The sequence below is a fragment of the Phascolarctos cinereus genome, unplaced genomic scaffold (genome assembly GCF_003287225.1).
Source record: "Phascolarctos cinereus isolate Bilbo 61053 unplaced genomic scaffold, phaCin_HiC Scaffold_4;HRSCAF=312, whole genome shotgun sequence".
NCBI lineage: Eukaryota > Metazoa > Chordata > Mammalia > Diprotodontia > Phascolarctidae > Phascolarctos > Phascolarctos cinereus.
Genome location: NW_027555847.1, coordinates 25,441,555 through 26,476,268, shown reverse-complemented (window position 1 = coordinate 26,476,268; position 1,034,714 = coordinate 25,441,555). Strand labels below are relative to the sequence as shown.

Below are 1,034,714 nucleotides of genomic sequence, written 5' to 3'. Positions count from 1 at the left end.
AGAGAGAAGGGGCTAGAAATGAGAGGAATGGGAACAGACTTCCATGTGGTTCTTTTGAAAATTCGTCAATTTATGGTTTCAGAAGTACAGAGAATTACTGGCGTGGAAACTCCTTCCATCAACCTGTCTGTAACTTATAGTCTTAGACAGTGACCCGGGACTCTGAGACATAACCTTGAACCCAGGGCCTCTTGACGCAGGCCAGCACTCTATTCAACTCAGTTCAATTCGACAAGCATTTATTAAGGGCCTGGGAGATAGCAGACACTGAACTTCCATTCTGCTGGGAGGAAAATATGTTTCCAGATAAGTTAATACAAATTAAATGCAAAATGAAGACACAATAATTTGGGAGGCAAGCAGACTGGAGCCACAAAGGAAGGCTTCTTGTAGGCGGTGGCAGCTGACACAAGGCTTGAAAAGGCTAAGGAGTCTATCCACTATTTCACACTGTCTACCATCGATCTGAATAAACAGGGGATTTCCCAGGAGATTCAAACACTGAGTTTAGGATTCAGAAGCCCTTGGGCAATTTCCTGGTGCCAGCTGGCACAAGGGAGTTGGACTAAGGTCTCTTTCATCTACAAATCTATGAACCTGAGGATGAGCAGGGCAGCTAGGTGGCACCATAGTACACAGAGTGCCTGGCCTGGAGTCAGGAGGACCTGAGTGCAAATGCAGCCTTGGACACTTCCTAGCTGCGTGACCTTGGGCAAGTCACTTTACCCTGTTTGCCTCAGTTTCCTCATTTGTAAAATGAGTTGGAGAAGAAAATGGCAAACCACTCTGGTATCTCTGCCAAGAAAACCCAAATAGTGTCACAGAGAGCTGGACATGACTAAAATGAGTGAACAGTAATAGCAAGAATGAGCAGGAAAGCAAAACATCATTGATTACCACTGAACTCTGGAATCTGTGAGGAATCCACAAAGGATTCACAAAATAACAGACTTTATTCTTAGCACAGTGACAGGCACGTAGGAAGCCACTAATAACACTTGGATGATTGATTTGAGTGATGGGATTAAATTCCTTATAGGTCATCTAGTCAAGCATCCATATTTTGCAGATGAGGAAACTGAGGCCAAAGGTCATCCGGGTGGAAAGCGTTAGCCTTAGAGTCAGGATTTGAACTCAGGTATCTTTTCCCTGTCCTATGCTGCTTCTGGAATGTGTTGAACTGTAGGTTTCCCTTTAAACTATACTATAAAAAGAATCTCTCAAAGCAAATAAATAGACCATGCTGGAGAATTATTTAGCCAACATAAGAATGAAAGCAACAAAATGTTTTCTAGCACCACATTAACAGCTTTGTTTGCATTCAAACAATGAATGTGCCAGCTACATACGATTTGTACCTATTCATTGAAACACTCATGGGAATCTTCAACACCAATAGCTGGTCCCACTCTCCACTCCCCATCATACCTATCCTCCATGCTGCAGATAAAAAACAAAAAGCGAAAATCCCTGTCCTTAAAAGGCTTACATTTGGACGCAGGTGAGTCATTAGTAAATAAATACGAAGAAATCTAGGAGAAAGCACTACCAATTGGATGGATCAGAAAAGGCCTTTGATACTTCATGGATCTGCTGCAAGTAAGGGTCAAATACACATGAAATTATGAAAGCCCAGATCTGAACTTTGGCTTAGAAAAGTCCCAGGGATGTTTTATGTGGGACTCGTGCTTTGGATTGGCGTTGGACTAAGGATGGCTGAGTTCCCTCCCAACTCCACATAGCTATAATTTTACACAATGAGAGGAAAGAATAGACCCTGGAGAAACTACAGAAGTAGATATGGTGAGACCTGCCAAGTATTTTGCAGAAGAACAAGTAATTCTGTGCTGACAGGTCCAGCAGTGAAACACGGACCTTCGCTCAATCAAGCGACTAACAGAACTTACAGAACAGTGTTAGACAAGGGGTGGGTGATGCTGTGCCCCACCGGTATGTATGTTGCATTGCTATTTCCTACTGCCCCCATCAATCAGTGAAGAATGGAAGAAGAGATGCTAGAATTCCAGTGTCATATCCAAATCTATCTCTACACACCCTCCTTCAGACTGCCGGGGCGAACCACCATTCCCACACAAATATGCTGCTGCTTTGCAGCAGAATCACAGTAGCTCTGAGTTGGAAGAGAATATCTAGGCAAATTCACACCTGAAAAGGACTTCCCTCAAGTATTATCTCAACTGAGACAACATTTGAAAAATACTGAACAAGGACCTAGCACACAGTTGGTGCTTAATAAATGCTTGTTCCCTTCCCCCCTCTACAACATCCCAACAAGTAGCCATCCATCCTTCCCTGGGAAAACTTCAGAAATTGAGAAACTCATCGACCTTCAAGGCCCACCATTCCTCTTTGGGATAACTCTAATTTACCCAGAAAAATCGGGAAATCTAGACAGGGGAGTTGCATTATAATATGATATGTCAATAGAGCTATGATTTCACCAATGTGGATACTACCTCCAATGATATAGATTGACATTCATGTGAGGCTTCCTACCCTGAGTGCCTATTTTGCATGCCCTCCCATATGTTTTCAAAAGTAGCTCCATCCAATGTAAAGAAAAACATTCTCTAAGTCTGTTAATGTTCCATGGGTACCAGTGTAGTACATCTGTTATTCCTTGCTGTAATTGTATGACCAGATCATCCTTTCTAATCATTCACTTGTTGGACATCATTTATAGCCTTTCTTGAACACACATCATCACTGGTAGTGTGTGAAAACTTATGGTGTAAGCCACCATATGCCTCTGGCTTATCCAATGTGATATAATAACTTTGAATAACTGATTAGCTTTCTAGTCCCAACTATTATGATTTCTCCTAAAAGTAAACAACATTAAATGTAACTAGACTTAGAAGTGGGCATCTGTCACCTTAAGCGAAAGGAATGCATTAAATTTGGTTCCTTTTTCTCCAATATCACTCATATTTAATCCTACGGCTCAATTCAACATGGTGGATTTTCATTAACATGTATAGAGGCAAATAATAGTATGGGTTTGAAGCAATGAAGAGAGCATTAGGAGTCAGGGAACCTCACCCAATGTTGACACTTAGTAAAACTCAGATAGGAAGAGTTTTAGATAAACCAAAACTATTTCCCACACCAAGAGAAGACTTAACAGCTAATGAATGAATGAATGGGCATTTGTTAAGCACTCACTGTGTGATAAGCACTAGGGATATAAATACAAAAAAGAAGGACAGCCTGTACCCTCAAGGAGCTTATACCTGAAGAGATGAGGACAACATATATGGAGGAGTGTTGCCAAGGGAAGGGAGTATCTAGAAAGTCACAGGGCTGGTGAGTTGATCCATAGGACAGTCACTTGTCATGCCTTTCCAAAAGTAATGGTAGTATTGATTGTATACTGTGTCCAGAGGAAGAGGTAGAAGGATGGAAGGATGACCTAGGTGGGCAACTAGATAAGATGTGAAGGTGAAGCATGATCTGGTCTGGGGTTGGAAGCCAGCTAAATAGAGTGAGCATGGTAACTTTGTACTCAGTTGGTACCTAATCAAGAGAGGGGAACCCCAGGGTTCCAAAGAAAACTAGGACTGGGAACATGGATTCTGGAGGTCCACAGTATCAGGTGCCAGTCCAGGAGGAATTTCTTCTGGACCATGAAAACAACAAGATGGAGGACCAGCATTTTCTCTGATTCTCATGACTTCTCAAATCTCTCCAAAGCAGAGATTATGCACCAAAGATAAAGCAACTCCAGCTGTCCCCATGGTCTAGCATACCCAGAACCAAAAAAAGGAAAAAAAAAAGACAAAATGATGAACTGACACCTTCCTTGAGCTCACGCAGCACACCCTCCCATAGCCAACCAAGTTTCACTAGGACACAAGAACCCAGTCCACAGGCTTGCAAGAAAACTTAACCCCACACACTGCTACTCCCTCCCTCTTTCTAATGCCACATGGTACTTTTACAAAATATAATTAAGCCAAAGAGATATTACAAACAAATATAAAAAGGCAGAAATAGTAAATACCTCCTTTACAGATGAGAAGGCAATAGAAATTATCATTGGTACAGAGTTCACAAACAAAAGCCATACATCAAAATGGAGACTTAACAATGAAATCCTAAATAATGATTCGGTCAAAGAGCAAATCAAAGAAACAATAATTATGTGAAAAGAAATGATAACAATGAAGCAATGTACCAAAATTTCTGAGATGCAACTAAAGCAATTCTAAGGGGGGAAATCATATCTCTACAAACATATACATTAGCAAAATAGAAAAAAAGATTAATTAATAGATCAACTAAAATAATTAAAAGATTAATTAATAGAAGATTGAACATGCATTTTAAAAATAAGGAAGTCAACAAATAAGCACAAAAGAGGAGATACTAAAAATTAGAAGACAGATAAATTGGAAGCTAAAAAAAGAAAACAGAAATGGTACATAAAACTAAAAGCTGGTTCTTTGAAAAAAAACTAATAAGATTGATAAACTTTTAGCTAATCTAATTTTTTAAAAAGAGGGCTGAAAATCAAATTAATAAAAAGGCAAATGAGCAAGGTGGAATCAAAGCAAAAATAGAAGAAATTTTTTTAAATAATCAGAACATATTATGTGGTCAAATATTAACTGAACTAAGAACACAAAAGAAATAGGGGAATACCTTCAAAAATATAAAACATTCAAAGTATCAGAAGACCAGATAGAGATTTTAAACAACCCAATCTCAGAAAAGGAAATAGTTCTAGTTACACAGGACCTACCAAAGCAAAAAAAAAAAAATCTTCCTGGTCCTAATGGATTCACAGCTAGTACCCATACTTCAAAAATTACTCTCAAAAATTGAGGGGAAAAAAAAGCATACCACAAGATTTCTTTTATTAGATAAATTTAGTCCTAATACCTAAAACACAGAAAGATAAAATATAGAAAGAAAATTATAGGTCAATATTATTAATGAATATTGACCCAAAAAAATTTAAACAAATTCCTGTTAAAATAGACTACAGCAATTAGTCCAAGAAATAATTCATTATGACCAAATGGAATTTATACTAGGGATGTAATGATGGTTTATTATTAAGAAAACAATAAACATAATTAATTACACTAAGACCTAAAACACCCAAAACCACTATTATCTCAATAGATGTCCAAAAAGCCTTTCACAAAGTTTGAATTTAAAACCCTATTAAGTATAGGCATAAAAGGACCTTTTTCAATATCATAAAAATCATCTTCTAAAAGCAAAAGTAGGCATCCTATTCAATGGGAATACATCAGAACTTTTCCCAATAAATATCAGAGTAAAGCAAGGATGCCCAGTCTCCCCTCTGTTATTTGATATAGTTCTAGAAATGCTAGCAACAGTAATAAGACAAAAGAAATAAATTAAAAGAAATAAATAAATAAAAGAAATAAGACAAAAGAAATAAATTAAAGAAATAAAGAAGAGATAAAACATCCCCGTTTGCTGATGATCTGATGATATACTTTGAAAATCCTAGACAATCAGCAAAGATACTGATTAAGACAATCAATAGCTTCAGCAAAGTTATAGGCTACGAAATAAATCCTCAAAAATCAACAGCATATAACAATAATAAATTCTCAGGAAGCGATAATAGAAAAGGAAACCCCATTCCAAATTACTACAAAATGTCTAAAATATCCAGGGGTCCACCTATAAAGCACACAGAAGACTCCCATAGATTCAATTCCAAAGAGCTCTTTAAAGAAATAAAGAGTAACTAGATAGCCTTAGACCAGGGAATGTCCAGGCAGATTGTGGTACCTGAATGTAAGAAATGTGCTATAAGAAATCATGTGTGTGATGAATACACTAAAGCATGGAAAGATCTTTATAAACTGATGCAAAGTGAAGTAAATAGAACCAGGAAAACATTATACATAATAACTACAACAATGTAAATAGAAAATAACTACACACGAAAAATCAAAAGTGAATGTAACAAAATTATAAAAATTAAGCATGACTCTAATGAAGAGATGTGAGAAGACACCCCTAACCTACCCTTTTGTGAAAGTGGGAGGTTGACAGGTATTATATGTTGCTCATTTTTTCAGACTTTTTAAATATATTCATCAGATGTGCCCATTTTTTTTCTTTTTCTTTTTCTCTTTAAAAATACTATTTGTTATCACCAGTCCTGGAGTCAGGAGGGCCTAAGTTCAAATCCAATCTCAGACACTCGACACTTACTAGCTGTGTGATCCTGGACAAGTCACTTAACTCCGATCTCACACACACACACACACACACACACACACACACACACAAACAACCCCAAAACCCAAACAAAAATAAAAATACTATCTGTTACATGAAATAACTCTCTGGGAGGGCAAAGGGAGGATACTGGGGAAAGCTATGAATACATCAAAAAAACTTATTTTTAAAAACAACAAAAAAGTGGAACATTAAAACAGTGCTAAACATCATGGGATATTTCTTTGATAATTATGGAAAAACCTGGTGGGGAGAGGAACTTGTCCTGCTATGGTATCATCATTATAACAAGCAATTCCTAGAACAACTCTTCGTGTTCATGTAGTACCCAGAGGTCCCCAGTTAGCTAACCCAGGTTCTAAGTATTTTGACCAGACAAACATGAAAACAACTGAGTAAAATCAAGATATTTTCAGAGTGGTTAGAAAGTAATTTGAGAAGAGGCAATACTAGCAGCTGGAGGGATGTGGAAAGTCCTGTTGCAGAAAGTGGAATTTGAGGTGACTTAAAGGAAGGCAGAGAAATTGTCTGCTGTGAATCTCTCAGTTCAACCATCATATAATTTAGCGTTAGATACCCATATTAGTCTTTAGGTGTTACATGCTGTAATTCTACTTCCTCAAACAGAGAAGATGCTAAATGAAACTGTGATGATGAAGGGGTTTCTAATGCCTTCCTTTAATTTAACTAAGCCCTCTCTTCTATGCAAATAGCACCAACTGTACTGACCAGAGAAGGCTGGAATGGCGTTGACCTTGGTTCCCTTCCCCTCCCCTCCCCTAGCAAAACACAATATCATAAATTTACAGCTAGAAGGGACCTTCAAGGTCATCTGGGCAAATCTATTCATTTTTAAAATGATGAAATGGAAGCCCAGAAAAGTTCATTGGCTTCCTAAAAGTCACATAGCAGAGCTGGGATTTGAAGTCCAAATCCAGAATTCTTTCCAGTATACAAATTAGTTTCTCTCAGTCTCCCCACATGTATGAAACCCTCTGAGGTTTATTTTCCCCACTTTGCAGATGAGAGAACGAAGGTTCAGAGAGATCACAGGATCATGCATTTAGAGCTGAAATGGATCTCCGAGGGCAACTAGTTCAACCCCTTCATTTGTGGACTATCGAGTTTTAAGGTTTGCGAAGCACTTTTCGAATATTTCATTTTATCCTCACAACTCTGTAAGGTAAGTGCTATTATTATCGCCATTTTATAATTGAGGAAACTGAGTCAGACAGAGGCGAAGTGACTTGCTTAATGTGTCACACAACTAGTAGGCATTGGAGGCCAGTTCCAAACTCAGGTCTTCTTGACTCTAAATACTGACCTCTATCTACTGAGCTCCATCCATGGTGCCATCTAGCTGCCTGAGACCCAAAGGGGTTAAAGAATTTACCCATAATGGCACAGCTAATAAGGATCAGAAGCAGGATTTGAATCCAGGTCCTCTGTAGAGCCAGTACTCTCTCCAATGCCCCATGCTGCTTCCCCTGATAAAATGAATTCTGCAGTCGTACAGTTAATAAATTCTGGCGTCTCCCTTGACTCCAAGTCTATCATTCTTTTCTCTATGCTATTTCCTCTGTTCTGAGCCATAGCCTTCAAATTGCTTTTTTTAAAAATAATAAATCTCTGATATCACTCGTTTATTTGCCATATGTCTTTTTTAGTAAAGTAAATAAATACTCCTTAAGTGTTTGCTATGTGCTAAGTGCTAGGGATACAGAAAGAGGCAAAAGACGGTCCCTGCCCTCAAAGAGCTTACAATCTAATGGAGGAGTCAACAAGTAAACAGCTATGCAAAAAACAAGCTATACATAGGATAAGCAGGAAATAATTAAGAAGGAAAGGCATCACAATTAGGAGGGTTAGAAAAGCCTTCCTGTACAAGATGGGATTTTCATTGGGATTTAAAGGAAGTCAGAGAAGCCAGGAGGCAGAGCCAAGGAGGGAGGACATTCCAGACATGGGGGACAGCCAAAGCAAATGCCCAGGGCCAAGAGATGGAATGTCTTATTTGGGGAACAGTAAGGAGACCAGTGTCACCGGATCAAAGAGTATATGTCCAGAAATAAGGTTCAAAGTCCGGAAAAGTGCACCAAATATACCCCAAATAAAGGAAAAGAAAAGAAAATTCTGATTATTTGAGCCTTAATGCTGCCCGGATTTCACATTAATGAGAGTTTACCTTAGAAGATCTTTAAAATCTACCTTTTTATCTCAATGGTAGCTGAGATTAGAGAAGTTGTAGGCTTGATAGGCAGCTCATTTTTAGAGCTTATATTCTGAAGAGCATCAATAAAGTCCATTTGCTGCAGCAGGGGACACTGAAGCCTCAACGGAAGCCATTTCAAACGACTAGAAGTAAAAGAAACATCTTCACTCAGAAAACCAAGTCTACTTTGGGAGCTAAAAATCTCATTATGACTAAGGATCATTTGGCCAGCAGTATCCCAAATGACACTCATCTCCATCTCAGTTTTACCCAATCCAGCAGTACCTCATGTTTTTGGTTCAGAGAACCCCTTTCAACAACAACAAAAACATTTTGTGAATCCCTAGAGTAATTTAATATACTACTTATAATGTTCTTCAAGATTTACTCACTAAGTGCTTATAATAACTATAATGATCATTCTTGGCCCAAAATGCTCCAAATTAAAACTTACGTGATATAATTATATGCATAAACATTATATAATACATTATATAATATTGTTATATAATACATGATGAAAACTCAAATGTAAAATTATAAAGTTCTAATTAAAAATAATTATTTATTTCTTAAGACTCCCTTAAAGAATTTTTGGCATGACCTCTTTGAACCATCTTCATAAACCCCAAAGAATTCACAAACCACCAAATGGGAGCTACTGAAATGTATCAGTTCCGCCCACTATTTACTTTGAGAATCATTTTGATTTTTATCACAATCAAGGAGGCATTGTAGTGTAAGAGAAAGACCATAGGATTTAGAAGCATCAAATACTTCCAAAACATCATGGGGCAAGCTCACATGGCTGGATTAATTGCCACTTAGCCAAATGGAAAAGAACCTGAGTTCGTTCATTCAGCAAGCAAGCATTTATTAAGAGGATATTTCCTTTCCTTTTTGTATCAACAAACATTTAGTCGGCTTCTACTGTATTCTAGAGATTGTGCTAAGTGGAAAAAGTCCAAGATCTTATATCCAAGAACCCTGGGAAGAGCAATGCTGCCCAGCCTACCAGCCTGGCCCTGCTGCCATTATTCAGGGGAGCAACCTTTCTGGACAAAGAGTTTACCATCCTCAGTAACACCAGCCCCTACGGATAGGCAAGTAAGACCAAGAAGCCTGAGAATACCAGCACCCAATACCAATTGCTACCAACTTGGGGCTGGGCACTGGCCCAACCATCTCTCGCTTCTCAAGCTGGCCTAGCAAAGGAGTCCAGGTGTAGAAGGTAGGCCCAGAAGTTCTTTTTTGGGCTGAGAGAATGAGAGGGCAAGGTTGGGGCGGGGGGACCAAAAGTGGGAAGGAGGCCCTGGACAGGGGTGAGCTTGTTGGCTCTGTTACAGAAGAGATTTCTTTTCTGGTAAAATTTGGACCAGATGGCTTCTTGATAGGCCTCAGCATCCATTCTTTCATGTGTGAGGTCCCTGAGAGCAGAGACTGTCTTAATTTTTTCTATTTGGATCACCAGTGCTTGGCATAGTTCTTGGTACATGGTGAAAATTACTAAATACTTTTTAATGAATTTTTTCCAAATGTGAGATTTTTGAAGTTCCCTTTCACGAGCAGGGGCTCCCATCACCTCATGGCTTTAGTGAACAGCCATCACACTCCTGGTACAAGAAGATCTCCTCCCCATCATGAAGGTGGCAGTGCCAAGTGGAATGAACTTTCTTCCCACAGTTCTCACCCTCATGAATAACAGAGTGGTGAGCCTTCAGGTCACTTCAGGTGACTGAATAGAAGGCCCAAGCCTGGCCCACATCCCCCTGCTATAAGATCCTATCTCCAGATTCCCCTTTCTCTTTAGGAGACGCTTTCTTTGATAGCCTCAGACCCTTAGCCAGAGCCAGGCTGGTGTCCCCTACAGTCTGCCCTCCTCTGCTACTTCTTCCTTCACAGGCCCAGCCTCTATTTCTACTGGGTGTCATCAGCAAGTCTCTGAAGAGCTGTGCTGGAGCCAATCGTTACATTTTCAGTGTGAGCATTTACACCTCAAAAAGCAGGGCTTGACTGATTCTTTTGTTAATTGTCTCAACTTAAGGTGACAGAAAAAAATGTTCCTGATGCAGGTGGAACTTGAAAGTGGGATATGTGCACTTTTTTCCTTCAGGAGAGCCAATTGTTAAACATTTAACACCCTTAGCAAACAGCGCGCCCTTCACTCTCTGTTTCCTCCTCTTCTTGTGACCTCTATAACAGGGGGCACGTCGGCAGCATTTGAGGATGGGGTCCATTCTTTTGGGACAATGCTTCTTGGTATAGTATCCCTCATCACCTCATCTGCCCCTAGCCTACCTCTGTAGGGGCGACTTTCTCCTTGGGCCGCTTGTCAGCCACTCTCCCCACTGGATCTTGCTGAAGGAACACTGAATAATAATAGCTAACATTTATTAAGCAGGGACTGTGTCCTATGTGCCAGGGACTCATTTTATTATCAGTTGATTATTAATTAGTTATTTCATGATCCTCACAACAACCCTGGGAGGTAGGTGATATTACTGTTCCCATTTTACAGATGAGGAAACTGAGAGAAACAGAGGTTAAGTGACTTGCCCAGGGTCACACAGCTAGTTCCTCTCTGGGGCTGGATTTGAACTCAGGTCTTCCTCACTCCAAGCCTAACACTCCATCCCCTATGCCACCCAGCTGCCTAGCTCAACCAAGGATGGCAAAAGCCACCTCTTTCTCTTTACCTGTGCCTCAATGAAAGTCATATCTAATTTATCCTAGAAGCAACCGGGAGTGATTACATATTTTGGGTTTGAAGGTTGTGGTGGGAATGGCATCATGACACGGTGATATCTGTGGTTTAGGAACATCTGTCTGGTAGCTGTGTGAATAGCTGGAGAAGGAGAAACCGAAGTGAAGAGATCAAAGAGAAGATGGTCGCAGTAATTCAAGGGAGGGGTGATAAAGACCTGAACTAAGATAGACACTGTGCAAGCAAAGAGAAGGTGACGGATATGAGAGATGATGTAGAGGGAGGATTGGCAGCTCTTGGCCACTGATTGACTGTGGATTGGATGGAAGAGGGGGAGAGAGGTGTTAAAATAACAGGAGGTCAAACCTGGTGACTAGAGGATACCATTGGCAGAAACTGGAAACATAAGAGGAGGGATGGGTAAGGAGGGAGAAATTATACAATGAAATCCATAATGAATGTGTTAGGCTTGCGAGCTCCCTGAGAGTAGAGACTGTCTTTTGCCTGGCTTTGTAACCCCAGAGCTTAGCATGGTGACTGGCACATAGTAGGCACTTATTAATTGACTAACTGACAGAGGTGGCTGAGATGTGCTTAATAAATAATTACAGATGATTGATTGACTGATTGATTAAATGGGGTCCTACTCCATCCAAAATAAGCGTATTATTGTAACCAAATTGAAAAGCCGTGGAATGAACAGCTCTAAAAGGAAGGCAAAGATTTTATCTCATACCAATCCTTTGGTACTCAACTTTTAAAAAGTCAATATTCATCATTTATTCTAGGTTATTTTGCTTCTTCCTCTAAATACTAAATTATCATCTGTTTTCCTTCTTATGAAAACGTGGATTTCATCTAAAGTTGCAAATCTGCATTTGTTGTAACTAAGCAAAATATGAAAAAAAAGTGCAGATTATATGCAATCTGCCAACAGAGTTCTGTACCCTGATGAAAATGCCTTACGGGTCAAAGAAAAACACTGAGCAACAAATTAGTCACAGGCGGCAGCTAATGGAGAGATCAAGTGATTAAAACGAATACATGCAACTCGAAAATAAGAGGGAAGTTAGGAGCACTTTAAATGATTAAGGCAAAAGACAGCCCAAAAGTACACAAATAAGATTCGGATGATATTATAAGAATTGATCGTGGGATGGCAAAAAGGAGTTGTAAACATGGTAAACTTGGCATGTCCCACTCTGTCCATCAGAAACATCTTGGCATGTTTCCTGGGCATTGAAGACAATTGCTAAGAAGGAACATGGCTTTACTTAAATGCCGTCACAAGAAACATTGGGTGGAAAATGATCCATGTCAATTTCACAGAGATTTTTTTTTTTTTGAAAATTTAGAATGTCTCACAAAGACAAGGAAAATATAATAGGGCACAGATTTATGATATTCATTATTCAGACAGGTCACAGAACAGGCTTCAAGCTTCTGTTCCATCAGGGTGACATTTACACATCATGCCTCCAACATCTGTGCTTTCCATGGTGCCTTGAACATAGTAGGCACTTTTCATGTTGCCAGAAAACTAGCAGCACAATGGGTAACCATCAACTGGGGCATCGTCAGATCAATTGTAACATATGAATCTAAAGGAATACCATAGCACCCTAAGGAATAATGAATGTGAGGAATTTAGAGAACCAAGGGAAAACTCAGATGAACTGATGAAGAATAAAGTAAGCAGAATCAGAAGAATGGTATGCACAAAGATTGTTTAAAAATAAACTAGCTTGACTTGGGAGGGGAGGGGAAGGGGAAAGTGGAGAAAAGAGAAGAGAGAAGAGGAGAGGGGAGGGGAGAGGAGAGAGGAGGGGAGGGGAGAAAAGGAGAAAGGGGAAAGGAGAGGGGAGGGGAAAAGAAGGGAGAAGAGGAGAGAGGGGAAAGGATAGAGAAGAGGGGGGAGGAGAGAGGGGAAAGGAGAGGAGAGGGGAGAGGAGGAACAAAAGACAGTCTCTGCCCTCAGGGAGCTTGCAAACCTAACACATTCATTACAGAATTCATCGTATAATTTCTTCCTATTTACTCATCCCTCCTCCAATGTTTCCAGTTTCTGCCAATGGTGTCCTCTAGTCCCACCCCACCCCACCCCCCAGTTTGACTTCCTGTTACTTTAACACTTGCACATAAATGCAAGTATCCCCAACAAGAGTTGGCTCAGGATCATTTAAATCATCAGCCATTTAATTCAACACTTTCATTTTACAGATGAGGAAACTAAAGCCCAGTGACACTGAATGACTTGCTTAAGGTCACAAAGCAGTAAGTGACAATTCTGGAATTCACACTCGGGTCCTCTGGCTCCTGATCCAGAATGCTAACATACTATACCACACATGGCAACCATGCTGTGGGTTTTCTCCTCAGTGTTATAATCAGAATAATCAGCATTTTCTGGTCTTGGCCAATCTCACCAAATTCTCAAATATGAATCACATCAGCTTAACTCGATGATACAAGTCCGATGATTTTTCTGTCGAAATATTTCAAAAGTAACTTGAAGACCCAGATTCAAGTCCTACCTTGGGTAAAATGGCTTGACCTCTCAATGGTCCAGGGCAATTCTCAAAGACTCAAAGATACAGATGCTATTATTTGCATCTGTGGAGGGAGTTTCCACACTGGAACTCTAACACATTGATGAAATCATACACTCAGATGGAAAAGAAAGCACAAATGTGTAATAATAGCTCATAGGAAGCTAGAAGAGATTATGACCTGCCCAAGTTATAAAGATAGTATACAAAAAGAAAAATCTGACATCCTGGGTCCCCAACTGCCCACTTGACTCACAGATCTTCCATGTGTTAAATTAATTTGATGACATCATTATTGTTAACATGCAAAGATAATACCCATTGAAGAAATCCCTGTTCCACAGCTCGTTGGTATGGGACTCTCTCCTCATTGGTGGAGATACCATGCCCTGCCCTGCATGAGGAGCCAGGCAGAGTAAGTGAGAGCGAGAGACCTTCAGTTCTCATTCAGTCTTCTTCAAGTGCCCAGTTGTCTTCGGAGCTCCTGGTTTCTAGCTTTGAGAGGGAAGAGAGTGAACCTTACTTCAGGTTGCTGAATGAGAAGACTGGGAAGACATGAGAGGAGCCAGCAGTGTGTCTGTGCATAGGCCACTGCACTAGACACCTTGAGGAGTTTCTCTCTTGCCTGAGTGGAGCCACCTTGCTCTCCATGACAGGGTCTTTTACTCTTTAGTGTCTGGTATATATTCTCCTACATATTTCTTTCCTGATTTATATTTTGCTCTGGACTTAGAGAAATAAGCTTCTTTGCTACTTACTATGTGTGTTCAACGTGGAACTGCTATTTAGTGGGAAAGGAATTTAGACTGGATTATAGAGTTTGAGGTCCTCCTTCCCCCCAATAATTGGCACAAATATCAGAAGTTAGATTGAACCTGTTCAATTCCCCTAGACTAACAATATTTAAGGGATCAGATAGATGTAATTCCAAGCTGATATCCCTTCTCTCTGAAAACAACAGAGTAGACGCCTATAGTCTCAACTTCTTGCTTCCTCTCTTGGTGGGAATGAAAGTCTCCTTTGGCGAGTGGTAAGAAGAGAAAAGGCTGGAGGTGTCTATTCTGGCTTCTTTCAAGCCACACTACAAACCCTCATGCTACAGGAGAGGGGACAGCCCTTGCTATGCATGGGCACACAGGATTCTACTTATATACGTAACTAATGTTGGAGAGATTATGGGAAGATAGACACAGGGAGGGTGCGGTAGACAGAGCTTCGAATTGGTCCTTCCATTCTTTAAAATAATTTGGAATTGTGAAACAAAAGTTATTAAATTGTTTATAACCTTTGACCCTTTGCAACTGGATCTATATTCCCAAGGAAGTCAGTGACAGAAAGAAAAGTCCCAAATACACCAAAATATTTATATCAGCATTCTGGTAGCAAAATAAAAATAAAAATCACGTAATCATAATCACATAATAGAAAAAGCCTGTGTTTCCCAGGCAATTTGTGACCACCGTATCTAATCCAAAGAAGAGTTTACCTTAGTAAAATCTTTGAAATCACTTGGCTCCATCATTAAAGCCCAGGATCCACAATCAGAAAAAGAAAGCATAGCATATATCCAAAACAAAACTCCAAATGGGTAAGGGGCTATGACCATGGCCTCTAGGTTCCTGTCTTTCTGAGTTGTGCCAATGGAGGGAAAGAATTCTTTCGGGGAACAGCTGGAATGTCCTGAGTTTGGGTTCTGTTTAGCTGTTCCCTGGCTCTGAGCACTCAAGGTAAAATCGCTTCCTGTGTGCATCAGTGTTCTCCTGATATATTTATTGCAAGGTTGGATTAATTAACAAGTGTATGGTCTTATTTCCCAAAAGAACAATCTAAGCATTCAGTTAGGATTGGGCAGCAATGTGGTGTGCCAGCTGTGTTTTTCCTGCCCACTGAATTTTGAATATTTGCTTTTGTGGTTTGAAGGAGGGGAGAGAACTTCTGTTCATGCTCTTCTCCCTCCATCTCCCCAACTAGAATTCTCTCCAAGCCTCCACATGTCACAGAATTGCAGATTCTGCTGTTGGAAAGGATCTCAGAGGATCAGAGATTTAGATATGTAAAGGACCTCACAGATAACCTGGTCCAGCCCCTTCGATTTTAGGGGGGGGAAAATGATAACTGAGGACCAGAGAAGTTCAAAAGGATTTGTCCAAGGTCACATTGATAGTAAACGAGCACAGGTGAATGGGATTTGAACCCAGCTCCTTGAACTCCAAAGGTAGCCCTGTTTCCATTGTCCTACACAACCCCCAAACTCTGCACCTGTCTTCATATCTGACAGACAAGAGTCTCCTGGCAAGAGTCTGAAAGCCAAAATATACAGGAAATAAGTACAAAATGTATAAGGCTAAGAGCAATTCCCCAAAAACCATGTTATCTCCTTACTCAGTAAAGTGGAGCGGCTCTGAGACATGTCCAGAATTTGTCATTTAAAGCCCTTCACGAGCTGGTCCCTTCCCACCTTTCCATCGTCTTTATACCCAGCTTCCCTCCAGCCAGGCAGCACAGACCCTCTTGCTCTTCCTTCACGAAACCCTCCCTCCCCTGTCTTCTGTGCCTTTGCCTTCCCTGGAGTGCCCTGCCCTTTCATCTCCACCTCTTAGCTTCCTTGGCTTTCTTCAAAGCTCCAATCCCACCTTCTCCAGGAAAAGTTTGCTGGTCCCCCAGCCCCTGGCCAGATGCTGCTGCTTCCCAAGTTACCTCCCATCTGATAAGTGTGCGCCTTACATGTACCTGGTGACAGTCCTATGGTTGAGACAACCTGCAAAAAGATATGTACAAACCCTTTAGATACAGGATAAATTGGAAATAATCACCAGAGGGAAGGCATGAAAGGGGATCAGGGAAGGCTTCTTGCAGAAGATGGGACTTAGATGACATTTGAATGGAACTGGGGAAGCCAAAGTGGAAGTGAGGAGGCAACACACCCCATGAGGGGTCAGACGGTTTTTCTTTGAAAACCTCTAAGGATGGGGATCTCACTACCTCCCACACCATTATTATCCCCATTTCATGGATATGGAAACTAAGGCTCAGTCAGGTGAAATGACTGCCAAAAATCATCTCTGATACTAACTCTTTCCCCTCACTTTTCCTATTTGTAAAAAGGGGGTTCAGTTAAACTGTATAAACATTTTCAAGCCCCAACTTTGAGCAAGGCATTGGGGATAAAGGGCAACTAGGTGGCACAGTGGATAAAGTGCAGGTCTAGAGTCAGAAAGACTCATTTTCATGAGTTCAGATTTGGCCTCAGACACTAGTTGTGTGACCCTGAGCAAGTCACTTAATCCTGTTTGCCTCAATTACCTCATCTGTAAAATGAGCTGGAGAAGCAAATGGCAAACCACTCCAATAACTCTGCCAAGAAAACCCCAATAAAAGGTAAATTGGACATTTTCTGTCCTTCCCATCTATATATTTAATAAGACAAGTTTACAAAGACACCCCCACACACACTGTATTAATAAAATTTTAATTTCTTGGAAGAAAACTATAGATTTTGATTCAATTCAATGAGAATTTGCTATGTAGCTCTGGGGTACTTGGTTCTGTGTGCTAAACATGGCACTGGAACGGGAGCTCCTCAAGAGTATAGAGGTTGGGTTAACCTCTCTTTGCCTCGTCATGGTACCTAAAAAAGTACATGTGCCTGGCATGTGGTAAGCACTTAGTAAACACTTGTTGGCTAATTGATTAACTAGACAAAAATGAAAATTATACCTGCCCTCAAGGAGCTTACATTCTACTAAAGAAATTATGAGGAACATAACATCAAGGAAAGTAAATCAAATATATGATAAAAATTCTTGCTCACCATTCTCAGCTTATCTACCTCTGAAAATCCAGTGATCAGAAAAACATAAAATTTATGCCTATTAATAACCATGGGAATGATAAACTCTGCTGTCAAGTTATGAACACCTATAATTTAAAGCTTTTTACTTCCTAGCCGAATACCTATCATTGCATTCTACTATAAGCTGTCAACAAATGAACACAGAAAAGCATATTTACCAGAATGCATGGCAAAAAGACGCAAATTTTACAGCCTTTGTGCAATAAGGACTAAGGTTCAATTTAGCCATGGGAATGGCTACTCATGCCTTATCTCAATTTCTTTCCCTTGGTAAGATAATTTCTTACCAAAATGTTAGGTGTTTATTTACTCATTCATTTCCTACTGACTATCTTTAAAATGTACCAGAGCAAATTCTCTCTAAACTATCACCTAAAATTCATACATTGAAAATAAATATAAAATAAAACAAAAATTGCATTCATTGTTGAATCCAAGGAAAATGATGTAAGAGCTTCCTTTCTCTTTAGCTAAGAAGTCTACAGAGTTTCAAATGGGAACATTAGTGACTGAAATGATAATTGCCATCAATAAGACATTTTAGAAGTACACAGGAGGAAACAAAAAAAGAGTTCAGAAGGCAATACAAACAAAGCATTTGTTACTACCATGTAAAATGTAAGATATACTTTTAAAAGCTGTATATAACAGAAGTTCATGGTTTCACAAACAATTCTTCTTTGTTCTTGCTATACTGAAGGTTGTGTTATTTAATAATCATTACATTCATAATAAAAATAATTTTTAAGTAAATGAGAGCAAAAGTTATAGTTCATAAGTATTTTAAATAGTTACGGCAGAGATTGTAAGGACAGTCATTTAGTTGAGAAGTTGACAACATGGCTTGAGCCCCCACCTCCTTTGTGAGTAGGGTTGGGATAGGAGTAAATAGAGATAGATATAGAAGCAGACAGATAGATAGACACAGTGACTGCCCTGGTCAATCTAAGGAAATGAAGTATGCGTATGGAAAAAGCCTGAAGAATAATGACAAAATAGCATATAGCCAAAGAATTTAAATCTGGGTGAGATCTTAGAGATCATGCGGTCCTGCCTCTTCATTACTTTATGGATGAGGAAAATGAGGTTGAGACTTAGCCAAGGTCAAGTAAATGCAGCCAATAGAGTCAATATTCAAATGCAAATTCTGACTAAATATTTAGCACCTTTTCCACTATAACATACTGCCTATTTGATACAGGGGTCCTTAATCTGAACTCCTATTTTTAATATTTTGGTAATTGTATTTTAATGTAATTGGTTTCATTCGTAATCTTCTATATTTTATGTTTAAAAACATTATTTTGAAGGGGGTTCCACAGGCTTCACCAGACTGCCGATGGGATACATGAGACATACGAAAAGGTTAAGAAGCCTTGCTAGTGGGCTAGGTGGTACAGTGGATAGAGAGCTGGGCCTGGAGTCAAGAAGAGCTGAGTTCAAATCCAGCATCAGTCACTTACTAGCTGTGTGACCCTGGGCAAGTCACTTAACCTCTCTCTACCTCAGTTTCCTCAACTGTAAAATAGGGTCAGTGATAGTACCTACCTCATAGGGCTGTTGGGAGGATCAAATGAAATAATGTTTGTATAGCTCTTAGCACAGTGCTTGGCACACAGTGGACACTTAATAAATGCTTGTTTCCTTCCCCCCTTGCTCTAATACAAATTGAGTGCAGTTTTTGACTGCCAAAGATAGGAAAAGTAAAGGTCTGAATGGGCTTAATCAGGGAAAGCTTCCTGGAGGAGAGAATTTTTAAAAGCAAGGAATAGGGAAGGCATTGAAGGTAAAGAAGAAAAAAACCCAGGCAAAACCATGGAGGTGGGAAGCAGCATCTGCCAGAGGAACAATAAGATTACTGAAAACAATAGATTAATAAAAGCACAGGACTTTCCTGGGAAGAGGTCATTGACCACAGAACTCCACATCGTTTCCATCTTCTCAAGAGCAGAGCTGTAGATGGAAATGAGCCTCCTCTCACCCCACTGTCCTCTGTGCACAGTCACATGGGATGGGGAAGAGTGGAATCATTGCTTAACAGGATGGGGGTGGGGGGGCAGTTTTTTCAAAAGCTAAGAGATAGGAATATGCTTTCCCTCCGGGAGGACTTTTCTGCATCATTTTTTTTCCAGTACTGGTGATAGATTTGTGCTGATCCAGCCTCTTTGCCCGCCCGTTCTTCCTGACCAACTGGCACAAATTTGCAAGGCATCTGGCAAGGGTTAGGGTTGCAATCTGGAGCCATGGAATAAGAGTGAGACTAACTGGCCCGTTAGGGGATCGACCGAGCCACCTCAGGCTCATTAGCACTCAGCTCTAACCCACTGAGCAAATTGGCCACAGAGACAGCTAAATGATAGCAGTCCAAGCCCTGAACTAAGGTTGTGCTCTTCAGAGGTGTCCTTCAAATAATGTGAGGAGCCTACGGGCGGGAAAAGAAGCTCCAGGAGAGGGGAAGGGGGCCCGGCGAAGGTCAGAAACAGCAGCTGGCATCCACCGAGGTAAGCTTCCCATCCCAAATGTGGCTTTGGGAAGAGCAGAGGAGGGAGGAGGTCGGTCGTATCTTCATGGGAAAAATTTCAGCGCTTAAAGCAATCTGGAAGCATTTTGGTGCCAAAAGAACTATAATCCATTCCTCCTCTTTTCCTCGACATTTGTCTCTCCTAGGAATTCACTTTGCAGTTTTCTGACCTTATCTAATTATCTAGGCCTGTCCTCCCACCTACATTTCTAAATACTGTTAAGATATCCTGTACCTAGTTCTGTTCTACAGGAGGCAGCTGCCCAGTGGATCTGAACTTGGAGCAAAATTCAAAGGAGAATGTAGAGCAGGATGGATCAGAAAGTACATCGAAATAACAAAAATGATGACTGCCTAAATTTCTAGAGTACTCTTGGGGTTTATGAAGCAGCCCCAGGGGACATAACTGACATTTACATAGCACTCTAAAATCTGCAATGGCTTTAAATACATTATCTCACATTAGATTTACAACAACCTTAACAAAAAGTAGATGCTACAGAAGCTAACTGGGAATAATAATAACCATCACCTGAATTATAGGAATTCTATCCTCCATTTCAGGGGTGATGAGACTTTGCCTGGAAAGATTGAGTTATTCAAGGTTACACAGCTAGGAGGTATTGGAGCTCAGGACTCCGATTTCGAGTCTACAGTTTCATCTATCACACAAACTTGCCCCTTCTTCCTGAGGCTTTTTTTGTTCCTTCTCTTCTCACATCCCTAACCATAACGGAGTAAGGAAAGTACTTAATTCTAGAAATTTTCTTACTGAATTGCATGAATATAAGAAAAGACACATCCTATCAAACCCTCAGATGCTGGCCAGCAATTCTACACTAAGAAAGTGTCATGAAATAGCATTCTTACTTCTCATATTACTCTAATTCCATAGGCCAGGGATATCTTATACCAGGGGTGTCAAACTCAGTAGATATGGGAACCTGTAAGTCATATGTATTGGCACTATATTGACTTAGAAAACCACATATTGTTATCTATGTTTTATTATATCTTGTTCTTGACTATTTCCCAATTATATTTTCATCTGGTTTGGGCAGCATTTGGTGGTGCTGTGGGCCCACATGAGGTCCAAGGCCCTTGTGATCGTCCCCTCTGTCTGAAGACACAGCACCTTCCTTCAGCTACATCATCCAAGAATTAATTCTCACTTCTGGAAGTGATTTATCTTTCAAACGTACACTCCTGCTTACGGCAAGGCATTCCATCAACTTATTCACCCCTATATGAGGTTGTACTATCTTTTAGAGATGTGAAATCTACTCCCTAGTGCTGTTCTGACCGCATCACTATCCTGCTCAAGAAGCTTCATTAGCTCCCTTTCACCAAGAGATTGGATACAAACTCCTCAATTTAAAGCCTTTCACAAGCCTTTCCAGACTGATTTCCTATTACTTCCCCTGACACATTCTTGTGGCCAGATTGGCCTACTTCCTATTTCCTGTTCACAGCTATTCATCTCCTACCTCTGCACCTTTGTATAAGTTGTCTCTCATAACTAGATTGAAATGGCTTTGCATCCATTATGTACTGATTTATCTGTATACAAGTTGCCTGCTTCATGTGGAATCTGAACTCTTTGAAGACCAGAACTCTTTTTGTTGTTTATTTCTATATCCCCACCATTAGCTCAAGTGCCTAGCCCAGAGTACACCCTTGATAAACGTTGTGTTTTTTTTAATGAATGAATTCAGAGTCTTACTACTTCTGGCTCAAGTAACCATTAATCTTATCCATACCTTTTCGTGATTTTGTAATCTTGTACCATCCCTTTTTTTTTTCTTTTCCACACTCATGTTTTTAACCTTCCCTCCAGGGCAGTTTCTTACTTCTCATAGGTACCCTTGATTCATTCATTCATCAAATGTTTTTGGAGCAAAGTATTCAATCCAATTCAATTAGGTATTTACAATGTGCCAGGCACTGTGCTAAGCACAGAGTATACAATTAATAAAAAGAAAGACAGTTCCTGTCCTCAAGGAGCTTACAATCTAAACAGGAAGACAACACACAAAAGGAGGAATGAGAGGAGGGTGGAAAGGAGACAGAAGGGGACACTCAACTGGGGGCATCTTGTTCCATGGAGATGAAATCAGGCAGGACAGCAGATGCAAAGTGGATTGGGCTAAAAATCCAGTTTCAACCCTAGGTAAAGGAAGGCATTGGGAAGAATTTGGTGCCTCACCCTCTAGCCCTCTAATCAGAGCTGAGGGGAGTGGTATCCATCAAGACTTGAGTTAGCAGCAGGGTGGGTGAAGTGATGAGCTTATTTTGGGTGGGGCATCTTATTCGGTGGAGATGAAACTAGGCAGGGCAGCAGATACAAAGTGGAGCGGGAGTATGCAAAGTGGAGTATTCTATTGTATAAGATGTAGCAAGGGTGTTTCTCACATATAGCATGGGGGTGTCATTGTGTAGCTCTAAGAGAAGCAGAATAGACATCTCTGGTCTTTCTCCCTACCCTTCTCCAAGGGATACTTTAATCCCTGCAGGATGGAGGAGGGAATGGAGGGAAGAGTGGTGCAGAGTAAGAGTCTAAGGCCAGAAGCTTGGCCACTCTGATCTCCTCAGAGAAAGAGGATAACAGGCTAGAAGTATATCTAGCTGATCCCTTAAATATTTGTTAGTCTAGGGGATACAGTTTTCAGGTTCAAGCTAAATCTCCTCATTCTTATTCATTAATGGAGAAAGGAAGCCCCAAGCTTTATACCCAAGGCTTGTCTCTCTTCAGAGCAAATATCAATTTCACAATGAACACAGAGCCAATAGCAAAGAACTCTATTTATCCAAACTGATAGTAAAATAGAAAACAAAGAAAGTATGCACAGTAGGATATATACCAGACAATACAGAGTGAAACAGGTTTCTCATTGGGAATGAGGTAACTAAGAGACAGGCAGACAGAGACAGAGAAGAGAGAATAGGGAAAAGAGAGAGTGAGCCCCAGATCTCATCTCACCCAAGGAGAAATCCTCCAAAGCTTCTATTGTAACAAAGTAGAAATAGGGATGTGGCTGAGATGACCAGCTCCTCTCACATCCCCCATTCTCCATCTTCTTACTCAAAGCTGGAAGCCAGAAGAGTCCAGCCCAACTGCAGAGCCTCAAGACACTCAAAGAAAGTGAAGCTGAAGAGGCTCCGGCCCACCCCTCAGGCAGGCATGGGCCATTGACTCCACTAATGAGGAGACAATCCCATATCAACGGCTTCCAGATTCAGGTTACACATGAAAGAAAGAGCTAGACTTGGTCTCTACCCTCAAACAGTTTGCAATCTAGTAGTATCGATAGACATGAGAACATTATCTTTACACATTTCCATCATAAGCCAAGGTTGAAAGTAAGATAAATACATAGAGTGCCATTTAACACAGGTTACTGAGAGAAGTGGGGGTGTTTTGTCTTTCTCATAACAGCGTTACAAGGATGAAATTATTGTTAGTGTCATTTTATATATGGTGAAATTGAGGCTCACAGCGAGAGTGATGTGCCCATGGTTACACGGCTAACAACTGGATAACTACGGTGTAAAACAAAACAAAACGGCTAAATGCATAAAGGAGAATAAGCAACACGCTAGCGGAGTTTAGATAAGGGCCTAACAGAATTTTGCCGGGGGATGGGGGCGGGGAGCATTTGATGGGGAAGGTGTGTTGAGGCCAGGATATTGGTAGGAGAGGAAAAGAAAGGAAAGGAGCTAGCATTTATGTAGTACCTACTGTATATCAGGTACTGTACTAAGCACTTTATAAATATCATCTCACTTGATCCTCACAACAGCCCTAGAAGGTAAATGTTATTATTATCACCATTTTACAGTTGAGGAAACTGAGGCAGACAAAGCTTAAGTGACTTGCCCAGGGCTACACAGCTAGTAAATGAATGAAGCTGGATTTGAATTCAGGTCTTCCTGCCCTGAGCCTCAGTGGTCTCTCCACTCCTCAACCTAGCTCCCTAGGTAGGGAAGAGGTCAGGCAATCCTCAGAAATGTGAAAAGGGACATTCTGGACTTAGGGGACACGGTAAGGAAAGGCAATGAGATAAAACAGCACAAGATGTGTTGGGGGGGATAGCAAGTCTGGCTGGGTCTTGTGTTCTTCAAGGAAGGGACTGAAAACCAGAAAGCTGGACTGGAGTCATATGGAGGAGGGCCTTGACTTCCAGAGGGCACAATGGTACCTCCTTTCTATAAACAATGGAAAGGCTATTGAACATGTGGATAGTGAGGGGGGCTAGATTATGGTATCACTTTGGAATCTCCAGATCCAACATTTTCAGACTCTAGGAATCTAAGACAAGATGATACATTCAGAAGATTTATCTGGCTGCCAAGGGAAGGAATGAGAATGGGGGGGGAGGAGCAGTTAGAAGGCACTTCCATTAGTACTGACTGTGCCAATCAGTCAATCAATCTCTACCCCAGCTATGCCCTCAAATAAGCATTTATTAAATGCTTTCTTCATGCCAGGCACTGAGCTAGGGCTGATGAGGCAGAAAGAGAAAGAAAATTGTCCCTGCCTCCAAGGGACTTATATTGGGCAGGGGTAATATGTACCTATATAGGGGGATACATAATATTAACCCAAAAATGCAAGATACTTTAAAGAGGAAGATGGAGGAAACAGGAAAAGCGTCATATCAAAGGCAGTCTTTGCATTGAGTCTTGAAGGAAATGATAGTTGACAAGAGGCAATAACGGAAAGCAGGTGAGTCTTAAAGGTGGGGAACATGGTTTCAAATTCTGCCCAGGCCATGTAATCTGGGCAAGTCATTTCATTCCCCTGAACTCATTTGCCCATCTTTAAAATTCAGTGAAATGTAAATACCATGGAGGGTGGGGGGAGCTGCTTATTTTCTGTGTTTGTACCCCCAGAGCCCAGCACAGAGCCTAGCATACAAGAGATTTTAATAAACATCGAAAGAGAGAGAAAGAATTATAATAAAGGAATAGGTAGATGGATAGATAGATAATAATTATAATAAAGGGATAAATAGATGATAGATAATAATTCTAATAAATCAATAGGTGGATAGATAGATAACAATTCTAATAAATTGATAGGTGGATAGATAGGAGGAAAGTAGAATAATAATTATGAGAGATAGATGGACGATAGATAACTATAATAAATGGATAAGAGGATAAATAGATAATAATTATGAGAGAAAGAGAGAGAGAGACAGAGACAGAGAGAGAGAGGAGAGAGAGACAGAGAGAGAGAGACACAGAGAGAGAGAGAGAGAGAGAGAGAGAGAGAGAGAGAGAGAGAGAGAGAGAGAGAGAGAGCAGTTATTAAGTACTTGCTATGTGCTGGGTCCCAAGCTAAACCTGCACTACCAACCACACAAAGATATTTGAAACAAAATGCTTCAGAAACTCGAAAGCCCTACATAAACGTAAGCTAGGATTAGATCTTTAGTCAGCTTCGTTGCTCTTCTCTTGATTTCTCCATTGTGTATGTATGTGACAAGCCATGGTTTTGTACAAAACTGATAGAAAGTTGTCTGACTCCACATACCCATCACCCAGATTGCGAACATGAAAATAATTTCTCCCTTATGACAAGTCCCATCACTGTAAAAGACATCACAGTCAAGGTCGGATCCTTCTTTTGGTTTTATCTTGCCTTGGGAAGACTTGTCAGGACCTCTTACTAAACTCTGCAACTGCAAGTGCTTGCTCGCTCTTCTAACTCTCCCAATCCAAGCCTACAAAAATTGCATAGGAAGGGAGAAATTGAATGTTAGGAGCTGGAGGGAACCTTTGGGGGCACAGAGTCTCAGAGCTAGAAGGAACTTCAAGATGTCATCAAATTCATCCTAAATCTGAAATGGAGTTGCCTCCTAAGCATCTCTGACAAGTAATCATTTAGCCTTCCTCCTTGTATTCAGTGAAAAGGAATCCACTTTCTTTTGAGGTAGCTCCTTACAATTCTGGGGGAGTTCTAATTAGGTTTTTACTGACATCCAGCCTAAATTTGTCTTCTTGCAACTTCAACCCATTCCCTCTCATTTTGCTTTTTGTGGACCAAATAAAAGAAGTTTAATCTTTTTCAGGGGTAGCCCTTCTAATACTGATAACAATAATTATTAACACTTTAAGGTTTCTGAAACATTCTGTATATGTAATCTCAATTGATCCTCACAACAACCCTGTGTTAACTATGGTGCCCATTTTACAGATGAGAAACTGAGGCTGAAAGAGGTTAAATGACTTGCCTAGGGTCATGAATTAAGTGATTGAGACAGCATTCAAACTCAAATCTTTGTGGTCCAAGTCCACAGCTCAATCCACTGTACCACCTAACTGCCTCAGGTGTTAATACAGCCATCCTCCCTACCCATTCGCCCCTCCCCCCTTTTGTTGAAACAAAGGTTTCAAAATCAGTTGGCTGCCTGGAATTGGATGGGGGAAGCAGGGGGAATTACAGTTAGCTCATTTTCCAACTCCTGCCCCACTTTTGTACCCCTTCCAATCTAGTCCCTTCCCTGGATGGCTTGAAATCTGTTCTAACTGAAGCCTGGCTTAATGTTTGCTCTCATTGAGTAATGGTAATCCCCCTTCTGCAGAATCCTAGGGCTAAGGGGAATAAAAAGGAGGATGCTAAGACATATACCCATGGTCAAAGCTCCACAGGGCTGACCACTCACTCTGCCCTCTGTGTATGCATGTATTTGCTGTTTTTGTGGCTGTCCTTTTCACTCCAAGGAAAACTTTGAAGCTGGATGACAATGAATTCAGTTGCTCTTTCTTTCCTTAAATTCTGTTACACTTTTTTGTATTCATGTTATATCTCCCAGCAGAATGTAAATTAATTGAAGGCACGACCCGTCTCATTTCTGTTGCTGAATCTCCAACACCGAGTGTATGCCTGGGGAGACCTGTCTGATTGATTGCAACTTTCCAGACTCCTGGTGAAAAACTTTGTCAACCACATGGTAGAACCTTATCTGCTACTGATGGGCTTTAGACAGGTATGCTGAGTTCCCAGGAGCTCCAAGAGGTGTAAGAGATAGGGGCAGTCTCAAGTGATCAGTCAGAAGTCAGAAGCCGGACTTGCCCCTTCCTACCTTCCCAGACTTTTTCCACCTTTCTTTCCTCCATGCATCCTGTGCCCAGCAATACTGCCTTGTTTGCAGTTCCTCAAACATGCCCCTTCATTGTCTTTCTCCATGCCTTTCCACTGGCTGCCTCTCATATCCGGGGTCATACCTGGATCTATCTCCCTCTTATTCTCAACCTCTCTGGCTTCTTTCTAGATGCAGCTCAGAACCTCCCTTTCTCGGGCAGCCTTTCTATTTCTCTCCGACTGAAAATGCCTCCATTCTCAGATTGCCTTCCCCGACTCTGTTTAAATATTGTACTGTACCTAGTTATTTACAGGTTGTGTCCCTCATTAGAATGTACGTTCTTTGAAGTCAAGGGCCCGTTCTTGCATTTCTTTGTAACCCCAGGGCTTACCCCAGTACCTGAGAAATAGTAAACATTTAACAAACGTTTGTTGACTGAATAACTGACTCAGATCTACCAGACTCCGAGATCAGCTCTCCAACCACTAAACCACACTACCTGGCACATAGAAGACTCTTAATAAATGCTTATTGGATTAAGAGGGGTACGGAGGAAAAAAAAGAAAGAAAACAGAGAGAGCAAAAGGACTTTGTCCACCAGCAAATTGCTAAGAGTGTACATTGGCTCTGATAGCTAATTAAACCGAAACTCTAGTGATGGCTTGTCGATTGCAGTTATATATAATACGCATACATATGAATATATATATAGTATGTGCATATATGTGTGTGTGATTATGTATGCATTCAGGTCAGAGCAAAGTCTATACATCAAGCTAGAACACGAGTGCAAATTAGGGCTCTGTTCTTGTTACATATACTCTGTGGGACCTAAAACGAACTCCCTCCTTCCAGATTTCTAAGGAACCCTCAGATGTCTTTTCCAAACAGGGGGGTGAGTGAAGTGGAGCGGCCAAGCCAGGGGTTAAACCAAAGAAGCTGCAAGTACCTCTTCTGCCCCCCTCCCCCCACTCTCAGACAGTGCCTGCCCAGACCAGGTGTGAGTCCTGGTCCGGAGCTGGGGCCGGGGGTCGAGTTGGGGGTCTGTAGTGATCAGGGTCCTGAGTTGACTACCTAAGGGTGGAGATCGCCCTTCTTGGTACAGAAAAAGATAAACAAGCCTGCAAATGTTCATTTCGGTTCAACCGTGGAAAAGAGAGCTCTGCTCCTTCCTCACTCTCTCCCCAGCCCCGTCCGTTGGATGGACCGAGCCGGGAAGGGACCCTCAGAAGTTGGGAGGCAGAGGGTGGGGCAGGGAGCGTCTCTAGGGGCGCATCTCTCTCTCCCCTGGGCCCACTGGAAGACCATCACCCCACGCCCGCCGCCCACCCGGGCGATTAGGGGCTCTTTGTTTCAGTGCCGAGTCTATTCTGCTGATTAGAAAGAAAGGCAGGGCTGACAAGCACACTTTTTCCCTCGGAAAAGCCCCGCTGCCGGTAACCCCAACCAAGCGAACGCTTGCAATTAACCTGCTTCCGGGAAGACGGATTGAAGGAGAATTTCTCCTCTCCAGTCCTCTCACTTTTAAGCCTTTTCCACTGCACGATACAAAACAGATCGTAGCTGTGGCTTTCTTTTTAAATCGATTTTACAAACCATAAAGTATTTATTTAAACAAGTCACTTTTTCGTGGGAAAGGGGGGAGGGGAGAATAAGTGTCATGAAACCAAGTCGGCCAACCAAGCTCGACCCGCCCTTTCTTTGGGACTGATCGGACGAATGCAATTTGCTGATCGGCCCCTCAGTGCGCAACTTCACTCCAGCGAGGTGCTGAACTGACTCAGGCCAGCGTGTGGGCATCCTTCCGAGACAAGAACGGCGGTCTTGCGAGGCTTCGGGAAGAAGTGCCTTCTCTACTGCAGAAGTTGAACTCCAAAGAACGGTCCCCCAACTCTAGGAAAAGTTCGTGAAGACGGAAAACTATCGTAATAGCAACTTGCTCGAGAAGATTAGGGGGCCAATGAGTTCCGTTAGTGTAGGCCCCCAGCTTTGGCTCCGTATCTCCGAGGTCTGGTACATAGTAGGCCCTTAATCGGTGTGTGTTGATTAATTGTAGCGCTTCTCTCAAATAATGCTTTCAAACTGAGTGCTTGCTCTTCTGAGAAGGGATTTTCCCCGGTATCCCTAGGCTGTACATAACCCTGAAAATGACATCAGATAATTTTTTAATAAAATGAAGAGTGATTGCAGATATTTTTAATCCTAAAAAAAAAAAACTCAAATAGTTTGGTCTCGTTGTTTAACGCCCTCCCCTCCCTCCTTCCCCCCAAAAATAATAGTAACCAAAAAAGGCCCAGTGGTGCTAAGGGGCTGATGTATCAAAGTCAGTCATCTTTAACGTGCTTCCCAGAAGAGAAGTTGCAGAATCAATAACGACAGCCTCCAGCTGCGCAGAAACCTGCAGTTTCGATTAAAATAGGGAGCTCCAAGCCTTGGGCTTTAGCTCTGATCCAAACTCTTTTATGTGTTTTCTTTCTTTCTTTCCTTCTTTCTTTCTTTTTTTAAAATCGTGTATCATTTGGAGCACGTCCTCCGATGAGAGGGATTCCTAAAGACTGTGCCTGCTCTAACCCCTGAACTCAGGAAAGGAGTTGACTTGCGTTTCGTTCGAAACCTCGAGGCAAGACCAGAAGAACGAGAAGCCCAGTATCTAGGGGTGTCCATCCCAAGTGGGTCTCTCTTTCTTTCCCCGACCTCATTAAGGATGCCCATGTCCCCTTCAAAAAAAATGTAAAGGTTAGAGAATTGGAACAGGGACTAGGGGCGGAGGAGGAAATCAGGGATGATTCTCAAGAGCCTTGGACCAGACAACGGGAAGAGGCCTACTCCTTCATCTCCCTGGACAAGGATGTTAATCAATCAATCAGCAAGTACGTATGAAGTGCCTACTATGTGCCAGACGCCGTGTTAAACTCTGGGGATACAAGTACAAAGAATGAAAAAGTCCTTATTCTCGAGGTGCACATAAATGGGAATTCCAGGAGCGGAAGAAAAGTAGAGTTAGCCTCTTTCTCCTAGTGTTTGCAAGGGTTAGGGTCCGGGGCCCCTGTCCCAGCTCCACTGGCCCTCCTGGCCACCTGGCATTCTGGTGCTGGATACAGGAGGGTTCTTCCATTTGAGAGCCCTGCCCAGCCTGGGGAGCCCCCGCCTCAGCTCTCCATCCCTGGGCCTCTGGGACTTTTCCCCCAAAATGGTTCTTCTTGTGTTCCCTCTCCCCCCCCCCCGCGGGGATTATCCATTTCCCAACTAGCCAAGTTAAGCTTAGTGAGGATATTCCAGGATCAATGCTAACGAGAATAGCTCCAGAAATGGATGGAGGAGGGGAAAGGAGGGGGGCGGATTTTCTGCTGAAGGCGGGCAGTTCCTGAGGCCTAAGGCAGACTGGAGAGAAAGCGAGTCCCCTCTCCTTCACCCCTGCACACACAGGCATACACAAACATACATTTACAAGCACACCCAGACCTATCCTCCTGCTTTGCCTTTCCTCTGCGCAGAGCGCTAGTCTCCCACCCTGGGCCCTGTCACATGGAAGGAGGGACCCAGCCCGGGCTAGGACAACTCTCCAAGCTTCGTGGGCTCTTGTAGGTGCGGATCCACTAAGGCTGTCCTTTGCCACAAAGCTGGGACAGACGTTTGTCCCCTGAGCTTTTAGAGCCCCTACACACGGGTGTGGGGGAGAAGTGCATTCTCCCTCGCCCCCCCCACCCGGTGCCAGGATCTGGGAACTTTGGGTGCTTTCCCATAGCTCCCCGCTCTACTTTGTCCCCATCCCTGCAGCCCCAAGCCCTCAGTGCAAAATCCCCCAGGAGTAAGTAACGCAGAGTGGCCCCCTAGGCCTGGGCAGTGCCTAGTCGGCTCAGTACTTCCAACTCTCCTATCACAAAGGAGTAAAAGCCCCAGGGGAATCGGCTGGAGCAAAGAGAACTAAGGCAGCAGGCAGGGGAGCAGAAAGTTTGGGGCCACGAAACTGGTTTCTTTTTGAAGCTGCCCTCGTTGACTTCTTCTCCCAAAGGGGAAAGAGTAAAGAAAGTTGGCTGTCCCGAGAAGATCACGAGCCCAGGCTGGGCAATGTTTGCGCTGAGTGAAGCATCTCCACAATCCAGGAGAGGCTGCCCAGCCTGTATCGGGAGCTGGATATTAAAAATCAATTCTGTTTGTGGTGTTGCTCTCTCTGGCTTTGTAAAAATAGGCTTGATCTGATCCAGTTTCTTCTCAGCTAAAACTATCTTACAAAAAACAAAGCAGAACAAAACCAAAAAAGAGCCCCTTTGGAGATGCTGGAGCACTTTTTAAAAAAAATCTTTTTATTCTTATTGAATTACACATTCCTGGGATTCACCTTTCCCTGAGGCTCTGTGGTTACCACCACAGTGTTGCTGGTGCATGTGTTTCATTGGGGGGAAGGAGGAAAAGCCTTGTTGGAAATAAAGGAGAAATCCAAATAATTCACTCCCATCTTGCAGAATCAATGGAATGAAGTCCTATTTTCCATCTTCTTCATTAAAATTAACATCATTTAATAATTCCCAAAGTTTTCTCAAAAACAAAAAGACCTTTAAAATAAATAATTAAATGTCGTAGGTGAAGTTGTTTTAAAAGGAGAGGGTAGAGTGCGGAGAACCGGGAACCGACCTCTCTGGGCTCCCCTCCACCCTTCGCAACATTTCTCCGGTCTCCTATTCTTCTCACCGGCATCATCTCGTTTACAGAAAATATTTGTTTGCACTATTAGTTGGTACTGGAGTTAATTACTCAATGTGTTAACGTGAAGTAATATGTATAAAAGTAGGATCAGTGTTTATTGTGTGGGTGAGCTGTTGAGCAGTGCTTGAATAAACTGCAATTAGGGTTAGATAGAGATTAATTAACATGTGAGTGGCAAGGTGTAAAATAGTCTCCAACCCTCCACTTCCAATATAATCTGCGGGCGAGGAAGAAGTTTGTATTTTTTAAGCTAATTAAATACTTTCCTACCAGCCAGTGTGTATTCACCCAAGTCTGGAAAGGAAGGCACTTTAGGGAGAACCCGGTTTCCCCCTCCCCCAAATATTTTCTTTCTACGGGCTGCAAGGGAAGGTAGAACGCCTCTGTAGGGAGAGGGAAGATGGTTAATGTTCTCACTTAAGCAGCTCTGGGGATGGAGAAAGGACCAGGTTCACGAGAAGTCTTTGCCTTTGCTTTTGTCTTCTCCGAACTTCAGTAGATAGAGGTTGACAATTGTCCGAGCTGGAAAGAAGGCTGGGAAGCTTGGAGCGAGAGGGGGAGGCAAAGAGAGGTGGGGAAAGAGAATAGAGTAGGAATTTAACTATCCCTCCCCCCGCCCCACGGTATTTAGAAAGAAAATCTGTTTGTACCTCCACGCATTATTTCGGTGTTTGGGGTGAGTTGTTTGTTTGTTTTATGTTCGGTTGTATTTATTTTTGGAGGGGCCAAGATTAATCTGAGAAGGCCAGTTTAGCTGTGTATGGGATAGACAAGCTGAGCCAAGCTCCTGCCATTCTTTTCTACTCTTGAAATGGGGAGGGGGAAGCCTAGTTGGAGTAAGAACGCCTGGAAATTTAGCATCCCTCCATATCTCCAAAGTTAAATCAAGCGTACAATCCTTTCTCAAAGTTGCCAGGGCGGGGCAGGAGGGGGAGTGGGTGATGCAGGAAGGATCTTTAAAACTGAATTCAACAATGTTTTGAAAACTTCAGGGTCTTGCTGTAGATGAGAGCCGCAGCCCGAGCAGCCTAGTCTCCTATAATCTGATTCCGAATTGGATGCTTGTACCTTTTCCTCCCTGCCTGCCTTCTTTCTTCTCCTTTCCCGCCCCTTCTTCCCTATCTAGCTATAATCTACATTCCCTCACCTGTCGAGTCAGATTCCTTGATTTCTTGTCAAATTGGGAGGGAGGAGAGAGAGATGTAAGAAGAATTTGGGGACGGGGGAGGAGAGGTTGGAGTGGAGTGTAACCAAGACCATTTTTCTGCTTCCCCTCACCTATCTTGTAGGACAGACAAGGGATGCAAACGCCGGTGACCCCGGTCTAGTTGGGGGGACACGGGGTTCTGTAACAAACTGTGTGTCTGTAACAGCCTGGCGCGATCCTACGATCACAGTCAGCCCTCTCTGTGGCGACATATGACTACATACTTCTCCCTTTAATTCCCTACCGAATTCATCACTATAACGTTGTGTTCACAGTCATAATACTGTTTAATTACAATTTGCAGCTATAAAACTCATTGTCATGCTAAAACTTAGGCTGCCAAGAGATAGTTGTCCGAAGAACAAAACCTGCCCAAGTTAAAAAAAAAAAGGAAAAAAAAGGAAAGGGGGGGAAAAGCCTTTAGGATCTTCTCTCCTAAACCTTCTTCTTCCCTCCCTTCTTCCACCCAGCACCCAACCTTCATCCCCAACTCAACCTTTTCCCCAGCCCCAGCCCAAGCCTATGTCCATGCCCATGCCTATGCCCACTAGCTCCAGCAGCCTCGACCACTTTTTCGTTGTCTGGGAGAGCAAACCGGCCAGGGGCAAGCACAAGCCGCACCTCATTGAGAAGAGTTGTTTCTGGGGCTTGTTGTGATACGCAGGTGAAAGGGTCTTTAAACAGACGGAATTCAGCCCCTCCAAATAGAGAAGGCCGCGGGCTGCCTTTGTGCGCGGCGCACAAAACGCAGGAATTCCAGCGAACTTTCCGGAGGGGCCTGGCGAACCAAAGAGGCCTTTTCTTCGCTTTTCCCCTCCGGGCAAACTAAGTCCTCGCCCAGCCCTTCTCCCGCCCCCTTCAGCCTCTCCCCCCTCCCCCTCTCTCTCCCTTCACCCCTCCCTCCCCTCTGATAATCCTCCTCTTTATTTTAGAAAAACACAAAACCCGGTTCCACGCAGTGCTTTAGTGTCTCCCAGTGAAAGAACTGCCTGGGCAGAATTGAGCTCCATGAATCACTTCGGGAAAATTGGTTCGGCTGAATGGCCTTGGGAGGAAAAACGTTTAATAGGATCCAGGGGGAGGTTCTGCTGTTTCAATCTGCTCCTTAAACAGGTGGAAATTGGACTTTCTCAATTATCCAAACAGTAAGTCCCCATCTGAGCTAGGGGAGCGGGAGCCTGGCTCTCCAATCCTCCGGATTGGAGAGCACCCCCACCCCCAGCCCCAGCCTCCCGAGCCAGGGTTTTAATTAGAAACACAGAGTCACAGTCACAATTCTCAATTGATCAGGAAATCAAATAAACTCCTGTTTTTTTAAGGTTTTGTATTTTCCTCGCCAGGGACAAGAGGATGCGTCCAAAGCGGCGCACCCACACATTGGGAACCCCAAGGGTACTGGTAATAGGCCCTAGGAGATTTTCCTTGATGAATTTTACCCCTTTCCTCCCACCCCACTCAATAGGGAAAAAAAAGATCTAAGTTCATGCATTTGCATAAATTATATTTCCCCATTCCTCCCCCAAAATAATTCCCCCTCCTCCAAACCCGGAGCGGGGGCCAGGCGGCACATCCTAATGAGGTAATTAGCATTTGCGCGTGTATCCAGCCGAGGCTGGCTCCGTGGGTAAGTGGCAGTTTATGATAACGATGCCCAGATCAGTAGCAGAGGGCCAAGGGGCCACTTGAAAGAGCAGACGGCCACGCAGTGACCATTTGGGGGAGGAGGTGGAGGGGCTTGGTCCCTAACTCCCGCTGCCCGCAGCCCAAGCCAAACTCTCAGTCCTTCTCCCCGAAGTCCCTGGGAGCTGCAACCAGGAAAAGTTGTGAATCACGCACCAAGTCTGTCTTTTCCACTCCCCCCTACCCTCCACGGACCTCTCTCTCTCTCTCTCTCTCTCTCTCTCTCACACACACACACACACACACACACACACACGCACGCGCGCGCACACACACACTCCTTTCTATCTGCTCTCTCTCTCTCTCTCTCTCTCTCTCTCTCTCCTCTCTCTCTCTCTCTCTCTCTCTCTCTCACTCTCTCTTTTTCTCTCCCCTGCTTAGCAAGTGGCGCGCACTTGCCCCAGGGGCGCTCGGATACTCGGCTGCGAATTGTCGACGTTCAACTTTTAGGGGCTACGGGTTGCTGCTGCGCCTGCGGTTTTGGCTGTGGCGCCAGGAGCTGCTGGGCCGCCTGGCGCTAACTGGGCGCGCGGAACTACGCCCGGGCCACCGCCGCTGCCCTCTGCTGCTGCTGCTGCCGCTGCTGCCACCACTGCCGAGCTACTGCTGCTGCTGTGAGCGCAGCCCCGTGCGCTCATGTCATTCTGCTGTAAGTGACTTCATGTGATGTCAGCTAAATGTAAAAGACAGTGATCTCACGCGGAGGGAAGATGTTGGCTATCAAAATGTGACAGTGTAGCCCTGCTGCGTGCCTCGTACGCATCTCTCTCCTCGGCGCCGGGGGAGAAAGGTAAACGTACTGATTTTCCATCTTCTTTTATTTTTAAATTTTCCGCCCTTCTCCTACTAGTTTTTGGTTTGAGTGTTATAGAGTCCGGGCTGCTCGGGAACGTTGGGGGTCTTGGGGGGGGTTGCTTTCTCCCTTCTTTCATTTTCCACCTTTTTATCCTCCCTTCTTTTCTTCCTCTCCCCCCCTCCCCTTCATTTAAACTGATGAGATCTAGATTGGTCGGTTACTTTTGTGCGACCTGGTTAATGAACAGTGATCTGGTACCTTTGGGTGCTCATTGTTTAGGGCTCGGTTTATCTGAATGCAAATGGGTGGCCCGACTCGGACAAGGCGTTTATTAAATTGATGTGTGTTCCCTGCCTTTTCTGGAATGCAGAGTTAGATCGGAGCAACGTCGCCTGGGAGGGAGGCCGGCTTCGCCCCCCCCACCCCCCACCCTCTGCGCCCCAGCACCCCTGCTCCCTTCCTACCACTGGAACCCACGACAACTTTTCCTCGAGATGGCGAGCTCGACTTCCCTCGAGACCATGGTCCCATCATCCTGTTCCCGGACCGGAGCTTCCACTGCCACGTCCAAAACCTTGGCCTTCTCCATCGAGAGGATCATGGCCAAGACTTCGGAGCCCAAGCCCCCCTTCGAACCCCGGGGACCAGGGGGCCTGGAGATGGACGGGGGCGCCAAAAAGATGCTCAGCCTTTGCTCGTCCTTGCCTTGTATGATCCCCATCCAGCCGCTGGGCTACGAAATGCCGTCCAAGGCTCTGCTCAACTACACCGAGCTTTGGAAGAGTAGCCTCCGGAGCGGCGGCGGCGGCGGCGGCGGCGGCGGCAGCAGCGGAGGAGGAGGAGGAGGTAGCGGCGGCGGAGGAGGTGGTGGCGGTGGGAGCAGCGGGGGACCCCAGCTCTGCGGTGCCAGCGGCTTGTGCAAAGCCAACTGCGGCATGTGCTGCAAAGCGGAGTTGAGCCTGGCCCCGTCCGTGCTGCCCACCGGCAGGGTCATCAAGCCTCAGGTCATCAACCAGGCCGTGGGGCTGCCGGGCAATGGCTCCCTCTATTACTTCAACTACCTGGAGTCCTCGGCGTATCCCCCGTCGGAGCTACTCAATGGGCACCTCTTCCCCTCCAGCATCCTCAACTCCCAGTCCCAGGCGTCCCTGGCCACCCATCAGAAACTCTTCTTGTTGGAGAACGCCAAGCTGGCCACGTTGGCCGCGGACAAATTCCCCCATCCCCCTTACCCCCACAAAGAACGCCTGCCCGGGCAGCTGGACCAGGTAATGAAGGAGAATACTGCACTGACGGCGGAGCGTAACGGGGCCAAGAGTCACGGTAAACTGGCGGCGAGCTCCGCTGACGGCAAGCCCAAGAACTTCACCTGCGAAGTGTGCGGAAAGGTGAGCCGGGTAGGGTCCCCTGGAGAGAGCCCCTGGTGAGAGGGAGGCTCCCCACCTCTCGACCGCCCGGACTTCCCTGTCGGTACCCGGCAGTGCCTGCTTCTAGCTGCATGTTGAGGATGCCAAGAGGGGGTCCAGGAGTTGGGAGGATGGACGGGGGTGGCCACGGGGAATGGAAACCGCTAGCCCGCCTAATCCCAGGTCCAGGAGCAGAGACCAGGCCGGTGCCGGGGAATGAAAATAAAGAAGGCCCGCGGAGGTGGGGTATGTGAGCTAGCCTCTCCCTCTGGGCTTGCCCTACAAAGCCCTCTCGTGTCCCGCCCCTCCACTAGGTGTTTAACGCTCACTATAACCTCACTCGTCACATGCCGGTCCACACGGGAGCCAGGCCGTTTGTCTGCAAAGTCTGCGGGAAGGGCTTTCGGCAAGCCAGTACCTTGTGCAGACACAAAATCATCCACACCCAGGTACGTGGCCTTCGCCCGGCTAGCCCAGGCTGATGGCCTGCTCCCCCGGGGCTGGATGAGGGCTATGCCACCCCCAGAAGAGAGGGATGGGCAGGACAGAGGGACCCCAGGGACTTCCTCGAGCCACTCTGAATGGCTCCAGCCTCTCTCTCTCTCTCTCTCTTTCTTTCTCATAGCTAGGGGCCAGAAGAGGCCAGAGTTTAGGCTTTCCCTAACCGGGTCATCTCCTCCACTTTGGGGGCCCCTCGCCTCAAACTCTCTCTGTCTCCCGCCCCCTTCCTCCACCCCAGGAAAAACCTCACAAATGCAACCAGTGCGGCAAAGCCTTTAACCGGAGCTCCACGCTTAACACGCACATCCGAATCCACGCGGGCTACAAGCCTTTCGTCTGCGAATTCTGCGGGAAAGGGTTCCACCAAAAAGGTACTCGGACCTCCAGAGCTATTGCCTGAAGGAAGGGGGACAACAAGTGAGGGAGAAAGAGAAGGAGAGAGTGAGGGGGGGGAGAAAACCCAATCCCACTTTAGTTTAGAATCTCTTTTTCCCTGGTTCGTTCCTAACATCTTTCGGCCAAGACATTTGTCCTAATCATACTAAGGGGGCCCAGGCGGACTGGCCTATGGGACTCAGTCTTAGGGCCTGGGCTAGGGAGAAGGTAAGGGCAGGCTTTCTCTCTCAAAACAAAGATTTATTTGCTACCATTCAGAAGGGGGAAATGGAGGAAAAGTAAAAATGATAGAGTCCTTGGGAGAAGTTTGGAAAGATGTTCCTTTACTGTGCTAGGATAGCAGTAAGAGGGGGTGAGAAAAAGGAGGTCCCGGAAATAGAATGAGGAGGTTGGGACGGGAGAGGAGAACACTGGAGTCAGGACAGGAAAGGCCCAAAGTTGCAACTCCAAACAAGACCCTTAAGGTTTTCTTCATATCAGACGGGCAAAAGGAAATTTGTTAACTTCCTCCCAAGTCACTCTCAAACGCTGGTCTGCTTGAGTTTTCAGCTTTCCTAGACAAACATACACAGATACATTATACACACACATATATACACATATACCTATATATGAGGCTACACATATATGTATATGTTTCATTTGTGTGTATAAAATGTGCACATATGTATTTAGTTTGTGTGTGCATACCCCATATATGTGTAAGGGTGCTGGGTTACATATGTATTGAGTTTGTGTGTGCATATTAAATGTGTGTGTGATCTCAAATGTATATATTTAATATCTTGGATGGGAGTGGGGAAAAGAGAGCCTTGAGAATACAGCCTAAAGTTGAGAGGTCTTTGCATTTTTCTTCGACTTCCCAGAGTAAAGAGAGACTCCCTAACTCCCCAATGGAAAGTCTGGAAGACAGTAAGATACCTTTAAACACACACACACACACACACACACACACCACACACACACACACTCACACACAGAGCAGTAACAGGGGCAATAAGGAGAAGGCAGGCAGGCAAGCTCCTGTTGGTGGTATGGGTCAGAACTCTGACCCTCCCTCCATCTTGTAAGTTGGAGTCATTGCATCCCCAGTACAATGCTGCACCTCTCCTCCATCTCCAGATTGATGGAAAGCAAGTTTGACAACTTCTTGACTCTCACTTGTGGGACCCAGCCTAATGAAGCACTGCCTCCTTGGGGCAACAATTGAAGCATGAATTCCCCCCATTCCCCCCCCCCCGGCCAGGCCTGGGACCCTGGAATCTCTCTCACCTCTCCCTCCACCATCACCACCATCATTCAAACCCATTCTTTTATTTTTCTTTTTTGGTAGGAAACTACAAAAATCACAAACTGACCCACAGTGGGGAAAAACAGTACAAGTGTACCATCTGCAACAAGGCCTTCCACCAGATTTATAACTTGACTTTTCATATGCACACCCACAATGACAAGAAGCCTTTCACGTGTGCCACTTGTGGGAAAGGATTTTGCAGAAACTTTGATCTAAAGAAGCACGTGAGGAAACTCCACGACAGTGTGGCCCCGGGAGCTCCTTCCACAAAGGACTTGCCCCGGACTGTGCAGAGCTGAAAGCTTCGGCTCCAAACAGGACCTGGTTCCTCTCCCTCCACACCACCTGACCCTCGGAGACCAGAGAGAGACACTGATTTCTAAGATTTAAATAGATACATATATAAATATAAATATATATATATATATACATACAGCAGAGAGGTTAGATCTATTTATCGAAACCAACATCTATTTTGGAAAGCTAAAATGTCTCCCTATGAATAGGGAGCAGAATTGTGCAAACACACCCCCAGACACACACGTGTACAGAAAGGGGAAAACTTATTTAAAGTGAAGTTCAGGACCTCAGAGCTCCCCGGAGACATTTGATTGAGGGGTGACAGAGGGTGGGAGGGGAGGGTAGACTATCTGAACCTAACTTTTCGACACTGGCTGAATATAAGGGAGCTACATTATGAGCCCATCCACTTTCTACATTTCTGTAAATTTCCATGTATGATTGATTAAGGAATATATCTATATATGATTATAATAAACCGATTCCATTCGCAAGAGTCTTCTTTGCCCTCTCCCCAGCATTGGGAGAGGGCGGTGGATGGTAATGCCTTTCCTCTTCTATCCTGTTTCCTTCTTTCTATCCATTCTTCCTTCCTTCTTTCATTCCCCTCTCCTTTTCTTTCTTCCTTCCATCTTTCCCTTTTTCTCTCTTTCTCTTCCTCCTTTCCTCCCTTTCTTCCTTCTTTCCTCCCTTCCTGCAGCTGATGCTCTGACCATATTTCTAAAAGTTATCTTTTGTGTTTTTCAAGCCAGCCGGGAGCTTGACTGAAGGAGATGCGCTGGAACTGGAGTGGGAAGAGAAACCTCCACACGATTTGTGGGGTGCTCCTGGGTAACTGAACTGGCACACTAATGGGCTGGGGGGCTTCTATTCAACTTACAAAAACATTGAAATGCCTTGTTTTATTTGTTGTGTTGTGTTTAACTAACGTGTGACCTACAGTGAGATGCGCCTTCCAAAGGAAAGGATAACCGTTATGCCAGGGTGTTGAATTTCCTACGCAGGACCAGGGGCGAAATGTTTTTTGTGTTGTGGGAAAAACACACGGTGTTGCCGAGCCAGGAAGCACCTGTTTGCTGGACTGCTCTGCGGGGAGAAGTTTCTTCTGTTTCTCTAGCCGGGGAAGTTGGTGGGGAAAGTGGGAAGAGAGGGGGAGAAGGGAGGGCTGGGAGCGGCGATGACGGCGCCGAGCACGTAGGTGCGCCCCTGGCTGTACTGCCACTCTCGCAACAGTATTGGCCCGCGCGCATTTCCGGTCTACTTCTCCTCCTACGTTCATTTTACTTACCTGGGCTTTCGTTCACAGAACTTGATCTGCTCCTCCCGAACCCCAGAAAGGCCCAGGGCTGTCTCCAAGACGGGCCTCTTACTCCCCAACACCATATGCCTCTGCTTCCTGGACCCATAAAGAACCCACCCCAGCCCCTCCCCAGCTCCCGGGGGAAATGTTCATCTCCCTCTCTTTTTCTTTTCTTTTTTAAAGGCCAGTGGCTACAGGGACTAGTGGCCTGGCGCTCATGCCCAAGGGAGAAAAATACTCAGGACACAGAGAGAGCAATCGGGCCTTTTCCAGATTGGGACGCCAGAGCCTGGGATGCCTGAGGCCAAGGAGCCGTCAACCAGGTCCCCTTCCTCCCCCGTCCACTCCTCACCTCCCAACTTCCCACTATCCAAGCAAGGACGCTCTCTCCCTAGGACTCCCGGGACAGAAGAAAGATAGTGGGGCTCACCTCAGGGCCTTCCCCATCACCAACTCAGTTCGCTTCAACAACCCCATCTCCACCTTACCCTATTCAATTGGCATTAAATAGTATTATTATTTACAACAATAATAATAATCTCATTCCTCTCATCTTTTTCGACGGAGTTCAGATGGAAACGATCCTGGGCTATTGCTACTCTGCTAATGTTATCTAACATTTAATGTTCCGAAGACTATTATTATTATTAATCGGGTACTTAAGGCGAGGGTCTCTCTCCCCACTCCCGAATTAAAATCGCATGAAATGCGGGATAATGACGGTTTTCATAATCTAACATGTCACCTTTTGGTCCCTTAATTAAGACGCATTTAAACAATTTCCTGAATAGCTATCTTTTTTTTTTCTCGAATGCTGATGAAATGATCTCACGCTCGCTTTCTGAGTAATGACCCAAATTAAGAGAGAAAACAGAGACCCTTCAAACCGCATTACATTAATCATCTAATCATTCCCAGGAGGGGGGCCGGCTGCCTGAACCCTTTTTGATCAGAATATGGATAATCAAGTACTTGGATTACATCAACGGGAGCTCTGGGCAGCCCCCCTGCGCAGCCCCAGTCCCCCGCACACACCCCCCCCCGACTATGCAGCCGCCGCTACCGCCCTCCCCTATTTTTAATATCCAAGCGCCTATTCAACCCACGTCTTTTGGAACAATATTATTCTAGGGGAGAAAAGGGACGCGGGTTGCGGTCCGTGTGCGTGCTGCTCAGCCCAAGCTCGCCAATGAAAAAGGAAATAAACGCGTCGGGCTTTGTCTGGGGGCTGATTAAGGAGCTTTGAGTGTGTAAAAAGTGGGGAGGGGTGGTGACAGCGCACCCCACTAGATTAAGCGGCTGAAATGCTGGAGGGGGGAGACAGGGGGCTCAGTCACCCTCAATCCCATTCCCTCCTCCCGAAACGGGCTTTAATTAGGGACTGGGGTGGGGGGATGGGAAGGGCCGTGAGGCAACGTGGCCTCTCAAACTGAAAAGTTGAATCGGAGGAAAGAGGGTTATTTTCTGCTTAATATCTGAGAGGGACAGGGGGTTCAGTTGAGAACGTACATGCTACTTTTGGACCCCAATTTATTCATCTGTAAAAGCAGAGTTAAATGAAGAGATCTCTAAAATCCCTCTGGCAGTCTGAAGAGTCTGCTCTACATACTCAATCCGTTTATGATCTGGGCCCCGGTTTGTTCATCTGTAAAAGAAGGAGCCTGGGCTGGACAAGCTTGGCCTCTAAGGACCTTTCCAGCTCTAAATCTATGACCTCTGATCTCTAGGGTCCCTGGCAAACCTAATCTTTTGGGATCTAGTATTGAAACCTGCCTATGTTCTAGGCCACAATTTGTTCAACTGCAAAAGGAGTGGTTGGACTATCCAGTCTCTAAAGTTGCTTGCAAATCTAGTATTCTGGGATCCAGAAGAAGAGCCCCAGTAAAAATGGTGGCTTGACCCTAGGGTCACTAAGACCTCTTCTTTTAAGTGTAATGTTTCCCAGAATGATCTAAGATCTAAAGCTGTCTCATTCTCTCCACCATCACCCCCACCCCCATCACCACCACCTTTGATCTGGAAACAAACCCAAAGTTGAGGGGGTTTTGGGGGGGGATTTTGAGTTTCCCCCTGTAGGGATGCCTGATTCCAGGGGAGGCAGGAAGCCAGTGGATTTACAAAGAAAGACCTCAGGCTCCTCAATACAAGGGGATCCTCATTTTAGGACTCCTTCACAAAAAAAAAAAAAAAAGGACCTTGCTGAGGCCCAGACAGGACAGGCACCTCGGCCTCTTTGCATCCCTCTGGCTCCCACCAATGGTTCCCCCAATTCACATGCCCATTGAAAGCAAAAAGGGAATTTGTCAACTTTATTTGTAAGGAGGCCGACAACAGCTTCATCAGGCTGTCACTGGGTATTTTTAGCGTCTCCGATTCAGAAATAGGAACATGTACATTATAATTCCATTTCCTGAAAGGATATAGTCCTGATTCTTCCCCACCACCTCCCCCCAAACAGCTCCAACAAGTCTGGGGAGATGGGGGGAGTGGGGAAAGGAGGAAGGGAGGGAGAATTTAAATGTTAGATTTCTCAGTGACTGGAATTCTCTGCAAAGGGAGGTTTGGTCCCACTGGAGTATGTAGATTCTACTCTGGAATCTCTGTAGACTCTATCCTCTCCAGGAAATCCCAATATTGTGTAAAAGAGCCCTTCCTGTCTGACGACAGAGCAATAGCAGATAGTTTCCTAGGCATCTCTGCAGGATGGTGGACAGGAGCAAATTTTAATGATCTCTGAGTTCTGTGGGTACCACTTGAAACTGGTAACAGGGACACGTTGCCTTTTCTAGGGGAGGCACATTTTGGTTCCATCAATCACATGCATCGATCCCCACATAGCATCCCTTCCCCAACAAAAGGTGTTCTGAAGTTTTTGTGATTTTTTTTCCCCTTTGTTTTATTGTTGTTGATCTGTCTTTGGACCAGAGATTCATCTGGAGGAGAGAAACTTAGAAACAAGCAGCAGCTCTCTCTCTTTTTTTAATCAGAAATTCCATTTCTGATTCTAGTTGTTTCACTTTGGGAAAGTCACTTAACTTCTTTTTAGTCCCAGTTCCTCATCTATAAAGATGGAGATAACACTAAAGTTGCCTCAGTTTCCTCATCTGTAAAATGAGGAAACTGAACTAGCTGGCTTCTGAGGTCGTCTCCCTTTAGAACTACAATCTCATGATCCTACGAGGCAGATTTTTTTTGACCCATCACTGAGTCAGTCAACAAACACTGACTGGATCTATGTGCCATCATCACTCTTGGCAAATGTGGAAATCTGTTCATTCAAATCTAGGTGTTTTTTTTTAAACTAATTTAAAAGCAAAAAAATTGGGGAAACTCTGGAATACAAGTGTTTTTTTCTTCCTCCCACCCCCCAATAAACAATAGATAAGAGATGTAGTCATTTTCTCTCAAACGGCAGTCTCTTCTCCCTCTCCATTTACCTGTCCTCTCCAAAGTAATCAACCGAAAGGGTGAGCATTCTTTGAGGAGTCCTGATGCCAAACTCTTCCCTGAAACCTCCAAATGAAAAATCACACTATTTTAAAATGAGTTAGTTTCCAGAACATCCACCCTTTTTTGCTAAATGACCTCGAACAGAAGAGATTTCGCTTGCCTGCAAAAGCAATGCCAACAACTATGAAAACCTTTCGATCCAGGTAAGAGTTTGTAGGCAGTTACTATGGGCTTCCCTCTGCAAAGACCTGGGAGCTTTGGAGCTAGAGAGTTCCATTCCAATGTCTTCTGCAGGAACTCTCCTGAGTCCCACCCCCAACACACCTCGCCCTTGGATTGTCAGGTAACCAAAACAGCTGGAAAGCCTAACAACAGCGTCCCCCCACCCCACCCCTAGGTAAAGCTCTCAGCTCGTTTCCCAGCTGCCCTCTTGTATTTATGGACTGTCCCTTCTCCAGGGAGGGATTCACCTGCAGGATACGGGGCTGGAGTAGAGACCCTGTGCTTAACTTTCTGGACTCCTTTCTTAGCCAAGCTGGGCCCTGAAACGAGCCCCCAGTCTGTCGAAGAGGCCTTACTGTATCCTTCATGTATCGGAATGGTCGGGTGAAAAGCTCCGGCTTTTTTCCCACTTAATCTCAAACTGTTTGCAAGGCTTGTCGTTTGCCACATGAACAAATGCTTTAAACAAGGTAGTCATCCGCCGCATATTAATCCTCTAACCTTGATTAAATTGTATAGACCACACTTTAAAAAAAAATATTAAGGACGCGATTGCGGGGGAGGGGAATTCTGTCACCGACACCAAAAAGACTCCAATTATCTTTTCCCCTACAAGATGTTTCTTCTGTCCATGACTGCTCACACTTCAGCAGTCTTGCCAGCAAGACTCAAAAAAAAAAAAAATCCTCTTCCAAAGCCGCCGCCTAGAAGAGAACAGATTGATCAGTCCCATTGCCTTAGGCGGGTTAGAGGTTCCTTCATGGAAAGAATGACACAGTGAAGTTGCCAGCATCCAGACGCAGTGTTGGGGGGTCTGGGGCCGGGGGGAGGGGGCGGGGAGACGGGCTTGCGGTGGTGGTGTAAGCTCAGTTTGTCTCGATCGCATATGTGTGCATGCGGGCCCTTCTCCCTTTCCAGCCCACCAAATGATAATGGGCTCGGGGAGCCAGTCCACGAAGGAGGAGGAGAAGGAGGAAGAGGACGGCAAAGAGGAAGGGAGGATGGAAGGGAAGAAAGTGGAAAGGAAGGAGGTGGAGAAGGAGAGGAGGGAAGGGGAGGATGGAGAGAGAAAAAAAAGCAAGGGAGGAATGGGGGAGGGGAGGATGAAGGAAAGAGGGGTGGGAAGGGAGAGGAAGGAGGAGGGAAAGGAGACTGGGGAGGAAGAGAAGGAGGACCGAGAGGTGGTGATTGGAGGAGGAGGAGGACTTGGGCCCACTCCCGGAACAGCATCAGGCCCAGGTGTGCTCGAAGTGCTCACTGGGGGTGGGGAGGACGTCAAGTGGGCTGGGGGGGGGGAGCGGGTAGGGGGAGAATGGGGACCGGGCGGCCTGGCGGGGGCCAGGAGCCTTGAGAAAATGCCGGGGCGTAAACAACCTCAAGGCAGCTGCGTTGCCCTTTTCCCTGCACTCGGCTCTCGAACGTCTGAGCAACCAGTTTGCTCCAAGAAACATGTTAATTGCCCACGGAGCTCATTAAGGCATGCACATGCAAAACACAGCGAGAAAGATTAGCTGGACAAAAGCGCAATAATGAACTGTCAACAATCGGGCCCATCTACACGGCCGGGATCGCTCGAGAATGAGGCATTTAGAGGCAACAAAGGTTTGTCTGGGACAGGAAGAAAGAACGCCCTAGACTTTTGTTTAGTCAACACAATTGATTACAAATGAGAGATTAACAGGATAGCTGCGGATCTTTTCTCCCCCCTTAAAGGAGACAGAAAAGAAAAGTCCAATTAAGTCCACCGAATGTTAACTACATTGCTTTCCATGCTTGAGCCCGAAAAGAAATTCTCATTAAACCGTCCCTGGCGATCCCTTTTGGAAAGTAATTTGTCTCCCTGATGGAGCCGAGAAAGGGAGCCGAGTAAAAAGAAAGCGTCGGTTCCTGGCACAATGCGCTTAGGAGACACAGGGGAAGCAGCCAAAGGGGGGAGTTAATGAGCATCTGACAAACGGCTTGGATCTAGGCCTGGAGAACAGTGATGAAAAGATGGAATTGGCCAACATCTATTCTTTATATCAAACAGAAAAAGGCCAATCTGAAACAGGGCTGCTCAGAGCTGGGTGCAAGGAGAACGCAGGAAAAAAGGGAGGAGAGAGAAAACCCCGGGCCGGGACTCGCTGGGGCGCACTGGACGCGGGGAGGACAGGCCTGGAGGGGGACCAGCGCCATCCACTCCACCTGGCCAGGGCCCTGGGCCTTTCTGCCTCCTCCCCCAAGCTATGGGATGATCAGACAATTCAGGAGCGAAGATTAAGTGCCTACTGTGTGCCGGACACTGAGGCTACGGAGCCATAATTGTAGGAGCCCACATTGAGGAGGAGGAAGGGAGGGGAAGAAGAAGAAAAGAAGAAAGAGGGCAGAGGACACGGAAGAAGAAACGAGGGAAGGAGGAGGATGAGCAAGATGGCAGAAATGGGGGGAGAAGGAAGAGAAGAGGGGGAGGAGGGAGGAGAAGAAAAAGGGGGAGGAGAATGAAGAAGAGGTTAAGAATGAGGCAGAGGGAAGAAAGAAGGAAGTGGAGCTGGAAGAAAGTTCAGAGGCAATCGAGCCCAACCTTCTCATTGTACAGATAGGGAAACTGAGGCCTAAAGAACTTAAAAGATTTGCTCAAGGGCATCCAGAGTCAGGATTTGGACTCAGGTCCTGAATTCCAAGTTCAGCACTATTATCAAGTTCTACATCAACATGAAGCTCCCAGTTGCTCTTTCCAGCCCCTTCCTGTGACTCCCTGTAGTGAAGAGTCTCTGCTTGGAAGAAAGTAATCCAGGTTCCAAATTCCAATATTTCTCTATAAGGACTGTCCTGGTAATTAGCAACCTGCCTTCATGAGGCAACTCCCCTTTTCTTCCCTTCGAGTTGTACCGGTCCCCAGAGTCACCCTATGTTACCACATTCACACTCCGAGATTCCTGTCAGCAACCTAGACCTCAGCCCCTGAGCACAGACAGATTCCAGGTGATGGATCTCCCTAGATACAAAGAGGAAAGGGAAGGAAGGAAGCCAGGCAGGAAGCAGAGAGCTCTGATCAAATGGTCACATCTCCTATGACAGGCACTTCGGGGTCATGGTAAAAGGGACTGACTGACCTGAAGTCAGAAAGCCTGGTCTTGTCTCTGACATCATGGGCAAGACACTTAAGATCTTTGAACCCCTGGGGCAGCTAGATGGTGTAGTGGATAGAGCACCAGCCCTGAAGTCAGGAGGACTCGAGTTCAGATCCAGCCTCAGACCAAACCCTTGACATAATACTAGCTGTGTGACCCTGGGCAAGTCACTTAACTCCAATTGCCTAAAAAAAAATCTTTGAACCCCAATTTCCTCATCAGTACAAAGGAGAGTAATCATCTGTGTAGTACTGACCTCTCAAAATCTCCATAAGGATTAAATCATATCAATATTATCTCAATATCTACAGAAAGTACTTTGCAAACCTCAAAAGTAATATACCAGGTATTCTAAAAGTCTTAGCATAATTTTAAGCCACTAAAAAGTAAATCGATCTGTATAAATGCTACCTATTATTAGGATTATACATATCTCTTAAGTCCTTTGTGAGGAACAAATGAGTTAACATACATAAAGCATTTCGTGAACTTTAAACCGATATATGAGTCAGTACTTATAATAATAATTATTTCATACACCATTAAAATAAATCTCAAAATTACTTATTCTAGCTTTAAGAAATATAATAGTAATTTATATAGCACCTACTATAGACTCTTTATAAGTATCATCTCATTTGATCTTCACAACAACCCTAGGAGGTAGGTGCTATTATGATCTCTATTTTACAGATGAGGAAACTGAGGCAAACAGGGTTAAGTGACTTGCCCAAGTTCACACAGCTAGTAAGTATTTGAGGCTAGATTTGAACTCAAATCTTCCTGACTCCTGGCCTAGCATTCTATTTATTGTGCCACCTAGCTAAATATGCTTGAAATATGTTTGACCAATACCAGCCCAATTTCTGAAAGAAATCAATGGTGCATCTCTATTTTTGAAACAAAACAAACCCACTTGAAATTGAGGCATACTCTTGCATACATGCCAATCAAAAGAAGCTCGCTAATGGCTGTTTCCCCCTTCCCCATCCCCTCCCCATTCTTCCACCTTAATCATCAGATGAATAACATTGATTGGAGGGACAGTTGTTTCCAGAAACTAGCTAAGAGACTCAAAACAAACTAGCTGATTTTCCGGTTTTCTATTCTTTCCATCTTTTAAATGGGGCCAGGCACTTCAATGCAGTATGTTAAGGGTGACTTTTCCTTTCAGGGAAGAAGTGGGGGGAGGGGAAGCTATGTGAGGGATGGGAACCTGTAATTTCTTTGATGTAGCCAACTCCCCGTTGAGAAATTCCCTCCACTGACACAATCTGGCCATTCCTCTGTCATTCACAGTCATAGCTGCCGAGGGCACTGAGAAGTGAAGGGACTTGCCCAGCATTCCTCGGCTAATATGCAAACATGCAGCAGAAGCAGCATTTGGACCCCCGGTTTTCTGACTCCAAGGTCAGTCAGCTCCTTGTCCCCTCTACCTGCTGCCTCTCCTCTTGGGGAGGGGTGCTTCCAATAAGTGCTTGGCAAAAGCTATGGCATTATTTCTGAGCATTTCACAATCTTTCTCTATAGTCACAACCCACATTTCAATAGACCTTAAGGTCTGCAAGGCATTTTCTTCATGAGAAGCCTGTGAGATGATGCAAATAGTACTTTGCCTACGTTAGAAATGAGGAAAGTGAGGTTTAGAGAAAGCATGACTAACTCATGGTCATAGGACTAGCAAACGTCTAAGGCGGAATCAAACCTAGGTCTCTTGGGTTCGATTCCAAATCATGTCTAGATGTAATTAAAGGGGCAAAATAAACATGCCAAACCAACACAGAAACAGTGCTATAGCTCTCGTCCTCACCTCTGGCCATCGTCAAATGAGTGCACATAACATGCAAATAAAGTCTGCCTTATTGAAAAATAAAGGAACTACATTTTTTTTTATTCTCATAAAAGAGCTTCCTTCTACTAGTCTCATCCTGATAGAATTTTACCCAAAGAGTTATTTTCCTTCCCTCAATCTTCTTCTCTCTCCTCCTCCTCCTATTCCTTCCCCTCTTCCCATTTCCCCTCCCCCATTTCTCTTCCAGAAGACCATACGAAGCCCCATCAGCCCCAAGGTGGCATGCCTATCTTCCCCTCCACCTTTCTTTGGTGTTTTCAAGGACCAGGCTCTTGTTCAAAATAAATCAGTGTCTCCATTCAACCTAACAAAGGGTAAAGAAAAATGCCTTTATGAAAACATGAGATCTCTGTTTAAAAACCGAGACTTCTAAGAAAACGACACATTAACAAATTTAACTTCTAAGAAACTCAGAAAGTTGAGACTAACATCATCCATTGAACTTCAACTCAACTTCTGCAAAGTGGGTAAAATACTTGAAAGACACTGAGGCTTCACTAGTCCAAGAATCTAGAAACTTAGAATCTCTTTGGTCCTTCCTCCCATTGATAAGGATGTTGTCTCCTCTGAGCCTTTGGAAATGGCTTGATGAGTTTCAGTGGTCAAAATAACTCATTCCCCAGTGGCCTACTTTCCAGTGAGGAGTATTTCTCCACTTAGCTCAGCTGGACACAGACAAATGGCCTGCACCCTTTCCAAGTATGGTTGTTGAATACCCTTGGCTTTCTTTGTTCACAGCCTTAGATCACCCCCATCTCTCTGGGAGGCATTGGAGCAGGACTTCAGTAGTGAATATTTGGGTTATTCTTGAAAAAGAAGGTTTTAGGGGGCAGCTAGCTACTATCTACAGACAGTAGATAGAGCAGCAGCCCTGGAGTCAGGAAGACCTGAGTTCAAATCTGGTCTCAGACCAGACACTTGACACTAGTTCTGTGACCCTGGGCACGTTACTTAACCCCAATTGCCTTGTGGGAAAAAAAAAAGGATTTAAATTTCAAGGTTTATTTTTTTTACTTCTTCAAGAATCTGTCATTTTGTTCATATGATTGATTATTCCCTCCACTGATGCAGATGGCCACTTTTCTATAATCTAGTACATTCTAAGACCATGGACCAAGAGCTTGAGGCTCAGAGGCCACCATCTACCTCCCCTCATTTGATAAAATGAAGAATTTACAAGTGGTTACGTGACTTGTCCAAGGTGACACAAGGTATTAAATGTTAATGGTGGTGTTTGAACACAGGTTTTCTGACTCCAAGGCCAATTCTAGGTGGCTAGGTTGTGGAGTCAGGAAGACTCAAGTTTAAATCTGGTCTCAGACATTTACTAGCTACGAGACCTTGGGCAAGTCACTTAACCTCAGTCTCTGTTTCTTCGACTGTAAATTGAGGGTCATAAGGAGCATGAGGATCAAATAAGAGAATATTTGTAAAGTGCTTAGCAAGCACCTGATACACAGAAAGGCACTTAATAAATGTTTGTTTCCTTCCTCTCTTCTTTTTCAACTGCCATTTTTATGCTGCCATTTTTAAGAGCTGCTGTAGTTTTAAAAAAAGAATCGATCTTCAGCTATCTTGGTGATGATCCCTTCTGAACTTAGGCTGGTCCTGGCAAAACAGGCAGGGAATTCATGCCAGTCCCATAACTGCAGCCATCTCCATTTGGTAAGATTTGCCATAGCTTACATTCCGCTGGCACTTATGAGCTACCAAACTAGTACCATTTATTCAGAGCTAGAAGCGAAGTCCAAGGTCATCTAGTCTGAACCCCTCAGGTTATACACGAGGAAACTGAGGTTGGGAGAGATTAAGTGAAATGTCCAAGGTCATTATAGCTAGTAATTGTCAGAGGCAGACGGGTCACCCTGTCTCTAGGTTCACTAGGTCATGCTCCTAAGAATGTAGCAGAGAGAGAATTCAAATGCAAGTCCACTAAGTCTAAATGGTAAAGATTTGGTTTTGTTTTTTAAAACTAAGCTTTTTTCATAAATTACTGTGAATTTATTCTGTATTTATTGCCTGTATTTTTGTATTACTTATGTTCTTATATTTTATGTTATTGCATTTATTGCCTGTGGACATAATGCTGATGACCCAGGCTCCTACATTTTTATCTGGAAAGGCACTTAGAGACCATCTAGTACAACCCTTTCATTTTATACACAAGGAACTGGATTCCCATTGAGGCCAAGGAACTTGTCTACATTCTCACAGGTAGCAAGTAGCAGACCTGGAATTTGAATCTAGATGCCTTGATTCAAACTCTGGAATTGTTTCCAATATACCATATTGTTCAATATGTTGTTGTCCTTCTCCAGTGTTGCCCAGAAGCATGGTTGGGTTTTATCTTTAAAGGCTGTAACACCTTTAAAAGGAGAAGCAAGTCAGCATGCAAAACTTTGCAAAGGTCAGGCATCATGGCAGACCTGTTGATGAGAAAGCCATCCCTCCATGTGGCCTCCAACGGGTTAAATATACATTAGTTGCCTTCCAAATGAAATGCTTAGGAAGCCCATTTCAGAGAACTGATGGGAGCATGACCAAACAAGGAGGCCATCTTCTTCAACAAGTGAGAGGGAAATTAAGTCAGTCCCCAGGCATCCCCATAGGTCAGAAGGTTAATTCACCCAATACCCCTGGTGGCTAAGCTGCACTGCCCCCACGTGGTCAAACCAGCAGTGGCATGTGTAACATTCCTTTTATTAAACCTGGAAATGAGGCTGGTTGTAAGGCAGTTCCTGGAATGAATCAACCTGAATCTAATCAAATACATTTATAATTTTGGGGGGAAATCAATTTATGTTCCTCTCTGTTATATTCAAAGTTCTCAGAAGAGGGTTTCCCGGGTGGGAAACCGAAATGAGACCGCACCTGGAGAAAGTGACTAGCCGTGGCCATTGACACTGATGAGAATGTCATCCCGCCAGGCTGGGTTGCATCGTAATTGATCAAAGTCACAAATTTTATAGAAAGAGATGTTGCTGCCATGTTTTAAAGCGTTAGGTTTTCTAGCCAAGTCTCCAGATGGGATCATAAAAGCAGCACATCCTATGACTTAAATGTGGCTGCTTAACAGTTATATTGGGTAGGCCATATTTCCTCCAAGGAGGTGGTTGCTTGCCTTAGGAACTTGAGACTCTTAACAGACTTCTGGGTGAGAGCTTTCCTGGATCTCACCCACTTCTTCTCTTTCAGCCTAACCACTAGAAAACCCTGCTATCTGTATTGTCTGGTCAGGATTCTAGCCTACATTATCGGCATGATGGTGGATAGGGCATTGGACTTGGGATCAGTGAGACGTGCGTTCAAATCTCATCTCGGGCACTACCTGGCTGTTTGATCCTGGGCAGTTTCTCCATCTGTAAAATGATAAGGCTGGACTCTAAATTTATACTCCTTTAACCTAACTCATAAAACCTCATCATCATAGCTCACATTTGTATGTACCTCTACGTGTCAGGCACTGGACTGAGTGCTCTACAATTACTTCTCTCATTTCATCCATACAACAAGGTAGGGGATTCTGATGTCACTTTTTTTTTTTGGGTGAGGCAATCAGGGTTAAGTGACTTGCCCAGGGTCACACAGCTAGTAAGTGTCCAATGTCTGAGGCCAGATTTGAACTCAGGTCCTCCTGACTCCAAGGCTGGAGTTCTATCCAATGTGCCACCAAGCTGCCCCCCCATTTCACATATTAGTAAACTGAGGCAAATGACTTTCTAAGATCACAAAGGTAGTAAGTATCTGTGTCTGGATCTCAACTCAGGTCTTCCTGACTCCAGGCCCTGTGTTCACTTCACCACCTAGCTGTCCCCATCACGCCAGTAAGGACTATCATTCATTCATTCATCAAGAATTTATTAAACACCAGCTACATGCCAGAAACTGGGCAGGATCCTGGGGATACAAAGACAAAAACCAGCCCCTGCCCTCAGGGAGCTTACATTCTATCAGAGGAAACATGTGAGTGAATACAAAACATACACCAAGTTATTTCTGGGTGCACTAGCAACTGGGGTAGGATTGGGGAGGAGAGTCAAGGAAAGATTCCTCTAGAATGTGGCACTTTACTTTGAAGGAAGCTGGGGATTCTGGGAGGGGGCGGTGAGGAGCGAGTGTATTCCAGGCCTGGGGGACAGCCAGTGCAAAGGTTCCAAGATGGAATGTCATGTGTGGCGAACACTAAGTGCTCCAGTCTAGCCGGAACACAGAAGGCATAAAGAAAGGGAAGCAGTATGCAGTAAGCCTGGGAAGGTAAGCTACAGCCAGATCGGGAAGGGTTTTAAATGCCAAATGGAGGAATGTGTATCTTATCTTGAAGGCAACGGGAGTCACTGGAGTTCTCTGACACCCCAGAACCATTCTCAAACAGAAGTTACATATATTTTTAAACCTCCTCAAAATAGTTCCGAGCATTAGGATTCTGAAGTTCCACAGCGTTTGGATTGCTTTTCTTTCAAATGTCAGTGGAACTAAGTGCTCTTATCTCCACCTGAGTAATTTTTCCTGGTCCAAAAGCATCTTTTAAGCAGACCTTGACCACCCACTGCTAGAAGGACTCTCAGAGATATCTGCCAAGCCACTTCACCTTACACTTGAGGAGTTAAGGCCAAGAGATAAAAGTGAAACGCTCTGTCAGTCAACAAGCATTCACCTTGCTTAGTAAGCAAATGCCTTATGGGTTTCCACAGATTTAGATGTTCTTGAAATTCTGAAACACATCTCCCTTCTCTAGACAGAGACATGGGAAACTATGGATGTGTAATATCACATATACTGTTGGAGACAATCAACTTATCATTTGGATTTGCTCAGAGTTTTCCTTCTTACAAGGGATGACTCAACAGGGAGTATACTGGGAAATGATTCTGTTGGGGAAAATGTAAAAATTAAAGTTATTAACTGAGAAAAAATTAAAACACTAAGTCCCATAGAGCATCTCAAAACAGGTATTTAAAACATTTGTTTGTACCATAAATTGGGATAAAAATGACAATACAAGTGTACTGATTTACTTCTATTTTTATAGATACTTTTGGCAATTCTATCAAATCATTTTCCAACACATATATATGTATACAATACACCTATATACATGTGTCTACATACATATATGTGTACAGACACATATCTCTATGTGTGCCTATATATGCATATATGTGTATACATACATACATACATGCATATATACATATATATACATGTATATATATATATACATATATATATGTATATATATATACATATATATATATATATATATATATATATATATATATATATATATATGTTCCTTCCTACTGAATTCTCTTGCAACTTTGGGCAAAAAAAAAAAACAGTTACATAAAACTAACAGACTCTGTGAATGTGTCAGAAAGTGTATCTGACATTCCGAATCTGTAGTCCCCCGGATCTCAACCAAGAACAGGGAAATGTTTCTTGTTTCATTATGTCTTGTTCAATACCAGGATCAGTTCTGGTAAGTAATCAAAATTCAGCTGCCTTTCAGAGTTGTTTTCACTTGCAAGTGGGCCGATTTAGACAAACCCCATCTTCAACTTGTCTAGGGCTCACAGGATTTTAATAACCTAGTGTAACAATAACAATAGAGAGGGTCATTGGATTTTTTCCCCCTCTTAGAAAGATATGTCATTTCATTATGCCTTCAAAGTACTCCTGGGACTAAATTACCAACCATATTTTACCGAAAAGGACCCCAGGAATATAATTGCTTAAAGCCATGCCATGGCACAGCGGGAAAGCTACGTTTAATTCTGAGGCAGGCAGATTCATCCTCCAGATCTGGGCTTTTCCAGGATTTGAGCTTGTGGATTGCTCACTGCTGTTTTCCCTCCTGCCCCCAAATCTCCACCGCTGGTGTAGTATTCAGGCACGGCCTGGGGGTGATGGAGCTGAAGCCAATTAAACATCTGCCAGGGCGACGTTTTCTTTCCAGAAACCTGTTGTGATGCCCCCTGGTGCCCTCGAATACTCAGAGATGCAGTTTCAAAACCTGGGTCAGACTTGGAAGGCACAAGCCCCAGAGAAGCCATATAAATACTACTACTGGAAATAGAAAGACCCAGTCCATTTTGACAAAGGCATAGAATTCACAAGAAAAAGAATAGAGATAACTGGCAACATCTCAAGTGGTTACTGATTTCTGAAAACTTTTTTTTTCCATGAGTGACTCTTTTTAAAATGTCCCAGTGTCCAGAAATTTGCTTCTGCTTGTTTTAGTCCAGAATTAAGATTTCATAACTATACGGACAGCCCTCCACTGACACAAAGCAGAGGACCATGGATTTGAAATCTTAGGTGTGGGGTTCAACCCTCTCATTTTACAGATGAGGAAATGGAGGCACAGAGAGGTTAAGTGATCTGCTGGGGCCACACAGATAAGAAGTGCCCGAAGTGGGATTTGAACTCAGGTTTTGTGGACTCTAAGCCCAATACCCTATCTATAGGATATGCTACTTCTCAAGATCACTGAGTCAGAGATGGAATGAGACCTTAGGAGTCCTCCAGTCCAATCCTCTCTCATTGGACAGAAAAGGAACTGAGAGCCAAGTCTTGTGAACGTGTCCAAGTTCACGAATGTGACAGAGGTCAGTGAGACGTTTTGAACACAGGTTCTCTGACTCCACACTAACACTTTTTCTCATTCCATCGCACTCCCTTATAGCCTGACAAAGATGCCTGACCTTGTTGTTGTATCTGTTCTTACGATTATTATGATTATTATGATCATTATTCAGTTATGTCCAACTCTTTGTTGACTCCATTTGGGGTTTTCTTGGAAAAGACAATGGAGTAGTTTGCCATTTCCTTCTCCAGCTCATTTCCTCAGATGAGGAAACTGAAGCAAACAAGGTTAAGTGACTTGCACTGGGTCACACAGCTGGTAAGCATCTGAGGCTGGATTTGAACTCGGGTCTTCCCAACTCCAGGCCTGACACTCCATCCACTGTGACACCTAGTTGCCTGGTTTATTGAGAGGGTAAGTACAGTAACTGGTCCATGGTCACATAACTAGTATGCGTCAGAGGTAGCTCTTGAATCTGGGCCCCCTGGACCCCAACGGTCCTCCAGACATTGTGCCACCCAACAATGACACAGATGTAATATAAAGTGAAGGATAATATTTACAACAAAATGTTTAGCTCTTTTTTCCCTTAGGAGGTGGGGTAGGGGCAGGTGAAAAGCCAAGAAGAACGGAACCAGTCCATTGGTTCAAGGTATGCTGCATCTGGGCCTGTAACTGCTGGTCTAAAATATGCTGAGTTTCTTGATGTTGGGTTTCATTCTTTAAATAACAACCTCTTGCTTATGTCAGGTGCTCAATGAATATTTGATGAATTGAATTAAAATTTATTAAGGCGGCATAACAGCATTTAGTAAGTTTGCTGTAAAAAAATATTGGGCTGCTAATAAAAATGTGCTAAGGTGTGGAAAACTCTTCCAGCCTCCTCCGAAGTGGGTTCTTCAAGCACAGGAGTGGAACATAGCTCTGGAACTGAAGGGAACCTCAGAGGTTATGTCTATAGCCCAACCTCCTTATATTACATAGGAGGTAATCAAGACCCTGAAAAATTAAATGATTTAGCCACGGTCTACCAGGTAGAGAGTAAATGGCGGAGCTAGGATTTGAAACCAGGTTCTCTGAATCCTAGAAATATCCTCATTCAAATTGGTTTAGATTATAGGAAATCAAAATTTTTGGATGTCACAAGTCTACAGTTTATCCTTAGGGGTAAAAAAGGAAGTTACCAATACTTCAAACTACTATAATTTCAATGGAATGTAAGCTCACAGAAGGCAGGGACAATTTCATTTTTGCTTTTGCATTGCTATCATTTAACACTCCACCTAGGCCTTAGTAGGCACTGAATAAATGCTTGTCGATTGATTGATGAAGAATATGAGAGCCTTGGGGGCAGCTAGGTGGTGCAGTAGATAAAGCACCGGCCCTGTAGTCAGGAGGACCTGAGTTCAAATCTGACCTCAGACATATAACACTTAGTAGCTGTGTGACTCTGGGCAAGTCACTTAACCCCAAGTGCCTTACCAGTATGAGAGCCTCATTAAGCCCTATATCTCAAATCCTCTCTATCAGTGGTTCTCAAACTTTTTGGTCTCAGTACCCCTGTCCACTCTTAAAAGTTACTGAAGATCCCCAAAAGTTTTTGATAAGATAGGTTATATCTGTCAATAGTTACCATATCAGAAATTAAAGTCTTTGGTATTATTGTGAAAATAGTTTTGACCTTGTAGACCTTCTGAAAGGGTCTCAGGGATCCCTAGGCCCTCCCAGAGAACACTTTGAGAACAGCAGCTCTTCAGCATACAGATAATCTCCTGGTCTAAATGGCATAGAAAGATTCTCCTGTAAGGACCTTCTTACTGATATCATGGAATTAACATGTTCTCTCTCAAACCAGGGAGGTGAAACACAGACAGCAAGGATTTATCTCCCTTAGTTTCTTTGATTGACTCCAAATGTAATCACAAATTCTCTAATCCTCCCCATAAGGTTGCTTCCAGCTCACAGTCAATGGTTCAGAGTACAGGAGCAGCTTCCTTTCTCAGAGGAGGCACGACACATTCATTTGACCTAGAAAAGAGCCGTCAAGAATGATCTTCCAGAACGTACTTCATCAAAGGTAAGGAAGACAGAAGCCTTAATAACTTCTGGTTGCTTCCAGACTTAGATTTTCTGTAGGGATAAAGCATCGTGATTCTGAGGTCTCAAGCTTTCTCCTCATGTAGAGTGGTACAGGCTTTATGTCTTCTGATTGAAGGCTCTCTCTGTCTTCTGTCTTTAGGTCTTCTGTCTTTCTGAGTAATTGGAAGTGGTTCCAAAAGTGGCCCAGTTACATGGAGCTCTGGTCCTACACATTTCTAACCCAGCAGGAAGAATTTTTTTTTTAAAGTTAAAAAAAAAAAAAGGTAGAGTCAAGAAGGGGCTAGAAATCTTGTTCTAAGTTTTCTTGATTGATGTATCCATCTGCAATCCAACATAATCCAATAAACATTAAGTGTCTACTGTTCTAGGCACAGAGGACACAAGGACAAAGTGAAAAACCAAAAAACTAATGCCTTCCCTCAATGCTTCCATTCTACTGTGTTTCATAACTATCAAGAGTGATGTACAATTGGAAACTTTTTTGCCCAGAATAACAAGAATCAACAGGTACAGTCCTTACCCTCAGGTCCAGTGCTTTTTCTGAGATGTTCCTTTCCTTCTCTTCTTCTTATTCTTTTCCCTCTTTTTTTTTTAAGTATGTCTTTTAGCTCTGGAGATATTTTTTCTTTTGGTATCTGTTAGAAAATGTAATCTTATTTTTTATTTCTATTATTAGTTATTTATTTATTAATTATAATTAATTATATCTGAAAAATATCTCTATAATTTTGACTCTGTCATCTCTCTCTTTTAGGTGTGTGAACAGGCAAATAGCAAAAGAACTCAAGCCACCAAAACATTTCATCTCAACTGTCCAAAAAATAGGTACAAAAGTGAAGGAGAACAGGAGGGCAGAGATTTTCTAGAATTCTAGATGATGACCTAAATTCCCTACCAATATTTTGCAAGCCTTTCTTATGACACATGAAAAACATTTAAATTTTACATTTATAATTCTATGTACAAACAGATTGAGTTTTTACTAACATTCAGTTTTAATTCTGAAAAAAAAATTCAACCTTCATCTCTCAATACATTCATTCTACCTTGGGTCAAATTCGTTTTAAATCCACCCTAGAATGTTCTTCAATTCAGTCACATTTAAACTTATTTTTCAGAAAAGAACAGGAAAGAAAAGAATCTCTCTGCCTCTCCATGACGTTTATAATTGATTATCTAATTTAAAACATGTAGATTCCACAGCAATAGTCACTATGGAAATAGTAACATATAGGACTCAATTCTAATTCAAGACACAGTGTATATAGTTGAGTGGTGAAGATTTCCCAGCATGTTTTGGAAAATCTGCTACAGTTTACAAAGGCAGAGGCAATTTGGTGAGTTTTAAAGAAATGGGACCTCTGTGGATCGGCCTGAAATTAAATTCACTATTGAGATTTTTGAAAGATGCAGTATACAATAGTCTTTCCTTTTCATTTCCTAGTATTTTGTATTCCAAATGGTCAGGGTTCTTTTATTGGTATTTTTACGTATGGAAGAATAATTAATTTAACCAAGGAATCCAAGATAAGTAACGTTATCAGGCACTTATTTCTTTTTTGAAATGATATTTTCCTTTTTCCCAGTTGCATGTAAAAATAATTTTTAACATTTGGTTTTTGAATTTTTGGGTTTCAAATTCTCTCCATCCCCTCTCTTCCTTCTCCCCTCCCTGGGACAGTAAGCAATTTGATATAAGTCATACATGCGCAACCGGAGACATTTCTTTCTAATGTCTGTTGGTTCTGTTGGTTTGACTTCTCAAATTCAAGGGTCTTATTAAAAACACCTGACAAGTATGGAACAGATAACAATGCGTTTAAATAGAATTGCCACTCACATCTTAATTTACACTAATGATCAAGCTTATTTCAGTTTTAGGAACTGTGTAAAAATATATTTGCTCGTTGAAAAAAAATTGTCAGCTTAAAAACAGATAATAATAGAAATAATTTATTCTGAAGTTAAATATTGACACAAAAAAGGGTTTTGTATTTGTCAGGTAGTTTTAGGAGTTAAAAAAATCAAACCAAGTTCTTTATTCAGAGAAGTAAAACAAAAGCTTTTTGACCTGCAAGCATTCACGTCATTTCCCAAATTACATTAAAACAGAGAAATCTACTGGAATAACTTGGCTTTAAGGACCATAAGCAGCATCACAGAGAGGTATATGCTGCCGTTGTTTTATCATTATGCAGTTCCATTTCTTCACGGTGTTCAATTAAAGGTAAAGTTCTCCCAATACTTCCCTCTGTGCAAAGACATTTAGACTCAGACCACTTTTTCTCAATACCAGCCAAGAAACCACCAGCAGAAAGGAACAGGTATCTTATCCACTGACAGTGAATGAGGTGGTGACATATGACCTTTGTCAGCCCCTTACTCACTCATTTCTGGTCACCAGTTCAAGGGAGAATGCCCCAGCCTCCATTTTACTCCTAGAAAGATCTACTGTACAAATGGAGCCAATTTTTGATGCTTTTCCCCTTTCCTTTTCTCCCTGTGTCAGTTGCTGCTAGCATCTTTTCCTCTTCTTCACTGACTCTCAGCCTCACCCATCATTAATGGGGAAAAGGGGAGGCCTCTGAGGTCCCATCTAACTCTCTGATCCTACTGTTGTTGCTGTAGTGGTGTCTGCCTCTTCCTGACCCAATTTGGGGTCATCTTGGCAAATTCACTGGAGTGGTTTGCCATTCCCTTCTCCAGTTCATTTTACAGACAAGGAAACTGAGGCAAACAGAGTTAAGGGACTTGCCCAAGGTTAATGTATCTGAGGTCACGTTTGAACTCAGGAAAATGAGTTTTCCTGATTCTAAGCCCAGCACTCTATCCACTGCACCACCCAGCCACCCTCTATGATCTTATAGATCTGCCCTTTTCTACGAAGGGTATATGGAGAAGTGGATTTCCAGCCAGAGATCTTGGGTTCAAACTCCTGGTCTGCCATTTTACCACCTGTGTGACCACGAGTAAACCGTTCCACCTCTCTGGGCCTCATTGTCTTTATGTGTAAAAGGAGAGGGTTGGACCTCTACGCTCCCTTCCTGCTCTAAACCCATGATCTCTTCATGTGACTAAGTGAATCTAGAAAGCATTTTCCAAGTCCTGTTCAATGTTGAGGTCTCCCCATAATTATCTAGGATGCTAGGGTCTGTCTCAGCAGCAGCTGACATTTCGTGGAGGCTTATTCATACTGCCAAATGTATTAGGACGAGAGATGTGTGAAACTCAGAGATGTGTGAAAAGCCTTATTTTTTTTTTGTCCTGGTTCAAATAGGTTTGTACCAGGCTTTAATATGCCTTTACATTTCTGTTTCTGTCAGTCTTTCTAACCTCACTGATTCACACTACACAATGCCAAATGAACTGATTTGACTTGGGAAATGAAACAAAACCTGGCTATTGGTTTTGGGAGCCCTGTGCAAATTTCAGTTCAGTCTTATGAGTCTCTGCGAAAGCTATGGAGTGATATTTGATATTTCTGTTTGAAGGATTCATTAATGATTCCTTATCTACATCTAAGCACAGGGAGAAAAAGAAATCCCCCATTGTATTGCATTAATCCTGGAAATCTCCACTTGCCAACAAAGGGATTTAGAGTATCTGCTTAGTTGTCACAGTATGTGACAGACAATAATATAACGTTTGTTTTAGGTCTTAACAACATATTGGGATCTCAGGAAGCAAGGTGGCCCAATGGATAGGGCATCCACTCCTTTTTGACTTACTAGCTTCATGACATTGGGCAGGTCACTTAACTCACTCTTAGTTTCCTCACCTATGAAACGGAAATAATACCTCTACCTGCCAGGACAGATGATCAAATGAGATATATAAAGCTCTTTGCAAATCTTAAAGCTCTATATAAATTCAAGGTACTATTGTTGTTGTCTCAATTATATATATAATTGAGACAACAAAATATTTCATCTTAGTTATCTGAATAATTGCCACAAAATTTAAAACATTAAAAGAAGATTTTGACCCCAAAAAGGTGTTTTTGCTGGTACTTGGTGTATATCTTATTATATTACATGTTGCTTTAGAAATTTATAAGATCAACATTGAAATATCATCAGACAATTTTGTGTGTTTGGGAGAAGGGGGCTTGTGTGGCTATAATAAATAAATTTCGGGCAGTGCCACCTGTTATTTGATTTGTGTGGGGAAACCCTTAGAATGGAACTCTCCAACATGTTGGTGTTGAGCAACTTGCCTGTAATTTATAGTCTCAGAACTGCCCCAAAAGTTAAGTGACTTACCCTTGGAGACTCAGCTAACAAGGGCAAGAAGCAGATCTGGACGCCAAGGCTCAGCACTCTGCCAGGCTTCTTCTTCATGACAGTATTGGAAATAAAGCCAGTGGGAATACAGGATCCCACCCAAGGGCACAAAATACCTCCTAAGGCAAAAGTTCTGAGTATTTTTGTGGATTAGTTCACTTGTTTTATGAGCCTATTTGGCAGTCCCGTGAAACCCATGGAACTCTTCTAAGATTAATGTTCTTAAATGCATAGGATTACAAAGGAAACCAATTATATAAAAGGCAGTTATCAAAATATTAACAAAACAAGTTCACAGACCCCAGTTAAGAACCCCGGTCCTACAGAGAGATGTGATTGAGAATCCAACGATACTTGGCGATCTCTTCAATGAAGATATATTTATGAGTTTCTGATATTTATCTCTCTCTCAATTTGATTTGCCATTTACATTAAAACAAGATTTTGAAAAAAAAAGTGTTTTTGATGGTACTTGGCATAAATCTTATTACATTATGTGTTGCTTTAGAAATTTACAAGATCAACATTGAGATGTCACCAGACAAACATCCATGCTTGTGCTGTGATAGACAGTCACAAGCACCTCCCAAGGCAGCAGCAGATATTTACACTGAACCCAAATAGAAAACTACGGCAATGTCAGGAGCAGCACATTTCATGTTGCTACAGAGGCAGCTTAGACTCAGCCTCCTTCTTAATTTGCTTACCAGTGACCAAAACGTACATCTCTTGTGCTGGGATCATTCCTTGTAGGCATAACAAAGACAGAGGGAATGTCGCTTCCCACCACACTGGTGTCAACAGATTTTGGTGAGGGTCGGAAGTGACTTCTCCCCCATGTCCAGAGAGGAGAGATGCTGGCTTGATGGGATGTGACTGTGTGATGGAGGAGTAGCAGACCATTAAAAAGTGAAAGAGTTGGGACTCAGCTGACTTGGGACTCGGCTCGTTGTTTGCTCTAGGATGAAGCTGCCTGACTTGTCTCTCCTCCCTCTCCCCCTCCATGAGATTAATTGAATTAGGAAGTTACTTTGGTGGCTTGTGTACACAGGCTGTATGTACAAAGGGCTACTCATTTGATTGCCTTTCCTCAACTGGCCAAGTGATTCAGCTAAATACTGCTGTGAATGATTTTTCAAATGAAATCAACTGGCTGTTTTTGCTGACATAAGACCATAGAATCCTAGTTCTAGAGCTTGAAAGGGAGCTCAAAAGCTTCCTGGTACTATCACCTCATTTAACACATGGGTAAACTGAGGCTCGAGGGGGTTAAGTGATTCATCCAAAGTCACACTAGAATTTAGAGATGGAAGTCACTTCAGGGATTCAGCTGTTTCCAGCCAGAAGGGACTTTAGAGGTCATCTAGCCAAGCCCCTTTATTTTACAGATGAGGAAACTGAAGTCCAAGGACTACACATAACTTGCGACTATGAAGTTAAGCAGCAAGAGATATGAACTCAGGTCCTGAACAAAAAGATCAACGGACAGGGAGTCATAAGACTTGAACTGGGCAAGTAACAACTTCTCTGGGTTTCTTTTGTAAGATGAGGTCTCTTTCAGTTCTAGATACATCATCCTATAAATGAATCCAGCCGTCTTCCCCTGCGCCAACATTGATGAAGAAACTGAGGTCCAGAGAAGGGGACTGACCAGCTCAGTCACACAGCTAGTAAACAGAAGAACTGGGATTTCAATGCTGGTCTTTTGACTTCAAATCATATGCTCTTTACCAGAGTGGGAACTAGCATTGAGTGATGAGAGCTTTGCTCCAGGATGCTGAAATTTAGAGGTGATGACAGCATTTACACTCTCACAGGAATAAACTAAGGAAAAGGGAATGTATTACATGCCAAGGAAGTCCACTGCCATTCCGGACAGTTCTAATTTGTAGGCAGCTGTTTCTTTTACTGAGCCAAAATCTGTGCCTACTTGTAAATTGCTCCATTGGAGCCAAGAAGCCAAGAAGTCTCACCACTCCTCCACATGACATATTTGAGGAGAGAGGTCTTAGTGCCATAAAATGACAGATGTACAGCTGAAGAGGATCTTAGCAGGCATCTAATCAAACCTCCTCCTTTCACAGATATGGAAACTGAGGCACAGAGAGATTAAAGTGACCTGCCCAAGAAACAAAGCAAGATATCTGAATGAACCCAGAGCTTCTGACTCCTATTACTATATCTCTGTATCTCACTGTCAAGTACGATTTCCCTACATTCTACATTCCTATCATATGGTGGAAGACAAAGGAAGTGACAAATACCATTAAGGAAAGGAGAAATGGGAAGCCTTAATGGGAGATCTGAGAGAACTGCCTAAGAATCACGGATGGTGGCCAAGATGGGCAGGACTGAGCTAATGCCTATGTACAATTGGCCAAATATTTTCCTGTCTTAAAGACCATTACCCGCCCCTCCGCGCCCCCCACACACAGCCAGCATCTGGAATCAGAGAATGAGGCACCCTAGAGACCTGGTCCAATGCCTTCTTCTTATACAGGTGAGGATACTGAAGAGCTGAGAAATGAAGGGACTTGCCCGGATTATAGATGGGGTCAAGTTTATAACCCAGGGATCATTTCCAGTCCAGTGCTCTCTGTTCTGTGCCATAAGCCAATGGCTCTTTGATCTATCTGCCAGACAGGCAGACAGTCCACAGCCTCCAGCTTCCCCTCTGGAGAACCCTAGCCAAAATGATGTCCTACCGGATCGTCTCACTTCGAAGCTAAACATCTATCAATCCCCTGCTCCAAACCTTGGCTATATGGCAGTAAGACATGGAACACATAATTAAATAATTAAACATGTACATCACACAGAGGGCAATGGAGAGGTGTAGGTATGAACAGGCTGCAATAGATAAGCAATGAGGAATTCTGAATAGGTGTAAAAGACGTCATTAAGGAATGAATGAATGACAAACCATGAATTAAGCTCCTCCTAAGTGCAGAACAATGAGGATACAAACAGGCAACCCTAACAGTCCCTGCTCCCAAGGAGTTCACATTCTAATGGAGCAAGCTGGCATACAGAGAAGGGTTCATCGGTAGGACAGACGGAAAATCCTGTTGGCCATTAGGTTATTGTAAGCAGTGCCAATGACGAAATGAAATAGTCTGGATAACAAGTACCCTAGCTGGGCTGTGATGCAAAGGGGAAACAGAGTTGATGTGCAAACACATATCTATTTTGAGCTCATAAAACCATATCCATTTGTGACGATGACTTGGTTTGGCCAAGGACTTTGGCAGAAAGGACATTCTTTGCCAGGTTTCCGTCCTGTGGCTACTGAGGAGGCAGGAGCTGCAGGTAACAGGTCACGTCCCCATAGAGGTATCTCCCCTAGAGTATCATAGCAGTGGTCAGGCTAAGGGCAGGGCTGGTGGCATATAAGGATGCTGCTAATCACAGGAATTTTGGCATGGGGCTCTGGGTCACCTCGTTTGGGATCTCATAGGAGATGGTGGTCATGGTGGTAGTGTCTTGACCTGCTTTGCTCAGGCTTCATCCCTGTTTGATTTCTCCTGACATGGAGGGGATACCATGGAGCACGCTGGCTGTCCATTGGCTTCATCCTCACCATGTGACCAGTCCATCTCCTCCTTTCCCATCACAACATTCCAAACCCAACCAGATACAGAGAGGTTATCCAATGGAAAGAGAGCATAAGGTCTGTCACCATCAGCGCCAGCCACTGACCAACTGCCACTGACAGGCATGGTAGCCCAGGCATTGCAGTATTCTACCCCCAACCCCCAGACCACTGATCCTGCCCCCACAGCAAGGACACAATCCTTATGGAGATTATATCAGGCAACTGCCTACTCAAGAGCTGCAGTCCCACCTCCTGAACTACTGAAGACCCAGAAGAGAGAGTTCTCACCTGCAAACTCATCAGCATTTTCAAACTATTCAACATGAGAAGATACACCTTTATAAATGAAAATAATGTGAAAAGATACTCAGGAAGTCCCCTTACATATGTTGTAGCTTTGTGTCATGTTTCTTGGTAGAGTCTTGAAACTGCTTTTCCTTAATGTGTTTAGTTTTTCCTTGGCTCCCAGGACATATTCAGGTGGACATCCTAGGGATGCTGCTAGGATATAGATGAGAAATGCTAATCCTCTAACCCTCCTGAAGTGCACAAGGTCCTCCTCTGGTCCAAGGGGCAAGAGACAGAGGCTCGATCCCCCATGCTCTAGGCAATTTCCCCTCGGGCTTGGCCGGACTGCTCACTCCTCCTTGCCACTACCATCTCCTGGGTTCTGAACTGGTTTGCTATTTTATACAAAACCCTCAGGGCATGATCAACTTTCTTCAGCCAAGCCCAACATACTTTCTGTCTTTAGTACCAGATTGATCAAGGACTTTTTCTGGACCGATTGCAGATACCTTTGATTGATGGATACAATGAAGAGGTTTAGACTTTGCCCACTTCTAGCTCATCCCTCTGGTTGAGTGAAGTCTGGGTCTCTATAATTATTGAGATAAGGGGATAGGCCACCCCTCTTACACCATGAGCCATTAAAGTAAAATTAAATGGGAGCCCAGAGAGGAGAACATTTTCCAGATAAACAGCATAAATGCTGGCCTGGAAGGATGAGGGCAGAAAAATACTCTTTGGTTTTGCCCATTAAGAAACCCTTAATGACTTCAGAGAGAGATTCTTTTGTTGAGTTTTGGGGAGAGAAGGTAGATTGCAAAAGGGTAGAAGAGCAAACAGGTGGTACAGAGGTAGAAGGAGGTAGCATGGCTTTCTTTTTTAGGATGAGAGAGGTATGACCATGTTTGAAACCTGAGGAAAACATGCACCAGAGATAGAGACTGAAAATGTATTCAAATGTGATTGATGGAAGGTCAAAAAGGAGATAGGAGTGGATGAGCCATATTTCTATTACCGTTCTTTGTGAGCTCCTAGAAGGAAGGGCAAGTATCTGATACTTCTTGTAAAGAATTATAGTAAGTCCTGAGCAGTGCTTTCAAAATATCGCCTGGAGAAAGTGTGGTAAGTGGAAAGAGCAATGGCTTTAGAATCAGAAGTCCTGGGTTCACATCCTTATTCTGGCTTTTACTACCTTTGTGCCCTTGGGAAGTCCTTTCAGCTCTTGGGCCTCCATCTCCTCAACCACAAAATTAAGAAGATCAAAATAGATTTTTTGAGGATCCTTTCCATCTCTGAATCTGTGATCCCTTTACCCACTGGCTGTGGAAAATTATATTAAGGAGGGGATGATTAAAGGTATTTCACTAGTTCAGATGGCCTCAAACTCCTCAACAAGCATTTATTCAGTACCAACTAACTATGTTAGGCACTAGGGATACAAAAACAAAAGATGAAACACATCCTTTTCTCAAGGTGTTCACAGCATTAACATAGTATCTTTAATTGATGAAATAATACAGGTAATATATAATATTAAAAATATATAATAAGAACTAACATTTATATGTGTCTACTATATGCCAATTTATGTATTTACTATGGGCAGGCAGATGTCACAATGGATAGAGCACCATGCCTGGAGTCAAGATCCAACCTCAGATACTTAGTAGCTGGGTGACCCTGGACAAGTCACTTCACCCTATTTGCCTCAGTTTCCTCATCTTTAAAATGAACTGGAGAAGGAAATGGCAAAGCACTCCAATATCTTTGCCAAGAAAACCCCAAACGAGATCATGAAGAATTAAACATGAATGAAATGACTAAATAACAAGAAAATGTGCCAGGCACATAGTAAGGCTAAGCATTTTGTTATTAGTAGTAGTAGTAGTAGTGGTGGTATATAATTACTATATTTAAATATCAAGTCTCTATTATATAGTTTTAAATCTTAATTTAAAAATTTCTGGGCATATGAAGATAATCCCAAGTTAAGCCTATAGGTGGATAAAAATTCAGTGCTACATCATAAATTAGATTCATGGGCCCATCATTATTCAACTTACCTTTTTCTGATTTTTTCCACTAACTTGAATTAAATTCAATAAAAATTGTTGCAAAAGCAAGAAATTCTCAAAAGCCTTGCTTAATCCAATAATAACAAGTCTATGACAACTATCTCTGGGTATTCATTCATCTATGAGCAAGAAAGAATAAATACAAAAGAAACACTACTGTTCCACTAATTTAGTAACCCAGGCGTAAAAGAAAATGAGGTTGGTGGGGCATGATTTTTCTTGATGAACCCATGCTGGTTCACAGTGATCACTGTTCTACTTTCAAAGGGCTCACAACCACTATAATAATCTATTCCAGCGTCCTTATCTACAGGACGACAGTCACACCAACGCATGCATGCCTTCCAGACATACAGCATATTTACGTCAAGAAAGAAAAGACTGTGGAAAACGGTGGAATGAGGATTAGCCTCAGATACAGTCACTTATGAATTGGACCAGGGAGTCAGGACGGATCCAGGAAAATCGTCGATTTGATCTGTCAGTTGAGCAAGCAGCCTCTTAAGGGCTGAATAGCTAGCATCAATTCTCAAAATGATGCCGATAATGCAAAGAACAGCAGGCCAGGGCATTGTGAAGGGCTGGTCCATTTGTCACAAGTGAAGGTTCTTTGTGCTATAGATTATTTACAAAGACCCTAAGATCTGTAAACCAGCAGAGTGACAAAGGCATTAAGTCCCTTTCATGCTCTCAACCTATTAAATTTATAGAGTTAAAAAACTAGCCTTTCTGTACAATTTGGTTTTAACTGGTAATTGCCTTCCCATGGTTATGCAGAGGAAGCAATATAGTGTGAACCTGAGAGGAGAGCCTCAGAAGGCGACATCCTCACAGGTACCCTAAGGGAAGCTTTGGTAAGACTTTGATAAAGTCAGTTAATATCCCACTGGTTTTACTTCTTCCTCTGCCAGTTGGTGATTCAGAAGCAATGGGGTACCATGGAGGAGGGCTGGGCGTGGGTTCAATTCCTACCCCTGGTGAAGACTAGTTAGGTAACTACAGGTGAGTCACTTCACCTCAGTGGCTCAGGTTATTTTCGGAAGCAGTCACACCGAGCCCAGTCTCTATCGGTGGAAGGAGCTGGACCCTGGGAGCTCCTGACACTGATGAGATCAAAGTTCCATGTACCTCTGCTCCACTCCTCCCCGCACACACAAAATCACAAGGTACGAAGGCGTTTTGACGTGTTAGGATTATTATATAACTTTCCGACAGTTATAGTCCCAAGGCCCTTATGAAAACAAAGCCTTTGACTTCAGAGCATCTTCCTCCTTTTTGAAGCATTACAGCAATTCACTGTGATGTTCTCCTTGCCTTTTGACCCCACGTTCTTTTATCATTTACACATGCTGTCATGAAGGTGCATTTTTAAATTAAGATTTTGGCCAACATATAAAGCCTGGTTATATGTTATTCCCCTGTTTGCATGTTGTAATCCAGCCAAACTGTCATCTTTCTGTTATATACACACACATACACACACACACACACACACACACACACACACACACACTCTCAATCACTGTCTGCCATATGCACCTTGGCACCAGCCCACCCCAATGCCTGGAATGCACTTTCTCCTTACCTCTACTTCATAGAATCCCTATCTCCCATTAAAGCAAAATGCCTGGCACATAGTAGGTGCTTAATAAGCACTTGGTGACTGACAGCTCAAACATTATCTTCTAGGCGAAGCCTTTCCTGATCCCTCCCCAACTGCTAACGCTCTCCATTCCACCAAATACCTTCTATTTAGCTACTGCTATTTGCTTCTATTTGTTTTCTTTATACTCATTTTGTAAGGATATATATATGTACGTGTTTCTCCCATTAGAATGTAAGCTAAGCCTTGAGAGCAGGGATTATTTAATTCTTTATATCTGTGTCTTCAGTTCCTGAAACACAGTAGGCACTTAATAAATGCTTCCAGCCAGTACAACTGCTTGAACAGAGGCAGACTGCCTATGTTTGCCACCTGCTTCAGCCTGAAAATTCACACCAGGATGAATAATGCTAAAGAAATCCAGTAAGAAATGATAATAAATGATCTATTACAACCCAAAACCACACAAAAAAATCAGTCAGAAGTCCGTGAACAATAGGCAAGGGGTGTGGCCCTGCTCTTACACACACACTCCTATGTGGAAGGAAAAGGCAAGGCTAGACACACACAGTTTGGTGTCTAAACTCAACAGGCACATGGGCTGAGATAGAGAGAGAGAGAGAGAGAGAGAGAGAGAGAGAGAGAGAGAGAGAGAGAGAGAGAGAGAGTGTGTGTGTGTGTGTGTGGATTAAGAAGAAGGAAATAGCTAAAAGAAGAACAAAATTACTGCTCCTGAAGGGAGAATTAAAAGGGAAAAAAGAGAAAAGTAATGGAAACTAAAGGAGGACTCATCAACTGGAGAATGGCTGAACTGTGGTAGGTACATGAACACAGTATTATTGTACTGTAAGAAATGATGAACAGGGAGCAGCTAGGTGGTGCAGTGGATAGAGCTCTGGCCCTGAAGTCAGGAGAACCTGAGTTCAAACCTGGCCTCAGACACTTGACACTTACCAGCTGTGTGACCCTGGACAAGTCACTTAACACCAACTCCCTCACCAAAAAAGCAAAAAACAAAAGAAAAAAAAAAGATGAATGATAGAATTTTAGAGAATCTTAAAGATGGAACTGTGAACTGATTAAGGGTGATGGGAGCAGAACCACGAGACTAATTACACAAGGACAACACTGTAAAGAAAAACATTCTTGAAAGACTTAAGAGCTCTTGACCAATGCATTAAACAACCACGTTGGCTAGGTGGTGCGGTAGATAAAACCCCAGGCCTAGAGTCAGAAACACCTGAGTTCAAATCCAGTTTCAGTCACTTACTAGTTGTATGGCTCTAGACAAGTTAAAATGGGGAGAACATTAGCACCTATCTTGTGAATCTCCTTATGCATATTTATAAAGCAGTTGGCACACAGTAGGTGCTTAATTAATGCTTATTCCCTTCTCTCCCTCTCATATCTCCAGAGGATCTGTCATGAAGCATGTTACCTACTTCTTGACAGAAAGGTGATGGATTCAAGGTACAGAGACACACCTTTTTGGATATGGCCAAATGTGTCAGTCAATCAGTCAGTCAGTCAGCAAGCAACTATTAAATGCCAGGCTCTGTGCTAAACACCGAGGATACAAATACAAGCCCCAAACAGACAATTCATACCCTAGAGGTGCTTATATTCTAGTGGAAGGACACAGTATAAAAAAAGGGTTGGGAAGGGCATGAAGTCAGAGGTGCAGCCTTGTGAAAAAAGAAGAGAGGGCTGGCTCCTTACATGGAGCTTCTGGGAGAAAGAGGTCCAAAAAGAGGGAGGAGCCCAGGAGCTTAGGGGACTTAGGAGGTATGAACTACAGGGTTAATGTGATCTCTGGGGGATCTGGACTCAGGAGTGCAGCCTGGCGAGAAATGCATACATTTATTTTGCTTGACTATGTTTACTTGTTACAAGGTTTGTTTGGTTTTTCCTCTGGAAACAGAGAGAGTTGGGAAAAGACCGAAATTATCAAAAGAGATGCGAAAAGAAAAAGGCCAATGAACCATTTTTTAAAACTACACAGATAACAACTGGAAGAAGCTCAGAAAGAAACCAAGATAAGTGGGAGAGTACCGAAAGTGAAAAGAGAACCAAGTAATATGAAACAGAAAGTCACAATTTCATCTACAGTCCCATTTTGTGTTCTTCTGTACATCCGGAAAAGTCTGGGTTCCCTCTCCCCTCCCCGTGGGTGGAAGGATTAAGTTCAGAATTTTTAAAATGCTACTTCATTGAAGTCATATTATGAGCAAAAGAAAAAATCAACTGTTAAGATAGCCTGATGATTGATTGATTTCTGACATCAAAACAGACTTAGCTAGGGAGAGGGGAATTAGGGTCGATACGAGTTATATGGACTATATTCTGCCATTACAAATGTTTACTTACCTTTCATATACTTCCTTAAATTCAAATACTTTGTCCTTCAAATCTCACTGAAGAATTTGAAGGACTAAATTCCATCCTACATATTAATAGACAAACAGAATTTACAGATCATATTTAAGAACTGTGCAAAGAAAACGGGGTTTGGAACCAGAGGGCTTGCTCTTTTCCCTCCCTATGTGACCTTGACCAAACTGCTTCATCTTTCTGGGCCCAAGCTTCCTTATGGGTAAAAAGAAGTGGGGCGGCCTTCGATGGCAACTATAAATAATCCTGTGGATCCTATTACATGAATGTAGAATGTGAGCTCCCTGAGGGCAGGGGTCAGCACTTGGCATATGATAGACACTTACTACATGCTTGTTGCAGGGGCTGAATTATAAAATCTATTTATATTAGAATTCTATAATCCCAAAAACCAGACAGCTGGAAGAATACACAGAAAATGTCTAGCTCATCCCTTCATTTTATAGAGGCCTGGGGGAGCTGTCCATGATCAGTTATTGGCCAAGGCTGAGCTAAATGTTTGGAGTAAGGCAGATGTTTCTCTCTGGATGAATGTATGTTCCTCTTTTTCTTCTCCAAAGCATTTAAAATATTCAGCATTTTCAAATGACAGATAATCTAATAATAGAGAATAAAAGAAAACCATATCAAACACTGCCTTGTGCTCCTGATGCAGTCTTTCTATAGAGGAAATAATCCATTGGCTGAACCTTTATGAATTCTGGGAATCTTTATTCCAACTTCCACTTGCACTGATGAGTTGGTTCCCTAGGGGCAGGGCTAACTACTGCTCCCCCTCAGGGTCCTATGGGCACCCCTGAGAAGCAGTGACATTCTGGTGTGTCCTCCTCCATATTAACTGCCACTAGTAGCATGTTCCTTACATTATCAATACCCTCAATTGATTAGTGATACTCCAGTGTCATTTAACCAATTAACATCAACTAGCTTTTGCAAATGATACAATATGAGCAGAAATCACAAAGCATTTTCCCCAACACCTGTGGGCACACTCTCCCCTCTATCGCCTTCCTCCCTGGGGAGAGCAGGTTCAATCAGAAAATTTTGTTGTTGTGGAGTCATTTCACTCGTGTCTGACATTTCACTCGTCTCTGTCACCTCACTTGGGGTTTTCTTGGCAAAGATGTTGGAGTGATTTGCCAGTTCCCTCTCTAGCTCATGTTACAGATGAGGAAACTGAGGCAAACTGAGTTAAATAACTTGTCCGGGATCACATAGCTAGTGTCTGAGGCCAGATTTGAACTCAGGAAGGTTCACCTTCCTAATTCCAAGCCCACTGTCCTATCCATTACATTACCTAAATTGGAGAATTAAAATGCTACAAAGCATTTGCCCCTCCAAGTTCACTTCCAAACATGGTATGGCTGATAGAGAGGTCCCTGTCACTACTTCTCAGCTACCATTGATCAACCACTTTCCTAGGTCAAGCAGGTAATCCGGGACTTCACTCCTCTCTCTGCAAAAATTGAGCAGGGCTCCAGTTCCCAGATGTCTGGTGGCCCATTCTCCTGACCCTTCCAAGGCTAGAAGGCAGCAGCCTCGTCTGATATCCTTCTCTTAATAGAATAGACACAAAAGGCTACTCATGGGCCACTTGGTGCCCCAGGATTCTCTTCCCATCTGGATGTTCAAAGGATGCTCTGACAAGGAGAAAAGTTTTAGTTATCTTTAAGTATAGGAAAAGGATGGACAGAGTCTGAGAGTGGTCACGGTCTCAAACAGAATAGAATAATGAGGGATTGAAAGAACAGAAAGAACATGTAAGAGAATGTATCTAACAATAAATAGGATTGAATTGCCCTAAGGTGATTGTGACATTAGAAAAATTTTAACCTTGCCTTTTTTTTTCTCTGTTATTATGAATGCTACTTTTTTTACATCATTTATTTCTCAATGACTACCCCTGCAAAAAGAAATGTACTTTGTAACAGAGTATAATTGAAACAGTCCAACACATTAACCACATTGACAGCATTTACGCTCACTCAGCAACTGTAGTCCACCACCTTTCTACCAAGATGAGAGATACATTTCTTCATCAGTCCTCTACAACCTGGCCTCAAAACAGTCAGTTTGGCTAAAGATCTAAAAAGTTATTTTGTCCTCAGAGCATTAAATCAAGATGAGAATAAATTCATATCATTAAGGCGAGTACTCTCCAAGGATCATTCTTTGAAATAGGAGATAATTTCATTGCCTTTTTCAATTAAAACTCCTCATTCCTCTTTCCCAGTCTTTCAGTACAAAGACTTCAGCAGTATTGTTTTTTTAAGTATTCATTTAAAACATGTGTTTTATTTATAAAAGTGTATATACAACAGGTGTATATACTTTATCTCAAGCTTAAGTCTTTTCATTGCAAAGCAGGGAAATTTAACTCTGAGCAGTAAAACGATGTCCGGAAACATTTTTATCCTCCTTTCTTTGGAACAGACTTTTTTCCTTTTGTTTAATTTTAGCAAGTATATAATCTCAGTCTCATTCAAAGAGAGATCACAATACCAGGGGTGTCAAGTCAACAAATTATTTCCCATCTTGGTTACTGAAATGTGATGTGTCTCCATATTTATTCCAGAAAGCTTTTTTATTAGCAATGGGGGATTAAATTTCATAGTCAAGAAAATTAGGTCCTGAGTCATGGGAGAAACAAAAATCCCTTCTTCCAATTTAAAGCCCTCTTAAAAGAAATCTCCTTCCCTTCTCCTTCTCCCTTTTTTATTCATTCACTATCTTCCTGTTCCAAATCGCAAGCTGGTTTCTTTTTCTGAGGGCTGAAAGTCATTAACACTTCGAATAACACCATCTCAAGACCTCAGTTCTAGGAGAGGTCACAGCAGGACATTCTGACCAGCATTATAGACTGAGGTTCAGAATATCAGAGCTGAAAGGGATCTAGGACCATCAATTAAGGTTGGCTAATTCTAGGTTAAAAACAAAATCATCAAAACCTCCTTTTTTTGATTTTTAAACTCTTTAAGCCTCTCCATCAGTGTCAGTTTCATGAGGGTGAGGTCTGTTTTGTTTTTATATCCTCAAGCTTAGCACTGCTTGGCATATGGTAGGTGCTTAATAAATGCTTGTATTTTGATCCAAATCTCTTTTCCCAAAATAAATGACTGAGCTGTCTTACAGAAAGATGCCAATTAATTAACTATGAAAGGAAAAATAAGGCATCAAATCTTCTAGGAGAAAAATTCAATAACCAAATTTATGGTTTTGTGCAACAAATGCATACACCCTAAGTCCATGTTATGGCTACAGTGCAGTTGGAGGCTGGGAGTGGGGTACAGTGGAAAGAGGGATGGGCTAGGAATAAGCCAAGAGGCCTGGATTCAAATTCAGCATCTGGCATTTACTAGCTCTGTGACCCCAGGCAAATCTTTTAATTTTTCTCAGTATCAGGATCCTCATCCATAAAAGTAGGTATGATACCTGAGGTACTGACCTCATATGGTTGTTTTGAGGACCAAATGACATAATGGATATAAGGCTATTTGCAAATGTTATAGGATTATATAAAGATCAGCTATTATTTTACCAAACCCTAGGATTTTTCCAATTATCTTAAGCAGACTCAGAAAATTCTCAAATTTCTCATTTTAAAATCAATATAAAAACCAGTATGGCATAAAACATTTTTTTTTAAGTGGGGAAGGGGAGGCTTTATGCCACAACTCCAGAAAGGGTTGAGAACTACCACCCTAAACATTAACCTTAGTTCCAAACAGAAAATCAAGCCAGCACATCTCAGAGTTAAAGATGTCATAAGCCAGGATTCTTTCAGGAAAAAAATAGCTTTGAATATTTATGCACTTGCAATATACCAAGAAAGATAGCAGTCCCAAATTCCTGTAAAAGACTTCCCTTCGAAAACATCGATTATTATTTTAAATACGATCCCCATCGTGTCATTAGAACATAGAGGACACACTGACCCAACAAACAAGCCAAAGAAACTAGGGAAGAAAACGGAAATGGGTAGGAAGTCAAGAGCTAGAATTGAGGATATTTCTAAATGATTCCTTGCTGGTATTCTACTATCAGAGTGCAGAAACGAAAATGTTGCTTAATTCTTTCCTTACTTAAAAACACAATCTGCAAATTCCCGTCTAACCGGGTATAATTTGCAAAGAATATAAAGCCCTTTAATGGGGTGTGTAGGTCCCTCTGAAGATTTTTTTTTTAAATACACACCATGTGGTGCAATCTGTTACAGTCCAAAAGGCAAAAAAAAAAAAAAAAATTAAAAATCCTCTTCAAAAGTCTCTGTTGAAATCAGAAATTACAGTCACCTCTAAATTTCTTGAAGATTTTTAAAATATCCACCAATGAAGAAAATGCTATATCTAAGATTGGAAAAATATTCATCTTACTGCCCGTTACTCTTACCTTCAGCTATTTTGTCAAGTTACTCAATTTAACAAAAATCCTTTGAAAAGATCATTTTAAATCCCAAATGAATGCAATTTAACTAAGCTGTTGAGTGATTTAATTTACAAAACTCAAAGGAAATTTATGTTCAAATATTTGTTTGTTAACTTATCAACCAGTTTAATTCTGAAATGTGCCTATTTGCTTGACATAATATTTTACCATCTTAACAAATGTTTAGAGGTTTTTTTTTTCCTCTTGACTAAAGAGAAATAAGTTTCATATTGCTTTAATTCACCTTCTTATGTGCATATGCTAGGAAAGATTTGATGTAAAAAAAAAAAACCCTTATCATGTTCCTTTCTACTACATCTAAATCTGTTTACAAATTCAAAGCTGCTAAAAAAAAAAACACCCTGCATTCTCCTGCTAAATCGACTGGATGGCTAGAAACCAAACTGTAATGTAACAGAAGAAAAATTACCAATTTATCTTCCTGACAGAACATTCTTGAGAAGGTATAAAACTGTGGTGGTCTCTATGCCAGGTTTTTTTTTTTTTAAAGGCTTTCAGCTTTTAAGACTAAACCTAATTTGATATTTTTGTAGTTCTATAACAGTTCTAATATTTTGTGACATTTTGTATTGTGACACTATAGATGAAATTGTCATCGGACTGACACCCTGTACTGTTTATTCCTTAATTACAACTGTTAACACTGCAGAGAAGCGTGCTAATCTGCCATCACATAGTATGAAAACAACGTTATTGTTACAAACACCAACACCCACTCAACAGGATATTTCCAAGATGGCAGTTTATAGAAACTTATCAGCATAATGGACATTTCATTATAAAGTTGTTGTTTTTTAAAATTCATATTATTGTGTTATTTTAATATGAGCCAAGTTAAAATGAAAATGACCAAAAAATAATTTCAGCAAACATAGATTCTCATTAGGAGGAATTCCTTCTACGGCTACTAGTCTTTGGCTTCTCGGATCTAAAAACTAGGGAGCCCGAACTCACTCTTCCCACTGACAGCCTAGGCAGTGCTGGAATGAGTTTTAAAGTACATTGTTTAGGAATTGTAAGCAGATGCCTCACTGAGAACTCCAGGAGAGGGAAGAGACAGTTAAAAGATGAAAAGAGGGAGAAGAGTCCATTACTCTCCTCAACAAGGGAAGCAATTCTTAGAAAACAAAGTAAAAATCCTATCAGAATCCCTATTCTAACAGGTTCATTTGAAAGCCGGCCAGCTCCCTCTAGTAAAACGAAGGGCTAGCTAGGTTCTGGAGATGGTTAGCCTTTGGCCTTTATGGCCCAGTTCTCCGAACTTTAAAATTATATTTTAGGGGATGTTCTTACTTTTCTAAACACAAGGGACAAAATGTTATGTAGAATGCAAAGAGTATCAATTACACCAGGAATGAGAAGATCAGTCTTTCCACAGGCCTGTGACCCTGAGCAAGTCACTTTGACTCTGGAGTGGTGGTTTTGTCAGTTAAGATAAATGGCCCTCCTCAGGGATGGGAGGCTCATGCCAGATAATCTATTCAGGAACTAAATTATAGAAAGAATTATGCAAATAGAAGGTGCTAGGCAAACCACTCTGTTGGTTTTCTTTTTCATGGTGGGTAGAAAATAGTTAGGAATGGTAATAATTACTGCTCTTTGTCAGAAGGGGTTATGGAAACAAGACAGGTATGAAAAGGACTGAAAAGTGTTTTAAAATGAAATAAGTCACATAAGACACATTTTAACCATTTATTTAATTCAGTTCATCTTTCAAAATTTTCTTTTACACTCTTAAAAGTTTGATGAAATGACAGATTAAAAGTAAAAACAATTCTCATCATTCTTTTAAAAGACTGTAATGTATTTCAATCTTGGTTTGACAAAATTTCCAGTAAATTTTTAAATTCTCCCTACTGTCAAAGAGATAAGGTAACAGAATACACATTAATATATTCCCTTAGATGAACAAATTCCTTTGGATTTATACAATGTCCAGATAAGTTTTGCTTTCCTGAGCAGATGTTCTGAATCAGAACCCCAAGGAAAAATGACATCTTTCTTGCGGTTATCTCTCTGCAGCATCTTTGATGTCATTTCCTGCTGGATTTTGATATCTAACACCAATGGGATATTGTGTTCTTCCTGAAAGAAACTGCTCCCACTTGGGGGCCTGTTCTTCTACTGATGCCCAGTACAGAGTCTGAAAAAACAAAACCCAAAAAGGAAAAAAGCAAAACAAGCAATGGGACTTGGCTTTTCAAAACAGTCTAAATGTTTATTCCCTTAAACACAGACACACACTCATACATGCATATAGATGTGGGATGCAATCTCCCTACAGAACATTTTATGTTAATTTTAGAAAAAAGCTGGCTACTTACTCCTCAATTTTCAAATTTCTCAGCAAAACCACAGAGGCTGGCAGAAAGTCAGGTTTTTGATTAAGTTTTGTGGTGTTTTGATACGCCCTCTTGTGGCTAACAGCACGATCTGTTATGGAGAACTCTGTGGTACATTTCTTTGCTTGGTATTTTCAAACCAGTCAAAAAGCATTTATTAAGTGCCTACTATGTGCCAGGCACTGTGATAAACATTGGGGATACAAAAAGAGGCAAAAAACGGTCCCCACTCGCAGGAAGTTCACAATAAAAATCAAGCACTACTGCTCTGAAACTCAGTTTTAAAGACAGAACATTAGGCAACAAACCACAGTTAGTATGTTGTAGCTTAGGATTCAGGTGAATTTTGTAGGGAAAGCAAATGATCCATTTTTTATCTTTTAGAAAAATACTCTTCATTTTACAAGCAGCGCTTTTTTCCTGTCACTTGAATATAACAATTTCAAAGTCAATCACAAGACTTTCCACGCAAACAACACTAACCCCAATAAGCCAGAGGGGCCTTTACACAGGAATAGGGCCATTAAAGTTTTAATGGCAATAACCCAGCACTCTCTGCTTCATCGTCTATAGTAGTTTGTATAGATAGCACTGACAGGTCCTACAAGCTTTGCTGAGGTTCTCAGGTTACTGCTATAAGAAGCTAAAGAGACGAAGAACATCATACAGAACTCTTTCTGGGGCATTCTGTTAAGGGTTACATGAATGTCATTCTAGCTTGGGGAAATAACTCATGCAGAGATGGCGTTGGGGACCCACAATTAGACAGTGAGGAAATTTTAAAATATAAGGTTTTATAAAAGTAAAATAACATAGGTCTACACTGATCCCATGAAACTATGTATATAGTCTGAGTAATAGCCTGACATGTTCATCCTGCTGTGTAAGGCCAACTAAGAAAAAATAACAACTGTGGTCTAGGGTTGGGAGTTCCTTAGTTATTCATGACTGCATTAAGATTTACTCTGTGTGTGTGTGTGTGTGTACCCCAAACAAGTCAGAGTAAGGTATAGAGTTAAACAAAGAAATAGACATGCCCTCAACCCATCTATATCCCATAAAGCAAAGAGCTGCCTGTCTGATGAGACCAAGTTTTCTTCTATCTCCAGATTCTAGCTTTTCTTAACATCTTAGATGGCGCAGACAGCAGGACAATTTAAGAGCCCCCAAATATTAGAGACTGTTTCAGCAGACAGCAAAAGCGTATTAAGACAAAGACCATCTTTCCAAGAGAAAAATAACCTCAATCTCTCCCAAACCCTGCAATCAATTCCTTTTCATCATGAACATTTTCATATATCAAATAATGTATGTTTCTGCCAAACTTCCCCCAATCTGTTCCTGAGCTTCACAGAATATAACACTTAGAAGCCATACTCCATAACAAACATATATTCAGGCCACTTATTAAACTTTCTGTGAAGAGACTGTGAACAGCTATTTTTAAATCCAGCAGAGAGGACACAGATTTCAAGTGAAATGCTCATTATGATTTCTATACCATCACCTTATGAGCCAGTCTCCTATTTTTAACAAGACTCCTTATGTAAATAAAATTTCATAAAAAGTAAACAGGACTTTGATAAATAGATCTTTCACTTGATTAAAATTTGAAACGTCCTTTAAAGCGATGAATCTACTAGAAAGTGTATACATAAATATTTGGATACACAACGAATGACAGTCTAGATGTGTCTACAGGTGACCCAAGATTCTTACCTGAAGATTAACCATTTCAGGATATGACCGTAAATGGACCTTTTTTTCAAGTTTCTCTTCTAGTGCTCTTATATCCTGTAAGAGAAATCAGTATTTTAAAGGAAAGTATGGGTACACAAACATACACACATTTCCTATGCACACGTGATTTACCAAGGCCAATTCTACTTGCACTGTGGCAACAACATGATAGAGAAATCAGTGTGAGAACCAAATCCTCAACTCCATCAGGTTAACAGCTACAAGCCTGGGAGCAACACCACACACTTCTGTTCCTTAAATAGAAAGGCTACTTCTGACTGACCATTTAGTCTCTAACAGGCAACACTTGCTAGGAAAGTTCATATAAAGGGATGCTGGTTTTCAGACTCCTTTAAAGCCGAGTAAAGTTCGGCCACCACGCAGAGCCTCAGGCCAGTTCTGAGTGACCTGAGAGCTGTCTGAATGCCTACTCACAGCTGTCTTGATGCCCTCTGTGACTCAGCTGATACAATAAGAGTATCATATGTGAAATGGAAAGAATTCCAGGTTTCTATTCAGGCCCAGGTGCAGCCAGCTGCCCACACTGCAGAGGCTGGTGGGTCTGTCAGCCCAAGCATCCCAAACACTATGGGAAGAGGGGATGCCATATGCAGCAGCGGAGGGAGTACAAACATCAACAAAAGTCTTGATATCTGAGGAGTTGAAGTATAAGGCACTTTAGGAGATGATTTATGGATCAAAACTGAAAGTGTAAGGAAGAAATTGCTGCCTTTTATAAATACAATCTTTCATGTTAGACTCTTCTAGAAATGATTTATAGATTCAAGGTGCTGCTAGATTTTATAATATTCATGGGCCTCTGTAGCCTAAAAAATCTCAGAAGCGGGGTGGGTGTACTGTTCATTTTAAAGAAGATAAAGCAGCTTCCACGTGACTTTAAACTCTGTATGTATAGGGTTTGGTTTGGTTTTTAATGTAATAGTCTAAAGCAATTATAATACCTGAACTTTACAGTTTGGTAAGGTCTTACCTTGATAATACTGAGAACACTAAATCTGGAGCTAAAACAAGCTGTTTACCAAACCCCTGAACTCTGCTGACCTTTCCTTACTTAAAGGATCAGCACCTGGGCTCCATTTACCTACTACTACCAGAGTCAAAAATAAACAAAACAAAAAATCAATCTGTCAACTCTCTGAGACTCACAAGTTGCTAGAAAAAGGGAAAGTTCTCCAATCTATGAACAAACACTGGAGAAATCTAAGTACAGGGCTGTTGGACAGACGGAGAGGGATGGGAAGGGGCGTGGGAGTGGGGTGTGAAGAAGCCAATGCTGAACAGGAGAAAAAAGAGAGCAGATGGCAGCGGCGGCGGGAGCAGGGAATGGGTGTGAAGAGTAAAAGGGAAAAACAGGAAATTCCCTAAAGGGACTTCCCAAAGTTGTACAACCACTGCTGCACCTGCTGTCTAGAGGAAGGAGATTTAAAGAAGAAATAGTCAGTTTAGGAATAGAAAGCCTATTAAACAGCTTGCCCGGTCTATATATGAAATTTAAAGCTGAAAACGATGGCTGAAAGCTACCGATACTGTGAAGTCAAAATAACAACAGAAACAGAAACCTGACTGGGGCACGCTGAGTTTTCATGAGACCTTAATAAAAAAAATATATATATTTTATGACTCTGATAAAGCAAAGGCTTAATTAGATACAGAAATAAAAACATATAACCCTGAGAAACCATAAACTGAGTGACATAACTATTCCAGGAATAGCTGTTTAAAGCTACTTATTAAAATGGTTAATTCAATTCAATCCAACTCAGTGAACATTTATTGAATGTCTCCTATGTGCAAGACACTGACAACACAGAATCTAGTGGGGAGAAGATACGTGTGCATAAAGAACTATAATACAAGTCAAAATATGACAGAGTACAGACAGTAGTGGCATAAGAGACTGAGAGGAGAGGATAACTTCCAATCAGGGCACACGATGGAAGGCAGCAGGCAGAGACTCTAAGTTTCTTGAAGTAGGGCCGGTTTGGTTTTTGTTTGTGTGCACAGGGCCTGGCACAGAGTAGGAGGCTTGACTGATCAGAGGAGGTGATGTGTGAGCTGAGTCCTGAAGGAGGGGAAGGATGTTAAATGATAGAGATTAGAGGGGGAGGATGGGTCCATCTGTCAAAGACAGGCAGGCAGGTAAGAAGAGCAGGATGAGATGAGCAATCATGAGTGAGAGTCTGGCTAGAGCACCAAGGGCAGCATGGAACGATGTGGAATAAAACAGGTGAAAGCCAAACTCTGGACAGTCTTGGACTGGAAGCCTTAAGGGGCTGACATGGCAGATTTTTGCACAAGATAACAAGAAGATGAGGTCTGGATTACTTCAGCAGCAGTGTGAAGGGCAGACTGGAGAGGGGAGAGAGTGGAGGCAGCAAGACTAGTGAGGAGGCTATTAAAGTTGTCACAAGAGTTTACATGAGAAAGCAAGGAGATCCCTGCCAGGAAGAAAGGTTCCAGTACACACCAAAATACTGAGAGCAGCACTTTTCATGGCAGCAAAGAACTGGAAACAAGGTGAATGCTCATTGTTTGGGGAAGGGCTAACAAACTGTGGCATATAAACGTAATGGAATATTACTACACTTAGCAAACAGCAAATATGATGAATGCAATCATGGAAGGACTTCGATGAACTGATGCACCACGAAGCAGAACTGAGGGAAATATTGGTGACATAAAAATAAAAGACATCAACAAAGATATAGATGCATAACAAAGACATACTTTAAATAGACACAGAAACAAAATATAGTTGGGATGAGAGGCATGAAAGGCCAGAGCCAGGGCTGCAATGGGAGTGGAAAGGAGGCAAACACTGAGAAGCCCTGGGCTGAGTAGCACATGGCAAGCAGCCAGAGGTAAAGAACAGGAAAGAGTCAAAAATCACAGGAGCCGAGACCCAGCCAGAACGGCTATGGCTATCACCAAAGTGCTTGAAGCAGCAGGCTCTCCCTGTCCCCAGCCCACCTGCTGGCTCTTCCTGCCTGGTCTCATCACCACTGTGGAGATGCAGCCTGGGCCCCTCAACAGCCACAGTCACTGAAGACTTGGAAAAGAAAGTTTTCACCTCCAAAGTACTCGGCATTGTCAGATCATTCAGATCAGAAAGAGAGAAGGTTTTGTCACTCAGAAGGACACTAAAAATGTACTTTTACACCAGCCTTTTATCCCCCTGCAGCCAAACAGGATCACTCATCATCCTCAGCACCCTACCTTACCATCTGCCTTGCCATAACACCCACATGACCACTGGGTCTTATCATCTGGTCTGCTGCTAAACCCTTAAGACCACCCTCCACCAGGACCTTCCATATGCTCTGCATTGCACCCTAAAGCCCATGATCCTTTCTATCTAGAAATGTGAGCTGCCTCAGGGCTGTCTCACTTTCCCATCCATGTTTCCCAGATTTAACACAATGCTTTGCACACACTAAGGGCTTTAACAAACGCCTTTTCATCCAAGTCTCTGCTAACAATTTCTTTGTTGTGTGTGACCCAAGGAGTCATTTTTCTTCTCTGGAGGAGAAAACAAGCAAATTAAAAGTTGTTGTACCTTTGCACTACTGTCCTTCCTTGTATCTCATTCTCTCCAAGCAAATGTTCTTAATAATAATAGCCAGCATTTATATAATGCTTTAAAGTTTGCAAAATGCTTTCAAATATTATCTCATTTTATCCTCACAACAACCCTGGGAGGGTAGGTACCATTTTTATGCCTGCTTTACCGATGAGGAAACTGAGGCAGAGTTAGTTAAGTGTTAAGCCCAGGGTCAAGCAGAAAAATATCTAAGAGTGAATCTGAACTCAGGTCCTCCTGACTTCAGATCCAGCATTCTTTAATCTTTGTTGTACTCCCAACATAGCTTTAAAAGAAAAAGAAAAAGGTTTTTTGGGTTGCACTTAGCATTCATTACAAGCTTTTATTTGTTCTGGACCTTAACTTTCCTGGTATTCTTAGAGGAATGCACCACTCCTATGATCCTTCTAAGTTACCATGCCTTTGCTTCAGTCTTCCAGGTGCTCATCTCTTTCCTTCTTAAATTAAAACTCGTTTCTTATTAGTTATTACTTCCTATTAGACTGACAAAGTTCCTGATCTCAAGCGGCTTACATTCCAAGGGAAGAGACAACAGGACAAAGAGATGTACACACACTCTACAGAATGAATAAAAGGCCGTTTGGGGAGGAAGCATGCCAGTAGCTGTCAAAGGCAGAACCTGAAGTGAATCTGAAAGAAAGTAATGGCCTCTGAATCCAAAAAAGAATGTATTGCAGGCCTGGAGATGGGAGACAGAGTGCAGTATGCATGAGGACCATGAAGCAGGCCTCTATGGGGGAACTGTATGCTGTGTGAAGGGCTGGAAGGGTAGGAAAAGGCCAGAGCCAAACAATTCCTATTTGATTCTAGAGGTAACAGGGAATCACTGGAGTTTACTGAATAGAGGGGTGACATGGTGAAATCTGAACTTTGGGAAATTGCTTTGGCAGCTTTGTGGAAGATGGATTGGATCAGGAAGAATTCTGAGGCAGGAAGACCAACTAGAAGGCTCTTACACTATTCCAGAAGAGAAGAATGAGGACCTGGAACAGGAGGTGGCTGTGTGGATGTACAGTAGGAGCCAAGTGAGAACACAGGTGACAACATCTGGTGCCTGGATCTATGGGGTGAATGAGACAGAAGGTGAGCATGACCCCCAAGCTGTGAAGCTAGGTGACTAGAAGAGAAGGTGGTAGTATCCTCCATAGTAACAGGAATTTTAGGAGGAAGGGAGATAATGAAGTCTACTCTGGACATATTTCATTTGAAATACCCATAGAAAATCCATTTCAAAATGTCCAAGAGTCAATTTGTGATCAGGAGAGGGATTAGGGCTTGCTGGAGCTGGTGATGATTGGCAGCGAGGTGCTAATGAAGCCCCTGGTATCTAATGTGGTCACTAGAGTGTACAGAGGGCTCAGGATGGAGCCTTGGGTTACACCTACAGCGAGTGGGTATGCTTTGGTAAAACACTAACAAAAGAGCAGCTGGAGAGACAAAAGAAGAGCCGGAAGAGGGCGGGATCACGAGAAGTCAACAGAGGATCCGGGAGAAGAAGCCGTAAGAGCTGGCTGGGCGTTTTGTGTGGTAACAGCTGAGAGAACACTGCCAGGAGTGTCTCATGAGGGCAGAGAGCTTGTTGTTGTCATTCGGTCACTTCAGTCGTGTCCCAATCTCCCTGACCCCGTTTGGGGTTTGTTTGGTTGGCAGAGGTCCTGGAATGGTTTGTCATTCCCTTCTCCAGCTCATTTTACAGATAAGGAAACTGGGGCAAACAGGGTGAAGTGACTTGCCCAAGGTCACCTAGCTATGAAGTGTCTAAGGCTGGATTTGAATTCAGGTCTTTCTGATTCTAGGCCGAGCCCTCTATCCACTGCACCACCTAGCTGCCTGCAGACAGTCTAGAAAAGAACAGGAAGAGAGGGAGTGAAGGCACTGAGCACAGACAAACTTTCTCAAGGAGTCTGGCAGAAAAATGAAGGCAATACATAGGACAACAGCTATCAGGAATGGTAGAACCTAGTGAGAGGTTGTTTTCGTTTGTTTTTAAAGGAGGCAGAAATTCTAGCACATATGTAGAAAGAAGGGATAATAGGGATAATAATGGGTTATAATAATTATAATACTGTAGGAATAATAATGAATTGGCTGGAGAAGATGAGAGTGGACAAGATGGGTGATCAATAAGCAAATTTAAAAAAAACTACACACAAAATTTAGAATGAATTTGGTCTCTAATTTTTAACAAATTAAATTTGGGAAGGAGACTACAGAAATGCATATTATGAATGCAAACATTTATATATCACTGCATGGCTACATAGTTAAAAATAAGTTCAGAATACCTAGTTCTGGATGATACTGATCAATTATCATGTCAGTTCATACAATGAATTTTTATTTGATTCTGACTCATTATAATAGGGCAGCTAGGTGACACAGCAGATAGAATGTTGGGCCTGGAGTCAGGAAGACTCCTCTTTCTGAGTTCAAATCCGGCCTCAGACACTTACTGTATGACCCTGAGCAAATCACTTCACCTTGTTTGCCTCAGTCTCCTCATCTGCAAAATAAGCTGGAGAAGGAAATGGCAAACCACTCCAGTATCTCTGCCAAGAAAACCCCCAACAGAGTCAACAAAGAGTCAGGAACAACTGAAAAATGACTTGACTTAGCAGCATTCATCATCACGGGACTGCGGTGCAACTAAACCCTTAGAGATGGATGTTACTAGTTTCTTTTTTTCTCTATTACTTTGTTGACTTTTGCTAGCACTGAAGAATCGTACAAATACCATTGCTTCGAGGTGGCCACAGTGCATTCGGCACTTAAGTGGTCCTTGCCCCAACACTCCGAGGCTCAGGTCTCTTTTATTTTGTTTTTCTATCTCTCGTGAATTGGCCCTCCAGCAGCTTCAAACAGTCCAGCCAGTCATGCTAAGCACAGATGAGGAGCAGTTATTCTAGCTATCAGAGCTAGAATGTCACATCAGCCGAGGAGAAGAGGACAAAGAAAATGAAGGGACATCCAATGTAGTTATTACTATATATACCTTTCCTCCCTCACTCAAAAGTAAGCTTCTTAAAGTAGCTATTTAATTTTATTTGACTGGTTGGTTGACTGCATGGAATTGGGGTCCAAATTCTGGAGGCTTAGCTAAGACACTATAATTTTATTTGAAAAATCCTCAATGGCAAGCCATTAAAAAATATGAAGCAGAAATGACATGAAAATATTGTTTTAGGGAGATTATCTGACACACTTAAACGGGACAGACTGGAGTAAGGAGATCTTGGACATAAGGAAATCATGGAAGCGGCTCTAGGCTGGGCCTGACGCAGGCCAGTCTCTTGGTAGTTTAGGTCTGATATTAGAATAAAGTGAGACACTCAGAGATCATTCAACAGTTAACAAAAAGAGATTCACTTAGCCATAGCAGCACAAGAACATTCAACAAGGAAGGACACTGGGGGCCCTTCGAGTTAGTTCAGTGAATGAAACTTCCTTTCCTGCGTTGTTCCTTGTGATCTATCGACCAAGCCTCAGAGAGAAAGCCTAGAACTCCTGGAGGCTTTCTCGCCTCTGAGCCAGCAGCTAACCAAGTCTAAAAGATGGTCTCAATAACTTTTAAGAAAAAAATAAACCTAAAATATTGTTCCTACCAATTCCAAAAGACTCATGATGGAAAATGCTATCCACATCCAGAAAAAGAACTGATGGAGTCTGAATGCAGATCCAGGCATACTATTTTCATTTTCTTTATTTTTTTTTATAGTTTTTCTCTTTTGCAAACTGTAATTTTTTCGCAAAATGTTTCTTCTTTCACACCATGACTAATATGGAAATATGTTTCACATGATTGCACATGTATAACCTATATCATATTTGCTTACTGTCTTGGGGAGGAGAGAGGGAAAAAAGGGAGGGAGCAAATTTGGAACTCAAAATTTTTTTAAAAATTAATGTTAAAAGTTGAAGAGAGGGAGGAGAAAATTTGGAACTCAATTAAAAAAAATTAATGTTAAAACTTGTCTTTCCAAGTAACTGGAAAAAATAAAATACTATTTTAAAAATACTGCTTCTACCACAGAAGGGAAGGTACATTGTAAAGAATAAGATATATTTGAAAAAAGATTCCTGGAAAGTCAAAGGTAAGAAAAGCATAAAATGAGATGACCTGGAGGACTCCTGATCCTACCGGACAAGATCCCAGACCCACTGATGTACAGTCTCTGTCAGCCCTTTAGCACCAATGGTCAAGAGGATTTGGGGTAGCCTATAGCCAGCATCTCCGCTCAAATCCTATGCTGTGACCTCACCATGGCAAGATGTAACCCTAGTTTCTTGAAAGTTACGCCAGAGAAATGCCAGGCTTCAGCAGATCCTCTATCAAGCTGGAAAGGTTTCCAGAAGGAGCCTGCTGACCACTATGTGGATACTGTCGGAGGACCAGACTAGTTCAGTTCAGAGAGGTCTACCATAAACTTGACTTCCATCTACCAGGGGTTGTAAACTGTATCAAAAGGAGGGAGTTTCTGCAATAATGAAAACACGGATCCTTGAAATATTTAAGAAAGTAAAACCTTGCATTTATTTTTAATTGCCTCACGTCTTTATATTTGCACATGCTGTCTCCTGTTACAGCATGTAAGCTCCTTCAAAGCAGATCTCATTTTTTTTCCTTTATGTCCCCAGTGACTAACACAGTGCTCAGCACACACTAGGCAATTTGCACGTGGGTCGGGGTGGCCACTGATAAAGACTGATAGGTCTACAATCTAAATACAAAGTAGGTAAAATGTGCCTTTTGTGTGCTTGTCCATCTCTCTAGAACCTTCTGATACTCATCTGAAACAGACACACCCCACACACACATTGTATAAAGAAGTATTCCAACTTAATCCCCTCAAATGCCCTCTGTCCCCAAACTTCTTTTTTCTCTCTTTTTAGAACTGAAAGGCGGCCAAGTGTAATGGCTGGTGGGTCAGACTTGGATTCAGGAGACCCGAGTACAATTTCTGCCTCTTGACACAGACAAGTGGAATGACCGTGAGCTTCCTGAAGCCTCAGTGAGGTGACTCTACATGGGCTGCCATCTGTCTCCGTGAAAAGAGTTTCCACACCCACTCAGTGAGACTTACACCGGAAGTAGTATTACTCCCATTTCACAGATGAGGAAATTGAGGCTATAGAATAAAAAATTTAAAATGCACCGTGAGACCCTAGGTAAACAACTTAACCCATCTCTCTGGGCCTTCATCTGCAAAAAAAAAAAAAGTTGGAAAAATTACTTCTAGGGTCCCTTTCAGCCATAAGATTCTATGGATCTCTGAAAAGACTTAACTTAGTTGTTTGACTGAGAAAGATCCATTTAAGATAAACCCAGTGGATGATTTTTTTTTGTTTCCTTAACCTTAATTACTTTATTTGGAAGTCCATTTTCAGTCACTACACTGCTTTACCAACAGGAACCCTTTCATGAGAGGTGACTGATGACATATAGAAGATCTGTGCTGGGGATACAATCACAGGACCACAGAATCACATACAATGATTATGTCTCATTAATATTTCTTTTGAAATGGACCACTGCAGAAGCAAATGGACCACTCTTTTGAACCACTACCCTCACGTCCTCAGTCCTAGCCTCTCCTTCTATCATATCACCTGCAGTCTAAGAGCTCAGTCGAGTCTTAGAAAACTTACTGAGCTCTAGTATCTCCACCACCCTCAAATTCATCTTTCACCCAGATGCTACAAGAAAGCTCATTAAACATTTAGTCAGCACAATACTGCCCTGATTCCAAATTCCTCCTGCTATCCATCTCAACATCTCCCCCGGTGCACTCGATCAAATGAAATAAAATTTTTAAGGCACTCAGTACTGTGCCGGACATCCTACAGGCATTTAATAAATGCTTATTCCACGCCATTCTCCGCTAAGCACCATACACACACCCATTCCCCCTTTCTCTAACCTTGCCACTGGCTTTCCACTTCTTGCTCTGGGAACATTAATCAAATGAATAGTTCCCAACCATTATGGCAAAGTTCCTGGGAGTTCTCATAGCTGTTGCAGCTTTCTGAAATAAGTTCATGCCACCAGCCCTTCCATAGTATCATAATCCTGTCTAAGAAGAAAATGCTATTAGAGAATTCTGGATGAGGATTACAGCTCTGGAGTTTCCTACTGGAAAGGGGCTGACCCTCACCTTCCCTAGCTATAGCTTCCCTCTCTATGTGTGGCACCCCTCCCCCCATTAGAATGTAAGCTCTTTGAGGGCGGCAGGCTATGGGGGGGGAGGGAGACAGCACTGAACTAGGAGTAAAGAGGCCTCGGTCCTCGCTCTGCTGCTCACCAGCAGGGAGACTCTGGTCAAGTCACATTCTGTCTCTAGGGCACAACGTCCTCATCTGTAACAGAGGGAGTAAAAACAAGTGGTCTCTCCAGTCCTTCATCCTGACTCCAGCTCCAGAATTTGAACCCAGGACTCCAGCTCTACACACTGCTCAGTCACTGTTCTGCCCCACACTCTCCATGCTCAGCCTTTATTTGTGCTCCAAGCCCTGGGCCAAAACTCCTGCTCCTTGGTCCATTGAATCCCTGCTCTTCTTAACCAAAATCCAACCAAGCAGCTTCGCACTGCCACTTCTTCCACGGAACCCTCTCTGACTGCACGAGCTCTTTACTCCAGGATCTCACAGTACAGACTCCCTGGGCACTAAACCTGCACATAAGACTCCCTACCTACTTACACAGTCTTCAACAGTCCACTGATTGTTTCATGCTTGATTATAAGGTGTTTAGCCTTAGATAATGTTTGTTTCCCCACTGCACTGAGCTAACAGGACACATTCAATAAATACTTACTGACTAATAAGAGACACTTGAATAAACCGAGTCCACTTGAAGATTAAATACCACTTTGGCAGGCTGCTACTAGTGGCTAGAACACAAGCCTGCCAATTTGGGTATGGTTTTTTTTCCTTTTTGACATTTCATGACAAATTGAGATTATCATATATTTTCTGTTTTAAAAAAAAAACAGTGCAAACATCATTGGCAAAGAAGACATATGGTAAATTAAGATGCTTTAGTAGCACTGTGGCTGTGACTCTCAAATTGTTGTGGCCCAACCCACTAGAAGCTGAAAAGCGAACTGACTTAGAAGGGAAAGACAGGACGGAGACATTGGGAACTTCAACCACCTCTGAAAATGCTGAAAAATACAAAACTGAAAGTTTCATGTCCTGACAAATGCGACCATCGTGGAACCTTCCAAGAAGAAGGATTTGAAAATGTGAAGCTGGGATGGAGGGCAAAGCTCAGGGTTAACTATGGAGAAAGGGATACTTTGTGGAAAACAAAGTTGAAGATTTCACGGGGATGGGATTTGCCTTCCCATGGGTAGACTGGAAGATGCAGCAAGGCGGACTCCTGGATGAATTTCGACTCAACCACCTTCAAAGTCCCCAAAAATCTGCCTCCTCCAACATGAACTCTACCACTTGGGGCTGTTACAATGTATTTACTTTTGTGAAAGAGAACTTTACAGAGCTTGAATCAGATGTTATTACAACTCTGCAACAAGAGATGTAAATACAGGACATGGTCTGAAATACTACTTCATGCACAAAACTGATTTTGATTTCATTCCCCCACACAGAGAATGACTTTAAATAATGTCCTTAAATGTACTTCAGTTTTATTATCTTAGTGAGTAAAAAAATACTTCTGCTTACCTGACTCAAAATTAATGAAGTATTTGTAAAAAGTTGCCAGTCTATTCTCAGCACAAAATAATTTTTAAAATTAAAATGATTTAATTCACTTAAAAATGTAATATTCCCAACCACACAAAGAGAAGTTTCAGAAAATTTACAAACCAACTATACCCATGTCATGTAAGTAACTTACCTTTAAAAGGCTCTGATTCCTTTTACTGGCTAGCCTAGCTGCTTTCACGTAAGATGCCTTTTTTTCAGTCTTCTGGCCACCATGATCATTCTCCATTTCTTCAAGTAACAGTAATCTTTGTGCTAGTCTAAAAAAAATAAATAAGATCAACAGAGGTAAATAAGCACCTTAAATAAGTGCAATAAAACCTTTTCTTTCATTGTCTTCCTGATTCATTAAGAAATCTTTTAATTACTCTTCATTTAAGACTCCCATGATGTTGCAGGCCGACTGCGAATTAATCTGAGAGTAAAGAAAGAAAGTACGAGGTATGAAGTACTATTTCCTTAGGTGACCTGGCTCCAATGTGACTTTTTAGGTCAATCTGGGGAAATCGTTTTTATTTTCATTATCATATTCCTTATGTGTAAGATGTGTACAAGACTGTGTTTTCCCACTCCTTCTTTCCTCCTGTGCAATTATTTTGGAGTTTTAAGGACATGTTTTAATTTTGGGTGAAAATATATACTGTAATACATATCTTTATGTACACATACATACTTATATATACCTCAACACACACATACATAACATTGATTTTTAACTTGCTATATGAAACCTTCTGTTTAACACTTCAGTACCCCCTGAATCTGATGTTACACATTTAGAATTGTGCTAAACTTCCATATGTTTGAAGAAGCAATAAAAACATTTTTCTCCTTTTTCTCGGAGAAAGATGATGGGACAGGATATATGTGTGTGTCTGTATATGTGACTATATGTATACGTACACACAACTAAGATGTTTATACAGAAAGAAAAGCTTTAAAAGTAGGGTTACAAAAATTAGGCAGAGATAAAATACTCTTTCTATACTGTATGTAAACATTGCACATATATATATAAACATTTCTCACTGGCAATATATTATTTCACAAGTAATTAATAATTCAATCTTCTAATGTCATTCAGAGTAAGCAAGGCATGATACCAGTACTAGAAGATAGAAATTTATGACTAGGATATTATATAACAGAAAGAGTAAAGAATTTCCAAAACATGTGATCACAACTTTTGATTAGAAAGTTCTCAGGATTAGAATAAGAATTCAGAACTTTAAGGTTCACTCATAATAAACGTACATGAAAACAATACTTTAAGGTTTATAAAATACTTTACAAATAACAGCTCATTTAAGCCTCACAACAACACAAAGATTAGAGGAGGTATTGGTTTTTTTTTCTTTTCTTTTCTTTTTTTTTTTGGCGAGGCAATGGGGTGAAGTGCCCAGGGTCACACAGCTAGTAAGTGTCAAGCATCTGAAGCCAAATTTGAACTCAGGTCTTCCTGAATCCAGGGCTGGTGCTCTGTCCACTGCACCATCTAGCTGCCCTCTGAGGAGGTATGTTTAACTCAAGTTCACAGACACAGAAGCTAAGGGTCAAAGTGGTTAGAGGACGTGCCCATGGTCACACAGAGGCAGGATGCGAGCCTAGGAAGCCAGACTTCAGGCCCAATATCCATTTGGGCTCTGGCAACAACAACAACAAAAAAATGGTGAACATGATCTAAAGAAAATGGCATGAATGTAAATTTGTCCTTTTAATCTCTTATTTTCAAGAGCCTGTGATATGTACTTACACTCACTCTGTTAACTGAAGTAACAGAAAGAGCACTTTCTGTCATATAAAATCTCCTTGTGCACAATAATTAAATAAAACTAATATAATTCACATATCCAAAGTGACCTTAAAATTCTTACATTTCTTCATGTTTTTTAGTAAGTCGAACTTCTTTGGCAAAATAGGCCATCCCCTTTCCTTCGGCCAGCCCTCCTTGCTCTTGGTGAAAGCTTTCTGTTACAGTTAAAAAACAAAAATAAAACTGATAATAGTGTAAAATTACTTCTCTGAAGCTACAACAGGTAGTAAGCTCAGAAGCAGCGGACACCTGGAATACAGCTAATGTATGTGTTCTTTCAAGATAGAGATCATACAGTACAAAAAAAGTACCCATCGCTATCGATGCAGAACAGACATCATGAAATGTTTCAGCTCCTAGAATGTGTTCATACCAATGGAAGAAAATCTTTCCTGTGTTGCTCCCACTCTTCCAATGTTTAACATTTACTTAAGAAAAACTCACAAGCTAGAATTTACAAGGATTTTATCAACCCATTAAAAAAAGAAAAATATCACCTACTTTGTTTATACACAAAATGTTTAAATAGGAGACCGTGATGAGAATAATAAACTTAAACTTTATGTTTAAACCCCTAGCTTTTTCTTTTAAGAGGAGGCATATGCTAAGATACCATTATCTCTTTTTTAAATAGGAAAACACTATTCAGGTGAATAGTATACTATGTCCCAAACAGAATAAATGGTAAACTATGTCATCTGGTAGGATGGACAGATTCCCTGCACCAACACCTGGGATGCTCATAGTCATCTTTGAGAAGAAATTTGATGAAGAAGTTGATTCCGTTGACAAGAGACCTCCTCAGCTATCATACTAGCTAGTACTGGCAAACCAGCCAAACACTGGCACGTTGGTGGGCAGACTGACAGCACAGAAAGGGACCCATCAGGGAGTCAGAAAGGCGCTGACCTCGCGCAACCATGTACACTCGGGCTCACTGCCTCTTGTACAACAGGACAAATTCAAGTCATCCATCACCTGTACAAGCCTGCACAGAAGGCTGGCACAGTATTACGGATGGCCTGCTGAATGAGAAGTCAGAAGCATACCTCCGACAGTCACTAGCACCGTGGGCCTTTCTGTAGCCTATTTCCTCATATGTACAATGGGGCTGGTATCTGTCTGTCTACCAACTCAAGGGGTGACTTCGAGGTTCAAATGAAACAATGGACGTAAAAGAACGTACAGGGGGAGGATCATATCTCTCCCCCTTCACATATGTAAAGCACTCTGAAAACCTTAAGATCAATATATAAGTAAGTTATGCCTAGAATTACTGTATCTTTGGTCAGCTGCTATTTCCTACCTTAGTGAAATCACTGCTCCTCACTAGCCTCGAGTTCCCTCATCTGTAAAATGAAGAGATTTGGGGATAATGTCTAGGGTCTTTTCTAGATCTTAGTTCTGGGAACCCACAGGCTTCAAGTGACCTCAATCAGGCCTCCATGACCTGCAAAGGCTAGAGAAAGAAGGTGATAACAGAAGGAAATGGCTATTGTGGAATTCCTTCACAGAAAAATACATTGGCTTCATTAACTTAAAAGAAAACTAGATCAAACCAGAAAACTTGTCTCTACCCCATTCACTTGGGCTGGTACAGATTTTAGTGTGGTACATGGGAAGGGCACAATTTCTTTTACTATAGAACAGGAATCACTAAAGGGTAGTTTAATTTAGAGCCTGAACAGGCCAATTACCAGCTCCTAAGGTTATTTTTCCAAGTGGCACACTGGTTTAAGGCAAGGCCAGAAAAAAAATTGTGCCCTTTCTCCCTTCCCTCTAACCCTCCTGAGACACAAGATCATCAATTCAGACCTGGAATAAAAATAATAGCAGCTAATAGTTAAGTAGTGCTTACTAGGAGCCAGGCTCTGGAAGAAGTGCTTTATAATTACTATCTCATTCGAGCCACATGACAGGGGCTATTATTATTATTATTTTATAGATGAGGAAACTGAGGCAAACAGTGAGTTGCCCAAGATCACACAGCCAGTTTAAGCATCTGTAGCTAGATTTGAACTCAGGCTTTCCTGACTCCAGGCCCAGCCTTCTATGCACTGAGCCATCTAGTGGTGCAAATACCTCATTGTATAAAAGAGAAATCTGAAGCCCAGAGAGGTTAAGGCTGGCCCCAAAATCATGCAGATTAAGTGTCAGAGCCAGAACCGAACCCAAGTCCTTACTCCTGCGGCAGGGCTCTCTCCACTGTACCATGTTTCCCTAACAGATGATTCTCAAGAGTTTCTCTGGCCAAAGATGCACCACGTTGTAGCCACCACAACCTGAATTCTCCTGGGCTGGTCCTGACTAGATGGTGACATTTGAACTGAGGCCCTCTGCCTGGAGAGTCAGGGCTCTTCCCATTACAATGGGAGTTTCCTACGCTGATAAAGTTACAGAATCCTTGCTCTAGGGATCTAAGAACCCACCTAATACAACCCCCTCATTTTACACATCAGAAAACTGAGGCCCAGAAGAGCTGTGACTTGTTCAAAGCCACAAAGTTAGTAAATGTCTGAGGCAGGATTCAATCCTATGTCTTTCCAACTCCAAACTCCACACTTTTATTTCTAAACAGGTCTGCAGCTAAGTGACTCGTCACCGATCTTGTAGGTAATAATCTATACAAGGCAGAATTTGAAGCAGGTCCTTAGATTACAATCCAAACCTTTCTACTAAACCAAAACATGTCAATGTTAAGTTTAAAAGGAATAAGGACAGGGACTGGACAATTTCCTCTTTAAAGGCAGACCACAGCCTTTTCAAAACTTTTTAGTCTTAGAGAAGGTTTATGTGTATTTTTTTAACCTTTTTTTTTTTGTCATGGATGCATTTTGGCATCTGGTGAAATCTAAGTTCAGAATGTTTTTAAATGCATAAAATAAAACACATAAGATTACAAAGAAAACTAGTTATATTGAAAGATAATTGTCAAAATGCCAAAACCAAAAGACAAGTTCACAGACCCAGGTAAAGAAACTCTCTCTGGGAAAGCTGCTTGGAATGTCCAAGAAGTTAGTCTCGCCAGGATCACACAGCCAGAATGTATCAGAAGCAGGATCTGAACCCAGGTCTTCCTCTCTTCAAGCCCAGTTCTCTATATACTACTCTTAACTTGTTTAGTTTAGAAACAAACAAAAATCACCAGAAATAACGATAAGATTTGGGTTCAAATGCCTTAAACGCGAGCTGTGTGACCATGGGAAGGTTATTTTTGTCTGTGTCTCTGAGCCAATTTCTCTATGTGGAAAATGAAGAAGATGCCTTAACATCAGCAGGGCTGTTGTGGGATGGAAAGTGAGAAAATTATTTGATCAGCACACATGCACTGTCAGATGCAATGCTGGGTCCTGGGGACAGTGAGGAAAATGAAGCAGTTCCTGTCCTCAAGGAGCTCACATCTTTAAAAGGGCTTGAGACAGCTGCAGGGCACTGGGCTTGGCATCGGGAAGATCTGGCATCCAATCGCACCTCAGACATTTACTGCCTGTGTGACTCTGGGCAAAGCACTTGCCCTCTCTGTACCTCCAGCTACTTCCAGCTTCGTATCGATGGTCTTGGGACACACTGGTATACAACCCTAGGCACAGGTCATCTCACCCCTCTACCCCTACCCAGTCACAATTCCATTCCCCACACCACCTCTGCCTACCCCCACCCTCACTGAGACCCTTGCCTCATATTTCGATGAAAAAAGCCAAGAGCTCCCACTTCTCTCATCCTCACCTCCCACCACCTTTCCTACTACCTCCTCCTCCCCTTTTCTTGCCAAAGCAACTCCTCCACATAGTCAAGTGACCCCCATTCCATCTCATTTTCTCCAGCACACTGCCTCCTCTATCTTCCCTGCTCTCCTTGAGAAGGTCATCCACAAACGGTGCCTCCACTTCCTATCATCTCTCTTAATTAATACTCTACACTCTGGCTTTCAGCCTCATCCATCAGTTGAAATGCTCTCTATAGTTACCAATGATCTCTCTCTTTCTTTAAGAGGCAATTAAGTGACTTACCCAGGGTCACACAGCTAGTGTCTGAGGCCAGATTTGAACTCAGGTCCTCCTGACTTTAAGACTCTATCCACTATCTACCTAGCTGTCCCACCAATGACCTCTTAACTGACAAATCTAATGCCCTTTCATCAATCCTCATCCTTCTTGTCCTTTTCAGCCTCTAGCATGGCCCATCACCTTCTTCTTGATACTCTCCTCTCTGGGTTTATGACATTGCTCTCTCTCCCCCGTTCCCCTACAACTCCTTCTCAGTCTCTTTGGCTAAATGGTTATCTAAGTTACCTCCACTAACCATGAATGTCCCCCAAGGCTATTTCCTGGACCATCTTCTCCCTCTACTTTATGTCACTAGATGATGTCAGCCCCCAGATAATCAATGATAGCCTCTATGCTGACGACTTTCAGATTCGGTTCTAACATCTCTCCTAATCTACCACCTTGAATCTCTAAACGCCTATCTTTAACTGGCTGTCTCACAGACATCTTGAATACAGTCCTGTCTAAAACTGACATCACTCTCTCCCATCTTCTGACCGTTCCCACTACTGCAGAGGACACCACCATCCTCCTAGCGTCTCGGACTCACAACATGGACTTCTCGCTATCTCTCACCCCGACCGATCCGATATGGTGCCAGGGCCTGCCAACCGCACCTCTCGAATCCGCCCCCTTCTCTCCTCTGCCCCTGCCCCCACCCGTGCAGACCTCACCACTTCGCAGCTGGACTGTGACAACAGCTGGCGGGGGGGGGGGTTCCTGCCTGCCGCTCCCCTCCATGCACTTCCAAGCCCCCACGCTCAGGGGAAGCCCCTGGCTCCCTAGACGAGCCTGTGCTCCGCTTTCCCAGCCCGTCCTACGCTGGTCCTACGCTGACCCTGCACTGTCTCGGGGACGCCAGGAGCGAGAGCTCCTCCCAGGACTGGAAGCCCCCTGAGGGCAGGGAGGGCAGGGCAGGGCAGGGCAGGGACTGCGGTAGGGGTTTTGGGCATCCCCAGCGCTCAGCACAGTGCCCGGCACATGGCAAGAGCGCAGTAACGGGGGCTTCGCAACTGTGCCTGTTTCCTCGTCTGCAGAATGGGGGCCTGAGCTCCACGGCCCCTCCCCGCCCTCGGCAGCGGACACGGCGGACAGAACGAAGCAAGGACCGAACAGACATGAGGCGCGGGGATCCCGGGAGGGGCTCTGGGCCCGCCCGGCGTCCCCCAGCACTGCCCTACCTCGGCGGGCCCTCCTTCGGACCTCTGCCGGAGGCTGTGGGGCCAGGGCCGTGGACGCCTCCGACGGCTCCAGCGCGGCCCGGAGCCGGAGCCGCAGCACCGGCCTGCCTCTCGGGGCCGCGCGACGCCCCGTCTGCGCCTGCGCGCACGCGCGCGTAATGGCGTCAGGACGTTGACCCCGCCCCCGGCGCCGCACGTCGATACAAAAAGAGGGCGCGCATCGCCACAGCGAGGCCGGCGGCTGAGGCGGCCGCAGGGGGCGCTGTGGGGGGCTCCCGGAGCGAGAGCGGGGAGGGGAGCCCCGAGGGCGTTGAAGCTACTCTTTTTACAGATGAAGAAACCGAGGCAAAGAGACGTCAAATTAACTAGCCACGGCCCCAGAAGCAGTACTTGGGTCTGACCGAGTCACACACACTCACTCCCCCACCCCCATTCAGTAACTCCCAGGGGCTCCTGTCACCTCCAGGACCCAGTAGGAAGCCCCCCGCTGGGCGCTCAGAGCCTGCGACCACCCGCCCCACCAGCCCCCAGGCTTTTGTTGTTCTGTCGCGTCCGACCCTTCGTGACCCCTTTTGGGGTTTTCTCGGCAGAGATACCGGAGTGGTTGGCCGGTTCCCCCTCCAGCCCATTTTACAGATGGGGAAACTGAGACAAAGGGGGTGAAGTGACTCGTCCAGGGTCACACATCTGAGGCCTGTCACAACGACAGATTTAGAATTGCAAACATATTCTAAAGTCCGTCTAGTTCAATCCCTTCATCTTATAGGAGACCCCCGAGTGACTCAGTCACAAGTAAGAAGCAGACTGCCAGTTAGCCCGGGCGCTCGGTTTCTGAAGCCAGTGTTTTCTCCAAGCTGGACTCTGCCCTCTATCACCTTCATCACCTTGTACAGGTGAGGAAACTGAGGCCCTCTTTTGGGACGGTGAGGCATCCCAAAGAAGCCTGTGGACTATTACAGCCCCTGGCGTAAAGCCTTCCGGGGAGCCCAATGGCCCAGCAGTAGCTTCTGCAGCAGCAGCAGCAGCAGTAGTAGCGGTAGTAGTACTAGGATTCAGTAGCAGTAGCATTCTCCAGGTACTTTGCTCGCTCTGCAAACCCGGGCCTCCCCGGGGAGCGAGAGCTGCCTTACGCGGCAGCTTGGGTGTCCTCAAAGTGCCTTCTTTCCTGACCTTCTCATTTCACCTTCACCACTGCCTGGTGAAGCAGGCGCCAGCTCTTGTACCCATTTTAGAGATAAGGAAATGGGTTATGACGCCTGTCAATGAAAGGGAAATGACGAACCACTCCAGCGTCTTTGCCAAGAAACCCCCGCATAAGATCAAGAAGAGTCGGACCTACTGAAAAGACTCAGCAAAATACAAAAGTGCCGGGTGCGCATGATCCCTCCCGGTCTACTCAGGCTCCCCGATTGGAAATTTACCGTCCGTCCTATTCTAGGAAGAATTCTTATTGGAAGCTGGGAAATTGACAATAATGGAATAGATTGGCCGAAATGTGAGCAAATCCCTAGATTCACAGGCCCGATTATGAGAGCTCTGATAAAACCCCTCCTCCATAATCCCTGTCCCAGCTCTGGCCAAAGGAGGAAACAGGGTAGAGTCTACGTGTAGACTGTCAGGACTGCAAGTCAGGAAGACTTGAGTTCAAGTGCAGCCTCGGGCACTTACTAGCTGTGTGACCCTGTTAGTTATTATCGTTTTGAGACTGGGTCTCCCTATCTTGGGCAGGCTGGAAGAAAGTGTCCACTCACACCCAGATTCCACTGTTGATCGGCACAGAAACTTTGACCTGCCAGGTTTCCAATAACACCCCATTGTCATCAACTCAGCCGTAGTTTGTCACTGGGGGGCTCAATCCACCAGCCCCGGCTTCCCCAGGAAAACAGGGATTTCAGACAGGCAGCACCACACCCTGCTTCCTGACACTTTCCACAGTCAGGTCAGAAAGTCTCCTAAGCCTTCATTGTTCTTTCCTTGTTCCAAGAGGAGAACAAACAGGTTGCCTGGTGACTGTGGCTTTCTCCTGCTAGATCCCCAGGAGGCCCTTCCCTCTGTAACAGTCCCTTTCTCAGCCTTCCCCGCCTCCCCGTTTCTATGTCCCATTCCTGTGGGACAGATAATTTATTTTTTTCCATTCAAATGAGAAAGGGAGAGGGAAGGGGCATATATCCAGGCACACATTACAATAATTTTACATAAAATTAAAAATTATTATGATAATTTTCAGCATCTTTACTTTTAAAAAATACTTAACCCACATAAGTACTAAGATTTTTTTAAGCTGGTATATCTGCAGAAGCAAAGCATTGTAAAGAAAAATAGATATGTTTTGTGAAATTTTGAAACTCCCAAATACTAAGATTGACATTACATGTGGTAAACACTGCATTCTTGCTGTCATATGTCCACTGTGGATTGTTGGCTTTTTTTCCCTATGAAGTGTACAAATATACCTTACTAGTGTTTTCCTGAAATGTCTGTAAATTAAAGTTTTTTGTAATTCACATAATTTGGTCATTGACTTATATTTCAATTGTAGAGATTTAGCCTTTGGTTTTTCAATTAACAGTGAATGGTATCTAGCACTTTGACTTAAATGTTCCTTTTCCTGGCCAGTAAAAGATCTATAAACAATTACCAAAAAATTGTACCATTTATATAGTGCTTATTAAGATTTGCAAAGCACTTTTCTCACAACCCTGTGAGGTAGATAGTGCAAGTATTAAATCCATTTAACAGATGAGGAAACCGAGATGTCTTAAAAATCAATGTCCAAAATTAGTCTTATTACCCTTCCTCTTAAACCTTTTCCTGCCCCCTCCAAAAATCCCTATAATAATATTGTCAACTTGTGTACTCCAAGTCCCCAAGGCTCAAAACCTACATGTCACTCAACTTCTCACTCTCACCCCCCATTTCCAATCCATTGCCAAGATCTGGGAATTTCTCCTTTGCATTATCTCTTGAATACATCCCCTTCTCTCTGATACTGCTACCACTCTAGTGCTGCCCCTTATTACCTTACCCCTGGGATGCTGCACTAGCTTGCTGATGGATCTGCCTGTACCATGTCTCTTACTACTCACACACACTCACACACACACACACACACACCCCTTCCATCCAGGGACATTGGCTTCCTGGCTGTTCCACCAAGATTCTCCATCTCTCCCCTTCCAGAATTATCTCTGGCCTTCCACCACATCTGCAATGCTCTCCCTCCCCACCTCTGCCTCCTAGCTTTTCAGGTTTCTTTCATCAAGTCCCAGATAAAATCCCACTTTCTCCAGGAAGCCTTTCCCAGCCCCTCTTAATCCTAGTGCCTTGCCTCTCCTAACTGGTTACTCTTTATGCGGCATCTGCCTGTCTGTACATGTCTGTCTGCTCGTTGTCTCCCCCATTAAACTGAAAGCTCCCTGGAGGGAAGTACTATCTTTTCCCTTCCTTTATATTTCCAGCGCTCAGTACAGTGCCTGGCCCTTGGTGGCACTTGATACATATGTATCCTTGGCCTGCCTGTCTGGCACGAGAAGTTAACTTGCCAGTGATCACAGCTAGTGTGCACCTAGATGTGAGTTAAACCCAAATTTCTTGAGCCCAAGACCAGCAGTGATTTTTTACTGTGCCAGACTGACTCAGGACTGTCTTCTGTGCCCACCAAAATGTGATTCTCTTTTTGTAATGTAGCAAAGTCCCAAATGATCCATTTTCATTTTGTAAGTTTGAGCTTTTACTTAAGAAGCTTGTTTGTTTGTTTTTAAATTGGCGAAGGATTGCATAAAATGGTAGCACTTACAGTTATCTAAGAAGAGCTCATTAGGGCTGTTAGTGACCTGATGAAGTTCATAGGGTCCTAGCCTGCAAGCTGCAGAGAATCTTCCCTTTTCAGCACGTGTTCTGACATAATGATCCCAACTTCCCCTGGCCCTGATGAGCTCAGGTGGCCACTGTGTGGCTACTCTGTCCCCTGGGGCCTCTAGGGGGTAGCCCTGTGGGGTTATGGATATCCTCCTAATGCCATGGCTCATAAGCCCCCTTCCTACTGTAATTTTCCATTAATTGTCAATTTAGTAGGCTAGCCTTACATAAACTTTAAGAAAAATATTATATAGCAACTGATGTTGTGGTCTGAGAGGTGGAGAGCTCTCAAAGACTGGCGTACAGGATGGTGTCATCTGGAATGAATTCACAGACTCATGCATTCTTTGAGTCAAGTTGGCAAAGGTTTACTGTTATGTTTTTCAGCGGGCGAGGATTCATAAGGAAACTGCAAGAGACTGAGGATGGTGCTGGGGTTTATATGGAAAAGGACATGGGAAAGGAATGCCAGGGATACTGATTAGGTAATCTAAAGGCCCAGGTGTCTTTGGGAACTGTGGATGCCAAAGTGTAGGGAGTATACCAGACATTGAGGAAGTTGTCAGAGGCATGGACCTTGGGGATCTGTTGGGAGGAAGAGTCCTTGGGTCAGCCAGGGACAAAAATCCTTGGGCCAGGCACCCCCTCTCTCTCACCTGAGTAGAGAATGCATTCTGGAACAAGAGAAATTTTTCTTTTGTTTTTAACTTTTTTTTTTAGGCAATTGGGGCTAAGTGACTTGCCCAGGGTCACACAGCTAGTAAGTGTCAAGCTTTTGATCTGAGGTCAGATTTGAACTCAGGTCCTCCTGACTATAGGGTCGGTGCTCTATCTGCTATGCCACCTAGCTACCTTGAAAATTTTCTTGCAGGACAGGAGCCTACTAAGAAATTGGGAGGCTTTCAGAGACATGATCTTAGGGCTGGGGCCTGAGCAGCCCATTACTCTCTTACCCAGCTTTGTGTAACTGCACCAGGGAGAGAGATAAGTGAGTCTTTGCTAGGCACAGTGTCCTTGGGCTGGAGGGAAACGGCTAAGGTTAGTGTTTCTGAGGCTAAGGAGAAACATGGTCTTGGAATTGGGGTCCCAGTACAAGCACCCAAGCCCCCTCTCCCTACTATGTGCCAGGCACTTTACAAATATTATCTCCTTTGATTCTCACAGTAGACATGTAGTTAGTTAGCTGCTATTATTATCCCTATTTTACAGTTGAAGGCAAACAGAGATTAAGCGACTTGCCTAGAGTTACACAGCTAGTAAGTGTCTGAGGACAGATTTGAACTCATGTCTTCCTGACTCCAAGTGCCTATACTATTAGACATAGTTCATGTGTTTTTTGCTGAACTGCTTTCCTCTTAAAATCTTTGTTATAAGGCATGGCTCTAATAAATAAAAATGCATTATGATACATCTATCTATAATCTATGATAATATTATATAAATAATTTTTACAGGTCCTTTCTCTGTATCCCTTTAATTTATGCATAGATTATATAATTAGATACACATCTAATTGTATAAATATACTATATATAAATATAATTCTATAAATATATGTGCAAATGAGAGTGATATAAAAACAAAATCAACATAAAACATTTAATTTTTGTTTAAAGATAATAAAGTTGTGGGGATAAATGATACCATTTTCCTAACAGACAAGGGTATTTGTTCAAATATATACTTGCATTATCCTAACATCAACTATTGCCTCTGTATATGTAATTTTACATTCGGCTAATAGGTACCTTTTTATTTTGCTAAGCAGTTGCAGGAAAGAATCATTCTCTTCCCTCTTTTCAGACTCAGCAAGAAAAAAACTACAAATCACTGTACTTGCCTAATGTAACTAATTATTAAAGACCTTTTCCCTGCTTTTTGTAAAACTAATCTCAACCCGAAGCACATGCGTCCCCACGCCCAACAATCCTATCTCCAAACTGAAATGTTTCTATGGGGTGCATCTTTTCAGCAGCCATGCTCCCGGCCATTTGAGACCCACGGCCAAATTCGTCCCAGTAACTGACTTTAGAAACGTAAGTTTGGTGCGTGGATGGTTTTTCATTCCTCAATTGCACCTGCTGACTTACCCCTAGAAGGGCTCTGTTTAGAGAACATTTACACTAAGGGGGAGGGTAGGAGTAAGCTGGGTAAAGCCCCAAACATAATACCCTAAAACCCCAACTCAACAAGGTCACACAGGCAGTAGCAGAACCAGAATTTCTATGCAGGGTCCCTTCCCCGTTGTACTCTCCCACTGTCATGTACAGTGCTGACCTAAGGTGGATGTGGGTGAGTGTTTAGGAGTCGCAGGAAAGTGCCACTTTACTTTTAAAACGGTTGTATGCCTTTAGGCTAGGCTTTATAGCCTTTTGGAATACAAAGCCTGAAAAGGGAAATTATAGACCTAGAAAGGACTCCCAAATACTGCAAATGAAGAAAGTGAGACCCAGGAAAGTAAATCCACTTACCTGAGATTAACCCGGTAGCATAATAGGGTGCTGTGCCTAGATCCCCTTCCACTCTTCTCACTGTAGCAAGATGCCAGACTTTTTCAGGAAGCTAATGCTGCACGGAGCACTGGGCTTGGAGTCAGGAAGACCTGAGTTCAAATACAGCCTCAAATACTTACTAGCTGTGGGACCCTGGGCAAGTCACATCTCTGTTTGCCTCAGTTTCCTCATTTGTAAAATGGGAGTTATAACAGCACCTACCTTAGTTTCCTCAACTGTAAAGTGAGGATAATAACAGCACCTACCAAATGAGATGTAGGTGCTATATAAATGCTTACTCCCCTAACCCTTTCTCTGCTTTCCTCAAATGCAAGTGAGACTTGGCTATCTTCTTTAAAGCAGGTTTTGTTGGGAGGATGTTGCATTAATGGTTAGTGGGCAGGGCAGACCAGCTGATTAATTCACAATTGCCCATGAGGCTGATTCTTAAGCAAAGACAAATTGATTACTCAGATCCTCATTTGTGGCTACAATCAGGTGAAAGCCTAAACTTTGGTGCCAGCATTTAGAGATGGGCTCGAATGCTCATAAGGACCCCAGATTTGGAGTTGCATGGGATGAGATCACCGTGCCAGACACCTTGCCCGAACAGGTCCAGAAAAGCCAAATGACATGTTCAGTGTCACCCATTAAGTGGCAAAGCTTGGACTGAAATCTAGAATGTGGGGTCCGATAGCCAGTACTTTCTGACTACCACTAATTACCTTTTTTTTAAGTGAAATCATAGATTTGGAAGGAAGCTCTATCTACCCGAAGTGTGGGTGCCCTCTGGCATCGTCCCTCATAAGGGGTCATTCAACTTCGGCTTGACACCCACAGTGATGCAGAACTCATCATAAGCGAGCCCCATTGCATTTTAACCTAGCTGTGCTTGTCAGGGAGTTCTTCCTCAAACTGAGCCAAAGATAGCAAACTTTGAAGTGCTATGTAAATGCTAATTACTACTCATTATTATTGTAAGTATTATTGCTATTCCTTATAATGTTCACCCTTTGGCCCTAGTTCTGCCTTTGGAGTTAAGAATTGCAAATTTAATCCTCCCACGTAATCTCTTTTGCTGTTTTTCATTATCAAGTCCTCCATCTCCCTTTTCCCTAGCCTACCTCTCCTCCTCCCCCAAAACTGCAACTTCAAATTTCCTCTTCTAGTACTCTGATGGCATAATTATGAGACTCCAAACCACTCTGGTTGCCCTCCCCAGATGCATTCCTGGCTATTCCTGTACCTCTCTGGCTGCCCAGTTATACTATGTAAACTCTTAGGCAAGGCTGAGCAAATACATGGCCCCATGGGAGATTAGGTCTTTGCTCTTGAGCTGTCAAGCGAAAGAAAACCCTATAAAAATAATCCAGCACTTTGCAGTGTCTAGAAAATTGTAGGAGCTTAATAAATGCTTGTTGACTTCACGTAATCAAATATAGATTGTATGTGTGTTGTAAAATTATAAAAAGGAAGCCATCATTTTTTATCTGGTATAGTGAGAGAAGGCTTAAAGGGGGAAGGACTTTAATCAGAACTGAGGTAGCATGGATGTGTCATTTCAGTCAGGAAAACAGCATGCAAAAATGAGAGTACAGAATGTTGGCCGCGGGGGTGGGGGGGTAGGGGGAGGGCTGATTGACAGTGTTGACTTTTCTCCTTTTGGTAGAAGAGTGGGCATCTGTGGGAGTACAAGGTTGGATGCACCTTCAGGCAAGGTTGATTCCTTGATTTTGCTCAGGGGGAGGCATATTGGGAAATGATTGGTGTGCAAAACAAAAGCCCTCAGAGAAGCTTTAAAGTGTTTTACTGAAGCCTTTCGTCTTTATATTATAGCCACTGAACACACAGACACACACACTCACACCTGCATGTTCCTCCATATCAAACCCTCTCTTGTGACTAAGAAATGCAATTCAGCAAAAACATCCAATAGAGTGACATCTTGTGAGAAATAAAAGAATTAAGTTTCCACAAAAGTAGATAAGAAATCAGCACACACAGGCTAACTTCTCCTGGGGGGGAAGTGATAACACAATTCCAGGCACATAATGTACGTTAAGGGTGGGGCTTATAAGGAAGATTGTAACCCAGAAGGATTGGGACCAATCCTGATCCAGAAGGGAGGAGTTAGGCAATTACTAACTATAAAGCTTACTTTTGCTTCTGTGCTCAGCACACTCTCCACTTCAAAGGAGCTGCGCCCGCTTCTCCGGAAAATCGGAGGGACTCCCTTCAACCTCTTTAATAAAAAGTCTTTGGGACAGCCAGTCTTCGGAACTGAGTTTGGGGTCTTCTTTATAACAATCTGACAATGTGAAAATCTGACAATATTTTATTCTAGTAATTCTCCGCCTCTCAGGCATAAGGGGAAAACTACATCCCAGCAGGACTGTTTTTCGCTGTCTATGTGTCCTCGACACTCAGAACATAGTTGACTGATTCTGTGACCTTCACTCTATTTTCAGTCAGTCTGACTTCCTTTAAGTGATCTTATCGTCCACATTTTTGCGGTCATTGTATGTATTGTGTATATTCTCTTGGTTCTGCTTATTTTACTCTGCAGAAATTAAAATAAATCTTCCCACATTTCTCTGAGTTCCTCGTATTAGTAATTTTTATTACATAAAATTCCATCGCATTAATAAAATTTTAAATCAATTAATCGATAGACATTTAGTAAGCGCCTCTAGGCACCATGCTAGGCATCGTGATACAAAAAGTTGTGACAGACTGTCCCTGCCCTCAAGAAGCTCCCAATCTAATGGGAGAGACAGCAAGCAGGCAAGCCTGTACAAAAAAAGTCATATGTAGGACAAATAGGAAATCATTAACAGAGTGAAGGCACTAGAATTAAGAAGGATTGGGGAAGGCTTCCTGAAGAAGATGGAATTATACAGGAAAGCCAAGAGCCAGAAATGAGGGGACGGAGCATTCCAGGCAGAGAAAATGCTGGGAGCCGAGAGAGGGAGCATCTCGTTGGTGGAACACAAGAGCGGTAGAGGAGGGAGCTAGGTTATAAAGGGCTCTGGCTGCAAACAGGGAGTTTTGTATTTGGTGTCTCTGCTTCCCCTGCTGTGGCTACTGAGCTCCTTGGCTGACTTCTAGCCTTCACTAAATTCTTAACTTCTACACAGGAAGCTTTCTTCAACTCCTCTTAATTGCCTTCCTTCTATTAATTATTTCCTATTTATCCTGATTATAGCTTGCTTTGTATTATGTTTATTTGCGAGTTGTTGTCTCTCACATTCAGTTGTAAGGTTGTTGAGGGCAGGGATTGTCTTTTACCTCTTCTGCGTTTCCAGCACTCAGCATAGAGCTTCACACATAATAGGTGCTTACTAAATGTTTATTGATTGGTTGGACGGGAGACCTTAGAGTTCATTGAGTAGGGGAGTCATAGGGTCTGACCTGCACTTTAGGAACAGTTGTTGTTTTTTTTAATTAGTTTTGAAAGATTCTTTGCTTAGGTCATTTCAATTTGAGCATTTCGTTGTTAATCTCTGAGAATGTGAAAATGAAAACTTGGCAATAATGCAGAAGGGACAGAATTAGCAGAGGTTAGAGAGATGTTCAGGAGAAGACCAAAGAAGGCAGGAAGAGAAATGATAGAACAGGTTTAAAAGACAAAGACTTTATTGAGTTAATTATGTGATCCTTCTCCCAATGAAAAAATTACTTTGAAAGTTCTAAATTTATAATAGAATTATTTAATAGAAGTTGTAGAATTTATAATTTTATATAAGTAAAATATAAACATTTATAATATGAATTTTATTTAAAGTACAGTAATTTATAATACTGATATATATATGTAGATATAGATATCTATATCTACATATATATATAGATATAGATATCTATATCTATATCTATATATATAAAGTCATCCTTTTGATTCTTTGCATTCATAACGAACAAATACCAAGGAAGATGTATGTCTATTGACTATACAAGAAGATTTTTTTTCCTTTTCTTGGAAATTTAATAAAGTTTAGTAAAACTGCATTTCATCTATTTAATAATGATAACTGATATTTGTATAAAACTTTAAAGTTTACAAACTGCTTAGCATCCATTATCTCATTCAGTCCTTACAACCTCAGGAGACAAAACACACACACACACACACACACACACACACACACACACACACACACAAATCCTGTGTTGAAGAGGGCAGTTGTTATTGGGTTGGGGGTGGGGAAAGGAAGTTCTAGTCTTCATCATTATTCAGCTTAAAGTAATTAAAATCAGTAGCATTTTACCTTGTTCCATTTTTTTCCTAGTAAGAATAAATGATGAAGCATCTCATATCTCCAGATAATATTTTTCATATTGGTCCCTGACACATTTTGATCCCATGTAAATTATAATCCAATGCCTATTTGGGAGCCTTTTTCAGATGAACCAGCTATCAGTTTAGGACCATTTAAATATCCACAATAAAAAAAAATCACCACAACTACTAGTTCTATTAAATCTTTTTAGTTGAGAGACTATAATAATGATGTTTCATAAACAGATAATATTTTACAAAGGTTTTCCTCACAACAACCTCGTATATAGCAATGTAATTATTATTATCCCATTTATTATTTTTTTATTATACCCATATTAAAAATTTTGCAAATTAGTTCAGGGTAGTTAAATGATTTGCCAAAGAAACATAGCTAATCAGTGGTGGAGCTGGGGAGCCTATGCTAGGGCATGACAATTTGCTCAACGCATCATCAGCTACATGTTTAAAGTGAAGGGAACTTTCAAGTTTTTCATTGACATATCTTTTTCTTTTATGTTTCTATTAACTGTTCTTGTGACAGCAAAAATAAAACTCTACAAGATGCAAAATGTTTTCAGAAAGCAAACTAAGTTTATTTGAACTTTTAAGTTGAAAGCACAGAAAAAGAAAGTTCTTCGGAAATCATTAATATGCTTTGGACATAGTAAGTCTGTGTTCATTTTGTTTTATTTTACTAAAAGACTAAAAGTAACTCAGAGTCCTCCATAATTTAAAGCTCACTCAGTCCTATTGTTTCTTGGCGGTAAGAGTCACACTAGCGCAGCTGTGAGCAATTTCCAAAGGCATCTTTGCAATCCAGTCTCCTTGATTTTCCAGTGTCTTTTCATGCATTCAGAGGTCTCTCTGTGACTCCTCATCACAGGCCTTTCTTGAAGAAGTTTTCTTTTTCATAGACTTCCTGTCTTTTCCTTTCTTTTCTGCATAGTTCTTTCTCTGAAGTTATATTTTTGCAGCAACCTTATCATTAATCTACTGTGTACCAAGCAATTAAGTAAGACCCTTCTGAAATGCAGACTCTTTTTTTTAATTAAAAAAAAAAAACGTGTTCAGCAAAATGTCCTTGTCACATGCCTTAGAGGACTCTGAAACCAAGTTTGTCGAGGACATTCAAGGTTCTTTGCACAAACAAATCTTTCATCATTTTCACTTGTAATATGAACCCTGTAGAAATTCTTTATTTAACTTCCTTTGAAGGGAATAAGAGGCAAGGCTGTGATTCGGTTTTATAGAAATGCCGCCCATTCTTATCTATGGGTAGAAGCTTCTTTGCTGCTGGATCTAACAAGATGGACAAAGGCTGCCAGAAAATTCTGTCATGGGTTAATGGGGCAGTTTTAAAACCAGAACCAATTCTTAAGCACAGAACAATATAAAGGCAATGATTTACTGAATCTTCGCTTCCAATGGCAAAAAAAGGATTTATTTGCTTTAGTTTCAAGATAAACCCCAGGTTTAATTTTGAGTTTGGGTTGTATTTTTCTCTTTAAATCTTTTCTACTTTGATAACACTTTTCAATATTATTTCTCTTTCATAGAAAGCATCTGAAATGTACGTCCTGGTGGTTCATTCTTCCAGTACAGATTCCATTTACAATACATATTCTGATGAAATTATCCTAACTTGCCCTGATGAGGTCAGGTGCCCAGAGAGTGGGTACTATGTAAGGGTAGCCCTGAGGGATTGTGGGTATCTTCCAAATGCTATAGCTCATAAGACCCCACCCCCCACAAAAAAAGTGCTCCCTGTTCTAATTGTCAGTCAATAAGCCATTTAGTCAGCCAGCTTTACCTGGTTTTTAGGGGAAGAAAAATTTATATGGTGCCTACTATGTAAATCGTCAGTTTCTGATGTTGAGCCATTTGATGGAGCCAAGGACTTTGGTGGCAAGAATGTCCCTTTCTGAGTCTTCAGTAGCTCTGATTATAGAACCTGCAGCAGAAGTCACCAGGCTGCAGCTTCCCAGGGTGATGGCTGTAGGCACTATGCTGGAAGCAATGCTGTTTCCCAAGGCTCTTGGGTTCAAGGTCCTAAGCTGTCTCCACTGGGGTCTCAAGGGCGATGGTGGTCAAGATGGTGGTGGTGGGTTGACTTGCCTGGCCTATGCTGCCTCCTGTGGCAGTTGGTTGGTAGTTGGCAGGGGTGGCTGGCCCCACTTTCAAAGATTTGCTTTCCCTGATAATGGCTGTGGGGGCAAAGATAGAAGCAGGATCAGGATCTGTGGGGTACAACCACTCAAAACATCCTGTGTTTACCTGTCTTTGGGTAGCAGTTGGTTAAGAAGTTGTTAGTAATGGTGGTGAGGATGGTGGGTCCTTTCTCCATAATGATTTATCCCATCAATGATGGCTAGAGAGGCTGGGCTCAAAGTAGATCTGATAATGTGGGAGAACACTGATATTCCCAAAGCCCTTGTGTTCATGGTCTTAAGTTGTCTCAATCACAGTCTAAGGGGAGGTGGTGATGATGGTGGTTTGTTTTGCCTGATCCATGCTGCCTCCTGACTCTCCCTCAAGATGTCTTGTCAGCTAGACAACACGAGGATGCCAGTAGGAAATCCCAAATCTTTGGGACCCTTTGAAACCATGAAAGGTCATTCTTTGACTAGGGTGAAATGCAGAGGAGATCAAGACCCAGATGAAAATGTTCCCTCTTCCTCAAAGTGACTTGTTCTCAAGGGATTTAGCCAGAATGCTTTCTTCCCATTCTCCATGCGCTGGAATCCAAATCTCTTGATGATCTGAACCGTGTTCAGAAGAATTAGTCTTTTTCATAGAGAGTCCACAGAGCATAACTAAGTTACTTTAGCCAATCTGAACACTCTTCCCATCAATGTCATTCCAATTCATTCAAGAACATGTCATATTTAATCTAAAGTGTTTGACGGATTGGTTGGTTGGGATTTGTTATCACCTCATTAAGGTATTAAGGCACGTTATTACTTTGAGTGAGATAGGGTGACTTGATTGAATCAATCTCACCCTTATATCTTTTATAGGCCACTTAACCCAAGTATCATTTAATTTTAAGAGAGTCAGTGTGTGCCCACAGTGGATAAAGAGCTAGCTTCATAGACCTGGGTTTAAGTCCCGATTCTGATACATCCTGGCTGTGGGACCCAGACAAGTCACTTAACCACTCACTCAGTACTTCTGGTAACTCCCTAAGACTATAAGTTATACAGTAGGTGCTGAGCTGCACTGGTTAAGGAAATTACCCACTGGAAGCTCCCAAAACCAATTGAAGGTCCAGTCCTTATCCTATCATTCAACCATCACCCGTGTGTGAAACAGATAACTAAATCAGGTAACAGATGAATTTGCAATTTTTGTTGTTCAGTAGTGTCCAGCTCTTCTTGATTTCATTTGGGGTTTTCTTGGCTGGAGTGGTTTGTCATTTCCATTTCATTTACAATACAGGGTTGTTATTATAATGCAATGTCATACTGAGAATCAAACTTTGCTATGACATGTGTTATATTCAATTAGCAAGATAGTCAGCTCTTCACCTTGACTTTAAAAAAAGTGAGCTCTATTATTTTTAGAGAAAAATGAATAAAATAAATAAGCTCAATTCAATTCCTGCTAGAGGTGGTGAACTACAGGCACACAATGTCACATACGTTGTCAGGCCAATGTGTCAATTGATTTTGCTTAACTTTCGTTTGTTTGCTCCCATATTAGAAAGTTCCTTGAGAGGAAGGATTTATTCCATTCTTTGTATTTCTATTCTAAGTGACTAGGTGATGGATTTTGTCTTCCTTCCAAGGAAGGACCAGGTAGCAAAGCGAAGAAGACACCTTCCAAAAGGGGAAACAATCGTAGACAACAGTTTCTCTGCAACTGAGTTTATGTGATTAGCTCCAGTCACAGGGGACTGAGTCAAATTAATCTATTATTAATCTATTAATCTAGAAATTAATCTATGGATTCTGCTATTTCTCCTCGTCGACACGTCTTAGTTTCCCTGGCCTTTCTTTGTAGCTCAAATCCCACCTTCTGAAAGAGGCCTTTCTCGGCTCCCCCTTACTAGATCCTTCATCTTTGTAATCACCTGAAAAATCAGCATGTACGTGTTGTCTCCCAACTAGAAGGTGAATGCCTTAAGGATGGGAGCCATGTTTTTTTGTTTTTTGTTTTTGTCCCTTCTACAGGGTCTGGCACAGAGTCAATGCTTGATAAATACTTGTGGACCTACTGCTGGCCTAGATTATAGATAAGAGAATTTTAATAGTATTTGTTGACTGATTGGATTATTTTTCTTTGGTATAAGGAAAAAGTAGGGTAGCTATTAGGTACTGATAATAATACAATAAAACATTAAGAATAAAACAATTATTCCTTTGTTTCTTGATGTTTGGGGCTTTTTTTCCTTCAGCTCTTAAAAATGACAAATTCCATCTAAAACATGAAAATTAAATTTAAGCTTTTGTTATTTACATTCTGTAGGCTCAATTGTATTTAAATTTGTTTGCCAGCTTGTTTCTATATAATATAAATGGGTTTTAATCAAATTGGATGTCAGTCACAATATTAAGATGTGTAGTAACAGTTGTGGAACACTTTATAAACCACAAAGGGCCATTCAAGAGCAAGCCATCATTAATTACACTGGTGACAATTTTAAATGAATGACGTCTCTACAATTCAGCTGTTCAAGTCATCTCTTTAATTGCCTTTTGGATTGTTTCGATATTTGTGTGTCTTCAAATGTTAATTTTTCATTTTACTTCAAACCAGTTTTTAATGTCAAAAAATATTTTATGAAGACCTTAAAGGAGAAATGGATTCATTTTAACTCTAGGTGGCAGTTAAACACAGCTAACAACCTTATCTGTTTAAAATAAAGAAACACAAAAATAGTAAAACACATTCTGTTCTGCCGTCTAGTTAATTATGCTCTCAAAATGATGTCTCAGATTGATATTACTAAACAAACATGTATAAAATGTAATTACACACAAGTGAAATAAACAGTGAAGCCCTGTAATTGCAAGATTTTTTTTTCCAGCTAGTAATATGGAGTACACCTGTGCATGGTTTATGTCTCCCGTATTTTATTTTGTCATTTTTACTAACATTGAGTTCACTGTAGTTTCATTTTATGTACAATTATTTACCAATATCGATTCAAACCATATGTTACTTTTTAAACTATTTCATGCTTCATATTTTAAATTTTAAGCAGAAAGACAAAATCTATTTAATAAGAGAGTGTATGCCATAAAAACTCACTCCAAAAAGCTGTTATTTATCTCTATATCTGTGTATTTGTGTATATATGTATATATACATGCACATCACATATATGCATATATGTATGTATTTGTGTACTGTAGATTTGAGAGTGGATTCTTTTCATCTTACCTTGCAGTTTTAAAGACCTGAAGATCTCTTTTAATTTTTTCATTTGTAATGCCAGTTTTTGATTTGTGGCAGTACCACAAAATTATTTTTCTAATAAGATATTTCTTATAAACACTTCACTTGTTTGTACTTTCTTTTCTCAGCAACTTAAATAGAATGTCTAGAGTTGTACAGTCTTCCAGGGGACTGGCACTTTATTCTAATTGTGGACACTTCCCATTTAGATTCCCCTTCATTCATGTCAGAAATAAGCATCAAGAGGGGCTAGATTTTAGATATCTTCAGATAGACTAGAGAAGAGAATGACTTTGCTCTTTTGTTTTAAGTTATTTAAATTTAGTTTATAGGTGAAATGTTTGTGTTCCCACTTTCATATTTTATAGAGTGCTCATTTCAATATATATTGGCTGCTATGTGTTAGTATTTTAAACAGCCTGAGAACTCTAAACACATTTAGTATTGGTAGAATGATGTGTAGGAAAAAACATAGTTTAGAATGATTTTGATTTTTAAAAATTTGTAGATTTTTTTTTATTGGTGGCTCATGTATAATTTGCTAGTAATCAGGACCCTAGTTTTGCTTGAGTTTTTGATATTAAATTTTTGAGTAACCTTGAGATGATTGTTCCATCTTTTGGAAAAAGAATCATTCATATCTTTCATTTTTTTCCAGGCAATTGGGGTTAAGTGACTTGTCCAGGGTCACACAACTAGTAAGTGTCAAGTGTTTGGTCTGAGGCTGTATTTGAACTCAGGTCCTCCCTGACTTCAGGGCCAGCGCTCTATCTACTGTGCCACCTAGCTGCCCCATATACCTTTTATTTAAAAAAAAAAAGCTTTTGGAGCTTGCTATGGTGGTCCATACTGTAATCCATGCTAGTGGGGAGGCTGGGACTAGTGGAGTATTTGTGCCTGGGAGTTTTGAGCTAGACAGGACTAAAGTCCTGTCGTCAGTAGCCACTGAATTCCCCCCAGTATGATAAGGCCAAGGGGAACTGGGGGGCATCAGACTGGTTAAAGAGGGGCAAACTGACCCAGGTTGGGAAGAGGGTAAGTGAAGGCTTCTCTGTGGATCAGTAGTGGGAGCAGGCTGGTGGGCAGCTGTTGTACTTGCAGCCTGGGTGAGAGAGAGAGGCCCATGCTCCAAAGAGAAAAGAAGGAGCTATTTGAATTTTTGAAAAGAGCCATCTGTAAACTGCATTTCAGGTTGGGGCGGGGAGAAATGAGGAGGAATAGTGCCCTCAAAATTAACAGAAAAAAAATGTAAAACCTTCTACTTTATGTCAGCCTAATAGCATTAAAACCTTGCCATATAGCATTGCCTGCCATAAGCATAAAATAAAAAAAAATTAAGCATAAAATAAAATGACATGCGCATAAAATAAAAAAAATGCATACTTAAGTCTGGCTTGTGCCCAAAGAAGCCATGGGAGGCTAGTGCTTTCTACCCGAGCAATTATAATATCTTGATTTTTATACAGAGCAGCTCTTATGAGAGGATGCTCAGCTTTTTGGCGTAACTGCTAGGTGGATGTTAGGACAGAGAATTATGATTACAATAAAAAGAAAAAAATGATAAAATTAAAAGGTTACTTTATTCACAAAGAACTTTTGCTATTCTTTTATGGAGCAGATCACTGGGCAGGACATACACCTGTGCAGAAGGAAACGATCCAAGCCTCCTAGAGTTTGTGATCTGGAAGACAGAAAAGGATACACTCAGAGTAGAAGTCATATCAATCAGGCACGTAAAAATAACCCCAAATGTAGTATATCTTTTTGGGGAGAATTTTAGTACTTGGATGAATTTAACAGATGTACTGGTAATCAAATGTTTAACAGGTAATTATAGAATGTATTTAGAGTAATTAGTTTTGATTTAATCACTTTTCAGCATGTTAGTTGTGAATTACAAATTTATTTCAGACAGCTCCCGTGGCCTGCTTCCCCTAAGCTGAATGCTCTAAACAAATGGCTGGAAATTCTCCGTTGTCTTTGCATATTCCGAAACCTATGGGGGTGGCTGTGGTTTCCATCTGTCTAGTAAATGTGACTTTGTTGAGCTTTCCACTCCATCTATAAGTGCCCGTATAAATTCAGGAGGCCTTCATCTTTTTTTTTGGTTTAGGAGTATGGTATTGGCACATGCTTCCAATGGTTGTCATGATAGATGAAACTTTTGGCAGTTTTTAACCCTGATATGTGTGTGTGTGTGTGTGTGTGTGTGTGTGTGTGAGATATATGTATATGTATGTGTATATGTATATTTATGTGTATATATGTATATATATTTGATTTATATAGATGGCCTCCTTAAAACAATCCTTACTTTGTTCTCAGGTCAATTCAATTTAGTGAACATTTATTGAGTGCTATGTGGCAGGGCACTAATTTAAAACAATATTACAGTAGTAGCGATATATACATATATTACATACATATGTATTGTTGCTCAGTCATTTCAGTTGTGTCTGTTTGTGACCCCATTGGAGTTTTTTTGGCAAAGATACTTGAGTGGTTTGCCATTTCCTCCTCCAGCCTATTTTATAGATGAGGAAACTGAGGCAAAACAGGGTAAAGTGACTTGCCCAGGGTCACAGAGCTACTAAGTGTCTGAGGCAATATTTGCCATTATTCATACACACACACACACACACACACATACACACTAATATGTATATGGATATATAAACAATTCACAAGTTTTTAACTGTCCTAAAACAAATGTTTCTTATTTAGTTGAATAAACTTAAACCAATCAAACAGATATTATGATTAAAATATAGATATAAATTAGGAGAAGAGAGTTTCACCCTTTTCCCTCACTTTTGATTTCACCCTCCCCCACCTGGGGAAAAGGAAGGAGGGGGGAGGGGCAGCAGCTACAGCATCCCCCCCCCCACCTTGGGCTCTAGGGCAACCTTTGCCTGGAAGCATCACCCAGGTTCAGCACATTCTGCTCAAGGTAAAGAAGCTGGCTTCTGAACTTGGGTAAGCACGTTCTTTCAAATTTGTAGTTTTAACTATTAATGATGAGATGTTGATAGTCCGTGTAAAGTAATTCCCATGTGCATTTAACAAAACTGAAGTCACCTGATTGGTAATGGGTTCGTTTCAAGTTTTGAATTGGTGAACTTCCTGTATCCGTTATGTCAAGCAACTTTTCCTAATTTGGTTACCGCTAAATAATTTAGCTATTGTTGGTTATTGTTTTAATGTGTAAGCTAGACAAAAAGCTTGTTTGGGTTATGGATGGCTTGCTGAGAATTGACAAGTGTATAGAAATCTCAAATGATTGGCTTTTTATACCAGGACAAATTTAAGTTTGAGATGCAAGTCCTGGAAAAGTTTTTCCTAAGCTGTGATTATTAAACTTGCTGTTTGAGGTAAAAGCTCATAGGACTTTATTTTGAGTTGTCAGATGGGTCACAATCCGTCGATAATCAATAATTCACCATCTGAGAGAAATACCACAAGCTACTCAGAGAAGGTGATACTGGTGGGAAGTCAGCATCGGGAAAGGCTGAGAGGACAATTTTAGTCTCAGTCTAAGATGGGATCCTCCTGGCTCAGTTTCCCCATTATGTTCCTTTGAAAGGGAATGTCGCCCACCTGGCTACTCCTGAGTCTGGCTATGAGGCAGATTTGATACAGCATGGTTGGAAAACTGAATTATCTGAATCCAAATAGAGGTAAGAATGTTTTATCCTCTCATATTTGGGCCCTAAATCTCTAGTCCCTGTTTTATACCTGGGCCCTGCAGTCTTTTCTGTCAGATTTGTGTCTTCCAGACTATAGGCCATTCACCTACAGTTGGTAGCAAACAGCAAGTACCAGCCAATGTCCCCACATTGTTGCCTGGATGCAGCCTGTACTCGGTTCCAGTCAACCTCTCTTTGGGACCCCCTTGGAGCAGGGAAAGCTCTACACCTTTGACAGCAGGAAGCAGTTTCAGAAGCTGAGACTTTTGCCCCTTACTCCAAAAGAATGTGGGTCCCATTTGTGTGAGGGGGGAATGATGGTGTTGGGATCTGGGCCCCAGAAAGGAAAAACCCTGGACTTTCCCACAAGGCCAAATCTCTGGCATTTACCTGAGGCCATAACCCCATCAACTGGCCTTTCATTGCGGCTACACCCAATCACCCCTTCATTGTCTTGCCTCTCTATGGCCCCAGGTCACTTTCCACCCTTGGTCCCATCTGGGCTCCTTGGCCACTTCTAGATCCCTCCCATAGGCTTTCTGTATATAAGGTCTATCTTGTCTCCATTAAGATGCTCAGATTCTTATAATCTAGCCACTGCTTACTCATGTTCAGACTCCTTAAGAGTCTGCCCAATATGGCAGATGTTCTAATAACCCTTATTTTTGGCTGAAAAAAATTTTTTTGATAACTCTAATAATTGATTTCCTTTGAGATTTTATTTTATTTTTATTCACTTAAAAACACTATTCTAAGATGGGATCCATGATTCATCATGCTACCAAAGGGATCTGTGACACCAAAAACGTTAAGTAGTCCTGTGGCAGATAAAGTTGATATGACATTTATTCTGCCCCTGGCCACCGGGCTCTAAGAGGTGAGCTTTCTCTCGGTCTTGCCAGGAATCCAGGCTTGCTAAGCCGTCACTTAGTGCTCAGCACTCCCCAACAGCTCTCTTTTCTGTCTTGTCTTCACCCATGAGAAGGTAAGCTCCTTGAGTTCCAGGATTTTCTTATATTTATATTCCCAGCATTTAGCACAACTCCTCTTGTGTAGTTCGCACTGGATAAATGCCCTATGTGTCTGTTGTGAAATTTAAAAATTGATGAAGGAATAACAATAATTAATTTCCCACAAAAGTTGAATGCAATGTCAAAGCCATGTCTAAACAATACCTCAAATCAAAAGAGGACCGTAAGGAATCCCTGGGCACAGGCATTCTCTCTGGCCATCCCCTGTGCCTGGCACATGCCCCCTCCCTGGCTTCCTTTGAGTGCCAACTAAAATCTCTCCTTCTACAGGACACCTTCCTCAACCCCTCTCAGGTCCAGTGCCTTCCTTCTTAATTATTCCTTATTTCTCCTCCAAGTAGCTTTCTTGGGATATGTTTGTCTGCATGTTGACCCTCCCCATTAGATTGTAAGCTCCTTGAGGGCAAGGGCTGTCTTTTGCTTCTTTTTGTATCCACAGTACCTGGCACATAGTAGGCACTTAATAAATATTTATTCATTGATTGATTGATTTGTTAGCAGGGTAATCAATGTCAGAAGAAATATTTGGAATTAGAAAAATGCTGCAGGAAAGAAGTGACCTGCGAGGTCAGGATGGGGATGGGACCTTCACCAGACTGATGTCCTGGCTATTATAAGCCTCCTTCTCATCAATCCTTTTAAATACAATCTATCATGGTATTTTAATGCAAATATTTGCTTTATTTTATGTAGAATGAACTAAGAAAAACAGGACTAATTTTACAAGTAACATGGCAGTCAACTTTTCATGCCTCTAGGTAAGTATAGGGTCTGCCTTTTCTTTTGCTGCAATAAAGCAATTGTAAGACCCATTGAATCCAGATGTAGAGCTGGAAGGGACTTGGAAACTCATCTATTTGGCCTTCTCACTCTCCCGGCCCAGGAGCACTGGGTGACGTGCCTAAGATCATATAGGGAGCAAGCAGCCCAGCCAAGATTTGAACCCAGCTCTTCTGACCCCAGAGTCAGTACTCTTCACTGTTTCCAGCTGCTCCAGAAAAGCCGATGTGATGAGATCAAAGTAGAATTATTAGACTTTTTCTTGAGTGAATTAGCCTATACAAAAAAAAAATTTAAACAGGAAGGAGGAGGAAATAAGTATTTGTTGTTGTTCATTCATTTTCAGTTGTGTCTGACTCTTCATGACCCCATTTGGAGTTTTCTTGGCAAAGATACTGAAGTGGCTTGCCATTCCCTTCTCCAGCTCATTTGACAGCCAAGGAAACTGAGGCAAACAGGATTAAGTGACTTGCCCAAGGTCACACAGCTAGTAAGTGTCTGAGGCCAGATACGAACTCAGATCTTCCTATCTCCAGGTCAGCTCTCTATCCACTGCACCACCTAACCACCCGCTGCCCCCCACCCCACCAATAAGTATTTATATACCTATCATGTGCCAAATACTTTATAAATATGATCTCATTTTTTTTTCTTGAAACAACTCTGGGAGGTAAGTATTATTATTATCCCCAGTGTGCAGATGAGGAAACCAGTGCCTATAAAGGTTAAGTGACTTGCCCAGGGTCACACAGCTATTGAGTGCCTGAGGCTGGCTGAATCCAGGTTTTCTTGACTTCATGTCCAGTGCTCCCTCCACTGGGCCACCGGCTGAGTAACAAGCTTATCTTTGTGGCCCAAACACAAAGGAATTATATAGTTTATTCCACAAACAAAAAATATGTAGTTGTAGGCCCTTCAATAGAAGCTCACCTTAGCACCATGTGCTTGCTGTAGCCTGGAGTTTGATAAAAGGCAAATTTATTTTGGACTGGCAGCTTAGTTACTGAATCTTGTTACCAGGCGGTTTCACCTAGAGGATGATTCTGAAGCTGAACAGCTTGATAAGAAGTTTTACTACATAAGTTAATATCCAGGGAATGTGAGAATTGGGAAAGGTTGTGGACCAGCCATGTATCAAGAACAAGGAATAAGAAAGGAAGTGAATCAATGGGTTGGGGGAAGCATTTGTGAAATGCTTATTATAACGTCCGGCTCTGTACTAGGGGCTAGAGGTACCGATATAAGGACCACAGCCTGTGGGGCCAGACATCTCATCGTCTGCCTGTCATTTCTGACCTGCCTCTTCCCACAGGAACCTTCTCACAGGACCAGAGATGTGGGCCTTCATGCTGTTTTCTTCCTGAACCCATGCCCCAAATTCCTGGGAAAAGCAACACCCAAATCTTTGGAGCTCTTGCTCCTGGGTCCAGTCTAGCTGAATAGAGACTGAGTTATGTGCAAATTAGTTTATTAGTTCTACTGGCTGGCACTAGACCCAAACAATGTGTCATGCTCACATATCCTTATCAAGCCATCCACCAATTCAGGCCATCTCACCATCTGCCTGCTGGAACCCTTTACCCGGCCCCTTCAACTTCAAGGTGAAGAGGGAAGCCTTAGTCACTTTTCTAAATGTAATACCTTCCTCCAGTTAGAATTTAAGCTATTTGAAAGAGGATACTGTATCTTTAAAAAAAATATATTGTATCCCTAATGCTTAGCACAGTATCTGGCATATCCTAAATGCTTAATAAATGCTTTCTTCATTCATTCATTCATGATAGACAGGACCTGCCCTCAAGGAGCGTACATTCTAAAAAGAAATACATAGGGAAGTGATGGCCAGAGAAGAGAGTTTTGGTCTAAGAGGAGTCACAAAGAAGGTAGATTGATGTAGGGGGTAGGGTAATCATTTGATGCCCCTTCCTAGAAGTAATGATTTGATCTGGTCACTCTGCCCAGAGCAAGAGGTGGGAAGCAGGGTTGGAAGATGAGAAAAGTGTGTGTGTGTGTGTGTGTGTGTGTGTGTGTGGACTGATAGCCTGAGAGCTATAATGGTATCCATGAAATGTTAAAAGACATTTTAGAATGTCCTCCAACATACTGAGTAATTCCTTTTAAAGAATTTAGAAGAGATCCAAGCTCTATGACTGGAAGTGATGGGATGCTTGAGTGCTTGTGCTTGTACTTGGACCCCAATTTCTCCCTAGTCTCAGAAACACTGCCTCTGACAATTACTCCTCAGCCTAAGGACACTGTGCCTAGCAATTACTCATGTGTGGGCCCCAGCGAGACCCTTATCTGTCTTCCTGGTGCAGTTACACAAAGCTGGGTGAGAGATTGCTGGGCTGCTCAGGTCCCAGCCCTCAGATCATGTCTCTGGAATTCTCCCAATTCCTTAGTAAGCTTCTGTCTTGTGAGAAAGCTTTCTCTTGTTGCAGGGCATTCTCTAATCAGGACAAAAGGCCCCTAATCAGGGCCTTTTCTGGCCCAAGGAGTTTTGTCCTTGGCTGGCCCAAGGACTCTTCCTCCTGCCAGACTCCCAAGATTCATACCTCTGTCATCTCCCTCCCTGTCTGGTATACTCCGTGTACTTTCCCATCCATAGCTCCCAAAGACACCTGAACCTTTGGATTACCTAATCGGTATCCCTGGCATTCCTTTCCCATGCCCTTTTCCATATAAACCCTAGCTCCATCCTCAGTCTCTCGCAGGTTCCTTAAGAATCCTTGCCCACTGAAAAGCGTAACAATAAATCTTTGCCACCTTGATTTGAAGAATGCTTAAGTGTGTGTGAATTCATTCCAGACGACTGTACTCCAGTCTTTGAGGGGTCTCAACCTCTCAGACCGCAACAGAAGGAATCTCAGGAGCTCTGAAATCCAAACCTATCATTTTGGGGATGAGGCAATTATGGTTTTCTACAGAACACGCACACACATGGACGACAATTGCCCAATATGAAGTGTGGACGGGGTGTAATTTCTATATCAAAGGGAAGACCCACATGGATGAGATCACAGGTACACTGAAGCATCTCTTCAAAGATAATATTACATACAAATATAGATAAATCTCCAAATAAATGGCCCCCTAGTTAATGTATTTTATTAGCCTGTGAATGATTTTTCCACGTTTGTAGATTCAAATAGTAATTTGAATTCAAATGCAGTAATTCCAAACTTTCAAGTAATCATTCTTCATGGTAAAACTTATAAAAAGTTACTCTCAGATGTCACCAAGTGAGCGTCTGAACTTGATTTTAAAATATGTCTAAACTCAAACCCCACAGAGTTAACAAATGCCTCAGACTTGAAGGTATTTCAATGAAGCTTAAAATTATAATGCTATTTAATCCCCAGATGTATGAAAAAAAGATTCACAGTTATCTCTGACTTACAGCTCAAAAGGAAGCTGTGTCACTTTTATTTAAATCTTACAATTTAGATTTCAGGATGCTTAATCTGAGTTTGACTTTCAGAGATGAACAAGAAAATTCCAATCTGTCTTAGAGAAGTAGACATAATTTCAAGGAATGAATACATAAGACAGTGTTGGCTCAGGCCATTGGTCTGTTTAGCCTAATAGTCATCTCTGACAGTGACACCAAAGTATTCTTTGGGACTTGAAGGCTTTTGAATGGATTCTAATTTAAACTCTAAGACCGTTTACAATTTGTCCTCTCTCTTATCTTCCAATCTTTTCTCCTATTATGCCTTTCTATAAAATTTCTGCTGCCAGCAGGCTTATCTATTCACTACCCTTGCTCATTTCTGCTTCTTCCTCTCTTTGTTACCTGGAATTCCTTTTTTTTCTACCAGGCCCTATTCTTCTGAGGGTTGCTACTGAATGTTCTCAACTCATGTACCAACAAACATTTTTACATCTCTCTAACATTTCAAAAACCAAAAGGTCTTCTCTTGACCTTGACCCAACTGCCTTCCTATCCATCTCTCACCTTGAACAATCAAGCTTCTTAGGAAAGTAGCTATTACCTGATGGCTCTATTTCCTCATTGTCAACTGTGTCTTCAACTTCTTGAAGGCCATTCATTCATTCATTCATTCATTCATTCACTTGCTCAGATTATTTCTTAAGTACTCACTAAATGCCAGGTGCCTACTAATTGTTAGGTATCTGGGATATAAAGACAACAATAAAAATAATCTTTGCCCTCTACCTAGGGTGGAGGGAAGGGACAACATAAATAAATAGATAATAGAAATAGAAAATAATTTCAGATGGGGTGGGGGATTACTAACAGTTGTGGGCATCAGAAAAAGAGATTTTATATAGGAAGAGGAACTTGAAGGAAGCTAAGCAATCTTTACATTGGAGGTGAGAAGGAAGTGGATTCTAGAAAATGGGGCCGGCCTGTGCAAAGACACGGAAATAGGATATGGAATCTCTTATATGGGGATTAGCAACAGGCTGCTTTACCTCAGCCACAGAATGTGTAAAGGAAAAAAATGTGCCATAAGCCTGAAAAGACAGGCTAGACCCAGCTGTGTGATGGGATTCGCACCTTATAATGGAGTGGTTTGTATTTTCTCCTTAAGGCAATTGGGAGCCACTGGAGTTTTTGAGTGCAACAGCATTCAGACCTATGCTTTAGGAAGATACATTATCATATACTTACAACTTCTCAACAAATGACACCACTGCCTCATCTATTGTTTCGTATTATTTGGAAAACAATTTCTGTTACTTACTGATCTGTGCTTTGAGATTAAGCCCAAAGAATAAAACTGAAGTAACTCATCAATGCTTCAGAAACGGTTTTAGGTGCAAGTTGCATTGTGTGAATGACTCAGCTGCCAAGGAGAGTGAAAAGTGCCCAAAAGCCTGCAAGAAAAGATACTGAACCCGAAGATGATTTTAGTACAAAAACCAAACAAAGAGGAAGCAAAAACTACTTGATGAAACCCCTTTGCATGATACTTTCCAAACGATTCAACAAAAATTCTCCCATAACCATCATACAACAGGAGTCTTGATGGGGTTGGGATCTGGACCCCAGAAGGGAAGGGCCCTGGGCTTTCCCCATGGCCAAGTCTCTGGCATTCACCTGGGGCTGTAGTACCGTCAACTGGCCTTTCATTGTGGCTATGCCCAATCTCCCTGTTCTCTGTTTCCCTTGACCTAGCCTAACCCTCCATTGTCTTGCCTGCCTGTGGCCGCTGACGCTTCCCACTCTTGGTCCTAGCTGGGCTCCATTCTTCCTTGGTCACGTGGTCCAGGTCCCTGGCATTCTGGTGCCTCACAGTCCCTGCAGACTACTTGGCCGCTCCTGAATCTCTCCCGTAGTCTTTCTGTGTATAGGGTCCATCTTGTCTCCATTGGGGTGCTCAGATTCTTATAATTTAGCCACCACTCAGATTCTTATAATTTAGCCATAGGCTCAGATTCGTAAGATTGCTTGCATTAGTAATACAAATGCTTAGATTCCTTGAGAGTCTACCCAATATGACAGATGTTCTAATAAGCCTTGTCTTTGGCTGAAAGAAGGCTTGGGTCAAATTCTTTTTGGCAGGACCCACGTGTTGTGATTTCAGGGTCCCAGAACCCCTAAACCTCAACAGCCTGGCTAGAATCTTATCTGAATGCAGAAACTTATAAAGTAAGACCGTAGGATCATTTCTTTGTCTAAAATTTAAGATGTGCAAGCAAAAGAGGACAAAGATAGTACTTGAAGTCAGGAGAATTTGGTGCTTGTCCTCTCTAACTATGTGTTAGGGAAAATCATGTTTCTTCATCTCTGTTTTTTTCATTTGTAAAGAGGAGGATAGTCCAAGATCCCTTTCGGCATTAACAATTTATGTTATTAAACTAGCAGAAATATTTTATAGAGCAAGAAAAGATAATAACAAGATTCATCTGGAAGAACAAAAGGTCCAGAGTATCAAGTGAACTAATGAAAAGAAATGCTAGGGAAGGCAGCCTAGCCACACAAGATCTTAAACTGTATTATAAAGCAGCAATCATCAAAACTACTTGGTACTGACTAAGAAATAGAGTGGTAGAGCAATGGAATAGGTTAGGGACACAAGACACAGTAGTCAATGATTATAGTAATTTACGGTTTGATAAGCCCAAAGACCCCAGCTTCTGGGATAAGAACTCACTTTTTGACAAAAACTACTGGGAACACTGGAAAAGAGTATGGCAGAAACTAGGCATAGACCAAAATCTTACACTATATACCAAAATAAAGTCAAAATGGGTTCACAATTTAGATATAAATGCTGACACTATAAGTAAACTAAGAGAGCAAGGAATAGTTCACCTGTTAAATTTATAAAGAACAGAAGAACTTATGACCAAACAAGAGACAGAGAACATTATGAAATGCAAAATGGATAATTTTTATTACATTAAATTGAAAAGTTTTTGCACAAACAAATCCAATGCAACCAAGATTAGGAGGGAAGCAGAAAACTGGGAAAGAATTTTTACAACCAGTGTCTCTCATAAGGGCCTCAGTGCTAAAATATATAGAGAAGTAAGTCAAATTTATAAGAATACAAGCTATTCCCCAATTGATAAATGGTCAAAAGATATGAACAGGCAGTTTTCAGATGAATAAATTAAATCTACCTATAGTCATATAAAAAAATGCTCTAAAGCACTAGAGAAATGCACATCAACACAACTCTGAGGTACCACATCACACCTATCAGATTGGCTAACATGACAAAACAAGAAAATGATAAATGTTAGAGAAGGTATGGAAAAATTGGAACACTAATACATTGTTGGTGGAGTTGTGAACGGATCCAACCATTTTGAAGAGCAATTTGGAACTAAGGGCAATCAACCTGTACATACCCTTTGATCCATCAATACCACTTCTAGGTCTGTATCCCAAAGAAATCATAAAAAATGGGAAAAGGACCCACATGTACAAAAATATTTATAGCAGCTCTTTCTGTGGTGGCAAAGAATTGGAAATTGAGGGGATGCCCATGAGTTGGGAATGGCTGAACAAGTTGGTGGTATATGAATGTAATGGAATACTATTGTGCTGTAAGAAATGACGAGCAACTGAATTTCAGAAAAACCTGGAAAGACCTGTATGGACTGATGCTGAGTGAAATGAACAGAACCAGAGAACATTGTACACAGTAATAGCCATGTTGTGAAATGACTAACTTTGATAGACTTAACTCTTCTCAGCAATGCAAAGATCTAAGACATCTCCAAAAATCCCATGATGAAAAATGCTATCCACATCCAGAGAAAGAACTATGGAGTTCGAATGCAGATCGAAACATACTATTTCCTCGTTTTTTTCTCTTCTGTTTTGTTTCCTCTTTCTTGTGGTTCCTCCTATTGGTTCTAATTCTTCTTTACAACATGACTAATGTGAAAATATGTTTAATAGGAATGTATATGTAGAGCTTATATCAGATTGCATGTGGTCTTGAGGAGGGAAGTGGGGAGGAGGGGGAGAAAATTAAAACTCAAAAGCTTATGGAAGCAAATGTTGAAAACTAAAAATAAATTAACTCAAAACAAAACAATTTATATTATTGTAATGTTGTATGAGAGTCATCACCTGTAGCACTTACACAGGGAGGTTAGGACCCTCTAAACATTTCCCCAACCTGCTCCCTGCTCCAGTCTTAATCATAGCGACAAGGACTAGTTAACATATGAAAGAAGCAATAAAATGGTAGCAATGAAAGGGAAATAAGCAATGGGGTGGGGGAAGAGTTTGTTTAGATAGGAAGCAGCAGCTTGCATTACTGGCTGCTGAGTCCAAATCAGCTTCTCCTTCTGTACTTGGCCCTCTTCCAAAGGAGAAGAATGTCCACCATCTTCTCAGAGCTAGGAGGTTGGTGCCAATTCTTTTTGTTATGCAAGGGAGGGGGAAAATGCGCAGTTCCCAGATAAGTGATATTCCTAAAGTGTAGGTGTGAGCAGGACACTCCGATGCTCTCTTGTCTCACCAGTGATTCTCAGCTTGGGGGGAAGGCCAGTTCTCAGCTTCCAATTCCCATTGTCTTCAATTGGAACTCACTGGATTGCCAAAGAAGGAGAAGGGGAGATGGCATCGAGATAAGGAGACCTGCTTAACCCTGCCCATGTTTCCCATGGGATGGAGAACCAAAATATCTGCTCCCTACGGCTTCTAGCTTCTCTCCCAGAGGTCTCCAATAGCACAATTGAAGAAATCCAAATTGAAAGATGTCACCAGATTGTGAATTCTAGGAAAATAGCTGCTTGAATTTTTCGTCCTTTGCTAAACAGATGCTACATTAATATGATTAGAATGTCAAGTTTCTATCTTCATTTTCATCACTCACTAGTTGTTTGATACTGGACAATTCACTTACCTTTCCTTTATCTCAATTTTGGTGTGTGTAAAATGGGGATAATAATACCTTCATTACCTTCTCCATCGATGGTCATGAGAATGATAAAATAATATATAATCTTTAGTTCATAGATGATTATAAGTGAAGGAGTGGAAGAAAGGACTGTTCCTTCTTTTATTAATAAAATGGGAAAGAAAGGAGGAAAATTCAGGCAAAAAAGATAAGACTTGGAAGGCCTTATTTTGGAGATTTGGCCTCCAAACAAAGGATCACCATGGTGAGTGTTTGGGGGAAATGTAAAAGAGATGACTAATGTTCTTTGTGTTGTAGAGTTATGAGCAAAGAGAAGAATTGAATTCAACAAGAATTCATTAAGTGCCTACTTTGAACACAGACCCTCAAACAGTAATAATATAATAATAGTAGCTAACATTTATATAGCACTTATTATGTGTAAGGCACCATGCTAAATGCTTTACAATTATTATCTCACTTGATCCTCACAATAAAGGTAGGTAGGCATTATTATTATCCTTATTTTACAGATGAGGAAACTGAGGCAGACAGAGGTTAAGTTACTTGCCCAGGATTGTACAGCTAATAGGTGTTCGAAGCTGGATTTGAACTCAGGTTGTGCTGACTTGAGGTCCAGTGTTCAATTCACTGTACTATTTAGCTGCCTCATTTAATAAATGTGTACTGATGTGAAGTGAATAAACACAAAGAATGCAAAAATAAAAATGAAAAACAGTTCCTGCCCTCTGGGAGCTTGCATTCTCCTGGATCAACCTTCTAGGTCAAGGGTTCTTCATCTGGAATCCACAGATCCCCAAGGGGTCCAGGATAGATTGCAAGAGGTCCATGAACTTGGATGGAAAAAATTATTTCAGTATAATTGGTTTTCTTTGTAATCCTAAATATTTCATTTAATGCATTTGAAAACATGTTTCTGAGAAGAGGCCCCCAGGCTTCCACAGACTGCCCAAAGGGTCATGGCACACACAAAGTTAAGAAGCCTTTCTCTAGATCATTTTGTTTTCCCCTATTCAACTTTGCCAATATATGAGTATGGGGCACTAACTCAAAGGCCCCTCAAATTTTGATTTTTAAACCCAAACCTGGTCAATCTCAATGCTGTAGACCTTTTGCAGAAGAAAGGAAGATCTGGCTGAAATACTAATAGCTCCCAGGTGACTCTCCCTTACTGCTAGCTTGATAGCATTTCATTAAAAACAAAAACGAAAACAAATGAAAACAACTCTCATTTAATATACAAAAGGCCTTTGGGAGTTGTAGGGATTAGGGAAAGGAGAAAATAGGCTGACATTTTGGTAGTAAAAGTACATTATATTCTGCTCAGGTATGGAAAAGAATCAAGATTTAATTTGGGAAGTTAAGGGGTACTTCTATAGTCTCAGTTAAAGTAGGAAGCATAAAAATAATTAGCCTTTTGCTTTGGAAACAATAGAGGTAGTTGAAGAATTCAATGGAATATAGTCATAGAGGGCTCAGAGACTGCCATGTTGGATTTATCAACCACGGGAGAAAATGCATGCTAATTTTTCACACCAAGAAATAGAATTGTGTGGAACTCGTTGTCTTCTTACACATTCTATTTTTCACCTCACAAAGGGAATTCAACTCAGTAAATGCATGATTATAAGTTAGTAGTATCTGGCATTTTTATTTCCTATTCTGCTTTGAAAGCCATAGCAGTAGGATATCATGTCATTTTTTCATCGTCTCCCAAGGCAGCCATGTCTTCTTTCCTCTCCAAAAACTTTCCTTCCTCTATGCCAGGGATTCTTAACCTGTAGCCATGGATAAATTTCAGGGGATACATGAACCTGAATGGGAAAAAATATCATTTTCACTAACCTCTAGTTGAAACTTAGCATTTTCTTTAATTATTTAAAATCATTATTCTGAGAAATGACTCACAGGCTTCACTAGACTGTCAAAGGAACCTATGACATGAAAAAGATGATGGATCTCTGTTATGTTCTCTGTATGAATCACAAATGCACAAATGTCCACCTGGCCTTTAATAGGTGAAATGTAGTCCAGCCACATCTAAGGTTCCCCACTGTCCTCTGCCAAGTTCAACATTATAGAAGCCAAGGCATATTCAGGTTAATAAATTCTTGCTGATTGATTGATTCAAGTTTGAGGGGTTCTCAGGGTGTGGTCCAAGGGTGGCTAAGAGTCCCTGAAACCTTTCAAAGAGTCTTTGAAGTCAAAACTATTTTCATAAGAATACAAGGACATTTTAATTTCTAATATGGTAAATACTAATAGAGATAACACCCTAAAGGGCAGCTAGGTGGAGCAGTGGATAGAGTACTGGCCCTGAAATCAGGAGGACCTGAGTTCAAATCCATCCTCAGACCAAACACTTGACACTTACTAGCCTTGTGACCCTGGGCAAGTCAGTTAACTCCAATTGCCCCCCCCCCCCGCCAAAATAGAGATAACCCTCACAAACAAAAACCCTTTGGGGGATCCTCAATAATATGTAAGAGATTAAAGGGGTCTTAAGATTTAGAAGTTTGAGAATTGGTGCCATAAAAGGATGACGTATACAGTAGATGTCACAGATAGTTTTATTGTTATCCCTGAAGGTATAATTTTACTTCTCCAAGATAGAATTGTGGGATGCTATGCCCAATGGTAGACATACAGTGAGATAAGTAGTTGAAGAATTTCTAGATTTTAGAATTGCCAGCATTCTGTTGACAGCCCTTACATTAAGAGGGATATCGGACTTGGCCAAATTTGTGATCAGTGCCTCCTGCAAAGTTTTAGAAGACCAGGAAATACATTATGTTCTTTGCCCTATATCATTTTGTGGATTCTCTTTAGCACACATCAGTGACTCCCTTTCCAATAGAATCATGGACTCAGACATAGTTGCTTGCATCTCCTCTTTCCTATTAATGAGATTTTCAGGGTTGAAGAGTGAATGTGTTTTTGTTCAGTCATTTTTCAATCCTGTCTGACTCTTTGTGATCCCATTTGAGGTTTTCTGGCAAAGTGGCTTGCCATTTCCTTTTCTAGATGAGGAAACTGAGGCAAACAGAGTTACATGACTTGCCAGGAGTCACACAGCTAGTAAGTGTCTGAGGCCAAATTTGAATTCAGGAAGATTTATCATCCTGACTCCAGGCCTGGCATTTTCTCCACTCTGCCACCTACCTGCCCAGAAGAATGAATGGTCCTTCCTTTTGGTGATTTTATCAGTAATACAAGTTACCAGGTCACTGAATATAGGATCATAGATTCAAAGTCTTAGTGGTCCTAGAGGCCAACACATTTTAGGAATCCTCTATTAAATGATTTTCTTCCTGACACTGAGCCTAAATCCGCCTTGCTGCAGCTTTAATTCATTGCTTTTGGTTCTGACCTCTGGGCCAAGCAAAACAAGCCTATTCCTATTTCCATTGAATAGACCTTTAAATATGTGTAGACAACAGTTATGCCCCCTCCTTAGTTTTCTTCAGGCTCCAATTACTCATTGATGTATCCTCAAAAGACCCTCCCTTGGTCTTATCATAAGGACAGATAATCAATGTTTTCACTAAAATGCGACATCCAGCATGAAATACTGTATTCCAGACGTGATCTCATGAAGGCAGAGACCATTGGGACTGTTACCTCTTGGGTTCTGAGCACTGGGATTCTTGTGACCTAGCCCAACGTAGCCTTAGCTTTTTAGCTGCCATACCTTGCAGTTCATTCATGTTGAGCTTGCAGCCCCCTAAAGCCCACAAGCCTTGTTCACATAAATCTAGCTTTATCTCCCCCATTCAATACTTCTGAGGTTCATTTCTGGACGGTAAGTGTAGGACTTTACATTTATCACCACTTTATTTAATTTCATTTTTATTGGGTTAAGAACAGTATTCAGTCCCATCTAGAACTTTTAAAATCCCAAATCTGTCATCCAGCATGCTATTTTTCCCTTCTAGCTTTGTCTCATCTGCAAATTTGATAAGCATCTTCTCATGTCTTAATCTGAGTTGTTAATAAAAATGTTCAACTGAATAGGGCTTTCCTGTCACCATTTCATTTAACACAATGCCTTAGACATCAGACTAAATGCTGAACAGAGCTGCTTCCAGCTGACTTCTGGGACTATTTAGAGAACTCACAAATAATTGACACTCAAAAGGCAAAGACAAATTTTGAAGCCTTACTTTTGTAAGGCTTATGTGGGTATGTTCTGTGTTTTTCCTAGGATCCTATCTTTAGACAGTCACCAAGTGCTTATAATACATTTATCACTTGCCAGGCACTGTGCTAAACGTTGAGGATTCAGACAAAAGCAAAGCAAAGCAAAACAAAACAAAATAGTCCCTGTCCTCAAGGAGCTTCCATTCTAACAGGGTAGACAACATGCAAACAACTATGTAGATACAAGACCTAGCCAGCATAAATGGTAGTAATCTCAGACTTTCCAAAGGAGTCTTTTGAAAAGTTAGTGCATCCTCCTTGAGTTCTTCAATCAGTGGTTCTTTTGAATGTAATCCCAATCAAGCATCTTGTGAAATGTCTAAGTTGAATTCTGCCCATTTCACAGATTCACAGTCAGAAGGAAGCTCAGAGCTCATATAGTTCAACTTATACCTGAACAAGCATCTCCCCTACATTGTACCCAAGATGTGTCCATCTGTAGACCTCCTGGCAAGAGAAATCTATCACCTCTTAAAGTAGTGTGTTCCACTTTTACATAACTCTAATTATTACTTCAGTCCTAAATTGTCGTCTTCAAACATTCCTGAGCCATGATCTTTGGGGCAATGAACAAGTCTATTCCTCCTTCCATGTGACTCATATTTGAACAATATTTTTTACTGACCCCTTTAACAGTCTTTTCATAACATCTAAAGTCAGACATAGACTTGGGAAACATTTTTTTCCCTCAAATATCAGTGAATTATTTGACTCTCAGATGTGCTCAACTGTGTGGTAGACATTGGATGAGAAGAGTTTATTTGTATAGCAATCTGAGATTTATACATTCTTTCCTCATGATAACATTGTGAGATATGTAATGCAGATAACATTATTCTCATTTAACAGATGAGGAAACTGAGGCCCAAATTGGGCTCTGCCATTTGTTTGTTCTTCGTTCTCGAAGAGGACTATGACATGAGGAAGGTGATTCCATGACCTGCAAATGAATTAGATTTAAGTGAGAGAGGTGCTATGCAAAGTCACCAGCCTTACTTTCTCTTCCAGAGCCATCTGGGTCCAGTGCAAGATGGTGATGCTTCCTATGGTCTGCTGCTTTGTATTTATGTGAAGGTAGGAAATTCACTTTGCTACCTGGGATTGGATTATGAGACTTGTAAGACCCTTTCCAGCTCTAAATCTGTGGTCCCATGGCCAAAAGTCTTGAAGGAAGGTTGTTCTCATTTTGATTTCGTTTAATGATTGTGTTTCTGAACCATTATTAGTTTGTCTCCATCTTTGCTACTCAGATGGGAGAACAACTTCTAAAGAGAGATTTTTCACAGTCTTCCTATGTAATTGAATCCTTGACTTGAATAAGAGGCTCTCTCCTTTGGCTGGAAGTTGTCAGCTTTGTTTTGAACCTGGAGGACTCAGCAGAACTTGTATCTAATACTCAGGCTCATTGCCTATTCCCTCTGCCATTCTAAACTCTCTGAATGGCTGGGCTTTTTGGTGGAATTCTTCCCTTCATTTCAATGTGGAGGCAAACAGTAGTGTGGCAAGCAGTAATCTAACAGATAGACTCCCGGGGGTCACGCTAGCCCTACTTTCTTTCCCTGGTGACATTTATGAGGCAGGTGTTAATGCTGCCTTAACTATTACAATCCACAACTATTGCTACAAGCAAACTTTATGCCTCTTTTCTAAAGCTTTATTTTGAAGGTAAGTCCTTTCTTCCCCATTCTGAGGAAGGGCATCTGCAATAGTACAAAAGGAAACAACATTTCTTGGGCCGGGATGGAGCTTGAGAAGTTAGACTTGGGATCCTAGTAGTTCCCTTTTTAGATCAGAACATCACTGATTACGTGATGGCAAGCAAGCCATTAACCTTCAAGTGTCTTTGTTGTTCTCTCTAGGCACAGAAGGATTAATCACACCAGAAGAATGAGGCTTTCTTCACATTTGCAAGAGCTTTGAGAAGCCACAGGAATTTTTTCCAAGGTGAAAATTGCATGACAGAATTTATTCATTTCTATCCTCCCTCTCCCTTTTCTTCCTCTGGGATTTTAAAAAGATACAGAATCAAAGATGATCAAAAAAGAAAATAGACCTTTCATAAAGCAAGAATGAGGGATAACTTTTGGACAGCCCATAAACCTCACTGGTGTCCTCTTGACATTAAGGGAAAACCAGAAAGGTCCCAATACATTGCATAATTCACCAGCGGCAAAGTTATGGAAGGAAATGGGCAAGAATCTCACAGAACAGATAGGCATGGATGGGTTGTGATTGGCATTATTGGAGGGGATATTCACATCAATAGGACCATGGATCAATTTGAATATATCCTCCAACAAAGTACTACTCTGATATCTCATCATGGTGAGGAAACGGCCTTAGATTCTCAAAGACCATGTACTCAGTGGTCTGACAGGTGCTCCCAAGATGGAAAGTATTTGGGTACAGGCTCAGATGGAGTATGTATCTTTCATCTAAGGACCAGCCTAAAAAGGTTTGAGAAGTTCATTATCCCAGTGCTGGAATGTCAGATTTTTTTTTTTTTGGCTATAGTAACTTGAGAAGCAGCTGGGTATAGCATTGGATAGAGTACTAGGCCTACAGTCAGCAAGATCTGGCCTGAGACACCAGCTCTGTGACCCTGAGCAAATCACTTAACCATGTTTGCTTCAGTTTCCTCAACTATAAAATGAGTTGGAGAAGGAAATGGCAAACCACTCTGGTATCTCTGCCAAGAAAACCCCAAATGGGGTCATGGAGAGTCAGACACAACTGAAAGGACTGAACAACAACAAAAAGTCATGAGAACTGATTACCAAGGCTTGGAAAGGATCCACAAGAGAAGATTCTTGTTATTCAACCCTTTGCTGGGAGAACTCACTCCAATGAAATAAGAAGTCTTTAAAAATATTAAAGTCTAGCATCAAATTGCAGTTACTGTGGCCAGGCTCTTAACCCCAGCCTTAACCCTGGCTGGTTTGATAGCCTCCCTTCACCTCATCCCTTGACCCTACTTCACACCTGCCCCAGCCCCAGTGCTTTGCTAGTTTAATCATTTACATCTTACTCATCTCTATCACTTTCAGAATCTAACCTATTGCTTTCCTCCACTCCCCAGGACCAGAAAAATGGTTTCTAAGGTGAAGGTGAAAATTCACCATTCCTGTTAAGAATCTATATTAAATTTAAAAGCAGGAGAAGAGTGCAGGAATGAGATAAAAATCATGGTCTGAAAGCATTTTCGTACTGTGACAAAGATTGGAGTGTAGATTCTTTCCAATTATCTCTCTCTCTCACACACTGGCATAGAATTAAAGAAGAATGACATAAGGAATGTAACACCAGGGACTCTGCTTTGATGTAGATGCATTGAAAGTTACCCCAGGTATAAAGTATGTTCTGGCTTAGTGTCCACTCAAAAACACAGCTCAAGAGCCCCACTGATAAATTTATTGTATTAGACAACCAGAGGACATGCTGCTGTTCAGTCATTTCAGTCATATCTAACTCTTTATGAGTTTGGGGCTTTCTTGGCAAAGATAGCAGAGTGGTTCGCCATGTCCTTCTCCAGCTCATTTTATAGCCAAGGAAACTGAGGAAGATGAATCTTCCTGACTCTAGGCCTGGCACTCTATATAGCTGCCCCTAGAGGACACATTAGTTCAAAACAATAGACATTTAATTAAACAGAGTAGCAAAAATAAGTGATGAGAGATTCTAGTCTCTTCCTCCCTCCTATACAAAAAGAGATATTATCTCATGGGCACATTGTACATGTTGCTTTCATCTTGTCTCCCCCATTAGAATGCAAGCTCCTTGAATGAAGTGACCATGTTTTTGCCTTTCTTTATAACCTCAGTGCTCAGTAGAGTCCCTGGCACGTAATAAATATTTAATAAATCCTTATTAATGATTGTTTTGAAGCCTTTGAGGGTTTAGCTGGATTATATCAGGCTATGTTTAACCCCCCTCCCTTTTTTTTTTTTTGTCTCAGACAGAGGTGCTAGTCACACTGTGGGTAGAGTGCTAAAGTCTGGTAGACCCAAATTTGAATACCACCTTAGGTGCTCCTGTAGCTGGGTAACCCTAGGCAAGTGACTTAACATATGGGAGTCTCACTTTCTCATTAGAAAAACAGAGGTGACTCAATGACTTCTAAAATCTCTTCCAATTCTAAATCTATGAATCTCTGGTAAACCAGGGAAATACCATGAATATGGGATACCTTTATTTCACCAAAGAAATTGACAAATTTCTCACGGTATCTTTATGGACAAGATGGAGAGATGGGGACTAGTACATTTAAGTGGCTTTGCAACTAGTTGGTTTGAAATCAGACCCAAAGAGTAGTGACTGGTTGACTAGTGAGTTGATGCCAATCTGAAAGGTGATAGACTAAAGGGAGAAGGGATCTGAAGGCAGAGGACAATGTAAAATTGAATTGCTCAATGGTCCTATTGAGATTTAAAAGGAACGAAAGTGAGGCCAAAAAAGGGCCGATGGTCTAGTGAATTAGTGGTATTTTTGTATAGGAATTGTCCCAAAATGAATCAGACACAATTCAAGTTCTCCTACTCATTGTGCATCCTAAGTTTATTTTTTAAATTAAATTTTATTTTTTCAATGAAAACAAATTTATCTTCCTCATACCTACCACTCACCATTGGGGAAAAAAAGAAAAATAAAACTCTTGTAACAAATATGTAGAGGGCTGGCTTTGGGGAGTTGGAGGGCTTAGGCCAGCCCGGGTCTTACCTGCAGATTGTACTAAGCCCGACAGCTGTGAAACTCAGGATGTCGGCTCACCACCCCCCTGTTCCATCTCTTGAGAACAGGATGCAGGAAGGGAGGAAACGGATGGGGTACAGGACAGGAGGCAGGAAAGAATGTAACAGACAAGGTAGGAGGGAGGAAGGAAATCACCTAATTAGGTTTGTACTTTTCATGAATAACAATGTTACTGTTGCTTGATCCAGCACTCTATAAGCCTGAGCCCTCAGATCAATGAATGGAGTTTGTTCTTCGCTGCCCTCACCTGGCCCGTGGTTCTTTCTCTCTTCACACGCTGCCGGCATCAGACCACAGCCGGGGATGCAGGCGCTCCCGGCACAAATAAGCATAATCAAGTAAAATAAAATTCCTATCTGCCACATTAAAAAAAGTACATCTCAGTCTGTACCCTGAATCTATCACCTCTATCTCAGAAGGTCTGCAGCATGCTTCATCATTGGTCCTCATGGTTTACCATTTCACTGATTACAGTTCTTGAGTCTTTCAAAGTTATTTTCTGTGTTTTTGCTACTGTATACTATTTCTTAAACTTAGAAGAAAATTTCTTTCTAAATGAATAATTCTGTGAAAATCAGCATCTAGACTGGGAAAGTAACAAGACTGCATATGCAAAACAGATGTATCTCAATACAATTTATTATGTTATTCTTACAGCTGATCAAGATCTTAGGAGGGCTAGAGATGAGACATGCTACTAATCTTGGGGCAGTAGGAAGAAGCAAATATGGCTTCCTAACCATCCCGTTTTATACAGGTACAATCCTGGTGCCTCTGGAACACAAGAAATGCATGGTGGGAATTAATGTTCCCCTGGTCAGAACAGAACTTCTTGGATTCCTTTCACGAGAATGAATGCCATTACACTGTGGGGGAGAGTGCTGAGTTGAGGTAGCTGGATATGTGATTTGTGAGGGAGACTAGAGAACATGGGAAAGACTGAAGGCAAACAGCAGGTGGATGGTTTGAGCAGCTAAGGGGACTTGGCCATCGCTGATACTGCTGTTCCACCTCAGCCTTTGGCAGCTTACACAGCCATCAAAACAACAGGGGGATTATAGAACATAGATTTTTTTTTTTTTTTAGGCAATTGGGGTTAAGTGACTTGCACTGGGTCACACAGCTAATAAGTGTCAAGTGTTTGGTCTGAGGTCAGATTTGAACTCAGGTCCTCCTGACTTCAGGGCCGGTGCTCTATCCACTGCGCCACCTAGTTGCCCCTAGAACATAGATTTTTGAGAAAGTATTAAGATGGAGGGAGTGCTGGAGAATGGAGCTACTGGCATTGCCACCCCTGTGGCCATAGCTGCTTCTAGGACCCAGGGGAGTCATAGATGCCACCAGACTGTGACAGTGTTGCCATTATGGATCATAATTAGATTTTTATACACATACACACATACACACACACAAACACACACACACACACACACACACACACCATTTTTTTCCCTAGAGACAGCCATTTCTTGTGCCAAAGTTTATTTATATTATTTAATATCTATTCCATTTTCCATTTAAATTATTAATACAGCCAACTTGATTTAGATAAAACCCAATTGATCTCATTGCTATTGATCTGTGTTTGTAAATGAGGGGTGTGTGCATTAAAAAGCAGTAAGCCAATAAATGGTGCAAACAGAATGACAAAGGTCTCATCTCTGCCTAAAATTGCTATTTTTTTAACATTTCTGGGCCTGAACCAAATTAGAGAATCTTATAGTTTTGATTCATTCATAACTTTTTAAAAGCTTTACAGTTACTGATTTAACCACATGACTAAGGAAGTTTTTTTTTCAAAGGCAAGTAGTGACTGTTTTACTCTTTGCATTATCCTATTCTTGGCACTTCAAAGAATTTAATCAACTCCTCAGTGAGGGGTGGGGTGATGTTGACTAAGGAAAGCTGAGGCCCACAGGGTGGCTTAATGGAGGAGTAAGTCCATGTTCCAAGGGTGGGAGCCATTCAAGGGGAGTAGTTCTTCACCCAAATAGACAATTCATTCAGGACCACACCACCACCTGGCTACACAGGATGGATCCCATCTCTCATGTGTGTCAGCTTTTTCTTGCATCCTAGGGCTATGATGAGTGAGGAAGGAAAGTGTTACAATTACCTTCATTTCCAGATCTATGTTTTGAGATCTTTGAGAATTTTATTTGGTTGAAAGAGCAGAGAAAAGGAAAGGAGGAGAAAGTGCTTTTCCCATTGACTGACTTTTAACTTTTAATGGGCCTGTGCTTAGAGCAATGAGTGCCTGATTTCATAGCCTCCAATGCACTCTGTGAAATACTTATCTATAAATGACATGGTGCTCATTCCTCTCTACAGGTGGCCATTTCATAAGGACTCTTATGGCAAAACAAAAAAACAAGGTGGCATTAAGCTTGTTCATGGCTCGAATTGCTGACTTAAGTCTTAATTGTCCTGAGCCAGAGTTTGTTTCTGTTATTTAAAAATCAGTTCTTGGGGCAGCTAGGTGGCGCAGTGGATAGAACACCAGCCCTGGAGTCAGGAGGACCTGAGTTCAAATCTGGCCTTAGACATTTACTAGCTGTGTGACCCTGGGCAAGTCACTTAACCCCAATTGCCTAAAAAAAAAAATCTGTTCTCATTTCCATCTTAATTACTGGTAAGATCAAATTAGATCAATCTGATCAACTTATGGTCCAGACTCTAAAACATTTGAAAGATGCACTAAACAGGTCAACATTCACTTGGGGCTTTTTTCTTATGATTTCCTATATTGGGTTGTCATGCATCTATAAGATGGGCCAACAGGCAATTCCTGAGGCTTAAGCCCTAACATAACTCATAAAACTGGGATGAGATGAAGTAAGTGAAGGTTTGTGGTGAGCTTGAAGACTGGGTTTAGGAGGAGTAAGGCCTAGGGAGAGAGAGAAGGACAGGAAGATAGAGGAGGTTCAGAATTCCAAATCATGGAGATAAATGGTTGGGGGGATGATGAGATCGAAGGTAGGGTGATGGCAATTGATGAGGTGGAAGAATTGGGATGCCTGGATTTTGAGAGGACGTCAATATGTATTTATATGCGTGTTCTCAGGTTTACGGGCAAAGAGTGGAGTGAAGAAGGAAGATTATGAACCAAGTACTGAACCCCTTGAGAAATAAGAGAATTAAATAAAGGTTTCAACTCCAGGGGGTCTAGCAGGAGGTGAGAGGAAGTTGAGACATCTAAGAAGTATAAGTGGAAGGCTTGAAGTTTACACACTGGGGACACGGAGAAGATGGCGGTGCCTTTTACAGAAATATGGAAGTTAGTGGGAGGGTAAGGTGTGGGGGAGAAGAAGACAAGTGTAGTTTTAGATATGTTGAGTCTGAGACAGGCAGGTGGAGATTTCCAGTGGGTAGTTAGAAGCCATTCAGAGCTCTCTGGAGTTTTGTTGAAAGGTTCAGGTTAAGATGAAAGAGTTGGGGGAGTTATCACTTCCATGCAGATGATATAAGTTCTGAGAATGGATGAAATCACAAAGAGAGAGAAGGCAAAGAAAGAAGGGAAGAGAGATCTAGAACAGAACATTGGTGTGAGATTGACAAAAAGTGTTGTGATGGTAATATTTTTAAAAGTATACTTAAAAAAAAGATACATGAGAAGGAAAACTCTGTGATATAGTGGATAGAGCCATCCTTGAGCCACGAAAGAAATGGGTTTATTCCCCAGCTCTGAAACATGTGGGTTGTGTAACCCTGAGCAAGCACTTAAACTCTTTATGCTTCAGGCAACTCTCTAAGACTGCATTGCCTAGAACATGCTTAGATGTTTTGGTAAAGGCAGTTTCCTTGCCCAGGACAAATCACAAGTGGAATCACCACCCTTATCTAGGAGAAGAAAGTAGGAGGGGAAATATTTCACTAGACCAAAAGTATGAGTTGTAGTGATAGGTCAAGAAGAGATATACCCTAGTAATAACTTTTAGAGGTTTTCTTGGCCCCTATCCCCACCCTCACTGCTCTGAAAAAAAAGTCCAGTTGGAAGATTTATGAGGAACTTGAAAATTCTGCTCCGATTCATAGTAAGAGATACTGTGATAAGTTAATAAATAATGAGTTCAATTTGGAGTTAGCACTATTTTTGTACATAATATGCTGCATATTCCCACGCATCTTTAGTTGAAAAATGATATTTTGGATTTCTCACAACAAGCCATCCATATTAGTTATTCTTAGAATGGTCAATTTTGAAACATTGTCAAGTTAGGTAGAATTCATGAGTCACGTGAATGTTAAATAATGGATTTTATGTTTTAGCAGAGTGTCAAAATGTTACCAGTTATAAGATAAATAACCATAATTTATTTATTCAAATTGTTTCTATCTTCAGTGATCAATAATATGTTGGCATAGGAGACAGGTGGTCTTATTTATGCAGTGAATTACTCCAAAATAATGTTCTCTCTGGGCTTTAAGAATGTATCAAAAGAACAGGAGCTATCTCTTAGGTCATTTATGGGAAGTTTATAAGTATATAACGGTGGCTATCCATGGGGCTAAGCAAATAAAAGATGAATTCATAACAATGGGGATGGTGATATTAGAGTTAGTGAGAAACAGAAGGCAGAAGCCACATGAGAACATTAGAGTTACCCCTTCTTTAAAACAGGTTTCTAATATCTTAGGGCTAATGATACGATGGAAAATTCATCTCTTTCATAGCATTATGCAGTAATTCTCACTTGCCTTTGGTGGGAGGAGAATGGCATATTGACAAAACTTTCATCAAAGAAGAGTAATCGGGTTGTTTGAAGGATAGTATGCATTGTGGGGCTATGTCTTATAAATTTGCCACCTAATGTGCTAGAAGCCTTTCTTGCTTCTTTCCTTGTTCACCTTTGTTGGAGGGGGTGGAGAACGACATACTGAGCATGCGAAGTGGAGTACATGGGCTGTTTACTGGTTAGTCCCATGTTCTCACCATGCAATCTACTCATCTTCTTTTTGGATCATTTACTTCTTTCCTCTACTTCTGCTTATTTTTGATGCCATCTTTATCTCCTCTGTAAGCACAGATGAGATGAGACAGTGATGTCTAAGTGTAGTGTACCTAGTCTTTGATGATTAAAAAAGTTTGTTATAACAATTTTTGTTGATCTTTCCTAGTTTTCTTTCATAAGTTATCTTCCTCTCCATTTTCACCTTGAAATGCCCTTGTTATGCTTAGTTAGTTGGGTCTCTCACCGAACTTTTAAAAAACTAACTTTACCCTCTCCTGCTTCTCTCTGTTTTATGAAGTGATGCTACTCCCAATTTTCAATCATCCTTCTCCATAGGAATTTACAAATGAGTTTCTATTTTAGATCGGTGTGGCCTTTGACTGCCATATTGTTCTGCTTGGCAAGTAAGCCAAATAGTGTCTGAAGTTATCTGACTGTTTAGGCTTTTTTTGTCTCTTTGTTATAGCGACTACTTTACATCCATAAACTTCAATTTAAAATGATTTTATTTGTGTTTCTGTGCTGTCTTCTGTTCACGTCCCATTTTTCATCATCATTCATTCATGTGAATAGGCCAGGATTGAATTGTTTCAATTGCGTGTCCTGTCTTTTTCTCCTTTTTATTCTTCCAATTCTGTATTAATTTTAATCTTTGCTCTAATAAGTCAGTGTGTGGAGAATCATACAATCTGAGAGTTGGAAGGGTCCTCAGTTACCATCCAGCCAAAGTCATACATGATTCCCAAGTAAAACATATGGCTTATTTAGGAATGAATGACTTCCATATCAGTAACAAGTCATTTCTCATAGTTTGATATATAATCAGTTTCACTTTTATGATAATCTTAGTGCTCACCAAATCCCAGTGCCTTTGGATTCTTTTCTTGAAGACAATATGAGTGATATAGGAGGACACTGTGTATCCATAGCCTTCTCTCATTTCTTAGTCCCGTTTCCTGTGAAAGTTTATTTTAATATGCTTCCACAGTAGGGAAAGCAGGGAATTTGCCTTTGTGAACAAAGGAAAAAAGTTGGTAATTCTTCCTTCTGAAAACCAGAAAGGAAAGGTTTTATTTTACATTAATACAAACCAGATAAAATATTTCCCTATTTCTAATTTTATTCTTCCCCAACAAGTCCCTAAGTAGTTGGACTCAACAGTGACCTATCATCACTCAGTAGGGTATGCTCCTAAAAGGAAGGGGACTGATCAAGAAGCCAGAACAAATAATAGACAGCGAACCAAGGAACAGAAAGTATAAAGAAATCTGGAGCACAGGGTGAATATAGACAAGAATTTAACAGGATGACAGGTTGCAATTTGCACTAACAGAAGGAATACCCAAAGCAATGAAGCCATGGATCCATGCCACATGTTGTAGTATAAGGAAAGATCCCGTTGTGACAGGACGCAGATACTATCACACTCTCTGGGACTCAGTTTTCATTTTGTCTTTCATTTTAATAGCTTCATAAGTCTACAGCTAAAAGGGACCTTTGAAACTATCTGGTCCAATCTCTCTCATTTTATAGATGAAGATTCTGAGACTCAGAAAAAGTCAAGTGATTTGCTCAAGGTCACACAGCTAGTTAGGGTCATAGCGGTAGAATTAGGATTTGAACTCAGTTCCTATTAACCTAATCTTCCCATTGTACTGATGCAGACCCAGTGATTTCAAGAAATCCACAAGGAGAGGGTTAGACCAGAGGGGCTCCAAGTCACTTCCAACCTTAAATCTAGAATCTTATGATGGTAGGGAAGGGTGAAGAATTAAATTAGACTTTCAGTTTCCCACAATCTATTCTCAATATCTTAATCAATAAGCATTGGTTAAAGTGTTAAGTAACTTCCAGGTGCTGGAATTACAGAAACAAAAAAGAAATAGTCCCTGCCCTACCGAAAATGCTAACATTCTACAGGGTGAAACAGTATGTACACATGTATGCATATACAAAATAAATACCAGGTAATGGGGGAGGCACTTCAGGTAGGGCCAGAGGTGGGAATCAGGAAAGGCTTCCTAGAGGTGGCAGTTGAACAGAGTTTTGATGGAAACTAGCACAGAAGTAAAAGGCAACTGTGAAAAAATACTAAAGCAATAGTTCAGTAGAACTAGAAATCTTTGCAGTGATTTGTGGCACCACAATCCACTTAAAATATCGCCAGCACTTCCCTTCATTCTCCATTGTAAGTATAGTCAGGATATATGTTGGGAAGAGTGTTGGACTTAAGTCAGAGGACTTCCCTTCAAGACCTTCCTTCATTATTTATTACCTGGGTGACTTTGGGGAAATCACCTCACTTTTTGGTCCTCAATTTCTTCCTCTACAGAATGAGGGGGCTGGACACTAATATTGCTTAGGTCCTTTCCAGAGTGAAATTCCTGATTCTAAGTTTAAGGAAGAAAGAAATGTGCTTGGGAGATTGCAGTCAGAGGACTGCATGGGTGGGAAGGTGCTAAACTTGGTCCACTTCATAATCTTCCTTTGCTTTTTCCACAATCCACATCCCAGGGGTCCAGTGCTTTCAGGCTGATGCATAATGTAGCTCTGCTTTCTTATCTTAGACAAGTTCTCTGGGCCTTAGTTTTCTCACTTGTAAAATGAGGGGGGGTTGGACTATTTGGGTTCTTAATTTGTTTTTATTTTTTAAGTATATTGATAATCATGTTTCAATATAATTGGTCATCCTGTGTATTTCATTTTATGCATTTAAAAACATCACTCTGAGAAGGTTGCCATGGGCTTTGCCAGATTGTCTGAGGGGTCCAGGACACAATAAAGGTTGAGAGTCTCTTGGCCTCAATTATCTCTAAACTCCAGCTCCAAATCTTGGCATCCTCATCTGTCCAATGAGGGAGCTGTAGAAAAGCTCTAAGGGCCTCTACCACTCTGTAATCCGAATTTTTAAAGAATGACTCTTTTTTCATCCTAATGTCAACACTTGCTACAGAGTCAGGCCTGAAGGTAAGAAAGAGAAGGGGTAGTGTAAGCTTTGGTGCTTAAGAATGGGCTGAACATCAAAACCGTACCACAACACAGTGTAGACAAGTGACTTGCTTCCATCACGTAGCAGCAGACTGCTGGATGACACTGTCACAGAATGCGCAACACCACCAGTACATCAAAAAAACATACTTTATTTTATGTATAGCAATACAATTTACATATTAAATAACACTATCATAGAATGATTTGATATAGTTTTAAACAGAACAAAAAAAGGTAATTCTTCAAGTTACAAAAAACCCCCAAAACAAAATGGAAAAAAAGAACCCCAAAACAAAACACCACTTTTTCCAAAATGGGTCCAATGCGACAGACGTGTTTAATGACTGATTAGACCTAATTCCTATTGCCCTCTGACAATGGAATGAAAAAGAAAATCCAACTTTCACAATCACTGCCCCAAAGAAAGAACATGGCGTTGGATTCTTCTGGAATGTAATGATGGTCCGTGCTACTTTCAGTACACAGAAAAGCTGTACTCACATATCCACCACAAAAAAACTATGAAGGAGTTGAAACTAGAAAAAAATCAGCTTTATATGAAAATATAAAATTCTATGATTATATACCATAGATACAAAGTTCCCAGAAGATGCTTATCCAAGCAACAAAATATTTACAGTTTTAATGATTTCTGCTATTTCAAAATGAAGTCAAAGAAACGTGAGTCAACATGAAGGCCGAGTTCTTTAGAAACAATGGCTGCTCGCTAGTTTCAAATGTCTTAACAAAAAGAGTCACTTCCCCAAATGTTGGGAGAGTCGTGACAGCTTATAAAATTGATGGTCTCCTCTTCTGGAGACATGTTTATTCTTAAAACTCAAGATATTTTTCTTGAAATTAATTAATCCTCTGTAGAAAATGTTTCCCTTTGCAAATATTTAACAAAAATACTAAAAACAGTTTTTTTTAACAGCTAAGACAAAGTCGAGGGCCAAATATCTTTATTACAATTCCATCTCTCAATTTTTGCATGTCTTCTCCCTAGAGATCAGCAAAGCCAATGTCTCACGTTGAATGACAACTTATGGAAAATTCAAAAGTTTAGCAAGAAATCTAGTTACAGCTGCTAAAGGAAAAAAAAAAGCAGGCATTTTTCCCTTCATATACAAATTCACTGGCCCCAAGGGAATAGAAACTTCAGAACACAGGAGTTGGAAATGCATCTTAAAGCATGACTGCTAAATCTTTAAGACAAATTATGTTTCATTTTCCTTCCTTAAATTATGGTGGGTTTTGTTGTTTTATTTTATTATTATTATTATTTTTGCTGATAATTAGTAATACGTATCTTTGGTAAAACTGGTATCTCTGTTTTAACTTTTTAATATATCAGTTTTTTTTAAAAAAAAAAAGCAAAGAAATTCTGAGCTGGGCAGTTGTGCTGTATCATTTAAAAATAGTTCAGGTTATTTTTCAGGTTCCAAAACATTAGCCTAGGCTAACATCTCACATGATCGGACCATTAAGAAAATAACCTCTGATCCAGCTGCTTGGAATGGACTCCAAAGGACTTAAAAATCAGGAAAAACCAACTCAACTAACATCATTCTTTCCAAAACCCTACTGGTAGGCTAGTCTTTTGAAATGTAAAAGGAGAAATGTGACTTTCAAATGAAAAAAATATTCTTATATGCTAAGAATGCCACTTCTCAGGTATCCAGAACCCACAGCCAATTGGTCTGTTCATTCCAATTCAGTTTTGCGTGATGGGTGTACACTGTTTCCTTAGGGCTTAAGTTCACCAAAGAGCTTCTCCTATAGTTAAGCATGCAGGAATTTGCAATAGCTATTTCTTTCCCTCCCGAGTACAAGTGATAATAACCTTGTTCTGTAGTGAAGTCATGTGTCAAAGAATGAATGCGAATTTGAGACTCTCTGCCACTGGGAAGATAGTACAAATGAATGTATTTAGCAGGTGGAGTGGGAAAGAGTTGGATGGACACCCCTATCTTCCTGTGAAAAAAGTAGATGAGCTACTCCGGCAAGACAAAGAGTAGTAACTCAGAGTGGATTGGGATCTTGTAGACTTTGGTTCAGTTCTGCTCTAGACACTGCCTGATTCATTACCAAGAACTTCTGAACTTCCCTTAGAATGTAGTTTCTAGCCTATGCATCAGCCAGCTCTTTCTTATGACACAAGGTAATCGATGACCAAGGTCAACAAAACTTAGATGAAAGTTGTTTTCCATGAATTGAGCCCTCAGTAAATAACACAGAAATGAATACTTTCTGTGTATCTTTTTCTATCGACACCCAAAATTCACTTTTACCAATACAATCACTGAAAATGAAAATGAGTCCCAGCTCTAACATTATCTCATAAAAGGATTGGGGAGGAGGAAGGGTTAAGATGGAGGCCCAAAACGGGCAATCAATCCCCCAACACCATTCATTTCCCGCTGTGACCTTCTCTGCTAAACTAACACTAAACTGAGCAGAAGCCCATGGAAACCAAACATGCACAAAAACTCAAACAATGGAATGCCTCCATGGACCCAAATCTCTGGATCTGGCCATGATTTGAGACCCTTCCTTCTTCACAGGCCTCTGAAGGACCTCTGATTTCCAGCAAACGGCACAAAACATCCAGTGGTCCAACTACCTCACACCACTATTTGGGATTTCCCAGTGCCAATTTCAATGGCAACAGTGGGAGTGGTAAAACGCCTCTGAATCCACCTGTCATATGCAGAACAAGTAAGCACTACCATTAAAGGAAGCCTTTTTAGCAAAGCCCTCCATACGGGTATAATAATCACTCTTGTTGGGGCTTGCACGATGATGGTCAGATCGGGAGGCATGCCTCATCAGTGCTTGGAAGTGAATGACTGAAAAGCTGTTTCACTTGGGAAAGTGCCATCCAAATGATACTTTGGGGTTCAGCCCACCACCACGCTATTTCTTAAGCAACTCTCCATACCATGGCTGTATGGCTGGCCTTTTGATGAAGCCATATTGAAGTGAGTTTGATAATCACTTAATGGTCTCAAGCGCTTGGCCACATGGACTTAGATATTCTTGTCTGTGGGTTCAGCCTTTTATTAAACATACAACTTATTTTTACCAGACCCCGTGCTTCTGAGGCCAGCTCCCCATTTTCAGAGCAGCTATCTCTATTATAGGCATGCATGCAAATAAAATTAATTGGATCCTCCTAAGTATGATTGGGTTTTCCCACCTAACAGTTTACAGAACTATCTTAACTCTCTTCATTTTCCCATTAAGGCAAAAATCCTATTGTGTTTCAAAGAATGAGCACAGTCCAAGAGTCATCAAACAAAATAAGCTTCTCTTGGCCATGGCTGAGAATATCAGTCTCGGTTACGGAGATGTAAGTATACATTCACACACATGTGTGTCTGCACAACGTCTGCTTTCGCTCCTAGAAGAGACAGACCGTAATTACAGATTCATTGCTAACCTCAAATGTGGGAGTTCCAACAGCGAACTCCAAGTTCCCAACTTTTGCCAACCCAGTGTTTTCATCTTAAAATGAGACTAAGAACCTTAAAATGATAGGAAAAAAAGATCAGATCTTATTTGGAAGGGGGTATGTTAACTAAGAGATTTATCATGAAAAGTTTGGCAAGAAAAGAAGAAGAATGCTAACTTGGTAGGTAGTTTTTATTAGATTGCTTCACCAGGAATATGGATCAGTACTTTATACTTTTGAGCACTCGTTTCAAAATTACACACCTGCAAAAATCGCAACAAGTGAGAGTAAGGAAATGTTCATTTCATTCAACAACATCCCGCTTGGGGGGGGATGTCATGGTCAAGAAGCATTAAGGTAAAGGAATTAAAGGTATTCGATAGCGTGGTTATGTAAAATATCGCTACCTCTATTTCTTTTAAAGACAGCCCTGATTTTTACTGTGTTGCTGATTCAGATCATTACAATGGATATAACACACATTACGATCCACGTGGCTGCCGTAAAAACCAGAAAGCAATGTTAGCCTTTATTTGGACATAACTGTGAATTCTGAAGTGGAGTCCATAACCTGCTGCCTATGTCCCACATGGTTTTGCACACTTTGCCAATGGTACCTGAAGGACATATGAAGCAGCTACCATGCCTTCAAGCTATCCCGGTAGAAATCTGAGCCACCACAAATGGAATCATTTAATGCCCAGGAGGCAACTACACCTTGTTCATACGCATGGCTACCAATCCCCTGCTAAAGTCTGAAAAAACAAAACAGAACAAAACAACACAGCAACAATAGCATTCATCCACTCTACTGAACCATGAAAGGCATACGATACTGACCAAAGTGATTAGAAGAGTAAGGGAGGGGGCTGGGGACAAGTACAGCGCTGTTCATTAAAAAGAATGGGACTGGTTCAGCATTCACAAATCACCGACTCAAGGCTCACTGTCATTAACAAAAACCATCACTGCATGGAACTAAAAGTAGCAATATGTCGCCATGGAACGTCAGACCAGGGGTCGCTTTTGTAGTAGGATATCATAGGCAGTAACACTGATCAGATAGTGCAAACGAGATAAAATTGTGTTTTACTGTGTGAAATAAACAGAGGTGCAAATGCTCAGTAGGATACCATTAAGACATAAAATGGCAAAAAATAAATATCAAAACTTTTTATCAGTGTAAAAAAGGAACTGGGTTATTGTATAACCTAGAGTCTGGCAAAAAAGGCCTCCAAAAAGTTCTCTTAGCCTTCGTTCTACAAATCAAGTGCCTCTTCAGGATCCCGATTACACGAGAGACTCCATGCTCTCGGCAGGGTCTGATTCGTCGGCGATCAGCACGGCGCCATTTTTGTCCACGGTCATGGGACCATTTCCGTTTTCTTTAGTGCTGACCAGGCTGAGCATTGCTTTGTAGACAAACTGGTACTGCTCCTAGAAAATGAAAGAAAAGAACACAGTTTTGGTTAATGCTGAGCCAAAAAAAAGGGACTGAAGTCATTCGATCCCATCTAGTGTACATGTACCAGTTGGTCAATACTTAGTAAGAGCCTATTATGTGCTAGGATTAAATCACCTCATCAATATATATATATTTCTTAAGTAATATTTTTTTTCTAGGAAGTGTGTGTGTGTCTGGGACTAGAATTGATGGAGTGACCCCCTATTTTTGCAAATTGGTAACTTGGCAGAATCGTGTTGTATTAGATAGGCCCCTCGGGCATTGTGGGTGAAGGGATGTGCTGCCATTGTCACGCAGTGGAAGGCAGGACTTCCGGATGCCTGACCTTAATCAATTAATCACTCCATCAAAAAGCACTTATTAAGCACCTACCAGGTGCTGGGGATAAAAAAGGCAAAAATAACCATACCTGACTCCTCAAGAAGTTTACATTCTATTGGAGTGACACAGTATTCACTGTACTGTATTACAGCTCTTGTGCTGGATGATAAAAATAATCTCTAGAGTTTATGTAGCACTTTAGGGTTTACAAAGTGCTTTGCAAATATCTCATTTTATCCTCACTACAATCCTGGAAGGTAGGTACTTTTATTACCACCACTTAACACATGAGGAAATCGAGAAGGAGAGAGATGAAATGATTTACTCCAGATCCAGGGCTCTATCCACCACACCACTAAGGTTCAATTCAATAAACATTTATTAAGTGACTATTATGTGTCAGGCAGGGCACATAGGTGGCACAGTGGATGGAGTTCTGGGCCTGGAGTCAGGAAGGGTTCAAAACTGGTCTCAGGCATGTACTAGCTGCATGACTCTGGGCAAGTCACTTAAGCCCATTTACCTTAGTTTCCTCATCTGTAAAAATGAGGTGAAGGACATAGCAAACCATAGATGAGGAGCTGAAGCAAATAGGGATTAAGTCTCTTGCCCAGCATCACACAACTAGTAAGTGTCTGAGGCTGAATTTGAACTCAAATCTTGACTGCAGGTCCAGCGCTCTATCTGCCGTACCACCTAGCTGCCACAGTGCTAAGTGGGCACGTAGTAAATGCTCACTGAATTAAGTTAAATAGACAGTCTCTACCCTCTATCAGTTTAACAGTCTCTGAATTATGAGGATTCAGGTTTGTGGTGTTGGAATATAGCTTCATGTCAGGGTAAAAGAGCATTTATGAATAGCTACAAATATGAGTTAGTATACAAAGTATAAGATGTAATATATAAGTATAGATATGAAGTATAATATATAATATAAAATATTTATATAAGTATGTAAAAGCAGATATTCCCTGGAAATGTCTAACAAACTGAAAATCTATACAAATTAAGCTTTCAACCAATAAACTTTTTCTTTTTCTTTTCTTTTTTTAGGCAATTGGGGTTAAATGACTTGCCCAGGGTCACATAGCTAATAAGTGTCAAGTGTTTAGTCTGAGGTCCCATTTGGACTCAGGTCCTCCTGACTTCAGAACTGGTGCTCTATCCACTGCACCACCTGGCTGCCCCTCAATCAAGAAACTTTTGAACAGCAAGACTGCTGCTGGACCCAAAATCCAATCGATACTTTCCCGCGTGTGTTTGAAGGCCATCGTTGGTTGTTAGAAAACCAGGAATGTATGAGTACGTTCTCTAGCTGTGATAAATAATTGTTAATCAATCAACAACATATATTGAACATCTACTATGTGCAGGCTCTGGCCAAAGACAAAAATGAAATGACCCTTGCCCTCATGGAGCTAACGTTCTATTGGTAGAGCCAGAATGTGCAACAATAAGTATATATGAATAGACTACATCCAAAATAAATACAAGGTGGTTTGGGGAGGGAAGAAATTAGCAGTTGGGAGGATAATGTTGAAGTGATTCTGGAGTTGAGTCTTGAAGACAATGTCACTGTTCAGTCATTTTTCAGTCATGTCTGACCCTCTATAAACCCATTTCGGGTTTTCTTGGCAGAGATACTAGAGTGGTTTGCCATTTCCTTCTCCAACTCATGCTATAGATGAGGAAACTGAGGCAAAGAGAGTTAAGTGACTTGCCCAAGGTCACCCAGCTAGTAAGTGTCTGAGGCTGGATTTGAACTTAGGAAGATGAGTCTTCTTGACTGCAAGGCCACTGCTCTATCCACTGTGCCACCCAACTGCCCAGTGAAGACAACAGGGCATTCTAAGACCCAGAATTTCTGCCACGCATGATGGAAAGCCTGAGCAAAGGCACCCAAGGAGAGGAGATGGGGCACTGTGTGTGAGGAACAGGAGGGAAGTCAGTGGGGCAATGGTGTAGAGTCCAGGAAGGGAACAAATGCACAAAGGCAGGCTTTGTCCAGTCATTGAAGGGCTGTACAGTCCAAATAGAGGAATCCATATTTTATCCTAGAACAAACAGGGACCCCCTGGAATTTCCCGAGTAGGAGAGCGACATGGTCAGATCTGTGTTTAAGGAAGATCCCTTTGGCAGCTGCCCTTGGGACTAAATGCTTCTAGAGCTGTTGAAAAACTAGGTTTTCTGGATTGCGGATATATCTGCAGAGAACATTTTGATTTTGGTAGAAATCAAGATTTTTTCAAGGCAACAAGTTGAGTGCTGTCCAACGGCACTACGGCCAGCAGTAAACAGACACGAACTTGCAGGTTCAAGTGGTCTGATTAAAGCTCAAAGAACAATCATACACAGAAAAGTCCTGGCCACAGTCAAGTGAAATGAAAGAACGTCTTGGGTTTTAACGTGCAGATTAGGGGTTGGAAGGTGAGTCACCAATAAGTACGTTACTTACAATGTCTGTGAAGACTCCAGGCCTCATAAGATTGATCATCTTTGCTACCTGGAAAACATCCACGGCATTTTCATTCTCCAACTGCTGGGACAGTGTGGTAAGAGCACATAGCATTCCCGCTGAAACTGCTCCGTACCTGGCAAAGAACACGACACAGCTCCTTTAGACATGCTGAGCAACCAGAAAGATTGGAAAGAATTGATCATCTGGGCTTATCTCATGAGCTGGGCGGCCTGCCCTGAGCCATGGCACAGGGAGCCAGGTCATTCTAAGTCTGTGAGATGAGCTAGGCTGCAGTGATTATGTTAACCAAGTCAACGGGACGGCTGTGCTGGAGACACCATGCTAACTTTATTTTGACTTTGACTACTAAAATTGGACTTGGAGTCAGGGAGATCTTGGTTCAGATTCTGTCCCTGATACTTGCTACCTGTGTGACCACGTGCAAGCCACTCTCTTTCTCTCTGAGCCTCAGGCTTCTTATCTGAAAAATGGTAATAATAACATCCATTATTAATAGTGTTGCTATGGTAATAGGTATTATTAATAATTATTAGTCTGTCTCTCCCTTCTTCTCCCATCTCTTCCTCTCCTTCTCCCTCTGTCTCTCCCTCCCCCCTCCTTCCTTTCTTCTCCCTCTCTCTCTTTCTGTCTTCCCCTCTCCTTCCCTCCTTTTCCCTTTCTCTCAGTTTCTTTAATACCAGCCACAGGCGTTCAGACTTAACAGATAGGCAATTGCCACAGAGTCACCAAGGCAGTGATAACATTCTGCCTTAGACGTAAAGCAGAATAAAGATAGTTCATGGCAGCTCTATCCAGGATGGATTGGAGGGAAGAGAGAGCAAAGGAGGGATAACTTGTGAGGAGGCTATTGCCAAGAGTCTGAGCAGGTGGCAGTGAGGTCTTGTACCAGGGTGAGAGCAAAGGGGACAAAGGGGAGGCCAGGGGAGTAATGAGCATTATGGAGGTGGCATTGACTGGGTAATCTGAGACAGTTTATGTTATGCAGAATATATGTAACCGCTGTGCTCCTGAACTAGCAGAACCTTTCACCAATAGGATAAAGGATCATATAATCACCAGTTTAAAGCTGGAAGGTCCCTGGCAGCTATCTAGGACAATTTCCTCATTTAAAGACAAGGAAACAACAGCCCCAATAGGTGAAGTGGCTTCTCCGATCAGAAGCAGTATGGGGCAGAACCGAGTTTGAATCCCAGGCCCTTGAAAAAATAATTTTTATATCACCTGCATTTATTTTCCAATGCTCCTTCCATTGTACCATTTAACTTTTTTTTTTTTAAAACTCCAGCACTGGGTACTGACATTGCTGGGGCAGTGATTAGAGAAGTCGGATGTCATTATGTAGAAATGGATGTCCAGATGTCATGCACAGCTGGGGCTGGATAGAATCTAAGATGGGTTTAAGATGCTGCTGCATTGTGATGGCAGGTGGGGGTCGCCTGAATTCTTGTAGACAAGATGTAAATAGAAAAAAAGGTTAGAGAGGTACCTTCCACATTCTGCTCTATGTGATATGAACAGGGAATTCTCAAGAAAACATCAATGATAGTTATTTTTCCTTAAAAATATCAAATTATGTAACAGTAATTATGAGTGGTGATTTTGGGGAATGATAGGCTTAATTTCCTCTGTTTGCTCCTTGCTTTCCCTCACCTCTTCTACCCCAAGGGTCAGGATTTTATAGCTTCTATTAGCAGATTTTGAGCTCTCAAATGCTCTTAGTTTGGAAAATGATGGGTTAGAGTATTGAATGGAATGTGTGTGTGTGTGTGTGTGTGTGTGTGTGTGTGTGTGTGTTGTGTTCTAAGCTAGAAGAAAAAATCCTAGTTCCTAGGATTATCTACTAAATCATAGATTTACATCTTTAAAATAAGAGGTTTAGACTAGATGACCTCTATGGCCCGTCCTGCTTCTCTAGATCTATGATACTTTTCCTAGTGGAGGTGACATTTAGCAGATGGGGAGCCCAGTGGTTGCATATACTCTGTACACAACAGTCTCCATCTATCTATCTATCTACTAAGTCTTCAATCTCCTGTTGGTGGAGAGACTTCCTATACCAGGAAGGTAAATCATAGATCTTTTGAACATTCAGAGGGAGACAAAGAGAAATCTTGGGAAAAAATAACTGTGTCTAGGGGGATAAGAGGCTTAGAGGCAAAAAGAAAAAAAGATTAAAATTTAAGAACCCAGAAGGAAATGAAGGAAGTTCTCTCTGTAGCAAAATGGGGAATGACATCTAGTATAGTGGAAAGAGTACCAGACCCAGAAGTGAAAGACCTAATTCCAAATCCCGCTTTGCCACGATGACCTTTGGACCAGTCCACTTAACCTTTCTGGGTCTATTTCCTTGTTTGTAAAATGAGGGACTGATTTAGAAAATCTGTAAGGTGCTTTCCAGCTCTCAATCCTATGATCCTGTGAATAAAGGATTAGAGGTAAGGGGAAGACTCTTAATGTGAACTCTAAGGAAAAAAACCACACTTTGGAGATTTTGCTTGATAGATAAAGGTCTGCGGTGAGGACAAACCATCAGCAGTCAGTACAAATGAAATGCATTTATTACCCCAAGCTACGTATCTTGCTTTCACAGCACCAGCAGAGCCCATGGTACATAATAGGTGCTTGGAATATCTTTGTTGAATGAATGAAATGAGCCTAGTGTTGTTTTCCATAGCGGAGAGGGATGGCGGTTGGCATTTCTCCAGGGTCAATGGGTAATGTTTTTCATAAGGAGCTATCCTTAGTCACTTAGCTCAATGTATGATGGAGAGAAATGTTTTGGAAAAAAAAACCACAAAAATGACTGATTACTATCCTCAATGAATGTTAGTCACATAATGGGAGACTCTCAGAATACCACAAGGAACATGAGTTGTGGCTTTTTTAATTGGCCATAATGATGCGGATTCAGCTACTGAGAAAGGGAGTCTGTGATGTTCTGAAAATGATGTTTATTTCAGAGTAAGGCACCTGAAAGAAAAGAGTATCTGTGAACTATAAGATTAAATCTTGACACTAAGTATGAATGAGTGTGAGCTTTAGTATCTGGGACAGAATATCCCATGCATGGAAGCCGAAGCTCATTAAATGGAGTATGACAGAAACGCTAGTTCTAAAAATGGTCCCAAAATGTTAATAATTTAATAAAATCCTACTATTTTATGAAGAATCCTAAAGAGCTTTGACTGGTGTTGCAAAGTAATCATTTTACAGAGATAAAACGGAAGTTCACCGTCTTAACAGCTCTGACATTGCATGTTGGGCAAGAGGAGAAATGGACTGAACCACTGAAGACAACTGAAGCCTTTGGTTTTCACCTAAAACCATTTCATGATATTTGTCTACAATAATAAAGCTTCTGGAGGGCAGAAAACATTTCACTTTTCGCTTTGTATCTCAGGTGCCTTTGTATCCAGGGTGTTGAGTACATTCTGTAGCTGTTCACAGTCATTTTCAGTCATGTCTGACACTTTGTGACTCCATCGGGGGTTTTCTTGGCAAAAATACTAGAGGGGCTTGCCATTTCCTTCTCCAGCTCAGTTTACAGATGAGGAAACTGAGGCAAATAGGGTTAAGTGACTTGCCCAGGGTCACACAGCTAGTAAATGTCTGAGGCTTGATTTGAACTCAGGAAGATGAGTCTTCCTGACTCCAGCTTGGCGCTTTATCCGTTCCACCACCTAAATTTGTTGATCTCTTGCTTTTACATTTCCTTAATTTCTGAATATGTCCCTCCTACTTTCCCAACCCTTATAACAAAGCCAATCCTTTTAACCAAAAATAAGGGGAGGAGGGCAGAAGAAAAACAAAAAAGCAGTTTAACAAAATCAACTAACAGGATATCAGAGATTGAAAGTATATGTAGTATTCCACGCCCAGAGTCCCCTCCCTTCCTCTGAAAAGAAAACAATCCATTACTACTTGGTTTGTGAAAAGCTTGGAGAAGAGGGAGGGGTTCTATTCAGAGGAAGGCATCAGAGTTGTCTGGACTTCAGTGATGATCTTATGATGTCTGGAGTTTTGGTGTTAGAGGCAAAAAACCATTCTGTCTGAACTCTCCTCCACCCTGAAGCTCTCAGGGCTTACTGCTGCCACTGTCTAAGCAAACAGGGTAATCAATGTACATGGTGATGATAACCCCAAGTCATCAAGAATTGACTTAATTGCCTTTTAATGAATGAAGCTGGGAAGGGTCAGCCAGTCGATCTTAGACATATTTCCATTAGAAATCATTCACATAAAAGCTGCTGCTTTGGAGACGAATTATCTGAACAATTCACCTCTTTGGACTTGACACTCCTCAATAAGAGAGGTGGCATTGTATTTCAGTGGTGCCTCACAGGTGAAACTTTTTTCTTTTTTTAGAGATCTGTCCTCAAATATGTCAGGATGAAGATAAGTGTTGTCTACCTAGGACTGGTATTTAAAAGTCCACTGGATTAGGGCACATTGGATGTTTCCCTCCTTCCAGAATGAAGAGCTGGCCTGGGGCTTTCACACTGGGGTTGCTTTCAGTTTCAGCTACATTCGCTTGACATCCAGAGGTGTCACCTTTAAACATCTGGAACAGACTCCCCTGTCATCTACAAACATGCCTGAAAGCCACATGCATGCAAGTAGCTCTAGTCAAGCCTCTTCAGAGGTCTAACAGTGCCCTGCTTCATGAAACACGAGAATCGCTGTGTGCCATTGATTTAAAACGCCTCCAGGCTCCTCCACTGTCGCTTAACTGTGAGTGTGGGGTTTCAAGGGCAGAAATGGTAGAACTTTCCTGGAATCAATATAGCTCATGAAAACCCAGGAGGTATGTGTGGGGAAAGTCAGGTCAGAGGAAAAACTTAAGCAAAAGACCCAATGGGGGAAATCAGCTGGACACTGTAAATTTCTGTAGAAATTGAGCAGCACCTCTGTTTTTCTGGTCAAAGTAATAGTCAGATGCTTCAGGCCTCATGATGAAATTTTTGCCCTGACTTACGTAAAGAGGCTGTCTACAGGGATCAAAATAACTGCGGTTTTCCACACTGCCACTGCTCTTTGTTCTGTATAGACAGAGCCCAACAAGGTTGCTAAGAGTAGGGGATTGTTTCATTCTTTGCATTTGTAGCCTTTCATTTAGCACAAATCCTAGAATGTGGCAGCCATTTAATAAATATTTATTGTTTGGTTGGCCAAGCTTGACTGCAGATAAGATGTGAAAAAATATGGCGCATAAGAGGTATAGAATACTGAATATGGTTGAGTTTGCTGAACTGCTTTTTTTTTCTTTAATTTTTTTTAGCCCCATGGGTAGGGGAAGGGAAGGGTATATTCAGAACTAAAAACAAGAAATGACAATAGAAATAAGGTTAAATTAAAAAAAACAAAACAGTAAGGCCTAGTTTCCTGTAACAGAAGGATTATGAATGCTGATAGCTACTCCAACATGGAACATAGGAGCTAGAAAGTGTAGTAGACTTAATAACACTTTAATGACACTTTAGTAACTGGAAAATCCAAGCAAAATCAATACTGTATTAATGAGTAAGGAATTGTTGCTATGTTACATAACTCAAATAGCTTACTATATTAATGACATATACATATAACTCCAAGAGCTAGTCAACTATTGGGTCTAATTCTTTTGAAGTAAGCTGAAATGTGTGATACGGGTAGTGTAAATGTGTCACAAGTTATCTGTGAAAATCATGAGGTCACAATTTGCCAGGACATAGACACAGAACAGCCCCACTCCTATCCACCTCAAACCGACAAACGTCTAAGACCATAAGGAAAGGGACACAATCACAGAAGAGACACACAATCTTGACCTAGATGGACATCAGTACCAGATGAACATCTAAGACAGTAATGAAGAGACCTCACACTAAAAGAAATGGCATCAAGCCATAAGACAGGGGGTTGATTTTGCTCCACTAGTGAAACCCTGATAAGAGAAAACTTAAGCATGGCTCAGAAAGGGATCTTTGAGCAAAATCTCTGGGAACATGTGCACTAAGGATCCAGAGAAATGTCATCTTCCAAGGATTCCACGGCACATACCAAAAACACTCAGCAATTCCTCTACTTCTCCATGATGCAACAGGGTCCCACCTGCCCCTGGACGAGAACTCATCCCTTCATAACCTGCCAGGCTCTGAGATTCCACTGACTCCTGCCTTGGTGAACAATCCACGAACAAGATGTGGAAGAGCTCATATCCGTGGTTACAAAATCATTTACTTCCATTATCTGACTTGATTTTCCTATGACCCTATGAGGTAGATGTTACAAATATTTTACAGATGACAAACTGAGGTTCAGGGTGTTCAAGTGACTTTTCTATGATTGTATATATAACTAGTTAAGCTGAGACTCAAACTGGGGTAGGCATCGATGTTTTCTACTCCATGCTGCCTCGATTAATAACTTATGATAGTAACAAGTCAGGCTGGCCACAGATATTGATTAACAAACATGGTAATGGAAGTCAATAGTAGTACTGAGATGGAACTGTGCTTTCCAAGTATCCATAAAGTCATTGGAATGAAAATGGAATAAAGCATTCATAATTACGCCTCATTACCTAAATATCAGTGAGACACGTGGACCACTGGACCCAGGGTCACAAAGTGGCTCTGCGGGCCTGGGGCAGCCATGAAGGACAACTAGTGATATTCACGCCCCATAAGGTTTCTGTGACTCTACCCCTTTTTCTCATTATTCTCTCAATCTGAGAGTGGCAGCTTGGCTTGTTCTTGGAAATCAAGTCACCAAGCAACTGTTGGAAAGGTCACGCGCAATCTGTTGCAAGGTTTTATAGTTTCTTTCCCAGTTATCGGTACAGTAGAAAGAGCATTGACTCTGGAGTCAGGGGATCTGAGTTCAAATTCCACTTCTGATGTTTACTACCCGTGTGACCTTGGGCAAGTCACCTAAACACCTTGGGTCTCAGTTTCCTTAAGTGAAAATGGGGGGGGGTTGGATTAGATGACCTCTGAGGTCCTTTCTAGTTCTAGATCTGGGGTCTTATGATGTTCAAAATGAAATAGGCAAAAAGCAAAGGACACCTGACGTACTGTGACATTCATGTAAAGGCCATTTAAGCTTTACCAATATTAATCAGGCAGGGTGCTGATAAAATAGAGAAGGCCAAGAGAAGTCAGTGAGTTCATGCCATGAAGAACTGAAGATAATTGCCTGGAAAAGAATTGGCAGGGGGAAGGGAGGATATAATGTGTTACCTTCAAGTTTGTGAAAAGCTTTCTGTCATGTGGGAGAAGCATCAGACTTTTTTCTTTGGCCTCAGAGGGCATGAAGCTAGAGGGCAAGAGACTGGGCCTGTGATTTCATTGGCATAGGAAACTCCTAGATGAAGGGGGTCCCTTTACCAATGCAGGCTGGCACCTTCTCCGTGACTCAGAGTCTTAAAGAGCACAGACCGGCACAGTGATTTGTCCAGGGTCACACAACCTGAATGTATCACAGCTAGACCTGAACCTAGGTCTTCCTGGTTCTAAGGTTGGCCTCTCTCAGAGGATGGAATGAAGAGAAATATGTCTAAGTAGCTGAGAGTCCAATTTAGTTTTAAAGCTGCCTATAACAATTAGAGTTGTCCAAAAGTGGAAATGAGTTGTCTCTGGAGGTAGTGGACTCCCTCCCTTTCTCTCCCTTGAAGCCTTCAGAGACTGCATGACCTAGGTACAGGTTGGACGAAATGTCCTCCAAAGTTCTTTCTGACTCAGATTCTGTAATACATGAAAGCAAGAAGTCCTTAAATAAGAGGTCCCTTATAGCCTTAGACACGACCTTCATCTCTGAGGGAATTATAATTTTAGAGACACCCTGGTTCATGCAAACAATCAATACGTTTTAATGTCAATGCTAATGAAATGTAATTTAACAAGAAACTCATACCTGTGTATGTGCATACGTGTTTATGAATAAAATTAGATCTGTAAAACCCACACGAAAGTAGAAAAATGGATTTTCCCGTTCCTTCTACCATCACAGTGACTAATTCATGAAAATCATTCTTGTTTCAAATGAAGAAACATACTCACTCATCATGAACAATGGTGGGCCCATCCCTTGTTAAGGCCTCTTCTTTGATGACATTGATAAGTTCAAAAGTACTGCTTATTGGGGCATCTGGGTTGGGCCACTTGGGACACTGGAAGTGTCGGACTTCTAGGACGTAGTCATCCTAAAATCAACATGACAAATCAACAAGGCTTATCCATTGAATTCAATGCTCCACCATCTTGAGAACTTGCTTCTGAGAGAGGACAAGAAGGCCAGCAAAGGTAAAAGGAGGCAAACTTAGCCTGTATTTGGGTATTAGTGACTGTCTGGGGTTTCAGACCACTGCCATGCCCCAATTCTATCTAGAAACCAATAGGATGTAAGAGGAGCTTGCTTTTCATTGGGGTAGAGTGTTCCAGACCTTACAACAAAATACAAGGGCCTCCTTGTTCACCCTCCTATCAATGGGATACAAAAAGAGGGGTACAGAATATTCTGACATAGAGGTGGTAGACTTAGGGTACAGAAAGAGATATTTATGGAGGTGGCCAATGCAGTAATTTGTTTCGCTTAAACATTCTTATTTATTACATGGGCTTTTCTTTCTTTCTTTCTTTCTTTCTTTCTTTCTTTCTTTCTTTCTTTCTTTCTTTCTTTCTTTCTTTCTTTCTTTCTTTTTTAAAGGAGTTGGGGGAGGTAAGAGGGAAAGAAAATAATTTGCTAATTTAAAAAGTTTAAAGTAAGAATCATTTACTTAAAGTAAATGAAAAAATGAGAGCAGGTCACTGTTTGACAAGTTAAAAGAGTTCTAAGTGTTCCCTGAGCCCCATAACTGTTGCCTTGTTTGGCCTCGACCTGTGATTTCTTTGGCATGGGGAGCGCCTATAATGGAACTCTATCCCTCCATGCAAATGGTCACCTGCTGTGCCACCTTGAGTCTCTTAGAGTTATCCAGGGCACTGGACGGCCAAGTGACTGGTCACACAGACAGTCTGTGTCAGAGGCACGATGGCCCCAGGCCTTCCTGACTCCAAGGCCAGCTCTCTTCCTACTGCTTTATTGCTGCCTCTAATGTGGTCTCATGCAGCTCCAAATTACATGGACGCAAGGAAAACCTGAACTTTCGCTTTCCTGAAGCAAATCCCTCATAAGGCTGACGTTTCAAACACCAGAGAAAGCATGAAGATGCTCCAGGAAATTGTTTTTATAATTAGGTCAACAGTCTCCTTTTATGTCCTGTACATCATGACGAGGCTGTGCTGCTGCACAGTCTACACAGCTTGGAAAAAATATCAGAAAGATAATCTTTGAAGGGAGGGGAAATTCAAAACAGTTTAGTTTCCTTTTTCAGAAAAGCATGGGCAGAAAGCCTCCTGATTTTGATGTTTAAAGTCAATGTGACTGGAAGCCCACCAGGAGTCTGTTACCCACTGATGTGGAGATCTTTACCTGTGTCGCTTCGAGGATAAAGTCATGGATGATGATTTGCTCTTCGTTAGAGAGGCACAATCTGTCTTTGCTAATGAGGGTCACGGTAAAGGCCTCACAGTTCATAGATTCTTCCCGACTCGGCCAATATACAAACTCATCTTCTGCCTAGGGGAAGAAAACACATTTCACCATTGAGTCATGAAACATTTGCTTTTCCTTGATTTTACACAAAGCACAGTGTCTTCTCTTTTCTTCTCTCTCTTTCTTTCTCTTCTCTCTTTCCTTCTTTCTTTCTTTCCTTCCTTCTTTCCTCTCTCTCTCTTTCCTTCGATTTAAATAATCAGTTCAAAATTTGAATTCAACAGACATCTTCTATGGCACCAGACACTGTCATAGGCACTAGAGATCAAAGACAACAAAACAGTCCCTGTCCTCATGGAGTTTATTTATTTATTTCTTTTGTCTGGGGGTTGGGGGTGGAGGAAGAGGGGGAGGATGGAATATGACATGTTCACACTTAGGTTTAAAAAGTATATGCAAAGTATCTACAAAGTAACTGCAAGAGGAAGAGAGTTCTAACAATTGAGGGGACCAGGAAAGGTTTCCTGTAGAAGATGGTACTTGCGTTGTGTTTTGAAGGAAGCTAAAGATTCTAGGTGGTGCTCCTGGAGTTAGGAAGACCTGAGTTCAAATCTGTCCTCAGACACGTACTAGCTGTGTGACCCTGGGCAAGTCACTTAACCCTGTTTACCTCAGTTTCCTCATCTGTAAAATGAGCTGGAAAAGGAAATGGCAAACACTCTGGTATCTCTGCCAAGAAAACTTCAAAGGGGGTCAATGAGGAGTCGGACACGGCTGAACAACAGCAAATAAAGATTCTAGGAGCTAGAGGTGAGGAGCGAGTGAGGGGTAGACATTGGATTACCGTTTGTGCAAAATCCATGATTCTTCCTACAGGGTCAGAGATTGAGACATTAAAGGCCATTGAATGATCTGGAGCTGGAAGTTCCATTAGAGGCCATGTAGGGCAGCCTCTTTATTTTAGAGAGGAGGGAAGTGAGTTACCCAAGGTCACGCACTACTCTATGTCAGAGGGCAATCTGAAGCAAGGTCCTTTGATGACAAAGTCAGTGACTGCATTTCTATTGTGCCATACTGCCTCCAACCCTCTCATTTTACACAGTAGCAAACTGAGGCTCCAAAGTATTTTAAGGGACTTGCCTAAGGTAATATAGGTAATAAGTGGCAGAACCTGGATTTGAACCCAGATCCCCTGACTGCTTTATACTACCTCATTCTATGTATACAGAATTTATATATGGCATACTTATCTCATTCACACCCATACCCACACATACCCACACACCATACACACTAGGAGAGACAATCTGGAACATTGGGAAGGGTGCCAGGTTCAGAGTCAGATGACCTGGGTTCAAATCCTGGGCTCTGATCTAGAGGGTCTGATTGGATGACCACCAAGTTCACTTCCTTATGTAAATCTATAAGCCTTTGGGCTTATGTAGCAAACTGTGAAAGGCTAAAGTTAAGAGAGCTACTGCTGGTCCCGTTATTTGTGACCTTTGAGAGAGCTGGCTGCCAACTGGGGACTCATTGGTAAACAGAATATGGCACTGGTGGGTGTTTTTTAAAAAATCCCCAATATAGGTAGGGACCAGTCTAGTGATGTCACTGATATAGGGAACTCACAGATAAGTAAACTAGGGCTATCAGTGTGGGCTGGCATCTTCCCTTTAACTCAGTCTAAATGAGACTCTTAGAGCAACAAGATGTAAAGTGACTGGCCTAGGGTCATATAGCCTACACAGGTCAGAGGCACATATTGTCACCCTGGCTTTGAGGGCAGCTCTCTGTTCGCAATACCATGCTGCCTCTCACCCCTAATGTAATAAATGAAAATGGCAAATATATAATACACACGGAATCACTCCAAATCTTGTAGATTTGTTTGGAAATTTTCCTGAAACTGCTTGGCTTCTCCCAAAACCCTTTGTGGCTGACACTCATCATGTCCATAAGAATTCAGGAAAGGAAAAAAAAAAGCAATAATGTATCCAATCAAGAGAACTTTGCTTCATCCTGCACTTGGGAATTAAAAATGAGCCAATGGCCCAATAACACTCATCACCCTTTCATGTTTCAATAGCTTATTGCCAAATCCACTTTATTTTTAAAACTCGGCATACGGGCTGAGACAGATCAGAGATTGAGCTCGGTCTGTACAAAGGCAGGAACTGTCACCGAATCAATACTGATTGGCCCAGCCAATGCAACGGGGGATCTTTGGGAGGGCAGTGAATTATTAAAGCGGTCTCTGCCAAGACAGCCGGAATGAGCCAGAAGACAACCGATGTCAGTATTTCCTACCTTTTCCGGAAGGAATAAATGAGCTAATTGGGTTAAAGACAGCTGAAGAGGTTTGCTCTCTTGGGGGTGATTTACTATAGAGACTGAGCACTCTGTTCTCTCTCCTCACAGGCTGCCTTCCATGCCTATCCTCACTTCCATACCTCACAGAAAGTGCAGATTCTTTCAAAGTCCAACTCCCTGCAGGAAGCATATTCAGATCCGCCCCCTCCAGCACCTAAATTACTCTGGATTTGTGCTCATTTTATAGCTATCCATCAATCAATGAGCACTAGTGCCACCTATTGTGCTAGGCCCTGGGGATACACAGACAAAAGTGAAACCACCTCTGCCCTCAAGATGCTTACACTTTAACCACAGACCCCAAATGTGCATCTAGGAATATACAAAACCCCTAAGCAGATAAAAGGTAGCCGGGGAGGGAGTGCCTGGAAAGCTGTCATCTACAAGGTTACATAGACTGAATCTTGAAGGAATTCAGGGATTCCAAGAGGTGGAACCTAGGAAGGAGAGCTTTCCAGGGACAGGGAACAGATAGGGCATTGGCATGGAGTCTGGAAATAAAATATTGTGTGAGTCAGTCTGACCAAAAAGTGAAGTTTGTGGTGGGAAGTTATGTGCGAGAATGATAAAAAGGTAGGGAGAGTCCAGGAGGCTGGGAAGACCTTTGAATGTCAAACAGAGGAGCTCATATTTGAGGGCTGCTAGATGATGCACAGGATAGAGCCCCATGCCTGGAGTCAGGAAGACCTGAGTTCAAATCCAGATCTGGGAGTCTTCTATTGGAGATGATAACTGAACTCATTGGAGACGATTAATTTCCCAAGAGAATGTAAGCTCCTTGAGGGAAGGATGTTTTGTTTTTGTACATCCATCATCTAACAAGGTATCTGGTACTTAACAAATGCTTGTTCTATGAATGATGAATGAGTGAATGAGAGACTGAAGGAGGCTGTGGCCCAAGCAGAATCTGAAATCGTAATAAAAGGAGGTGTCCTTTACAATAACCTGGAGGTTAAGCTGGTGTCCCAGGACGTATACTTCAAGAAATAATCTGGGAAGGGGCAGCTAGGTGGCACAGTGGATAGAGTGCCGGCCCTGAAGCCAGGAGGACCCGAGTTCAAATACAGCCTCAAACTAAACACTTGACACTTACTAGCTGTGTGACCCTGGGCAAGTCACTTAATCCCAATTGCCTAAAAAAGAAAAAAAATGTGAAAAAAAAAGAAATAATCTGGGATACTCAAAAGCTTATGGAAGTGACTGTTAAAAACTAAAAATAAATAAATTAAAAAAAGAAAGAAAGAATCTGGGCAACCATGATGGATATTCTCTAGGATACAGCAATACTTGCCTGTGGGAGAAGGTTCTGATGGCTGGGGGGGGGGGAACAAGAGAATTCCCTTCTATTCTTGAGTTCTTTCAGTCCTGTCTGACTCCTCATGACCCCACTTAGGGTTTTGTTGGCAGAGATACTGGAGGGATTTGCCACTTCCTTCTGCAGTTCATTTTGTAGATGAGGAAACTGAGGCAAACAAGGTTAAGTGACTTGCCCAGGGTCATACTGCTAGTAAGTGTCTGAGGCTAGATTTGCACTCAGGAAGATGAGTCTTCCTGACTCAAAGCCTGGCACCACAGAGGTGCCCAAACTCTCTCTACCAATGCCCTTTCTCTGTAACTTAGTCTTACAGACTTGCCAGGGACTCTGAAAAGGGAAATGACCTACCCAGAGTCACACAGCCAGTATATGTCAAAGGCTGACCTTGAACCAAGGTCTTCTTGACTTTGAGATCAGGACTCTATCCATTACACTACAATACCTTGCAGGCTATGGAATTTTTTTCTTTTCTCTTCTTTTTTTTTTTAGTTTAGGAACAAAACAATAGGTTCTTTGCAGAAAGAATGTGCCGCTCTTAGGAAAATGTTTGCAGCAGAGTGTGTAACCTTTGGCTCTTGAGCTGACTCTGAAAACAAGCCCGTGTTTTCTATTTTTGCCTGACATTTCACAAAAACACCCAGGACCTCACGACCTCCCCAGGTCTGCTCCTGAACACAATGGTGAAGAAAAATGCACGGCTCATTTAATTATTCTGTAGAAGTACGTGTTGGTGGAGTTACTTACAAATACTGCATTTGGTAGAGAAAAAAATGAAATCCTAGTTTTCTGAGGCTCTAGTCAGTCAATGGATTGCTGAGAATAAGGCCTGATTCCAAGACTGGCCAGCTTCTGGTTGATTATTCCTCTCATAAAGTCGACAATGTCAGCGATTCACAATTATACAGCCTGGTGAGGTTTTCAAAGTTCCCTGCTCATAATAAACTTGGGAACAGTCAGTACAATTATTATTAACCCCATTCTACAGATAAGGGACTTGAAGATAATGGAAATCAATAATAATGACAGCTAAAATTTATGCTGAGCTTTCAAGTTTGCAAAGAGCTTTCCAAATATTATCACATTGGATCCTCACAACAACCCTGGGAGGTAGATGCTATTACTGTCCCCATTTTACAGATGAAGAAACTGAGGCAAGCAGGGGTTAAGCCTTGCTCAGGGTCACACAGTTATTAAGTGTCTGAGGCTGCATTCGAACTCAGATCTTCCTGGTTCCAGGGCCAGCGTTCTATCCACTGTACCACCTAAATGCCTCAATCAAATCAATTAACTGGGCTGTGGCTGCACAGCTAGTAGGCAAAGGAGATGGGATTTGAACCCAGTTTTTCTGGTTCCAAGTCCAGTGTATGTATTAGTACACAATCCTGCCTTTTAGAGTGACTATTGACTAGTCAAGGAGGACAAAGAAGTCCAGCTAGTCATGAGGTCGAAGGGTAATAGCTTTAGAGCTGGAGGGAGCTTTAGAGGCCCTCAAACGGAATCCCCTCGTTTTACAATGAAATGGGGCTTCAGAGCAGCAAGGTGATTTACCTAGGGTCACACAACCAGTAAGAATCTGAGGCAAGATTAGAACTCAGGTCTCCAAGTGCAGCGTCCTATCGACGATTTTACCTAACTTCCAGATATAGCTCAGAACTGTATTTTGCTTAAGGCTGCTTCTAAAAAGCTGCTCAGGGCAGCTTCTCTCTAAAATAATTTCTGGCATGGTGTGTGGAAGCACTGAGAAGGACCCTGTGCTGTTGCTCAGTCATATCTGACTCTCTGTGCCATTTTTTTTTTCTCCAGCTCATTTTACAGATAAGGAAACTGAGGGAGACACGGTTAAGTGACTTGGCCAGGGCCACACAGCTAGTAAATGTCTGAGGCTGGATTTGAACTCAGGTCCTCCTGACTCTGGCCCGTCAATCTATCTACTTTGCCACCTATTTGCCGACTCTGGGGGCGAGGGGAGGGGAGGGGACTAGTAACGGAGCAGGAAGAAGCTCGGAGCAGAACAATTCTATTAGAAATGCTTCCTTTTTGTCCCTGTTCATCCCTATGTCTGGGAATGATTTTAGTCCAATTACTTAAGTGAGACACGAAAGTTTTCTGGCCCACACAACTGGGAGCAGAAGGGGCTGAGACCAGCAGTGTGGGATAGAGGAGGGAGACCTGGCCTTGGGGTAGGCTCATCAGCATCCTTAGTGCCCAGGGTGACTCTCTAGGACCTTAACTGGCAGAGGTGCTGCTGCTCAGCAGTGGTAAAGAATGTTTTCTCGATCAGTAAAATCTCAGGTCTTATTAAAAAAAAAAGACTTTTTTTTTTTTAGGCAATAACTAATTAGATACCATTATCACAGCCATGTAGGTGGGGGTTGAGGCAAGGTACATTAGGGAGAAGGAGGGACCAGGAACAGAGGCTGTCTGCCTCTGGCTTGTTCTGCAAGGCCTGACCTCTGGAGCCTTCCCAAACACCCAGCTAAGAGCCAACCAAGTTGAAACACAAAACGGTGACAAACCAAATATTTTGGTTTTTAGCCAGATGCTCAGACACCTGGCTGCTTCAGCATTTTCTGCCCCAAATCAAGCAAAGACAGGTCAACAAACACTTATGAAGTGTTTGCTATGTGTCAAGGCCTTCTCTAGAGACTCTCTTCATAATTCAAATGGTCCCCTTTGATGTGGCCGTATTTGGGGTCCCTGGCCCCATTCAGTCAGGTCAGCGGCTTCCAGGTAAAATTAGGGGGTGAGGAGAGCTGATCCTTGTTCTGGCAGGCAGCACTGGGAGAATCCTGAGGCAAGGCCCTGCTTCTTATGGCTCCAATTAAGAAGCATCAGTGCACTGGTCCAAGGGGTTATTCCATGCTAACTCCCTTGGATCACCAGCCCCCAGAGGACAGGGGCTTTGTACTCAGCCACATGCCGAGAGGCTCCAAAGCGGGTCTGGAGGACCATCTTCTTTGCTAAGGGGCAGCGACACAAACCTGCCTCAGCTAACCAATGGACGCTTTCCCAAGAGGCCCGGCCCCCCAGCCTCCCAGAGCCAAGCCAAGTGGAGGGGGTCCCGGCTGCCAGCTCATTTGGAAACTGACACTCTAGTTTTGGGCTTCAGATTCCCAGCTCTGTTTTCAGCCTATCATGCCCGGGCAGGCATTGGAGCTCCAGCAGAATGCAACGGAGGGAAGAAACCTCACTGGGAAGAGAGCCAAACGCATGTCATTGGGACCTACGCTCTCAGCCACATGCTCCTCTCCTGGAAGTCAGGACTTTTACTGATCTCATGGTTCTCAAGGGCATTTTAATGACCTGTGGCTACTTCTTAAGGCAGGGGCCATTCTAGAAGCAGCGTATACTTGCCACGTAAGGTCAGACTCAGTCTGGTTGGCCTTGACACCGGCCTTACCCATGAGGATTATGGTATTACCTACGTCACTCTACATTAATGTCATCTAGCATTTACACATGACATCAGGCCTTCTGAAGCTCTTTTCCTATATTATAAGAGGAAGGATGTACGGGCCAGTGGAAAAAGCACTCAGTCTGGAGTCAGCCGACCCAAGTTCAAATCCTGTCTCTGCTACTTACTATGTGAGTAACTTTGGGTGATTCTCCAAATCTCCCTGGGCCTCAGTTTCCTTATTTGTAAAATGAGGATGTTAGATTTGATGGCTCCTTTGATGGCTATGATTCCCTTATGATTCTCGAAGCGACACTGTGAGGTAGATACTGCAGGAATTATGAACCCTTTGGCTGTGGTAGGAAGACTTGGATTTGAGTCAGAAGAAGTTTCAAAACCCAGCTCTGCCCCTTTATACCTGGGTCACACTGGAGAAGTTGCCAAACCTCTCTATGCCTCAGTTTCTTCATCTGTAAAATGAGGAAGCTGGCTTCAGCGGCCTCTACCAGCCCCTCCTAGCTCTAAATCTGTGCCCAGCTATGATATTTATTTGCAGATGAGGAAGCCAGCGCCCAGAAAGGGCAGTGACTTGTGGAGGGTCAGACAACAAGGGGTACTCAAACCCAGCTCTCTCTTGACTCAATGTTCATTCCTCCAAACCACCTCTTACTTTTGCCCATGGGAAGGAGGATGGAGTAATGTCTCAGGGAAGCAGAGAAGGACATGTTCACAAGGCCCTCCCTCACTCCCTTCTACAGACCCGCCCTCCTCTCCGCAACGCATCCCTTCTGTCGCTTCCTACCGGAAAGTCGAAGCTGTGATGTGAGACCGCCATGTCACCATGCATTTATACTTGTACTTTCCATGGAAATGATTTATGCTCGGAGCATGTAGGGATGAGTGTGAGGTTGCTCTGGAAAAGCGGGGCATGGAGCGATTAACTAATGCCCTCAGAATCACCCAGCAGCAGGACCAGGGAAAGCACCAGGATTTTATCCCGCGGTTCAAACATCTCTGCCAGATAACTTGCTAGGTGTCAAGAATACAAAGGCAAAAATGGAAATAGTTCCCACCCTCAAAGAGCCTACACTCTATTAGGGCAGAGGTTCTTAACCTGGGGACCGTGGAGGGATAACAGTGGTTCTGTAAACTTGGATGGGGAAAAAATAAATTATATCTTTATTCTCACTAACCACTAACTGCATTTTGGCTTTTCCTCTAGTTACTTAAAAACATCATTCTGAGAAGGGGCCCATGGGCTTCACCAGATTGCCAAAGGGGCTCATAAAAAAAAATAATTAAAAACCCTTGTGTGAGGGAAAAATATGTATATAGATGAATAAATATAAACATCTGCGTGTATGTGTGTGCAGATATGTGCATGTCTACATGTGCATGTTGTATGTGTGTGTATGTATGTGAGGTGTGTGTGTGTGGGGGGGTATGTGTGTAGGAGAGCAGCCAGAGAGATTAGGAAAGGCCTTAGTATATGACCTTGAAGATCATCAAATCCAACCTCATTTTCTTTTCTTTTTCTTTTTTGGCTAGGCAATGGGGTTAAGTGACTCGCCCAGGGTCACACAGCGAGTAAATGCTATGTGTCTGAGGCCAGATTTGAAATCAGGTCCTCCTGAATCCAGGGTTGGTGCTCTATCCACTGTGCAACCTAGCTGACCCCAACCTCATTTTCAAATGAGGAAATGGAGCCTCAGAGATAGGAAATGCTGTGGCTGAGCCTCAAAGGGAGCTAAGGGATTCCAAGAGGCAGAAGTGACAGAGGAGAGCATACTAGATGTGGGGAACTGCCCATGCAAAGGTATGGAGGTGGGAGATGAGCCTTGTGTATGGTAAGGAGCAAGGCACCAGTTAGACTGTCGTACAGAGCACATGAGGAGTCATGTGAGATCATTCTAGAAAGCGGGGGTGCAGCCAGTTTGTCAAGATGGCCAAGAAAGCCCAGGGCCCTGTTGCCTGCGAGCAGCAGCCATTGTGTTTTCCTTACCAAGCTCTGGTTGTCTGGCAACATGACGATGATCTGCGCGTTGTGATCCCATATCATCCGCCAGAAGTCTTTCGTGGTGTGTGGCAGAGGGTGCTGGGTTATGATGTACTCGTTGCTCCTATGATAGCCCTTTAACGGGGAAGGAAAAAAACCCCACGGTGACACCTGTGCTCTCCCTGACATAGATGGTTCTGCCGAGAGGGCGCCAACGCATTTGCAAAAGGCAGCCGGTGCATCTGACTCCTTTGCAAATAGACTTTCGCTAACACGCAGGCACTTTCCCCTCCAACTCAGTTTCCATTGGCAATTGCCCCTGTTGCTTTCGCTTAACACTAATTTCAACATTTATTCAAACATGTGGAAGGGTGAAATTAACAATCAAAATGAATGATCTTTAAAACAACAACAAACCAACCCAGAGGAGCCCATCCTGCCTTCTGGAAGCAGTTCTATGCCCTTACTCCTCGGCTGCCCTCTCTTCAAGGCTCCACACTCCAGAAATGCCCATGCTTTCCTCTGGGAGTATGGAAACAAGGAAACCAGCCAGTTACTGGGACCTTCTCCTTAACCCTTTCTGGTTAATTGACTTTATTTATAATTAAGAGTTGATGTCTCACCATGATGTAGGATGCATTTATGTAATCTGTTCCTTTCATTCCGGGCAAGGGTGCAAGCCCCACTCTGGCACGCTCAGCTAGGGTGGGAAAAGCAAAAACATCACATCATTATTATACAGATCGAGCCAACAGAGTTTCCCAAGATCTCTTTAAGGGGTTAAGTCCTTCTCCCCTTCCCCCTCACCCCCATCCCCATCCCAAGGCTGTCTATATTTTCAGCAGGCTTCGGTGTCCTTGGCAAAATGAAATGTTTCGGCACATTCCTAGAATGTGAAATCGCATTCCACTGCTGGAAAGGTGTTCCCTATGGGTCAGATGGCCAAGAGCAGGGTGTGTAATGACAACAGGAGGCTTCAAGGTATTCTAGACATTAGGATGATAGATTTAGAGCTTGAAGGAGACCTTAGAAGTCTTTGAGTTCAAGCCCAGAATTGACAGATGAGGAAACTGAGGCCCAGAGAAAAGTTCGTGATTTGCCTAAGGTAAATATATGTGTGTGTGTGTGTGTGTGTGTGTGTGTGTGTGTATACACATGTGTGTATATCTATATATCTATATCTATCTATCTATCTATCTATCTATCTATCTATCTATCTATCTATTTATCTATCTATCTACTTATTTTTTTTCCAGAGGTGGGATTTGAACTGGTGTCCTCTAAGGCCACAGTCAGGGCTCTTTCCACCGAACCACAACTGTATGTAAAAACAGTTCTTCGGGATAGAGCACTGGCCCTGGAGTCAGGAAGACCTGAGTTCAAATTTAGCCTCAGACACTTACTAGCTGTATGATTTTGGGCAAGTCACTTGACCTTGACTGCCTCCCAAAACCAAATCAAACCCCAATACTTAGCTCCTTTCTCTCCTTCTTACACAGACTATATAGCCCTTAGGTGAGAAACCAGTGCCCCTTAGAGATGATGAAATCCCTGTCAATTAGTTGACTTCCATGCTAGAAACCTCTTCCAGAACCCTGAACTCAAGGATATTCACCTCCATGCCCTCATTTACAAGGTTGGGGCATGGGAGAGGGGTGTTGCTACCCTAGGAAAGTCAGTTGGCCAACCCACCCAAGAGATTTAATCAGGTGCATTGCAGATGAGCCCCTTGTAGGGAAGGATGCTAACAGTTCTTTTGGTCACAGTAACTCTTGAAGGCTGCCTAGAAATCTAGAAAGGTTTTAGGATGGGGATTTTCAGAGGATAAACACACGGAAAAAACACGAGCCCTTAACCTATAAGTGGATAGAGAATGGTGCACTAGGAATCGGGAAGACTTAGGCTCAAATCCCACCTGAGATGCTTACTAGTTCTGTGACCTTGGGGAAGTCACTGAGCCTCTCGGACACTCAGTTTCCCCATCTCTAAAATGGGATGTTAGACTCAGTGACTTCTGAGATCCTTTCCAGCTTGGAATCTATGACCCTTCCTATCAAAGTAAGTTAAGACTTGAGTGATACCACTTGGCTTAAGACAAATCTGCAGAATTTTACTATGTAGAAACTTGAACAAACACCAGAGGAATCCATGTAGGTCACAGATTTAGAGCTAGGAAGCTTTCACGGTCATTTGCTCCAACCCTTTCCTTTTAGAGGTAAGGAAGTGAAATGACTTGCCCAATGTCACACGGTGGTAAGAGTTGGAACCCGCTCAGACTTCAGACCTAGCATCCTTTCTGCTTCTCAATAGTACTACCGATTATCGATTTAGAGGTAGAAGGGACATGGGAGGCTGCTGAGTTCAACCCTCTCATTTCACATGAGAAGTTAAGTGACTTGCCTGGGGCCACACAGTGCTAAGGGTCTAAGGCTGGGTTTGAACTTGGGCAGTGCTCTAAACATTGCACCACCTGGCTGCTTTAATACATGCTGCTACCTGCTTTTGCAGCCCATTCTAGTCCATCCATTTGTATCGGGAAGGTCTGTGACAGCTCTGCCTCTCCATGCAGGACCCAAGGACCATCCATGACCAAAACCCCGCTCCCAGTAATCATCTGGATAACTGACAGTCTCACCTGGTACAACGGATGAGTTTCTGTTCTTCTCCTTGTTACATTCTTTCTGTGCGCTGAAACACTCAACATACTTTGCATTACATTGTGTGACCAGCTGAAAGAAAACAAGACATACTTCCATAATTACTGTATTCATTCAACTACTTGGCAAAACAGACCAGTATCCAAAGATCTGACACTGATCACAATCAATTCCCTATTCCTACTAGAATGGGGGAGCTGCTCATCTGGGGAGTGCGGACATTCGTGGAGACCTGAGCCTCGGGAAGGTGTAAGTTACCAATTAAAGGTGAGGCATGGTGCTCCCATTTGAAATCTGATCATGGAGAATAAGTGCTTTGCATGTTTTCTTCCCCCCTAGACTGTGAGCTCCTTGAGGGCAAGGACTGTTTTTGCCTTTCTCTGTATCCTTAGAGCACAGAGTAGGTGCTTAATAAATGCTTCTTGACTTGAGAGCCAACTGGTTGACTTACAGAATGATTTGCAATAAAGAAGGACATATTTAGGGCTATGATATGACCACAGAGAAATCAGACATGGTCTGAGCCCCATGGGACCAGAAGCCAAAAGAAATAGTTTCCCATCCCTTATGTTAGAGTAACTGAGTTTAACTCCAGTGTTGCCTTCATTAGCTTTCAGCTATTCCCCCACTCATTTAGCATGTAACACCCTACAGAGAAAGGCCTCCTTTTCCAAAAGTAAAGGTAATTCTGTGATGGGGGGGAGGAGATAAGGTTAGAGCAGTGATTCCACTGGCCAAGGGAACTCCCAGGTGACCAACCTCCCTCTACCAGCACAGGTCAGCACCTTATCTGCAATTTAGAATCTTAAGAGAACTGCCCAGAACAATGAGATGTTAAATGACCTGCCCAGGGTCACACAGCCAGCATGCAGTAGCAGCAGGACTTGAACCCAGTTCTTCTTGGCTTTGAGGGCAGCCAATAGTTCATTCGATCTGGGCAGGATTCTTGGATTTTCATTCTGCCTGGGCTCTTCCTGACTCTTGTCAGTTGCACCTTCCTATTTGAGTTTCTGAGGTGGCTAGGGCCCCTGAAAGAACCAATTATAAGGCTGTCCACCTGAATGAGCTGGCCTCTTTATTAGATGAATGTTTTCAAGAGGCAAGGGTGAATGGTACGGTTAGTATAGAAAGAGGTCAGAAAAAGTTACAAAAGAAGGCACCTCAAGTATTTTTCATTAAGGTCTTATTCTAAGTATGTAGATGGGTTTCAAAATCTCCTGTATCCCTGCTGTTAACCGTTCACCTTCAACGGGCTGCCAAGCATCTGCTTTACTTTATAGAAGAGATGGAAATGCCCTACGACCATAGTAAAGGGCAGGGACAGGGGGCAGTGCTGGCCCATTTATCACCCTCTCATCACTTGGCCTCTGCTCTAATTGGCCTGGCAGTTTCTTTTCTGGAGCAGAGATTCAAATGGAAGGAGTCAGTTTCTGGAGAGGACATGACCACAGAAAGGAGAACTGCCCAGAATGACCACATGCTGCCGCCATCCTGACAGCATTTCAGCCTTTTATCCATTACGGCCATGCTGCCTCTCATAAACTCTTTTTATATATGTACTGTATATATCCACATATGTACTCATTGTCTCCTCCATTAGAATACAAGATCATTTTGAGTAGAAATTGTTCCATTCTTTGCACTCATACCCCCAGAATATAGCAAAGTGCCTGGCACATGGCAGGCATTTAGGTAACAGTTGCTGATTGATATTTTAATTTTAATAATATTTAACTGTGCACCTGTTTATTGTGTCCTATCCCTCACACACCAGAAGTGCTTTAGAGGTAGAGATTCTGTCTTATTTATTTTTCTATCACCCCAAGTGGCAGCAGGGTGTATTGAACATGCTTCAATATTAACCAATCGATCAATCACTCAATAATTAATAAGCATTCATTAAGTGCTCACCATATGCCAGAGATCTCCCAGACCATTTTATCATTTTATAACTGAGGCCAAGTGATTTGTCAGTCAAGTGACTGAGATCACAGCCTGGTCATTTGCCTCCAAACCAGCTTTCTGTCCACTGCTTCACTTTGAGACTCTTCCTTACGCATTCTGCTGAAAGACATTACCTTAAACTGTTTTTCTAGCCGTGTCTTCCCTCCCACGCTGGGGATGAGGATACTGTTGACGTAGCTGTGCAGCTGATTCGAGGCGACTTCTGTCTCCTTCCCCAGAATGGCTTCCAACAAGGCATCGTGAATGAAAATGTACTGCTCCTACAAGGCAAGAGGTCAGTCAGGTTTGGGAATCTGAAGACAGATGTATAAACACAGAAACCTCCTCTAGGAAGTCTTCCCAGATTAACCCATAACCATCATTCATTTGTATTGGATTCTTTGGGTGTGTATGTATATGAATATGCATACATGAACATACACATGTACTTAAACATGTATGCATATATGTGTATTTTAATAAATGTGTATGTTACATGTATCCATATGTGTATATGTGTATATTATATTATGAAATGTATATATACATTGCATATATACATAATATTTATATATATATACATATATATAAATAATACTTAGGCATATCATACAGCTACGATGTAACAAGGTAAGACAGTGTGGCAGGCTACGTGCATATATTATAAATATGTGTCTATAATGTTATATAATATTTAATACACACATATGTATATATGTATATATTATATGTTATATATTCTACAGACATACATATATTACATACACACATACACAAAGCCTTCCACACTCTCTTACCTTTTTATAGATTACTTTAGAATTATTCTCTAGTTATTTAATCAATGTCTTTGTCTCCCTCAACTGGAGAGTAAATTCTTGGCACAGAATATGTCTCTTCTATCCCCACAGCACCAGCAACAGAGCTAGGTACATCATAGTGTACATTTTCTTGTACATTAAGCTGTGAATTTCATGTTTTTCAGTTGTTCATTCGTTTTTCAGTCATGTCCAGTTCTTGGTGGCCCCATTTGGGGTTTTCTTGGCAGAGATACTAGAGTGGTTTGCTATTTCCTTGTCCAGCTCATTTTACAAATGAGGAAACTGAGGAAAACAGGGTTTAAATGACTCGTCCAGGGTCACATAGTTAATTAGCATCTGAGGCTGGATTTGAACTCAGGTTTTCCTGAGTCCAGGCAAGGTGCTCAATTCACTGCATCACCTAGCTGCCCCTGAATTACATGTTCATGTTTAAAATAAATAAATAAATGAAAAAGATATATTAAGTTTCACAAGGTAGTAACAAAACTGTCCTGCTCTGCTCTGTCCCTGTCTGTACTTCTGCTCTCAATTAATCAGCAAGCGTTTATTAAGATCCTGCTCTAGACAGTCTATGAATACAAACCGAATTAAATAGTTCCTGCCCTCAAGGAACTTATATTTTAATGGGGAAACAAGAAGTAGATATAGAAGTATAGATGGCGTCATACAGATAACACAAAGTGATCTGATACAAGGTAGCCTGGGAGGTGGGGCACTTGCCCGTCGGGAGGAATCAGGAAAGGCTTCAGGTGGAAGATGGTGCTTGAATAGCACCTTTGAGGCTCTCAGCTCTGTGCTTCCTAAATGTATCATTGATACTCTTAAAAAAAATAACTTCCTAACTTCCCACCACATTCTGTCTCTCCCAACACACTCTAGACCAGCGATGAATAAGAGCTCCAGATGCTAATGTTACCAGGGCAGAAATGTATGAATTTAAATAAAAGGACAATGAAACTCAGGAGGTTGGTGCTGCCCTGATTTAAACATAAACCACATTTTTGTCCATAAAATACTCGATTCAGATGGAAAGGACCCAGGAGGCCACTGACCCCAGTGCCCCCATGTCTGGACCTATGGTTCATTAGTATGGGATCATTTCTGCTGAGGATATTACTTTTACCAAAGCAGATGGATGAATGCCGTGAATTTTGCAGTCTCAGAGAGTTCCTGGAGCCACTGAGTTGAAGTGACTGGTCTATGGACACACAGCCAGTATCCGTCAGATGCAGGATTTGAACCCACAATCAGAAATCAGCTGTCTATCCTGCACATTCCATTTTACAGAAGATGTAACTTCGAGGGGGGAATTCCCTTGTCCAAGGTCATACGGTGGAACTGAGATTCTAACCCTAGTCCTCTGCCTCTAGACCCAAGCCTACCCCCAGTGTCCCAAGCCCTGATGGGCGGTTTAGTCTGCTTCCCAACATTCCCATGAGAGCACAGTACCCCTGGTGAGCCACGTCTCTGGCAGGAACTTAACTAGCAGCCAATGGCTCAGGCCCAGGACAGCACCATCTTCGTGGCTTACCTCCGTCTGGACGAGGTAGTTACGCTGTGTCCTGATGTGTTTCAAGAATCCCAGGACGTTGACTGTGCTTTTGTCTTTTATCTGCTGCAGCATGCTGTCTATGACAATGTAGGTGCCCGTCCTGCCCACTCCGGCGCTGCAAGACATTAAAGACACCGGGTGAGGTGACGCCTCATTCGCTGACCGCTCCAGGCCTTCGTAGCAGAGACTGGCCGCTTAGTACAATGGTCCTGCTGAAAGGGGGCGTTTCAGCAGGATCGTGTGCGGCTGGGCAGGCGATACGCCCAGCAGGTCTTCAAAAATGTCTCCTCTTTAAGGACATTTTAAAGCTTCTAGAGTGGTGTTTATGGAAATGGAAAGATGTGACAAAAGTGGGAAGAGGTTTTAGAGCTCCAAGAAAACTCCTCGGCCAGCAAATACAACCTCCTCTTTTACAGATGAAGAAACTGAGGCCCAGGAAAGTGGAGTGACTTGCCAAAAGTCACACAGGTGGCCGATTTGGGACTTAAGCCTGCATCCTCCGACTCCAAACCTAGCTTTCTTTCCACTGTACCACACTGGCCTTCCTATGGTCCTGAATAACGAAGCTCTATTAGATAATCCTATGCCTGACACTTACTAGCTATTATAACCCTGGTCAGATGCTAAACCTCCCTGGCCTTACTTTCCTCATCTGTAAAATGGACTTAGACTAGATGGCCATGAAGGCCCCTTCCAGCTTCAAAACTATGATTCTAGGAATTAATAGAAATATGAAACTAGGCAGCTTCCTGACCTGGAGAACAGCATTGTCAAGGCCTTCCATAATCTGGCTGTTGCACATTTATCTCTACTTAATGGACTGTATTTATATATGTTAATTCATTTGATCTTCAAAATAACCCTGTGAAATAGGTGCTATTATTATTCCTGTTGTATAGATGAGGAAACTGAGTCACACAGAGATTAGGCGACTTGCCTAAGGCCATATATCTACTAAGTATAGGAGGCAGGATTCAAATTCAGGTCCTCCTGGATTCCAATCCTATACTCTATCCCCTGCACCACCTCGCTGTCTATTAAAGCAATTCTCTGGACAGTTCCTCAAAATGGAGCCCCTATGAGGAATTTCTTATGACAAGATGCATCCCAAGCCCCACAACACAGTTACTTGTAGGAGGGCATTGTGGAGGGTGGAGCAGGGCTATGGGAGAGGAAGGGTCTGGAGGGTGACTGTATTGGTCCAGGGAACTACTAGTGTGCAGAGAGGGAGATCAGCCACTAGTCTACAATTTGTCATCTTGAGAGAGCTGGCTGGGGTTATCAAGAGGCTAAGGGGCTTAGAAACAATCAAACAAGCATTAGTTAAGCACCTACTATGTTCCAGGTGCTGAAGATGCAAATACAAAGAACTTAATATTCCCCTCTCAGTGACCTCAAGCTGAGGTCAGATGACTTGTCCAGGACCACAAAGCTAAAATGATATTTGAACCCAGGTCTCCATGACGACTTCCGGGCTTTCTTTCATCCAGCAATATGGAGGTTAATTTTTGCTAGTGGCAAAAGTGACACATTCACCATGAGTCATGCTTTCTACCCATGCACCATGTAAAAATCGAATGTCTCAACAAGTCTGGCAATGACGTTTCCCCTTTTAACTTTAACAGGGCTTTTAACTTCTCTAGAGAGCTTTCACAGCTGTATTCTGTAGGACTTTTCTCCATTTTACAGACAAGCAAACTGAGCTCCAGCTGTTCAAGGTTGTAGAGCCAATCAATGAAAGAGTAAGACCCAGAAGCCAGGGCTCCTGGGCCTCTGTCCTAGCTTCTCCCTATGAGCAACTTCATGGGGGCGTGGGGAGCCGGTCTCACCTGCAATGGACGAGTACGGGTCCCATCTCTGGCGTCCTGGCTGCTGATGACCTCCTTACGAACGTCAGCACAGGGAGGGCATATTCCGGCACTCCCATGTCAGGCCACTGCGTGTAGTGATACTGGATCACAATTCTTTCATTCTGGCGACCTTTAGGGTTTCCCTTCTGACCCTACACAGAAAGACAGAAAGAATTTCTTTGAAAGAGAAGGTCGTCCATTTTCCTTTAGTTCCATGTGCCAGAAGTAAATGTTACATAGCAATGCACAATGGCATTAGTAAATAATAATAATAATAATAATTACTCAAGTCATAGCTAACATCTCTATGGTTTTTTAAGGTTTGCAATCCTCACGACCATGAGAAGTAGCTGTTATTATTATCCCCATTTTCCAGATGGGGAAATGGAGGCTTAGAGAATGTTTTTTTTTTATATCATAGATGTCATAGGGCTTTAAAACACTGATGCTAATACTTTCAAGAAGAGGCAGCTTTAAAAAAAAGTTACCTACAAAATAAGTCAAAAGCCCTTCTCACAATTTCCAAGACAGTATGGCAGCCCACTCACATACCTTTTTCACTTTTGTATTTCTGACTGAAAAACGACGGACAGTGTAGCAGGCATGAACTTTTGTGCTCTTCAGTGTGACGATAATGTTTCCATATTCCTCACTATTCTCTGTTGGCCAGTACTGGTCACATTTTCTCTGAGAGAAAGAAAGAAAGAGAAAAGGAAAAAAAGAAAGGAAGGAAGAAAGAAAAGGAAGGAAGGAAAGGAGAAAGGAGGAAAAAAGAGGAGGGAGGGAAGGTAAAAAGGAGGAAGAAAAAATAGAAAGAAAGGAAGAACGAAAGAAGGAAGGAAAGAAAAGGAGAAAGAAAAGGAAGCAAGGAAGAAAGGAAAGCAGGAAGAAAAAGAAAAAAGAAAGTAGTTATCAGAACAGAAGAAATGTGCATGGCATGTCTTCTAACACATAAAGGATCTGTGATAAAATAAGTATGAGGCACTTCCGGTATGGGAAATTCTCTTCAACAACTCAGCATACAACCTATCTATGACTTAGTGAATCCATCCTAGGGAGTTGCCTGAGGCACAGAGTTTAGGGGACTTGCCCAGCATCATGGGAAGTACCCATCAGTGACAGGATTTGAACCCAAGTCTCCATGATGCCGAACCATAAGCCCACGCTGTTGCTTCTTCTAAGGAAGTCATCTTAAACTGGGTTTAGTGTGCAAGAAAGAGGAAGTATGATATTGAGATCTGGTAGAGAGCTGGTCTTAGAACCAGGAAGACCAAGTGAAATGTGCCATGTCCGGGTTCTGTGAACTCCCTAGTGCATTAAGTTTCTGGGAGGGTGCTGGCCTGTATTGGGGGAGAAGGGAATATCTCACTTTAAATTCCAGCCAGTGACATCCCAGCCCCAGACTTCTCCTTATCTCTATGGTGCACCCCAGGTCTTGGCTTCCCAGGACCAATGAGGGAGTGAGCCTGGTGGATTTCACTTTGGGACTTGCTGGGGGAAGCATTACTTCTATGTTCAAAATTGTGGAGATGGGAGCAATATTCCTTGGTCATCACTAAATGAAGACAAGAACAGTTCCTTAATGGACATACTTAAGCCACTGATAAGAAGCAGTAAAAAACAGCTGACATCAGTTCCTTAATGTTTGCAAAATACTTTTCTGTTTATGATTTGAATCTTGTAAAAACACCAAGAAGCAGGTTCTATAGGTGGTGTTATATCCATTTTACAGATGATGAATTGAGGCTTAGAGAGTTAAGTGACTGGCCCAGAGTTACACAGCTTTCAGGGGCTAGAGGTAGACTCTGAATTGAAGTCTTCTTGATTTCAAATCTAGCACTTTGTAAGTTGACTTCCATGTAACCTGGCAAAACTGAGGCAAAGAATAGTCAGTCACCTGGGAAAAGTCAAAAGGAGGAACTAAATCAGGCTGGATACTGGATCTGAGTCTGATTTCCAGAACTGCTATAAACTACAAATTGGAATACTATTGGTCACAGGGAGAGATGATCTAGTCCCATCTCTTCATTTTACAGATAAGGAGAAGTGACTTGATCATGGTCAGAAAGATGGTAAAGCTGAGATAGCAGAGCTAAGATTTGAACCCAGGTCTTTAGACCCTAAATCCAATGGACTCTATTACATGAATCCTCATTTTCAAATAAGCCAGTTATGGATAGGGAATGTAGACAGTGGGAGGAGGGTTCATGTTGAGAGGTTCTTACTCTTCCTTTTTCCACAAGGTTTGTGATCATGATGATGATTCCAGTGTTCTGCTCCCAAATCATCCTCCAAAAATCTTCGAATGTTGACTTGAGAGGTCCCTGTGTGGCCACATAGGCTTTTGCTTTGTTGTAACCCTTCAGAAACAAGCATGGAATTGAGTCGGATAAAAGCAGCCCCCACCTCTCCCCATAACAGCAGGTCAATGAATAATAGAAACACCTTCCCCAGATGGGGTATTTTTAGGGTTTGGGGAAAGGCCCAATGCTATGGAGAGGACATGGGAACATCTCAGAGGAGTTATTTATTCTCTGTTTTCATGACAGGCTTACAAAATGGTTCTCACTTACATCCACGTAGTTCGCATTAATGTAGTCACTGTGCTTAGAATCTTTTCCTGGTAAAGGCCTTAACTTCACTCGACTGTGGTCATCTGTAGGGATAACATTTTTTAAAAGTACATAATTCTGGGAGCCACAGGTAAGAGTTAGGCGAATCAGGTGGACACCAAGCGCAGATGAGCAGCCCTGAAAAGGGTTTGGCACCCCTCACACCAGAGATGAAGGGAAGTATGCCTCAATGGAAAGAGCTTCTCAACCAGAAGCTAGCCACTGATCCCTGCACTATATTATGCATTGTTTTCCCACCTACTAACAAAACATATCCCTCTTTCACTCAAGTCTGAACAGTACCATTTGATCTCCAAAGGCACTGTGTTTATCTCAAGGTCACATGGCTATGCACCATGTTTGTGTCGATTCTACAAACAACCAGAACGTTCAATGTTAACAATAACCTGCCCTTGTTTCCCAGGTTCTCACACTGTGAACTGGTTGGAGCAAAGTATGATTGATAAAAAAATCTTATTTAGAAAAAAAATTAAGTAATAAACGTCACCTGCCAGCTCTCTTTGTCTCTTGTGCCAAAAGAGCATGACCGTCTAACCGTAAAAGTTACCTATGTGCCTTATGCTATTCTTGCAAAGTCTATGAGAACAAATACCTTTCCATTGAAGCCACCGTCCTCAGAGATATTTCCAACATTTGAAAAACTTCAGGGTCTAAGGCTGAGGACGTGTGAGGAAACCACTTCCAGCTTCTCTCTGACAGAAGGAAATCTATCGATCTATTTTCAGAACCAAATGGATTTCATTACTTACTCCATTTCCCAAGACTTAGAAAGGCATTTCTCAAACTCAACATCTGATATTCAAGGCCCACCATTTTGACTGAGTACAAAAGATACTGATATCCTTCTTAGTTCAATAAGGAACTCAAGGGAATGTATCACTAGGTGAGTCACATGACCTTCTCACCCTGAAAACAAGCTTACTTGGGTTCAGAAACTCAGCCACCCCCCCATCACCCTTGGGAAATGTGCTGATGTTGGTTGCGGAGTCATGCTGTAGGCCGGGTTCTGAGCAGCTGGAACATTGTCTTCTTGTCTCCTGATTAAGCTACCTGAACTCCGGTGGCTTGACAGAGGACCAATAGAGGAGAAAATGTTCCCATTCTGTCACGTCCACTGGTTGTTTCAGCTGGGCTAATGAGAGATTAGCTTGCTGGTATAGTTTCTCTCTTTTTTTTGGCACCCTATTTTTTTACTGCTTGGCTCTCAGTCAGCACCCAGTGTGAGGACTTCATCACTTACTCCCGGTTGATTAGATTTTAGGACTTATTACTTACATGCTAAAATGTTGATGTATCTGTTTTTGTGCTTGTTATCTGGGTGATTGGAATGTTCGGCCGTGATGTTCATATCGGCAGTACAGCGCTGTACTTCCTAGTGAAGAAAACAAATGGGAAACAGGTGATTAGAGAACATGGTTTGCACTGCTGGGAATGCGTCAAAGCCTCTGGATGTGTGGGCCCATCTATGATGTTATTTGGGTTTTATCTCTGGTCTAGACCTACGATCCCATCAGTGTGAGAGAACTCTGGGGGCGGAAACTCCTGCCTGTGCAGATCAACAACTCAAATGTAACTTAGAGCCTCTGAAAATTGCTTGATGCAATGAGAGGGTTGTGACTTGACCACAGACACACGCTCAGTGTTGTTGGCAGGACTTGATAAGGTCATTCCTCTATCCACAATGACTTCTCAAAGGCCCTGTTACTAAAGTGGTAGTGTACTCCCAGCACTCCAAGTCATTAATTTTTTTTAAAAATTAGTTTAAAAAAAGTTTTTTTTAAAACTAAGATCTGCCTTTTCTTCCTCCCTCCTCTCCCCCATCTCCCTCCACCGAGAAAGCAAGAAAAACAAAACCCGTTAGAAACACGAAGAGCAAAACAAAACCCCTCATTAGCCACGTTCACAAATACGTCTCAATCTGCATTTTGAATTCGTCACCTCTCCATCAGGAAGCGGGGAGCACGTTTCACTGTACATCCTCTGGAATGATAGGGGGTCATTATAGCGCTGATATAGTGCTGATCAAAGTCTTAAGACTTTCAAAGTCAATTGTTTCTAAAAAGCCGCTGCTACGGTATAAATCGTTCTCCTGATTCGAAGTCTTCTCAGGTCTTTCGGAAATCATCCCTTTCATAATTTCTCACAGCACAATATTCTTCCATTACATGCATAGATCACAATTTGTTCATCCAACACCCAACTTACGGGCACCCTCTCAGTTTCCAATTCTTTGTCCCCATGAAAATAGCTGCTATATTTTTGTACAAGAATCATTTTCCTCTTTCTTTGATTCCTTTGGGGTACAGTAGCAGTATTACTGGGTCAAAGGGAACTATTGAAATAGTTCCAAATTGCTTTGTAGAACGGCTGGACCAGTTTACAACTTTACTAACAAGGCATTAACGTATCTGTTTTCCTCCAGCTCCTCCAGCATTTGTCATTTGCCTTTCCTATCTACTTTACCAATCTGATGGATGTGAGGCGGAAGCTGAGACTTTTTAATTTGTATTCCTCTAATTATTAGTGATTGTGTGATTAAGTATTGTTTTCATATGGCTATCGATAGTTTGGATGTTTTCCTTTGAAAACTACCCATTTATATCCTCTGATACCAACTGGGGAACAGTTCCCATTCTTACTAATTTGAATGTGATCAATATAGATACAAATATATCTATATATCTTAGAGAAGTTATATTTATCGAAGAAATTAGCTGCAAAGTTATCTCCCATTTACCTGCTTCTCTTCTAGTTTTAGTTGTACTTATTTTGTTTGTGCAAAAACTTTAATTTTATGTAATCAAAACTGACCATTTTTCCTCCTGTGAACCTCTTGATCTCTTATTTGGTTATGGACTCTTCCCTTACCCATAGGTGTTACCGGGAATTTGTTCCAAGCTTCTCCTGTGTGTTTATGATATTGTACTCTATGTCTAAGTCAAGTTCCTATTAAAACTTTTCTTGGTATATAGTGTGAGATGTTGCTCTATACCTACTTTCTGCCAGACCGTTTTCCAGTTTTCCCAACACATTTTGTCTACATAGCGAGTTCTTATTCCAATAGGTAGGACATCTAGGTAGGAGTTCAAATTTGGCCTCAGACACTTCCTAGCTGTGTGACCCTGGGCAAGTCACTTAACCCCTCAGGGGTTAAGGCCTCAGTTCCTCATCTGTAAAACGGAATGGAGAAGGAAATGGCAAACCACTCCAGTATCTCTGCAAAGAAAACCCCAAATAGGTTCACGAAGAGGACAGAATTAGGAGGACTGAACAACAATAACAATTCTAATAGCTGGGATTTTTGGATTTATCAAACACTAGGCTACAGTGCTCATTTGCTTTGGTGTGTTGTGTTCCTAATTTGAATTTGTTCCACTGATCAGCTCTTCTTTTCTTACATAGTACTACACTGTTGTTTTTTTTTTCATGAACATAGGTTTGTCATATAGCTGAGATCTGTGATTGCTAAGTCCCTTCTTTCCCATTTTTTTTCCCATTTATACCCTTTATATTCTTGTCCTTTTGCTTCTTCAGATGAATTTTGTTACCACTTTTAGTTCTATAAGGTGGTAGTTTGATGATTGGTATGACATTGTGGAAGTAAGTTAACTTACATAGTGTTGTCATTATTACTACATTGGCCTCTTTTACCCATGAGCAATGATTATTTCTTCAATTACTTAGATCTGCCTTTTTTATATAAAGAGCGTCTTCTAATTGTGTTTGTATAGTGTCTGTGTACCTTGGAAGTTTCTGTGTGTCTATTCTACTTTATTCAGAAGCATTTATTAATGAAGTGCTATATGGAAGACGTGCTGGGCACTGGGAGAGACACAGATAAATCAATTATTTATTAAACACTTACTTCGCGGCAGACATTGTGCTAAGCTGCTAACACTGAAGATACCAAGAAAGGCAAAAAGTCAACACTGAAATAAATAGGTGTACACAAAATACATTCAGAGAAGATGGCGGAGAACCAGAGAGGGCAAAGCTGTAGCCAATGAAGGGGTTGTCCGTGACTTACAATATGGTGGGGGTAATGTGTCATACGCACAGACATACTGTAAGTATTTCATTCTATTTATTTAGTGCCATTCATTAAGTGCTACTAAGTGTCTGGTACTGTGTTAACTGCTGGGGAAGTAAAAGACACGAACAAAATATTCCTGACCTCAGAGAGCTTATATTCTATTGGAAGGTGGTTAGATCAGGAGGATATATGACATATACATAACTATGTAGTAAGTGGAATGCAGAACAGGGGTTCTTAACCTGTTTATTTTTAAATTTATATTTTCAGTCATGAATGCTCTTTTGTAAATAAAATTTTTAAATGCATAAAATACAGAGAATTACAAAGGAAACCAATTCTATTGAAAAAGTTTTAAATATTTTCAAATATTTTAATTTAAATATTTAAATACTTAAAATTTAATTTAAATATGTTAAGTATTTTAAAAAACATGCTCACGGACCCCATGTTAAGAACCTCTGCTCTAAGGACACAAGAACAGAAACCATTATGGGGGTTAAGGGAAGAAGAGATCATTGTAACTCTAAGCTGAGGGGACATTGGTCGAAGCCAATGAACTCATCCTTATCTCGGCACGCGAGGCTCTAACAGCAGCTCAGCTTTTTCCTCCCTCTTGTATCATCATCTTGCATGGAAGCCACCCTCTCCAGTGACCCTTCTTGGAGAGGCATGCCTTGTGCCCGTACTGAATTCGTTCTCCCTGGGTTACTGACAAGCCAAATTATTCTGCACTGTGTGTTTCAAAATCTTAAAGTACGAGACCTACCTAATAAGGGAAGTCATTAGCTGTGCACAGCTAGCTCCAAAGAGCAGGGGCAAAGAGATGCCAAATTATCAGGAGGAACGTTTTATCCACAGCAGATGTAATGGATTTTGGGCACACACCAACTGGGCGCAATGGCGTGAGAGGGCAACCACTGAGGTTTTCCACAAAATGTGCAAAGCCAAGCCCAGGGAGAACAAGGAGGGAGGCACTCTCGATGCTCACCAAGCATTTCCTGGGATGATCCCCCTTCTCTGTTCCCGGGAGGGGCCTTGTTCTCATCAAAGAAAGACAAGCAAGGAACAAAGGAGAAGCCTGTGCTCAGAAGACTCACGGCCCCTTCCCTCGTTTCCCTTCCTTGGAAGATATAGACAGGCTGTTTCAAAATCTTTACCTTTCCCAGTCACCACCTGGAAAGGCTTCTGTATACACACTCCCCTTTTTATATATGTGTATATACACATACAAACATATACACACATACACATGCATGTGTATATGTATATTCACATGTATTCACATTGGCAGTTCCTATGTGTCTGCTCTGTTACTTTCAGAAGCATTTATTAAATGCTTGTTATGTGGAAAACAGTATGCTAGGCACTGGGGAGATACAAATAAATCAATTATTTATGAAACCCTATGTGGTAGGCACAGTGCTAAGCCACTAACACCAAAGATACAAAGAAAGGCAAAAAGTCTTTTCACACACAAGTGTGTGAAACACATATGTACTCAACACACATGTGTTCAGTTGCTTTTAGACATGTCTGACTCTTTATGACCCCATTTGGGATTTTCTTGGCAAAGATACTGGAATGGTTTGCCATTTCTCATTTTACAAATGAGGAAACTGAGGCAAACAGGGTTAAGTGATTTGCCCAGAGTCACACAGCTAGTAATTGTCTGAAGCTGGATTTAAAGTTAGGGAGATGAGTCTTCCTAACTCCAGGACTGGTGTTCTATTCGCTGCATCATCTAGGTGTCCTATACACACACACACACACACACACACATCTCACTTTGTAGGATTTTTTTATGCTTTGTTTTGAGTAATAGAAAATGTACAGTTTAATGACAATCCTACAGTGGATGAACCAGGGCAGGAAGACTCAAGGAGGAATTCTTGAAACATCTAAAATGAAGCCCTGATTTTACTCTTCTTTCTGTGACCTCCCTGTACAATGTTAGCACGTGAGAGGCCATCAGTATAGCATAAGGGGAAGAGAGAAGGACTGAGGCCCAGGAGAGACCCGAGTTCAGATCTTGCCCCATTCATGGACTAGCCTGCATCTATGAGTAAATCATGTCACTGTTATCAACCTCCCACTTCTTCACCTGTGAAACAGAGATGAAAATACTTCAGAGTTGCTGTAAGGATCATGTCAATCCAATAAGCATTTATTAAGCACCTGTTATGCGTGAGGCACTGTCCTAGGTGATGGTGATGGTGCCACAAAGACAAAAACCTATAATTCTGGCCTTCAAGCATCTTACATTCTACTGGGGATCAAAAGAGATCACGTTAAATAAAACACTCTACAAACCTGAAAGACTTAATTATCAGTATTGATGCTGATGACAGTATTAATACATCACTAATGCTCTAATGGCAGTAAAGGCAGGAGTGTGGTGAGTCAGTTTGTGAGAAGTCTACAGCATACAGACTATAATCGCTCAGAACTCAGGAACACACCACAAAGGGTTGCTGCCAAGGGTAAGAGAGACCAGATGTATCTCCATGAATATGGAAGGGAAACCATTCCCAGCTCCTCTGCAGCATACACCTGAGATTGCTAACAAAGCTATTTCCCATCTGTCCCAAGTCACCGCTTCATGCATTACAAAGTCTCCTAGTCCCTCTAGGTTCACATGTCTACATTTAAATATCGTCCCCATATCCCCGGGAGGCCGAATTCTGCTTAGATTTGTTCTTAGCTACTAGCATGACCATTTTTATCAATCAATCAATCAACAAACATTTATTAGGTATATGCTAGGTGCCAGGCGCTGGGAATACATGACAAAAACTAACAGTCCTCCTAAAGTAGATTCCATGATAGCATCTCATTGCTTAGACAGTCCTTCCAGCTTTATTTTCTCCACTCTAAATTTTGAGGGGAAAGAGAAGGGGATTATATGATTTCTAAGGTTCCTGCCAGCACTTTTCCCCCACCTCCCTCTCTTTTGGGTCTAGACTTCTTATTTCATCAGTGTGCAGGACTTTCAGTGTGTAAACTCCTTCCACTTGGAAAGGAAAGAACAAAAATGGCTAAAGAAACTCCTAGCATTATTGCTGAGGCTACATCAGATTCTCTGAATGAATTATATCCAAGGGGAAGGGATGGAGAGAGGAAAGGAAGGAAGGAAAAAGGGAGGGATAGGGGAAGGGAAGGAAGGAAAAGAGGGAGAAATGGAGGGAGAGAAGGAAGGAAGGAAAAAAGGGAGAGAAGAAAGGAACAGAAAGAAGGGAAGGAATGAAGGGAAAGGAAGAGGGAAAGAGGACGGGAAAAAAAGGAGGGAGGAAACAGTGCTGGAGAAAGGATTCTTGCTCAGGCATTCATTGGACCAGATGGCTTTTGAGGTCTCCTTTGACACAGAGAAGCTCTGATTGTGACGACGTTATGTGAGTGCATCATAAAGTTACTATCCTGAGTTTTACTTATTCATATTTGTAGAGATGATGGACTCTAATGAGATTCTTCTTCCTTTTATCTTCAGTAGACTAACAGATGGCTGCAGAAAGCTCACCCATGTAAATTTTCACCTACCATCATTTCCATGTGGGTGAGGAAACATTACTCTGCGTTTCATGGAATCCTTTGGTTATTTTAATCACGGACAGCCCAACTGAGACTAGGATCTCTTTTGACCAATCTTGTACACACCAGGATAATTGAGTTTTTAATTGTTCTGAAGCTCATTTGGGCTTTACATTTACTGAGCTGTTTTCACTACTCTTATGGTGGTAATGAACAATTTTACTATATTTCAAGAGCTCTACATGAGGAAAATGACATGACTAATAGACTTGAGGTTTTCCAGGATACTTAACCTCATTTGTAGACTAAAAGACAGCTGCCAATCTCCCGCCAGCAAAGAAGGCTATTTCCATCCATAATTTTGGTCCCCAGAGTCATATCTCCCTACTGAGTAGGAGAGGGCATGTACATAGAGGAAAAAAGAACAACACAATGTGGGGTTTGAGTAACTGGAATGGTTTGAAGCATGAGTGTTAAGGGGCTGGATGAGAATGGCTACACTAGCTAATCATGGTACATTTACCTCATTAATTCATGGACCTGTGACCATCCATCTAGATACTCCTATCAACACAGAGTAAAACCTCTCTATAGTATCACAGAATTAAGAGTTGAAAGGGACCTTCGAGGTCATTAGGTCTAACTCCTTCATTTTACAGGAGAATGAGGACCCAGAAAAGTTAAGTGACCTGCCCATAGCCACCGAGGTAGTAAATTTTAAAAGCAGGATTTGAACCCAGAACCTGACTTCAACTACAGCACAGTTTCTACTGTACCTAGCCCTCAGAGATGTGTCTGAAAAATTAACCACCTAATGATAAAGGATCATGGTTTTAGAGCCGGAAGAGACTTGAGAAGTCAAGTCCAATTTTATCATTTGACAGATGAGGAACCGAATGCCCTAGAGAGTGTGGGTGACCTAACCATGATCACACAGGTAGCAAAATGGCAGAGCTAGGATTTAAACCCAGGTCTTCTGATTCCAAACTCTACATGATTTTCATGTTATTAGTGGTGAAGTGTCTATAGTGCTAGGTCTGAAGTGAGGAAGACTTGAGTTCAAATTTGACCTTGTCTTCTAACTGTGTGAACTGGACAGTTCATTTAACTTTTGTTTGCCTCAGTTTCCTCAATGGTAAAATGGGGATAATAACAGTATCTGCCTCCCAGGGTTGTTGTGAGAATCAAATGAGGTTATATTTGTAAAGTGCTTAGCACATAGTAGGTACTTAATAAATACTTATTCCTTTTGCTTCCCTTCCCTGATTAAAAGTTACCTTGTTTTGCTCCAATAAACGTCTGATACGCTATGAGAGGGGCATGATGATTTACCATATGGTAGCGTGATCACCTAAGAACTAGCCTAGTTAATTTCTTGATTTAACTCAATGAGGTGACCTTTAAGGATATCTATGATAGAGGAATCTCTGAAAACATGTATGAACTCTTCCACAGTTGACGTGGCCCCCTCAAGGCTAAGGCAACCAGGTATATCTCTAGCTAATTTTCAAGACTTCATACTGATGGAGCGTTACCACGATACCTTTTCTGTTGCCCAGATCAGGCTGGGGCTGGTTCTGTATGCAAGTATGTGAAGCAAAGGAAAAGAAACAGACTTTAGGGCAGCCAAGAGCCCTTGTTCGAAATAAGTCACTCAACATGGTTAATCTGATTCTCTGTTATCAGAAACCCTTGGTTAGAGTTGTCACCTCTGTTTAGCGTTTCCAATCAGGAGAATGGCAGAAAACAAAGAACATTCATTAATAATGTTAAATATCATTTCATGAAAGCCTGGGGGTTGCTTTTGCCCAACGTGCCTCATTTTGCCTCTAGGATAATGCCATCGGTAATTCCTTACAGGAACACGAAACTCACTTTGGATGCCCATGAGATCATTTTGTACACCACTGGCTTTTTTTCACCAAAATTGGCATTTCCAATTTAATGTGATTTTAATAGGTGTTAAAAAAAAGCCATTAAGGTGACACTGACAGATGGGGAGTGTGTTGTAAATTCACCTGCACAGCACCTTGGAAATAGCTTCAGATAGGGTCTTCTGCAAACTTTAATGTCCTAGTGGAATGGTTATGTTTAATTTTATAACTCACAGGCAACTACAGATGGGAATTTCAGAATTAGAAAAGAAAACACTAGAAGTTGTTTATGTTTAGAACAGAATGATGGTCTCAGAGGTTAGAAATTGGCTATATAGCAATCTGTGACAGAAAACTGGAGTCAGAGACTGTCTGGGAAGTAGAGGAACAGACCAAGCAGAGAACATAATGTTATGGTAGATAAGCAGTCTTGGAGACAAGAAGACCTGGGTGCAGGTCTGCCTCTGGTACATGCTAACCAAGTGAGACAAGTCTCGAAGGCTATATGAGACCGAGAAATTGCTGACCTGCATTGTCCGAGGGAGATTCCTCAGCAGAGAATTCTCTATCCCAGGGAAATCAAAGGTCTTGTTCTCATACTACGTTATAGAAGCTAAAGGTTAAGCTGGTTGCTTATAGAGAAGACTCCTTGAAGAAGCTATTGCCATCACCCCATTACCTTGGCTCTGCTGTGTAACCTTAGGAAAAACTACTTCTCTAGCCTCAGTTTCCTCATCTGTAAAATGAGGGGGTTCAACTTGATGACTCTCTGGGTTCTTTTAGCTCCAAACCTATGCCTCTATTACTAATGTTTCTAAGAAGAAAGAGCTAGTGCTCACATAGGACATAAAGGCTTATGAAGCATTTTACATTGTTTGATTCCCACAACAACCCTGTGAGGTAGGGTTGGCTATTATTACCCCCGTTTTACAAATGAGGAAACAGGTTAAGGAGCTCATTCAGAGTCACAGAGCTAGGCAGTGCCTGAAGCAGGATTCAGACCGAGGTCTTCCTGATGCCAAGTCCTATGCTCTGCTCTATCCACTGGGCTATCTTATCTCACTGGTTCTGGGGATGGGTTGGAGCTACAGTAAAACTGTGATAGAAGAGTCAGGAGAGATCAAGAGTGGACCTTTGGTAGATTGGGAAAACATCATGTTCAGGGATGCTGTGTGCATGCGCATGTGCTCATCTCCTTCCTCCAACTACTTCACACTGACTTTGCTGCTCATGTGCTGTGTCTTCTCAGAAGAACGGAAGCTCCTCAAGAACAGAACTGTATGGTTTCTATATCTCTATTCTCAGTGCACAGAACAGTGACTTGCACTTCACAGACTCTTAGTTAACACTGGTTGAATTGAATGATAGCCCAATGACCCCAAGAAAAGGGAGATTCCAATAATTACACACACACACACACAGCCTTGATTTCATTCCTTGAAATGTTTCCAATGTACTCAAGAAACAAATCTCTTTACATAAAAAGGCCATTTACACACACACACACACACACACACACACACACACACACACACACACACACACACACATACACACACCCATCCCTCCCTGCCCCTACAGAGTACCTGGCATACAGCAGATGTTTAATAAATGCTTGCTGATGGGCTGATTAATTGAATATGCCTGGAAGTTACCCTCTTCTCACTTTCATCTCTTGGAATCCCTGGCTTCCTTCAACATCCACTTCCAGCCCTGCCTTCTGCACAGAGGCCTTCTGGTCACTCAGCTGCTGATGCCATCCCTGTAAAGGTTTCCTTGTATCTACCTATCTCTCTGTCTATATTAGTACCATGTATATAGGATACATGTACACATGTGTGTATACACATTCTATCTCCCAGTTGAATGTAAGCCCCTTGAGGACAGGCACTGGTTTGCCTTTGTCTTTGCATTCTCAGTGCCTATCATGGTGCTTGGTATATAATAAAGAAAGTAAATCCTTGTTGACTGATTGGATGAAAGAAAAACACAGGATACCCCATGGAGGTGGTTAATGCCTCCAGAGCAACTTTCTTCTTACAGCATGAGAGCAGACACCAGCTGTAGCCTTCCGCCATCAAGGCTGGTTTCAGCTTTCCATGTGTGGCTTGTGAAGCCAACGTAAGGCCCACGCAGACAATCTGGATAAGAATAATAGCTGACATTTACAGAGTGCTTTAAGACTTAAGAAGTCCTTTACACTCATCTCATTTGAGCCCCACAAATGACTTGTGACAGGTACCATCTAGATGAGGAAACTGAGGCACAGATAAGTAAAGTGACTTTCTCAGGGTCCCAAGTCAGTAAGGGCAGCTAAGTGGATAGAGTATTGGGCTTGGAGTCAGGAAGACCTGTGATCAAATCTGGCCTCAGATACTACTAGCTGTGTGACCCTGGGCAAGTCATTAATCCTGTTTGTCTCAGTTTCCTTGTGAGAAATGGCAAACCACTCCAGTATCTTTGCTGAGGAAAACTCCAAATGGGGTCACCAAGAGTCAGACATGACTGAAAACAACTGAACAGTAAGAGCACAGGCCTCTGCCTCCAGGCCCAGCTCTTGGAGGCTTATCTACTTAGGCCTCCATTTAAAATCTGGGTCTTCTGAGATCTAAAACCAACCCTAGCAACGTTTAGCTGGGGGCCAGAAAACAGTGTTGAAACTATTATGCATGTTACCCCAGCATTCCTTTGTTTCTGTGAACGTGTAGTGATCCACATGAGGCATTAATTACATCACCAGTCAAGGGACCACGGAAGGAAATGTCAAGGACGTCTCTGAATTCTGCCCAAAGTAATTGAGACCATTGGCCCTTAACAAATCACCAGTGGTCGGGGCTCAGCTGGATGAGACTCCAGTCTCCTGAGTGTGGAGGCTTTGTTAGTCAGAGCTTAGCTCAATCAGTGTTAATTGTAGTGGAGGGCCTCCCCTAAAGATCTTGTCAGAAGGCCGACCTGCAACCTCATCCCCTAGTTTATTTCTTAAACCTCTGATCTTCCTAACGTGATCAATATGCCGCCCATCCACGTGGCTGGTAAGCCCCCGACTTTGGAGTGAGAGCTCTGACCAACGCACCTCGGGAGGTTTGAAGGATTATGTCCAGGAAGAAGAGAATGTCATTCTCTAAGGCTACAATGAATTCAGTGATTCAGGAAGCACAGGCGATTCCCTTCTCTCCACAAGAGAGTGAAGGGGGAAAATTTATTTTAAAGAGGTTGAAGGTGAAAAATTAGTTTGATGCTTTTTTCATATCATAGCAGCAGTGCTGTCTGTTGGAAGAGGGGCTGGGGCTATTCCCATCGATTCAGAATCTGCTAATGGTTATGATGTCAATAGTTTAAAATGTTGCTCCCTCATATTTATGAAACCATAATAATCCACATTTATGGATTTGCCTTTAAGTTTATATAGCATATATTTTTATATAAAGTAATTAAAAGTTCTTTCATTATAAAAAATCCCGTGTATATTTAAAACAGAGTTCTTAAAAGTTCTTTCCTTATTAAAAATCCCTTGAGGTAGGGAATGTAATCACTACTCTTTCCATTTTACAGATGAAGAAACTGAGGCTCTGAACTTGGATGGGAAAAATTATATTTTTATCTCTATATAATTGGGTTTCTTTGCAAACCTATTTTATGCATTTAAAAACATAATACTGAGAAGGAGTCCATAAGGCTTTACCAGACTGTGCAAAAAGTCTCGGGCCCTAAAAAGGTTATGAATCCCTGCTACCGAAATACTTCAGTTTCAACCCCATTAATCAACTGGTGTCTGATAATCTGGGGGTGCTGGGTTGAAGCACGCCTCTGGAAAAGTGTAAAAACAAATTCACTGGGAAAAACTGCAAGCCAAGGGCTATATTAATCTAGAACAGGTGTCCTTGCCCATTTTTGACTGTCAGGTAAAGCCTATGGATCCCTGCTTAGAATGATACATTTTTAAAACTATATACTTTTAAATGATATATTTAAAAAATTATAACTGAAGGAAAAGTTAAATTTTAGTTAGAGTATATTGAAAATAGAGAAGTAATTTTTTTCCCATTCAGATCCATGGGCTCCCTCAAATCAATCCATGGACCCCAAGTTAAGAGGTTCTGCCCTACAAGAAAAGCTAAGCTCCATTTTAGGCAATGGTTTATCAGGTCTTTATATTCAAACAACACATGTCATCACTGCAAAGCATTTTTTAAATTAAGATTTAGGACCCACTCCCAGTGCCCATGATTAATTTCAATTACATTCTTCGACATTATTAAGACTCTTTCAAAAAGTGGATAACTGAGAAGTTTTACCAAGTCAGACTGCCCAGACAGGGGGAAATTTAGGCCTTTTCTACTATAGAGTTCACTGGCTTTCATTACTTCTGCCTCACTGTCCTTTTGAGGATAGCAGATATTTTTTTACTTGCTTTGAATAAGCTATACCTTTTCAATCAACAGAAGATGGGGAATAAAAGGCCAAGAACAAAAACTTCCTTAATAACCCTCCTTCTCCCCACTTCCAGTCCCACTAGCACCATGACCCTAATACAGAATTCAACCTGGGAGGGAAAAGAGCTTTGCTGCTTGAAAAAAATAAATGAAGAAGAAGAAGAAGAAGAAGAAGAAGAAGAAGAAGAAGAAGAAGAAGAAGAAGAAGAAGAAGAAGAAGAAGAAGAAGAAGAAGAAGAAGAAGAAGAAGAAGAAGAAGAAGAAGAAGAAGAAGAAGAAGAAGAAGAAGAAGAAGAAGAAGAAGAAGAAGAAGAAGAAGAAGAAGAAGAAGAAGAAGAAGAAAGAAAGAAAAAAGAAAAAGAAAGGAAGGAAGATGAAACTAGGAAGAAGAGGCCCCAGGTTTGTTAGCAGCAATAATTCTGATGCAGAAAAGCCCATTTTAAGTCAGATCAAGTATACAGAGGTGTAGATGATTATTTTGAATAATTAAATGGTGTCAAAACCAGCTGTGATGAATAGCACTGGGGTCTCAATTCATAAATAATTGAGAAGCTGGAGCTGCATTTGATCGTCCTGCTCAAATCCTGCTCTCTGGAGGATAAATGTTTGTCCTGAATACCATCAACATTGTTAAATGCCTCAATCTTCCTGCTCAGTCACCCAGCCCACAGTCAATTGGACTAAATCACTTTTAACACCACACACATTTACCGTCCTCATGAATACAAAATGTTTGACTTACACCATTTTCCTTGTGCCGGAATAGGTGCCTTCTTTGGTTAGTGTCCGCGGCTGGCAATAAATAATTTAGACCCTCCCACCTCTCCCAGAAAGTATGCGAACCTCGATGGCTGGCAGAGACTAGCCCAACCTTCTACCCCCTTTTTGTTTCATTCTGCTGATGCAGGGAATGGAGCGGGGAAGAGATGGCTTCCAATGCCTGTGTGCCCTGGGCCTTACCCTCTCGAACCTCTCCAGCCTAACACTCCTCATCTGTGAAATGAGGGGCTCAAGCCAGATGGTCTCTCGGGGCCCTTCCAACTCAAAATCTGTGCTCCTACCATCAATTTATCCTGCCTAACCACAAGAGTTTTGGGAGGAATGTCTAGTTCTGAAGTCATGATTCTATGATTATGGATTTTAGAAAATGGTTGTGATTCACTTTACATCACACCTGGAAACAGTGTTGCCTTTGTGACCACCACTGGGTATACCTGACTTTCTTTGAAGGATGCTTATGTATAAAGCTAAATATCTTTGTTTTTCATCTTACTCTCTAGACAAGACATTTGCAGAGTATTTATGGTTTCCTAAGGCTCAGCTGTATCCATTGACTCATTAAACACATCTTGGGGGAGGAGGAGGCAAGACAGCTATGAGTGTCCCCATTTTACAGATGAAGAAACCGAGAAGCAGTGACTTGGCCAAGATCACATAGCTAGTTATCAGCAAGGCAGGGAGGATGGGGGACCTCGAGTTCCAGTCAGCGTGCTTCCAAAGTCATGCTTCTTTTCGGAAGAGGACAATCTGTTTGTTTAACAGCTCATTTACACCCTGTCACTGATGCCCTGGCTTCCACTCAAAAGCTGACAGGGGACTTCATGCTACCCTCCACCTTGTTCTCAACCTTTCAGTATCTATCATAGCCATAAGCCTGCGCCTTCACTTGGAAGAGACATGCTCCTTCTTGTTGGGGCTCACAGACGTCCCTGGAAGAAGGGGGGCAAGCCAGAACCTGCTTTACCATAGAAGGCAAGAGCCAATATGGTGATGGCTACTCGAGGCTGAGGTCTGGATGGAGGCAGAAGAGTCCATTTCTATTTTGCTTCCTTTTCTAGTCAACCAGAGGCCCACCCATTCATCAATCCATGGAGGCTGGGCTAAAGAGCCCAGAAGCTGGGGGCCAGTCCTGGACTGGACACTTCTAAGACATGTGGCTCTGGGCAGATCACTTAGCCTGGAAAGGGCCTCCATGTATTCATCTGTCCAACAGGGAGGAGACTTATTCATACTCTGAGTCTGACACTCAGTTGCTGTGTGACGTTGAGCAAGTAACCTAACCTCTCAGCACTCCAGACAACTCTCTAAGACTACAAGTTGCAGGGAAGATGCCGACCTGCATTGGTGGATGAAATTTCCTCACCTGGGATTCCCTATAGCAATAAATCATAGGTCCAGGTTCCTATCCCCTATCACTATTCATGGTAACAAGGGATGGCTGGATGGTTAGGAGAGGGGAGAGGGATATGTCTGGAAATCAGGGTAATATAAAAACAAAAGCTAAGACTTTGTTTTTTTAAATGAAGAAAATTTACATTGTGAAAAGGATATTATTTTAAATTCTTATAATGATAGTAATAGGCAGTAAAAGGAGAGAGATATTTGGAAATTAAGATGATATAAAACAAAAAGATATCAATAAAATAATATAACAATTTTAAAAATAAACAATTTAATTTGTGTAAAGAACGTTATTTTGAATTTTTAAAAGAATACAACTAGCTCACAGTTATATAGTGCTTTCAGGTTTGCAAAGTCCTTTCTAAACACTGTCTCATTTGATTCTTACAAATAGCCCTGGGGAGGTAGAGGCAGATATTACCCTTGTTTTATAGATGAAAAAGCTGAAGTTCACAGTGGTTCAATAATTTAACCATATATTCTTAGGAAGTCTTGAATTCAAATCTGGCCTCAGATACCAGCTGTGTGACCCTGAGTAAGTCACTTACCTTACATCTGCCTCAGTTTCTTCATCTGCAAAATGGGCGCCTACTTCCCAGAGTTTTGAATTTTAAGAGTTATTTGTAAAGTGCATTGCAAAACTTAAAACATTATGTAAATGCTAACTATTAATGTTCTATTAAAATAAACATGTACCCTAAACACAAATATTGTATTTTAAAATGAATTAATTTAAGATGAATTTTTGAAAATGAACGATAAACATGAAGTTGAAGAGTTCTCTCAAAAGCATCCCGGAGTTAAACAAAACAAAACTCCACCCCTCAAAGCTCAAACATGGGTCAGTTTCCTGGAAGCTCAGCTCTGGTTCTGACACCTACCTCAAAGTCTTCGGAGAATCCATGCTGGTTATTAGAATAGAGCTCACTGATATGTTTAACAAACTGCTTGACAGGAATGGCTTCCATGTCATCTGTAGAAAGGAGAAGACATTCAAAGTCACACGCTAATCCTTCCATAAAGTGCAATCTCATGAATCAGGGCCACATTTTTTTAAAAAAGCGATTTCATTCAATTCAACTCAACCGACATTTATCATATGCCTACACTGTTCAAGGCACTTTGTAATTTCCCTGCCAAATTCAAATAGGGTCTGGTTGCATTAGCCAGGGCAAATGTGCCTATTCTAAGTCTTTGCATATATCTGAAATTGAACCTGGGCTGTGTGAGGCCTCTTAGAGACTCTTCAGCCTACTGGCTCAGCAGTTGGGGGACTTGGGTTTATATCGTACTTCTGCTTACTTCCTGTATAACCCTGAGCAAACCACTTCCCTTCTTTCTAGAATTTACTTGGTATCACTTTGTGCAAATTTTGTATTTAATTTGACATGTATGTTTTGGTTTCTTCCTCAGCAGAATGTAAGCTTCTTCAGTTTCTTCATCTGTAAAATGGGGGAATAGTGCTGGGGCCCTTTCAGAAGGCTTTTTCTTAATTCTTAGTGCCCTCTCTCTTTTCAAATCACCTGGTATTGCCTCAGCTGTGTACATGTTCTATCCTAAAGCTCTCTGAGGACTGGGCTATTTCCTTCTGTTTTTATATGCTGAGCACAATACCTGGTGTGTAATAGGTACTTAATATAAGCTTGTTGCATTGAATCAAATTTGAAATCAAAGGGGGAACTAAGTAAATTCCCTCCTTTTTCCACCATTCAAGGCATTTTTCTCTGTTAAACTACCATACCATGCTCTTAAATGAAAAGTGACCTTCTTGTGGATGTTTCTTTGCTGACTAATTTTCTGTAGCCCAGACATGACATTTTGTTAGGTTCTCTAATGTAAACTCCCTGTTCAGTGGGGTCACCTTTGAGTATAGAGCAATTACATCCTGCTTCCAATCTTTGAAGTTGGAGCTGTTTTGCACCCACTTGCAGACACATGGCATTGTACCAGTGGCTTCTGAGGCCAAAAAAAAAAATGGCTCAAAATTTTTGATCGAGGCAGCTGTGCCCGTACGATGCCAAACAAGCAGTCTGACTAAAGTAGCTGGATCTTTTGGAGTTGTCAGGGCCTGGGAGTGGGTTCTAGAAGACCATACAACCCAATCCATGGTCACTTGCTTCATTTTGAAGGGACAGTCCTAGGCCGCATGGTTCTCACTCAGCCGTTGCACCTGTTTTATATTAAACATGGATTTATCCAATCTCATTTGGCACTGTAGTACTGCCAAAAAGCCCACTGCTCACCCCCGGGGCCCCCCAATTTCCTTCCTTCTCCCCCAATATTTCTTCTTTAAAATATTCTATTGGATTTTAAAGATAAACAGCAGACATGATATTTACTTTATTCAGAGTGAAAGATCTTTGGCAAACGAACAAACATCTAAACTGTCACAGATGCTTTTCTTAGCAAAGGGTATGAAGAGATGTATGTGTAAATGAGGTCCTACTTTGGCAAGAATTTTATAGATCCAGGCCTGACAATCTGATTTCTCTTCATTCGGTGACAGTTACCATTGACTATGTCATTACTACTCCACTTCTATTCGAGAGAGCAAAGCTCTGGGGCGGCTTTTTGCATCTATTGACATTTTCAAACTGGAATCATTCTTAAGGGGAAAATCACTTGTCTCTTTCTACTTCGTTCAAGGAAGGCAACGGTATGGGCTTCATCCAAGTGGTTATCGGAAACGGGATTTGATCAAATGTGGAGTGTAAAATGTTTGCATAAAAAATTAAAAACCTAATCATTTAGGAAATCTGCCTAAAGATGAACTTCCTAAAATCACTTAGAAGTATTTTCCAAATTTGGGGCAGGCGCTTAGATACACCAAAAATCAGATACACCCAAGAAATCCCAGAATTCCAAAATGGACATGACATGACATGCAGTAACAAAATAAGCAGAGCCAAAATGTTCCCCTCACAATATTTAGCAGGGTGTAGGATGGAGGGAAATTTCCAAAACAATCCCATCATTTCCTATAAGAGATATTCAGAGCAGACAAGAGGCATGAAGAGAGAACAAGTGGTAAAGAAAAGGCCTCAAGCTGAGGGCAAGAGAGGGTCAACTTGAGAAAGCTTGTTAACTATTTAAAGATAATCAAAGGGGTATTGGAATTCCTTCCCTCTTCAGCTTCCCCTCCTAAGGTTCCTAGCTTCCTCCAAAGCTCAGCTCAGCTGGCACCTCCTACAGGAAGCTTATCTTCATCCTTCCAGTCACTGGTCCCATCTCATTAGAAATTACTTGGTATCATTTTGTGTATATTTTGTATTTAATTTTATGTTCACATTTTGGTTTCCCCACAATAGAATGCGAGCTTTTGGAAGGGAGGAGCTGACTTTGTTTTCTTCGTATCCTCAGTGTCTCGTTCAGTACCTGGCACATAGCAGATGTTTAAAAGTGCTTGTTGAATCAATAAACAAACAAATAAAAAAGATAATCAAAGGATAAACCATATCTATTCAAAGAACATTTTTTAAAATTAAATTTTATTTTCTAAATTGTCAAGCATTTATTTTTTTTCTCCCTTCCATCTCTCTCATTGGGAAAAAAAAGAAAAACACCAAACAAAATCCTTCTAACAAACATAAATAGTTAAGCAAATCAAATTCCCTTGTTGGCTATATCCAAAAGTGTGAGTCTCATTCTGCATATTTAGTTCTTCACTAGAGTGAAGAATCTTAAGGGGGAAAAAAAGCAACCAACCAAATAAACAAACAAAACCAACCTGGAAGAAATCCAACATGTCAAAAGGTATTAACTCGGCAAACATCTGACTGCAATCTGCAGTCTTTTGTTATCTACTAGGCATTTTTTCCCTATTTGCTTAGAACTGGAGGAGACATTATTGCTGCCATGAGGGGAACTAGGCAATTTAATAATTTAATAGGTTTTCTAGGGAGGCTCATTACTAATACTAGATGTTCCTATTATGACAGCCCAGAATCCAGGATTTCCAGTGAATTCAGAGACAAAATGCAGGTTTAGGGTTTAGAGTTTGGAGAAGAAAAAAAGTCATATCCATTTCACGAGTTATTCATCAAGCAAGAACATATATAAGTTTTAAGAGTTATTTATTTTAGCAAGAATATTTCCTGGGTCACAGTCCATTCTATAGAATCACAGACCCTCAGAGCTACAAAGGATCGCAGAGGCTGTCTTACCTGACCCCATCCCCGCATAAGCACCTCCCTCTACAGCTTCCTAAAGAATGGTCATCCAAGCTGCCACTTGAAAATATCTACTGATAAAGAACTCATTCATTCTCCTTCTGGACAACTCTGTTAAGAAGTTATATTTTACATCGAGCTGAAATATGCATCTGTAACTTTCATCTATTAATCTTCATTTTGACTTCTGAGATAAAAAAAAATTCTACCCCCTTCTCCCATACCCTAGCCTTTTGGCTAGTAAAGAAAATGATTGTACTCCCCTTAATACTTCTCCACACCAGGTGAAATTTCCCCACTTCCTTCTACTGATCCCTGCATGGATTCTGGTCCTCTCATCATCCCTGGTTACCTCCATTTGGATGCTATACAGCTGATTAACATCTTTCTGAAAATGTGGTGTGCAGACCTGAAGCCAATACCCATTTGGGACGTGACCTAGGCACACAGGACATAGCCTATACCCTCCCCCATCTTGGATGCTACAAAGGAATGCAGCTGCCTTTTCACACTACTGACTCATGCCTGGTATAGCTTAATGTCCACTAAAGTCTTTCTTACGTATTGGGCAGGTCCATACCAACCCTTCATTTACGGATGCAATTGTTTTTTTGAACCCAAGTTTTAAAATTCTTTTGAACAAATATTAGTGGAAAATGTTTACAAAGCTGAGAACGTTGATATACTTATGAATCCATGATTCAAGGAAAAGTATCAGTGATGGTCCCCAGTCCAAAGGCAAACATTCCCAGACATCCATCTGCCCTCCATCTCTATCTACAGTCAGCTATGCTTCTGCTTTCCCCTTTTCTTTAATCCAGCCTACACACAGCTCCCAAAGCAATCTTCCTACAAGCCAGGTCTGACCATATCAAGAAGCTTCACTGGCTCTCTACTGCCCCTAGGACAAGATACAATCTCCTCAGCCTGGCATTCAGGGTCTGTAAAGGGGTGGTTCCAGCTCACCTTTCTCGATCTGCTTGACATTTCTTCCTATTTATACACTTCACCTTCTAGCATCCGGCTCATGGTTATTTCCCTGAATTTGGAATTTGGTCTCCTGTTCAGTATTTTTGCACAGGGCCCTCTGAGAATCTTGACCTTCCTTAACAGCTTAGTTGAGGTATTGAGGCTTAGGAGAAGCATTTCCTGCTCCTTCTAGTCAACATTCTCTCCCTCAGATTACTTGGTATTTACTTCTCTGCATTCAGTGTTGTGTTTTCTCTTTATAACATGAGCACCTGGATGGTAGGGAGTATTTAATTTCTCTCGAACCCAGAATAATACTTTCTACGTAATTTTTGCTGTTGCTGTTATCAGTTGCTTCAGTCATTTCCAACTCTTTGTGACCCCATTTGGCCTTTTCTTGGCTAAGATACCAGAGTGGTTTGCCATTTCCTTCTCCAGCTCATTTTACAGATGAGGAAACTGAGGCAAACAGGGTGAAGTGACTTGCCCAGGGTCACACAGCTGCTAAGTGTCTGAGGCAAGATCAGATGAGTCTTCTGGCTCCAGGCCTGGCACTCTATCTGCTGCACCACCTAGTTGCCCTTTCTATGTAATAGGAACTTGGTATTAATGCCTATTGAATTGAATTAGATTCTTGTCTCCCTGCTTACCTTTGTCTGGATGTTCTACAGCTTGCTAACATCCTTAAATTATGGTGCTCCGTTGACCATTCTGATCAACTTAGTGCTATGAAACATGAGCAGAAACTCCTGTCCTGTTATGGAAATTTGTTAAATAGAATGACCTAGTTTCATAAAATGACATTTTTATCAAAGGAAGACTAAAATGTGCCCCTTTCAGGACTCCCAGAAGCAAACAACGAGACAGCATATTGCAAGTTATAATACACTGTCTAAAAAATTCTTTATTGACCAACATCACTCATCAGACAATTCTGGATTCCTGCTTTCAATCAAAGTCAGTGAAATTCAGAAGCTACCCCATTTCTTAGCCTCTGGAAAAATGACTGAAACAAATCAGAAGCCTAATAGATATTCTTTTTGTTGTATTCCTTTAAAATAAGCCAGAAATAAAATTGTAGGTATTACAAATAAGAAAGAAGAACAGATGGCTAATATGTTACTTTACATATATTAGTTTTTAATCTGATAAATCATGAGGCTATAAGTTATTTTCCCTTGGAATCTTTTTTTTTTTTAAGCATCTCAAACACATTCTTCAAGGTCTATAATTTAAGGATGTAGTTTTGGGATGTGTCATAAGATAGCTCTTTATACCATATACAGGACCACAAGCTTAAGGATGAACCTCCTATTTGGGTGGGCTGGATAGAAGGGAATGGCAGATGAATTGGGCTCATCCCTATACCCTATTTCCTACCCACCCTAGAACCTTATACTCTACCCCTTGGACAGAGGGCTTTGAAAAGTGAACTTTCATCTTATTTTGCCCAGAACTAGGCCTAGTAGAGGCTCCCCTCTTGCCCACCCAACTGCCAGTTTCCCACATATGTTGCCTCCCACACGTAGAATGTGGCAAGGACTTTTTGTTTGCTTATATATGTATCTTCAAAACCTAGCACATAATAAATGCTCTATTTATCTAACCCTGACATGGGAAGGAGAAGAATTGTTATATATTATCTGGCAGTGACTGCTGGAAATATCCAATGGATCTAATCATCTCTGAAGAATCCACCAAACAAATACTCATTTAACTGCCTATTGGACACTTAGCCCAGATCTAGTAATAGAGGAAAAGGGATATCCTATAATCCCTGCCCTCAAGGAATCTATAATTGAATAAGGGAGATGAGATTAACACATACCAAGCAGCAATAACACAAAACCAAATGAAGAGCTAAATTATGTGTTACGGACTTTTAAACTATGGCCAATGAAGACTTGAGTGCTCACAGAAGCTTTAGTGAATCTGGGTGTCAAAGGGTAGGCAGGTCTCAGATAGGAGCTGGGGAGAAGGCAAGAGTTTCCTGGTGAGGAGAGTGACATGAGGCAAGAATGATTCTGTCCTATTCCCAAGGCAGTAGATTCCGAGGCAGGACGTGCATTACTAAGTGAATCATTCAATCCAGTAATGTTATAGAAGGCTGTGCTCCTGATTCTTTGGACTTTCTCTAGAATGCTTCAGAAACCTCTTCACTCTGGAAACTCATTCCACCTCTGGACTTCACACATTGGAAATACCTTCAACCACAGTGGCCTCTCTCACTGTTTAATTGGTCCTTCTCAAAATCTCCATTTCAATGGATGGATGTCCAGGCCCCCATCTTTAGCTTACTTCTGCTTTGTCTTCCCCCATTAGAATGTGAACTCCTTGAGGGCCGGGATTGCCTTTCTGCTTTTATCTGTATTTCTAGTTCTTAGTACAGTGCCTAGAATATAGTAAGTGATTTGTAAACACTTGATATTTGAATGATTAGTTCTGTCAATGGTAGGACATAAGATTGAAAATGAGGGAAGTAGGGAGAAGTACCAAGGGTGCTAATAGTTGTGTAAAGAATTCCAGGGAGCCAAGCAGGGCAGTTTAGATGTGATATAGTTAGAAATAGACGGAGTTACTGAAGCTTTGGGCAGAAAAAGCCATATGATAATAAGCATTCTTAAGGCCTTCAGTAAAACAAAGGATGTGCTGGAGAAAAGACTGAAGAGAGAATAGTACAAGGAGATGACTGACAGAGAGATATGGTGGCTGACTAGATGATGGAAGATGAAGAGAGGAATAACTGAGATTCCAAGTATAGAAACTTGGGGGCTTAGAGAATGGTGGTGTCATTGGCCAATAAAGCAAATCTGGGAAGAGCTGGTCCAGAAAGGACAATATTGCATCTGGTTTCTATGACCACGTTGAGCATGACACAGCCACAAAATAACCAGATGGGAAAGTCCAGTATGCAGATGGAAACTAGACACTAGAAAGTAAATCAGCTTGAGACCGGAGAGAGAAATTCAGAAGTCATGAGTTCAACTGATCACACTGGATCACAGTTCTAGAATCGAAAAAGATCCAAAATGCTATTTAATTCAGACCTCTCATTTACAGATATAGAAACTGAGCCTTGGGGTGAGAGTCAGCCAACAAGCATTTATTAAGCATTTACTATGTACTGGATACTGAGTGACTCTAAGGGTATAAAAAAAGGCAAACACAATCTCTACTTACATTTTCATGAGGAAGATAAGAAGCAAACAACGAGGGATGTTCAAGATGTCTTTAGAGTGGATGGATGGTAATCTCAGAAGGAAAGTCACCAGCAGCTGGTGGGGCTGAAGGGGATCATTGATTGCCTAGGTAGGTATTGATTGCATAGGTAGTAAAAGTAAGAGAAGAGAGGATGGAGAGAAAGAAAAGCAGAAGGCCAAGGCCTAGGCTTTAAGGAAGCCCCTTAGTTACAGGGGGCAAGAGAGGGAAAAGGAATCAGTAAAGAAGATGGAGGGAGGAGGAGAAACCAGTGAATACAGCATCATGGAAGCCAAGACAGGAGAGAGTTTTAAGGATGTTGTCAACTGTTTTCCAATGGACAGAAGATAGAAAATGGTGTTTCGGTTCTACAACAAGGAGGGTACCCATGACTTTAACTTTTATTGAGTTAGAGGGACTAAAACAGACTACACATAGCCAGGGATTGCTTTTATCTCATTTTTGTATCCCCAGTGCCTAGCATGGTGCTTGGTATATAGTAAGTGCTTAATAAATGCTTATTGAACTGAATATTGCACCAAACCCACAGTGTAGCTCAAATATATTTAATAAGCCCAAGCTTCTCCCTAAAACAAGGTCTCCTTTTTAAACACTAATATCCAATGTACCACTGGATGCTCCTATTATTATAGTTTAGAATCTTGATTTTCTAATGAATTCAGAGACATGACTGAGGTCTAAGGTTTGGAAGTAGAAAAATTATGTCAGTTTTAGTGTAATGGAATATTAGAGTCCTCAAAGAATGGAAGGTAAGGATGTGAAAAACACATGCAGGACATTACAAATAAGGATCATAGACTCTAAGAGGCAATGGAGTCCAAGTCCCCCATTGTACAGATGGCTAGACTGAGGCTGCGGGGAGGTGAAATGACTGGCTCAGCTGATAAGTATCTGAGGTAGGATTAGAAGTGGAGTCTCTCATAATCCCAGCCCCACAATCTACCCACTGTTCCACCTAGCTGCTTTCAGTTACATAGAAGAGGTGTAAAGATGTCACTGGAAAGATGAGTAGCTGGAAAAAATAGAGTTGGTCATATAGTGAGGGAAAGAAGGAGAGAATGGGGGAGGGGGAAGGGAAGAGGGAGAGGGAGAGAGAGAGAAAGAGAGAGAGACAGAGACAGAGAAAGAGACAGAGGATAGAGAGGGAGGGAGGGAGAGAAAGAGAGACAGAGCAGGGAGGGAGGGATGGAAGGAGGGAGGAAGGGAGGGAAAGAGGGAGAGAGAGGGAGGGAGAGAGGGAGAGACACACACACAGAGGAGAGGGAGGGAAGGAAAGAGGGAGGGAGGAAGAGAGAGAGAGAGAGAGAGAGAGAGAGAGAGAGAGAGAGAGAGAGAGAGAGAGAGAGAGAGAGAGAGAGAGAGAAGGAAGGGGACAGAGAGACAGAGAGAGACAGAGAGAGGCAGAAAGGAACAGCCCATGTGCTAAGCAAGAGAAAGGGAAGAAAATGCTCAGTACTTTGTGTGGACGCCCAGTGCAGATTTACTGAATGGCACAGACAACAGTCCTCAGGAAAGGCAGGAAAGGCACCCTCATTAATGAGATCACAGAGGGACAAACCACCTGGAAGGTTTCCAGGTTGTCAAAAGAATGATACTGAAGGGACAGGAGAAAGATTATGTGTGTACACATGCAGTATGTATTACCAATAGTCATCTAATAAATACTCGTTAAATGAACGAAAGAAAGAAGGAAGAATAAGTCTTAATCAATAAGTACTTTTTAAGCACCTACTATGTGACAGGCATGAGGAAGCTAGGTGGCTCAGTGGATAGAGCAATGGGCCTGGGGTCAAGAAGACCTAAGTTCAAATCTGGCCTCAGACACTTATGGGCTGTGTGACCCTGGGCAACTCATTTAACCTCTATTTGCCTTGATCCTCGGGGGAAGGAGATGGCAAACCACTCCACTTTGCCAAGAAAACCCCATGATGGGTCCCAGAGAGTCAGACACAACTGACTGACTGAACAGCAACGCATCACAGGAACCATGCTGGGGATGTAACAATGATAATGAGGCAGTCCCTTCCTTCTAGCAGCTTACAATCCAGTGGGAATGAAGTAGACATGGTGTCTGCATCCCGGCCGGTAGATAAACTACTGTGTCGTACATCTGACGACATTTGTCTTTAGTGACATTTCTCAGGAGCAAGCTTCCTTAGGCAGAAGCAGGAGCACCCCTATCATATGATGCCCACTTATAAAAGGCTTTATTTGTATCAAGTAAAGCGAGGCGGGCAGAGATTAATGCCACCACCGCCATCCTCCTAGGTCACCCGGTTCAGGCGCTCCATGGAACGCATTTCAAAACCCAAACTTTCTTTGCCTTTTTGGTTCGGCCAACGTCTTCAGGAAGCTCGGACGTTCTACTTCTGTGAAGGCCTGTCTCAGAGCACAACATTATAAGGATGGGAAAAAGGACTGGGATAAGAAATTCCCAGGGGATGAAACCTATTAATGTTTGTCCATGCCTTCTCTGCAACTCAGAGTCTTGGAGAGTTGTCTGAAGCCCTGAGAGGTTACCGGGCTGGCTCAGGGTCACACAGCCAATACCTGTCAGAGGCAGGATTGAACACAGGTTCTGTTGGCTTCAAGCTCAGCTTTCTCACCATGATGCTACCGAATCATACAGAAAGTGAAATCATTATAGAAACATCTGGAGGGAATCAAGAATTAAAGCTGAGAGATCCAGAGGGGGAGAAAAATCTGAATGCTTCTGCAAAAAATACTGGGTTCAGGAGTAAGAAACCATTCCTGGCATCTAAACTCACTCGGAAAAGAAGAGACAGATTCCAAGTCTGGTGATGTCTCTACCTAAAGATGATCAGAGCAAATGCACCAGTAACTTGGTTGGTTTCTAATCTCATGCTTATTCTGAAGACACTCGGCCTTTGCTCATTGAACAACCCAGAGACTTTATTCTCTTCAATACACACCTTGTTGTTCTACAGCATACACAGAGGGTGTGTCAGCAACAATGGATGTACATTGTTCGCTTCCTGCTGTGAAGCTAGCTACCGACTGGTCCTCTCCTCCTGGACCCATCTGCTGGCTCTCAGACCCCTGTATTTCTTCAGGCCCCCAATCAATTTTTGTTGTTTTTCAATTGTGTCTGACTCTTTGTGACCCCATTTGGTGTTTTCTTGGCAAAGATACTGGAGTGGTTTGCTATTCTCCCCTCCAGCTCATTTTAGAGATGAGGAAACTGAGGCAAACAAGGTGAAGGGACTTGCCCAGGGTCACATAGCTAGGAAGCGTCTGAGGCTGGATTTGAACTCACAATGGTGAGTCTTCCTGACTCCAGGCCTGGTGCAGTATCCGCTGCAACACCTACCTGCCCTTACCCAGTGAATACTGGAGTTTTAAGTCCAGGGTTGCTGAATCTGGATCCTCTGGTCTGGTCTCTGTCTTATTCCAAAAACTCAAAAAAACTCAGTCTGTGGAGGCAGCTAAGTGGTGCAGTGGATAAAGCACTGGGAGACCTGAGTTCAAATCTGGCCACAGACCCTTACTACCTGTGTGACCATGGGCAAATCACTTGACCCTGTTTGCCTCAGTTTCCTCATGTGTCAATTGGAGATAATAACAGCACCTACATCGCAGGTGCAGTGCCTGGTAATACTAAATGCTGCATAAATGCTAGTTATTATAGCTATGATCATTATTATGAAATGTAGGGTTAAACAAGCTTTTTAGATCTCAAAAAAGTCTTGTGGGCTTCATGGAGTCATTAAGCAAAGGATGTCACCAATGAGAGGCTCCAGGATACAGAAGATGCAGGGGTGGGTTTGGGGAGAGGCGAGTTCAAGTCCTGACCCTGACGCACACTGATTGTGTGACCTGGGCATGTTACTCACTCGCGGTGCTCCAGGTAGTTCTAGAGCAGGTGTGGGTGTTTTCTCTCTGAGGGGTTCCCTATGCTGATGAAGCCACAGGTGGGCTACCCTCCAAAAATGAGTCAACAGAAAAGGTTAAATTATGTCCAATAATTGTCATAACTGTCATTTCTATGATGCTTTAAAAGTCCATAAAGCATTTTATATACATTACCAATTAATCAAAAAACATTTATTAAGCACCTACTACGTGCCAAGCAGTGGGATGGATAGGTGTGGAGAATACAAACTCATAGTATGACTGGATCCCAGCATTAGAGCTGGAAGGGACCTTAGAGGTCACTGAGTCCAATCCTCTCATTTTACAAATGAAGAAGCTGAGTCTTAGAAAGATGAAACGACTTTCCCACGGTCACCTGGAGGCAGAATTCAGATCTGCTAGGAAACGTACCACCAATGGCATTTTTGGTGCCAGAACCATGGAAGGAAGAGCAAAAGTTCAGAGGAAGGCTTGTCTTTACTTGTGCTCTGGATATGTCAGGAAAACCTGGGTTCAAATCTCACTTCTGATACTTAGTAGCTGTATGACTGAGGTAAAGTTGCTTAGCCTCTTGGGGTCCCAGTTACGTTATCTTCGAAGGATGGATTCCATGATCTTTTCCAGCCCTACAACTGTGATCCTGTGAATTTGGACCAGTTAATTTTCCTTCCTCACTCTCAGTTTTCTCACAGGGATGCAAACAGGTTCACTACCCACCTAACAAGGTGATTGTAAGGTCCCTATGAGACAGCAAATGTCAAAAGCATATGCTCTACAGAAATAAGTATTATCATTACAGTTTGGAGCTTTAAGGTAGGAGTGGGGCAGTGCAGCCAGAAACAAATTTCATTTACAACTGTTCTTATATGGACTAACTCGCCATCAAACTAAGGGAACTCATGTAGCCTCAGTGGCTTTCCTTCTAGAAATGGTCTGTTTGCCGGCCCCAGCTCTAGGTCACCTGCCCCGCAAATGGCCTTTGCAAAGTCTGCACCCAATACCAGCCAAGGGGGAGTCAAATAGACCTACCTGGAAAGTGGAGTCAGGAAGACCCAAGTTTGAATCCCACCCTAGATACTTACTAGTTGTGAGATACAGGACACGTAGTCTAAATTCTCTCAGCCTCAGTTTCCTCAGCTGTAAAATGGGAATTATAATAGTATCTATCTTGTAGGGTTGTTACAAGGAACAAACGAGGTAACATTCAGAAAGTACTCTGAAAACCTTGACGCACTTCACAAATGCTAGTAGTTGTTATTATTGATATAGAAGGCCAAAGATTATGCTTCAGGAAAAATTCACAGATAGGGAGCAGGAGGACGAAGAGGAGTTAGTGAAAAAGACAAAAACAGCTGGGGAGGGAGAAGAATACGCTCGGAACTCCTTGATAATAAATGGCCTAAAATATCTGGCAAACTACACATTGGGAAGACTTTTTTTCTGGCTGTTCCTTCCAACCTAATAGTGGTTGATAGAGAAATTTCAAGGCTCTGTCAAGATGGAACATTATTTTTGTGTCCAAGAAAGAGAACTAATCAAAGTTTCTTATAAATCTGAAATGAGTGCGTGCCATCAAGGAAGACATTAGCACCCCCATTAGGACAGAGAAAGCAGATTCTCTTTAGCCCAATTCACACAATACAGGGAAAAAAACCAAAGACTCCAATATTTTATTTCTTGTCATAAAAATCTCTTTTCATTTACGGCACAATAAACTCAGAAAGAATGGGCTTGATGACTGTCAAAAGACCAATGAGTCTCCTCTAGAGATCATCTCTGTATGAATAAAATATGCTGGCCAGGTTGGTTAAATCCCAAGGGTTCGGAACCACACACTTCAGATCCCTCCCCAGGCTGGCACCCTACTAAAGGCAGTGACCTTCAAACTGTCAAGATGCATTTTAACTGCTGAGTGCCCAAGAAGCAGGGAGGAAGTTCTGGCTGATGTGTGGCTCACCAATGAACAGCTAAATTTTTCTTAGAACCATTTTCATTGGGAAATTAACTTTTCATCTTTTTAGAAAGAAGTCATTTCTAAGAAGGCAGTAGGGAAGTAGGGCCTTTTTTCACATGGTCTACACTTTTAGGGCCAGAACAATTTTATGACAGATTTCTGAATGGGACTTGTTTCTTATTTAAAAAAAGAGAATGTTATATGACAGATGTCTTCATAAAAAATTTATATGCTGAAAATATCAAAGAATGTTCATAACATGAACATTATTTGTGGATCTCTACATAATAATTTATATTGTGTTTATACACAGAAATATATGTACATAAATATATAATGCCCAAATATATGTATGTATGTATGTATGTATATATGCGTGTGTGTGTATGTGTATATGTGTATATATATATATATACACACACACACACACACACATACATACATTATATATGTATACAGGAATAGTTAGGGAGACAAAGAGAGAGTGAGAAAGACAGACAGACAGACAGAAGAATGGAATAGTTCTGTTCTTAGACTAAGGAAGACCTAGCTTTAAGACCTGTTGTTGACATAGACAGTTTTTGACCTCATACAGGCCTTTTAACTTCACAATGCCTCCAGGAAATTCTGTAATCCTAAATTCCAGACTTATCTCCACTAGTGGAAGGACTTTCCATACCAGTAGTTCCCTCCCTGCACAAAATCATAGATCCAGAATAAAAACAAATGATGCAGATGCCATTTGATTTAAGACTCAATGAATTTTTTAAAGTGATCATCTTAAAAATCGATCCAGGTCAAAGAGATATCTAATTTTAACATTAGATAAGTGTGTAATTCTAAAGGACTAGATATCTAAGGATATATCCTTCCTGATTCAAATGGAGGGGAAGCATACCCAGGAGGGATAGCGGAGGTTGCCATCTTGTATTATTTCCTACCTTATTCCCAGCACATAACAGAATGCCTGGCATGTAGTAAGCCTTAACAAATGTTTACTGTTAACAGACATTTATTTTCTATGAAGATAGACTCTAATATGACAAGGCTTGAATTTTAGGCCTGCTTCATAAGAATCTACAAAACTCAACATGGCTGATTGGGTTCGGTCTACACTAGTCTATAATTGATGAGTGCACACGTATCCTTTGATCTCTCCAGCCTAGAACTAATTGTTCATAGAGACCAGCTACAGTAGGGCTTGATACACCACCGCTGATAGGCATCTTGCCTACACGGACCTGTCTTATCTTCAACTCTGGGAAGCACGACTGGAATTGCTGAAAGCGCCATTGTTTTTGACACGGGAGGAATAGATAGTGGAAAAGTGCTGAGGATTCAAGGACAGGTCTCATCAATGAACAGCCATCAATCACCAAGCTTTTGTGAAGTAATTACATGATGACGTGCCAGGCAGTGCTGGGTGCTGAGGACAGAAACAAAAATGGAAGCTTCCTGATCCTCAGACGGCATCATCTTGGGGTGGCACCTTCTCCCATCTCTTTGCCTTTCTCCGGATTCTCTTCATTTTTTGTTTTTGGTGAGGCAATCGGGGCTAAGTGACTTGCCCAGGGTCACACTGATAGTAAGTGTCAAGTGTCTGAGGCCGGATTAGAACTCAGGTCCTCCTGACTCCAAAGCCGGGGCTCTATCTACTGCACCACCTACCGGTCCTGATTCTCTTCATTTTTGCAATGGGCTTTTTAAAAATGTAGCATCCAGAACTAAATGCGAGACCCTTAATGGGCTCTGAACAGAGGACAGTAGGATAACCAGGATAAATGTTATTATCAGAAGAATAAAAGACACAGAAACAAAACCCCATCATCTAGGCTTTTTAAGACACCTAAAATGCTCTGACTCTCTAGTGCTGGTTTCTTCTGATGCCAGAAAGGTCATTTAATGTGAATCTTTCCTCAATAATTTCCTAGTCAAGGGTTAATAGCAAGTTTATTTACCCAACGGTGCCTGTGTTGAGTTGACTCAGAAGCAGAAAATTTGAATTTAGATAAATTAGGGAATCACAAGTCATTACAAAGGGATTCACCACAGGGTTCTTTTAAATAGTGAACTCCCCACGTGACACTTAAAATTCCATTCACAAAAATGATTAGAGCCCTTGTCAGGGACACAGCTGCTACTACGCAAAAAGAGGTATATCTATGGATTGACTGTAGATTTATAGCCCAATCCCCGGGTTTTACAGATGAGCAATCTGAGACCCAGAGTAGGAAGTGACTGGTCTAAAGTCACAGGGCTTACTGATGGAACAGTTGGAATCAGAACCAATGTCCAGTGTTACTTCTGCGTAAAACACTACCCATGACTGACTGGGAGGGATTTGGGCTCAATAGGAAAAAAAGTACACTTAAGGAGACCTTCCATAGACACTAAGCCTTACCCTACATTTAATATGGTCTTCCATGGACTAGGAGGTTGTAGAAATTATTCATGATGATTATTGAGAATGAAAATTATTGAAGATGAAAACATTAGTTGTTGATGAAAAGGTTGTTGAAACTGTATTCTGAGGATGCTATCTTACAAAGAACAGGAAGCCAAATGACCATGTTCAAGGCACCTAACCTCTAAGTTTTCACTTTCTCATCTGTAAAATGGGGATAATAATACTTTTAAAGCTTTCAAAAATCTTCTGATATTATTCCTGATAAATGTCTGGGCCAGAAAAGGAGGATCAAACTCAACACAGTCAAGCTGCAATAAATATCTCTGATGTTTATTACTTGTGTGACCTCAGGGAAGCCACTTGGGCCTCAGTTTTCCCATCTGTAAAATGAGGGTGAGGATCTCAGCCTCCCTTCCAGCTCCTATTCGGTGATTTTTCTGATCTTATTTACTTCTTTCAACAACTTTAAAGGCAGGTAAGCTAGTTCTTATCTCCATTTTGCAGATGATTGCCCAAGGCCACATACCTAGCAAGACCTAGATCTTCTGATTTCTATCTTAATAGCAGAAATAAAATTAAAGAAAAATCAGAGAAAGACTCTGTCATTTAACTTTAAGAAATATTTCAACAGCATAGAGGTTATGACCTGCAATTAAGACAGCAGAGTCACAAATATTAAGGAATATTTCATGGAGGGGGCTCTGTGGCACTATCTTCATTGCAAAAAGAGATCCCAGTGGGATAAACATTTAATCCCTATTTCCTTGGATAAGATTCTCTCTGTGTGTTTTCTCTCAGCTGTCATAAAAGGGAGGGGCTTTTTTCCCTGAGTTTTAAGGGCCAGGCTAATTGCAGGGATGCTGTGGGGAAGAAAACCCAGGAACAAAAACCCAAACCCTATCTATGTGGATACTGTTTAACAGCTAAGAAAATGACCAAAGAGTAATGTGGTCAGTGACAGATGTTTGTCACCCACCCTGTTCTATACAGCTAGTTTTAGTGATGAAAATGGACTGGGATAGCAGATTTATGACTTCTTGACAGAATGGTATTTTAACACAAATGAATATATTTGGATGTACCAGAGGGTCAAAGAGTTCCCTTCAGATGTAGCTAGATAAGACAAAAGCCTGTTATAATAGTCTATTGACTATATTGACACCTTTAGGTGTCAAACATGTGGCCCTCTCATGAGTGGAGGCTGGACCAGATTAAAATGTAATTGGGAAATACCAAGCAAAATAAATAACTATAGTAAAATACTGATAACATTGCATTTTAAAATTAAGTCACAACTCCAAAAGACTCATGATGGAAAATGCTGTCCCCATCCAGAAAAAGATCTATGGAGTCTGGCTGCAGATCAAAGCAAACGATTTCCTTCTTTTTTTGTTGTTGTTATTTCTTTTTCTTGTGCTTCCTCCCACTGGTTCTAATTCTTCTTTACAATATGACTAATGTGAAAATATATTTAATATGAATGTATATATATGTATCAGATTATACATCATCTTGGGGAGGGGGAAGGAGACGGAGGGGGAGAAAATCTAGAACTCAAAATCTTATGGAAGTGACTGCTGAAAACTAAAAATAAATACATTAAAAAATAAAGAGACTTGAGCAGCAAAAAGGCAAAAAACAAAAACAAAACTGAGCAAATGTGTGACCCGAAGAGATGCTTATGTATGGATCAGTGGCCCTTGTTTGTATTTGAGCTTGACACGACTGGTCTGTTAGTATGGGTAATCTCCCCAAATCACCGTTGTAAAGGATTTCCAATGGAGTTGGTGCCTAATGCGACCTTTGACAACAGTGGGAATACTGAATGGTACTGCATTTTAAAAATATTTGGGAAGATATCCAGGTGAAAAGAAATGTCTAGATTTAAGGGAGTTACAAAAGAATCTCACATTTCAGTTTGAGCAAAAGAAAATTTATTACAATTTCTGAGGCTATTGTAGCTTGGGCCAACACAATGGACCCACAGCAAGAAGCATCAGAACTTGGCCTCCACAGTAGAATGCTGGGAATAATATCTACATATTTGGTCCTTCCTCTTGGGCCATCTTTTCAAAAGAGTAAAAAGGATTAAGCATGGCTAACCTTCCCTCCAAGACTCCCAATGGAATGTATCATTTTTCTTTCCTTAGGGAACACGGCAGGGGTAGAAAGGACAGTGGGCTAATCTATCAACTTTGATACTCGGTAGGTTGACCATGGGCAATCCATTCAATTGCTATGAGCCTTCGCTTCTTTCTAATGCAAGTATGATAATTACCTGCCTACCTTCACGAGGTCACTGTGATGACCATAAGATCACAGGGTAAGAGCTGGAAGAGAACTCAGAAGATATCTAGTCTAGTCTCTTCATTTTACTGATGAGGAAACTGAGGCTGAAAGAGGGTAAATAACTTGCTCAAGGAAACTATTTTTCTAATTGTAAGCGCTCTAAAGACAAGCTGTTAATATCATCATTATCCTATTGCTATGGGTCAGTCATTTCTGTTGTATCTGACACTTTGTGACTCCATCTGGGGTTCTCTTGGTAAAGATGTTAGAGCGGCCTGCCATTTCCTTATCAGTTCATTTTGCAGATGAGAAAACTGAGGCAAACTTAAGTCACTTAAGTGACTTCCCCAGGGTCAAACAACTAAGAAGGATCTGTGAATGGATTTGAACTTGGGTCTTCCTGACTCCACGCCCTGTGCTCTATCTACCATACCACTTAGCTGTCCATTATTATATTAATATTGTATATTATATTAATTATAATACACAACGAATATAACTGCATATTATTTAATTATATTATATTAATAACTGACATTTATATGGTACTTCAAGGTTTGCAGAGATCTTTGCATATGCTCTTCATTTGATTTCACCCAAGTTAGCAGAAACAAGCATTTCATCCCATGTAGGAATTAGTAACATAGATGTTCCAAGAACCAACATTTGCCCCTTGAGTTCAATTAATTACTTTTGCATTAATCGATCACAGGATCATAGCCTTAGACCTGGAAGGGACTTTCAAGGTCATCTATTCCAATACCCTCATTTTACATTTGAGGAAACTGAGGCCCAGAGAAATCAAGTGACTTGCTCACGCAGAGCTAAGATTTGAACCCAGGTCCTCTGACTCTAAATTCAGTACTCTTTCCAGTGTACTTCCTTGGAGGAGACGATGCTAGGAGAGAATCCTGAACCAGAAAGTATCACAAATAAATTCAGTCATATCATAGCCAGAAAAGTTAAAATCTGAATACACTGGGTACTATTGTCTTTCTATCATTTCCCCCTTTCCTTCCTGATTCCAGAGCTGATGACTGGCTCTACTTTTTTTGTTCAGTTTAAGTGGGTCCAATTACATAACAGATAGGGATCTGAGCATCTCTGGTTGAGAAGAAGGCTGAGAACCTTGCCATTATGATCTGATTTCATTAAACTGTCCTTAGTGAAGAGCAGTCCAGGCAAGACAGGCTCATAAAGGTTACATAAAAAACAATATTTTGTCAAGGCAGGAACACATCGCAGAGGATCAGCATTGACATTGGAAAAAAACCACTGGAAAGAAGAAAGAGGCCTGACTTACCTGGAATAGGGATGATAGGAATGCTTTCATTGGGGACCACCCTGGGGGAGCTGCTATCTTCCACATAGAAATGAGCCGTTTGGAAACACTTTCTGTTAAGGTAAGAGAAGAAACACGAAAACTATGAAATCCTATGGGAGGAAAAAGGAAGTTGAGACTGCTCTCTCCATTTTCATTATCTTAGAGGAAATATTTCTTTTCCTCCAGTTTCACATGTCATATATCATTTGATAATCAATCTAGTTGGGGAGAAAAGACAATGGCTTTTAATAATGCCTACCCTTTGGCCTTTCAGAAAAAAAAGTCTCATGTATCCAGAGAACCCATGCATTTTTAGCTGTTACACTGTCCAACTTGCTTGTTAAAGGGGAAATTTTAAGTAACCAGTTTTAGAGTAAATGATCTCTCTCTCTCTCTCTCTCTCTCTCTCTCTCTCTCTCTCTCACACACACACACACACACACACACACACACACACACACCCCTTCCATGGATAAAAGTCTTACTGAGTAAACGAAGATATGGAGAGGAGAAAACTCCTGTGCATTTAACTTTGGGATACTGTTAGAAGTCATATCCCCAAAGCTACCCAAACCACCCTCAAATAGAATGACAGCTTTCACTCATCCCTCCTGCTCAAAAGGTGTGGGCCCCTAAAGCTATAGAAACATCCAGATAGGTGCAAAAACCCCACCAAGGGAGAAAGCAATCAACCACGACCAATAACAAAAAGGCTAGACAGACTGGCCCTATCTATAGAAAGAGCTGAAATCTGCTTGAGTGCCAGCTGCCTGTCTGCTGGTTTAGCTGTTTCTTTGGTTTTTACCTGTATGTAAGGCATAGCAGAGAGCAAGCACTGGTCATCCTAGAACGGGCACTGTAGGAAAAGCTTTGAGAGCTCCAAGAAGCCTGGGCTCGCCGATGCTGCCTGGGACTGGGCTTTCCAGCATCCGCGTCATTGCCCATTGCTGCCTTAATGAGCTGCTGGGAGCACCAAGTGAATATTTAATGAGCCTCCCTCCCTCCCTGTGAGTGGCTACTGTGGATTGGGAAGGGTCCCTGAGCAGTTGTCAGGGGCCTCAGAACAATAGCCAGAGACTTCCAGAGAGAATGCCCTTCTGAGGTCCCCCCAATGATGCATGGGGCAGCAGTGCTCAGATGGCCTTTTGGGTCATGAGTACCCAGCTCACTCACTATGGATTCAGTCCTCAAAACTGCTTTTATTAGGGCCACAGCCCCAAGAGCTATAATGAGCAAACCTTCCTGTTTTCTTTTTCTTTTCTTTTTTTGGGGATTTCTTGAGAGGATCATAATCAAAAGTAACCTGAATTTCCCTGTTTGGAACTTCACACATATCCTGACGCTCTGAAGTCAGAAGCTGGAAAATGAAAAAAATCAAACAACTCCTCTAGCTTCAAGCGGGTCTCTGTGGGGACTGGGAGCCCTGGAAGTCATGCAGGCTATGTGATCTCAGCTTTCTACAGGACTGGCAGAACAGCATGCAATCAGAAAAGATCGTCTTTCACAGTGGGAGGCTGCCTTTTTTCCCCATTCTTTCTTTAAAAGCAAAGACTATTTTCAGAGAGTGTCCTTAACCAATCTCACAGTTAAGCGCTATGGGGAAAGAGCCTAGTCTGCCAGGGAGCCCATTAGGGTGATTTGGCATGCCAAACATGCCCGACACCTGCCTGACAAAGAAGCACAAAACTATTCTTCCAGAACTGGGAAGGGAAGAAAAATCAGTTTATTCAGGAACCATCTGTCATTTTTTTTTCTTAAAAAGAATATTTTCCTCTCTCTGTAAAAGAGAGAATTTAAGCTCCTTGAGGGCAGAGATTGTTTCATTTTTGGCTTTGGATCTTCTGCATAACATGGCGGACAGTATTAGAGTCAGGAAAACCTGGTTTCAAGTCTTACTTCTGACATCTACCAGCTGTGTGAACCAGGACTTCATTTAACCTCTTGATTCCCATATGCAAGCCTTTCAGACTCTGAGTTAGAGACTGGGTGCTGACCTGCAGTGGTAGAATTCATGTCTTTACTGGGAGCTCCCTCAAGTAATGAAATCATAAGGCCCAAACTTAGAACTTAGCACAGTGCCTAATATGTGCCCACATTACACACTTCAGAGTGCTTGCTGATTATTTTGGATACTGCACACTCTGGACAGAAGTAAGCCTAGAAGCAAAAATACATATGAATATGAAATGCGCCAAGTGGGCTCTGATGTCTAAACAACCTCCTACTGAGTAAACTCATCTGAAATCCCACGTAAATAGGATCAGTGTTTCCTCTGTTTCTCCACGTCTAATGTTGTTTCCCTGTCAGCAGATAACGAGCAACGTGAGAGAAATGTCCGTTTCATTTGTCTATATCCTCAGCACCTGGGACAGTGCCTGGCCAGAAGGCACCCAAGAAATGCAAACCATCTTGTGTTTATCTACTTTGTAATTATTTGTACTGATTCTTTGTATACTTATATATGTCCTTGTTGTTTTCCCTATTCCAATGTAGCTACTTGTAGACTGTTATAGCAACAACAATCTATAGTTACTTACAACGGATATGAAACAAGCCTTCATATGCATATAACCTCCTTGCACAGTAAACTCCTTTGAAATCCCATGAAAATATGAACTTGGCTTTAAGAACAACAACAATTTATATGCTGCTTCCCTGCCAGGAGACTGTACACTCCTTGCAAGTAGGGACTGATTCATTTATTATCTTTCTATCTCCAGTGCTTGACATATAGTAGATATTTAATAAATGCTTGCAGACTGATGACTGATTGATAGTAGATTACCTGGGGCATCCTCAGAATACAACCCTTTTCTACTTTTAATTGACTTCTTTTCAACATGGTGATAATTTCTCCCATCCTCCCCTACTGTCAGAGCTTTCTGGAAGCTTAAAACAAGATTCAAGACAGAATTAATCTGTTAAAGAAGCTCTGAAATTGACACAGTTCATAGACCATCGCTTGGGGCATCAAATAAGGAAACTGCTTAGGGGGACTTGTGGGATGTTCTGGCTCCCAGCTATCCAAAATTGTCTTTGCTGGGTCCCCCAAATGAATTCCTGCTGCTAGAGGAAATCATTCTTTTCCAAATGGGGCCATCACTTCCTGATTCTACCTCCAAGACTTCTAAAATATATACCCCTTACTGAGGATAAACGTCTTGCATCCACTCTTCACTTAGAGGCTGGTTCAGTTAAGGCCACATCTGGGAAAGGTCAAACTACATATTCCAAATATCTGTGTCAGGAGGATGACAGTTCACAACTCTGTGAACCAATGGCTCTGTCATCTTGGAAAAAAAGCCATTTGCAGGGGAAAAAATCATACCCTTCTACCTCATGTGTTAGGCTTTTGTTAATGGCTTTTCCCAGGGGCAAAATAACTGTGTGATTGCCAGACAGCAGACACACAACTGACACATATGGATGGGAATCCAGAGGATGGCGTGCTATGCAGATTACCAAGGGATGGAACCCTAGCATCCTTCCTCTGAAACAATGATTTGAGATGAAAACTGGGGAAGACGGGGGTGAATTTTTACATGATTTTCATTCATTCACTAAAATATCCTTTACATGTCTCAAATCCTCAAAGTTCCTTCCTTGAGTACTGAGAGATACATATACAACTTCTAATTTTTAACTGTGATTTTTTTACATACTCTAAAGAAAAGTAAATGGAACACACATTCAGGGGAAAGAGTGTGGGCTCTGGAGGTCGTGGATGTGGGTTCAAATCCTACTTTTGAGGCTTACTACCTGTGTTGTTGTATTCTGTGGCCCCATTTGGGGTTTTCTTGGCAGAGATACTGGAGTGGTTTGCCATTTCCTTCTCCAGCTCATTTTACAGGTGAGGAAACTGAGGCAAACAGGGTGAAGTGACTTGTCCAGAGTCACATGGCTAGGAAGTGTCTAAGGCCAGATTTGAACTCAGGAAGATGAGTCTTCCTGACTCCATGCATGACGGTGCCACCTAAATCCTACATTTGAGGCTTAGGACCTGTATGAAAGTGGCAGGTCGTTTAACCTTTCCCTATCTCAGTTTACTCCTCCATAAAATATGAGGGTTAGACTAGTTGTCCTTGGAAGTCTTTTCTAGTTCTTAGTATCCTAAAACAGTGTTACCTGACTTGTTCCACCCAAGACACTTCAGGTCATGCCACCCCTACTCAAAAAAACCTCCTGTGATTCCTTCCTGCTTCCCAGCTCCTTGATCTGGCATTTAAGGTCCTCAACAATATGGCACTCTTCACTTCTAACCTTATATTACTCCTGCCCAGGCACTCTATGGTCCAGCCATAATGGACAACTTGCCATTCCTCATCTACCATGTCCTGGGCTGCTCTGTCTCCGGTCTGCTGCTCAAGGCTCTTGTCTATGCCTACGATTATTCCCCTCTGAGACTAGCTTCCATCTACTCTGCATGCCTTATATGTACCTAGACACTGATATCTTATCTCCTCCATTAGAATGTAAGCTCCTCGTGGGCACGTGCATTTTGCTTTTATACGTGTCTCTAGTACTGAGCAGAGTGCCTGGCATATTTTAAGTACTTGATAAATGACTGTTGACTGATTTTGCCAACACTTCATTGCACTTGGGAGTCTAGGGTCCTGGGATGAAATCCTGCCTCAAATACTAGCTACGTGGCTAGGGCCAAAGTTTCCTCTCCTCTCTGTAGCTGTTTCCTCATCTGAATGATAGTTTGCTCGTACAAGGAAAAAAGAGGCTGACGTGAGTCCCTAACACGAAAGGTCATTTTTAATTGGATAAGTCAGAGTTCAATCACTAACATGTATTTCGTATTTCATGGGATCATAGATCCAGAGCTGAGAAGGACCTCAGAGGCCATATTATACTTTCTTCTCATTCCCTCTTTACCTATTTCCTCAGAGGAAAAAGTTAAAGCAATTTTTAGAACCATTTTGACCATGCCTCACCTTCTTTCCTTTGTATTCTTCTCTTTTAAAAAAGAATATAGCCCCCATAGAGGTGGACGACTGTGGGTGTGAGACACTGCACATGATGTCTGACATTTTCAATTTGTTGGCTACTTTTGATGACACCCTCCCCTCCCTGGTTATTCTTTGTTCTAAGGCAGGAGTTCTTAGCCTGTTTTCATGCCCACGGATCCCCTGGGCTGTCTGATGAAGCCTCTGGACCCCTTCTCAGAATAAGGCTGTTAAATCAATAAAGTAAAATGCAGAGGATTACAAAGTAAACAAATTATATTTAAATATAGTTATGTATTTGTATACATATATACATACAGATTAAGAATTCCTGTTCTAAGGGATGACTCTGATAGTGCAATCAAAAGATTGCAACAGGGGCAGCTAGGTGGCACAGTGGATAGAGCACCGGCCCTGAAGTAAGGAGGACCTGAGTTCAAATCCGGCCTCAGACCAAACACTTGACACTTACTAGCTGTGTGACCCTGGGCAAGTCACTTAACCCCAATTGCCAAAAAAAAGGAGATTGCAACAAAATCTTATTTTAAAAAAAGATATCTACATCCTCACACACATTCATATAAATGTGCGTATATGTATATGTACACATGTACATATGTGTATATATGTATGTAAATATAAACATGTATGTAAATATAAAGAAAATGTGTATATATGTGTTTGTGTACACACACACACACACACACACACATACCCCTAGATTATGCTCACCAACAAAATATTTTTTTCTTGACCCAAGACTGGGCCAGTAGTAATCTACCTTCTTTGCCTTCCCTTCATTCTCACTCCAAGTAACAGCATGAGCTACGCCTCCTCTCTGATTTCATCATATGCAAACTGTTTCAGAGCCAAAACCAAAACAGAACAAAACAACAAAAACTTTCCAGTGGCCTCTTAGGAAGTTTGTCTTCCAACATTTAATTAGCCCCAAGAAGTCACTGGAGAAAGATGAAATTGGAAAGCCTGCAGGCAGTAACCTATGGAAACAAACCCAAACAAGCCCCTTTCCTCCCAGCCCAGCACAGGAGGAAATGCCAGAAGGCAGAAAGTCTAGAAGTGGCCACAGAAAATACATCAGAGAATTTGCAGAAACCGACTCAGTCATCCTCAGTCAGCCAACAGCTGAGCCAGAGGAACCCAAGTGATGAGGCTGGCTAGCAGTAAGGAGGCAGCCTCTTCTAGACTTTCAGGTTGGTTGGAACTTCCTAAAGCCCCCCTCAACTTTTTATGACCATAAGCTGAATAGCGGTGCTCAAGGCCCAGGTCTTTTAGAATTTAAGTCATAGATGTTTAGATTCTTCACCCACTCTTTCAGTGGCCACCTAGTCCACACCATTATGAGGCATTAGAGTGGAAAGAATATAGGGTTTGGGGTCAGCAGACCTGGGTTCAAATCACCCTTCTGTCACTCACTACCTTTGTGACCTAACATTTCTTAGCCTCAATTTCCCCATCTGTAAAATGGGGAAAACAAAAGCCTTGAGCTGTGTTAACTTAAATATCAGTGATTGTTCTGTTCCATTATCCTAAATGCCACCTCTTCCATGAGACATTTCCCTTATTCCCCCAGCTGCTAGTGACCTCCCAATTACCTGGCATTTGCTTTGCACATTTTTTTTTTGTATATGCTTAAACGTATGTGTGTTTTAAAGAAGGAAGCTGTTTTGTTTTTCACATTTTAGTGTCCTTAGTGATTGGCACAGAGTAAGCACTTAATAAATACTTGCTGATTGATTTTATGTTCCCAATACCTAGTGCAGTGACTGGCACAGAGTTGTTGTTTTTCATTTGTTTCAGTCACGTCCAACTCTTCATGACCCCCTTTGGGGTTTTCTTGGTAAAGATACTGAAGTGGTTTACCATTTCCTTCTTCAGCTCATTTTACAGATGAGAAAACTGAGGCACAAAGAGATAAGTGACTTGCTCAGGGTCACCCAGCTAGACTTGAATTCAGGAAGATAAGTCTTTCCGACTCCGGGCCCAGCACTCTTATCTACTGTGCCATCTAGCTTCAGTGACTGGCACACAGTAGGCACTTAATAAATGCTTGTTCACTGATTTGTAGCTCTAGCACTTAGCACAATGCTTGGCACACAGTAGGCACTTAAATGCTTACTGGTATTCCCAAAGCATAGCACCATACATAGCAGACAGTAGGTGCTTTAAAAATTCTTGTTTATCAACCGGAATCAGAGAAACCTTTCCAGTAATAAGAGGCATCTTGGTGAAGTGCAGGTAGTATTTTTATTCTTAGCTCTAAGGCTACCCAGCTGCATGGTCTTGGCCAAATCATTTGCCTTCCGAAGACATCTATTTCCTCCTTCGTGAAACGAAAGGATAGGGGTCTAGGTGAACTCTGGACTCCAACACTTCCCAACGTTCACATGCTATGATTCTCGTCTCTCTCTCTCTTTTTTTAAGCTGAGAAAATGTAACTTATGAAAGCTAAGTACATGCACTGGGAACAGCTTTTGTTCATGATGTAGTCAACGTCAACTTGTATCAATAAACTGTCACTTCCACTCCCTTTCCTCACCACAAAAACACGTACCACCACCAACACATATGACAATCTCCTGTGTTTAATTGACTCTCTTGTCTGTTACAAAACACACACACACACGGTCTGTGCTCGGTTACCGTGACAATGCACGGCACGCTCTCCAGATGAGGCAGCCCCTCTCTATTCTTGGCCTAACTCAGGAACTCCATGTTGATGTATGGAAATGAGAAGCCACGAGCCTTCGACTTCAAATTAAGCCCCATTGTTCTGCGGCCACATCGGGCCAATAACTAGTTTGCTAACAAAGTGTGCCTAAAAATTCTAATTGCAGGCCAGGAATGGGCAGTTGGATAGGGGTGCCAATGAATATTAATTAAGCCATCTTAACTGATTTATATACTGTGCTCATTTAAGGCTACGGCAGTGCTCTCTCTAACAAACCCATTTCTATACGTGCCCTCGCACACAGTGATTTCATTAATATTTATTCTCCTAAGTGGATTTGCTGCAGTAAGCTGTGTGTTAATATTAGCCACTTACAAATGGAAAGATGAAAATGTTAGTGTGATTTACAAACACAGGACGGGGGCTGAGTTACAAAGTGAGGGACTGAGTTGATGGGCTGAACTGGAAAACAAAATAAGACAAAAGTAAAGCCGTTGGTGTGTGTACTTTTTGCTTTTCTTTGTCACTTCAGTGCTTATATAGAATGTAACACAGAGTAAGTGTTTAAGGAATGCATGCTTACTGACCAGCAAAGTTAACACCTCCAATGGCATATCCTCTGAAACCTGCCTGATTCAGCAATGCTCGGCCCTGTTCCACCACCCCGTCAGAAATGACCTTTCCTTCCTTGAAATCCTCATTGCCCATTGTCATTTCCAGACCACGCCAGCTACACTGAAGCCATCCTCCTCATTCCTCTCGTACCTGATCATGGACTCTACAGCTGGGTCTGTGATAGGTGAGATTTCTCTATATTTTACCTGGGACTAAGCTTCCACGCCATTTCCCAACTGTAATTCATTTCCTGTTTCTAGCTCCTTCTAGTCAGAATTTAAGTTTCTTGAGGGCGGTATTGCCCTGCTCGCTTATATTTGTATTCCTAGAGCTTAGTAGTATCTGATACATAGGAACCAATGAATAAATAACTTCATTCCATTCATTCATTCTCCTGCATCTGTCATGTTTATTTTTGTAATATCAGTATTAGTGTATATAGGTAATGACGCCCTTGTTGGCAGAACCTAGGATCATGAAAGCGTGCTTCTGCCCCCAAACAAAACCTCCTTAAATGAGATACATTAAGCACTCAAGGATTCAGCCTAATAACTCACACTGGAAAAACCAAGTTGATGATGAGTGCCTGTTGTGTTCCAATAGCCCACCAAGTTAAGATCGCCAGTTCCCAAAACTTAGCTACTGCAGATGGACAAAAGGCTTTGTCCAGGATTGAATGGTGGCATGGTGGAGAAGGCAATGGAGGTAGAGTCAGGAAGACCTGGGACCTTCCTACCTCTGATACTTCCTAGCTGGGAGACTCTGGGCTCAACCTCCCTGGTCCTCAGTTTCATTATCTGTAAAATGAGAGGGTTGGGCTCCATGTTTCTAAAGATCGTTTGAGCCTTAGATCCATTATCCTACGAATATGAGGAAACGAGCAGGCTGGACTGCATTTGGGAAAAGTGACAACATTCCCTTCCAACACCTCCATCTGAGCTCTGAAAGAAAAACCTGTTTTATTTTTTTTTAACATTGATATTTTTCTGGTGATGCCACATGGTGACGAATCTGGGAACATCATCTCCAAAGAATCAAAATTATGGGAAAACTGAAGGGCATTGAGGAGACAAAGGGTGTGTACAAACGGGCTGAAGCACATTACCAAAGACAGCTGGTGTATGAGGAGTGTTCTGTTCGATAACAACAAATCAAGAATTTTATTAAGTGCTTACTATGTGCCAGGCATTGTGTTAAGTGCTGGGTAGACAAAGAAAGGCAAAGAATAGGTCTTATTCTCTCACACTCTAATGGGGGAGATAGTATGCAAACAGCTATGTGCAAACAAGATGTGTGTGTGTGTGTGTGTGTGTGTGTGTGTGTGTAGTAAACAGAGGTAATCACAGAGGGAAGGCACTAGCATTATGGGAATTGGAAAGGGCCTCTTGCAGGATTTTTAGCTGAGACTTGAGAGGGAAGTTATTCCAGGCAGGAGGGATCACCAGGGAAAAGGCCCAGAGTCAGGAGGGTTACAGAAGGAACAGCAAAGAGGCTACTGTCCTTGGATGACAGACCATCAAGGAGGGAGGAAATGTACATTCAAAAAGGAAGTAGATTGGCTATATAGGGAGAGTGAGGTATCCCGGCTGCCGTCACATGTTAATGTTAAAGATTCACAGGCAGTATCTCACCATGCTGGCTGGAGGATTTATGGAGAAGAAACGGATGGGCTGTGGGAGAGTGTATGCCCGGCAAGAGCACACAGCTGAAGAAATGGCAATGCTCTGCGTCCCTGTGTGTACATCTGTATTCAAACACAGGACACGCTCTCGGACCAGGCGAAAGTTCATTGAAGGCAAGGCTCATGTCTTATTTGTCCCTCATATCTGTAACTGCTCAGTAGACTACATACAGTAGGCAATTAGCTGGGACAGTGCTGTACAGTGGAAGGAGTAATGTGAGAGAGGTCAGATGAGCAGAGCTGAGACATCATCTCAGTCACTTATTACTGGTTGACTTCGGTCAAGCTCTTTAACTCCTAGGGCCTTAGTCTTCTCATCCATAAAGTGAGGGTGTTTGACTAGAATGCCAATAAAGTCCCTTCTCGAGCTAACTCTATGAGCCTCTGATTAAATCCTTTGTTCATTAGGAATGAAGAAGCCAGCAACAATAGGCATGCGTAGGATTTTTCTTCAGTCATGTGTTTCAGCTTAAAAAGCACACACCATGGAGAAGAGACTTTAAAACTCTTAAAACACCTTAAACTCTAAGTGGAGGTTTTCATAGAAGATAGATCAAGAGGATCATGATTCATGACGTCAGAGGATTCACTGAAAGGTCTGCTTGATTAGAGAGGGCATTTTAAATAAGTTGTTTTTACAAAACTACCATACACATACTCCTTTTTCCACTTATGTAAAAATAACACACAGACCCATGCTTGAGTTAAGAGCTGGGCTCTTTTTCTTATGACCTTTTTCTAGCTTGTAAAGAAGCAACTCAGATTTAAGACAAATGAGGTGAGGGAAAGGGGAGAGCTGTACACTTGAACCTGGGAGAAAAACAAATTCAGATATTTCCATGTTTCAATGGGGTGGGATATTCCATCTGTTGCTTATTACTGTGGGGAGAAGGAAGTCAGAGTCCAGCGGCAGGAGTTATCCTGGGAGACACAAATTACCTGCCATTATTGCTCCTCCGCCCAAATACCAACAAATGATGAACCTCTCTCCTCCCCTAAGAGCTCCCAAGAGAATACAATCTCCTCCTGTTCCACATTAAGCCAGCTAGGAAATTCCAGCAGACAACTTGGAAAGATCAAAGCCCCAGCTACACTTTCTAGAAGATAACAGTCCAAAGGCTACTTCATAAAGTACCTTCTTGACAAGGCTATGGTTGTTCAACTGCTGGGGGTTTTATATTATATCTGGCAACAAGGGATGGGTGTTCCCTGTACTTCCCAAAGCTTCCAGCTGTTTGGGGGTGGAGGAGGTTACAGCGTCTGAGGCACTAAGATGGAGGAGCTGTTCCTTTATTTGTATTTAGCAGGAAATATGGTGAGCATCTGGACTGAATACATCAAGAGGATAAAAGATTTTGCTTTGGGGAATCTCTACTGTGTTTTGCCAGCTGTTTTAGAATTAGCTATGTAAAACTCCATTGAATGATAACAGCAAAGTAAGGGATGTTTCAACTTATTTACTACAAATTGGGTGAAAGGACAAGGAAGATAAACATAATTTATGCAGAAGCTTTCATTCATAAGCTACTTATCGATGGTCAGAGCCATAAGTGTTGCCAAGATGGCTGAAAATAAATCACACTTTAATTCCAATTAAGGACCATTTCAGCAACAGTTTTGTGTAATGGAGAAAAAGGTAGCCTCACAGTCAGGAAGACCTAGGTTGAAGTTCTGACTCTGACACATACTGGCTGTGTGGCTCTGACTAAATCACTTGGCATCTCAGGGCCTTGGGCAACTCTCTGGCTATAAGTTATGGGGCAGGTGCCCATCTGCATTGGTGGAGGGAGTTTTCCTACCAAGGAAGCTAATAATATCTTGTCTAAACCAAAAATGTCTCGTCTGAAAAAAAAAAGAGAATAGAATTGTTAAGCAGTAATACATGCTAGCTATTGAGGTACTGGTGACCTCTCACCTGGGAAATCTCTAAATTACAGACAAGATGCGGAGCTGCTTCAATGTAGGCAGTTCTGTCTAGGGGAATATGGTGATGAATCTGGAATCAGGAAGACTAAGCTTATATCTCTACCATGACCTAAATCTAGCATTCCACCATTCGCCTTTGTACAGACTGTGTCCTGTGCATGAAATGAAATGCCCTCTTTTATGGAAAGCTGATCCTGATCCCCCTCGATGTTAGTGCTCCGTCACTCCTGAAATGATGTGGTATTGACTTAGCTGTGTATATGTTGTATTCCCTAGCAGCAATTCTCTGCTAGGGCAGGGTTTGCTTTTGACCTTGTCTCTGTAGTCCTAACACCTAACACAGTCACTTAGCAGATACCTTCATGAACTTGAGTCAGTGTGATAAAAAGAATAGGCAGATCTGAGGACATGTGGGAAAGAATATTGGATCTGAAGTCAGGAGTTCTGGGCTCACATTCTAACTGCTCTCTTTAGTAATGACCTCCCTGGGTACCAGATTACTCATCTGCAAGATGATAGAGTAGGATGAGATGACTTGTTATACCCATTCTGGCTTCTAATCCTAACATAAGACATAGGAGTTAGAGCTGAAAGGGACTTTTCAGGTCATCTACTGACTAGATTCCAGTCCATGACCAAAGAAACCCAAAACCATATGGCTAAAGAACATTTAGGATTCTCACCTGTGGAGATGTAGTTTGGCTTTCTAAGAAGTTTGAGTCTAAACTTTGATAGACTTAGCCCTTCTCAGCAATGCAAGGATCTAAGACATCTCCAAAAGTCTCATGATGGAAAATGCTATCCACATCCAGAGAAAGAGCTATGGAGTTTGAATATAGATCGAAGCATACTATTTGCTCTTTTTTTTCTTTTCATTTGTTTTGTTTTCTTTTTCTGGTGGCTCCTCCTATTGGTTCTAATTCTTCCTTACAAGATGACTAATGTGAAAATATATTTAATAGGCATGTATATGTAAAGCCTATATCAGATTGCGTGCCATCTTGGGGAGGGAGGTGGGGAGGGAAGGGGAGAAAAAATTAAAACTCAAAAGCTTATGGAAGTGATTGTTGATAACTCAAAATAAATTAATAAAAAAAGAAAAAAAAGATGCTTGAGTCTAAAATCAACTCTTCTTTTACAGTCTGTTGAAGAACTAGGCATTTTTGCTTTGCAGAAAAACTGTTTCGACATTAAGTCCCTTGCATACATGGGTTATTGCATGGAAGAAGAATTGTTCTCTTTGGCCCTAGACGGTCAAATGTGAGGCAATGAGTGGAAGTCAGAAGGAGGCACGGGTAAGAGTTCGTAGTACTTACAGCCATCCAAAAGGGGAATAGGACTGTCTTGGGAGGTGGTAAGCTTGCCCCTTACTAGAGGTACTGAGGAAAAACTTGGATGAAAGCATTCATGGGGGATACTGGAGAGAGGATCTTTGGGGAACAGTTGGACTGGAGGGCCGGAGAAGCCCTTTCTAACCCTGAGAATTCAGGGAATTGCATTTGGGATTTACTTTTGGAATTCTGAAATGGGATTACTGAATGAATCTTCAAAAAGATAAAACAAAGAGTTTTTAGGGAAGATAACTCCATTCTACACTGCAATGGTTTTTACTTTTCATTGTCTTATAAGGAAACTAATTACATGCAGCTTTAAAAAAAAACCAGGTCCTTTACTTACTCATTAATTCTTAACTTCCACAGAATACCTTCTAACTGCTTGGGCAAATCAAACAGGCATATCTGTTTTTACTAAATAGGTAAAGAGTTGTATTTTTGCTTTGATTTATAGATAAATTCTGTTGTGACCTATGTAAAATGCTAACAGAAATTCTTCAAGTCTGATCTTCACCCAATCATAATATAACCTAAGGGGCTAATTAACTTGTTAATAAGAAATGGAATTTGTCTAAGGTCATCTGTGATAAACCTTTTTTTAAAAACTATCTTAATTGTGCCATTTAGATTATCATGGTTGAGAGTACTATAGCATTCTAGGACAAGAATTTTTCTAATGAGCTGCTATCAAGATAGAATGTAAGCTCCTTGAGGGCAGGGACTGTTTCTTCTTTTTTTTTTTCATTGTACTCCCAGTGCCTTGCACAATGTCTGACTCCTATCAAATGCTTGTGGACTGATTATAGCCACCTAATCTAGCACATCTGTTTATCCCCAAATTTCACTCTCTTCTTTGGAAAATAGAGGACATATCATCATTTGGTTGACCTCTCCCCTTCTGACCTATTTCATTCCCCTATCCACTCTAATTATTAGCTAACTTCATTCAGAGAGATTCATTTGAGATTTCATACTGGGGTAAAGCTTTTATGCATGCATCATTTTGATTAAAGAAAACTTCTAAGACATGCAAATACCTGGAACTTGGGGCGAAACAGGATGCAAACACCCCCTCCCCCCAATTCATGCCTCCCCCTTGATCCCTCCCCCCAGAAAAGGGTAGGAAGAAATGCATTCATTGAAGTAAGCAGCACAGGGCAGAATACCAGATAGATCTCAGTTGTTCCAAAGCTGTAGGGAATTACAGTTCTTGCTCAGAACAGGAAACCAACATTACAGGGAGTATGGAGCTGTTCAGGGGGTTCAGCCACATTACATTGCAACAAACAAACAAAAGAAATTCAATAAGCCCATCCCAGTCATCGAAACTCCCCACCTGAGCTTCACTGCCCTCACCTGCTCCCCTTCTCTCCTCTCTCCCCAGAAGAAGGCACTTCACGGAAACGTCTGGGAGAGCCCTTGGACTTTATTTTGTTACACCCTCTAAACAAACAAAAACAAAAGAGAAAAGGTATAGAAAACAGGATTTTCAATTGGCTGCTGAGAGTTCTACTTCAAGTGATCCCCTCCCTTTATGCCACACACATCCCCCCTGCCCCATCATTCTGCTTCCTTCTATAAAAGTGTATTAAATAGAAGCTCTGGGTTTTATTTTATGCGAAGCTAGGGAACCTGAAAGGTGAATATATGCTTCGAGGGCACTTTTCTTTAGCTATAAGTCTGTGATTGGGTCTATTCATCCTAGTGTGGAAGAAAGACTTTTCTTCTAATGAACATGCCCATCCCTGCATTTAATAAATGTAGATTGAATTGAGTGGTACCTTTTTCACACTCTGACTATGCCAAAGAAATGGAGCTAAACTAAATTATCAATAATAATAAAACATATATAGTATATATACATACCATTATATATATATATATATATATATATATATACATATTATATATGTAGTTTCAAGGTTTGCTGAGCACTTTATATAATTATCTCACTTGATCGTCACACCAACTGTATGAGATAGGAGCTATTATTATCCTCATTTTAAAAATGAAGAGACCAAGGCAGGTTAAGGGACTCGCTCAGACTCACACAGCTAGTGAGTGTGCAACTTCTACAAAATGAACGCAAGATGATGATGACAGCTCATTTTTATGCAAAGTGCTAGTCATTGACATGGGACGGCAGCACGACAATGTTGAGAGACAACTGGATTCGGAGGAAGAGGATACAGGTTCTAATCCCCGCTCCGTCCTTTACAGTCTCTGTGATGTCGGGCCAATCTGTGTGCTTCACTCTCCTCATCTGTAAAATGGAGGCCTCTAAGGCCCCTTGAAACTCTAAATCTGTTATTTATGTTGATCTTGAATAAACTGTGAACCCTTTTGGGGGCAAAGATGGTCTTCTGGCTTTTTTTCTATTCCCAGTTCTGAGCACAGTGCCTGGCACATTTTATGGTTGAGTTGTTTTAGGTGTGTCTAACTCTCTGGGACCCCATCTTTCTTTGTTCTCTTGGGTTTTCTTGGCAAAGATACTGAAAAGGTTTGCCACTTCCTGCTCCAGTTTATTTTACAGATGAGAAACGAGGCAGTCATGTGACTCGCCTAGGATCACACAGCTAGCATCTGAAGATGGATTTGAACTCAGATCATCCTGACTCCGCGGCTGGTGCTCTATCCACTGTGCCACCTAGCTGTCCTGCCTGGCACACAGTAGGTGCTTAATAAATGTGTACTACCTCACTCATTCTTACAACTAATCTGTGAGGGAAGAGGATAAATATTAATGCCTTAATTTTACAGATGGGGCAAAAGAGTCTCAGGGAGGTTTAAATAACATGACAAGGTCAAGAGACTAGACTAGACCCTAGCCTTCTGATTTTAAATTCAATGCTCTTTGCATCCCACTGGTTTCACTCGAACCCATGATTTCAGGGGTGGCTCATTCTCTTGTTGTAACCTCTAGTTTGAGAGTCTTGCCTCAGGGCACTGAGATATTAAACAACTTGCTCAGTCACAGAGCAAGCAGCTATAAAGGCAAGACTTGAACCCAGGTCTTCCAACAACAAGGTGGCTTTAGCTCTTCCATTCATTTTCCTTGATATGGGTGTTGTTGAATATCCAGCTAGGGGACACAGTGGACAGAGTGCATCCCCTGGAATAGGAAAGACCTAATTTCAAATACGACTCCAGATACTGCCTAGTTGTGTGGCCCCCCAGTAAGTCCCTTAACCCATCTGCCTCAGTTTCCTCATCTGTAAAACTGAGACGATAATAATAGTGCCTACCTTCTAGGATTGTTGTGATGATAAAATGAGATAACAACAGTAAAGTGCCTAGTACGGTGCCTGGCACGTAGTTAGTGCTATGTAAATGTTAGGTATTATTATTGCTATTATTCCAGATTCTTGGAGTCTGCCACTGTATTTTATTTTTTTCTACTTCTTTTTTTTTTTTTTGTGAGGCAATTGGGGTTAAGTGACTTGCCCAGAGTCAAGTCACACAGCTAGCGAGTGTTATGTGTCTGAGGCCAGATCTGAAGTCAGGTCCTCCCGACTCCAGGGCCAGCGCTCTATCCACTGCGCCACCTAGCTGCTCCTAAGGAGTCAGCTGCTTTAAACTGCAGAAGTCCCCGTCCGTCAAGCTTCTCGCCTCTGGTTCTGATAGGGTTCAGTGGCAGATACTAAGAGTATAAAGATCACCTAATGAGAACAAACTCAACCGTGGCACTAATTCTGAACTTTTTTTGCCCTTCACATCCCAATAACCAAGTCACCTGGGTCCAAGCTATGTCCCAGCTTCTCTCTCTACCAAAACCGAAGCAAAACAAGTTTTATTTTTCCCCAAGTAAGAACTTAACAACTGCTCAAACAACACCACTCAAACTTTTCCTAGTTCATGTATAGCCAACTTTTTCTTTGCAAAGCTCCATGGAGTCACTTTTCATCGTTTTGGTTGCAAACTGTGATATCTTTCACCTGGGGAGGGAATTCCCAGGGAGATCATAAGATCAAAGAGTTAGAGCTGGAAAGGACCTTTGAGGATTATTTTATATGTGAGGAAACTGAGTCCCAGACAGCATACGTGACTTGCCCATGGTCACAAAGCTCTCCAGTGTCATAGGTGTGATGGGAACCCAGGTCTTCTGGATTCTACTATGCAAAACTCCCTCCACTGAAACCAACTGGTTAAAACTTAGTTGGTAATTTGGCATCTTATGGCACTGTCTGGGGAACTCAAAGGACATGGTCACACAGTGACTATGTGTCAGAGGCAGCCTGAAGCCCAAATCTTCTTGACTTCAAGGCCAGCTCTAGAATCTACCCTAGTTGTCCCTCTCACTTTTCAGCAGCTTTCTTAAAACCTTGGAATGCCAGTTTACAACAAAAAGTCCTTTTTATCAGAATAGTGTGTCAGCCATTTATTATTAAACATACATTTTAAGAAGGGCATCAATAAACCAGAGAACCCCCAGAGAAGGGAGGCCAGGATGGTGATGGGCCATATGAGAACTGGTTAAAAGAGTTAGGGATAGTTAGCCTAGAGAAGAGCGTGTGTTGTGTGTGTGTGTGTGTGTGTGTGTGTGTGTGTGTGTGTGTGGTCTTCAAGTACTTCAAAGGCTGCCATGTAGAAAAGGGATTAGATTTATTCTTCTGGGCCCCAAAGGATACAGCTGGGAACAAGGGATGAAAACTGCAAAGATGCTTAGGCCTGATGTCAGGAAAAACTTTCCAGTAATGAGAGCTAGCCCAAATTATCTGGGGAGGTTGTGGGCTCCCACTCACTGGAGGTCTTTAGGAGTGACTTTGGCCAAAGAGGTCAATGAATGTACAAGTTTCCATATAAGCTTTGCTTTTTCAATGAGAAATACTCAAGAAAATATGAAAAGATATACCAGATGAAACAAAGATTTAATAAAATCAGAGGGAGAGAGACAAAGACAGGGAGGGAGAGGGGGAAAAGGGGAGAGGGAGGGAGGGGGGAGAGAGAGAGAGACAGAGAGAGAGAGAGACAGAGAGAGAGAGACAGAGAGACAGAGAGAGGAAATATCAAAGATTGTGCGATGGTTGAGGCCATTGCAGAACACACAATGACGGATGTGCAGTGCTTTACTGGGCAAGGAGCCAGCAATGTGCCAAGACAGTGGAGTCATGCCTCCAGGAGACAGATGCAAAAATCAGAGACTGAAGCAAAGGGCAGGGCTTTATCCCACTTCTGGGTCCGGCTCCCTATCTCAGGCCAGGGATTTTTTTTTTTTTAGGCAATTGGGGTTAAGTGACTTGCCCAGAGTCACACAGCTAGTGAGTATGAAATGTTTGGTCTGAGGCCGGATTTGAACTCAGGTCCTCTTGACTTCAGGACCAGTGCTCTATCTACTGTGCCACCTAGCTGCCCCCCCCCCGGCCAGGGATTTATAAGAAATCAGGGAGAGAGGCTAGAACCCAGCCACACCATCTAGACCTACAGCAGGGCAGAGCCATCCTAAGAATAGCAGGGAAAGCTCAGGATTTAGCCAATCTAGTCACGAGTATAGAAGGGACAAAGCCTGGCCCTGGCAGAGTGCCAGTGCAGAAAAGGCTAGAGACATAAGTAAATAGAAGAAAGTTCTTAATACAATGAAGAAATACTAATAATAAATTAAAAGAACCCCAAGAGAAAAACTCAGAAGAATTCCATAAGTACAGGTAGAGCCCCATTAAAAAAATGGCCTAACTACAAAAATTCCAAGAGCAGATGGATGTCTTTAAGCAGAAGCTAGATTAGACAGACAGACTAATGGATAGATGGAGAGATAGATAATAAGATAAGTGATATATGTGTTCAGACAGATATATGGTCACAGATAAACTGATGGATAAATAGATGGAAAGTTAATCAATAGTTGCTAGATAGGAGATGAATGGTTTCATAGATGGTTTTGAAGACTGATGATAGCGATTACATAGCTGAGAAGAGATAGATAGATAGATAAATGGATAGATGGATGGTTAGATAGATAGATAGATAGATGAATGCTAGGGCATTTATTAAGTGTTTAGTTGGCTATGTTGCTTTGGGGATTCACTTTGGATATGGGTTTGACCAGATGGTTGCTAAGCTTCCTTCTAACTCTGAAATTTTGCAATTCTGCAATTCACTCACTGGCTTTTTACTCCCTGGCCCATCTCTTTCTTTCCCTGACACTTTCAGGTCCTCTCCCTTCATTTTCCCATGACCCTCAAATAATTTCACTCCATTTATTCCCGTATTTTTTAGACTCTGCATTAGGAAAAGATGCTTGGCAAGAATGCAAGAAATGAAGGAAAACAAAGTCCTGAACCACAGAAAAACAGAGTGGGTAATCAGCAATTCCTCTGACTCCCTCTGCAGAACATCTCTGGGAACTGCATGGGAAAACATCCGCTGGAATTCTATGAATGTGCTAAGCCTGACCACTCAGTTCACTGGGAGGAAGGAAACTTGTATGTATTGGTGTATGTTGACAAATCGGCACAAAAGCCCGAGACCCGCTGCTGTCTAAAATATTGAGATTTCTCTCTAACCCTTCCCCGCCACTGTGAGCACTGCCAGCTTTACCATTTTAAGAATTTTGGAGAGGAGCCGGTGAGCCAATGTTTTCCTTCGTGCCCAAACACAGACGCTTCAAACTCCAACCCAAAACTGACAACACTTCCCCCAGAAGCAAATGTCACAAAGTCAGTAACTTGATCTCCTGGGAAAGGTGTGTTTTCTTAAATGGGGGTCTGCGTTCTAGCCTGCTAAAGCTCTTAAGAGGGGCAGCTTGGGATGGTAGCCTCAGAGTCAGGAAAATCTGGATTCAAGTCATGCCTCAGACATATATTGTGCGACCCCGGGGGGAGTCATTTAAGGTTTCACTGTCCCCCTGATCTACCCAATAAAAAGAACAACGAGTTTGCAGTGAAAGGACCTGGGCTCATATTTGAGCTGCTGCCAAAACCTGTGTGACTTTGGGCAAGTCATCATTTCTTCGGGCCTCAGTTTTCTTATGTGTAAAATGATGGTGTATGTATGTTTATGACCTTTATGGTCCCTTCAGCTACACATCTGTGGGGAGACGGAGGAAGTCAATAAATTGTAGGGCCCATTCAGAGCTTTCTTGGTAGAGGGAGTATCCTATGAAATCACAAGTCTAGTCAAAGAAAGAAAAAAGAAGAGAAAATTCCTCTAGGGAATAGAAGCATCAGGGTAGAGTGAACAGAGTCCTGCCCCAGAATCAGAAAGAACTGGGTGCTAATTCTGCCCCTGACATACAGTGGCTGTGTGATGATAGGCAGGCCACTCAACCTTTCAGACCCCCAAGGCAACTTCCTCTAAGTAGAACTGCAGAGATACTGAGCTGCCTTGGGAGAGGGGAGTTACCACACTGGGAGTTATTATACTAATGAAATCAGGTCTGGTCCCAAAAAAAGTTCCTTATAATAAATAAGAGGGATATGTGTTGGGAGAAAGAAGGAATATCAATAGACTAAAGAAGCATCTCTTAGGAAACAGGGAGTTCTTGAAGCCCTTCATCTCATCCTGTTTCCTTATACTCATCCACCCATCCCACATAATCTCGTCTTTAAAGTATCATTCAGCCTGCTGAAGCATCGGCCTGTCGGCAGCGAATCTTGCTTCTTTTTGCCTAATGAGCAGGACTTTGCCTGTTCAGAAGCTCCGACTGGCATCTCAGGGCCAATCTGACAGCAGGGGGGCTGTTGCCATAACAACGGACAGCGCCTGTGAATTCTGAAAGGGCCCCGAGTAGACATTTGGGAAATCATTATTGAGGGGAGAGTTGCAAAGGAATGGCTGCCCTAGCGACCAGATGACCCAGGCCTCACTCCCCACAGCTGCAGTCCCCTGTGCTGGGCCTTAAAGGGCAGAGAAAAACATGCCAGCCACCCCAGAGAACAGCTGGGCCCCCTCCAGAGAGGGCCCCCCAATCAGTCTCTGAACGAGACAATTCAGCATCACCCTGTTATAATGAACCTCAGTGCTCAGGGGCGAGCCATATTTAGGCACCATGAAGAAAGACTATGGTTTTCTAATCTTTTCACTGAAAAAAACCAGCCCCCAAATCCTCTCATGCATTTAAAATGACCTCGTATTTATTTTGGATGTGCTTTTACAAGAACATTGTCCCCTCTGATAGGAAGTAAGAGTCCTTGAGAGCAGTGACTATTCCATATCCTTACTGTCTTTGTATCTTCAGCACCTAGCAGTGCCCAGCACACAGTAGGTGCTTACTAAATGCTGACCGATTAGGCATGCTACATTTGTGTTGGAAGGAGTGAGAATCAATCCTTCCTTCTGCTTGGACTGTGTCTTGCCTCCTTCCTCCTTCCCATTATCCAGTGAAAAATCATAGAATCACATCGTTCTCTTCCTATAAGATGCGGCTCAAGCACCTTCTCTTACACGGACCCTTTCCTCATCTCCCCCACCCCCAAATGCTTGCGAGCTTCTCATCAAACAATGTTGCATTAACTACTTGATGTATGGCATGTGTTCCCTTTAAGTTTCTGCTGCATGTAGTTTACGTGTATTTGCAGCTTTTCCCATCAGAACGCAATTTCTTTGTACTTGTGCTTGGCACAGTACTTGACACATACTAGGCACGTAGTAGGCATCTAGGTAGCACAGTGGGTAGGACGTTAGACTTGGCATTACTAAGAACTGAGTTCTTCCTTAGGCATTAACCAGCTGTGTGACCTTGGGCAAGACACTGAACCTCTCTCTGCCTCAATGTCCTCATCTGTAAAATGGGGACAATAAGATAGGGTTGTTGTGAGGATCAAATGAATTAACATACATGTAAAGCGCTTTGCAAACCTGAAAGAGTTACCCAAAGCCAGCCATCATTATTAACAAATACTTGTTGACCGACGACCTGACTGGACATCAAATCCACTCCTCTCATTTCATAGATGAAAAAAAGCGGGACTCGGAGAGACTCAATGTTTTGCTTCAAGGTCACCCAGACACTAAGGGGCAGAGCCGGGATCTGAACCCCCAGGGAGGCTCGCTTCAGAGCCAGGATTTGAGAGAAATCCAAAGACTCTGGCTAGGCTGGCAAAGCTTCCCATCTTCAAAACCCCCCTGAAGCCCATCCCGTCGGCCACTTCCCTTTGATCGCTCCACGGCTACTCAAAGGCCTGCATTTGACCAAAGCTTTCCTCCCTCCTGGTTTTTTTTCTTCCCCTGGGATGGGTGTTTAAAACAAACGTAGCCATGAGCTACTTGGAAACGGCTGCTGCCAGAGCAGATGGAAGGAGGGAGACATGTACATGAGATCAGCCCCGCTGCGCTCTCATTGTCGCCACTGTGGGAATGAATACAGGAAGGGAGTGGGTGCAGCTTCCCAGAGAGGCACACGTGTGGTCAGTCCTTCCATGAACGACAACAACAACAAAAAAAAACCCAGGCTGGGGGAGTGCGTTAGCACGGGCCCGGGCTTGATGTTCACACGCATCTGTTTGTCTGCGCTGCCATCACGTCACCGATGCGAGCCCCCACACATTCAGGCTTTGTATCCCCGTGTATTTGTTATGCACTGTATTCTACCGAACATCTAGGGAGGGGAAAAATTGTGACGTCAACAGAAATCACTTGTTTTCATGAGCAGGGCTCTTAATGAGGAAGCCCCAACACACAGCAAAATTTCTAAAAACGTTTATTCCTGTAGTGTTCAGAGCTCATGGGTGGAAGGGTCCATGTAAACTCCATGCATCTTTCTCTAAATGTCACCTCATCAGGATAGAATACTGGGAAATGAATCAGAGTGAGAACAGGAATTTACAGATGGGGACACTGAGGCACTGAGATGTTAAATGACTTGCTCATGGTCACAAGGCTGGTCAATGCCTGGAACTCAGGTCTATTCCCTTCATTTTACAGATCATAGGAACACCCACCAAGAGCTTGGAAGGGGCAACTCCTCACTTCATAGATGAGGAAATGTAAGCCCAGCAACACACAGATGGTAATTGTCTGAGGTGGGATTTGAACTCAGGTCTTCTTGAGTCTAACTCCAAGGCTCTATTTGTTATTCTCTATAGTCTTTGTCAAACACTTCCCATACTGAGCTTTGGCATCCTGGGTCAAAAATGAGCACTTTCAGCAGGGGTAGGGAAGGCAGATCAAGTGTCTTGTCCCAGAATCAGAAGAGGATCTGTTATTATTGTTGTTCAGTCTTTTCATGCCTGACTCTTTGTGACCCCATTAGGGGTCAAAGATAATGGAATGGTTTGCCATTTCCTTCTCTAGCTCATTTTACAGGTGAGGAAACTGAGGCAAACAGAGTCAAGTGATTTGCCCAGGGTCAACCAGCTGGTAAATGTGTGAGGTCATATTTGAACTCAGGAAGATGAGTTCAAATCAGGACCCATCCCACTCCAATTCTGAGAAGGAAAAATTTTCCTGGAAAGAATCCTTTGGCAAGCTAGGACTAAAGTGCCTGAGAATGAATGCAAAGAGGTAACTCAGTTGCTAGCCTGGAGAGGGAAGAATGTTACTTGTTTGCTTGGGGCCTCCTCCATGGAAGCTCTTGCCCGAGGGATGCAGAACTAACCAAGTCAGCATATTTCTATTCACTGCCCAATGTGCAGAACAACTTAGCTGGCTCCAACTGACAGCATCCTGAGGTCTTTGCCAGAATCCCTTGGCAGGGCTGGGGAAACAGTGGCTCTTATCTGATCCCCGAGTCAGCTCATGATCCCTTGTGAACCTCTGTGAAAGTGACAGAGGAAACAGCTGAGTTATCTTTCCCAGGCCTCGTGTTGCCTCCACTACACACACGTTGTGAGCCAAAGGAAATGCTGCTTGCCATCTATCTGCATGACACCGTGCCGAGGTGTTAAGGAGAAAGAGACACATGGTCCCGGTCCCTGAGGCTGTGAAAAGGACAGTGAGACCACCAGCTCAGACACAGATGTGTTAGACTTCCAGCGAACCTTATCCTTACAGTAAAACAGGAATACTTAGAAGAAAAATCAACATACATCCCAGTTTTGTATTATTTGAAAGGTCAAGTGCTCACTCATCTCTCAGACCCAATATTCAGGTGATCCTGGGTAAATGACTTTACCTCCCAATCAAATGAGGTAATATTTGTAAGGCAGCTAGGTGGCACCATGGATAGAACTCTGGGCCTGGAGTCAGGAAGACCCGAGTTCGAATCTAGCCTCAGACACTCACTAGCTGTGTGACCTTGGGCAAGTCATTCACCCTTGTTTGCCTCAGTTTTATTATCTGTAAAATGAGCTCGAGAAGGAAATGGCAAACCCCTCCAGTATCTTTACCAAGAAAACCCCCAATGGGGTCATGAAAAATCAGACACAACTGAAATGGCTGAACAATACTTGTAATGCACTTAGCTCAATGCCTGACATGTAGTACGTGCTATAGAAATACTTATTCTCATCCCTTTGCCTAATCCTAGGTTTCCTCATGTGTAAATTGAAAGGATCCAGAGAGCCAATTTCCACCTGCAGTAGAAAGGATGCCAAGGCTGGAGTTCTTATCTGCACTCTGCCTGTTACAGCCTAGGCGACCTTGGGAAAACTTTGCTCAGGCCTCAGTTGACTTGCCTGGATTTCACGGACTCTGAGTATCCTTCCAAGTCTAAATCTATGACTCTGTGATAAGATGATGCCCTGAAGTCCCTTCCAGCACTAATATTCTTGGAGTTGATGATGAGAATTTTTTTATCTGGACCTGTGATCACAGTGATGTAGGGACTCCTGGAGAGGAAACACTCTTTGCCAATGCTAACAGGCCCTGGGTCTATAACTCCAAGTCCACTGAGAGGGTCAATGACTAGTCCAGGTTCACACAGTCTGCAGATGTCAGAGGGGACGCATGAACCCAAAGCTTCCTGACTCTGAAGCCAGCCCTGTAGGCTTTATTCCTATGTCAGGTATATGAACAACAGCATGCAGACAGCATTCTGGACACACCAGATTAGACCTCCTTGAAAACTCTCTTCTGTCATTTACCTTCAGTTACACAAACACCAAAAAGCTTCTGCTGGACTCTGACTGGCTGAATGGAATGAGCTCAACTGCTAGAAACTCAGTGAGAACTGAAATCTAACATCTCTGATAAGTCTTTGGGATGCAGCTCTGAAGGACTTTAACATTAATAGGTCAGTTAGGAGTCTACAAAGACAGTGGGCAGGGGTGTGAATTAATTACGTTGAAATGATCTCTTTAAAAAATGAGCAGTGAGAAAGAAGGATGTACTGGGAGAAGGGGGAAGGGAGAGTTGGAATAAGAAATTTTTTTCACATAAAAGAAGCATGCAAGGAAGAACTTTGATGGGGGACGTTGAGGAGGTGGGGTGGTAGGCAATGCTTGAACCTCACTCTCATCAGAATTGGTTCAAAGAGGGAAGAATTTATATACATACTCAGTTGGGTACTGAAATCTCTCTTACCCAATAGGGAAATAGGAAAGGAAGGGGATAAGAGATATGGGGGAGGTGATGATAAAAGGGAGGGCAGAGTAAGGGAAGCAGTGATCCGAAGAAAAGCAAACTTTTGAGAAAGTACAGGAGATAGAGAGAGAGAGAGAGAGAGAGAGAGAGAGAGAGAGAGAGAGAGAGAGAGAGAGAGAGAGAGAGAGAGAGAGAGAGAGAGAGAGAAATAGGACAGAGAGAATTACACAGTTAGTAATCATAACTATAAATGTGAATGGGATGAACTCATAAAACAGAAGTAGCAGTGGAATGTATTAGAAACCAGAATCTAACAATATGTTGTTTACAAGAAAGACACACACAGAGTTAAAGGGCTGGAGCACACTCCAGTGTGCTTCAGATGAAGACAAAAAGGCAGGGGTGGCAATCATGATCTCAGACAAAGCTAGAGAAAAAAACAGACCTACTTAAATGAGATAACCAAGGAAACTATATTTTGCTAATCAGTACCATAGACAGTGAAGTAATATCAAAAGTGTTAAGGGAAAATTTCTCTGATAAAGGCCTAATTGCTCAAATATATAGGGAAATGAGTCAAATTTAAAACAATTAGAGCCATTCCCCAAGTGATAAATGGTCAAAGGACATATACAAGTGGTTTTCAGAAGAAGAAATCAAAGCTATTGCATAGAAATCTAAAAATGATCTAAATCACTATTGATTAGAGAAATGCAAATTAAAACAAAAAAGGTGCCCTTTTACACATATCAGAAATGACAAGTGCTGGAGGGGAGGAAGGAAAATAGGTATACTAATAAACTGTTGATGGAGTTGCGAACTGGTTCAGTCATTGTAGAGAACAATTCGAACCATGCCCAAGGGCTAGAAAACTGTGCATACCCTTTCACCCAGCAATACCACTACTAGGTTCTGTACCCCAAACAGATCAAAGAAAAAGAAACATCTAAATGTATAAAAAATATTTACAGTAGCTCTTTTTGTGCTGGCAAAGAACTGGAAGTTGACGGGATGCCCATCAATTGGGGAATGGCTGAACAAGCTGTGGCATGTGATTGTGATGGAACATGATTATGCTATAAGAAATGACAAGGGGAGAGGTTTCAGAAAAAAAACCAAACATGGCAACACTTCTACGAACTGGTGCAAAGTAAAGTGAGAAGAACTGGGAGATCATCGTACGCAGTGATAGTAGTGTTGTAATGATGATCAACTCTGAAAGACTTGGCTACTCTGATCAATACAATGATCCAAAACAATTCCAAAGGACTCATGATGAAAAAATGCTATCTGCCTCCAGAGAGAGAACTGAGGAACTCTGAGCGAAACAGAACTTTAATTTTCTTGCTTTGTTTATTTTTCTTGCTTTTTCTGATGATGTAGCTAATATGGAAATATGCTTTCCAAGATGTCACATATAAAACTGATATCACTTTGCTCACCTTCTCAGTAGGTGGGGAGAGGTAGGAGGGAGAGAATTTAGAATCCAAAATTTAGAAATGATGATAATAAATTTATAATTTTTTAAAAAGAAAATGTTTTCTGCATTCACCTCCTCCACTCCCTTCTCATCTCATTCACTTTGCGATCTGGTTTTTCACCTTGTCACTTAACTGAAACTGCCCTCTCCTGTCTTTTCAGCCTCACTGGGCATTACTACTGATGCCCTCCCTGGCCTTTGGACAATCCTGACACACGGACCTTCTCTCTGTACCTCATGCACAGCACTCTGTTTCCTATCTCCAAGGACTGGCTATCCCCATGCCCACAATGCATCCCTGCCACACCTCCACTTGATAGAGCCTGTCTTTTCCTTCAGAATGCAGATCAATCACTGCCTTCTAAATAAGACCTTTCCTGATCCCCGTCTGTTAGTACTCTTCCAAGTTACCTTGTATTGAACAATTTTGCATGTATTTTCTTTGCCTGTCATTACATCTCTTGATCCTCACAATAGCACTATGACGTAGCCACTGTTAATAGACCCATTTTACAGAAGAAGAATCTGAGACACAGAGAGGTGTAGAGATTGCCAAGCTCATTTCCTTAAACACATCTACCTTACTGTTTTTAACCAAAGCTGAAAGAGTTCCTATGTGCAAGTCATTTGGAAGCAGGCTCAAGTTCAAAGTAATTGGGGCTTTAACCTATCAGTAAAAGAAAACCATCTGTTTTATTCTAGGGAGGGCCACATTGCCAGGTCAATTGTGTTTATGCTATGGGCCCTTCTCACAGTAAGGTCAGTGCAGGTTCTGGAAGCGACACCTGTTTGTCTCCATTGCCCTCAGTCCATAAGAGGCCTATGAACCCTTGGTAAAAGTAACCTCAGCCCCAAAGGCCTATTTTTCTTTCTATTCTGTGGCACACTTAGAGTAGCCTTCCCAATGTTGTATTAATCATAGTGAGCTGTAGGAAGGGAATTCCAATCCAAAAAACTGGCATGGGAGGTTGGCTCTGTTTCCAAGAGAGCTCCTTGACCAAACACGACTGCTTTTGCCACCAGCTTACTGTGACATAATAGTATCTTTACTTTGGTTTTGAAATAGTCATTACAGTAATGGGAATGGAAAAAAAATCTGTTGGCACTTTTTAGGACATTTACTTTTGCCATGGAAATAAAGGCGTTATCCCTTTCCTCATTTTGATTCCACGACATTCTCCACCTCCTGCCCCCAGTAACTGTCTTCAAGAACCCCAGATGCTTCCTTTGGCTTCCTGGCTCCAACAGCCCTTTAGCTGTTGAACTGAGTCTCCCAACCCCAGCAGCAAGACCATGATGTTGTCGCCCTCTTGGCCAGAGAGGGTGGTTAATGCCCAGCAGCTCAAACTCTCTTATGCTTGCTCAGGATCTCTTAAACTTCAACAGCTTTTCTGTGCACGAAGGATAGACTTCCTATCTGTCCTGACCTCCAGGACAGATGATGGTGACAGGTGACAGAAGATGGGAATAGCTCAAATGGAAACAATGCCTTTTTTCCCCTGTTGGCGTTTGGAAACAGGGCTTCCCCAGGGTGTGCGTGACCAATGCCAGCATCGAGTTCTTCTCTGGTAGGCAGAAGAACTGCTCTACCTGGGCCTGTGATATGGGCTGCTCTCTCCTTTAGGAGAGAAGGCAAAGGGGACTGAGTGAGGCCTTTTTACTCCCCAAATTATAAGGAAGGGTGAAGTGTTTTTCTTTTTCTTTTTTTTTTTGTTTTTCACTAGGCAATGAGGTTAAATGACTTGCCAAGGGTCACACAGCTAGTAAGTATCAAGTGTCTGAGGGTGGACTTGAACTCAGGTCCTCCTGATTCCAGGGCTGGTGCTCTATCCACTGTGCCACCTAGCTGTCCCCCTATCCCCTCTCTTTTCCCAGGCAGAGAAAAGGTTTATTAAAACACCAGTGGAGGTGGGTAAGATTTTAAGAATCCGAGCTACTTAATGACTCCTGTATCGACAAACAGGCCAGACTCTTAAGGAATTTGAGCCCGGTGAAGTGTTCTTTATGGAAATCAGCAGAAAGCCTTCAAAATTAAAAGAAAAAAGGGTCTGAGGAGGCAGAGGCACTGAGAGAAGAGTGGGACCCAACAGAGAAAGGACCTAAAGAACACCAGATAATCTGGTTCTTATAGAGGGGCGAAATAGTCCCTGTAGATCGGGGTTCCTAATTTTTTTTGTGCATCTTGGCAGTCTGGTGATGTCTAGGGACTCCTTCTGAGAATTATGTTTACAAATGTGTAAAATAAAATGCACTGGATCTATTGATTTAACTTCCCATCTATCTATCCATCCATCCATCTCTCTCTCTCTCTCTCTCTCTCTCTCTCTCTCTCTCTCTCTCTCTCTCTCTCTCTCTCTCTCTCTCTCTCTCTCTCTCTCTCTCTCTCTCTCTCTCTCTCTCTCTCTCTCTCTCTCTCTCTCTCTCTCTCTCTCTCTCTCTCTCTCTCCCTCTCTCTCTCCCCCCCTCCCTCTCTCCCTCCCCCCCTCCTATCTATCTACATCCCTTTGCCCCCACTACTGCTCTAGGGAAGGGGGATCTACTCTCACTTGAAAGAATGATAACGTGGGTCCACATTTGGTCAGGAGAGATATCGTCTGGGAAAGGTCAGAGAAAGAAGTGGCAAGCAGTGGCAAGTGGTAACTCCCAGCTGAAGGAGATGGTTCAGTGACTAGCCTGCAAGAGTCATCATTAGTGGTTAGATGCCAGCGTGGAAGGAGGTCCCCAGTGGAATGCTCCAAGGATTTGCACTTGCTAACATTTCTGTCAATAACTTGAACAAAGGCATAGATCAGAGGCATATGAAATTTAAGGATGACATAAAGCTGAGCAGGATGGTTAGTGAGGTTCAATAAAGTGAGGATCTAAAATGATCCTGACAGAGTAGAAAGTTGGGTTGAAGATGAAATTTAATTGGAATAAATATAAAAGTCTTACACTTGAGTTAAGAAAACTGACTTCACAAATACAATAAGGGGGAGTTCGCGGGAAAGTTCTGCGCTGTACTTACTGGCTCTGGAGTCAAAATATCTGGGTACAAATCCTGCCCCTACCTGTTAGACCTTAGGAAAATTATGTAATCTCCTTGTAGGTAATTTCTCTAGCTATTAATGAAGGGGGCTGGACTAACTGGACTCTAATGTTCCTTCCCAGCCTAGATCTCTGATCTTAGAATTCTTCAATCTCTGAACCTATAGCCCTTCATTAGGCAGAAGTTTATCAGAAGATGATCTAGAGGTTTAAGTGGGCTGAGAATTCTGTATAAATCCAGCATATTGTGGCAGACCCACAGTCTTATGAGAAGCATGGTGTCCAGGACCAGGGAGTGGTTAGTCTCGCCATACTCCTCTGTGACGACACCATATCTAAAGTACCATGTGCCATTTTGGGCTCTATGTTTTAGGAAGAATACTCATCAGTTGGAGAATGTCCAGAGGAAGACAACAAAGAGCAGGAAAGGCCTGCCAGATGATGGTGGGTTGAAGGAACCATGGATGTTTATCGCAGAAGGCTTAAGGGGTATGGGGGATGACGACCATCTTTAAGTATTCTGAGGGCTGTCTTGGAGAAAAAGACTTGGACTGGCTCTATGAGGGCTCAGATGGCAGAACTAAGAGAATGAGCAGAAGATGGAAGGAGGCAGATTTAAGGCTGGTCGCCAACTACTTCTCTCCCTTAGATTACAAATAACTGAGTTACAGAAAGTCAGATGCAAAGATTAGGGACAACTAGGTGGTGTAGTAGATAGAGCGTCTGGCCTGGAGTCAGGAAGATTCATCTTCCTGAGTTCAAATCTGGCCTCATATACTTACTAGCTGTGTGACCTGGGGCAAGTCACTTAACCTTGGTTGTCTCAGTTTCCTCATCTGTAAAATGAGTTAGAGAGGGAAATAGCAAAAAAAATGGTGCTATCTTTGCCAAGAAAACCTTAAATGGGGTCATGGAGAACTGGGCACAACGAAAATGACTAAAGAACAACAAAAGCAAAGACTGAAAGATTAAGCCCTTGTTGGGAGGGGCAAGACACAAATGATACAAATGCCCAGCTTTCAAAACAATTCCATAGTGACGTCGATTGTGAAGCCACCATATCTATGAAATGTTAACCAACACTTGCAAAACATGAGTTCTGTCTCTATGACACGCCAAAGTCACTCAGTGTCTCTGTTTCAATTTCAGGCAATAACTGGCCAGGCTGCTATCTGGCCTGGCCTTGGTGCGTGTTCTATTTAGGGCAGGTTTGTTCACAAATCATCCATTCTAAGTGTCTACAAGATAAGCAGGCCAGTTCTGCCACTGTATTGTCAAAACTGCTCTGTCAAAGGGTAAGAGGGGTTGCTTCTTGACTTACCAATTCCCTGTGCTTCCAATGTCCACCTTCACCCCTGAATATTAATTTAAAAATATATGTGTTGGCCAGAAAGGAAGCTCTGATCCCTGCTGATCTCATTCTCAACCAACTTTTTCAGACTCGGCTAATTCAAATCTATTTGTCTTGCTTTTTTTCTTCCATACTCATTGCTATGTTATTAGCATTACTAGTTTTGTAAATAAAAAAGTTTTGTGCCTGAAAAGTAAATTTTAAGGACCAGGTTGCCTTAAACCTATCCTGTTAAAGTGTGTTTTTATAATTGACTCTTGGAACCTTTCCTAAAAATTCTTTCACTAATGATCTACATGTACTTCAGAAAAGGCAAGGTAATTTTGGCGACCCCCAACCCCTTTCAAAAAAAGTCCCAGGAGCAAAGTATTAGCCCTTGGAACAGTGCTGGCTACCTCTGTGCCCTCCCCTGCTCCCCTCCCTTTTAAGGGGCCAAGGATGAGGAAACCACTCGAGGAAATCTGGCCCTGCCTCCCTCCAGTCCCGTCCATGCAAATGCATGGCTAGTTGCTGTTTCTCCTTTTTTTTTTTTTTTGTGGAACAGATTTAGGATTTCATTAGTCTGGGGACCTCCTGGTGAGGAAACTCCCTCTATCACTGCAGATGGACCTCTACCCTGCAAAGTAATCTTAGTGAGGAACTCAGAGATCCAGTGACTTGCCCAGGGTCCCACAGACAATGTGTCAGAGGTGGGTCCTGAAGCCAGTGCTTACTGACCCAGAAGTCGGCTCTCTATCCAGTACACCATAGCTGTCTCTCCTTACTTCTCCTATTGTTAAGTATTTGTCCCACATATTCTCTGGCATCATCAAGGCACAATCACACTTTTGTGTTAGCATGAAAGGCTCAGTGAAACCTTTGTAAACCTATTAAGATGTGTATCTTAAATACATAATGAATGGCTCAGCATCTAGGTCAGGGATTCTTAACTTTTTATGACTGTCATGGACCCATGGCAGTCAGTCTGGATCTACTAAAGGACCTACGTATCCTTTCTCCCAATCGTGTTTTTTTTTCTTTCTTTTTTTTTTTCCCCAATAGCGTTTTTAAATAATGGGAGGAAATGCTGAAATTTCAGTTAGAGTTTAAAGAAAATAAAGATGCATTTTTTACCATCCAAGTTCATGGACCCCCTGAAATCTATCCAAGGACTACAGGTTAAGAACCCCTGGTCAAGGTGAAAGGCCTTATCATCAGTACTTTTAAGAGCATCAGCTTATGGAGCTATCATGCAGTTATCCTAAACTACTTGTATTTAAAACTGTGTTTTCATTTGTTCTTCTCATCTTTATATTTATGGTATCTATTTACATAGGACCTTGCTGTCTGTCCTGTTAAAACGTGAGCTCCCTGAAAGCCGGCACTGTCCTATTCCTTGCACTTGTATTTCCACTGCCTGTTGATTGGCTCACTGTGAAGCTGGGGCCCAGTATGGCTTCCAAATCTGTTTCTTAAGGGCCCACAGCACCAAGAGCCCCTGCCTTGGAGGACGAGATCTGTCCTGAGATAGTTAATGCAGAAACCCTCCAGCTACGATAAGAGGAACGTTCTGAAGGAAATGAAGAAGAAAACCTGAGAGGTCATCCCCACCCCAGTGGAAGCCCCTGGCCTTCCACCCAGCCCTTCACTGGTCAGCAGGTACTCGAAGGCAAACTCCCCCCAACACTTCTAATTGGTTCTGAATATAAAAGAAATGAACTCACCTCCAATAAACTAGCACAGCAATTAGAAGAACGAGGCACACAAAGGTCAGCGCGGACACCACAATCAGGGGGATGAGCCAGTCCATCCTCCCAGGGGAAGCTCGTGTCACCATGCTGGACGTGTTCTTGTCTGCAGCAAACAGAAATCGGTCCAGTTAGAAACCAGGGGGCGAGATGGAGGAGAGAGAATGGGGGAGGGGGGCAGAGAAGGAGAGACAGACAGATGGAGAGAGACAGAGACAGACAGACAGATGGGAGAGACAGACAGACAGATGGAGAGAGAGAGAGAGACAGACAGGTGGAGAGAGAGAAAGAGAGAGAGAGAGAGAGAGAGAGAGAGAGAGAGAGAGAGAGAGAGAGAGAGAGAGAGAGAGAGAGAGAGAATAGGAGGAAGATACAGTGAGAAAGAGAGAGGGAGAAAGAAGAGTAGATAGGAAGAGAGAAAAAAGAGAGAGGGAGAATGAGAGGGAGAGAGAAAAGGGAAGGAGAGAAAGGGAGGCAAAAGAAAGAGAACAGAAAGGGAGAGAAAAGAGAGAAAGAGGAGAAAGAAAGGGAGAATGAAGGGGAGAGGGAGAGAAAGAAGAGAGGGAGGATGAAAAAGATAGGAGAGAAAAAAAGGAGAGAGGGACGGAGAATGAAGGAGAGAGGGAAAGAAAGAGGGAGGACAGAAAAGGTGGAAAAAAGGAAGAAGAAAGGGAGAATGAAGTGGAGAGGGAGATAAAGAAAAGGAGAGAAAATAAAGGGAAAGTGGAGAGAAAGAAGAAAAAAGAGGGAGAGAGGGACAGAAAAAACCAAACCGGAGGGAACAAGAAAGAGGGAGTGATGCAGAGAGAACAGAGAAGGGGTTAGCGCAGCGCCAGGCACCGAGTTCTGCTCCACTTTTGTGAGGGGAGGGACCGAAGCGTCCCAATCCACACGCCCAGTGTACGCCGTGCTGCCTGTCCTGGCGAGCCCAGGGATCGCACAAAGTGCAGCTGTCACCATTTCCTCCTTAGTCAGAACCAAAACACTGCTTCTTACATAAGCTGTGCTCTGTAAGCGTCACCCCCACGGACTGAAGGCCAGACAGACCAAACACCCTTTTTGCAAAAGAGATTTGTAGACGTCGACCCTGATGCCAAGCTTTGGTACCAGGGTGATCATTCAAAACATTTTATTTAACTCTGCATAAGTGTGTGTAGGTAAAATTCTTCAGGCACCTGTCTCTAGCTTGTTTGTACATAACGTTTGTGTGTTTTCCCCTCACTATATACATTTATGGGCCCCTCAAGGGCAGGCACTGTCTTTTGCCCTTCTCTATATTCCCAGCACTTGGCACTTAGCAGGTGCTTAATACGAGCTTACGATTCCCTGAGAAAACGATGTGAGGTCTTAGATCCCCGAAGCATAAGCTGTAGTCTGTACCTGAGGCAGGAGAACAAGGCATAATCTCCCTCACTGAAAAGCGTTGCTAGGGAAGGCTTAGTTCCATCATCTAGGTTTTTAATAGACGCAAACCAAGGACTCGTTCTGAGCCGATGTGGCTCTTGCCCTATATATCTTTGCCACATGATCTGGTTAGCCCATGTCTACAAAACAGAGGCACTGGGAGTCCACAGCTGTCAGTGTCCCAGCTCCTTGCTACGTTACATCATGTCGGTTCTGCACTTTCAGGGGGGCCGAATGTAATGGGGTGTGTGGAGGCGGCGGGGGGAGCACAGAATCAAAGGGTAACTGTGCCTGGAGGTGAGAAGCTGTTTTGTCTTTGTTTTTGTTGAGAGCAGGGCTGCAGACTGATGCACACTCAGTGAGGATTCTGTCTGCTTTCCCAAAACTAGGCCAGCATTCAGCTAGGGGAGGTAGGGCCCGTTAGGAGGCTGGCTGGAACAGGGACTAATCAGCTGGAGACGGCCAGGCCAGTAAATATGAGTTGAGCCAGGAATGGACGATTGTCAGCCTAGGGCTGACAGCTGATCCCATCGGGGATGGCTATCTGGAAGAGCTCCCATTTTACAGGGCAGGCTACATGACTTGTCCCAGTGCACACCAGTACATAGGTTCAAAGGCCAATGCCTTCAGATATTACCTAGTCACACCCACTCATTGAACAGATGAGGAAACAGGGCCAGAAAGTTTAAGTGATTTGTCTAAATTGGTAAGTTTCAGAAGGAGGATTTGAATTCAGGTTCTCTGACTCCAAAGCCAATGATCGAATTTCCACTGTCTACTGTGATATTTACACTGTGAAAACTTGTACTTAGATGTGTATGTGTGTTGTCCTTCCGCATCAGAATGAAAGTTCCTTTTGAGCAGTGATTATTTCATTCATGCTGATGTTTGGTCATTTCACTCGTATCAGGCTCTTTGTAGCCCTGCTTGTGGTTTTCTTTACAAAGATACCGGAGTGATTTGCCATTTCTTTCTCCAGCTTATTTGACAGATGAGGAAACTGAGGCAAACCAGGGTTAAGCGTTAAGTTAACCCAGGGTCAATGAGTTAGGAAGCATCTGAGGCCAGAGTTGAACTCATGAAGATGATCTTCCTGATTCCAAAACCAATGCTCTATCCACTGCAACACCTAGCTGACCCCCAGTTTCGTTCAACATAGATAATAAATAATACTTATTTGACTTTCCTTCTTGATACTAGCTCAAGTTGCAAAATGCTATCACAACATTCTATTTCTTCCCTCCTGCAGCTCACATGAGAAAAGTGGGTTTGAAATTGTCCCCATTTTCTGGATGAGAAAACTGAGGCAAAGGGTTTATATAAGGTCACACGACCAGTTAGTAGCAGATATTTAGGATTAGAAGGTCCACATTTAACTGCCCCCAAAGCTCAATGATCCAAGCCCATTGCCAAGCCCTAAGGAAACAGAAGAGGAGCAATGACAGAGGCCAGCCCTGTCTTCTCTCCCTTTGGGTTTCCTGGCCAGGCCACCCTTCTTGGAGCCCAACAAGTCATGACTGGGTCTGGGATGTGTTGGGGGGGAGGGGTAAACCAGGAAACTCTTTATGGCTCATCTTGTAAAAGAGAATAGAGGCCCAATAAAAAATCCAACTATGACTCATGGGTCCAACTTACATGCACTCAGTGCCTTGGTCAGGGTGGCCTCTTCTGCAACGTCAGATTTGAGTCACATACTTTATGGCTTGGGATTGGGAAAAGGTATGGAAACTGAGGCCTCAGCCCCACTCTAAGCTCTGAAAGAGGGCCGGACTGTTCTAAGATCTCACAACCACTCCCTCAAGCATTCCTTGGGACCAGGCGATGCCTTCTGCTGGAGGACCACAAGGGCCAGAATAATCTCACCTGGACTTGAGTTATTCTCCAGAAGGCCTTCCAGGGCCAGGTCCCACAGATGCTCCACTGTGGAGAGGAAGGAAGGCCGGGCAGCTAGAGGAACTGGTACTGTTTCAGGGGACTATCTCTGTTTTCAAAGTGGCACACTTGTAATATGGTCTACATTATAGCGTGAACAGAACAGTCTGTTTCTATATAACAGTCTATATTTGTCAAGAGAATGTGCCAAGTCCCAACAACAGCTTACCTCACCTAACCAGAAGTAAGATAGGATCTAGGTGAACATGATGATAGGACAGCTAAAAATTGGGAAATGACTTAGAAATTTAAAAAAAAATAAGGGAGAGCCCCCTGAGCAGCCCAGTCCATATATTAGAGCTTCACTCATACAGTCCTTTCACCCTCACTCAGAGCCTGTTTTACTCACATTTTACACACAACTTTAACAGGTTTAATGACCTGATTTTTTTTCTTCTCCCAATCACAGCAGATAAGCAACAGAAAATAAGAAAGGGAGAAAGGGGCGGGCATAGTGAGTGACAGGAATGAAGAGTGATAGCAAAAGAGACAGAAAAATAAGGGAGATTTAGACTAAAACAGCAAAGCCTGAGGTCTGGAGACAGGGTAGACAGGATAGGGACAGACAGGCCCCTAGAGGCCCTGCCTTGGAGGCCATCATGAAACTTATAACATAGATATGTAGAGCTTATATCAGACTTCACGCTATCTTGGGGACGGGAGAAAGAGAAAGTAGGAAGGGGGAAGGAGGAGGGGTAGGACATTTAGAACTCAAAATCTCATGGAAGTGAATGCTGAAAACAAATAAATAAATAAATTTATTATACTCTTGTATAAATAAATTTAAGATGTAATAAATGTAATGAAATAAATATAAGTAAAATAATTGTAATAAAAAATTTTAATAAAAGAAATGACAACCCAGACATTATGAAGTGAATTACAAAAAAAATACTAAAAAAAAAGATTTACAACATAGGATACTCATTAATGTGAACACAGCCTAACTATGTCCTTTATTTTAATAAAGAAGGGAAATAGGTGTGTTTTAAAATTACATCTATCCAAATGAGTTGTAAAAAGGTATATGAAAGCAAAAATCTTCAGCTACTCCTGTGATTAGAAAGCCAAAGGCTTTCTGATTTATAACTGAAAGGGACCTACTTCAGAGGCCATGGAGTCTGATCCCCTCATTTTACAGAAAAAGGAACTGAGGCCTAGAAAAGTTAAATGACTTGCCCAGCATCACACAACCAGTGAGTATCTTGGGCAGAATTTGAACTCATGACTTTCTGTTTCCAAGTCCATTACTCTACCCAGTGTGTAACCTAGCTGACACTGCAAAGTCCACACTTGCTATATGCGAGATAATCTAGTAGGGGCCACAGGAAATATAAGAAGTGAATCAGTTCTTGTCTTCAAGTAACTTCCACAAACAAGTGTTCACATGAGTTAGAAAGTAATCTGTATATAAGAGATGTACAAAGTTTTGGGACAACTGAGGCAGGAAAGTTCACTTCTGGCTTGACTAGGGAGAAAGATTAACAGATGGGCTTCTTGGAGAAGGTGGCATTTGACCATGAACACTGGAGACCTGGCAAAGCTTATTTCAAGTGCAGACATGAATACTTTATTATATTGTTTCCAGCACAAAGAGAGCATTTGGGAAAATGTTTGGGAAGGTTTGGGAAAAATAACTCATGGGAGCACACTCTGCTCACATTCATTTCCATGCATTCAGTCAAAAGTATATTTGATGGGATGGAAAAAAGTCAGGCAGTGGCCTCTCTTATTTGTGTGATGTTTACAGGGTCACAGACTTGTTGTTTATCCTTCAAAGAGGACTAAGGACATCATGGGTGATGTCTTGACTTGCCCACGAACTGGACTTCAGTGAGGCAGAGTTGCACAAAGTCACAGCTTCACTCTTTTCCAGAGTCACTGAAGTCCATTGGCAGGACAAAAGTCAGCACTGGAGATGGACCGGGAAGCCTTGGCAGCTTCAACGTCTGACCAAGCTCTAAGCGCTCCTCATCGCAGGCCTCAACCGTCTTCATGGCCATTGGTACAAACTGTTCTCATCTGCTCATTCCACCAGGGGAAGTCTTCACATGCTTGGGGTAGACATCCCCCTAACTCATGATGGACTTGAGACTTGTCAGCTGCCCTCAACCTAGTTTAACCCATCCATCTGCTGAGACAGTTTGATCAGGGTGTGGCTGCTTTTTGGAGCCACAGATGTAAGTTGGGTGAAGGTTGGACATGAAAGGTTGATAAGCAGCCCTGAAAAGGGCTTGGCAAGCCTTCACACCAGAGGTGCTAGTCCTCCCTGGACATTCCATACATCCCACACTTGGAGGTCCCTGAAGCTAATTCCTTTATTTCACAAATGAGGGTAGCTGAGGCCCAGAAAATTTGAATGAGTTGCCCGAGGACATAGGCAGTGAACGAGGTTCCCAAGACAGATTTTCTGACTCCCAAACCTTGCTTTCACAGGAATGATTGCTTATAGGGGAAGTCAAGTCATCTGGTGAACACACAGAGCCCTGAGCATGGGTGCTCTGATCCTGACGCCATCTTTATTCCCTATCACCTCTCATCATCAGGCTGATTAACTGTATGTTCCCTATGGACAAGAACTTTTCCTTGTTTTGCCTTTGTATCCCCAATGCCTTGAACACACTGTATGCCTAATTAAAGTTTATTGAATTAAATTATTTGAGTGAACGAGTGCTGTTGGTTTCTGACACATAGCAGCATTGGAAGTGGGGTGACGAGAGGGAAGCTGGACTCATGATTTTCTTGCTGTAGGCAATCCCAATGTGGAAAACCTTCTACAGCTGCAGATCAACAACTTGTCTGTAACTTAAGAATCTTAACGAGCTGCCTGGGAGGCTAAGGTCACATAGCTAATATGCATCAAATGTCAAACCCAGGACTTGAACCTTGAATTTCCTGACTCAAAGGCTGTTCCTACTATGCAACATACTGTTTCCTAACAGGGGGCATAGTGAACATCGTGTCTTTTTCTTCTAACAGGACACCTTTAAAATTCCTGATATTTATACCAAGCTTTTAGGCTTGTAATATCTTACTTAATCCTCATAGCAGCTCAGCCAGTCAAGTCTTGGTCTAGACAAGCCTTCTTCACCTGGATAAGACTTCTCTCTACATTGGCCCCTATGGGTGGCCATTCAGCATGTCTAAAGACCTTGACATCTACTGTGTGATCTTTAAGGTTCCTTCTAGCTCTGAATCCTACGAACCAGTGACCACGAGTCTCTCTTGGTGCAGTGAGCTGAACTGCGGAGTTAACAAATCTACATTATTGTGGATGCTAAAAACAAAAAGCCAAATTCTGAATAGTCAGTAAAACACCAAATCGCTCTGAGTTGGACTTTTTTTGTGATTCCCCCAACCCCCTTCCTCAACTTGCACAAACACATACGCATACACACCACACACACACAAACACACATATACATGCACACCTATATATGTATGCATGTATATATGTATGTATATATGTTCAAACTCCCCCAAAGTCCTCGAAGTTTTCCGTGCAGCTTTCAATGGAATGCAGAAAGGACTTCCCGTACCACCTGTCAACTGTGATGTTCAAGTACAGCTCTAGTTATTGGATTCAAAGGCTCAGTGGCCAACTCAATTGCCTTCCAGAGAATCCAGGTTGCTTTCAACAAAGGCTGCGTAGCCAATTCACTCCTCTGGTCTTTTCCAAATCAGAATCTCAGAACCACAGAACTGCAGACTCACAAAGGTCCTGAACAGCCAGCTAGTGTGACTTGAACGTCATGAAGGTCTTCATATTAAGAACAACATAGGCCAAATCTGCTGATCTAGCTTCTGCTCACTGGGATCTCTATTCTCTCCAGGCTGTTCTGACCAGAGATGGACTAGCCCCCTTATCTATTAGATCAGGGCAGTGTCCCAACCCAATGGATAACTAGCTCACAGGGCATCTAAAGAATATTCAGAATTAAAGTGGAAAACATGGCTTGGGGAACGCCAGCCCACATGCCCAGGTATACAACTGCCTGGCTCTCAGGGTTTGGTGTCTAACAGCTTCCTTAAGCAGGTGCTCATTAGGACTCCACAGTCATTTGAGAAATTTAAACAATTAATTGAAAATCAAGTAACTTCTTTGTGCCACAGATTGTGTGTGTGGGGGAGGTGTCTATGGAGTCTATGCTTTCCTTATCCTGATGGATGCTGACTTCTGCCATTTTGGTTCTGGGTCTATACCTTGTTGATCAGTTCAAACAATGCGGAAGAAAGTAGGGATATACCCCCAAACACTCATCCTGCAGATAGGATTTGCTGATTGAGAACACTGTGAATGCAGATTCAGATTCTGTTGGATGCAGGACATGGGCAACCCAGTGGATGATGGAGGACAGATGTCACACTTGTCTTCTGTCCTTTTAGGGTCAGGGCATAGCTTCATGGAAGCAGAGCTATACAGGGCGGCGCACTGGACTTGGAAGGCTGGCTTGACGGTTGCCTATGTGTTTCCTTGCACATAATATTCTACTTCCTGTCTTTGGGTCTTTCCTGGCTGTCCCTTCCATCCCCAGAACGCCCTCCCCCTCCTCACCTTTGCCTCTTGGCTTCCCTAGATTCTTTTATGACTCAGCTCAAATCCCATCTTCTGTAGGAGGCCTTACATGGCAGCCATTCCACAGAGATGAATGTCTACACGCTCTGTCTACATCATGCATGTATCTTGTTGTTTGCATGCCATCTCCCCCATTGGATTATGAGCTTCTTGAGGGCAGGGACTGCACTTTTGTCTTTCTTTATATCCCCAGTGCCTAGCACAGAGCCTGGCAGAGTACAAATGCTTAATAAATATATACTGGCTCACTGACTCTGTAACACTGGACCCCTACTTATGGGCGCAGCTGTTTGTAAATGGCCTCTGCTATTAGACTGTGAGCACCTTGGGGGCAGAGTCTGTGCTCTCGCCTTCCCCTGTATCTTCAGTGCTTAACACAGTGCCAGGCACACAGTCAGTCCTTAATAAATGCTTGCCGACTCACTAGTTTCCTCATCTGTAAAATAGGGATGATAATAATAAACTCTGCCTCATAGAGATGCTGTATCAAATGAGATAGGATGTAGAAAATACTTTGTGAACCTTAAAATGTTATATTAATGTTAGTCATTATCTTTAGAACTAGATAGAACCTTCTAGGTAGGACAACCCCCCACCCCCATTTTACAGATAAAGAAACTGAGGCACAGGAAAGTTAGCAACTTGTCTAAAGTCAGGCAGGCAAGTGAGCAGCAGTGCTGGGATTCAAAGCCAGACCTGCTGGGGGCCTTGAGTACAGCTCTCCTCATGGCACTGTGCTTACATTCACCAAATGGCCTATTTCCTGTTTATTTTTTCCTCTCAGTTTTCTCTTAAAGAGAACTTTCAGTTCAGTTCGATAAGTAAGCATTTGTGTTCCAGGCACCATCCTAAGTCCTGGGGTGGGGGCAATGGGCACACAGACAAAAATGAAGCTGAGCACCAAGAGAGAGAATCAGAGAGGGGGGAGAGAATCTGAGAGAAGGGGGGGAGAGAGAATCTAAGAGAGAGAGAGAGAGAGAGAGAGAGAGAGAGAGAGAGAGAGAGAGCGCGAGCAAATCAGAGAGAGAAAGAGAGAGGGAGAAGAGAATCAGAGAGAGAGAGTGAGGAAAGAATCAGAGAGACAGAGAGGAGAGAATGAGAGAGTGAGAGAGTCAGAGGGAAAGGGAGAGAGAGAGAGGGAGACAGAAAGAGGGATAGGGAGGGAGAGGGGGGAGGGGGAGAGAGAGAGTGAGAGAATTGGGGGGGACAGAATCTGAGAGGGAGGGGGGAGAGAGAATCTGAGAGAGATTGAGGAGAAAATCAGAGAGAGAAAGAGAGGAGGAAAGAATCATAGACAGAGAGAGTGAGGAAAGAATCAGAGAGAGTCTCAGGAGAGAATCAGAGAGAGAGAGAGAGAGAATCGGGGGGGAGGAGAGAATCAGAGAGAAGAGAGAATCAGAGAGAGAGAGAGGAGAAAAGAAAAACAGTTTTCAGTGGCATATGTCATCACTGAATTAATTCTGTTTGCCTTTTACTGGCTTGGATTTCATCCCAGTAGGAAGCAAATAAAAAATGATTACAATGTGGTGTGGATGCTTCAGGCAGGCATCCTCCATCAGATGGACCCCAACCCTCTCTACAAAACTGCTCACCCCAGGGTAAGGCAGCCTCATCCTTTCGACAAGAAGATAACTGTATTTTCAATTACAAAAGTAAGGCTGTGTATCTGAAAGGTCAGAAGCTGGTGAATGGAAGAGAGTAAGAGTTGGGTCCCTCAAGAGGGTGGGAGAAGGACAAGTGGAAGGGAGGCATTTCCTATGCCCATAAATCTGCTGCCTTGGCAGACTGTCCACTAGCTCAATCGTAGGCAACATAAATGTGTTTATTCTCCCTAAGTAATGCCACTCATCACCATAAACTGTAGACGTCCATATAATAAAGGCAGCAGCTTTTATCAGGGCATAAAACTTTCCCTCTCCCCCCCTCCTCAGCCCCGACATTTCATAAACCACTGGCGCAGAGAAGCGATGGTTTGTCATTTATAAATGCAGATGGATGCTCCCAATTCAGGACGGTGGTTCTGTCCCACCATTATGGATCCTGGGCTGCCTCACAGCATCCCATTTGTTTCCATTTAGATCCATGCGCTTTGAATAAGAACACACTTAGCATTCAACCCCATCTCACTTCCTCTTACTCCAAGAGGAGTCCATGATCTTGATTTCAGTTACAGGTGTGGGAAATGGAACAGCTTTTTACAAAGTCCCATCTTAATTCCAAGCCCCATAAATAGTACCCTTCCCGATTTGGTAAATCAATACTCAGTCTACTTTATTACAGCAGCATTTGGAGATTTCAGGTGGTGAAACCTGAGAACTGTTCCTCCTTCCCTTCTGTTCTGCTGCCTCCTGCCAGGTGTACTTTCCTCTCTCAGCATGGACTTAGAGCATTCCACCGTTCTCTCTCACCTTCTCTTCCTTCCCCAGCACCCTGCAAGAAACTCTATCGGCCTCTTCAGGAGTTTAGGTTCTCATCAAGTGTAAAGTTTACCTAAAAGGATCACCTTGATCACCTAATTGTGATCCAGCACCGCCAGGGTATGGGCTGGGCTACTTCCTGGGACAACACCTTAGACAGCTGCATTAACTCTGGGGCTATTACCTTTCCAGAACCAAGGACTCCCTAATTAACACTTGAGACCCTGAAAGACTGCAAAGCTCAGAAGAAATGAATCCAGGGAGAGTTCCAAAGAAAGGCAGTCCTGATAAGGTTACCCAGACAATACAGCTCACCTAACTCCCCTTAATCCCATTTTATATGTAGCAAATTCACAGGGTCACACTGTGCCTGAAAGATGAATTCACAGACCACTCCCTTGTTGGGGCAGGTGTGATTAGGCCTTCTCCCCTTCTGTAGCTACACTAAAGGAATACCTTACTCCCATTCAGACACCTTTTTCCCTCAAACCTCCAGAATGAGAGGTGGGGCTGTAAACTCTTGATTTATAGCTTCCCCCTGGAAAAAGCACAAGGATTGTTTCATTTTTGTCTCTCTCCACCTCCCCAGGACTTAGGATGGTGTCTGGAACATAAATGTCTCCCTAGCCAACTGAACTGAACTGAATCAATGAAGATGGGGTTTTAAGCCTCACCTGAAAATCTTATTATGAAATCTCAGAGGGAGTGAAAATGAGTTTTTTCTATTGACTACATCTTTAAAATGGCAGGGAAGAGTTTATAAGATTGGACTGAATGCCTTTTTTTTCTCCTCCTCAGAGTAGAATAATGCTTAAGCAACTGAATATTAAGTGGGAAGCCCTTAATATGTATTTGCTTTTAGTACAAATAAGTAAATAAGACATAAACATGGTAGAGATTATAGAGATTACGAATCACGGCGCCATATTTGTTTAAAGTGATTCACCTCCAGCATATTTTAAGGGCCATTTGAAAATAATCACAGGGAGAAAGAAGGACTGAGAGGCAAGAGAAACTCAGGGAACAAGAATTGTAGGCATCTTAATCATTCCCTTGCTTTCTCACCATTCTTCACTCCTTTTACCATCCACATTCACAACCATCCTCATTTTAGCCAATTTTATAACTCTTTTTTATTGGTTATAACTTCAGGGGCCTTTTTTAAAGAGAGGTCATTTTCTACTTTTTGGAAGTGACTAAATGGAAAATAAATCCTCATATCAAGGTGTTTAAAAGAGTCAAGTAAAGAAGCAATTATTAAACGCCTACTGTGTGCCAGGTACTCTGAGGATACAAAGAAAGGCAAAACACAGGCATGCTACCACAGAACTTGGTTTAATAGGTGGGAAAACATGCAAGTGACTTGTTACAAACAAATAAACAGCATAATTTAGTGCTAATCACCAAAGAGAGGCACTAGCATTAAGAGGGAATGAGAAAGGGAAGGATGGGGTATTAGCTGGAACCAGAAAGACGCCAGGAGATATGCCATTCATATCGTTGGCCTGTCCAATACAGTAGAATCTGAAAGCCTCTTCACTTTGGGGAAGACAGAGAGCCAGTGTGGTACATGGGAAAGAACATCTGTGAGCATAGGATCTGAATTCAAATCCTGCCTCTGCTCTCATTGCCTTGTGACCTTAGGCAAGTCACCTCACTCCCACTTGAGTTTTCCTCTCCAGAAAACGAGGGAGGTTGGAGAAATATGAGGAGGTCGGATTAGGTGGCCCCAGAGATCCCTTCTAACACTAGAGCTGTGACCCAATGATTCCACACCAGGAGGAGGCTTGGAGTACAGTCCAGCCACAGACTGTGTGTGCTTCCCATGTATACAGCTAAACGGGGGCAATGAACACCAGTAGCCTCCCATGAAACAAAGAAAAATGGAAAATGGCTCCTAGTCCATTTAGCTTAGGGCAGCTAGGTGGACAAAGTGCCAGGCCTGGAGTCAGGAAGACCTGAGTTCAAATCTGGCCTCAGACACTTACTAGCTGTGTGACCCTGAGCAAGTCATGCAACTTTGTCTCAGTTTCCTCATCTGTAAAATGAGCTGGAAAAGGAAATGATGAACTGCTCCAGTATCTTTGCCAAGAAAACCCCAAACAGGGTCACAAAGAGTCAGACACAGCTCAAATGATAGACCAATAGCTCTTTGGCTTACGTAGCGGGGATGGCAGAAAAAGCTAAGACACAGGTGAGAATTATACAGGAAAGGTAGGCAAGGATGGGTTGTGGGTTGCAACCTCAGGCTGTAAGTCCTAGCAGGAACACCCGCAATGCTAAGATCACAGGCCTACTGGAGTTACTATACCACAACTGATGAACCAAGATAATGTCAAAACCCTGTATCCATGTAGCATAAATACATGTTTTATTGCTCCTTATATGACCTCATAGCGGTGCCTTCAAGGTAAGCAGGATAGGCCATTGCTGAAACCTGCAGGGTGATTTGGTATTCTATACACTTGGGGTCCAGCACCGCCCAGGGAATGGGCTGGCTACTTCCTGGGACAGCACCTTAGACAGCTGCATTAACTCTGGGGCCAAGGACTCCCTAATTAACACCTGAGCCCTTGAAAGACCGCAAAGCTCAGGAGAAACGAATCCAGGGAGAGTTCCAAAGAAAGGCAGTCCTTACAAGGTTACCCAGACAATGCAGCTCACCTAACTCCCCTTAATTTCATTTCATATGTAGCAAATTCAGAGTCACTGGATACACACTGAGCCTGGAAGATGAATTCACAGACCACAGCCACTCTACAGGGTTTGGCTAAAGAAAGGAATTTGAAGAAGGAGTTGAAAGCTTTCAGACGAGTGCCTCTGCTTTCTCTCTTCAGCTTGGCTTTTCTGTTTTTCAGAAGGATTGTACAGATGAGAATGGTCACCCAAGCTGCACGCAATCACCAAACATTAATTAAGAGCCTACTATATGCTGGGCACTGTGGATACAAACACAACATCATGACAATCCCTCCTTTGAAGGGGCTTGCATTCTTCTGTACTGAAATGGGCATAAGATTACAGTCCTAGGAGAAGTTAATAAGAAGAGGACCGAAGAGAGGCTTTTCTCATTCCTGCTGCCATCAGGTCCTGCTTTCAGCTCCTCTGGACCCTCAGAGAGCCTGCCCAGTTAGGCACTGCCATACAAGGGGGCCCAGTCTCCTTAATGGAAAGAATGGCCACACAGGCAGCGCATTTCCTTAACTGCAATCTGTTCTGTTGGTCTGAGATGGTATCCCGAGCGCTCTGATCACTCCCCATGTCTCCTGATCTAAGGGCCATCTGCCATGTTTATCAGCAAAGAGAGGGCACTGGAGCCCACGCCATACAAGTGCTGCTGAAGAAACGAGAAAGTAAATACTGAAAAGAAGCCTGAAGGGGCAGGATAATGACCTTATTTTTAGTTTCTGAAGCCCAGTCATGAGAAAGAGGAAGCAGACTTGTTCAGCTTGGTCTCAAACACTTTCAAGGACCTATGGGTGAGAAGGCACTGAGTTGCAAAGAAAGGAATTTAAGCTTCATGTTGGGGAAAAACACATTTCCTCGCAATAGGAGTTCCCCCAAAGTGGAATGGGCTGCGTTGGGAGAGTGTGGATATCTTTATGCACCACCCAGATGACCACTTGTCAGGCACACTAGAGAGGGCATTCATTTCTGAGTACGGGCCAGACGGTCATTAGGGTCCCTGAGATTTGGTGATACTTCATTTCTAAAAAGGCATCTTGAAGTAACGGACAGAACATCAGATTTGTCATCAGAAAGACCTGAATTCAAATCCTGCTTCTGACAGTGACTTGTTGCGTGACCTTGAGCACATTGCTAAGCTTCTTTGAGGCTTAGTCTTTTCATCTGTGAAAAGGGGATGATAATACCTCCTCCTCACAGGATGGTCGTGAAAGACAAGTGAGATAATATGTCAAGCTTGTAAACTTTAAGTAGAACACATGAAGTAAGGGATCATTTTCCACTAAACAGAATGAGTAGACCTTATATTAGGGTATTACAGCTCCCCCAAGTCTAGTATGAATGTCCTCTTCAGGACTTGGATTATCTAGAAAGTTCTTCAGTTATATAAAAAGATCCCTCTTCTTACGCCTTTTCCCTTGCTAGAAAGGTAACATTTTCCCCATGACTGTACCAACTAGTCAACTGAACCAAATGATTTTACAACACAGATTTAGAGGCAGAGCTGGGTCAGGGATTGAGGTCAAAGGCTGAATGTTTAAGAGACACCACCTTTGTACCCAGGGTTTGCAGAAACTAACCAATTTATTCAGGGACACTTACAATGACTCATTACTCTTCCAATTCTGCCTTTGGTCTTTAAACGTTAAATGTCCCTTCCCTTAGTCAATCCTGGACATAATGTTTTGCCCATTTCCTTACTACTGGTGTAGAACTGAAGAATGCTTGAGGGCCTTTAAAAAAATTAGACCATTACCAGCTTTAAAGAGGAAAGTAACTCAAAGCATGAAAATTTATTCTAAGTTATAACTTCACATACGAGGTCTCAGCTTTTGATGAATTTTAATGTTTACAAGTGTAAAAGCAAATAAATATTTACCAGTTGCTTCTCTCTCTCTCTCTCTCTTTCTCTCCCTCTCTTTCTCTCTCCCTTTTTTTTTTTGCACTCTTATAACTCCATGACAGCTTTGATGCAAAAAATTGTTACCAAACATCTCGGCGTTTGGCAAAATCAAAGATTTTTTATTAAAAGACAACAAATCACAACAATAACAATCCTCGTGCTCACATGGGGAAAAAATGGCTCCATTAAATGAGATAGATAAATGGCAGAGACGGGGGAGGAAGAGAATAATTATCTGGTTAATTGGGCAGTGGAGATCCAACCCTGACAGTGCCCAGTCCTGGCTTCTGCCAAGTGGCCCCCCGCTATTGGGGCACGGACCGTGCAGAATCATAAGAGCTGGAATTGCATCTTGGGCAAATAATGGGGTCTGTCAGTGACAAACACTTCTCATGGTTGTATGTTTGTAGAGCAGTATTTTGAGGTCCAAAATAGTTCAATATCAAGCAGATTTTATCAAGAGACCACCATGGACTGAGGTATTACCAAATGACTAAAAGACACACTTGAAAAGGGTAATATTTAAAGGGCCACATTTTTTGATCACATAAAATGGGAGACAAATAATTACTGTAACAGCCCACACTTACATGGCCCTTTCGGGTTTGTGCAACATTTTATAGAGCTTATCTCATTCCATTTCAAAGATCCCACTGAGTGAGGGCCCATCAGCTGGGGAATGTGTAAATAAATTGTGGCCTATGGTGCTAAGGAATAAGTTGTCTTTTCAGTTGTGTCTGACTCTTTGTGACCCCATTTGGGGTCTTCTCCAAAAAGATGATAGTTTGCCATTTCCTTCTCCAGCTCATTTTACAGATGAGGAAACTAAGGCAAAGAAGGTTAAGTGACTTGCCCAGGATCACATAGCCGGTAAATGTCTGAGGCCAGACCTGATCTCAGGGAGATGAGCCTTCCCGACTCCAGGCCCAGCACTCTATGCACCATGGCACCACCTAGCGGCCTAGTAATGAGACATAAGAAATGGCAAATAGTTTAGAGAAGCATGTGAAGCATAGTTCAAGTAAGGAGAGCAGAATCAGTGGAACCACGCACACAATCAATGACGATCATAACAAAGGAAGACATCGACGGAAGGCAGCTAAAGGCAGCTGCATAATGAGCCATCTTGACTCTAGAGGATGGAAGAGGAAACCCACTAGGGGCAGGGAGTCGGGGTGGGGACAGAATGTTGCTAATGTAGATGCCTTCAGTTACAGTTACTTCATCAGTTCTGCTTCACAGTTTTTCTTGGTTAGTAAGGCAGATTCTCTCATGGGAGAGGAGAGATACCAGGAGGTGACTGTGGTCTAAAAGACAAAAGGCATCACTTAAAATAGAAAAGATAAGGGCTTTTGTTTTTTTGTCCAAACCTGTGATTTAATCTATGTGGAGATGCCCCCAGCGTAGAACCTACTTTTGCTGCACTAGTTCTACCCTCTGGAGGAGGCCTTTTCCAGTCCTGCCCACTGCTAGGCTTTTCTGTGAAATTACTTTCCATTTATGCTGTATGTATATTATATATACACGTAGTTATTTGCATGTTGTCTCCCCTCTTAGAATATGAGCTCCCTGAGGGCAGGGACTGTTTTTTTGTATTCCTGGCGCTTATCCTAGTACCTGGCCCTTAGCAGGTCTTCCAAAATGCTTGTTGGCTGACAGAGCTATTCCTCACTGCCTTAGAGTGGCCTAGAAGCACTGAGGGGTTCAATTACTGGCCCATGGCCACCAAACCAGTATGTGTGGAAGGCAGGATGGGAAGGTCATCTTGACCCCAAGTCACACTAGGCCATAGGCTGCCTCTCAGGTACTGAAATATAAGTTTCTTTCAGGATAAAGAAGAGCAGAATACAATTTGCGTCATCTTCAAGCCCTTAGGATGACAGATTTTTACCTGGAAAGGACCTCTGAGGGCATCTATTCCATCTCCTTGATTTTACAGACAACAAACCCAAGACCAGAGAGGTGATATAAGGCAATTAAGTGGCTTAGTGGATAGGATGCTGGGCCTAGAGTCAGAAAGACTGACTTTAAAGCTGGCCTCAGATACTTACTAGTTGTGCGACCCTGGGCAAGTCACTTAACCTCTGTTTGCCTCAGTTTCCTCCCTGGTAAAAAGGGGATGACAATGATAGGACCTACCTCAAAAGGTGGTTGAGGATCAGTGAGATAATTGTAAAGCACTTAGCATAGTCCCTGGCACACAGTAGGCACTATATGAATGTTAGCTATCATTACATGATTTGCACCAGCCAGGGCTCAAATCCAGGTTCTGTGAATCTGGACCCAAAGCTTTCTCCTCTGAACCCCACTGCCTTCCTTCTGAATTCCCCCAACTCATTTAATACAGCACCGGTCTTGGCACCAGTATGGAGAGTATGGTCTGCCCATTTCCCCCCTTACCTGGATTTACAGTGATGAACTTATCATCTGGAAAGCGGTCCCTCTGGAGCTCGGCTTTTTGGACGGTGTTTCCGGTCTCTTGGGACCCTTTCCCCCATAATGTTCACCTGTGACCACGGAGGGCACTAGCGTAGAGGTGATGGGGTCCGTGCTGGGCTCGGTTATGGTTCCTCCTCTCTCATCAGTCTGATCTGTGGGGAGGACGTTTGGGCTCGGCTCTTGGCCAGCTATAGTTTCATTTCTGTCCTCCTCCACAGTTCGATTAGGAGAACCGGGCACCAGCGTAGGCTTGGTTCTGTTCTGTGCCTCCGTGCTGTGGGTCACTCCACTCTTTTCCTTCTTTTCTGAATCCTTTTCCCCCTCCTCCTCATGTTCCCTTTCACCGTCCTCACTCTCACTTTTCTCATTCTTCTCCCCTTCCTCGGTGCCTTCGTTGTCCTTGGTCAGAGCAGAATCACTTTCCGGTGCTGGAGAAGACAAAGCCTCCGTCGTGGCTACGACGGGCCTGGCGGATTGTTTGCTGGCAGAAGCGGCCGTTGGAAGGCGGGTGGGCCACACGGTGCTGGGAAAGGAGGAGATCCCACCGCCGCTGAAGCCGAGGCCAGCGAGCAGGGTGCTGGTCACCACCGAGGCCATGGTCGCTTGGCTCCCACTTGAGGATGGACCCATTCCAGTAGCCATCGAAACAAATGAGAAGGGGATGCCCGATGAAGTCCAAGTGGAAGAACCAGAGCTGATGGGAGCCATGTCGGCGGAAGAAGCAGGAGAAGCTGTAGGCTTGAAGGGATCATGGGGAAGTTTGGGAAGGGACAAAGAAGAAAACAAAGTCACATTGGGCGCTTTTCATTTCTACCACTTCCCAACTCAAAAACTCTTGTGAACTATAATAATGACGATACTAGTAAGCTAATGTACAATTTCATTATTATAGAAACTCTAGAGTGAGGAAACTCATTCTACCAATGTGCATCATCATTTTCTCTGTAACCAGTTAATTCTGTTTGCCTCAGTTTCCTCAGCTGCAACATGAGGATAACAGGACCCACCCTGCAGGGTTGTTGCGAGGATCACGTGTGATAATATGCTTAAAGTGCTAAGTGCAGTGCCTGGCATGTAATAGGCATGTGATAAATGCTTGTTGCCCCCCTCTGCCTAAAAATAGGGGACATTTCCAGAGCACATTAGGTCAGAGATTGCAAATTGGAAGGGACCTTCGAGGTCACCTTGTTCAGCCCCTCAAAGTGTTTGCGTAACTCGCCCAAGACCACACAGACAGTAAGCAATGGTGCCTGGATTTGAACACAGTTTTGCTAGCACCAGCTTCAGCAGCATTCTTTCCACTGCAGCCCATGGCCTCTCAGCACTATGTTGCTTCCCCAGTTTTGCAAAGCACTTTATAAATAGGAGGCAGCATGGTAGCCCTGGTACAATGGGAAGATCACCTGACATGGAGTTAGAGGTCTTGGGTTAGAGTCCTGGCTCTGAGTTACCTTGGGAAAGTCTCTCTATACCTCAGTTTCTTCATCTGAAAAATGCAGGCTGGAGGGTGAGACAAGATGAGTACTAAGTTCCCCTCTTGCTCTAAATCTATGGCCCTATAACCCTTGTAACAAACCTGTGAGGTAGTTCCCTATTATCCCCATTTTATAGATGAAGAACCTGAGACTGAAAGAAGATGAGGACTTAGCCAGGTTTACAAAGCAAGTAAGTGTCTGAGGTGTGATTCAAACTCATCTTCTTGACTATAAGTCCTGTGCTTGTAACAAATGGTTAGGAGTCCCTACACGTCAAATGGGCAATTCTGCCCCCTTACCACTTTATCCCTTCCAAGAGTCTGATCTACCTTTTTTACAAATCAAAATATTGATCAAGAACACTTTCTGTTACTTTAAAATTCAACCTTAGTATTACAGAACAGGGGCGGCTAGGTAGTGCAGTGGATAGAGCTCTGGCCTTGGAGTTAGGAGGACCTGAGTTCAAATCTGGCCTCAGACACTCAACACTTAATAGTGGTGTGATCCTCAGCAAGTCACTTAACCCTGACTGTCTCACCAAAAGAAAAAAAAAAGCAAAAAAAGTATCACAGAACATAAAAATCAGAAGGCATCTTAGAGATTATCTACCCTAACGGTTTTCAAACATTCTGCTCTCAGAACCCCTTTATATTCTTAAAAATTGAGGACCCATATGAACTTTTGTTTATATCTCTATCAATATTTATCACATTTGAAATGAAAACATCTTAGTATTATCACAAAAATAGTTTTGACCTCATAGACCCCCCTGGAGTTCACAGACCATAATTTGAGACATGCCACTCTAATCTAATCTCTTTATTTTACAAATGAGGACACGTGGGCCCACAGAGGTGACATAACTTTGGAAGTGCTGTGATGTGGTTCGCACTAGATTTGTAATCTGAGGACCTAGGTTATTCCTATTAGCTGTGTGACTATGGGCAAGCCACATCTTTTCTTAAACTTAGCTTCTCCATCATAAAATAACAAGAACAATCATTAGACTACCCATGGCACAGATGTATGGCAAAGAGGTCTTTGTCAACCTTTAACTGATGGATCAGTAGGAGCTATTAGCCTTAGCATTCAACGTCAACAAGTGAAACAGTGGTAAACGCAAGGGTTATAGTCTGGATTTTTCTGCCTTCTAGCCCAATGGTCAATGTGGTGTATTAGAAAGTTCCATGACCTGAGTATGTACCCCAATTCCACCAACCTTTCTGGGTTTCAGTTTCTTCCGTAAAATGGGAAGATTAGATCAGATGATTTTTTTAGTATCTTGGGATTCCTTCCATCATGCTGCTATCACAAGATTTCATTTATTTTTACTGACTGTAGAAGGGGTTCCTGAAGCCATCTAATCGAACCCCCTCATTTTATAGATGAAGATATTGAAACCCAGAAGTAGATTGACTGACGTGCCCTGGATCACCCAAATAGCAATCATCAGAGGCAGAATTTGAACCCAGGAGTTGATTACTAAGACTTTATTATAATATAGAATATATTCAGCTGTATTACTCTAACTGGCCCCTAGATGGTGCACTGGCAAAAATATCAAGAGTTCAATTTGGACTGAGGAAAACATGAGTTCAAATCCTTTGTCAAACACTTAGCTCTGTGGCCTTGGACAAATCACTTAAATTCTTTCAGTCTTAGTTCCTTCTTCTCTGGTGAAAATTATGACTCTCTTACCTCACTGGCCTGTTGTGAAGATCAAATGAGCTAATACATGTGAAGGCTTTTCTAAAGCTTAAAGTGCTGCATACATGCTAGCTGTTATTAGTATAACAGTCTAATTAGCATAGGGGCCACTAGGTGGTGCAGTGGATATAGAATGCAGGGCCAGAGTAAGGAAGATTCCTATCTTCCTGAAGTCCTGGCCTCAGACAGTTACTAGCTGTGTGACCCTGGGCAAGTCACTTAACCCTGTTTGCCTCAGTTTCCTCATCTATAAAATGAGCTGGAGAAGGAAATGGCAAAGTACTCTAGTATCTTTGCCAAGAAAACCCCCCAATGGGGTCATGAAAAGTCAGATGTGACTGAAAATGACTGAACAACATGATAAAAAGCATAAGTTATTAATATAAATTAATATAAGTATATTAATATAAATTAATATAAATACAATGTAAAAGGACTTGGATATTGAGTCAGAAGAACTAGGTTCAAATACTGGTGCTGCTACTCACTCCCTGTGTGATCTCAGGAAAGGCTGTTCCCTTCTCCATTTCCTCTCCGTACAATGAGAAGATTAGACTCTTTGACCCCAGAGGCTCTTTCCACTTCGAAAGCTGGGATCCTCTGACTAGTGATGAGAAGATTTGGCTTCTCACACCTGCTCTTCTGCCAGGATGGGCTGCACCATTTGGTCCCACCCTCTCATTTTATAGATGAGAACTAAGGTCCCCTCTGGCTCTAAAATTCTATGATTTCATGAACAATTTAAATGCTTAATAGAGCCATAGAATTTAAAAGCTAATAAAGGTGCATAATACAAGGTTATTGCTTCAATTCCGGTGTGCATTCATATGAGCAGAAATTTGGAGCTGGCAGGAGTCCTCAGAGGTCATCTAGCCAAACCCACTCACTTTCCAGAAGAGGAAACTGAGTCCCAGAGGGATGAAATGACTACCCTGGGTCACTCAGGTAGTGAGATACCTTGCCTTGCCAAGATCACAAATATGCCCAGGTCCTGGGACTCCAGATGGAACCTTCTTTCCATTATCCCAGGCTGCCTCTGGTTTATTTGATGGCTCATAAAAGTAGAAGAACTCTAAAGAATAAAATGTAGGGTTGTTTTTTTTCCACCTAGTTAAATAAGCTGGTTACAATTTTCTTTGACGTGAGGCTTGGATCCAAGTCACCTTAATATAACAATTTGGCAACCAACTGCTGCCACCTGGTGGTGATGGCTCAAACTACATGCAAATTATATTAAAAAAAATGATTACTCACCACTCCTGTTTTAACAATCCGGGTCCCTTGGAATATTCGAGTGGTATTGGCTATGGGGAAAAAAGAAATTTCATTTTAAGACAGCGTTCCCTTTAAGCAGTTCCAGAGCCACCTGATTAACTAAAGAGGTTTCTGCTGCTCATTTCACAGTGATCTTTTTTTCTTTATTCCTTCCTTCCTTCCTTCCTTCCTTCCTTCCTTCCTTCCTTCCTTCCTTCCTTCCTTCCTTCCTTCCTTCCTTCCTTCCTTCCTTCCTTCCTTCCTTCGTTTCCTATAAGAAAGTACAGAACAGAACTCCTCCAGCCACTAGCTCTGCTCAAAGACAGTTCTGAACTAGCCCTTGTTCTGATCTCGGACCTAGTCAGGTATCTGTAACTTCTCACATTTTTACTGAGTTTAAGAAAGGATCCTCAAGGGCCTGGTTTCACACCACAGCAGAATCTGAAGGTAGGAAGGGAGCTCAGGCACCCCCAAGGCCACCAGCACCTAAACAGGAGTCCTACAGGTGGCAATCTACCACGTCCTGTCCAAAGCCCTTCAACGACCCAGAACTTAGCTGTCCCAGAGGCAGCTAACTCCACCTTGGCACAGCCTTAACCAATGCTGTATTGGCACATGTTTAACTCCAGACATTCTGGGGAAAAAAGTACTTAGGGCACATGGTTAAGCTTAATATGCATTATTCATATTTCCTCCATCACTTTTTAAAATCTAGATAATCAACAAAATGATAAATCAAACTCTGATTTGCAACATTTGCTGGTCCAAGGTGTAAATGCTCACAATTAAATTTTAACAATCAGCTCTCATAAACAAGTCTCAGTTGGCATCAGCATTTTAAAGCTTGGGAAGTTTTCCTCAACTTTAATAGGTAGAAAATTTCCTTATTTGGATTAGGCTATAAGTTCCTTGAGGCCAGAGGCTATTTTGTTTTTTGGTTTTGTCTGCCTAGTGCCTGAGACAATACCAGGTACTTTGTTTGCGCTTAACAAGTGAGTTCTGAATTGGAACTAAATGATGACACGTCTGGTTCTGACCTCTAGGTGTCAAAGAGAATGAGTCTCTTTTACAAATCTCTTCTTAGCTGGATTCAAGGGCCACAATCAATTGACTAGCATTTATGAAACACCTATCATGTGCTAGGCAGTGAGACAGAGATACAAAAAAAGGATGAAGCAATCCTCACTCCCACAGAGCTTATATTCTCTTGGTCCTCTCCAATTTGGCTTCCTTATTTTATGATATTTTTCCTTGCACACCCCATGGTCTATCCAAATCAGACTAAAAGCTGTATCCAGACTTTGATGCTCTATCTCCTGCCTCCTCACGTGCACCTCTCAGGGTCCATGGCCTCCTTTGAGGGTACATGTGACATCCCGCTCTTTCAAACCTTCTCTGATATCCAATTCTTAGCTCACTTGCCCTTCTTAATTTTCCTGGCTCTGCACTTACTTAGGTAGATATGTGATCTTCCCAGTAAGCTCCCTGAGGGCAGGGGCTATTTTGTTTTTGGCTTTGTATCACCAGTGCCTAGCATTGTGCCTGACTCAAAGCAGGTGCTTGATAAATGGTCACTGAGTTGAACCGAATGCCATGTAGGAGACCCTCAAATATTCCCCCTTCAGTCTTCTCTTCTCTGTGCTAAACATGTGACGTGTCCGCTAGCAAGGCCTTCATCGTGGCTGCAACAATCTTGCTCACTTTGGGTTCATGAGCACCTTCTCTTTAAAATAAGATTTCTTTGGCTGAACACTAAGAGTGACAAGAGACTCATAGCTATGACCCAATGGATTTCCATTTGCTTGATTTGGGGTGACACGTACACTTTGGAAGAATATTCATCCTCCATCCAGAAAGCCAATTAATATTAATTAAGTGCTCACTATGTGCCAGTCACTGTGCTAAGTGCTAGGAACATAAGGAAAGGTGAACAACTCCTCAGAGTGAATGAAAAGGACCTTCTGGAGAGGGTCCAATGAAAAGCAACCAAATTTCTAAAGTACGGAACAGAATTCTAAGAAGAGATGTCAAAATCGGAGTCAAGGGGGACAATCATTTAGCCAAAGAAAAGGCTGAAGAGGACAGAATTTGATCAGTTTTTATAAGGAGGATGCTAACTGGATGCTCCTCATGTCCAGAGAAAATCACGTAGGAGGAATTAGATTTAAATTTTAAAAGGAGGTGGTTGGGTTTTCTATCAGAACAAATTCGATGGGGTGAGTATGGGGGAGACATGGACATGTGTTTAAGTAAACACTTATGAAGCACCCACCTATGTAACAGGCATTGTGCTAAGTGCTGGGGATGCAAAGAAAGGCAAAAGACAGTCCCTGTCCTTAAGAAGCTTACAGTCTAATAGGGGAGAAGATATGTAAACACCTATGTATAAACAAGCTAAAGGCAAGATAAACTGGAGAGAATCAACAGAGGGAAGGCAGAAGTATTAAGAGGCATTAGCAGAGTTTGAGGTTACTGCCTCTAACTTACTCAAACCTCAAATGTGCATTAAGTTCTACCATTTTGAAATCCTTAACATTATGAACCAACATGGGTTTAAATTTTCTGAAAAACAAAACACCAAAACTCAAATCAAAATACTTGCTCTGACCACAGGCTCTTAGAGTTATTTCCTCTTTTTCCTTTATGCACTGCTGTTAATTGCTAATAGTGTATATCACACATGGTAAAAAGAGCCTTTCAAATGATATAGAAGCATTATCTGGTTTCAATAGCTGTTCAATAGTCTCACTCTTGCCCTATTCTGCCTGGCCCCTGTTGTCCTCGAAGTTACTCTGCTTCAGTACCTTCAGACACTGTGATATTATTAGGGTAAATCTTTCTTCTACAACACAGATCACAACCCCTCTGTGACTCAGTGGAATGCCTTAGAGAGTTGCTGGGCCTGAAAGTTCATCGCCCTGTGACCAAGCTGGTGGTGAGGCTCTCCCAACTTAGCTAGGCTGGTCTTTGGAAAACAAGTTCTCTATCACCAATTGTACTCAGAGCCTTCTTAGCTTAGCATCTGCCAAGACTTACACTCTTGCATTGTCTTTGAAAACCTAGGACCAACTTTATGTTGCAATGAGGCATCAAAATAGAACATGGTGGGACAGGGGGCATGCTGCCCATCTAGAAATTTAAAATCAAAATCATTTAGAACTTAAATTGATGATTCAAATAATTTAAAATCTTAAAAATGGGACAATGGAAAGATGGAGAGTTGAGTAAAATATTTTCAATCTAAGTGCCAGGCCACAAAGAGATTGTAGACCTATACATGGGTCAAGAATCAAAGAGCAGTGACTTCCTTTGTTACATCACCCTGTGAGGAGAAAGCCACTTTTACCGCAGGTAAAGTTTGCTTAAGTATTTGCTTATCCATGTGCAATAGATGGTATTAGGAATTAACAGAAAATAAACAAAGAAAAATAATCCATGGTTAGAGATGAGTCTACTCAGAGCATCAAAAAAAGAAAGTTAGAAGTTGAAAGGAAAAAAAAGAAGAGAGAGGTGATTTTCCACAAATCATTGGGTTCTGTGACTTAAAATATTCCTGACTTCAAATTTATTGCTGACAAGGCCTTTTGGATTACGTTATATTGCAAACATTTAATTTTTCAAACCTTACACAGAAGCCAAAGATCACGGTGGCCTATTAATCTGCAAAGGCAGTTTTGCAGATTCCAAATTCTTGGTCTGAGCACCTGGGAGACCTAATAATGATTTATGTCTCTAAAGTTCCTGAGCCCTGGTCCCAGACGCCTCTGACTTTGGCCTCCTTCTCTCCTGTTCACTGGGCACAGATGAGGACCCAGCCTGCAATTCAATTGCTCTGGGTGGAAGGGAGCCAACTCATTTATGGCACTGGTAGATTCCAGCAAGGCTGATTTATTTATGAAACAAGGCAGCCCAGCTCATTCCAATTAGTTTGAATGGAAGGGTAAGATAAATGTTAACATTAACATAGAATATTTAAATATTAAATGCTTCTTTATAGATCACTGGTCCTTGGGGAGTTATTGGAAAAGTTGACCGGGCCTGGTATAACTTGGTCCAAGAATTACTGGTGTCTTTACTGATAGTTATATAGAACCATGCCAAAAAATGGTATCTTACATTTCTGAAGCTACAAACTACTTGTTATCATTCTCCCATGGAGCTTCACAAAAGGTAAACATTCGTTCAGCACTTGCTCTTCCATGTGGAGTCCTTTTTGCTTTTGTCAAGATTTTGGTTCCATGTGGCTATGATGTTTTCTGATTCTTTTATAGGATTTGGGGACCATACTGAGAACTGTGATAAAGCCAGCATTCACTAAAACTGTTGTAAAAAAGAGAAATGGATGCTTGGGACATGATGATTTTGGGGGGGGGATGGGGAAGGAAGGAGGGAATAACGTACCTTCAGAGTTTCTGTTAAGAGGGACAGTTGGAACACAGGGCAACTATAGGATCTAATGAATGGTCCTGGGTCAATGGGCACCAATTTCAGCAGTCATGAAGGGCCTGAGTAACTAGAGATCAATGCTGAATCTTAGCTTGAGAGCTAAAGATGTCAGAATGTGAACTTTCAATGAAAAATCATTTATTAAGTGCTTATTATGCCCCAAGCACTAGACACAAACAGCAAATACAAAAATTCAACTAGAGATACCACACCCAAACACATTTGATTGGTGTTTCTGTCCAGATGTTCCTGAGATAGCTGCAAACCAAATGACCCAAGAATTCTGAAGGGGAACTCCAAGATGGTGACTGGAATGACATGCTTTAAGCTGAACTGGTGACTGGTCTCTATTTATGGATTTAATGCCCAAATCCTTAGCTCTCCAAAGTTGGAAAAACCTTCTTCTCCTGCTCCAATCTTTTGGCTCACACAGTACTGTCATTAAAAGACAGCCAGAGCATCCTAGGGTTTTGTTTGTTTGTTTTAAGACTGAATATAACTATCCACCCCTCAACCAGACCAGGAAAACAACTCACGAAACAACTCACGCTATTCCTTTGCCTACAGGCTTCTACAGGCTGGGAGGATGATGAATAAAGAAGGGAAAGAGGAGAGGAACCAATACTGTCCGCAGAAAGAAGTCCATACTTTACCTTGAAACAACATTGTTTGGCTAAAATCACTGCGCATGTCATTTCTGCATATAGCCTGAACTCTGAAGAGATAAAGGCTATCGGGTGAAACATGGCTAATGATGGCTTTCTGTATTTTTAAGAAAAAAGACAGAAGTTAGTTTTAGAGGAAAATTCACATTATTTAATTCCCCTCCTTCCCGACAAAAAATCCCATGCTACCCCAAAAGGTCAGCACAATGCCTTGAATATTGTCCAGGTCCACGGTCCGGATCTGGGAGTCCGCTGGGGGACAGAAATCCCAGAGAGAGGACCGTCTCCACCAATTCAGCTCTGCAACTCCACTGTAATCGAAAGTTTTAGAAGAGTGGTCCGGGTACGAACACGTTAAGTGACTTGCCTCGGGTCCGTATCAAAGTATCTATCAAAGGTGGGATTTGAATTTAGGTTTCCTAGGCTTTGAGTATGGATGTTGATTGACTCACACAGTCTGGTTTTAAGAGTTCACTGTTTCCAATGAGCATTGGCCACCACTTGACCCGCTCCCAGACTATGAAGTCAGTTGGAAAATTGGAAAAAAAAAAAAGAAAAATAATTTTTTGGTGGAAAAGTGGCAGTTTAAAGCAACCACAACAAATAACATTACAAACCTCCAGCTAGTGGATTTAATTTCCTCCCCTTCTGACTTAAAGGCACAGATAAATGACTTGGGCTAAGAATAAAATCAACCTCTGGGTTTTTCAAGGGAATATGTGGCATAATGCTTATTGGCTCCTGAGTCAGAGGGGCTTGGGTTCAAATCATGCCTCTGACACAATACTACCTTTGTAACTTTCTGCAAGACATTTTGTCTCCCCAGGCTTTAGTTTTCTCATGTACAAAACAATGGGGTTGCCTTCCATGGCCTTGGGGTCCCTCCCACCTTTAGTTCAATGTGCTCTCTCTGTGGCTTTGTAGAAAACTTACACGGGGGGACCAAACTGCTCTCTCTCCCAGACCCCACTCTTGGCAATAATGAGTCATCTCCGCAGGAGAAGCCATTTTAAACCAAGTTTGGGTGGTGATCTAGTGACCCAACTATCACTAAGATCACAATTTGAATTTTTCAGGAGTAGGAAAATTAATTCTACTATCCCCGAAGAAAATAATCGTGAACAATTGGGTGAAAAAATTATGCTCTCAAAGCACGTTCTTTCTTCCATTCCTTCTCCTTTGGGATGAATCCATGCCTGATCCTCTCCACCTCTGATCTACCCTCCCTTTCAGAGTAAAGCCCCCATGACCCCACGCAGAGCTTTACCAGGGTACATTTCCAGCATATATCTATTCATCACTGCCTGTTTAATTACTTTTCTGCCCAGAATGAGAAGCTACCCAAGTGCCTTGATAGTTCCTGCTGATTAATACGAGCCATCTTTACTTCAGACAGAGGAAAATCCCTTAAGGACTCACAGTTATGACAAGGGAAAGGTTAAAATACATCATAACCTTGTGTGCCTTTCAAGAGATTCCTCTCTGATTTTATGAAGCTCATCATTCCCTAATGTGACCCAGATAACAACGTCTAGTGGGGGAAATTGAAGATATAAATGGAAATGAAGTAAGAGAATCTTCATCTAAAGGAATAAGAAAAGTATTATTCTATAACTGATTGAATGAGCCCAGAGGACTGTGTATTTGAAAAAGGGGGGAAAATGATAACAGTCATTAAGAATTTCGCTCTGAGCTATTGCATTTTTCATGGGCATACACAATTACTGATTTCATTATTCCAAAGGCTGCCTTTGATTAACAATAAGTGAAGCCTTTGAAACCAGAATGTGTCACATTGATTCTTCGGCCAAAGACTTTGGAAGATGAACACAAATGGAGGCCTTGGCCGGGAAGGAGGAGGGGGCTCCATCTTAAAATATCGCTCTGCAGGCCTAGTTTTCTCCAGCACTGAAGGGATGTGGCTTCCCAGAAGATGGTGACTACTCTGCTGTACTCTGGGCTTTAAAAATGAGCTGGGCATATGTAGGACAGTCAGCTGGAGGGGTCTCTAGGATGCTGTTTCCTGAATATTCATTATCATCTCAGGGCATGAGGTCAGATCACGTTTTCCTTGTTCATCAGTCTCTTGTGGGATCATAGAATCTCAGACATAGAGCTGGAAAGGGCCCTAGAGGTCATCACCCAAAATCCTTCATTTTGCAGGTGAAGAAACTGAGGCAAAGAGAGTGACTTAGGATCCCAGATCTTGAGCTGAAGGGGAACTTGGTGGCTATCCAATCCAATTTTACAGGTGGAGAAAGAGACCCAGAAGGGGTGAATGTCTCAGAATCTTGAAATAGGCCATCTAAGCCAAATTCTTCAACTTACAGATGAAGAAACTGAGGCACAGAGATTAAGTGAATCATTCAAGGCTACATGGGTAGTTAAATGGCAGAGCTAAGATTTGAACTCTGATTTCATGACTCCAAACTCAGCAGGAAAATTCAACATCCTTTCTACTGGCCACTAATGATCTGCAAGGGATGGTAGAGCTATCCACTCCAAAAAGGCTGTTTTCTTCACTGTCCCTTCAGCATCATGCATGCCAGGAAAGAGGGCAGAAGGACTTGCATAGCACACATCTGTACCACCTGGCTCTGTTACTGATGCTTTGTATTCCCATGTCTAGGTCACGTGCCGACCTAGAGAACGGGCGCTTCTAGGCTCAATGTGATTCCACTTCACGTGGTCCCTCATTTTATGGAAGAGAATTTTAAAGGCCCATAACAATGTCGGAACAGGGTTAAATCAATTGTCACACATTAACCTGATGAAATACTAGCATATAATTAGTACTAATGTGTCATAGGCCGATAGATTTCAAGCCAGATGGGACCTCAGGGCCATGTGGCCCAACCCCATCATTAACAAAATGAGAAAATTGAAGCCTAATGAGTTGAAGACTTGCTCAAAGTCATTCTGGTAAAAAGTAGCAAAGCCAAGACTTGAACCCAGGGCTCTCACTCCAAAAGCATCATTCTTTTCCCAACTGTACCACACAGCACAAAGTATACAAAGAAATCAGACAAGAGCTATATGAATATTAACTACCATCATAGAAGAGGAAATGTGGGTGAGAACAAATGCATCAACAAAATAAGCATTTACGGGGAGTGCTTGAAAAAAGGTCTAATTGTTTAATTTAAATGTAAGTCATTATTAAGCAAGTTTAGTTGGGTGCTGGATGTTTAGTGTTCATCTAGGAATAAAATGTTTTGAAAAATAAAGATCCTGATCTGAGCCCCTGGTAAGGCTCTGGTGGCCCCATGACTTGGCTGTATATGACAGACTATACTGCCAGGCATTGACTCTCTATTTCTGATCAGGGCAGTTAGAAGTGAGGTGAATGGAGCCTAGGGCTCTACGGGCAATACCCTTGGCTCAATGCCTTCCATTGAGGACAAAACTTCCCATGAGTGGATGGGGAAATAAGGATGGCAGCTATGATGCTAAATTTTTTTTACCAAATCTTTGTCACTATCCTTGGTAAACGTCTTTTCCTTTTCATCCTCGTTTTTTGTCCAGCTGTAGGAGATCATGTAGTTCATGAGGGGAGGGTGGTAGATGGTCTCTGGCTGGCTCCAGGTCACCAGCAAGGCTGTCCGGTTTACTGGATGAACTTTCATGTTGATGGGTGGAGTGCTACAAACTGGGCAGAGGAAGGAAGGATCAAAAGAGAGTAAACAAATCGCTTCCCGAGTACCATCTTTGTCCCACCCCCGACGTCTTGCCCAATGCCAGGGCTTTTTCCTGACTTTCTCATTTTTGTTCAGGCCAATGCAATTATTCTACTTCAATGGAAACAGCATGATATAGTGCCAATAATGCTGAACCCAGGATCAGGAAGACTTGGTTCAAATCTAGCTCAACAGCCATGGCCAAATCACTTAACTTTTCTGAGTCTCATCTGGAAAATGGGCCCAATAGTACCAACCTCACAAAGCCGTCATGAAGATCAAACAAGATCATGTATGGAACCTTGTGAAACTTAGATCATAACATAAACCCAGGATCAAAACCACAGAGTTATCTGGGGCTCTTCCCTCATTATAACCTGCCCCATATTCGCTAACTCAGGCCTACCTCCATAATGACTCTTCCCTTCACTCCCTCCTTTCTGTGACCATTCTGCTGTTCACCCTCTTTAAGGCTCATAACTTTTCACCTGGACTCCTAAAATAGCATCCAATTGGTCTTCCCACCTCTAGTCTCTCTTCCCTTTTAATCCATCTGAATGTGGCTGCCAGGTTGGTCTTCCTAAAGCAAAGCTTCCATCAAGTCACTCTCCCACATTAACTATCAGAGCTCCCTGGGGCCTACTGAATCAACCCCAATCTTCTTAGCATGGTGTTCAAGGACCTATCTTAATGTCCAATCTCGGTTCCTACTGCTCCCCTATATGCCCACATGGGCTACTTTGCATTCTCCAAATCCACTTGCTGCTGCCACTCTGCTGTCTTTACCATCACGATGGAAGGATGTGCCCTCGTCCCTCCAGCTCTGCCTGGCAAAGCTCTACTTATACCTCCAGTCTAACCTTAAATACTTTTATCTTTCAGAAGTCTTCACGGATGCCCCCCCCCCACTGCCAAACAGATGAATTCTCTCTCCTGGAATTCTTTCATGGCACTTAAATACTGTTTTTTATCATAATCTTCAATCAGTCAATTGTCAAGGCATCTTATTAAGTACCTACTATGTGCCTGCCATTGTGCTGGGTGATGGAGAAACAAAGTATAAAATGCAACAGTTTTTGCCCTCTGGAAGCTTATATGTAGGCAAACACACACACACACAATTGACAGAAATATGTATAAAATCAAGATTTTTTTTTTGTTTGTTGTACAAAACCATTTGGGGAAGGAGAAGAGATCTTGTCAGGTGAGGGGGAGTAAACAGGTAAGACTTCCTTTAGGAGATGGCACATGAGCTGTGCTTAGAAGGAAGCTAGGAATACCGAGGTGTGCAGGGGAGAAGAGAGTGCCTTCCTGGCACTGGGTACAGTCAGTGCAAAGGAAATAAATGGAATGGCATCCAGGAGAAGCAGCAATCAGGTCTGTTTGACTGGATGTTTGAGTACATGAAAAGAAGAGAAGCATAATAAGCCTGGGGAGGTAAGTTCCCAACAAGGTTACAGAGGGCTGGAAGTGCCCGACAGAGGAGTCTGTTTTGCCCAATCTGCATGGGTAGAGGAAGTTTCTTCATCCATGTATTCCCATATCAGTGAAATCACAGGACTGATAAATAAAAAAATTCTGCATGTACCAACCACTAACAGACCTGACTTAATTCATGGCATACCCAAGTCTTTTTAAATAATTAACAGACCATGTTAAACAAGGCAAGGCTGCTCAATCCACTTCCAACTACAATTTTCTACAATTCAATCACGTTCCCTTCTCAACGCCATCCATGTGAAACTTACTAATGTAAGGAATCTCCTTTTTGCCCCCTCTCCAGCTAGGTTCCCTCCAAGCTCAAAGAGCAGGCTGGGCGTGCTCCTCGCCTGGCCCCGAGCTCTGTCTCTAAGCCCTTGGCTGCTCTGTGGCGGCTGAGGTCAGTTTCTTCAGCATGTCCATAGACAAATCGAGGTTTGGCCAAGGAGAGACTGGCTGATGTGACAGAGGGGAGAAGGGATCAAATAAATTAATGAGGCATTCCCGAAGCACCACACATCACTGGAGAGAAGCAAGCTGTCTGGCGGGCAAAGAGCGTCCCGGAGAATAACGTCAGACAGAACAGGCAGGAAGGGGAGGGAGAAGTTACAAGCAGGGCACACTAGATGGCAATAATGCACTGATAAACAGTCCCATCTCCCGAAAGGTGATTTGACATTCTCTAAGTTCTGAAGTCATGATGAAAAAAGTGAGCAAAGGTCTCAGCAGCCTGTTTGCAAACATCCTCCCTGACCCAAGGAGAGCTGTCCGTGGTACCTTCCTTCTACACACCAAAGAAAGGGTGACCAACTTGGCTTGTCATAGCTGGGATGGATGCCATTCCTCGTCATCCTGTCACCCCCAGCTCCTTCTGATTAACACCCCCGTTTACTGAAATGAGCAATCTGGCCCCATTTGATTGAAGAAATTGGGGAATACATGGATTTGCCTCTCAGCTGGGAGGCTGTCCTAAACTAAACATCATAAAATGACACCCAAGTGGCTCTGTGGTAGAAGGGAGAGAGGGCTGGATTTGGAGGCAAGGAGACCTGGGCTCAAATCCTGGCACTGCCACTTAGTAGCTGTGCAACCTCGGCCAAGCTGCTTAACCTCTCTGAGACTCAGTTTCCTCATATGGAAAAAGGAAATAAAAATACCCATAGTAACTACATCACAGGGGCCGCTGGGTGGCACAGTGAGTAGAACACTGGGCTTGGAATCAGGAAGACGTGAGTTCAAATCCAGCCTCAGGGGAAGCTAGGTGGTGCAGTAGATACAGCACCAGGCCTGGAGACAGGAAGACCCGAGTTCAAATCCAGTCTCAGACACTTACTAGCTGTGTGACCTTGGGCAAATGACTTAACCCTATTTACCTCAGTTTTCAATCTGTAAAAAAAATTAAAAAATTTAAAAAAAAAGAAGGAAATGGCAAACCACTCCAGGATCTTTGTCAAGAAAACCCCCAAAGAGGTTACAAAGAGTTGGACGTGAATGAAAAACAACAACTACTTCACAGGGTTCTGGTGAGTCAATAATATGTATGTGTATATACTCATATGCACATGCACAACAAATATACAGAAATATGTGATAGACATATGAGCACACACATCCATATGCACATGTGAATATATGTACATATACACACATTTATATACACAAATGTATATACACGTATACGTATGTATTAAACACACCATGCACATACACCTGCATGTATGCAGTACATGTGTATAAAGATATGTCTATCCATGTCTATGTAGGTATTGTCTATGAATATGTGTAGACAAATGCACGTACCGTGTACTCTCTCACACACTCACACACACACACACACACACACACCCCACAACGATGTCCCCAAAATTCTGGTTCAGTTTTAAGCTTTAGAGCACTTTGCCACCTTGAAAGCACTAAATACATGTCATTTATTATGATTAATAGTAGGTATTTAAAACATTAAATTGAATTCAGTTGAACATCCATAGCTCAAAATCCATTCATATACAAACATGGATGAGGACAGTGCCTGGATCTGCAATTTCGTTTCAATAAAGACCTCCCAGATGAGGACATTCTTTCTGTTAATGCATGGTGGCACCTTCTTCACAACATAGCAGTTTTTGAGAGTTGCCTAGGGAAGAGGTTCTCCAAATGCAGACCAGGGACTATGGAACTTCCAAAGGCCTTTATGAGGAGTTTGTGAGATCAATATTATTTTCATTATAATAAGATGTTGTATTTTCATAGCAAATATGGATAGATAGAACAACAAAAACAAAAGGTCTTTGGGGATGTCCCCAGTAATTTCTAAGAGAGTCAAAGGTTCCTGAGACCAAAAAGTTTGAGATTGCTGGATGTCTGGTACTGGACCAATGAAAGTCTAAGTCAGTGTCATGCCCAGGGTCACATGATTAGCATACATACACTAGATCTTCCTGGCTTCAAGAACAACTTCTCAACATTCGGTCTAGAACACTTTTTGGTCCATCTGTGTTGTCACAGTCATTGTGTATACTGTTTTCCTGGCTCCACTTACTTCACTTTGCATCAGTTTACATACGTCTTCTCTTCATTAATCATAATACAGATGTGGCTTCATAAAGGACCATAACATTCCATTGATATGCGGCCATTTGTTAAGACATTCCCCAATCCAGGAGCATCTACTTTATTACCACAGAAAGGGTTGTAGAGTCCTTCCAATCCTAACATGCAATTAGATTGTAAATGTTTCCTCTAGGCCTCTAAGAAAGCAGGTTCCAGCTTCACATCTGACAAGTAAAAAAAAACAAAACAAAAACAACCAAACATCTCAAGACCCCTAACCTTGGAATACTAATAGCTAAGGAGAGACTAGGGACATCGAACCCGATCTTCCAAAGTGGGCTACCAGGTGAAGGTAGTGGACAGGGTACTGGCCCTGGAGTCAGGAGGACCTGAGCTCAAATCCAGCCTCAGACACTTCATACTAACTAGCTGTGTGACCCTGGGCAAGTCACTTAACCCCACTGCCTTGCCAAAAAACAAAACAAAACAAAATCAAAAAAACAAACAATGTGGGCTACCCACGGGGCAAGACGGACCCAAACTTATGGCACTTAACAAATACTGCTTTGTATCAACTAATCAATTATCAAGCATTTTGTTAAGCACCTACTATGCTATGCGCAAGCATCATGCTAGGAGCTCTAGAAACAGAGTATAAAATGCAACATCCCTGCCCTCAAGAAGCTTATGTGTATACACACACACACACACACCCCTTCCATTCTTAAGACCCAGTTTCCATTTCTTCCCATATACTAACTTCCCTTCTATCAAACTAATGAGTCAGTAGGTATTTATTAAATGCCTATGTGTTGAGCATTGCAGATACAAAACAAACAAACAGTTCCTGCCCTCGAGGAGTTTACATTTTATCAGGGGAGATAACATATAAATAGATTCATATTCATACACAAAATAAATACAAGGTCATTTTTGGGGGGGCACGAGAACCTCAAGAGAGGCCTCCTCTAGAAAGTGACTCTTAAGCTGAACTAAGGGGGAACAGAGGCTTCAAAGAGGTGAAGGTGATACTCACTGGACACCAGAAGGACTCGGGTTCAAGGAGCAGGGGGAAGGGGCTTTGCCATGTTGGTATTTTTTGGGGGGGCGACCTAGGATTTAAACTTATATATGGCACTGGCTATAGGATCATCAGCTAGGCTACTACCAAGGAGATTGGTAACCCTGGTTTCTGTCCAGACTTGTGAGACACACTTTTCTCCCTTATCACTTCTTGGTCAAAATCCCTGGCTTCCTTTAAGATTCAGCCCTTCTTGGTAGTGCCAATCACAAGCTCTCTCCTCTAATGCTGTCTTTCATCTATTCTTTATGCATTTTGAATGAGCATGCTGATGTGAATGAGAAGGGACGCTCCTTGAGGGCAGGACTTTCATCTTTGCCTTTCTTAGCATCCCCAAAGCTTTGTCCAAGGCTTGACAAAGAGTAAGTATTTAATAAATGCTTGTTGATTGATTGATTTTACAATTCATTAAAATGCCCCTGACATTCCTCTCTCATCAAGTGAGCATTAAATTCATTTCCTCTGGGGATGATGCAGGCACAAATAGCCAGCATTCCCTTTATCAAACACAAACAGCAAGTTCACCCCTGTGAATAAGCCTGGGGAATCACTAGTCTGTGTATAGTCTGCAGTCCTCCACACAGCATGTAGACTTTACCTTTGTGAGATGTTGGACACTGAAAGAAAAAAATCCAGCAGGACTCGTGACATGAAAACAAAGCCTTTGGCTCAGGGGCACCAGCTAGGAACTCTTCCAAGGAAACTAGCAAATAAGCAGCTCCACATGAGTGTTTGGGAGCTAGAAGGCACATCTCAGTAATCACTTCCTTGAGGAAGTATGGCATAGAAGGGTAAAACATTGGGGGCAAAGGGAGCCAGGGTTTATTATAGACCTACTGTGTGCTAGTGCTTTACAAATGGCATCTCATTTGACGACATTACACCGAGACTCAGAGAGGACCTGGGTTCAAATTTTGCCTGTAATACTTACTAGCTGTGTGAACACAGCCAACTCCCTTAACCTCAGTTTTTTCATCTGGAAAATGAGGCTATAATAGAGTATATGCTTATAGTATATAAGGATCTTCATAGGATCATCCTGAATGGATGATGTCCACAAAGTTCAAAAGGGCTATAAAAATGAAAGCTGTCATTACGATTCCTGATTCCGACCACGCTCAGCTGCATCATTGGGCCCATTCACAGACCCCAGCAAACGCTGGAGGGCACTAAGCCGCAGGGCCGGTAGCCATGCTTTTAAACAAATGTCTCTGGAGAGGTGCTCTTGACATCAGCAGTCCCTTTCACAGGTGCCTGATTACTTTCCCATAGGTGTTTGATTACTTTTCACAGGCTTCTGATACGATGTGGCTTGCCCACTTGGGGAATTTGCCTTTAGTGAACTGACTTTAATTATGATCCGAGGCTTTGTTAAATAACAAGCAAGCTACAGAAAAGCAACTCAGGTCCCCTGCTTCTGAATCAGTTCCTAAGATATTTTCTCAGGTGCTCTCCACATAAATGTTTCTCCTGTTTAGGGCTGGAGGTTAAGCTAACATGATATACAGTCTGTCTGAAAGTCATTGTAAACTCGGGAGCCTTTTCAATTGTCTGAAGTGGGGTTTTCCCCCCTTTCCTTCCCCTGGCATGTTTCACACTTGAGGCATTGCTCCAGATATCGATCCAGAGTCACAGCGACAGCACTCCCCAAGCGAAGCAATTTTGTTGAGATTCCCTATTTCACCGCTCCTGACATCGTAAGTGAAATCAATGCTTCTTGCTGGACTTATGAGCTTCCTGCTATTCTATCCCACTCTGGGATTCTGTCAAAGGACCCATCTTGGCCTCAGCTGGTGCCATTGTCTGGGGAATTCCATGGACACATGAGTTACGGGGAAGACAGAGAGGTGAATGGCTTCCCAAATAAAAGGTGGTGGTTTTTTTTACCCCATCCTCCTATAAATAAGTTGTACTGATGCCTTTTATTTTAACATAACAGTCATTTCTGGAAATACTCCAACCCCACCCCCTCAGTCCACTGAACCCTCCATTGAAACAAAGAAAAATAGCTAAGCAACTAGCACTTAACACCGCGATTGCATCTGAAAATGTTTTCCACATCAGTCCTAGTGGTTTCTTGTCTTTCTGCCAGAAGAAAGAAATGTATTTTTCATTGTCTGTTCTCTGGGACATTCTTGCTTTTTCTAATTGCTCAGAGATCAGGTTCTTGTTTCATCATCTTTTCATTTACTTCTGCCCTCAAAAAAAGGCGTGTGTTGAATGCCGGCTGGGCGTGCCGAGCAATTGCATTTGACTACTGTTAATAATTATAATTTCTGTGATGTAGACCTGCCTTTTCAGCTCACCACAACACACACACATTGGTACCTGCTTTGTGAGTTAGTCTTAGAGAATTGGGACTAGGGGGAGGGGCACTGAAAGTTGAAGGGAGCTGACCAGGGTTGACCCTAGGTCAGTCCCTTCTCCACCATGGCAAACCTGGCCCTCACACTCCATGTACACTTTTGGTAAACATCGTGTATATTATCGTATTTGACTCTGCTTATTCTCTGCCTCAATTCAAACAAGTTTTCCTATGTTCCTCGGACTCCCTCATATTCAGAATTTTTTTAACTGCACAAAAATATTCCATTACATTCATATGCAATTTTTTTTTTTCCGGCAGGGGTGAGGGATTTCCATGAGAATGTGAGCTCCTTGAGGGCAGGAATCATTATCGCCTTTTGTTGGCAAGATACCTGGCACTCAGCAGGTACTTAATGGATGTTTGGTTAGACTGACTTTTTAGACTCCTTTCTTGCAGGGTTGCAAACGGATTGACCCAAGGTCGAACCAAACCACAGATCACTAACAAACAGTTCACTGGTTTACCTGCCTTCCCACTAGGAAGGGGTTCATAAAGAAATACCAGGTGTTTCTGTAGCCTGTGTAGACTGGCCGGATGACACCACTGTGCTCGATTTTCACAAAGCTACTCAACAACCCTTAAGTCAGGAGGGGGAGTCCTCTTGGCAGAATCCAAAGAAATGGCCTGGGGAAAAGCTTTCCTATTTGGAAAGGCGATATCAAGGGGTTCTGGGAATCACAAAACCCCCCAAAGCAAGCTATGTACAACTACGACTTTCAAGTCCAAGAGGTCTCCTGGCATCCCCCTCTCCCCCATCAAGACTATGGAAAAATGCAAACAGCAAATCTCATGGAGAGAAGCATTTTTGCCAGGAAGAATTAAAATGACAGCAGGCTGTTCGCAGCTGTTACGTGATTTTCTCCTGGCGATGTCCTTATTTGGGGAAGAGGCAATTTAGCAATAATCATTTTCAGTTCACACATCCCCCCACTTCATTTTTCCTTGTCTGTAAAATGGGGATAATAATGCCAGCCTCGGAGAGATGTCACCGGGATTATTATTTAATGTTTGCAAAGAGCTTGGAAGGTGAAAAGAGCTCTGGGTAAGTGCTGAGCATTATTATTACTGCCTCGTGTTCACAGATGTAGCTCCTGTCACTACCTCTTATGGATTCCCTTCATTGTGTTAATTATCCTTTGTGTAATAAAGTTTCCTGTCAAACTCCCTCTTTTCTCAGGGTTTTCTTTGCTTCAGGTTGCTTTCTCTGACAAAGGAGATTTACCTAGCCTCTCAAAAGTCTTTCAGGACCTCCAAAGTCTTTTGTCTTGGAAGAATAGAGTTCTCAGAACAGTAGAAAGAATATAGCTTTTTAGTTAGAGGACCTGCGTTCAAGGATTGGCTCTGTCATTTCCTTTCTCTAGGACTTTGGGTGGGTCATTGCATTTCTGGAATTCCCTCTGGTTAGCTGTAAAATGGGGGGGTTGGACCAGATGATCTCGAAGGTCCCTTTTAGCTTGAAATCTATGACCTCGTGAACAAGTTTAATTGTCACCCTTCCGTAACCAAAAAAGCTCACAGACCAGTGTTTCTAGGTACTCCTGGACATATGCTCCCAGGGTTGATGTCTTCCATGTGCTCTTCGGGACCTCTGCCATTGCTCCACTCTTCTTCCAGCAATACAGAAACTGTAATGAGTTATTTCACTGAGACCAACTATTTGTCATGGTGTGCGGTCATGCCTTCTGTGTAAACACATTGGGCTATCCTTAATCCCCTTTTCCTAACTTACGCTAGACAACAGTCTTCATCTTCAAGGGCCAATTGATGGTCAGAGGGAGGTTTCCCCCTTGCTGAATGCAACTTCTGCCCAATAATTTTTGGCAGGACATCTTATTTCAATGGTATAGGCAATTCTTGTTGAAAAAACTTTTCTTTGCCAATGCAGTTCAAATCCCTACTGAGCAATTCAGAGGCTTAATGAGATTTTGGAGGGGGTACAAGAGTTTCAGTGACTTGTCCAGTGTCACACACCCAATATGTGTCAGGGGCAGAACCTGAATCCTGGTCTTTCTCACTCAAAGATCTTCTCCCCACCCACCATATCCACACTGTCTCTCTTTCCCAAGGTTATCCAATGACAAAGTACGTAAGAGGAAGGGGCAGTGATAGAGTTACTGCAGAAAAATGTGCCAATGGCGTGACAGTCTTTCTTCCTGGGCCTCAGTTTCCTCATCTGTAAGTGGAGAGGCTGGGACTAGATGATTGCTATCATCTCTTCCAGTTGTAACTCTGTGATTCTATATCATAACGTTTCCTGGGAACTAATCAAAACATTGAATTTTACCTTTTTTCTTTTGGCACATATGCTTAGAATCACAATCTATGAGTAGGAAAAGACCTCAGAAGCAGACCAGTCCAGTCCGATCCATACCTGTATAGCATACCCTTCTACAACATATTTCACAACTGGCCATTTGGTTTTTCCTTGAAGACCCTCAATGAAGGGGAGCGATCACCTTTTGAGTTAGCTCGTCCCCCTTCTGGCTAGCTCTAAAGGTAAGGACATTATTCTTCATATTAAGCTGAAATCTCCCTGTTGGCATCTTCCATTCATTGCTGTCCATTCTGCCCTCTGGGCCAAACAGAACAGATCTTTGTTACAGGCAATTGTCCTAATACATGACAACAGCTATCACATCCCTTGTCTCTGCTTCTGAGCAAATCTCTGTCATAGGCAATTGTGCTAATACATGACAACCTTGATCAAGTCCCATGTCTCTACCTCTCATCAAACATCCCAGTTCTTTCAACCAAATGTCACATAGTATGGATTCTAGGTCCTACAAAGTATGTTCAGAAACAGGATTGTTTTTCCAGTCTGTCCATTGGAGGGTAGAGAGGGTATTGAGATAACTATCTCATATCTTGTTACAGTCTTCCTTGAAATGGCTTCCTTTTGCTCTCTGGAGAGACCCAGCTTAATTTAAAAAAAAAAAAACAAACCCCAACACAATAGAACAAGAGAAGGCCAAGCCAGAAAACATCTCTAAGAAGATTCCATTTCCCCTCTGACTCCCACTCTCCCTTTGCTAGAACAAAGGTTCAGCATTTCTCATATTATGTTATTTTGGTCCCTTCCTACCTACTTCAATGCTTCCTTTGGTTTTTCCTCTGGAAGCCCAATGAAGGCGATGGGTGGGGCTGTGTCCTGTGCAGGAAACTAGTATTGTTCTGTTCTACCCTGAGGGAGTTGGGAAAGCTCACAGCTACTTCTCTTTCCATCCCCATCCATCAGAAGAGTTTACTCTTCTTCACAGGATAGGAGGTTAAACTAGCTGATGCCTAGGACCTCTTTCATCTGTAAGAGTCCATGCCCCACTGTACTTATCTTTTTACTTCCTGGCTTCTCCTGAAGGTCGCTTGGCAAAGTAGAAAGGATGCTGGGCTAGAAGCCAGACATCCTGGGTTAAAGTCTCAGATCTACCCCTTGCTGAATGTGGTGGGCTATTCAGCTTGCAAGAAACCATACCAACAGCTTCTTGGGATCTTTTATCTTTCGCATAATGATATCCGACCCCACAATCTGGGATGTGCATTTGCTTCCTGTCTGTTCCATAAAAGCATTTTTTTCTTTCCAGAGCAGAGGGAGTGAGTGGCTCATTCCTGAGCTGGAGGGATGAGGCAGAAACAAAAGAACTAGGACCTGCTAGAATTGAGCTGAGAACATCTCAGCTAGGACAAGTGAACGATGCAGATCCTGGGCACGCCGGGTCTCTTGGCTGCCTCTCTGTGCCCATATGCTCTGAAAAGCACAGTTCCCAAGCTGGCGAAGCATCGGCCCCAAGTTGTGGCTGCCAGGCATCAATGGGTTTTAAATGGGAAATGTGCTTTCCCACTGAAAACGTTTCTCTCCAGTGGGGCATCTTTCCTGGTGCCAGACCGAGAGCACTAACACCACATGTCTGCCTGTACTTGAGCCCACCTGTTAGCAATTCTATGATGGGTATTCTGTCCTGATGGAGGTAGAGACCAATAGGATGATGGTAAGGAAGATCCTTGCATCCACTGAGCCAATATCCAGAACTGAACTCAACTCACCAAAAGTCTGGGACTGGGAGCTGATGACACAAAGACAGAAACCACCCCTGTCCTCAGGAGAATTACATCCTACTACAAGATCGTGGATTTACTGCTGGAAGGAACTTCCGAAAACATGAAATCCAACCCTCTTATTTTACAGACAAGGAAACTGAAGTTGAGAGGTGAAATGATTTGCTGAGAGTCACATGGCTAGGAAGTGTCTGAGGCAGAATTTGGACTTGGGCCTTCCTGACTCTAAGTCCAACATTCAATGCACTGGGATAGAGTGGGTGCTTGGATACAGAGAAGCAAATACAAAGTAACTGAAGCAGGGGAGGGGAGGGGAGAACTATATCACCTGGGGAGAACATGAAAGGTCTTGGGTACGGCTGGCACCAGAAGGGAGCCTAGAAAGGACCTAGGAATTTTAAGAGGCAAAGGTCATGTATTCTGTGAACACGAGTGCCTAGGAGTAAATCAGACCTCAGTGACCACTACTGACAAATGCAGCTTAACCTAGAAAGAAAGGGGGAAAAAAAGCAAATCATGAAGAATGTATGTCCTAACTTAGAGTCCGCCTACAAGCACCATGACCAGCATTCTTTCTTTCTGGCTCCTTGGTAATAGGGCATATAAAACCATTTCCTAAAAAGTGAAAGGACCAAAGGTTCCATTCACATTCCTTGTGCTGAAGGCGAAGAAGAAACACATCGTGTTTGTGTTTGTTTGCAGAAAAATCAGGGCTAAAAGCAGGGCAGATTAAGTCTGTCTCCTGGCAATTTTGCTCTGAGGGACTGAAGTAGATGAACACAAACACTTAGGGTCTTCCCATTCCATGTCCCATAAAAGAGGAGCACCAGTGAGTCAGCCCCAGTGAGAGAAAAGAAGGGGTTGTTCCTTTATGGGGGCTTTTTGTGGTTAGCTTTTATTTTTTTTAACTAATTTTCCTATTGCTGTTCATAAGCCTGGGGTCAAGGAAAGGCTTCCCTCCCTCCCTGCTCCCCCTCCACTCAAGAAATAAAAATATCAGCAGAAGCAGCATTAGGAGGATCGGTCTGGAAATCACCTCTGTGGTATCCATTGACCAAAGAAGGGATTTGGAAATCAGGTCGTGTTTGCAAAAGGTGAGGATGAAAGCTCTCCTGTGATCACGCTCAATCTCCACGCCATCTCACCAGCACCCAGACCACACATGTCTCTATCATGTGTTGATGCTTCTTCAATGGGGGCACATTCTTCTCCTTCAGTAATAAAAGGGTTCTATCAATTTGGGGCCCAAAGAGAGAAAACTCTCTTTCTTTCTCTTTTGCATCACAATGCTTTCATATCTGTGAAGACAATTCCCAGATCGACATATTCAGGCCTGATCTTTCCCCTCTGTTATAGTTCTACATCACCAGTTAGACATCTTTCACTGAATGTCTCCTAGGGATCTCAAACTCAGTAAGTCTTAAATGGAACTCATTATCTTCCACTCTGAACATAGCACTTTTCCCTAAATTTCCTGTTTTCTGATGAGGGCACCATTATCCTTTCGGTCACTCAAGTTCACAAACCAGGAGTCATCCTTGACTCTCCCCTCTTGGTCATCCCCACGTCCAACCTGTCTTATTGCTTCTACTTCCATATGTCTTGATTAGAGGCAGCTAGGCGGCCCCAAGTGCAAGGGAAACGCATATTACGGGTTTGAGTTGGCTGCTATATAATACCCATGATGTCCTGCAGGTGTGGCAAGGAAGAAATCATCATAGACACATATAACTGGGATAAAAGGCAGCTGGTCATATAGAACTGGGCCTAGAGTCAGGAAGACCTGAATTCTGATCTAGTCATTTGCTATGTTTGTCACCCTGGGGGAAGTCATTTCACTTCCGTCTGCCTTATTTACTTCAACTGTAAAACAGGAACGATAGTACCTACTTCCCAGGGTTATTATGAGGATCAAATGAGATAGTATTGTAAAGTACTTAGCACAGTGCCTGGCACTCAATAAATATTTGTTCCCTTCCCTCTTTTTTCATCTAATCACTTTTCTCTATGGTACGACCATCACTCAAGTTTCAGCCTTCATCATCTCTTGTCTAGATTATTTCAAGATCCTGCTTTCAATTTCATTTCTTCAGGCATACTACACTTTTCCCCCTTTCATACCACTCTACATTCGAGTTAAAGCAGCTGACATGTTTGTTCCATGAACCCAACTTTCCACGTCCCAATTCTTTGCCTTTATAAGGCTGTTCCCAATGTCTGGGAAGTATTTCCTTTCTCATTTCTGTTTCTTAGAATCTCTATTTTCCTTCATGGTTCTGTTCAGATGCTACCTTCTATGGAAAGATTTTTCTCATCTTGAAATGTAATGAGTAGTGGGAAAGCCTTCAGGCATATCTTGCCACTTAAGAAGTCCAAGAGAAATCATATTAGAGATCAACTCTTTTGTACAATGAACAAGGGGAAGTCTTCATAGATAATGGAAAATTTGTTGCACATGAGAGATTTCATTCAGGGGAGAAACCACTAGAATGATATCGGTGTGGGAAAGCCTTCAGCAACATTTCAAACCTGAGGAGGGATCCAAGACTTCACACTTCAGAGAAATGGTTTGCTTGCTGTAAGTGTGGAATCCTTCCAGAAAGAAGAAAAAAACTCACGCTACATAAAATAACATATACTGGAGAGAAAACTGAGTGAAATTAGCGTGGATGACTCTCCAGCTATCCAACGAGTCCTACACTTTATAAGCTAATTCATACTTGAGTGCAGCCCTGGGAAGATAAGCAATATGGAAAAAAAAATCCCCTGCTACAACTGATCCTTTAGAAATGATAGAAAATCTTCTGGATAAAAACAGTATCAATGAGATCAATATAAGAAAATGTTTAACAACTATTGAAAGGCAATGCAGTACAGTGGAAAGAACACTGGATTTTAGCCAGAGGCCCCAAGTTAAAATTCTACTTCTTTCACTCACTGTGTGACTTTGGATAAATCCTTTAACCCATAGTATTTATGCCTCAGTTTCCTTATCTGCAAAATGAAGGGGTGGAGTTAGATGGCATCTAATATCCCTTCTACCTACAAATCTATGATCTTATCTCCCCTTACTGTTAATACTCTCTCACTTCTCAATTATTATCAATTATGAAACATTTATCTACCTGTTCAGAAAGGAAGGGAACAAGCATTTATTTAGTAAGTGCTTACTGTATGCTAGGTACTTTACAAATATTACCTCATTTGATCCTCACAATAACCAAGAGCTTGGTGCTACTATTATCTCTATTTTACAGTTGAGGAAACTGAGGCAAATAGGGGTTAAGTGACTTGCCCAGGGTCACACAGTGAATAATTCATATTTGAATTAAAATTTGAACTCAGGTCTTCCTAACTTCAGGCCCAGCAGTTAATCCACTGTGCTTCCTAGCTGCCTCTGTTTATATATTTCACCCATCCTAAGTTCACCAAGAACAAGGACCGTTTCTTATTTTTGCATCCCCAGCACAGTGCCTTGCACACAGTAAGAGCTTAATAAATGCTTGTTGGAATGCACTGGCTCCAGAATGATGCCCCCTAAGAAAGCAGTATTGCTCTGGGCTCCTAAGAGCGGGTCCGGGAAGGAAGCAGTCATTCACGTCCAGGTGGCAGGGGGCTGCTCATACCCAGTGCCTGTTCTTAAACCCAGTGTGAGGCTTGAACTACATTACAAAGAGAAGGCTCCCAGCCAGAGTGGTTCTCACCTGTGCAGCATGAGGAGCAGAACTTTCTATGGCCCTGTGGGCCATTCTAAAGACAAGCCTCCAACTCTACCAGGAAGAAAATCAACCATGAGATGTTTTAGGATTTGTCTCCAAACCTAAATTAATGATAATAACTTGTCCTTTGCACATGAAAGAAAAAGAGATGGTACTTAATAATGTTCCTTGATGCAACAGAGGCCATGCACAGGCATTCAGTTGATTTTTCCGGGAGTACTGATTGGTCAGCCCAGTCCCCTTCATTGATGTTAGTTAGTTTCATTTTGATCAGTAACATCACGACTGGAAAGGGGAGAAATCGGCGACTGTGGAACTGATATTAATTTGCCCATACATGAAATGAATCTCTGATCTCAGCCTCATTAACCCTGCACTTTAAGCAGCTGAGAAAGCTAGCGACTGACTTGGCCACTGAACGCCATTCAATCAGTAAAGTCGACAAGTGCTTGTACTGGGCTGGACGCAGGCGTCCCTAATGTGATAATGATACTAACACCTTTATTTAGCAATGTAAAGTTTTCAAAGCCCTTTGCTTGTATTACTTCACAAGGAACTTCTAACTTAGTAGGAGGACAGAGAATGCAATATACCTATGGGGAAGTCAATACAAAGCTTATTCAAAGTAAAACAAAGGAATCTCAAGAGGGAAAAGGCACTAAGGATTCCCACTCTGGAAAGAAGCCTTGTGTAGGAAATGGACTCGGGTTGTGGTTAAAGGAAGCTAAGATTTCTATGAGGTGGAGGCCAAGAGAGAGAGCACCCAGCCATGCAAAGGCCCGGTACTAGGGGATAACATTTGAACACTGTACATGGTAGAAATATTAGACCGGTTTGACTGAAACACAGAGAAATGACATGAAAGGCTGGAAAGGTAGGTACACTGGAGTTATCCTAGGGAGGATTTCAAATGCCAGGATCCGTACTTAATCCCTGAAGTAATTGGGAGCCACTGAATATAAACTTGGATAGGTAGAAATTACATGTTAATTTCAATAGAATCAGCTTCCTATGTATTTCCTTTGCAATCCCATGTAACTGATTTTACATACTTAAAACATTATTCTGATAAGGGGTCTGATAAGGTCTGATAAGGCTTCACCAGATAGCCAAAGTGGTGATTGCATTGTGACAATGAGAAGCTAGGAATCTAAAGTCTGGAAGGCCTTTCTTGTCTTTAAAGGCAACTCCAAACCCCAAGATTGTTAAACTTCGATCCATGGCATTAGTGATTATGAATAAGAGGTGAAAATAGGAAATTCTATAGTGATGCTCCTAAAACCAAATTCCCTTTGCTCAAACTTTCTGCCAGTAAGAAGAAATTGTTTTTTTTTTTTTTATGTGTGTCTGGGAGGGTGGTTGCCTAAAAGGGAATTAAGTGCTCACATCAGAGTTTCCTTTAACAAGATAATGCAATTCAAGCTCATTAATTTGGCAAGTGCAAATGATTAAATTGAAAATAGAGTACCCTTAATGCCCCCCCCCCATAACTGAAAATGATGATTTCAATGTGAAGGAGCATTTTCAGGCTAAATTAGCAAACAAAGAGGAGAACTCGTGATTTTTTAACACGCACACATACACACAATTCCCTTCTCCAGCTCTCTTGATTATAATAATCGAGGTTATGAACGTTCTAATGTACGTGCTTCAGCTGTGTTGTGCCAAAGAGATGAAATCAGCATGATGAAATGAGAGGACCTCTTTCTAATGAGAGACACGAGAGGTCTTCCCCTCAGCAAAGGGTTAATGGCTCAGGCTCCTGGCAATGATTTAGGCAATTCTGTGCTCTCTTTACTTCTCTTTCTGCTGGTTTCTGGCTACTTTAATCAGGTCCTCAAATTGAGTTATCAGATGAAATGGCTTGGGTTCCATTGTGGCTTGAACAGGTTTGGTTAAATTAATAAGCCACATGTCCCCATGTTCGTAGAAGAAATGTTATTTTTTCGCCATTCATCGCTCAGAGAGTCTTCACAATGGAGGGTGTTTAGCACTTAATCACGGGCTATTCTTTCTCTGCAGCCCAGGATGGGCCGCAGAATAGTGGGAGCCTTTTCCCATTAAATCATCAACTCTGTCAAAGTTATTTACTGCGAAAAAGCTGCCTTGTGAATTAACTATGTTTTTCAGCAGTCTCTTCACCCAAATACTGTTTCCATTTACTGTAACTGAAAAGTAATGTTATGGGCAATATTCATTATGAGTGTTTCTTTTGAAAGAACACTGCTGTGAGATACTAGGCATTTTTTTCTGACATCTCCCATTGTTCTATCATTGGTGTTTACCTTAAGAAAACACCAACAGCCCCAACAAAAGTATTTAATTTTGTTTACTCAGCTTAAAATCCTTGTGCTTTGTTACTTAATGGCTGTGTGACTTTGGGCAAGTCACTTAACCTCTATGGGCCTCAGTTTCCTCATTTGGAAAATGAGATGTTGACTCAATGGTCTCTGAGGACCTTCTAGTCTTAAATTCATGATCTTGTGTTCTTCTAAAGAGCAGTAAGAATACTTGTTGTGAGAGAGCCCTCTAGTATTATTTGCTTATGATCCTTGGACTGCCTTCCTTGCACTGCTCTGTGAGCTGAAATTTTACCCATGTGGCCAACACAACCGCCATCTCCTCCCTGTGGGGTCCTTAATTCTTCCAGCCAGAAGTAGACTGTCCTCCCTACACACCTTCAGAGTGTTTTCATGCTCTACTCCTACTCTACGGTATACTTATTTGTGAATGTTTCATAGTCTTTGGTGTGATTTGTCATTTCCTTCTTCAGCTCATTTTACAGGTGAGGAAACTGAGGCAAACAGGGTTAAGTAACTTGCCCAGGGTCACACAGCTAGTAAGTGTCTGAGGCCAGACTTCAACTCAAGAAGATGAGTCTTTCTGATTCCAAGCTTAGTGCTCTATCCACCATGCCACCAAGCTGTCCCATAAACTCCTTGAGGGCAAGGCAAAGTCTTATTCATCATGGCGCCACACAGAGAGGACATAAATATGTTGGGCCATCAGTTACAGCCTATCTCTTCAGTTGAAGGGGATTACTTAAGGCCAAATCCTGATTAATGGGAATAATGAATCCCTTGGGGTAGCTCTAATATTAGAACTCACACTGCACGTTTCCACTGGGCTGGAACCAATGACCACACTTCATGTTGTTCTAACTGTGAATAGCGAAAATTAGAATACATGCAGTCACTTCAAAAGATTCATTCTTTGCACTAATTGGTACCTAGCTATCATAGGATCATAGACTTAGGACTTAGATCAACATAACTATTAAATTTCTGGGGCAGGATTTGATTTTGGGTCTTCTTGATTCCAAATCCAGGACTCCACTGCTACACCACGTGCTCCAGTAGGCCAGAAGAAAACAAAAGACAGTGTTTTCCCCTTAGGATCATAAATTTAGGGCAATAAGTCTCCTCAGAGGCTATCTATTCCAACTCCTTCACTATAAAGCTGGGGAAACAGAGGCCTGGGACAGTTAAGGAACTTGCCCAAAGATACACATATAGTGTTAGCTCTGGAACCAGCGCCTCTTCCATCGTTTCATGTCGCCTCTCCACTTAGAGAGAACAAAGTCTTAGAGGACACAAATGCTATAGATTCCCACCTAACGTACACAGTTTTCTCATTTGTAAAATGGGAATAATAATAGCACCTACCTCCCAGGTTGTTGAGATAATACTGTGAAGTGCTTAGCACAGGGCCTGGCACATAGCAGGTACTATATAAATGTTAGCGATTTTTGTGATACAGGAAAGACTGTCCAGCAAATCCAGAAAAGCTAAGGTTCTGCTAACACATCCACTATTGAAAAGAGCAGTCTGTTAAATCAAGACTTTTCTATTGATTATAAATGTCAGCACAAGAAAAGGTTGACCAGGCCTATGTCATTGACGTAAAATAGATATGGCAGGAAGGTTCAACCACTTTTGCATTTCCGCATGGACGATTTTGAGAACAGAGATTGTTTCACTCTTTGTACTTGTATTCCCACAGCCTGGCATAGTGCCCAGCACAGAGTAGGCACTTACTACATAGGTGCTGATTGACTGAGAGAGAGAATACGTTACTTAAAACAAGCAGATGATTAATCCTATCAACAGGACAGTAAGCAGGGCTCTAATGCATTCGCATGCTATGTTTTCCCCTATGTGACTCGTAACTTGACAAAGGCATAGTTCTAAAGTCTTCCATCACTGAAATCCTAGGTAGCTGAAATGGGCAGGTAGATATTGCCAATCAGATAGGGGTCATTATATTTAAGATGTTTGGTGAATTTTTATCATTATTAATAACTAAAGTTGATACAGTATTTTGAAGTTTGGAAAACACTTTCTATACATTATTTTATGAGTCTGTCATGCTTGTTGTCACCTTTTCTTAGAAAAGGAATGTTCTCTCTCAGACAGATTTGGCTAGTAAGGCTCTAACTTCTTTAGATATTGTATTTTGTAATGAACTTTTACCAGAACCAATTAGAAAATGATATAAAATGCCAGGGTATCAAAGTCACCCAGATCCTCAAATAGGATGAAAGTCTTTGCAGAAGGACAGTAACATGAACAACATCCTCACAAGGGGTTGTGCTGGTCGGTCTGAGGACCCTTTCAACTCTGTGATTCTTTAATTCTATTCTGGTCTTTGGATGGGACTGCGCTGAAAAGACTCTTGAATTTGGACCTGGACACCCTGGATTCAAGTCTCACTTCTCTTACTGATTGTCTGCATGACTTTGGGCCAATCCTTGTGCTCTCTGGGCCTTGGGTGCCTCCTCTGTAAAAAGACAATGGATTTGGACTAGATGAATGGACAGGGTCTCTTCTAACTCTACATCTAATCCTGTAGGGAGACCTAGCGAAGCCCCCTAGTTCAGGGGTCTTAACCTTGGCTGTGTTATGAAGCCCTTTGGTAGTTGGATTAAGCCTGTAGATGACCCATTGGGATGATGTTTTAAAATGTGCAAAATACAATATGGAGGATTAAAAGGAAACCAACCATATTGAAATAAAATCATCAAAATATTTTAAAAGTTCACAGGTTCCCCCTCCCAAAAAAGTCATTTTATTTTATTTTCTGCATTTAAAAACATTATTCTGAGAAGGGGTGTGTAGGCTTCACCTGACTGACTGTCCAAGGGCTTATCCAGGGCCCAGAACAAGGTTAAGAACTGATTTAAGTGTGTTTCATACATTTACTCTCGCTGGATCATGAACTTATAGCTACCATGGACTTTAATAATTCTAATGAATTGATACTATTCTCTGCACGTTGAACTAATCAAGCAACCAATAATTATTAAGCACCTACCACACGGGCAGCTAGGTGGTGCAGTGGTTAGAACGCCTGGCCCAAGGTCAAGAAGACTCATCTTCGCAAGTTCAAATCTGGCCTTAGATACTTACTAGCTGTGTGACCCTGCGCAAGCCACTTAACCCTGCTCACCTCAGTTTCTTCATATGTAAAATAAGCTGGAGAAGGAAATGGCAAACCACTCCAGTATCTTTGCCAAGAAAACCTCAAATAGGATCATGAAGAGTCAGAAAGGATTGAAAAATGACTGAATAACAGAAAGTATAGGAATAATATGAGGGGCCAGAAGCAGGTAGATGATGCAATAGATTAAGCACTGGGTCTGGAGTCAGGAAGACCTGAGTTCAAATCCAGCCTTAGACAAATGGGCACATCATTAATCTCTATTTGCCTTAATTTCCTTAGCTGTGAACTGGGGTTGTTGTGAGACTCAAATGAGAAAATGTTTGTAAAGTGCTCAGCACAGGACCTGGCACATAGCAGGTGCTACATAAATGTCATGATGATTGTTGCTGAGACAAGTACAGAAGGCAGTCTCTGACCTCCAGGTGCTTAGAATGGAAACAAACAGGGCCTTCCTCACTCTGACTTTCCTTTTGTTTCCAGAAGAATCCGGAGCCAGGATCACTTACAAACCCCTTGAAGAATCAGCACAAGGGGACTAAAACCTACCCCTGGTGTGCCCTAATAAATGAAGACTGACTTCTGTTAGGGAAGGATCCCCAGCTCTGCTCCAGTGCATAAGAAGCCACACCCAAGGTAAACCTTTTTTCCACTTTGACAATTTAATGCAATGTAAAGCATTATCTTGCCTAACTTTCTTAGGTAATAAGGTGCCTGCAGTCTATATATACTCCTGATATACTGTAAGCTCATCCAGTTTTCCAGGGGAAAGCTTTATAACTGTCATAACCCCAGCAATTTTGAGCTATGAGAGCTTGAGCTCACTTGTGATATAAATTCCTCATCCCCCAGATGTCCTTTCTGTACACTTCTCACAAAATAATCAATCCCTGAGAGCCCCGCTCTTTCCAAGTAAGCTCTCCTGGGAGACAGCCCCTGAGCTCACTTGTTTTCTGTATCTGTAGCCAGGCAAAATAAATAAATAAATAAATCAATGAATAAATAAATAAATAACCCAGGGAAGGTTTTCCGTGCCTGCTTGAATCCGGGTATTGTCTGTGCCCGTGGGTTTTTTAATCCTCAGACTGTGCCTGGACAATAAATCACGCCCTTGACAATGCTTTGACCCTCAATTATCCAACGCCTGGCTTTTCTCTAGGGAATCTGGCCAACCTATCTCCCGCTTCTCCCAAGGTCCTCAAACAAAACCAGGCAAACTGAAAGGGGAAAAAAAAATCCATGTTCTGAAGCCTTCTTTCCATTTTCTTGTGAGTTCCTGTTGAGACAAAGGCTATTGGCATTTCTGAGCACCTCCTTCAGCCCAGACAAAGAGATACTTGACCGCTGACGTCAGTCTAGGACCTTTATGGACAGACCCACAGAACACAAGCATATTTGCCCCTGTGCCCACAAAGTCAACAAGTCAGTTAACTTGCCCTAGATTTGAATCACTTTTAGGAATAAAACCAAGCCAGAAAAATGCTACCAGATTCCACTCACCGTGAGTGAACAAAATCCAGAAGCCAAGAGAATCAGAATTTTAGGGGCAGAAGGAGGCTCAATGTCCACCTGATTGAACCCATGCACCTGACCCAAAACTACAGCAGGCTGAGAAGGGGTCATGCAGCCTCTGCCTGAAGATCTCCAAGGACGGGGAAGCCGTCCCCTCCTGGGGCAGCCCTTCCACTATCTCACAGCTCTGGTTGCTGGGAAGTTTTCCCTCATATCAAGCCCAGTGTATTTCTTTGTAACTTCTACTCATTGCTCCTGGTTCTTCCTTCTGAGGCCAAACGTGAGTCTAATCTCTCTTCTAAGACAGGGAATCACGGATAGAAGACCTTGGTTCAAATCCCACCTTCAATGCTAGCGATGGCAGGTCACTTGACTTCCCTGTGGCTGTTTTCTCATCTGTAAAAGGGATTGGATTCCACCTCTAAATCTATGACATTGAGATAGCTATCATGTCTTCCCAGACTGTTCTCTTCCCTTGTCTGCTAAGAACTCAAGGCCCTTCCACTGTCCAGATTGTTCTCCTATAGACAAATTCCAGTTTTTACTAAAGTCCCCAAATGGAACAAACTCACCGTGTTCCAGAGCTTATAAGAGACTAAAAAACAGTGGCAGATATCTCTATACTACTCTGAGGTTGATAAATCACTTTGCCTCCATTTTCCTATTGGATAATCCATACAGTCCTGTAAGCCTTATAGTAATCATTTTAAAAATTAAGGAACAGACTTAAAGACAATATGAAAAAGTAAGTTAAGTGAGATGCCTAGGGTTACATAGTCAGCAAGTGCCGATGGCAGGCAGTTTTCACACCCGGGTATCAGCCTAACATTCTACCAAGGGGCCTTGAAAGCTGGTTGGGAAGCCAATTCTCCTCAGACTGTGAGGCCAAAGAAAGTCATTTCTTACTCCTCTGCTTGCTCATAACAAGATCGAGTGCCCCTGGGGTCTCAGCCCCATTCATTTTTGTCTTTGCCCAGTCTGGAATTCACAGCATCGTATCATCCTTAATCTTTATACATCATGAAATTGACAAGAGCCATTTTCTGCCTCCTCATGAAAAATGGTCATATTTCTTTCATAAGGGGAAGTGAGAAAAGGTAAGTTTTTGTGATTCCTGGGGAATTCTTATGAAGACAAGTAACTAATGATGGGGTTCTGAGGCTCTGAGGGGGAGACTGCTGGAATGTGGCCGTGTAATGCTGATGATTACGGCAAGTCATTCACCTGCTCTGGCCTCCATTTCTGTGGGTGGATAATGAATCAGGTGACCTCCCTGCTCTCTTCAAGATCTAAGTCTATGCTCCTTTCTGAGAAGCGGAACTAGAGCCAAAGTCTTCTTGGCTTCAAACTCATCTGTCTATCCACTATACCAAGCTGCCTCTTCCACACTGTGATGTGACCTTGGGGAAGTCACTCAACCATTCACTGCCTTATGCAACTCTAAACAAGGAAAGCTGTACAGAAAATGACAACCCACATTGGTAGAGAGCCTGTCCCTCTCATGCTAGGTTGTAGATTATTAAAAACAGTGTTGCCAGTATAGAAATGGGAATTTTAGCTTTTGTTAAGAGATACTGAATGGAAAGGGCCCTCAAGATCATTTAGTCCAATTCTGTCTTCTTCTAGATGAGGAGATGAGGCCCAGGGAAATCCAGTGACTTGCTGAAGGTCAACCAGGAAAGAAATGGCAGAGCCTGGACATCACCCCATGTCCCCTGCCTCCAAATTCAGTGCTCTAGAGGTCTCAGTGACTTGTATGTGCATCTGTCTTTCCTACATTATTGGCATGGCTAGGATTTGAACCAATGCCCCCTCAACTCCAAATTCACTGCTTTCTCCTGTACCAAAAGTCCAAGAGATTACAACACTCTTAACTAGTGAATTGTCTACTTAGAAGTTTTCTAGTTAGTGTTTAAAAGCTAAAGGTCTTTCTTTGCCTATATCTTCTCACTTCAGTAACTTAAAGTAAGTTCCCAAATTTGCTTAAAATGACTGCCCTGCAGACTCTCATTCTGCATTTTTTTTTAACCAACCAGCTGTAGTTCTCTATTGGTTCTGGGCACTTTTTTATTCAGATATTTTTTGCCTTCTTGTTCCTCCACATAATAAAGCTCTTGTTTCTGCCAGGAAAAAAAAGAAAAGAAAAGGAATCTCTTCCAGAACCAGGACACTCAGTCCACATCTACCTTTGGAGGCTTCAGTTCCCAGTGGATTTTCCAGGTCGGTCGCATCATGACTCCAGGCATCTTTGACGGCTGACTTGGACACCACCCTGCCATTGAGGCTCTTCTGTGGTCTGAAGTTATTCCTCAGATATTCCACAGACTTCACATGATCCTGCTGCTCTGTGGTAAAGATGGAATAGAAGGCCTCCATCTGGACACAGGGATTGGGGGGGGAGGAAGAACAATCATTAGAAAAGTCAAACTGAGCGGGCTGATAAGAATGAAAAAATGGCAGGAAGTATTGATGCCAAGATGGACAAATCCAACAGGAAACCAGGCTGCCCACTGAAATCACTGCCAAGAGCCTTATCTGGTTTGGATGTCTGTCCTGCCATGGAACAAGGAAACACTTAGCCTGAACTGAGGAACTCTCATGAAGCTGAAGTCTGAATTAGACAGACTGCTACTCCTTTGGCCTTGACAAAGGGGGTCTGACTCACCTAACCTACAGTCTCGAATCCCCAGCTGTCTTTTAGACATCTCTTACTGGATGTCTCATTGACGTCTTAGATTGTCTAAAACTGAATTTATTATCTTTCCCTCCAAACGTATTTCCTATTGCTATCCAGGGCACCACTATCCTCCTAATCCAAGTATCATCCTTGACCTTCCATTCTATCTCAATCCCCTATATCCAATCTGTTCATCATTTCCAGTTTATTCCTGCTTAAACAAAGTTGTATTCACGTTGTCTCTCCATTAGACTGCAAGCTCCTTGAAAGCAGGGACTACCTTTTGCCTTTCTTTGTATCCCCAATGCTTAGCACATAGTAGGTGTTTAATATATGCTTACAGACTGACTTCATTATCCTGATATGCTCTTCCAGACAGGACAGAATGCTCTCCAATTCATCAACTCCCTTTCTAAAATGTAGTGCCTTGACTTGAATACAGAACTCCAGAAATATGCTGAAACCAAGGAATTACCTATATAAATTGATTTTTTTCTCCACACGGAGTATTTCTGTTTTCCCTGGAGAACAACAATTGAAAAGACCATCTAGACAAAGTTCAATGAAAATCCACCAAATTTGCTAAAAAATAGAACATAGAACTTTATGAGGACATGTCAAAGTCCAAGGCAAGGGGGAGGATAGTTCAGCCTAAAGAAAAGGCCAAGGAAGAGGATGGAATTTGATTGGAGTTTTTATAAGGAGGATGCTAACTGGACACTTCTGAGATCAAGAGAAAAGCAAATAGGAGGAAGTGGATTTAAACGGTCCACCTTTTAGAAAAAATTCAAAACAATAGGGGTGAGAACAAGGGAGTGATGGTCACATTTAAACAGTGAGTCACTCAATTAACAAACATTTATTAAGCATCTATCTATGTATCAGTCACTGTGTTAAGTCCTGGGAATACAAAAAAAGGCAAAAGACAGTCTTGGCCCTCAAGCAGCATACAACCTATTGTGGGAGTCAACATGTAAAAACTATGTACAAGTAAAATATATGCAAGATAAAGTGGAGATAATCAAAAGAGAGAAAGCACTAGAATTAAGTGAGGCCTGGAAAGGTTCCCCATAGAAGGTGATATTTTAATTGGGACTTGAGGGAAGCCAGGTGGCAGAGATGGGGGTGGTGGTGGTAGGAGTTATAGGCATGGGGGACAACCAGTGAAAATGTCCCGAGCTGGGAATGTCTAGTGTGAAGAACTCCAAGGAGGTCACTGTCATTGCATCACAGTGTTGGGGGGAGGCGTCAAGTTTAAGAAGACTGGAAAGGTGTGGGGGGGAAAGAGGCTATGAAGGGCTCAGAATGCCAAGAAGAGGATTTTATATTCGATCCTGGAGGAAGCCAATGGAGTTTACTGAATAGGGTGGTCATGCTTACACTTTAGGAAGATCACTTTAACAGCTGAGTGGAAGGGACAGACTTAAGTGTGAAGATACAAGGCCAGGAGACCAACCAGTGGGCTCTTTAAATATTAGAGGTATGAAGTAATGAGGGCCCTGTACTAGGGTGGTGGCAGAATCAGAGGAGAGAAAGGAGGCATAGAGGACAGAGAAGACAAAGGCAAAATCAATAGGCTTTGAAAACAGATTGTATATGAGAGGCAAGGAGAGTGAGGAGGCAAGAATGACAGCTAGGTTATGAGACTGGATAACTAGGAGGATGGTAGTACCCTTTGCTGTGAAAAAAAGTCAGGAAGGGGAGAGTTTTTTAGGGGGAAATAATGAGTTTTGATTATGTTGAGTTCAATATTTCTATAAGATATACAGTTCAAGATGTCTAGTAGGCAGCTGGAGATGTGGGATTGGAGGTCAGCAGAGAGATCAGGGTTAGATTTGGAAATTAGCAGCAGAAATGATAAATGAATCCATAAAGCTCATGAGGATCACCCAGTGAAACAGTATAGATAGAGAAGAGGAACCAAGACAGAGCCTTATGGGACACCCAAAGCTAACAGCATTACCTGGATGAAGATCCATCAAAGGAGCGTGAGACAGAATGGTCAGATAGGTAGGAAGAGAGAATCGTGTCATGAAAACCTAGCAAGGGGAGAATGGCAGGGAAAAGGGAGTGATCAACAGAGTCACAAGCTGCTGGGGTCAAGAAGGACGAGGATTGAGAACAAGCCATTAGACTTGGCATTTAAGAGGTCGTTAGCAATTTTAGGAGAGGAGAGTTTTGGTTGAACTGTGAGATCAGAAGGCAGACTGTAGAGAGTTAAGAAGAGAATGAGAGGAACAGAAGAGGGGATGCCTATTGTTGATGGCCATAAAAGGAAGGAGAGAAATGGGATGATAGCTACTGGGGATGGATGGATTGAGCGACAGGTTTTTGAGGATGGGGGAGACATGGACATAAGTGTAAGTGTAAGATTAAGTGACAAGAAGATGGGATGGAATGGGATCTCTTGTGCAAGCAGAGGTGGTTTGTCCCGGCAAGGAGAAGGGTCATCTCATGACGTGAGACTGGTGTGAAAAAAAAGGATCTGTGAGATATGGATTAAGGAGAAGGGGAAGAGAGGAAGCTCTTGGAGGACAATCTTCATTTTTTTTCAGTAAAATACAGAGAGTGTGGGAATGGGGGCTATGAGATTTTGGAAGAGGAATGAAAAGGTCTGGAAAACCTGCTATGGTGAGTGGGAAAGAGTCAATCAGGGAGGGTGAAAGGTTCGCCTTTCTGCAGCAAGGGCTTGGCTGGCATTAGGTAACACAAATTTGTACTGGACCCACTCAGCATGGCTTCATGATTTTCTCCAACTTCTTTCAGTAGCACGTGAGTAGGAGCAAAGGCAGTGGATGGTGGGAATGATGCAGGACTGAGTTCCGGCAGGGCAAGAGGGCAGTGGGTTCAAGGGAAGGGGACAGTGTAGCACTGAAATGGTTCTCTAAAGGGTCAAGATGGGAAAGAGAGAAAAGTGTAGCCCAGAAACAAACACATACAAAAAAAGCACTGGAAAGGGCCATTAAGCTAGGCTGTGCAGTATCCATCGTTGAAAAATCTACAAAAAGAAGGCAATCATCTGTCCTAGATGGTTTAGTCATCCAACTACTGGAAGACACAGAGGTCTGGGAGCACAGGGAAAAGCTTCGGAGATACTCTAAGATTCCTTGGGGTTCTATGCACCCATGGTTTGTTTATTCTGCAGCCCACCTTCTTCTTTGATAAGTAACATTAAGTCCTCTTTAGAATTTATTTCTGATGCTGAGGACAAGAATTAGTCATATCACTATAGAGGGAGGCAAGCCTATAACACAACACAAAGACTTTTTTTTTTTTTAGCTCAAATTGCCTTTATAGTTTAATGCATGCTAGGCATCTGAGAGCTACAGATGTTTCCTTGTCATTAACTATACTTGTCCAAAGATCTCGAAGGAAGGATGTGATGGTTCTGAGACACGACTGAATGACCTAAAAGATATTATATTGTCAACCAGATCACAGCTTCAGTTGACAGCCTGCACAAAGGAGGCAAACGAAGACAGGCTTAACAGACTCCTCGAGTGCCCTTCCCTGGGCTGAGAATACTCACCAAAATCCTTTAATTTCCTGAAGATGAATGAAACGGAAATGACCGGCTTCTGGCCTGTTGGGTTTTGCCAGTTGGTGTACGGAAACTGAGTGCTAATGTGTAAGAGGGCAGGACAGGGTGGGATGAAAGCAGAGGATACAGCCAGAACTCCATTTTGGTAGCAAGTGACATTATGATGAACAAGGGGTCTGTGCACACAGAGGGAGAGTTCACCTCTTGACCTGGCCCCTTGTGCTCATCTTCTATCCTTGTTCACTTAACCAGATAAGCTACATGGCTAGCCTGTGGCTTCCTTTTGGTAGGTGGTCCTGCCTGCCAAACCCTAACCACGTAAAAAAAATAATAATAATTCACATTTCTATAGTGTTTTTTTACACTGTGCAAAACACTCTTTTACACAGAATCAGTCATTGATTTAGAGTAGGAGGCTAATGAGGTCATCCCACTCAATTTACAGATGAGGAAGTAAAGGCAAGAAAGGTTAAGTATACCATAAGCTCCCCGAGAGCAAGGATCATTTCATTCTTTCCATTTGTCTACCCAGGAAATGGCAAACCACTCCAGTATCTTTGCCAAGAAAATTCCAGCTGGGGTCACAAAGAGCTGGACATGACAGAAACAAATGAATAACAACTCAGGCAGGCCCTATATATATGTGTGTATGTGTGTCTGTATATGTATATATGTGTATGTGTGTGCGTATATATGTATATATGTGTGTGTCTGTATATGTATGTGTGTGTGTGTGTGTGTGTGTGTGTGTGTGTGTGTATACATACACACACACATAGCAGACACTGAATAAGTGCCTGTTGATATAGTGAAGTACCCAAGTAGAATTTGAACCCGGTTCCTCTGATTTCAAATATAATTCACTTTCTACATATTCCTTCCTATCAACTACCTCCCAGGATTGTACTTTCATAATCCTTAATTTATGTCCAAGGAAATTAAGAGCCAGGGATGATGAACTGCTTTGCTTAACATCACAGTTACTTGTAACAAGGTATCTTTTCTCCTTTCTGGGATCCAGTTTCCTCTGTTATAATGAAAAGTTAGTCTAGATGTTCCCTAATATTCATTTTACCTTCAAAATTTCTGCTTCATTCAGAGGATCAAAATCTCAAAATGGGAGCCATTTAGTCCATCACACTCTGAAGACCTGAGTTCAAATTCTGCCTTAGACATTTAGTAGCTGTGTGACCCTGGGCAAACTCGTTTAGCCTCTCCTTCCTCACTGATATGGTCATTGGCTCTAGCCCAGTGGTAACATGAAATGCAGATCTGAATTATTCAACCACATAAGGAGATTCATGATTTGTACTAATGGGGACTTGACTGTATTTTTTATTATTACAGAGGAGAAACTGAGGTCCAAAGGTTACATGACTTAGCCAAAGTCAGACACATAGTAAGTAGAAGCTCTGGAGTGTGAACCCAGGACTTCTGATGAAAAATCTAGCCTACTTCCCACTGGAAGGCCACATTTCCTCTCTTGATGAGGAGTTTCTGGAAAGTTAAAAGACCTAGTGAATGAAATACCCACCATTCCTGCTGGGTCTTGTCTCCTGGTGTTCCTCACTGGTGCCTGCTGATAAGATTCCTAATCATGTTCATAATTCAATCTGATTGACTTCCTAACCATGGACACTCATCGCAGTTCTTTTTTTCCTGATCCTGCTAACCTGTTACTCCTAAAAGACAGGAGACGTATTCAAGAAGATGTCTCTACAGAAACAGCAACTCTGGATGATTTGAGTCTGCAGCTCTGAACATCAACGATCATCAGATGCTTGGACCACATTCGTTACTATTAGGAAAAGTGCTTGGACCGGGAAATATTACCTAATAAAAGATAGTCCTTATTCAGTTTTCATTATCTGGCCAGGGTTTGATAGAAAATACAAGGAGTTAGAATCATGATACCTCCACCTGTCCTCACACTGGTCCTGACTTTATCCCCCAAGTCAGACACTGTTTAACTCAGATGAAAAAAAGAGAAGATGGGTAAGTGAAGAAGAGAGAAACCAGATCAGATGGAGAGGAACAATGTTTAAGAGCCACTTTTGGTACTTAATATGGAGTGGTCCTCCAACTTTTTTGCATATATATATATATATTATTATTATACTCAGAAATAGGGGAGCAGAAGCATATTAAAACCAGCATTCTCTAACCCCGCAATGGTCTTTCTGAAAGATTCCAGAGGTTTATTCTGATAAATTGCAAAAGAATAGCCACCACTGAGTGTCCACCATATTCTCAGAATTTGGATGGGGTAAGAAGAATGCTAAAAAGTCTAGAACATAGCTTCTTACACTTGATCCTTTCATGAGCTTAAAGAACAGTCTGGTCTTTAGAGGGACAGAACTAAATGGGGCACCCAGCAAAGGTACTGAAAGAATTCACGGCCCTTCCACCCTACCTTGCAATTTACCATCCCCTGGTGCCATGGAGAGGGACTATGACACTGCTTACAACAAAATCTCAAAAATCAGACACTCTCAGACATTCAAGAGTTTGGAGAGACCTCATCAGCCACATATTTTGACCCACACCTGAAAAAGAATTCCCGCTATGACATCCTTGACTGAAGATCTCTAACGATGGAAAGCTCACCCTATACCAAAGCAGCTCATTCCACCATTGCTTCTACCATGAGGAACAAGATGGCGGCAACAGAAGGTGAGTGTGTATCAGTGGAGAACAGGTCTAGGAATGAGAAGAAGTATTACTGTTTCCTTACTCTATCTCTTGATAAAAGGTGGTTCACAGCATTCTGTTAACAGTCTCCTCTCGTTCAGATTTGGAACTTGGAATCAAGGTCCTAAGTGTGAATCTTGGCTCTGTCATGTACTGCCTATGTGACTCTGACATAGCGCAATGGATAAAGCACTTGCCTTGAAATCAGGATGATCTGGGTTCATATCCTCCTCAGATACCTACTAGTATCTGCATAAATCACTTAACCTATCTATGCCCCAGTTTCCTCATCTATGAAATGAAGAGATTAGACTCTATGGCTTCTGAGGTCCCTTCTGCCCCTTAACCTATCTATGATCCTATAAAGTCATTTAACCTCTCTGGGCCTCAGTTTCCTCACATGTAAAATGAAGGGGATAGATGGCTGTTCTCTAAGATTTCTTTGGGCTTTGAATCTATGACCCTAAATCTCAATGAAAATGCCTAGTAGCCACACCCAGTCCTCAAGTGGAGGATGTTAGAACAGCATTGGTGAAGTGAGTGAGGCATTCCTGAGATCTGCCTATGATTAGGATTCCAGAACTCAGAAGAAAAAGATCGCCAGAGGTGCAGACGCTGTGTTTTTATACGCTTGAGCTTGCTCCCCCGGTATGGGATAAATGCTCTTTGACTTATCTTTACTCTAACATCACTAATGAAGTCAGGATCATTGAGCAGCCAGGAGTGAAAGCTGAGATTTCTGTAACATTACTCTGACTTTTAAACTTCTGAAGGCAACGTGTAAAATGTTCGTCTTTTATTTCTGCTTGGGGAGCTGTTACTGCACTCTGACCGGTGCTGTTTCAAGCGTAATTTTAACCTTGAATTGCAAATGTATTGGCTGGAAGTGTATATAAATCATCTCAACTTTGCTTTTATTATAAAAATATTCTAGAATATAATTAGTTTTTAATCTGTCTGTTGGAATCAAAAGCAAAAGTTGAAGTCTATTCATGCTATTCATGCGGCGTAAAGAGCTCTTGTCCGTAATATTGGGGGGGAAATGTCTGTGCAAAAACCACAGTAGCTGTAGGGGGGGAAATGATCTAAAACCCAAAGTAATATAATTATGAGCTATTAAAAGCTTGATATGCACAGTTTTTAAGGGATGAATATAAAAATGGCAATTAAACAAAAACCAGAGTCCATTATAATCACAATAAGATACTCCGGGGGATGCATTAGGATAGAATATGTCAACCCCACGGGCACAGCAACACTCAGCCCCACAATGCATTGGCCAACCGATGTGAACAGCCCTGTTTTGTTGCTTTATCATTTTAAAAAGACAATAATTTTGGAGTATTAAGCTCATTAGAAGAGCCCAGAGCATTGAGAGTTTTGCTAATTATAGGCAAAAAGAGGGAAAGTTGTCTTTGAAATGAGCACAAAACTGACTGGACCTGTAGTCAAAGGATTAGGTTCTCATCCTGGCTCAGTGAATACCGTATCTGTATCACCTTGGGTAGGTCACTTCCCCGAAAAGCCTCACTTTTCTTATCTGTAAAATGACAGGAGTGGACTACATAGTCTCAAAGGTCCCTTGTCCCTTCCAGGTTAACGCTAGGCCCCGTGATACTATGTCTGGCATTTTGTTTTTCAGAAACGAGCAAATCCTTCCCACAATGGTAAATGGTGAAAGGGAAAAGATGCCTAATGGAGAGAATAAATTCTCTTCAATAAACAAGAAAACGATTTAATGCAACACCATCATCATTTCCATTATCAAAAGTAACTTACTAAGTGTGTGACTGCAGAAGATTCTGAATTGCGTTCCATGCAAGGAAATGCTACTGAGTTTTTCTCATTTATTTTTGCCTGGGATAATGAATAAATGGACAGATAGCTAGAAAGATAGAGGTAGTATAGTTCAGGAGCTAGGGTAGTGGCCATGGCGTCAGGAAGACCTGAGTTCAAGCATTGTCTTTGATAAATATGAGATATGTGACCATGAAAAAGTCACTTAATCTTATTATGCCCTTAGGAAACTTTCTAGGACTCTTAGTTACAGGCAAACTCCTGCTCTACATCGATGGAGAAAGTTTCAATATCCTGAATTCCCTACATTGATAAGACAAAACAAAGTACTGTACAACAAAATAAAATAAAGTAAAAATCTCACATTTCTAAAAAGCCCTAAGAATTCTTGTCGTTCAATTGTTTCAGTTGCATCTGACTCTTTGTGATCCCATTTTGAGTTTTCTTGGCAAAGACACGGGAATGGTTTGCCATTTCCTTCTCCGGCTCATTTTACAGGTGAGGAAATTGAGGCAAACAAGGTTAAGTGACTTGCCCAGGGTCACACAAGTAGTCAATGTCTGAGGCCAAATTTGAACTGAGGTCTTCCTGACTCCGGGCCCAGCGCTTTATCCACTGTGCCACCTAGTTGCTCACCCTAAGAATAGCAACCTATATTTCTATAGTGCTTTGATTTTGTTTCTAAAACACTTTCCTCAAAATAACTCTTTGCAGTAGGTAGTAAAAGTATTCTTGTCTCCATTTTACAGATTAAAAAACAAAGTCAGAAAAATCACAGAGGTTATTTCTGCCCCTTGATCCTGAAAATTCACTTGTACCCATTTTTGGTTGACTTGTATGTGGACCTCTTCCCTGATAGGATGCAGGCTCCTTGAGGGTAAGGGATGTGCCATTTTTGTCTCTACATGCCCAGTGCCTTATACACAGAACATGAATAATAAATGCTTCTCAGTTCATTGACTGACTGATTGACAAGATGGGCTCCTCCTGCCCTCTCAGAGTTTGTGGTGTAATAAGGTCATAAGCCACACTGCTAGGCATCTAGCAGTGAGGTAGGCTTTACCTGGGAGAATGGACACAGTCTAGCACTGTGCCCATGGGGAAGGATCTGCCTCAGTTTATGCCTTTAGCAATCCAGGGTCACCTGGGTGCTACAAAGGTGTGAGAGTAGGGCTGCCGAGGATGGCAACGTGCTAAACGATGCTGGTAACAGCCCTCTATCCCTCTCCCTGCAGAGTCTCCAGTGCTGCCAATTTAGAGATGGCACAAAGCTAGGAGGAATGGCATGGTTCACTCATGAAAATTTAACAGGAGATTATCGAGTTGAAGCCATGTAACCCAGGTGAGAAAAGGCCGACCCAAGAGGACATGGCTTCCACTACCCACTGTTTGTGCTTCATTGGAGAGAAGGCTGTCTGCGAGCTCGTCTTATTGGAAACACATAGCACTTAGCCCCAGACTGCTCAACAGCCCCCAGGTCAAGGCTCATTAGTTACATGGATGATGTTGAGCTTCTGACTAATACACACAGAAGAAACAAAAAGAGAAATCTGGGGTTGGCTTTCCTTTCCTGTTTCTCCCCTATTCCATGTTGGTAAATGAATTTAAATGAATCTGGAAGCCTCCTCCAAAATAACTAGCTTTATAGGAGCCCAAGGAGATGTAACATGATGTAGGGGACAGAGGGCCGGCCTTGGATTAAGGAAGAACTGAGCCCAAGGCCTGGGTCGGATACATCACATAGTCTGGGAAGCCTGGGCATGGCCCTTCATCTCTTTTATAACAGTCGGTCCTTTTATCGGCTTTTATCGGCTGGGTGGGGTGCGCTCCTCTGGATACATTCTTAGGATATGTTTTAAATGCATGAAATAAAACATATGGGATTAAAAGCAAACCAGTTATGTTGAAATAGTTATCAAAATGTTAAAAAAAAAGTTAAATGTAAAAAAAGTTTAAAATGTTTAAAAATTTTAAATGTTAAAAACGTAAAAATGTTTAAAATATTAAAAGTTAAAACGCTAAAGGTTAAAAAAAGTTGTTAAATGTTAAACATTTAAAAATGTTAAAAAAAAATCAAATTCATAGACCCCAGGTTAAGACCCCTTCTCTAGAACCATAAGTTACAGATGAATTATCAGACTATGGTGGTAAAGAGCTTTGCCAACTGGAATTTCCCTATATAGATGAAATCACAGGTTTTGATGAAAAAAAATCCCAAAGTTTGTGATGTTAAGATATAATGAATATACATCCTTATTATACTTGCACTTTTTCTCTGCATCTCTTTCTCTCCACTTTCCTCCTTCCTTTCATTCTATCTGCTTCTGTCTCTCTCCCTTTCTTTCTCTCTATCTCTCCAGCTCTCCCCCTTCCCTCTCTCACTCTCTCTTCTCTCTCTATTCCTCCCTCTCTGTCTGCCCCCCCCATAGGTATGGATACATAAAGTGTAGGAATGTATATTTGTTATGCCTTATAAGTATCTTAGAATTACATGCATAGCTTTTGGGTATTTTGCTCTCCTAATTTTTTTTTCTCATCTGGACTTGTGATTTTCTGTGTTATGTTTTCTTTCCTTTTGTATGTTTAAAAATAATTTTTTTTCAACTAACATGAGTTTCCTTTTCCCTTCCTCCTCCACCCCCTTTCAATGAGAAGGAAGAAAAGTGGGAAAAATGATTGTGCATTTTTCAGCTGACTGGAAATCAGATTTAGAATTCTAGGCCACTTGGCCCCTGTGAAGTAGCCAGGCTCTCTCCTGGAATGCACAGGCTGGGCTGACGTCCAGAAGTAGGTTGGCAGAAGGGTCACAGTGATGGGCAAGGTTTGGGTTGATAAGATGTGGGGATCAAATGCTTCCTTTTCTGATGGCCCACATATCTGGGAGTTCCATACTGTAATAAAGCTCTGGCTTGGACTCTCAGAAAACGAGGTCTGTGTTTCATATCTCTCTCCTCCACCCACCCCAGCCCCTGCCCCCAGCCCCCCCCTCCCCCCCAGTGCCTGGAGAAGAGGGATACGGGCTCTGGGAAGCTATAACCAATAAGAGGGAAAACTATGCTGTTAAGATTGATGATGCCTTATATAAGAGAAGCTGGAGAGATAATATGATTAATTGATTTTGTTTCATATCTCATTTGATATAACAATACCTACAGAGAAGTCAGATATTCAAGACAGCCTCATTCTTCAATACTGGTAGTGTGTGTGTGTGTGTGTGTGTGTGTGTGTGTGTGTGTGTGTGTGTGTGTGAGGGTGGGCCGAGGAAGAGGGGAGAAGAAAGGAAACAGGATCACACAAAGGACTTTCAAGAGAGGTCTGGGTTAAAAAAAATGCCCCAAGGTTACTAATAGACACACCTTTGCTTATGCATACACAACATTATAGGGATTTGACCCAGCTGCAGCTGGAGTTGGAAAGACCTAGTCTTCACAACAAATATTTGCTGAAGGAAGAAACAAATGAGCAGAGAGTTCTGAGCGAAATGCGCTGCCTAAAACTGAAGTCCTCATCACTGTATAAAGTAGAAATAAAATCTGGCATGTTCAATTTCTGTCCTTCCACACTACAAATCAGTGTCTCCTTGTGCCTAACCCCCAAAGAAAAAGCTAGGTACAGCACTTATCTCCTTAACCTAATTAACTCAAGCCATCCTATCTTGCTTTTCTGATAAAACTTTATCTTACTAGATTAAAAAAAAATTAGTTAAGAATTTCCCTCCACTTCTTCCCCCCCCCCCAACACTGAGGACATAAATATTTAGATTGTAATTTAGTTTTATCACAATATAACAATGCTGGCTTCACTATCAGGAGGAAAACTGGTTCCATATTTTATTATCTCCTTAAGTCTGACAGCTCCCACCCAGAAACAATGTAATAGCACTCACCACAGTTTCCTTTTGGGTCAACAGACATTTAAAAAAATTATTTGAAATTTTCATGGTTGCCTATTACATCAAACTCCTTGGTTTGTCCAGGCCATTAATAATCTGGCCCCATTCTCTCTTTCTTATTTCCCACTGCTTCCCTATAAGTGTCTCTGCTCCAGTCAGGGAGACCTCTTGGTTTCTGCTAACCCATGACATGGTCTTTCCTGTATCTGTGAACTCATTTCTGCAGCTCTCCAGAAGAAAGTTAGGGGACCCCAGAGGGGTCCCAAGACCCTTTCATGGGAGTCCATCAGGTCAAAATTATTTTCACAATAATACAAAGACATTTTAATTTTTAATATGACACATATGTATATGTATATACTAATAAGGTATGTATATGTATATACTAATAAGGTATATATATGTACACACACCACATGACTATATATAACTCTACACAGACGTGTATATATACACACACACACACGTATGTGTACAGGCATGCACATACGTGTATATATGTATATATCTGTACACACATACACATCTATCTTATCTATCTATCTACACATAAAGAAAGGCTCTTTGGGGAGTCCTCAATAACTTTTAAGAACGTAAGGTGGCAATGAAAACAAAGTATTTAAGAACTAGCCCTGTCAAACTCAAAAAGAAACAGATTCCTATGGGCAATATAGTGACTCAGAAAACCTCATACTAACATTGTCTATGTTGTGCTGCATTACTTTGTTAAAGACTTCCCAATTACATTTTCATCTGGTTTGTCCCCATTCAAGAGTTTTGTGGGCCACTTGGGTAGGCCAGTCATGAGTTGGGCACCTCAACTCTAGACCAACACTTGCCTTTTCCCAATGCTTTTATTTATCTATCCATCTGTCAATCTATCCATCCATCTCTCTATCTCTCATCTATCCGTCTATCTATTGGGCTAGACCAGTGCATTTCATCAGCCTGACACAGACTGGCAAATGTCAGTAATTTACAGTTTTAGAGGATTGTCTGGAAGGAGAATCTCGAAGATGAAGTGACTCCTCCATTGTTCGGTGGTTGCTCAGTTTCTGAGGAAGGCCTTCCAAGGCCAGCTCTTTATCTACTCCACCATTTTGCCTCTTTTCATTCTGCTTATCTCAGTCCCAATTGCTCTGATTGGCCCAGCTCCAATCCCACTGCCTCCATGAAGTCCTCTCAAGGCTTCTTCAACCTACAGAGACCTCCTTCCACTGACTTCTGTTACACCTCATCAGTATGCTAAGGTTTCGCTTTTCACTAAGTTTTAATAGTTATCTCACTTATGCTAGTTTTCATCCCCCACCTGGACCGTGGGATTCTTGAGTTGCAGAGGGGGAAGTCCTGTACATGATAACTCTTGGGTTATCTTCTGCAGGACGTAGCACAGGGCCAGGCATTTTGTAGGCAGAGAGGAGAGGCCCAGGTTGACCTTGGCAGTGCTGGGGAGGAAATCAACTGAAAGCAAGTCTAAACAAAGGTTCTTAATTCCGGTTTCAAATCTACCTGATGGTAAGAGATGGGAACAGGCCTCCGGAAAACAATCCACTCGACGATTTCACTACATGGCGGAGTGGTCAAGGAACCGGTGTAGCGGTAATAGCTCCCTAGGGATGCTGGCAGGAGGTCCCGGAGGACGAAGGGATCCAGAAAGGTCTCCTTCTCTGTTGAAGAGAAAAACACAGACATCATCATTTACAATTATCCCCACTCTGAGAGGCTTTAGCCACTCCTCGCCTCATCTCTCTGTTCCACTCCCACCTTCCGCAGAAGGGTTTTTCCTGGTTCCCCTTCTGCTGCTGGTGGCTTCCCTCTGGGATTACCTCTTGTTAACACTGTAAATCTCTTGGATGGACACACTTATTTGCATGTTGTCTGCCCCATGAGACAGCGAGTTCCTTGAAGGAAGGGGCTGTGTTTTTGCCTTTCTTTTGATCCTCAACACTTAGCATTGTACCTGACACACAGTAAGCATGTGAAACACGCTTGTTGGTTATGTGATTTAACTTTGATATAGTGGGAAGACTAAGATTACAAGGCATATTCATGTTGTATTTATTCTTATTGTCTATAGTGGGGGTTGGAACTGTATTTTAAAACATAAAACCATTCTTAGCTCAGGGACTTTACAAAACTAGTGATGGGCTGGATGTGGTTGTCATCTGCCACCCCCAGGTCTACAGTTACGATGGGAAGGGTGGTTGTTTTGGAGAGGTAGGAAAGAGAGAGGGAATCACAAGGTCCCTGATGGTATCTCCAAAGCCATACATTAACTGGCCACCCTAAGATCAGATCCTTCCATACAGTACAGTGAAGAATGGATCTGGGAACTCATCCAAGTGAGCTTTGCATCTAATGACCCAGATGGCAACCCCTTCGCTCTTGCCCCATCTTGTATGACTCCTCCATGGTCTCCACAGGCTCTCTATGTTGCGGACCCTCTTTGTTTCCTCTTGACATTGGACGACTAGAGTTCACGGGCTGTTCGAATGACTTACTCATCCTATGACACACAAGAACAGTGCTACTGAAAACCACCTTCTTTTATAGATTGTGGCACTTTGGTATAGTGGAACGTACACTCCTGGCTTTGGGGTCAGAGAGCCTGGGTTCAAATCCCAACTTTGCTTCTTATTATCTACTGACTGTGGACAAATCACTACATCTCTCAACGTTTCAGTTTTCTCATCTGTAAAATGAGGATAAAATTAGGTGATGAATTATCTCTAAATCTATGATCTCATTTAGCTTCTGTTGGCTGAAAATATCCCCAGATCTCTCCCAAGGAAGAAGTGAAAAAATGTGCTAGAACAGGAAATTTTTTTTTTCACACAAAGAATTTTAAAATGGATTTGAAATGCATAGAACACTGGTAAACTAGTATTACATTATAAATCACACTAATAGGTAAAAATCCTGAGTGTGCTTTATTTCCTAGAAGTTACCCAATTATTCATATTCTCTCTCTCTCTGTCTCTCTGTCTCCCCCCCTCCCTCCCTTTTTCCCTCCCTCCATTCCCCTCCCCCTCCACCGACAAACTTCTGATTTCATCAGTCTACAGAACTCTTGTACGGACATTCTCTCTACTTATGCAAATTGGGAAACTCATTTGTAGTTGCTTGTGGGACCCTGAGAGATGAAGTGGCCCAGGGTAATCCAACCAGCATCTGTCAGAGGTGGGACTGATGGCCTTTCTGATGAAAAGGCTGGTCCTCTAGTCACTAAAGCACAGTGCTTCCTCTTTCCTCAACCTTGGTATTAGACACTTGGAATCACACATTTAGCATGTATCTCTATATGACGTATGACATCAACATTACATTGTTTTAAGGAAAAGACTTGGGAATGAGGCCTGACAGAACCATCTCAGCAGAGAGCTCCCATCTCTCCACAGTGAAGACTTACTACAGTAGGTCACTTTAGGTTAATCATCATGTGTACAAAAGGCTGCATGCAGCTCAAGGACTCAGGAGCCCTCCAGGACTAGTCGCTAGAGCATTGAACAAGAGTCAGGAACCCATCTCAGACACTAGCCAGCTCTGCAACAAACACTTAATCTGTAGGTATCTCAGTTTCCCTATCTGTCCAGTCCAAACACAGAGGTGAGGAAGAGCTCCAGGATGAATAGAATGCAGGAGAAAGACAGCAGGATTTGGAGTGAAGGGATCTGGGTTCAAAAGCTGACCTTCCTTATTACTATTTATGAACAGAAGCAAATCATTTCACTTTTCCTATGCTTCATTTTCCTCCTCTCCCTTCCTCTTGGGAAGCAACATCTATGTTGGAGAACTTGGTGTCTGCAGTCAGAAGACTTAGATTCAAATCCTATCTCCACTCTCAAAAGTTCTCTTCCTTCTTGTCAACTTCCTTTTCACTCCAAAGAAAACTCTGGCTCTAAGCTCTAAGGCTCTCCTGATTGGTGACCGCCTGCCTGGATCATTATCTGAGGAGTTGTCCAACTCTCCACGACCCCATTTGGGGTTTTCTTGACAGAAATGCTGGAGTGGTTGGCCATTTCCTTCTCCAGCTCACTTTACAGATGAGGAAACTGAGGCAAACAGGATGAAAGACTTGCCCAAGGTCACCCAGCTAGTAAGTGTCAGAGGCCAGATTTGAACTTAGAAAGATAAGTCTCTGTGACTTCAGGCCTGGCACTCTATGCACTATGGCACCACCTAGCTGCCATTCCCTGGAACATGGTAAGTACTTAGTAAATGTTCTTCTATATATATATCTATATATCTATATCTATATCTATATCTATATATATATAGATATATATAGATATATATATATCTATATATATATATCTATATATATATCTATCTATATATATATATATCTGACACTTAGATCCTCATGATGCTGAGCAAGTCACTTTACATCTCTGTGTCTCAGTTTCCTCATCTACAAAATGAAGGAGGTTGCTCTCAATGACCTTTAAGGTTTCCTCAGCTCTAAATCTACGATCCTTTGAGCTTAAACCAAGCATTCAAATGTCAACACCAATTTGAGAAGCTTCCACCAGCACCATATGACATGGCCCGAGAGGCCAAGCTCTGTCCATAATTCCCCCCTGCTCTCCATCCACATCCCTCCCTCTCAGTAAAGGGATTCTGTCATGCCTCCAACCACTTACTTGCCATGACTCATTTGGAGCAGAAGCTTACCCTATTGCCAGGGGATGCCCTCACCTTTAAAACAAGCGTATAAATAGCGCCAACTGCAGTCTTCCCCAGGGGATGGGCAAAGAAAGGCCAAGAGAAGGTATGGGAGCACCAAGGGGCAATGGTGGTTAGGCAAATGACTAGATGGAGGCAAGTGGAGTCGGAGAGGGGGTGGGAAAGAGGGAAGGAGGAAGGGAGAGAAGAGCTTGGGGAAAGCCTCCCCAACATAATTCACCGCTATCTGGGCTGTTTGATGCTCATTTCTGCTAGTGATTCAGATCGCCTTCCTATGACTTTACTTTCTCCATGGCCTCATCTTTGTCCTTCCCACTATCCCTTGAATCTATAAAGTCACTTTAAATTTAAACCCAAACTTGGCAATAAGTAACGGCTTTAATTTAAGGGCTTTTAACTGTAAGCTGTAGCTTGAGTTAATATCCTGGCTACCAGACGGAGTGCACATTGGCATGGCCAGGACAGTCAGATTTGTGCTTGGCTGCCTCTGTTTTCTGGGCTGGAAAAATAATGAAAACAGAGCTGAAGAGAGAAGGTCTGTGTGGACTTTGCTTTACTAGCTTTGGAGTAACCATATTTTCTTCTAAATGATATTGGTGAGTGAAACGTTTCAGTCAGTCAGTGACCCACAAGACCCTGCCTTGGGATCAAGGGGAAAGGCTTAACAGACACTGAAGGCGTTCTCATTTTATTTACTTCGTATCTATTTTGTTTTTTTAAACTACATGAAAATTTATGAATATCAAATCACATATTTATAGGTTTCTAGATCTAGATCTGGGAGGAACCTCAAGAGTCCAACTCCCTCATTATAGAAAGGAGGATTTGAGGCTCAGAGGTTAGGTTATTTGCTCAAGGTTACACAGGGAATAAGTGTCTGGGCAGCATTTGAACCCCGATCCTTGGACTCCTGAGTCAGTATCATTTCCATTCACTTAACTGGGAACATATTGCTGAACATCAGTAGAATGGAAACTCCTATAGGGCAGGGATGATTTTCATTTTGGGAGGCAGTGTGGCACAAAAGATAGTGCACAGGACTTGGGTGTAGAAAGACCTGGGTTCAAACTCTGCCTTAGATATGAGCTCTGTGACCTGAGGCAAATCACTTAATTTCTATGACCCTCAATTTCCTCACCTGTAAAATAGGGATAAAAATAGCACCCTATCAAATAACACCATAGCTATAAGGATCTTTGCAAACCATAAAATACTACATCAGTGTTGCTAAAATCAGCGTAGGAAGATCTAGAGGAGGAAGACCCCTCTGCTGATGCTGATTAGCTCCCATTCTGCCCTTTGGGCTTTGGAGAGCAGCCTGGGGACTGAGGGGTCAAGGGACCTGCCCTGGATCACAGTGTGGGCTGGAGGGAGGACGTCCTGACTCTGCGGCCACCTCTTTATCTACAACTCCAGAGTTGTACCCCATTACTGCCATCGTCGTCAGTATCGGCTCATTTTTCTCATCTCATGCAATGGAGTTTAGATAGAAGCGATCCATGGATAGACTTCTATCTGCTATTTGTTTTCAACTCTTTATATTCTGTGGACTACTCAACATGTGAATAAAATAATTTTTCTATAATTACAAAAACGTCTTAGTAGATAAGCTCATCTTGCTGTAGGCTCACTGAAAGTATCTTCTGGTGCGATTCTGTTGCACGCAGGACAATGGGAATAATGTATATATTACTGTTACCATAATTAGTACAATATTAGAATAATATTTACATTAGTGTTATGATCATAATTGATGTCGTTACTGTTTTATTATTATCTTTGAATACCACTGTGTCTAGCTTAGTACCTGGCATATAGTAGAAGCTTGCTTAATAAATGCTTATTGATTGATGGGCACAAAGTAACAATTAATAAGTCTTTGTTGAGACAAGGTCTTTTTCCCCTTTCTTTCCAAATATGTCCTTAAACCTATAATGCTAAATAAATAATCCACAGAAGTTATGGACTGTGGAAAAACTATTGAACAATTAAGAGATTGTTTATGACCTTGGCAAGAGAACGCTTGCATCTAATTTTGCGAGGAAAACCTGTCTGAAGTAATAGCTTTGAAAAAGGAAATTCAGCAAAGCTTCCCCCTTAAATCTTAGAGGACTAGAAGTGAGGTCCCTCCAGTGAGGCTGGTGGCTTCAGCCGGGACTCTGAGAGCAGGCCAGAAATTGCTTTTGCCATTTCAGCCTCAGCTGAAAAAAGACCATCTGTCCTTGTCCTCTGAGAACTAGTCACAGCTGCCCAGGCCGGGGCTTCCAGATTTAAATTGGTCAAAAGTTACAGCCAAATGTCAGATTAACAGAGAGGGGAAAAAAAAATCTTTGCTGTGTTGTTTCCATGTTTGCTGTAGTCTAGCCTCTTAAAACGTTTAGCTTCTTTCAAGCCTCCCCCCCAAGTGTTACCTGCTACAGGAAACCTTTCCTGATTCCTCTTCATTGTCACTGCCTGTTTCTTCTCAAATTACTTACCCGTCTAATTATTGGATCTGATCGTGAGAATGGAAGGTTTTTGAGGATGAGGCTGTTTTTCATTTTGTTTTAGAATCCCTAACTCCTGGTATGACGTTTTGTACACAGCAGGCGTTTAATGAGTGTTTGCAGAATCATGTACTATGCGTCATCGTGATCATTCCCTAAAGCAGGGATTTTCTGTGCTTGGTCCTTTGGGCCACAGTGTGGTGAAGACCCCTTTTCAGAATCATGTTCTTCAATGCAGAAATAAAATTACAATAGAAACCAATTATATCAAAACAGCTTATTGAAATATTTAAAAATATTTTAAAAATCAAGTTTACAGACCTCAGGTTAAGAATTGTGCACTGAAGGGTTTATAAACCATTCAGAGAGAGCTACAGGGTCATAATCTTAGCTCTGGAAGAAACGCTAGAGAGTCTTTCATCAAACTCCTTTACTTTACACACGAGGGACCGAGACCAGGAGTGAGTAGATGATTTCCCCAAGGACTAGGTTAAGAGATTCAATCTCTGTTCTCCAGACCCTGGGCCTCAGTTTCCTCATCTGAAAAATAAAGGGGTTGGGTTAAATTTCCTCTAAGGTCCCCTTCTAGCTCTGCAGCTGTGATTCTGTGATCCCACCACAGTGTTCTCAGGCTCACCCCCACCTGCTGCTGCTGGGAACCCACCCCCCTGGATTGTTTCCTCTCTCTGTATTTCTCTCTAATTTTCAATCACTCCTGATCAGCTGGCTTCTTCACTGCGGCTTACAAACAAGTCCAGGTCTATCCTTCCAAAAAAAAAATCCACAAAAGCAGCAATGAGAATACCCCTCACTCGACTCTGCCATCCCCTCAGATTGTCATTCCGTAGTTCTCCTTTTCACAGGCAAAGGACTGACTTTTCTTGGAAAACATCTTCTATATTTCCTGCTTCCACATCTTCACCAGGTACTCACTTCACAGCCCCTTGTGATCTGGCTTCTGATCCCATCACTAGACCCAAACTGCTCTCTCTCCAAGGATGTTGATGACCTCTTAGCTGCTCAATCCAATGGCCTTTCCACGACGTTTATTTTCTTGGTCCTTTCTGTAGCTTTTTACGCTGTTGGCCAACCCCTTTTCCTGGATGTTCTTCCTGGTTCTCGGCTATCTATCTTCTCTGCTGAACTCAGTCATCTCTCATTCGCTAAGTGTGGGGTGTCTTCCAAAGCCGAATCACAGGTCCTCTCCTCTCTGCAGGGTCTTATCAACTCTCAGGGGTTCAAATATAAATCCTACAGATATGATTCCAAAATCTACAGATAGAACTCCAATTCTCTCCTGAATTCTATGCTCACATTACACCAGCTACCTGCTGGACAACTCTGTCTAGATATCTTACCAGCAGCCTAAATTCAACGTGTTAAAACCAGCAAGTTATTATTTTCCCCCAAAGGAAGCATGCTTCTAAATATTCTTTAACCTTGGTATCATCTTCAACTCCTCATTCTTACTCACTCCACATATCCATTGTCAAATCCTGTCATTTCTACTTTCACAACATCTATCATATATGACCCTTTCCCCCCGCTTAACAAGGCCACTGCCCTCATATGGGCCCCCATAACTTCTTGCCGGGACTACTGTAACAGCTTTCTAATTAGCGTCTATGCCTCTGATTTCTCTCCACTCCACGTCATCTTCAACTCAACCGCTAAGGTGATTTTCCTAAAGTACACATTCCATGATGTCATTACTACTTAATACTGAATGCCTTCCTATAATCTCCAGGCATAATTTAAAAATACTCTGTTTGGCATAAAGCTCTTCATAACCTGCTCAATCCTACCTTTCCAGCCTTCTTATACTTTACTTCCTTCTACGTGATCTGTGATCCAGCTATACTGGCCTTTTCTAGCACATGACAATTCATCTCCAATTTCAGTGTCCTTGCCCTGATTGTCCCCTCATATCTAGAATCCTCTCCTCTGAGTGATGAGGTGGAGAAAAATGGGTATGGAGCACACTCACCATGGTCAAACAGCTTGTGAGAGGAAGAGTCAGGATGTGAGCCCAGGGCTTCCCTACCACATAAAGGTCTGGTTTTCTTCATCCTTTATACACTTCTTTGTCCACTAGGGTTCAGACAGAAATGGTCCTGGGTCAAGCAGCTGCCCAACTATTATTCTTTTATATTTAATGACTGTTGGACAGGTGGACAAAATAATGGCTTTCAGCAGTTGAATAAAAATGTTAGCATGAAAAATCATCTCCTGTAGGTTCAAAGATTCCTCAGTACAGATGGTTTCACAAGGGATGATGTACCCCTCTCATCCTGCTCTTCCACTGAAGTCGATGTACTTTGTCATGTTTATTATTGCTGTTGTCATCCTTCATTTCTCCTCCTCCTCCTCTCATATATTGGGATATTTACTCCTTCTTGCACTGTTTCATGGATTTAAGCAATCAACAAGTATTTATTAAACCCCTATAACATGTTAGGTGCTGTGTAAGCATTAGGGATACAAAGTGAAAAAGGTCCCTACTATTGGGCACTTAAGGTCTATCAGTTTTTGCTTCTTCCCTGGGCCTGATTGAACCTCATGGCTCAGGATACAGCAGTAACAATGAGAATTGCTTCAGTGCCTTCTTTGTTCCAGGCACTGAAGTAAGTGTTGGGAATACAAAGAAAGGCCAATGCTAGTTTCCATTTTGTTCCTCCTTATGTCCAGTGCTTTGAGTTTTGTGGCCTGCATATAAACAATCAGACCGAAGAAGTCATTCAATACTGCAGTGACTGACTAACTATGCCTTGACTGCTAAACATGAAGACTACCTAAAGGAGATGTCTCTCTTTCTTTTTTTCCCCAAAGTATTCCATGAAAATCATTGTTTAAATCAACTTCTCGGGAGCTCAGTTTCCAAGATAGAGCCTTTATGGGTGTCCTCCACCTAGGCTGTTTTAGGAAAACTTTGCATCTAACTCAGTTATTTGGAACTGGAAAGTCCGCTCATCTGTAGAATGAATTATTCATAATAGCTAAGAATTGCCAGGCCAGTAACCAAAGCCTCATAATCAAGCAGAATGAGGAATGATAGATTAACTGTAAATAGTTGAGACTAGTCATAATGTATCTGTTCCTTACTTGGGTAATGCCCACTCACGGAAAATGGAAAGAAGAATGATTGCATTTCAAGCCTAAAATCTTAATGGCCTACATTAAAGAAGTCTTCCATTTAAAAAGTCTTAATAAATGCCCATTTTACGCCGTCCTTACAAAAGGGTGATGGAGATCCACAATCATCTGGATGGCCTGGAACATTTCTCTTCCAACTTTTGTTCCAATTAGCCATCTGAATTCAATATATTCCCATTCTTACCACTTAACGAGTTTGGAAAAATATTTGAAACACTCCACTTGCACCACCATTCATTCCATTGAGCAATAATAAGCAGGTACTGCATATTACTATATCAAAGGACTACAAGAAAATGAAGCTCAATGGTGACTCTCAAGGATTCTTGGTCCTGTATGCAGACAATATTATATTTTAATAATTAATTGTTCATCAAAGGGAAAGATGAGGAACAGGGATGCTAAATTCAAAGTTATTCAAATTGCAAAAATGAATTATGTATGACTTTTATATTAAATACACACTGTATTAAGCAGTCTACATTTCATCCAGCTCTGTCTTTCATTTTTAAACATTCTGAACTACAACATGAATAATCAGTCAGGGGAGGTTATTTAGAAAAAGAAATGGTTTATTGGAATGCAAACCGAGTGTTATATGGGCATGATTAAATTTTTGTCATCCATTAGAAATTTTTTCTTCTTTTTCTTTAGGCAATTGGGGTTAAGTGACTTGCCCAGGGTCACACAGCTAGTAAGTGTGAAGTGTTTGGTCTGAGGTCGGATTTGAACTCAGGTCCTCCTGACTTCAGGGCCGGTGCTCTATCCACTGCACCACCTAGCTGCCCCACATCAATTAGAAATTTTTAAAAAATGTCTGGAAAGTCATGGTCAGCTATTAAGCCCCAAGACGACCAAACCCACTTGCCGATTTTTTTCACCGTCAAATTGGAAATGCTTAAATTCTGTCTAACTTTTTATCTCTCCGAGCAATGCTGGGAGATAATTTTTAATTAAAGGAAATTTGAAAGATGGAAACTAAACACGCATAATTGGATTAAAAATGTGATAATTAAAACATTAGATGATAATCATCTATTTTATTGCATTTTTCAGGGGGTTAATAACCTAATATTTTGAATGCTCCAGCTACAATGTGAGAAATGGGCATTATGAAATATGGTGCTTGGGAAAAGCATGTAGTCACAAGTGACATTTCTGGGCCGCAGCCCTGAAAACTAAATTATTGCTAGATGGTATTCCTCCAGTGGTAGCGAAAGCAGCCCTAGATCGATGGGAGACAAAAGACTCCCTCTTAACAAAACAATTCTGTACAGGAGATCAAGAAATAGAAAAGAAAAGCACTTAATTACCTGACAATAGATAAGAGCATTGGGTCTGGGATTGGAAGACTCTGGTCTTGACTTGCTTGCAGGGACAACGCTAATGTTAGGTGGGATTCAAACTTAGGTTACTCTGACAATAAGTCCAGTTTTCTATCTTTTATATCTCATGGTCTCTCACCAACACACTTATGCTGCCCTTGTGGTCCACTAAACTCCCTAGATCTTTGTTGAGTAAACTCTAGGTAGCTATCCTGCCTCCATCTTGGATCTGTGAAGTCCATTTTTTTTAACTCAAGTGCAAGGTTACCTTTATGCCTATTACATTTGATTTCATTTGGCCCCATGTTCTAGACTGAAAAGATCTTTTTTGTACTACGCCTCTCATCCAGTGTTAGCTATCTTTCCCAGCTCTGTGTCCTCAATGAAGCTGTTAGGTTAATGTGGGGTGGGGAAAGTCATTCCAGGCAGAGGGAAGCATTTGGGCCAAGGCAGAGAAGGACAAAATCGAAGGCTGGCTTTGGGGAAGTGTGACTATAATTGAGGTCGGTTAGCACGGAGGAGACACAGAGGGAAATCCTCAGAAATAGGACCAGAAAGGTAGCTTAGGGCCAGATTGTGGAAAGAGATGAACTGTTCTAGGCTCTCACCAAGGCAGTGGGGAGTTGCTGAAATGTCTGAATCACACCCCACAGGCTGCTGCCCACTTTCCATATGCATAAAGTTGGGCTTGAACAGGATTTACCTCCAAGAGGAGATCAGACACACCTCCATTGTAATGGAAGGAGCACGAACTTCAGAAGGAAAGGGACTGAACCAGTGACTTTCTTACCTGGGAACTTCCTCCACTAATGCAGGTAAACACCTTCTCTACAATGAAAAGTCTTGGAGATTTCCCTGAGATACCAAGAAGATAAATGACAGACACATAGAACAAGTGTGTGCTGGGTCTTCTGCAAGGCTGGCTCTCAATCCACTAGCTCATCAGTATCAAACTCAAATAGAAATGGGGGATGATATACTGGATGAGAGGATGCCTGTATTAACATTTTAAAAATATAGTATTATCCATGTTTTATTATATTGTTATTTTGTTAAATATTTCCCAATTACATTTCAATTTTGTTTGGAGGCCCCCCAAAAGTATTGTGGGCCATGTCTTTGAGGTGTCTGGACTAAACCATGCCTTTCAAAAAGGGTAGTAATAATCAGAATTGTTGAGGGCAGCTGGGCTAACAGGCATGGGGGTAGGTATATCTCTGGCTCAATGCTTTTCAGTGCCCGAGAAGCTGAAACAACGAGCTTTGCTCTACTTTCTGAAACCCTCTACCGCTAAACACAGGGTTATTTGAACAGGATGGCTTTTCCACCCTTATAATCCATATAAAGGGTAGCAGTGGATACAGCGTTGGAGTCAGGAGTCAGGAGTCAGGAGAACCTGAAGTCAAATCCAGCTCCAGACATTTACTAGCTACGTGACCCTGGGCAAGTCACTTTACTCTATTTGCCTAGGTTTCCTCATCTGTAAAATGAGCTAGAGAAGGAAATGGCAAACCAGTCCAGGATCTCTGCCAAGAAGACTCCAAAGGGGATTAGAGATCCAGACATGACAGAAATGACTGAACAACAACAAAATAAAATTCATACAAACTCATACCTTCTTTGCTTAGCATTCAAGGCTCTGAATGATTTAACAATGTATTAGACTATTCACATTCTCTAAGTAGACACAGAGCATTGCTGTTTTTGAGCCTTTCCCCATTGCATTCCCTATGCCTGGAATGCCACCTCTTCCAATAATCAGTAATAATAAGAGAAGCAGCAGGAAGGCAATATGGTACGGCAAGATTCCTCTCGTTCCTGTCTTTGCTCAGTGTGCTAATTCTCCCAGTGTTGCGTCATCTGCAGATTTGCTCAGCATCATTTATGCAGGTGGAAAAGTCATTTCAGGATTTGGAGCTCAAAGGGACCTTTAGAGTTTAACCCACCCATTTCACAGATGATGAAAACGAGGTCTGTGCTGCCCAAGGTTACAGGATTCAAACTGAGGTCCAATGACTCCCCCAGGTTCCCATGTTCTGAGCTCTTCCTGCTGTTTCTCCTCAAGACAAAAGATGTCAGATCTGGAGTCAAAAGATCTAGAGGTTCAAATACCACTTCTGATATTGAATACCCATGAAATGGGTAAGTTCACCTCTCTGGGCCTCAGTTTCCTCATTCATTAAATGAAGGATTTGGATTAGATGACCTCTCCAATTCCGAATCTGTGATCCCATTCGAATTTTTAAAGTTTGTTTTTTATGGGTTGGTACACATTGCTCAGTCACGGGGAGTTTTAAGGACAACACATCTGATTCCTACAGAGGCAAAATGAAAGCCTTCTCTGATCTCCCCCATTGGGATGGAATCTCTCCCTCCTTGGTCCTTTCGTGTCCATTTTTTACCTCTTCTCATTTCACATGCACATACTCCCCTTCTATTATGGTTGTCTGGGTGCACGTCTCCACTCCCTTATCTCAGGTCTGAGGACAAGAGCTCTGTCTTCTGTGTATGCCCCGCAAAGCCTGCACTGGGTCAGAGAAGACGTGCCTCCCATCCCAGATTCCTCTTCTGGTTTGCGTTTCGTTCGCTAAGACGGACTTAATTTAAGGACTGATGCCTGAATGGCAAGTATGCTGACATTAATTTCTCCAAAGGGAGGACGCAGAAGTAACACAGCGTCATTGTCAACAATTAAGGAAATGAACATGACATTTAAATTGCAGATTCCTATGGCGACGGAAGCACAATATTATTACTGAATTTTTCCAGTGCAGTGGTTCTCTCTCTCTCTTCATGCCTCTGGCAGGAATAATGGATATGGTGGATGTGATATACTCTCAATTTCCTTTGCAGAGTAGGAGCTCAATGAATACCGTTGATTATCTGGTATCATTCCCAGCTCACAGTGGGGAAACTGAGGCAGGACAAGGTTAGAAGCCTTGCCCAAGATCATATAGCCAATAAGCAGAAGATCCAGGATGAGAACAGAAGTCTTCAGGCTCCCTGCCTGAAGCACATGCACTGTTCATCAGTTTAAAATAACACTTAAATATTCATAATATTACTGAAATAATTAATAGCTGATTACTACATTATCTCTTAAGTTTGTGGACAATTCACAAAATGCTTTCAAATACATGGTCTCATTTGTCCCTCACAATAACGTTGGAGCAGTACACGAGAGCTTAGCACAGTGCCTAGAACATTGTAGGTACTTAATAAATGTTTACTGACTGACTGAAGAGGCAGGAATTATCCCTCTCATTTAAAGGAGGAGAAACTGCAGTCTGTGCCCATGGTTGGACAGCTCAGACAAAGTGCAAGTAGGGCTCTTTCTACTGAACCACGCTAGCTGCCCAAGTCGTGTTTCTCACCTCTAGAATTGCCTTCTTGTTTGCCTTTCCATTGGATTTCAAAGAATCACAAAATTTTAGAGCTGAAGCTGCTCACCTCTTATGGCAGCCCATAGCACTCTGGGGGCAGCTGTTATGGTTGGGAAGCTTTCCTGACATCATGCTCAAATCTCTCATTTCTGCCACATTCATTCACTATTCCTAAGTTCTTCCCTGTGGGGTCTTTCACTGACACTCGCTGGAAACCATGCATCTGTGCCATCCAGAGTATCTATGGAAACATCTATGCCAAAGTATTAATAAATGCCAGAGGTCAGTCCCAAAAGTGGTCCCAAACATGCTGGCAAAGGTGATGATGATGATGATGATGATGATGATGATGATGATGATGACTGGCATTAATACAACAACCTAAGGTTTGCAAAGCACTTAGTAGATTCTCTTTTGATAATAAAACCCTTATTTATTTTATTTTAGGGTTTTATTTTATTTCTTTCTTTCTTTTTACATTTATTTTAGGTTTTCAAAATTGATCCTCACAATAATCCCTGAGAGGTAGGTGTGATTATTACCTCCATTTTACAGATGACAGAACTGAGGCAGACAGATGTTAAGTGACTTGTCTAGGGTCATACAGCTAGTATGATTCAAACTCAGGTCTTCTTCACTCCAGATTTAACCCTATCCACATACAATAGGAAACCTAAAGCCCTCCTTTTAAAACAATGACTCTCTCTGTCTCTCTATTTCTCTCTCCCTATCAAACACACATAACACTGACAAGATGAAAATGTGTCTTCTTTGTATCTTTCAAGATTCTGTTGCAATAATAAACACATTGACAAAGGAAAGGCAGTTTGGCAGATTAAATGAGAAGCATCCTCCTAACTGAACCCAAACTGAATGCTTTTGAAGTCTTTTATGTATCAAGCTAATAAAAAGATAAAATATAAATAAGCCACACAGCTTCACCTTCCTAGATAACAGTTAGAAACTAGTCCACATGCCTCTACTGGCATTTCTGACCCATTTGAAATCAGGGCACACTGGAAATCCCCTAAGTGCGCCCCTTTCCCTATGCTTTTCTAGATCAAAGAGTTGAGATAAGCATCTGGGCTTTCTGGATCCTTCAGTGAGTGAAGCCAATTAGCAGTGATGGGATTGTTGCCTATTTATAGCCCTCCTCAGGAAGGTTACATGCAATTGAGTGTTGGAAGTAGGAACTTCAAAAGGGAAGCCATGTCTTACATCCTGACCTGAAAACCGCCACCAGGCCAAAGTTGATGTAAGTCACAATAGTTTTCCTCCCTCAAGGAAAAGCAATTCATTGTTTTATAATGACTGACTCATAAGAGAAATACAACCCCAAGCTCATCAGTTCAGATTTCATTGATTTGTCATATGTGCTGACACGGAAAGAAGGAAGGAAAGAAGTATTTATTAAGCACCTACTGTGTGCTAGGCATTATGCTAAGCACTTCACACACATTATCTCATGTGATCCTCATAACATCCCCGTGAGATGGATTCAGTTATCCCCATTTGGCAACTGAAGAAACTGAGGCAGGTAGAGCCTACATGATTTGCCCAGGGACACACAGCTAAAGTGTCTGAGGAAGGATCTGAATCCACGTCAAACACTCTATCTCCTGTGCCACCTTGCTACCACTATTTCCATTTTATAGATGAGGAAACTAAAGCTGAGAAAGTGATTTTTCCCCGTATCATACTGCTAGGAAATGTCTGAGGATGCCTTTGAACTCAGGTCTTCCTGACCTCAGGTCTAGTGCTCTACCCACTGTACCAGTTAGCCAATGGTTTCTACCATACATAGGTGACAGAATTCCTTAAAGGGCTTTGGAATTTTCACAAGCTCACAAGGTTGAGTTGCTGGTGAGGAACTGGAACTCTCAGAGGTGAGTGGTGGGTGATGGTCCTCCTGACATCTGAGCTGAAATGGTAAACGAAATCAGAAACCCCTGCGCTGGCTGGACGCTAGTGGTTAATAGAATGGCGCCTTCCACGTCCCGGCCGAGATCTTCCTTGAGAGGCAACATCGCTCGGGGACCAGTCTATAGAGGAAAATTGTCTGACTGTTGAGGAGGAAGTGACGTGGGTGGAGAGAGTCATCGCTACCTCCATCGTCATCCCACAGCACATGAAGACCAGAGTGCATTTCTGGTCCATGCTCATGGAGAGCCGTATGGGGCTACCTGCAGTGCCAGGACAAAGGATCCATGCAGATTGTGATGGTGGTGATGGTAGTGGGGAGCAGAGAGTTGAGGTGGCCGTGACTGGTTCCCACAAATTACTCCTGACACTCGGCTCAGTGTCTCTGCCAATGCTGTAGCTTGCGCCAGACATGCTGAGTCACCAGACCAAAGATCACTAAGGTATAAAGTAAGAGGCTATCTGGGTCATTGTGTACTTGGAGAAGGGACTGACATTTAAATTATGAAAAGTTTCAAGCCTTTTAGCAACACCCATCTATTGTCCCAACGACCCTCTGGTAGCGTACTTCCGATCAAGGGGCGTGTATTTTAAAAGTTAATGAAGGAGTGGATAGAGCACTGGCCCTGGAGTCAGAAGGACCTGAGTTCAAATCCAGACTCAGTCACTTGTGAGCTGGGTGGCCCTAGGCAAGTCACTTTAACCTGGATTGCTTCCAAAAAAAAAAATTAATGAAGAAGCCACTAGATGTTAATGCATCAAGTTTTAGCCCTAGAGTCAGGAGGACCTGGGTTCAAGTTCTCTCTGATACATGCTGACTATGACCATATGAGCTTTCAGTGCCCCAGGGCATTTTTTAACACTGGCACCTGAAGACAAAGCACTGATTTGTGTGAGGGGGGAACTTATACACCTGGAAGCTCCTCATACCATTGAGATCCAAAGCCCTCAATTGCCTCCTCTTTTGTAAAAAAACAAAACAAAACAAAACAACAACAACAAAAAACCCCCAAACCCCCAAAACTTAAAAATGATAAAATTATATCGATTGGATGATTTCCTAATATTCAGACTTTAAAAAAATTCATTCAGATTGATTCGTGAGGCTTTGTTTTAGAGTTCAAAATTTCTGAGGACTTTTGGGTATTAGGACCAATGGCTGGTTGCTGTCCTTTGTTCTCAAAGAGAACCAGAATGACACCACCATGATGGGTCAAGGCGCAGGCGTCCGACTGTGGCTGATCAGACCAACACAAGCTCAGAAGGCTTCCCCACAGGTTAGGCATAAATAGTCCACAGACTGAATAATATGAAAAATTATTTAAAAGCTGTCCATATATTAAAAAAGAGATGAAATTCTGTGAACACCCCCTCTCCCCCCATCTATACCTAGCAATGAGTTCTCTTTGTACTCCCAGGGTCCAGCATGGTATCTTCCACATAACAAGCACCTTGGTCAACAAATACTTATTAAAGGTCGACTATGTGTGAATTCGTATGGTTTTCCTCAATTTTATTCTTCTAGCTTTATATTAATTTTGGTCTCTGTTTTAACAAGTTGGCAGCTTGATTGTACACGGTAAGCTGCTGCAGGGAGGACTCTCACATCAGTAACATGTTCATTCCCATCTTTTAATTTAGAATCAATTTGATTTTTTGGTGATGTTATTGGGAACTCACCACCTCTAGTGCCGGCTGACGATCTGCCTGGAGAAAAGTATCCCTGTTGTATAGGGGTGACGTTTCTACATAGGCCACAAGCCTTTGGACTCTCTCATTTCTTATTCCTAAATCATATTTTCTGATATGCTTTTATTTGCTGTCCTACTCTATGTTCACCTTTGTATCAAAGTCACTGAGTTTCAAAGTATAAACTGATTTGATTTTTCTGCACAGTAGACTGTAAAATTCAAAAAATACTGTAAAATGTGATAATCAGCACAGCGGTGAAGGCCGGGGCCATTTTGATTTTGTCTACGTACCTCCAGAGCCTAGGCAGCCCAATATAGGAGTATATGAGTGATGTTCTATTAGGTGCTAGTGGTAAAAAGAAAAAAAAAAACCATACAATCCCTGTCCTCAGGGAGCTTACATTCTATTCTACTGAAGATTCTACTTACATTCTGAATATTACATTCCGCTGTACGCAATTATTGAGTTTAATTCAACAAGTGATTATTCGGACCCTACTATGCGCCAGGCAATGGAGACATAAAGACAAAATGAAACAGTTCCTGCCTTCAAAGAGCTTATATTCTTTTGGAAAGATATAACCTGAGTGCAGATAAGTACATACAAATCAGGTACAAAATGATATAGAGAAGGGGAGACCACTAAGGATTGGGAGAAATCAGCAAAGGCTTCCTGCGGGAGGTAGAACATGATGCTTTTCTTCCTGCAAATTCTATGCTCTAAAACACAACTTCCACAATCTGGCTACAATCCTCTGAATGGCTTTTAACCCAGTGTTTATGAACTTTAAAAAATGGTGCTTTATTATCATTGGTTTCATTTGTAATCCTATGTACTTAATTGTATGCATCTAAAAACCTTATTCTGAGAAAGGGGTCCATTGGCTTCACCAGCCTGCCAAAGGGATCCATGATACAAAAATGGTTAAGAAACTTTGCTCTAAGAGAAACACGTATAACAACGTGAGGAGAAAGTCTAGAAGGGAAATTTTAGCCACGTATACTATGAAAAAGGATGGGTGGTCCAGAGAGCTTGGACCCAGGACCTACTCCCCTGCTTCTGTGCATTTGGGACAGGCAGCTTTCCTACGCAGAGTTCTCCATCTTCTCTCCTCCCTCATAGCACAGACAAGCAACAGTGAGGTCTGGCAAGACAGGTGGGAGTGGGCAGCGATGACACTGAAGAACATCCCAAGGACAGAAAGACAGAGAGATAATGTCCCTAGTGCAGCCAACTCTCCAGTTTTTGGCATATTACCTGACACCCCATCTCAGGCTCTTTTCATTCCCTTTCTCAATTCCAGTAGAAAATTTGCCTCACAAGTCTCCTGCTAATGATGGAATCCCAAGACAGCCACCTTTCTTTCTTCAGCTCACAATTACTCTGTACACAGAGCAAACAGCTTGTCAGGGGTAGTTATGGTAAAAGTTGAAAAAACTGTCACACTGCTAACTGTGTTTTCTTGTCGCGATGCCTGATGGCAAACGGTGAACGGATCCACTGGGAAACCAAGCCAAGGATGCCTCTCTCTCTTCTCAGTGCTACTCTATTTTTAACCATATCACCATTGCCTTTGGGGCAATGACACCTTTTATAGGGAGGTATATTCATCCAAAAAGAAACTTCTTTTCCTTCCTTGCATATAAGACCACTTTCTGCTTCCCACTGCCAGCCAAGAGATCTCTCCTAAAACTTGGCTAAGCAACCAATGTCAATACCATACTGGAGTATCCTCTTTTCCCCTGACACATTCTCGAGCTGATCTCATCTGTTTCCATGGGACCAATTATCACCTCTACATAGATGACGTTGAAATCTACATGTCAAACTCTGATCTCTCTCCTGAAATCCTGTTCCACATTGTCAATGATCTACTAGACTTCTCCACCTAAATGTTCCATCATCATCTCGGACTCAGTATATCAAAAGTAGAATTTATTTTCTTCCCTCTCACTCCCAAACCTGCAATATCTGCAAATATTATTTTCCTTTAATGTGTGCCACCATCCTTCTGATTACCTCCTTCAAAACCTTTGAGAGACCCATGTCTCCACATTCACCTTCACCAATTACATCCAGTCCATTAGCAAGTCTTGGCATGTCTGCCACCACAACATGTCTCACCACTTCCATACCCATCATACCTTAGTTTAAACTCTCATCCCCTCTTTCCTGGACATTTGCAATAGCCTCCTAATTGCTTTCAGTCTCTCCCTTCTCCAGTCCATCCTCCAAAGGGGGAAAGCTTTCTTATATAGCTTTATATATCTTAAACAACTTTCTTAAGGCATGAATGTGACTTTGTCCCTTTTGCTCACAAGCAGTTAATGGTGCCTTCATGCACCCCTGGGATGCATTTCCTGATTCCTCAATTCCCTATCTTAGAAATCTTAGCTTCATAAAAGGGGAAGGGGAGGCGATGGGGAAAAGCACTTATTAAGTACCTGCTATGTTTCAAGCACTGTATTAAGCATTTCACAAATACGACATCATTTGATCCTCACAACAAGACTGTGAGGTAGGATTATTATTTTCTTCATTTTTCAGTTGAGGAAACTCAGGCATATAGCTGTGAAGTGACTTTTATGATGTCATACTTCATAAGTGTCTTGGGTGGGATTTCAACTTTTTTCTTTTCTTGTTTACAGAAATTATTTGATAAAGGCCATATTTCTCAAAAATATTGGGAACTGAGAGAAATTTATAAAAATAAGAGCCATTCCCCAATTGATAAATGGTCAAAGGCTATGAACAAGCAGGTTTCAGAAGAAATCAAAGCTATCAAGAGTCGAATGAAAAAAATGCTCTAAATCACTACTGATTAGAGAAATACAAATTAAAACAATTTTGAGGTACCACTTCATATCTATCCAATTGGCTAACATGGTAGAAAAGAAAAAAAGACAAATGCTGGAGCTGATGCAGAAAAAATGGGACATCAATGCATTGTTAGCGGAATGTGAACTGGGCCAACCATTCTGGAGGACAATTTGGAATTATGCCCAAAGGGCTACAAAATTGTGCATACCCTTTGACTCAGCAATACCACTACTAGGTCTGTATTGAAAAGAAATCAAAGAAAAATCAAAGGATCAAAGAACCACACGAACAAAAATATTTGTAGCATCTCTTTTCGTGTTGGCAAAGAATTGAAAATTGAGGAAATGCTCATCGGCTGGGGAACGGCTGAACGAGTGGCATATGATTGTGATGGAATTCTATTGTGCTGTAACAAATGATAAGCAGGATGATTTCAGGAAAACCTGGGAGGGCTATACAAACGGATACAAAGTGGAGAGTAGAGAAGTAGGAGAACATTGTATGCAACAATACTGTAATGCTAATCAACTGTGAAAGACTTAGCTACTCTGATCAAGACAATTTCAAAGGACCCATGATGAAAGATGCCACCCACCTCCAGAGAGAAAACGGATGAACTCTGGGTGTGGACTGAAGCAGACTTTTTTCACTAACTTTATTTTTCTTGCCTTTTTGTGGGTCAACACAGCTAATATGGAAATGTTTTGCATGATTTCACATGTATAACTGATATCATATTGCTTGCCTGGGGGAGAGGTTGGGAAGAGGGAGAAAACTTGAACTCAAAACTAAAAAAAGAAGAATGTTAAAATAAAGCATAATTATTTTTAAAATAAAAAAGAAACAAAGCAAAAATTTAGCTCTTTCTGATTCCAGGTCCAGCACTCTATACACTGTGCCTATATACTCTGGCTTACATGCCGTCGTTTCCATGAACTCTTTCCTGACCTCTACCCAATCTGAGGCAACAAGTGAAACCCTCAGAAGAGAGTTTCTCCAAGAATTGGGACTCTGTCACACTCAGATATCCAAGGCTGGGTTTTGAGAAGGAAACCTGGAATGGCCTATTTTGCAAGATGATTAGATGAGTTTTTTCAGGTGCTAATCAATATGTACTATCATTGATCACTTTCTTCTGAAGACTTTGGAGAAGGGAGAATCACCATCTCACACTCACTCACTGATAGAGGCTTTTAGGGGAGCCTGGATTCTCTCCCTCTCCCCATTCCTTCTTCTCCCCAAGAAGGAGAAAGTCTTTGCTGTTTACTAAGGGACCCACAGGGCAGGAAAGTAAAGCATTTTTGGGTACAGGGATGTGGAGAACAGAGGCAAGGAGCTATATTATGAATCTGTCAATCCTGGCAAGATTTCCTTTCAAAAGGATAAAAGTTAGATTTTCGAGTGACAGATATGAGGGAAGGGGATGGTATTTTAATGCCTTTTTGTTTGTTGGAACATGGAAACAAACATGCTTTCAAGGGGGAAGGAGATTGTTAAAAATAAAAGCAGTGAAGACTAGACTATAGCTTTAAAAACATGTACGCTTTTGAAACTTTACACCTTTCTCTGTATGATCAGAGATCATCCAAGATATTGGGACTGACTCCATTTCAGTGCCAAATCACTTGCCTGGGGTCATTAAAAGACAATGGATAAGTCTCAGTGAGCAGTGAATGGAAATAGCCAATTTAGCCTTCCAGGTCTTTTCCTGAATCAATCCTGAGACTTTCAAGTCTCGGCTTGTGTCATCTGCAACCCAAGGACCTCCCCATCTCCCAGTTACCTCCTTCCCCCACCGTTCTTTATTTGTTAAGTGCTCAAAACATATACTTTGCATACATTCCCCATTCACCTTGCATTTATCTCGTTTACTTTTATTGTATGTACACAGAAAGTAAGTGCCTAGAAGGCAGAGATTTTTTTGTTGTTGGTGGTTTTTGTCTTTATCCCTAATATACAAGCAGGGGCATGGGTGAGGAACATTTCCTGAATGAGGAAAAGAATTCTGTCCAGGCAGCACAATAGATAAGAGCTGATCAGTCTGAAATTATCTAATAAAGTGACTACAGCATTCGTTAGTTTGAGCCAGAGATTCCACTGCTAGACATATATACCAAGGAGGGTAACGACCAAAAGAAAGGGGGCTCCCTCTCTCTCCCTTTCTTCTCTCTCATTCTCTCTCTCTCTCTCCCTTTTATCTCTTTCCTTCCTCCCTCTCTTTCCCTCCTTTGCCATATCTTTCTCTCATTCTTTCTCCTTTTTCTTTCTCCCATTCTCTTCCTCCCTCCTCTTGCCTCTACATGTCCCTTTATCTCTCCTCCTCCTCCTTTTTTTTTTCTTCTTCTTCTCCTCTCTCCCCCCCCCGCCCCACACACAATATAAATTCTCACATACATGCCAGCACTTTTTGTGTTAGCAAAGAACTAGAAACAGAGTAGATGCCCATTGATTGGGGGAATGGTTAAACAAGACGGGATCTATTAATAAGAGTATAATGGAATATTACTATGCTGTAAGACATGATGAATATGAGGAATTCAGAGAAGCATGGGAAGACAGGAGAAGTGATGCAGAGTGCAGAGAGCAGAGACATGAGAACAATACACATAAATGAAAAGACAATCACAAACAACTGAATTAGAATGCTGAGAAATGATTAAAAACAAGCTTGGATCCAGGGAAGGGCTAGAGAAGACATGTCCCCCAGCTCCTCTGCAGGGGTTGGGGTCCAGATGCGGGATTCACTGCATCTCAAATAAGAGCTCTCCAATCTGTTCGTTGATTTTATCAAAACTTTTAGAACATAGAACCTGGAGTCAGGAAGACCTGAACTCAAATCCAGCCTGTTACCCTGGGCAACTCACTTAACCTCTTTCTGCCTCAGTTTCTTCAACTGTAAAATAGGGATAAAAATAGCACCTGCTTTGCAGGGCTGTTGTGAAGCTCAGATGAGATATTTGCAAAGTGCTCTGAACACCTTAAAAGCTGCTATATAAATGTGAGCTATTATTATTCTTCCACTTTTTCTTTCTTTTACAATCCCTAGTTTAAGGAATGGCTCTCCTGGAAGAGGAGGGCATGAGGGGAGTGAAATCGATTTGCATAAACACAAAACAGAACAGAATATTTTTCAATAAACAAATAAAACCTTATACTCAAGTTATACTTCACACACTTTACAAAGTTATCTCCTCCTCTTTACTTCATCTGTGCTGGGCTACACTCCTTTGAGATAAACAGAACTGGGATTATTAGCCCCATTTGATAGATGAGGAAGCTAAGGCTCACAGAGGGTGAAGCGACCTGTATCCCAGTCAATTCACAGACTCAGAAGACCTGGATTCAAATCCAGGATTCTTCCTGTTTCCCCATATCACCAGGGTTCTTTCAGTCACATCTAAGTGCTCTGATCTTTAGGGTCCAGAAAGTTACTCACCTGGAATAAGTGGTGATTTATAAGGGCTATTGGTTACCATGAAAATTGGATGGGACTAGAATTAACTGCCAATCACTTCTTTCTTTATTCTTATGGACAATAATCTACCTCATAAAAAGAAGATACTGAGCTTCCCTCGGGACCACCAAGAACTCAACCTGCCATGGTGGAAGCCCAATTTATCATGTCTCCTCTCACACACTGCTAGGGTGCATCATAATTTAGGGATTCTATGCAGTTCTTCCTTTTTAAAAACAATTTTAAAAAAAGCCTTTAATAAGTGATATTCAGACTCTAAGGTACCAGTATCGGAATCAGAGAAAAGAAGGCCAATACCGAGCAGCAGCAAAATATGTATTGATTTTCCCGTGCAAGTTTTTCTATCATCATTACCAAGCCAGGAACACCGTGAAGGGCGTAATTGTTTATGTTCCATCAAATTAGCAGATAACCCAGATTCCTTACCCAGCTTCCAATGAAAATCCCTGCTGTTCCTGAAGACAGTATTTTGACAATTTAAAAGTTTATTTTTTTGGGAAGGGCAAAATAACTTAGAAAGACCATCAAAAGCTATAGAGGGTAATGATACCAAATGAATGATTGGGGACCTACTATTTCTCTCAAATCTGCAAATCTAGTTTTTACTTCTATATTCTTCCCCGCTATTAACCTAATATTTACAGATTGTGCACATCATTTTATTTTCTTTTTTCTCTCCTTTCTTCTCTTCCTCTGCCAAATATTGGTTTGCTAAAGTCATCTTAGGAATCTTCTCTCTCTTGGAGTCTCAGTTTCCTCATCTGTAAAATAAGACAGTTGGACTGGATAACTTTGAATTGCTACCTAGTGATAAAATTCTATGCTCATCTGATCTAGTCACTTGGTGTTTAGTTAGAATGTAAGCCCAATGAGGGCAGAAAGCATTTCATTCTTTGTATTTATATATCTCAGACAGTTTTCTAACTATCCACTTCCTTCACCCCTATTCACATGGTACTTAATAGGGCAGGAGGAAATCAGGAGATTGCTGATTAGGTCCAGTGAGGAGCTCACTGGTAAATGTTTAACAAATAGCTCTACAGGAAAAAAAAGGTAAACATTTAACAATCAATTCTCTAGGGGAAAAAACACCCTGATTTACTGTATTTGCTGATTTCTGAGGAGTAAATGCTACCACTTTAAATTTAACAATTGAGCTTGTGTTGTCTCTAGCATACCTCCGGGTCCGCTACAGATTTATGTTACGTAATCCCAGCGGGGTCCTCAGTTCTGGGTGCCAATTATATAGAGAGATGAGGACCAAAGTCATAGGTGAACAGATTTAGGGTTAGCAGAGATTTGAGAGTTGTTTTTGATCAACTTCCTCATTTAAACACAGCTGCCAAAGTTCATTTCCTAAAGCGCAGATGTGACTGCGCCACTCCTCTGCCTTAGAAGCTTTTATTGCTTAAAATATATAATACAAACTCCTCTGTCTGGTATTTGAAACCCTTCATAACCTGGCTCCAACTTGCCCTTCTAGTCTTACTATACTTTTCTTTATGTGTTTTTCTATACATGCTTTGGCCCAACTAAACTGGGCTTCTTCATGTTTCTCACATAACACTGTATCTCTTACTTCTGTATCCCCAGTGCCTACATCAGTGCCAGGTATACAGTAGGTTCTTAATAAATGCTTACTTATTGTTGATTGAGTGATAGTAGATAAGAAATTAGAGGTCTAGGGAAGAGAACTGACCTTTCAAGATCACAAATGTAGTAAATGGAAGAACTCAGCTTTGAATCCAGGTCCTATGACCCCCAAACCTAACATTCTTTGTGCTACATTATACTGACTCTCCTACTCCCCCCTAAGAAGTCTAGTCAAATTGTTTTTGAAGGAGAATCTAAGCTCTTTAAGGGCATTTACGAAGGGCTTACTATGTGCCAGGTATCATGCCTAGTACAGAGTAGGTGCTTAATAAATGTTGCTGAATGACTATATTCTACCTATACACTCATATGGAGTATTGGTTAGCAGACAGAAAATCAGGTTCTGCTGAGAGCCAGATCTCTTCCCTGAAGAACAACAGGTGTTTAAAATAGAAAAGATGCCAAGAAGAGGCACAAAATAATTTTGAGAAAATTCCTTCATTTATTGGTCAGAATCCAATATGGTGGTCAGTGAATCAATGTAGATTCCAAGAGTATCTTAGGGAATAGAGGAGACTCAAAATATGAAAGACATTAAGTAAAGTCAAAGGGACTTCAGATCTAAGCAACAAAATCCTAACAGTCAGGGGTATCCCAATGAAATTTTTGCACATCTATTGTATTCTCTAGTGAAACCTACATAGTGATTCCATTGTGGTAGAAACCAGCCTACCTTCTTGCTTAGGATATAGGCTTTGCTGCCCAGGTGAATTCTGTAATTTATAGAATCAAGGAGAACTTAGAGTGATTTCTTCAAAGGTAGGCTTTCTGAGGGTGTTATAATTTAACCCCAGTTTTTCATTTCTGCCATTAAATGACTCTTAAAAGAGGACAATTAATTCCTAATGTTGTTTGCTTCCATCTAACACTGTCTGCTGGTTTTAGACTACCAGTCAGAAGAAGGAAGAAAAAATGTTGGTTAAGCTCGAAGGCGTTAGCTAATGTCTAAAGACAATCCTCTGAAAAGGTGTGATGTTTTATCACAGCAGTATAGATGGAAAGAAAGATTTATTGTGGTACCTAACTGCCATTTCTGTTGATGCCTTTGGAATTCTAATTAGATTATTAAAACTTTGCAAATCATTACATTAAGCCCAGACTCCCACTGTTGGCTGCCACAAGGGTACTTTTGAAATTAGAGGATCTTGGTGTCATCGCTAATGATGCATTACTGATAATAAAGTTGCAAGAAAATTCCTACAATAAAATTCAGCCCTAAGAGAGAAGATACATTCATCTTTCCTTCTCTACCTGTAACGAGCTTGGGGATAATAAGTTGGATGCAGGAAAAACAGCCAGCAGCCCAGTGTGTGCCTGTGTGTGTGTATATCCATAGGTATGTGTGTGTATATGTATACCACACATTGTTTCATATGTACATGACAGAATTACTAGGCATAGTGGATAGACAGCCAGCTTTGCAGCCAGGAACATGAGGGCACAAGTCTCACTCATGACACATACTAGCTATGTGGCCTTGGACAAATCATTTAATCTCAGTGTTTTGACAACTCTCTAAAATGATAAATCATGGAGAATGTGCTGACCTGAAATGGTAGAATAGCCATTCCATACCACGGAGTTCCCTATACTAAGGAGATGACAAGTCCAGTGCCTAACCGCCCTATCATATACTACTAGAACTAATGCTAGTACTAGCTAACATTTATATAGTACTTACTATATGCCAGTCGCTATGCTAACTGCTTTACAATTACTGTAACGTTTGATCTTCCCCAAAACCCCAGGAAGTAGGTGTCATTATTATCCTCATTTTACATATGAGGAAATTGAGGCAAAGAAAGGTTAACTGACTTGTCTAGGGTCATACAACTAGCGTCTGAGGCTGGATTTGAATTCAGGTCTTCCTGACTGCAGATCTAGCACTTTTTCCATTGAGCCACCTGCCCCTAGCTTCACATACTCATACACATGCACATATATAATATATGTATATATACACACATATATTTCAGCACCCTAATGATGCTCATCAACTGAAAAAGAAGTATAATTTATTTATGTGATCAGTTTGATGTTTCAGCATCATTTCCCAAAATGTCAAATACAAATAAAGTAACATAAATGAGCAGAAACTTGAAAGGAGAGTATTTTTAGAACAAGTGTGAGACAAATATCAGGTGTGAAGTATCTGGTCCTAATGGGAATGATCTATGGGCCTGGCCTGTAACTGATAAAGAATACATTCCTGAGCAATGACTAAAGAGAAACGAATGACTTACTGTTAGCTTGCACCCGTGGGGGAGTAACAAATGGGTCTGCTTTCTACCAATCAGATTGTGGTGTGAGTGCCCTTAGACATCACTGAATGAAGAATCGGTGCTTCCACGCATCCTCCGAAGGGCGACCCCATCCCCTCAGGCCGAGATTCCAGCCCTTCTCCTTCTTCCAGCCAAAGGAAGTTGAAGTATCTTACTTACCATGATGGACGACACCCTTCAATCCATGGATAATGGGATCCAGTGCTGCATTGTCCCTCTGACTGACCTACATGGGAAGGATACACGATTGGTGAAACCTCTTCTGGCATCACACACAACAGTGTCCGTTCAATCTTCTAAAGAGAGGGTGGGGATGGGGAGATATTATCAAGTAAGCTGCTTAGTTCTCATACACACACACACACACACACACCCCCGTATATGTATATGTATATGTATATGTATATGTACACACACATATATATACACACACACACACACACACACACACACACATATATATATATGTGATGGCTCCCACCAAATGTTTGAGGTTTATGATGCAATAAAATAGAAGAAAGAATTCAAAGAAAAAAGTTCTCAGAATACATTATAACATGAGAAATTGTTATTATTACATACACAAAAAGGGGCAAAAGACAAACCTTGCCCTGAAGGAAATAATTAATAATAATAATAATAACAACAATAACAATAACATGAGAAACATTCCAGTCTAAACAAAACCTCTGGGATTTTTCTCCAGATTTGTGTGTGTATGTGTATGTGTTTTTTTATAGTTAAAGCCTTGTCAGATAGTAGTCACTGAAAAGGTATCAGAATAATCCATTACTTGCTGAGTGTTTTATTAACTCCTCAATCTTTTTACTTCATTCAATTCATGCCCAGTAACTGCCTATGTCCCCCAAGGTGCTGTCCTGAGCTTTCTTCTCTTCTCTTTCCACAGCCCCTCACTCAGAGACATCATCAACTCCCCTGGGTACAATTATGACCGCTATTCAGATGATTCCCAGTTCTACATCTCCAGCTTCAGTCTCTTCCCTGGGCTCCAGTTCTTTATGATCCATGGCCAATTAAACAATTCAAACTGGATATTTTGTAGTCACCTTAAACTCAACATCCTCCAATCAGAACTCATTAATTATCTTCCTCCCCACTCCTGCCAACCTGCCCCTCTTCCAAACTTCCACATCACCCTTGAGGGCACCACCATCCTCTCCATTACCCAAGTTCACAACCTTGAAGTCATCCTTTGACAGTCTGACTCCCATTCACCTCACACGTCTTTTGTGTGAAATCTCGTTATCTCTATTTCTCTATCTCTCCTTCTGGCTATTCATAGAGCAACCACCCTAATTCAGGTCCTCACTGCCACTTGCCTGGACTACTGCAAAAGTCTTCTAACTGAACTCCCTGCTTCAAGTTCCATCCACTCCAATCTAATCCCACTACAGCCACTAAAGTGAAACTCAGGCCTGACCAAGTCACCCTCACTAAACCCCAGTGACTCTCTATTATCTATAGGATAGAAGAAAAACAACTCTCTTTGGCATTTAAAGTTCTTCCCAAAATAGTTGCTTCCTATCTTTCCAGTCTTCTTACACATTACTTTCCTCCATGTACCCTAAGCCATATTGGTTTACTTGCTGCTGTCCCCCATACATGTTGTGACATCTCTCATCTCCATGCCTTTGCACTGGCTGTCCCCCATGCCTGGGAATACTCTCCCTCTTTATCTCTACCTCTTCAAATCCTTGGCTTCCTTCTAGACTCAGCTTGAGTATCACCTTCTGCAGAAGAGCTTTTTCATTCTGCATAGCAGATACATCCATCCATCCATCCATACACACACACACACACACACACACACACACACATATATATATAAAGCACGTACTATGTGCAAGATACTGTGCTAGGTGCTGGGGATACAAAGCATGAGTGAAACCAGTCTTCTCGGGACAAGATTGGTTTCACTCATGTCCTTGTATCCCCAGCACCTAGCACAGTATCTTGCACACAAGACTGGTTATACAGCATAGGACTTCAATTGGATCATAGACTCAGAGCTCTGGACAGGACCTTTGGGGCTATTTCTAGGTTAATACGCACTTGACCAAGAATCCTCTCAATAATGAAATCTCCTGTCAGTCAATGGTGTTATATAACTACATGTTATTTTGGGGTTAAAATACATTTCACAGTGAGTGCTTCTGATCTACCCCCTCTAGCTGGGCAGCAAGACATCCTAGAACATCGAAGGGATGCCTGATGATGATGACAATCAATAGAAAATTCAGAGCTTGGACTTAATGATGAGGCAAGCATATGGTAGACACTTTTTACAACTGCAGATTGTAAAAACGTGTCACTTAAAGAACACTTTGAAAGACACAGAAAGGAAGCTCATGATCAGTCCTAAGCTAGCAGACAACAAATCCACATTCCACATAAGAAGACTCCACACCATCCTTGAGAATTTAATAAATAATCTGTTCCAGGACTGGAGTGTCACTCCAAATGAAACCATGAAGCGCACTCCCCTGGACAAGACACTGCTCCACCAAAATGAAAGTACTGCCTTTTTTTTTTTTAAACAGTGGTTTCCATACTGAATACTTGTAATATCCCAATGATCTGGAATGATAAGCTTTCAAAATATAGACACTCAGATTGAAAAATCAAAACCATGGAGGAAACAGGATGGGGCAGATGTCATCTTCCTAAAGATGCTTTCAGGAAACCTAATGAAGATGTACTTACATCACAAATGCTTTTAAGCAGTGACAAAAATTATTTTATTCAATTGAATAAAAGTAACATGCACATATTTAGTGTCTACTGAGCACGTATCAGGCACTGTGCTTGGTGCTACTGATACAAAGACAAAAAAATGAAACACCAAACATTAAACATGAAATAATACTAATAAGACAGTGACTTGTCCGAGGCATATTTCTAACTGAACTCCATCAAATTTAAGGTAAGAATATGATAATGACAATAACAATAGAGGGCACTTATATAGAGTCTTCAGGTTTGGGGAACATATTATTAGCCCATTTTCTTGTTGAGTATGATAAATGACTTGCCCAGGGTCATACACAGGTAGCTAGCATCTAATAATCTGAGCTCGAATCTTTCTAACTCCAAGCCAAAGATTTATTCCACTGTGCCGCCTAGCTGCCGAATATCAGTTGTAAGAGTTCTTCCCAGTTTGCACTTCACGTGCATTTTCTCATTTATATCTCACAACATCCTTGTGCCAAGGGTGCTCTTCTTTATTTATTTATCATCTTTATTTCACAAATGAGGAAACTGCTTCTCAGAGAGGTGATGTGATTCTGCCCAGGATCACATAACTAGTAAGGGGATTTGAACCCAGGCTCCTTGACTCCTTAATGACAGCCCTCTGTCATCTATGACAGGGAAGAGGAAAATAAGTTTACCCTATTTCAGGCTACTTTTATTCTTCAATCTGAGATCAAATCAGTCCATGACTCTTTCTATAGAGGGTTCCTGAGGAAGAGCTGGATTGCCAATCGGGCACCATTGACTTTGACTACAAACAAAAAGGGAACATTTTTATTTGGTACAATAGAAAGACAAACATTCTCATGCATTCTAATCTAGATTCCATTTCAGACTGCAGCAGGCGTGAGGAGCTCTGTGCCTGATTATTCAGACATAGCTGCCTCCAAGCACAGCTGCCTGGACCCCAATTCTGAACAGGTGTAGAAAATTTCCTACCCTCCCCCCCCACCAATTCACCCCATCTGCTAGGCTTTGATGCTGAGTTGGACTGGGCCTCATTTGCCAACTCACTTCACTGAGTGGAGTTCAAAATAGGTAAGCAGAAGAAGAGAAAGAATACCAGAAATCCTAGGCCTGTTTTCATGTGTAAGAAGAACTTTTATTGTCTTTATCTTGTTATCATCCCTGAGTTCTCTGATACTATGACCCTGTGGCAGGGGCAATCTTAAGGGCATGCTGGGTCAGCGCTTTACAATATGGCAGAATGGTGATCCTATCCCTTCATTCACTGTTTTAATCAGAGACGCACTGGCCACTTAAAAAGAGGAGCTCTGACTCATGTATATGGGGAGAATGATTTGGATGGCTTTCGGTATCCGGAAAGAGAAAAAGACTGTTATGGAAATCTGTATCGTCTGTGTGGGCATGATCTGATCCAATGAGCTGGGCCAAATCTCTTACTCTGGTCTTTCTGGTTTTAAAGGAATCAGGAGATAGAACAACAAAGTGCTTTGTTTCATTTTTCTTTCTTTTTTTAAAAAAATATTTTTTACTGAGTATTTAACCATCAACTAAGATAAAAAATATGCTTCAGGAGAGTATATCAATACCAATTACCTACAGCTTTAAAAAAGAGAAATATTTATTAATTTTAACAAAAAAGAAAGATATTAATCTTAATAAAACTGTTCCTTGTGTCTCCTCTGGTTCTTTCCCCTACTTCTTTGCATTTATACAAATGACTTATTGATGGTCTTCAAATGTTCCTTTGTTTTTAGTCAAGGTAGAACATGCCCACTTGACGTTCTACATCTTCATTTGGAACTCTCAGCTGAAGAAGAAATACAGCAATTTAAGTTTGCATCAAGGAATGGAGGAAGGAGACAAAATGTCCTTCTCACAGTGGGTTGAGGGGCTTGGTCTCTAGACTGCTTAATATACTTCAGAATGGGTGGGAGTAAGTATGAGTCTGCTATCCTAGGGCTTGAGCTCTGGAAACTCAAGGTAGCTTATGTACTGCCTACACACATCTGCCCCATTCTCTTCCCACCCCACCCTGCCCCACCCCATCAGCCACACAGAAGTTTTTGAGTGGCTGAATGATGATTCATTCACTCTGAGAACTAAGGAGTGAGAGAATGAGAAAGAGCTGTCCTAATGAGTGGATGGTGGAATATGGGTCCTTTATCAATCCATCTGTTCTTTTCTTGGTAAAACTCACATCTCAGCCCTCTAAGTAGACAATTCTGAATAGTGAAATTTGCAGATTCTTCCTTCTCTCCTTCCTTCTTTTACCTCCTTCCCTCCCTCCCTTCCTTCTTTCCTTCCACAAACATTTATTTCCAGACATGTTGAAAGGTGCTGGGAGTATAAGGACAAAACCAAAAGAATCCCTTTGTCTCAAAAAACATTCTGTTGGTTCATGGCAGGTAAGGCTGATAAGAGAATAAACTTTTGGGGGAAAAACACAAGGGAAATCTAAATTGGGACTATCCTGTGTTCCCCCTAACAAAATTTGGTCAATACCAATACCAAAAAATGAACAAATGAATGAAAAGCATTAAATAAGCACTTATGTGAGATGTATTGTAAGATACAGATCATACTTAGAGGGAGAAGCCCTGGGCTCAAGATCTACCTGAGGTGAGGCATTTCTTCATTTCTCTGAAACTCATTTTCACATGTAGGGAGGGTTGTGAAGACTAAATGAGGTAACATATATAAAGTGTTTATATATACTTTTTTGGAGATGAGGTGGACCTGTGATTTCCTTTGTTTTGGGAATTCCCAGTGTGGAATCTTCCTCCATAGTAGCAGATCAAGGCACTGAGAGGCTAAGTGATTTGCCCAAGTCTACATGGTTTGCATCCACTGGTCTCAGAACCTGAACTTGGGTCTTTCTTGACTCTGAAGCTGACATTCTATTGACTTATCTATATTGCTGTCGCTTAATATACCACGGGTGGAAGGAGCATCCACACTGGGAGTTCATCATGAAAACAAATCCTAGATGTGAATGGTCCCAAATGCCAAATGAAATTGTTATTGTTTCTGTTTTTATATTTATTCTAAGAGAGGAAAAAAAATCATCAATGCTATCTTGTGACGTGATATGGAACCTGACATTCCTACAGATTTTCTTCTTCAAATCACGCCCTGTTTCTGGGCACTGCCCACATTTCACCCTGGCAGCTTCCTCCCTCCAAGTTCATCAACGACCCTCAAGCATCCGTGCATGAAGAAGACGGCTACTGTGGAGGGGATACAGTGATGGCAGAGCCAAAGGGATGGGAAGAGCTGGGTGGAAGCAGCGGCACCATCCTCGAGCCGCGTGCGACTTTACTCAGGGCCGTGTTCTAATTTACTTCTCTTGTCCACTGTCCCATTTGGCCCTCGCCTTAGATCCTAATCCTTTTCAATCTATCAAGTCCTGGCCATCTGCTAAGCGGAAAGGCCAAGACAACCTGCATGCCTTGAATCTGTTATCACCAGATGCTCCCCGAGAATGCTCCATGCCACATCCAGCCAATGTCCTCTTGTGGTGAAAGGGATTTATGCCCGCTGAGGAGGGGAATGACTACCCTCTTAACCATGGCCGTGGACGAAAGGGACAAACCGTGGGACCAGAGGGAAACCTGGGCTGAGCCCTGGGAGAAGCTAGGGATGCTCGAAGGTGGAGGGGAGAAGAGAGCGGACCTCAGGCCATTTGCTCTGACCCCACACCCCCTTGTTCAGATGAGGCATGGGCTTTGCAAAGGTCTCAAGACAGGAGATCGAGTGCTCCATATAGGAAACAGCACGCAGGCCAGGTTGGCAGAATGTATGACAGGAGATGTTACATGCATGTGCATGAAAAGGGGATGACATTGGGAAGATGCCCCCATAATTCCTTCCTTTGTTGACTCACCATTGGCTTAAGAAATCAAATCATATCCCAAGAGCAAAGACTTTCTTCATTTGGATATATTTTCAAATTGCACTTCAGTTACTTCTAGCAGCGTGCTAGTAAAAATTTAACAACTGGCCCTCCATGGGGGGAAAAAAAGTATGCTTGATATACTTCTAAGTCTAATATTGACTATTAACCTTTTCTCCATCACTTTTTTAAGTCTCGACAATTAACAAAACCATCAAGCAAGCCCCAGTTTGTAGCGTTAACTGACTGCCGAATTATAAACGCTGACACTGAACATTTAACAATCGGCTCTCACTGTATTAGCTGGCTCCAGCACAGAGAGCCCTGGCTTAACCAGAAATGTGATGTCCACCCTCTACACTCATAAAAATGAATTGCTTGTGAAGTCATTTGCAAGTATAAGCATCCATGCTGCAGAACACAAGTCAGGGACTGATTAAATGAACTTTCAGATTCTCCGAGCTGGCAGGTAGATGGCGCAGTGGGAGACAGGAATCCCCGAGTTCAACTCTTCCCTCAAGATGCTTCCGAGAAGACATTAGACAAGGCACAAACTCCTTGTGCCTCAGTGTGACAGTTATTGTTATTGTTATTAGACTGCAAGCTTCTTGAGGGCAAGAACAAAGCCAGTCCTTGCCTCTTTCTGTATTCCCTGTGCCTAGGACAGTGTCTGGCTTATAGTAAGTGCTTAATAAATACTCAACAGCTTTTACTGTGCCATCCTCCATGTATAGGTGAGGATACTGAGACCCAAAGTGGTTAAGTGACTTGCCCAAGGTCACATGTCAAATAAAGGTCCCATGAGTCCAAGTTCAGGGCTCTTTCTATTGTAGCACATAACATTCTCTCAGAGGTTATATTTTGTTGCCGTGGTAATGCTAAAATATTACATTCCTTATGGCAAAGGCTTTAATCCCATTTTCTGGAGTAGAGAATTTTGATGTGCAAACAACATTTTGTCTTCTTATTGTCACTCTTTTAAGTCTGTTATAAAACAACAAATATTATCAAATATAGACGGGCCCTCGGCTCTCAGAGTTGTCTCATAGAAAAGTCATGAAATGGCCAGTAAATCCACTGGGGATGAAAAGGGGCAAGGCCATCTATTAAGCAGTAAAGTGTAGGCATTCTAAAGGGAGGGAGGCTTTATTTTTCATCTTTACATCCTTAGCATCTAGCATAGTATCTGCCAGATTTGAAGGTTAATAAATACTTGGTGGAATGAAGGAATGAAGTCAGTTTAATCAAATTGGAGAAACAATAGTTTTGGGATGGGGGGGCTAGTCTACAATTCTATTACTAGAGCTCAGGAACTGGAGGCTTGCTTGGATCCAAACCCCAAGAGTTAAACTAATAGATATGCAAAACTTCATCCCAAGTAGCTCACAGGAGAGATGAGAGTTCCTCCTATCAGAGGGGAAGAGTAGGCCATTGGATAATCATCCATTTTCCATCACTTGACAGGAAAGGACTCCAGGGAGCAGTTTCCATCAGTAGATGAGAAAACGCCTAATTCCTCAGCAGTGGGAGGGGATTAACATAAAAAGGAAACAAAATTATAAATGCAAATAAGATTCCTAACCCCCTTCAGATGGAGCAGGGCAATGGAGAGGGCTACTCACTGTTAATTCATAACATTAGTGGAAACTAGTTAATTCATGAGTTATTCATCTCTGGAGATTTAGATTAATAGCCAGAGAAGGCCACAGATGAAATAAATCTGGTGCTCTTGGTCTACTTAATACTGAACATTTTCCCACATCACCCTCCGACCCCTCCTCTTTCCCCAGAGTATTTACAGCCTAATTGTCAGGCTTGGCTTAGGAGGAGTCCATTACTGGAAAAACCAGTACCCTGCAGGTCAGCACAGAGGCACACTGGCAAATTCGTGCCTGGTCAGCGTGCTGCCTTGGCTTGGCGATTGTCACGGCAAGCAATTCCTCATTTTCAGGATTATCCAACTGTCGTCAGCCTTGAATGAGCGTAGACCTGTTTGCCCCAGGCTCTCCCTAGGACATTGGCTTGGATTCCAGCAGCCAGAAACAGCAGGGGGAGGGCAGGCTGGGGCACCTTTGGAATGGAATTTCCATAGCAGCCTCCTGGGGTTTTCCTTCTTTGTATCTTTATAGCAGTATGTTCAGAGGCCAGGAAAGTTCAGGGGCACATCTTTAGAGCAGCACATGGCACCATCAGAGGACCAGTGCATCCTGGCTCCTAGTGTCTGTTCAAAAGGAACATGGCTAATACCCCGGAATGAAGCAAGAAAGCTGCTCCCCAGCAAAGCCTGACCCAGAGTCTTTTGCTAGAACGTGTCCCATTTCACACAGCTATTGTTTGACCTTTGATTAAAAAAAAAATAAACATATTAGAGACCAGGGAAGCCTGGGGCAAGAGAAGCACATTTCAGGTTCAGTGACTTGAAGGCCAGCTCTCTAAATCCGCCTGACGGCCCTGGACAATTTTTGACTTCCACTTGTTAAGAACGCTGCCACGAACAAAAAACCCCAAAGATATCAAAGGCTTAGAGGACAAAGCAGAGCCCACTGTTTTGTCCTCAAATGGGGACTTCTGTGGGAACATGAAATGTGAACTTGAACCTGGCCTCTTTCATTCCCAGGATGTAGGCAGATATTTAGGGCAGCGCATTTACAAAAGATTCTGAGGCTCTAGGGTGCTGAAGAGCTCTGTTCTAGACATGCTGCTGTAGATGGAGGAAGAAAGAAAAGAGAGAGAGAGAGGAGAGAGAGGAGAGAGAGAGAGAGAGAGAGAGAGAGAGAGAGAGAGAGAGAGAGAGAGAGAGAGAGAGAGAGAGAGAGAGAGAGATGGCTACAATGCTGACTCCAAAGATTAGGGTGACTGATGCTTGAAAAAAATTAAATCAATAAGCATTTGCTAAGAGGTTACTCTGTGGGGTAGGTGCACCCAAAGGTGCTGGAGATCCAGCACCCAAAGAGTTCTTTGCTCTTGGACACTGGGAAAAGGCCATGTACGCAGCTAAGAAAATACAAAGTCGAATATACACCAAATAATTTCCCAGGGGAGGGCACGGGTCTAATAGAGGGGTAGTTTGTTAACAAGAGAACAGATGTCACAGAGGGCAAGCACAATGAAAGGGCAAGAAAGAATGGACTAGAAACCCTGAAGGGATGGGGCTGACATCAATGGGTGTGAAAAAACCAGAAGCAGTGATTGGGAAAGGGTGCTGTAGTCTAGGCAGCCTAAGACTCATAATCTCCCGGGCTCTAAGTAGAATCCTAGTAGTCTCAGTAGCCAAAATAACACTGATTTGATAATTAATCCCTGAGAACAGGAGGAAAGCAGTGGGTGGATGCATAATGCAGCAGGGCAGATGTCACTGGTCCTGCCTGGTGGCTAATCACAAAGATCAGTGGATAAGCAGGAGAAAGTTAGGGCATCACTGAGAAATCGTAGGGTAACTTCAGTTTTTCCTCATCAATGAGGGAAAGATGTTTTCCATGTAATGGGATTTTCCAGTTTCTAGAAGCTTTTCCCATGAAATCATCAAAATTGTTGCTTATTTTAAAGTCTTAGTGGAATTCTTTCAAAAACATATCATATGTTCCCTTGCTTTCTTAAAGGGAAACAGAGTCAAAGGACTTCCCTGTTGGAAGAAACACCAGGGGCTACCTAATTCAACCTTTGGCTGAATAAGACTTCCCCAGCACAAAAATCTGACAAGTGGTTCCTCATGGCTGTAAGGTAATTTCCCTCCCTTCACTACCTTATTTAAGAATTCCTGCCCCTGATCAAGGCTCACTTTCCACAGAAGGCCCTTCTGGAGTCCTGCCCTTTCAAAGTGTTAGTACCTCCCTAACTCTGATTGGTTTGCATGGATTTATATTGTGGGGGAAATGATTAGTTATACTGTTTAGGAAAAAATAATATATTGTTTAAATCCATCTTATGTATTAAAGGTTGTCTGCACTCAGAATGTCCCTTGACCCCAGGAACTCTCTACTAATGCCAGAAAGGGCTACAAGGTATTTTGATTCCCTCAGGCCCCAGATTGACCAAAAGCATTCTTATTTTGGGTTACCACACCAGGAACTCCTGAGGGGTCCACCCAAGCTCCTATTTTAGGTTACAGTTGCTTGTATCTATCTCTATCGGGCTTTTGGGCTGCTCTCTCAGCAAAACTGCTTAGCTGCTACCTGGGGCTCCTCTGTGGGAAGCCTTTGTCAAAATCCTTTATGATGTGGATCTTCCAGAACCTGGGTAGAGAAAGCCATTCCTTTGTGACTCATTGTCCTCTACCAAACAGCCTACTAAACGTCTCTCTAAAACTATTTCAGATTTTGGGGTCTGTTCTTGCGAACAATCATGCATACTGTATATTATGTTGATTTTGAATGGACTTTGCACTTACTCAACTGTATACCTGCTGTCTCCCTCCCCCCCCAAAAAAGAGGCTTCTTAAAGCTTTTTTTTTTATCCCAGGCACCTAGCATGGCACCCTGCATATAGGAAGTCCTATATGAAGAATGAATGAATGAATAAATAAATAGAAGAATAAACGCATGAATGAATGTTATCCAGAGCTCCAATGAGGAGACACCCAGCACCCCTCCTGAATGGCAAGTCCCTGCCCAGGATCACAGCCATGCTCACTTCACTCCCAGCACTCTGGACTGCTCAGTGACAGCCTTGCCAGTGTGACACCCTCCTTTCCTCCTCCCACCTCCAGTTCCCAGTTCCCCCTTAGGTTATGTCTTCTCCTATTAGACTATAAGCTCCTTGAGAGCAGGGACCATCTCATGTTTTTGTAGTTGCCATCACCAATGCTTTGCAGCCAGTCAACCAACCAGCATTTATTAAGTACCTACTATGGGCCAGGCACTGTGCTAAGTATTAGGGATATAAACAGAAGAAAACAAGATGGCATCAACTGTTTAAGGAGCTCACAGTCTAATGGGGGAAGATAACATGCAAATAGGACCATAATCAAACCACACACACACACACACACATCAACTTCTTTCCCACGTTAGATTAACAGCTCCTTGAGGGCAGGGGCTGTCTTTTGCTTCTTTTTGTATCTCCACTATGTGCATGACACATAGTAAGTGCTTCATATGTATTGATTGATTGGAGATAATCCCAGAGGGAAGGAACCAGCATGAAAGGAGATAAGAGAAGTCTTCTTGTAGGAGTTGGGATTTTAGCTAGGACTCAAAGGAAAACAGAGAAGCCAGGAGGCAAAGTAAGGAGGGCAAGAATTCCAGGAAAGGGGGATAGCCAGTGCAAATGTGTGGAGCACACAGAGTAAATTCTTTGTCTGTCTGTCTATCTACCTATGTACCTACCTACCTTACCTAGGTATCCATCTAATATATCACCTTTCTATCTCTATCATCTAATTTATTACCTATCATCTCTATCCAATACATCATTCCTACATATCTCTATCATCTATCTATATATCTATTTATTTATCTATGTATATATCCAGTCTTAATAATATTTTTGATAATTATATTTCAGTAAATTGGTTTCCTTTGCAATCCTATATATTTTATTTTGGGCAGCTATGTGACACAGTGGATAGAATACTGGACTTGGAATCAGGAAGACTCATTTTCATGAGTTTAATTGTGGCCTCAGACACTTATTAGTTATGTGACCTGGGTAAGTCATTTAACCTTGTTTTCCTCAGTTTCCTCATCTATAAAATGAGTGGAGCTATGAACGGCAAACCACTCTACTGTCTGCCAAGAAAACCCCAAATGGGGACACAAAGAGTCATACACAATTGAACAACAAAAACAACTTTTATTTTATGCATTGAAAAACATGATTCTGAGAAGGGTTCAAGGGCTTCACCAGACTGCCATAGGGATATATTATACCCCCCAAAAAAAAACAAAACAAAACCCCAAAAAACATTGAGAAACCCTGTTGTAAATGAATCACAGAGCCATCCATTTATCCAATGTACATTTATTAGGCACCGACTTATGTAGAAGACTGTGCTAGGCACTGGATACAAAAACAGAAGTAAGAAGTAGTGGGGCAGCTAGGTGGCACAGTGGATAGAGCACAGGCCCTAGAGTCAGGAGTTCAAATCTGGCCTCAGACCAGACACTTGACACTTACTACTTGTGTGACCCTGGGCAAGTCACTTAATCCCAACTGCCTTGCAAAAAACCAACCAACAAACAAAAAACAAAGAAGTAAAAAGTAGAACCTGTCCTGAAGTAGTTACATTCAACTGAGGCAATGTAACAGTTACGCAGAAAAGCAAATGCAAAAAAATAATTTGGGAAGGGAGAGGGCATGGAGAAGGTAAACAGGAGAGAGGACTCCTCATTAGGAATTGATACTAAAGTCAATTCTTGAAGAACGTCAGGGTCTTAGAACAAAGAACATTAGAATATAGAATTTTAGACCCAGAAGGGCCTTTAGAGACTACTCCAGCCGCTTCATTTTTACAGAAAACAAAACAAAACAGGCCCAGTGGGTGGAAGTGACTTGTCCAAGGTCACACACATAGGATCAGATTTGGAACAAGGGGGGAACTTACAAATCACCTAGTGTCACCTCCTCATTTTACAGATGAGAAAGCTGAAGCCCAGACAGGGGAAACAGTCGTTCAGGCGTTATACAGACAAGATTAGTAATGAACCTAACTGTAACAGTGACTGGTGTATTCCTTGTACCCCAGCACACATTAAGACTACCACCATAACCATTAAGGTTATGATGCATTTACCTAATTATACCCCAATAGCTTATTCAACAAAGTGGTATTGAATAAACACTGCCAACTACGTGTCCTGGAGTCTACGGCCATGATGTGTGTCTGAGTTCGGGAAAGTATTGAATATAGAATACAAGCTCCAAGTTAAAAAAAAAAAAAAAAAGTGCAAAATAGAATGAGTGGACTCCAAATGGCACAAACCCATATCAATAATCAATTCTGGGACGAAGAATTTGCAGCAGCTTTCATGTTTAAACAAAGATAGAAAACCAATCAATTGGAACGAGGGACACAACACTTTGATAATGAAAGAAAGATTTCCCTAGGCAGGGCACCAGTGTATGCATTGGCACTAACTGAAAGTGCTCTGCATTCAGAGCAGAGAAGTTAAATGCAATCTAATTAGACATCAGAATATTTTCTGTGTTTCTTTTCTGGCCCATGAAACTCCTGTTCATGTACTGTAGTCTCTGCCAACTGCTTAAATACCAATTCCCTGTACTGAGTACTACCTCACACACCACTTCATTCCATGCTGCTCACTCCGAGAAGAGAGTCACATCCCTCACCAGTACTTTCAAAATAAACCTGTTAACTCTGTGAAACTTTGGACTTAATCCCATAACAAAATGACACAAAGAAAATTGCTGTTATAGAAATATTGTTCAGGTTGTCTCTAAATTAAGGCCATTAGATAGAATTGTTTTCACAAAACAAAAGATCATTTAAGACAAAACAACTGAACATTTATAAATTAGGGCACCACCTTTCTAGTAAGGCAGAATAACTAGAGGAAGAACGCTTCTCTAAGGAGACCACATTTATTAATAAGAAATGAGAAGTTCAAGAGTGTTTAAGACAAAACAAAACACCTGAGCTCCAGAGGACAAAATTAAATTGCAAGAAGGAGGAAAGACAAAAAAAAAAGTCTCCTAGAATAAGCCTGATTGATAGAATGTGCTATTTGTAGCAGAACAAAATGGAAAATCGGGAAAGTTTATTCCTAGCAATTTTTGCTTCACTGTGCCCACTTTCTGTCCTTTGAGAAAATAATATGATTTTTCTTCATCGGGCATGCAGTCTACTTACTTAAGCAACAGTGCACCGGATCTTTCCATCCTTCCAGCAGTTCAGCTGGAAAAACAGCCCACTGGGGGGTAACATTTTATCAGGATGAAGCCTATCTTATGAAAACCGCCATTGGCAATAAGCTGTAAATAATCAACTCCTTATGCAACGACCCAGATGGATCTATTTTAGTTTGGAGCTGGGAGTTAGACTTAAAACACGACTCGGGTGTGCAGAGTCGCTGTGCCCAAAACAGAACAACATGGAGCAGGAATGAAGGGGGAGGTGGGAAGGAGGAAGAAAGGGAAGAGAATAAGCAGAGCACCTAGGTCCTCAGCAAAAGGCAAAAAAAAAAAAAACCAACATTAGACGAAAGAAGTTTCAGGCCATCTCATGAGTAAACTCTTCAGAGTAGTCACTGGGTCCTGCTTCCAGATAACCAGACTCTAAAGGAAAAGTTCTTCGGTTTATAAGAAAAGATGAGAAAGGGCAAATACAGGGAGCCTTATTATTATTCAGTTTCAAGTAGGATAAGAGGTCAAATAAGGCTCTTGAATCACATCATCTATTTGCAATGAAGGTCAATCAAAGAATTATGGAATCACAGGAACTCAGAATTAGGAGGAACTTGAGAAATCATCTTGTCTAACCTGCTATGATATGCTCAGCTTACAGCAAAGATCTCTTATCTTTAGACCCCAACATTATCAACACAGTAGAAAGAAAACTGGTTTTAAAGTTGGACAATATGGGTTTAAATCTCACCTCTGAGGCTTACTGATACTGTGATTTTGGACAAGTCATTTCATTTCCTCCAATGTTTCCACTAATGTTGTATGTGAACCATACACTGATACATAGATCCTTACATTAAATGGCACCAGGTCAACAGGAATTTATTAAGGGCCTACTGCGTGCCAGGCAATGTGCTAAGCATTGAGGATACAAAGAAAGGTAAAAAAAAAATGGTTTCTGTGCTCAAAGGGTTCACAGTCTAATGAGAAGAAAAAATGCCAACAATTGCATACAAACAAGATAAACAGCATGTCCCAAAAGTTTCAGGGCAGTTTTAAGCTTTAATACCTTAGCTGTACACAGGATAATTTGGAGATAATGAGAGAAGGAAGGCACTAGTATAAAGAAGATTGGGAAAGGCTTCTTGTAGAAGGTGGGATTTTAGCTGGTTCTTGATGGAAGCCAGATTGCTATGTTTCCATGTCTCCTTATGGCTTTTTTCTTTCATCCCCCACTGTCAGCTGCCATTTTTTCTTTTTTTCTTTTCCGGTGCTGTTAGTTACCTAACTCTACCCCCCTTCCCTGACTCTTTCATAATTCACTGCTTCTAATTTATCAGGCTCTGTGGGCCAAATATTCAGACATTCACAGATTTCTTTATTATGTGTGGGTCCCTTACAAATCATCTAGTTCAGTGCCTTCCTTTTTATAGATGAGGAAACAGGTCTACAAAGGTGAAACAATTTGGCCATGGTCACCTCAGTTCAGTGAGAGGCAGCATTGCTCAATGAACAGAACAAAAGATTCAGGGTCATGAAGATCAAAATCCCACTTCAGATACTTGCTCACTGGACAAGGAGCTTAAATTCTCTGAGCCTCGAATTCCTCATCTGTAAAATGGGGGTATTAACAGCACCTACCTCACAGCATTGTGAAGGATTGATGAGAACATGTACGTCAAACCTCAAAGGGCTATGTCACTTTCAGCTATTATTATTTTAAGGTTATTTCTAAAATAAGAGTAAACAGGATCTGAGTGAAGAGATCTCTTATGAGTAAAGCTTTGGAAAAAGAACTTCATGACATCTGATTTATAAATTCGGAGGCATTTCACCCACACTTAGAATATATTCTTTTTAAAAATAATTAATGCCTTTATTTTTCTAGAAGCTTTATTTGGGAATGTTTCTTTCCTCTTCTCTCCTCCCCAGTGAGTCATTACTTGTAACAAAGATTTTAAAAAGTGACACAGCCAAAGAGAGCAGTATTTCAATTCAGTCTGTAGCATATACAACATATTTGGGCCGTTTCCTCAAATACGGTTGGTGGTCTCACTGCCTTCCTAGAATTCATGTAGGTCACGCCTGTTTCTGGGTTTGATCCACATGGTAGAGAAGGAAGACCTCTGGACTGGGCATAAAGGAGACTGTTCTTCAAGGTATAGTTTTGTCCCTAGCTGTGTGATGCCAGGCAAGCTGACTGCTGCTCTGAATCTCGGATTCTACATCTAGGATTAAAAAAAAGAATTGGACTGGATGGTTTCAAAGATCCTTTATAGCTTTAATACTCTATGACGCCAGGATAATAACAACAGGGAGGCAGATCTACAAATGACATATTATTTTCTTCTCCAGGCTTAGCTGTTAGTGGAAAGTTAATACTAGATAGACATTCAACCCATTTTCTTTTCCTCCATTCATCACTTTCAGCAAAGCAGTGAACTACTCCTCCCAACTCCCCTCCTGGAGAGTCTCAGCAGGTGCTGAAGCTCAGCAGAAAGCCCATGGCAAAGCTGAGCCTTCTCCCCTAGGAAGCAAAATACAGAATTTCCCAGTTGTTTTTCCCTCCATTGTTTTCATCTCAATTCTCTACGGTCCCCTTTAGGGAAGGCAATGCAGGTAGCTCAGAGATCCACCTTTTTGTTGTCTGCTCTGATGGTTGGATAGATAATAATAGAAATAAAAATAATAATTAAGGAACCCTCAAATGATAGCAACTGTGTTCCTCTCCTGTAGGGCAGGGGATTGTACAGAAAAGGAAACTGACCTGTGCGATAGTCACACGAGTAGAGGCCAACGGCTGCCAAGAGCATTTCTAGAAGCAGAGAACAAAACTAGAGATGTCGTAAGGGATCTGCCAGTCCCATGCCCTTCCCAAAACATGTATTATTTTTATGGCATTCTTGGCAAGTAGCAATCTTGAGCCCTCTGCCTGAAGGAGTGCAGTGTCAGGGAACTGGTTACCTTACAAGGCTGCCTGTTTTATTTTTGGTATTTTGAATTAAGGTGTTTGCTGAGGGGCAAAAATCTGCCTACCCATTGATCCCTGCTCTGCTGTCAATATGATAAACGGAAACAAGCATCACGGCTGTTCCACTTGATGGTCCACCAAATACTTCAAGACAATAATCACATTCTCCATCATTTCGTCACACTCATTTTCTTTTGTCTTGGCTCAACATGGCCAGTTTCTCCAACCAGTTTTTTAAAACCTTTCAATAACTTTTAGCCCGTTCAATTCTACAATATGGCACCCAGCATTAAGTCTAATGATCCAGATATATTTAATCAACATAGAGTACAGTGGAAAGATCACCTCTTTGGATCTAGACACTCCATTTCTATTATTCTGTCCAAAGTTCACATTAGCTTTCTGTAGCTGCTATGTGTTACTGCTGATTCATATTGGATGAATCAATACCCCGAGGAGTCTTTTTTTGTATGAGATACTTTCTAGCCACACGGACTCTGTTGTTTTTGCTGGCCGTTGATTTTGACCCCAAATGCAGGACTCTACATTCATTCCTACTAAAATTCTATCCTGTTCATCCTTGTTCATCCCCATGGACCACTGGTTCAACCTCATGTGATCTTTCTGGACCCTAAATTCGGAGATCCACTCTATTAGCTATCCTTCCCAGCTGTATGCCCGCCATTCACAGGCATTACATCTATATATTTATTCATCTAAGCCATCAATAAAAACATTGAATATGATGGAACAAGGATAGAACAAGGCCCTGTGCCATTCTACCAGATGCCTTTAAGAACCTGACATTGATCAGCCAACTCCCACTCACTTGCTTAGAGCTGATCAATTTTTTCTTTGAACCTATGTGACTATTCTATCACTCAGTTCATATTTTCCAATCATGAGACACTTTATCAAATGCCATGGAAAAATTGAGATTTGCTGTATCTGTGACATTTCCCTGACCTTTAGGTCTAATAATCCAGTATAAGAAGATGAGATTAATTTGGTATGACTGATTCTTAATAGAGTCATTGTGATTACCACTTAACTTTCAAAGTGCTCACAATTGACCCCTTTATTTTGAAAAAAATTTGTATTGATGCCTTTTATTTATCACAAAGTCATTTTCTGATATCTCTCTCTTGTAACAAAGAAAATACACTTAAGCAAAATTGACTGTAAAACAACTGCCTATGATAGGCTAAACAAGTAAGATGTGGCACCTGGAATCCCCTGGTTTTCCTTTTTACATCACTGACCTTCAAATACCTGAAAACATATAACAGTTTCCTCCTAAGTCCTCTGTTCTCCAGGGTAAACATTCTCTCCTGAAAGGTAGGAATGTGGGTTTCATCATCTGGTCATGGCAATTGACCCAAGTTGTATTCCTTTTTTTAGTACTGTTTTCATTTGCATTCTTTTATTCACTTGAGATGGTTTCATACTTTGTGTTTGTGTCTCTGGCGTCGACACATTAGCTGGCTCACTGTAGGCACTTAAGAAAGACTTGCTGACAGACTGATTATATATATTGTTCTGCTTCTGCTTGCTTTGCTCAGTATCAGTTCATACAAGTCCTTCCTGGTTTCTCTGAACTCCTCATATTCATCGTTTTTAATGGTAGAACAATATTCCATTACATTCATATCCTATGATTTTTTCAACCATTCCTCAGTAGATGACCTTCCACTTAATTTCTTGGCTTTGGTGCCACCAAAAGAAAGTGCTACAAGGTATATTTTTGTACCTTAGGGACCATTTTTATGTCTCTGATCTCCTTAAAATATATGCCCAGAAGTGAGATTGCTGGGTCAAAGGGTTCCCTTTGGGAACTTTTACCATATATCTTTAAATTTTCTAGGATGACAACTCACTCTCCTTTTGAAGGTTGAAAGAAGCTATATCAAAATGGTGGTTTTTTGGGGGGGGAGGGAAGGAAGAAGTGTCAAATAGTGTTGAAGATAGTCTGGGATCAGTAGAAGTTGCCATGCTAAGAATCACAGAATTTCTGAGTTGGAAGTGACTTCAGGGGTTATGTCATACAACCACTGGCTGAAAAAGAATTCTCCTCTTGCCTACTACATAAGCGTGAAATGGTCATCTAGTCTTTGCCTGAAGATGTCCAGTGAGGGGGAACGCACCCACCACAAACCAAGGCAGCCAGCCCATTTCACTTTGGACAGCTCTGATTTTGAGCAAGCTCTTCCCGGCATCAAGCCAAAATTGGCTTCTTTGTCATTTCCTACCCATTGCCTCTGGCTCTATTCTTTGGAAGAAGAACAAGTCCAATCCCTTTTCCACATAATAATCTTCCCCAAACAAACACTTCTCTTCTTCATGGAAAACACCTCTATTTCTCTCAACCAATCTTTTTTGTACTTGCATATCCAGCACCCAGCACGCTGTAGGCACTTCATAAATGATTGCGGATTGATTGATATTACACAGATTGGATGCCCTTCAGTAATTCCACTGCCTTCCTTGGATAACCTTCAGCTCATCAATGCCTTTCTCAAAATGCAGTGCCCAGAATTGGGTCACAATAATAATAACAGTTAGCTAGCACTGATATAGCATTTTTAGGTCTGCAAAGCATTTTACATGTTACTTCATTTGATCCCTCCCCATAAATAGGTGGTATTATTATCATCCCCATTTTATAGAAGAGAAAACAGGGGCTGAGAGAGGGGAAGAGACTGGCCTGGGGCCATGCTTCTCCTAAGTGGCAAGTTTTCCCGACTCCAAGTCCAGCTCTCCATCCACCTGCTAGACACAAATATTCCACATGTGCTCTACCCACAAACCATTGCATTCTATTCTTGAGGGAAATATGGCGAGAGCTATGGGTAAGCAACAGTATAATTAATTGGATTTTGGAATGGTTAAAACTAAATCTGAATTAAAATGATGTTACTGCAATATAAATTGAAATTTGTGTGCTGAAATTGGTCCTGATGACCACAGCTACTACAGAGACCAGGATACACATTACTCACAAATATTTAATTCAACATCAATTGTGTGTTCTTGCTATTTCGTGAATTTCCTTTTTGAAAACAAGTTACCTTTTAGGTGTAACCTACATAACTTCCAGGTGTTGTTAAGGCTTCAAGCAAATATTTTACGAGCTATCTAAAGACAAATGCAGTATGCTGGGACCACAAAATGACAGAACTTTCAAGCTTGAAGAAAACTTAAGAAATCAACCAGTCCAAGTGTGTCAGTTGGGTTTAGCATCATAAAAGGAATCACACCCTGGACAGGAGGGTAATATGATACCATCCTGGGGACTCGCTAGAATCATTTTTTCATAATAAAATCTTAGATGAGCTTCATTATTCGGCTCAGGATAAAGGTATGAGTCTCTGCTCTCTCAGTCTGATTCCGGGCATCTGGCCTGAGTAAAGATTCCAAAACTAGAATTACTTCACACAAAGCTCCATAATCTCCAAACCAATGACATTCTATAAAACCCTCATGTCTTCATCTTGCACAGCTGGTTTCCAGTAATTTGTACAGCAAATGAGAGTCGAGCTAAAGCTCCAAATGTGTGCATATTTAGACACAATTCCAAAGACCCAGGGTCATAAACTATAGCTCTCCAATGCTTAGGGAAGAAAGACCTAACAATTTGCAATATATAAATGCACTCTTTGCCAGAAAGGATCGTGTGTTTACTGGAAAGGGGGAATAACTGATGAGAAAAATGAAGGGAGAATGCCTATAAAATTAGACTGTAATCTACATGAAAAATACAAATAGAATCATGCATTAACAATCACTTGAAAAAATGGTCTCCCTGTTTCCCACGAGCTATATTGTTTTTGGAATTCTTTGGAACTCTCCATCATACCTTCCTTCCCCTGGAAACTCATCATTGGGAAATCTCATTATCTGCAAGATTAAATCTGCCTGGTACTCACATCTCATCAGTCCCTTCTGCCCCTCTGATCAGATCGTCTGGCTGGAGGGCAAGGCTATGAGCTTCAGTACCTCTATTTGAGAGAAGGGCCCAGCATAATAACAATAACAATCATAATAAAATTCATATAATGCTTACTACACTTACCAGGAACTGTACTAAATGCTATGTAATTATCTCATTTGTTCCTCTGAACAACTCTGGGAGGTAGGTGATATTATCATTCCAATTTTACAATTGAGGAAACTGAGGCAAATATAGGATAAGTGACTTGCCCAGGATCACACAGCTGGCAAGTCTCTGAGGTCACATTTGAACTCAGGTCTTCCTAAGTTCAGGCCCCATACTACGACAGCAGCTGACCCATTTTTCACCAGCTACATTGCTTTTGGACTCCGTCATGCTCTTGTGCCAGTCCCCCCCACCTCTTTCCCCCACCCCCATCCCCGATTTTCCACTCCCTCTTGTGTGTTGTCTTCCCCTGTTAGAGTGTAAGCTCCTTGAGGGCAAGGATTCTTTTTTTAACTCGTATTTGTATCCCCAATCTTTAGCACAGTGCTCTACACATAGCAGATGATTCATAAATGCTTATTGATCGACTTATTAATAACAAGGTGATACAAATTAAAACAACTGTGTTAGAACCACATCATACCTACCAGATTTGCAAGAACAATTAAAAGTAACAATACTCAATGTCAATGGAGCAGTGGAGAAATGGGCACACCTATTTGTTGTTGATGCTACCAGTAGACTCTTTTTTGAAAGCCATATGACAGACCAGCTGAAGTTACAATACTCTTTAATAGAATCATTCAATGATGGGAAACCACGAGGTCGCTATAAACAAAACAAACAACAAAAAGGAGCTATTTAAAGAGTTTTACAGAGATGTTATTCGTAACTGTTTAAAAAAAAACCAGTAGCAAGACAATCCTTTTGTTCCTCTGTGATTCCCTATCTTTCTCACTTCCCATTGAGTCTATTCTAAACATCTCTTCTCTTCTCAAGCATCCAACACCGCCCCCCATTCATCTGAGGAGCTTGCCTCTAACTTCACTAAGAAAACTGAGGTCACTCACTGTGAGCGCCACCTTCTCTCTTTCTTTTCACCTCAAAACCCCTTGACATCATTCCCCAATCTCTCCTTTCTCCCAGTCTCTGAGCATGAGGTATCTTTTCTTTAGGCCAAGAATAGTTCCCTTTTAACATGTCCCTTATCCTCTCTTTTACTGTCTTCTCCAGCAGGCTGCAATCACAACCATCCCCTGTCTCTAATCTCTAATCTCTCCATATCTGCTGGGTCCTTCCTCACTGCCTTCAAAACTGCCCAAGTCTTCTCCCTCCTTAAAAAGCTCTCGCTGGACCTTTCCATCCCTTCCAACTATCATCCTATCACCATCACACCTTTCTTAGGCAAATTCCTAAGGTGGGAAAAAGCTGTCTACACTTACTGTCTCCATTGCCTCCCCTTATTTACTTCTCAACTCTGTGTAATCTGTCTGTTATCAACTGAAACTGATTTCTAAGAAGTCAGCACTGATCCCTTATTGGCCAAATCTGATGGTCTTTTCTTAGTCCTCATCTTACTTAGCCTATCTGACGCATTTGAAAGGACTGACCATGCTCTCCTCCAGGACAACTTCTCCCTGGGTTTTCATGATATTGCTCTCTCCTGACTCTCCTTCTACCTCTCTGACCATTCTCTCTTAGCCTCCTCATCATCCAGATCATTCCCCTTAACTGTGCATATTCCCCAAAGTTCTGTCCTGTTCTCTTGTCTCTCCTCACTCAGTTTCCCTGTTGGTGACCTCATCACCTCCCATGTGTTTAATTAGAAGATTGTCCTACTCAGTACACTCCAGTAGTTCCATATGGCCTTTAGGATAAAATATAAACTAATCAGTTTGTCATTTAAAGCTCCTCACAATTGGGACTCAATTTTTCAAGCCTCATGACTATTCTTCCTGCCTCCATGGTCCAGCCAAACTGGCTTTTTTCTCTGTTCTTTACATATTGTACCCCATCTCCTATGTCTGTGCCTTCAAGCTGGCCTCCTTGCCTCCACTTCACAGAATTCCTCACCTCCTTTAAGCCACAGTTCAAGCATCACCTTCCATGCAAAGCATTTCCTGATTTCCCCACAACTAACAGTATCCCACCCTATTTACTTTATATTTAACAACCTTGTAGTACATACTTAAGGATGCCCTGTCATCTCCTCTGCTTGACTGTAAGCTCCCTGACAGTAGAAATCATACCATTCTCTGTGTTTGTATTCCTAGTACCAAGTACATCTGATCTTTAAACTTAGGGGGTTGAGTTCTATTCAGCTTCTCAATCTATGCTGCTATGAAACATCATGGGCTCCCCTGGAGAGTGGTGTCTTACCCTAGAAGGGATATGGAACATAGTAAGATGTTCATAATAAGTCAAACCTATTCTATATCCTGCAGAAGGACAGAAACAGGTAAATAATTAAACAAGGCTGTTTCCAAATAAAGCTGGAGTGAGATACCCACACTGAATGTAACTGAACATTTTCTATATAGTATTGACATTTCACACCACCAAACAGTGTACGGCTATAAAATGAAGGTGGTCCTACTCTTTCTACCTTGAAAGGCACACAATTTGACTGGGGTAATCCATAAAGGAATACATTCAGTTTACTCTGGAATTACAAAACAGAAGCTTACGCATATATACATGAGGGCCCAAAGCTCATTTGCTTCTCTCTGTTAGCCTTGTTCTCCACCTTTAACAAATCATATTTCAGTTCAAGCATTTCAGGACAGAAGTTTAATATAGAACCCCCTTTTCCTATGTAGCATCTATATTAGGAAAGCTTAGCTCCCATTTTGACAATGCGGCTCCATCACATTAGATATCTTTATTGGAGATTCATTTATTGCATGGTTGTTTATACCAGTACTGGCTTTTTCTAGGTTTTTCCTTGCTAGAAAAGAAAAAAAAATCTAATAAAATTTCGACAGTAATTAACCTAAATCACACAGCAGAATGAGGAGGGAGATGCTTGGCCACTGTGGCTAATTCAGATGCCCTACAAATACAATGGACTTTCCAAACTGATAATGAATAAAACAAAACTTTTTTCTTAGCATAGCTGTAAGTGTAAATATTTTGGGACAATCCCCCTTCCAGGTCAACCTCCTTCACTGTAGCACCTGGAGTACTCTATGCAATTATTCTGATCTAATTTTGATAGCAGATCTGTAAGCTCAGAACTGGCTTGAGCTCATCCAAATGTATTTTTAAATGAGTTCTGCCTGATACTGGAAACAGACCTGATGAAGAAGCAGATAACTAAAATACAGGCTGAAAGCAGTTCTTGAAGAACTATCATTCACTACATTAAACATCCACACAAGTGCACACATTAAGTACTGCTATTATGCAGGGCAAAAGGCACATGTTCCGTACAGCACGCTTGAGGATGACGGCAGCTGCCTGTGTAAGAACTTTCACTATTGTTCATGTCAGGGGATCAAATTTAGACAACAAAGCAGAAAGGATGAATGCACTTTCCTCCAACTTACAAATTTCATTGCCATATCTCAGCTTTGAAACTTAATGTAGAGAAGGAGATGAAAATGCCCATGAAATCCTAACAATGCAGGCTAATCCAGGAGGAAGGGGAGTATATTCATTGATATAGCATAATCTCACTATAAAGAAAAATAGTGAAAAGGCCTAATGAGGGTCTAAAAAAGATGCTTCATGGAAAGTCAATGGGAGGAAATGGACAAGAGTTGCCCAGGATAATAAGACATAGATGGGTTGAAATCAGCACAACCAGACTGAAGGTCAGCATCAGTGAGGTCAATGAAGCATGGTAATAATGATGAGGGGGAGAAGGAGGATGATGAGGATAATGATGAAGTCTTAGAAATACATGTACATCATCTAAAATGAGGGCCACCTGGTTATTTCCTCTGGAACTGCATAAATCTGCTTGCTGCTTTCACTATGAAACAGGCATCACATGGCTGGCTGGGAGACAGTTTGCCCACTCGGTTGCCGTCCCTGGTTCTAAGTGCGGTCTGTGCGTTTGGATTCCTCAGTGACAGGTGCCATAAGCACACAGTGACAGACCCTGGGCCACCTGGCTTGAGCATACTGTATTTATTCACCACCTGTCCAAAGATAATATCAGAATAAAAAGACGAAGGATGGTTGGAAATGCCATCCAATGCATCTTATTCCTTTCTGGGCATTAGAGAACATATGGGACATAGAAGTAGGAGAAACGCTGTGTTTGTCCCATTTAGGCTACAGTCTCTAGGTACAAGCAGGAGAAGTTACAAATACTGACAAATTAAGAGAAACAAATAAGTGAGGCATCTTAGCTGTCTCACTTTCAGTCCTTCGTCATAGAAGTCTCTGGAATGATAACACTAGCAAAAGCTTTCTATAGTGGTTTAAGGGTTACAAAGTACTTTCCTTACCAAACTCTGGAGGGTAATATAACAAGTGCTGGGTTTAGAGTCAGATGGTCTGGTATTAAATTCTGGCCCTGCCATTTACTACCTGTGTGAACTTGGACAAGTCACCTCTCTGGGCCTCAGTTTCCATGCCTGCAAAATGAGGCCTTGGTGGTCTCTGAGGTCCTTTCTAGATATAAATTTAGGATTCTGAGATTAACATTTGGGTATTTTCATCCTTATTTTACCCATGAGTAAACTGAGGCCCAGAGAGGTGCAGTGCTTTGTCCAAGGTCATACAGTTAGTGTCAATGTCAGACTCTAACCTAAATCTCCTGAATCCTAATCAGGGTTTCTCATGCTATGCCATTCTTCTTCATTGAAAGTGGAAGCCAAGTTGGAAATGCTGTGGAATGAAAGGTTGGTGGAACTGTGAACTCACCCAATCATTCTGCAAAACTGTTTGAAATGATTACTCAATGAGTCAACAAGCAGTAAGTGCCTATACTATGTGTCGGGCACTGAGCTAGTGGGTGTGGTTTAAAATACAAAGAATGAACTCATCTCTACTCTCAAGTAACTATTCTAAGAAATTGATTGAAATGTTCATGCTCTTTGACTATGGGGCCCAATGGCTAAGTGTATACCGCCCCCCCCAGTAAGGTCAAAGAGAAAAAGAAAAGGCCATCTAAACATTCACAGAACAACCTTTAAGGGTAGCAAAAGACTGGTACGACATAGGTACTCATCCATTGTGAAATGGCTAAACCAAATGTGGTACATGAATGTAATGAGATATTAGCGTGTTTTAAGAAAAGGCACAATGAAGGATGCATAAACCTGGAAAGACACATGAACTACTGGAGAGTTGAAGAAGTATTTGGAAATAAAGTGATGTAAAAACAAAAGATATCAACGAAAATTAAAAAGGGAAATTGGAGCCCACTCATACAATTCTTTGCAATTTTAGGTGCATGCATGAACTAAGCAGGGGTCTGGCAAGATTAATGGGGCAACGTGACGTAAGATGGATGGGAAGATTTGGGGAAGGACAGAGTGGAGATAGATCCAATCAGTCTGAAGGCTATTGTAATAGCCCATGCGTAAGGTAATAAGGTAATGATAGCAAAACAGCTTCTCAATGTAGTCCCTGAAATGAAAAGCCAAACTGCTCATCCACTACAGTGTAATATACACAGAATAACTGATTGCCATCATTTCTCCATTTTCAGCTGGTTGTTGTGTAGATCCAAATATGCCGCAACAGAACTGCCCAACAAAATGTGTTGCAATAATTCTCTGGAAATTATTTTAATACCAACATTCTCATGATACAATACATGGCTACAAAACATGGACCTCAGAAGAATCAAAATTATAGCTACACAGGAGAGGTAAGGAGTTAGGGAAAGGTGTCGGGAGCAAGTTGTGGAAGGGAAGGGAACAAACATTTTTTTTTCCATTTCTTTTTTTTAAAATTTATTTATTTTTAGTTTTCAACATCCACTTCCACAAGATTTTGAGTTCCAAATTTTCTCCCCATCTCATCCCTCCCCCCACCCCAAGATGGCATGCATTCTCTATACCCCTTCCCCTAATTTACCCTCCTTTCTATCTCTGCCCCCCTTCTCTTATTTCCTTCCCCTTCTATTTTCCTGTAGGGCAGGATAGATTTCTATGCCCCATTTCCTGCAGGAACAAACATTTATTAAGTGCCTACTATGTTCCAGTCACTGTAAATTACCTCCTTTGACAATATTCAGTCTATTGCCAGAGAGCCCTCCATGTAAAACGTGGCACGAATTATGCTATCCAACCTATGTAGGCCTGAAAAGGGAGCTGGCTTGGTCATGTGAAAACACATAGGAAGCCTGAGGGATGCCCTGCTAGCCACAAAGCAGTCCATCAAATCCTACATGTTTTTATTAGCACATGCAAGTCTCTCTGTTAGATGCTGGGGATTTTAGGACAAAGAGAACAAGATTCCCTGCCCTCATGGAGTTTATTCTCGAGAAGACCTCAAGAAAGACTGCTAACACACTGGGCAAGATGCTCTATGGAAGGACCTGAATTAGAATCTCAGAGGCTTAGAAGATAAGTAGGTTATGCAGCATATCAGTAGATGGTACACTCATATCTTCAATGAAATACAGAGCCATCAAAGAGCAATAGGTTTTCCATCATCGGTATGCTGAGCCTTACCCTGATCAGCAACTAAGCATCTTTCAGCTAGGTGGCACAACGAATAGAGCACCGGCCCTGGCTTCAGGAAGACCCGAGTTCAAATCTGGACTCAGACACTTGACACTTAACTAGCTGTGTGACCCTGGGCAAGTCACAACCCCAAAACAATGAATATCATAATATATTAGTATATATTATAACATAAATGTAATATAATATGAAACCCCAAAATAATCACAAAAAAGTAATATTTGGGAGCAGCTAGGTTGCACAGTGGATAGAGTACCAGCCCTGGATTCAGGAGGACCTGAGTTCAAATCTGACCTCAGACACATAACACTTAGTAGCTGTGTGGCTCTGGGCAAGTCACTTAACCCCAATTGTTTAAAAAAAAAAAGAATGTGTGGCATCTTTTATCACAGTAGCATGATGGATATAAAAATCTGAGGACAAGGCTCTGAATATCAACAATCCCCTTTACTAGTCAGTCAAGAAACATTTATTAAGTGCCTACTATGTTCTAGGTACTATGATAAGCACTGGTGATATAAATACAAGTAAAAAATAAAAGACAGTTTCTGACCCCCAGGAGCTTACTATCTAATGGATTACTTACTTATCTTACTTCCTACCTGTGTGACCCTGGGCAAGTCCAGTAACCTTTCAGTTTCTTTATCTAGAAAATGAAGCGATTGGGCTAGAAGACCTCAAAGGTTCCTTCCAGCAATGAAATCCAACTGTCCAGTGCTTAGCACACCGCCTGACACATAGTACATGCTTAAATGACTGTTGACTTCGCTATGATTAACTCTATGGCCCTATGAACCTCCTTCCCATTACCAACTTTTAGAGGCCTCAGTTTCAGTATGGCAGCAAATTCATCAGGTAAGGAGGTGTGCCATCTGCGGTCTTCTCTGAAAGAGTATGGCCCCGGTTTAAAGTGCCCATTTGTACACATCTCAACAGAGAAAAGTCTTCATGAATCCAACTCATATTTCCATGTTACTGCCCATGTCTTAAATGCTCAAACTTGCTTTCTTTAGAACTTGGAAGTGGGGTCCACTATAAAATGAGATAAAGGCATCCACATTTAAAGTTTTATTTTTCACTTATATGTTTCTGTCTATTCCTGCTGTGGCATCCAAGTTTTCCAACATGGACATGAGGGTACAGCTCCCAACTCTATATATTCAAACAAATGGGAAAAAACTGTGGCCAGAGAAAAAAGTTAGGTATGTGTCCACACCAGCTCCCTACCGCCCAGCGCCTCCCTATCACTCCCAGCTGCAGTGTTGCCAAATTAATTGTAGGGTGGCCAGAGCTTCAATGTGCAAAATCTGGCTGAAATATCAAAGCAAATGTGGCAGTGGGTAGTACAGGGGGCTGCTCGTAAGTAATGAAGCAAACCTGGCTTCCAATTGAGCAAGACATTTTATAGTTAAGGAGTGCTGGAATCTGCTCCACTCTTCTTTGGCAGCCATTTGCGTGGTTTACCTGGATTGGAATCTGGGACAAAAGCTAGTCGTTCCACCGAATTGTAAAATTCTCCTGGAGTTGGAAACAGCCTCAAAGGTCAGCCAGTCCAACACACTGCATATGATAGCTTAAGCATAAAACACTTCCAGGGATGGCTAACTCACTACTTTATTAAACTTTTTTTATTCTGGAACAGACTTGTTGATATTGAGTCAGCATTAGCCAGCTTGAAATTTCCTCCCGGCTAGCCTTAGTTTGGCCCTCTAGTGTCAAACCAAGTAAGTCTGATCCCTTCACCATAGGACAGAACTTCAAATATTTGAATATGGAGGCAGTGTGGTATAGTGGACAGAATTTTTGGTTTGTAGTCAGAGCACCCGGGTTAAAAATCACAACTTTCTTTCTTGGTAGATAAGGGACCATGGGCAAATCATCTCTCTGGACCTCTGTTTCTTCATCTGTAAAATGGCTTGTGAGATCCCTTGCAGCTCTAAATCTACGACCTCATGTCACTCCAAAGTCATTGCTTCTACAGGATAAACTTTGTCTTGAGAATCACCACCAACCTGATTCCTTCTGCAGGAGCTTGTCTGTCAATATCCTATTCTAGATATACAACAGGAATATGTGGGTTCAAATCTTGCCCTGGACATTCAATAGCTGTGTGACCCTGGGCAAGTTACTGAGGCTGTCCGAATATCAGTAAAATGTGCAAGTTGGACTCTGACCTCTATGGTCTTTTCCAGTTCTCAGTCTGATCCTAGTGTTCTTCATAAAATGTGAACCTATGAACTTGCCATCTTAAGAGTGATGCTGGGGAACCTTTGCTTTAGGATCTCTCTAGAACAGCCAATTAAAAAAGTGAAATCACAAATATAGGTCTTATTTGTAAAGCAAACAATGAAGTAAGACTTACAGATCATCTAAGAATAAGGTAAGGGACCTGGAACATCTGTGTCTGGGGATAAAGCCACAGGGAACTTCGTGCTTTAGACGGTTTGCATCAAGATACAGCTGAATGTTGTAATTTGTGCATACAGGTTATTTACTGTTTGTCTGTTGGGAGTGGGTAACCTAAAGTCCTGAAACCTTTGCCTTAGGAGTCTAGAGACAGCTTTTGTCTCTTCTGTCTCTTTCCAGGGTGGAGGGCAGTGGGCGGCAGTAAGTAGGTAGCATAGTAGATAGAGTGCCAGGCCTGAAGTCAGGAAGACTCATCTTCCTGAATTCAAATCCAGCCTTAGACACTAACTGGCTGTGTGACCCTGGGCAAGTCAGGGTTTTCCCTGTTTTCCTCAGTTTCCTCATCTGTAAAAATGGCTGGAGAAGGAAATGGTAAGCCACTCCAGTGTCTCTTCCAAGAAAACCCCAAGTAAGGTCATGAAAAGGTGGATGTGACTGAAATGACTGAACAAAAGTCTCTTTCTAGAAGCAGAACGTACTTCTAAGGCTGATCCCTTAATGTTCAGGAATAGAATGCTATTGCACTACCATCTGCTTGGAACGAGTCAGATGTTGAGAAGGATGACTGTCAGCACCCTGTGCTACTATCCTCGGTCTAACTACCAATATTTGAGCAGCCAACAGGAATGTTTTACCAGCTGGCCCTGCCCCACGGGCCCAGGAGAGGGCACGGGGCTAGAAGCTGGGGTGGTTGGGTGCTCTCCTTGCACTTTTATTCATGAGTCACTGAGCCTGTTTGTGTCTTTGTAATGACAATAAAAATGATCGCCCATTAGGATCAGTGCTCCTCAGAGATCCCATTCAAGTCTGGAAAATTACGATTGTGATTATCATTTGGAGACTTTCACAGTTTATCTTAACAAGTGAAAATAACAACAGCGCATTTTAAAAGTCATTTAAAGGAATTTTGAAAAGTGAAATCACCACATATTTGGCAGCCACTTGGTGAGCTGACACTTTGCTTCCCTCTGTCATTCCACTTAAATCTTTAAAGAACCGTGTAAACAGTGTTCTTCATATACTTACAATCTAATAGAAATGTGAACTATGTTTTTTTTAAAAAGTCATCTTCATTCCTTAGTATTAAAATGCAAAAAAATTGGCTTATAAAGTATGATGATTATAATGCAATAAAACCATAATTGGGAATGGCTAGGTGGTACAGTGGATAGAATGTCAGGCCTGGAGTCAGAAAGGCCTGAATTCAAATCCAGCCTTAGATACTTACTATCTGTGTGACACTGGACAAGTCACTTATTTTCTGTCCATCTTAATTTTCTCATCCGTAAAATGCAGTTAATAACAGTACCTACCTCCTAGGGTTGTGGTGAGGATCTAATGAGAAAAATGATTATAAAGCACTTTGCATGGTGCGGGCACATAGTAAGCACTCTATAATATTATCTATTATTATTATTATTATTATCATCTCAAGTTGCATAACTGAATTTCCTGGTTAATTTCTAGCTGACTCAGGGTTAATTAAAAAAAAAATCTCTTCTTGGCTTTAACCCTGTTTTTTAAAGAAAAAAAAGTTTCAAGTACCATCTTCTGGTACTTGAGAAACCTTCTGGATTCTCCTAGTTGTTACTGCTCCCTCAAGGCAAAAAAACTTTGTATCTACCTTAGTATTACACATTGTTTCCCATTAACTTTATGCACCTTGATGGAAGGCAATATTTGCTCTCCTCATTGTATCTTTTGTGCTTAGCACAGTGTTTGCCTCGAGTAGATACTTAGTAAGGATGGTTAGAATGAACAGAATTTTGAGGATAGAGTATTTTACAGGACCGTTGTTTAGATAAAGGAAGAAACTGCTCCAAATCTTCCATAAAGATTGATTTTCTAGCCAAATTATTAACACAATTTTTCTCCTCTTTTCACTTGCCTCTTTCTCCTAAATGTAAGGTTTTCCTCCTTTCTCCCCACCCTACTTCCTGATCCTGATCCCATTAACTGTGTGAAATGATTGGCTGGGTTGCAATTAATTGACATTTTACCTCACTAGGTAAATAAATGCCAGATTACCTGAAAGACTTTCTTTCATTTGCTGATAGACAGCTGCAGCCCTAGCCTAACTCCAGGTATTGTTATGGGCATGACTTTTGATTCACAGGGGTCTACTTAGTCTCTGGCAGACCATATTACCTTTAATATGAAACATACCACCCTATAAATTCTGAATGAGAAGCCTAGAAGGCACTACGAAGTCGCTGTTACCCAATTCTATTTCCCACAGTTTTCATTGGCGATCTCTTCCATGGACCTAAGTGAAAACTAGACAAAAGTTCCTGAGCACGCCCTTCATTTAACTAAACTTTACCATTAACTACAAGTAGAGACAATAAATAGCTTACCAACAGCCAGTTGCTAATAAATATTTCTGATGATACAGTCTTGAGTTAGGTTGGCCCCATAATTTCAATTTTAAGATGGTTAGCTTTCTCTTTTGTGTTTTTAAGATGGGCTAGTAAACGGATGCATCAAAATAAATAAATAAACCTTCAGTGTTACAAATCAGACCCAAGTTGATACTCTCTGGAACTGTAATTTGTAAAAAGCGTAAAATGCTTGTGGTGTTAAAGGCTGCTATAGCTGGAGAATATCTAACTAATTTGTTCTCTTCTTTTGATAATTATAATCAGCCTTCAGCTTAGCCATCAATCTTCCCTAAATCACACAGGGTGGGAGATAATATAACTGCTATGAGTGATGACTGCAATGTTTATATATTAGACATTTAAATAGTGCTTACAGAGATATCCTAATGAAAGTCCTAGGAAGTATATTCTATGGGTTTAAAATTTTCACCTTATGGCTACAAATGAAATTTCTGATTTTTTTTTAAAGGTATGGCATTTGTAGCCGCTAAGAAACAACTGGTTGCATTTAAGATGAGGCTAAGAACTGATGCTATCAGTATCTCATAGTAACTCATCAACAAGAAAGTTTAACAAGAGGACACTCTCTGTGTTCCCATATCAGTTCAATCATGGTTTTATGGAATAAATGGCAGACAAACAAAAAAGAAATCAGAATGAGATCGAATACACTGCTGCCATGAAAGCTTTATGCAAATTATTATTCTATCAAAGTATACATAGGGATTTGGGGAAATACCACTGACGTGACCAAAGGTATAGGGAAAAACATGTGTTTCTAGACACGGCTGGTGTTTAGCTTCACTAAACTTTTTTGTTAAAAATGAAGGCTTGTATTTGGAGAAGAGGGCTTGAGCTCATGGGTAGTGACAGAGATGCAAAATAAAATAAAAATTAAAAAAAGAATTCAGAAGGTGAAAGAATTTAATAGGGAAATTTTGCTACTAGTCAACAGGCACTTAATATACATTTACTATGTTTTCCTTCTTCCGTTGTTCCAGTCTTATCAGATGCGTCGTGATCCCGTGTGGGGTTTCCTTGGCAAAGATACTGGAGGGCTCGGCATTTCCTTCTCTGGTGCACTTCCTATGCACCAGGCGCTATTTGAAGCCCTAGCTAAATGATACAAAGAAAGGCAAAAGACAGCGGCTGCCCTCAAGTCTAACGAGAGAGATAACATGCAAATAACTGTATAGACAAGACATACACAGGATAAATGGGAGATCATCTCAGAGGGGAAGGCCCCAGTGTTAAGGGGAATTGGGAAAGACTTCTTAAAGAAGTGGGATTTTAGCGGAGACTTGAATGAAGCCAGAGAAGGCTGGAGGAGGAGATGAGGAGGGAGGCAATCCAGTTATGGAGGGACAGCCAGTGAAAATGCCCAATCCAGAGATGAAATGTATGCGAGAAAATGCAAGAAGGCCAATGTCACTGGATTGTGGAGTATATAGAGGTGTAGAGATAGATACACAGAGGTGTGAGGTATAAAATAACTGGAAAGGCAGGAGGGGGCTAGTTTATCAGGGGGCAGCCAGGCTGGGCCTGGGAACAGGGAGACTCATCCTCCTGAGTTCAAATGTGGCCTCAGATACTTACCAGCTGTGTGACCCTGGGCCAGACACTTAACCCAATTTGCCTCAGTTTCCTCATCTGTGAGATGTGCTGACAAAGGAAATGGCAAACCACTCTAATATCTTTGCCAAGAAAACCCCAAATGGGGTCACAAAGAGTTGGATATGACTGAAAATGACTGACCAACAATCTTGGCCCCTCCTCCACCAGAATGTGAGTAAGCTCCTTGAGGACAGGGACGCCCTCATTTTTGTGTCTGTATTTCCAGAATTTAGCACAATGCCTAGCCCACAGTCAGTGCTGGAATGCTTTTGAGCTGATGGGGGGAGTGAGTAAATGAAAAAATGTAAAATATCTCATTTTTCTACAAAGTTCAATCAACATAGGTACACCTGAGGAATCGTGTAGAGAGAAAGTGAAGCCTGATTTATACTCAGAGAAGAGTTCCTGAGAGCTACTGGGACAGCCTCATCCACTGTCTTGCTCTACTCTGCCCAGAAACAAACACGTGGCCTGACACTGAGCTCTGGAACTCCCTGTTAGCTAACATCTGGACAGGGTCTTTTCGCTAAAAGCTGCCATCTCACAGACTTGATGTAAACTGACTTCTAACTTGGTCTTAGATTCAAGCATTTCCAAAATCAGACTCTGAAAATGGATCTCTACCCTTATGATTCTAGAACAATAAAACAGCATACACAGTGATTACAATAATGCAAATGAAAGGAGTAAGATGAAGCCAAATACTGGAGCAATCTGGGCCCTGGAGAAGGAGATGAGGAAATACATCTCCTTCCTTCCACTGGAGAAGTGGGGGACTGTGGATATGGACTATTGTGTAAGTTGCCTGATACAGTGGTTGTGTACTTTGCTTAACTGTCAGAAGGGAAGGTTCATAGGAAAGTGGTAAGGATCTTTCTGGAGATGATGGTCCTTATGATACAAAAATGGCGGCTCACATTTCCAATTCCATTTCACACTACATCACACCAAAGGCTTACAAATTCATGGATCATAAGATATAAGATCACATTCACTGCAGATTATAACACAGAGAAGTTAACTGACTTATTCCTGATGAATAAGCAAAAGCAATCAATAATACTTAAAAAATAAAGTGAAATAAAGCTTTGACGGTAATCTGACATAACAAAAAGCATGCGACTTTGCAGAAGGCCGAGATGACTTAGCTTTTTTTTTTTAACTAAACTTTTACAAATGCTATGCAACTTTTAATCATTTATAAAGCAAGAGAGGAAAGGATTGCTATTGCCTTTGCACTGTGGAGGCTAAGTACCCGGCTGGCAGAATCTCATTCTGCCCTGCACAGTCAGCCTGTGGATAGAAAAATTCCATCACTGTGGGTTGCAGTCATTCCAATCCAGAGACTGGGAACACCGATAAACGCCTGTTGGCAGCCCATAGATGGACTTGGGAAGAAAGACGTGTTCCTCTCTAAAGATGATCTGCAGAAGCAGCAGCCTCAGAAGTCTTGTTGGGCAACTTTCTGGGAGGATCTTTCATCTTACCCACGTTTTTATATGCCAGAGATTCAAACAGCCATCACTATCGACGTGCCAAAGCTAGTTTTCAGTACAGAGGAGAGATTGCCTCAAAGGTGAAGTCAGGTTGGGGAGAGGCTGGCTTCATGCTTACTGCTTTTTGGTTGGTATGGCTCAAACCCATGTACCCTGCCCAGTCCATGCCAGGAAAGCCAGGAACTAAAGCAATGCATCAGACTCTATGGCAACAGATTGAAAATCTGAATGCCCCCGAAGTTGGGGCTACTCGAGAGAGAAAGCCAATTAAAACATGTCCTTTGGATGAATTCAGCTGAAAAGCACAAAGCTTTTGCAAACTTACCCCTCATTTAAATTTCAAAGACAGTGAGTGACTCACTAGAGGGGAGACAGGCGTGAAAATAAGATTCTCTTTGAGTGACTTGCCCTAAAAGCTTCTGTGTGTGCCTGTGGAGCTGGGTCATTTATGTTTTGCTTCCCAGTACCTCCCAGCCTTCAAATGGCTCAGTTATTAGATCCCACGTGACTATTAGGGCATACTTAAGAGGCAGTTGGGTAGGCATTAGATAAAGTGCTAGACTTGGAGTCAAGAAGACCAGAGTTGAAATCCAACTTTAGACGCTTATCGGATGTGTGACCCGGGGCAAGTCACAACCTTTGTCTGCTTCAGTTTCCTCACCTGTAAAATGGGGATAAAAATCACACCTATCTCTCAGGGTTTGTGTGAGGATAAAATGAAATGCTTATAAAGTCCTTTGCCAACCTTAAAGTGATGCATGATGATGTTCTAATCTATTTCAACCATGCCCAATCCTCTGAGCAGTGTTAGGCTACAGTGGAATTGCTGAACGGAAGTGTTTCTGGTGGTGTGACCAAAGACTGAAAACCTGAACAATGTTTGCTCGATCTGATGTAGGGAGTGTTTATTAAGCCTCTACTATGACCTGGTTAAGGTAGCTTGGCACAGGGACTAGTGTTGGCCTGAGTGCACTTCACTCCCACAGCTGCCACCCTGGTTCAGATCCTCATCACCTTACTCCTGGCCTACTTGCACTGGTCTTCTGCTTGGTCTCTGCCTGAAGTCTCTCCCCATTCCAACCCATCCTCCACTCAGCTGACAAGGCGATTTTTCTAAAATGTAACTGCTCCAATGGGTCCCCGCTGCTTTCAAGTCCAAATATACAGTCCTCTGTTTGGCATTTTCAAAGCTCACCACACCCTGCCCCCCCCCCAGTCTTACAAATTGCTCCAACTTCTTCACCAGCTACGATTCAGCTCCAATGGCCTCGCTGGAGTCCACAGACAGCAACACTCTTCGACATCTCGTCTTCATTCCTTTCTTTACACTCACTGTTCCTCATGTCTGGAATTTTCAGCCTCCTCATCACTGTCTCTATTTTTGCTCTTAAGACTCAGCTAATAGGCTGTTTCTGGAGGAGGTCTCTCTCAGTGGTTCCCCCTGGCCCCAGATACTAATGCCTCCCCTTTTCCCATTATGTCTATCTACTCTACATACAGTCTTGCATATACTGAAGTATTTACACCAGCATGTGAGCTCCTTGAGGGCAGGCCTGGTTTTTTCTTTTCTTTACATCCCCCATGCTTAACACAGTGTCTGGCACATGAAGGTGCTAGTCAATGCCTGCTGACTGATCTGATTGGCCAAGTACAGCCTCTGATACATCCTGGTTGTGTGTCTCTGAGAAATCCTTCAGCCTCTCAGTACCTCAGTTAACTCACTACAACTGTAAGTTACAGAGAATACATGAACTTACATTAGTAGAGAAAGTTCCCTCGACCAATGAAAGCCTAGCTCCAGCCCTCTCTGTGCCCTGCGATGTCCTAGGCAAGTAGCAGAAGCAGCACAGAGTGGGAAATGGGGAGCCAGACACGGAATCAGCAAGAACTGGGATCCTACCTCTTGCCACAGACCGACGGTTTAACTCTGGACAACCTTCCAGTGCCCCAGACAGCTCTCAAAACTATAGGCTACATAAGAGCTAGCTGCTCATCCTCCCTCGGGGAGACATTTCCATACTGATGAAACCGTACATCCAGACCCCAAACCAGGCTGAAAGCAATGTTCTGGGTGCCAGAGAAAAAGGCAAGGAGAGAGCCCCTGCCCTCATGAAATTTACATTCTGTGGGGGATACAACGTGTCTACAAATAAGTAAGTATAAAGTAATTGGCTATAAAGGTGTCATGGGATCAAGAAAGGGCTCCTTTCTTCTCAGAATTCCAGCTACAGAACGGCAATATAACTGGCTGAGGGAGTGGGCTCATACTTTTTGAGGAAAGATGTGATTTCAGGATGTGTTCAATCAGAAATCAGCAAGTGAGTTCCCGCATTCTGCTTATATATTGCTTATGCATATGATAGTGGAGACTTTGCTGGGGCAGGTTAGGAGGAATATCGTGATATAAGAGAAGGAAGGAGAAAGAACAAATGAGTAGCAATCCGAGAATTAGGAAAAGGAAAAGGAGGGAAGAGGGGAGAGGAAGAAGAAGGAACATTGGGAGGCAGTGTTCTATCTGGCCCAAAATAGGAGAGAAAAATCTGAGCCTGAAGTCTAATGAAGGCGGATGTCTCCCTGAACAGCTGCCTCCTGCCCCCAATGCCTACAATAATGAGATGACCTCAGTGCCCCACCCTCAAAATTAACAATCTACATTATTTTTGCCTGAGGCTCATATCATTATTGACAGCATTGCTAGCCTCTCACCATCTCAAGGATCACTCTAATATGGATAATTTACATTTATATATAGTGTAGATTCAACAAGCATTTATTAAGCACCAACTATGAGCTACAAACTACATTTGGTGCTAGGCACACAAAAATACAAACCCAGCAAGCAAGCCTCTGCCTTCAGGGAATTTACATCCTACTGAGGAGAAGTAACATACACACAAGTAAGTATGTATATCTATCTATGCACCTATTGCTATATAGATAGATAGAACAGATAGATGGAGATATACAGATAGATAAAGATCCATAAGGTACATAATACAAAATATACAGAAAAATATAGAGCACAAAAGCCTTTCAAGATGGGGGGGGTACCTGGGAGATCAAGAAGGGTCTATAATAGAAATGGACCTTGAGCTGAACCTTAGAGAGAAGGAGGGTTTGCAAGGGGTGCAGGGCATACTGAAGAACATTCTAGACAAGGGGGAAGGGCTAAGACAAAGCACAGAGCAAGAGATGGAACTTTGTGTAAGGGAAACATCACATGGGCCAGTCTGGTGGGTACATATGTTTGGAAAGCACTTTCCTCAGTACGTTCTGGGATAAAGGCAGTGAAAGCCCGATCGCCCCCATTTCACAGACGACGAACCTACTGCTCAGGGGTGTTCAGTGACTTGCCAGTACTCTCAAAGGCAGCAGGTATTGAAAATGGCAGTAGAACCTAGGTTCTGTTTTCTTTTCATCATGACAGGCTGTTTCAGACAGCAGAGAACCTGCCCATCCGAAGACTGTCTACATTATGATTCTTTCCTTGGATGCCCTGAAAGGTCTCTCCAATCTGAGTTTAAGGAGCTGCGTGGGACCCGAGCTGCCTAATCCACAAACTTCTTGCCTGCCCCCACTACCAATGACTCCACAGAGTCCTCCTGCCTCTTCCTCTCTCCCCATGCAGCATGGGCCTGCCCTCACTTTGCCCTCAGCTAGCATCTCCAATTAAGCAACTATTTATTTTGCCACTTGAGGCGTCATGACTAATTACTTTGGTTTCCCTTTAAGGCTGGAAGAGAGATGTGCAGCTGCTGCTTGAGGAAATCTGAACTGGGTTTCCTCCTCCAGAATTACTGAGTTAGGGCACTGTTAACGAGCACTTGGAGGCATCCATGCTAGATCTTTGTGCAGCAGCAGTCAGAGCCCTGAAGCACCTTCACCCTAATGAAGACAAGCTCAGGGGACAAATAGATCTCCAACGTGGAAGCAACATGTTTATCCAAATGTGGACCCCCTGGGGCTGGGGGAAGAACAAATATACCTCTTGCAGAGCATTTTTTTAATCTCAATCTCGTACACAGGAACCCTCCACTCATGCAGCAGGTGGTTGAAGGGATGTCTTGGTTTCAATAAGGCATGTCATACAGCCACAGAGGTCAAGCTAAAAGGGGAGCATCTTTTTCAGCTTTATTGTTTCGCCTTCATCGATAAACATTTATTAAATTGTGCTAAGAGGCGAAGCTACAAAAAAAAAGTATAAAAACACAGCCCTTGTCCTCAAGGGGCTTACATTCTAATGGGGGTGATAACATATAAAAGATAGGCAGAATAAACCCGAGGCAGTCTCAGAGTGAGGGCACTAAGGAGAGGAGATGGGGACGGGGGGGATTTAAGATGGGGAAGCCAGGAATATGAGTTGAGGAGAGAGAACATTCCAGGCCGGGGGGATAAACAGTGAATAGGTAGGCACTGAGTTGGGAAATGGAATCTCGTATGAGAAACAGCAAAATGGCCAATGTCACTAGATCACAGAGGACACAGAAGGGGAGAAAGTATAAGCAGACTGGAAAGGCAGGAAGGGAGCAGGCTGTGGACAGCACAAAGAGAGGGCTTTGTATTTGATCCTGGGGAAAACAGGGAGTCAATGAGGTTTATGGAGTTGGGGGTTGATATTGTCAGACCTGCACTTGAGGAAGATCTCTTTGGCAGCTTCCAGATGAGCTGAAGTGATTGACCTTGGCCCACATATAATATCAGAGATTTAGAGCTGGCAGAGACTTCAGACGCCAGCTAACCTAACCCCCTCCCTTTACAGCTAGGGAAACTGAGGCTGACAAAAGTCACACATACACCAAGCCCAGAGACTGCTGTTTCTACTGTGTCTCTGCCTCCTCTTTGTGGAAGGTGAACCACCCTGTTGGAACCCAGCTGGTGCCTTGGAGGGTGAAGGTGGTAAATGAATAATGACAACAATTCACTTTCCCTCAATGCTTGATAGTTTTGCAAAAAGCTTTCCAGACATTAAACCCACTGGATCACTTTCTACCTGTAAGATAGAGAACATGAAGAGATTTGAGGCCCCAGGTGGAATGCCTCAAAAAGAGAGCATTATAGGTCCTAGGAGCACTGATGTGACCTTATGCACCCCTTTCCTTTTACAAAAACGTTTAAGGATCACCTCTGATGGAACAGTGTGCAGTCTGAAGCATCTGGCTCTAAAACCCTATAATCAGTTCGGGGAAAAAAAAAAAAGAAAACCGGAGCCTGCCAACCACCTTTAGAGGGTGGCTAAAATTAGAACGCTTTTCCCGAAACCTCATTATAATGTTGCTCAAGGGGCCAAGCCAGTTTGAATGTTCTATTCTTGAAAACACTGTATGGGAAAAAAATACAGTCACTTCTCACTAATTCGGGCTGTGTTGGGTGGGAAGGCATGATGTGAATTAGTAGAAGGTCTGAGTTGTGTGAGAGGGAGCGAACTGGGACTTTAGAAAGACCTCTGAGGTCGTCTAGTCCAATGCCCTCCTTTTACAGATGAGGAAACTGAGGCCCAGAGAAGTACAAATCCATATTGGTGGTAATCAATCAAACTGTACGCACCTGCTGAGTGTCAGGGAACACGGATGCACAAAGAAAACTTCCTGTACTCAAGGAGCTTCTACTCTGTTATCTGTATTAAAAGCCAGCATGTGAGCCCTGGTTATGAAGAAAGGCATTTTTATTACTCTCTAGGACATGCAGTAAAATGTACTAATAACTTAAAAAATATTTTCATGTGAAGGCTCCAACAATAAGGCTCGTGAGTAATGAGCAAACTGTCGACATAAAATGGGTATTATAAAGCCACATTTTTTCCCTCTCTCAAAAGGTTAAATGTTATCCTTTCCCATCCTGTAATATTGTTCACATATTAATTGACTAATTTGGTCTCGGATCATAGTGCAAAGAGAAATGATGTGGTAGTGCAGTGGAGAGAGCCCCAGATGTGGCATCAGCGGGCCAGGGTTCAATCCCTGTCACTTTTTGTCTGTGGGATCCCATGAAGGCGAGGTTTCCAGGTTTCTCATCTGTAAAATGCGGGGGGAGACCAGGTGACCTTCCTTGTCCCTTCCAGATCTAAATCTATGATCCCCAGAGGAATAAAAAGTTGAAGTAAGTAGAATCCAAATTAATAAAACCGTACAATATCACTTTCAAGGCACCTGCCCAGGGGCTGGCAATCTACAAGAAAGAATGAAAAGTATTGAACAAATCACTACTGAGAGTAAACACAGGGCTGGGGAGTGCAGAGATCATACAAAAGGCAGTCTGAGAGCAAGGGTCCATGTTAGATATAGTTTTAAGGCATAGAAAGAGGGAATGAAAATGCCAATAGCGGTCTTGATAGGGTGAATTAGTAAAGAGATAAAGAGAGTTATAGGTAATGGTGCATTTTATTGTGCCCATCTTGGAAAATGATAACCCATCAGTATGATACGAGAGCAGGAGTCAAGCTATCCCAGTGGGGCAGATATCGATATGTGTTCTGCGCAGGTAGAATGTAAGATTCTTGAACACAGGTACTATTTCTTGTGCTTATTTTTTGGCTTCCTTAGCACCCAGTATGGTGCCCAGTATAGAGCTGATGCTTAATAAATTCTGTTTTTGAATTATACTAGTATTAGCATCACTAATAATGATAACTGATATTTATACAAAGCATGACATTTAACAAAATAGTTTTCCTCCCACTTCCTTGAGGTAGGAACTCTTATTATTTCTGTTTTACAGATGAGGAAAATGAGGCACAGAGAAATGAAGCACCTTTCACGGGGTCATTCAGCTAGTATAAGGCAGAGAACCCAGATAGCCTCACTCCAAGTCCATTGTTCTTGGGTTCTGTCTAAATAAGTATGCACGGAATTACCCGGATGGTCCAATTCAAAACAGCTGCAGTTCTGAACAATCAGAATTTTATTAGGTTTATTTAACATTTTTTAGGTAACATATTAATTAATCAGTGACCAAGTAATTGCTCAGTCCTCTATGTCATTTTGACAATCTATTTATAATAATACTATTTATTCATATCAGTTTTTCTTTTGGAGCTTGAGGTTCTGGGTTCAAATCTTGACTCTCTGTGACCCTAGGCAAATCACTTAGTCTCTTCGGGCCTCAGTTTCCTCGTTTGTAAAATGAAGGTGTTAAATTAGATGGCTTCTGAGTTGCTTTTCAGCTCTCAGTCTCCGATTCTGTGAATCAATGCTCAAAGGTCCAGGGTATCAGAGAATAAACTGAATTTATAAAATGGTCTCTGGGAGCAAAAGATCAGAAATTCAGGTAGGCAAAATCTGACAGGAATTGACTGAGTCAGTCTGCATTGTGGCCAGGTAACAACGGAAATGTTCAATCATGACCCACAATTCTGGCATTATGATTATTCGTGATAATGATACCTGAGCCAGAACAGTCCTGCCAAAAGTAAAAAGGAGAACTATGGCAATTCTTTTTTTTGAGCAATAGCTGGGATTGACAGACAACTTTGGGGTTGCAAGCACAGGTTATCTCATTTGAGTTTCACAGCAATCCTGTGAGGTCATTACTCATTTTACAGACCAGGAAACTGAAACTTTGGAAGTTGAAATGAGTGGCTGGTGACATGGCCAGTATGCAAAGGTGAGATTTGAATCCAAATCTCTGCTCACTCTGAGACCAGGATTTTATCAACTGCCTCTTAAAAAATGAAGACACACACCAAATTACCCGGCATCCATTAAATTTTTTAAAACAAACGTCCATATCTATATATGTATATGTATATATGTACATTTTCTTTCATATATATAAATTTTAATTATGTAATATCATGGAAACGAAACTTTCATTTGCCTGTATTTATGTGCGTATATATAGGTGTGTGTATACATGTGCACATGAGCTCCACTAATGCCACATAAATGTGGTTCTTCCCTGTCTAGACTATAAGCTTTTTGAGGACGTTTTTGCCTTTGTATCCAAGCACCTGTGACAGTGCCTGGCATACAGTAAGTATTAATAAATGCTTATTGATGGCCTGATTGATCACAGAATTTCAGTGCTAGAAGGGACTTTGGAGAAAATCTAGCCCAACTGATAACTGAAAAAGAATCCTTTTTATATGATACGTGGGAAATGGCCGCCATTGCTTGAAGACCTCTGCTTAGGTGGAACCCAATACCACAAGTTTATGTAAATTTTCTATTAATATGTCAACACATTAAAATCAGATAGGAATTGCATTTTAATCTGGTTTGGGCCACATTTGGTAGTGTTGTGGCCCAGCTGCATGTCTGGCACCTCTGTTCAAAGCACATATGATGAATTTTATCCACAAGAAGCCTATAAAGTAGATAATACAGATTATGATTCCCATTTTACAGATAAGGCTACTTGTTAGCTAAGTGATGGTAAGCAAATCACTCTACTTCTTAAGTCTTAATTTTCTCTGGAAAACTGGAATTTTTGACTTAATGACCCATATTAGCAGTCTATCTTAATTAAATTCCATGAATAATTGTTTAATCTTAGTGGGCGCAGACCTCTTAGATTTATTGCTAGGATACTTCTGGAAAAGGCAGGTAAATTTTATGTATGTATGTAAATTTTATTGTAAATATGCTCAGAGGCCAGACAATATTATTAATCTAAATTGTTTGTGAACTTTTAAAACTTGTCTGCATTGCATACTAAAAGACATAGGGACCAGAAGGTAATAAATGACATCCCCTTATGATGCTTGGCACATTACAATGATGCTGCTATTATACAAGATAAAGTTAGTTTTGGGTTTTTTTTGGAAAATCTTTTTAAAGTTTCTTTTAGAATTCATGGCTCATTCTTTTGAATATCATTTATTGTTGGACGATCTCTGTAATTTCATCCATGTAGAGAACTTCCAGTATGGAAACCCTCTCCAGTCCTGCAGATCGGCACCTTCTCAACAACTTAAGAAATGCTTTAATATTGGGAGGATAAGGGTATTACACAGGCTCACAAAGCCAATAGGTATCATAGGCAGCCTGTGAATCCTGATCTCTTGACACAGAGAAGAGCTCTTAGATGTTATATCGCATCACTGCCCTTTTCTTTGGCAGTGGCAAATTTTCATTCCCTGAGGGAGGATTTGATTTTTGGATGATATACTAGGCTACAGCATCCTCTTTCCAGAAGGCAATATCAGGAAAGTTAAAACATTTTTAGTAATAGAAACATCATTGGATTAAGTTTTCATCACTCAATTAAATCTCCATCGCTGGAAAAAAAATCTGGTATTTTGAAGGCCAACACTCATTTGGATAAATTCTAATATGGCTGTTTAATGTGGTCTTAATAATTTATAGCCAGACCAATCTTTGTAAATATATGTCTCCCTGGATAGAATGGAAGCTCTTTGAAGAAGAGGATTGTTTCAGTCTTTGGATTCCTGGCCTCGTCTTAGGATCAGGCATATAGGAAAGAGGAATGGACATGCCAGGCACCATTGTCTTTAGATCCCTGGCCTCATCTTATGGTCTTGCACACAGGAAAGAGGAAGCGGACAAAGTATTTATGAAATTAGTGCCTACAACATCCCAGGCACTGTGTCTTTGGATTCCTGGCCTCGACACAGGACATAGCATAGAAAGAAGGAGAAAGGGAACAAGCATTTATTGAACACCTACTATGTGTCAGAGAATAGCTGGGTGGCACAGCGCACACAGTGCCGGCCTGGAGTCAGGAGGACCTGAGTTCAAATCTGGCCACAGACACCTCTTAGATGTGCGACCCTGAGCAAGTCACTTAACCCATTTGCCTCATCTGTAAACGAGCTGGTGAAGTAAACAGTAAACCACTCCAGTATCTTTACCAAAAAAATAAAAGTACCAAATGGGGTCATGGAAAGTTGGACGTGACCAAATTGACTCAACAGTGATAACAACTATGTGTCTTACAGTACGCTAAGTAAGCACTTTACAAATATTATCTTACTTGATCTTTACAACATCCCTAGGAGGTGGCTGCTATTATTATCAGTTGAGGAAACTGAGGCAGAGAGGAGTTAAATAATTTACCCAGGGTTGCACAGTTAGTAAGTGTCTGAGGCCAGATTTGAGCTCAGGTCTTTCTAACTCAAAGCCCAGTGTTCTATACACTATACCACATAGCTGCCTCATAATAGGTGCTTAGTAAATGCTTCTTGATTGACATATATTAAATTATACAAACTCTCAGATGCTGGCAGAAGAAGAGCCTGATTTTAGCCTCTGTGTGAAATACTTGGTAAGCTATTATCATTGCCACATGTAAAGAAAAGAGAATTCATGTAAAACCTCGGGGTGTGTGCCTCCTAATGGATAAAATAAAGTAGAGAATTATGGAAAACTAGCAAATGGACCATCTTGGCCTCATCCCATTCAGGAATAATGCCTTGTTGGGTACGAAGAAGAGATGAGTGAAAACAAGCTTTCCCTCTGAGTTCAACATTAAAAACAATAGGAAAAATCCCTAGAAAGAAAATGAAACTGGTTTTTGTAGGAAAAAAAAAGTCCTTTTAGAACATGGTTCTCATCCCAGATCAGACTAGCTGTGTGACTTTGGATCAATCTCTTCACTTCCCTCCAGCCCTCAGTTTCATCATCTTTAACGTGAGAAAATCCTTTTCCAAATCCAAAATTCTTATCAGAAATGATCTCAAAAGAAAGTTTTAAATTCCATCATTCTGCCAAGTTCAGATTCTCCCCACTTAGCAGGTGTCCTTGAAGTGGCATGATTTCATTAGAAAGAATTTTCCTATGGCCACATTCACAGCATTGAAAGTCTCTTAATCACGTCATACTCCACCAATAATGATATGATTCTTCCTAATGTCCACTAAGACGGAAAGCTGAACGAAAGGCCATTTGCAAATAGAAGCCTTCCAGGAAACACCTGGGAGGCCATAATTTCAAGACCGCACACCCACAAATCTAGCGCAAATGTTGCATTAAAACAGTAAGAATGGTTCTGGCCTTCAGTTAATGGAAAATCCTATCAAATCAGTTAGCTGTTAAAAAAGGTAAGGAGGAACATATGTACTTTAATTTTCATGTGTGTATTAGAAGAAGTGCTCTTAATCAATCCAGAACATGGTGCCTTGTACTCGGAGGTAATGCAGTGAAAGAATTGAACTTTTAACTACATAAAACCAAGGGTGTGGAAAATGGGAGCTGGTAGCCAACCATGAGCTGCTGGGCAGTGGGCAGGGGCGTTAAATTAGTCGGAGTGTAGGGCTATCCTCTTGTATGAGAAGTCATCTTTTTTCCCTTACACACACACGCACACACATATACACAGTCACCCGCACGCACATGTCATCCCCCCCAATCTTCCCACCCCCCGAAAAAGGTAATTTTTAATTTCAAGGAAAAGCTGCATCCCTAAAGTTCATTTGTGAAACTCCTGAGGCATTTCCTCACCAAAACCATGCTACACAGGGTGGTTGGGATGGATCCCAGGCTAGCCCACAAAAACCTGTTTAAGCCATAATTACACTATAAAACAACCACCACATATGACACTGTTTCTGTGGGAAACTGCATTCGGAATTCCAGTGTGGGAGGCCAGGAATATATCTCCTTCTGTTGCCTCCCCTGACTGTTATTTCCTACCTGTGTGGGGCATGTCATTACTCCCCTCTGGGCCTCATCTCCTCATTTGTGAAATGAAAGGGTTGGAGTCAGGGGACCCCAGGTCCAAATGCTGGCTGGCACAATGGACAGAGCCCTGGAGTTGACATCAGGGACGCCCGAGTTCAAATTCAGCTTTGGGCACTTCCTAACCATGTGAAACTGGGCAAATCACTGAATCTCCCTCAGCCTTAGCTGCCTCATCTATAAAATGGGGATAATAATAACACCTACCTCCTAGGGCTGGCATGAGGATTAAATGAGCTAAAGTTTGTAAGTCTCAAAGTGCTAGAAAAATGCTTTGTTGTTGTTCAGTCATTTCAGTTGTGTTTGACAATTTGTGATCCCATTCAGAGCGTTTTCTTGGCAAAAATACTAGAGTGGTTTGCCATTTCCTCCTCCAGCTCATTTTACAAATAAGGAAACTGAGGCAAACAAAATTAAGTGACTTGCCTAGGGTCACACAGCTAGTAAGTGTCTGAGGCCACATTTGAACTCGGGTATTCCTGACTCCAGGCCCAGCACTCTATCCACTGTGCCACTAGCTGCCCCTATATAAATGTGAGCTGTTACATTTGTGACTTTGGACAAGTCATTTAATATTCCTAGGCCTCTGGAAGACATATGAGGCTCTTCCAACTCTATGCTTATGATCTTGAGAGCCAAAGCCCAAGACTGTGCTCTTTCTGCATTCATGAGTAGCCTCCTTCTTTGCCTCCAATTCCACTGCAGTAAGAAAGGACACCCAGAGGGCTTCTCCAGCGTTTCAGGAGTGAGGACCTCTCAGGAGCCGGGCCTGTCTGCCAGGGTAAACACCTAGAAGGCTTAGTCTAAACTGGTTCCCTCTCCTCTCCTCTTCTTTCTTTCCTTCTGACAACAGCCCCAAGACTTGGGGTGCCTTTTTTCCCCTTTCCACTGCTACCATGTTTTGCTTCCAACTCAGTTCTCTATCCCTCCTGGCTTACTAAAAACCAGAAAGTAGCAGTCTCACAGGTTCTCAGCCCTGCCTTTCTATCTCCAAAATAATCATATAGCAATTTGGTGTCTTTGAAGGGTTTTTTATTGTTAGCCAAAACAGGGAAGGCCAAGTTGTGTTTTCCTCAAATGAAAATTCAGATTTTCTTTCTCATTTAGACCTTGACAAAGACAGACATGTATGGGTGCTAACAGCAAGCTTTGGGGTTCTCCAAGTAGGGATGCTATGATAAATGGTGGTACCTTGTGTTAATACAACATTTTGTAGTTTAAATCATCTTCACACAGGTACATTTCTGAGTGATATCTAAGATCAATACATCTCCTGGCATTTTTGTTTTAAGGGAAGTTGAAGGTGGGGCTTTTGGAGTAAAGAACAAGACGGCTTAGGGGAGGTGAGAGAGGGGGAAAGAGACCCTCTTTGTCTTTTCAATTTCAATTCTCCTAGATGTGGCCATTTAGTTAAACCAAAACCACACAGACAACACTTTCTAATGATTATGCATCTTTTAACTGTGACATGAAATGAAAGAAAGGATTGGTAGACTGAGAGAATGTCCATATGGTGGCTTGACTTTCAACTAGGCAATGGTAGCAGATGCAGAGAGGATGCCAGTGACTTAAATATGGACAACAGAGCTGAACTAGTTAGCACATTCATATTCTGGCTCCAAATAAAAATGTACGGGAGTGAAGAGTCTCAAAAATCTATGTTGCAGCTGCACAGCAAACATGTAAATTATGAGGCAGCCAATACAGTTGTCTAAGTTAGGGTGTCAGAAAGAAATACTAAAAAAGACAACCCATAAATAAATCAAGCATACTGTGTATTTATTCTTTCAATGTTTGAAAAATATGCCTACGGCCCAGATCTCTGGGTGTACACCTTATAAAAACTGCATATCTCTGTCTGATGCAATGATTCTGAAGTAGGTGCATTTAGAACACAAGTAACAACCAGAAGGAGCAGGGGCAAGGTGGAAGCAACCCTTGGAAGGCACTGAGGTTTTAAATGTAGTTACTTTTAAAGAATCACATATTTGTACCCCCTCAAAGTTCAGAAGCAGACAGGATGTAAAAATACAATTTCAGACATTCAAATGTTAATTGTATCCTGGCTTTGAAAGATATGAACAGGAACTTCCCAAGAAATCATAAATTAAACATTAATTTTATGTTTCATGGAAATGCAAGATACCCAAAGCCATAAAATGGAAATGCCAAATGGTTGACAGGATAAAGGAATGTGAGATGAAACAACCGTCAACTGCCAACTTACAGCTACTAAGTTGTTAGATAGTTAGAAAAAAAGCTCAGGCTGGGCCCTGGCTTCTTAATACAAAATAAATGAAGAATTCAAATCTTCCGCTAGATTAAATCCAAGTGGTTACAAAGTAAAAGTACTAAGCCAGTGAAAAGTGACTAACTCAGACCAAGTGTGAGGGACATCATTCCGAATTACAAGGGCACCTAGGCAATTAGAGGGTTAAATCAAAACATACATTAAAGTTGATTGTGAACTTTTTGAAAAAATAAACATTACTCTTCAATTTTATCTCTCATATAAAACCTAGATTTTCCAAGTTTAGTTGAGTTTAAGTAAGGTGCACATGTAGAATAAGATACAAATTATAGAACATTGTAAAAAAAATGAAGTATATTACTTTTTCTTGGTCCAGACTTGTGCTATCATTGTTGTGGGGTGTGTATAGCAGGTCTGTGTCTTAGAGAACTGTTTGGGCCCCTAATAGCTTAAGTGATTTGCTTAAGGTCACACAGCCAGGATGTGACACAGATTGGATTTGAACTCAGGTTTTTGGTCTCTGAAGCCAGCTCTCTAGCTAGGACTGACACCAGGGTTGTTGCTCAGTTTTATTATTTTCAAGTACACACAACCAACATGGATACCACAAACACATATGTGTAGACCCATGTATACGTGTATGTGTATATATACACACACACCCATATATATCTCCTATAAAAACACATACATATGTATCCATGTGTGTGTGTGTGTGTGTGTGTGTGTGGTCTAGCAAAAGTTCTTAACAGAACTTCCTTTTAAAAATAGATAAGAATGTTTTAGAATTAGCATAACAAGATATTTTTACAGTATCTCTAAAAGGCTTATTTTTCTGTAGAGTTTAAATCTTACCCAAATCTCAATTTCAACTATAATTCAAAAAAAACACATCTTTCCCCAGCTAGGGGACAAGGGAGTTTCAGGCCAGCAGCCCTTTTTCTTTCACACCAAAATTCCAAATGAGTGAAATCTGAATTAGAGTGGCTTTACTATATCAAAAATTCTTTGTGAAAACATGAAAGGAAATTCAGACTCCCAGATTTAACCATTAGAGTCAACAGGCGCCAATTTTACAGATCACAGAATGAGGGATTGTAAGATTCCATCATAATGAAATAACAGTAATGCTTTTTCCCTTACTCACCACATACTATCCAATGAATGAAAAAGCTTTTTATTAAACACTTGACTATGTTTCTGATACCTTGCTAAGTAAGCACTGGGGATTCAAATACAAAAGGCGAGATAGTCGTTGTCCACACATAACTTACATGTTAATAGGAGAAGATAACATAGATGGGGAGTGGTGGCCAGGTTGGGGTATCTCGGTTTGAGCAGTCACAGGTCTGGTGAGCCGTGTATTAGGGCAACTGATGGATGCCATTTGGAGAAATGGCAATTCATGTTGATTTAATTGCTAATTCTGGACAGGATGGGGGTGAGGCAGGAAAATGGCCAGAGTACATCATGGTGGGTCTGGAGGTACCTTGAGCTCTCTTCAGTCATTTGCATTAGGACCCTAGGTTAGAACAGGTGCACTCACTCTTGTCAAGCAAAGGGATACCTGACTCACCTGTGAAATAACTCAAAATGCCTAAGATGGAATTAGAACTAGAATAGCAGTAGGCTAGCATCTATTAAGTAGTTACTCTGTGTCAGGCACTATGCTAAGTGCTGGGGATACAAAGAAAGACAAAAACAGTCCCTGCTCTCAAGGAACTCACAGTCTAACGGGGAAGACAACATACAGATAACTTTGTACAAACACAATATGGACAGGATGATTGGAGGCAATCAGTAGGGAAGGCACTAGAATTAAGAGGGATGAGGAAAAGTTCCTGTAGATGGTGGGGTTTTAGCTGGAAATTGAAGGAATCCAGGGAATCTAAGAGGTAGAGATGAGTTGGAAGTGTTCCAGTCATGAGGAACAGCCAATAAAAAAATTCAGAGGTGGGAGATGGAGTGTCTGTGTAAGGAACAGTTTCTGTTTCTCTATATTCACTATTTGGCATCTGTAGTTCAGGAAACAAACATTTTGGGAAGGTTTTACAAGATAAATATTTGCCTTGGGTGCTTAGCATGGGAAGACATTCTGCCTTAGAACTTAGATTGGGGTGGGGGCTGTGTGTCACAGGCTTGGACTTGGAAGGGAATTCAGAAAGTATCTTGATACACGACCTGATGGGGAAACTGAGGACTGGGGAGGGCAAATGACTTCCCAAGGTCTCCAAAGCAGTAAGGGGCAGACACTGGATTTGAACCCAAGCCCTCTAATTCCAAATCCAGGATGCTTTCCAACTGCTTCATTTTTGAGGTCAAGAAAGAGGATTTGTCCAAGGTCACCAGACTTGGAATCTTCAGGCAGGATCTGAATCCAGTTCGTTTGACTCCCCTCTGCTGATTTCTCAACAGAGATATTTTACTGGACCATAGGGGATAATGGACAGGGATTAGACCTATGGCTTTATTAGTACTGAGAACTCCCAGAAAAGGAAATTCTCTTTACCCATACATGTCAGCCCCTTTGAGAGCTGCCTAGAGAATTGATTGCTTAGGTGACTTGCCCAGGGTCAGGGGGCTGGTACGGGTCAGAGGTGATGGGAACTCAGGTCCTCCTTGCTTCCAGGCCAGCATTCTATTCCACTGCTCCATGTTGCCACATAGCAGGTACTTAATAGAGGCAGTTAGGTGGCCCAACGGAGAGCATGCAGAACCTGGAATCAAGTTGTTGTTCAGTGGTATGTGACACTCTGCGACCCCAGTTGGGGTTTTCTCGACAAAGATACTGGAGTGGTTCGACATTTCCTTCTCCAGCCCATCTTACAGATGAAGAAACTGAGGCAAATAGGGTGAAGTGACTTGCCCAGGGTCACACAGCTCGTATGTATCTAAGGCCTGATTTGAAATCATGAAGATGAGTCTTCTGGACTCCAGGCCTTGCACTCCATCCACTGTGTCACCTAGCTGCCCTGGAATCAGGAAGACCCGAGTTGAAATGTAGCCTCAGAGGCTTATAGCTGTGTGCTCCTGGGCGTGTCACTTAAACTGTCCCCTCGGTCTCCTCATCTACAAAATCAGGATGATAAAAGCATCTGCTTCCTAAGGGCTGTTGTGGGGATAAAATGAGATGATATTTGTAACGTGCTTTGCAAATTTAAAGAGGTATGGAAATGCTATTATTATTATTTGCTTGTTGATTGATTTTACTGTGGTAAGAAAAAGTTTCTCAACCAATGTCACCTGACTTGCTTAATACCTCCTTAGTTTCTTCTCCTGTCTTATCTTGGATGTTATCTTTAGACTGATGGGACAGAAGGAAAAAATAATCATTTTGAAGGTGTTTGAGATGAGTTCACTCCATCTTCCTCTCATGCCTCCATCTCGACTTCCTAGCCAAACCTAGCCTATCCATATCCCCATAACATCATGCTTTTCAAACGGCTTATCTCATTTGATCATGATGCCACAGAGGATCACAGGGTCAACATCATCAAAGCACAGATTTAAACCTAGAAAGGACTCCTGAGGCCATTTTACAGATGAGGAAGTAGGGTCTACAGGGGATGAGGGATGTCAGTGTCAAGGATAGGATTTGAACCCAGTATGCTTTCCACTGTACCACTCTAAGAAGGAAAAGAAGAAGAGCTATAGAAAACATTCCTAGCCAGTCTTGACATCATGGCAGAAGCAGAATGAGCCATTCAAAAAGGTCTATTTCTTCCTTCAATTCAAGATGAACAAATTCTTATTTTTATACAAGAGCTTAAAGATATTGGCTTTCAACGCCTAAGTTAACAGGAGATGAGAAAGATCACCTGTGACACATACTGAATCAGCGATTTCTCAGAGCTTTCTTTGGCCCACCAGAAAGTAAGTTCCTATTACATACACCTTGCAAAGCTGCATCCGGCTCTACATCTCTACGGCTCACTCATTTAGTTCGTCTTGATACTCGCTGGTCTTTGTGTATCTATCAGCCATCCTGACACATTTCTCTCCACCTGCCCTCCACTTCAAAACCACAACCCTTCTTCTCATCTACATGTTGGAACCACCTTGCCTGACAATCCTTTAACTGGACTTGGCTACATGGCATGATCTGCAACCCTTTCTATGGAGCACAGGAGAGCTCTTTGGGTGCTGAACCAACACAGTGGTGAAATGAACATTCATCTCAGGAAAATGCATTTTTTTAAAAAGGAGTACAAAAATTCACTGACGTGGAAATCTGGTCTCAATAAAAACTTAAGTTGCCATGGAAATGGAAGGGAGAGGGGGAAAGGGTCTCTACAAAAGTGACTGATGCTATTTATTAATCTACTCGCAAGCAAGGTCTAATTTTAAAGTCACCCCCAAGAAAACCACTTCTTACATCAGCCTCTTAATATGCTAAGAAAACCTGCTTCACAAGCTTTAGCCACGGAGTAAGATGTGCTCTCCCAATCTGTGTACCAGTCAGGTGGCCATAAAAGCAGAATAATTCATGCCAAAATTTTCATTATATTTCTAAACATACTTATTTATATTTTAAATCACGCATCCAACAATATGAAATATCTTTCATTTGGACAGGTGTGAACAAGAAAACAGATGCATCCATTAAACATGGAACAATTTGATGAATGAAAAAAAGTAAATAGTTTGAGAACTCTGGTTAAAAGTACTTCAGCTACCAGTTCACTTACTTGAAAAAATACAGCCATGGCTCCTATTATTCGGTTTTCAGAAATTGCTGTCTGAAAGCTGTCAAAGTCATCGGGATTGTAAAAGTAAATCTGCATCTGTTAAAAAAAAAACAAAAAAAGAAAAATTAAAGAGTTAGCCCCCTTGGACAGGCTGGCTCAAGTCAAGCGTGTTAAGGCTGATACCCAGGATTCAAGTCAACTGACGATTTCAACCAATTTCTAGTAAATGTAAGACATTGTGATCTCTATGTATGGGGGTATGGGTACAAGAGCATAACAGACTCAGATCTTTACAGAGTTACTATCTAATGACTAATTATGCTACAATGCAAAACATGGTCAATTCAAAGAAAAAAAATCAAGGCACAGTGATGAGAAATCTGAGGAGTGAAATTCCCTTTCATTAGGATGGGGATAAGGGGGTGGTAAGGGAATGAGGTACAGAAAAAGTCACCATCTTCCTTAGGCCTTGAGGGAAAGGTGGGACTTTTACTGAGGGAGATGAAAATGTGGGACCTGAACCTGCGTCTTCCTGATACCAAGTCCTGTGTGCTACCCTGTTTCTCCAAAGAGGGATGCACCAGAAACGTAAAAGGTATGAATGCAAGAAATCCCCTAGAGGCACAAGGATGGGGTAAGGGGAAAGAATGATGGGAAAGGGGAATGGCTAGGGGTCCTGTTTAGCTTCAGGGATGAGAATATGAAGGGGAGAGTTCTAGAGTCAGCCCTGGAAGAGGCCCAAGAGATTATCTCTTCTGATTCCATTTTATAAATGAAGAAACCAAAAGTTAATTGACTTGCCCAAGGTCCCATGGGTAATAGAAGGCAGGGAGATTAGAACTGGGACATGGAAGATCTTAAGTACTAGGATCAGGATCCCTACTTTCTTTGGTTAGCACTGGAGGGGGGGAGCCTCCAGCTGAAAGGTATTAGTTAATTAGAGTAGTGCATATCATGTGATCTAGCTTCCTAACCTCTCAGGGCTGTTCCCTCTTCTCTAAAATAAGGGTCAGGAGGAAGTTAGGTGGCTCAATGGATAGATCTAGAGGCTAGATAGCATCTAGAGTCAGGAAGACCTGACTCATACACTCATTAGCTGTGTGACCCTGGGCAAGTCACTTAACTGCTGTTTGCCTTCATCCATTGGAGAAGGAAATGGAAAACCACTCCAGTATCTTTGCCAAGAAAACCCCATGGACGAGATCATGAAGATTTGGGCATGACTGAGTAGTTGAACAACAACAAAAATAGGGGGAGGGAAGAGGTATATTAGTCCTAAGGGAGGTCCCTTCTAGCTCCAAAATCCTATGATTTTGCAATCTTTCTAAAATGTGGAGACCAAGAGAATGCCTGAGAAAGCAACGTCATGCAGGAGACAGGAGAGGATGCAATGGAAGGATAGAGGGAAAAGAGATTCTCTTGGCAAGTAGGGACACCCCCTCTTCTTCTGAGACTGGGTAGGGAGGAAAGCGTAGCAAGGACAAGGAGGCTTAGATGAGAGCGTCTGAAAAAGTTGGCATCAATCCTGTCTGAAGTCGGGTCATCTAGGAAGAGTGAGTAGGTGGAGTAGTGTTGGGGACTGGAGGGGAAAAGAGAAGGGCTGAAACAGCAGTAAGGGCCCGATCTGGGGTTATAGAGCATAAATATGCAGCAGATCCAGGGCGGTATCAGCCTTGCCTCTGGCAGCTCTGGAACTGGACCGTAGCATGGCAGTAGTCACCCAAGGGTGAAAGGGGGTGGGGCACTTACAATGGAGGTTCAAGGAACCGGGACATTCAGGAACAAAAGGGCAAATTATGGACATGTATGATCACAGAGACAAGATTGGTTAGAGAAGAAAGTAAGGCCAGATAGAAAGAAGAGGTGAGAAAATACACCCTCCCTTTGCAGAGGTGAGGGATGATAGGTGTGCAACACTGCAGATAATGTCAAACTTGGTGGAAGTGTTGGTTGGTTTTGCAGAATTGCTTTTCCCCCTCTCTCTCATGTTTTTTCTTTCTTACAAGAGATGGCTTGCAGAGTAAGGCAAAGGCAAATGATATGCTCAGACAGGAAGGTGGTGGATAAATAAAAGTTACCAGTGAAAATTAAAAATTTAAAAAGAGAAATCTAGAATAGAGATGATGGATTTAGAGAATAAAGCAGAATCAAAAGAAGAAAGGGCATGAGGAGCAAAAAGAACCAGCGGCAAAGGAGGAGAGGTGGAAGCCTAGAAGACTGTAGGCAGAGAGGGCGACAGCAAAAGGCAGAGTCTGAGAAGTTGAACAATTTGAATGATTGTGATGGCTAAAGCCTAGCTAACCTGGCATTGGCTGACGAGGCTAGAGATGGAGTGTTAGCAACTGAGGAATTTGAGGAAATGAGGGCAGTGTGTTAAATGGATAATCTGGGTGGATAATGAAATCTTTTGGGAGAATTTTGAAAGAATATGAATTTCTTATATGGTATTTCAAAATTATTTATTTATAGTTTTCAACATTCACTTTTATAAGACTGAGTTCTAAATTTTCTCCCCCTCTGTCCCTTCCTCTGTCCTCAAGACGGCATGCAATCTGATATAAGCTATACATGTACAATCATTTTAAATATATTTCCACGTTATTTATATGTTTGATGTGTGTGTGTGTGTGTGTATGTGTAGGAATGACACTTGAGGAAGGGCTTATAATGTTTACAGATACTTAGATATTGTAAGAGACATGCTCAATGACACACATTTTGATAACTGAATAAGAGTCCTAAAAAGGGCAAGACAAATGGGACTTAATCTCAGGTTAACAAAATTTAGAGGCATTTGACATACTGGGATATGATCTGTGGCCCTGATGGCCATATATTCTAGTAATCTCAATACATGTTGAGGCTACATGTCGTCCCCCACAGTAGCTGAGCTGCTGAACCCCTACCTAACCACCAGCCCTACCATCTTCCCTCCTACCTCATCTGATCCTTCAGCAGTAAAGAAATCTTTCAGTATTGAGTGGGGTACTCAGACCACTTAGTAGCCATATACCCCTGGTGAACTCTCTGCCCACACTCCATGTATAACAGTTTTTAGTTATAGCTGCACTCTTCATCAAGAGTCCAAATAGAGTCATCTGGAAATATTACACAGATGTGAACTGGGGTCTGCCATTAAACACTAGTATTTTACATTTTCTTTCTTAATAACTCCTTATTTAACATAAGCAGTAAATAAATCAATTTAACTTTACAATCTATTTTGGCAAACATGACCACTATCTCAAGGTGTTTGTATTTAGATCAATTTAGTAAACAGACAAAAAAATCAGAGCACAGAATTCTTTTGCCTTGACTCCTATCTTAAAAGTTCCAAGAAAGATCTGGAGAACTGGATTTTTCAGAGCTCTTCTGGACCTGAGAGAAAACCACTGATATTGGCCAATTCTCCTGCTCTCACTTCTCAGAACGACACTTTCCAATTTCCTTCAGAGTTCTCAGTCTCAAGATTGAGTCAGTTACTTGAAATTAAACAAAGGAAGTCACAGTTCCCTCTTTGCACACAGATCTAAGCTATGTTTACTGGTTGGAGCAGTTCATTAGACCACACTGATTAGAAGGTCGCAGTCAAAAGACAGTGACAGATATTGAATACAAGGAACAGAAGTTGGGACTAGGAGATATTCCTGTTTTTAAAAGTACTGCCAAGAGGCAAATTTCTTAGAAAGGAAGGATGGAGGGTTGAAGTTTAGGAAATATTGTCATACAGTATTTTCTAATATACACAAGTAAACATGTATACCTCCCCCCCACTCTCTACTTATCACTCCTGCCCCAGTCCCCTAGGCCCTCAGTTTCCACTGGTTCTGTCAGTTTCTTACAAATGTGCTGCCTCCAGGTTTGGACAGCTTTAGCCTTCATGAATTTACAGAGAAAAATCCATTCATTGAAGTTCAAATTAAAACCGTTCAATACTGGGTGAATTGCTTTGGGTTCAACTAAGCCAGGGAGAAACTCCTTAGTTTTCAGTAAATTCAGAAAATTACATTTCACTTCCTTGTTAAAAGGGAGGTTTCTCCAGTCTGACCTGTTTGCAGAATGCAACCCCAGAATGAAAACTGGGAGAGAAACAGTATTGTTTAATATATATCTTGTGAAGCAGAGGATGGAAAGTATTCTAAGTTTTGTTTTCAAGGGCACTTTCATCTACAACTTTGGTTACTTTTTTAAAAAGGAAGGGATTTTGAGAATTATTTTGGATGATGTGGATTAGGAAGGATCTTATCAGAATACCCTCCTGGGGGCTAAGATGATTATTTTTTTCTTCCAGACACAGGTCTCTCACAAAATGAACTGTTGAATTATGTTAGCATGGGACAGAAAGAAAAGAAGAGGGAAGAGAGAAGAGAAAAGAGGCAATGTAAAGTAAGGTAAGGGGATGGATGAGAGGTGGAGAGGGAGGGGAGATCAGGAGGAAGGGGAGATGAGGAAAGGGAAGGGGGTGAGTAATGAGAGGCATCTGTTGTTTTCAGAAAGGGCTTGATGAACTCTTTGGTACAGACCAGTTTCTGAGGTGGGCAGGAAGGGAGGACAAATTATCAATTCAGTACATTCAGGGTAAGAAGACAGGCACCATCCAGCCCTCACATTGCCCATCATAGCTCTGCTAAATCCAATTGTCCTCCCTCATCTCCCTCTGATCACATGTATTGTTCTCATGCAGTCATATCCCATCTGCCTCAGCTTATAAAAAAAAATCCCATGGTTCCTCCTATTGGTTTTAATTTTTATTTACAACTTCACTCATGTGAAAATATGTTTAATGGGTATGTAAATGTAAAGCCTATATCAGATTGTGCACTCTCTTGGGGAGGGTGGGGGGAAGGAAGGGGGAGAAAAATTTTCAACTCAAAAGCATATGGAAGTGATTGTTGATAAATCAAAATAAATTAATAAAATTTAAAAAAAAAGAACAAAAAAAAAATAAAAAAAAATCCCACCTGCTGGGAACTGAATGGTCATCAACTAATACAAATATTTCAATATACAAAGAAAGCAGCTAGATGGCACAGTGAATAGAGTGTTGGGCCTGGAGTCAAGAAGTGAGTTCAAATCTGGCCTCAGACACTTACAACCTGTGTGATCCTGGGCAAGTCATCTAACCCTGTCTGCCTCGGTTTCCTTATATGTAAAATGGGCTGGAGGAGGAAATGGCAAATCACTCCAGTCTATCTGCTAAGAAAACCCCAAATGGAGTCAGGAAGAGTTAGACAAGACTGAAATGAATGAACAACAAAACAAAGAAGAAAAAGAAAAGGATTGTATCAGTCTGTCAAAGGTGAACCCCTTCAGTTACTCATTAAATCCCAGTTATTCAAGTGACTATGTGACCTTGGGGAAACTGCCTCCCTGAGCACCAGTTTTCTCACCTGTAAAATGGGGAGGCCGGAGTCAATACCTGCTGACACCCCTTCCAGCGCCAGATCTAGGATCCCATGATCTTTTAGGAACCCAAGGAAGAAGCCTATTCATTACAAAGACAACTTCGCGCCAAATGTGCTCATGGTAACTGGTGTTTATATGGTGCTTTCCAGTTTGAAATCCCATCTCATCTGAACCTCCTCACACCCCTGGGAGGAGGGTAATCCAGACAACTAGTCACATGCCAGGCATTTGGGAAGGGAGGGGGATAGGCTGGGGAAACATCTACTAAGTGTTTAGAATTCTGTTTTATGACAGAACCAGGGGTGTGCTGTTAAATGTTTAGCAATCAGCAATTGGAGGAAGCTATTAACATTTCTTCATAGCTTTCTTAAGTCTAGACAATCAACAAAACAATAAAGTCCTGATTTTGCTGCGTTTGCTGTTTTCCCAAGTGTAAATGTCTACACTGAAAATTTAACAACCAGCTCTCTGCAGCTGGTTTGAGCTGGCTCCAGCATACTTGGGTACACACATGTATATTTCACTGGGCCTTACTGAGTCTTTGTGAGTGACTCCTGCTGACTGGCTTTTCTCCCTCTTCCTACCACACTATGCCACTCCTCCCTTCCCCAGCTGTCCGTGGTATTTTTATTCCACAAAGGTGAGATTTACATGATGATCACCTGACATTATCATGGCATTACAGTACCGGACTTGGCAGGGTAGGAAACAAATCGGATCACAAAAGCCCTAATCACTGAACAAGCAGGAGCTAAACTATAGACACAGACAACGTATGGTAAAGGCATAATGAAGCGGTGACTATGCAGCGTTTCCCTTCCACAGCAGGGAGGAAGTACGGGGCTTTGTAAGTATGCAGTTCACAGCAGTCAATGTTACCATACTGTAGGGTACAAGGATAATGCATACATCTAGACATGCCAAAACATTGGCTTCTTTTCTCATTTGTCCTTGAATTTTCTCACGATTTTTTTTTCTCTTTCCCGTAAAAGAAGCCTTAAATATCAAGTGCAATACTAGAAACGTCCTAAGAAAATGCGTTGTTTAATGGTCAACTAGATGGGAAGCACAGGTGATAGAGGGATTCCCCCAAAGGCAGCATAGTACAGTAGGAAGGGGGCTGGATTGGAGTCAAAGGATCTGGGTTCAAATCCCAGCTCTGTCACTTGCTACTGTTTATGTCAAATTGCTGAACTTCTCTGGGCCTCAGTTTCTTCATCTGTCAAATGAGGGGGTTGGAATAGGTGGACTTGCAGGTGCCTTCCAGCTCATGAAAAGGATCCTGTGATAGATGAATATCGTTATTCTTTAGTGCTACAATTGAGTCTTAAAGTCAACTGTCAATTGTGTGTACTAATGGAGGCAAAATGCAATTAATCAATCAACAATCAGTTTAAGCATTTATTAAGTGCCTAACATATAGCTTTTACAAGAAGGCTTTCCTGATGCCTCCCCACCCTCTCTAACCATCTTCATTTTTAACTGCCTTTTACTTATTTGTAAATGCTCTTCTTGTCTCCCTCATTCAAATGGAAGTTAGTTGTGAGAAAGGATTATTTCATCCACTGTCTTCATGACATATATAATGTTCCCTTGCTTTGCTTCGCTAAATCATTCTCTCAGATCTGTGTCCAACTGGTTTTCTTCCTGGCTGAGAGGGTGCTGGGACCCAGTGAAACGAAGGGTCTCAGGGCAAGATGCACCAGTTAGGGACAGCCTCCTTCCTAGCCATATACTCACTCTCTCTCTCTCTCTCTCTCTCTCTCTCTCTTAAAATCTATTTATTATTTTTTTAAATTTATGCAATAAAAAATAAGCATTCCCATAACATATTACAATAAAAGATGATTGCATATGAAACTACAAATCCACTATGTACAACTTGCTATTCCTTTTAAATACACAACAAAGTTGTCATGTAAATTTCCTCCCTACTACCCCCACCCCAGAGATGTCTACCGTTAGACACGCTTATCTCTCTAAACCCTATCACTAACCACAGAACTAAACTGTCATGCATGCTCTGTTCTCTACATGTGCCTTCATGGCCCTCTTGACACATGACCACAAACGCACAGAGGCTGAATCTCACATGGCCATACCAAAAGGTATGAAACTTTATGCTTTAATACCCCGGGGAAAGTTAATAATTATAGGCAGCCAATCCTTCTGCTTCCTTTTCACTGTTATCTTCCTTTCAAGTCAACCATCTAAAAGAGTCTAATCACAGGTTTCTCACCAGACCATTCAAACTCTTTGTCTCCAGACCATTCAAACTCTTTGTCTCTTGCTTCACTGCAATGCCAACAAGCATCTATTGCTTGTGGCTCTGGCAAGACAAGTGGGAGAAGCACAAGCCTGGAATATAGGTTGTCCCAGAAATCTTAGTGTGGTTTTAAGCTATTAAAGTTTTAAAATGCACTCAGACTTTTGGGACAGACGGTAACATACATGACACTCGTGATTCACACTAAGTCAGAAATTCAGTTGACCATAACTCCCTTTTCCTTTGTACCAAGAACAGCCACAGAAAGGAAAGTAAAAAGTAAAATATTCAAAAGGGCTAGCCAATTTCTGAAAGCTTTTGCCAGGTAGGTAATGCAAAGTTTTACTTGTGTTGGTATCTTAGAACTCAAATAGGGAGAATATTTTTAGATAAATATAGCTCCAAAGAGTAGCAGATATGGTGGTTTTTATAGATTCAGTAGCATTAAGTTAAACTTTCTGAAATATTTACTTTTTATAATATTGTTAATTCTCAAAAATGCTAATCCTTATTTATTTCCCTTTTTCCCTCACCTACAGCCCTGTAACACAGAATTGCTCTTAATTACCTTGCTATCAGATTCCATCTTTTCCTTTAAAAAAATCAAAAAATAAAAACCAGTAACAAAATGCATTGATGTTCTGTGACTTAAACAAAACCAAACATACTGGGATAGGGGAGGGGGATGTTGTAGATCTCTATCCTTTCTCTGTTCCTCACCCCCAATGCCTACATGGAGCTGATTCATTTTAATTTAATGCATCCACATATTTTTAAGAAATTGTATCTTTGATGATATGGCTGATAAAGCAAATAAATACTTAATTTTAGCACCATTCTCTAGGTGTGGAGCACTCGTAGTTATTAATACATATCTATGGTAAGAATCCTGCTGTGTTCTTCTAGATTTTTACTAGGGCGTGCTTCATTATAAATTTCTTTCAGAGACAAACATAAGGCAAAAATAAGATATTTTGAGCAGCTGGGCTACCTGAGCATAGAACTGCAGAATTTGAGAGCTGGTAGGGACCTCAGAGAGCATTTATGGAGAAACTGAAGCCCAGAAAGGCTAAGGGATTGACCTGGGGGAATGGGGTGGGTGGTGCCTAATAACTGTCTTCAAGTATCTGAAGGATGTGGAAGAGGGGTTAGAGTAGTTCTACTTGGCCTCAGAAAGCAGGAGCAATGGGGGGGCAGGGAAGGAAGAGAGTCAAATTCCAAACAATCAGGGCTGTTTCAAGGTAGAATGGGCCACCTTGGGAGGTCTTGGGCTCTCTCCCCCTTAAGGTCCTTCAGCAAAGCTTGGATGATCACTCGTCCAGTATGGAGTAGATGGGATCCATCTTCATGTGCCATTCAGACTAGACAGTCTTTGCAGTCTCTCCTAGCTCCGACATTTGGTGATTCTGTGAATGCTTCTATGGATGCCTTATGGAATAGCGATTTTGGCCACTCTCTGCTCCTATCTCATGAATGCAGCCAACTTACTGAACAGTGATACCATAAGTGCTACCCTTTGGCACTCAGGGCAAGGAGGAGCCTAGATTTAACATCTAGTAACAGGGGCTGGGGCACTGTGACATCTGATATTTGAGCTCTGTGACTGAGCCCTGGCCCAGCAGTGTGGGTCACAATGGAAAGTTACAAAGACTGCTCCTTAGTCTACAAGGAGAGCCTTTCTCCTTAGCTATCATATGAAAGAGGAAAACGGAAAACAAAGGGCAGCTTTGATATCTACCCTACCCCTTGCTAGGAAACACTGTACTTAGTGAATTGGGTTTAGAGACTTGAGTTCGAATACTTCCTCAGCCATTTACAAGCTGGGTGACCCTGACAATATCACTTAACCTCTTTCTCTGCCAGAATTTCCTCATCTATAAAATGAAGACAATAATTGCACCTATGTCACAGGGTTATTGTGAGGATTCAATCATACACACACACACACACACACACACACACACACATGTGTATACACATACACATATATGTGTACACACATGTGTGTATATATACATATATACACACATATATACTGTGTGTGCACATATGTATGTGTGTGTATATATATCCATATATGTATGTATGTGTATATATATATTTCTAGATTGATCAATCTATCACATAACAAACTTTAAAGCATTATATAAATGTTGAGGCAGCCAGATGGTGAAGTGAATAGAGTGCTGGGCCTGGAGTCAGGAAGACTCATCTTCTTGAATTAAAATCTAGTCTCTGATACTTCCTAGTTTTGTGACCCTGGGCAAGTCATTTAACCCTTAGTTCTCTTATCTACCAAATGAGTTGGGGAAGGAAATGGCAAACTACTCCAATACCTCTGCCAAGAAAAACCCAAATGGGGTCATGAAGAGTTGAACACTACTGAAAACAACTGAACTAAATTAAACTGACAAATGCTATTTATTATTTTGATCTATTATGGGGAGGCAGAGCTGTTATTAGGAGACATAAGGATGGGGATAAGTATGTCTTCTCCATGAACAATATCTACCAAAAAAAATTTCGCTTGCATTTTGGCAATCCTTTGGCTTTTACTGACATTCTTTCCTATACAACCCCCCCCCCCCCCCTTAGTTTCCAGTGTATGGAGTATGGAGGGCTGCTAGAATGCACAATGGATAGAGCTCTGGATCTAGAATCAGGAAGATCTGAGATCAAATCCAGTCTTTGATCCAGACGTACTAGCTGGGTGATCTTAAGCAAGTCACTTAATCTCTCTCTACCTCAGTTTCTTCATCTGCAAAACAGGGATAACAATAGCACTTCCCTCCCAAGGCTGTGGTGAGAATAAAATGAGATATTTATAAAGTTCTTTGCAAACCTTAAAGAACTGTATGAGAGGTATTATTATTGTTATTATTATTTAGGTGGTTATGTCATGAGGCCAAGCTTAACATCCTAGGAACATTAAGGGGAGGAGAGGGGGGGAGTTGTGTCTCCAGCTATATCTTAAACTCATTTGTAGTTCACGAATAGGAAAAATAGCCTCTCTGGTGTTTATGCTCTTTATAATATGAAACTTTTTAGAAATTGCTTTGTACCCAGAGTAACTGCCACATGATTCACCATGAAATGAAGTCTGGAAAATCGTTTTGGATAAATGGAACTATAAATTCAATAGAATTTCCATGACAACATAGATTGCAACACTCCACCACAAATAAAAGGTTATAAATCATTCAAAATCCAACTAGGAATCGGCGATATGTCTTCTGTTTTGAAATACAAGAAATCTTTGAAATACGGTTCGTTGGTTCCCTACTCACCAAAAGTTCTTCCTAACTGCTCTTTGCTCCCACTCTGATATTTTATTTAGTATTGCACTGAAGGTCTTTTGAGAGGGGAAACAATAGTACCATGAATTTATAAATAAAATAATTTTTAAAAAAATCACAAGTATAATGAGTCAAGTACCTCTCTGTAGAATGTGAAAAAAGACTAGTTACACCTGGATTACCTAGAAAACTAAATTTCCCTGAGCAGTCAAATGTCAGAAGGCTCAGGTATCCATAAGAAAAAGATTAGTACAAAGTCAATGCAATGTGCAAATCTCCTGGCAGAGATTTCCAATGCTTTAATTTATATAAATCAAGGAAATTAGCCTTGGGAAAGCTATGGGTAATATTTCCTAGGCAGGCTCCATGTAGCCATGTGGTTCTCTGAAGAGGGTCACTGCCAAATTAAGTAGCACATCGGCTCTTTAAATAGTTCCCCTCACCTGAATTGACTGCTTTTTTTTTTTTTTGGCAAGTGGATTGAACTTCATTGCAAGCTGTCCTAGGTATACAAAGATGTGTTCGAGACACATTATGAGAAGGGCATTCCCACTGAGCTTTTTTCACCTAGGAAGTGACGAGTAATTTCAGGGGTTGTATCTACACCTGTTTGTAGAGACTCCCTTAGAACCGCTAGCCTTAGTAAGAGAACTAGCTGGGGTTGGTAATGACAATGAATGGCTGTGGACCAGAGGAGAGCTAGCTGGCACAGATGTGGCTCATGCTTCAGATCAAGGGCTTCCTCTATATGATATCATATTAAATGAAAAAGACAGACATAACTGACAGGCATATATGACCTTGGATACATCAGGGGAGGGGAGGGGAGAAAAGGGAAGGATTATGTAAAAGACACTGTGCTAAGAGCTTTACAAATATCTCACCACAACCCTGTAAAGTAGGGGCTATTATTATGCCTATTTTATAGTTGAGAAAACTGAGGTAAACAGAAGTAAATGACCTACTCAGGACTGTACAGTCATTATGTATCTGAGGTCTGATTTGAACTCAGGTCTTCCTGACTCCAGGCCTAGCACTTTATCTACTGTGCTACCTAGATGCCTGGGTCTTACTTTCCTCAAATGAAAATAGCAGGGTTGGACTAAGTAATGTCCTCTGAGTACCTCTCTCTCTTTCTCTCTCTCTGCCTCTCCCTTCACCCTTCCATACACACACACACACACACACACACACACACACACACACACACACACAATGTGCTCTTTCACTGAAATTCCTTTTCCATTCTAGCATGGAAGTGAATATAAAAAGTCTCACCTGCTTTGTCCAAAATATTTGCTTAATTACATAGAGCCTCCTAGATAAAAATGAGATTTATTCAGCCTAGCAATCTCTTCCCTAACCACAAAATGGCAGCACATGAATGTTCAGTAAATACTGGCTACTACAGAAAAGAAGAAAGCTAAACAAAAGTTCTGACAGTAAAATGAAACCCTGGCTGAGCTGGAATCCTAGATGAAAAGTGAAAATGGGTTACATGGCAAGGACTTTTTAGGAAGTTGTTTAATGTCTCCATGGTAAGGATAATGGACCTTTGCCAGCATAATTGTTTTGATCAGAGTCCAGAAAACTGTTGGAGGAAAGATCTGCATCCCTGTGAATTTCCCAGAGAGTGACCTTGGATGTCGTAATTATGAGATTATGAAATCTTGAATTTTGTAATCTTATAAGCAGAGGGGCAATATAATTAGTGGAAAGCACACTGGACAAGAAGTCCCAAGCTCTGCTGCATCCTGGCTATGTGACCTTGAACAAATCATTTTTATCCATCTGGGCTCTGGCCTTCTCATGGGGAAAATAGGATAGCCCTAACTCATAGCATGGTGTCAGTGACCAAATTAGATAATATATGTGAAAGCATTGTTGGAACTGTGAAGTGCTCTCCGAGGTGGTATTTTGCAATTCTCCTTACATAAAAGAAGAAGGTTCTTTGGACAAACCAGGGCTTTGTGCTTCCTAAGTCAAAACTATGCCCTGGAAAAGTAGGGTAGAGACATATCTCAGACTAGGCACCAGAGTCTTGAAATTAGTCTTGGAATTGTTTAAAATTTTAGGCCAACTTCAGGAAACAGGATGCTGCAAAGAGGTCAACAACTTTCACTGACTGAGTCAAATAGGCAATATGGAGTAGTTCATAGACAGGAAGATTTCTGCACTAGTTACGTGAAATTGGCCATGTCACCTTTATGCACCCCACCCACATCTCTAAGACTCGAAGTTACTGGTAGGGTACAGATTTACATTGGTGGAGGCAATTTCAACACAGAAAACTTCCCAAATGAATGAAATCAGAGGTCCACCTCCCTCCTCCAAAGCAAAGCATCTTAGAGCTCTGTTAGGTAAATTTAAGTAATTTGCTGGTAGCAACTTACATTTCTTCAAAAAAAGTACACAGAAGTCACACGTATTATTTCCTCATCTGGCTTTCAAAAGATCATGTCTAGTTTATTGTAAAAGTTTTTGTAAAGTTATTGTAAAGTTTCAGAGATGTGTTCCATTGGATTTCAATGATGAAAATCCGCTGGCCCTCCCATATATGCAAAGATCAGCTTATTTCTTTCCTAAATTTGTTGTTGTTTGAATAAGATGTGCAGAGAGAGGGTTAGAAAGTGCCAGTGGGATATCTCCCATTTGGCCAATGTGTAGACAACCAATGAATCATATACTCAACGAAATATAAACTTCTCTGTTAGGTCTGGCTCTAGCCTGTCTTTCCAGACTTACTTCACACGACTTTCCTTCAGACGCTGTATATTCCAGCCGATCTGTTCTATTTGCTATTCCCTGAACTTGACATGCTATCTCAAAGCTTCATATCTTCTGAAAGGTCATCTCACAGGCCTGGCATTCACTGCCTCCTCACCTCCACTCTCAGACTCCCTAGATTTTTTTAATGCTCGATGTGGAAACCATCTTATAAGGTAAGAAATCTTAACCTTTTTGGTATCCTGGTTCCCTTTGGCAGTCTGGTGAAGCCTATGGACATCTTCTCAGAATGATGTTTTAAGGTGCTTAAAATAAAATACATAGGCTCACAAAGAAAATCAACTCTAGTGAAACACAGTTAAATATTATGAAATATATTTTTTTAAATTCACAGACTTCAGCATAAGAATGACTGATCCTAAGGGAAGGCTTTCTTGACCTACCTCCACAGTATATTGTATTTATTTTTTTTGTATCCCATTGCTTAATATAGTGCCTGATACATAGTAGGTGACTAATAAATTCTCGATGATTTAATTTGACCAGTAGAGAATAAGTGCCTTGAAGGCAAGGATCGTTTTCCATTGTTGTCTTTGTAGACCCATAGCCCTGTTAAATAAATGATTATCAATTTACATGGAATACGTGAAGACCCCACGCTCAGGCTGAATACAAAATTCTTACTAGCCAAGCAGATTCCTAGAATAGGTTTGGGAAGATAGATGTAACATTAAATATGTATCAGGTACACATATAATATGTGCATTTCCTGGCCTGAAAGAAGTAACTCCATGGGGCAAAGGGGGAGGGGATATCATCCAAGTATATCCAAACACTGTGTTCCTTCTTCTTATATTCCTGCCCCAAGGTTTGCAGGAACCCAGTGCTCCCACCTGGAGAATGGAGGAGAGGGTTGGGAGAACCATGCTCATTATTTCTTATTACTCCTACGCTTTAAGTATTTTTAACATCCTGGCTCAATAATTCCTGCCCACAGATTCCTCTCTATCTATGATTGTGTCTTTGTTTTCCATAGAGAAAGAATATCTTGGCTTTGCTTCATTCTCATCGGGGGCAGAAGACGGCACTGCGCATAACCGTGGGGGCAAATGTGCCTTCCTGTATTTGGGGACTCTCTGAATGGACTTCAGGAGACATTCAGAGTTACTGTACAGGAGCCCTCTGGAATCTTATCCACGCAACAGATGGATTTTGCTTTTTAAAATGGTCCACTGGGTTTAGAGGCCATCAGCTATTGCTGAACTCAGAGATGTGAGTTCTCTTGCCTGGGTAATAAACTGGCAGAGTTCTCTTTGTTCACTGGCATTCCCTCCAGTAAAGCTCTGAGTTCATTTTTCAGTTTTCTGAGCTGCGACCAGTATACACAACTATGTTACAGCTGGTGCCAAGATAACACTGACTTATTCTGAGATCCCATGTTGCTGTCCAAGGTCCAGAGTGCCTTCCCCTTTTTTCCTTCCCACTAAGCAGTGTCTTCCTTTAATAGGAAACCAAGCAGCTCAGAGAGTGGCATTCTGCAAAGAAATTGGAGGGATGTTTCATAGAGCAAAGAAAGTCAGTTAAAATTGCAGTATAAAGGCTATGGGCATAGTGGATAGAGATAGCCTCAGAGTCAGGAAGACCTGTGTTCAGGTTTTGTCTCTGAATGTCCCTTGCAGAGGTGATCTTGAGGCTGTGACTGTTCAGATTTAATTACTGAGATGGATTTACTAAAAAACATTTCTATCAAGATATGGCGTCATTTAGTGTGAGGCATGGCCTCAGAGTAAGTTAGACCTGGGTTCAAGTTATACCCAAAACTTATACTTGCTATGTGACCCAGAGGAAGTCACCTACCCAATCAGTGCTTGAGGCAAATTTCTAAGACTCTAAGCTGCAGAACCAGTACAGATGGGCACTGGTAGAAGAAATGTGCTTATTGAGGATTTCTTGTACTAATGAAATCATAGGTCTGGTTTAATCTGCTTTTCTAGATATGTATATATAAAGACATGCACATGTATACACACACACACACATGTATGTGTAAGTAAATTGGCATTTAAGTGCCTACTGTGTGCTGGCCATTGGATTAAATGCTGGAGATGCAAAAAAGGGGCACAAATACTCCTTCCCCTCAAGGAACTCACAATTTCTATTTTCTTGTTGTTGTTAAGTCATTTTTCAGTCATGTCTAACTCTCTGTGACTCCATTTGGGGTTTTCTTGCCAGAGAAAATGAAGTGGTTTGCCATTTTCTATTGCAGTTCATTCTACAGATGAGGAACTGAGGCCAACAGGGTTAAGTGATTTGTCCAAGGTCACACAGCTAGGAAGTGTCTAAGGCCAGATTTGAACTCAGGAAGATGAGTCTTCTTTAGTGTGGGCCCAGCACTCTATCCAATGCGCCCCTTTCTTGATATTATAATTTCTATATATGCATACATACATACGTGGCTAGACACATGTTTATATGTGTTTATTAGAGTTGCTAAATCTTAAAAAGCATTCTGAGGGCTGACTGAGGAATCTCCATGTGGATTTTAAACATCAGGACACAGGTTTAACCGTTCCCTTTCCCAAAATAAATGTAACCAGTCAGAGTATATTCAGTCCAACCCCAAATACCCAATACAAAGCTAAATATGTTCCACAAAGAAGACAGCAAACTCCCCGTCTGGGCATCTGCTTTTAGTGTCTATGGAGAGCACAGCTGAAGAAAATCTAGCTGTTTTGATGTAAAGCCTTCTTTTATCAGTCTACTGTTTTTGTAAAATGAGTTAATGATTTGATACATGGAAATCCAGAGGGGAGGAAGCCCATTGAACACTCTCTCTCCCTACCTCCCTACACTAAACCATCTCTCTTCTGTCCAGGTCATTTCCACCCCCACCTCTTCCCCCTACCATACTCCAATTATGTGAAACCTTGAGTTTTAAAGCTGCTAAAGTTTTCCACTGGCGTGTGGAGCCAGTAAGAGCCATTATGCCCTAACCATATGGGGTTCTTAGCTTCTGCATTTTCTTGTGATGATAATGTAATGATGTTAGAGAAAGATGGCATGAAATACTGATAGAACTATTAACCCCTGAACCTAAACACTGCTTTAAGCTAAGAATGGTTGTTTACCAGAAGCACTGGTGGGCTAAGATGATGGGGACTGAATAATGATCCAACATCACAACATTCTACCAATGATACTCATTTAATCGGGTCTTTTAAGAGGTGCACACACTTACAATATCGATGGCCACGGCTGCATTTTTTAAACAGTTAACTGAATAATGAATTTGCAGACCCTGAGGTGAACTGAATTTTTATTTAGGGAAAGAAAGTACAAGACCCAAATCCTTCCTAGCCTCTTACCAGATCTGCAGGTAGGGTATGACCTGCTGAGCAGGAAATGGTTTCTATTAGTATCCATGTAAATTGCACACCCCATAGGGTCACTCACTCACCACTCTTATGATTATGTATGTATGTATATGTATATGTATGTGTCTATACATATATATATACATATATATGTGTATATATATATGTGTGTGTGTGTGTGTGTGTCTATATATATAGACACACACACACACACACACACACACACACACACACACAAAACCTTTGCTGGGTCTCACGGAAGTTGAGCAAGGCTTCTATACTATTTATATTGATTCCTTGTCACAAGTAGCCCAGGAAGCTTTTTGTAGTGGAGGGAGGAGGATTATTCAAGAAGACCCTGGCTTCCAAACCCACCTCTTTCTGATTCATACCAACTATGTGAACTTTAGCAAGTCACACAATTTCCCTGGATCTCAGTTTCCTCATCCAAAAAATGAAGAGGCTGCACTGCACAATTTCTAAGGTCCCTCTGAACTCTAGATTTATGATTCTATAAAAATGCTTCATTTGAATAGCTTTAATCATATATATATATATATATTATATGTATATAGTATATATTATATATATTATATACATACACACACACATATATATATATATATATATACATATATATGATGGTGACAACACACATGTACATACACCCAAAAGTTCTTTCTTCTCAGAGTTTCTCACCTGTTGGTGCAATAATTTTAGCAGAGTAACTACCTAATTGAGGTGGCACAGTGTATTAGAGGGCTGTGCTTGGCATTAGAAAGACTGGGGTTTAAGCTATGTCTCTGGCAAATACCAGCTGTGTGAGCACTCATTCAACTGACAGGCATTCAAACTGCACCAAATGTGAACCAGGCACTGGACTAGGCAGGTGCTGGCAAGTCTGTGACTCCTCTATGTCTCCATTTTCCAAATTTCTAAGATAGTAACTAACTGGAAACTTGCTATTCTGTATCTTCTCTGTATTGGAGAATGAAGCTTCCATACTAGGGATTCCCTACACTGATAAATTCAAAGAGTCAGAAAACAAAAAGAAATCACTTAATACTATTATAAGTTCTGTTCCCCCTACCCACCTACCCAAGATCACAGAGCAGAGATTTCAAGTTGGAAAGGTCTTTAGAGTAGGTACTCTTAATCTTGAGTGTGTCATAGACCCTTTTGAAAATCTGGCAAAACATGGAACCCTTCTCAGAATGATGTTTTTAAACACATAATATAAAGTATACAGAAGCGGAAAGGAGAACAATCATATTGGAATTCAGCTATCAAAATTATAAATTTAAAAAATTATAGACTTGTATTGAGAACCCCAGAATTAAAGAGAGCCTGGATTTGCAGTTAGGAAAACCTGGATTCTAACTCTTCCTTGAAGAATAAATAGTTTGACTCTGGATGAGTCAGTTAACGAATAAATCTCGAAGGGTTTATTATATGCCATATCCTGCCCTAAACTCTGGGGGTACAAATACAAAACTGAGACAGTCTCTGCTCTGAAATCTAGGATTCACATTCTAAATGGGGGTAACAATACATACAGCAGAATTTCGGTGCAGGTCCAGTGGCTGGCAGCATTTGGCGCCCTGGAAGTGTCAGGGCATGTGGCAAAGCCCATTGGTCCACCATGCTAATGGAATGATTGAATTGGGTGACCTGCTGCACTCCCAAGCAGTAGCAACAGCCAAGTCTGCTCCGCGAGGGTGGGGAGGTGGCTGGAGGTGTTCAGTGACCCATCATTGGGGAGTGGGGAGCAGACTGGAGGGCTGGACTCGAGCTGAGACTCTTGGTCCCTCTTCCTTCAGAAGAGTGGGGATGGCAGGTCAGCAACATTCTAGAGTGTGGGGAGCACTAGAAAGCTTGAGAACTAATCATTTAAACTCTCTGAACTTCAGTTTCCTCATATACATTACTCAGTCCAACCTCATTCTACAGGTGAAGAAATTGAGGCCCAGAGAGGTTAAACAACTCGCTCAAATCATACCAGCTGGAGATAGAGCAGATCCCAGCCAAAGTCTGCCTCTAACTCCAGATACAGGATGCTCCCCACTCTACCAGTTACAGCGCCATACAGTTTGTAAAGAAACATTTACATGTGAGCTCTGAAAACATCAGTCTTCATAGAGAAGATAATGTTGTACTTGAGAATAGTTTTTAAAAGTTTGGGATAATCTAATAGAGGGGCAAGAGACATGTGAGCTCTGAAAACATCAATCTTCATAGAGAAGATAATGTACTTGAGAACAGCTTTTAAAAGTTTGGGATAATCTAATACAGGGGCAAGAGAGTTTAATTAATGGTTTTGTTTGATTTATTTTTTACTTTATATTGTTTTGTTTTATATTTTTCAGTAAAGAATATCTAAAGCAGGGGTCTTCATCTCTGTCTTTTTATGCAAACCTATATATTCCTGCTTAAACTTTTTGTTATTTATTTTTAACATTCTTTTCTTTTTAAATTTTGAGTTCCATATTCTGTGACTCCCTTCCAACTCTCCCCCACTCACTAAGAAGGCAAACAATATATCAATTATATATTTGAAAGCATGCAAAATATATTTCCACATTAGCCATATAATAAAAAAGTGAAAGGGAAGGAAGGTAAGAAAGAAATGAAGGAAGAAAGGAAGGAAGGGAGAAAGAAAGAGAGAAAGAAAGAGAAAGAAAGAAGGAAAGAAAGAAAGAGAGAGAGAGAAAGAAAGAAAGAAAGAAAGAAAGAAAGAAAGAAAGAAAAAAGAAAGAAAGAAAGAAAATCATACATTGATTTGCACTCAGAGCTCATCAGTTCTCAGAGTCTCTGGAGACAGATACCATTTTTTTTGTCATGAGCCCTTTGGAATTGTCTTGAATCACTGTATTTGTCAGAGTAGCCAAGACTTTCACAGTTGACAATCATTACGATGTTGTTATTGTGCATAATGATCTCCCAGTTCTTTTCACTTTGTTTTGTATCAGTTCATATAGGTTTTATATGATTTTCTGAAACCACTCCTAATCATTCTTTATAACACAATAATACTCCATCGCAATCATATGCCATACCTTGTTCAGCCATTCCCCAATTGATGAGCATCCCCTGGATGTCATATTCTTTGCTATCACAAAAAGAGTGATTTTCAATATTTTTGTACATGTAGGTTATTTCCCTTTTTCTTTCATCTCTTTGGGGTACAGACCCCTGGATCAAAGAATATGCACAGATTGATGGCCCTTTGGGCATAGCCCTAGATTGTTCTCCAGAATGGTTGGACACGTTCACTATTTCAACTACAATTCATTAAATGCCCTTATTTTGCTTCATAGTTCATAACTTCACCAACAGTTCATTAGTGTGCCTATTTTTCCATATCTTCTCCAGCATTTGTCATTTCTGATAGGTGTGAGGTACCTCAGAATTGTTTTAATTTGCCTTTCTCTAATAGGTAGTGATTTAGAGTATTTTTTTCATATGACTATAAGATAACTTTGATTTGTTCTTCTGAAAACTTCCTGTTCATATCCTTTGACCATTCATCAACTGGGAAATGATTCTTATTTTTATAAATTTAACTCAGTTCCCAATATATTTGAGAAATAAGGCCTTTATCAGAGATATTTGCCGTAAAAATTTTTTATGTTACTTCATTGTCTATGGTGCTTTTTAGAAAAATGGAATTTTCCTGATTATCTCTTTTAAGAAGCTTTATTTTTAAGGGCAGCTAGGGTGGCATGGTGGATAGAGTACCAATCCTGGAGTCAGGAGGTCCTGAGTTCAAATCCAGCCTCAAACACTTGACACTTACTAGCTGTGTGACCCTTGGCAAGTCATTTAAACCCAACTGCCTCACCAAAAAACTTTATTTTTGCTTTCGCTTTGTCTGAATTAATGATTGCTATGCCTGCCTTTTTTTTTTTTTACTTCAGCTGAAACATAACAGATTCTACTCTAGCCCTTATTTTAACTGTGTATCCCTCTGTTTCAAATGTGTTTCTTGTATACAACATATTGTTGGATTCTTGTTTCTAATCCATTCTGCTATCTGCTTCCATTTTACGGGTAAGTTCAATCCATTCACATTCAGTTATGATTACTAAATATATTTCCCTCCATTCTATTTTCTTCTCTCTCTCTCTCTCTCTCTCTCTCTCTCTCTCTCTCTCTCTCTCTCTCTCTCTCTCTCTCTCTCTCTCATCCCTCTTTAAAAGTCTGTCTTGCTTCTGATGATTGCCTCCCTTAATCTGCTCTCCTTTTATCAAACTCCCCTCCATATCTGTTACCTCCTTCCCCTCCAATTTCCTTACTGGGTAAGATAGATTTCTATACCCAACTGAGTGTGTGTGTGTGTGTGTGTGTGTGTGTGTGTGTGTGTGTGTGTATTCTTCCCTCTTTGAACCACTTCTGATAAGTGAGGTTCAAGCATTGCCTGCCACCCATCACCCCTCTACTATAAAAGTTCTTCCTTGTGTACCTCTTTCATGTGAGAAAAATTTTCCTCTTCTACCTCTCCTTTCCCCCTTCTCCCAGATCATCTCTCTTTCTCACCCCTACATTTTTTTTGGAGATCAACCCAACAATGCCAACTCATATCCACACCCTCTGTCTTTGTAGACTCTAACTGCCCTAATAATGATAAAGTTCTTAGGAATTTCATGCATCCTTTTCTCATATGGATTATAAAGTTTGACTTTAATAAGTATCTTATGCTTACTTTTTCATGTCTACCTTTTTTATGCTTCTCAAGTCCCGTGTTTGAGTGTCAAATTTTCTATTCAGCTCTATTCTTTTCATCAGGAATGTTTGGAAGTCTTCTTTTTCATTAAATAACCATTTTCTCCCTCAAGGATTATACTCAGTTTCACTGGGTAGGTTATTCTTGGTTGCAGTCCTAGCTCCTTTGCCTTCTAGAATATCATACTACAAGCCTTTCATTCCTTTAACATGGAAGCTGCTAAATCTTTTGAGATCCTGATTGCGGCTTTGTGACTTTTGAATTGTTTCTTTCTGGCTGCTTTGCCATATCTTCTCCTTGACTGAAAAAGGCCTTGGAATTTGGCTATAATATTTCTGAAAGCTTTCATTTTAGGATCTCTTTCAGGAGGTAATCGGGAGTTTTTCAATTTCCCTCTGGATCTAAGATTTTGAGACAGATTTCCTTCGTAATTTTTTGGTATATGATATCTAGGCACTTTTTTATGATCATAGCATTCAGGTAGTCCAATTATTCTTACATTATTTCTCAATTTATTTTCCAGGTCAGTTGTTTTTCCAATGAAATATTTTAAATTTTCTTCTATTTTCCTCCATTCTTTTGACTTTGTTTTATTGTTTCTTGAAGTCTCATGTAGCCATTAACACACACTTGCCCAATTCTAATTTTTTTTTAAATTGTTTTCTTCAGTGACTTTTTGTACCTTTTCTTCCATTTGGCAAATGCTCCTTTTTAAGGAGATCTTTTCTTCAATGAGTTTTTATGTCTCTTTTACCATTTGGCCAACTTTTTTTAAAAAGTGTTATTCTCTTCATTTTTTTTTGAGGGGGTGCCTCTTTTACTAAGCTGTTAATTCTCCTTTCACAATTTCCTTGTATCACTCTCATTTCTTTCCCCATTTCCCCCTCTACTACTCTTATTTCTTTCTTTAACTCTTCCAGGAATTCTTTCTGGCCTCAAGTCCAATTAACATTTTTCTTTGAGGCTTTATTTGCAGCTGTTTTCACATTGTTGTCTTCTTTTAAGTTTATGTCTTGGTCTTCCTTGTCACTTTAGTAACTTTTAATGTTCAAGTTCTTTTTTTTTTCCTCATTTCCCCAGCCTATTTCTTCACTATGAACTTTTTATTAAAGTTGGGCTCTGCTCACCTGGGGGTGGAGAGTCACTGTGCCAAACTTCAAGCTTGTTCATATTGCAGTATTCAGAGCTAGTTCTGGGGGTGTGCAAGTTTTTAGTGCTTCCAAGGTGGTGTTATCCTGGTAGAGGTGTGGTCACTGCTCTCCTGGTCTGGGCTCAGGTCTTTACCTAGCAAGGGCTCCTGTTCCCCTGGAGTCACAAGTACTATTGCTCCTTTTAGCCCTGGAAGTGTGAACAGGGCCCCTTGCTCCCTTTTCACCAATCACAATTGCTCCTCTCTCCCCTGGAACTGCTACCCAGAAAGGCTTATGGGCAACAGTTGCCCATCAGTGCCCTCTGCACCCAGGGTCAGCAACAGGTCCCCTGTAATCTCCTTTTGACCAGCTGTCCTACTCCCTTATTGCCTCTGTACCGAGAGCTCCCCAAACTGCTGCTGCTGCTTTTACAGCAGCCTCCAAGGCTCACTGCCAGTGCTTCGGCTCAGGCCTGCAGTCCTCCCAGTGTTACAGACCTCTCCTGAGGACCTCCAAGTTGTCTTAGGCTGGACAAATGTCTCCCTCTGATCTTTTATTGGTTCTGCTGCTCCAAAATTTGATTTGGCACGTTATTTTAAAGTTGTCTGGAGAGCAACATGCTAGGACAGTTCATCTGGGTCCTGGCCTGTACTCCGCATCTTGGCCTCTGGGTCTTAATCTTTGTGTGTCCGTCCTGGACCCCTTGGGCAGTCTGGTGAAGTCTATGGACCCCCTTCTCTGAAGAATGCTTTTAAATGCATAAAATACAAAGGAACACAAAGGAAACTAAATGAATTGAAATAAAATTATTACATTTTTATATGTGAATATAAAATATAAAATCAAAATGTATATATGCATGCATGCATGTGTGTCTGTGTCCAAAACTTTAAGGCCCCAAGTTAAGAATCACTGATTTAGACTGACTTTTAGTTTTTTTTTCCCCCAATTAGCTCTTGTTGATTGATTGATTGCTTCCAGGCTGAGTAGCTTTAACTATTCCATACCCAAAGATAATCAATCCAGGGGACAGTGTTCAACCATATGAAGGTCTGCCTTCTGTAACTCCAACCTCCTAACCTTACACGGAAGCTTAAACCATATGACACAGCTAGTAATAGCAGTTCAGTAGATAGACTGCTGAGCCCGGACTTAGGAGGATGAGTTCAAATTTGGCCTGGGACACTCACTAGCTCTATGACCATGGGCAAATCACTTAACCTGTCTGCTTCAGTTTCCTCAAGTTATAAAACAGGGATAATGGCACCTATCTCCCAGAGTTGTTATAAGAATCAAATGAGTTAAAGCGCTTAGCTCTGGTTCTGGCATACTGTAGGTAATTAAAAAAGCCATCCTGCCTCTTTCTCTCCTTCTTTTCCTTCCTCCCTCCCTCCTTCCTTTCTTTCATCCTAAAAATTTTTCTTTGAGCCACCTAAAAACTTTTAGGCCCTTCCTCCCCCTAAGCCGCACTCCAGTTCTCCCTTCTCTCCCTCAGCAGCACCCCAAACCCCCAACTACACACATAAATGGAATATTACCCCATCCAGGCTTAAGGTCTTTTCAAAGGTCTCAGACTAGGAACCTTTCTGTTCCCTAACACTTTACCATTTCTAAGCTTCATTCCCTCGGGGCTCCATTCTCCACTAGGTAACAGCAAAACTAATCTGATAAATGAATCCACGCTAATGAGTTAGAAGGTGTTAATAGCTTATCAGGTTCACTCCTCCCAGGTAATACATTTACATTTTAATAGGGGACTTAGGGAGAGAGAGACAACCAAACCCAAAGGAATAGCTACTGGTGGGAATTCTGGCAATGGTCAGGGAGCTGAGTCTCCACTCTGGGATTTTTTCTTGAAATTACCAGACTTTTATCCACATTTCACCTGTTTAGGAATTATCTTGATAATAATATTCTGAAATCTGCCTTGACTCAAGAATCCTTTTAAAGTCAGAGATACATAAACATCTGGTTCCTTTGACAGAGTTAGAAAATCAATCTGCCTAACTGCTCCCCTTAGGACTACGGGCTCTAAAGGCCTCTTGGGTCACACTCTCAAAAAATCCACATACGAGCACATCTCCATGCCACTTATTATTTTAGACAAGTCAAAAACCTCAGGATAAAGGGTCTGAAAAGACCAACTCCAGTCTGAAAGTGGAGAGGGAGCTGAATAAAACATAGAGCAGCTAAGCTCTCTTATCCCAAACACCACAGGTGTGAACCAGATGTCATGCTTTGCTTCTCCTGAGATTTCAGCAAACAAATTTCATGCTTTTGGAATATTAAGTACGTCCCAGATCAAGAAGTTTGAAATATATTAAAAGCATGTTACTGAAGTTCAAAATACAGATAATCACTTACAAATTACTGATTTCCTTTGGAGAGCAATTACATTTATAAATATGAATATAGTCTATATTAAACCATGAAAAATGACACTCAAATACTGTCAAGAGTTTGATGTACTCTTAGAAAAAATGTTCAAAGCCCAGAATGCACTCTCACTTATCCCTTTGTCAAAAGGGTTGAAACTCATAAAGAAAGATGGATGCAGGAGACACAGTGCATGTCTGGTATTGGCTGAGCTTCCTTCTATGGTTTCAAGGTGAGCATTCCCTCTTCTCATTTCTATCAGCAAAATCGAATGCAAATAAACCAGGCAAAGTGGAACTAAGGAAGAAATTATGAGATTTTCTTTGTAGCTCAAATGTTTTACTAAATTATGGGTTATTTTCCCTACCCATCCCCCAACCTCCTATTTTTTTAAAGTGAAGCCAACATTTATTAAGTGCCTACTGTGGGAAGCTCTGGGTACAAATAAGGCAAAATAGTCTCTGCCCTCAAAGAGGTCAAGTAAGCAACTGTGTACAAATAAGCTACAGGCAGGAAACACTGCAGGTCATCTCAGAGGGAAAAAGGGAGCATAGAGGCAGGGAGGGGGGGAAGGGGTAGAAAAGTGTTCTCACAGAAGGTGGGTTTTAGCTGAGACTTGGAGGGAGCCAGGAGGAGGATCTGAGGAGGGACAACATTCCTGGTATCAGAGACGGTCAGTGAATATGCACCAAATCAGGAAATGGGGTGTCCTGTGGGAGGAGAGGCAAGGAGGCCAGTGTCACTGGACTACAGGGTAAGTGGAGGGGAGTAAAGTCTAAGAAGACTGGAAAGAGGAGAAGAGGCTTTAAAAGCCAGAGAATTTTCTATTTGGTTCTGGAAGTAATCGGGAGCTGCTGAGCAAGGGGGAGGATGTGGTCAGACCTGAGCTTTAGGGAGATCACTTGGGTGGGTGAGTGGGGGTTGGTCCAGAGTAGGGAAAGGCCAGGCAAGGTGACCAACTAGAAGTCTGTCGTGTGATGTCTAGGTATAATGTGACGATGACTGGTTGTAGGCCGGCATCAGCTCCAGGTGAGAAAGGGTGTATCCCAGAAATGTTGGGGTTGACACCAGAATGGAATAAACAAAGGAGATGCAATCTGGTAGACATAGCATGGTGCAGAAAGGAGGACTTCCTAAGAACATCTGTTCCTTCCTGGACACAGTAACAAATGCTAACCTAATGCTGTATTTTGTAGTGTTTTCTAGCAATCAAACATCTCTTCACACTCCTTGCAACCCCAAAGACCAAAGAACGTTGTTCCAATACAGCTGGAAACCATTCAGGCATTGGGACTCCGCTGCTCTAGTATAAATGCCGATTGGATGGCCCTGGACACAAGGTGTTTGCTGAGCTCTGATTTCCCTCCAGCAGTGGAAGGACTTGCCTGGTTGCAGCCTCATTTCTTCTAATTTCATCCCACTGCTTGGTTTTGGCACCTCTCAGACAGGTTTGCTTCTCATCATCCCATTAGCATCACTTAATGAGTCCACTGTGCCAACTCAAAGGTGAAAGTCAGAGTCCCAGCTTGAGTTAGCCAGCAGCGCCATGTTTTTAAGGGAACCTTGCTTGCTTTGGAGGGGACTGGGAATAAAACCGGTGGCATGAGTGCTCTTTGCCCTTCAGGTTCCTTTAATTGGATTATGTGCAACTTGGATGCTCTAAGAGGAAGCGAGGGCAAGGGGCCAAGGATTTTCTCCTCTTCTCCCAAACAGCTGCCCTCCCTCATGGAAGGAAGGCCCAACTATCTTATTACTAGCAGGGACCTGAGTACCTTGTTGCTGAAAGTACTCCAGAACGGAAAGTCACAGCAAATGAGCCCTGGACTAAGTCTATCTCTCAGTTTAGGTCAGTGGTTAGTTCTGGTTAAACACCATGTAAAATGGTTACCTTTCCCAGGAAACTCTCCCGTTAGCCATTTCCCCCTTTTTCTGTGAAATCTCTGGAGTTTCCTCTTTGCCATATCCTATGTGGGGCTGCCCCCAAACAATGTATATAGCATTTGGAGCCTTGCATATTGAAAAACCAATTAATCTGTAAGTATCTTTGGCTATTTATCAGGACATGCAAATATCACCATCCCACACAATGAAATCCTCTAAAAGTTACGGTTGGGGGGAAGTGAGTGCAAATATAAATGATTACTGTAAAACACAAAACATCCTTAAATGAAACAACCGGCAAACATTTATTACTAGGCTCAGTGCCATTAAAACATTTCAAACAGAGGACATGTTTATATAAGACTTGAACTTTCAAGTTTGAATTAATTAAATTGCCCCTTGATGAGGCACCAATGGTTAACAGAGGCTTGGCTGGCTTATTAACATATGGGCCTTTCAGCAAATAGATAATTTTAAAAACCGAAAAAAAATTTTCTGAAGGAAAAAAGAGAAAGACGTCTCTCTGGAGAACCTGCCATGAAACCCCAGGCCAGCAGTTAGCTAATCACAGGATCACAAATTTAGAAAAGGCCTTAAGATCCATTGCATTTAATCCCCTCATTTCATAGATACAGAAATGAAGGCTCAGAAAAGGTAAGTGAGGAGCCCAGGATCACACAGCTAGTAAATTTCTGAAACAGGACTTGAACCCTGGTTTTCCTGAAGCCAAGTATAATGCCATATCCATCACACCACACTGTTTCTCAATCCTGTATCCTCCACACACATGGAGCTCTCAGGTGGATGGGACAGATCTCTGATGACTGAGGCAGAAGACAAAGGGAAAGAAAAAGAGGATAAGTAAAACCAGCTTCTGTTTCAAGACAAGGTCTTTTTAAGATGGTTCCTTGCCCCTCCCCCTTGCCACCATCCTTCCTGAAGGTGACCAGCCCCACCTCTTGGGCAATCATTTGTTTTCCCTTTTTCAGTAATGGGCCATGTCCCTTGCTTCTTTCCAGAAGTCAGCCAGGCAACAAGCATCGACTAAGTGGTTACCATGCAACCTGGCAAGCTGTGGACACAAACAAAGGCAAAAAACGAAACACAACCATTCCCTGTCCTCAAGGCACTTAAGTGACAGTGCAGCAGACAACCTCTAAATGATGAAGTACCAGTAATGATAATGATAATAAGGAGAGCCAACATGTATATAGCCCCACTATGTGTCAGGCACTGTGTTAAACACTTTACAAATATTATCTCATTTGAGCCTCACAACAACTCTGGGAGGGAGGCGCTATTATTATCCCCATTGTACAAATGAGGAAACTGAGGCAAACAGGTTAAGTGATTTGCCCAGGGTCACACAGCTAGTAAGTCTGAGGTTAGATTTAAACTTGGGTCTTCCTGACTCCAGATCCAGTGTTTAATCTACTGTACTACCTAAGTGCCTCTGTGTGATGTGTGTGATGTGTGTGTGTGTGTGTGTGTGTATACATGCATACAACATATATTATATATAATGTGTGTATGTATATATACATACATTTATACATACATAAACACACACACATATATATGATATGTATGATATATACAAAGCAGATGGGAGGTAATCTCAGAGGAGAAGCATTGGGGGTCAGGGTGAATGTGGATAAGATCCAGGAATGGTATCCCATGAAAGGAACAGAAAGTAGATCAGGGTTATGGGATGATAGAGTCGGTGGAGAGAAGTAAAGTGCTAGACTAGGATGGTAGTGGTTGGACTGACTGAAAAACTTCTTCAGAGCTGTCTTGAACTTTCTTTATTATCTTTTGAATAATAAAAAGTTGTGAACAAGACAGTCGTTTGCATAGTGATTTATATTACATATTATTTCCTGCTAGTATTTCTTTTATTAGAGGAAATTTAGTTGCTCTTATAATCACAGATCTAGAGTGGAAGGGGACCTTAAAGGCCATAAGCAACCCCTCCAGTTTACAGATAAGGACTCTGAGACACAAGGAGGTTGGCTGAGCTACCCAAGGCCACACAAGGAATAAGCATGAAGGCAGGATTTGAACCCAAGTTCTCTGCTTTACAGCCAGTGTTCTTTCTCCTCTCCCTGACTGCCTTCTCTTACTGATTAGATATTAAGCGAGGCTATACTCTTGAGAGAGTTGAAGGAGAAGACTCGTCCTCTGGAAGGTTTCTCTTGTCCCCCTTGACTGCTAGTGCCCTCTCCTCTAAGATTCCCACAGTGCCTTGCACACAGTAAATACTTAATAAACGCTTATTGATTGATTGGCACCGGAAGGCAGAACTAGCAACAGTGGCTGTTCCATTTTAGCTAATGCAAATTTAGGTTGGAGGGAAAGATAAGCTTCCTACCCAAGTAAATCTTCCTCAAAATGCAAAGGGCTGCCTTGGGAGGCAGCGAGCACCCCCTCCCACCAGAAACATTCCAAGAAGGTCTGGATGACCACACGGCAGGGATTTCGCAGAGGGGATTCTCAAATTCAGGGGGAGACAAGCTGGACTAGAATGGCCTCTGTGGTGGAGGAAAGACCCTGACGTTTGGGGACAGTAAATCAGCTGTTTGAAAAGTGCCAACATGCCCAAGAAGACGACTGCATGATCTCTTCACCACTGAAGTACGCGATTTTTTTTTTTGGTTACTATTTATTTTCTGTCCACGTAGACACTGCCTCATAGTGAGGCACATTTTTATAAATCCTGGTAAACGGGAACATTTGTTGCTTATCTGCCTCTTTTTAGTTAGTCCCTTGTTATGAAGATCTAATTTACCTCTCTGCTCCATAAAATACCATTATTATGTTAACATGTTTTATTAAATATGAAAGATTTTGAACTGCCTTGTGGAGGTAATTGTCTCATTTTCAGCAGGATTCTACGGCGAGCTGGTTTAGCTTCCAGAAATGAAATATAGTAATTAATGGACTGTCAAGCAACTAATGCACATTTTTAAAAATACGAGCGAAATTAGCTATGCATCCCACTGTTTTCATTGCAGACTAGGGCTAAATGACTGTTTGAGTCTTTTTACATTCATGTAAATCCAGCCCTGAAATTAAAAAATAATAATAAGGTGATTGCATCCCTGTACTAAAACATCTCTGGAGGAATGACTGATATACCTGGATGTTCCTGGATCTGGGAACTTGTAAGGTACAAAGCACATAGTATGTACTTCTCTTTGCTGGATTAGATTACATGGAATAGCGGTATGTGCTAGCTATCTGTGGAATTTGGTGTTGCAGATTAGTCATTTATTTTGTGGGCAGAAAGGCAGAAAGGTAAAGTAGCAATGGTGAGATGAACAAAGACTTTTCTAGATGTCACACTCTCAAAGTAAAAATCTTATGCAAATAACCGGCACATATTTAGGGGATACTTAATAAATATATGGAGTAGAACAAACTAGAAAAGTAAGACCCAGAAGCATAACTCAATACAGCACACCAGTATTCAATAAACTCAAGAACACAAACAACAGGAGAAGGGTCTTTCTATTGGACAAGAACTGCCAGGAAGATTGGAAAGTAATTTGGCAGAAAGTAGGTTTAGCTCAGCAGCTCACAATATATACCACATTAAACTCCAAAAATTGATATAAAAATATAAAAGGTAATATGATGAAAAAGAAATAACATATGGAAGCATCTTTCACAACCATGGTTAGAGGGAAAATTATTAACCAAAGGGATACAGAGGAACATAAAAAATAAAATAGGTTACTTTGATTATATAATATCGAAGAGCATTTGCAAAAACAAAATCAATGCAGCTAGAATATGAAGAAAAACTGGGAGTAATTACTGGATCTGGTACAATGCTGACAGACAAAATGTGTAGGAAACTGGCAAACACAAAAGATAAAAATATCATTTCCTAATACAGAAGTGGTCAAAGGATATAAGCAATTTTCCAAGTAAGAATCTCAAACTATCAATAACTCAGTTTCTTCAAATTATTAACACCAGAGAAATGAAAATTAAAACAACTCTGAGGTTTCTTCTCACACTCAAAGTGGCGAAAAAATGATATAATATCGAAAGGGTCAACAGTGAAGAAGTATGAGAAGAAAGGTGAATTAGTAACAGGGTTGCTAACACTACGACTTGGTCTAATAGTTCTGAAAAACAAATTAGAATTCACTAAACTATTTCTCCCCTTTGACCTGAAGATCCTACCGCTAAGCATATACCCTAAGTACAGAGAGAAAAATAGAGAGAAAGAAGACATCAGTAGCTGTACTTCCTGCAACCATACTCACATTCACACCAACACGGCACCCACCTCCCCAAAACAAAACAAAAATGCAAAAGCAAAGTTGAATGCCTGGAGAACAATGAGGATGCTCATCAACTAGGGAATGGTGGAACAAATTGAGGCATATGAATACGACATAGTATTCTTGTGCCATAAGAAATTAAGGAGGAATTCAAAGAAAAATAGAAAGATATATAAACTGATGCTAAGCAAAGAACTGAGTGAACAACAGCTACAATAACAATAGTGAAAATTAGAACAATACCAGAAGACAATCCAGCTCTGATGAATTTTATGGACATTTACATGTCCCCCAAGAAATAAAATACCATTCTCCTTCCTGTCATAAAAGAGGCAGTGAACTATGGATGTTCAATGTCACATACGGTTTTATATGTGATCGCTCTAACAGTAATTTTGTTTGATTTTTTTTCTTATATACAAGGGAGGATTCAGTGAGGGAGCTGGTTAAAAGAAAATGAATCTGGTAACAATGAAAGTTTTTAAAAAGGAAAAAAAAGAAGGGAATGTGCCTCCTGTCTTAGGTGATTTTCTACAGAGTGCACTCCGTTGACATAAAGGTACAGAAAGTACAAGGGCCCATGGCATGTATCATTTGTTGATGTTCAAAATGTTTTTGACTCAGTAAAGCAAAACACAATCTGAAAGTCTCCCCTCCAACAAAGTATCTCCCATAAACGAATGAATAAAGGCATTCCTGAATGAAAAAGCTTTTATTAAGTGCTTTCTATGGACACAAAGCATATGTTACCTTTATGTAAGATTTCTTGATAGAAACAACCACAAAGATAAACCTTAAAGCATTATAGGAATGATGTATTATCATCATTCGTATTCAGTCATCCTTTGATTGTCAATATCAAGTGAAGCCAAAGCAAAAAACAGAAAAAAGGCGACACATGCTTGCCAAAGCCAATCACTGGAGGGTATCCTGTGCAGCATTCAGACAGAAGAGTTTCTCCAAAGACAGTGACGTCATCCAGGTGCTCATTTCTAGATGATATATCAATCCCCCTATCAAGTCCCAGAGGACAACTGATTCTCACAATCACTCACTGCCCAGTTACAGAGCTGTCACTTAATCATCAGTAATATGACAGGGTTGGGTTAGATGGCCTCTGAGACCCATTTCCAGTTTTAGCTCTATGACACCAGTTACTAAGTGAGGAAAAATCTGAACTCAAGTGTTCCTCATTCCTAACTATACACACTCTAGCTGCCCAGTTAATGATCTCAGATCATTCCCTGATACCTAAAGTCATCTTTTCACCACCAATAATCAGCTTGTAATGATGAGCAGTTATGAATTATGGAAGACTGCTACTTTGGAAGAATCAGCATTATGGGTGACATGAAGGACAGCCAAGAGAAACAGGCGTATAAGTGGGCTGCTGTCTATTTCCACCCATTACTAATGAAGAAGAAATATAATTGAAATATTATCCAACAAGGTCATTCTAGGGAAGGGAGGTGGGTGTACCACCTCCCAAAAGCCCCTCACTACATTACATCATGGGTTTTATGCTGGTACCTACAAAAGGGCTACAGGCATGCACACTGAGTAAAGATGAAGAGCTCATGGGAATAAACGGATGAGAAGTGTACATGATGAAAAGGTCTTCTATATCAACTGAGTGAATATTATATCAATTAGCTCTCAAACCAATGAAGTATTAGGAAGAAAAAAGTTTCTCTATTAATCAATATCATGGTTTCTTCTTCTTCATCTTCAATTGATGGCCATTCTCTAACCCTTCCACTAGAGAGAAATGATTATTAAATAACAAATTATTGGAGAGATTCAGGCTTCTTTTCCCCTTTCTATCTCTTCATTATCTAGAGGTTCAAGTTAGTATCTGAAGGACACTGTTGATCATGAGAATGGATTAACTTTCTCCTAATATTGTTCAGACCCCACCCAAGTGGAGAAGCCCATTGTGCTTTACTCAGACTTGGGTGGGGTGTAGATCCTTTGTCTAGACTGCCTGAGACTGGAGGGTGAGATGTGGTAGTCTGCGAGCAAGTGATCAGTCACTCATTCTAATAGACCCACCTCTCATTATAATATTCATTCTTCTCATTAATTGTTAACCAATCAGAGTTGATTGCCACCCTCCTGAACACCAATTCTTCCAAGGGCATATAAGTGTTGAGTGGTGTCCATGAGGGATCTTTGGCATTCTAGAGTGTTACTGACCCCTTTTATTAATTATCCGCTAGCAATAATTAATAAGATGATGAATTGCCCAGAAACTATGTCTCTCAAACTTTTTAGATGTCACACACTGCAGATTTCACATCTCCTCAAAGGCTTTTTTCACCCATCCGTGAAGCTCAGGGTATCAACATTATCATCTAAAGATCTACAGTGTGTTCACAAAGGGAATTTTTTAGTGGGACAATTTTAAAAAATGCACAAAGAAGGCCTTTTCAGTCTCAATTAGTAGCACTTTAAAATTGCATGTATTGGTAAAGAGAATTTACTTATTTGGGAGTTTCCCATATGAATAAAATCATGTGTCTATTCCCTTTCACTATGAATATAGTAATAGATTATTTCTCAGAATGCTTCATAAGCATCTAAAGTACAATTTTCAAGAGTACTAATCATCTAGGCCTCTAGAGATTAAGCTGTTTGCCCAGTCCTTCAAACACCACATTCCAATATGGCTCAGTATATAGCCACACTCACTTTTTTACACTGTCTGATAGTGGGAATGACTCTTATCTGAACTTCATCTGAAGAATGATTATTTACTTTGCATAATATACATATGTGATTCCTCTGAAAACTTCACATCTTAATTCAATCATCTTTCATTTATAGTTTTCTTGGGGGAAATTTTTAAAGTGACAATTTTTTGTTTTCATTCCAATAAATCTCAATTTAGCATCATTTTACAAATTACATGTGTATAGCAAAATATCTTTTTCAAAATGCTTCACTAGAGTATTGAGTATGGCTTTCAAGAAAGCTTTTCAAGTCCATTATGGAAAATTAATTTCTTATTGTATAAAATGTGTAAGAGCAGATGATCAAATTTCTGTGTGTGTGTGTGTGTGTGTGTGCCCACGCGCACGCGTGTAATTGCTATATCTAGGGTAGAAATCTTCAACAGCAACATGGCTTTTTGATTCCCTGCTGTTCTCTTCATGAGGAGAAGTTTCTGGAGTCAGGGTGACACCAGTAGGGAAGCCACTGTCTTCAGTGTGCTAGGTCAGAGTTGCTAAGCTTGCTATATTCAGCAAGACTCCTAAATCATTCTAACCTGTATCTGTCTGCCTGCACTTTCCCCCATCCCACTATTGATCATTTCTGCAGCTCTGGAATAAACATCATGAAATTCTTATGTGGCTTTAACAGTGGATTGTTTTAAGTAAGGGAAAAGACTGGGGCAGAAAGCCAGAAAGAGGGGGAGCCTTTCTGGGACATGGACAAAGCTGTTAAAACGCAAAACAGAGAAAAGGAAGGTTCTCGTAAACTTTTGGCGCTGGAGAAGGGGTCGAGGACCTTAACAGAAAAATTGATTCAGAAAGACTGCCCGCATATCAAATTCAGGAAACTGACACTGCTTGGCCAGCTGAAATTGATCTGCATTTGGGGTTGTTTTTCATTTTTGCCTTTGCTGCATTCCCACGTGTAAGATTTGGGGTACTAGCCTTTGTTGAAATCTTCCCTTCTTCCCCCCAAAGCTAGAGAAATAAAAGGAATTGTTTGAAGTAATCCATGGTCTCCTCATTGAAAATCATATATCCATATGTGCCCATTTAATTCACACTAGTTACTATACTTAAAGTCCCACTTTAGATGAAAATGACAGCTCATTCATTCATTCATTCAACAATCACATTTATTAAACATCTACTATATGCTAGGCATGATATTAGGTGCTGGGGACAGAAAGGCCAAAAGGACCTTTCATGCATATTTCCAGCCCCACCTTCACTCCACCCCCACTACTACTCACACAGGTTCAAGGTTTTCAAAGTCATTTATCCATTATCTCATTTGACCCTCGCAACAGCCCCTTGAGAGAAGGGCTACTATTTTCTCCATTTTGCAAATGAGAAAATGTACCTTAGTTAAATGACTCACCCACATCTCTAGTGCCGGTCTGAATTAGAATTCTGTTCAAGTCTTCCTGTCTCCAAGCTAGGCGAACTATCCACAGGGCAACCTCCCTCCCTATTGACCCTGGGCAAGTGACTTCACTCTTCTGGGCCTCCTTTTCCTCATCTGATTTTAAGGTACACTCCCGTCTGTTTCATTCTGGAATGGAGGGGACCCTGGCTTCTTGAAGACATTTCCAACACAAAGCGAAGCTCTATGAAGCTGCAGAGACTTCAGGCACGGTCCTTTGTTATCCAAAGTCTAGCCTAATTAAATGCATAGGTGATCATCAGGTAATAATTTTATTTTTCTTTTCATTAAAAAGTCCACTAAAATGTACAGGGGTTGCTATCTGCACTAGAGAAGGCAGTAGCGACACTGCTAAAATTGAAGATGATGGGATCTCGCACTTAGCAGATATTTTTTAATACACGTTCACTGAATCAAATTCCATTTTGATGTAAGTTTCAACTAATGGAAATTGGTACTCAGGGATTGCGTCAGACTGTACAAAGGGAGAGCACTACTATTCATAAGCACACTTGTTGTGGTATGGAGAACTCCAGCATTGAGACTAGGCAATGCGCTCACCCACTACGTGCTTTTTGACCTGTAACAGCTTCAAAGGCCCCAGAACAGACTCCATGCCAGTTCAAGCCTCCTTCACCTCTTTCCTGGCCTTCTACAGGAGCTTCATGATTAACCTCCTTACTTCCTAATCTCTCCCCTCTGAGGCCAGATTTGAACTCAGGAAGAGGAGTTTTCTTGACTCCAGGCCCACGAGCTCCTTCTTCATCTCCGTCTCTTAGAATCCTAAGCTTCCTTCGAAGCACAGCTCAGGCGCCATCTTCTCCACAAGGGCCTTCTTAACCTGCCCAATGGGTCGCACTTTCTCCCTTTAGAAATGGCTTGGGAATTATTTCGTATTTACTTCATTGTGTACATGCTATATGTTTCCCTCCAGCACAATGTGAAGTCTCTGACAGAAGGAGCAGTTTTGTATTTCATCTTTGTATCCCCAGCGCTTAGTATGACTAAGCAACGATTGGTGATTGATACATGTTTGCTGAAATCAAAAACGAAAGGACCCACATGAACCTATGAGATGAGCAGAATTACTGAACCTCAGAGTGGGGAAGGACCTCGAGGTGAGCCTGACAAGTGGTCAGCTTGCCTTTGTTTGCAGATCTCCAGGGAGTGGAGGCCTGCCCCTTCCCAGGGCACTGCACTGTCCTCTAGTGAATGGCCGTGAAGAGAGATGAGTCCGATTAGGCCAGGGAGGAGGTAGAGGAAGGAGAAGGAGGAAGAGAGAGAGAGAAAGACAGAGACAGAGAAAAACATTGACAGACAGACAGACAGACACACACAGAGTGCTTAAGCCTTCTCCATCTTCATTGGTTGATGGCTGTACGGCAGACTGAACATTGGTTTTAGAGCATTTGGGCAGGAATATTTTCATTTCTTTCAGATAAAAAATTTCCCAAATGATAAAATGTTATTTTTAATGAAACAAAGTAGCCCTAATTGGCCATGATGGGAGATAAACTCAGAGATAAATACTGCATAAATAATTTAAGTTATTCTATCTGGGGAACCATCTTCCTGAATCAGATAGCCAGTTTCCAAACTAAGACTGGGGATGCATTATTTTTAAAAAATGTTTATTGCTACCTTTTGGTTTTGCATCACCTTCATTTCTGAAAATATCTCTCTACCCTCCCCCCATTCAGAACGCCACTTTTTATTGCAAAGAATAAATAAGATAATTCTTTAAAAAGAAAGCAGTTTCATCAAACTAACACATCACCTGAATCTGGCATTGTATGCAACTTTCTAATACTCTCCCATCTCAGAAAACAAAAGATGAAGACATCAGGTATTTTTTTTTTCAAAGCCATGACATGCATTTAAGGTTATGTTTGACCTGGAGAAAACACATCATCGTAGAATAGGTGGTTTAGGTCAAATGAAATGCCAGCCATCTTCTCACCCTTTGTGATGAATAGCACAAAGTTAGATGCTCTTGAACTTTCTCACTCCCCTCACCATTTGTGAAATTCCTTTTCCACGCTGTTCCTTTCACATTGCTAATAATGGCTCTTCATTCGTTACCATCATTCCAAGTCCACAAAATGACCATTAGGAGACACTGATAATTAATATACATAATGGTCAAAGAACATAAACATAACATTTGGCAGAAGAAATCAAAGCCATCGATAGTCATTGAAAAAATATGCTAAATTGCTAACAATTAAAGAAATGAAAATGAAAACAACCTTGAAAATACCACCTCATATCCATCAGATTGGCTAACGAGAAAGGGTTGCTGGTGGGGATGTGGAAAAGCAGGGACACTAATGCATTGTTGGTGGAGTTGTGCAAAGGTCCTATTATTCTGGAGAACAATTTGGAACTATGCCCAAAGAGCTATAAAACTGGGTACACCCTTTGACACAGCCATACCACTACTAAGTCTGTATCCCAAAGAGATCAAAGAAAAAGAAAAGAACCCATATGTGCAAAAATATTTATAGCAACTTCTTTTGTAGGGGCTGGCCATAAGACATCAGGTCATGCTTCACCTTTCCATCCCATTCAGCTATTCAGTCATCCTCCAAGGACATCTGATCATGTACTGCAGCTCCCCTTTTGATACCCTCAGAATAAACTCCATTCCCTGGTCACCTCTCCCCTAAACGAGCTGACATCCTTTATTAGAATGTAAGCTCCTTGAAGGGCAGGGCCTATCTCTTTTAAAAAATATCTGTATCCCCAACACTTAGCAAAATGCCTGATACATAGCAAACCCTTAATACATTCTCATTCATTCATAATGAAGGCAGCAACTTCCTTCTTTTCCTCTCCCAGTTCTGTAGCCAAAGCTATTTCTTATCTGTACCATACAATAAGCAAAACACTTTGTATGAGAATGTCTCGTTTCCTAATTGTCAGTATGGAATAGTTTGCCATCGTATTACTATGAATGGGATCACAGAATCACAGATTGGGAGCTGGAATGAACTTTAGAGGTCATGTGGACCAATCTCCTGACTTGGCAGATGATGAAACTGAGGTACAGAGTTTAAACGATCACAATATACAGGTTCCTTGGGGACAGAGACTATCCCACACAGTACCCAGCACATAGTAGAAGCTTAATTAATGCATATTAATTGATTACCCAAGGTCATACAAAAAATAAGAGGCAGAGCCAGCATGTGAACCCAGTCCTCTGACTCTAAACCCAATGTTTTGTCCCACTGTCTTTATCCAATTACTACCAATTGAAGGATCATTTCTGAATCATCCAGGTCTATGCGGTCAGATTGTAGACTAGATACAGCAAAGGTGAAAATCAGCACAATGTAAGAAGAGAGGATGATTCCTGTTCACTGATTGTTTCATGTGCTGTATATATGCTTAACTTCACCCAATAAGATTATCTACTCCTTTTGGGAGGGGCCTAGATTTCTATAATCAGCAGTGTGCTGGTAAACATTTAATAGCCAGCTCTCTGAAAATAACAAGGTATGTAGGACACTCCTATGTTTATTTAGTCCGCATTATTAACATTTTCTCCATCACTTTCCTAAGTCTAGACAATCAACACAACAACAAATGAAGCCCTGATTTATAACACATGCTGATTTCTGAGGTGTGAATGCCCACACTGAAAATTTAACAATCTGCTCTCTACCATAGCACTAAGTGGCTCCTGCACGGCCCTGTGTGTAACCCATAAGGCCCAGCATCACCCCTAGGCACATTGGGGAGGGAAATTAATTGTGCACTAACTTGATAATCATGGACAAATCTAGTTCTTTAGTCTAAAACAAAATTACATTAACATTAATTACCTTGGCATTAAGTAAAATAGCTATTTATCCCTCTCTTCCATTGACGCCTTCATTTTTTTTTTTTTGTATAAGTGCTTTTTGTACTATTTGTAATGCTGGAAGGGGGCAAGACTGTATATCCTAACTGGATTATCCCTAGGCATATTTTAAAATTCTCTAATAAAACAGGCGTATTAAAATAATTCCAGAAATCGACAGAAAAGTCAGTCGGTGATAATTTAATGTTGACTTTAAAAGTCTTGATGTAAATGTTTGAAGAGGGAAAATGGAAAATGGAAATAAACAATATTGTCTTTTTGAGGAAAAATGTTGGGAGTTTGTCTAGATATTCTATTATGCAAAACAGACACATAATAGAAAAATATATTATGCTTGCTTGCATTCATTTTCCTGATTTTTATAGCACCAAAACAGACAATGAAAAATAAGTTTTTGTAGTTTTGGGATGCCTTTGGATTTTCAAATGATAACACATACAACACATACATATGAGAAATAGAGAAAGAGACAGACAGAGAAAAATGAGAGAAGGCATGACATGATCAATAGAGCACTGATACACACTAGTTGGGTTCCCCCTCTCACTGAGGGAAGTCACCTAACTTCTAGTGTTCTAGGCAACTTTCTAAGACCATAAAGTGGAGAATAGGCATCAATCTGTATGGCAGGAGAAATTACCTTCACCTTCAGTTTTCTACTCTTGAGAAATCAAAGGTTGTGCCCAAAGCACCCACACACCCATACTCACACAATCCATTAAGGTCCTACTCAAATACATCATTGTAGTGATGAAATTCTCAACCATTGATCTGTAAAGGATGAGTAAAGAGAAAGAAGTTTCTACCATGTTGGAAATAAGTTATATATGGTTCTGGTAGCAGATTCTGTTCACCAAAGGCCAACCCAGTTAAACTGGGAGATCATTGCCAGCATGCTAGCCACTAGGCAATGCATTTTTTGGCCATGGTGACCAATAAAACAAATAAAAGGCAAAAAACCTTTTGGCTCCACAATAAAACAAATAAAAATGCAAAAAATCTTTTGGCTCCATGATGTCTTCCATTTCTGCAGTGATGGGGTCAGAGAAGAAGAAAAAGATGTCAAGGGTGGTAAGAACAGCCACTGTTAGACCGCCAATAAACAGTAACTTAACTGCAGGTACTCTGTGCAGGGGTCCTCGTTCAACAATTACCATAGACTAGTAGAACTGAACTATGTCAGTGTGTGTGTGTCTGCATACATACACACATTATAGTTACAAACAAAACTAAAGATGTAAGGAAGATGTAGCTAAAGGGAAGGATGGACCATTTATTCTGAAGGGATGATTAAGAGGTTGGTAAGCTGGTTTCCTTTCATGGTCAAAACTAAGAATCATTTTCTGGGATACCTGTCAGTTTGCTTGGCAGTATACATGATGATCCTAAGGAAAAAAAAAAAAAGAAGCAAAAGCAAAGCAAAACCCAAAACTCCCACCACCATGGAGGGAATTGTGACTTTTGTACCTTCCTGCAAATGATTACTGAATAGGGAAATTCTATGAAGAATTCAACAGGTTACTGCAAACCAAATCAATACGTGCATTGGTATTCTGCAATGGTAATGCAACGGTGGACATGGAAGATGGCTAAAACTGTTGGAAAACATGGTTTTGCTAAATCCTTACAAATGCCTGTTTATCTATTGATTGAAGAAACAAATGAGCCCAGAGGCTAGTAAGCTATTCTGAAGTCTCCTTCTTATATGTTATGAATGTGTTTCTGTAAAAAGAGCCAAAAGACCCTGAGTATTATGAGCACCAAAGAATATCAGAAGAAATGAAATGGAACATAGCTTAACAAACAGGAGGTGACTCGCTACCAATATCAGTTATTTCTGAATAAGCTATCTGTGTGCAGTCATATCAGTGACTACGTAAAGTGTGAAAATCAATATCATAATAGAAGGAAGGTAAATGATGAGAGAAGGCATGCTGAGTATTAACAATATCTACAAACTGACTTACTCAAATGAATTATTGGAGCTGAAAAATGGGAAATGGGTAAAAGAAAAGATATTGATGCGGACTAGCACCATTTCTCGCAGAAGTTTAACCAATGTAAAATTATTACCACGACAAAAATATGAGACCACATCAGAAAAATAAACAAAACAACAAATCATTTATGCTCCTTGCCAAGTAGCAAGATTTACATGCCAAGAGCAATCCCTATTTAAAACAGATATTCTATGGCAAAACATGAAAGAGAAAGTTCAGGGAGCCAATAAAAACAAAAACAAAACATATTTGTTAAGGACCTATTGTGTGCCAAGTACTATTCTAAGCACTGGGGAGACAAAGAAAGGCAAAAACATGCCCACTCTTAAAGAGCTCACATTCTTTTTTTTTTTTTAATTTTTAGGCAATTGGGGTTAAGTGATTTGCCTAGGGTCACACAGCTAGTAAGTGTCAAGTGTTTGGTCTGAGGCCGGATTTGAACTCAGGTCTTCCTGACTTCAGGGCCAGTGCTCTATTCACTACACAAGAGCTGCCCAAGAGCTCACATTCTGCTGGGGGAGGTAATTAACAAGCAGCATTGCCTCATAAAACAGCAAAGAAGTAGATGGGAAAAAAGTAGTCGGACACATGTTTGTCATGAAATCCATTTTAGCCATACTATTGCAACAGAAATTATGTATGACATGGGGGAGGGGGAATTAGACAAAAATGAAACAGCATTGCCAGCATTTTTAGGAGGACCTATTTTGGATAAAAGAATTTAGCATCAGAAAGAACTTTCAAGATCATAATCGTCCAATTCCCTCCATCTCATAGATGAGGAAGGTGGGACTCATGAAAGTTTTGAGTGATTATACATGATGGAAGGAACCGGCTTCCCAGCAACAATGATCAGATTGGATGAGTTATTCAGTTCAATTCAACAAGCATTCACTAAACACCTACTCTTTCCCTGGGCACTGTAACAGGCAATGAGGAGACAAGGAGAAAAAAGAAAAAATCCACATTCTAAAATTGACACACATCTTCAGATCCTGCCTGATGCTGTCATTGACTCTGAGTCAATCTGAATAACAACAACAATAATAATATCTAACATGGCACTTTAAGATTTGCAAAGCATTTTTCCATCTATTATCTCCCTTGATCTCAAATCACATTATTATGCATAGATGTAATTTGTGCAGATCACCTAACTTCTCTGGGCTTTCTATAAAATAAGGTCAGACCAGATGGCCTCTGTAATCCCTTCTAAATCTAAAGCTATGATTCCTATGCTTTTATAACACTCTTGGCTCTCCTGATTTAACAGAAAATAAAATTTATTTAGGTAAAAAAACAGCAAAAATCACCTCTGATTTGAAAAACTTTACCCCTATTTTGGTGCCTAAAATAGAAATATACTTAGATAATGAAAACAATTTCTCTGATCATGATTAGAAACCTTTTCAAATTTAGAGGAAAGCCCCAAATTGTACTTTACATGCAGATGCACCAAGCAGAAAAGTCGATTGGACTTTTTAAATATTAAAGAATTGGAACTGGGTGGCGGGTGGAAAAGTAACTACCTACAAAAAAAAAATATTTAACGCTGAGCACCAGTGGAAAAAAAAAATTTCTTATTAAATCTATTTAATGTCACCAGCCGCTCAGTGAGTGAAATAACTTTTTAAAATATTTAACACATGTAGTCACTTGGTGGCTGAGAAAACATTTTTTATGAAACATACCCAATGATTAGCACTACTCCAGTGCCTAAAAGGCAAGAACCACAGCGGTAAAGAAGCCTGTGTTTATGGCCATAGCTTCTTAAAGAGCACGTTTAATGTGCACCTGAACCACTCCGATGCTCCCCCCCCTCCAAACTTAATTTTAATCACATTTAACACTTGCACACGTTTGGGTAACGGATCATTTGTGGAATGAATTCTCAGTGACAGTAATTAAGGTAGAAGACAGAGAAGACTCGAACAGTTGTTCCCTTCTCAAATCCATGATCAATTACCAATTATCCCTCCAATGACAAGCAGTATGAATCCAAGAGCATGGATTGTAGATTGCAATCTCTCAATCAGTCTTTATTAAATGCCTACCATATGTGAGGAATTGTGTAAGGTGCTGAGAGCTGAAAGTCAAAAGCCAAACAGTCCCCAGCCCTCAAGAAGCCCTCACATACAAAGCAGATACAAAGAACTTTGGGGAGGGAAAGAGATCAGAAAAGGCTCTATTTTGGAGACGGCACCTGAGCTGAGCTTAGAAAGAGGCTAAGCATTCTGGAAGATTTCCACGAAAAGAAAAGTCTTATAGAGATGAGGTGTAACCAGTGCATAGAAGTGCATGGACAGAGGAGAAGGAATGTTGGGAACTAAGATTATGACCAGAGATCGGCTTTGGCCAAAACAGAGGGCATGTGGTTGGTGAATACTAGGTAATCAGGCTCGAAGAGCCAGCATAAGAATGAAGCTGTAGATCAACCAAACAACAGAGGGTTAGGAAGCGATTTTGATGCCTCCGTCTTTTGAAATTTCTGCCGTTTTACAAGAGAACTCATCTTCCCTTGGAAATTCTAAAATTTTCTTTCACAAATTTCTACTTAAATTGATCCCAAAGTGTTTCTTTCTCTCTGTGTGTGTCTGTCTCTGTCTCTCTCCATTTTGATTGTAACACTGATTCTAAGGGAATAAAGCACTGTCATCCACTGAGTAATCACAATCATTTTCTGCGAGCACAGTGTGCAAACCATGCCAAATTATCGTCATCTTAATTTTAGCCTGTTTTTCCAACCTTAAATACGGGCTGGCAGATCTGGGCACCTGCTTTTAGGTGGGGGGGGCTTTTCATGCTCTAGGTGTTGATGTGTGTAGGAATTACAGGAGAGTTGTATGTCCAATTTTTTATCCCAAGGTGAGCAGGTATTACATCTGCCATTTCTCCACTTTCTCTGAAGGCAGGACGAAAACAGCTTTTCTCTCTTCAAGATAGCAGAGCTGGAATAAGCTTTGGAAGACCCACCCCAAAACAATCCAAGAAAGGCGAGAAGTTTGGGAAGAAGATAAGATGACAAGTATCATTTGGGCGATGTTCAGTTCAAGGGGATACTGGGATATCTGAACAAAGTGTCCCCTAGGCATGGAGAGTTAATTTGTGAGCAGAGGGAAATATGTAAATTGGGGAACAATACAAAATCATACGATCATATTTTAGAGCTGAAAGGGACCCTAACAATCATCTCGATCCAATATCCTCCTCCTATTTTGCTAGTGAGGAAACTCAGTTCTAGGGATGTTAACAGTTTGTCAAGGTCAAAAGGAAAAGTGACAAATTTCACCAAATTGCTTGACAGTAAATGGTAAAAAAAAAAATAGCAGTTATACTTTAGAATAGTAAGAGTGTATGTGTAGAAAAATATGATATTCTGGAAATAAATGACTGGGAAATGAGGTAGGTCAGTTATGCAGGGAGGATCAAAAAAGTCACATTTATTATGTATTTACTATGTACCAGGCACTGTGTTTTTGCTGGGGCAAAGACAATCCATGCCCTGAAATAGCTCACATTCTAATGGGGGAGACCTCATGGAAGTAACTAAGTCCATACAAGATATATATTCAGAAGATAATCTTGGAGGGTAAAGGCTCACAGCTGGAGTCTGGGGCAGTAAGGACCTACTGCAGATGGTAGGATTGGAACTGAATCTTAAAGGAAAAAGGAAAACAGAGGGCCAAAGTAAGAAGATAGCAGAAAAATAACGTAACAAGAAATACACAGGATAATTTGGAGTCATTAACAGAAAGAAAACACCATTATTAAGAGACATCAGGAAGTCTTCCTGTCGAAAGCAGAATTTTAGCTAGGCCCTAGGGAAAGCTAGGGAAGTCAGGAGGTGGGGATGAGGAGCGAGAGAACTCTAGGCATGGGAGAAGGAAAATGAAGAACAGATGAGTTCTTATGGAAAGAAGAGCCATATCCAGGAACCCTGGAAGCACTGTACTGAAGTGTTACCTTTACAAAGCACCTTTTCCACCATATCCTCGACTGGGACCTAGAGAGACACGTAATACAAATCCGCTTATGCCTATTCTGGAGTTAAAGAAACTGGGGGGTCGGGGAGGCTCTGTTCCCAGCCCCATATAGAGAGAGCTAGGGATTTGAACTTAGGCCTTAAGACTTGAAGTTCAGCACATCTTCCTGTTGGCCCATGGCCGCCATCAAGCTTTGAACAAATTTCATTCAGTTTAAACTTCTTGTATATGGGAGGAGGGAGAGTAGATGTGATTGTTTTTTCCTTGTGTGCACACACTCAGACATATGCACAAATACAAGTGTGCCATTCTCTGAGTGACAACCAAGAATATGGTCTCTGGCTTGCTCGGGGGACATGACGATTTGCTTACAGCCTTTTAATCAGGGAACTGACTGAACTACAAAGCATTTTTCTTCTTCCTTGTTACATGCCATATTGTTTTAGCTATTGCTTTTCTTGCTGTTTACTTACAATGTTCCTTTCTGGACCAAAATCTCAGTAAAATTGCTCTGGGGAGACTTTTATCTTTTTTTTCCTAAGGTAGTTGCATGTATAAGTGAACCATTATAACCGAATCAGGTCAGTGAATCAAACCGAATGACAACCAACAAAAATGAGGTAAAAGCATGCCTGAAGCAACAAACAGATGCCTTATTTATCAAACTTCCTTAAATCTTCATCTTTTTTCATTTTCATGATGGATTATGGGGCTACAATCTATTCCATGTAAATTGCCAATTCTGAATCCACCTGTTTCAATCCAATGACCTTTTTAGCCACTGATGGGCTGGTTTCCGACATCGGTTTTACTCTCCTTCATTCAACTTTATGTTCCAGCCAGACTAGCTGACTGGCTCATTTTATTTGGTATTTGTTTAGTTTGAAAAAATAAAATGGAGGGAAGTAGGCATCAATGCTCCCTCCTATAGAAAACCTCCTCTGAACTTTCACCTTGATCCCTCCTAACTTTGTATATATTTCATATTTGCTTCTCTCCAGTAGAATATAAGTTCTTTTTGAGCAAAAACAATTTTGTTTATTATCTTTCTGTCCCAAGCCAGAGCTTGATATAACAAGTATAAAAATGATAAAATATTTGTAAAGCACTTTGGAAAGCCTTTAAGTATTATACAGATGCTAGTGATCGATTATTAGGCAATTAATAAGTGCTTGATGAATAAATGAATGGTCTGCCCAAAATAATGCAAACTCTATGATTATAAAAAGGGAAGAACAGAGATGGCCCTAGACCTGGGGGTGGGGTGGGGAACACCTTCAGTTCCTAATAGCCCATGATCTGTTCTCCTCTAAGATTCAATCCCCCATCTGCCCTTCCCTTTTGGGATGAGAGGGTGGATTCTCCAGTGTTGGAGATTTCTATTGTTAACTCTTCATCCATAGATTCTCAAAGTCATGGAGCCCACACCCTTTAAAATCAAGCTGTATTTTGTATGGGGTTGAGATGTAATTAAACACCCCAGAGAGCAATGAGTCTTGGGGGAGAAAGGCATTTAAAATAAGGACTTTTGTATCCATATTTCCTGCCAACTTTCAGGCCAGAAGCTCCTGTTCCTTCCATTAGAAGATGATAAATGTCACTGTCATAACCAGGACTTTTCAGTGCTTTTCAGTGCTCTCCCTTTTATGCTGAAAGCCAAAGCATTAATAAAGTGATTGAAGTGGAGGCATCTAAGTCTATGAATGTCAAGAGCAAGGTTTCACATATGTCACTCCGGAGTAATAAAGGACTTCATATATAGTACTGGGGCAGAACGGAACATTGCTATTTTTATTTCTTATATGGGGTGCTGAAGACAGGCAAGAAGGCAAATGGAAGAGAAAAATGAAGGAAAATCCAATTAGTCATCTTCCCTCATGACACTTTAATGCATTATCGTTAACAATTATTCTAAAATGTACTCAGAGGAGCACCATACCTGTGTTTCCCCACTTCTTTGGCTCCATCTTTCACAGAGTGAACATTTAACAGGAGGCTCCCCATTGGCTTTGATCTTGGAAAGGAGTCATCCCTTTCCTGTTGGACACTGTAGCTCTTGGATGTGTTTAACTTTCATTTTTAGGCATCACGTGGGGGATGGGGGAGAGAGGACCAAAAAAACCAGAAACTAGTCTTCACCCATAGGACATTAAAACTCTACTGTCCCAAAGAGCTATTTTAAAACCCCATCATACCATTTCAAGACTTTGCATTATATCTGAACTTCAGATTGACTCTGGACTTGTGCAGCTCACCAAGTTAATGAAACTCACCTGCTCAGGGGCTTAGGCTAATAGGATCCCTGTGCCTAACACAGAGAACCTGTGAGTGGTCTCGGGGTATCTGCCTACCATGCAGCAGGTAATATTCTCATCCATCACTGAATCAATAACCAAGCATTTAGTCTTCTTTCAAGGTAGCTGTGGACCAGCAGGGCCAGATGAACTTAGTTAATTTAAAAGTAATGGAGTGAGATTATTTGCATTACTTCCCTGAAGCTGACCCCTATAGTCCTGGCGCAGCCATAATACTTAATTCAATTTCATCATAGCAGAAAGAAAGCACAAGAAAATGGACGTCCTCATCTGGGTGTCAAATCCACAAGTATTTCTTAAGTGGTTATGTGTGTGAATGTGTGCAATAGTACTCCTACTGAAAAACCCAAATATTTAAGTGGATCTGTGATTCCATTCATTTCAATGTTCCTTCTAATGACGAAGACAGAATACACCTATGCCTGCCAATATTATCACTACTACTACCACCACCACCACTGTTATTACCACTACTGTTACGCTGTTGTTGCTATTACTACTACCATTACTGCTGCTGCTGCTACTACTACTTATTACTAATACTCCTACCACCACCACTACTACTCCTACTATCACTACTACTCATTATTATTAATAATGAAAGACAGTATAGTGTAGTGGATAGAAAGCTAACCTTAAAACCAGGAAGAGCAGGATTCAAGTCACATCTCTGACAAATACTAGCTGGGAATTCACTTAATTTCTCCATGTTTTAAGCAAATCTCTAAAACTATCAGCCACAGTGAAGATGCCAACATGCATTGGTAGAAGGAATTTCCTCATCAGAAGCTCCCCATCTCAATCAAATCATAGGATGAGTCCTTATCCCTATCATCACCATCATCACCATCATCATCATCATTATCAGTGTTTCATTCTAGCGCATACTAGGTACCCAATAATGCTTGTTGATTCACTGTTTGGAACCAGAGCATCATCACAGATAAAACTGTTACCCACGATTGGCCAAAGCTAATATTGATCCATACAAAGTCAAGAAGAAAGCCTTGAAGTGATACTGCCATGATGAACACTCTCTAAATTAAGAGTGGAAGAAAACCCTTCAAAATATAGCACCGTCACTGAAAAAACCACATGGGGATGAGATGAAATACATATGTCATCCCCATAATCCTGTTGACTACAGGAGGGTCATGCAGGTGCCTGAAGGGAGCCCAAAGAGGATGAGTTAACATCCCAACACTTTTATGAGTTACAAAAAACCATCATTTTATCCATTTGCATAAGAGCCTACAAATAATTGAATATCAAAGAATAGGAGGATACTGATTGGTCCTTAGAACACTTCTATTTGAATTCCATCATAAAAGATGACAACAAAAATAAGTAAATGTAAATAAATAAAAGTAAGCATTTCTATAAGACTTACAAAGTGCTTTACCTACATGAGACTCATAAAAATACTGGAGGGTAGGTGTTATTTTTATCCCAATTTTACGGATGAGCATAATGAGGTTTAGGAAAGCAGAGTGGTTTGCTAAGGGCCACACATCAGAGGCAGAGGCAAGCCCCTTAATGTCCCTGGGACTCAGTTTCCTCATTTCTAAAAGCAAAGAACTGGACTTGATGGCCTCTGAGTTTTTGTCTAGCTCTCATCAATGATTCTAGAGATCAAGATCCTTATAGCAACCTCAGCCCTCTTTCCACTGCATTGCCTTTTATGTACCCACATATCTCCACCCTCACAGTTTCCATCAGCTATGTCTCATACGTTTAGTTTGTGCTTTTTAAATGTCTTTAAGATGATTAGGAAAACTTCCTTACCAAAAAACACTGGGGTCTTAATACTTTTATACCTTCCACTGACAAACTGTGTTGGGAAGCAAAGGGCAGATTTACTGATTCCCCATTCTCATTTGCATCAAGAACTCCGAATTTACATGTAAGCCTTGTTCTCCAGAACCATAAACCTGACTCAGTCTCTGACAAACAGAAAAGGTATGTGTTTTAAAGTCATTATTTTTAAACTACTGAACATATGGCTCTGAGTGATTACCAAATGAAAATGATCCATATAATCAGAATTTATGAAGGAACTACTACACAGGAACGTGTGATCATGTGAGCAGGAAGGAGAAAGAGAGAGAGGTTCACTGGACACACAAGAAATGTGGCTACTTGGTGGGAAAAACATCCTCATCGAAAGGTTATGTTTAAACAGCTTTCAAAAGCATTAATCGTAACTATTCATAACCACCTGATTCAATCCAAGAAACAACCACCTGAAAAAAAGTGTCCAATAATAGCTAGCATTTGGAGAGCATTTTAAGGTTTGAAAAGCTCTGTACGTATATTGTGTTATTTTGATCCTCGCAACATCCCTGTGTGGTAGGTGCACATATTTACCTCCATTTACAGATGAACAACGAGACTTGCCCGAGGTCACACAGCTATTAAGCACCCCGGGCAGGACTGAATTCAGGTGTTTCTCAATGTGAGTCCAGCCCTCTCATCGACTGCATGTTCAAGATCACTGAGAACCAAAGAAATCTAAAACAAGGGCCCCGCTGAGTCATCAGCTCTCACCATTGGACTCACAAAATGCTAAAAGTTGGATAATTTCATTGTTCAAGACAAGCATGTTAATTCACTGCTGGTCAAGCTACAAAGCAATTTAATTGTTTTGGAAATCAATTTGGAATTATACAAGGAAAGTTATAGTTTCGTTCAAACCTTGTAACCCCCAAATGACACTACTTAAACACTTTAGAGCTCAGTTTCTTTATTATTTTTTCTTTTTGGAGTGATTTAAGTGAGTCACCCAAGGTCACGCAGTTTCCTTATTTTTTGAAAGGAGAGTTTTGCTTAACTGTCTTGGAATTTCATTTTGTCATCTGTAAAATGAGGTGGTTGAGATTCATTTTTTAACCTGAGGTCAGTGAATAGTTTTAAAAATTATTTTGACAACTGACATATTTTGATAAATATAATTTGTTTCCTTTGTAATCCTATTTATTGTATTTTATGCATTTAAAACATTATACTAGAAGGGCTTCACCAGACTGCCCAAAGAGTTCATGACATTAGAAAAAAAAAAGGTTAAGAACCCCTACTCTATATGGCTTCAGTCTACAGACTACATATAGTCTACAGTCTTTCCCTTCCAGCTTTCAGATCCATGTTCTTATGATAGTATCATCTACAGTAGTTACAGATAGCAAGAAAAGACCCAGGTTTACATACTTGCATTATTTGTGACAACAGAAAGCCGGAAACAAAATAGGTGCCCAATGAATGGGGAATGGCTGAACAAATTATGGCATATGAATGCAATGGAATATTACTGTACCATAAAGAATGATAAATGTGCAGAACTCAGAGAAATGGGAAGACTTGTAGCAAGTAAAGCACAGTGAAGAGAGAGGAGCCAAGAGAACCACATATACAATGACAACAACGTCAATCAAGTCACTTGGAGGGTCAGCAAGATGATGGTCAATCACAATGACCAATGTTAGTACCATACTACCAAATTTAAAAGGCACATTCTGCCTTTTTGTCAAAAATTGATAACCAAAAAAAAATTAGGGGGAGGGAGGGCTGAAATGGTGTTGGTCTGGGCAATATCTGTGGTGATAATAAAATAAATCAACAGTTTTTTTTTAATGAAATGGTAACATCAGTTACCATGGCCATAATGAAGAGCTGTAAAAGACCCCGACCCAGTACATTACCTGGTACATTTAACAACCTACGTAATATTGTATTTGAATCAGAGCCATTCAACCATTTCACTATAATCTTACAGGAGTGAGCCACAGGGCCAGCCAGTGAAGGTTTCGACATCTGACTCCCCTCAGCTTTAATAGTTCCAGCCGACAGACCCATATGCACTGCCCTAACTGTCTAATCCTTAAGTTTCCTATACGTGAAGAGGCCTCATGATTTTTTCACTGATATGAAATTAAAATTTTCAGCCATAAAAATGTATTTAGATCCAAGGCTACATGTCATTTCTGAAATCTTGTCTTTAAATCACGTTAGGCGTTGAAGGAGATATAGGTGAAATTTAACTTTCACTGCATTTTAGTCTCCATCACACCAAATTTATAGCCAAGGAGTAAATCTTGCTGTCAAGACAAAATGTCTTCACTAAATCAGATTTGTTGCTTCCCTTCATACTTCAACACTTTTGTAAAATTGGAACACTCGTCAATAAAAGTCCAGTGGCTTCCCTCCTTCCAGACCACAGAGGTTCTAATGGACTCTTCAGTTCATCAAACACAAGCCCCTCTGATCTCCTAAATGTACTCCAAGCACCACGTAGGTTTGTCTAAGTCAATGGTGCATTCATTTGGAAGTTTCCCATTGACAAGTACCTTAAGGAGAATATCACGTAAGGAGAGAAAATGCTTTGAGTAAACAGGATTGAGGTCAAGCTCTAGTCCCACCTTCTCCCTGAGGCCAGTCTTATCTGAAGGTGCCAACGTGCCCTTACTTAGAAAGACAGGAAAGGAGATCTAAAGCTGGAAGGGACCTCAGAGGCCATATGCTGTGACCTCCTCATCTTACACACGAGGAGGCTGAAACCCAGGGAGGTGAGGTGATGTAGGATCACAGAACCATGGCTTTGGAGATGAAAAGAACTCAGAGGAAAGCCAATACAATCCCCTAACTTTACCGATGAAGAAACTGAGGCCCAGAATACAAAATACCTTAGAATCATAAGATGACAATTTTTAGAGCTGAAGGGGAACTCTGATGCCATCTAGTTCATTTTATAGAAGAGGAAACTGAGGCCGAGGACCTTATTCAAGGTGAAACAGGTAGTCAATATAAGAGGTGGAATTGAACCCAGGTCCTTTGATTCCACAGCAAATGCTCAGTCTACCAGTCAGTTCCCTCAATTTATAGATAAGGAAACAGATCAAGAGAAGTAAAATAGGTTGGCCAAGGCTACATGGCTAATACAAAGGAAGGGCAAAGATTCAAACAGAGGTCTGCTGGAGCACAAGTTCTGACAGGTCCCACCATGACGGAATGGCTTCCAGTGTGGCTTTGTGACAATCTCTATCTCTTATCCGAGGACCAGCTGCACTAAATTTGGAGAGACATTAACCTGGGTGGCAGTAGGGTGATGGATTTTCAGCCACGTCAGCCATATCTGGGACTATCTATTAAACTGTAGAGGTATCACAATCTTGAATGAAATCATAGAATGCTGAAGTACTGAAGCCAACCTGTTCTCCACAATTATATAAAATCCTATTCTTCAGCTGTCTAGAGCTGACTCGATTCTATTAAGAATTTATCCTTCTATAATCTAAGTGACACATCTGTAGGTACATTTATATCTATCTGTTTGTGTGTCTATCTATCACCAGTGTATATGTCTTATCTCCTCAGATAATTGGAATCCTTTTGTGGTCACGTATACAAAATGGTAGTCTTAAAAATTCTGTCCTACTCTAAGGTATCTAGCTCAGTACTATATAATAGCAGCAGTAACTGCCATTTACAAATGGCCTTATGATTTGCAAAAGCACTTTTCATGAATTGTCTTATCTGACACTCACAATAACCCTGGGAGCTAGCAGGCTATAATTATCTTCATTTCACAGATGGGGCATAGAAGAGGTGTGTAGTCCATCAGTTTCCTGGATGTGCCATTTCCTGTTAGAATGTAAGCTCCCTGAGGGTAGAGACTGTCTTGCCTTTACATTGATATCCCTAGATCTAGAATTTGGCACAGAGTAGTTATTTAATAAAAGCTTTTAATTAATTTGTTTATATTAGATTTAACAAATAAACAGAAGAAGCAAGAAGTCCCAGTTATTCTGACTCTTATAAGCTCTTTGATGGTAGAAATTGTGCTATTCTTTGAAATTATATTCGTAGCACCTACGCCTGGCACATAGTAGGACCATAATAAATGTTGATTGACTCCTTTAAGTATTGTTTATCAACATGATCCTGCAACCCCATATGGTCCATGTCATGTCTCCCTGATTCTTTATAATTGGCGATTTATATGTGTCTAACTGTCAATGACTATCTGGGGGATATCAATGTTTCAGGGATTTCATTGACAGAGGAACTCTTTTGACTGATGTACATTGCAATCATTCACAACTTAGCAGATGATCTGAATGAGGTGCTATGGCTAAAAAATTCATCCAGTGCTCTCTGAACTAATCTTGGCCAGTCTTGTAGAACAGACATCTCTAGGGCCATGTTTTCTGCTATTACAGCTTGGAAGGCCATGTCAAAGCTGGAGCTTAGCAGGCATGGCCTTCTGAAACACAGTGACACATTCACACTACGACAGGATATTGGAGAAAAACAGTGGAGTTTGTCATGCGCTAAACAATTATGCTTTGTTTCACTTTGTGATTGACTTGAACACCTCAGTCAGCTGGTATCCAGCTCTCTGTGTATATATTTGTGTGTATTTGCATGTGTGTGCATAAAAAGAGATAACACAGAATAGTGGACCAGGTACTGAGCTTGTAGTCGGGTAGAACTGAGTTCAAATCCTGCTGGACAAGTCACTTAACTACTAGAACCTCAAGCAGCACCAATGGACTCATTCTTGTGACTTCTGGCACAGATTAAAGCTATACAAGAGTGGCTGCTGCAGCATACAGGACATTCCCTGCTATTCAAGGTCAACCAAGCACTTTACCCAGTTTGCATTGTGGGAGAGGAATGAGACATATACAGATAGAACACTAGTCAAGCATGCTTAAAGAGCAGTATCTATCTCTGAAAAATATGGGGGAATTTTAGTGGGCTGCAAGGTTGGTATGAATCTATGTTGTGTTAGGATTGATTAAAAAGTGATTTTGGGTGGCAGCAAGAGCAGCAGAGCTTCCAAGGAAGAAGGAAATGACCGTTCCTCTGTGCAATGCCCTTGTCCAAACCCACCTGGAGAACTCTGTTCAGGTCTGGGCTCTTCCCAGTGAGGAAAGAAGTTGATAAGTGAGAGAGAGTCTAAAAGGGCAGCCAGTATGGTGAAAGACCTTGAGCCCGTGCCATATGAGCACTGACTGAGGCAATTAAAAAGTTCTGAATTGGATCCAAGATGGCTAAGGGGGGATGGCACGAGAGCATTAAGAATCTAAAGGGCTATCCCATGTAAAACAGCCATATTTGTTCTATTTGGCCGCAGAAAAAATGACCAAGAACAACAGATAGAAGTTACAAGAGAGAACTTTAGGCTTGCTGTAAGGAAATCGCTCCATGGCAACCAGAGGGAGCAGTCTAGAAAGCTGAACTGTACAATGAAGAAAGGAAAGTGGCAATGTTGGTACTCTGCAGTTTGAAATATATAGTGTTGAAGCACTGTAAATTGAAAGCTTACATGGTCCTTATAATTTGCCTTTACTATGCACTGTACAACGTTTAAAGGTGCATAAGGACTTTATGAAGACCTGATATATGTTGACAGATAAGCATCTGCATAGATGTGAATGCTCGTTTTCCTTCTTCCCTCTTCTACAGTAAAAATGGTGATGGGTTGGCTGGAACACAAAAAGGTTCTGAAGGTCACCTATATTGCAGTCCATTTGCCTTGGGTTTTAATTTATGTGCTCTAAAAATGTGGACAGCATCCAGATGGCAAGCATTCCAATGGGCCATGTATAAATTAATAAATAAATAACTCATGCATCCTTTCTGAGAAGCTGCTCTTTTCCCTGGTCCATAAATAATAACTGGTATTCTCGCTGTTCCGATGGGCGTGATGAGAATATGAATGGTAACTAGGGCTCCCTCCACCCACTGCTTCATCCCTTGATAACGCATCTACAATTAAATAATGAAAGCTCTTATCCTTTGGTTGGGGGCAAACAGGGAAAAGAGAAAGAGCTGATATGAAACCTATATAGGAGAGAAGGATTTGCAAGAAGGGGGCAATAAAGCAGTATCTCTAAACAGAGCATCACCCATGAGACTCATGCACCTGTGGGTCATTCTAGCAGAGAAGGGACTTGCCAATTTGACCTCATGATTTGGTTTCACTGTTACACAGAGGCTTTTAGGGTTGGGGTGGTGGTGGTGTAGAGTGGGATAGAGAAAGAGAAATAGATATATATGATCATCACCTCTGCTATTACCATGGGCACCATTACTGTGGTCACTAACAATCCCACGGCCTTCCTTGGATGGAGAGATTTAATGCACTATGGCCTAATGGAGGATCTGCTGCAAGTCCACACGCGCATAAAAGCAAGGCAAGAGCCTTGCGTCAGCATGCATCCTCTGCTTGAACTGAACCCTTCGCCCGTGGTGGAATGCATGCCAGGGTTATGTGAAATGACACACACCCTAATGGGCCTGGATGTGGGCTTCAGTTTGCTTTGGCGTTGGAATCACTTCTTGCCTGGAATAGGACAGATTTTGCCATTAAACATGTAGAGGCAGTAATTAGCTTATCAAGGCCAGTTCCAGGAAAAGAGAAAATGCATGAAGTCAGTGTCACCATTGAAAAATCATTTTGAGAGGAAAAAAAATTTCTCCCATATCAGAAAGCAGACTCTGCGAAAGAAGCATTAAAAGCAATTTTCCTTTCCCCAAACGGCTTCTTTTCTCCCTTTGAGAACAATCAGCCACATGGCAGCTGATTTCCGGTAAACTGATGTCACATCCTGTCAGTAATTCATGGATGCTTTGATACCAGGGAATTCTGAAGCAGATTTTTCAAACCTTAAAGGCATCCTGGACTGATGCACACCCGGAATAGCCCAAAGTGCTAATTATGGAGCTGCAACTGTTTGCCTAGGGCATTCTGGAATCAACTAGAGACCAAGGGTTTGCTTTGCATTACAGTAGTCATTGAAATAGAGAAAAGGAAACCCTTCTTCCCAATTTCTTTACACACACACACACACACACACACACACACACACACACACACACGTGCACACATGCACGCACGCTTCTGATTTCCATTGAATTTTAGTATTAAAAAGAAACCCTAATTACCTTCAATGTATTTTTCAACTAATTTAGCTACTTCTCAGTTAGAGAAACATATTCCTTTCCTAAGGTTTGTACTTATTGGAGACAGCCAGGTCACACAATGGCTAGTATTGGAAGTGGAGTTCGCAAAGAGCTGAGGTCAAGTCTTGCCCAGACACCTACAAGTTGAATGACCTTGAGCAAGTCACTTAACTTTTCAACCCCCGTTTTCTAACTTGTAAAATGAGGATAATAATAACATTTGCCTCTCAGGGTGATTGTGAGGGTCAAATGAGGTAACCTACATAAAATACTTTGCAAACCTTAGCACTATGATAAAATGCTAGCTATTGCTCTGTAGAGCAGGAAGGTACTTCAGAGGCCACTGAGTCTAATTCCTTATTTTACAGATGAGGAAACTGAGGCCCAGATAGGACAAATGCCTTTCTCCCAAGGTCACACTACTAGTGGCAATGCTGAGGTTTTAACAAATCCTCTGCTCCAAATTCAGAACATTTTCCAGTTCCCCTGACATTTCTATTATGATACAGAAGTTGATGGGCATGAGTCCCTATGTCTTTCTCTCCTTTCTCCCTCTGCTAACATGCCCTTGGACCACTTTTTGCTTTCTACAACCTTTCCAGAGAGAATGCAGACATTCTAAAAGATAACTGTTTCAGTAAAGGGAAAGGAAACATGTAGGTAAAATCAATTCATCTTCTACTACTCCCAGCACTAATTTAGGAGTTCATAGGTCCTTATATAACTATCTTCCTTTTTTAAAGCACATATTGAATTCAATGAATCAATGAACGTTTAATAACTGCCTACCAATGTGGTAAGCACCCTACTAAGTGTTGGGGACACAAAAAAGAGGCAGAAGATAGTTCTTGCCCTAAAGGAGACCACAGTCTAAGGAAGCCAGATGAATTCAACCCATTACTAACATGGTACTGCTTTTCTTGTCTGCATCCCTTTCCGAACTTTCTTCCGAGTACTTTTTAATGTTTCATTGAAATTCTTGATTTTTTTCTCTTTGTCTCTATACCTATTCACCAACTCTCCCTCTTCCCATAAAAGCTCTCCATTGTAAAAAGTGAAGTCAAGAAAACCAAATCGACACAAAGACTGAATCTAAAAACGTATGCCACATTCTGCACCCATGGTCCCCCACCATTCCTCCAAGAGATGGGAAGCATTTTTTCATCATTAGTTTTCTGAAATTATAATTGGTCACTGTATTGATCTGAATTCTAAAATCTTTCATTAGGGTTTTTCTTCACATATTGTGTTCAAGTAACCCGCTCACTTTTCCCTGGACAAGATTATTTAAGTGTTTCAAATTTCTGTAAATCTATCCCTTTCATTCTTTTTCCTCATAGCAATTCATTAAGTGATTCCTCAATTGATGGACATACACTTAATTTCTAGTTCCTTGGTACAACAAAAAAAGTGCTTTTATAAATATTTTTGCATATACAGGTCTTTTCACTCTGTCTTGACCTCTTTGGGTAACCATGTTTGTTTTTGTTCAGCCGTGTCTAACTCTTTGTGACCTTGTGGACCACAGCACACCAATACTGTTGAAGAGTTTTTCTTGACAAAGATACTGGAGTGGTTTGCCATTTCCTTCTCTATTGGATTAAGTGGTTAAGTGGCATGTCCATGGTCACAAAGCTAGTAAGTGTCTGAGGCTGGATTTGAACTCAGGTCTTCCTGACTTCAGGCTCAGTGCTCTATCCACCAAGCAGCCTACCCTGTCTCCTGACTAATCATAGTCTTTCCTAAACATGAGATCCAAAAACCACTTAACTAGCTTTGAGAGAACATTTGGTAAAGTGTCTGGATGAAAGCCCAAGGCAGAACTCACAAATTAAAGAGGATGTATCATGGGATATCTGGGTGTGCCTTTGAAAAGATGGTCAGAATATTGAAAAGAACAATGAACAAATGAAAAGCATTTATCAAGCTCTTACCATTTGCCAAACACTGTGCTAAATGCTGAGGATACAAACAGAAAAATAAGACAGTTCCTGTTCTCATGGAGCTCACATTCTAATTAGGGGGTCAACACACACAGAAGGTTTTAGCTACAGGACAGATGGCAAGATCCCATGCTCTTTAGTGTATAGCAGAAAAGCAGATGGTAATGCATCTTCTTTGAAGTCATTTCCACTGATAAAATTCTATCACCTTCTGGTGTTGAATTGCTCGACAGAGCCAAGGATTTTGGTGGCAAGAACTTTTTGTTTAGGGTCATGAATAGCTGTGGCCACAACATTGGCAGGAGCAGCTGCCAGGCTGCACTTCCAGAGAGATTTCTTCTCAGGATGATAGCTGCAGGACTGGAGGCAAGTCTCATGTTTTGGGGGCCACTGTCACTCCCAAACCTTTCACATCCATGGTTGTAGGCTGAGATGTCTCCATCAGGGCCTGAGAAGGGAAGGTGGTTGTGATTGCTCACCTGGCCTGGCTGATGAAATGGTTCTGACCCAGCGTAGGCATTTGAAACAGCGAGCAGAAGTAAAACATAAAAGTCCGCCAAGAAACATTCAACAGAATGTCACAAAAACTTCTTAGGAGACCTTTACCCTTTCCAGTCTGATCTGCACCCATTGTCCAGGAGAACCAAGAAATTCTGAATGCTGAATAAACAACCTCCTTTCTCCTTAATACAAATCAATTGACAAGTATTCATTAAGCACGTATCATTTGTCAAACACTGTGCTGAACTGTGGGGATAAAAAGATGGGTAAAAACACTCCCCGAGGAGCTGACTTTCTAATGGAGGAAACAACATATAAGTAACTGGGTACATACCACATGTATCTAGAGGATGTGTAAGCTAATTTCAAAGGGAAAGCATTAGAACTGTGGGTGGGAGGGAAAAGGGTGACAACAGGAAAACACTTCTTGCAGAAGATGAAATTTGATTGAAGTCTTGAAAGAAGTCAGGAAAACCAAGTGGTAGAAGTAAGGAGGGATGGCATTCCAGAAATGGAAAATAGCCAGTACAAAAACATGGAGTCAGGAGACTGAGTGTGTTGAGTGTGCAGAATAGTAAGAAAATCAATGTCACAATATAGTAGACTCTGTGGACGGGAGTAAAGTGTAAGAAAACTGGGAAGATGAGAAGGGGCCAGGTGGTGAAGGGATTTAAATGCCAAGGAAGATTTCATATTTGATCCTGGATGTAAAAACTGATTTTAAAAATCTATTCTTTCCTTCTTAAATCTGATGTACTCATTACACGTGGTCTTGTGACTAGTAAGAATAAGCACTCTTTTAGTGAAGCCTTGTCAAAGATGCCCTTTTTCAAAAATGGCAGCCAAAGGCACCATGAAACAAGGGAGAAGTTAGAAGTTATTGGCTGATAAAAGGGCCCTTGTATTATATTATGTAGGGCATGTAAGTGGTATGGTGGGCACTACAATGAGAACATGGGATCACCCTCTCAGCTCTGCTACTTACATCTCTGGGGCCTTTACTCAATTCAGCAGTTCAATTCAATTTAATTCTACAATCATCTGTCACTTTCCTACACTGTGCTAGGCTCTGCAGGTACAAAGATGACAATAAAACAGTCCTTGACCACAAAAGGTTTATATTATATTGGGAAGGAGGCAGGAGTCATTTTGGGAGAGGGAGTGCCCATAAATGGGGGGGGGGAGAATAGGAGAGATGCAACCACTGTCACAGCTTTGGGAAAGAATCTTAGGGTGAGAGTAATTAGAAGAGAAAAGGAAAACATACTTCCTAACAATTCGTGGAATGAGTTGTGGCAAGAAGTCACAGATTTTCTCTCCTCCTTTTTCTTCAGGAAAAGTGTGGATGACCAATTTGGGGTTCTGCTGTGAAGGGTATTCTTTTCCAAGTAAAAGTTAGTCTAGGTGGTCAAAGAGGGCTCTTCCTACTCTGATATCCTACAATTCTTAGATTTGCCTTAGCATTGGCTCTGTGTAGAAGGTCTACGTAAATATAGGGCCTTCTTAGCATGCTGAATGGAACAACATTTATTAAGCATTGGGAATAGAAACAGAAAACCCAGAGAGGCCCTGCTTTCAAGAAGCTTCCATTCTAACAGGAGGAGACAACATATGGGTTTCAGCTGCAAGTCAGATGGAAAGGTCTTTAGAACTGAGCTACAAAACAAGGAGTGATGAATCTTCATTAATGTTCATTCCACTGATAAAACTCTATCCATGTCTGAAATTGAACCGCTGGCAGGGCTAACGACTAGGGTGGTGGAGACTGGCTTTTTTGGGTCTTCGGTGTCTGTGATCTTGGAGCAGGCATCCTCCCTGTTGGTGTCAGTTGGTCAGTGGGCAGAGACATTGGTTCAGGTGGTTGGCTGTGGCTTGACTCACCTGGCACATGCCATCTCCTGTCTCTCTTCAGGAGAAGTGAGGCTGCCTTGTCTGCCCTATGATGTTTTAAAATTATTTCAAGAAAAATAACTTCTGATAAGAAAAAAAAACACAACTAAGGTGAACTCTTGGCTTTCTAAGGATACTTATATAAATCAAGAAAATAAACTGTGTTGAATTCAGTTGGAGACTTGTAAGACATAGTATGGTGTAGTTAGAGTGTTGAACCTTGCTTGAGTCAGAAGCCCTGGGTTTGAATCCCATTTCAGACACTTGCTTTGTGACCCTGGGCAAATTACAACTTCTCCAGGACTCAGTTTTCTCATCTGTAAAATGAGGAAGTTGGACTCAGTGACCTCTACATTTCCTTCGACCTCTAAATTTATGATCTTCAGTCAGGAAAGATGTAACTATTATCATCAACGAGAACTATTCAGAAATATGGAGATTAATTCTGTCCCCATAGCCCCCCAAAAGCCAATCCAGATCTATATTAACCATATCATCTCATACCTCTGCAGGACTTTGGCATTTTAAAGAGAGGCTCTTCACCAAGAAATAAAAATATATACTGAATAGTAGGGAGGATACATTAGAAAAGGAACTTCTAGGGGCAGCTAGGTGGTGCAGTGGATAGAGCTCTGGAGTCAGGAGGACCTGAGTTCAAATCCAGCCTCAGATACTTGTATTTACTAGCTGTGTGACCCTAGGCAAGTCATTTAACCCCATTGCCTAGCCAAAACAAAAAAAGAACTTCTACATTCCAATCACACTAGCCTCCCTACATGGCATTCCATCTTTTTCCCTTCTATCTTTGCCTAAACTGTCTCCCATGCCCAAAATGTTCTCGGTCTCCATCTTGGAATTCCTTTCTTTAAAACAAGGTTCAAGTACACCTACTAAGTAAAGCCTATCCTGATTCCCCCAGTTGTCACTGTTTCTCCCCTCCATTCCTAATTACTTTTCATTTATTTTTCATCTACTTCATATTCACTTAATATACATGCTATTTTTCTTCCCCTTCGAATGTAAGCTGATTGAGAGAAGGTGGTGTTTCATTTTTGGCTATGTATGTACAGCATCTAGATCATAGCAAGCACTTCATAAATGCATGTTGCATTCAAATGGATTAAAAAATAAAAGACAGCTCATTTTCAGTCTCCCAGAATCAAATCAAGTTCCAGAAACCTCTTCAATGCTTTCGAAGCAAGGCCAAAACTAATCAAAGACAGTTATTTCATGTATAAGTACAAAAGACCAATGTTTAATATAGTCATTATCAAGTTCTCTTCTGTGATAAAAGCTGCTTTGGTTTAAGAGATCAATTCCATTATGGATATTTATACAGTGATGCCTAGTAAATCTATTAGAAATAAACTGGGTCTCACTTATGTCATTGATTAACCATCGTCAAAATGGATAGCAATGCATGCCTTAATGTGTAGGTTGCAAAATCATTTTTCTCTTTAATAATGCACATTTTATCGAAAAAGAAATCATTTAGGCATCATGATAATAAAGCAATACATTTTCTATTAACCTCTTTTAAAAGAACATGGGTTTAAAAACATCAATAAAATATGAGAAGAGATCTGAGAAAGTTTTTGATTTCTCAAAACCAATACCTGAGAAAATAATTGGCTAAGTGTGTAATGCCTAATACTGTTAACATCTGAGAAAGTCATAATTAAGAAAGAGGCACCAACTAACCTTTGGATGTACCATGCAGACTTATTCACAACTGACTGGAGAAAAAATGCTTCCCTTTGACTTAGAAATGATCAATTTTATTTTAGTTATAAAGTGGCTTGACAGGAAACAACATTGTTTTAGGAAAGTTAGAGAGTTATAATAAAATTCCAATGGAATAGTTTGGGAGTCATGGAATCAAAACGTGACATCTGGATCAAGGAGATGAAATATTGAGTTGTTGTGAAAATAATCCTTCAACACATGGAAATTCTTGATCGGTTCGACTTCATAACTCTCCCCCAAAAATATCTAAACTGCAGTTTTTGAGATGTAATCTACTTCACTTCTAGTGCAAGGATGTTATGGGTAAATGACTATCGACTTTTTCGTCAGGCAGTAACAGAAAGGAAGACATCACAATCCACTCTCCACAATAATAAGAAAGTGTTTTGTTATTGTTGTTGTTTTTATTTTAGAAAGGCCATGTCCATAGGTCCAAAGTAAGTTTTTAGACAAAGAAATATAAATGTGCAATAAGACCAGTCCATCCTGTATAAGACTGGGGGTTCATTTCTCTGGATGGAAGCTCTGTAACCTTGGCATTGTGATAACAAAGACACAAAGTAAGGGAATATGTGAAGGTATGTCCCCATAGTAACAACAGCTCATCTGCATTGCATGTGTGCATGTGTGTATGGGCAGAGAGAGTGCGCATATGTATATATTCTGCCCTATAATTTCTCGCAGTACATTATGCTCTTTAATGCAAAGGTGGGTAGTGCAGACGTGGATCAGTAGTGACAGTCACTCTTGCCGAAGTCACTTCACATGATAACTCTTCATGCCTCATCCCACACCATGCTCCAGCATCATCTCTTTGGAGTCCAAGTCCTCAAGCATGACTTAATCATAATTATGATAGGAAATTTAAATGAAGTCTTGAAGTCTGAAGAGAGCTATACACGCACTGTCTCATTTGAGCCTCACAATAATTCTGTACAAGGGGTATGATCACCCCTATCTTAAAGATGAAAAAACTAAGTCTCAAACAAGCAAGGAAGCTCCCTTCATGTGCAAGGCTCTGAGGATGCAGAGCTAAAAGGGAAACAGTAGCAGCCTTCTTCTAGCAGAGACAATAGACACATAAATTAATATGTTTGTATTTACAAAGTAGAACAGGGTAATTCGTGGTGTGGAGTGGAGGTACTAGCAGCTGGGGGGAATCAGGAATGTCTTTATGTAGAAGGCAGCTCCTGAGTTGAGCCTTGCAGGGTGAAAAGGATTCTAAGAAGCAGAGACGGGAAGGGAGTAACATCTTGGACATCCCATACAAAAGGATGGAGATAGGAGATGGAGAGTTTGCATGAAGAACAGAAATAAAACCTCAGTTTGGCTGCCCTGGGTATTGTGGCTGGTTGGCATTGGCAGAAGAGTTTAAAAAACCTGATAATTGTGAGTCTGGTGCTATTTACATGTCACCTTAACTCCTACCTGGAGGAGAGTGTGTGTGTGTGTGTGTGTGTGTGTGTGTGTGTGTGTGTGTGTGTGTGTGTGCGTGTGCGTGTGTGTTTACGTACACCCTCACCAAGGCAACGATTGCATCGATAACAAATGGGAAAGCAGGTTAACAGTTGTTCTACACAATGTGGGCTTAGTGAATAGAATAATAACAATAACAACAACAATGATAATAATAACTAGCATGTATATAGTACAAAGTGCTTTACAAATATCTCATTTAATCCTCTTAACAGCCTTGGGAGAAAGGTGCTATTATTATCCTCATTTTACAGAAAAGGAAACTGAGGCAGAGTTGAAGTGACTTGCCCAGGAGCAGACAGCTAGTACATGTCTGAGGCTGGATTTGAAGTCAGGTCTTCCTCAATCCAGGCGCAGAGCTCTATCCATGGCACCACCCAGCTGCCCCCGTGATAATGTGAAACATGAGAAAATTTATTAAGAGTGAAGTAAGCAGAAACAGGAAAAAAATATACTCTATATAATAACTCCAACAACACCGTGATATAACATGAACAGTAAAATAAAACTGAATACTGTAATTATAATGACCAAGGTCATTGAAGAGGTGGGGTGCTATGGGTGGGGAGTGCTGTACACACAGCCAGACACAGTTGTTGTCTTTGTTGTTCACTTTGCTAAGAAGAATCTTTGTTACACGGGAAGGCTTGCTGAGGGGTGGGAGATGGAGATGGTGTGGGGACATTTTCAGAAACCAAAATGATATAGAAACAAAAGGCATCAATACAATTTCAAAAACAAAAAGTGTATCGAAGTTGGAGCCCTTGATTTAAATCTAAAATCTGCAGCTAGTTGTGACCTCGGGCAAGTCCCTTTATCTCTTGGGCCTCAGTTTCCTTCTATGTAAAACAAGAGGGCTGGGCTCTGTGATTGCTAAGGTCTCGTCCACCTCTGGCATCCTGACTTCTCTCAGGATCCCTCTTCTCTCTCACATCCCCAAAAGTACTTGGCGTTTTTTTTCTGTACATAATATATTATTATATATATATATTATATATATATATATATATATTATATATTATATATATATATATTTTTTTTTTTTGTATATCCATCAGTGCATTTATCAATGTTCCTGCTATTAATCCAGATAGAATATAAGCTTGTCTAGCACATATTTGGCACATAATAGGACCTCAACGAATGCTTCTCGAATGGATATGATTTGAATTTTATGAATCTAAGTGTATTCGAAGTCACTGGACATGGATACCAAGCCATGGACATCTCAGGATTTTCTCTAACCCTGTCTCTGACTCTCTCTTTCACCAAGGAAAAGTCAGAGAACTCCTGGATTTCTCTATTTCTCAATGATTATAAAGGACAAATGATGTTTGTTCATTAACACTATAGATAAAGTGTTAAATAAAATATTAGCAGTGAAGCCTTTAAAAAATAAGCTTGATGTTGTTAATTATTCCTTTTATTTTATTCTACTGTCAAATTAGGAAAGAATGAAATATGGCATGAAATAGGAAAAGTTTTGTAGTTGACTTTCTTTGTTAATCTTAATTCATTAGTGAAGTGTTTTCATGAATGGTAATCAGCTCAATTCGAGTATCTTAATTTTGTATTTTAAATTAATATATCACATTTTTAAATTAGAAAGACAATAAGAATATTGTAAGATAAGGAGAGAGGAAGGTAAAGGTAAGCACCAACAGGAACATGCTGTAAGAGTCCTGAGGGAATGAAGCATCAATCAACCAAAACATTACCCCTCGTTATCATTCACAGAAAAATGGCACCCATCCTTTCCCCCACTGAATAGGAAATAAGTACAACCACTGTGCAGCTATCTACCACCACTCACAGCTCAGAGTCAGAAGAACGTTAAGGAGCAATGACCACAGAAACTGTTAGAATGAGCTGTTGCTAGGTGAATTTCAGACCCCAAAGAAGGTGTATCATTCTGACTCCTAGTGAATCGATTGACTCATCCAGCAGAGTGCCTATCAATCTGACAGTCGATCTTTCCAGCTATCACCCCAAAACAGTGTCCCTTCCCCATTCATAAGGACATTAGACTTGGCAACGAAACTGAAGGACCCATTCAAATCAGAGTTTCCTGCCAGCTCTGATCTCCAAATCCATCTTTCATGCCATAATCTACTTAAACTGAACAAAGGCTGCTGAGCAAGAAGTGGGGGGCTGTCCACCCCCTTGGGAGCCTACAGAAGGTAACAAGAATCCTACCTGTCTATTAGCATGTCAAAACAAGATGCCCATCAACAGCTGGGATGGGAAAAAAAAAAGATCTTTATAGAAATGCTCTCGAAAATAACCACTGAACATGAAATACCCTTCCAGGAATCAGATTTGACTAAAAGATAAACAGGCTTTTGGTAAACTAGCTCCTATAAACCCTGCTGGAGGCTCTGAATGGATTTAGACATTTAGAGCAGTGTGTGCAGTGGGGCCACTGATAGCTACCTTAAAAAAAAAAACAACTAAACTAAACCAGGAGAGTTCCATTGGTAATTTATTTTTCTAAGTAGCTGCTTCTGGGACATTCATTCCATTTAATTCCAAAAGCATTTATTAAGTGGCTAGGATGTGTATGGTAAATGTGTTCAGTGCTGAAAATACAGAGACCAAAATGAATCAGAGTCCTGGCCCTCAAAGAGCTTACATTCTACTCATGTTCATCTGATAAAAGCAATGACTTCATGAATAAAAATCTTGACTTTGACTTTGCTTGTTCCTTAATGCCACAAACTCAGTTTCTGCATTTAGCACACTGTTCTAGTTAGTGAGAGAGAAACAGACACACAAGAAACAGAACATCAAATAGCCCCTGATCTCTTAGGATGTACAGTTCAGTGGAGGGATAAGATCTCATTTACATGAAGCCCTTTTCTCATTCCCCTCTACCCCAGATGCTAGTTCTCTCCAAACCAAAACTCCTCTGTCATTATTTTTTGTTGATTCTGCAGATGTATTTTTATATGCATATGTTGTTTCCCCTGGTAGAATGTAAACCCCTTGAGGACAGGGACTATACAATGTTTGTCTTTTGTCTCCAGTGTCCAGCATGTTGCCTGGAACACATCTGTCACTGGATTATTTGAGAATAACACACAATAAGACATGGCAATGTGTATTAATGAGGTCAGAGAACATGGGTTCAAATTCTGTCTCCTCTGGTTATTAGTTGTATGATGTTGGACAAGTTACTTAACCTCTCCTGACTCAGTTTCTTCAATCTAAAATAAGTGTTTGGACTGGATGGTCTCTCAAGGGCCTTTTCAGCTCTAAATCTATGATGGATGATCAATAAGTATCAGGAAGATGAGGCAAGCACTAGTGCATGATTCTTCCTTAGTGAGGAGAACTAAGCTATTTCATGATTTAACATCAACAATAGAAAGGCTTTCTGTGCTCTGGGGGCCTATATCCAGAACATCATGGCAAGCCTCTGAACATCATCAAATCTAGTCAGCTCATAAGTCTACCAGTTCGTAGACAATAGGGTGCAGATGACTCTGCCTCACACACTTTGTGAGGAAGCCAGAGCTTCCTAAACTCCTTGAAGGCAGCAATAGTATCCCTGTGAAATAATAATAAAAATAATGCTAATAATAACAATAATAATAATAATAATAATATTAGAAACTAGCATTCATATAGTGTTTTAATCACAAAAAAAACTTTTATAAATATTAATATTTTATCCTCTCAATAGTGCTATTATTATCTCCATCTTACAGATGAGGAAACAAAGGCAAAGAGTGATTAACTGACTTGCTCAGGGTTACGTGGATAATAAAATGATTAAGGCAGGATTAGAACCTGGATCACGCTGATTACAAGTCCAACACTTTAGCCCCTGTGCCACCTAGCTGCCTGTACTATGGACATGTAGGTTCTCCATCAACATTTCTTCAATAAATGAGCAAAAGGTATTTTTTAACATTTATGATTGGTTTTTGTTAGGGAAGATGCGTCATTAAAAACAAACAATTCATTGGTATGTCCCCAATGTCAAGAGAAGTGAAGAAGGTCGCTTGTACACGGGGTGGGAGCCCTGCTCAAGAACATGGGAGGACATGGAGAGGAATCCCGGAGAACAAGGAGGTGGGAGTGGGTTGAGCCCCATAGCGGTGGAGACCTCACAATGAGAGCATGGCACATCCACTGAAGTCTTGAAGTATGTTCCCAACAAAAACTGTGTGAAAAAATTCTATGAAATCTTCTCTTTACAGTGACTCATCCTTCCTGGGATGTTTTTGATCTGGGGTAGAGGCAAAATAGAAAGCAAGCTGAATCTAGAATCAAAAGAGCTAGGCTTGGATCCCCACCTGATGTCTACCACCCGTGTGGTCTGGTTTAAGTTGCCCAAGCTCCCAAGCCATCAGTTTTCTCATCCGGGTGATGACGCCTCTGAGGCTCCTTTTAACTCCAAATCTATAATGCTGTGAATATATCACTTAACTTTCCTGGTCCATAGTTTCCATCACTATAAAATGAGGAGGCTGGACTAATGACCCCGAGGTCCTTTCTAGCTCTAAATTGACGATTCTCTGAATGGTCTTTCATTAAGAATGGCTCCTAAAACACAGGGTTTAAGCGGCGTTGTCTTTCAAGGGCTTTCGTCCAACAGTAAATGCAATGGGATAGGGGTAGGGATTGGACCTGTGATGTCATTAACATGGGGAATTCCCAGATGGGGAAACTTCTTCTCACCAGTGCAATGGCGGGACTTCTCTCTGTAAGATGGTTTGCATCATACTCTTCTGTAAACCGGATAGTTTCGTAAATGTAAATAAAACATACCCTAACTTAATTGCTTGTAAGCCTGGATTTTAATATATTGGTTTTACAGCTATAGGTACAAAGAAGAACACAGGACATTGAGTTGAATCTTAACGTCCTCCTGGTTTTTTTTTTTGTCACTATTGTCAGTTGGTTCAACGGCAAGCATTTATTAAGCATCCGCTATGTCACAGGCACTGTGCTAAGCACTAGAGATGCATGGAAAAAAACAATCTCTGGTCTCAAGGGGCTCAAAGTATAAAGGTCAAAACACTGAACAACTATGTATAAACAAGCCTTACACAGAATGAACTGGAGATAATCAAAAGAGACGGAAGGCATGAGCATTTAGGAGGATCAGGAAAGGCTTCTTCCAGAATAAGGAATTTTAGCTGCAACTTAAAGGAAGCCAGAGAAACCAGGAGATGGAGATAAGGAGGGAGGACACCAGGCAATGGAATGTCTTGTGGGAGGCCAGTGTCACTAGACTGCAGAGAACATGGGAGCAAGCAGAAGGAGTCTGGAAAGGTAGGAAGGGGCCACATTACGAAAGGCTCTGAAGGTCAAAAAGAAGATTTTAGATTTGATTTTGGAGGCACAGGAAGCCAATGGAGTTTACTAAGTAGAAGAGAAGGGGATGGCATGGTCAGCCTGGGGCTTCAGGAAGATCTTTTTGACAGGTGAGTAGAGGATAGGATGGAGTAAGGAAAAACTTGAGGCAGGGAGACCAGCTAGCAGGACATTTGTAATAGTCCAGGTGTGAGTTGATAAGGATGTACACCAGGGTGATGGTGGTGTCAGAGGACAGAAGGGAATGTAAACGAGAGATGTTACAAGATTAATAACTCCACCTCCTGTAGGAGACCACCGGCCAAACCGGTGCCAAGAAGACTAGGGTAAGACTCAAACACAGGCTATCAGACACATGGTCATTCTCCAAGAAGGTTCTGATTGGAGCCTGTTCCAAGAACCACAGCAGAGAGAAGAGCTCTGGAGAGGTCAGAGTGCATGCATGTGGGGAGTGGAGGTGAGGAATGGGTATCACTCAGGTCAAACAGAATACAGAGTGCTAGGCTTGAGTTAAGAAGACCTGAATTTGAATCCTGCCTCAGACACTTAATACTTCAGTTATGCAGGTCAAGTCTCTTAAACGCAGTCTCAGTTTCCTCATATGTAAGATGAGGTAATAACAGCACCTACTTCACAGGGTTGTCAGGAGACAAATGAGACAAGATATTTGATGTGCTTTGCCAACTTTACCTTTCTAAGTAAATACTAGCTTCTATTATTATAGCTGGGCGCCAAAGGAGGATTTGTGTGGGAACTCTGTAGGAAATCCAGTGTTAGCTAAGTACAAAGAATGAAGGTTAGAGAAAGCCACAGGGAAGTGGATGGTCAGTTAGACAGGAATCAAAGGGTAAGATATTGTAGGGAAGAACCTGGCAAGTAAAGAGCCAAGGAAAATGGTCAAGGATCAGGAGATCCCTGAAAACTTATCCAGAGGAACCTCTATTGGCCATGTAGTCCAAAGCCTGTTATTTTACAAAGGAGGAGGCTGACAACCCTGACAGTGATTTAACTCACCCAAGGTCATACAGGTAGGAAGTATGAGAGCTGGGAGGGGGATCCAGTTCTTCTTATACCAAATCTAATATTCTTTCTACAGCTTTCCAGTGTACCACCCTCCCACCCCCTGCCATGCCATGCCCTATGAAGCAAATCAAAGCCAGCATAACAGATGTTAAGCGTCAGAATCACGAAGGCCCTTGACCTCCGAGCTACTCTTCTGTACCTACTAGGACCTCGCTGGGGAAGGATCAGAGGAGCTAGCCTGGCTTCATGAAGCCTTGCTTGATGAAAAGCAAGCTGGAAATGCCTCACTGAAGGAACTGACCAAAGGACAGCAGCTGCTTCAAGAAGGCAGATTTTGATAGGCTCATAACAACCTCACCCTCAAAGAGCTTAATAAACTAATCATTTCTTCTAACACTGCATGTCAGATATAATTTGAGGAAGGGCTCACCTCAATAGATTCATTTAGATTATGGGCGATGAACAACGAAAAAAAATGCCCTCCAGCGACCTCTCTGGAGCAGGCCTCTGGCCTAGCTAATTACGGCAGCTGCTCTTCCTCTGCTCCTTCTAGCCTCCTTGCTCCCCTCCACTCCACCCCCATCAAGCTAAACTCCCCAGCCTGGCCTCTCGGCTTCTTCATATGGCTGATGCCCAAGTCTAGCATGACAGGTTGAAAACAGAGGAAGTTTACTCTTGATAGAAGTGCTGTGCCCTAAAGGTCAGATCTTACCGCTAACTGCTGATGGTAAGGTCTAAGAAAGAAGACAGTCATGGCGGGTAATGGTTTTTTCTCTCCTGCTTTCAGAAGGAAGAAACTGAATTAGTAGGGGTTTTCTTTTCTTTGGATTCTATGAGAGGTGAATTATTTTGTTAAAAAATCCACAAATAAGCTATGGTATCTATGTAGGTGGGCAGCTAGGTAGCAGCATAGTGCATAGAGCTTGGAATCAGGAAGACTCATCCTCATGAGTTCAAATCTGGCTTCAGACATTTCCTAGTGTCTAAGCCTGGGCAACTCACTTAACCCCATTTGCCTCAGTTTCCCCATATGTAAAAAGAACTGGAGAAGGAAATAGCAAACTGCTCCATATCCTCACCAAGAAAACCCCAAATGGGGTCATGACGGAAACGACTGAACAGCAGCAATATATGAAGGCAATGAACTGTTATTGAATCATACTGAATGAGGACAATGAAGAATTCAGAGAAACATAGCAAGACTTCCACGAAGTGATACAGAGCTAAGAAAAGGCTACTGACAATGATTACTTACAAGAGTGAAAAGAAGCTCCAAACTTAAGAGGTAACCATTACAACAAACCCGACTGGCAGTGTACTATCAAAGCATAGAAGAGTACAAGATTTGTAGTCAGGACCTGAGTTCAATTCCTAGGTCTGCTGCAAATTGGCTAGGTGACCCGGGTTAAGACACGTCAGCTCTATAGGCCTCTTTCCTCATCTGTAAAATGAGAGTTGGACTAGGTAGCTTTTAGGGTCACTTTTAACTCTCAATCTATGAACCCATCAGAGCAGGATGGACTAAAATGGTGGCAAAGCAGTCGAACTTGCCTTCCTCTCTAGGGCAGTCACAGAAAGTAAACCACCAGCGGTTCTGAGAAGCTCCTTTTCCATGCTCTCTAAAGAACAAGGAAAAGAATAATAACACAATGATCCAATCACTAGAGTCAGGTTGGAGACAGCATCATGTGTTGGAAAGGACCTTGACTCCTTCCCCAGAGTTCCTCCTGAGCTGGAGGGAATATGTGTGTCCTAGACTCTTAGTGTGGCTTTTGCCACTGACTCTGTGACCTTGGGTAAGTCCCTTCCTGATTTTTAATGTGAGGAGCTGGTACTAGATGATCCCTAAGGTCCCCTTCAGCTTTAAAATTTTATGACCAAAAACAATTAAAGACTTTTGCTTTATCTCATGAAAGAAATTTATAAGCTGAATCTAAGAAACCCAAGAGTGAGCCTTTTAACTACAGTACAGTAATTGCTCAGACACATATTAAAAGCTCTCAAAAACCCAGCCTTCATTGACTAATTGGAACAATCTGTCTTGATATGTATATGTAATGGCCATTAATAGAAGAGCTACATTTTCCTGAAGAGAAAAACATACCAGAGAATGCCTGTTTTTTTTTCTAGCTTAGGTGGGGCATAAAGTGAGGACTAGAATGGAATTGTGGCTTATTTTATCTATCTATCTATCTATCTATCTATCTATCTATCTATCTATCTATCTATCTATCTACCTATCTACTTTTCTTTCTAATTTTCTACTTTTCTTTCTTTCTTTCTTTCTATCTATCTAGTTTTCTTTCTAATTTTCTATCTGCTTTTCTATCTACTTTTCTTTCTATCTACTTTTTTCTATCTATCTATCTATCTATCTATCTATCTATCTATCATCTTCAATACACATTTATTAAGTAATTTCTAGGTACAAAGGACTGTGATAGGAGATACAAAAGCAAAAATGAAATAGTTCTTACCCTCAAGAATCTTACAGGTTACTAGAGAGATAAATATAAACTAAGATAAAATCTATAGCACACATAAGTTAATACCTGGTAATTTCAAGACAGAAAGAATGCTTAATAACTAGGAGGCTTGGGAAAGGCTTGATGGAAGAGGGTAGCATCTAAGATGTGCTTGATGGCATGTAGGGAGAGTAAGAGGCAGAAGTCAGAAGGGTGCAAATTCCAGATACCGTGGACCATTGCTGCAAAAGCATGGAGGTGGGAAATGAATGCAATACATGAGAAATAATTAGGCTAAGTTTGAGACTAAGTATATATGAGGGGGAACAACACATCTCTCTTGAAATTTCCTTAAGAAGTTGTTTTTAGAAGGGAATTTTGCTTAACCAAATTTCTTAGACCTTAATTCTATTATCTTCAACCACTGACTGTGAAATGGGAAAAAATAAACCCAAACTATTATTTCTAAAGCTCTCATCAGGACCACCTTTTTATTTTATATTTTTTCTAAGATGTCATCTTCAGAACTAGATCTCTTTCTTAGTAAATAATATCAAATTTTCAGCGAGAGGACTTAATTGGCCAGTAGATCCATTCAATGGAGTTTCATGGCATTTCTGTTAAAGCAAGCACACAAATAGAGGCATAATGCAAAAATTGTTAACTACTTGATAAAAGTATTCTCTCATTTAGAGGCTTATTGTTTGTGCTAATTTCACCATTCGGGTGAATCCATCACCTGGCCATGAATATAGCCTTGAGCTCTCAGAATATGGAATTAAAAATTGGATAATTTCCATTTCTGCTTTCAACATGTGACTTCCCAAAATGATTAGTGACTGGGTTATTGGAAATACCGGGCAGGGTGTTGCATTTAGCCAGTAAAAAAGCACCCTATGTAGGCCAAATCAATGAGAAGGGAAAAAACTCATGCAGAAGAGATTGAAATTCTTTAAATTAAAATATACTTTATCAACAGGGTAACAGCCAATGACATAGTGAGTAAAAGTGGTAGCTCTGGAAGTCAGGACTCAAATTACTCTTCAGACACTCGCTCTGCGAACCTTGGCAAGTTGCTTAATCTTTCTTAGCCTAAGTTTCCTCATCTGTAAAATAGGGATTGCAGCCCCTACCTCACAGGCTGTTGTGAGGATCCTATGAGTTAATATTATCTGTAGCACTTTATGACCCTCAAAGCTATTATTATTAATATTATAATTATTATTAACAGTTTGGTAGACTGTCACTAGAAGTCAAGAATTAGCATCTTTAGCTCTCTACAGGAGGACTGTCTAAATTTAGTTGTTTTTTCTGTCTCTATGCTCTGTGTCATGACTATTCTTATCTGTCTTCTTCCTTTGATAGCATTAGATCTTCATCATTATTATTATTATTAGATCCAAACCTGTTATCTCATCAATGTAGGGAACGCTCAGTTAGGAAACTCCTTTCACTTAAAATTTATCTAGAATTTATCATTTGGAAAGTTACCCAGGACACTGGGAGGAAGCCTTGCCCGATTCCCCTAACTGCTGGTTCCCACTCTCAAGCTCTCCTGTACTTACCAACTTCATATGTATTAGAATAGAGCACTTCATATTTTTAGATGTCCTTATCTCCCCAACTAGAATTTAACTCCCTGTGAGGGGAAATTGTTCCATTCTTTGTTGAAGGCTGGTGCCTACTGAGTACGGTGACTGGTAGACACTTAATAAATACTGGTTTAAGCAATATGTATCAGAGGCAGGCAGAACCCAGACCTTCCAGACCCCAAGGCTAGTAATCTACCCACTCAGTAATGCTGCTTCTCATCATATAATGAGCCATGTGACATTATCCATAATAAAAGATGTAATACAACACACGTTACTATACGTGGGTGAGTGTGTGCAGTACGTACTTTATATAGAGCTCATTATATAAGATTTTTACTCCTTCACAAAGAAGCCCAAATGGCTTATTTTCTTTTCCTTATATATCACTCTTCATCTCCCCTCTCCCTAACTTTGCACTGATTGCCCTCTTTGCCTGAAACAAGTTCTCCTTACCAGAAGCCTGGTATTGCAAACTTTCTGCAAATCTCAATATTAGTACTATCATAGTTCTTGATTTCCTGCAGAGGCTAATGGTCTCTCACCCTAAAATTACCCTTTGCATATATCTTGTATTCATTCATACACACACACACACACACACACACACACACACACACAGAGCTACCACACTACCTAGAACAAAATAGGCACTTTGATAAATCTTTGTTGATTGATAGGTGCTTAATTAATAAAGACTCTCACCAAATGACTCATTGGGCAAAGTTAAATAAATGAATGGAAATATCTATTCAAAAATCAGAGTGTAATTTTCTGCCATTGGGTGAAAGTGATTCTAATCCCCACCCCCAGCAAAGTGCAACACCATAAGTAACAAGAAATGTCCCCTCTCTAAGAGCTTCCTCCATATTAGAAACACCGAACACCTCCAGCGTATGAGACATGACAGCCTTGACATCTTCAGCTCACATATGATCTATTAACTGCTCAAAGTCTACTGACAGCAGGCCAGAAAGAAGCAGGGTTTGTAGGCTTATCACTATTACCCTCAATATTTGCAACAAATTAACTCAATCTTCAAAAGCACAGCCAGGAAGATTTCTGCAAACTTCAGAGGAGTGAAATGTACCTATTTTAATGACAACGGGGTTTGGGGAGCGGGGGTGTATGTGCGAAGTTGAACTACCAGCCTTCATATGGCTCCAGAGCCCTAGCTGTTCTCAGCTCAGGATTCCCCATTCCCCCAGCAGGTAGACTCCGGCAATCGCCTTATTTTTCCATTACAAGAAATACTATGAAATTCTATGGCTGGGATCGAGGTGAAGGAAATGAAATAGACTTTCTCTCGATCCTGACTTCTTTCTATCCCTTATAAATCTTTCAGAATGTCCCTTCTGAGTGACTGTGTCACTAAGAACTTGTTAAAGCCTTGAGATTTAAGATGGCTTGAAACCTTTGTGCTGTAGTTTTGACAGGACCCGGAAGGGAGGGAGTGGGACTGGGGGGAGAAGGAGTCTAGCTCTTCACCAGTAAATTTTCTAGACTTGAACATATGATGCATCTGGTACTGGGCCTCCTGGAGCCTTGACCTCAGAGCTAAAAACCTGCTCAAGCCCAGTGTTATTTGAGCTGCCTGGCTCTGTGAATTGAATTTTGAAGAAAAGAGCATCTGCTTTTGCAGCATCAAATGTTGGACCACAGCTGAGTGGAGGATTTGAATGGAGAAAAGGTCTTAAACCAATTTTCATTCACAGGAAGAAGAGGGTTTAAAAAAAAAATGGTCCTTCCCATAGAAATGGACCCAACTAAGGGATTTTGTTTAAACCTTTAGATCTTTTACTCAGTACAAGAAAAGAAATCTATTCTTGGCTTCTAGAACCTGTAATTGGTTGGAATTTTCATCTACTGGAAATGGAAATAGTTCCTCTAGGATAAAACCTTCTGCTTTGTGCTGGAGGCCATGTTAAGATGCCCTCGAGTTGATTAGCCAAGCAAAGCATTTTCAATATTTTGTGTTTCCTTTGCTTGCTTCTCATTCGAATTTTCTAAGGGATCAGACAATCTTTGGATATTGCTTCTAATGCTTTTTGTTTTATTTTGTTGGTTTAATTTGAAAGAATCAGCAGCTAAGCAATTGAATTAAACTCTTCTGTGGCATTATTGACACTGACTCCAATCTCAAAGAATTGTGAGAAAACAAAGAGGAATCCTTGACTTTGGAGGCTGAGCACCTGAGTTTTAATACCACTTCTCCTGCTTCATAACCACGTGACCTCAGGCAAGTCACTTCTTCCTCAGCATAAGTTTTTGTTTTTCTGTAAAATAAGGAGGTTGGACTATAGTACTTACTTTATCGAGTCGGAATAACTGGATTCAAATCCTATTTCTGATTCTTACTACTGTGTAAGCTAGGTCAAGCACCTGTGAGAACCTGGGCAAGTCACTTAAACTCTCTGTGCCTCAGTTTCCTCCTCTTTAAAATGAGGATAATAATAGCACCTACTTCATACGGTTGTTCTGAGGATCGAATGAGTTAACATATGTAAAAGTATTTTTCAAACCTCAAAAAAACCCATTTGGTGTTGTTCAGTTATTTCAGCTGTGTCTGACTCTATGTGACCCCATTTGGGGTTTTCTTGGCAAAGATATTCAAAGTGGTTTGCCACTTCCTTCTCCAGCTCTTCTTACAGATGAGGAAACTGAGGCAAACAGATGTTTAAGTGACTTGGCCAGTTTCACATAGCTAGTAAGTAAGTAAGTAAGTAATTCAGGTCTTCTTGACTCCAGACCCAGGGCTCTATGCACTATTCTTGTTGTTCAGTCATGTCCAACTCTTCACAATCCCATTTGGTGTTTTCTTGGCAAAGATACTAGAGTGGTTTGCCATTTCCTTCTCCAGTTCATTTTACAGATAAGGAAACTGAGGCAAACAGGGTTAAGTGACTAACTGTATGACCCTACACAAATGCTAGTTCCTGTTGTTTTTATTCTTCCTGGAACTCAGTTTCCCCATTGATAAAATAAGGAGTTAGGGCTAGATGACCTCTGAGATTCCTTCTGGTTTAAAGGTATGATACTATGAAACTATGACTATCTAACTCTGTATGCTAAGATCCCACGACCATATTTCAAAGCCATCTTTGCCCCTCTCCAGGGTCCTGAGGACCTTGGCTTGTTCACAGATACCATAGGGAAAGTTTCTGCATTCAGGGAATCTGTGATAACAACCTGGTTTCTTTTCTTTCCTTTTCTTTTTATCCTTTCCTGCAGACAGTCCTCTCTTTGACTGTAATTCTCAGTTCAGTTCAATCAGCTTGCAGCATTTGACATGTCAAAGACATACCGTCAAAAGAGCCCTGAGCAAGTTCACATCTAAGGCTGATTATGAGAGATGAGGTCTGTCAGATATTATGAAGATTTACCACTCCTGGGACCGGGGCTACTTTTTACCTCTCTAAATCTGGTCTCAGGCTTTGTGCAACTACGCATTAACTTCTCCGCTGAGTATACCGTAAGTACCAGGGCATCCTCAAATGTTCCTCTTAATTAATACAGGACATACACATAAAAGATCAGCCAGATGGAGATTAAATATTTCACTAATAAAGGATGAAACATCCTGTACTAAAGTGGAATTTTTATTTTAATAAAGTCATTAATTAAAAATTCAACTTATCCCCCTGCCACTCAATGGACAGCACTGAAGTTGCTAATACAGGGAGGCAAATCACAATTATGCCATGAAATAGTAAAAAAGCATAACAGGTGAGAAATTGTTGAATAGATCAAAGCATTTCATGGAAAGTCAGCGCAACGTAAAGAGACCCTTCATCAACAAACCAGACTTTCCAGAATACAACTCTTCTAAGAACCTGTCACAAGTCTAACAATTCTACTGCTGCTAATGCTAATGCTAATACTAATAATAAAATAGGGAGACGAGTGGGAAAGGAGGCCATGTTTATGTTAAGAAATAATTCTTTAGACTCCAATTTTTTTTCATCCTGAAATAAGACAGCAAGGAGATGATAATATTGTATAAATGATAAAATGCTCCTCCTGTTATCTCTTCCTGTTCCTCTAGGTCCTCAAATGCGGCCATTTGAATGAATCCAAACAAATCCCCTTATTGTCCTGTGAAGTTTGGATTCAAAGGGCTGCACTTGAGGACCTAGAGGGCCACATGTAGCTTCGAGGCCACAGGTTCCCCACCCCTGGTTTAGACACTTGGGAGTCAAATCAATCAACATGTATTAAGCACCTTCAATATGCCAGATATTCTGCTGGCTGTTGGGGTTACAAAGACAAAAATGAAACTGTTCCTACTCTCAAGGAGTTTTGATTCCAATTCAGGGGCTCTTAACCTGGGGTCTGTGAGCTTGGGTTTTTGCTTGAAAATTTTGGTAAATGAATTTGAATATACCTAGTTTTCTTTGTAATCCTATATATAGTATTTTCTGCATTTAAAATATTATGTAGAGAAAGGGTTCATAGACTTCCCAAGGAGTCCATTATACAATAAAGGTTAAGAACCCCTGGACCAGGGGAATACTAAATGTATTCTAGTGAGTAAATGCAAAGTATATTAAAATAATTCATGACAATTTCAGGACAGAGATAATATTAATAACTAGGGATTAGAGCAGTTCCAGAAAAGTCTCCTGATGGAGTAACACTGAGAAAGTTTTCTATACAAGCCTCTTTTCCTGCCTAACAGCACAGATGTCTACGAGGAAGAAAGATAAAGACCTCATCTGAGAGACAGGAAATGGACTAAGAAACAGCAGTGACTTCATCAAGCCTAAAGTTGGCTCTTTGAGCATGGTTCAGTGAAAGTCATAACCTGTGGTGGTGGTGGTGAGGTCCCCAAAATGTTCCACTCTTTCCCTTGGCCACAAGCTATTCCATTGTCAGGATTAGGTGTGGCAGAAACATATCTGGAAGTGAAAGCCCCGAGATTCTGGAAGGCTAGGAGTGCAAGGTGAGGAGGATGATGGTAGGGGAGCCAGATGAAAGAGTTAGTGTTCAAGACAGAGGTGGGATCTGAGCAAACCAGAAGCAGGTAAGGGGCAAGGGGCCAAACTCCAAAAGTTTAAAGCAAAGAGGAGTTGGTCAAAGGCTGAGCAGGGAGGTGGGAAATCTGACTCCATGGGATTTAATGAGCAAGGCAGTTTGTAATATGGAAATGAGGCATCAGTAATGAGGAGAAAAACATTTCAGGGATTTAAATGACCACAAGCTCTATATGTGACAGCAATTTAACAGAAAGGCCTCCAAAGCATTATTCAGGCAGCAATAATAAAAGCGTACTGTCCAGAATAATGGAGTTTGGGAATATCCCAACATACTTTGGGGTTGGTCAGACCACTTCTATAATACCAGATTCAATTCTGGGAACCGCTTTTTTTTCAAGGTAAAGAAAAGTGTTTATTGGGGTAACACACCCAGCGGGTCCTGCTTCCCACAGGAGGCAGAACCTGGGCACCACTTTTTAATAGAGATATTAACACATAGGAATACTCCAGTTAAGGGTGGCCAAGATTTTAAAGAGACTCAAAACTGTCTTATGATGAATAATAGAAGAAATAGGGACTGTTTGGCATAGAGAAGACTTCAGGAGCAGGTGGAGAGATACTTAATATTTATATTAAAATATGACATAGGATCATGTCTAGAGATACTAAGGTCTTGCCAATCCTGTTAAGGTAGGGGTAAGACAAGGGAATGAATATTTATTAAATACTTACTCTATGCCAGTCATTGGGCTAAGTGCTTTACAAATGTTATATCATTTATACTATTTGGTTACATATATAAATGTTATACAGTGATATACAAATGCTATATAATAATACCTACCTGGAGAAGTAAATATTATTATCCCCATTTTACAGTTGAGGAAACTGAGGCAGAGAAAGATTAAGTGACTTGGCCAGGGTCACTCAGTGAAGAAGTATCTGAGGTTTAATTTGAAGTATGATTTTCCTAACTTGAGGTCTAAGAGTATGCTCCCAATCAGCTTATGCTCAGCCAGGCAATCAGTCAGCCAACAAATGTTTATTAAGTGCCTACTATATGTCATAAGCTGTGCTAAGTGCTGGAGATACAAAGAAAGGTAACAGACAGTACCTTCTTCAAGGGACTTAGAGTTTACTCTCCTTCAATGTAATAACATACTCTTCAATGTCATAATGATAATAGCTAACATTTATAAAATACAATGAAGTTTCTAAAGTGATTTGAACACTTTCTAACCTAACAGCCCTATGAAATAGGTGCTAATATTATTCCCATTTTACAGAGGAGGAAACTGAGGCTCAGAGAGTTTAAGTAAAATTTCCAGTGTCACACAGATAGTAAGTGGATAAGTTACTGGTTCTCATACCTAGCAGGCCCTGTACCCTTAAACCTGGCCATCTGCTGATGATCACAAGAGAACTCATCTAAGATCAGGGTAGATGAGTTACTGAAAATCCATCTGGTCTGGGAAAATGAACTGAAAGGCCAAAGACATTCCTAAAAGTTCCTAGACAAAGTCTAGTTCTATGACCTCGTGGCCTTTATTATGAGCTCATTATCAGCTCTCTTTGAACTAGGGATAAAAAAAATACATTATCACAAGGTATAGGATATTAACCACCCAGAAAATTTACTCAGATTCAGCTGCTGTATTTTGATGGAATCCAAATAACTGCCCATGAAATGCATTTGGAAGGGCACACGCGATCAATTTGGATCATTTAAGGTTATCAAAGATTTAAAGTGCCCATCAGTCTGTATCTACAGCTCTACAATCCCTGATTGCACTGCACTGCATTTTAAATATCTCAAACAATGAGCATGCAGATAATTTTGACCTCAGATGCAAGCCACCTGGCTTAATACAGGGCATAGCTCCTTGCAGCCTCTCTCTCTTTGACTGTTCATAGAGAGTCTATCGTTGTGTGCTATATGAAGCATTATTCCTAATGGGGCAAGTGAAGGAGGGAATGTGTATGGCTGCTATGCACAGCATTCCACAGAATGTAGCACCTTGTGCAGGTAAACATAATCAGCCAGATAGCAGAAACCTTGGCCTCAAAGAAGCAGGCTTCAGGCTGGCACCTTATCTATTGATTGTGCAGCCATCCAGGGGGTGTTGGCCCTCTTCACAAGGACAGACAAGGGCAAAGAGAGATAAAAGCACTGGGTATAGAGACCCGTGGTGTGTGCAAAACCAGGCAGGGGGCAGGAAGGCTGCAGGGCTAAAGGATCTACATGCTCTTAAGTAAAATTTTAAAATGTTACTCACTATGTGGACAAAGTGGGGAAGTGAGTTTCTTGAAAATTTTTTACTGAATTTTGGACTTTTGATACAGCTATGTGGCATTGCAGGTACAGTGTTGTACTTGGAATCAGGAAGAGCTGGGGGTTCAAATGCTGCCTTGAAGCCTTGAGACAGTTAATTTTAGTTTCCACATCTGTGAAAATCAAGTCAGCAAATATTTACTAAGTACCTACTGTGCTAGGTACTGGAGATTCAAAGAATGGCAAAACAGACCCCTGCTCTCAGGAAGCGCACAGTTAAATAGGGGACACAGGAAAACAACTACGTACAGACAAGACGCAGGCAGGATAAATCAGGGATAATCAACAGAGGGAAGGGTCTGGGCTAATGCTAGAGATATTAGCAAAGGTTTCCTGTCAGTGGGATTTTAGAAGGAACTTTATGGAAACCTACAAAATGGAGGTGAGGAGGGAGAGAATTCAGGCACGGAAGACAGTTAGTGAACATACCCAGCTGGACAATGGAACGCCACATATGAGAAAGAGGAAGGATTCCAGTGTCACCGGATGGCATGCAAAGGGGAGTACAGCATAAGAAGACTTGGAAAGGCAGGAGGAGGCTGGGCTATGAAGGGCTTTAAAAGCCAAACACAAGATTCGATATTTGATCGGGAGGGTAATAAGGAACAACTGGAGTTTATCCACTAACTCCCAAGCTTACTGTGAGGTTCAGAAGATCAAATGAACTAACGCAGAAATGGCATTTTGCAAACCTTAGACCTCTATATAAATGTAAGTGATTATTGTGTTTCTTGCTGTTTATTTATCCAAGGGCCCTGGGGAACTCAGATTACAATTGCACCACAGAAAAGAGAGAAAGGAACTCATTTCTGAATGTCTAGGAGGTTGGGCCACATAAGCTCTGAGTTTCATTACAACACCACCATTCCATGAAATCCAGGAGTGACACAGGATGGAGTTTTGCTTTAGCCACGGACAGCTCCTCCTTACATTCTGTCATTCCAAGGTCTTTGTTAATGTTTGCCTACTGTGGGTGGCCTACCCAGCGAAGAGCAAGCCAGATAAGGGATTAGGAAAGCTTTAGAAGCTGCTGGATTGAATCAACTCTAGAAAGACTTCAAGGTCATGATTTTTTTCCCCCCATGTAGGAATATAAAATACAGTGTAAAGAGGATTGGATGATGGTAAGAAATGGAACCCACTGGTTAAATATCTGAAAAAAATGCATTTCAAAAACTACTAAAAAGTGGAATGGTTTCTCAATAGAATTGTCTACATTATTTCAGACCTTATACATTTTGCTATGTGAGATTTGTTCAGTTGTTCCAGACGTGTCTGACTTTTCGTGACCCCATTTAAGGTTTTCTTAGTAAAAATGCCACAGTGATTTGTCATTTGTCATTTATTTTTCCAGTTCATTTTACAGAAAAGGAAACTGAGGCAAACAGTTAAGTGACTTGCCCAGGGTCACACAGTTAGTAAGTGTCTGAGGACAGATTTGAACTCAGGTGTTCTTGACTCCAGGCCTGGAATGCTGTCCACTGCGCCACCTAGGGCCCCTATATGAGATGTAGAAAGATATATTCTATAGAGCAACCTGTGTTTTTGCTCCTGTGAATCCCAAAGAATAGCAGCTTCTATATCAGATAGCTGTTAATAATAATGACAAATCCCAAATACTCATAACACTTAATAAATAACTAAGAAATACTCAGAAATTCCTATTCTAGCTTCTGTTCATGGGACATAATACATGGAAATAAAAGCACTGGAACTATCTATGCCATTCAAATCTTGCCCTAGAGATACTTTCAGTAATAACACATGAAACAAAGGAAACTAATCGGAAGAGTTTCAAACAAACTGTTACAGACACCTTTGAGGGTTCGAGGAACATTTTTTTCTGTGCAAATGTTATTTCAAAACTTCAAAAGGTCTATCATTTCATTATTATGGGTACTTCCTTGAATGACACCAGTCACAGTCTCTCCACAACATAGGAAGGGTGGAGGGGATATAGGAGTTGCTATGATCTAAATAATTCATCACCTGATGTTAAACTTTCTTGTTATGGGATCACACAGATGAATGGGACCTCAAAGGTCACCTTGTCCAGCCACTTCATTTAACAGATGAGAATAGTGGTGCCTTTGGGGGTTAAGTGACTTGTCCAAGGTCACACAGGTAATAAGTGTGAATAGGTGGGATTGAACCCATGTCCTCTGATTCCAAAGCTACTGCTCTTTCCAAGGGTGATTAAAGAAAATAAAACCCTTTGAAAACATCCATGTAGTTGTTGAGGTTGTACCTGAAATGATTCTAGCTCAGTAGCAACTTCATGAGTTTGCACTCCACAGGCAAAGACTTCAAGAACCCAGGGTTACTGCCCAGCTAATATATATTAGACATACGTTAAAGTGGGATAAATTGGACTGATAAGAGTTACCTTTAAACCCTGAAATTTAAGTTCATCTAAATAGAGCCACCAAAGTAATTTGATGTGTAAATCGAGCAAAATTTTTTTAAAAATAAAACAAAACTAGTTCTATGATCCAGATGGGCTTTGATGAAAGAATCCAATTAATGTAGATAGCGCCTCACCATCTGAAGTTACTTACAATAATAAAAAACAAACAACTTGGTCAAACAATAAGTCTGTGCGTTATATCTGGCATTTCTAATTAGCCTCTGAATATGACAGATCTTCTTTAGTTAGAAAAAAAAAAAGCTAATTACAAGGAGTTTGTTTTCCAGAGAACGCATGTCTGGTGAGCACTTCTTACCCACAGAATCCAGCCCAAGAAGGAAGCCGATTTATCTCTCTGCCTCTTGGGAGAGGATTAAGAACCGATGGGTTTGCACAGTCCACTTCTGACTTTCCAATTAAGTGCAGAGAACACTTACTTTCCACTAGAATGGCAAGACAAGTCTGCCAAAAAGAGATTATTAAGTACCATCGGCAAAGCTTGTGGTTATCCAAGCTACGCTTGAAGTCATACCTCCAATCAGTGCTTGCAGAAAGGATACTGGCCCCAACTGATACTTCATCTCCGCAGGACAAGCCTCTATGAGCCTTCAACTACAATCCACATTAAAGCTATCTGAATGTGAATCTCTTTTAAAAATAAACAAAACAAAACAAAGCAAAACAGGGGGGTAGTGTCTCTAGCAAATATCCAAATTCACTGGAAAGTGGCTGACTGAATCAAAAATAGAATAGTGGAGTCAGGCTGGAGTGGTGAAAAGAATGCTTCACTTACCGTCTGAGGACCTACACTACCTGTCTGGAGAAATCACTTTGCCCTCTATGACTAATGGCTGATGACTCTGCCATGACCTGGGCTGGTTATAGGGTTAAAGTCAATTAGCAGCCACGATGATAAGAAGGGGCATTATGGTTGCCTATACTATAATACCATCTTTACATGGACAGCTTGTATGGTCTACAAGATGAGCCATATATTCTGCCGTGATCCAGAAAATTGCATCAACCAGACTATCTGGCAAATAAACAAACGAATGAATGAATGAATGAATGAATGAGTGAGTGAAGTAAATAAATGAATGAATAAATAAGTAAATGAGCAAATGAATGAATCAATAATTCCCTTTAGGTCATATTTGGTTATACTTGTCAAACTGTTTGAAAATTGATTAATCTGGATTTCCTTTTGCATTCAGTAGACACAGCCAGATATTTCTGCCATTAAATTTGCAAGTAGGCATGGCTGATAGCCTGGCGGGATTTTCAAACGCTTTAGACATTTTTCAAATGTACCTTCAAATGTGTAAAAAAAAAATTGAATTAATGGGAAGTACAGTAGAGAAAAAAAGTGGCTCTGAAGTCAGAGGGCATAGGTTCAAACCCTACGTCTAAACCTTAGTATGTGGGTGAATTAGGGAAGGGTCATTTAAACCTCCTTGGGACTTAGTGGCATCATCTCTAAAATGGGGAGATTGGACTCTAGACCCTTTTAGCTCTAGATTTCTGATCCTAAACCCAGATCTTTAAAAAATGTGGTAGCACCAATCTTACACAAAGAGGCCCCTGAGCAGAATTTGGTAGGACAACACATTTTTAGTTCCCATTTTGCATACCAATAGACTATTGCCTAAATAGTAAAACCGAGAGGGAAATATTCCTATTAAAGTCCTAAGATTCCCACTTACAAAGTCAAAATCAATTTAATCCTGCAAATACTGGATGCAGTCTTTTTAAAAGAAGCAGGGAGGGGAGGGTGTTTACAATATTTTGGTGTAGAGAGAGCTTTTCCTTATGTCATTGATCTCCTTGAGGTATATATGCTCAGGAAATTGACTCTGAGGTAGGTTAAATGATTTGAGAACACAGATTTAAATCTCAAAGGGACTTTAGAGGTCACTGATTCCATCCTTCTCATTTTATGGACAAGGAAACTGAGGCTAATAGCAGTTATATGTCTTGCTCAGGGTCACACAGCTAGTCACAATGCAAACTCAGGTCTTCCTAACTCCAAGTCCACTGCTCCATCCCTCTACAATGGTGCTAAAGCAGGATTCAAAACACTTCCCATCCCCAAACCCCCCACTGCTCTTTCCAACAAGCCTCAATAGATATGTCTCGGTGAAGATGCTAAGGACCAACCTCTTCTCAGTGCAAAAAGGTTCTATTATTTATCTAATAGCCCCAATGAGAAATAAATTAATATGTATATTATTGATCTATATGTCGGTGATAGTAAATAAGATACACAGTGATTAAGTGCACTTTCCACATAGTAGCCAAACTGCTAAAACTAAAACACAGTTCTGATCATGACACTCTCCAACTCAAAAGAATCTTAATCCTCCCTATTGCCTCTAGAAAAAAAAAAAAACATAATCCTTAGTCTTACATTCAAAACCTTCCACAATCTGATTCCCACTTATCCTTCTGTCCTTATCCCATATTATTCCCTCATTCCCTTTCAAGCCTGCTCTCCGTGTCACATAAATCAGCTTATTAGGAGGTTCACATTCACAAGTTTCTACTTCCTGCCTTTGCACAGGTCTTGAATATAATCCTTCCTCACCTCCACCTTATAGAATTCACACACACATACACACACACACACACACACACACACACACAAATATATATAAAACATACACATGGAATTTATCCATACACAACACACATCTACAGATACACATATATACACATACAATCGATACAGAATTCATATATATATTCTATATATATAATCTATATAAATCCATATAGATTCTATATAAAGAAGCCACATATATTCTACACATATATTCTAAATACCCATTTCTGTAAATATATATAAAGTATTAAATATCAGTAGTTATAATTATAATATGTATATAAAATTATGATAAATAAATATATAATTATAATATATATAAAGAAGCCACACTTCTTTTTTACTTTCTTTCAAACACTGATCACTGGCTGCTTTCTACAGGTGACCTTTGAGGATCCTCCCACATAAATGGGAGGGCTCAACCCTCTAGAAATCACTACTTATTACTTTGTTGTCTCTTTTAAGTTGTAAGCCATACCCCACTTTGTACGTGAAACTTTGCCTGATCCCACAATTCCTAGTGCCCTTAATCCCAAACTCTACTGTATTCAATACTTTGTATATATTTGCATAAATGGCTATTCACTGTCTTTCCCATTAAAACAAAAACTTTTGCGAGTGGGGATTGGTTTTCTTTGTACTTGTGTCCCCAGTGTCAGGGCACAAGTTCTAGGCTTAATAGGTGCTTGAGAAGTGCTTACTGATTGCTTAATTAATTTGCATATTCTTTGTATTTACTCAGCTGGGTACAGGCATTCCACCCCAGCAGAACTTAAACTCCTCAAAGGCAGACAATATTTCACTTTTGTATCCTCTGCTGTTTGCACATAGTAGGTGCACAAAGATAATGAAAACAAAACGTTTTGCAAACTTTCAAGTGCTCCCTAAGTGTGAGGTATATGGCACTTAATAAGTTCTTACTGTATTGAAATGAGTTATTTATCACATCTGTTATAAAAACGTGTGTCATTCAACAGGTTCAGCTGAATAGAGTATCCTGTTAACAATCCCAAAGGTGGGACTGAGGTGAAAAGGATGCTGTATTCACAAGTCCATCCAGCCACACCCTCCTCCTCAAAGTGTTTTACCATATTATTAATACACACAGAATGCTGACTGTAGTGGGCACTGGGTAAGAGTCTCTGTGTAAATTCATCACCATCACTGTCAAGGAAGAAAGGCCCCAGAATCAGAGGGATTCGGACTCAGAATCTCTGCAAAGTTAGTACGGATCTAAATGGAGTCAACTCCCCATTCCCTAGCCAGTACTGTGTCTGCGTCCATGAGAACGCATTTGTGGGAAGGCTGGTCCTGGGACAGGGAACAGTGAACAAAGCAAACCATATCACACGTGGAGTTAGGAGGAAAGGGATGACCCTTACCTCATTAGCACCAGATTATGATGCAAAAAAAGGCAAACTCACATTTGGTCATTAGCATTGCCTTTGGAGAAGAAGAATAGAGAGCTTCTTGCTTTCCCTAAAACCCCCTTGAAAAAGTGTGAAGATGAAATTAATCTTAAGCTTTCCCAGAAGTGTCAGCTCTAGGAAGGACAGTTTCGGAAAGGGACAGCCTAAGCGAAACCACCAGAAGCCAAAGGCAACAGGTCACGGTTGGAGCTGACAAGACTTGAATGATAATAATCTTGAGTTTCTTTTGAACTCCCTCCAAGAAAGAAATGGCTTCTCAAAGGTCAACAAAACAAATGGTTACAACAGAAACAAATACTTCGCTAATGAGATGGGTTGTGATATAATTTGAGGCTCAGAAGGCATTTTGTTGGTGAAACAACCTTGGAGATGGCATTAATAGCACCTCCTTCCAAAACAATGTCACAGTCCCACTTTCCCTTCCCAATCCCACAGTATCTCTCACCTCAACAGGGAATCTTCTACCATTGATGCTGTGCTCAGATCCGGCAGAGCCATTGCTATGGCCCCAGTGGAATTCGACTTTTTCTGCTTTGAATCTGCCTGGCAGTCCCGCGCCGCTGATAAAATAGTCATCTTTCAGAAGAATAGCCACTGCATACAAGAAAAAGGGCAAGAGATCATAAGTTTCCAAGACCACAGTTAACCTTGCTTTACAACAGTATCTTGGGTAGTATAGCGGACTTGGCATCCAAGATATCTCGGACTTGGTGTCAGGAAGACCTGAGTTCCAATCCTGCTTCAGACATTTACTAGTTGTGCAACAATGGCAAACCACTTCTCTTTCTTGTGTATTACTTTCATGATCTACAAAATGAAGGGTCTCTTCCTACTCTAAATATATGATCTTATGATAAAATTCAGTACTTTGAAATTGTGATTTTTTTTTTCTGGGATCCATATGCCACAGAATGAAGTTTGAATCTGCTAACACTTTCTATGTTGACCTGCTCTGGAGCCTCTGATGACCTCCCGTCTACAGTAATCCACAGCAGGTATGTCAGTGGGCCTTCCATTAGAATGTGAACACCCTCAGAGCAGAGGCTGTCTTGCTTTTCTAATGAAGAGTGCTTTGCACAGAGTAAGCGCTAAGTAAATGTTTTCCCTTCTGATTACTGAACAGATGAAGAAACTGAGGAAATGACAGGATCACATATCTAGAACTGGGATCTCAGGGACCATACAGTCCAACCCACCTCACTGCAAAGACAAGGTAAATGAGACTGTAATAAGCACCAATCATGGGAGGATGAGCCAGTTAACAACGGTGAAATATTTTGTTGTCTATCAACAAAGGGAATCAGTAACTCCAAAGAAATTCCCAAGTCATTTTCCTATACAATAGTTCCAAACCAAAGCTTTGACACTCCATTGTACCTGTTACGCATTTACACAGGATCTGAGTAAAGTTTTGTTTTTGTTTCGCAAATAAAAATATCTTACTTGATTGACCATTTACAATGTATTCTATAGATTAGTCTGTTTGTTTGTACAGGTCATTTGCATATTCTCTCTCCCATTAGACTGTGGAATCCTTACTCTCAGCCTTTTGTTGTGTCCCAAGTGCTTAGCGAAGTGCTAGGCATACAGTAGGCACTTGATAAATGCTTATTGACTGACTGACCAGAACTTTGTCCCACAGCTCTGTCTGATTCCACACATAATTCACCTTTTAAAAATCGTCTATTTAAACAGATTGTGGTCTGGCATCTCCAACTTTGCTTATATTATATCACAACATGTAAGACATAAAAGTGAACTTAAAACGAGTAAATGCAAAATTATCATTCTTCCCCTGAAAAGAGAAAATTAAAAAGGAAACTTCATTTCCTCATCTCTTCTTCATCTGAATGGACACTCTGGGAGATAAGGGCATAGGTCATGGGTTCTCAGCCATTTTTATATCGCTGAACTCTTGGACAGTCTGATGACAACTATGGATACCTTCTTAGGATAATGTTTTTAAATGCATAAAATAAAACACCAGAATTACGAAGGAAACCAACTATGTTAAAAAACAGTTATTAAAAATTTTTTTTAAAAAGTTCACAGACCCCAAGTTCAGACCCCTGCTGTAGCCTGCTCTACAGTCCAAAAGAAATGAGGAAGAAAGGCAGGAAAAATTATGGCAAGGAATCATAGGATCACAGATATAGAGCTGGGAGGGCTGGTGGAGACCATCTCATCAAACCCTTTCACTTTACAGGAGGAAGATGAAGGCCAGGGGTGAGCTGCCCAAAGTCACAGAGAGTATGGGCCAGACCTGGGATCTCAAGAAGAGAACAAGCCTGGTGCAATCAGGAGAAAAAAGCCTAAATATTTTATTCCCTCTAAAACAGGGTATGGGTATACAATTAGTGTGCTTTTGGCTTCATTTTTTTTTCTTTTTTTAAATCTGAATTACGCCTTTTCTTTACATCATAGTCATGTCCCAATATAGCACCCCCCACCCACTCAGAGAACTCTCATTTGTGACAAAGAAAAAATTAAGCAAGCATAACCAACCTGTTTAGGTTTCAAAAAGCTTCAATTATTTTCCTTTATCTTTGATTTTAGGACAGCCCAAGGCACACATGAAGTGTATACTGAATTGGCAAAAATTCACCCTTTTTTATCCCAGATATGTGCAAACTATTGTGAGGGAGTAGTCAATAACCTGAGGAAATCCCAGCCAGAGTAAGGGAGCACAGGTGGACAAACTCCCATCACAAGGGACAAGCATAAAAGATGGGCACCTGGATATTATCATGTGAGTCTGGAAAAGTTCAATTAATTTCAGCACTTCTCAATAAAAAAAGGAGCATTAAAATCACAATGAAGAAGCCACGCTCATATAAATTGCTTTTTATTACATGCAAAAGATGGTTTCTCACCACCTGCGGGGTGGGGGAGAAGGCGGGGGGGGGGGGGGGGGGGGACACGACTATCCTAACAGTGAACTTTCTTATCTGTGGGCAGCAAAATGAAGGTCAAAATAAAGTGATTTCCCATTTTAATTAAAAATGTCCTAGCGATAACCTATCATTATTCTGAAATACACATGCTTTTGAGGACAAAATAATAAAGACCTTACTAAGGCAATATACCTTTTATTACAAGAGTCAACAGAGCCAGGCAGGGCTTGGGGAGGGTTTTAAATACTGATGACGGCTCTCAGTCAGTTATAAATTCTATACATAAAATCACACATCATGATGAATATGGGAAAACAGATTCGTGTACATCTGTTACAATGCATGGAGGAGACAGTTGCATCTTATAAATATTTGATTCTACCTAAATCATTTATGTCTCTGTCAGGGGTCATTTTACTTGTTTTACATGAATAATTAAAAGGATAATTAGGAGGCAGTACAATCCAAAATGTTCATCTAATTTTTCATTTTACAGGGCTTCTTAGTAGATGTCACAGTGGGCTACATGTCCCCCCTTGTTTTAATTGGAATTCTCTTTTTGCTGACCATCAAGCAGTTATCTGGTTACCAGATAATATGGTGTGATACTATGAGAAAATATTGCTTGGGTACCCAATAGGATTGACTGAGGATGCTTCAAGTACTCATGTGTTTCATCCTGTTTGGGAGCCTTACTCTGCCATAGAGAGGCAGCCATGGTGTAATGGAAAATGAGGTAGCCCCAAACCCCAAGTCACAAGGACCTGAATCCAAGTCCCAAACCTGACATACACTGGATGTGTGACCCTGAGCAAGTCACTTAATACTTTGGAACCTTGGGCAAATCTCCTAAGACTAGATGTATTGGATGGTGCGTTCTTAAAGGAAGTGAGGGTAACTCCAGGCTGGATAAATGAAAGAACAGCCATTAGAAATGGGGGAGGAGGGGCAATGAGATAAAAGACTTTTAAGTGAAAAGGTGCTGATGAGATATCAAGATGCTGGGATCCAGAGTGAGGAGGAATCTATTAGTAAAAGCCTCTAGAGCGAGAATAAGAGATGGAAAGAGAAAGCAGGCAGTGAAACTGTAAGGGAATGAAACCTAGGAAGCTGGTAGAGAAGAATAATTCAATGTAAGGGCACACATCCAAGAGAAAAGCTAATCAGAGATTTCCCTTGTGCAAAGCCCTATGGGAAAGGAATCAGGTCAGTAAGGTAGGGGGCTTCCTACACCATAATTTCCACCAGAAGGTAGAAGGTGGTGGATCTGGGACCTGTAAGATGAGAATCGAGCTCCTCATGCTATCAAAGAAGGGATAGAAAGCAAGAAAATCTAAATTGAAATCCAGAATCTGCCACGAAATATCTGTGTGACAACTGGTAGGTTGAGTTGCCCAAAGTAATTTCTCCTCTCTGGTTCTGAGTTTCCTTATTTGTAAATTGAGCAGGAAGAACTAGATCAGAGGTCCATACACTTTAATAAGCATTATTTCAATATAGTGGATTTCCTTTGTAAGCCTATGCATTTTATTTTATTTACTGAGAAACACTATTCTGAGGAGGGATTCATGGACCTCACCAGATTGCCAAAAAGATTCCATGACACGCCAGGTTGAGAATCCATATATGAGGTGATTTCTAAGGTGCCATTCCAACTGACAGAGGCAAAAGAGCACCGGGCTTGGATTCTGGTGACCTGGCTTCAAACCCCCTGTCTGACAACCAATATCTGGGACCCGGCAACAGGCTTGATTTCCCTAGACTGCTGTTTCCCTAACTATAAAAGGAAGGGGTCAGAATAAATGATCTGTGAGGTGCCCTTCAGCTCTAAATGTGTCACCCCGTGATCTCTGATCCAGTGGCCTTCAACAAACAAAACTAATGCAGATAAAAGAAACAAAAAAAAAATAAAGAAATTCAAACAAACACTAATGCACACGAGTGAGTGCCTTTGTGGGGAGGGAACAAGGGTAAGTTATAACAAAACAAATCCTCAAAAGAGTTACAAAGTATAAGAGACAATGCTTTATGAGCGTACATTCCAAGGATCTTCCCTTAGGAAAGCCTGATCATTTAGCTAGAAGTCAGTGCTAGGAATGAGGTTTTTCTGTGATGAGTGCTTTATCTTCTCACTCTTGTGAAATAAAACAAAAGGAAATAACTTTGGATGAAATCAAATGAGAAGTGGCAAGAAAGACAGTTAGTGCTCCTCGGGAGAAAACAGATAGACCGTATCTGTCTTGTAAATATATTTCAGGCAACTTGCGCGAAGTGTGCTAGGTACAACAACGCAAGTCTATTGATTATGCCAGTTGGAATATATAGAGCTCTCAGGGGGATAAGATAGATATGAACATTAAAACTGTTTTATGGGAAAGTTACTGTCTGTATATAATAGACAGTTTTAAATATTAACTTGCTATATTCATTTTTTAATATCCAAAAGACCAAGTCTATTTTACAGATAAGTGGCTTGTAAATTTCCATTTGAAAAGAAATCCCACATACCTTTCTTTATTTCCTACTCTGAGGCTAAAATAGAGGCTTTTCTGGATAAGAAAAAATGTTGTTGAAAAAAGTAAAGGATCAGAGAATAACCCTCAAGATGAGTCCATGGGGTTAAAATAAAATCAGAAAATCACAGAATTTGAGAGTTGGAAGGGCTAACATCCCAGTACCTAAAGGGAAGTTTGCACAAAAGAGCTGTGGGATAGAGAGCAGATGTCAGGGTCACGAAGACATGGGTAAAAATCCCCCTTATGCCAGTTAATAATTGTGCCACCGTGGCCAAGTCACTTCACTTCTCAGCCTCACTTTCCATATACATAAAAATGGGGATTAAACCATTATATCTAACTCATGAATAGGTTGTTGTAAGGTCAAAGTGAGAGTTTCTACATAGAGAATTTGGAAAACTTTTTTTTTGAAGGGGGAGAGGGGAGTAAAGGAGGAACTTGAACCATGACTTTAGAGGGAAAAAATGCCCTCTAAACGTGCAGATCAACACCTAGACAGCTAGGTGGTACAATGTGTAGAGTGCTAAGCCTGAAGACAAGAAGATATGAGTTCCAATCTAGCCCAGTCGTTTACTAGCTGCGTGACCCTGGGCAAGTCACTTAACCTTTTTTCAGCCTCAGTTTCCTCAACTATAAAATGGGGATGATAATAATAGCACCCACATCAAAGTGGTTGTGAAGCAAGTGCTTAACAGAGTACCTGGCATATAGTAGGTGCTAAATAAATGCTTATTCCCTTCCTCCTTCTCTGAAACTTTCAGCAAGTCTCCTTGGGCAAGACAGTGACTTGCCCATATAGCCATTACCTAGCAGAGGCTGGCTTTAAACCAAATTTTCTCCCCTCTGAAGTCCACTTCTATATCTACTATACCCTATTGTCTCTCTTGAAGATTTAAAAATGACAAGTTTCATTATTATTGTTATTGTTAAATTCATTAGATAATGTTTAGCTGGATAATCTAAAGGGTTTTTTTTTAGGTCACAATTATTCAAATTTCCTGTCCACACTACCCCAAATGTCTGAAAATTCCATTCAGTTCTACAGAGCCAAACTGATTTGAAATAGACAAATAGTTAATTAGACTAACCACTTTGGTTAAATATACAAACACAAAAATCCCCTAGCAATGAAAAACCCTTACTACTCCAAAGAACAGAAGCAGCTTAGAAAAGCGGCTAGATTGTTAGACTTGGAGTCAGAAAGATTCATGCTCAAATCCTGCTCCTGACACTGTTTGATGTAGGTAGACGACTGCTGCCTGCATATCAGGCAACAACCCTGAGGAGTTCCCATACTTGGAGTGCCTGACAACGAGGGAATCCCAGATCCTTCCAGGAGTCATCTGATATTCCCAAGGGCCTCTCATTTTATTTTTGATATGGAGACAGAGTTAAGTTGGCTAACTGACTCATGATCATGAATTTGGCTTCCATCAGACTACCATGGAAGCAATCCTCATAAATACTTCACCCTTTGCAATCTTCTATCTCACTGCTGATAACATTCTCCTACTTCCCTTAAGTTTAGATAAAATCTCACCTTCTATAGGGAGCCTTTCTTGATCCCATTTAATGATAGTTTCTTCTCTCTGTTGATTATCTCTAATTTATCCTACATATATCTTGTTTGTACGTGCCTGTCTGCATCTTGTCTCCCCCATTAGACTATGAGGTCTTTGAAGAAAGGGATTGCTTTTGTCTTTCTTTGTATCCCCAGAGTTAGCACGATGTCAGGCACTTAGTAAATGCTATTGCCATAACTTGAATTCTCATCATAGGATGTTTATAAAGGACTTCTTTGTACCTGTCACTACTTAATGCTTGGGTCTTACAACCAGCATGTGACTTCGATACCACTGGAAACTGCTACAGCTCCATAAGCCATGCATATCAGCTAAAGTCCTGGAGATGGTCATTAAGGAGTGACTGTATTCTGAAAGCATGCACATATGGGCTCCTACAAACTCAACAGGTTCTGGATGATTTTGAGGAGCCAGCATCATGACAGAGATGAATCATCAGTTTCTGCAAGACCAAGGTCGTGAATCACCTTGCGCCAGGTAGACCCTCGACGTGACTACAACCTGTCACTGGTGATTTCGGAGCTGAAAGCTGTTACTGAAACCCATTATCTTGGCAAGGTGCTGTCAAGAGAAATGAGTCAACTAGAAAACCCTATCAAGAAACCCAGTGGGCTTACATGGCAGGCTAACTGAACATGGCACTAGCACGATCCTGGGCTCCAACCAAGATTATGGCGAATGAGACAAAAGTTCTTTCCATTGCGCTGGAGGAGGCCTTTTCAGATTCTTTCAGCAACTAACATCTCTCACAAACTTCTAAATTACACTGTATTTTCTTTGTGTATAAATCTGCTTCTATGTATAGTATATGTGTTACTTCTGCCACTGAAGGCAGGGATAGTTTCATTTTTCTTTTTGCATGCCTAGAACCCAGCACCTACCTGGAACATAGTAGGTGTTCAATGAATGCTTGCTAAATGATGGACATTTCTCTGTGTATCACAAAGGAGGAAGACTAAATCTCTGAGACTGTAGGACAATAATGAGCAAGAACCGTGGAGAAGATCATTTATGAAGCACACAGCTTCCTATATTTGAAAGGGACTGTGCTGAGTGCTAGGAATAAATACAAAAACATGAGATAGTCCTTGCCTTCCAGAAGCTTACACTCTAGTATGTCAACAGGCACCTCCATGGAACAGTGAGTACAGTGTTTGGACTTGAATGCAGGAAGACTTGAGTCTAAATCTAGCCTTAGATACTTACTAGCTGGGTGACACTGAGCAAATCAATTAACCTCTGTTAACCTCAGTTTCCTCATCTGTAAAATGAGGACAATAATAGCGCATTTCTCACAGGGCTGTGGTGAGGCTCAAAAGAGGTAACAAATTGAAAGCATTTTACAAACCTTGAAGCTCTGTAGAAAAGGCATGTATTATTATCATTATTACTGTTGTTATTGGCCAAGGCCAAATATTTAGGTCTGGGAATTCAAAGGGATATCGAGTAGAGCAATAGGGTGAATGATTAACAATGTTCTTTCTAGGAATGGTCATGTTGATTAGATTACTATAGAATAAAAAAATTGAAAGCAGGGCACTTGGGGAGTATGGACTTGGTGCTTTGGCAGGGAGGTATCTGGAGTGTGTCATGGAAAGACTTGGGGAACCTCAATATGAATTCTCACTGGTGGGATTACACAGTGGGGGCTACTATGCTCTGTCTCCTACCTAATGTAATTAGAGACAGGGCATAGTACCATGGCAGAAAAATGGCCGAAGCTCAATATGGCAGGTTTGGGGCCACCTAGATATGGTGAAGTCTCACCAATCACAACTAAGGACCCTTGGACTGAGAGTACAGGCGAGAAGTAGAGAGTGAAATACAACACAATATGTCAGGAAGATGGTCTAAGCTAGGTCACAGATGCTTGGGAAGGACCAGGTCTCATTGCAGGGTCCTCTTTACCCTGAGATGATAGATAAAATGAGATCTAAGTTTCCCTAGGTTCCCTACTAAATGACCACAAGTCATTTTCAGAAGCAGTGACCCCAGGGGCAGACACACAGAACGCTGAATAGTAATCTGATGCCCCTGGCAGGAAAATCCTGGAGACTAGAGAATTCCCAGCATGGCTGCAGCCAGCGTGTTTCCAGAGGCTCTTATTCAAAAGAGAAAGTAGAGTCACAGCAAGCCTGCTGAGCAGCTGGACTAGTGGGAATAAATGTTGACCATCTGTAAATAAGGCAGGTAGGAGGAACGCTGCACTCTCTCAAAGCCTAACTTAAAGGAATGGAGCCTGGCTACCCGTGGGCAGGGAGCAGAGGGCGCAGTCATGCCAGGCTTTCTGGTAATCATCTGAGAAGGATTTTTTCCTAAAAAATAATGACCTGGACAAAGGAAGCAAGATGACGAGCGGCCACGAGCAGGAGGTCTGTTACGCAGACCCTCGTTCATATACTTTTCAGTCCAGCTGGTGTACTGGCCGTTCCTTATACATCCCATTCCATCACCTGACTCCAGGCTTCGCACAGGCTGACACCCACCCACGCCTGGAATGGGGTCCCTCACCACCTGTGCTTCAGGCTTCCTTCAAAGCTCAGCTCAGGTCTCCCTTGTACAGGAAACCCCGACTTTTGCCTGGAGCTTACTTTACACGTATCTTAATGAGGATGACGATAATAATAATAATGATAATAATAATAGCTAATATTTATAGAGTGTTTACTGTGTGCCTGGCACTGTGCTAAGTGCTTTACAATTATTATCTCATTTGATCCTCACAACAGCCTCCAAAGGTAGGTGCCACTATTATCCTCATCTTAATTTTCTGTGTACCTGGGCCCCCTCCCATCCTTTGTAAGGTCCTTTAGGACGGAGCCTGCTTAGTTTTTGTTTTCATATTGCTTGCTTTGAACAGAGTAGGTGTTTGATAAATGCTGACTGAATGACTGAATGAGGAAGTGGCTAGGCACTGGATCAGAAAGGAAATATAGACAGTCATTACGTTAGAGTAAAAAGAATACTGGACTTAGAAGGAAGAGATTTTTGGCCGAGTCCCCATGGTACTTTGGTGATATGTGTCAAGTCAACATTTGGACTCTCAATCTGTAAAATGGGGACAGTAGTACTTTTCTGACCACTTCATAGGACTGTTGTCAGGCTCTCTATAAAGTGGGGAGTTAGGGGAGGAACATGCTTTCCTGGTTCTGATTACTTCATTCTACATCAGTTCATAAATTCTTTGTATTAATTGTTGGGGTTTTCCAATGTCGTGTTTTGTTAATGTGCAACAATTTGTTTTGATACACTCTAATCCTGGAGTTGGCAAACTTTTTTTTTGGAAGGGGGTCAGCAGATCGGATTTGGCATCCAGCCACAATTGGCTGACCTCTCCCCCACCTCTAATCAATGAGTGCTTCTGGTGGGGCACAGGCAGACTTTCATAGGCAGTTTTCTATAACAAATCAAATCTTGAGGGATGTATTACAGGGTTATACCACATATACATTCAATTACTATAAACTAAACTCAGAAGAGGAAATCTCTTTACCATCATTATTCTTCTGGTGATATCACACTACGACAAATAATAGATCGCCACACTCTCAGAAGAACACAAATTATCATTCACCTAAGGGCCAAGAGAAAAATTCCTAGAGGGAGGCGGTGGCCTACAGCATATTCCCAATGATAAGATTTCTCACAGGAAGTGGTTAAAAAAAAAAGCACCAAAGATATGTGTGAGGCTTCAGATTCTTCATCTGTTAAACAGGAGTGACAGCAATATATACAATTGTGATAATGAATCAATTAAGCAGAGCATTTATTAAGCACCTACTGTTTGCCAGGCAACGTGATGGGCGCAGGGGACACAAAACCGAAGAAGGAAACAATCCCTACTTGGAAGGAACTTACCATCTAATGGAAAGTGTTATGTGATAAAGGTGGAAATGATGGTGGTGATGGTAAGGAAAGGAGGTGGGCTGCTCAGGTAGAAAGACTGCCAACAGATGCACAGCCTTGAATGGTACGCTGGTATTTGGATACTTTGATGTATTCCTTATCTCATAAGTATAAATACTTTTACTTATGGTACAGATACGCAATCCCTCCATGCCTTTTCATTCTTTACTCTTTCTCTGCACCATCTTGCAATCCTCTCTGGAGCCTGAGAGATCTTCCTATAGTACTTTTACTAAACACTACTTTACCGTTTTCCAGGACTGAATTTCAAAAACATACTGGCAGTTCTTTAATACTTCAAGAATGAGGGGAAGGCTTCTGCTTTTGGAATGACTCCCCAACGGAACAGTTGAGGAAAGTCAGGTCTAATCTTTGTGCAGGTGAAGAAGAGGAGCTATGATATGAATATGTGGGGGGAAGATCATAGATCATATATTTCTAGTTGGAAAAGACAGAAAAGGGAATCAAGGTCAGCTTTCTCATTTTAAACATGAGGAAACTAGGATGTAGAGAGGTTAAATAGCTTGTCTGAGGTCATACAACTAGGAAGTGACAGAGCCGGGAGATGAACCTAAGTTTTATGAATCTAAAATCAAGTCCTCTTTTAATGTGCTCCCAAACTATAGTCTCTGCCAATGAAATCACAACTCTTTAGAAGTATCAGTTCCTACATGAATGGATCACAATGCAGAATGACGCACGAGAAACGGCTTGATAGTCTCAATTTCAAAGGGCTTGGAAGGTATTCACGTCCTCAGAGACAAGGACTTGAAATAACCAAATGCTAATGGTACAAGAGACAGAGTTACCAACAGTTTACTCCTCTCTTCTGAGTTTCCCAAACTTTGGTATTTGATCCCAAGCACCCTTGTGCAACTGAGCTGATGACTTATAAGCAAATTCTCATTTACCTGTCTCCCTAGTGTTCTCAACACAACGTGTCCTGTGGGTATCAAGAAACGTTGTTCCGAAGGGAATGGGTCAGTCCAAGTGTTCGTATTCTAAAAAGGCTCCACCAGGACAATACCTTAGAAATCGATACAAAGGCCCCATTTTGCACTGCTTCCAGGGAGAATTTCGGAGAAGGGAAAGAATAACAACAATGACAACAATAATGGTATCCAGGTCACTTTCTTGGCTAGCCGGCGAAAGAACATTTGAAAAAGAACCATACCTGTTTTCCCTGTGTTTTTCATCCATGTTTTGTTGGAGGATTCATTATCAAAACCATCGAGCTGCAGTTCCTGGTATTCATCTCCCACCTGCGCTTGCTGATCTACGATATCTATTGGGGATTGGTGGCGGCCACCACAATTCACACTTGATGTCACCCAATGCTCAGGACCGTAGGTTCCTGGGAAAGGAAAACAACATTTTAATACTGATGGCCTCGCCATTTAGAGAACGAATATGACTCAGGAAAGCAGACGCTAGATTTCCCTAGGTAATGCCACCACAACTACAATTACAGCAGCTGAAAAGGTTACGGTGTTAAAAATGACGAAAGGGTCAAAAGCCATTTGCCTAATACAGAAATTGGGTTATTTTTTTTTCTCCCTCTAGCAGTTGGGAAGGGTATGCTACTTTAAATAGTCTGGCGTGATCATCTGCAATCAAATGCTGGCTAATTTATTTTTAATCGGTTTCTAGAATTATTACCTAGTGGAATGACTGTCAAGGTTGTTCAAGTATACCCCCTCCTCCATGTTTACTAAGTTTTCTAAAATGATCTTAATTTACTGATCAGAGTAGCAGCCTAATCATTTTGGTCTGTGGTGCTGTTCTGGAAATAACAGCAGCGTTCTACTTAAGCCTGAGAAGTCTGTCAACAGAAACCAAGAAAGAAATTAAAAGTAGAAAAAATTGCTGAGATGGGGTAAGAGGAGGAGAGGGTATTTAGAAAAAAACCAGAGTTCTAGCATTATAAGTAGACGTGAGACTCAAGAAGATTGGAGAAAGGATTTGGAGGTTACTGGGGGCCTTAGAAAAAGCAATTTCAATAGGCTAAGAAAGGGGGAATCCTGACTGCAAAAAGTTAACATAAAATGAATACTGAAAAAGATGTATTTCCCAGTATGGCAACTCAGAGTTATGTAGAGCGCTCAGTGGCACAACTTTAATCAACAACAATAATAACAAAAGAGCTGTTTTGTTTTTGTGTTTGTTTTTTGCTGATCCTCCAAGCCTGCTGGGCTAAAAGACTGCTCCACCCCATCTTTCTGCCAGCTCCGCTGTTACAGGATTTCTTTTGGGGCGCTATTTTATGGTTGTTTGGAGGTGAATATGGGAGAGCTACAGCATTTTACTGCATACTCCGCCATCTTGGCTCCCAGAAGTAGCAAAAAGCACTTTAAAAATATATAGTATGTGTCAGGTACTGTGCTAGGGATACAAAGTCAAAAATGAAGTCATCTCTGAACTCAAGGAGCTTATAATCTACTGGGGGGAAGGAATAATATGTATTCAGTGGAGTACATATAAAGCAAGGTAAAACCTAACCCATGGACACATCCCTTTTGTCCACTCCCTGTGACCACAGGCTACTGCCTCAACCTTGCTGGGCTTCAGTTTCCTCACCTATGAAATGAGAGGGGTTAGTTTGGATGGCCTCTGAGCTCTCCTTCAGCTATAGAGCTCTGGGCCCCCATCATCCTCTGGATTCAAATTTAATCTCTTCTGCCTATTACCCAAAGGCAGACACTATGACTTGACATCACCCAACCCTTTCCAATTTCATCCCCCCACCCCATGCATTTGATCCTCTCTTGAACAGGAGCTGGCAAACTATTGCCTGTTTTTGTATGGCCAGTGAGCTATGAACAGGGTTTACATATAATAAAAGCTTCCTGTGGAATGTACAAAAAACAGGTTGCAGGCAGAATCTGGCCCTCAGGCAGATCAGAGCTCGAATCAAATGGAACTGTATCTAGTCTCCAAAACGTGCCCTTTCTCCATGCCTATACTCATATCAACACTATGAATTGCAAGCTTTTCTTCATCTTCACCTATGAATCTTCCCATCTTTAAAAGCATAAATCCATAAAGCCTGCTCAGATTCCCTTGGGTCAGAGATGGGGAACCTGGGGCCTTGAGGCCACATATGGCCTTCTAGGTCCTTGGGTCCAAGTTTTATAGAACGAATCCTTTTATTAAGGGATTTGTTCCGTGAAGTTTGGATTCAGTCAAAGTGCCACACTTGAGGACCTAGAGGGCCACATGTGGCCTCAAGGCTGCACCCCTGCCCTGGGTGCTAACAACCATCCTAACTCCGCCTCTGCCTTGTTTCATCTATCTATGTTAGTGTCTTATCCTCCGAACAGATCAAAAGCCCTTTGAAGGAAGGGCTTCCTATCTCCCCAAGAGCCTGGAAGAGTGTTATGCAGGGAGGAGGAGCGTAATAATGTCTTATCGACCACTCCTATTAGGTGGGTCTCTACGACATAACAAAACTACAACCACCCAAGGACTCACACACAACATACATGTGATCCAGAGTCCTTATTTCCTGAAGTACCAGAAACAATCGAGTACTAGGCTGTCTTCCTTCTCCTTCTATTTATAAGATAAAAGAAAAAGACAAAGAATACAAGAATTCACACAGAAACCCTCGTACACATGGTGGGGTTTGGGGGTAGTGGGAGATGTGAATTTCTGGCATTCCCTCTTCTATCTCTCTAAAGGGAAATCAGCAGTCATGAGTGTCAAGAACGCTGTTTGGGCCATATGCCATAGAAACAGGAGACTTGAGTGTGACTATAAACCGAAATTATATTTTATACCAGATTATGCCAGGGGGAGGGAAATAAATGCATGTCCCTAGATTCCCCATCTGACTTGGGATTTTACATAATGGTACATCTTTTTTTTTTCTTTTTCTTAAGCAAAACTCTTCTGTTGACAACACAGATTTCCTCCAGACCTCCATGAAACTCCAAGGAATAAAGCTTCTCTGTCAGCCAATTGAATGCAAACAGTCTTTGGTAGGAAGACTAAGATGGATACCCCCTTTTCTTTCTTTCATTTGTTTTTTTTTTCTCCTTTTTTATAGATTGGGCACGGAGTAAGTTAAATGCTCAGAGGGGGAAGGGTAACAACTATAGCTGGGATGGTGCCAACCTTCAATGCTGAAACTCCCCCTTCAACAGTCATGGAGCTAATTATATAAAGAAGGATCATGCTTCCAAGGCAATATGGATCTTTGTTTTTAGCTTTCAGTTCCTCTGTAGAGCCCAGATACAAGCAACATAGCATCACAGACTGAAAGTAATTTAGAAGCCATCTTTTCCAGCCCTTTCAATTTCTAGTTGAAGAACTGAGAGGGTTAGAATAAATGACCTCTCACATCACTTCTAGCTCTAAATCTGTTATCCTCCTGGAGGTTAGGTCGCTGTCCAAGGTCACACAGGAAGTAATTAGCAGAGCTGGGATCCACACTCATCCACGACTTCTGACTTCAAATCTAGGACACTTTCCAGTGTTCCACCACACATTCCTGACTTGCAGGACCATCTCTTCCCTCCTGCATAATGGTTAATGCCCCCAGTGAGTCAGTCACCTGTGCCTCTTTGAACCCCATTTCTTTCCTTAAAGTCCAGCTCAGATACAAGCTCCTACAAGAAGCTTTTCCTGATGTCTCTCCCTCCTCAAGGAAATTACTTGGTATTTATTTAGCCTGCATATATAAATAAATGTGCATTTATTTATCTATGGTAATATCTAATCTCTTCTCCCCACCCCACCCCCAAATAAAAACAGAATACAAACTCCTTTTGGGGCAATTAGCAATTTCATTCTCGTGTTTATATCCCCAGGATTTAGCCCAAAATACCAGACACAAAATCAGTACTTAATAAATGCCTGTTGGATGAATGAATGAACATTGAATTAAACCCTTCCCCATTGCCCCTTGTGATTTCAGTAGCAATGTATCTGAGAGAATGCAATTTAAATTGGAGACAGTTGCCTGAGGAGGCTCTCAAACGTGAGTGACCTGCCCAGCCACACGGTCAAACTATGTCAGAGACAAGAGTTGAACCTGTGTCTTTCTGATGCCAAGCCCAGTTCTCTGTCAGGCTGTCTCACTAATCATGTGACTACTCCAGTTTGAGGTGACACTGGAAATAGAGGAGTAAGAAATATAGTCCCTATGATTAAATAAGGGATGGCAACTGGGGTGGCGAGAGAGGAAGTGGGAGATGAAAGATAGGGGATTTTCCACAAACTGGGAAGTGAGAGTCTTTAGTTGGAATGAGCCAATCTTTGGATATTCCCTATCCTAAGCCATCATTTCCCATCTTTTTTTTTTTAATTCCCTTCCTTTAATCAAGTTTGCAGTGGATATAAACAAATGTTCAACCTTAATGTTCCCAGGGAAAAAGAAACAACCATTCTGGTCATAATGATGATAGCTCTAGCATTCAAAGAACCATTTACCTAAGTTTTCTTTTTTTTTTTAAGCTACATTCTTAAAATGGGCACACAGATCCTCACACTTCTGTAAGCAACTCAGGTTCTCTGTCCTTGAATCTACCTCATATCTAATCAAATAATAGCACAATTCCCACTTTCCTACGAATCTCCCTCAATCTCCTCCTCTTTGTCAGAAGCTGGGAACCAGGAGGAGATGCAAAAGAAGCTTTGGGGAGTAGGCTAAAGAGCGAGCAGATACACACACGCACACACACACACATACCCCCCAACCAGAGTAAGGAAGACTCATCTTCCTGAGTTCAAATCTAGCCTCAGACACTTACTAGCTGTGTGGGTAAGCCAGTTAACCTCTGTGTGCCTCATTTTCCTCAACTGTAAAATGGGACAAAAACAACACTATCTTGCAGGGTTATTGTTAGGATCAAAAGAGGTAATAGTTATAAAGCACTTAGCACAGTGCCTCGTACATGGTAGGGGCTATATAAATGCTTATTATCTTTCCTTCACTTGTCCCCTTGTACCTCTAAAAGAGAACATGAGTTATCCAGAGCACTATATCAATTATCTACATGCTGACCAAACAATCAGTTGCAGTGTAAAAATATTTAAAGAATTAATGGATTACTTTGTTTTTGAGAAGTAAGAATAAAATTTAATTGAAAAGATCTGAATAAACTGCCTGATTGTGGGCCTGATCAGGGAACCTAATTTTAAATGTGTCAGATCTGTACATAAGAACATTCTCTGGGAACCCAACTTCATCCAATGAAGTTAATCACATTAGCCTAAAAATGTTCACAAAATGGGATAAAACGAAACCTCCCCCATGCCGATCCAAGAGATAAGGAGGAGCCCCAAACTATTATTTTCTGCCCAATTCAAAGTCTCCTAATAATATTCTGGGGATAAAAATACACTTTGGAATGTATGAAGAACCCTTGAAACCTCTATTATTCTCCCTAACCTTTCTGACCTAAGAATGAAATATAATTTAGCGCTGGGTAAATCAGTAGCAGGAAGTCAGGCCAGGGGGATTCATTCCTTCACAGGAAACAGTCTGAAGATTTAAGCCTGTTAACTGCTTGCTGTATCCTATCTGCCCAATATACATTCAAGTGCAATTTTAATTGAAACTGATCTTCCACTACAGATTTCAAATTAATTCTTCTTCTGAGTGTTTCATGCTTCAGACGCCCTTGCCTTGCAAAAAGGGAAAAGAAAAAAAAGCCCTTTCCATCATTAGTGAAGGAAATAGAACACTTTTTTCTAAGCTTGCAGGTATCGATTACCTATTCTCTCCATCAGAGCACAATTGCGATTCTGCGCTGTATAAATCTCCTCAGTGTTAGACACTTTATAAAGTACTGAGAATTATATCATTAATCATTTGCAGTTGCACCTGCCTGGGCATATTGGATTCTTTGTTTTTCAGAACTTTAAATAAATTCCTTTAAATAAAAACATGACAGTAAATAAAGACTGCACTTAACTTGAATCTAGTTTAAAAGGCAAGCCTCTCTCTCAGAAGTGACAGTTTCCATCTCAAATGAGGTAAGTCGAGTCATCTACATTCCAATTTCCCCTCCACGAGTCTGAATTGGGATGGCTAAGGATTTGTACTTGTCAGCGGCAGACAAACTGATTTGGGCAGGTCCCCAGCTCCACCACTCCCATGTGATAAACAAAGGTCTGATTCAAGAAAAGCAACAACCAAAAACAAAAATCCAAAGGATTCTGCATGGGCAGCCTTAGGAAATTCTAGTTCTAACTGGTCTAGAACCATCCTAGCATGAGAACTCTCTTCACTGAACAGCTTTTGCCCTATCCACGTGAAATGATGGAATCCTAATGTGCCACAGTGGTGAGTGCACTGGTTCAAACTCTCCCTCTGACACAGAGGCCCTGAAAGTGACCTTAAGAAATTGACTTCCTCATCGGAAAAATGAGAGGGTTGGAACACATGGCCTTGGCGGCCCTTTCTGGCTCTAGGTCTTTGATTCTATAATCCCACGGCCATCGCTTCAATCCCAAGAAATGACAGAATATTGGAAGCATCTGTCTTCCCATCCCATAAGGCACAAGTGGTATTTAGTGCTTAAAGAGGAACCTAGCATGATATCACACGAATACAGATGACCAGCCTTCTGGGACACAGTGATGCTGACTTAGAGTCACACAGCAAGTGTCAGCGACAACATCTGAACCCAGCTACTCCTGATTCCACATCCACTACTCCACTCACCACACCTCCCTGCCTCTGTGTGTCTATGTGGCTGCACACACGTGAACAAATGAGCTTCATTCAGCTCATCACTTGTGGCAGAAATTTCCTTTGTAGTCTCTAGCACCAAGAAGAGCGCCTGGGAACACAGTAGGCACTTAATAAACCATTAGTAAATTGACTTGAATTAGGAAATTACCTGAGGCTCACAGAGACATTAAGTGACTTACCTATGGGTGTATCACTATCAAATGCCAGAGACTAGATTTGAACCCAAGTCTTCATGACTCCAAGACAGAAAGCCTCCACCAGAGCAGGACACGCTTTGTTTTTATCTGATGAGCTCCTCCCAGATCCTCCATTTAAGGAGGGTGCCCAGAACAGCCATTTCATCCTTTCTGCTGGGCTTCATCATAACTTCTCCCTGCTTTTCATCTCCTTTTTCTGTGACATCTCCCTCGTTAGACTGTGAGCTCCTGGAGGGCAGGAATGGTCTTCTGCCTTTCTTTGTATCTCCAGTGCTTAGCACAGTGCCGGGCACATAGTAGAAGCTTAATAAGTGTTTATTGACTGACTGACTGACCTAGCATAATGCCAGGGACAAAGTGCTCAGTAACTGTTTCCAGAAAGAAGTCGGTCCCTCACTCTGTCCCCTATGGTCCCTCAGTTTGTCTCCCACGCTCCCTCACTCTGTCCCCCACGCTCCCTCACTCTGTCCCCCAGGCTCCCTCACTCTGTCCCCTATGGTCCCTCAGTTTGTCTCCCACGCTCCCTCACTCTGTCCCCCACGCTCCCTCACTCTGTCCCCCACGCTCCCTCACTCCGTCCCCACGCTCCTCACTCCGTCCCCCACGCTCCCTCACTCCGTCCCCCACGCTCCCTCACTCCGTCCCCACGCTCCCTCACTCTGTCCCCATGGTCCCTCACTCTGTCCCCCATGCTCCCTCACTTTTCTCCCACGCTCCCTCACTCTGTCCCCCACGGTCCCTCAGTTTGTCCCCCACGCTCCCTCACTCTGTCCCCCACGCTCCCTCACTCCGTCCCCCACGCTCCCTCACTCCGTCCCCCACGCTCCCTCACTCCGTCCCCCACGCTCCCTCACTCCGTCCCCCACGCTCCCTCACTCCGTCCCCCACGCTCCCTCACTCTGTCCCCCACGCTCCCTCACTCTGTCCCCCATGGTCCCTCACTCTGTCCCCCATGCTCCTTCACTTTTTCTCCCACGCTCCCTCACTCTGTCCCCCATGGTCCCTCAGTTTGTCTCCCACGCTCCCTCACTCTGTCCCCCACGCTCCCTCACTCTGTCCCCCACGCTCCCTCACTCTGTCCCCCATGGTCCCTCACTCTGTCCCCCACGCTCCTTCACTCTGTCTCCCACACTCCCTCACTCTGTCCCCTATGGTCCCTCAGTTTGTCTCCCACGCTCCCTCACTCTGTCCCCACGCTCCCTCACTCTGTCCCCCACGCTCCCTCACTCTGTCCCCACGCTCCCTCACTCTGTCCCCTATGGTCCCTCAGTTTGTCTCACACGCTCCCTCACTCTGTCCCCCATGGTCCCTCACTCTGTCCCCCATGCTCCTTCACTCTGTCTCCCACGCTCCCTCACTCTGTCCCCCATGGTCCCTCAGTTTGTCTCCCATGCTCCCTCACTCTGTCCCCCATCGTCCCTCATTCTATCCCCTAGAGTTTGAGCATCAAACTCAAATAGAAACAGATCCCTGTGAGCAGCACATTGACTTAGAAAATCCAAACTATCATTATCTATGTTACAATGTATCTTTTTAAATTTTGTTAACATTTCTCAATTACATTTTCATCTGGTTTGGACAACCCTCGGGGGTTTTCCTGATCACTAATGTCCAGCTGGGCCTTGAGTTTGAAACATGTGCCCTATACCACGTGGCCATATACATACTACACATACAACCTAATGAAACACTTCTAACAGGTTCTTTGAATATGCTCCTTTCGAAACACACTTAAGGATACAAAAAAAGAAATGAAAAGACCACGTTAAAGATGAGGCGGTGGCTGCCTTCTAATGATATTGCTCCTGATGTGTATACATGTGTATGCACACACACACACACCCCCCCTCCTTAATACACGCATCATACATGTATCTATATGCTAACTTTTCCCTCAAGCTCTTCAGCTCTTGAAAAGTCAAGAGTTAAAATGCCTAATTCAGAATTCAAAATGGCGTACAACTATTGGATCAATCAGCAATCAGCAAGCATTTTTTTTATTATGTACCTACCATGTTCTAGGTATGCTGTAAGTCAACTAATCTTCTTTGGCCTCAGTTTCCTCATCTGTAAAATGAGGGGACCTCTGAGGTCCCTTCTGGTTTGAACTCTATCACCCTATGTGTCACCTTAGACAAGTCACTCAATCTCCTTGGCCCTTAGTTTCTCCATCTGTAAAATGGAAGCGTTGTACTAGAGGGCCTCTGAACATCCTTTCGCCTCTAGATCTCTAATCCATGTCCTGATCCACTAACATGATACTGTTACTTTTAAAGCTTTGTCCTCTCTGAAGCGTCCATCAGAGCCACTATAGAACCCCAAATCATCTCTGTGATCAGAGAATGCACTGCAGTAGGTCTTGAAAGGAAAAAGAAGCAACATCCATAAAGTTGTGTGCAGATGAGGGCAGGAATACATGAGGCACCAAGGGAGGGAGGCCTGCTACCTGACTTTGGGTTTCCTGGTGGTGTGTAATCCTTTTTAAAGCTTTCTCCTCCCCCCTCCCCCCAGACTCATTCCCATCAGCAAGGATCCAGGCAGTCTGCAACTCACTGTGTCCTTCTCAGCTGGATAGAAAGCTTGCCTTGCTTGGGATTCTAGGAATGAAGCAGTTCAAAGGGGAGCAACCTTCGTGCAGAGGGCTAATGCTGACAGTGCAGAAGAGAGAACCACTGTCTCTCATTCAGGGTGGTTATTTTTGCCTCTCTCTCAACATCAGCATCAATTCGTGAAGGAAGACAGACATCTGTGATATCTTAGAGCTGGCCTGGTACATTCAGAGGGAAGCCAAGTCCCTAAGCTTTCAACACAAGTCATCAGTGAAAATGATGAAATACGCCTGGAGATCACAGATACTTTCTATCTGTGACACGAATAGAGTAAGAAAGAAGTCATTCTCTCAGAGACAGAACAGTGTTTGCACATAAATCCTGCCTACCTGGATAGGATATACATACACTAGAAAAAACAAGCTGGTGATGGTCTACTTCATATTGGCACTTCTCTCCAACGCAATTTTAGAACAAGGTATGGCCATAGCAGAATTTCCCCAACCTCAAATTTATCTTTGGGGGAAAGAGTTAGTGGGGGATGCTGGGTAAGTTGTGTTGAAATAAGTGGCTGGGTTTTGGTAAATCACTGAAGTGCCTCCCTCGTTTCTAGCTTTTGAGAAAAACCTAGCATTTTAAGATTTGCAAAGGACTTTACATGTATTAATCTCTCTTGATCTCCACAACAACCCTATGAAGGTTATGTTATTATTATTACTATTGTCATCATCTCCATTTCACAGAGGAGAAAACCAAGGCAAACAAAGGTTAAGTGATCTGCCCAGGATCGCATGGCTAAAAAGTGTCTGAGGCTGAATTTGAACTCAGGTCATCTTGACTCCAGGACTATGTAATCTATCATCTATGTCAACACTGGACTTAGGGGTGTGCTGGCAGATGTTTAAGAACTGGCTACCTGGAAAAATGTATCATGATACTCTTTTAACTTTAATCTGATAATTAACACTTTCTCCAATAATATCTTAAGCCTAAACAATTAAAGGAATGTTAAATTAAGCCTTGATTTGCTGCTCTGCAGGTCGTAAATGCTCACACTGAAAGTTTTAGCAATTAAATCTAGTTTGAGCTGGGTTGTGTGCACTCCTGAGTTTACCACCTAATGGTCTGTACTTGAGATACTCTTAAGGGTATTTCCTTATGAGAGGGTCTATATATCTGAGAAATCACAAGTCTGGTTCCCCGAAAATATAAAATAATAATAATGATAATCACCACTACCATGACAGCCAGCTTTTATATAGTACTTTGAGATCTACAAAGTTATACTAACTCATTTGATCCTCACCCTGTGATGCACAACCTGTTATTATCCCTATTTTATAGATGAGGAAACTGAGGCTGAAGGAAATTAAGTGACTTACCCAGGGTCATCCAGATGGCAAGTGTGTCTGAGGTAGGCTTCAAACTTAGGTCCACAGCCTGCCCTTTGCACATTATACCACCCACCTAGGTCTCTAAAAAGCCCACAGCTACCAAAAGAATGCAGTTTGTCCAGAAATATCTAAAAAAAAAAAATTCCTCGCAGTCCAGAGGATAATAGTCATTTGCCAACACTAATTCCAATAGGTGGCCTAAAATTCATCTCCTTTTGTTATAGGTGACCTGGACTAGAGAAGGGGCAAGACTATCCTTTTTATAACTTATAGCTGGACACTCTTTTTCTAAGAATATTTGATGTAAAACAACCTTCTGTGATTGGGATTTTTTACAAATGGTTTGTTTAAATACATAAGAGGTTCTTTACATAAAGTAAACACGTACCTTACTTGATCTTAGCACCATATATCCAGATAATGGCTTCCATTCACTAATGAAAATCCATTAAAAATAATGAATTCTGTCTAAATCTAATTAAAAATAAAAGTAATCCACACATTCGAATCTGCTGTAGTCAAACACTCTTATGGATGCCTCCCTCATGAAATTTACAGGAAAAGTATTGCACGTTCTAGCCTTGTTATTTTGCCTGCTGGTGATTACTCTTAACCAACATGAATCCTGCACATAATCCTACTTACTCTTGCCCTTCCAATAAATGGCTTTATTTGGTTTAGATCAGGCCACTTAACCTTCCACCCTCCTATGAATTACTTTATTTCCAAATTCCCTAGGATGTAGGATGTAGCTAGCTCACCATTCTCTGCATTTCAATGTGTTGGCATATTAACTATCTTTTATGCATGGAGAAGGTATGGGGGAGGGCAATAGAGGAATGTTAGTTTTAAGCATCATTCATATTTCTTAACTTCATGGTTATCAAGTAGCTGGAAGTCCATCATTCAGGTTTTTTAAAATATTGAAAGGAAATTCAAGATTATAACATTCTAAATGTATATAGAAATGTTTTGAGTTTTCAGGGAGAATTCTTTTTTTTTTTTGAGGGGTAGACAATTCACCCACATTTTTGCTAAAATGTATATATTCCATCAACACTTCCATAAAAGGTCAAGAGTGCAGCTGATGGTATATGGATCTTCAGTAACTTAAGCCAATAAAATACCATCTTCTTTCAAACTTTCAATCACTGTCAAATTTTTACACATTTGGTGTTCATAGGACCTGCCACTTCCCCTACCCCACTCCAGGAACCTGTTTGTTTGAATGCTAACTTCAGTTAGCATGGTACACAGGGAAAATTGCTAGATGCGAAAGTAAGAGACCTATTATTTATAGCCTCCCTTCTATCATGAACCACCTGTGTGACCTTAGAAAAGCTACTAATTGTTTTTTTAGTTTCAGTCCCCACATCTGCAAAGCAGCGGCACCAAGCTAGTTAAGAAGGAAACCGGTGGGGTAGATTGGGAGAGAGAGGATCTGATTACAAAATCCTAGCTTTGCTTCTCGCCACAATGGTGGAATCTTGGGCTAATTACTTAACTTAGTCTTAGGCCTTTATTTCCTCATACGTCAAGGAAAGGGTTGGATTGGATGGCCTTTGAAGTCCTTTCCAACTCCATACTGCTGACTGTGAAGCTATGATGGTAGACCTAACTGGCACCCTGAACTGGGTAAGTCCATGATTCTTTGAGTGGTTTTGATGCAAGATGAGTAGGAAAAGTAAGGTACCCCTACCCTTTCAAGGCTATGTTATGGTGACATGCTAAACATCTGGCGAAAAACTTAGTCACTAATTAAAAGGGATGTTTTGTCTGCATGGTGCCAAACAACCAGTTTGACTGAATATCTGATCAATGTGACTGAGGATTTTTGTTTTTATATAACAGAAGGTGAGTTTCTAAGAAGTATCTCAGCCATCATAGGAAACAGAATCCTGCCAGAAACTTGAGATGTTGCAGGCTGAAGATGGGTATCCAAAGGCCAGGAAACTGACATCTCCCCACCTGCAGCTGTCAGTAATCTAACCAAGTACGGATTCAATCTGATTTTAACTACTGCACTTTACAGAAGCCTAGTTGTTTTTTTTTCCTGTAATATTGACTGATCACATGACGTACTACCTAAAAACAGTGATTTGAGGTTAAATCAATTGATCCTTGTATACTGAAATGCCCACATTGATATTTACTAAGTTCATGACAAAAAAAAAAGAATTTTTAAAAGAATAAGTTGATAATATGAGCTTAGCTTTTATATAAGGTTTGCAAGAAATTTATAAATATTTCCTGTTTTATTTTCACAACAACTCTTTTGCAAGGTAGGTGACATTATCTCCATTTTACAGATGAGAAAACTGAGGCTCAAAGAGGTTAAGCTACCTGTCCAGGGTCACACAGATCTTAAGCAGCTAAGGTGGATTTGAACTCAGCTTTCCTTACTCCAGACCCAGAGCTCTCACCACCACACCACTTAGCTGTCTTTAGTTACTTGGTAGAGTGCAACAAATCCTGCCCCGAGATTCACAAGACCTAGAGACTAGTGTAGCCCAGCTCTACATCCTCAAAGTCACCTGGGAAGTCTAGGCCCCAGTTTCTTCATCTCTGTATAGATGGATTAGGTGATACCTAAGATCTCTTCTCGCTTTAAATTTCACAATGCAATATGGTACGCTGAGAAACACTCTAGATTCAGAAGCAGAAGATTTATTCAGAAAAGACCTCAAAGTCCAACCTTCTCATTTCACAAAGAAGGAAACTAAGGCCCAAGCAGGTGGCATGCCTTGCCTATAGATGCTTATTAAGCGTCACAGATGGGGGCAGTTAGCTGGTGCAGTAGTGGATAGAGTAGCGGGCCTGGACTCAGGAAGACTTGAGTTCAAATCTGGCCTTTGACATTCACTAGCTGCGTGACTCTGGATCACGGCCTCGTTTGCCTCAGTTTCCTCATCTATAAAATCAGCTAGAAAAGGACATGGCAAACCACTGCAGTATCTTTGTCAAAAAAACCCCAAATGGGGTCATGAAGAGTCGGATACGACCTAAATGAATGAACAAGAGCAATCACAGATAGAGTTCAAATTTAGGTCTCTGACTCCAGAGTCAGTGTTCTTCCCATGGGGTCACAGTGCCTCCAGCCATGGATGAAATTCTAGTTCTGCTGCTTATTCCCAGAGTGACCACAGGCAAACTGTGTGACCTGGCTGGGTCCTGGCTTCCGCATCTGTAAGATGAGGTACTATCTAAAAGTCCTATATGTAAGTACTAGAGCGATTGAACTAGGTTTCTTTCTTTCTTTCTCTTTCTCTCTTTCCTTCCTTTCTTTCTTTACCTCCAAAGAAACCAGTACAGTGCAAGGCACACAGAAACATTTCATAAATACTTGTGGATGGCTGGATGGCCTTTAAGGTCTTTTTTAACTCAATATTTATTTTATCTCATTACCATATTATTTGGAAAGAAGATGCAGTCACAGTGGCATCTCAAGACTGCATTTAAAAATAATATGAGCAAGAAAAAACTCTGAAAGTTTGGTCTCTTGTGGATTTGACCACGAGACTGCAGAAATGAAGGCAGAAATATTTCTGTAAGTCCCAAAGCAAGCAGATTACTGAGGACATTCTGCTTTGGAGTTACCAGCTCTGCTATTTAATTCATGTTAGGGGAAGCTTGACTAAAAGTTTATTGGCAAGGGACACAGAACACAGAAGTTATAGTTGGAAGCAACATGAGGGACAATCGAGTCCTTTTTACTCATTTGATGGAAGAGGAAATAGAAGACAAACGGTCAGTTCTTAACCACAGTCTGGTTAATTGCAGAACAGATTAGAACCCAGATCTGGGGCCCACCAGCATAGAATTCTTTCCACTCCAATGCTCTCAGATCATAGCCAGGGAGGCTTGTTAATGCCTGGTTCCAACAAAAATCCCCAGATTTCCTGTTTGGGGAAAGAAAGTTTCAATCTATTTGTTCTTTCTCATTAGACCATCTCACAGAGGAAGCTTCAGCTTACAAGGATTCTGATTGTAACTTGGAAAATGAGCAGTCTAATGCCAAAAGCTGAATGTCCAAACTCTTGTCAGCGCCTGGGAGTCCAAATGGTCACCCTGGCCATTGAGCAAAGTACTACACCCACATGAATAAAATGAAGTCAGTGGACTCCCAATTAAGGGCCTGGTCTGATGAGAGGGGTCTGTGGTGTGGGATAGGGTGGGGAAGGGTGAAAAAGAGAATCTCCAAAGAGGGACCAGGCAGCGATTAGCACACTTCCTTTGACAACTGTGACGAAGGAATAATGTTATACACCAAAAAGCATTTAACCATTCTATGTTATCTAGGGAAATGTCTACACATAAAATGCCACTTTTATGAGGTAAAGCCAAAACAAAATGATGGATTCTCTCTATTTCTCTGTCACGCTGCAGAAAAGCTGACTTTTATTTGTATGTTCTACACTCGAGGCAAGTAGAGTTTTCAAGTTTTCATGATTTAAAACAAAAACAACAACTTCTCCTTCTTCAGACCGAAGTTTATTTCTATGACAGGTTCCGTCCCTGGATATTGGACAGGTGTTAACAGCCATTTATGCAGTGATTGAAAAAGATAATCAAAAAGTAATTTATCTGTGAGCAGGAAAAGAATAATTATTCCCATTTTATAGATCGGGAAACTGAGAACCACAGAGGTTTAGTGACTTTGCCATGGTCTTCTATACTGCTAGTATCAGAGGTAACAAATGGCTCTAAATCTTCCTGCTTCCAAATTCAATACCCTATTCGGTATGCCACACGAACACTTATATGTGGGTATACATTTAGTATTACACGTACACATGCACGTGTGTATGTTTGAGGGTATGGGCTCAAAAATGCGGATATGTATATCTGAAACTCAAATGCAATCTAATTAAATCACCTTTGTAGGAACATTTTGAAAGGATCATAAGATTTTGGCTTGGAATGCTCTTTAGAGGTAATGTAGCCCCCTTGTTTAGCAGATAAGGAATCTGACACCCAGTGATGGACAATGATTTGCCCAAGATCACACAGGTAGTAAGAGGAAGAACCAAAATCTGAGTGTAGCTCATCAGTCTGAGACTCTACCACCATGTCCATGTGCCATGCGGAATTTGAAAATCTGGCTTTCCCGAAGTCATAAATAAAGAAGTCGTGCTAAATGTTCGATCGTGCGTGTGGTGGAAAGAGGGCTGCGTTGGAATCAGAGGACAGGTTTTGAATCCCAGCTCTCTTAACTGTGTGACCTTGAGTCCATCGCATAATGTCTGTCGCTGGGCCTCAGTTTACCCAACTGTAAAAAGAAAGGGCTTGACTACCTGCCCACGTCTGAAGTTCCTTCTATCTAAATCTCGGGTTCTACAGTGATCTTCCATATTTCCTGGTACTTTTATCATGAACAATAAAATGCAAATGGGAAATGCAGAAACAAAATCAGGTTCCTCCAACCTCCAAAATGGAAAATGGGAGTTTGCTGCTATAATTATACTGTGGAAAGCATTAAAAAAAAAACACTCAAAAATCACCACATGCTGTAGTCATCACCTTCTTCCCCTCCCCCCCATACAAGAGATATTTAAAATTAGATACACCAAATGTTATCTAGAAATAGCATAAGGTGAGATAACCTCTTTATTTGAAAAAATATTTTTGAACATTTCGATTATCTATGTCACTCACTTTATTTGTGATCTACCCTTCTTGGCCCACTGTTAAAATAGATGATCAGGTTTGAGGTGGCCTGTTTTGTCTTTTAAACAAGCAAAATAAAAAGGGCTGTGAGAAAACAAGTCTACAGAGCTGACTGGACGTTGGGGTGACGCCACCTCCAACCCATGTGTTACAGGCATCATGAGCAGGAATGCCAAAGTAGATATTCCTCCTGATTTTTAGGAGACATTTATTAATAAAAGTCATGCTCAATAGCAAAGGGCTGATAAAAATCTAAACCCTTTAAAACGGAGGAGAGTGAGGCTGGGTTGTTAGCTAGTATGTGTCCAAAAACAAAAGAACTGAATTGATCCTTTATGGCTAAAAATGGATGCAAGTGCATGGAATACAAGTGAGAATCATCTCTATGGACAGAACTCAAACTACCTCACATCCCAATCTCAAAGGCCAAGAGAGGGACTGCAGGTTTTACTTATAACTGTAACAAAGTTTCATCTAAAGAACTGAAGGGATGAGTTGTGACACACAACAGAATGGGAAGCTGTGATAACTATTTGTTGACTATAGGAGGGGGTACAGACTTCCTTCCTGGACTCCACTGTAACACCCATGGGCACATGGAAATGTCTGAGACCATTTCACTCTAATCCAGCCAGCCAATTAAGGCTTGTTTCTCAAGCCTAGACATAACTCCCTTGGAAGGATGGTCAGTGGTTTGGGGTGGAGGACGGCAGTGAAAAAGGAGAAGTCTGTGGCCTTGGCTCCTGATAATCAATAGATGAAATATTTATTACTCAAAGGACTGACCTTTTCAGTAAAGCAATCTGCAACTCAAAAGAAAACAAGATGGATGGCCATGAGGGAGGAAGTCAGAGCGAATCAAGAGAAAGTGTGTGTCTAGGGTCTAAATAAAGAAGCTGGTCTGGCCTCCCTGTCAGAGACGAGGCTGCTCACGTGCATGAAATTTAGGCTAGCAAGATGATGTGAACACTCAGGAAAAAAGCAGAGAAAGCACCAAAGACAAAGTGATAAGGAACATTAAGGAGCAATGACCAAACACCACGGACCGTGGAAAATATTACCTTGGCCCTTACATGTAAAGGCTAGAAGAATAAAAAAGCGAGAGACAGAACTAGCCTGACAAAAATGGAGCCCTGGGCAGCCTTTGTAGAATATGCTCGACAAAGGCTCGAGGCCTGAAAACAAGACGTTGTTTAGGATTAGGTGCAAAACACGTTTAGCTCATGATGAGGGATGGCGTGGGAAGGACTCCGGGAACCTAATAAAGAACAGCAAGGAGGTCTATGATCAGCTTTGCATTCCCATGGCCTGGCCCCAGGCCTTTATACACAAGGTATTTAATAAATGGCTGTTGAATCAAATTGAACTGAAATGCTCATTGTGGTCAATGGCCTGTTTCTGGCCAATGTTTGGACATTTAAAAAGAACAATTCAGGAGTCAAAATCTGTTTCATAAAATAAGCAGAATAAGGATTTAATGATTCTGTGGGCGAGGTTGCTTGGATATTTGGGAGTAAGGGGGAACAACTGGTACAGTATACTCTTGGTGTGGAACTTCCCTCTCCCAAGGAAAACCTGTAACAGCCCTGCAATTTATACCCTTGGAGAGGAGCATGGGGAACTGGTAAGTCAGCTGACTTGCCTAGGGTCACACAGACTGTGTATAACTGCATTGAGACCTGAGACTCAGTCTTTGACCAGCTCCATACTGTTCCTGGCTTGCCCATTAGGGGTTACAATACAGAGAAGCATGACAAGTTCACTCAGTCTTAGAAAAAGAATGAAATGTAACAATCTATTCACACGCTCAACATGTGCTGTGAGGAAGGTGTCTTGGCTAGATCTGAACAAAGTCCTAACAGAAGAGATGGCTAAAGAATAGTCCCCAGATGGAGGTTACTTATTTAAAAACCCTGTCAACTAAGACCCCAAACCCCAAAAGATAGGGTAGAAAAAGAAAACTGGTGAACTATGTATATTGATTTATTTGTGTATTCACTTGAAAGGAGGCCATACTAAAGTAAGTATTCAATGATTTCCAAAGGAGTCTGTCTGGGAAAAAACCAAATGATCTAATTAGGAAATTAGCAGTCTTTTCCTTGCAGATAAAACTGCTAATTCAAACAAAGACTCTTTGTAAAATAATTATTTTCAGTGGATGCTGGACAACGAAGAGAGACAGCCTGATAATCAGCTTGCATTCTCTTTGCAGTCTTAGCAGCCAACGGAGAGGAACATTCTTCCAAATGGAAGTCAGGCCTCTTGGGTGGTGAGGCAGGAAATACTATCTTCATTGATTAGCACTTATTTCTCCTGCAAAGGCCCGGAAACTTAAAAAAAAAAAAGAAAGAAAGAAAACACCCAACCAATAACTAATTGCAATAGTATTAAACACTTCAACCCAGTCAGTTCTTAAACTATTCCCGCTGGGTCTAATCAAATGAAAAGTGAAACATGAGGTCCTTATTATTCCTAGGATATGTTCAACAAAGTGTTAGTCATACTTTATACTTGAATATTTAACCAACAAGAAAATGACAGTCACTTTACTTCTGGCTAAATGAGAAAAAAGAGAGAGACCTTCTCTCCAAAGGTCCTCCACTTGGACCCTAGGAAAACGGATTGTTCAACTGTCCCTGATTTTCAAATCTAATAAGTCCCAGGATGGTTTTCTAGTAATTAGTAAATTTCAGTTAAAGCTCCCAAAGTGCTCCTGAACCCACATTTCATTAATATTCAAACCACATTCCAAACATTAATAAAACAACAGCATGAATTAGAATAAATAATGTCAATCATGAACAGGGCTCACACCTCAAGGTGTTTGACTGATTTCAGGGAATTTAACACAACCAACAGGTACAACTTAGCCAGAAATGAGACAAAGAAGTAGAAATTCCTCTTCTAGAGTCATTCTTTCCCTTACCTAGTACCTCCTATTTCCTGTATTCAATGTCATAGTAGAAACATAATTTTAAGATGAAATATGGATGGATCCTAGAGCAGTCCATATGCAGCTGAAAGAAAAGGGCAATTCTAAAATTTCTAGCAGGAAATCATAATCAATTAACATACCACCACAAATCCAGTTTAATTCTTAATTATGTCAAAGAATGCCACATAATCTCTGGGCATTGTAACATCTTCTACTTGTAGATAATTTGTTAAAAATTGAGAACTGCCATTTCAATGTAAAACCCATTAGGAATGAAGTTTTTTAAGGTGTGATATTAGATTTGCTGACAAATATCACCTTCTTCAAAATGGTATACACAATCATTTTTTTTTTTAAGGAGGCCATCTCTTCCAGGCCTCATTAAAAGTTTGGCTCTGTTTCCAATGAATCTTTGTGTCAACAAATCTCTTTTGATTCCATGAAACGAGCTGAAAACAAGGTTGCTGCTTCTTGTTGGTTTTTTTTTTTTTGGAGCACTACAATAAACAGTCACTACACTAAGTCCATAGATAGATAGATGACAGGAATATTAAAAGTTTGCTTTCTTCTCCCCCTCCTGACCCCCTAAGATGGGATTTTGTGAATGTTATCAGAAAAAGCATTCAGGCATGTTAAAGTACAGACACGCTTTGTGGAGAATCAAATTAATATTGTGTGACTTTCTAAATGTAAGCAATTGGAAAATATATCTTTCATAGTCAAGAGAAAATGGAGCTCCATTAACTGAATAAGAACATTTATGCTTTAAGTCACACGCAGGGTTATCCTTAAATAATTTCAGAGCAAGGAAGAGAGATGGTAACCTGAATTCATGTGGCAGACTGGCCTCTGAATTGGTATCAATACTATCTGATCAGCTGGACCTCCCCCAGAAAGAATTCAGGCCCCCGAGTGTTCCCGAGGAAGAACAGGTTAGAAGCTAAATAAATATTTGGCCTAACACTCCTACACAAACTCAAATGGGATCCCTGTATCTCGTAAGCCTGCAATGATTCAGTCATTACACATGCTGGCATGGTTGCTGAGCTCCCCTACTTGGCCATTTGCAGCTGGTAGACACAAATTGTGTTTGTCGTGAAGTAGCAGATGTATGCAAGAGAGACCCTGCCGCACACCTGCAGAACTCTAGGAGCAATCCACCCTAGGCCTGTGGTGTGTAAAGTGACTTGCCTGGGTATTTATAGTTTGGAAGGAAGTCAGCAGTCCCAGCAACACTCCTTCCCTTCTTTTCTATGCTTCCTGAACTGTGAGCGCTCCTTCAAGAGGGCAGACATCCTCGGTGACCAAATGAAATGCACCGAACAAAAGCCAGGCACTAAGATGCTCTGACCTGCAGCTTCCCCTTCATTAAAAAGAAGGGTTTGGCCTAGAACTCTGTAAAGGCTAAGTCTGTGACTGTCAAGGAAAGAAGGTAAGTCCTCTCCTAGCTGAGGTCTTACCAGATCATAATCTCAGAATCCCGGATCCAGAGCTTGGAAGGGCCTCACAGGCCCGCAAGTCCAAATCCCTCATTTCACAGACAAAGAAACAGAACCCGGGTAAGGTTAGGAGAACTGCCCAATGACACAGAAGCAGCAAATAACAGAGGCGGGATCTGGACCAAGATCTCCAGACCCCAGAATAAGCATCATTTCTTTTTTTCTTCTTAAATTACATTCATTTTTTAAAACATTGTGAACTTAAAATTTCACAACAAACACTTCACTATACAAAGAAGAAAAAGGAGAATCATATGAATCCTGGGAACTCCTGTTATATACCGATCACTTTTCAGTACTGAATAAGCTAATAAAGAAATCATGTTATTTGTTGGTGTCTCCTTCCTTTTTTTTTTTTTTTTGGTGAGGCCCACGTTCTTTCCACTACATGTTTAAATGCACATTTTCCTAACCTTTTAAAACACCAGGCTAAGTCACTCGAGAAAAGAGAAGTCAGGATGAGGGGTATAGAAATACTGCTGAATAGCCATGGGAATGGAGATGCTGTTCTGTAACATAAATGTCAAGTGGGTGACCATGTGGGGCATAGAATGAGCTCAGACATCAAGAGAAACTATTCCCTACTTTGCACATCATCTTGTTCCCTACTGGAAATCTGGCAGAAAGCCAAGAGGAGTTGGGTCTTGATTTTCCCAATCCCTCAATAAAAATTCAGTTTGCTCCAGGGTCCAGGGAAATACTCTTCAGTTAACTGTTTAAATGCTGCAGCGGTGTCAATACTGTAAGAGTGTGCGCTTCTTAAAAGACCCCATTAAAAGAGTATCAGCGGAGTGTCATGATGTTGGACAATTATTCAGTACCTGTCGGCCTAGCCCACCAGAGTCTCTGGTAAACAACCACCCTCAGCCTAAAACAATGTTTTGGTTCAGGGGCTAATCTCCCTATCAGTACACAGCCAACTTGGACTTTTCCATGTTATCCAGTCCCTGCTGATCAGGAGGATTCATTAACAATCCAATCTCTGGTGACTGAAGGGAGGCCTCATTCTCTGCATTGCTGGTGCCTAGCTGTTTGTGGTGGCTTCACACTGTGCACACAGGTAATTAACTTACCATGCTCCACTGGCTTCTGACACGTTGCTTGGCATAGAAAAATTCACCAGAAGGTAGTTAAGCATGCAAGATGTTTTCAGAGTGGAACTTCATAACCAGATGACACTTGTGAGTGTCAATCAATGGATCAAGGGCCTAGGGAAGGGTTTGCCACTCTTAGGGTACTGGACTGCTTAGGGCACGGTTGCATGGCAAAATCCCATTACTTTGGAGTCAAAATTAATCGAACAAAAACTTATTGATAATAACTAATAGCTGGAATTTACATAGTATTTTAAGGTTTGCAAAACACTTCATAAATATCATCTCACTTTATCTTCACAACCACCACAGGAGATAGGTCATATTATTATTCCCATTTTACAGACAAGGAAACTGAGGTAGGCAGAGGTTAAATGACTTGTCCATGTCATACAGCTGTTTGAGGAATGAGTGTTTATCCTAACTCTAAGTACAATACTCCGTGTTAAGCTTTTTATTATGAAAGGTTGAGGAATTCTAAAATATTTAAAGGGACGTTCCTCCAATGATGCAGATTGCAACCAATCCATCATGGCCCATTCTGGGTGATTCTTGTCCATTTCCTCCCACAAGTCCACTCAATGTACTGGAGGGCTTCATAATGTTTCCTGACATACCAGTGAAATAAGTGCTATAATTGATGACACTCCATTGCTCACACAGACCACCCAACCCGCTCATCTTCTGTTTCCTCCTGTTCTTCCAAGTCCCTTGTTGGTAGAGGCTACATTCTACTCCCATCCACCACAGGCCTCTCCCTCGTCTCTAGGAGATTTCCATTTTCACTTCTTTAAAGCCTGTTTTGTTGTGCATCTTCCAGCTGTATGACAACACTGGACAAATAACGGTATTAAAAATGCTCCTTTATTTGTGGGATTCAAAGAAAAAAGAAATGAAAAACAGCCCTTGCTTTAATGTACCTCACATTCTGCTGGGAGAATACAACACGTCGACAGAAAAGTTTGAAGGAGGAGGAAAGCTCTGTGTGAGAGGATCAGGAAAAGTTCACCTAAGAAGAGGTGTGTGAGCTCAAGCTGGAGCAAGACCATGAATTCTGTGGCACCAACGTGAGGAGGGAGCATGTTTCCAAGAAGGGAGGCAAACCTGGAGGTGAGAGATAGAACTCAGTTTGCACTGGACAGCGAATAAGGAGATCAATATGGTGGAAGGCACAGTGCATGGAAGAGAACTGCATAAAATAAGCCTGGAAAGGAGGTCTGAAGACACATTGCAAAAGGCTTTAAAGTTGAAACATGGCGGCTACAAAGACACCATCTTGTCTCTTGGTGTCCCAGGCAATTCTTTGTGCAGAACAGTTGCTGATTTGCTTTGGGAGACTAAGCATCTTTACCTGGGAATACCTACATCAGTCAACAAACATTTATAAAGCACCTACTGTGTGCCAGACACTGCAAAGTGCTGGGAACGTGAAGAAGGCAAGTCCCAGTCTGCAAGGAGCTCACAGTCTGATGGGGAAGATAGCATACAAACAACTCTGTATGAGCCCAGATGCCAGACATTCGTTTATCTAAAACTCAGCACAAGAGAAGTGCTCCCAAGGAGGTCAGAAGAAGCAGTCCAAGGACACTCTCACGGTCTCTCTGAAGAACTTTGGTATTGATGTGAGACATGGGCACGGACATGGGAGACACTGGCACAGGACTAGCCAGAATGGCGTGCCCACATCAGAGAAGGTGCTGTGCTCTATGAGCAAAGCAGAATCCAGAGGCACAAAGGAAAATTTAGAGACCCCTCCACCCTAAAGGTTCAAATGGACTATTTGTGCTTGACCTATGACAGAGCCTTCTGAGCTCACATTAGTCTGATCAACCACTGTCGGACACACCGTATGCTGACCCCAACATGGTGATGCCACTGTTTCTTCTAGCACAGAGGACCACCGCCATGACCAACAGCAAATAATAATAATTAACCAAACTAATAACTTACTAAATAATAAAATAAGTAAATAACTAAATTAATAATTTACTAAAATAATAAATAAGTAAAGTTAATGCCAAGTTGCAAAGCTTGCATTTTAGCCTAGAAAGAATAGAAAGTCAGTTAGCATCCCCTAGTGGGAGGAGTCATCGGGTCACACCTGTGCTTTTCATAAAAGGATTCAAATTCCTTGAGAGCAGGGATTCTTTGGTCTATATTTTTCCAGTGTCTAGCACAATGCCTGGCACCGAGTAGGGGCTTAATAAACACTTGGGGACTGATTGATCAGATTTGCAAACTGTGATAAATCAGATAGGTCAGAATGAAGTTTGCCTTTACATTCTAATAGAAATGTAAGAAAACAACATACAAAAGATTGGAGTGAGTGAATTCTTGGGAGATAGACAGGTGTCCTAAAAAAGCGTACAGGAATAAGAGTCAAAGGACTTGGATTCAAATCCCAGTGGGACATTAGGCAACCAGCTCTTTGGTCCTCAGTTTCTTTATCCATTAATTGGGAATCCTAAGATCCTTGATTTAAAGCTAGCCAAGTTAAATTCCTCAATTTTACAGATCTCACACAAACACACACACACACACACCCAGAGAAATTAAGTGACTGAATCCAAACTACACATAGTAAAAATGAAGCCACATTCGTTTACTCTCAATCTATTATTCTGTCCCCCACACCATGACAAGGACTACATGAGCAGGAATGATTACGTTCTTAACCTCCTTACGAGAAACCGCTTTTCAAACCACTTTCAAGGCACTCACTAAACTGGCACGCAAACAATCGCTTGGTTCATTACCAATCATTCTTATGTTCTCATTAAAGTACTTTCAAAGCATCTTTACTTGGCAACAGTTTCTTGGCCAAGATATTTTTTATTATGTGCATTTGAAAGTATTTAATTACATTTTTAAAAAGATATTGTATAATCTACTTTCCATTAATTCCAATCGGCTGACCTTCAAATTGCTGAAGATTTACCACATTCATTGGTTTAAGAAAAAGTTAATAATTGAACAGATTCACAAAAGGGAAAAGTTAAAGTCTAAAATTCAGACTGAAGCCCACCTATGTAAAGTTCTGACATAACAAGGACAAACACAAGGTCCTTAACAAAGAAGGGAAAGTTCTGAAGACAAGAAAGGAGATTCACTCAGCTGCAGAATTACTGGTTTAAGGCATGTCTGGAGAAACAGAGTGGGGCCTTATCATTATTCTTTCCAGCAAAGAGAAACTTAGTAATTTGAGGAGATCTGGATCTGGATTTGAAAATAACACTTGGTTAGGCTGGCAGAGGTGGGGAATCTTCAGTGTTTAGGCCACATGTGGGCTTGTAGGCCCTTGGGTGAGGCCTTTTGGCTGAGTCCAACTTTTACAGAACAAATCCTTTAACTAAGGGGATTTGTCTCATGAACTTTGGATTCAGTCAAAGGACCTACAGGGCCACAGGCCATAGGTTCCCCACCCCTGGAGAAAAGTTAATTTAATAATCCTTTCACAATGAGAATATGCCTGGAACCCTGGCTCATTGATCTTCACCTACCTCTGGAATTATACACCTAGATCCAGACGAGGCCATAGAGGTCACCCAGTCCTCATACAGTGGGCATGCTCATGAGAAGTTTGCAGGTTGAAGACATGTGACTATATGGGGGAGAGGGTGATTTGGTTGGCCAAGATGACCATGGGAGCTCTTTTGCAGCCTTAGATTATGGGATCCTATGATTCCTCCAAATGTCCTCATATTGCTAAGAACCTAGAATTTCCCTGAAGATGATATTTTGCTGATACACCTATTAAATAATCCAGTGATGACTTGACATTAATTTTTCATTATTTCTACCTCTCAAAGTCATAGTTTGAGGCATAAAGTGCTCCTCATAACTTTCTCAGGGCCAACTCCAGGCCACTGTAGTCATCATATATTAGAGAGCCCCTTGACTGTTTCTCCAACTTCCAAAGATGGTCATTAACTAGACTAGTTCATTTGTTCTTCTTCAATAGAATAAGCACGACTCTAATCATATTTTCAGTTTAATTTACGCTTCCAAATACATTATCTTTCCCCTGAATCCATTAAATTTCCCATGTTGCTAATGAGCCATACTGTATTCCCAAACTTCACACATACTCCCAAGGTTTATCCTCATTTCTCAAACATGTTTGCCTAATATCCATATTTTTGGCAGTGAGAAAAAAAAAACCTAACCCTCAAGGTCAGATAAAGGAACAAGTCAAGGAGTGCCTGGTATCTTCCTTAAGGACACATTGAAACTCTAGTGAAATTCAATAGATTATAATCCTTCCCTCAAGTGTTTATATGCACAACACCTAGGCAGACTCCATTATAATCTGCATGCAGAGAAATCTCAGATGGGAGGAAAGTCTATGTTGGTTATTTAATGTTTACAATACACTTAATTATGATTACTGAGAGTTATGTGATATAAGCCACGTTCTAAGTAATTTTTTCATTTTCCTCAAATTGCATTTTGCTCTGGAGATATAAAAACTAACCGATCCCTGCCTTCAAAGAGCTTATATTGGGTGGGAGAAGGGATCTAAGTAGGAAAGGAATGAAATACAAATTATATAGAAAGTAATTTCAAGAAGTAGAGAATGCTCTGAACTTTGGGAGGTGGAAAGATGGCTAAAACAGACAAAAGCATCTTTGTGTAGGAGATAACTCTCTCAGATGTTGGAGAAGAGAATCTGAGAGAGCTAAGTTTCAGACTGGGTGTCCTTGTGGGAAACAGAACACCCAACATACTCAAAACACACAGTATTCCTTGAATACTGGAATAATGCTCTGGAAGTTAAATTTTTGAATGACCACTCAGTGGAAGTTGGCACATGCTGTAATTGGGAACGCTTGGAGAAAGGCTGTAAGATGGGGCAGAATTTTCAATCCAAATCTTCCCAGTGAGATTATAAAATGCCTTGAGGACTGGAACTGGGTCTTTTAGATCTTTGTATCACCTACAGTGCTTAGCTCAGCTCCTCCAAGTGATTGGAGCACAATACCAATTAACAATCATTTATTATTAAATGATTATGAAATTATATATTTCTAGTATATTAAACACATTCTAATATATTAGTTATTAAAATAACATATAAATACATTTTTAATTATTAAATGATTATGAAATTATATTGATTATAACAAAATTTACCAAAATATATCAATTAACAATCAATCAATTAACAAGCATTTATTAAGTACCCCGCATATCCCAGGCACTTGTTACCTAAGGAGGGATCTGTAGGGGTAGAGACTGAATCTATGATTTCACTGTATGTATCAATGCAGGTCTGAAATTTCTCTGCTGTATTCAGACATTCAGTCAGTAAGCACTTACTAAGAATTTAGTATGTGCCAGGTACTGTGCTAAGTGCTGGAAATGAAAGGAAAAAAAGGGGAAAAGAAAGGAAAAGGGAAGGAAAGGGGAAAAAAAAGGCAAAACCGTTTTCTCTGTCCTAAAGGGGCTCACTTAAGGTCTTAGAGTTGCTTCAGTGACATGCCTAGGGCCCTGTAGCTAAGATGTGTTAGAAGGTCTTGAATACAGGTCTTTTTGTCTCCATGCCCAGCTTTATCCATTACAGCACACTGGTGCTGCCCCTTCAGGACCAGGAGACCTTTCTGGCTGATCTGCAGCTGAAACCTTCCATGTGCTGTGACCCTCATTAGATCGTGACCTCCTCCAGAGCAAGGCTGTAGCCCCTTTGCTCTCTCTATCGCCATGCCCATGGTATTGGGCACGTAGCAAACATCTGATAAAGGTTTTTTCTTTCATTTAACTAATGGGACATGTTGCTGATACAAAGACAAAAATGAAATCATCTCTGACCTTGAGGAGCTTATGATCCAACCAGGAGAAAATGACATTTAACTATGTAGATATATACAAAAGAGATGTAAAACACATTATCTCGGCTCCGATAGATCGGCTGATACCATTTCTTGCCCAGACCCAGACCCAGGCCCTCCAAGCCACTTTCAATTCTCTTCCACATCATCTGCCTTAGTATATAAGCCACTTTGCCTCTCCATGCCTTTAGCTCCCCTATAGAACTAATTTTCTACCATTAGAATGTAAGTTCCCTAAGGGCAAAGACAGTCTCGTATATTTATATTTGTATGCTGGGGTTTAATACAGTACCTTGAACATAGTAAGCCCTTAAAAATGCTCATTCTGACTATCTATCAATCTAATTTATCCATCCATCCGTCCATCTGTATGTCTGTCTTTCTAGCTATTGACCTGTCTCTCTATCTACCTGTCAATCTATCCATCTGTCTCTTGTCTGTCTATCTATCTATCTATCTATCTATCTATCTATCTATCTATCTATCTATCTATCTATCTACCTACCTACCTACCTACCTACCTATCTATATTTATCTGGCCATGAATGAATAAATAAATGAAAAGATAAATTCTGGTCCCTTCCTTCCCTCCCAGACAGAATTAAGTAATAGAGTTTTCCACCTTAGATGGGTTGAGAGCAGTTTGCTGTTGTCTCCCAGCAGAGCCTGGAAATTAGAGAAGAATTTTGCCTTGCAACAGTGCTCAGGGGTGTATTCCCCTAAGATAAGCAGGCAATAAAGTACATAGTTACCTGAGGCAATGTGTTAACTTCTTCGGGGTTGGAGAATCAATTTCGAAAACAACTTCTTCCAAAGCTTTAAATGATCCTTCAGTGGCCCATAGAGCTAAAAACCCTCCCCAAAGTCATTGAATCTGATCAAAGAATTTCCCAGTCATTTTGCATGTTCCTAAAGTACTCCATCCCAGGGAAACTGAAAGTTGGCAGGCTTGAGTGATTCAAGATAATTCTGCTACCTTAGGATATTTTTTAAGACTCAGAACCCAGAGACAGTTCCAAACAAACATTCAAGTCACCCAGACTTGAGGCCACACCCCTCCCTTTCCATTCCCCTCCCCCCACTAGATTAGATCACGGTATCATGGACTAGAGCAGAAAGAATAGTCAAAGACCATCTAGTCTAAACTCCTCAATTTAGAAATAATTTAATCAACAGGAGACACAGTGTGGTGCAGTGGATAGAGAGCCAGCCTTGAAGTCAAAAAGATGTTGGTTCAAGAACCGCTTCAGACATGCCTTGGCTATGTGTGACCCTGGGCAGGTCACCTTGCTTACCCAGGGCTGCAGAAAGCTTGCTAAGAGCCTTAGTTATAAAGAAATTGCTGACTTTTATCGTTAGAGAGAATTTTCTTACCTAAGAATTCCCTAAACCAAAGAAATCATGGGCCCAGTCCCTACCCCATGTATTAGGCACTAGGGATACAAAGACAAAAATTAAACAATACCTGTACTCAAGGAGCTTACATTTTAGTACTGCTTGAGTATGCTTGGCCAAGCCTCTCTCAGCCTCAGATTCCTCATCTGTAAAATAAGAGGGTTGGACTTGAGATCCTTTCCAACTCAGCAGCTATGGTCATCTATCCAGCCTATGATCTCTGTGGAGGTGAAAGCCCTTGCTGTTCGAAGCAGTCCACTGGACTTTGGAGTACCACAAATTGTGGTACAAGAACATACAGTATGCAAGATGTTTGGCCTAAGTAGAGGGAGACACTGGCAACCATGGAGGGGTCAAAATGGGGCCCAGAGAGGTTAAGCAACTCATCTGAGTTCACATAGTCAGTAAACTTGACATTAAAAGTAGTATTCTTGGATTAAACCATTAGAGCACATCCTCCTTCTGACACAAAATTGATGGGGCTAAAGAGGGAAAATGAGGAAGCAGAAGTGATCTCGTCTTTACATCCTGGGGTTCGTTCTGTGACTGCTAATAGGTCCAGCTGCCAGGTATTAACTTCATTGGGACTTTGCTCTCAGACTTAAACATGCAAACAGACAGATAGATAAACAGGCAGACAGATATAGACAGATGATATGTGATAGCTAGATGATATAGGTTGATAGATATAGATAGATGATAGAGATGATAGATGGATAGATGACAGAAATAGGGAGATAGACAAAAGGAAGGGGAGAGAGAGAGAGAGAGAGAGAGAGAGAGAGAGAGAGAGAGAGAGAGAGAGAGAGAATGACTAATCATTATGACTGTTATTGTTTATATGTTGACCAGACCTAGGATTTCATCAATGTGAGGAGCTCCCAGTGAAGAACTTACTCTGTCAACACGACATCACCTTCTTGACAAGAATTTAAAGAGGTACTGAAGGCACTGAGAGATGAAATGACTTATCCACAGTCACATCGTCAGTATGTGTCAGCAGTGGGACTTGAACCTGGGCCTCTCTGCCTCTAAGGCCCTCTCTCTTTCCCCAGATGCCTCCTCTTGTGATGTGCTGAGTCACTCCTTAATTTAGCTATTGTGTAAGTCTGTGTTTTTCTTGTCTGCTTTCTTCTTCTGCTTTTTACACTGAGGAAAATGTTAACTGCGGAACACAAGTTAGAGAAATAGACTCAGCTGACCACAGATGTGCAAAGGCACACACACAACAATCTGGTCACCTGGAGCTCTCCTCATACTCCCTGACTCTGCAGCTGGGCTCACTCTCCACTGCTCCCAGCCGCCTCCTCCAATCAGCTCCCAAAGGCCTTCACTTGGGAGGGCTAGCTGCATCTCTGCACTTCAGCCAGTGGTTGTCTTCTCCTGCCAACCTCAAGGTAGGTTAAATCCACAGCTGAGCTCCTGGCTGGGGAGCTGGGGAAAGATGGCAGCCAAAGGCTGATGACAAAACCATCCTATAATCAAGGTTGCTTGACTCTGACACCGTGAGTCCCATCTTGCATGTTCCTATTAAGTCAGTCAACAAGCATTCATTAAGGGGCTCCTATGTGGCAGGCGATGCGCTGAGCATATCGGATGGGTTTCTTCCCCCAACACCTTGTTTTCAGAGATTGCTCAACACTCTGGTGTTCCGTCCACTAGCTTCTGACCAGCGCTGACCCTTAACTTGGGCTCTTGCCTAACACTTAGTACTACAAAACGGACTAGCACAAATTCTAGGGGGCCTGAGTGGACGGAATGAGGGACAGTGGATGGAATTTACCAAGAGGCCCATTTAGGGTGGATATCGGGGTAAAACAACATAAGCAGCAAAAGCTTTCGAACAACATGTGGTACTCAAAAGCTCAGTGGACTGCTCCCAAAGGCGAGAGCTTTCGCCTCCACAGAGATCACAGACTGGACAGATGACCATAGCTGCTGAGTTGGAAAGGATCTCAAGGCCTGAGGCCAACCCTCTTATTTTACAGATGAGGAAACTGAGGCACAGAGAGGCTTGGCCAAGCATATGGAAGTAGTAAGCATCAGAAGCAGAATCTAACTGGAGTCAATAGTATTTTCCACTGAAACATGCTACCTCCTCATGATGAAAAAATGCCCTGCACCTTCAGAGAGAAAATTGATGAAACTGAGCACAAATGGAAGCATATTTTTTTCACTTTATTTTTCTATTCTTTCTTCCTTCTTTCCTCCCTCCCTCCCTTCCCTCCTTCCTTTCTGCAAATGGGTAATATGGAAATATGTTCTGCATGACTTCACCTATATAATGTATATTCTTTGCCTTCACAATGAGTAGGGGAGGGAATGGAGAGAGAGAATTTGGAAGTCAAAATTTTAAAAAGAATGTTAAAAATAAATAAGTAATTTTTTTAGAAATAAAAATGTTGCCTCCCTCTCCTCACTGGATATGATGTATTAGGGATCATTTGGAGTAGGTAAAGAATGGGGAATAGGTTAGACTAGCTGGTCAACTTGAAAGAAAAGTCTATGATTCTTCAACCCGTGACTTTCTCTGGATCCAGGCACTGAGCTGTGCCTCCAAGCCTAAAAGGATTCTTCCATCTCATGGTGACTGTTGACACTGTTCAGGGCAATCAGGTTAATCTTACAGAAACTAAGCCCTTCACTTGATATCATTCATCATCTTTCCTATGCCACCCGTCTCCTCCCATTGCCATTCTCAACCATAACTTGTCCTTTTATCCCAACTCCAGTGAAATCTTGCTTAGCGTTATCAAAGGCTCACATCATAAAATAACACTAATTAAGGGGTACCTTCAGGTAATGTGCAATTAAAAAAAATACTTTAGGACTTAGAGAGATAATGCCTTATCAAAATGACTTATTTTAGAGGTAGAAAAAACTGAGGGTGCTTAGCACTGGAACAGGAAACTCCTTCTACTAAGGACAACAGGTCACAATTTGACAAATTAAGGTCTTAGACTGCTGCATGAGAACTGACAGAGGCTAGGGCCACATGGCCATTATAAGCCCAGTTACTGATATAATAACATTATATTAATATAATGATGTTATCTCAACATAGAAGTATAATAATAATAATAATTGGGTTGAATATCCCAATACTAACAGCATATCATTTAAAATCTGCTCTAAACGTCAATACAGAATGGCCAAATGGGTTATAGCATATGAAGGGAAAGGAACATTATCCTACTATGTGGAATGGTAACTATTAATGTAAAGAAATAAAGGAAGACTCTGATAAACCGCTGCAGACTGAAAAAAGACAAATGGGGAGAAAACACGCATACACACACAAAACAACCCCAATCCCCAAATAAAGAAAAATTTAAGCAATAACAATTACCTCGTTAAAGCTAAAGCATTGGCTGCCTTCCCTTTAATCAATGATAATTGACTAGTATTGCTTAAGAGCCTCTTACATGCAAAACTTTTTTACATTGCTTTGCTTGCCTGTATTCTGGGACTTTAGGAGGTTTTTTTTTTGTTTGTTTGTGAGTTCTTTTGGGGAGGTTGCATGATTTATTAAAGGATAAAAATGAAGGGAGGAAAAAGAGAGAGGGAGGAAGGTGGGGGAGAGGGAGGGAGGAGAAAGAGAGTGAGAGAAAAAAAGAGAGGGAGGGGGAGAAAGAGAAGGGGAGACAGAGAGGAGGTCAAGCTCAGAACCAACCTATGGTATTCTCAAACTCCCTTTCCAATCAGTAATGGAAAAAAAATTAAAATAAAACCGGGCTTCAATCTCAAGGAAAACTTATCATATGTGGACTGATCTGTTTACATTCTGAGAGCTAAAAACAATGAATCTAGTAGGTCAATGAGCAAAGTATATTAAATTTGTTGCTGTCGAGGTAGACAGCATTGATCAACTTTACTTACATTCGGCCTCCGGAGTTGACTTCATAATTTAAGCTTATGACTTGTTCAAATGGTGCAGAAAAACAACCCCCAAAAAGGTAAATGATTATATTATGCACATGATAGAATGCTGTGTTCTGGACAGGGTGGCTGACAAAATCAACAGTGGATCTGTCATCCTAGTATAGATGGCTAAATAGCTATGTGCGGTATCACTTGGTCAATTAAGAGTACCTTCTGAGTACTCTTGGATAGAAGGACCAGTGTCTGCCAGGTTGGTCTATTTCATTTTGGGGAAGATGAATTAGGAATCCTCCATATCCAAGTTTTTTTTAGAAGCCTAAAGCACTTTAGAAGCATTTGTAGCCATTCATTTCACAAGGTGAGCATCTCTATGTTACAACGAGGAACACAGAGTGATGGAAAGAGAAGGGGTCTGACAGGGCAGGGTTCTAACCTTGGCAGCTACCGGCTAGCTAGGGCACCTTGTGCACAGTCCTTTACTTTCCCTGATCACAGAGTTTTTCAGCTGTAAAATTAAAGGTTAGACTATCCAACCAATATGGTTCCTTCTAATTCTAACATTCTGACTCTAAAATTATGTTTGTTTACCAATTACACTCCCCCTCTGCCTACTCCTCCTATGGAGAGCGTCAAGTCTGAAATCAGATTATTCTCTGTCTTCTACTTACCAAATAGTGATGAATTCTCCCTTATACCCCAAAAAATCTCGAGTGAGAATTTTAACCACAGGATCACCACCAACACCACCACCATCATTTATATAGTGCTTCCAGGTAGACCAAGTGTTTTACATATACTATCTCATTTGACTTTCAAGAAATTCTTTGAAGGCCAAGACTGGTTGTGTTTTTTCTTTGTATTTTAGAGCCTAGGACAGTACCTGACACATGGTAAATAACAAATGACTGTTGGCTGATTGATTAACAGGTCCTATTATTATACCCATTTTATAGATGAGGAAAATGAAGTGAGAGAGTTTAAGTAATTTACGAAGGGTCACATAGACAGTAAGTGGCAGAGATGGGATTCAGAAGGAGGTCCTCTAGACTCCAAGAGTTCAGAGCTGGAAGGGTTTGCCCATCATTGGAGGCTTTCAAGCAAAGGCTGGATGTTCATTTGATTGGGTCGTGGATGTTAAACGGGGCTTTCTACTACTTCTTCCATGAGTTCTCCAGGCCACTCAACGACATGATTACTTTAGTTGCCCAGACTCAATACTTCATCTCCTACCTCCAGACATTTCCATAAGCCAGACTCCATGTCTGAAATGTTCTCCCCTCGCTTGTGAATTTCGGAATTCTTGCCTTCATTGACATCTCAACTCAAGGGCTACAACCTCCATGAACCATCCCCTGATCTCCCAGTGCTATCTCCCGCCTCAGTTTTCACAGCGTCACACTGGAGTCCAAGTGATGTCCCTTCTAGTAAAAGGTCAGTTTCTCGAGGCACTGTTTTATCTCATCTTTGTAAAACCAGTGCCTAGCACAATGTTTTGTGTCTAACAGCCGCTTATTAATGGAGGTCCAGTGGTACAGAGAGAAAAGATTTGTTCTGGAGTTAGAAGATCTGCATTCCAGTTCTGTCTTTGATTTTTATTGCCTGTATGACCGCAAGCAATTGACTTCACCTCTCTGGGCCTCAGTTTCCTTATTTGTAAAATGAAAGAGTCGGACTGAGTGGCCTTTGAGGTCCCTTCTTGCTCTAGATCTATATCTTTATGAACTGAATAGAATCTTCTGGCAAGATGGATGAAATTATATAGTTCCTGATCTCCCTTCTAAGCTTTTATAATGGAACCCAAGCCCCTCACCTTACAAGTTTTAAACTGGGATCCAGAGTAGGGAAATAAACCCTTCTACATCAGTTAAGCAATTAACAAGCTTTTATTAAGTGTCTCATTCTAGGCTGGCACTAGACAGTCAAAACACATAATAGAAAAATCCTTGTCTTCTACAAGTTTATATTATTTGGGGGGAGATAACATGTAAATCACAAGTATTTATTGTGTCTCTTATGAGCACATGGTTTTGCTAAGCATCACGTAAGACGTGAAGGAGGGAGGATATCACCCACTGCCTTCAAGGAGATCACCATATATTTGAAGAAGATAAGGCAAGTCAGCAAAAAAAGTATGAGTAAAAAAATATATGCAATCCAAATCAAATGGGCTGCAAAGACAATATGTGCTCCAAGAAAGAGCAAAGGGGAAGAGATAGTTCTCTAGCATTACAGGCCACAGCTGTTCAGAGTACTTTCCCAAAGGAGGAAGAATTGGGACTGTTCCTGGAGGAATTCATGCGGTTTTAGGAGAAGTCAATGGATGGGGCTGTATTGTTGACTGCAAGGAGACCAGTCAGTCAGAAACACACTGTTGCTATTCAGCAAGAATGGTGGATGTGGCCAAAAAGGTAGGTTGGGGCTGGATTGATAAGGGATTAAATCCCAGGCTACATAGCTCTGAGATTGAGAGTGGGAAGTAGGGACAGAAGAAAGGTTATCCCCATTCTATTCCTCTTCCCAAAACCATGAGAATTGTCTCTTTTCTCTCCTTTTGTGGAAGAGTAACGCAAGACACTTGGAATGCTGGATTGAAAGTTTACAACCCTTGAAGATATATGTCATTGGCTAAAGAATGGCTTTGTTTTCATTAAGTTTCCTCAGTCTCCAATCCTTTCCAATCCTTCATTATCAGTCATCTTACTATTAACTTAGTGGGTCAGACCCTCCTCCCTGGGAGGGGGTAAAGTAGCTGCAGAATTAAAAAAAAATAGATAAATTGCAATGCTCTGCCCGAGGGAAAAGAAAAATGCATTGAGCAAACCAATAAAACATGCAATCCTCATTAAGGCAAGCCCTCCTGGTCTGATAAAGGAGAACATGATTCACACGTTATTAACTGGCTATACCCATCTGCTTTCAGATTAAGAAAGACTTGGCTAAACCACCTAAGTACCATTGTTTCAGATGAGAGACCCTGTCTTGGGCCTTCAGGTGGGGGCAATTCAATAGCCTAATGCTGGCTGCTGAAGGCCAATGAAAATAGGAATTAAATACAAATGGGTATTCTCCACAAACAGATGCACCTGAAAAAATACTAAAATTGCAGAGAAGATGGAAGATTAAATTCTTTTGACCAATTGTTCTAGTAAAAACGTGTAATGGATTTCTTCCATCATCTTAAAGGAAGAAAGGCTACTTAATGAGATAAGCACTATTAAGAAAAAGTAGACTAAGCTATCCTGTTGGAAGCAGTTCATTAGCTGTCTCCTAGTTGCTCCTGCAGTTGGGAAGGAGCCAGCAATTACTACACCCCAAGAACTAGATTTAGCGATTACATGTTTGCATGCGCTACACAAACATACAGGAATGGCCGTCAATAAAAATGGATATTCACAGCCAGGATGCCATAGAGCCCAACTGCGTTATCCACCTGGAAGGAAAAGATCTGGAGATGAGAAGCAGATGGCAAGGGAAAGAAATATTGATTACCAGGCCGAAGTTTCACTAAGAGCATTCTAAAAAGTGAATTTTGAAATATTTCAAATAATTTATTCACTGTGGTTTCACTGTTTTACATTCCTGTTTATAAATATTTACCATGCACTACCTTCATAAAATAATTATTATTCAGTGTTCACAGCAAAGAGAAGACATTAGAAGGACTGACTGTTTGGGTGTTGTCTTATACTAATCTGTGTGACAATATTTTAATTTAGCATTAATTCTCGACTCTTTCCAGTTAAACATGCAGTGTTTTATTTGCTGTCTCATTCAGGTAATATTTATAGACAAGCCTCGGTGCTGCCTCTTTATCTGACATGGTGTAGAGATGCACAGCCAGAGTTTGCCAAGTTAGTATTTATGTGAACTGCGCTTTCTCAGGGTGGGGGGGATTATTAACTTAATAACCAAAAAGTTTTGAGGGCAAATTCCCATAAATCTTAAGCAAATCGATGTAGCAAGATATTTAAACAATAAAGATAGCTAAAACAGAGACATGATGTTACATTAGGACTGTGATAGTATCAATGTCAAGTATATGGGAAGGTGACAGCTACTCATAGCTAGAAAGTGACAAGAATTTCAAAGCTGGAAGGGATTCTGTCATTCCTGGAATAGACAAACTAAATTCATAGAACCCTAGGTTTTAGAGTTGGAAGACACCTTAGAGACCATCACGTCTAGCCCCATTATCTGACCGATGAGGAAACTGAGTCATGGAGGGGTTAAATGACTTGCCAGTGTCACAGACCAGGTAAGGATCTGGGGTGGGTTTGGAATCCAGATCTTTTCGAACTCAAGTCCAGTGCCGTATCCAATATGCTATGTTGAAGTAGCTCATCCCATCATGGGCATCAGGATGACAAAGTCTTTAGTGACAACTCTCAAGTTTGATCAACTAAGTTGTAGAGATGTTATGGTCTTCCTTGGTAGAGGAAACAGACTAATGATGACATCATGGATCACTGAATGATTATTTGTTCTCGTCTACTAAATAATCTCATACCTAAAGACAGTGGGTGTACCAGAACGTCCCAAATGTCAATTCACTGAGTGAGAGGTGTTGGTCAACCTGGAGGTTCTACATCATTCAATTCAATTCAACCCATTTATTAAAGTCTCAACTGATGGAATGAAAGCTTCCTTGAGAGCAAGGCTGCTTCATTTTCGCCTATCTCCAGTGCTTATAGCACATGACTTATGGGATCAGGAAAAGCTTCTTCCAGCAGATGACACCTGAGCTACACTTTGAAGGAGGCTAGGCAATCTAAGACATGGAAGTGAGGAGGAAAAGCATTCCAGATACAGAGATCACCTCTACAGAGGGATGGAGTCATGTACATAAATCTAATTGAAAATAGTACTTGAGTTAAGATGAAAAACCCATTTTTTGAAAATGAAAAATTTAAGAAACAACTCCTGATTTCACCTGTATTGTCAAGTACATCACTCTATAGCTGGTTGATGGTCTTTGGTTTTAATAAAGAGGAACACTTCCCTCTTTCACCCAATACTCTATTACAGATTCCTATATTCTTTCCTACAGTACATTCATGTGCCTGTTGACTATGTCCAAAAACTCTGACTTTTTTATATTACAGAATTATTCTATGATATATTCTGTACTGGTGAAGTATACCTAGGGACTGAACCTTCTATGTCTCTGACAATGTTAGCTGGCAGGAAACATGGTATAGAAGAAACAGCATCATCCTGATAACCCAAAGACTTACACTCAAGTTCTATCATTTATTCATCAGGTATTGATGAGCATCATTGTTTGGAACTGAAAAGGTCTATTGTGAGGCCCAAGTGTATGGAAAGACTGTTGGACCTGGTATTAAGAGAAGTGCCTCAGAATTTACGAGTTGAGTGAACATGGGCAAGCCATAGAGCCTCCACCAACCTCGGTTACCTCACCTATAAAATAGAGATGGATTTTAACTGATACAGTAGTTATCACACAGGTCTGTTGTAAGGATGGATGATGGAGTATTGTGAGGATAATGTATGTGAAAATGTGTTATATATGGAAATATGTCTTGCATGACTTAACTTATATAATGGGTATTACATTGCTTGCCTTCTCAATGGGTAGGGAAGGGATGGAGAGAGGAAGAGAATTTTGAACTCGAAATTCAAAAAATAAAGAAAGAAAATACAACATAAACAGACAAGGACTACCTAACTGCAAGGTGATAAATCTTTCTGTGATTAGGTATTTCTCTATTAATGAACTCCTATGATATATGCCATATGAATAATTAATGGAGCTGAAATTAGAAATTATTCTTCCTAGTTCACTAACTCTGAGGCTGAAAACATGGACAACAAGTGGAAATAAAGGTTTACGACCAAAGGATCAGTCAATCGATAAATGTTTATTAAGTCTAGGCACTTTGCTAAGTGCTAAGGACACAGAAAGATGCCAAAGAAAGCCCCTGCTCTCAAAAAGCTTACAGTCTAATGGGGGAAAGTTTAAGCTGAAATACTCTTAAAAACATATATATATATATACACACACACACACACACACACACACACACACACATATATACATACACACACACACACACATATATACACACACACACACGCGCACACACACACACACATATTTCTGTGAGAGAGTAGAAGTCCTCAGACATTTCATTGTGGAGGCAAAGGGATAAAATCAGTTTTGTTAGCTAGGAATAAAGGATTTAGCCCATCTACTTGTGAAATGCAAATCTAGCTCGTAAAATGAGGAAACAAATTGTGTGTATCAGGAGTGAAAAAATAAATGTGAGTAATGTTTAATATTAAAAGTAAAGCAGAAATGTCCTTTCTGAAAAGCAAAGCTATTTTTCAAGATATATGTGTGTGTATCTATGTGTGTGAACATATATGTATTTGTATATATACATACATATAAAGGTATATATGTGTATACAAACACACACACACACACCATGACTTTAATAAGATAGAGACATTTCTTTAAGTCTTAAATTCTCAGAGTAACACTAAGATAATAAGCAGCCAGAGTGTGCTGCCAAGGTAAATTTAAGACAAGGATATTTTTAATAATGGGTAACAGTAAAGAGGTTTGACATTTACTCGTAATTGAACAGGCTGGTTTCAAGCCAGATGCCTGTAACACGCACCATCCGAACATGCATATAAATAGGTTACAGGGAAAGCAGGTTCTTTATGCTGTCTTGGGCTTTCATTCCCAACATGGAAGTCACACTTTATTATTTTGATGTTCATAAAATTCCCGAAATCCGAACTGCCACAACAAGCATTGCAGGTTATAAATATTATTCCAGATTTTAATGACAATTTATATATTGCCAGAATCATTAGCTAATGGTTTTTATCTTCCTTTGGGACAATGAAAAAACATTAAAATTCAATTTATGCAACATTTGCTTCGCATAAGAAAGGGAAAATGGTCATCAACATTCTCTGACAAGATTAATGTGTGAAGGGTCATGACTGATGAAGGCAAGGTCTCCCAGATGATGAGCTGCTGTGGACTGATGCATGGAAAAGAAAGTAACTTGTATATTATGTGGGTTCTTATGGATTCAGGGAAAACTAATAATCTTTATTCATTTGATCATCACAAAGGATGTTTTAAATTCAAGAATGGAGGCAGGGGTTAATGGGACACTAATTGTTAGGAGCTGCCAAAATGTGTATTCATTAAATTGAAATAACATTATGATAGCAATGATCTATCACAGATTGCTTCACGAGGCGAGTAAGAAAGTTTGGGGCCTGCCTCATGACACGCCGGTATTGTGCAGTCAAACCTCTGAAGAATACAATCCTTCCAACTAAATTGATTTCTTTTCAGGGCTCTCCCTTTCCATCTGATTTGTTAAGTACTCAGGCTCCACAGCTCATTGAGCGGACGTCCCTCACTGGTGCCCTGCCTCCTTCCTTTCATACGGCAACGCTCACAAAATTTCACTGCCCAGTGTTTTTCCATGGACGACTATCGTTACTTTGGTTGGGACAGAAAGATGTATTGTTTTTAATTTTATGCTGGGGGAAAAATTAAGTGTTGGGGGAATGGTAAACAGATGAAACAACTATGAAAAAATGGCCTGTATCTGGAAAAAAAATCTTATTGCAGTCTCTTCCCCATCAGCCTTCCTAGCTTTTATTCTTTAATGCAATAAAGTTTAACAAACAGTTATTAGGTGGTGGTGAAATGGACAGAATGCGTCATTTGGGGTCAGGAAGACCTGAGATAGAATCCTACTCAGACACCCTCAAGCTGTATAACCCTGGATAAGTCACTTAACCTCTCTGTGCCTCAGTTTCCTCATCTGTAAGATGTAGGTAATAACAGCACCTATCTCCCAGGGTTGTTACAGTGAGGATCAAATGAATAAACATAGGTTAAAGTTCTGTGCAAATCTTAAAGTGCTATCTATTATTACATCAAGGAAGGAAGGGGGGGGAAGGAAGGAAGGAAGGAAGGAGAATTTCTTATGTATCAGGCATGGTGCTAAGTGCTAAAGAGATAAAAATAAACAAGCAAAGCATTTCTTGCCTTCAAAGAGCTTAAATTCTAACAATCAGAAGGTGAAGGTAGTATGAATTCTAAGATTCTTGAAGGGTTTGTCTCAAGCTGGAGATAAGATGTTGAGTTTGGGTTGGAATTGGCAGTCCTCTATCACTGGACCATATAGTTTGTGATGGGGACTAGAATAAACTAAGGCTGGAAAGAGAGGCAGGAGTCATATCGCGGAGGGCACTGAATGTCAGGCCTATAGGTTTTTATTACATCTTGTATGCAACTGGAAGCTGCAGGAAGTTTTTGAGTAGGGGCGGTTGGAGATGTGCCTTAGGATTATCCATTTGTCAGACATGTGGAGAGTAGGTTGGGGAGGGGAGAGAGTGAGAGCAGAGAGACCGATTAGGAGGCCATTTTGTTGGGCCAGGCAAAAGGTGATGAGTGACTGAACTTAGATAGCAGCTGTGTAAGTAGAACAGGTATTCTTAATTGTTTCTGCAAATTTGCCTTACAAAAAAAATACATGTGTGTCCATGTGTGTGCAATTTAAATTTCAACGTAATTGGTTTCCTCTGGAAACCTAGATGCTTTCTTTTATGAATTTCAAAATATTCTTCTGAGCAGCAGTCCATAGGATTCATCAGACTGCCCAAGATATCCACAACACACAGAGCTCAGAATTCCTGGAACAGTGGGAGGGGGACAGATGGGAGGGATGTAGAGAAGACTCCAACAAGAGAAGGCAGCTGGATTAGATAGGGGAGATGAGGAAAAAGGAAAAGACAAGGATGCCTAAGGTTAAAAACCTGAGTGAATGGGGCGGGAGTGATGTCCCAATATCCCTCAATAAAAAACAGGGAATTTTGGAAGATGAACAGGCTCAGGGATAAAGATAATCAGCTCTGTTTTAGACAGATTGAATTGAATATTCTTATAGGAAATCCAGAGGGAGATGTCTAACAAGCAGTCTCTGTGGAGCTAAGAATTCAGGAGAGATAAGTGCTGGACGTAGATTTGAACTCATGGGTGATAATGATATCACAAGGGGAGAAAGTGTAGGGAGAAAGGAATGAAAAGCCTTAGGTCCTGTGAAACACCTACACTCGGAGACAAGAGACAGATAACCCAACAAAGTACATAGAGGAGAAATAATCCCAAGCCAAGGGAGGAAAGCCTGTCCCAGAGGGAACAGGTGGTGGGGGCAAGAGGAGTAGGGTTAACAGTGTCAAAAGCTGCAGAGAATTCAAGGATGATAAAAACTGAGAAAAGGCCATCAGAGTTAGCAGTGAAGAAATGATTGGTAAACTTGGAGAAAATAATTTCAGCCAAATGATGGAGTCAGAAGCCAGATTGCAAAGGATTGAGAAGTGAGTGGGAGGTGAAGATATGAACGATTCTTTCTCAGAATTTGGCAGTGGAAGGGTGGTGAAATTACTTGAGGTTGGCAGGGTCAACAGAGTTTTAAAAGGATGGGGTAGAATTGGATGTTTGAGGCAGTAGGAAAAAAACCAAAAGAAACAGAAAAATTGAAAGGGGGTGGCACTGCACGGGAAGACAGGTAAACTCCTGGAGGAGAAGAGAGGGAATGGGATTGAGGGCAAAGAATTAGAAGATTTGGACTTCGCGGTCAGAATGGTCACCTGTTCTTTTGGGACAGGAATAAAAGAAAACACAGGTGAGGATGAAGAGGGGGTATGAGGTATGAAATGAAGGGGGGAAAAAAGATCTCAGAATAGATTCTTACTCTTATCCAGGTACTCTTAGTAAAGTGCAAGGCAAGGCTGATTGAGAAGGGGTGAAGGGAACACAGGGGGCTCAAAGGTAGAAAAGAAGGTTAGGAACAACCACTGAGGGCAGATGGCATAATTTATATTTTAATTCTCTTCAAATAATTCTGCTAAGAACAATGTCTTTTGCCAAATGTAATTTGTTTCTCTTTAATGAATTTCCAAACAGCACATCCTTCCTTCCTGAGGTACACATGCTCCATAACTTAATCCTGCCTCAGTCCCAGGGAATGTTTGAGTCACTGATCTCAATGATGGCCCGTGGACATCTCCTCAGCATGTTTTGAAATGAATGAAATAAAACAGAAAGACCAATTATCTTAAAACACAATTATGAAAATGCAAAAAAAAAAAATTTGCCCAAGGACTCCCTTGTCTAGGCTACCACTGCCCTTTGACTTCCCACATCTATTTTCTTCATCATCAAAACGAATCTAAAATTTAATAATCAGACTTGATAAATAAGTTCACACAAGATGTATCATTATATTATTCAAAGTCTTTACTTGGCATTCAAGGCCCTGCAATTTCTGTCCCCTCAACTTTATCTCCTATTGTTCTCATGCACCAATTCAGCTTTGCCATGAGCAAATCTCTCAGTCTTTCAGGGTCCTCCATTCCTTAACTATAAATTGAAGAGGCTTGACTATATAACCTCTAAACTTTCCAGCTTTATGATCTAATTATCTAACCTTCTGGCTAAAAGGGATTGCTCTGACCTCTGAAAATGCCCTCCTCCACCTCTATGCTTCTGCAAAAGGCCATGTCTCATTTCTGGTCTGCACTCACTCTTCATCTTTACCAGCTAAAATTTTACCTAATCTCTAAAAGTTCAATTAAAATGTAACCTTCCAAGAAAGAGGTACCAGGCTTCTCCATTAGACCTTCCATGAGAATTGAATTCACAAATCTGTGATACATTTGTTATATAATCCTGTAGGTTTATAAAAGCCAGCTCTCACTTAATTTAAGTGAACCATTTTTCTACAGACCTGCCCTACCCCTCAAGGGGCTCCAGATGGCTCTGCCACCTCCATGGGCTCTGCATTCCACAGCATAGAAGTTTCAGTGCCTGGGGCCCCAAAGCCCAGCCAGAGAGGCTTCCATGCCTGAAGAGAAAGACCCCCGACCTGGAGGCCACTTCCAGCCTTGCTGTAGCCTGCTAGGAGCCAGAGCCAAAGACTGGACCAGTATGGGGGTCCTTCTGCCAGCCCCCTAGGGAGTTGAATTTGCATAATGTGAATCTTTGTAAATTGAGAACTATCTGTACATGCCTATATTTTATCTCATTCAACTACCAGATCAGGCATTCTTAATGTAGGACTAACATTTCAAAGGGTCTGTGAATTTGGAAGGCAAAAAATCCCCACTACATTTGTATTCCCACTAAATTCAAACTGAATTTAGTATTTCTTTTCACTTGCTTTATGCATTTTAAAGCCTAATTCTGAGAAGTAGTCTGGAAGCTTCATCAGACCATCTAAGAGGGTCCATGACACTAAAAAAAGGGTAAGAACCCATATCTTAGGTGGTAAATACAATGAGACATTTGAACTTACCAAAGCTTTGTAACTACCCCAGAGCTGAATATACTGCTGTATATATGAAAGAAAAGGAACAGGACCTGTGACTTTACTGGAAACTTCCAGATGAGGAAAGCCTCTACACCAAGGCAGCGTAGCATAAAGGTGCTGAAAGGACAGATGAATTATAAATATTTGTTTGATGAATAAATAATCATACAAATAGTGGAAAAGGAGAACTAGACTGTGTTGCTCAATAGGGATTCTCATCAATATCACGTAATGACTAGGTCAGAAGAATCCTGAGTGCCCAGGTCCAAAGGTGATGTGTACCCTGAAGCAGTTAAATGGTCACAGGGTCACAGATCTAGCATTGGAAGGGACATCACAGGTTGACTCCACCCTCTTACAGATGAGGAAACATGAAGATGGTAAGTGACTTGCCTATGGTCACACAAATAATCAATGATAGCTGAATCCAGGTCTTCCTTCTTCGAACTGAGTGCTACTTCCATTGTACCACAGTGTTCATGACCTTAATATTAGAGAAGCCCAAACCAATGAGATTTTACCACCCCATAATATTAAAGCTCTACATTATGTCAGGCCAGGGCAGTGGGAAACATATTGCTTCTGGCCCAATTAGAAAGGATATCACTCTTGTTAAAGAGCTTCATCAAAAATAGGAATTCTGTTTTGTGAAGGCTATTAAAGAAAAGAGATCAGGGGGCGATTACTGTTTCCAATTCGAATGTCTTCTAGAACTTCAATTTGGTGGTGAGATGATTCTCTTTCAATAGCCAGGCTGAGAATGATAATATCTGAAGGTGCCTATGATGCTCTCCTGAGACATAGTTACAGTTTGACATTGCCATTACAACCCTGGAATGATCTTTAGAGAACTGGGAGCTCTCCACAGTGCTGAAGCAATATTCTGAAAATGTATTTCAAGAGTTTCTGAGATGAGGAGAGGGGGTAAATGTCTCATGGTCTGGTGACGCTACATGTTAAAAAAATGAGAGTGGTACAAATCACTACTTTATAGCTGGACTAACAGATAAAAAATAAAATACCCTAAAAAAACACCATCAATGCAGGTACAACCTAACTGCATAGATAATATTGTACTCTTACCTACACTACAAACGAAAATGTGTGTTTTGCTAGATAGACATGTTTTCTCACCATTTTCGACTGGAGAAGCATTTAAATCACATAAATAAAATTACGTCAATAATCTCAGCTGACCCACCACATTAGAAATGCTCAATATAAATACAGAGAAGCATGAGAAAAACCTATATGAACAGATGCAGAGGGTAAGAAGCAGAATAAGGAAAAGTATATACAAAATAACAACTATAAGCCTAGATTAAATAAACCCTCTCTCAGAGGCTGCTGACATGTTATAATACCTTTAGTGATGTATAATAAATTACTTTACAATAGTGTTCATGGAAAGAACAACAAAGGAAACTAAAAGCTGTGTAATTATGACTGAAGTTGGTCCTGAAGAAGAAATGAGAAAATGCACATTTCTTTCTTCTTTACGGAACCCGACAAGTACAGTCAGACTCAGCTGACGTATTGTTTTTGTTGAAATGATTCAAACCACCCTGAGGGGTAGGAGCCTTTTTACTATGAAGAGAATAGATAGTATGACTATATTTATTATATGACTACATAATCGTGACTATTGTTACAGTTATTTTATAGATAAAGAAACTGAAGTTCTGGCAAATTTAGTGAACTGTGCACGCCCACAATGAAAACAGGGCAACCTAGCCTTTACCTCAAGAGCGCTAATATTGAAGGGGCATTCATCTAATCTACCAGCAACTTTTCTCCCCCCTTCCTCCCTCCTGTGTTTCTACACCCTTCCCATCATTCCAACAACAGAATTGGTACTGAATACCAGAATTCACAGTTATAGCTTTGGTCACAAAGTTAGTTTCAGAAATGGGATTCAAGGCCCAGACCCTGCTGAATCCAAGCCTAGCACTCCTTTTAATATACTACTCTGCATTACTTTCTGATTTTCTTTAAAAAGGGAATAAATAAAGTAAAGAAATTAAGCAGATTATGTACCAGCCAATTTAGGAGCTTATCAAAGATTTCCCAGCAGAATGCAGATTTTTTTCTTTATTCAATCAACCATGCACAAAAGAAAGCATAGTTTTCAAATGTCCCCTGCTCATAAAAAGACTTATGAGAAAAGACATACGTAGAAAAGGAATTCTGCAAGATCTTTATTTATAATGAGAAAATACTATCCTAATTTATAATCCCTCCACATACAATACTCCTGGGGGGCCTCAAAAGGAGTAGCAATGTCAACAAGGGAGAGACAAAACCACCTCCCCACCCCAAGGCCTTGCTCACTTCTCAGGGGGAAGGAGCAGACGTCATCCTCCTCCTTTCCCATCTACTTCATTTGCTTCTGTCACTCCTAAATGGGCACCCCTCAGCAGTTCTCTCCTTCAGATTTACGCCCTTCACATGTTTATAAATGGTTCAAATTGTCCCCCTCTGTTGTTAATTCACTACATATTATTTTAATCTTTCCATCTGTTCATTCAGACCTCAAAGTTGTCTCATACACACGCCCGCCTGATGCTCACACTTTGTTTTCTAACCAGCTGTAGAAAGGAGGCTACAGGCAATACCACTCGAGTATCAGAATAGAAACCCACAGCGTGATCAGAGGCCTGATGGATGACTTTCCTCGTATTCCTCCTTTAGTACCTTTCCTCTCCTACTTGAGTGTTGGCAGGTTGAGAGCTGTAACTGAGAGTGAGAAAGAAAGGTCCAGCATCCCTGACAGCCACATTGCCACAGTGACAGAGAAAATCACAGATATTAGAGATAGAAACAAGCTTTTAGATCACCAGTTCTCAGCTTCAGCCAGGCCAAGAAGGCAGTGGAAATAACAGAGGACTGTAGGCACAGCTTCAGTCAATCAGTCTGGTAGACATCAGCCATTTATTAAGCACTTACTGTGGGTGGGATTGGGCTAAGCACTGGGATATGCACAGATAGGCAAAAATATGACCCCTGCCCTCGAGGAATTCATATTCTGAGAGCTTCAGAAAAGAAGTATGATTCAATCAATTAGCAAGCATATATTAAGCATGTATTAATTTGGCAATCACTATGTTAGATGTAGGCAAAACAAAGACCCTCAAAACAAAACAGTTTCTTCCCTCATCTGTACAATTAGGCTAAGCATACCTTTGCTACCTATTTCAAAGGACTGTCTTGAGGACCAAATGAAGTATTTTCAAGACTTCAAACACTCTATGGTTATTATTGTTACGCCAGGTATCCAATACTCAATGCTTCCAATGATTTATGTTAGTCAACTTTCTTCTCTAGTTAACTCTTTCACTCCAGACTCCAAGATACCTTCTAGGACATTTCTTATGTTCTGGGAACAATCATTCTTTCCTCTTCTTCAGAACTATGTGATCTCTCCATCTTCTTTTCATGATTTTTAGGGAACCACCACAAATTTCTTGACACACTTTCTCATTTTGTCTTTAGAATGAGCCATATCTCTTCATGTTCTACATCTCTGACCACTATTTCTCCGTCCTTTGGAAGCTCATCCTGACTCCTAACACTCTCAAGAGGGTCCCTTGCTAATTTAAGTCTTGCACATTTCTTTTACTAACTCTCCTTGCCTTCACTGCCCAGCTCATTGTAGGCACTTAATAAAAGCTAGTTGACTGACTTATATGCTCAAATGACTTCAATTTCCACCAAAATAGAAATGAATCTTTGATCAGTGTCTTAAAAGACCCTCATTTTACAGATGAAGGAACAGAGGCAGAAAGAGATTGTCACATAGTCACAGAGAGTAAGTGCTCAGGGTCACAAAGCTAATACAGTGTCAATTCTGTTTTTCTGGATTATTTTGTCAATCAAAAGAGGCCACACTAATTAGCTCTGCCATCAAATTTACAACCTGGTTGCAAATCCTGCCATATTATGAATAGAGAAGATTAATAATAAATTCTGTGGACCCAAAGGATCTGTCACCTGTCTGGAAGGCTGTTTCCAAATACCCTGTTCCCACTTGGTATGTGAACCTGACTCTTCTTCTTATCTGGCAATTGATGGATGGCAGATAATTTTTTTCCCCTGAGAGTGACATTAACAGTACATTCTGCCTTCATTAGAAGCTGTCATTCTTCATCATGCCACGTTCTAAATTAGTCCCAATGTTTTCACTAATTTTCAATAATTTCTGTAAAAAATGTTCTGGAATGGGTAGGTTGCCAAAGAGGAGCAATAAAGCAGCAAACGGCATCCATGGCCCATAAAACCGAGCTCCCCCTCACCAGGTCTCATGGAGTTGAAAGTAAACAGATGTCTTTAAGTTTCTGCAACAGCAGAGAATGGTGCCAAAATAACGCACGGATGCAATAAGAGATTAACATTCATTACCAAACATGAGTATTTTTGGCCGCCCTTATTTGCAAAATCAAGATGAAGCCCAACAGCCTCCCTGAAAAATCATGTCTACCTTGCTTACCTACTGCGAACTCATGTTTATAATTAAACAGAAGGACTTTTTTTTTTGGAGAAGATTAAAATATGCAAATTGCAATTCTAGCTGTAGAAAGGACACTCTGGAGGGAAGCAGCAGGTTTACTGTTAAAAGGGTTCAGATAAGATGGGGGAGGCAATGAAGGGAATCACGTGGGGTCATTCCACTCACCACAATGCTAGGCAGGGCCTGCCTTCAGAAATCATTTCGAATGATTAAATCTTTCCTGGTCCTCAGCCCCTGTTTTCTCAGTCCTTGCCAAGAGTTCTGACTTTTTTTTCCTGCTAAGTCTGATTATAATACTCCATTTCATCTCTCAGTCTTCCCCTTTTATGAAGCTACCTCCCAGAGCAGAGACTTAATCCAAGTCTGATAGACAGAAAATGTGATATTTCTTATTAGCAGGAGTAATTATGTCGACACTCTCTAGTCCCTTATTTACTAGCTAGGTGCTCTGAACAGAGTGGTGAGGCATTATTACTTCTTCAGCCTCATCTACATATGTCAAAGGCAATAACCTACCCCTCAAAATTAGGTTTCTCTCCTTTTTTTTTTTCATGTGTATGTGTGTGCAAGCACAATTGCCTTTGAGCTGGGCCTGAAGGGCAGCATTTCTTTGTGCAGGACTGCCCAGACATGAGACCAAGAAAGCAATTTCTAGTAAAATGATTTGAGAAAGCAAACCTCCACGGCTGGGAAAGGGCTCCCTTGAGAAATCAGGATGTTTACACTTTTGGGGTCTTATGTGATCTCCTTCATTTTAGGTTTGTTTTTAAAGGTTCCATACATCAACAGGCTCAGGTGTTTTCTCCACGGCAAATTAAAATGTCCACCTAAGCACATGAAATCTCAGTGAAGTTAGCTAAACATCTCTACTCTCAGAGGCCTTTAAGGCCCCTTCCAAGTCTAACTCCTAATTGTAATGCTTTAATTCAACAACCCTGTGAGATGAGTGGAATAAGGATTATTATTCCTCACAGACATGAAAAAAAAACTGCAATTGAGGATCATAAAAGGTTGACTTTATCATATGACTAACTGCAGAGTTAGAATTCAAACTCAGGATTCCATGATCAGATCCCAGAGTATGAGCAGAAAAAGCAAGAAGACAGAGTAACGAGCATTAATTAAGAGCTTACTTAGTGGGTACCAGGCATTGTGCTAAACTCTGCAGATACACACACAAGGGAAAAGACAGTCCCTGCCTTCAAGGAACTTACATTCTAATTGGGGAAGACATCCCAGAAAAAGGGAACTGAGGAGCAGACCGGGGGCCAGCACAGAAGATTTTTAATTCTTTCTTTTTAGTGATGAGGGAACTGAGGTTAAGTGACTTGTCTAAAGTCAAAGTAACAAAGTTTGAACTGGATCCCCCCACACCCACCCAATTCCAAATCCTGGAGTTAAAATGAACAAATTGGAATATCTTTACTAGCAAACTATCACTGGACAAAAGCAACCCTAGTCCTACATTGCTAAATATGACATGGACAACTGGCTTCTCAAGAGAGCATGAGGTAGGTTGGCACTATGGAAAAAGAGCCCAAGAAAGTCCATAGCCACCCCTCTACTGTGGTTGCTTATGACCTCTCAAATGAACTACCATAATGGTCTGCTGTTCAGTCTTGATTCCCCAAGCCTCTAAGTTGGAACCTTTCATCTGATTATGCATGTGTGCCTATTCTTTCTGCCTTCAGACAAACTATAGGACTTCTCCTATACTCTTGGACTGGTTATAACAACATGGAATCCACTATGGAAAAAAGGAGTAATTCCCTCTAGAAAAACTCACGAGGATGCCATCCCCAGCCATAATGACAGATGGTAGATGTTGACTTCTTACATGCCTCACACAAGACACCTTAATCTTCCCTCTCCCTATGTAGGGCAGCTAGGTGGTGCCATAGGAAACAGAGTGCTGGGCCTTGAGTTAGGAAGACTCATCTTCCTGAGTTCACATCTGACCCCAGACACTTAGTAGCTGTGTGACCCTAGGCAAGTCTCCTAACCTAGTTGCCTCAATTTCCTCATTTGTAAAATGAGCTGGAGAAGGAAAAGGCAAACCATTTCAGTATTTTTGCCAAGAAAACCCCAAATGGGGTCATAAAGAGTCAGTCACAACTGAAAAATGACTGAACTCAACAAAATGGAGATAATAATAGTAACACCTTCCATCTAGGGTCTTTTTTTTTTTTAAATTTGTTTGCTTTTTGTGGGGCAGCTAGTTGGCACAGTGGATAGAATGACAAGCTTGGAGTTAGAAAGACTCATGTTCCTGAGTTCAAATCTGGCCTCGGACACTTACTAGTTATGTGACCCTGGGCAAGTCACTTAACCCAGTTTACCTCAGTTTTCTCATCTATAAAATAAGCTGGAGAAGGAAATGGCAAGCCACTGCAGTGTCTCTGCTATGAAAACCGCAAATGGGGGTCACAAAGAGTTGAACATGACTAAAAAAATATAACCTCTTCCTCCCCCAAGAAAAGCTGTCATTGAGAAATTAAAAGTACTTTTCTGCTTGTGGCCAGATATTTAGATGTGCAGATGACATCTCGATCTAGTGAATGCTTTGTATCTACACTGGATAAAACAGCTAAAAGACTTTTAAGTCCACACAGTTGAGGCACTGAAGGGTGTACCCAGTATACATCTAGGATGGGAAAGTAGTTGCTACTGCTTACAGAAGTAAAAAAAAAAATCAGTTGCAGATATGCCAGGCTGTATAGTGAAGTCCTGGCCCCTTGCCAATAGTAGCTAGCAGTGAAACAGTTTGCATTATTCTGTTCCTGTGAATATCACTATGCCAAGCTGCATGGACTGGATATCTTGGCACCGGGTCATAGGAGATACTTTTCTAATTATATATATCATCCCTATCTTTACAGTTTAAATAATACTTTTTAAAGTAAAAAAAAACATTCATTGTAATGGAAGACTGGCTATTTTTGCCTATTATTCTAACATCGTTTGGAGAAGGAATTATCATACTAAAGGAATCCTGGGAAACCGAACCAAAACCCTAAGTGAGAAGTTGTTAGTTTCATCATGTGCCAACAGAAATAATTGCCACTTTTTTTTTCTTTCACATCTCTCTTAGCAAAATGTAACCTCCCTGAAGGAAGGAATTTTAAAAAAAATTGTATTCCTAGTAATTAGCACAGTGCCCTCTGCATATATTAGGTGCTGAATAAGTGTTTGTTGTGAACTGAATTCTGTAGAGTTAGGTGAGATGCCATGGTTACATAGGCTGTCAAGAGGATACCAAGACATCAAGTCAAATCAGTCACTTTAGCGACTCAACTTGTCAATTTATAAGTCAAATATCATCCCATCTATCTGCAAAAATGGCCCCAAGACCATATTCACATGGTTTTTGCTACAGGGTTCCTAAGGGATTCACCTTGGCCTATTTATTGCCATGGGATGCAATTGCATTGATTTTTTTAGGCTTGTAAAGATCTTGACGGATTCATCTTGGCCTATTCTCTACATGTCTAAAAAAATTCAAAGCAATTGTACCACATGACAAAATGAACGTCATTTTCTCAAGCTGTCTGGAATTCACAAAGCCGTTGGTTCATTCAGTGAATGTGGATCAAGCATCTCTTATGTGCCCAGAATTCTAAGGCATACTGGGGGAGACCAGGAGGATATGACATAGAACGATACATAGTCACTGTTCTCAAGGAGCTTACAATCTAGCTGGAAAAAAAATGAAAACTCAGGTCTTCCTGCCTCCAAATCAAGTCCTCTATCCACTTTTTATTAGAGATGACCACCTCTTTCAAACCTTAGTCACACGGCCACATAACAAGTCAAAAGACTGGTAGGGACCAAAGATATGAAAATAGGCCACAACTTCCATGGAGCAAATCACCAAATGCCTTCGGCTGCACCCACTCATTTACATAAAGAGTCTAATCAAGAGAGCTGTTGTTTTGGGTAGTTCAAGGATAACAAATAATCTGTGTTGTTGTTTATTTTTTTCCCTGAATAGCAGATTAAAAAAAAAACTTTAATTATGTGGCAAATTGCCACCAAACTCCATTTCATCTGATGGAATAGATGCAGTATGTGTTTTTCAGATCACTGTCAAGTAATTTAAAAAAAAAAGTCTTAAGCTTTTGGAGCCAGGAAAAGGTGAGCGATTGCTTTACATCTGGATAATAAATCCTTTCAGAAGTTCTACTTGTAGAGATGCATAAATTTGGGGCTGGGAGACACCTTAGTGGCCAGGGAGTTAAACCTGCTCATTTCATAGGTGAGGAAACTGAGGCCTAGAGAGAGGTAAAGTGACTTGTCCAGAGTCACACCATGTCTGAGGCAGGACTGGAACTGATATTTTCCTGACTCTAAGCCCTGTGGTCCAGCATATTCTTCCCCCTCAATACCAAGTCTTCAATTCCCTGGCTTCCTTCAAAAACCACCTCAAATCCCACCTTGTATGAGAAGTCTTTCCTGTTCCTACTAGTAACTAGTAATTCCACTCTGGATTGACCGTCAGTATGCTCTGTATAGACTGTGCAAATGCCTAGCTATTTACAGGTTGTTTTCTTCCTTAGAACAGAAGCATCTGAGGATGGGCATTGGTTTAGGCTTTCTTCGTGGGACAGGGACTGGCCAGTGATGTCTCAAACCTGAGAGAAAGTGTTTGATGAGGATGTTTCTAGAAGCGCCTGATACCTGGGAATAGAGGGGTCTTTGGATGAGCAAGGATTCCATGACTGGTTCTGGTCACATAAACAGATGGTGAGGTAACAGACTTTTGATTGGCTGCTGAGCTAGATAAGCGAAGTGAGTTAGTCTGTCCATCTACCGGTCTCTATCTCCCTCCCTCTCTCCCTGTCCCTCTTTCTCCATTTGTGTCTCTCTGTCTCTTTCCCTCTCTCCCTTTTCCTCTGTCTCTCTCCATCCCTCACTCTTCCTCTGTCTCTGTCTCTTTCCCTCACTCTCCACCTACCCTGTCTCTCCTTCCCTCTCCACCTATCTCTCTGTCTCTGTGTCTTCCTCTCCCTCCTTCCTGTCTCTGTTACTGTGGAAGCCTCTGAAGGACAGAGCTAGCCCTGGTGGCCTGATCTCCCAATCTGGATGGAGATGAAATCATGCATCCATGGCCCTCCTGTGGTTTTTCCTCATTGTTGTGATTTGGTGAAAGGACCGGCAAGGCTAAAAGCTATGAAATCTGAAAGACCAGAGGGCAAGTCCCCAGAGGTCCAGTCACTGGGGTCCACATCAAGGCAAGTGAGGAGCCAAGGTTTAAGCCACTTCTTTGACCCTGAGTAACAATGCCAAGAGGTGGCTTACTCACTAGCCTTGCCACACTCCTAAGTATACTTGTGGGATAAATGTGTTGTAGTAACTGTGTTGTTTCAGCTAACTCTCCTGAGGAACCAGGGCAGCCCAGAGAAGAATGTGCCCCTAGGTGTTGAGGGGAAATGTTTTAAATAGCTTCTTGTAAAAGCCAGCTGGTGTTAACTGGCTTATGATAGTGGAACAGTAGTCACCAGGTTAATCAATGATATGAGACATATGAACTATAACAACTGATATTGAGGAGAATAGACTGGAATGGAGGTTTGCCTGACAGTATTTCTGGTCCTCAGGCTACCTGATTCCAGACATATAATTTCTTCCACACAGAGTACTATAAGTAGAAAAACTTCCAAAAATGCATTATTCATAACCGACTTGGTGATTTATAATCTAAAAGAGTTTTGAAAAGTTAAGCCTTATGGTCCCATAGCCGGTATGTGTGAAAGGCAAGACGCAAACCCACAACTTGTGGGCCTTGAAATCTAAATCTAAAAATGGTCTGCTATCTGCTTCAACCATGACTTCTAAAAGGAGAGATTAAAAATGTGAATTTGATAATTGAGTGTAATAATTTTTATAACAGTGGGAAACCTGAGTTCAGAAAGCAGGAAAAGATGGCGTCTTAGATTTAACATACTATAGAATATAGAACAGTATCTTTGCAGTCATGTAAAAAGATGAGATGTATTCTGTGTGGCTATCGAAGGCCTCAACAAGTCCGATGGATGGAAGCAACAGTGAGGGAGATTTTGGTCCTATAAAAAGAGGACATTTCTCATGATAACAGCTATACAAAAATGGATGTTTTGCAGGGTATTGGCTTCCCCAAACTGGGACTCTTTAATCAGGGATTGTTAACCACTTGTCAGGGCTTGTATAGAGGTTATTCACATTTCAGGAAAGAGGTTGAACTCAGATGATCTCAACAGGGGGATTCTATCATTTTAAAAGCCTTTGTCGAAAAATACTGTTAAAAGATAATTCACTTTAGGGAAAAAATCAAGAGATCAACTGTAGGATTGTTTTTCTTTTTGATCCTAAAAGCTTTTTGGTGGCAGGCGTAATTTGTCACAAAGGGTGAAAAATTGTCCTTAATGGATAATTGTAAGACTTTGCAAAAATGTTAATAAATATACGGTATCTAGAAGTCAAAAGAACTTCAGAAATACCAGCAGATTCACGAGCAAAGCCCAATATTCTCTGCTCGTTGTCACCTGTTATGAATCTAAAAATGTGATCAAGCTGACTGCATGATACTTGGTGCTAAAAAAAGAAAGAAATCGTGAAAAATGTTGCTAATTGTTGATGAAGGAAATGGAAGTTCTTAAAGTAACATACTTGTTGGCATCATTTTAGAGTTCACCACAAAGGGAACATTGGATGTTCTGCTACTTTTTTTTAATTTAGTGATTTGAACCCAAGTCACGGAAATATGATCACTTGTAATTTTAAAGAGAGGGAAATGGATGTGTTATGTGGGGCTCTAAAGAAAGCTGATCTGACAGGTAATTTCAGTGAGACCACTGGCCCAGAACTTTCCCAGAGAACAACAATTTATAATGTGCAGGAGTTGTATCAATTATGTGACAATTTTCTCACCCAAGCTGAAGGTGTAAATGTATGCAAGGAGTCCAATAGAAATTCCTTCTGGATTAGAAATGATAAGTCAGTCCTGGGTGGGGGGGTGGTGGTGGTGGTGACAGCTTGAGGCAAGAAGGAAGTAGGACAGTGAGAAGTGGAAGATCATTCCATGAGAAGGGGGTAGCAAGAATGGCACCAACAGTGAGTTGGGATTTCACTTCTTTCTACCTTTCCTTCTTGGGAAGTTCTAAGTGTGAACATGTGAATCCTCTTGACTCATAAAGGCCTGAGTTTAAGGAGGATATAATCTTTTGGCCCCAAAATTCACATTTTCTAGTGAAATATCTTTCAGATGGAGGGAATATTGCTGTTGCCAAGGCAATGAGATCGTTCACTGGATTCCACCTTATGTTTGAATGACTGGACAATAAGGTACCATGTTTAAGTCCAGGTGTTTATATTAGCCAAAAACTCAATTAAAAACATGGCGCAGATAATGATGATGGCCATGATGAGGACAACTCCTTCCCTAATTACCTTGTATTTTGTACCCATTTGTATTTACTCCCTTTATGTTTTTGACATACATGTTCATATATGTCCTTGTCTCTCCCATTAAATGTAAACTCCTTCCAACTGGGACCGTTTCATTCATTGTCTCTGAATCTCTAGTACCTAGCATGGTGCCTGGCATGCAGTAGGCACTTAATACATACTTACTGACTGTTTGATGGAAATGGCATCCTAAGGTTAGGAAAACATGTTGTATCCAGTGTTTAATTTGATTGTCACAACCAAGCCTGTGAGGTGAGTGCTCAACATATTCCTATTTTCCCTAGCAAGAAAATTAAATTCAGGGCTAATAAATATCAGAGGCAAGATCTGAATCCTGGTATTCCTGACTCCAAGAGCATGACACCACTTCTTCTTCTTGATCAGAACTGATTTCTTTGACAGAGGTAACTCTAAAGAATGAAACTTTCTCTACTACGGCAGAACAACAGCCTTATGCAATTAGAGTCCTAATAACAAAATTGGGGCAGGGGGGGGGGGGAATGACAAATGTGCAAGTTTGAAGTATGGAAAATGAATCAGAGATTATAATTTGTTTGCCAAGATCACACCAAAATAGTTGCATGATAAATTCCAAAATTTCAGTTATAGAACCCAAATAAAAACAAAAACAAAAAATTGAAATGACTTGCTAATGATCACAAAATTAATAAGTGTCAAAGGAGGGACCTGAACCCAGGTCATTCTAATGCCAACTCTAGCCATTTATCAGTTTCTTTTATACCAACACATGTCTTTTTATGCTGGCATGAGAACGTCATGTGCAAATCTCTCCCCTAAGAGTTAACACATATCATGCCAGCCTACTCTTCATTTTTTTTTTTAAAAAGCATTCTGCCTGCCCTCTTTGAGCCTCAAAAAAGTTCAGATGGCTTGAAAAACATGCAAAACAGGAAGAGTTGTTTCCTAGACACTTGAAGATATTGATTCTTCATGGGGTAAAATTCTGTTAGTAGAAATACCCTTCTCAAACTAGCTGATCTGCTTGATTTGATGATGATGGGTTTAAGCTGATACCAGAGAGGTCAGAAATAGAATCCTGGCATTTGAAATGTCCATGTATTACAAAGAAACTAGATAACTACATAAGTAAAATGTGGGGTTTTTTCACCATCAGAAGGTGCAAGGTCAGAGAATCCTGCTCTGTCTTTCATTACCCCTGTGACACTGGGCAAATGATGGCTTGGTAACACAAATGCCCCTTCTCGTTTATATGTCCTAGAACTTCCACATTCGAGAAAGATACAAATAAGTATGGGTCCCACACATCTGTGTCTACCCAACACAGAATGACGCAGGGCTTTGTGATATGATTTGGTCAGCGGCAACCCTGGATAATTCATTATAATGGACCCAAATAAGTCTTCTTCCTATCTCCCACTCCCAAAGCAAGTGTTCGATGATAGATCATAAGATTTGTTGCTGTAGAGCTAGAACAGACCCCAAAAGACATCTACTCTAACCCTCTCATTCTAGTGCTGAGGAAACTGCAGCCCACGGAAGAAGAATGACTTGGCCAGCTTCACGCACTGTCAGAAGCAGCACTGGAACCCAGGTCTCTGGACTCCAGAGCAAGTCCTCTTGCTACAATATGCCACATCAGTTCATTTTCTCTTATTCTCCCCAGCCCCATTTGTTTTACACAGCCAGAATGAAAAGGGTTACAGTGGATTCCTAAATAATGGTGGATAAAACATTTTATTTTTTTAGGGGGGAGGAGCAGCATGTAGGGGGAAGAATCACCACGTATCTAAGAAAGGACAATTACCAAAGACAGTTTTTTCCCATGACTGTAGATGAAAAGTGACATTCAAACAATTTGATTGTCACTGTATAATCTATGGCTATTGAAAAAAATATAAAAGATGTGTATTTAAAAAAATATATAGTTATAATCAAATTGTTTGTATGTGGCTTTTCATCTACAGCGGTGGGGAGAATTGTCATAGGTAATTGTCCTTTCTTAACAATACCCTTGGAGTATTGGAGTAAAATCTCCTGCCATCTTTTTTAAAGCACCAAATAGCATCCAAGCTCTTTACTAGTTTGACTGTCCTAAATAAAAGCAATCAGAGTGGACCATAAACCGGAATAGCCTACTCCCTGAGCTCCTGGAAATGAGGATGCATGCACAGTCAGCCTGTGGGAGGGGGGTAAGATACTATAGGAGCAGAGGGAGTACTTTGCACCATTAAAACTTAAGCCAGACAGGGACAGAGAAGAAGGGTTGTTCCCAAAAGCCCCATCTGATTTACCTTAACTGTAGAGATACTGAGGAGGAGATGGCAGAAGGAAGCTACCTGAATGAGAAAAGAATGGAGAAGGATTGGAGTCCGCAGACCACTCTATTAAAGAAGGGCAGAGTGGAAGAATGAACAATATCATAACCCTGCTTCTTTAAGGGATACGACATTGAAGGGAACTCTCCAGCCAATGGACATGATGACCAAGTGTCAGACTTTATTTGCTGTAGTCAGTCTGGATGGAATTCTCTGAGACTTCTTAAAAAGTGTCCCCTGAACTGGACAGTCAATCACAAGGAATTTATAGAGTACCTAGTAACACATGAATAAAAAAGTGAGGCACAATCTCTGGCCTCAGGGAGCTTACATTCTACTTGGAGGAAATATGTTCACAGATAAGTAAAAGAGAATGTATATGAAGTAAATGAACTGTGATGGGGAGGAATCAGGGAAAAAGGTAAATCTTGAGTTGAGCCTTAAGGGAAGGAAGGGCTCCAAGAAGTGGAATTGAGGCAAGAATGCATTTCTGGAATTGCTTAGGTCTGAATGTGTGTTTTAGAAAGAGGCGGTTGCTCTGAATTGCCTCTCCAGATAAATGGGTATCATTCTAAATGTAACTTAGGATAGCTAATTCTTTCGCATCTGTAAAATGGCTTTCTTATGGGTGCCAACAACTTTGCCTGCAGGGAGAGTTCTCTCCCACAATTCCAACAGATGACAAAATGACAACCTGAAATGATGTATAGCTGAAGGATTGACAGATTGCATTTTAAAGAATTCTACATTCATGTTATATAATGCTATATGTGACCCCATGATAAAAATGCAAATTGATATGATCAATCAAAATACATTTTAGCAAATTTCAAGCCAGAATATATGTATTATAGTCAAAATGGTGTTCTGATTTATATTACAAAGTTATTGGCATGGAAGGCAGGCTGACATAGAATGGAAGGCCAGTCTAGGAGTCCAGAAGTCCTGGTTCAAGCCTTGCCTTGACACATACTGGCCGCATGACCCTGGTGAGGGAGCTGTCCCAGGTAGCTCTCTAAGACCATAAATTATAGTAGAATTGCTAGTATGTGAATGATGGAAGGATATAACCCAGTGAGACTTCCTTGCACTGATTTAATTGTAAGTCCAGGTGGAAATTCACATGCACTCACAAATATACACCTAAAACCACATACACAGAGTAGCACCATCTTGATTTTGCATGAGTATGTGTATTCATATACAAGATGTGTAGACATAAGTGTATATGTGTACACACACACACACACACACCACACACACATACACACACACTATACCCACACAGACTTAAATACCCATTAAATATAGCTACATGTAGATGAATAAGAAGACAGAAATTAGAGAGTGAGAGAAAGTCAGATAGACATTTAAATGCATGAATGTCTTCTTGGAAATTGTCAACCCCATCAGGGCAATTTTAAAAGTAATTTGCTGAGTGTTTCTAAGAAATACAAGTACTCTCCATCGTTCCATGATTAAGTCCTGACAGCATAAGAAATCACAGAACAAGAAAGGGTATCAACTAATGACTTTAACTTTAATTAAAACCCTGTATTTCATTATGGTTTCACTGAAATTAAAATGCTACCTCCCCTCCATGCCTATCTGCTCTCCATGAGTTTCTGTTTCTCTGATGAAACCTATGCACATTCCACAGTTGAATCTACCAAGGAATGCTGAAACCATCACTTCTCTATCCTTTGGCATTCTAAGATGAATTAAGTTCAAATTCAAAGACTGGCATTCAGCAAAAACCAGAGCTCTTGCTTGTGATTCCAGTCACTTCAAACACAAGTGCTAAAACAGTTGATAGAGACCTTCACTTATTCAGAAATGAGGTGATGATCACAAGCTATCTCACAAATGCCCCTTGTTTCATTCTGCAAAAAATGTATTCGCATTCATCTCAGGTCACAAGTGAAATGAGTTGAAGAGTCTAATTCATCATCACCCTTTGGGTACTGATCCACACTGAAAAATTCTATCCAAAGAACTATATGGACTAATGGAAAGTCTTTTCTGAAAGGAGGTGAACAATTAAAAAGCATATGAGACCAGAAGGGGCCATCAATTTTAGATTTATTTCATATTGGGGAAAACTTATGATTAAATACGTAAGGATGATAATGAAACAATAGTCACTGCATTTCAAGATTTTATTTTTAAATAAACTATTTTAAAATATGAGACAGCACACACAGAGAAAAGAGTGAATAACCTCCAGGAAACTATTTTATATACAAGAAGTATGTGTGATTTGTGGTGTTTTGAAAAACAACACTTTTTTTTTTTACAGGTAATAAGACTGACACATTGTACATGTCTGGATATGGGGAAGAGTAAATGCCAGGTTAAACGATGAAAAGCTGAAAGAAAAATGTTTTGTAAGTGTGGACACAGGTGTGTACATTGCTTTTGATTACAGCTGCATCAATCATGTAGTTTGGTAATAATATGGCATTTTATTATACCTGGGAAATGTCATGGTACAGTAGATACCCTGATAGAAACTTACAAGGCTTGAAGAGAGAGCAGCCTTTCAAACCCCCACTATCCAACCCAAGCATGTCTTTAAAAAACAAAAACAATAGACAATGTGTTTCTGTCATTCCACAGACAGAGTGCCTTGGTGATATTAGAGAATAATTCAGTTTTATGGATACTAGCGCTGAACAGTTTCCTGTAATTTAAAAGCTCATAAACTTCCATGAATGGTTCTGGAAAATACTGGTCCTATCCACAAGAGATGAATTAATCCTCTCTTCATATATTCCAACAACTGCTGTGACATTTCTTCCAATAAATTCATTTTATTTCATCTTCTAGGTAGAAAATGGTAGATACAAATGAAGATCCTCCCCCACCAAAGTTTCTTATTTGGAAAACGTAATTGGCCTTAGTTTCTATAAGTTGGATATGGGCTGTAATTATCATCGAGAGTAGGGTACGGGATTCATAAATAGGCATTACAGTGCCAGTCTGCTTTGGGATGAACCCCAAGCATATCAACCTGTCAGGGGAAATGGAGGATAGAGAAAATGACGATGATGATAACTAACATTTATGTAGCACCATGATATTAATAGTAGCTTGCATGTATGTAGTACTGTAAGATTTGCAGTGTTTGATATGTTTTCCTGTTTGATCTGAATAACTCTCCTATTGTAAAGATAAGTAAATTAAGAAAGGAAAGAAGCAAGTATTTATTAAATACCTACTATGTGCCTGGAACTGGGCTAAGAGCTTTACAAATATTATCTCCTCTGATCCTCACAACAATCCTGTGAGGTAGTTGCTATGATTATCCCTCCTTTACAGATAAAGAAATTGATTGGGAGAGGTTAAACAACTTGGCCAGGGTCACACAGTTTGGAATTATCTGAGGCAGGATTTGACCTCAGGTCTTCCTGACTCCAGGTCCAACACTCAATCTCTCCACTGTGCCATTTAGCTGCCTATAAGATGACCCTTCTGTTACTAGAAATTAGAAAAACAGAGAGTTTTAGTGACAAGAAAATATAACCATGATGACTAAGGACAGCCCTGGGAAGCAATTTTTATCTAGGTCCCATGGACCCAGAGTGGGACACGCCAGATTTGGTTTGTGGAGTCGGAGGCCTGAACGCAAATTCTGGACACCATTATCCTTACACCAGTGGCTTAGCCCCTAATATATGCAAGGTGCAGAAGAGTACCAACCGCCATGAACCGCCCGAGACAATTTCAATGACAATCTCCTAAAATTCAGCATCCTGGTCAATTTCCTAGGAGGATTTCCATCACAGGAAGACGGATGATAAGTAAAGAAAACGAATTGTTTATTTCCACAAATATTGTTAGCATTTATACTAATGAGTTCATTAGGTCAGAATTCATAATATATGTTGTGCTTTATTTTAAGGGGGAGAAAGATTGTTCATACAAAAAAAACAAGCAATGACTTCCCGCGTGTTCTTGCTACATGATGATCTTCAATTCCACATTTAATAAATTTTCCAATTTTCAATATACCCAAGTACTGGGTGCGCTAACACTTATGGTATTTATATTAACCCTGCATTCCTTTCACACAGACTGTATATTCTGTAGTTGTAAAGACTTCTCATGCCATTACACATTTTTCCACCCATCAATCAACATTTTGGTTTTGGTTTTAATAATTTTTCTGTTTTATTACCAATATTATGCATTACGTTATGTACTGACCATTTCTATTGTTTTTATATCATAGTCATTTTCTGATCTACTCCTTCTCTCCCACCAACCTAGGTAGCATTCCTTCTCTCGTAATCAAGAAAGACAACTAAGCAATATCAGCTGACAGGACCACTGTATCTTGCAACATACCTAGCATTCTGCCCCCATAGTCTTCTCTCTGTCATTATAGAGAGAAAATCACACCTCCTCATCTCTTCTCTGGGACCAAGACTGGTCCATACAATCACATAGTCTTCAACTTCATTCAAGTGTACTTTTTCTTTACATAATCGTAGTCATTGTGCATATTGTTTTTCTTGTTCTACCTGCCTCGCCATGCATCAGTTCCTAAAAGTCTTCCCATGTTTCTTTGAAATCTTCCGATTGGCAATTATTTCTGGTGCAAAAAAAAATGTCCAATTACATTTCTATACAATAATTTATTCAACTATCTTCCAATTCTATGTTCCCAGAGTTGGAATTCATTTCCAATTTTTGGAGAAAATTACCAGAAAAAGGACTGTCTTGATCATTTTGGGTCTATAAAACTATTACATACACCATGTAGTTCTAGTGTGATCTTGTACCATTATCCTTTCAAAAGGGATCCTGGGGCAAACTCAGACAGGGAACAGCAGACCGCCCAGAGCTACCAAATGACAGTCCGTACCTCTCGGGAACCAGTCAAAAAGGCAGCAAAAATGGAATATACCTCTTTTGGCTGACAACTGAGAAGGTTGGACTCATTTTGTTTCAATGGCACAGGACATAAGTATTCTAAAAACAGCCAACTGGGATATTTGCCCAGACCAAAGTCATAGCTCTCTGCTGGCAGGGCCCCTATTCAGTAAGACTGTCCCTACATCTAGAATACAATGCTAGAATCATTTAATTAAAGGTCAAGGAAAAGCTGATAAGCAGAATCCTGAAATGGATTTTTCAGGGTGGGGGGTAAATAGTGAAAATAATGTGGACCCCCCCCCAGTCTACGTTGGGGAAAGATTTTACATACACATAACCATGATTAAGTGTTCCCCCAACAAAGTGAATTTAAGTAATAGTCATCTTGCTTTGAAACCCAGTTATAAAGTTACTGAGAAGAGAGCTCTGTAGATTGGTAGAGCAGGAAGGAACTCAGCTCAGGTACTAGAATATGTACCTGAATCCAAACCAACCACAAAACAGGCAAACATGCACACGTACACACACACACACAAACAGAAACAGACAAAGAGACAGAGACAGAGACAGAGAGAGTGGAGGGAGGCAGAGAGAGAGAGAGAGAGAGAGAGAGAGAGAGAGAGAGAGAGAAATGACAAACTCAGATCCTACATTTGTCTTTCTGTGTTTTGCAAATAAAACCTAGAAATCTGATACGAAGTTCTGCTGGGCACTTCTCTCAAAATGGCAACTTGAGCTTTAAATAAATGTAGTCAGAACATATTTTCCATTTCGTCTCCTTGTGTCCTAGACTCTCCCCTCCACAATCAATCCTTCACATACCTTTCTCTCTCTTCCTCTCTCTCTCTGTCACACACACACACACACACACACACACACACACACATCCAGAGCAGTGAGAGGTCACATGGCTTGCCCTGGGTCACCTTATTTCATGACCATCCAGGCACGGTGTGACTCAAACATCTGGCTTCTGCACAATGTGCTGCCTTCCCACCCCCCTCCCCTCTCACTGCCCCCTCCCTTTTCAGCTTCCTTTTTGGCCTGTCTTTCCCCATTACAATGTGAGCTCGCCGAGGGAGAGGGCTGTCTTTCTACCTTTCCCCTTATATCTGTATTCCTAGTATTTAGGACAGTGCCTGGAATGTCGTAATTGCTTGCTAAATGCTTGCTGACCTGAACTGACAAAGCCAGGAAGTATCAGAAGCAAAATTTCAATCAAGTTCTTCCTGACTCAGGACACCTGCTCTCTCTCCACTCTACGAGCACCAATCAATACTGTTAAACAATTATTAAGCATCAACTACATGCCCAGGCGCTGTGCTAAATGAATACCAAGTGTTACGTCGTTTGATTCTCACAACCACCCTGGGAGGTTTTTGTATCCTCATTTTACAGACAAGAAAACTGAGACAGGCAGCAGTTAAGTGACTTGGCCAGGATCACACAGCTGATAACATCTGAGGATGATTTTGGTCTTGGGTCTTCCTGACTCTAGGCCCAGAGCTCTATCCACCCTAGATGTCCTATACGGTATCTTCGAGAAAGTGGTCAAGGATGCCTGTGCCGGGATTTAAATCTCACCTCGGACCCTTGCTAGCTGTGTGACCATGGGTAAGTGTCATTTAACTTACCTGGGACTCAGTTTCCTCATTTATAAAATGGGATTAACACAACCTATATAAAATGCTGAGTTTACAGTGCTAGATAAACTTATTCTAATGTGTTCAGGCTGATGACTGAAAGCATTCTTTGTCATCTACTTCTCATTCAATATGCCTCTTTTTAGAATTAACCAACAGAAAAGCTCAGTCTCCCAACAAGTTGGGAAGAATCCTCCAAGGCTTGTTCTATGCTAGAACAAAACAAACACTAGCTGTATTGATAAGAGGCTGTTGGAGACACAAAATCAAGTTTGACCTAAGTCTGAATAGAGATCCCAGTTTTTTATGTTATTATCATTTGCTACTGGGCAATACTGAAGCCAGGAAGACCTGGGTTCAAGTCTTGCCTCTAACATATACTGACTGTGTGTCACTGGGTAAGACATTGAACCTTTCAAGGCCCTAGGCCACTCTCTTAAGATTCTAAAGTTGCAGAGAGGGTGTCTGCCTGAATTTGTAGGAGTTTCCTCCCCAGAGAGTGTCCTATTATTTAAAAAAAAAAATCACAGGCCTGGCCCTTTTCCCTGTGATCTACTAATGAACATCCTTTATCTTTGTTCTTTCCCTGGCTTCAGAAGATCTAAGGGGAACTAAAAACAACCACTCTAAATATAATCTCTCTGCAGTAACAATCACTTTTTTCCTAAATAAACCTCACTTCCTTCCTACATTTCACATGAACCTGTACAAAGAAACTAGAGAATGTCCTAATCTGTAAGGGCCTCCTTCGTATTGCTACCTCCTGAAAGGCCAAACACAGAGACCTGGAAATCCAGGTCACAATAAGCCAAGCACGACTCTGCCTGTTTTTATCTGAGTCTTTGTCAACAGCACCGTCTAAACCATTACGAGGTGCAGAAAAGCCCTTTATGAGGCACTGTGGAAAATACAATACAATAAAATAAAATGAAATAAAAGACATGCCACCTGCCTTTTACAACGTACAACCTAACAGGGGACACCAGAAAATCATACATGGAAACTGACTGAAGACCATGCGGGATGATTTCTTATTAACTAGCGCCAACTAATTCAGCTCAATCATAAAACAGGGGCTGCAGAGAGTCAACCAGCATTTATTAACCACGGCACTGCGCTAAATGCTAGAGATCCTAATACAAACAAAAACAGAGACATACCTTGCCCTCAAGGAGCTTACACTCTAATGGTGGAAGACAACACAGAAAAGGGAGTGGAAAAAGAAGGAAGGGCGGTACCCATGCAGAAGCATGGAGGGCCCAAAGCAGAGCTGGAAGGGGAATGAAACAAGGCCACACCGGGTCTCTCTAGAAAATGGAGGTCTCAGGAGCAACTCACCAATAGGACAAGTGGGCCTCAAGAGCTCAAGATGTAGCAAGGTATGAAGAGTGTGGAAAACTTGACTCCAACATACCTAATCTTGGGAATTAGTTCTGTCTTTGACTCTAGGCAATTAAATCACTTACATGTCTATAAAACAGAGGTGATAATGATAACCTGATCCAATTCACAGGGCTGTTGTTGGAATCGATGGAGTTCATGTACGTAAAATTCTTTATAAATGGAAAGGGCAATAATGAAGTGAGGCTGAGGTCACATCCACAAAGGTGATCTTAGAGAAGCAAAGGCCAGTGACCCCTGCTTTCTTTGAAGCACAGATGGTTATTTTCTTTTTTTATTTCTCAGTATATCTATAGCAACCATCACATTTCAACCGTCAAATGGAACACAGCTCAGCAACCAAAACCTAACAATGGGTTAACCTGCAACATGCCTCCTTCCAACAATTTTCCATCTCTCAGATGTAACAGAAGCAGAAACATCAGCTCCCGCCTAGCGTCAACAGTCAGGTGTTCTTGATTCACTCCTAAGCCATATCCCAAACCCACTACCTGTCACCTAAGCCATCAAGGCTCCAGGTCTAATATTTCCAAACTTGAAGATTCACTTAGAAAACTCCTAACAGCAAGCAATTAAAGTTAAAAACAAAACATAACAAAATAAAACCTGAATTCCAAATAGCTTGGTAGGTTTGTGTAGCAGATAAGCAATATCATGCCAGAAATAAAAGGCATCAGAGGATCCCAGAGTTAGAGCTCAGGTGAGGAAGCTGAGGCTCACAGGAGTGCCCATCAAAGCTCGACCAAGAAATGTTTCTCGGGGTCGGTTTGCAAAGGATGAGCTATAAAAATAAAAAAAAATAATGAGATTGATATTAACAGCTTCTGGTGGAAGCAAGAGGAGAGAGTTAAACGGTTGGAACTTGTGTAGGTGGACCACAGATTTGGAGGCATTTTGAGAGGGCATCTTGCACTATCGTTTCAATTTACAGAGAAGGGAATGGTGGCCGAGAAAGGTCAAGAGACATGTCCAAGGTCGTACAAGTGATCAGTGGCAGAACCAGGTTTGTACCTCAGTTCTCTGGCTCTAAAAGTTCCTCTCTTTCCACTGCACCATACTGTCTCCCACCAACAACAGGTGTTTAGTGAGTGTTTGTTAAATGAGGGAACAAATGGATGGGCAGACCCGATTCCTCGAGAAATGAAACAAGGGTCCTAATTTTATCTACCCATCAAATCACGATAGATTTTTAAAAATATGTCCTTTGAGCTAAATTCAGGGGTGCACCTTCTGTTAATCAATAGGCACTGGGCATACAATTTACCACATTAATCCTGGAGCCTGGTGATAGCTTAATGCATGGAATCACTGTTCACACATTAAGATGTCAACATGTAGGCCTCATTAAGCTCTAGCGATGCTGGGGCTGCTTTTGTAATCCCTGGCCCCATGGTGCTAACCCAACCAACTGCCATCAGAGAAAAGAAGCCAGAGTTATCTGCTTACCCTGACGTACCTACAGCACACAGCACTCACTCCCTTCTGCATCTCACTTTCCACTAACGTTTCTGTCAACTTTTCTACCTTGACTTTGCTTTGGCCTTCCTCTGGAAGGCATTATTCACCTTCTTGTTCACTAAATTGTGAATGTTTTCTGTGAAACATCTCAGCACTAGTCAGCCAGGGGCTGAAAAGATTTATCTCAGTGAACGTCTTAATGGCTAAAATAAGAAACACAGACCGAATGAAAGAGAATTCACCTCTTACCTCTAATGGAGGCATGCATTCTCTCCCTTGCCCTCTCTCTCCGGGCGAAACTCAATTTGGTTAATGTTACTGGTATAAGGGAACGGAGGGAGGTGAGAAATCAGACAGACAGTTCTTATAAAGGATTGGATTTGGACCCAGAGGAGCTAGGCTTGGATTCTGCCTCTGGCCCTACCTGGATCACATCAGGCCCTCCATAGAGAAAGAGTACTTCCTCTGGGTCTCCAGAGGGCCCGTACCCAGCCCTGACCGTGGTGCTCACTACCTGTGTGACCTTCATTCCCCTTGAACTGTTTCCTCATTTTGAGAATAATGGGGTCTGTTTACAAGGCTCAGACCTAGACCTAGGAACATAATGATCCTAGGTCATTTATCCTCTCTTTGTCTCACTTTCCTCATCAACAAAATTAGGAAGGTCAGACTCCTTGGTTTCCAAGGACCCTTCTGGTTCTAAATCAATTAAATAAGATAAGTTAAGTTGCTTTATAAACCTTAACACACTATACACATATGCAAGCTATTATTATAAAGCAATAACCCCCTGATCTTGTTAGAATAAGTCAGCAATTATTCAGTCCTGCATTATGCATTGTGGGGCCCTACACACTAGTGAGAAATGAGGATCTGTCCCTCGAAGAGATTTAAATCTAACAGGAAAGAAAGTCCGAAAGAAAAACAAACAGCTAAAATATGAGACAAGTGGGCACAAACAATTCCTTCTTAATACACATATAACTACTAAACATTTAAAAAAGGGTGAGGAAGATTTTCCAGGGGAGGGTAGCCAGATAGGGATCACCAGGAGAGTTTTTAAAAGTGGGAGAACTGAACCAGCAGAAGCAACTGGGGTACTTGGGAAAAGGTTTTGAAAACACGTATGGGCGCACACACACTACACAAGCACACTATACTACACATATACACACTCACACACACACACATGGGTATGTGCGCGCACACACACACAGACAACTCCAGGACACAAATGTAGGGATAGATGCTGACAAAGAGCTGAGATTTCTAACACACAGGAACAGAAAGTAGTGATGCAAAATGATTTTGACACGCTGATATGATGGGCCAAATTGTGTTTACCCCTCCTTTAGGCATCCTGGTAACATCCCCCCTCCCAATTTCAGGGCTCACCATATTAGTGACGGATATAGAGAGGACATCTGATCTACTTTAGGCTAACTGAAGGTCAGAATAATCTAACCCCAGTAATCTACCAGCCTCAAATGCAAAGGAAGGGTTATACTTGGCTGCAAACCTATAATCTATAATTTATAATAATTATAAATCATATCTTATTTTAATTGCATTTAATGTAAGCTATCTAAAATGCTTTAGTATTGCAAAATCTTCTAATCTGTCAATTTTGTAAATTATCTGGATTTTCATATGTCAATGTACTTTAATATACCAAGGACCTGTGATTTCTGAGGTGTGAGTGCCCCCTCCAGTGACGCACATCTCTACTACTCTATAACGTAGTTCTAGAAAGTAAACTCATTGAGGGGAGGGGCTGTGTCACTTTTATATTTATATCTCCAGTATGTGGCACAATGACTGGCATGCAGTAAGAGCTTCATAAATGCTTCCTGATTGTTAAGCTAGTGGATTGCCCTTAAAGACTGTAGGAAATAATCCTAATAGAAGATAAAGAAAAAATTACTTATAGAAAACTGTAGAAAAAATTCACCATCCAGTGACCTAATTGGTGGTGAGTCTCTCCAAACTTGGCTAGACTGGTCTTCATAAAACAGACACAAAATCTCTTCTTACCAGGGCCATATTTGATGCCTTTGTAGTTTGGTGGGAAATGCTAGGAGTTGGACTCTGCCATGATTTAGACCTCAGGGTCACTTCTATTCTACAATGAGAAATCAGAGTGGGATATCAGCGAACAATATCAAGATACATCAGTATTTTTTTCTCATTGGGGGAGGGTGTGTACATCTCAGCAAATCAAAATCTCTGAGACTGGAAGTCAAAATAAGGAAAGGAAGGAAGGAAGGAAGGAAGGAAGGAAGGAAGGAAGGAAGGAAGGAAGGAAGGAAGGAAGGAAGGAAGGAAGAGAGAGGGAGAGAGGAAAGAAGGAGTCAGGGGAGGGGGAAAGAAGGGAAGGACGGTAGGGGAGGGAAAAGGAAGAAAGGAAGGAAGGAAGGAAGGAAGGAAGGAAGGAAGAAAGAAAGAAAGAAAGAAAGAAAGAAAAAAAGAAAGAAAGAAAGAAAGAAAGAAAGAAAGAAAGAAAGAAAGGAGGAAGGGAAGACTGAAGGGGGGAGAGAAGGAATGAATAAAGGAAGGAAAGAATGAAGAAATGAAGGAAAGAAAAGAAAGGAAGGAAAAGAAAAGAAGAAAAAGAAAGACCAATAAATCCACCACTCCATTCTTCAGTCTTTCAGTGTGATCTTTGTTTTTCAGAATATCTCAGGTGAACTCTTTTTTTTCCCCTACGTTTTGACTAGAATAAAGCATTCCAGTGTGCCAGAGCGCAGCAGCATTAGGCATCCTTCCTTCCTTTCTTCAAATGGCCTCTATTTCGGCAGCCTCTGAACCATTTGATAAGAACTGCCTTACTGCATGATGGCCCAGATGGGTTGTTGTGTTATCCTGCTGTAAAGGACTCAGGTGCTCCTGACCTTGACCCAGAAAACTGTCTTTAATAAAATTTGACAGGAGAGACACCAAACTGACAAAGAGTTCAAGATGTGTACATCTAGTCCTAACAGTCCTTCAAATACCAACAGTGGTAGAGGGGAAAGACCCACAGTGCTTGTGTCAGAAAGGTACACCACTAACGTGGGTACAGAGCCGACATTGGGATCCAGCTCTGCTTTCCCAGGATGCAAGAAAACTGTAAGACAGAAAAGTTAGAAGGGAAGGGTCTGTCTGCCTGGCATGCTCATCGCTTAAACACTCCATTTCATTCCAAGGTACCAAAAACGATAATAGACTTTATTCTAATTGGATTGTCTGCAATGAGCCAATTTAAGTGCTAAATGCTGCGAATTATTCAGCATGACATAGCAATGCAATGATCAGAGACACTGCAGGGCATGGGCGGGTGGAAAACGCAAGTTCTCAAAGCATAATCGGGAGCCGCAAGTCTGACTTGGCAAACCTCCACCCCACAAATACATATTGTCTCAACAGCTGCAGGGGGTTCACAAAGCAGTGGCTGATGCCTTGACCCAAAATGTATCTGCCATCAGCCAAAAGGGCAAATTAAGAGGATCTTCTTAGAGTGTCAACTTTCAAACCGATGCTTTCATAACTGTTGGAAGGTTTGAGATTTCAGGTGCCACAAAAAGTCTTTGCTAACATTTGGCATAATCAATAGTCATACACTTCCTCTCTCCTACATTTACACAGTTATCATATACAAATCTGAAAAAAACTACCCATGACTCACAACTCTATTTTTATCTTTCTCTGGCCACTATTCTCCAAGACATTTAAAGATGTAGAAGTAAGTCATATTTGAGAATTCTACCTTCTTTTTGGCTTATCCGTTATAGTCTTGTATTTTAGTCATAGAAAGGACCTAGGGCCAGGGCCAGAAGATCTGCATCTTCATTGGTGCGCTAGTGCCAAACCAGCTGGGGGATGTTGAACAAGCTACTTTATCTCTACAGGCCTTACATTCTGCAAAACACAAACCAGGTCCACCTACAATACTGTATCGTTCCTTATTCATGCTCCGCACTCTTAAAATTTCTTTTTATTGTTCAGTATTTACTAAACTGTGTATGCACTGTTTCAACAGCAGAGATTACAAGCTATCTGAAGGCAAGAATGCTTCCTTTTCGTATCCCTAGCACCTCAGGAGTTCCTTGGGTAGCTTATCCAAATAATGCTTAATATATTACTGTGGAACAGCATTGGTTGAATTCATTCAAGAAATATGCATTGAGTATGTATCATATGCAGAACACTGGTGCATAGCTCTTCATTAATCAAATGAGTGCAATTGAAGTACATTTCTTACATGACCACCAAAAGGTCCTTCGAACTCTAAAAATCAGGTTCTATAGCTCTTACTAAATTAGTAGAACCTTAAAAGCTCAGTACAAGAAGTCCCCTTCTGACTTAGTCAACTGCTCTCTAAATGTGACCACCATAAAAAGAGAATCAAAGATGAAGGACACCATTCAGACAACCAGCTTTGTTTTTTTATAAATAGATTTTCTTCATATCTTTAGGTTTTATATGACAATTACTCAATGTATCTTCCCTACCTTCCCTTTCCAGAGGCATTATTTATAATAAAGAATTTTAAAAAGAGGAAAATAGTTCAACCCAGCCAACCAGCAAATCAAAACTTCCATATGCAGTATTCTACACCCACAGTCCCCCACCTCTGAAAAGAGCAGGGGTGGAGGGGGACAGGAAAGTACAAGCTCTTTAAAATTTAAATGGAGTGCTTTCTTTGGTTTCTTGGCCAAACAGCACATCAAACCTCCTTCCAAATTATAAATACCTTACAATTTTACATTCACTTGGGTTCTTTTAATCATCTCTTAGAACTAATCTCTTAATTTCTTAGAGACTAAAATTCTCTAATATTGCTATCTAATCCAACTTTGTTCCTCATGTTCTCTATCAAAAAAAAAATTACAGTTGAAGAGTTTACTGGGCTTCATTTTATCCCACATTTTCTCATCTGCACAGATCCATGAATAGGAATTCTGTCATTTGATCTGCTAGGTCATTAAGAGCTGCAAAAGCAAACAGAGCCACCTAGGACTCAGGGTCCCTCCAGGCACCTTTCCTGAATTGTTGCTTCTGATGAAATGTTCAAGTTTGTGACGTTAAATTAAGTGACAGTATAATGTTGTACAATTTCTGATAATTTTCCCCAAAGGCCCAGTGTTCTAGCAGAAAAATTAATTTCCTTTCAGTTAAAGTTTTGAAAATGATCAAAGAGGAGAACATTTGCTACACAGCTCAAAATTTCAAGAGACCAGGAAGAAGAAAGGAAAAATACCTATGAGCCATCACTCATCAAAGGCTCCGGCAGCAGTGTCTGATACAGAATTCATCAACTTTATGCATTTATCTCAAAGAAGAGGGAACAGGAATAATAAGATGATGACAAATAAGACGTTCCACAGCTCTATTTACAGAACGATGCCTTTCTCAAGCTTCTCAGAAAGCAGCAATGGGACATGATTGCTTTAGCTCTGATCAGAATTTCAGGGTGACTTTTCCGTTTCTTAATTTTTCAGTCCAATCATAGGTATTTTGGAGAGTCCAATGCATGGGTATTTTGGAGAGAGAAAGCAGGGGAGGCCATGTGGATGGGCCGTTCCATTCATCTGAAAAACATTAGCAGCCCTTGAAAGTAACCTGAATGAATGCAGGCCTGGCTAAGGACATTTCTTTGTAAGAATACCCCTCCACTGGGGAGTGGCTGAACAAATCATGGTATATGAACATAATGAAATAATACTGGTCTGTAAGAAATGATAAAGGGGATGGTTTTAGGTTCAGTAAGTCAATAAGCATTTATTAAGCACCTATTGTATTTTCTATGTGTCAAGAACCGTGCTAAGTAGTGGGGTTGCAGAAAAAAAGCACGTTAAAACATCCCCTGCCCTGAAGGAACTCACATTATCAAGGTGGAGATAACACACAATTATGTATAAACAAGATATAGACAGTATCAATCAGAAATAGTCTTCAGAGAGAAGGCACTAGCAATAAGGGAGATTGGGAAAGGCATCTTGAAGGAGGTGGGATTTTAAGAGAAACCTGAGCAGACTTGTGGGTACCGGTACAAAGAGAAGTGAGTGGGACGAGGAGAACATATTATACAATATCAACACCAGAAAAACAAAAAAAAAACTCTGAAAGACTTAGGAATCACATCAACACAGTGGCCATCCATGATTCCAAAAGATCAGGGAAGAAGCATGCTACCCAGCCTCCTGATGGATTTATCATGGCCTGGATATGCAAAATGAGACACGTGTTTTTATTATTTTAACATGGCCAATGTTGGAATTTGTTTTGCTTCATTATGCATATGTTAAAAAGGCTTTGGTTTTCTTTTCCCCAATGTGAGGAGGAGGTGGGAGAGAGAAAAAAAATTTTTTCACTAAAAACATAAAATTTAATTTAAACATTTTAGATTCTTATTCTACTTAGATTATTTATTAAGCCAGTCTTACTTTCACCACTCCTCAGAACTGACTCTGCCAGTAGCATATTCTGTGGAAAACAAGAGACAGGCTAAGGAAACATGACTTTTCAATTTCAAACAGAATCAAAATTTAAAACACCAACACTTGTCCCTCAATATATCTCCATTTGCTAAGAAAATTACACCTTTGTGAATACTTTAAGACTATTAGTTCCTTTAAATGCTGGAGCAAGAAACAAGAGGATGAATGGAAACTTCTTAAAAACCAAAGGCTAAGAATGAAAACGTCTTCAACTGACAGATCTATCAATTACCATAGAAATACAAGGGTCAACGCAACTTGTTGGTGGTTTGCTGAGATTTCTTTCTTTCCTTCCAGAGGTATAATGGTAAGGTGGGGAGAATACCAGTCCTAAAAATTGAGAAGACCTGCATGTCTCTGTTGTAGCTGGATACACAGTTAAGCTCTAACACTTATTAACACAGAGCAGGGTCACCCTCTCTGAGTCACAGCTGCCACATACGTTAAATGAACTAATGAAATTTACAGAATTTGCTTTCCATGGCAGCAATAAGAAAAACACTTTGTAAATTGCAAAGTAGTACACAGATATTACTAGATATGGAAGTGGAAACAAGAATTAAAAGTCTTTGTTCATCTCGGGAATCCTAAATGCTGCTGGTGTTAATCAGAACAGACACCCCCTTCCATCACCATCCCATTCCTGAAGTGCACTGATGGGAAGACACACATGACAATCACACAAGAAAGTCAGACATGGATGCAATCAGCACGCTGCAGGGAACTCCCAAATGATGAGATCACAGACCCATTTAAGTACCGAGGAGAGGACACAGGATCACAGATTTGGCGCTGGAAGGGACACTAGAGGTCATGGAAGTAATTTCCTTTATTTTAAAGATGAGTGACTTGTCTATGGTTACACAACTAATCAGTGACAGAACCAATCTTTGAACCCAGGTGTGCTCTATCTCCAGCCCAATGCAGCACTCTGGTGTCCTGGATTAGTCTTGACCCTCCCCCATGGGGAAAAAAATGTTTATGTAAAACCATTATCTGAGGCTCTCAAAACACGGCAGGCTTCAACTCAACTGCCAACCAGGGATCACTGGAAGGAAATAGTACTGAAAATATTATTAACCCTTCTTGACAAACAGGGAGACAGAATCAAAAAGAGGTTAAGCAGTGGTCACACCCTGAATCCATCTGAAGCCAGGCCATCCTCTTTCCTGACCTCAGCCCACAAAAAGTACTATTTTCCAAAGAGCATTGAGTATGGAGGACTCAAGGATGGAATCACTTGGGGTCACCACCTCTAGGCAGTATATAGAGCCGGGCCTGGAGTCAGAAAAACCTGAGTTGAAATCCAGCCTGAGATACTTACTATCTGTGTAACCCTGGGTAGATCACATAACTTGCATTTGCCTTAGTCTCCTCAATTGTAAAGTGGGGATAATAACAGTAGCTACCTGGCAGGATTGCGATAAAGTTCAAACAAGGTAATATTTGCCAAGAAAGCACTTAGCACACTTCTTGATAAATGGTGATTCCCTTCCCTTCCCCCCCCCGCAGGAAATAGCTATATACTAGTTGTGGGCTTGGCTATGGGAACCTGTCTCCCCCTTCCCCTTAAATTGAATCCACACTTGAAGGGGGAAAAAAAAGGAGATTTTACTGTTTAATTCCATTTGTTTCCTGACTGTAAAAGACAGAAAGAGCTTTGGGAACCATGGCCGCTGCTTTCTTATCCCACTCTCTTTTAACCATATGTCTTTGCAGTTCATTGTAGAAGAAATGAGGCAGGGTCCATATAGTTTTGCAAATTGTGCTTTCACTAAATATATATATATTTTATTTATTTATTTTAAATTGAGGTCCCAGATGAGAAGATAAAGATTATATATGAAAACTTGGTCCTCAAGGGGCTTAAGGATTTTAGATATTCAAAGGAAGCAGTTAGGAGTAGTTGGGTTAATATTTATGGACAGTCTTGGAATTGTGTGATTTTGAAGACATTAGAAAGATATGGTGGGTATGAGCAGTCTGGATCACATTTTAAAAGATGATTGGCCTAAAAGAAGTGTTTGAAAAAAACACCATCTTGTCCTAACACAGAAAGGTATAGTGGAAAGAATACCTGGGTGTTCCTTTTATCTTTGTACATCTAGTGCTTTCATACAGTCAGTGTTTAATAACTCCCAGGCTGGAAAATCCTTCCATTAATGAGGACACTGCCCCAGGCACTGAAAGGATGAATAACTTATCCTTGGGCATAAAGAATTATAATTTTTAAAAAATAAGATCTGATTTAGTGGTGAAGGTAACTCCCTTTACCAATGCAGACCAACATCTATGAATTCCCAGGGCAAGCTGATTATCTTTTAAGGCGAGAAAAAACAAACACACACCTTTTGTCCTCCACTAGACCTGTGATTTCACCTCCTGTCCCCAAAGCAGATAGGAAATGGTTCAGCAATTTATAGGCTTAAAGAGTTAGACGGGGATGAGGGGCTTCCACAATTGGCCCAAGGCCATATAACCAGTAGATTCTGAAGGTCAGACTTGAAGTCAGGGCTTCTGGACCCCAAAGTTGGCTCCCTGACCATGACACCAAACTGCCTTTTTGTGACACAGGTAGCACGGGTATCATTATCCCCGTTTTAAACCTGAGGGAATTAAGGACCATAGAGTGCTAAGTGATTTCATATAGCCATATATGTCAGAAGCTGGCTCCCTGGTTAGCACTCTGCACTTTGAATCCAGTGATCCCAGTTCAAATCTTGGTGGAACCTTGGTGTGCAATTGCTTTCCTGGAGACCCTGAAATTTTGGGCAGCTAGGTGGCTCGGTGGATAGAGTGTCAGGACTGGCGTCAGAAAGATTCATATTCCTGAGTTCAAATCTGGCCTCTAACACTTACTAGCTGTGTGACCCTAGGCAAGTCACTTAACCCAGTTTGCCTCAGTTTCTCCATCTGTCAAATGAGCTGGAAAAGGAAATGGCAAATCACTCCAACATTTTTGCTAAGAAAATCCCAAATGGGATCACAAAGAGTAGGACACAACTGAAAATGCCTAAACAACAACATGTCGGAAGTAGTACTCAAATGCAGGCCTTCTAGACTTTGATGTCTGCTCTAATACAAAAGTGTGTATTTTAAATCCCAGAATGGGCATGGGACCAGGGGAAAACATGAAAGATAGTTCTGCCATTAACAAGCTGTGTGATTCTGGGACTGTCACTCCCCTGAGCCCATTCCCTCATTTGTAAAGGGAAGGACTTCTACTGGGCGATCTTTGAAGTTTTTTCCTGCCCTAAAGTTTTATGTTCTATTTTTTTAAAGGACAAGTAGCCAGCTAGCTCAGGCAACCCTGCTGTTTTCTCCACTACTGCTCTGCTCTCCATTTCTGGAACTTTGTAAAAAGAAGATGACAAAAAGTAGCCGACAAATGAGGGACAGCAGGATGACCAGGCGTTGTCTTCTAGAAAGCAAGAGCTTCCACTGGAATCCTGGAATCTTAAGGGCTAGAAGTGGCCTTGGAGGTCAGCTTGATCAACTGGGAGGTCAAACAGTTGGATACCCTCTAGAAATAGCCAGCAAAAGATCACTCCATCTCTAACACTTAAAAAACCTCCAGAAAAAAGAAATAGCCCAGACAGCTAACTCCATTTTGGGAATAGCTCTGATAGCAATTTGCCTGGGAGGCAAAAATCTTCTCCTTTAGAAACCTGTACTCACTGGTCCTATTAATGTTCAATGGGGCCAATCAGAATAAGTCCGATGACTTTTTCCCATTAGAATCCTTGAAAAAGCAGGCAGAAGACAATCAGTACTGTCCCGTCCTCTCTGTCCCCCTCTCTCAATCACTCTCCTTTTTTCTCTAGGATAAAAGTCCTACAAATATGGTAGAGGACAGAGCAGCATTGAATCCACTCACAATCCGGTCACCCTCCTATGATTCATAATCTGGTCACCCTCCTATGGACATACTCATTTATATCCTGGAAAAGTTACAAATAGCGCAATGAAAGGTACTCAAGAATAAAGAAGCAAAAATACCCAGGAATCCACTATAAACATTAGGGTAATGCTTACAATAATCATCACTAAACTGTATGGAACTTTGGCATTCTTAGGCTAAACTTCCACCCGTAATTGATTGGATATGATATTGACCCAGCAAAACTTGGGAACCACATTTTTAGTAGCTGTCATCATACTCAGGATTCAACCTCCAAAAACATGGAAAAAGTGGAATGAGTGCTAACCTTGAAGTCACAAAACCTAAGTTTGCCTCCCAGTTCCCCCATTTGCTATCTTCATTACTTAGAGCAAATCACTTAAACCCAGTGGGCCTCAGTTTCCTCATCTGTTAAATGAGAGAGATGAATTAGATGATTTCTAAGTTCCCTTCTCTTTCTAGGTTTATGACCCGACAGATGGATCCCCCTTAATGCTAGTGAATGCCTTCCAGATGCATGATGCTAGAGAGATCCTTGTTCAACGTGAATGCCTTTCTTCTATTTATTATCTCCAATTTATTCTGTATATAGCTTGTTTGCACATACTTGTTTGCATGCATTTCTCCCGTTAGACTGCAAGATCCTTGACAACATACATTGACTTTTGCCTCTTTTTGCATCCCTAGCACTTAGCACAGTGCCTGACACATAGAAGTTGCTTAATAAATGTTTAAAAATAAGACACCTAGTTAAAAACACCCTGTGGGGAGCAGAACGAGGAACACATTATCCATCTAATTCCTACCTGCTAGTTTATTGTCTCCAAATGTCTTCCTTGAGTCTATGAAAGATAGGCTTCCATATCAATACTTTTATTCGATTACCAAAACTTAAGAATATAAAATAACAAAAATAGACATGTTTGCAATAAATAGTCCGCTCAACATGAAACACAAAAGAATGGTACTGGGAAAGTGAGTGCTCCACTGAACAAGATAAGGAGAATGATAATGAAAGTCGATGCTGATGATGGTGGTGGTGGTGGTGGTGATGATGATGATTGACATAATGCCTTAAAGTCTACAAGTATTTAAGATGTATGCATCATCTCATTTGAGTTTCCCAAGAACCCCATGAGTTGGTAACCCAGGTATCATCATCCCTGTTTTACTCATGAGAAAACGCTCAAGAGAAGTTAACTTGTGTTATGCCAATAGAGCTTGGAAGTGTAAGAAACAGGACTCAAATCCCCGTCTAAATATAACCAGGTCCACCGTTTTAATCACTACAGACGACTAAGCAATTTATACTTTACAACACTATACATGTTTCCGTCTGGCTTGGCAGGCTCCCAAATTAAGTCATGGAAGAAAACGTAGAAGAGTTAGGGAGTGGGGCAGGGAACAAAGAAAGACCAGCCTGGAGAAACCTACATCTTGTGCCATCTTGATTCGCCCACCCTCTCAGAATGATTCTGCATAGTGGGATTTCAAACGTTTTATGAGAAACCCCTAAATGAAGCATAGTCAAATGTCTCCAACCCCAGATTCCCAACTGAGAAGAATAAGGAGAATGGAATATCAAAACAAAGCATATTATTTAGGCATATCAAACAGCAAAGACAGAAGATGAAATACAGCGGGGAAAAGTTTTGTGAGGCTCTCCTGGTCTTTCACCTACCAGAATCAATCATAATGACAAAATCTGGGGGGTTTGTGTAGGGTGCTGTGTTTTGTTTTTTTAAAACATCAAAGGGTAATTGTTTTGTGCTTAAGTGAAGCTTGCTGCTCAAGTTCAGTAAGCAAAATCTAATTCTAAAAGATGCTAAGAGACCATGGAAAATGCAAATCTGTAATTAAATTTTAATTTAAAGAATGGAGTGAGAAAAAACAAACTATACATAATATGTCAATTGGCCTCGTCAGTTGAATCTTGTTCTGAACACAAATCAAGAATGCTTTTTCATTTTTTTTCTTGGAGAAACGATCATAATTAAGTATGAATTGCTATTTCCATGATAGAGCATTCATAAAGGGAATAATTCTACAAAGTCACACCTCTAAAATCAAAACACCAAATGCTGGGCCCTGAGAATACCCCTTCTTAGCCTAAATGGAACAAAATGGGTGATTCTCCACAGTCTCTTAGCCTGGATGCAATTTTACACTTGGACAAGGATGGTTAATACTTCTGCTTTTGTCTGCTTTTGCAACTTACAAGAATAAAATGAAGATTCAAAAATGTTAGTATGTTTTGAGAAAACAAGATTTAAAAAAAAGATTATCATAATGTCTTTTATCTAACCATCTTCAAACTATTAGCTTGAAACATCATTCCCATTTTGCAGATGGATAAATTGAGTAACAGGAAGAATAATGAAAGGTACATTTTCTGTCCTCTGATTCACCTTTATGAATCTGTGCACACTGTAAGAAGAATTCACATTTATGGTACTTTATAGCTTAAAGCAGTTTCCGGCTGATGATATCAAGTGATTAGAGAAACCCTCGGAGGTAGACTCACAAAGAAGATTCTCCTGGTTTTATCTCTTTATATTTGTTTGACTTTATCTACCATTCTTCATCTATCTGACTATTATCTTTTTCTCTATGACCTATCAATCATCTATCACCTATCAATCACCTATCATCTATTGCACATTTGTCAACTATTACTTGTCAATCCATCCATCTATCTATAATCTATTAATCTATGATCTATTAGCCATCTATTGAACTATCTCCTATCTATATCTGTTAGCTATTTATCATTTATCTTTCTATCTTCTATTATCGATTACCAATCTATCATCTATCCATAAATCCATCCATCTATTATCTATCATCCATTACCTATCATCTATCTATATATATCGATTTATTATCTATCTATTTGAAATTGTATTGATGCTTTTTGTTTTCACATTATCATTGTTTCACCTTATTCCCCACCTGAGTTTCCCAGCTCTCCAATGAAAGAAAGGAGGCAGCTTTCTCATCTGAGTCAAGAAGACATGAATTCAACTATAGTCTCAGGCATTTACTAGCTGTGGGATGCTGGACAAGTCCTTTAAACTCTATTTGCTTCAAGTTTCCTCATTTGTAAAATGGGCATAATAACAGTACTTACCTCCCAGGGTTGTATGGATCAAATGAAGTAAGTGTGAAGTGCTTAGCACAATGCCTGGCACATGATGAGGTCTATATAAACGTTAGCTATTATTACTGTTAAACGTCTGAGGTCACATTTGAACACAGATCTTCCTGACTGGATCCGTGCTCTACCCACTGCACCACTGAGCTTTCATTAAAATTCAAGCAAGTGTGACTGCCTTTTCGAGTTCTCCTGCACTGCTCTGCAGGGCTGGGCACAGTATTCTCTGGCTTTGGCTGACTTTGCTCCACACTGATTCCTACACATCTTCCCAAGTATCTCAAAACTCCCCAAGTTCACCACTTCTGAGGCTGGAGCACTGCACCAGCACATTCACATGGCACATCTTGATCATGATTTTCCAAGGGATGAGCACCCACTTGGAGTTTTGCTATCATCAAAAAACTGGCTGCTATAATGAATACTTTGATAAACTGTCCCCCAAACCCTTGGGGCCCAGTGGGGGCATACTGTTGGAACTGGCATCAAGAAGCCTTTGACTCAAATACCTCCTTTGGCATTTATTAGCTTTGGGACACAGAACAAATCTCTTCAACTCACTAGGCTTTCATTTGCTCATCTGTAAAATGGGGCTAATAATAATTCTCACACCTATCTCACAGAATAAGGCTCAAACAAGGTGATAATTAAAACAACAACAACTAATATTTATATAGTTATATAGGTGAACGCACGTCAGGCATTGCGCTAAGTACTTTAAAATTATTATCTCATTAGTCCTCACAACAACCGTGTGAGGTAGGTGCTATTATTATCCCTATTTTACAGTCAAGGAAACTGAGGCAAACACAGGTTAAATGACTTGCCTAGGGTTATGTGGCTAGTATGTGTCTGAGGCTGGATTTGAACTTGGGTCTTCCTGACTCCAGGCTCAATGCTCTGTCCACTGGGCCACCTAGCTGCTTCCCAGATTATGTATGGACAGTGCTCTGCAAATTGCATGGCACCATATAATTCAAATGGTAACAGGCACAGATGTGGAGGACAACCAATGGCAACACTTTTTAAAAATTTTTATTTAATGTTTAATTTATGGGATAAAAACAAGCATTTCTACAACAGTATCTTTTTAAAAATAAGATACAATGGCATTATATATTATATGTATAGGTATGTGTGTGTGTAGATATATATATTTTTCAGTTTTTTTAAATATAAATTTATTTATTTTTAGCTTTCAACATTCACTCCCACAAGTTTTCTGATCAATCATCCAGGTTGTCTTGGGCTGGAAATTTGTTTCACTCTGTCTTTTTCTGGGTTCTGCTGCTTCAGAATTTGTTTAGAGCCATTTTTTACAGGTATTTGGGGGGGTTTGGGGGAGAGCTCAAGCAAGTCACTGCTTTCACTCTGCCATCTTGGCTCCACCCCCCCCCCTCTCTCTCTATATATATATACACATACACACACATTATATATGTGTATATATGTATATATATATATGTGTATATATATGTATGTGTGTATGTATGTATGTGTGTGTGTATATATATATATATATATATATGTATGTATGTATATATATATGTAATAAATGGAGGGCATATGTCAAAACCAAGTCTTCTTGCCCCATTCCAGGACTCTTTTCAAACCACTGCAATGCCTCTCATAAATTATTCTGTTTAAATGTCAACATGTTAATTTTTATAATATTAACTGTTGGATTTTGCTAAAGGAGTTACTAAAAATTCTAAAGAAGTTGTGAACCTGAAAAGGAAAAAAGAAAGGACTAAGATATCTAACTCATTTGCTCCATGCACAGACCCTAAGGAATAGAAACACGAGTTGACAACGACTCACATTAGTCTGCTTAGGAAAGGGTAATCTTGGCCGGAGAGGACACTCCTTTTACTCATCAAAAGTAGAGCTTACGTAACTACTGCCGTTTGCTCAACCTCCTGTGACCCACGATGTGGAATTCTGGGTAACTGGTCTTTCAACTTTCTGCTGAAGAGCAGCCACTAAAGAATGTTAGCATTACAGTGTTCAGAAAATCGCTACCATGATAATCAAGGTATGATATGCCAACCACAGAACAAATGACTTGCTATTAAAAATGCCTTCAGCTCCAAAGGGACACAGAACCTTATCTTCTTTTTCCTTCTCTGCTCTGCTCACTGGGAGGTTATATTGTTTTGTAGTTAAGAAAGTCAGTTTAGCAGAATTGGAGGGAAGAAGGGGAAGAGGAGGAAGAAGAAGAAGAAAGGAAGAGGAAGAAAGAGAAGGAGGAGAAGAGGAAGAGGAAGAAGCAGCAGCAACAGTAGTAATAGTGGTGGTGGTGATGGTGGTGGTGGTAGCAGCAGTAGTAGTAGTAGTGATGGTGATGGTGGTAGTGGTGGTGGTAGTAGTAGCAGCAGCAGCAGTATAGTCACTCACATTTGCTCATAAGTGGCAGCGTTTTTCAGACCATTCCCACCCCAAATCCCAACCTTTGTTGGGCCAGTCGGTATTTAAATGTCACTGCAGAGAACAACATAAGCCCCTGGCATGGTTGCCTTCTGGAGGCACATTAATACAATTAATACTATTTCTACATCAGCATTACTCATTTTTATGTAGATGAGATGCAACCTGTACAATGCCAATGGATTGTCATTATGTCTGCTTAAGCTCATAAAATATAATTGATTCCTATTTGCTTTATTTCTATCAGAGCTTAATTCCTGCTGAGGAGAAACACGGAAGTGAGAGATTCCATGCTCCGTGTACTGTGAGGACAGAATAATTGTGACTGGATTTGAATTTGCTGATCTTGTATAAAATATAAATGTGTCCATCCAAGACTGGGATGTTTCACGCAAATACAGTCTCTTGCCCAGTCTGGATTTGTGCCACTGAATGGTAGAGTACGAAGAACAGGAGGTGCCAGACCTGAGTTTGATCTCAGCTCTACTATTTTCTGCCTGTGTGCCCCCTGGCAACTCAGCTCACCCCCGTGGACTTCATCTCCATCATCAGTTAAAAAAAAATAGGAAGTCAAATTGGACAATCTTAAAGATAACCTTCCAACTTGAACTCAACAATCATCTGATTTTTTCCCATAATAGGTACTAAAGTGAATTTTGAACAAAATATTTATCGTCTTCGATGGCAGCCATAATGTTAACTACAGAGCTCCTTCATAATTTGAAAAGGTTGAGAGAGGAAAAGACCTCGTTCTGGTGTTTGATCCAGGCCCTGGGGTTCAGCATCTACTATAATGCTGATTCAAAGATTAAAAGAAGATCCAACAATGAACTCCATAAAAGAACTATGGAATCACGTCTATCCTCATAATGCACAAATGAGATCAGAAAAATTTACATTAATATGTAAATCTGAGCAGAAGAATAGACAAGAATGTATTATGTCCTGTGGGTGCCAATATGGCTGAGTTATGACTGTCACAAAACTTAGCTGTTAGAATCTCTAGCCTTTTGGGTGCTTAAAGAATCACAACAGTTGCATTTTTTGGTACAATTACCCTGTATATACTAAGGGAAAAAAATATATATATACAGTCTTATCTCAACCAGAAGGCAATAACATTTTGTTAGCATTTTAGCTGGGGGCATCCATAATCAGGAAGAGGTTTAAAAAACTAAACAGAAAATATTCTACTGTATATATTTAATCCCATAACTTTTAAATCCCCAGTCTTAAAAAGTGCATAACCATTTTTCTTCAGATTTGACTTGACTTTTTCCCATGACAAAACTTGAATGTTTACAGAGCTGCAGTCACTTGGGAGCCCAACTGAAAGCCAAGAGACAAATTCTGTGGGCTCTTTAGAGGGAGAAAAATATCTCACTTTCTGGAATCCAGCAGAAACCAGCATAGGTTTTCTTCCAAATAAAAGCACAGCTCCTCTTGGAGACCTCTGTGTATGTGGAGCTAGAAGCGTGACAAAATGAAGGATACCATGGGCTGCTTCCCAAAGAGCCCATGCGAAGCTCAGAGGATTTAGCTTGGGAAAGCTAAATCTGGCAGCAGCCAGGGGTGGGAAACCTCTGCCTCTTGCCTTAATTTCATCCAGCTGGTGGCAAGTTATCTAAAATTAAGTATCTCTCAGCTGCCCATGCCCCCTGCCATCAAGATCAACAAATAGAGAATTATTCAACCACCTAAGACTTTCCATGTCTTACCACAGAAACTCTAAAATACATTCATTGATGCAGGGGGAGGCATGTTGCCCAAATTCCAAACCCATATTTCTAGTGACTCGGTTGCAATATTGAAGCTGCATGGCATAGGAAAAAAAGATGGTCTCAGACCCAGGTAAACCTGGTGGTCCCCAGTCTCACTGCTACAACACACTGGCAGGGTGACCCTGGGAAAGACATTCAGTCAATTTGTGTTGCAGTGAACTCTAAGACTATAGCTCTTAACTTGGGGTCTGTGGAATATGTGTGTGTGTGTGTGTACATATGCATATGCATATATACAGATGGACACATACATTGCGTATACATATGGTGCTGCTTCAATATTGCAATCAGATCCTCAGAAAAATGTTGATAAATCCTAATTATATGTATGTCAGTTTTCTATTAGATATAATTTCAGGTTTATATCATATTTTATTTATATTGATTTATATAAAAAATTCAGATTATATACTCACACTTAGATAGATAGACAGATAGGTAGATAGATAACTTTTAAAGTGATTGGTTTCCTTTGCAATCCTATATATTTTATTGTATGCATTTGGAAACATTATTCTGAGCAGGAGTCCATAGGATCCGCCACATTGTCAAAGAGGTCCATGACCCCGAAAAGTTGAAAAACCTTTGTTCTCTACTATTGCACTTGGTGGCTTCATCAGATCCTATGGGTTTAATTATAATCTACATGTTGAGGATTTGCAGAACTATATCCTCAGAGGTAATCTTTCTCCCGAGTTTTCTTCTTCAAATGGATACCCCATTAACAACCATCTCTCGAAGGGAAAAAAAAATGTACGTGTGACACACTTTTAAATTTAATCTGAATTATCAACATTTTTCCCATCACTTTTTAAGGTCTGGACAATCAATAAAAACAACAAACCAAGACTGGATTTGTACTGTTTACTCGTTGGCCCTGAGAGTCATTTACGAGCTGGTTACAACAGACCACTGCCCACAGACATCTCAAATACAACAGGTCCAGAGTAAAACTCATTACCTTTTCCCCCAAAACTCATGTCTCTTTCAATCTACTGTCCAGGCCACCATATTCTCCTACTTTCCCAGGTCCATGAATTTAGAGCCATTCTCAACCCCTCCCTTACACTGACACCACAGGTCCAATCTAGTGCTTAGCACAGGACCTGGCACAAAGTGGGTACTTAACAAATGTAATAAATGTTTGCTGATTGATTCTCATCGTGTCCCCTTCTCTACTTACACAGCCATCACCCTAGCTGGACTATCACAATAATCTTCTTATTGACCATCCTGCCTCAAGTCTTTCCACACAAGCAATCTAAATTCCACTAACCCTCTTTGCTTGGTCACTTCCTACCTCCTCTTTCCTCTTACACATTATTCCCCTTTATACAATGTACAGTCCAGCTACTGTGACCTACCTGCAGTTCCTAACACACAACTTTCCATCTTGTGTCAACATATGTATGTGTGTGTGGGAACGTGTGTTGGTATGTTCACCTGATAAGGGAAAAACAAGGCAATCTTATTCCTCAAAGCATCAGAAATGATATTTCAGTACTCAAAAATCTGGTTTTCTGCCCATCTACCTCTTCCCCTTGTGTATATCTATATGCTGCAATGTAAAAAAAAAAATCTCAAAATGTTTCACAATTTATATCACTAGGACAGAAAACCAGCATTAAATTACCTGGAAAAAATTTCACCTCCTAGAAAAAAGACGAACATTCAAAACAAAAATTATAAGGGATTTTCCTATATTCCTTTCATTCTTTTGTTTTTATCATGTATGAATTTATTCATTTTCCTAAACTACCTAAGGGATAGCCATTTTTAATGACTCGCCTTAAACTCCATGTAACAGTTAAATGCGGTGAAAAACCCAGTTGTATACTTAGGGATTATGAAGGAAGCAGGAAACTGACCACAAAACTATGTGGATATAAGGCAGAAGCCTTTTCTATTTGACAGACATGTTTTTAATCCCTGTCAGGCTAGGAGTCTGCAGAAAGCCTTCAAGGAATAAATTCATGCAGAAGAGCTGCTCTCCCAGACTCCCAGGGTACTGGATCAGCGCTGCTCACTCTGTCTGGGACCCTGCAGAGAAGCAGCAAAGCAAGAGACAAGAAACACACACGGACAAGAGGAAGCCACAAACACCGAGGGAGGTGAAGGGAACAGCCACCGACTGTTCGCACTTCTCTTTCTTGGCATCAAGACTTTCTTCATCATTAAGTCAGTCCCTCCCTCCCTTCCTTCCTTCCTCCATTTCTTTCTCTCTGTCCCTTCTTTTCTTCCTCCCTCCCTCTCCTTTCTTTCTCTATCCCTTTCTTCCTTCCTCATTTATTCTCTTTCTCCATCTGTTCTCCTTCCTTCTTTCCTCCCCTCCTTCCTTCCTTCCTCTCTGTCCCTTCTTTTCTTCCTCCCTCCCTCTCCTTTCTTTCTCCAGCCCTTGTCTCCCTTCTCTTTCTTTACCCCTTCCTTCCTTCCTCATTTATTCTCTCTTTCTCTGTCTGTTCCCCTTCCTTCCTTCCTTTCTCTGTCCCTTCTTTTCTTCCTCCCTCTCCTTTCTTTCTCTAGCCCTTGTTTCCCTTCTCTTTCTCTATCCCTTTCTTCCTTCCTCATTTATTCTCTTTCTCCATCTGTTCTCCTTCCTTCTTTCCTCCCCTCCTTCCTTCCTTCCTCTCTGTCCCTTCTTTTCTTCCTCCCTCCCTCTCCTTTCTTTCTCTAGCCTTTGTCTCCCTTCTCTTTCTTTACCCCTTCCTTCCTTCCTTCCTCATTTATTCTCTCTTTCTCTATCTGTTCCCCTTCCTTCCTTCCTTTCTCTGTCCCTTCTTTTCTTCCTCCCTCTCCTTTCTTTCTCTAGCCCTTGTTTCCCTTCTCTTTCTCTATCCCTTTCTTCCTTCCTCATTTATTCTCTTTCTCCATCTGTTCTCCTTCCTTCTTTCCTCGCCCTCCTTCCTTCCTTCCTCTCTGTCCCTTCTTTTCTTCCTCCCTCCCTCTCCTTTCTTTCTCTAGCCTTTGTCTCCCTTCTCTTTCTTTACCCCTTCCTTCCTTCCTTCCTCATTTATTCTCTCTTTCTCTATCTGTTCCCCTTCCTTCCTTCCTTTCTCTGTCCCTTCTTTTCTTCCTCCCTCTCCTTTCTTTCTCTAGCCCTTGTTTCCCTTCTCTTTCTCTATCCCTTTCTTCCTTCCTCATTTATTCTCTTTCTCCATCTGTTCTCCTTCCTTCTTTCCTCCCCTCCTTCCTTCCTTCCTCTCTGTCCCTTCTTTTCTTCCTCCCTCCCTCTCCTTTCTTTCTCTAGCCCTTGTCTCCCTTCTCTTTCTTTACCCCTTCCTTCCTTCCTCATTTATTCTCTCTTTCTCTATCTGTTCCCCTTCCTTCCTTTCTTTCTTCCCCTCCTCAGTACAGAGGAAGGAATGTTACTAACAGAATATGCCCCAATTTTGAGAGGTGGGTGGTGGCAAGGAAGAACCCAGCAGAGGGACCCTGCAGCTTGGAGTGGAAAGACAAGGGCAGACAGGGTCAGGTTACCCAGCAGAGAAGATGACTGCAGAGGCCCTGATTCTGACAAATCTGGTGGCTCATCAGCTTCCCCTCGGTTCCAGCAGGAGAGACTGAACAGCCAGATGTGAGCAGGGCTATTTACAGAAGCGGCTCTGCCTGCCAATACCTGAGTGACATCCGTCTTTCTAGCTGACAACTCTAGGTTGTTCTAGCAATGTGAGAAGATCAAACGAAGGGATATAAAAAGCAGTGCTGGGGGGAGTGGGGGAAACGGTGCAGAGTTTGATTACACACATTCTGTTAATGATCTAACCTTTGAAACTGGGGACAACATGTGGTAATCACAGTATTGCGTCAAGAGCTGCTCAACGAGAGCTAACCTTTCAAGGCACTAGGTGGCGCCACAGTGCATAGAATGCTGGGCCAGAAGTCAGGAAGTCTCATCTTCCAGAGTTCAACTCTAACCTCAGACACATGATCCTGAGCAAGTCACTTAACCCAATTTGCCTCAGTTTCCTCGTCTGTCAAATGAGTGGAGAAGCAAACCACTCTAGTATCTCTGCCAAGAAAACCCCAAATGGGGTCACGGGAGGGTTGGACACAACTGAAATGACTCAGCAACAAAGATGGTACAATGAAGAACATGCTAGACTTGGAGTCAGAAAGACCTGAGTTCAAATTCCACGCTATTTGACCTTTGTCTCTCTCAGCTTAGGTTTCCTTATATGTAATACGAGCGGATTGGACCCAGAGATCTCCAAGGTCCCATTTCTAGCTCTAAATCAATTATTCCATGATTTTCATTAACATTCTGATTAAGACCATATAATTATGCAGTTTTAGTTTAAAAAATAAAGTACATCTTATTCTTAGATTTCTATATTGCCATGTTTAATAAGATTAACTGGTGGCGTTCATCTCCCATTTAGCAGTTGCTTAAACAAATATACAAATAATGAAGTATCTGTGACCTCACTAGGGTTGGAGAACTATTAATACATAAAAAAGACTTTTACCAACACAGTTTAAGACCATCAGTGATACAGTAATTCGGCAAAGACTGTCTTGTGGAATGGAAGAAGACTAGGATGACAGTCAAAAGGCCCTGGGTTCAAATGTTACTCCTGACTTTTATTCACTGTACCCTGTGACTCTGGATGAGCCCTTCCCTTCTCTGGTCCTCAGTCTCCTTCTCTTGGTGCTACATGGCCTCAAAGCTCCCTTGAAACTCTACACCTATGATCTATTTCTATGAAGTCATTTTGAACTGCCTTTGAAGGAGAAGTCCTGAGGTTAAAAGAGAAGATAATTATAACTTACCCCAAGGCTAAGGTTGTCTATTAAAAGAGATAATATTTGTAAAATGTTTTGTAAACCTTAAAACACTTTGTAAACGTGTACTATTGTTGTTATCATCATCATCATTGTTGCTATTAAAACTAACTGAAACATTACCAGGCATGGAATAAAGAATCAAACAGTATTTGGGGACTGCTTTACATTTTGTTTTTTAAGTCTTTAGGTTCACAACCAATTACTATTGGGTTTCTATTCATTAAAGGACCACAAACTTCAATCGGGAGGAAAAATCACGTAATTGGAAAATTTGTTTCATTCCATCCAAATAGTAAGAATGAGGCACAGCTAGTTCAAAGCCTCCACACAATACTACTAACCATGTAAAAGAGACACAGAAGATGGTATGTACAACGTGGGGCAGACAATCTGTTGGATATTAACTAGAAGACACCCAGAAGAAATGTGCAAGAAGATGCAAATGGGTCACCATCAATGTCAATGGAGGGGACTGCCATATTGATGAGACCATGAATCTGTTGCCACATCACATGATTTTCCTCCCTTTCTTCCTGAGTTGATGGAAGACTTTATAGCTTAAATTGTCCATCAAAATATGGTACTGGTCATTTTTTATTACAAGATAAAAATCTTCACTAGAGAAAAAGGGCACCTAAAGAGAAAACCTTAAATACAAGATAGCATCATCTGCAGAAAAAATAATAATTTCCCACTAAATCTGTTCCATTTTAAAAAATGATATAAACAACATATATTTATGGAATAAGGTGACCAGAAAAAAATGGGTCAGAGAGACAAACTTTTAAAGGAGTCATTCTGTGTTCCTGTGAGTAAAAAAGAGAAAGACATGTAAGAGAATACCTCTGGCAAAGTCTTGCTCCCTTCAACATCAATGATTAGAGCAGAAAGAAACACCTGCCTATCTTTAGATAAATAAACTTCTCTTTCTGCCCATTAGGATACAATACATTTACAGGTGAGTGAAAACAAGATACATTCAGAGTGATCTGACAGTGTGAGGGGGAGAGTAAGGATAGGGAAAGGTCAAGTCAGAAAAGGTCTCTTAGAGGAGATGATGCTTGAGCTGAGACTCCAAGAGAGCTGGTATATTTGAGAACAGTTGTTACCCAAGATAAGAAATTGATAAATTGGTTTATTTGAGCAGTAGTAGGACAATGGTGCCAGGCTCTACGCTGCTATAAGTCTGTTCTGGTGAATTTAACATAGCATCGGAGTCACAGGGACCTCAGAGGTCCTCAACATAATCAAATCTGCCTTTGTGAACAACTACAAGAAGGAAATTGGTCCATGGAAAAAAACAGTCTGACCTGAAATTGTGGTGGTTTCCCTAAGCAGTCATATTAAAGGGAGAGACAGGTGACAGAGAAAATGAGAAAGGAGAAAGGATGGTGATGAAGATAGAGGAAGAAAATAGAGACGTTTCCTGCACCTGTAAATTTATTGTAAGAGTTGAAAATACTGAGCTCCCCTTTTTCAATATTTCATTTCAAAGGGGTAAAGCACTTTGCATCCATTATCACATTCCAGACTCCTAACTCTTTTATCCCCATTTCAGAAGTGAGAAAACTGGGTCTGAAAGAAGTTATCTAACTTACACAAGGACAGAGAGCTAGTAAGGGTCTGAAGCAGGCTTGGAACCCAGGTCTTCATCTCAAGAGCAGTGCTCTCCCCATTATGCAATACTGTCTCTCAGAAAATACCTCCCAAGTCAAAAAGTCAGACGGGCAGTTGGAGAAAGGGGGAGGAGGAACTTTTATTCAAAATCTTTCTCAATTAACTAAGAAAATGGATCTGTGATGTTTTCTCACGCTAGCACTGAGAAAACACAAGGCTTCTCTTTGCTAACTACCCCATTCCCACACACAGATCTTAATTGAAATTAGAGTTAATGGCCTGTGCATTTCTGATGTCAGTATCTCAGAGGGAAAAAGGGCAAGTGACAGAGTACTAACCTGAATTCTTATTTGTATTAACTTTCCATATACATATATATAAATTGAACACATGTGCACATACTACGTGCATATATACATGTATGTAGATGTATGTGCATATTGTGTATATATACATACAGAAATATTTTATATAGATATAAATATATTTAATCCCAACCATAACCTGGATTTGATTCAGGGCTGGTCACTTTCTACACCCTGAGTCAGTCACTTACCATCTCTGCATCTCTGAGTTCTTCATCTGTAAAATCAAAAGGTTGGACTATATGACTTCAGAGGTACTTTGAAGATACAAATCTATGAGCAAAATCTTTATGACCCATACTCCCAATCTGTTTTTCATTCTAACAGGTCACTAGACCCATTAAAAGAAAAAGGCAAAATTGTACTTGGACCACGTGGGAGTCCATGAGCAGGGTAAAAGAGCAGGGTAAGATGGAGGGAAGGGTCCAACCTACTACATTGCTACTCATAGCCAAGTGATTGGGGTTACTATTCAGCAGCTATCTTACAAGTATGACGTATCTGGCCTTTGACCTTAAGCTCACTTGAAATTTTTTACTACGATGAGATCATTGTGACAAATAAGAGCCTATACAATCACTGGGAAAGTAAGAAAATGGAGTTTCATAGCTTGGGATCAGTGAAAATGCTACAAATTTGCCCAAATGGCCTCAAATCTATCCCATTTCTCCCATTCTGTTCTGTATCCAATTAACTGTTAAGATGAAATGCCTGCCTGAAATGTATGTACTGATGGACTAAGTGAATCAGATGCCCACCCAACTGCACCTGGAAGCAGCTACTAGGGGGCATAGAGGTAAGAGTACCGGCCTCAGTCCAGAGTTCAAAACAATTCAGACACTGTCTGTATGGCTTTGGGCAACACATTTAAATTTTCTCAAACTCAATATTCTTTTCTGTAAGACGGCAGGGGTGGTGGTGGTAGTGGTAGTTATAGCAGTTGTAGTAGTAGTAGCAGTAGAAGTAATAATAATAATAATAATAATAATAATAATAATAATATAATAATTCCTCATAGGATTTCTTTGAAGATAAAATTACATAAAATTAATAAAGCACACTGCCAACCTTAAAGCATTACGTAAATGTGAGATATTTATTACTATCTTTATTATATTACATCATATTATTTATGAATGTGAGCTATTTACCATCATCATCATCATAGTTATGCAGGTAATATTTGCTGGCAGAAGTATTTCTTGGGACCCTTAAGTCTCTGTTTTGTAGCTACAATTATAAATTGGTTAAAAATAACTAGAAAATATTACCAGAACCAGTATCTTTACTTGCATCTATGTCCAAGAAAAAAAAAAAAGGATAGAGAAAGGCAAAGAAATATCTGGAATAAGAATATCTCCCACAATTACCTAAACATCGTCTCTTCTTTGCCTTAAATACTAAGAATGTTGTTAACTTGAAAAGTACAGAGAAAATGCGTCAGTAGACCTAATACTTCTAAAGCATCTATGTTCTAGACACTATGCTGAGTACTTTACAACTATTACCTCAGTTGATCCTCACAACAACCATGGAAGGTAAATGTATGATTATGCCCATTTTATAGTTGAGGAAACTAAGGCAAACAGATGTGCAATAACTTGTCCAAGATCACACAGAGCTAGTAAGTGTCTAGAACCAGATTTGAACAGAGGCTTTCCAGATGTGAGACCCAGCCCTTTATCCACTGTACCATCTAGCTAACAGTTGACATTCCATTCATAATTACCAACCCAAACCCACACGTCTTTTAATAAGCCTCAAGTTCTCCTAACCCTAAACAAAGGATGGCCATGTTCTACACACGCCATGTTGGAATTCTGCCTGAGCCTTGCAAAGCTTCAGCATCAGCAGATGAGTGACAGCAAAGCCCTCTTTGCCTTCAACCAAGGGGGAATGAGAATGTCTTCCCAAACTCTGCAGGTGTGCATCAATTCCCCAACTTCTAACAGATACACAGATGGATCTGTGACAGGAAAAGCAAGCCTTTAATTGAGAGGCAGGGAAAAAAATTGATAGCACAGCAGCAAATGATAGAAGTCATTTATTTTTCTAATTAAGTTTTCAAATTGGTGGGAGTAGTCCATTAGAAATACAAAACAAATCAAATGGGAAAATGTGAATTTCTGAAGTTAGAGTCAGCATTATTTTTTAACAAGACTATGGATAAAATATGGCATGACAACCCTGTGTGGTTTTCTTAATATCTTTAACTTTTCTCTAGGGAAAAAAAAAGCTTGGGTTATCATGACACCCCCTTGTCGTTTGATATTTGTAATTTGAGCTGGCACACTCCACAAGCTTAGCTCCGAGTAGTTAAAACTGCGTTACAAAATGGCTTCCCCTCTGCATTTACAGAGCAATCTCTATTTGCAAAGTACTTGACAGTATTTTTTTCAAAGTAATTCTTAACAACCACCATGTAAAGTAGGTCAGGGTTATTACTCACCACCCCCTCCACCCGCCCCAATCCTGCCCCACGCCTTTTTCTTCCCCTCCTTTTTTTTTTTTGTTGAACATCTGAGTCAAGTAAGGCTCCGAGGGTAAGTGATTTTGCCAGGGTTACGTAGGGAGTCCTAGTGGAGCTGACCCTGGAACGTGGATTTGTGATAGCCACATCTGTTGGTTTCCCCCACCGGGCCATTGCTGCTCTCAGATGCAGGCAGTACAAGAAGCAGGGCGTTCATCATTAGGTCACTGACCTACAGAGGGAGAAAGTGAAAGTCCTCCCTGCTAAATCCAAATTAAGAAACTGCTTAAAAAGACCTCAAAAGTCTCAAACTTCCCATTTGTCCCATTTCCCAAACTGATGTGGCCCAGGCATTCTGGCTTTCTCCTTAAGATGCTTCCTTTCTATTCCCTCACTTAAGAATCCATCATGCAGCTTCAGAATCTTTCTCCCAAATGGCTCTACATTTCTCTCTTCCTCTCTGCCTACTTCTTCCTTCTCCCTCTTTTGTCCTCCCTTTTCATTTCTCGTGGTTTTTGCCTTCTTCCCTCAGTCACTCCTGCCAGTTGAATGAATGTTCCCAAACTAGGGATGATCTTGGGATATTTACCAGGATGTGGATTTGCTTCGGCCTAATTGATCCATCAATAAGAGGGTCAAATGTCCCTGTTAGCTAAAAACCTATGGTCCTACATATTAAGTGCACCCCAGGCAAAGCAGATACAAAGACAAAAGTGAAACAGCCTCAGCCCTCAAAGAACTTAAATTCAAAGAGAATTAAGATTTAGGGCAAAAAAAACTTGATGAAATATCGACCAGATGCTCTTCCTTTGGGTGCCTTCCAGTGTGATGTTGTGATGCTGAGACATACACACATACCTGTACAAGCCTGCAGATACCGTGTGTATCTGCAGAACACCACAGTTGGCCAAGCCAAAAGGTGAAGGAAATGTAGTTATGAAGTTTCTCATCCTATTTATTCAGGGTTACTGATTTTAATGCAACTGAGGCATTTCTTAAAACCTACATCCGTAAACTGTATATATGTTAGAAGTAACATTTCCCCCAGAAGAATGGAACCTTATGTTAGATCTTTTTATAAAACAAGGGATCAGAAACATTACCATCAATCATATATTCCTTGCACTTTCTAAAAGTGGTATATCATTATTTGGTGACCTCTTGGTGATCTACAGATTGTTATGGTTTACAATAACCTGTCCTCTAACAGAAATCTTCTCCCCAACATCCCTAACCAGTAGCTGTGAAATCTCAACATCTTATTCCATTTTTTTGTGTATTTGCATCCCCAGCACCTAGCCCTGTGCTGGCTCACAGTAGGTGCTTAATAAATGCCTATCAATCGACTGAAAAACAAAATTTACAGGCATTACTTTCAACCGGAATTTTAACATCTAACCTTGACCCAATGTTTTCTTGAAAATACTAGCAAGAAACAAAATGGATGTTGCTTTGAGACTGAAGATGTGAAATTCTACAAAATGAAATGCTCTCCTGATAACTCACTAAAGTCTTATGGGCTTTGGGTAGTAACCTCCCCTCTTTTATACATGTATCTGGTTGTTATTAGTTTAGAAGGCTTACTAGCATACATTTGTATGCATGGTAACGCAGCTCCCCAGATTAGAAACCAGGAGCAAATCATCAGCTAGATTGTAAACTTAATCACTCCAAAGGTCTGCAAGCAGGGCTAGAAACACAGGGAGAAAAACGCATGAAGTTATCATTCTGATTTTTACACTCAATCCTATAAATTGAAGGCATGTGAGCAAAAGATGGGTGGATGATAACAGTTCTCACCCTACTGACTCCCAAATCCCTCTACTTTCTTAAAAGTAAGTCCTAGGGATGGCCACACATATGAAGACTGGACTTGTGGTGAGCAGTAGTAACTATTTTTACTATAACTAATGAGAAAAAAAAATCTCGTAGCACCCAATGGTACATGTTTGGTAACTCCAGAGGTGTAGAGGAGAAATAAGTCCCTCAGCACCAACCACACAATAGGGATTTAATAAGAGCTTCTTTAATGAATGAATTGTACTTGAACCCTTAATCTCTGAACTGGCTTTGCCTCAGTCAAACTGAGACCTGTTAAAGACCTTGGCTTGAAAAGGCCAAGGTCCCCAGGGCATCCTGGGCCATCTCCAGTTGTCCTGATTCATATCTGGCCACTAGACCCAGATGGCTCCAGAGGAGAGAGTGAGGCTGGTCCCTCAAATCAAAGTCAATCGCATGTCATGGCATCCCCTCCCTGATATCATGGTCCTCTTTGACAATGAAGGACAAACAACAATCTGAAAAGGATAGTCTAGAAGACAACTCTCCAATCTCTCATCTCTGTCTGACCACCCTTATGTATTAACCATATTCTAATTTCATATTGGTTATTTATTTTTAGTTCTTATTTAGTTATTAAAAAGTTATTTAGTCTGTATGTATTTCTTGAGGGCAAGGACTACACATTTGTTTTTGCTTTTTTAATTCATGCATCCTTATAGCTTAGCACAGAAGGTATGCAGTGGGCATTCAACAAATGTTTATTTATTCATAGCAGACATATTTCAGAAAAAGTATCTAATACAATCTCTTTTCCTGTTTTTATGGAAAAGAATTGGATTCTGATTGCTTAAAAGACCAGACCCTGAGTCAAATATCGGTGGACACGGACTTAGGAGAAATGTCTAGTGGAAGCTATCCTTGGACCTGGGCTGTGCTACTCTCTTAACAGCAACTTAGATGATGTCATAGTATCACAGGATCATAGATTTGAAGCCAGAAGGGTCTTTAAAGGTTATGTAGTCAAAGCCCCCCTAACATTACAGTTGAATGAATGAAAAGGCATTTACTTTGTACATATTTTGTGCTGAGTGCTGGGTATGTGAACAGAAAAGCAAGACAATTCGTTCTTCTCAAGGAGATCACATTCTATTGAGTAACAATACAGAGAAAAAGTTTTAGCTATAAGTCAGACAGAAAGGTTCCATGGTCTGCACAGTGCAGCATCTTCCTCCATTTCATCTCAACTGACAGAATTACATCAGTTTGTGGCGGTGGTCAACTTGACAGGTCCAAAGGTCCTGGTGCCTCGAACCTTCTTCTCTGGCTCACCGATGGCTATGGCCACAGCACCCCAGAAGCACCTGTTCGACCACCTCTCCAAGAGATGAATGTTTCTTGGGACGGTAACTGCAGAGGCGTAGCTGGGCTGGGGTAGAATCAGGACAGGCAAACTAGGGGGGGTGCCATAACTTACGAGTGAGTTTATGTGACTTGTACAAGGTTCATCAGCTAGCCAGACTGTATGTTGATCATATTTACAAATGACACAAAGCAGGGAGGGGAGAGTTAATTGGATGAATGACACATGACAAATCACAAGAGAGCCTGACTAGTTAGAATGGCAAATCTTATTTTAAAAAGTGAAATTTAATAGAGTGGAATTTTAGATTCTGCACTTCAGTTAGAAAGAAATAAAATAGCAAAATATAAGGGACACAAGGCTAGGGGACAAGCATCTCAGATCAAAGGATCTGGGGGTTTTAAAGGACAACAAATCCCAAATGAGTCAAGAGTGTGACAGGGGAGTGTTAAAAAACAAACAGACAAATCAAAGCTCGTGCTATCTCAGGCTTCTTAGAGAGGCAAAGTACGGAGACTGAAGAACATGAGAACCTGTATCACCGAAATCTACCCTGGTAAGACACCATCGGGAGCACTGAGTCCAGTTCTGGGGGCCATGTTAAGAAAGGACTTTGACAAGGTAGAGGATGTCCAGTAGGGGGCTAGGAAAGATGGGAAAGAGCCTTGAAAGCATGGAATGAAATGGGTCGATTGAAATTACTAGGGTAGTTTAGCCTGAAGACAAGAAGATGGGTGGGGGACAAAGGAGAAGGTTGGTGGGAAAAGGAGATGTCTATCTTCAAAAATGGACAGTGTGGTCATGTGTAAGAGGGATTAGATCTGTTCTGAAAAAGCTGAATTAGAGACCGAGAGGCAAATTTTGGTTTAATGTAAATAAAGAGATAAATAAATGGTTCAAAGAGAACCATTCCAACGTAGATTGGAATGCTTTAAGCAGTACTAGCTTCTCCTTCCAGCAGAGATCTCACAACTGCTAAGAGGTGTTTGAGAGAAGACTTCTGTTACAGGACACATTCTAATAGATGGTCTTCCCATCCAAACCTGAACACCAGGGAATCTGCAAGTCTAGATGGGGATACAGTTCTTATCAGTTCTCTCATTTAATTAGCTTCTCTTCTATCTCCAAGAAAACAGTCTCCCTTCACCTCAAAGTCTATAAATCTTCTCTGAAAGAATTTAGGGTTCCTTGAGGGAAGGAAAGGCTGGCACACAGAGAAGGCAAATTATCTCCCTCTCCACTCTCTTCCCCACCACCACTGCCAATTCTCAATGGGACCATCCTCATCTTCCCTCAGCCTTGGCAGAAATCACCAATCTTTCTAGGTTCAATAGATACATTTTTGATTTCAAAATCCTTCTTCCCTTTTAACCTTCCCATACTTCAGTTAGTACTAGACACACACACAGGATTTTTGTCTTATTCATACCATCCAGATTCTCCCCTATCTAATGTCCTCCCTCCCTAACCACCCTGTACTTAATTTGCCTTGTGTTTATTCTGTATATGTTTATTTCATGTAAGTTTTTATATGCATATGGAGCCTGCCATGATAATAAGTTCCTTTAGAGCTGTAGCTCTAGCACCTAACTGTGCCTGGTGCATAACAAATAGTCAATAAATGCTTGGTGACTCACTGACAGAAGTCCACAACTTCAATCTGAGATGAAGGAAGGAGGTAGGGAGAGAAGGAAGGAAGGAAGGAAGGAAGGAAGGAAGGAAGGAAGGAAGGAAGGAAGGAAGGAAGGAAGGAAGGAAGGAAGGAAGGAAGGAAGGAAGGAAGGAAGGAAGGAAGGAGGAAGGAAAGGAAGGAGGAAGGAAGGAAGGAAGGAAGGAGGGAGGGAGGAAAGAAGAAAGGAGAAGAAGGGAAAGAGGGAAAGAAGAAGGAAGAATAGAAGAGGAACAGGAAGGGAGGGAAGGAAGAAGAGAGGAAGGAAGGCACCTACTATATGTCAGACACAATGGTAAGTGCTTTACAAATACTATCATAGATGATCCTCATAACAATTCTGGAAGGCAGATGCTATTACTATCCCCATCTTACAGATGAGGAAACTGAGGCAGACAGCAGTAAAGTGACTTACCCAATATTCACGCAGCTATGCATGTCTGAAGACAGCTTTGAAATCCTGGCTATACTTCTCTGGATGTTATCATGCCCCCCAGACTGGGTGCTCTCTTCCTCTCCCTGCCAATCCCTGCCCCCCAAAGCTTCTCCCCCCTCCCCCATTAAACAGTGTACTCAGGGCAGGGACTGACTTCGGCCTTTCTTTGCATTCCCAGTGCTTAACACAGTTCCTAGAATACAGCAGGTGCTTAATAAATGCTTACTGGCTGACTGACTAATCATTCCCTAAACTTCCCATTGGATTTTTTTTAGTATTTTGTGTTTGCTGGTCCCTAAATATTTCCATCCCAGAATGCTCTTCAACTTGGGGGAAATAGAGAGAGATTTCCATTCTGAAATACGTTAGCACCAAACCCCTTGGGAAGTGGATTTACATTTTCTTCTCCCACAGAAAGATGTGAGCACTCTCCACTTATGACTTTTTCACCTCTAACACATCGGGTCCCGGGGGCATTAATCTGCCCTTCATCACCAGTTATTGATAATAATGTGCCACCTATCGAGATAACAGCCTGAATGTAATAACATCTGTTACATTCCCGTGTTAGGAAACTGGGAACATACTTTCTGAACATATCAGATTTGACTTTTAATTACCCTGACACACCTTCTGTTCAGCTTTTAGTCAATATTAACCCATGAAGTCATTTAAAAGATTTTAAAATGGTGAAATCCATTCCTTTAAAAGTCTTGTGACCTCAGCGGTGATGGCAATGAAGGGGCATTCTCTTATTTGGTTCCTAAAATGGCAGCTGAAATTCACTGCAATCATTATTTGCAAAGTTTCATGGTAGGATGTCTTTAATGGTTCTGTCATTGGAGAAAGACCTCCTCAAACTAATCCAGATGAGTTTGGATACTGGATTTTACATCTGCTATGCAAGAGGCGACTTTTGTTCAAATATGCACATCTGCAGGTTGGCTATAGGAAGACAATCTTTTTGGCCACAGCAACTCCCTCAGATAAGGCATGGTACAGCTGTGATATACCTGAAGGAAAGAGTTAATTACATTTGTTTATATTCTGTGTGTGTGTGTGTGTGCACATATATGTATGTATATGTTGGTGTTCATCCTTTGTTTTTGAAAAGGACTAACATACGTGCATGTTTTGTGTGTATGTGTTCATGTGTATATGTGTGGGTGGCTGGCTCTTTTTTGTTTTTTTGCTTTTTAGTGAGGCAGTTGGGGTTAAGTGCCCAGGGTCACACAGCTAGTAAGTGTCAAGCGTCTGAGGTGAGTTTTGAACTCAGGTCCTCCCAACTCCGAAGCCGGAACTCTATCCACTGCGCCACCTAGCTGCCCCCACCCTTCATTCTCAAAGAAGAACAATGACGTCTGGAGGAGGAGGTCTTAACTTGCTCATGAATTGGATTTCAATTAAGCAGAGTTGCACAAACTCATCAGTCTTACTCTCTTTTCCAGAGTCAGCCAAGTCCAGGGGGGAGACAAACGTGAAGACAACTCGCGATGGCCCAGGCTCCAGCGGATGACCTTGGCATCTTCCACGTTGGACCACCAAGCTCTAAATTCTCCACTGTGCCTGCTTCAGCCGCCTTCGTGGCCATTGAAACCAACTGTTCTCATCTGCCTATCCACCAAGGGAAATCTTCACATGCTTGGGGCAAATAACCCCCTAATTCTCGGACAGGTCTGAATTCTGTCAGTTACCCTCAACTTGGCTTCGCCAGTGTGGCGCTGCAGCTTCTTGGAGCCAAAGATGACAGTTATCTATCCATTTGCAATACATACATGTTGTTTCAACCAATAGAAAATCAGCAAAAAAATTTTTTCACAGAATCGCAGAATGTGAGAGTGAAAAGGGACCTCAGTGGATATCTAGTACAACCCACACATGAAGGGAATCTCTAATATGACACATCCAACAAGTGGCTGAATATTTTGGTTTTGTCTTTATTTCCACAGCTGCTCTGGGCATCAGAGATCTTAATAAACGTTTGGTACAAGAAGTCAGTATTCTGCAATGTAAAGAGAATTGCCTCCAGGGTTCAAATTCTGCTACTAATGTTTGCAAAAGCTTTGGTGATGCTGGACAAATTGCTCAATCTGAAAAGGCCTCAGTTTCCTTACATATAAAATGGGAGCGCTGAACTGGACGGCCCTGAGAATTGGACAACCTTTTGGTTATTGATCTGGGGTCCTGTAACACCATCAGCCAGCAGGATTGTCCTCCTGTTAGAGAGCTTTCTGACTTTTCATAATTATCACAGGAGTTTTACTTACTCATCACCATTCAACAAGCTCAAAGAAGAATTCTACAATACATTGAAGGACAAAGAGGTTTTGTTGCTACTCATGACTTGAGTTTCTAAAATTACATTACACAACACACGTAGTATCAATGCCCATGACCTCAACAAAGACAAACACCACTAGGGGAATATGAAAATCCTGTCCATTGGTAGGGAGAGTCAAACTACGATCAACTGTGGCGGCCATGAGGAAAATGGGTATGAGCACAAAGACATAAATACTTATTCAGGATTTTGATTAGAAATCTAATTCTCTTGGTGGTTGTTGTTTTTTTTCCCCCTCGTCATACTCCATCAGCATTACCGGAGGATTTCATGTAATTGAGCTAAAAGCAATTAGGTTCTTTCTCACCAAATATGAATCTCAGAATGCTAGAGTGTAATGGGACCTTAAAGCTTAATGAAGTCCTGCGTTTTATTTATAAAATCAAAGCAACAAAAGCCCAGGGAAGTTCAAAGACTTGCTCAAAGTCACAAAACTAGTAAGTGGCAGAGCTGGGTCCCAAACAAAGGCCTTAAATCAATCACTGTTTACTATTACTACTACTACAGCCCCTACTGTGTGCCACAAACCATGTGAAGTGACTAACAATTATTATCTCATTTGATCCTCACAACAACTCCGGGACAAGGTGCTAGTACTATCTTCATTTTACACAGGAGGAAACTGAGGCAAATCGAAGCTAGGTGACTCGCCCAGGATCACAAAGCTAGTCAGTATTGAGTAACCTACTGCGTGCCAGGCCACTGGTAGGCACTGAAAATACAAAGTCAACAATGAAACCACCTCTTCCCTCATGGAACATATGCTCTATTGAGGGAGACAACACACATAACCAAAGCGTCTTTCATTATGTACCCAACTTTATCCAAGTTCCAAGGACAAATTATGGAACGCTTTGATACCTTTACTCAAAATCTTTATAATAAGTCATATTATTACAAATTCTAGACTGATCTTTTCACACCTCAGTTTAAAACTATTCTAAGACTTCTGGGACACCCTGTGTAAATACCCTATATATATTTTTACCTAAGATAATCATCTATGCGCGTCTCTCAGTAGGTTTTGAAGCCATGACACTGGGAATCATGAACTCCCTCTACCAGATATAAATTGTGTGGGATTTCACAAATAAGTACTAGGGAATTGCCAGAAGCACAAGGACTTGGCCTAGATCACACAGGCAGGAGGTGTCTGAAGGCAAATTTGAATCCAGATCTGACTAATTCCTGGCTCTAAATCCAAACCCTCTCCATTATGGCAAACTGCTTCTCCACATTATGAAAAAAAAATTATAAAGCACCTAACATGTACAATATCAATGGTCTGCTAAAAGGGAAGAAGTCTAGTCATTTGACATGTATTTATTAAGCACTAATTATGTGTCAAGCACTGAGCATACAAAGAAAGGCAAAAATGTAGTTTCTACGTAGACCTCAAGAAGCTCATGTTCTCATGGGGAGAAAGGACATGACTAACTAGGGTCACACACAGGCAGAAGAGACGAGAGGTAGTTGTGAGAAAATGGCACTAGCAGCTCGGGGGACCAGGGAAAGTCTGGTGCATCAGCTAAGAGGTGAGCCGAGTATTGAGAGGGGAGATCACTCTGGATATGGCAGACAGCCACATGGAGCTAGGATTCAAATGGAGGATGACTGGAAGGGAGGAAGGGCCAGAGAATAAAGATCTGTCAAATTTATGTTTGATCCCAGAGGCCACTGGGATCCACTAGGTCTTGCCGAGTGTGTGTGGGGGTGGGGGGTGGGGTTTGATGGGAGCAGACCCACACTTTAGGATAATTACTCCAGCAGGTACATGGGGAAGAGACGAGAGTTCAGAAAGACATGAAGCTAGGACAGCAATGAAAAGGATATTCCAATAGTCCAGGAAAAGATGATAAGGTGGTGACTATAGGAGTGGAGAGACAGGTACATATATAAGAGAGGTAATAAAAGCAAAAAATGATAAGATTTGGCAATGGGTTGGATCTGTGGGGAAAGTGAGACTGAAGAAGGAATCAAGGTTAATACTGAGGCTACGAGCATGAGTGACTGGAAGGACCGTGATGCTCTTGATGATAATAAGGATGTCCAGAGGGGAAAATGAGTTGGATAGAAAGATCATAAACTCACAGATTTCATGGAGTTTATGATACCTCCATGACATCTAGCTCAAAATGTACAAGACTCGGGTGTTGATATATGATTTTACGTCAGGAAAGAGACTAGAGATAGACATATCGAAGTACAGGCACAGTGGATAGGATGCTGGGCCTGGAGTCAAGAAGACTCATCTTCCTGAGTTCAAATCTGGCCTTGGACTCTTACTAGCTGTGTGACCCTGGGCCAGTCACTTAACCCTATTTGTCTCAGTTTCTTCACCTGTAAAATAAGCTGGAGAAGGAAATGGCAAACTACTCCAGTATCTTAACCAAGAAAATCTCAAAATGGAGTCACGAAGAGTTGGACAAGACCAAAAACAACTGAACAACAACCATATCAAAGTCGGAGACTGATAACTGAATCCATGGGAGTTAGGGAGACGATCATGCATAAAAACACAGAGGAAAAGGGAAGCCCCAGAACAGTGTTGGGCAACACCTATCATTAGTGGGCATGACCTGGATAAAGAACCAGCAAAGATCTGACAGGAGAAATAGATAGACAGGTAGGAGAAAAATCAGGAGGGAGCACTGACCCCAAAACTCCAAGAGGAGTGGGCATTCAAAAGAAGGCAATGAACAGCGTCAAATGCTACCGAGGGGTCAAGAAGGGTGCCTAGGCATCCCAGAGGAAAGGCCACTAGTTTATCAATTAAGAGAAGATCAGCAATTTTCAAATTCAACTGAATGAAGGTTTAGAAGGGTGTGAAAGGAAAGGAAGTAGAGAAAGAGAACATAGCTGGCTTTCTCAAAGAATTTGCCTTTACAAAAGAGAGGAGAGATATCAGACAACTTTCAGGTAAGATCAAGGGAGAGATATTTAAGGATGCTGGGCACATGGTGATGTTTGGAGGCAGCAGAGGAGTCAGAAGATAGGGAGAGATTGATTAGGCTCCTAAGGCAACATTAAATGAGAGCTACATTTATGACTTAGATTTTCAGTTGAGATAAGGTAAGAACCTTCATTTAACATTGAAAGTTGTCACTGGCATTAAAAAGTTTGGGGAGGAGAAATTAATTTCCACCCTCTGCACATTCAAACCCAAAAGACTGAATGTAGCAGTGCTGTAGTATTTCCCGGAACATCTGCCACTTGGGTGTTGCTAAAGGATCCAGATGTTTCTGCTGAAACATTATTGAGTTACCATTATTTAGACCCTGGGGAAAGAAGAGATAAGAGAAGCCTGGGTGGGCCAGAGGGAATACCAAAATTGATAAAAGTGAGGATGTCATGTAACTAATTGAGATGAAATTTTCCTAGTTGACCCTAATCTCATTTAAAGAATGGAGAATGGACAGTTTTGACATATGTCTTCCTATCCGTCAAGCTAACTAGTTAATCTCTCTCTCTCTCTCTCTCTCTCTCTCTCTCTCTCTCTATATATATATATATATATATATATATATATACATATATATGTATATATATATACACACACACACACACACACACACACACACACACACACACACACAGATATATATATATGTAAAACACCAGCTTGTTTTCCATCCTACAATAAGGATAACAATTTGACATTCCAGTGCACTACAAAGTAAGCCCCAAAAGAATTCTAAAACCTGAATTAGCCTGAGAACTGCAGATGGGAGAAAAGAGTCTCTACTTTCAGGGGAAGAAAATTAATTACTTTGAAAACCGAAGGAGGAGAAGAAACCCTGTGATTGGATGATATCCTGATGATTCATCTTTAGTAGTATTCCTACCCAGAGTTCAATCAACAAATATTTATTAAGTGTCCAAACACTGCACTAGGAACACAAAGACAAGTGAACTGGTTCCTGACCCCAAAGAGCTTATATCTAAAGCCTATGGATCATTTCCCATGAATGGAATGGCAGTGAGCAAAGATTCTTTCAACTACGGGGCTGTGGGGCTGGCAAATAAGTAGGATTTGTGGACAGCGCAGGTTCCAAGAAGCCAAAAGCCCACTGCTCACCCCGGGACACAGATGTCACCTTCTGAGATCTCAGCCTCAAAATAGGTAGTGCTACAAAAGGACAGGGAAAGAATTGGAATGAAATAAGTCCTAAACGTTTCTGACAACCATGAAGCTTCCATTTGGACTTGATTTGAAGTTTATAATAACAAATCAAATTTAGTTAGCTCTTTCAAGTTCATAGAACACTTTCCACAAAATAACACCATGAGGTCAAGAGAGAAAATATCCTTTCCATCATGCCCATTTTGCAAATGAAGAAACTTAAGGCTCAGGAAGGTTAAGGGAGTTCCTTGTCGTCACAAAATGAGGAAGCCTCCAAGTTGAGATATAAAGCCAAGCTTATTGACTTTGACACAAGAGCCTTTTCCAACACCCTTGGGATCTTTTTCTACACCTCTCTGTTTTTATAGGAACAGTCTCACCATTCTTTATCATTTGTGAATTCTTTCTTCTTTACAAACTATTACTCTAAAAAAAAGTGAAATGTAGATAATGAAAAAGGATTTGTTTTGGAACTGATCAGGAAAAAATCACCTAAATATGAAAGGAACAATAATACGCAATAAACCACCTTGACAGGTATCTTACCTCTAGGTTCCCATTTACTTTTTGGCCTGTAAGGCACAGAAAGGAGGCTATGTCCTTGTGAAATGGACAGGTCATTCATCAGCACCTCAAATTCTCCCAACATACTTAAGTACTCAGTGATCTATGAACTCATTGTTATAGAAGGTCCATTAATTGATGTAGATCGTAACCTAACGATGCTTGTTCATGATGTATCTCCTGTACTCATCCTCCCAAAGTTCAACAAAGAGGAAGCCCCCAACATGCTGGGGGATGTGTGTCTTCCTTGCTTTCTCAAGACATCCTGAAACTTCCAATGGGTTCAATCGGCTGTCTATGGGTCATTTCCTTGTTTTCATGACATTACCAACCTGTCTTCATTATCTCTCATTCATTTATTTGATGACACCTTTGATACAATCATAAATCCAGAAAGGATACTAGTTCTAAAGTCAGAAGACCTGAGTTCAAATCCCACCTCTGACAACACCCATGTGACCTCAGGCAAGTTACTGTATCTCCGTAGGTCTCAGTTTCCTCATTTGCAAGATGAGGGAGTTGGCCTAGATTACCTCAGAAGTCTTTTCCAGCTCCAGATCTGTGATCTCATGAACCTTGCTTGTAAAATGTTATGCTCTGTCTACTAGCCTGTAGAATCTCTATCCACTGCCATCACAGTGAAAATGGAATATTTAAATTCAGAGAATAATGACTCTCTTGTGGATTAAACTGCTGTATTGTGAACACTTTGACATTATCCTATACTGTGGAATAAACAATTCCTGAATCATTCTGCCTCTATTTTGAGCAGCATTTAGAATTTTATATCACCTGTTATGGCCTCATCTGACCATGGTAATGGGATGACATGAATACAATATCTGAATTTTTCATCTCAGGGCTTTAGCAAACAATGACTCTATTTATGCCAACCCATCTATGGAGAGGGACTGTTGTTGACTTTGAGTTGAGAGACTATAAAAGCTGTTCCCACCCCCTGCTCCATAGAGTTCCATTATGAAGTACTCTCCTTACTTTAATTTTCTCTCCTCTTGGTTCAAAGTGGCAGAATTGAGAATGTTTTCAACTTTTATTTGTGACTTACTTAGCTATTTTCTTTTTGCTGTAGGTTTCATGCTGGTGGCTTTGTATGGACTGCAGAACCAGAAATGGATAGTAATATCGTTGATGGCCACCCCTGTGGACAATGTCAATGTCTTCAGGGGAGAGATTAACACATCATCCCATTACTTGCATGTTTACAACATGATTTGTGTGATTGTTGCATGACTTTTAAAAAACCTATTTCCTAATCTAATTGGAGCCCAGTGGAGATAATCTTTATGAGAACACAAAACACCCTCTGGGGTTTAAACTTAGACATAATTAGACATACATAACATTGTCACTGGCTTTCTATGATACATATCATTTGTTTATTTCCAAATCTGATATAAAACTTTTCTCTGTTTTATAATGTGACAGTCCACTTGACAGTCTACTCTAGCAATGAAATTTATTATTAAAATTATTATTATTAATAGCTGATAAATGCATAAAACCTTTTATATGTATATTTGCTGAAAAAAAATGATCCTGTGGAAAATTAGACTTTGACAAAGAACTTACAATAAAGCCGAATCATGGCATTATTGATTACAAAGCCAGTTTGTGTCAGAAGGACTTGAACAAAGTTTTTCCTCAGTATGGGGTCGGCTCTGTATCCAACTGGACGTTCTAGTCATTTGTACTTTGAATTGTTCCTCAGTGATTGCGTGTGAGTGTGTAAGCATGAGTGTGTATGTGTGCATGTGTGTATATTTCATCTTACCAATAAGATTATAAGTGCTTTTATGTCTTTCAATTAGTATAACCGAAGAATGTCTCACACAAGAAAGAGCATGAAGCAAACATTCAATAAATACTTACTGAAATAGACCCATTGTAATTATCAATGGATCGATGCGCTGCACGTTACAACGCACTTGTCCATAGCGAGGAGGTAAGCTCAGGGGAAAGGTTCATTTCATAACCCAACATGGGACATCCATTCATTCAATACACATTAAGCACCTAATATGCACAAAGTATTATGCTAGCTAGGTTCTGCTGATTTTAAAAAATTAAATAATTCCTGCTCTCAAAGGTTGTTGCAACAGGTAAAGCAAGGGCATCCTGTTAAAAGGGGACCTTTTCTAAAGATGGATATGCCAAGTCAAGTTCACAGTTGAAAGCAAGGCCTGGAAAAGTATCAGTCTTGATATAAAAAATGGTTTATCTAGCTTCAATGTGGCAAGGGGTTGCTTGTCAGTCAGAGCTACAAGAAGCTATGAAGGAATACTAAAAGATGAAAATAGTCTCATGGGGTTCCTACAAACCTAGGGTCTTCTGAGGTTTCTTGTACTCTTAGGTCCCCTCGCCAAGGTACCAAAACAATTTTCTAATTCACCTTTAAAAAATCAGAGATGGGGCAGCTAGGTGGCGCAGTGGATAGAGCACCGGCCACACAGTCAGGAGGACCTGAGTTCAAATCCTGCCTCAGACCAGAGACTTGACACTTACTAGCTGTGTGACCCTGGGTAAGACATTTAACCTCAATTGCCTCGCCAAAAACCCAAACCAAACCAAAACAAATAACAAAAAAAAAAGCCACAGAAATTGGTCCAATATTGAAATGACATTTAAAAAAATAGGACTAGCAATTTAAGAATGAAAGAGCCCTTGGAGACCACCCAATCCAATCCTCTCTTTTCCCCAATGAGGAAACTGAGGGCCAAAGATAGTAGGTGTTATTCTCAGGGTCATGTAGTATCACAGCTAGGATCTGAACCGGGGTATCGGATCCCAGGTACAGTACTCACAGGATCACAGACTTGCAGACCTAGCCATGGAAGGGACCTCAGAGACTGGCTAATGCAGCCTTTAACTCATCTTACAAACATGTTACCTGAGGCCCAGAGCTGTGAAAGAACTGAAGCAGGAAACAGTCAGAGGGGCTTCTGACGTCCCATCAAACCTCTCTGCTTAGCTGACTGGCTGGTGGTTCTACTCTTCAACCAGTCACCAATGGAGACTCCCTGCTTGTACAGTGGACGCCAGTAAAAAGAAAGACAATAAATTTTAGCCAAGAAGATTTAGAATAAATACAAAGTGTTGCAAAAGTCTTACTAGAGTTTTAGGCCATTAAAGCTCAGACGTGTGCTGAGATTTTGGGGAAATCACACTGTATAAGGAAAGTATCTATGGATTTAGAATTTCCTTCCCTGTCACACAGATTAGGGACTAGCCTTCTGGCTGGTCTTGGAAGACTGAAGGGGAAAAAAGAGGTAAAAGTTGCTAAGAGTCAATCAGTCAACAAACATTTATTAGGCACATACTAAGTACCAGGTATGGTGCTAAGTGCTGAGAATACAAGAGAGAAGCCAAAGACATTTCCCACCCTCATAAAGGCTCTCTGTTCAATGGGAGAGACAACATGCAAACAACTATGTAGAAACAAGTTATGGACAAGCCAGACTGGAAATAATGCACTACCATTAAGTGAAAGGAGGATCTCAGCTCAGCGTAAGAGGAAACTTTCTAATAATTGTTGTGTTTGTCCTTCGTTCTCGAAGAGGACCATGACAACAGGAGATGACATGACTTGCAGTTGACTTTGATTTGAGTGAGGGAGGACTGTGCAAGGTCACCAGCCTCATTTTCTAATAATAATTCTAATAATTTCCTAATAATTAGAGCTCTCCAAAGAAGGGATGAGCGACCTCCCAAATAGTGGGTCTCCTGTCCATTGAAGATCTCACAAAAGGCTAGAAATATTGGAATGAGGATTCTCTTTCATGTATAGGCTGGATTAGATGCCCTCTGAAATCCCTTCTGATTCTGAACACGATGCCTCGTAATACTAATTACTTAATCGATGCCTGTTGACTGATTGATTGAGGGTGTGTATACTTAAAATATAGATACAGCTATCAAGATAATTTTTAACTGAAAAGTAATCGGAAAATTAGAACAATAGTTCTCTTCTCTTCTTGACAAGTGAACTGGATACTTTGCTGGACTGCATGATCATCCGTGAACACTGTGTACTGTTTGACTTTGTCCCAAATCAAAATTTCACTTTCTCCCATACTTCCCCCACTCCAAAAGGGCTGATCTTTTTGCCGATCAATTTCCCAATGCAGAAAAACACCATAACACCCAAAGTCTGCCAAGGAAACATGTAATCAATTGTTTACACTCAATTAAGCAGAAAATAAAACCCTTCTATTTAGAAAAGGTTTGTCTATAAAACATAAATTGGAATGAAAAAGGAAATGGAAAAGGTAGTTAATGTAGCTGAAAGCAGTCTCAGGTCAAAGTAAGGGGAAATGTAGTATTAACCACATGCCCAGTCCCTGCTGCCCATTACCCAACTACCTTCCCTTTATGTTGGCCACACTGTCCCCATCACTGTCTTAGCCCTCGATTTGTTTCACATCATGACACACTCTATACAACAAACCATTTGAAATGAATGAATGAAAAAGCATTTATTAAGTGTTTACTATGTTCCAGGCTAAGGTCTGGGAGTACAAATAAAAACTGAAAGTCAGTCTCCACTTTAAGGAGCTTACATTCCTATATTATATTGGTTTTTACTGTAGAGGAAGCTAGGGGCTCAGAAGATACCAAGCTGGGACTGCAGAAAGATCAAATCTGGCCTCAGAAACTTCCTAACTGTGTGACCCTGGGCAAGTCACATAACCTCTGTCTTAGTTTCCTTACCTTTAAAATGAAAATAATAATAATAACAGCCCCCCCCAAGGGTTGTTGTAAAGACGAAATGACAGTGCTGTATATTCCTTAGCACAGCGCCTGGAACATAGTAGGCACTTAATAAATGCTTGTTCTCAGCCTCCCGTGTCTCTGACTCTCCTCTTCTTAACAGGAATTAGGGATTATTTCATTTATTCTATTTCTACCCCCAGTGCCTGGCACAATGTGTGGTAAGTAGCAGGTGCTTAATAAATGCTTTTTGATGGATAGATTAAAACAGAGAGAGACAATACGTATTGGGGAATACTGGCCAGTGAAAAGCAATTTGTCTTATAAAGTCACCAGGACGGCAAGTGGAGTCATAAGAGAATAGATTGACGTATTCTGACCAAGGATAATGGCAGTATTGATTTGATTATGGTCAAATGTAATTTATCATGATAAACTACCAACATCATGATCACAGGTCTTTACACTGGAATCTTGCTGTTGGAAAGTGAAGTAAACTGTGACATGGAAATTCACCGCACAAACTCTTCACATCTGGCATGCCCTGTGAAATTTATAACAATAATTATTATATTTATTGTAATATATTATCATATTGTTATAATCATTATCATTGTATTTATATAGTCGCTTTAATGTTTGCAAAGCCCTTTAAATGTTATTTCATCTTCACATTTACCCTGGGAAGTAGGCACTGTTATTATCCCCACTTGACTGAGCCAGAGAAAGGTGAGGCGACTTGCCCAGGGTTACACATCTAGTAAGAATCGAAGGCTAGATTTCTACTCAAGTCTTCCTGACTCGCAACCCAGCTCTTTATACTTCTTTCCAGCTTCTCAACCTAAGATGCCTTTTAGATGGTGGGATTTTCAGCAAAAGACTAAAATCGGTGACATTCTGCTCCCGTTTTCAGGGAAAGCAAACACTGCAAGTCAAGATTATTTATCAAAGGGACAAAGCCAGACACATGAGCTTCTTAGCACAGAGGAGGAGATATTCTGAGTAAACCTGAAACATCCTATTTTCCTCTGCATTAACCATTTTGCACTGGGGCTTTTATTATTGTTGGACCTTGTGCAAATCCACAAGGAACAAAATTCAAAGATCATTCCCACAGAGTTTAACAGAAGTGGCATGCTACCCTCAGGCAGAATATGGCCGCGTATAAACATCTTACTTCTTCATACAAGAAAAAAAGCAACCAGAATCTTCTTGGAGCCATGAGGAAAAGTCTTCCCTTCCCTCAAGAAAAAAGGGAAAAAGGATCAAATAAACAGATTGAGTCCCGTACAACATGGAGGCCTGCAGAGCTGACAACAAGCTCAGCTATTGGTTTTCAGAAGCATCTACAGAAGAAACTAACCTTCCTTGAAAACAGGATTACGGGAAATAAACAGAAACAACAGAAAAACAAAGTGGACTTCTCTTCTGCAAAGGTGGAGTTCTATGGATATGGAGCACGACATACGCCATCAGACACAATGGATATGACTTTTGGTTTTGGTGAACCACCTTTTTCTCTCTTGTTTATTAATTTTGGCTACAAGAGATGGCTTGATAGAGGGAAAGACATTTAGAAGTGAATAATATGAAAACAAAAGCTATTAAAATTATTTTATTAAGATAAGAAAATAGATACTGGTAGAAGACATAACCACCATGACTCGTCTATGCCTGTAGGCCTTCCTTCTCTCATTACTGAGTCTGGCTCCTGCCCCATCGTAGTTATCCTGTCTCCTGCTAAGCATAAAGGCAACAGCAGCAACCATAATTAGAAACGTAGAGAAAATAGAGAGAGAAAGGGATTGAAAACCACAAGGTCCAAGCAGAAGAAACAACATGTTTGTAAACTAGGCAACATAAAAATCCTGGGATCTTTAATAAGTTCTCATTTCTACCGCCATTAAAATCACCCTTCCACCTGGAAATGCAAGTTGGTTGGTTCAAAGTAACCCCCTTTCCAGGAAAGATTATACCTGGTAGCTATTAGGTGACCTGCAGATTGGATTATTTTTCTCCTAGGTGTAAGATCACAGGTTCATAAGCACAACTTTCCAAGGGCTTTTAGCCCTAATCTAAATCAAAAGAAGGACAGACCTTTGGTTCAGGCATTAGTCCTTATATAAAATGGCAGTGTGACTTTGGGCAAATCACTTTAACAATCTGGATCTCAGTTTCTCATGAGAGGGTAGGAAAAGATGATCTTTAAGGCTTCTAATAATATTTCTGAAGTTCTAATATTATTATTTTCTATCTTACATCAAAGTTCTATAAATTGGACACAGACTTTTTCATTATTATTGTACTTCCCCCATAGACTTAACCAAGACATAAAAATACCAAGTGTGTCAATTCAAAGGAAAAGGGGCATTCCAATTGGCCATTAGGCTTTCCACAGTCTACTCTGCCAAATGACCAACTCTTTCTCTCAAAACAGCTATTTTGCTGAGTTGGGGCCCAACCACATTTCTCTAGTTCCATGGTCTCGTTGTCCCTAAACAGGGTTCAGGGCAAGAGCCAGCCAGCAATGGCTGATGTTGTTTCCATTCTGACTTATTCCCTTTTGCATTCTGCAAATTATTCCTTCCTGGCAGAGGTTGCTCAGGAAATGAGGGCTCTGGCATGGATATACGAGAGAGGAGAACACATTCCCAGCATCGGTGCCATGGGTAGCAGCCACATAAAGCAGGGTCAGTCACACGCTAAGTGTTCATTCACCCAACAAAGCTCTGAGTCCACGAATGATATGCCCAATCAAGAATAGCATGATCTTTGAACACAGAGGCTTTCTTGGGTGGATATTTGTATTTTCAGGTTAGGGGTAGGAAAAAGCAAGAGAGGAAGAGGAAACAAAATGAAAAATAAATTTTACCTAACCTTCTTCCCCCAAAAAATAGAGGACAAAAGGTATGAAAGGGGATTATGATAAATTCAGAGAAGCATGGGAAGAGCTATGTGAGCTGATGCAAAGTGGGATAAACAGAGCCAATAAAACAAAAGACACAGCTACCACAATGTAAAAGTAAAGAACCCCAAAACAATGAAGAATGAATGTAAGAAAGTTCCAAAAAAAATCAGTCCCAAAGAAGAGACTTAAGAAGTCACTCCTTCTCACCTCACATGCAACTTCTTTGCAGACAGGAGGAGGAACACGATCAAAGATGTGGCACTCTACACAGACCAGGTTTTTTTTAATGTGCTCACAGATTTTGCTGATTTTTTTCCACTCTTTTCCATTAAAAGAAATCCTATATATTATAAGGGATAGTTCTTTGAGAGGATAAGGGACACCAGGAGAAAACAAAGGAAAAATGAAAGATGCCAATGAAAATCTAAATTTTTTTTTTTAAAAAAGGATAACATAAATAGAAAGGGGATTTAAGGAAATAGGAAAAAAAGCAAATTACATAGTAGGTAGGAATTTGTGCTGAATTTGACAACACTTAACTTAAAGTCCTACTCCAACGCCTCATTATGGCATAGAGTGGTTGGGATAAAATAAGATTTCCTTCTGCTCAAGCTGTAAGATTTTCAAATTCTCCCATAGTTAGGAAAGGTCTACCAGAAGGGCTTGCCTGAACCTAGATAGATGTATATATTCTGCTTGGGCTGGTTAGAACAATATTATCCTATATATTCATTAATCAATCAGCAAGTGCCAGAGGGTGTGCTAGAGGCTGAAGATATTAGTACAAAATAAAGGATTCCTACTAGCAAGGAATTTAAATCTAGTAGAAGTTGTAATAGCAGTAGTAATGGTAGTAGTAGTAGTGGTAGTGGTGGTAGTAGTAGTAGTAGTAGTAGTAGTAGTAGTAGTAGTAGTAACAACAGTTAACAGATTTGAAAAGATTTGAAAAATGTTTCACACATGTTACATGATTTTCTCCTCACCAAAAAAAAAAAAACCCAACAGTGAGTTAGGTGTCATTATCACTCCCACTTATTATTCCTATTTTACAGATATGAAAATTGAGGCTCAATGAGGATTTGACTTCCCTAGGGTCCCACAATTAATATGGGCCTGAGGCAGGATTGGAATTCAAGTCTTTCTGATTCCAGGCCAACTTTTCATCAACTAATTACTTCACAGTTGGTAATTAATTGCACAATGAACAAACACAATACATGTGAATTGGAACATAGCTTAGGCTGTGTTCAGGATGGTGATGGTTCTCTAAGGACACGCCAAGCTTTTTGGAAAGGGTCCTCACCCAAGCTGGCCTTAGAGTAATTAATTTTTCACACTTCAGCAAACTCCAAGACAGATCTTTTTTCAAGTGAACTGCTATAAAATTACATTCACTCCATTTAGTACTTGGGAAAATGGGGGGGGAGGGGAGGAAGGAGGGGAATTTGTGGGAAGGGGAAGAGAGGAGATATGTATGTGTGTTTTAAACATAAATTCAAAATTCTACAGCTCTCATTGCTCCATTTGAACTTATTGGTGTTTTCCCTGCCTTCTGGAATATTCTTCATCTGCAAAATAAAAATAATAATAGCACCTAATTCACTAAGACAATCAAATTATACATATGTGTGTATGTACGTACGTATGTATGTATGCATAGTGTTTTGCAAACCTTCCATTTGCTATACAAAGGCTATCTTATTACTACTACTACTACTAGCAGTAGTAGTAGTAGTCATCATCGTCGTCGTCGTAGTAGTAGTAGTATCTGGAATCTTGCTTCTATCATCTCACTAGCTTCTTTACAATTTTGTACTAGATCTAATTTTTATGAGTCCTATTTCTCTATTTTCATCCAAGCAATCGACAGATAGCGGCAAACAGAAAAAGTCAAGAACAGACCAGTCAATCAACCAGCTAGCATTTATGGAGCATCTAAGCATTAGGCACTGTGCCAAGTGTTGGGGTTACAAAGGCAGGCAAAATTTGGTGCCTATCCTCAAGAAGCTCACAGTATAATGGAGGAAACAAGATGCAAACAGACAAGGGAGGGAGGAAAGAACAAGCAGGTCTGTAGTAAGTGCCTACCATGTACCAGATGCTCCTGATACAAAGAGAAGCAAGAAACAATTCTTGCTATCAAGTAGCAAACAGTGTGGTGAGAGAGACAACACACAAACCCCTTTGTACAAACAAGACAGATGAGATAAACCCAGGTAGTCTCGGAGGGAAGGCACTAAGGTGAAGCAGGACTCAGAAAGGCTTCCTGCCGAAGTGCAAAGGCGGAATGTAGGTTTGTAGAGCCTTGTGGCAGGCTACTATAGTTCTGTCTCCAAGTGGACATCATCAGTGCATTCATCAGCTCACCCTCAGCTAGCATTACAACCAGATTAATTGTCCTTCATGTTTTAAACTAGACATAGCTTTGGGCACAGACGCTTTTAGGCTTTGAAGTCCACTCTCCAGAATGGAAAAGGTTGAGGTAAAATAGAAACTGAGCAGTTCTGTTTTCTGTGTCATTTCATAAAATCACACCTTCTTCTCAGAGTAGGAGGGCTTCCCCTTCTTTGATCTTAAACATAAAAATAACTTGAAAATCCCTTTTCCCCACCTCAGTCTCTACATTGTTCTGAGCTTTCAGCTTGCTGATGAGAACATTTTTATCAGTTCTTACTTAGGGGTTGTTATTATAGGATATTCCTGCCACAGCTGGTCTATCTGAGATACCTCTAACCTCAGGGCTAAATGCTATGCATTGTGGTAATTTTTCATCCTACTTGACCTCTCAGTCACATCTGAGACTGCTGGCCATCCTCTCCTCTTGGACAATCTCTCCTCCCTGGTTTTTTGTGACAGTATTCTCTCTCTATCATAGATAGCTAGATAGATAGCTAGATAGACAAATAGATGAATACAGAGACAGACAGAGACGGACAGATGAATAGACAGACAGACAGTGATATGAATACAGAGACAGAGACAGATGAATAAACAGATCAACAGACAGAGACAGATAGATGAATAAACAAATAGATGGGTATATGAATGAATAGGTAAAAGAAGGAATGAATAAATAAATATGCATGCATGCATATACACATACTTACATAAATTTACATGTTGTCCCTCTTCCTAAAATATAAGCTTACTGAGGGCAGGAAACATTTCGGTTTTTTTTTTTTGTCTTCACAGCATCAAAGGCACCATAGACAGGTAGCTTTAGAACCAGGAAGACCTGGATTCCAGGCACACCTTTGTGCGACTCTGGCTAAGTCCCTTAACGTCTCAGTACTTCAGAGAATTCTCTAAGACTATGAATTGCAGAAAAATTGTCTGTCTGCCCTGACACTTCCTCACCCATAATTACATCTTTAAATGACATCACATTAGGTGCTCAATAAATGTTCCCAGCCATAAGGAGACGAGCCAAGACGCCCTTGATTCAAATCCTGCCTGACACAGTGGAACCATTGGTGACTCACTTACTCTCCCTGACTCTTAGTTTCCTCCTTTGGAAAATGGGGATAAAAATACGCATTTTAGAAAACCTCCAGGTCTTGTTGGGGGCTCAAGTGAGATCACGCACAGTGAAAGCCTTTGCAAACTTCTAAAGCACTGACTTAAATGTCAGCTATTATTATCTGTTATCATGTCAGGAAGGTTAAAAATAGAGGAGAACCAATCCAGTGGCATATAACTGGATGGATTTAAATGCTTGACAGTTAAGTAAAGTCACCCATCACAATGATACGTAGTAAAGGAACTTGTATGATTGACCTTTGGAAGAGGTAAGACTCTAGGCCTGAGACACCATGATGACAAAGGCCCCTCTATAATTCACATAACAGGGAAAAGATGCTATCACTACACACACACATACACACACACACACACACACACACAACACAGAAATCAATGCGTTCTTGTTATTCACCTGACCCTCCCTCCCTCCTCTTATCCAAGCACGAAGGAGAAACCAAAAGCACAGGTAAAAGGCCCTCATTCTGCCGTCTCACTTACTCCTGAATCCCTCCACAATGCAGGTGCCAAGTGGATCCCTCATTCTGACACCTACAGAAATGCATTAGGCACTTAATTCCCTGATACTTTGGTTTTTTTTTTTTTAAAAAGGCTGCATCAATTAAACTGAAAATGTTAAGTGTTTTCCATGAGGTTTGGTGATAAATGCCAGAATATTAGAAACAACTCTGATCCTCCGACACTTCTAGTGGAAATTATCTCATGCAAAAGTCCCAAATTTAACAACAGAGATCTCAAGAAGTACTTCTCCAACTTAATGAGCCTTGGCAGCAATTCAAATTAAACACTCTATTGTACAAGGAGCTAATTATGTTGAGATTAAACCCAGAGACTGATAGGGACATTTACTGTACTTTGAGCAATTACAACAGCCTTCAGGAGGGGCGAATGCAACTTGTACTTCCTAACTCCTCGAGATGTCACAGCCAACCCAATAAACAGCACACGCATACAGCCAACACATTTCTACTTGGAAGGACGGCAGAGCTCACTGTGACATTTTCATTCACAGGCTGACGTTCGTGCTCCACAAATTTTTATTTATTTCTAACTTTTAAAATTTTAAGACTTTGAAGATTCTTAAACCTTTTTGTGTCCTGGGCCTCTTTGAAAATTTGGTGAAACCTATAATTTCTTCTCAGAATAATGTTCTTAAATGCCTAAAATAAAATTACAAAGAAAACTAATTATAATAAAATAGAGTTACCAAAAAATTTTACTAAGTTCACAGATCCCTATTAGATTGAAGAGAGTGCTGGATATCTCTGAAACTTAGTGGGTGTGTGACCCTGGGCAAGTCACTTAACCTCTCTGTTCCTCAATTTCCTCATCTGTAAAATGAGGATATTAATAGTATCTATTTCAGAGGGCTGTTGTAAGGATCAAATTAAAGATAATATATAAAGTGCTTTGCGAACCCAAAAGTGCTACAGAAGTGTTAGATATTATTAGTATATTCCTTATGTTCTCCCCAAAGGAGTAAGCCACTCCTTATCAAAAAGACTAAAAAATTATGCCTATTAAATTATTATTGTTACCACTGCTACTATTATGGTGTAAGGAAGTTCTCTATAGCATTGAAATCCCAGCTCCAGTTCCTATCCTTTTCTTTATTATTAGTATCAGTACCCGATATCTCTTACTCCATGAGGAGATTCTATACTCACACATTGACTTCAGCCTAACATGGTACTGATAGGCAATTAAATGGTAAGTTATCTCTATTCCTAGCATAACCAAAGTAATGAAAATACAGTTTTGTTTCAGTTAGCATTTTAATTAAGTAGCCTGACCACTCAATCATGATAATTCCTGGAGAATGGCTGGTCAGCCTTTTGCATCTCCCCGCCCCCACCCCTAGACCAATGATAAACTATAAAGCAACCACATGTGTACACCTGGGATGCTGCTCCATGGTTTGCCTATTAGCCTCCCGTAGAGCGTCGAAGCTTTGGTAGGGGAGTTTAAGAACACAAAATTGGTTTCTGAAGCTCTGGCCGGCATTCTGATATTCCCTTGAACTGTGTTCTGCCCCAGGCTGTCAACATAATTAGGAAACAAATGGAAAACACTCTGTGTTGGGTACAATTAAATTCTTCACCCTCCTTTCTTCACACATTTGTTAGGGAAGCCCACAGGACAAGTTCTTTCTTGGTCTGGCATAGGTTGGAATCATTGACCTCTGAGGTCACTCCCAACACTGTGACTCTATGCCTCCTCCCCAGACAACTTGAGGACATTCCAATGCATAATGATGTCTTCTTATCCTCAGCAAATTATAGATACATGTACAGATATAAGGAAAGAGAGCTAGAGCTACAGAGAGATAAGGGTCACAGAATATCTCTGCCCCCACCAATACTCAAGTTTGGTGGCACAATGCAAAAGTCATCTACCTGGGCTCAAACCTAACTGATAACAGAAATAAGAATAAAGAGGTATTCTTGATCACTTCCCCATTTTCCGAGCAAGCCTACTTCAGGTTTCTGATCTGTAAAATAGGGGAGTTGGCTTCTACAATCCCTTTCAGCTCTAAATCTATGATTCTATTCTACTTTGGGTCCAAGGGGAAGTACAAGAATGCAAAATTTCTCTGCCAAAATGTCTATGGTGGTCTAAAATTGATTAAAAGGCAGTGTAGTGTAACAGACAGAGTCATCTTTAAAACCAGGAAGACCTGGGTTCAAGTTTCAGCTCTGACACGTACTGGCTGTATGGCTCTGGTCAAGTTCCTTAACCTCACAAGCATCTCTGGGCAGCTCCCTATGAATGTAAGTTGCAGAAAAGATATCAGCCTGAACTAGTTAAGGAAGTTTCATCATCTGGAAGTTACTTATACCAGTGAAATCCCTATTTTAAAATGACCACCCCCTTCCAGGGCAATCCAGCATAGTGACTGGCATAGAGTAGGAACGTGATGAATGTTTATGGACTGAAAAATGATACAACCTCTCTGGAGCAATTCATCTGCTTAGTAATGTTCGTAGTCTCCTGTTTATTCAATTCTAAATCATGTATTTGGCATTTAATACTTGTTAACTAACAACTCTTGAAACCAAAGCAGCTTCAGAGTTTCTTGGACTTGATTCCAGCCAACCCATTTCTTAGTATCAATCTGCTAACCGCCTTTTTCTGCCTCACATCAAACACAGATTATATGGGGAAGAAGGCTGGGGGAGGAAAGCCCTGGCCCATTTGACTTGATTATAAGTCAAACATAATACTCACTCTTTATACGTATGTGGCATCTTTCATTGTGGTGGGGATGCTGGAAGCCTGAATTTTGAAGTCCCAAATAGTAAAATTAATTCCTAATTCATGCTCTTTGGAACTAAAGCTTTTAGTCAATTGGCAACTGGGCAAAAGAAAAAAAAACACAGCTGGGAAGAAACTCAAAGTGAGAACGGTCACAGCCAATCAGTCCACTGCTGGCTTTTACTTATCTCACCAAGGGCTCTTATCAAACTGGGTCAGGGCTCATCAGGAAGGGAGGACTACACCTTATCCCACTTCTGGGAGGAAAAAAGAAAAGCTGCCTGTGCCCCTGGGCCTGTGATCTACTTTTGTGCCTTGGAGGGACCTGAGGGCCCTGAGAAGTCAGAACCCAAAGACCAGGGCACAGCCGCCAACGGACACCTCTGGGTTCTGTTTGCTGCCTCCTGCAGCAGTGGGCCAACGGGGTGCCAGAGGTCTTTGGGGCAGATGGAACAGCTTGGAAGCTCACTGTCCCACCACAGCAACCCAGATCAAAACAAGCTGGCACATCAGACAGCTCCACAACATTCACTCTGCAAGCCTTCCACTTGCTAAATACACTCTTCTGGTTGAAACACCTCCCATTCCTCCTTCAGTGTGAAAATAACAGTTTACTGATTTTCTCTTGGTAGTCTGCATAATTAACATTAGAAAACATTATGAATCACATTGCAGGAATGGATCTCCCAGCATTTGGCCCTGCAGATGGTTTCAAAGTATGCTTGCCTTCAGCTTAAACCATGCAGTCTGCGTGCCCTTGGTGCATGGGCTCCCTCATTCTTATCAATAAAAATACTAGAGGCAGTGGGGTGTAGTGGATGGAACACTAGACTCAAAATGAGGAAGACACGGATTCAAATTCTGACTCAGGCACTAGCTTTGTGACCCTGGACAAGTTACTGAATAACTCCATGCCTCAGTTTCCTCATCTGTAAAATGAGGGAGTTGGAGGTTCCAAAGGTTCCTTGAAGTTCTAAATCTACAATCTTATAGAAGGAATGAAGGAAGGAAAGAAGGAAGGAGGGAAGGAAGGAAGGAAGGAAGGAAGGAAGGAAGGAAGGAAGGAAGGAAGGAAGGAAGGAAGGAAGGAAGGAAGAGAAAGAATCTAGATACTACTAAAGTACTTGACATTCAGGGTATGTCTTTGCCCCAACATATGATTTCTGCTAGCTTCAAAAGAGAAGGAGGGAAATGTGAAGAAGGTCTGGGAGAGGGAGAGAGACTTGGAGATCTAATGCTTAAAGAAATATATTTCCAAAAGTTTTTATCTAACCTGATTCTCCCTTCTTTATATAAAAAGTAATAGACAGAAAAAGAAAAACCAAAAGCAATGGCATTGCCTATCCATGCATCACTTTCCTTAGCTTGTACATACTGGGGCCTCCATGGGTCTGCTGCTCTCCTGACCTACTTTCTCCTGATGTTTGATGTCCCAGCTGCAGGAGATCCTCAATGCTAAATTGACCCCATTATTTTGGGACATAGCAAACTGAGAATTACAACACTGGTCAAAGCTTAAACAAAGAAACCAGACTTTGAAAAATTCCACAAGTATATTTAGAATTAGAGGCCAATAGAGACTGTACCTAATTAGTTAGGAGGAGGATTGAAGGGAGACAGGATAATAAGGACAAGCTACTTCTCTGAATCTGTTGGTCCAAGTGAGAACACAAGATAGCATCTCTACAACAAAGCATTTCTGTGTCAGATCTTATATAGTCCAAATAACGCTTAAAATAAAGAGCTGGTGAGAAATAGATCTGATGAGAAAATTTTTTAGAAATGAAAACAAAGATAGAAAAGCAGAGATGAGTGGGCTCCCAAAATGGAGGGAGGAGTATTAGAAGAGATGATCACTCGTGTCTCTTCAAGTTGTAACTCCATGACCCACAGATCTCATTATACTTAGAATCGAGAGCATCAGCCCAACCCCATCATCGTGTAGTTAAGGAAACTGAGGCCCAAGGACACTAAGCAATTTGTCTGATACCTTGCACCAAGTAAGGATGTAAACCCAGGTCCCCTCTTTAAGGAGCCAATGCTCTCGTCCCTGTACCATGTTCATTTCTGCCTTGGAACTTCATTTCCTCCTCTGTCTGTGGTTTCATCCAAGTCTAAACCCATGATCCTATGACCAGGTTCCTTTGATCCATGACAAGACCTTCCCCTCTCCTTTTCCAGATGAGCTCACTTACCCCTCATTAGGAAATAGGACTCAAGAGCAAGGTGGTTCATCCAAAGGATTGGCATCTAAATTGGCCAGTCTTTATATCTCAGTGTGGAATACAAAGGAAGTTCTTCCTATCTGGGGAGAAAACCAAGGAGGGAGCCAGAGAGCTCGAGTAGAGGCCACCTACTCTTTGGTCCAAGGGTTCCCAGGACACCTTACAGTTCTATGTAAAGCCTTCTAGTCAAAGCAATTATGACACCATTTAGACAGCAGCAACAAACCTATTGTGGAGAAGGGTTATACTATTGCAACCCTTCTCCACAATAGGTTTATTTATTTAACTCATAAAAATAGAATATTTTACAAACTGATTTTTAAAAAGTAGTTCTGTGAAAAGAACTTACAAAAAAAATCCCTCACTTTATGTGTTCCGAAAAAACAAAGGACAAAGGGAAGCCATAGTGTGATCATGGGTTAAATCTCACAGCACTGGTAAAGGGCCTTCAGTTGTCAAGGGTTTTATGCCAGGCTTCTGAAATGTTGGCTAAGGGCATTCAGCCTTCAAACACTGATCTCTGGATCTTTAGTGCCAGGGGCCTTTCAAGTCAAACGGCTTCGCTTTTCAAGAAAGACACCGGGTAATTTATCTCCTTCACAAGGGAAGGCAAGTAGTCGATGTTGCTGGGATCCCCACTTCCAAAGAGGCCCTCATGTTTCCAAAGACTGAGCTGACTACTAGAGCCATATCTTTGGATCAACAGAAAGTGGACCACAGGATGCATGCGAAAACCTCTGACCTGCATAACCAAGCCTTGCTCTATCAGAGATGTCTTGTTCTTATGTTTATGTTCCAAGTATTTATACCCAGCAAATGCAAATCTAGAGAGGAAGGAGCTGAAGGAATGAACAGGACAGCTCCTACCAGCACACTAAAGGGGAAGGGAAGAATTTCCTAAAATTTTAAGTGCTTACAAGAGTGAAAGTGAAATTCACCTCATTCTTTTGAGCATATACTATGCTCCAGGTGAAAGGACGCCTGAAGGGGTATCAGAGCTGGGCTTAAAGCCAGAGGGGCTGCTAGGTGGTGCCATTGTGCATAGAGCACCAGGCCTGGTGTCAGGAAGACACATCTTCATGAATTCAAAACTGGCCTCAGACACTCACAGTTGCATGACACTGGGCAAGTCACTTCACCTTATTTGCCTCAGTTTCCTTATCTGTAAAGTAAGAAGGAAATGGCAAACCACTCCATTGTCTTACCAAGAAAACCCCAAATGGGGTCATGGAGGGTCAAAAATGACTGAACTTGAAGCAGGAAAGACCTAAGTCCAGGTCTTATACTTAGCATACTGGCTACGTGACTCAGGGTAAGTCACTGACCCTTGCAATGCTCCAGACAAGTCTCCAATCTCAGACTTGAAGTGGCAGAAAAAGTGCCGATCTGCATTAGGAGTACTTTCTTCTAATGGGAATTCCCTTTATCAATGAAAGTATAAGCCCAGTCCTTATGTGTATTCCTACATTCTAGGCAGTGTGCTAGGAGAGGCGCTGGAGATGTCAAGAGAAATTTAGTATCATGTTTGAGGGGAGGAGAGTGGAGACCATCCTGCCAGAACAGCAAATACAAAATATATTTAGAATATACAAAAGCAATTTCCAAGGGAGGGGAAAGGACTAGCATGTTAACAGGCAAAGTCTCTTTGGGAAGAGGAACGAAAGGTAATCCTTGAAGGGAACAAGAGGAAAAACAAGAGGCATTTGTGAAGAGAGAGAACATTCCAAGCATGAGGGACAGCCCAGACAAAGGAACAGCGGTGGGACATAGAATGTCAGGTACCATGATCATCAAATAGTCCAGTTGACTTGGTATACAGCGTGTATGAGGGGTGAGTCTGGTCAAATCAGTCAGGAAAGAAAGTGTGGAGACAGCCAGGAAGGGCTTCCTAAATGAAGACTGTTAAATACCAAGCAATGGTAAAATCCAAATTCATGTATCACCTCCTTCTCCCTAATCACATACTGCACTGTTTTCTGTTAGAGTGAAAACCTACAGTGTTTTGAAAAGTTTATTAGCAGTCAAAGAGATTGCTTTAGAAAGGTATTTTCATTTTATTACCTAGGTGTGTGTAATATGATGGGACTGTAGCTTGAAACATGCTAATTCCTGCAGGGTCCTGGATGGTTACTAAACTGTCTTTATACATTTGCCATTCATTAAACTACCTTTCTGAAACGGATCTAATTTATCTTCAGATACAGATGCCTGGGAGACAACCTCGTGGAAAGACAGGTAAAAAGAATGCTAGTCAGTAGGCACAAACACATTATTTATTTGTATTCACAAAATGAAGGGAAAAAAAGATTCATGCAGTATTCATACAGCAGAAGGCACTCACATTTCATTCCTGATTAAAAAAAATAAAAATGCCAATATTCTCCATTAAACAGTCCACCTGCATTCTGCTTTATTGGTTGTGTTCTTAAAAGTCTTGGAATTATATTTGCATTAGCCCATCTAATATAACATGATGTTAGGTTACTTTCTCAAATTAAGGATTCATGGCTATTTTAGAGAAAGGATGGGCTGTGGATTTTTATTTGTTTGTCTCCACAAAGACCGTACTGACTTCTGTCCAGAAAGCAAGTGTTGTATTCATAAGCACTCTTGATGATCCTCAAATGTGAATACCCTGGTCCCTTCTGGTAGGCTAGCCTTAACTTGGATGGCTGTTCAGAGGATCTCTCTAGGCTCCCATATCCCACCATTAGTCCTACACGGCTTCCTTCCACTCACTCTTACCAAACTAGAGATATGTTATGATTTATTCACACACACACATATATATGTGTGTGTGTGTGTGTGTGTGTATACACACACACATGTATACACATGTATGTGTATGTGTTTTATGTGTATACACATACAAATATATCACATTTCTTTTCTTCATTCAGATAAATGATCTCAAGTGTGTAGAGAATATTTCTGGTAAAGATACTCCCTTCACTGACACAGATCTTAAATAGCTTAAATTCTCAGAAGGTTGCCTTTGGTACTGAGGAGTTAAAAAATTCACCCAGAATTACAGGTCTAGTAAGGGTCAGAGGTCTGATTTGAACTTGGATTCCCTTTAACGCTACATCTAGCACTCTATCTGCTATGGCGTGCTGCTTCTGTAATTTGCAATAACCACAATTATTATAACTAAATATGCTTAAGTTGAAGTCATCTTAAAAGCCAGATAGTTCCTTTAAAAATTGTTTGAATCTCATTGAATTAGGGCTTTTGATAAGAAAAATAAAATAAAATAATTAAAATACTACACAATTTCCTTGATGTAGGTGCTTGCACCTAAAGAGAGAAGACAGTATTTCTATAGGAACACAGATTCAAAATGACTTGTCCAAGGTCACAAGGATTCTAAGAGGCCAAGTTAGGATTGGAAGTCAGGTCCTCTGAGGACAGACCTGGCATTGTGCCATGCTGTTAATCAGAGGTATAAATGTTAGCTTGAGGCAATGTGGAACTGCAGGTAGAGGAATCAGGAAAACATGGGTTCAGGTCCTTCCTCTGATAAATACTGGTTGTATGACCTTGATGAAGTAATTTATTTACCTTCCTGGGCCTCTGTTTTCCTCATCAGTAAAAGTAGGAACTAGATGCTTTCTAGGCTAAGATTATCTGATCCTATTTCAGTGACCTCGGTTTCTCTCTTTCCCAAGGAAATGACCCCTCTCACTTTTGAACTCAGGGTATCACTGACACCAAGACAGGAGATGATGTAGAAAAAATAAAATCATTTGATCTCTCTTTTTTTTTTTTTTGATGAGGCAATGGGGTTAAGTGACTTGCTCAGGGTCACACAGCTAGTAAGTGTTATGTGTCTGAAACCGGATTTGAACTCAGGTCCTCCTGACTCCAAGGCTGGAGCTCTATCCCCTGTGCCACCTAGCTGCCCCCATTTGATCTCTTGAGGTGCCATCAACGCTACACATGTGAAGTATCATCTGGGCAAACAACAGGTTTTGTCCTAAGCTAAGATAAAATGGAGGGTGTGAAAAGCAGAAGACAGCAGCAACTTGATTCCTCTTCTTCGTCACTGGCACCACCACAGAGGAAAGTCAAGCAAGCCACCAGGCATGGCAGCAGAATCGGCCCATGCCAAGGCTGAAAGAAAGTCTGGCTTGGGACCCTCCAGCGAGTCCAAACCAGAGCATATGACCCAGTTCCCAAACTGGGTGCACCCCTAAAAGTCTTTCGAAAATGGTGAAGCTGTTTGAGTGACCAGGAATGTTGCCAAAAGACAGAAGAAATCAATCCACAATATGATTTTCCTGGCACACACGTGGCTTCAAAATTGTGTACAAACCCAGAGGTTTTAACCTAAACCCTGTATCTTCAGCATTATTTGAGTTCAGTCAAGGATGAAACCATCCTTTCGCCAAGGCTTTTTCTAATTCTGAGCTCTTAAATCTTGCTCTTGAAAAACCTCCGGCTGGCTAAATGGGTGGCCTTTATCCCAAAGCCTCATCCTAAGCCACAGTCATATGGGTAGGTGGTGGGGAAGAAGGGGGGGGGTCTAATCCAAAAATATAAATGAGGTAGAAGGGAGGGGAACACACACATAATACATGTTTTAGAGGCAAACCGCATGCAAGTAAGTCAGTTTTAGGAAGTTCCCTGAAAACATGTCCAAAGCCAAGGCAGAAGGCCACTTTTTCCCTCTTTAATTCTAATTTGAGGTGATCATTTCACCCTGTGATTGAGAGGGGGAGGGAACCAGAATCTTCGGCTAACTAGGGCATCTGGCAGAGGAGAGGAGCAGTTTAAGGCTTTGCAGGATGTCCAGGACACCAAGTGCAGCTCCAGAGGGGTGTTCCTGGCTGGGGACAGCCACTGGGGGATGGCCAGAGGAAGGAAGTCATATAAATCAGGTTGGGGAGCCAAAGCTTGGTTGGTATTATAATTCCACAGCAGGATTCATTACATGCCTAATCCAGGTCTTGGAGAGTGGTTAGAGGGTGGGGGAGGGTTGGATAAGAATCTCTAAAATCTCAGGCTGGCCAAATTCAGATGATCATGGTCAGGGTTACAGGGAAATTTACAAAGTTGGTCAAGTTTGCCTTCAATTTCCCAGATGTTTTTCATGGGTGGGGCTGAGTCACATTCAAGGCAACAAGAACCCAGTCAGCTACAAGGAGGGCACTTCGAGAATCTAAGAACCCTAGACTTCGTTAAGAAGATCATAAAGACCATCTACTCTAATACCCATTCTATAGATAAGGGAAACTGAGGTCCAGAGAGTTTAAGTGATTGGCCTCTCCCTTCTCCTGCCCTGGGTCCTCTGCTGCCCAGAAGCCAGGGGTGGCCCAAGATCCTAGCAGGAGCAGGCACTAGTCCACCTACCACCACTGTCCAGTTCCCATGAGGCTCTGGATATCCTCTCCTAGACTGATCCTAAATTCTCCATCCACACCCCAGTACGAGATAATCCAGAGCCCCGAGCTCCATCTTAATTCTTGGGCTCACCACCCAGTTCCCAGTGGTTCTGTATTGGACACATGCCAGTAACGCCACTTGGATGGGTGAGGATGAGCACAGAGTCACCAACCACAATGCTTCCAGATGCTTCCAATAAGATGGATCTGCTTGTCAAGGAGTAAACACTTCATAAATGCTTACTGATGACCAGGCCTTCACAACTACCCTGCTGTTATATGCTCCAGACATCCGGACACTGCATCTATCCTGCCAAAACTTCACCATGAAAAGTTACTGTGTCGACCCAGATGCCCATGCCTTCCTGCAGGGCTCTGGGCAGGACTGGGCACAGCCATTGTAAGCTACAAACCCAACTATGCGGCAAAGCTTACAGGACACAGGGCCAGAAGACACTTGGCTAATCGTCCAATTCTTCACCACCCACGTTGGATTTTTTTTTTGAATATCAGTGAATTGTTTTGTCAATACTTTCTGCAGACAATGGCTTCAAAACCTTTTAAAGACGGACATCTCCCAAAGTTCCTGCAAAAGGTCCACAATAGGAATCAGGGAAGGGAGGATGGCGGCTCCCAATACAGCAGACGCTGACCAGGAAGCCCAGACCAGGTGCTCCCAAAATAGCTGCTGCTGGGGATGGAGAGAGGAAAGGGAAACCCATCTGTGGCTTCTGTGGCTAAAGTGGGATGTGGTCTTGGGCCTGGGAGGGCCCCTTCTGATGTGAGGGGCAGGGAGGCTATGCACCGATTCTCTGCACTCTGAACATTTCTAAAGATACTCTGCACCCTAAACATTTAACCTCAAGTCTTCCCATAACTTCTCCTGCCCAGTCTTTGCAGAGGAAAGGCCAGTACCCTTGGCACAAGCTGAAACCCCTGGCCAGCGGGTCAGAGGCCTCAGGAAAGAAAGACAGACATTTGATACTAAGGCATCCCTGAAACACACACAGATAAGATATGCTTACAGCACACAGGTTACGCACGATATGGTGTTCCTACTCTGAAGGCAGCCACATCTGGAGCAGACTAAGACAAAAGAAGCTTGTGAAACACCTCTCTGTAGCTTCCTGGACAGAAGATGATTTTGTGTAGCAAAAGAGGGCTAAGGTGGGCAGCTAGTGGTTCAGTGGATAGAGCTACCAGCCCTGGAATCAAGAGGGGCCAAGTTCAAATCCGGCATCAGACACTTACTAGCTGTGTGACCCTGGGAAAGTCACTTAAGCCTGTTTGCCTCAAAAAAAATATGCTAGGGCTAGGAGGAATAAACAAGATTTTCTCATCTAACCATCCCATTTAAATAAGCAACTGAGGCCAAGAACAGCTTAGTAATTTTCAAGATAAGACTATTCTCCTGCATCTCAGACCAGTTTTGAACCCTACCATGCTAACACCAGGATCTATTTCCCATGTTCTGAAAGCATACTTTTCCCAGAAATCTACAAGCAAATAAGTTAATTACGTGTTTTTGAAAGAAGGAAAAGTCTAGACTTCAGCTAGAAATACAATTTGCAGGTAGTTACATCCATGTACCATCAGTATTTATCCAACAAAGACCCAAAATGAATTTATTTTGTGCCAACAGAGACAGAGAAGGAGAAAGAAAGGGAGAGAGTAAGGGAGAAGGAAAGGAAATGGGAGGGGTCTGGAGAGGAAAGAAGAGGGGGAAGAGGAAAGGGAAAGGGAGAAAGGCCGAGGAAAGAGGGAGAAAGAGAAGGGGAGAGAGGCAGAGGGAGAGGGACAGGGAGGGAGTGAGGGGAAAGAGTGGTGAGAGGAAGAAGGGGGAAGATGGAGGAAGAGAAGCAGTAAGGGGGGAGGGGAGAGGAAGAGGTTCATAAAACAGGTTCAATAGTTATGGCTGGCACATGGCCAATGGTTCCCCATGGTTGGCAGACAGCAACTTTACGAGGCTGAACTTTTTTTACCAAGTCAAAGTTCTACACCCTAGACCCATCCACATGACCAGCAGCACCCCTGGACTGAACCTCCTTGGTCCAACTCTGAGGGCCACTGCTGCCATCATAGGTCAGGACAGAAGTGAAACACTGGCAGAATTTCTTAAATCTTATTTTATTCAAAAAAAAAGAAACAGGCATTTCCCCAGTCTGCCTCCACTCACATCACATGTCCACAGGATGGCCAAGTCATTTTTTTGCACCCAATTTCACTGTAGGCTTCCACTGTCTCCAATTCAGGGGGTATCTTAACCTGACCACCATGAGATTTTTTTTCTTTTTTTATATTTTGACAACTGAATTTCACTATAATTATATACTCTGCTGTATTTCTTTAAAAATGTTATTCTAAGGAGAAGTCCATAGACTTCCCCACATTGGCAGACGGACCTAGGACATTAAAAAATGGTCAAGAACTCCCGGTTTCCTGCAAGGAGTCAGGGAAATATTTCCAATTCAATTACATCAATGTATCATCAGCATACAGGTCCGAAAGTGTAAAGACTGCCAAAAAACCCCTTAGGAACTGAGCCCACACTCCAGACAGTCCCATCATGGCCCTCTCGTTGAGCTGTTCCATTCTCCAATTAGGAAATGCTGCACGAATTGAGGATGCAGACACATGGCCTTCCCAGTTCTGATTAATTAGCACCACTCTGGGTCATCACATCAGTTTGAGAGAAACCACTGTGAATGATCCTGGCTCATTCAGAGATGAAAATTACTTTGCCAATAGCATATCATAATACTTTGGGAATCAACAGCAAGAAAGACAGGCCTCTTTGGTGGCCCCATCAAAGGTTCTTTCATGTCCCCCCTTCTTCTGAGGCTTGTGAGTGCAGGGGGCTAGAAGTGTCTCTGCTAACAGGTACCAACTGCAAGAAGGTAAAGTCAAGGTGGCAGGCAGGGGCCCTTGAGGACCCCTTTTTGCCAGAAGAGCTCTGATCAAAGTCATCACGATTTTGTTTTGGGTGAGGGTTTTTTTTGAGGCTCCTGTGTTTGACAAAAGCTTTTGTTTCAGGGTTCTCTTCTGGGACTAAAAAAAAACTGGGCAAAAACTTGAGAAGAATCATTCATGTGAGTCTTAGCATCATGCTTTGACAGGCTCGTTTCGACAGACATCCCCTTTCTGGGTGCTCTCTATAAAAAAAACCAAATCAAATCACAGTTCATGAAAAGATGTTCCCTGCCAGCTCCCAAGGAGTGATCTCAGGGTAGTCAAGCCATGGGGCGGTTATCGGAGAGCTTCTGGCAGTTAAGTGACAGAGCCCACCTGTCAGGAGGATGAAAAATCATCATTTCAGGCCTTGTCGGAAATTTTCTGGGAGGATTTCTTTATCAGCCAAGTCCCTTTTTATCATCTTTCTTTCATTTTCCCAACAGAGCCCAAGGCAAAAAACTGCTTTGCAACATAACGTGGGAATTCACCCCTGTATTCCTTCACGCCTTGAGTTTCCTAGGAGGAATCGCCCACAATTTCATGGCTCTTTGGACAAGCTAGAGTCTACTTGTTTCTCCTTAAGTTTGTGATATTCTTCATCTGCCAATTTTAGATAATAATAGAAGCTGACATTTCACAGAATCATAAACTTGGAGCCAGGAAGGGCCTTGGAAGCCATGGAGTCTGATCCTCTTGTTTTACAGGCAAGGAAACAGAGGCACAGACAGATTAAGAGACTTACTCATTTTTGTTGTTTGGTCATTTTTTCAGCCACATCTGACTCTTCATGACCTCATTTAGGATCTTCCTGGCAAAGATACTGGTGTGATTCACCATCTCCTTCTCCAACTCATTTAACAGATGAGGAAACTGAGATATATATAGGGTTAAGTGACTTTCCCAGGGTCACACAGCTAGTAAATGTCTGAGGCCATTTTGAACTCAGGTCTTTCTGATTCAAGGACCAGCACTCTATCCACTCACCACCTAGCTGACAAAGACTTACTCCTTGTCACACAGTAAGTAAAGAGGTGTGATTTGAACCCATATCTTTCTCATTACAAGTGGAATGTCTAATCCACCATACCAAACAGCAGTTACATTACGCAGCTCCCTAGACACAGGCATAGTGTTTGGGACATAGCAGGCCCTTAATAAATTCCTGACAACTGACTGATTTTAAAGTTTGCAAAAGTTTGCAAAGGCTATGTGGACTTGACATCATTCAATCCTCACAGCAACCATATGAGATGGATGCTACTATTATATTGATGGATCAATGGCTGAAGCGCCAGGCCTGGAATCAGAAACATCTGAGTTCATATCTGGCCTCAGACACTTATTAGCTGTGTGACCCTGGGCAAGTCACTTCACCCTGTTTGCCACAGTTCATCACCCGTAAAATGAGCTGGAGAAGGAAATGGCCAACCACTCCAGTATCTCTGCCAAGAAAACCCCAAATGGAGTCATGGTGAGTCAGACATGATGGAACACCAAATTGTTATATTTTACAAACAAGTAACCTAGGGTTTACAGAGACTGTCACACCGCTCGTGGTTCTCGAGCAAGAACTGAATTCAGATCTTCTTGATTTCCAGTGTAGGTGGTACAGTGGAGAGAGTGAAGAGGCCTGGAGTCAGGAAGACCTAAGTTCTAATCTGCTCTCGGATACTTACTGCTTGTATAACCCGCTGGGCAAGTCGCTTGAAACTTGTCAGCCAATGACAGGGACAGCAATCTACTCCCTAGAATTTCATCGCGCTCTCACATTCACTCCCTAAACAACTTCTCAGAAGAACACCAAACACTGGACCATAAAAGTTGGACCCACCGCCTTTCCCCCTCCCCAGCTAGTTAATCAACAAACATTTATTAAATGCTGACTGTGTGTCAGGCCCTACACTAAGTGCTGGGCCACAAAAAAGGCAAAACTCCCACTCCCTCCTGCCTTCCAGGAGCTCACATTGCAACAGAGGTATAGAGGTTCCCATGAGGGGACACAGAAGGGCACCTGAAGGGGGGGGGCTTACAGAAATGGGAGGGGTTGGGGAAACTCTTTGTGCAGAAGGTGGGAGGTTTTCTGTGAAGGGATTAGAAATTTCCAGCTCCAAAAAGACTGCCTGGTTTATGGGGAGCTGACTCTGTGACTAATATAAATGTTTTATGTTCTTATTTTAAAAGGGAGAAGAGACACCGCAAGATGTGTGGATAAATAATGTATGTTGATTGAGACGGTTTCTGTGTTGACTGAAGATGGATCATAAGTTTCTAATTATGCGAGCTGAGAAAGCTCAGGGCTGCGGGAATCGAGAGCCCCGTCTTTTTGCTGGCTGTGGGACCTCAGGAAAGTTTCTTGACCTCTCTGAATGTCAGCTCCCACATCTGTAAAATAAGGGGGTCGGTCTGGGTCCCTCCAAGGAACCTTCCAGCCTTCGCAACTTTGAAATACCAGTATCCATTCTCCTTTGCCTGCTTGTCTTGAAACATTATAAGGGGGATGAGTGACTTTAAAATTTACTCAAAACTAAGGCAGTTTCCACAAAGGTATCTCTAAGCATCTATTATTCATTTCAAGAATGCTACATTCCTCTTTTTTCTGCATTAATTTTTTCAAAATCAATTCTTTATACATCACAGAAAAAATAAAAGTCTTCCCTTCAAAATAAAAAGAACAGAGACACTTGTGATCCCCAGGTCCTAAGAGGGAAGAATGTTAAACCTAACAGATATGCTAAGTGACTGACAGAATGCCACCCCCCCCATTCTTCTGCCTGGCCCGTCGAGCCTGATAAGCCAAAACAGCAAGCACTGCTTTGTTTATTTACTAGGGGAAAGTTTACAAGAGGGTCCATATTAATCAGGCTCGGCACACAGGACTGAACTATAGCCACAGAGTTCACAATTAACTTTTAATTTGGGAAGGCAAAGAATGAGAAAACAGACTCAGAAGCCTAGATCTGAATCCCAGCACCCATACGAAGCCACCTACCTCCCCTGGCTCAGTTTCCTTTCCTGTAAAATGAGAATATTAACAGTTTGCTTGAATATGAAGCTCTAAGTTTATTCACAGACAGCTTGTAAGGATGGGAACAGAAATACCATGTAGGGGACTCCTATCGTGAAGACGCCTCACTGATGCAAATCAATAATTCCATCATTTTTTTCTCCTCCATCCCACCAGAGAGACAGTTGGGTGGAACAGCGGATAAAGAGTTGGGTCTGGAGTCAGGGAGACCTGAGTTCAAATCCTGCTTCAGATACTTACTAGCTGTGTGACCTTGGGCATGGCGCTTAACTGCTGCTGTCCTCAGTTTGCTCAACTGTAAAGTGGAGATAGTAATAGCACCCTATCTCCAAGGGTGCTGTGAAGATCAAATGAAATCGTATTTGCAAAGTATGTAACACAGTGGCTGGCACATAGGAGCTTAATAAATGCTGGTTTACTTCCTTCCAGTCAAGGTGACCTGGTATCTGCTTTGTACATATCGCATATGAGTAGATATGTATATGATGCAATATTTGTGCATATATTTACCTATATGAACATATGTATACATATATACACATGTGCTGTGTATCCTATGTACACGTACCTATATATACATATACACATATGTAGATATACATCTTTTATATATACAGAATATATACACACACGCCATGTGTATATATTCTATATAGATATATACAAAATACACACACATATATGCCAGCTAAATGGCACTGTGGATAGAGTGCCAGGCCTAAAGTCGGGAAGACTTATCTTCCTGAGTCCAAATCCAGCCTCAGACACTTACTAGCTGTATGATCCTAGGCAAGTCACGTCACCCTGTGTGCCTCAGTTTCCTCATCAGTAAAATGAGGTAGAGAAGGAAATGGCAAACCACTTTGGGATCTCTGCCAAGAAAACCCCAAATGGGGTCACAGAGAGTCAGACACAACTGAACATGTCATATATACACATATCACACACGTATGGTATACACACAAGGCATATGTTTTGTCCTCCCCTGTTAGAACACAAGCTCTTTGAGAACACAGACTGTTTTGTTCTTCACAGTCCTGGTGATTAATATAGTGACCGGCACTTAGAAGGTGCTAAATCAGTGCCTGATTGATTGAACAATTGACTGAGAAAATTCCTGGGAGGCTGAGAAGAAAAGGAACCTGTCTGCGGTCCCAGGGCTTTGCTGAGTCAAGGGAATGACATTAGCAAAGGCCTCCAGCCTCTACAGCTGACCCTCTAACCACTACCCCATAGATGCTTCTCATCCACAGAGTGACTTGACCGTAACCCCAGAGCTCCTCACAGTCAGACTGGGGATGCCGATTGAGATGCGCTGGAGGCCATGACACCGTAGTCTGTCCCTGCCTCGGGCACTACAAAAGAAGTCATTAGGAATGAAAGTTTAAGGAACTTGTTCCTTTAAATAGCAACTTCATTTAATTCAAAGAATTTAAGGCTGAAACCTCAGAGGCCTTACAGTGCAACACCCAGATTTTAGAGAGAAAGTTGGGCCCTGAGAGGTCAAACATACAGTAAGTAGTAAATATAGGTGGACATCTTCCGACTCCAAATGTTGTCTTCTTTCCACCATGACAGAGGCTGTTACCCTGGACTCACCAACATGTTTTGGGGCTTGTTTGATTTTTACTGTCTTAATGACCACATTTTAATATAATCGGTTTCCTTTGTACTCCTCCGCATTTAAAAGCATTCTTCTGAGAAGGGGTCTGTAGACTTCACCATTCCTGAAGTGTACCATCTGCCTCAGGGTCAATAATTATAAACAGTCGTTGTAAAGGCTTCCTTTAATGCAACTCCTCACCACGATGTTCTTTTGGTTACAAGAAGCAGGTAGGTGCAGCGAGTACGGTGGGTGACCTGGGGTCTGGAAGACCCGGATTTGGATCTCAGCTCAGACACTTAGGACCTGTGTGTCCATAACACGATACTCTGAGCCTCTTCACCTCTCTGTGTCCTCATCCATAAAATGGGGATAAATGATCGCTGTAGCATGTTCTTCCCAGAGTTTGGACAACGCTCAAAAGAGAGAACACATTATTAGTACTTTGCAAACCTCCGCTCTATGGAAATACTAATTTTTTAAACTGTCACTGTTGTTACTGAATAGAGAAGTTGTTCTGCTGTGACAAGACATCAGTTGACCATTGTTGTTTGCATGCGGCTTGCTGGCTCGGGAGTCAAGGAGCCTGGCCCCAATCCTGGATTCAATCCTGGTAGCCTATGTGGTCGGAGGCCGTTCATTTGTCTCCCTGGGCCTTAGTTTCCAGACCAGATGGCTTTCCATGGCCCTTCTGGCTCTAAATCTCTAGGTGGCTCAGTGGATAGAGCACGGCCTAGAGTCACGAAGACTCATCAATCCAAGTTCCAATTTGGCCTCAGGCACTTCCTAGCTAAGTAACCTTAGGCAAGTCACTTTACCCTGATTGCCTCAGTTTCCTCATTTATAAAATGAGCCGGAGAAGGAAATGGTAAAGCACTCTAAGAAGACCCCAAATGGGGTCACCACAAGTCAGATACACCTGCACACGAGGATCCTATAGCTGGCTTCATTCAAGACCAGAAGGATTCTTTGTTACTCCACTTACCACAGTCTCACAATCTCTCCTAACTCCTCTTTTCACAACTGTGATTTCCCAAGTCATACAACTCATTAAATAGCTTCTTTAGACTTCTTCCTTCAGCATTTTATCGACACTCTCACGTTCTATTTGCATAAACCAGATATTTATCATAATGAATCATTTCTACTCTACCTCCGAATAGCTGCTGACCCCCCGTTGGCAACATGAACCGAGTCCTCCACCATGCTGCTTTTTGAAGTGCATTAAGAAAACATCAGGAATGCAAAGGTTAATATATAAAGGTTACATTATCCCTGGATATTCTTTGCTTCTACCACTAGTTGAGTAAAATAGGATCTATTCTAGAACCTAAATAAAAAACCAGGGGATTGCCTTCCTAAAATGATAAAGCATCACAATCAGAAGTCGCCCTGAAGCATGACACATCATTTGAAGGGCTGGCTGGTTGGTCACATTCTCAATGTAAACATTTAGGAAACACAATCCTTCATAATTTTTTTTTTTACCATTTATTTGCTATATGCTTTTGGTAGAAGTCTGCCCCCTATTGTTTTTTTTTTAATCACAAACATATTTTGGTTATGTTGTTGGCTGATGGGGCACTGCCAGATGATATCACTCCATCTTTTCTCTATAATTTCCTCTGGTTTCCTCCTTTTCCTACTCCATCAAGCCCAAACATAAGTGAACCATAGAAACAGAATTTTTTTTTAACAGTTCAAAAGAAACAACTTAAAAACACATTATGTTTTAACCCAAACTTGGGAGATTTTTCTTGTGTCCTGTTAGATATCATTATTTTAATACCTGTGGTCACATCAAATAGAATGTAAGCTTCTTGGGGGTAAGAATTGTTTCATTTTTATCTTTTCTTGGCCAACAATTAACACAATTTCTACCAACACAGCACAATTTTACCAACCAGAAAAATGTATATTCCCAAACATCCTTTCTTTGAAAAACTCATAAATGACCATGAACAACTCGTTACTATACCTCCTGGCATTCTGCTCCTCCTACTCTCTGGGTCACTGGGAGTCATTATTCCATTAGCCCCTCTGCTACCAGATGTTGTTGGACTAGAGCATGTGAGGGCAGAGCAATCTAGCAGTAGAGAATAAAGATATTTTATCCATCTGCTGTCTGGGTTAGGAAACAGTCCTTTGAAGCATTAATGTTTATCTTCTCAAGTGGTTAAGGTGGCAAATGCTAAATCTATGAGAATGGAGGTGGGAGGAAAGGGAGAGAGAGATGAGTGTTATAGATAGAAGGGGAGGAAATTGAGATGGCAATGATATAAAAATGAGAAATGCCTAACTCTGATAGTATCTTCCTCTATCTAACCTGGTAGAATAAAGAAATTTGGTAGATAAGCCAGAGGCAAAAACATAATACAAGTCCACGAGCAGTAGAGGGCCAGAGAAAAGCTACCCAGAAGTGATTCTGAGAAAGAACCACACATTTATCCGTGACGAGAGAACTCTAGAGAAAAGCTACCTAGAAGTGACTGTGAGAAAGGACCACATGTTCATCTATGATAAGGCAACTGCAGGGTTCTTTAGATTATCAATCCAACACTCCGTGCCTCCCCACCCCCAACCAAAAAAAAAAAGAGCAAATCTGACAATACATAGCACTCTCGACCAGCCATCAGGGTTTCAAATCCCGAATCTGCCTCTTTGTAATCATGATTTTTGCCAAGTAATTTAACGTCACAGGGCTTCAATTTCCCCACATGTAAAGCGGAGGTTTGGAATAAATGGTCTTTGTCCTTCCAAGCTCAAAATCTATGAAACTCAATGCTATCAGCCTCAACAATAACAGTACACGCATGAGACAAGTCTAAAGAATCAGATTAACTTTTCAGCACAAGCTACGCTTTTCAAATCGGGGATGGAAGGGCACGCTTGTGAGAGCAAGGGATTTTTGCTGTTGTTACGCTGGCCTATTATTTCATACAGGTGAGGATTTCCCAGGGTGGAAAATGCCTCCACAAATGCAGATTAGTATGTGGCACACAACTATTAAGTGTCTGAGGCAGGATTTGAACTCACAAAGACATATCTGATTCCAGCACCAGCGCACAATCCATTTTGCCACCTAGCTGCACATAGTCTTAGGGGGCACTCGGAAGATCAGTGACTTACGCAGGGTCACACAGACAGTATGTGTCAAAGATAGATCTTGAACTCAGGTTTCTGACTTCGTACTCTACCACTCTGTCTTTCTGAGGAAAGGATAAAATTAGGTAATATGGCCAAAGCAGGAGAAAATAGAAAAGGCTCTAGGAACAGCAGGCATCCCAAAGTCTGAGAGGCAGCTCACCATGGCAGACTAGCCTTAAAGTCAAGAATGAGGTTGAAATCTTATCACCCACACACAACAATTGTGTTACCCCAAGTGAATGACTTAACTCTCTCAAGACTACAAGTTATACACAACAGCCAACATCGTCAGTGTGAAAAGCTTCCTATTTCCTCCACCAATGAAGTCACAAATCTGGACCAGTAACATATAGACCATCCTATTTGATGTCTCTAAGGAAATAAGCCAAAAATGATAGAAACGATTTCCACCAATACCCTAGATTAGGATCTATGCTTCTTTTTCTTCTTCTTCTGGGTTTCCTTATGAAAGATAATATGAACTTTTCTTTGACATCTTACAAGAGAATAATTACAGAAGCATTTCCATTAAGATGCTAAGAGATGCTCAAAATTCTATACACTTCTGACAGTACAACCTGGGTAAAAATCAATTCCTCCCAAAAAAGGGAGCAGAGATGGGCTAATAAGAGAAATGGAATAAATGTGTGTGTCTGAGTCATTAGTGCATTAATACTTGACCATAATACATAAACTAAGAGCATAGCATTGCTGTTTCTTCTCTCTCTTTCCAGGCTACAGCTACGGCACTAGGTTTGACAGCCATCCTGGCTGTGACAGAGAAACTTAAATATTTGTTGAAATCTTTGCTGATGAAGTTAAAATTTATCTCATTTGATATTAAAATAGGGGGAACCAACTTGCTGGGTTCCCCCAATTAACTCAAATGAAACCATTTCACAAGAGTTCTTTTTCACATGGGCAAAGAAAATCAACCCAGAATTTTTTATCTCAAAACAATAAAAATCAGAGTAAACTAGAGAGTTATGGGATTGTATGACCTGGGAGGCTCTTTAAAAGACATGTGGTTGAATACCCTTGGTTTATAGAAAAGGAAACTGAGGCCCGTTGAATTGATATGACTTGGCCCAGATGACAAAAGCATTAAGTGGCAAAGAAAGGATTTGAAACCCTGGTCAGCTCTGTGACTTCCAACAAGGCCCACTGACTTCAGTTATAAATTAAAGATAATGAATACCTCTCTTTTCCCAATACTTTTTCTCTATCCTTCTTCAAGCGAGTTTAAAAAAATAAAAGTTCCTGCTCATGAATGCTTGCAAAGAATTCCAGCTGTCCTATGAGGTAGTGGACTGAAGACCCAACTTGGTATCTGACTTCCAAGCGGCTCGACTGATACTAGCACCGCATGCTAGTACAGACCACAGGGAAGCCGGGCCCAGGCTGCATGCAGTGGAGCAGCTCGTGACAAAAACTGAATCCATGAATTGAGGCAGATTCTCTAGAAAGCTTAAAATAACCCATTACGGAGCCTTCATCATCCATTATGAAGAGAGTGGGACTCTGGCAACCTCCCTCTTGGACAATGCTCTGAAACAGCAACCGCCTTTTCCCTCTTAAACTAACAAAAAGAAAAAATAAAATAAAGTAAAAGAGGGTGAGAAAAATCTCCAACTGTTTTGCAGCCATTAGTCATTTGGGTTAGACCAGCATTATCTTAGCCAAAATCTTGCACCAAAGAAAGCGTTGGAGTATTCCATCAGTAGTAGTCATTAAGGCCTAAAATGCATCCAAACAGCTAGGCACCTTGGCCAGGTTCTTACAGAGATTAGGATAAAAAAATGACTAAATCTGTATGGCGTGACACCAAGGCACAGGCCCAGCATAAAAGCTAGTTGCTAATGTTGGCCTATGCCAAATTTTCATCAATTCCATGTAAGAAACGCAGTGCCTGGCATACAGGAAACATTTGATAAATTTTTGTTGACTATTATTATTAAGCACCACCTGGTATGGTACTTGGGGGCAGCTAGGTGGCACAGGAGATACAGTGCCCACTCAGGCTCATCTTCATGTGAGTTCAAATCCAGCCTCAGATACCTATTTTCTGTGTGACCCTAAGCAAGTCACTTAACCCTATCTGCTTCAATTCCTGAGCTGGAAAAAAAAAATGTAGCAAACCACTTCAGTATCTTTGCCAAGAAAACCCTAAATGGTGGGGGGTAGTGAGGTGGCACAATGGATAGAGTACCGGCCCTGTCAGGAGGACCTGAGCTGAAATCTAGCCTCAGACACTTATTAGCTGTGTGACCCTGGGCAAGTCACTTAACTCCCCAAAGGTAATGGAGAGGAAGGGAGAGGAGGGGAAACCCTAAATGGGATCACAATGAGTAGGAAACTATTGTACATATAGGGATGGGAACACAAAAAGCGAAAAGACAAAAACAATGGCTGCCCTCCCTCAAGGGGTTTAAATTCTATTAACAAGGAAGCAACACAGACACAGTAAATCAATTACAAAATACCTACAAAGATAAAATGGAAATTTCATAAAAGTAGAAATTATTTCATTTTTTGCCTTCAGATATTTTTGGCCTGTTGTTCTACTTTTCATAGAAAATCTATGATTTCATCCACAAGGAAACACACGATGCTAGACTGAGACCTGGAAGGGGCATTCAAAGCCACAAAGTCTTGACCACCTCAATTTATACATGGGGAAATGGAAAGAGGTTAAGTGACTTGTCCAGGGCTTAAAAAGTAACAAATGTCTAAGGAAGATCTACAGTGGAACCTTCCAGGGAGAAAGTCCCTCCAAGATGAGGCTGAGCCACCCTTCTGTTTCTTACCTGGATAGGATTCAGATCTGCCCATGGTCACACAGCTTACAGGGCAGAACTTGAACTCGGGGCTCCCTGATTCTGTATAAAACCATCTATCTACTACTTTACGTTGCTTCATGCCCATGCCCCAGAAGGGTCAAAAACCAGCGTCATAATGGGGAAATCAGGTCTACACGGCACTCTGAGGATTTTAAATGAGAAGTATATCATGGACCATGACTCTATATTGTTTTCCAGAAAAGCTGGACTAATTCAGAAACTCACCACAAGTATATAATGATCTGTTTGTTTTCAGGGGATCACAGATACAGAGGACCAAAGGACTCAAGAAGGGGATTTAATATCTTAATTTTACAGATGTGAAAACTGAGTCCTCACGAGGATAACTGACTTCCCAAAAGAACCACCAGGAAGAAGGGTACAGAATCAGGATTTGAAATGAGATTATAGGAGGGAACTGAGGCACAGAGAAGCTTTATTCAAGCTCACTTAATTAGTACGTGAGGCAGCATTTGAACTCAGGTCTTCGTGACTCCAGCTCCAGCACCCTAACCTGAACACCACTTGATGATCTTTTATGTCCCGTTACTAAAAAACTGCCAATCCTACTGCACCATTCTGCCTCCAACATTGTCAGTTTCTGTATTTTGCCATCTTTGCCAATCTGAGAGCTGCGAGGTAAAACCCTGGAGCTGTTTTCATTTGCATTTTTATTTTTTTTTTATTGGTGATGGAGCAATTTTCTAAAATATGGCTGTGGATGGTTTGCTTTTCTTCTTTTGAATATTGGCTGTTGACTCTTTTTCTACTGGGGAATACACCATCTGATTTTCATAATCTACCCCATGATTTCTTCTGGAGTCGGCCAATGGGAACCAGGGCTTGTTTCGATGACTGATCTTGGCCACAATGTACATTATCCCCTGTTTTGGCTAGTAGGGAAAAGGCTGGGGGAATTAACTAGCGACTGACCAAAACACGTTCCTGTACTCCCCTCTCTAAAATAAAAATCAAGACCTGCACGGATAAACCTCTCCTTCACTGCTTGGGATCCTGAGCAGGTGTCCCCCATAATTCTTAATCTTCTACTTCTAAAGTGCCATTACTCTGTCCTCACTAGAAGACAGCTGTAGCTCCAGTTCAAGCCAATGCATTAATCTCATCCCAGTCACTCTTGCTGCAATATTCGGTAACAGTCCAAATCCTGTTTCCTAAGGAAGATTTCCGTTTTAATGAGGATGCCAGACAATTAGCATTACCCACTGTGTTGCTGTTGCTGTTTTTCCCTTCGGTGTTATTTTATTTAACACCTTCCCAGCCAATAAAATAAAGCCAACTGAAACTGTCCACTAGTGTCATGTGCTGCAAGGCTGCTGATTCCAATGACATATTCAAGTAAAAGAGAAAAGAGAAAAGAAAGAACTAATAGAGCCATACCTATTATAATACCCTGAACACTCTCATTGTGGTCATGGTTTTATAAAGAATGTTATCTATTTCCATCCTGTACAAATTTAGGAGAAACTGTGGTTTCCTGTTCTAGGGTGTTGTCCAAAAACGACTCCACAGAAGTCTGCAAAAATAATCTTTTGAGTTTGTTTGAAGAGAAATACTTGGAGTTATTCCCATTAAAAAGGGAAATGGGTTGGTCTGAGCAGAGCCTGCTCAGTCCTCCAAACGCTATAAATGAACAACTGGGATGTTAACAACTTTTATTGTATTCTGTTTTGTTTTGGTTTTTTTAAGGAAATGACAGGGGAGAAAAAAAAACAGGACAGGATCTTTTTTTTTCTGAAAAGGTGCAAATCATATTAAGTACAAAATTTAATCTGAATAAAATATATTTTCTTGTAGGCCTGAATTCAGGGTTAAGAAATATTACAATGAGGTGGCAAAGAGGGGAAGAGGTCTTCTTCACATTAGGGGCAAATTACATGCCATGATTTCAAGCAATACTCACAATGAACAGAATCTGCTTAGAATAATTACTGTCATAAGGAGAGAAAAAAGTTATTATTTCACTTGTACATGTGGCATCAAAAATATATACAAAAGTTCTATAGGTAGGGTCCCCAGTCATGTTTCCTGGGCCCCTTGGGCAGTCTGGTGAAGCCTATGAACCCCATTTCAGGACAACGTTTTTAAAGGCATAAAATAAAATACATAGAATTATGAAGAAAAACAATTACAGGGAAATAAAAATGAAATTTTTTCCCATCCAGGTTCAAAGTTCCCCTGAAATTACCCACAGATTACTTGGGGTCCAGCTTGGCAGCCCCAATTCTAAAGCATAACCTGCTATCTCAAACGAGTTTCTTGACATACAAAATATTCATCATGCAAATGTTTGACTATTTTTTCATCTTCAATTTTGGAGGAAAGTTTGACAGAAGCATTTCAGAGGCCAGAACTAGGTTTTGGCTCTCAGACTTATAGACAATCAGATACAAATTTTCTTAACTTTCAAAAGGACCCAATCTATGTTGTCATCCCCTGCCCCCCTTTTCTAACCCTCTTGACAATGTCGTAACAAGAGTCAGATTTACGGCAGAAAGAACAACCAGAAAAGAAAACAGCAATCAGTAGGCAGCCATTTCAGCCACATTGGGTGTAAAATATCCCAAAGTAAAATTGAATCCTCCTCCAGGAAAGGGGCCAGGCCCAGCAGAGAAGTCTAATCTCCATCCTGGAGCTGGGAGCCTCTTCGCTGCCAACCATATGTCATGAGCTATTCCAGTGACTGTCTACAGTATTTGTCCTGCCTCCAAAGCCAGCAAAACGAAAGGGTGTATCAGTTTTTGCAAGGCACTCCTAGCTACAGCCTGAAAAAGGCACACAAAAAAAAGAATGAAAAGAAGAAAAAAGAAAAACTAGTGCTGTCTCACTTTTTATGAAATGGAGGCCAAAGAAGTTGGGAAAAGACACAGCAATAAATCCCTAAACTATAAAACCATTTATGGCCAACTAAAAGAGGAAAAAAGTCAGCGTCTGAAATGGCAAAGTAGAATGGTTAGGTCTGGATGCAAATGGGAGATTATACGAAGACTTCACATGAGGAACGGAAAACAGCAATCTGCTCTTGGACACGAGGGGAAGAGTGCCTTGGACTCTTTTCCAATCCCGATGCCAAGGCCAGGGCCATTCACCATGCATACTTGGCGGCTTTGGCTGATCTGGCCAACTCTGAAGAGCGGGAATGGATTGCTGGGAAACCAGTTCCGTCTTGTGCCTTGAACTTCCAGAGAAGGCACATCCTGCACTTCACTCGTTAAACTGTTCTGTGGATTGGTTTTCACTTGGGTCTCTGGTTCCTTCAGTGACTTCTCTTTAATCCTATAATTAGGAGCCCTTTGTTTTTCATGGAAAGACCAACAAGGATAGATCACTGTCCTGCTAACATTGTCGCTGAAAGATCAAAGACAGAGCTAAGTACAGGTATCATAGAACAGGAGACACTTGTTCGCATCCGCCATTTTCAAATGTACCTCTTTCCTAATCCATCTGCACTGTCAACCTTCCCTTAGGACACTAAACAACCCATATTGTGAAGATGCTTTACGAGGTATGTCCCGATCAGCACCCAGCATCCCCCACCTTTCTTAAGAAAGAAGGAAGGTGTATTTCCTCCTCTCTTCTCCATGGCCAACACAATGTTTAGCTTCATTTTAGTATTCCTTTTGGTCAACATTATTGGAGTCGCTGCCCTTTACTTCTGCTGATTTCACTCAGTATTAGTGAATATAAGTAAATCTATGGTCCTCTGGACTGTTCACATTTGCAATTTAATTGTTTCTTACCATACAATAACAATAGCTGGCATTTATTATTATTACTTCTTAATAATTATTATATATTCTTGTATAATCATCATTTACTTATCAATGCTTTACGATTTGCAAAGCCCTTTGAATACTTTATCTCATTTTGTCCTCACAATGACCCTGTGAGGTAGGTACTAATAATCCCATTTTTGAGATGAGGAAGTTGAAGCTGAGAAAGGTTAATTGACTTGCTCAGGTTCAAACAACTAGCGAGCAAGGCAGAATTTGAACTTGGGTCTTCCTGATTCTAAATCCAACACTCTAGCTACTGTACCACCTACTTCCCTCGTATATGCTATAGACTTATAATAGTTATTCCATTACACTCACATATCACAATGGGTGCAGCCGTTTCCCAATCAATGGGTACCAACAACAAAATAAAGTTCCTATGAATATTTTAGGTTGTTTAGGAATTTTCATTCTGTCCTTGACCTCGGTGGGATTTAGAGGCCCAGCAATGGTATTTCTCCCTCCGAGGATATAAAAGTTGAGTGATTTTTTTCTTCTCACTAAATATCAAATTGTTCTCTAGAACAGCAGCACCAGGGGCAGCTAGGTGGCGCAGTGGATAGAGTGCCGGTCCTGAAGCCAGGAGGACCTGAGTTCAAATCCAGCCTCAGACCAAACACTTGATACTTACTAGCTGTGTGACCCTGGGCAAGTCACTTAACCCCAACTGCCTAAAAAAAAAAAAAAGAATAGCAGCACCAATTCCGCAACCCCACCCTCACAGTGCATTTCTGTGCCTGTTTCTCCTCATACCCTCCAACAATGACCACTTCCTCCTTTTGTCATATTTGCCTATTACATAGATGAGAGGTGAAACTTCAGACTTCTTTTAATGTAAATTTTCAATTATTAAATATCTGGACCAATCTTCCATATTGTTGTTGATAGTTTTTAAAATGAAAGATGTAAGACTGCTCACATTCAAGAAAGCCCATCCAATTTCATTTCTTTTTACCAGATCGCTTTTTAGCTTACCAGAATATAAGGGGGAAAAAAAGAATGCCACTTTGTCTCTGTAGACAAAGCTCTCTGGAAACTTCTCAAGTCCACATGATAAGAAAGGAGAATGATACTTGTAGACAGTTCTGCCTTGAAAAATACGTAACCTGCCACAGTATCACGCCTTTCCTCAAGGCATTCTGTGCATGAGAAAGTTACCCAGAGCCAAGTCCTTGAACAATAATGGTATAAGCAAGTACATCACAGCTTTTCAGAAAGAAAATTGAAATGTTATTTCAAGTCTCTAGGTAATAATATCGATAGACAACTTCCCAGTGGAGACATTTGCCTCTGACTGTCTAAAGTAACGGAGCAGCAGATGCTTCCCGTGAGAGATTCATCACAGTTTAATCATCCTTAGGGTTGGAATATTTTTTTCCTAATCTGAAATCAAAAATTTCCTGCACTCAATTTTATTCCCTTACACCTCAGTGACCCCAAGCTGATGCAACAAATAAATGATTTCCCTTTTTGGTATCCACCACTCACGGACACATTTTAATCATTCGAGCAATCGACAAACAGCTACTGAGCACCCCCAAATCTGGTGCTGGCCATCTGTGTGACCTTGGACTATTTCTCTGAACTTATTCTTAAAGGGGGCAGCTAGGTGGCGCAGTGGATAGAGCAGCGGCCTTGGAGTCAGGAGGACCTAAGTTCAAATCTGACCTTAGACACATGATACTTACTAGCTGTGTGACCCTGGGCAAGTCACTTAACCCCAACTGCCTTGCATTTTAAAGCCTGCAAGGCATTCTGCATACATTTCATCATTTGATTTTTCTAATACTCCTACAAGGTGAGGACTATAAATATTATCCTATCCATTTTACAGATTAGGAAACTGAGACTCAGAGAAGTTTCCCATGGTCAAAAAGCTCTAAGTCTCTGATCTAAGCAGAGGGAAGATTTGAACCTGTCTTCCCAGGTCCACGTCTAGTCTTCTAGATGTAGCAAGGTGGTGCAGTGAGTCATAAGAGACCTGAGTTCAAATGTAACATCATTTATTAGCTGTGTGATCCTGGGCAAGTCACTTGAGCTCCCTCAAAGTTTTCTCATCTGTGAGATGGGCATAATAACAGCACCTACTTCCCTGAGAGGATCCTGATGAGATTGTTTGGGTGAAATGTTCTTCGAACCTTAAAGCATTCTATAAATGTTAGCTGCTATTATAATTCTAGGGCCAATGACATGCTGTCTCTCTCTTGATTAGCACTACAAATTACAGAAGAAATACATGATATGGGGCTCAGCCAGAAGATATTTACAAGAGAGCTGAGGAAACAAGATTAATAAGCATGAAACAATTAATGAACAAGGCACATGTATATAATAACATTAGATACTGATGGAATCAGTTGTCCCATTCTGCTACAAATTCCCCTAATTTACACACCGCTGAAAGACAATTCTGGTCTTCTCTGCTCCCGATGGACCATATTAACTAATGAAACATAACAAGTGCTCAATGTATTTATTATTAGACCGAAACACTGCAATTATGTTTACTGTGAATTACTAGTTTTTGTTAAGTTTATAATCACCACAAAGAGGTGTTTCATTGGTAGCCTGAGGGAACATTTCATTTTCTTTTGTGTAGCGTGATGAGTCTTATTCATGATTGGTTCTGAAACAAAACAATCCTAGAATCTCGGAATCTCATAATTGACAGGAGCCTCCGAGGCCTTGTGAGGACAGCATAATAGCAAAAAAAGAATCCTATCTACAAAACACCCAACAGATGGTCATCTAGACTCTGTTGGACAGTCAAAGGAAAACAACTGCAAAATGATGATGAAGCATGCTTCCCCGTCTTGCCTGAGAAGTGGCCAATTGTCAGTCCTTCAAGACTCAGCTTACTGCTACCTTTCAAAGCCTTTCCCCATTTCCCCACCTGGAAGCACCTTTCACTTTCAGATTTTTTGTGGTCGCTGTTCAGTCATTTCAGTTATGTCTGACTTTGTGACCCCAAAGATACTGGTGTGGTTTGTCATTTCCTTCTCTAGCTCATTTTTACAGATGAGGAAACTGAGGCAAATAGGACCAGGATCACACAGCTAGTAAGTGTCTGAGGCTGGATTTGTATCCTGCATTTACTCTGCTATCTCCTGTATGTTCCTAGTTACCTCCATATAATTCTGCCCATTGGAAAAAAAAAAGAATAATTCTGTCCATTAGAATGTGAGCTTCATGTGGCCATTTTGCCTTCTTTAATCTCGCCAGTGTTTAACACAGTACCTGGCACAGTTTTTTGTAAGCATTTAATAATGTTTCTTGGCTTGACTTGACTTAATCTGAAAGCGAGAGGTGCATTTTTAGACCGGAGGAAAGACAGAAAGCTCAGGTGTAAGAAAAGCTGGGTTGAAATCCCACCTCTGATGATTACAAGCAACCTGAGAAACTCACTGAATCTCCACAGGACTCAGTTTCGTATTCTGTAAAGTTTAAAGGTTAGACTAGAAATAGTCTTCAAGTTCCCTTCCAACTCAAAATCTAAGACTCTATGATCTTTAGTCACTAATCCTCTCTTTGGTGAAGTTGTTTTGGTTGCTTATACTTCCTCTTTACCTGGGAGAATTTTTATTTGGGGGGCAGAGGTGCTTAAGAGTGGGTTATGCCAAAATAAAAAGGAAAAAATCAATTAAACACAAAAAAATCCACAGCAAAAGAGCAGAAGGAAATTCAGAAGGAAACTCACAAGCACAGCAGTTTTGATACCATCATATTGAATTATTATACACTCTACTATTACTGCTGCTTCTTCTGCTGCTGCTACTGCTACTAGCTAATATTTATTTAGTGCTTACTGGGCAGCTAGGTGGCACAGTGAATAGAGTACTAGGGCTGAAGTCAGGAGGACCTCAAATCTGGCCTCAGACATTTACTAACTGTATGACCCTGGACAAGATTTAAAATATCTGCTTTTTTCAATGAATCTTCATAAGACATGAACCTAAGGCCCTTCATGGACACCCTCCTCCGCTCTCCAGATTACCAATATCTTTCCTAAAATGTGGCCCTTAGAACTCAACACAGTCCCCCAGATGTATTCTGACTAGGGCAGAAGGCAGGGGGAATTATCACCTCCCTGGCCCTGGACTAAGATTTGTTTATCATTTTATTGGTTGACACAGGATGCTCTTTTTACCTATCAGATCTAAAATAGATAAGTAAGTTTAAGATGCTTATATAAAAGCTTTTCTCAATTTATTTCCTTCACCTACCGTTCTAAGTTTACAATTCATATGGACAGAGAGTGAAAATAAGCATTCAGGTAACGTTAACCTTGAATTACCTAGCTTCAAAGAGGTACGATTTCTTGTTTACTTTGACAAAATAAAGTCCTGGGAGGCTGTGTTCAGTAGGCTGACCTGGACAAAAGCAGAACATTGTTCTCTCTTGCCGTCCTAGGACTCACCATACCACAGCTTTAACATGGCATCCAACTGCCACTCCCACACCAGCATCAACCCTGCAACAATGACCTGAAGGGAATATAATTTCTCACTGTTTTGTAAGTGAATGTCATACCCCTGAAAGATGACATATTAATGACCTGTCCCTCAAAAACAAATACAACACCAACCCATTGACTGGCCATTGTCTTCAATGGAGAAGATTCCTCCAAATAATCTTACAATTGTGAACAGTTTTAGAAAGGAACACACACGGTAGAAGACATTAGAGCTCTTATTTTCATCCCTAAATTTTCTTAGAACAGGTGCCCCTAAAGGATTCTGGGATAGCCTGAATGGCTCTCTATTCTCAAAACAGGGCTAATTCAGATCAACAAATCATTATCACTGCAGTAGGGTGGAAAAAGAATTACCCTAGAGTTAGACAACATGGTTTCAAATCCTGCCTCTCGCATTCGCAGCTACACGACCCTGGGCATGCCACTTCATCTCCTCTGGGCTTCATTTTCCTCACTGATAAAAGGAGAGGGAGTCAGACTAGATGGTTTCTGGAGACCCTTTCAGCTCTAAATCTGTGATCCTAAAAAAATCATACAAGCAGGTTGGAAATTCATTTGCTTCTGACCTTCACTTGAAATGCTGAACTGGAGGGAGGGAACGGGATACACTGAAAATGACGCTAACCCTGGAGTCAGAAGACCGAGGTTCAAACTCTGTCCCCATTGCCTAATGCCTTTGGGTATCTCACTTAACAAACCTAGTCCTCAGATTCCTCTCCTGTAAATTAAGAGGGCTTTACTAGTGGGCATCTGAGGTCCTTACCAATACTAAATGCCTTAAGGGACTGGGTTGCTTAGCTGTCCAGGTCTAGATCTGTGATAACTGCCCCCAAGGATCTTAGCCTCTAATGGGAAAAACGAGATAAATACATGATGAGTTAAGTAACAATATAATCTTTAAATTTTAAAAAATTTAAATCTTAAAATTAAACATTGAATTTTTTATAAAAAAAAATCTGAATAACAAGAGGGGAAATAGACTAAAGTGGAGAGTTTTGTCAAAATAAGTAAAAAGGGTATACTTCTGGACTTTAAAGCATTTCCCCAACTTTAGGATTTGCCATCTCTTTTATGCTCCCACCACCCCTCAAACTATGATCCTATCTGGAAGTTTCACTATCTTTTGGATTCAACCTCACAGTGTCTCCCTATGGATAATAGATCAGAGATTTAGACATAAAGTCTTGGAGGTTCCCCCACTCAATTTTATAAATAAGGAGATAACAGATGGAATCAGTATGTGAACCCTGATCATAAACCAAAAATCACTAGTTCTTCAAACATTTATTAAAATTCAATTGGTTATTGTTGTCATCTAAACCTGTCTTAAAGATGTCCTGAACCAGACTCATCAGCTGGTAGAAAACGAACCTGCCCCCTGCTTTATCAGTTTGGTGAAGGAGAAATTATGTTTCATGTATATTGCTTATATACAATGTTTTAACTTTGAATGAGGAATACCTTACTGGATAAGGTTGGGAGCAACTCATTTTTGTTATTATTGTTGTTCTTCAACCGTGTCTGACTCTTCATGACCCCATTTGGGGTTTTCTTGGCAGGGATACTGGAGTAGTTTGCCATTTCCTTCTTCAGCCATTTTACAGATGAGGGAACTGAGATAAACAAGGAGAAGTGACTTGCCCAGAGCTAGTAAGATTCGAACTCAGGAAGAGGAGTATTCCAGCTTCCAAAACCAGTGCTCTATCCACTGAACCACCTAGCTGCCCAAGAGCGACTAATTACTAACCCTTTTTCAGAGAAAACCAAAAATATCTTCTGCTTTTAATGAATATTAACAAATAGAAAGAAATTCTTAGGCATAGGCTCACAAACCAAAAACTCGTCTTGCTTTTGTAACAAGTAATGTTAGAATCAAAAAGGCCAAAGCTTTCTTTCCCTGGATATTTCCTTCTATGTGTCCTTCTTGGCTTTCTCACTGTCTGTGCACAGAACCAGAACACAGAATACCTTGTTATCACACACTATCCACTAGACATCATCTCTCTTACCTCAGTTTGTTTTCAGCTCATAAATATCCCACTGAAACACATGAGCAGGGATTGTTTAAGGGCTGATCATTTAGCATGAAAAATTGTCCTGAACTGATTTGCATTTCTAGCAGAATCACCTCTGGTTTTGAAGTTATAGATGAAAGAATTCTGAAGGAAAGGTAACAGAGAGGCTTGTACGGAGCCTGAGGTTATCCCAATGCCCCATTACTTCATGTAATGTTTCCTGTCTCTGAGCAAAACAGCCTTTCCTTTTCTTATCATTAAATAAAACAACAAAACATACCCACCAACCCATCAGCTAAAACTAAGGCAGCTGTAAAGGAAGAACTGGAACTTAATCTGTCAGCACTGGGGGTTTTCAGTGGAGGGCACTAGCTTTAATGCATGCCAACCACACTCACAGGGCTATCTTTCTCACATGCATGAGCGACAAACACTGTATTATTTTTTAATTGTACCAAAGCAATCATAAGGGTCCAAAGTACTTTTCTAGCTCTTGTGCTTTGATTTCCTTACTGATCACACAATATGGAAGAGTAGCCATCTGTCTGATTATTACAGTACCTGGCCTGCCATGGACAGAAATGAGTAACTTCGGTCAGTGCTAAGCTTCCTTACTGTCATCTCCACTCATAAATATGTATCCATCAGGACTATTTATGTGCAAACCCATCGATTAATAAATATTTTATTATTAAATAAAATAATAATAGTAATAGTTATGATAATAGAATAGTTTATATTATAATATAATAACTTGTGATATTCTATTATGATTATATTGTTATAATAATTATATTATGCTATAATAAAGATATTATGTCATAATAATATGATTTATTAGGTTAAATCAAACTCGAGCTTAACTGAGACCTGGAATACTTACACAAAAACTAAACCATTCTGTTCTCAAGGAGGATACTCAATGTCTTTCACTTTCATTCTACTTGGTGGAGGAAGAAGCAACCAGTACATAGGTGTCTAATTCCAAATGAATGCACAATCATGTAGTATCATGTAGTAAGGACCCAGGAGGTCAAGAGACGCCTTGTGTGTGAGATGTACCTAGGAATAAGGTGATGAGAAGGAAGTGCATTCACAACGAGGGGGATTAATTACACAGAGATATGGAGACTGAACTTGCTTCTTCCAAAAACCGATTTGAATGCCACATGGCGCGTCATCCAATCCAAGTCTCTGTTTCAAAAATAACAGGTTTTACCCACGAGGAGTGGATTCCAATCAATCTAACAGTGAATATTTACCGAGACATCACCATCTCTAAATCACAACCGGGGGCTAATGTAAGAGATTTAAAACATTGAACCGTAAGCTTCTAGTGCCATTACAAAATTATACTTTCTAAAATTCTTATCGTTTCTTCTTTCCTCAGCGAAAGCTCCGATGGCAAATCCCTAAATCTCCTCAGAATTAAAATGCATTATCTCAAATAAAATATGTACCTTGTTAGCTTCTGATTTGCTCGCAGTTTTCAAATACTCTTTTACAGCAACATTTAAATCAAGAAACTGCATCCTTCCATCTTGCTGCTTGCTGATTTCAGAAAGCTCTTTGTTTTCCAGACATTTTAATTAATACGTGCTAACTTAACGGCATTGTTCACTTAAAGAATATCCCACTGAGCATGAAAGAGTTAGATTTTATGTAGCTCCTTTTTCATGGCAACTCTCAAAATTCTCGAAAGACACTAATGATATGCTATCAATTGTATTTACTGAAACAGATGACAAAAACTAATTCTAAATGACAGTATAGCAAAAGACAAAGCCATGTGAAATAAGGGAAGTTCAGTATATTACTGAACAATGACTTTTTGACCAATCCTGCGATGTTGAATGTTACTGATTTTAAAGAAAGGAAATATAGTAATTTATTTAAAAAAAACTTTCCTAACTTTGTTCTATTACATATTAAATTAAATTAATTTTGTTTTAACATTCAAGTATGACTAGGATATGCTCACACATACACACACAGAACTCCTCCATTTTCACTGACCTGATATATACCTGAACTTCTAGGAAAGAAAAAAAGAAAGGCTGAGATTGAATTGCCCTTAGATGCTCCCTTCACATTTAACAGGCTGTGTATAGTTTTTACACAAAGTCAGACATTCCATATGTTACACAAGCAGGGAACCAGCCTTCAAGATACTAAGGGACACAAACACTTTGGAATATTGGAGAATTCCATGTTTATTCAGGACCTCTGATTTTACTAGAAAATCTGGGTGAGGCAACAACCTTAGGCAATGTTGACTGATAATTGCTGGGCTAGGGTGGGAGGGTTAGAGTCAGGGGTGGAAATGAGAAAAATGGAGACTAGGTGGGAACCAGGTCTTCTTAACTCTTAACTCTGACACACTGAATTAAAGCCCCCTGCATGTGTCAGACTGTCTCTTACAGAATTCTATTAAAAGAATTCATTTTTAGCAAAGACATACTGATAATTAAACATGGACAATCATGGCCTCGGGATTACTTCTGTCACAGAAATCCATCTGAATGGTTAGAGTTTATTCACTTTATCATCAGAATTCCATATCAAGAGTGAGAGTGAATTGTGGCAGATCTCCCCCACACCCACCCACCCAAAGTTAGCTGTGAGAGTGACCAGGTTCTGATTCTCCACAATGGAAAATTCTGATGGTCCACATAGGAGCTTGAGGAAATTGGAGGAGGTAATAAAAGTAAAGGTGTACCCAGACTGGTTCATTTCTTAATATCTAGACCCTGATGAGAAACTTTTTTCCAAAATAAAAAGCCAGTTCATGAAATGGAGGGAACAAAATGTTTACCACAAAGGGATTAGCTTCATCACAAGAGGCAAACTTCAACAATTCCAAGATATCAACTTACACCCATCAAATTAGCAAACACGGGAATAATCAGTGTTGGCATGGCTATGGACAAATAGGCACACTCAGACACTCCTACTGGAGCTATAATTCAATCTTTTGGGGAAAGCAATATGGAACCACTCTTTAATCCAGTGATAGCCGTGTATTCTAAAGCAATTATTACTAGGGGGACAAAAATGCCCACTAACGTCTACAACAACATTCCTAACAGCATTACTATATTTGGAATGGCAGGGAGGGTAGGGAATAAGCATTTATTAAGTACTTAATACATCAGGAACTCTGTACAAATATTTCTAGCAAAAAGCTAAGGAACATAATGGGTTCAACAGCTGGCAAATGACTTTCTGATTCTGAGTCACTCCATCTCCTGCCTTAGTGCCATTTCACTGGCTGCCCCGCCAAGCCTAGAAGGCTCTCCCTTTTTATCTCTACCCCTAGCCCACCCACATACTCTTCAATTCAGTCACACTGGCCCCCTGGAGATTTCTCACACAAGACACTCCACGTCTTAGCTCCAGCATTTTCTCCGGCTGGAGTACTCTCCCTCTTCAACTCATCTCCTGGCTTCCAACAAGTCCCATCCAAAACCCTACCTGCTTTGAAAGCCTCTCAAGAGTCCCTCTGAATTCTAGTGCCTTCCTTTGGTCCATTATGTCCAACTTATCCTGTCTACAACTTGTTCATATAGTAATTTGCATGTTGTCTCCCCACTAGCCTAAGAGCCGAGATGCTTTCTTTTGCCTTTGTTCATATCCCCAGCGCTTAGCACCATGCCTGGCACATAGTACGTGCTAAATAAAGGTTTACTGACTGACTGTTCTGTCCTTCAGTAAGAAGATGCAAAACCAGGAAGGGTAAAGGATTTGGAACAAAGAAAAATCTGAGCATAATCTGTATAAACAGGACAGAAAACGATAGGCTTGGGGTCAAGAAGACCTGAGTTCAAATCCTGTGTCAGGCACTTAATAGCTACATGACCCTGGGTAAGGCACTTAAGGTCTCTGTACCTTAGTTTCCTCATCTGGAAAAAGAAGAGGTCAACTTGTTGGCTTCTAAGTTCCCTTCCAGAACTAATTCTGAGGTCCTATGAAGCCACCGAAAAGGACAGGGAGAAACGAGTAGAGAGGGTTTAATATCCCCGACTTAGACTATAATATCTTGTTTATACATAGTTGCTTGCCTGGTGTCTCTCCATTAGATTGTGAATTCTTTGAGAGCAGAACACGTTTTGGCTGTTCTTTGCATTCCCAGCACTTAGCAATGATTGGCACATAGTAGGTACTGCCTGACTGGATACTGAAGGGAAGGGAAAGGAAGAGAAGGGGAAAAGAAGGGTTAATGGCCAATAACAAAGACATAGGAAATAAATGACACTACAATGTGCCGAGTACATGTGTGAGGATGAGGGTGACAACGGCCAACAGAGGGACCTTAGGAGGTGCCATCTGAGAGGCAGGGAGTGTCACAGAAGTCAAGGAGAGTGTCTTAAGGACAGTTGGTCCCTCTGCATCCTAGTTCTTTTAATGGTGCTAATTTCAAAGGTAGCCACAGAGACTGAGGAGTTGGAACAACCATCCTAGCTGCCCCAAAATGGAGGTGGAATCATCATTTGACTCTCATTTGGTTCTCAGTGCCTAAGTTTAATTTGTAGAGCCAAATTTGATCCACAAAGACTATTTCTAATATTAGAGTTTTAATCAATGCCACAACTGTTAAGAAGAGAGATTTCATAACACCTAACCCACATTCTATCCTCACCCCTCCTCTCTCTCAAAAACAAAACAAAACAAAACTGAAGTTAAAAAAAAAAATGTGTTCTTATTCCTCACCAATCTTACTCACAATTACTCTCTGGTGCTTCTGATTGGCTAGACAATCTAATATCTTTTTCTGCCTAATTCTTAGCCCTGATATCAAACCTAGTTCTCCTCCATTTCTGAGCCATGAGAAAGGGCTAGTCGTCCCTATCAGGAAGGCAAGACAACCCCAGCTTCAGGGATTGGGAGGAGTATTTCTGGATCATTTCTAAATAGACTTAAGGTCCCAGATCTGAAACTTCCACACATCTTTTTTTTTTTTCTGGACACATTTAAATTAAAAATGCAACGACAGAGAAGCCAGAGGTGCAGAGTGGAACAAAACTCTGTTAAAAATAAACTGTCGGTTCTTAAATATGCCATTGGTGAGACAAGTTGTGAGGCCACCCAGTGATGATAAACAGGTAATAGTCTTTGAATAAAATTCAAGGCCAGAGAACCTCAATTACAAGGAAACAAGTTTATATTTCTATGGTTGATTACAGAAGACATTATTTCCACATAGAAACAACATATAGCCTTCCGTCAAGTCAGGCAGAAAGGGAAAATGTAATACATACAACTCAACATCCATTCATTGAGTAACTACTAAAAGCAAGAAGCTAGGTTAGGTGTACGAAGAATGCAAAGATTACAAGACTCTCCCCTCAAGGAACTTATAGTCAAGAAGAGGTGTGATGAAAAGAAATAAAACGTAATTAAAAAAAGAAGAAACATGAGCAATGATGAGGATAATGTCAAGTGTAGCAAAAAAGGGTGAACCATAAGAAACAAATGAAGAAAGAAAACTCTATGAGACTTCCTACTTAGTAGACAGGAAGCAGCAAACCCTTTACACTCTGGCTTCTGACCTCTTCACTCCATTCCCGCTGCTCCCTCCAAAGTCACCAGTGATGTCAGGGGTCAAATTCTCAATCTTGCTCCTATCTGACCTCTCTGCAGCATCTGATGCTGGTCTTGGATACCCTCTCTCCTCTCCTGGTTCTCCTCCTCCTGACTAACCTTTGCCTCTCAGTCTCCTTTGCTGGTCCACCATCCATATCATACCACAGCCAGTGAGTACTCCCCAAGGATCTCTCCTAATCTATTCCTTCTGCACTCTCTCCTTTAGTGACCTCACCAGTTCCCGTGTATATGTATCTTCCCTATGCAGATGACTCCCAGATCTAGATATCTAACTTCAGGTTCTCTCCTGGGTTTCAGTCGGGCACTCCCATCAGCCTAGTGGACATTTTAACCCGGATGTACCTTAGACATCACCAACTCAACATATGAAAACAGAACAGATCATCTCTTCACCAAAAACCACCCTGAACTTGAACACTGCTTCCAGTGCCTTCCTCCCAAACTGCCTTATTCTGAATTATACTATATTTATTCTCTTTGCACTCCTGTATATACACATACATAAGGATCAATGGAAATAACTAGGGATATTTAGCCTGGAGAAGAGAAGATTCATTTACGTAACAAAAATAATTTAGCATCACATTTATATAGGCCCTACTATGTGCCAGGCGTCGAACCAAGCACTTTACAAACATCTCATTTGATCTTCACAAAAAACACTGGGAGGTCCGTAGCTATGATGATCCCCATTTTAGAAGCTGAAACCGAGGCAGAGAAAGGTTAAGTGATTTGCTCAAAGTCACAAAGGTAGTAACTGTCTGAGGCCAGATTTCAACCCAGGTCCTCCTGACTCCAGGTCCATCATTCATGGGAAAAGAAGCAAGGAGTTGGTGGAGTTGTGAACTGATCCAACTATTTTGGAGAGCAATCTGGAACTATGCCCAAAGGGCTATAAAAATGTGCATACCCTTTGACCCAGCAATAGCACTTCTATGGCTGTATACCAAAGGAATCATAAAAAAGGGAAAAGGACCTATTTGTACAAACATATTTAGAGCAGCTCTTTTTGTGGTGGCGAAGAACTGGAAATTGAGAAGATGTTCATCCATTGGGGAATGGCTGAACAAGTTGTAGTACATGAAATGTAGTGGAATACTCTTGTACTATAAGAAACGATGAGCAACATGACTTCAGAAAAACCTCGAAAGACTTGTACGGACTGATGCTGAGTGAAGTGAGCGGAACCAGGAGAACGTTGGACACAGTAACAGTCACATAGTGCGATGACTTACTTTGATGGACTTAGCCCTTCTCAGCAATGCAAGGATCCAAGACATCTCCAAAAGTCTCATGATGGAAAATGTCATCCACAGCCAGAGAAAGAACCATAGAATCTGAATGAAGATCAAAGCATACTGCTTGCTATTTTTTTCTTCTGTTTTACAGTTTCTTTTTTCTTGTGGCTCCTCCTCTTGCTCCTAATTCTTCTTCACCACATGACTAATGTGAAGATATGTTTAATAGGAATGTATATGTAGAGCCTATATCAGATTGCATGCCGTCTGGGGACAGAGGATGAGAAATTTTAAAACTCAAAAGTTTATGGAAGTGATTGCTGAAAACCAAAAATAAATTTTAAAAAAAGAAGAAGCAAAGGGGTAGATTCCAGCTCAGGAGAAGGGATATGTCCTGAGAATATGAACAATCCCAAAGTGGAATCGGCTCTTTCAAGGTGGTGGTTCCCCCTTCCTTGGAGGTCTTCAAGAAAAGAACAGAGGATTGCTTACTTGTCTGAGATGTTATAGAAAAGAATGCTGGCTAGTTAAAGATTGGAGCACCCCCACACCGACATTCTCTGATCGCATCAGTAAAGCCTGTGGCTTTCACAGCTTTGCAAACTACACTATTGCTTTTTTGGGGCACTTTAGATCTCAGTCTTCTGGTCTGTAAAATGAGAGGATTGGAATAGATAAGCTCTAAGGTCACTTCCAGGTATTTATCTAAAATGCCAGGATCCTAATCCTTTAAGCATAACGGAACATACAATGGTGATGAGACCGTTTCAAAAGCTACTTACACCCAGTTAGAATTTAAAAAAAAAAATGACAAAAAACAGAAATTGGAACAAACCAGTCTTAGACTTATAACTGATCTTAAATCCACTGAATATAAACGTTTTATTCACAAATAAATTTTTTTAAAAGACAGATTATCTAACAATACATGAAAGTATCTTTTTTTCCCCTAAAACCCCTGACATTTATATGGCCATAGATTTTTCATTGGTTAAATTTAAATCCCAACTTTTATTGAGTTCAAGGCAATCTTTCTTCTACTAGGGAGCCTGCCTTTAAAAAAATTGCAGAAAGGGGAATGATGTTTATTGAAAGATATATCTGATAAAAAGAAATAGGTATAAAAATTGTTCTTAAAGAAAAAATGGCTTTTACAAAAGAAATGTGCTGAGAGAAGATGCTTGGTCCAGTGGAAGAAGGTTTGGATTGGGAATCGAGAGGGTCTGGGTTCGCAATTCAGCTCTACCACCTACTACCTCTGTGATACTGGGCAAGTCTCTGGCCTGAGTTTCCTCAACTGTAACATACAGAGATTGGATAAGATGACCTCTCAAATCTCCTACCAGCTCGAAATCTATGATCTTATAAGAAGAAAAACCCTATATGAAGAACTATCAGGACAGTTTCCTTGTGAGGATGAAATTGTTCCGAAAACCTACAGGTGACCTTCAGTGAATAAATGAAGATTGTATATGAGAAATAAAGAATACCCAGGACCACTACTGATGGCAGTATCTATTCCTAAGGGTATAACTTCCCATCCTCACAGTTTGCCCACTGCCTCCCTATGCAAAGAAAGGGAATTCAGTGCAATGGATAGAGTCTGGATTGGCTGCTAAGAAGTTAAGACTACATGGAAGGCAGCTAGGTGATGCAGTAGATAAGCACCAGCCCTGGAGTCAGGAGGACCTGAGTTCAAAGCCAGCCTCAGACACACTAGCTGTGAGACCCCGGGCAAGTCACTTAACCCTGACTGCCTCTCAAAAACATAAAATAAAATGAGACATGGCTCTACCTGTAACACATGCTAGTGGTTTGACTGACCCTAGATAAATGAATCTTGGTTTCCTCCCTTGTAAAATGTGGACAATGTCTACTAGAATACCTATAGCATGAGGTTCAAATGATATTGTATATATAAAGTACTTGCATATTTTGAAACACTATGGAAAACATTATTGTTGTTTTGCTGTTGTTACCACATTAGTTCTAAAAATGGCAGAAAGCATTTTTCTAAGAAAGGGAAGTAGGAGTGAAAGGTGCCTGAGATCTTGGTGAAAAATCTCTCTTCTCCTCATTAAGGCAATAATTTAGGAAGCCCATCCAAGCTTTGCGGTTCAGACGTCTGAAAGAAATTCAGCTTTAACTTTAAAGAAATAAAGCGATGGGGAAGCAGAAAACCAGGGCCACACTTGGTCATGGCATCGTCCTTCTCCTTTATTAGAGGACTCCCGCTATGATAACTGAAAGAGGTGGGGAAAGGACATCATAATATAACTACGGGAAACAATTTGTCTGAGTTGGGTTGGGAGGAGAAAAACGTTCACACATGCAGAGGACTGGACCTTGAGGATAAAGATAGAGAGGATATATGTGTCATTCGAGACAACCACTAGCCCTTTGTGTTCCTTCAAAGCCTAGTTCTCTCCCTCATCCCTCCCACCCACCCCTTGGACAGAGAGCTGAATAAAGCTGACCATGTCAAGTGGGTCATGGAGGCAGATCTCTGAAGATTCTAAGAATGGCTTTTAAAACTTGGGATTTCAAACCTGAAACTTTACATCATTGAGTCAAATCGGAAACTTACATCACTAAGTCAAACCCAAATGCACAGCTGTGGGGAAAATCCATCCACTGGAATTCAACAAAAATGGCAAATGGGAATGTATTTGCATGGGATTGTGGATGCAAAGCACCCACTCCTCCTCGTTAGGCTCTACAACATGATTACACTTATTTTGGCAGATATAATTTCTTGATTGACTTTTTCCGGGATATTTATAAGATACAAATGTACGAATCAAACCCATGTTCTGGAAACAATTTTATGAAACATGTTAACTATTTAAAAAGGGCACAGTGCCATGATGGTAGAGAAATTGAGTTGAAGAGGAAAGCTGTTTGAAGGTGTCTGAAGACCCAGATTTCAATCCTACCTCCTCAAAGAAGTTGGTGTGGGGACATGATTAGATCATTATTAATAAACAGTAACCAGGTGGTTTAGTATAGTAGCTAGAGAGTTGGCTTGGGGTCATAATGATCTGGATTCTAGCCCCACCTCTGAAAAACAGCCTGGCTGTGAGCCCCAGGGCAACACACTGAATTTCTAGACGTTCCAGACAAATGTCTAAGGATCAGCTGCAGAGCAGATGCCAACCTGAATGGATAAGTTTCCTCACCAGGAATTTCCTGAACCAGAATAACAACAAAAATAATAACAGTAGAAACTTTCGTAAGACTTTAAATTTTACACTTTACATATATTACCCTTCAGCCCTGAGAAATAGGTATTAGGGACTATAACTGTCATAATACAAAAGAGGAAAATTAGCTTAGGAAAATTAATTAGCTTATAGACTACACCACGTTAGTACCAAAAGCAGTATTTTTACCCAAGTCTCTTGGTTCTAAACAGCCTCAGTTTTCTTATCTGGAAAAGGGAGAGAATCTCTACCTGTTTTTGAAACCAGTGTGTACAGTGTGCCCTGAACTTTCTAGAAAAAGTAGCTACAAAAATACTACCTAGTAGGAAAAACAAGAAAGGCCTAAATTCAGTGGCAACATTAGCCAACCTGATTATTCCAACAGGAATGCAATACTAATCATGGTCTCCTGATTAGTGATGCTAGAAACATAGCATAGGAGGTAGAGAACCTACCAAGAAGTCAGGAAAACCTGGATTCAAGTCCTGACTTTGACATCTACACATAGGCTGTGTGAACCTAGGCAATTCACTTAACTTCTCAGTGCTCCTCAACAACTCTCTGGGACAACAGGTTGCAGAGGAAGAAATGATGTACAATGATCAAGAAAGCCTCTCAACCAGGAGCTCCCTATAATGATGAAATCACATTAGAAAGCCCGCGGTCATTAACACCATTTCGTTGAAAAAACCTAACAGTGATGGCAATTTTTTGTTCTAGAAAAAACCCCTATCCAACAAGATAATCTACCCAAGAGCTGTCGCTCTTTTCATCCCTTGTTTCATCTCTTAATGGACCCATAGAGATGACATTTCTCAAACACCAAAAAGATACTTTAATGGTTGTGAAAACAATCCCAATGTAATTTCTAGGCACAGAATGCCATTTTGTCTTAAGACTGGAGAGGAAATTAGCTACCTGCTGGAAAGAATCAGATGAAAGCAGCACACCTTAAATTAATCTTTGAAGCCCACAACCGTAGTCCCCAGCTCAATCATTACTAACCTGTTTCAGCAATTGCTAGATGAAGACAAGGGCTGGCACCAAGGAGCCCCCCAAAAGTCAAGGAGATGAGCCACTGACAGAAAAGTTTAAATACCTCAACTGTTTTGGACAACAAATACACATCTTGATCTTCCTCTAGAGTTTAGCCATGAAAAAATAGTTGATGATGATGACATAGTCTTTACAGACTGGAGAATCAACGAGGGTTATTTGCATTTTTTATATCAGAAACACCAGGACATTCTACCAAGGAGCACATGAAATCTATAAGCTACATGACTGTTCATTTAACTACTTTAGTTTATAATGTGCTATTCTTTCCCTTCACAGCATCTCAGTGATATGCTCATTGAAAAGACTTGTGAGAGACAGATGTTTACACACATTATTAATACACTTGAGTAATTTTTTAATGAAAAAATTTGCAATACCAGCTAGCAATGTTTCTGTGATAAGCATTTTAATTTGATTTCTTCTTAATTGTATCAAACATGCAAATGTACACTTCCTCCCAGAAACTGGTAGGTCATATTCATGAATGTAGCCAATGATGTTAAATTTCCAACAGCCTGTAAGAGGCAGCATGGTATTAAGGAAACAGTACTGGCTTGAAGTTGGACGATAGCAGAGGATCTCTAAGGAACGATACTACCCACCTTCTGATGAAGATGTAGGGGTTTCAAGGTGCAGAATATGATTTGCATTTTCAAACGTGGCCAATGTGTGAATATCTTTTGATTATGCTTATTAGTTATAGGGTTGAGTTGTGTTTTTTTTTTTTAATTCATGGGAAGGGGACATAGGGGAAAGGTACTAGCCATGGAGACGTCCAAGAAAAGGGTAAGAAAACATTATTGTAGCATTCATTAGGACGCAAAGAAGCAAATAACATGAGGTTCAGAAGGAGACACAGAAGAGTAGGACAGCTTTGAAACTAATGTATAGAACTTGTTCATTTTTTTCAAAATGTAAACTATATATAATAGAGATTCACAGTTTTGTGTACAATCTTCTCTTTCTATTCTGTATATGGAAATGCTCATGTTTGTTGGATGTTTAATCGGTTCAGAATAACAAAAAATTAAAATTAAACTCAACTGCCATTCCGCCACCAACTAAGATGCTTGATAGATTTTCCTCTGGCAATGAAATCTTTAATCAAAACCCATCAATCATAAAAGCCCTTTTCCAGATGTAATCCAATTCGGAAGATAACTCTTTCAACAGAACTCATACCTATGACTCAGACTTAAGTTGGAACTGTGGCAAAACTTGTTTACAGAAGAGCCTTTATAACAACAGAATAAAAAGATTCCTCTGGAATCGGGAAACATGGGTTTATTTATTATCTGGGGCACTTTCCTGGGTCTGTTTCCTCAAATATAAAAGAGAGGGGCTGCTCTATATGGCCTCAAAGATTTCTTCCCACTCTAGTTCTATGACATGAAGTATATCGATATTCATTATACTAGGTATATTATATTGATTATATATAAGAACAGATTATATTTATTTAGCACTTGGAGGCTTTAAAATTGTTGTTTTTCACTCATTTGAGTCATGTTCAACTCTTCATGACCCCATTTTGGGGTTTTCTTGGCAAAGATATTAGAGTGGTTTGCCATTTCCTTCTCCAGCTCATTTTATAGATGAGGAAACTGAGGCAAACAGGGTGAAGTGACTTACTCAGGGTTACACAGCTAGTCAGTGTCTGAGGCCGGATTTGAATTTAGGAAGTCTTCTTGACTCCATGCCCCAGAGCTCTATGCACTAAGGTGTCACCCTTGGGCTTCACCTTCACCTTCACAAAAAACAAACAACAACAACAACAACAAAACAAACCCACAAACAAACAAAAGAACCCTACAAAATAGGTGAAATTATTTTTATCCCCATTTTACGGGAAAAAAAATTACTAACAGAAAAAAACATACATGCTATAGGTCATACAGCAAGTGGCAGAGGCAGAATCATAGGATGATATATTTTGGATTTGGAAAGACCTTTAATAGCCCAAGCTTTTCATTTTACGAAGAACAAAAATAAAACCCAGAAAAGTAAACTGACTGGCCCAAGATACCATGGGTCATAAGTTGCAGAGCTAGGATTAGAACTCAGATCCCAAGACTCCAAGTTTAGCGTTGATGCATGACGCTCTTTCTATGAAAATACAGATTTAGAAAAGAGACCACGAATTTGATCATCTTGCAAAAGAACTCACCATCACATCTTTGTTGACAGCAACCCTTGGGGCTTTATTTTTTAAATCTTGATTTATGCACATATTATGGATACATATAAACATAGAAAATATTTGTATGTATGTGTATATATGCAGATATATTCATATGAAATCTCTATATATGAATATGTAATATATACTTTTTTATAATTTTTATCTATATAAAGCTATACATATAAAGTTAAATTATATATATACATATATATATATATAAATTTTATACCTTTTGTACTTTTAAAAGCATATATGTGTATATGTACGTTTCAGTAACAGCTACTTTGCAAGACTGAGGATATATATAATCCTATACAATTACAAATTCCATATGATACCTACATACCAAGTCATGTTCCTCACAAGTAAGATATTTAAAAGATGCCCAGGATGAGACAATGTCATTAAATGACATAAACTAGAGTGGAGGGGACATCCAAAGCAGAACTGGACTCCAGTTGGCCATACAGGTCAAATGTCCCAAACCATGCAACCAATGAAATCACCATATCTCTTAATAAGTTACTACGTTGCTCCATGAAAGCCAATTAATTACCTTAACTTTGAGAACAGCACCACGGAACTGGCTAAAAGGGCTAATTTCCCAGATGATCAACTACTTAAAAACCCTTGATGATTTTGTGATTTCCCACCTTTCACTCTGGTGTGATATCCAAAGCATGGTAAAGAAAATGACTTCCCCTATCAAATAAAGGCCAGAGCTGACAGGGCCACAGTGCAGTGTACAGCCAGACTGTTGGTGACAGTTCAGTTAAGTAATCTGATTCAAAAGCTGGTAGAGTCAATTTTGAATGACTGGAGTTGGGGTCGGACAGTGTTTGCTTTTCCTAGCAGTTAACCCATGGAAAGCTTTCTTTGTGAATGATCCTCCCAGCCTGAGGATTTCCCTGGTGGGGTCATTGAAATCCGTGATTGGGATAACTGAAGCATGATAAATAGTTATAGCAAGGCAGCCCTGTCAACAGAGGCCCATGCAAACCGAGCTGGGGAAACAGAAAGGTCATTCTTTACTCAACGTGAGCAAACAGACCGCACATTGGTGATAAATAACAGTCATTATTGAACTACAATACTCTCTGGGAATTCCTCAACACATCCTTGACATTAATGTACTGTACGTGGTGGTCTCGGGGCAGTTCTCTAAATATTATTTAGTGTTTTATGTTTCGTATTGGATGCTACTGAGACGTTTATCCTTTGGTTTGAATTCATCAGGAGAGCTAAGTATCTTCTCAAAGATTCTCTCTCTGGGTCTCCTGCCTCTTCTCTTCTGCTCTCTTCCTGCCATTCACACACTTGTATCTTTCAGTGGGGATAAATATATATGTACGTCAAGCTAATGTCAACATTTCCTACGCCATGCTATAAATATAACCCACTTAATGGCATGGCACTTATACTGAACTAATGGCGGCCACTCAGATCCTCCCAAACCACTGACATCCCCGTTTCCATGACAACTGTCTTTCATCTTTCAAATGTGGGAAGAAAGGAAGGAACTTTAAAAAAAAAATGCCGGCCAGACTAAACAGAGCACTTAAAGAAATGGACGCAAAGACTCGGCCAACTTCCCCAAAAGATCTGCCAGCGAAATAAAAGCGAGAAACAGACTTCTCCACTGTGTCACAGTTCACTTGGGCAAAATCAGCCTGGAAAGTTCTCAGTATGTTCAATGGGTATCATCACTGACCCACAGAGTTGGAAGGGAGCTTAAGATGTTTCCTATTCCAACATCCTCCTTGTTACAAAAGGAAGGAGAGCTTAAATGACTTCCCTGAGGTCTGAAAGGTACTAAGTGGGTGAGATGGGATTTGAACTCAGGCCCCTAGATTCCAAATTCAGCATTCTTTTTACTGTAGCACAGAGCTTAACGTCATCGATGGGAATATCAGCAGGAGATTATTTTGTTTGAAGGGAAAGGGAAGGGATAAGTGTATATTGAGAACCTACTATGTGTCAGCCCCTATACTAAGCACTTTACAAGTATTAACTCATTTGAGTCTCACAACAACCCTGCCAGATAGGTACTGTTAGTATGCCCATTTTACCACACAGGAAACTGAGGCTGAGGCTAATTTTGCACTGAGTCACTCGACTAGAAACTATCTGAGGCTTCATTTGAATTCAGAACTTCTTGACTCCAGGTCTAGTATTGCACCACCAGCTGCCTTAAACATTCTCTATATGCTCCCCAAAAAGGATTTTTAACTTTCAATGAAAGTGCTTTTAGCTAAAAACCAAGCTGATGGTCTTTTAAGTAATATAAAACAGCAGCATCAGACAACCAACAGAGGGAATGTTCCTGTATTTAGCAGACTGATGGGAGATTTTTTTTTTACTTTGGTTTGAAATATTATGTAATACATAAAATTCGTTAGAAGGTAAAAATCACAGGATCGTAACTCCGGAGTTAACAGGGCTTGTCAATTTTACCTTCGAAACATTTCTCACACTTGGTGTCTTCTCCCCTCTGACAACGCTGTCAGCCTGGTCCTGGCTGTCACCAGCGCACACCTGAACCACCGTAAAACCCTATTCCTTGTTCTTGGGTCTTACGACTCTCCCGGTCCAGTCCATCTTTTGCTCTTCTTCGCTTGCCCAGAGCTCAGCGCAGCACTCAGCACATAGCAGCTGCTTAAGAAATGTTTGTTTTATTCAATTGTCCTCAAAACCATTCAGGCCAAAGCTCTTATTTTGCAGACAGAAAATCTGAGGCCCAAGGTGATTAGATGGCCTGGCCAAACTCACCCAGGTGGTGGCAGAAGTTAGATTTGAACCAGATCCTCTGACCGTAGAACCAACAGCTATTCATTTTTCATTCAAGCAGTTCAAATTATATGATTTCATTAACCTGGGTAATACCCATACAAAGTAGATGAGTCAAATAAACACTGGTTCATAAAAAGGGACATACAGAGGTAATTAAGTCGCCTGCAAATGTGAGATTATTTAGGTTATTAGTCATAGCATCAAGGTGAGCAGCATAATGGATGGAAAGCTGCTCTTCTCTTGAAGCCAAGACGGCGTGATTCTAAGCGCCACCTCTGATAGCAACTGGCTGTATGACCCTGGGCAGGTAATTTAACTCAGTGTTCTTTGCAACTCTCTAAAGTTATAAGGGACAGAGAAAGTACTGGCCTTTGTTGGTAGAAGGTATTTCCTTCCCTGGCAGTTCTCTAGGCTAACGGGATCACCCATATTAGAACTGTGGTATCTCAATTTGGGGATATCTGTGATGAGCATCCAGTTATTGGATTTTTTAGTGTTTCAATTTCCCCATTCCCATGGGATACTCCCTCTCCTTATCAGAGCGATTAAACTCATCTTTTCAGTATCAGATCATGAATATTATATGTTCATAAAAATGGCACATTTTGAGAGCAAAGAGGCCTTCTTTGCAGTCATCTAGTCTTGCAAAATAGAGCTATTTATATTAGATGACCCCTGAAGCCTTGTCTGAACCTATCTCTATTGTAGTATTATCTTTGTCTTTATATAAAACTTATATTTGTATAGGTACTGAAATTGAGGCTCCAAGGGGTTCATAACTTGCCCAAGGTCACACAGGTGAGAGAGTTGACACTCAGCACCAGATACCATAAATACATTACTTTTTTCCCCTGTACCATTTGTCCAAAATGACACAATGAATAAGAGTTAGAAAAAACTAACTTGCTCTTTATCCAGCCCTACCCAGATTTTTGCCTCAGTCGGTGACATCTGCTGAGCAGAACTGCACCAGAATAGCGGTAGAATGGAGATCCGCCTGCAGCCTACAGGCCAACATCAACATACAACATAATTCAAGTCAGCCGCCAAAAGAGAGTTAAAGCGTACACTATGGATGGTATTTTCCTTTGTTTCATGTGGTGAACGTGGCTTAGCATTCTGCCTAACACGCAGTCTCTGTTTAATAAATGCTTACTGACTTACTTACTGAAAGGCGCCCAGCGCATTAGGGGAAGGTTTTGAGGAGACTCTTTATGACATAGACAAGAAGGACAAAGGTCCACCTGGATGGCTGCAATCAACACCACTGCTGAATCTGCCGAACCACAAGCAATCTGAGAGGAAGGACTAGTCTCATTTGTCCCTATAACTCCAGCAGACAGACAGTATACACTTACTGAATGCACACGGAAAGCAATAGTCCTTGAGTCTGAATCCTCAGCACTACTCAGGTTGGGCTCCACACTGCCCCCACCCCGGTAGACATGGAATGACCTGTTTCTCGGGTATTTATAATCAATGAGGAGCAAAGGAAGGGCATTGAGAGGGGAGGGGTGGGGGTGGGCACATTCCTTGTTAGGATTCTGTACGTTGCCCAGAGGCCGAGCGTCATGGTGATGTACTCTGGGTGACATCAAGATTACTTTTTAGAAACTATTTTTAAAATTTGAAAAGACAAATACATTTCTGAATGATTCCCCAACCACCCAAACTAATCAGCTGTAACCTCCCTTGTCATTAAGGTGACAGAAGCATTTAGTTTCACTCCAGGGCTTGTCTCCTCACAACATGGGCGGCAATGGTCTGGAGAAGTCACAAAAGTGAATGGGCCTCCATTGATATTCATTCCCTGCAATTCCCTATAGTGGGATTTCCACTTGACAGAAAAGGTGACAAAACTTGGGGGCAAAACTAAACTTGAAAACAGAATAGGAAAAAAAAACCCTTCAGATTTCCATTAATGTTCCATTGACTCTATATAGTCACAAAGTCAAGCAGAGGACTGACTAGGCAAACTCTTGGGATCTTTCAGCCTGAAATAGCCAGATAATTGAGGCAAACTTCAGTTTCTCTCTCTCTCTCTCTCTCTCTCTCCCTCTCTCCCTCTCTCTTTCTCTCTCTCTCTCTCTCTCCCTCTCTCCCTCTCTCTCTCTCTCTCTCTCTCTCTCTCTCTCTCTCTCTCTCTCTCTCTCTCCCTCTCTCCCTCTCTCTCTCTCTCTCTCTCTCTCTCTCTCTCTCTCTCTCTCTCTCTCTCTCTCTCTGTGTTGTATGTGTGTGTGTGTGTGTATGTGTTCAAGTAAATGTTCTCAATCATTCCGTGGTTCTCTACTTAATACCCGCAAGAATCACCTTGGTGTTAAATGCGGATGCAAACACACAAAAATCCAACAACTGGATGCTCACAACTGATAACCCCAAATTGAGATGCTCTGATTCTAACATTGATGATTCTTTCCTGCTCCATCTTCCCCAAATTGCTTTGCATTTACTTATCTCAGAACCTAGCTATATCATCCTAGTAGATGGAGAGCCCCCAGAGAAAGAAGGCTATTTGTTTTGTCTTGTCTTTGTAGCTCGAACACTTAGTCAATTAACCAGCAAGAATCCATTAAGTTCCTATCATAAGTCAACCACTATGCTCCACAGTGAGATGATGATGATGATGATGATGATGATGATGGTTAACATTTATATAGAGCTTACTATGTGCCAGGCACCGAGCTGAGCACTTTGAAAATACTATTTCATTTGATCCCCACAACAACCCTAGGAGGGAGGTGCTATTATTATCCCCATTTCATATATGAGGAAACTAAGGGAAACAGAGGTTAAGTGACTTGCCCAGGGTCGCCCAGCTAGTAAGAGAAAAGATATAGAATCAATCAATTAACAAGCCTACTTTACGTACCTACTCTGCGCCAGGCACTGCGCTTGGGACAGGAGATTCAAACAGAAAGAAGGAACTATTCCGTATCTGAATTTAAGGGATGGGGCAGGTATGGGAGCCATAGTGCATAGACTGCTGGGCTTGGAGTCAAGAAGATTCATCTTCCCTCAGTTCAAGTCTGGCCTTAGACACTTACTAGTTGTGTGACCCTGTGGGTGAGTCACTTAACCCTGTTTGTCTCAGTTTCCCCATCTGTAAAATGAGAGAGTTGGACCAGATGAACTCTAGGCTCCCTTCCAGCTATAGAATTCTAATTCTATTTAATTGATTAAATTGCCAAAATGAAATCTAATGCAAAGAAGGTATTCCCTTCCCCCACCCCCATTTGAAAATCCTACTCATGATAATTTCATGATGGACAACCACCAGAAGCCAATGGAAAATGGTGAGGATAAAGGGTAGGGTCCCATTCTTCAAAATGAATATCACTTCCTGTGGGCAACTCTGAACTTAGCAAAGATTGATTACTTTCTTCCTTTGTCTACACATCTCTTACCTCTTCTATATCTCATGATATAGAAGGCATTACATATGTCCAAAGAAAAAGTAGAATACTCACAAGTGTGCTAATTTTCTTCCAAAGTGAGCTTCCCGAAGTCAAGGTCCTGTGGTGACCTGCTGAGCTATCAGTTTCAGGAATGGGGAAAAAAAACACCTTGAGAGTCATTCCAATTCTGCAAGAGCCTTTGCTGTGTGTGTCTTCTAGCATGCCTTAAGCTCTGTGGCTTCGATCATACATCCCCCATAAAGCTTTAAATCAGATTCAGGAGAGAGAAAAAAAAAAACAACTCTTTATCACTACATTGGAATACCACCCTTGACTTGCCAGCCTGACCCCACTCTGCCTCTCAACAGAAGTTTTCTGTAGTATGTTCAGTTAAATAAATTGAATGTCAAGAGATACACAGGTCATCAGGTGAGATACAGGGAACAGATTTCACCAATGTCCCTGCTACAGTCTCTGCTGGTCATTAAAAAGCAGGCTGGCTGTCTAGGGTCTAGAGATTCAATAGTCCATTCCACACAACCCGAGAAGAAAAGGGGGATAGGCCATAGCTAATGAAACTCATCTACTCTTTTCTGTTCTTTGAGAGGAGGCAATTATATTTGAAGACTGTCCACTGAGACTGAAACCTATTCTTAGTGGAATGAAGCCTCAGCTCGGATTTGATCTTCGTCAATGAGAGAAATCCTTCAGTTGATATTTCAGGTTAAATTGTGCATATCTGTCCTGTTTAAGCAGTGACTTTGACTCAAAGTGATTCTTCATTTTCTTATCAGGGTGTGAAAGTAGCAACCCTGGGTTCTTAAAGACTAGGCAATGGAGGGCCAACTTTGGTGGGTTCTACCGAGCTAAGAAAAGGCTTTGAGGAGGCTATGTTCTGGATAGGCTATGATTAGGGCTTATCAAAAGAAGGGGACACACCAGCTGAGAAACTGGGGGAGAGGAGCACAGTAGCTCACAAAGCCCTGTTACAAAAGCCCAAAAGTTGTCCCAGTAGGTATTAGTAGAAATACTGACATGAAGCAATAAAGCAGAAGGTAACATAGCACTGAGACTTTCCTGGGGTTAGAATCTCTAAGCAGAGATTCTGTGCATTTTCATATCCAATACAACTGAACCTAATACGAAAATATAATGAAGGATATTTTGGTGGTGGTGGTGGTGGTGGTGGTGGTGGTTATTAACTGTTACTTTAAAAAAAAGCACGGACATATCAACTCCTTAATGGTAGGGACAATGTTTTATTCATCTTTTAAAAGCCTTCAGTTTCAAACATATAACTGAAAATTACCAGTAAGGATTTCTTTATAATTAACCCAAGCCTAGGTTGCCTCTCTCTATTAGCACCAAGGTCAGCAGCTCATCAAACTTTTAAGAATTTTCTCTAACTGCTAAATGACTTAGATCCTGACCCCTGAAATCTCAGCTATTTTTACTCTCCAACGCTGTCTGAATTTTACCGGCACATCTACATGGACCTGCTTTTGTCCTCTATCTTTCTGTGTGTTTTACCAGCACATGTATCTGAATGAACCCACTGGAGTGAGGCAAGGATTATATTATGACAGGCTGCAAGAAACCGAACAAAAATAATAATAATTATAACCAGTCACTTTGAGATTTTCAACCAGGTCTCCTTTCTGAGACATAAGACATCTGGTGATACTGTAACTATGCGCACGGGCTTGTCAGGTTAAAATGCATTGATTAGACTGTTCTGGCTAAGGATCAAGAGGTCCCAGAGTTGAAAGAGAAGAGGAAGGTAAGTCATTCCCATCGCCTCCTATCTCCCGTCCTAGACCCAAGCCTACACTGGTTCACTGCTTCTGTAGCAAGCTCATGTTGACGGACTACTGACAATACCCCAACAAAGCCCAGGGCCAGATAAGGTATGCTGAGGAGGGGAAAGGGACTGATCCTATGATTCCAGGGAAGCTCTTGGATGAGAAAATACCCTTCAGATGCTGCTTCTATGTAATCCATAGTTTTAGAGTCTCTTGGGGTACTGAGAGCTTAGGTGCCTAGCCCAGGGCCATAAAGCCAATGAAGGTGAGAGCCAGGATGTGAACCCAGGTCTTCCCACCGCCAAGGCTCCCTCTTCCTCTGCTCTATCACGTAGCCTCTCAATAACCTGGTAATTGAGAACAATCCATCAACAAGAATAGACTGAGCACCTACTATGTGTCAGGCACTATTCTAGAACCTAAAGACATGAACATATGCAAAAAAAAATTAAACAATCCCTATTCACAAGGAGGTTAGATTCCAATGGGAAAGACAACATGAGCACATATAAGTATTTACAGCTGTTACAAACAAGGTAATTTGAGATGAAGGATGTTAGAGTTGGGGGGAGGGCAGCAAGAAAGGGAGTGAATGCCTTCGAGGCCTATGGGACGGCAAATGCAAAGACATGTATAGATGGCTTTAGACGATCTGTTAGCGTCCACAGCTCTCCATTCCCTCCCACTCCCCTCCAAAGGGTCATATATCTCAGAGAACACATAAGAAAAGATACAACATGGAGAAACACCATACGTTTTTCTTCTTTCCTCCATCAACAAAACCTAGGAAGTGGGAACCTTCACAAGTATTACCAAGTCACCTTTCTATTGAGAAAAATCCAAGGCTCAGACTCCACATACAAAATGCCAAAGGTAGGAGGGAAGGCTCAAAGTCTGTAGGAATAAAACAATGGCGAAGAAGTAAAGAAATTACCTTTGCCCTTGCTGTGTGTGCATGGGAGGCCCCCCAAAAGCATCTGACTAAGAGAATAAAAAGTTGATACACCAAGGACAGTAAAGTATTTTTAGCACAAAAAAATACTTGATTGCAATTTCAAAAATAGCCCCCAAGACATGGAAAATTCCTCTTGGCTAACACTGGGTGGCAAGTTGTTGGGCCTGTAAAAGCTTTTACAGGAGGAGAAACGTAACACTTTCAAGGATGCTACCTCTTCCCTTCAGTGGCTGTTTTCCCCCTTGCCTGCTTATATAGGACAGATCCTTTTGAGCACAGAAGCCCTTTTTTTTGGCCTCTTTCTTCAGAAAGTCCCTGTTTTGTCTTCCACACCAGGCCTGAGTATGTTTGCACTTACAAATGGTTATAGCCAACATGAAAGTATGAGTCCTAGCTCACTTCAGAAGTTAAAAGTCCAGTTAAAGAAAGAAGCTGTCTATCCAGACCATCCAGGCAACGTTCCAAACAGACCAGAACCATTTAAATGTCTGTCCTCTTTACTTTTTTTCCAATTTTAAAATGAAACCAAAATAGAATATTTATTTTAAACTTAATGGGGATTGGAGAAAGAAGAGAAGTAATGGGAATTTAAAAAAAACATACTAAACAGACAAAACTACAGCTTGTGAACAGGCATCATTCCATAAAACATTTCACTGAAGACTTTGAATGATAATTATCTGAAAAATAAGTTAGGGAACGAAAACATGGGGTAATGAAAGGAGCAAAATTCTCCAAATCAGGAGATTTTGGATTCTGCTCCCAACTTTGCCAATGCCTAGCTCAATGAGCTTCAGGCTTGGAGTCAGGAAGACTTATCTTGCTGAGTTCAAATCTGGCCTCGGACACTTACTAACTGTGTGACCTTGGGCAAGTCACTTACTCTTGCCTGCCTCAGTTTCTTCATCTGTAAAATGAGCTGGAGAAAGAAATGGCAAACTGCTCCAGTATCTTTGCCAAGAAAACCCCAAATGAGGTCATGAAGAATCAGACATGACTGAAAACAACTGAACTGTGTGACTTTCGGGAAATTACTTTCTTCTCTCAGACTTAGTTTCTTCATCTGTAAAATGAAAAAACTGATCTAGATGAGCTCTAAGGCTGTTTGCAACTCTGAAAAATCTATAGTTCTATAAGTCTGTGCACATCAGTTAACTCACTGCTCCCAGATTAAACAAACCGATGAATCTTTACTTGTCTATGATAACAATTCTGGCATTTATATAGCTATTGATGATTTGCAAAGTGATTTTTATATTGGTTATCTCATTCAATCCTAAAAACAATCCTAGGAAGTAGGTATTATTATTACTAATTCCATTTTAGAGACAAGGAAACTGAGGCAAAAAGAGGCTAAGAGCTTTACCCAAGGTCTCACTACTAGCACATGTCTGAAGCAAGATTTGAACTCAGGTCTACCTGATACCAAGTCCAGGGCTCTGCGCCCTTGGCCACATCCAGGAATATCCACTTACATTGGCTGGCTACATATGTCTTTCAGAAGAAGAAGCAGCAGCTGTTAGGTATCTATCACTTCCTCAAACAGACTTTTCCTGTTTGCCTTCTACTCCTCCTTCACTGTTGCATTTATTCGTTCATTTAACACCATTGATTAATGACCTTTCCTCTAGTCTCTTTTCTTTCTGATCCTTTTTCCGGGGCTTTTAAGAATTGATCATATAGGATATTTAGCTTGGAGAAGAAAAAACAGAAGAGGTAGGTGATAGTTTAACTCCAAGCAGTTGAAGGAATTTCATTTTCAAGAGGAATACGATGCAACAAAATTAAGGATAACAACTGTTCAGTTTGGCTCTAAAGGGCTAAATTTAGAGCTCTGACATCAGAGGACCTGAGTTCAAATCCTGCCACTGTGAGAGAATTAGATTGCACGATCTTCATGGTCTCTCCAAACTCTAGGTTTATTCTCTAAGTTTCCGAAGAGAAGATGCTGTTTCGGTGTATAAGGAAATTTACAAAAAGGTAGACCTATCCAAAAGTGGAATGGGATTTCTCAGGAGGTAGTGGGATCACCCAAAACAAAAGTAGTTAAGCAAAAGCTAAATGAATGACCACTCATTGGGACACTGTAAAGGAGATTTATAATTTGGTATAGGTTGGATGAAATGGCCCCCAGGGTATCTTCCAACTTCATGACTTGGAGAGTCTGTTGTTCCTTCCACACTCCCCATGCCTTAGACTGAACTATGATATCTGCCAAGACTAAAAAGGCTGCTGATGTCTACAGCAAAGGTTAAGTCCTTTGACTTGAAATTTCCAAGGGAACCCAAAGGGCTGACTATCCCAGAAAACAGCTCCTGGCCTCCCAACCAATGAGAGCCCAAGAAAGCTTTTCATTTGTAATTTTTCAGAGAGAACTAATCATGATAACAGGTGAAAGGTCAATTGAAATATACTCACTGGATCAAAAAATAAACAGGACCTTTGAGATGGCAAATGACCGACATCTTCACAGTGGTCCTTAGAGCTAAGAAGCTTTTGCAATTTTTAACCGTGTTTTGGAGTAAAAAAAAAAAATCCAAACTTCTAGATGTGGAATCTTGAGGACTACAGATGTTACTTAAATCATTCCCAAGGGAAGAAATAGGCAACATGGCAGAAATGCGAAATACAGCTCCCCCCACTTTGGTGGTCATTGTGATTCTGGGCAAAAGAATTAATTATTTGATCACTTGCAGCTACGAAGATGAACTGATGAGGAGAGCGACCAGTGAGAAATGGAGAAGGAGCATACTTTGGAGATCTGAGATTAGTATTCAGCATCTGAGGTGCCCTAATTGGCTTTGCGATTTATGTTTCTAAAGTCACAATGAGAGACTGAGCTACAGCAAATTCTTAGAAAAACTAAATGGTGCAGAAAAAGGAACCCCCAAGACCAGAAATGTTTCTTGTTTTGGGTCTGGGGTCTTAGTTTTTTGGGTTTTTCTCGGCCTACCCTAGAAGCCTTCTCTCCCCCTCTGAACCTATAGTTTTCTTTGCAGCCAAAAGAGAGACTTGGGTTTTCACTGAAAGGATGCCAGTATGTACAAGAAATGCATCTCCCGGTTAATGAATTCTATTCAGATGCCACAGGACTCTGAATAATGGACTACAAAAAAAGCACTAAACTTGGCAACAGGAAACACAGGTTGGAATCCCCGGCTCTGGTGCTGTCTACACATGTGAAGAGGGCGCTTAATCTCAGACTCTCAGTCTCCTCTTTTCTAATCCTATTTTCAAAGGAGGAATGATTCCATCGGGGGGGGGGTGTAGTGAGGCAAGAAAAAGAAGGCTGGTACTGTAGAGGAAAGAGCATTGACCATGGAGTCACAAGACAAAGCACTGAGTATACTGTAAGCACAAAATATATGCTAATTAAACAAATGTATGAAAACTTCAGAGGTAGAACAGTATAGTAAAAGAAGTGTCAGAACCAGGGTCAGGATCCAAGCTCAAATTCCAACTCTGCCCCTTACTACCAAGGTTTCCTTGTATAAGGCCCTCAGTTTCCTGAATTCTAAAAATAAGGACACTGGACCAGACAGTCTCTGAGCTTCCTTCCAGGTCTATGCCCATGTGCTGTTATGCTCCCTCTCATTTGATGGATTACAAAAGCCAGTTTTAACATTTGAAATTCTCAAGACAACTGATGAGCAGCCTGACCTACGATATCCTTTGTCCGCCATCACAGCAGCAGGGGTGAACAAGGCCCAATCGATGACAGAAGGGATTCTTTATAAACACTGATCTAGCCAACGGCATCGCAGAAAGAAAAAAAAGAAATGTAGGAAGCAACATAACAGGTGGGAGTCTGCTATTCCTATGCAGGCTGATGGCCTTCAGTATTCAGGTATATGCCATAGGCTGCCCTTAACCAAAGCTAACAGCCAGGAGATCTTTGATTCTATGTGGCGATCGATGCCTGTGGAAATAAACACTGTGATTTTATAAGCATCAAATGGACACTGCCTGAATAAACTACTTTTGTTCAACTCATGGAGAAAACTCATTCTCATATTCTCTGAATATTTTTGCCAACAGATTAGCTTTGATTCTCATATTTTTAAAAATGGGAAATAGCACAAGTCATAAAGACACAGAATAATGATACGAAGAAAAGAATACCGATTTTAGAAATAAGGAAAGACATACGTTCTGTTCCACCAATGTGACCAAGGAAAAGTCACTGTGTTTCCTCATCTCCAAAATGAAAGGATTGGACCAGATAACCTAAGAATTAGCTTCTAGTTTTAAATCTATGATTCTGTAATCTCACTTGGGCATACTCTACCCCTAACTTTATTACAGAAAATAAACTCGGAACAATACAATGTAACAATGTGACTTTTTTAAACAATCAAAATCATATTTGGGAAAAAGATGGTACATTTGAAAAAATGGTCTATATAATGCTACAAGGTATAGATGATAAGAAGTCAGGGAAATCTGAATTTTACATGTTGTCTTTTCCTCCGTTAAAATGTAAGCCCTTTGAGGGCACAAACTGTCTTCTTTTTTGCTTGTATTTGTATCCTCAGAGCTTAGCACAGTGCCTCACACATAACAAGCTCTTAATACATGCTTGTTACCTGAATTTAAATTAGTCTCTTTCAGCTTCAGCTTCTTCTTCCTTGTTCCTAGCCACTCTGAATCTATGATTCTACGTCCATGCAGTCTGAGGCAAGAAGACTTCTGTACATGCTGTCCCCTTGAGGGAAGGAATCGTTTCAGTTGTCTTTCATCCTCAATGTCTAGCAAAGTTCCTGGCATATGGTAGGCACTTAATTAGTATTTGATGATTAACTGATTGATAGGGAGAGGCACAAGCAAAGTGACCTAAACAGATCTGACCTCTCCTATTCAAGCCACAAATAGATAATGGAAAGTGAATCGATCAAAAAGAGGGAGTTCTCTAACCCTGCCTTCTAATTAGCAAACAAATCTGCCCACAGGTCTATACACCAGTAACTAGCCTACTCCATAGGGTGCAGTCCCACCTCGAGCTGAGAGATAAAAATGGAGAAGGGAAAAAAGGGAAATTCCTTATTGCACACCTAAACCTAAAGACAGACCAGGCAGGAAAATGAATTGAGGCATCGCCTTAAAACAGGTGTGAAGAGCCATAGGAGGGACCAGAGGTGGAAAGACCATTGGAAGACAGGAGTCCTTAGCACTTGTCCAAAAGTGGCCATAAGTGCGGCTTCTTGGTTGTCAATCTTTTCCACTATATTTCAGTTTAATTGCTTTCCTTTGTAACACTACGTATTTTGCTTTATGCATTTAAAGACATTCTTCAGAGAAGGTGTAGATAGGCTTTATCCAACTGCCAAAGCGGGCCAGGACACAAAAATGGCAAAGAAGACTTGGACTCGATGATGTCCACAATCTCATCCTGCTCGAAATTCGTGACTCTGTGCTCTTAAGTGGGACGAGCAATATGTGAAGTGGCTTTAAAGCTGCGAGTGGCCACCAGAGATTGCTTGGGTAAACTTCATGGAGAAGGTTGGGGCTTCCGTTGGGTCCTAAAAGACAAAGCCAAGCAGAGGAAGTCTTCAAGTTGCCTGATGCAGCATGTACAGAAACACTGAGGGAGGCATGGGGTTGGAATAAGGGGAACTAGTAGGCTAGGAAGGGAGGACCACGTAAGGAAGACACAGTAAGGAGATGAGATAACAGAAGTTCTTGAATTTTGTCCTTCAGTTTTTAGGCTTAAAAGCATGAATGATGAAATCCTAAAAACATAACCTTGAAAACCAATTACAAATGTGTCCCTCCCTTATTCACCTCATCTCTAATTCAAACAGATTATAAATTCCTTGAAAGCCTTCTTGTATGTTGTCCACACTGTCTAACAAAGGACAAAGGACACAGAAGATGGTCAATAAATGGTTGTAGAATGAAGTGATTCATAAGCCAATGCAAAATTATCATAAAGCTGTGGAAACACAAAATGAATAGGGCTCTCTCCATCCCCAGTGAATTACATGGAATGACAGAGGGTGTTGTCAGCATGATGGGGGTTCATTTGCCGTCAGCTTATAGAAATAAGAGAAACCAAAGTTTTCTTTCACCCATGGATGCTCATGACATTTTTAAGAAGAGAAGGAAGACATGATGAGAAGCCCCATAGTAATTCATGTTACAAGAGTCTATCCATTTTCTCTACCTAGTCTATACCATAGCTATTACACCTCCTTCTAAATCACAAGGGAAAGATATGTGGTTCTCCCCCCTGCCACCCAAAGCACATTTTTATATAAAAGCTCTTTTCAATGACTGACCTACTAATAAATTAAATTATTTCTGTTACACTCCAACTAATGGAAAAGAAAAGCGCAGAGCCTGGAGATGAACAATAATCTAAACCGTTAGGTCTGATTTATAACCTAATGATATTCTGGTACTGGCAGAAGAACAAAACAAAACTCAAGCTATAATAACAGGCAAGGTGTGCTGTCAGCAAGCTGCAGAAAGGTTTAGATTTTAAGCCTGTGGGAATTTGGAAAATATCCAAAATACTATTTTTCTGTAGCTGAATGACACTGCTTATTACACCTTTAAATTAGATCTAGTAATGAATTTATTATAGTATTTGTAATAATGTTAATTTGTTAATGAAAGTACGAGACTTAAGGTTAGTTTGGTAAAACTGTGAGTCCTTTAACAGGGCCGAAAGCAAGCTGCTTCTCAGTGACATTCCCCTGAGGTCCATTTGGAGTGAATTTTCTTTACCCCTCTACTTTCTTCTCTCAAGTTCCCTAACAAAGATCTGAGAAACTCGGATTCTGAAGTACTCAGAGCATGATGTTGTATCAGGTTCACATCGAAACTGCGGAACCTTTTCCTCTGACTCCACACAAATCCAAAATCCAGACCCACTCGTGCTGTTCAGTCTGGCTGGACCCCCATACAAGGCACAACTGGGCCAATGGGCCTTTGGCCAATTTGCTGCATGATCCAAGGTATCTAGGCTTAAATTGGAAGCCTGGTGTCCGTCTCCTTAGAAAAGTGATTGGGCTGATTTCATTCCCTTTGCTGAAACCCACAATCCCATGTAATTTGGGGCTCAAAAAGGCTTTCACTGAAGGGAACATATTCTGCCTGGCAAGAACACAAAGTTATTAGCCAATTCTGTTTTTAATCACATTGAATAACTTTGTAACCTAAAAAAACACAACTGAAAAATTACCTTGGGCATGTTCTTCGCCTTTCTTACAATAAAGCTTCAAAAAGAGAGAAAATGGAATTAAGATGTTGGAGATAATAGCTCATGTTTATATATTACTTATTATTAATTCTCCTTTGGGCATCACAGCTGTAGAGTAGGTACTAAAGTTATTGATGTCCCCAATTTACAGATGAAGCAGCTAAGGCTAAGCAAGCGTAAGTGACTTGCCCACTTAGGGAGGTAAGACTGGAACCCAGGAGTTCTCAACCCCACAGCCAGGACCCCCATCCATTTTACCCCACCACCTGTAAGCACATACATATCTCCTGTAGGTTTTTATTACGTTTAATTAGTCCATCAATCAACAAGTTTTTGTTCAATGCCCATTCTGTTCCAGGTGCGGAGCCAGGTCCTAGGGATACAAGTACACAGAATGGAACAAACCTTACTTGCTGAGTTACATGAATGGCCTAGATTTCAGGAGCTTTCAGAGGAATGACAATCTGGGGACCAGGCCTGAAAAAGCGGTAAGAGAAATTTAGAGAGGAGAGGAAACAGCTTCACCTTCCAATAGCCTAACAAACCAGAATGTCAAGCTGTCCTTTCACAAATCCTGGGACTGGTAGCCCTTTTTATAGAATCACAGGTCAAAGTTCTACCCCACACTAGCCTTTGAGACGGCCTGTACAATACAAAATGAATGTAGCCTCCTAGACAAATTCAACAGAGTAGACTCTGTGTGTGTGTGTGTGTGTGTGTGTGTGTGTGTGTATGTGAGAGAGAGAGAGAGAGAGAGAGAGAGAGAGAGAGAGAGAGACAGAGAGAGAGAGAGAGACAGAGAGAGAGACAGAGACAGAGAGAGAGAGAGACAGAGAGAGAGAGAAAGACAGAGAGAGAGAGAGACCGAACACAAGCATGGACACACACACTTGAATATGTACTTCTCTTCAGTGGCAACATGGTTATGAAATACTTCAAAAGCACCCCAGTGCTCTGTTTTAGGTACAGTTTTGTAACAGGGTAAAATGGGGCTGAGAAGCATCATGGCTTACAGCTGTTATAACCCCAGTATTGAGGTAAATAAGATCTGGGCTCGTATTCCAAATCAAGACATTTATTGAGCACCTACTATGTGCCAGGCAGGGCAGCTAGGTGGCGCCATAATGCACAAAGTGCCAGGCCTGAAGTCAGGAAGATTCACCTTCCTGAGTTCAAATCCAGCCTCAGACACTTACTAGCTGTGTGACCCTGGGCAACTCACTTCACTCTGATTGCCTCAGTTTCCTCATTTGTAAATGAGCTGGAGAAGGAAATGGCAAACCACTCCAGTATCTTTGCCAAGAAAACCCCAAATGGAGTCACAGACATGACCGAAACAACTGAACAACCACAAATGTGGTAGGTACTGTGCTTAGTACTTCTCAGACCAATGGACTGACCACCAAAAAGACCAATGAATCTGGAGTCAGAGGACCTAACTTTAACTCCCAGGTTGGCCACTTCTTACCTATATGACCTCAGGCAAATCACAACCTCTCTAGGAGTCAGTTTCCTCATTTGTAAAATGAGGAGGTTGGACTAAATAACTAGCTTTTAATCTGATCCCAGTGCTTAGCACAGTGCCTGTCACATAGGAGGTGCTTAATAAATGCTCATCAAATTGAAATGATCCTGTGATTCTTACTGCTGGTGCGATGTTAAACAAGATATTGAAGGTCTAAAAGGCCCAGCTTCCTCATCTGTGAAAGGGGGATGATAATACCATCCTTCTCCCTGGATGGTAATGAGGACAAAAGGAAGTACTTTGCAAATGTCAAACTGCTATCTAAACATGAGCTATTCTCACTCTTAGGGCTCTGAAATAGGATTTCCTGGCCGAATCTTCCATAGAAGGCCAATTCTAAATAGTTCCATAACTGAGATGTTCTCAGGAAAAGAGGCTCGGTAAAGCCCTGGGAGCTAGAGTGACCAAGATGTGTGAGTTTCTGCAGGAAAAAAAAAGAAACAAACTTTGTGCCAGGAAAAGGGAGGGACCCGGATTAGGTCCATGTTTTAAGCCACTTATCCACACACTCAGTACGCTGTTTCTGTGTGAGGAACACGCTGGAAACCAAGCTGAGTAATGATGAGTAACTTTAATTAAGTTCTCCATAGGCTCATGAGCTTGATGAACTTAAAAGAAAAAATGAGAAGCCAAGAAATAAGACGCATTTGCTGCCCAAGTCAGGTCTCTCACAGCTATAATCCTTTTTTATTAATCTTTGACAAACTATTAAATTTCCCATTTCTCCCCTGACCAATGGAAGGATATCCTCCTTCCGTATGATTTACAAGTCATCTTAGAAATTAGAATGAGATGAACGAGGAATGCTATTCACTATATAACACGGGTACGGAGGGCTTTTCTTTTCTTCTCTCCAACTATGATATCCTGAATTTTCCTCTCCCTCTAAGTCCATATGATAAATAACTGCAGGAAGAAAACATGGAGAATTTTAAATGAGTACATAAAAGACATTATAATTTTGTATGTTCTGTTTGCTCAGGACCTGTTTTCTGAAGCAATCGAAAAAAAAAAGCCAATCCTGCTGTCTTTCCATCTGCAAAACTCCTATTAAATTTAATAGAACTTAGAGGGATGCATATGTGGCAGGATCAGGGTGATACAAAACCCAATTTCAATCTCTGTTAATATAGTTAATTTGATTTCCAAAAATCACATCAAAGGGAAAAAAAAAAGATTGCCAAAGATAGGTGGTGCTGGGTTTTACAAGATTCCTGGGATTTAACTCCTTTGTGTTTTAACATTTAAAAGTATAGAATAATAATACTGACATGTGACCTACCCCCCCAAGGGCTTTTGTGAGGGAATAATTTTGAAATGGTAAAAATTTTAGAAATATAAGCAGTTGGAATGATTATCACAAAAGAGAGATGGATTTGGAGGCAGAGAAGCCCAGGTGGGACAAATCCTACCTTTGTGACCTTGGGTAAGTAATTTCACTCTCCTAGGCCTCAGCTTCCTCACTGGTAAAATGAGGAATTGGACAGGATGGTCTCCAAGGTGCCTTCCAGTTCTAAAGCATAGGACCTTACTATGCAGCTAGTGGGCAGGGATTTTATGGCCTTCTTCAAGCTCCAAGTCTATGACCTTATGACCATTCACCCTTGGACCCATTCCCTGCAGCCCCAACACAAATACTTTCACAGTGACCTCTCAGCTGGCATTCACTCCTCATCTATGCTTCTTAGAATTCCTTATTTCCTTCCAAACTCAGCTGAAGTTCTGCCTTCTCCACGAAGCCTTCCCTGACTCCCTAAACTCCTGGTGCCCTCCATCCAGAAAATGTCCATGAATATAATTACTGATGTACCTGCTGTCTCCTCTACCACTGCCAGTCACCTAGACTTGTGTCCCGCCACTGGACTTCAATTGCTCTGGAAGAGAAGATGAGGCTGATGACCTTGCACAACTGTGCCTCACTTCAATTCACTTCACCCTATGATATCGTGGGTCCTAATCAAAGGACAAAGGACAAACCACCACGAGGACGGAAGCTCCTTGTGAGAAGGGACTGGTTGTTTCTGTCTTTCCAGCCCCAGCACTTGGCAAGGTGTCTGCCACAGAGCAGGTATCTACTAAACGCTTGCGGAATGAGAGACTGCAACAGCAACTCCTAAGGCTGTTAGAGAAACAGACTTAGTTCTCATAATCACCAAAACCCTGTAACAGAAAATATCAGAGAAAGCTCCTCCGCTCTGAAACAGAAACCTCTTAATTATACAATTTCATTTTCCACCCTCTGCCTTCAAAATGACTATTGAGGAGGAGCTCAGGACGGTTAGGAAGAGGACAGGGTTGCTAGTGAAAAACGACAGCCATGAGAGTGAGGCTTTTGTCTTCGTCCAGGACACTAAATCACATTATGGCCAGGTGACCAGGCCATCCATCTCCTATCTGATTCATAATCACTTAGAGGCTTCCACTTTGAGATGGTGAGGTTGCCAAGTCTGCCAGCCCAACTTCCACTGGCGTCAACACCGAGTCCATTTTTCAGATTATTCAATCAAGGACGAATACTATAATTGGGTAGACTATCTTATCTCTCTCTCCTTGTGGCAGGAGTGAAACGATAATGTGAAACTGGCATTTGAGCCATTTCACTCTCATTAGCTTGTGCTTAAGATGGGATGCCAGCGCTAGCAGAGTCTCAGAAAGGAGACGGGTGGGGAATGATTCTATTATGACATTTAGTAGCATTTCTGTTCAGAAGGGTGAAGGCGGGGGCTCAGCCCTTACAATGGTTGGATTTCTTGAAAAACTGACAAACTGGGCCCTCAAAAGGCCCTGGGATCTCCTGAGGATGTCATCAAGCAGCTCACAACAAAAGGGAAGGTGTAAATTTAGGAGTTAAATTAAAAGTTCACAAAGACTTGTAAATTCATTAATCATATACTGACTAAGCAATGTCTCCTCTTTCCTACCACTTTATGCTTGTCTGAAATTTACAGGACAATAATGTATAATAGCTGGTACTGATGTAGTACTTTGAAGTTTGCAAAGGATTTTTCAATTATCATTTCATTTGATTCTCACACTAACCCTGGGAGGTAGGTGCCACTATCATCTCCATTGTACAGATGGGAAAATTGAGGAAAGCAGAGGTTAAGTGACTTGCCCAGGTTCAGTTAGAAGGGACCCAACAAGCCATTTGGTCCAACCAATACCAGCCATGGAATCTCCTCTACCACACTGGTAACAAATAATCCTATCTTGCCTTTACCTAAAGACCACCCAAGAGGGAGAACACACAATGAAATCCAGTAAGCAAAAAGGTACCACCTCTTAAGACAGGCCATTCCACTTTGAGCTGGCTTTTATTGCGCAGAAATTTTCCCATCCAACCTAAATTTAACTCTTTGCAATTTCTACCCATTGTTCTTCAATCTGAGGCCAAGCAGACTAAATTCCTCTTTCACACAACATACCCTCCAATACAATGACAGCTAGCATGTCTCTTGAGCCTCCTGTTCTCCAGGCTAAACAAACCCATGTCCCTCAGCTTGTCCTCAGCACACACACAAGATCCTTTCTCACTGTGGTTGCTCTGTCCTGGACATCGTCCAGGTTTTCAGTGCTCTTCTTCAAAACTGAGCACCATATGGCAGATGGGGTCCGACCAAAGCAGGGAAAGTGAGACTGTTACCTCCTTATTTCTGGGTGCTATGTGAATAAATAGGATACATACCGAATAGACTGTGAAACTGTCTCAATCCTCCCACTCGCTCACTAGATTTGAAACTGTATCTAGGCAGGAGCCCTTATGTTAATCATCTTTGCCTATCACTCAGTTCCGTTGAAGTCAACAAGCATTTATTAAGTGCCTACTGTGTGGAACAGGCTCTAGGGATACCATTCTCCAAAACAGGTTACAATCCTTGCCCCTCAAGGATCTTACATTCTACAGTCACTCTCACTATGTAGGTTGACTTGTCAGGAGAAGGGCTGGGGTGCTTCCTTCTTCCCCACACCCAGCCTGTGACTACATCTAGTATAGCTGGCACTGGGTATATCATATTAGTCAGTAGAAATGGAAGTTACTGAGTGCTTATGGAATAAGGCAAACAGAGGCACATCTGGTAAGAGGAGAAGGAGAAAATGGAGAAAGAAAAAAGGGAGTGGGAGTAGAGAAGGAGAAGGAAAAGAAAAAGAGAAAAAAAGGAGAAAGAATGAGAAGGAAGAGAAAGAGGAGGAGAAAGAGCAGAAGAGAAGAAAGGAAGAGAAAAAAGAAGAGAAAGGAGAAAGAGTAAGAGGAGAAGGAAAAAGAGGAGGATGAAAGTATAGTAGAAACAATGTTGAATTTTGAGTCAGGGACCTGCCTACAAATTCTATCACTTAGTAATTGTGTGACCTTGGGCACATCATTTGATCTTTGTGAGTCTTGGTGCCCACAAATGCCAGCTATAAAGCTATAATCCCAAGTAGGAAGAAGAAAGGGATATATTATATAACTATATATAGCCTAAAAGTTTGCTTCTAGAAGAGTACTCATGGACACAAGAGAAATAACATCTCCAAATCTTTGGGATTCACCTTGGCATCACCTGCAGATGAGAACTGCTCACTCTACAATAACTGCAAAGATTTCAATCTGTCACTCACCAGCATCACTGGTTACATTAGCAGGGAGGTACAAGACTTGGACCACTGATGAGCAGAGCCTTGGTCTTAAAAAAGAAACCAAACTCTTGTCTTCTCTCATGATATGCCATCACAAAAGTTAAAGTGAAGAAAGAAAATTTAAAGGATGATGGGAGAGGGGGGCAAAGTTTCAGGTCTCAGAGTTGGTTGTTAGATCACTGATAAATGTTGAAGCACCCATGGTTCAGAAGAAAACAAAAGAACCAGTAGAGATGAACTATATTTATTACATCTTTTCATCTCTGTGACAGATTAATGAAGATATATATTTTTTTTCTTGAGAGACAGTCAGTAAACCCTGCAGTAAAAATCAAGAGAAGTGCCACGAAAGAGTGAGGATGAGGCCTGGCATTTTTATACCAAATGCAAAGACAAGTGATTTGCAAGATGGTTTAAACCATGGGTGGAACAGTAATGGTTGTTTGAAAGCCCATTTTATTCTAACTTGCGCTGGCATTAAGGAAAGAAGAATTCAGTTCCTATTGGACTTGGACAAAAGCAATAAAAGTAACTCACATACATGTAGCAAAAGACGGCAATGGGCAAAGAGCTGTCCACAGACCCAAGAAGGTCTGGGTTCAAGTCTTGCCTCTGACATATACTGTCTATATGATGTGGACTAATCACTTAACTTCTCAGCAGCTCTCTAAGACCAAAAGTCTCAAAAGAAAATGCTGACCTACATTAGTCAGGGGGAGTTTCCTCACTGGTGAAGTTCCTTAGGCCAATGAAATAGCAAATTGAATCTCCTTCAGAGTTCATATGTCTATAGCCCTTCAGGGATGTGCAGCACAGTATGGTGGAATGAATACTTTGCTCTAGAATCAAAGCAGCTGGGTCCAAATTCTACCTCTGCTCTGATGCTCATCACCTCTGTGACCAAAGGCAAGTCATTTTCTTTCCTGGGCCATAGATGGATTCCTTAGCTAGAAACTGAGAGGGTTGGACTGAGATTCCTTCTATGCTATGTCTCTAGACAATAACAATAGCAAACAGAAATATTAGCTAGTAGCATTTATATAGATAGCTCCATAAAGTTTGCTTTACAAACACGATTTCATCTGATTCACACAGCAACCCTAGAAGGTAGGTGTTATTATTATCCCCATTTTACAGATGAGGAAACTGAGGCAGATGAAAGTCAAGCAACTTGTCCAAGATCACATTGCAAGTAAGTGTCTCAGGCTGGACTTGAACTCAGGTGTTTCAGACTTTAGGTCCAATGCTGTGCCCACGATAAATGGCAGTCCCATGTGTTTCCAATTTTTCAAGTGAAATAATGGAAGAGCAAGCCACATCAACGTTCGTTATTATTAATAATAACGATCATGGACAACACTCACACAGTGCTTTAAGATTCACAAATTACTGCACGTCCATGATTTCATCTGATGTTCTGCACAACCCAGTAAGGTAGATCCTGTTATTCTTAATCAGCATAATTACTCAGGGAATCAATGTGACTGATGCCTCTTGAAAAGGGGATGCTAAGGAGGCCCCAGCCATCAATAGCCAAGTGCCTGTCATGGCTGCTGTTTCCCAATGAACTTTCCTCTTCTGGGCAGCAAAAGGCGTCAGGTGTCACCCTCAGGGAACAAAGGATAATGAGGATTAGCCTAAAAATATCTTTAATAACTAGTTTGCACTGTACAATTAACAGCACCAAAAACCTTCTGGGCATGAAGTCGATAGACCGAGGCACAGCTCTGCCTACTGTGAGAAAGGAGCCTACGTAAATTAAGTGACCTGTTGCCAAACGTCTTGGTATACGTGCCTTGATAACTGTAATCTGGCTACCCTTGTATCCTGTGTTCCAGTCTTTGTGAATGAGCCTGGTCTTGTTTGGGCAAAGCGGTTTTCTGTAAGTGCCCGTCAGACTTCCCATTGAATGGGAAATAAACTCCAACAGAAATTTCAGTGATAACAGGCAGTCTGGGGTAGTGGGGTAGACTGTTGCACTTCCAGGGAAGAAGCCCCAAGCTTGAACCCCGTCTCAGACCAGTCACTTAGCAGCTGGGTGAAGGCATTTAGAAGTCCTTCCGAGGTCTCATCTGTAAAATAACAGCACACCTCTTTGTGAGCCCCTCCTACTCGAAAGCTATTATCTTATGGCCTGGCTCGTGCCATGACTGGCTTTCCAGATATGTAAGCTATACCCTTAACAGAAAAAGATTTTACCTCCTATGGCTTATAACAAATGCTTAATATAGCACAGGAAAGCTATAAGCATTTAACATCAGAGAGGGCTGACTTGAATCAGAGGACTCGGGTTCTAATTCCAGCTCTGTTTCTTAATACCCAGGTGGTCTCACCTGCTATGTGCCTCAGTTTCCCCTTCAATATAATGAAAGGTTTGGACCTCAGAGGTCATCTCTTCCAACCACCTCACTTTACAAAGGAGAATAGTGAGGCCATGACAGCATAAGGGACTTTCCCAAGGCCAAACAGGTGATTGATAGCAGAGTTGAGCTTAGACTCCAGGTGCTCAGGCTATAGGCCCAGCTCTCTCTCCACCTTGCCCTGCAGGCTTGAGGTGGTTCTACTGAACAAATCTGATCCCATCAGCCCCTCCTAAAAACCCTTTGCTTGCTATTCAGTGTTTATCAAATCAATGTTGCCCGAAGGTTCAAGGCCTTCCAGACCTGGCTCCATCTTCCATTCCCAGCCTCATGTCACACTATTCACCTTCCTAGAATCGGCATTTCAGATTGCTAATTATTCTCCCATCTTGTCCTGCTTTCTTACTTTCATTTCGGTAGTATATCACCCAAGCCTGGAAGGGACTCATCCCATGGCCTCATCTGCAGAAAGATCTCCTGCCTTTTGAAGCCGAGATGCAAGAAGGCATAGAATAAAGAGAACCTTAACGCCATCATTATATTCTTCTTCTTCTCTCTGCCTTGATCCTTTTCTTTCTTAAAAGTGTAGCTGAAATACCACCTTTTCTTCCATCAGAAATTCTTAACCTGAAATCTCAGACCATAGATTTCAAGAGGTCCGTGAACTTGGATGGGAAAAAAAATCATCTTTATTTTCATTAGCTTGAGTTTATCATTTCCTTCAATTAATTAAAAACATTACTCTGAGGAGTAGGGGTCTATGGGCTTCACCAGGCTTCTCAAGGGCACAGTACATGCAAAAAGGCTAAAAACTCCTACTCTGTATGAAGCCTTTCCTGATGCCCCCAACTGCTAGCACCCTCCCTCCCAAACTTTCTTATATTTAGCTCCCTTGCATATGCCTGTATTTATACTCTTTGTAATATTATGTACATGCTTACATGTATGATCCTGGATAAGTCACTTAATCCTGTTTGCCTCAGTTTCCTCATCTGTAAAGTAGAGCTGGAGAAGGAAATGGCAAACCACTCCAGTATCTTTGCCAAGAAAACCCCCAAATTGGGCAATGGAGAGTTGGGCAGGGCTAACTGGCACAAGACAACAACAAAGTTTATGAGTCTTCATTGTCTTCCTCATTAAAACAGAAGCTCTTTCCAAGATTGCTTCATTCTTTGCACCTGTATCCCTAGCACTTAGCACAGTGCATGGCACATAGTAAGCACTTAATAAATACTCATTAATTGATTAAATGCTTGGTTAACCAGATTGCCACTAATAACACTCAAGAGAAGAGGCGACTCATCACCTGCTGGAGTGGTGCCTACCGTGGCCCAGCTCTGCCAACCAGAGAAGCAGCGAGTCAAATGAGCTCTACTTTGCTTTGCTCCAACCCATTCCCTAAGGTATGGCCAAGCCACAAAGTCAGATAATTTAATTAGTACAGCTCGTGGAGGTCTTGAAGCCAACTCTTGCTGTCTATTTTTGATCAAGTTATTGATTAAGTAAAGACATTAGCGAGCTAAAAATCTGATGTCTTCATACAAGCCGCCCACAGCAGCATCTCCCTCTGGTCCCAAGGTAAAATTGAGAACATTCAGAAGCATTGAAAAGGTTCTCTTTATTCCCAGTTAAGCTACTTGGGGATGAAATAAAGAACATGTTGGGTTTTTTTTTTTAAGGAGCTTAAAGTACCTTTCAGAATTTTTATTTCTTGCTTAGAAATGGTTATCTACACAAAGTATGTCTCAAAGGAAGTACAGTAACTTGCAGACAGCTTTTTGCCTAGCTCTCCCATGATAAAGTAATTGGATGGCAGCTATATTTGCACCCTTTCAAGAGGCACTCTTAACCTACTAAAAAGAATTAACTGGTTGTCATTTATCCACACATGTTCCACAAAGAACAGATAAGAAAAAAAGCAGTAGACTGCCCAATTGGCATTTCTGTAGCATTCAGTGTCCATTACGCCGAACTGGAATGTAATTCTACAATCGTCAAGAAGTATTTTGTTGTTCCAACCAATAAACGCTTCTCAAATCTTTGTGAATGTGCCGAACAGGGTTAGTCTTTGGGAAGAAAGCTCACTAAGCCTATATACAGAAACCAGTGAAGTGAAGGCAAGGTAATTTGGACAAACTTGCCACTGAGGAAAAGGAGGTTTGTATTTAACAAAAATTATACAGGTCATCTCATGAACTGCTCAGCCTCAAGGACAGATGGTTCCATTCACCGTCCCTTTCACTTGGAGCTGGAAAAACACACCTGGTCTGCTGGAGAGGGATGCTTTCCATGAGTCAGGGTTGTAGAATTAGATGGGGCTTTAGGAATCAATTGAGGTCATGCCCACGGTTTTTGCAGAAGAGGAAACCAAAGCCCAGAGGGGTAAAGTCATATACCCAGAGACCGAACTTAACAAGTGGGTCACTGAGTCAAATCTAAAATATCAGTCTTTTCACATTTCCTCAGTCTAGCATTTTTTCCCAGATGTCCATGGTTAAAAGTTGCTGGTGTTTCAACCCTCTCCCCTGAAATCACTTTGTACTTTGTATTATAACTGTGTGTATTTTGTCCATTTGTTTTATGATTCATCTTCATTGTACTCATCACCATCATCGGTAACATTTATAAAGTGCTTACAATGTGCTAGGCACTATGCTAAATGCTTTATACTTATTATCTCATTTATCTAAAGCCACATCTCACAGCTAATGTATGGGAAGTGGACCAAAGTACTGAAAATAAATCTTAAAGAATTGTGCAGGGGGATGCCTAAAGTCTTGGTGTAGATTTAAGCCTTAATAGCACCTAAATTAAAACTGTAATAACACTTTTGGGATATGGTCACACACACACACACACACACACACACACACATATGTGTATATATATATATATATATATGTATGTATGTATATGTATATATATAATTTATTATTAATCTATTCATCAAGTAATTATTAAGCATGTATTATGTGCAAAATAATCTTTGAGGCACTGAGAAAAGACAGGATGATGAACAAAACGTAACTCAGGCTCTCTATCCACATGGGGTTTTTTCAAGCTAGTAGGGAGCAGAAAACATGTGCGTACTAAGTATAGCACAAGGTATTATAGGAAGCATAATATAAGGTAGCCTATGCTAAATACCATAGGAAAAATGGAAATGTGACACAGGAGAGGGAAGGCCCATGTCTAGCTTTCTGGGCCTCCAAGTGGGAAGGATTAGGAGTCTTAGGAAAGGTTCTCTGGAGGAGATGGCATTGAATTGAGCTTTAAATGACTGGATAGATTTTTTATTTCTTGTAGAAACAGAAAGGTGAGCAGTATGATAGGAGGAGACATAGACTGAGCAAAGGTTTAAAAGCAAGAAATACAGAGTACATTTCAGGACCGCTGTGTAATTTCAATGGAATGAAAGGTCTGAAAAGAGAAACAGGATGCAAAGAAAGGCTGAGGCCAGCAGGTGGGGGCCCTGGACTCCTTGTTTAGCCATTGGGCAATCATGAGGTATACAGTGGGGTGCCCAAATGAGACAGGAAAGAAATAGTTGGTTTTCCTTAAGAGCAGGCCCCTATCTGATCACCTCCAACTGCTTCTTACTGCTCCTAAGATGAAACATAAACTCCCCTATATAGTTTTTAAAGCTCTTCACAAGCTGGCTCCAAAACTACTCACTCATTTCTTCTAACACACAATACTCCATTTCTCACCTCCAAGCCTTTGTATTACAAGTCCATGACCAAGCCTGGAATGCCCTTTCTCTTTACCTGATCCTCTGCCAAGTACTAATGCCCTCTTCCTGACAAATTACCTTGTAGTTGAGGCAGGCTGGGTGGTTTTGTACTTTAAGAGAACTAGACCTGAGGTCAGGAAGTGCTGAGTTCAAATCCTGCCTGAGACCCTGGGAAAGTCTGTTTGTATCAGTTTCTTCATCTGTAAAAATGGAATGATAAGAGTAGCACCTACCTCCGGGGTTTTTGTGAGGATCAAAAGAGATGAAAAATGTAAAATACTTTAGAAATCATATAAAGTGCTATATAAATGCTATCTATCATTATCATCATTATTGTTATTATTACTGTATTTAACTACTTTGGATATATACATATACATATAATTGTGTATCCACACATATATGTATTAACTGTTTGTATCATGAATATATTTTTATACGTGCATGTTTTCCCCATTAGAATACATACCGTACCTGAATAGGAATAATTTCATTCCTTATTATTTGCTAATTTTTTCATCAATTATTTAATTAGTTGCTGTTGGTTAAATAGTATAGATTCATTAGTTATTAGTTTTTTCATTAAGTGCTGGATCCTCTGCCCTTAACACAGCAAAGATGCTTAATAAATACTTACTGACTGATTGACCTGCTGATCAGTATTTAAGGAGAAAAGCAAATGGTCGCACTCAGAAGAAAATGTACCAATCCTCTGGCCCAATGTCATGCAAAGAATTTTCCAGTATGAAAGAGAATGGACCAAACCACATTTTTTTCATCTACCCAAAATTTCTATCCTAAAACAAGTCTCTAAGTTGCCTTCCTGGATTCCTCCACAGTGGAAATCAAACCTATTTTGGTCAGAATGAGAACGGGAAGATGTACCACAACAAGAATAATTTCTAGGCCTTTTTATTCTTAGTTGAAAACTCTACTAACCTCTGGCGATATAGAATATATGAGAATTTGGAAGGAATCTGGCCGAGCCTGCCCCACTGATACATAAATAAAGCTATCAGATTTTTAATGTTTTCTCTTCTCTAAACTGGACCTTTCTGGTTCTTTAACTCCCACATGAATCTGCCCAGTTTCAAAACTCATACAATACCCTTTTACTTTTACTGTCCCAGGAATCCCTTCAGCCTGCAAGATCACATGAGCCCTGGCTCTCATGCCTCCTCAGTACCCTCTTCCCCTGGGGCTCCTCTGATTGGAGGGCTGGGCAGGCAGTTTCTCCTAGTACCTGAGACTGAATCTCGGCCAGCCATCTTTTTATTTCCCACCCAGCTGCTCTCTTCGGACTTCTCCATCTTACCCTTGCACCAGCTACCTTCTCATGCCTCTATTTTATGTCATAGTCCTCTCAAGGAGTTTGATGAAGACTACCGACCTTTTCTTAAATGCAGAGGATTACAAGGAGAGCCCATTGCATTGAAACAGTGATCAAAACATTGAAAGACCAAATTCACAGACACCAAGCTAAGAATCCCCATTCTAGACATACTCTAGCTTCCCAATGCCTCTGTTAAAGTATCAGCAAAAACTGAAGAAACTGTGATAGGAGGGGTCAGGTTGGCAAAGAGTACCCAAGCAATGCGCAAAGGGATGAAAACCTTCTGTGAAACAGGACTGAACTGTTATGAAGGCAGCCTGTTTTTGCAGAAACAGAGGTGTATTGGATAGAAGGGCCATCCTTGGAGTAAAGAAGGCATGAGGTCAAGTTCCATGGCTATTCCATCCAGACTGTATGACTCTATTTTTTTTCTTTTTTTTCCTTTTTTTTTTTTTGGCAATTGGGGTTAAGTGACTTGCCCAGGATCACACAGCTAGTAAGTGTCAAGTGTTTGGTCTGAGGCCGGATTTGAACTCAGGTCCTCCTGACTTCAGGGCCGGTGCTCTATCCACTGCGCCACCTAGCTGCCCTCAGACTCTAGCCAATTCACTTGACTGCTCAGTGCCCCTACACAACTCTCTAAGACAGTAAATGACAGATAAGTCACTTTTTTTGCCTCAGTGGAAAGAGTTCCTACCCTACGATAGGCCTATACTGATGAAATCATAGATAGACAGATAGATAGATAGATAGACGGATGGATGAGTGAGTGGATGGATGGATAGATAGATATAGCTAGATCTCTATAGCTATAGATATAAAAGGCTTCACTGCATTTTCCCTTTTATTTTAAACCAATTAAAATGCCATGAGTCTATAAGGGAGCTGACTTGAAGCCACTAAGAGTCTTCCTGTCTGCAGCCACCAGCTCTCCTGTCTTTTGCAGTTAACGACTCCCCTCTTATGACCATTAACCAAAGGGTCAATGGAATTACTTATTACACTGCAATTTTGGTTTGAGTCACATAAGGGGGAAAAAATATCAATAATGTTTTTGTTCCCAGACGCGTTCCTACAATCTTCCTTTCCTATCACTGCAGCAAAGATGAAACATCCACAGATGCTCAGAGAACCTGACACAAGCTATCTAAGTATGGACTAGCAGATTAATAACTCCTGTTGGTCGGCCCCTAGAGTCACCAGGCTCTTTAATCTTACTCAGGAGCTAACATTTAGAAAATACTCCCTTGTCTCCTAGAGACATTAATTTAGTTTTAAGCCATGAACAAGTCTCTGCTATTCGACGAGCTGAATAGGTTCATCATTAAGGTAATTTCTCTTGTATTGATAATCACCTTGAACACAACTATGTCACCTGGGATTTCCCCAAAACCCAACATTCTCTCCCAATTTTGAATGCAGGAAAGGGAAGGGAGTGGTTCGGGAGGGGAAGGAACATACAGGAAACTAACGGGATATTTGGGTCTCTTGACATTTTTATTTCATGAATCATAAGACAAGAGCAGTAATGGCACGTTTTCTCTCCTCAGGCGTCTGAACAATGATGGCTAGGGACACAGAGGTGCAATCGAAGGGTCAATTTCATCATTGATAGATGCACATAAATCTTTACGTCCTTGGTTGCTTTGAGAAAATGATGTAACCCACAGCAATTACAACACAGAAAGGGCACTGGGCTTAGGCTTAGAAGACCCAGGTTCAAATCTCAGCCCTGGCTGGGTGCCACTAACCGTAGAAAGGGCAATAGATTTGGAATCACTAGATCTGTGCCCAAATCCTATCTCTAATACTATTTATGTGATCTTGGGGAACTCACCTAACCTGGCTGGGGTCCTCAGTCTCCTCTTCTGTGAACGCAGCTTAAAGACACAGCTGAGGTACCATCTGAGGCATATGATGTATTTATCTCTTTACTGCATGGTGTTTCCTGATCTCCCCAACTTAGAGTGCCCCCATTTTTACACCTCCATGGGCTGAACTACATTGTATATATTTCTGCTATTCCCTTGATACTTATGATATATGATGTTAATTATATAAATATAAATGGATTATATTATATTTACATCTGTGACATTTTTCTCCTCCATTCAAATAGAAACTCTTTGTTGAGTATACATTGTTCCAATTCTTGTACTCATATCCCAAGAGCCCAGCCCCTACTAGCACTTAATAAATGTTTGCTGAATGACTGACTGACTGTAAAATGAGGGAGGGGCTAGAACTAGATGTCCTTTGAGGTTTCTTATAGCTTTAGACTAGGTGGCACAGTAAAAACAACACTGGGCCTGGTGTCAAGAAGACGTGAGTTCAAATCTAACCTCAGACACTTACTGTGTGACCCTGGGCAAGTCACTCACTTGGTTTGCCTCAGTTTCCTCAACTGTAAAAATGAGGAAAATAACCACACCTACCTCAAAATGATGTTGTGAGGATAAAACGGAATAATATCTGTAAAGGACAATCCTTGGCACATAGAAGGCTCTGCATAAATGCTTACTCCTTCCCATTCTCTCTTATTCCTCCAACACTCAGCTCATCAAAAGAAAACTCCCTAGGCAGAAAAAGACTTTGCTGAGCAAGATGCCAAGTTGTCTTTGTATGTTCCATATTGCAGTAGAATTTGGATTAGAACCTGATGAGTTTCATTCATTCCTGCAGAATATGGAAGCCTGTAAATTCTGGTTTAGATACATAAGGGAACGCTACATGTTTTTAGGAATCACATGCTAAAACTTGAGGGCTGCAATCTGCTCTTGTATAAGCAAAGCATGCTATCTCTGACGTCTTACATTTCAATGTTACTTTATACAACAACAAAGAAATATTTAAACAGCTAACATCTGCTAAGAGACCTAAGAGATGGAGAGATACCATGCAAGGCATGGGCGGCATGTTGACTATGGCAAAGAGTTAAAACCTGTTCACAGGCCAGAATTTGAAAACTTGGTCCATGGTGTTAAACAGAAAAGGAAAAAAGAATTAAAGTTGTAAAAATGTATAGATTTGCATTGAAACAGTAAATAAACTTACAAAATTAAAAACAGATGGTAACCAGAAAGAACAATAAAAACCTGAAAAAAGGGAAATACCCTCCAGTGCATCCTCTAAATCCAATTTCCCCAAAGCAAGGCCATCAAAAATAAAAGCAAGCAAGTCCTGGTGGAAAAGTGGAGCCAGTCTACAGGCAGTTCAAATGAAAGGAAAGAATGGTAAAGATTCAAGTAACTTCATCCAAACACGCAATGGAAATTTATTGGCTAATTAAGATCAGATCTATATAGTGGGTTTTTTTTTTACAAAGTCCGTTTCCAACGGTGACTACATTGTACCAAAATTATCTTTCTGAGCAGCTTTGGAAAAGGAACAGCAGAACCAACTGGGAGCAGTGAGATGCTTGATCGACTCATTTTTATGACATTCTTCCATGAAGGTCAGAGCTCTCAACTGTGGGTGAATGCGAAGGGGGAAAATATCTACATAGATATGTCTGATTTAGGGTGGTGGGAATGTTGAAAGCAGAGGGTCTCGATACCGTCTTTAGTGAAAACCAAAAGGATTGTGATTTTGGGTCTGGTCCTTTTCTGAAGGAAAGGGTAAAGAAAAAGCTTGGTGTAATGGGAGGAGGCAATGGGGCAAGCATTAATAAGTACAGTCCAAATGTTTCTACCACATCTTTTAAAGGTCAACGTTCTCTTTACGAAAGACTCTTCAGGCAATGGACAATAGGATGCACTTATAAATGCATCTAAAATGTCTTCTATAAATTGAGACAATAACTGTGAATGGTAGAGTTGGAAGGTATGGTACAAGTCATATAGTACAAATCCCTTATTTTACATGTTAAAAGATTGAGACCCAGGGGAGTTAAATGACTTCAAAGGTGATTTTTAACTCAAGTTGGGTCAGTTCTGTTTAAAACAGAAAGTCACCTCTTAAGTCTAGTCACCTGATTTATTGAGGCCCACATTCCTGAGACACGATGTCTGGCTAAAGTCAAGGTCTGGGGAGAGGAGGCAAATTATTCCACCTCACCACCAATTATCGTTAAAAGGTAATAAGGCATCCATGGAATCTCACGTTTCCAAAGATGAATAAGTACACAGGCTGTTTTTGCAACAGGCTGTATACCACAACATGAACTCACCAGCAAAGCCAGGGCAGTTTGGAGCAAGAGAGAAGGGAAGAGCACATGGAGGTAACAGAGAACCACCTCACCCTGAAGGAGGGAAATCAATATTCAAGAAAATAAAGTGTCAAACTCGACAACGTATATAATCTGAAAGTAACAAGTTCACCAACCATTTCAATCAAGCAAGCAGCATTTATTAAGCACCTACTGTACACCAGGCACTATGTGAACTACTGTTTCTGTAATTCCATTAAGCATGTAAGAAGACCAAGGTAGTCAAACACGGATGGCGCATAACTGATCAAGCAAGATCAAACCACATCTGGCTCAGGAAGCAGGTGATGGCGATGACTCATCCTACACAGCAGATAGGTCTTTTCCATCAAATGCTTTCACATAACTAGGTATGTCCACGATGAACAATTTGCACCCCTGGTGTCTGGAACAGAGAAATCATTTGATGAACAGTTTTGCAGACATATTCATGAACAAAGAAACTCAAGAAAGAAAAAATAAATCATTGGAAGCAAATGGCCCATTTTGGGTGTTTTCCCAGTTAAATCTCTGGCATTTCCTATGCCATAGTTTCTGTTTCATGGATATTGAGCTGGAAGGGACCTTTAACTAGTCCAACCCGTTTCTTTTACATATGAAGAAGCTAAGTTTAAAATGGCTGAGTAATTTGCTGAAGAACACACAGATGGTAAATGGCAGAACTGGTATGTGAACTCAGGTCCTCCGAATACAGCCCATTCCCACCACCACCACCACAGTTCTTTCACAAAGAGCCTCCCATAAATTCCATTCTCCCACACCAGAGTAAATGACTTGGTTAATAGCTTTCCAATTACTAACCCTCCCCAGGAGACAGAACCTAGTTGTAGCAGGGCCCAAGAGCTGGAGTGCTAGATTGGGGGCCAGGAAGATCTCAGTTCAAATCCCACTTCAAACACTCACTAGTTGTGTGGCCCTAAACAAATCATTTAATTTTCTGAACCTCAGTCTACTTCTCTGTAAAATGCGGATAATAAGAATGCCTCCCTCGGAAATAGGGTAGTTGAGAGGATGAGCAAAGTTGAAATAATTTATGTAGAGTCCTATGCAAACCTTAGAGAGAATCAAGCTTGGGTTGTTAGAACAGATGTGAGATTACAACTTCATCCCTTCTTTGCAGAGGTGAGTGGACTTTTGGAACTTTACTGATATGTTGATTAGTTTCAATTGCTTTTTGTCCTTATCCTTTTTTAATTATCTCTTTAGGTAGAGGAAGGTGAAGTAACATTTATTTCCTAATATAATGCAAAAAGCAAAAAACATTTTTTAAATTGAAAAAAAAAAGCTTAAATATAACCACACCAGCTGGGACATTCCAACTAATAGACTTTGTTTAACAATGAAGGCATGTAGCCATGCCTTATTCTCTCTTCCTCTTTGCATTAGGTTATGTTGACAACAAACAGAGAGAGAAGAAGGCAGCATGGAATAAATTAACCAGTCAACAAATACTTACCATATGTTTTCTATGAACAAAACACTGCATCAGCCTCTAATAATCTCCTGAAAATAAAACAAGTCTTTTGCGCTTCACATAGGTCAAGACTCTCCCCTTCAAATTGCTTCATTTCCTAGGTGTTTGCATATTTTTTGTATTTAATTTTGCATGGAATGTACACTCTATCCCCCTGCCCCCAAAAGAATGCAAGTTCCTTGAGGACAGAGAGCCTTCTATTCATGCCTTTGTATTTCCAGTCCGCAGCACACAGTAGGTATTTAACAAATGTTGGTGGAATGAATGAAGTCAATCTCGAATGAGAGGAAAAAGAATTAACTTCTCTGCCTCAGTTACATGCTCTGAAAAAAAAAACCCAGGAATACCCTGATTTTGGAGCAGAGAATCTTGGATAGAAAACACTGGAAAAAGACAGCACAGGGTACAAGATAAGAACTGAATTTGCACATCACAGGGAAGCCCTGCAAAATGACAAAGTTATATCAGCTACTTTTGCTGTTTTCATTAATAATTTATTGGTGCTACGATAACAAGGTGTTGGACTTTTTGATGCTATTTTTGTTTTTAATTGAAAAAAATGCATTTCTGGGGGGGAAAACAGAGAGAGACTGATTTATAATTCATCCAGACTCAAATCCTGTTGCTACCATGCTAATAAATCATAGTGGGGCTGGGCTGAAAATGAGATTTCACACCCATTCTACCTCGAGCTGTTTGTATACAAAGACTTATCCTCCTATCAGTCAATGTTTCCACCTCCAAGGGGGATGAATGGCTCGTTGGGACAGATTTTTGCTCATCAGATAATTAAATCACGAGGTCAATAATTAGAGCTAAAAGAGAAAATGACTTAAAATTAAAACCATAGAATCATGGAGTTTTTGAACTGGCAGGGACCTTTAGAGGGCAGAAAAATGTTATTCCATAATCCTCTTCTACTTCTGAAACTAAATTCAAAGATTAGGTTATGAGGCATCATCACCTATGTGGCTATGTGTGTGTGTGTATGTCTATGTATGTACACAAGTATATGTGTGCACGTACGTATATGAGGCTCACAGAGTTCATGCATTTATAATGTGTCATATATAGAATATATAACATATTTTAAAGTCACATATGAAATATGTAGCTTAGAGTCACTTTCATTCTAGAAGATAGAAGAATGTAAACTTTAAAATTTAGTGAAATATGGATCGGAGTCATGCTGCCAATTTTTTTAAAAACGGGTTTTCCTCCATTAAAAATCCTGTAAAAACAAGGCGCAAGAGAATTGGGTCTCTGAGTTTTGTATCACATTTTATGCCTCGTACTAAATGGGATTTGTTTGCTCATAAGTTTACCAGAAACGAGTTTTTAGGTAACAGTTCTGAGGGTAACAGATTGAACACGTGAAATTCTAATACTTGGCAGGAAAGAACCAAAAGTGGCAAACAAGGCGGTTCATTTTCTTCCTTCAGGGAGAACATACGTGCCTAGCGATAGTATTCATCTCCTCCAGAAGGCAGCCCTTACTTGGGAGAGTAAGTTGGTCGAGACGGTTGAAGGGACCGTGTGTTTTCAGGACTCTCTCCCTCTAGGGTCAATATGGGATAGCAGACAAGGAATGGGACTGGGAGTTAGAAAGGCCTGGGTTCCAATCCTGCCAAAGAGACCAGCAGCTATGGTCCAAGCAAATCGATTACTCTGTACCTCAGTTTCTTCATCTACAAATTAAGGTGGTTGCTCCTTCTAGTATACTCTAGCTCTGAATCTATTGTTTTCATCTTTCCCACCCAATTTCTTGGGCCTGACACTTTTAAAAACAAAAACAAAACAAAACAAACTAAACCAAAAAACCCAACAATGAATCTAAGTAAATTTCATTAGTTTGGTGAGAGAACAGAGGTGGTCAAACATACTACTCATGCATGACTAACCAGTAAGAGTCAAATAGTATTAGGCAAAGAAAATAATTGCTATTGTCCTTCCTATACACGAAAAATTTGACTTTTGGTCAAACCTCTTTAAAAGTAAGTAAATATATCCTCATCAGATCCATAATCAAGAAAAAGGGCCCCAATAGCAATGCAATTTCTAGATTAAATTGTTCAATTTAGGAAGTTGATGCCAGATATAGAATGTGATACAACAGTTCTCTCCAGACCCGCCAGATCAGGGAAAGCTTTAGTTTAAAAAAGAAAAATGTAATTCTTATAATGAATAGTGACTGTTTTACAGACCATCAAGTCAATAAGTGGCCTTTTAAAGAGTCAGCAAGAACAAATGGACCTTAACAATTCCAGAGGAACCACTGGCATCTAACTGTGTCCATCATTCCCAAATAAAGAGCTTCCACCAAGGAATAAACGTTGAAGCCTGGAATAAGCGAAAGGAGACACTTAGAGTCCACTGGGCCAGTGGGCCAACGTGAACTCCCTCCCCAGAAGGCAATAATGAGACGGATCACCAGGATGCAGTTACCATCTATCCTGCACCATGCTGTATAGACACTCCTGACTTCAAGGATCGCTGAAATGGGACATGATAAGGGTCACTTACTCTTCAGCATCTTCACAGTCTAGCCTAGCAATGGAACAACCTCAGAACAGAAATGAACGCCAAGCAACTTCATAAAATGAAGAAAAGGCAAGTCCACATGTGGTGTAAAGCTGTTGCTGTTCAGTCGTTTCAGACTCATCGTGACCCCATTTTGGGGTTTTCTTGTCAAAGATACTAGACGGTTTGCCATTTCCTTCTCCGGCTCATTTTACATATAAGGAAACTGAGGCAAACAGGGTTAAGTGACTTACCCAGGGTCACACAGCTAGTAAGTGACTGAGGCCAGATTTGAACTCAGGAAGATGAGTCTTCTTGACTCATCCACTGGACCACCCAAGTCAAGTGTTAAAATCAAGCAATTCACATAGTCTTCAACTGAAAATATAAATTAATGTAAATATACCCTTCATAACTGACATCTGCAACTTCACAATAATAACAAATAACAGCTAACACTTATATAGTGCTTACTAGGTGCAGGGCACTGTGCTAAGCACTTTTACAAATATCCTTTCATTTGATCCTCACAGCAATCCCCCAAGGTAGGTGCTGTTATTATCCCTGGTTTGCAGATAAAGAAACTGAGGCAGACAGAGGTTAAATTGCCCAGGGTCACACACCTAATGAGGGTCTCAGGTCATATTTGAACTTGGATCTTCCTGACTGTAGGCCCAGACCTCTGATCACTACTTCACGTAACTGCCTGGATAAAGCTCTAGGCCTGGAGTCAGGAGGACTTGAGTTCAAATCTTACCTCAGATGTTTACTAACTTCCTTGGTTTTCTCATCTGCAAAATGGTGCAAATAACAGCACCCACCTCCCCGGGTTGCTGTGAGGATCAAGTGAGATCATATTTGTAAAGTTTATGTAAGGATCATATTTAGAAACTTTAAAGTGCTGTACAAATGTAGTTATCATTTATTATTGTTGTTTTTATTACCTTGCTAAGGAAAAATCAGACTTAAGGGTCACCAAAGAGTTTACACGTGATAAGCAGAAAAATAATTACGGACCCAAAAGTGGGAAACTCGTCATTAGAATGCAAATTTTTTGAAGACAAGACACTTTCATTTTGTATCCCCAGTGACTAATATAATACCTGTCACGTCAAAAACATTTAATAAATGTTCATTGATTAAATAGCTGGGTTCAAATACACCTCCCAGAGTCCCTAGCTTTGTGACCATAGGCGTTGATGTGAACTCTCAGAGCCACAGTTTACCGATATGTAAAATGGAAGGACACTACCACCCTTGCAGGGTCATTAGAAAAAAAGCAGTTTGCAAGCCTTAAAACCCTGCATAAATAAATACTATTATTAATATTATTTATACAAATAAAAGCATTAATTTCTTCTACAAAGAAATAACGATTTCCTACATGAAAGAAATCCAATTCTTTCTCATAAACGTGCCTTTCAGGATTGGGTGTAGAGAGCCTTTTTAGTTGACATTAATTAGAAAGAAAGCCTTTGCATAGGTATGTTCAATTATCTGTTATTTTTCCTCTCGTTATATTTACCAAGAAATTGTAACTGTACTTTGTCTGGGAAAAGCAGAATCCACACATAGAGAACCACAAAGGTAATTTGGAACAAATCTAATGCAGATCTAGTTTCCCCTTTTCATTTAAACACAGTTAGAGTGTGGAAAGAATTCTATTTCCCTGGGGAGACTTGAAAGAGAGAAGGCTAATTTCTTTCAGGTTTTGCATATTCTAAATCTACACATCTAATAAGACAGGGAATAATAATTCTAAGACATATTAGTACAAGAACTCAACAGACATGGAGCACGTTTGCAGCTTAATGGAAACCTCCTTGCAGCCCCAGAGCCCAAAAAGGAGAGTGGAAAAAGCAGCAGAGACAGCTGGAACCCACTTCTAGAGCAAACATCATTCCCATTGCCCAGCACTCAACGACAATGCCCCTTCTCTATCTTGCGGGTGGGCTCGTGTTCTTCCTTCTATTATTCTTTTCTTGCAGCAATCACGGAAAATCGGTTTGTACTTTTTAAACACTCTTGGAGCTCTTCAAAGAGGAAATACTATAGAGACAGGGACAAATGAATAATGAGATGTTTTGCAAGGTGTAGACATAAATCCAACACACTGTCATACACCATATTAAGCCCCATTTAGGATGGTCTTAAGAGACAATCATACAGCTCCCATGCAATGAGGTCTGCGGGGACACCAGTTTTTCTCTCTCACATTAAAAGAAGTATTAACAATATCATCTTCTTCCCCCTCAGCCCCACTCCACACTGGAAAAATAAGAAAAAAATAAACTTTGAAGGAGGAAAAAAAAGGATGCGCAGTTCTGTGTCATTACAGACTAATTGATACCATAAAGCGAATCTCTTCCAGCATTTCTCAGCAACCATTGTGGGCACTGAAAGATGGCAAGATGGCTTGGTATCAAAAAATGTTTTTTTAAAGATTGTGCTTTTAGATTTCATAATTAAATGAGAAAAAAAAATAAAAAGGAAAGAAGTGTGCACAGCCACATGTATATACTTTGTATCCACATCCTCAATGCCACTCTGACCTCAAGAGTTCCAAAACAGCTGATACCTGATGGCCAACAGAACACAGCTAGACCAGTCACGAGGCTTGGCGACAGAATGTCAGCGCCCTGAAGGCAGAGATTATTTCCTTCTTGTCTTTACACATCTAGTAATAACAGGCACTTAATAAGCGCTTACTGTTATAGATAGATATGCGTGTAAATAAATATATAATTTTCTTTATATATTCTCATATGTGTGCTTATAGCCTCCCCTAAAAGAAAAGAAAATTACAAGGGGGTAGAAACCATTTTGGTTTTTGTCTTCATATCCTTCACATCTAGCACTGTGCCTAGCATAAAACAGTCACTTCATAAACGTATGTGTGTGTGTGTGTGTGTATGTGTACACACACATTTTATATACATACATATATATATATATATATATATATGTCTGAGGTAAGGATTTCATGTGACTAAGTCCAATTTATTAACAAGTGTAAATGCGTAGTTTAACAAATACTACTGGTTCAACATTAGACAACAAGCATTTCATTTAATATTTATTCGTTTAATGTCCTATATACTACTTAATATCATACACACCATGTACTACATGCTATGTACTCAGCCCTGGGCCACAAAGACAACAATAAAATACCACCTGCCCTCAAGAAGCTTGCATTCTAATGAATCACAAAGTCCTACTGGCTCTAAGTTGAGGTGAGGAGAGGTGAAGAGTAAAAAGGGGAGGAGAGATTTAAGCCTCTTAACTTACAGAGGATCTTACTAGGATGGAATGGAAAAGAAGGTACAAGAAAGAAGAATCCTGGATTCTAAAGCACCAAATAGTACTAAAATACTCAAAGGCCAATGAGTCCAACCCACCACTGAACAGGAATCCTCTCTCCAGCCCATACAAGATGTCACATGGGCTCTGCCTAAAGACCGTCAGCTTCCACCCAACTGTTCCTAATTCTGCCCTGGGAAGAAAACAGAATAGGTCTATCTCCACAACAGCAGGAAAGCCCCATCAGATATTTAAAGACAGCTGTCAAGTCCACCATGAATCTTCTCCAAGACAAACAGCCCCAATTACTCATCATTTCTTTATAGGGTCGGAGCCTCGAATGCTTTACCATTCTAACTGTTAGCTTGATCTCTCCATCCTAGAATTGCTGCTATTTAGTCATTTCAGTCACGTCCAATTCTTCATGACCCCACTTGGGGTTTTCTTGGCAGAGATACTGAAGTAGTTTGCCGTTTCCTTCTCCAGCTCATTTTACAGATGAGGAAACTGAGGCCAATAGGGTGAAGTGACTTGCCCAGGGTCCCACAGCTATTAAGTGTCTAAGGCTAGATTTGAACTCCAGTCTTCCTGAGTCCTGACCTGGCACTCCATCTACTGCACCACCCTTCCAGATACTCTTCAATTTATCAATATCCCTTCCTAAATGGGGCATCCAGATCTAAATATTATAGTTCAGAGAGAGGATCTGAGCTCCAGGACAGTGGCATTACCGCCTCGTCAAACTTCCTGGCTGTCATGTCTCACTGATGACTCATATTGGAATCTGGAGACAGAAGACAAACTGGGATGACTGTAAAATTTTGTCTTGTGTCCAGACCAAAACAGTTGGGACTTGTACATGATGGTATTTTTGTCACAGAGCTGAAATTTCAAATAACTCTGTATCATTAGATGATTTATGGGAATTAAAAAAAAATTCTGCTCACTTGGTAAAATAGTAATAATAATAATAAATAATTTTATCTCTACCTAGGCAATTCAGTGGTACTAGTGGCAATAGTAGTAGAAACAACACTAGCTATTGTAGTCAGTAATAACTAGTATATACCACCTTAAGGTTTGAAAAGTGCTTTTTTATGTTTTTTCACTGGACATTTACAAAGCATTGTGTGCAAGTTTCTGTGTAGTAGGTGCTATTGTTAGACTCATTTTACATATGAGGAAACTGAGGCTGAGAGGGTAAGATATTCATCAAAGTTCCCACAGCTAATATGCTTAGGAGGGAGAATCTGAATTCAGGTCTTCCTGACTCCAGTCCCAGGACACAATACCACTTAGCTGCCTCAAGACACTGAACTCAGGTAAGTATACGCTCTGCATATTTTTCATCTATCTTCTCTTTAGAGGACATACTTATCAAACATACAGAACCAATGAACCACAACTGGAAAATTTATTTTCATACGTATCCATATAATTCAAGTAAGAAAAACCCAGAAAAACAAAACTTATATTCCCCTAAAATATTTGACTGATTAAGGTCAAAGAGATTTTTTTTCCCTTTAATTAGGTTGAAGTATCTGAAAAATTCCTTTTATTCTGTTAGTGGCTTTATTTGGTGTTGCTGATTATATAAATGCATCTCTTAAGACGATTCTGGGGATATTTTGAGCCAAAGGGCTTGGTTCTTGTTTTGGGGTAGAGAGGAAGAGCAAAGTAGGCTTAAATTATGTAGATAATTGCTAAATTCAACACTGCATTTTACATGTGTAAAAACAAATTCCTGGCATAAACCATAGGCCTTAAAAATATATATAAATCTCTTGAGTTGTCCTCTTAATTGCAGCTTTTAAACAACAAAAATATGGCAGAGGTTAATGGGTAGGATCCACTTTACTTTATTCCCACAGATTCCTATAAAAACGACTACCCTTTTTCTAATAGAAGCACAGCCACTGAAATTTCTGCTACATTTTCTGCATGTAATTACCCTCATTTTCCCCTTAGCTATTTATAAATGCATAAATATACCTGTACTCTACGTAACGATGACAGACAATGACAACATATTGATATATCATACCATTTTGTAGCTAGATATGAATATTTCATCAGCAGAGTTATCACTACAGGGTTATGACCTTCAACAAGCTAATTTCAAATTCATCCATTTTCAGACTATTAAACTGTTCTCTATCACACCACAAAAATTACAGATGTAGAGGTAAATTTTTCTGATAATGTTTAATTCCCCAAAAGGTCAAGGATATGCCTACTAAATTCTTTAAGAGAATTGTACATAAAAATGAGGATTGGGTCATTTTGGTGATCAATTTCATTTTCTCCTATACCCATTTGAGTTAGAACAGGGCAAGCTATCTGACAGGAGAAGAAAAGAGTATCATCATCATCATTATCATTAAAGGAAATAATTAAACACTCCATAGGCTCATAGATCTAGCTCTGGAAACTATCTCAGAAGCCTACAGGCCCAATCTCCTCATTTTATGGATAAGGGAACAGAGGGACAGGGCAAGTACCCAGGGTCACACGGGTAATAAGTGTCAGAGGGAGGATTTGACCTCGGGGCCCCGAGTCAGTGACCGTTCACTGTGCCAAACAAAGTCCATCTGAAAGAATGGAGAAAACAGAAGTTAATAAGACATTAAAATCATGACTATAGAACTGGCTGGATGTGAGAGGCTAGCTAAGCTAATCTACTCATTTTGAAGATGGAGGAATTAAGGCCCATAGGTTAAATGACTTGTCCAGGGTCACACAGTTAGGAGGTGTCTCAAGGCATGATTCAAAGCCAAGTCCTCCAAAAACCAAGTCGGGCTAATAGACAAAAAGCATTTAGGAATTTTAAAGAGCTAGATAAATGCCAGTTCGATGATATAGAATAGCTCCAAATCTATGCCAGTGAAGCTCAGACTTTGGCAAATACTACAGCAAGCTGGAAAAGCTTTCTGGATGGGTCCAGGGGCATACTGTCCTTCTAGCACCAACCTAGTTAATTTCTGAAAGGCTAATCACCCAAAATATGGCTGGCAAGAGGAGGTTATTTATTTATTTTTTGTTGAAAGCAATTCCTCTAACTGTTGACTAAAGAGTATGGCAGGTTGGGTCTTCCACCAGGGAGGCAGTCCACATTTTGTGCCAATCAAGAATTTGCACATACCACTGAAATAATATGTCCTATTATAGCAATTGTTTAAAAAAATCCTTCCCCAAGAGAAGATGACTTCTATATTCCGTATGCCAGCAGCTGGGTTCTGTGCTGCCTCAGTCCCAGCCCCCGAGCCCAACTCCTGCTCCCACCTGTTCCTGCCCATGGGTGGGGCTCAACCTGGCCCCCTTCTGTTCCCTGACTGCCCAAAGTAGCAGCTGGAAGTCGACAGACATTTTCCAAGCCCCTGCAGGCTCCAGCAGGAAATGGGATTGGGACCATGGCCACCCATTAGCAACTGTTCAAACAGCAGGCCAAGGCGAAGCAGCAGAAGCAGCTGCGTGTGCAGAGAACATGTGAAATTAGACAGCCAGGGTAGGCCATCAACTGAATTTTTACATGCAATAATTTAGCTCGACCTATAAGTTAGTTTGGCATGTACCCCAGAATATATAAAAGGATGCATTTGAATCTCTAAATCTTTTCTGTTTGGTACAACCAAGAAATGAACAATTCTGAATGATTAAAATTGGGATTATATTTTTAAGTTGGATTTAACTGAATATAAAAGTAATAACAAGCATAGCCATTTAAATGACACTTTTTAATATACGTTTTAAAAATTTTAGTCTCAGAACAACCTTATAAGATATAGATATCATTATAAGATATAGATATCATTATGCCCAGTTTATGCCCAGGAAATAGAGCCTCATTCTATTTAACTGAATTGTTTTAACTGATTATCTAAAATCCCACAGTCATCCCTCTAGTAAATGTCATGGCAAAATTCAAATCTAGGTCTTCTTGACCCAACAATCTTTCTACTATGAGCAGTCCCAAATTGCCTAATACCATTTAGATCAATGTTACAAGTAGGACTTCCTTGGCTAACTTCATTCTATTATTTCCAGGAAACCATTGGGCTTGATGGATCAAATTATGTTATCTTCTATCAACATGCCAAGATAAAAAACTGCCCCTCTGAGAATGCCATGAGTATTAATTCTCTGGTAACAGGGACAAGCCTGCTAGGGTGAAAACACATGACTGGGGAGCCAAGATAGCAGATCAGAGGCAGCAACACAGCTGAATTCTCTCAAAATTCCCCTCTGAACAACTTTTAAATAACTCCTCGGATCAAATTCTGGAGAGGCAGAGCCAACAAAACGTCAGGGTAAGATATTTTTGTGGCGTAAGAAAACTTAGCAGGTCCACAGGAGGGGGCCACGACAGTGGAGTGGAGGCCTGTCCAGAGTGCACATACATGTGGCCAGTAATAACGAACACAGCAGCAGCAGCAGCAGCAGCAGCTCTCAACCCAGAGACAGTAAGGGGGACGGAAAATAAAGGGGACAGAAAGAGATTAGGGGGGACCTTTGCTGGCACTGACTACAATGCTGGTTGACAACTCTACTACTCAGATGCAATTCTGAGTCACAGTTCCATGGTGGACAGGAGAGGTACTTGTGGTCAGTCACAAAGGAGCAGGAACCCTGGTCATAATTCTAGGGCCAAGAGAAGTACTAATGTTTGTAGCTTCAAGGGAGCAAAAGTCCTTCCTGGGTTAAGACCAGAGCATAGACCAGGAGAGCAGTGACCACACCTCTCCCCAGACCACAGCACCTTGGAAGCACTGAAAATGTGTAGACTCTCAGAAGTAGCTCTGAAAACAGCAGCATGAAAAAGCCTACAGCTTGAGATGGTATCTTCCAACTCACAGGTGAGCAAAGTCCAGCTTTAGCATAAAGTTCAAAATCAAGAAATAGGCTATAAAATGAGCAAAAAAACAACAGTCAAAAAGAAACTGACCAGAAAAAGCTGCTATGGTGGTAGGGAAGAAGAAGACATAAACTTAGAAGAAGACAACAATGTGAAAGCAGCTACAACCAAAGCCTCAAAGAAAAATGTTAATTGGACACAAGCCCGACAAGAATTCCTGAAAGAGTCAAAGAAGGCCCTAAAAGTTGTAGAGGAAAAATTGAGGGGAAATGGGAGTGAAGCAAGAAAATTATGAAAAGAGAGTCAACAGCTTGGTAAAAGAGCCACAAAAAAAATACTCAGGAAAATAACACTTCAAAACACATAGTTGGCCTAATGGTAAAAGAGACACAAAAATTCAATGAAGAAAAGAGTCTTTAAAAAATAAAATTCGTCAAATAGAAAAAGCAGAACAAAAGTTCACTGAAGAAAATGATTCCTCAAAAATTAGAATTGTATATGTGGAAGCTAATGACTCCATGAGACACAAAGAAACAATAAAACAAAATGAAAAGAATGAAAAGAAACAGAAGAAAATATGAAATATCTCATTGGGAAAACAACTGATCTGGAACATAGATCAAGGAAAGATAATTTAAGAATTACTGGACTACCTGAGAATCATGAGCAAAAAAAGAGCTTAGACAGGATATTTTAAGAAATTATCAAGGAACATTGCCCCAATATCTTAGATGAAGGGTAAAATATTAATAGAAAGAACCCACTAATCACCTCCTAAAAGAGATCCCCAAATGAAAACTCCCAGGAATATTACAGCCAAATTCCAGGGTTCTCCGGTCAAAGCTGCTAACTCCTGTGGTCAATCATAAAGGAGCAGGGGCCCTGGTCATAATTCTAGGACCAAGAGAAGTGCCAGTGTATGTGGCTTCAAAGGAGCAAAGGTCCTACCTCAGTTAAGAACAGAGCATAGATCAGAGGAGCATATCTGAATAGTTCCTCGCCACCACCATCTTCAACTCTCACCCCGCCTCCATTGGTTGAAGGGAAAAATAGATATACTAATGAACTGTTGGTGGAGTTGTGAACCGGTTCCAAAATTCTGGAAAACATTCTGGAACTAAACCCAAAAAGCTATAAAACTGTATACACCAGAAATACTTTTACTAGGTTTCTATCCAAATAGGTCAAAGAAAAAACGAAAAAGACCTATATGTACAAAAATAATCATAGTAACTCTTTTTAGCAATGGCAAAGAATTGGAAACTGAGGGGATGCCTTGTCCAGTGGGAAATGTCTGAACGAGTTGTGGTATATGATTGCGATGCAGTGCTATTGTGGCATAAGAAATAACAAAAGGGATGGTTTCAGAAAAACACGGCAAGACCTATATGAACTGATGCAAATGAAGTGAGAAGAACCAGGAGATCACTGTGCATAGTAGCAACAATGTCATAATGAGGATCAACTGTGAAAGACTTGGTTACTTTGAACAGCACAATGATCCAAGAGGATTCCGAAGGACTCACGATGAAAAAATGCTATCCACTTCCAGAGAGAGAACTGATGAACTCTGAGTACAAATCGAAGCATAATGTCCTCACTTTATTCTTTTTTTGCAATATGGCTAACATATTTTGTACGATTTCACATGTATAATTAATATTATATTACTTGCCTTCTCAGTTGGTGAGGGAGGATGTGAGAGGGAGAGAATTCAGAACTCAAAACTTAGAAAGAAAAGAATGTTAAACGTCAACAAACAACGAATTTAAACGAAAATACCTGGATGACAGGGAAGGCCCTATAGGTATCTCTCCAGCTTTTCTACATTAAGAAACCAGCAGAGACCACTTTATCACATTAGCTAATTGTTACCTTGAAAAACACAACATTCAACCCTGAAAAGTTGAGATGCATAACAGTGTTGTATCATTGAGTTCCCCTCTTTCAATAAGATGTATGATAGGAATATCCAGAGAAATATGGAAGAACCAAGGAGAATTTTAAACCACACTAAAACAAAACTGGTCACCTATGAACCCACAAAAATCCAATTCAAATTGTCAGTACTGAATTTGTGGTCTCTTAAGCATATTGTGTTAGTAAGATTCCACCCTGCCTGGGGCAAAATTTGATTCAAGGGCTGACTCAAGAATAGAAAACCGCACCTTCTCCAAAGCTTTATTCACTCGAGGGTGCTTCCTCTGTTCCCTTAAAAATAGTATAGAATGCACTTCTCAGAATAGGTTTGCAATCATAGTGGTTCAAAGGAAAGCCATCTGACTTAAATATAGTTCTTTCCTTCATCCAGGTGACTCCTAGAATCCCATACTATCACCCTGAAGGCCCCTCTCAGACAATTTCCCTGAAGATCAACCCCAAATGGTACCCAATTCATGTCTGGAGGGTTGCTTTAGAAAATCCATTTCACTCTTCAATTCCTTAGAGGAGGTAAACCTTTTTCTTTCCTTTTTTTAAACTTAAATAATGAGCATAGAGTCAGAAAATGCAATGATTGAGATTACAAAACGTAACAAGAGAATAGGATTTGGGCTTCTACTGTGCAAATCATTAAGGACCCTTACCCAAGAGGGCTGGCCTCCTGACAAGTGTTTGCCACATGTGTGGCCTGTCTCTGTTACTGGACATCAGACGCTGTAAAGGCAACAGACCTAATCAGACAGTGTTCAAAAGATCTCAAAGAAACAGATGATTCCAAGAGGGGTTTGTTGTACAGAGATGCGTTCCCAGAAAAGTTGTGCTCTAATGATTTTTTTTCATTAAGTAAATTCTATTTATCTACTTATTGTCCACACTATTGCATTATAAATAAGCCTGCGATCTGGGTTTGGGATTAAATCTGTTGGGGGGAAGGAGGGGGATAGATGGAGATTTGTTGTTGTTATAGGGAATTCCTTATAAGGAAACTTTCTCTAACCAGTGCAGACTACTTCCTGTCCGAGGGATGTATGGTATTACTGAGCTTTGTACTGTAAGTGACTTTCCCAGGGTCACACCACCAATATGTGTTGCAGTCAGGACCTGAACTCAGGTTTTCCTGATTTTGAGACCAGCTTTCTAGCCACTGTAGTTTAAAATCTAAATACACACACACATTATGCTTTCACTTCATGATTAAAAATCCAAGACTCCTTTAAATTCTTCTGCCTCCCAGCCTTTTGGTAAAGTAGGGAATGAAACGAAAACAAATATTATAATGCACTTAAGCTTTAAGTGTATTCATTTTTCTTTTTTTCCCAGTCTTTTTTTTAATTAATTTATTTTGATTTATCAACAATCACTTCCATATGGTTTTGAGTTGAAAATTTTTCTCCCCCTTCCTCCCTCCCACCCTCCCCAAGACGGCACACAATCTGATATAGGCTTTACATTTACATACCCATTAAACATATTTTCACATTAGTGAAGTTCTAAGTAAAAATTAAAACCAATAGGAGGAACCATCAGAAAGATGAAACAAAACTCTGTATTCATTTTTCACAAAGCAAATAATTACCCCATGACTCACCTAACCTTTGCCTGAGGGATCTGTATTTGGAGTCAATAGAGTCAGGTTCCCATCTCAGGTCAGTCACTCCAAACTTGAGCTTCCACAAGTCTCAGAACATCTCTGGGCCTCAATTTCCCCATCAGCAAAATGAGGAGATGCGAAGAGCTAAGCCCGAAGGTCCCTTTCAGTTCTAAATAGATGATCCTATAACTAAGCTCTCTTATAATGGAATAGGTCAAGTTTTAAAATAAAATCTTCCTGAGTCTGATAAAGCCACATTGGCCTCTTCTACTTGGCTCAAAACAGTCGTGCTCCTACAAGATGGAACATAACAAGCGGAAAAACTACCTCTGTGAATGGTGCCAATTTACGGCAAATACATGGAGAAGATTCTTCAAAAAAGTGAAGCCAGTAGATTTGTCTTCCTGGACCTTTCTGCACATTCACTGCTAGCAAGTCTGTCCTCTTCAGGCCCCCAGGGCCTTTGGGCTCCTACACCCCACTCCATCATTCACTATTAGTCATTTATACCTATTAACCAATTAGACATCAGTAGGAGCCAATTACCAAACAGTGATATTATCATTATATTTAATGATATTTCCATTTGTTTATATGTGAGGCTGGGACTTTTGCCAGGCAGAGATAGTCAACTTTGCTCCCTCCTCTGTTTCTACTATAGCTGTGAAACTTATGGAAGTTTCTAGGCACACTCTGCAGTTGATTCTACAGTATATAAGGCAAGTTAAAGGGCTGGAATTGTTTATCATCAGCTTCACATAGACTCAGTAGGAAGCATTCTTTTCTTAAGGGACTAAGGAATTATCCCTGTCATTCAACTAGGAAGTGAGACCTTCTACAGGGATGAGTAAGCTAGAAAAAACCCAAAGTTCTTATAGGTGACCAGTTGAAACACCAGTTGAAGCTGGGGACTATTTAACAATAGGGCTGAAATTATGTTGAATAGCTCCATGCATGTGGTCCAGGCAGACTCATATTAAAATAGAGGTAGCACTTCCCAGAATGAGCAGCTCTAGTACAATACAGATAAGGATACAGAAGAGTAGTAGAGTATAGAAGATAGAATTTCCGGTACTAAAAGCTATGGCAGGGAGCTAGGAGAGAACAGTGAGTTTCCCAGATTTGACAGAAAAAGATGCAGACATAAGTGTGGCTTATCTCTACTATAGGGCATCAGATGCAAGAAAGATAAATTGCCTAACCAGACACTATCAAAAAGATGTAGGTGAGCTGATCAAAGAAAGAGATGATTCTCAGAACTGAGAAGGACTGGAATCCCTGGTTAACACCAAGCAGATTGCAGGGACATGGAAATTCAGTTAGGAGAAGTTTCCAGAAACAATACAGAAAGATTCTCATCCTGGAATACGAATCTTTAAAGGAGCTGCAACTTTTACCTCGATTACACTAGTTTGTAGAAGATGACACCCATTTGTTCATGGGGCATGGGAGCAGGTGAGCATTATTCTACTATTGATTTTCTCCATTATTTATTTTGTCATACTGTCCTAATTAAATACTTTGCTATTTGAGTAATCCTTCCTGCCAGGTCAACTGAAAAAGAAGACAGACGATAGGAACAAAAGCTGAACGTTAGCCCCAGTAGCAGACCTATAGAGATTAAATGATACTCATTGCATGTTGTCCTGAAAAATCACCCTTATTCCTCAATTATTAGTTCTACTTTTGAAAACAAAAATGTCTCACCAGAATGCATCTTATTTAGTGTTAGAAGGATTACTATATGAGATTTTCTAAAAGGGGAACACATCTCTTCATTTATTGACGCAATTAAGAGAAAAAGGAGGCATAACAGGTAACCTTATTAATATTAAGAAGACAAGATGTTAAAGAGTCCACTTAAAGGGCTTTGTTAAGATTGCAGTAGAACCAATGCTTTAAAAAAATCCATTTCTATAGCTCACATTTTCAAGAGATCCTAATTATATGCTTAAATGATGAACCAGAGGGCAGAGAAAACAGGCACTGTTCATCCTTGGTTATTTCAGTCTCTTCTCTCCAGGTAGACAAGTCACCTGTGATGTACAGTGCCAGGCCATTACACTGAGGCACGGAATTCTGGCATCCACAATTAGAAAGTCAATTAGTAACAATCAAACACTTTTGGACAATTGCTACCTCATGCAGAGAAGCTTACTCTCAAAATGAATCCCAGGGACAAAGTCTCCTTGGGTAATATTATTTTAAGATACTTTTGTCCTATGAGTATGAGTCAGATCTTCTCCTGATTTAGTAATTTTAAGCTTTCAAAACTAGAAAACAGATTTTACCTCCATTTTTATATTGGATTGTAATCCTTGACTAAAAAGGGTTGACCTATAAACAGCAGCACTGACCCACCCACATGGTTTACTAGCCACTGGAAGTTGTGAATCTCTCTTTTCTTCCCCACCCATTGAACTAAAAACTCATAAAATGGAGAACTAAAAAACTCATGAGAAGTGATTCATAGAGGCTTTCAATACCCCAAAATTACCATGTACTTTAAATGGGTCTGTTTAGTCCCCCATGCCCAACTCAATATCAAGAATTTTGAAGGAAGGAACCAGTGTAAGGCTAGGACTCAGAAAATCTAGATTCTAGGCCCACTTCTGCCACTAATAACAAAACCACCACATTTTCTATGTTGCAACTTTCTCTCTATGGTGTAATAATACCTATTCACCTCCCTGGGCCATCATCCCCTTCCTGCTCTCTACTACAAAGCCATCACCCTCACTTAGGTTCCCCAAACCATCAAATTGTCTAGACTGTGACTTCTATCCATGATGTGATCATAGCCCACAGGCATCACTCAGGCATTGCCTCCTTCCTACTCTCCACTCACAAAGTCACCACCTTATGATCAGCTACCACCAGCAGGACTACCAAGCTAGCTTCCTAACTGGCCAGCCCACTTCTCATCTCTCCCCATTCTAATTCATCCTCCATGAAACTATGAAAATAATGTTCCAAAGGAAATGGTCTATGTCACACCCTCAGTGGGAAAAAAAAATGTCCAGTAGTTCTCTGATTCCTACAGAAGAAAATGGAAGGGCAGCTAGGTGGCGCAGTGGATAAGAGTACTGGCCCTGGAGTCAGGAGGACCTGAGTTCAAACCCAGTCTCACACAGATACTTGACACTTGCTAGCTGTGTGACCCTGGGCAAGTCACTTAACGAAGAAGGAGGAGGAGGAGGAAGCTTATTAGTCTGGCAATGGAAATGCGCCACAGTTTGTCTCTCATCTACCCTTCCAGTCTAATTTCATTTATCACCCTTCAGAAATTCTACATTCCAGCAAAATGGGTCTACTAGCCATTCCATGATTTGATATTTCATCTACCACCTCCATGCATTTACAGATACTGTTGTCCTTGCCTGAAATCTACTTCTTCTGAGAACCCCTGCTTTTCTTAAAGACTTCATTCTGATGGGAATTCTTTCTTGGTCTCTTTGATATTAATTAACACATACCACATTTTTTCTTACTTATGCCATATTTATTTGCTTACATGTTACAGCTTATTAGTAGAATGTAGATAAAGTCTCTGTATCCACATAACGATGATGATGATGATGATGATGATGACGATATTAGTAGTAATAGTAATGGTGGTGGTACTGGCAGTAGTAGATAGCATTTACATAGACCTCTAAGGTTTTAAAAGTGCTTTAAAAATATCATCTCATCTTATACTTGCAACAAGCCTCAGGGATAAGTGATATTATTCCAGTATTATAGACAGGGAAAACTGAGGTTGAAAAGTCAAGTGACTTACCTAGGGTCATACAGCTAGCAAGCATATGGGTCAGCATTTGAACTCAGGTTGTCCTGACTCTTAAGTCCCACCTGCGATGTACAGTGTCACCTAGCACCTATTATGTGCTCTGTGATCAGTAGCTGCTGTTACTTTACAGCTACAAAGTATCCTATGAAGTTCCTCACAGTTAACACCAGGCAAGAGAGGGGAACTTCCACTCACAGGTCTTGGATTCTTCATCTAGAATTCTAATGTCTCTTTCAGCCAAAACTGATCGCACTTACAAGTATATACAACTATATACCTTTTCCCCTCTCTATTAGATTGCAAGATCCCTCAAAGTGGGAATTATTCTGCTTATCACTAAGCACGCAGGGCCAAAAACAGTGCTTCTCACCTTAACAGGTATTTAACAAAGATTACTTGAGTTCAACTGAATATTCATAATCTCAACATTTCTTAGACTACTATTACATAACAATTCTTTCATTAAACTCAATGATTATATATAGGTAACCTTTGTACCTTTCAAGACTTTTTATATTCAGAAGTAAAGATAGAAAAAAAGAATATTGATGGCTGGGTTTGGGGGTCCACATTTGGTTTTTGTTTATGAATATACGCAAAAAAACCAAAATTAACTCAATCTTGAGAGAATAGGTGAATCATATGCAAAATGAAATAAATGAAAATGAGCGAAAATGGCAGCAAAATCACAGAACTTGCCCTTAGCTCTGAAGCTAATTAATGGTCGGAAGGATGTCTCATTTTTAAAAAGCTGTAGGAACCATGATTCTTTCACTGAAGCAGCTCAGGGGAAGGTGTCTGAATTGAAGGTGGATTCAACTCATCTGTCAAAGGAATGGCCATCCCTTACCCTAAATCCCCCGATGATCCAGCAAGGCAGAGACTGGGATGTCCCAGGCAAAGCTAACAGGGAGATAAAGACACCAGAACCTTGAAATATCTGCCAAGACCTTCAGTGTTTGTTTTACACTGAAGAAAGCTATTTACATGAGGCTATTTTTAGCCTCATTCTGCAGAATGTCTGGGGAGAAGTAAGGCATCTTTTCATACCTCACCTAAATGATCTAATTAAAGAGCTCAGTTCTGATTTCCACATTTCTTTTCCACTGTCTTTATCCATATAAATGTGTCCCTTGATTTAGAACACAAGGTCTACCTATTCAATGTTATTACATCATATTCCAGATAAAGCTACTGGTGAGATTTTCCAAGCAGCATCTCTGAAGTCCAAAGATCTCAAACACAACAGGATTGGCACTGTTCAAGGCACCAAGGAGAGGAGGTATAATGCCACAGATCAGCCACTAAATTTTGTAGGTTTCCATGCTTGATTTGCACAATGGCCCCACAAGGCAGACCCCTCAAGAGCATCTTTCTCCCTTCTTCATAGATAAGGTAGGATGGACAATGAATGTGGACCACTGCTTCTACTTTTAGCTTTGTTTGATGTATCAATTAGCTCTGTTCAATTGCTCTCTCCCTTTGTATTTCTTTTGATCTTTTAAACAACATTTTATTGACATCCATCTCGAATGATTCCTTGTTGAATTCACAAAAAAAAAAAGGAATTCCTCAGCTTCTCTTTTAAAGTCCTTCACCATGGGACTCCAGTCTGTCTTTGTAGATTTGTCTCACATCACTCTCATTTGCATATTTTACATTGTAATGAAACCAGGCAACTTGTGATTCCCCCAATTCAGTTTTCCATCATCCATTTCTATGCCTTCACACACACTTCCTATTTGGAGACTTCACCCACTGTCTCTTTAATCAGGTGGGTACTCCCCTTCTTCAATTATCTTGTGCATACAGATAGCTCTAATGCTTATGTCTTAAGGATGCATCTGTCTGGCTTTTCAGTTTGTATCTCCAGCACCTAGACCAGTGCCTTCCTCGCACAGAGAAGAAACTTAATAAACATTTGTTGAATTATTGAATAGAACCACATACGAATGGAACCATGTGCTCTCCATTATACCTAATACCATTCTTTGCACGTTGAGGCCATTCAGTGAAGTCTGGTGAATGGATCTGATATTTATATGCTATCTACCACACTCTTTTCTCTATTTGGGAGGGGCCTGAAGGCAGGGTTTAGTTTGCAATATATAGTCTTCTTGGGAACCATCTTTTTTTCTCTAGAGACAGCGTCAATATTTGCTTAAGTATTCATTTTTATTTAAATAACCCAGTTCAGTCTACTGCTTCGTCATCTTCTCAACCTGAAAAGGGGGGTGAAAATAACCCAGAGAACAAATACCTTTCCTATTCACTAACCACATACATACATTGATTTAACATTATTCTCCCATCAATTATATCAATGCTAATTACCAAACAATGACTTTAACTTTGAAACGTCCTGCGAGAGTAGGGAAGACATGCCCAACCCTTATAAATAGCTCATGATCTGGAACCAGCTTGCGATTTGTCGGAGGCTGCCAGAGCCAGGAATCTCCTTGCCCTGTTTGTCCTCTGATGCCATTTTAGTTAGGCTTTAATTGATCTGACTATACTAATGCAACATTTGGAATATTATATTACACTTCCTACTTCGGGGCTTCCAATGTGAAAGTCAGAGACAAACTTTGCCAATTTGGCATAGATGTTGCCCTCCATTCTGCTTTGGGTGTTCAGAGGGTGCTTTTATCTGCGTGAAATGATCAGGTTGATTGTAGAAACATTGCAGGACAGCTCCAGAGGGGTTTCCCACCGTCATGGCCAGGTTTGCTTTGAACCCTGATGGGCCTTCTTCAATCAACAGCTGCATTTCCAGTTCATCTGAAAGTAACCAGATGTCTTTGGATTTCTACCATGTTTCCCTTCATTAATTTTGTATCATGGACCCCTTCAACAGTCTGATGAAGCCTACAGATAGATCTCTTTTCAGAATAACATTTTTAAATGCACAAAATAGATACAATTGTCAAAATATAAAAAACAGAAATTAAAAAAAAACAACCCATGACCACAGACCCCAGGCTGATAACCCCTGCTTTATTTTTGGAGAGAATTTCAAATTCTCTTCATTCCTCTTATGATATTCATAGTCCTGCAAGCTAGAGGTTAAAACACAACCTCAGTTCTTGGGTGCAAAGACATGACTACCAAGCTTTAACAACAGGGGTGAATCTTAGAAAGAACTTGGGTCTTGTCTTATTCAGCTGTTCCCCCTTCACTGGTTGGTTACCAGATGAATGACTACCATTTCCCTCATTTTAGACATGACGAAAACTCCTATTTAATATAAGGATGTATGTACTGTAAGATGGAAATGTTTGAATAAATGAACTGCCTATGGATTTATTTATTTATTCCTCTAGTTCTTTTCATCTTTAAGCTTTTGCCCACCTATGCCTTCTCACTGGGCATTTTGGGTTTGGTTTTGTTTTTTGTTTCTTGGTTTTTGGTCTTTCTCCCACAACTGAGTCTCTGTCTCTCTTGCCTAGGCACTGAGAGTGCCTGATCCCATGGCTGACTGGCATGGAGGTGTGTAGCCTGCTCCATTTCTAACCTGGGCTGCTTCACCCATCCTTAGGCAGCTGGTGCTTCCCTATACTCAAGGGCTCGCCCTATTGATACCAGACTTAGTGTAGACACTCACTCAATCAGCTTTAGCACCACTTGAGTTCACAACTCCTAAACCCAAGTGATCTACCGTGATCTACTAGTGTCAGTCTCCCAGTACTCTAGGAGTGCACCATCATAACTGGGCATCCCCGGGCATTTGGAATGGGTTCTGATCTTCTACGTTCCTGAACAATTTCCATTCTGGACCCATTGGAAGTATGTCACCCTAGCTGAAGCTGTGGTCATTCAACAACTATTATCTCTAGATCACCAGAGAATTCAAATCCTAGGATCAGAGAATCATAAACTGAGATCAGAAAGGGACCTTAGAGGTCATCTAGTCCAAACCCTTTATTTTACAGATAAAGAAACTGAGGGATGAAAAAATGAGGTTAGTTGCCCAAGACCATATAAATAACAAGTACCAGAGATAAGATTTGAATCCAGGTCCTCTGGCCCAAATCAAGTGTTCTTTCTAGCTAAATCTATGCCCCCTCTAGCTCTTAATCTATAAGCCTATATAGCTACCTCTGCCTTTGGACTGTTGGCTCTGTCAGCTTACGTATATGGAGAATTCTGTAAACCCCCAGCTTTACTATATCTAATTTCTGACAGTTCCTTTTGGCTGGTGGCCCGCTGGTCCACTGGGAGTCATCCTTTCTGCCCCACTCTTTCAAGTAAAGAGATTACAAAATCAAGGTCAAGATACATTTGCGTATAACATCATATCTTAAAATTACATTACATTACAAATCATATTGTAGAATCCTATTAAATTTTGTTGTATTACATTATATTGTATTATAATATTTCATATTATAATATCTTCTATTATATTATACTGCATTATATCATATTATCACAGACTGTAAGAGTTAGAAGACAACTCAGAGACAATTTTATCTAATATATATTTGCCAAGGATGACTCTCTCATGCAAGGTCCCCAACAAGTGGCCATCCAGACTCTGCTTAAAGGATCACAAGAGGAGGGGGGGGGCTAAATGGGGCAGAGGATAGATAGTCAGGTGGACCTGAGTTCAATACTGACCTTGGGCAAGTCACTTAACCCCAATAGCCCAAGAACAAGAAGAAGCTGCTTCTTCCTCACACTGTCCAGTCTATGTTGGGTCAGTATTAATTGTTAGAAAGTTCTCCCTGACATCAAGTTTAAATTTGTCCAGCTGTAACTTCTAGTCATACTCCTGGGCCAAGCATTACATTACATGGCATTGTTACATAGGAATGTTACTTAAGGCTCTGATTTATTTAAACCTATCAACACAGTTGCTGTTGTTATCTTTTTTTTTCTAACCCCAAATGTCAATAAGGTTGACAGCAAGAAAAGCTCACACTTTACAAAGTCTTTGGCTGGCATACAACAAACACTTAATAAATGCCTGCTGAGTGACAAAATAGTAGCCATTCCTGTGCTAGCTGGCTGGTTAATATCCCCTCAGTCTAGACTGGAGCTAGAGGCAGAGGCAACTGGCCTCATCCAGACCTTTAACAAAATACACTTGTTTAGCCCTTCTCAGCAAAAAAAAAAATTGGAGGAGGGGGTAGGAATTGTAACTGAAGAAAGAAAAAAATCCCAGATACAACTGAGTTCTGACAATCATAGATTTAGAGCTGGGAAGGGCTTTAGAAGACCATCTACCTCATCCTATCCCTCATATTACAAAGGAGGAGATTAACGCACAAGGTCACAGAGGTACTAAAATAAAAAACAGGGTACCAACCCAGGTCCTCAGATTCCAAATCCAGAATCCATTCCCTTGTGCTTCCTAGGCACTCAAGAGTCCATGAACCTTGTTCTCACTGAAGGAAATAAAAACTTAGCCCATTTTAAAATCCCTGCCCCAAGATGCAAATTCCACTGAGAACGCTACCCACTAACTCAAGACAGGAAGGCTGAAGGAAGCTATGGAAACAAATTCTCTTCCACAAGACATTTACATCTCCACCTTCTCTCCTGAAAGGCATAATTTGCCAGCTAGTGCATCTTAATGAGTCTTTAAGATGACTTAACATATGGACCTAAGTCATTTATGAAAGGTCAGTCTGGCCCATCTAATTGAAGCTCAAGAGGAGAAGCACCGAAAGGCAAAAGTCAGCAACTCCCATTTTAATCACGTCTTTACAGTCACCAAGATGAAGTGCCTCTCACATAATACACGTTTGTTGATTGACACAAATATTATAAGAATACATCCTTTGTTTTTCCTTCTAAGCATTAGAATCTGCTCATGTAAAGGTGCTCCTCTACTCCGCAATGGGTTACCAGATATAGAGAAGAAAAGAATATGGAGATCATGCAGATCAATGCGCTTAATGTGTAGATGAGGAAACTGAGTCCAAGAAAGGTTAAGTCACTTGCTCAGGATCCCATGGTAGGAGGTAGGAGGCAGCCTGGTACAAAGAAAACTTTGAGCAATGAATGCGGAGTTAGTTATCAATGCTTCCTTCAAAACTCACCTCTAACACCTACCATTGCTAGGTGACCTTGACTAAATTGATTAACTTCTTGGACCTCAGTTCCCTCACCTGTAATATGCATACTAGCTATATTCTCTGGCAGCTAGGTGGTGCAGTAGATACAGCACTAAGCTTGGAGTCAGGAAGACTCATCTTCTCAAGTTCAAATCTGGCCTCAGATATTTCCTGGTGGTATGACCCTGGACAAGTCACTTAACTCTGTTTGCCTCAGTTTCCTCATCTGTAAAATGAGCTGGAGAAGGAAATGGCAATCCACTGCAGTATCTCTGCCAAGAAAACTCCAAATGGTCACAAAGTGTCAGAAAAGACTGAAAAACAACAAAAATATTCTCCAGGGTCCCTTCCAGTTTTAAATCTACCAAGATTTAACTTAAGGTCTAGAAAGCTTTCTACTGTATCATGACAGACGATGTTTCATTTCCCCACTCACACTCCTAGCTTCCCTAGGATGAAGGCACCAGACTTCACAAACAAAATCTTTCCTTACCTGATAGCTGGTCAGCCTCCACCCCCACCCCCAATCCCCAGGAGCCTAAGGCTACCTTACCCTTTTCCTGGAATGACAAAGGCCTTGGAGAAGGACAGAGAGGACAATTACCCAAGTGTCTCCTACGTTCTTTTTCCCCCACCAACCTAAGAAACCTTGAGCAAGATTTTGGAACTGGCCAATTGGCAGACATGCCAGCATCCACTCAATACTTTATAACTTCATAACTCAATATTCAATAACTTAAGAGCTTCATTACAGTCACCTATCAAATCTTCACTACAAGGCAACTCACTTTTCTTTGTTTTTGTTTCCGAAAGGGAGACTACATTATTAAAGGAGAGGAAATGTGTCTTTTTTTTTAATCTTCCAAGTGAACTAAGCTCTTTCTTCTCCCTCCTTTACTCACCATCCTCCCATAACTCAATTGGAGAAATGAAATGAAACATGGAAAACAACCTAAGAAGAAAGGATGAAACCTAGCTGTCTGGCCTAGGAGAGAGACTCAACTACTTCAAGGGCATGAGGAAGGAGGCAGAAGGAAGAGCCCTGCCAGCTGGCACCCAAAAGCAAAGGCAGAGCTAACCAGGGCACCTGGAACATCCTGCTTTCCATTTGGGCACAAGGACAGAAGGCATGAAAGGCAGGGATGAAGGCCCTGCTTTTCTGTAGCAGGGAAGAAATATACTCCCTTATGTACAGGAGAATGAAAAAGAATAAAATGCTTCTTCCAGAATTTTTTTTTAAGAAGCCCGTTAGAATAGGAGTGAATATGAAATTTTATGTTAAATTAATATTGCAAGGGAATGGTTATAATGGAATGAATGAATGAATGAATAAAGCATTTATGAAGTGCTTACTATGTGCAAGGCCCTCTAAGAAAGCACTGGGGGATACCAACAGAAAAGTAGGCGGTCCCTACTCTCAATTTTAAGGGAGGAAAGGTTTTGGCTGCAAGTCAGATGGAAAGGTCCCCTGGTCCTTAGGGTGTAGTGGCAAAGCAGACGGCGATGCCTCTCCGTTAATGTCATTACCAATAATGAAATCTTTCCGTTTCGGATGCTGAACGATTTGACAAGGCCAAGGACTTTGGTGAAGAGAAGGTTCTTCTCTGGGTATTTAGGAGCTGTGACTGCAGCCCCTGAGAGGCTGAGGTCCAGGCTGCATCTCCCCAGGGGCAGCCTCCCTGGGTGGTGGCTGGGGACACTGGGCTGGAGGCCTGGCTTCTCAGGGTCTGATGGGACGTGGGGATCGAGGCGATGGCAGTGGTTTGTCCTGCTTGGCACACGCTGCCTCGGGCTGCCCTTCTCTATAAGTGATGCTTCCTCTGATAATGGGTTTACATGAATTGTAAACAGTAAAAATCGAACCATTCAACTACCCCTCTGCCCTCCAAAACATGCCCTCATAAACCCAGACTTCTGGTCTACCCTGATCAAAGTAAGATGGCAATTCTAAATAAAATCCAAGTTACAATAAAAGTGAGTTTTCTTTAAGGGAAATGACGAATCTGGGATGGCCCCATTCCCATCTCAAAGTACTAGGCTGACCTGACATGCCAGATCAAGGATAGGATTAAAGCCTAGACTTCGTCATTGCACTGGTCCTAGGAATTCCCTCCACTAATGCAGGTTGGCACATTTTCTGTGCCTTATGGTCTCAGAGGGCTCAGAGAATTCAGTGACCTGCGCAAAGTCAGACAGTCAGTATGGAGCAGAGGTGGAATCTGAACCCATGTCTTCTTGCCTTTGAGACAAATGAAGAGTTGATAAGGACCAAATATAACATGTTGAAAAAAATTTAGCACACCCCTCCTCCAAATCCTGAGATGATTCAGTCAATAGAATTTATTTTCTGCTTTGTAATCAACTGTTCAATAAACATTTTATTAAGTTTCTACTTGCTTTATACGTAAGGCCCAGAGTGAGATACCAGCCAGGATCCCAAAGTCCTCTCATAAAGGAAGTAGCCAGGCTCCCCATGCCTGCCCATTCTGGATATGCATCTTCTGTCTCTCTGGTTCATCACCGGGAGGGTAGCTATGAAGTCCTTGCCCTCTGAGCAGCGCTAACCATTCACAGAACATGATATGGTAACTGTCTTCAAGAGGCTTACAGTCCACTTGGAAAAACAGGACCATAAGACCATAAATTCACTGATTTAGAGCCAGGAGAGGCTTTGAAGCCAGCTAGGCCAACCCCTTCTTTTTACAGATGTGGAAACTGAGTCACGGCGAAATGAAGGAACAGATAACAAGTGACAGGGCTCAGTTTTAATTCAGCAGCTCACTTTCAGGAGCATACAGTGATATCTGTAAGCAGTTAAGTAGGATAGTGGACAGAGTGGTAGACCTGAAATCAGGAAGAATTCTGCCTCAGGTACTTACTAGCTGTGTGACCCTGGGCAAGTCACTTACCCTTTCTTGCCTCAGTTTCCTCATTGGCAAAACCGGGAAGTATTATGGTACCAGTGTTGTTATGGGGAGATATTTATAAAGTGCTTTGCAAACCTTAAATGCTACATAAATGCTAGCTATTAAAATGGGAATAATAATAGCCCCTGCCCCCTAACATTGTTATGAAGATCAGATGAGATCTTTTTACAAAATACTTTGTAAACTTTAATGGATAATCAAAGTATCTCTTACTATCAACTATGTGGCCCAATGCATAGAGCTCTGGACCTAGAGTCAGGAAAACCTACGTGCAAATCCAGCCTCAGGCACTTCCCATAGCTGGGTGACACTGGGCAAGATACTTAGCCTTTTGGCCTCAGTTTCCCCACCTGTAAAATGGGGATAATAATAGCCCCTACCTCCCAGCGTTGTTGTGAAGAGCAAATGAGATGTTTGGAAAGTGCTTGGCACAAAGTAGTCTAGCTACTAGTCACAATAGGAGTATTAATAATTATAATAATAAGATGATAATGATTGATGATTACTATCGTGAAAGTCAGGCTTAAGAGTCAGGAAGACCTGGGTTCATGTCCTACATTTGACACATATTGGTTGTGTGACTAGATGAATCACTTAGCCTCCACAGAGAACACCTAGATGGTTCTCTAAAAGACCTGCAGGTACAGAAAAAGTGTTTTGTGAAAGAGGGAGTTTCCTTGCTGTGAGTTCAATCAGCCGGTGAAATTACAAATCTAGCCCAAAAAGAAAAAAAATTAAATCAAGAAATTATAAAATGGTGTCACTGGAAAGGCCTTTCGAAATCAATTCCCATTCTACAGATGAGCCTTCTCCAGGTTCCAGGTCTGGTAGAAGCAGACTTCCAGTACGAGGTATCCAATGCTTCATCTCCATCTTCATGCAGTGCCTACCTTCTTTTCACCCTTCCTAGCAGGGCCTACATTCCCTACCTTGATTAATCTCTGGTAGGAGAGAAAGCTAGTGGCCCAATCACTTCAAGCATGTGGATGGACCCTGCCCAAGTGAAGAATCCTATCACTTGTTACCTAACACTTTGGCCCAATAGTCTTTGGCTCCATTCATTCAATCCTTTTTATGGGGGGACAGATCATTAGTTTCCAAGCTAACTCCTCATGAAATAAAGCCATCCCATACTCCTGTACAGAAGTGCCCTCTGGAGGAATGCAGCATGTAGCACACACGCCCATAAATCGAGATGCCATGGCTGCTATTAACTATTTTCATTTAGGGTGACTTGAATATTTATTTCCATCACATTAAGCTGAATGCTGCTCAGTCTTCAGGGAATGTTCACGTGCATAATCAGTCCCATTCAGACAGGTAAGGAAGCAGGAACACATTTTGGATATATTAGTCTTAGGGATTTTCCTCATAACCAAGCATCCGTCTGCATAATGGCCAGCTCAGTGCAAAAGCAAGACATCTTTTCTGCCTGTCAGATTTGATGTGGAGAAGGATGAATAGTCTCTGCTCCAGTCATTTTATGTGACCATCATACCCCTAAGAGGCCAGTATTCCCAGAAGAAAATCTGTTGTCACTGTTGAGGCATCTTTTAGCCATGTCTGCATTTGGGGTTTTCTTGGCAGAGATCCTGGAGTGGTTTGCCATTTCCTTCTCCAGCTCATTTTACAGATGAGGAAACTGAGGCAAAGTTAAGTGACTTGCCCAGGGTCACACAGCTAGTCTGAGCCAGATGTGAACTCAAGTCTTCCTGATTCCAGGCCTGGCCACTCTATCCACTGTGCCATCTAGCTGCCTACAAGAAAACAACTCCTCCCTCTTTCTACACATAAAGAATCCTTGTACCTGAAGAGAGCAATTAATTTAGAGTCAGAAAGAGGGCATGGTAGATACAGTGCCTAACTTGGAGTCAGGAAGACCTGAGGGCCATTCTTGTCTCCCACATTTACCTACAGTGTGACTCAAGTCAAGCGCACACACACACACACACACACACACACACACACACACACACACTCTCTCTGTCTCTCTCTCTCTCTCTCTCTCTCTCTCTCTCTCTCTCTCTCTCTCTCACCAGAATCAGAAACATCATACATAAGTCAGCTATTGTATAGAGTTGAATCACATGTGACCTTGGCTTCCCTAAAATGGCATAACAGGCATAATATCACAGTCATTTAACCCTTGGGGACCTTAGTTTCTTCATCTGTAAAATGGGCAGGTTGAACTAGCTGCCCTCAGAGATCCATTCCAGTTTTGGTGCGAAGATGCTACAATCCCTGAACCTAGAATTCATTCTGCAGTGACAAAAAGCCATCCCTCACCCTCATGACTCAGAGAGGTACAAACCCACAGCTCATCGTGATAAGTGGAGGAATAGCATTTTTTAATGAATAACTTTCTCTCTTGATCAAATTTCTAGACCATAAATATGGGATCTAATAAAAATATTTATGACTTCTATTTTGCCGACAAACCCTAAAATCAATTAATAATCTCTCTAATTACGCCACTCCATGTCCTCCTCCTGCATAAATCTCTCATCTCCTCAAATCTTTTTTTTTTACTATATAAGAGCTCCGAAACAAACTCACATAATAATAAAGATTTCATTTAAACTTACACTTTAATCACTGTCTAATCTACTGAGCCAGCTCGAAAGAAGGGAAAGGGTACAGTTCTCCAAGCTTTTATATTATAGTTGAATTTAATTTATTGAAACAAGCTCAAATGTCCAAATGCCAAGAAATTTATATGAGATTGTTAAATACGCTGTCTATCACTTAATAGCCTGTAGAGCATTATGGTATTTTGAAAAGGGCAGAGCTTGGCCTTCAGAGAAATTATATAAAAGAGAATCAATGAGATTTGCTTTTCTTTTCAGGAGGCAAGTGTATGCTGCGAGCTTTGCCACAAGTAGATGCTTTCTTGCTCCCTATTTTTACAATCATGAAGATTCAGTAAAAAGAATATGGTGGGTAAGCTTGGCTTCAAAGAGGAGACGAGAAAATGGACCTCCGTACCTGCTTTTGCAGGGACGGGAACAGACTGGCTGTAAAACACGGTTTGGGTTGATGTTACTGAAGTGGATTTTTTCCCCTCCCATCTTCATTTGTTTTAATTTGTCCTAATATTGGATAGTTGTCTAAGTAGAGGAGACAGGAGGCATAGAGTTGGAAACAAAGGGGAAGTTGAAACAAGAAATATTAATACATTTTTTTTAAATAAGAAAGAGCATTCTGGAGCTGTATTAGTATGGAATTTACTGGTTTATACACTGGAACAGGGGTGGGGAATCTGTGGCCCTCAGGCCACATGTAGCCTTCTAGGTCCCTGGGTATGGCCTTCTGATTGAATCCAAACTTCACAGAACAAATTCTTTTATTAAGGAGATTAAATCAAAGGGCTGCACTTGAAGACCTAGAGGGCCACATGTGGCCTTGAGGTTGCAGGCTTCCCACCTCGCACTTGAACAAGAATGCTGTCAATGTAGCTTGTAGCAATGTAAGTTAATACTTTTTAATTAAGTGGAAATGGTCTCAATTTAGAGATTCTTAAGGGGAAGGGTGTCATCTGTGGACAGATTTCAGGAGGTCTATAAACCTAGATGGGAAAAAATTTCATTTTTAGTTCAATATAACTGGTTTCTCTTGTAATCCTATATATTTTATTTTACACATTCAAAAACATTATTCCGAGAATCATTCAGTCTCCAATCTGTGTAGAATGCAAAGGTCTAGAATGCACAAAAATTAAGAACCTCTGATTTAAAGATATTAATGAGTTGATCAGGGAAGGGGAAAAAGGAGAAGGGAAGAGAGAAGGGAAAAGAGAAAGTGGGGAAGAAGGGCCAGAGATACAGGAGGCAGTCTCTGGTTCACAATAGTGACTGAACTTGAAAATTAAGTTGGACCTAAGGCAATTCTGACTGCAGCTGATGATTCATTTCCCAATTACGAATACATGCTAATGATTTGGAATGCGAAATAATTTCACATATATATAAAAATATGTAAATAAGTAAATTTAGAATATGTAGTAATTTAATATTTAGAGATGTTGATGAGCAGTGCAGAGAAAAACTGTTTAACACAGAACATTCTTTTTTTTTCTTTAAGCATTTTAGCGGTGTCCATCTACTTCATTCAACAAATATTTATTAAGCACTGCTATCTGCCAGGCATAGAAAATGGAAAACTGGCCTTTGAATCAGAAACAGTAGGTTTCAAGTGCCTCCTGTAACACACGCTGGCCTTGGGAAAGTCACTGAGCCTCTCTCTGAGATAAGTTCCACAAAAACTGCCAATCTACATTGGTAAAGGAAGTTCCTCACACTCATGAAATCACTGGCCTTCCCCCCCACCCCCCCAAAAAAGTACTACACACTAAACTAGGCACACAGGAACACATATATGAAAAAATAAATAAAATTTACATATGAACATTGGATATGTTGATTACTGATCATTCTCATTCATTAATTCATGAATTTAGTCTTCTAATAGTCACAATTAAGTAATATGAAATAGATCTAATTAATAAGAGTGACTTTTATCACTTGAAAGTATAACAAAAATTCTCTTTGGATTCAAACTTTTCATTCATTCAGACTACTCTCCCCAATCTCTTTATATTAGTAACACTCTCAAATCCTTGCTTCCTTGTCCAAATTCAGTGAATATATTATAAAGATATTAATGGCCATAAATCATAAATCTCTGATAGCTTCATTAAAAAAAAAAAGGTTCAGGATTACATCCAGAAACTTAGAACTCAACAATTTCACAGTAAATTTAGATGATTTGAAAACTTGGGTTACCATCTGAGATGGGAAGATTTATACAATGGCCACTTTTTATCATTGTTACAGATGAGAGGGTCACGCCTTAATTACTATCAACGGATTTAATTAAATAAAGATACCTATTTTTTGGTGATACCTATTTTTGCCCTTTTCTGTATAGCAGTAAGCTGGTGAGATTTTTTAAAATTAGTATAATTTTAATACTATATAGTGAGGGGTTAGAAACCAAGGCATAAAAAGCAAAGTTAGAGAAATCTGAGATGTTTCATTGTAGGAAGAGAGTTGGAAAGGACACAGTTTCTATTTTCAAATAATTAGAAGGGTGGGAAAGTGAGTAGACTTCTGCTGCCTGGTTTTAGAGGGGTCAATGAGTACCAGTGCTTACAAGAAGAGGGCAGATCTCGGCACAGTATAATCATTCCTTTCCAACAGCAAACACTGTCCAAAATTCCAAGAAAAAAAAAATCTGATTTTTTTCCCTTTTTCTCAGTTCTCAACTTCCTTGACCTTCTTCCAGATTTCAACACTGCTGACCATTCCTTCCTTCTAAAAAACCCTTTCCTCCCTTTGATTTTACTTTGCTCTTCTCTCCTGCTTCTCCTGCCTGCTCCTTAGCTAGTTACCACCCAACTCCCCTTTCCTAAGAGTCCATTTCCCACCAAGCCCTATTCTTGGGCCCCCTTTGGTGATCTCATGGGCATCATGGGTATCTCTAACAGCATCATTTCTTACTCCCTTCTGGACAGCTAATTACACCCGGATACTCCAGGACATATTAACTGGTAAAAATAAAAATTCATCGTCTTTTCCACTAACCTGTTAGGGCTCTACCCTACTCCATTCCTGTTCATGTCCCAACATTCTCATTCCAAACCTCAGAGCCAAATTTAATTTTTTTTCCTTCAACCCCCCAAACCAATCAGGAGTCAAGTCCTATAGAATCAGCCTCTACAAAAGCTCTTGCATCTGATCCCTTGTAGAAAACAGGCGTAACGAAAACAGTGTTGAATTTTGATTCAGTGAATCCTGGGACTGAATGAATTCTCATTCTGACACTAGCTATGTGGCCATGGGCAATTTACCTCCCTGGGCTTCAGTTCCCTTACCTGTAAAATGAGGAGTCTGGATGAGATGGCCTGGCTTCTGAGGTCCCTTCCAATGCTTAGATTCTATGATTTTATGACTTAATTCATGCACTCAGCATTGGCTAAAATATTGCTATTTCTAGGCCATTTTGATGGCTGACAGAGACACAGATAGTTGAAATGGGAAGTGCCCAATATAATACAGTTCGGGTGATTGCCATCAACATGGCACTCGCCCAAATCTGCTCCTCTTACATATGTTGATGGAGAAGCAATATTATTCTCTGTGACACAAGAGCATCTTAGGATCAGATTTTCTTTGGCATTTGTGACTTGCAACGTGTGCTCCTGTTCTGCATTGAAAAAGAAAACTAATTTTAGAAAAGGAAAGAGAGCACTCTCTACTGTGGTCACCATGAAGCATGCGTGCGTGTGTGTGTGTGTGTGACCCAACATTTCTTTTTTAAATCCAGGAGTATTCTTTTAAATACAGCAACTACTTTGAAAGGAACTCCATCAGACATTAAATAGTTGATAGTTGACAAAAAGATGACTCATAACACCCTGTCACGGGCCATTCACAGTTCCATTTTGTTTCCTGCTCCCTTTGTTAAAAGTGTTCACTTAAGAAACGGGGCTATTCCCTGCCCTGCCATGAATTGACTTTGCAAGCTTCACAAGTGTGTAACTGCACATTTTCTCATGTTGCTTTAGTGACTTGGTCAGCCTATTCTTCAGGGTTGCTCATGGGGTGGAAATACTAAGAAGGATATTATTTCATAACAGCCTCCTATATCAAAGGCTTGACACATGGAGTAGTCACCAGGGACTTCAAAAGTAAAACAATAATAATAAAAGCAATTCTGCTTGCTCTTTACTGCTGAGCTGCCATCAGTCACCGCATTTATAGGACAAGAGAAGTCTACTTATATTCCACCACAAAAAGTTTGATTCTTTCCTTTACAGTTGGACTCCTGGAATTTTCTCTCCGACTCTGTGTGTGTGTGTGTGTGTGTGTGTGTGTGTGTGTGTGTGTGTGTGTGTGTATGTATGTGTCTGTATCTGTGTGTTTGTGCGTGTCTCTCTGTGCCTATCTCTGACTCTCTTTCTCTCTGTGTGTCTCTAGGTCTCATTCTGTCTCCCCTCTCTCATCATCCTTCTTTATGTTTCTCTTCCTCTTTCTATCTCTCAGTCTTTTTCTCCTATCTTTCTCTGTTATCCCTCCCTCTTTCTCTATCTCTCCATCTGTCTTGTGCTCCTGTCTTTTCCCTCTCTTTACCTATCTCCTTCTGTCTGTTTCCTCCCTCTCTCAATCTCCCCTTCTTTTTCCCTCTTTCTCTCTTGCTTCCTCTTTTATTGTCTGTCTGCCTTCCTTCTTCTCTCTTTCTGTCTCTCTGTTTCTTTATCTCTCTTTCTCTCCTATCCCTCTGTACCTCTATGTGACTCTCTTTCTTTTCCCTTTCTCTCACTTGCAAGACTTTCAGCTTTCACTTCCCAGTCTAGAAAGATGACTGCAAACTTGCTTGAATTCCTAATATTATTTGCACTCCAAACATCATGCCTTGCTAACCTGGTTCTGGACTCATCTCTGAAGCTAAATTGCAGACAAGGGCCTGGCTAATGACTTCGGTAATTCTTAGGCTCTTGGATGCACATTACCTTCAAGAGATAATCTGTGACCATTCTTCCGCCCCTTTTTTCAAAGGTTTCTGTACTTATTTACATTGTAAGTGGCAGGGTTTTTTAGCCAATGCATGAAGGTTCTGAAGGACTATTTTCATTTAAAATATAAATGAGAATGTTTCCTTTCTGGAATTATTTTCTTCTTATAAAGCCCCATGTGGTTCATCATGTTTCAAAACCATGGAAATCAAAACAGCCAATTCCCTGGAGCTAAATAGGCTCTAGGAGAAATGATTTCTGAGAGTATTGGGGGAATATAAAAGCCTTCAAGAATGCCCAAGTGCTAGCCTGTTTGCAGGACAATGGGAAGCCAACCTTCAATGCTGCTTTCCTGCTCAGCATGTCCATGTGCAGATTGGCACAAGTGTTGAGGCTTCCTTTTCACATCCTGCTCCATGGTGAGAGAAAGGGCAATCTAGATGTGAAAGCCATGTCAGAAGTGAGCTCATTAGGAGCTGGTGTAAGGACAGATGAGCAACAGGACCTTTGGAAAATATCAAAATTACCCCATGAGCACAAAGTGTGGACGGTGGACCTGGTAGCCATCAAGAGAAAACGCAGCCATTAGCACAGTGTGCACCAGAGACACTTACACATTACCTACAGGTCCTTCTCATCTTGCTGATGCTTGTCAAACAGCCCAGCAGCCACTCATCCTTTATTTTCCTGTTAAAAAGTTCAGAGTGCCACATCAATACAGAACATGCTAATGGCTTTCATTTCCTGCTTCGAGTAAATATGCTCTCCTGGGCATCCAGGAAAGGGATGTTGGGCATGGAAGATAAGCTAATGCTGGAAAATGAAGCCGAAGGAACCTGGGAAATTCAATGATTCCCTTGGGTACAGAGAGATTCCATGAAGTTTCCAGAAAACCAAGTCTCATACTTGGTCAATTTTTTTTCATTAAATTATCTACTATTTCTGATTTGGTGATTTTTTTTTTGATGGGCAATCAAGGTAAAGTGACCTGCCCAGGGTCACACAGCTAGTAAGTGTTAAGTGTCTGGAGGTTGGGTTTGAACTCAGGGCCTCCTGGCTCCAAGGCCAGAGCTCTATTCACTGCACCATCTAGCTGCCCCTTCATACTTGGTAAACTTTTTTTTCCCAATCTTCCCATGAGGCAGAGATAACTTAGAAAATGTATTGAACGTGGCTTCCCCAATTGGCACTTCCAGTCTTTCTCACTTTTTCTAATCAAGACAATATCCAGATCTCCCAGTCTCCAATAACATAGACAGTGTGTTTTCTCTGCCCCAGAGGTACATTATAGAAAAGAGAAAAGTAAGGAAGGGAAAACTTGGACATACACTTACAAATACTCCTACCTGTATACATACCCACAGAAAAGTGTGTGTGTGTGTGTGTGTGTGTGTGTGTGTGTGTGTGTGTGTGTGTGTGTAAACGTCCTCCCTACCACCACGACAACCACCATAGATCTTTAGCTCCGTGAGGGAAGGCATTATTTCATTTCGTAACCCTGCCACATGGTAGGCATCTAATGAAACGCTTGACTGCTCGTCTTTTTACCTCATGGACTAGCACAGTGCCTAGAACATAGCAGGCACTTAACATATCCTTGTAAACTGTCTTTGTATATCCAGTACCCGGCACGGTGCCTGGCACATAGTAAACCATCAACAAATGCTTTTTGATTGCTTGTCATTGTATCCCCAAAGCCTAAGTCAGCACCTAGCGCACAGTAGGCTCTTCATCAATGCTTGCTACAGGAATGATTGACTGGCTTGTTCCCACACTGTCAGACTCTCATGTACTGCTCTCTCTATTAAAGCCTATTGCCCTCCCAGGAAATCTTGATTCAATAAAGAGAATAAAAAGTAAAGAAAGTATTCAACCTCTGAATTCTACTTATAAAAATGAGATACTCCAATGAGAGCAAAGGTTCAAAGAAACTTCCATTCGGGGGTTCTTATTAAGTAACCCTGTCATTAAATTTCACTGTGACCCAAGTCTGCTTACTTATCCTTTGCCTTCTTTTCTACTTGGAGGAAAGCCATTATCTTGCTCTCCCCTAAGGGGCCGCTGGCTTTCAGACCTTTCCGCACCTGCTGGCCCAGTCTGTACCCAACCCCTTCCAGCTGCTTAGCTGTGGAAACATGATAATTACCTCCTTAACAGCACTGCCCTTCCCCCTTCCATGGACTAAATCTTTCCTTTGATAAAAGGAAATTATAGTTGGCTTCTCTTGGCAAAGTCATATTTGATCTCCTGCTAAAGAATCCCTACCTGGAAGTCACCCCTGAGACTCCCAAAAGACATATCCAAATTGAAGACATGTAAGTAACAAGCATCCTCCAAGCCAACTTCTCCCCAGGAATGAAGAAGAGTTTATTCCCCATTCTAAAACCAGAGACATTTCATAAAGTATCATGTGCTACCTCTTTTCGGATGTTGAAGCCTTTCTACCTCAATGTTTCAATGGCCTGAAGACCTCCCAGACACAACTACTACTTCCAATAAAGCAGGTCAAAGCCAATCCACACCATTCCATCTCACAGGACACCTCTCCTCCACCTTCTGCCAAGACTACCCAAAGGCCCTGCGGACCTTCTTTGGAGCCCTTTTCAAAACCATTAAGCCAAAGAAATCTTACAGTTTTAAAACAAACTATAGCTTTTCCTCCAACTATGTTACAGTCTTTTAAATTTGTTCATCAGTAAAAAGAAGAACCTTGAGTCGGTGGAACAAAAAACACTTAAGTAGAGATGGTGCAAAAACCATGAGGAAAGTATGGGGGTTGATATAAGGACCAACACTGGTTTGACACACCTGGAGGCCTATAGGCATTTCACCATGGATGCTTACCATTCAGACAGGCAGTCAATAAGCATTGGCCAAGCACCTAAGGTATATCAGACTCTGTGCTAAGCACCGAGCAAGCAAAGAAAGACACCACTTCACAGTTGTGTCTCAGGTTGTCTTCCCTGCCAGGATCATACAATTCTCCAAAGCAGTATAGGAGTCAGCCTACACATGACTTCCAAAGGTCCTTTCAGCTCTAAGAATTGCATCAACCTATCTATCTACCTATCTACCTACCTATGTGTGTATGGATGTATATAAAATATAGATCTGTAGACAGATAGATAGATAGATAAAAAGATGTAAGTAAAGTGCATTTTAGTGTGTGTAAGGAGGATTTCGTTATTTCTTTTTTGGATAATAGGTCCCAGGATCCATGGCCAAAATAGATAATATTTCCCACGAATTTTAGTTGAAAACAATTTCTACTGCACAGTCGCAGTAGAGACATAGGGGTGACATGATGTACGCCTGCGCTGTGCTAGGTGATGACCATATTACTAAAGTTAACCTGTGAGCTTAATGTTGGCAAGCTGTCTTCTTTGTCTGTTGCCCTATAAAGCAAATGGGCACTGGTCAGTAAGTGGGGAACCCATTTTGGGATTTGGGTAATGCATGGAGGAATGTGTATACCTGCTTCAACCAGTCCCTATTGAGGCTAGGGAAGACTTAGGGGAGCGCACAAGCTGGAATGCTGTGCATGCCTTCGACGGCCCCCATCTAGGCATAGGGGTAGTTGCCCCAGCCCTTCTTGCTGGCCCCTGCGAGAATGGTGATTTGGGGATGCTGCAGGACTTGGTGCTCTCATTATCAGCAACCCTTCTGAGAAGACTAGACCAGTTTTCTGAAGCAGTCTTCCTGTCCTTCTTGCTGCCCAGATCAAGAGTGAACCGGTTAGAGGCTGAAGTCCAAAACTCCAGTGGCTCCAATGTTACCTGTCTGACAATATATGTACACACAGAGATGGTATTCCAAAAGTCTTAGTTCTTCTGTCTGTAGAGATGGACTGAGACAGAGAGACAAGCAGAGTGTGTGTACATAAAATGTATACGATTAGTAAATAATACATAGATGTTATACACATACACATGCATATCTACATAACAATCATACGAAGATCATATATGTGTACTGTACATATGTATTTAATAATGAATATACCTGAAAACTGTAGAAACAGGATATATAGGCGCCCAGAACATATGTATGTGTGTATTTATGTGTACGTGCTTACAGATCACAAAATATCAAAATGTATTCTATGTCCAAATCAACAAAGAACTTATCTTTTACTGGGTCAATATTTACTACATGGCTCAATAAATCCCAATGCTCCTTCTACTCCCGTCAACATAAAATTACAAACCTCAATGAAAAAGCGTTCTCCTCAAAAAACTACAAAGTAGGAGATGGAACCCAAAGATCAGAGGGGATATAGAATGAGGCTTTTCATTCTCTTTGATATTTTCTTCCTTAGAACCTTGATAAAGATCATAAAGATCTCCAAACAGCTGTTTGGAGGGAAAGCTCAACAGTCAGACTTCATGGCTAACATTTTCCATGTTTAAAATGCCCTATCTATAGCACCAGTCCTAATTGTGTTTGCTGATGTATCACTTGCTATGCATGTAGTAAAGAGAACTATTTCATCTTCCTAATAGGTTTTTCCAAGGGTCACCAGGACCCTAAGGGGCACATTCAGCCCTCCTGCTAAGCACATTAGAGTCCATTAACATTTTTAACACTTGTGCATACATCCTCTGGAGAACGGATGCCAAAAAACTTTAGAACCTACTGCAGAGTATAATGAAATTTAATGAAATGAAAATATTCTCAAATGTATAGAAAATGAATTCCTGCAGGATGAAAAAAAAATGCTAACTGTTCTCAGAATCACTGAAGAAACCTTGAGCATATGGTGGTAAATGTTCTTTTCAAAAAAAAAAAAAAGGCCTGTATGATCATATGGGTTTTTTTTCCTTATCCTACATATTTGTTTAATCAACAAACATTTAAGTGCCTACTATGTGCCAGGTACTGTCCTAAGTGCTGGAAATACAAATAAATCACAAATTTTGAGTTTAAAACAAAAGAATTCCTACAAAGAAATGAGAACATATTAAATTTTTATTAAACAAAAACCAAGACAGAATTTTGCTCTATATACCCCACTGTGGTCATTTAATAAGTCAAAAAGTCATATAGTAGCTAGGTCATGCCACAAGATGAGCAAAGTTAAAAGATCAATTATTAGCTCATTAGTCATTGCCTACACTGACCAAGGGTCCCCACCTTTTGCTATCAAGACCCTCAAACTTCAGGGCAAAGACCTATAAAGTAATTCAATTAACAAGCAGGATTTCCTGGCCAGAAAGAATATTTCCTAGGTGGAGATATGATAGGCTAATCATGATGAAATTCACACTTATATGTTGTCATACATTTTTAGTTCAAATGGCAAGAGTTGTTTTTTTGGTATGCAATCCCCATAGTCCTGAAAAGCTGCAGGCAAATGGAATCCACATGAATTTCATTATGTTTTAAATACACTCAAGGTGCTCTTTATTTAAAGGAGTTTACTAATTTATCTGCTAAGTCAAGCTGGACTTTCAAGGCAGAATCTTAAGCAATGACTCCTTCAAGTATATACTACCAACAACATTTATGAAATGAAATGAGTACAATCAGACACCTAGGCATATAGCAACACTATGAATAGTTAGTTGTAGGATATATGGTCTTTGTATGCTCAGGACTTACAAATGATTTGGGGAAACAAAACATACACTTGTGTAAAGTTTAATTCAATTCCACACACATTTATTCATTCATTTATTTATTTATTCATTCATTCATTAATTTATTTATTATTTTACATATTAATTGAAATATTTGAAATATATTTAATATTAATGTTTTCATTTGTTACTAATTGATTTATCATATTATGTGCTAGGAATTTTGTCCCTGGGTATACATGGACAAAAGTAAAACAATCCTGCTCTCAAAGAGCTTAGATTCTATATAACGAGACAGTTCCAAACTGTGAAAAATAACAATAAGGCAAGTATTATATAATTAAGTTCCAGATGAATGTGATAGTTTAAGAAATGCTGAAAGACATCTCAGTGGTTACTTAGCCTACCCTACCACCTAATGCAGGAATGTCTTCTAATAGTACCTAGAACAAATGATAAAAGAATTCACTCTTTTAAACATTATCCATCCATATCTGGTTGGACTGGACCCCTTACTCCAGAAGAAAGAAGGGAGAAATACAGGTTTAAAATGTCTGTAATGATTGATGAGTCCCTCATCTTGGCCTCCTACACCCAGTGCCCTTTGCCTACCTGTGGCTAGGTCTATATTTGGGCAATGAGCCAAATAAAATAAATCAATCAACTAATCCCAATCACACTAACTAGTCCTCCTTAGAAAGCTCCATCCTCTAACCAAACCCAAGATTTAGAACTACATGGCTATATTTGGATAGGACTTTTCCAAACACCCATTCTTTTCTTGCAACATGGATACCCAGAATGGCATAAGGGAGTGGTGGCTGACATTTTTTTTCATCTCCTAGATCAGTTGTACACTATCAGCTAGGAATAAGTCTCTAGCTCTATGCCTTGAAATCTAGAAACTAAGGTCGGCAATTCCAAACTTCCTAACCTCCATTCATCTGTCTGCAAACAGAACCTATACCAGTCTAACTTAGCTCCCTAGCCCAAGTAGGGAGGCTAGTATCTATATCCAAATTCAAGTCAGAGAATGAAAAAGGCTGGGAGGAAAAGAGGAAAAAAATCTTCTCAGAAAGACAAAGATTTTTATGGAGAATCATGAATTGAAAACCATCCAACAATGGAATTATTGAGATACAGTCGTGAAAGTCAGTTGCTAGGTCTATACTCGGGGTATGAACTGGATCAAGCCCAGAAAGAACCTGTCAGCCTCATTTATCTTCATCCAAACCTCTGTGGCTTCAACCCAAACCCATCATCCTCAGTCTCAAAAAGTAGCTGGCGCTCCAAAGTGATAGGCTCTGCGCTAAAATTCAAAGTGGTCCTATCATCCTTTGTGAAATGGAGCCTGACACGATGGCTTCCCCAGGGAGGCAGATTCTCCATTGTAGAGTTTGGTATCAAGAGTTCTATCGGCACTCTGCCTTTATGTACCAGAAGCCACAGGCACCTGCTTTCATGCAAATTTTATTTCTTGGCTCTAGGCCTCAGGCTGGAGGGGCTTGCCTATAACTCTGGGGCTTTCTAAGCCAGAATCAAGGAATCATGGCAGCTAAGAGGAGAGGCTTCATCTGTTTCCTCATTTTGAAGAGGTGGGAAAGGGAGATCTGAATCTGCAGAAGAAAGAGCACTAAGAAAACCTTCCTTCCTTCATTCTCTGCCTCTAATTGCACCCCGTCCCTCCCCTTTTCCTGTAGTCTTTCGCTTTCTCATACTTTGCCGATCCAACCTGTTCTCTGCATGATTTCCCTTGAGATTCCCTCTCTGAATGATGGAAGCACCTCAAGGGGGCCCATTATCCCTTCTAAGAACAAAGACAAGTCCCAAACCTGGATTCGGTGAAGTTCAGATGATATAACACGGAGGTTTTTTGCTCAGCTACAGGTACAAGACAAAAATTGCCCAAACTCACAGCGGTTCTCATCGTCTGCAAGAACACTTCGGGTGCTGGTGGAATTCAACAACAAATTTTAGGGTTGGGATGCCATTATGATGTTACAGTGATGAATGATGATCATGATATCGAGCATTAAGATAGCACGTAGGGTTTTCAAAGCACTTTATTTAATATCTCATTTGATGCTCTCGACAACCCTGTGAGACAGGGTTACTGTTCATTACCTCCATTCTACTGAGGAGGAAACTCAAGTTACTGAACTGCCCACAATTATACAGTCAAGTAAAAATCAGAGGAAGGATCTGAACTCAGGTATCTGTGACTCTTAAGTCTAGAATTCTATCCACTACACCATCTCACTGTGCTTTATCCCTACCTTTGTCTTACAAATACTTGTGATACGTGAATACAAAAAACAAACAAATATGTGTCTACAGATTTCTTGTCAATATGCAAAATAATAACAGGTATCTTTGGATATATTTACATATGTATATACAGATACATATATACATGCATATGCATATAAAAATACATACATGTATCAATCCGTACATATCAAAGCATAGGTAAATATATAAGAACAGATATATATGTAGCTAGTTTTATATAAATATCCCCTGGGCCTCAGTTTCCTCTGTAAAATTACGAGGTTGGATCAGATGCCCTTAAAGGTCTTTTCAAGTTTGAGATAAAAATCAGTGATTCCGTGATAAAATATTTGCATACATGCATCTAGATATGTGCATGCTTTTTTTATGTTTGGCCAGATGTGATCTCACTGGAACAGGAAACTCCTTTCTATGAGAATTCTTTCCACTGATGCAGATTGTAACTGCTCTGCATCTTAGAGTCTTAAAAAGAGATATCTGAGAGAAGAAAATGATAAATTGCTACCGAGGGTCATTTAGAGAACATGGAGGTCAAATCCTGCCTCTGACATATATATATATATATATATATATATATATATAGATAGATAGATAGATATATAGATATATATCTATATATATAGATATATACACACACATACATATATATATATGTGTGTGTGTATGTGTGTGTGTATGTGTATATATATAGATATAGATATAGATATATATATACACACATACATATATATATGTGTGTGTATATATATAGATATAGATATATCTATATATATATACACATACATATATATATGTGTGTGTGTATGTGTGTGTGTATGTGTATATATATAGATATAGATATATATATAGATATCTATATCTATATCTATATATATCTATATCTATCTATCTATCTATCTATCTATCTATATATCTATATATATATATATATATATCTTTGCATGCACATATTATGTTATAACAATCACCAAGTTCTTATTAAATGCTTCCTATGTACTAGGCACTGGGGGTACTCACGAGAGCTAAAAATGAAGTAATCCTTGCTTAGAGACATATACATATACACACACACATATAACACCGTAATTATAAAGTAAATAACTACAAACAAATAAAATCACTAAATACAAATATGATAAAAGTTTGGGAGGGAAGAAGGCTCTAGCTGTTGGGAAAAGCTCCATGCAGACAACAGTTGTTGACCTGAATCTTAAAGGAAGAGGAGGAATCTATGATACGGAGGTAAAAAAGGATGTATGTCAGGAATGTGGAATAGCCAACGCTTATAGAGATATGAATATAGATCACATTTCTGAAAGACACAAAAAGTATGGTGGCCAGAGGACTAGTTCCTCTGGCAAAGCAGGTAGGTTTGATGAATAAGCGAGTCACTTACTTACCAGTGCCTCTAAATTAAAGCCAAGTTGCATTTCTGCATTGGTGTAGAGAGCTTGGGATTCCCCTCAACAATGAATTTACAAATCTGGAATAACTTTTTAAAAACTATATTTCATTCTCACACACACACACACACACACACACACACACACCCCTTTCATTTCCCAATTTACTTCATTTATTAGAAACAGTGACAAAAGACTTCTAATTAGATACCACCAATCAGGAAGAACTTCAGGGGGACTGAAGAGCTGCTATCTATTCTTTGCAAACAAAACAGATTGGCTATTCTCCCCTTAAGAGCAGGAGATTTATCAATAGACAAAAGGATGCAAGAAGCCAAATAATAAGCTATAATTAAAGATCAGACCTATACATTTTACCCTGACATAAATCTAGCAGAATTAGCATGGGATAAATCCCTTTTCTTCTTTCCTCCCCTTCTCCACCTAATGGGAACACTGGGTTCTGGCTGGATCATTAAATATGGTCCTGCATACACGCAGCAGCATGTCATAATTTGCAGATTTGCTCACAAGACTAATGGCCAGCAACCGAGCCATTTCATACAAGGCCTTTGAAATATGGAGTGACGAGGTAATTTCCAAAGTGGTTTGTCTTCCTTCTGCAATTTTCCCCCTTTAATTAACTGTAATAAAATTTCCAGGTACATTTCTGGACAACACTCTACCCATCACTTCTGGTGTGCAAAACCACCACAGCCCAGAAATGTATTTCCTAACATCTTGTTTCCAACTTAAAAATGTGTCTCTCTTAAAAATAATAAAAATAAAAACATTTTAAGCAAAGGAAAAGAAAAACTAAAGACCATCTATCTTTTATTCATGCACTTAGCATCTTAAAGCAAAAGTACGAAAGAACTCGTATAGCGCCATGAAGTACAGGGAGGAATTTATTCAATCAATATGATCTGATTTGAAAATAAAATTGGATCTCTTCTATTAGGGCAATTCAGAACATTCTGCTGCCTGGTACTTCCGTATATTAAGTAGGCATTTAAAAACTGAAGGCCAGGCATTCTTTTTTTTCCCCCTGCTTTAATTTTAAATTATGGCAAAGGAAAAGATTAAAAAGAATAATCTTTATCCTCTGGAAAATCACAAGTTTAGGGCAATTGGTCATTATCCACCACAGTTTAAAGCTAAATGCCAGTTGGAAGAAGGGGGAGGGGGGAACCTACCTCCAAAGAGTGCCAGGAGAAATCAATTCCATAAAAACGTTCCCTTTAAATCCTGTTTTATAAGAAGCGTAAAGGGTTAATGATAATTCCTGGAATTGCATTCCAAGGAAATTTCTCCCCCTTCAAAAACATGCCCTATGAATGAGATTTCTGTTTTGATTTCAACACATCTTCCTTTACATGTCAGATCACAAAACAAGTCAAAATGACTTAACTTACCCGAATACGCCCAGTAAGGGTCTCCAGATGCTTTCCGCCGGCGGATCTGCACTGAGCTGCCATGCCTGTTTTCATGGAGAGCTCCAACATAGCCTTCTGTCAAAGCTGAAAGGAGCACAAAACAAAGCCATACAAGGTTAATCACAAGATAAAACAAAATTTTTTTTTTAAAAAAGCTCTGCTTAGAATTTCTGAAAAAGCAAAGGATCATGGGTATAGAGCTGGAAGGGACCTTCCAAGATCATCAAGTCCAGCCCCCTCCCTCATTTTAAATTTGAGAAAACCGAGACCCAGAAAGCAGAGTGTGCAAGACACCTTGCCCAGGGTCACACTGGTAGTTAGTAGCAGAGACAGGATTTCAACCCAGGCTGGCCATCAGAGGCAGACCCAAGGACTCCTAGGGAAAAGAAAAAAAGGAGGGCAGGAGCCCAAGGAAGGGAATGTTTCCCATAAAGTATGGCAAGTCACTGTTGGGGATGGGTTTTCTTGGGCCAGGAGGCTCTTAGCCTTCTATGGAAAGACTTACAAGGTGGGATAAAGGAAGTAAAGATAAAACATCAAGAATTTGTTCTTGATAACAACTATCCACTCTATAAAACATATGTGGTGTAAATGGCAGCTAGGTTGTGTTAGTGTAGAAAACGAAAGATGTGGCATCAGGAAGATCTCAGTTTGAATCATCTCAGGCACAGGCTGTGTCTAAGTAAGACACTTAACCTCTCTGGCCTCTCTTCCTTCAGCTGTAAAATGGGGCAGACAAAAGTACCTGCCTCATAGGGTTGTGGTATAAATCAAATGAGATCATACGTGCAAAGTACTTTGTAAAGCTGAAGGCATTTGATAAATGTTAGCTACTTCTTCAGATCTATATTTGTATCCTTTTGCCATAATTAATAATACCACGTGTTTATCTGTATGCATTTTGTTTTGTATATGCTTTTACGTGTATCTATTGTTTCTTCTTCTAGGGTGTAAGCACCTTGAGGGCAGGGACTTTTTCATTTATTGCGTCCCCAGCACCTAGCCCAGTGCCTGGTCCACAGAGGGTGATGGATAGTTTTGACAATCTCAATACTCCAAGGATCTGGATAGGATTCTGTCCATGTGGGCACTCCAACTGGCAAACAGGACTATCAACCCTCTATAATTTGGAAGATTTGGTCTTTGGGTGTTGCCATTGTTACCTCTAAGGACTGATTCTTTTTAAAGCAATTCTGAACTGCTCTACCTGGAATTTTCTTGCTCCATGAAAGTGGAAGTGGGGATAAAAATTCCTAAAAATTTAGAGCCACAACTTTCTCTTTCAGATCATCTTTTTCCTCCAAGCAGAGCAGACCATTTTTACCTACGGGTACAGAATAAGAAAACCTCAAGATTCCTGACTCTAGAGGAGGGAAATGCTGCTATACAACTTGGAAAAAAACCTACTCAAAATGGATCAAATCAACCAAATGAAAGATAATTTTGCCCAATTTCCAAGGCTACCATCTGCATATTAAAACACTCAGAGTCCCCCATCCCTAACTTTACACATGCAAATTTCTTTTGTTGTTAGCTCACACCTGACTGCACTAGAGACAAGAAATACAAAAATCACAGGTGCCCCAACTCTAACTGGAAATGGTTTTTTCACTACCTCAAAAAATATACTACAGATGAATATGCTAATAATTTTAAAGTGCACCCAAACAAAAACAAAATGTGCTTTCATGATCAAAGAAAATCCAGGCAAAGAACAGAATATTCAATATGAGAATGACAGAAAGAAGAAAAAAAAAAAAACAATACACATCTCAGCATCTCATGACCTGAATTACTCATTAGTATTATCATCACACGCCCCTAGACCTAGAGGTAGAAAAGACCTTAGCCAGCTTCTAACCAAACACCCTCATTTTACAGATGAGGAAACTGAGATCCAGACAAGGTAAGTAAGTACCCAAGGCCACAGAGATGGTGTCAGTGGCAAATCCTCAGCAAAAAAAAGTAAATTTTTCCACTGAATTACTCCATGGTCAGCTATGCCAAGGATTGTCTCCTTAATGACAAAAGACCAGATGCTGAACCACTCAGAGAAAGAACAATTAGCAAATGCATGGATTATAATTCTGCTCACAATACAATTTCAACAATTTAAGTTTGTTTTTAGGTAAGGGGGTCAGAGATAGAGAGCTAAGGTAGAATCTCAGAGGCTTGCTAATCCAGAAACTGAATTTTAAGAAAACTGAGGCCCCCGAGGTTAAGGGACTTGTGTAAGGCAACAGAAGTTACAAGCATCAGGGGAAGGATTTCAACACAGATCCTCTGATTCATTCTACTAATGAATGTTATCAAGTTCTCTTCTGTAAACCAAATTGTTTCATGTGGGCAGAGTTCTGGACTTGGGAGTTAGGAGAGGCATCAATTTTGTGACCATAACTCATCACTTAACCACTCTGAGGTTCCATTTGCTCATTTTTAAAATGGGAATAATAATATCTAGAGTATATACTACAATAAAGTTCATGGGAAAATCCAGCATGAGATGATGCATAAAAAGTGCTCTGCAAACATTACAATGTTATACAAATACCAACTATGATTAGGTTCCTTAAACACAGAAGGCAGTTAATGGTTATCATCATTATCATCAATCATCATCATCATCATTATTAAAATCTATCAGCTGATCTTTCCTCCACAGTGTGAAATTCGAGAATTGAGAAAAATCACAACCATTTCTACTAACCAACTTATGTTCATTTATTACTCAGTAATCATAGTACACCCCCAACTGGGTCCTCTTTAAAAGCTTGATGGAGTAACAGGGGCAACCCCAGGTTCTTACAAGCTATGCCCTGCTGACAGGATCCACCAAACCGGAGCAGCCTGGTGATTAGTCTAGCCTCTAATGACTAGATGAGGCAATGTGGTACAGTTACAAAGAGTACTTGACTTCCAGAAAGATCTCAGTTTGAATCTCACCTTGAATACTCCCTTGACTCAGGGAAAAGTCCACTTCCCAAAGTTTCAGTTCCCGCATCTATATCATCAGGGAGTTGGGCTCTATAGGCTCTTGGGTCTCTCCTAGCCCTAGAGCTCTGATCCTAAGATCACAACTACAGCTTGATTACATTTTTTCAGCTACAACAACCCTCAAAGACTGTGCTGTAGAAGATGTTGCGATCTCTACTATTCGTAGAAAATACAACCCCTGATGACAAAATCACAGATTCTTGATATGTCATTCAAGGGTAATACAGACATATCCACTAAAGTCATCAGCAACTTTCTCATCCTGGAGATGCCTCCTTCCTGTGGCTTTCTGTTGTGATTGGGGAGCTCCTGGCCAAGATCACCATTTCAGAAGGTTCACAACTACGTTCACTTCCCGCTCTTATCCTCCTTCTCTGACCTTTTCTATTGCCTTAACAGAAGCGCCCTTCCGCTCCTCTTCACTCACGACTCCTCTTTATATGTTACATTACCCCATCCGAGTGTAACCCCTAGAAGGTAGGGAAAGTTTCCTTTGTATTTGGATGCCTTCACCGTGCTCCCTTAACACATAGTAAGTACTTAATAAATGCTTAATGTATTTAATCAAGTTTCAACAAATTACCATAGAATTCTAGATCCAAATGCAACCTTATAGAATACGTAAGTTTCAACCCCTCCTCCTCAAAGCTAGTTGCTTCCTTTAAAAAAAAATACATTATACTTAATTAAGTTTAGCTACATAAGCTTATGTTCATTCCCCTAGCAGAATATGATGCCTTGAGGGCAGAAACTGATTCACTTTTAATTTTATATCATTGGTATTTAGCACTGCACCAGGCACATAAGAGGTACCCAATCAATGCTTATTGACTGATCCAAATTAGATTCAGTCCAGACTTCAAACGTGTAGAAATCTTTTGGGATCTGTATTTGTTCAATTCAATATTTTAGTTGTCTCTCTCATAACATGTCTTGTGAAAATGTGATAAGCATGGAATTAGTGTCTTCATCTCTAGCACTAATAAAAATGTTCCAGAGAATGGATATAAGGACAGACATCTGTACCGATTTCACAGGGAATCTCACTCTAGGCTGGCATTTTATCTTTTTAATAAATGTGACAGTCATGGAAGAAAGGTACTAACTAACCTCATTTTTCAAGTAAACTGAGGGTGGCTAAAGTATCTTCCAGCTCTAAAAGCTATGATCCTCTGCAGCTTCAACATCTGTATGTGGGAAATGAATCCAGGTTAAAATAATCAAGAACACTGAATCCTTGAATATTTAAACAAGTCACCAGAAAGTCTGCAGGTTTTACATGGAATATGGTGAGGTATATCAGTTTTGCCTTGACAATGGTGGTAGAGTTTATGAGCTCTGGTCTATTTTATAGCACAAGCTACTAGAGTCTCTTCCTCCTGCCCAACTCTGCTTCATCAAGTCACCAGCAACAAAGACTTTCTAAATCATGTAACAACAGAAAGTGATCCCTATTTTCTGTGCCTTAAGGATGGAGATGATGGAGATGATACAAATGGAATGACCAACTAGGACACTTCAAGTTAGACTGAGAATTTATGGTGTATAATCATTCCTGGAACTACAAAGAGGTTTCAGTTCCAAGTTTACAGCTAATGTATAATACACTGAAGAGACAAAAAAAAAAAAAGTTAAATGGAAATCAAAACATTTTACAATTAAAGAATAAACCAAGGCAATTAATATCTTATTGGCAGAGAGCAAAGATTCAAATATAAACAATCTGTAGGCTCTAAGCAAAGGAACAGACTCAGCACCCTAAATTTAATCAATTTTAAAACTCTCAAACAGTTGGAGAAGAGCAGCACAGCAATTCCATGGGATGGCCATGAATCATGCTATTGATTTTCAATATCTTCTGTGCAGAAAATTAAATTATGCAAATGCTTGCCTTTACGGATCCTTACCTTAACGCGAGACTGCAGACTTGCTTATGTCAGCAATTTAATTACAACATTTAAAATGGTGCATGCTAACAAATATATGTAGTCTGACTCTCCAGAAGAGGCAGTCCATGTAAATCTGACTGCAGTTATTATATGAATAATAAGAGAGAAGCAAGTGTGCTATACATGGATATAATTCCACAGAGGAGGAGGTCTGGCAAAATCCTGCCATGGTTTATTAACCTAAAGGGGTTTGTCAGCAGAAAGCTCAGGCTGGGATTCTCCTGCGTTACTGCACTTCATGGAGTACAAAGATGTTACAGAGCCATATAGACATATTACCAGGATGTGACAGCACCTCTCATCTTCTCTAAGAGCCAGCTTGCTCTGGTTTCATTCTGACCATAACACCATAACAGAAAGATCTCATTTTATTTTTTCATTCTTCTTAAAATTTTACCAATACCAACTAACACCAACATTTTAATTGACAAAGTACAAAACAAAAAAGTGGATTGTATATGAAACTCTGAACTCCAGTAGCCACAAAGATTTTCCAAACAATTTCCCAAGGCCTGAATAGCATAGTTATAAATTGTCTCCCAGTGGAACGAAAGCTCCTTGAGGCCCAGAACTGTTCACTCTCTAGTTAATTGCCTTGCGCGTGATAAGCCCCTAATACATGTTCTTAAACTGATTTAAATGGAATGAACTAAAACAAAAGTGGGTGCTCAGACCTGAAAAAGAGTATGTGAGCACCTTAGCATCTCTCAAAGTCTTTGGACAAGTTTAAGGTAAGCCTAAGATCAAAGAACCAAAGGGAAAACTAACCGGTCATGTTGGTATATCTCATTGAGCTACGAACGTAAGGTTGAGTTAGATGAGATGCTGATAATCCTAAAGGAAAATTAATATTCATGAAGTCTAAAACTTTTCCAGAGCTGTATTTCACATTTTCTACTTCCAGCCTAGAGCAAAAAAGATGTAGATATTTTCAGCCAAAAATGTCCAGCATTCTCTGCCAAACCCTTCCACATTGGGGGAAAATGCTGAGAGAGAGAGCATCTCTGAAAGAGATCATTCCAACGTGTATATAGAACTTCTCGGAACTTCTGTGTACCTGTGTATGCAGGTATGTATTTGTGGGCGGTGCAGAAAGTCTTTTGAAGGTAATGGACTTACATGTGGGTGCCCATATCTGACTCTACCTCCAGGTCGAGTACAGTCTCTCTCTTTTGTACTGGTATACTTTCAATCTGTGATTCAATTTAGGAATCAAAGCAGTTCAAAAGACTCATTTAGTGTGTCTATTCCAATCTGTATGCAATGCTTTGTTTAAGAGATGTTCAAAATCCTCATGAAAATACAGTTAAGGCAGATGTGCCACTCAGCTGCTTCTAAATCCCTGGCCCAACATATGTGTATACATCCATAGTACATAATGTGCGTGTGTCTATCCCTAGTATAACATATGTGTGTATACACATGTTATACTGGGAATTTAGAAACAGCTGTGCGGTGCCTCTGCCTATACTATATTTCCACGGTGGTTTTGAGAAACCCTTACAAATGGCATTACACACAGATTTGAACACACTTAAAGAATGGACTGTCAACACTGTCCTTCAAGACGCTTTACCATTTTTATGTTAATTCACAGTATGAAAGCACACCAAAGAAAAAGAGAGAAATCTCTGAAGACCTCTAACACACCGATGGACTAGAAGTAATGGGTGAGGGTAATAGCAGTTATTTTACTGAGCTGGCTATTATAGGATTGTTTCATCTATTTCTGACTAGCAGTTTTCTTTCAAAAATGTGCGCACTTCAACCTGCGCTTTGAGAGACCAGGTCAGTGCTCTGCCAGTTTTTGCAAATGGACCCACATGCTACGGATGGCAAAGCAGATGGCCAAGACACAGAATGGCATCTAACAGAGAGATGCTTAATTTTATTTGGACATTGACAAATTGGAATGTGTTCAGAGACGGGCAAACAGGATAGGAACGGGAATAAGCATCCACAACATTTCTCTCACATATGTTATAACTCCACTCACAAAGCCACCATCACCTGGTTCTGAAACTAATCACTGACGCCTTGTCAGTAGAAGGTTAGCTCACAAAGTGCAATTAGTCACTTCCCAAGGGGGTGGTGCTAGGAGGGCTGGGAATCAGGAAGGCTCATCTCCCTGAGTTCAAATCTGGCCTCAGACACTTACTAGCTGCGTGACCATGAGCAAGTCACTTAGCCCTGTTTGCCTCAGTTTTCTTATCTGTAAAATGAGCTGGAGAAGGAAATGGCAAACCCCTTCAGTATCTTTGCCAAGAAAATACTAAATAGGGTTACAAAGAATCAGACAGAACACAACAGCACAACCATAGTCACTCCCCTAAAGGTAGAGAAACCTATAGGCTGCCCCAGAAAGTATACTCAACATCCTGGTTAGATGAATTGTTCATTTAGGCAATGAAACAGCTCCAAAGTATCTGAATCTCAAACGAGAGAGAAGGCTAACTGTAGACATGGAATACCCTCTCTCATGGCACAAAATAGCACGGTACGCAAGCCACGCTGCTCCATGACCGAGTACAACCCACTGCTGTCCAGACTCATGTTGATACAGACGTTACCATATAAGCCTGGATTAAAAGAGGTGAAGAAGCCAGAAAAGAATAGACAGGGAGGCACATGATAATTCTTATCAAGAGTATTTGAAAGGCTGTAATAAGGAATAAGAATCAGACTTATTTTCTTTGTTCTCAGAGGGCAAACCAGCAGTGGAGAAAGTTACAGAGCTAGGCAGAAGAAAAGGCTGTCTAGCAATCAGAGTTAAGTGAAAGGGACCTCAGCTGCCTTCAGTGAGAATGGCATCCTTATCACTACAGGTCATGAATCAGGAGCTGCAAGGCCCCAGTTAAAGGATGAGGAAAAGCAGATTGCCGTCCAGACGCAGAATGGTACAAACGTCACCGCAAATGTCCACTCCAGCAGAGAAAGTCCACGGTTCTGAGAAATCCAGGGAAAGCATTAGGAAAATCTGAAGAAGCGCATTCAGAGATCAAAAGAGAGTCTGGAGTCTTCATCCCATGTGCCTCAGGAAGAGACATGACCTTTGCTGGAGATGTGATACTTATTCTTTGCTTTAAAACACTGCCTCAGGCCAAGGGTTCTCGATCTTTTTTTGTATGATGCACATCTTTGGCTGTCTGGTGAAATCTACAGGACCCCCTTTCAGAAAAAAATATCCTTAAATGCATAAAATATATGTGATTACAAAGGAAACCAATTACATTGGACTTTAGTCATCAAAGGTTTTTTTGTTTGTTTTATTTTTTAATGAAACAAATTCACGTTAAAAAATCTCTGCTCTAAGGCTTTGTATTTAACAGATGAAGTCCACTGGAAACTTGCCATGGATGTGATTTCCTGCTGTAAAATCGATCAGTCAAGAAGCATATATTAAGCGCCTGTTATGTTCCAGGGACAGTGTTAGGCCCTTACAATATGAATAAAAAGAATAAAACAGTCCCTACCCTCAAGGAGCATGTAATCTAACAACAAAGCACAAGTACATGCACAGCATACCTCCAAGACTTAGCACTTACCTGGAACACAGCAGGCATAAATGCTAGGTAGCTGACTGACACAGACACACACACACACACACACACACACACACACACAGAGAGAGAGAGAGAGAGAGAGAGAGAGAGAGAGAGAGAGAGAGAGAGAGAGAGAGAGAATATGTATAAAGCTTGGTTTGTTTGTTTTTGTTCAGTCATTTTCAGTCGTGTCCAACTCTCTGTGACCCCATTTGGGGTTTTCTTGACAGAGATACTGGAGTGGTTCACCATTTCCTTCTCCAGCTCATTTTACACAGGAAGAAACTGAAGCCAACAGGGTTAACTGATTTGCTAGTAAGCTAGTAAGGCCAGATTTGAACTCAGGAAGAGGAGTGTTTCTGTCTCCAGGTCCAGTGCTCTATGCACTGAGTCACCTAGCTGTTATATGCGTAAGACAAATAAATACAATGGAAGAAGGGAAGAAGAGCACCAGCCATTGGGGAATCAGATAAAATTAGGACATGGGCTGTGTCTTGAAGAAAGAAAGATAGTCTATGAGGCAGAGGTGAGGAGGGAGTGAATCCCAACCATGGGAGATGTGAAGGAATGGTAATGGGCATCATAAGAAAGGGAGAAGGACAGTTTGGTTGAATTGCAGAATTTGGTAGAGGGACTAAAGTCGCTGGAAAGACAGGTTGGGACCATGTTATGAAGGTCTTTAAAAGCAAAATGGAGTCTGCATTTGAACCTGTAGGTAAAAGGGAGCTAATGGAGGGTACTGAGAAGAGGAGTGGCACGATCAGATGTGCTCTTGAGGACTATCACTTCAGCAGTTGTGTGGAGGATGCTCAAGAGTACAGAGAGACTTCAGGCAAAAGCATGAAGTAGAAAGCGAGTCCAATAATCTAAGCAAGGGAAGATGAGGGCCTGAACAATGGCAGTGCCGACGTGACTAAAGAGTTCAGATGCAAGAGGTGTCATGGTCTCCACATGATGAAAATAATGAAACTGATGAACATAATCATGGTAATAATGATGACGGCGCTGACAACGATGAGGCAGCTAAGTGGTTCAGCGTGTGACAGTGATGGCCCTGAGTTCACATCCAGCCTCGGACATTTACTAACTGTGTGGTCCTTGGCAAGTCACATAGCTTCTGACTCAGTTTCCTCAACTGTAAAATAGAAATAATAATAGTACCTACCTCCTAGGGTTGTGGTGAAGATCAGATAAGAATTTTTGCAAACTATTTAGCAAGTACCTAGCACACAGTAGGTGCTTAATAAATGTCTAACAAAAATGACAATAATAGCTAATATTTATGTATGGTATATACTCTGACCTGGCATGCTACCCACTACGCCACCAGATTGAGCGACTAATGATAATGGTGACAGCAACGATGGTGACAATGGTGATGATGATGATGAAGATGGTGACAATGGCACAAAATGGTAACATTCATTTCTATTGCATTCTAGAGTTTTAAAGTATCGTGAATACATCATCATTACAATATTTCAACTAAACATATTTTTGCATCCCAGAACTTAAGGATAGTACTCTATCTGTTCTATTTTTGAAAGTAACTTTAAAATGTCAAGATGTTGCATTTTATTACTGGTCCAATATAAATACTTGGAAACAAATCACTTCTAGAACTTCAAATAATAGTTTCTGGTCTCCTCGACAGCCTACTGTAAACTCTTGGAAGTCTATTCAATTTGTCCCTGATGTTGAAAATAGACTGATCAATGACAGCTATGGGAAACATATTTGAATTATTACTGGGATTGAAGAGATAGAAGAGATGGCAAGAGTCATTGATTCTGCTTCTTGCTGTTGAGCTGTTTAAGTTGAATCCAACTCTTCATGACCCCATTTGAGGTTTTCTTGGCAAAAATACGGGCATGATTTGCCATTTCCTTCTCCCGCTCCTTTTACAGATGAGGAAACTGAGGCAAACAGGGTAAAGTGACTCGTCCAGGGTCAGACAGCTAGCGAGTGTCCAAGGCCAGATTTGCACTTAGGAAGATGAAGCTTCCTGATTCTAAACCCAGCACTCTATCCACTGCACCACCTAGTTGCCCACTGACTGTGCTTAGGAGAACTAATTTTTGTGCCAGTGTGTAACTTTTTGAAAACTGCTTTAAATGCAATTCATTAAAATAATCAATGACTCCTCCCATTCCTTTAAAAAAAGAAACAAAAAGCCTAGAATCCAGATTTCCAGAATGGCCAGGGGATAGTTGAAAAAGCTATTTCCATATCTTACAACTACCTGTACAACAAATAATTACAAGATACTGCACAGTCACTGAAATCTCCAGCTAGCCTAATTTTCTCTCAATTCGAAACACCACTCACTGAAGAAGATTAAATCCCAACAAGAGTCCAAAAGGAATAAATCTTTATCATTTCCACAATAGGGAAAACTATCACATTACACTTAGAATCAATTAGTATTCTGACTGGCTTTCCATTTCCTTTATACCAATTCCATTAATTAGAGTAAAATATACTGGTGAGTTTTCTAAAAAGAAAAAAAAAAGTAGAATCAAGTAGTGTCTTCATTAATATCCATTTCACTAGAAAAAAATCCCCTTTGTTGTTTGTGACATTAAACCAATCTCAAATACAATAAAGGACAGTAACATCAACTATATTTTTAAAGTCATATTTAAATATCCTTCAGAATCAGAAAAAGTGAATCCAATAGCAAAAATCTCAGACGACTAATGAAGCCCAAAGAAATAAAGTTTTTTGCTGCTGTTACTGTTGTTTCTCAAGGATCTTTTTTAAGCTTATAGACTATTCAACTCAAAAAGATACAGTTCATAACAACCTAACATTCCCAAGAGGAAACCTAAAAAGATTTTGTTAGAGCAAGTTAATCCAGTTATAGCCCAGGTACTCACTATCTCTTAAATGATTTAGTCACTGTAAATGAGGCTGATCCCACAAAGATCAGCCAAACCAAGTGGGCTGGATGCAACAGGGATGGGAGAAAGGTAGGCATTTCTCTACTGTCATACAGTAAACTGGTGAAGAAAGTGAAGGCATTCCAATGGAGAAAATAAACACTTCAAATGAAGGCAGAGAAAAAACAGACAGAGAAAACAGATTTATAATGGGACCCATCATACTCTTGCGATGAAGATGGAGGAAAAATAAAAGTGCCCAATCGATCCATTCCTCCTTTCTCTTAGACAACTTATTTTTTTTTAAGAACTAAGCTATTTGTTTCAAATACTTTATCGACACCTGACAAAACTCAAATGACAAATGTTTCAGGCAAACCAGTCCCATTTTAAAACTGTAAAACTCTGAAAAACAGGCCACAAGACCACAGGACTTCGTGATACATCCAAATAATTTGAAGTCTTGCCAATGACAGGAATTCAATTCAAGAAGCATTTAGAAAGGACTTACTATGTGTTAGGCACAGTGCTAGGCACCCAGGTACGCTTTTCTAGGAGTTTCCAAACTATGAGAAAAAAATGGCGCCTCATATCCTTAAATTGTAGCAATAATTTCTCCAAATTCACTTTTACTATGAAATTTAATCAGATTCTAAGAAGACATCATGGTACAGTAGAAAATGTAACAGGTCCAAAAAGACCTGGGTTCAAATCCAGCCTACTTTGTGTGATCCGGGGAAAATCACCAAAGCCATACAGGTAGTTGTATCAAAGATGGGATTTGGACCCAAGTTCTCTGACTCCAGAGTAACTCTTGCTACTGTATCATGCTCCCTCCTCAAAAGTAGACAGTTCATCATTGCTTACTAATAGAGCAACTTACTGAATTGAAAGCAACCTTTGGTTCTGGCTAAGAAGTACCAGGTTTGAATGACCAAAGATGCTAGCCACTTACGATTACAGGCATCCACTACAATATCAGGTTCAAAGTGTTTGCTTCTTATATCCTAAAGGGGGTTTTCCAGACTAATATCTCCTTCTGGAAATCAGGTATCACAAAACAGAGGCACATTAATTAATTTCAGATGAATTTCAGTTCTAGGCAAATGTCTAGATTCTAGAGTCTAGAACATACTAAGAAAGAAAATGCTTTGGGGAAAAAACACTTAGGAAAGGAATGATTACTAAGAGCTAGCAGTGTCTGGATCTTAGTAATCATTTGTGCATGAAGTTTTTGCACAAACAAAACCAATGCAGCTAAAATTAGATTAGAAAGAATTAACAAACACACACACACACACACACACACACACACACACACACACGCAAAAAGACTTTGCAGCAAGTTTCTGTGATGAGTTCTTACATATCTAAGATTCTTCTTAAGGAACTGACATTTACAAATGCCCTTCCCCAACTGATAAATGGTCAAAGGATATAACAGGTAGTTTTCAAAAGAAATAAATCTTTTTAGTTATCAATAAACATGAAAAATATGCTCTAAAACATTAATGATGGGAGAAATGCAAAACAGAGCAATTCTGAGGTTCCATTTCATACCCACCAAATTGGCAAAATTGATAAAAAAAAAAAAAAGAAAATGTTGTAAAGACTATAGAAAAACAAACCGATTAACGCCTTGTTGGTGGTGATATGAATTGGTCCAGCAGTTCTGGAAAGGTATGAAGAACTATGTCCCCAAAGTTGCTGACCTGTACATATACCCTTTTAATCTAGAGATACCTCACTATGCCTATTCCCCAAAGTGATTAAAGAAAGGAAAGGATTCCTATGTACAAAAATATTTGTTTTATTTTTAATGGCAAAGAACTGGAAATTAAGAGGGTGCCAGCAGCTGGGGAATGATTGAAAAAAAAATGGTATACAAATTAATGAAATATTTGTTCTACCATAAGAAATAATGAAAGGGATGCTCTCAGAGAAACCTGGGAAGATTGTTTGAATTGATCTAAAGAGAAGTAAGCAGAACCAGAAAAAGAATTTACATAATAACAACAATACTGTAAAAACTTAAGAACTCTGTTCAGTACAATGACCAATCACAATTCCAGGGGCCTGATTCTGAATGAACCAGGTGACCCAACTCCTGACAAAGAAGAGTTGGATTCAAGGTGTAGACAAGACACAGATTTTTGGACATTTGTTTTTCTTCCCCATGCACATCAGTTACAAAGGTTTTGTTTTAGTCTGGGAGATTTTTTAAAAGGATGAGCTTTTTGGTTGAAAATAATAATAGTTGATATCAGACTGACTTCAGTTCCTTTTTGGGAAGGGTATTAAACTAATAGAACAAGGGGATGCCAAACTCAATGGGAATAGATCATGTGACAAAGTCTCCCAGGATGTCCTTGTGAAGAAGATGGAGAAATATGGACTAAAAGACAGAATAGTGAGTCAGATGTAGAACTGTTTAAATAACTGACTCGCAAGAATAGTGATGAAAAAAATCATGGCCACCCTGAAGAGAAATCTCTAGTGCCATGTCCCAGAGATCCATCTTAGACCATATTCTGTTTGACATTTTTATGGAAGGATGGAGGGAGGCACACGTATAAAAACTGACAGATGACATGAAGCTGGGAAAGGATAATTAACACATGTATGACAGAGCTGGAGTTATGGACAAGCTAAAACAGCAGTAAATCTGTAAGAGGAACTAAATGGGGAAAATGGAAAGTGATAAGCATGGGCTCAAAAGTTCATCTGTAGAACTATGGAATGACAGAGGCTTGCTCGTGTACCATCAGTGCAATGGGAATCAGTGTGACGGGTCAATCTAGAAGGTTCCTTTGGTCTTGGGTTCCATTAATAGCAGCAAACTGTTCAGCCAATGAGCTCACCTATATAAAACACTTTGTCAAATTTAAAGCACTATATGGGTTCTCCTACTATGTGTTAGTGAACTATATGTTCACTAAGACTAAAGTCTTACTAAAGTTTTAAGGTAATTAAGCTTATTATTATTATTAAGGTGATTAATGCCTTGCACACACTCTACCTTAACCAAACCACGGATGTAGTATTTATGTTTGAATGCTGGCGTCTCATTTTAAGAAAGACATCGACAAGCTGGAGCTTATCCAGAGAAGAGCCACTAAAAAGGTGACATGACAATAGGCTAAGGAAACTGGAGGTATCTGGTTTGGAGAAGAGAAACTAAGAGGCAGTGAGAGGTGACCTCAGGCAAAACTAAAGGGCTGTAGGTCAGAAGCATTAAGCTTGTTCTGCTGGTTCCTAGAGGGGAACATTCAGAGCAATAGGTAAAGGCTGTGGAAGGCAGATTTCCATTTAATGAAACAAAAAGGGCTGTCTGAAACTAGAATGTCCTCACTCTGGAAACTGACCATCACTGGTGGTCAAGTCGACAAGCAGTTATTAACACTTATTATATTCCAGGTAGTGTACTCAGTTCTGGGAATACCAAAGCAAGAGAAAGACAGCCTCTGCCCTCAAAGAGCTTACATTCTAATAGAAGAAGAGTACACATAAAGGAAGCTGAAAAGAGAGGAGGGGAAGAAAAGGTACCTAGTCCAGAGAGCTTGGAGCAAAACTCAGAAAGGAATGAAGACATGGCTGGCCCAGGTGCCCTCTTTAAATGGAGGTTCTGGGGAAAACGAGCCAATAAGAGTAAGGGGCAATGAGAAAAGTTCTTGGGACAAAGCGAACATTCAGAGTGAGAAGGCTTCTATGGCAGAACACAGAAAATCCAATCAGGAATGGAGCCCAGAGAACAGAAGCTGAATACTAAATCAATGACCATTAAATGAGAGTTGGTCTAGATGACTTTGAAGGCTCGGATGCCATTGCTCTAATTCCATTATGTAGCCCTGAATGTACTGCCAAAACCTCATCCTCAATTTATCCAAACCGAAGTCATCTTTCTCTAAAAGCCTGAGGCTCCTCTTAAATTTCCTGTGTTTGCTGATGGAACCCCCATTCTCCCAATCACCCAAGCTCAAAACTTCAATTACCCTTGAGTCTTCTCTCTCCCAGTCTTTCCCCCCCAAGACAATCAGTTGTCAAGTTCTTTAGAGTCTACCCTGAGAAATAATTAATTCCTCTACATACCCTGTGTTCAACTCACACTGTGACCATGTACTTGTGCATTCCCATATCACTTCTTTTCTAGACTGTTGTAATATCCTGCTTAAAAGTCTTGCCGCCTTCAGTCTCTCTGTCTCCTATTCTTACATCACATCGCTGACAAATTAATCTTCTAAATTCATCACCCACAAATCAAACACCTCCCATGGGGATCTGGAGAAAGAGGCATACTGATTCATAGCCGATGGGACTACAAACTGGAAGAATCATTGCAGATCCCAGTCTTGAAGTACTCAGTAAAGGGCAAGAAAAAAAAAATCATAGTCTTTAACCCTACAATTCCCTTGTTGGGATTATACCTTGGGAGGGTTACCAAAAAGACAAAAAGAGTTAGGATTTTATTCAAAGATTTTTATAGCAACAGTCTTGGTCATTGAAAAAGCTGGAACCTAAATGTCCAACAATATGAGAGTGGTTGAATAAACTGCAGTTCATTAATGTGATGGAATGCTATAATGCAATTAAGACTGACATGTAGGAGGAATACAAAGAAATCTAGAAGGATTTTAATGAAGTAATGCAAGAGGAGGGAGAGGTGGATGGAGAAATAGAACCAGAAGAACAGCGCACATCCTAACGAGGGCCGCATCAAAGGAAAAGTAAATGAAAAAACAAAGAAATCTTGATGGAAGCTTGGAGAGAGTGATGGAAAAGTTATGACATTTTAGGCACTTAACATTCATTTATTTAAATGTAAACAATGGCAAAGCAAGTTAAAATGGCTATACTGGTGATTAAAATTAAGTTGATAAGAAGTCATTTGAAATGGAAAAGAACCTTCCCCAGTTTCTCCTAGAAAACAGGATAAATTATAAATTCCTAATTCTGACATTCAAGGCCCTGGGCTTATTCTGACCTTTCTTACCACAATGCATCTTCACAACTCACCCCCATCTCCAGGTCTAAAACACACATCCTGAACCCATATATACAAAAATATTCACAGTAGCTCTTTCTGTGGTGGCAAAGAATTGGAAACTGAGGGGAAGTCCATCAATTGAAGAAAGGCTGAACAAGTCGTGGCATATGAATGTAATGGAATACTATTGTGCTAGAAGAAATGATGAGGAGCAGCTAGGTGGCGCAGTGCATAGAGCACCGGCCCTGGATTCAGGAGGACCTGAGTTCAAATCTCGCCTCAGACATATAACACTAGCTGTGTGACCCTGGGCAAGTCACTTAACCCCATTGCCTAGCTAAAAACAAAACAAAACAAAACAAAAAAAAGAAAAAAGAAAAAAAAAAGAAATGATGAACGGGCTGATTTCCAAAAAACCTGGAAAGACTTGTACGGACTGATACTGAGTGAAGTGAGCAGAACCAGGAGAATGCTGTACACAATAACAGCCACATTATGGCTAATATTGACTAGCTTGGAGAGACTTAGCCCTTCTCAGCAATGCAAGGATCTAAGACATCTCCAAAAGTCTCATGATGGAAAATGGTATCCATATCCAGAGAAACAACTGTGGAGTTTGAATGCAGATGGCAGCATACTATTTGGTTTTTTTCTTCTGTTTTGCTTTGTTTCCTCTTTCTTGTGGTTCCTCCTATTGGTTCTAATTCTTCTTTACAACATGACTAATGTGAAAATGTTTAATAGGAATGTATATGTAGAACCTATATCAGATTGCATGCTGTTTTGGGGAGGGAAGTAGGGAGGGAAGGGGAGAAAATTTAAAACTCAAAAGCTTATGGAAGTGATTGCTGAAAACTAAAAATTAATTAATTAATTAGTTAGAAAATTGAAATGGGCACCCTTGGATTACTAAAATCCTACTCTTCCACATGACATCATTCAGGTGTCACCTCCTCTGGGAAGCCTTCCTGGATCCTGGCTCCCAACCACTCCCCAGGTAAAAGTGATCCTTCTTTTCCAAATCTCCCATGCTCCCCCTTTCTCTCTTTCTCTCTTTTGCTTTTTGTCCTCCTGATCCTAATGCTCAGCATAGTACAATGCCTGGTGACTTGACTTGTTAATACATCCTACTACTCTATTAACCTTTAAATTTGTTTGAGGTCAGGGACTATTTTTTTTTCACATGCACCCTGCACACAACAGGTATTCAATAAATTAAATAAAGCTAAACTGAATTTGGCACATTTCTTCAGAGCAGTAGAACAGCTACCTTGGGAGGCAGTGGTTTACTCTCACTGAAGGTCTTCAGGCAGAATCTAGATGACCACTTCTTGGCTATGACATAGGGGTGATTCTACATCAGCATGTATTGTACTAGAGGGCTTTTGAGATTCCTTCTACATTTCCATCCATTGGGCAGCCACATGGCACAGTAGACAGAGTGCTGGGCTTAGAAGTCAGGAAGACCAGAGTTCAAATCCTGCCTTAGTCACTGACTGGTCATGTGACCCTGGGTACATCTCTTCACCTCCCTTAGCCTTAGCTTCCTCATCTGCAAAATGGGGCCAAAAACAACCTTGCAGGATTTTTGTGAGGACCAAATATTATCACTTAGGTAAAGCTGCATGTAAGCCCCTTTAAGCCTTAAAATCCTACATAAGTACTAGCTTTTAATCTCACCGTCATCATGATTATCCTAATGATTCTTAGTAAATTAACTTCCCTGGCCCTCACTTTCCTGATCTGTATAAAATGAGGGAGTTATAGATGTCCCAAGGGTCCTTTCAAAATTAAGATCTATGATTCTAGACTTGTTGCTGAATTGTTTGCAGGCTCATCTTAAACATTTCACTGATGAGGATAACTGAGGCATAGGATGATGTGTCATTATCCACAAATTTGTGGCACTGTGATATTAGTATGTGGCCATGTGACATTAGTGTGTGGCTATGTGACATTAGAATACGCTCCTCAAAACCACTACAACTCCCAAGAGAAAATGTCATATAAAGCACATTATAGATCTTAATATAAATATATAAAACACTATTATTCCTATCCTTTGAGAAAAAGTCAGCAAACAGAAGACCTTCTTTCCTCAAATGCTTTCAAGCCGAATTTTCCAATTTTTCAAGTTTGCCTGAATTCCTGGCTGAGTGTCCAAGCTCACTTACTAGTCAATTTCCTGATTTCTGAACTGAACGGAACTCACCACTACCTTTCATGGCCTCCATTTATAAAAACGTCCCTGGGATGTCTTTCATTGAAGGACCCCTTCAACCGACCACGTTTCTCCACAGGTCAGCTGCGTTTGCTGTATTTCGCAGCCTTTGATGTTAGAGCAGGTCTCATCTGGTTTGCCGGGTACACATACCGAGGGACTGCCAAGGCAGCTCGGAGGCACTCAGAGGCCTTGATTTCCTGGCTCTAACAGCCTCTCACAGCTTATTCCCTTTTTTGGCTATCCACCCTAACATCTTCCCACTTTCTAATCCTCCTTTCAGCTTTGGCGTGATTTATAACTCCTTCGGCTTCCTCCTGACAATGATCACAGCCCCAGCTTCTCTGCGGGTGGTAAATCTTACATGTGGGCAATGCGAAGACCTGGGTGGGCGCAGTTACTGTGATCTCAATGGTAGGAGAGTGCTGAATTCCCAGCAACTGGAACTCGGCTTTTAGCTTACAAAAGGAAAGGGAGATCTATGCTGGACATGAAGCCAAAGATTACCTACTGCAACTACTACTACTACTACTACTACTACTACTACTACTACTACTACTAATACTACTACTACTACTAATAATAATAATAATAGCATTGTCATACTGTTATAGCATTAACATCTTAGCAATTATTAAATATTAATACACTATGGTATTATTGCACTTCTTGGTGTATTAAGATTTGCAAAGCGCTGTACATATTATCACATTTGATTAAAGACAAACAAAATAAATCCAACCCCTCTGCCATGGGACAACTCATTGAACACTTGAAGACAGTCACCATGTCCTTCCTGAGTCATCTCTTTTTCAAGCTTAACATCCCCACATCCTTCCACCAACCCTCACGTCACAAATCAGCCTCCTCTGGAACGTAGCACCTGCACAAGCATGGGAAAACCACTCAATCGCCCTCAGTTTCCTCATCTTTAAAGTGAGGAGGGAAGACCACATAGCTTCTGAAGTCATTTCCATCTCTTGATCTATGATTCTATCACCTTTCCGGGCTGATTACACACTACTCTCCTATATGTGCTATGTTTTAGCCATCATGGCCAATTTGCCATTACCACCGATGACATTCCAGCCCCTACCTTCCCATCTTCCACACTGGGACTATTCTCCTTTCTCACCTCTTGAAACACCTAGCTTCCTTCAAGCACAGTCCACATGACACATCCTTTGAGAAAAAGATTTTTCTGATTTCCCCAGCTGCTGGTGAGCCTTGCTCAAAACAACTTTATATTTGTTTGCTGCTTATATTTTGAATTTATTTACTTATCTGTTTGCAGTATATTATATTGCAGTATTTTATATATATATATATATATATATATATATATATATATATATATATAGTATATTATATATACAAGAAAATATAAGCTCACAGAAGGCAGGACTATTTTGTTTTTCTCTGTATCTTCTTTGCACAGGACGCAGCACATTGTAGGCTTTTAATAAATGCTTATTGAACTGAACTGAAAATATAATACCAATGGTAAAAATCAATCAGATACATCGTACCCTTGATATAGGCTGCAGCCAAGTTCAAGAACTTGGCCTTCTTTGCCTTTTGAATGATGGGCAGTATCCTTCCCCTTCTGGAGACTACATTAAAAAGAAAGTCCTCTTCAGAGAATGAGAACAGGGAAAAGAAATGGGTCTCCCGGCGGCCACTGCCTAAGCAGACCACCATGGTAAAACACATGTGCCATTAGCTCTGTTCCAATCCACACAGACCTGGCCTTGGCATTTAAAGTAGGCCAACATTACCCAGGCAACCACTCTCATGTGGCTGGCCAGCATGCCCTGCAGCTACGTTACCTTCCTTTCTGTACCTAGGAATCTTTGTTCAGTGCACCCAAATCCTCTGCACCCCTCTCATCTTCCCCTTCTCCTCCCTTCCTGATAGGAGAAGGTGGCAGGAGAGAAGAGTGCTTTGTGCCGTGGCCTTCCACGGCAGAAAGAAATCATTAGGGGAAGTAACTCACCTTCTGTTTTGGCCAAAGAGTGGTTATTAACTTAAAACAGCTTGGCCTTGCTGTTCAAGCTCACTGCAGCTCATTTTAAAAGGTGATTACAGCCTTAAATAAAATGGTTCTATCAAAAAAAAAAACTCCAAAAGAAACAACTACCACCTTGCCTCGTTAAAGTTACTGCGGCACTAACCATAGTCGGTTTTAACTAGAGGGCTACAGAAATCCCTTTTCAAAGACATATGTGTGTGTACACAGACACATAGAGAGGTGTATACATACATACATACATATACATTCATATACACTCTTCATTAATGTCTACATATACACACATGAGTATGTATTTGTGTGTATATATGTATACTGTATTTTATATTACATTTTGTATGCATAAAATACAGAATATACATATTATATACATATATAATATCTGTTCATATATATACACTTATCTATACACCCATATATATGCATGCATGTGTGTGTATGAAACTGCAGCTGTTAAATAAAAGTGATTGCTTGCCATTGGCAGAGCTTTTGAAACTCTTCTGACAGTCTAGCTATTAGGCTCCAAGCTCCATCAGCAGACTCAAATGTAGAGAAGGCTTCATGACTTCAGAAGTCTCCTCTCCAGAACCGTAGAGAAGTTGTTTCTTTGTCTCTCTTTCTATCTCTCTCTCTCCTCTAGGATTTATAGAGTATTTTTAAGGTATGCGAAGCAAAGTTTTGCAAAAATTATCACATTTTATTCTCCCAATAACTCTAGGAGATAGGTGCTATTATTATAATACCCATTTTACAGGTGAGGAAACTGAGGCTGAAAGAGGATGCGTGACTTGTCCAGGTTCTCAAATAGTTAATAAGTGCCTAGGGATAAATTTGAACTCATGTCTTCCTGGCTGTAGATTCACCGCTCTAATTATTGGAGCATCTAGCTGTCTCGTGTGTGTGTGTGTGTGTGTGTGTGTGTGTGTGTGTGTGTGGTCTTTTCCTTCAGTACCTATTTTTGTAAGAGAAGCTGAATAGAATCAATTCCTAACAGACTTTCCAGTCTTCTTATGACCCCTCGGTGAAGAGAATCCAACTTCCAGGGGGTGGTGAAAAATAAGGGGAAGGGCACGGAGGGTGCTTGTGTTTGGCTGGTGGTAGTACTTTGCAGTTTTATGCCAAAGTGCATCCTAAGGGCGCAAAGGCTCTGGATGGGGAAGAGTTTACAAAAGCCTTCTCAATCCAAACCCTCTCATTTTTCAGATGTTGAAAAGAGAGAGACACAGGGATTCCCAAGGTCACACATACCATAGATCACAGAGCTGGAAGGGAACCTTAGAGGTCATCTAGTACAACTGTGCTTATCAAAAATGCCTGGCATACAGAAGGTGTTTCATGAATGCTTACTGACTGGCTGACTCATTTAACAGATTGGTAGATTGAGAACCAGAAAAATTAAATGAACTGCCCAAGGTCACCTAGGTGATAGGCACTGGAACAGGGATGTGAACTCGGGGCCAATGACTTCAGGTTCACTTTCCACAAGTGCCTCAGTTCAATCTTCAACCAAAAGTATGGTGACCTTTGACCAAGACGTGATGCAAATACACAGTTGTCCAGACCTTTCTTGCTTTAATTTGGCTTTCATTTGTTTTTATTTGGCTGAAAAGAAGGAGCCATAGTGGTCACTGAGTCCAACCTTCGTGACTTCCAGTCCTCACAGGCAAGTTTGAACCACATAACTTCCAATCACACCTCTGATGCTTAGTATCTGAGTGACCTGGGTCAAGTCTTGTTCCCTCTTCGGGTCTCAACTTCTTTATTTGTAGAATGAGACAGTTGAATTACATTCCTGCAGGCTCCCTTCCATTTTCAGATCCATGACCCTATAAAGTGTTCTCTTTTCAGATCATAATGATCTCCCTGATTAATCAATCAAGGAGTATTTCTTAAAACACCTACTATGTGCTAGGCACTATATGCAGCACTCCAACATAACACTAGTTTTGACAAAGGATGGCTCAACGTTGGGCAACTGAATACTCCCACCCCAGATGTACATTTTTAAAACACTGACTTCATTTTTAGGAATGACCTTTGCCCGATCAATGATAATTATCTGCAAGGCTGCAAATGGAAGAGAAAGAGCTCAATGCATAAAAGAAGTAATTTACAGAAAGCCCTAGGCTCTCTTCACCAACTGTGTGCATGGATTTATTCCTGAGGCAGATCATTTTTAGGTTAATCTATTCTCTGGTTTTAAAAAGGTGTTTCCACACTGGAAACCAAATGGTAAGAAAACAAAGTATGTGCTGTCCCTGGCACACATGACTTATTCCAGAAAGTAACACTTAGCAAACACATAGGCTCTCGCTGTCTCTGTCTCTCTCCTTCTCTCTGTCTCTCTCTGTCCCTCTCTGTCTCTCTCTCTCCCATTTACAAACTTTCTGGAACATTTGTCTTCCCATCTGAAGATTTGTACTGGGGCTCACAGAGGATTCTCGCTTCAGAGTTCTTAATTAAGGCAGAAAGTTCCTTTCAGTAAAGGGAGGCAGAGGTACCTCATGGCAAACCACAGAAGAAGCAGGTAAGTAGGGCTTAGGATGTTGAGAGCGAAGAAAGAATTTCTTCAGAGGAAATATTAGCAAGAACAAGTCAAAGATTCTTTAAACACCCATCACCCATTTCAATGAAAATAAAATTTGTTCCTTAGTAATGCTCTTTCAGTTGCTTTTTCTAATATATCTATGCTTTGAGGATCTTGCACTGCACCAGTGTGGGTCCTGACTCTCCCAGTGTAGATTACAGTGCCTCTCTGAGGTAGCAGATGATCTGCGAGGATGACTGACTGACCAATGTGAATGTTGATGGCCCCCAAATAGGAAAGAGTGCTGGCATGGGAAATCAGATGACCTCAGATGAAGTTCTAGAGCCAGGCACCACCTCTCTGGGCCACTGATCTTCATTTATAAAACGAAGAGGTTAGATGAGTTGGCTTCTGAGGTCCCTCCCAGCTCTGGATCTAATCCAAGAGAATAGAAAGCAGGACAAGTCATTTTGCTTCTGTCCTTGTATGCCCCCAGCCCAGACTGAGCCTTGCACATACAGGAGCTTAATGAAGGTTTGTTAAATTAAAACTGGTTTGAGGACTGTTGGGGTTAGAACTGTCATTTCACTGGTACAGGGTATTAATTCTTAACCTTTTTTGTATCATACACCTCACCCCTTAGGCAGTCTGCCAAAGCCCTGGGATCCCTTCTCAGAATAATGCTTTTAGATTCATAAGGGTTTCATAGGTTTAAAAAGAAAACCAATTATGCTGGAATTCAGTTATCAAAATAAATGTGTGTATGTGTATATCTATATTTATATAGAGATTGATGGATGTCATAGACCCTAAGTCAAGAATCTTTGATATAGAGTACAGGTTCAGTGGAACATTTTCTTAGTCATGAAATGTAATATCATATCATATCATATCATATCATATCATATCATACCATATCATATTATATCATATCATATAATACATGTAATATAATATAATGCAATATAATATTTTATATATAATGTAATGTAATATAATATGTATAATGTAATATAATATATAATATGTATATATGTATAATGTAATATAATATTATATATAATGCAATGTGATATAGTATAATATATTATAATATAATATAACATAATATAACATAATAAAAAATAATATAATATAATATAATATAATATAATATAATATAATATAATATAATATAATATAATATAATATAACATAACATAATATATACATATATATACATAGAGAGTGAGAGAGCTCTTAAAGGTTGATAAAACACTCTACACTGATTATTTTATTTGATCCCCCCAACAACTCAGGGAAGGAGGTGCTATTATCATTATTATTATTCCCACTTTACAGCTGAGCAGACTGAGGTTCATTTTATGTGGCTGGCCTGGGATCACACAGTTAATAAGTCTGAGGCAGGATTCAAAACCATGCATATGTCTTCCTCGCTCCAAGACCAGTAGTCTACCTACTACCTCACTGTGTATTTACTACCATAAGGAATTAAGAAGAAAATTAAAAAAGGCATCAAGCCTTGAACAGATTACATTCTATAATGGCCTCAGAAGTTCCAGGATCTTCTGTCATTATTAAACCAATGCAGTTGGGTGAAAGATAAAATGTTAGACTTGGAGTCATGAAGATCCATCCTCAAACCCAGGCTCAGGCACCTGAGCAAGTCACTTAGCCTCTTTCTGCCTCAGTTTCCTCATCTATAAAATGGGGATTAAAATAGCACCTACCTCACAGCGTTGTTGTAAGGCTCAAATGAGGTAGCCAGTGTACAGCGCTCTGCAAAACTTAGCGCTCTTTATAAATTCTAGTTATTATTATATTATTATTAAGACATTGGTCTAGTTGAAAAGAACTTTGTCCCTAAAGTATTATCAGTAAAGGAGAAACTTTGGACTGTTGTGTGTTTAAATGAGTTTCGCATTGAGAGCCACCAAGCTGTAAAAATTTGTTAAGTATAGCAACTTGCTAAATTTTCTTATACTAAAAAAAAAAAATTGCACAATGCTTAGAAAGACAGTTTTAACACTGGGAAGGCATGATAACACCGGCTAGCTGTTGAGGAAAAGGGTGAATTCACTAACACTAAAATAGAAAGGAGAATAAGATACAATGGACCAATTTTCATATTTTAACTGAGGCCTCCAGATATATTAGGCAAAGTCTTCGAGGTGAGGCTGAAAAGCCTGCTGGGAAAATATGTGCAGAAAAATGCTCATTCATCTAAAATCTGTGAGACAACTTAACAATTTTAGAATAAAGACAAGCATAGCACTCTCAGGCTCAGATTCATTATGCCTTGAATGGAATTCTTTCTGCTAATGCTCTTTTCTGAAATATAAAATGTGACCTATGAGGCTTCTCTCTTGTAATCCTCCTCTCCTGTTCCCCACCTCAACCATTCCTGAAAATGAGTTGAATTCAACTTCTTCCTCTAAACTCAGGCTACAGCCAGCCCCACTAAAAGAAGCTATCAGACAAAGGCGTTAGGGACCATTGACCCAGTTCGTTCACTGACTTCTGAAAATGAAAAGTCAAAGGGTTGTCGAAGTTTTAAGAAACCCAATGATTCGGCTTTGAAGAACATCAAGTCTGGTCAGACTTTTTAGTCGTGTGAAAAGGCTTGGGGTTTTGTTTTTATTTTTTAACCTGAACAGATGAGCCCATGTAAAAGTCTATGTAGAGAAGAGAAAATAATGAATCATAAAACACACTGCTGGAAATACGTATAGTAAGTCTTCCTCTACTCTATCCCGTGTCATCCTAGAATTACTTTGAATTTTTTTTTCTATCTTTTATACTTATCTGTGTATGACATTGTTTGCCAACCAGTTTTTTTATTTACTTATTTCTGTAAGAAATTGTTTTCCAATCAATAGAAAGTAAGCTCCCTGAGGTCAGGGATTGTTTTATTTTTGTCTCTGTAACCTGCCACTTAGCATGGTACCTAGAATGTAGCGGAATGTATTACATGCTTGTTAAACTGAATTGAATTTGTCTTCGTATCACGCAGTGATATTTTGTATCACATAGTACAGCGCCCAGCATATATCATGTCCTTAGTAAGTGCTCTTCTAATTGAATTAAACTAAAAGAAAAGCCAAAGAAGGGAGGGGAAAGTCGCTTTCTCTCTTGCCAACAAGCAACATTTCCCATAGAAAAAGGAGTTGTCACCTTTTGCTGAATTTCATGAAGGCGTATTGTAAATCAAGGGCCAAAACAACATTTAAAAAAGAGCAAGGAGTAGCCAATGACAATGCATCCAGCCTGAGGACCCTTGAAGAAAATAATTACTAAGCCACCAGAAACACCGTGCAGCTGCCCATGTTGCTGGCTTTAATGTCCTCTCTCACAATCCATCGGACTGCAGCAATCCAAGTTTCCCATCGTGATGCTGAGCCCCATTTGGCAGTCTGGCCCTTTGCAGCTGCTGGGCCAGAGATCAACATCACACTGACTTCATGCCTACTGTGTGCTTAACCCTGCTTTTTTGACGTCTCTTTCTCTAGAGGAATCCTGACATGGGTCTGAAAAAATTTGAATCCAGTTTCCCTCCTCCCCAGCTCATCATGCCATCTCTGACTGTAGCACCTCGTAGAAATTCTATTCTGTGCTGCTGCCCTGCCTGGTTTCAACCCACAGAATAAGATGTCCCTGCCAGGATGAGCTCTTCCCTTCTAACCCCACCACTATGCTGCTAACTCAAGCCTTGATTGATATCACTTCCCTCAGACTCCTCTGACTGGAGGGCTGGAAGGTGAAATCCCAAACTCATCTCAATGCCTTCCTTTATAGAGGAATCGTAGGCTCTTAACAAATGTGGATGAGATCAGACTGGATGGCAGATGCAATCTTACCTCTTGATAACATCCACAATTAGCTCTCTCTCTCTGCTATTATTCCTCCTGTGTCCTACTGGAAAGGTTCTGTTGGGACAGGCTCCCACCGAACATACCAAGCACTAAATAGCAAAAGATGTTTTTTATAGTCTGCAAATATGGACGGATACAACATAAGGGCTTAGGAAACCCCAGAGTCATGAAGACCTGCGCTGCAGTTCTACTTCTGAAACATACTGGCTGTGAAACTACGAAAATCCTCTAAACTCTCAGTGCCCCAAGAAACTCTCTGCCAATCTGCATAGGTGAAGGGCACTTCCTCACTAGGAGTTGCATATACCAATGAAATCACACATCTGGACCAAAAAAAAAAAAAAGACAGCTCTAATGGGAAATGGGGAGGGAACTCTGTCACCTTCAGCAATTGAAAACACAGCACTGAATTCAACTCTCTAACAAGTATTAGAATGAGAGTCACTGCTACTCAACAAATGAGACTGTGAATATGCAAGATCACAAGCATGGAGCTACAGGGGCCATCTTGTCTAGGATCACAGATGTAGAACATGGACTGATGACGTCATCTAGTCCAATCTTGTCATTTTACAAATGAAAAAAGGAAGACGCAAAAAAGGGCTGACCCAACGTCTCAGCAATCACAAGGGGCAAAGCCAGGATTTGAACACAGGTCCTTTGACTTCAAAGCCAGTGGGCTTTTGTCTGTATAACACTGTTCCTCTGACCCCAAGAAATAATCAGTTAATCAATAAGCATTTATTAAGCCCTGGAGATATAAGTAAAAAGAATGAAAGAATTCTTACAAGCAACTCACACTCACATCAGGTCAACATTTAATACATAAAGACATTTATTATGGTACATATAGAATGAATAGGAAACCATGTTAGAAGAAGCTTAGCACAAGGAAAGTGAGGGGAGAAAGAGAGTGCTAGCAGGTAAAGGGAATCACAAAAGGCTCCTTGTAAAAAGTGACAGCTGAGCTGTAACTTGAAGGACTAGAGTGATTTGGTGAGATAGAAGTGAAGAGGAGAAACATTCCAGGCACCATGGCTGGCCAGAAGATGGAGCGAAACACGTGAACAACAGAAAAGACAATGCGCTGAGTGCAGAGAGGACAATAATATCCACTGAGGCTAGAAAGACGTGGTCCTGTATCTGTGACTTTTTGGGTTTAAGAATTTCCTCTACCAGATCTGAATGCCTTTAAAACATTATAAGTAAGTCTTAGAGAGATGTCTTGGAATAGTAGTGGTCTAGCCAGTTATAAAGTCAGTATGTATCAGATATGGAAATGTGATCCGAAGTGCAGTATGCTTCCTCTTACAAACAATAATAATGGTTTTTTTAAAGCCTAGAGAAAATCTGAAGTCAGCTACCCCCAAATAACATGTTTCAGAGAATAAAGAGAAATGAAACAGATACTAGCCATTTCCTTTCACTGAGCTTTGAAGGTCATAAGCTTCACAACAGATGTGGCTTGCTTTGACCCATCGAGGGCCGCCTCGCTATTCAAAGAGAATAAAAAATCTCAACAGCTGGGGCAAGATGTCAGCAACAGTTGGCATATCAAAAACAGCAGGTGATCCTCATGATGTTGCCAGAAACAAGACCTGAGTGGGTGAGTACAGCAAAATATATAAGGAGTCTGGGTCCTTCTCAATCAAAGAGGTCATTAAGAATTCCATACCACTTAAATGTAGTTTAGTAACTAGAAAATGCACCTTCATTCCCCAGGAAATTGTCCAACACTGTCCTTTACTGGAAGACAAAGTAAGACTCAGAAAGGTTAAGAATCTTGCCTAGAAATAATCGGCTAAGATTCAAACTCCTATCTTCAGATTTTCTATCATACAAATGAGTACTGTATCTTTTCAACCTCATGCTCAGTGAAAATTAAAGACAGAATAGCAAGTCAAACAAAGTCAGATTTTCACTGCCAATCCAAAGGGTGTTAATGTTTTTAAATTCATCTAAGATTCTGCCTACCTGTTGAAATATCCCATGGTAATTAACCAACTTGTGAAAGTCTATCATTAACTACCCCGGTGGATCTCAGTTAGGTCATTAACCATAACTGTGGTTCAGCTTCTTCATCTAAAAATTGAGTGGACTGAAACGAATGATCTCTAAGTCTACATCTGGCTCTAACATTCTGTGATTCTAACTTGTTCTCTGTGTTGATTAACTGGAATGACTTTAGAGAGAGTATCTAACATTACAAGGAACAGGATCTGTGAAGCTAAGTAATGTCTGTGCCCCTCTAGATTAGAAAGACAAGTGAAAGAAAATTGTTTAAGATATCAAGATTACTCAGGGCTTTCTAACAGTCCATCTGTCTCCACTAAATTCTAGACCCTAATGGTGACAGGGAAATGCACTTGTAGATATTTGAAGAAAAACTTTAAATGAGGCAATGTTAAAAGGGAAATGATGAAAAAAAAATCACATGATACGAAAACAAATGTTTTCTCAGTGTCCTTTTTGGCAGCAGGATTTGAGACCTTGGTCAAGTTTAGCTGGTAGTGGTGAATGTATCTGGGACTAGGCAAGGAAAGAGATATTCTGGGAAAGGAAATCCCACTAGCCCTTCACAAAACATTTCATGTAAGCAACTCTGACATCTCTTCCACATATCCCCTCCTCTCTACTCACATCACACTAATGAATGATTGATTGAATTGACTCTTTCATTTACGCCTTAGGTTTTAATGTACGATGGGTTTCAAGATGGCAGCACCTCTTGGGCCAGACCATTAGATCAGCAAGACCAAGGCAGGAATGGCTGTAATTATGTACAGCTATATTTTGTTGGCTATGTAGAGTGGGAAAAAAGTCGATGTGATACAGTGAAGAGAGAATCAGGAAATCCTAGGTTCAGCATCAACCTCTGATACTTGTTAGGTTTGCAATCATCAAATCATCAACTGTCTCACTGCCCCTGTCTCTAAAGGCTACAATTTACAGACCAGTTCCCAAGCCGAAACACTGGAGGGTTTTTCCACACTAAAAAGTTTTCACATTAATAAAAAATCTGGGTCCAAATTTTTAAAATATATATATATATCTAGAGGGAATAAGTATTTTTTTAATCAAGGAATGGCACTCAGATTCAAGACACATTCTAAAATTCAATTTATTACAAGCATTTATAAAGCACCTATTATGTGTCAGGTACGGTGCTAAGAACTAAAAATACAAAGACAAAAATGAAAACAGCCCTTGATTTAAATGAGCTGACATTCTTTGAGAAGAACATAATATATACAAAAATAAGTCAACACAAAATAGATACAAAAACGCTAAAAGTAATTTTTGGCAGAAATACTAACAATTGAGAGATTAGGAAGGGCCACATGTAGCAGACAGTACTTAAGCTCCTTACGATGAGGTCATATAGACAAAACATTATGCACACTTTCTCACCATAGAAATGATTGGTTGTAATATAATGGTTTCTTTTTTCAAAATCTGAGAAATAAAAAGAAATCAGAGTAATCAGTAAACCAATAAACAAAGTCTAATACATGAACCACAGTAATGAAACTTGATTGAAGGTCTGCAGATAAGGAACCTGTCTCCAAGCCTGATTTATATTAGATAGCTGTCATTGGAGATACTTAAAGTTCAGAGTTCAGGTTAAACCATAAATGAATAGCTAGGACTATTCCCAACCTCCTAACCTACCCAGAGCCATTCACTCCTTGGCTCTTCTCCAATTCTGGCCTAAGAGTAACTCTAATTCGCCCTCTGATGGAACTGGAATCTAGAAGGGATCTTGAAACAAGTCCAATCAGACAGATGGCAAGTCAAGGAAATCGCCATCAGACGTGGAATTCCTCTTGGCAACCTCTGTTAAGAAACTATGGGGTGTGCTTGGGTGCCGGGCAATAGCCTGCCCTCTACTATCATATAATGATTACCTGAAAGAAGAGTTCTTACTCTTCTTTGTATCATGAACCCCTCTGGCAGTCTGGTGAAGCCTATGGACCCCTTGTCAACAGAATTCTTTTAAATGAATAAAATAAAACACACAGAGATACAAAGGAAACCAACTGCATTGAAATGGCTATCAAAACATTAAAAAAAATGTTCACAGGCCCAAGGTTAACAACGCCTGATCCAAAGTATGAGATGCCAAATAGAAGGAATTCAGTGTTTTAATCCATGTGGAATATGTTTTATAAACAGAAAATGGAAGGAATGACTAGATCATGGGATTATAGATTCAGAGGCAACCCAGTCCAACCCCCTCATCTTACAAATGAGAAACTACGATTTAGACAATGGTCACACAGCCAGCGTCTCAAAGGCTGGACTTGAACCCAGGTCTTCCTAACTCAAGAGCAACTCCACACTGTAGCTGCTTCCCACTCCAAAAATGTTTGATGAACCCACATAACAGGTCTGATCAGCATGCCTGCCTGGCTCCTTGGAAAATAAGAAGAAAAAGCAGACTTGGGGAAAAAGGGAATTCCAGTCCTGCCAGCCTATCAGAAAAATTCCGAATTCCATGGACAGGAAGTTGGCTAGCCAAGGCAGAAGATAACATGTTCAGTATGAACTCTGCTTGTCCTTCAGTCTCCCTGTCTTACCACTCAACACACACCTAACCCCCTTCAGCTTGTACTATGGATTTTGGTCAGAGTGACAGAAGGGAACCCTGGGGAAATTAGGACATGGATGGGACTAGGTCCATTGGAATAAGTTGGAAAAATCGGTTTCCCTGATTCTGATCTTCCTAGGTCTACTTCCCATGTGCTCTTACTGTTGGCCTGAGTCACTTGGACCAGCTGGGCAGACAGAAAACATGACTTGACCTCAAATGGAGATCACAAAAAGTCACCTCCCTGGGATGAGGCTCGCAAGGGCAGGTAAAGAGAGAGAGAGGCGCAAGGGTGCTCCCAGTCTTAATTCTTCTAAAACGTAAAGCAGGAAAGTCATGCCTTGGGTAAGGGATGAGGAAGGATTATCCTGTCTACAAAACAGGGGTTAAAAAATACCACAGAGACTTGCCCAGCAGATTTTTTTACAGTTCTTCACATATGGCTCTCCATCTCCTACATCCATATGCCTTTGCTTTAGCCATCCTCGATAACTGAAATGCATTCTTTCTTCATTTCCTCTTAGGAACTCATTTCCTTCAAAACTCAGCTAAGTACCACCATCAACATGAAGCTCTTCCTGTTCCCCTATTCTTCTCTAAACCACCTCCAATCTGCTTTGTGTTTACTTCAATCGGTGTATGTGTGTGTCTTCTACCCTGTTAAAAATTCGAGTTTCATGAAAAAATGGATTTTTTTTCAGGTTGCTTTTATATCTCCAGTGCCTAGCACAGTGCCTGGTACACAGTAGGCAATTAATAAATATTTGCTGCTTGATTATAGCAGAGATATTCTTTGGAAAGAAAATAAGAGATTTGTGTGCATAGTTTGATATCTGAGCCATAGTAGTTGGGATACTAAGATACTAAGATACATTCCAAGCTCTATAGTTTAAAAGATTGAAAAACTGCAGCGTGGCCAAAGGTAGGTAACCCTGGAAGATGATGAAGGGGCTTCAGTCCATGGTATATATGGATCAACTAAAGAACTGGGAGTATTTAGCCTGGAGAGAAGAAGATGCAAGGGAGACATGATAGTCAGATAGGTGTCTTCAAGTACCCGAAGGACTATTATGGGGTTGGGGGTGGGGGGGAAGGGAGCCCATCAGACTTAGTCTACTTCGTCCCTAATGGCAGAACGTAAGGACATCGTTACCGTGCCTACGTGTCTACCTGGCATTGAGAGGTAGAAAAACCTTGACAATGATTTTCTCTTTATTATTCAGCATGATTTCCTCAGAAATGAAAGAACAGAGGGTATGTAGATAACTTTGGCCACTTTTTCAAACACTATATCCATCGACAGAACAATGACATAACTTTAACTCTACAGTTATTTTCTGAGAAGAAAAGGGAGCGAGGACACACTGAGCCCAAAGTATTAGGGCTGGCTGGAATATTAAGTAGGCTGCAGTTCAGGGACATTTTTTCTTATAAAACCAATTTAGAAGCATTTACAGTCCACTCCCCCAAAATAAACACTTTCTAATGCTACTATAAATCCCCCAAGTCATTCCAATTAAAACCATAGTCTACAGGGTGGATCGGCCGCCACCTTGGTGTACTTTATAAGAACAGCATTATGTGAAATGGCTTATGAGAATGGGTAGTTGCTCTCCGGTTGGAATTTTTCCCATTAGCTGTCTTCTTCATCGAGGCCAAAATCTGAACGATGATTTTTTTTCCACCAACATTATAGCACAACCAGCCAGGGTCCTCGTTCTGAACTGTCTATAATGAAATAGCACCTGAGCCTGTGCCCACCAGATTCTATTACACCTTTATATTTATTTAGAATTTACATCCTGCCCATTTGCAAAAGAGGTTTGGCGGGGGGAAGGTGTGAGCACAAAATTAAACCTAGTATGACATAGTGCAATTAAAAATCAAAATAGAACAAAAAAAAATCAATTCAAATGATCAATGGAATAGGTATGGCTGGACATCTGAGATAAGTTATTCTCTGCACTAAGGCCCTGAATTTATCCCTGAGTTTTGCAGTAGCTAAGGCCAACATATACACACAAAGAAAATAATTCAGGCAAGAGAAAAACTTTTCCCCAAGCACCAAATTAAAAAAAAGTGTTTATGGTGTGAGTCTTCACTTATGGGCAACTGGATAACATGACACAGTAGGAGAAGTACTGGAATCCCAGGTCAGGCACGTGTGACCTCGATCAAGTTGAATCTACCTAGTCTATCCTCTAGTCTGCCATCTTCTTTTTCTAAAAGAAGAGCTTGAGATATTTTATCAAATGCTTTGAGAAAATATAAGTAAATGATATCCACATTTTCTGGCTTCACCAGAAAGAAGAGGATAAGCAAATGATTTCAGAGGGAAAAAGGTCATTTAATGACCCCAGAAAACTGTTACAAGCACAGTACAGAAGCCAGAATAGAACAAGGTCAATAAGTGAATAGAAAGAAATGGAGGCAATGCCTTCTAGAAATCTAGAAGGAACAAAATGGTCTGAAACTTAAGGCAGTAGCAAGGTCAAGGGGTGACTGGGGATTTTAGATACGAGAAAACCGGGTGTGGGGGGCAGAAAGAAATGAGGCATTAGAGATGAAGACATCGAGGATGTATCAGGGGAAAAAAAAGGATAATAGAAGGAGCAAGTCTCACGGGAGATAGAAAAGGACTAGTTCCAATTTACAGGTAGAAAGGGGTTACTTTGAGCAAGAAAGAGGGCTATGGGGTACCATGAGAAGGAAATACCTCCTCTGGGCTCAGAAGACCTGGGTTCAAATCCTTCCTTTCTTACTTACTACCTCTGTGTGACCCTGAATAGGTGGTTGAACCTCTATGGGGCTCAGTATCCTATTTTGTAGAAGGAAGGGGCTGGACTAAATGTACCTGGCATCCCTTCAAGCTCAGAATCTATGACCCTATGACCTCTTCTTCAGAAACTGAAGTGAAGGAGGAATTCTGTCGCAAGGGAGAAGGAGTTGAGACTTCAGGGAGGAGGTGAGACCACCTACTGTACCAGACTAGATGGAAAAAAGGGGGCCTCGATATTAGTATCAAATAACACTGTTTTCAGCCTTTGTCCGTCTGTTCAGAGACTACATCATTTCCAAGGAAGTCTTTGTAAGGAGAAAGAAAAATTGAGATATTAACTGATAAGGAAAATAGATGTGTGCTATCAGCTTAAAGTGAACACCCAATCTGACTTTTAGACTACTGTCTCCTAAATTTTTTGGGGGGAGGGAGTAGGTAGCAACTAGATCTATAAATTCATTGGCTCAAAGAATTCTAGGTGGGGAAAGCCCCTCTATCATGCTTATTGGCGCCTTCTCTGAAATTTAGAGTCTTAGAATACCTCCCTCCCCCAAAATTATATGCACACATACACATAAATGTATACAGACATATAGCTATAGAACATATAATTATAATTATTCCTATACACATCTAAATAATAATAATATATTACTACATGTGCATATACATTATATATACATACACCAATTTATATAGATACAACTCATGTTAGATACATGCATGCTTATATACACAGATACGTACATAGCATTATGACTGATTGGTCATTCACACACTATGATCTATTCTTCTTTGTTAATTAAAAAGATGGATGGGACTTGATGGCCAATCTGAAATCCTGGGATACTGTGATCTTTTGTGACCTTTGGTTCCACCGCCATATAGTAAGGACAATAGCTCTTAGGACTAATCCTACCTCACTGCTCGAAGTGTCTGTAATCTCACGGTTTGGAACCGTGACCACAGTTCAAGACTCCGCCCCCAGTCCCCTATAACTTCATCAACAGTCTTGAAAATTCAACATCCTCTGGCCAACCCGGCTAGAAACTTCAATCAACTCAGCTCAGCTGCTTCTCAAGTAAGAAACATTCTCTCACTGGGCCCCTACTATAAGCTTGTCTGCCTTATCAGTACCAATCTGGTGGCAAAAGCATGCAAGGGGACCCAAGGTCCACCCCTTTCCTCAATGCAGCCCCAGAAGAAGACTTAGGTACAGGAAAGATACCAAAAACATAGACACATCTAACGCCCAAAGATCTTTTTTAATGCTGTGCTCACGAAATCCCAATGAGGTTAGTACTATGAGCTATTCTTATTGGCCAGATGAAGAAACTGAGACACGGAGAGAAACAATCTGTCAGAGGGTCAAACTGCAAAAGGGCAAGCCAGAAACTTGGGTCTTCGGCATCCTACTATAGGACTATTTTCATTCCACAACATCATAATTGTTTTTTATTTTAAAATGAATGGCTAATTCCAAAATGTTCTATAACTCACACTTCCCAATTCAGAAGAGTCTTTCTCCTTATTACAAAGAATTTGCAAGAGATTTCATAATACCTCCAGCAGAGAAGATCTGGTAGCAAATAGAAGGAATTAAACTCATAAGTCACATTTGCTCTCTGCAAGATGCTCCTGGTGGGGAAGGCCCCCTGTGAAATTTTTGCCTAGAATTGGGGAGATTAACTGTTGATTTTAATTATCCAGGTTGCCCCTCCTGTGCATTATCATTGACAATGGGCTGCTGGTAATTTAAAAAGCTAACTAAGCTGTAACAAGTAAACATTCAATGTTTATGTCCTTTCAAATAAGAGAGAGAGAGAGAGAGAGAGAGAGAGAGAGAGAGAGACAGACAGACAGACAGACAGACAGACAGACAGACAGACAGAGAGAGAGAGAGAGACAGAGTCAGAGAGACAGAGACAGAGAGACAGAGGGAGAGAGAGACAGAGAGAGAGAGAGAGAGAGAGAGAGAGAGAGAGAGAGAGAGAGAGAGAGAGACAGACAGACAGACAGACAGACAGACAGACAGACAGACAGAGAGGGCAGCATTAACCGAGTAAATCAGAATTCAATGATTGCTCTGGGTCAATATGTACTGAACTCCAAGTTTTCTCTCCTAGTTTAAAAGGACAAAAGAATGTCACAGCAAATAGCTAAATGTTAGAAAAACTTCCACGGGATTCTGTGTCTTTATTTGGGAGTTTGCCCCATCCACTCCCTGAACAATCTGGAGTCATTTGGGGGTCTATCAGTTCCAATTAAGACACAGGTCTGTTTTGGTTTCCCAGGTTTCTACTTCTGCCTGCCAAAGTTACTCTCCTGGGGTCAGAGCAGGCCTCAGCCTCACTTAGAAGTTGCTGAACGATACACACTTAAATACACATATTTTGCTAAAAAACAGCAGAGATACAGGGCCTACTTAAAGCTTTACAGCTTCTGCCTTTACCCCTTTGGCAACTCACAGAAAATCTTATAATGTTCTAATTAATCTTGAAATTTTATAATTAAGGAGGAGTAGATAGTGGTCACATGCTAACCAAATATGCCTAAATCCCACATAATCACTCCCAAACTACTCGTTAAAATTACAGGAATCATACTCATACATAGCTTTTACCTGTCATCTCTCAGTAGGCACAGCCAGTACATTTGCTACCACACACACACATTATGGCAAGGTCAACAGGAAAACAGCAAGGATGTTGTCCAAGGCATGATGGCCTTGGACATTTACCTGAAACCCAAGTGAGAACTCGGGCTTCCCTCTGACATTAAGCAGAAAGAGAAGAGCACAAGGCACTGGGTCAAATCCCTGAGGCGGGCTCTGGAATCAATGTCTCCACAGACTTGTACAAAAAGGGTAGACAGCTATTTTTATAAGTTGGTCTAACTATAGTCTTTGCCTTCCAACCCCAGGAATCCACGATTATTGAAAGTGTCAGGTCCAGCTACCATAAATACACGGGGCTTATATTACTATCAAAGTGAAATACTGTCAAGAAAACAGTCTTTGCCGCATGGGCAGTGGGGCTTGCTTACAGAGATGGCCATTTACTCTCTGATATAGAAAGTACTGTATTTATAGTGAAAAGGAAATTTGGTACAGTGAGTGGATAAAGAGTAGATGAGGGAAGACCCAGTTTTAAGTCCTATTTCTGATACGTATGACTGTGGGCAGCCTCTCAGGACCTCAGGCAACCCTCTAAAACCATACATGGCAGAGCATCTACCCATCTGCTTTGGTAGAGAAGGATTATCACTGGGAGCTTCCTCACACCAATGAAAACACAAATCTATTTTTAAAATATATATATTTATGGTGACCATAAATCCTGAATTTTAAAGGAGAAGGAAAGAAGGGAATCTGTTCCAGGCATGTGCAGAAGAGATGACCAGATGAGACTGGAGGAAAAAATGAATAGTACATTTTGCCTGCAGTAGGCCATCACAAAGGAAGCTAGATGGCATAGTAGATGGAACCTTGGACCCAGAGTCAGTAAAATGCGAATTCAAGTCCAGCCTTAGACACTTACTAACTGTATGACCAAGTCATTTAGCCTATCTGCCTCAGTTCTCTCATTTGTAAAATAGGATAAAAACATCTACCCCCCAAAGTTATTGTAAGATTTAAAAGTGATAATATTTGTAAAGTGCTTTGCAAATCTTTAAGCTCTATATGAACACTATTATCATTATCATTGTTATTAGTATTAAAGTAAGTATTAAACAAAGTTGGAAAAAGAAGGTTGGAGCGAACCACAGAAGTATGGACTGTCAAATGCCAAACCAACAAAGTGTATATGATACTTGACAGCCACGGGAGCCACAGAAAATTCTTGAGTGGGAGAAGAGTTAATCAGACAGACTCTAGGAAGATTACTACCATATGGTTTGAAAGATGGCTTGGGGAATGGCAAAACATGTAGGTCACCAGCTAGCTTTTAAAATACTCAGTACAAGATGATGAAGGACTTTTCACTTGAAATCATAGGCGATTTCTCTGAGCCTCAGTTTCCTCCTCAGTAAAATGAAGAGATTGGCCTTAGATGACCTCCATAATTCCTCAACTATCTTAGAGTGGTAACACTGACAGAAGAAAGGAGGGGACAGATGAGAATAGAGATACTTTCAACACTAGAATCAACCATTCTGATTTCAAAGATAATGGCCGATGAAAAGGAGATAATGAGTGAAAAAATATTTTCTAGGATTTTTGGTTCATGGAAAAATATAGTCAGCATAGCTACACTTCCCAGAGTTTTATAAAAAGCAGATTTTCCTTTGCTGGCAGAGGTACAATAGTATACACAGAAATCCACCATCTTAAAAGAAATTACATGATGACACAGCAGAGTTTAAGGCTTATGAGCCTGCATAAGGAAAGATCTTTTTTCCTCCTTAATTTGAAATATCATAGACCAAAGGGCAGAAACTCACCTAGAATTAGTGCACTGTTATGTATTTTCAAAATCACATTAGAAATAGAAAATTTAAAGAAATAATCTCAGATTCTGGGGAAACAACAAAACACCATTCTCAGATGAGGGTTTGGGGTTTTTTGTTGGGTGTTTTTGCTTACGGCTTGTTTTAATTTTCAATCTCCAAAGCAATTACTACAACAAAGAATAAACCCAGCTGACTAAACTGCACCTAGTATACATGTGTAAATCTCACTATTGAAGCTTGCTGTTAAGTCATTTGTCAGTCGTGTCCAACTCTCTGTGATCTTATTCGGGGTTTTCTTGGCAAAGATACTCGAGTGGTTCGCCATTTCCTTCTGCAGCTCATTTTACATGAGGAAACTGAGGCAAACAGGGTGAAGTGACTTGTCCAAGGTCACAAAGCTAGTGTCTGAGGCCAGGTTTGAACTTAGGAAGAGGAGCCTTCCTGACTAAAGACCTGGGTGCTCCACCTAGCTGCCCCACATATTTATAATAACAGCCAGCATTTATGTCATGCTTTAAGGTTTGCAGCAAAGCACTACATAAATATTATCTCATTTCATCTTCCCATTTTACAGATAAGGAAACTGAGGCTGAAAGAGGTTAAGGTTCACACAGTTAAGTAACTGTCTGTGGCAGAATATGAACTCAAGTCTTCCCAGCTCCTCCAGCTCTAGCTGCTGCACTGCCTAGCTGCTCCTAACCCTCCCTGTATAACATAAAATGCAACATTATTGTTGTACCGGTGAACTCGCGCTTAGACCTTCCACTGGAGCAGGCAACAGCTAAGTCAGAGGTAAAAAGGAAAGCTCTGTAAGGTTCTACCATGTTGGAACACCTTCCAGCATGGCCCCAGGGGCAGATTGAGTCTGGCTGTGGCCAGCCAGGAAAGAAACAGAAGGGGAGAAATGGTCCTCCGCCCCAGGCAGTCTCCCCCGGACTTCCACGATTCCTGCGGTAGAAACCACAGACTACTTTGGACACCTGTCCACGGAGACACAAGAACGTGGATTTTGTGAAAAATTTTCCTTTTAATATTTATAAGAATGACTTACAGTTGCAAAACGACAGACTTTGTTTACATATCAGTATTTCATAACATCATCTACTTTGCATAGAAATGTCATGCTATAGTTTTAAATCTTACCATTAACATTGATTTGTTATCTGTCACTCTTTTATTCATTACTACGACAAATACTTTAATGCCTTTTCCACATTTAAATCAGCTAAGCAAAGCATAGGAGTGGAAGGGGAGGAGAGGGGCCTTGATCCCAGAAACTACAGGACGTGGAGTTAAGAATAAATGGAATAAAAGAGTGGGAAAGAATTTTTATATCATAAAGGAACAGGCTCATGGCTTTTGCAGGTCACTAATGCTCAAGACTTCAAGGTACTTCCTAGTGCCTGGCGGGTAGTTCTAATTTTAAGTGAAGTAATTATACTGTGTATTACAAATTACAAAGCCTGAAGTTTAAGCAATAGCCTTTTCTAGTGGCTTATGGCTAGACCCTCAAACTCACTATTGGACTGTGATGCTTTGCCATGCTTCTCTCTCGGGTGTCATAAATTTTCAAAGGTCAGAGTCTATATAGTCAAGGAAAAGCTAGATACAAGAAGCTGGGAAAGAGGGAGGGTGAGCTCCCCAAGTGGGGAAAAGACTGCATAAGTATGCCTAAGACCATACCCCACATGATATGGAAGGACCTAGGACGCATCCAAACCTGCAGCCAGGTAGCACAAAGATTAAAGAGCTGGGACTGGAATGAGGAAGACTTAAGTTCAAATCTGGCTTCAGACACTCGCTGGGTAACTTTAGGCAAGTCACTTAACCAGTGTCTGCCTCAGTTTCCTCACCTGTAAAATGGTGATAATAATAGCACCTAGCTCATAGGGTTATTGTGAGGATCAAATGTGATAATATCTTTAATGCACTTAACATGGTACCTGACATATAGTAGGTGCTTATGTAAATGTTTATTCCATTGTTTTCCCCTTCCTTATTACACCGAGGGATACAAAGTGGAAGACTTAGCAAGGTCAAAGGACTGTAGACCAGAAGGGCCATAAGTCACTCAGTCCACGGACCTCATTTTGCAGATGAAATTGAGACACACAGGTTAAGTAATTGTCAAAGGTCACAGTGATATTAAGGCAGGATTAGAACCCAGAACAATAGATTTTTTTCAGCCACCCCACAGCTGTCCCTTCTTGATGTGCAATCAACTGAAAATTCCTTATGTGGTAGACCTTCTCCATGGGAACAAATTTCTTCCTGATTGAAACCAGTGGGGAAAATAAAATTCCCTTTACAGAAGCTCATTTTACAACCCTCTTGCTGGAACAGATCTATCCTATACAGTGCTGATCTAGCCATTTCTAAGTACAGAAAGGACTGCTCAAAACTTTTCAGGCTAGCAGAAAATTTGAATTCTTAAACATGTTTTTCATCCTATCAAAAAGGATGATTATAAAACAACTGTGTATCGTAACCGTGGCACATGGTGGGCACTTAAGAAATGTTTGTGGATTGACCAATTTAAAATAACAAAAAGACTCAATCCACAAATGAATAAACCAAGCCCATAGCTTTTCCTTTAAAAAAAAAACACTATACATTATCTTAATTTTTTAGAAGTGTATCTTTAGTCTATTACAAATCTCTGCTTTAGAAGACTGAAGGAGGCACCCCATCAATAAATATGAACTAATACGAATAATCACTTCTGCCTGCCACAGAGGAAGAGCTTAAATAAATGCTTGTCAACTCACACAAGCAAATTCCTCTCCTATGCTCGTCCCCAGACCTGGAATTCTGTTCCTTCCCATTTCCACTTCTTAGAAACTGTATTTTTCTTCAAAGCTTGGCTCATGAACCATGTTGTACATAAGGCTCTTCCTGGCCCCTCAAAACAGCTAAATGCACAGTGGAAAGACTGCCTGACCTGAGATCAAATCCTACCTCAGACACATACTAGCTATGTGACCTTGGGCTCTTTCTCTGCCTCAGTTTCCTCAACTGTAAAATGAAGATAATCATAGCACCTACTCTGCAGAGTTGTGAGATTCAGCCAGGATGAAATATATTTGCTATATAAAGGCTTCTTAATATGTTATCCATCCAGCTGCTAGTGATTCTCCCCAAAAATTTGCTTATGATTTTTTGTGGACGAAAATATCACCCCTTTTGAGGATGCTGACTGTTTCATTTTTGTCCTCTGTACCCTCTCCAATTGGTGCCTGGCACACAGTAGGACCTCAATAAATGCCAAATTCTGCAAGTGTTAAGCAAGCAAGCTGGATGCTCAAAGGCGAATATTCTGAGATATGTCTGGGAAAAATATAAGAGGTTTTAGGCCTAAGCAGAAGACCTTGCATTTTTCCTAGAGCCAACTAAGATTTCTGAACAGGGTCAGACCATGGCAAACCTTGGAAAGGCTTTTTTTGTCAGCTCTATAGTTGCAGCTTTGGACAGGTGAGAAGCTAGAAGAAGGGAGACAATTAGAAGCCATAATTAAGATCCTGATTCTACATTCTATTCCATACCCCCAAGAAGGTCTCTAAGACAGCCTAGAACATTTCTTACATTTGCAGAAAAGGTGACCCTCTCTGACATGAGATATTTAGCTTACAGCCTCTCAGGTTTCAATTCTATGACTTTCAACAATCAGGAATCAAAATGCTTTAGACTCCACTCTAAAACTGATAAGCAAACACCAAAGAAGCTATTGGCTCCAGGAGTCAAGAGGATCTGCATTCAAATCTCCTCTCTAAAGCATACAAGCTTGGTGACCTTGGGGAAGTGACTCACCCTTCCCAAGTTCCCTCAACTATAAAATGAAAGAGCTAGATTTCAAGGCCCCTGAGGATCTATAATGCTTTGACAGATAACATGGAGAAATCATTTAGAAAACAACACCAGCTAGCTGACATATTTCCAGCAAAAGGAGCATTGTTAGTAATGTCTCCCCAGCCCAAAACAAGCCTGTCCACTTGATGCAATAAGGCAGCGTTCTATTTAATAACTGTAGTGCCTGCTATGAAGGCTTGAGAACAACGGTGACAATAATACCTATCATTTACATAATGATTTAAAGTTTGCAGAGCATTTTACATATATGACCTCATTGGAACAAGGGGTTGGCAAGATGAAGCCCTGCTTTCCAGAGCATCACCCTGGAGACCAGCTAGAACCTGAGTTGGAAATGTCCCTACTAAGTGGTATGAAGTCTAGTGGCTTTCCAGTCGGAAGCACGCCAGAGGGAAGAGTGTGGGCCTTGCCGGAGGTTACCAAGCAGGGCTGGGCTTGGCCGACCACAATAGTGGCAGCGAGAGGGCTGTGCGTATGGTTCTCCATCCCTTCCCCCATGCTCCAAGGATAAAGGCTCCCAGGGAGACACCAGGGCAAGCCACCCTGACCACGTGGCATTGGTCAGCAACAATCACATTCATTGAAAAGCCTCCTATTGGGGAAAAGAGAAAGCTAGCCAGGTGCTGCCCATGGGGTCAACCCAGCACCCTCAAGGCCTTCCTTCTAACGTATGTTCCAGCTATGACACAATAAAGCCTTTGCATGAGGAAGCTTCTTCATGCTTCCAACAATATGGATGTGGATGAGGAAAAAGAGGAAAGATACCCAGCTCTAGGCTTGTTTGCCTTAGCTCTGAGAAAATTCCCAGCGCGGGATCAGCATCTTCCCTGAGGCTCTCAAGGGGCAAGGGCTGCTGAGATTGTTCTAACCTTAGGGGAGGGGGAAAAGGTTCCAGGATTGTATGCACCCCTGAAAGGGGGACAAAGGGAAGTGAGAGCAGGGAGATCTGGGGGAGAGCCTACCTGGGGAACACAAAGGCTTGTTTATGGCAGACACATTACCAGTTAATGAACAAAGGCCAGATGGATGTGAATGAGGAGGGAGAGGCAGAAGATGCACAGAGCACACTTAGGGAGGAGAAATGATTTGTCCAAGGTCACACATTAAGGTTGGGTAGAGATGGGATTAAAACAGATCCAGTTTCCTTAAGCAAAGAAAAAAATGCCATCCATCTATCTATCTATCTATCTATCTATCTATCTATCTATCTATCTATCTATCTATCTGTCTACCCACACACACCAGTGAATGCATGCCAGGCACTGTGCTAGTCAGACTTTTGTCCAGAAACAGGCCCTGGGCTAAAGGATCTTACATTCTACCGAGTGATATGAAAGCAGATTCTGCAGAGAGAGCTTCTCCCCAAAACAGTGCTGCCAATCCCCTCTTTCCTTGTCCTGTTCCATGAGCTGGTTGCTGACCACCCTCTCCCCATCTCCAGTCCTGCAGAAGAGAACCCTGAGTCCCGCCCCTCTCCATTCTGATCCAAGGCGGTCATGCCTCCCTTTCGCTTTATCAAAAGTAATAGGCCCAACCTCTGGGCCTTGTCCTCTGAAGCCATTCATACTATTTTAGGAGAAGGTTGTCATCTACTATAATCCTTCCTATAGGCTGAAGGACCACAGCATCTCTTCACTGGGCCTTACCATCTGCCCAGACGTAATGCCCTCCAGATTCAGGGTTATGGATCTTGACTGTACCTCTGTGACCTTGGGGCTGCCCTCCTACATGTGGTTCTCTCCTGGGGAAACAATTAGAAGATTATTAAAGTAGTCCAGTAAGAGATGAGGAGAACCCAAACCGGGGTGGCGGATCTGTTAGTCAAGAGAAGGGGACATATAGCGGCAGCTAGGTGGCACAGTGGATTTAGCACCAGCCCTGAAGTCAGGAGGACCCGAGTTCAAATACGGCCTGAGACTAAACACTTGACACTTACTAGCTGTCTGACCCTGGGCAAATCACTTAACCCCAACTGCCGAGAGAGAGAGAGAGAGAGAGAGAGAGAGAGAGAGAGAGAGAGAGAGAGAGAGAGAGAGAGAGAGAGAGAGAGAGAGAGAAGGGGATATAACCAAGGGATTTTTAAAGGCAGAAATAAAAGATCTGACAACAGATCATTTAGGTGGGCTGAAAGTGCTGAGGATGGCACCAAAGCGTGAAGTGTGGGCGACTGTGGAGACGGTGGTATTCTCCACAGTAATGGCGAAATTTGAAAGAGCAGAGGAATTATAATGACTTCAGCTTTGGACACACGGAGTTGGAGATGCCCGTGAGATACTCACAATGGACATAAAATAGGCAGTTGCTGATTCAGGACTGAGCTCAGAAGACAGACTGGGGTCAAATACACTGATCTTGTGATCATCTGCTCAGATATAATCGATTCCATGGGAGATGAAGAGATCAAGGCAAGGTGTAATGGTTCTCAAATTTTTGGTCTTAGGACCCCTTTACACACTTAAGAAGGAAACCAAGGAGCTTTTGTTCATGTGGGTTATGGCTATTGTTATTTATTATATTTGACATTAAAATATATTTGCATTGTTATTGTGGACCCCCTTGAAAGCGTCCCTGGGACTTCCTGAGGGTCCCTAGACCACACTGTGAGAACCACCAGAGAGGAAAGAGAAAAGGGTCCAGATCAGGCCCTTGAGGGACACCTATGGTTAGCAGGCAAGACTTGGATGAAGACGAAGCCAAGGAGACTGAGAAGGTGAAAAGCAGGGGGGAAAAAAGAAACACAAATTCTCACACAAAAAAACCCAAAGACTGCTTCCTTTAGCCTTGAAGAAGTGCAGATTTTCTGAATGTTGGCTGGCTACGTATTTCCCAGCGTGAATCTCCTTTACCCACAAATCTAGTTACATGGGAAGAATCCAGCCACATTCTCCTGTTATTCCTTTAGCTCAGGAAACTAAAACACGGAGTCCACGCATTTATTATGCATGCAACCAGAGACGCCACAGGAACAGGGACAGGAGAGGAAATGTGACCCCAGCACCTTACAAAGCAGTCCTCCTGCAGATCTGAAAATGAAACAGAAGCTCCCAAACGAGGCTCCCGTTCCTTCCTTCAACGGGATTTCATGCAGTCATTTGAATACCTCGTTAGTGGTGGGTACAAACAGTGAGAAGTCTCATGCTGGAATCCTGCATGTTCTGACAAGACCACAAGCAAGTGGAATCCCCAAAGAATCTAGGAAGCCAGCATGTCGCCTGATTAATCACCAGAGGAAGGAGACCATATGGTGTGATGGTAGAGTGCTCTGTGAACACACACTGGGAAATGTGTAGCTCCCGGTAAACAGAACAAAGGTGGAGGGGGGGAAACGGCGACGGCTAAATTGTACAACACATATGTCCACAGACAACTCATGAGCAGCTCGGTCCACCATTGTTTTGCTGCATTTCTAATTACCCCACTCCGTTAAAAGACAGGGCTTTTCTCATCCTGATGGAGACAAAACTTCCCCTGATAATGCTAGGGAGGAACACTTGCTTCTAACAGAATTAACTTGGCCTATTTTACACAGACTTCCCACATGTAGTTTAAGGTTTCTGAAAACAGAAAGAGGAATCCAAATAAGAGGTCTGGTAATTGGGAGATGAGAAAAGAACAGAGACTAATAATCAGTGATGTATATCCTCCCCAACACAAAACGGAGGCAATCTCTGACTTCGGGAGCCAGGAGCTCAAATGGATTAGACCAGAAAAGGCTGTTTCTCAAAAACCCCAAAGCTTGAGCAACAAGGTCCTCTGAGCCCCCACCGGGATCTCCCAGACTTTTCTTCACTTTTAGCCTCATGACAGTATCATTGACACAAAGTGGATTAGACAGAAATATGTTATGATAGCAATAAAAGCAGGTGTCTTGGGAATTCATCCAGTGCAATTCAGCTATAAAATATCTTTGCCATTACACTAAATGTAATTTTTTAAAAGTTAGGTAACACGCTTTCAGCAAGAGAAGCCCATTGTGTTAACATCAGTATCTTAGCTACGTAGGGATGGTCTTATTGGCAATTCTTTTCATTTTTACTCGCGAACGTCTTGGATTCAGCCCCATCAGTCTTGAGGGTTATCTTGGGTGCAGGCTCCGCTTTTATATTGGACTCATTCGGCAATCCCTAAGTCAATTCATTTCCTGATTTAAAGCAAAGCAGTATCTGTCAGTCTTAATCACCCATATCAAGGAAAGAACCTATGCAGAGTGGTTCAAATCTTTGCCTAAGGAAGCTTGTGGAGTTTGGGAATCTTTCCTGCCTTGAACGTTTCTGGGAGTCGACTGAACAAGCTGCTCACTTCATAGAGAACAGTTTCCATAGACGACCCCATTCTCTCCAGAAGAAAAACAATAATAATTCACATCCAGATAGCATTTTAGATCGGCAAGGATCTTCATAACCATTATCTACTGGAGCCACGAAACAAAACTGTAAGAAATAAGAATGGCTGGAGTTTGTAGAGCACTTTAAGGTTTGCAATCTATATTCTATATTAGTCCTTTCACTTGATTTGTACACTCCTAACCCTGTGAGCTTCATGCTATTATTATCCTCATTTTACAGATGAGGAAACTGAGGCTGGGAGGGGTTTACTGACTTGCCCAGGATCACATAAAAGTGACCCTATTGTAGAGCTGAAGAAACTGAAATTGAGAAACTAAGTGACTTGCCCAAAGTTACAGAGCTCAGAAATATCTAAGGCAAGATTTGAACCCAGATCTTATTAACTAGCAGGATCTGACCCTATGCCCATCATCTAACCACTATGTTATACTGCTTGTCCAGTGAATATAACCTTGGTTTTAGCTCCATTGAATCCAATTCAGTAAGTCAAGTCAACCACAATACATTAAGCATCTATAATGTGAGCTATAATATGTGCATTGAATAAGCACCCACTATATAAACCCAACATAAGCATTTAATAAGGCACACAGGGTTAAGTGACTTGCCCAGAGTCACGCAGCTAGTAAGTGTCAGAGGCTGGATTTGAACTCAGGTCTTCCTGACTCCAGGCCCAGCACTCTCTATCTACTGTAGTGCCACTGAGCTGACCTAGAGACATATAGGGTGCCCCAAAAGTCTTAGCACATTTTAATGCTTCAACAGGATATATATATATATATATATATATATATATATATATATATATATATATATATATATATATATATATATGAATGCATATTACACTTAGCTGCATATATTTTTCTTTTGTGTTTAATATTTTTAAAAGGACTTTCTCCAGTGCTTCACTTTTATGTAAATCACTCTCCCTGGTGCTCCTTTGTGATCTGTAGGGCTTTCTGACTTGTTCAGATGCTTTCTTTTCCTTTTGTTCTGCCTTTGTTTTTATTCCAATGAGTTCAGCCAACCTCCCGCTTTTGTGTCTCTCTAGTAGTAAAACTCTCTTGGAGTGCAGGGGCAGGCAGACAATTGGAGCTACGGTGACAATCGCTCCCGAAAATAAAGAGAATCTGCTTTCATAAACTCCTACTACTCAGCTAAATATTCATGGGAAAGCTAGAAATGAACCCAGCCGTCTTTCACATCCCGCATCCCCAGCTCAGAATGAGGACCTGGAGAAGCTGACGGAACAGAGTAGCCTGGATCTAGCACTTGCTAGCTACGGTCTGGTTTTCTCATCTGTTAGATGGCAATAGAGGCAGGGAGGTGGCACCCTGGAGAGAGTGCTGGATATAGAATCAGAAAGAAATGAATTCAAAACCTGCCTTCGACACTTAACTAGCTGTGTGGCCCTGCAAAGTCACATAGACTTCTGTGCCTCCTGTTCCTAATCTGTAAAACGGGGATAATAACAGCACCTACCTCCAAGGATTATTGTGAGGATCATAAGATAACACAGGTAAAGTGCTTTTCAAAAGGTAGAGTACTGTACAAGTGCTAGTTATCCTCATCATTATTATTAAGTCACTTGGCCTCACTCAGCCTGTTTCCTCATCAGTAATATGGGGATGATAGCCCTCCCCTCACAGAGTTATTGTGAAGATCATGTAAGATAACATAGGTAAAATGAAAGCACTATATACATGCTACCTATTATTATTATCATTATTGGCAATGTTTATAAAATAGATTTAATCATGCTAGGGATATCCTAGAGCATGGAACTGTCCCTTTCAAATCTCAGATTCTTGGATTCCATTTAGACTAGAACCATTTCAAAAAGAAGAAAAAGAAAAGTTCTGTAATTAAGCATATTTTTTCTCACACTATTTGGTGAATCCATTAAGCCCACGGCCAAAAGGAATGTAAGCCCCCAGTGGGCAGTCACTTTTGTCTCTTGTCTCCAGGATCTAGCCTAGTGCATGGAGCCAGAAGGTTCACAGCAAATGCCTGCTGATTCAATTGAGTAGGCACTCGACAGATGTTGGCTCAATGGATGAACACAAAAGGCCTTATAAATAATTGAGGACTGTAAACTCAAGGGTGACTTTGGAATTTGGAAAATAATTACATATCACAGCCAAGGCTAGAAATCCAAAGATGGGCATAGACTTTTATGAAGCCCTCTCTTTCTCCGTGGAGACCGTTCACACTCCATTACTTCTGGGGAGGAAATTTACATAGCCAAAGCACTATGAAGAACTTAGTGACGTACAGTAAAATGAGAGAACTGTATAATGAGGGGTTTGTTCTCATGACAACCCATTCTCCAGTAAAATTCACAGGTCTTACGCACCTGCAGCCATTCCAAATCAGCTCTGAGGGCCATTATGAAGCTGTGCACTAGAAGATTCTGAGTATTACATGATATTTTGCTAAAATGGGAAGGGAAGGGAAGGGAAGGGAAGGGAAGGGAAGGGAAGGGAAGGAAGGGAAGGGAAGGGAAGGGAAGGGAAGGGAAGGGAAGGGAAGGGAAGGGAAGGGAAGGGAAGGGAAGGGAAGGGAAGGGAAGGGAAGGGAAGGAAGGGAAGGGAAGGGAAGGGAAGGGAAGGGAAGGAAAGGAGGAAGGAGAGAGAAAGAGAAAGACAGAGAGAAGAGACAGGGAGACAGGGAGACAGAAAGAGAGACAGAAACAGAAAGAAAGAAAGAAAGAAAGAAAGAAAGAAAGAAAGAAAGAAAGAAAGAAAGAAAGAAAGAAAGAAAGAAAGAAAGAAAGAAAGAAAGAAAGAAAGAAAGAAAGAAGGAAGGAAGGAAGGAAGGAAGGAAGGAAGGAAGGAAGGAAGGAAGGAAGGAAGAAGGAAGGAAGGAAGGAAGGAAGGAAGGAAGGAGGAAGGAAGAAAGAAAGAAAGAAAGAAAGAAAGAAAGAAAGAAAGAAAGAAAGAAAGAAAGAAAGAAAGAAAGAAAGAAAGAAAGAAAGAAAGAAAGAAAGAATGTAAGCTCCTGGAGGGCAGGGACCCCTGACACTTCTATATTTGTATACCTAGAGCTTGACACTAAATAAATGGTTGATGACTGACTAAAGATGCAGAAAGCTAACAGTAGGCTTGATGTGGTCTTGAGTGGGCTGCCTTAACAGGAAGTGGTCTCGCCCTTCCCAAAGATCTTAAGCAAACACTAGACGACTTTTATTCAGCCATAGAGGGGATTCTTTTTCCAGAATGTGTAGAACTAGATTGTCCCTAAGATTCTATCCCCAACTCTGAAATTCTGTGATTCTAGAGAAAGTGAACCTATCAGCATATACCACCAGAATTTCAGAGCCAGAACCCGACCTCAGAAGTCATCTAATCAAATTATTTTAGAGATAAGGAAACCAAGACCCAGAGAATCTAAGTGAGTTGGCCAAGGTCATATAGCTAGTGTGTGTCTGAGCTGGAACCCAAACCCAGTATTCACAGAATCACAGAATTTTAGGGTTGGGAGACATCGTCTTAAGATATTTAAACATGGTCACCCAGCTTCCTACCTTCTCTGAGGTGGAACCCAGCACCCCCTGAGGCAGCCCTTTGAATGTCTGGCCTTCCCCTTTCAAAGTACCTTCTTCTATCTACTCTGCATGTATCTTGTAAGTACCTAGTTATTTACATGTTATCTCCTCCTTTAGAATCTATGCTCTATGAGGGCATGGACTGGTTTTTGCCCTTTTGTATCTCCAGCAATTGGTCTCATGCCTGGCACACAGCATGCCCTTAACAAATGATTGTTGACTGACTGGCTTCTGATTTTCTTCAGGACTCCTCTGTCCACATTTTACACAGGGTTTTATTAAACCTATTCAAAAATGGCTAGTGAATCCGGATGCCATAAAAATCCTGCGTCTCAATCATTTCCTGCATGTGCGTATTTTGGAAAGTTGTGGGCAGGTGGTTAAGAGAAGGTGGCTGGACACCTGGGCATTTTACCATGAAAGTTTAATGGGCTTCTATGAATGAGTTGATAACTGGCAAGCTCTGAAAGGTCTAATGAGTACTAAGAATGAGTACTGGGATTTTCTCCAGCATGAAACCATGTAATTTCCCATCACAAAATTTGATAGACACATAAACAATTGAGTCTAACAAATTCTGGGAGAGGGTATTAAATTCAGTATTCCCTCTGACATAAACAAATTTATACCTCATTCTAACGATGCTAGTCTACACTGATATAGGCTTCTTCCCAAAATGGAAACATCTCATGGAACGAATTTGTAAATTGATGTTTTAATGTTCTTTCTCTTTCAACATGATGCTTTTGTCATTTAAATAAAAAAGTGGTTTAAAGGAATGAAAAACACCATAAAAGCTCCTAGAAGTCTCAGTGTTGAAAGAATACTGGCTCTGGAGTCATAGAAGCCGGGTTCAAATTCAACCTCAGATACTTCTGACATGAGTGACCTTAAGCAAGTCACAACCACCCTGGGCCTCAGTTTCCTTTTCGGTACAATGATGGGTGTAGGTTAGAGGGTCTCTGAGCTCTTAATCTATTATTCTATGAAGTCAGAAATCCTCTTAGCATGAGACAATATTGTTCAGTGGCAGCCTCCCCGACGAGGGAGTCGAAGCACCTGGGTGTCTGAATCCTAGCCATCTCATGCAAATCACTTCACCTCTGCCCCGCTTTAATTTCCTAAATGAGAGGACAGGACTAGAAAACCAGCGAGGCTCCTTCCAGCTAGAAATCTCTGAACCTGGGAAGCCCGTGCCTGTCGCCACTGTATGGCAGGCATATGAGCAGAGACAAATACAGTCCAAATAACTGCAGTCACAAGCTTTTCTAATGCCTTCCTCAATTCCAGACTTCTCTACGTTAGTGAAATAAAGTAGATTATTTTGCCATCTGCCAGGGAAGATTATTTCCAAGCTTGCTCTGGCATTAAAATTTTTTAAAGAAAAAAAGTCCTAAAAGGTTGCTGCTGATTTGCAAAGGAAAGCTCTCCTTAAAGCCCCAAGTAGCGAATCAGAAAAGCTGAAATCCTCAGGAGCAAAGCAAAGCTAAGTTCATGTTACCCCCGATTAAGCATATTAGTCAATGCTGGCCATTTCCCCGCAGGATGAACAAAGTGAATGAATGTATCCATCCCCCTCGTGAATGCAGAATAAAGTAGGATAAGGGAGACGAGAGTCTAACATAGCAAGTTATTCTCTGCTCCCTACCCTAAGTGGGTTCTTATAAGATAACAGGATTATAGGGTCCATTTACATAGAGGCTGGAAGGAAGCTAAGAGGAAGAGGCAGACAGTGGTCTGATGATAGATGGATGGGAGTGGTCGTGATGATAGAAACTTATACAGCATTTTGAAAAAAAAATTCTATTTTTACAATTCAAGGGAGTAGATGTATTATACCTATCTTATACATGAGGAAACTGATATACATATATAATACATATATATATATGTATATATATATATGTTTGTGTGTGTATTTTTATACACACACACACACACGTATATGTTAAGTGGCCTGCCCAGGGTCACAAGCCAAATTCAGCTCATCTAATCTAACCTCATTTTACAGATGAGGAAACTGAGACCAAAGAAGGTTTAATGACTTTCCCAAGGTCACATGGAGTGACTGGCACACCAAGGATGTGAACTTGGGTGCTATGACCACAAGTTCACTTTCCCCTAGCCCATACAGCATCCTGGGGCAATCCTTCACCCCAAAGTACCCTGACCTTTGCCTGTATATGATGTAAATCTCTGTCCACTCTTTTCCTCATGTAATGTTTATATTTGACTAACTCTCAACATAGCTATCTTGAGTCCTAAACTCCCGACAGGTCAAACATCAAATTATCTTTGGACAACAGCAAGGATAATACTTTGTACTAGGCCCCTAACCAATTTTTATTATTTTAATAATGAAATGTCATTACAATATGAATTACTACAGCTGTTCTTGTGGGGGGGAAAAGTAGCTACCTATTCTTCAATGTTAACAATTCAATTCAATAAACATTTATTAAGCACCTGCTGTATGCCAGGCATTGTGCTAAGTACTGAGGATACAAATCAGAAAGAAAGACAGGCCCTGCCTTCAATGAGCTTCCAACCTAATATAACATACAACAGGAAGCTTAATTTGCTGTTGAACATTTCAGTCCCTATGACTCAGTAGACAGTCTTTGATTGAAAAATCCATCACCTTGCAGGTAACCTGGCATTAAGCCTCTCTAAATTTATCTAGGCTGGCCCTCAAACAAAAGACCATTACCAGGTACATATCTGAAGGCTTTCCACCTCTGCAGGCCTTGCCAAAAACTGCATGCCACTGGCATAAGCGTCAAGAATACCGGGTCACCTCCACCCTACAATGAGGAATCAAAGGAAGGTATGAGTAGAGAGAAGTGCCAACAGTCTTCAATAGCACGGTCCACTTCGCCAGATGGAAACCCTCAAAGGGAATCTCTTTGAGATCCACAAATCCTATGAAACCCTATACCTTGAAGGCAGACAAAGTGGGGATTTTAACAATGCTGGGTATTAAGAAAACGGTCTTCTGACTTTCTGGAAAGAATCACTTTCTATCAAAAGATTGACATCCACTTAAAGGCCAAGAGGCTGCTGCTATAATTCCAGGGTTTTGTTTCCAGATAAACAACTGGCAGGCCACTGGAAAGAAACTGTGCTAACTAAAAGTCATTGTCCAGATGAATGACCTTTTCCTTTACATCTTTAAGTAAAACCTACAGGAAGAACAAACTTGAACAAGAAAATAGATAGGTGTGAGTCTGCACACGTGTACGTGTGTGTAGTTAAAACCCAGATGAAGATCCCATGTATTTCCATTTGTATTGAGCTGTTAAAACCAAGTTGTCAATCTAGAAGTTGTAAAAATGGTCACCTATTGGTAGGATATAATCATAGCCCAAAGCAAAGAGTATTCTTTCCTTTAGTTAATTTATCTAAAGTCATGGACCACCTAAAAAAAAAATCTAAGTCTGATCTAAGAAATTGGGGGAAAAAAAAGCTTCAACTATCACCATTACCAAAAATAATATCTCTTCTGAAGAAAATTGTGTGCACAGCTCTGAAACGATACCTGGGGGAAGACATCTGTCTTCATGCCAGCTTGAACAATGATTCTTCCTTCTCTCTGTTCATCACCTACACCTGACACGCATCAGATGTCGTAGAGATGGAAAACATGGCAGGCAGTGCCCGGAACCAGCTGCATTTTATAACAGATGTCTCATCAGACATGGGGACAATTAAGCCTTCTCCTTTTGCCCTAAAGAGCACCGGAAAGAATGCCCTCTGTAATGTAGCACACGAAAGAGCTGAAATCACCAGTCTGTGAACACATGTCCCACGTCTCTCAAGCTGAATCTCTCTCTCTGTTTTGGGGTTGGGCAGCTTTCAGAAACCAAGAGAACTGTATAGACTTTCATGAAGAGATAGAAGCCCTTACTAATCGCTGGAATGACCTCCTGAGACATCTGCGGAACCTAAAGAGATGTCAGGAAGTTGTTCCCACAAGTAAATGAGTCCAGTTTGTTTGTTTTGAGGAGTTAGAGGCTGCCAGGTGACAGAGTGCAGACAGCCCTGGACTTGGGGTCAAGAAGCCCCAAATTCAAATCCTGTCTCAGATCCTAGCTAGATGTGTGAACAAGTCATTCATAAATTTCCCTTCTAAAAAACTGGGAATAAGACACAACCTACCACAGAGGAAAGATGTGATCATCAAATACTTATATACAACTTTAAAGCCCTATAATTGTTGGCTATTAAAAAAAATAATAATAATAATATTACTTGGAGACAAAGGCCAGAAGGAGGCTGACCCACTCCAATAAACTTAAATGAGACAGGAGAGGTCTAGGGAAACCCCTGGAGGAGAAAAGAACAGTCAACATGATCCCATAACAGGAGTGAGAATGATGATACTTATATGAGCTGGAAAAGCATGTGAGGCAGGACAGTTGTCATGCTAACAAATGGCCTAGGCTCTCATGGCACTGAAGTGAAACCAGAGCAGAGGACTGATTATGTCTGGCTACCCCCAGAAGATTGATATGAGATTCTAAGTAGATTTAGAACCCCAAACAAGATTCTGTTTATCATTCTAAATATGGAAGAAGAGGCGGCGGCTTGCCTGCAAACAGTCTTTGAAAATGACTTTCAATATGAAGACAACAAAATAATGTTATTATTATGATAAATTCTTGTGTATAATAAAGAAATGCCTTTCGAACAATCGATCAATCAGTAAGTATTTAATAAATGACTACCATGTATCAAGCTCCATTGGTTTTGCCAAGGGCTAAGTTTGATTTTAGTCTTACTATATAAATTGTAGAATAATTTCAAGGGAGTTTACTCACAAGGAACTCCCTATGTCAGGGAAGTCACATGTCAGGACCATACATAGATGAACGTGAAGATAATTTGCTATGGAAGGCCCATGACATTCAGTGGGATGAATACTCTATGGCTGGTCCACCATCTTAGACTTATAATACAAATGAACAGTGAATTGGCCTTCGAGGAAGAGGAAGAGGAGAGTAAGTTGGGTCACAAGTAAGGAAGTTTCAAGGGCTTTTAATTACCTCAAGGTTCTCTCTGAAACAGAAGACTAATATTTTAATCTGACTTTTTTAGCATTTTAACATTTAATAAGAATGCCATAATAGTCTTCTCTCTCTTTGTTAAGAGTTCCACTGATGTAGTGTTTCTTCTAGCACATAGGACAAAGTCTGGTATATAATAGGCGCTTAATACATGTTTGTTGATTGAGTGACATGTATTTGGCTTCAAAACTTGTCTCCAAAGACTCAAAGGTATAAATCACCCAAAGATCAGTGGAGAACAAGTGCGTGGGAATGGGCCCCCAGAAACGACATCAAAGATTCCTCAAAGAGATGTACAATCAGAGAAGGGAAACAGGGCGTTCTTGTGATGTGGCAAGAGCAACGTGACCACTGAACAATCCACATTCCTCTGATACTCACACAATGTCGAAAGATCCAAGTAAGTCCCTCAGCACCGTGGGTAGATCTATGGAGGATTTATGGAAAGAGGTGGGTAAGAGTCGCCTACAATGAGAAGGCATAGATGGGTGGTGACCACCATGTTTGGAAGCAGGCATTCTACATCCACAGACGTTCCAAAGGAACCCACAGAGGTGAAGTCTAAAAGTAGCTAACATTTACAAAGAGCATTAAGACATGCGAAGCGCTTAAGGTTTTATTTCATTTGATCCTCACCACAAATCTGAGGTAGGTAGGTGCTATTATTACCCCCACTTTACACATGAAGAAGGTAAGGCCTAAAGAGACTGAGTGACTTGGCCAGGATCATACAGTTAGGAAGTTATTTGAGGAAGGATAAGAATCCAAGGCTCTCCAGACTATCCCAGGTCTGAGGCTGGTCTATAGGAAAATGAAAAAGGAAGATCTTTGGGCTTTCCCCTCCTCCTCTTCCTTCCACTTTCCCAACAGTCCAGCAGTAGAGAAAAATACCGGCTCAGTCAAAGTCCCTGCTGAGATGGCTGCATTTGTTTTTTAAACAAGGACACGGCTGTTCAAATGAGATATTCAGGCTAAAACAAAACAAACACCCACCTTGGACAAACAACCAACACTGACCAAATGGAAATACACACAACACACATATACGCTCATGGAGGCATCCTTCTTTTACTTGCCAGCATCCTGAAAAAAACAGGCAGAGATGAACAGTCCTGAGAGATGAGCAAGCCACCCACCCCCTAGAATTGCTTCTCTTGCCAAACAACCTAGAAGGCAACACACTTTCCAGGGGCCTGGGGTGGGGCGGTGTACAACACAGGCAAGGGAAAGATGGAGAAAGGGAAACAACCTCATATAATCCAGTCCCTCTGGGGAGAAATATAAGAAAAGGAACTGATCATCCCTCGTCAGTCTTGAACTCATCATCGTCATTTCCACATTTCCAGCAGGGTTTCCTAGCCCAAATCCAAGTAGAATTTTCAAAGCATGTTGATGCCAGGTATGTGAACTGCACCGCTGAGGTAATTCATATAATACATGGATAAAGTTACACACTTCTAAATCTCACAACTATAACAACATCCTCAAATCACATCAGTAGGTTGATAATCATGTAATTCATAGTTTCAGCTAAGAAAGGAAACTTCCTATTTTAGGATTAATCACAGTTTTAATTCAACTATTTGGTGTCTGCTTGGCACAAAGGTCTCACGCTCTATTTCACTGACTATGTTATGTAGTTTCAATTCAATCCATCTAATACCAAAACATCACATCAGTCATTTGTCCAATTGCATTTTGATGGGAAAAAAATGAAAGGACTTTTCAAAATCCTTACTTGATTCAAATTAATATGGTGGGGAGGAGGGAAATGTTATTGCCCTCCTGGAAGGAAACAATTTGGTATTAGAGTAATTCAGTCCAATAGGCAATTATTAAGCATGCACTATGTAAAGAGTAGGACAGCAAAGTGGTGCAGTAGAGCATTAGTCCTGGAGTCCAGAGGACCTGAGTAAGTCACAGCCCTGTTGGCCTCAGTGTCCTCATCTGTAAAATAAGCCAGAGAAGAAAATGGCAAATCACTCTGGTATCATTGCCAAGAAAACCCCAAATAGGGCCACAAGAGTCAGAAACAACTAACCAACGAAACACAAAAAAAATGTAAAGGGTACTATGTTGTCCTATAGACTTGCCCAAGGTCACACAGCCAGATTTGAACTCATAAAGATGAGTTCATAAAGATTCCACACCCAGTGGAATATCTACCATACTTATCTTATCTACCATACCACCTAGCTATCCATAATGTGACTTAGCCATGATCATATGACTGGTAAGTTATCTCTTGAAATTTAAACCCAGGTCTTCCCTAACCCAGTGCCCATCAGTTCTTGACTCAACGCACACATCAGAGCAAACCAATCACCGAGAAGAACAATTGTATTTGAAATGTATTGTTACATTTAGAAAGAGGAAATGTTAACATTTCTTTCACAAAACAGAGTTGATCACTCGAAAATATTAAACTGGGGAAGGGGAGGTGCGGTAGAATGTATTCTTAACTTGAAGCTGAAAATTATAGTTTCCTTGAAAATTCACACCTCATTCCAGCCCAAGCTATTGCAACAGCTGTTTCAACCACTTCATTTATATGTAATCTATTCAAAAGCCTATTCGGCATGACTGTTGCCATTTTGACTACCCTGGATGGGCAGATTCCAGGTTGATGTGATTGTAAATTATCTACCCAGCTGTTTGGGGCCATTGTACTGAGCTTTATGACTTGACTTTTGCAATGCTCTGGCTGCAAAGTGATTCAACCCAACTGCAAAGTCAGAGAAAATAAAAGTACCTCCAATGGCTAGTTAATGACCTGATCTTGGCCCCAGATGTCATGGCCCTATAACAAGTCAGTATGAAGCCTGGAGTTTTATGAATATGTCAAAGAACAAATTCCTTTATCTACTGCTGAAGAGCTATTCATACCACATGGAAAATGAAGGAGGAGAAAAAACTTTCCATTTAGAGACAATTTGCCTAATAGATCACATATGTTCAAGCTTCACCTTCCTTTTCTTCTCACTTTCCTTATTTTTTTTTTAATTTTATGACTTTGGGGCATTTGCACAAAATAGGATCTTCAGTTGCTTAGGAATTAATCTGCCCCTGCTGTTTATTCCCCCTTTTGAGTCATAATCCTCTGTTTGTGACATCACAATTAGCCACTGTGGTGATGATTATAATGTCATGAACAGAGGATTATGACTTCAAGTAAGAAACAAAACAGCAGGGGCAGATGAACTCTGGAACAATGGAGTTCCTCCATTCAAACAACCATCCTTTCTCAGAAAGAGCTGGAGGAAAAAAAGAAAGAAACCAAGTCCAAACCACATCCTAACACAATGAGTCAGATTTGACCAGGAAGGCATACAGAAATCCTGTTTGGAACCAGTGGGGCTTTCATTGGTTTCAGGGGAGCTCCCAGGCTTGGAGGACTTCACCCAGCACAGGTCATGCAGTTTGGGAATACAGTCTAGCAAAGAAATATGAACCAACAGGGAGCTAATCATCTTATCTGGAAAATGAGAACAAAATATTTCCCATACCCAATTTTGTTAAAGCAGCCCACTTTACAACAAGCAATGGAGGATGGATTGTCTCAATCATGGTATAACACAATAAACGCTGAAGTTGGAGTTGTGACACCTACATTCACATCGTGGCTCTGGTACTTATTATCCATGTGACATTGGGCAAGTCACTTCACAACCTGGGGCTCTGTTTCCCCATCTGTAAAATGAGACAGTTGTATTCAATAGCCTTTGAATCTATGGTCCTATATGTACAAAGACCTAGCAACGACTCCAAAGAACCCTTGCTAGATCTTTGCAGGGACATGTTACAGGTACTTAATAAAGTCTGTTGAAGTATTTTGAATGTTGACCATCTTCAAAACTTTACTGTATCTACAATACCCAATGAATTAGAAGCCTGAAAACATGGCAATGAATTACACTTGCTATCAGTGTTGAGCATGCAAGCCACCAACCAACATTTATTATACAGGCCAGGCACTAAGGAGGCAAAGGCAGAGAATGAAGAATCCCTAATTCTCATGGAGCTTTCATTCTAACAGAACAATGGGAAATAATTTTTCTGGACCTCAGTTTCCTTATCTGTAACATGAGTGGGGTAGGAACAGATGACATCTGAGGTCTCTTCCAGTTCTAAATCCACATAAGACACAATAAAATACACTAAGCATACAAATGATAAAACCAAAGATTTTTCCCCTCCAACTGTATGATCCACAAATACATAACGAAGCACTAAAAACTGGGAGATATCAAGGAAGGCTTCTCAGAGGAGGTGGCACCTGAGCTGGGCATTTAAGGAAGTAAGATTGTGAGAGGCAGAGAGGAAAATGGCAAACATTCAATGCAAAAGAGACTATTCTATAAAAATACAGTGTAAGAAATAAAATGTCAATTTTGTGAAGAAACCACCAATCTAGATGGTGGGAATATAGTATGTAAAAATGGGAATACCTGAAATAGGATTGAACGGATAGGTAGATCAAAGCTAAATTATGGAGGACTTCAAATGTCACGTTAATGAGTTTACATGTATCATGAAGGCAATGGGGAGTCAGTGATGTTTCTGGAGGAAAGAGAGTGCCATGTCTGAAGAGGACCTATTTTGATAGCCATGAGAAAGAGAGATTATACAGTAAAAAGACTAAATGCAGTCTTACAATAGTCTAAGTAAATGTCATGAGTGTAACGGTCTAATGAATAAAGAGAAAGGGAAGGATAAGAAAAATGCTAATAGTATAAGAAACTGTCTACAGTCTTTGAAAACTCTTTGGAAAAGAGGGTCAAGGAAGACTGAAGATTCCTGGATCACTCTGAATTTAAAATTGAAGGGATGGGAGGCTAATGATAATCTTAATAAAATGGGGAAGGTCAGAGGAGGGACAGACTTGGTGCTTTGGACATACTGATTCTGAGATGGGCGTGCATCTGGAGAAGTCCCAGTGGGCAGTTGGCAATTCAAGAGACTTCAAGAGAGAGCACGGGACTGGACGAATGGACTGGAAAACCAAGCACAGAAATAAGACCAATGAATTAGTGAGAGGAGATTACCAAGTTAAAGAGGAGAGAGAGAGAGAAGGTTCAAAATATAACATGGCGAATAGAAATAGGCCAAGAGCACTGAGATGGTACATGTACATAGAGAATAAGATACCCGACCAAGACACAGCTGCATCTTTGAAAGCAAGGGAAGAGAATGCATGTACATCCGGAAAAAAAAGTGGTGGGCTGGTGCTGCAGAGGTCAATGGGGAGGAAGAATGAAAAAAGGTCATCAGATGGAGAAGGTCAGCATACTCTCTGCTCTATGAGATAACTCTCTGGGAAGAGGGAAAGGTAGGGGAAACAAAATAACATCGATACAAATTTCTTTAAAAAAGAATGAATGAATGAAACAATTGGTAACATTAGAGAAAACAAATTTCAATAGTGTGCCAGGGTCTGAAGCAGACTGCACAGAGCTGAGAAAACAGAAAGAATAAATAGAAGAGTCTTTCCAGGAGAGAATAAGAGAAAACTGAATAAGAGTTAAGAGAAGGTCATGCTCAAGTGAAGGTTTTTTTAAGGAGAAAGAAGACTTTATGGAGCAGAGAATGAGTTAGCAGATGGGGAGAGACTGAAGATGAGAGGGAAAGAATGATCGATTGGGGCAAAGCTAAGGGCAATCTAAGACAAACTAAGGTCAAATCGATAGCCAGTAACAAATGAAGGCTTCAATTAAGAATGCAGATTAGGGGATTTGCTGCTGATGGGAATGTTTCAGGTATTTGATTACTATGGAATATTCCAATGCATTTATGGTTCTCTGGGTTGTTTTATGACTGGGGATTCACTAAGCAGTTTCTATGGTATTATTAACTGCCCATTTCATAGATTCAAGTCTTCCATTTATTCTAAGTATGGAGTGAAGTTTTAGAAGAGATAAAAGGTAACTTTCTCTAAGTTTAAAGCTCTTAGTAAAGGAGGAATCTTTTCATTCTTTTGTAGGCAACATTTAGACAAGAACAGTTGAAAAGATGATTAAACAGTCAGGTGATCATCCCTTTTTATAGGGGAAGGGGAAAGAGAGAGGAGAATTCCAATTAAGCTTACTGTTAAATCCAACTGGGCAGCTAGGTGCTACAACAGACAGAATGCTAGGGCCAGAGTCGGGAAAACTCATCTTTGTGAGTTCAAATCAGGCCTCACACACTGGACAAGTCACTTAATCCTGTTGGCCTCAGTCCTTCAGGAACTGAAATAGCAAATAGGAAATAGCAAAATGCTCCAATATCTTTGCCAAGAAAAGAAGAGTAGAACCCAACTGAAAAGACTCAGTTAACAACAACAAAAGCTGAAAAGATAATTGAGTGGTCAGGTGATTCTCCCTTTTTATAAAGGGGAGGAGAAAATAGAAAGAAGAAATCTAATTAAGCACATAATCTAACAAGCATAGTGTTAAATCCCATGCTGATCACCAAAATATCCATTTAGTTAAAGTGGCCTGTTCTGATTCTCAATAGTCCAATGAATCAATGAATTCATCTCGTTGATTCAGGAATTCCCTTCACCAATGCAGACTGTAGCCCATCCATGACTATTCATGCCATGTGATTCTTGTCCACATGCTCCTATAAGTTCAGAGGTATTGGTTATCGATGCTTCTGAAAATGGATTAGCCATCGCACAGCCCAATTCAGTGATCACATGCAGAATCATGAGATTTAGAGTTGGAAGAAACCTGAGACTGTTTCACAGGGTTATAGAATTATTACTGGAAGAGATCTCAAAGATGATCTCATGGGTTTGTGGATCTAGAGATGAAAGTGATCTCAGAAAACACCTAGTCCAACTCAAAATTACAGACGAGGAAATGAATGAAGCCCAGACTGGTGTAACTGACTTATCCAAGGTCTCAATCCGAACACTCGGGCTACCCTTTCCAATGTACCAATCTCATCCATCCCTTCATTTGGTAGTTTTAATTCAATTCAAAAAGCATTTATTAGGTGTCTTTTACGTGCCTTTAAGTAGCACTAGATGCTAGATACAAAGGCAAAAATCCCTAAAGTCCCTTTCCTCAGGGATATCACCTTCTATGGGAAGGAGGAAATCGAAGCAGACACAGATAAATACAGGTAACAAACTACCTGTTGGCCAGGTAGTTCCAGAGGACAGCTATTATGTTCCCCGACTCCAAAACCAGTGTTCTTTCCACTCCACGACACTAAAGACAAGCAAATCAGAAGAACATTGCCCTAGTTATTTCGCGAGTATTAAAAATGACAGGTTCAGTACTTGAATCTCTTCTCTTGGGGAGATGTCAGTGAAAACATTCCAAGGACGACTATGAAACACAAACAAAACCATGAGTCAGACCGAGGTGCAGTGAGTGGCATTCTTTCCAGTGTTCAGTTTTTTCATGCCTTGAAATCCTACATCCCCAAACAAGACTGTAAACTACTTATGCGCAGGGACTATGTAAAAAAACAGCCAAAATTCTGAGCAGCGAGCACAAGGGTGGGAATATACTGGCCACAATAAACACTCAAATTCTGAAGCAGGTATCATTTTTCCTTTTATTTGCAAAAACTGTCCCCTCCATGTATGGAAAATTACTTTTTAAAATGCAGGTTTTCACCAACAAAAAAAATCAACAGGAAGAGATAAGAAGAGAAAAATCCATTAAAATGGGGTTTTTGGCAGGCTGTCCATAACCCTCATTTTACATTAAGCAGCAATTTTCCGTCAGGGGGAGGGTGGAGAGAGGGTCCTGTAACAAACCACATTTGGCATGCTGCTTGCCCTTTGCAGCTGGAAGCCGGCTTAGTGGGTGCAACTTCGCGGCTTCTAATTTACCACTTTGCTAAAACACTGTCTGTCTAATGATGATAAAGTAGCCTCATCTACTCAACATCTTGGGATGCTCGGCCGAGGCTCGGCCGCCGCGGCATGTCGTGTTCCAAAGTGAAGGGTGTTGACCGCTGGGTATTGAACTTCCCAAATAGCTTTCATAAATTTCAATCCACATAAAACAAAAAGAAATCTACTGCAATGGCTGCCTTCCTTGACTAAAACAGTACTTCTCATTTCTTCCCATCCCACATCCCGAGGGAAAGAAGAAACAAGGGTGTTACACAAAGCATTTTTCCAATAAAAGTAAGCCCGTATTACTGAAACTGGCTCCGATATAATAGTAACAATAATAATAATAGTAGCCAAGTATGGGTCTGAGGGTCTATAGATGCTAAGCAAATGAAAAGTAAGCGAAAGGAGGGGCAGGAAAAGGAAAGCTTATGTAACATTTAGTAAGGTAAGAGCTACAAAGCTTTTAGGACTAATGTAAAGAGATGTCAAACGACAGGATCACAGATGGAGAATTAGAGGGGATGTTAGAGACCTCCGTTTTACAGATGAGGAAACTGAGGCAGAAAGAGGGTAAGTGACTTGTCTGGGGTCACTTGACTTAAGTGGCCAAGACAAGATTTTAACCTAGACCTTCAGACCTTTCTCCCCACTATGCTGCCTTTCCACCAAATACATTTGATAAGAAGATGATAAAAGCTGGCATTTAGATAAGGTTTGAAAAACGTATTATCTCATCTGATCCTCAAAATGACCCTATGAAGTAGGTGTTTTTATGACCCCCATTTTACAGACGGGAACACTGAGGCTGAGAAAAGTTGAGCAACTTTCCCAGGGTCACACAACAAATGAGTTCATGAGGCAGCATTCAAACTGAAGTCTCCCTAAATGAGAAGGTCCGATTTTCTCCCCCGTGGTACTACTGCGTTGCTCTAAGACCTAGGGACCTTAGGGGGGCATTTAGTCTAACCCCCTCATGCATACAGCAAGGAAACTGAGGGGTCTAAAAACTCGCTCAAGGTTACAGAGTTGGTAAGCATCAGAGACAGGATTTGAATCCAGGGCTTCCAACTCCTAAGAGCCTGTACCATTCTGACTCTCCTGTAGTTTCTCTTTTACAGGCAACTTATTCTAGCTGTGTAAACAAATATGCAGCAGCAAGCAGCAATGCAGGGAGGTCCCAGTATGGACAGTCTCTCCACCAACTCCTCTGTACTCTAGACAGTAGTGCCTAAGTGACTTACCCATGGTCCCAACACTAATAAGCGCTGGACTCAGACCTCAAGCTCCTCTGGGCCATACTCCAAGGCTGGCCCTCTAGCCTGCAGCCATTCCAAGAAACGGCATCCCCCCAGTGTGCCAGGGTCAATCAGTACAAAAGCGTCTCCGGACAGAAAGAGTTCAATGGGTCTCCCAAGAACTAGACCCAAAGCTTCAGGCTAATGTCCTCGACAAAGGCTAGAGTGGAGTTTAGCCAGGAACAAATTCAGTTAACAGAAAGAAAGTCAACATGAGCCTCGGTGAAAACCCTGAGCAGATAAAGTAAATTTTCCTTCATCAATATTTCAATTTTCTTTCCTAGTAAAAAACAACCCCACTAATGCACGAGAGGCACCCGTGGGGCAGTAGATGGGAAGCTGCCCTTGAAGCCCAGAAGCTCCAGGTTCGAGTCTCACCTTTGACACATCCTGGCTGCGTGACCTCTGGCAAGTTACTCAACATCTCATTGCTCACTGCAGCTCTCTAGGGCGAGGTGTTGAGCTGCAATGGTAGAGGGAATTCTCTCATCTGGGAGTTCTCCATATCAACAAAATCACAGGCCCAATCACACGGCTCTGGTTGGCCTAGCGCTCGGCACACAGTAGGTGCTTAATAAATGCTCTCTCCTTCTCTGTTCAGTCATCCACCTGCAGGTTATGTCTGGAGATCACTGCCTGCTCCAACTGGGCCCAGCAGCGCTCAGTGAGATTCTTAAGAAGTTAGGGCCCTCAAAGAGTTAATGCCAGTCTCTAGGGCAACAGGGCTGATTACTGACTGAAGGATCGGCATCTGTCTGCTAAGGCTCTGATTGCTCAGCTCTTTCCGAATTTGTTGATGCAACAATCAGCCCTGAATGTCTTCTGTTCTAATTTATTTTAACTTCAGCTTAATGAAATGCATAAAAGAACTAATGTATTGAGTTTGGGGATTTAAAATGACTTTTTACCCAGCTGTTTTTAAATCCACTAAGAAATTTTCTTAAATACTATTGTTAGTTTGGAGGTTTAAAAAAAAAGGAAGAGAGAAAGAAGAAAGCAGATTTATAAACAAGGGAGAAGAGGCACAGCTCTAATGTTTAACAGCCCCAAAGGCAGAAATACCCACCCATTTCCATGAGGTTATAAAGAACTGCTTTTTAAAAATATAACTCTCCAAACAATTCTAATTTCCATTCATTTTATCTTAAAGATTACAAAAGCAGAGAAGAGACAAAAAATTATTCGAAGCATTACAGAAAGAGACCTATGATGTCATGTATTTCAACATTTTTCATTTTGCAGTTAAGGAAACTGAGACCCAGAGAGATAAAGAACGGAACCTCCTTGGGAGCTTTTGTACTCACATCTCCAGCACCTAAAGAAATGTCTGTTGGAGGATTTTAGTAACTGACCAGAGGTCACACAGTATGAAGGATCAGACTAAATCCAAGGTCCCCTAACTCCAGGATCGGTACTCTGCCCAATGCACCACACAGATATGGAGGACAAGAAGCAAAGATCAAGAACTCAACCTCTCTGGGCTACCATGTCCTCCTGCACAAAATGGTGGAGGTGGATTAGATAGCATCTAAGATGCCTTCTGGATCTGAATCTGTGATTATGAACTTGAAAAGGAAATTATTATTTGGAACTAAAACCCAAGCTATAATGGCACGGCCATCTTTAAGGAATTCAAAGGTTCTTCCATCTTGAAATCTATCATATCTCGAACCTAAGCATATTTTTATCTTTTCCTTAATGGACACAACACATATATGTGTGTGTGTGTGTGTGTGTGTGTGTGTGTGTGTGTAAATCTATATGAAAGGAAGAGGTTTTTTTGGGAGGGGAGGTATAAGGATGACTGCCAGTTGTAGGATTCAGGAAAGGCCTTCTGTAGATGGAAAACTGGGAGTGAAGAGGGTTTCAAAAAACCTGAGTGCTCCCAAGACCCATAGGGCAAACCACAGCTTTTTGAACCTGATGCATGCTCGCATTCCAAGATTTTGGATCCTTTAGGGCTCTCTGAGGGTCTGACAAGGAGTCAGGTGGGGAAGACCTGGGTTCAAGTCCCCTCTCTGACACATACTGACTGTCATCCACCAGGTAAGTCATTTAACCTCTCACTGTTCTAAGGCAACTCTCCAAACTGAAGTTTAAAAGGTGTGGACCTGCAGTGATATAAGGAGCTTCCTCATTGGGACTTAAATATAATAAGGAAATCACAGGTCCTGTTCCAAAGGAAAAAAAAATTCCCTAACCTAAGCCTGAAACAAATGGGATCTTCATGAGTGGGGCCCACCACACCCACGTCCCGCTAACCCTGCACTCTCTCCCTTGTTTCCCCCTCCCTTTTCCCCTGCCAAAATAAATTTTATCTACTCCAGCTGTCTTAATTCCCTCTCGTTTGTTTTTCAGGAAGGAGTTAGATGTGACAGGTGGACTCTTTCTTGTTAGTGGGTTAATTAGTGAGGAGGCAGGCACACACCTGTATCCCCTTAATCTGATGCTAAGATAGCAACAGAAAAGCTTAGATAAAAAGGAAGGAAAAGGCTTCAAACCAGCAAATACAGGGAGAGACAATAGACAATATAATAAACCAGCTCATTTTTGAAAACAACTTCCAAGGCTGATCTATGCTGTAATTTAAACAAGAACTGGTCCAAAGAACCAGACCATGCCCCTCCCCTTTTCATTTGGAAACTGGAGTGCCATTTTGAGGGCACCATTTATTCTCCAGAAATCCTATTAATTGACTTACGCTCTACGTGGACAACTTTCAAAAGGACCCTCCTGGGTAAGCTGGCTTGACCTCAGATCAAACTCATGCACAGTCCTCATAGCTTACTAACCAAAGGAATGATTGCATTTCTAGTCTAAGTTGGTGAGTTAATGAGTGTCTATGGCACACTAGAAAAAGCACTAACGTTCAAGTCAGAGGACCGGTGTTCAAATCCAGTCTCAGCCATTTACTACCTCTGTGTGATCCCTTGGGCAGATCCCTAATCTCTCTGAACCTCAGTTTCCTCATCTGTAAAACGAAGAGATTAGGCTAAATGACCTTAGAGATCTCCTCTTAACCCAGTTCCAGAGGTCTTCAGGACTCCCAGAACAATACCCCTGGGCTCCATTCCTCTTCCAAACTCCCAATCCTTTTCAGCTCTCTTTTCAGTGTAGTGTTCTTCCATTAGAACATAAACTGCCTGAGGGCAGGGACTGTTTTCATTTTGCTTGTGTTTGTATCCACAATTCTTGATCCACACTAAGCACTTAGTAAATGGTTCTTTCTTTCCTTCCTCTTTTCCTTTCTCTCTTCCCTTCCTTATTTTCTTCCTTCCTTCTTTCCCTCATTGGATTTATAATCCTACTTTTTTTCCCCCTAAAAAAGGCCACAACATTTTAGAAATTAATCAAGTTTTTATCAAGCACTGACCATGTGAAAATCACTGGGTTAAATATTGAGTATCCAAAGAAACAGAAAAAAAAGTTCCTGCCCTCAAGGAACTTAAATCATAATGAAGAAACCAACCCGGACACAAATATGTATACATGAGATACATACCCAATAGATGGAAGGCATCCTTATGGAAGAAGGGCCAAACTCTGGGTATTGTACTTGACCAGATGGAATAATATAAAGCACTTTGCATACCTTGAAGTGCTATTAAAAAATCAACTGTTACAATAATAATAATTATTATTACCTATATCATTTATTCAATACCATCTGGAGGCAGGCAATAATAAAAATACAATAATAACCATTAGTCTTCCCATGGGGCAGCAGTCTAATTTCAAAACTTTTCTACAGCATAATAAACATGCCTGAAAATTAGGCCAGCATTGATTTACATGCACCAAATAAATTTTCTATCAATTACAGTTGTGCACTAGTGCATATATGTGCACATGCATGCACATGTACGTCTATGTGGGCATGCCTCTGTGTGTGTGTGTGTGTATGAGCGTAAGTCAAAGGCTTTACATCATGCCTCCTAGTAATTTCAGATAAAAAGCTCGTGCAGTGGAGTGAATACCTGCTAATAAACAACAGCCCCAGTGCGACACATTTCAGGCATACACCAGCACCCATCTTGAAACTATTTGAGGGGCATATTTGTTGTGATTTAACTCTAAGATCTCATTAAGCTTCTGAAATTGCAGCCAGTGTTCAGCAGAGGGTAATGTTCACCAAGTGACCTTTTAAAGAAAGTGATAAAACCATAAAACCAATTAAAGACTTACACATCTTCTCTAATACTTTCTTTAAATTTTCATAATTTCTGATTGGACAGAAAAAAAAGAATATCATTTCAATTTCTTTATTGAAAAACCAACATGGTTAAAAACTACTATCTCAAGAAGAAAAGGAGCAAAAACTCACCCTCAAAATTAGTCAGTAGAATGTAAGCTTCCTGAGGACAGGGCCTGTTACATTTCTGTCTTTGAATGTCTTACGCCTAACAATAAGTCAATAAACATTTATTAAGCATTTAACAGAGACTGTGCTAAGTAAGCTCTGAATACATCCTAGGCACCTAATAAATGCTTGCTGAATTTAGTTTAATGATGACCGAGGAGGTCAGCCATTAATCACTACTTCATAAAAGCACAGGTCTAGAACTTGAGGGGAACTTGGAGGATATCTAGTCCAAGCCCCTCATTTTATAGATAGACTAACTGAGGCCCAGGAACATTAATTAGCCAAAGTGACAGAGGGACAAAGTACCAGAACTGGGATTCACACCCAGATTTTTTACACCCAGATTTTTTACTCCAAATCCAGCATTCTGGGAGCTATACCATATTGCTTCCATATCATGGGGAAGAATTACTTCAATGTTATGGGGAGAGGGAAGGAGTGTGAAGAGCAATGGAATAAAAATGGTACTTTTCCAAAAAGGGCTCTAGCCCCATCAGTAATTGCACTGGGTCATTTTGGGGCAATGCCCCAAAGAGATGCCTACACCCAGCCCAGAAAGCAACATCTCACCATCTTTCAGGATGGATCCCCATTAGAACTGACTTCCTAGAACCTAAAAGGGCCCTTGAGACCTAGTCTAAGCAATCTCAAGATGCTCAGAGAAGGAAAAGCCAGGCCACGTATTTTGACACTTCAAAGAACGGCAGAATTTGAGAGTTGGGAGGCACCTTAACAGCCACTGAGCACAACTCATACCCAGGAGGACAACTTAGCACACAAGTGGCCATCTGGCCCCTGGCTGAAGAAAGAGAACTCCACCAACCCCGGGAGGCCACCCATTCTGCTTCTGAATCGCCCTCATTTTTAGGGAGATTTTCCTGACATCCAGCATCAATTCATCTCTTTGCAATGTCCACCATGGCTCCTGGTTCTGCTCTCTGGAGCTAAACAGAGCAGGCCTAATCTGCCTTCCACCTGACAGGCCTTTATATAATTAAAGACAGCTGCAATGTCTCCAATGAGTCTTTCTTACTAAAGGCTACTCCTTCAACCAATCTTAGACAACTCTGTATGGGTTCTAATCTTTTCCTGTGTCCAAGCAAGACTATAAGCTAACAGGTAGCAGAAGCAGCGTAAAATAAATACATTTCTTTTTGTAAGCCCTGCATCACAGGAAAAAATGTCAGAGATAAATTAGGCAAGAAATACTTGAATTAAATTTTAACAAAATTATTCTTGAGGATCAGTGGGATCAGGATTTTTTCTTAGCAATGTTTCACACTCTCCTCCCTTTCCACACTCCACCTACAGTAAAGCCTACTCTTGTGACTTAAGTCACCTTTCCCTACCTCCCTGTTGCGAATTAACCACTCTCCTTACGGCTTTGCATTGGGAAACACTAGGAGTCAATAGATGTAGATTCAAATCCCAATGGTGCCATTTACTTCTTGTGTGACCTCATCTCTCCAGGCTCCTTTCTCAACCACTCCCCAGCAGATTTCACCCCCTGGAATGCGCCCCTGTTCCTGAGGACTCTTCTCTGATTGGTCAGTTCTTTCCAGAACCCACATTTTAAGGAAGGGTACAGGGCAGCCATGGTCACAACTTCTTTCCGCACCCAGCTCCTTCCCGAAACTTCCAGTTTTCCCAGCATTTACCTAGGACAGTGCCTGGAACATAGTAAGCACCTTAAAAAATTGACTTAACAAGCCATTTTCCTCTATCTCAGTCCCAGTTTCCTCCTTTGTAAAACTGGGAAGTTAGAATGGATGACCTCCAAGGAGCTTTCCAGCTCTCCATCTACGATCCAATGAATTCTGGGAGAAGGACTGAGCAAGCTTTTCTACCCCTATTATAACTACCCTGACAAGCTAGGAGTTGAGGAGGTGGAGGGGAATTTTGTAACAATAAAAACAATAATAATTACAATAATGATAATATTTATATAGCACTTACTATGTGCCGGGCAGCAAGGTTTATATATTTCTGAAACAGTTTAAAAGGAGCAATCTGAATAAACAAAGAAAATTCAAAGAAATCTGTAAAAATGTAATCCATACTCAGCTACTGGAACAGCATTTAAGTTCTAGGATTACTCAATAACATTTTCTGGTTCTATTCAGATTGAGGTTCTTAGAAAAGTATAATTTAGAGTGTTCTAAGTCTATTACATGAATGTTTTCAAGGCATTTTTCTGAAGCAATTAATAATGATTAAGGAAATAGAGTAAAACAGATGGCAGGAGTCTGAGACATTAAAAGGTACTTTAAAAAATAAGTTAAATTGAAAATTAAGGTAACGCAAAAACAAAAGGTATCATTTTTTAAAAAAAATAAATCAGTAACATTAAACCAGAGCCATGTTGGGGGTGGGGGGGAACAATCCCTGCCTTGCTATAATTGCTGAGCAAGCGTGAAAAAGCGAACAGTGAATAGAAAGTAAAACTACAGTCCCATGTTGGCCAATAAACATTTGATATTGTTTTACTAAGGATCAACTTTGGAACTAATATACACAATTATAATCAAAGAGCAATCCAACAACAACCATCACTCAAAATTAATGCTGGAAGGAATCAGTGAAGTATTCATTCAACCTCTCATTTCACCCACCAGTAAACTGAGGCCTGGTCCCTCTAAGTGACTTACCCAGCATCAAGCAGCTACCTGTCAATGCCTTCCCTTCTAACTCACCTTGTATCTATCCAATCAGTCAGTCAACACGCACTTTCGTATGCTGGGCACTTTACTAAGCACCTGGGATACGGAGAAAGGTAACAAACATGGCGCCCGTCCTCAAGGAGCTCACATTCTATAGGGGGAGACAACATAAAGAATCTGATACAAAAAAAAATCTAGACAGAGTAGATAGAAGGTGATCTCAGAGGGGGAGGGACCAGCTGAAGGACTGGGAAAGGCTTCCGGCCAAAGGTGGGTTTTCAACTGAGCCTTGAATTACTTTGCATATATCTATTTATAAACAGGCTGTATATCAAGGTGCTTTACAGATACTTGTCCATTGAATGACTGAGGGTAAAGCTAGGATTAGGTCACTGCCATTTCCTCTTTCCAGATGCTTCTGTGGTTTAACACTACCCCTGGCCATTTCCTTTGCATTTCTAATAACAACTATGATCACCACCTACACCTCCACTCCCCTTTTGATACCAGGTGTCTGTCCTAAGCCACCAAAGCTTCAAACTGCACCAAGACTTTTGGGACAGCCTGTGTATATAAGACATTGTATATATATTTCATCTTAATCCTAACCACAATTTGGTATTATCCCAATCTTAGAGATAATCATGGTTTGAAAAGTACTTTACAATTATCCTCATTTTATTCTCCCAACAATCCTGGGAAGAAGGTGCTATTTTTATTAACCCCATTTTATAGATAAGGAAACTGACTCTCAGAGAAGTTAAGTGACCTGTCCAGGGTCAAACAGCTAGGTAAGCATCCTAAGGTGGGATTTGAATTCAATCATTCTTGACTCCAAGTCCAACACTATTCACCTAACTACCTCTAAAACTCACACTCCACATGTAGGTAGTAGAGAGAACATGTTATATATGGGAGGGGAAGAAAAGGAAAAGACTTATATGGACTGGGGGTAGTCGAGGAAAGCTCCATGGAGGAGGTCAGGCTCAGGTCTCAATGGTGTGTGTCATGGAAAATACCTAGGGTCTGGAATCACTGGGCCTAGGCTAAAACACCAGCTAGGCTCCTGGCTATCTTTACTGCGTCTACCCTGACAGGGCAGTCAATGTTGGAGCAGAGAAGCTAGTGGGTTTAAGTCAAAACAAACAGCCATCACCTTTCTTAGGCTCCCCAGCAATTGCGATGGAGAGCACTGGGGAGACAAAATCTAATCCCACTCTCAAGGGTAGGTCAGCATCACTGCGGCACAAAGGACTCTTCATCTCTGCTGGCCTAGTGCGCTTGGCCCTGGGATTTTATTAAGCACCTTGGAGTTTATTACACACTGTGGCTCACCTCCTTTATAGGATTTTCTTCCCAAACTCAATAGCCAGCAAGCCAGGAAGGTTAACGGCATTCTTGATTTACTGTATAAGATATAGAGTCATCCATCTGAGGTTTCCAAACAGTACAGCTAGCTATCGAATTTGGAAAAATATAAGCCTCAGAATCAGCCTATTTCTTTTCTGTGGCATCACTCCATTCCATTTGGTTTCTGAGGCTAGATATTACCCAAAAAAAAAGTCCCTTACAATCCACTTGGCCACTGGCATGTTTGCTTTCTGATGAAAAATTTGGGGAATGTTCATATCTTGGAATCAGAGAAATTCAGAATTTATACTTTGTTGAATCAGAGTCTTAGAACTAGGAAGTTGTTTGGAGGCTGCTGAATCCAATCACCGCATTTGAAAGATGAGTAAAATGAGGGAGAGAGAAACGAGGGAGAGAGACAGAGAGAGAGTCAGAAAGAGACAGAGAGAGAAAGAAAGACAGAAAGAGGCAGACAAAGAGACACAGAGGAGTAGTGTTAAGTAACCTGCCCAGAACCATAGAGCTACAGGTATCCAAAGTGAAATTTCAACCAAGGTCTTCTAAGTCCAGTTCTCCAGTCCCACTGTCTTTTGACTTATATTTCAGAGCTATGATTCGTTCAAAATTCATGAGTCAGCTCTTTCCTTGTACATAAAGTTCACCATTGGAAGCCACACTGATGACCCTCTGTTAGTCTCGGCCCAGAGAGCTGGAGCTTTCGCCGTATGTTCTATAGAAAGTTGAAGACATGGCCGGAGGTTGTGCTGAACCCCATAAACATATTGGGAAGGGCTTAGAGTCCTTCTCTAACAAATCCTAAGTGAGAAATGGATTTTTTTTAAATAATAGTAATACCTCTATTTATTGTTGGTTAAACATAAGGCCATTCATTTAGAGCTGGATGGAACCTTGGATCACAGAGACTGTCTAATTCAATCCTCTTATTTTACAAATGAGGAAACTGAAGACCAGGGAATAGAGGGGCCTTGCTCAACATCAGACAGGTGGAAACTGGCCAAGCCAGGATTCAAAAAGAGTTCCCCTGACACTTGAGACTCCAAGTCCATGCCACTATACTGCACTGCCTTTCTCAACACTGTCTGAGACAGGGAACTGCTATTTGAAATCGGATCACTTCCCACAATGCTTTTCACGGACCTCAGGAAATACAGTTCACACACATGATTAGCACTGCACAAAGGAAACTTTTATAGAACAACCAATGCCAGTGAGGTCAATTCGTGGAAGCACCCGCAAGTGCAAAGGGGCAAATCACTGACATGATCTCAGGCCAAAGGTTATGAGAAAGAGATAAGAATGTCTGGCTGAATGTTTATTAGAGTCACAAGAGCTCTGACCTTCTCTTACAGCACTGCTACCAAGAATACAAAGTCCTAGGGATTTGCCTTCATCCTGGTTTGCAGGCAACTTCCTTGATAAGGCAGGACATGGTATTAGATTATCTATACAGAAGCAAGAGAATCTAGCAATTAGTCAACATGGCCCACATAGGAAGCCAACTGGGCAATTTGTGCCAGGCCTCAATCACCTTTGGAGTCCCTAGATGATATGGATCAACCCTCTACATTGATCAAAAGGGTGAGCAAAGTGCTAAGTAAACATCATTAATTTAGTAATTAAGTTATTAATTCTTCAATTTAATTTGTAAAGCATTTATTAAATGCCTACTACGTGCTAGGGATTCTGCTAGGCCCTAGGCGTGCAAAGATAAAATAAAGAATAGTTCCAGCCTTCAAGAAGCTTACATTCTGCTTGGAGAAACAATATCTACCCAAGTACAAGACACAATGAAGAAGGAGAAGGCTTGGGCTTGGTCTAAATGGCCATTGGAGGTTCCGTTCAGCTTACATCTGTGATTTGATGGACCTGGACCAGAGGGAGACTCTTTGCTGTAGACCTAGAAGGAGGTTATATCATATTAAGATCCCCCCACCCTCTCCCCTGCCGTAATTTAATAGTTGAGGAAAGCCAGGACCTGGAAGATAAAATTATTTATTCACAGGGGCGGTGTCAGAAGTGGGGAAAAAAAAAAAGGAAGAATTTAAATGAGCTCTATGAATGGTATTTTTTTAACATGGGTTGATAAGCCCCTGATATAGATTGAGCCCCATAGGCAGAATCTAAGAGAGGACATGAGCAAGAGTCCTGCAGGTTTATGGTTGCCCATTTCCTCCAATTCATTTACATCTACCCACTCCCTGGAAGAAATCTCAGCCATGGGAAGAACTGGGTTTCCTGAATGAGAAGTCAATGAAAGTCAAACAATTTGTACGCGAGCCTGCATTTTCTGTTCTGCCTTTGTCTCAGGGTTTGGGATGGGTAAATTGTTTTAAGCCTTGTCCACCCTCCCATCCTACCATCCAAAAAAAACCTTTCTAATCAAATCTAGTGATGGGAATTCATGAGCTGGCATCCCATTATCCTAAGTTACTGAGGGGGAAGCTAGGGCACTTATCTGATGTGCAGTTGCTAAGCCTGTTGTCCATTCAAATTTAAATCACAGATGTCTAAAAAGAGACCTTAAGGAGTTTTTTTTTCTTTTTTGACTGATTAATTGGTTATCCCAGATCATTTTTAAATAAGAATCATTATCCATTTCTCTGCAACAACATGCCACAATTGCCCCAAGGATGCTGGGCATTTCCATATTTCTGCAACTGTGGCCTCTATCCCCACCAAAAAGCAAAATGACTGCTCAACAGGACTGTGGATCCCTCACTTGCCCTCACCCCATCCCACTCTACTCCAGAAAAAATAAAACTGAGCAAAACAACCACAAGTGACTGTTCCTACCCTCTGTAGATATGATTTTGGAGCTACTACAGCACAATTTAAAAACCCTCCCATAGTTATGGGTCTTAAATGTGTATCCCAAAGATGTTATGTTCAGTCGTTTTCAGTTGTGTCCGACTCTTCGTGACCCCATTTGGGGTTTTCTTGGAAAAGACACTGGAGCGGTTTGCCATTTCCTTCTCCAGCTCATTTTACAGATGAGGAACTGAGGCAAATGGGGGTAAGTGGCTTGCCCACACTTCCCAGAAGATAATACATTTCCTAACTACACTGAGCATTCTCAAGAAAGCTCCCTAAGTAAAGTGCACACAATTAAAATGACATTCTAACTCCTGCCTCAGTGAAAACACCCCCGTCTTAGTCAGAGATCCAGGGCTAGGAGGGGCATGTGAGGTCATCTAGTCTAACCACCTCAATTTACAGATGAGGAAACTGACCCCAGGAATAAAGGTTTACTGGCTTGCCAATGGTCACATAGATGTTGGAGAGGCATGAATTCTAGTTTTCATAGAGGAACACTGATATGAAACCCCGCACATTTTCAGATGCTATTCTTTTGGGGTACCACTGTGGCTCCAGAGGTGGTAGGCTTATTTCAATGAACCCTTCCTTCTGCCTCTTAGAAGCTATAGCTTCCATTAAAGTATAGCTTGGGCATGATTTCACACAGCAGGCTGTTCATCAAACAGATTTCATGTATGATCCTCTTTTTTCTGTCCTACATCATATATGGAAACATTCATCTTATTTGGTGTTGGTTGAGAATAAACACAAACACAAACACAAACACACACACACAATGAAAAACTTTTTTCAAAAGTTCAGTCTTCTTGATTCTGGAAATTTATAAGCAATGACACCAAGAGAAACCCTACTTCCTTCACATATGTAGAGATCCTCAAAGGAAGTTAGGTGGATGGCCAGGGGAAACCCCAGGGCAAAATGAAGGATGTGGCTTAAAAATCTGGATATATATGTATGTGTGTGTGTGTGTGTGTGTGTGTGTGTGTGTGTGTGTGTGAGTGTGTATACACATATATGTATATATTTTCCATTCTTCTACCTAAAGGACTCCCCGGTCCCACAACAATAACCAATATTTGGCAATAAATCTCCCATTGAGAGCACTACGAAGGAGAGATTTTCCAGATGTCAAAGCAGGCTTCTGATCATTCACCCAAAGTCACGGCCAAGTCTCAACTGAAGAATGAAAGAAAACATTCACAGGGTACAGGAAAAAACCACTCAATTAGAACCTATACAACTAAGCTTCTTAATATAATCCCAGTAAATGCCTCTATGATTTCCTACTCTGCTTCATGACAGGGAGCTCCTGGGTTCTCAAGGACTCTCTAAGAGGATCACATGCCCACCCCGGTCCTATCAACCCAAAAAGTTACTGAAGATAGATAATGGACTCTATATACCTATCACCTTGGGCCCAGCCTAACTAACCACCAATCTGGGTATAGAGGGATGGTTTTTTAAGCCAGAACAATACATAAATACAGTATAAAAAGGGGTAAAAGGGTTTGTATCTGCCTTTGGAAGTAGTTCATACAAAAGAAATCCCTTATTTGTGAAGTGATTTAACCAGGTGAAAAGAAGCTTTAGGTAAGTAGGTTTCGTAGGACTAAAATATACACATTTTGGTGCATGAACGTTATAACCTCTGTTTTGACCATAGAGGTTTCTTTCTGTTGATTTTTTGCAACTTGGGAGTTTTATTATTATCATTATTATTATTATTATTATTATTATTATTATTATTATTTATAATTTGGATGTTTTCCAGATAGAAGTTGCTAGATTGCTTGAGTTCTGAAAGGATAAAGGAAGTGTCAGTTTATCCACCTGAAACACGGAAAACCAAGTGAGGATGTACGTAAGGATTGACTAAGATAGAGCAAGGTGGCTCAGGAGGCCAGGAAGCACTTAACTTCCATATGGTCCAGTTAGCTTCTCACTGAGAATAATCCCATCCTATGACCAACACATTATATCCGTAACCTCAAAAATCCAATTCACCAATGCCTACCAATATTAATTATATAAAATAAGATCATGTAGATGGCTTGGAACAACTCAGCTCCTGAAAGTTAAATTCAAAGCACAGGACCGTCCTGTTAATAGTAGGTGGATATGTGATGGGGAACTTTTTTTTTTTAATGTGAGAATCAAAATGGGGATTACCTATGCCCAGATTAGAAATCTGTGCACGAGAATTCAGTCAGCCAAACCCCACCGAGATAGCAGATGGGCTGCTGAGTATTTTTGGATTTTTATCTTACAGCCAATGCACCCATCTGGTAGCGTATAGAAATTATGCTTTTGGTTTTTTTTTCCCCAAGTCCAGATCCCCTCATGTAATTGAGGTTGATGAATAGGATCCTAAAATTGTACACAGTAGGGAAAGAAGTATAAATGCATACACACAGATAGAGGCGTAATTTATCTCCGCCATTAGAGTCAGTCGTGTTTGTATAAAGTTTTTACTGCGGTAAACCTATATTTTTGGTGAGGGGTAAATTGCTGAATCACTCATTGTACAAAGGAAAATTAGGTTCCTAAAACTTTTAGTGGTAGTTAAAATTAGTTTACAACATAAAATAAACAAGATATGCAAAGTAACAAAGCTAAACATCGAAGTGCACCCCTTCCAAATTTACGTTTCTGACAAACGGAAGAGGTTATCAACACTGAAGATAAAATATAGCTGAAACTATAACAGAATTCAACTCAACCTCACAAGTAAACAGAATAACAAGACTAGGGTCAATTTACATGCTACTTTTCAAGAATATGTCAAGTGTATGGAGACAAATACGGACATTCTAAAATGTGCTCTCTGATTCATGGAACAGCTTAGACTCCCAGTTGGCACTGCAAGCCCTTATGGACTTCCTCAGGCAAGCCCCAGGTGTATCCAACAGTTGGAAAACTATTGAATCCTAATAAAGTGACATGCCAAATTCCCCCTCCTCTGGCCCAGACTCAATCGTTTATGCCCTCGGTTTGGCCAGTCAGCAGCTTTATGCAATGCTCCCAACCATGCCCTTAGAACACAAGTCTCACTCCACAAAAATCTTGTCTTACACACTCTCGCTTATGTTCCAGGGGCCACAGCCAGGCCTGGTTCTGCAACACTCAGATGGTGTTCACCATTTTTAGGATTGTACTGAAAGCTCTTCATGCAACTCCAGTCGGTTAAGAACTATTTCTCAAGAAGTTGAGTCTGTCTTTCCTTCTTATGCCTCATTCCATTTACCCAGAAGGAAACTACCAAACACCTTCATCCTGATGGTTGTGTTTGAGTTTGTTTTTCCATGTTTGAATGGAAAAGAGTATAAAGTAGGAGGCAGGCGGAGGGAAGAAGGAGATAGACTAAAGATGGTCAGCATGTATACAGTGTTTTTAGGTTTACAAAGTACTTTCATATAAATTATCTCTTTGGATGCTCATAATAACCCTGTTAGGTAAATGATATGATTATTCCCAGAGTACAGATGATAAAAAAAAAAAACTTAGAAGGGTAAAGTGATTTGCCCAGGATCACAGAGATTGTGTCAAAGGCAGGATTTGAACTTAGAACTCAGGGCATTCTGATTCCAATGCCAGGTGGATAGTTACTACATCATCTAGCCATCTACACCAAAAAAAGGCCCAGCCCTCATCTCAGAGTCAATACATGAATCTTGCAGTATACAAAAACATGGGCTCGTGCCACCTTTTTTTTTTAAACTAAATCAATAACACAATTGAAGTCAATAAACACTGTCATGAAATACTACCAAAGGAACAAAATATTTTACATACAAGATGAGTTGAAACCCTGTGTCATCCATGATTTGGTAATGTAAGGAAAGCTATTTCTCAATGGTATTCTCCTTTGTCTGTCTGAGAGATGTTCTGTAATTTTCTTTGTAATTTTGAGAAGGGCTTTGATTTAGATCAGCCTCCATACTGCGCCTGCCACACGTCTTCCTCGCTATTCTGTCAAATGTTCCTGCTACTTGAAGTGACTGCCTGATCCCTGCCCTCCTCCTGCCCTCAATTTAAATAACACCTTCAACTTTAGACCTTTCCTGATCACCCCCACAAATTTTTATTGCTGTTCAGTCCTTTCAGTCATGTCCAACTCTTCATGACCCCATTGAGAGTTTTCTTGGCAACGACACTGGAGTGGTTTGCCATTTCCTTCTCCAGCTCATTTTACAGATGAGGAAACTGAGGCAAACAGGGTCAAGTAAAAGGGTCACATCGGTAGTAAGTGTCTGAGGCCAGATTTGAAGTCAGGAAGATGAGTCTTCCTGACTTCAGGCCCAGTACTCTTTCCACTGAGGTGCCCTTCCCCCTAAATTACCCTATATTTATTAGTTTTATTTATTTATCTATCTATATATATCTGAATAGACTTGTACAGGTACATGACCTATCCCATTTAATATAATTTATAATATAATTTAGTATACTATGTTTCATTTCTGTCTCTATTCCGACTACCTAGACAACAGTAGTCACTTAATAATTAATTGTTTAACTAATTGATCTTTAATCCTCCTTTCTCACTTTAAGTTCAATTTAAGAAACAGTTAAAGACCTACTAAGTGCCAGGTCCAGTGCTAAGCACTGGGTTATAAGGCAGAAAATGAACTAGTCCCCACCCTTAAGGTGTTTACATTCTGCTGGGGAATAAAACGTGGAAAAGCAGCATACAATGAAAGAGTGACAGATTTTTTTTTTTGTGGAAGCAATCAGGGTTAAGTGACTTGCCCAAGGTCACACAGCTAGCAGTGTCTGAAGAGGATTTGAACTCAGGTCTTCCTAAATCCAGGGCCTGCTCTCTATCCACTATGCCACCTAGCTGACCCGAATGACAGAATTTTAAAGTCAGAAAGCTTGGGTACAAATACCAGCAATTTACCTCTCTGGGTCTCAGTTTCCTCATTTGTAAAATCAATCAATAAATAAACATTCGTTAAGCATGTGCTAAGTGCTAGAGATTTAAAAAAGAGGCAAAAGACAGTCCCTGACCTCAAGGAGCTAATAATCAAACTGTGGAGGCAAAGTGCAAACTATTTACAGAGCAAGCTGTATACATCATAAATAATGAATTCAAAGGTGGAAAGCCCTCTAATTAAAGGAGGTTAGGGCAGGCTTCCTCTAGTAGGTGGGATTTTAGTTGAGACTTAAGAAGGGACAAGGTGACCTTCTCAGTTTCCTTCCTGCTTTCTCTGATCTTATGTTTGCTGAACCAGTTACGCTGCCATCTAAATAAGATGCATTCTTCATCTAGATGTTGTCCTTATGGAATTCCCTAACTCTTTGAGAGTTCATCTCTAAGTGGAACAGAGAACAAAAAGCAACCTTTTTTATTCTTTTTGATGTTTTTCCCCATTTCCAAAAAGATCGCTGCTAGTGATCACTTCTTTCTTTATTTTATTGAACCCATAAGGCATCTCTTACTGGCTCCCTGTGGAGATTTAAGAGAAAAACACAATTTTTAAAAGCCAGTAAATAGCTATCAACAAATATGAGATTTTTTTAAAACCTGGAGATTAAGGGAGAGACTATGACTTCCCCATTCTTCAAATAAAGGGAACCATAAGTAAACTGATGGAAAACGTTTCCCTCTTTCTACTTCTTAGAAGAAGCATCTTCCAGATGGGCTGCCAAATGAATATTTTAGGAGTGTGTGTTCAGCATCTGAAATCCTACTGTGAGAAGAAAGCCATTCTCCTGCTGCATTTCCCTGGGGTACCAACCCGAAATCAAACAGACCACATTTATCTGTTTGCACAGAATGAAAAGCCAGTATCTCAGGACAGGGTTATTTAGGTATATTTCAGGTGGCCTTGAAACTCCCCAAGCAAAAAAGGTGCTTGTCTCCTTTCAAGGGTTAAGGGTGCCTTTGTTCATCTGCTCACCTGTTTTTTCATCATCTCAATCAATGAGGTGGGAGGGGTGTACAGAGGGTGGTGTGTCCTCTGGAAGAAAGGAAAGGGCTCTTAAGTGCCTCTGAGAATCAATTATCACCAGTTAACAGGAGGCAAGAACAGCAGGACTAACAGAAAACCATGGACACCATTAGCCTTCTTTCTCCCTGAGGAAATCGTTGACTAGAGATTCATCTCAGAATCGTGCCTTCCTTCAAAGTTCACCTCCTCCATGAATGCCTTCTCAGGATACCCCTCCCCCATCTCTAGGATACTTCTCCCTCCTCCTCAATGTTCTGCTCCCCTAAAATATGTCTTGTGTAGCTCTCTGTCCCACCACCCTCCAAGTTCCTCCAGGGCAAGTATCTTGAGGAGTACCTAGCACAAAATGGTCATTTACAAAATGTTTGCTGATTTTAACTGAATTGTCGAGAGCCAAGATTCCATCACATAACCGGTCAAGCACATGAGAAAAGAAGGAAAGAAACAAGGAAAACTCATACGATTTCAGAGCTGATCACTGGATCACAGATCAAAAATTAGAAGGGTCTTAAGAGATGATCTATCCCAACTATTCATTTAACAGATGGGGAAACTGAGACTGGAGAGGGGGGAGGGGAGGAAAGTGGCATATCTCAAGTCATGCATCTACCATGGAAGATTCTGGTGACAGAGATGGCATGACAAAGGTTTTCTGATTGTGTATGTGGAGATCTGATATGTGGAGAATGGGGCTGGAAAGGACAATCGGAATAGTCCAATAGGGAGATGGAGGGCTTAATCTGGAATAAAGCCTGTAGAACTTAAGAAATGCCTCGAAACTGAATTAACCCCTTAATTCCACCAGATGTGACCGACCCTAAGGTAAATAGAATGATTTCCATAAGCCAGTAAAGATGCTTTCTGGGCTGTTTTTTTCCTTTTGATTGTTCGGCTTGGTTTTTGGGTGGGTTTTTTTGTTTTGTTTTCTTTCCTTTTGCTAAGGAAAGGAATTCCTTCAGCCTTTTTATCTTCTAATTTTTTTTTATTCCTTCAGTCTTTGAGAAGACTCTGAGCATGATGGGGAGAATGAGGACAGAAATAAGAAAGTCCTGTGGGGTGACGAAGGACGAGTCTCTGTCAACACAGAATGAGACACTCTGTCACTAGTAGCTGGGAATTAGGTAACTTCTGCTCTCGGTGGAAGAAATGAAGCCACTTCAGGCTCACTATTTCCACTGTTCACTAAGCAGGCACAGAGGCAGATGGGGGCACTGCAGGGGCACCACAAACAGTGGCTTGGGACTGTGCAGCTGGAGGCAAGGGGGTGGGGGTGGGGGGAAAATACAGCAACTGGACGGGTTTTGACATTCTGCATGTCAACCCAAACCCCAGGTTGTTTGCCAGCTCAACCCAGGAGAGGTGTTAATAGCAGTAAATATTTGCTGTGCCTGGCCTTTTCATTTGTTTGTTTTCTTCATGAGGCTTCCCCTGTAGCCAGACTAAGAGTCTTTTGAGCCCGGGTTTAGGTGCCACTTAACGGATTTGTTTTTTATGTTCCTAATTACAGTAAGGAGGGGAAAAGCATATTTCCAAAAAGTCAGAACTTTATTTTACACTTAAAGGTGCTATCTGATCTTATTTTTAAAAAAAACCAGCAAGCAAGCTGGCCATAAGGTTTTATAGAAAACCAGTCCTGTGGACTTTATTCAAAAGCACACTCCAGGATTCCACTGGGGGTGGGGTGGGGAGGAGAGTTCTGCTAATGGGAAGGCGGGTATCTTTCCTGCCTTAAAACCCAAGGTAAGAAAATTCTTGCTTAAAAGCTACTTTCTAACAGGAAACAATGGACAGACTCCAGCAGAAGGGGGAAGGGAACAGGTTACTGTTACTGATTACCTCATTCAAAATGTCTCTTCTAAAACTTACAGTTCTATAAATCTTACAATTGATGGATCACACAGATAATGAGAGCACGCTGGCTTTCAGCCAAGATTTCTCCTATGAAGTCTTCTACGGAACAACGGTAGCTTCCACATCCCCACTCCCAAGTGTGAAGTCGAGACTCAGAATCTTTCTCCAGAATATTTCAGGAAAGAGACCTGGATTTGGAGTCAGAGGCCCAAAATTTCCATTCCCATGATGAGACTCACATCTAGATGTCACTTTCCTCATCTACACAACGAGGGAGATTCGACTCAGGGGCTCCTACTGTCCTTTCTAGCTTGAAACCCATAATCCAAAATCATCCTGTAAAGGAAAGTGAATTGGAGTTCTCCTTCTGCCGCTCAGGAGCTTAGATCTAGTCCAATCCACAGCCAATACCTTCAACGATATATCTGACAAGAAGTCACCTGAGCCAGTGCTTCAGAATCCCCAGGGAAGGGGAAACCTCAGTGGTCACTTACCCGACCCAAAGCTAAAAAGGAACCCCTCCCAAGAGAATACAGCCGGTGCCCTCTGCATGAAGCCTTTCCCAGGCTTTCCCTCTGAGACTAGCCCCACAGAGACTAGCCCAACAGATCTTGTTTGCAAAATGGCGGAGTGAAAGCAGTGACTTGCTGGAGCTCTCCCCCAAACCCCTCTAGATGCCTGTAAAAAAAAAAAAGGTCTCTAAATCAACAGATCTTTTTTGTATGTGGTTGTTCACATGTTTTTGTCCCCCCCAGATTAGGAGCTCCTTGAGGGCAGGGACTGATTTTCCTTTTTTTGTTTGTTTGGTTTGATTTCATTTGGTGTTTTACCTTTCTATGTATCCCCAGTGCTTAGTCTAGGACCTAACACATATACGGCACTTAGTAAATGCTAATCAGGCAGCTGGGTGGTGCAGTGGACAGAGCACCGGCTCTAGAGTCAGGAAGACCTGAGTTCAAATTCAACCAAATCAGACACTTACTAGCTATGTTACCTGGACAAGTCATGTCACTGTTTGCCTCAGTTTCCCCATCTGTAAAACGAGCTGGAGAAGGAAATGGCAAACCACTCCAGCATCTGCCAAGAAAATCTCAAACGGGGTCACAGAGTCAAACACTGAGTCAGAAGGAAATGGCAAACCACTCCAGCATCTGCCAAGAAAATCTCAAACGGGGTCACAGAGTCAAACACTGAGTCTACCGTGAGGTAACAGCAGCCTCAGTATCTTCACCCCCAAGACATAAGATCAGAATCTTTCTCTAGACTATCTAGACCAGTCGCTAGACTAATCCATCTCTAGACTCTGCATGAAGACCTCCCTCCCTAAGAGACCTCCCCAACCCCACTGCATTCTGGGATGGCTGTCTGGAAGGTTTTCCTCCATGAAGCCTAGATTTGCCTCTTAGAAGCTTTCACCTGCCTGCTCTGTTCTGCCCACTGGGGCCAGCAAGACCAGGATCAATCCCCCTTGCCATGCCAACGTTTTAAATATCTGAAGCCTCACTTTCTTCTCATGCCTGACAGAAATCCATCTTGCTATAGCAAATAGCTACTTAGATGTTTCCCATCCTCCACAGAGATAAGGAAGTGATGATCACCCATCAACTAACCTTTGAAATATAGGAGTATCCTCATTTTGGGGAAACCAGTACAGACTTTATAATCAGCATGGTCTCACCAAAAAAAAAAAAAAAACTTAAGGTTTTTTTTTTTAAAGGAAGTCAAGACTTAGGGGAAACCATGATTTATTTTGATAACCTTAACAAAACGGTTCTTACCTCAGAACACCATTTTCTTTACTTGATAAGATGCCAACTTGTCATGCTGGGTGTCACCTCTTTATCAGCTCTCGTAACTCCAGGGCACATAATTAACACCCTATTAACTATTAATAACTTAATATTCACACGTTTGCTGAGACCCTTTAGGTGTATGACATCATTTAAATGAGATCATGATTAACTTTCAGAGACCTAGTTCCATACGCATCACGGACCCTGATTCTGCAGACAGCAAAGAGGAAATAAAATAAAATCAAACTTTTTAGGCATATATTTTTTTCCTGGAGTAAAAGCTGGTTCTTCCAGGGGGAAAAGGGGATATTGGTCACTCTGAAAACGAGAAAGTGCCTTGAACAATAAAATAATATTGATAATAGCTAATGTGTAAATAGTGTTTTAAGGATTACAAAGCACTTTACATATATTATTTCATTTCTAAAAGAACATGCAAAATAACAGATGATCATAAACTAAGACTTATGATAGCACAGACACCTGTGATTTTATTGGCATAGGGATCTCTTGACTGGACTATTACAATGACTTCCTACTGTGTCCCTTCCCCAATCCACCCTGGCTTGATACAGCAGCCCAACTGATATTCCTCCAGCATGGATCTGATCATGTCACCCTCATGACTCAACTATCTTCAATGGCGACCCATAGTTTCTAGGACCAGGTACAAGCTGCTTTGCCCTCCTTAATCAGGCCCCCACCTTCCTTTCCAATCTTATTATACATTACTCCCCCCATTCCAATCCAACTGTTCTACTAGCTGTTGTCCATATACATGAGATTCCATCTCTCACATGGATGGACTGCCTTTGTACACACTGTCCCCTTGCATCTAGAATGTACTCCCTCTTCACCTCCATCCAGGTGTATTCTGGTAATGTTTAACAACCGACTCTCCAAACAAAGGAAACCCCCCCCCCAAGATACGCTCTTAAAGTTTAATCTGAATCATTAACATTTTCTCCATCGCTTTCTTTAAACAAAACAAATCAAGCCCTGAGTGCACCGTTTGTGATTTCTGAGGTGAAAATGCTCACAATGAGGGTTTAACCACCAGCTGACAAGCCATTTTGATCTGGCTCCAGCACACCCCTCCTCCACCTCCAGCAGCCTTCAAAGCACAGCTCAGATGCTATTCACAAAGGAGGCCTTTCCTCCCTCTCTCTCTCCTCTCTCTCCCTCTCTCTCTCTCTCTCCCTCCCTCCCTCCCTCTCTCTCTCTCTCTCTCTCCTCTCTCCTCTCTCTCTCTCTCTCCCTCCCTCCCTCCCTCCTCTCTCTCTCTCTCTCTCTCTCCCTCCCTCCCTCCTCCTCCCTCCTCCTCCCTCCTCCCTCTCTCTCTCTCTCTCTCCTCTCTCTCTCTCTCTCCCTCTCTCTCTCTCTCTCTCTCTCCAAATTACTTTGTATTTACTTCCTTACGTCCAAATGAACCTAAGTTTCTTGAGGGCAGGGACTGTTTCATCCATTTACTTTGTATGGGCAGCACCCATTACAATGCCTGGGGCAGATTAGGAAGTTGGTAAATATTGGCTGAAATGAATTAAACAAATCATCCAACTAGGACAAGAACACATTAATAACATTAAGTGAATTATTCAAAAGCTACTGAACTAGCCGACTGTGAGCTTCCAGAGGACAGAGACTGTTGTTACCTTTCTTTACTTCTCCCAGCACTTAACACATGAAGTCCCCGACACACAGCAGGTGCTTAATAAAGGCCTACTGACTTGAGTAGCTGGGAAAAAGAAGAAACATCAAGATGGATTTAGGAAATACAGTAACAAGCTCTATACTGAAGTTGATCATGGGATCATGGATTTTGGAGTTGGATGGGGTCTTAGAATTCATCAAGTCCAACCCCCTCATTTTATAGAAGAGGAAACTGAGGCCCAGAGATGTTAAGTGACACAGATAGCAAGAGACAGAATTTGAACCCGGGTCTTCCTTCACCACATCTGCCAGTGGAGGAGTCTCAGCACCTCGGCAATACAAGCTGACAAGACTTTGTGAAGGAAGGACCGAGCTGGGCAGAATGGAGGTGTTTCTGGGGTACACCACGAGCAACTGGCAGAGTGGTGGCATTTCTGGTTATACCACACTGGGTGGATTGCATAGGAGGCGTGGCTAAGTGGCTTTTCTGAATATCACTCACCACTGGCTGCAGCAGGCCAACCCAATTCAAAGCTTTCAAAGTCCTAATAGAGCAAGGTAAGGAAGTGGTTGCTCCCAAGCTGGGCAGCCTGAAGGGCTGCAGATAGGGCAGATGGAAGCCTCATCTTCCAGCTCTTTCTTTTACAATGTACCACACCAGCAAAGGAAATTATTTTCAGGATGGCAAATGGGGAGGGAGGGTGTGGGGAAAGAAGGAACCAAAAAAAATTACATATAAAAGTTAAATATTCATATTCTTTTGAAAGTTATAATATCAATACATACACACACACACACACACACGCGCACACACACACACACCCCCTTTGGATTTTATTACTGAGCACCCACAAGGAAATCATTCTTCTCTCCAAGATCATAAAGTCAGCAAGAAATTAATATACATTTGTGTGACAGTTCTGCACACCCCTGGACAAGTTTGTAAGCTGCCAGGGAATTTGCTATTCACTAACGGAGGAGTGGGGTATTCTCTCCATGCCTCGGTTTCCTCTCTATAAAATGAGGGGAGGGGGTGGATTTGATGGCCTCCAAGATACTTTCTAGATCTAAATCGATCATCTTTGCTGACTCCCCATAAAAATGCAGATGCAGCCATCACCAGGAAGCAGGAGATAAAACCTGTGAGCTTGACTTGGAACAGCTGCACACTACCTGTGTTAACAGATAAATCTTGTGCAAAAGACTCCTCACAAAAACGACCAGGCTCAGAGTAGCGAGAGGGAAGCCTCTCCGAAGAAAACAAGACCGTGCTGACACAGGTTTGGCTCCCCACCATCACCACCTTTCATATTTCTTTTATTAAGCTAAAACCACTATGCTGTCTAGAAGTGACTTCTCTGTGTCTTAGGTTCCTCATCTGTAAAATGGGGACAATAATACCTGTCCTCCCCAGCACCACCACCTCAAAGAGCTGTGGTACAGATCACAGAAAATTATGGCTCATAAGATCATAAATTTAGAACCGGAAGAGAGGTTCCCCTCTCTCCAGAAGTCATTTAGTCTATTTCACAGGTGAGGAAACTTAGGACTTTTCAAACTAAAAAGTCATATACAAATCAAGGCATTGAAATGTCAACTAGAAAAGTGGAGTGGGGGGTGAAAATGGCAGGCAGTAAAAAGCAGTCTGATGGGTCAGAATCTGCAGAACATTTCAGATAGCAGGAGTGCCTGATAACAGCTAGCACTTACATAGGCCTTGAGGTTGACAAAGGGCTTTGTGTGTGTGTCATCTCTTCGGATCCTTACAACAACCCTGTAAGGGGAAGACTGCCACTATCCCCATTCTAACAGAAAAGGAAGCCAATGCTAAGAGGAGAGAAGACTTGTCCAGAGTCAAACTGCTAGTGAATATCTAAAGCCACTCACTGGACATCCCATGAGAGCTGACTTGAGATAGTGCCTTTGTTTGCTAAGTCCATTACAAATGTGATCTCAACCAAGCCTCCTAACACCCCTGTGAAGCAGACTCACCGGATAGTTACATTTAGAGATGGAAGGGATCTTGGAGGCCATAGAGTCCAGTCCCACTGTTTTTTGCTTTTGCTCACTAGCTTTAGTCTTGTCTGACTCTCTGTGACCCCATTTGGGTCTTTCTCAGCAAAGTTATTGGAGTGGTTTGCCATTTCCTTCTCCAGCTCATTTTACACATGAGGAAATTAAGGCACAGAAAAGTCATAGGACCATAGATCGAAAGCTGGTAGGGACCTCAACGGTCAACTCTTCAAACTCTTGCATTTTGAAGATGAGGACACTGAGGCACAGAGATGAAATGACCTGCCCAGAGTCATGGACCTAAGCAAGTTGTCAAAGTAGAATTTGGACGTTAAGCCTCTGGGCTCCAAGCCTGGCATTCTTTCCACTATAACCCCCTTCCTCTCATGTGGACCACATGAAAAAAAATTGAAAAGGCAGGGAGAAACAAGAATAGCTCTCAGTAGTCAATGACACTAACATCATTGGTTTACAAGAACAATATGGAACCCACAGAGTCAGCCCTGCTCATTACTTTATGGTTATATCTCCTTGGTAACATGCACAAACCAGTCTTACTCTTTGATCTAAAGGACATAAATAAGAGACAGAGTATAGGGTGGATGGTGAGGATTCTCATCAATCATTTAATAAGCATTTATTAAGTGCCTACTTGGCAGAGCAGTAAGGTGGCACAGTAGATAGGGCCAGAGTCTGAAGTCAGGAAAATTCATCTTCCTGAGCTCCAATCTGGACTCAGACACTTACTCACCATAGCGCACAGAGCACCAGGCCCAGAGTCAGGAAGACTCATCTTCCTGAGTTCAAATCTGGCCTTGAACTCTTACTAACAGTGTGACCCTAGACAAGTCACTTAACCCTGTTTGCCTCAGTGTCCTCATCTGTAAAATGTGCTGGAGAAGGAAACAGCAAACCACTCCCGCATCTTTGCCAAGAAAACCCCAAAAACTGTCATAAAGAGTTGGACATGACTGAAAAAACTGAATGACACGTACCTGGCACTGTGCCGGGAATCAGGAACACAACGAATCGTAGGATCAAGTATTTACAGCTTGGGACAGACCTCAGAGGCCACTGAATCCAACTGCCTCACTCTACAGAAGAAAAAACTGAAGCCAAGGAAGGCAAGTCACTTTCCTGAGGTCACACAGCTAGGAAGCAGCACACCCAAGAGTGGAACCCACGTCCTTTGACTCCTTCTTCTAGAGCAAATCATTCTTGCCCTAAGGCAGCCATCTCATTAGCCAACAGAAGCCTTTGCTGGCACAAGGGCCCCTTTCAGACCCTGGAGGCACAAGCTTCCCCTTCTCATGCCTGTCACTCAGGAAGTAAAGGGGTCAGCTCCTGAGATGGAGAGGTGGGGGACAGACGAGGAAGCACCCATCAACGAGCCTCCTTGTCGGCACATCGCTGGAGAGCTGAATCTCGTCAGCCACTCGCCTTGAGCCGAGTCATGGAATGCCCAACCCAGTGGCATCTGTGAGAAGATACAGAATCTCCCTGGAGTTGAACAGAGAAAGGGCAGCTGAACTGAGAGGACTGAGAAAACCACACAAGGCCCCCAAAATGGACTAAACAGCGTGAATTCCATTTAACAATGGCTTTACAAATTGGACAGCCGAAGGGCCGGGAGGCAGGAAGAAAGCACACACTAGAGGCAGTGGGTCAGAGGACACCGTTAGCAGGCAACTCGGTTGCCGAGAAAAATAGCTGGAGGAATAGGTTTAATAAGTCTGGGTCTGCACTTGGCTTCTGCTTCTGCCCTTTGATTTTCTAGCAACTTAAAGCCCACGCGATTGGGGGAGTTGAAAACAACTCCACAGGTAAGCATTGGAAATTCTGCCTATACACGGACTAGGCTACGTTATCACTCCATTCTCTGGGAGTACCAGTTGCTCAGTCTACAGAGGCCACATCTGCTCATTGTTGATGATTTCTCTTAAGAAGGGACACATTAGCTAAGTGTTTAACAGCCAACAGGAAAGCAACCTTCCACATTAAATATAAATGGAAAACAAAATGAAAACCATCCATTCTATATCTCGGATACTTCTGGCTGGCCAAGTTTACTTCCTTGTGGATTTTTTTTTCTTTTAAATGGAAAGAAGCTGCAGAAAATGCACACAGCTGCCTGGAGACGCTCTGCTCAGTCACTGCAGGCTCCAATCCCTTCCCTTTCCAAGCCAAAGGATTCCACCACTAGTCAGATTTAATCAGGACATCCATTAAAACCCCTAAGCCTGGATAAGGCCCAACAAAAGTCATGAGGCCCTATCTCTTGGACTGAACTTTAAAACCCAGAAAAGCAAAAAGGGCCAATAAACCTTAGAAACACTTACCTAAATGAGCTCCAGAAATGACAAGGTTTGTGTGTGTATACACTTCTTCACAAGGCTAGCAAAACTCTTCTCCCCCAAATGAAAAAAGAAAAAAAAAACAAAAAACCTGGCACCCAATATCCATAAATAGTTCCCAAGGGGGATGAAACTCCCATGATCCCCCCTGGCTTCAGCTGCCTGCATCCCTGGAGATGTTAACATTAAGCCAAAGTTTCATTTGGGTAAGAAAACACAGGAGTCTCCATGCTGAAGAGTCTGGAAACGAAAACTCCAGCCTCGCCATGTTTGTCCCCAGTTTTCACCCGCAGCAGAAACAGCTTCCCTGGGCTCCTCCCAGGCTCTGCCAGTCAGGTTCTTCCAAGTTTTCTCTGTCAGCTCAAAATCCATTCCCCAAAGCCCGGAATGACAGAGTGAGATCAAAACAGAATAACCTTTCTTAGCAGAGAGCAAGGCAAAGGCTCCTACATTCTAAAACTTGGGCTTCATTTACTAGATCTCCTAGGGAGAGTAATTACATACTAGTAATAATTCTTACTAGAAATAAAGAGGAGATTATAAGGAAAAGGGGAGAAAACGAGTAGTTCTGAGTAAGTTACATCCAAAAGGCATAAACTTGCATTATCCAAAATGAAATCTAGGCCTTTCTTCAAAACAAAAAAGAACTTTGATCAACCAGTATTCTAGAACCCAACCAATATTCTGTAGTCCAACCAGCATTCCAGGATCTAACTAATACCCACCTCCTGACAGAGCAGTGACAGACACGGGATACAGAATGAAATACGAAATTTTGGACATGGTCAATGCAGAAATTTGTTTTGACTATGCATATGCGTTACAAAGGTTTTGTTTTTCATCTTTCCCCATTTGTGGGCAGGGAAGCTGTAAACATGGTTTGCCATTTTCTTCTCCAGATTTACAGATGAGGAAACTGAGGCAAATAGAGTTAAGTGACTTGCCCAGGGTCACACACAAAATTCATTAATAGAAAAAAGAAAACAAAATTTCCAAAAAAGAAAACTAGCATCTTGTTGTAGCAGAAAGTACACCAGGGGTTAGAAGAGCCAGGTTCCAAGTAATGGTCCTGCTACTTAGGATCGTTCTTCCTTAAGCAAACCTGAGCCTCTGATCTGGCAAGCACAGAGGTGGATTTGCAATGTGTGATCAGTAGTGTGTGATATAAGAATCAAAAAAGCTCCTTTGACCTTGATCTGAATTAAGATAGAGCAGGGACCCAGGCCTAGGAGATGACAAGTCCTCCTGTATTCTGTCCTGGTCAGACCACAGCTGGAGTATTGTGCTCAGTTCTAAGCACCACATCTTAAGCAAAAAAAAAAAAAATGATTCCCTGGAGAAGGATGATCAAGTCGGCGTAGGGCCTTGAAATCATGCCATTGGAAGCTCAGGTACAGGAAATGGTGGTAAGGGGGGTTAGCCTAAAGAAGAAAAGACTTAAGGGGAAAATCTCAGCTGTCGTCAATGATTTGCAGGACTTTCAAGTGGAAGAGGGATTCCATTTGTTCTGTTAGGTTCCAGGGGGAAATCAGGAGCAATGAGAGCGGGAAGAGGGGGCAGTGCAAAGGGGCAAATTTAGGTCTGATATCAAGAAAACCTTCCCGAAGCTTAGAGGGGCCCAAAAGGGGGAAAGAGGCTAGCTCAGGAGATTGGGGGAGGGGGTCCTGTTTAGATATGCTGCCCTGGAGATTCTTTTGGAGGCATGAACTTAAACTAGTTGGTCCATAGGGTGTCTTTAATCTCAAAACTTCTGTGAATCTGTGATTTATAGTTTTAAAATCCCCCCTGAATTCACCATGGGATCCGATGATATCCCGCTCATTTGAGAACAAGACAGCTGTATCATCAGCTTGACCTTGTAAATTCTGACATTCACATTTTAGGGCCCCAGCTCAGGAACTGGTCTTTCTCTCCTAGGCAGCATCTCAAAGGTAGTGGTAATGGTGAGTCAGCTAAGATGATCTGTGTTAAAAGCAGTGGGGTTAGCTGAGGTTAGGCAGGGCACAGGTCCAGGAACAGGTCTGGTATTACAGGTAGCTGGAAGTCACTGGGGCAAGGCTTAAGGCAGGCCTCCAAAAGGTCTAGGCAACAAGGAATTCAGGTGGAATTACACTCTAGCGGCCTGGAAAAATGAACCGAATAAGAAAGTTATTCCAAAAGAGAGGGATTTACCCTCAGAGCTACAGGCTTGCTCATCTGGCAGAATGCACTCGCTGGGCCCCAACGAGTTTCAGGGAAACTCAACCTTAATGCCTGGACTGACGCTGATGAAAACAGGGAGTCATCATTATGCTCCCTAGAATTAGCCCCTTCTGGTCTTGAGGTGGGAAAGGATCACAGGAGTATTTATTTAAAGCTAGAAGGGACCTCTGAGGTCATCGAGTCCAAACTCCTCCTTTTACAGGTAAGGAAAGTGAGACTCAGCGATGAAGTAATTTGCCCAAGGTTGTACATCTAAATAAGTGTCAGGGTTAAGTCTTCCTACCCCCAAGTCCAACACTCTATTGCTACATCACACTATACTACTTCTGCTGCCTCGTGTTTCTCTTTATCAACTAATTCATTAAAACACACACACACACACACACACACACCCCTTTTCTAGGCAAGGGTCTAAACCAGAGCACAGACACCAAGGGTCTGCTTAGTAATCCAGAAAGAAATAACCCATGTGCAGCCCTTAGAACAGATGCTCAGGCAATACAGATTAGTTGGTGGGGGGGAAATAATACTGAAACAATCTCTTCTGTAATAAACCTTCAGTAGGTTTTAAAAACATGTTTTCATGTCAAGTAACTTTCTCAAAGCCTTTCTCCATCCCTGTTCCATTACAACTGTTTATTTTTCTAACCACACAAATTATAGGGCCATTTTTATATTCTACAGACAAGAATTTTCCCAGAACCGCTTTAAAGACATTAACTGGGGAATGCAGAATTCAAAGAATGAGAGGCTCTTGTTAAATAAAGTCATCTGGAGGTGGGGGGAAAGGAGGAGGGAAGGGGATGTACTTTAAAATAACCACTTCCCTAAATCCTTCAAGGCTGAGTCTACACAACAGAAAGCGGTAGAGACAGGACAAGTCACTAAATTTAGGCACAATGAGAGTAATAAGAAGAAAAATTGATGTAGCACCCACAGGGTTGAGTTTTGTTTCACAAATCTGATCCTCTCAAAAACAACCCTGGGAGGTAGGTGCTCTTAGGATCCCTATTTTACAGGTGAGGAAACTGAGGCAAGTAGAGATTAAGAATTTGTCTAGGGTGGCAAAGCTAGTTAAGATCTGAGGCAGGAAGCCCCTAGATGCCCCAATAATATATACACAGAGAAAGAATATAAAAATGGCTCATACAATTTTGTGTGTGTGTGTGTGTGTGTGTGTGTGTGTGTGTGTGTGTGTGAAGCTTTAAGATTTGTAAATAGCTTTATATACTTTCTTTACATTACTTAAACCTCACTTAAGGTACTCACTACAAGAGAAATACTATTACAATTTTCACTTCCATTTTACATTTTACGAACAGACTGAAATCCACAGAGATCAAGTGACTCAGCCATGGTCACAAAGGAATCATAAATAGAATTCTAACCTGGGTCTCTCCTGCCTCAAGGTCCCCACTGGCCAGCTCCCCAGATCATACCAAGCTGTAGCAATTTAGAAAGAGACCTGAAAAAACATCTTGTTCAACCTGCCCATTTTACAGATGAGGAATCTGAGGTACAGAGGGAGGAAGTGACTAGCCCCACTAGTAATTAAGCTTGGGTGAGGAATTCCCCCCCCCTTTTTTTAGATGCTTACCTTGACAGCGACCTCAAATCCTGGGAGGGGTGGAGATGGAGGCCCACATCCCTTCTTGGTAGAAAAGTTGTCATTACACATTGTTTTCCCATGTGTCATACACTTACAGATGCATAATGAACTCTTGGAAAATAAAAATCAAGTCTTACTTCACTTGGAGTTCTGTGAATAGTAAGCAGTACAAAAGATTTTAAATTATCCTGAAAAGATGAACCTTAACTAACAAGATAAAACTGGAATGGGGATAAACGAAAAATGCTACATTTGGGTTTTAAAAATCAACTTCACAATCACAGGCTGAGCGAGAGCTAATCTGCGGACAAGCAGTGTAGGGGGAGAGACCCAAGGATTTCAGCTGATCCTAAAATCAATGTTGATGAACTCTGTGTGTGTGTGTATGTGTGTGTGTGTGTGTGTGTGTGTGTGTGTCCCTAAATATGTATAACACACACACACACACACACACACACACACACACACATATTGCTTTACCTCTCCAGGACTCAGTTTCCTCATCTTAAAAATGAAAGGGTTAGATTACATGACCTCTAAGGTCCTTTCCTCTTCTAAATCCATCATTTAGTTTTTGACAAAGCAAACAGAAGCTTACACAACATGAATAGAAACACAGTGGTACTAAATAAGGAAGAGCTTTCCAATAATTGGAACTGTCTAAAAGTTAAAGCTGCCTCAGAAGACAGTGAGCTGCCTTCGTTAGAAGTGTCCCCTCCACCAGGAATGCCATTCCCTATGTTCTCCTGACCTCCTGCTGTTGAAATCTGGCCCATACGCCTTGAAGGTGCAGTCAAATAGATAAAGGTGGGAAATCTGGACTGTAATACACACAAAAACATATCCAAAAAGAACATCATTTCACTTACTAAGTCCTCCTGCTCCCACTAAATTCCTCTACATCCAGCTTCATTTTCACCAATGAAGGGGTGGACGTTTCAGTCAATCAGTCAATAAGCATCGATTAAGCACCTACTACGTGCCAAGTCACATCAGGGCAAATTCTTGCTGGACATAAGGAAAAACTGCCTAGCGATCGGAGCTTCAACACAGAAGATGGGCTGTCTTGGGAGAAAATAGGTTTCCCTCTTCCACTGGGAGTTTCCAAATGGAAAACCATAGGATGAGCACCAGTTAAAGCTATGAGAGAGGAAATCATTTATCTATGGGTAGCACTACATGACCTGTGGGGTCACTTCCAGCTTAGAGATTCTGGGATTCTACAGAATGACCAGCACATCCCATACCACAGGACTAGAGCTCACAGAACGTAATCACAAAAAGAAGTATTTTGATTTGGAATTGTGATAACATTTAAGTACATTCATTCACTCTAGATTAGATAGACATAAAGACGGAAAAGTCACAGCTAATTATTTCTTGGAAACTTTAGAAAAAATGATGATAGCAACTGATATTATCTAGCTCTCTAAGGTTCACAAAATGCTTTCTATCCATTACCCCCTTTGTCGAATGGGTGCTAAAAACCAACTCTTAATATTAGCACAAAACAATTCTGCTAAGGAAAACATTTCTTTCATTTCCTACCCAGAATCCTTAGGAAGTCCATTGCTCAGGCTCCAACTTTCTGTCCTGCTAAAATACTGGATCCAAAGAGCATCCAGATCGTACCTGGAATTCCCTGGCCTGACAGTCTGCAACAAGCAGATGTTAAGGCTTTATTACACTTTCCAAGAGTCCATATGTGTATTTTACAAGGTCTCTGCACTCCCCCGAACCTGGTCTGTTATAAATACAGGCTTTAGATATATTCTCACTTTGAGATAACTTGCACAGTTGACTATTTGCCAGGCATACGAATGCAATCAAACACTAAAGCTTCAAGGAGATTACAGAACTGCCAAGGTTGCAACTATATCAGCAGCTTGAAATCAACTCATTCAACAAGGCTTTGACAACATCACACCAGCAAAACAAACACACTCATGGTAGTCCCAGAAGATGAGGCATCCCATTCTAGGAGCATGGTTTTGACTCTTGCAGGGAAACCTTCCCTCTCTTAAAGAGGCATTTCCAGAAGACGAGTTCATTCAAAATGGGCACAGCGTTGTTTCTGCTGGCTCAGTGCGCTAAACCTCACAAATAGATGCCATTCTAATTACTGCCCAAGGTTACACACAGAATGGAAGGAATGACTCCCCAAACAGCTACAATGGATTAAAGAAAGTGATGCCCCTTATTTAATCTGGGCTTTGGCCTTTTGGAAGTTTTATTGATACCTTTTGTCTTTTACAAAGGACAAAAAACAACTCCCCGATAATGTACTCCTGCCCACCTGCTCCCTGCTCCCTCCTCCCCCCCAAAATTCTCCCTTTTAACCAAGAAAGCAAATTAAACAAGTCAATGAATAAATTTTGGTTAAATCAACACAGGCATGCCATCTAATCTAACCCCCACATTTTATAGGTAAGAAAATGGAGGCACAGAAGTCAAAGTCACACAGGTGGTCCTCACCCTGCTCTGAATCTCTAGGCTCCTGTGAACACATCTGACCATGCATGCAATCTCCCGTACCCATGGTCAACATCCTTCTACTGAGAGAGAGATGGGTTTTATCACCAGTCCTCTGGATCCAAGATCCATCACTACATTTAATCAGAATGCTGATGCCTCATTTACATTATTGTAGTCTTTGTGTATATTATTCTCCTGGTTCTCCTTTACATTGGATCACATGAGTCTTTGGGGCTTTTTATTTTTAAAAAAGAAGTCTAGTCGAAGAGGTATATATTACATGCATCTCTCAATTCATGACGGAAGGAATTCTGGACATTGGGGGAGGGGGGAGGCTTTCCTGAAACATAATGAGGCCGGTTTTCATTTGTGGTTTGTGGAAATTGGTCTATTTATTCTTGCATAATGAAGGGATTAATTCAACTACAACTACAAACATTCATTAAGTGTTTATTATGGGTAAGGCATCATGCTCAATGCTAAGGATGGGAAGATAAAACAAGCCAAGAATTCTGCCCTCCAGAAGCTTACAATTCAACAAAAGGAAAGACACATTCACAAATGATTGTGACTCACAAATGATTGTGACTCACAAATGATGATTGTGTCACACAAATGATTGTGATACCCAATGAAGGTGTTGGACTAGTCAGCCTGAGTTAGCCTCTGAACACTCCTTCCAGCTGCACATCTAGAACCTTAAGTACAAAGGAGATCTTGGGACGGTGCTCTAAGAAATGTAAGAAGGGAGAGCTTGTTTTCACCCAAGAGGAAGGAAGAAAAGATAAAAGCGACCAAAATTAGGGGAGGTCTGTTCCAGGTACAGAAGAAAACAAGAGCTAAAGCAGAGAGGGGAGAGGGAATGGTAGCAATGGACCCAAGCCCTATAGTTTTATTTCTCCTATTAATAAAGAAAATTGTACAGGTTTTATATCCAATCCCAATAAAATACAAGAAGGTTTACCCCTGGCTTGCAGCCAAACAGAATGGATGATGGCGCCCCTCGTCCCTTACGTCCTACTGCACATGCCCACTTCAATGGTCACAATATGGATGAAGAACAATGCAGCAAGCATGCAGCAAGGTAACACAATGGATATCCCAAAGAACATGGAGCTAGGAAGACCCAGTTCAAATCTGACCTCAGACATGTACCAGTCATATGATCCTAGACAAGTCACTTAATCTTTTTGCCTCAGTGTCCCCAACTGTAAAATGGGGACAATAATAACACCTTCCTCCCATGGTTATTGTCAAGATCAAACGAGATAACATTTGTAAAAGGGCTTAGCACAGTGCCTGACAAAAAGTAGGCGATCTAGAAATGCTGATTCCCTTCCTTCCACCTTCCCTCCCACCAACTGGAACTTGATCATTTGACAAAAGCTACACTCACAGATCACAGAATTTTGTACAGGTGATAGAGGAGACAGAGAATTAATGTAATCCAATCGCTCAGTCTGTTGGCACTATGAAGAGTCTGGCTCTACTCTCTGTAAATGACGGTAGAGGAAAGAGTATAATCTTTATACTACCTAAGTAGACAAATAATTTCCAAAACACTTTCAACCACACTGCTTGGCATACAACTAATTTTCTACTTAAGGATGAAAGGAGTCCTCAAATTTCCTCCATTTGGTTGTACTTTGTTAACTTTTGCTCTAATTACTGCAGATGCACAAACTCAGATGGGTCACCCTCCCTTGCCCTACAACCACTACCTCCATCTCCAACATGAATTTGTAAGAAGCCATTAGTGAGCTCATATCTTTAATGAAATCAACCACCATATCTTTCCATCCCCACGTTCTTCTGGTGACCTGATAAGTGCACCACGAGCCACCACCACCATGTTCCAAGGAATCACAATTACCAGAGCCCTGGAGGGAAGCAGGGAGACTTGTGGTGGATCTTTAGCACGTCAGCCACAGGACTTACATATAATTAGATCACCGAATCATAAGATGGGAGAAGGAGGTGGGCTAGTGGTTAAATAAGAAGGGATGGTAGTTGGACAGTGGCTCTAGGAGCTGTGCAGCTCTTGCATACTGTGACACGACAAGAGACGGTGTACTACAGTAAGTGTACTGGAATCAGAGATCTGTTTGAACCCTGGCCCTGCCACTTCCTATGTGTGTAACCCTGAGCAAGTTTCTTCACTTCCTGGGCCTCCTTAGATATGTTAACAGTTGTTCAGTCATTTTCGGTAGGTTCTGACTCTTTGGGATGAAGGAATGTTTCCCTCTAAAATTTCCTCCCGCCTTACAGCCCTAGAATGAACTACAAACTGCCAATCTACATCTTCTCCCCAGCCTTTTAAAAAATGTCCCACCAATAGTGGTATTCATCCACAAGGCACATTCAAATAACCATTTCCTTCTGTTCGGTGGCCAAGAAACAACCATTAGCCACGCGTTAGCATGCCAGCCTCCCAGACGCAGAGTGAGGGACTTCTCTCACGCAGTGATTTAGTATCCATTACTCTAAAGCACTGCCCTCTATCCACCATCAAAATGGGCAACAAAGCGCTTTCCAAAACCAGATTCTGATTTTTGGCAGAGGAGTTCCCCACCGGACTCCTCTGGTCTGACTTATGGGATGCAAATGGCCAAAAGCTGAAATCATTGACTCTTCCTAACACTGGTTAACAACAGAAGTCTCAGGGAGATCAGTCTTAATCTGCCATTTATTACGACTTCAGAAACTCAACATGCCTGCAAGAGAAGCTACAGTAAACCCTTGCCCTTTTTATCTCCTTCATACCTCGGATCACAAAAGTAATATCAGTCGCCCGCTTTAAGGAGATATTGCTTTCCTGTCACCTCACACTGCTCTCAGTCAGCACACAAAGCTATCGCTACACTACATCATAGAGACCTTTTCAACTTTTCAGCTAAAGGCAGTGATCGTGCATACAAAATGGCTATAAAAAAATCGGGGTGACTTCCTTCCCTTCTCGGGCTCTTTAATCGTCTCCTCAATTCAGGAGTTGTAAAATTTTTATGAATTTAATATTGGATGCAGGTGCCATATATTTTTTTAAAAATTTAAATTTGTGGTTGTTAAAGGTCTTTTCTCCCCCTTTTCCTCTTTCCATGAAGAATCCACCAGCCAACAAATATTTAATAGGCATGTTCTAAGCAGTGTGTAATAGTAGAGGCAGAGCTGCAAATCCATGTTGTCCAGCTCTGAATTAAGCCCTCTGGCTACTGAATGGATAAGGAGCCAACCTGGTTGTCAGAAGAGCTGGCTTCAAGTCCTGTTTCTGACATAATATTGGCTCTGGGATCATGGAAAAGGTAATATACCTCCCGAGGCCATGGGTAACTATCAGATGAAAGCAATGACAGATTTGCATTGGTGGAGGGAGCTTCCTCACTGGGAGCTATAACCATAAAATCACAGTCAATTTTTAGGAAGTCAATCAATCTGCAGACTTTATTAAGTTCTTATAGCAATTATAATTACAAATACACAAAATGAAATAATGCCTACTCAAAAAGAGCTTATATGCTAGCAGGGAGACAATGAAGACATATATAAGTGTATAAAGTGAATATTCCCAAATGGTAGGCTCTGGGAATAGGACTCCGGGTACAGGGAACACTCTCTCCCTCAAAGCTATCAGTGTAGATTTGTCCATTCTCTTAAGACATCTGTCAGAGCAGGGAATGAAAGGTCGAGGGTCACACAGCTTATCTGTATCAGAGAGAGGACTTGAACCCGGGTCTTCCTGGCTTCAAGGCTGGTTCTCTTCTACATCATGGGATAACAAGACAAAGAGTGGGCCTATATATGTGAGAGGATATAATGTAGCTAGCATCTGTGGAAGAAAACTAATAGAAAACGTATCAGATTAGAAACTCCCATTACATGCTGCCTCTATCTCAAATCCCGTGGAAATCACTGCAGAAATAACAGCAATGGTCTTCCTTTGGGAGTTTGGCAAGGGCAAAGGAGACTGAGTAAGTTCACAACATTTCCACTAAAGAATAAAACACAAATATTCTCAGTGCATAGGCCCAACCTATTTCTCTGGTTACAACTCTCCAAAACAGGATCCTCTCACCCAACCAGTCAATTGTGAAGACCACAGGCAGGAATTACCAAGATAACTCAGTAGATTGTATGCTCCCAGAGGGCAGAGCTGTGTAGTGCTGTTGCTGTAGTTTTGTTTGGGTTTGGTTTTTTAATCGTTGTAGACCTCACAGCCTAAGGTAGTGCCTGACACAGAGTAGGTACTTAAAGGCTTATAATTTGGAATTTAACTGAATTGACTAATTCTTCATATAGCTAGCAAACAAATCCAGCCTAGGCATGAGGGAAGCCACACAATCACCGGGACCTTCCATCCTCCACAATGGACAGTCAAGCACCCATTATCTCAGGTCGCTGTCCTCTCTCTTTCACGGACAGTTAGCATCTCCAAGACAACACACGGCTGATCTTAACCCTTCCCAATGACCCCTACCGAGGACAAAACAGCTCCCATACGAAATCATTCAAACAACAAGTGTTTATTAAGCCATTATGTGCTGGGCACTGAAGATTCAAAGATAAAAAATGAAACATTTCTTGCCCTCGAGGTGCTGCCAATCTAGTGAAGGAAGATGGCATGTCCACATGTAAAATTAAGCACAAGATAATTGATTGAGAAATACATTAGCAGCTGTGAGGATCAGAAAAGGCCTCCTGGGGACTGTACTTGAGTCAAGCCTTAAGGAAGCCTAAGAGGAGCAGCAAAAGAAAGCATTCTGGGCGAGGGGCACAGCCCAGGCAAAGGCATAGAGGAAGGAAATGAAGTAGTGTGTGTGTGTGTGTGTGTGTGCGCGCGCGCGCGCGCATGAAGAACAACAGCAAGGCCAGCTTGGCTGGACCCCCATGTTCTTAAGGTATAATAAGGTCAGAGGAGGTCAAGTCATGTCACGTCAAGTCACGAAGGGTTTTAAATGACAGAGGAGTTTATACCAGGAGCCTCCCTCTCAAGGCTGCAGAATAGGGAAATGATCCGCATTTGAGAAAAATCACTTGAGCAACTGGGGCAGAAGGTGCTTTGGTGAGGAGAAAGCTGAGGCAGGGAGACTATAGAGAACATTGATTTGAAATCAAAGGACCTGTGTTTAAATTCTGCTGTGCTACTTGGGTGACTGTGGGCAGCTCACTGCCCCTCATCTATAAAATGAGGGGGTTGGGCCAGATCGCCTCTAAGGTCTCTTGCAGTTCCAAATCCCTGATGCTGTAACGGCCCCGATAAATTCAACTGAGAAAGAACACTGAATTTGGGGGTCACAAGACCTGGTTTCAAATCCTGACTGCCATATGATTTTGGGCAAGTCCACTTAACCTCTGTTTCCTCATCTATAAAGTGAGGGAGTCTCACCAAATGATCCCTAAGATATATTTCTAGATCTAGATTTATGATTTGTAACCTAAACATGGCATGGAGGGATGTTTTGGGGATCAGGACTTGGGTTCAAATCTCACCTCTGGAGTTCATTTTGGTTTTATGACCCTGAAAAAGTCATTAGGCCTCTCTCATTGCCCCCAGATAACTTTCTAACATATATTTGAACCAAAAAAATTAAATTTAGTTGGTTATGTCACATCCAACACTTTGTGACTGCATCTGGGGTTTTCTTGGCAGAGAAACTGAAGTGGTTTGCCATTTTCTTCTCCAGCTCATTTTACAGATGAGGAAACTGAGGCAAACAGAGCTAAGTGACTTGCCCAGGGTCACTCAGCTAGTAAGTATCTAAAGCCAGATTTGAACTTGGAAAGATGAGTGGTCTGACCGTCAGGCCTGGCCCTTTGTGCACTATGGCACCACCTAGTGGTCCCATCTTGGTAGTTCTCACCATTATAAGATCTCTATTTTCTCAGAGGTGCAGGCATTGCTGGGATCACTCGCATTTTCCTCCTTCCCTCCCTCATTCGAACATTACCAGTTCCTTCCTATGAATGGATTCCATAACTATCACGTTTAAAATGAAAATGGCTGCCTCCAGGTGACCTCTCCCTCCCATTTTATGCCAATATGGAAAACTCATTCCTTTATACCTTATGTTAAATAAAAAAAAGATGCAATCCACTCGACAAAATCCGTTTTTAATGGCATACCAGCAGGCAAATATAGATTTCTGAGCAATAAGCAATTTCTACTATCGCTGCTAAGGGGGGGAAATGTTGGCCTTCCTTTTTTTGCTGCTGTCAGGATGGACGATTCAAATACAGAAAAATGCATTTTTAGTTTTTGAAAAAGCCTTATTGGGAAATGGGCCGTCATGAAGTCATTCATCTATAAAGCAATCGGGGATATCGTCAATTTTACTCTACACTGGAATCACACTCCTGATTCCCATTCTGCGCTATTTCCATTAAGCATTTCATTCAAAGGCAAGTAGTACAAACACATAATGGAGACTTAAGTGAGCACCCAAAAACACTGCTTCTTTTCCATGACCGACAAGTGGTCATGGAAGGGAAGTTATTTAATACATCAAGTCCTATGTTTCCCATAGGAGTCACAATCTCAAGGCCTAAGTTCTTTCAGGGATCAAAAAAAAAAAAGATAAAAACCCCAAAATACTGAGTTAACATTTTTTAAAAAATTAAAAGAGGAAAAGGTTTTAGAGACTTGAAAAAGCTGAGATTCCTTTTGGAAACTGGAAACTTAGTGGGCGTTCTTTGATGAGGCAATGGTTACAGACAAATTGCTATGGATGCGACTAGAAACAACTAACAGGAAATCAGGAGAAATACGGAAAGACTTATAGGATCTAACATGTAACAAAGAAAGCAGAACCAGGAGAACAATAGAAATGAAGAAAGTCCATAATGCATGGGCCAATGGAAAGAGGTCCAGAGAGTGTATGAGTAGGAAAGGTCTTCAGAAATCATTTAGCCCAACCTAGACCTGAAAGTACACCCTCTATGGCATATCAGACAAGTGGCTGTCTGGCCTCCACTTAAAGCCCACTGAGGAACAGAAATTACCGTTAGCTCTAAAGTCAGAAATGGTTGTTGTTCAGTACTTTCAGTCTTGTCTGACACTTCGTGACACCATTGGGAGTTTTCTTGGCACAGATAGTGGAGTGGCTTGCCAGTTCTCCAATTTATTTTACAGATAGGGAAATTGAGGCAAACAAGGTTAAGTGACTTGCCCAGGGTCACACAACTAGTAAATGTCTGAGGCCAGATTTGAACTAAGGAAGATGAGTCTTCCTGACTCCCAGGCCCATTTCTTTATGCACTATGGTGCCATCTAGCTGCCCTAAAGTCAGAGGACCTAAGTTCAAATCCCTGTTCTGCCATTTAATCTTTGTATGACCGTAGATAAGTCACTTGGGCTTTCTAGGCCTCAGTTTCCTTATCTGTAAGATGATGAGATTGGACTAAAAAGACTTCAAAGGCCCTTTCTGGCTTGATTTCTATGGCCCTATGATCATATACACACATCAGAACAGAGTGTTATAAATGAAGATCAAACAGGGAGATCAGTGTTGGCATCAGAGGACAGAAGACAGAAAAGGCTCCGTGCCCTTCAGCAGAGAAGCAGAGGACAACAGACGTGGATGACTGCACACGCCGTCAGTGGTGCCAGCTGCATTGGCCAGGTTTGCTAAACTGGGCGAGGGCTTTTTCCCTGTCTTAGAGAGGTGGGTACTATGGGGAGGAATTATTAGCAAGAGGACGTGGCATTTCCGATGGCATCAATAAAACCTTTTTTTTCAAGCTGCAATGCTAGAGAAAAGATATGGTTTGTGTGTTTTTAAACTTCACACGTTCTACCTGGCAAAGTGGCCTTCGAGAAACTGTATTAACTCTTCTGTGTCACAGGGCCAGCAGCACTCACTGGAAAGCAGTCCTTTAGGATAAGCAAGTCATTTTATGAGCCCCCCGATAAACCCTTTAAACTTGGAAAAGGAAAAGGTCTTACAAATTCAACATACTTACCTTTTGTTAAATAATGTCCAAACTCATTATGAGCAATGGACCCTGTGGCTTACCCCATCAACATAACTTAATACTAATAAAGAAAGCTCCCGGGCATAATGTGACCTTACATTTATGGAACTCTTTCAGTTCCTAAAGCACTTTATATAAACGATCTCAACCGACCCTCATGCACACATACCAATACATACGCACGCGCACAAAAACTCAGCTAGTTCAGGTCTTATTCTTCCATTTTAGAGATGAGGAAATAGATGCTCAGGAAGCTAGTAAATGACACAGACGGAACTTAACTCCGATTCAAGTATTCTGCCTACTACACTACGCTGAGATAGACAAATAGAGATAAATAGACAGAAAGACAGGAGATCAATGGATAGGTAGGCAGATAGATAGGATAGACATAGATGGATGGATAAATAAGACAGACAGACAGACGGATGATAGATATGTAAGACATACATACATGGAAAGAGAAATAGGTTAGACGAGTAGATAGATAAGATAGACATGGATGGATGAATAGATAGATGAGTAGATAGATGATAAAGATAAGATAGACATAGACAGACAGATAAGTAGATAGATGGATGGCTAGATGGATGGATAGACAGACAGACAGACAGACAAGATAGATGGATGGATGATAGGTAAATTGCAAAGCAGATTATTTATTTATTTATTTCTCGCTTATTTATTTTAGCATTTATTTATTGTTTACTATGTGCCAGGCACCATGCTAAATACTAATGATACAAATACAAGAAAACAAAACAGTTCCAACTCCCAAGGCCCTCACTTTCTAATGAGGGAGGATAGAACGTAAAGGGGAGTTGGAAAGTTGAGGGTGGGGGCTCAGGACTCATCAACTAGTCGTCCCTACGTGGGTGAGGTAGCTGGTGGAGGTGGAGGTGAAGGGGTAGTAGTCTAAAGAATGAGCTGAAATGAGAATGCATTTTTAAAAATGTAAGTATAAAAAAATCCTTCTGCAATCCCAAAAAAAACTATATCCTGGGGCAAGTAGGTGGTGCAGTAGATAGAGCACCATCCCTGGATTCAGGAGGACCTGAGTTCAAATCTCACCTTAGACACATAACTTACTAGCTGCGTGACCCTGGGCAAGTCACTTAACCCTACTGCCCAGCCAAAAGAAAAAAGAAAGAAAGAAAGAAAGAAAAAAACCCTATATCCAATAGAACTCTTCAATAACGGCAAATTGAGTCGATGTGTTGCTTGGCCTGCTGAACTGGGTCTTTCTTTCTCTTTTAAATTCTTTGTTATCAGAGACAGTTCTCCAGGAGACATACGTGCAGATAAAGAGATAAGACAAAAGGTATCAGTAAAAATGTTCATGACACCCAGTCCCAGGAGAGGGGCCTTGCACACCCCTTTTCTACATCACGTTTACCAGAATCGAACACAAGGATTAAGTAAGCAGCTTGCCCGTGACTCAAACCACACTCAGGAGCCTGAAGATGTCCACAAATGGACGACACAACCTCTTCTTTCCACTAGTATGCTGAAGATTTATTTGCCCACACCAATCAGGCACCAGAGAGTGAACATTAAAAGTGCTAGTGTGCCATAGACCAGGGGTTTTCAACCTTGTCCACACTAAGAATCTCTTTTTAACATTAACAAATTCTGCAGCTCCCTGGATGAAAGCACGCCCTGCCAGGAGTGTGCAGTCCCCAAGCTTGCTAAAATGTCACAGCGACAGTATTTCTGTCTGCATTGGTTTATATATGTTTTTTCTAAGCGAGACAACTTGCCAGTCTGTTTTGTTAGTTTTGTCAAATTTCGGTTTCAGGTCCCGCAGACAAATATGTTGTTCTGTTGAAATGTCTCTATTCCAGAAAAGAAAAGGAATGATATGACCTAGCATATCTTCCAGATCATACTGGGTTCATGCTTTTATCAGCCCTTGCTAGAGAGTATAATCTTCATGATATTAATATTAACCCCCCCCAAAAAAAGACACACACACACACACACACACACACACACACACACACACACACTCACGGGGGAATCCACTCTCCCACAGGGGCTATACATCTTCCAATCAGATGTCACCACATTTATTTAGTCATGTGCTACATTTCTTCTTTGTTTGATAATCTACACAACTTGTATTGAGTGTCATTAAGCCGATACTGTTATGGAATAAATGCAATAGTGTGGTATAAAATTATCAACAAGTGAAAAACTTCAATTTCCTCATTTGTGGGATTTGTATGCATGGTGTTTTTACATAATGGGTAGAAAACAACCGCTTTCAACTTAACTATAAAATGGCAATCTCCGTTTGGGGGGAATCATTGGTATGATTAAAAGACCTCTGTTATTTCATGAAAACCGAACTTTATCTGTGGGATCTAAAATTCAGCAACATAACCCTCCCAATCAAATGGGTGAATGTTTCTAAAATAAGTGCTGAAGTCAGTTGCTTTAAAAAAAAAACACAAAAGGACTGAAAATAGAGAAAGGCAGAAATCAGAGAAATGCATTAGTAATGTATGTATGCCATGAATTAAACCTGGCTTACTCCTTTCCTGACATCCTGCAAGCTTCCCTGACGCTTTCACAGGGAGAATGTGGTGATGCTGTAGGAGAGGGCACAGGCGTGGATTCTCTAGAGATCTCTCCCTGGGCTGAGTGGGAAGTACTGGCACCATCCCTAGGGCCTGTAGCTAGCGAGGGCATTTAGAGAAATCAGACAGAGGGATAGAGCTGGTGCACCACTGATCAGACCAGCCAACACTGGGCCATTGGCAGAAAGACACTTGGCAGAGAATTGAGGTGGGCTGGGAAGGGTGCTTAGCTTTGAGGGGATGGAGCTGTTGGGTTTTTCTTCTCTTCTGTCCTCACTGTGCTGTCTTCACTGTGTAGTATCCTTAGTGGACTGAAGGGATGGGGAGCAGAGCCTCCGAAAAGCATTCCCTAGACTAGCAGGTAGTCATCAATGATAATGCTGTATTCCACATCCGTGACAGCCATGTGCCAGTGACTGAATGTCTGGCACCTAAGAGGATTTTTCATTTGTTTTATTTTGGCCAAAGGGGGAGAATTAGGGGCAGAGGGCAGAAATGGCAAGGCCTAAATTTAGACTTGATGTAAGGAAGAATCTCCTAACAATTAGAGTGATCTCAAAGTAGACCAGGAGACTTCAAGAGGTCTGGGTGACCCTTTGGACTTGGTACAGTACCCAGCACACACAGTGGGTGCTACGTAGACATTTACTCATTGCTCAATTCATCAGAGATGACAGCAAGGGGAATACTAATTCTCATCTGAATTAGATGGTCCCTGCCAAGGATGCTGGCCTCCCTGTTGTTTCTCAAAGAGAACACCCTATCTCCCAACTCTGGCTACTTCACCAGCTATCCTCTCTCTCTCCTCACCTCTATCTCCTGCCTTCTCTCAAGCCTCAGCTAAAAGGCTCACCTTCTTCAAGGTTTTTCTAGTCCTCCATAATGTCTTTCCTCTAATTTATCCTGTATATAAGTCTGTGTATATCTCGTTTGTACACGGCCATCTGCATCTTCTCTCCCCCATTAGACGCTGGGCTCCCTGAGGGGCTGGGCTGGTTTTCAGCAGGGGTTGGGGGGGCCTTTTTTGCTCTCCCCAGTGCTTAGCACAGTGCCTGGCACATAACAGATACTTCATAAATGACTATTGACTTGACCTGACTTGACTCCTGAGGCTAAGATTGGTTCTATGAACAGGCGAGCTCTAGAACGTCATCTGCTTTCCACTGGGCAAAACTAAGCAGAGAGAGAATGAAATCATCCAGAGAATCTGGGCCTTGAGCTCCCCTTTGACTGATCTCTCCAGATAATGAAAACACAGCGAAAGCCTTGGCTTGATTTACCTGTTTAACCATCTGAATCCTCTGTCTCATTTTGGCAAGAGAGAACACATTGTCAGTGATTAGTGCTAAATAAAATAATCTCAACTACATCCAATACCAATAGAAGAAAGATAGAGCCCCAAGATGGAGCCAATTTTTATAACATATTTGAGGGGGGTGGGGCGGGGGAATGTGTTGCTGCTAGATATAGAAACCATTTAAAGTATTCGAAAGGCTGCCTTAGGGAGAGGAATTATGCTTTCTGTTGTTGTTATTTGGCTGTTTCAGTCATATCCAATTTTTCCTGACTCCATTTGAGGTTTTCATGGCAAAGATAATGGAATGTTTTACCAATTACTTCTTCAGCTCATTTCCCAGATGAGGGAACTGAGGCAAATAGGGTCAAGTGACTTGCCCAAGGTCACACAGCTAGTTAGAGTCCGAGGCCAGATTTGAACTCAGGAAGATGTGTTCCTGACTCTGCGTCTGGCACTCTGTGCTCTATGTGCCACCTAGCCGGCCTAGAAGAATAAAACAATGGTTGTAGAAGGGAGAAGGAGGCAAACTGAGCCTGGACTGAAGAGCAAACTTAATCAAAGCAAAATCAAAGTGGAATGGGTTCTCTCTGGAGGAAGTAGGTGGGGCCTCCCTGGAGAATCTTGAAGGCAAGGCTGGAGAACTGCTCCGGGGGATGTCTTCTTTATGCCTGGCTCGGGCTGGATGGTCTCTGAGGACCTTCCCAGCTCTGAGCACATGAGAAAAAGATAGACTGAAAGGGCTCACGTGTTGTCCCAAAATCACCAATTCCTTCTATGAAAAGACACAGTGAATAGGTTCTTTGGTTTGGGGGAATAAAGCTTGATCTACTTTCTTTAAAGGGGTTTTCATAAGAGGGTTAGAAGGGCTCTGTGAAAAATGGGAAATGAAGCAAGTTCCCATCAACTGGTGACTGGCTGAACAAAATACGGCAAGATGATTGCCCCCGAAGGGGCGAATATGAAGAATTTGGGGCAACAACACACGTTTACGTAGAAATACAGAGTAGAGCAGAACCAGAAACCCCAACACACAACTACAAGGTTAATGGAAAACATAATGACCAATCTTGGTCCCAGAGGAGAGATCAATCATCCTGGTGCACTCTAAGAGAACAGGATTTCAAGTCAGAGAAACTGGGTTCAAATACTAGCTGTGCCACTTCCTTCCAATGGCACCATACCCCATTCTAGGCTTCAATTTCCTCATTTACAAAATGCGTGGGTAGGACTGACTCCTATGGGTGTGGAAGGTTGGTTTTGATCAGTTCTGCTAACTTGTTTTGTTGTCAAAAGGGAAGAGATTAGGGTGGGGGTGTGGAAACTATACCTAGAAATTATTGTGATGCAAAAAAAAAATCAATCAATGCAATTTTAAAAATAAAATTAATGAAAGGGCTTGGTAAACTCTAAGTTCTATAGAAATGTGAAGTGATTTTTTTTTAATTACATAGACATAGTGAGCTTCCAATGAGGAAACTCTCTAAGGTCTGATCCCAGCCCAATCTGCAACTCAGTGAATTGCCTGGCACACTGAGAGGTTGCATGATTTGGCCAGTCACCCAGCCAGTATGAATCAAAGGCAGAATTTGATCCCAGGTCTTGACTCCAAAGCAGGCTTTGACAAGCTGTCTTGCCACAGTGACCAGGAAGATCATAATTAAATAACTAGTTAAGCAGGAGAACATCAGCTCCCTGAGGACACCGACAGTATTTTGGTTTAGTCTTGGTATGCCAGGTTGCATTAATAAATGCTCACCAATTGAATTCAGCTTCCTTATCTTTGACCCAGCTGCTTTGACTACATTGGGTTTCAGGTTTCTTTTCACTCTCACCTCAAAAACAAAACCACACTACAATTCATATTGCTGGAGAAAACAATGGCTGACCATTACAGACAGAGTGGGCTAACTCATTATCAGTTCACACAACAAACCAAATCCCATTTTCCCTCTGCAAATTCAATTCGCATCAATAGCCCCATAGATCACAGGCTGCTCACATTACCAGCCTGACTTTGTAATAGAAACATTTTTAGGGGAAAGATTACTGCCAAAGCATAATAGGAAAAGTAGAGTCTCAATTCCCTACATGTGCGCCGAGGAAAAGAAGTGTATGGGTAAAGGGGGGTGGAGGGGGTGACAAGGTTAGAAGCAACTTAAATGAAGCTTTTGTTATCAGCTCCTTATAACCTCCATAAAACCCCTGAGAAATCTGATTTCTCAGGGCAATCATGATTGTAGAAACAGTCAATAGGCTGCCTTACAAGTAAGTAAGCCCTCTTATTATTCTATTCAATATTAGCTCACTGGGCTCTTAATTTCTCAGCTGTGTACTGAGGGGTAAAAAAGGCAACAAAAAATTAAGTTGTGATCCCTCTGTACACACCACTCTTCATTAGATGGACTGTACTAAGAATGAAGGAATTCTGATGGACACAGGGCCATGGATTTTCTTAGGGCTGCTTCTGATAGATTCTTTGAAAATAATCAAGAATTTTGAACATCTGCCTCAACTAACACGGCAGTGTGGAGTCCTTGGAATCAAAAGACATAGGTTCAAATACTGCTTGTGATACATATTGGTTATAGGACTCAGAGTGACTCCCTGAAATATCCAGTGCCTCAGGCAACTCTAAGACCATTGGTCACTGAGGTGGGGTTTTAACGGGAAGCCAGGAGATGGAGATGAAGAGGGAGAGAATTCCAGGCAAGAAAGGGAAAAGGCAAAAATCAAGAGATGGAGCCCTGTGTTCAAGGGACTGGAATAATATCAGTGTTCCTGGATTGGAGAGTACAAAGGGTGTAGTAAAACTGGAAAGGTAGGAAGGGGGCTAGGCTGCAAAGGCTGTGTGTCTTTCCTTACACCCGTAAAATGATCAGAATGGACTAAATAACTTCTGAGGTACCTCCCGGCTCTAAACCTATGGTCCTATGATCCTAAGTCACTTAACTTCTGTTAATGCCTGTCTCTTCATCTGTAAAATGGGGAAGCCAAATGTTCCTTCCTACTTCCACTCTTTGATTCTTTGAACCCAAATTCCAAACAGGTTTGAATGATCTGCCCAAGACGGGTAGTCTTTTGCAGAGCTAGGATTCCTGACTCCACGGTCAGGCTTCCACTCCACAATCACAGTGCCACCAGTCACCCAATGTGTAACCCAAATTCACTGTCCTGTGCTGTTCAGCGGCCTACCTCAGATGATCTCTGGCAGAAAATACTAGTTGTGTTCAATTTACATTAAGTTTAATTTGCAGTCGGGCTGTTTAAGTAAAATGGATCAGGAGTAATTCATGACTCCCTTTCCAAAGGAAATGCAGCAAGGAAGCAATATCAGCTGATTATTTAGGGGACTCATCAATATTCAGAAGTTTTATGTAGATAGTGCCCATTAGCCAGGAGCTGCGTCCATAAATCTCTCCAACACCCAAACCGCCACCAGAACACACACAGTCCTGAGCCCGCAAGAACTCTCTAAGATACTGAAGCAGGCCAAATTAATCTTCCAAATAGAAGCCCTCAAATGCAAGGGAAGGATTTTGATCAATAAGTTTATTACTGGCCAAATGGCCTGACTATCAGAAATGAATCTAAACGTTCCTTTTTTAAAAAGTAAGAAAAGAAGAAGAAAGCATTTCACTCTTTTATTATAGAGGGAATCATTATACAACAATCCAGAGCAAAATCCCTACAGAAAATCCACAGATAGGATTTAGCAGCATTTGGCACGTCTGTCAGTGTAAAACCTCAAGAAAGTCAACCATGAGGTACGAAAGATTTCTTTTACCTTGATAAACTGAAGAAGAAAAAAAAAGGTTCTTTGCAAACCAAATCCCATTGTAAAGGTACTCTGCTGTCGGGCCATGCTTGGAACACTGGGTCAGAAGCAGGTTTAGGAAAACCTTTGCTAAGCCGTCTTAGGAAGGTAACCAAGATGACCAGTAGTACCATACCATGCCTTAAACCAAATCACGATGGCTCTCATAGACTGGCCAACAACAGGTCCCAGCCCAAGCCTCACTTGGTCACTGTTTGGGCTCTGATGGCTCAGAGTGATCGTAAATAGCAATTGTTTCCATTTTGGCAAACACCCTGAGGGTCATCCCCTCCTAGACTGATTTTTTTTAAACTGGGTAAAAAAGGCTATTCTTTGCCTCATTTCTTGCCTAGACTTAATCACTGAACCAGCGTTGCCTCAGTCAAACTGAGACCAGAGAAAGACCTTAACTTAAAAAGGCCAAGGTCTCTCACTGCATTGGGGCCATCTCCAGTCCTCCTAATCTATATCTTGCTACTGGACCAGAGAGCTCTAGAGGTGCAAGTGGGGCTGGTGACTTTGCACAGCCCTGCCTCACTTAAATCCAATTCACTTGCAAGTCATGGCATCGCCTTCCTGATGTCACGGTCCTCTTCCAAAACCAAGAACAAACAACAAAACAAATCTTGTGACCATGAGAATGTTTCACCTGGAAAAGGGCAATCCAAGTAGGACCATGGCAGTTGTCTCCAGGCAGTGTAAAGGCTATCTCTTGGCAAAGATTTGATCTGTTTGGCTCCAGAGGGCAGAACTCAGAGTCTTGAGAAAAAATTACAAAGAGACACCGCTAGACTGAACAGGGTTTGGGTCGAGACCTGTGATTTTGTTGGTATAGGGAATTCCCAGATAAACGGAGTCCCTTAAACAATGCAGGCTGATACTCTCTCTACATTTATAGTTTCCTGAAGCACAGAGTGGACTAAGTGATTTGCCCAGGGTCACCCAGCCAGTAAGTGACACACACCAGATTGGAATCCACATCTCCCTGAATCCAGAGCCAGCTCTCTAGGAGTTACACAGCATACTGTCTCTTTCAGCTGAGAATAAGAAAAAAAAATTTCCTAACTAGCTGTTGTTCAGTCATGTCAAACTCTTCGTGATCCCATTTGGGGCTTTCTTGGCAAAGACACTAGAGTGGTCTGCCCTTGCGTTCTACAGCTCATTTTACAGATGAGGAAACTGAGGCAAACTGGGTTAAGTGACTTGCCTAGGGTCATACAGCTAACAAGTGTCTGAAGCCAGACTTACAATCGGGTCTTCCTGACTCCAGGCCTGGCACTGCACCACCTAGCTGCTCAACAGTCACAGAGAGACTCAGGTAGCCTGAGGAGGACAAGCAGGTCCCCCTTCACTGACAATCTTGGGCAGAGGTTCTATGATTGCTTTGGTGGGACATAGCATAAAGGAGATTCCTTTTTGTGCATGGATTAATTCAAGCATACCGTGACATACTATACGTGGCAGTATTCGGTAGGATGAAAATTTCTGGCAATTTCTAATAGAATTGGACACAGCATGGAGAAAGTGTGCCCACTCTGTGCCCACTTGGTGCTCTCGAATACCCAACAGATCTGTGATCTCATTGATTCCGGAGATCCTCCAACAATGTGGATCACAACTCAATCCACACCTGCCCATCCTATGAAACTATATAAAAAAAGTTTTAAAATTTAACAATTAATAAAACCAGCTTCCCATGTCTCTGATTGTCATCTACAATTACAATCATTTCTAATTTTGAATATCCATTCTGTTTTATTCTTAATTAAAAATGACATATCCTTGAAAGGGAAAGGGAATGTGAATTAACAATTCAAATGTTATCTATGCAAATGTGTTATCATTTTTTTTTTAAGAGAGAGAAAAAAAGTTTTGGCCCAAGCTTTTAGGGCTTGGACTTTAAAAACATATTCAAGATACTAAGAGAGCAGAGGCAATGGAGGAGAAATACAAGGGGCTTATGAAAGCCTGAATGCAGCATGCCAGTCACTGGCCTGCCTAGAGCTGATTGGGTATTCTACCCACTCTTTATCTCTCCTTTGCATCAATGGTTTCTCAGCTTCCCGGCTTCAGTATATTTCCACTGATGTGAAATAGCTACTCTACCACTCTAAGTGATAAGATTTACTCAGTACCACTTGGCCTCCATATAAGCTTAATAATTAGTTATAATAATGTGTTCTTGCAAGTTTCTAATTCTCAGTCATTTTTATATTTTAAAATCCTTAAATTTTGTCAGTAGTAGAATCACTCTTTTTTCTCTGCAGGACACTAATGCAGATATTATCCATAAGACACAAGGAAATCTCTGGCTGCATTTCCACAACCATGTGGACACAAACAAATACAGATATAGGGATAATACAGAGGCCCCTAGCATAACACATCATACACAAATACTCTTTTTAAATGGGAGGTATTTGAAGGAGATGGTTTATATCTGAAAAACACTGCAGAAGTCCCTTGAAAAATCCAACTTCCCCAAATTCGGTAGGACCAGATTTAAGTTTTCCTGCTGGAGCAGAGTCTCTGGCAAAAAAAAAGGCCGGGGAGAGAACTGCCGACAATAAGCTTTTCTCCAAAATACGCCGGCGAAAGTAAGCCTTTCTCAGTTGGACAATTAACTGTGTGTACCTAGTCAGGAGGGAAGAAAAGACCATCTGTTTCATGGGGATCCATAGGCTGATTACCATTATGTTCTTGAAGGTGAACTTCCCAAGTTCAAGAGAGAGCATGAGAAAGCACTCAGTCTAAAATATATTCCACAAGAACGCAGTTTTATTTATCGATACTGACTTGGGAAATTAACATGATTTTAATTTGCCTCACCATCCCCATCAAACAATGAAAAACTACACACAATTCAAATATTCTAGGTCAGGGGTATTAAGACAAGGTTACAACACTCCCAACCAAATGCTGTCCAAACCAGACCGAAGTTAATTAGGAATTACTTAACAAAATAAATGCAAATGCATTAAAATATTGATAATGTTAATTTGTAGTTTTGTAAGTCAATATGCGGCCACACAGATCTGTTCCTATTTGACTTTGAAAGCCACTGCTCCAGATTATATCTTAGGACTGGGTTCCCCAATTGCTATGAGGGATGTCTTGGGTTACACACACACACACACACACACACACACACACACACACACACACACACACACACACACACACACATACATGCCCCTACAAACCTAAACCTTAACTACATAGGAGGGATCAAAGTGATGCTAAGAGGTAAGACAGAATAGAAGAGAGAATATCACTGTCAACTGCATTCCCCACCCCACCAGGAATCCTGGCAAAGAACAGAGGGAGGATGAGGTAGAGATGGACCTATATAGCAAGGACAAGAAGTTCAAAGATTATGACAATATTTTGGTGCCTTTACCAGTCACCATCCCATAGAGCTTATGAGATGGTGTTTCCCCAGGAAATCACTTTTCTCATTCATCACTTTGGCTCTTGGAGCCCAGATGCACTATGCATGTGTAATTTTCATTGATGTCCCCACAAACACCAGAAGATAACGGGTCTCCAAGTTCCAATACATTTTAAATTGGAAATATGGTACTGCTTAAACAAGAGATGAGACAACGTTCACTGATATATGGAAGAATTAAATAATTAAGCTCAAATGATCCCAATTCATTCTGTCTCTGTAGCATAAAGAGAACATGGCCCCTTCCTCCTTCGTCAGGAAAGTGTAGATAGCTTCACTATAAGCCCAAATGATTGGGGTTACTTGTCAGATTCACCTAATTATTTAGAAATATTCCAAATCACCTATGTTGCATTGTTATGGCTTTAATATTTGGAATTTTCAATTCAATTCAATCAATCAACATTTATAAAATGTCTAAGTTCAAAAAAATTTGGCTTACAAAGACAGATATTAAACAGTTCCTGTTCTGAAAGAAGTATCATATTTGTTTTGTTTAGATTTGGAATTTTTGGGGGAGTGCTATAATATAATACACACACAACGACATACAAAGTAATACAAGGTACCTTCAAAAGGTAGAGAGGTTAACTTGTGCATGAAGGTAGACCTCATGTAGGCGATGAAACCCAAGCTATGCTTTGAAGTGAACTAAGGATTCCAAGAGTAGACAATAGGAAGGGAATGCATTCCAGACATGAGCAACCTCATCTCTGCAAAGTCATAGAGATAAGAGACATCTTCCAAGTGCCCGGCACATGGGAAGCACTTAATATACGCTTCATCTCTATTTCTCTTATTATAGCACAGCTCCATGAGGCTATTTTGAGGATCCCTTGGGATAGTAAGGACTTAATAAATGCTTTATCTCTGTCTCTATCTCTTATTATAGCCCAGTTCTATGAGAATATTTTAAGTATTCCTTTGGATGGAGGTCCAAGATTAAACTCTATTGCAATGACTTAGAGGATACTGAAATTCTCAGATTACTGTTCCAATTCTTTCTTCTTGCCAACCTTCAGTACTTTCAGCTGTATCTGACTCTTCATGACTCCATTTGGGGTTTTCTTGGCCAAGATACTGGAGTAGTTTGCCATGTCCTTCTCCGGCTCATTTTACGGATGAGGAAACTAAGGCAAACAGGATGAAGTGACTTGCCCAGGGTCACACAGCTAGCGAGTGTCACATTTGAATTCAAGAAGATGAGTCTACCTGACTCCAGGTTCAGAATGCTATCCAAAATGGCACCACTTACCTGCCCCATTCCAATTCTAGTCTACTCAATTACACTGAGGCGGATCATCAATATCAATACAGGGTTCAGCAGAGCTGAATTGTCAGCATTTGATTTTCAGTTGCTGGCATTATAAATGGGGTTTCTTTTCATGTTTTCTTTATCTCTACTGTGAATACAGAAGAATGTGGAATATTTTAAGGATTTTATTTTGTATCATGCAAATCTGCTCAACTAATTTACCGTCTCAATTGTTGGTGACAAGTAACTCATCCACCTCTCTTTCCAATCATACAGTCTTTTATGCCACTTCTTGAACAAAGTCAGGGTTGGTAAAAATGCTGCCGCTCACACCCACACCCATCCTCTTTCCATTGCCCTGTGGGTAAAAGCAGTTCTGATCCTTCAGAGACCTTGACATTTCATATTTTGCAGCCAAAAAGCATTACTAGAGGAATATTGATGCTTGAAAGCACAAGGTTTTGTAGCAGAGAATAGGATGGGGACCGTGGAAAGAAAGCTTTACAAATGCAGTGCAGTGGAGGCTTGGCAAAGAGTAAGGGCTTGATATAAATGCTCCCTGAATGAAATATCGACAGTTTTTCTAATAATGAACCAGCGCATACCTGGTATAAATATTGCTTAGTCATAATGCAAAAGTGCTTAATGTATTGTGTGTTATAAAACTATTTTTTAACTCTTTCTGCATCTGCATAGAGATCTGGCCTTGGAAGTAGGAGTCAACCAATCAATAAGCATTTTTTTAAAGTGTCTACTATGAGCCAGGCACCGTGCTAAGTTGGGGACACAGAAAGAGGCAAAAGATGACCCCTTGCCATAAGGAGTTTGCGATCTAATTTGGCTCAGGTGCTGGCTCTGATGTACACTGGCTACGCGACTCTATATGCCCCAAGACAATTCATTAAAGTGTAGGGAAGATGACGATCTGTATTGATAGAGGAAACATCCTCTTAGGGAGTGCTCTTTATAACAAAACCATAAGTACAGTCCAAAATAAGGGAGGTTTTTTTAGATTAGGAAAAATTGGTTTATAATTTTCTTTTCAAGTTACCAAAAATCAATAGCATAATTTCTTCCATAAAAATTTATTGGGAGGCCTTCCCTCTTTCTATTTATATCTGAATAATTATGCAAATGAATTATTTGTTCTTCCAAAATTTGGGAGAATTTGTCGTCAACGCCAAGCTTTTATTTTTTTAACAGTAATTCCAAGAGGAGGGCTTATGAAAGAACAGATGATCATAAATCTATTCCCAGAAAGAATCTCAGTCCATTCTTCTCATTTTACAGATGAGGAAACTGAGTCCCAAAGAGATTAAGTGATGTGCCCAAAATCATAGGTTTTAGCATCAAAAGGTAAGACTTGAACTCGGGCTCCCTAACTCCAGAGATGGTGGAGTCTCCCTTTCCACTATACTATACATGGAGACCTTTGCATCACCCAGCACGAGACTTCAGAGAGAGAGTACAATGGGAATCCTTGGAAGGAATATCTCTATGAATGAGATCATGGATTCGTACAAAGACAAGGAACTCACCATTAATTTCTTCAATTTCTTCCTCTAACACTAACACTATCTACTATTTCCTGTTGTGTCCATTCTGATAATATAGAGCTTAGCAAATACTCCTCCATTCCATTAAATTCTATTATTAGTCAGCATAGAACAGCCATTAATATTTCCTGACTAGTCACGGTTTGTTTTTGGTTGGGTTTTCTTTTTTTTTTTTTTGGTCATAATCTTTTCCACTTCAAATATCATTCATTTTATTTCCAGTCTCTTTTTTTCCCCATTGTCTGCTACGTTTCCCCCAGTTTTGTTAAGCTTTTAAAAATCAGTTCTTGGTTCTTCTACCTACTAGCTTTGAGTTGTTTTGTGTTTTTTTCCCCATTTTCTATTCTATTTTTTTAAAGCTTGATTTCTCCCTTTTTGTAAATCCATTGGAATATAATTGTTTATTTTCCAGTATGCTTAGGCACAAATGGAATTCATTAAACCTCTTTTCTCTTATTAATATAAGCGCTCAAGATTATAAATTTGCCCAGAGACATACTTTGGCAGCATCCCACAGGTTTTGATATGAGGCAGAAGTGTTATCTTTGAAATGCTCTTTTATCAGTTTTCTAATTTCTCCTTTAATCCAACTAAAATGGAATGGTTTCTGGCCTCCACACAGTCTTGCATCTTTTGCCATGAGCTTCACAGTAGCCCGATAATGGGCATGAAAAACATCTACCTTCATAATTTTAACCTTGTAGAGTGCAGGATTCAATATTTATAAATGGGAGCTGGGTGGCACCATCACAGACACAGCACTGGGTCTGGCATCAAGAAGAAATGAGTTCAAATCTAGTCTCCAACACTTACTAACTGTGTGACCTTCACAAGTCACTCAATCTGTTTGCCTCAGTATCCTCAACTGTAAAATGGGTTAATAATAGCACCTACTTCCCAAGGTTATTGTGAGGATCAAATAAGAATATCTGTAAAGTACCTGACACAGAGTAGGCACTATATAAATGCCCGTAATTATTATTACTCAGAATGTGTACGGCTGCTTATATCTGTTCCTCCCCCACACTTATGATTTCTATCATATTTAATAAGCAAAACAGACTTGCAATCTTTTAAACTAAATCTGCATTGTTCTGATACTCAGAACACTGGTGTTCCCTACCGTATTATCTTTCAATCTACTCTTTATATTGTTTTAAGTTTTTCCATCATAAATTAAGTTACGGAACTATGAGATACAAATTTAATACGATTAAAGAAACGTAAAAGACTGGTTTTGCAATCAAAGGACCAAGCTCCGTACATTACTGTGTGGACATCTCCTGACCTCAGTTTCCTCATCTATAAAATGAGAGGGTTGGCCAAGATGGAGTCTAAGGTCTCTTTCTTTTTTTTTCCTGCAAACAGTATTTTTTTTCCAATTACATATAAAGACAATTTTCACCATTCAATTTTTATAAAATTTTGAGTTCCCAATTTTTTTTTGGAAAAAATTCCCTCCCTTCCATCCCTCCTCCCCAAGATGGCAAGCAATCTGATGTAGGTTATACATTTACAGGCATGTTAACCATATTTCCACACGGGTTAAAGAAGAAACAGAACAAAAGAGAAAATCCACAAAAAAAAAGAAAGAAAAAATAGCCTGCTTCGATTTGCATTCAGACTCCACAGTTCTTTCTCTGGAGGTGGACGGCATTTCCCATCAGGAGTCTCTTGGAAGTGTCTTGGATCATCACATTGCTGAGAAGAGGTAAGGCAATCATAATTGATCATCACGCAATGTTTTTCAAATGGCCATCTATTATTTGCATTTTTAAATATTGACAATTTGGAATATTTGTATACGGTCACCTATAATTTGCGTGTCTTCCTTTGAAACTGCGTGTCCCTATGTTTTTAGAGGCAGCTGATGGCTCAGTGGATAGAGCAAGGGGCCTAGAGGCAGGAAGACCTAAGTTCAAATCTAGCCTCAGATTCTCCCTAGCTGTATGTCCCTGGGCAAGTCACTTAACTTCTAACTGCCTGACAAAACGGATGCACCGGAGAAGGAAATGGCATACCACCGCAGCTTTAGCAAGAAAACCCCAATGGGATCATGAAAGGCTGCACGCAACAGAAAGCGACTGAAAAACAAATACATATGCTTTGATCCCTCACGACTGGGGAGTGACTCTTGATCTTACGTGTCTGTGCCGATTCCTGTTTATATCTTGGGATACAGGCCTTTGCCAGAAACAAATGACCCCAAAATAATTCTCCCCACAAAGGCTTCTCTTCTTTTTCAAGCTTTATTGATTTTGTTCCTACAGAAGCTTTTCAATTTCATGTAATTTACACTGCCAGTTAAGAACTGACTGGTTAAGAATTTTCCTTCTTAACCAGAGTTGTGAAAGGTACTTCCTCCCCTTCTCTTGTGATGTTTTTATACTGTGACTTTTTATAATCAGGTCAAGTATCCATTTGGAGCTCACTCAAGTGTACGGTACAAGTTATTGGCCTAAACAGAATTTCTGCCAAATGGCTTTCCAGGTTTCCCAGTAATTCTTGTCAATCAGGAAGTCCTTCAACCAACAGTTTATGTTCTTGGGTTTGTTTGGTTGTTTTTTTTTTTTATCATCAACAATGGGCCATTACACTATTCAACTAATTCTGAGTCTTTCATATTTGCTGTTTTACCTACATGACCTATATTTCAGACTAATCTATAATTTTTCATTAAATAGTAATGTTATTTAAATTAAATTTAATTAATTCACTTTTATTAAATTAAAAATAAATTAATAAATAAAAACATTAAATAGTAATGTTAGGTAATTTAATTAATGTTTACATTAAGCTCTTACTCTGTTAAAGACACTATTTCCAATTAGAAACATACAGATAAATTTTATTTTATGAACTATCCTCTAACTCTTCTTCTTTTATTAGGGAAACTCATACCATTTAATACTTTACATGTTGTAAATGCTAATTTTGATTGTGGCTTACTACTTTCATACCACTTCACACCAACCTCTTTTCATTCGTCTTGAATTACATTATTATAATTATCTGAAATGCCATTTAACCACAGGTATGGACATTTTACATTCTTCTGTGTTGCCTAACACAATTCAAACCATAAGAATGATATCTGAAAGCTTTTTTTGTTCATCCTAATGCTTTTGATTCAAAACATAATAACATCTGACTGCTTTAAGGGTTCCAGAGCACTTCAAGTATATTTTCTCATTTGACCTTCACAGATACCAATTTTCCCATTTTACAGGTGAAGAAAGTAAGTCTCAGACTCTAAATGATTTGCCCAAGATCGTGTACCATTCAAACCTAGGTCTCTCCTGACAGTAAAGACTCTAAGACTCTTACCATTACATCCTACTCCTTTCCTAATCATATTAATGACTTTCTATACTTTCTTCTATGATCATAACAATAAATGTTAACAGGCAGAAAGCATTTTACTACTTTTTTTAAGAAAAGAATTATTCAGCAGATCTGAACTGATGTCTTACTACTTATAGGCTTTTTGTAAACTGTAGAAGCTTTTGATAAATTATTTGAGATTGTTGGGTGGTTGCTGAAATATATTCTAACATATTCAAATAATACATTCAAGTTTGTAAAAAATGTATTAATTTTGAGATTTATTTCTATTCTTTTAAGACTAATATAGAGTATTTATCCATATGTTCAAAAAAGATAATATATGTAAAGCATTTTAAAATATAATATAAATGTTAGCTGTTATTATTATATTATTTTGTTTTTTCTGAGTGGTTGAAAAGCCAGCTAGTGGTGTTTTTAGAGAGAGTGTCCCCTCTCTTCTCAAGGCTTGGAATTAACTTATCTAGACAGAGAAGTAACCTTTATCAAGACAACCATAAAACCGTACTGGGAGAAATAAAGGAGGATCTAAATAATTGGAGGAACATTCACTGTTCATGGAAGGGTGGAAATAAACATGACAACATTTCCCAAATTAATTCAGAGCTTTAATGTAATGCCAAACAAAATACCAAAGGGTTTCTTTTTACAACCAGGCAAAATTCTAAGGAAATTTCTTCAGAAAAATAAATGGGTAAACCTATCAAGGGGTACTGAGCTGGGGAAAAACTAGAATTACCAATATGAAGAGGCTCTTCACCAATCAACCAAGAAGCATTTATTAAGTCCCTTCTATACACCAGACATTGTACTAGGCACTAGGGAAACACACACACACACACACACACACACACACACACACACAACTTGGCAACTAATTTAAAAAAAAGCAATGGGACAGTACATAGGACAGTAAACAGAATATCTAAACAAATATGGGGCAGCTAGGTGATGCCATAATGCACAGAGCACCCAACCTGGAGTCAGGAAGACTCATCTTCCTGAGTTCAAATCCTGCCTCAGACACTTACTAGCTGTGTGACCCTGTGCAAGTCACTTCACCCTGTTTGCCTCAGTTTCCTCACCTGTTAAATGAGCCGGAGGAGGAAATGGCAAACCACTTTGGTATCTTTGCCAAGAAAACCCCAAAATGGGGTCACAAATAGTCAAGACATGACGGGAAACAACTGAACAACAAACAAATATACACAAAATTGAATAAACCCATAGAAAAATTGAATAAACCTATAGAAAATACAAAAGGATTCATCATTTCACAAACATAGTTAAGAAAACTGGTTAATATAAAATTTTAAAAAGTGGAGCTATGTCTCATGCCAAATCACATTAAATTTCAGCTGGATTGTTCAGGTGAACTTTCTTCTAGACTACAAAAAGGTAGAAAAACAGTATGGTCTGTTTAGGTTAATTAGCAAAACGAACGGAAGAAAACTATTGGAAGCAGTATGGCGCAGGAAATCAAGGGCTGGCCTTGGAATCTGGCCTCCATTCAAGCCCTGCCTCTGAGGAACACTGGCTGTGTGACCCTAGGTAAGTCACTTCCTGTCTCAGTGCCCACAGGCAGCTTTCTAAGACTATAAGTCCGACTTGGTAGAGGAGATTTCCATATAGCAATGACTGGATAGGTGACTAAGTGCTGATGTTGACATCATCTATTCCAATGTAAATAGTTGTAAAGTATGGTTAAGTCAATTTGTCAATATTTAATGTTAAGTTCCTAATAAACCGTTAGCAAATGAAGAGCATGGGGGGGAAAAAAACCTCTCTCGATGAACTTCAGCAACCTTTTTTCTAGGGCTTATGAACGATGCCCAGTTAATTTTTGATTTCACAGCTCCCCTTCACAGAAAGTGGATCTCTCTTCCCGGGATTACCTCATTCGTTCCTCCCTGGGTCTCCTCAAATACTGTACCTGGCATGGTAATTGGGAGGATTTTAAATAGATAATTTAACCTTGGGAAGATGTTCATTTTGCTGAGCACCTCCTTCCAATCTAAGAAACACACAAATTCCCTTTCACCTCAGCATGTCTCTCCTTAATTGCGACAATAGCGTGGGGAGATTCATCACAAGAAGCTCATCAAACCACATGGGAACATGAATATCTCAATGCTTAATGGCTGGTGATGCTAATGTAAAGGGAAGCTCAGCTTATGAAGGATGGTTTTGTCAGAAATAAAAGAACCCAATCCTCTTATTTATACCTTTCTTTAAAAAAAATATATATGTTCTAAGCCGGTTTTCTCTTCTATGCATTATGGAATAAATTAGAAAGCCAGGGTTACTGCTGCTGATGAAAGATAATTCTTTGCTTTCTGTGGCTTATAATTATGACTCTGAGAGCACCTGCTTCATAGTCAGGAAGATAGAAGTTCAAGTCTGGCTTCTGACATAGGCTGGGCAAGATACTTAAACTCTAAATTGGAAAGTAGTTCTGGAACAGAATTGGTAAGGTAGTTTTCTAATGTGGCATTTCCTATACTAGTTAAGTGATGGGTCAGGATGCCCACCCCTTCCCAAAAAAACCAAACTCACATTCTTAAAAGTCATCAAGACATAATGAAAAATGCATTGGCTTGAAAGCCAGAAGAACTGAGTTCTAGGTTACACTGCCTTAGCTTATGGTCAGAGACAAATCAGAGACACATTTAGGGTTAGAGTCGGACGAGATAATGCAATAAACAAAACACCTCACAACCATCAAAGTGCTACATAAATGTCAGTTGTTGTCATCATCGCCATCACTATCATTATCGTCCATCCTCTTCCTTTTTAAAATGAGGGCCTTGGAACTCTGATCATAATGACCAGTTTCAAACCCAGAACGTAAATGATGAAACCCAATGTCTTGATATCAGTAGGGAGGACTAGGGATACCAAATGTGGTGTACGACACCTATTACACCAGGTGTGTTAGCTGCCTTTGCTTAAATGTCTGTCGCAAGGAAGGGTTCCATGGGGGGCCTAAGGAAGAACATATATTTCACTAAACAACTGTGGAACAAAACAAAATGACGTTAAAAAAAAAAAACTTTTTGTAAAAGAAAAAAATCAACTGGACTAAAAATTCTAAGGAACTTTACAGTTTTACTATTCCATGATATCATAAAGTCTTTGAACAATCCCACTGAAATATTGTGATGAGGATGTTGATTTATGTTTGTAGATGGGTTGGAATTTTCAACTTTTTATAATATTCATTTTGTAAAATTAACTTCTGAGTTTGTAGAAAACTTTTCTCAAAGCCTCACGTCTGCTTGAAATCCCACGGCAGTGAATATGGAAGCTGGATAATGGAAACAGAAAGGAGAACTGAGCTGCTCCCCATCATCCTACAGTTCATGGCAGAACTGCTCTACCAAATGATTGCAAGAGCAAAAAATTAATTGGAAGGACAAGGGAATTCTGTACGTGGCCCAGGTTCCCATTCCCCAGAGCCTGATATAATCAGATTCTCTCAAGTGATTTACAACCTGCCAATCAATCTCTCTCATCCCATCAATATGTTAGAAAAGCCCTGAATCCACTTCAAGAATTCACCAGGGTCGCACGGAAAATACAACAACGAATAAACCTTGAACACAAGGAAACCGGGAGATCAAAACCAAAGGTGAGAGTTCCCTTCTTCTACCTGAAGCCACACTGCTCATAATGTCAGTGACTGTCTGGTATTCATTCGTACAGGAAAAAGACAATAAAACAAAGAGTGTGGCTTAGGCCAACTACAAGGTCTCTGAAAACACGCAGAGACAGCCTAGTGAAGTAGACAGAATTTCATACTTGGAATAAAGAAGACCAGAGTACAAGATCCACCTGATACGACCTGACTGCCTTAGTTTCCTAATCTGTGAAATGGGAAGGGTTGTATTTGATGACCTCCAAAGTCCCTTCCAGCTTTAAGGCTACAATCCAATGACCCCAAGAAAATCACTTAGCCTTTCTGAGTCTCAGTTTCCCCACCTGAAAAATGGAGATAACAACATGTGCAATACCTGCACCACAACATAGTTGTTAAGGCTCAAATGAGAACATATATAATTTGTTTTTCAAACTTTAAAGCAACATGTAAACATCAGCCACTATTTTTCCCATGGTCATATAAGTACAAAGAACACACATACAAACTCTAAAAATAAGAATTAATGGAGCAGTGTGGCATAATAGAGGGCAGAACCCAAAGGTTAGGTTCAAGACCTGGATCTGCTTTCACTGTGACTCTGGGCAAATCATTTCACTTCTATTTAGTGGCCAGCCACCTTGCCTCCAGGCCACAAATGGAATCCGCTGGTCAAACTCAAATAGAAATGGGGACCATTCATAAAAATACCAGCCAGTGGCATATTGACTTAGTTTTAAAATGCAATGTTTTCTGTGTTTTATTGTATTTTTCCTTATTTTGTTAAATAATTCCCAATTACATTCCATCTGCTTTGGGCACATTCAGAAGTGTTATAGGGTGTTTGACACCTCTCTCCTAGAAAACTTAAGACTTCCTGACCTGGCACTCTGACTGGTGAATTCACCAAGACCAGCCATGCTTGGCTTTAATCTTCACACTAGCTTTCTTGCCAACTACCCTCAATTCCCTCTATCCCTCTCTCCAGTTCTGGAACCATAATCAAATCAATATTTTATAATTGCTATTAGAAAGGGCACGTCAGTCGACTACCCAAGGGCTCCATTCCTTATCTCTATAACTCTCAGAACCAAAATATCCCTCCCTTGCCCCCATTCCCTCTACGTGATAACGTGATGTGGCTTCCTGAAAATGAAAGCTCCTAGGGTACAGGGGTCATCCTCACGTTTTTATCTGCATGTAGTGTTTGGCACACATAAGTGCTTACTCGATGCTTTTTCATTCACATATTCATTTTCCAAATCTCAGTTTCACTTTCTGGTAAATTAAGGTACAAGACTAGAACATCTATCGCGAACAACCCTTCTGGCTTATGACCCTATCAACATTACAACATGATGACTCAGTTTACAAAGGATGTCTTTTTAAATCCAGCATCCCTAATGCATTTAAAGTAGGATTCAATTTACAAAAATTCACCTTACCGTAAAACATCTACTGAATAAAATGAAGACAAAAAGTGTGTTTATAGGTGAGAAGGGAGAAGGCTTTCCTTTCCAAGTAGGCACACTCATAGATACCAAAGACTCTCAGAACTGGAAGGGACCTCAATGCCCAAGTCCAATCCATCCGGTACAAGGATCCTATCTACAATATAGTCACCAAATGTCCATCGGAAGAGATAACTTTACATTAAGTCAAATGTTAAATTCCTCCAGGCTTCTAAACTGCTTAACTTGGAGGGCAAAGTGGGGGAGAGAGATTGGAATTCAAGCTGGCTGTACCCAAAAAAAGGACCGATCCGAGAACAAAGCAGTAATGCTTTTGGCCTTTCTCCAACAAATACACCAATCATGTTTTACTCTTTTTTCATCACAGCGGCAGCCCCAAGGAACAAGTCTTTAAATCATCTTTTTATTCCCTGATAGCAACAGCAGTTTAACCCCATACAAATGAGCCCTGGAATCATTTAAATTGCCTCAATCCCAACCAGAAAAGTGAAACATTGGACATGGGGCAAGCATGCTGAACAAAAGATCCAGTTTTCTTAGACGTCCTTGGCATTCAGCTATGAGCATTAATGTAATGTAAGAGGCTAAGATTATGTCTATACCCAATGGATAACTCCTTGAATGTGCAATACAACATCCAGTCAATAAACCAAAAACACTGTAAAGAGAGTGGTTATTTATTTTAGAATATGGCAGGGGCTTATGATGGACCACCACTTAACAAGGCCAGAAACACAAAAACAGCAGATGAGAGAGCTATGGTAAGTCCTTGTTAATTTGAACTAATTGGGGAGTGAAAGGCTGCCTGAATGTTGTGAAAAGTATTAATTACAGGGTAGTTTCTTAAAATGCCATTTTACTTCTCTCCAGTAACAGTTCGATTGGAACGCTGGGGAATGGGGATGTTCTTTCTGGTTAATTTGATTTTCTGGTTAACAAGAACTTGAGCAGAAAACCTTTTTTTGTTTCAATCCTTGCTGAAAGTCATTCTCAAATGCATTAGTTGACTTTTCTGCCTTAGTGAGTGAAGTATGTTGAACACAATTGAATCTTTCTTGGATGGCCAAGAAGCTCACAATATTCAAGGTTATCATCCTGAACACCATTTCTCATGGTCCTATTCTGTGGATATAGAAAGGAGAAGACTGGCTGGAATCTTTACCAACCCTAAGACATAACCCAGAATTTTTTAAAAATAAATCCCTGATAGACTTTTTTTCCTTGTGAAATACCTCTATTTCTTCTGAAAGTGGTTTTAACAATAATAATAACCTAGTCATTTAATTCAACAAATATTTATTAAGTGCCTACTGTCTGTCAGATAGTGGACATGCAAATAAGACATATATTGTGTTAATTCTTACAGTTATCTATCAGAGATGCAAGTAAATCCCATGTTAAGATTCAGGATGAAAAGTCATGACTAAGCAGGAGAACACTGTATGTGGTTAACAGCAATACTATATGGTGATCAACTGTGAATGACCTTGCTGTTTCCAACAATACAATAATTTAAGACAATTCTGAAGGACTTATGATGAAAAATGTTATCCATCTCCAAAGAACTGATGGAATTTAAATGCAGATTGAAACATACTTTTTAAACTTCATTTTTCTTGGGGGTTTTTTGTCTGTACCACGACTAATATAAAGATGTTTTACATGACTGTACATATATAACCTATATCAAATTGCTTGCCTTCTCAATGAAGGAAGAGGAGAAGGAGAAAGGGAGAGAATTTGGAACTCAAAATTTAAAAAAAAAAATGCTACAAACTGTTTTTACATGTAATTGAAAAAAGACATTTTTTAAAAAATAAAGAACACGTTAAAAATCAAATTAAATCAATAAAGCAAATCAGCATTAAAAACAAAAGGAAGAAAGAAATGGCATGGGATTTAAAGTCTGAGGCCCTACATTCAAATCCCAACTCACTCGTTATATGACTTTTAGGGAGGAACTTCTCTCCAGTCCTCAGTTTCCTCAAAATCTGTAAAAAGATGGGGTTGAACCTCTGATGTCCTTTCTACCTCTCAATCTATGTTTTCACGGGCCTCCCAGCAAGAGCAGAGCTAACACATACTCTCCCTCTGTGGATCTATCAGTCCCAAGCAGAGCCAAAAGAGAAGGAATCAGATGAATGACCAGCAGACCAGAGATCAGATCCAGAGCCACCAATAAAAATATGGCAGGTCAAGGAGGTGAGCGAATGCTCTGGAAGCCAGGAAGTTCAGGGACCAGGACAAAAGTCAGTGCAGGCACAAGGTGTCTACCCAACAGTCATGGGGCACCAGAAGAAACAATAGGGACCGACGGTGAGCCAAGAGTTCTGAAAGGTCAGGCTACTTATAGGCTTCCGGCCCTCGGCCAGAGATGGCCTTGAGTTTCCGGCTCTGTAAAATTACAGGGTTGTACTAGGGGACCTCTGAAGCCCCTTCCAACGCTAACACTATGATTTATGACTTTGTGTAACCAAGGCTTAACCCAAAGGTGGGAAATAAACAACCATCGCTGAGTGGGTTTGAGGGGGAGGCAAGGTACGCACAAGGACGGAAAATGAAGCAATTCCTAACATTAGGAGCTCTTGGACATGACCCCTTAAGGACTTCATGTGATACTGTCTCATAGGATTTACACACAGGATAACCAGCTTCCCCAAAGAGACTCTAAGCTACTTGGGGCCTGTCTCACTTTCATCTATTTCTCCAGTGCTGGCACACAGTGGGAACTTAAATATTTGCTCATTGACTGAAGGCAAGGTGCTTGGGTGTATACTACTTCTACATACCCAAGGAGCTTGCCTTGTGGAGCCTTCAGGATTAGAATGTAAACTCCTTAAAGGCCGGAATGGTCTCATTTTTGTCTCTGCATCCCCAGCACCTTGCATAGTACCTGGCACATAGGCACTTCATCAGAGCACACACTGACTAAATAGATTTCCATTGGGAGAAAAGATAGACATAAGCCAACCAGTAGTAGAAAAGCTACAAAAGGGAAAAGAGTATAATGGGGCCCTTCTGTTTTCCATAGGCTGTGGTCTCAATATTGTTCATCACTTCCTCTCAGCCCAGAGCTAGTAAATTACCGGCCCAAAAATTCATCAGTCATACAGGAGTATACATTTAAACCTCAATCAATGAACATGCACCGGGGCCAGAGCAACTGAATTTCTGATTATTCCAGGTTTAATTAACACCTGCAAGAAGTCAACTTACAAAGAATGGCTTCCAGAGCAATAAGCCAGTAAAACTCCTTAAGTTCTACTGCTGATTATAAAGCACAGGGAAATCAACCAACAACAAGCATTTATTATGTACCTACTGTGTTCCCGGCTCCAGGCTAGGCCAAGGGACACATTCCCTGCCCCACGGGAGCCCACGTTTTATCAGAGTGAACAACACAGACCCCCAAAAGTACAAATATAAGGGGCAGCTAGGTGGCACAGTGGATAGAGCACCAGCCCTGACATCAGGAGGACCTGAGTTCAAATCCAGCCTCAGACCAAACACCTGACACTTACTAGTTGTGTGACCCTGGGGAAGTCACTTAACCCCAAATGCCAAAAAAAAAAAAAAAAGGACAAATATAATAAATACAAGTTAATTTGTGTGGTGAGACCAAAGGCTAGGGGAAATGGCAAAGGCTTCATGTGGGAGATAATACTTGAACTGAGCTTGGAAGGTGAGCTCTGAACTGAAGAGGGAAGGGAAGCCTAAGTAGGAAGAGCTAAGAGCTTCACAATTATCTCATTCGATCCTCACATCATCCCTGGGAGGTAGGGAGTGTCATTAACCTCATATTACAGAAGACAAAACTGAGGCAGACAGCCCTTGAGTGACTTGCCCACTAGTTCAGACACAGCTGGAGTCTGAGGCAGCATTTGGACTGGCCCCTTCCCAACTCTAGGCCTAGCACCTTCTCCATCGTGCCCCTGGAAGCCCCCTTTAAGGAAATAAAGAGATTCTCAGGCAGAGGCGAGAAGGGAGTGCATTCCAGGTGTGAGGGACAGCCGACGCAAAGACAGAGAAATTGGAGATGGCATGCCAGGAACGGCAAATTAAAAGGATGGCGCTTTGCCTGGGCTAGGGGGAACATTACAGTGAGAGATCTTTTGCCAAAGGGGAATCCACACCTGGGTAGAGGAGGGGTGCTGAAAGGGACGGTAAAGAACAGCCAAAAAAAAAAAAAGTCTTTGCCTACATCACTATTCTGCCTAAGGCTAGCCCTGCCGGTGTGTATTTAGAAATCAGTATCTCAGCAGCAGAGAGGTCTGAGTTTGCAGAGAAATGATAATTGGCAAAGTTCCCTTAACTAGGCAATTTTCACTACCCTTCGAATATCTTGTGTATTTCTCTCCGAGTCAATTCATAGGATTATAGATTTAGGGTTCGAAAGGGACCTTGGAGGCTGTCTAGACCAGCTCCCCCATTCTCATTTTACAGATGAGAAAACTGAGGCCCAGAGTAGGGACATGACCAGTCCCGAGAACAGGCGTTTGTTAAGGACTGAAATACGCTGTTCTAGGTCTAGCTGGGGATGGAAAGAAGGAAACAAAATTGTTTGTTGACACAAGGAGCGCACATTCTAATCCCTTAAAGCATTCGGAATGGCTGTGTTTCAAGCCCAAACAGCTAAAATTCAAATTAGTGCCACTGCTCCCTAACGCACAGTGAAGGAGATCAAAAAAGCATGGCACAGAGGGGAGCTGGGGAAGAACTCCTTGGCAAAGGTACTGGAATGGTTTGCCACTTCCTTCTCCAGCTCATTTTACAGATGAGGAAACTGAGGCAAATGGGGTTAAGTGACTTGCCCAGGGTCACACACTAAGAAGCATCTGAGGCAAGAGTTGAACTCAGGGAGATGACTCTAGGCCCACGGCACCCCCCAGCTGCCCTAATCCCACTTTACTTACTAAAAGCATGACCTTCAGCAAGTTTTAGCTGAAGACGTCAAGCCTCAGTTTCCTTATCCAAGGCTGGGCTTGCTGACTTCTAAGGTCGCTTCCAGTTCTAAACCTATGAGCCTGTTTCATTTGGCCCATGAACAAAATGAAAAAGATGGAGAAGCTCGAGGGGACTCATTAGAAAGAGACGCTACATGAAGAGTTGGACGCAAATGAAAATATCCAACGACATCAATCAACAGGCATTTATTAAGAATTACTCCTTGCCAGGCACTCTGCCTAATGCTGAAGAAATAAACACGAAAGCGATCTATCAAAAGAGACGTGTCCGTGTGTCAGTTTATACAAAAACAATACAGGGGAGGTCGGGCTGGGGGAGCTTCAAGTAGAAGATGGCGCTTGCGCTGCATCTAAAATAAAGGGGGATTCTAGGAGGCAGAGAGGAGGAGGAAATGGCAGACAGCATAGACATGGGAGACGCCCCGATCGGTGGGACCAAAGAGTACAGGAAGGAAAAGATGTACAATGAGGTCAGAAGGATAAGTGGGTGCTAATACTCATGAGAAAGCTTAGTACCATGTATCTTCTCCATAAGGTGGTAAGTTTTTGGTGAAAATTATTTGAGGATTATTTCAAGATGCATTTAAGAATGCTTATGTTGGTGGGTAAAACTGGTTTTAATAATACACACTAACATATTCACATGATTTAGTTGATAAGATTAGCTTTCCCTGAGAATGAGGTCATTGGAGAGCTGTTTTGAATGGGAGAAACCAAGAAGGTGTCTGGGAGGGAAGATGCTTCCTGGAGAGAAATCAGGACAGCAGATAGTGAGAGAATGTGGAAGAGGAGATTATGAGGGGAAAAAACGGTGAGATGGGTGGTACTCGAATGGAAAGGAACTTGAATGTGCAAAAGAATAAAATCAAATAAGTATCAATAAAGTCAAACAAAATGCATGGGCCAGAAGACCTAGTCAGTGATGGGAAGAGATGAGGGGATTGACATTTGAGACTAGGACAACCCCTGCCTGACTGTGGATACCATGAGGTCCTCAGCTCTCTGCACTGAGAGATGTGTAAGACAGTGAGCTGGGAAGGTTGAACTAATGACATTTCATCAGGTCTACAGATGACCTGAAGTTCCCTTCAAGGCTGCAATACTAATATCCTGACCTGTCTTAATTTCTCCCAAGTGGTGATATTAAGGGCTATCTGAAAGGGAGAGGGGCTGCTTCAGGTGAAAGTGTTCCTCTCTGCTGGATGACCCATTCGTTCATTATGTTTTAGGGATCATTCTTGTTCAAGTTTGGGTTGCATTCGATTGACTGCTGTGGTCCAGCTGTGATTCTGGGATTCTATGACTGAAGCTTAATTAGCAAGTCCTTGTTAGCAGGTACCCATGAGGAAAGAGGAGAAGGGAAAGTAAACAGAACTCAGACACTCACAGAATCACAGATTTTGAGCTGAAAGGGATCCTAAGAAGTCATTTTGACTTAACTCTCCATTTTAAAGGTAAGGAAACTGAGGCCCAGAAATGTCACAGGATCACAGATTTCAAGCTAGGAGGAACAGTTAGACCATCAAGTTCAATTACTACCTGACTGGCCCAGGTAAGTAAATAGGAAAGTATGGCTCGAACCCAAGATACCAGGTTCCAAGCCCAGCACTCTTTCCACTGTACTTCACCAACTTGCCTAAGGTCACACAGAAAACAAGTAACTGGTCCAGAATCTGAACCCAGATACTGTGATTTGTCACTCACAAGGCTCTTTTACTTGAAGACCATGCTACCTCCCTCTTTGTTTTTTGTTTCATTTTGGAGTGAGAAAAAGCAGTAACTCTCCATTTCTCTACTTTGTTTGCTTACGTTTTCTCTCACCATGGCGACTAAACACACCCAAGGGGAAAGGCGGGCCATTTCATCAGCATTCCTCCCAGACAGCGAGCTGTTTCACGGCTCTATCGATCCCTTGTTTTGCTCGACATTGCTTGTTACATTGGATCAGGCCATCTATACAGCAGAAGGAATCACGACGGTGCTGGATGAGGACAGCACTTCATCTGCGGCTCATTACCGCTGCAGCCGGCCAACTCCAACGCAAGGTTTCCAAACGGCAAGGATGAAACCTCCAATCTTTCCATGCTGAAGGCTTTCTTCCTATTGCCAAACCTCTTGGTCTCCAGTGCATCGCTTTGGGGGTTATAGAATAACAAAGTTGTAGAGCTGAGCCATAATTAAGTGCTTTCTAAATGGGTACTATTAAGGAGACACCCATCCGTTCAGCACACCATCAGTGAAAGAAAGACTAGGAATGGCTGTGTATTCCAACCCAAAAAATATCATCCAGTGGCTGTAGCTAGTGATTAATTAACATGCAAAACCCAAAGCTAAAATGCAGGGTTCTGTAAAGTCACTAAGAACTTTTAAACTTTTATCATCTAGATAATGCCTAAGACAAGTTACTCATCTTTAAGTGGCACTGGAAAGCAAACTCAACCAAGAGTCACACAGGATGGGGCAAGCGTGGATGAGCTGTGGTCTTTTTCATAGGGCCCCAAGTCAATGAGATCAGTATTTATGAGTCTCCGTGGCCATGTTGGAAAAACCAAAGTTATTTCCCATTGATTGATAAGGTGGTCTTTCACTAGAAGGCTCTTCTCTCGAGAAGAGTAATATTCTTCCAAAGAACCCAAAGGCTCCCAGCACATTGGGCAGACCAACCCTCCCCCCCCACCTTCCCACAGTGGATTCACAGACCTGAACACAACTCCAAGGGCAGAGATGAACCATGATGTGCATCGTTGGCAAGAATACCCATGGAAATGAGATAACAAAGCTGTCAGAACATAAAGGGCAAACTACATCACAGCCAGTAGATACAGCAGTCTACCATCACCTTTGAAAGGAAAATTAAATTTGCCTTGAAATGTGATTCGCAGGTTCTCATATATACCTTCAATCTGTGCTGTTGAAATGAATTAAAAGTCAGTCAATTAGCATTTATTAAGTGCCTACTATATGCCAGGCACATAAAGCTTAAAAATTACACAAAGATTTTATGAGAACAACTTATCCATGACTTTATAACATCTTTCCCCTTTTCCCTTCCTTAAATACAAAAAGTCCACCATAAGGAGAAAATGTACTTAAATTCAAGTGATGGTACACAGATTGCGAGTCTAAATATAAAATAAAGTACACTTAACCAGCTAAATTAAAGGTATACGTGTGTGAGCTTCAATTATCTCAACATTTTAGAGAACAGTCATTTCAGTAGACACGGTTGCCTCGTGACAATCTCCACCTTGTATTTTCCAACATCCTCTGAGCGTAGCCTAACAACCTAAGTTACGCTGATAACCACAGCAGGGAAGCATGGGTAACAGAACATTAATTATGTTTCTGTTTAAACTTATACTTCCCGAGCTAACTGTCCTTGTTTTTTTCTCCTTTCTCTGTCCCTCTCTCTCTTTTTTTAAATAGCATATCCCAATTTCTTGCCAGGGGCAGGTTGGCAAGACAATACTTTCATAGGCAGAAACCACTAATCAAGGTCTTATTCAAAAAAAGAGGGTAATTGGCCTGAACCACAAAAATAAACAGAGAACCATAATTCACAAATTTTCCTAATTCTTCTTCCTTGCCATAATATATTAAAAAGCATAGGTTCCCTAAAACTGTAATGGAGAAAGATTCAATGAAATGAATGCTAAGAGTGAACAGTCCCCTTCCTCCTCACCAGACACTTTGTAACCTTTGAGAAATCTCTCCTCTGAGGCCCTGCTCCTCTTGTTAGGGACCCCGCACACACACTATTTCTGTAGAGACTTCAGTCATGCTTCACATATCTCCTGAATCTGAGTAAGGATGCTAGACTTCTCTTCCTCCTTCTCCTCCTCCTCCTCCCTCTTCCCACCACACAACTCCTATCCTCACCTACTTTTTAGCTGCCCTTTATGCTACTTTCCCACCCCCAAGCCCCTTGGAAATAAGTACTGTCTGGTTCCTTTCTATTTGTGTCCCCATCCCTTAGCTACAGAGTAAGCACCTGATAAATGCTTTGTCTATTTATCTATCACCTATCTATCTACCTAATTATCTATCTACTTGTAAGCCTTGGATACATGCCAATAAACAGCCCTACCCCAATACACCACTATAAACATAAATATTGATACTTTGGAGTCTGGCAAGGAGATGATGGGCATGTTCTAAATAAAATCTGTGGGGTCTGCCCCCTGTCCAGAGTTCCATTTGATGACGTGTGGTATCTGAAAGGGCCAAGCCTGAGCCTAGAGGTAGCTGCCTTATTGTATGGAATTGTCATTCTGGAAGACATAACTCTGCACTGCCTTCCCTAGAGCAGCCACAGGAAATCCCCCTTTTGTTATGAGGTCCTATTCCTGGAATTAAACTTTGGGGAATCTCCAGCACAACTAGAAAGATGAACTTGAATAAGACCCTCCTCTAGTGGGAAGAGAAAAAAGCTGGTTGAGGGTGGGAGGAAAGGTGGAGGAGGGCAAGGGAAGATGGCTGGGAGAAGAAAGAATGCCTGAATATTTCTGCTTTAGTTAATCTCTTTTAGCGCTTACATAAGAATCATAAGTCTCTCTTCTGCATCCCCATATGTCAGGATATAAATGCAATCATGAGTTACCTAGAGTTTAGGGAGTAACAGATAATCCTTCCACCTGGCTAGAGAAACATGCCACATTCAGCACTAACCCCAGAAGGAGGACCGTATGGACCAGACTGGAGGGGTATACAAGGAGCATGAACATGGGGGGAATTCAAGACTACAAAAATCCCATAGCAACTCCCATCCCAAAGGGAACAGAGCAGCGCATTCTGACATCTGGCTGTTTTATCTCACATGATGCCAAACATGTAGAAACAGATAGATGATTGACACTTTCTCAAAGGAAAACTCCATCTCTCACTGGAAGAGAAGGAGGAGAAAATTCAGCTGCTACTTATTAACTTCGTATTTACTTATTTATTTGGTGTTCACTTTGTCTCTGGATCCCCAGAAACTAGCAGAGTGCCTTGAACCTAGTGGGTAAATTTTGCTTCTTGTTGATTTAGATAGAACATTTTCCATAGACCTTAGTCATGCTTCAATCTGGCCAGTTCTTCTGAGTGTCATATTTCTTTTTAGGAGCTAAATGTGTTTTCCAGAATTCTCTGTGAAGCTTTGATAGGAAGCAGCCTTGACAAGGGGCCTGCCAGGGGTGGAGGGCTACAGGTGTGGAATACTGAACACATTCACAGACTCAGTGGATATGTGGGTTAGTTTTGATTGAATTCATGTGTTCTTCCTTTTTCTTTTTTTATTTATTGTTAGAAAGGATGGCTGGGGAAAAGGGGGTGGGGGACATACAGTGATTTTTTTTTTGAGGCAATCGGGGTTAAGTGACTTATCCATGGTCACAAAGCTAGTAACAGAGATCTTTTAAAAGAAAGTTGCAGCCGAGAAGTCATAGGATCATAGAAACAGTAGGGGCTATGGAGTCTAACACCCTCATTTTACAAATGAGGAAACTGAGGCCCAGAGAAGGTAAATGACTGGTCACATAGGTAGCATGTGTCAGAGGAAGGATTTGAACCCGAGTCCTCAGACTCTAAAGTCAGTGGCTTCTAGCAATCCTCTAAGTGTTAATATCTGTATTTTTAAAAAATCCTGTCAATCACACTGTGTCCAACCTATAATAATAAAAGCATCAGCTATTATTTATATGCCACTTTAAGATTTGAAAAATTTTACAAATGTTATCATGCTGAAAATAAAAATGCTCTATCGAACAAGGATTTATAAGCACTACTATGGGCTAGGGCAGCTAGGTGGCGCCATAGTGCATAGATCAGTGGACCTGGAATAGGAAAGCTCTAAGTTCAAATGCAGGCTCAGACACTTATTAGCTGCGAGACGGTCAGCAAGTCATTTAACCCTGTTTGCCTCAGTTTCCTCATCTACAAAATGAGCTGGAGAAAGAAATAGCAAATCACTCTAGAAAACCCCAAATGGGCTCAAGAAGGAGCCAGACAGCTAAAAAAAACCCGACTAAAACTATACGATAAGCACTCAGGATACAAAAACAAGAGTGAAATTATCCCTGCCCCTCCAGAGGCGTATATCCTAACAGGGAAGAGAACATGGAAACCTCCCTCTACTTCCTTTTACAACAGGGCTGAGTTCGCTTCACCCAAGGGAAGAGTGACTGTTTAAAAATAACATCTACAAATTCAGCAAGGTCCTTGAAATTGCTATTACACTTTAAATCATTTCTAGAATTACCACCTTTTCTCCACCTTGGCTTCTGTGAGTATGATTACTACAATTAAGCCATGACCTACTTTAGAATATCAGCACATCACCCACCCATGTCAGCTCAAACTTAGTCTGCTAAGAGTTAGAGGGGGGAAAAAAAAACCACCATCTAATAACACACAGCTGCACTCTTCACAAACAGAAACACACAGGACTGCACTGGGATCCCTCCCTCTCCCCAGCTCATTCCTCTCTCTCCCCACTTTAGACCGTTTTGGCCCATCAAATTCCAACTGTCTGACATCAAGCATCCATTGGCCATACAACGAAGGCTTGCTAAGTTATTAAGAGCGTGCAGACAGGGTTCACATCCAAACACCATTGTGGTAAAGTAGAGAAAAAAGGAGGGCAGCAAGATGATACAGAGGAAGAGGACTAGGCTTGGAATCAGGCAGATTTCTCTTGAGTTCAAATCCGGCCTCAGACACTGACTGTGTGACCCTGGGCAAGTCACTTAACCCTGTTCACCTCAGTTTCCTCATTTCTAAGATGACCTGGAGAAGGAAATGGCAAACCATTCCAGAATCTTTTCCAAGAAACTCCAAATGGGGTGATGAAGAGTGGCACACAACTGAATAAATGATTGAACAACAATGGAAAAAGCATTGGACTTGGAATCCAAATCCTAGCTCAGTGATCTATGTAACCCCTTAACCTGTCAAGCCCACCTTCACTGTATCTATAAAATGACATTTAACAACATGACCTCTAAAGTCCCTTCCAGTTTTAAATCCTCTGAATTCTGCTCATATTATCACATACTACATTATAATTTTATATATATATATACATATATATATGTATATATATATACATATATATATATACATATATATATGTATATATATATATACATACACACACACACACACACACACACACACACACACACACACACACATATACTTTAAATTATAAACTCACCTGAATACAGTCACTCACTCTAATCCAGGGATTCTCAGCTTAGGGTCCATGAATTGGTTGTTGTATTTTGTTTTGTAATTAATATTCTAATAAGTATCTGAACACATTGGTTTCCATTGTGATCTCACATATTTTATACTATGCATTTAAATGTTATTCCAAGAACGGTTCCATATGCCACACTGCCCACGTGTCCACAGCACAGAATAAGATTAAGAACTCTGACCTAATTCAACAATCTTTTCTTAAAATCGAACTGATATCATTTGTTTTTCTATCGTCTTCATTTCTGAATGTTCCCTACCCTGTAAGCCAACACTCGTAACCAAGAATGAATAAAGAGCGTGGGGGAGGAAGCAGGTGAGTGTAACTACACAATCCACCCATTAAATCTACTGGCATATGCAATATTCCACATCCATAGTCCCCCACCTTAGGGAGCAAGGTGCATTTTCTCATCTCTTCTCCAGCCTGGATATTATAATCCAACTACCACTTACTACCCACCTATGATGCACAAACCACCAAGCATGTGGAAATACAAAGATAAAAATAAAACAGCCCTCTCCTCAAGCAGCTTCTATTCCACTTAGCCCTACTGCCTAAAGAAATTTCAACGTAGACTAGTAGATGCTGAACTTTTGAAAAGAGATCCTAGGTCCTTCCCGTTTTCTTCAAGCTGAAAACAGAAATTAGGTCTTGATTAGTACCAGTTAACTATTAATTACATAGTGCAGAAACAAAATATTACTTTTGAAGCAATTTAAAGAGCTGGAGACAGACTCTGACTGAGCTCAGCAAAAGAGCTTATGCCACTCTGACCCCCTTTCCAAGTCTCCTCCTCATTAAAAACTCCTCAATCTGAAAGGTAATGAAGAAATGAGTAGCAACTGGGAGGTAAATGCAGATGATTATTACATAAAGCTGGTTCATCTGTATTTTTTTTAAATGTATTTGTTAGCAAAAAAAAAAAAAGGCAGAAGTACACCCATAGCCTACTTTTGCGGTTAAAATAAATAGATAAATCCCAAAAATACAATAGGCGATGCTGACAAATGTAATGGGCCATCTCGACTGTGGAGGAATCTGACCCATCTTTCTAAAATTCCTTTCACAGTAACTTAACCCAGGCATGAAAGCGAGGCCTAAGGTATTCCATTCAGAACCGTAAAGGAAATCCAGAAGCAATCTTACAAAAATTCAATATAGGCCCCCCTGCTCATCTTCTCCCTTTGGGTTAATCTCCCAGACAGCTCTGTTCATAGGAGAGATCAAAGATTAAGAAGAGGGAAAAACAGTATTCCATGAGAACTTTCTTACCAGCAAAGCCAAACTACCCCCACCTCCCTATTTCAGCAAATCATACCACGTTGATTGATACGGAAGAGGCTAAAGTCATACTGCTATTCTTATAAAACCCTGAAACTGACCTGTCCCTCTTATTCTGTCTTTTCTCCCATTCTTTTAGTTTCTTCTTTCCTCTATTAACTCACCACCCACTGGCGGCTCACCACCTCGCACTCTGGCTTCTGCTCCCACCATTCTGCTGAAACTCTACTCATCAGCATCTATGACTTTCTCATCAACAAACTCAAGGTCTTTTGCCTCTAGCAGCAAAATGCAGCAGAAAGAATGCTGTGTTTGCAGTCAGAGGACCTGGACCTGTGTTCGAATCCTAGTTCTGACACTAACTGCAATGCTGGGCATACCGTTTTCTCAGTTTACAAAATGGGGTGACTGGTCTAGATTAGGACTTCTTCGACTCTTCCACCGGTGACCCCTTTTGTTTCTGGCAGGGTTCGCTGGCCGAGGTTGTGCGGGCTGAGGGGATGTGTGGTACAAACTGTGTGTGCTGTGTGTTCAGAACCAAGGCTGCAGTGAAGTCGTGATGAAACACAGGCAAGTGTGGCCAGAAACACCTCAGATTCATCACATGTTGGATTTTGAATTCAGAAACCTTTTACTGTCGCCAAATTTTTCAAGACCCACAGTTTAAGAAGCACTGGTCTAGATGGCTCTAAGGTGGCTTCCAGCTCCTACAATCCTATTGTAGTCTCAGAGTGCTTAGCACAATGCCTGGCACATAGTAGGTGCTTCATAAAGGTTATATTGACTAGTCCCTTATCAGCAAGGGAGCTGATAGGAAATCTTTTTTTTTCCCCCAAGCTGGAAGGAGGGACTGAAATATCTTGGAATGTGGAAACTGCTCAAAATACAGGAAGCTTTGGAGCTCTGGGTGTGTGGATAAAGTTGATTTTTAATATATTCTGAAAGTTTGCTATAAATCAGTGGAGCACGCTATGGAAAAAGGACAAAGGGAGACCTCTGCTTAAACAGTCCTAGACTTCACCACAAAGCTCCTTTTATGTCCCTCTAGGCTTCCCTATCACTAGATGCCCTCTAAGCTTTCCAATCTCAGCAGTCATCTCACGATCCAAGTCGTGCACCCACTGGCAACAGCTGACCCCAGTGGGCATCCTCTTGAGACTCACTCCTCCTCTAGCTTTCATCGCCTTAGACTTTCTTGGCTCTCCTCCTCCATCTCAAACTACATCTCTGCCTCCTGCATAGGAGTCCATTAAGATTAACTCAAACATTTAAGTTACATCTGTACTCTAGGTACTAAGGATAGAAAGATAAAATAAAACAGAGTTGAAAGGGAATCTTAGTTTACAATCATTCCATAAAAATAAATCAGAGTGGGGTGGCAGGTAGCCTCTAAACTTTAATTTTACAAATGAGGAAACCGAGGCACAAAGCAGGCAAGTAGGGGCAGGTCTACCACTGGGCTGGCTGCCTCTCTGTTCAGTGTTCTTTCTGCCATATCACACACTCCATCTTCTTCCTTCCACTCTAAATAGAAATGTTCCCTAAGGTTCACTCCTTAGCCCTCTTTTCTATTCTCTTCTGGCACTGTCATTTATTCTCACAGCTAGGAGGAGAAAAAAAAAAACACCTCTGTGCAAATAAATCCCAGAGCTATATTTCTAGACCAATCTTTTCTCCAGGGCTCAAGCCCCACGTTTCCAAGCACCTGCCAGACACTGGAGATGTCCAGCCTATTTCTCAAACTCAGCATGACCAACCTAACTCATTCCAAATCCAATCAATATTTATTAAGTGACTGTTACGTGCTAAGTGCTAGGGATACAGTTAATAATAATACAGTTAATAAAAAGAAAGCCACTCCCTGCCCTCATGGAGCTTACAGTCTGAAGGGGGAGACAGCATATAAAAAAAGTGAGGGGGAGCATCTTGTCCCATAGAGGCAAAACCAGAAAGAGCAGCAGATGCAAAGAGAAGTGAACCTGGTCCAGTTTCTACACTCTATAAATGAAGACATTGGGAGAAGGTGGGTACTTTGCCCTCCAGCCCTCCAATCAGAGAGGAAAGGAAGCTGAGGGAGGGGGTGTCAATCAAGACCTGAATGGTGAAGTGATGATCTGATCCAGGGAGGGGCACTTTGTTTCTGGGAATAGAAACCAGGCAGGGCAGCTGATGCAGTGTTCTTCCTGTATTCTTCCTCAAAGTCAGCTCCTCCCCCAGACTTCCATATTTCCATTAAAATAGCCCAGGCTGGACGCCTCATTATCATCACAATAAAAGCTAACAGTTAGCTCTTCAAGGTTGAGAAGAGTTTACATAGATCCTCATCACCACCGGATGTGATTAGTGCTATTAATACCTTTTTTTATATACTTATTTTCTCCATATTTTCCTATATTTGTTTATATGTACTTACATTATACATTTTGATAATAAAACTACATTTTACAGATGAGGTTCAGCGACGTGGCCAGAATCACACAACCAGTAAGTGTCCCATGCAGGATTCTGATTCAGGTCCTCCTCAGGCCTCCAAGACCTAAGTTCTATCCACTGAATCATCTTTAACTACCCCCTCCCTTTGCCACCACTTATCCAATGAGTCAGCAAGCCCTCACTTTCCTCTTCTGTAAAACAAGGGAGCTGGACTTGGATCATGCTGGAAAGGACCTTAAAAACCACTGAATCCTTCCTCTCTCCCCCTTTTTGCCAATGAGGAAAATGAGGCTAAGAGAGGATCAAAGTCACATAGCTTTAAGAGTCTAAAGCAGGATTTGAACTTAGGTCTTCCCAGCTCCAGGTCCAGCACCAGAACTAGTTAAGAACAACCATAATAACTTATAATCACTAGGATTTCTATAGCATTTTAAGGTTTGCAAAGTGCTTTACAAGTATTATCTCATTGGAGCCTCACAATAACCCTGTGAAGTAGGTGCTATTATCATTCCCATTTTACAAATGAGGAAACTGAGGCACACAGTGATTAAGTGACTTGCCCATCTCAGGCTGGGTTGTGGAAGTCAAGTTTTCCTGACTCCAAGCTCTGTACTCTAAGGTCCCTCCCAACCCTACATCTATGATCCTAATTAGTCCAAGCTCAAAAAATCCCGATTCTATTCACACTCATCTATAAAATGGGGATAATAATAACCTACCTCTCAGAGCTGTTAGTAGGATAAAATCAGATAACAAACTGTGGATAGTAAATCTTAAGGTGCTTTATAAAATTAGCTTATTATTAAATGCTAGCTATTATCATTAATATTATTAATATTATTATTACTGCTGCCACCACTCTAGTTCAAATACAACTATATCGGGGTTCTGTGGGGAGGCAGGACAGAGGGTGATGAACCATAGTTTCTATTTACAGTAGAGAATGCCTTTGTTATCGGAGGGTCCAGCTCTGATCATGAGTTTCAATCCTAAATCAAGATGAGAGAAAAATTCATGAAAATGGCCAGTCCTAAAGAGAGATCCATCCAGTGGAAGAGATGGGCAAAAGAGGTGGTAAAAACCACTGGAAAATTCATCACCTCCATAAATCAGCCTTGCCCTGGCTTGGCCAGGCTGAACCTCCCCCTGGTTTTCTATACCTCCCTCACCATATTCCCTCCCTTCCCAGGAGTTCTCCACTCTCCTTCCAGTAGGTCATTTCTGCTAAAGTGCCCAGTTCCAGCTGTTCTGTCCTTAAGAGAAGGATACTCTGACAAAATGAACGTTTGCTCTGCCACTTCTTGTCACAGAGACTGAAGAAAAAGCAAATCAAGACAAATAGGCCAACATGCTTGGATTCATTTTCCTGGTGCACACACGGCCTCAAAGTCTTAAAGCCATCAAGGTTACTTGGGCTCTCTGAGTCTTGAAAGAGAAGCAAAAACTGGAGGAGGGAAGGCCAAGAGGAAGAGGGTTAGGGCAGCTACACTAAACATGACCAGGACTCCCAAGCATAGCTAGAAGGATGGCACAAGGCTAGATACGGCTGAATGGTGGTGCCATGGCCACCAAGAATTCTCATGCTTTCTTAGGCTTCTTAAAGAGGCCCAGGGTTCAGAGAAGTGAGAGTCCTACTGCTCCTCCCCAGGTCAGGCCACATCTGAAGAATCAGGGTGTTGTGGGTGCAATGTTTTACAAAGCTCACTGATAAAGTGAAGACCACTCAGAGGAAGGCAAACAGGGTGGTGAAGGCCCTAGAAATTATTCCATCTGAGGACTGGTCAATGGCATTGGGCCTATTTACCCCAGATAAGAGAACATTCAGGGAGAAACCGATAACAGCCTTCTGGTATGCTTGGAAAGAGGGACCAGACATGATCCATTTGGCCCTGATGGAGGGCTGGGAGCAATGTTGCGTGGGAGAAGTCTCACTTCTCTCCAAGAACTTCCCAAGAATGAGATCTGCATGAAGGGGGAAAGGATCTCTGGAAGTACTGAGTTGCCCCTCACTGGAAATATCCAAGCAGTGGCTTGTTTGGAATGTTACAGGAGAGATGACTGTTTCTTATTCAGCTATGGTTGGACTGGAGAAATGGCTTGTAAAATTCCTTTCATTTGGGGCTGGAGAGAACAGTTCCCTTAAGCATAGCCTCAAAGGGACAGGTAAAAACCCCAAGACCCTTCCTCCTTGGAAGATAAAACTCCTTCATCTCTCTGCATCTCCCTCATTCTACCCTTCTCCAGGATAATCAAAATCATGAAATGTGGAAGCATACACTCAGTACAGTCCCACAGAGAAATTATCCATATTCTGCTGACATCCATTCCCTCATCTCTAAAGTGTGAGTTCATGTATTCTAAGGCTCCTTGCAGCGCTAAAGCCCCACATCCCTACATCACTCACATCTCTGACCCAGCCTCCCCTATGGCTAAGTTGTGCCTGTAGATTTTTAATTTTTTTCTGGCTCAGACAAACTTCTGTGGGTCCAGGCTTCTCACTCCCAGAAGACAGGATAACACAGAACAGAGAGCAAACACCCCCCCCCCACCTTGGCCACCCTAACCTCGATGGTAGGAGCAGGGTCCAACTGGTTCTTCTGTCACTGTTACCTCCTGGCCTCCAGCCCCTACCTTTAGCTCCCACATGTTCAAACCTGTCCCTGGATTTAATCCCTTTGTACCAGGATCTATGGTATCTATGAGACACTCTTCCCCCCTTCCCCATTTATTCCTGGCCCTGGCTAGCACAATCCTGTAGTCAGCCACACCCATGCATGACAACCCTTCCTGGCTCTGAGTCATCAGGGAAGAGGCTCTTTTGTACTCCACCCTTCCCACTGAGACTGTTCTGGACCCAAAAGGCCCCTGGAAAGCTACTCACAGGGTCAATGCCTATTTTATGGACCTCTAAGTTTGGTAGCCTACCAACTTCTTTAAGACCAAAAACGGGCCAGGAATTGTGGGCTCAAAGTCAATGAAAGGGCCATGACTATCGACCATTTTTGTCACTAGCCTGTGTCAATCTAAATTGGTAAAGACCCAGGATGCTCCAGACTACCCCATGCTCCCAATAAGATAGTTTTCATAAAACCTTCCCACCCACAGGGCTCAATCCCACAACAATTCCATACATATGACCCACTAATTGGGTCCCCCGTGCCTCAGTCCTAAATAGATACCAGCACTGTCAGTGTAATTAGCAAGTTTCTGCTGCCAGGAACGTCCTGGGCTCCTTTCTAGTTACCTGCCGGACAATGCTGCCCTTCCTGACCTCCAAATTTAAATCCTAGGTATTAGTAATGAAGGAAGAAAAAATTGCCACATCATGGAATCTGTGGAAACACTGCTAAATTGACAAGCATCTATTAATCACTTACTCTGTGCCAGGCACTGGGCTTGGTGCTGGCGATATGAGGGCAAAAAGGAAACAGGCCTATGTAACAGTGGGCAAAGTCACTCCTTGGACCTGGTTTCCTAGTCTGTGACATGAAGGAATTCAACTAAATGACCTTGAGTCCCTTCCACCTGTCCATCCCATCATCTTGTATAAGTTCACTTCTCTGTGCCTCAGTTTCCTCATCTGTAAAATGAAGGGGCTTAGGTCTCATCCAACTGTAATTCTCTGATCCTATCATGACATGTAATCATTAAATGATAACAGCTAGCATTTATATAGTACCTTAAGGTTTACATGAGGTATTAAAAGATATTATCTCACTTGATTCTCATAAGAACCTTGCAGTGAAGTAGGTACTATTACTACCCCCATTTTACAGATGAGGAAACTGAGGCTGAAAACCACAAGGGTCACAAAGCTAGGATTCCAACCCTCACCTTTCTGTCTCCATGTCCAATCTACCACACCACCTAGATATCAAACAGACCAATACTGAACTGGAAACATGAAGCAGAGAATTGAGACAATTATGCAATAACTCCAGAAAGAAAACCCATCATGAGTACCTGCATACTCCAAGGTGAAGGCACTTGAGGCCAGCCAGTTCAGCTAATTGCCTTCTTTGGGATGGAAGTCTAAGGCAGGTGTAAATGAATGTGGATTGTTAGGACAGGCATGAACTTGGCCTGAAGCATTCTATTCTTAGGGGAAAATTTGCACCTCTAAACAGAGAGAGGTCTTGGTCATTAGCTTAGCTTCTTCTAAGAGAACTAAATGTGCTGCTGAATGAAAGGATGAGTCTTTAAAAGAATATTTCAATTAAGATCACCTATGTTTTAATGGTATTTCATTTTAATCATCCATCACCACTTTTTACAAATGTCAATGGCGGAGGGAGGGCATAGATTGGTGAACGTGGGAGAGTACATTAGGAGGGGAATGAGGGAAAAATTAATGAGATCTGGGCCTAGGCCAAAATTCCAAAAGCGACTTTTAGCTCCAAGTACAGCACTTCCCTGGAAGCAGCCTGTCTTACTAGTTAAAAACAAATGAAACTGCAGCATATTGATTTTAATTTAGGTTGAAATAGGCTGTCTAACAACGCCAGAAATGGAAACAACTATAAATGAGGCTATGCTCTGGTAAGACAGATGAACTCTGAAGGCAATCAGAAGCTCAGATGACCTCTAGTTTAATCAGTAGTTGAAATGTGATCAAATATGATTGATTAGGTATAAACTGAGTCTATGCTTTGATACGCAAGCCTTCCTTCATCTTGTCCTCAAAGCCTCAGGAAGTCTCTCCTCGTTAGAGGTAACTTTATATTATTATTTTCTGCCTTAATTCAGTTTCTGAATGTTGTCCAATTTGGTTTTACTGGTTTTCTTACAGATTCTTAGGATTCTAATTTACAAATAAAATCAAGTTAATGTTAAGTGTTATCAACATGCTGCTTCCCGGGACATACCTTCATCAAAATAAAAGTCCTTGGATTCAACAAAATAAGAGTGAAAATGAAGAGAGCTGCAACTTAAATCTGTGGGGAATTATTTGTCAGGGGGATGTTTCTCTCTCCATATTCCCACTGCCACTGCCCTATGTCATTCTCTAAGTGGCTCCATCTTGTGATTGGTTTATCCTCCTCTGGTGGCTTCCCCCAGCAATCCAGATTTATCTGACTAAAACACCAGTGCCTAGCACATAGTTGCTCCTGGTCCCTCATTTTCTTTTCCTTTTTTTTTTTTTGGCAAGGCAATTGGGGCTAGTGCCTTGCCCAGGGTCACACAGCTAGTGTCAAGTGTCTGTCTGAGATCACATTTGAACTCAGGTCCTCCTGACACCAAAGCTCTACCCACTGCACCATCTAGCTGCCCCATGGTCCTTCATTTTCTTTTTCTTTCTTTTTTTTTTTGGGGGGGGCTAGGCAATGGGGTTAAATGACTTGCCCAGGGTCACACAGCTAGTAAGTGTTATGTGTCTGAGGCTGAATTTGAACTCAGGTCCTCCTGACTTCAGGGCCGGTGCTCTATCCACTGCACCTCCTAGCTGCCCCTGATTCCTTCATTTTCAAAAAGGTCCAATGACATCACAAGGTGATGCCTTGACTTGGCTATGAATTGGACTTCAGTGAGGCAGGGCTGAATAAAGTCACCAGGCTCACTCTCCCTTCCAGAATCATCAAAGTCCAGTGACAAGACAAAAGTGCGAGGGCCTGAATGCAGCGGATGACCTTGGCACCTTTGACGTCTGAAGCTCTAAGCACTCCACAGCTGCCTTCTCGGCCACTGGAACAAACTGTTCTCATCCGCCCATCCCACCCACGGAAGTCTTTGAATACTTGGCGCAGACATCCCATTAACTGGCCAATGGCCTGTCAGTCACCGTCAACTTGGTTTGGCCTGTCTTCAGAGATGGTTTACCAGGGTGTGGCCGCTGCGCATGCTACAGCTTCTTGGAGCCACAAATGGCATGCGGTAGATGTCTAATAAATGTTTACTGACTGATTGTTTCTTCCATGTTCAAATAGTCTCCAATGTGTGAATGAAAAAAGAAAGCATTTATTAAGCATCTACTGTACTCCTTATAACCCACAAGACAAAGTTCAGGGTTCTTACCCTAGGATTCAAGGTCCATCCTACATTTTCTACCACTAGGCCCCAATATGGGCAGCATAGCCTCGAGGACAGCATGCTGGATCAGCAGTTAGGAGAATGTAAGTTCAAATCCCATCTCAGATACTTACCAGCTATGTGACCACGGCTATCATTTTACCACTCTGGACCTCAATTTTGTTATCTGTAAAAGGGGAGGATGGGTATCTAACCCTTGTGGTGATGATGAAATGTGATACCCTACCGTAAGTTTGCAGGTGCTCTAAAAGAGTCTCTAACCAGATTTGGTTCTCACCACTCCCTGAATAAAGGAGATTCACCAGCATCTCTACCCCACCCCCAAAAGAATCTGTTTCTTCCTCCACCATCCAAAGCCCCTCCACTTCTTAGTTCAAGGCCCCAGCCTCTGCTGGAAGGCTCTCTGGAAGCCCCCACTCCTTGCAGCCTCCTACCTAACAGGTTACCTGTCCTGCGCTGTTCTTTAACTAGGCCTTAGGCTTTGATCCCTCTCCTTAAAAAGGGTCTTATAACAAGCTGCTTTTTTCCCTTTTGTGTCCCCCCCATCTCCCAACAAAGTGCTGGGCACGGAAGAGGGGCTTACACATTTAGGAAATTCAATTACGTTGTTTTTCTCCAAACATATGGTGGAAGTGAAATAGCTCCCTTCAGAAGAAAAAGAGGAAAAAGAAGGAGAAAAAACTGATTTTTTTTTTGCACCGCATGTGAAAATCTGAGGACAGGGACCCAAGAAAATTACACATTTTTGCAGAATAAGTCACGGTTCAAAATTATTTGGAATTCTAAGTTGGAAGAATAACGGCGAAAACCTCAATGTGGGAGAAGGGCTCTGATTCTTTCAACCTTAGGCCTGATTTCTTTGCCGCTGTCACAGCTTTGGTTTTGGCCAGACGTTCCCCAGATTAATAAATTCAAATGCCAAAGAGTGAAAGGCAGGGGACATGCACACAGATATCCTTACACACTGATAGATTCGTCCCAATAAAGAAACGCCCTCTGGTTGGTAAATTCGTGGTTCGGATGCCTAGCATATTCTCATTTTCTAAAAAAGGTGTGACCACACTCCGGCACATTTTTCTGCTCTTTCTGTAATCCTTAAATCTTTCATACTTGGTCACCTAGTAGAGCAGGGTGCTACGGAAAGATTGCTAATTTGAGAGTCAGACAAGCCAGGGTCAAATTCTAGCTGTTACCTCCAGGATGGCCTTGGACCAGTCACTTCATCTCTCCTGGGCCTCAGTTTCCTCAGCTTCAAAGAGAGTTGCACTGGAGAGCCTTTGAAGTCCCTCTAAGCCTTAAATACGTGATTTCATGATCCTGAAGATTTTGAGTTAACAGGTATGGCCAAATACACAGCTCCAATCACCACCTCTGCTCCCAAATTTTCTCTAAAGGGAACTGATGATTCTTTAAATGCAGGCCTAACTACTCCAGCCTCTGAAATTAACTCAGGGCTCAAGAAGGAGAAGCCATCTTTCAATCTCGTGTTTTCCACTTGCCCACCAAAACCTTCATTTGTTCCTGAAGGGATCACGTTCACGGAAGGCACTGTAGTGGAACTCAAGGACCTGAGGTCAACACCTGCTGTCACTTACTACAGGTGTTGACCACAGGCCAGTCATCATCCTCATCTTCATCACCATCGTCACCATCATCACCATCATCATCGTCATCCCTACCATCGCCAACATATATATAGCACCTACTGTGTGCCAGGCACTGTGCAAAGCCCTTTACAATTATTATTTCATTTGGTCCTTACAATAATCTGGGAGGGCATATTATTATCCCCATTATACAGTTGAGGAAACTGAGGCAGTTTGAGGCCAAATTTGAACTCGAGCCCTCCATGCCCTGTACTCTACCAACTATGATATCTAGCTGCTGCTCTCCAGGCTTCAATTTCCCCTCCTGTAAAGTAAGACAATTGGACTAGATCACCTGCTTGCTCTAAATTATGACCTGATGACCATCTTCCACCAAAAGGTTTTATTTAGTGGCTTATCCAGAAGAAAAGCAAAAATATCCAAAGTGTGATTACTTTACATCCAAAATCAGTTTATGAGGGGCAGCTAGGTGGTGCAGTGGACACAGCACTGGCCCTGAAGAAAGGAGGACCTGAGTTCCGATAAAAATCAGAACCTGACCAATAAGTCAACAAGGAAGCATTTATTAAGTGCCTACTGTTTATCAGGAACCGTGCTAAGCAGTCCTCACCTACAAGGAGGTAGGTAACATTCTAATGTAAGAGATAATATGTATCCAAGTATATCAAAATATAAAAAATGAAGACAAGGTAGTTTGAAACGGAGTGTTTTAGCGGCTGGGAGAAAACAGGAAAGACGTCATGAAGAAGACAGCTCTGGCTTGAGTTGAGTTATGAAGGAAACCAAGCATTCTAAGAAGTGGAGGTGAGGACGGTGGACAATCCAAGCAGAGGGGACAGCCTGGATAAAGGCAAAGAGAAGGGAAATGAAGGTCAAGGTATGCAATATCGAGCAGACAAGTTCATGGAGGGCAGTGAAGAGTGAGACTACCAAGACAGAAAGAGACTCAGCTGGGAAGAGCTTTCCATGTAGAACAGAGTCTACACTTGTTCCCAGAGGCAATAGGGAACCGTTTGGAATTTCAGTAGAAGCCAAGCATGAACAGATCTGGAAAACCACTTTGGCAACTATTACCAAGCCTGGAATAGCACTTCCCTTCTCCTCAATTACGTAGCTTTTAGAATCATTATCTTTCTTCAAGCTGCAGTTCAGCTGGGACCCCTCCACTAAGTTTTCCAGATCCCCCACCCCCAGGGGCTATTGCCTCCTTCCTTCTCAATTTACCCTGTTTACTTTACATAAGTATCTGCTATAGTTCCCCAAACACACACATTCGAATATTCCCCAGTATCCCCAAGTAACTCTTTATACTTAACATAGCAGGCTAGCACTTGGAGGGGGAGTCTCCTCACTGAGAGCTCCCCACACCAATAAAAGCAGAGGCCTGGACCAAAAACAAAAAAGGAATAAAAAAAAAATTGGGAAATTTCTGAGATCTAGGCTCTTAGGGTATGGGAGAGGTGGTTTGGGTTGGATTTGGGTGAGAGGGCTAAGAGAATGGGTTAGGGTGGGACCCTTTTAGCACTCCTCAAATCACACCTCCAGCCCAAACTTCTGATAAAGTGCCTCCACCCAGTCTAAAGGAAGTGGTTAAAACCAGGTCACCCAGTATCACTAGAAGTCAGTGCTATCCTCAGCTTATCTTGCTGACTTTTCAAGCGGAAATCCACAGACTCTGGCTGACAGCTTCTGGGAGATTATTCACCTTTCAGGCCACTAGTAAATCTCATTTCAGTCAAGAGCACAAGAAAGGCATCTGGATCTCTGATTTATCCTTGGGATCATCCCTAGGTCTCAAAAAGGCTACAAAGACCGTAGAATTTGGGAATCAGATGGGAAAATCGAGCTGGCTGTTTGCTCTTCCTGAGAATGTATAGCTAAAACACCCAAAATACCCTTACCTGAGTCCCTGAGATCTTTGTTTACTCATGTTCCAAGCACCGGATTCGTATGTCCACTCTGCCAGCGAGGCAGTCACTGGCAAGAAAGCATTTCCATAAAGAATTCTGAGAACAATCATTCCTTGATCGCTACGAGGGGTTTCCTAGCTGCCCAACAGCTTCCTGCTCTAGACAATAGACATCCTTGCCCAAGTTCTTGCACTAGAGAAAGGAGAATCAATAATAGCATCTCCAACCTCTGCTGGAATGACTCTATCACGCAGGAGCTATCTTCTGATGGGATCAGGGAGGCTGTTTTCCAATCTTTCCTCTCCCTCCCACCAAAAGGAAAAACGGAGGTTCAGTGAGGCCACGAGAATTTCCCAGGAAGCCAAACTATACAGATTTAATACTACTTTGGCCTTAGCATGTGAGCTAGGGGCTGTAGAGGACAGACCACTGGAACTTGGGAGTCGGGAAGGATCTGAGTTTGAATCCTGCCTCAGACACTGTGTGACACTCTCGACCTCAGTGTACTCCAGGTTGCTGTGATAACCTAAGAATGTGGCAAAACTTAAGGTGCTCTATAAACACCAGCTGTTATTACTACCAAAAGAGCAATCCTACACAAAAAGGAACTCTGCTCCCATAGAGCAAGATGAACTGCAGAGGAAAGATGGATGGATTTGAAACCAGAGGATCTGAGTTCGAATTCCAGCTCTTCCACTCACCGTCTATGCTACTATAGGTCAAGTCACTTCACCTCCACAGGTGCCTCAGTTTCCTGAACTATACAATAACTTTTTTAAGGCTCCTTCATGAATCCAAAGAACCCCTGATCCTATAATATCAAAGTCTTTCCACTACAACCCACTTCTTCTCATCTGTATACGCTTTATAAATCAAGCTTTGACAAGATAATGCTCTCTACATCAGGACAAAAAAATTAAACATTTTTAATTGAACATTTTTAATAATAATAATAATGTTTACACTGCACTGTAAGGACAGTGTGAAGCATTTTACACAGAATCTCCTATGATCTTCTCCACAACTCTTCAAGGTAAGTACTGCTTAGACTCTTATATCCATTTTACAGATGAGGGACTGCCTGGAGTCAGGTCGACGAGTGCAGATCCAGCTTCAGATGCTTATTGTGTGACTCTGGGCAAGTCACTTCACCCTGTTTGCCTCAGTTTCCTCATCTGTAAAATAAACTGGAGAAGGAAATGGCAACCACTCTAGCGTCTTTGTAACAACAACCAAAACAAATAAACAAACAAACAAAAAACCCAAACAGGGTCATGAAAAGTTGGGCAAGACTGAAACTACTAAACAACAAATAGGAGACAGGAAATGGAATTATCCCATGATAACAACTGGGAACCTAAGGCTACACTTTGGGAACTGTCCATTTATACAACAATAGTAGCATCAAATTCAGCTGACCTCCGGATCAGCACACTCTTCACCACATTTTCAGAATTGGCCAATAGAGTTTACACCTAACGAGGTAACACACAGTGCTTTGTAAACTTTAATTCACTCCAAAAATGCTCATTCTTGCTATTATTACCCCAGTATTTATCTGGTCACACATTTAAAGCTACATGGAGGGGAGTCCTTACAGAAACTCAAGTGGGACCAAAGGAGCTATGAATTGGTCTAGACACTCTGGAAAGCAATTTGGAACTATACATTAAAAAGTCACTTCACTGAGAATACCCTTTGACCCAGCAATAGCATTACTAGGCATATACCCTCAAGAGGTCAAATACATAGGGAAAGCACCCACATACACAAAAATGTTCATAATGGCACTTTTTTGTTATAGCAGAGAACTGGAAACCAAAGCGTGCTCATCAACTGAGAACTGCTAAAGAATTACAATTATGAAAATGCTAAGATGAAAAGGAACCCTGGAAAGACTTCTATGAACTCACACAAAGTAAAGCGAGAACAGGCAGGAGAGGAATTTGTACAATGCGTACAATAACATAAAGGAAATAAAGTTGGGCTGTCGTAAACTTTGAGAGTGATGATAAAGCAAGTGTCCCACCTCCTGGCACAGGGGTGGTGGACTAGAGGTGCAGAACAAGACTTCCAGATGTGGACAACATATTCATTTATCTTGCTTGACGCTATTTATTTGATTGAATGAAGGCTCCTATTTTAATGGGAATGGGATGGGGGTGGGGGATGAAGTGACAGGTAGTGATAGTAATGTTAAAATAAATAAGAGCATTAATGAAATATTTAAAACATAGAGAGAATAGACTAAATTTCTGAAGGAGATACTAAGGCAACTTTGTTATTATCATGTTCAATTAAAAAAAAAAACCAAGTGTCTAAAGGAAGCTCTGTTTCAGATACAATCCTCTTTTTCTGCTCTCCTTTGAAATTCAAAATGCACATGCTTGTTCAGTTCGTAATAAAACATAAAATAAAATAAAATAATAAAGTAAAATAAAATGAAATAATGAAAAGAAATTCAAGGAGAGAAGCTACACTCTCTTTTCCAACAGAAATAAGAGCTTTTTCTAAATCAGTCCTCTCCTGCATTCAAAGCAGAGGGTAGAAATCAACTGGGCTTCCCTCAGGAGGCCAGGTGGAGGAGGGATTATCCCTAAGAGACAAAGGGCTTTGTGATGTAGATTTGCAAGACAATAAAAAAGGGAAGCAGTGTGGTCAGACACAGAGGCCCTGGGTTCAAATTTTGTTTCTGATGCTTATAATCTGTAAGAGCTTGGAAGAAAAGCTAGCCCTTTCAAGTTTTCTTTAATCTTGTCTTCCCTCTGAGATTCCCTCAGTTTATCCTGTAAATATCTTGTTTGTACACAGCTGTTTGCATGCTGTCTCCTCCATCAGACTGCGAGCTTCTCGAGGCCACCATAGTCTGCACCTATGACTCTAGGATAGATAAGTTCTTGGGAACTTAAAATGTTCTCTTTGATATTTCACAGGGCCATAGATTAAGAGCTAGATTAGGTCACGGGGCCAAACCCCTTGGTCATCTTACAGAGGATAAAACAAGGGCCTGGAGAAGTCAAGTTAATATGCATTTTTTAAGTGCCCACTAGGTGCCAGGGAGTATGCTAAGGACTAGGTACATAAAAATAAATAAATAAGTGAATAAATTAAAGGAATGAATGAGGCAAAAGCAGTCTCTGCCCTCCATTACTATCACTACCTGTCAGCGCATCCCCCACTCCCACCCCATTCCCATTAAAATAGGAGCCTTCCCTTCAATCAAATAAATAGAGTCAAGCACGCAATCTAACAATGGGGGAAGACAAATATGCCTAAAGTCACACATGCAGCAAGTGGCAGAAGTGAGATGTGAACCCCAAGTCCTCTGACTGAGAACCCAAAGCGCTTTCTATCCTCCCCATGTGGCTCTCAAGGACAGCACTACTTCTTTTGAAAGCTGCAGGTACCCGAAGGTTAGTGATGCATTTATTCACCATCAACAGCAGCCACTTTGACCAGGAATAAACAATAGGGCAAGTGGAGGGTTTGAAACTGCAGCCACTGAGCCCACGCACTGAACACTTAGGTACAGAGCTAAAAATGGAGGAAGGTGTTGCTTTGGCACACAAACAGTTGTACCTCGCCATCATCTGATGCAAAACCCTTGGGCTTGGAAGGAAGGAAAAATAAACAACTAATTTTAGATTCTGCGGACTCCACCAGTGGATGGTACCAATTAAGACATGATGCAACTGCCTTCAACAGACACAGCCCAGCTTCATTTGCTCTGGGAAAAAAAAATAATAAAAATGAAACCTGCACCAAATCATTTTATTGGAAGGCGGCAGCATTTGCACATGGCAACTTGCTTGCTATTGGCTTTCTGCTGTTGAAACTTGATTTACAAAGACAGGGCCCAGCTTAAGGACTGACTATAAAGGAACCCTGTGAATCGCTGGCTCGTCTTACATTTTAACAGATTAAAGCTTATATACAAAGTGCTTTGAGATCTTCTCTGCCTTTCCCTTTGCCTGAAACAGAGAGAGGTTCATCCCCTCTCTCTTCCTCTTAAAAATTTTGTCTTCCTTTCAAGAGTTATCTCAGGTGGCATCTCCCCTGAGGTTTCCATGACTCGGCCCCCTCCTCCCTGATTCCTGGTGTTCCTAACCTCCCCAGTGATCCTAATCTTACACTTAACTGTGTATGATGTGAGGTGCGGGAGTACGCAAAGATCGTCGAGACTGTTTTACTGTTGTCTCTGTACCCCCAGCACGCTGCTTGGCATATCATCAGCTCATTAATAAATGATTCATTGAACTGAATCAAATCTTGGGACTGAAACACTCTTGTCTACTTTTGCCATTACTTGAGAAGAGGCCATGCTTCCAAGTTCCAGAGTTTAGGGCATCTTTTTGTAGGCTGGCAATTCAATCCCATCCCAGAGCAGCAGAAACACATTAGAAACAATGGGCTTGAGGGGGAAAGGCAAGAATATTCACATTGCAAATCCGTTAAGCTTTTCTCACCATCCCTGTATCCAACACAGGTGTAGTGTTCCAAAAGAAAATCCAATGTCTGTTATGAGCAGAACACTTTTTCGAGGTATCCTTGGAGGGGCAAAGCTATTTCATATTTTTCTTACAGTATCTAGCACATTTTGGGGGGCACCAGATCTGTGATTTCACTAGTTTAGGAAGCTCCCAATGAGGAAAATTCTACCAGTGTAGACCTGCTCTGGAACTAGGAGTCTTGGAAGTTGCCTGGAGGACGGAGAATGATGTATGATATGAGAACTATACACGATGACTTGCCCAAGGTCAGAGAAAGGACTAGAGCCAAGGTCTTCTTTCCAGGCCAAGGCCAGGGCTGAAGTCATTAAACTACAGCTGCCCCTGCTTATCACACAGGAGCTAAAGAAATGTTTCTTGATTAATTTTGAACAATGAGAGCTCACTAAAAGTAGCACAAGCAGCCTTGAGTGGTGGTGATCTCCTCCTCACCTGAGGTCTGGTACAAAAGGTTGTCCAGTATGGAATAGAGGAGAATCATATTGTGCTATGGGCTGGACCAAATCAACACTGAGGCCCTTTCCAGCTTGGAAATTCTGAAAGTGTGTGGAGGTTGTGCTACTGTCTGGTAGGGTTATTTCTAGCACAAACCTCCAGGGTCATGGTTAATTTTTATTTGTATTCCAAACCTGTTTCTTCAAGCTGCTGAGAGGAAGATATATGCACACTACATGCTGGGCCTTGGAGAATCCAACAGAAAATGTTCACCCAAAGCAGATGAGGGCCCAGTCACTCCATTCTGCATGAGCAGAGAGGCAGGAAGATAATGGACCAAAGCTGAGCTCTGCAGCCTTGTCAGTGATATAGGCTTTGAAAATCAAGGTGCATTATCTCATTTAATTATCTGGACTGGGCATTCACAGTCACCAGAGGCTCAAGGGACGATTCACTCTGCTCTACTTTCCCTGTGAAGAGGCTATGTTCATAGTGAAAGCCTATGTTCTTGAAACCAGAGAGGTATCTCACACTGCAAATAGCAGAACAGGCATATTTTTGTTTTTGAGGACTCTACAGACCTTCTAAATTAGAATTAAAGATTTACATAGACTCAAGTGAATGTGATAAACTCATCAGTTTTTACCTATCTGCAAGCATTTTTACAAACATTAAAGCACTATGTAAATGTTAGTGATTGTTGGTACTACTGTTATTATTATTCTTACTATTATTATTAAAGATCTAGAGATGAGAAGGACCCTATAGGACATGCAGTCCAGCCACTGCATTTTATAGATGAGGAAACAAACTCATACAGGTTGAGAGAGGTGTCCAGTTAGGTGGCATAATATATAGAGAGAGTACCGGCCTTGCAGTAAACATATTTACAATCATACCCGGGATGCTTACTACTCATCTGACCCTTGAACAAGTCATGTAACATTTCAACATCTCTCGGCCTCAGTTTCTTGATCTGCAAAATGGGGATGATAATAGTACCTACTTCACAAGGTTGTAGCAAAGACAAATGAAGTGACATACATGTAAAGGGTTTTGCAGTCCCTGAGGCACCATATAAAGCACGGTTATTATTAGTTATGGTTAAACATTCAAGGCAAGATTGGATCAGAATCAGTCCGGGTCTAAATCTGGGATTCTTTCCCACTCCTGACTTCCTGACCGCCCTACATGCCTAACTAGTTTAACTAACTAGTTTAAATAACTCACACTGATTTAGCAGTCTATAGTCTACGGGCGACTTGTAAAAGTCCTACTTAATCACGCCTTCCCTCTGAGACGACCCCCAGTTTATCCTGTAGATATCTTGCTTGTATACAGTTGTCTGAGAGTTGTCTCCCCGTTAGACTGTGAGCTCCATGAGGGCAGGAATAGCTTGGGTTTTTGCCCTTCTTTATATCCTCAGCCCTAGCACACAGGCACTTGCCTTTCTTTCCCTCTGGTCTGGATTGAAGACTTCATCAGGATAACAAACTCACAGAGTGAAGGCCAGTAACACATCTGTAATTTAGTCTCACAGACTGTCTGAGGGCACTAAGATGCCCTCAACTCTAGAATCCCGCTCTTCCTAACTCTGGAGCCAAAGATTCCCATCCACCTCCGTTCACAGATGAGGAGACTGAGGCTCAGGCTCAGAAAGATTAAATGACTTGACCACAGTCACAGGCAGGAGTTCAATTCAGATACCTCGGTTCCAAGGCCACATCACTCTGCTATATATGCCACACGGGCTCTCTTAGCTTGGGAAACCAGCTTGTGGGAGACTAAAATTTTACAAACACTTGCTATTCATGAAAAGCTAATCCATTCCATATTTTCGAAACCACATCTGTTGCCCGATTTAATTATCAATGAATGTTTATTAAGCTCCTATGACACTAGGTACTTTGGATACACAATGACCAAAAAATGCCCCTGCCCACAGGGAGTTTCAATTCTACAGGGAGGTAGAACAGTTAAATAAACACAAAGTATATACAAAGTGATAAAAAGTTATGTCAAGTAGGAGAAGGCATTGATACCAGTGGGGATCATGAAAGGCTTCACATAAGAAGTATGTGTTTAGCATTGACTGAAGGTAAGGCTTCTGGGGGTGGAAGTGATAAAGGAACACATTCCAGACATGGAGTATGAACATGCAAAGACGTGCAGGCAGGAGATGGGATGCTATGCTCAGGGTATGGCCAACAGGCCTGTTTAATGAGGACAGAAAATGGGAGAGGGTGTCAACAGGAGTCATGAAATAGGACTAGAAGAGCGGGTGAAAGCCATTTATTTGGTGAAAGGGTGACAGGATTGGGGTGCTATATTTGGATCCATAAGAACATCTTATTTTTCTTATGGGGGTGGGGTATGTACACTGAAGATGGCTAGCTAGCACAGATGACATTCATAACCTCACTAGCCCACATTCTCCTATTACACAATCCTCTCCACATACTCTATCCTCACTCCCATTTATGATGCATGCTGCTCATGCCAATGTGTCTGATGATTTATCCTCTCCTGGCCTCTATCACTGTTTCCAGGCTAAGAACTGAAATAGAAAAAATGTCTTTGGGATAGCTAACTGTTTCAGCCAAAAGGCCAAGTGCTTCATCCGCACCATCTCCAGGCTGATATACTGCCTTTTGCCCCACGTTAGTAAATCGAAAAAGCCTAGGGCAGCGCAGTCACAAATACTTGTCACACAAACATGATATTGAATTTTTTTGGTTTTTTAATTAAAAATTCATTTTTTCCCCTTCTCCTGCCACTCCCTTCCCAGGAAAGAAAAAAGAAAGGAAAAAACCCTTCCAGGAAAAAAAAAAAACATTGAAAGCAAAACAAAACCTGATATTGGCAACATACAACGTGTGACTCATTCTGAATATTAGACCATCACCTCTCACCAGGAGGGAGGTAGCATTCTTCATCCTTAGTCCTGTGCAATAATGTCATGAGAATAATGAAAATGTGATGTGTTCCATAAGACTTCTCTCTCTCTCTCTCTCTCTCTCTCTCTCTCTCTCTCTCTCTCTCTCTCTCTCTCTCTCTCTCTCATACACGCACACACATTCTTACACTCACACTCTCTCACATTCACTCGCACACACACATTCACTCTCATACACACACACTCTCAAACACACTCACACACACTCACATTCACTCTCTCACACACACATTCACTCTCATACACACATACACACACATTCACACACACACACACACACACACACACACACACACACACACGCACACACGTTCTCTCTGTCTCTCTCTCTCTCCCCACAAAATTTGCCTATTTTAAACCAAGGCCTTTTTTTTCAAGTGAAGGATGGATACTCTGTATAGACCTGTCTGCCAGTCAACGAGTGTATACGTAGTGCTTCCATATGACCCAGGCACTGTGCCAAGAACCAGGGATAGAAAGGCAAAAACAGAGTCCCTGGTTTAAAGGAGCTCCCACTCTAATGCAGAGGGCAATATACAAATAACTGTGCACCCAAGATTGATGAAGGAGAAATGAAAGATGTTCGTTTTTAAAGACATCCTTACAAATCAAAGATTAAAAGACTAGAAATCCATGGTTCTTGGAATTATGCAATGTGCTGATTGGGCATTTTTGAAGATTGGACTAAATGTTGCGTGGTCCAGGAATCTTAAAACCTCAGTGGTGTTCTGTCATTGTGCTTAGGCACTAAATGTGACATTGGCGGCATAAGAAAATATCAATGGAACTATTATGAAATCAATGGGATTCCTGAATTTTTACAGCTTACAAGCCATACTACATATTAAGTAAAACATTTCAAAGAATGAATAATCTAATTACCTTTATGGCACTTGGCCCTAATTTATCTCTCTTTCCACTTTAAAGGAGAATTACAAGGTATATGGACTACATTGAAAATGGCGTAACAAATTCTGGATGCAAATGAAATATTTTTATATATATAAATTTATTTATTTTTAGTTTTCAGCATTTACTTCCACAAGATTTTGAATTCCATATTTTCACCCCATCTTGCCCCTCCCCCACCCCAAGATGGCACGCATTCTGAATACCCCTTCCCCTAGTCTGCCCTCCCTTCTATCTCTCCCCCCCTTCTCTTATCCCCTTCCCCTTCTATTTTCCTGTAGGGTAGGATAGATTTCTGTACCTCACTTCCTGTATTTCTTATTTCCCAGTTGCATGTGGAAACATTTTTTTTAAAACATGTGCTTTTTAAACTGTGGGTTCCAAATTTTCTCCCTTCCTCCCACCCCACCCACCCTCATTGAAAAGGCAAGCAAGTCAATACAGGCCATACATGTGCAGTTATGCAAAATACTTCCATAGTAGACATGTTGTGAAAAACTAACTCTATTTCCCTTAATCCTAACCTGTCCCCCCCATTTATTCTATTCTTTCTTTTGACCCTGTCCCTCCTCAGAAGTACTTCCTTCTCATTACCCCTTTCCCAATCTGCCCTTCTCTCTATCATCCCCCTGTTCTCTTGTCCCCTTCCTCCCCTATTTTCCTGTAGGGTAAGACAGATTTCCATACCCGACTGAGTGTGTATGTTATTCCCTCCTTAAGCCAAATCCTATGAGAATAAGATTTGCTCATTTCCTCTCACCTTCCCCTGTTTCCCCTCCACTGTAAGAACCTTTTCTTGTCTGTTTTGTGCAAGATAATCTACCTCTCCCTTTCTCCTTCTCCTAGTATAATCCTCTCTCACCCCTTAATTTTATTCTCCAGATATCATCCCTTCATCTTCAGCTCACCCTGTGCCCTCTATCTATTTATCTATCTATCTATCTATCCATACAAACATACATATAATTTCCCCCCTCCCACTACCCTAATACTGACAAAGGTCTCATGAGTTATAAATATCATCTTTCCATTCAGGAATATAAACAGTTCAGCCTTAATAAGTCTCTTATGATTTCTCTTTCTTGTTTACCTCTTCATGTTCCACTGGAGTCCTGTATTTGAAAGTCAAATTTTCTATTCAGCTCTGGTCTTTTCATCAAGAATGCTTGAAAATCCTCTATTTCACTGAATGACCATTTTTTCCCCTGAAGGATTATACTCAGTTTTGCTGGGTAGGTGATTCTTGGTTGTAATCCTATCTCCTTTGCCCTCCAGAATATTATATTCCATGCCCTGCGGTCCCTTAATGTAGAAGCTGCTAAATCTTGTGTTATCCTGATTGTGTTTCCACCATACTTGAATTGTTTCTTTCTGGCTGCTTGCAATATTTTCTCCCTGACCTGGGAACTCTGGAATTTGGCTACAATATTCCTAGGAGTTTTCCTTTGGGGATCTCTTTCAGGGAGAGATCGGTGGATTCTTTCAATTTCTATTTTGCCCTCTGGTTCTAAAATATCAGGGCAGTTTTCCTTGCAAATGAAATATTTTTAACCTATCAGATAGGTGGTATAGTGGCTAAAGTGCCAGGCCTAAGTTCAAATCTGGCCTCAGACACTAGCTGTGTGACCCTGGGCAAATCATTTAACCTCTGTTTGCCTCAATTTTCTCATCTGTAAAATGGGGGTGATATGTATAATCTATATCAAATTGTTTGCCTTCTCAATGGTGAGGAGGGAGGGGAGGGAAGAAGGAGAGAATTTAGAACCCAAAATTTTTTTAAATAAATGTTAAAATTGTTCTTAAATGTAATCAGGAGAAAAAATAAAAATATTAAATCATGTAGGGGAAGGGAGGGAAATGGGGATGATAATAGCACCTAACTTCCAGGGTTTTTGAAAGGATCAAATGAGATAATAATTGTAAAGTGCTTAGCATAGTTACTGACAGACGGTAAGCACTACATAAATGTTAGCTACTGTTAGCTATTATTATCATATTTCTATTCACAGATGATAATTCCATTCAAGACAGTGGCAACAAGCATTAATTATGCACCTACAGTGTATCTGGCACTATGATAAGCCCTGAGGATACAAAGAAGGGCAAAAAAAAAGAGTCCCTGCTCTCAAGGACTTTACAGTCTAATAGATAATGGAAAGACTGCTGGACTTGGAATCAGGAAAACATAGGTGCAAATCTCGCCTCTGACACTTAGCAGCTGTGTGATCTTTGGAACGCAGTTTAACTTCAGACAACGCTCTAAGAGGAAGTTCTAGCCATATCAAGATCTAAGCTAGTGAAAGGAATTTCCAAGCCAACAACAACCACCACAAAAAGAAATCATTGGTCCCAGCCACAGCCTTTCTCCATACATAAGTACAAACACAGAGCAGAAAGAAATGTATACTGTAAACATGCCCAGTAATAAGGGCACAAACTAAGTCAGCCACAGAAAATGCAAAGGCAAAATCACGGATTTTCAGTAGCTCACAGAAGTTTCCCATTTTCCCATCTCAAAATAAAGATTTGAGATGTGAGTCTATGGAAAGGACACAAATGTTTAAAATAATTTAAGTTCTGGAATGAGTCATCAAATGAGAACTTCTCAATTACTTAAGCCCAACTTGACCTAGTCCAAAGGTTTCACAGCATTGTTCCACAAGCGATTATTTGACCCTACAACAGCTGTGTGAGATTGAAGGTGCAGCTTACAGTGTAAAATGGGAAACACATCATGATGCCATGGAAATGTGATGGATTTCTAGTCAAGGGATCTGGGTTCAAATCTTGGTTTTTTCATTTACTACCTATATGACCTTGGGCAAGCTATATGACCTCTCTAGGTCTCAGTTTCCCATACGTAAAATAGATCTCAATCAATAATCCTATGATTAAGAAAATGAGGCCCAGACTTTAAAAACACACATACACACACACACATATACACACACACCTCATGGCTATACATAACCCCAAAAAGGGGTGTATGCTAAAATGCTATTTTTTTTGTAGCTCTTAGAATCTCCAAAATCCAAGCAAAGCTTTCTAAGGCAGTCTGCTAGGAGTACCTATGTGCCAGGTCACTTAAAGCAAGCAGCATTTAACCAATGAACTCTCAATGTTGGGATCAGGGGCTTCACCATTTTTGTGCCATGGACCCCAACAGCAGGCTGCTGAAGGCCACAGAGCCCTTCTCAGACTGTTCGTAAAAGCATAGAATAAAATGCACAGGATTACAAAGGAAATTATAATGAAATATAGTTATCCTCCAAAGGACTTATGATGAAAAATGCTATCCACCCCCCAGAGAAAGCATTGCTGGAGTCTGCACGCAGATCAAAGCACACTATTTTTCACTTTCTGTGTTTTTGTGGGGTTTTTTCCCCTTTGGGTCTGCGTCTTCTTTCACAGCATGATTAATATGGTGATACGTTTCGCATGATTGAACATGTATAGCCTATATCAAATTGCTTCCTGTCTCAGGGAGGGGGGAGGTGAGAGAGGGAGAGAGAAAATTTGGAACTCAAATCTTTTTTAAATGAATGTTAAAATTGTCTTTAATATGTAACTCTGGGAAGAGACATTATTTGAAATATATATATAGTTAGAAAATTTTCTTTTAAAGTTCTGAGATCCCAGGTTGAGAACTCCTGGTTTAGAAAGACAGTTGAAATGATCGAGAAAAGTAGTAGAGTGGATAAGTATGCAGGGTTAGATGACGAGTTTGGGTGCTGCCTCTAGCACTTACTGGGTGACCCTGGGCAAGAGATTTAGCCTCTCTAAGCCTCAGTTTCCTTATCTGTAAAATGGAGATGATAGAACCTACTTTCCTGCTTGTTTCAAAAATCAAAGGAGAGAATTGATGTAAAGCCCTCCAGAAATGTTAAAGCTACATAAATGTCAGCTATCGCTACTTTATCAACTCTCAACTTTCCTGTCCTCAGGCAGACTCAAGCCTCTCCATCAGCCAAAGGATGCTAGGAGCCAAAAAACTATACCTCTCTCTCCCTTGCTCTATCATGGCCCCCTCACCCCCACTTCCCAACCACCCCCTTTCCCAAACAGTCAGTAATCCATCACATGAAAGAGATTTTAAAGAGCACAAATCAGTTGATATTAAGCCTACCTTTACAATCTAAAGTAGGGAAAAATAAACTTTATTTTTAGAAAAAAAGTTTAGAGACATATCATCTCGGATAATTTGCCATCTTGTTTCTGGTTCCTGAGAGATGATCTTGGCGAGCAAAATAACACAATGTCTCAGGAAACCTACTCTTGGTAAGGTGGAATTCATAAGAAGTGGGCTCAACAACCCCAGAAAGATGCACTATTCATTCAACAACATTTATTAAGTTCCTAAGCACAATGTGCTGTCTCCATCACTAAGGAAGATGTGAACATAAAGAAGAAATGATCCTGAAAGAATGTCAATATTCCCCTTCAAGGCACCATCCACTAGAGATGACATCGAGGAAAAAGAGTTGCCGCCCTGTCTCCTCTCATTGGCTACCTTGGTCCTCATATCAGTTTTTGAATCTGCAGTCTTGGGGTCTTGGCTTTATCCAGTTGTGCACCCCACAGGCACTGTGGCAGAATAGAAGTATTGGATTGGGCCACAGAGCACTCAAGTTCAAATGCCAACTCTGCACTTAACATGTGTGACCTTGGGCAAGTAATTTCCCCCTTAGGCGTCTGTCTCCTCAACTGTAAAATAAAAAACAACCTTGTGTACAAGTTAAACTGGTTCATTAGTTTTGCTGAACTGCCTTTTCTTTCTTTTTTTTTAAATCTTAAGGTATGGCTTTCTGGGATGGGGAGAGAGAAGGGATATGGTGGGAAATAGAGGTGATGCAAAAATAAAGATAGAAATAAAAATTAAAATAAAAATTATCCTCTCGAAAATGAAGGGTGTTGGAATAGATGACCTCCAAGTTACTTTACAGATTGAAACCTATGATCCTATTTCTTCCTGCACCTGGTGCTTACCAGGGGTTTTCAAGCGTCAGGCCTAGCATCCAGTAATGCTAGAGTTATGCCAGCATCCAGCCTGGCTGCCTGGCACAGGGATACGTGTGCACACATATACATGAACTCTAATTTGATTGTATTTATAGTGAAATAGGTTTTAATCTATTAACCAAGGTCGAAGTCAACAATATGAAGGAGATTAGGATTAAAATTACCATAGATATCCTTGGACTCTACTTCAGTTATTAACAGTTATTTCACAGGTAACCTAATTTGCAAAAAGGTCATCTCTCCAATATAACAAAATGAAATCCTATGCTAATTACTTCCCTGGCCCAACCGCAGCTTTATTTCCATAGGTGGGTAAGCTCTGTGCCTATTAAAAAATTTGTATATTAGATAAGAATATTGGGTTTCGAGTTAATGTCAATGAAATACAGAAAGGTACTCAAGGAGAAAACCTACATCTCTAGGGTTAATAGACTTAAAAGCACTTTAACATAGATGATCTCATTTAAACATTGGGACAATCCTTTCAGAGAAGGGAGTAGAATTATTGGTCGCCTTTTACGGGTCAATAAAGTGAGGACCAGACTAAGGACTGATCCTCAAGGCCTCCAGCAGAATCAATAATAGAGTCAGAATTAGAAGCCACATTGGAGGCTATCCCATTCCACTTCTGATTGGTTCTATATGTTTTCTCCCCTCTGTGTGTGTGTGTGTGTGTGTGTGTGTGTGTCTATGCGTGCGCATGTGCACACACAACCTCGTGCAAGGGGAAGAGGTCAAATATTTGAAGAGTGACATCATTACCTAAGCTGTCTACTCAAATTAAACATTCCCAGCCCCTTCCATCAATCCTCTTATGACTTGGCCTGGGACACTTTCATCACTCCAGTCACCCTCTGCTGTACCAATGTCTTTCAAATATGGCTCCCAGAACAGGAGTGATGTACAGTGACCACGACAGTGCCCAATAGGATTGCTGCTGTCTCCTCGATATAATGTACTTCTTAACAAAGCCTAAGATTGCATTCGCTTTATTTAGTGCCACATCACACAGTTGATTACTATTACGCCTGAACAAGTCCATTAAATCCCAACAAGTCTTTTCCATACAAACTGCAGTCAAGTCACAACTCCCTCCCCCATCTTGTCCTTACAGACTTGACTATTTGAACCCAAGCAGAAGACTTCACATTTATTCTGACTAAATTTAATCCTATTCATTACATAAGACTTGGAATTGACTTCCACTTCAGACAATACTATGCACTCATGGACCAAACAGCTAAGCTCAATGAGTCTCAATTATTTATAAAATATGGATAACTGATATATGTAACTTACTAGCTGGGTGATGCTGAGCAAACTGATTAACCTCCGTGCCTCAGTTTCTTCATCTGTCAAGTGGGGATGATAATAGCATCTATACACCACAGAGTTCTTGTGAGGATGAGATGAGCTAACACATATACTTAAATCACTGATTATATACATCACTACCAATCCATTTGTGGAAGTGAAGTAGCCTGAGTTAGTGAAATATCTTAGTATGGAATATTTTTAAAAGATATAGTTCTGTGGTTTTATTACTTTCATCACATGCATGTTAACTAAAAATTAGTTAATTGTACTGACCAATAAGACCTCTTTGGAACTGTTTTGTCTAGAATGTTTCTATAGAAATGTTTGAAATACGTTTCAGAAAATGTCTATTCAGGTAATTTATAACATCCTCTCTATTATCACAAGCATCTCCTTCCCCTCTCACAGTACCAAGGTGAACTTTATGTCCCAATTTAATAATAATAGCTAGCATTTGTGCAGCACTCTAAGCTTCGCAAGGCTTTTTATAAACGTTATATCATTCGATCCACAAAACCTTTGCTATTATTATTATCTCCACTTTACAAATATGGAAACTGAGGCAGACAGACGCTTAAAGGACTTGCCCAAAGTCACCTAGTTAGCAAGTGCCTGAGGCAGAACTCAGGTCTTCCTGACTCTATCCACTGCACCACCCAGCTGCCTGCATATGATGTCTTACTCTCCTTGGGGCTCTTAATTAGGAGACAAGACGCAATTATTTCTGGTTTCTAAAATCTGGCAAGTGCTTTGAATTCCTCAAAAGAACGCTAATAACCGACATGTGCCGAGCACATCACTTTGCCAAGTGTTTTTATATATAATATCATTTAACCCTCCCAGGTTAGATGCATTCCCAATTGATAAATAAGGAAAGTTGAGCATAGCATCATAGATTTAGGAGGTCAGGGCACTTGGAGGGTGAGTCCAACCCCCTCTTTTTAAAGATGTGGAAACTGAGCACAAAGCAGTCAGTCACAGAACTAGTACGTGAGGCAGAATTTAAATTCAGGTCTTTGTCACTCCAAATCCAGTGCCCCACTGGTCCCCTTTTACAGGTCAGAAAAGAGAGGACCAGAAACTTATAGTTTGGAGGCAATGGGTTAAGTAACTTGCCCAGGGTCCCATAGCTAGTACGTGTTTGAGGCCAGATTTGAACTCAGGTCCTTCTGAGTTCAGGGTCAGTGCTCTGTCCACTGTGCCACCTAGCTGCCCCTTGGACCAGAGACTACCACCTAGCTGCCTTTTCCACAGACTGTTAAGAGTCTTAGGCATGATGTCAACCTAGATCTCCCCAAACAAAGTTCCTGTACTGAGAGGACACTCTATTTAGATCTGGGAATAACGTCAAAGATCACCTAATCTAACCTGTTTATAAAGGTTAAGGGATTGGCTAAGGTCACACAACAAAAAGCTGTCAGGGCCAGAACTTGAATCCAGGAGTCCCCAGAGGCTAACTTAAATGCTTTCTCCAATGTACCAGGCTGCTTCTCTAAGGATACATACTATTCATCCATAAATCCAAACACTATTCCTAGTTTCAAAGAAAAAAAGAGGAAACCAAAAGCCACCAGCAAGACTTGTTCTCTATCCTCTGGGCACTGGAGAGCTACCTGTTCCCATGAACCAGGCCTTCCCTCTGAGTGTGTCAGCCTGTTTCAGCCCCAAACAGTGAAGCACAGTCCTTCACATTACCATGTCGTTTGGCCAGAGACGAACCCTGCGGACTTCAGTTTTCCAAAAGGATGAAAGAACACGAGTTACTCCTGCGATGTGTACGCAGGATTGAAACCTAAACAGGCCCCTGGAGACCGTTAAGTCCAAGCCTTCATTTCACAGACAAGGAAACTGAGGCCCAGAAAAGGTACAGTGACTTGCCCAAGGTCACAACAGAGATGTCTGAATCCAAGTCCTCAGACTCCAAAGTCAACGTACCATACTGCATCTTCATCGTGTCAGTTTTCTCCACTTGCACTGATGACAAATTCAAGTGTCTGTGTCCCATTGCTAAAGTAAAGACAAAAATTCTTTACATATAACTAAATTTGAATATGCTATAAAACCCCCAAAATTCAATTCCACAAGCAGTTAAGTGACTGCTACAACATGGCAGGCATTGTGCTAGATGCAAGGATATGAAAAGGAAAATTAATCAATCCCTACCCGCAAGGGGCTTACATTCCACCAAGTGGATGCAAGACAATACACACGATGATGAGAATACAAGATAGATATGAAGTGATAGGGGAGAGGCATAAGAATACCAGGATCATGGGAGAGGAAGACGCTTGAATTGAGATTGAAGGAAGAAGCTGAAAGAGAGATAAAAGATGAAACGACATGTCAAAACTGCCACATTACATGCCTGAAAAAGAATTCTGTAATGCACTTTGGGGGCGATGATGGGAGATGAAGAGTATTATTTAACATTGCATTCTATGATTTACAAATCAATTCATATACATGAGCTCATCTGACCCTCACAACAACCCAGTGTATGATTCTCTCCATTTTACAGAAGAGAAAATGGAGGTTTGGGAATGCCAAGGCCAGAAATGAACATTGGAAGCCTCTAACTCTGTTCTTTCCACTGTACCAGGGACACACTTCAGGAAACTCAGGGCAGACCAGCTTTTATTCTTCTGAAAAAACAAAGCCCTAAGGGCTAGATCCCATGAACAAGTAAATCTGTGTGACCTCAGTTTGAGCTGCTAGACAAATCATAAAGTGGGGGACGGCATGGCTCTGTACAAGGGAAACATCCTAAGGGGGAATGGAGCAAATTACTGAGTGAAACAAAGAAGAAAAGCATTAATAAAACACTTTCAAAACACACAAACCAAAGCAAAAATATTCACAAAAGGACACAAACGGAATGATTTTGTCACTGCCTTCTTACAATGAAAAGACACCACAAAGGTTCACTAAGCATCTGGGTGGCACAGTGGATAGAGTGCTAGCCTGGAGTCGGAAGACCTGAGTTCAAATCTGGCCTCAGACACTAGCTGTGTGACCCTGGGCATGTCACTTAACTGCTTGCCTCAGTTTCCTCATCTGTAAAATGAGCTGGAGAAGGAAATGGCAAGCCACTCCAGTATCTCTGCCAAGAAAACCCCAAATGGGGTCACACAGAGTCAGACACAACTGAAATAACTAAACAACATAAACATAAGTTCACAACTTCATATGTAATCTCATTTTGTACATTCAAATATTCATCTTTGTCGATGCTAAAGCTCCTAACAAAAAAAAAATTATAAACTGATGCAATATTATTCCAACTCTAGTTGACTGGGAGTCAGAGCCTTCACGGTAAAACACTCAACCTTCTAAATGAAAGTTCCCTATTCTGTATAACTTCAAAATCACATCAGCAAAATGTGAGTTATAAGATTTTTTGCCACAGTAGGACCACAGATCTGGAGCTGGTAGGAATCTTATAAATCACATGCTCCAACCTCCCCTTCATTTTGTAAATCAAAGCAATAGACATTTCTCAAGTACCCACCCCAGGCTAGGCTTTGTGCTAAGGAAACTGAGCTTCAGACAGTTAATAAAAAGCAAAGCCCAGAAATCGCACTCCAGTCCTCCAACTCCAGATCTAGTGACCCCTTCAAGGATGCTGTGCTAAATCTTATGCAATACTTAGTAAACTGAGAAAGCAAACTGCACTATGAATTATTCTCCCACCATGACTTAAAACGAACAGACACAAAGACTTTTCGGACACATTGAACATTCAATTCCATATGCCTTGGTTTAATTGAAAGACAAGGGGTAGGCGTGACTCCTTACTTATTATTTGTCTAACCTAAGGTAAGGTACTTCCCCCATCTCTGGGCATCACCTTCCTCTTCAGTAAAATAAGGGGTTTGGAATCGATAATAATCATAGCTCATAATTACATAGCGCCCTAGGATTTACAGAGTGCTATTCAAACACTATCTCATTTGATCTTGACAACAATCCTGTAAGACAAGTGCTTTTATTTGCTCCATTTTACAGACAAGAAGACTGAGGCATGCGCACATGCGTGCGCGCACACACACACAAACACACACACACACACACCCTCTTACATATTCCATGTTCTCCTTTGCCCTGGATGCTTCCTTTCCCAGCCAGTACCAGCTTCCCATAGGCTCCTAGACTACCAGAAATCTGCACCAAAGACTTTCTGCGTTGCTGAAAATTTTTTCAAAGCTTCGTAGTAAGACCATTAATGTGAATCAACTCCTATAAACCCGTTAAAATACATCAAAGCTCTCATTTTGTCTGGCTGCCTCCCTTCAGGCCCCTCACTTGAGCAGCAACACATAGCAAGTTCCAAGTCACTGGGTCTGGGAAGACAAAACAGAAGCCCCCCCCTTTACTTTCTCTACCTGCAAGAACTAGTTTATTTCCCACCCACCCAAGACCCTCACACACTCCCTCTCATTTCCCCAGATTCCCCTCCAGCCAAAGAAGTGCTTTAAAAATAAAGGAATAATTAAAGATCAAGAATTTCCAGCTTCACAAAACCAACAGCTCTAAACAGGCTCGGAGAGCCCTCTCCTGTACGTTTCATATTTCTCTGTCAAACATAAGGCATGTACAAATATACACACTTTGCTGAAGGAGAAAGTAGATGGACAGTGGACTCATTACCAGTGTGGGCCCAGTTTTAGAGGAGACAAAAGAGAAAGGGAGGTAGTCATTTTAAAAGCTCTCCAGCAGGAAACTTAAAAAATCCTTTTGTGACATACATAAATAATGCAACAAAATTCACATTTTCACATGTGATATTTCTTAAAGTGGAACACACCTCCTCTGAGGCTCCTCAAAAAATATTTTTACATTTTACCAATAATTCTTAAGGATTTGGACCTTTAAATTTGGGGGGGGGGGAAATCAAAACATCTTTTTGATATAGGTTATCCTATTCTGAAGTACCTTACATTAAATGACTACCTAAAAACAACAGATTTTCAAAAAATAAAAATTTTCAGTTGATTTTTTTTTTTAAATTACAGCATGGAGAGAGGGCTAGTATGGAAATCAGGAAGGCCTGGTTCAAATCCAGCCTCTGACCCAAAGGCTATTCCATCCAAGGCTAATCACAAAATCCTCAGTGCTCACATACAACTCTCTCGGACTCTTCAAGGTACAGAAGTGCTCACTGATCTGCACTGGGGTAGGAGTTTCACACTGATTGTGACTTACACAGAGCTAAAGAGCTAGAAGTGACCTTAGAGATCTTCCCCAGTCCACCCTAGGCATCGTACAGATGAGGAAACCATAGCTAAAAGTAAAGTGACTTCCTCAAGGTCACATGGGCAGTTTAAGTGGTTCTTTCTTTGGGATGCTGACGTCAGCTGGGGCTCTCACCAATCATGATGTAGATGCATGTCATTCCCTATAGCAATAATGTCACAGATATGAAACCTCTCCACCTAAAAAACAACAGACAAATGAAACACTGTCCCTATAAATACAGGATGACAGGAGTTAGAACTGAAAGAAATCTTGGACATCATTTAGCCCAGGGCTATCAGGTACACTTGAAGGTCAAAGTAAAACTGCAGCTTTTTAAAAACTTAGGAATTTTGTGGGGGGGGGGTTTTCTAACCATGCCTCAAAAAGTACTCACTCAAGGTGAATTTTCAAAATACACACAATTCTAACATTCTACTTCCCAAGCTCAAGAAATCACTTTCCTAAGACTGAAGAAAATGTTGCCTGATTTTTTTTAATTAAGCCATTCTGTTCACCATAATTATCCAAGTATAGAGCAAGAGGGACAAGGGATTAGACATACGGTTGGGTCCTAGCAACAAAAGGCCCTTCACCTTCATCTTAGCTATTCCAATGCACCCCCAAGCCCATCAGTGACCAGTGCCTGACCACATTTAATCTTACTGGGCATTTCTCAGCAAGGATGAGACAGCTCTCCTAACACGCCAAATGCTTATGACCAAACTTCAACTTGACCAGCGGGTTGTTTACTATGTCCCTAGGACTGACTAGAGGTACTCTCCCCACTGCATCCCCAGCAACTTATACAAACCTATTTTTCCCAAAACTCAACCTGAATTTTTGGGCATGCCAAATTCATTGTTATACCCTACTGTTTCACCTGAAGAAGAAAAAGAAAATGACTAAATTGATCTTACAAGAAAAAATATTTATCTATAATGAAAAATTGCCATTTTGGGTTTGTTTTTTAATCTCTCCAAAAATGTCCCATGACCTTCTTACCTCCATTGGCTCTGCCATGCCCCCTCCCCCAAGGACTGGTTTGTCTTCATGTTCTAACTCTCCCAACCTATAAATGGGATCATTGTTTGGGAGAAAATATAAAGAAATAAAGGAGGTAGGGAAGTTTGACTTGGTAGTTCTGTGTCCACCGGGTCTTTTAGAAAGCAGCTGGTCATCCAAGACTTGTTGAAGTTGACTTATATGACTGAGGGAGATTGAAGAGAAACAAAAAGCTTTCTCACTCCACTTCCATGAAAAGATATGCTGACTTTACGGACACTATTTTTATAAAACGACATTTGGAATTAAATTAAAACATACACACACACACGCGCACACACACACACACACACACACACTCTTCCTGCACAGACCCCTAGTGGTACTTGCAAAGTGCCTCGGTTAGATTCATGTTATAAGTAGAGCCCTCTGGCTTTTAAGCCAGCATCTTTAAGATTCTGACATATCAAAGAAAGTCCAGCAAAAAGCTTGTCTGTAGGAAATGTTCCTACTACCTGCCTTGTAGATGTAATTATTGCAAAATATGTATGTGTGTGTATATGTGTGTATATGTATGTATGTATCTCAGAACCAGAGAAAGGAGCTTCAGTCAGAGGGCTGAAATAGAAAAGAAATCAATACAAAGGAGATAAATGTTACTTTCTGAAGTGCTGTAGAATTTTAAATAGATGGGATTTTAACCCACTTGGTAGCTGATTTTATATCCCTTTGAAGTCACTTAAATTGTCTGAGGAATATGTCTGATTCAGGGTCTGGTTATGCCACTGCATCTTTGAAAATGTTACTTTGAGACTCATGATGGAAAATGCCATCCACATCCAGAGAAAGAACTATGGAGTCTGAATGCAGATCGAAGCATATCATTTTCACTTTTTTTGTTTTTCTCTTTCTCATGGTTTTTTCCTTTTGTTCTTCTGATTCTCCTTTCACAACATGACTAATGTGGAAATATGTCTAACATGATCATACATGTATCACCTATATCAGATTGCTTGCTGTCTTGGGAAGGTCAGGAAAGGAGGGAGAGACAAAAATTTGGAGCTCAAAATCTTACAAAAATGAATGTTGAAAACTATTTTTACGTGTAATTGGGGGGGAAATACTATTAATCGAGGGGAGGGTACAATGTTAATTTGAGAGCTGATTTTTACAAGACAGGTCATATTGGTGCTTTAAAAAAAAATGAAATCCAGGCTTTCACTTTAGAAAGTTCAATAATGGAATGCCAAATAAAGATGTCTATGAGCCTCCCAGAATGTCAAGTTCTCTCGCACTGCTGATACCTGCATATAGGTAGGGTCAATTAAATTTCACAGAAGAGTTAGGAGATGTTCCTATAGGGAAAAGGGGGTGAGAAAAAAATAAGCTAGCTTTTAAACCTGTACCCAGGGGTGGCCTTACTATGAGAAGGAGAGATATTTCACTATCAGGACAAAGGAATACATGTTATCAAGAGACTATTTCTAAGCATGGTTCAAAACCATAGGCCCAAGTTCTTCTGTCTGGAATCTATCATTTCTAGGAGCTAAAGAACAAAAGTAAAAAAAAAAACAAAAAACCTCAGAAAGTATATTCTATGCTTAGTTTGCCCAGCAGCCTAAAATCACCAATGGGGAGCTATGGATGCCTAGGACTCAGTCACTGTGAGAAGGCAAAATTCTAGAAGTAGCTTCAGGGGTGAGATTTTGGGGTGTTCTCCCTTTTTTCCCCCGTTTTTAAAAAGAGATTCCAGTCCTAAAGGATGAAAAAAGCTCACCAGAGCCCCCACTGGCCCACTGGCATTATTACACCTTTAGAAAATGGGACTACCAGAATTCTCTAAGATTCTGACATTTTTAACTTTCCCAGGCTTCCAGCTCACATAGCTTCCCTCAGAGGCTTTCCTTTTCAAATCAGATTCTCTTCCTCCCCCCAGCCCCAGCAGCCCGGCACTCTAATTCCATCCTGCCCAGGGAGAGAAGCCAGGGGGGACTGGTGGTCACCTGGCCAGCAATTGTGGGCAGCCCTGCAGAAGAGAAATCTGGGCAAAGGGGGGGAAAAGACAGCCCCACCAAGCTGGTATCAACAGTGTTCGCTTTCTGGATTCTGACTTCTCTGACACAGAGAAAATTGAAGACAGAGCAGGCTTGTTTCCTGTCTAATGCATCCCAGAGGTACAGAGAGAGCCAGATGTTTTGTTTCCATTTTCCTACATTTGGCAATATTTCTCAGCCTTTCTCTTACCCCTCCCTCTGTTTTCCAATGCCCCACAGCCCCTAGGAAACATAACCACCCCCCCTCAATCGAGAAGCTGGAAAAACTATGGGTACAATTCACCCCATAAGAGAATGGGATGGGGGGGGATAAGGAAACATGGTTAGAGATACCTGGAAACAAGAGGAGAAGGGGAAGCTTTCAGAAGGAAATTCTCCACCAGCTCAAAGTGTGTGTGGGGGGGGGGTGACTAAGGGCCTGCGGTTAGGGGAACTGGACCATCTTCTATTTGCGTAGACCTGGGAATGAGCCCCCGAATCGGCTACAGGGATCCAGCTGGAGGTGGGCAGGGCACTAATGAGGGGGTACAAAGCAAATTCCCTGGCCATTCAGAAAATGGGGTGCAGAAGAGGCTATCTGCTCCCAGCACTAAAAGTCCCCCCCATCCCTTGCCCCTTTTACACAATGCCCCCCTCCCCAGCAATGCCCACCGAAGGGGGGAATGATGGGGACCATAGGGGGAGAGGGGAAGACAGGAGGTCAGCTCAAGGGGGGCCAGGGCATCTAGACGGCAGACGGGGCGCCCAGCCCCGGAGCCTCGGGCAGACGCCGGACCAGGACTCGCTCTCTTTCTCTCCCTCTCCCTCTCCCTGGGTTCGCTGGGGATTCTGCTTAGAGGAGCACTGCGCCAAAAGCCGGCGCCTCAGCCGCGGGAGGGGGAGCGGAGCCCGGCTGAAGGAGATCGGGCACCGATGGGGAGAGCCGGGGGAGGGGTGGAGGCACCAGGGCTCCGATAACCCCTTACTATAAGACAGTCCCCCTCTTTCCTCTCCCTCTTCACACACACACACACACACACACACACACACACACACACACCCCTCCGCCCTCCGCCCCAATGGGTTGCTTGCAATCTTGGATGATGGGGGGGGAGGGTGTTAGTGCAGACAGACTTAAGCCTCTGCACCCCGAAGACCAAGAGGCCAGAGGCAAACTGCCCTCCCGACCCCCCGGAGAATGTACAAAGCAAAGTCCCCAATTCTCTATCCACCACCTCCACCGCTCCGAGGGGCGCGGCTGGGGCCCTCTTGGTGGGGAGTGGGTAAACCCGAGAAGCGCCCCCCGGGCGGGGGATGATACAGATGGCTCCAGGGGAGGTGGGAGGAGGAAGGGGAAGCGAGCAGAGTCGAGCCTGCGAAGCCCCAGTTGGGGGGCAAGAGAGGCGACAGGCCAGCCTTTCTGGGTTTTGGAGAGCCGCCACTGGGAGCGTTTCAAGTTCACGGCTGGGCTCCCCGGCGGCGGCGGCTGAAAGGGCAGTGACTCCCGAGGCTCTGTTAGGTGGCAATAGCAGATACCTCAGCCACACACTCCCACCCTCGGGTGTGTACCGCCTGGACCTGCTCCCCTTTTCTCCCCACCCCCAATCCCGAATTAAGAAGATGAACCTCCGCCCCACCCCACCCCCAAGCCCAGCAGGCTCCCCGCCAGCTGCCCAAGGGAGGCGCGCCGTTGAAAGAGAAAAGGAGAACTTGGGAGACAAGTGGCCGCAGGCTAGGACTGGGGCCGGGGGCAGCGGCGCTTCAAGCCCCCGCTCCGGCTTCCACAGCGACCTTCGCAGCCTTCTTAAGCCCAGATAGTCCGATGGCTCCCTGTCCCCCTCTCGCCCCCATTCCTGACCACCTCCATCTCCCTGACTCTCCCTCTAAGTCTCCAGTCTCCGGGATTCAGCTGCCTCCTGTCTCCCCAGGCTGCCCTCGACTCTCCCGGCTAGGTCCGCGCCCCCCCCCCACCTCGGCCCCCAGCAAAGGTGCCCGAGCCAGCCTGCCTCCTCCCCAAGCTTCGGAGCTCTCGCAGTGACCAGGTCTCCAGAAAGGCGAGCCGAGACGGGGGCTCGCTCCCTTGCGCAAGCCAGCCGGGCGCTGCCAGGGGCCGAAGGGGCTGGTGCAGCCAGCGGGCCCCAGCCCCCTGCCCAGCCCTCCGAACCCGTTTTCCCTAAAAGCCCGCCTGCCCAGGTGGTGGCGGCGGCGGCGGCGGCGGCGGCGGCGGCAGCGGCAGCAGCAGCGGCCCGGCGGCGAGAGAGAGGGAGGTAATGGTCAGCGAACCCGGCCCCCTTCCCCTAGTCTCTGCCAGCCCTGACAGGCACCGGCACCCCGATCCCCTCCTCAGCCTGCGGCACTCGACCTGGGGCCAGCAGCCCTAGCCGTCCTCAGCCCCAGCCCGAGGTCCCCCTGAACCCTCGCCCTCCCACCCAACCCCAGGTGGCTGCTACTTACCCGGGAAACAAACGACATAATGGAGCACGGAGCTGGTGATTTTCAAGAAAAAGATCCACCAACACGGTTCCAAAAGCCTCCGCATGTCCAAAAACGCACATCGAAAGAGAGGAGGCAGCTGCGATGAACTTGTTAAATAAGTTTCTTTTCTTCCCTTTGCCTTTTCCCCCTTCTTTTCACTTTTCTTCTTCCTTCTTCTTCTTTCCTCCACTCCCCCTCTCACCCCCACCCGAAGTCCTTTCCCCCCACCCCCCAGGAAACAACCAATCACCCCAAATGAAAAGTAACAAGGCAGCAGAGTCCGGGCAGAGCAAAGCGTTGGGGGCCGGAATGGGGGGAAGGCGGGAGCCGGGGGCTGGAGAGAGGGAATGCCCCGGGGGCCGGGGGAGTCCGGGAGGTTCCGAGGTCCGCGGGCTAGCCCTAGTGAGCGGGCTCGAGCAGCCCGCCGGCTGGCCGGCCAGCCAGCCAGCCAGCAGAGTGAGCAGCGCTCCGCTCGCTGCCCCAGGCCTAGAGGCAGCAGAGCCCGGGCTGGAGAGAGACCCGGGAGGGGGGCGAACACAGATCTGCCTGCTCCGAACTTGGGGCACCGGCGGCGGTCCAATGCGGCCGGCGAGGCTGAGTCGGGGGCTGCGATTCCGCCTCTCCTTCAGGCAGGCAGCTCCTTCCAGGGCCACGGGAAGGAAGGCATGTTGGCTAAAGGGGAAGGGGAGGGTGGAGAGACGGGGAGGAGGAGCGGGAGTCCGAGTAGGAGCCGCCGGTGGCGGCGAAGGAGAAGAAAAAAGGCCGAGCAAACGGCAAAGACCAGCAGCCCGGCAGCCCAGGGAGCTCAGAGCGGAGAGCGGGCGAGGAGGGCTCGTTCAGTCCATGCTCCAGAAAGTTGTGGCTTCGCTGAAGGCTGGAGAGGAATGAGGAGAGCTGGGCTGGAAGCTTTCCATTCTTCCATACAGGAAGTAACATGTGAGCTGGGATCCTGGCAGAGACTTTAAAGCGGGAGAGAGAGGGAGAGCGAGAGAGGGGAGGGAAGGGAAGGGGAGGCGAGGCGGGGGCGCGCAGGCAGAGGGGGCGGCAAGCTGGGCGCGCGCGCACCCTGCGGTCTTAAAGCAGCCGCGCACTCCGGCAGCCCGGGGAGAGCTAGCTCCCCCCGCCTCACTCCCGTTGGGGGATCTCTCGTGCGCGCTGCGCGCACACACACTCACACTCACACTCTCAGCGCTGTCTATCTACGCGCGGCCGCCGGGGAGACACACACCCATGCACACATGTGCAGAGCAGAGCACCGGGCGCTTTGCTCCGGGACCACGTCTTCGGGGCTGGGGGCTGGGGGCTGGGGGCGCGGGCGGACAGGACTAGGAGAGGCCAATGCTGGATCCCAACGGGAAGCACGAACCTGCCCTGGTCGGCTGCATTTGCCCCAGAAACATCACACACACACACACACACACACACACACACACACACACACACTCACTCTGCAGGAGCTCTTCTGCCTGCCTCACACACTCACTACCTGCTCGCGCACAAGCATCTACATTTAGCAACGAAAAAGAAACAAAAAGCCGGCGGCCCCTCAGGTCTCTGGCTGCCTGGATTTTCTTTCTCTATGCCGAGATGGAAAGGTGGGAGGCCGGACCGGGGAGCGGGCAGCGATCTCGAGTAGTCGCCTTACTCCTCAAGTGCCCCCCCCCTGCGCGCGCACACACCAACACACACACACACACACACACACACACACACACAGAGGAAATGCGCCCTCGGCAACCCTGCCCAGGGTGTACGCAGCTAGCAGCTTTTCTGCAGAGGGCCCAGGCTGAGATACCACCCCCCCCTCCGCTCCCAGTCCCCAATCCCTAGCAGCCCAGCTTACTCAATCACTCTCCCCCTCCCCTGCCCGTGCCCAGCCCGATCCCCCTTCGGAGGCCGCGGGGAGATGGCTGCGCGCCTCCAGCCCGGCTGCAAAGAAAGCAGCGCCCGAGGCACGGCTGATTTCCCGTTTGATACCCGCGGAGTGGAGTCACTGCTGCCTCTTTAGCTCTGGCTTTTAAATAAAAAGCAATCTGGAAGACGTGTTATGAGGGAAATGGGAATGCGGTCTTATCTGTAATGAGTTTCGTCCCTGACTTTCTCCCGCCCGGGAGATAATATCTATATCTACCTTCCTTCGCCTCCTAACCAGTGCTGGGATGGGGGGTGGGGTGGGGGAGAGGGAGTGGTACAGGAGGTGGACTGGGGCGGCCGGGATAACCACTGTAACTGAGCTGAGTCCAATTTGCCATTTTGTCGTCGGGAATAGGTCGGACTTTTGGAAATAGCATCTTTCTGAAGGCCCTCGTGTCTTCCTTTGTGCCCCTCCTCCTAGGGAGCTGGACCCCCTCTCCCATCCCCCCCCCGCTCTCAAAAGCAACAGGATGCTGTTTTTAAAATAATATACAGATGTTCCGAGGCCTTCCATGATATGTGATTAGGAAGCAATTTTCCGCCCACGCATGCAAAAGGAAAACCTTTGAAAAGTTATATTTGGGATTATAAACTAATAAAAAGTCAGGAAGTTCCCTGGCTTCATCCTTGACCCAACGGGGTGAACACTCCACAGCCAAGATGAAGCAAGCTTGATTGTTTGGGAGGGGGGGAGGCGCTTCCGGGTTTTGTTGGCGATAGGTCACCCACAAATACATTCATATTTAATTTGGGTAGGGGACCCATGGACAATGATTGGACAAGAGGCATGCCTGTGGGAAATTGCAAAATTCTTTCAACGACTACCTTACCCCTTCCAGCTTCTCCCTAAAACAAAGGCCCGGCTTATTAACTCCAATATTCTTCCTGTAATATTGCTGGCTTCAAGATTCCCAGGAATTTAAGTCAAGGATCACCTAATGGGAACAATGAAAAGTTGCTTGGTGGGCATAAGCACATCGCAACACATGACCAAATTTTGAAGACAAGGTCTAAAGAATGGCATGAGAAAGATGTATAATCGGGGCAAAAGGTAGGGGCATCACAGGGCAAAGGGGTAAAGATCCCTCTTGCTCCATATTTATTAATGAAATGACAGAAGAACAGGGGAAAAGCTCACTTTGGGTGGACCACCAGTGGTAAGGTTTAGAGAAAGAGGCCCACAAAAATGGGCTGCAACAAAATGAGTGTAATGGTCTTGGATGGCCGGTCAGGTCCCTGTCATGTCTCAATCCATGAATTTAGGACCTGGAAGCCAAGACTAACTGTTCAGTCATTGGAAGCAATACCTACATAATTGAGATCACCGATCTTGGGAGTATAAAAGTACTAATAGATGTTCACGTTACTTAAGCAATCTATTGTTTTGTGTGACTTTTATAGTATTTTTTTCCAATTACATATAAAGATAGTTTTCAGCATTCATTCTTAATAAGATTTTGAGTTTCAAATTTTTTCTCCCTGCCATCCCTGCTTCCCAAGATGGCAAGCAATCTGATATAGGTTATACAAGTGCAATCATGTAAACATATTTCCACATTAGTCATGTTGTGCAAGAAGGAAAAGACACACACACAGAGAAATGAAAATAGTTTGCTTCTATCTGCATTCAGACTCCATAGTTCTTTCTCTGCATATGGATAGCATTTTCCATCATGAGTCTCTGGGAATTGTCTTATATCATTGCATTGCTGAGAAGAGCTAAGTCAATCATAGTCGATCGTTGCACAATGTTGCTGTTAACTGTGTGTGATGTTCTCCTGGTTCTGCTCACTTCACTCAGCATCAGTTCATATAGTGGGATCAAAGGGTATGCACAGTGGGATTGCCCTTTGGGTATGGTTCCAAATAGCTCTCCAGAATGGTTGGACCAGTTCACAACTCTACCAACAATGCATTAGTGTCCCAATTTCCCCTCATCTTCTCCAACATTTATCATTTTCCTTTTCTGTCATATTATCCAATCTGATAGATGTGAGGTGGTACCTCAGAGTTGTTTTAATATGTATTTCTCTAAGCAATAGTGATTTAGAACATTTTTTTCATATGACTATAGATAGCTTTAATTTCTTCATCTGAAAAAATGCCTGTTCATGTCCTTTGACCATTTACCAATTGGGGAATGACGTCTTTCTTAGAAATTTGACTCCATTCTCTCTATATGGGAGAAATGTGGCCTTTATCAGAAACTTGCTGTAAAAGTTATTTCAATCTTCTTTCCTTCTACTCATGGTTGTGTTGGTTTTGTTTGTGCAAAATTTTTTTTTCATTTAAGGTAATCAAAATTATCCATTTTGCATTTCATAATATTCTCTATCAGTTGCTTGGTCACAAATTCTTTCCTTCTCCATAGACCTGATAGGTAAACTATTCCTTGCTCTCCTAATTTGCTTATGACATCACCCTTTATGTCTAAATCATGTGACTATTTTGCCCTTATTTTGGAATAGGGTGTGAGATATTGGTCTATGCCTAGTTTCTCCCATACTCTTTTCCAGTTTTCTCTGCAATTTTTGTCAGATAGTGAGTTCTTATTCTAGAAGCTGAAATCTTTAGGTTTATCAAACAGTAGTAGATTATCATAATCATTTACTACTGTGTCTTGTGTACCTAATCTATTCCACTGATCCACAACTCTATCGCTTAGCCAGTACCAAATAGTTTTGGTGATTGCTTCTTTATAATCTAATTTTAGATCTGGTACAGCTAGGCCATCTTCCTTGGCATTTTTTTCCATTAATTCCCTTGATATTCTTGACCTTTTGTTCTTCAGATGAATTTTGTTATTATTTTTTCTAGCTCTATAAAATAAATTTTTGGTGGTTTGATTGGTATGGCACCAAATAAATAAATTTAAGCAGAATTGTCATTTTTATTATATTAGCTCAGCCTAACCATGAGCAATGGATATTTTTCAAATTTTCCAATTCTTTAGTTTTGTAATTGTTTTGTAATTGTGTTCATATAGTTCCTGGCTTCATCTTGGCAGGCAGACTTCCAATTATTTTATATTGTCTATGGTTATTTTAAATGGAATTTCTCTTTGTATCTCTTCTTGATGGGCTTTGTCAGTAATATATAGAAATGCTGATGATTTATGTGGGTTTATTTTATATTCTGCAACTTTGTTAAAGTTGTTAATTATTTCAAGTAGTTTTTTCATTGGTTCTCTAGGATTCTCTAAGTATACCATCATAATCATCTGCAAAGAGTGATAGTTTTGTTTCCTCATTGCATAGTCTAATTTCTTAAATTTCTTTTTCTTCTCTCATTGCTAAAGCTAGCATTTCTAGTACAATAGTGGTGATAGTGGGCATCTTTGTTTCACCCCTGATCTTACTGGGAATGCTTCTAGCTTATCTTCTTTACAGATAATGCTTGCTGTTGGTTTTAGATAGATACTGCTTATCATTTTAAGGAAAATCCCGTTTATCCCTAAACTCTCTAGTGTTTTTAATAGGAAGGGATACATCTTTTGTCAAAAGCTTTTTCTGCATCTATTGAGATGGTCATATGATTTCTGTTAGTTTTGTTATTAATATGGTCAGTTACGCTGATAGTTTTCCTAATATTGAACCAGCTTTGCATTCCTGGTATAAGTCCTACCTGGTCATAGTATATTATCCTCATGATAAATTGCTGTGATCTCTTTGGTAATATTTTATTTAAAATTTTTGCATCAATGCTCATTAGGGAAATTGGTCTATAATTTTCTTTCTCTGTTTTGGCTCTTCCTGGTTTGGGTATCAGCACCATATTTGTGTCATAAAAGGAATTTGGTAGAACTTCTTCACCTATTTTTACAAATAGTTTGTATGGTATTGGAATTAATTGTTCTTTAAATGTTTGGTAGAATTCACTTGTCAATCCATCTGGCCCTGGAGATTTTTATTTAGGAAGTTCATTGGTGACCTGTTCAATTTCTTTTTCTAAAATGAGGTTATTTAAATATTTTATTTCTTCTTCTGTTAATCAATGCAATTTATATATTTTTTCTAAATATTCATCCATTTCACTTAGATTGTCAGATATATTGGCATACAGTTGGGTTGGGCAAATAACTCCTAATTATTGTTTTAATTTCCTTTTCATTGGTGGTGAATTCACCTTTATCATTTTTGATACTGGTAATTTGGTTTTCTTTTTTTTTTTAATCAAATTAACCAAAGGTTTATCTATTTTATTGGTTTGGGTTTTTTTCTTACAAAACCCCAGCTTAGCTTTATTTATTAGTTCAATAGTTTTCTTATTTTCAATTTTATTAATCTGTCCTTTGATTTTCAGAATTTTTAATATGATATTTAATTGGGGATTTTAAATTTGTTCTTTTTCTAGCTTTTTAAAAAAATTGCATGCCCAATTTATTGATCTGCTCTTTCTCAATTTTATTCATGTAAGCATTTAGAGTTATAAAATTTTCCCCCAGTACTGCTTTGGCTGCATCCCATAAATTTTGGTTAGTTGTGTCAGTATTGTCATTCTCTTTGCTGAAATTATTGATTATTTCTATGGTTTGTTGTTTGACCTACTCATTCTGTAGAATTAGATTATTTAGTTTCAAATTAATTTTAATCTATCTTTCCATGGCCCTTTATTACATGTAATTTTTATTGCATCATGATCTGAAAAGGATGTATTTAATATTTCTGCCTTCCTACATTTGATTGTGAGGTGTTTATGTCCTAATACATGGTCGATTTTTGTGTAGATGCCATGTACTGCTGAGAAAAAAGGGATATCACTTTCTATCCCTATTCAGTTTTCTCCAGAGGTATATCATATCTAACTTTTCTAAAATTCTATTCATCTTGTTAACTTTTTTCTTACTTATTTTGTGGTTAGATTTATATAGATCTGAGGGGGGAGGGGAGTTGAGGTCCCCCACTAATATAGTTTTGCTGTCTGTTTCTTCTGTAACTCCCTGAATTTCTCCTCTAAGAATTAGGATGCTATGCCATTTGGTGCATATATGCTTAGTATCAATATTGCTTCATTGTCTGTGCTACTTTTTAGCAAGATGTAGTTTCCTTCCTTATAATCAGATCTATTTTGGCTTTAGCTTTGTGTAAGATCAGGATCGCTACCCCTGCTTTTTTTTTTTTAATACTTCAGCTGAAGCATAATATATTCTGCTTCAGCCTTTTACCTTTACTGTGTGTGTCTGTTTCAAATGTGTTTCTTGTAAACAACATATTGTAGGAGTCTGTTTTTTAATCCACTCTGCTATTCGCTTTCATTTTATCGAGATTTCATCCCATTCACATTCACAGTTATTATTACCAATTGTGTATTTCCCTCAATCTTATTTTTCCCATTTATGCTTTTCTCTCTCTCTCCTTTCACCCTGTCCCTCCTTAGCAGTGGTTTTGCTTCTGACAACCACCACCCCCATCTGCCCTCCCTTCTATCAGCCCCTCTCCCTTTTCTTTCCCCTTTCCCCTCCTACTTTCCTGTAGGGTAAGAGAGATTTTTCTACCCAACTGAGTATGTATGTTATTCCCTATTTGAGCCAAATTCAATGAGAGTAAGGTTCAATACTCTCTACCTCCCTTCTTTCCCTGTTAGACTATAACAGGTCTTTCATGCTTCTTCATGTGATACAATTTACCCCATTCTGCCTACCCCTTTCCTCTTCTCTCAGTACGATCCTCTTTTTTTAATTAATTTTTTTAACATCACATCAAAGTCAATTTATACCCACTCCCTTCATCTAAGTATACTCCTAACTGCCCTAGTAGAGATATGGTTCTCACAAGTTACAAGTATTGTCTTCCCATGTAGAGATGCAAACAATTTAACCTTACTGAATACCATGTATTTTTTTTTCTTTCCTGTTTACTTGTTTATACCTCACTTGAGTCTTGTATTTGAAGACGAAGTTTTCTGTTTAGCTCTGATCTTTTCATCTGGAAAGTTTGAAAGTCCCCTATTTCATTGAATGTCTATTTCTCCCCCTGGAAGATTAAGACAGTCTACTTCTTGCCAAGCAATAAAAGAAAAGTTCTTTGAAGGAAGGCAGTGATTGCATGGGTTACCTAATTTTAGGTATTCTATCCTTATCTTTTCTCTACAAGTCAATTATAAACTTTATGGGGACAAGGACTATGTCTGATATTATGTTGGCATCTCTGAACGAGCCCAATACCCCTCACATAGTAGCCCTTTAGTAAGTGGTCTTTGAATGGAATTGAACTGGTACCAATGTGCCAGGCTATAGTTAGGAGAATCATTAGTAAGAACACCACATTCCCAGCTATTTTATTTTGGCTTGTAAACTCTAACTTGGTTAGCAGGTAATTTTTATCATCACCATGCAAATGTGTAATGGTTGAGAAACCCAGGGCCTGAAAGAAACCAAACTATAAGCAAAGGGTTTTTTTAGTTTTCCCTCCATGGTTTTGTTTTTTGTTTTTTGTTTTTTAAATGAAACAGCACTTGGGACTCTTTTAATTAAGTGATTACATGTTAACTAAAAGTAGATAAAATGAAAAGAAAAATATCTTGTGAGAATTTTTTTAAGTAATTCTACCTGAGAAATTAAAATATGCCTTTGGAGTTTCTCCAGCAGTTAGGCAGTCCCAAACATTGGGGAGTGATGGGCAGACATTCTGATAATACAAAGCAGATATTTTGGACTGAGCTTTCCCAATTAATTATTTACGGTGATAAAATTCAAAAATAATTAATTACTAGCTCAGTTTTCCCAAGTCCTGCTTCTGTCCTCCTAGACACAGGTTTTATCATTTTCCACCTGGAGTTTTGCAACATCAGAGAACTGCAAAGATCTTGTCAGGAAGCCACCCATGACCAAGATACCTCCCTTCATTTGAGCTTGGTGATAACATCTGTAACCAAGGAAAGGACTCCATCTTCATAACTGGTTGGGTGTGGGGCTCTCTGAGAGTGAAGCTATTCACTCCATGTTGCTAAATGCATTAGACATGTTATAGATGTTACACCTTTCTTGCAAATGTCACAGATTTGTGACAAGTGGCACCCTAGAAGACCAGAACCAAAAGAACAGATTAAATGGGATGTCTCCCAGAGTAAAATCAAATGGTTCAACCTTCACATTATAGCCATCATCCACATTTCAAAAGACAGGCGATTGTATTCTTGAGAGCCCCAGTCAATGCTTAAAAAAGAAAATAACAGTATTTGTATCCATGCCCTGACAGGCAGCATGGTATGGTAGATTAAGGACTAACCTTGCCTTCAGAAAGCCTGTCACTACCATTGTGACCTTGGGCAAATTAGTTACTTTTCTGGACCTCAGCTTCCTCATCTGTCAAATGAGGCATCTGGGCTAGATGTTCTCCAAGGCTCTAGCTGTGGCTCTATGATCCCATGATCAAGTGCTACCTCTGACACACATTATATATATGAGCCTGGACAAGTTACTTACCCTCTTGGTTCCCCCATCAACTTTTTTTTTTTGAGGCAATTGGGATTTCAGTGACTTGCCCAGAGTCACATGGCTACTAAGTGTTATATATCTGAGGCTGGATTTGAATTCAGGTCCTCCTGACTCCAGGGCTGGTGCTCTATCCACTGCACCACCTAGCTGCCCCCCCAATCAACTCTCTAAGACTATGAGTTACAATGCAGCCTCCAATCTGCCTTAGTGAAGGGAATATCCTTGCTGGGAGTTCCCTACACACACGAAATCTGAAATCCCACTACCACTGAAATCACCACCATCACAAAAACTTATGTGTGTGTATGTATGTAAGCATATATTTATCCCATTTGGTAATGTTTATTTTACAGCTTTGTCTCTTTCTAAAAGCACAAAGGGAATTGAGACTTATCAAAACAATTTTGTTTTTTAAAAAAGTAACAAAAAATCCCTCCATAGCAATAATATTTATCACTGTATTAAGCCTTATATTCAGGAATTCAGAGGGGACTTGAGAAGCTCAGGCCCTTAATTACATACATATGAATGAAGCAGTTCTCCCCAAACCTTGAACCTGCCTAGCTCTCTTACTCATTGACTGTTGTTGACATTGACATGTTGACCATGACATCAGGAAGGTGATGCCATGACCTACAAGTGAATAGCATTTAAGTGAGGAAGGGCTATACAAAGTCACCAGTCTCACTTTCTCCTCCAGAGCCATCTGGGACCAGTGGCAGGACGACTGGAGATCCTCAGTCAAACTGAGACCTGGGAAAGACCTTAGCTTAAAAAGAGCCATGGTCTTCTACTGCATCCGGGGTCCGTCTCCAGTTGTCCTGCTCTATATTACTTATTGACTGTGTTTCTAAGCAATAGTCTTCAAACAATCAGCCTTTGAAGCATCTGAGTACCCAATATGAGTGCTATACTGCTGTAAGGAAGATAGATGGATAAGACGTTTTCTCTGGCCTCAAAAACAAGAGTTGGAGGAAGACCATAACTCCTAAAACAAGGAAGGGGAAAAAAAAGCTATGTTGTATGCAAAAGCGTGTGGTACAAACTGTAAATGACCTGAGGGTTCAGAGCACCATAGCCATCAAGGGGAGAGTTAAGTGGATTTTGAGTTGGATTTTGAAGGATGTTTAAATTTTAACTAGAGAGAATAGCATAGAATTTCAGAGTTGAACAAGATCTCAGAAACCAACTTATATCTGATCCAAGATCTTTACATCTTCAACAAGTCTTTACCTAGACTTTGCTGAAGGATATCCATTGGGAGTGGGGAAAGAGATTCACTAGCCCTAGAAGCATCCTATTCCCATTTTTACAGAGGTCAAATTATAAAGAAGATGTTCCTTACATCTCATCTCTCTATACAGTTACAGTTAGAGTGGTTCTGGGCAATGGTTTGGAACTGGGCGTGTCCACATAAGTAATGTATTTTTAAGTGCTTGTAGACACAGATATAAATGAGTGGCTACTATGCATGTAGACGTAGCTATAAACTCACAGCAACTCTCTTTGCCGCCCATTTTACAATTAGTTCAACTAAAGTACAAAAAAGCTAGGTTGTTCACCATTACCCATGTGTAAGTACTAACTGTAGAACTCAGTCCATTAGAGAATCGTGGAATTGTCATTGGAAAGGTCCTTAGAGGTCACCTAGACCAGCTCCCTGACTTACCCAACCAGTAAAAGAATTCTTTTGCCAGATGTCCATCCAGCTAGTTTGAACATGTCTAGTGATAGGGAATTCATTATGGTACTGCTAGAAACATTTCTTTTATAATCAATCAAAAGCTACCTCCTTGTAACTTCCACCTTTCAGCCCTAGGTCTTCCCTCTACAATCACAGATCAGACAGCCTTTTTTTAACTCCAAGGTTGTAACTCTTCAAAAAAGTAGATTTTCTTGTCTCATGTTATCAAACCACCTACTTCTAATTTGCTGAAATGTACTGCTTTTTAAGACTAAAGGTGTGAGAACCTATGAGCAGTTTCACAAACCTACTTATATCTTCCTTGTTGGCAGAAACCCACAGGAACTTCAAATAAGATATTAGATTTCTTTTTAAAGTAATGCAATCACATTACCTCTGTTTCTATTGTCTATTTCCTATATATCTTGGGACCTGGGGGATGATAAATTTCTATCACCATAAATGGTCAATGATTTATAATTAGATATTCTGATAACTGTATGATTTCTTCCACATGGACACTTCTTCCAGTCATCGACATTACAAATTTCACAATATCTAAAGGAAAGCCTCCAGCTCATTGGGAGATTTATGGGAGAACATGGACAAGTCTCTCACAATCATCAGGAATAAATGGGTTGCAATCTACCTAGGTCTCACATAATCTAAACCAAAAAGACCTGGTCAAAACTTAACATTCAATAATTCAATCAATATTTATTAAGTGCCATGGCATAGGAAATAGAGCACTGGCTTCTGAGTCAGAAAGACCTGTTTCAAGTTCCATCTCTGACCTATGCTAGCTATGTGACCCTTGGTAGCAATTCATTTAAACTTCTCAGTGTCCTGGGGAACCAGCAGAGAAGGTGCTAAAGATGCTGGACTGAATCAGGAGAGTGAGGGACAGAGACAGGGGGGGGGGGGAGAGAGAGAGAGAGAGAGAGAGAGAGACAGAGAGAGACAGCACTTCCCTGAAGCCTCCTGTGAAAAGCCTGTCTCTTCAAATGCACAAATCATTCAAAAGAATAATTGCTCTTTATACTATCCTTAATCTAAGTTAAATCTAAGTTATAAACTAAAATATAACTATAAACTATAAAGTGGGTAGCAAGGTGGTGAAGTGAACAGAGCCCTCGGCCTGAAGTCCTCTTCCCGAGTTCAAATCTGGCCGTAGACACTTACTAGCTGTGTGACCTCAGACAAGTCACTTAACCCAGTTTGCTTCAGTTTCCTCATCTGTAAAATGAGCCGGAGAAAGAAATGCAAACCACTCCAGTATCTTTGCCAAGAAAACCCCAAATGGGGTCATGAAGAGTCAGACACCACTGACAACAACAAAACTATAAACTAAACTTAACCTAAACTATGATCGAATAAATAGGAAGTTTTTTGAAGGACCATAAATGCCGAAAACAATCCTTAGCTAGCTAAGGTGTATTTTGATCATTTCCCCTTTTTCAAATTTTAAAAACACGCTCTATTGAAATCTTTTATTTTTATGTCGTAGTAGTTTTAAATATATCTCAATCCCATTGATCCCTTTCTTGTAATAAAGAAAAAGGAGGTAAGAAAAACCAAGGACGTAGTGACCTTGTCTGACAGTGTGTAGGACATTCCATACCCGTAGCCCTCCCACTTCTCGGTACTAAAAAGACATTCTCTCCTACTAGACACCTGATGAGGAATCATCTGTAAAAATAACTTATTACCATGATAAGACTGTTATCCCTTTATGTTAATCAATGTACTTAGCTGGACTTGGAGGACTCTGACCCCCTTGAAATTAATGTTTCAATTTCATTCTTAGATACTAACCTACAGCATAAATTTTCACAAATAAATAGCGATTGCTTGGACTGAAATCCAGGTGAATTACTAAAAGTATTTTACAGAAGCAAGAGTTATTTTTGTCTCTTTTTTGTTTACTTTTTTTAAAGATGGTGATTGTAATCAGTGTCTTTGTAAACATAAAATCTTGTCTGAGGCTTACAGATGTAAATTATTAGGTGCAGTTTTTTTTTTCAGCAACCATGGTAATGGCCAAAATCCCTGTTAAAAAGAAAAATTTCTAAACATTCTACAAAGAAGTTCAGCTCTCTGCACCAAGGTTTTCAAATGTGCAATCCAGTTTTCTGGAGACTTTGAATCAATCATTACATCACCATCCATCATGTCCTAGACCTCTGTAATGAAGGTGTCTTTCTTTCCACATTAGCAATTTGGGTGGGTGAAAGAACTATAAAGATGTATGACAGAGGTCCAAAGAATTGGATTAGACAAGAGAACCTATTTCCTGCTGGATCTTTTTGCCTTTGGCATTTTGTCTACCCAAGGAACATAGGGACAAATCAGTTTGAAGATTATTCTTCTAAGGTCTCAAACAGTAAAAAATGGTTATCAGGATCACTATGCTCTGCCATTTTGAAAGTCAGAATTTTTAGTAGCTGGTATAATGAGGGATGCCAGTTTACTCTGTTGAAATCTTGGGGAGATAATGCTGTTATGACCCATGTAAAAGCATAGGGCAACAGAACATAAGAATCCCTTAGACCCAACCAACTTCTCACATCTTAGGGATGGGTTTCTCACCTGTCCCTTGCTCATTTTGATTAAATTTACCAACCAAAATATGCCCAACTCATTCACCCCATTTCAGCCATCCATCGAGACACATTGAAGTCCTGAGCAGAGGAGTGACAGTGTGGTACAGTCTATAAAGTGTGTTGTCAGAACACCCAAGTTGAAATTGTGGTTTCAAGTGTGAGCAAATTACATAACATCCTTTATATGTGACAGGAAGGGGTTAGACTAGATGACCTCAAAAGACAGAGTCACGGGATTTCAGAGTTGGAAGGGATCTCAGCAGCCACCTAGTGTAACAGATACATGAAAGGAACCTCCCTTCTAACAAACATGACCAGTAATCCATTCAGCCTCTGCTTTTGAAGACTTCCAAGGAGGAGGAATCCACCAACTCTGAGATAAGTCATTCATTCAATAAACATTTATTAAGCACCAACTAAGTGCCAGGTGCTGTGTATAAAAAGAGGCAAAAGACAGTCCCTGCCCTCAAGGAGCTTATAACCCATTTGTGGATAGTGCTAATCAACCAGTCTATTTGTAACTTCCCCCAGTAGAGCAGCTAGATGGTTTAGTAGATGAAGCCCTAGGTCTGTAGTTAGGACGTGGTTGTTGTTCAGTGGTGTCCCACTCTTCTCATGCCCTCTTTCTTGACAAAGACACTGGAGAACTAGTTTGCCATTTCCTTCTCCAGCTCATCTTATAGATGAGGAAACTAAGGTAAATAGTTAAGTGACTTGCCCAGGGTCACATGGCTATTAAGTGTAGAGGGCCAGATTTGAACTCATGAAAATGAGTCTTTCTGACTCCAGACCCAGCTCTCTATCCACTGCACCACCTAGCTGCCTCAGAATTGGAAGACCTGACTTCATATCCAATCTCAGACACTTATTAACTGTATGACCTTGGGAAAGTCACTTAACCTGATTAGCCTCAGTTTCCTCATTTGTAAAGGGAGCTGGGGAAGGAAATGGCAAACCACTCTGGTATCTTTGTCAAGGAAACCCCAAATGGAGTCATGAAGAGTTGGACATGACTGAACAATAATAACAACTTTCACCCACTGCTCTTGGATCTGCCTTCTGGGGCTAAACAAAACAAATTGAATCTCTCTTCCATAAAGCAGGCTTTCAAGTACAGCAGTCCCTTCCCAGTGTCCCATCCCCAGTCTTTTACATCTCTATGAAATGACCAGACCTATGCATAAGAAAGTTTAATCTGGCAGCAGTATGGAGGGATAAGACAGAAGAGCTGGAGCAGACTTGTAGAAAGACTATTGCAATTGTCTCTTAGGAGATAATGAGACATTAGGTGAGAAAGTGGGTTCAGTGGGCCTAAAGGGGAGGAGATGGATATGAGAGATATGGAAACTGAATCAGCAGGACTAGGTAAATGGAGGATATGAGGGATGAGGGAGTGGGAGAAGAAGCAATGGTAACTCCAAGATTACCGAAAGAGAAGATAGAATGGATAGGGGTGCTGCAGACAGAAAAGTGAGGTTAATGTTAGGAGTAAGTTTAGGGGAAAAGACAGTGTCAAAGTCAGAAGGATGAGGACTGAAAAACAATACACACACACACACACACACACACACACACACACACACACACACACACACAAACAGCCAAGCCACTGTACAAGGCTTATTAGGAAGTCATTAGGAACCTTTGAGAGGGTTTCTAGGAGAGTGATGGGGTTAGAAGCCAACTTCCAATTCTCTGAAGATCATGATTATAGATCTGGAATTGGAAAGAGAATAAATAGGTTTTGAATACATAAAGAACCCTAACAACCTTTCAGCCCCTCCTAAATCCTGTAGTTTCTTTATTTTTTCGGTCTCATTCACTTTTCCTTTCATGTGTTCATGGTTCCTGGGTATTCCTCCTTGGATTTTTCTGCCTTGCATGATTTCACAAAGGTCTCCCCAGATTTCTTTGTGTTCTCCATGCTTGTCAGACTTAATGGGCTTGTAGTATTCCATTACATTAATGTGCTATAATTTAGTTAACTATGTTGGACATTTAGGTAGCTTTTAGTCTTTTGTAAATACATATAATTCTGTTATGAATATCTTTGAACAGAAAGTTCTTTTTGTTGTTTCTGATAATACTTTCTGGGAACATCCCAATAATGGGATTATTAGGTCAAAGGATATGATATTTTTTTGGTAACTTTTGCTATGTCTTGGCAGATTGCTCTTCAAAAGACTTTACAAGTCTGTAATTCTATCAGCAGTGAATGAGAGTTATATATTTGAACATAGATTTAGAGTTGGAAGAAACTTCAGAGACACTTCTAGTCTAATCTGTTCACTTTACAGATGAGAAAACTGAGGCCCACAGAAGTCAAATAATTTGCCCAAAGTCACATAAGCATCTGTGACAGAATTGAGAGTTGAATCAAGGTCCTCTGACTGCAGAGCCAACATCTCAGTCACTACACCACCCTGCCTTTTAAGCCTACCTTGCTACAGTCTACCATCATTTACTTTCATTGCTTTTTGGTTTTTTGCCCATTTGTTGAATGAAATGTGAACCTCAAAGTTGTTTTAATTTATATCTTGATATTAGCAAGAATTTAATTAATAAGAATAAATAAGAATTTTTCAAGTAATAATTACTTGAAATAATTAGCTATTTGTTTTCTCTTTTGAAAATTCTATTTGCAGATTTTCATCTTCACATGTAATCATCTTTTTATTATAATGTTATAGAAATGCTTGTTTTATTTCACAAATTAAAAAAACTAATTAATTTTTAAAAAGAAAAAGAAAATTGTGTTTATATCCTTTGAGTATTTCTCCATATAACCAAGAAGTAACTCTGAAGGACAGAAGTGAAAGACATAACCAAGCACTTGTCCATTTATAGGAGTAGATAGGCTGTCAGAATGAGAGATAGCAGATGGACAAACCCTAATGTTTCCTTGGTACCTCGAAAAGTCAGGAGAAATTCAGGAAGGCATTGAGTATATTGGTGCTATTTCCTGAAGGGAACTTTAGGTAAAACAAAGACAAGAAACTCCCAGGTCAGTCAGGAATGGATGAGTGGTGTTCTGCATTGTTGTGATCATCGCGAATGAGTGATCCCAACTCAATCTGAGTTCCCTCCCCCCGGTGAACACTCAAGGCTCATTTCAACCTTTTTATTCTCCTCCATCTTATTCTCTGCCAAGGTTGCACCAGATCTGCTACATTTTCCTTAAGTCCCCCATCCTACCCCTTGGCACTCTCATACCCTTCTTCACTTTCAGAAGATGGAGGTCATCCAACATTTAGCTTTCTGGATTTTCCTCCTATCCATTTTCAAATTCATGTATGTATTCACTCATTTTCACTTCCTTCCTGTCTGGGTCAGAAGAAGACTAGACTTGAGTTTTGTAGCCCATCTACCCAGACCTCCTCCTAGACTCTGCTCTACCTCTATCACCTTCTTTCTTTCCCACTCTTTTGGCTCCTTCTTGTCTATGAACATGATCTGATCTCCCCCACACTTAAAACAAATAGACACCAATCTCCTTATTTCTACTTTCCTCTCAAAGGACTGCTGTACCTGGACTTCTTTCATTAACAAACTTCTCAGAACAGTAGCTTATGCTCACTGCCTATTTTCTCACCTCTCCCCTCACTGATGCACCCTTTGCAATCTGGAATGGCCATTATCATCATCATCATCACTATTCTATTTGAAAATGTTCTCTCTACAGTCATCAAGAATCTTCAAATTGCCAGATTCCATCACTGGAAATTCAGACTCACAGCTGGAAAAGCATAGGGACCATTTGGTCCAACTTCCTCATTTGACACTTGTGAAACTGAGTCCCAGAGAAGTGAAGTACCCAAGATCACATAGCTGATAAGTGACAGAGCAGGCATTTGAATCCAGGTTCTCTGACTCCAAAGTCATTGAGCTTTCCTCTATATCACATGGGCTCGCTACCCTCCTTGTAGCATTTAATGCCACTGATCATCATTTTTATTTTGAAATTTTGTCTTCCCTTATTCCAGGACACTCTCTTGCAACTCATCTCCTCCACTGAATTTTTTCTTCTTTCTTATGCTCAATTCCTCAAGATTCTGTCCTCAACCTTCCTACTATTACATGCTACTTTATCTTCCTTGGCAAACTGATCTACCTGATTGTTTTAACTATTACCTATATTAAGATGCTTAGTAATACTTTATTAAGGGAGAAACTAATAAAATTTAGTTGATTTTACAAATAAGGAAACTGAGGCTAAGAGAGGTTGAACAACTTGTCAAAGTCACAAAGATAATACATGTATGGTGTATTCAGGGAGGACTTGCACCTCTGGTGCAAGGGCTGCTAAGCCCTTTCAGGACTGCTCATCCATCTTTGGTGACCACCCATCACTCAACTCTCTCCTATGGCTCCAAGAAGCTGTGACATGTATATCAGCCGCACTCCAGTAAAACCATCTGGGCAGATAGGCTAAACCAGGTTGATGGTAATTCAAGGGTATCAGACCCATCAATGAGTTGGGGGGGATGTCTACCCCAAACATGTGAAGATTTCCTCCTGCAGAATAGGGGGATGAGAAAAATTTGTCTTAATGGTCATGAAGGCAGCTGAAGCAGGTGCTGTGGAACGCTTAGAGCTTGGTCAGACAGCAAAGACACCAAGGTCATCCACTGCATCTGGGGTCATCACCAGTCATGTTGACTTTTGTCCTGCCACTGGACTTCAATGACTGGAAGGGAGAGTGAAGCTAATGACTTTGTGCAGCTCTACCTCACTTAAATCCATCTCATGTGCAAGTCAAGACATCACCCATGATGTCATTGGTCTGCTTTCAGAATGAAGGATGAACAACATATCATAGGCATGATTTGAATGTAATTCTTCCTAACTTCATGTCAAGCCCTGTCCATGTGGCATCGTTCTGTGTCTAAACCTTCAATTTATCCTACACATGCCACAACATTAGTGTCCCTCAAGCTAGCTCTGCTCATTTTACTTCCTTGCATAAAATAGTCAGTGGCTCCCTATTTCGCACTAAGTTATGTTCAAATTCCATTGTGTGGCACTTAAGGCCTTCTACAATATGACACTAACTGGGAGTTAACGGCTATGCGGAACCTATACTTCAGCCGAATTGGACCATTCATCATTCTCTGAAAACATTCTGTATTTTCCTTCCTCTGTACCTTTGCTCATTCTTTCATTCTCCTGGAATATACTTCTATTTGTACTCCAATCTATAGTGGTGGGAATCTTATTTCTTTGTTCTTCAAGACCCAGATCAAAGGCCATGTTCTCCAGAAAGCCTCGCTTGATTACCTCAGCTGGAAGTGATCCCTCCCTCCTCCAAATATCCACAGGACTTTGATTATACTTCTGTCAGAGAAGTGATCACACTCTACTTCTCCTTGTAGCAATTAGCAGGAATGTCTTTGTTGCTATATTACAGTCTCCTTGGCAGCAAGAACATGAAATCATAAATTCATCAATTTAGAGATGAAAGAGATTGTAGAGGTCTAGTCCAACCTCTTATTTTACAGATAAGGAAAATGAGTCTCACAGGGCCATGATCATGCAGGCATTAAGTAGCAGAGTTCAGATTTGAACCTAAGTCCTCTGAATATGAATCCAACATGATTTCCATTGAGTTGCACTGCCTTGATTATCTTGCTACTCCTTAGGATGAGAACATGAATACAGCAACATCAACTGACTTTGTGGAATGAATGAATGAATGAATGAATGAATGAATGAATGAATGAACAGTCTACTAAAAATGCTGATAAGGCCAGGACATAGCCTCTATTTTATCTGTTTGGAAGAAAAAACACATTTCAAGTTATTTTAATAAGGACATGAAAAGCACTATGGCATTGTGGAGTAAGGACAAACTACGTTAAAGTTCTACCTTTGATAAAGAACACCTTTGTGACCATTGGCAAGGCATTTGACCCTCAGTGACTCAGGCAAATGTCTGAGTTTCCAGGTTATGGCCAAGATGTCAATCTGCTTCAGTAGAGAGATATTCTACATGTAGAATTTCCCTCATGCACCTCCACCAGTGAAATCATAGCCCCAGATCAATAAAAGGTGGGAGTGGGAACATTATTGGTGTGAGGGAGAATGGTGTAGGAGAGGACAGGAAATGAGTCCAGAAGTCATGAATTCCGATCCTGCTTCTGACATTGGCTAGGAACATTACCCTAGATAAGTGACTGAAAGTCTGTGTGTCCCAGATAACTCCCTAGGGAGTTATAGACCATCATCAACCATAGAAACTTCTTCGATTGCATATATTTCATACCTACTTATATGTTCTCCAAATAGAATGTGGGCTTCTTGAGGTCAGGAACTGTTTTTGTCTTTCTCTTCTTAGCACCTAATACAATGGCTGCCACACAGGAGATGGATTATTGATTGATTTAGGGATTGATCACATTCATGCAAAGGGATCTATTCAGAGAAGGATAAAAGCCAGCTCGTATATTTGCCCACCACCACCACCACCAAAATGAAATGATACAACCTCAAAACTCAGTTGGAGTCAGGTGTTTGAATGGTAGCAGGAAACAGACAAATATTAGAAATGATTCAAAGAGCAGAGGCCTGTTGAATTACAAGACCACCAATAGTGTTAATCAGCTTCATTGTGACCTGTTAGCATGCATAACAATGCCAGGAGCATTGGAGAGAAAGATTTTAAAAGGCAGCAAACTACAGCAAGCGGTTGTGTGTTGTTATTGGTCCCCCCCCCCCCTAAAGTTCAAGAAGCAGAATAAACATTGGGATAACATTCTGATCAAAGGGGAGACGGTCATGATTTCATTTGCACAATTGTGGTATGGACAAACTTCCCAAGTATTCTGAATAGGTAAAAATCCTGGCTATTGAGCTCAGATTTCCATAAATGTCATGAAAAGCAGCATTATTTTTCCTATAGCTTGAGGATATTCACTCCTTTTAAGATGTGTTCTGAGGTGTTAAAAGTCCTGGCATGGAGAAGCTGCTGAGATTCAGAAGTGGAGGACAAACATGGGCTAGCAGGGGGGGAAGAGAGTTGACTTCAGTAGAATGGCAGCCTGCTTGTTGATTTACAGAGGCATGAGAAAGATTAATCCAGAGAGATGGGCGAAGCAAAGTGGGAGGGAAGCTCGTCATAGGCAATGATGACTCTAAGTAAAGAGATATAGTGGGTCATAGATTACTGCAAACGCTGCTTTGCTAAGCAGTATGTCTGACACCTCGCTGAGCAATATGAATGCTCTCTTTTGAACACTGACGTGCGTGTCCTGATCTGACAGTTTTTCCTGAGCATTTCAGGAAGGTTCATGAACTTTTCTGATAATGTCCTTGGCATCAGGAGGAAATGTCCTACATCCTCTACTGCTCCAAGGAGACGGTATTGAATTAAAGGTAGTGATTGCACCTGGAGTAAAAAAAGAAACCCGAGTTTGAATCCTCAGCCTCACTCGCCCCTCATATCCAAACAGTTGACATAGCTTGTCATTTCTTCCTTTACTGTATCTCTCATATACATTCCCTTCTCTCCACTAATACCTCATGCTTGGATTATTGAAATGATCTTCTTTCCCACTACCAATCCATCCTCCTCTCAGCCACCAAAGTGATCTTTCTAAAGTATGTGCCCCACGCCTGGCCTGTTTTCCTTCAAGACTTGGCTGAAACATGACCTTCTGCAATAGGTGTATTCTTAGTTGTTCCCTGGCAATATCCTCCCGCCCCAGAACAGCTCCCCAACCCATGTCTTCCCTCTGAGATTACCTTCCATTTACACCATGCATATCTTGGATGTACATAATTGTTTTGCTGTTGTTTCTTCCATTAAAATGTGAGCTTGAGGACAGGTGCCACGTTTTTGTCTTTCTTTGTATTCCCAGCCCTTAGCATAGTGCCTGTGTTGATGTTGATTACACTGGAACTGTTCAAAGTCTGGGGAAGGATGGACAAATATTCACAACCACTGCTGATGAACACACTCCAAGCATGCCCTGTAAGCATCATATTTGTATATGAAAGATATCAGTGATGCAGCGGAAAGAATGCTGACTTTGAAGTCATAGACCCTAGGCTCAGCTGTCTCACCTCCTATAGTGCCTGAAGGACCTTGGATAAATCATTTGATGGGCCTCAGTTTCTTCATCTGTAAAATGAGAGGCACTCAACTAGATGACTTCTGAGGTCCTTTCTACCTCAAATGTCATGATCTTAAAAACACATTTTTAAAAACTGCTGTCAAGCTTGCTATCTCCCTTTAAAAGAAGATTCAGAAGACATTTTGTTCTATTGTAGGATAGGAAGGAATATCGATATACTTTATTACGGCAGTTCCAGGAAGTAGCCATAGGTCTTTCTGATAGAGCTGTAGTTAGGGTAGGGAGGCTGGGCTTTACCACAGGGCATCAACATTTAGCAGGCACAACTATTTTAAATGATGACTTCAAAAGACTGTACAATTTTTAAAATTGTTACATTTAGTTTTTATAGCATTTTCACTCCTGAGGCATCAAAGAACTAGTTAGCAAGAATAATTAGTGAAAGTAGGAAGGTACCAGATGGTACACTTCATTCATCCCCAGCAGCTGCACAGCAGGTAAACTTGTCCTCTCTGTCTGGCCTAGTTCTGCTCCTCCCTAGGCAGTCCTTCCTCCCCCAGCAGTGACCTCATAGTGTCCTAGGGTTTTTTTTTCCTCCTTGAGGCGGTATTCTGGGGCTTCCGTTTTAGGCCAGAGTCAAGATAGCCTTCCCTCCCACATAGGGGCAGGTATCTCAACCCACCTTCTTCAATGAGTATCGTCCAAATGGCTCTCCCATAGGCGCAATGGTGGGGTCTCCCCCTCCCAGTAGGTGTCTTGAAGGTGTATTTAGTACTGCATTCCCTAGGCTTAATTTCCTGCTGATAGTCAAAATTGCTAGTTAGGGTTCTACTTTTAGCCCATTGGTGGAGCACAGGTCTGACTGGGTCTCTGCCTTGTAAAAGGCAAAAGCTTCTTGGCACAAATGTTCAGGTTAAGCCTAACCGTTTTGAGATGGTCAAAATGTATCTTATGACACCTCTTCTTGTATTTTAAGACTATTGCCCACTTTTAGTGTGCGGATGAGGGTGAGGATGGGGATTGGGAAAGAGTCCTTCCCTGGGTCATTGGCCCAATCTTTGCCTTACTGTGCCCATTTTCTAGTGTTACAAAAATTAATGCACTGGCCTCCTCCAAGCCTTACGCATATATATTCTGTTCACCTTAAAATCATGAGATATCAGTCAGTCAAAAATTTATTCTTTAGATAAAAACATGAAATATTACCCTGATTGGTCGTAAGGTAGAGTTTGATTAGAAGTCAAAGAACTATACGAGAGAAGTAGAAATGGAAATCATGGGATCATAGATTTAGACCTAAGAGGGGCCTTACAGGTCATTCAGTCCAAACCCCTCATTTTACAGTTGAGGAAATTAAGAGATTGTGACTTGTCACATAGGTAGTTAAGTATCTAAGGCAAGATTCAATGTTAGGTCTTCCTGACTCCAAACCCAACATTCCATCTACTGCACTTCAGAGCTATCTTCTTTGGTATGCAACCATACCATGTTGAGGAATTGATGAAGGCACCTAGCCCCTTCTAAGTGGGTCCCCTGCTTTCCAGTGGATTTACAGGGGGAGGGCATATGGAAGAGTCACAAAGGGTGAGGAGGCAGAGCTGGGTTGTGCTCTGCATTACTGGAGGGAGTGTCCACAGGGATGAGATCACAGATCCCTGGAAATATTAAAGTTTTCACTAAATCCCTCACACTTGTAGAGCACTTTGAGTACAAGGTACATTCCCCATAACAGTTTTCGAGGTAAGTAGGTTAAGTATTATCTCTATTTCATAGGTGAGAAACTTGAGACTCAAGAAAATTAAAGTTCTTGTTCATACACACCTAGAAAGGACCAAGTCCATTCATTCTACACCAGGTGGTCTCTCCATGATGACAAAAGCTTCTGTTTCTAGAAGGTCAGACAAGAGAAGAAGCACTAAGCAAAGGTTAGAATTCTAAGAGACCAAACAGGAAACAGTACGATGGAATGAAAGTAAGAGATTCCAAGGACCAAGCAGGGAGCACTCATCCTGGCTCTTTCATTGTCTCCCATCAGCAGCTCAGGAATCTGTCATTCCACACGTGTGCTTCTGTTATTTCCTCTGTTGAATGACAATGATCAGTTACGTTGGACGTTGCAGGATTTGAAAGGCAACTATAATGAATTAGTGATCCTCTTTTAAAATAGAGCTATTGATCAGCATAATTCCTAACCCATAACATGAAATAGGTTCAATGTTCACTATACATATGTGTGCGTGTATATCACATATCTAGATATATACACACATATGTATGTATGTTATATATGTATTTGTATATGATCTCTAGAAGAACTTTAGTATCAAAGAAACACCTGCATCTTCATCGAAACTTTTGTTAATTAGACAAGCATTCTTTTTTTTTTTTCTTTCAGCCAAAGACAAGTTTATTGGAACATCCGTCATATTGGGCAGACTGTTAAGGAGTCTGAATGTTAGTGAACTATTGGCTAGATTATAAGAATCTAAGCCTAAGGAAGAATTCTTTAAGGCTACCTCAAGATTGTTTTTATGGGGTGAGGGGAGGAGAAGGAGTCATGACCCTGATCTTCAATTTCATCTCTGTGTGGGGACTCCCAGGGTGGAAAATCCCTCCATCAATATATACTGGTAATTAATCAATAACTTTTATTTTATTTTTTATTCTTTTCTTTTCTCAATTACATGTAAATTTTTAACATTCATTTTTAAAAATTTTAAGTCTAGATTCTCACTTTCCCTCTTTCTCCTCCCTCACCTTGAGAAGGCAAGCAATTTGATAAAGATTATAGTCATGCAAAGATTGAAGTCATGCAGAACATATTTCCGTATTAGCCATAATGCAAAAGAAAACAGACAAAAATTAGAAAGATAAAGTTAAAAAAGTATGCTTCAATCTGTATTCAGACTTCATTAGTTCTTTCTCTGGAGGTGGATAGCATTTTTCATCATAAATCCATCAGAATTTTCTTAGATCATTATATTTCTCAGAATAGCCAAGTCATTCACAGTTGATCATCATACAATATTGCTGTTTCTGCTTATGCTGTTCTCCTGGTTCTGGTCACTTCACTTTGCATCAGTTCATGTAAGTCTTCCCAGGTTTTTCTGAAACCATCCTGTTAATCATTTCTTATAGCACAAGTATTCATCAGTAACTTTTGGTCTTGGAGTAGGGGTACTAAATCTTTTTTCATGCAATGGACCCTTGTAGCAGTCTGGTGAAGCCAATGGACTCAAAATAATGCTTTTAAATCATAAAATATATAGAGTTACAAAATAAACCAATTATATTCAAGTCAACAAGCATTAATTAAATGTTTATTATGTATTGGGCATTGTGCCAATGGAATATACTAACAGAATATTTAAAAACCAAGACCCCAGGTGAAGAATCTCTGTCTTAGATACTCACCTGGGGCACTAAGGAGTTAGGTGACTTGCCATGGTCAAACAGTGTAGTTCAGAGGCAGGACTTGAACCCAGGTCTTCTTGACCCCAAGACTAACCCTTTACACACTACCCCACATTGCCTTTGACAAAAATAACTGACACTTACATAATACTTTGCATATGTTATCACATTTGAGCCTCACCATAGCCCTGTGAAATTGTTAGTACAGGTATAATTATCTCCATTTCACAGGTGAAGACACTGAGGCTTAGAGACATTAAGTGATTTGTCTTTGGTCACAAAGCCAGTGAGTGTCAGAGAAGACATTCCAATTCAAGGCTTCTTGACTATAAGTCCAGTCCTTTGTCCGCTACATTTGTCTATATCTCACAGTGGAGAAAGATCCAACCCAGTTACTGATGTAGCAAATGTCATTATACTCTTCTATATTCAAGGGAAAGAAAAAAGCAGGTTCCATGAGACACAAAGAAGTGACAGGTAATTCTTGCCCTAGAGGAGCTTTGAATCTGTATGTTGTCGTTGTTCAGTAGTTTCAGTCATGTCTGACTCTTTATGACCCCATTTGGAGTTTTCTTGGTAAAGATATCAGAGTGGCTTTCCATTTCCTTCTCCAACTCATTTTACAGATGAGGAAACTGAGATAACAATGTTAAGTGACTTGCCCAGAGTCTATCAGGGAGGGTATATTGAACTGATGAGGCAGCTAGGTAACACAGTGGATAGAACACTGGGCTTGGAGTCAGAAGGAGTTGAGTTCCAGTTTGACCTGACATTTACTACCTGTGACCCTGGGCAAATCACAAATCTCTGCCTGCATAAAACTGGAGAAGGAAATGGCAAACCACTCCAACATCTTTGACAAGAAAACCCCTTGGACAGTAATAAAATGCTAAAAAGACATGACATCAGAAGATGAGCCCCTCAGATTGGAAGGGCCTGACCTGCTGTGGTCCATGGGGTCATGAAGATTGAACAACAACATTGAACCAATGAGTCAGGAATACTGGCAGTCTAACACTTACAAACACAAAAGGCTCCCTTGTGACACAGAGGGAATAGGAGAGCTGTTGTGCCCTCATCCACAATGGAAATCTTTGGAAACGAGGAACTAATTCATTTCCCCTATGAGAATTACATTGAAAAGCATTCCAAAAGCATTCCTTCTTGCTCCCCCTCTCACCAAATTTTGCTGTTCTCCCAGATCTCTCCTCAGCTCTGTTTAAGCTGTTCAACATTGAGTACTGCACTACAAAAACGAAGTAATCTTACTGTTGTGGAATATTTTCCTGCAGAAAGTGTTTAAAATTTTAATCCTTTCCATTGTGTGATAAAGTTCTAATTGCACTTAACATTTATCTGTAGCCTTTAAAAAATTAACTCTATGTTGACATTTCCAAGCACTTTCTATTCTTATTAATTAACATCACAGAGGGAAATTAGCTTTCTATTCTTTTTTCCAGGGTAACAGAGTGAGAATTTAAGTGATTTGCTGTTAGGAAAAAACAAGTCAGGGATTGAATTCCAGCATTTGGAGCTATCCAAAGTCCATAATTACATTTATGTACTGCTTCAAGATTTGCAAGATGCTTTGAAAATATTAGTTCATTTGATCCTCACACCAACCCAGGGAAATAGGTACTATCATCCCCAAGTTGAAGAAATAGAGGCTGAGAGAGGTCACACAGCTAGTAAGTGTCTGAGGCAGAATTTGAACCCAAGTCTTCCTGACTCCAAAACCAGTACTCTTGCCATCATATTTTAAGGAACATAGGAAATACCCACCTGGAAATGTTCACTCCTCTTCCAGTCAACTGTTGGCTAAAATTGAGGCTTTTCAGAAACCCAAGGATGTTTCAAGATAAAGAAGGGTCATGTGAGGTGAAAGTTAGGTCAGGAAGGGATTGGGTTGAGGCACTTGGAATAAGTACTTGGGTTCACCAGAGTTCTGAACTACAGTGGACAGTACAATTCAATTCAACAAACATTTATTAAGTATTTACTATGTGGTAGTAACTTATCACTGTGGTAGGAACTAGCAAAGAGTCCCTGGTCTCAGAAAGCTTACAATCTACTGGAGAGGAATGCAACATGCAGAAAGATAAGTATATTCAAAATATTGGCAATGCACAAGAGGAAAGAGCTCCAATCATATGGAGAGGGAGGGAGCAAGATGAAGAAAGGTCTTCTGTAGAAGGAGAAACATGAAATATGCTTTGAAGGAAAAGTCTTAAACAGTATTTCTGCTCTGAAGTTGTTTTCCCAGTTCTAGATAATGATCTTCAATGAAGATTGCTTTAGACATTTCAGCTGAGATGCATGGTATATTAAATCTTGGTGACTTCGAACATACAGTGTTTAGAAAAAGACAAGACCTGTTACATCACCATGCCTGTCTCTCCACTAGGGCCAAACCAGGAGACCAAGAGGTGACCCTGGTACTCAATCTTAGCCTGAAGACCACGGGTGGGAATAAGCACATAGAAAAAAAATGCCATGGGCATTAATCAACTTAAAGTCATCTTCAACCCTGTTTGTATGTTTGTTTTTCAAATTTGCCGAAAGCAATAAACTAAATTTAAGGCTTTGTTATTAAAGATTGTAATTGTCACATTGTTTTATTGTAAATGAAAAGGGGAGGAGGAAGAACCAGAAGGAGATCTTTGCTTTTATTTTTAATGGATTTTTAAAAATTAAACACATGAGGGAAGATGTGGAAGTGGGAGGAAGTGAGAGAATCCCCTTTGGACTGCAAACCAGTTTAAACAAAAATCAGACCAGAGCAGAGATGTTATTGCAAAATTAGAAGAGAAGCGTTTAGCTTAGAAATGCTCATTTGAAATACATTATTCCAAAGCAATTCAGTGCATCTCATTTTGAAGAAACCAATGAAAAATCTATCTCAGTATAGGAGAAATTGAAAAGTTGGTTGCTAAGGTGGTTTGGACATGGAAGAATCTGAGATAGGTTAATTAAAATCATACCATTTTACTACATTGGAGAAACAGGGACCAAGTTTTCCAAATAGATACATGAAGGAGAGAGAGAGGGAAAGAGAGCTGATGCACAAGAGGCTTGGGAAACAGGCTGTGTCCTAGAGCAGAGCTGCCCTGGTTGCCAGGTTTAAAATCAAGAATTACTGCTCCTAGAATGTTGAGTGACAGTATGGAGCATCCTGGTCTGTGCAAGGATCCTGGACCTGCCCACAGAAGATGGACCACAAGAGGGAGCCGGGTGGCTGAAATGAGTGTCTTCTTTATTTCATAAATCACTCAGCTCGTGATTCATCTGTTTTTCCTGAAGCTCTTTCGGCAGTGGCCTCGCGTGATTTGGTATTGTCCGTGTTGTCCACGTGACTGATGAAGGGAAAGGATGGAGCAAGGATAATAGTCACCATCAAATAGAAGGTCCCACATCCAGTCCCTCTTTTTAAAGCCTCATGTCCAGGGATGAACGAGTCTTGCCTAGCAAGGAGGCAGTGTCCACAGGAGGAGCTTTGCACTTAAAATTTCAGGTGCTGTAATCTCCAATCCTGCCTCTGATTCTTTCTAGCTGTGCAACCCTGGGCAAGTCATTAGACATCGTGAGCCTCAGTTTCCTCATCTGTAAAATGGAGATATCAGTACTCACCTCACAGGGATGGTGGGTGAGAAGATCAGAGGAGAGAATAGTGCTTTACATATAATATCTCCTTTGATCCTGACAACCTTGTGAAGTAGGTGCTGTGATTACCCCTGTTTTACAGATAGAGAAACTGAGGCTGAGAGAAGTTAGATGGCTTGCCCAGGGTCACACATAGGAGGAGGTACAATATAAATGCAGGTCTTCCTGACTCCCAAGTTTAGAATTGTGTCTCTTGTATCACTTTGCTGCCTTAGTCACAGTTTTTAGAGGGGAAAGGACTTTAGTGCTGTCTGGTCCAACATTTTTATGGATGAGCAAACTGAAGCCTAAAGAATTAGGTGACCAGCCCAAGGTCATTTAGTTAATAAGAGTCAGGTAAGATTTGAACCTGGATCCTCTGATTCCACATTCATTGATCTTTTCACGGTCTCTAGCTCTAAGGCTTTGGGCAATTTCTTTCCCCCCCCATTTTTCTTCAAGTGAAGGGGCTACCCTCACTTGAAGGATGGGACCATGAGGGTGGAAGACAGTATACAACACCAGATTTTTTTGAAACTTTGGTTAATTTGGAGGGATTTTTCTTCCCTTTCTTCTTCTTAAAATTTATTATGAGAAATGTGTCTCTTGTTATAGGAGGAAAGATATATTTTAGGAAGCGGAAGCAATGTAAAAACATAAATAAAAACCTACTTTAAATAATAAAATGAGGGAATTGGATTATATGACTTCAAAGGTCACTTTCAGCTTAAAAGCTACCGTCTTCTGTCAAGCATGTCAAAGCATAATCTACGTTAGTCACTATTCTGGTCGTTTAGATTTTTGCTGTAGAGTGCCAGGTCTAGAGTCAGGAAGATCTGAGTTCAAATCTAGTATCAACCACTTCCTAGCTGTGTGACGCTGGATAAGTCACTTAACCTATGGTTGCCTCTGTTTTTTCATCTGTAAAATGGGGGTAACAATAGCACTTACTTCTCAGGGTCATTGTGAGGATCAAATGAGATAATAATTGTAAGGCACTTAGCACAGTGCCAGGCACATAGTGAACAATGTAGAAATGTTGCTTACTGTTGTTGTTATTATTATTCTGGGGAGTGAATGGGAAGATGACGTATACATTAAGAAAAGTCCTGATTTAAAGAGACATGTTTGGGAAAGGGGATAATGCTTTAAAAAAGTCATCAAATGTGGTTAAATCATATTCACAGAATATGTATAGATTTCGTTGTTATTATTGGTGAGCCTGCTCTGTTGCTGTTGGAAACACAGTCCTGGACCAGTTTTGAAGCACAAAGAGTCATTCAGAGCTATTCTAAACTGCTGGCTTTGGAGGCAAAAGACCTGGGTTCAGATCCTTAGAGGCTTACTGTCTGTATGACCTGGGCAGATAGCTTAACTTACCCGGGTTCCAGTTTCTTCATCCTCTGAGGTCCTTCCCAACTCTAGTGCTATGTTCCTGATCCTATATGTTCAGCCCTGTGCCAGATGCCTTCAGGAAGAAACAAGGAACCTGAAGTATAGACAAGCTGTACATGCAGGCTGTGACCCAGTGCGTGAAACTGTGACCCAGATGAAAACCCCCAAAACATCCATCTGCTGGACTGTGTGTAGTGAAGACACAGTGAGGAGATAGGCTTTAGCAGAGCCTTTGCGGCTTAATAGGGAGTAGGGGGCAAAAGGTTTAGATAGACTCAACCAACAGGCATTTATTAACCACTTATTAGGTAGCAGGTACTGGGATATAAAGGGAAAAAATGAAGCTCTTCCTTCTTTCAGGGAATTTATACTCAATTGGGGGAGATGTGTGTATATGTATACATATGTGTGTATACATATATATATATATATATATCAACATGTACACATATTATGTATGTATATATAAATTGATGAACATTAAGTACCTGTTAATGTTGCAGGTGCTGTCCTAGGTGCTGGGGATACAAATGGCAAAAAATAAACCAGTGCCTACCCTCAGGGAGCTTACATTCTATTGGGAAGACGTGTTGTTATTGTGGTGGTTGTTGTTGAGTTATTTCTCAGTTGTATCTGACTCTCGTGACCCCATTTGGCATTTTCTTGGCAGAGACACTGGAGTGGTCTGCCACTTCCTCCTCCAGCTCATTTTACAGGTGAGGAAACTGAGGCAAATAGGGCTAAGTGATTTGCCCAGGGTCACACAGCTAGTAAGCGTCTGAGGCCATATTTGAATCCAGGAAGATGGGTCTACCTGACTCCAGGCCTGACAATTTATCCACTGAACCACCTAGCTGCCCACATAAGTATATATCGATCAATAAATAAGCATTTATTAATCATCTATTATGTGCCAGGACTATGCTGGGTGCTGAGGATCCAAAAGGCAAACAATGAAACATTGCCTGCCCACAGGGCATTTACATTCTGTAGGGGGAGACATATACATACACAAATATAAATAACAATTTAAGCATCTACTATGTGTCCAGCACCATGCTGGGTGCTCTCCAAAAGGCAAAAAAAAGCGAGATGATTCCACCCTCAAGAAAGTTATTGTCTACTGTGGAAAGACAACATATACACATAAACTGACAAGCATCAAATGCCTACTGCATGCTAGTCACTGTGCTAGATGTATTCTACCTTTCTAGGGCCTCAGTTTCCTCATCTGTAAAATGAAAGGGTTGGGTTATCTCTAAGGTCTCTCCCAGCTCTAAATATACAATCCCATAAGCTTGCTTATTAAAAAGAACCAAATGAGAACCAAACTCTTTTAGTGCTATTGCAAATTGACTTCAAGCTTTTAGTCGTGTGTACACACTAACTTAATAATAACGATAGCTAGCATTTATAGAGTGCTTTAAAGTTTGTGAAGGGTTATCCAATTATTATCTCATTTGATCCTCATATCAACCCTGGGAAGTAGGTGCTATTATTATCCCCATTTCACAATTGAGGAAATTGAGGCTGAGAAATGTTAACTGACTTGCCCCAAGGTCACACTTCTAATAAGGATCTAAATTAAGATTTGAACTCCAGTCTTCCTAACTCTTAGTCCCGGGCTCTGTCCACCACAGTTTCTAAGGAAATAAGATTTATTGAGGTTTTAGTACAGAGGGATGACATGACCAAAAAAAAAAGTGGCTTGCTTTTTTTTTTTGCTGTTAATCTCTAAGGTCATCAGAGTAGAGACTTCCCTGTGTGGAAGCCCCCTCCACCCCCAATACAGATCAATGTATGCTCTGCAAGTTTAGTTTTAGAGTGCTAGCTAGAGGCACTTTGAGGTGGAGGATCTTCCTCGCCTAGGGACACATAGGTGAGACTTGAAAGCAGGTCATGCTGATTTGAAGCTCTTAATTCAGAAGGCTGTCCTGAATCTCAAAGGTTAGAGAAAGATGGAGAAAGGTAACTGGGTTTAGTAATATGGAAGTCATTGATGGTCTTTGAAAGGGCCCTTTCTGTGGAATGCTGGGATAAAGGACAATGAAGAAATACATTTGGATTGCTTTGCAAATAAACAGGTGTCCTCACTCTGGAGCATGAGTTCTCAACTTGGGGTCCACAGACTCCCAAAGGATCAACGAAGAATTTTCAGTGATTCTGCCAACTTGGATGGGAAAACATTTTGCATCTTCATTGTCTCTAACCTCAAATTTAACTTTATCTTTTCCTTCACTTAGTTTAAAACATTACTCAGAGAAGCAACCCCCAAGGGGGTCCATGTCACAAAAATGTTAAGAATCCCTGCTCTGGAAGACATAAGCAGTATCATGATGGTAATCTCTTAGAAGGCATGAAATGAAGAGAGAAAGATACGTTTACTTATGCAGTGAGACCTCTCAGCCCCTCCCCTCTCAGAAAGCCCATCAGAATCTGAACCTTCCTTTGAGACCAGTTCTCAAGCCACCTCCTCCCTGAAGCTGTCCTTGATTCTCACTGTGCCCAACAAACTCCTTGAAATTACCAGATACATTATTTCTATGTTATTAATAATTTGTATGACTTTTTCTACACTAAATTCCTTGAGAGCAAAGATCTCCTCTTACCCTTCAAGGAAACGAAATCTCCACCCAGTTTGAGCTCTCCAGAAATGGAATGGATCTTCATGGGAAGTGGTGGGTTCCCCACCCCTAGAGAGAAGTCATCCCCAAAAGGCTGGGTGGGAATTGGTTGGGTGTGAGTTAATGTTAGTTTCTTTTCAGGAATGGGCAGGCTATATGGCCACTGAGGTCTCCTCCAGTGCTCAAATTTCGTGATTCTGTGACTTCAAGGGGAGAAAGGACACCATAGATTGGAAAAGGGATGAGTTTGAAAGCAATGGAGGCGAGGAAAGCAAAGCCCTTGTTTGGGATGTTTGGAAAGGTCAGGAAGGAGAGAATCAGATGAGAGCTAAAGGAGGAAACCAGGTATTTATCATTTCAAAGTGACTTACTCGAGCTTCCCCATTACTTACACTTATCCATTACTTATGTTAGCTGATACATGAAAATCCAAACTTAGAAAGGGATAAATCAGGAGATGGTTATTCACTTTACAAAATGGTTCTGTGCCTTCCAAAAGGATTCATGATAGGATGGCTTTCAATAGCCAGGTCCCCTGGTGTATTTAAAATAAAACTTGATTTATAAAATTTTGATTTACACAGCATTTTCCTGGAACACATCGAGTGCATTAACCAGGGTGCACCAAAGCAGTTAAATGATCCATCAACAATGAATTTCTAGGAGTCTGCCACAGGGACTAACAAATTATAAGAGATTCCAGGAGCCTTCCAACCTAAGTGATCAGAAACTTTCAATAGGTGCCATCCCTCCTCTCTGTTCACCCCCACCCCCACCACAACTAAAGGAAAATCAAGATCCTTTAACTAGTTTCCTATGAAATTCACAGAATTACAGAATCTCAGAGTCGGAAGGGACCTCAAAGACCGTGTAATCCAAGGATTCCTAACCTGGGGTCAGTGAACTTAAATACATCTGTCTCTACTCCCATAGAGATAGATAGATAGATAGATAGATAGATAGATAGATAGATAGATAGATGGATGGATAGATGGATGGATAGATGGATGGATAGATGATAGGTAGATTTCCATTCTTTTAATCCTGTGTATTTTATGCACTGAAAACATTATTCTGGCTTTACTAGACTATCCAAGGGGTTAACAACATAAAAACGGTTCAGAAACCTCTGGTCTAGTGTAACCCACCTGAAAAAGATCTCTATTCCATCCCTGAGAGGTGGTCCTCTAACTTTTGCTCAAAGACTTCAAATGGGGTCTATTTATGTGTGTGAGCCAAAGAAAATCAAATCAACTTTCTAGAAGGGGGGAACCCTAAAGGACTTGAAAAAACAGTTCTCTAACTATGCAATTATCAAAATCAATAATAGTAATGACAGTGTTGCTATGCAGAAAGGTATATACGCAGCTAGATGGCACAGTGGATAGAGTGCTGGGCCTGGAGTCAGAAACATTCATCTACATGAATTCAAATCTGACCTCAGATGCTTTAGTAGCTGTGTGATCACAGGCAAGTCACTTAACCCGGTGTGCCTCAGTTTTCTCATCTGTGAAATGAACTGGAGAAGGAAATGGCAAATCACTCCAATATCTTTGCCAAGAAAACCCCAAAAGGGGTCATGAAAAGTTAAATTTACCCAAAGGTTAGTCTCTCCATTTATCCCTATTGCTTTTTTTCCTATCAGATTCAGCCCAGTGTTCATGTTGATCAAGATCTTTTTCCATTCTGACTCCCCCATCCTGTGCATTAGCTATTGCTCTTTCTTAAGTAGATGCGCCGCTAAAAGATTCCTTCTGAATTTTCACAGCTGTGACATTTGAGTTACAATTGTAAGAGCCCAGATTGATGAGAGCTGTTTTAATGCAGCACTTACTTACAATTTGTGGACATAATGAGTTTGTTGAGAAAGCTCTTCCACCCTTCAGTGGAAGAAGGGGTACCTTTTGGAAAGAATTCCCACTAATCGGTCTTTTTTTTCATAAGCTCCACTTAGAGTTCAGTTAATGTAGGTGGCAATCAGCCCCAGAAGAGACTCAATTTGGTCTTTAACATGCTTTGTCGGATTTCTGCTTTTAATGCAGTGCCAATTAAAACATTTTTTTCAATAGCTGGACTAACCTGGGTCTGGGATCTAAAGCATTGATTTTATTGCTTTTTTTGTTTGTTTTTAAGGAATATATATGTACGTATACATCCTTATAGATGTGCACATCTATGCTTTTTAAAAATATAATTATAGGGGCAGCTAGATGGTGCAGTGGATAGAGCACTGGCCCTCGTGTCAGGAGGACCTGAGTTCAAATCCAGACCTACTAGCTGTGTGATTCCGGGCAAGTCACTTAACCCCAATTGCCTAGCCAAAAGGGGTGTGTGTGTGTGTGTGTGTGTGTGTGTGTGTGTACAAACATATTATAGCATGGTATAGTGGAAAGAGCACCAGATTTCAGACCTGCTATTCCCTACTTGTTATCAATTAGGTGTATCAGTTTCTGTACCTCAGTGCCCTCATCTGTATAATGAAAGGTTGGATTAAGACTTCTAACGTCCCTTGAAGCTCAAAATCTATAATCCTATGAATTAGCTTATTAAAAAGAACTAAATGAACACTAAACTGCTATGTTTGCTATTGCAAATTCACCTCAGACCTTTGTCAGTGTAAAGACCCCATGAAATAACCCTTTTATAACTGCCTATTATTGTGTTTGATTTTATATACAAAACCTCCATCTTTTTCTTTTTTTGAGGAATGGGCAGTTTGAACCTGTCGTATCAATGATAGACAACTCTAAGTATGGAAATTCCTTCCATCAATGGAGAATAAGTTAAAGTCTTAAAAAAATTGTTCAAGTTTGGGGGGGGGGTTGCATCCTTCCACAGGGAGTTAAGTGACTTGTCCAGGGTGTTATATAGACAGTTTGTGTGTGAGGCATGGCTTGAATCCAGACATTTCTGATTCTAAGGCTGGCTCCTTGTCTACCAGGGCATATTACCTTTCATTTATTCCTTTCCCTCTCTTCTTTTTTTTTTTGATCTGATTAGCGATTTCATTAGGTCCCAGTGAGGAATTCCCTATACCAATAGATACTGGCATCTTATGGTCTTAGACAATTGCCTAGAAGAACATTTAGCATTGAAGTGACTTGTCTGGTCCCACAACCAGATAAGTGGAAGAGATGGAATTTTAACCTAGATCTTGTTGACTTCAAGACCAGTTCTCCCCCTGCTGTATGCCACCCTATTTTTCACCTTTCTTTTCTTAGTCATGATCAGTGGGTAAAAAGATTTTATGCTTTGCTATTTCCTGCATCATTTTATATACACCTTCCCACTTATTAGCACAGTTCCTGTAATTATCAATTTTGATAGTGGCATAGTTACATGCCAACTTTTCATGTCCTTTGGGGGTCCCCCCACCCCTGGCCATACAGACCTAATCTGAGTTTCTTTGGCTCATGCTCACAATGCAAACTAAGATTATTGTTTCACACTGACAGCATCTTTGCTGGCATTTGGGATTTAATCAGACTGCCCAAGGTTGGAGCAAGATTCTGTGATACCTAATTCTTCTCCTCTGTACTGAAGGTTACTCTCATTCCAGGCAGATCACCCATTAATGTAGACAAAGCTGTGTCCATTTCTGCAGATGACATAATGCCTTGTGCTGGTCTCGGATTCAAATCTTTTGAAACAATTGCCTCTTATCTCTCTCCTCCATAAAGGCCAAAGCAATGAATCTTTGTGTCACAGGGCTGTTCTGATATAACACTCTCATAGTTTCTATTTTCTTCTTAAATCTGTTCTAAGCACAGTAGTTTTAAAAAAAAACCTCTCATTTGGGATCTGCAGAGATGTCCTCATTGCTTCAGAAACTTTGTTCACATACTCTATGACATTTAAAGAAATACCTTGAATTGAATTTTAAATTCCATAATGAAATAAGTGACAGGAAGAACAAATTCCTCTAACATTTGGTGCTGCTAAATACCTTATTGCAGATGGGAAATCGTTACCATTAACAGCGTGCACAAAGTCAATTTTATTTTAAAATTTGCAACAGGAAACAAAAAAGGTGCCAGTTGGCTATTTTTCTAGATGAGCCCAAAGTGTAATAATAATAGCTGACATTTACACAGTACTTTAAGGTTTACAAAACACTTAGTATCTCATTTGTGATAATTATAATATCCATGTGAAGTAGGTTATAAGGAGGACAATGAGACTTACAGAGCATAAATGACTCTCCCCAGGGTTAGATGGTTACTTCAAGTCCATAGTGGGATTTGAACTCAGGCTTTCTGGACCCTAAGTCCAGTACTCTACTATGCCATGTTGTCCTTCAGGTATATTTTGTTAAGAACCATTGTTATGCGTGTTGAAGAAATACCAAATTAACAAACAAATTAAAGAATGAAAATAATATTGGGGAGAGCTCAAAAAGAATAAATAACTTGAAAAAAAGTTGAACCCAATGAAGGTAAGTTGGAACCTTTGTATTCTCTGGCCTAAAACAGAAATGCACACTGTGTTAAGTTTGTTCAAAATTTCATTAACCAGTGGTCTATGTACATAACACTGGCTCTCTGCAAATAAATGTCATCAGACAAGATAAATACGTTTTGCAAAATGAATGACTTGGGTCATAGTTGGCTAATTATTTAAAATAAAGAACTGTAACAGGCAACTCAACAAAATCCATCATTTTTCCCCTTGCAGCTCTTTTAAATCCGAATTTCGAATTCTTATTTTTAGAGAAAGGCAGTGTGGTACAATGGAGAGAGCGCTTGCATTCGGAGTCAAAGGACCTGAACTCATGTCCCGATTACGTAACCTGTGTGACTGGGCCAGTCACTTTGAGCCTCAGTTGCCTCATCTGTAAAATGAGAGGGTAGAGGGCTATAAAACTATGCATATATACCCTTTGATCCAGGAACACCACTACTGGGTCTGTATCCCAAAGAGACTTTTTAAAAAGGGGAGAGGACCCACATGGATAAAAATATTTATAGTATCTCTTTTTGTGGTGGCAAAGAATTGGAAATTGAAGGGATGTCTTTCAACTGGGGAATGACCAGACAAGTTGTGGTATGTGAATGTCATGGAATATTATCTTGCTATAAGAAATGACAAGCAGGATGATTTCAGAAAAAAACCTAGAAAGACTTACATGAATTGATGCAAAATGAAATGAGCAGAACTAGGAGACCATTGTATACAGTAACGACAATATCGTAAGATGAAGAATTGTGAATGACTTGGCTACTCTCAGCAGTATAATGATCAAGACAGTTCCGAAGGGCTCATGATGAAAATGCTAACCACCTCCAGAGAAGGAATTGATGGAGTCTGAATGCAGATTGAAGCATGGTGTTTTTCACATTCTTTTTTTTTTTTTTGGTGTGGTTATTTTTTAAGTTTGTGTTTTCTTTCACAACATGACTAATGTGGACATATGTTTTTGCATGATTGTACATGTATAACCTATATCAAATTGTTTAACATCGGGGGGGGAGTTGCAGGAGGGAGGGAGAGAATTTGGAACACACAATTTTAAAAAAATGAATGTTAAAAATTGTTTTTACATGCAATTAGGGAAAAACTATGATTATTTTTAAAAACAAGAGGACTGCACTAAATCTCTGATGCAACTGAAAAAGGGAATATTTTCAAGCTAGCTCCCCCATTTTCTAGAGTCTGAGAGGTGTGTAAACTAGGGCCCATAAACTAAACCCAATGTCCACCATTGACCTGCAGGCTATAATTTGTCATCCCTTGTTCTACAGTAGTGGTCTATAGACATTTTTGTTTATCAGTAAACATTTTTTGAGCATACACTCCTCAATATACAAATATTTATTTATATGGTTTCAGTTTGCTTCAGTTGTGTCCAACTCTTCATGGCCCCATTTGGGGTTTTCTTGGTAAAGATATTGAAGTGGTTTGCCATTGCCTTCTCCAGATTGTTTTACAGATGAGATTTATTAAGTATACACTTATACTAAGAGTTGTGTGATTGTACAAGTCACAAAAACAGAAATGTTATGTGAGTGAGTTAAACGATATTCGATCCTTAGGCCAGAAGGGAGATGCTGGAGATTATTGCATGAGGGCTCTGTGGCAAGACCTGCAATTCATGAAAATCACTTTGGCAGGTGTACCAAGGATGGATTAACCATAGCAATAGTTCAGCTGAGAGGTGATAAGGACCTGTACTGGGAGAGTGGCTATGTGGGTGGAGAGAAGGGCACAGATATAAAGTATATTGTGGAGGTACGAGCAATAAGACGTGGCAGTGGACTGAATACGTGGCATGAGTGAGATGGGGAAGCCAAGGATGAAATGAAGCGACTTGAAGAATGGTGCCCCCTTTGATAAAAACAGGGAACTTTGGAAGAGGGGTGAGTTTTGGGAAGAGATGATGTAACGAGGTCTGTGATAAGCTGCTAAGCCATCCATGCCTGCTCATTCTATGTGACTCTGTCGCACTGAAAATGAAGAAAGGGAGGCAGGACTTTTATACTGCAGTGGAATAGTTAATGACTTGCCCCTTCATGGCCACGAGGCAATCTGGGAGACAGAGTAAGCGCATCCGAGGTGACACGGAGTTGGTTACAACAGCTGCTGACCATCTTGAGAGACTGGTGACCAGTGGAGAAGGGAAGAGGTTGGGACCTTGGAAAGCCACAGAGGCCAACTGCAGGAGAAGGGAGAGTGATGGCAATAATGGTTAGTGTGGTTGAAATAGAGAAGAGGTCATCGATCATCTGTAGAGGAGGGGATGGGATTCAACTCATCCTCTTGGCTGATCCCATACTCTTTGGGGTCAGGCTGTGGTCCCACTTTAAAGGCCTCGGTTCTGGAGGACAGAATCCCCACTGAAGCTTTGCCTGGCAACATTGAAGATTTGAAGGCCGTTTTCTCAAAGACTTAGACTGGGTCCCAAGGTGGAGCTTTTAACCAGGTACCTATAATGAAGTTGGGGTGCAAAAAGAACCCGAGAACTTTTCCTGGAGTGTCACATCCATTTTGGGTGTAAAAGCATTTTGTGGAAACACAAAGACACATTTATGAGCAGCCCCATCACTCCTATTGGGTGGGAAGGTCCTGCTCCTTTGAGGACACAAGGACAGAATATTATCAAGCATCTCGAAGTTTCCAAAAATCAACACTCACCTATGACAAGAGGCCACATGCAGATGGGAAATTCATTCCCAGTACCAGTGTGTGAAAAATAAATATTATTTTAAAATCTAGAACAGCACCCCCCAAAAAAGTTGTGTGGCCATTGTGGGGGTCCAGCTTGAAGTAAAATAACAACAGCTGATGTTTATAGAGCAGAAAATCTGCAAAGTACCTTAAGTGTATCATCTGACCGGAGATGGATATCACTCAATGGAGGTTAGCGGCTTATTTTGTAGGTGGTTAAGTTAGCTTGGCATAACGGGCAGCAGCTGGACTTGGAATCAGGAAGAACTGAATCCAGATCTTGGCTCTGATATTTCTTTTTTTATTTTATTATAATTTATGGAATAAAACAAGCATTTCCATAACATAGTATAATAAAAGAAAGATGATTGCATATGAAACTGCAAATGTATTATATACAACTTGCTATTCCTTTTAAATGGATAATAAAGTTATCATGTACATTTCTTTTTTTCCCTTTTTTCTTCCTTCCTCCCTACCCTAGAGATGGTTGCCATTAGACACAAAATATGTATATATATATACACACACATACATATACACATATATATTATACATACAGATATTACATGTATTATTATATTTTAATATATACATACAAATATTTTAATATATACTTCTGTTTATCAGTTCTTTCTCTGCATGTAGATGTCTTTCTTCATATGTCTTTTATAGTTAATTTGAGTGTTTATAATAGTCAATGGTAGTCACTCAAAGTTGTTCTTAAAACAATATTGTTGTTACTGTACACAACACTCTTGGTTCTGCTCATTTCATTCTTCATTATTTTGTGCAAGTCTAACCACGTTTTTCTAAGATCATTGAGCTCATCATTTCTTATAGCACAGTGGTATTCCATCATGATCACATACCATAACTTGTTTGGCCATTGCCTAATTAATGGACATCCACACAATTTCCAGTTCTTTGTCACCACGAAGAAGGCTGTCTTAAATATTTTAGGTTTATTATAGCGCTTCTTAAACTGTGGGTCGAGACCCTGTAGGGTGTTGCGAAAATTTTGGCGACAGTAAAAGGCTTCTTGAACATGCAACAACCAAAAATTAATTTAAAATCAAACACATCATGACTCTAACATGTTTCTGGCAGCTCTTGCTCCGTTGTGTCCACACCTTCACTGCAGCCTTGGTTCTCAAAAATGAAGCATGCACACTTTGCATTGCACATGTCCTCAGGCCACACAAAGCCAAGGAATGCTGACAAAACAGTCATGAGTATAAGAAGCCTTGTTTTAGAACACATAGGTTCTTTTCGTTTTTTCCTAATCATCTTAGTAATGGTATTGCTGGGTTAAAGGGTATAGGCAATTTAATAACTCTTTGGCCAGAATTTTAGATTGGTCTCCAAAATGGTTAGATCACTTCACAATTCCACCAACAATGAATTAGTGTCCCAATTTTTCCACATCCCAACAACATTTGTTGTTTTCCTCTTCAATCATTTTAGCCAATCTGATAAGTGTAAGATGATATCCCATGGTTATTTTAATTTGCATTTCTCTCATCAATAATGATTGAGAGCATTTTTTTCATATGGCTATAAATTGTTTTGATTTCTTTATCTACAAACTGCCTGTTCATATCCTTTGATCATTTATTTCTTAACTATGTCTTACTTATGCCACCTTGGATAAGTGAGTTAACATTTCTGTGCCACACGCAGCTCTCTAGGACTCACCTACCACATCACAGATGGCTTATAATTTCCCTATATTTACTTTTTCTCTCTGATTTGCATGGGGAACTCAAAAAAGAATGGAGAGCCAGCTACAGTTAGAAAAAGAAAATGTTTCTTTGCCTACTAATAATTATAACCTTTCATGCCTGCAGATATAGATCTGGTTATGCCTGGGTTACAATAAGGGTAGACATACACACATAGGGTTAATTGCAAATTGATAGTTTCCAAGTGTGAGTTCTTAAATTCAACTTATTTATGAATGCTATTAAAATATGTTTATTTTGAATAATATATATATGTATGTATGTATGTATATATATATATATATATATATATATATATATATATATATATATATATATATATATATTATATATATATGTATGTATGTATGTATATATATATATATATATCTATCAAATCCATTTGAAAGAGTTCTTAACCTGGGGTCCTCTATGAATTTGGATAGAGAAAAAAATTACATCTTTATTTCAAGATAATTGATTTCCTTTGTAATCCTCTGTATTTTATTTTATGCATTTACATTTTATACATCGACTTTACCAGATTGCCAAGGGGGTCCATGATACAACAAATGTTAAGAATTGTTACATTAGAGGCAACTAGGTGAAGCTGTGGATAAATATATCCACATATATACATAAATAAATAAATAAACATATATATATATATTCATACACACACATATATATATATACATACACACATACATATATAGATATATAGATATATAGATATATAGATATAGATATAGATATATATAGCTAATCTTGGAGTCTGAAAGACCTGAGTTCAAATTTTGCTTCGTATACTTACTGGCTTTGTGACATTGGGCAAGTAACTTAGCCTCTCTCATCCTTTGTTTCCTCAGATGCAAAATGAGGAAGTTGGTTTTTAACATCTTTTCCAGCTCTAAATCTATAATCCTATGATCTAATCCTGTCTCTTAGGTTCATCATCTACACTGAGAAAAACTCATCAGAAATAAGCCATATTGGACCAAATGGACGTGGGTAAGATTCTTTGGTATAAATGTGCCCTTTCTTAATAGAATATATTTTTGCTAAGTAACTAAACTCAGAATCAGCAATAAACAGGCAGATTTTTCAGGGTAAGAAGGAAAATTCTACGGAGAAGGCCCAAGGAGAAGCCTCTAATTAATCTCTTAAATTACAAGACTCTGGACTAAGAGGACTGCTAAACCAACCAGATCCGTGTTTATCTGCTGGTGGAGAAATGGATTTCTTATTCCACTAGAACCTTTTTTTTCCTCCCTAGTGTAAGACAAGTTAATTGGGGTGTTCCCCCAAAGAGTTTGGTGAAAAAACCCTGATTGATAATGGTGTGTAGATAACGGCCATATGCATCTGCACTTTTAAACCCAATCAGATAATTCTTGAATGGTTTCTAGGAACTGAGGATACTCCCAAAATGATAAGTGGCTGGGTCTTAGGAGGATCTACTCTAATTGGAGGCAGCTGGTGGCACAGTGCACCGAGCTTGGGCCTGGAGTCAGGAAGTCCTGAGTTCAAATCCAACTTCAGGCATTTACTAGGTATGCGACACTGGACAAGTCACTTAAACTCAGTTTCCTCAGTTGTAAAATGGGGATAATAATAGCGCCTACCTGCCAGCATTGTTGAGAGAATCAGAGATATTTGTTAAAAAGCCCTTAGTTCAGTAACTGGCACGCAGTAAGTGCTATATAAATGCCTATTTCCTCCCCTCCCCATGCCAGCCTATAAAAGAAATGACAGACCGCTTTTGAAATTTTTTTTTCTTTTGCATTTCTTCAGAAGTACAGGAGAGGTAGGAATATTTCTTCTGCTCAAATCACCCCACCACTGTTTGAAAGCTAAACTAGTTTCCAATACAACCACAGCAACACCTTTACCCATTATCACCAACATTCCCTGCCTGTTGCTTCTAGTATTCCACGTCAAGCTACAATGCTTGCCCCAGAAGCCAAAGTGGGGCTTCTTGAACCACGAGTTCCTAGACACTTTCTGTCCTTTTGTTTCCCTTCCTAAGGAAGCTCAAAGCCAAGAGGTTGAGTAGTAGACTTTCAGAACCCAAGAGATAGTAGCAGCTGGGGGAAATGATCGAATTAAAGCAGAAGCACATGGCAGGAGCAGGCATGTGCTTACCCATTTGGCCCTTGAGAGGAGTTAATAGATAATGGGCCTGATCTGTAATCTCCTGTGCAGAGGAGAAGGGAATTTTGATTTCCCAATCAGTGTGATCCCAGAGTACTGCAATCTGATGGAGAGGGGAGATTTCCTGAGCACCAGCTATAAACAATGCCTCAGGAGAAACCTTAATTTTAAGAGTTCAGGGAAAGAAACTTCTAGAATAGGGGTTCTTAGTCTGCCCTCCACAAGCCTCCAAGTAGTCCATAGATGGATTTCAAGAAGTCTCTGAATTTGGATGAGGAAAAAAAATTAATCTTATTTTTCACTAACATAACTGAAATTTGGCATTTCCTCCAATTGAAAAAATAATTATTCTGAGAAGGGGTCCATAGGCTTCACCAGACTGTCAAAGGGGTCCACGACACAAAAAAAGACTAAGACGTACCCCACCCCAGCGTGATGTCTCTTAGAGAAAGAAGATGATCACCCACATGGTCACTGCAACTAGAGAAAACAAATGGTAAAGCAATGACAAGGAAAAGCAGCAGATCTCGTTGCCGTAGTATATATACTGTTACAGTGTGTTATTGCAGCATTGCAGGTTCAGAGAAAAAGGGGCTGCCCATCTCGTAGCTCCAAAGAGCTTCTGACTTCAGAGGGAAGGAACAAACCACAGATGTCACTACAAGACTGTGAAGGACTGTTTTGGACTCTGGAGCAAGGGTTTTAATAGGATTATCAGCATGTTGCCCTCATGCTAATCCTGAATTCAGTTTCTTCCAAAGGAAGGGAGTATTTGTATTTTATGGAGTTTTTATTTGTTTGTTTGCTTGTTTTTTCCTCTATCTGCTTATGTCCTCATGGGAGGTCTTTGCATTTTCTGCAATATTTTTCTGGAGTGAAATACTGTTCTCGCTCTCTTTCTCTCTCTCTCTCTCCCCCCTCTCTGTCTCTCACATGCACACACATATAAACACAGACACATATAAATATACATATATTTTTTGTTACCTTTAGCACTTGTATAGAAGCTAGGGATTCATTTTACAAATACTTAGCAAATATCTGTGGAAACCTAGACATGAGCTGTATTTAGTGATGTCTTGGAGTGATTTCCTCCTGTAGGCATAACTAGCCAAAGACAGAATGACCCTTTTATTATCAGCTCTTGAACCCAGTCTTGACATGGGAATGGCCCTTGGCCCTAGGTTACACTAATAATACCCATTCATTTTAATAGTGGGCTTCTTGAAATAATGCCCTCACCTGCTTCATCTAACTTATAGAAATAACTCTTATGGTGGGAATTTCAGATCTTCAGAAATCTTTTCTGTCCCCTTAAATGCTCTTTCTGCTGAATCTATCCTAAATCCTTTCTATTATCTCTCTTTTAACTCTCTTAAGATTGAAATATTTTCAGGAGCTTAGGCCCAGAGAGGAAGTTGTGACAGGAAGTGTACTGTTTTCTTGTAGATCCTGGGTCATCTCAATGCCATGAAAACTTTTGAATGCAGGTTCACTTTGTGGGGACTTTGAATGGCAATTTGCTTATGTTGGCTTCTTCACCCCAACACAATTTGAAAAACCTGAAACTCATTCAGGGTCAGGTATTTAATTGCTCATCAAATTAATAGTCTCAGGCTAGGAGGCTTCAATGGAACACTCAAACATTTCATTGGAGCAGAAATGAATAGAAAGACAATGAAACAACATCAAAGCATATTTCACAACGAGTACAGAGTACTTCCATTCCCCAGCATCCCAGACTGCCTTGGAACTGAGCTTCTTCCCCTCCGATGAGGGAGACACGGGTTCAGTCTCTCTCAGTGTGCAACTGAAGACTTCAGTGAAGGGGCAAGCCTGTCTGGGAGGAGTAGCTTTATCTAACTGCTTCCCTGTACCTCGTCTCTCATCATCCTACAAGGTCCTGGCTCAGCCTGGGTCCAGTCCTTCTCATTGATTTGCTTCATCTCTAATGAAGGTTTTTGACTTTCTTGGCTCCATGTGATTAAAAATTTGTCAGTGGCATCTTTTCCATCTTCTTGGTGGGGAAAGCTTTCCCCAGTGGTTTCACCGAGCAGGAGTGGAGGGAAGAAGCTGCCTGCAACAAGGAAAAATCTCTTTTTCATCATCCCCCAGAGTACGAGAACTGCCTTTCCTCCTGGGCAAAAAGGGTGGAGGCAGGGACCATCTTCTACCCTCCATTCACCAAGGAGTGTCTGTATCTTATATAACCTGAAATGACGATATTCCTTGTTACCTTTTAAACTGCTGCGTCTGAACAACAGCATTATGCGCTGTGGAACCAAACTGGATTTTCCTTAGATACTATTGCTTACAAGTCATTTAATCAATCGATAAGCATTTAAGCACCTACTATGTGGCAGACACTGAGCTATTCACAAAGACAGAAATGAAATGGTCTCTGCTTTCAATGAACATATCTATGTCAGGGAGGGAATAATGACAAAATATATACATAAAAGTGTATACAAGTTAGACATAAGGTGATGGGAAGAAGGGGAGGCATTATCAGATGAAAGGGATCAACTTTGTGTAGGAGATGGTCTTTGAGCTGAACTCTGTTTTTTTTTGTTTTGTTTTGTTTTTTGGGTTGGGCAATGGGGGTCGAGTGACTTGCCCAGGGTCACACAGCTAGTAAGTGTTATGTGTCTGAGGCCAGATTTGAACTCAGGTCCTCCTGAATCCAAGGCTGGTGCCCTATCCAATGCACCACCTATCTGTCCCCTTTGAGCTGAACTCTGAAGGAAGCTGGGGACTCAGAGGCAGAGATGAGGAGGGAGGTTTGGCTGAGCTATAGCACCTGTCAAGGGCAGTCATGTACAATGAGGCCAGAAAGGTTAATGTGCCCCATGAAGTTAGAAAAAACTTGAAGACATCTGAAGTGAATTCAAGCATGGGTTTCTAGCTGTTCATCACACAAACACACCCAGGCCAGAAAGCACATGAAACGGTGGCATATTTAAAACAAAATAGAAATAAATAGTATGGAAAGAAACAATAATAATTTGATGGGAAGTTGGGAGTCTTGGGAACTGTGTGTATTCCTCTAGGCTTCTAGAGAATTTGTTATCCTGTAAGGGCCAATTTCACTTAATTAAGCTGATAAATCTAATTCATCAGTCTAATAAACCTATTCCCCCATCGAGTTCTTCTCTGATACTAAGGCACAGAGGTGATTCTGAGCTCTGGAAGGCAAGCTCTGACCAGTCTTATCAGCCTGGAGAGGATAGGAGTGCTAACTGCTAATAGAACTGTTACCGTCTGTTATTGAGGACCAGCCAGGATACATTTGTCGAGTCTCAGAGCAGTAACTAGGAATTCTGAGACAAATTCATTGGATGGGCAAGGTAGGTAAATCTCAGGATATAGGGCCTTATAGTGGGGACAGACTCCAAGAAACTATCCTGTGGCAGTGAGACAGATGCCTAAGACTTCCTCTTGGGTTTCTCATGAAAAGTGTTACGTAGTTCTCTAGGATTGATGGTTAAGGTTGGTAAGTCATTCTGGGAGAAGGCGTAGAGAGTCTGACCCATGCCCTTGTAGCATGGCCTACAATGCCCAACCCTCTATCTTTCAGTCCCTGGGAGCAAGTGACAGGGGGATACGATTCATAAGCTGACACAGCAGTCAGGGAAGGTGGGTATTAGAAAGGAGATACAATGGTTATGAGATTCTGCGGGTGAAAATCTAAGGCATGGAACAGTAGTTGGGGCCATCATGCTTTCTGGGTCCAGCAGAGGACTTTAAGGCAGAAAGATGGTAGGCCAGATTCACAACCCTCTCCCTGCCATTCTCATCCCTCTCTCACTTTCTCCTTTCCCTCCTTACCTTGGCACCATGTTTGCACTATGGGACAAAGACCTTATACCTTGCCTTCTGAAGAAGGAAATTGCAAACTGCTCCAATATATTTTTGCCAAGAAAACCCCAAAAGTGGTCAGGAAGAGTCCTACATGACTGAAAAGTGACCAACCACCACCCTGCTCTAGTTATCACTCTGGTGGAACTCACCACAACCACCAGGTTGGCCTCATAGCGAAGGCATTTTTGACCACAGCAACTGTCATAGACCTTATATTAAGTCACAGAGGGGTTTCCATCTTAATGAGTAGAGGGAGAATCCATGCCCACAGCAACAAATCCTGGAAATACTGAAAAAACAAAACAAAAACAAACCCCAAACCATCTAACAGAGGAGTTGCTTTGCATTGGTGGATAAGATCTCAGATCCAACTACATATATAAGTAATAAGGAACCACGCACTAGAACAAGACTTTTTGGCAAAATGCCTGTGAGGCAGCCTTGTTTGCTAATTATTAAAACGTTTGATTAAAAATCCAATAAAACAAACAGGCTTCTATGTGTAATGAACATTAATCTCAAAGCAGATTACTTTTCTGCACTTACACAGGGCTGACTTGCGCACTCTGGCTTGCTCTATTGCCTTCTTAGCAGTTGTGGTGTAAAAGAGCTTGTGCGTCTCCTAGAGCATGGACGTTATCAACAAAAGAAAGGAAGACACAGACCAACACTACGAAACTGAAGTTTTCTGTTTTCTTTATTGTTTTGTTCTTATGCTAGGTATTTGAATATTTATCTGTTTCTCTAAAATAGTTTGATGGGCTAATTTTCTAATTATGGAAAGTGATGGCTCCTCACTCTTAAACTTTGAAATCCTGAGAGAAGGCAGAGGGGGAGGCAGCAGGAAAACAGATATGGCTTTGCCCTGAGAGAGAGGAGAAACAGACAGAAGAGACAGAAAAAGCGTGTTCCCCACAATGGTGGGACCCAACGTGCAGCCTAGGCCACCCCTCTCCAGCTATGCCTCTGCCATTTTTGGTATGGTCATTGTTCTGAAATTTCATTCCATCACCTGAAGGGTAGGTTGAGAGTCCCAGATGGCTCACAAGTTGATACCCAGTTTCTATAGCCATACTGTGATATGAGTCAAGATGAGAAATCTGACAGCTGGCTTTCAGAATCAAGTGGCCAGGAAGTTCTGAGAGCTCTTGGAGATGATCCAGTCCAAAAGTGTCCACCTCACTGCCCATAAGCTGCATGAAGCCAGCAAAATTTCCCACCAGATTAAAATATAATTGGGAAATGTTTAACTAAATAAATTAAAATATGATACAACACAATGTTTTTTATTTATTAAATTTTTTTTATTTTTAATTCATGGAATAAAACAAGCATTTCTATAATGCAGTATAATAAAAAAAAAGATGATTGCACATGAAACTACAAATCTATTATGTACAACTTGCCATTCCTTTTAAATATGTAATAAAGTTATTGTGCAAATTTCTTTTTTTTCTTCCCCCCCTCCAGAGGTGGCTACCATTAGACACAAATAGGTGTATGTATATATATGTAAAATTATTCTATACATACTTCTATTTATCAGGTTTTACTCTGGATATAGATAGCAACTTTATATGTTTTTTATAGTTAATTTGGGTATTTATAATAGTCAAAATGACTTATTTGCTCAAACAGATAATGTAAATTTGAGATTTTCTACAATTTCTATTTCAGTTTGATGCTACTGATCCAGTCCCACTGGGGTGGGGGGTAGTAGAGAGAGCATTGGCTCTATAGTTGGAGAACCTTATTTCGAATCTCTCCTCTGATCCTCATTTACCCCATATGTGACTATTGGGAAAGTCATTTACCTCTTTGGGCCTCAGTTTCCTTATCTTTAAAATGATGGACTTGGCCTCTGAAGTTCCTCCCAGCTCAGGAGCTAAGAGCCTGTGATCCTACCCAAGGCACGAATCCCCTCCACAACATTTCTGACAAGCAGACAGCCAACTTTTGCCTGAATATCTACATTAATGGTCAGTTCAAGAGACAGAGCACCCTATTTTTTTTTAAGCTAGGCAATGGGGTTAAGTGACTTGTGCAGGGTCACACAGCTAGTAAGTGTTATGTGTCTGAGGCCAGATTTGAACTCAGGACCTCCTGAATCCAGGGCTGGTGCTCTATCCACTGCTCCTAGCTGCCCCTTCAGAGCACCCTATTCTTAAATTTATCTATCATTGTTGTTTTATGTCTAATTCCTTGTGACTCCATTTGGGGTTTCCTTGGCAAAGATACTGGAGTGTTTTGCCATTTCCCCTTCCAGCTCATTTTATAGATGAGAAAACTGAGACAAACAGGGTGAAGTGATTTGCCCAGGGTCACACAGCTGGTAAGTGCCTAAGGCCAGATTTGAACTCAGAAAGAGGAGTCTTCTTGGCTTCAGGCCTGACATTCTCTCACGGTACCACCGAGCCACCACAAAATCTACTTTGTCTTCACCTTTTAACCATTGGTTCTAATGCTGCCCTCTAGAGGTCAATTAATTTTCTAGAAAAGATAGGGAAGCTAGCTAGTTTGATGGCAGTGAGTTATTTGGAATCAGGTTTCTAGCCAGTTTTGTAGCTAATTAATCACAGCAAAGATGGCTTGGCCATATTCTCCTCTGCCTGTGTTCAGTTTGACAGCCCCTCTCTGGCCACTTTAATTTATGATCGTATGATTTATTGCAAACAAAGGGCTGCTTTTCAAAAGCTAACAGAATCAGTCCTTCAGTGTTGGCCCCTGCCACCGAATGGTCTTTTTCATGTTCACTCTGCCAATCCTCCAATAGTTTGCTCCTACTTCATAGCCCCATACCCTTTTTGCAAATCGCCTTTGCAGAGCCCAATAGGCTGTCCACTTTGTCTTAACAGAAGTTTCAGATTGCTGCTGGTCTATGCCGCCTGCTCATTCCAAGCCTCTCTCCATGCTGACTGCTTATTTGTGCTAAGACTTGGTCCAATTTCATGTCCAACTAAGCCTGCCATGCAAGCTCTTGAAATCATCTCATTTTATTTTTCCAGTTAATTGTCCCCACCACATTTGGTACTGAAGACCATCAGAGCCCAAGAAAGCTATTGCCTCACGAGGTTATCCAAGATAGTATGAATCATCCTTTCTGCATGACCTTTGCGTTCTATTAAAATAGAAACACAGTTGCTTTAAATTATTTCTGTAATTCCTTATCTTGCCATTTGGGGTTGCGACTGGGGTTACACCAGATCTCAATGATGCCCAAATCACTAGTGGTTTGGCTTAATTCACTCCAACTGGCCAATTCGATGAAAACGATCAAAGTAGTTGTCGGGCTGAACTGACCTATCAAATTTAATCAAACCTAATTGATTGAATGGTAGTGCTCCAGAACAGACAAGGGCAGCCTATATTCAATAAACATATATTGAGTGTCTCAGAGGTATACTAGGCATTGTGCGGAATGCAAAGAGAGGTAAGCCATGGTCTTTGATCTCTAGGAGCTCAGAATGGAAAAGGTGGGTCTTTGGACAAAAGGAGAGACCTCTAGCATCTTCTAACTGTGTGACTCTAGGTAAGTCCCTTAACCACACTCAGCCTTAGTTTCCTATCTCATGTGGTTGTTGTGAGGATCAAATGATATAAATGATGTTTATGTAGCTCTTTATAAGTTATTTTATTTGATCTTCACAAAACCCTGGCAGGTAGGGACTGTTGTCATCCCACTTCTCAAACTGAGTCTAGGAGAGGTTAAATGACTCACCTGGGGTCCCATGGCTAGTAAATGTCTGAACCAGGATTTGACCTCTGGTCTTCTTGACTCCAAGTCCAGCGCTTTATCTCCTTCGCCACGTAGCTACCTAAATGATGAATGTAAAGTACTTTGTAAACCTTAAAACTCTACCTGTCGAATGTTAGCTTGGTTTATTGTTTATTTATTATTACTATTATTATAAAGTTTTTGCTATTGTTTGGATTAGATCAGTCAATAAGTCAGCTGTTCATAAGCATTTATTAAGTGCTCACTGTGGGCCAGCCCCAGTACCAAGCTCTGTATAGACACAGAAAGACAAAAACAGGGTTTCTGCCCTCAAAGAGCTCACATTATAATGTTAGTGACAAAATGCAAACACTTACGTACATACAAGATAGGTAATGTTAGAGGGAACAAATTAGCTGTGTGTATGGGGGGGGGGATTTGGGCAACACCCTGGCAGTAGGAAGGATTTAAGCTGGCTTAAAGGAAACCAGGGAAGCTAGCAGGTAGCAGTCAGAAGGGAGAACATTCCAGAGACAGACTATTTCATGGGAAAGAGGAATGGAAGGAAATAAGGATATTAAGTTCCTACTATTTGCCAGGCACTGTGTGACATGCTATTTAAATATTATCTCATTTGATTCTCACAACAACCAGGTGCCACCGTTACAGCTGAATCAGGATGTGTCTTGCCCAGCGTCATCCAGCTAATAAGTTTGTCTGAGGCTAGATTAGAACTCAGGTCTTCCATACTCCAGGTTCAGAGCTCTGTGCACTGTGCCACCTCGCTGCCTCCAAAAGAAATTCCCTCTACCTTTGCAGAGCGACACGTTTCAATTTATAGTGAGTTGCCAGGGACAATGAGGGATTCAATGACTTGTCCAGGGTTACACAATCATTATGTGTGAGAGACAAGGCTTGAATCCAGGTCACCTCACTATCCACAAGGCCATCATTATTATAATTGTCATTTTTTCATTCAAGTAAGAGGAGATAAGATAAATGCACAAATAAATTCAATGCGAGGTAGCTTTGCTACATGCCCTAAGATCCAACTGAACATAGTCCTGTTAAAATTCAGAGGAGAGGGGACAGTTGGTGGTGCAGTGGATAGAGCACAGGCCCTGGAGTCAGGAGGACCTAAGTTCAAATCCAGCCTCAGACACATAACACTTAGTAGCTGTGTGACCCTGGGCAAGTCACTTAACCCCACTGCTTAACCAAAAAAAAAAATTCAGAGGAGAGAAGAAATCACCTCTCGGATTCAGGAAAGCTTTGGGTAGCATTTGAGCCAGGACTAGAAGGTAGACGGGATTATAACCGCGGGGTGGGGTCGGGGGGTGGCGTTGAAAATACAGGAACGTGGAGTAATATGGGATATGTGTAGGGAATAGAAAGCAGGATTGTTTGGCGGGAGTGCAGGTGCACGAAGAGGAGATAAGACTGGGAAGGTAAGCTGAGGCCCGATGCTGCAGGCAATGAGCAGTTCTACAGTTTTTTTTTAAACTATAATACTTATTAAGGAATTTATATATACACAGGAGAAAGTCAACCAAAAATTTTGGGTCACCCAGGTAAAATCTTTGAAGAAAAAGAGTTTGTTTTGATTTTCCAGAGAAGTGAACAATGATTGACAGGAAAGCTGCTCAGGGTCTGGAAGGTGATAATTCAACCACCCACATTTTAAGACAGAGAAGAAAATAAGAAGTCAGCCAAGGAAACAGAGAAGGAGAGATCAGTGAGAGTAAGAGGAGAAACAGCATCATGCAATGTCCAAAAGGCTAAAGAAAAGAATCTCAAAGAGTAGGAATACTTAATAGTGTCAGATACTACAGAGAGCTCAAGAAGGATGCAACTAGTTGGCAAAGTGGACAGAGTGCCAAGCCTGAGTCAGGAGGACCTGAGTTCAAATCCAGCCTCAGAGACATACTAGCTGTGTGATCTTGGGAAAGTCACTAAATCCTGTTTGCCTCAGTTTCCTCATCTATAAAATGAGCTGGAGAGGGAAATGGGAAACTACTCTAGTATCTTTGCCAAGAGAACCCCAAATAGGGTCATAAAAAGTCAGACATGACTAATCAACTAAACAGTAACAAGAGGGATGAGGACTGAGGAAAGGCCACTGGCTTTATTAAGTAGACTGTCATTAATGAAATTTGAGAGGGTAGTTTAGTAGAGTGGTGGAAGTGGAAGTGTGATTGCAAAGAGTGAATGACTGAGTGACGAATAAGTGGAAATGTAATCTTGAATTGTTATCAGAATTTGACAGCGAGAAGAAGAGGAAAAAAGGACGGCCTCTTGTAGAGTATCACAGTGAAAGGAAAGATTGTTTTTAGTATTTGGGAAATCTGGGTGTTTTGTAGGCAGAGGAGAAGGAAGTGGTGGAAAGGGAGGGGCTAATCAATCGGGAAAGGCCATAGCGAGTGGACAAAGATGACCTTAGATAAAAGTCATTTCTTCTCTTCCACAGGATGGATGGAATAGAAGACGAAAAAAGAGAGAGAAATTTTTGAGGAAGGAAGTTGAAATAATTCTCTTCGGATTGCCTTGTTTCAATATAGTTAATGGTAAGACTTAGGCTCATGGTGTCATAAATTAAAAAGTAGAAGGAAATTCCGAGGCTACCTAGCCCTACTTCTCGCTTTTATAGATGAGGAAATTGTGGCTGAGCATGGCTGTAACTTGCATAAGGTCACAGGGTCCAGCACTAGAACTAGAATTCACCTCAGAGGCTATCTAGCCCAATGCCCTCATTTCACAAATGAGGAAACTGAGGTGCATATATGTTAACTGACTTGCCCAAATTACATAAGCAGTCAGAATCAGGGGTGTATTTGAGGAAATTGGAAATTTTTAAAAACATTTCTGTAGGGAATGCGATGAGAAGTCATTAGGAGAGGCATAAAAAGGTCTGTCCAGAGACATTGAGCTTAGGTTGGATAAAATGGCTTTGTCAGGGTGCAATCAGCTTTGTGACTTTCATATAGTGCTCACACTCTAGGGACAGGAGGAGAGGAAGAAGATGGTGGATGTTCCCCAAGGATATGGATTGGCCACCTACTTAGGTATGAGTAACCGTCAAGTGGCAAAGGGAGTCTAGGATCCTGGTGAAGATATTTTTGAAATGAAGTTCAGACTTTGTAAGAAGTCACATGAAACCAAAAGGGTCCTAATGGAGTGGAAGTAAAGGAGGGAACAAAGGGCCAACGATTACGGTGAGAGAAAAGAGTGGGTCCAGTAATAGTTAGGGAATGGGAGAGGTAGAGTCAGAGAGAGGAGCCTCAGGTATTCGGGAAGTAGACAAGAGTTGATAAGGCTGAAGATACAACCATGACTAGGAATGGCTAAAGTGGAAGAGTAGAGGTGGTTGGAGTTAGGGAGACAGAAGAGAAACTAGTAAGTCAATGTAAGATGTGCACCCGCAGTTTCTAAGAGAAGAGAAAACATCCTTTGAATGTCAGAGGAAAAAGAGAAGAGTGGCATAGTACCGGTTGTGACTCCCTGCTCAGAGGAATCAAGGCAGATATTCATCTACCTGATAGCAACCATAGAAGGGTCTGTTGTCATCATAGGGCATGCATCCAGGACATGACAGAGAATTTACCAAGACTTGTCAAACCAGGTGATGCTACCGTCTTCTAATAACTTACATGGGCACAGATGTTGCTGTCAGAAAGAACCTAGAAATCACTTCTATAAATTACAGAGTTTTGGACAAGAAATCAAAGATCTTAGGGGCACAGTTGGTGTTTTTGTGACTACTTTTTACTGAAGGCAGGACAGAATTGGGAGCTGAATAATTAGTTAAGAAGATGGTGTCTGAGAATGGAATGTGGATTTCTGGACTGTAGCTTAAAATATAAGAATGACAGGCTTATTCTGATCTCAGGCAAAACAACAGTAGCTCAAGCACGTGAAAGCCCTTCAAATGCTTGAAGTCAGCAATCATTCCCCACCCTTCCAAGATGTTAAATTTTCAACACGAGCATTTACACCTCAGACTTCAACAAACTACAGGTCAGGGCTTGACCCATTGTTTTGCTGATTGTCCAGACTTAAGAAAGTGATGGAGAAAATATTAACAATGCAGATTACAATTTAAAGTGCATCATAATTTTTTTTTATCAGAAAGCTGCTTGTTAAAGATTTACCAGTATGTCCCTATTCTTGTCTCTTCTTCTCTCCTCTGTGTTCAACATCCCCAATTCCTTTATCAGAGCTTTTTACTCTCACTCATGCCCTGTATGTAATCAGGCAAGTGTGGCTGATTCTATCTCCACCACCTCCTCAGGGATGGGGTGCAACTAATAGGGAGTTTGTATGAATGTTTTATCTAAACTCTTGCAGATTTAATCCATTTTCTATCTCTATGTCTTTACATAGTGTGTCCCCCCCATGCCTGGAATTCAATTCTTTTTCACCTCCACCTTAGAAGATCCGTAACTTCCTTCAATGCTCAGCTCCAGGATCATCTCCTACGCAAGGCTGTCCTGATGCCCCTAGTGTTCTCTCCACCCTTAAATTAATTGGTGTTTATTTTGTATATATTATATTTACTCACTTTTTTATTTTACTGCCTCAATTAGACTAACAACAGTAATTATAATGAGGAGATAGTAAAATGTAATGGCTAGCTACTAGACCTTGAAGTCAGGATAATCTGGTCTCAAGCCCTGACTCTGACACATCCTGGCAGTGTGACCTTTGGACTTTTCACTTGCTCTATCAGTAACCAGGTAACTCTGTAAGACTTTAAGTAGCCTACCAGCTCCTCTTTCTATGCCAATGAAATCACAGATACGATTCTAACAATAACAACAACACCAAAATGATAGCATTAATTATTTTTACTAATAAATTATTTATAATAATGCTCACATGTATCTTTGATCTTACTGATTTTGGAGTTCCCATCAGGGTTAAAGAACATAAGCACAACCATGCCTGCTCATCTTATGTAACTTGTTCATGTCTTCTCAAAAGTTTACCACAATATACTAGAGTTCTTCCTTGATTTCTTCTGGTATCTTGAAGATACCAGTAGAAGTATGCTGGCTGTCCACTAGACATCCCTCACTCTTGCCACATGACAAGCCCATCTTTTCTTCCTATCACAGTTTCATGGTGATATCTTTTACACCTGATCTTTGGTTTTGCATTGGTTGTATGATACAGTCTTCTCAAAATCACCATGCTTCTTTATTACCCTTTGTGTGGTATTCATTTTTGGTTCCTCAGAGATAGTAAATATTTAACAAACAACTTTCTGATAAAAAAAATGACATGAAAGGGGGACAGTGATAGCTGACTTCAAGCATTTGAAGGCTTGCATGTGGTTGAAATACTGTTCTCAGAGATCAGAACCAGAAGCAGTGGGTAGAAGTGGGAAAGAGGTAAATTCTGACTCAAGTCCAGAAAATCTTCCTAATATCAAATGAGAGCTGTCCAGTGTGGAATGGACTGCCTCAAGACAGTGGGTTTCCCCTAACTAAAGCAAAGGTTGGCTCACTCTTCATCTGATATGTAGTAGAGGGTTTATTTGTTCTACTATGATTTGGACTACATGGCTTCTGAGGTCCCTTTGAACTCTGAAATTCTTTTTCCATGATTTTTTGACCATCATCCCATCATAGTATTTTGCTTCACCAACCTAATCACTTTGCAGTATGTCAACAGGCCTGCGAAAGTAATTTTTCAACTCCATGTCAAACATGCAAAAATCCAAAGTCAATAAGGATGATCCTTCCCTGCAGTGAAGACTTGGGAGTTTTAAAACAAATATACACAGGACTTCAGACTGCCTGTTCAGCCAAACCCATTAGTACTTCACAGTTGTCATATTCCTATTGAGATTTCTTGATATAAAAAGGAATCATTTCCATCCATATATGCTTGGAATAATTCTGAACATTATGTATTGCTTTTCACTTTAAAATATTTAAATTAGTTGAAGTAGTTTCCTTAACTATCTGGCATATAAACATAGAGATCCAGTAGTCTTCCTTTGTAATGTTTTTCTAATTTTCCTATTTTACAAAATTATAATTCCCCCAAGGAAGGCTGCACCACTGCTCATAGAAAGAGGTTTTTAATTTAGATGTTCAAATTTGGGGAGATGTCCCATGGGGGAGAGACTGGGTTCATTGTTTTGAAGCCCACACTGCTAAGAACTCTTCATCCCTTTGCAAGGTTTCTACTGGCTCCACACTGCTCTTGGTACCAGAATAGAGATGGTTAGCTCCCATTGGGTTTGGCAGGTTTGAGGGTCATGGATCACTACAGTCTCTGAAGAATTGAAAGTCAGAATCACTCAGAGGAAAATGGAGATGTACATGATGGGTGTGAGCAGGACATATCACATAAGAAATAAGAAACTGGGAAGGAGAACCGGAGGAAAAGGTATCACCAAAATGTAGCTCCTGTAAGCTCTAAAGATCGTTATCCCCAACTCCCACTCCCACTCCAAGTCAGGTCGCTAGAGCTTGGCTACATTTACTTCTCAGGGTTCTCCAGGCAGGCCAGATGGGCTGGGAGAATTTTTATAATGTCACATACTCAAGCCCCCACTGGTATGCTTCCCTCAAAACGATCAGTTGAGAAGCACTTAGTCATTCAGCCTGAAGTTGCTTGTAGAAACAGTTGTTTACTAAGTTGATACAATAAGAGCAGTTGGTACAAAACACTTTCCCAGAACTTCATGATGCATTCTCCTACAAGGACACATGAAGTCCTCAGGAAAGTGGGCCTGGGCTTAGAGATCAAAGTTGGCAAAGGAATAATTCCTGGTTCTTGGCTTCTAGAGTTCTTTCTCTCCCAACCAAAAGGCACTCAAGAAGTGTCCCATTAGTACATCAGTCTGTGTTTGTCCTAGGCGCCTGATGCACACATTGCTGCCGCATAACCTGTGGATGCCACCTAGGACATCGATGGGAAGACAGGAAGTCCTACATCCTTTAGACCTTTCAAAGCTTCAAGGTCCTCTCTCCTTTGGTCAAAAGGTTGGGGCTGGGAAGGAGACCTGGCCAAGGCCAAAGCTGAAGCCTTTGCTTCCCACCTTCAACCCCACTCCAGAAGACTCCTGTTCAATTATGTGTTAGAAAGCCATGTGCTCCAACTTCTGGAAAAGCCGTTCCATTCCAACTAACTTGATGCTTTTACATAGGACTCAGGAGCTGTAAAAAAAATCCCACAACTAGGTAGGCTAGACCTCTTGTCTGGCATTATTTCACTCCAACAAATGGCTTTCAAAAGCTTTTCAAACTTAGTCTAAGGTCTTCTCCTTGCTTGGTTTCTTGCTTGGTTGAGATGTATTCTCACCTACTTTGGCATCAGACTAAAATGGGGTAGGTTGGCTTTGACTCCACCCTTACAAAAAATGTATGAAGAAAAAGATGGGCTGATCACCCTGGTGAATACAAGAGATAACTGATGGACACGCATATACTCCACGGTATCTTGATCAATAGAAAGGAGGAAGACCATATCTAGTCTGTTGAGTAGCTTTTCTCTGGCAACCTCATGGGCGGATATGGACAAGAGCCACACCAGAGGAGCAGGCATGAGTGGGTTGCTGTTTGTATCATGGGAAGGAACATGAACATCAGTGAAATTACACATTCATTGGAGTATTTGATTTCTGGAGCATCCCTTTAATGTGACTCTGTCTGTTTTTGGTGTGGATGTGGGGATCCTGGGTTTCCCTATCTTGTCCAGGCTGGAAGTACAACGTCCACTCTCACAGAAGTGATCCTGCTACTGACTGGCATGACGGATTTGACCTTCTTTTCTAACCTGGACTATTTTGACCCCTCTCAAGCAGCCTATTGTTCAACTGCTCCTAGGAGCTTACCGTATTGGTTTTACAGTTAATGTAGACACCTGATAGGCTTAGCCTCCTGCAGCTCAGAACTCCTGGACTTAGACAAACACCAGTTTTAACCTCCCTGGTAGGTGAGATTACAGGTGGCTCATTTTCCAAAGATGTCATATCTATGAGGTGGGCAAACAACGGATGGCTTGACCTGCCCACATGGGCCTAATGAAGGACCACCTAACCCATTTTGCTCTCTCCATATGTGCCAATTGTCCTTTTTCTAGCCTGATTTTTTTTTTTTGCATGGGAAATCCTTTGGGTTAACTAGCATTTAATTTTCATGTTAGCAAAGTGATGCAGATTAATCAAGTTATAATAACATTGATGGAGAAACAGACACACTCATATATTAAAAACCCAGGGATCGCTTTAACCCTTTCACTCCTGCCTAGTAATTTGTTTGCTCTGAAATAGCTCAAGGGTATTTATTTCACCTCAGCATCTTACTGAAGCACTCACCACCTTCAAGGGTCAGAAGGCACAGGCTCGACCCAAGTCAATGCCAAAGGGTTTTGCGTTGTCTAAATTCTTATGTCACACTTATTTTGGGGTGATGAAATATCCCTTGAAATTAGCCGGCAGGAGACCCGGTTGTAAGAAGATTTGGCTAGTAGATCTCCCTGTTCTGGGAAGCCCCTGGAGGACAGGATGACCCAACTGCTGGCATTTGATCGCAAACATTTGCTATTAACAATGGGAGTAGGAGGGAGGAATGGCCACCTCTTGGGCTAGTTCACCTCATGCTTTTACATGATCATGGATAAAGATTGTTTTATGCAAAATTCTCGAGGACAGACAAGTGTTACTTTTGTCTCTATATTACCAGTAACTGGCAGAATATCTGACACATAGACATAGTAGATTTTTAATATATACTCATCTAGAGGCAGTATGGTATAGTAGATGGGAAGCTGACTTGATTTTAATCCTGCTCAGATATTTATTCTCTATATAAACTTGGGCAAATCAGTTAACCTCTCTGGGCCTCAGTTTCCTTATCTGTAAAATGAGAAGGTTGGATTAAGTAAACTCTAAGGTCCCTTCCAATTCAAAGTATGTGGTTCTACGACTGATTGAGGATGTGAAAATTAGCTTCCAATATTTCTCCCTGCAGATATTCATCCAACTGGTAAGGTTGTAAGCATCATCAATAAGGCACTCTCTCTAGGCCAAATAGAACTCTGATTGAGAGGCTGGAGAAGTCTGTGTAGAGAAGAGATCAAATGTATGAATTACCAGTATATAAACTATAAGTCACTGACTCTAGATCCCACATTTTACTACAGGTTTAAAGCACTAAAAAATAGGTTGAGTACTTGCATGCTGGTCATGATGACAGCTACAAGCAAGTATAAATCAGCTGGGATAGATAGCTAAGATCTTGGATAACAATATTGGTGTTGTAAAAACATCTCAGCAGGTGTAAGGTCCGGAATCCTTGTTCTTTTTATGGGATGTTCTTTATATACCAAAGGAAGAGGCCAAAGAGCTCCAGATTGACTATAGGTAGTAGTTTAATTAATTTGGATTACTTACATTTGGGACACTATGATGGACCCCTGCCAAGATATTAATCATCCTTGGTCTAGGGCAGCGGCCAGACCAGTCAGTGAATCCTCTACAAAGAACCCCCCAAATCCCTATGGTAATTATAGAAAACGGACAAAGGCAAGAGGAGCTAGAGAGTGCATCACTACTGATTGGTGGATATTTTTGGTTTTCTGCTTAATAATGAGCTTGGAAGTTAAGCCAATGTTATGCCCAAACATAAATTTGTGTATCAATCATATACCAGCCACATATGGGTCACAAAATCATGTTTTAGTTTTCATAGGTCATAGTATCTTAAGTCATGACTCAGTGTCTAAAATAAAATTCAGTATCTAAGTTATGATTGTTAACAGGTCACCACGTTTGGACTTCCACCTTTCACAGAGTTTAAGTTTTTTTATGGCTTTTCACTTATTGATGTATTTTAGGGGTTTTTCCTCGATCAGGACTCCACAGCAGGCTAGAGGGTTGGGTCAAATAGAATATGATGAAATTTCCTAGAGATAAACATAAATTCTTATATTAGGATTTAAAAAAAAATAAACTTCTCAAGTATAAGATGAATGGTGAGCATGACTGGTTCATCTAAAAAAATCTGAATATTTTAGTGGCTTGAAAGTTTAATGTGAGTTAATATTATAATGAAACAACCAAAAAAAGGATAATTGGGGTTTAGGCTTCATCAGGAGAGACATAGCTTAAACAGGCAAATGGAGATAATTCTGCTGTACTCTGCCTTGGTCAGGCCAAATTTGGAGTTATTATGCTCAGTTTGGGCGCTCCCATTTTAGCAAGGTCATTAATAAGGTGCAGATTATCTACAACACAGTGACCAAGGCAACAAGTTAAGTCAATAAGCATTTATTAAGTGTTTACTATGTACTAAGATGACCAGGTTTTGCTTTTAATCCAATGCTTTCCCCAACTTACCAGGAATGTCTCTTTACTTTTTTTTTAACTGCTTTACAAAATATTTTGTCACAGTTCTTTAAATGTCCAGCTCTCTTTGATTGGTTGACAGATGTTGCAAAAGTTCACTTTACATACAGCTTTTGCACCCCAGCTATGTAAGTAATTCTGCTACTAACACATGAGAGGTCTGCACTCTCATGTCTGAAGTCTGATGTACCTCCAGAATGATGTGCCTGACACCTTGGGTGAGTCACTTCATTTACTAGGTCTCAGTTTCTTGATATGTGAAATGAAGGGATTGTACTAGATGGCCCCCGAGGAGATTTTCAACTCCGGAGCCATGATACTGTGGGTTATGAATAGCATGAGCTCAAAGGGGCTTTGTCCTGATGCTGATAATGTTTCAGGGTTAGTGTGAAGATCAGATGAGATGAATTATAAGTTCTTAGCATGTATGTTGTTGTTCCGTTGTTCTTCTAGTCATGTTTGACACTTTGTGGGTCCATTTGTGGTATTCTTGGTAAAGAGACTGGAGTGGTTTGTTATTTCCTTCTCCAGCTCATTTTACAGACGAGGAAATTGAGGTGAACAGGGTTAAGTGACTAGCTCAGGGTGAAACAGCTAGTGTCTACAGTTGGATTTGAACTCAGGTCCTCCAGACTCTGGGGCTGGCACTCTATCCACTGCACCACCTAGCTGGCCTCTGACATATAGTAGGTGCTTAAAAAATGTTTATTCCCATTCCCCTTTTTCATGAAAACCATCACCACTCTCCACTCTCCCTTTCACCTTTTGGTCCCCCATTTCTTTTTTTTTTTTAAAGCAATTGGGGTTAAGTGATTTGCGGAGCGAGGGTCACACAGCTAGTAAGTGTCAAGTGTTTGGTCTGAGGCTAGATTTGAACTCAGGTCCTCCTGACTTCAGGGCTGGTGCTAAATCCACTGTGCCACCTAGCTGCCCTGGTCCCCCACTTCTCAATGACTTCCCAATGTCCTCTTCCCAACCCCAAGGTGTGGTCTCCTTTACCTCCCCCCTCACTCTCCCTTTCTCCTCCAGGTGTGACAGATAGATTGCTTCATCTCTTCTACTACATGCACAATGAATCCTCTGTGCTGCCGTTTCTTCACTACCCCATCCCCCACCAACCACCATCATCAACATTAACAAATCAGCAACATCTGTTTTTACCCCAGGTGAGAAAAGAATGAAGTTACAGCTCTCTCTGGAGTGTCCAAACAGCTCAATGAGGCAGGTGAAATTCATGGTGGAAATGGTTTACCATAAATTGTAAGCCCTGGGTAGCCTGAGGAAGTCTCTGATGTGCTAATTCCCAGAGAGAGCAGAAGTTAAGGAAGCTTTCTTAGGGCTACAGGGAGTAGAAAGGGGTAAGTGTTAAAAACAGCGACTTGTTTGCTATCTATCTCCATAGAGAATCCCTGGGACTCACATTCATCTCTCTTCTCCTGAAAAGTCAAGTTGTTAGGTCTTAGCAATTCAGGATAGAGACTATAGAAATTGTTATGGAGATGGTTGAGAAAATCATGCAGTTGGAGTGTTGCCGTTTTTTAAATTTCCGTCTATGAATAAGAATGGAGTATGGTATTAGCCTCTTCTCTGTCCAAAACTATTTAAAAAAAAAAACACCAAACAGAATCTTCCTGTCTCAGCAAAGATTTTTTATATGGCAAACTTTTTCATGTATTGAAATGGTAGCAGATTGACTTGGGTCTGCCTCAGAAATGCAATAGGGCTCAGGTTTAAGGAGGCAATGGTTCCACTGTAGTGTGACCTGGTGAGGCCACTTCTTAGATTTAGTTCTGGGCACAACATTTTAGGGACAACATTGTTAGGAAGAAAGAGAGCGTTCAGAGAAGGGCAATAAGAGTAGTGAGGCTCATGATGCTTGAGGATAGACTGGAGAAGAGAAAACGGGATAGCTGCCTTCAAATGTGTTAAAGGTTACCTTCTGGAAGGGGGATTATTCTTGGTCTCCATGGCTACAAAGGACAGAGCTAGGAGCAAGGAGTGGATATTGCAGAGGCAAACTTCGATTTGACATGTGGAAAAAAAAATTCCTAATGATTAAAGTCATCTAAAAAAGGAATGGGGCACTTTGATAGGAAGAAAATGCCCTTCAATAGAGATCTTCAGTTGAAGGGTTGGTGACAATTTGTCAGAAATGTTGTAGAGAGGAGGGGATCCTTATTCACATGTGGTTTGGGTGAGATAGCCTTACAAGGTTCTTTTCAAGTCCAGTAATGCTGAGTAACCTGGATGGCTGTGTGTGTGTGTGTGTGTGTGTGGTGTGTGTGAACACACACTGTTGGATTTGCTAGGAAAGTCATGAGAGCATCACTAGTAAACTATGATTATCTTGGACATCTAGATGACATACATTTATGGAATGTCTCCTCCCCAAGCAATAGCTGTTCTTCATTAACAACTTACATTCCAGGTGAGCTTGGTTCTTAGGTTATGCTTTCCCTTAAATTTAATCATGAAGGACTTTATTTTTCTATTCCACTGTAGCTATTTGGTCAAATTTGGCTGGTATGAGTGGTTTTAATGCCAGGTGAACATCTATATAGATCAGAGGTTCCTAACCTAGAGTCTGTGAAATTTAAAAAGCATACACATACACAATTGGATAATTGTACTTCAATATAAGGGACAGCTAAGTGGTATAGTAGATAATAATATTATATTGTTTCAATATAAGGGGCATCTAAGCGGTACAGTCAGTAGAGTGGCCCTGAAGTCAGGAAGACTTATCTTCTTGAGTTCAAAGCTGGCCTCAGACACTTACTAGCTGTGTGACCCTATGCAAGTCATTTACCCTGTTTGCCTCATTTTCCTCAACTGTAAAAATGAGCTGGAGAAGGAAATAACAAACTACTCCACTATCTTTGCTGAGAAAAACCAAAATGGAGTCAGAAAGAGTTGGTTATGACTGAAAACTACTGAATATAATTTCAATGTAATTGGTTTCCTTTGCAATCCTATTTTATGCATTTAAAAACATTATTCTGAAAAGCAGTCCTTGGGTTTTGACTGATTGCCAAACACAAAATAAGGTGAAGGTGAAGGAGGTAGAATGCCTGACTTGGAATTATAGGATCCCCTTAACTTTGCTCCTCTCCTACCTTTCTTTGAACAGTGATAGGATTCGGCAGGGGGTGGTGACAGGGAAGTTTAGCTTTGTAAGAATGCAGCCACACTTGGGTTCGGGGTCAGAAGAGACTTCTGGACACCACAGTGGGGCAGGCTGCTAGATGAGTTGTTGGCAGTAGAGATGCGATATCACTGCCAGTGTCCAGAGAGTCAGTCCTGAGTTCCATCTATGCCTTGGGCTAAGCTAGGATTTGGAGTGCAGCTCAATATTGATCTGAGCTTCACTCTGTTTGAGTCCCAGGTCCAGAATTCCTTCTGAGTTTTGGTGTCAACAGCTGATAACTACTAGTCTTAGTGAAAGTATGAGTGAGCCTGTGGAAACTTGCGTTGTTATACTTCTTTGACAACTCAAATTGTACGTTTTCAAAGAATTCTTTGAGTATGGAACAATAAGTCTGGGGATCTCCTGGGACTCAGGAGGGCAACAGGCTTATAGCTAAGATATTCTCTCATTATGCATTATGAGTTAGCTGTGAGGTCCTGCTTATTCATTTACTACTTCTAGGCTAAAGGAATGCAGCGTACAGCATCTGGGCATGTTTATCTACTTCTGTGAGGAGCCAGATCCATTACGCCAAGGTCATGTGATTTGTGCTTCTCACTGAAATACAAGAAAGTTCAAAAAAGGAGGAGGGCTCAGATCACAGGATCAGAGATTTAGAACTAGAAGGACCTTAGAGGTCAGAGGATCAAAGGTCAAGAGAAGGAAAGAAACTTAGAAGCATCTGCTTCAACCCCTTCATTTTATAGGCAGGGAAACTGAGGCCCAAGGAAGTAGGGGACTTGACTGAGGTCACAAAACCGGAAAGAGTTAGATGTGGGGTTAAACACAGGTCTTACTCCAAATCCAGTATGGAATCTTATTCTAAGTTCTAATTGGATGAGTCTATACATTTACACACCCTTTGACAATGAGTTGATGCTATCCCTACAGAGAGGAAGAGATGAGGGATGGAAGATTGGTAGTTCCCTGGCTGTCCCAGAAGAGCATATGCAAAGTACCAGGTTGAATGTAGGTTACTCCAATGAATTATTATCCATGCCACGTGGTGGTTAAACTCAAGGAGAACTGGTTTCAAATCCTCCTTCCATTTTAGAACTACACGGGAAAATAGAAGTTTAAAAAAATTCGCCAATCACTGTTGGAAAGAGGTTCCAAAATGAAAACTCGTGGGAACATTATAGCTAAGTTTCACATCTCCCAGGTTAAGGAGAAAATATTACAAGCAATTAGAAAGAAACACTTTAAATATAGTGGAGCTACAGTAGGGATAACACGAGATTTAGCAGCTTCTACATTAAAAGAGTAAAGGGAGTAGAATATAATGTTTCAAAGAGCAAAGGAGCTGGGTTTGTAACCAAGAATAACCTACCCAGAAAAGCTAAGTGTAATCCTGCAGGGGGAAAAATTATATTTAATGAACTAAAAGACTTCCAGGTATTCTTGAGGAAAAGATCAGAACTGAACAGAACATTTGACTTACAAGAATGAGGAAAATCATAAGAAGATAAACAAGAAAGACTAATTATAAGAGATTTAATAGGGTTAAACTGTTGTAACTCCTAAGAATGTTATCATTACTAGGCTAGTTTAAAAGGATATACATAGAAAGCTTGGGATTGAGTTGATTATGATGGGATGATCCTAAAAAATTAAAATTGAGTAGGGAGAGGTAAAATGGATCAAATTATCTCATACAAAAGAGGTGTGAATGGAAGAACTATCACAGTGGAGGGGAGGATAAGATGGAGGGCGTGTAGTGTGGGAACTTTATTTTCATTGGAATGGGGTTAAAGAGCAAATAGCATACATTTGGTAGGGTATAAAAGTCTCCTTACAAGAAATAGGAGGGGAAGGGAATAGAATAAGGGAGGGACTTTTAGAAGGATTTGTGCATTAGGGAGATAGTGGTCAGAAGTAAATTAGATTTCTGGGCAGATAGGGTAAAAAGAGAGAAGGATAAACAGTGAGGAAAAATGGGATGGAGGGAAATATAAAACTAGTAATTATGACTTTGGATGTGAATGGGATGAACTAACCAATAAAACAGAAATGGATAGCAGAATGGATCAAAAACAAGAACCTGACAATATGTTGTTTACGAGAAATACATTTAAAAATGAGAGAACACATAGTGTAAAAATAAAGGGCTGGAGTAGAATTTATTATGCTTCAACTGATGCAAAAAAAAAAAGCAGGAATAACAATCATGAACACAGATAAAGTTAAGCTAAAATAAATTTAATTAAAAGAGATAAGCAGGGAAACTACATTAGGTTAAAAGATATCATAGATAATGTGGTAATATGAATACTAAATATATGCGCCAAATACTATAGCATACAAATTTTTAAAGGAAAAGATAAATGAGTTAGAGGTGGAAATAGATTGCAAAATTATAGCAGTGGGGATTTCAAACTTTCCCTGTCAGAACTTGACAAATCTAACAAAAATAATAGAAAGAAATCAAGGAAATTAATAGAATCGTGGATAAGCTAGACATGATAGACATTGGGAGAGAACTGAATGGGAACAGAAAGGAATATACCTTTTTGTTAGTGGTATATGACCCCTTTACAAAAATTGGCCATATATTGGGCCATAAAAACTTTATAGCTAAATGCAGAAAAGCAGAAATATTAAATACATCTTTTGCAAATAATAATGCAATAAAATTACAGTTAATAAAGAACCGTGGAAACAGATTAAAAGTTAATTGGAGACTAAATAACTTAATCTTAAAGAATGAATAGATTAAGAAAAACAAATCATAGAAACAATAAACTTCATTAAAGATAATAACAATATGACAACATATCAAAACTTACGGGATGCAGCAAAAGCAATAGTCGGAGGAAAATGTATATCTCTAAATGCTTACATGAATAAAATGGAGAAAGAACAAATCAATAAATTGAATGTACAAATATAAGAAAACCAGAAAAAGAACAAATTCTCAGATACCAAATTGGAAATTCTGAATATAAAAGTGAGATTAATAAAACTGAATGTAAGAAAATTATTGAATCAATAAAACTGGGAGTTGGTTTTATGAGAAAGAAAATCTAATAAAGTTGATAAACCATTGGTTCATATGATTTTACAAAAGTAGAAAAAAACCAAATTGCTATTATAAAAAATGAAAAATGTGAATATACCACTAATGAAGATGAAACATAAGTGATAATTAGGAGTTATTTTGCCCAGTTATGTCAATAAGTTGAACAACTTAAGTGAAATGGAAGAATACTTACAGATTAACAGAAGAAGAAATAGAATATCTAAATAAACCTATTTTAGAAAAATAAATTGAACAGGTCATAAATGAGCTTCCTAAGAAAAAAGCATTAGGACCAGATAAATTTACAAGTGAATTCTATAAAGCATTTAAAGATCACCTAATTCCAATGCTACATAAATTATATGAAATAATAAGCAAAGAAGGAATCCTACAAAACTTCTTTTATAAAACAAACATGGTGCTGATACCTAAACCAATAAGAGCAAAATCAGAGAAAGAAAATCATAGACCAATTTTACTAATGGATGTTGATGCAAAAATCCTAAACAAAATACTAACCAGGGGACTATAATGATATATTTAAAAAATTTATACATTACAACCAAATGGGATTTATACTAGGAATGCAGGGCTGGTTTAATAAAAGAAAACTATTAACATAATGATATCGATATTAAAAACCTCAATTATATCAATAGATGCAGAAAATTTTGACAGATTCCTATTAAAACACTTGAAAGCAAAGGTATAAATGGATTTTTCCTTAAAACAATAAGAAGCATCTACCTAAAACCATCAGCAAGCATTATTTGTAATGAGGATATGATAATGAATGAGGATATTATGTGTAGTGAGGAAGCTTTCCAAATAAGATCAGGAATGAAACAAGGATGCCCATTATCACTAATATTATTCAATATCATACTAGAAATGCTAACAAAAGCAGTAAGAGAAGAAAAAATAATTGAAGGAACCAGAATGGACAATGAGCTAATAAAATGATCTCTCTCTCTCTCTCTCTCTCTCTCTCTCTCTCTCTCTCTCTCTCTCTCTTTTTTTTTTGGCAGACAATGTGATGGTATACTTGGAAAATCCTAGAGATTCAACTAAAAAGTTAGTTTAAGCAATAATTTTAGTAAAGTAAGATATAAAACATAAAATCATCAGTATTTCTACGTATCACCAACAAAGCATTGAAAAAAAAGTTCATTTAAAATAACTGTAGATAATACGAACTACCAGGAGTATACCTGCCAAGACATACTCAGGAACTATATGAACACAATTATAAAACACTACAAATAAAGACAGATTTAAATAATTGGAGAAATATTAATTGTTCATGGGTGGTCCAAGCCAACATAACAAAAATGACAATCTATCTAAATTAATTAACTTATTCAGTGCCATTCCAATTAAATTACCAAAAAAAATTTTATTGAGCTAGAAAAATAACAAAATTCATTTGAAATAACAACAGGTCAAAAATATCAAAGGAATTAATGAGAAAAAGTAAATGAAGTCAATCTAGCAGTGATGGATCTTAAACTGTACTGTAAACTGTATTAATTATATATATATATATTTATATACACTGCATGTTATAAAATGTGTTATTAAAATTATCTGGCATTGGCTAAGAAATAGAATGGTGGATCAGTGGACTAATATAGTAAATGATTATAGTAACATCTTGCTTGATAAATGTAAAGGTTTAAGTTTTCAAAATAAGAATTCACTGGTAAAAATTGTTGGGAAAACTGGAAAGCAGTCTGTTGGAAACTAGTTATAGGTGTCTTGCATCATTTACCAAGAAAGTAAAAATGGATATATGACCTAGATATAAGGGGAGATAGCATAAGAAAATTAGAATAACATGGAACATATTACCTACCAAATTTGTGGGTAGGAGAAGAATTTATAAATAGACAGAGAGAGAGCACGCATTGTGAAATATAAAATGGATAATTTTGATTACATTAAATTAGAAAGCTTTTGTACAGATAAAACCAATGTAACCAATATTAGAAGGAAAGCAGAAAATTGGGGATAATGTATAGATAGTTTCTTGGATAAAGGCCTCATATCTTAAATATGTGAACTTTGTCAAGTTTATAAGAATATGAACTATTCCCCAATTGATAAATGGTCAAAGGATGTGAACAGGCAGTTTTTGGAGGAAGAAATCAAAGCTATCTATAGTCATAGGAAAAAAAATGCTCCAAATCATTATTGATTAGAGAAATGCAAATTAAAACAACTTTGAGATACCATCTTACTTTTATCATACTGGCTAAAATGATAGAAGGGGAAAATGACAAATGTTGGAAGGAATGCAGAAAAATTGGGACACTAACACGGTGCTGGCGGAACTGTGAACTAATCCAGCTGTTTTGGGGAGCAGTCTGGAATTATGGCCAAAGATAATAAAACTGTGTATACCCTTTGACCCAGCAATACCACTATTAGGTCTGTTTCCCAAGGTGATCTGAGAAAAAGGAAAAGAACCTATATATTCAAAAATATTTATAACAGTTCTCTTTGTGATAGTAAAGAACTGGCAAACTGAGGAGATGCCCATCAATTGGGGAATGGCTAACCAAGTTATGGTATACAATTGTGATGGAATACCACTGTGCTGTGAGAAATAATGGACAGGTTGATTTTAGGAAAACATGGAAAGACTTACATGAAAAAATGAAGAGTGAAATGAGCAGGGCCAAGAGAACGTCGTATATAGCAACAGCAATATTGTTCAAAGAGCAAATGTGAATGACTAAGCTATTCTGATTATTACCATTCAAATCATCTGCAAAGGACCTATAAAGCAAGATGCTACCTACCTCCAGAGAAAGAACTGATATAGGGAATTGGGTTGTGTAGTTTCACATATATCTGTGTCAAATGTTGGCCTTTTCTAGTGTGGGGTTGGAAGGGAGGGAGGGAAATGGCTTGGAACTCGAGTATTAAGCATATTTTTAAAGAAACTGAATCTTGTTTTGGTATTAGTTTTCAGACTCTGGCAAGCTGCTTAACTTCTGACTCAATTTCCTCATATGCAAAATCAGGATAATGATAGCACCTACTTCAAAAGTTTTATGGATTAGATGAGATAATATGTATAAAGCACATTACAACCCTAAAAACATTATATAAATACAAGTTTTTATTACTATTATGTAGGTCTCAAAAAATGCCTTAAAAAGAAAAAAAAGTAGGCTATAACCACTCCCCTAATAATAGCCATGGGGAAATGAGAATATTTTTACTTCACTGAGAATATTTTTGTATTGAGATAAAGTATTGCTTAGGCTTATCCTGTAGTATCAGCTATAAGGCAGTCTTGAACTATCTGGAGTCTGGCTTTTAAAGTGTTCTTGCCTGACGACCAGATCTGTTTCCTGTAATAGAAATGCTAATTATTTAGATATTTACGAACATTAACCTTATATTATTGTCTGTCAGTAGCTAAATACATGGCCATGCCCAAATAGCTCAGAATGATGTAAAACTTAAGTGCCTGTTGTGAAGAATATCAAGGGGGGTGGGTAATTAGTTGTCTGGAGGGGAAAAAATCAATTTGGGGGTAATTTGAAATGAAACAATTCAAAAGAAGTGTTTTGTGGCCTTCACTGGTTCCCTCTGAACAAATAAAACAAGTTTGAACATCTGGAATAGTGAAGTTGATTACTAGAGGAAAACATCTCTATGTCAAGAAAATCGTTCCCAGCTTAATCATTTTCCCTAGTGACCTAAATAGTTAACTGGAACCAGCTTCTATTTTTTCCCCCTTCCCTATTTATTTCTTAAAAGCATCAGAAATCTTTTTTAAAGTTCTAGAAACTGGTTCTAGCTCTTGATTAAGTCTCTTGTAATATGAATGTTACCGTACTTTTTTTTTCTGGGCAGTTTTTCTGAAGGACAGCCCTATGAGCTACATGCTGTGACTCCTGATTGGTGGCTTGGTGGTCTACTGCCTGCTTAGGTGGGTGGAGACGTAAGACACTTGAGATTGTTGGAGGACTTCCAGGAGACAAGTGTGAACTTTTGAATGGTATACTGGCAACTTCCCATAGCCACAGATGAGTAGGAAAGCCAGCCATCCACCATGTCTCTGATTTCCAATCCTTACAGCCCTAGAGACTCCTATGAATTGACTTTCTTCCCAGTGAGAGTGTTCCTTGGTTGAAATGAGACCTTTCTCTAGGTCCCAGCCAAAGATCTTTTATGCTGGTAGATTCCATTTTCTATCCCAATCTGCAGAACGTCTATGATTTCTGTTTACTGCTTACTTTGATAAAGAGTTCACTAGCTATTTGTGATGGTCTTTTGAGTAACCTGGTATGGTGAGAAGGAGCTAAAGTAGTGGTAGAGTATTACCTTCCCTTTCTATTCAATCAGAGAAAGCAGCATTTATCCTGAGCCCTTAGACCAATATTTGAGGTATTCCAGGTATAATTCCAGCCCAGTATTCCTTTTAGAGATGGGTGAGGGAAAGAGCAAGCCCCTATCCTTGGAGGTGGGGTGGGCAGGATCCCACATCCAATCTCTATCCTTACCGTACTTGAGCCTCTATATTTACATAACCCAACCGCTAATCTTACATGAATATCATACTTATTCCTGGTCATCTGAAGTGTTGACATGACTGAAGAAAAACATGTTTCCACTAATTTATCTTATTGAGATATTCAAAATATCTTTTTAATTTTTTTTATACCTTTGTCATCTCATGATACACTATCCCTCTGCCTCCTTGTTCCTCTGCCATGCAGCACTTCCTTGTAACAGAGAAACAAGCAAAACAAAATGAAGACTCATCCATGGAAAGCAGTGGGGACAGCGTTCTCTAGTAAAGAGAGGGAAGTACATCTCGGCATCACTCCCTCTGCAAAATAAAGAAGGGTCATCATATCGATTTTGAGTCCTGAAATCTGTTTGTTTTCCTTTGCATCCATATGGCCCTTGTGTATATTCTGCTCCTCAGCATTTTTTATTTCCTATCAGTTCATTGTCTTCACATAGTTCTGAATTCTTCATATTATGGTTTCTTACATTATTCTGTTATTCTATTACTCTTATGGTGAGGAAATTCCATTTACCAATACAGGTCTGCAACTTAGTTACCTAGCACTTTGAAAGTTTAAGTGATTGGTCCAGGATCACATAGCCAGGTGTGTTTGAGGTGGGATTTGAACCCCGAACCTCAATACTTTGAGCTTAGCTTTCTATCCCAATATAGCACAGAACCTCTCCTGTACATTTGTATGCCACATTTTGTCCAGTCATTACTCACCTTATGGAAAACGACGACTTTGTTTCCAGGTTTGTGTTACAACAAAGAGCCATCATCTAACCCTATTGCTTCCAGGATCAAATACAAAATCTTCTGTTCCCACCTTCTTCACCCTCCTCCCTTACTCTTTGAGAAAGTGAGACTGGCATTCGGGTTGTTTCATGAACAAGACACTGTCTCTCAGCTCCCTGGGGCTCTCACTGACTGTCCCCCATGACTGGAATATTTTCCCTCCTCTTCCCCAACTACTGACCCCTCTGCCTTTCTTTGAGTCTCAACTAAAATCTCACTGTCTATAGGGAGTCTTCCTCAACCCCTCTTAACTCCAGTGCCTTTCCTCTGTTAATTATTTTCTGTTTGCCTGCATGTAGCTCACTATGTCTATGTCTATGTCTATGTCTATGTCTATGTCTATGTCTATGTCTATGTCTATGTCTATGTCTATGTCTATGTATCTATGTCTATGTATCTATGTCTATGTGTCTATGTCTATGTATCTATGTCTATGTATCTATGTCTATATGTCTATATCTATGTATCTATGTCTATATGTCTATATCTATGTATCTATGTCTATATGTCTATATCTATGTATCTATGTATCTATGTCTATATCTATGTATCTATGTCTATATCTATGTATCTATGTCTATATCTATGTATCTATGTCTATATCTATGTATCTATATCTATATCTATATCTATATCTATATATCTATATCTATATCTCTATATCTATATCTATATCTCTATATCTATATCTATATCTCTATATCTATATCTATATCTATATCTATATCTATATCTCTATATCTATATCTATATCTATATCTATATATCTATATATCTATATCTATATCTATATCTATATCTATATCTATATCTATATCTATATCTATATCTATATCTATATCTATATCTATATCTATATCTATATCTATATCTATATCTATATATCTATATCTATATCTATATCTATATCTATATCTATATATCTATATCTATATCTATATCTATATCTATATCTATATCTATATCTATATCTATATCTATATCTATATCTATATCTATATCTATATCTATATCTATATCTATATCTATATCTATATCTATATCTCTATATATCTATATCTATATCTATATCTAATCTATTTATACACACACACACACACACACACATTTGCATGTTGTCTCTCCCAATAGACTGTAAGCTCCTTGGGGTCAGGGACTGTCTTATGCCTCTTTTTGTGTTCCTAGTGCTCAGTACAGTGCCTGGCACACAGTAGGGACTTGGTACATGATTATTGATTGATCATCGTTGTCCATTTTGTTTCATCTGAGTTTTTGTTGCCTTGCAGAGTTGTTACCATGTTCGTTGCTGTAATCACTGGTCTTTGTTATTATTTTGAGTCTGCTTTCTTTGCTCTGCATTGTTTCTTTAAAGTCCTTAGTAAAAATTCTTCATATTTTTCTTTCCTTATTATATAAAAATCCATTATTCTTACATACCACAATTTGTTCAGCCATTTCCTACTTGTTGGGCACGCATTTTTAAAAATTATTTGTTACAACACATTGTTGTCTGTTCTTTGTTTTTGAAGAGGACCAATGACATCGTGAGGTGATGTCTTGACTCATGCATGAACTGGAGTTAAGTGAGGCAGAGTTGCTTGAAGACATTGGCCTCACTCTCTCTTCCAAAGTCATTGAAGTCCAGTGGCAAGACAAAAATCAAGATGATTGGCAACGGCCTGGGATGCAGTGGATGACTTTGGCATCTTCAATGTCTGGCCAAGCTCTAAATGCTCCACAGTACCTGCTTTGGCCACCTTCACGGCCATTGGAACAAACTGTGCTCATTCCACAGGGGGACATCTTCACATGCTTGGGATAGACATCTCTCTAACTCGCTGATAGGTTTGGATTGGAACCCAGGCTCTATCCACCCTGGCTTTTTCTATCTCTTCAATCCTGGCCCCAGCTCATTGTGAGTAGTGTCTGTCCAAGAAATGCGTTGTGATGCTTGCTCATTTACCTACATATCATTGTCAGGACAGTAGGCCTTTTTCATCCACTTGGTTTTTCCCATGTGAAGAGTTAAGGCAAACTCTTGTAGTTGTAGATCTTTTCCAAGAAGAGTCTTCTAACGTTTCAGGACTTTATGTAACCAGTGCAATATCACCTGCAAACAGGAACATCCAGAAGACCCTCACCATCTAGATAGGCACAGGAATCCTGGAGTGGCAGCCTCCCCTCAGTCTTCTATCAGTCCGGCTTCCAGCCCACCCTTCACAGCTAGCTTCTGGAGAAGCGACTCTTATGCAGAAGGGGCCAGCCATTCCCACCAGCTGCTAAACAGCTGCCACACACAGAGAAGGCATGCCAGTCTAACTGAAACAACAGGGTACCCTGAGGGAGAGGCAGCATATTCTAGGCAAATCAAACCACCACCGCCTTGACCGTCATCATCTCCCCTTTGGACTTGATGGAGGCAGCCCAGGGCCCTGAACCCAAGAGCCTTGGGAGGAGCCAAGCTTCCAGCCCAGTACCCTCAGCCATCATCCTGGAAGTCACCCCTGTGGAGATTATGCCTGGTAGCTGTTCCATCAAGGTCTCCAGCCACAGCTACTGAAGACCCAGAAAAGAAAGTTCTTGCCACTGAAGTCTTTGGAAATGTCAATTGTTTACAATCAGAAATTGATGTAATTTTATCAGTGGAAATTATATTACAGAAGGTGCTTTTCCGCTTTGTCACTACAACCTGAGGGCCATGGGACTCTTTGTCTGACTAGCAGCTGAAATCATCATTATGCATTGTCTACCCCATTCAAACTTGAGGCTCTTGAGAGTAGAAGCTGTTTTACTTTTCTATTTGTATCTCTAGTTCTTGGCACACAGTAAATACTTAATAAATGCTTGAATCATTTATTCATCTTTAGGGAATACCTCTTCAATTTGAACTCTGTCTTGGACCTACTCTTTGACAGTGATTCAACCTTTGGTGAATAAACACTTCTCTGTGTTATATACCCTTATCAGAGACCAGAATAAATCCTAAAAATAGAATGTGGTGAACAAGCAGAAGGCTGGATTTATAACTTACCAAAGTGTGGGACTGCTGTCTTGGGCCATGGCAACCTAGTATGGGAGAACATAGGGTGCTTGAGGATAGAGACTTTAAAAAAGAAAAAAGTTTTTGTGTACGCGGTACCCGGTACATGTTAGGTGTTTAATAAATGACATCAAATTGAATGTTTAGCCAAACTTGGAATAGGCTTAATGTTTTATTACTATTTAAAATGTAATTACTATTAAACATTAATATTTTATGATTTATTAAATTCTTTAATATCACACAGAGGTCTTTGGAAACAAAGGGCCTCTGCCCATTCCAGGAGAGGATACACAGTCAAACTCAATAGGAATGCCTCTACTGCGGAGTTTAAAAAAACAAAAAATATTAGGAAAGAACAGAAAATGGGGAAGGAAATAGCCACAGGAAGATTCATCTTGTCATGGTTTATAGCCACTGAGGTTTCCCCTCTCTACTATGATGCCAGACTTTGGACTTGATGAGTTCACAAGTAGCCCTCCCTGGGCAGACTTCTGCCCTTCTGGGAGCATTACTACTGGAGCAGCTGCTAATTCTTCAAGATGCAGCATTCCTGGCAGGCAGATTCCTGGGTCTCAGCATTCCCATGGCTTACAACAACAGCCACCCAGACGTCAAGATTCATTGCCTTGTGATCATGAAGGTCAAATTATTAACCTAGCATCTCCTGTACCTCTACAGTGGCTACTGGACTGACAGTAGCAGCTTGGGGTTAGGCTTAACCATGGAGCCAAGTACTGAACTAGATTGGGCCTTTTTGTCCCAAGGGGTTAGGAAGTTTGGTTTGGGATGTGGGGATTGAGCATTTGCTGTCAACGTCCTTTTCTGGTTTTACCCTGGGTATACATTTCAAGTTAAATTCTTTCTATCTCTCTCCTTTTTTCTTTGTTTCTCTCTTTTTTCCTCCTTCCTTCCTTCCTTTCTTTTCTTTCCTTTCTTTGCTTCTTTCTCCTTTCTTTTTCTCTTTCATTCTCTTTTCTTTGTTTCTTTCCCTCTTTTTCTTTTTTCTCTTTCTCATTTTTCTCTTTCTTTCCCTCTTTCTTTCTCTCCTTTCTTCCTATTTAAAAACCCCCACCACAATGTGATATCATATGATGAATACAAGATGAAGACAACGGCTAATGATAGAGGAGAAAATTATAGGGAATGGGAGCTTAGGGCATCAGTTGAAGACATCAATCTAAAACCAGGTTCTAGGGACCTGGTTATAAGAACAGGCTGCTATAACACTTTCATGCATATAGTCAAATGGCATGGATTTGGTGTGAGAAGGCCAGGGTCTGGATTCTGTCTCTAACATTTGCTATTCATGTGAAAACAGGCAACCAACCTCACTAAATCGATTTCCCCATTTCAAAAATGGGCATAATAATACTTTAATTTCTAACCTCACAGGTATGCTAGGAGGAATGTGCTTTATAAATTTTGAAGCACCATATAAATGAGTTTTTATTTCCAACCAGGATAGTATAGAGACCAGAGTAATATATTAGAAAAAAGTGCTGGTCTTTGAGTCAGAAGGAATTGTGTTTAAATCCCTCCTTTGATGTTTAAGGAGTTGTGTGACTATGGACAGGTCATTTGACTTCCAAAAGCCTCAGTTTCCCCACTTCAAAATGGGCATGTTATCACCCTAGTACCTACCTGGATTGTTGAGACTCAGATGAGATACTTTATGGCAGGTCTTTACATATACTATGTTTGAACTGGTGTAACTAAATATCTTTGCAAGCCCCAGGGGCTACAATAAATGTCAGCTCTTGTTAACAGGTCTGTAAAGGCCTCAAGAGCAAGAAACCCACCTTTTGTTCTTCCTTCCTTGCCTTATCTGGTTCCTACATTGCACACAAGAAGTCATCAGTTAATAATTTCTGATAGGCAACTCTATAGGTGGAAGCCAGAACTCAAGTCAATCCAGCAAACATTCATTTAGAACCTGTTATGCACAAAGCACCATAGAAAGACAAAAGCAGTCCCTGCCCTCAGGGTGTTTATAGTCCACAATGTGCTTGGGGGAAGACACAGCAGATACATTAGTAATTTTGAGAGGCAGAGATAACTAAATAGGAGTTGTGAAGTGATAGTAGTATACTAATACAATATTTGTATGGTACCTTAAGGTCTGCAAAGCATGTTACAAATATCTTATTTGATCCTTTGAGGTAGATGCTATTATCCCCATTGTAGTTGAGGAAATTGAAGTGGGTATAGGTTAATTGACTTTCCTAGGGTCAATCAACATCCATGGAAGACTTGTTAAGCACATGCTGTGTGCCAGGTACAATGCTAAAAATCCAAAAGAATGACAAGCCCTGACCTCATAATAGTAATAACATCTAACATTGATAATAGCATTCACTGTGTGCCAGGTATTTTACAATTATTTCATTAAATCCAACAACTTTGGGAGGTAGGTTCTGGTATAATTTCCATTTTACAGATGAGGAAACTGAGGCAAATAGAGGTTAAGTGACTTGCCCAGGGTCACACATCTAGTAGATGTCTGAGGCTGGATTTGATGCCTGGCACTTTATACACAAGGGGGCTTACAATTTAATAAGGGAAGGAACACCCAAAGGAAGCTGAGAAGAGGGGGGGACATAGTAGAAAAACCAGAGAAGTACCAAAGTAGTTCAGCTAAGCGGGAAATGAAGTCACAGAACAAGCTGAGGCTGGATTTGAACTTGGGACTTTCTGACTCTAGGCACCACCTAGCTGCCAGTGAAGAATAAGACCTGCGTGCCGTGAATTTGGGGGAAATAACTGAAGAAAAAGTAGCAGCAGCCTTATAGATCAAAGAAAGAGCTGCAGAACTGTATAACTACAGAGGGAGGGTCTGTATTTTATTCAATGAGAAGATAAGCCCAGGAATCCTAGACCACAGGAGTTTTCCACAATCTTGGAGACCGCCAGCCCCATCTGAATATTATAATGAGATTATTCCATGCCTAACCAAGATAATCTAATGAGATTAACTACAGGGAAATATATCTACCAGAACAGACCTACTCTTAGGCAATTCCTGAGACAAGGAGGTTAACAAGGTACAGCCCCAAAAGTGAAGACTTTATCCCTCAAATCACCTGACATTCTTTCCTTATTACTTATAACTTCCCAAATAATGGAAGTGGCTGAACAGCCTCAACTGATAGTTTTGCCTCCTGTGATGTTGCCCTGGGGGCAGCTAAGTGGCACAGTGGATAGACTATTAGGCCTGAAGTCAGGAAGACTCATCTTCCCGAGTTCAAATCCAGCTTCAGTCACTTCCTATCTATGTGACCCTGGCCAAGTAACTTAACCCTGTTTACCTCGGCTTCATATCTGTAAAATGAGCCAGAGAAGGAAATGGCAAACCACTCCAGTGTCTTTACCAAGAAAACCTAAAATGGGGTTATGAAGAGCCAGATATAACTGAAAAGAACAAAGTAGTGCAGGAGAGATGTGATGAGGGCCCTCTCACTGAAGTGACACATTTTCTGATCTTATCAATCGATAAATAAGGATTTATTAAGGGGCTACTAGTGTTGGATAATGGGATTACAAAGGTTAAAATGAAACCATTCTTGACCTCAAGGAGATTACATTCTATGGGGGAAATTGCATATGTAAGGGTGTACAAATAAATACAAAGTAGTTTAATGAGAGAGACTACTAAAGCAGTTGGGGGAGGGGGTGCACAGATCAGAAGGCAGTATTTGATCTGAGTCTTGAACGAAGTAAAGGATTCTCTGAGGCAGAGGTGAAGGCAGAGTGTATTTCAGGCATATACCTGGAGATGGGGCTCTATGTGTGCAGAACAGCAAGAAGGCCAGTTTGGCTGAGCCACTGAGGGCACAAAGGGGAGAAAAGTACATTAAGACTAAAAAGGTGGTTTGGGATAAGGTAGGTTTGAAAGTCAAGCAGAGGGGCTCATATTTTATCCCAGGGACAAGAAGAAGCCATTGGCAATTATTAGGTATGGAAGTAACATGGTCCTATCTGTGCTTAAGGAATATTACTTTAGCAGCGCTGGTGAAAGGAGAATTTTGAGGATGGAGAGACTTAGAACTAGGAGACCAAGTAGGAAGCCACTGAAATAGCCCAAGTTAAGAGCACGTGCTAGGGTGGGGTTTATGTGAATAGTGAGATGGGGCTGGTTGTGAGAGATAGAGGGTAGAAATAACGAGGTTTGGCATCTGTTTCCATGGGGCACTCACGGTTGTGAATTTGGGAGATGAGAGGTGATGGTGTCCTTGACAGAACTGAGGAAGTTTGAATGAGGGGAGGAAAGATAATAAGCTTTATTTTGGCTATGTTGAGTTTGAGATGTTTCTGGGAAATCCAGTTTGAAACATCTAATAGATAGATAGTAATGTGGGACTGGACCTCTGGAGAAAGATGGGGATGGATGACCTAGGAGTCATCTATCTAGACATGATAATTAAACTCAAAAGAAGTGATGAGATCACCAAACAAGCGGATGCAGAGAGAAAAGAAAAGGGACCAGGATAGGACCTTGTAGATAGAACATTTCAAGTTGGGGGTGGGGCAATACAGATGATAAACCAGCAAAGGAAAGTGAGAAGGAGCTGTCTGATAGGTGAGAGAACACCCAGAAGATAGTTGTGACCGAGAACAAAAATCTCCCAGAGGGGAAGGTGGTCTGTAGCATCCAATGCAGCAGGATGGTTAAGAAGTACAAGGACTGAGAAAAGACTGGGCGATCAAAGGGTTGTTGGTAACTTTGGACAGGGCAGCTTCCATTGAGTGATGAGGTCAGACCTTAGATTGCAATATGAACAAAAAGAGAGGCATGCAGAAGAGGAGTTTAAATAGCTTTTTTTTTTTTTGGAATTTGAGGGAGAAGGGGAGGAGAGATATAGGACAATCGCTTAAAGGGATAGAAGGATTCTTAAGTATGGGGCACATGAGCACATTATGAGGCAGCAGGGAAAGAAGAGGAATATAGGGAGAGGTTGACTAGTTAGGTTGATAAAGACAGGGGATGAATAAGGGGCAATCACCTGGAAGAGATAAGAGGGGATGGAATAAAATTTAGAAGTGTTGACTTAGAGAAGGACCACTTCATTATCAGAGGCTAGAATAAATCCTAGCAATGCAAGAAGGCAGACAATCATAGTCCTGGATGTTTAAAATTAATCAGAGTGAGGGTATTCAGTTCAAACCATGGCAGCCCAGTGCACAGGAATGGCTATAGGCCTAGCAGATAGAAAACTTGGCTTTGAATTCTATGTCCATGACTGATGTTTTTGGAGAAAGTCATAGTCCCTTTGGGATCTTGCTTTTCTTATCTTTAAAAGAGTGAGGTTGGACCAGGTAACTTTTAAGATGCTTGTAAAATTCTGTGAATAGATTTATGGATTGTCCCTCATAAGATATAAATGACCACAGCTTCACCTGTTAATGCTTCTTCTTGTTCAGTCATTTTCAGTCATGTCAGACTCTTGTAATCCTTTTAATTTAGAGGGTTGACTAGGGGGTAGTGATTTTTGTTTGGGACTTTTGATTGTCTTTTCCCATGTACATGCCCCACTGGAGAAAGAGTCTCAGCGTAGGGTTAACCAGTGGAGTTCCTGATCAAAATCCTACACCAGTGATTACAGATGAATTTGCTGGCTCAGGTCTTTGTAGAATGGAAGATTGTGAGGGGAACCTTCCATTGTGTTGGCCTTTAAAAGGCAGTCTTCAGTTGAAGACTTGGGTTTTCACCCCTTTGCCTTGGCCCTTCTTTCCAGGGTCAAGTCAGAGACCCAAGAATGGATTTTGGTCCAGGGGTGAGGTGGTGGTGGTGGTAGCCTGTGTACCTGTGTAATATCATAGCTCCCTAATTACCAGCCCTTCCTCAGCCCAAGAGATGGAAACCTCTTTGTGAAAGAGAAAGCAGCAATAGTTGGAGCCAGGTAAAATGCTAAAAGCTCTCAAACAATATTTAGTTCCTGAGCTCTGAATGTCTGGATTTATCATAGGAAAGTCAGTGAAGAGAGGCACATGTTCTCAGGCACGACAATTGTAGAAGGGGAAACCAGTGGTTGGAGTGGTAGAAATTTCTGAATCCATAATCCTAAACAAGGGAGGGAGCAGTTTCTGAGCAGTATAATCACCAAAGTTGCTTGCAAGCAAGAGAAAGGGGATTTGCCAGACAGCAAAGCCTGGGGAGTTGTCAGTCTGGGAACCTCATATCTGAAAGTTCTGGAATCAGCCTTCTGGAGAGAGAAGGGAGATACGGATAGCTTCAGTCTTTTTAATTTATTTTTACTTGTTAATTTTTATTCATAACTTCTGCTTTCATATCACTTTCATTTCTTATTCCATTTCTTCCTCCTCCCTTGGCTATTGAATCATCCTTTGTAACAAATGGTCAAAAAGAAAGAAGGGGAAAAAACATTTCAGCAAAACCAAATAACACATCAATGGAATCTGACAGAATATACAATATTCCATAGCCATAGTTCCTCACCTTTTTCAAAGAAGGGAGAGAAAATCATTTTTTCATCTCTTTTCTGGGGTTAAGCTTGGTCATTACAATGACATCATTTTCCATTGTATTTTTGTTCTTTTCATTTATTGTATTTTTTAAAATATGTAATATACGCACATATGACAATATCATGTGTAACATTCTATATATTCATATAGTTTTCCTGGTTCTGCTTACTTTACTCTGTAGCAATTCATGTTTCCCATGCTTCAGAATTCTTCATATTTAATAGTTTCCTATGGAGTGGTAATATCATGTCTACCACAATGTATTTAGTCATTCACTAGTTGATGGGTACTTATTTTTGTTTACAATTCTTTGTTACCACAAAAAGTGCTATTATGAATATTTTGGTGTGCATAGGACCTCTTTTTCTATCCTTGAACTCCTTGGGATACGCGCCTACTGATATGATTTCTGGGTCAAAGTGTAGACATTTTTGTCACTTTAAAAAGAAAACATAATTCCAAATCATCATCCAGAATTGGGGCAGAATAGTCTCTACAGAAAGGAGATAGCCTCTCTAGCAACCTGGACATAAGAGAGATTTGAGCTGTATTTTAAGATTTTTCTAGAGCCTCATTTTGGTGGGGACAATAGGAGCCAAGCAATGATTTGGGGGTGGAGTAAGTGAGAAGCTCTTAAACGTGGTCCATGTAAACTCAGAGCCTGGTATCCTGGGTAACATGTGACATCTAAAAAAAAAAGGGAATTGAATATCTATTGATTTAATCTTCTTATGGAAAAGTTTCTGTAGGAGTACTGTAGGGCCTACCATCATCCTGTCAACACTGTGTTTCTCTGGAGCTAAAGCTAAGCAAGAAAATCTTTTTTTTTCTAAATTTACTTAAGATACATTCAAGTCAAGTGAAATGCAAAGGAGAACACTGTCTTTTTTGGTCCCAACTTCACGCTGATCGATACACAGTCATGCTCAAAATCAAACCAGGCAGGACGGGCAGCCATGACTCGAGAGCATCTGCTCTACTTTCTCTTCTTCCTAGCACTAAATTAACAAGGAAAAAAAAAACGAAGCCCATAAACATATTGCTGTTTTTCTTGGAAAATGATCGGTGGCTCTAGCCAGATAGGAAGTGTGTGGACTGATCAAGGAGCTCTGTCCTGGAAACAGAGATGAGGGGAAGAATAAAGCCCATCAGGGTAAGGTTGGCAAAAGAAAGACAAAGCTGGGGAGTCAGGGAGTGGATGAATTAATTAATTCCAACAAAAAATAATAAAGAGAACACAAAAGGCTTTAGGGAGAATATTTGGGCAATAAGACATTTGAGAAAAAAATAAGACTTGATAATAAGTGAGGGGAGGCCAGACATTAATGAAACCTAGAAAGTGGCTGAAGTACAGAATGAAGAAGTATTTTTTTCCTTTTCTGCTGTCTCTAAAGAGCTTAAAGAAGTAGGTTAAATTTATAAAGGTTAAGAAATAATAAAGAGAGTAGAAATCGCTATTGACAAAATTTTCAGATCGGCAAGTGCACCTGAGCTGGATGTCTGGAAAATGTACTGAGGAAGTCTAGAACATGCCTGATGGAGGTATTAAAATAAAAATCAGGGCCCTCTAGGTAGCTGTCAGCAGACTAGGCATTTTCTCCCTAAGCAGGGGGACCATGGAAAGGCCCTGTTGATTGGGTGCCAAATGAGTACTGAAGAAACCAATGAAAGCTAGATTGAGAACTCCCTGGTGTAAACACATTGGACAGTGAATCCCTGGAAACAAGCAATAAGGAATCGTCAGGAATGAGTCACGTTGGACAATGAGAGTCATTTACAAGAGAGAATTTCTGGATTGGTGAATGAAAAGACTACAGCGATGCCATGCATTTCCATCCCTGTAGAGCTCATCGTGGACAGTTTTGCTCTGAGTCTTCTTTCTTGAATGTGTTTTTTGGGGAGCTTAGAAATGTTACTTAAAGATCACTGAATGACCGAATCTGTCAACTGGAAGGGGACTGAGCCGTTGAACCTAATCTTGACCTGAATGGGAATCTTCTTTACAATATCATTGGCAAGTGATTGTGTGGCCTCTGTTTGGAGACCTCCAGCAATGGGAGAATCCACCCTCAACCTCTGGAGGCAGAGAAGACCTAACAGAATGTAGAGATGCCTACTAGATGGGCATTGGGCTTAATATCTCATCAGTTGTCAGTCCCTACTTCCTCCTTTTTGGGGGGAACAGACCAGTGACTTCATTAGTATAGGGTGCTTCCAGTGAGAAAACCCACTCTACTAATACTGGTCTGCTACTTAGCTTTCTGGGGCCACTATTAAATGACTTGTCCCAGGTCACATAGGCAGTATATATCAAAGGCAGTCCTTGAACCCAGATCTTCTTGACTGCAAGGCCAAGTCTCTATCCACCACACCATTGTATCTCTTCTCAATTATCCAAATTACCTAGGATCCATTTTGTGTATTATTTTGCTACTACACGTCTACCTCTAGAGCATGTGAGCTGCTCGGAGGCGGTTCTGCTTCGTTTCTGTCTTTCAGTCCCTACCTCCTCCTTATGGAATAAGAACTTCATAACTGCTTTGTTGACTGAACAACAGATGGGTGAAACTGGCAAGTGAGATGTCAGGGGTTCTATGGAGGATGAGGGAGCTAGAAGTGATATTATCAGAAGAGATGAAAGTGACCTCAACTCGGTGAAATGGGACCCGGCCCTTCTAGGGGAAAGTGATCCCAGATGTGGTGGGTTTTTTCAGGCAGCCAGAAAGGATTTGGAGATAAAAACTGAAGAAGTGCAGGAAATGAGATGTGAATTTGTAAACTGATATGGCAGCAATAAAAAAAAAAGAAAGTCCTCACCTTGGTACCATTTCAGGGAGGCCAGAAGTAACAGAGCAAAGAGGCCCGCTTTTCTATCACTGGCTGCCTTGCACTTTCTATCATGCTATCTCTATTTCCATCTTGTATCTGACAGAATGAATGATCACCCAAGGCCAGCCTCACATAGCCACCTTCCTCTGGCTCCTTTTCCCCATGGCTAGGGTGCCTTTTAAAAACACAATTTTCCTTCTGTCTTAGCAATTGAAAGCTGAAGTCAAGTCCCTTTCTGCAATGAGCCCTCTGGGGCTGCATACATGTTTCCCCCAGGCAGTTGAAACTGGCCCCAGACATAAAGCATTTTTATTAATCCTCCTAGGGTGCTAATGTAGAAAGAGAAGCAAGAGGACTCCAACTGCACCAATGGCTTGTAAGGATAATTTTCTAGGCCATTCTTAAGCAATGATCAGATCTTTATGTTATAAGCAAAGATCAGAATTCATTCTCTCTCTGTCTCTCTCTCTCTCTCTGTCTCTCTCTCTCTCTCTTTGTCTCTCTCTATCTCTGTCTCTGTCTCTCTCTCCCCCTCATTGCTTCTTACTAGAAGGCCTTTCCTACAGTTAAATTTACCAAACATTTGGGAAGAGTACTGTAGGCTAGGCCCTGGGGACAGAAATAAAACAGTCCTCACCCTCAAGAATCTGAAAATAGCTAACATTTACAGAACTCTTTAAGGTTTGCAGAGAGCTTTACAAATATTATTTCATTTTATCCTCACAACAAACCTGGGAGGTAGGTGCTATTATACTGATGTTTTATAGATGTAAATACTGAGGCTTAGAGAGGGTAATAGACTTGCCCAGGGTCATGCAGCTTGGAAGTATCTAAGGTCAGATTTGAACTCAGATCTTCCTGACTTCAGGACTAGAGCTCTGTCCACTGTGCCACCTAGCTGGCCATATATGTGTATACACATACAAACATATAGCTAGACCATATAATACAAGGCGGGGAGTAATATGCATGGAAGGGAAATGACATGCTGAGAACAAAGCATTCCAGAGGGGAAGAAACGAGGTAGTGGTGGGGGAATATGTATATGTGTATCCGTCTGGCTATCTATCTATCTCTATCTAAATAATATATGTGGAAACACAATATATAAACATAAATTATATACTTTATATCATATAAATATATGATATATAAATTATATAATTAATGACAACAAACCTATGAATAAATTATATTATATGAATGAATATATATATATATATATATATATATATATATTTACACATACACTATATAATTATTGGCCTGCTTGTTATTCCTCACACAAAACATTTCATCTTCCATCTCCTTACCTTTGTACTGGTTTTTCCCCATGCCCACATGTTCTTCCTCTTCATTTCTACCTTCATTGACTCCCTTCCTTCCTTCAAGACTTTGATCAATTAGGACCAAACAAGATATAGAGAACATTATTAAATGTAAAATGGATAATTTTGATTAGATAAAATTGGAAAATTTTTTTGCACAAACAAAAGCAATGTGACCAAAATTAGAAGGAAAGCAGAAAACTAGGTGGAGGGGAAATTATGGCAAGTATCTCTGGTAAAGGCCTCATTTCTCAAATATAGAATCTTATAAGAATACAAGTCATTCCACAGTTGATAAATGGTCAAAGGATATGAACAGAAAGTTTTCAGATGAAGAAATCAAAGCTATCCATAGTCATATGAAAAATGTTCTAAATCACTGTTGATTAGAGAAATGAAAATTAAAACAACACTGGGGTACCTCCTTACGTGTATTAGATTGCCTAATATGACAGAAAAGGAAAATGACAAATATTAGAGGGGATGTGGGCAAATTGGGACACTAAAAAGTGGAGTTGTGAACTGATGCAACCATTCTGGAGAGCAATTTGGAATTATGCCCAAAGGGCATAAAACTCTATATAACCTTTGATCCAGCAATACCACTACTAGGTTTACATCCCAAAGAGATTAAACATGAAACAGGGAAAAGAATTTATTTGTACAAAAATGTTTATAGCAGCTCTTTTTGTGGTGGCTAAGAATTGGAAATTGAGGGGATGCCCATCAGTTGGGGAATGGTTGAACAGGTGGGGTATATGATCATAATGGACTATTATTGTGCTATAAGAAATGACAAGCAGGATGATTTCAGAAAAACCTGGAAAGACTTACATGAACTGATACGAAATGAAATGAACAAAACCAGGAGAAGATTGCATACAAAACAACAAAATTATATGATAAACAAATGTGATTGACAGCTATTTTCAGCAATACAATGATCCAGGACAATCCCAAAGGACTCATGATGAAAAATGCTATCCACCTATGGAGAAAGAGTCTGAATGCCGATTGTAGCATACTGTTTTTCACTTTCTTTTTGTTTGGTTGAGTCTGCTTATGCATAATGACTAATATGGAAATGTTTTACATGATTGTACATGTATAACCTATATTAGATTGCTTACCATCTCAGGAAGTGGGAAGGGATAGAATTTGGAACTCAAAACTTAGAAAATGAATGTTAAAAATTGTTTTTACATGCAATTCGGGAAAAAATAAAATATTATTTTAAAAAATGGACCAATAGCCATTTTTTCCAAAGCTCTTTCCCAGTCTCCCCAGCAGCTTGTGTCTTTCCTTCTAATGTTCCCTTGCATGTACTCTGTATTTATCCTGAATTTACCTGTGTGATAAAGGTAGGAGTCTGGCCAATTACGGCCCTATCATTATAACTTGAGGACTATTCTCTTCTATTGCAGTGCGCCAGGTAGAAGTTTGGTTAGCCTGCTGCAGGCATGCATCATGGCGAGGGCCCTTTCCCCAACTTCAGAGCATATACAGATACTCTTTGTTTTTTTACAAGCTTTTTGCCTTGAGACCAAAACAAGACCTTTTAACCTGCTGCTGAGTCAGAGCTAAGTATACATACAAAAAGTTCATATGGACAAATTCTTCCCTAGTGACAAGCAAGGTAAGAGCTTTTATGGGCCTCTAGGTTGAGAAGAGACATCAAGTTCTCTCTCCTACTCAGCCAGCACAAGTCCATTGGGACACAGGGCCTCTGTTATGTTTATTCATCCCTGATCTTAGGTGAAGGAGTATTGGAGGTGGAATGGACCAGATTATGACCTTGTGAGTTTGAAAAGGTGGGAAAAGCCATCAACTGTTCCTTTCAGCAACTGGAGCTGATGGCAGCAGTAACCAAGTCTGGCCTGGTGCCATTTTTGAGGAACAACTTCCTTGACCCAGCCCAATAATAAATGAATCTCACAGCTGAGAACCCTCTCCTATAAGTAAGGGAGCAACTCTTATCACCCGTGCCATATTCCAAAGTAAACTTCATGGGGACCCCTTGAAAGTAAAAAAGCACTTTCTGGGCCAAAAAGTGCTCCTCCCCCATCAAGTATGTGGGAAAATGTTTCATCACAACCACTTCAAATGTTAATCCACTGTCCCCAGAGGCTTTGTATGTAGGTGTCACAAATTCAGGGAGGAAAGGGGGACATTGCATTGCTGTCCTTGACATACATTCTCAATAAATATTCTTTTGTAGAAGCTAACTGATATTAATTGGTTAATTGATAATTGGAAAAATGTTAACTGACTAAATGATATTTGGGGAAACACACCAGATGGGGATTCATAAGCCCCATAGAGTAAGGAATTAGAAACTACAACTTACATTGAAACTTGGAGGGGAAAAGTGGTAGATCCCTCCAGGTACTCAAACTGCCAATTTGAGTTGGGGGTTGAGAGTCGTGAACCCAGAGTATTCACTACTCCTATTTATAAGTACATGTTATCTCCCTATTAGAATGTAAGCTCCTTGACGGCATGGACTTCCTCAGCTTCGTATTTGTAACTTTGCACAATGCCTGCAACATAATAAATGCTTAATAAATTTTTGCTGGTTGATTTCTCTCACTTTTTCTTTCTTTCCCTGTCTCAGTTTGTCATCTTTCTCACATCTATACACTTTTTATAATCTTTAATTTTATTTATCCCTCCCCTCCTTCGACATGTATTTAGTTATGTCACAGGAAAAAAAGCCTTTCTCTTCAGTTCTGTCTCTTTTTCCATTCCATTCCTGAGCAAATAAGAATTTTAATCATGACCAAAAGGTCCAAAAATAGCGTTATTGATACACCCATGATAAGGAAGAAGAAATCGAGGAGATTTTAAGTGAAATGAGGAATGCTAATGCCATTGACCTCTCTAGCTTTGATAGGGCCAGAAGTCCTGTTCTCAGTGTCCATGAAGGTTGGCATATAATCTTCATGCTTCTTTAATTAAGTGTCCTTTTTCTGTAGCTGCAGTGACGAGGCCTCCAGCATGGCCAATAGCCATTTGCCATAGTAGTTTACCAAGACAGTTGGCCATAAGAGCTACTGACAAATATGACAGAAGACTGAGAATTGAGGCTCTGCTTCCAACAAATATAGAGGGCAAGGAGAATTTTTCGGTGACCTGCACAGAATGCCAATGTTTGTTTTTCTTGTATCACCAAGTAACTGCTATCTATGCTCACAGTGAATTCTCCCTTCAGAAGGTAAAGGGGGCTGAGAAATGCTTACCAACTCTCCAAGTCATCATCATTCCTTTTAAAAAAAAGATTTCAAGAAAAAAACCCCAAAGAAATACTCAGTGAGGAGGAAAAAAGAAATATTGACGTAGCATAGGAAGCTCAAATGTAGAAGAATGTGACACAGAGAAGGAAGAGAAGAAGAAAGACTAATGACTATGGAGAGGTAGGTAATGGGTGTCACAGAATCTTAAAAAGGAGGGAACCGGACCCCTGGGGAGGAAGGAGCTGCTTTCATTCAAAAGGAATAAGAATGTGACTCCACAGGTGCCATATTGAGAAAGATCAAAGACACAGGTAGTAGTGATTGGTTACTGTCTACTGAGGAAGTATGGAGGAAGCTATTGGTGAATCTGACATTAATGATAGAGAAGATCGTAGATTTAGAGCTGAAGGAGATTTTAGAGGCTATGAAGGCTCACTCTCTCATTATGCAGTTGAAGAAACTGAGGCCCATAAAGACTAAATAAGTTCACACAGTTAGCAAGTGTCTGAGGTGGGAATTGAACCCAGGTCTTTCTGACTCCAAGTTCAGAAGTCTACTTATTAAACCATGCTGCCTCTTATGGAGGTTTGCTGTCATCTTGTCATGGAGACTTATCAAAAATGATGACTGGTACCCATATGTGGTAATTCACATGGAGTCAAATGATATTGGCTGAAGAAGCTATAAAACCTTCCTAATATGTGGGAAAGAAATAGACATTTTATGGCATGGATGATCTTTTTATTATTGCCACCAAATGAAGGTAAGGCTTTGGAAAACAATGAGATTTGGGATGTAAATTGGTTAAGGAGATGATATCTGAAAGTAATATTTATACTACTTGACTACAGCTTAAATGAAAGAATTATGAGATCTTTTCTAGGAATGGAGTGCTCCTAACATTGGTTGATAAAAATATGTTTGCTTGAAGTTTTGAAATAAGATGACTTGGAACTGAAAAGTAAGACAGAAGGAGAAAACTTTGCCGATGGATATCTACCAAGCTAGACATCATCACATTGTAGGAAGATGAAGAATGGTGGAGATGCCTAGAAATTCACAGGAGACAAATCCAAGAAAGGAGGCAGAAGAGAAATTTGTGGTCTCCAATATCTAAATACACATACAAAAAGTATGGGCCACAAGAAAGATGGACCTACAAATCCTAAAACAGAGGGAGTAAAGTTGACTTTGCATTTGTCACTGAGACCCTTTGTGATAGGACCTATGATTGGAATATGGCTCTGGGTGATTATCCAGTATTCATATAGGGTAGGAATGCAGAGTATAACATCATTTCTTATTAAGAAGATATACTTCTGTGAAGAGATCTAGAAATCAGAGGAGGGAAACATATGGAGAGCTTATGAGTGAAAATCAATGGAGGGAGAAACACAAGTAGTATTGTTGTGAATGTATACCACAGACCACCTGGACAGAAGGAAGAAAAGGAGGTCAGGTAACAGATCATACACCTGGCATAAGATAGTAGTTAAGGGGGACTTTGATCTACTGCATCTCTTTCTCTCCTGAAAGAATTGTTAGTAAGCTCTTGGCTTGCCTTAATGATGATTTCATCTTTCAAAAAGTGGATGAGGGGCTGATAGAAAGTGTTGTTCTGGAACTGATTCTGACCAACAAGGAGGAATTGGTTGCTGAACATTTTCATCAGTGACTTGGCTGAAGACATCGATGACATACTCATAAAATTTGTAGATGACACAAGGTGAGAAATAGAACTAACACTTTGGATTACAGGATCCAAAGATGACACATTAGGTGAGGCTCATTTGCCAAACCTATTAAAATGAATTCTAATAGCAATAGCTGTAACTTCCTACACTTGCATTTAAAAAAAAATCATTTTTGCACATAGAAGGAGAAAACAGTGAGAGCAGTTTGTCTGAAAGATCTGGGGATTTTAGGGGGCCATAAGCTCAATATAATTTAAGAGAGCAACATGGTAGCAAAAAAATCTAATGGGATTCGTTTTGTTTTTACTTTTCGATGAGTTTAAAAACTACCAACAAACACAAATATTTTGATATATAATGAACAGAAAAAAGACTAAGCTGAACTTTAATTATATGTGATTTTTAAAGACTACATTAAACTTATAATAACACAACTTCCTTTGTCTTGTGTTTTCGCTTTGTGAATTTCTTTCTGCTCTCCTGTATATTTTTTAAAATGTTCCATTTGATGCCCTTTTCTCTTTCTAATGTGACCTTACACTGATTTAAGAAATGTGTAATAGCTAGCAGATGAAACGTGATAGTCCCATTGTACTATGGACCAATCAGACTGGATTTGGAGAATTGAGTTCAGTTTTTCAACTGTTATTTTAGAAAGGACATCAAAGAGCTGGAGATTTTCTAGAAGGTGATCAGGATGGTGGAGGACTAGAGAGAATTCCTTAGCAGAATCCACTGAAGGACCTGGGGATGTTTAGCTCCGAGAAGCCATAACTATTTTCAATTGTTTGAACAGCTGTCATCTGGAAGAGGATTAGACTTTTATGCTTAGCTAGAGAGGACAGAATAAGGACAATGAGTAGAAAGTGAAGATGGGCATATTTACCTTGAGATGAAGGAAAATAATCAGTAGAATTCTCTAAGGTAATGGATTGGCTTGGAAGACAGTGGATTTCTGCTCGTTCGAAATCTTCAAGCAAAGGTTGGATGACCTCTAATTGCCGATGTCATAGAAGGGTTTCTTTTTTATGTAAGGCTTGGATTCAGTGCCCTCAGGGCTCCTTTCAAACTCAGGTTTTATAAAACTCTGAGAGAAACTAAAAATAATTTGTCCATTAAAAATTAATTACTTGAATTGCTATAATTCTCTTAGTTACTATTTTTCCCTTGAAAATATGCATTATTTCAAATATATTTGGCTTAAATAGGCTTTGACCAGCTGGAATGGGTTAGCTAGTTAACTCTTATTCACAACATTGCTTTTATGTGGAAGTAATAATAGCTCACATTTATATAATGCATTCACGTTTGGGAAGCATTGTTAATTGTCTCATTTGATTCTCACAACTCTGTGAGGTAGGTGCTACTATGCTGTGCTTTATAGATCAGGAAACAGAGATCCAGAGAGTTTGAGTAACTTGGGTTACTCAGTGACCAGGGTCACAGTTAATAAGTATCTTTAGAAAGATTTAAGCTCAAGTCTTTTTGACTCCCAGACTAATATTCTTTCCACTATGCCTCAAAAAAATCCATTCTAAGTTCTAAATAACCAACTTGAGAAAGAATTTTAGGAACAAAGCCTGTTTTTTTTTTTTATCCTAAATCGAAGTTGAGGATTCCCTGTAAGTTCGATGCTTATTCAGAGGACGGGAGAGATTAGAGGTCTTTTTTGTTTTTGTTTTTTTTTTTTGGTAGTGGGTGGGGGTGGATGATAAGCACAGCCTACATGGAGGAGGCAGGACTGAGCTAGGTCTTGGAAGGTTGGATAGAATGGAATTCCAGATGACAGAGGGAATAAATAATGTGACTGGATAGAAAAGGGAGATCCATTTGTCCTCCAAAAATCTTTTTTTCTATTGAGTTCATTGTTCTATGTTTCATGTATGAGTGTGAGGTTTACTGGATATAAAACTGGGTTTTGGGTCAGGAAAGCCTAGGGTTTACTTCTGTCTCTGACATTTAGTAGCTTTGTGACAAGTCTTCACTTTTTGTGACAAACCCTTCTATGTCTTAGGTAATACCCTATTATTTATCTAACAGGAGTTAGAAGGAATGAATATTTAGGTTAATGGAGACAGTTTCCATTCTGGAAATTCCCCATTGACAAACTCTGGTTCTTTGCATAATTAAAAATGCCAAGTGATTCTCCCCAATATTACAGTGTTCCTAATGGCCTAGAGAAGCAGTGAGATGTAGCATAAGAGATAGAAAGCTGTGTTCTGCCTCAAGAAGACTGAAGTTGGAGTCCCCTCTTTGACACATATCCACTGGAGGATCCTAGGTCAATACTTAACCTTTCAATGCCTCCAGGCAACTCTAAGGCTATAAATTTCGGAGTTGGTGCCTCTGAGTTACAGCTGTAAAAGGGGTTCCCCCACCCCATGCCCCTTTTACCAGTGAAATATTGGGTCCAAAGGGCATGGATCACAGTGTTTGGCAACAAACTGCGCATGGGACATCTTGAATCACAGAGACAGCAGAGACATGGCTTCAGGGGTCATGTAGTCCAACACTGTTATTTTATAAATGGAAGGACAGAGATCCAGAGAAGAGGCAACTAGAACTCGCAATCATAGAAGTTACAAGCAGCAGTGCCAAGATTTGAACCAGGTGTTCTATAGAGCCAATGATGAGGCTAAATTGACAATTGGCCATATACAATCATCAAGCCTGTCAAACACGTCACCGTGCCACATGACTTCAGGACTATTAAGTATCAGTTAAGTGGGGAGTGAGGAAGGAGAAGTCTCCTTATCAAAATATATAGTTCATCCATGAATAGATCTCCCCTGGCAAAATCTGGGAGTTTTGGACTGGGAATCAGGCTAAGAGCAGATGACCTTGCCATGTCTTTCCTGTTCTTGCTTTCATTCTGATGAGAAATTTTCAGGTGAGATTGAATGCCAGCATCAGAGCTAATAACCCTGCCCTGGCAGTGATAGATTGTTGCTCCTAAGAAATCACACCTAAAATAAAGGTGACAAGATAAAGTGGAGGACTTCTAGCATACTACAGAGGGAGATTATTTTCCAAGGAAATGAAGCCATGGAAGACAAGTTTACTTGGAGTATTTCAGCATATGTTCTGAATTTGAAAACATTTTGTAGAAGGAAGGAAGGAAAATAGGACTTAGTTGCCTACTTCAGGATTTGTGTGGGAACATGTGTGGTGAGGGAGGATTAAATTAGAAGAGCTTCCAGTCCTTTCTATGTGTCTATATCACCTTCTTCCAAAGGCCAGAAAGGGAAGCTATTCAGAAGAGTCCCAGATGGAGAAACATGTACAGGGAGAGAAGCCTCTTAATCCATTGCTTCTCAGCAGACATCCATTTGGTCACCAAGAGACCAGGATCATAGAATCTCAGAGGAAGGGACTTCTAGTTCAACCCACACCCCCCCCCCCAAAATCCCTTCTACTACATTCATAACAAGTGGCCAGTCCAGTCTTTGCTTGAAGACCTCTGTTGATGGGGAACCCACTACCTCCTCTTTTGAATAGTTCTAATTACTAGGAAGCTTTTCTGGACATTGAGCCTACATTTGATTTTCTTTACACTGGCAAATTTTTCCTTCTTCTTCCCTTTGGGGAATTTAATTCTCTTAACATCTGCTAACTTTTCAGATACTTGAAGAGTTTTCATGTTCCTCCCCAGTGTTCTCTTCTAGAGGCTGAATAATCTCCAATTCCAAAGACCAGACCTCGTATATCTTGAACTCCAGTGTGTTAGCTAGCCAGCTAGATTGGAGCTTCTCCAACTTGATTAGGAAGATTGTCTTTTCTAGGAAGGGGAAGGTCACAATTCTAATTTATTTTTCTTCTGGTTTGTTCTATAGGGACTCAATCTCTAAACAGAAAGCTGAGACCAAGTGCTTATCACTAGAAAAACTTCTTGGAGAAGAGTAATTAGTTTCCATTGTTAACAAAGGAATACCACAATCTCACTAGGATTTGCTTATACCCACACTCCTTTGTTTTCCCAAGTTTTTTTTTAAATATGGAAATCTATTCCCTGGAGTAACAGCCCCATCTTAGTAACCCAGGTGGTTCATTAGCTCTTGGCTGGATGCCCCCTTCTTTCTGTAAACTCTTCTTTCAGACTGGCAGAGGATTCTGAAGCACATAAATAATGTGGTATATCAAGGGATGTTCTAGGTCATCTTGTTTAACCCAAGCATTGTGTTAAAAACAACAACAACAACACCTTTGTTGATACCTTTTGTCTAACATTTTTTTTCAATTTATATGATTATTTTTCTTATCCTCTCCCCACCCTTCCAACATTGGGGGAGAAAAGAAAAACAAAATCATTTTAAGAAATAAACATAGTCAAAGAAAACAAAGTCCCATGTTGGCTCTGTCTAAAAATCGGTGTCATTTTGCATATTAGTAAATCACCTCTGTTAGGAGATGGGTAGCATGCTTCATCATGGACCCTCTGAAATTGTGATTGGTCATTGTATTGTTTAGAGCTTGAAAGTCTTTCAGAGTTATTTTTCTTTACATTATTGTTGTATAAATTGTTTTTCTGGTTCTGCTCACTTCATTCCATATCAATTCATGCAAGTCTTCTTAGGTTTCACTGAAACTATCATTTCTTATAGTGCAGTAATATCCTGTTACATTCGTATTGGTCATATTTTTTTAGCCATTCCTCAATTGATGGATATTTTCGTGACTTCAGGGGCATCCTTCTAAACTGTTTTACAGAATGCTTGGACCCATTCATAGCTCTACAATGTACCTGAGGTTCTATTTTCCTGCAGCCCCTCCAACATTTACTTTTATGTGTTAATTTAACCATAGACATGATAGACATGGTAGAACCACAGGATTGCTTTAATTCACATTTTGCTAATTATTAATGATTTGGAGCATTTTTATATATGTTTGTTGATAGGGTGGCTTTTTTCTTATTCTCTAAATCACAAGTATTTCTGCATATTATCAGTAAAATCCGGTAGGAGGAAATAGAAAGAGAAATTCTGTATACAATAACAGAGCTAATAAAATACTTGTGAATCTATCTACCACAATGCACAGGGGAACTGTATGAATAAAACTACAAAATGTTCTTTATGCTAATAGAGTTAAATATTTGGAGAAATAGTAATTGCTCAAGGGTAGTCTAATAATAATAGCTAGCATTTATATAGCACCTACTATGTACCAGGCACTTGGGTAAGCACTTTACAAATATTATCTCAGGTAGGTGCTATTATTATTCTCATTTTACAGATGAGGAAACTGAGACAGAGGTTAAATGACTTTCCCAAGGTTACATAGCTATTAAGTGTCAAAGGATGGATTTAAAATTAGGTCTTCCTCACTGCCAGCTCAGCATTCTATCCATTGTTCCACCTAGTGGCTCATGGTTCTCCCTCTATTATATTGGCTTAGCTGATATAAATGTAAAAAATGGCAATACTACCTAAATTAATTTACATATTTGGTCCCATACCAATCAAACTACCAAATGCTTACTTTATAGAGTAAAAATAATAATGAAAACTGCCTATTCATGTCCTTTGACTATGGATGCCTTTTATGTCTATGCAACAATCATTTCCCAATATACTGTCCCTCCACTCTGCAATGTAACAACAACAAAAAACCCCATGCATATTTAAGGGAAATCAACCAATTCACTGATCATGTATGCTGGTATTTACAAAATGTATTGAACCTCACAATCTCTGAGTTGGAAGGGACCTTGGAACCAATGAGTTGTATCTATCTATGTATCTATCTATGTATCTATCTATGTATCTATGTATCTATGTATCTATCTATGTATCTATCTATCTATCTATCCATCCATCATCTATCTATCTATCTATCTATCTATCTATCTATCTATCTATCCATCCATCTATCCATTTATCTATCTATCCATCCATCCACTTATCTATCTGTCTTTCTGTCTGTCTGTCTGTCTGTCTATCTATCTATCCATCTATCCATCTATCCATTTATCTATCTATCCATCCATCCACTTATCTATCTATCTGTCTTTCTGTCTGTCTGTCTGTCTATCTATCTATCCATCTATCCATCCATCCATCCATTTATCTATCTATCTATCTATCCATCCATCCATCATCTATCTATCTATCTATCTATCCATCCATCCATCATCTATCTATCTATCTATCTATCTATCCATCCATCCATTTATCTATCTATCTATCTATCTATCTATCTATCTATCTATCTATCTATCTATCTATCTATCTAAATTTACTGTTGCAGACTAGACAGATGGCTGGTCCTACAGCCTTTCTGTGAAGAAAGAGAACTGCCTCCTAGGTAGCTCCTTCCACTTTTGGACAGCTCCACTTGGTAGAATGGTTTTGCTGACATTCAGCCCAAATTTATTCTTGGAGATATCTACTAACAGCTCCTGGTTCTGCCTTCTGGGCCTAAGCTGAGCAAGCCTGTTCTACACAACAATCAAATACTTGAAGACAATTGTTATGTCCTCTCTGGGTTTTTTTTCCTCCAGGCTAAACAATGCCAGTTCCTTCCATTTATTCTTGAATCAGTCAATCAATAATGATCTTTGTATTTTTTTTAAAAAAAGGTTTTTTTTAGGGGAGGGGGAAGGCTAATATTTATTTAAAAACTTGTGGCTTCCTCAATTACCAAGCATTTAGTAAGCGTTTTCTATGTGGCAGGTTCAATGCTAGGCACTAGGGAATACAAAGATGAAATGATGTTGAGGACCTTTCACCACTCTGTTTTCCCTCTCTCCATCACCTTATCCAGTTTCATCTTTCACAGTGCCTGCCCCTTTCCCCACCCTTCATTCGCCAAGGAAGAAGGAGCTGCCAAATGAGCATTTTAGATCTTTAGCTTTTCATCAATGAAGAAGAAAAACTACAGAATGGGAACCTGAAGATGGCAAACATGCTGATGTCCTGAGGTTTATGCATGCGATAGAGATACAAAGCATAAAATGATAGAAAGGAAGTTCCCCATTCTGCTTAAAATAGTTTCTGACAAGTGAACACTGGTCGGAATGATGGGTGTAGCTAGGAGTGATGATAGCGCCTTACCAAAATGTTCTAGTGGAGAGCAAAAGCTTGATAGGGAAGCATAGAACATTCATTATTCATACTGTATGGGGCACTAGGGAACACATGGAGTTGGAAAGTAGTCAAAATTGCCTGCAGTATATTCCAGAGCCTAGGTATCATGAGGCTGATCTAGTTGTCAAAAAAGAAAGGAAAGGAAAAGAAAAGAAAGACAATTGAATTCAGTAACAACAATTTTAATTCTAGAAGGTTTTATTCTTTATAACTGGAGCTAATCCTGAGAAGCTTTCCTTCCCTTTGTGAAGTCCCAAGGACTGAGGAGGCTACTTGGTCTGTGGTTATACACGGGTTCAATTTGATTCAAGAAAATTTTGATTAAGTTCACATTCCCTTTGGCTTATTAAGTGCCAGAGTCTAGTCTCTGGGGGATGTAAAGATAAAAAAAAATTTTCCTGCCCTCAAGAGACTTATGTCCTTCTGGAGGGATCCAAAATACCCACAGATAACTAAGTAGAAAGAATATATTGAGTCATACAAAATAATTTGATGAGGCAAAGAGTGAGATTAAGAGAGGCCTTAAGAAAGGTGTAAGTTGTGCAGGAATTACAGGAAAATTTTATTTGAAGGGTTAGTCTACCTATAAACAGGTAAGTGATAAAATAGATTTGTTGTGAAAAGACCTTGGTAGTAGTTTTTTGGAATATAAAATTCTTTCAATTTATTTGAGTTGTCCACACCCCCAAGGGCTGGGAGTGGTTTCCAGAGGTGTTAGATGGGGCTAACATTTAGTAGGTTTACTGGGGCCCCAGTTCTTTCAAGCAGTCCCTGGCTTGGAACACAATCTGCCAATCCTCTGATTCAGAGCAGACTTAGTCACCATTTTTGTGACCTGTATTCTTTTGGCCATCTGGTGAAGCCAATGGACCCTTTTTCAGAATAATGTTTTCAAATACATAAAATATGTAGGATTATAAAGGAAACCAATTATATTGAAATGCAGCGATCAAAAAATATTTTTTAAAAGCCTCATAGATCCCAAGTTAAGAACCCTTGAGCTAGAGCATTTTCTTGCTTCTAAGAGCTGAACTCCTCAGGGCAGATGGTCATCTCTTTCTCAAAGACTTCCAGGAAAGGATATTTCCTAATCACCATTAATAGCTTCTTCCTCTCTGATAATTCTGATAGTCAGCAAGCTCTTCCTCAAATCTGATATGAATCTTCCCATGGTAATGTTAAACTGATCTCTCCCTGGTCTATTTTTATTAGAGGCAGAGAACACCTTGTCACCATCTCTGTGACAAGGGCAAAGTCCTGTTCTTCATAGACACAGATGTATCAAGGCATCCTGGGTTGGACACTACTTTTTCCAATGGTGACAGTAGAGTTGTGCTTTTCCAGTTACCTGATGATCAAAGGCATGGGATGGATAATGGAGTTATGAGTAACCTAGAGCCATTGGAAAAGAATAAAAGTTCATAGAGAAACTGAACCTTGAGTTCAGCTGCAAAAATATAGTACTTTAACTACCTGAACTAACCAATCATCCTATGCATGCACATGAAGATTATTCGTCTACTCGCACAGCTCCAATATGGCTCCCACCTACTTTTCCAGTCTTATTTCATGGACCTTGCCTTCTGCTCTCTTTTCTAATCAAAGAGGATTGCTAAGTGTTCACCATATTGGATAGGGAGGTTGTCTTCTAAATCAGGAATGCCCTCTTTCTTCACCTTTCCCTCATAGGGGTAGTTAGCTTCCACCAAAGTACAGGTCAGGCATCCCTTCCTACAGGAGAGCTGTTCTGATCCTCCTTCACCCCCCACTTCTTAGGCTTTTCACATTCTTGACATTTCTTTGAATCACTTTCTACATCTTTTGTATTTATTTCTCTGTTTGCATGTTGTATCTCCTCCAGCAGAAGGCCCTGCCTGAGGGCAGGGACTATTTCAATATACTTTTAAAAATTCCCAGCTCCTTGCACAGTATCTGGCATACAATACGCTTGTAAAAACTGTTGAATTCAATTGAATTTAAGAGACAAATCTATGCCTTCTCAGTTGATATGGAAATTTGCTATGGTATCACGTACTCTGGATTGGAAGTCGGGCACCTGGAGTATCATCCTGCCTCTGCCTCTCCACCAGCTGTGCAATCTTGTGCAGATCACTCAGTTGCTCAAAACTTCAATTCCAATAAATTGAGGGAGTCAGGCCAAGTAACTTGTAAGGATGCTCCCCTCTGCCAAATTTCGTATTTGATGCTATCATAAATTTACTTAAACAAGCAAAGGCACCAAAATATCTTTCTTCAATTGACCTACAAACTTTCTTTCAGCCTTAAGTGACTCATGGAGTTCTTAGATCTCAGAGAAAACAGGCCAATTGTTTTTAGTCTTTTTGAGTTTTCAGAAGACAAATCACTATTGCCCCAAAGTTTTCTAGTTGACATCTGCTAGGTAGCACAGATGAGTTCTCTCTCTCTCTCTATATGGAGGGATAATGTGGTGCAGTAGAAAGGGAATTGGAAGAGTCAGGAAGACCTGTGTTCAAGTCTGCCTTTGAAGCATTCTGACTGAGTAAATATGGGCAGACAACTTATCCTCTTGATGCCCCCAGATTGTTCTATAAGACTGTTAATCTAGACCAGGTACCAGTCTACATTGGTATGAGGAAGTGACCACAAAGGAGCTCCCTACACTGATGAAATTTCCGTGTCTGCTAAAAGAGAGAGGAAGGAGGGAAGAAAGGAAGGAAATGGCCATTTATTAAGAGCCTACTATGTGCCAGGCACTATGAGCCAGGCACTGTGACAAGCACTTTACAAATAGTATCTCATTTGATTGTTATAACAACCGTGAGTGGTAGGTGCTATTATTATTATTCTCATTTTTCAGTTGAGGAAATTAAAGCAGACCTCCCTAGAGTTCAAATGATTTGCCTAGGGTCACACAATTAGCAAGTGTCTGAGGTCAGAATTGAACTCGGGTTTTTCTGACCTCAGGCCCACTGTACCACCTAGGGGAAATATATTTGAAGCAAGTTGACTTGTTGCTGCCATTTCCTAGCTATGTGGCTTTGGGCATAAAGCAAGGCAACATCTTAGACTCTTCTCATATGTAAAATGGGGATAACTTTGCTCATCTCAAAGAGCCACTGTGAATGAAGATAAAATTCAATGAAAAAAGATTTATTAAGCACCTAGTATATGCTAGGCACTAGTGATAAAAGGAGAAAACTGAGCAATCCCCATCCTCAAGGAATTTACAGCCTATGGAGGGATTGCCATATGTACAAAAGCAAGTAAATATAAAATATATACAAAGTAATGAATTTAATTTTAAGAGGGAGAGTGCACTAATAATTGGGAAGATCAGGAAATGTCTCTTGTAGGAGTTTGTACTGGAACTGTGCTTTGAAAAAAAAGTGAAGATTTCTATGAGTTAGAGGTGAAGAGGGAGAGCATTCCAGACATGAAGGACAGCCTGTAGAAAGACAGAAACAGATAGGAGGTGGAATGCCAAGTCTGGAGAAGAACAGGTAGGTTAGCCTGGCTGAAAGGAAGAGTTCACAAAAGGGGTATAGCATGTGGAAGCCGAGGGTCATACGGATATCCAGAAAGGACCCTGGTGCTCATCTAGTCCAGTTGTGTCAAACTCAAATGGGAATGAATTCTTGCAAGCTGCTTATTGACTTAGAAAACCACAAAATAACATCATCTGTATTGTATCGTATTTTTATTTATTTTATTAAATGTTTCCCAATTAAATTTTGATCTGGTTCTAATACTCATGACAGCCTGCTGCCCTTTGAGTTTGTCACCTCTGATCTAGTCCAATACCCTCATTTTCCATGTTCCCACAAGAAGTGTATCACAGAGGTAGCCAGAATTTGAACTCAGGTTCTTTGACTCCAAATGCAGCCCCTTTTCCACTCTATCACAATGTTAAACGTTCTGGCAAAGGTAAATGGGAAGCACATTTTGTTAATTAATTAATTTATTTTTAATTTTCAACATTCATTTCCACAATATTTTGAGTTCCAAATTTTTTCCCCATCTCATCCCGCCCCCCAAGATGGTGTGCATTCTGAATACCCCTTCCCCTAATCTGCTCTCCCTTCTATCTCCACCCCCCTTCTCTTATCACCTTCCCCTTCTACTTTCCTATAGGGCAGGATGGATTTCTGCATCCCCATTGTCTGTATATCTTACTTCCCAGTTGCATTTGGGTTCCAAATTATCTCTCTTCCTCCCTCCCCACCCACCCTCATTAAGAAGGCAAGCAACTCGACACAGGCTATACATGTGTAGTCATGCAAAACACTTCCATAGTAGTCATGTTGTGAAAAACTAAGTATATTTCCCTTAATCTTATCCTGCCCCCCATTTATTCTGTTCTCTCTTTTGACCCTGTCCCTCCTCAGAAGTATTTGCTTCTGATCACTCCCCCCCCCAATCTGCCCTCCTCTCCATCATCTCCCTGCTCTCTTATCCCCTTCCCTCCTATTTTCCTATGGGGTAAGATAGATTTACATACCCAATTGAATGTGTATGTTCCCTCCTTAAGCCAAATCTGATGAGAATAAGATCCACTCATTCCCTCTTACCTTCCCCCACTTCCCCTGTGCTATAAAAGCCTTTTCTTGTCTGTTTTATGAGATAATTTACCCCATTCTACCCTCCTTTTCTTTTTCTCCCAGTATAATCCTC

The 1,034,714-nt window shown here is 41.1% G+C and overlaps 3 protein-coding genes across 4 annotated transcripts; 1 reads left to right on the top strand and 2 right to left on the bottom strand.

Annotated features, from left to right (window-relative positions):
* The first annotated feature begins 36,027 nt into the window (after nt 1–36,027).
* Nucleotides 36,028–39,777, top strand: FEZF2 (FEZ family zinc finger 2). The gene is made up of 5 exons (XM_020976403.1): nt 36,028–36,391; nt 36,431–36,957; nt 37,290–37,424; nt 37,715–37,847; nt 39,206–39,777. Exons 1-5 carry the CDS (start codon nt 36,064–36,066, stop codon nt 39,463–39,465), a joined length of 1,383 nt encoding a protein of 460 aa, XP_020832062.1. The 5' UTR covers nt 36,028–36,063; the 3' UTR covers nt 39,466–39,777.
* Nucleotides 39,778–78,445: 38,668 nt separating this feature from the next.
* CEP15 (centrosomal protein 15) lies at nt 78,446–99,394 on the bottom strand. 2 transcript variants are annotated; one of them, XR_013485803.1, is made up of 6 exons: nt 99,237–99,394; nt 94,071–94,164; nt 92,330–92,456; nt 85,428–85,531; nt 80,829–80,903; nt 78,886–78,910 (listed from the first exon to the last, which is right to left on the bottom strand). XR_013485803.1 is itself a non-coding variant. In XM_020976384.2 (5 exons), the coding sequence occupies exons 2-5, from the start codon at nt 94,118–94,120 to the stop codon at nt 78,776–78,778; spliced, it is 387 nt and encodes a 128-aa protein (XP_020832043.1). In that variant the 5' UTR covers nt 94,121–94,164; nt 99,237–99,389; the 3' UTR covers nt 78,446–78,775. The 2 variants fall into 2 exon arrangements, 1 of the variants encoding a protein (XP_020832043.1); XM_020976384.2 differs by lacking the exon at nt 85,428–85,531 and having other exon boundaries at nt 78,446–78,910; nt 99,237–99,389.
* Nucleotides 99,395–146,140: 46,746 nt separating this feature from the next.
* On the bottom strand, nt 146,141–931,164 carry PTPRG (protein tyrosine phosphatase receptor type G). The gene is given in 32 exon segments (XM_020976382.2): nt 146,141–150,902; nt 153,707–153,842; nt 161,770–161,912; nt 163,181–163,327; nt 172,325–172,453; nt 172,942–173,018; nt 174,954–175,047; nt 177,054–177,200; nt 179,269–179,404; nt 181,119–181,291; nt 181,692–181,826; nt 183,365–183,499; nt 183,713–183,795; nt 185,048–185,144; nt 200,703–200,794; nt 220,005–220,096; nt 234,579–234,665; nt 253,180–253,309; nt 267,974–267,976; nt 270,521–270,550; nt 270,553–271,297; nt 274,996–275,045; nt 280,095–280,203; nt 283,571–283,755; nt 308,168–308,357; nt 322,089–322,246; nt 349,614–349,680; nt 403,910–404,005; nt 492,807–492,955; nt 504,435–504,614; nt 751,421–751,525; nt 931,050–931,164. Coding segments are annotated over 32 exon segments (4,332 nt in total). The 5' UTR covers nt 931,135–931,164; the 3' UTR covers nt 146,141–150,755.
* Between the last annotated feature and the right edge of the window lie 103,550 nt (nt 931,165–1,034,714).

Coding starts and splice junctions, on each gene's coding strand:
- FEZF2 (XM_020976403.1), top strand. CDS start 36,064: ATGGCGAGCTCGACTTCCCTCGAGACCATGGTCCCATCATCCTGTTCC. Junction 36,958..37,289: donor CCTGCGAAGTGTGCGGAAAG/GTGAGCCGGGTA, acceptor CCCCTCCACTAG/GTGTTTAACGCTCACTATAA. Junction 37,848..39,205: donor GAAAGGGTTCCACCAAAAAG/GTACTCGGACCT, acceptor CTTTTTTGGTAG/GAAACTACAAAAATCACAAA.
- CEP15 (XM_020976384.2), bottom strand. CDS start 94,120: ATGGCCTATTTTGCCAAAGAAGTTCGACTTACTAAAAAACATGAAGAA. Junction 80,904..92,329: donor GGAATCAGAGCCTTTTAAAG/GTAAGTTACTTA, acceptor TTTCTCTTACAG/GATATAAGAGCACTAGAAGA. Junction 78,911..80,828: donor CTGAAATGGTTAATCTTCAG/GTAAGAATCTTG, acceptor TTGTTTTTTCAG/ACTCTGTACTGGGCATCAGT.